At 58.4% G+C, this 939,206-nt stretch overlaps 58 protein-coding genes, 12 long non-coding RNA genes, 4 other non-coding genes and 1 pseudogene across 193 annotated transcripts; 33 read left to right on the forward strand and 42 right to left on the reverse strand.

Annotated features, from left to right (window-relative positions):
- Window positions 1–1,707: 1,707 nt before the first annotated feature.
- On the forward strand, window positions 1,708–9,067 carry BICDL2 (BICD family like cargo adaptor 2). Its single transcript, XM_078440191.2, has 10 exons — window positions 1,708–1,786; window positions 3,106–3,401; window positions 5,622–5,837; window positions 5,944–6,060; window positions 6,137–6,283; window positions 7,143–7,334; window positions 7,438–7,587; window positions 8,046–8,176; window positions 8,404–8,524; window positions 8,609–9,067. Exons 2-10 carry the CDS (start codon window positions 3,120–3,122, stop codon window positions 8,768–8,770), a joined length of 1,518 nt encoding a protein of 505 aa, XP_078296317.2. The 5' UTR covers window positions 1,708–1,786; window positions 3,106–3,119; the 3' UTR covers window positions 8,771–9,067.
- A 61-nt stretch (window positions 9,068–9,128) lies between these two features.
- On the reverse strand, window positions 9,129–12,163 carry THOC6 (THO complex subunit 6). 2 transcript variants are annotated; one of them, XM_060648238.3, is made up of 13 exons: window positions 12,048–12,163; window positions 11,133–11,248; window positions 10,963–11,027; window positions 10,767–10,870; window positions 10,649–10,686; window positions 10,517–10,565; window positions 10,322–10,393; window positions 10,128–10,230; window positions 9,984–10,033; window positions 9,833–9,895; window positions 9,622–9,732; window positions 9,401–9,535; window positions 9,129–9,297 (listed from the first exon to the last, which is right to left on the reverse strand). In XM_060648238.3, the coding sequence occupies exons 1-13, from the start codon at window positions 12,084–12,086 to the stop codon at window positions 9,217–9,219; spliced, it is 1,026 nt and encodes a 341-aa protein (XP_060504221.1). In that variant the 5' UTR covers window positions 12,087–12,163; the 3' UTR covers window positions 9,129–9,216. The 2 variants fall into 2 exon arrangements, with proteins under 2 accessions (XP_060504221.1, XP_060504222.1); XM_060648239.3 differs by lacking the exon at window positions 12,048–12,163 and adding an exon at window positions 11,918–12,024.
- A 188-nt stretch (window positions 12,164–12,351) lies between these two features.
- On the forward strand, window positions 12,352–13,792 carry HCFC1R1 (host cell factor C1 regulator 1). 3 transcript variants are annotated; one of them, XM_060648244.3, is made up of 4 exons: window positions 12,352–12,584; window positions 12,885–12,941; window positions 13,055–13,180; window positions 13,411–13,792. In XM_060648244.3, exons 1-4 carry the CDS (start codon window positions 12,490–12,492, stop codon window positions 13,544–13,546), a joined length of 414 nt encoding a protein of 137 aa, XP_060504227.1. In that variant the 5' UTR covers window positions 12,352–12,489; the 3' UTR covers window positions 13,547–13,792. The 3 variants fall into 3 exon arrangements, with proteins under 3 accessions (XP_060504227.1, XP_060504226.1, XP_060504228.1); XM_060648243.3 differs by lacking the exon at window positions 12,885–12,941 and having other exon boundaries at window positions 12,992–13,180; XM_060648245.3 differs by lacking the exon at window positions 12,885–12,941.
- Window positions 13,793–14,032: 240 nt separating this feature from the next.
- Window positions 14,033–16,209, reverse strand: TNFRSF12A (TNF receptor superfamily member 12A). The gene is made up of 4 exons (XM_060648246.2): window positions 16,031–16,209; window positions 15,146–15,250; window positions 14,766–14,900; window positions 14,033–14,680 (listed from the first exon to the last, which is right to left on the reverse strand). Exons 1-4 carry the CDS (start codon window positions 16,122–16,124, stop codon window positions 14,625–14,627), a joined length of 390 nt encoding a protein of 129 aa, XP_060504229.1. The 5' UTR covers window positions 16,125–16,209; the 3' UTR covers window positions 14,033–14,624.
- Window positions 16,210–17,235: 1,026 nt separating this feature from the next.
- Window positions 17,236–19,868, forward strand: CLDN6 (claudin 6). Of its 3 annotated transcripts, none has more exons than XM_060648241.3 (3): window positions 17,236–17,524; window positions 18,597–18,751; window positions 18,845–19,868. In XM_060648241.3, the coding sequence occupies exons 2-3, from the start codon at window positions 18,620–18,622 to the stop codon at window positions 19,283–19,285; spliced, it is 573 nt and encodes a 190-aa protein (XP_060504224.1). In that variant the 5' UTR covers window positions 17,236–17,524; window positions 18,597–18,619; the 3' UTR covers window positions 19,286–19,868. The 3 variants fall into 3 exon arrangements, with proteins under 3 accessions (XP_060504224.1, XP_060504225.1, XP_060504223.1); XM_060648242.3 differs by having other exon boundaries at window positions 18,597–18,712; XM_060648240.3 differs by having other exon boundaries at window positions 18,597–19,868.
- A 723-nt stretch (window positions 19,869–20,591) lies between these two features.
- CLDN9 (claudin 9) lies at window positions 20,592–22,783 on the reverse strand. Its single transcript, XM_060628156.3, has one exon. It carries the CDS (start codon window positions 21,343–21,345, stop codon window positions 20,692–20,694), a length of 654 nt encoding a protein of 217 aa, XP_060484139.1. The 5' UTR covers window positions 21,346–22,783; the 3' UTR covers window positions 20,592–20,691.
- A 9,307-nt stretch (window positions 22,784–32,090) lies between these two features.
- Window positions 32,091–43,342, reverse strand: GREP1 (glycine rich extracellular protein 1). Its single transcript, XM_078440465.2, has 36 exons — window positions 42,930–43,342; window positions 42,078–42,107; window positions 41,927–41,956; window positions 41,333–41,512; window positions 41,225–41,260; window positions 40,862–40,894; window positions 40,731–40,777; window positions 40,351–40,681; window positions 40,191–40,244; window positions 39,743–39,763; window positions 39,493–39,651; window positions 39,116–39,175; window positions 38,372–38,401; window positions 38,265–38,297; window positions 38,142–38,177; window positions 37,909–37,938; window positions 37,793–37,825; window positions 37,136–37,171; window positions 36,755–36,784; window positions 36,630–36,662; window positions 35,805–35,840; window positions 35,602–35,634; window positions 35,482–35,517; window positions 35,366–35,398; window positions 35,219–35,254; window positions 34,766–34,897; window positions 34,448–34,492; window positions 34,092–34,133; window positions 33,943–33,975; window positions 33,455–33,514; window positions 33,346–33,375; window positions 33,209–33,268; window positions 32,962–33,075; window positions 32,651–32,695; window positions 32,498–32,551; window positions 32,091–32,255 (listed from the first exon to the last, which is right to left on the reverse strand). Exons 1-36 carry the CDS (start codon window positions 43,207–43,209, stop codon window positions 32,230–32,232), a joined length of 2,337 nt encoding a protein of 778 aa, XP_078296591.2. The 5' UTR covers window positions 43,210–43,342; the 3' UTR covers window positions 32,091–32,229.
- Window positions 43,343–47,283: 3,941 nt separating this feature from the next.
- Window positions 47,284–57,112, forward strand: PKMYT1 (protein kinase, membrane associated tyrosine/threonine 1). Of its 10 annotated transcripts, none has more exons than XM_060648228.3 (9): window positions 48,276–48,490; window positions 48,789–48,936; window positions 52,759–53,263; window positions 54,066–54,559; window positions 55,217–55,323; window positions 55,438–55,610; window positions 55,696–55,853; window positions 56,067–56,187; window positions 56,683–57,112. In XM_060648228.3, the coding sequence occupies exons 3-9, from the start codon at window positions 52,913–52,915 to the stop codon at window positions 56,974–56,976; spliced, it is 1,698 nt and encodes a 565-aa protein (XP_060504211.3). In that variant the 5' UTR covers window positions 48,276–48,490; window positions 48,789–48,936; window positions 52,759–52,912; the 3' UTR covers window positions 56,977–57,112. The 10 variants fall into 10 exon arrangements, with proteins under 10 accessions (XP_060504210.3, XP_060504213.3, XP_060504211.3 ...); XM_078440194.2 differs by lacking the exons at window positions 48,276–48,490; window positions 48,789–48,936 and adding an exon at window positions 48,961–49,620 and having other exon boundaries at window positions 56,683–56,769; window positions 56,865–57,112; XM_078440195.2 differs by lacking the exons at window positions 48,276–48,490; window positions 48,789–48,936 and adding an exon at window positions 48,961–49,620 and having other exon boundaries at window positions 56,072–56,187; window positions 56,683–56,769; window positions 56,865–57,112.
- A 13-nt stretch (window positions 57,113–57,125) lies between these two features.
- PAQR4 (progestin and adipoQ receptor family member 4) lies at window positions 57,126–60,685 on the reverse strand. Its single transcript, XM_060648235.3, has 3 exons — window positions 60,145–60,685; window positions 58,555–58,776; window positions 57,126–58,397 (listed from the first exon to the last, which is right to left on the reverse strand). The coding sequence occupies exons 1-3, from the start codon at window positions 60,308–60,310 to the stop codon at window positions 57,964–57,966; spliced, it is 822 nt and encodes a 273-aa protein (XP_060504218.1). The 5' UTR covers window positions 60,311–60,685; the 3' UTR covers window positions 57,126–57,963.
- A 924-nt stretch (window positions 60,686–61,609) lies between these two features.
- Window positions 61,610–66,034, reverse strand: KREMEN2 (kringle containing transmembrane protein 2). Its single transcript, XM_060648221.3, has 8 exons — window positions 65,597–66,034; window positions 65,183–65,357; window positions 64,077–64,168; window positions 63,852–63,976; window positions 63,502–63,655; window positions 62,601–63,122; window positions 62,446–62,524; window positions 61,610–62,204 (listed from the first exon to the last, which is right to left on the reverse strand). The coding sequence occupies exons 1-8, from the start codon at window positions 65,691–65,693 to the stop codon at window positions 61,994–61,996; spliced, it is 1,455 nt and encodes a 484-aa protein (XP_060504204.1). The 5' UTR covers window positions 65,694–66,034; the 3' UTR covers window positions 61,610–61,993.
- Window positions 66,035–73,895: 7,861 nt separating this feature from the next.
- FLYWCH1 (FLYWCH-type zinc finger 1) lies at window positions 73,896–114,965 on the reverse strand. 12 transcript variants are annotated; one of them, XM_078440204.2, is made up of 11 exons: window positions 100,136–100,421; window positions 98,300–98,416; window positions 88,483–88,608; window positions 87,288–87,728; window positions 86,557–87,018; window positions 85,054–85,479; window positions 84,659–84,922; window positions 80,394–80,657; window positions 79,109–79,406; window positions 77,649–77,713; window positions 73,896–74,958 (listed from the first exon to the last, which is right to left on the reverse strand). In XM_078440204.2, exons 4-11 carry the CDS (start codon window positions 87,619–87,621, stop codon window positions 74,951–74,953), a joined length of 2,121 nt encoding a protein of 706 aa, XP_078296330.2. In that variant the 5' UTR covers window positions 87,622–87,728; window positions 88,483–88,608; window positions 98,300–98,416; window positions 100,136–100,421; the 3' UTR covers window positions 73,896–74,950. The 12 variants fall into 12 exon arrangements, 11 of the variants coding, with proteins under 11 accessions (XP_078296330.2, XP_078296331.2, XP_078296329.2 ...); XM_078440205.2 differs by having other exon boundaries at window positions 79,134–79,406; window positions 100,136–100,419; XR_013552945.2 differs by having other exon boundaries at window positions 77,649–79,406.
- FLYWCH2 (FLYWCH family member 2) lies at window positions 106,252–115,988 on the reverse strand. 4 transcript variants are annotated; one of them, XM_078440209.2, is made up of 3 exons: window positions 115,891–115,988; window positions 109,143–109,580; window positions 106,252–107,486 (listed from the first exon to the last, which is right to left on the reverse strand). In XM_078440209.2, exons 2-3 carry the CDS (start codon window positions 109,471–109,473, stop codon window positions 107,383–107,385), a joined length of 435 nt encoding a protein of 144 aa, XP_078296335.1. In that variant the 5' UTR covers window positions 109,474–109,580; window positions 115,891–115,988; the 3' UTR covers window positions 106,252–107,382. The 4 variants fall into 4 exon arrangements, with proteins under 4 accessions (XP_078296335.1, XP_078296333.1, XP_078296332.1 ...); XM_078440207.2 differs by lacking the exon at window positions 115,891–115,988 and adding an exon at window positions 115,727–115,823; XM_078440206.2 differs by lacking the exon at window positions 115,891–115,988 and adding an exon at window positions 114,853–114,937.
- A 10,619-nt stretch (window positions 115,989–126,607) lies between these two features.
- On the reverse strand, window positions 126,608–142,149 carry LOC132688938 (uncharacterized). Of its 8 annotated transcripts, none has more exons than XR_014136367.1 (8): window positions 140,476–141,580; window positions 139,354–139,457; window positions 135,697–135,841; window positions 135,068–135,205; window positions 129,247–129,371; window positions 128,167–129,175; window positions 127,516–127,707; window positions 126,608–126,897 (listed from the first exon to the last, which is right to left on the reverse strand). It is a non-coding gene; the product is annotated as an uncharacterized LOC132688938 (long non-coding RNA). The 8 variants fall into 8 exon arrangements; XR_014136366.1 differs by having other exon boundaries at window positions 126,608–127,306; XR_014136368.1 differs by having other exon boundaries at window positions 127,637–127,707; window positions 140,476–141,579.
- An 864-nt stretch (window positions 142,150–143,013) lies between these two features.
- LOC132688934 (serine/arginine repetitive matrix protein 2) lies at window positions 143,014–149,223 on the forward strand. The gene is made up of 11 exons (XM_060648199.3): window positions 143,014–143,085; window positions 145,455–145,726; window positions 146,606–146,713; window positions 146,894–147,058; window positions 147,231–147,308; window positions 147,747–147,809; window positions 147,907–147,939; window positions 148,126–148,176; window positions 148,365–148,457; window positions 148,543–148,818; window positions 149,111–149,223. Exons 1-10 carry the CDS (start codon window positions 143,029–143,031, stop codon window positions 148,583–148,585), a joined length of 963 nt encoding a protein of 320 aa, XP_060504182.1. The 5' UTR covers window positions 143,014–143,028; the 3' UTR covers window positions 148,586–148,818; window positions 149,111–149,223.
- Window positions 149,224–156,981: 7,758 nt separating this feature from the next.
- Window positions 156,982–160,179, forward strand: LOC144612711 (serine/arginine repetitive matrix protein 2-like). Of its 2 annotated transcripts, XM_060648200.2 has the most exons (6): window positions 156,982–157,096; window positions 157,337–157,431; window positions 157,826–158,113; window positions 159,197–159,310; window positions 159,430–159,540; window positions 159,625–160,179. In XM_060648200.2, the coding sequence occupies exons 2-6, from the start codon at window positions 157,355–157,357 to the stop codon at window positions 159,632–159,634; spliced, it is 600 nt and encodes a 199-aa protein (XP_060504183.1). In that variant the 5' UTR covers window positions 156,982–157,096; window positions 157,337–157,354; the 3' UTR covers window positions 159,635–160,179. The 2 variants fall into 2 exon arrangements, with proteins under 2 accessions (XP_060504183.1, XP_060504184.1); XM_060648201.2 differs by lacking the exon at window positions 156,982–157,096 and having other exon boundaries at window positions 157,158–157,431.
- On the reverse strand, window positions 160,180–164,900 carry ELOB (elongin B). Its single transcript, XM_060648205.3, has 4 exons — window positions 164,810–164,900; window positions 164,527–164,661; window positions 163,411–163,516; window positions 160,180–160,842 (listed from the first exon to the last, which is right to left on the reverse strand). Exons 1-4 carry the CDS (start codon window positions 164,810–164,812, stop codon window positions 160,730–160,732), a joined length of 357 nt encoding a protein of 118 aa, XP_060504188.1. The 5' UTR covers window positions 164,813–164,900; the 3' UTR covers window positions 160,180–160,729.
- A 5,168-nt stretch (window positions 164,901–170,068) lies between these two features.
- On the reverse strand, window positions 170,069–171,751 carry PRSS33 (serine protease 33; the record flags this gene model as incomplete). The annotated part of the gene is made up of 4 exons (XM_078440466.2): window positions 170,069–170,643; window positions 170,798–170,967; window positions 171,169–171,440; window positions 171,552–171,751. Coding segments are annotated over 4 exons (801 nt in total), but the record flags the coding sequence as incomplete, so codon positions are not given.
- A 4,078-nt stretch (window positions 171,752–175,829) lies between these two features.
- On the reverse strand, window positions 175,830–185,205 carry LOC132676954 (serine protease 41-like). The gene is given in 7 exon segments (XM_081791736.1): window positions 175,830–176,084; window positions 176,087–176,125; window positions 176,547–176,701; window positions 183,297–183,580; window positions 184,479–184,647; window positions 184,855–184,968; window positions 185,100–185,205. Coding segments are annotated over 7 exon segments (1,023 nt in total). The 5' UTR covers window positions 185,167–185,205; the 3' UTR covers window positions 175,830–175,889.
- A 3,831-nt stretch (window positions 185,206–189,036) lies between these two features.
- LOC132675397 (serine protease 27-like) lies at window positions 189,037–194,058 on the forward strand. The gene is made up of 5 exons (XM_081791586.1): window positions 189,037–189,157; window positions 189,601–189,763; window positions 190,328–190,605; window positions 192,177–192,343; window positions 193,501–194,058. Exons 1-5 carry the CDS (start codon window positions 189,037–189,039, stop codon window positions 193,768–193,770), a joined length of 999 nt encoding a protein of 332 aa, XP_081647712.1. The 3' UTR covers window positions 193,771–194,058.
- A 3,253-nt stretch (window positions 194,059–197,311) lies between these two features.
- On the forward strand, window positions 197,312–201,502 carry LOC132677870 (testisin-like). Of its 8 annotated transcripts, XM_081791739.1 has the most exons (7): window positions 197,333–197,414; window positions 197,530–197,559; window positions 197,647–197,673; window positions 197,881–198,049; window positions 198,566–198,849; window positions 200,755–200,909; window positions 201,175–201,502. In XM_081791739.1, exons 1-7 carry the CDS (start codon window positions 197,348–197,350, stop codon window positions 201,406–201,408), a joined length of 966 nt encoding a protein of 321 aa, XP_081647865.1. In that variant the 5' UTR covers window positions 197,333–197,347; the 3' UTR covers window positions 201,409–201,502. The 8 variants fall into 8 exon arrangements, with proteins under 8 accessions (XP_081647864.1, XP_081647865.1, XP_081647863.1 ...); XM_081791738.1 differs by lacking the exon at window positions 197,530–197,559 and having other exon boundaries at window positions 197,312–197,414; window positions 197,560–197,673; XM_081791737.1 differs by having other exon boundaries at window positions 197,530–197,673.
- Window positions 201,503–210,308: 8,806 nt separating this feature from the next.
- ZG16B (zymogen granule protein 16B) lies at window positions 210,309–212,270 on the forward strand. The gene is made up of 4 exons (XM_060648202.3): window positions 210,309–210,677; window positions 210,758–210,837; window positions 211,056–211,161; window positions 211,798–212,270. The coding sequence occupies exons 2-4, from the start codon at window positions 210,786–210,788 to the stop codon at window positions 212,144–212,146; spliced, it is 507 nt and encodes a 168-aa protein (XP_060504185.2). The 5' UTR covers window positions 210,309–210,677; window positions 210,758–210,785; the 3' UTR covers window positions 212,147–212,270.
- Window positions 212,271–223,476: 11,206 nt separating this feature from the next.
- LOC132688933 (uncharacterized) lies at window positions 223,477–226,392 on the reverse strand. Its single transcript, XR_009614740.3, has 3 exons — window positions 225,426–226,392; window positions 224,388–224,471; window positions 223,477–224,275 (listed from the first exon to the last, which is right to left on the reverse strand). It is a non-coding gene; the product is annotated as an uncharacterized LOC132688933 (long non-coding RNA).
- Window positions 226,393–227,096: 704 nt separating this feature from the next.
- Window positions 227,097–250,473, reverse strand: LOC132688932 (brain-specific serine protease 4). 6 transcript variants are annotated; one of them, XM_078440216.2, is made up of 8 exons: window positions 235,952–237,901; window positions 233,837–234,055; window positions 231,088–231,322; window positions 230,534–230,560; window positions 230,023–230,194; window positions 229,506–229,783; window positions 228,205–228,362; window positions 227,097–227,545 (listed from the first exon to the last, which is right to left on the reverse strand). In XM_078440216.2, exons 3-8 carry the CDS (start codon window positions 231,167–231,169, stop codon window positions 227,315–227,317), a joined length of 948 nt encoding a protein of 315 aa, XP_078296342.2. In that variant the 5' UTR covers window positions 231,170–231,322; window positions 233,837–234,055; window positions 235,952–237,901; the 3' UTR covers window positions 227,097–227,314. The 6 variants fall into 6 exon arrangements, with proteins under 6 accessions (XP_078296342.2, XP_078296343.2, XP_060504167.3 ...); XM_078440217.2 differs by lacking the exon at window positions 230,534–230,560 and adding an exon at window positions 234,662–234,918 and having other exon boundaries at window positions 230,023–230,217; window positions 231,084–231,322; XM_060648184.3 differs by lacking the exons at window positions 230,534–230,560; window positions 233,837–234,055; window positions 235,952–237,901 and adding exons at window positions 247,433–247,636; window positions 250,312–250,473 and having other exon boundaries at window positions 230,023–230,217; window positions 231,084–231,322.
- A 54-nt stretch (window positions 250,474–250,527) lies between these two features.
- On the forward strand, window positions 250,528–252,859 carry LOC132689784 (uncharacterized). Its single transcript, XR_009615139.3, has 2 exons — window positions 250,528–251,498; window positions 251,926–252,859. It is a non-coding gene; the product is annotated as an uncharacterized LOC132689784 (long non-coding RNA).
- Window positions 252,860–258,663: 5,804 nt separating this feature from the next.
- On the forward strand, window positions 258,664–265,334 carry LOC132688930 (serine protease 27). 2 transcript variants are annotated; one of them, XM_060648179.3, is made up of 6 exons: window positions 258,664–258,767; window positions 262,015–262,041; window positions 262,748–262,910; window positions 263,811–264,082; window positions 264,277–264,446; window positions 264,944–265,334. In XM_060648179.3, exons 1-6 carry the CDS (start codon window positions 258,719–258,721, stop codon window positions 265,235–265,237), a joined length of 975 nt encoding a protein of 324 aa, XP_060504162.3. In that variant the 5' UTR covers window positions 258,664–258,718; the 3' UTR covers window positions 265,238–265,334. The 2 variants fall into 2 exon arrangements, with proteins under 2 accessions (XP_060504162.3, XP_060504161.3); XM_060648178.3 differs by lacking the exons at window positions 258,664–258,767; window positions 262,015–262,041 and having other exon boundaries at window positions 262,220–262,910.
- A 3,932-nt stretch (window positions 265,335–269,266) lies between these two features.
- KCTD5 (potassium channel tetramerization domain containing 5) lies at window positions 269,267–294,753 on the reverse strand. The gene is made up of 6 exons (XM_060648181.3): window positions 294,405–294,753; window positions 284,269–284,377; window positions 282,471–282,562; window positions 280,472–280,567; window positions 277,315–277,440; window positions 269,267–270,968 (listed from the first exon to the last, which is right to left on the reverse strand). The coding sequence occupies exons 1-6, from the start codon at window positions 294,654–294,656 to the stop codon at window positions 270,939–270,941; spliced, it is 705 nt and encodes a 234-aa protein (XP_060504164.1). The 5' UTR covers window positions 294,657–294,753; the 3' UTR covers window positions 269,267–270,938.
- Window positions 294,754–297,438: 2,685 nt separating this feature from the next.
- PDPK1 (3-phosphoinositide dependent protein kinase 1) lies at window positions 297,439–375,679 on the reverse strand. Of its 8 annotated transcripts, none has more exons than XM_078440222.2 (15): window positions 375,367–375,679; window positions 341,306–341,374; window positions 338,954–339,220; window positions 334,570–334,612; window positions 334,163–334,300; window positions 330,965–331,109; window positions 330,113–330,210; window positions 319,926–320,001; window positions 316,227–316,295; window positions 315,920–316,016; window positions 314,269–314,442; window positions 310,632–310,849; window positions 302,007–302,064; window positions 300,999–301,151; window positions 297,439–300,691 (listed from the first exon to the last, which is right to left on the reverse strand). In XM_078440222.2, the coding sequence occupies exons 2-15, from the start codon at window positions 341,309–341,311 to the stop codon at window positions 300,575–300,577; spliced, it is 1,659 nt and encodes a 552-aa protein (XP_078296348.1). In that variant the 5' UTR covers window positions 341,312–341,374; window positions 375,367–375,679; the 3' UTR covers window positions 297,439–300,574. The 8 variants fall into 8 exon arrangements, with proteins under 8 accessions (XP_078296348.1, XP_060504158.1, XP_060504157.1 ...); XM_060648175.3 differs by lacking the exon at window positions 341,306–341,374 and adding an exon at window positions 363,103–363,292 and having other exon boundaries at window positions 375,367–375,677; XM_060648174.3 differs by lacking the exon at window positions 375,367–375,679 and adding an exon at window positions 370,909–371,047.
- On the forward strand, window positions 304,195–310,498 carry LOC132689716 (L-lactate dehydrogenase B chain-like; annotated as a pseudogene).
- Window positions 375,680–381,415: 5,736 nt separating the features above from the next.
- On the reverse strand, window positions 381,416–391,421 carry AMDHD2 (amidohydrolase domain containing 2). The gene is made up of 11 exons (XM_060648166.3): window positions 391,320–391,421; window positions 390,404–390,540; window positions 390,185–390,324; window positions 384,316–384,370; window positions 383,930–384,142; window positions 383,760–383,848; window positions 383,524–383,668; window positions 383,342–383,449; window positions 383,113–383,181; window positions 382,012–382,113; window positions 381,416–381,659 (listed from the first exon to the last, which is right to left on the reverse strand). Exons 1-11 carry the CDS (start codon window positions 391,400–391,402, stop codon window positions 381,571–381,573), a joined length of 1,230 nt encoding a protein of 409 aa, XP_060504149.1. The 5' UTR covers window positions 391,403–391,421; the 3' UTR covers window positions 381,416–381,570.
- Window positions 391,422–391,651: 230 nt separating this feature from the next.
- On the reverse strand, window positions 391,652–396,694 carry ATP6V0C (ATPase H+ transporting V0 subunit c). Its single transcript, XM_060648167.2, has 3 exons — window positions 396,457–396,694; window positions 392,535–392,718; window positions 391,652–392,385 (listed from the first exon to the last, which is right to left on the reverse strand). The coding sequence occupies exons 1-3, from the start codon at window positions 396,533–396,535 to the stop codon at window positions 392,181–392,183; spliced, it is 468 nt and encodes a 155-aa protein (XP_060504150.1). The 5' UTR covers window positions 396,536–396,694; the 3' UTR covers window positions 391,652–392,180.
- A 9,171-nt stretch (window positions 396,695–405,865) lies between these two features.
- TBC1D24 (TBC1 domain family member 24) lies at window positions 405,866–412,489 on the reverse strand. Of its 2 annotated transcripts, XM_060648159.3 has the most exons (7): window positions 411,412–412,376; window positions 410,758–410,775; window positions 410,124–410,282; window positions 408,997–409,060; window positions 407,934–408,029; window positions 407,492–407,714; window positions 405,866–407,122 (listed from the first exon to the last, which is right to left on the reverse strand). In XM_060648159.3, the coding sequence occupies exons 1-7, from the start codon at window positions 412,374–412,376 to the stop codon at window positions 406,968–406,970; spliced, it is 1,680 nt and encodes a 559-aa protein (XP_060504142.1). In that variant the 3' UTR covers window positions 405,866–406,967. The 2 variants fall into 2 exon arrangements, with proteins under 2 accessions (XP_060504142.1, XP_060504147.1); XM_060648164.3 differs by lacking the exon at window positions 410,758–410,775 and having other exon boundaries at window positions 411,412–412,489.
- NTN3 (netrin 3) lies at window positions 412,375–433,676 on the reverse strand. 4 transcript variants are annotated; one of them, XM_078440226.1, is made up of 7 exons: window positions 432,212–433,590; window positions 431,952–432,140; window positions 431,712–431,861; window positions 431,516–431,566; window positions 431,309–431,401; window positions 413,719–413,838; window positions 412,375–412,489 (listed from the first exon to the last, which is right to left on the reverse strand). In XM_078440226.1, the coding sequence occupies exons 1-6, from the start codon at window positions 433,137–433,139 to the stop codon at window positions 413,789–413,791; spliced, it is 1,461 nt and encodes a 486-aa protein (XP_078296352.1). In that variant the 5' UTR covers window positions 433,140–433,590; the 3' UTR covers window positions 412,375–412,489; window positions 413,719–413,788. The 4 variants fall into 4 exon arrangements, with proteins under 4 accessions (XP_078296352.1, XP_078296353.1, XP_078296351.1 ...); XM_078440227.1 differs by having other exon boundaries at window positions 431,309–431,383; window positions 432,212–433,589; XM_078440225.1 differs by lacking the exon at window positions 412,375–412,489 and adding an exon at window positions 429,441–431,100 and having other exon boundaries at window positions 413,724–413,838; window positions 432,212–433,676.
- Window positions 433,677–438,229: 4,553 nt separating this feature from the next.
- Window positions 438,230–443,531, reverse strand: TEDC2 (tubulin epsilon and delta complex 2). 3 transcript variants are annotated; one of them, XM_060648157.3, is made up of 10 exons: window positions 443,448–443,531; window positions 443,259–443,357; window positions 443,020–443,090; window positions 442,511–442,916; window positions 442,056–442,109; window positions 441,343–441,436; window positions 441,052–441,163; window positions 440,862–440,963; window positions 440,230–440,420; window positions 438,230–439,971 (listed from the first exon to the last, which is right to left on the reverse strand). In XM_060648157.3, exons 1-10 carry the CDS (start codon window positions 443,471–443,473, stop codon window positions 439,834–439,836), a joined length of 1,293 nt encoding a protein of 430 aa, XP_060504140.3. In that variant the 5' UTR covers window positions 443,474–443,531; the 3' UTR covers window positions 438,230–439,833. The 3 variants fall into 3 exon arrangements, with proteins under 3 accessions (XP_060504140.3, XP_060504139.3, XP_060504138.3); XM_060648156.3 differs by having other exon boundaries at window positions 440,230–440,417; window positions 442,056–442,217; XM_060648155.3 differs by having other exon boundaries at window positions 442,056–442,217.
- Window positions 443,532–445,122: 1,591 nt separating this feature from the next.
- On the reverse strand, window positions 445,123–465,291 carry CCNF (cyclin F). Its single transcript, XM_078440228.2, has 17 exons — window positions 465,197–465,291; window positions 464,253–464,407; window positions 462,925–463,031; window positions 461,860–461,927; window positions 459,979–460,232; window positions 459,607–459,660; window positions 458,852–458,956; window positions 458,492–458,569; window positions 456,280–456,431; window positions 454,839–455,003; window positions 452,944–453,067; window positions 451,169–451,349; window positions 450,743–450,830; window positions 448,919–449,018; window positions 448,715–448,842; window positions 447,835–448,004; window positions 445,123–447,197 (listed from the first exon to the last, which is right to left on the reverse strand). Exons 1-17 carry the CDS (start codon window positions 465,210–465,212, stop codon window positions 446,704–446,706), a joined length of 2,439 nt encoding a protein of 812 aa, XP_078296354.1. The 5' UTR covers window positions 465,213–465,291; the 3' UTR covers window positions 445,123–446,703.
- A 279-nt stretch (window positions 465,292–465,570) lies between these two features.
- Window positions 465,571–495,020, forward strand: LOC144614787 (uncharacterized). Of its 4 annotated transcripts, XR_013552953.2 has the most exons (7): window positions 465,571–466,862; window positions 467,934–468,117; window positions 468,820–468,973; window positions 470,918–471,285; window positions 472,003–472,240; window positions 482,073–482,153; window positions 494,590–495,020. It is a non-coding gene; the product is annotated as an uncharacterized LOC144614787 (long non-coding RNA). The 4 variants fall into 4 exon arrangements; XR_013552952.2 differs by lacking the exon at window positions 470,918–471,285 and having other exon boundaries at window positions 465,572–466,862; XR_013552954.2 differs by lacking the exons at window positions 470,918–471,285; window positions 482,073–482,153 and having other exon boundaries at window positions 466,508–466,862.
- LOC132689734 (ATP-binding cassette sub-family A member 17-like) lies at window positions 468,193–544,103 on the reverse strand. 4 transcript variants are annotated; one of them, XM_078440230.2, is made up of 30 exons: window positions 544,024–544,103; window positions 543,374–543,632; window positions 538,628–538,755; window positions 537,409–537,571; window positions 535,763–536,022; window positions 534,984–535,100; window positions 533,514–533,631; window positions 525,309–525,482; window positions 519,697–519,869; window positions 518,938–519,081; window positions 517,717–517,846; window positions 514,614–514,768; window positions 513,076–513,231; window positions 512,758–512,968; window positions 510,712–510,862; window positions 505,206–505,304; window positions 493,226–493,388; window positions 491,120–491,423; window positions 489,197–489,470; window positions 488,824–489,028; window positions 486,792–487,011; window positions 481,627–481,785; window positions 478,927–479,105; window positions 478,201–478,326; window positions 477,211–477,405; window positions 470,849–471,036; window positions 469,656–469,826; window positions 469,199–469,389; window positions 468,986–469,059; window positions 468,193–468,475 (listed from the first exon to the last, which is right to left on the reverse strand). In XM_078440230.2, exons 1-30 carry the CDS (start codon window positions 544,069–544,071, stop codon window positions 468,236–468,238), a joined length of 5,175 nt encoding a protein of 1,724 aa, XP_078296356.2. In that variant the 5' UTR covers window positions 544,072–544,103; the 3' UTR covers window positions 468,193–468,235. The 4 variants fall into 4 exon arrangements, with proteins under 4 accessions (XP_078296356.2, XP_078296355.2, XP_078296358.2 ...); XM_078440229.2 differs by having other exon boundaries at window positions 478,201–478,329; XM_078440232.2 differs by lacking the exon at window positions 481,627–481,785 and having other exon boundaries at window positions 478,201–478,329.
- Window positions 544,104–556,941: 12,838 nt separating this feature from the next.
- On the reverse strand, window positions 556,942–557,711 carry LOC144614786 (uncharacterized). The gene is made up of 2 exons (XR_013552951.2): window positions 557,381–557,711; window positions 556,942–557,177 (listed from the first exon to the last, which is right to left on the reverse strand). It is a non-coding gene; the product is annotated as an uncharacterized LOC144614786 (long non-coding RNA).
- Window positions 557,712–557,849: 138 nt separating this feature from the next.
- On the forward strand, window positions 557,850–602,920 carry ABCA3 (ATP binding cassette subfamily A member 3). The gene is made up of 33 exons (XM_078440233.2): window positions 557,850–557,998; window positions 564,623–564,830; window positions 566,005–566,256; window positions 566,925–567,007; window positions 567,105–567,369; window positions 568,185–568,312; window positions 568,993–569,158; window positions 573,015–573,274; window positions 574,377–574,493; window positions 574,745–574,865; window positions 577,563–577,736; window positions 581,206–581,387; window positions 584,003–584,146; window positions 584,582–584,711; window positions 584,852–585,006; window positions 585,246–585,401; window positions 585,533–585,743; window positions 586,477–586,627; window positions 588,077–588,175; window positions 589,097–589,283; window positions 589,996–590,299; window positions 592,095–592,368; window positions 595,576–595,780; window positions 596,107–596,326; window positions 596,608–596,766; window positions 597,466–597,638; window positions 598,094–598,222; window positions 598,320–598,514; window positions 600,104–600,291; window positions 600,747–600,917; window positions 601,196–601,386; window positions 601,526–601,599; window positions 602,041–602,920. The coding sequence occupies exons 4-33, from the start codon at window positions 566,954–566,956 to the stop codon at window positions 602,170–602,172; spliced, it is 5,115 nt and encodes a 1,704-aa protein (XP_078296359.2). The 5' UTR covers window positions 557,850–557,998; window positions 564,623–564,830; window positions 566,005–566,256; window positions 566,925–566,953; the 3' UTR covers window positions 602,173–602,920.
- Window positions 602,921–604,369: 1,449 nt separating this feature from the next.
- On the reverse strand, window positions 604,370–609,138 carry LOC132688919 (uncharacterized). 4 transcript variants are annotated; one of them, XR_009614735.3, is made up of 3 exons: window positions 608,210–609,138; window positions 606,908–606,955; window positions 604,370–606,291 (listed from the first exon to the last, which is right to left on the reverse strand). It is a non-coding gene; the product is annotated as an uncharacterized LOC132688919 (long non-coding RNA). The 4 variants fall into 4 exon arrangements; XR_009614736.3 differs by having other exon boundaries at window positions 604,370–606,955; window positions 608,631–609,138; XR_013552956.2 differs by lacking the exon at window positions 606,908–606,955.
- A 105-nt stretch (window positions 609,139–609,243) lies between these two features.
- On the forward strand, window positions 609,244–618,728 carry RNPS1 (RNA binding protein with serine rich domain 1). 5 transcript variants are annotated; one of them, XM_078440235.2, is made up of 9 exons: window positions 609,620–609,752; window positions 609,900–610,195; window positions 612,460–612,647; window positions 612,885–613,040; window positions 613,691–613,882; window positions 614,219–614,321; window positions 614,593–614,746; window positions 617,189–617,330; window positions 617,826–618,728. In XM_078440235.2, the coding sequence occupies exons 3-9, from the start codon at window positions 612,577–612,579 to the stop codon at window positions 617,923–617,925; spliced, it is 918 nt and encodes a 305-aa protein (XP_078296361.1). In that variant the 5' UTR covers window positions 609,620–609,752; window positions 609,900–610,195; window positions 612,460–612,576; the 3' UTR covers window positions 617,926–618,728. The 5 variants fall into 5 exon arrangements, with proteins under 5 accessions (XP_060504123.1, XP_060504127.1, XP_060504124.1 ...); XM_060648140.3 differs by lacking the exons at window positions 609,620–609,752; window positions 609,900–610,195 and adding an exon at window positions 609,244–609,360; XM_060648141.3 differs by lacking the exons at window positions 609,620–609,752; window positions 609,900–610,195 and adding an exon at window positions 609,343–609,456.
- On the reverse strand, window positions 618,574–619,714 carry LOC132688921 (uncharacterized). Its single transcript, XR_009614738.2, has 2 exons — window positions 619,585–619,714; window positions 618,574–618,912 (listed from the first exon to the last, which is right to left on the reverse strand). It is a non-coding gene; the product is annotated as an uncharacterized LOC132688921 (long non-coding RNA).
- A 98-nt stretch (window positions 619,715–619,812) lies between these two features.
- Window positions 619,813–628,691, forward strand: ECI1 (enoyl-CoA delta isomerase 1). Its single transcript, XM_060648145.3, has 7 exons — window positions 619,813–619,931; window positions 620,178–620,291; window positions 622,447–622,574; window positions 625,445–625,591; window positions 626,439–626,560; window positions 626,648–626,826; window positions 628,185–628,691. Exons 1-7 carry the CDS (start codon window positions 619,880–619,882, stop codon window positions 628,349–628,351), a joined length of 909 nt encoding a protein of 302 aa, XP_060504128.3. The 5' UTR covers window positions 619,813–619,879; the 3' UTR covers window positions 628,352–628,691.
- An 847-nt stretch (window positions 628,692–629,538) lies between these two features.
- On the reverse strand, window positions 629,539–632,219 carry DNASE1L2 (deoxyribonuclease 1 like 2). Its single transcript, XM_081791746.1, is given in 8 exon segments — window positions 629,539–629,891; window positions 630,251–630,502; window positions 630,598–630,714; window positions 630,717–630,897; window positions 630,979–631,062; window positions 631,156–631,244; window positions 631,337–631,496; window positions 631,780–632,219. Coding segments are annotated over 7 exon segments (921 nt in total). The 5' UTR covers window positions 631,481–631,496; window positions 631,780–632,219; the 3' UTR covers window positions 629,539–629,837.
- A 383-nt stretch (window positions 632,220–632,602) lies between these two features.
- E4F1 (E4F transcription factor 1) lies at window positions 632,603–642,270 on the reverse strand. 5 transcript variants are annotated; one of them, XM_060648128.3, is made up of 14 exons: window positions 642,085–642,269; window positions 639,702–639,853; window positions 638,290–638,395; window positions 635,909–636,102; window positions 635,680–635,800; window positions 635,408–635,560; window positions 635,145–635,314; window positions 634,614–634,823; window positions 634,235–634,340; window positions 633,921–634,138; window positions 633,564–633,762; window positions 633,329–633,471; window positions 633,191–633,253; window positions 632,603–633,101 (listed from the first exon to the last, which is right to left on the reverse strand). In XM_060648128.3, exons 1-14 carry the CDS (start codon window positions 642,239–642,241, stop codon window positions 632,745–632,747), a joined length of 2,349 nt encoding a protein of 782 aa, XP_060504111.2. In that variant the 5' UTR covers window positions 642,242–642,269; the 3' UTR covers window positions 632,603–632,744. The 5 variants fall into 5 exon arrangements, with proteins under 5 accessions (XP_060504111.2, XP_060504110.2, XP_060504109.2 ...); XM_060648127.3 differs by having other exon boundaries at window positions 634,235–634,343; window positions 642,085–642,268; XM_060648126.3 differs by having other exon boundaries at window positions 635,399–635,560; window positions 642,085–642,268.
- LOC132688920 (uncharacterized) lies at window positions 636,097–638,722 on the forward strand. Its single transcript, XR_009614737.3, has 4 exons — window positions 636,097–636,424; window positions 636,817–636,985; window positions 637,722–637,824; window positions 638,580–638,722. It is a non-coding gene; the product is annotated as an uncharacterized LOC132688920 (long non-coding RNA).
- Window positions 642,271–647,589: 5,319 nt separating the features above from the next.
- Window positions 647,590–650,499, forward strand: PGP (phosphoglycolate phosphatase). Its single transcript, XM_060648139.3, has 2 exons — window positions 647,590–648,306; window positions 648,408–650,499. The coding sequence occupies exons 1-2, from the start codon at window positions 647,664–647,666 to the stop codon at window positions 648,731–648,733; spliced, it is 969 nt and encodes a 322-aa protein (XP_060504122.1). The 5' UTR covers window positions 647,590–647,663; the 3' UTR covers window positions 648,734–650,499.
- A 515-nt stretch (window positions 650,500–651,014) lies between these two features.
- On the reverse strand, window positions 651,015–656,686 carry MLST8 (MTOR associated protein MLST8). Of its 3 annotated transcripts, none has more exons than XM_060648136.3 (9): window positions 656,625–656,686; window positions 655,937–656,104; window positions 655,727–655,778; window positions 655,480–655,642; window positions 655,069–655,144; window positions 654,831–654,983; window positions 653,880–654,004; window positions 653,601–653,764; window positions 651,015–653,498 (listed from the first exon to the last, which is right to left on the reverse strand). In XM_060648136.3, exons 2-9 carry the CDS (start codon window positions 656,063–656,065, stop codon window positions 653,380–653,382), a joined length of 981 nt encoding a protein of 326 aa, XP_060504119.1. In that variant the 5' UTR covers window positions 656,066–656,104; window positions 656,625–656,686; the 3' UTR covers window positions 651,015–653,379. The 3 variants fall into 3 exon arrangements, with proteins under 3 accessions (XP_060504119.1, XP_060504120.1, XP_060504121.1); XM_060648137.3 differs by having other exon boundaries at window positions 655,937–656,101; window positions 656,625–656,668; XM_060648138.3 differs by lacking the exons at window positions 655,727–655,778; window positions 655,937–656,104 and having other exon boundaries at window positions 656,625–656,679.
- Window positions 651,460–652,923, forward strand: BRICD5 (BRICHOS domain containing 5). The gene is made up of 6 exons (XM_060648153.2): window positions 651,460–651,504; window positions 651,642–651,779; window positions 651,989–652,144; window positions 652,218–652,319; window positions 652,577–652,730; window positions 652,829–652,923. The coding sequence occupies exons 1-6, from the start codon at window positions 651,460–651,462 to the stop codon at window positions 652,921–652,923; spliced, it is 690 nt and encodes a 229-aa protein (XP_060504136.2).
- A 5,111-nt stretch (window positions 656,687–661,797) lies between the features above and the next one.
- On the forward strand, window positions 661,798–677,871 carry CASKIN1 (CASK interacting protein 1). 3 transcript variants are annotated; one of them, XM_060648152.3, is made up of 20 exons: window positions 661,798–662,454; window positions 667,548–667,599; window positions 667,710–667,807; window positions 668,016–668,161; window positions 668,261–668,356; window positions 668,485–668,615; window positions 669,050–669,158; window positions 669,238–669,346; window positions 669,457–669,551; window positions 669,717–669,834; window positions 670,769–670,870; window positions 670,965–671,053; window positions 671,130–671,214; window positions 671,301–671,392; window positions 672,190–672,300; window positions 672,391–672,492; window positions 673,870–674,008; window positions 674,090–676,153; window positions 676,858–677,299; window positions 677,625–677,871. In XM_060648152.3, exons 1-20 carry the CDS (start codon window positions 662,361–662,363, stop codon window positions 677,722–677,724), a joined length of 4,374 nt encoding a protein of 1,457 aa, XP_060504135.1. In that variant the 5' UTR covers window positions 661,798–662,360; the 3' UTR covers window positions 677,725–677,871. The 3 variants fall into 3 exon arrangements, with proteins under 3 accessions (XP_060504135.1, XP_060504134.1, XP_081647873.1); XM_060648151.3 differs by lacking the exon at window positions 661,798–662,454 and adding an exon at window positions 666,948–667,227; XM_081791747.1 differs by lacking the exons at window positions 661,798–662,454; window positions 667,548–667,599; window positions 667,710–667,807; window positions 672,190–672,300; window positions 672,391–672,492 and having other exon boundaries at window positions 668,018–668,161.
- A 1,196-nt stretch (window positions 677,872–679,067) lies between these two features.
- Window positions 679,068–696,807, reverse strand: TRAF7 (TNF receptor associated factor 7). 3 transcript variants are annotated; one of them, XM_060648130.2, is made up of 22 exons: window positions 696,678–696,786; window positions 691,389–691,596; window positions 689,437–689,555; window positions 689,142–689,199; window positions 687,213–687,304; window positions 685,424–685,540; window positions 685,002–685,094; window positions 684,831–684,864; window positions 683,991–684,174; window positions 683,768–683,902; window positions 682,910–683,127; window positions 682,762–682,835; window positions 682,498–682,546; window positions 682,291–682,418; window positions 682,014–682,096; window positions 681,304–681,343; window positions 681,074–681,190; window positions 680,865–680,987; window positions 680,522–680,641; window positions 680,300–680,431; window positions 680,094–680,213; window positions 679,068–679,922 (listed from the first exon to the last, which is right to left on the reverse strand). In XM_060648130.2, the coding sequence occupies exons 3-22, from the start codon at window positions 689,515–689,517 to the stop codon at window positions 679,908–679,910; spliced, it is 2,013 nt and encodes a 670-aa protein (XP_060504113.1). In that variant the 5' UTR covers window positions 689,518–689,555; window positions 691,389–691,596; window positions 696,678–696,786; the 3' UTR covers window positions 679,068–679,907. The 3 variants fall into 3 exon arrangements, with proteins under 3 accessions (XP_060504113.1, XP_078296363.1, XP_060504114.1); XM_078440237.1 differs by lacking the exon at window positions 691,389–691,596 and having other exon boundaries at window positions 683,774–683,902; window positions 696,678–696,807; XM_060648131.2 differs by lacking the exon at window positions 691,389–691,596 and having other exon boundaries at window positions 696,678–696,807.
- Window positions 696,808–696,884: 77 nt separating this feature from the next.
- On the forward strand, window positions 696,885–708,721 carry LOC132688918 (uncharacterized). Of its 3 annotated transcripts, XR_009614732.3 has the most exons (4): window positions 697,054–697,331; window positions 697,560–697,674; window positions 702,774–702,905; window positions 707,896–708,721. It is a non-coding gene; the product is annotated as an uncharacterized LOC132688918 (long non-coding RNA). The 3 variants fall into 3 exon arrangements; XR_009614731.3 differs by lacking the exon at window positions 707,896–708,721 and having other exon boundaries at window positions 697,088–697,331; window positions 702,774–703,180; XR_013552957.2 differs by lacking the exons at window positions 702,774–702,905; window positions 707,896–708,721 and having other exon boundaries at window positions 696,885–697,331; window positions 697,560–697,678.
- On the forward strand, window positions 697,372–697,454 carry LOC132689830 (small nucleolar RNA SNORD60). Its single transcript, XR_009615176.1, has one exon. It is a non-coding gene; the product is annotated as a small nucleolar RNA SNORD60 (small nucleolar RNA).
- Window positions 698,108–703,613, reverse strand: RAB26 (RAB26, member RAS oncogene family). Of its 3 annotated transcripts, none has more exons than XM_060648150.3 (9): window positions 703,228–703,613; window positions 702,082–702,192; window positions 700,222–700,263; window positions 700,067–700,133; window positions 699,810–699,862; window positions 699,409–699,474; window positions 699,243–699,299; window positions 699,065–699,151; window positions 698,108–698,967 (listed from the first exon to the last, which is right to left on the reverse strand). In XM_060648150.3, the coding sequence occupies exons 1-9, from the start codon at window positions 703,417–703,419 to the stop codon at window positions 698,932–698,934; spliced, it is 711 nt and encodes a 236-aa protein (XP_060504133.1). In that variant the 5' UTR covers window positions 703,420–703,613; the 3' UTR covers window positions 698,108–698,931. The 3 variants fall into 3 exon arrangements, with proteins under 3 accessions (XP_060504133.1, XP_060504132.1, XP_060504131.1); XM_060648149.3 differs by having other exon boundaries at window positions 699,065–699,154; XM_060648148.3 differs by having other exon boundaries at window positions 699,065–699,141; window positions 703,228–703,611.
- A 5,466-nt stretch (window positions 708,722–714,187) lies between the features above and the next one.
- On the forward strand, window positions 714,188–758,441 carry PKD1 (polycystin 1, transient receptor potential channel interacting). Of its 3 annotated transcripts, XM_060648105.3 has the most exons (46): window positions 714,193–714,656; window positions 728,928–728,999; window positions 729,106–729,177; window positions 729,475–729,644; window positions 730,016–730,687; window positions 730,782–730,965; window positions 732,056–732,276; window positions 732,688–732,803; window positions 733,217–733,343; window positions 733,658–733,905; window positions 734,331–735,086; window positions 735,882–736,013; window positions 736,214–736,389; window positions 736,585–736,718; window positions 737,266–740,882; window positions 741,039–741,188; window positions 742,273–742,416; window positions 742,544–742,823; window positions 742,899–743,112; window positions 743,185–743,368; window positions 743,694–743,846; window positions 744,539–744,683; window positions 744,798–745,418; window positions 745,732–745,888; window positions 746,136–746,388; window positions 746,498–746,693; window positions 747,716–747,886; window positions 747,966–748,109; window positions 748,198–748,408; window positions 748,509–748,635; window positions 749,406–749,522; window positions 749,630–749,679; window positions 749,868–750,040; window positions 750,147–750,240; window positions 752,788–752,906; window positions 752,982–753,184; window positions 753,260–753,454; window positions 753,823–753,962; window positions 754,595–754,707; window positions 754,913–755,060; window positions 755,215–755,340; window positions 755,612–755,786; window positions 755,918–756,208; window positions 756,296–756,430; window positions 756,511–756,816; window positions 756,912–758,441. In XM_060648105.3, exons 1-46 carry the CDS (start codon window positions 714,442–714,444, stop codon window positions 757,362–757,364), a joined length of 12,900 nt encoding a protein of 4,299 aa, XP_060504088.3. In that variant the 5' UTR covers window positions 714,193–714,441; the 3' UTR covers window positions 757,365–758,441. The 3 variants fall into 3 exon arrangements, with proteins under 3 accessions (XP_060504089.3, XP_060504088.3, XP_060504087.3); XM_060648104.3 differs by having other exon boundaries at window positions 752,788–753,184; XM_060648106.3 differs by lacking the exons at window positions 752,788–752,906; window positions 753,823–753,962; window positions 754,595–754,707; ... (5 more) ...; window positions 756,511–756,816; window positions 756,912–758,441 and having other exon boundaries at window positions 714,188–714,656; window positions 753,260–753,432.
- A 35-nt stretch (window positions 758,442–758,476) lies between these two features.
- On the reverse strand, window positions 758,477–794,166 carry TSC2 (TSC complex subunit 2). 16 transcript variants are annotated; one of them, XM_078440248.2, is made up of 42 exons: window positions 794,031–794,166; window positions 793,421–793,587; window positions 792,330–792,416; window positions 790,817–790,927; window positions 789,883–790,027; window positions 788,775–788,892; window positions 788,272–788,320; window positions 787,780–787,905; window positions 787,393–787,466; window positions 785,989–786,115; window positions 785,093–785,236; window positions 784,345–784,482; window positions 783,587–783,690; window positions 781,956–782,037; window positions 780,821–780,976; window positions 780,292–780,408; window positions 777,379–777,501; window positions 776,300–776,406; window positions 775,956–776,106; window positions 774,652–774,774; window positions 774,014–774,148; window positions 772,524–772,713; window positions 771,562–771,655; window positions 771,063–771,165; window positions 770,778–770,872; window positions 769,482–769,610; window positions 767,950–768,114; window positions 767,608–767,760; window positions 767,355–767,467; window positions 766,686–766,880; window positions 765,277–765,480; window positions 764,597–764,665; window positions 763,160–763,290; window positions 762,251–762,750; window positions 761,934–762,009; window positions 761,612–761,698; window positions 760,702–760,888; window positions 760,283–760,422; window positions 759,173–759,251; window positions 759,012–759,103; window positions 758,815–758,922; window positions 758,477–758,703 (listed from the first exon to the last, which is right to left on the reverse strand). In XM_078440248.2, the coding sequence occupies exons 2-42, from the start codon at window positions 793,556–793,558 to the stop codon at window positions 758,539–758,541; spliced, it is 5,430 nt and encodes a 1,809-aa protein (XP_078296374.1). In that variant the 5' UTR covers window positions 793,559–793,587; window positions 794,031–794,166; the 3' UTR covers window positions 758,477–758,538. The 16 variants fall into 16 exon arrangements, with proteins under 16 accessions (XP_078296374.1, XP_078296376.1, XP_078296364.1 ...); XM_078440250.2 differs by having other exon boundaries at window positions 758,824–758,922; window positions 767,950–768,111; window positions 794,031–794,141; XM_078440238.2 differs by having other exon boundaries at window positions 767,950–768,111; window positions 794,031–794,141.
- A 67-nt stretch (window positions 794,167–794,233) lies between these two features.
- Window positions 794,234–799,731, forward strand: NTHL1 (nth like DNA glycosylase 1). 4 transcript variants are annotated; one of them, XM_078440256.2, is made up of 6 exons: window positions 794,234–794,401; window positions 795,372–795,598; window positions 796,324–796,494; window positions 797,304–797,463; window positions 799,280–799,402; window positions 799,478–799,731. In XM_078440256.2, exons 1-6 carry the CDS (start codon window positions 794,287–794,289, stop codon window positions 799,714–799,716), a joined length of 1,035 nt encoding a protein of 344 aa, XP_078296382.2. In that variant the 5' UTR covers window positions 794,234–794,286; the 3' UTR covers window positions 799,717–799,731. The 4 variants fall into 4 exon arrangements, with proteins under 4 accessions (XP_078296382.2, XP_078296381.2, XP_078296383.1 ...); XM_078440257.2 differs by having other exon boundaries at window positions 794,246–794,401; window positions 799,297–799,402; window positions 799,478–799,704; XM_081791748.1 differs by lacking the exon at window positions 794,234–794,401 and adding an exon at window positions 794,446–795,301 and having other exon boundaries at window positions 795,383–795,598.
- A 920-nt stretch (window positions 799,732–800,651) lies between these two features.
- Window positions 800,652–811,853, reverse strand: NHERF2 (NHERF family PDZ scaffold protein 2). Of its 5 annotated transcripts, none has more exons than XM_060648096.3 (7): window positions 811,453–811,853; window positions 808,529–808,729; window positions 803,201–803,380; window positions 802,727–802,880; window positions 802,614–802,657; window positions 802,002–802,067; window positions 800,652–801,758 (listed from the first exon to the last, which is right to left on the reverse strand). In XM_060648096.3, exons 1-7 carry the CDS (start codon window positions 811,663–811,665, stop codon window positions 801,600–801,602), a joined length of 1,017 nt encoding a protein of 338 aa, XP_060504079.1. In that variant the 5' UTR covers window positions 811,666–811,853; the 3' UTR covers window positions 800,652–801,599. The 5 variants fall into 5 exon arrangements, with proteins under 5 accessions (XP_060504079.1, XP_060504080.1, XP_060504081.1 ...); XM_060648097.3 differs by having other exon boundaries at window positions 802,005–802,067; window positions 811,453–811,845; XM_060648098.3 differs by lacking the exon at window positions 802,002–802,067 and having other exon boundaries at window positions 811,453–811,845.
- Window positions 811,854–816,814: 4,961 nt separating this feature from the next.
- On the reverse strand, window positions 816,815–817,748 carry NPW (neuropeptide W). The gene is made up of 2 exons (XM_078440258.1): window positions 817,223–817,748; window positions 816,815–817,001 (listed from the first exon to the last, which is right to left on the reverse strand). The coding sequence occupies exons 1-2, from the start codon at window positions 817,643–817,645 to the stop codon at window positions 816,885–816,887; spliced, it is 540 nt and encodes a 179-aa protein (XP_078296384.1). The 5' UTR covers window positions 817,646–817,748; the 3' UTR covers window positions 816,815–816,884.
- A 3,603-nt stretch (window positions 817,749–821,351) lies between these two features.
- On the reverse strand, window positions 821,352–826,550 carry LOC144614788 (uncharacterized). Its single transcript, XR_013552958.2, has 2 exons — window positions 826,414–826,550; window positions 821,352–824,337 (listed from the first exon to the last, which is right to left on the reverse strand). It is a non-coding gene; the product is annotated as an uncharacterized LOC144614788 (long non-coding RNA).
- Window positions 826,551–826,601: 51 nt separating this feature from the next.
- Window positions 826,602–837,709, forward strand: ZNF598 (zinc finger protein 598, E3 ubiquitin ligase). Of its 3 annotated transcripts, none has more exons than XM_060648091.3 (12): window positions 826,602–826,895; window positions 831,948–832,060; window positions 832,532–832,661; window positions 832,894–833,105; window positions 833,204–833,421; window positions 833,795–833,912; window positions 834,478–834,752; window positions 834,882–834,966; window positions 835,076–835,863; window positions 836,254–836,404; window positions 836,518–836,668; window positions 836,760–837,709. In XM_060648091.3, the coding sequence occupies exons 1-12, from the start codon at window positions 826,671–826,673 to the stop codon at window positions 837,108–837,110; spliced, it is 2,817 nt and encodes a 938-aa protein (XP_060504074.3). In that variant the 5' UTR covers window positions 826,602–826,670; the 3' UTR covers window positions 837,111–837,709. The 3 variants fall into 3 exon arrangements, with proteins under 3 accessions (XP_060504074.3, XP_060504077.3, XP_060504076.3); XM_060648094.3 differs by having other exon boundaries at window positions 834,478–834,713; XM_060648093.3 differs by having other exon boundaries at window positions 833,795–833,903.
- A 1,911-nt stretch (window positions 837,710–839,620) lies between these two features.
- Window positions 839,621–844,117, reverse strand: SYNGR3 (synaptogyrin 3). Its single transcript, XM_078440260.2, has 4 exons — window positions 843,861–844,117; window positions 841,406–841,643; window positions 841,156–841,298; window positions 839,621–841,076 (listed from the first exon to the last, which is right to left on the reverse strand). Exons 1-4 carry the CDS (start codon window positions 843,957–843,959, stop codon window positions 840,867–840,869), a joined length of 690 nt encoding a protein of 229 aa, XP_078296386.1. The 5' UTR covers window positions 843,960–844,117; the 3' UTR covers window positions 839,621–840,866.
- Window positions 844,118–847,207: 3,090 nt separating this feature from the next.
- Window positions 847,208–849,871, reverse strand: GFER (growth factor, augmenter of liver regeneration). The gene is made up of 3 exons (XM_060627371.3): window positions 848,950–849,871; window positions 848,367–848,563; window positions 847,208–847,465 (listed from the first exon to the last, which is right to left on the reverse strand). Exons 1-3 carry the CDS (start codon window positions 849,733–849,735, stop codon window positions 847,303–847,305), a joined length of 1,146 nt encoding a protein of 381 aa, XP_060483354.3. The 5' UTR covers window positions 849,736–849,871; the 3' UTR covers window positions 847,208–847,302.
- A 2,768-nt stretch (window positions 849,872–852,639) lies between these two features.
- Window positions 852,640–854,945, forward strand: NOXO1 (NADPH oxidase organizer 1). Its single transcript, XM_060627372.3, has 8 exons — window positions 852,640–852,796; window positions 852,876–852,956; window positions 853,136–853,211; window positions 853,312–853,489; window positions 853,649–853,830; window positions 853,925–854,029; window positions 854,323–854,440; window positions 854,523–854,945. Exons 1-8 carry the CDS (start codon window positions 852,731–852,733, stop codon window positions 854,830–854,832), a joined length of 1,116 nt encoding a protein of 371 aa, XP_060483355.3. The 5' UTR covers window positions 852,640–852,730; the 3' UTR covers window positions 854,833–854,945.
- A 119-nt stretch (window positions 854,946–855,064) lies between these two features.
- TBL3 (transducin beta like 3) lies at window positions 855,065–861,552 on the reverse strand. The gene is made up of 22 exons (XM_078440261.2): window positions 861,432–861,552; window positions 860,003–860,054; window positions 859,824–859,919; window positions 859,694–859,741; window positions 859,447–859,588; window positions 859,267–859,351; window positions 859,012–859,182; window positions 858,835–858,910; window positions 858,662–858,755; window positions 858,397–858,578; window positions 858,156–858,297; window positions 858,000–858,058; window positions 857,811–857,914; window positions 856,934–857,081; window positions 856,616–856,846; window positions 856,464–856,534; window positions 856,228–856,384; window positions 856,074–856,132; window positions 855,709–855,812; window positions 855,542–855,613; window positions 855,300–855,458; window positions 855,065–855,203 (listed from the first exon to the last, which is right to left on the reverse strand). The coding sequence occupies exons 1-22, from the start codon at window positions 861,470–861,472 to the stop codon at window positions 855,094–855,096; spliced, it is 2,403 nt and encodes an 800-aa protein (XP_078296387.1). The 5' UTR covers window positions 861,473–861,552; the 3' UTR covers window positions 855,065–855,093.
- A 1,020-nt stretch (window positions 861,553–862,572) lies between these two features.
- RNF151 (ring finger protein 151) lies at window positions 862,573–864,649 on the reverse strand. 2 transcript variants are annotated; one of them, XM_060629090.3, is made up of 4 exons: window positions 864,526–864,649; window positions 864,058–864,203; window positions 863,648–863,720; window positions 862,573–863,108 (listed from the first exon to the last, which is right to left on the reverse strand). In XM_060629090.3, the coding sequence occupies exons 1-4, from the start codon at window positions 864,526–864,528 to the stop codon at window positions 862,623–862,625; spliced, it is 708 nt and encodes a 235-aa protein (XP_060485073.1). In that variant the 5' UTR covers window positions 864,529–864,649; the 3' UTR covers window positions 862,573–862,622. The 2 variants fall into 2 exon arrangements, with proteins under 2 accessions (XP_060485073.1, XP_060485072.1); XM_060629089.3 differs by having other exon boundaries at window positions 863,648–863,744.
- Window positions 864,650–865,368: 719 nt separating this feature from the next.
- Window positions 865,369–866,368, reverse strand: LOC144614789 (uncharacterized). Its single transcript, XR_013552959.2, has 2 exons — window positions 866,270–866,368; window positions 865,369–866,018 (listed from the first exon to the last, which is right to left on the reverse strand). It is a non-coding gene; the product is annotated as an uncharacterized LOC144614789 (long non-coding RNA).
- LOC132689838 (small nucleolar RNA ACA64) lies at window positions 866,097–866,223 on the reverse strand. The gene has a single exon (XR_009615183.1). It is a non-coding gene; the product is annotated as a small nucleolar RNA ACA64 (small nucleolar RNA).
- Window positions 866,369–866,395: 27 nt separating the features above from the next.
- RPS2 (ribosomal protein S2) lies at window positions 866,396–868,524 on the forward strand. Its single transcript, XM_060648086.3, has 8 exons — window positions 866,396–866,498; window positions 866,675–866,854; window positions 866,942–867,031; window positions 867,229–867,336; window positions 867,591–867,764; window positions 867,848–868,007; window positions 868,225–868,316; window positions 868,405–868,524. The coding sequence occupies exons 1-8, from the start codon at window positions 866,454–866,456 to the stop codon at window positions 868,483–868,485; spliced, it is 930 nt and encodes a 309-aa protein (XP_060504069.3). The 5' UTR covers window positions 866,396–866,453; the 3' UTR covers window positions 868,486–868,524.
- LOC132689828 (small nucleolar RNA SNORA64/SNORA10 family) lies at window positions 867,372–867,505 on the forward strand. The gene has a single exon (XR_009615174.1). It is a non-coding gene; the product is annotated as a small nucleolar RNA SNORA64/SNORA10 family (small nucleolar RNA).
- LOC132689829 (small nucleolar RNA SNORA64/SNORA10 family) lies at window positions 868,034–868,166 on the forward strand. The gene has a single exon (XR_009615175.2). It is a non-coding gene; the product is annotated as a small nucleolar RNA SNORA64/SNORA10 family (small nucleolar RNA).
- A 111-nt stretch (window positions 868,525–868,635) lies between the features above and the next one.
- Window positions 868,636–871,678, reverse strand: NDUFB10 (NADH:ubiquinone oxidoreductase subunit B10). The gene is made up of 4 exons (XM_060648087.3): window positions 871,405–871,678; window positions 869,620–869,758; window positions 869,269–869,408; window positions 868,636–868,799 (listed from the first exon to the last, which is right to left on the reverse strand). Exons 1-4 carry the CDS (start codon window positions 871,550–871,552, stop codon window positions 868,696–868,698), a joined length of 531 nt encoding a protein of 176 aa, XP_060504070.1. The 5' UTR covers window positions 871,553–871,678; the 3' UTR covers window positions 868,636–868,695.
- A 2,153-nt stretch (window positions 871,679–873,831) lies between these two features.
- RPL3L (ribosomal protein L3 like) lies at window positions 873,832–880,910 on the forward strand. The gene is made up of 10 exons (XM_060648084.3): window positions 873,832–873,963; window positions 874,419–874,611; window positions 876,185–876,353; window positions 877,520–877,655; window positions 878,906–879,092; window positions 879,184–879,344; window positions 879,552–879,653; window positions 880,111–880,206; window positions 880,398–880,517; window positions 880,768–880,910. The coding sequence occupies exons 1-10, from the start codon at window positions 873,961–873,963 to the stop codon at window positions 880,822–880,824; spliced, it is 1,224 nt and encodes a 407-aa protein (XP_060504067.3). The 5' UTR covers window positions 873,832–873,960; the 3' UTR covers window positions 880,825–880,910.
- A 373-nt stretch (window positions 880,911–881,283) lies between these two features.
- MSRB1 (methionine sulfoxide reductase B1) lies at window positions 881,284–886,231 on the forward strand. Of its 2 annotated transcripts, none has more exons than XM_060648089.3 (4): window positions 881,284–881,415; window positions 883,252–883,400; window positions 883,714–883,828; window positions 885,391–886,231. In XM_060648089.3, exons 1-4 carry the CDS (start codon window positions 881,361–881,363, stop codon window positions 885,417–885,419), a joined length of 348 nt encoding a protein of 115 aa, XP_060504072.1. In that variant the 5' UTR covers window positions 881,284–881,360; the 3' UTR covers window positions 885,420–886,231. The 2 variants fall into 2 exon arrangements, with proteins under 2 accessions (XP_060504072.1, XP_060504071.1); XM_060648088.3 differs by lacking the exon at window positions 885,391–886,231 and adding an exon at window positions 884,186–885,199.
- Window positions 886,232–893,902: 7,671 nt separating this feature from the next.
- On the forward strand, window positions 893,903–902,166 carry HS3ST6 (heparan sulfate-glucosamine 3-sulfotransferase 6). Of its 3 annotated transcripts, none has more exons than XM_078440263.2 (2): window positions 893,903–894,493; window positions 899,980–902,166. In XM_078440263.2, exons 1-2 carry the CDS (start codon window positions 894,204–894,206, stop codon window positions 900,593–900,595), a joined length of 906 nt encoding a protein of 301 aa, XP_078296389.2. In that variant the 5' UTR covers window positions 893,903–894,203; the 3' UTR covers window positions 900,596–902,166. The 3 variants fall into 3 exon arrangements, with proteins under 3 accessions (XP_078296389.2, XP_078296388.1, XP_060504068.1); XM_078440262.2 differs by lacking the exon at window positions 893,903–894,493 and adding an exon at window positions 894,502–895,126; XM_060648085.3 differs by lacking the exon at window positions 893,903–894,493 and adding an exon at window positions 894,503–895,156.
- A 10,524-nt stretch (window positions 902,167–912,690) lies between these two features.
- LOC132688892 (uncharacterized) lies at window positions 912,691–918,681 on the forward strand. Its single transcript, XR_009614729.3, has 3 exons — window positions 912,691–912,995; window positions 916,525–916,683; window positions 917,948–918,681. It is a non-coding gene; the product is annotated as an uncharacterized LOC132688892 (long non-coding RNA).
- Window positions 918,682–939,206: the final 20,525 nt, after the last annotated feature.

Below are 939,206 nucleotides of genomic sequence, written 5' to 3' on the forward strand. Positions count from 1 at the left end.
GGGGCATTCTTCGGGCCTCTGGACGCCAGCGTGGACCGCCCACAGCTCTGCGAGGGGACCCTGCAGCCAAGATTGGGCACTGTAGGGGCCCACCTGCTGTTGGGAAGGTGGGGAGAAAGTTCTAGGGTGAGAGTGAGCCCGGAGGCTCCAGGAAACTGGCTTGTTTGAGGGCTGGGTTGTCTTTCCTTCCCTTAACTGGTTATATCCCAGCCCGGCTAGGGCGTCCCTGGGGCCCCTCTGTCCCTGCTATCCATTTTCCTGCTGGAATCAGCAGGGAGGCTGGGGGAGGGCAGCGGGGGGCCCGTGAAGTCAGCCCTCCGGTCCATCAGGACAGCTGGAGGCCAGAGTTCCTGGGTCCAGAGGAAGCAGGGGGCTCCTGCAAACGTCCAAAGAGTGACCAGGTGCCCCCCGACTGGCAGAAATTTAAAAGTCTGATGATGTCAAGTTGCACGGGCAGATCACTGGGCCTCCCTGAGCTGGCTTCTGGTCTGCGAAGGATATGACGTCAGGGTGGCCGTGAGGAGGAAAACACTGGAACGTGTGTGGTGAGTCACTTCTATGGCCCGGCTACGGCCACTCAGAGGGCCCCTAGCAGGATGAAGTGCTGGCGCTTGACCCTTATTTAAGCCTCCCTATAAGCTAGGAACTCTTATCTCCCCCGTTTTACAGATGGGAAAGGCGAGGGCAGCAGAGGTCCATCAGCTAAACGACACAGGTGCGCACAGCTAAAATGTGGCCAATCTGGGATTTGGCCTGAAGCCAAATCTGGGACTCGGGAGTCCCAGCCTCTAGACCACGCCTCCCACGAGTCCTTGCCCCCGTTTTCCCAGAAGCCACCTTCCTCTGATTTCTTTAGGATCCGGTCCCCAGGACCCAGGAGTCCTGGCCGCCAGCCAGAGGGGCGTGCGACGCAGCTGGGACCAGCTGATAAACGCCAATAATGCACATCTCGGCCCAACTTCACATTCAACAATGTCACGTCGGTAGCTGGACATCAGCCACGGAGGGAGCGCTTCTACCCCAGAAAGTGCCACGTGCAACCATCTGGGGCTTTCTGTTTCCCCAGAAAGCCCGCTGTTGAGCAGTTCCCAGCCCACTGCCCTTCCAGCGCCCGGCGTGTCCCCGCTCCCCAGGCCAGGAGCCTCCGCCACAGCGGCGCAGGGAGCCCCGGACACCTGAGGAGGCTCGTGACCGGACACGAGGCCGTGGCCGGGGCGTCCCCCACATGTCCGGGCCGCACTCCTCCTGGTGTCCATACCGAGGCCTCTGGCCCTGGCCTGGAGCGTGGGGTCGAGTCTCGTGCAACCTCCAAAGGGAGACCCCAGGTTCCCGGCCCCACGGGAACCAGGGCAGGAGCACGCGCCCTGAAGTCACACTTCTGTGGTTCAATTCAAGTTCTGCCGGTGTGAACCCAAGCGAGCTACAGCCTCCCTCAGCCTCAGTTTCCTCGTCTGTAAAAGAGGGCTAATGGGAGTTCGTGCCTCGTTAGGGTGTCATAAAAGTAAGCAAGCTGTGCCTATAAAAGAGCTTACTTAGCAGAGTGCTCGGTAGGTCAGATGTGTCCTTGTTGTTGTCATTCTTAGCGATTCCCTATCCCACAGGGCGGTTGTCAGGGGAAAGGAGCGGACTCCCCTTCAGCGCCGCCCGGCCATTCCCGCCACCAGGGGGCGCCCCAGGCCCGCCCGCGGCACCGCCCCCTCACCTGTGCGGGCCTGGCACCTGGCGCCGCCTCCGGAAGAGGGGATCGGGGACCGCGGGGACCTCGGAGGGAGCCCGGAGTCGGCGGGTAGGAGCGTAGGGGCGCCGGACGCGGGCGCCCTTCGAGTTTCGGGCAGGACAGGGCCAGGACGAGCGGGCGCCGGGGGTGGCGGGTGCCGAGTCCCGGGGTCGGCAGTGGGGGGGGCGCCGGCAAGGGGGGGAAGGTGGCCGCCTCGGGCCGGGGGGTCGAGGAGCCGGGGGCGGGGAGGGGGGACCACACGCCCGGGCCGACGTGCTAGACAGCAGCTCGATGCGCGGAGGCGGGAGGAAGAGGGACGCTCCCGGGTCTCCAGAGCGGGGTCGCGCCCACAGGGGCCTCGTCACGGAGACTCCCGGTCCCCGGTCGTCGCTGCGCTGGGACGACGGCGACTACTGGGTCCCGCGGTAGGGCTGGGCTTGGACACCTGGAGAGGAGAGAAGAGGAAGGGGCGGGGTGCGTGTGTGTGTGTGTGTGTGTAGGGAGTGGGGCCCCCAGAGGGCTGGAGGTGGGGAGGGTGCCAGGCAAGCCTGGTGTGCCTTCGCATGGAGGCCCTGAACCGCCGGCCCTGGGCCGCCCTAGGAGAGCGCCACCAGGCTCCCATCCCCAGGGGCGGGCCGGGAAGTAAACAGAAACCTGGAGCGGCAGGGCCTCCGTCCGCCGGCACAACCTGTTACCTTGCCCTGCCCCCGGCCTGACCCCCGCGCCCTGGGAAGCCGCGCCAACACTCTAGAATGGGCACCGGGTCTGGGCATGGGGACTCGAGACACCGTGGATCTCGAGAAGATAGGAAAGCGAGGCCTGGGCTACCTCGTGGGAGGGCTGGGGGCTGGGGAGGGCATCTGAGCCCCAAGCTGCTGAGGACCTGGGGCTTCTAGAAGAGGAGGAGGCTGGATTTCTTGGGGCAAAGTGGTCAGGAGACGTAAATTCCCAAGGGCCCTGTATTCTTGGGAGGGGAAGGGGCTGAACTCAGCCTTGAGTCCTGAGTCTCTGAGAACTTGGTTTCTGGGAGGAGGTTCCCTGCGGGTGAGGGGCCCGGAGACAGAACAGCTAAGGTCTGGGAAGAGGGGGGCAGTAACTCCGGGTGACCTGCGGTCCCGGAGCACGCGGGCACGGCCACCTGGGGGCAGAGGATGTCTGCAGTTCACTTCCTTGTGCTCCCTGCCTCAGTTTACCCTGGGGACAGTAACGGAGCTGGGTGGCCAAGACACAGATCATTAACCCTTCATGGCCCAGGGAGGCCCCGGCCGCAGGATTGAGAGGCCAGATCTTGACCAGCAGGGGGCAGGCGCCATCGGGCTGCAGAGTAGAGCATCCTGCAGCCACCTGTGCCCACTGAGCCACCTGTGCCCACTGACCTGTGCCCACAGATGCCGAAGGCACCATGAGCTCCCCGGAAGGGCCAAGCTTCCCGTCGGGGCTGCTCTCGGGGGGCGCCTCCCCCAGTGGCGACGAAGGCTTCTTCCCCTTTGTGCTGGAGCGGCGGGACTCATTCCTGGGAGGGGGCCCGGGGCCCGAGGAGCCCGAGGACCTGGCTTTGCAGCTGCAGCAGAAGGAGAAGGACTTGCTGCTGGCCGCGGAGCTCGGCAAGATGCTTCTGGAACGCAACGAGGAGCTACAGCGGCAGCTGGAGACACTGAGCGCCCAGCACTCGGAGCGTGAGGAAGTGAGCCGGCAGCAGGGGGTAGGGGTGGACGGCAGGAGCTTCCAGGCAGGTGGGCAGGTGGCAGACAGGCGGGCAGGGGGAGGAAAGCCCGGCAAGGGTCTGTCTCCGGGACAGCGGTTCAGTGCTGAGTCCCGTGCTCCTGGCCCGGCTCTCCAGTGGTGAGGGACGTGGGCTCTGAACACGTCAAGATCTGGGTTCAGACCTCTGCTTGGCTGTGTGATCCCGGGCGAGCCACTGGCCGTCTCTGAATCTGGGGTCCGGCTTCTCAGCGGGACGGCACGACCCCTCCAGCAGCTCAGGGGCAGCCCCTCCGGGCCTGGCTCTGGGCTAAGCACCTTCCATACGTCGTCTTGGTCAATTCTCACCTAACGCTGTGAGGCAGGACAGTTCCTCCCTCTGCCCAGGCTGTCCTCAGCCACTCTCTCATTTTGCGGGGGGGGGGGGTCACACCGGGCCCACTGAGCGCCCTGGACGCCAATGACCCCGGCATCCACAAAGCCCCAACCAGTGCCCTGAGACAGGCCTGGGGGCGCTTCTGCCCCTCCCCTCTTCCCCGGGCCACCTCACGGGCATCTCGACGTAAGTGGCACTCTTGACCCCTGCGCTCTTCACCCCAGCTTCCCGTGTCAGGACCAGAGCGTGAGCCGCGCACGACCCCTCTCCTCCTGCGTGTGCACGCCCTGGTGACCTTTCCTCTCAACTAGATTCTGAATCCGCCCACCTCCCGACGTCTCTGCAGCCTCCAAGCTGGTCGCGGCCAACATCCGCTCTGCCCCAGACCCGCGGCCGCCCCCTCACGCGTCCCCAGCTTCCGCTCTTGCCCCCTGGAGCCCATTCTCCATGCTCCACTCCGGGGTAGCCAGAGGGGTCTTCAAGTTGCAAACCGGGTCGTTTCGGTCCTTACCCCAAATCTCCCGACAGCTCCCCGTCACACTTGGGATGACGCGGAAAGTCCTCACCCGGGCCCGAGAGTCCCCACGTGCAGGCCTGCCGGACCTCAGCTGGCTGGGCGCACCGCCCTCCTGCCGTAGGGCCCCTTTTCGGTTTCTTGAGTAACCCGCGCGTGTTCCCTCGGGGCCTTTGCACCTGCTGCTCCTGGAGCAGCCCTCTTCCCCCTTGGCCCTTAGGCCTCAGTTCAAACATCACTTGTACCCCCAGGCTACCCCACTCTTCCTCTCCAGGGTTCCCCAGCTGCTGGAGGTGGGGAACTGGGTGGTCTCACTCCCCGCAGACAGCCAGACCCCACGACAGGAGGAGCTCAGCAAATATTGGACGGATGGCTGCTTGACCGGAACTTGGGGAGGTGAAGGAACCTGTCTGATCACAAAGCAGCAGCAGAGCCGGGCACCAGCCAGGACAACCGGACCCCGAAGCTGGGGACTCGATCCTAGAGCCATGTTGCCCCCGTGGCATTTGGCTAAGAGCTTGGCTGCCTGGGTTGGAATCCCTGCCTCACTAATTTGCTGGGTGTCCTTGGGCAAGGCGTTTCACCTCTCTGAGCCCCAGGTTCCTCAAGGACAAAATCAGCACATTAACAATTCTGCCTCTAGTTGGTTAAATGAGAAGCGCCAGGAACGTGCTCGCACAGGACCTGGCAGGCAGGACACCTGCTAATAATTGTAGCAGCTGTATGGTTAGCATCACCTTCCTGCTTTGAGAGTTTATAGAGAGTAGGGACCAGAGGCCGGCCGCCCAATTTGCCTGCCTCCCCAAGCTGGGCACCCAGGTGTGCCAAGAGCGTCCCCCTGCTGGTTGGACAGGTTTGGGGAAGGGCACGCAGAGGCACGGGGCCCAGGCGGGGCCGGCCAGGGTTAATTAGAGGGAGCTGGAGGAGAGGGGCTGAGCGGAGTCCGAGCAGAGGCCGAACCTCCACGGCCCCTGGGACATTGGTTCGCGAGGCCATGGGCCGGGGCTTAAATTCTGCCAGACTCAGGCGCCAGAAACGGCGCCTGCGGCCTCGGGTCCAGAAGCCCGGGCAGCAGCCAGAGGTGAGTGGGCACCGGGGACCCCCACTGCACTCCAGGCCCGGCCCGGCCCGGCTCGGCTCCTCCAGCCTGGCCTGGGAACCTCTCCACCTCCCCTCCCCGCCCAGGCTCTGGTTGTCACCCTGCCTGCCTCTCCCTCTTGCCTCCATACCTGTCTCAGCTCAGCCCCGCTCCGATGCGCCCCTGGCTCTGTGTCCACTCGGGCCTCACCCGACTCTCTGTCCGGCCCCCACAGCGGCTGCAGCAGGAGAATCACGAGCTCCGCCGGGGCCTGGCAGCCCGGGGAGCCGAATGGGAAGCCAGGGCGGTGGAGCTGGAGGGGGACGTGGAGGCCCTGCGGGCCCAGCTGGGGGAGCAGCGCTCAGAGCAGCAGGACAGCGGGCGCGAGCGCGCGCGGGCCCTCCGCGAACTTGGGGAGCAGAACCTCCGGCTGAGCCAGCAGCTGGCCCAGGTGGGAGGACCCCCGGCCCACGGACCCAGGTGGGGGAGGGTGGGGGAGGGGCGCTGGGCTTGGGGCTAAGGCCTGGGCCAGCTGAGCCCCCCCCTTCTGCCCCCAGGCCTCCCAGACTGAGCAGGAGCTTCAGAGAGAACTGGATGGCCTTCGGGGGCAGTGCCAGTCTCAGGTCCTGGCGGGAGCAGAGCTGAGGACGCGGCTAGAGAGTCTGCAGGGGGAGGTGAGTGCCAGCTGGGGCTGGGGGCTCCCTGGGGCTGGCCGGGCACCTCCCCTCCAGCGCTGAGGTCTTCCCCCAGAACCAGATGCTGCAGAGCCGCCGGCAGGACCTGGAGGCCCAGATCCGAGGCCTGCGTGAGGAGGTGGACAAGGGCCAGGGCAGGCTACAGGCAACCCACGAGGAGCTGCTGATACTGCGGCGTGAGAGGCGGGAGCATAGCCTGGAGGTGACCAGTGGGGCTGGGGTGGGTGGGTCCATCCTGCTGGGGCACTGGCCACCGCCCGGGGCTTCCCGGGAGATGAGCCCAGAGCTGGATCCGCGGGAGCTCCAGAAGCTGGGCCGTGACTGCGTGGGCGTTAGACTAGGCAAGTGGGAGCCTTGGAAGAGTATTGAGCAGGGGTGGTACGCTTTTAGAAGGCAGGAGAGCCTGGCAGCTGGGAGGCCAGGGCAGGGACTGAGGCCAGAGATGATGGGGACTCACTCGGCCTGGGTCTGGGGCAGTGGAGAGGGATGAAAGGAAATGAAAACAGGCAGCGTGGCCTGCTATTTGGGATCTCAGGAGTTTACACTTTGTGGTCCAAAAATGTAGGCTCTTAGCCCCAGGTCCCTTTTTCCTACTGTGGGACGCCCAGCCTCAGTTTGCTTGTCTGTAAGATGGGATGGTTATGGTAGAGAGCCGCCCTGAGGGTGAGGCGCTCAGCACCGCAGCGGCTGAGAAAGATCAATAAACTTTGCTGGTTGACGGCGCTGACGAGTTAGAAGATAGACCGGTCGGGGGAGGGGGCGGGGCTCTACGAGGTGACCTGATGAGGTGGGGCTGGAGGGAGGGTGATGAGAAACTTTAAAGCCGGGGCGCCCGTCCCCGCCCTGCTTTATAGACGAGGAAATTGGTACCTGCCGAGGGGAACTGAGCGGCCCAAGGCCGCCCGGCGATCCGGGCGTGGGATCCGGATCCAGCAGCTGGAGCGCGCCGACGCGCGGGGCTGCCTGGCTTTCGGTGGCGCACCGGCGCCCCCTGTGGGCCGGCTGCGGGAAGAGGGCTCCGGGCGCGCCTCGGTGACCGCCTTCTTTCTGTCCCTGCTCAGCTGGAACGCGCGCGCTCCGAGGCCGGGGAGGCACTGAGCGCGCTGCGGAGGCTGCAGAGGCGCGTGTCCGAGCTGGAGGAGGAGTCGCGTCTGCAGGACGCCGACGTGTCGGGAGCCTCGCTGCAGTCGGAACTTGCCCATAGCCTCGACAGCGACCAGGACCGGAAGGCAGACGGACACCGAGACGCCCGGGTGAGCGCGCGGTCGGCTAGCCCCCACGCTCCATGCAGACTCTGCCCCTCCTCCTTTTTCCAGGAGGTCTGACACCTCACCGACCGATTCCTTTGGCAAACAGGACACCCTGTGCCCTGAGATCCAAGAGGCGCTCAGCCACCAGTCTTCGCCCCAGGAGGAGAGCTTGGAGCCTCCCAAGAAGCGAGCATCCCTGAGCCCAGGGGAGATACTAGAGGAGAAAGAGGCCGAAATGGCCCGGTTGCAGGATGAGGTGTGTTGGGGGGCGGAGGGAGCATGGTGCTAGATATAGAGTCCCTCCCAAAGCCACCTTCCGTTGCCCATCTACACCTCTGGGCCTTTACCCACGAATCCCCCTCTACCTGGATTGATCTGCATCCCAACAAACTTGCACTCAGGCTTCAAGAGCCAGCCTGTAAGCCACCCCCTCCAGGAAGACTTCTTGGACCGCATCCCCCGCTTAGTCCCACCTCCCAGCGCTTCTCTCAGCATCCTTCCTGCGGGCTTACACCACCCAACCGGCCCCGCTCCGCCCCATCCCGCACCAGCCTGGGGGCTCAGAAGATTCATCTCCAGCACGGCCCACCGCTGCCTGGAGTGTTTGTGGAGCAGGCAGGGGAGGGCGCAGAGACCTGAACCCCTGGCTGCTGAAGAGAGGGACCTGGGAGGTCAGGGGCCTACCTGTCTCTCTTCACCTTTCCCTGCCCCCAGATGGCGCTGCAGCGGGCCGAGTTGCAATCCCTTCGGGAGGAGCTGCAAAGGCAGAAGGAGTTGCGGGCACACGAGGACCCCGAGGAGGCCCTTAGGGGCGCCCTCTCGGATCGAGATGAAGCCGTGAACAAGTGAGCCTCTGCCACCATCCACCACAGCCCCAGTGGGGCTACAGGGCACCCTGGGCCTTCGATACCCCCACGCGTGATAGAATTATTCCTACACCCACCGGGGGCCCTCCGACTTTGTTTTCTGTGTTCGCGGCCCCACCCCAGTCCGGGTCCAGCAGCGCCCCACCACCCCTGCTCGCTGAGGCCCCAGTACCCTCGGGTCCGCTCACTGCCTCTCTTGCCTGCAGGGCCCTGGAACTGTCCCTAGAGCTCAGCCGCGTCTCTCTGGAGCGGGACTCGCTCTCCCGGGAGCTGTTTCGCACTATCCGCCAGAAGGTGGCGCTGACGCAAGAGCTGGAGGCCTGGCAGGTGAGGGGCGGGGCGTGGGGGGCGGGGCCCGGGGCGGGGCCGGCTCGCTGACGGGCTCCTCCCACCCGGCCTCCCTACCCGCAGGACGACATGCAGGTGGTGATCGGCCAGCAGCTGCGCTCGCAACGCCAGAAAGAGCTGAGCGCCGCCGAATGTGGCCCGCGCCGCGCCGCGCCGCGCTTCTCCCTGCGCCTGGGCCCTGGGCCTGCCGGCGGCTTCCTGAGCAGCCTCTTCCGAAGGACCTGACGGCCGGGCCCAGGGGGCAGCGCGTGCCCGCTGGCTCGCTTTCCTCTTCTGGCCAATGTAGCAACAGGGCCCCGATCGTCTTCCAGACGGGGCTGGTAGCCTCCCCACTCAGGGAGGCTGGGCAAAGTCACACTGGGAGCAGGGGCCAGCTTTGGGGGCCAGGGGCCCCAGGTGGGTGGCGGCGCAGGTGGGGCAGGGCTGAGTCTTGTATCTATACAGGTCTATATTTTCTAAACACTCTGGGCCTGGCATGTTCCAGGGCAGAGATGGGGGTGGGTATTTATGTATCAAGATCAAACAGAGTAATATATAAAAATCATTACACTGACTTGGCCTCTATTCTTGGGATGAAAATGCATGCAAGAATAGCCTGAAATTTTATTTGGTAAAAAAAAAAGAAAAAACAGCACTCCAGATCCCTGGGACACAGGGGGCGTTGCCAGAGATCAGAAAGACAGAGAGAAGGCACGGTAGCCCAGATTGGTGAAGACATCCACCCGGCAGCTGTTACCTGCGGCTGTCAGGACCTGGAAGCAAGGTGGGGGGTGACTGGCCTGTCCACACACATGCCTCTCCCCCCCCTCCCCCCCCGCCCCCGCAAGGGCCCGCATAGCCCCCTGCAGGACCCACCTTGCACTCGGGGGCTGCTGGCTGCTGGTTGAGACTGAGGCTGAGCAGCCCCGGGGAGGAGCCAGGCACCTGGGCCTTGAGTTCCCCACTCAGCTGCCACTGGTTGACACAGCGGCCCTGGCCCGCGGACAGAATCTGTGGAGGGCGGAGAGGGGAGTCGGGGGTCAGGACCGGAGAGGGGAACCGGGCACAGGTGGCAGAAGCAAGACAGAGGGCCTCACCAGGTCCTGGTAGAAGGTGACGTGTTTCTGTGGCGCCCGCATGGGGAAAACGGTGGTGGGTGTGGAGGATCGGAGGTGCCAGAGGGTGAGTGCTGGGCCTCCTCCGCAGACCTGAGCAGAAAGGCGAGGTGTCCCCAGCCGCCGCGAGCCATAGGCCCTCTGCTGGCAGGGCCCGGAACTGTCACCCCATTCTGGACTTTGCCCTGCTCACCATCCAGTCTGAGTCAGTAGCCAAACAGCCGATCCAACGCCCATTGTGGGGCCTGGAGCACTCCTAGGAGGGAGGAGGAGGGAGAAGGAGATGAAGACACGTGGGATGCCCAGGAAGCGGAGGGGAGGACAGGGCATGGGGCGCGCCTCACCTCGTGCTTATAAACCTCGATGGTCTGGACTTCCTGGGCTGAGCGCAGGTCTGTGGGGGGTGGGGGGTGGGGGAGGACTCTGAGAAACACCCTGCCCTCCCCCACCTCCCTCACCGCCACCTTGCCCTCCAACCTGACACTCACCCCAAAGTCGCACGGTTCCATCTTCACCGCCCGACAGGACCTCGGGGCTCCGCTCCCGCAGCGCCAGGCAGTGGATATAGTCTGTGTGGCCCCGGAGGGCCCGCTGCATGAAGAGGGCCAGCGTCAGGAGATCCAGGAAGGCTGCCCCTGCTGGCACCCAGCCCTGACCACCCCAGCTCCAGGGCCCCGCTCACTGTGAAGGTCCCGGTCTCAAGGTCCATGGTGTGCAGCTGACAGTCTCCCCCTGCCAGAATGAGAGAATTCTCCTGCGGAAGAAGGCAGGGTGGAATTGCAAGTTCAACGTAGACTCGGGACAGGGAGAGGGAAAAGGCTTAAAGTCTGGGCCACGAACAGCGTGGGGTAGAGCTCCAGTCACAAAGGGCTCAGACCTTGGGGACCAGAAGCAAAGCATTGATCTCAGGCACTTCTAGGCTGGTCCTGCAAGAGAGAAAGCGAGGTCAGCTCTGGTGAGCCAGTACCTTCACCCCCAAGTGCCTTCTGCCCACGTAGCCCTAGCTCACCTGTACGGGGGCTGACGTCGCCAGAGCTCCTTACAGCCCTTCATGGAGGGAAACACCGTATGTCAAAGGCTCTCCGGGCCTGGGCAACCCAGCCTTTCCCCAGCTCCACGCTCCTTACCTTCTTGAGGATCTCTGCCCAGAGCCAGGCTTTCACCTCCCCATCCCCGGCACTGAGCAGATGTCGATCCGTGGAGACCATGCAGTAGACGGGCCCGTCATGGGCTAGATGGAAATGCAGAACTTGAGTGACGCTGTCCTGTTTCCCTCCTCCATTCCGGGGGGTTCCCTAAGCCACACTCAATGGCTGCACCCACCTTGGAATGTCACCACGGGCTTCTTACTTTCCTCTTTGGCCTCGGAGCTCAAAGCGGCAGACAGACTGAAGGGAGAGGGGAAGGGGGGCCTGAGAGTCAGAAGCAGGGGCACCAGTCTCAGGGGGGAACGAGCGCTAGAGCTACTGGGCGGGGGAAGCAGGGGTGAGTACCTGAAGACGGCTATCTGCCCGTAATTGTTGCCAGCTGCCAGGAACTTGCCGCAGGGTGAGACACTCTGGGAGAAAATGGTCATGTGCAGCCGCTGCAGGGCCTGAAACACTTCGATCTGTGGAGAGAGGCTGCATGAAGGCTGCCTGGGACATCTGGGCCGGGGACTCCAACTCCTTCCTGCTGCCCCTGCCGCCTGTCCGGCCCCCCACTGCCCAGGGATCTGAGGCCTCCTTTGAGGCAACCCACCAAGTGGGTCCCAGGGGTTGCTTCAACAGGGTGACGAAGTGGGCAGCTGAGGTGGGACGTCTACCAGTACCTTGAGCAAGCACCCAGCTTGGCTTCCAAGGTTCCTCAACTGTCAAATGGAGCTCAAGGACACTTTGTCACAACTGTCTGAGCTACCGTATCTATAACTTCGCATAGCGCTGCCTCATTAAAAGCGCTTACAAAGTGGCTCCATTGTCCCAAGACAGAAAAACATACAGACTTCTGATCCCTACTCTCTGGCTTTTTTTTTTTTTTTTAATGTTTGTTTATTTTTGAAAGAGAGAGACAGACAGAATGAGAGCAGGGGAAGGGCACAGAGGGAGACACAGAATCCGCAGCAGGCTTCAGGCTCTGAGCTATCAGCGCCGAGCCCCAAGAGGGGCTCGAACTCACCAACCGTGAGATCATGACCTGAGCTGAAGTGGGATGTTTAACCGACTACACCACCCAGGCGCCCCCCCCCCCCCCACCACCATCAGAACTTTCATGTTAGGCGCCTAAAGTGTTGCCCGGTTACCTTCCCGCCCGCGGGTCTGAGTCCGAGTCCCGCGCAAAACAGGGCTGAGAGCACGACTCCTTGCCTGCCCCTTCCGAGCCGGGCATGGACTACAAACCCCAGAAGGCACCGCGCATCACGCCCGCCTCACCTGACCCAGAGGTACTGCGTGTGGCACAGCTCGCTCCATCGCGAGAACTACAAATGCCAGAGTTCTCCGCGCGACGCAGCTTCACGAGTCTGGACGTGCCCGCGAGCGGTTCCCCCTCGCGGAGCCGCACAGCCTCAACACGGTTCGTCGGACCGGCGCGAGGGCGGCCGCCGCGTGTTACCCCGAGCCCCAGGAGCCCAGAGACCGCCGCGAAGATCGCCAACACTAAGTGGCGACCACCGCAGCTCCGCTACGCCAGCTCCCCTCCCCCACCCCGCGGAGCAGACCCGCCTTCCAGCCGCGCGTCGCTCGTCCTCCGCGCCTGCGTAGAACCTCGCCGCTGCGCGCGCCTAAAGCCACGCCCCCCGTGCTGGACCACGCCCTCTGAGGCTCCGCCCTGTCGCCCGGATCCCACCCTCTGCCCGCAGGACCCCGAACCCAAATGATCCTACAGCAGCCCCTGGAGCGAGGCCCCCCAGGTCGGGCCCAGCGCGACCCACGGGCCGCGTCGGGGACGCCCCGAGGCCAGGACTTGAGGTGTGTGTAGGGGCACTGGGTGGGCTAGGCCCAGGGGCTCAGGACCTTTGGCTGGAGTCTCTGGACTGGTCTGCAGGATGACCAGCGGTGGGGCGAGTCGTCAGGGCTTGGGCATAGGCTGAGACTGGGCTGAGAGGTCTGAAGCAGGCTGCTGGATGGCCTGGGAGAGGGGGGTGACTTAGGTGTCAGCTGAGACAGAGGTGGGCTGGGGGCTCCTGGCTTACACCGCAGGCACAGGAGAGCAGATCCTGGGGATGGGGCGAAGAGGGTGGGGTGCACCTGGTTTTCTTTTCTTCCCAGCTCCCCTCTCCAAGGAGCTGTGCCCATGAGCACCAAGCGGCGCCTGGAGGAGGAGCAGTGAGTTTGGGGACAGGGAGGGACTCCCAACAAGACCTCTGTCACCTTAGGTCCCCATCAGACTGCTGCTCGTGTGAATATCCTAGCCTGCCTGTCTCCCCGTCTCCCCCCAGGGAGCCCCTGCGCAAACAGTTCCTTTCTGAAGAGAACATGGCCACCCACTTCTCTCGACTCAGCCTACACAATGACCACCCTTACTGCAGCCCCCGCATGGCTTTCCCATCTCTGCCCCCACTAAGGTAGGCACCATCCACCGTCTGGGCCTTCTGGAGGATCACACCCGATCTTTGGAGCCAGTCTCTAGGCCCTGCCTCATCCTGCTATTTTTAGCTTCTAGCCAACCTCTGTTGTTTCCCATCTTGGCTCCTTGGAAGGTGCTGGCAGCCCACGAGCTCCTGGGGACCTGGACCCGGTGGGAGGTGGCTCTTCCAGACCAGCCTCAGCCCCATGCTGCTATTTCCTTTTCCAGGAGCCCTTGCTCTGAGCTGCTTCTCTGGCGCTACCCTGGGAACCTGATCCCCGAGGCACTCCGGCTGCTGAGGCTAGGGGACGCCCCCACCTCCCACTACCCTGTGACCCAAGCTGGAGAGATAATGGAGCTCTGAGTGCTGGTGGGAAGATCCCTGCCTATCTTCCGTCTTCCCAAAACCGAGAAGACCAGCATCCCCACTAAGGCACCAGCTGTCCTGCTTATTCTCCGGACCAGGCTTCTGGGCCACAGGACCTACCCCCAACAGAGGAGGACACTGAACCCCACGGAGCCCTGGGCCAGGAGGGGCAGGAGGAACAGGAGCATGGGAAGGGAGGCATTCCCCTCCGGAGAACCAAATAAAGATTGCTGAGCAACTGAAGGCGTCAGTCTGGAACCCTGGGGCCTTCGGGAAGGAAGGTGGGAAGACTGGGGTGCTGGATGCTTAGGGTTTCTCAAAAATCTTCCCTGGAAAACGGTCAGGGCCAGGCCAGGTCCTGGCAGGCTGGGCTCAGGCATTGAGAATGTGTGAGTCAGAGCCTCACCCCCGCCCCCGCGGCTGACTCACTCCTCCCTCCAGCTCTGGGAAGTCGGGCTGGGGATCGTGCCACTCTCCAAACCATTTAAAGTTATAGATTCTTTTATTAATAAATTCTCCCTCCCCTCCAAACGCTCTCCCCAAAATAAATACTCCCCCCCTCTTTGGGGGTGGGGGGGACAGTGTCTTAGGGCCAGCCCCCCTAGAGGGCCAGCCCCCTAGTGTTAGCAACAGGTCCCTGACCCCCCAGGCAGAGACCCTGTGGTGGAATTTCAGTACATCTAAGTTGGTGGGGCCTCGTGGTGTCTGGCCCTCGGGTCAGCCTGGCCCTCAGGCCCTGGGGGTGGAGGGAGGGACCCTTTGTGCAAATGCTGCGGTTCCTCAGTGTCAGCTGTCTGGTGTGACCCAGCATGGGTCTCCTTTCCTGTCCTGGAGCCAGAGCCAGGGCAGTCAGACACCTTGGAAGCCTCCTCGGAAGCCTGGGCCCAGGCCTCGGGGAGGTGATTCACCAGTGCCCCATCCCTCCACACCCCTGCGGTTGGAAGAGTCTGGCTCTGGCTGTGTGTCGGGTGAGGGGCTGGCTCCAGAATGAATGAATGAATGGATGCATGGATGGATGGATGGATGGATGAATGATGAGTGGGTGGGGCCTCCTGCTTGGCAGGGGCTCTCACTGTCACTGGATCAGTGCCACGCCAGGACAGCCCTCCCCGCCGGTCTCCTCAATGGGGGCTGCAAAATAAGAAGAGGGGTGGTCAAGGGCAGGGGAGACGTCGAGGAGTGATGGGGAGTGTGCGGGCGGGCCTGGCACACTTACTAGTAAACTTCTCTCTCCTGCGGCACCGTCTCCAGACCAAGAAGCCAGAAAGCAGTCCCAGCACGAGGGCTAGGCTCAGAGCGCCCCCCAAGATGGGCCACAGTAGTGGGAAGGAGGCTGGAGGGGAAGCAGCGCCTGGGGGCGGAACTCCAAGTCAGACCTCGCCCCTCTCGGTACTAGCCCCGCCCCCTAGGTCCGAGCCCCAAGCCTTTACCCCACCTTGGCTCCTGCCCTGAACCCACCATTTTCCCACCCACCTCCCACCCACCCCCCCTTCCCGATTAATTCCTCAGATCTGAAGCAGTGCACCCCTCTCCGCCCGGGCAATCCTCTCTCCCAGTCTGGGGTCCGCTCGCCTCCGGGCCCCGCCCCCCACTCACAGCCCAGGCAGAAGTCGCTGTGCGGTCGCGCCGGGCACGACGCGCAGTCCATGCACTTGTCGAGGTCCGCGCTCCAGGAGCTGCCGCGAGAGCAGGGGGTGGTGCCTGGGGAGGGGGCCGCGGGTCAGGCTGGGGCGGGGCACGGCTATTCTGGGGGCTGAGGTCAGGGTCTGTCGGCTCGAATAACGTGAGTCACCGGCGCCCTCCCCTCGCATTCCTCACAGGTGACCGCACGACCCGACCGGGACTCGGCAGCGCGGGGGAAAGGGGGGCATAGCGCGGGACGCTTGTGGGGGGGGGTCAGGTCCCCCCACACAACCCCCCCGCAGCCGGCGGGTGACTCACTCCTGGGCACGGGGCCGAACCCCGGTCCCTCCCCCCACATAGCTGGGCACTGAAGTCACCGGATGGAAGGAGGTACCCCACATGGTATAGGGGGTACAGACCCCCGTGCCCTCGGCACCACCACCCCCCCCCCCCCACCCCGACTCTTCGGTCACTGGGGCTAGACAGAACACGTATTGAACAGGCTGGGGGCGTGCCTTCCCACCGAACCAGACAACCCGCCCTCAAACTTTCTTTCTCCCTCCACTTCTGAGTCTGGACTTTTTAGGACAGAAGCACCCCACCCCACCTCACCGCCCCCCCACCCCCCAGTTGAACGGGGGGGAAACTGAGGCCTGGCCTGAGGATGAAGTTCGGAGCGGGATGAACCTCTCCTGGCCAGAAGCCCGGTGTCCGGAGACCACCTGACCGGGATCCCCACGTCCGCCTAGTACCGCCCAGATCGGCCCCGTTCTCTGGGTCCCCAGTGCCGGCTCCGCGATCCCCGGCGGGAGGCTCCCCCCGGCCTCCCGCGCAGCCCGGGCCCCGCGCCCGGCGTACCTGGCACTCGCTCCCCGGCCACGGCGCCCAGCAGGGCCAGCCCGAGCCCCAGCGCGAGGAGCCGCGGCAGCGGACGCAGCGGGCCGGAAACCATGGTGCGGGTCCGGCGGCCGCGGCCGTGTGTGCCCGCCGCGCGCGGGCCGGGGCGGACAGCAGCCACTCCGCCTCCACCCCCGCCTTCCGGGGCGGTCCCCTCGGCTGGGCCCGCCCCGCGCGGTCGGCTCCTGGACGCCCCGCCCCGCCCGGCTCGCTGAGGTCAGTCATTCGCTCAACAAACACCGCCTCCTGGCGCGAGCGGCTGGGACCCCCGCAGGGACGCAGCCCTGGCCCTGCCCTCTGGAAGCTGGAGTCGGGGAGACGTGTGCTAGCGGAATCGGACACGGAACAGCCCACCGCAGAGACACCTGCGGCTTTCCTAAGGTCCCCAGGGTATAATAACAACAGAACAATAACAACAACAAAATAATGATAATAATATGTCTTTAGTTTCTACCTTAGGACATAGTTACACAATAAAACGTGGGCTTCTTGCCTCCTTTTGGCCGAATAGGAACCTGGAGCGTGGGAAGGTTAGGTGAGTTGCCGAGGTCACAGCGCTAGTAAGTAGCGGAGCCAAGAGCCACGCTCCGTTTGGCCCCACGCCCTGTGCCCCGACCCGCTGCGGGCCCGACGTTCGCCAGCTGAGGTCCCCGCACCCCGGGCCAGATGCGGGCGCAGCGGTCCCCGGCTCGAGCGACCCCAACTGACGAAGCTGGGATTCGCGCGCCCGCGGAGGTCCGGAATGGGGTCTCTGCCCCTCCCCGGGGCGGTGGTCCGGTGACGTCACTGCCTCTTTAAGACCCCCGCCTCCGCCCCCATCCGCACACTCGGCGGTTCCTACGAATCCCAGTGGGCTTCTTCGCAGGTGAACCTGGGGGAACGTGCGCGCGTTGGAGGGGAAGAGGCAGACTCCTCGAGGAGTGGGGTGCAGACGGCGTGGGTGGGGGTGCGTGTAGAGAACCTGGGCTGATCTGGCTGCGGCCACCGGGGCACAGCTCCTGGCCGGGGATCTGCACCGAAGCCGCAGAGATCAGGTCCCTCTGCAGCTGCGGCAGGGTTAAACGCCCCTCCCCCTCCCCCGGGACAAAGGCACCGAAACCCGGGCGCCCCTCCCCCACCTGCTCTGCTCCCTGGGGCGGGGCTCCCCTCCCCCTCACCTACCGGAACCGACCCTGCTGCTCCCGCCGCCATTAAACCCTCCCCGCAGAGCGCCTCCCGGGCTGGGACCTGGCGACCCTTCCTCGGGCAGAACTCAGGAGGGAACTAGGGGTCGAGAGCGGGAGTGGGCGCCCTCGGACCAAGCCGAGCCCGCAGTGTGCGGAAAGAGAAGGGGTCGAGGGCAGAGGTAGGGTCTGGGAGGGGAGAGATGCCGGGTGCCTGGGCCGGCGTGGCCCCTGCGCCAGCCGGGCCAGAGGCCTGGAGGACTGACAGCCGGTTTGGGAAGAGCGCGGCCAGGTATGGCTGGGCGTGGGCGATGCAGATGAGGAGTGGACGGTCTGTCTGTCCTTTGGCCACACTGCTGGGGCCGGTGCTCAGTTCAGCTCCAAACCGTGCGCGGGAACTTTGGGTAACGGAGAGCCAGAACAGGACCCTGAACAGAACTGCTCCCCCAGCCAGCCACAACACCAAGTGGGATGCGAGGGGGGGCCAGGGCTGCGGCGGAGGAGCTGGTTCACTGGGCAGACTCCAAGGGTTTCAGGTCGTTTTAGGGAAGTTGAGTCCTTAGAGGATGGCATTTGGGGCAAGAACGCACAACAGAATGTCCCCCACCTTGGACGTATGCTCACGGAACCCCTAGGGGAGGGCGGAAGAGCCGGGCCCAGGGCGCAGCCGGTAGCCCTGGGGAAGAAGCGCTTTTGGGTGAGAGGGTGGTATTTGTGGTTTTCACTGCTCCTGCCCCTCTGGGGTTTGACTGAGGCTGGACTGGGCCAACAGGGCCAGGCAAGGCCGGGGAAGGTGGGTCACCTGAGACACAAACATGACCACCTGCCTGGGGGGATGGAACCGGGCTGGGGTGAGGAGTTTGTACACTGCTACTGGGTGGTTGGGAGGCAGCTTGGATCTCTAATCGTGATGTTGAAACTGACAGGTTTTGAGCCTGCAACTCATGGCTAGCACCAACCGACCATCTGTGTGCCCTAAGGAAACGCCTGGAAATTGCTATCTGATAAAATGTAGGAAAAGTGGCTGGGGCCATGGACTAGCATTGGTATGGGCTTTGTGTCTCATTTGCCCTCGAGACAGCCAGGACTGGGTTGCTTACTTTTTCGCTCTTGTAAGTCAACGGCAATCCCAAAGCCGGCGGGAGGTGGGGGGGCAGGGGTGGGGGGAACTGATGCTAAAGCATTAAGTGTTCGTTTCGGCCACGAGAAAATGAGGCTCAGAGAGTGTGCTTTGCCCCTGGTGTACTGATTCCCAGCGTTTGTGTTCCCGGAGGCCACGGCATGTGGCATGAAGAGTTAGCACGGGAACAAAGGGTCTGGACCTGCCTGTCTTAACAGCAGTCTCCTCGCGTCCCCCAACGTAGCTCCTCTCAGCCTCAACCTCGCCATGGCTTCCGCTGGCCTGCAAATCCTGGGGATCATCCTGACGCTGCTCGGCTGGGTGAACGCCCTGGTGTCCTGTGCCCTGCCCCTGTGGAAGGTGACCGCCTTCATCGGCAACAGCATCGTGGTGGCCCAGGTGGTGTGGGAGGGGCTGTGGATGTCCTGCGTGGTGCAGAGCACGGGCCAGATGCAGTGCAAGGTGTATGACTCCCTGCTGGCGCTGCCCCAGGACCTGCAGGCCGCCCGCGCCCTCTGCGTCGTCGCCCTCCTGTTGGCTCTGCTCGGGCTGCTGGTCTACCTCGCGGGAGCCAAGTGTACCACCTGCGTGGAGGACAAGGACTCCAAGGCCCGTCTGGTGCTTGTCTCTGGGATCATCTTTGTCATCTCGGGTGTCCTGACCCTCATCCCTGTCTGCTGGACCGCCCACACCATCATCCGGGACTTCTACAACCCTTTGGTGGCCGAGGCCCAAAAGCGGGAGCTGGGGGCCTCCCTCTACCTGGGCTGGGCAGCCTCCGGTCTTTTATTGCTGGGGGGGGGGCTGCTGTGCTGCACATGCCCCTCGGGGGGGGCCCGGGGCTCAAACCATTACATGGCCCGATACTCCGCCTCTGCCGCACATGGCACCTCTCAGGGTCCCTCCGAATACCCCGCTAAGAATTATGTCTAATTCCGGTAGGGGAGCGGGGACTCCCTTGACAGCGGAGTCTAACTTCCTGAGCCGGAGACGTGGAGATGGTGATCCAGGCAGCTTTGGGTGGTTTTTTATCTTTTTTGGGGGGGAGGGGCTGGAGGAGCGGGGGGAGTGGCATTTTTAAAATTCAGTTGGTAACCCAAGAAACTCAGCATCTCTCTTGGGCTCTGCTGCTGGTGCGTCTCACCTTTGGATGATGGAGCCAAGGAGGTGATGCTTCACAGTTTCTGGATCTTTCTCCACCCCGGACATCCCCATCTCGGAGGCCAACCCGCAGCCGCTGGCCAGCGTGAAGGCTGCCTGCTGTTCAGATGCTTGCAGCCTGTCCCCAAGAGTCCCTCCTTAGTGGTGGGTTCTCTGAACCCCCAGGGGCTCCTGAGCCTCAGGTGGCCCGCCCTTAGAAGAGCGGGCGGTTTAAGTTACCAAAGAACCACCCACCTCCAAGTGTTCCGACCTCTGACCTCTGGCTCCTCTACCCTGAGTCCTGCCCCAGCTGTGCCCTAGACCACCTCCCCCGCCCCCCTCTGGCTCACCTTCAGCCCCTGCACACTTCTGTCACGCCCCCCCCCCCCCGCCCCCCACAGTTTTTGTTAAATAAAGCTCGTCTTATTTTGTCGCTTGCCTTGGGTGTTGCTGGGGGGCTGTTGAGAGCCAGCCCGGCAGGGGGAGAAGGTGGGTGCAAGTGGCTCATCTTTCTCACCCTCACACCTCGAGTGGTGAGTGAAGGTGCCCACGGGACACGTCCTGGGGCGGGCCTTGGACTGACAGTCCCAGGAAAGGCCACCCGGTCTTCCCCGCCTGACCACAGATCAGAAGAATCCAAGGTACAAATGCTGTTTATTCCCTACTGGCAGGGGGGAGTAGAGGGTGGGGTGAGGGGCTGGGCCTCCGGGCCTGAACTTCTGGGTACCGGTGGTGGCCAGCTGGCGGGGACCCGCTCCAGGGCAGGGATCCCCTCCTCATTTTGGAACCAAGGAGCTGCTGCCCTTCAGGTGAGGGGCAGGCTCCTAGGGGCAGGGGTGGCCTCAGGAAGAGGAGTGCTAGCCGGAGTCCTGGACCAGAAGAAGGCAGATTGTGGTGGGAGGTGGGGGCAGGCCAGCGTCGCTCTGCCTGGGTGGAGGAAACAAGAATGTGTGGGCCCCCCACCCCCCGGCCCCCGCAGAAGGGTCTGGACTCTTCCGGGCCAGCTGGCCACACCTCCGGAGCCAGACCTGACTGGAGCTTCTGGAAAGCGGGTTTCGCCAAGGGAAGGGGTTGACGTCGCGGCGGGGGGGTGGGGGGGGGAAGGGGTTGACGTCGCGGGGGGAGGGCAAGGGTTGCCACAGGGCATCCGGCACCAGGTCAGGGCTCTGAGCAGCGGGCTTCCGGGGACGCTCTCCGCCTCATACGTAGTCCCTCTTGTCCAGCCCGGACGCACCTGAGCGGGAGGGGATGGAGTAGCCCAGCCTGGGTCCTCGGGGCCGGTCGATCTGGGGTGGGGGGCACGTGCAGCAGAGGAGCCCCCCGCCCAGCATGAGCAGAGCGGCGGCGGCCCAGCCCACGTAGAGGGAGGCCCCCAGCTCCCGCTTGAGGGCCTCGGCCACCAGGGGGTTGTAGAAGTCCTGGATGATGGCGTGCGCGGTCCAGCAGACCGGGATGAGCACCAGGATGCCCGAGAGGAGGAGGAGGACCCCTGCGGTGAGCACGATGCGGGCCTTGGCACCTTCGTCCTCCACGCAGGTGGTGCACTGGGCCCCCGTGATGGCCACCAGCAGCCCGAGCAGAGCCAACAGGAGGGCGATGACGCAGAGGGCGCGAGCGGCCTGCAGGTCCTGGGGCAGCGCCAGCAGGGAGTCATACACCTTGCACTGCATCTGGCCCGTGCTCTGCACCACGCAGGACATCCACAGCCCCTCCCACACCACCTGGGCCACCACGATGCTGTTGCCGATGAAGGCGGTCACCTTCCACAGGGGCAGGGCACAGGACACCAGGGTGCCCAGCCAGCCCAGCACGGACAGGGTCATGCCCAGGAGTTCAAGGCCGGCTGACGCCATCTGTCCCCTCAGGTCTTCTTAACCCTAGACGGCCCGCTTGACTCACAGGGGTACGTCAGGGGCCGCCGGGTGGGGGTCTCGGTGCCCAGAACGTGGGGAAGTCTGTGTCCTCGGCCAGGACCGTCCTCACATCTGTGGGCCTCTTGCAAAGCACCTCTCTGACCCCCACACGCACAAGTCGATCTCACAGTCTCACAGTCCCGCTCAGCGGAGTAGCGGTGTCCCTTCGAGGGGCCCGTTGCCCATCAGATGCCCGGTGGACGCTGCTCCTGCCACCCTGCAGGCACTCACGTCCTGGCGTCCCAGCTGCCGCCCGTCTGACCCAGCTTGCACAGACCCTCCAGACCCACCTTCGGGCTGCAGAGAGCCTTGTCCCTCCGGCAGGCACAGGTTCACGCCGAGCAGCACACCCGCTGTGGGTGTCACCTGGGGACTCGGGCCGGCTCCCAGACGCAGGCGGGGTTTTGAGGCCGAGGCAGGGGAGGGGCAGCAAAGCTGAGAGCGGTGAAGCCTGAGCTACAGGGAGAAGGCGGCGGGGGTGGGGTGGGGAGCCTGGGAGGCGGGACGGAGACCGGGAGCGGGGGAGGAAAGAACATCCGGGCCGGTGGGAACACAGGGACAAAGGAAAGGGGAGACTGAGGACCAGCTGGGGAGTAAGGATTGGGGGGGCGGGGTCATAAAAGTAACAGGCTCTGCACTGAGAAGCGGAGGCTCGGCGGCCTTCCTGAACCGCCTCCTACTCCTCCCCCAGCCACCCCTTCTTGTCGTCTTTGCTCCCTGCGACCCCGTTTCACTCTACGTTGCAAACACGCCCAGATCCCCCAGTATCGCACACCCCCGCCCCTGTCCCCCTGCCCGCCGGGGACTCTCATGAATCCGATCCGTCTCCAGTCTCAGCCCAGTGGCCCTGGCTGCTCCCAAGGGAGGGGCCCCGCCCGCACTGTTCCCCCGGCAACAGGTGCCGGTGCCCAGCTCAGGTGGCATTGCCCAGGCAACGGCCTAGAAACCCCCCCCCCCACTTCAACCTCAGCTCAGGTGTGCTCTTCCCACCCCCCACACTGAAACTGAGGGCTCAGCCGAGCTGCTGAAGGTCTCTAGTGGCAAAGGATGAAGGCGCTGTTGTGGAAGTTGGGGAGGGGCATGCAGGGGTCTGTGGGGTGAAGGGGGATGAGTAGTGGAGACAGGAGCCCAGGATGGGGGTGAAGCCCCAGGACCCCACTCTTTCCTGTGAGGAGCAAGTGATCACTCTGTCAGAGACACCACGGAGGAGGGCGAGGGGTGAGCCTGCTCACCGTCTCCAGGAACAACGACCCGTCCTGAAGACCTCCTCGGTGCCTGTGACTCCTCTCGTGGGGGGCAGCCTGGGAGTCAGACTACAGCTCAAATCCTGCCCCCAACTAGGGATAGATTATGGAAGGCCAAGGTCCTTAACCTCCTTAGGACAAAGACCCCTGTGAGAAACCTCGTGGGACCCACAAACATGAGCCCCTCATTTTGGGGGGGTGGTCATGAACTCCCTCAAGCCTCTTCCTGGCTGCTAGGAACTGAGGGAAGAGGAACAGGGGTGGGGAGCCTTCCTTCATACCGTTTCCTGGGGGGCTGGGAGGACTCTCCAAGGCAGAGCTGGGCCCTCACCTGGGATGGCCTCTCACCTCCACACCTCCTCCTGAGGGCCTTGGCCCGTCTGCCCCACGGGGAGGCACCCGTTGACTCCCCGCGGAGGCCGGGGGGGGGGGGTGCTGGGACCAGGCCGGATCTAGCAGGGCCAACGGGGGGGGGGGGGGCAGGCCTGCGAGGCCCCCACATACACCTGGGGGTGGCACGCACTGGGTGCCTCTTCACCTGTTCAGTGGGACTTCGTTTACAAAGGATTTTAACTTCGAGCGGGTGCACTGCTTCTGGGGATGGGTTTTAGCATTTTTTAGAAGTTTATACTTTCATCAGATCTGCAAAAGGCTCAGTGACGAAAAAAAGCTTGAGAGCCCCTCCCTCTAAAACAGAGACTGAAAGGGGCACCTGGGTGGCTCAGTCACTTAAGCATCTGACTTCGGCTCAGGTCGTGATCTTGAGGTTTGTGGGTTCAAGCCCAGAGTCGGGCTCTGTGCTGACAGCTCAGAGCCTGGAGCCTGCTTCGGATTCTGTCTCCCCCTCTCTCTGCCCCTCCCCCACTCGTGCTCTGTCTCTCTGTCAAAAATAAATAAACATTAATAAAATGGAGACTGAGACCAGCGCCGATAAGTGGGCCGATGAGTGGGTCTGAAAGGTAGACGCTGGTGGGTAGAGTTTCCTCCACACCCTTGCCTCCCCACAGGTTCAGCTTTTCAGCTGGCTGGGGGGGGGGGGGGGGGGAGGGGTGCTCCTCCCTTGTGAGGGGCCGACTTGGTGGCCGGGTGGACATGGTGGGCAGTGGGGGGGGGGGGGGGGGCAAGTGGTCAGAGCCCCCTGCAGGCTGTGATGGGCCTGGGGAATCGTGAGGTTTGTCCAGCTAATCCAGCCCTGGGGCTCTAGATTTTACAGGGTGGGCGGGGAGGGGTGACTGGTAAGAAGGGGAGGGGAGGGGTGGCTGAGAAGGACAAATAGAGGCAGGCATTCAGGGCCCAAGGAATCCAGCCACACAGGTTCCTGCAGGTGTCAGGAGGCAGCAGCAAGCCCAGGTATCGGAGGGGCCTGGCAACCCTCCCACAGCGCCTGCGTCCTGGGCAGCCTGGCCGGGGGTCTTTCCCGTCCCTGGGCGCAGAGACAGCCTCGGCACAGTGGGACCCACCCAGCCCGGTTTGCCCGAGAGCCTGCAGTTGGGCCCGGCCGCAAGGACCCCCCAGTTTCACAGGCAGCTTTAAACCCCTGATGTTGTCACAGGGCCAGTGCGGGGGCGGGGGGGGAGCGCTGCACACACATCGTGCCCAGAGGTGGCACTGAGGACCCTAATTGTTTTAGATCCCAATTCCTCTTGGGCTTGACACATCAACACTCAAGCACAAAGACCCACACACACGGGAGGTGAGTGCTCAGAGGCTGAAGACACCCCCAGACCAATCGGAACCAGACCCGTGGTGGGGGGCCCAGGGAAGCTTCAGCTTCCTCCCACCTAAGTCTACTCTTTCCCCCCTTTGAGAAGACAACGCACCTCCCCCCAAGGCCTTCGGGGAGGTTAAAAGTGGGACGATCTGTCCGAGTGCAGGGAGGGGCCGAGAGGACGCCGGAGGTGGTCAGGGGAACCGCCCGCAGGAGGGGTGGGCAGCAAGGACGATGCCGGGGAGACCCCGGAAGGCGCTTTCCACCCTCAGCTCTCACTCAGGCCGGGTCTTGGGTCCCCAGGTCCACCCGGACTTGGTTGGATCCGAGAACCAAAGGGTTAAAGTTGGGGCCCAGCGGGGACTGTAGCTGGGGCCGGAATGTCATTGATATGGAGAGGTGGGGACTCCCTCGGCGCGGTTACCATCTCAAAGGCACTTCATCACATCCCCTGGAATCTCCACCCCCACTGCCTCCGCCGGGGAAAGAGGTGGGGGAGGGAAAACTGCCCCAATATACTACTGTGGAGGGAAACTGAGGCACGGGGGGGTGTGGCCTGCCCCAGTTGCTGCTTCGGTGGGTGGTAGAACTGGACCCTATCTGTGTTCTCCGGAGGGCAGTGGGGGGGGGGGGGGGGCGCTCAGGTGGGCGGAAGACAGGCCGGCTTAGAGGGGGGAAGGGCGGGGGCGGGCTACCTTCAATCCTCACCTCCACCAGGCTTTTGGAGGAAAGTGTGGCCCAAAGACAAAGACGGGAACGAAAGGTCAGAGGGCCATCATGGGGCCAAGGAGAGCATGGGGGTGGGCACGGGGGCTGTACGGCCCAAGGGCAGCATCAGCCTCTGCTTTGGAGGTGCCCAAGGCCCCAGACTTTGTTAGGAGAAAGGCCAGATCCGCTGGCCGCTGAACCAAAAACGGGCAGATGAAGCCCGAGGTCGCATATCCGTTCTTGCTGGGTTACTAGCCCCATTTTACAGACCCAGAAACAAGGTGGGGGAATGGGGGGGCAATGAGAACTTGGCCACATGTACTCGTGAGAAACAGGACAAGCCTGAAGGCGTCCAGACCCTGTCCCAGAGCACAGTGTGGGGATGGGGGGGCGCTGAGCCAGGCCTCCCAGTCGCAGCACAGCAACCCGCATGCACCACCCCACCCACACCCTGCCGAGGTCCTCCCCTGCCTCCCCTCCCTCTCCCCGCTCCTGCAGGCACCCTGCGCCGGGAAGTCTCCGCAGAGAACCGCACCTGGATCTGGTTACACCGGGAGCCACCGTCCACCCTGGGCGGCACCTTCACCGTGTCTGTCCCCGCCACAGAAGGCACCAGTTGTTCACCACCTGCTGTGGGCAGCTTAACGGAGCCAGGGCAGACCTCGATGGGCAAGTCACAACTGCAGCGATCTCCGGGGGGCCTCCCGGCTGTAAAACGAAGGGAGACGCCTGCCTTGCCCGCCCCCAGGGTCACTACAAGAATTTGCCCAGGCAGCGAGCACCCCACACACCTTGGGGACCACTGTAGGTACCGACTTGGGACTAGAGTATTTTGTTCACAGCATCATGGCGGTTTCCCTCGTAAACCTGGTCAGACGCCATGGATTGGGTAGCAATTAACTTTATTTCTGTCGTAACCGTCAGCCTTCAAATAGCAGTCTTTATCCGTCTGGAGTTTAGAGGTGAGGGGGTTGCCCCTCATCTCACTGCTGTGTTCTTACAAAGAGTGGACATTCAGTCTTGTCCCTCCCATTTGGTCTGATTCTCAGTGGAGAGGAGAAGAGAGCTCCAGGATGTGAAGAGGGTGAAGAGAGCAAACCAGCAGGAATGGGAACACGGCCAGAATTCAAGACAAGGGCAGGGGAGTCATCATGAAGGTACCAGTGACTTTGGCTCCTGCCCAAGGACTCCAAGGGACAGCAAGGTTCAAGCAAGAAATAGGGTTTTAAATAGACTGATAAGGGAAGCTGGGAAGACGGCTCTGAAGGTGGCCAGAGCCCCCAGCGACAGGACACTACTGGTATAGAGTGCATGGTGGCCCCCACACCATGTCCAGGTCTTAAGCCCTGGAACCTCTGAATTTGGCCTTAACTGGAAAAAGGGACCGGGTGGCTTAGTCAGTTAAGTGTCCAACTCTTGATTTTGGTTCTGGTCGTGATCTGATCTCACAGTCCTGAGACTGAGCCCCGTGTCATGCTCTGTGCTGACTGCACGGAGCCTGCTTGGGATTCTCTCTCTCTCTAAATAAATAAACGAGAAAAGAAAAAAAGAAAAAGACAAAAGGAAAGGAAAGAAAAGAAAAGGCCTTTGCAGCTGTAATTAAATTAAAATAAATTAAAAACTTCAAGATGAGACCATTCTGTATTCAGGATGGGGCCTACATCCAATGACAGGTGTCAAAAGAGGAAAAAGAGGAAGATGTGAGACACAGACACAGGGTAAGGCCATGTGAAGACGGAGGCTGAGGCTGGAGGGATGTGGCCACAAGCTAAGGAACGCCAGGGTCCGCCAGGAGCTTGGAGAGGCAAGGAAGGATCCTCCCCTAGAGCCTTGGGAGGAAGGAGCACAGCCCTGCAATACCCTGATTTGGGGTTTCTGGTAAATTCATTTTATTTTAAGCCATCCAATTTGTGGTGGCTTGCTGAAGCAGTCACAAGCAATTCATATACTGCCTTTTTTGCTAGTGGGTTCCAGGCTCTCAGAGGTCGCCCAAGGTCAAGTTGGCTTCCTGATACCACGCTCGAGTTGCTGTAGAAGAGCCCAATGAGATAGGACATCTGCCTGTTACCTGAGCCCAAGCCACCTGAGTAACAAAGGGAACTTTATTCTGAGTTGTACAGGCTGGGGAGAACCTGGCAGGGTGGGGGTGGAGGGGAGGGTAAGTAAAACGGGGACAGAATAGGGGCTTCCTTTCATGACTCACCTTGGGAGCCTTCCCATCCCTGGGGATGACCTAGGCCTTGCATGTGAGGCTGCTGCTCCAGGGCCCAGTATCAGTTGTCCATCAGCACCGCTGCTATTCTGGTGCATCCAGACCTGCACAATCCTTGGATCTCTTTCAGTCCAAAGTCTGACTCAAAGGGCGCCTGGGGGGCTCAGTGGGTTAAGCGTCAGACTTCAGCTCAGGTCACCATCCCGTGTTTGGTGAGCTTGAGCCCCGCGTCGGGCTCTGTGCTGACAGCTCAGAGCCTGGAGCCTGCTTCGGCTTCTTTGTTTCCCCCTCTTTCCGCTCCTCCCCTGCTCATGCTCTGTCTCTCAAACATAAATAAACATTAAAAACAAGAAAAGAAAGTTGGACTCAAGGCTTGCAAGGCAGCAAGTTTCCCAGAAGCCATACACATGCAAAGGAACAGGACCTTAGTGACGACATCCAAACCCTTCACTTTATAAGGGAAAATGAAACACCTCGCATACCCAGTCAGAACATTTTGAAGTCTTGTTTTCATTTCCTCAAGCCAAGCGCCGCGTGCCCCCTGTCCCCACCGCCCCGGATAAGCAGCCAACTTATCTGCACAAGGGATGAGTTACATTCTCAAGTAACCAGGCAAGAGGCTGGCTGTAGGGCAGTAGGGCAAAACGGAATAAAGACCCTATTCTTAAAACGAATTTATTTTTAGACTTGCCCCTTCCACCCCAAAGCTGGGCCTCTCCTCTGACACTGCCTGGCGCTTCCCCAGTCTAGGCTCTCACCGGCGCTTTCTCAATCTGCCAGATGCGAAGGCGGTGAGGGCGCCCAGCCCCGGTGTCCAGGCAGGACGGCCTACTCACCCGCCCGCAGCCCCTCGGGGTCCACGGCCTCGCAAGGGCCAGGCCATCAGCAGGGAGGCGACAGGAAGAGGTACGGCGGCGGCGTCCGCGGCGGCGGCGGCAGCGGCGGAGGGAAGGCGGGCAGCAGCCAGGGGGCGCGGGGCGCGGGCGGCGCCAGCAGGTTGGAGGGCGAAGGCCTCGCGGGCAGCGGCGGCAGCGGTTGCGGGGGCGGCTCGGCGACCAGGGGCGGGCGGCCGCGCGCGCCTACAGGCCCGGGCGTGGCGGCGACGGCGGCCTCGGGCAGCGGCGGCAGCGGCAGGTGCGCGGGCGGCGGCGCGGGCGCCGGTAGGCGCGGCAGGTCCTGCAGCGCGAGCGCGGCGGCGGGCGGCGCGGGCACGCAGGCCTCGGGAGGCAGCTCCGGCAGCGCCAGGTGGGCGCCGGGGCCCCAGGGTGCCAGCGGCTCGGGCCGCAGCGGAAGCGCGGGCAGAGGCGGCAGCTCCGCCAGGGCGAGCGCCGAGGGCGGCGGCGGCGGCGGCGTGGGGCTCAGGCCGGGCGGCAGGCCCGGCAGCGGCGGGTGCGGCAGGGACGGCACCGGCGGCGGGGTCAGCGACAGCGACGTGCGGGACCGGCCCAGCCGCGAGTGGGCGCGGGCACGCACGAGCCGCGGGTTCGAGCGGGAGCGGGGGAGCCGCGCCGCCAGCTTGGCCGTCGCTGCGGCGCAGCGACCTCCTCCCTCCCCTACGGCGGCCACGCACCGCGCGGGGGCCGACCCGGCCAATCACGGGTCAGTGCGCTGGCGGCCTTCGCGTGCGTCCCGCCAGGTAGAACGAGCTGTTGTGGCGGCCAATCAGAGGCGGCAGCGCTCCCTGTCAGCGTCTCCTTTCAGCCCTCCCACGGTCTCAACCAATCACGGTGTCCCGCGGTGCCCTTGGCCCCACCCCCTACTAGCCCCGAGACCAGGCGCTGCACACGCGCAGTTGGCGCCCCCACCTGGCCTTAGCGTCGGCTGAGTCGCTGCATTCCCGTGGCGGCCAACGAGGCGATAGGGCGGCCGTCTTGTTCCGGGGTTGCACTTAGCAGTCCCGGAACGAGGCGCGCCTGGACGTGGGTCAAGACCAATGCAGATTTCAATTATCTTAAAGAAAAGAGAATTCAAAACCAAAATTTAGGGTGGCCTAGTGACTCGGTTGCTTAAGCGGCTCACTCTTGATTTTGGGTCAGGTCATGATATCCCCCAGTGATGAGACGGGAGTTCTGAGTGGAACTTTGTGCTGAACAAAGCAGCCTGCTTGGGATTCTCTCTCTCTGTCAAAATAAATATATTTAATATGCTTAAAAACTTTAAAAAAAAACCCGAAATTTGATGACATGTAGCATTTGTGTTATTGTTAAGATATGAATGACGGGTGGGTGACAATCAGAAACGAAGGGATGGTAACTCTCTTTAAAACTGGAATATAGAAACCTTTATTAAAATATTAGATCATTTCTAGGTGAGAGGTGCCTGGGTGGTTCAGTTGAGTGACTGACTCTTCATTTCGGCTCAGGTCATGATCTCGGCATCATGGGTCTTCACTGAGCATGGAGCCTGCTTGAGATTCTCTCTCTCTCTCTCTCTCTCTCTCTCTCTCTCTCTCTCTCTCTCTCTCCCCCTCCCTCCCTCCCTCTCCCTCTCCCTCTCTCTCCCCCCCCTTCCCTCTCTCCCTTCTTCTGTCCCTTGGTTGCTCGAGCTCACTCTCTCAAAATGAAAAAATAAAAGCAAATCATATAGAAAAAAACATTTTGGGGTGCCTGGGTGGCTCAGTCAGATAAGCATCCGACTTCAGCTCAGGTCGTGATCTCATGGTTGGTGGGTTTGAGCCCCGCCTCGGGCTCTGTGCTGCTGGCTCAGAGCCAGGAGCCTGCTTGGGATTGTGTCTCCCTCTCTCTCTGTCCTTCCCCCACTTGTGTTCTCCCTCTCTTTCTCTCTAAAAAATAAACATTAAAAAAAAATTTTTTTTTAATTTCTAGGTGAGTTAGGCAGGATATCACTCAAGGACAGTGTGCTGGGCGGGCCCTGTGCCCAGATGTTAGCTTCTAATCCTTTGTTACTGTTAACAAAAAATCAACTGAGTCATTTTGAAGCTCTAACTGGCTTTAAGCGATTCATGGATTGGATAGCATCCCATCCACCAAGTAGAAGGGAGCTGCAAGGAGTTGGGCAGAATGGAAGGTTTTTACAGGAAGGAGGGTGAGGCAAGAAAGTTCAGCTAAAGAAGATTGTGACAGCAAGGTCACCTTCTCTTAGAGGGGAAAGGGAAGGAGGGGGGCAGAGGAGAATTAGGTAGATTACCTCATATTCCTTCGGGGAGGGGATGGTGAGGCCCATGTGACATTACCCAAGTAGTGCGGACTAGAAAATCCCTGACCGGTTAAGACTACGTTTCCCGGAGGAAGGTTGGAAAGTTAGTAAGGTAGGTAAGGTACTAAGCTCCCCTTTGGGGACTTGGCCTAAGTGGCTCCATCTTTAGCTTGTGCTTTCCTAACATCAGTAAAAAGATGTGATTTAGTGTATACCTTGGGGCAGAGAAAGATGAGACTATTTGGATATTTTATTTTAGCGTTTGAGAGAGAAAGCATGAGAGGGGGAAGGGCAGAGAGAGAGGGAGAGGGGAGAGAGAGAACCCTAGGCAGTCTCTATGCTGTCAGCTTGGAGCCCGACGTAGGGCTCGAACTCACCAGCTGTGGGGTTATGACCTGAAGTCGGACGCTTAACCCACTGAGACACCTAGTTGGATATTTTTTTTTAAATGAGTAGTTCTGTGAAAAAGGAAAAATCTAGGACTCCCAAAGAGAGCAAATCAAATGAGGTTGGCTAAGAAAAATCAGGCCGCAATTCTGATGTTCACAGAATTTCCTAAAAGCTGATCAACCTTAAGCCTTATTTGGATTACTGTGAGGGTCGCCAGAGGTGTGGGCTTGGAAGGGCAAAAGGCCATAAGCCAGAGGCTCAGAGAGATGGTTCTGGCACGGGCCTGCCTCTGAGTAGGAGCTCAGAACAGCGGGTCAGTCCCCACTTGTGCCACCTCCATGCTGGAGCCGGGCAAAAGACTACTGGGTGTCCACATTTCTGTGCAAGAAGATCTGTACTCGTGGGGTAAGAAAAACAGGCAATCCTGTTTAATCCAGCATAATACTGATACTGGGTCAGTAACTGGCTTTTTAAGATGTTTGAAAGCGTTCGGGAATCGGAGATGGTAAATGTCTGATTTCTTCGTTTCCAAGAGCCCTTTAAGTACTCAGAAAGAACTTAGTGGTTGGATTTTGTAGATCAAGGAGATTATGTGTGTAACTGAAGTGTATAAGGGAATTGAGGTCATCAGGTTTGGAAGGCATGCTAAATCTTCAGGGAGAAGTCAGATCTGGCAAATTCATAATCTAATAATTATTAGATATATAATAATATAATTATTGCATCATTCATCCAAGAATGTGGGAGTTTTACATCCAAATTGTAAAGTTAATTAGCACAATACCATTGGAAAGCAAGTGAAAGGCTTAAGAAAAAGATTTCGAGGGGCACGGGGGGGCGGGGCACAGTTGGTAAGGGTCCGACTTCCGCTCAGGTTATGATCTCACCATTTGTGAGTTTGAGCCCCGCGTCGGGCTCTGGGCTGACGGCTCAGGGCCTGGAGCCTGCTTTGGATTCTGTCTCCCTCTCTCTCTGCCCCTCCCCTGCTCACACTCTATCCTTCTCTCTCTCAAAAAATGAAAAATAAAAACATTTTAAAAAATCAAAAAGAAAAAGATTTTTAGTGGAATAACTGATAAATAGACTATAAATTCACACAGAAATAATGCACACGTCCCCTAATTTGATTGTGGCTCCCCCCCACTCGAGCGGGGCAAAGTGATGGATGGATGGATGGACGTGGGATGGATGAATGAGGTGCCGGCCGGGGCTGCCCCACCCCAGCCAGCGATCCCCCTACCACAGCACAAAGAGGCAAACAGGGAAGCACGTGGTCTTTATTAATACTTTCAGCCCGCAGGAGACCCCAGGCCAGAAGCCAAGCCCCAGGGTCTGGTCGTCCTCACCCACACCGGGCTGTGGTTCTGAGGCACTCAGGATGGGTGGTGATGGAAGGGCCTCGGCGCTCAGCATTTTCCAAGAGAACAGTGGCCTGGGAGGAGGCAGGGCCCCGGTGAAGTCTGGACCCCTCCTCACCTCCCAGGCGACTCGAGCCCTCTCCCTCCTCTGGTGTCTAAGATCAGTCACTCAGCACATACCTACAGGTGACCTGAGAGCCTGCCATCCCTCCCGAGGGCTGGGCCAGCCCCAGGGCCAGCCCCAGGGCAGCCTGGAGGGGCCACAACGGTGGCGCAGGGTGAGTGGGGGACAGGGCCACCGTGAGACGCCTCTCACCTCCATAGCCATTTCCCAGCAGGCCACCGCCACCTCTCTTCACCTCAGGGCTGCCTAAGGCACAGACAAGCCAGGGCACCAGGTCACCGGAGGACTTCAAAGTCCTCCTGCCCTTCCCGGCTTCACCCCAGGCCCTGGGATACTGCCACTCACCGAAGGGTCCAGGGCCCAGCTCTGGCCTCAGCTGTCCATATGTGCCTGGGGGGGAGGACAGAAGGTGGGGGCACTGAGTCCCCAGTGGCCTTCACTTGGGGTCTGTCACTTCCCCTTCTTGTTCTAGCATCCAGGTTCATGCTCAGGGTCCCTTGCCCCTCGCCTCTCCTCCAACCCCATCCGTTCCTGCCTACCCACCCTGTTCCTGTCCTGTTCCCTCTCTCCAGGGCTGTGGGTGGGCCTGGGCCCAGGGCGCAGCCCCCTACAGCCACCGGGACAACCCCACAATGCTTTTCCACATAGCCCATTACCTGGCTGGCTCCTGACCCCCGGATATGCACCTCCAGCCCCATATCCAGGCCTCAGGGCAAGCACCCAGGGCTGGACGGAGGGCCAAGAGGAGCCCCTTAGGGTCCCAGCCTGACCTGCAGAAGGAGAGCTGCTGTGGGTACCCGTCCCCACCAGAGCAGGACATCCAGGGCCTCAGAAGCCCCCGCCCGCTTGGCGTGGTCCCCGTGGCCCTTGCCAGGGTTCACCCCCAAAACACTCATTTCCTACCATTTCCTTCAGGGCCTGGAGCTGCTGCCTTGGGGTAGACTGGCGCTTCTTCCCCGAACCCTGCAAGAGATCCAAGTGATTCCTCCCAGCCCCTGGATGCCCCTCTCCCCATCGCCTGCACTCTCCCCCAGACTCACCATTCCTAAAGCCATTGGCCCCAGGGAACTCTGGAGGAAGGAGAAGGTCAGAGACAGGAGTAGCCCCTGAGTCCAGTGCTCCCCACCCCACCCCAGCGCCCCCGGGCACCTGGCTGCAGGTGGGCCTCAGGGAAGACCCCGGCTCCCAGACCATTCCCGTAGCCAAACCCTGCAAGACAGAAGTTGGAGAAAGACCGGGTGAGTGGTGGGGGTAGGGGCCCAGGGTGACCAGCTCATGGACAGACAGGAGGCAGCAGACACGCAGACTGACTCGGAAGCAACCCAGAGAGGGCCTCACACATTCTCCCCACCCTCAGTAGGCTAACCCTGTGCCACCCCTGGTGTCCCACCTTCCAGAAGCTTCTCCTGACCTCCCTCTGGGCAGCTCCCCTTTCCACCTCAGGACCGTGCCTCAGTCTGCCACTCTGCCCTCACCGGAGACAGGGTGGCACCTGGTTCTGGCCATAATTACGGCCTAGTGCACAGTAAACGTGTGCCGGCTACATCGGGAAAGAGCCAGATGCGGCAACAGACGGGAGCAAGGAGGGCTTGCCATAAGGAAAGTGGCAGCCTGCACCCAGGGGACCAGGCGCTCACCGACTTTCTGAGGCTTGAGGCCACCACCAAAGCCTGGGGGAGAGGAAATGGGGATAGAGATTGGGGGGCAGGTGGTCAGCCAAAGTCTCTTGACTCCACTCTTCTCTAGCTGGGGACAGGAGAGGCAGGAAAGGGAAGGGCCTTCTCACCCAGTTCTGTTCCTGCTCCATAGCCGTTGGGGGGCCGGTATCCTGTGGGGAGAACAGAGATCAGCGGAGAGTACCCAGACTTTCCCTAACGCCCTGGGGGTCAAGGACGGACCTTATGGGTTCTCAAGAGGAGGAAGGGATCCTCCCTATCGACAGGAAATGGAATCAGAAGAAATGGGCTTAGAAAGCAGCAAGAGAAACTGAGGGTAAACTCTGGGAGGAACTTCCTTTCCCTAAGGAGCCTGAACAGCTGAGGCAGACTGGGGCACAAGGATGATGGAGGAGTGACCCTGGTGTGGCATGGAGATGGGGGGGGGGGGGGGCACAAGGATGATGGAGGAGTGACAGACTCGCACCTGCTTTCTGAGGTTTCATTCCCCACTGGATGGCCGGAGTCGGTGCTAGGAAGAAAGCCAAGTGACAGGAGTGAGCTTAGGGCAGGGAGGGTCAGGAGTGCTGCAGGCTGCCCTTGGTGCAAGGGCTGGGGGCGGGGCTGCCATACTGGGGGTCCCGTGGGGTCTCAGGGCCAGTTTAGGCTTTCCCTCAGGTGGCTCTCTGTGATAGCCTCAGGCTCAGCTGGAGAACGGGCAGGGGCTTGTGGCAGCCCAGCTAGACCCAGGCCCTCCTGGGACCAGGTATCCCCTGCTGCCCCCCAGACCCCACTCCACACTGACCTGGGAACTTGCCATTCTGCACTGGGGGAGGGGGCTGAGATTTGGGGCCCCAGCCGCCCCCTTTGTCAGAAGGGACCCCCGAAGTGGGAGGCCTGGGGAGCAGCAGTGGAGGGACCCTCCCATTGCAGGGACCTAGATGGGGGGGGGGGGGAGGGCAGTGAGCCCAAGTTGGCGCCTACCCCAGGCTGCTCTCCTGGCCTCAGCCTGGCCAAACCACCAGCCCTCAGTGGCTTCCAGGACAGACACAGCTTGGGTGGGGGGAGGGGGGATGGGGCGGGGCACTGGCTAGGCCAGAAAAAGCCCTGTTCCTGCAGTGCTAGGGGGCAAGGTGACCCACATCTAACATGGCACCTGCTGTTGGCCCACCCAGACCCTCTGCCTTCCAGCAACATCCCTCCCACCTCCCTCCTGGTGCACATCCCTTCACCCCCAGCCCCGCCCCAGGAGCCTCACCTGGCTGGGCCCCCACCCCAATCCCATTGCCATATCCTGGAGAGAAAAAGCAGGGATGTGAGGGGCAGTAATGGTAGGGTGGGGGAGGGTTCTGGAAGGAGGCAGGAGGAGGTGCAGGATAGACATGGGGGGGGGTCTCTCACTTGCCTGGCTTCTGAGGTTTCACACCCCCTCCAAGAGCTGCAGGAGAGACAGGAGCCTTGAGACCTCAAGTTCCTAAGAAGGAGCTCTGTCTCCCCTCTTGAGGCCCCCACTGCACTCACCTGCCGGGAGCTGCAGCCCAGGCCCTGGGGCATATCCTGGGAAGAGAAGCAGGCTTGAGGACAGGGGCTGGGGTGCACAGACTTCAGGGCAAGGCCCAAGAGGGGCAGGGGTGGGCTCACCTGGCTTCAGAGGGCTCATGCCCCTTCCCAGGCCTGGGAAGAGACAGAAGCAGGATGAGGGGACCCCACCCTGCTCCTTCTCTTCTCCAGGACCCAACTCTTGGCCCCACGGGACCCCGTGCCCCGTCCTCCCCTGTCTCCACCCCACCCCCCAGCACTCCAGGGCCTGCCCCTACCTCCCTCACCTGGCTGGGCCCCCTCACCTGGGAAGACTCCGGCTCCCAGCCCATTCCTGTAAACTGGGAGACAGGGTGTGGGTCATGAGGGGGAATGGGGCGGTGGGGGGAGTAGACAGTTTCTGGGGGTAGAGAGGGGTGGGGGCCTGACCGCAGTCCCAATTCTTTCTGGGATCCCCCCCACCTCCGGCGCCAAGCAACTCTCCCAACACCAGCTGGGTGTCTGATGGTGTCTCTCAGCCCAGATGCCAGCAGACGCTGGCGTCAGAGCCCACAGGTTAAGGGCTCAGTGCCCCACCCCCCACTTCAGGAACCATCCCCAGTCCAGGGGTCACCTGTGCCTCTGACCCACTGGCTAGAAATCGAGCTCTCTGGGTCTGGCTAATTTGCTAGAGCCGCTCACAGAACTCAGAAAAACATTTGACTTCTCAGAGTGCAGGCTTATTAGAAAGGCTAGAAGTCAGGACCAGTGCAGGGAAGAAATGCCCAGGGCCTGCGGGAGCGCCCGAGGGGCTTCCGCCCCCTCCGAGCCTTTTGGGTTTTCAGGGAGGCTTTGTTACGCGGCCCGGCGGACTAAGTCACCAACACCGGAAGAGCCTCTCATTCCCCAGCCCGGCCTCCTCCCCAGAGCTCAAAGGATGGGACCGAAGGTGGGACCCAATCACCGAGTGGGATCTCCTGGCAACCAGCTCCCCAACCCTAGGCGGCTCGTTAACATAACAAAAGAACACCTCCTGCGGCCTTTAGGAAATTACTACGCTTTTAGGAGCTCTGTGCCAGAACTGGAGATCGAACACTTATTTCTTCTTACAAGTCACAGTATCACGGGGCCGGGACCGAGAAAGGCTTTACCTGGCTTCTGGGGCTTCCCGCCTTCACCGACGCCTGAAGAAGAGATGGGACCAGGTGAGCTGCCGACTCCCCATCTCTGGGCTTCTCCTCCACAACCCTGGTGGCCCCAGCGCCCGCTTCCCTACCTGGTCCGTAGCTGATGGGAACCACGGGGCCTGTGTGGACGGGAGAGGCTCAGGTATGGAAGGAGGACAGGGGACGAGCCAGAAACCTGGGGCCTCCTCCTCTGCTACCTCCATGCGATCGTCTGCTCCACTCTTTGTGTCTGGCAGGACCCCCAGAACGGGGCTTGGGTGAAGAGACACGCTGCCCCCCAAGCCCTCCTCTCCTCACCTGCTCTGTAGTCTTTGTGAGTTAGAGGGGTGAGGGGAGGGTGGGGGTTGGGCTGGCTAAGGTGGAGGTCCCCCAGCTGTTCTGAAATGGTCACCAGCCCTGCCCCTGCAAGGCCCGGAGGGAGGTGGGAGAGGACGCCCAGAATTGCACCCCCCAGACCTCACCAGTCTCACCTGGCTGGCCTCCCAGCCCGTTGCCGTTCCTGAATCCTGGGGGGACAGAAGGACACGGGGTGTGAATGGGGGCAGGGGAGCTCAGGGTTTGGGGGAGGTGGAGAGAGACAGGGAGGGGTGAGGCTCACCTGGCTTCTGGATCTTACTGCCCCCCCCTCACTTAGGCCTGGGGAGGCAGAGGCTGATGTGGACCCCACCACACCTCTCCTCTTGGTCCCCACGCACCCCCAGCTCCTGCTTTTCTCCCAACCCTCAGGACCCAGACCTGGCTACCTTCCATGGGTTCCTGTTGTCATAAGTGGGGGGACGGGGGGGGGGTGGGGGGAAAGGAAAGCTGGATGGGGATGAGGGACAGTGTTTGGAGGGGCTCAGGAGGAGGCAGGACAGAGCTGGCTAGGGCTGGGAGGCCACCTCTCCCCTCACAGGGGCCTCTGAGGTTTCATGCCCCTCCCAGGCCACAGTTCACCTCTCCATCTCCCCAGCACTTGGAACCCAGCCCCCCCCCCCCCCCCCCATAAAGCCCGGCCCCTGGCCCCTGGCCCCTGGGAAGCCCTGCCTCCCAGCCATTCCCAGATCCTAGAGAGGATCCTTAGGGAGTAGGGAGTGTTCTGGCTTCAGGGGGTTCATGGATACAGATAAGACCAGGGCAGGAATCACCTGGCTTCTGAGGCTTCCTGCCCCCACCAAAGCCTGGAGAAGACACAGGAGCAGGTGAGGGACGAGGGAGCCCCCATCTCAAGGCCTCCCCGCGGTCCTCCCCACCCCGCTCCTACCTGCTCCATATCCGTTCTGGGTCGCTGGGCCTGTGGGAGAGGAAGGGTGAGTTGGGGGGATTTGGGGCCAGCTGAGGTACAGGTGAAGGTGCCCCCTTCAGAGCCAAGCCAGAAAGCTAGAATCCTGGAGGTCTTCTCTCAGCCCTCCCTCAATTATTTACCAGTCCGGTCTCCGCAAGGCCTGGAGGGGAGAGGACGCCTAGACGCGGGCACCCAGACCCCACCAGTCTCACCTGGCTGGGCTGCCAGCCCGTTGCCGTTCCCGAATCCTGGGGGGCAGATAGGGGCTGTGTGAATGGGGGAGGAGAGCTTAGGTTTGGGGGAGGTGGCGAGAGACAGGCAGGGGCGAGGCTCACCCGGCTTCTGGGGCTCCACACCCCCTCCAAAGCCTGGTGGAGACAGGGAGCAGGTGAGGGTCCAGTCCCCGTCTCTGGGTGTCCCCAGAGCCCTGGGACGCCCCTACCTGGTCCATAGCCGTTTTGAGTTGCAGGGCCTGGTGGAAAACAAGAGGGCTCTGGGTATAGCCTCTCTTCTGAGGCTGCCCCTGAAGCCTGGCCCCTGTGGCTCTGAATTCACCACCATACCCACCCCGTTGAGTCCCTGACCTGCCCTTGGGGCCCAGCCCCCTGGGGAGCCTGAACGCCACCCCCCGCTGCCTGGGTGCCAGCTGGTTGGGTTATCACTGCCACCATGTGCGTCAACCAGCCAGGAAGGCAGACTCGGACACTGCTTCCTGTCACCAACCGCAGGCTCAGTGCCAGCTCCTGCCGCCTCAGCCGCTGAGCTGTTTCCACAGCCTGTTCCCTGTCTGGTCCCCTCTTGGAGGCCCCAGCTCAAGCACCCACAGGTGTTTCAGCGGGCCCCAGCCAGCGGTCTTCTCCCTGCCAAACCCGGCGGGCGCCTTGGCCTGTCTGTTGCCTTCATGCTCCTTTCCTGTCCTCCCCCAGAGCGGCCCAGGCTCCGGAGGGGCCTGTCCCCCACCTGCTCACCCCCGGCGGTCTGCCACACCGGCTGGGGAAGGCGGTGGCCTGGGGGTCTCATGTGGCTTCTGTGGCTTTACTCCCCCACATCCCCCAGGGCATGGGGAAGACTTGGGGGGCGCTGCCCGGCCCCTCGTCGTCCCTCCGAACTAGGGTCAGGCCCCCGAATCATAACTACACCTGGCCACCTCAGAGACCCCCGCTCTCCCGGAGCTCCGGGCCCTCACCTGGTTGCACTCCTGCTCCTGGGAAGGCGCCGCCTCCCGGCCCATTTCCGTTCCCGAATCCTGGAGAGACAGAGCAAGAGGGAGTAAGAAGGATGTGGACGACTGACAGGGAGACAAGCAGTGGGGCTCACTTGGCTCGTGTGCTTTTCTACCCCCACCAAACCTGGAGAAGAGACTAGCCGATGAGGGACCCAGAAGCCCAGCCAGGCTCCCAGCTTCAACCCCACCCCCTCGTCACCCCTCGTCCAAAGCCATTCTGAGCTGCAAGATCTATTCGGAGCCACATGGAGACATCACCCCAGCAATCTCCCGCCAGCAATCAATTTTCTGCCCCCTCTAGTCCCTGACGTGCCCCAGCTTGGACCAGGCGCCCTCACCTGGCTGGGCTCCAACTCCCATCCCATTCCCGTTGCCAAATCCTAGGGAGAAAGAGAGAGGGAGTAAGGGGAGGCCGGGAGACCCGGCGAAAGGAGATTGGGACATAGGGACAGGGTGCGGCTCACCTGGCTTTTGTGGTTTCACGCCCCCTCCAACTCCTGAGAAAGGGTCAGGGACCAGGTGAAGAAGCCTGGAGCTCCCTTGAACCTTCCCCCCCCCCCCCCATATCCTCCTGGCCCCCACCCCTACCTGGTCCCTGAGCCGCAGGGCCTGTGGAGAGAGGGAAGGCAGGGCTGGAGCTGGGCCAGTGTGGCTGCTGAGGGTGGGCTCACCGCCTCCTATGCTGCCCTCACCCAGGACCTCTGTGTCCCTCAACTGTTCTTTGCAGGAAGCATGCCCTGAGAAGGGCCTGGGATTTGGGAAGGCCTCCCCGAGACCATGGCTCTTGCCACAGGAGTGGCAGCAGCAGCCCAATGAGGGGAACAGCTCCTGAGAGGGAGACACGGTGCCCGAGCTGGGGACATGCAGAGAGGGCTACTCTCCCCTCCCCTGGTTGCTGAGGTTGCATCCCCCTACCAGGCCTGGGGAGAGACCGAGGCTGAGCCGCTCCCCACAACTTTCTCCCCTTCTGGTTCCCTGGTTCCAGTTCTACCCGCACCTCCTTTCCTCCCGGGGCCCCGTCTCCGGGTGTCCTCACCTGGCTGGGCTCCAAGCCCCGGGAAGGCACCAGCAACCAGTCCATTTCCATATGCTGGGGAGGCAGAGCCAGACGGCATAAGGAGGGGACTGGGCTCCAAAGGGAGCCAGACAGAGAACAAGGTGGACAGAAGGGTGGGCATGGACGGGGGGTGTCTCACCTGGCTTCTGGGGTTTCACACCACCTCCAAAACCTGGGGAGAAAGATGTGGCAGGTGAGGGGACCCCAGCGACCCAGCCTCCTCCTGGGGTTCCATAGCTGTGCTGAGCTGTGAGGTGAGGCAGGGGGCTTTTGGGGTCCCAGCTGAGGTGGGGGTGAAGCAAGGGTGCCCTTCTCCCCTCCCCCAGCCAGACATGAGGAACTCTTATGGTCCCCTTCCACCTCCAGTAAGTCACCAGTTCTGCCCTGGGGGAGCCGGGGAGAAGACACTCCTGATGCTGACCCAGCCTCATCGGCCCCATGTCAGACCCATCCCTCTTCTCCCACCGCACCTGGCTGGGCCACCGCACCTGGCTGGGTGACCACACCTGGCTGGGCGACCGCACCTGGGAAGGCCCCTGCTGCTAGCCCATTTCCGTTCCCAAACCCTGGGGAGAAAGGGCAGGAGGGGGTCAGGGAGGAATAAGGGAATAATAGGGGGCAGAGATGGGGAGACAGGGTGGGGGGCTCACCTGGCTTCTGGGGTTTCACACCCCCTCCAATGCCTGGGAGGGAGATGGGAATCAAGTGAGGGTCTCGGATCCCATTTCAGGAGCACCTCTAGAATCCTGGCCCCAGCTCCCCATCACCCTGGGCCCACCTCTACCTGTTCTGTAGCCATTCTGAGCTGGGGGGCCCATCGGGAGAGGGAGGGATGAACTGGGGAGGTTTGGGGTCTACCCGGCGTAGGGGTATGAGGCCCTTAGACCCAGCCAGAAACAGCAAGTCACAAGGCTCCCGATCTGCCCCCTCAATCCTTAAAAAAACCTGACCCTCCCCTCCAAGGTCTAGGAGGGAGACAGAGAAAACCAACCCCCAGAGCCCACCAGTCTCACCTGGCTGGGCTCCCAGGCCATTCCCGTTCCCAAATCCTGGAGGGACAAATGGAGACAGGAGTGTGAGAGAAAGGCGGGGAGACAGAGCTGGGGCTGGGCAGGGCCCACCTGGCTTCTGAGGTTGAACATCCCCACTGAAGCCAGGGGAGACCCAGGGCACAGGTGAGGGACCCCGGATCCCCTTCTCAGGGTCGCCCAGGACCCCTGCTCCCCCCTGCCGGTCATTCTGAGCAGGCCTATGGGAACTCAGCTCCGGTCGGTCCATCCCAAAGAGGGTGGACAGGACCGCTGGTGCACAGGAAGGGGGCCTTGGAGCCCACTCCCCTCTTTCCGCTCCCGCAGGCCCAGAGGACATGCAGTGAGCCATGCTTGCTCGCCCCGGAGTGGGGCTCAGCAGGGGCAGCACAGGGAAGAAGCAGGGAGAGGAAAGACTGGGGGTGCCCAGGGCAGGTCCACGGGTGAGATGACACCAGAGCCGTCTTGGTGGGTTCCGAGGGGGGAGGGGAATGTGTGCAGCAGGAAAAGGAGAGACCTACACCTGCCACAAGGGATCGCTGGTTTGCTTCTCTACCTGGGGGTGGGGGTGGGTGGGGGATGTGTATGTGGGGGGGGGGGGGGGCGGGGAGAGGGTCAGCACTGTCCCCACATATTCTGAGGCAGCTGCTTCTCCCAACCCCCAAATCCCATTTGCCCATCTCTCACCTGCTCCCAGGCCACTGGGGGGGCCGTAGCCTGAGTGGAGGAAACAAGAAGTTGAGCCTGGGGGCCAGGAGGGGCCAAGGGCTGGGGTGCCTCACCCTCGTTCAGAGGACACAGCTGCTCCCACCCTGCCCACCCTCTCAGCCAGCTTTACCTGATCTGTAGCCATTGGGGGTCCCTAAGCCTGTGGGTTGAGGAGAAGGAGGCGAACTTGGGAGGGGGCAAAGGTCTGAACCTGAATGCCGCCCTCCCACTCTGCAAGAGCGGAACCCCTCTCTGGGCCTCAGTTTCCCCTCTGGTCACAGGAGGGGCAAGGACAGAGCCAGGTGAGTAGCCAGCAGCAGGGTCATGGAGGGAGGGGGCAGATCCCCTGAGCCTCCCACAGGGGTGTGTCTGCCTCTACCCTCCATTCCGACTCTGGAGTGTCTCTGGGATGCCTCCCTTCCCGGAAATCTCATCCTCCTGACGCCCCACCTCCTAATCTTTCCCTCCTGCAGTTCAGGTGCCTCTGGTCTCAGCAGGGATCCCCTTCTCCCACCCTTAAGACCCCACAGGTTCCTGGAGTGAAGACCCTTCTGTGACACTCTGGCCCCCCTCCCCCCGTCCCTGGGCCCCTTTGTCTTCTCCCCCCTGCCCTGCCTCCAGGCCTTTGCCCTGTCTTACTGCCTGGATGTGCTTCCCCTTCCCTGTCACAGCTTGCCCCCTTTGAAAACCTAGTTCAAACCCCTCCTCTGGGATGTTCTCATGCCCCATCCCATTCCTGTTCCAAAGGTGTGGGGTGTCTTTGCTCCACACACTTGAGCTGACCATGGACGAGACTGTCTGCTATGAAGACAGGGAGGGACCCTGTGCTCTCTTGGGGCCCACATCTGGATCTTAGAACTAGGTAGGGAACATCTGGGGCTCTCCCCCCAGAGGGCTCCCAGACCCCTGCGGGAGAGACCAGGCCCTCTTCCTTGACCCCAGTGCCAGGAGGGACTGCTTACCTTTCCCTAGGCCTGGAGACAATGGAGGTAGCCCTGGGGAGAAAGGAGGTGCTGACTCGGGGTGGGGACCCCAGAGGTGGAGAGGGAGCAGGACCCAGGCATCCATCCCCTGCCCAGGACAGGCTTCACACCCGGACCTCCATCTCTCCGGAGCCCCAGCATTGGCCCAGGGCTGTACCTAGGCCCCCCAAACCCAACCTCAGCAACCTCAGCTGCCCGCCTTCCTCCCTCACCGCCTTGCAGGCTTTCAGAAGTCAGGCAGAGCAGGAAAAGGGCCACGGGGAAGGCCCAGGTGCCCATGATGCCGAGTGGGACAGGATGGCACCCACCCTTCGGGCCTTTAAACACCCCTGCTGGGTGGGGTCTCGCCCGGGCCCCCCAGCTGTGCGTGGCAGAGGCTCTGCTGGCGGAACCCAGGGGGCCAGCCCCCACCTCTCTCTGTGGCATGACTCCAACCCCTCAACTTCTCCCCGCCCCACCCCTCATCCATCATGGGTGCTGACAGCCGGGACAGGCCCCCACCTGGCCCCTGGGGCTCCTCCACCCGTCAGGGTTGGGGCCCCGGCGCCAGACCTCGGGGGCTCAGATTCCCTCCCAGCAGCTGGCAAGGGGCAGGCAGGCACCCCAGGCCCAGCCCATATAGAGCCGGAGAGAGGAGGGAAAGCCAGGCCCAGAAATGTGGGGGGTGGGGGGGCAGGCAGGGGAGACTCTGATGAGTTACTGTGATACACAGCGGGGCGGGGGCGGGGGGCAGAGACCAGAGTGTTCCAGAGGCGTGTGGAAACGCCAACAGACAGGGGACGACAACAGGCCGCGTGTCCACAGGAAGAGCTTGTCTAGCCCTGGAGGCTCGGGGACCATACCAGGAGGTGGCCCATGGTCTCCCAACAGAGGCTGCACGTACAAGAGCGGGCCCGGCCTCCCTTCTACAGGAGGTGGTGACACCCAGGGAGCCTGTCCAGGGATCCTCACTGTTCCTTGAAAGCCTGGTGGGGGCCCACCCGCTGCAGGAGGCCCTCTCAGCTTCACCCCTTTCTCCTGGCCAGCTCCAGCAGCAATGGCTCTACCCCCGGGGGGGTGCCGGCGGGGGTGGGAGGGCACTGCTTAAGGTGGAATGGGGACAGGACCGCAAGAGGGTGCCAGAAGCCAGTTAGCGCTCTGTTTCTCGGGGGTGGGCCGATGAGCCTGGAGCCCAGGCCTGCATGAGGACTTGGTGAGGACCCAAGTAGGGGAAGACGGGAGAGGCGGCCCCGGGAAGTGCCAGGAGTGAACCCCACTGAGCTGGCTGGGGACGACAGTGACTCAGGCCCCCTGGGCCCTAGTCCAGAAGGCCCCACACCCTGTCTGATGGTCTGGCCCCTGCCCAGCCCGCCCCTCCTGGCACCTCTGTCTAAGGATACAGCCAGCCAGGGCAGGGACCTAGAGAGGGGCTACCGCGGGGAGTGGGCGACACGGGTCTTCTTGCTGTAAGGCTTCTGAGATCGCAACACACACAGGGTCCAGCTCCAGCCATAGTGGACAGCAGGGCTTTTACGAGATACACCCTCACTTGGAGTACCCCCCCACCGCCCCCCGCACTGAGATGTGCCTGTACCTCACCTCCCTCTTTGTTCTCCCACCTGCACATGGCCATGCCCCGGCACCCACTTTCCCCCCCCCACACACATAGGGCCCCTATGTTCCCACTGGGTGCCTGCAGCCCAGTACCCCGGCGCAGCACCCCACACGCCCCCACTCTCCCTGCCCGGTACAGAGGCATAGAGCCGTGACCCAGAGTCCTGGGGGCTGGACCTTTTACTGGCTGCCGGGCAGTCTGCAGGGCTCCTTGGGTCCAGTCCCCTATTCTGCTACGCCACACACTGCTGGGCGGGCAGCAGGCCAGGTCACCCCAGACACTGCACCGCTCTCTGTCCTATGCCAGTCTAGGCCCAGGGTGTCTGCTTCAGAGCCCATATAGCTAAGGGCCCCCTACACAGACCCAGACACAAGGCTCTCCCCATAGTGTGCCAGGGAAGCTCGGCCCGGGATGAGGTAGGCACAGACCAGGAGGGGCCGTGCAGGAGGTACAGGCTACTGCCAAAGGGAATGTGGGTACCCACGGCCACTGCCAGGCTGCCTTGGTGCTGGCATGGGCCGGTGGAAAATGCCAGGCAGCCTGGGGCCTTGGGCCAGCTGGAGGCTGCTCAGAGCCAGGGCTGAACCCAGTGGGGCATCCCCTGGCCCCTGCAGTGCTGCCACCCCCACCCCAGCACATCCAGTTCCCTCAGGTCGGGCCAGGCTGGCCTGAGAGCACAAGGACCACTTGGGGACCGAGAGAGCCCCTGATGGAGCCCGGGCCTCGGGTACCCTTTGCTCCTAAGTGTGAGGGGACATGGTGGTCCAGCTTCCAAGCAGAGGAGCGACTTCCAGGGGCCAGGGCAAGGTGACAGCTGGGTGTTGAGAGTGCAAGGCAGAGGTCCAGGAAGTGTGTCGCCTAAAATGGTAAAGCCTGTCGATAGACTCGCAGCCAGCTGCTCAAAGCGGCACCTGCCGGGGTAGGAATTTGTGGAGGACAGCTGGAGGGGAGGGCGGGCGCCTTCTGAACCTGCACCTGTGCTGAAGTCCCCTCAGGTCACCCTCTTGGCCGTGCACCTGACAGCCCTTTAGCCTGGATCCCTGTGCTGGCTGCCTCTAGGGCACTGCCCGGCACCTCTAGGCACTTGCCCGGTGCAAAGCTGACCTCTGTGAACTCCCTCTCCACTCACCTGCCAGTTTATTAAAGCCTATGCCAGCGTGAAGTCGGGCAAACACACAGAAGCGTGCAGAGGACAGAAATGTATGATATAACAAATACCCACAAAACAAACAGCTACTGGGGCGCTTAAGTGGCTTAGTGGGTCGCGTGTCGGAATCTCGATTTTGGCTCATGATCTCCCGGCTTGTGGGAAGGAGCCCCTGCGTCGGGGTCTGCGGTGACAGTGTGGACCCTGCTTGGGATTCTCTCTTTTCCCCTGCTAATGCTCTCTCTCTCGAAATAAATAAATAAACTTAAACAAAATTCAGCTAGTGCTGCTGGCACAAAGATGAAGAAACAGAATGTAGCCAGCTCCCCAGAAACACCCCTCACAATCTCTTCTCCGTTAGGGTAGCCACATTTGCACTTGGGGCCGTCATTTCCCTGCTTCTCTTAAGTCACGGTATTCCTGTTCTGTGGCCCCATCCCTGCGGGGGCTTCCTAGGTGAGGGGTGACTCTTCCCTGCAAGTCTGGGTGACGGTGCTGTTGCGGCGATGGGACACACGGGGGCGCAGGGTTCAAGCCGGCTCTTACCTGTGTGTGGGTGGGACGCGGGGAATCCAGAGCCTGGGAAGCAGGTTGGGGGGCTTCCTTCTAACGGAGCCCCAGCCAGTTTCTTTGGTCTGGGAACTTGTGGTCCCCGGCCGGGTGTGGGGGCCCGATCCCTCTCTACCAGGAACTTCCTTGTGGCCCAGCCAGCTGCTGTGAAGCCTGTAAAATACTATACAGTTGGCAAAATATTACTGTTATATATACTGTTATTATGAAACAGTAAGCTCCTACTGTATGCTTGCTCAGCCTTGTAACTCAAGGCAGTTCACATTCATTTTCTTTTTTTTTTTAAGTTTATTTTTGAGAGAGAGTGAGCAGAGAAGGGGCAGAGAGACAGAATCCCAAGCAAGCTCCATACCATCAACAAGGAGCCAGATACAGGGCTCAAACTCACCGCTCATGAGATCATGACCTGAGCCAGAATCCACTCTGAACTGATTGAGCCACCCAGGTGCCCCTCACATTCGTTTTCTTATTTAGTGCTCTTGCCCTAGGAGGTAGGAACTAATCTCTCCGCAGGGAAACATCCAGACATAAAGCGACCTGCTTATGATAGCACAGCTTTTGAGTGGCAGAGCAGGGTAGAGCCCTCCTTTTCCTTACTTCACCGCCCACGCTCTTAGCGACTATCTGTACTTAACTTCATATTATAGTCCTTCCACACAGTGAAATATCCATCGGAAGTATATTTTCAAATTTAAAGAAATATTTATTTTTAGGTCATTGCATATTAGGCTTTCAAGACTGGGCAGCTGGAAGAGGCCCTGGGACCCAGACTCCTGCAGGAGGGGCTGGCAGCTGGAGAGGGGCCTGCCTGCTTCCCCAGGCCTCCTGGGGACAAGCTTGGGGCCTTTAACAAGGATCCAGACTGAGTCACTGGGGCTGTGGCTGCCAGAGATGCAAATTCAAGGGGAGGGTGGGCGGAGGTGGGTGGGGATGCGGCCCCTAGAGACGCTCTAGGTCCAAGGACCTAATCCGGGGGACCAGGCCCTCCTTTGCTGGGCCACACACTGGAGCGTTCGCTGAAGGCACCACAACGGGCTGGGAACTCTAACCTGTTAGAAAACTGGGGGATGGGTGGTCAACAAGTAAACCAATAACTAGAGGAGAGAATTTCAGAAGTTAAGTGTAATAATAAGGAAACCAGATGGGAAAGGAGATGCGACGCGCTGGGGAGCGTTCTTGAGAGGGTGGCCCGGAAGTGTGACTCCATCCCGCCCCCACAGTTAAACGGATAAAAGGTCCCCTCCGTGAAGGCGCACCCCCGAGCCGCGCCAGTGTTAGGGACCAGCGCTTGCTCCGCCGGGGCTCCCTGCTAAGAACTCCAAGGGGATCCCTCCCATGTGAACCTCTAGCTCGGTGCGGGAAGCTTCATCAGCTCAGTTTTTGCAGGTGGCTGATCCGAAGCTCAGAAAGGCCCCGTGGGTCCCCAAGGTCGTTCGGCCAGGGAGGGGCGGAGGTAGGGTGGAGTTGAGCTCAAATCTCAAATCCAAAGAATACTTCCGGCTGCCTCGGAGGTGGCCGAGGCCGGCCTGGTGGGCTTCCCGGGGGGTGGGGACGATGTCCGGCCTCCCGGTGCGGTGCACGACACGCAGGAAGGAGCCAGCGAGCCCAGGGCACCCCACCCGGCTGGGACCCGCAGAGCGCAGGCACTTCCCGTCCCGTCCGGAGTGACCCCCTCCTGAGGCGCCTCTGAGGCCAACTGCAAAGACCGCCTCTTTTAGAATATAATTAACTAAGCCAGACCAGCGACGGCCGTGGGTGCAGGACTGGGGTCTGGAGCTGCGTCCCCAGCCCGGGACCCGAACGGGACAACTCCACGCCCCAGCTCCCACCACGCGCCACGCCGCATCAGCGAGATTGCACCGCGACGCAGCCTCCGCCCCTGTTAGCGCCGAGACGTCGCGCCTGCGCACTGAGACGGCACGACCTGAGGTGCCGGAGAGGGCGCGGGGACGCGCACGCCGGGACGTCGGGGGCGGAGCCTCTGAGCCTGGGAGCCTCTGATGGGCTGCATCGGGGAGGGGCGGGGTAAGAGGCGTTCCTGGGCGGGGCCTCGAGGCCGGTTTGGAATTTTTGGCGCGAGCCGGCTCTGCGCGCGTTCACGGGCCGTTCCCCTCCGAGAGTCCTCCCGCCGGGCGTGGGGAGCCGTCGACTGCAGACCCCCGACCGCCTGACTGCGCCGGGGGCTTCCGCGGCCTCTGCCGATCCGGAATCTGGGACCTCTCTGGGCCGCGCCCCGCCCACCCGTCAAGGTGAGCCCAGACTGGGTCCTGAGGGCCGTCTGCCGGCACTTCCTCCCGGCAGCCCCTGCCCCCCTGACAGCCCCTGCCGCGGTCAGCCTCACCCGCTCCCGGTCCCAGCCCCCAGCCCCAACCCCACCGACGGCCCCGCCCCGTCCCGCCGGGTCGGGCCCTGCCCGCGGCGGCCCCGCCCACTGCCTCGCGGTTCCTGGTGACTGCCACCGCCCTCCCGGCCTTCCTCGGTGACTACGCCCTCCCCCCCCATACGGGTCCCTCCCCGGGAAAAGCCCTACCCACCTTTCATCTGCAGCCCCTCCCCCGAGGCAGCCGGCCTATTCAGCTGTTCGCCAGGCTTCGCCCACGGCCACGGAGGTGAATCGGCTGTGGCCCTGTCCCGGAGGAACTCACAGTCTAGCGCGGCAGACCGTGGTCAGCGATGTGTCCGGCCCAGTGAGCGGGTGAGGCCCCCGAAAGGTCCAGAGGCCACCCAGGCCTGGCCTGGTCAGGGCCACCCAGGATTCTCCCTCCCCTGTCCCATCATCCCCAAAGCTGTGTGGCCAGGGCGGTGGTGCTAGAATGAAATGACACTGGGGTCGCCCGAGAACTGGTTTAAGATGCTCCAGGTGTCTGGAGTGGCGCCTGGGTGTCTCAGTCAGTTAAGTGTGTGCCTTTGACTCAACTCAGGTCACGATCTCACAGTTCGTGGGTTCGAGTCACCTGTCAGGCTGTGTGTTGCCAGCTGGGAACCTGGAGCTGCTTCGGATTGTGTGTCTCCCTCTCTGCTCCTGCCCTGTTGGTGCTGCTCTGTCTCTCTTTCTCCAAATAATAAACATATTTTTTAATGTTTATTTCGGGGACAGAAGATCTGAAGCCGGCTCTGCGCTGACAGCACAGAGCCTACGTGGGGGCTTGAACTCGTGAACCATGAGGTCATGACCCGAACTGAAGTCAGACCCTTAACGGGCTGAGCCACCCAAGTGCCCCTCCATTAAATTTTTGTTTTTAAATAAAATTTAAAAAATGCAGATGCCTGGTGTCTCCAAATATGCTAGGACTGGGCCTGGAGGCTGTACTTGTAACCAGCAGGGGGTTCTGACACCCTGGTTCTGCACTTTGAGAAACCCTGAGATGGGAATCCTGAGGTGAATACCGGCCGAGGAAGGGTCCCCAGGGGATGTCGGATGGGGGTCCCTCCCCTACCCCTCACTGCCCCAGCGACAGACTCCAGAGGACTGCTCCCTCAGGTGTCTGTTCCCCATTCACTCCCTGCTTCTTTTGATACACTGTGGCTTCCTCTCAAAATTGGACTCCTCCTCTCTTGTTTTCTTGTTTTTGTTTCTATAATAACATTATGGCAACACACAGCCCTCTCTCTCCCAACACACACCCTCAGGACCACCGCACTTTGGGTGTGTTCTTTCAATTACTGCTCAGAGCATTATTATATTTTACTTATCATGTAACAGCATTTATTTTGGTTTTCTCAAAATTTCTTTAAAAGTTTATTTTGAGAGAGAGCATGTTCGAATGGGGGCGGGGAGAGAGAGAGAATCCCAAGCAAGCTCTGCACGGTCAGTGCCAAGTCCAATGCGGGGCTCAGCTCAAACCCACAAACCATAAGATCATGACCTGAGCTGACACCAAGAGTCAGAGGCTTAAGCGACTGAGCCACCCAGGCGCCCTATTTAGGCCACCTTTAATTTCTTTAAGCGGCTGAAGGAAGAGTGGATGGAAAGCAAGTGTATATGCATAATGTTGGCTACGGCGACCCTCTTATTTGTCACTTCTGGTTCTCTTCGTTTGTCCCTGCGACTCGAGTTACCATCTGGTGTCACTTTCCAGTCCAATGTAATTTTGTTCCCACCCACTTCTTTTGGGCTCTTATTTGTAAGTGTGTTAGGTCTATACGTTCAGTGCCCAGTGTACAATTGCATGCTATCGTCCACTTACTTTTTATATCGGCTAAGAGAGGAGATATGTATTTAACCGTCTTTTGTATGACATACCAGTGCTTTGCTGCTTCGTGTCGATTCAGATTACTGTTAGGGATCACGTGCTTTTGGTCTTGAGAACTTCCTTTAGTTTTTCTTACAAAGCAGGTCTGCTAGCAGTGAATTCTTTCTGTTTTTACCTGGGAAATGTCTTTATTTTGCCTTTAGTTTTGGAAGATAGTTTTGTTGGATATGGGATTCTTGGTTGACAGATGTTTCCCCCAACACTTTGAATAGGCCACCCGCTACCTCCTGGCCTTCCTTGTTTCTGCTGAGAAGTCAGCAGTTAATCTTAGGGGAGGTTGTAAGCGATGAGGCCTTTTTCTCTTACCGCTTTCAAGACTGCGTCCTTGGTTTTGGTTTTCAGCATTTTAAAACGGTGTGTCTGTGTGTGGGTCTCTCCATTCGTCCTCCCTGATGCTCCTTGAGCTCCTTGGCAGTGTTCGTGTGTTTTTCTTAGGACGGGGAGGTTTTTTTTGTGAATCACATTGGGGCAGTTTTCATCTATGATGTCTTAGCATATTTTTCTTGCTCCTCCCCTTCTTTCCTCTGCTGCACCTTGTACACGCGTTGGTGCACCCAGTGGTGTCCTGCGTTTCTCCAAGGCTTGGTTCCCTTTTCTTCATTCTTTTTCCTCTCTGTTCTTCAGACTGCATGATCTCTCTTGATCTATCTCCAGGTTCACGAATCATTCTGCCATTTCACATGTACTGTTGAACCCCTCTGATGAATCTTTTCATTTTAGCTCTTGCACCTTTCAACTCCACAACTTCCCTTTGGTTCTTTCTATAATTTCTATCTCAGTATCAATGTTCTTCATTTGCTGAAATGTGGTCATCATGCTTCACTTACTCTTTTCAGCGTGGCTTCCTTTAGTCCTTTGAACATATTTATAGTGAGTACTGTGACGTTTTTGTTAAATTTCACATCCGGTCCCTCTCAGGTACTTTCTTTTGTCTGGTTTTCTCCTGTGTGGGGGTCACATTTTCCTATGGCTGTGGATATCTTGTAATTTTTTTTTTTTTTTGAAAACTGGACATTTTAGACAATGTTATAGCAACTGGCCTTACTGGCTTCTTCCCCGCCTGGAGGATTATGACTCGTTTGCTTGTTTATTTTTTAGCGACTGGCTGGGCCATTGTCGCGATGTCTCTTTCCCCTGCAGCGTGAAGCCTGGGATGCCGCTCCTCAGAGGGCCCAGCCTTGGGCATGTGCACGGTCACCTTTGAGTGACAGGGGTTGTACGGGCCTCTCTTTGTCCATCCCCGTCCTTAGCTGTTGGGCTCCACCCATTGTGGGCTGATCGTTCTGTTGTTTTGCTCAGTGCCTAGGGCATGGATTGCTCCGCAGACTGATCTAATTAATTTGGGGCTCCTTTGACAAGGTAGCTTTTGAATTCAGTGTTTGAGGTTTGTTTTGACCCCAGTAAGGCTCTTGTCCCCAGTTCTGTCTGGGAAAGTAGCCGGGCTGTGGGGCACTTGTTGCACTCATGGAGGTACCAAGCTTCCTCCTATTTGCTTACCATCAAAACCTCCAGAGTCTTTGAGAGTGTCTTTAGGCTTGAACTTCCCACACATCGTTTCAAATAGCGTGCGTGCGTGTGTGTGTGTGTGTGTGTGTGTGTGTGTGTGTGTATTTTTTAGGGAGAGCTTCAGAATTTCTCTCCGATTGCCTGCTTGTCTGTAGACTGAATCCCTGGGCCAGAGCTCTGGAGCTAAGGGCAGCGACACAGGTGCCTGTCTGGGTGACACTGCTGCCTCAGGGTGGGAACAGTAGCCTCTGGCCTTCTCGGCTGGCCTTTCCCGGTGGGGGACCTCCTGCTGGGGTCGGAGTGGCTGGGCCCCAGTGTCCCTAGCCCTCCTGCCAGATAGGGCTTTTGCCCCGCTGCACTCACCTGGAACTTGGGCCTCCCTTCGTGGCCGGAGGCGGTGGTCTGCTGAGTGAGTGCTGGCCCCACAGCTGTGAGAACGAAGACAGGAGAGAAACTGGGATTTCAGATCTTTGTTTTCACGTTCGAATTAGAGATAAGGGATGGTGGGCCTGCATCAATATTTCCACCTTACGATTTTGGAAGAGGGTGCGTATCCTAAGGCCAAACAGCTGGCTGTGATGGGGCAGGGATATACTTGTGGGGTCCCCGGCTCCAGAGCCCTTCTCAGCCAACCTGTGCTGGACTGCGCAGTCTCCAGGACATGGCCTTGGGGTTTGTGGTTTATGCTTCTCTGGCCTCCAAGGTACAGATGACTGCATGCAGGCCTATGTATACTTGTCCTCTGCCTCTCCCTGCAGGTGCGCGTCCCTGTGGCCTCCATGTTTAAAGCGGAACGTGTGTGCAGAGTGGACGCACCTCTCTTCCGAAGCCTCTTCGGGGCCACAAGACCAGGCACTGTTTGAGCGGACACACCGCTCTGTCCTGTGCACCTCAGGGCCTCCTGTGCTGGCCATGCCTGTGCCCACAGAGGGCGCCCCTCCGCCCCTGAGTGGCACCCCCGTTCCAGTCCCAGCCTACTTCCGCCACGCGGAACCTGGCTTCTCCCTCAAGAGGCCTGGAGGGCTCAGTCGGAGCCTCCCGCCCCGGCCCCCTGCCAAGGGCAGCGTCCCCATCAGCCGCCTCTTCCCTCCTCGGACCCCGGGCTGGCACCAGCCCCAGCCCCGGAGGGTGACATTCCAAGGCAAAGCCTCTGAGACGCTTCAGAGCCCCTCCTATGACCCGAGCCGGCCAGAGTCCTTCTTCCAACAGAGTTTCCAGAGGCTTGGCCGCTTGGGCCACGGCTCCTATGGAGAGGTCTTCAAGGTGAGTGGGGTGACAATTCCTCGGGCCTGCTACTGCCACCACCCCTGCCTGGAGGGGACGGTGTCCTGGGCAGCCCACTCCCCTTTCCTCCCCTGAGAGCCTGCTTCTCCTGGGCTGATCTGATTTGGCTGCTTTCTCCTTCCCCCTACTTAGGCCCTCCGCGCCCCTCAGTACACACTCCCCCCTTGTGCAGGGCCTGGCACGCCTCACAGTGGCTCCTGGCTGCCTCTTTCTCCCGCCCCAGAGCAGCCTCCTCTGCGTGGCGCACACCCCACGCCCCATCAGCTCTCAGGCCAGCAGGTGCTCCCGCTACACCCTTCATGTCAGCTTTTTATTTCTCCTTAAAATATATTTCCCCTTTATACTTCCTCTACAACGGTAGTCTTCCTTATGTAAGTACTACCTGGAGACAATTTTGTTGTTAAGAAGCACAAATAACGCGGCCCCTAGACTGGTTCTTCCTGGAGGAAACCGCTGTGCCTCTCGGGTGGGTGTCCTTCCTTCCGGATCTTTTTCTCTACGTCTCCACAGGGTTGACCAGATACGGACAGACTCTTTTTGTCTCCCGCACAGTGGGTCGTGCTGGCCACGTGTTCGTGTAGCCAGATTTTTCCACGTGGCCTCGTGCCCCGAGGCCCTCTTGGGGCGATACGTAGAGCTCTCAGAGTGGCCCGTCCAGCTCTGCTGCCGCGCACGTGGGCTCCGAGGCGGATGCCGTGCTCCGCCTTCCATAGTGTGAAGTCCTAACAGGGGCCGCCAGACCGGCCTCCTGTCCCACTCGCGGGTGCCACCTCCCTTCCAGGTGCGCTCTAAGGAAGACGGCCGGCTCTATGCAGTGAAGCGCTCTATGTCGCCCTTCCGGGGCCCTAAGGACCGGGCCCGCAAGCTGGCCGAGGTCGGTGGCCACGAGAGGGCGGGGCAGCACCCGCGCTGTGTGCGGCTGGAGCGAGCCTGGGAGGAGGGCGGCATCCTGTACCTGCAGACGGAGCTGTGTGGGCCCAGCCTGCAACAGCACTGCGAGGCCCGGGGCGCCGGCCTGCCCGAGGCCCAGGTCTGGGGCTACCTGCGGGACACCCTGCTTGCCCTGGCTCACCTGCACGGCCGAGGCCTGGTCCACCTTGACGTCAAGCCCGCCAACATCTTCCTGGGGCCCCGGGGCCGCTGCAAGCTGGGTGACTTTGGGCTGCTGGTGGAGCTGGGCGCATCTGGAACCGGTGAGGCCCAGGAGGGAGACCCCCGCTACATGGCCCCTGAGCTGCTCCGGGGCTCCTACGGGACGGCGGCCGACGTGTTCAGGTGAGGGCCGGGAGGCGGGAGGCCCTCGGCGGGCTTGGAGGGCGGGGGACGTGCAGCCAGCCGAGGGAGGGAAGTGCCACCCTAGCCCCAAGTCAGGAAGCCTCGGGCCGGGACGTCCCGCCCGGAGGGGGTGGAGGCCCGTCCTGCACTGGAGGCGTCTCTGCAGAGGCAGACTGTGGGCAGCGGACCCTCCGGCCCCTCTACATGGATCCCCTGTTTCCTCACCTCGCCCCCACAGCAGGGACAATTGCTCCACTTACAGGGGACGGACACAGTGGGGCCGAAGGACTTGCACAGAGTCCACTTAGCAAGCGGGGAAGCTAGGGCTGGCCCGGGCAGTGGGTTCCGTCGTCCAGGCGGGTGACCGCCGCTCTGCCTCTAACGGCCGTATCCAGCCTTGGCGGCAGAACGATGGTGGTGACGTCAGCACCCGCGTTGCCTGTGCAGTGACGGGTGCCAGGAGGACTCACCAGGTGGTGAGGGGGCTCTGTGATATGGGCCTTTTCGGGACCCCCAGCCCCTCCCTCCCCACTTCCCTGGCTCGTGGTGGAAGACAGCAGCCCCTCTCCACCCTCTTCTTGGGCAGCCTGGAGCTCTGGGGTCTGGGCCCCAGGGCCAACCCTGCCCCTCTTCTGTCACCGCCCCCACCCTTCCCAGTCTGGGCCTCACCATCCTGGAAGTGGCATGCAACATGGAGCTGCCCCATGGCGGGGAGGGCTGGCAGCAGCTGCGCCAGGGCTATCTGCCCCCGGAGTTCACTGCCGGTAAGTGGAGGGCAAGGACGGGAAGGAACGTGCGGCCCCAGGGAGGCCGGGCTCACGTCTGGGGCCCCTGGGCTCAGAGCTGTCACCCCTGACACGGCCCCGCCCTGTGCACAGGCCTGTCTTCTGAGCTGCGTTCTGTCCTCACCATGATGCTGGAGCCTGACCCCAAGCTGCGGGCCACAGCCGAGTCCCTGCTGGCCCTGCCCATGCTCAGGCAGCCTCAGCCTTGGAACGTTCTGTGGTATATGGCCGCCGAGGCCCTCAGTCGAGGGTGGGCACTGTGGCAGGTAAGGTGGGTGACCGTGACAGGGTGCCCAGCCGTGCCCCCCGGCCCCAGGGCCTGCCCTGCCTCCCTTGTCCCTGTCCCCTCAGGCCCTGCTTGCCCTGCTGTGCTGGCTCTGGCACGGGCTGGCTCACCCCGCCAGATGGCTGCAGCCCCAGAGCCCACCAGCCACCCCGCCCGGCTCGCCACCCTGCAGCCTCCTCCTGGACAGCAGCCTCTCCAGCAACTGGGATGACGACAGCATAGGGTGGGTGAGAGCTGAGGACGCCGGGGGTGGGGGAAAGGGGCAGTCAGCACAGCCAGGCCGCAGCCCCGTGAGGATTCGTGGTGAACAGGAACCCTCCCCCAAGCCTGCCCCCCGCCCCCCCCGCCCCCCCCCCCGCCATCGTACCCTGGGAAGGGAGCCAAGGCCAGTGGGGGTGCGGCCTGGCCCAGCTTGAATGCGGCGGTCTCCTCCAAGCTCAGTGCAGGGACCACGCAGAGCAGAGCAGAACCGGCAACCTCACGCCTGGGGCGCTGCCTCACGAGGGAGCAGCGCGAGGGCCACGGCCGCCGCCACGGTAGGGCTGCGGTGCCCACAGGTGAGGTGCTGTCCGTCCTCTCTGGGAACACAGTCCCCAGAGCCTGGGGAGCCCGAGCCCCGGGAAATTCCTTGGTCCTAGGTACCTGGCGGCCAAGTGAGAGGCTGTAATTAAGAAACCGCTTGGGGCAGTCCTCAGGAGGAATCACGCCATTAACCCCTTTTTAAGGAAATGTCACCCATCGCAGTGGGGACGCTTTATAGCAGACATGAGGTACCAGATAGGCTTCCTTTGTCAGAAGTTCATTTGTCAGCCAGCTGTCAAAACCCACATGTTCTAAAAAGGAACAGAGGTGGCCTTTGAGTGGTCAGATGGCCTTTAAAAGTTGTGAAAGTGCTTTTTTCAAAGGGCACCATGCTCTCACTGCTCCCGACTGGGGCCCCTGCCCATGTCAGGAGCCTGGGGTCTGCACAGGGCAAGGGTTGACCTTGCTGTGGCCCCCTCCCCATGCGCTCCCCACCCCTGACACCTTACTTGTCTGGCCCACCTGTGCAGGCTCTCGCTCTCTCCAGAGGCTGTCCTGGCCAGGGCTGTCGGGAACACCTCTACCCCCCGCAGTGGCTCCCCTGCCCCCCGGAGCAGGTACACACTGAGGTGAGCAGGCCCAGAGTCCAGCGGGTGGGAGGTGGTGGCTTTCAGATCCTGAGTGTCATTTGTCTCTCTTCCCCCCACCCCAGGGAGGCCCTGGACCTAAGTGACATTGACTCTGAGCCCCCTCGGGGCTCCTTCCCCTCCTTTGAACCTCGGAACCTCCTCAGCCTGTTTGAGGACTCACTGGGCCCAGCGTGAGTCCACAGGCCAGCCTTGGTGTTTTTAACCTTTTAGCCACCACCCCCTCCCCATTCCTCCTGGAGGCTGGGGTCCCTCTGGCAACTCCAGGGGTTCCTTCTGCCTGCCGTGTCTAATAAAAGGTATTTGAATCTTGGGAGCACCCAAGCTTGCTTGTGTGGCAACGGCTCTTCCTGCCCCATTTATTGATGCTGCCCGGGATCTGCGACCCTGGGATGGGCCGTGGCTGAGCCCTGATGCAGGGCCCCAGGCCAGCACACTGGAGCTAGGAGCATGCGCTGTGTGGACCAGAGACTGCCTGAGCAGGCACGTCCCCGGCGTGTTGATCGAGCCATCAGAGTATGGCAGTCAGGGTGGAGGGCGGGCCCTCAGCCCACTCAGGTCGTCATGTCTCTGTGCTCGGATGCAGCAGCTGCAGCCCCCCTCCTACCCCTTGGTCCTGGGATAAGGGGCTGCTCTTGTGGTCCAAACCCCTCACTCCACAGTCTCTGGACAGAAAGGAGAAGGCGAAGGTGAGCCTCAGGCTGCTGGGAGGGCTGGCACGCAGAGCAGACACAGGTCAGGAAATAGGGCTGAGGGCCGGGCAAGGCACCCATGAGGTACCTTATGTGTGGGGCAGGGTGGAATGACAGCTCTGGGCCGGTAGAATTCTGTCACAGCAAGACGTGACCCCAGAGTCCCTCTGGCCATACCCTCATAGGTCACAGAAGATAAACTGAGGTCCAGGAAGGAAAGGTTTCCTTCTGGTCTCCACAGTACCCTGAAAGAAGGCGAGGAGGGGAAGCCGAGCTCCGAGGTGTGGGTAGAAGAGGCTGGTCCTCGTCCACAGGGAAGAACGGACAAACAGATGAGGCTCCCAGCTGGCAAGTCCCGTTTGCTGGAAGCATCCGGGGAGTCAGCCCCTTGCACACCAGCAGAAGGAGCGAAGCATGATACTCTTGGTCCTAGAAGACCTTGGAGAGGCCGGCGTAGTGGGCGCCAGGTGGCTCAGTCCGGGGGGCAGGCGTGGCGGGCGGCCCAGAGCAGGTCGGGCACGACGCCCGCGTGCAGCTGGAGGATGGAGCCCACGCTGAGCAGGTGCATGATCTGGTGCGAGTTGCCCCAGTAATCAAAGCGGCCGGGTCCCCAGCGCTCCGGCAGGCGGGCCACGTTCACCAGCCCCCCGAGCAGTGCCAGCGCGTCCATACGCAGGTAGCAGGGCAGGGAGCCCGGAGCCCCAGAGCCCAGGCCCACTCCTCGGGCCCCGAACACCAGGAGGCGGGCGGCAGCCTGCCAACCAAAGGCGCGGAGCCGGGCGCCGGTGGAGGGAGCGGTGAGGGCCCGCCAGCCAGCCACGCCCGACAGCACGGTGTAGCCCACCAGGGCGGCTGGGCGCAGCCAGGGCCTACAGGCCAGGGTGCAGTGGATGATGGGCAGAGCCCCTGCACGGAGGAGAGATACAGGAGAAGGCATGTCAGTCCGGGGGACTGCCTGCCCTTTCCACCCAGGGCTCCCGTGAGTGTCCCCTGCCTCTTCCCACCCCCCCCCGCCCCCCCAGCGCCCATCCTTCAAGCCTACCCGCCCCGTCCTTTAGCTCACCGAGGGTGTTGACAAGGCAGACCCCACACATATCCAGGGCAAGGAGCCGAGTGTACACAGGGCTGCCCCCTTGGTGGCACATGAAGAGATGATAGAGCACAGAGCCTGTGGGCGGGGCCAGGCAGGCCACACAGTGTGTGCCCCACAGCCAGCCATCCTTGCCCAGCTGCCCCCAAGGCGTGGTCATCGGCAGCAGTACCAGGAAGCCTAGGAGGGCCAGCCCTGGGAGAGGGAGACAACGATCCATCACAAAGCTTCAGCCAGAGGACAGGTCCTGTCCTCAGGGAGTCTGCGGTCTAGAGATAACACAAGGGATGAGGCAAGACAGATCGTGACAATGCCGCTAGCACACTATCTGACAGAGGCAGGCCCCGCGCCTTCCGTGACTTCCGTGACTTGGCAGAGCTCTCAAGACGCCGGGGGAGTAGACACCATTATCCAGTCCACCCTTCCAGGTGAAGAAACCGAGTAACCGCCCCAGGGGACCCCGGCAAGGAAGGGGTGGGAGCAGAACAGAACCTGGGCACTCTTAACCCCAAGCTGCTCTCACCCCTAGGCCACATGACCTCCCCAGAGCGCAGGAGCCCCAATCCCCTAAACTCTGTTGTGTTGGCAGAACCCAGAAGGAGGCATGGCCTCAAGCGGAATTCTGAACGGAACATGTGGGCAGTGGTACCAGATCCCAGGGCCACTTAGCTTGCTTCTTTCAACCCCTGTGTCTTCTCTGTAAGTGACCAAACGAGGAGGCTTTGGGCCTTTCTGTCTTCCGGAAAGAAGCAAAGCCAGGCAGGGGAGAGGGGCTGAGAGGAGCTTGTTCCAGCTCCCCAGGCAGCGCTGCCTGCACTCCATTTCTCTCAGTCCCAACCAGGGTGATTCCTACACCCTTCCCTAGGCACTCTGGCATCGCCCTCACAGGGTCAAAGACTGGCACAGCGGACCGGGGCTGTGGCTGCACACTCGGCAAGGTCTGGCCAGGCCACAGTCCCCCCGTAAGGCAGGCACCCAGGTTGGGCCCAGCCTGTTCGGGGCCCCTCTCCTGGCCGGGGCAGCCCAAGGACGGGCAGGGCTGTGTCAGCAGAGCAGGGCCGCGGAGGAGGGGCCCCGAGCCTGGGGCGGGGGGTGGGGGGGGGGGTGGAGGAAGGAAGGAGCCGCCACCAGGCGGAGCCCCGTGTGGCTGGGCTGCTCCGGGCCGAGGGTGGCAGGGCAATTGCGTGGGGAGGGGCTGGGGCCTGGTTTCTTTTCCTCTCCTAATCGAAGTCCACACCCCATCTCCTGGACCAGTGCTGGCGGGGGAGGTGCCCCAGACACAGGGATTATGAAGGGGATCGGACACCAGACTCCTCCCCGGGGCTCAGAGGGATTAAGCGGACTTGGTCCCTTATGCTGCTTCCTTCGCCTGCCCGGGGGCCCCCGCCCGGGGAGCGGAAGGACAGTTCCGTCTGGGACAATGGCAGCTTTGTCACCACGGCTCCTGGCCGTGCCAGGGCCCAGGCAGACCGGGACCTGAGCACTGGGGCGCTCCTCGGCCTTCCGGCCCCGGCCCGGCGCGGGCAGGGCTACCGCGGGTGTGGGATGCGGGGCGCGGCTCACCGTGCGTGTAGATGTTGCCCAGCTCGTTGTGCAAGTAGAAGAGGCTGCGTAGACAGCCCGAGCCGCTGCTGGCCGGCCGGTAGCCCGTCAGCACGAACTTGTTGAACTGCAGGTGCGGTGGCGAGCTGGCCCAGTCCAGCAGGCGCGGCCCGGCCAGGAACGCCATGGCCCGGCCCGGCGCGGGCGGCCCGCGCTCCCCTCGGCCCCCGGCTTCCTCAGTGCGGCCACAGCGCGCCGAGACTCATCCCGGTGCCCGCCCGCCGCCCAGCGCTGCGTCCGCGCACGCGCCGGGCGGGGGTCCCGGCCCGCGCCCCTCCCGCGCTGCGCACGCGCGGGCCCGGCGCCCCCACGCTGGGGCGGAGGCTGGGGACGCGCGGGGCGCCCGGGCGCAGTGAGACCGGTCCCGCTGGGGAAGGCGCGCCGCAGGGACAGCTCGCGGAGGCGGCAGCGGTCAGTCGTCCCTTCGCAGCCGGGAGGACGGGCGCGGCCGGACGCTGGTGGGGACGCCAGGCTCCGCCCCAGCAGCTCGCCCCCGCCATCCCGCCGGCGTTTCGCGCGCGGTACTCGTGACGTCGACGCTGCGAGGGCCAATGGGCGAGGCTGGCGGGGAAGCCCCACCCACGCCCGCCCAGACTTTAGCGTGATTACCATAATATATGCGCTCCCAGCCTCATTTGCATGGGGTAGCTGTGGGCTTGGGATCCGACGTTCTGGGTCCCAGTGGCTCTGCTGGAGTGACCCCGGCGCCTAGAGTCTGCCGTACGTGCCCGGGCTTTCCGCGCGACCCCCTAGGTCGACGCACCCTTGGGCACTCACCCTCGTCGCCACCAAGCCCCACCCCTCACCCGGGCTCTGTCCAAGGTGCTGGCGGTCCCGGACCTTCGGACCAGTCAGGTCTAGAGCCTGCGCGTCCCCACTCCAGCCAGGGGGGTGATCTCCGCCGGCCCGACTCGGCCAGAGCGCAGCAAGCCACGCTGAGTAGCCAGGCCTCACACGTGTGTCTGACGCGCCCAGCGCCCTCGGGCGATGCCCTGCCCTTCAGGCCGGGCTTCTTGTAGCCTGAGCTCGGTCAAACTCTCTCCCTGTTATCGCCCACTGCGAGGCACCTTCGGTTCCACCCAGAAAAGACAGAAACGTAGGGGAAGCTAGGGCAGGAGGTCACGGGAGAAAGGTCCGTCCCTGCCCGAGTTCATTCTAAGGCGGGTCCAGGAATGCATCCCTTTTCCGGCTTAACCCCGCCCACAACCGCTTCCCCCTCCTCCTCCTCTTCCTCCTCCTCCCCTCCTCCCCTTCTCCAGGACCTCGTCCACTCATCCTTCCGCCTCCGCCGTTCCTCGGTCCTAAACTTTCCCGGCAGCTCCCAAGCACTCTAGGCTTGGACCGACCTTACTTTGTATGGATACACCCAACTTTGGCTCATTAACATAACTCTTCTTGTCACGCAAGAACTTGCAGAGAGCCCTGTACCAAAATAGGTCCTTTATTCAGAATCTATGGCTGGCCTTTTGACTACTTTTCTTGACCTCTCACATTTCACTTAGGGCAGCAGTCCAGAACCACCCCAAGAAGTTCTAAAAGCAACCTGAAGTCAGAGACCCCGGTATTAAGGTTTATGAGGGAGGGGAGCCAGATTCCTCTTGCCCTTTGGCCTCAACCATCTGGACCTTCGAGGGTCAGACCAAGTTCTCAGTAATAGCACCAGAGGCTTCTTGTCCAATGTCTGGCCTCCAGGAGATGATCAGAGACCGAGCTGTCCTTACAGGGGCGGAAGGTCAACGTAGAGTGCGGCATGGAGTCTGAGATGTCCATTCCACTGGCAGAGGGTCCAGTGGACCCTAGGGATCCCGAGTCAGAGAGCAGAGATGAGAGAACGCAGGGAACTCTGGCTGGAGGCGCTCAGGGGCCGGTAACTCGCGGCTAGAACCTCAGCCTGAGGGTCCCCAGGGGGACAGGGCAGGGCCACCCCTCGAGGCCGGCGGTACCACACAGCCCAGCTTCTCCCGGGGCCCCGGGAAGGCCCCAACGCCGGGGGCCCTTTTCCCGGAGCCAGCAGACAGCTCCTAGAGAGGGAGCAGATGTCAGCTGAACCCCCAACCAATCTTACCTCCAGCGTCCTGCTCCGCCTGCGATCCCGCGCGCGATTCCCTGTGTGGACGCAAGCCCTTGTCCCTCAAGAACCCGGGATTGCCTCCCAGCCGCGTTCCCCTTGAAAGCCCCAGCTTCCCACCAGGGCCCCCCCGGGCACCGAGGCGTCAGGCGCCCAGCTGCGTCCGCCCTCAGGCCCTGCCCCAGCGGGCGCACCGTCGGCGCAGCAGGCGCAGCAGCGACAGCAGCAGCAGCAGCAGCACTGAGACGGCCGTCACTGTCGAGAAGACCCGGGCTGCGGGCACACGGTGCCGTGAGGCAGGGGAGGGGCTGCTCCCCAAACTGCCTCCCGCCACGCGTGCCCGCCTCACCCCCCGTCGCGGCCTCCGGAGCCCCAGGCCGGGGGCTGCAGCTCACGTTGGCCCAGTCAGGGGACGCTGCGGGGGTCTGGGCCGAGCCCTGGGGCGCGCGGTCGTCGGCAGCGTCCTGCAGCCCTGCGGAGAGAAGTGTGAGGCAGGGTGGCGGGGCAGCGGGCGCAGGGCGACGAGGCGGGCTCTCACCGCGGTAGGTGAGCGCGAAGCCCTGCGCGTGGCCGCGCGCGTCGCTGCGGAAGGAGAGCAGCAGCGCGGCGGCGCGCAGGCGCAGGGGCCCGGGCGGCGGCGGGCGGGCGCCGTCGAAGGCGCGGAGCAGGCTGCCCGAGGCGGCGTCCCGCAGCTCCAGCCGGTCGCGCGGGTCGGCCAGCTCGAAGAGGCGGAAGGTGAGCTCCAGCGCGGCGCCCGGCGGGCTCAGCGCCCAGCTGCAGTTCCGGTCCGGCCCGTACTCGTCCGGGAAGTCCGGGGAGTAGATGACGCCCTGCGGAGCCGTCCAGTTCCCCTGGCAGGAGCCCACGGACACTGTGGGCGGGGCCGGTGGTCAGGACCCCGAGGCCCGCGGGCTCTTCCTTCACGGGGCGGGCCGCCTGCCCCTCCCCGCTGGGCCGCGACCCCAGACCTGCCCCACCGCCCCCTCGAGCCGGGTCCTACTCCTTCCGCGAACCGCGAATCCCCTCCTCGCGTCCCGCCCCCAACTCCACGCCCCGCCCCTGACCCCCCAGGTGCGGAGCCTGCCCTCCACCCCACTCCCCTTCTCGGGCCCCGCCCCCAGCGTACGGCTTCCCCCTCCCAGATTCCGCCCCCTCCCAGATTCCGCCCCCTACCGGGGCGTGGCACCCCGGGACCCACCCAGACCCTCTCCCCTCACCGCCCAGGTTCCCCTTCCCCGCCCACTCCTCACCTTCGTAGATGCCCAGACGCCCATCGCCGCCGCACAGCTGGCCCGGGTGGCCGAAGCAAATCTGGTCGCAGTCGGTAGCTGGGGCCGGGCGTCCCCGGTCCAGGTCGCTCTCAGAGCCACAGAAGCAGGCGTAGCCAGCCTCCACGCCCGCCAGCTGGGGGCACAGACTGGGTGACCCAAGAGGCAGGGGTTGGGGTAGGGGTGGGTTCTAGGGTCAGGGTCATAAGTGGGAATCGGGCAGGAGAGTCCAAAATCAGCGTCAGGGTTTGACGTCAGAGTGGGAGTTGATTTGGGTCCTGAGGTCTAGGTCAGGGGTCACTGTTCTGAGCCGGAGGGGGGAGGGGCAGTACCTGGTAGCCCTTCATGCGGCAGAAGCGAAGGCACACCTGGACCGTGAGCTTCGTTGAGGTCCCGCTGGGGCCGCTGAGGGCCGGGGGTGCCCCCGAATCCACGAAGCAGCCCAGGTACCCGGGCACTGAGGGGGCAGCAGAGTCTGGCTTTGTCCGGTGCCTCCAAAAGAGAACTCTACCCAGGCAGCCCAGCCTTCCTACCCTTGTCCAGCCCGGCCCACTCACTGTGACACGTGGGGATGTCGCAGTAGCGCCAATAGATGCCCTCCTCTGTCTCGGCTACGTAGCACCACGGCTGCACGTCACCGTCGGGGTTCCTGCCGGTGGGGGAGAAGTCGTCTGGATCCACCCCTAGGGCTGCAAGCCCCAGGCCCCACCCCACAGCCTTTCTGCAGAATGGCCATCGTGTGTGTTAGATCTGGTTTGTGTGCTCCTCTCCTTTGTCACTGTCACACAGATTCTGGCTTGTCCCACCTGTTTGTGGCTGTCGACTCCGGAGGGGATGGTGGGAAGTCCTTAAGGGGCACCTGGGTGGGGTGGCTCAGTCGGTTAAGGGACCGATCTTTGGTTTCAGCTCAGGTCATGATCCTACAGTTTTTGAGTCCGAACCCCAAGTGGGGCTCTGTGCTGATAGCGTGCAGCCTGCTTAGGATTCTGGCTCCCTCTCGCTCTTCCCTTCCCCTGCTCGCTCTCTCTCTCTCAAACAAATAAATGAACTAATAAACTATTTTTTTAAAGGAGGGGCATTGAGGGCATATTTTGGGCTTCAGATGTTGCTAGGACGTGACCTTATACATGAGGACTTTGAAGCCACCTGCAGTGTTCATCCCCAACCCTGCCTTGGGCCTCTGCCACCTCCCTTGGCTTGCAACCCTGCTTTAAAGCAAAAGTGGTGAGCCCTGAGCTTTGTGGTGTCCTCTCGCTCCGCTGGGTCCCTGCGGCTCTAGACAGCAGTTGTGGCTCTGAACGCCCCCCCACCCAATCCGTCTGTCACCGAGAGTAGAAGTTGTACCGCAGGGGCTGGACCCTCCACCCGGGGCTCGCCCTCTGACTGGGTCCCGCCTACACAGGCTCCTTGAATGCCCAGGCCTGACCCTAGGCTCTGCAACGTTTGGGCACCTAAACGTCCCGAAAATGTCCTGAGCGGCCAGCCCCGCCCCCAGAACGGGCTAGGCCCGGTCCCTCGCCTAGGCTCTGCTCCCAGACCCTCGGGGTGGCCCTCGCATCCGCCCAGCCAAGACCTCCGTCCCACCCACACCGAGGCCCGGCCCCGGGCGGAGGCCTGCAATAGTGCGCCCAGTCCCGGGCCCAGCGCAGGCCCCGCCCCTCACCGGCAGAAGTTGTGCGGGCCCAGCCCCCACCGGCCCTGGGGGTCGCTGGCGCTGCTGTAGCTGTGCTGCTGCGTCTGGTCCCAGAAGAGGCACGGGCGGCCGGCCCCGCGCGGACCCGTGCGGTTCTGGTGGCCGCGGTAGTCGGCGCCATTCACCTGGAAGCACTCGGACAGGCCTGCGAGGCGACCGCGGGGGCTGGGGAGGTCCCGACCTTCTCCCGCGTTTTCACCGCCCCCCCCCCCACTCTAACTCCCGCCCGGCTCCCCCGTCCGCGCCCCCGGCGCCTGCGGGGCCCCGGGGCTCAGCTCCTCCCGCCACCTGCTCTGCCCCCTCCTCCGCTTCGGGACCGGCTCCTAGGCAGGCAGGCAGAGGAGAGAGCGGTGACCACGGTCCAGTCGCGGGGGCGGGACTCACCTGGGCTGTGCAGGCTCCCCGCGGAGGCCCCGCGGGGCGGCAGCGGCGGGAGGAAGAGCAGGAGAAGCAGGAGGCCCTGCGGGGCCCGTGTCTCCATCGCCCCCAGTCCAAGAGAGGTTGCCCTGGCCCGCACACGGCCCACGCCACCCCCGGGGTCGCTCCGGGGTCTTCCAGGCGACCTGGGGGGCGTTGTCCTCTGACAGCCTGTTCGCGCCCCGCTCTGGGCGGCGCTCTCCGTCTGGAGCGGTGAACTCTCTCCCGCGAGTATTTGCCTCCAGGGTTTCTGCCCCAGGAGGCGTCTCTTTGCCCCCGTGTCCCCTCTGGCTGTCCCCGGGGTTCTCTGGCCAGGGGCGGTCTCCGTCACTGCCTCTTAGTGCTGGGGCGGCGGGTGGGGGGGGGGGACTTGCCCTCGCGTCCACACCCGCCCTCTCCCGCGGCGCCCTGCTCTCCCTCGCTCAGGTCTCTAACGCACTGGCTCCTGCCCCCTCGCGTCCCTCTGTGGGTCCCTCCCCCTTGGGTCCCTCCCTCCCCACCCCATCCCCCCGAGGCCGGGAAGCCCCGCCCGAGACTGGAGCGGAGGCAGCAGGTCCAGACGCCTCCCACGCCAACCACCCCCCCCCCCCCCAACACACTGCCCCGGGACCCTCGGTGTCCCAGCACGCTTCTCCTCTCCCCTCCCCCTCTCAAAGTCCGTGCAGGTTCTAGGGGTGTGTGGAGGAGGAAAGGCCAGGCTGGTGGACAGAGGGACCCCGGTGGCGGTGAAACACGCCCCTCTCCCAAGTACCGAATGGCTCCGGCCGGACGGAGGAAGCGCCACTCCCGGCGCCCGCACCCGCGGGGATGGTGGACGCTCAATCCCGGACAGGCAGGGGCAGCTGGTGTCTGGGGAGGAAGGCAGCTGCGCCCCCGGTCCCAGCCTGTCCCCTCCTCTCTTCCCCCTTCTTTCCGTAGGACCCCCAGCCCAGGCTCGCCGGAGCCCTCGCAGCGCGGCGGAATTCCCCCAGCGGAGCCCCCCCGCAACCCCAACCTGGCGGGGGAGGGGGAGGGGAGCAGGCCCGGGCAGGCGTGGGGGGAAATTCCCCGCCCCCTCCCCGGGCCCGACTCCTGCGAATCCTCTGATCTCCCAGCGCCGCCCGCCGGCTGCCCCCAGGGCTTGGGGGGAGGCCAGCGCAGGTGCGTGGGAGGGCGGGGGCGGGGGCCGGCGCGGAGGGGGGTGGTGGCCGGGCCCGAGCGGCCCCGCCCCGCCCACCTCCCTCGCCCCTCAACCCAGCCTCCCCACCTCTCCCCGGGCCCTCACCAGGCCGTTCAGCCGGGACGGACCAGTCCCCGCCCCGCAGACAGGGTGGCTCAGGGCGGATTCTAGCAAGGCCAAGGTGCGGGAGGCGGTGACGCGACCGGCGGAGACCTAGCGGTTAGCGCCCCACGATGAGGCTCTGGGATCCTAGGGCGGGCAGCCCACGGAGTGAACGTTGGAAGGAGGTGGGCTTGCTAAGCCGTCGCGGGGTTCGCCTCCTGAGGGAAGCCCTCTCGGCAGCCAGGCTGGCCAAGGCTCGCCTCCCACTTTCCAGGCCCCGTGGAGCACCGGGATGGGAGTCTCACCCGCGTGTGATAGCTGCGCACAGAGAATCTAAGCACCCCCCCCCCGCCCCCCAACCAGGGAGCGGAGGGTCGCCACCCTTTGGCCTGGCCCCCTTCTCCTCCAAGCGGGGTAGGGAGAGGGGCAGTGCCGCTGGGGCCTGTTGGGGTCCTCCCAACTCTGCAGGCCTGGGCCACGGCCTGGGCCACGGAGGTGCGTGGGGAGCCTCACCTTCAGGGCCACAGGCCACCCAGGAAAGGCCTAGGTGGGGTCAGGGAGGGGACAGTAGGGGGAGTAGAGTAGGAGGTGGGATCTTCCCTGGCAGGGCCGGCCAAGCTGTCCGTCCAGTCTACTGTCCTAGGGACTCTCGCCTCCCGAGGGGGCCCCTGTCTCTCGCACAGGGGATCCTGGATGACGAGGAGGGGGGCTCGGTTCCAGGCCCGCCGGCCCTGAGATGAGGGGCAGTGTCCTCATTGCCAGCTCCAGTCCCGGGTGGCTCACAGAACCCCAGACTGAAGAAGACCTTGACCTTCACCCTGTCACTTGCAAGGAGCTCAGAGAGGGTGAAGGCCCCCAGAGTCTCAGTCAGGACTTAGTCCGTCCAAAACCAACAGCGCTTCTGCTGTGGGAGGGCTGGGCCACCTCCTGCCTACTCAGGCCCTCCACCTGTGTTTACTGATCCTGGTTCCTCCAGCTCCTGTGCAAACAGCTGAACTTCATTTCCCTGTGTCCCCTGCATTCGACTATAGGGGGGAGTTCAGGCCGATGGGGCGTGGGCAGGAGTGGTGCCTCTCATAAGGCAAAGTGGGGGGCCCGGGGCCAGCAGCATTAGCACCACGGAGCAGCTCGTTAGAAATGCAGATTCTCGGGGCCCCTGGGTGGCGCAGTCGGTTAAGCGTCCGACTTCAGCCAGGTCACGATCTCGCGGTCCGTGAGTTCGAGCCCCGCGTCGGGCTCTGGGCTGATGGCTCGGAGCCTGGAGCCTGTTTCCGATTCTGTGTCTCCCTCTCTCTCTGCCCCTCCCCCGTTCATGCTCTGTCTCTCTCTGTCCCAAAAATAAATAAAAAACGTTGAAAAAAAAAAAAAAAAAAAAGAAATGCAGATTCTCAGGCTCCACCCCCGGCCTCCTTCGTCAGAACCTGTATTTAACAAGATCTCCAGGTTTGGAAAGCGCACGCGCAGGCCCCTGCCGGGGCTGTCTCTCCTCCCTTCAGCAACCAGACGCGGGAGATGCCAGGGCCCTGGGGCAGGGTGGAAGGAGCTGGATTCCTGAGCGACCCTGTGGAAGGTGCCCACTAACCGGAAGCGTCAGGAGGCGGGAGAGGTAAACAAACATCAGCTGTGTAGCCGCTGAGATCGGAAGTTTGCTGGTTATAGGGACCCGCACAACCTCCCCTCCACCGATACACCCTCCTGCCCCCAGCCGGTTCCTGGGGCGTCCGGACAAAGGGCCACAGACTGGGGGCTTTAACAGCAGAGATGTGTTGCCTCGAGGTCTGCAGGCTGGGACCCTGGGACTCAGCCATCAGCAGAGCCCGTTCCTTCTGGGAGCCGTGAGTGGGCGTTTGTCCGATGCCTCTCGACTGGATGCTGGATGTCAGTTGTCATCCTCGGTGTTCCTCGGCTTCTAGAATCATCACGTCCGCCTCGGCCTCCATCTTTGCCCGGCGCTCTCCCCGCGTGTGGGGGGTCTGGGTCCAGATGTCTGTGCCCGGCCCCTGCCAGTGTGACCGCACCTTGACTGATCACCTCCGCAGTGACCTGTTCGCTCATGGGATCACGTTCTGTGGTGCTGGGGGTTGGATCCGAGCCGTGAACCGGGGGGCAGGGAGAGCACAAGTGCACTTCTGGCTCTGGCGTCTCTTGATTATCTCTCGTCCCTTTCCCATCCGTGCGGCCTCCGCCAGAGTCTGGGCCACTGCCGTCAAATCGCACTCCAGCCTGACGACCGGCCCCCCACGCTTACCCTCCACACCCCTCTGGCAGCCGGAGTCTTTGGTGGGGAGCATTTACGGCGAGCACCTTCTGGCTCTTGGCATGTGCTCGTTCTTCTTCTTCTTTTGTTAATGTTTATTTTTATTTTGGGGAGGGAGAGCGCAAGCGGGGGAGGGACGGGGCGGGGGACACAGGATCTGAAGATGGCTCCACGCTGACAGCAGAGAGCCCGATGCGGGGCTCAAACTCGCAAACCGAGCCGTGAGATCGTCACCTGAGCCGGAGTCGGACGCCCAACCGACTGACCCACCCAGGCGCCCCTCATTCTCCTTTTTTTTCAGTGGGAAATAACACCTAACATTGAGTCTACATTCTTCGCTCCTTTCCAAGTGAACCGTTCAGGGCGCCTGGGTGGCTCGCTCGGTTGAGTGTCAACTTCAGCTCAGGTCACGATCTCGCGGTTCGTGGGTTCGAGCCCCGCGTGGGGCTCTGTGCTGACGGCTCGGAGACTGGAGCTGCTTCCGGTTCCGTGTCTCCCTCTCTCCCCGCCCTTCCCCCAGTCACACTGTCTCTCTCTGTCTCTCAAAAATGAATAAATGGTTACCAAAAAAAGTTTTAAAAAACGAACAGTTCAATAGCGTTAATAGCATTCACATCACTGTGCTATGGCCCTGGGACCTCTTCGTCTTGTAGCACTGAAGCTCCCCCTTCCCAGCCCCCACCCTCCTGGAAGCTACCTTTCTAGTTTCGGTTTCTATGATTTTTGACTGTAAATATTCCATATAAGTGGGATCACACAGTACTGGACCTTTTGTGACTGGCCTGTTCCACTTCACATAACGTCCCCCGGGTTCATCCGTGTCACGGCACAGGATTTCCCTCCTTTTAAAGGCCGCGTAAGGGGCGCCTGGGTGGCGCAGTCGGTTAAGCGTCCGACTTCAGCCAGGTCACGATCTCGCGGTCCGTGAGTTCGAGCCCCGCGTCGGGCTCTGGGCTGATGGCTCGGAGCCTGGAGCCTGTTTCCGATTCTGTGTCTCCCTTTCTCTGACCCTCCCCTGTTCAGGCTCTGTCTCTGTCTCAAAAATAAATAAATGTGGGGCGCCTGGGTGGCGCAGTCGGTTAAGCGTCCGACTTCAGCCAGGTCACGATCTCGCGGTCCGTGAGTTCGAGCCCCGCGTCGGGCTCTGGGCTGATGGCTCGGAGCCTGGAGCCTGTTTCCGATTCTGTGTCTCCCTCTCTCTCTGTCCCTCCCCCGTTCATGCTCTGTCTCTCTCTGTCCCAAAAATAAAATAAACGTTGAAAAAAAAAAAAATTAAAATAAAAAAAATAAAAAATAAAAAAAATAAAAAATAAAGGCCGCGTAATATTCCACGGTGTGGATGGACCCGAGCAGGACCCTGACGGGGTCCCCACGGCCCACCCCTCCTCTCTTACTCAGTCACGTCTTTATCTTTTTTTTTTTTTCAATTTTTTAAAATGTTTTTATTTATTTTGGACTCAGAGAGAGAGACAGCGTGAGCAGGGGAGGGGCAGAGAGAGAGGGAGACACAGAATCCGAAACAGGCTCCAGGCTCTGAGCTGTCAACACAGAGCCCGACGCGGGGCTCGAACTCACGGACCGTGAGGTCATGCCCTGAGCCGAAGTCGGCCGCTTAACCGACTGAGCCACCCAGGTGCCTTCAGTCACATCTTTAATAAGTATTTTCTGTGCACTTGCTATGTGCTAGGCAAATACTCCTTTCTCCAAAGCGTCGGGGGTGAGACACTAGAGCCCAAGGCTCAAGCCAGGGCCTTATTTCCAAAGCGGAGGGGCCCTTCTAGTGCCCTCAGAGCCCTCAGGGGGACAGTGGGGTCGGCAGCCAGGAGGCTCTGGGCTCTGCAGAGCTGTGCTGAGGGTGCAGCCTAAGGCCACGGGCCGCCCTGTCGTTGGTTGGCCTCCAGAGGACCCCCCGCCCCCCACCCCCCCATCGCCACCACTGGTACCTCTGGCTTTTGGTCCTTGAACCAGGCAGTCATACTCGATGTGGACACCAGGGAGCAAACACCTGAGGCAGGTGTTGCACGGTGGGATTGCATTCTAGGAAAGCCCCTGGCTGTCACGGGGATGGGTTGCAGACAGGCGACGCCGGAGGCTGCCGTGGTCCTGCAGGCAGGCGGCCGGGGCTCTCGGTGACTCAGCGGGCTTGGAACGAGGCTGTCCGTCAACGCGAGGACCAGCTAGAGAGGCGTCTGGACTCTACGAGCGCCTTACCTGGGGCTGAGGGGTGAACGCGTCCCTCCAACATTCACATGCTGAAACCCAATGACCGGCGATGGTAACAGGACGGGGAGCGTAGCCTCACGACGGACTGGCGCCCTCTGAGGCCGGTGGGTTAGCTAGTCAGTCCCCACCCCAGCCAGTGTGACGACACAGCAAGGTCACACTCTGATCTCCGGCCTCTCGCCTCCAGAACCTCGAGGAATAAATGTTGATTGCTCGGTATTTGTTATGGCGGCCTGCGTGGCCCAGTCGCCTGGATTCCTCAGAACCTCCCAGTGCCAGAGAGAGGAACCGCATGGGGCTTAGCGCGTAGCGACAGAAACAAGAAGAATGAATGATGCTAAGGGATCTGGGGTTTCCGTTCAGGGGGACGAATACTCTGGAATTAGACTGGTGAATATACTAGGAGCCGCTGAGTCATACACGTTGAGGGGGTGAATTGCAGGGTGCGTGGGCAGGGTGCCACTGGCGGGCAGGACATAGGGACGGGGACATCGAGGACAGCTCTGGGTTTCTCCTTGTGCGGTGGAACCATCCGACGAGGATGACGACAGCTTCCCTCTGCTGCCTGTGCCTGGCGCTCACGGGTTACCCAGGGCCATGGCCACGGAGGCAGCGGGGCACGCAGGTCCCAGAAAAAGGACCAGCTGGTGCTGCGGGGGGACCAATCGTGGACCCTCAAAGCGGCTGGGCAGAAAAGGGCCGAGGTCCGGTCCCCAGAAACACCAACCACCCAGCTTATAGGTCGGGTGGGGGCAGAGGGACCCTCCAGGGAGGCTGGGACCGGCTGCAGGGAGGTAGGCAGGGGACTGAGGGGAGGTGTCCCGGGGAGGGGCGGGAGGGGGCGGTCAGTGCCCGAGGGTGAGCTCTGAGAAGCATCTCCCGGCTTTTAGGCACGAGGAAGTCCTTGGAGCCACCGTCCTGCAGGAAGGACATGGGGACCAGAGGCTGGGCTGGGGCCAAGGGGAGTGGACCCATGAGAAGCATTTCGGTGACGCTCACCTTGCAGCCCTGGGGGACAGGGACGGGGGGCCGGAGCACCTATGGCCGGCCACTGCTCCCCCTTTTAAAAATTTGTGTTCCTTGTTGATACTTTTGTTCTTCCTAGTGAACTTAAAAAAAAATCATCATTGAAACATAATTTCACAATTGCTCTCTGTCACGCAAAGGGGCACAGAAGCACACCGTCGCCCGCTCCGTGTGGTGTGCACGTCGTAAAATAGGGTCTCCTGGGGGACACGAGCAGGAGCGGGGCAGGAGGGGGCCCCGCCCTGCGGACCCGTCTCCATCCACGGACCGGCCTGGCCCTGTGCCCTCTGCCCTGGGACCATGTGACGGGACAGGGCAGGTGACGCCCTGTGGCTCTGGAACTGCGGAGGGAGTGGACTCATGGCGGGGAGGCCTCTGGGGCTCTGAGCAGCTATGGGGCTGCCCAAAGTGACGGCAGTGTCAGAATTCCTGTCCCTCTGGGAGACCCCAGTCCGAGCGACACGCAACTTCCATCCGACCCGCGCAGTCCGAGCAGGTGCAGAGAGGAGGTGCCCACGAGCCCCCGTCGGCGTGAGCGTCCGGAGAGGAGCGAAGTCCCTCCCGGCGCCTCCGTGCGCTGTACCCTGGAGCCCTGCCACGCTGAGGGCCATGGGATGGGGACTGAGGAAGCCACCGTCCTGCAGAGACGCGGCCGGTGGTGGAGGCTGCGGAGCCGGGAGATCCTGGCCACTGCGGGTGGCAGTGGCTGCCGCGACTCAGCACTTCTCGGGGAGCCCCTGGCGCCTGTGTGAGGCTCCCCGTCCACGGCGGGGCTGGGCAGGGACTGACGGCGGCACAAACGCGACCCGGTGCCTCCCGCCAGGTGTGGCCACCTCCCGTGGGCGTGCATATTTGTGACCCAAAGGTGGATCTGGGTTTGGGGTGTCATGTCTGTTCCCGCGGGGCTGTCTTTGGCCTTGGCCGTGGGCAGTTCATTGTCTCAGGGCCCCATGTTTCACGGCCAAGAGGCCCGCCCAGAACACAGCCCCTGGGCAGTGCTGAGGACACCTGCCCCCGGCCTGGGAGGTGGACTGTTACGGCCCCGGACCGCTTGACCGCTGGCAGGCTGGCAGGCCAGGGCCCCACGGAGCTGGTAGCTGGGTCAGTTGATAGGCCACTTACTCGCTTGGGAAGGTAGCCGGGGTCTAAATTGGGGGTCTAAGTCGCTCTGTCCTCGGGGAAGCCATTTCCATTTTAAGCTTGTCTCAGTTTACGGGAACGAGGCAGGGCCGGGGTGAGAGGCTGCGGCAGAGAATCAAGGCCTCTCTTCCCTGCAGGCTTGGAGCAGACCCCTCAGCCGCTGCTCCAGAGGACCCCACCCCCCCGCTCTGGGTCCAGCTGACACGTGGGCCAGGTGACCCACGCGGGGGTCTCTTCTGGGGTGCCAGCCTAACTCCATCACTCCCGACCAGGTGGCGCTGAGACACAGAGTGTGCGGCTTCCTGGTGGCCAGCTGTTGTCGCCGAGGGGATGGGGACGCACATACCAGTTCCACCAGGTGAGATAGAAAATAGGGTTTATTGGCGGGAAATCTGTAAGCAGAGGGACAGTGGGGTCCCAAGCTGTCGCTGTCCTGTAGCCGGACAGCAGGCTGCACGGCCGGCTTGGCGGGAGAGAGGGAGTCTGTGGCCCCGTGCTCGCTCTGCAGTCACAGCGTGGAGACAAGGAACCTCGCTGTCCGGACGGCCCGGCAGGTGTCTCGGGGGCTCCCGGCCGCCGCCGCCTGCTTCTCGGACCTGCCAGGCCAGCTCTCCTGCACCGGGGGACAGATCGAGTCTGCGTCTCCTGCATCACACGGACGTGGGCAACCCACACACCGCGGGCCCGGTCGTGGCTGTCCGGGGCCGCCTTCCCGTGGACATCCGGGCTGGCTCCCACCGCCGGCAGGGACGCCCGCCACGGGGATCACGGACCCTGGGAAGACAGCGAGGGAGAGAAAGTGGACGGCGCGTGCGGGGGGAGTGCGGTGGGGCTGCTGTTACCAGGCGTGGGGGGGCTGCGGCCCAGTGGCAGGTGGCCGAGGGGCGCAAAGGCCCACGTGGCCCCTGCCCAGAGAACACCGGGGGAGGCCGGAGCTACGCGGGACAGCTGAGCCCGAAGCAGCAGGAACTTCTCCAAACGCGCCCTGGCCAAGCAGGGCCGCACCCGACTGCGAAGGCCTTGGCAAAGTCACGTGCTCTGAAAGTGGACGGGTGTTCGCGGCTCGGGGCGGCGGAGCGGGGGAGAGGTGTCTCCGTGAAAAGATGCTTCTTCAGGTCTTCCGTGGAGGGGGGGGCTCTCCCTGAGTCACCCATGTGTGCGGGCCGCCAGCTCCCGTGTGCCCGCTCGAAGACACCGTCAGTTTTCCTCTTGGGAGGCCCCTTGAAGAAGTGAGAAGGCCACCGTGCTGTGGAGGAGTGGGAGAGAGCCTTTGTGAAGCAAAATCTAACCGGGTGGGAAACGCCAGGGTCCTGGGTGGGCTCGGAGCATCCGTGACGCTGGCAGCACGAGGTCCCCGTGCTCCCGTCGGGAGGGGATGGGCCACACTGCTCCTCACTGGGCGGTTTCGCACAGTTCACCTTCCTGATTACAAAGAAACACACGTTCGTTACAAACATCCAAACACGGCAGAAGCAGACCCTAGTTTCCTTTTCCCTAGAGATCGCCACCGACTAGACCTTGTTACACACGTACACGTACACGCATTGTGCCGTTTCCTTTAATTTGTTACTGTTTATTTTTGAGAGAGGCAGAGTGAGAGCGTGAGTGGGGGAGGGGCAGAGAGGGAGACACAGAAGCCGAAGCAGCTCCAGGCGCCGAGCTGTTAGCGCAGAGCCCGACGTGGGGCTCGAACTCACGAACTGTGAGATCACGACCTGGGCCGAACCCAGACACTTAACCGGCTGAGCCACCCAGGTGCCCTGTACCGTTTCCTTTAACCTACAATTTGGGAATTCTCGGCTTTCTACGCCAGCGTGTCCCGGGAGGAACCACCAACGCTCCTGAGAAGGCCCACCCCCGCCTCCAGAGTCCCCGGGGCTCTGCATGTGGCCTTTGCAAGACTCTTTGTCAAGAAACAGGAAGTTCTCGGGGCGCCTGGGTGGCGCAGTCGGTTAAGCGTCCGACTTCAGCCAGGTCACGATCTCGCGGTCCGTGAGTTCGAGCCCCGCGTCAGGCTCTGGGCTGATGGCTCGGAGCCTGGAGACTGTTTCCGATTCTGTGTCTCCCTCTCTCTCTGCCCCTCCCCTGTTCATGCTCTGTCTCTCTCTGTCCCAAAAATAAATAAAAAAACGTTGAAAAAAAAAAAAAAAACCTATCATAAAAAGAAACAGGAAGTTCTCTTGTATCACCGTGAAGGGTTTGGAAATGACGAGTTCTCTGCTATCCCTCCTTTCAGGTGCGGGAGCCCGACGCCCTCCCCTCGAGCGTGGGCTCCGTGCGGTGGAGGAACAGAGTGAAGCAAGAGGGACAGGGTGTGATGTCGGTCAGAAAGTCACCGTGGCTTCCTGCCTGGTTTTTTTTCAGCGAGTTTTGAGCCGCTGTTCTCACTCCACCGTGTCCGCCCTGAGCGTGGAGCACGACAGGCGCAGCGTCCCCACAGCCGTGCGCCCAGGACCACGGCCACTTCGAGGGCACCGCCACTCTCCCTAAAAGTCCCGTCCCTCCTTTTCTACCTTGAGGAAGGGTCTGTGAAGGACGGGTGCTAATTCTTCGTTTAGTGTTTGGTAGAGGCCACCAGTGACCTCCGGGCCTGCGCTTTCCTTGACGGGCAGTTTTAGAACTTCGAATTCAGCCTCTTTACCTGTTCGGATTTTCGTAGTTCTTCATGAGCCAGACTTGGCACTTGCCTCTCTAGAAATGCGTTCACTTCATCTGAGTTACTGGATGGGCTGGCCTCATAGCTTCCCTTACAATCCTTCTGTGTGTGTGTGTGTGTGTGTGTGTGTGTTTCCCTGTGATGTAGGTAGTGTCTCTCCTCTCATTCTTGATTTTAGTAATTTGAATCTTCCCTATCCTTATTTGATTTTTAAAGATTTTATTTTTTAATGTTTATTTTTGAGAGAGACAGAGAGACAAAGCATGAGGAGGGGGAGGGGCAGAGAGAGAGGGAGACACGGAATCCGAGGCAGGCTCCAGGCTCCGAGCTGTCAGCAGGACAGCCGTCGAGCACGACGGAGGGCTCGAACCCATGAACCTCGAGATTATGACCAGAGCCGAAGCCAGACATTTAACTGAGCCACCCAGGCGCCCCTAAAGTTGTTTCTTTTTTTTAAAGTAAGATCTACGCACAATGCGGGGCTCGAACTCATGACCCTGAGAACAAGAGTCCCACACTCCTCTGAGCCAGCCGGGTGCCCCCGAGTCTTCCCTATCCTTAAAAACCAATTTTGGGGGTGCGGGAGCTACAGGTTTATCAGTTTCGACGATCCTTCCAAAGAACCGACTTTTCTCTCTGTCGTGAATTTCCATTGCCTATCGTCTCCCCCTCTCGCCGCAGGACTGCCTCGTTCGCGTTTCGCCGGGGTCTTCGCGTGGAAGTTTAAGTTAACGAGTTGACATCTCGTTTCTTAATCCAGGAACTCAGAGCCGCAGGCTCCCCGTCAGCAGGGCTCTGCTGCGGCCGCGCGGCCGGCGGTGCCCCATTTTGTTCATTTCGGGCTACTCTCCACTGTCCTCGGGATTTCTCCCCCCGAGTCATCGGTTGTTCGGGAGCGTGTTGTCTGTCACATTTATGAGGTCCCCAACTTTCTCCGTGTCCCGACTTCGGGCTTCGTCGCGCTGTGACCGATAACACAGCTGGTGTGAGCCCAGTCCTCGTAGAATCCCGGGGCCTTGGGTCGGGGCCGAGACGCGGTCCGCCCGGCCGGGCCCCGCGTGCGCGGGGGAGGGCTGCGGGCCTTCTCGCTCGGCTCCCTCCCTCGGGGCGCTCGTGGGGAGACGGGACGGCCGTCGGGCGTGAGGACACCGGAGCCGCTCTGAGGAGCGGTCCGTGCGGGGAGGAGCCGAGGCCGAGGCCGGCAGCCCACATGCCGACTGAATGAGTCGCTTTGGAAGCGGCTCTCCAGCCCCCGCCGGCCTTCGCGTCACCGCGGCCCCGGCTGACACCTTCTCCAACCTCACAAGGGACCCCGGGCCAGAACCACCGGCCCAACCACTCCGGAAATCCTGCCCACAGAAGCTGTGGGAGACGGTGACTCTCCGTCGCCGGAAGCCACCACGTTTCGGGCGATCTGTGGTGCGACGTCAGACAACGGACGCCGTTACCCGCACACCTGCTGGGTTTCCGGAGGGACGCTCTGGACACGCGGCTGCACTTCTGGCGGAAGTTTCGTGTTTCCTGAGGGAAGAGAATGGAAAACACGGGTCAGTAATTCTTCTCTCCTTGAGGCGGCGAGAGCCCGAGGCGCGCACTTTGCGTTGATGACCTCGAGGCCTCGAGGATAAAGGAATCCGGGAGGGGAGACCCTGATGCGGGCCGTCGCGGGGAATTCTGGTTTCCTGACGCCCCAAACTCCCGCGCCTGGTGAAGGGAGCCGGTCGGGATCCTGAGGGTCAGCGGGCAGCCCCTCCATCGAGCAGATCGGGACTGAACCGGGCGTCAAAAGCGAGGGGCCCTCCGCCCGGGGGGGCTCAGGCGGTCGAGCGGCCGACTCTTGGTTTCGGCCCCGGTCAGGATCTCGGGGTTCGTGCCTCTGAGCCCTGCATCGGGCCCTGCGCGGACCGCGTGCAGCCTGCGTGGGCTCCCCTCCTTCCCTCTCTCTCTCTGCCCCTCCCCTGCCTACGCGGGCTCGCGCTCTCTCTCAAAATAAAGAAATAAAAACGTGCAAAACAAAGCGAGGTGCCCTCTGCGGCGCCACGAATTCTACTTCCTGTTGCCAACTGGCGGCTTTCTCTCAGAAGTCTCCTTCTGTTTTTGTTTTGTCTTTGAACAGAAATCAAATTTCTTTGGGCTGTTTTATACAACCTGGAATCATTTTTGTATTTGATAAAATGTGGCCCTTATCATTTTTTTTAAGTTTATTTATTTCGAGAGGGAGAGAGCAAGCGAGTGCGAGTGGGGGAGGGGCGCAGAGAGAGAGAGAGAGAGAGAGAGAGAGAGAGAAAGACAGAGGGTCCCAAGCAGGCTCCGTGCAGTCATCGCAGAGCCCAAACCCGACTTGGGGCCCAATCCCACCAACTTGAGATCATGACCTGAGCCAAAATCAAGAGCCGGACGCTTAACTGGCTGGGCCCCCGAGGCTTCCTGTGGCCCTTATTAGTTACGTGAATTAACATAAAACACAAAAATGCCTCTTAAAGACAGGTTTTATATTCTGTTTATGTGAAGGGGACCCATTTTCAGTTCAATAAAATTAATTATCGGCAAGCCTTACGAACGTGTGTGTGCACACGTGCGTGTGTGTGCGCGTGCACACAGACATTAGTACATTCTTCTGGAGTGCTTTCTATTTTTTCATCAGATTTTCACAAAACACTGCCCTGTAACAAGTGAAGACCTCTTAGAATAAAAGAAAGGAGACAGAATGAATGAGAAGGGGAGTTGTTCTTGAGGATGGGACAGATCTGGGGGTGTTTTCAGGTTCAGGAGAAGGAGCCAGTGGACAGGAGAGGTAGAAGATTCTGGAAAGGTAGAAAGGCCAGGGCGCAAAGGTCCATATGGCACCAATGCCCTGAGGTGTCTGAACCTTGGGCTGGCAGCCGCGAGATGCCCACGGCTCGTTGGTACTCCCACCTCTGACCTCCAGCCCTGTCTCCACCTGGGTCCTCCTGCTGGGCCGCGCCGGGGCGCCGCTCCCGCTGCCTCAGGGCCTCCAGGCCCGCCAGGTCAGGCAGGTGGCAGTGGCTACGCATCACCGTCACCAGCTGGCCCTGGGTGATGGCGCGGCTGCGGCAGCCCAGCCGGGCCTGGTCCCGGCACATCCAGTACACCTTGTCCCCGGCCGCCTTCTCCTTCCGGTAGAGGAAGGACTCGTACACCAGGAACCGGCCCCCGAGCGAAGTCCGCAGGAACTCCAGAGGCTGCAGCGTTCCTGGAAGGAAGGGGACAGCGTGAGCGGGGCACTTCGGAAGCAGGGTAGAGAGCCTGCGTGCCAAGGACAGAGGCTCTTTCCTGTGTCCCACCGGCCCGCCCCACCGCAATCCTGCCGCACGACCCACTCTGCTCTCCGCCTCCACACCTGCCTGTGCCATGGGGCCCAAGGACCGAAGTTCGGGCTGCTAGCCCAGGGCCCCCCCGGCTTGACACCCTCGAGCTCGGACTGGCAGTCTCCTTCTCAGGGCCTTGCTGCTTCCCGGGGGCGGGGAGGGAGGTGTTGGTGCTGGTCCCGCAGCCACCCAAACCCAGAGCTTTCCTGAGGCCTCTCCTGACCCGGCCCGGACTCCACACTTGCTGGCACACACACCAGGGCGGAGGTTAGGCTGGAACATGGAGTGAGGCCCACGGCTGGTTTGGGCCACTCACCAGGAGCCTCCTGGCTCCCTGTGCACCCTCCCTCGGCCAGCTGGCAACCAATCAACTCTCTCTAGAGGCTTTTGAAGCCCGGATTGAAAAGTCATGCGACGTTAGGGTTTGGGTAGCCAGAGAGAACTGGGGGGGTGGGTGGGCAGGGTGAGGAGTGAAAGAGGAGGTAGGAAACAGACACGGGAGACCCAGGGAGGGGAGTCGGAGGGTCCCACGTCCAGGCGCACCTCCCCCCAAATGGAGCTAAGCGCTTCCTGGAGCTGGTAGCGCCGGCCTCACCCCTCCCTCGGCAGCCTGAGTGGGTTCTCTCGCCAGCAGCCAACCCCAGACCAGCCCGGCCATGAGCGAGGAGCCCAGATGCAGCCCGCCGGCCCTTAGGGAGACCGCACCGTGGTCAGCTAGGCCCCGCCAGGCACGGGCGGTGGACAGAACATCCCAGACAACCTCTAGCCTGGCACTGGCGCTGCGGCGGGGGGAGGGGGGTGGGCGGGGGGCGCTGGCAGCAGGGAGACCGGGGCCCAGAGCCCGTTCACCCCCCACACCCTCGCACCCGCACCTGAGCCTTCCCTCTGGGCTGGGCTGGGGATCTGCTCCCGCTGCCTCAGGGCCTCCAGGCCCCCCAGGTCGGGCGGGTGACAGTGTCTGCGCATCACCATCACCCGCTGGCCCTGGGTGATGGCGCGGCTGCGGCAGCCCATGCGGGCCTGGTCCCGGCACGTCCAGTACACCTTCTCCCCGGCCGCCTTCTCCCGCCTGTACAGGAAGGACTCGTACACCAAGAAGCTGCCCCCCAGAGGGGTCCTCAGGAACTCGGGGCCTCCTGGGGAGAGACCAGAGAGGTGGTGGGGGGAGGGAGAGCCTGGAGCCAGGTCCTGGGGTCCAGCAGCGAGGTGACGGGGCCCCTGTGCTCAAAGCCGGAGCAGCAGGGCTCCTGGAGTGAGACCCGCCAGCGCCCCTCCGCTCAGCACCCACATCCGCCAGGGAGAGGAGCCAGCCCTGGAGCCCAGGAGGCAGCCCCCTCCCCCAGACCCAGCCTAGTCCCGGTCTGGGGGCGGGGGGCGTGAAGGGAGGCAGGAGATGGGTGAGGCAAAGGCCCTGAAGGCAGAAACTGTCTCCCCACCTCGGGGGGGGGGGGGGGGGCCTGCAGGAAGGAGGCCACTCTCTGCAACCACTACTTATCCTCGGTTCCCGTGGGCAGGCGAGGGGGGGTAGGGTGCACGGCAGTGCGGTCCTCGCGGAGTGGGAGGAACAGGCACGGGCCCTGTGGGGACAAGCGGCTCGGGAGTGAAATGGCAGTCAGGGTGAATCTGTGTGCAGCGGGGAGGCTCGGGGGCTGAAGCAGCAGCAACTCCCCGAGCTGGGCGGGGATGTGACCTGGGGGCGGTGGGAGAAAGCAAGGACTAGCTGACCCAGGCCACGTATTCAGAGGCACCGTCTTGGAGTGTTGAGGGCGAGGACCGAGGGTGGCTGTGCCTTCCACCCTGAGAACTTCCTCTGGGCACGTGGGGACCACAGTGGAGCTGGAGACACACTGGGGAGTCTGTCGTGGCTGCCGAAGCCATGGGGGGTGAATGCGTTCCGGAGACCGCGGCGGGCAGTGGAATGGGCATATGACACGGCCCGTGACAACGTGCACCGAAGTGACAAAGACAGAGTCTTTTGCTCCAGGTCTGGAGCAGCGGGGGTGGCAGGGCAGAGATGCACCCAGAACGTCAGAGGTGGGGAGAGCGGGCGAGTGGTCACAGAGCCCGGAGGGGAAGCCAGCCACTGAGGACCCGAGAGCCCGGGGGCCAAGCTCAAGGTGCGGGGGATGCGGAGTCCCTCCGAAGGGGGGTTAGTTGTGTGGGGAGCAGAGAGCCCAGGGAGCCAGGCCCGGGGCGGAGGTGGGGGAAGTCTGTCCTGCAGGCTGGCACTTCCCGCCCAGCTGTCCCTGCCAGCTCCCAGAACCCCGCCCAGGGGGCGGCCCCTGCCATGGGCACCGGCAAACCTAACCTGCAGCCCCACAGAGGCGAGGCCTGGGCTCTCGGGCCAGAGTGGCCACTCACGGCCGCAGCTGCCTGACCGCAGGCCCCCCGTCAGCACCACGTACAGAGCTCGCAGCCTCGCCTTGAACGTGAGCAGCGGGGCAAGGATCACCAGACACTGGAGAGAAGCTTTACCCAGAAGGAAGAGGCCGAAGCAGACACAGAGAAAAGGCGCTCGGGGAAAACAAGGCCGTCGCCAGAGGCAGGAGACAGGCCTGTCGTCCCGAGAGGATGGGGTGCAGAGATGTCCAGGCACGACAGCAGAAACGCAGACATGAGATGGAAAGGCTGGGAGACAAAATGGAGGGAATGTCCCAGGCAGTCAGGCCGGGACGATGGACAGCTGACCAACAGGTACAACGGAGGGAAACGGGCAGGGAGCAGAAAGTCACGAAAGAGCAAGACAAAGTCACTCTGAGAGAGGGAACTGAGTTTCCGGCCCCCAAGGCCCTCAGTGCAGCCAGATATCCCAGGGATGGAGACGCGACCCCAAAACGTCAGCAAAGACACAGCACATGCATAGGACGGGTTCGAGAACGGGGGCCAGACAGCCACAGAAAGTGACTTTGAACCAGGAGCTCCCCCAGCCCCCATCAGGCGTCACCAGGAGCGCGCGGTCTGTGAGCGTGGCCCCCGGCCCCTCCCGCTGTGGCTCGGGGAGCGACTAGGAGGGACTCCGCAGCGAGACGAGGGGGTCGGGCAAGCAAGAGCAGGAGGGGTCCCCGGGAGGACCGGAGCCCAGCCTGGAGCCGCCCGCTGCCTGGCCACCGCGTGTGTGAGGACACAGAAGACGAGGCCAACAAGTAGAGCGGCTGCCCGACGGCGGAGAAAACGGCCTCGGAAGAAGGACCGGACACCCTGCAGCCGGTGACCGACCTCCTACTGAACTGCAGACAAGCCACCGCAGAGGCACTGGGAGGGTGGGGCAGCGCGCGGGGTCCCTCCTTTCGTCCCTGGTCAGCAGGCCAAGAGACTTAAAAACCGGGTGGGGCGCCTGAGTGGCTCAGTTAAGCATCTGACTTCGGCTCAGATCATGATCTCACAGTCCGTGGGCTCGAGCCCCGCGGTGGGCTCCGTGCTGACAGCCGGGAGCCTGGAGCCTGCTCCCGAAACCGTGTCTCCCTCTCTCTGCCCCTCCCCTGCTCTCTCTCTGTCTCTCTCTCAGAAATAAATAAGCATTAAAAAAATGAAAAAAAAAAATAAATACAAACAAAACAGAAAAACCCAGCTGATAGCAGCAGAGGCACAGACTAGATTTTGGGCAGCAGACACTCTATGAGGGGCTGGTTATTTGGGGCGGGAGTAGGGGGTGAGGACGGGGCGGGGGCTGCCCTGTGACTTGGAACGTCTTCCCCCTGTACCCAGTCACACGGAAATAGAATACAAAGGGAGAATCCGAAGGAAACAAAATCAGGGACACCTGGGTGGCTTAGTCGTTAAGTATCCGACCCTGGATTCCAGCTAAGGTTATGATCTCATGGTTTGTGAGATCGAGTCCTGTGTCGGGTTCTGCTCTGACAGTTTGGAGCCTGCTTGGGATTCTCTCTCTTCCTCTCTCTCTTTGCCTCTCCCCTGCTCACTCTCTCTCTCAAAAGAAACAAATAAAGTTCTTTTAAAAACAAAATAAAATGAGGGGCACCTGGGTGGCTCAGTCGGTTAAGCGTCCGACTTCGGCTCAGGTCATGATCTTGCGGTTTGTGAGTTCAAGCCCCGTGTCGGGCTCTGTGCTGACAGCTCAGAGTCTGGAGCCTGCTTCAGATTCTGTGTCTCTCCACCTCTCAGCCCCTCCCCTGCTCATGCTCTGTGTCTCTCCATCTCTCAATAATAAATAAATGTTAAAAAAAAAAAAAACTTTCTAAAAACAAAATAAAATCAGAGATTTCTAGTTTGAGAGAACTTTGGGGCCAAGAAGACTCTATTTTTTTTAATGCTTATTATTTATTTTTGAGAGAGGGAGACAGACAGAGCATGAGCGGGAGAGGAGCAGAGAGAGAGGGAGACACAGAATCTGAAGCAGGCTCCGGTTCTGAGCTGTCAGCACAAAGCCTGAAGTGGGGCTCGAACCTACAGACCCTGAGATCATGATTCAAGCCGAAGTTGGACACTTAAGCGACTGAGCCACCCAGGTGCCCTGGTGCCAGGAAGACTCTAAAGGCAACTCTGATGACTCAGAAAACCATAGGACCGGGGGCCCTTGAAGGACAGGCAGGCGACCCCGGGACACAGACCGGGAGCCACTGGGTGGACCAGACTGGGCCACAGTGCTCTTCTTAGCAAGAGGACGAGAGGAATTCCGACCAGAGGGACACAACCCCAGGTGGACAAAGATGAAAAGAGCAGGGCTCTGACCCTTGTCACGGGTCCCTTAAGGACCATGATGTTTCTGGAGAACCACAGGAGGAGGGAAGAAATGTCACCTCCTACCCGTAAACCACCTGGTCTGTAGGACGTGCTCAGTGCAGGCACGGTGTCAGCCACTCACACTGTGAAAACGAGCAGCCAGCTTGTGGTTAGCTTCTCTGTAAATCTTGCAAATTTTTTAAAAAAAGGAGGAGGAGGAGGCGGAGGAAGAGGAGGGGAGCCGGCGTTTATCAGGCGCTGCAGAGATTTTGGCGCTGGACCCAGCAGGCCGCAGAGGGGCAGGAACCGGCTGTAACTACTTCCAGAGTGTTCCAGTGAGAACAGGAGGGTGCTCGCTGGGGGACACGGCGGCGGGGGGAGGGGGGGTCAGAGGGAAAGACTGGCTGGCTGGGTCCCTTGCCTGTCCCCAAGGCCCACTGGCCGCAGTCTGTCCTACCTGGGCTCCCCCGCTGGGCCGCACCAGGGCGCTTCTCCCGCTGCCTCAGGGCCTCCAGGCCCCCAAGGTCAGGAGGGTGGCAGTGGCCGCGCATCACAGTCACCCGCCGGCCCTGGGTGATGGCGCGGCTGCGGCAGCCCATGCGGGCCTGGTCCCGGCACGTCCAGTACACCTTCTCCCCGGCCGCCTTCTCCCGCCTGTACAGGAAGGACTCGTACACCAGGAAGCTGCCCCCCAGAGGGGTCCTCAGGAACTCGGGGCCTCCTGGGGAGACACGGGAGGAGGGTGGGGGAGGGAGGTGGGAGTTCAGGGTCTTGGGGTCCCTCCTACTTCCCCAGACCCGAGGAAGCACGGCTGGAGGGGGCCCAGCTGTGGGCCAGGTGTGAAAGACTCACCCAGGTCATCCTCCTGGTCCCCGGCGGAGGTGCCCTGCAGGGCCGGGGGCTGGGCCGGAAGGACCTTTGCGCGCTTTCTAGGCCGGGCTCTGCTGAGAGTCAGGGGCCCGGGCCCGCTGCGGGACAGCAGCTCGTCCACTTGGCCCCCGGGCCCGCCCGGCCGGGCCTGCAGCGTCTCCATGGCCTTCTCTTGCTGCCGCCGGGCCTCCAGGCCCTCCACGTCCGGCGGGTGGCAGTGGCCGCGCATCACAGTCACCCGCTGGCCCTGGGTGATGGCCCGGCTGCGGCAGCCGTGCAGAGCGTGGTCCCGGCACGTCCAGTACACCTTGTCGCCCACGGCCTTCTCTCGCTTGTACAGGAAGCACTGGTGCACCAGGAACTGGCCCCCGTAGCAAGTCCTCAGGAACTCCAGGGGCCGGGGTTCTCCTGGAGGAGGAGTCTGGGCAGTCAGGGCGCCGAGGAGCGCAGGCCCAGGAGGTGCGGGGCGGGGGGTGCCAGCGCCTTCTCCTCGATGCTGACCTTTATCGCAGCTTCCCCTGAGCCGGGCATGCGTGGGCCGCGGGTGTACTCCCACTGACCCCCCCACCCAGTGACCCGGGGAAGAGACTGAGTTCCTCTCCTGGAGGTCAGCGCGGTGGCCACGGCTCTCGGTGTTTACACGTCACGTCCAAGGTCACGCACCCGGGAAGGAGTGAGCCGGCTTTGACTTCCTAGCCTAGGCACTCAGTCACTCACGGCCATACCTTTTTTTAGGGTTTGTTTGAAATCTTTATCTAATTTTCAAATAACACATGCACGTGCCATAAAATACAAATGGTGGCAAAAGACACACAGTGAGAAACGCGTCTTCCCTGCCCCGCCTGGCCCCTGCCGGCCCCCGGTACCAGCACAGCAGCTGCCCTACCTCCTTGCATCCTTGAATCTGGGTCAGGAGGGAGCCAGCGTTTGGGATGGAGCCCACCTCCCACTTACTGGTGGTAAAAACCACGCAGAAGGCCTCAGGGGCCGACCAGCACACGCGGACCGGTGCCGAGCACTTCCCACACATCGCACACCTAATCGCCCCTAACCTGAGCCGTCACCCAGCCCTGATGAAGCTCCTGAAACTCCAGAAGTTCAGAACGTGTTCGGAAGTCACCAAGCTACACGAGGTGGGGGCTGGGACTTGAACCCGGCCCAAAGTTCAACATTCTCCCCTAGGCCGACCTTCCCTAAACTCATGGGTTACCAGCACCACCTGGGCCTGTTAAAACTCAGGCTTCTGGCCTCACACCAGACCCTGCTGCAGCAGAAAGTTCCAGAAGGCCCTGGGACCCCCGGTTCTGGAGCACTAGTTCCATCCCACGGGCTTAATGATTTGGGGGACATGTTTATAATTTTTACTCATCTTGACTTTGAGCACATTAGAAAACCAAGAGGGACCCCACACCTCCATCTGGGCACAGGGAAGGGCCTGGGGGTTCCCGCCCACCCCAGAGGGGAGCCCAGCTGTGAGGCACTCACCGGTCCCCAGCGTCGGCCGTTTCTTGGGGGGCAAGCTCAGCAGCGACAGGGCTCGTAGGCCCTCATCCTCCTCTGTGGCCGGCTTGCTCAGCACCAAGCCAGGGGCGGGCTCCGGCTCCTCAGGGCACAGCCACGGGCCCACCCCTTCCAGTGGCTCCTCCACTTGGCCTCCGGGGCCCTCCGGACCCCCCGGGCCTTCAGGCAGGGCTGGGCTGGGCAGCTTCTGTCTCTGGCGCCGGGCCTCCAGGCCCTCCTCATCAGGCGGGTGGCAGTGGCCGCGCATCACTGTGGCCCGCGGGCCCCGGGTGATGGCCCGGCCCCGGCAGCCCAGCTCAGAGTGCTCGCGGCACTTCCAGTACACCTTGTCCCCCACGGCCTTCTCCTGCTTGTACAGGAAGCACTCGAGCACCAGGAGGCGGCCCCCGAAAGGGGTCCTCAGGAACTCCAGGGGCGTGAGGGCTGCTGAGGGCAGGGGAGGGGGGCTGGGTTAGCTGGTGCAGAGCAAGGCTCGAGGCCAAGGGCATGGATGGGAGCGATGGGGGATGCACAGGGATGGCCCCCTGAGATCGTCACACCAGCTTGAGACAGAGTCATGAGACACGAGGATGCTTAGCTCAGAGGAGGGATGGGACCCCAAGGCCGCCCCCCGGAAAGGGGGTACACAGGGCCTGTGTCTGAGCATGCAGGGCCACAAAGGTGGCTGGGCCGGGGGCAGCAGGCCTGGAACTCACCTGTGTCTGGCTTGCTGCGTTTATGCTCAGGGACCTGGGGGGTTGGCTGGACTGTGCCCGCTTGCTCCTCCACTGGCAGGATCTGGGGGGTCCTGGCTAGTGTGTCAGGGCCAGACAACTCCAGGGACATGACACAGTGCCCTCCTTTGGGCTGGGAGCCCACCTCATCCACATTCTCTGTGGAGGCTGCCAGCAGGACCAGTTTGGAGAACTCTTTGGGCTTCGTGGGGGCGGCGGGGATGACATCGGTCCCTGGCTCAGGGGACTCCGGGGACGGCTCCTGGCCAGCCTTCACACTCTCACCCTCCTGCTCGCTGGGCTCGGGAAGGGGCATCCTGGGACGATGGTCGGTCCCCCAGGCCACGCTCAGGCCCTAGCAGACGGATTTCTCCTCTTCCTCCTCCTCCCGGGTAGGGAACCTGGCAGTCCAGGGGCTCCGTCCTAAGGAAGGAGGCAAAATCCATCAGTGGAGGCACCCCTGGGCCGGGGGCTCAGGAAAATGGATGTGGGGTGGAGGTCGAGGCAGACGGCGCTGCCTCGGGACCCCCGGGGGCTGAAAAGCTGGGGAGGGGCCCGCACGGAGCTGGAGAACCTGGGCCTCTTCCTCTCTTGGGCAGCCTTGGGTCCGTCACCTCGCCTACCCAAACTCCACTTTCCCATCTGAAAAATGTGCCAAATGCAGGGCTCTCGGGGCCTGTCGGGACCCCTGAGGCACAGAGTACCGTGAGCTCGTACGAACAGAGGCCCGTGGGTGCTGAGCAGGCTGTGATGTGGTTTCACGGGTGTCCCCATTTCACTTGGCCCCGTGTTATGAAAGTCGATCATTCTTATTGACCCGATTTACAGATGAGGACACTGAGGCATTCCAGGACGGCCAACACGGCCATGACGTGCAGAGCCGGGAGTCTGGTCGAGGCGGATCCGGAGCCCGTCCCCACACAGTACCTGCTGTGCCTCAGGCAGGGTAACATCCCGGCCTTCCTGAGCACCAAGCATCGGAGGCCAGCACTTGGGACATGGGCTCGGGTCACAGACCCTCTCAGAATGCCCGGTGGCCCTCATCCCGACACTGTGTCCCAGGGAGACGGGGGCCAGGGCTCTCTGGACTCCCAACTGGATCCGTCCCCCATCCCGGGCGGGAGGCCCTGGACCACCCGGCACTCAGGAGATGCCAGGGCCCCAGGAGGGCAGCGACCTTGCGCCTGAGCCGGTGGTGGTGGTGCTGCCTCAGCTGGCGGGGGGGGGGGGGGGGGGGGGGACAGGGCTGCAGAGGCGTCTGCGGAATCCACAGTCGCAGAGGGCTCCCCGGATAGTGGAGATTCTGGAGAAGCAGAAAAAAAAAATGTATTATGGGGGTAGAGCTAGCCTGGAGCTGGGGCCCTGGGGTACCTGCGTAGGGTGGAATTTTTTGCTTTCTGGGGGGACTGGGTGGTGGGTGAGTGGCGGGTCTCTCCCACCCCTCAATCACCCACATTCAAGACTGCAGCATTCCTGCACATTTCAGCTCCCCATCTGTGAGCTGTCACCCTCATGTCCAAGTTCTGCCAGTTCGAATTCCCTCTGGTCCCCCATTCCTGCTCTGAATTTCCCTGGTTTGGGGCCCGCATTCAGCTTCCCAAGGGCAGGGCCCCAGTGTCCCCGCTGAGACACAGCCAAGGCTTAAGGTGCAGAGGGGAGCAGCGGGCCGAACCCCCTGCCCGCCCCCCGTAAACTCTCCGCACACACCGGCTGTCCATCCCAAGGAAGAAGGGAAGCCCATCCCAGGTTGGCGGGGGTGGGGTGGGGGGGTGGGGGGTGGCTCGAGACTCAAGGAAATCTTCCAGGTAACGGGACACCTGATTGGGAGTCCCGGCTGCCCTGCCCTCCCAAGTCTTTCTCCCGGACGAGCCAATCCCCGCTCCTCCCGTGTGGTCCTGCCCTACCCATCTCGCCCCACACGGCGACGCGGTGGGCGACGCGGTGGGCCAGGGATCCGGAGGGGCCTTGGGACGAGCAGCAGTGAGACGCGGTCAGCGCCTCCATGCTGATGTGCTCTGAGCAGGAAAAAGGGATGGTGGGAGGCCCCGCCCCCGGGGTCGCCCCGCCCCCCTCGCGAATTGGCCCCGGCGCCGGTCCCTCCGCGGACAGCCCACCCCTGGCTCGCGCTCTGGGTCCCTGCACCCCGCCTGCCTGCGGGCACACTCTGGCAGTGCCCGTGACCTCCACCTGGAGGAGCCACGGCGCCGGGCGGGGGTTGGGGGGCGGCCTTCCCCTCCACGGGAGGCCTCAGACAACCCGGGCCCCCTCCCCCAAGCGGCGTGGCCACTGTCCACACAGCACGCACACTCCTACAGGACCAGCCATCGATCCCCCACCACGCGCGGGGCAGGAGGGGACTCCAGCGGCCTCAGTGTCAGACCACCAGGCGCCAAAGCCCGCCTCCTCCGGACCAGAGGGCGTTGTCATGACTAAGAGCCCCTACATTCCCCGGAGCTTACTAGAGTCACGGGTACGCCCAGTGCGATCCCCTTAACTAAAAGTTCTGCTTAAAAGGCTTCCAAGGGACGCCTGGGTGGCTCAGTCAATTAAGCCTCCGACTTTGGCTGAGGTCATGATCTCAGGGTTCCTGCGTTCGAGCTCATCAGGCTTTATGCTGACAGCAGGATCCTGCTGTCTCCTTCTCTCTCTGCCCCTCCCCCTGCTCGTACTCTCTCTCAAAAATAAATAAACATTTTTTAAAAAATTTAAAAAAGACTTCCAAGATCCCTCAAAGGATATGGAAAAAGTTCCATACACTATGGTTGACTATCCCCTGCAGAAAAGCATGAATTTGGCAATGACCTAGAATTTAGAGTGGACTGACACTTACCAATCTCAACCACTAGAGGGCCTTGGAACACCCATCGTTTATAGTGACCACAAATCCTCCTATAAAGTATGCAGGTCCCTCTGCAAGGTGGTCGCTCATCTGGACGGGCTCCAGCCCAGATTGGCCACTTGCTGAGTGTGGCAGAAGCCTGCAGTAGGGGTATGGAAGTCCTCACCCTCATAAGACATGGCCCTGAGACTGCCAGGCTAGGAAGTGGTGTGAGAGGCCAGACGCTGGGGGGTTGGAGGCACTGCCAGGCACAGAGGAAACCATCTTGCACGGTCCAGTCCAGCAAACCCCGCAGCTGTGTTTAGCCACATGAAGGAGCCAGAAGAAGCCAAGAGAGGAACGGCCCAGCCAGCTGAGGGAACATCGATCAGTAATAAACTGCTATTTTAAGCCAGTGAGATCGGGGTCATTTGTTACTCAGCAGTAACTGATATTCTTGGCAAGTGACTGAACATAGCGGGTTTGGCTTTTTGATGGTTGGAATATTAAAGGTTGTGCAATACACAACAAAGTGCTTTTGAAGTTCAGGTGCCATGCTACACAGATTTTAAATCCCTCAGGGCTGGTAATTCAGTGAAAAGAACAGAAATATTAAGTACAAAGGACGGCAATGAGAGTTACGTATTTAAAAAGTACGCAGGGGCGCCTGGGTGGCTCAGTCAGTTAAGCAGCCGACTTCGGCTCAGGTCATGATCTCCCAGTTGGTGCGTTTGAGCCCTGCATCAGGCTCTGCGTTGACAGCTCAGAGCCCGGAGCCTGTTTTGGATTCTGTGTGTGTGCGTCTGTCTCTCTCTCTCAAAAATAAATAAACCTTAAAATGATTAAAAAAATTAAAAGTACATAACATAAAATAAGACCATCACAAAAAAACACAAATGCCGTAGGATCCCACTTCTAGGATGTAGCTGCTGTTGCCAAATCCAAAGACAGAGTCAGGTGGTGGTTGCCAGGGGCTGGGGGGAGGGAGAGGGAGATTGGGGGCAAAGTTCTGGGGGTGGGTGGTGCTGGTGGCAGACAATGTGAAAGTGTTTAATGGCACCCAGCTGTGCACTTAGAATGACTCAAATTGTAAATTTTTGTTATATATATTTTACCAAACACACACACACACACACACACACACACACACACGCGTAACAAAGTACAGGTAGTGATGCTGCATTTACCTAACATCCCTGGTGAATGCGGTTCTCCAAAACAGGCAGATTTCAGACTAACTAAAGTCATTTCTCCACCATCCAGAATTTTACGATTATATCTGTTTCAGTTTATCCACTGAGGATGGGTATCTTCGTAAGCTCTTGTCACTCCTCACTAACTGGATAAAGAGGACATACATACGTTATCCGGATTCCCCACCCGGTTCCCTTGGCATACCCCCCACGCTCCTGGGGGCCCTTTCCCCACTTCTTACATCCTGCTGTGTCTAGTTGCCAAGCCTCTTGCCACCCCGCCCCCACCGTGGTTCTTCTTCCCATGGGGGACCACCGAGATTCTGCGGTCTCCTGTGTCCTAAAGCCCTCCTTCCGTCAACAGTTCAACTTTGTAAGAACGGCCCACACTCGACCCTTCTCAGCCTGGCTGTCGGGAGGCTGACACATTCAGACACCACTCTCCTCCTCTTTGGCCATCGTGCAGGATCAGTGCCGGCTTGGTCAGCCCATTAACCGCGTTCTCCCAACAAACCACCTGCCCTGGCCTATATGTGGTCCATCCACACAATAGAATTTATTCAGCAATAAAAAGGAAGGAGGCACTGACACCTGTGGCCGTGTGGATGAACCTTGAGAACATCACGCTCAGGGAGAGAAGCCAGACACAAAAGAAAGCACAGTGTAGGATTCCATTTATATGAAATGTTCAGATCGGGCAAAGCCACTGAGACAGAAGGCAGACAAGTGGTTGCATAGGACTGGGGGAAGGGAAGGGGAGATTAGGAAGTGATGCTAGGGGTGTGGAGCTTCTTATCAGGGTACTGAAAATGTCAAATTGATTGTGGTGACGGTCATACAACTCTGTGAATGCCGTGGAAACAGTGAATTATACAGTTCGGGTAGGGGAATTGTATGGTATGTAATTCACAGCTCAGTAAAACTATTTTTAAAAATCCTTATAGGGACTCAGGTCTCCAGGACCACTTGGATGAAAAATAGTTTATTTTTTTTTTTAAAGTAATCTCTACTTTTTAGTAGCGGGGCTGAAACTCACTACCCAGAGGTCGAGTCTCACGTTCTTCTGACTGAGCCAGTCAGGTGCCCCCAAAACAGTTTTCTACACCATTAGCAGGCTTTTCACTCCAGGGCTCGGTTTCCTCATCAGAGAAGAGGGGTGGCATGGACTACACACACACACACACACACACACACACATACACTCACACACACACACGTATATTGTATTTTAATGCTTTTATGTATTTTTGAGAGAGGAAGCACAAGCAGGGGAGGGGGAGAGACAGAGAGGGACAGAGGATCTGAAGCAGACTCCACATGGACAGCAGTGAACCCGATGTGGGGCTCGAACCATGAGACCATGACCTGAGCCAAAGTCGGATGCTCAATCGACCGAGCCATGCCGGTGCCCCAGCATGGATTATATTTGGGATATTTTGTAAGTTGCTAATATTCGATTGTAAAACTATGTAAAAATATTTTTTAAATCTTAAGAACATAACTAGTTCATAACTAGTACATAACTAGTAAATCACCCATAATCCTGCCCTCAAATGCACAGTTATCTTCATTCTTGGATTAGTGCTCTTAACAGACATTTTGTTCTCAGTGGCATACAATTGCGTTCAACATGTTGTTTGCTATTTCACCCCACTTTACAGTGGGGGGGGGGGGGGGGGCGGGCGGAGCCCTACCTGCAGATCTGATAGAGCCCTTGCAAAGGCTGAAATCGCCATGTAATGTAGGCCCAGAGCAGGCGTGAACACAAATCTAAACCCTCAGCGGCAATGCTCCGAAAGGCCACAAGATGGCGATGTTGCTCCTTAAAACGAAGTTACCGGTAAAAATTAAATGTCTGACCCAAATGTTTCCAAAGCAGTATCTGGGAGTTTTTCCCTGTAGCAAAAATAAGTCAAGCTTTCCAAAAATGTTTGTATTTACAAAACTTTAGTGAGAAAGCAGATGTGGTTAACAAATTCTGAAAATACTATCTTTTCTGAGGTTTTTCCAAAAAACAAGCCAAAGTATGACTGGGACACTGCTGTGGCCTCTGTCCCTCGGCCCCCACACCTCCTCTCTTGCCTCTTCCCAGCTCTGCTCCCAGCCACCAATTACAGACTAACTGTATGTATTCATGACTTAAAAAAAAAAACAAAACCTTAAATAACTAGGAAGAGATATCTCAAAATGTTAAAAGTAGTAAGTATAGTGATTTATTTTCTCCTTACATTTCTTTCGTTTTCCTAAATTGTGTACAATGTGCATGAATGCTTTGTACCGTTGGGGAAACGGGAGACATCTCGCTTGGTAATTTTTTCTTCAACTCCGTAACTCTCCCATGACATGTCACACAAGAAATTAAAGAGTTAACAAAAACGACAGAACGGAGAAATGAATAAAAATCAAGGAGAGTAAAATCCCTGTGGGACCTACATAGGCTCAGACATTCCCTCCAAGATGTTTATTAACTACAAAGGGTAAGATGGTAACTTGATGATGGTAACACACCCCCCTAAGCGATCGAGGTCAACTTCACCGTCCAAAAGACACATCAACACCATGACCTCCTTGACACAACATCGTCTCTGTGATATTTCTGCCCCAAACACACACCCCCGCTTTAATCGGACAAGCCACATGGAGGGACGGTCTACAAAACAACTGACCAGGACACTTGAAAACGGCTGAGGTCATCAAGGACGGGGGCAGGCTGAGGACCTGTCACAGACTGGAGGGGACTGAGGAGATCATGGCTAAATGCATCATGGGATGCCGGAACAGGAAAAGGATGCTGGGAACAAGCTGGAGAAATCAGAGTCAGGTTAACAGAGCGGCATCAGGTAAGATGCTGACAATCAGATAGACTGGGTGACGGGTACATAGGAATTCATCGTACTATCTTTGCAATCTTTTATTTTTTTAATTTTGTTTTTAACGTTTATTTACTTTTGAGACAGAGAGAGACAGAGCATGAACGGGGGAGGGTCAGAGAGAGAGGGAGACACAGAATCTGAAACAGGCTCCAGGCTCTGAGCTGTCAGCACAGAGCCCGACGCGGGGCTCGAACTCACGGACCGCGAGATCATGACCTGAGCCGAAGTCGGACGCTTAGCCGGCTGAGCCACCCAGGCGCCCCTTTGCAATCTTTTAAAAGCCTAAATTTAAAACATTCTTGAAAACCCAAGTTTCAACTTATAGACAACATGAGAGATGACAGAGAAAACAAGTAACGGAAACCTCCAGGTAGAAGGGTGAGAGAGGATGAGGGTCAGAGGGTAGAAGAGACAGGGGAGACACCCTTCCGCCCAGAGCCTTGTTGTTGGTCCTGGGACTTGGGACCTGGGACCTGAGCCGGAAATAGAACTCTGGCATCGGCCCACATGTTCAGTACAGTAACCCAGCAATCTCCCTGCCGAGGGTCACCATCACTCTTCCCCGCTCTGCTTCTGGGGCCTTCAGCGAGCGGCCCAGGACGACACGGCTCGGCCGAGACTCAAACCCAGGCCCAGCTGGTGCCGCGCTAATGGGGTGCCTCTTCCTGCCCTGAGCGGCTGAGGCTTGAGGTAAGAAGCGCTTGTTACAGAGGAAGCTGAGGCTCAGAGCTGCGGTCAGGCCTTCAGAGTAAGTCGTCGGAGGCACTGATGTGTCCCTACAAACCAGCTCTTTCATGGTTTGTCACGGTGCCCTCCGGCTGATCTGGCCAGTGGGAGGCACTGCGGGACACCGGAGGGTGTTCCCGAAACCACCTGCCGGGCGGGGCTCCACCGGTGCTGTCTGCTCCGGCTTCGGCTTCGGTTTCGCAGGGTCTCCCTGGGGGCCCTGGGCGCTCAGCCTGCTGTGTCGGCAGCATCCAGCCACTGCTAGCGTCTGGGCTGCTCAGTTTCTGGTTCGGCCCCTCATCTCCTCCACCACCAGGGACCGCACGGAAATTCCCAGCTGAAATCGTACGGTGGCTTCTGTTCTCCCGTCTGCATTCTGACCGACACATCCTCCGAGAGTCTAAAGGACTGTGACTTCACCATTTAATATTTACCAAACACAGCTGTGTGCCTGGCACTCCCTGAAGGGCTCTGCACGCACGGTTTCCTCTTCCAGATAACCTTGTCAGAGTGCGCTATTCTTCCCTATCTTGGAGGAGGAATTAAGGGTTCGTTGGTCTTCGGTCCCTGTGGCCAAGAGCAAGGCCAACAAAGACAGAGTCACCGCTCGAGACTGCTGTGTCTGCCCTCAGGGCCGAACCTCTTAAAATAAGTGAAAATAGCCTTTTGCAAGTGGAGGATTCTGACCATAAGGATCAATATAGTGGGTTAGGATTGGTGGCTGTCAATCAGGGTGATGTGATTCCCAGGCAACGCTTGGCAATGTCCAGGGACACTTTTGGTTGTCACGACTGGGAGGCAGGGCACGCTACTAGCAACTAGCGGGTAGGGGCGAACGATGCTGTTCAACATCCACCAGGGCTCAGAGTAGCCTCTCCAACACCCGCTTAAAGAAGCATCTGGTCTACGGGGCACCGGGGTGACTCAGTCGGTTAAGCGTCCAACTTCGGCTCAGGTCATGATCTCGTGGTTCATGGGTTCCAGTCCTGCATCTGGCTCTGTGCTGACAGCTCGAAGCCTGGAGCCTGCTTCAGGTTCTGTGTCTCCCTCCCTCTCTGCCCCTCGCCTGCTCACACTCTGTCTCTCTCTCAAAAATAAATAAAGCAAAAAAAAAAAAAATTAAAAATAAAAGGCATCTGGTCTAAAATGCCAACAGAGCCAAGGACGAGAAACCCTCCTTAAGATCAATGCATAAAAAATGAAACACAAAAGAAAGAGTCCATCGATATAAGTCTAAGTATAGTTTTCATGCATTTTTTTTTTAGTATTTATTCTTAAGTAATCTCTACACCCAACTTGGGGCTTGAACTCACAACCTTGAGATCAAGAGTTGCATGCTTTTCCGAATGAGCCAGCCAGGTGCCCCTTCACGCACGTTTTATTACAATTATTTGTATGTGTAATTCTGGTCTTCATGAGAATTCCCCAGGGCACCTGATTAAAATGCGAATGCTGGGATTTCCATCCAAAATGCTGACGGAGGGTCTGGAAAGCGATTCTAGAATCTGGATTTTTAACTAGTACCCCATGAGGCTCCAGCACGGCGGACCATGGACTCCTGCTTTTGAGAAACACTTGAACACATGCCCTTGAGAAACAGGTGGCCAACCTAAGAAGGATTTGAAGGTTTTTTTGTTTTGTTGTTTTATTTTGTTTTTGTGCCGGGCTCCTTATGAAGCATTTTATACACATTGTCTCATTTAATCCGTCACGTTGTGCACGTTCCTTCATTAATGCATTAAATAAAATCACTAATATTTGTTTATTTTATAGCAGTGGGAGAGTCATGATTTTATCTTTCCTGAAATGATCCTTCAACAACTTAACAAGCGTCAGATACCTTAGGGGATTTGGGGGACCTCAAGAATACAGACAGGACTTTGCTCAAACTTACAAGCAGTATGAATGAAATCTGACGGAGACAGCTTCTTGAGCATAGCTTTTATACCATGAGATAGCAAATACCAGATTTTTACAAATCCCATCTGAGACTCCTTATGAAGGTTGCCAACAAGGCAAACTCAAGAAGGCCTTTATGGTGAATTAACACACTGTACCTGCGCGAACAATCAGGCCAAATCTAAGGAGACCGGCCTTATTTTAAGATTAGAAGTATCTTTCATGGAGGTTATGAGACTGCAAAGAAGCTTTGTGCTTCAGCGGAAGATGATGCGGCTGTCTAGAACACGCCTTCCAGGTTATAGGATTCTAGCCTTTGAACTATTTTTACAACTCTGCACAGTGTAGATAACCGAGAGCAATGCAAAATTATTCTCGTCTATAGGCAACAAACTCTCCCCGTGCAAATGCGTATAGACATGCAAATTATTCTTCCCACTGCAGAAGATGCCAGTTTTGCCTCCATGTGCACATTTGTTTCAGTATCTATAGTCTCCTAGAATTTTCTTTGGAATCTCTTGCACACTGGTTTTTAGATCTTTCTGGTTTGTTGGTTAATGAGCTAAGTATAAGTTTCCATATGTGTTCACTTTACATCTGTGTCAAACAGCTTTATTTCCTTTGTTTTGGTTTAAGACGGCTAAAATTTTTTTTTAATGTTTATTTATTTTTGAGAAAGAGAGAGAAAGTGAGCAGGGGAGGGGCAGAAACAGAATCCAAAGCAGGCTCCAGGCTTTGAGCTGTTAGCAGACAGCCCGATGCAGGACTCGAACCCACAAGCTATGAGATCATGACCTGAGCTGAAGACGGACGCTCAACTGACTGAGCCACCCAGGCATCCCCAAGACTCTGCTTTCTAATTGCTCAGGTCATTGGTCCTTTAAACTCTGGTTCCGGTCAGCTTTTAATTAATTAACTTATTATTATTTATTTATTTTATTATTATTTTTGTTTGTTCCGGTCAGTTTTTAAAATTACATGTGAAATATCAATCTGCACTGCATGCAGTATAACTGGGTATTATTTTAGGAAACTTTTATTATACGTGTGTATATTTATTCCGGGTGGATTTAAATATATTTTTTTAATTCGGGATGGCTATTGCTTTGAGGTAAATACTTGAGCCCCTAACGTGTTCGTGTTGTCATATTCAATTTTTACTCACTGAAGATTTATTGAACGACTGGAGTGTTTTTAAATCGGGCAGATGTAAATGGAAAGTTGGAAAGCTTCATGGTTTAGGATTCGTCGCTCTCTTATTTCCTCTCCCCCGACACCCACCAGAAGCAAGGTACAGGGCAATTCGAATGCAATACTCAAGCTGCCTCCTTTGATATTGCTGCGCACTGGGGGTCAGTGTAAACCTAGCACCCAAGAGACACACGGTATTACAGGCTGCGACGTGCCTCTGAGGCAAGCCCTAAGCGGTAAGGTCCCGAAAGGCTGACCCTCACGAGGCAGCTGACAGTGGATCAACAGAATTACCTTTACACACGAGAGGGAGAGCCACCATCCCCATGCGCCAGTACCCGGGTCCTTAGGGCTGGCTTGCCGGGTGGGAGACCTGGGGCAAATCCCATCAATTCTCTGGGCTGATTTTCCCTGTGAAACAGGAAAAGTGGCAAATCAGATACTGTATGTGAAATTCTTCTATAAACCGTAAAGTCATCTCACAAGAACAAAGAGTTCTTTGTCAGGCTCAGGGGCCCTGATGTTTGAAAAAGCTCCTGGGTGACTCCAACTGCCGCTCCCCTCCCACATACACTAGGGAGGGTTAGAGGGTTAGAGGTGTTCATTGACTGACTCGAGACCTTCCTATGAAATATGCATGGTCTCTGTGTGTGCATACAGGTGTCCTTTCCAGAAGGCGATGAGGGTGCCAGTGGCCCTGCCCCTAGCGATTAAGATTGCTGAATGGCCTAGGGGAGCCACTGCTTCAGACCACCTTAGAGAGGCAGAGGGCACTGGAAAGATTCTAGCTCCTGGTCCTCTCAGCCCAAGTCCTTCAGTCACCAGATCAGAATCTTAGCTTTTTGTTCGTTTGTTTATTTAAGTAATCTCTATGCCCAGCGTGGGGCTGGAACTCACAACCTGGAGATCAAGAGTCACACGCTCCACCGACTGAGCCAGGCATCCCAGAATCTTAGCTATTTTTACTCCTTCCCTATCGGAACTGATGTATCCTCACATGTCATGTATACCTGGTCATGACACCTTCTATCGCCCTCCCACTGAACATCACCGCCCGGCTTTGATCCCCACCCACTCCTTAACAGCCCTCTCCTCCAGCATCCAGCCAGTCCCATTCTCCCTACGAAGTACCAACCAGTTAATCTTCCTAAAGCTGAACTTGAATTATTTCTCTGTCCAGTAAAAAATCGTCTCCCTCTCCGTATAAACACCCCACAATCCAGATAAACACTATCTCTTCCCCAAGACCCACAGAGCTTTTGGAAGAACAAGATAAGCCTGATGGCATCCAACTAGATAATTCAAGTCAAGTCCTTGAAGTGATTTTGGCCCCGAGAAGCAGAAATGTCAAAATATTAAAAATATACCCTTTCTTTAGGATTGAAGGTTACTCGTGATTATCTGATTATTGGAACTCAGTCAGCATCCCCCAAAGGGAAGAAGTAGAGGAAACCAAAGACTGATGGCTTACAGCAAGGGTTTAAAACTGGTCAGAACCAGTAGGTCCTAAAATCAATGTAATGGGTTAACAATAGCCTTTTGGAATGGGAAGAACAGAATAGAATTAGAACAAAGGTAGAGTAGATCCGGATGAATCGGGAGAGGTTAGGGTAATTTCTCCCTTCAAACTTATCTTTCAGTAATCTACATCTACAGCACAAGTTTCCCATGTAAAACAGATTTCTTACTGTAGGGTGAGTCAAAAAAAAGTTTGAAAGTCACCACAGGTAATCTACATAAGCAGAGGGGAAGCTGGGATGTTAATAGCAAAAAGTGCAAGGTCACGGGGACCTACAGAACACCACAGAAGAGACAGGGCTGGGGTGCCAGCACGGGTCAGCACCGGTGGGGCGGACACCGCCGGGGGGGGGGGGGCGGGCGAACGTGGGGTGACTGGGGGTTTCAGGGCACAGTCCCCGGGCCGGGTGGCTTGGGGGAAAGGAGGAGCCTGGAGAAAGGAGCTGAGTCTCGGGTGAAGGACAAGGAGGCGGCCTGAGCGCCGGGACGCAGAGCCGGGTGACCACCCCCTCCCAGTATCAGAAGCCGAGGGACACCCGGGGAGGCCTGGCTGGGGGCGCGGCCACGCCGTGGGACCCGCGACCCTCCCGGCCCGCTGGGGCCCGTGCTCACCGGGCACCGGCCGGGCGGCGGCGGCAGCGCACCCCTCCCTCTCCGGCGACCAAGCCGCGGTGGGTCCTTTGGCCTCGACCGCCGGAACCACAGGCGTCGACCTCGCGGCCCAGGCCCCTCCGGCCACCACAACCCGAGCGCCCGCTCCCCGCCCCCACCTGCCCTCTCGGGAGCGAGCCTCGTGCCGGCGCGCCGCCCCGCTGGCCAGGAGCGCGCGTCTCCCCGCAGGAGAGCCGACCTCTTGGAACGCCCAAACGGGCTCCCAGCGCGCATGCGCCGCAGGGTCGCTGGCGGGGGGGCCCCATTCCGTGGACAAATTCCGCTTCTCCGGCTCTTCCGTGAGCCGCGCCGAGCTGGCGGCCTGACCAATCGGCGCCGGGATACAGGGCGAGGTTTTGCGAAAGGGGCGGGGCAATCCTAGGATTGGGCGGCGGCGCCCGGGGGCGGGGCGTCGGTCGGACCCGCTGCTTGGACTAGAGATTCTGCGCGGGGGCTCTCAGACACGTGAGTGAGTTGGGGGGCTTTCTTGAGACCCCCGGGGCCTCCACCACGGTTTGCCTCCGTGCTCGCTAAGCGGGAGCGTTTGTTTACATATTGTATTAGACCTGTCACTTTCTCTAGCCAGCAGAAGGACATTTCTTACGCACCACATTGAAACCTTCCAAGACCTCACCCCAAAGCTGGGGCAGTTTGAGATTCAAACCACAGTAGTAAATAATGATAATAACGGATTATGACTTTGAATAAAATAAGAATCCACGAGTCGATACTGATGTAGATAAGTAAATGGGGAGAAGGAAAAGCTCGTTCTTAGAGTAGAAGGCCAAGTAAAAAATGCAGAAGGGATGATGCAGAAAATCAGCATTTGGCAGCCATCCTAATTAATACCCGATTTGAGCAAAAATCCTCAATGGCCGCTAAAACTGGAGAGTGAACGTTTAACCAGGAAAGAGTATTTACATAACCCCAAAGGTAGTTATTAATTACAAACGGGGAAATACAAATTTTACAGTAGAGAAATGGTTCTCAAAGTGTAGTCTGGGCGTTCCTGGAGGTCCCTGTGGAATATTGCAAAGAAGGCGACGTGACTGATGTAACAGGTTGATTGCCAAAGCACATGTGAGAATCTCTAGTCTTACCTTAGGCTTACTTTAAAGAGATTTGCAAAACTGCAAAAACAATACCACTCCTCTCACTGTATTCCTTTGTTTTGGTAAATACAGTAATTTCTCATAAAAAAAAGTTAACACATAAATGGTTTACTATTGTTTCATTTTTGAAAATGGCTTTATTGAGATATGATTCTCATACAATGCAGTTCACCCATTTAAAGTGTACAATTCCAGTGGTTTTTAGTATATTCACAAAGATGTGCACACATCACCACAATCAATTTTAGAACATTTACTCCAGGAAGAAACCCGTAGCAATCGCTGTGAAATCCCCCATTCTCTGCCCCGCTCCCCGCCCCTGCACCTCGGTAACTATTCATCTGCTTTCTGTCTGTAGTTTGCCTAATTTGGACATTCATATAAATGGAATCATCCGATATGTGGTGTTTTTTGGTCTGGCTTCTTTCAGTTAGTATAGTGTTTTCAAAGTTCATCCTCCTTGCAGCTTGTGGAAGTGTTTTGCTTTTTTTCATGGGCAAATAATATTGTACCGCGTACGCAGATTACAATTTGTATATCCATTCATCTGTGTTGGGGGGTTGTTTTTGTTTTTATCCATTAATCCGTTGATGGCCATTTGGGTAGTTTCCACTTCTGGGCTCCTATGCCTACCGCCGCCATGAGCATTTATGCACAAGTTTCTGTGTGGACATACGCCTTCAGTTCTTTGGGGTGTCCACCTAGGAATGGAATGGCTGGGTCATGTGGTAACTCTTTGTTTAACCATTTGAGGAACTGCCAGACCGTTTTCCACAGTGGCTGCCCCGTTTCACATTCCCACCAGCAGTGGACGAGGATTTCAATTTCTGTCCATCCTCGGCAATGCTTGTTATCGATCTGTCTTTCTGAGCAGAGCCACGCAAGTAGAAATGAAATGTATCTCGTGGTTTTGATTTGCATGTTCCTGATGATGGACGACGTGGAGCCTTTTCTCACATGCTTGTCATTTGCATAGCTTCTTTGGAGAAATGTCTATCAGATCTTTGCCAACTTAAAGTTGGGTTGTCATTTTATTATTGAGCCTAAGAATTCTTTATATAGTCTAGGTATACAGGTGCCATTCAGATATATGATTTGCAAAAACTTTGTCCTGTTTTGGAGGCTGTCCTCACTTGACTGCCCACAGTTGAGAGATGATGTGCTTTGAAGCATTAAAGGCTCTTTTTTTCTTTTAATTTGAGAGAGAGAGAAAGTGGGAGTGGGGCAGAGGGAGAGGGAGAGAATCCCAAGCAGGCTCCACACTGTCAGCGCAGAGCCCGCAATGCAGGGCTCAAACCCGTGCCCCAGAAATCATGACCTGAGCTGAAACCAAGAATCGGATGCCCAACAGACTGAGCCACCCAGCCCCCCCCCCCCTTCTCCTGCCCGGGTACCATTTGTGGAAAAAAAGACTATTGTTCCCCCCACTTAATTATTTTGGCACCCTTGGTGAAAATTAGTTGACCGTAAATTTGAGGGTTTATTTCTGGACTCTCAATTTTACTTCACTGGTTTATGGCTCTGCTTACACCAGTACCATATTGTCTTGATTATTGCTCTTTTCTAGTAAGTCTTGAAACCAGAGACTGTGAGTTCTCCAGCTTTGTTCTTTTTTCAGGATGAGTTTGGCGGTTCTGGGTCCCTTGAGTTTTCAGTTGTTATCTCTCCTTCCAATCTTTTGAAAATGAATGTTTTAAATTTTGCATCCGTGAGAAAACACTCCATAGCAATTATTTTCATGTCGCTGCCTTTCCACTTAACTCTGTAGTGTAAACACCGCCTATATCGTAGGCTTATTTTACATATGATTAGCTACACAATTTAGTTTTTTTCTTGGTGGACACTGAATTTCTAAATTTCACTATTATAAACACTGCCGCTGTGGCTGGTTTCATTCCTAACTTTTGGGAAATCTGGGTGAAGAGCATATAGGAATGCTTTTGCACTCTTGCAGCTTTCCTGTAGGTGTGAAATTATGCCAACATAAAATGGCAAACAGAAAAATTCATTCACCCTTTGGCATTCATTCTGGCCTCCCTCGCCCCTCCATCCCTCCCTCCCGCACCCGCCCCTCCCTCGCTCACCGACTCCTCCTCCCTCGCCCACCAGCCCCTCCTCCCTGCCTCTCCCGCCCCTCCTCCCTCGCCCCTCCGTCACTGCTTCGCCCACTGGTCTCCCCCTTACCTTTCGGTCCAGCCGCCCGACCCAGCCCACAGCCCCTGGACGCTTGTCCTTCTCCGACCACCCTGTGCGGTGGGGTCCCGGATCACGGCCGGGCGCTGCTTTCCGAGACACTTGGCGAGTGACGCCCGGAACGGCTCCAGGCCCCTCACCTGGCCCAGCGCGGGGACGCCCCCGCCTCCACTCCCGCACGGCGCCCCGGGCCCTCGGCTCACCGCGACCCTCCCCAGCCCCGCGGAGACCCCTCCGTCCGCCCGCTCTCCTTCGCCGGGCCGCAGCCTCCGTCTTCCGGCCGCGCGGCCTCAGCCTTTGCAGAGGGAAGACGCTGCTCCTCTCTAGAAAACCCCACGCGGCGCTGACACCCGCTCCCCTGCGCCTCCCTCGCGTTGCTCTACAGCTGCTGGAAGTGGTCCCCTCCCCCCACTCCCGGCTCCCGGCAGGTGCAGGTGCAGGTCGCGTGGGACCCGCCCGTCGTCCGCCTCCCTGCCCCTCTCCGCGCGCTCCCCTCCCTGTTCTCCACCCCGGACGTCTCCGGGACCCGAATCCACAGAGACCCGCTCTCGGGTGTCTGGGGGACCCGGCGAGAAGCAGGGGGTACGAACAAGGAGTTGCGTGGGCGGTTCCGGGCGGTGCTTGTCATGGGGAAATGCAACGGGATGGGGGGCGCTGCAGGCGCCCCCAGGGGAACCCTCCCCGCGGGATCGCCGGCGCCCACCCCTGCAGAAGGCGGGTGAGAGCGGGTGCTGTGTCCCCCCACGCGGGGAAGGCGCCGGGCCCCGAGCCGCCGAGCCGCGCGCGCCCCCTGCCGGCCGCCGGCCGCCTCAGCCCCGGGTGTGGGCGGGCTGGAACCTGCCCTCCGCCCGCGCGAGCGCGCAGAGGCTGCGCTCACAGGAGAGAAGCGGACGGTGCCGCTGCTGCTGTCGCTATTATTATTACCATTTTCTCGGTGACAGCCCCGGTGTCGGTCGGCACGGACGCCTCTGAGCGGGGGCCCAAACAGGCCGTGGGGAGGACGATAGCTGCCGGTCCTCCCCGGGAGCAGCAATCTCCCTTTTAGAGCTTCGTCCCGGGAAAACCCGGGGCTACTTAAGGATTGTCGACAGGCTGGACGCGACTGGGCGGCACCGGCCCGGTGGGATAAAGGACGTCCCGTCGCTTGCGGTGGTGTGCTGCAGCCGGTAAGCCGGTGTGGGAGAGTTTGCAATATATCAAGAAAAAATGTGAACTGCATCATCCCAATTTTCTGAATACAAAAAATATCAGACATATCTCTAGATGGTGGAATTACTGAAGATACTTGTAATATTTCCTCATAATCAGTATGTATTTAATCACCATGAATTATCTTTTTTTTCCCCGCTTGGCGCCCCCCCCCCCCACTTATTTTTTTAAGGAAGTGTATAGTCATATTCTTCAGTCTTGATCCTCATTATAATTAATGCCCACCCGGCCGGAGCGCAGAGACGGAGAGTTGGTATCGGTGTGTGACCCCTGAGGATTTCCCGGTCTAACACTCAAGGGAACGACTCTTTTCACAGCAACGCAAGGATTCTCCTCCTGGTAGGTGGCGCTGTCCTTCCCAGGTGGGACAGCCTGTCACTGAGCCAGTCTCAGCCTCCTGCCGGCACTCCCCATTTCCCCTGTGTCTCCTCTCCCCCAGGCGGTGGTGGAGAGCGCTGGGACAGTGCACAGTTCGGACACTTCCAGCCCGTTCCCCTCATGGTGCCTGTGGGCTTTGTACGACGATGCTGGCCTGCTGGCCGTGTCCCTCCTCTGCATAAATCCTTCCCCTGCCCCCGGCTCCCGATGAGGAGCCTGGAATCCTCCCTGTGGCCTTCGGGTCCCCAGATCCTGAGCCACTGCCCACCATTCCCACCTGGCTGGCCTTCTTGCCCTGCTCCGTCCTGGCCCGCTGGCTCCCTCCATGGGGCTTCCTCAGGCTTCCCTCCCTGAGCAGTGTGGGCTCGCGCCCCTGTCATATCCGCCCCCCCCCCGCCCCCCATCACATCCGAGGGGCACCGGGCCTACTCCTGGTCCGGCCTCAGCCCCAGTTTTCACGGACTCATTGTCAGGGAGTTCTGAGTTTCCCGTCAAACTCAGGGAGGCCCAGAGTGTGACCCGTTCACCGCTGGATCCCAGGGTCGGACATTAAGGTCCTCAAGAAGTGAAGGGTCAAGAAAGTGGCAGGAGGGAGAAGCAAGGGGAGAAGGTCAGGGGGCGGGAACAGGACGGGGAGAGGGTGAAGCTGGTGTTGCCCATGCTGCTCCTGTGCGAATTTGAAAGGTTTCAAAGTAAATACTCGAAGACGACCTTGACAGGGCTGGACCGGGTGTGTGGGCTCCCGGCTGGGCTGGGCGGTGGCTTCCCGCCCGTGGGACCAACTACCCTGCACACAGATGACCGGCACCCAGCACGACGGGCCACAAGGGGGAGGCGCACTCAGGAGTCCACCAGGCCCCACTCACCGGGGACCCCTTAGCACCTGGCCCCGCCCGCGACGTCCAAGGCAGTGGCAGGAGGGCTGACGGGGACACACCAGCGCCCGGGGAGTGGACGCCTACCGGCAACCCTGCCCGGTGCAGGGCCGGGTCCGTCCTCTCTGTCGTCTGGGTGGGTACAGCGGCGGAGCAGACTAAGCCACACCTTGCCTGCCCCCTCTCCTCACGCCCCCTGCCCGCCCTGCTTCCCAGGTGCTACTCCCCCCCCCCCCCCCAACGCCTCTGGTGTCCTTGTGACCTCACACACCCAGGGGATGACGCATAACCTCAGAAAAGAAAAACCGTGGTGAGGAATGGAGATCTATTTAGACACAGAGCCAAGACAAAGGAACTTTAAAAACGACGCTTCCAGAACATGAATGTTACAAACAACCAGCTGTAAAAGGAGGGGAGCGAAATGGAGCTGCGCAAGGGGACTCGCGGAGTAACTCACTTTTCCTCGGAGGGGTCTGCAGACCCAGGTTACGTTTGGGAAAATGAGGTTTAAAAACATAAGGCCTCTAGACTCAACTCTTTAGAAATGATCTGTGTCCTTTGCCCAATGGCAGTTTTCAAAAAAATGAGGACCACGTGTGGGGAAGCAACGCGAGGCCGAAGCCTTTCCTGTCGGGGGGGGGGCCTCCGGGGAACCCTGACTTCTGCTTGCAGGGGGGTACCCGTGCGTTCCTTCACTTCCTCCTCCAGGGGGTGCGGCACCCAAGGTGCCGGGGGAGGGGCTGAGGTCCCCGGGAATCTGAGCTCCGAAACACCCAGAAGGAACACAATGCGGCCGTCATACTCTTCTGTCGGGGTCCCCCCCCACCATCCCCCAGGCCCACCCCTTCCTCAGCAGAACCCTGGGTAGCCATGAACACAGGTCCCCCATGCGGGGTGGAGGAAAGCTGTCAGTCCGTGTGGCTCCCTGGAAGAGGCTAGCCTCCTGATGGTCCAGGAGCAGGCTGAGGCCTTCTGGGAACAAGTCCTGGAGGGATGGTCAGGAAGGGGCTGGATGGGCTTCCCTGGGGCTCAGAGCAGGGGGTCCCACTGCTCCCTTTCAGGCCAAGAGCAGCAGGAAGGAGAACGCTCAAAGACCCCACCTAGTCATTGGTGGTTCCCCAGGCTGAGGGGCCAGGGGGTCTGGGAGACTGCCCAGGCCAGGCAGCCCCTGAGGAAAGACCAGGTGAGGGCTGGTGGGGTCCCAGTTGGGTCTCAAAGGACCCGAAATCATGGAAGGTTTTTAAACCTGTCCATAATGGGACCTGGCTTATAGCTTCTTTTATTCTTTTTGGGTTTCTTTCTGCTTACAAAAGTAATGTATGCTTGATTTGAAAAAAATTACATGGTGTTTGAGAATGAAAATCAGTTGGCAACTGGGTCCCAGGCAGAGGTCACAGCCAAGTTCACTGACCCAGTAAGGGCGCACCCGCGCTTGTCAGGGTTACAGGACCGTGCCGGGCACGATGGCGTCTGCGGTGGACTCCTCCCCGGCCACCTCCGTGCTGGGGGCAGGTTGCCCTGCCAACCTTCCAGCTTCTTTTCCATCTAGAAGACATAGAGTGAGTCAGGCTGGTGTCACAGGATAAGGGAGGGGACAACCCAGAGCCTGAATCTCTCAGCCCAGCCAGGGGATGTTCTGGAGGTGCCACTGGCTGACTTACAGAAATCATTGCTGATTCCAGAGACATGCTCCCCAAGGCCACCAGCCCAGGGCCACAAAGGCCCTTAGAGTCATTTCCAGGGAACTTCGGGCCAAATCAGGGCTGAGCTCCAGGAACCCACTACTGTCCCCACCGCCCAGCCTGGGATGGGCTAAGAGCTGGAGAAGTCTGTGGCCCAGGTGTAGAAAACACAGGGTGGCAGGTTGAGGGGGTTGTTCACTGCCCAAGAGTGCCTGCCTAGGGGAGCCTGAGACATAGCCCTTGCTCTGCTATCCAGCCCTCCATCTGAGGAAGGGTGGCTTTGTTCTAACTGTCACCAAGGGGCCGTGTGGGCTGGGGACCACATGGTCCCAGAGCCCAGGCAGATCTAAGGAGTGGGCAGGGGTCTCATATGGGTGTAAGGGACCACCCAGCTCAGTGACAGGCTCTGAGCCAGATTCTCCCTGTTCATCCTCTGCAGTGACCAGCTTGTGGCCTCAAGATTTAGCTCCCTAAGCCCTGCCTTTTCACAGGTCATGGGGATGGCACTCTCCACCCCCTGGAGAGCAGATAGACATGGGGGGGCCCTTGGGGCAGGACTGGCTGGTGGAAACACGCAAGGGTGAGCTGGACACGCCACAGAGGGGCCTCCAAGCTCCGGGGGGTGGGGTCCCCTAACTCCTGAGTTCAGCTTCCGTCCAGCAGGCGATGCGAGCTGAGGTGTCCCTTGGGTCCCCTGAAACTCCAGGCCTGTTGCGGGGGATGCCCCTGTCACAGGTGCACTGGCATCTCAGCTCCAGGGGAAGCAGTGGGGTCCCTCCCCTATGCATTTGGGCCACTCATTCCTAAATTTCCATCAGTGAGTGGGGTTCCCTGCACTGCCCAGCTAGCCAGGAGCCTCCTCCCCTTCCCAGGACTGGCTGACAGGCCAAAGACCTGGGTGTGCTCCGGGGCAGGGGGTGGCACCTGTTCATAGGCAGCAAGTGGAGGCCAGCCACTGTGGCTCATCCCCGTCTTCTCCGGACACAGCAGACCACCCTCCAGTTGGCCCCGGCTCATCTCTTCCCCAGCCACTGGGCAACCCTTCCCTTGAGCGTCTCTCAGGATTTCACGCTCAGAGAAGGCACCCACGTTCCAGGGTCACCTATACTAAGCTGGGTGGGCGGTGGGGGTTCTGCCCGGGGCCTCAAATAGACTCTGGCACAGAAACGTGTGCCCCCAGCCCCCCAGACACAAACACCTAAGAGCAGATATGGACAGAAATAGGCCCACGACACAGACACACAAGGACGCACACAAACATACCCGGAGGGACACACAAATTTACCCTTCCAGGCAAATCCACACATACGCAGAACCTTAGACAAGCACAACGTGCATGGACGTCCACATACATGCAAGATTCACACAGAGACATGGACAAGACACACACAGATGCACAGAAACGTGCACGCTCTCCAGAGCCAGCCACGCCCAGCTGTCCCCCAGGCTCCCAGGTGGTCAGGGGACTTCCGGCCCCGGGGAGGTCTTGCTCACTCTGAGCTCGGGACCAGGGCCGCACCTGTGTCCAGCTTGCTGCGTTTCTGCTCAGGCTCCTGGGGGGGCGCCTCAATGGCCCTCTGAGCCTCAGGATGGATCTTGAGGAGGGCTTTGGCGAGGGTGGCGGGGCCCGGCACCCCCAGGGACATGATGCAGTGGACTCCTTTGCGCTTGGCCCCTGCCACCTTGGCACTGTCCTTAGAGGCTGTCAGCAGGACCAGTTTGGAGAACTTCCTGGGCTTCCTGGGGGCCGCGGGGACGACATCAGTCCCTGGCTCAGAGGACTCGGGGGACGGCTCCTGGCCAGGCTTCACACTCTCACCCTCCTGCTCGCTGGGCTCGGGAAGGGGCATCCTGGGGCGATGGTCGGTCCCCCAGGCCACGCTCAGGCCCCAGCAGACGGATTTCTCCTCTTCCTCCTCCTCCCGGGTAGGGAACCTGGCAGTCCAGGGGCTCTGTCCTAAGGAAGGAGGCAAAATCCATCAGTGGAGGCACCCCTGGGCCGGGGGCTCAGGAAAATGGATGTGGGGTGGAGGTCGAGGCAGACGGGGCTGCCTCAGGACCCCCGGGGCTGAAAAGCTGGGGAGGGGCCCGCACGGAGCTGGAGAACCTGGGCCTCTTCCTCTCTTGGGCAGGTGCACCTGCCTCTTCCTCTCTTGGGCAGGTGCACAGGTGCTGAGCAGGCTGTGATGTGGTTTCACGGGTGTCCCCATTTCACTTGGCCCCGTGTTATGAAAGTCGATCATTCTTATTGACCCGATTTACAGATGAGGACACTGAGGCATTCCAGGACGGCCAACACGGCCATGACGTGCAGAGCCGGGAGTCTGGTCGAGGCGGATCCGGAGCCCGTCCCCACACAGTACCTGCTGTGCCTCAGGCAGGGTAACATCCCGGCCTTCCTGAGCACCAAGCATCGGAGGCCAGCACTTGGGACATGGGCTCGGGTCACAGACCCTCTCAGAATGCCCGGTGGCCCTCATCCTGACACTGTGTCCCAGGGATCCGTCCCCCATCCCGGGCGGGAGGCCCTGGACCACCCGGCACTCAGGAGATGCCAGGGCCCCAGGAGGGCAGCGACCTTGCGCCTGAGCCGGTGGTGGTGCTGCCTCAGTTGTGGGGGGGACAGGGCTGCAGAGGTGTCTGCGGAATCCACAGTCACTGAGGGCTCCCCAGACTCCGGCTGGAGAAGCAGAAAAGACGTATCACAGGGGCCGACGGCAGGGCAGGGCTGGCCTGGAAACAGGGCCCCGGGGCATCAGCTCAGGTGCAGTGGCCGTTTTGTCTGATGGGGCGACCGCGTGGGCAGATGGCGGGGTCTTTCTCCGTTTACAGTGTTAGCACAGAAAGAAGACCACATCCTTAGCAGACATCTCACCTCCCCATCTCAGGACCCAGGCGATGGCAAGGATCACAGACAGCTCCCTGCCCACGCCCCTGGCCCGCCCTGTTTATCCCACCAGGGTTGCAGTTCTGTTTCCTGGGACCCCTCCCAATACATATGACCCGACGGCGCCAGGGCCAGTATTCCAAAGTGTCCCAAGACCCCATCCATGAGAGGAGTCAGAGGTGTGATGCCAAAGAGGGATTGGGGTGCCTTGCTCCCTACAAGTTCCATCCCGGTCCCTCAGGGCAATCTGCCTGGTAACGGGTCACCTGACCACAGGCACCCCTGGGATCAGTGTCTGCTTCTCCCTCCTGCCCCCGGTTCAGCCCTGGGACGTGCCAGCCTCCGCTCCTCCAGTGCAGTCCTGCCCCTGCCCTGCCCGTGCTGTCCCACAGGGTGACACGGCAGTCCTGGAGGAACGTGGGGACCGGCTTCAGAAAGGACACCACCAACGCCTCCCCTGGGAGGGCAGCTCTGGCAGAGAAAGGTCGCGGGGGAAGCCCCGCCACAGGCGCTCCTGTCCCCACACACTGATTGGTTTCAGGGCGCGTCCCTCTGGAGCCAGCCCACCTCTGTGGTTCGCCGGCTCTCCCTGGTGTGCGGTTGAAACCCCACAGGGGTGGACCCCTTCCTCACAGCATATACAAAAATTAACCCTAAAATACTCTTAAAAGAAAAAAGGATAGAAGGGGCACCTGGGTGGCTCAGTACGTTGAGCATCTGACCTCTTGATTTCTTGATTTCTCAGGTCATGATCTCACAGTTCATGGGATTGAGCCCGGAGTCAGGCTCTGTGCTGTCTGCATGGGATCCTCTCGCTCCCTCTCTCTGTCCCTCCCTTGCTCTCTCTCTCTCAAAATAAACAAATAAACTTAAAAAAAAATACAACAAACAGATAAAATGGACTTCATCAAAATGTAAAACTTTCGTGCCTTACAGGACTCCATCAAGGAAGTTGGACGACCACCCAGAGAGGGGGAAAGAATTGTTGCAAATCACATCTCTGCTGAAGGAACTGCATCCAGAATTTACAAAGAACTCTTACAACTCAGTAGCAAAAAGGCAAATAACCCAATTTAAAGATGGGCAAAGGCTCTGAATAAGCCTTTCTCCAAAGAAGAGAGGCAAATGGCGAGTAAGCCTGTGAGATGCTCGGCGTCACTGGTCAGGAGGGAAACACGGAACGAATCCACCACGAGATACTCCTTTCCACCACTAGGATGGAAAAAATAGAAGGCACACACACAAAGCAGGCCATGACACCTGTGGGTGAGCAGGGGGAGAAACCGGGAGCCCCCTCCACCGCTGGCGGGGACGCCACCAGCAGAGCCAGGTGGGCATTCTGGCACCTCCTCCAAAGGTTAAGCACAGAGTTCCCACGTGACCTGGCAACTCCACGAGAAGGAAGTACGTGCCCGAGGGAAGTGGAGACAAATGTCCGCATAAAAACTCACTGAACGTTCACAGCAGTGTTATTCATACGCATCAAGAAGTGGAAACAAACACCCATCAACAGATGAATGGAGAAATAAAACATGGCATCTGCATACAATGGATATTATTTGTCAATTTACAAAACGTGTTACGGGGGCGCCTGGGTGGCTCAGTCGGTTAAGCGGCCGACTTCGGCTCAGGTCATGATCTCGCGGTACGTGGGTTCGAGCCCCGTGTCGGGCTCTGTGCTGACAGCTACCTGCCCCTACCCCACTTGTGCTCTGTCCCTATCAAAAATGAATTTTAAAAAATGTAAAAAAAAAAAAAAAAAAAAGAGTGGGATGCTTAACAGACTGAGCCATCCGGGCGCCCCAAGCATCTGACTCTTGATCTCAGCGCAGGTCTTCTGTTTTATTTATTTATTTATTTATTTATTTATTTTTTTAACATTTATTTATTTCTGAGACAGAGAGAGAGCATGAACAGGGGAGGGTCAGAGAAAGAGGGAGACACAGAAACTGAAACAGGCTCCAGGCTCTGAGCTGTCAGCACAGAGCCGGATGCGGGGCACGAACCCACGGACCGCGAGATCATGACCTGAGCCGAAGTCGGACGCTCAACCGACCGAGCCACCCAGGCGCCCCAATGTTTATTTATTTTTTAGAGAGACAGGCTGTGAGCAGGGTAGGGGCAGCGAGAGAGGGAAACAGAGAATCTGAAGCAGGTTCCACACTGCCAGCAGAGAGCCCAGTGCGGGGCTCAACGTCACAAACTGTGAGATCATGACCTGAGTCAAAGTCGGTCGCTCAACCGACTGAGCCACCCAGGTGCCCCCCAGCTCAGGTCTTGATCTCAAGGTTATGAGTTCAAGCCCTGCACTGGGCTCCATGTGGGGAGCCTAAGTAAAAAATTTTAAATGAATTTAAATTAAAAAATAAAATAAAATAAAATAAAATGGCCTCGCGACTAGAAAATCTATAGAGTAGAAAAATCCATCCACGGACACAGATGTGTGGTGGGCTAGGGGTGGGAAGGAGGACAGTGAGAGAATGAGGAGGCGTTGTTTGCTGGTGGGGATGGTCTCTGGGGTGACGAAAATGTTCTAAAATGGACTGTGGCCATGGTTAAACAACTTTCTGAATACACTAAAAGCCACTGAATTGTACACTATGAGCGAGTGAACTGCATCGTATATGAACGATCTCCTAAAAATGTTATCTATTAGGAAAAAGGGAAATTAAGTCTACAACCAGCAGTGCCCCAGCTTCACTATACCTAAGAAGCGCCTGGGGTTCTTGTGACAAACCCACAGTCCTGGATCCCAACCCCCACTCAAGGGGGCTGGAGGGGGGCCCGAGAATCTACACTTTTTACCAGTACCCCATTTGTCTTTCATACTTGGAAAGACATGGACCACAAAGGTGCCACGGGCCTTTCACTTCAGAAGTCTGTAATTTCTAGTTCATAGGTTGAACTGGTGCTCAGTGTCTCCATGAACAGGGGTGGTCATGTCCTGCCGGCTGGATCGGCCTCTTTTCTGGAGTCATCCTTAACCTTCTAGCAATTTCTTTTCTCGATGTGGAGGGAAGACTAGAGGGGCAGCTATTTTAAGCCTAACATATATTTTTTGAAAGTTAAATTTCACTCCATGAAAGTCCACTGAAGCAACAGCATTTTTAAAAGTGAAGCAGAAATGAGTTAAAAAAGAGCAAAGGACTTAATAGTTCACTCACTTTACACCCTCCCTCTAACTCTGAAATCTGGTGGTTTGATATTGTCATTGGCCTCCAGTCACTCGCTCATCCTAACCCGCTGTCATGACATTGGTCTGCACGGAGGAGACCCAGAACCCATGTCAGACTTCTGACCTCCGAACAGTAAGACTGTTACAAAGCTGTGTTGTTTAAAGCCACTAGATCTGTTGTAATTTGTTACGAAAGCAACAGGTAACCAATACAAGGTCCAATCCCTTGTTCCCGAGGTTCTGAAAGGCACCATTCGAACACTGCCCAGCAACTGATGGGGGTTCAACCAGGGCTCAATAGAATTACCTCCACGCGTGTGGGAGAAAAATACCATCAACCTCGGACAAATCCCTTCCCGCTCCGGGCTGCTTTCACCTGTGCTCTGGGAATAGTGGCAAATTTAGCAGAGGTTCTAAAGAGCAGGTAGGCAAGGCTAAGCTGTTTTCAAAAGTCCGGGTGATGCTGACCGCTTGCACCCTGGGGCTCATGGGGGACTGCGATTAGGTGCTGGTAGCATGAAGGGCCCACATGGGTGTGCAAGTACACATCCTGACAGGGAGATTTCCAAGGCAGCAGCGATCCAAAAAGACCGAGGACTGCTACTGTGGATACACAGGGAAGGGCTTCCCCATGGTGGCAATTTCAGGCAATGACGCCTCCTCCCCCTAATCGCCATGGCTCGGAATCTTACTTTTACTTCTCCTTACACACTATAATTTGTCGTCAGACCTGTCTCTGCTGCACCCAAATAGCCCCTCCTCCCCTCCCCTCCCATTATTACAACCACCCCCTCTCTGAGCCCCGCGGGGTGTCTACCCCCCCTCAATATGTCACAACTCCAACTCCAATAGAGTGGGACAAGACTGAGGATGGCTGCGGGGGCGGGGGGTGGGCAGTACTGGGTGTGGTCAAGGAAAAGCAGACCAACGTGAGGATCCTTGACTTGGGGTGTCAGGGCTCATTCCGGGGTCGGGTGGGTTGGGGGGGAAGGAGGACCAGGAAAAAAGAGGCGAGTCTGGGGTGAAGGACAGGAGGCGGCCTGAGCACCGGGACGCAGAACCAGGGGATCCCCGCTCCCAGCAGCAGCAGCCCTGGGGACCCCCGGGAGGGGCCCGGCCACGCGTGGGACCCGGGACCCTCCCCAGCCCACTGGGGCCCGTCCTCACCGGGCACCGGTCGGGCGGCGGCGGCAGCGGAGACCTCCCTCTCCGACGAAGGAGCCGCGGCAGGTCCTGCAGCCTCCTGCTTGGGGCCCCCGCCTCGGTTCGGACCGTCACCTCAAGCTGGGGTCACGGAGCGAGCATGCGCAGCAGGGCCGGGCGGGGGCAATCCTTGGGCGAATTTCACTGCTCCGGGTCTTTGCCTCGCGGAGCCGAACTGGAGGCCTGACCAATCGGCGCGGGGAGGGGCGGGGCTACGACTCGCGAAGGGGACGGGGCCAGCCCGGGATTGGGCGACAGCGCCCGGGGGCGGAGCGCCGGCGGTCCTAAGGCCTAGAACCAAGCTCTGGGCGGGGCTCTCCCAGCACCAGAGTGTGGGTTTAACTGAGACCCCAGGACATCCCCCGGGGTCTGAAGCCCGCTAGCGGCGGAAGAAACCAGAGCTTTCGTTTAAAGGCCTCGTTCGCGCCTGACACTTGCCTGAGCGACCCGAGGCTGTTCTCTACGCTCACTGAAACCACTGGCTCAGCTCAACCCTGCTTCCTCGACGAGGCAGCATCCTCACCGCCGGCCCCTCCTCCCCCGCCCACCGGCCCCTCCTCCCTCTCCCCTTGACCCCTCCCTCCTGCACGGGCCGCTCTCCCTGACCCACGGACCCCTCCTCCCTCGCCCCTCCGTCCCTCCGTCGCCCCCTCCCGCACCCGCCCTTACCTCGCCCGCCGGCCCCTCCTCCCTCGCCCCTCCATCCCTCCCCACCGCACCCGCCCCTCCCTCGCTCACCGACTCCTCCTCCCTCGCCCACCAGCCCCTCCTCCCTGCCTCTCCCGCCCCTCCTCCCTCGCCCCTCCGTCACTGCTTCGCCCACTGGTCTCCCCCTTACCTTTCGGTCCAGCCGCCCGACCCAGCCCACAGCCCCTGGACGCTTGTCCTTCTCCGACCACCCTGTGCGGTGGGGTCCCGGATCACAGCGGGGAGCTGCGGGCCGGGGCGCTGCTTTCCAAGACACTTGGCGAGTGACGGCCGGAGCGGCCCCAGTCCCCTCACCCGGCCCAGGCGCGGGGACGCCCCCGCCTCCACTCCCGCACGGCGCCCCGGGCCCTCGGCTCACCGCGACCCTCCCCAGCCCCGCGGGGACCCCTCCGTCCGCCCGCTCTCCTTCGCCGGGCCGCAGCCCCCGTCTTCCGGCCGCGCGGCCTCAGCCTTTGCAGAGGGAAGACGCTGCTCCTCTCTAGAAAACCCCACGCGGCGCTGACACCCGCTCCCCTGCGCCTCCCTCCCGTTGCTCTAAAGCTGCTGCTGGAAGTGGTCCCCTCCCCCCACTCCCGGCTCCCGGCAGGTGCAGGTGCAGGTCGCGTGGGGCCCGCCCGTCCTCCGCCTCCCTGCCCCTCTCCGCGCGCTCCCCTCCCTGTTCTCCACCCCGGACGTCTCCGGGACCCGAATCCACAGAGACCCGCTCTCGGGTGTCTGGGGGACCTGTCGAGAAGCGGGGGGTACGAACAAGGAGTTGCGTGGGCGGTTCCGGGCGGTGCTTGTCATGGGGAAATGCAACGGGATGGGGGGCGCTGCAGGTGCCCCCAGGGGAACCCTCCCCGCGGGATCGCCGGCGCCCACCCCTGCAGAAGGCGGATGAGAGCGGGTGCTGTGTCCCCCCCCACGCGGGGGAGGCGCCGGGACCCGAGCCGCCGAGCCGCGCGCGCCCCCTGCCGGCCGCCGGCCGCCTCAGCCCCGGGTCACAGAGTCGCGTGCGCGAGGGCGCGGGGCCTGTTTCGTTTGGTCTTCATCCTACCCCGGTTTCTCTTTAGGCGTCTGAGTTAGTTGTCATTGTTTCATCGCACTGTCACTCCTTGGCCTCCCCTGAGGTGACACGGGTTTAGCCACAAGGCTTTTTGAATTATTTATAACAGTGAAACGAATGTGAAGTGACGCAAGTCTTCATCAGGGGATGAGCGGATAGGCCAGTGTCCTCTATGCCCACGATGCAGCATCATTCGGCCCCAGAAGCTGCCAGACACAAAAGGACAAACATTGTATGGTTCCGTTCGCCGGAAATGTCCACAATAGGCAAACCCATCCAGACAGAAAGGAGATTAGTGGGTGCCAGGAGGGGTTAGGGGAGGCTTGAAAGGAGATGTGGACTTTTAATGGGTGTGGAGTATCTTTCTGGTGTGATGCAAATGTTCTGGAATTAAGGAGTGGTGATGGTTGCAAATGGTTGTAAATATACTACATTTGTAATGTAGTGATGGTTGTAAATATACTAAAGGGCACAGAATTGTCCACTCTAAAATGGTGCATTTGGGGGCCCCTGGTGGTTCAGTTGGTTAAGCTTCCGACGTCAGCTCAGGTCATGATCTCTGGGTTGGTGAGTTCCAGCCAGGCGTGGGGCCCTCTGCTGGCAGCATGGAGCCCATTTTGAATCCTCTGTCCCCCCTCTGGCTCCGCCCGTCTCTGCTTGCACGCACTCCCTCTCTCTCTCTCTCTCTCTCAAGAATAAACATCCCAAAATTAAAAAATGGTGCATTTTATGGCATGTGACTTAAATGTCAGTTTAACATGAAATGAAAGCCTGTGCGTGGTTCAGTCGGTTAAGCATCCAACTGTTGATTTCTGCTGAGGTCATGAGCCCAGGGTCCTGGCGGGATGGAGCCTGAGTCTGGCTACTGCTGAGTGTGGAGCCTGCTTAACATTCTGTCTCTGTCTCTGTCTCTGTCTCTGTCTCTGTCTCTGTCTCTCTCTCTCCCACGCTCTACCCCTCTCCCCTCCCTCTCTCAAATAAAAAGTAAACTAAAAGAAGAAATGAACAATCAAGAAAGTGGCAGCTTTATTAAAATTACTCCCTCTACAGGCGCCTGGGGGGGCTCAGTCGGTTAAGCCTCCAACTTCCGCTCAGGTCATGATGTCACATTTAGTGAGTTCGAGCCCGGCATCTGATTGTGTGCTGACAGCTCAGAGCCTGCAACAGGTTTCTGATTATGTGTCTCCCTCTCCCTCTCTCTCTCCCCTCCCCCGCTCACACACACACTCTCTCTCTCTCTCTCTCTGTCTCAAAAATAAACAGTAAAAAAAAAATAATAAAGTAAAATAAAATTGCTCCCTCAAACATGGTTTGTACTGGGGAGGTGGATGGGGAAATGGATGAAATAAAGGAGATTAAGAGGTACAAACTCCCAGTTACAAGCCGTGAAGATGAAAAGTCTAACATAGGGAATATTTAAAAAAAATTTTTTTTAATGTTTATTTTTGAGAGAGACAGAGTGTGAGGGGGCGGGGAGGCAGAGAGTGAAGAGACACGGAATCGGAAGCAGGCTCCAGGCTCTGAGCTGTCAGCACAGAGCCTGATTCAGGGCTCGAACCCACCAACTGTGAGATCATGACCTGAGCCAAAGTCAGATGCTTAACCGACTGAGCCGCTCAGGTGTCCCTGAATATTTTTTGTTCCTTGACTTTAGACATGCATTTTGTGCATATTTTCATTACCTATTTCACACTAAAATCAGTTTAAACAGGTCACTGGTATATTTTGTATGATCCTCATTGAACTCATTGAACTCAGGGGTACTGGCCCCACTGTATGTACAATTTTCGATCGGATGTTACAAGTGCTGAAAAAGTCACTGTCTTTACATAGGCAGGAAGGTATGTGCACCCCAGCGGCTGTAGAAAATCAAATTACAAATGTGCCTTGAGCTCAGGCACACGTATTCCCACGAGATGGTTCTCATTCCCAAAGTATTCAGTTTCAATCTTGGCTTAAATATAGCTTGGATCCTTTTTTTTTTTTTTTTTTTTTTAGTAGTAGCTTGGAATTCAAGCCAAGCTATTGTTGATGTGCAAGCTGGCAGACGAGGCCACACATCATTCAATTTCCTGGTTCATATATATTTTTTTAATGTTGTCTTATTTATTTTGAGAGAGAGAGAGAGAGAGAGAGTGAGCGGGAGAGGACAGAGAGAGAGGAAGACACAGAATCCAAAGCAGGCTCCAGGCTCTGAGCTGTCAGCACAGAGCCCGACGCAGGGCTCGAACTCACAAACCATGAGATCATGACCCGAGCTGGAGTCGGATGCTTAACCGACTGAGCCCCCCAGGCTCCCCTGGGTCGTAAGATTTAATACACAGATGACTTAAATTACAACGCTTGAGGAGCACCTGGGTGGCTCAGTGAGCTAAGCATCCGACTTTGGGTTAGGTCATGATTTCACGGTTCACAGGTTCAAACCCAGCATTGGGCTCTGTGGTGACCACTCAGATCCTGAAGCCTGCTTCTGATTCTGTGTCTCTCTCTCTCTTTCTGCCCCTCTCTCTCTGCCCCCCTCTCTCTGCCCCTCTCTGTCCCTTGCTGCGCATACTCTGTTTTTCTCTCTCAACGACAATAGAAAAAAAAAGAAATGACAATGCTTGTAAACATAGTCTAGTTGGTTGTCACTGGTTAGCGGAGGCTGAGGAGACAGCACAAATAAATACCTTGGTAACGTGTACTAGATCCTGGACCAGAGAAGGACATCAGTGGGAAATCTGGTGACGTTTTAGTAAGTTTGAGAGCTGGGAGTTTGGAAGTTTAGTTAAAGGGATTATATCAATGTTCATTCCAATGGCTAATTATATTGACTATGTTAGTCTGTAACATTAGGGAAAACTGGGCTGAGGGCGCGCCTGGGCGATTCAGTCGCTTAAGCGTCTGACTCTTGATTTCGGCTCAAGTCATGATCTCGTGGTTTGTGAGTTCGAGCCCCGATGTGGGCTCTGCACAGACAGCGCAAGGCTTTGGGGGGGCCAGAAAGGGAGATGGGGGCACAGACACACAGTGGGGCTGTGCGACAATGCAGGCAGAGACTGGCCCGATGCACCCGCCGCCAACGCGTGCCAGGAGCCTCCAGCGTGTGGAAGCGGCCAGGCCACATGGGAGCCTCCCCTAGAGCCTGCGGAGGGACTTTGAATTGCAGAACTGTGAGAGAATAAAATGTTGTTAAGTCGCACAGTTTGTGATCCTTCGTGACAGCGACTCCAGGGGACTAATACTCCCACATTGGATTGTCCATAGTCTGTAAATGTTGGAGGAACAAGGTCCAAGCCACCGGAAGTGAGGAATATAATTGGGGCCAGCAGGAGAGAAAGATGGCTTTTACTTTACAGTTTGCTTTGTAAATTTCTCTTCTATGTGAAACGTTTACCAGATGATGATTTCATCTGTCTGTTAAACTGCTGAGACCTACACACACAAAATTAAGGAGAATCCTTTGGAGCATTTCAGCAGTATTTCAGTGTATGTTTCAGGGGCACTGCTCACATTCACGATGCTGTTCAGCCATCACTACAGTCTATTTCCCAAACCTCCCACCCGAACACAAAACCGTTCCCCATGCCTCCTGCCCACCTGGGCCACGGAATTGCAAGATAATAAATTTATCTTGTGCTACGCCTCTAATTTCGTGGTAATTTGTTATGTAGCAATAGGTAACTACTCCAACCTCCTTCATTCATTGATTTACTCATTCACTGTATTTATGGAGCGCCTGCTTGGGCCGGGCACCGAGGAAAGAAGAGGGAACCAAACAGACACAGATCTCTGCCCTTCTGGAGGCTATGTTGCGGGACGGAAGGAGACGATGCCATTGTAGCTCGGTGGGGATGGGGTGGGCGGATCAGGTGATGGGGTGGGTGGACCAAGTCATGAGGGGAGACAGGGAAGGCGCCAGGCACTGCTTGGTTTCTGCTGATTTCTTATTTTATGTTAAGATCTAGTACCTCTTTTTGTTTTCTATTTCATGTTTATTTATTTTAAGAGAAAAAGATAGAGAGCGGCAGAGGGTCACAGAGAGAGGGAGAGAGAGATCTCATGTCCCACACAGGCTCCGCATCAGCACCGAGGCTGATGTGGGGCTTGAACCCACAAACTGTGAGATCAGACCTGAGCAGAAAAAAAAAAAAAACAAAACAGTGGGTTACTTAATGGACTGAGCCACCCAGGTGCCCCTTATTTCATCTTTTTTTTTTTTTTTAATGTTTAGTTATTTTTGAGAGAGAGAGAAAGAGACAGAGAGCGAGTAGGGGAGGGGCAGACAGATAGAGAATCCCAAGCAAGCTCTGCACTGACAGCACAGTGCCCCAAGCTGGGCTCAATCTCACGAACAGTGAGATCATGACCTGAGTTGAAATCAAGAGTCGGATGCTTAATGGATGGAGCCACCCAGGAGCCCCTCTGGTAACTCATTTCACCTTTCTGCCAGCCCTTGAGGGAGCTGTGTTCTGATTCCTATTGTACAGACAGGCCCAGAGAGGTTAAGTAACTTGCCCGAGGTCACATGGTAAGTCGCGGAACTGGGATTGGAACTAGTGCTCCGGGGGAGCCCAGCGCATGCCCTTTGGTCCCATGACTGCAGGTGGAGACTCCTGTGTGGCCCTTGGGGTGCCCAGCACCCTCATAGCAGTCATGGCTGATAATTGATTACGGATTCATCTCTGGGGAGTGGTGCGGAGGGGCACTGGGGAGGCAGGCAGCAGGGTCCCTGGGGGGCAGGAGGGTGGGCAGGGGGGCGATGAGAGAGAGCGGGCCTGAGAGGGAGGTGACCCAGGCCAAAGCCAGCACACGCCCCTCTGCTTCCTCGGGTCCCCAGAAGAGCATCTTCACAAAACAGCAATGGAAAGAGGAGACCTAACCCCCCCCAGGCACAGCTGGATTCCCACATCTGTCTCCCCGGACACACCCAGGTCTGCTCTTGCCCCCAGCCTGGCCCCTGCCTCCACCTTCTGTCCCTCCTCCCGCTCCCACCCTGCCCGCAGGGACCCGTGTCCACTCCACCTCATAGCCCTTTCCTCGGCTGCCCCTGGCCTGACCTGAGGCAGTTTGCATATTTTTGCCCTGGACTTTGAGTGCCGTTCTTCTCTTTCTCAGGCTTATAGGTGATTGTTCTGGGGCGGGGCGTAATCAAGTGTTCTAGAAAACCATGCAGCCGGCTGCTGGGACCAGAGCCCAGAGGTGACTTAGCGGCCCTCTGTATGGCATTTTCATTCCTTGTGTACCTCCCCCATCCCTGCGGGTCCCTGCCACGTGCTTGGGCATGTCCTGGGCACCGGGTGGCAGGGGTGGGCATGTCACTTTGGAGAGGAGGAAAGTCAGAAAGGAGAGTGGCCAGCCCACATGATGGCTCTGGCCACTGTCCTGCAGCCACTGTCCCCTTGGGAAGCCCAAGCACCCACGTGCAGCTGTCTGCCTGGATGGTCAGGACCCAGCCGGCGACCGAAGCGTCCCTATCTCCTGCCCCTGCATCTAACTCAGGACCACAGGGAAACCCCGCTCTGTCCGGTCCAGACACACAGGGCACCGCTTCCGGTCAGTCACTCCCAGCTTCTCTGGGTCCACAGCCTCCAGCCGGCGGCCTCTTTCCCCGTGAAGCTTTCCGCTGCCTCTGTCCACCTGCCAGTCTCCATCAGATACACGGACGCGGCAGAGGAGACAGGGCAGTGGCGGGCTCCACAGACCGAGGGCTGGACGTCACCCCGCCTGGCAGGTGCAGGGGGCTCAGCAAGGGTGTCCTTGGGTCAGCCAGGTCTGCGTCTGGAGGGCTGGGTTTCATCCCGAAGCTAGTAGTGCTGTGTGTGTGTGTGTGTGTGTGTGTGTGTGTGTGAAGTGGGGGTGGGGGCTTAGAAACTGAAAATGATGGAGGTGGTGAAGGCTAGAAACGAGGTTACCGGGTTTGGTGCCTTGTCCGTGCTGAGGGTCCCTTTCAGGTCAAGGGCAGCAGGAAGGGGGACGCTCAAGGACCTCAGTCACCAGGCTGAGGGGTTCCGGGGCTATGAGACCCTGTGACACAGTAAAAAATACATATCTGGTCTCTGCCCATGGTTCCTAAGGCAGAGCTCCCCAAACCTCTGTGATTTCCTGAGTGATAGGGGTGCTCGTTCTAATATTTGGTCTTTGACCTTGGATCCTGACACAGGACTCAAATCCCCTGGAATTTCCTGGGTGGCAGAAGTGTCTTTTATTCTTTTTTTTTTTTTTTTTTTAAGGTGTATTTATTTTTGAGACAGAGACAGAGCGTGAGCAGGGGAGGGGCAGAGAGAGAGGGAGACACAGAATCCAAAGCCGGCTCCAGGCTCCGAGCTGTCAGCACAGAGGCCGCCGAGGCGCTCAGACTCACGAACCTCGAGATCATGACCTGAGCCGGAGTCCGACGCTTAACCGACTGAGCCACCCGGGTGCCCCATGTCTTTTGTTCTAACGTGGTGACTCTGGGTGGGCTCCTGGAGAGCTTCAGGATGAGGGCCGGTCACCAGATAGAAAGGCCAAGGCTTCATTAGCAACTTGGAACTTGCAGCCCTCCTCTGGGGAGGTGGGAAGGGCTGGGGACTGAGATAAGGATGCGTCCCTGTGGTGCAGGGACGGTCCCTGGACCACGGGATTTGGACAGGCGTGCACAGGGAGCTGTGCCGAGGGTGGCACACCCAGAAGTGGGGGGGGGTGTCTCGCTCCCCCCCCCCAACCTCTCCCCGTGCGTCTCCCCGGCCGGTCTTCTTGTGGTACAGCCTTGACCATAAACCGGAGATCTAGCAAGTAAACCGTTTGCCTGGGTTCTGTGAGCCCTTCTGGCAAATTAACGAACCCAAGCGGGGGGCCGTGGGATCCCCTGATCTGCGGCCAAGTGGAACAGAAGTGTGTGGGTGACCTGAGGCCCCGCTGTCGGAGATTGTCCCCTGAAGCAGCGGGTCTCCTGGGACTCAGAGCCCAGCTGTGGGAAGGGGTTAGGCGCTTAGTAAGCACTCAATAAATGTGTGTTCGGTGGCTTTTGTGTCGCCCCAAAGTTGACTTTGTTCAGACCCAAGACGTAAAAACATGTCTAGCATGCTGCCTCACAGCATTCCTGCCCTGAGGAAGGGGACCCTCCCCTTCTGCTGGGGGTGGGGGTGGCTTAGAGAGCATTCCTGTCAACACCTTTCACGGCTCTTGTTTGTTTCGTCTGCAAGGCAAGGGGGTCAGGCAGGGCCCAGACCCCCACGGGGAGAGGGTGGGGTGGCCGGTTGGGAGGGGCCGCCGAGCCTCAGGCCAACGACGGGCCCCATCTTCTCCTGACCTAACCTGTGCCTCCCCCAAGCTACCCCAGTCCGCCAGGTCATGTACTCCCCAGCCTACGCCAGCTGGCCCGTGGGGCCCCCCGGGCACTGATCCCAGGCCTGCCCTGCCCTGTGCCAGGGGACGGTGGTGAGCTGTGAAACGACGGCACCCACGGCAGGAAACACACCGCAGGCCCTGCGGCTGGGGCACAGGGAGCCCAGGCCGAGCCTACAGGATGGAGACGGGGAGGGACCGCGGGGCTCAGAGTCCTAGGGTGACGCATACGGGAACCAGAGAAAAGTCAGGGACGCTTGAGGTAGCCTGTCGCACAGAGCTCTTCGGGAAGAGTGGGCTCCAAGGCAGAGGCTGCCACCCTCTGCAGGGACCAGCTGGTGGCCTCACGGTGGTGACTCGGGCCCTCTCAGCCCTGACTCCCACAGGCCATGGGGACGGCACCGTCCATCCCTAAGGCGGATGGCAGGAAACAGGTGGACAGTGGAGGTCCTCAGAGGGCAAGCTGGGCATGCTGCAGAGGGGTTCGGGGCTCCAGGGACAGGGTCCCTCCGACTCCCCCAGCACGGCTCCAGCCAGGCGACCCCCGGCAGGGGTTAGAAGCCAAGGGGACCGTCGGGTCACCTGAGAACACCTGGCCTGTGACCGTCAATGCCCCTCCCAGGTGTCCTCGGTCCCAGACCAGGGGGAAGCAGTGCCCTCCCCATAGGCTCCTGGAGCCTTTGGCCATCGTGGGTGCACCGAGCGAACAGGGGAAATGACCGGGGTCCTGGTTCCTGTCCCCTAGCGGGTGGCTGGATGTGGCCAGGCCTGGCTGAGCGTGAGGGGCAACTCTTGGGTCTCACGCTGGCGACCATTTGGGGCACTTCTCCTATCACCTTATCCCAAAGGTACCAGAGCTCAGCCCTGTGGGGACACCCCACGTCATCTTTCTTCCTACACACTCGACTCTCCCAGACCCCCGGGACCCACCAGGGCCACGGGTCAACCTTACACCCCGAAGGGGTAACCCGGACAAGAGACCAGGGTGCTGACTGTCCAGGAGCCCACCGGGCTGCCGCGGACCGGTCCCTGTGTGTGGGGGGGTGTCTGTGGAGGTCCCACGACCCACCTGGCCTCTGGCTTACAAGTTACCTCTGCAGGCCTGGGGATGTTCACACCCCCCACAGGACTCTTTGCGGGGGAACCCACCGCCTCCTAGGCTCCCCAGCCGCGGGCCTCTCACCGCCCCCCAGGGCCCAAATACACCAGGAACCACCACAGGCTCCTCTCCATCCAGCCCACATCTTTGCTCCGCTGGGGCCGGGGCCTCGGCAGCAGGCAGGAGCTGAGTGGAGGGCCACCTTCCGGCCTGGCCTCCCCCTGTGGCCGTCCTGCCCAGGGATGGAGACCATTCTCCTGGGGTCAGCTTCCTGTCCCCCTGACCAATCTGGGGAAACTGTCCTCCGAAAACCTCCAGTGGCTGCCAGCCTGGCCCCCCCGGCCTTCTGTACCCCACACTGTGCAGCCAGAGGCCTGGCCCATGGCCCCCTCTTCTCTGTCCCTGGGTCATCTGAGGACACCCACCAGTGGCCCCCTGACCCCTCTTCCCTGTTCACCAGTTTCATCTGGTTTCTCATCACTCTGATACCCCTCCCCCACCTTGGGGCGCCCAACAGGACCCACAGAGGGCAGGCTGAAGGGGGGTGGGGGGGGCCGGGCCACTCCAGGACTGCTGGGTGCAGAAAGGAGCAGCTCAACCCGCTGCCATTCCCTGCCCAACTCCCCCCACCCCCAGCCAATTCAAAGGCACGCATTCCTGGACGCCCCAGATGCCCCTGGTCCTCACCTTTTGTTCCCTGTCGACCCTCCAGAAGGAAGGTCTGATGTCTGCACGCGAAACATTTCCCTATCCCACCTCGGCCTCCCTTGGCTGAGCTGGCTGTCCTGTCCTGACCACAGACGCACTGTGGGACCCCACATCTCAATGGAGCCGGGTCCCTGCCAGTCCCTGCGCCCTCATCCTGGAAGGGAAGTCCAGCCCTCACCCCACAGGCTCCCGCAGGCTCTGGCTGCACCAGACCTGGAAGCAGACGCACTCCCGAGTGGTCCTTCCTCCCTCCTCCCTCCTCCCTCCTGCGGCTTATTGGAAAAGCTATGGTTTTGCTGAACCCACGTGACACTTTTCTGAGGTCATCGTGGTCCCGGTTTCATTTCTCCACCTGCTCTGAAATAAAAGCAGTTTAAAGGTTCCTAGTTTGTGAGACGAGTAAGGATTCCATCGGAGGGTGAGGGAGAGAGCCAGAGAGCTAGCCCCAGGGCAGCTGGGAGAGCAGGGGTGGCGCTGAAGGCAGTTCTGAGCTCACTGTGTAAATAGAGCCTCAGGTCCGGCCGGCGTCCAGTCCTGCCCCACAGTCTGCAGCCCCCACCCCGTACTCATTATAATCTCTGCAGCCAATGTTTTTGGCCAAAGACCCTTTCCTTGGGAGCTTGCAGCTGGAGCCTTTGGTCCTGGGAGACTTCCTGGAGGAGGTGACACTGTGCCTGGGAGGGCAGGGACTGAAATGCCCTTTTGCCACGACCATCATTTGTTATTTACAAGACCTGGAGGTTCTACAGCAACCCTGGAGCCACACAGTGAGGTAGCTGGGGTTGGGGGTGGGGAGAGAGGAAGAGAGAGGAGAGAGAGGGAGAGAGAGAGTGCACAAGAGCCCACTCACGGACAGGCCTGGGGTTCTGCTTTTATTGGGATCAGGGATGCGGGCCCAGGGTTTTGCAGGCTCATTCTTTATTGCTGAATTTAAAACATAAGAACAGGAATCTAAAGCTTCAGAAGAGAGAGAGAAAAAAAAAGTGGCCCAAATGGTCAGCTATAGAAGTCCACCGAACTCTCTGAAACAGCAGAGTGGGGAGGTGGCCTGGCCCTTTTCCTAGGGTGGCTGGCAACGTGTTCATGTGAGATAGCCTTCTTTGAAACGGACGCCTTGACGATCAAAGTTCAAGATGGGCACCTGCGTCAGAAAAAAGAGAAAGGAAACCACCGGGGGGGGGGGGGGGGGCTTACGCCGCACCCACCCTGTGATGCCTCTGTCAGAGGATGTGAACTACCTGGGGAGCTAATATGCCACAAGCAGGGACAGGGCACACTGTCACCCAGAAAGTACACTTCTCAACAGGATTACGGTAACAAATCCTATAAATATTGAGGTGGGAGGAGAGTCTGGAATCTAGTTTGTAGCCGTCGTCCCAGACTTGAAGGGTCCAGCTAGGAAAATAGGTCGGTCATCTCAGGGGCCAGCTCAGGGAATCTGTTCAAGGATTTGGGTAACGCCACGAAATATTTTAACATCTTGGGCCATCTAGTGTCGGGGGCAACCCGATCCAGTGGGGGCCTGCAGAAGAGGCCGTCAAAGAATTCACCTGAGGTGGAAAAAAGGACATAGAAGTTTCCTGCATGCACTGCAGGGGAGCAGTGGGGAAGGCTGCAGAGACCTGCCGTCAGCCAGGATGGGGGGGGGGGGGGGGCTGCAGGAAGGGGGGAAGGTGAGGAGGGACAGGAACGTGCGGAATTTTCCTTTTTTGGCACCCGGATCTGGGTGTAAGTAATCCACTGGTCAGCTAGGGCTTACGGATATTTCGAGGTGGATCGCCTGATGCGCCGGTCTGTCTTCAGTCAGGGGGTCACTGTGGGCCCTCCTTCCTCACTCAGGCTTCCCTCGCTCAAGCTGGTGGCCTGCAAGTGGCCTGTACCTGGCGTCAGTGGGTTTGAACCTGTCCGGAGCCGGCAGGTTGCTCCATATCTCATCCAACCGGTCTTCGTCCTGCGGACAGGTCAGGTCAGGTCAGAGTCGTGTCTCATTTCAGGAGGTGCTGATGCAGGCAGACTCCCAAGGTCAGGCCCCCAGCCCCCGCCCCCCAGCCAGGGGGGTACATTCCAAGACCCCCCCGTAGATGCCTGAAACTGGAGACAATAGCAAACCCTACGTATACCATGCTTTTCCCATGCATAGATGCTTCCGATAAAATTCATAAGTCGGGCATGGTAAGAAATTAACAATAACTAATAATAAAACACCTGTAATAGAATAAAACAATTATAATGACAGTAATAACATAATTTGACAATAAATTTCATATTAAAAAATAAGCAAGGGTCTTAAAATAAAAAAACATTATAATATCTGCAGTACACACGATAGAACGATAGTAGTTCAAAGCATAACAAGGCCCGTATGAAACTGGCCCCTCTCTCTCAGAATACCTCATTGGCCTATGCTCACCCTACGTCTTGTGATGGCGTCACATGGCGCAACAGAGGTTAAAGACTGGGGCCGACGACAACGCCGTTCCTGAGCTCCGAGTGCCGCCACGTGGAGGGGATAACTAGGGCACATCTAGGGCTCAAAATGTCCTCGGGTGAGGGGAGGGCGGGCAGCGGCAACCTGGCAGACGTGCCCGGTCTGTGGCGTGAACGTCTCTGGTGACCGTCCTGAGGGGCCCACCGGCAACAGGCACGAAGACTGTCCCCCCGCGAGCTGCTGTGGTGGTCCCTCCGAAGTTTGGATCGAGTCGCCCCACTTGGGCCTGCCCGGTTGTGGGATGGGCGGTTTTAGGTCTCAAGGATCCCAGGTCAGAGGGCGGGAGAAATGCTGGAAGTTTGGAGTTGTGGCCGACTACTGGAAGAAACTAGAATTCAGGATCTAGCCTAGGTGAAGACAAACACCAAAGATAATCCGCGGTGCCAGAATATACCTGTGAAGGTGTGTCACTGAAGCAGACCTGTTCTCTCTGTAATCGCCCCGATCTGTGGCAAGGACAACCGTAGCAAGACTATTTTGTTTGCAAATTCAGTCTAGTCGCGATAAACTCGGCTCTCTTGTTTGCGTGAGTGCAGCAAGAATAGGGACTGACCATCCAGGCTCTTTCAAGTCTGCTTTCCTGGAACTTTTCATAAGGAATCTCAGATGGAACTCTGAAAGGCCTCTTCAGGCTAAGAAGCCAAGCCGACACCTCCCTGTCCGATCTTACCTAGAATACCTATAAATTTGGGGGGCAGTCCCTCTTCGTGAGGTTCCTGGGCCTGTCAGGAGGCAATCTTCCTGACTCACATGATAAGGCTGTTGGGAACCCCAGCAAGGTTATCAGGCTGATTTTTCCAAGGGTTGGTTCCACACAGTCACTCTTTGTTCCTTAGCGCTGTCTGGTCATATCTCAGTCTATGCGCGTCGTTCTCAGATATGATATTCTAGCCAAAGCCTTGGTAATATGACCAGTGTTTCCAATAGTGTCCTGTTGCAAGGAGAACAGATTCTTATTGGACTTCCACAAATGCGTTGCTATGAAAATATAAGCATACTTACTGGGAGTTTCCAAAGTCTGGAGGGATGAGGTAGGGAGAAAACGTAGTTGCTTTATCTTTGTTTACAAAGGTAGACTTCACAGACTGCGTGAGTCATAGCTGGTTTAAGACAAAGTTTCCTTGAATCTGGAGAACAAGAGAGTAAAGAACCAGCAACGTTTCAAACAAAAGTCATAGAAACGTGTAAGGATCCTCATCGGGTCCGTCAGTCCCCTGAAATTAATCCTTGTTGATCTTGCTCTTTTGTCAGCAGGTTTTACAAATCTAGTTTTGCTTTCGAGTTCGGTAAATTCTTTCGCAGTTGACTGATGCGATCTGAGAGTTCTCAGAAACCTGTATTCTAAAGCACCTGTCAGTCCTTGCTATGAATGTCTATGCAGACGAAACAGTTTTCCAAAAGCATCAGAGTACAGCAGCAACTGTCTGTAAGTGACAAAAGACTTAAAGATGGACATGGTTAGAGAGCTGATGGAAGTTTATTACAACGCAGCTGACAAGGAAATCTGGTTATTTTTGGGACACACAACATTTTAAGGTGATAACTGGAATAATGACTGATAATATTACATATCAGATTTTTTGCAGCTTCAGATAATTTCTGGAACACTTATATTAATAACGTATATCCATACAAGGATGTTAAGAAAGAAGTTACAGCATTATCTCTTATTTGAAAATGCTTCCCATGTAATATAATGTATCAAGTAAGACTAGTTTAAATTAAAAGAATTTTTGAATGTTTGTTTATTTTTGAGAAAAAGAGAGCGTGCATGAGCAGGGAAGGGGCAGAGAGGGAGACACAGAATGCAAAGCAGGCTCTGGGCTCTGAGCTGTCAGCGCAGAGTCCGATGCCGGGCTTGAACCCATAAATTGTGAGATCATGACCTGAGCCCAAGTCTGACGCTTTATCATCTCAGTCACCCAGATGCCCCTGCCCCCTCCAAACCTATTTTTACAGCGCTTATAACAGTGATTCTGGTTTTCCCCTTTTTCATTTTGAAATAATCAGCTTCACTTTAGGACAAAATTACTTTGGGGAAGCCAGGCTGGCTTGGTCAGTGGAGCATGAGACTCTCGGTCTCGGGGTCATAAGTTCGAGCCCCATGTTGGGTGTAGAGATTATTAAAAATGGGACAAAATTACTTTCTTTTTACTTATCATTTCTAGTAGTTTAAATTATATATATTAATTAGAACGATTAATCTTTACAAAACTTATTTTCTAGTGAAAACTAAGAAGCAATTGTGAACTGCTACACAGCAGTTGGGTTAGGGTTAGGGGTTGTCAAATGTATGATATTTCTTAATTCCTAAAAACATAACATTTCCTCATAATGCAATTTTTTCCAATTAAACTGCAGAGGCATCAACCCATAATTACGGGGAGTGCCCTGTGAAGAGTAATTCTTTGGACTCAGGGTCCAATGGGGTCTCCTGAGGGGCACCCGGGGGGCTCAGTCGGTTGAGCATCTGACTCTCGAGTTCGGCTCAGGTCACGATCCCAGGGGTGTGGGATCGAGCCCCGTGTCTGGCTCCGCGCTGAGCATGGAGTCTGCTTAAGATGGTCTCTCTCTCTCTCTCTCTCTCTCTCTCTGCCCCTCTCCCCTGCTTGTGCACTCTCTCTCTAAAATAAAAATTAAAAATAAAATAGTACTAGTCAATACTACTAGTGAACATTAAAACTAGTGCATTAAAAAAATGGGGCCTCTTGCGGGTTGGCAATAAAGAGGGGATCGTTTGGTCGCCACGGCATAGAAACTATAAACCCATCGGACCATGCCAAATTTGCACAGGAGACGGGCCTCATCTCGATGTTTGCTGTTGCCTGTGGGCCTTGGCAGAGATCTCGCCACGGGCACGGTGCCTGGCAATAAATATCCTGGTGAAGAGGCGGAGGCCCAGGTAGGAGTCTCCGTGGCTCCAGGGGCCTTCGCCTTCCCTTTCCCTCTGTCTCCTCCCGAGAGGCCTTGATAACCCTGTCAGCGTTTCCCTTGGTGGCAGGGAAGCCAGAACATTTTGGATGCTGTCACCGTGAGACCTTGTAGGCCACTCTCCTTTCCAGGGCGTCCCAAGAGACCTCCCCGGGATCGGGGTCTGCCTCCACTGGCATGCTATGTACAGGCTCTTTGGGAGAAGCCCCAGGCCTCTGGGCTGCTACACCAAGGCTTGGCATGCTGGCATGCACGGCACTGAACGATGTCTGGAAGCTTCTGCGGGGTTTGCACCTATCGAGGAGCTGGTATATTAGGATGTGCTGGCACCAGAGGTTCAGAGCATTCACATCTGTCCATTAATTTTTGTAGTGGTATCATACCAGGAATAGGACCCACATCAGGGGATGAACAGTGACAGCAGTGAGTGAAGCAGTGACAGAGAGACCGTGGCCTTCGTTGTATTTTCCCTCTGGTGGCACCACAGGTTTCTGGTTACAAGGCTATTTGACTCCTCTGGGTGAGGACACACGGTTAGGGCACGACCCGCTGACTCAACGGTCACTGGAATATGTCTCCCGTCCCGCTCGCCCACGGGCATCTTTTCCTTGGGCCTTCAGCCCAGAGCCTCTCCGCGGGCAGGGACGCCAGCCTGGCGATCCAATCTGCCCGCCTCCGTTCTCCTTGGCCTTGAGAGGTGCAGAACCCTCACACACATTCATAGCCAACTAAGGCCTTTATAATTAGTGGTCTAACGAGATGATTAGACCGCATGGCCTCGATCACACCGCTCCAGGGAGGCCCGCGGATAATTATGGCGGCTGTGACCTCTTGGGTCAGATACCGCAGGCAACACACAACAGAGGCGACACGCAGAAGCGCAGAGCAGCGTGCGAGGCTGCCCGTGAGCAGTGCTGCTTCCCCAGGCGGTGTTCCCGAGTCAGGTAGGGGTGAGTGAGCAAGCCGCGCTCCCCTCAGCTAACCGCAAGGGCGGTCACGCAACCCTGCCGGCGACGGTGGCCGCCCTGTGTGTGGTTGGAGCCTCTCGGTCATCGGTGTCCCGACTGGCCCAGCCCTGTGGCTCTTACTATGACTGCAAGACACCCTTTGGCAATAACCATCAGGAAACTATGAAAAAAAAAATAATAATAAAGGTTTATTACGTCAGGACCAGAAAATTATACAACATACCTGGGGCCAGGCAGTGAGGTCTCTGGGAAGCAGGGACAGAGAGCCCGAGCGTGGAGGGCAGGCTCACAGGCCTAGGGTTCTGCTCTGGTTGGGGTCCAGGGTGGGGGCCTAGGGTTTCATGAGCTCACTCTTTATTGCTAAATTTAAAACATAAGAGCAGGAGGGACGCCTGGGGGGCTCAGTTGGTTGAGCATCTCTGTTTGGCTCAGGCCATGGTCTCACAGTTCGTGAGTTCGAACCCTGCATCAGGCTCTGTGCTGACAGCTCAGAGCCTGCCTGGGAGTCTCTCTCTCTCCCTCTCTCTCTGCCTCTCCCCTGATCACGCTCTTTCTTTCTCTCTCTCTTTTTTTTTTTACACTCTTTCTTTCTCAAATAAATAAACTTAAAAAAAAAAAAGTAAGAGTAGGAATTTAAAGCTGTGGGGGTGGACAAGGGCCCAAGTGGTCAGTTACTGAAATCGACCAAACACTCTAAGACAAAGGAGCCCCAGCTGGGGAGGTGGCCTGGCTCTTTAGTGTGGCTGGCAATGTGTTTGAGAAAGCCAGATATATAGATAGATATATATATATATATATATATATTTTTTTTTTTTTTTTTTTTTTTTCCCAGCAGACACCTCTTTGAAACAGATGCTTGGCCAATCAAAGCTTAAGTCAGGCACCTGCATTACCAAACCAAATACAACGTTCAGGGCCTACACTTCAGAAGCATTTAGGTTTTCCCCATCTTTTTGTATGACGAAATTGCACCAACACTGTATTTGTAAGAATGTCTCTGCTGGACCTTCAGCCTGTAGGCGACCCTCCAGCAAGCAGCTCCCCATGTGGCTCTGGGGCTCTGCCGTGCAGGGCTAAGGTGATGCCAGGTGGGGGGAGACCACTTTACATTTTCTTACTATATCCATATCCGTATCAGTATCTGTAACCATATCTATCTATATACTTACGTTGTGGAGATAAGCTTAGGAATCCCCCGGGCTTAAACCAATGGGTTAACAAGGCATAAAGAAATACAAAGTCATAAAATGCTCACACCTGAGTTTGGGTAAACCAGATTAGCACTCCAAGTGGGGTGCAAAGATACTCCGAGAATAGGGAAGCACAAAGGTGCCAGGATTAGGGAGATGCAATGCACCCCAAAATAGAGAGGGGGTGCAGAGCCCCCAAAATAGAGAGAGGCAAAGGCCTGAAATAGAAATGGCACAAAGGTGCCCAATACACAGGAATAACAAGATTAGATATTCAGGGTGAAAGCACCCCAAATTTACTACTATAACAGAAAGCTGCTTTTATAGGAGAATAGGGCCAGGTTAGGTAAATGGTGAATTGGACTTTGGATCACTGCGCTGCAGGCAAAGCAGCCCAGAGTGGAGATGGTTAACCAAAGAAAAGGTGCCTTATTAACCCTGAGGTTATTCCCCCTGTCTGTCACCTCCCCTAGGCTGGCAAAGATAAACAGGCACAGAGCCTTCTGCCTGCTGTTAACAACCATCTACCCATCTGACCGGTGCCCGGATTTTGTTTTATATTGACCCAAACCCCAAACACCGTATATCTTTAAAAACCCCCTTTTCGCTCATGTCCACAGGTTACCGTTCACACCCATGTGTCAACACACCCATTGTCTGTACACACCCATCACGTTTGCAAGCCTTCTGATCTGAATAAATATGGGGCAAGGACCTTTATTCGGGGCTCTTGTCTTTTTCCCAGACATTAGCCATCTCTCTTTTGAATCCTGTGTCTGCTCTTTTGCTGGCCAAAAGAGAACTTTAGACTTAGAGTCTATGGCTATATATATATAATACACTATATATATGCTATATAGTATATATATATTACATATCATCCATATTTATATATATAGTTCTATGTACAGTTCTATATATTATAGTTATATGTATAGTTCTACATATGTATATGTGATATATATAGTTCTACATATGATATATATATAGTACTATATAATATACATATACAAACTATAGTTAACTATCTAGACAGATATACACATATATACACACACATACATGCCTCTTTTGTAAGGTTTCTTTTATTTTTAAGTAATCTCTACCCACACAACCCTGAGATCAAGAGTCACATGCTCTACTAACTGAGCTAGCCAGGCACCCCTCTAATTTTATAATTCTTTTTTAAGTAGGGTTCGGGCCTAGGGTGGAGCCCAACGTGGGGCTTGAACTCATGACCTGAGGTGACACCAAGTGTTGGACACTTAACTGACTGAGCCACCCCTAATTTTATAATTTTTTATAAGTTTATTTACTTTTGAGAGAGAGAGAGAGAACAAGTGGGGAAGGGGCAGAGAGAGAGGGAATCCCAAGCAGGCTCTGTGCTGATCGCATGGAGCCTGATGTGGGGCTTGAGCTCATGATCTGTGAGATCACGACCTGAGCAGAGATCAAGAGTCGGACGCGTGAGTGACTAAGCCACCCAGGCACCCCTAATTTTGTAATTTTTAAGTGATGGGATTTCATTGGTTGATCTTTTACTTTTCAGTGGTTTTCTTGTTTTCCCCAGTGTTTTTAAATAAAAAGATGCCAAGCCTGGTAGTCATAATTCATCCGAATTTTCATAAAACAATCCTAAGAAAATAAAATTACTGCTTTTAAAGCTGTAGAAATTTCTGAATCATAGAGAGCATCCACCCCAAGAAGGAGTGGGGGGTGGGGGAACATACTGACCCGGGCCAGGACGTGCTGTACGAAGGCTGCTGTGTGGTGTGCGGCCAAGGAGGCAATGCTCCCAAACGCTGTAGACCAGGACGGTCCCTGTGGCTTTTCCTCACCAGGTTCCTTTCTAGTGTCTTACTTCTCCCGGTCCTGGGCACAGGAACAGAGTCACAGTCCAGGGGCTTGGATCTGAGGCATCTTTGGGGCCCCCGTGCCGCTGAGAGGCTGCTCAGGCAAACACTCTGCTTGCCGAGAGCCTGGCCTGCCCGTCCTGTGCTGAGGCTGCTAGTGCTGGCCAGGCCACACAGCCCACCTGGGGCCTGGAAGCTACAAGGCCTGGCCAGGAAGGTGCTTGTGGGCCTGTGGGACGAGCTGGGCTGCAGCTGAGGCCTCCAGCTCAAAAGGAGACACCGGAGACCCTCCCAAGTGGTTGGGGGCACTGTATCAGCCCCGGGAGCCAGCCTTCTGCTGGGGTCTGGTGTCCCTCTGGAGGACAGGGTGTGATTCTTTTCCAGACATCCCCCCTTGGCCACTTCTGATTGGTAGGTGCCTATTTGTTTGTGTCTTGCACGGCTGGAACAGGAGCTCCAGGGCCCCAGGTCCAGGACTCAAGGGGTGGAAACGCGAGTGGCCCCACTCACCCCTGTCCCAGCGGCCACGAACATTGTTTCTGCCTCTCAGGCTCCGCTGGTCCAGCGGCCTCAGCTCCAGAGGAAAGGGTGCATCCACGGCGCTGCGACAAGGCCACGAAACAGGAGGCTGAAGGCACAGGCCAGGCCCGTCCACCTGGAGAACAAGCAGAGGCAGGGTGCAAGCTGATTCTTAGAGTGGATGGAAAAGCAGCTACAAAAAAGGTTGGTCTGGGAGGCTCTAGCAAGCAGTTTCAGGTTTTATCCTGAAAGCATTGGGAAAGTTTTAAGCATTTTATTTATTTTATTTTTTCCCCATGTTTACTTACTTATTTTGAGAGAGAGAGAGAGAAAAAAGTGCACAGGGAGGGGAAGGGCAGAGAGAGGGGGAAAGAGAGACTCCCAATCAGGTTAGGTGCTGTCTGTGCAGAGCCCGACGTGGGGCTCGATCTCTTGAATCGTGAGATCATGACCTGAGCTGAAACTGAGGGTTGGACACTCAACTGACTGAGCCACCCAGGTGCCCCTTAAGCATTTTAGAAGGTTGCATTTAAGGACTATTACTCTAACAAGCTAGACGCTGAAGTGTTAAACAGTATCCGTCTCTGGAGGACGGAACTGCCTGTGCTCATTTCTCTGTTTATCTGTGTTTTCTCATGTGTCCTCCAGTGACAGTGGCTGACAGATATGTATCAGTGTCCTGAAGCCGCCATAACACACTGCCACACACTGGGAGGCCTACGGCAGCATGGATCCATTCTTGCCCAGTCTAGAAGCCACAAGTCCTAAATCAAGGTGTTGCGGGGCTTTGCTCCTCCAGAGGCGGCTTCTCTGCCTTTCCCAGCTTTTGGCGGCTGCTAGCACTCCTTAGCTTGTGACCACCCCCCCAATCTCTGCCATCATCTTCTCATGGCCTTCTCCCAGCGTCTGTCTCTTCTACTTAGGATGACACCGGTCACTGGATTTCGGGTCTACCCTAAATGCATGATAATTTTGTCTGGAGACCCTTAGCTATATCTGCAAAGTCCCTTATTCCAAATAAGGTTACATTCTGAGGTTTTGAATGGACATGAAGTTTGGGGCGGGGGACACTAGTCAACCCACTATACTGTGGGACACAAAATTTCAAAGGAAAATTTCAAAATCCCTCTGGAGGACCCCTGAAAGCTGGAGGGGAAGCCTGGAGGCCGGGAGCCTAAAGAGGAGGCATTGCTGGAGTCCAGGCCCGCCTGTGGGCATCAGCGGTGGGAAGGACAGAGGGCAGCATGCTGGGAAAGCTGTGCAAGCCAAGTCAGTAAGACTCTGGGCTGCTGGCTTTCTGGCTTGGATGAAGGTGCTACTTACCCAGATGGGAATGACAAGAGAAGCAGTTTCGGGAGGAAGAGCCATCAGAAAACCTCCATGAGCCGGGAATTGCCTCCCAGCATGACCAAGAGCGACTCCTCTCTGAAGGAGTCCTAAAACTAAAGAATCGGTGGAACAGGAGTTTGTGCCTTCCTGCTACGGTCCAGTTTTCTAATTGTCACATATGCCTAACTGTGCCACTTTGCAAAGGGTGGACCATAAACCTAACACACACATTTCAGAATGTATGGCTTTGTGCGTCCTGCTAGTTTAGCCACGTTGTAAATTTCCATAAAGGAAGACTGCAATGTTCAAGCTCACTCACGATGAGTGACATGCCAACTAAAGCCACACTGGCATAAGCTGGATTTCATTAAGATTAAACACCTTCAGGGGCACCTGGGTGGCTCAGTTGGTTGAGCATCCGACTACGGCTCAGGTCACGATATCACGGTCCATGGGTTCGAGCCCCAGGTCGAACTCTGTGCTGACAGCTCAGAGCCTGGAGCCTGCTTAGAATTCTGTGTCCCCCTCTCTCTCTGCCCCTCCCCCGCTCGTGCTATGTCTCTCAAAAATAAAACGTTAAAAAAACTTTAAAAACTTCATGCATGGAAAGGACACTATCAAAACACGAAAAACAACCCATAGAATGGGAGGATATAGTCACAAATCAGATATCTGATAAGTAATCGATACCAATAATATATAGAGAACTCTTGTAAATCAGGAACAAGAAAACCAACCCAATAAAAGAATGGACGAAGGACCCAAATAGACAATCCTCCAAGGAAGATCCTCAAATGAACAAAAAACACATGACAAGAGGCTCAATGTCATCAGAGAAAGGCTAATCAAAGATACAACGAGGGGCGCCTGGGTGGCTCAGTCGGTTGGCCATCTGACTCTTGCTTTCAGCTCAGGTCATGATGTCACGGTATGTGGGTTCGAGCCCCATGTTGGGCTCTTTGCTGACACTGAGGAGCCTGCTTGGGATTGTCTCTATTTCCCTCTCCACTTGCCTCTCTCTCTGTGTCTCAAAATAAGTGAATAAACTTAAATTTAAAAAAAGATACGAGATTGCACTTCACACCCGCTTAGCATCGCTGAAGTCACAGGGACAGACAAGTGCTGGCGAGGCCGTGGAGAAACGAACGCTCGCGCACCGCTGGTGGGGACGCAAAATGGTGTGGCCCCAGGGGAACACAGTGTGGCGCTTCCTCAAATAGCTTAAACATGGAATTACAGATGACCCGGCAATTCTAATCCTGGGTGCACACCTGAGAAATAAAAACAGACGTGTACACAGAAAGCTGTACGCCAACATTCACAGCAGCATCGTTCACAACAGCCCAAACGTGGAAACTCAAACGTCCACCAGTGAACGAACGGACAAACAAAAGGTGGGATGAACATTCAACGGAATACATTCGACCGTGACAGAGAAGGAAGCTCTGACACGTGCTACTACACACAGAAACCTCGAAAACATTACGTTCAGTGCAATAAGCCAGGCATAAAAGGAGAGAGAGTGTGTGATTCCACGCATAGGGGACCTGAAAGAGGCAAATTTATAGACACAGAAAACAGAGTAAAGGTTACTGGGCTGGGAGAAGGAGGAAGAAGGAGTTATCGTTCATGGGGACAGTTCGGGTGATGAAAAGGGTCTGGAAAGGGACGGTGGTGATGGTGGCAAAACACTGTGAATATACTTAACGCTGCTGAACGGCCTGTGAATAGTTAAAACGGTACATTTCAGGGTGTGTACGTTTTGCCACTACACTGAATTCCACCTCTCACTTACCAGGTTAGCAGAAATTGGGAAATACAGCAACCCACTCTGTTGGCGAGGCTGTGGGAAAGCAGGCCTTCTCATATTTTGCTTGTGGGAGGAATCTGTCATTACCAACAAAAACGTTTCGCCTTAGCAATCCGGCTTCTAGAAATTTCTCTTGTAGGTACACCCTCAACAATACAAAAATACCTCTGACTTGGTTACTCATGGCAGCTGGGTGTGTAACGATAAAATATTAGAAACAATTTAGATGCTCATACATAAATGAGTGATTGAATCGAAGTCCATCCACCCATCTCCGTAAATTGACGTGGACTGATTTCCAGGCCGTATTGCTACGTGAACAACAGGAAGCGTGAAAAAGTATCTAGAGCGTGCAACTTTGCGTAGGAAAGAAGGGGAATTAAGAAAATACACATTTGCCTCCTCACCTGAGCAAAGAGTAACCTAGGAAAGAAAAACCTAAGAGGACTGAGATTGACTGCACGGGGTGGGGAGGGAACGAGAGAGAGAAGCCATTTCCCTGAACGTACCTTTTGGTACTGCCTTTTGGAATCAAGTTATCGCTTCGAGTACTCGAAAAAAAGAAAATAGACCAAACCTTCAAGGAAGAGGAATCTTCAAGGGAGGAAAAGACCTAAAATGTAATACACACAGAAACAAATGAATCAAAAGCATTATTTCAAATGAATAACACAAACACACTCAAGGGTGAGGAGAAAAACAATAACATAAGCAACTTTTGAATATAGAATTCAGAGCATATGCCCCCAAGCTAAAGACAAAAAGAACTCCAAACAAGTATTTAACTCTAATCGGTAGGCTCCCCACCACTCCAGACATAGATGAACAAATCTGAAGCTACTTTTTGGAATTCTAGGAAATTGAACAAATCAATCAATCGATGGGTGAATCGGGAGCCAAGTTCTCAGGGCTGGAGAATACAGTTACAGACACCGGTGGGGGGGGGGGGTGGGGAGGGTGGGGGGGTGGGGGGGGAGGTCGGGGGAGGAGGAGGAGAGGAGAGAAAAACCCTGCAGCATTAGGCTGGAATTAGAGACGTTGTAAACTCTGGGGTGTGCACATCTTATCCATTTCCCAGCTGTGTTTTCCAAGAAGGCCCAGAAGTAATGATGCCACACGGAGTCTAAGTACGCCTACAACCCTTATCTTGGTTTGTGGACACATTTTTCTCTATTTCCACCAGATACTTCTTCTTTTTCCGTTTTGAAAACTACCAGGGGAAAACTAGAAATTTTACAGCAGAGAAACCACACTGACCACTTCTTCAACACATGAATCAAAGTCAGCGTTGGCAGTAATGGAACTCTTGGGAAGAATGTCCCTCTTCATATTGGGTACTGAGGACACAGCATTCATTTCCATGTTTTTCCCACCCAAAGTGCGGAACCTGAATCTAAACACGATGAAGCATCAGACAGACCCAACTTGCGGCACGTTCTACAAAATAAATGGCCTGTACTCTCCAAAAGTGACCATGTCATGAGTTACAAACGAAGAATTAGGAACTGTTCCAGATTCGTCTAAAAAAGACACGACAACTGAATGCAATGGATACATGGTTTTGAATTTCCTGTTGCTATCAAGGATTTGTTGGAACAACGGACAACGTTGCAATACGGTCTGTAAATTACCGTAGCGTGTCAATCTTATCTTCCTGATTTTGAAATCTGTACTGTGGATGTCAGGGAATTCACCGCTCTTCCCACAGGAAAAGGAGAAGAACCCTCACCCACGGGGTTGTCATGAGCGTCAAATGCAGAACTTGGCCCCAAACAGTAGGTAAATACAGGGAAGGATAATTGTGGTAGGAACGAGTCTCAGGGGAAGCGGTGGGTTTTAAGATACCACCACCCTACACCCTCAACTTCGGAAACACCAGCTCGGGCCCAGAGAGACTGTTCCCTAGGCTGCTCAGAGGTGCTTCCGCTCACGGGAGCATTGCCCATAGGTGCCGGGTTCCAGGCAGCGGGTTTAGAACAGCGCCCGGGGCCACCGCTCCCACCCGAAACCGCGGGGCTTTCCTGGTCCAGCTCCTGAGACGGGTATTTGGTAAAATCAAATACAAAGCCCCAAAGTCAAAGGGGCGGCAGTTGATTACGGGACCTCGTGAGGGTGCGAGACGGCCCCCCCCCCCCCCCAACCGAGGTAGGGGCGCGGCCAAGGGCGAGCCCAAGGTCGACTAGCAGGTGGCGGTCTGAGAGGCTCAGCGGCTTTCAGCTGTGCTGGGAGAGCGGAACTCCTCCTCAGGTTGCAAACGCGGACTTTAAAAAGGTACCAGGAGGCACTCTGCAGAGGGGTGAAGAATCTGAGGGTGTTTGTAACGTTGTTGCCCTGCCACGTTTAACGTGTCCCAGGTTCTGTAGAAAACGGCATCGGTGCCCGGCCGCCTTACCCGGAGGAACTAGTACGAAAAGTATCCCCCAAGGCAGCCGGCCGGCCCGGTTCAGCACTATCTGCAGCGGTGGAAGCTGCCAACCCCCTCGGCCAGCTGCCGTGGCTTTTGCCTCAGGCCCTGGGCCTGACGCCGGGCTCTGAAGTTAGGAGTGTACCCGCCGCCTAGGGTCTGCGGGGGCTTCTCCCCGGTGCGGCAGGCCGGGTGCGACGCTGCCGCGGGCTCGCCGCGCGAGGCCCGTGGCCACAGGGAAGCAGTTAGGTCGCTGGGCTCGGACCATCAACTCCAAACATGGGGAGACAAAATGGCGGCCGTGCCTCGGGCCGAAGCCACATACGGGTTCCGCGGCACGCACGAACTGCAACTCCCAGAATGCTCTGGTTAGAAAGTGGGAGGGCGAGGAGCGCGCTAGCGTCCCTCGATGTGGCGCTAGGCCCCCATGCCCCGCCTCCCCCCCGGCGGAAATACTCCGAATACGTGGCCCCCTCTGGGCCTCTCACCCGCCCTTCCTCGCACTGGCCGAAGGGATTCGTAGTTCCCTTGGCGGCTGCGTTGAACCTCCCTTGGGCCTTAAGAAACTACACTTCCCGAAGTGGCCTCGGCGCCTGCGCAAAGCGCCGCGGGACGTACTACGGTTCCCGGCGGGCCCCGCGACGCGCGCGGGTGCGTGCTGACGCGCTTCGTCGGTCGTGCTGACGTGCAGCGCGGCCCAGGCGGGGTGCGAGTGGCGCAGTCGGAGCCCGCTGCGGCCCCTGAGGAAGCGACGAGGCGTCTGTGTCGGCTGAGCCAGGCGGACCGGCGAGGCGAGGCGGCAGCTCCTGGCCCCGAGGGACTCGGGAGCGTGAGCAGCGGCAGCACCTCTCCCCCTCGGAGGCGGCGGGCGGAGGCGGCGGCGGCGGCGGCGGCGGCGGCGGGTGAGAGGGTGAGGGAGCGCGCGAGCCGGGTGGGGGAGGGGCGGCGGCCCCGGCGCGAGGCCAAAGCGCGCGGAGAACGGTCCAGGCCGCCGCGCGCACGCGCGCTCGCCGCCCCTAGCTCACGCGGACGCCCTCGCTCGCCCGCCTCCCCTCCCCCTTCCCTTCGGTTCCCGTCGCGCGCGGGCTTTTCCCAGCCTTCCCCTCCCCCATGGCAACGGCCCGCGCCGCCGAGGGCTCGCGGGCTCGCGCGCGCTCGCGACGAGGAGGGGGGAGCGCGCGCCTCGGCTTCTCGCCACCCCCACGCGTGCGGCCGAGGAGGGCCTCCCGCAGCTACCCCTTTCGACATTTTCTCGGCGGGGAGGCGGCGGCCGTGGCCGTGGCGCGTTCCCGGGTCCCTCCCCCCGAGCCTCTCGGGCCTTCGGCTTGTCCGTCCCTCCCGGGGGCCTGCGGGCCGGCGCGGAGCCTCCCAGACTCCCGGGCGCCGCGCACCCCCTCCCCCACCCCTCAAGGCCGAAAATAGGCCTTGGCCGCCCAGCCGGCGCAGGGGAGGCCTGGAACCGGGTGCCCTGGAGACGTAGGTAGTTCGCGCCCGTTGCTGGCGGCCTTGAAGCGGCAGGGAGACGCAAGCTCTGCGGCTTGGCTTGTTTTGTTTTAACGTAAAGGTGACGTGTTCGGCCCAGGTATGCGAGGGAGTGTAGGTGCCCCCCCTCCGCCCCCCCCACCCCCCCGGCCCCCCACTCCTTCATTGTCTTCTCGAAAGTTCAAGCTTAGCGGGGCCGGTGGGGCGCTGCCTGGGGAAGGAAACGCCGGGCTCCGCTTCAGGCTTTATCTGGCCCCCGTCTCTCCTGAGCCTTCGTGGCCACTCACGCGGGGCTAAGATGTCGTCTGGCCCCAGAATTCCAGACGAGCGTTTCGTTGTCTTTTCTCTTAAGTGTGTGAGTTGCGGTCTTGTCTTGAGCCAGGACGTAAAATTTTTCTGGGTTCGGTAGCGCTGGCCCAGCCCCCCGAATCCGCTCATCACTGAGCTTGCTGGGCTGGCTCGTGTCCGTTTCCCTGCACGCCCACCGCCTCTCTCCTGGTGCGTTTCGTTTCTTGAGTGTTTCCCGTCTTGAATTGAGGATTGTCTTGTCTCTCTTTGTCTGGCGTCGTGATAAGTTTCCCAGTAAAAGGAAAAATTTTTCTGTCTTGCAGTCGATTTTTGCTTTGTGATTTTTATCTCGGACAACTTTTGTGTTCTCACAGTCCGTGGACCCTAGTTGAGAATGTTTGTTTTACAAAGTTAGCTGTTTCGGGTGACTTCTGTGTGTGTTGATGTTCCCCCTTCGCCTTTTCCTTTTAGTGTTCTGAGCACTGCCTCGGGTGCCGTGGGCTGCTTTGGGGGAGGGGGGAAGGTGAGGACTTGTTTTTTAAAGTTCTCCAATTAGTTGTGACTTAATGTCCTTTCTTTAGCAGCTGCTGGTTTGCCCTCTTAAGGGAGTGGGAGGACTTTTGTGTGAGGTGGTATGGAAGTGTGGGTGAATGGTTAAGCTGAAGAATTAATTGCACGCTGGAAGCATTCTGCGAGGAAGGCAGAAACTAGGGTGGGGTTTAGAGAGGCAAAGAAGGACCTAGGTTTAGAGTGGGGAGGATTGGTATTTGAGAAAATGAAAGTGAGTGTCGGAAGGTAAAGAAACTCATTTCTTGTGCTGTAGCGAAAATTTTCATTTTTTTGTGCATTTCTACTTGCTTTTCCTAGGTTGAGCTTCATTTGTCACTCCTGTACCTTAGTGTGGTTTTCTGATTTTTCAGTCCTCTGGAGTCTGCTCCTGGGGTTGGGCAGGGGCCCAGCCTTTAGAGTTGGGGGATAGAGGTACAAGCAGTTCTGAAATTGGGCAGTTTTCCTTCCATTCTCAATCTCCCCATACTTAAAATTTTGTTTTACTATATCCTTCAGGTGCTCATAGGCTGTTTCTTCTGGAATTTTAAAAACGTAGGCTTCCTTTGTATCCGTGTTTATCTACCTTTGCTTATTTTTCACTAATCTCTTCGCTTGTTCCTTGGGGTTTTTGAGGGGGGTAGTTTTCCCTCACATATTTGTGCTCTGTGAAGCTGTCGCGGACGAGATGAGATGGAGGAAGAAATAACGTATATGTAGTAGGAGAAAAGAATAAGAAACGTGTAGCTAAGAAATCTAACCAGAAAAATCGAGGGGGTTGAGGGCTTTTCAGAGCCATGCTGGGGTTGGGACAGGCTGAGAGGATAGAACCTTGGTGTAGGAGGCACAAAGAGAACATGGGAGAGAAGGCAGGTCTGGAAGAGAAACACTAGGAAGCGAGATAACAGGGAATTGGTAGGGAAAGTTGACAGTTTCGCCTTAGTGAAGGGCTATGGGGGGGGGGGGGTTCTGAGTAAGTTTAGGGCAAGGAATGTAGAAGAGGGCAGTGGGAACAGTTGGAGCAGAGGTTTGATCAGAGCATTGAGCTGCAAACAGGTGATGTTTAAGGGGAGCTAATGAGACTCGGGTGAGCTGCCGAAATCGTGAGAAATCCTATTGGGAAGGAAATTAAAGGAGCAAGATATCAGGCAAGGTAGTCAATAGCTTATAAATATTTGAAATCAGGGAAACGGCCTCTCCTCGGGGAGGTAAAGTACAAGAAGATTATGTAGCCAAGGTTCTTGTGTTTCTGATATGCATGCTGGCTTTTATTCTTGAGTGTGAGGCTGCATGGGACTCTTGGTTTATGTCAGAAACCAACCAGTCCACGTGTTAAGATACGTAGGGGTTGTTTAGTCTGTTTTGCGTTTGTGACGTGGTAGTCTGAAATTCTTAGGTCAGTTCTGAAAAGAATCTTTGGATTTGGACTGTGGGCCCGTAGGTACCGCAGATTTGTGGTAGTGGTGGTCGTGCCCTGTTTGGGGGCCTCAGTCAGTCAGTTGCCAGATGTCGGAAAGTAGATTAGTAGGTGGAGACATTGGTGCTTGTGGGAGCCAAATGAGAATAAAGAGTGTGGAAAAATTCGAGAGAAATAGGTTTCTTGTTTTCTCAGGGTGGAACAAGAACATCTAGGTGCAAACAGAAATGGAAGTGGCTCTGGGCCTTTGAGGGAAAAGGCTGTAAGAGCTGGGGTAGGATTGAGTGGAAAGAAAGTATGGGAAGGGGAAGGGAAGGAAGGGTTTTTGTTAGAAGACCAGGAGGATTTTGCAGATAAAGGAGTTTAGTGTGGAGCTTCCTGTTGAAATAGGGGTGAAGAACAGGGATTTGGGTGGTGGCAAGTGGTTAGTTTGGGGTCAGGGCCCTGACCCGTGTTTCCCCGCTCCCCCCCAGGAGCGGTGGTGCCCCCCCGGGCACGGGGCCATGTACAACGGGATCGGGCTGCCGACGCCCCGGGGCAGCGGCACCAACGGCTACGTCCAGCGCAACCTGTCCCTGGTGCGAGGCCGCCGGGGTGAGCGGCCTGACTACAAGGGAGAGGAGGAACTGCGGCGCCTGGAGGCTGCCCTGGTGAAGCGGCCTAATCCTGACATCCTGGACCACGAGCGCAAGCGGCGCGTGGAGCTGCGATGCCTCGAGCTGGAGGAGATGATGGAAGAGCAGGGGTGAGGGGAGGGCTGGGGGAGAGCCAAGCACTGAGTGAGTGCAGAGCTGGGGGAATTAGGTGGGATGTAGGGAGTTGAGGGCTCGTTGAAGAGGCCTGGAGAGGAGTTGCAGGAGGGGAGGAGGTAAAGGAGCTAGCAGATTGAGAGGAGTTAAGGGACAGCTCAAGGTGGGAGATGAGGAAAGTCTGTACCAAGAGAAAGCCTGAGGGAATTTGAATTATTAGGATGAAGACACTTGGGGAAAGAGGGAAGCCATTGAAAAACAAAAAGGTGCTTTAAGGGGAGAGGTGGGAAAGCAGGTACCAGGCAAGAAAAGAGCTGGAGTAGAAGCTGACAGGTGTTGTCATTGGTAGAGAAGAGGAAGGTAAATGGATTTAAGGATTGAGGCCTTGGAAGGTAGTGAAGGCAAGAAAACAGGAATTGAAATACTAATCTGGATAAGAGGGGATCATGGGTTGGGTAGGGAAGTGAGATTTTGGAAAAGGAGTACAGTGAGAAAACCTTTTAGAGCAGTGGTTTTCAAACTTCAGCAGTGGCACCCTTTTTATACAATGCACTTTACTTTGGAATCTCAGGAAATACCTGTTGTTGAAGTCGAGGAGGAGCACCTGGAACTTTGCCTGCTTAGCTTTCCTCTTTTAGCCCCTGGAGTTTAGCCTGTTTAAAATCCACTGTTCTAGAGGCTATAGTAAATGGAGGGAAGAAAGAACAGTGAAAGATCAGAAAGATTTAAGAGAAGGGCCCTTTGGGTGACAGTGAGTGAAAAGTTTTATGTGTGCATGGAAAGGGAAGGGATCCTCCTGGGAATAAGGAAACTTTAACTTGGGACTGGGTTAAGTGCCTAGTCAGGCTTTAACCTTGAAGGGATTTGTTCTTCAGGTACGAGGAACAGCAAATTCAGGAAAAAGTGGCTACCTTTCGACTCATGTTGCTGGAGAAGGATGTGAACCCTGGGGGAAAGGAAGAGACCCCAGGGCAGAGGCCAGCGTGAGTGTTTTCACTGTCTCTTATTTCCTCTGGACTGCACTGCTTCTGCTGTTTTCTCTTCTTCAACTTCCTCCCTGTTCTTTCTCCCAACTTCTTCCCAGTCTCATTTGGCTGCCTCCGGTGGTGTGAGCAACCTTGATCTTTTCTCTTCCCTTCTAACCATTGCCTTTTTCCCCCCAGGGTAACTGAGACTCACCAGTTGGCAGAACTGAATGAGAAAAAGAATGAGCGACTCCGTGCTGCCTTTGGTATCAGTGATTCCTATGTAGATGGCAGCTCTTTTGATCCTCAGCGACGTGCTCGAGAAGCTAAACAACCAGCTCCAGAGCCTCCCAAACCTTACAGGTACTCAAGGTCAAGAAAGCATGTCAGCTTCTTTTCTTCTAAGCGCTCTGCTCTATTTAGGGATGAGGGGGACTGTTCCTTCCCAAACTGTTGAGATTTTGTTGTTTTGAAGTTGAAATGTGTGAGAAAATTCATCTTAGCACTCATCCTGCTTCTTCTCATCTTCCTCCAGCCTTGTCCGGGAGTCCAGCAGTTCTCGCTCACCAACCCCAAAGCAAAAGAAGAAGAAAAAGAAGAAAGATAGAGGACGGTAAGTTAGTTGGGATGTCACTTTAATAAGCAGAGGACTGGTCTTGTGGCCCCCCCCCCCCCGGAAATAGAGAATTCTTTTGGGAAGCAGGAGAGAGTTGTGAGATACATCAGGGAAGAGGGAGTTACCATTCAGATTTCAGTCACGGGAAGGAATGTATTAAGTTTATTCATTGGGGAAGGTTTGATTCTGCAGCTTTGCCAACTAAGAACTAACTAGGCCACGTCTTGAATTACTGGGCTTTTCGTTTTGAGGTTTGTTGCTTTATGGAAGAGGTATTTCTGCTTCCTGGAGAGTAATAAAGTCCTGGGTTTAGGTCTGAGACATTGGTGACGTTCGTGTTTGTTGATTTAGAAGCCTTTTTTGGGGGTGGATTGTAAGTGGGGGGGTCAGAGAAGGAACCCAGTAGAATGACTTTGTTTCTGAACCCATCTTTAGCAGGTCAGAGAGCAGCTCTCCTCGACGAGAGAGGAAGAAGAGTTCTAAGAAGAAGAAGCACAGGTACGAGGTGGGAGTACATGAAGTGACTGGAGAGGTTTGAGGAGTCCAGGCATAGGTATTGGTTTATGCGTTGTTTTCCCCTCCTCCCCTCCAACAGGTCAGAATCTGAATCCAAAAAACGGAAGCATAGGTAAGAGCTCCTTGGGACATTGGGGACATAGTGACATGGAACGGTGAGCCCGTCTGGCCTTGCCTGTTCTGTAGGGGTTTCTTAGAGTAAAGCTCAGTTCCTTGATCTTCTGTCAATAGTTCTGTCGTTTTTTTATTTGATTTTGGATTTTTTTTAAAGATGATTATTTTGAATTTCCATTGTCAGGTCTCCCACTCCAAAGAGCAAACGTAAATCTAAGGACAAGAAGCGGAAGCGGTGAGTGAGTTTGTGTGAATTGGAGGGTAATTTGCTTATTAGGCAGTAGGTTAGGTGAAGTCTACCTGGCGGGGTAAAGGGGAGAATCAGTTGTGTCCTTGACTGATGGTGGAAGGTTGAGGGACCGACGAGGAAAATCCAGTGTAAGCGTAATAGCACCCTGAGCTGTGGTGGTGGCCTTCCTTCAGGTCTCGTAGTACAACACCAGCCCCCAAGAGCCGCCGGGCCCACCGTTCAACGTCTGCTGACTCTGCTTCCTCTTCTGATACTTCCCGCAGTCGGTAAGGGGTGGTCCAGGAGGAAGGGAGGGAGAGGGACTTGTGGGTTAATCAATTTAATATTTATTGAGCGCCCACGGTGTGCTAGGCGCTGCACAGACCATTCGGAAGACACGGTCCCTGCCCTCTAGGAGCTGACAGGCTAAAGCAACAGGATGGACAGACATATACATTTCCCCTTCTCTTTTTTTTTTTGTTTTTGTTTTTGTTTTTGTTTATTTTGTTATTTTTTGTTTTGTTCTGATGTATATGGACTGCCAGAATAGGGGGGGTGGTGGTTTGTTCGTGGTGTCTGGGGGAGGAAGGAATCCTTACCCTGGCTTCCTTAATCGGGGAAGGCTTCCTGAAGGAGGTGGGCTCAGAGGTGAGTTGTGAATGAAGTGGGTAGGGAATGGGCAGGGTGGAGGGTTTGGGGAGGATGGGGGAGGTGGATAAAGGGGTAGAGGGAGAACACTTTTGGGGACTGTTGGGAAGAAAAGGACCAAAGTGAAGTGGACTTGAATTTCCATGAGTGACTTGAGTCTTGTGTGTAAGAGAAGGCTTCTTGGAAGAGGGTTTGTATAGTCAGGAAAGGTGGATGGGAGCTGGGAGGGGGTTCCCTCTTCTCCCCTGAGCTGATTTCTTTCCTCTCCCCTGCCCTCAATTACCTTCCTCAGGTCTCGAAGTGCGGCAGCAAAGACCCATACAATTACCTTGACTGGGCGAAGTCCTTCCCCCGTTTCAGGGCGTCGAGGGGAGGGAGATGCACCTTCTAAGGAACAAGGTACCACCAACACAGGGCAGCCTAGCAGCCCAGAGCCCTCTACAAAGCAGCCTAGCAGTCCTCATGAGGACAAAGACAAAGACAAGGAGGTAGGTTACGTCTTGAGTTAATGCATGTTTTTGGGTTGGAGGGTTAGGATGGGTGTTTGAAGTGAAGGAGGGAAGTAAACCGGTTTAAAGAAGTGAATTCAGTTCTTTTCGTAACACAGTTTTCATTTTATTAAGGTCTTTTCTGCATGTGCAAATTCTAGAGAGTTAACATTTTCAAACTTCGCCGGTTATTTGTAGGTTTTACGTCACTATGCTGTTGATGCTTTTACATTCAATTTGAGAAAAGTATTTTTAAATCATTTTTAGCATTTTGAGATTTGTCTATAGAGTTTATTTTTGTTAAATGCTGGTTGTAGCTAACTAAAAGTTGTCAACCCACTGGATTGCTGCCTGCAATTTGAAAACACTACTCCGGAATGGTCTTTTCAGTACTTGTCATTTTATGGTTGCTATTCTGATCGAAGCCCTAATCGTGATGTTTTATTGCTTTAGCTATTACAGTGTAATTGCTCTTCGTTAAATGCTTAGCTTTTTAGTCCCGTTTTCTGTGTCCTCCAGAGTTATTTTTCTAAAGTACAAGTTGGATTACCTCAAAAACTTAATTTCTGTTTTAATTTCATTTACTTGTCTTCTATTTAAAGCTTTTCAAACTTGGTTTCGTTTTCTTTTTCTGTACTTATCTGTAGTTCTATTTACATAAACCATATTCTCAAATCTTTGTCTTTGCACCATAATCTTAGTGTTTTTCAAGGGTGAAGTCAGATGCCTCACGCTTCGGGAAACTGCTTTGTTTTTCCGTTTAGTAAAAGTATGCACTTTTTTTCTGTTGCCGTGGTATTTTGTTAGGGTTATTGTAAAACGTAGTGTGTTGTTTGTGTTGTGTTTTTTTTTTAGGTTATGAGACTTAAAGTGATAAGATAGCCTGTTCATGTTGTCCCAGTTGTCTTTTTATGTGATCTTTTGTTAATGACTACCTGTGGTGAGGTAAAGGACCAGTTGGTGTTTTAATGGGGTGTGTAGAGGAAAAATTTCATTGGCAAGGATGTTAGGCTCTTATGGGTAATAGGAAGTTTTGGTGTTTAGGTTGATGGGAAGTTTTGGTGCTTATGTTCCTATCCGTGCTTTCTTTTCCACTCTTAGAAATCTGCAATTCGACCTAGCCCCTCTCCGGAAAGGAGCAGCGCAGGCCCAGAACCACCTGCTCCCACTCCGCTCCTTGCTGAGCAACATGGCGGCTCCCCACAACCCCTTGCAACAACCACCTTAAGTCAGGAGCCAGTGAACCCCCCATCTGAGGCTTCCCCAACCCGGGGCCGTTCACCACCTAAGTCTCCTGAGAAACCTCCCCAGTCGTCTTCAGAGAGCTGCCCACCATCCCCTCAACCTACCAAAGTTTCTCGACATGCCAGCTCTTCCCCTGAAAGTCCTAAACCTGCACCAGCTCCTGGGTCCCGCCGAGAGATTTCTTCTTCTCCCGCATCCAAGAGTCGCTCACATGGCCGAGCAAAGCGGGATAAGTCACATTCTCATACCCCTTCTCGAAGAGTGGGGAGGTCCCGTAGCCCTACCACCACTAAGAGGGGGCGATCTCGGTCTCGAACCCCTACCAAAAGAGGTCATTCTAGGTCCCGGTCCCCTCAGTGGCGTAGGTCCCGGTCTGCACAGAGGTGGGGACGGTCCAGAAGCCCCCAGCGACGTGGTCGCTCTAGGTCTCCTCAGCGACCAGGCTGGTCTAGAAGCAGAAATACCCAGAGAAGAGGCAGGTCTAGATCAGCAAGGCGAGGCAGGTCTCATTCTAGATCCCCAGCCGCTAGGGGCAGATCTCGTTCTAGAACGCCAGCCCGCCGGGCTAGATCTCGCTCTAGAACGCCTGCCAGGCGGAGATCACGATCCAGAACACCTGCCAGGCGTAGGTCCCGCTCTAGAACACCAGCCCGGAGAGGCAGGTCTCGCTCTAGGACACCTGCTAGGCGCAGATCTAGGACCCGATCGCCAGTACGACGGAGGTCTCGTAGCAGATCACCAGCCAGGAGAAGTGGCAGGTCACGCTCTAGAACTCCAGCCAGACGTCGGTCACGCTCTAGAACACCAGCCAGGAGAGGGAGGTCTCGGTCTAGGACACCGGCAAGACGAGGACGATCTCGGTCTAGGACACCCGTAAGACGAGGACGATCTCGGTCTAGGACACCAGCAAGACGAAGATCTCGTAGTAGAAGTCTAGTTAGACGAGGAAGATCTCATTCTAGAACACCACAAAGAAGAGGCAGGTCTGGTTCATCATCAGAGCGGAAGAACAAATCCAGAGCATCACAGAGGAGGAGCAGGTCCAACTCAAGCCCGGAAATGAAAAAATCTCGAGTTTCTTCAAGACGGAGCAGGTCTCTCTCTTCACCGCGGTCCAAAGCAAAATCTCGCTTGTCATTGAGGCGAAGCCTTTCGGGATCCTCTCCGTGTCCTAAACAAAAGTCTCGGACACCACCAAGGCGCAGTCGCTCTGGATCATCCCAGCCGAAAGCTAAATCTAGAACACCACCAAGGCGAAGTCGTTCTGGTTCTTCTCCTCCTTCTAACCAGAAATCTAAAACACCTTCAAGACAGAGTTGTTCCAGTTCATCTCCTCAACCTAAAGTGAAGTCTGGAACACCACCAAGGCAAGGGTCTGTAACAAGTCCCCAGACAAATGAACAATCTGCGACACCACACATACAGAGCCGTTCAGAATCATCACCTGACCCTGAGGTGAAATCTATGACCCCTTCAAGACATAGCTGCTCTGGGTCCTCTCCTCCTAGAGTGAAATCTAGCACCCCTCCAAGAGGGAGCCGCTCTGGATCGCCATCTCCACAACCCAAAGTGAAGGCAGTAATGTCGCCAGTCCAAAGTCATTCTGGCTCCTCTTCTCCAAGTCCTAGTAGGGTAACCTCTAAAACACCGCCAAGGCAAAGCAGATCAGAGTCTCCTTGCTCCAAGATGGAATCTAGATTGTTGCAGAGACACAGCCGTTCTAGGTCCTCTTCACCAGATACCAAAGTGAAACCTGGAACACCACCAAGACAAAGTCACTCAGGGTCTACTTCACCATGCCCTAAAGTTAAGCCCCAAACTCCATCAGGGCACAGTCTTTGTGGATCTAAGTCCCCATGTTCCCAAGAGAAGTCTAAAGACTTACCAGCACAAAGTTCTGGATCCTTCTCTCTCTGTCCAGGAGTAAAGTCTACCACACCACCAGGAGAAATGTATTTTGTCTCCTCTTCTCTGCAACAGAAAGGACAATCACAGACTTCACCAGACCCTAGATCTGATACTTCAAGTCCAGACATGAAACGGAGTCACTCTGAGTCTCCGTCTCTGCAGAGCAAATCTCACACACCTCTTAAGGGTGGCCGGTCCAGGTCTTCATCTCCAGTCACTGAGCTGACACCCAGATCTCCACCAAGACCAGACAGAAGTGAATTGTCAAGTCCTAGGCTAAAATCTGGAATGTCTCCTGAGCAGAGCAAGTCTCAGTCTGACTCTTTCCCATATCCTGCCATGGACTCTAAATCTCTTTTGGGGCAGAGTAGATTGGAGCCTTCTGAGTCAAAAGAGAAAACAGGCTTACTCCTTCAGGAAGATATTACTGTGTCATCTCCTGGACCAAGAGACAAATCTAGTCCTTTCCCAGTGCAGGATAAATCTGAGTCCTCACCAGTACTCAGAGAGACACCTAAAACCCCATCAAGGGAAAGAGGTGGTGTTGGGTCATCCCCAGATACAAAAGACCAAAGTACGTCAGCTAAGCCAAGCCAAGATGAGGAATTAATGGACGTCGAGAAATCTGAAGAATCCTCAAACCAGGTCCTCTCTCATTTGTCTCCAGAACTTAAAGAAATGGCTGGAGGTAATTTTGAATCCTCACCTGAAATAGAAGAAAGACCTGTGTCTTTGACTCTTGACCAAAGCCAGTCACAGACTTCTTTGGAAGCAGAAGTCCCTGCAGTGGCCTCAACTTGGAGTGGGCCACATTTTTCTCCAGAGCATAAAGAGCTGTCTAATTCCTCCCCGAGGGAGAATAGCTTTGGATCACCTTTAGAATTTAGAAACTCAGGCCCTGTTGCAGAAATGAATGCTGGGTTTTCTCCTGAGGTTAAAGAAGATTTGAATGGATCTTTTCCTAATCAGCTGGAGACAGATCCGTTTGTAGACATGAAAGAACAATCCACCAGGTCCTCCAGACGCAGCAGTTCTGAGTTATCGCCAGATGCAGTGGAAAAAGCAGGAATGTCTTCAAATCAGAGTGTTTCTTCGCCAGTGCTTGATGCTGTACCCAGAACACCATCGAGGGAAAGAAGTAGCTCTGCATCTCCTGAACTGAAAGACGGTTTACCCAGAACCCCCTCAAGGAGAAGCAGGTCTGGGTCTTCTCCAGGACTTAGAGATGGGTCTGGGACTCCCTCGAGGCACAGTTTATCTGGGTCCTCTCCTGGAATGAAAGATATACCTAGAACACCGTCTAGGGGGAGAAGTGAATGTGATTCTTCTCCAGAACCAAAAGCTTTGCCCCAGACTCCTAGGCCAAGGAGTCGTTCTCCATCATCTCCAGAGCTCAACAACAAGTGTCTTACCCCCCAGAGAGAACGAAGTGGGTCAGAGTCATCAGTTGAACAGAAGACCATGGCTAGGACTCCTCTTGGACAGAGAAGTCGATCTGGGTCTTCTCAAGAACTTGATGGGAAGCCCGGTGCATCCCCTCAAGAAAGAAGTGAATCAGACTCTTCTCCAGATTCCAAAGCTAAGACACGAGTACCACTTAGAGAAAGGAGTCGGTCTGGGTCGTCTCCAGAGGTTGATAGCAAAGCCCGACCTTCTCCTCGCCGTAGTAGGTCTGGCTCATCCCCTGAAGTTAAAGAGAAGCTGAGAGTGGCACCCAGGGCACAGAGCGGTTCTGATTCTTCTCCTGAACCCAAGGCTCCTGCCCTTCGAGCTCTTCCCAGACGAAGCAGGTCAGGTTCATCGAGCAAAGGCAGAGGCCCTTCTCCTGACGGAAGCAGCAGTTCAGAGTCCTCTCCAGAACACCCACCCAAATCCAGAACTGCTAGAAGAAGCTCTAGGTCATCACCAGAGCCCAAGACCAAGTCCCGCACTCCACCTCGCCGTCGCAGCTCTAGATCGTCTCCTGAGCTGACTAGGAAGGCCAGGCTGTCTCGTAGAAGCCGCTCTGCATCGTCCTCACCAGAGACCCGTTCTAGAACCCCCCCGAGACGTCGAAGAAGTCCTTCAGTGTCTTCCCCAGAGCCAGCTGAAAAGTCAAGGTCCTCACGCCGGCGGCGCTCAGCTTCATCCCCACGTGCTAAGACAACTTCAAGGAGAGGCCGTTCTCCTTCACCAAAGCCTCGTGGGCTTCAGAGATCCCGTTCCCGCTCAAGGAGAGAGAAAACCAGAACAACTCGACGTCGAGATAGGTCTGGATCTTCTCAGTCAACTTCGCGGAGAAGACAGCGGAGCCGGTCGAGGTCTCGGGTCACTCGGCGGCGGAGGGGAGGCTCTGGTTACCACTCAAGGTCACCTGCCCGGCAGGAGAGTTCCCGAACTTCTTCCCGACGCCGAAGAGGCCGTTCTCGGACACCCCCAGCCAGTCGGAAGCGGTCCCGCTCTCGTACATCACCAGCTCCGTGGAAACGCTCACGGTCTCGGGCCTCTCCAGCCACTCACCGGCGGTCCAGGTCCAGAACACCTTTGGTCAGCCGCCGTAGGTCCAGGTCTCGAACTTCACCAGTCAGTCGGAGACGATCAAGGTCCAGGACATCAGTGACTCGACGAAGATCTCGATCCAGAGCATCGCCAGTGAGTCGAAGGCGATCCAGGTCTAGAACACCACCAGTAACCCGCCGTCGTTCAAGATCCAGAACCCCAACACGCCGGCGCTCCCGTTCCAGAACTCCACCGGTGACTCGAAGAAGGTCCAGATCTAGGACTCCACCAGTGACCAGGAGGCGATCTCGAAGCAGAACTTCCCCTATCGCTCGCAGAAGATCGAGATCCAGAACGTCTCCAGTCACCCGTAGGAGATCTCGATCTCGCACATCTCCAGTAACTCGAAGGAGGTCCCGCTCTCGAACCTCTCCGGTGACACGCCGCCGATCTCGGTCCCGAACACCTCCTGCTATTCGGCGTCGCTCTAGATCTCGGACCCCGCTATTGCCACGCAAGCGTTCTCGAAGTCGCTCTCCCCTTGCCATCCGTCGCCGTTCCAGATCCCGTACTCCACGAACAACTCGGGGCAAACGGTCCTTAACGAGATCTCCTCCCGCCATCCGAAGACGTTCTGCATCCGGAAGTAGTTCTGATCGTTCACGTTCTGCTACTCCTCCGGCAACGAGAAATCATTCTGGTTCTCGGACCCCTCCAGTAGCGCTCAATAGCTCCAGAATGAGCTGTTTCAGTCGTCCTAGCATGTCCCCAACTCCTCTGGACCGCTGTCGATCACCTGGAATGCTGGAACCCCTTGGCAGCTCTAGAACACCGATGTCTGTCCTGCAGCAAGCTGGTGGCTCCATGATGGATGGTCCAGGTCCCCGAATTCCTGATCACCCGAGAACATCTGTGCCAGAAAATCACGCACAGTCTAGGATCGCACTTGCCCTGACAGCCATCAGTCTTGGCACTGCTCGGCCGCCTCCATCCATGTCTGCTGCTGGCCTTGCTGCAAGAATGTCCCAGGTCCCAGCTCCAGTGCCTCTCATGAGTCTCAGAACGGCTCCAGCTGCCAGTCTTGCCAGCAGGATTCCTGCAGCTTCTGCAGCAGCGATGAATCTGGCCGGTGCCAGGACACCTGCCATACCAACAGCAGTGAACCTGGCTGACTCCAGAACGCCAGCTGCGGCGGCAGCCATGAACTTGGCCAGCCCCAGAACAGCAGTGGCACCTTCTGCTGTGAACCTCGCTGACCCTCGCACCCCTACAGCCCCGGCTGTGAATCTAGCAGGAGCCAGAACCCCGGCTGCCTTGGCAGCTCTGAGTCTCACCGGCTCTGGCACTCCCCCGACCGCTGCAAACTATCCCTCCAGCTCCAGAACAGCCCAGGCTGCAGCCCCTGCAAACCTGGTGGGTCCTAGATCTGCACATGCTACAGCTCCTGTGAATATTGCCAGCTCCAGAACCCCTCCAGCCATGGCACCTGCAAGCCTCACCAGTGCTAGGATGGCTCCAGCCTTGTCTGGTGCAAACCTTACCAGTCCCCGGGTGCCCCTCACTGCTTACGAACGTGTTAGTGGTAGAACCTCACCACCACTTCTTGACCGAGCCAGATCCAGAACCCCACCAGGAGGCCCAGGCTCCAGAACCCCACCGTCTGCCCTCAGCCAGTCTAGAATGACCTCTGAGCGGGCTCCCTCTCCTGCTTCTAGGATGGTCCAGGCTTCCTCCCAGTGTGTTCTTCCTCCAGCTCAGGATCGACCTAGGTCCCCTGTGCCATCTGCTTTTTCTGACCAGTCCCGAGCTTTGCTTGCCCAGACCACCCCTGTAGCAGGGTCTCAGTCCCTCTCCTCTGGGACGGTGGCAAAGACCACGTCCTCTGCTGGTGACCACAACGGCATGCTCTCTGGTCCTGTCCCTGGGGTGTCCCACCCTGAGGGTGGGGAAACACCGGCCTCCACGGGGGCCCAGCAGCCTTCTGCATTGGCCACCCTGCAGCCGGCAAAGGAACGGCGGAGTTCCTCCTCCTCCTCCTCATCCAGCTCCTCCTCTTCATCCTCGTCATCGTCCTCTTCCTCCTCCTCTTCCTCCGGTTCCAGTTCTAGCGACTCGGAGGGCTCTAGCCTTCCTGCTCAACCTGAGGTAGCGCTGAAGAGGTGAGGGGGCTTGACTTGCAGAACCGTTGGATGGGGCCGGTTTGGGGGGTGGGTGGGCGTGGGGAGGGAGAAGTTCTGTCCAGAGGCTCTTGGCTCTTTGAAAGAGGTATGGGACCTTGACCCCTAAGCTGGGGTCGAAGAGAATGCTGGGGTGGGGGCACTGGGGGGAGGAACGGGACAGGTAAAAGTCTCCTAAGGTTCATTCTCTAGAGGATAATGATAAGTTTTCCGTCTCTACAGAGGACAGAACTAGAGGAAATGGACTTAATTTTACAGCAGGAGGGATGGCAGTTAGACCTCAAGAGGAACTCCCTGGGCTGGAAGGATCTTCAGAGGTCATCCCATCCTTCTCCCTGCCTCCAGGCAGGACGGCCCCTCCCCCGGCCAACTCGCTCGCAGGGGCCTCCCCAAGCCGCGGCTCTCCCGGGAAGGAGACCGCCCAGCTCGGCTTCCACACCTGAGCCCAGGGGCCTTAGTCCTCCTCCGTCAGGGACATTCTTGAGGTTTAGCCTTGATCCCTTGTGCTGCGGGCCCGGCCTGTTGCTCGTGTTAGCAGAGGTCGGGGCGTCTCGGGCCACTGCTCTCCAGAGAATGTGCTCGCCGGCTCTCTGCTCCGAGGGCTCCTGGGGCCTTCGGCACCCCTCCCCCACTGCCGTTCCTCCAGGCCAAGGAAGGTAGGGTCGGGGCTGGGGCGGCGTGTCTCCTCCTGACGCTCTGCTTCTCCCACAGGGTCCCCAGCCCCACCCCGGCCCCCAAGGAGGCTGTTCGAGAGGGACGTCCTCCGGAGCCGACCCCGGCCAAGCGGAAGAGGCGCTCCAGTAGCTCCAGTTCCAGCTCCTCCTCCTCCTCTTCCTCCTCCTCCTCCTCTTCCTCCTCCTCCTCTTCCTCCTCCTCCTCCTCCTCCTCTTCCTCCTCCTCTTCCTCCTCTACTTCTTCGTCCCCCTCCCCCGCTAAGCCTGGCCCTCAGGCCTTGCCCAAACCTGCAAGCCCCAAGAAGCCACCCCCCGGCGAGCGGAGGTGAGTGCGGCCTTGCCGGAGCCGGAAGGGGCGGGGTGTGACCCTGGGCGCGAGATCCCTGCCGGGAGTCTCTGGTGGACTGTGCTGTCTGGTTGTGTGGGAGGAGTTGGGCGCTCTCCCTACCACCTGTGCTGTGCCCTGTTCCGGCAAAGGGTCCGAGTGTGGGTGCTCCAGTCAGAATTGTGGAGTCCTAGGTTCCTTCCTCTCCCTTCCCCTGACATGCAGCCTGTTTCCTGCTCCCACGTCCCAGGGATTCTAGATTTTAAATCTCCCCGTTGCTCCCGCCAGGGCTCTGGTCTGGCCACCGTCATCTTCTCCCGACTCTGTCCACAGCCTCTTCCCTGTCTCCCTGCCTCCACGCCATTCTCTTCCACACGTAGCCAGAGGGATCTTTCTAAAACGCACATCTGGTTACTTCCCTCCACTCCACAAATCCTTCCGGGACGCCCTGTGGCCTGCAGGATAAAGCCCCACCTCTGCGGGAATGGCGTGTGAGGCTCTTCACCAACTGGCCTTGCCTGCCCTGTGTTCTCCTCTCCTGCCCGCCCCCACACATGCCCTGTGCTCCAGCCATACCCAGCGCCTTGCAGTCTAAGGAGAACCCCATGCCTTTGGACATGCTGTTCCTTCTGCCTGGAATTCCCTTGTCCGCCTGGTGAACTCCTCGTTCTGCAAGACTCCGCTCAAACAGCACCTTCGAGAAGACTACCCTCCCCCCCTTTCCCCGCCCTGTGTCCCTTCCCCCCCGGGTCCCCAGACCCACGTATATCGGTCCTTGTGGGGCTGCTTCCCATACACGGGGCCGAGCAGGCCTCCCTTGGCCTCCCTTCACCACCAGACTGAGCCCCTCCAAGGGCAGGGACTGTCTTTCTCTTTGCATCCCCCGCTGCACCCCGTGCCCTGCCCAGTGGGGCACTCGGTGGATGGTGTGCGGGCGGATGGGTGAGTGAGCAGACAAAGGTGGGTCTGAGGCTGGCCCTGTGTGGTATGAGGTCTGGTGGTCAGGACCTGGGGGGTGGTCCTGAGTGCCGGCTGGTGGGTTTGGAAGAGCGTGGTGCTATGGCAACTTCCTCTGCTCCCTAGGTCCCGTAGTCCTCGGAAGCCAATAGATTCCCTCCGAGATTCTCGGTCCCTCAGCTACTCGCCTGCGGAGCGCCGCCGCCCTTCGCCTCAGCCCTCGCCACGGGACCAGCAGAGGTAAGGCCTCCCGTCAGTGGCCAGCCTGGTCACTGCCACTCTGAGCAGCTTTGGGGCTCGAAGTTGCCAGAGGTTCGTGTTGCCTTGCACACGGGCTGACTGTCCTCTTGTTGTTGCAGTAGCAGCGAGCGGGGTTCCCGCAGAGGCCAGCGTGGGGACAGCCGCTCCCCTGGCCACAAGCGCAGGAGGGAGACACCCAGCCCCCGCCCCGTGCGGCACCGCTCGTCCAGGTGCGTCCTTGTCAAGCTCTTGTGCCTGGGGACCTCTGGGGCTGGCTGGGGCCTAGGCACTGATCTCTGTCTCCTCTGTTTCAGGTCTCCTTGAATCTCTGTGGGGGGAATCCCACCACACCCCAAGTTCTGGAGCTGCAGGGAGTGCCCCCTTTACCCAGCCGTGGGGAGGGGTCCTTGTCTGCCCCCCCACCCCCGAACCCTGGCAGACTCCTGGGGGAGGACTCTTCCTCCTTCCCGCCCCCCCCCTTTTTCTTTGTTCCTGTGAAATGTTAATCTCTGTGAGTTTTTCCTGGTTCACGTTTTGGGAGTTTTGGGGTGGGTGGGAATGAGAATGGGAGTTGTGGGAGGGGAGGATACAGTTGGGGACACCCTGGTCTTGAGTTAGAAAGGGCTGGGAGGCGTCAATGCCCCCCTGTAACCCTAAGTTCTGGGGGGAGTTGGAACTTGGGAACTTGTGTGAGGTGTTCCTGGAAGGAAGGGGCAGGAGTTGAAATTAGTTGGCCCCTACTGTCCCCCAAGTGAGGTTGTGGCCCCTCCCCCAACTTTTCTTCACGTTTCTTAAAGGCATTTTGGTTTTTTAAAATCTGTACAGCAAGAGCAACTTTTTCTGTCAAATAAAAATGAGAAATGCAGGAATTGGGTCTGTAGATTATTTATTAGGGTTGGAGGGTGGAGAGTGAGCAGTCTTTCCACTTTGAATGCCCCCCCCCCCCCCCCCAAGCCTTAGAGGACTCAGGTAAGATGGCTGGCTGTAGGCGGTGGGTTCCCCGTGGAACCACACTGGCTCTGGCTGACATTTTGGCCTCTGCCCCTCAGCCCAGAGGCTGCGCCAGAGCCTGAACGAGCCTGCTTGCTGGAAGTCATAGAAGGAACCTCCGTCCCCAGGCTGAGCAGAAGGCTGGCCTGGGGCTCTGGGTTCCTCCCGGTTCTCTGCCCACAGCCGGAGGGGCAGGCTCGAGTGGGTGTGACAGCAGGGACCCAAGGAGCTTGGGGGTCGGTCCCACAGCCAGCCTCGCAAGTACAGGGGGCTGAGGAGGAGCCTTGCAGGGGAGCAGACCCCGTCCCAGGGAAGGTGATGCCTGAGTCAGGAGAGGGTGTGCAGAAGAAGGCAGCAACCAGGCAGACGCCCAAATCTCTTTTATTGGGGGGGGGGGGGGGGGGCACCGGGGGCGGGCCAGGAGCCCTCTCACTGCACCGCTTGTTCATTGGCGCTGCTTCCTGAGTCCTGTGGCTTCATCACATCGGGCAGCTCGGGCGGACTGGAGAAGGGCTCGATCCGTAGGGCCTCGAAAGCGTCATCTGGTGGACAGGGGAGTGGTGGGGAGAGCTGGAGGGAGCAGCCACCCGGCTTCTGGGCGACCTCCGAACCAATTCCCACCTCTGTGAAGGAGTCTCCCTCGTCCTGGCCGGCCTGCCTAACTGCCTGGACTCTGTGATCCTACTGGGATGCCTCCCACCCCTACCAGCAATCTGACCCCCTCCTATCTAGCCCAGCCATCCCTGGGGTCCTCCTCACCCTGTGCCCCTAAGGGTGAGCCTGTGGGCTGGCCTGTGTCCACCTACTTGTCTCCCCTCAATCAGCCCCAACTCACTGTTCCATTCACACCTCCTCTACACCAAGCACTGATTTTTAAGCTTAAGCCAGCCCGTTCTTTCCCTGCCTCAAACCTTCCAACGGCATCCTGTCATACTCTGAATAAAATCTCAAGTCGTCACGTTTGTCTGTCTCTTGTGTTCCCAGATCAAGCTCTTCCTTCCTGTTTTAGGAGCTTCACATTTGCTGGCCCCTAGCCTGCCATCCAGATCAACCCCAACGTCACCTCAGAGAAACCTTCCCCAGCCCTTCTATAAAAACAGTCCCCGCAGCCCAATGCCTGTGCATTGCTTCAGGAGCATTCACCTACCACCAGCCACAAACAGTCCTGTTCCCTTTGACCATGACCAGATGCTTTCCCCCAACTAGAGAACAGCGGCTGCAGAAGGGCTCCCGTCTTGTTTCTGCTGTCACAGCGCAGAGCAAGCAAGTCCCGTTTTGTAACTTCTCTCCTGCACTTTCTTCTAACAGGGACGCTATTCTCTCCACCTGGCTCAGGGTTCTTAACCTGTTAGGCCCCTCGGGAAAGCCGGCCAAGCCTAGCAAAGGACACCTTGGGAGAGTGGGTATCTGACCATCTCTAGTAGGGGCCAGAGATGCTCAACACCTTGGAGTGCACAGCACTATTCCGAATTCTCCAGCCCCAAACGTCAGCAGCGCTGAAGACACCCGGCCCAGCATAGCAACGAACTCCCCCAAGCCGTAAGTCTGCAGTGACCATTCTTGCTTTCGTCACCTCTCCCATTTTTTGGAAATGGTCTGGATGATGCTATTCAACACTCCTTTCCCTCACTGAGTAGCCAGTTGGATAGAATCGTCTTGTCATCACAAGAACTAAACGAGGACACAATTACGCACCCACAAGTGTACTTCCGCAACAAAAGTAGTCCGTGGGAGAAGCAAAGAACAGCCGCTTCAGTCCATACTGTTTACTCTGTCAAGACAACGATCCCCTGCCTGAGGAGGGGGTGCCACCCAGGGTCTAGGCACCCCCACATTCAATGCCATCAACTAGAGTCGGGGCCGGGGGGACACTCCCTCTGTTGTGATTTTTCCATCAAAAAATAGGCCTATCAACATCTTCCAAGGGTGTCTGCAAGCCTACACAAAAATGCCTTTGTTCAGTAAAAGCAGGGCTGCTACTTCCCGAACGCAGTCCAGCCTTGGCTTCAGAAGCAGAATGGGAGAGGTCTGGACCAGCCCTGTACCTGCCTCAGCATCGCTGTGAGGGTCAGAGGGAACCCACAGAAAAGCCCCTAAGACTTCCATCTGCTAAGCACTCACAGGCCAAGGCCTGTGGTGCATGGGGGCTCAGGCTGCCTGTGAGACTGGCCTATGTGTCGCACCCCTCTATGGAGACAGGAGCTCCAGTCGGGAGGGCGGGGCGCGTGAAGCAGCCACCCAAGGACATGGCTGCTGAGGCCTGGCACAGGGATCCTTACGAAACTGGCAAGTGGCACACCGCTGGACTCCCTCTGTAGCCCTTGCTAGTTTTCTCACAAGAAGCCAGAAAAATAATTACTCATCAACAAAGTTTACCCAGCCATCCACACAGCCCCAGGTACACAGTCATGAAAACATACCACGTAGAACTTTCGTTCATGTTTCCAGAGACCAAGAATAAAATTCCAACCTCTCTTGGGGCAAGGAGGTATACTGGAGGGGAGTGAGCCACTCCCTCAGGTTTCTAAACAGCAGGCAGGGGGGCATGTGGTCGATCACACAGCACAGTCTCTGGGGCAGGCAGGGGCTAGACACGAACTCTGGATGGGGCAGTCCCAGCAAGCGACCTAACCTCCCTGGGCTCAGTTACTCAACCTGAAAATGGGCACAAGTGTGGCATGCACAGAGATGCTGGGGGTCTAAGTGATGTCCTACAAAGGTCGTGGCAGTCGGCATCTGAGTCGTGACAGCCGGCAAGCCCCAGTGTCCACGTCTCCAAAGTGAGGACAGCAGTGCTTACCTCGCAGGCTCAGGAGTGTTTTAAATGGAACGGAGATAAAATGCAGAGCAGACGGCCCAATACTCACTAGGACCTCTGTAAACATGACTAGGGAGAGACATTAGAATCCCCCGCGAAGTAGATTTCAATTTCTACAAGCGTCTCGTTTTCTTTTTTTTTTTCCTTTGTGGAGAAACACACACACTATCACAAGATACCACCTACACTTTGTGGACTGGGGAACACAATGCCCTGGAGGCGGGGAGGAGCCAAGAGCAGGCTCCCCGGCGACCCCTTCGTCTGTTCCACCCTGCCTGACAGCCCCACTCACCTGCCCGGAAGGCCAGCCCCACGGTGGCTGGGGCCTGCGGCCGTGCCGTCTGACTGGTGAAGCCGCACTCTCCCAGTGTCTTGCCATCATCCAGAAGTTGGTCATCCTGGGGAGAGAGGTGGGCAAGGTGTTACAAGAGGCCCCAAGACGGGCAAGTCCCGGAGACTTCCCTGGATGTCAGGATTCAGGGAACACAGACCCAAATATGGGCCAGGACCACCCAAGTGTGTCAAACACAGTTTCCAGGGCTACGCCCAAGACTTTCCAAATCCGAACCTCCCAGGGTTAGGGCTCTGGAATCTTTTTTTTTTTTTCACCCCAAACTGCAGGAAAATCTGATTTCAAGAGTCAGTGACGCAGTCTGTCCACAGGCAGGCTTGATTTGAATCCCAGCTCTGCCACCTGGGACAAAGCGTTTCATCTTTTTGATGTGAAGTTTAGCTGTAAGGTGGGAATTCCTGAAATTCCCACCTTGTAGAGCAGCCAGGAGGTTTCACTGAGCGAAAGACACACAGAAAGCACGGAACACAGTATGTGAAGAAGCACAGGCAGCAGGGAGAAAAGTCTGGAGTGAAAGGCCAGCTTCCTCCTTTCCAGCCAGAATCGCATCAGCGCACTTAGGTGGGGGGACCCCATGCCGCGGGACACCCGAATCAGGGGCCAATACAACGCATTCCCCCAACGAGAACCCCAAGCCACCGGAGCTGAATAATTCTGCAGTTGGTTTCTAAGGGAGGTGGGGAGGAGGGGCTGTTAGAGCATCCGCAGAAAGCTGGGAAGTAATACAGCGGTTGGGCGAGGACTTTACTCATCGTGACACCCTCCAACTGTCTGTAATAAGGAGAGGAGGTGCAGGGGTGCGATTCTGATGGGCCTGCGGAGGATTAAGGGCAACGGAGTTCAAATCCGACCTTGGGCTCAGTGGCCGCCTCCCCAGCCTCAGTTTCCTGGACGCACAGCAGGGCTGTCAGGAGCCCGCGCGCCCCCGAGGCCGCCCTGCGCCCCCGAGGCCGCCGCGCCTCCACGCGGGGGAGTTCCGGCCACTGTTGACAACAACGACGCGACCGCCGCGCCGCGCCAGCCCGGCCCCCGCCCAAAGCCCGCCCGCGGCCGCACCTTGTACAGCCGCTGCTCGTCGGGCGGCCGCTTGAGGATGCCCTCGACGATGCGCTTCAGCTCGAACACGGTGCTCGACTCCTTGGCGTCCGTGAAGATGGTGGTCTTGTGGCGCCTGATCATGAGGAACACGTCCTGGGGGGCGGAGGGCCGGCGTGAACGCAGAGCCCAGTCCTCCCCACCCCCCGCCCCATGCGGCCCGCCGCCCCCGCCGCCCCCGGCCCGGCGCCCCCGGCGCCCCCGCCGGCCCCGGCCCGGCGCCCCTCCCCCCGCGCCCGCTCACCATCGCGGCGGCTGCCTGTCCCCCCTCGACGCGCCGGCGCGGCCGCGCTCCGCCCCGTTCCCGGCAACCCGCGCGCCCGCCCCAGCGTGCCTCGCGCCCGGCCGCCCCGCCCAGCGGCCGCCATTTTAAGTGATGCGCCGGCGGCTCGGTCAGACCGCGCGTCCGGCCGCCATCTCGGCGCCGTGGCGTGGAGAGTGGGGCAGAGACCTGAAGCGGCAGGTAGTGGCGCCATCTTGGGAGTGGCAAGGCCGAGGCGCTCCTGTCGCAGTCAGGGAGCAGTCTGGGCGCAGGCTCAGCCCTCTTTGGGGGACGTTGGGGAACGACTTGGCGAGCGTAGCGTATCCCCCCATCCCAGGAATAGTCAGTGAATGTTGTGCATCCTGGTCATCGGGGCGGCAGGACTTTTGCGTCTCAGCGCGACCTGGGCTGCCGTGTGAGGGCGAGCGCCCCCTGCCGTCCATCCTGAGGGGGTGATAATTCTGGACCTTCCGGCTACCTCCATGGGTGGGCTGTCCCCATTTTCCCCGCCCAGCCTGGGCCGGGCTTTTGTGGCCTGGAAGGACCCCAGGAAGCTGCTCCCTGGGTTAGGGAGGGGCCCGGCGAACTTCCGGGGAAAAGCAAGGCACGGTGCTAGATGGTTCGCCCGAGGGACGGAGGAAAGAGGAGACCCCCCGACCCAGGGACCTAGGTCCACTTGGGCTCTGGGAGGGCCTGTAGGCTTGATTTCCCTGGCCGGCTGCCCTTCTACGGGGCTGCCCTACCGCCGCCTACACCTTACTTCCCCGGGTGTTGGGACACTGTCCTGCCTTGCCCCAGATTGCAGTTACACTAGAGCGAGAAAAAAATGAGGCTTTTTTTCTCTTGCGTAACCAGCCCCTTGGAGGGAGAGCGCCTCAGCTGGGTCCCTGAGGACGTGTCAGGCTCAGGGCGCCCCGTGAGCAGGTGGAAGGCCTCGGATGCCAAACAGCTGTGCAGTTGCGGGGCTGCAATTTGAGAATTCTCGAGAGGGGGCAGAATCTGAAGGTGCTGCTGCCTTGGCCCTGAATCAAGCTGGTGACTGACAACTGTTAACCTTAGGAAATAAAAAATGAGTTATTTCACCAGCAAAACTGGGCTTATCCGGGGATACCAGCCAGTTACAATCCACAACAAGCAAGCTTCAGCAAGGCTATAGCAAGCGCGGAGACCAAGGAGACAGTCATCAAGGAGCAACAGGGCTGTCTAAGCAAAGTTCATTGGCATACAGTGGGAGGTCTAAGTATACTGGCTTTTCATTGGCTGGGCTGAGAGCCTCTCATTGGCGGAGCCGTTGCCAAGTGAGGAGGAAACCTTCCCGTCGGGTTGGTGAAGAGCACCCACCTGCGGTCCCAGCTTGGGCTGCGATGCTGAGAACGCCCTCTGCTGGCCTCCCGACTAAACGAGGTTTCCGTTTACTAATTTTTCACAGGCAGGCTCTGGCCTCAGGCCACGAGGGATTCAAATCCTTGCTTTAGGCGCTGACTGCAGCTTTGGGTGATAAAACTCGCGAAAGTCTAATGTCCTCTTCTTTAAGATGCGAGGAATGGCTGTTTGTCAAGTGTGTACATTTTCATCAAGAATTGGTACTCAACAGAGGTTTCTAACACTGTGAACATAATTATTGTCATTTTTGAGTTCTAGCCCCTGGCTCTCTGGGGCCGCCTCAGGTCCTTTCCCCTCCTGTGACTCTTCCCTCTCTGAGCCTAGGCAGCCCCTGCTCCCTGCTAGCTCCCCAGCCCCTGGCTGACCTTGACTTCATCACCTGAGTCAGGAGGCTGTGGACAAGTAACTGACGTGGCGGGTCCTCGGCTCAGGTCAGAGATTTCCATCTTAACCTCGGCATCTTTGTGCAGAGATTTGGAGGCTTTAGATCCTGTACTGCTCAAGAGGGAGAGCATGGGGCAGGGAAGGGATGTGGACGGACCATGGGAGGCCAGTCACGCTCTCAGAGGCATCCAGCAGACCTCCCAGAATGTGCCAGTTAAAGATGGAGTCCAAAGGGGCGCCTGGGTGGCTCAGGCGGTAAGCGTCCAACTTTGGCTCAGGTCATGATCTTGTGGTTTGGGGGTTCGAGCCTCACGTTGGGGTCCGTGCTGACAGCTCTGAGTCTGGAGCCTGCTTGGGATTCTTTGTCTCTCTCTCTCTCAAAAATAAATGTTTAAAAAAAAAAAAAAAAAAAAAAGAGCCCAGGGTGCGGGGAAAGGAGGGGCCTCCTCTCCACCTAGGATATTGTGACCCGGCTGCACCTGGGCATATTGTCCTGACTCTGGGCCCTGTTGCCACATACACACCTGCCTTGTTGGCTTTGATGCCTACCGGGAGTCCCCCTGAGTGGGCCCACACTCCATCCCTCCGAGACTCACGCCTGTCTCCACCCACCCTCGGGCAGACCACCTGGGTCAAATATCAGCTCGTTAACTGTGATCTCTGGCACGGCGCTGAGCCTCCACCCGTTGTCCCATCCGCGAAGGGGACAGACACACAGCTGGATTCCATAAGGCATTGGGGAGCATTAATGAGCCAACGCACACGGCACAGTGCAAGGGTTTGGGTAATGACTGGTGTCCGGTTCCGGCGGTCTCTGCTGTCAGAGGTCACCCGGCCTAGGGGAGGTGGCGAGTAGGGCAGGGGCCTTGCCCGCCATGAGTCCTACCCCTCTGGGTGTCTCTGTGAACCCCACGGTGCTGCAGACCTGGTGGGTCGGTTGTAGGGGGAGGACTGTAGGCCTTGCAAGGATGTCTCCTGCCGTGGGAGTGGGCTCAGGAGGGGCTTGAGGGGGAGTGGGGGCTGACCTCCAGCCCCCGCTCTGCGGCCTCACTGCCATGACGGACGGCACCAGAACCTCAAGATGGTGGGTGAGCTGGCCGGCCCACTGCTCTTGGTTCTCTGCACAGGAAGGCTGTCTGGGCCCTTTCTGCCCCCTCACCTCAACCACCCAACGCTCATGACAGGGACCCTTCTCTGGCCTCCAGACTAAGCTGGCAGGGTCTCGACCTAGTGGGCCTTCCCCTCCTTTTTGTGTTAAACGTTGATTAGTAATTGTCATCACCGGTAGTTACAAAGCGTGCCTCCCATTTGTAGAGTGTTTCACGACTACTGTCCTGGCCACAAGGGAAGACGCACAACTGGGTGTGGGGCCTGAGTCAGGTGCCCAGCTGCAACCTAGCTTCACCACTTACGGGCTACGGGCCTCACGCTGCTTAACCTCTCTGGGCCTGTCTCCCCACGCGTGAACTTGAAAACGAGGGCACCTCCCGGGTGTCCCGAGAGCGAGCCAGAGCGCGCTCGTGCAAAGCACAGCATGTAGGCTCAGTGGGCAGAAGGGCGGGGGCCTCAGCCGTCCGCTTAGCCCTCCCGGCAGCCCCGACATGGTGGGTGGTAGCAATTCAGAGGACAGAGGGGAAACCGAGGCCAAGTCAGAACTCTTGGGGGAGGCTGGGCGGTCTGCTTGCAGCATCCCCAACTAGAGTCGGTGGACAGCCAGGAAGCGCCTGCCTTAGACAGGAGCACAGTGTCCCCCATGCTTGAGACCTCCCAGGACCACCCTTGCCGCCCCGGGTGCTCCCCTCCAGGCTGCACAGCCTCCCAGCCTGTCACCTGGTAGGTCAGGCAGCTGTGGCTGATGCAGGGCCAGGTTACCCCCACGCCCCCACTGACCTTGCAGACAGACGGGATGCTCCAGCACAGGGCCCGGTGCCCCTGAGTCGGCTGGGCCAAGACCTGCCGCCTGCCCAGCCTCATGGAGCTGGTGCGGCCGGAAGGGGCCGGAAGGGGCCGGAGCCCGTGCTAGGGGGCAGCACGTGGAGAGGCAATTGTGACCCCGCCCCTGCCCTTCCAGCTGCCTCCACGATCAGACCACCTGGGTTGGAATCCCAGTCTGCCATCTAGCAGCCACGTGCCTTTGGGCCTTAGCTTTCTCATCTGGCAAATGGGTGTCAGGTGAGGATCCCATGAGACGGTGCAGCAAAGCTCTCTGCATGGCATCTCGTAAGGGCTTGATGAGGAGTAGCTGACCTCTTCTCATTCCCTGACCTTCCCTTCCATGCCCAGATCCTGTTTCTCTGGCTTCCGGACTCCCATGTTTAGCCCCCAGTTCGTGCTTCAGAAACACAGGGCTCTCTGAATGCGGACCCTTTACTCGAGTCACAGCGAGTCCCAGGCTGAAGCAGACTGGCTCCCGGCCCCTGGCTTGTTCCCACCTCAGTGTCTTCGGAGGCGTCCTGGGGAAGGCCCCTTAGCCGGCTCCAGACTGAGGGAGCCACCGAGGATGGCTGGCATCACCCAGCAGCGGTCACCAGGGTCCCCTTGCTGACATGTCCACAGACAAGCCCCATTCTGGACGCCCTGCTCCCCGATAACCACCCCCCAAGGGCGGTGAAGCTCTACCCCAGATGGATGGCCTGCCCCGCATGGCTCAGGCCTGCCCCGCCAGGCTGCACCTTTGATGATGGCCTCCCCCATCCCATTCCTCCACTGGCCCTCGTAGCTCCAAAGATTAGGCTCTGGGGTTTCCAGGGTTTGTTCCATTTCTTGTTCCTTCTGCAGTTCTAGAAACTGAGCTGTATCTATTGGGATGGATGGTCTTTGGCCTGGGAATGAGGAGATGGCAGGGAGGGGACTGGACCCAGGTCCCAGGCACACAAGGGTGGGCAGGGAGCTGCAAAGGGCCAGATGCAGGTGGGGGGGGGGGGGTCCTGGGTCTGTGGGCCCCTGAGGACACAGCCCCAGACCCTCCCTGGAAGTATGGTTATAACAACGGAACCAATCAGGCACAGCAGGAGTTCTGGCCAGGCCTGCCTGGGGGCTCCTGGCCCAGAGGGCATGATGCCAGGTGCCGAGGCCCCTGAGCCTTTCAGAGCACATGGCGCGCCCACCCAGACCCCAATGCAACAGGGCACGATCTGTATGTTTTCTGTTGCTGATTAGTAAAAGACCAGCAACATGGCGGCCTGAACCAACACAAATTTATTAAGTCATAACTCTGCAGGCCAGAGGTCTGGGTGGGCTCCGCTGGGTTCAAGGGCTTGGTCTGGTGGGCACGCTGATGCGGGGGGGGGGGGGGGGGGGGGCGGGGCGGGGGGGGGCGCTCCTCTGGAGGCTGTGGGGAGAACTAGGTCCCAAGCTCATTCAGGTTGTCGGCCAGCTTCCCTTCCTTGCAGTCAGGGCACGGAGGTGCCCCCTGCTGGCTGTCCGCCGCCGGGGGCTGCCCTCCGCTCCCGGAGGCCGCTCTCCTGTGGCTCCTCGCCCGCAGCTCCTCCATGTTCAAAGCCAGCAATGGAGAATCATCTCTCTGGGGCTGAATCCCTCTCACACTTTGAATTTCCCTGACTTCCTCCAGAAAAAGGCAGGCACACGGGCCAGACCGGGCACCAGCTGGCTTGCCCGCCTCTGGGTGCCCAGGCCCCTGGCTGGAGCAGAGAATGGTAAAAGTGAGCAGGACGGGGAAGGAGGAGTGTGAGACCCAGGGACGCAGGGGAGGCTCCAGGAGGAGGGCTGGCGGCTAGGGTTTGGTGAGCTCCAAGGAGGAGGCAGGGGATGGAGAGACGGATGGCCCCGCAGCTTTCTAAGGCTTATGAGCCTTAAGTGGGAAGGGGCAAGGTGGGAGGGAACGTGCAGGTCCTCAGAGGGACCCCAGCCTCTGGCTCCAGCTCACTGCATTAGAGGCTGAGGCGAGCCCGAATCCAGGGGCTGTAAGTGGCCACATTGGTGTAGACACCTGGACGGTTGGGCAGGGCACAGCCCTTGCCCCAGCTCACCACACCCACCAGGACCCAGCGCCCAGACGTCACACAGGTCAGGGGTCCCCCAGAGTCACCCTGCAGGAGAAAGTCGGGCTTAGATCTCAGCCCTTTGAAGATCTGGGATGGCACTTCTGGGGGTTGGGGGCCAGGAGGTGCAGCCCCTGGGTCTTGGGTTCTAGGGAGCTGGGACGGGAGCCGGGTTCCAGGGGCTCCAGGCAGCTTCCCGCACCTGGCAGGCATCTTTGTGGCCCTCGACGTAGCCGGCACACAGGTTCCCGGGCAGCACTATGTGCTCCGCTCTGGGCACGCTGGTGCCCACGTGATAGAGGCGGTCACAGGTGCGCGCGTCCAGCAGCGGCACCCTTACTCCCTGCAGAGGTCGCCACTCTGGGAGTGGCACTGGGGGGAGGAAGGGGGACTATAGGAGCCGGGAGAGGGCGAGGCAGGAAGCAGGAGTGGTGGGACCCGCCTGGCTGACCGGGAGGAGGTCTGGGTCCCTGGAGGTCTCGCTGGGTCCCGGATTGGGAGAGTGGGGGGCTCCCGGTCAGAGGGAGGTGGAGGAGGATCCCCTGTCCCTCCCCCAACCCCCCGCTGCCTCACCTCCGGGCTGGAGGCTGCCCCAGCCAGTGACCCAGCAGGGCGCTCGGAGCGGTGGGCGGGCCCCGGGCTCGGGCAGACAGACGGGCTGGATGCGGGCGCTCAGGGGCACCGGGCGGCTCAGCTGCAGCAGCGCCAGGTCGCCGCGGCCGCCACCCTCCGAGTAGTCCGGGGGGAGCAGCACCCTGCGCACGGGCGCCGAGAGCGCGCGGGGCGAGGCGGGACCCAGGCGCAGCGCCCCGAGGCGCACGCGGTACTCCGACGGCAGCACCCGCCTGCGGGACAGGGGCGGCGCTGCGGACGGCGGCCCCTCCCCGGTCCCCGCGGCACCCCGGGCCGCCGCATCCCCCGGAGCCGGCTTGGCGGCGCCCCCGCACCCCGCTGACCTCGGGAAGCAGTGCGCCGCCGTCAGCACCCACTGCGGGGCGATGAGCGAGCCCCCGCACACGTGCGCCCCGCGGTGCTGGACGCTCGCCTGCCACGGCCACTGTCCGTCCCGGGCGTCCCGGCCCCCCACGATCCGACTGGACATCTGGGGCTGCCCGCAGGCTGCAGGGGACAAGGAGGGTGCGAGGGTGGGCGGAAGACGGGGGGGGGGGGGTGGGGCCTGGCAGGCGCGTGGGATCGTGCGATCGGAGAGGCGCAGGGCCAAGGTCAGGGAGGGGGTGGCGCCAGGGACTCGGAGGCTTCCTTACCTGCAGAGTCCGGTGTCCCAGGAGCTCCTGAGGGAGGAAGGAGGGAAGGGACCGGATTATGAATTTGGTGTCAGATAACAGGGGGAGAGGGAGAGGGAGAGGGAGAGGGAGGGAGGTCAGAGACTAGGAAGGAGAGTGAAACACATTTGTGGCACCGACCTGGTGCCAGGCTTTTGTGCAATCAACGGGTTACCCGACTTAACCCTCCGCAGAGCACTGTGACGTGGGGGGGGACTTGTACCCCTCACGCAGATGGGCACATGTGAGCTCGGAGAGCCCAAGGTCAGTGACGGAGAGAACCTGGACCTTTGAAGCCGAGATGAGGAACCCCAAAGTGCTCTAGGGGAACCAGGCCGGGGAGGGGTAACACGGGACACTGGGAACAGCCCCCAGCCCCTGCCCCCCACCCACCTAGCAGCAACAGCAGCGGCAAAAGCTGGAGGCGGGAGGCCCCCCTCATTCTGTCTTCAGAGCTGGGCCAGGGAAGGGTGACACCGCTCAGGGTCTGGACTCCGGGCGGTGCCTGCAAGGAGAGGAGGGTCCTAGCCCCAGGCCCCAGAGGCCCTCTGTGTTCCCTCAGCCCCTGGTTGGCCCTGGACGGATCCCAGGGGCACAGGTCCTATGCACCTCCCTGTCCCCGCACCCCAGGGATCATGCCTGTCCTCCAACCCCTGCAAGCTTTGGGCACCCCCGGCCTCCACAGGAGCCCTGGAGCCTGGCCCCTGCCCCCCCGACCTATTTCCATGGCCTGCCAGCTGCTCCTGAACCCTGCTCTTACCTGCATGGCCGGTGCCCTCCCTGCTGACTGGGCAGGGGCAGGACCTGGGGGCTTAAAGGGACTGGGGGTGTGTGGGCCTGGCCAGGGGGTGATTAAGGAGGCCAGGGCGGGGCTGCGGCTTCACCAGTCCCGCCTCGAACAAAGATGCTTTGAGCAGCGCTTGTGAGGTGGCAGGAAAGGGACACCTGGGTTTGTCAAAGGACGCCCTGCTTGGGCCGCGGTGCCGACAGCTTGCTGAGGGCCGGGCAAAGCCAGGGGCAGAGAGCTGCGGTCAGGCCAGGAAGCTCTGGAGAATCCTTGCCCGCTCATCCGTGAACCTGATCCCAGCTCCCAGCTCCTTACAGGGCCGGTCACGGGAGCAGCTGACTCGACTGTTCTGTCCAGAAATCCGGGAGCGGCCCACGCGGAGCCCCAGCCAGACCCTGCCCTGCACTCAAAGTGGGAAATGGCTGCCTCGGGGCTGGCCAGCACTCCTTGCTTGACCAGAAGCAGAAGCCGACTTGACCTTGGGACACAGTCCACTCTTGGATTTGGTGTGGCCAGGACAGTGAGGCTGCTGGGAGAGCGAACCCCGGGGACACACAGCCATGTCTGGGGACGGGCGCCAAACTTGATGGGGGAGCTGTGGCCGAAAGGCTGGAAGCCTGTCCCGCAGGGGACCTGGGTCCCTGCCTGTTGGAAACTAGGGGCGCGGGGCGGAGGGCATAGACGACAATATTCTGAGAAGCCGGCTCGTTCAGGGAGGGGCCAAAACTGGTTGAATAGCCAGTAGAACCCCTGGAAAGGGCCCCCAAACCCAACCCTTGTGTCAGACTGAGAAACTGAGGCACAGACCTCTGCTGGGCGCACGTCCCCTTCAGCCCTCACCCTTCAGTCCCATGGCAAAAATGGCCCCTGGGGAAATGTCATGTGCTTGCCCGGGGAGGGGACCTGACTCACAGCTGAGTCCACGCTACCTTCTCTGGCACAGACCTGCCCCCAGTCTCAGGAGAGGACGAACGACCCAATCTGGGGCCACTGTCCCGGTGACACGTGACCCGGACCCAACCAGAATCTCTCCCTGGGACTTTTACCCTGGAAAGAGAGAGGACCCATTGGAGGCCTGAGGGTGGGGCAGCCATGGCCATGGTCACAGGCGAGGACTCTCAGCTGGCCTGAGCGCCTGGAACCTTCCACACTGAGAAAGAGTGCCCTGCGGTGTTGGAGCTCCTAGTCTGGGAGTCCCTGCCCTTCCCCCGACTGCCTTTTCTGCCTCTGACATGACTTTCCTGCACTCATGCTAATTCTAGGGGATTCCGTTGCTTACAAGGTCTCTAAATGCCAAGGATGGAAACAAAAAACCACAACTCTATAAACAGCTCCTGATGGCCCAAGAGCACAGTCCATCAAGGGAGAAGAGAAGATACGTTTCACAGCCTGTCGCCCTGCGCGGGCACGTCACGGTGGCAGTGCCCAGCCTACCGCCTGCAGCACAGGACTCTCATGTGACAAATGTCCAGCCCTACCCTCTGTACCTGGCGGCAGGAGGAGGAGGTGGGGGGCGGGGGGCGGCCCTGGGGAGACCAGCCGGCGGCCGGCTCTTCAGGATCCGGTTTGCGTGCGTGCTGACGTCACAGCAGATCCCAAGCCCTTTGGGGTGGCCGCAGCCAGAGTCCCCACGTCACGTTGATGTAACAACCAGAGGTTGTCCTTATCAGCCTGGGGAGAGGCAGAGGTGTAGGGGTGAGCCGGGCATGGGGAGGGGGCGTGCTGTGGCAACTGCGGGGATCCTTCCGAGCCTCTGGGGAGGTGGCTCCAAACGCGACCCTGTGGGCGACACGGCTCAGGCGGGGGCCAGTGGTCCTACGCAGCCGCTCACGCAGGCCCCGGGCCCCGGAAGCGGAAGCGAGTCTACCTGCTGCTGGAGGGGCTGTCCTGGCCCTGCCAGGGGGTCCCGCGGAGCGGTGTTACACGGCAGCCGGTGCGGGGCACTGAATAGCGCCATCCTCCAGCGACAGGTGGGACACCAAGGGTGATGGGTGATCCTCTTGGGGCCAGCTTGGAGGGCCTCGGAGCAGGGGACAGGAAGCGCCCTCAGGTTCCAGCTCCTCGGAGGGTGGGTTGTGGAAGTGGAAATGGACAGACGCTTTAGGAGACCCCACGGCATGCCCGGGAGACGGCTGGGGACTCGCCACCCAGGGATCTGCCGGCCCCTCCGTGTGGGGCCCGGCAGGTCCGTGTGCAGTGAGAGGCGGACAAAAACCCTGGTGAGGGGGGTGACTCGGTCCCGCCACCTCCCGGGGCCTCAGTTTCCTCACTGTGAAGAGGGAGAAGGGGAGTTCCAGCCTCAAGGGCCGCCACAGCGCATGAAGCCTGAACGTGTCGCCCTATAAACCTCGAGGCTGTCGGAGGTGGGGCAGAGGCGGTGAGGGCCACCCCCCCCCCCCACTCCTCTACTTGTCTCTCCACAGCTGGGGGCAGGGGGTGGGGAGCCGAGGGGAGGAATGTGCCTCAGCAGTTCCAAGGTGCCCCGGAGGCTGCCCTGCTGGCCTCGGGCCTGGGCCAGGCCGAGGCTGCCCCCCTCCACCCGGCCTCACCAGGGGTGCTCCAGCTTGGAGAGAAGCCCGCGCCCGGTGTCCTTGTCCTCCAGGGGGCGATGCTGAGCCGTGCCCCTGCGGCTTCTCCGCTCCAGCAGGACTCTGCCTCCGCTGCCCTCGGTGGGAACCCCCTCATTTGGGCAAACATCATCTGGCTGCTTCCCTCCCTGCCTCGGTTTCCCTGCTCCTCACTGGGGCCTCCCGGCGTCACCTCCCAAGTAAACTTCCCGCACCCCAGTCCTGGTCCCGGGTCGGCCTTTCGGGGACAGAGGGAGGACTGGAGGCGTCTGGTGTCTGGGTGGAGGGTCGCACCGGCATGAGCACCGGGGGGCTCGGGATGCTCCCCCCGCTGCACCCCGCTCCGGTCTTCCTGGCCCCCAGCGATCCGGGGGTGACTAACGTCCTCCCATAAACTATCTTTCCGATTGAACCAACCAGAGAGGGCTCCGTGGTTCGTCACCCAAACCCGAGTGGCGCAGACAGCTGGAGCGAGATTTAGGAGTGAAGGACTGGATCCCGGGGGGACCGTGAGGGTGTCCGGGGAGCCACCCGGGGCCACAGAATGCTCTGCGAGGCATCGGTTCCAACACGCTAAGGAGTTTATTAGAAAAGGGACGAGGTGGGGGACGGGGCCTGGCTCAGCAGATGGCCCCGGCTCTCGGGACTCCGCTGGGCTCAGGCCGGCTGCGGGAGCCCGGCCCAGAGCACAGCGAGGGGCAGGAGCAGCCGAGAGGGGACTGGCCTGGGGGCGCCGCGGGCCATCAGCGTCCGGATCCAGTTGAAGTGCCTACTGACGTTGGTGTAGACCCCGGGCCGGTTGGGGCTACCGCAGCCCGATCCCCAGCTCACGATGCCAACCTGAATCCACACACATCTCTCTTTTCGCAGGCCAAGGGGCCACCCGAGTCACCCTGGGGAGCGGCGCGGGTGAGCCAGGCTTGGCGGGGCAGGGGGCAGGTGAGGGGCTGGCGGAGAGGCAGGGACAGCTGTGGCGACAGCAGGAGGGGCTGTGGAGCCGAGCAGACCGGGTGCACGTCCTACTCCCCACCCCGGAAGCGAACGAGCCTCAGCTTCTGCATCTGCAGAGTGGGCATCGGTCTCAAACTGCCCCTTTCCCTCCCCCCCCAGGGGTCAGGTGAGAATCAAAGGTGGTACAACGAAGGCCAAACAATTAACGCTTGTTGTACAAGCTGGAGAAATAAGGCCCGTGGTTGTTTTCTCACGAATAGACTCGGGTGGGTTGGTGGGCACCAGGGGGTTGCTCCCAGGCCCAAGGTGGGGAGGGGTGGTGCCCGGGTCCAGCAAGGCCCTGGTGGGGGCAGGCGTACTCACTTTGCAGGCGTCACGTTGGCCATTCTCAGAGCCAGCACAGATCATGTCATCCGGGTCATAACTGAGGACACCAGGACGTCGGAACAGGAAGTCGCATCTGGAGTTGTTTATGATGGACACCTGTGCTTCCTGGAGACGGTAAGGCGGCGGCAGAACTGCCAGGGATTGAGGGTGAGAGAGAGGAAGAGGACAGCTTCGGTCCCTCCCCTGCCATCTGGGACAGGGGGAGGGTGGAGGGGGGGTGGGCTCCACAGGGTCCGGGACATCGCTCTCGATGACGCCTCTGCCCCCAGCCCAGCACCCTTCACATTATGGGCAATGAACGATGTCACAGAAGGACCCAAGGGATGGGCGGGCGGTCACCGCTTCTCCCTGAAACTCAGTGGCCCCATCTGGAGAAGGAAGATGACAGCCCCTAGCTGGGCCACGGGGGAGGTCCCTCGGCCACAGTAGGCTCAGGGGGCGGGGCTGACACCGACATGGTGTAGGATTAACATACTTCACCTGCAGCATCCAGGCTGAAAACCCTCCAGATTTTTTCTTCATGTTTATTTATTTTAGAGACAGAGACAGAGACAGAGAGAGAGAGAGAGCGCAAGCAGGGGAGGCGCAGAGGGAGACACACACACACACACACACACACACACACACAGAATCCGAAGCAGGCTCCAGGCTCTGAGCTGTCAGTGCAGAGCCCCACGCGGGGCCTGACCTCACGGGCCGCGAGATCGTGACCTGAGCCAAAGTCGGACGCTTCACCGACTGAGCCACCCAGGCGCCCCGAAAATGCCCCAGATTTGAAAAAAGGTATGAATCCCTGTCTTGAGGACGCCGAGCAATTCCCCGAGCAGGATAAACACAAAGAGATCTACCCGGAGATACATTTTCAGCAAAGTATCGAAGGGGAGACTCCGGTAAACAGCAAGAGAGAAGCCGCATGCGTGTCACATCAAAGATCCCCACCAAGATTAACAGCCACATTCTTTTCAGATACCCTGGAGGCGGGGGGGGGGGGGGGGGTGCTGCGGGATGACACATTCAAAGGGCCGAAAGAATCAAACAGGCGACCGAGAATATTCTGTATCTGTATCAGAATCCTGTATCAGGCTATCCTTCAGAAAATGAGGCGGCGACCTGCCTTAGTAGAAACAGAAAAGGGAGCAAGGGAGGTCTTCAGGACCCTGGCCAGTGTCCGTTCATAGGAAGAAAGAGAGGGCGCTGGTAAAGGTGACCACAGGGGTAAATAGGAGAGCCAGGCCTATTATGGCTTTGGTTTATCACTTCTTTCCCTTCCTTTATAATTTAAGACACGTGCATACAACAACTATAAATCTCTGAGGAAAGAGCTGCGTAAGGAACGGAATTTTTGTGTACTACTGAAGCTAAGTTGCTATTAATCCGACATAGATTGTTATAAACTTAACTTGTTGGGGCATCTGGCTGGCTCAGCTGGTGAAGCGTTTGTTGATTTTGGCTCAGGTCATGGTCCCAGGGTCGTGGGATCGAGCCCCACGTCAGGCTCTGTGTTGAACGTGAAGCCTGCTTAACATATTCTCTCTCTCTCTCTCTCTCTCTTTCTCTCTCTCCCTCTACCCCTCTCCCCGACTTTCGCACTCACTCTCTCAAGTTAAAAAAAAATCAAGTTTAAAAAAAATTTTTAAACAATAAATTTAAGTTGTTAATTGTAATCCCCAGGGCAACCACTAAGAAAATACACAGAACGCGAAATGGGAAGGTAATCAACACAGACCACTAATAAAAATCAATGAAACACAAAAAGAGGAAATAAAAAAGATATAAGGTACAGATAGAGATATTGAAAGATGTGACAAGACATAGAGAAGAAATAGAATAATGGTAGAAGTAAATCCTTACTTATCAGTAGTGAATTTTAATGGAAATGAGTTAAATGGATTAAATTGCAATTAAAAGGCAGAAATTAGCAGCATGAATTAAAAATAGCGAATCCAGGGTCCCCTGGGTGGTTCAGTCGGTTGTGTGGTTGAGCGTCAGACTTCATTTCGGCTCAGGTCACAATCCCATGGTCATGGGATCGAGCCCCACTTTGGGCTCCACACTGAACGTGGAGCCTGCTTAAGATTCTCCCTCTCTCTCCCTCTGCCTCTTTCCCTGCTCGCACTCTTTTTCTCTAAACACAATTTAAAAAAAGATTTTATTTTTTTAATGTTTTATTATTTACTTTTGAGAGAGAGAGAGAGAGGCAGACAGACAGACAGAGAGCAAGCAGGGGAGGGGCAGAGAGAGGGAGACACAGAATCCGAAGCAGGCTCCAGGCTCTGAGCTGTCACCACAGAGCCCGATGCGGGGCTCGAACTCACAAGCTGTGAGATCATGACCTGAGCCGAAGCCGGACGCTCAACCGACTGAGCCACCCAGGTGCCCCTCAATACCCAACTTTTAATAATGAATAGTATCAAGGGCACTTGGGTGGCTCAGTCGGTTGAATGTTCGACTTCGGCTCAGGTCATGATCTCACGGTCCGTGAGTTCGAGCCCCGCGTCGGGCTCTGTGCTGACAGCTCGGAGCCTGGAGCCTGTTTCAGATTTTGCGTCTCCCTCTCTCTGACCCTCCCCTGTTCATGCTCTATCTCTCCATGTCTCAAAAATAAATAAAACGTTAAAAAAATTTAAAAAAAAGTAGAAGGAAAGAAGGAAATAATAGAGAATAGAGGAAATCAAGGTAGGGAATAGAAAAATAGACAAAATCAACAGTTAAACCAAAACTGGGTTCTTTGAAACATCAACAAAACTGATCATGAAAGTGGGGACATAACTACAGACTTTACAGCAATAATGAGGACTGTAAGGGAAACAGCTATCCCCCAAATTAGATCACGCGGATGAAATGGACAAAATCTTAGATAACACAAACTACCAAAACTCACTCAGGAAGAAACAGAAAGTCTGAACACACCAATAAGAGATGAAATCTGTAGTCAGGGACCTCACAATGAAGAAAAGCCTTAGGCCATATGGCTTCAATGGTGAATTCTACCAAACCTCTGCAGACATGAACACCAATCCTTCTTAAACTCTTCCAAAAAATCGGAGAAGAAGGAATACTTCCTAACTCATTCCCTGGGACCGGCATTATGGGGGCACCAAATCCTGGACAAGGACATCACAAGAAAAAGAAACAACAGACCAATATCCTTAATGCAATAATAGTAATAATAATATGTGTATATATATATACATATATATATATATATATGCAAAAGGTATATATACAAAAAATACGTATATGCAAACATTCTCAACAAAATGCTAGCAAACGGAATCTAGCAGCATAGCAAAAGAACTGTATACCATGACTAAGTGAGATTTATCCCATGAATGCAAGCGCGGTTCAACATACAAAAACCAATCAATATAATGTACTACAGACATTAATAGAATGAAGGAAAAAAACCCACAGGCTCATCTTAGCGGATGCAGGTAAAGCAGTTGGCAAAATCCAAATTCCTTCATTAGAGAAACATTCAATAAGCTAGGTAGGAATAGAAGGCACTTTTTCAACATGATAAACGCTAGATGTGAAAAACCCACAGCGGACATCACACTGAATGTTGACAGGCGGGAAGCTTTCCCCGAGATCAGGGACAAGATGATGATGCCAGTTTTTGCCATTTTATTTAACATTTTTCTGGAAGTTCCCACCAGGGCAATTAGGCAAGAAAAATAAAACACATCCAAATTGGAAAAGAAGACGTAAAACTATCTCTATGCATACATGACATGATCATCCATATATACCTAAGTACATATATGTGTGTGTGTGTGTGTGTGTGTGTGTGTGTGTGTGTGTGAAATCATAATGAATACGTTTAAAGAGGGCTAGCGTTAATAAATGAAGTCAGCAAAATTGCAGGACCCAAGATCAAACCACAAAAGTCTGTTATTCTACTGGGGCACTTGGGTGGCTCCACTGGTTGAGCGTCTGACTTTGGCCTTTGGCTCAGGTCACGATCTCACAGTTCGTGGGTCCGAGTCCCATGTCGGTCTCTATGCTGACAGCTCAGAGCCCAGAACCTGCTTCAGATTCTGTGTCTCCCCCTCTCTCTCTCCCCAGCCTCTGCTTGTGCTCTCTCTTGCTCTTAAAAATAAATAAACATTAAAAAAAAGAAGAAGTTTCATTTACAAAGCATCAAAAATAAGAAAATAGTTAGGAATAAATTTAACTGAGGCGATCAAAGACTTATTAACAAAAACTACAAAACACTGCTGAAAGAAACGGAAGGCCTGAATACATGGAAATATATCCCTTATTTATGGATTGGAGATATAATATAATGAAGGTGGCAATGCTTCCCCAAAGCAACCTACAAATTCAATGCAATCCCTTTCCAAACCCCAATGCTCTTTTTAGCAGAAATTGACAAATTGGCCCTAAAATTTATATGGAGTATCAACAGGCCCAAATAACTAAAACACTACTGAACAAGTAGAACAAAGTTAGAAGACTCACACTTCCTGATTTCAATATATTATAAAGTTACAGGTATCAAACAATGAGGTCCTGGCACAAGGATGAACATACACACCAATGGAGTACCATTCAGAGTCTAGAAATAAGCCCACACATCTACAGTCAATCAGTAAAGATGCTGGGACAATTCAATTGGGGAGAGGAGTCTCTGTGACAAACGGTGCTGGAGCAACTGGAAATCTAAAGGCAAAATAATGAAGTTGGACCCCTACCTCACACCATGTACAAAAATCAACTCGAAATGGATCAGACACATAAATATAAGAGCTAAAACTATAAAACTCTGCAAGAACATGCAAGTAAATCTTCATGATCTTGAATCCGACAGTGGTTTCTTAGACCTGACATCAAAAGCACAAGCAACGAAAGAAAAATAATTTGAGGTTGATCAAAATTTTGCAAATTTTGTGCATCAAAAGATACTAGCAAGAAAGTGCAAAGAGAGCTACACAATGGGAGAAGATATTTGCAAATCGTGTATCTGATGAGGGTTTAGTATCTAGAATATATAAAGAACTATTACAACTCAACAAAGACAACTCAAATTAAAAACGGGCAGGGGTGCCTGAGAGGCTGAGTCAGTTAAGTGTGCGACTTTTGATTTTGGCTCAGGTCATGACCTCACGGTTCATGAGATTGAGCCCCACATCGGGCTCTGTGCGAACAGTGCAGAGCCTGCTTAGGATTCTCTCTCTCCCTCTCTGCCCCTTCCGATTGCTCTCTCTTTCTCTCTCAAAATAAATAAATTTAAAAAAACTTAAACATAGAATTGCCACGTGATTCTGCAATTGTACTCCTAGATATATACACAAAAGAACTGAAAAGAGGTGTTCAAATAAAAATTTGTATATAAATGTTCATAACAGCTCTATTCACAGTATCCAAAAGGCAGAAACAACACAAAAGTCCATCAATGAAAGAATGGATGAATACATTGTGGTCTATCCATAGGATGAACTATTATTCATCCATAAAAAGAAAGAAAACTCTGATACATACTAGAACACCCATGAATCTCTAAAGCACCACGCTACATGAAAAAGGCCAAACACAGAAGGTCACATAACGTATGAATCCATTTACATGAAAAATCCAGAATAGGTATATCCATCAACACAAAAGGCTTGTTAGTGGCTGCCAAAGGGCCGGAAGGAGAGGGTAAGGGGGAGTGACTGGTCAGTGACTGTCGGATTTCTTCTGGGAGGGATGAAAATGTTTTGGAACTTGATGGAGTTCATGGTTATACACCGTGAACATACTAAATTAAATCTCACGGGATTGTATACTTGAAAATGATTAATTAAAAAAAATAATAAAATGATTAATTTAGGGGCGCCTAGGCAGCTCAGTCAGTTAAGTGTCCAACTCCTGATTTTGGCTTGGGTCACGATCTCGTGGTCGTGGGTTCGAGCCCCACATTCGGCTCGGCACTGACGGTGTGGAGCCTTCTTGGGGGTCTCTCTCCCTCTCTCTGTCTCTCCCCCGCTCATGCTCTCACTCGCTCGCTCTCGCTCAAAATAAATAAAACTGTAAAAACTTTTTAAAAAAGGAATAAAATGATTAATTTAACATTACGTGAACTAAACCTCAAAGAATGGGGTACAGGTATGTGCTAGACCATACACGAACCTTGAATATGCTGAGTGAAGGAGTCAGGGACAGAAAACCACACGTTGTGGGACTCTATTTCTATGAACTGTCCACAGTCCGGAAATCCCGAGACAGAAAGCAGATGGGTGATTGCCAGGGGAAAACGGGGTATTGGGAGTAAAGGCCAGGAAGTACGAGGTTTCAGTCTGAGATGATAAAAATGTTCTGGAGCTAGACGATGATGATGGTTGCACAGCCGTGATTACACTCAACACCACTGAACTGCATGCTTGAAAACGGTGAATTTTCGGTTTTGTGAGTTAAATCTCAATTTAAAAAACCCCACATACCCAAGGCCTTTCTGAGGAGCCCACCCCAGAAACTTCCACACCCCTGCGGGCCTGAGCCCAGCTGGCCTCCCTCTCACTGTGGCGTCGGGCTCACAGTCTCTGGAAGGCAGAGGGAACGGGGTGTAGGGACAGGAGGTCCTGCCCTGGCACGGGGTGGGCGGGGGCAGGCACTGCTGGGCAGCCCCCAGGAGGGACCCAGCTGCACAGAGACCCAGGTGGGGGCTGCTGAAGCCGCTGAGGACAGAACAGACAGAGGAGCCCGCAGCCCCCCTGCCCCACCCCCCCCTGCCCCCAGCCTCACCTTGACCTTCTTCGATGTGCCCCCAGCCCGTCACCCAGCAGTCAGCCTTGTTCTGGAACTCAGAGGAAGAGGCCGCAACACAGATGGGCTGGATGTACTTATTGTAGGTGACGGAGGAGGACAGCTTCAGCAGGGCGATGTCCTTGAGTGACGTCCCACTCAACTGGGGATACACAACGATATCCTTCACCCTGTACCGATGGTAGAAGGTCCACAGTTTCCAGGAAGTTGGCCTGGAGGACAGTTCACCAAACTGAGCCGTCCACTTCGAGGGATCTTTGGGTCTGGCGAGGGAGGAGAGAGCAGTCAAGGGTCCTCAGAGGAGGGAGGGCCCCCTGAGCACACATGGGGGAGGGGAGACATTCCCCGAGGCGGGGCCGCAGGGGTGCTGCCAGGGCTCATCCGGGACGCGGTTAGCACTTCCTCTCACGGGCCACTGCGCCCAGTGTAGAAATGATGGCAGCCCAGAGGAGATGGGCCCAAATCCCAGAACCCGGGGACCGGGGGATGCGGGGATGGGCAGGAAGGGCCTTTCCCTGAGGTCGGATCTGGCTGGTCACTCAACCGGCCTGTCACCTCCCACAGCAATCCTAAAAAAGAATGAACAGGGCACCCTGGTGGCTCAGGCTGAGTGTCCAGCTCTTGATTCCGGCTCAGGTCACGATCTCAAGGTTTGTGGGTTTGAGGCCCGCATCGGGCAGACTCAACTTGGAGCCTGCTTGGGATTCTCTCTCTCCCTCTCTCTGTTCCTCCCCCCAGTGTGCTTGCGCGCGCTCTCGCTCTCTCTAAAACTTAAAAAAAAAAAAAAAAAAAAACAGATGCACAGGACTAGGCAGGTGCGGTCAAAATAGCTTCCCCGAGCCCACGGTCCTGGCAGGCCAGGCTCTGTGCCCAGAGCTCGCCCACCCCGGTCCGCCCCGTGGTGCACCTGCACCGGGGGAGGTGGGATGAGGAGGGGGCGGCTGGTGCTGCCATTCGGGGAGAAGACAGAAAAGAACACGACACAAAAGGGCACGGGAATGCTGTAAAGAACGTTCTGGAAAAGACGGAACAGGGTTTTCTCACGTGGCTGCAGCGGGGCCCGGGGCTCGGGAGCATAAGAGAGCTGAATCCGCACGCGTCGGGCCCGGACGACGCGGCCCCCCAACCCCGGTTCGCAGGGCCGCCCGCCCCCCGACTCACTTTCCAAAGCAGTGCGCGGCCGACAGCACCCAGCGGCGGTTGAGCAGGCTGGCGCCGCAGTGGTGGGCGCCCCACAAGCGCAGGCTGCCCTGCCACGGCCAGCGCCCCAGCTCCGAGTCCTTGCCGCCCACCACGCGCGTCGTCGAAACGGTTCGGCGGCCGCAGGGCCCTGGGACGGACGCACGGGCACGCGGCTGAGCCGCACGACCCCGGCCGCCCCACCCGCCCGCGCGAGCCAACGCGAGGGGCCCCTGCGAAAACGCGCGCGTCGGGGCCGCGCCGCCCAGGGACCGGGGGACCTCGCGCCCCTCCCCACGTGGCGCGCGGGCGCCGCCCCTCCCACCCCGCCCCCCCCTCCCCGGGGCCCGGCAGTTACACGTGAGCAACGACGAGTTCTCGAAACCTGGGCGGGGAGAGGACAAGATGAGGCGCCCCTTGCGCTCCGGCTCAGGTGCCCTGCGCGGGGAGGCGCGCGTCCCGGGCGCCTTACCTGGAAACGGCTGGTCCTGGGGGGCCCGGAGGGGGGATGGCGGGCGGCCAGGTGAGCTCCCCGCGGTCTGCACGCGCCCCGGCCGTCCCCCACCACCCCTGGGGCGGCCCGCAGCCCCCGCCTCAGCTCACCCTGTCCCCGGAGCCCCGCTCGCACCAACAGCTGCGCCAGCAGCAGCGCCCGGACGCGCGCGCCCATGGCCGCCTCTGCCGCCTCGCGGCGCCCCCTCTGCTTCCGCCCGCTCGGGGCGCCCCCGGGGGGGGGGGGAACAGGGAACGCCCGCGACGCTCCCCCCACCCCCCCGCCCCCAGCGGGACCGGTCCGGGTCCGAGGGCTTCGAGCTGGGTACCCCAACCACACCGTGCCCCCAAACGGTTCTTGTCTGCCCGGCTCCTTGCCCCCTTTCCTCCACCCAGCGCTTCTTCGGGGAAGGGCCAAGGCCGGTCCCCACCAGCACCCCCGTGAGAGCAAGTCCTCACCGAGCGCCCGCTGGGGGCCTGGCGCTATTGGGCTGTTGCTAAAAGCCACGGTCCTTTCCAGGAGCCCGAGTGAAATGGCCTGATGTGGGCCACCTGGAGGGCTCCCAGCCTCCCTGCTGCTCCCAGCTGGCCCCACCCAGCCCCACAGAGCCCACAGACAGTCTGCCTCGTCCTTGGACACTGGTGCAGGGCACCAAAGTCATCAAGTTGTCTCTTCAGTTATAGATGTGAGTGAACAACTGAACTGGGGCCCCCAGGACCGGCCTCAGAGTACTGATCCGCTACAAGGACTCACAGGACCTAGAGAAGCTGTCATCCCCGTGGTGATGGTTCACTGCAGTGGTACAAGGCGTGGAGGACAGAGTCTAGGAGAGACCAGGTGGAAGCTTCCAGCTTCCCCTTAGCAGTGGAGTCAGACGAGCAGAGCTTAATTCTCCCGGCAATGACGCGTGACAACGGACGTGAAGGGGTGGTGGCCGGGGAAGCTCATGTGAGCCTGGGGGTCTGGAGTTTTTATCCTTGGGGTTCCGTGACAGAGGCAGGGTGGACAGCCCACGTGGCTAACCCTAGTCCTGACTAAAGCACCTCCTGTGTTCCAAGTGACGCAGTGTGGCCCGAGGCGGTCCCATCAACTGTGCTATTAGCATCAAGTATCTGGAGTGGCCCAGGGCTCCCGGTCTACAAAGACACTCTTTTCAAGCCAGACTTTGCGAAGGCTCAGAGGTGATTTCCTAGGACCTGGTCGAGGGTCGGTTCATCCTAGGCCTGTTCACTTAACCTGCTGTCACTGCACGGCCACTAGGGATAAAGCAACATCGGAGGAAAATCCACACATGCGCCAGAACGATCTGTTTGAATACAGGGACCGGCTTCGAGGAAAATGCGCCAGAACGATCTGTTTGAATACAGGGACCGGCTTCGAGGAAAACGGGGAGAATAAACACACAGAGCAGTGGACAGCTTAGAGGATGCCAACTGGTAGGCTTCGAAAGCTCTTGCGAGAGTGTTTACAAACACTAAACAAGAGTTAGGCAGGAAAAGGGGCGCCTGGGTGGCTCAGTCGGTTGAGCGTCGGACTTCAGCTCACGGTTCATGAGTTCGAGCCCCGCGTCGGGCTCTGTGCTGACAGCTCGGAGCCTGGAGCCTGCTTCGAATTCCGGGTCTCCTTCTCTCTCTGCCCCTCCCCTGCTTGCGCGCGCGCGCTCTCTCTCTCTGTCTCTCTCAAAAATAAATAAAACATTAAAAAATGAATACAAACCAAGAAGTGTGTTAAGTAAAATGAAATCAAGGGTTGAGAAACGACAAAGAGAAGGCCAAGTTCTAGACTCCCCGGCAGCAGACTGGCAGACAGACAGGTGTCCTGATGTTGGCACCAGATGTCCCAGGCGTCTGTCCGGGAGTGTGAACTGGCCTAGCTTATGTAAGTCCACGGGGAGACCGAGTTCCCACCACGAGCTCGGCAGACTCGAGGAATGGGATGAGCCGACGTAGAAGAGGAGGGACGTGACATCATTTCTGAGTCAAACGCTTTGCTGGCTGACAAAATACCATAAAGTGGGTGGGTGGCTCATAAACAACGAATATTTATTTCTCACAGTTCCTGGGCTGGAAGTTTGAGGTCAAGGTGTCTGGTAAGGGCCCCTTCCTTCCTGGTTCATAGCTGCTGCCATTGCCCTGTGTCCTCACGTGGCCACAGGGCAGAAGGGTTGAAAGAGCTCTCTGCGTCTCTTTTATAAGGGCACTGATCCCACTCCTGAGGGCTCCACCCTTCGGACCTAATTGCTTTGCAAAGGTCCCACCTCTAAACACATCACCTGGGGCTTCAACATACGGATTCCGATAGATGAACTTGGGGGGGGGGAGGGGACACAAACATTCCAACCCCAGCACAAGGCTGTGCGTGTTTTACCTCCTCAGTCTCACACTCAGCAGTTGACCGGTGACCTGTGAACACAAAAAGGGTTATTGAGTGGGTGTGGGTTTTAAGCAACACTCATTGTGATGATGATAAGTCCCCTTGTAACGTCCTTAAATCAGCTTTACTCTGGCTCTTACATACTTCTGATAATCTAGGAGTTCTCAAACAGAATTTCTGGGGCCAAACTAAAGAAAAAAAAAAATCTCAAGCAGGCAGGATGTGCCTTGATCCTCCTCGTAAGGCATCGGGGAGTCATGTTAAGCTTTTGCAACCACAAAAATCGATAATACTGTTAACACGTGCTTTCCTATTGTACGAGTATTCTAGCAAGTAAATTCCAGTTTTTTAATGTAAATATATATATATTTATTGTGACAAAATTGGTGACAAAATTGCCCACGAGATGAAAATGAACCCAAGACTTAAGAATGAAATACGGGGTGGCGGGGGGGCACCCGGGTGGCTCAGCTGGTTAAACGTCCAACTCTTGGTTTCCGCTCAGGTCATGATCTCACTCGCTGTTCATGGGGTTGATAAACCCATAAATAAACTTTGGGGGGAAAAGGAATGAAAACATTGACACGTCACAAGCCACTGAAAAGACGTGAGGCATGAGCCCTTAAGCCCGCAATAACAGAGCTTTGAAATACATCAAGCAAAAAAAAAAAAAAAAAATTTAAGTTCTTAATACTCCAGATACTAGGAAATTCACATTTCTCCCCTCAGAAATCAAGAGATCAGGTAGGTGGAAAAGGCAGTAACGCCAAAGCGTTCACTGAACATGATTTTGACCTAAATCAGGTGTTTGGGGCTGCTCAGAGCCCCACCATGGCCCCCCAGGGGGAATGAGCCCTCTGGAGAGGGAGGTGCCCGTAGGCCAGGTGGCGCGGGGGCCTCAGAAAGGACGGCTGCTTGTGGAGAGAAGGAGAAAACTTAGCCACCAGGGAAAGTGTCCTGCATCCCTCCCCGCCCGGCGCCCTAGGCTGGTCAGCTCTGCTTTCTCGGCCACGGCCACCCACGGGGCTTTACAGAGGTGAGGCGAGGGGAGCGCAGCGGCCATCCAGGCGCTTGCTGTTTGCGGTCAGGGAGAGATACCAGGGGCACCTCCTCGCTGCTCTACCCCCGTGGATCACGGGCCCCTCTCACTCTGCAGCAGACTGGGGTGTGACCTCGGGTCTGCGGTTCCTCTCCCGCCCCTCCTCTTTTCAGGGCACCAGAGGCCCTAGCACAGAGCACCGAGGTATGTGGTTTTGTCACCTGTACGGCCTCCGGTGAGTCATTACACCACGGGAGCTCCCCTTCCTCTGCTGCATAGGGGGATAAAAGCGCCTGGCGAATCAATAGGGAGGGATGTGACACGGGGGACACAGGCCAGAACACGGGAAGCGGTGCCAGCCCCGTAAGTGGTGGCGTGGTTGGTGCCGCGAGGCCAGTGCGGCCAGGGCGGGGGAGGGAAGGTCCCGAGCGTCTGGCCGAAGACGTGGCGGAGGCCAAGGACCCTGTGCCCAGGAGCAGTGCGGAGCCGAGCCCCAAGGGCAAGGCGTGGAGGAGTCAGCCACACCCCAGGACAAGCCCAGAACCTGGGCTTGGCTGCGGCCGTCTTCTCTTCCTCGAGTGTCTGAGGACTCTGACCCCAAGAGCCAGCCGCGGAAGTGGTGGCTGGGACATACCATGTCGCCGGCCCTCGCCGCCAGCCTGCTCTCCCTCCTCTCCGTGGCTCTGCAGGGGAGCCCCCCTGCTCTCCCACCCAACTTCTCCCTGGTGAACGCCAGCGTGACAGGCCTGGATTCAGGTAGGACGAATACCGGGGTGCCGAGAGGAGGGGCAGGGGCAGCCGATGTGTGATCCCCGCCCCGCGCCTTCTAGCCTGTGCGGGGCAGTTCCTCCAAGGAGCCCAGACGCGGGGAGGGGGAGGGGGAGGGGACCCTCATTCAGCCACCCCAGACCTCAGCGTCCGCCCGCACTGAGCCGCGTTCGGGCTGTCCCAGGAGCCGAGCGTGGCCAAGCCATTTAGGGCCCCCGCTCCTGCTTCCCCCAGCTCAGCTGCGGGGCACCGCCCCGAGTCCTCCCCTGGAGCACGGGGTCCTACGTCACAAAGAATTGCACCTCGTGTGGCCTGAGGAGAAGGGACCGGGTGCCAACCCCTGAGCAGCAGGGATACATGAGGGCGGGTCTGCAGGGCCAGGGGAGCCCAGAGGGGACCACGCATAAGTGGCCCATGGACTCACCCCACAGTGTGCGGACGCCCGCACGTGTCAGGCCGCATCGTGTCGGGGCAGAATGCCCAGCCGGGCCAGTGGCCGTGGCAGGTCAGCCTGAGGGAGCACGGACAGCACGTGTGCGGGGGCTCCCTGATCACCGAGGCCTGGGTGCTGACTGCAGCCCACTGCTTCGACCAGTGAGTATCTTTGGGGGGGCACAGGCGTGTGCCGGGGTGGCCGGGACCTGCCCTTCCCCTCCCTTCTCCGTGTGATCCACAGCCTTCTGCCCATCTGGAGACAGGCGGAGGAGGGTCGTCACTTATCCACCCAGGATGGTCCCTGTCCTCAAGGCTGGGCACTGGCGGGGGGGTGGGGGGGGGAGGGAGGGAGGAGACAGACCGTCCGGCCCTCCCATCGTCCACCCGCCAAGAAATGATTCGCTTCCCAGAAACCAAAGGCCCCCACACGGAAACATCCCTTGAGAGGCCAAGGCCTCAAGTGCACCGCTCACTAGCTGGGCAGCATTTGGGCAGGTGACCACCTCCTGGGCCTGGGGTACAGTCGCCAGAGGGGGGCGTGGGTGTCCGGCAGGGGTGGTCCCAGGATTGGGCGGGGCACTTCTCATTTCTGGCACGCGCACAGCTCGCAAAGCCGTCTATCTGTAGCATCAGGACCCTCAACTCAAGATCGTCCCCGGTCCCCGCCCATGGGACCCTGGCACAGCCCTCACCCCCCCCCCACCCCGACTCTCCCATCTCCAGGAAGCAGCCCCTGTCCGCCTACTTCGTGCTGCTGGGTTCCATCTCCTCCTACCCCCAGGCCGGGGAGCCCCAGGAGCTCCGCGCGGTGGCCCAGTTCATCAAGCACCCCGAGTACTGGGAGGAGAACAACAGAGCCGACGTCGCCCTGGTGCGGCTGGCCGCACCTGTCACCTTCACTGACCTCATCCTTCCAGTCTGCCTCCCCAAACCCGGAGACTCTCTGGGTCACGGCACCTGGTGTTGGGTCACCGGCTGGGGGAACGTCGCCACAAATCTACGTAAGGACACCCTGAGCGTGTGGCAGGTGTTGGGTGGGGACCAATGCTGACGGGGCCTAGGGCCTCCCCCCTCCCCAGGGCTGGCCGCACCCGCCACCACACTCATACAGGACGAACGTGGAGCCCGCACACGGCAGAGGGGAGCCACTGAAATGCTGCCATGAATGAGCAGCCTGCCGCCCCAGACCCTCCGTCAGGCTCCCCGGTCTGCCCTCCCAGCACCCCGTAACCAAAGGACTAACGCCAGGCCCCGGCAGAGCTCTGGAATGCTGGCCCGGGCTGGGGCCCGGAACATTCTGACTGCCCAGTGCCGATGTCCCTTATATGTCTGCAGAATTTACACACGACCCCTGCCCTCGTGGCATGGGACCCAGGGCCTGCTCTCCTGGCCTCAGTCCTGGCTGGGTGACCTCCACCAGCCCCGCTGGGCTGTGGCTTCCCCCCCTTGGACAAGTAGAGCTTCCAGGGCTAACCTCGCGGGGTTAACGTGAGGGTTACACGGAGTGATGCATTTCGGGAGCTCCCGGCAGGGCCTGGCAAGAGTGAATTCTCGATACGTGGTGGGCCAGCAGCCATCACCACCGTCAGCGCCATGCTGAAATGTCACCTTGTCCTTGGCCGCCATAACAGACTACCACAAACCGGGGGGGGGGGGGGGTTAAAACAACAGAAATGTTGTTCTCTCACAGTTCAGGAGGCCACGGTCTGACGTCAAGATGCTGGCAGGGCCGGGCTTCCTCTGAAGGCTCCAGGGAAGGAGCCTTCCCGCTCCTTCCAGCTTCTGGTGGTTCTGGGACATGCTTGGAGTTCCTTGGCTCATGGCCACATCCCCCGGGGACCCGCCTCCACCTTCCCACGGCCTCTGCTCTGTGTGCTCCCCTTTTCTGTCTCACCTTGATCCCGCATGACTTCATCTCAACTGATCGATCTGCAAAGCCCTTATTTCCACAGAAGGTCACCTTCTGAGGTGCTGTGCGGACACGAATTTTAAGTTTATTTATGTATCGAGAGACAGAGCAGAAGAGCGTGCCTAAGTGGGGGAGAGGCAGAGAGAGGGAGAGAGAGGGAGAGAGAGCATCCCAAGCAGGCTCCGCACCGTCCCCACGAGATCGCGACCTGACCCGAGGTCGAGTCGGGCGCTCGATCTGCTGAGCCACCCAGGCGCCCCAGACATGAATTTTTCAGAGGCCACACTCAACCCGCTTTTGACCTGAGCGTTGGGGGGCCAAGAAGAGAAGGGTCATTTGGTGGAAGCGACTTGACCACACTCTCTGGCCAGGGTCTCGGCTCTTGCCCCGCACCCCACAGTGCGTCCAGCTTACCCCGCCGCCCGGGCCTGGGGAGGGAGGCCAACGCCGCCGGGGAGGGCTCCCCACCCCTGACATGCGCTGCCAGAGGGAGGGGGGCAGCGGCTCTTCCTGCCAGGCTTTCCCGGACACAAACGCAGGTCCCCGCTCCTCGAGAAGCAGAAGAGTGACAGGCAGAAATGACAAGCAGCGGCTGAGAGCCAGGAGGCGGTCACCTCCCTTCTGAGCTCTGCTCTGTTCCCCCCCCCCCCCCCCGCCCCGCAGCGCTCCCTCCACCCTTCACCCTGCAGGAGCTGTACCTGCCCCTCATTGACACCCAGACCTGTAACCACTACTATCTGGAGAATTCCGGCACCGTCAGCCCGGGGCCCGTCATCCTCCAGGACATGCTCTGTGCCGGCTTCGAGAGTGGCCAGAAGGACGCCTGCGGGGTGAGCAAGCCACCCCCCTGCGGGGGCCGGGGTCTCCCACTCCCCATCACCCCCGAGGACTCCCAGGGCGGAGGAGGGCAACGTCGTTTGAAATACCAGGGTCGGGCGCCCCGGGGGGCTCAGTGGGTTGAGTGTCCGACTCTTGATTTCGGCTCAGGTCATGATCCCAGTCGTGGGATCGAGCCCCGCATCGGGCTCTGCGCTGACATCATGGAACCTGCTTGGGATTCTACCTCTCCCTCTCTCTCTCTCTCCTCCCCCCCGCCCCCCACTCCTCCCCTGCTCGTGCTCGTTCTCTCTCTCTCAAATACATACATACCGAGGGCAATTTAAAAAGGAAAAAAAAAAGTTCCTGGACCGGGTCTTGCTTTAAATATCCCGCCAATATTATCAGAACGTGAAATACTTGCAAACACACTTAAACAAATCGTGACCGTATTTTCTCTCCCTAAAGCCTTTTCTTTTTGGGCCAGAAATGTCTTTTTTCTCTCCAAAAAAAATAACACTCGGGGCCTTTGAGCAACTTGTCCTCAGGGGCAACATCACTTCTGGTCTGGGTTGCTTTGGTCTTTCCTTGTCTGCTTTCATTATTATTATTTTTTTTTTTTTACTGTTTATTTATTTTGAGAGAGAGCACAAGCACAAGTCGGGGAGGGCAGAGAGAGAGGGGGACACAGAATCCGGGCTCTGAGCTGTCAGCACAGAGCCCCACGCGGGGCTGGAACTCACAAACTGCCAGATCGTGACCTGAGCCAAAGTCGGACGCTTCACCGACTGAGCCACCTGGGCGTCCCCTCCTTGTCTGCTTTTATAAGCAAAACACACTTTATCTCACGTGCCCCCTTAGTATTATCACAGACTTTTTCGTCAAAAACCAAGCAACTTTGTTAGCGACACAGAAGTGCTCCTCAGAGCCCCTTCTCTGAAATGCAGTTTTCTTTAGAGAATATGGTGTTCCATCCGCCAGGGGTTTCACCCCTAATTCCCAGACCTCTGCCGCCTTCCAGAAACACCCAGCCCACCGACCCTCCCCGCACTAGACCTAGCCGGCAGTGTGGAAGGGAGGTTGGTGGGCCTGGCGAGGCCCCTGGGAACTTCCTCCCGTGAGCAGCCCAGCCCCTCTGGCCCTACCCTTCTGGACTCCTCTTCCTCTCTAGGGTGACTCCGGAGGGCCTCTGGTCTGCGACATTGGTGGAGTCTGGACCCAGGCAGGCATAGTGAGCTGGGGACATGACTGCGCCCTCCCGAAAAGGCCGGGGGTGTACATCAACGTCAGCATCTACACCGCGTGGATTGTCAACACCATCCAGGGCTCAGCGCCGGACGCCAGAAACTTCTCTCCGATCCCTGCCGGGATCTTCTTCCCTGGCATGTTGCTGGTTCTGTATCTGCTGGGGGACACGCTCGTCTCCCTGGGCCTCGCCTGACCGGCCGCCCACCCTCTGTCCTCAGGGACCCTCTCTGGCCTCTGTCCCTCAGGAAGCCACCCCATACCCACATCTCCCCGACTTCAGACCCCGTGGCCCGTGGCCCGGCCCCACCTTTCGAGCATCCCCCATGGGCTTCGAGCTTCCCTTGCCCGCCCTGCCAGCCTGTGAGCCCCTGGGGACAGAGCCCGGTCTCCCCACTCCTCACCCACCAGTCACATCTGAGTCCCAGGGTGCACCCACGCCCCGGGGGCTCCTGTGATGGGTCTCTGGGGCTCTCGGAACTGGGGTTCGCAGCGCCCCCCCCCCCCCCCCGTGCTGGGTTGGTGGCTTTGCAGGCCTGTCGATGTGAGAGGCAATAAAGACAAGCCGGCAGAAGGATGGGTGACCTGCCCCGTGCCTCAAGGCCCCAGAAGGATGTCTTTTAATGCACTTCCTGTTTGTGGGAGCTTTACCCCCAGGGTGTCACCACAAGCTCACGGCAGCCCTCAGAGGTCCGCGTTACTAATGTCCCCACTTTTCTCAGACAGGGAAACCGAGGACTTCAAGCTCCAGGGCTTGCCCAAGCCCGCTCGCTCTCGCAGCCCCGTCCCCAGGCTCAGTGGGGTCATGGCAGGGCTGGGGGTGCATCCACGTCACCCCAAGTATGAACATCAGAGCCAGGCTGAGCTCTCCGCCCGGCTCTCGCCCTCCTTCCCCAGCCTGTCTCTCCAGGGGCCGCGTGTGAGCCGGCAGCTGGAGGAGGCGACACAGGGCTGGGACCTGAGGCCGGGGTGCGAGTGACCGGACGCCCCCGCAGTTTACAACCAGGGCAGGGGATGGGAGGAGACGAGCGCAGGCTGGGCCCCTTCCAGCGGGACCCTCCGCCTCCGTCCCGGGCGTCCCCACCCCGGCCCACGGGCAGCCGAGGGGTCACCTCCGGCAGGGGCTCCCTCCCCACAGGCAGCATGCTGAGAACCCTTCCCCCTCTGGCCCCCCCACCCCGCCCCTCCAGGGCTTCCTCCGCAGCATCCCCTGTCCTTGCTGCCGCGCTCCTCCGAACCCCGCAGCCCCCTCTGGAGCCTTCTCTGGACGCACAGGGCCTGTATGTCTCCGTCAGGGTTGTCTCTCGATGGCCAGAGAGCCAGGGAGGTACTCCCAGCGCCAGCCCCGGGGCCCAGCCGGGATGGCCACAGCTGGGTGGGATGCGGGAGCTGTGGCCAAGGACGGCCCCGAGCCCCCAGCCCCAGGCAGAAGAGTGGGCCTCCCGCCTGGCAGCCGGCCCTGGGGGAACGGAGCCCGAGCTGGAACCCCAGTAGCATCCGGCATCCACGCCAGAGCCACGGGCTCACCCCCGAGGTCATCGCTATGCGCGCCACGCACCCACGGCCGCGTGCCAGCTGGAACAGCGTGCCGGGTGGCCCGCCAGGCACGCCAGGGGCGAGTGCGAGCCCCTCCTGCACGTGTGACCACAGACGTGGACTCTGGCTGCCGCCGCCCGCCTTCTCCAGGCTGCTTCTGGGGCCGGCGCCTGGGGGAGTGGGGGGGAGGCGAGGCAGCAAGGATAGGGAGAAGGAGAGGACGACAGGGACCTCCAGGACCCCCCTGGGCTTTGCACACCCTGCCTCTGTATCCCAAAGGGCAGACATCCCCCACGGAGCGTGGAGGGGCCACTCCCGGGCCACTGGCCTCCCCCTGGCGCCCCCCCGCCCCCGCAGCACTCCTCCTGGGCCAGGAGACCCGGAGGTCCCTCTAGGACGGCGACAACAGGGACCCCCTCCACCCTGGGAGAGGCTCTGCCAACCTGCATCCCCTCTTCTCCGTCTACCTTGTCTCCTTCCACCCCTCCCTTTACTGCTCCATCACCCCTTAGGTTCCACAGACACCAAGCCTGCCCCTCATGGGCCCGGGAGGCAGCCAATGGGCAGATGCACACGCGACAAACCAGATGGCCGTGGACGCTTCAAAGGGCTGGGAAGGAAGCGCGGCTTGCAGTGAAACAGCCCTCCAAGGGGGAGGAGGCAGCAAGCTCGCTGTAGACGGGAAGCCAGCAGAGAAAGCTTCGCTGAGGGGTGACGTTAGCACCGAGCCCGGCCGTGAGGGAGCCTGCCGTGCACCTCTCTGGGACCTGGGACAGGAGTCTGCGGGGAGAGGCGACCCCCGGGCTGGAGGCAGCCCGGGGTTCGCTAGGGGAGGGGACCGGCAAGGGGTGGGGCTGTCGCGCACTGGGAGAGCCGGGATGGTTTTGGCAAGACCTGGGGCCGCAGCCTTCCCTCGGGGTGCAGTGGACAAGGGGCTGCCTGGGGTCCCTGTAAGGCGCCAGAAGGCAGTCGCCGGCCCTGTGACTCGGGCCATGTGGCACACTTGGCCCCAACCGCAGGGAGCTCCCAGGAGATTGGCCAGTTACAAGTGCTGTGGTGCCAAGGGCCACAGAGGGGAACCGTTTAGGGAACTCCGCCCCCGTGCCAGGGACCCGGTCCCGTTCTGTCCCTGAGCCCGTCTGCTGGAGCCCGTGCCCGCAGCCCCCACTCTGCAGCTGACTTGCGGGAGACACCCCCGTGTGTGAAGTCAAGGAGGCGTGCCGACAGGCCAGCTTCACCCTCTGGAGGAGGTTTCATGTCACCCAGCACCCCGGGTGTCACCAGCGTCTCTCTCAGGGTGCCCTGGATCCAGGACACCGCGGGGAACCCTCTCTCCTGTGCCACCTGCTCCTGATCCCTTGGGCGCTCACCAGGCCCAGGCCCAGCTGAGCGTGTTGTGGGGCCAGGCCCCAGAGCGGGGCTCCCACAGGGGGGACGCCTAGTCCAGGCTGGCTCCCCTGACTGGAGGGACCCCAGAAGCCAGTGCTGGGAAACTCATCATTTTGTGAATCCCACCACACCCCTGATAGTGCTTAGGACACAGACGGGGGCACCAGGAAGGCACAGCCTCCCAGAACCTCGCTTAGGAGAGTCACTGGTCACGGGGACACTGGGAGATAGATAGCCTAGGGGTGTCTCTCTCATTTGGGCCATTTTGTTCCCCCAAGGACCTGGGCAGGAAAGAAAGTTTGTGAAAGGAGTTTCAACTTCCAAGATTTAAATTGGAGGAGGTGGGGAAGGGGGGAGAGAAGAAGGTGGGGAGGAGGAGGAGGGGGGGGGGCGGGAGCCTGCCACCAGGGGGCAGCCAGGCTTGGCAGGGACTAGCCTGCCTGTGGGCTCAGGTGGGGAAGAGACCCGAGCCCATCACTTCCCCGAGTCTTCTCCAAGAAGGGAAAACACGAATCTTCTCTTCCTGGCTCTGCCCAATACCGCCAGGCCCCCAGCGGGCGCTCGGTGAGGACTTGCTCTCACGGGGGTGCTGGTGGGGACCGGCCTTGGCCCTTCCCCGAAGAAGCGCTGGGTGGAGGAAAGGGGGCAAGGAGCCGGGCAGACAAGAACCGTTTGGGGGCACGGTGTGGTTGGGGTACCCAGCTCGAAGCCCTCGGACCCGGACCGGTCCCGCTGGGGGCGGGGGGGTGGGGGGAGCGTCGCGGGCGTTCCCTGTCCCCCCCCCCCCCCCCGGGGGCGCCCCGAGCGGGCGGAAGCAGAGGGGGCGCCGCGAGGCGGCAGAGGCGGCCATGGGCGCGCGCGTCCGGGCGCTGCTGCTGGCGCAGCTGTTGGTGCGAGCGGGGCTCCGGGGACAGGGTGAGCTGAGGCGGGGGCTGCGGGCCGCCCCAGGGGTGGTGGGGGACGGCCGGGGCGCGTGCAGACCGCGGGGAGCTCACCTGGCCGCCCGCCATCCCCCCTCCGGGCCCCCCAGGCGTTCAGGATCTGGACCAGCCGTTTCCAGGTAAGGCGCCCGGGACGCGCGCCTCCCCGCGCAGGGCACCTGAGCCGGAGCGCAAGGGGCGCCTCATCTTGTCCTCTCCCCGCCCAGGTTTCGAGAACTCGTCGTTGCTCACGTGTAACTGCCGGGCCCCGGGGAGGGGGGGGCGGGGTGGGAGGGGCGGCGCCCGCGCGCCACGTGGGGAGGGGCGCGAGGTCCCCCGGTCCCTGGGCGGCGCGGCCCCGACGCGCGCGTTTTCGCAGGGGCCCCTCGCGTTGGCTCGCGCGGGCCGGTGGGGCGGCCGGGGTCGTGCGGCTCAGCCGCGTGCCCGTGCGTCCGTCCCAGGGCCCTGCGGCCGCCGAACCGTTTCGACGACGCGCGTGGTGGGCGGCAAGGACTCGGAGCTGGGGCGCTGGCCGTGGCAGGGCAGCCTGCGCTTGTGGGGCGCCCACCACTGCGGCGCCAGCCTGCTCAACCGCCGCTGGGTGCTGTCGGCCGCGCACTGCTTTGGAAAGTGAGTCGGGGGGCGGGCGGCCCTGCGAACCGGGGTTGGGGGGCCGCGTCGTCCGGGCCCGACGCGTGCGGATTCAGCTCTCTTATGCTCCCGAGCCCCGGGCCCCGCTGCAGCCACGTGAGAAAACCCTGTTCCGTCTTTTCCAGAACGTTCTTTACAGCATTCCCGTGCCCTTTTGTGTCGTGTTCTTTTCTGTCTTCTCCCCGAATGGCAGCACCAGCCGCCCCCTCCTCATCCCACCTCCCCCGGTGCAGGTGCAGGTGCACCACGGGGCGGACCGGGGTGGGTGAGCTCTGGGCACAGAGCCTGGCCTGCGGCAACAGTGGTGACGGGAAGTGTCTGGTCGCGAGCATCGATTCATTCCTTTTTAGGGCGGCTGTGGGAGGCGGCCCCCTGGCTGAGGTGACCACACCTCAGGCGGAGGCAGGCTGCCGCCCCCAGGCCCGAAGACCTCAGGTGGGCTCAGGGCCCCTCCCTCCTGTAAAGACCCCTGACCGCCCGCTCCTCCCCTGCCAGGCACACTGATCCCTTTGAGTGGTCCGTGCAGTTTGGCGAGCTGTCTGCCTCACCGTCCGTCTGGAACCTGGAGGCCTACCACAACCGATACCAGGTGGAGGAGATCATTTTGAACCCCATGTATCTGGGGGCGTCATCCTCTGACATCGCCCTGCTGAAGCTGTCCTCCTCCGTCACCTACAATAAGTACATCCACCCCGTCTGTGTTGCGGCCTCTTCCTCTGAGTTCCAGAACCAGACTGACTGCTGGGTGACGGGCTGGGGGAACATCGGAGAAGATCAAGGTGAGGCTGGGGGCGGGGGGGGGGGGCAGGGGGGCTGCGGGCTCCGCCGTCTGTTCCGTCCACAGCGGCTTCAGCAGCCCCCACCTGGGTCTCTGTGCAGCTGGGTCCCTCCTGGGGGCTGCCCAGCAGTGCCTGCCCCCCCCCCCCGCCCCCGTGCCAGGGCAGGACCTCCTGTCCCTACACCCCGTTCCCTCTGCCTTCCAGAGACTGTGAGCCCGACGCCACAGTGAGAGGGAGGCCACCTGGGCCCAGGCCCGCGCTCCGCACCCAGCCTGCAAGGGCGTCGGGGGTGGCAGAGGTCGCGTTAGAAAGGCCTCAGTGGTTATGTGTGCGTTCTTTCCGCTCAGCACGGGTGCCCACCCAGCCCCCAGCCATCCCGCCTCCCCGCTTTGGCTCTTCCGTACCTTCTGCACCTACCTGCCTTGCCACCCTGTCTCCTTGCCTGGAGTCCTGAGCCCGTTGTCCGTCTTTTCAACGTCAAAGCATCTCCTTTCTCTGACTCCCCACTAAACCTGTGGGGGGTGGTCCTTGGGCCAGCATGAAGCGTCACCCGTGCACCTCTGCCCCGAGGTGCCCTGGGTCCTGAGCGCCACACACAGGGCCTGGCTCCTATGCCCGGGCGGCCCCCTATGCTCGTCCCTGGCCTGGCCCCTTCCGGCAGCACCCCTCCCTCAGCAGCGATGGCAGAGAAGGCTCCTCGAGGGCGCGCCGCGTGCCGGCACTGTTCTGGGCTCTGGACCCTGAGGACCGAGCAGGGTGAGGTCTCTCTTCTGGGCCTTACCTGCGAACGAGGCGGGGCCATTTTTATACCTGCTTTATCGATGAGGAAAGGGAGAGACGGACAGAAGTGGCCGTAAGGTCCCAGAAGGAGTCAGTGGAGAAGCCGGGGCTCACTGGCCGAGAGAACAACGTGTCCTCGAGGTCACACGTCGGGGATCGGCAGGGCGGAGAGAGAAACCCGCGCCGGTCCTGCCTTCCTTTAGAGTTGGGGTCCTGTCCCTTCCCTACAAGGGACTGGAGAGAGTGTCCCCTTGCTCCCTCTGCTCCCCCTGCAGATCTCTCCTGCCCCAAAGGGCTGAGTGGGTGTGAACCAAGGGGCTCGGCCACCAGACTCCCTGGCCCGAGGCTGACGGGTAGTCAGGGCCGGCCCCAGGCTCCCGCCTCCTTCTAGAAGGTAGGAGGGGACTCTGGCCGCCACCCCCCTTGCCTGCTGGGAGGCTTAGCTCTCCCTCCTTCAGGCTGGGAGACCCCAGGCCAGGCATCTCCTCCCCCTGTGCCTGGGCCTCCTCATCTGCAGAACAAGGCGAAACGGTTCCCAGCACAGAGGGTGGTTCTGAAATTTAAAGAGGTTCCTACCTGAGGGCTCAGCAGAGTGCCTGGCGGACCGGAGGCTCCACCTACACGTTAACCGTGGTATCCTCGTGAGGTCCTCGGACGGATCAGCCGGTGGCTCGGGCCCACGCTGAGGAATCGGACAGATTTGGGTTCACGATGGGCTCTGACGCTTCCCTGGCGCTTTGCTGGGGGTGGGAGGGGCAGCCCTCCCCGCCGAGTCTTTCCTTCCCTGAGGGTGGGTCCCCATCAGGCTGCGCCCTAGGAGGGCCACGGGGGCCCCAAGAAAGGCCTGACGGGCAGCTGAGCACAGTGACCCTAACCCTGCTCGCCTGTGTCGGCCCCTCCCCACCGGCTCGGGGGCCGCTTGCCATCCGCACGCGCCCGCAGGGAAGCCGGGCCTCGGCGATGAGCTGCGGCAGCGGGTCCGTCCCCCACGACGTGCCGGGTGCTGCTGGCCCCAGGGACCCTCGTCCCTCCCCCCTCCCCCGTGGCCTGTGCCGTCTGTCCCAAGCAGATGCAGAAGAGAGGCTCAGGGTGCCGTCTTTCTTTGTCCCCTCGACCCCTGGGCAGTGCTGCCAGCCCCCTACCTCCTCCAGGAAGTACAGGTCGGCATCATCAACACCACCATGTGTAACTACCTGTACACACAGCCCCTGGTCCGCTACGACATCTGGGGGGACGTGGTGTGCGCCGGCGATTCCCAAGGAGGCAAGGATTCCTGCTTCGTGAGTGTCCCTCTCCACCCCAGCCCCAAGCCCGAGGGCGGCCCGCGCCTCATTTGGTCCGTGTGTCAACCCCAGAGGGTAGAGACCAGTGCCCCACTTCGCAGAGGCAGAAACTGAGGCTTGTTGACTTCCGGGGTGGGGGGGAGGAAGTGCACCCGGTCTGCCCGGCTCCAAGCCCCTCCTGCTGTCCCTCCCGTCTCCACTGGCCCTCGGGAGCCCCCCCCCCACTCCCCGCCAAGCCTGGCTCACCCGCGCCGCTCCCCAGGGTGACTCGGGTGGCCCCTTGGCCTGCGAAAAGAGAGATGTGTGGATTCAGGTTGGCATCGTGAGCTGGGGATCGGGCTGCGGTAGCCCCAACCGGCCCGGGGTCTACACCAACGTCAGTAGGCACTTCAACTGGATCCGGACGCTGATGGCCCGCGGCGCCCCCAGGCCAGTCCCCTCTCGGCTGCTCCTGCCCCTCGCTGTGCTCTGGGCCGGGCTCCCGCAGCCGGCCTGAGCCCAGCGGAGTCCTGAGAGCTGGGGCCATCTGCTGAGCCAGGCCCCGTCCCCCACCTCGTCCCTTTTCTAATAAACTCCTTAGCGTGTTGGAACCGATGCCTCGCAGAGCATTCTGTGGCCCCGGGTGGCTCCCCGGACACCCTCACGGTCCCCCCGGGATCCAGTCCTTCACTCCTAAATCTCGCTCCAGCTGTCTGCGCCACTCGGGTTTGGGTGACGAACCACGGAGCCCTCTCTGGTTGGTTCAATCGGAAAGATAGTTTATGGGAGGACGTTAGTCACCCCCGGATCGCTGGGGGCCAGGAAGACCGGAGCGGGGTGCAGCGGGGGGAGCATCCCGAGCCCCCCGGTGCTCATGCCGGTGCGACCCTCCACCCAGACGCCAGACGCCTCCAGTCCTCCCTCTGTCCCCGAAAGGCCGACCCGGGACCAGGACTGGGGTGCGGGAAGTTTACTTGGGAGGTGACGCCGGGAGGCCCCAGTGAGGAGCAGGGAAACCGAGGCAGGGAGGGAAGCAGCCCGATGACGTTTGCCCAAACGAGGGGGTTCCCGCCGAGGGCAGCGGAGGCAGAGTCCTGCTGGAGCGGAGAAGCCGCAGGGACACGGCTCGGCCTCCCCTCAAAGCAAACCCCCTCGCTCACCCGACATCCCGGGAGGAAGGCTGGAAGGGGGCCCTGGTTCCCCCAATAGGGAGAGTGGGCGCACCAGACCGAAGTCTTCCCACCAGGCGGAGAGGCCCCCCTCCCCTCCCTGTCGACTCACTCGGGGCCACCACGGCCTCTGATGGGTCTCCCTGTTTCTTTTTCCTCCCTCCCTCCCTCCCTCCCTCCATCGCAGCGGGAGGGGTTCGAGTCCACAGGCGGCAAGGCAAGCAGACGGTGGAAACTCACTGTGGCTCCCCGCTGCTCCTGGGCCCGTGGCCAGGCTGGGCCCCCCACCCCTGCAGGGACCTGGCCGTCTCCCGCCACCCCTCACCCCTCCACTCACACTGTTAAGTGGCACCCGTGAGACCAGCTCTTGTCTGCCTCAGGGTCCTTGCAGATGCTGTTCCCTTTGTCTAGAATGTTCCCTCCTTTGCCTGGTGGCCGCCTGCTCTTCCTCCGGACCTCCCTTGCGACGTCGCCCCTTCCGCTCTGTCACCCTGCTCGTCACGCCCCTTACGGTCCTTCGTGCCACCTCTCAGTGTGTCGCTAGGAGCTTTGCGGTCCTTCGGTGGGCGGTCCTAAAGCCCGTGGTGGCCCAGCAACGACGGTGCAGCCACGCGCCTTCGTGGTGGAGACACTCCGTGACCCCTCTGGGAATCAGTGACAGGCTCCGAGAGGTCTGGCCATGGCCTCCCGCCTCCCCGTCCTGCGGTGCAGGTGATGCCGGACGGGTCCGGGCCGGGGTGGGAGTGAGCCCTGGGGGACCATCCGCGCTGGGCCCCGGGGTCACCACGGGGCAGCTCTGGGTCCCCGGTTCACTCTACAGAGTCCAGTGCCCTCAATCTCCTGAGATGGTGTGTGGACAAGTGACGTTTCTTCAGGCTTACGGAAGAGACTCCACAGATGCAGACTCAGGCCACCTGCTTCCAACCGAACCGCCGTTCCTGCGCCGCTTTTTAAGGACAAACGTCAGGGCCGCCGCTTGCGACCGTGCCGGGATTCTGGAGCGCGGCGCTCGCAGGAGGTGCCGCGGGGTCTCCGAGATCTGAGGAAGAGTTATTTAGGTTTTTGAACTCTAGACCCAGCGAACAAGCGAGGAGGGGCAGCACGACGTCCTTCTCGGACAGGAAGGCTCCCCGGTGGTCGCCCGCCTTCCTCCCCGAGGAACGTACCTGTCGTGGCCAAGAGCACAGAGCCCCTGCTCGTCTGCATCCCCGGCTCTGGAAACTGAGGACGTCACTTTCGTGGTGAAAGACACTGCAGATGAGCCAAGGACGGGACATGGGGAGGTCATCCCGGATGGCCCAGGTGGGACCGGTGTCATCACAAGGTCCTTAAACCGGAAGGGGTCAGGAGAGAGAGTGCAGTGAGGCCACGTGAGGAGATTGTGCGACAGAAGGGACGCGAGAAAGACTTAAGAGGTGGAAGGCAGTGGAAATGGGGCGTGGAAGTCACGTGTCTTCGTCCTGGAAAGCGACGAAGGACAATCAGGAGCGCCAGGGGTGAGGGCAGCAAACCCAAGGTCCCAAATCAGCCGGTGTGTGCTCCAGCTCGTAGCCGCGCGGCGGCCGGAGGCAGCGTTTGTCTCGCGGCCACTCTGTGCCCGGCGGCGGGGGTGAGGACGGCACCCAGTGCCTTCACACCTGCGCTCCCCTCCGCACCGCCGGGGGAGCGAACCCGGCTAGTGAGTGAAGCAGTGAGGACAACGCCAGGCATCGGCTGTCATCGTCGTCACCTGTCACCACCAGCCTCCTCCCCATCAGCACCGGGTGGCCCGAGGACGCCAGCTCCCAGCCCGAGAGGCCCCGGCGTGAGACCCTGGCCACGGGCCTCCTCCGCGCCACGTGCCCCGCAGCTGTGGCTTCTCACGCGTTTTCCACGGACTCTTGTTTCCAAAGGCTGTTAATAGACGTTGCTTGTAAAGCGATCTCGTGCCCACAGACTTCTGGGAGAGTGAACTTCGCTTAGTCGTAGGACCTTTCTAGGACTCTGGTGGGGGTCAAATGCATCAGAAATCTGTAAGAGGGTGTGGGAGAGGCAGGAGAGAAGCATCAAAGGAAAAGACTTCCAAAGGGAAGGGCTGGAGAAGGCGCAAGGCCTTAGGACATGTCTACACAGCTGAACGCCCTGCGGCCGGTAAGGAGCGCCTAGAGCCATTAACGTTGTCCAGGGCCGGACCCTCCTTCACACCTGACCCTTCCTAGTGTTATAGAAACCGGTGAGCTCGGAACCCAACCTTGAAAAGCTAAACCATTAGATTGATTCACACGCTTGCGGAGCTGACTTGACGCACGCAGTTTTTAGCAATTATCCTAATAAAAAGAAGCTTCGTTCTGGAGTCCGGGCCTCATTCCCGCTCGAGTATGAGGACCTTCGCCTAACTGCATTTTTGTTTGCGGACTCATATTTTGCAACTCCGGCCATACTCCCTGCAGCCAGAGCGGGGCTCCTGACAGGCTCACCGGGTGAAGCGTCTGACTCTTGATTTTGGCTCAGGTCATGATCTCATGGTGCGTGGGTTCGAACCGCGGGTCCAGCTCTGCACTGACAGCATGGAGCCTGCTTGGGATTCTCTCTCCCTTTCTGCTCCTCCCCCTTGGATGCCGCCCCCCCCCCCAAGTAAATAAATAAACATTAAAGAAAGAAAGAAACCTGCACGAGGATATGCAGTGGGCAGTGTTCCCGAAGTGAACTGAGGGTTCCCGTGGAACCCTCGACTGGGGAGATTCACCAGAGACGTGTGAGAAGCTGCCCCGTGTCTCTGGGCCCAGCTGGGTCCGGGCAGTCCCGCCCTCCGCCCCCTCCTGTAGGATCCCCGGATCAGGTGGCTTCTGGTCTTTCAGCTCCTGTCTCCGCCGTGTGCCCTCTCCGCCACAAGGGGGCACCTGGCGAGCTGCGGCCGCCCCGTCCACACCGCCTGGCGCTCCCTGCAGGGGAGGGAGTGCTGCTTCCTCGTTGGATGTTTGCTCACCGAGCAGGCCCACGGAAATGCAGGGGACCTCAGGTGCCTGAAACACAGTTTGCACACACTTGTTTCCGTGGGAGGAGGACCCCGGCCCCCTGCCTCCCGTTGCCGTGCGCCCCATTCCGTGTCCAGCCTGAGCAGCCTCTGTGTCGGACCCCTCCTCTCCGTCCCCAGGAAGTCTGTCCCTGCCCCGTCCGAAGGCCAGGTGCAAAGCCTCGCACACAGGGCATCTGCCCACAGAGCAGGCTGGTTTCCTGTGCAGGAGCCGAGGTCGGTCGGGAGATTGAAGATGTGTCACACGCTGCCCGGGGCTGCTGGTTCCCGCCTGACAAACGCCGCTGCCGGGACGGCCGTTTACCATCACGGGCCAAGTGGCTCTGTGATTACGGAACCAGACTTGTTTGTGAAAAGAGCTCTGGGGCGCTTGAGTGGCTCAGTCCGTTAAGCGTCCGACTCTTGGTTGCGGCTCCGGCCGTGACCTCATGGTTGCTGAGTTCGAGCCCTGCATCAGCCGTGTCCGGGCAGAGCCTGCCTGGGATTTTCTCTCCCTCTCTCTGCCCCTTCCCCGCTATCTCTCTCTCTGAAATAAATACGTGAGGTTAAAAAAGAATAAAACAGCACCTCCATGTAAATCTTTATAAATCTCGGTGCACCCTCCTAATCGTTTCTTAGGCTAACTTTTCCATGGGTGCTTTGGTCACACGGGCTTCCTGTTTTCAAAGGTTTCTAAACCACGAGAAAGACTCCAACACAGTAAGAGGGGCCTATTTCCTACAGTGTTTTTGACACTGAGGGCTTCCACTTCTATGGCCTTGGTAAGCTTATAGGTTAAAAAAAAAAAATCCCAGTTTTTAAAAATGTTATCATTTTGTTTTTGTAGGAGTGGTCCAGTCTTTCCCAAAGAAATCAAAGCCATACAAAGGACAGGGGAGAAATCGAAAAAGGTCCTAAACCCCATCCTCTGGAAATAGCCGTTTTTCTGATTGAACACTGTTCCAGAAGTCTGTTTGGAAAGGCAGGTTCAAGGGCAGGCAGGAGGAAGCATAGGTAGGGTGGGGCCGGGCGGGGACCTGGACACACACATGTGCCTGCTCCCCCCAGACACCTCCAGACTCCAGAGAACGGCAAGATGTTTACAAAGAGAATAATTCTCTGAGAGAGTTGCGCCCCAGCTCTACGGCAGGGGCCTCTCACCGGAGAGAGGCAGATGGGGTTGGGTGGATGGGGGCCAGGGTCTCAGGGGGCCTGGGGATGGGGTTCTGGCCGCTTGCACGTGGGGGGCAGTGGGTCTGGGGTTCAGGAGAGGCTCCCAGGTAGGCCTCAGGCTGACCAGTTGATGCCCTGTAATGGGTTAGATTGTGGCCCCCCAAAAGGATATGTCCGCTCAGGACAACTGATGTGACCGTATCGGGAATGGGGCCTTTCTTTGCAGACGTGATCAAGGTAGAGATCTTGGGATTATCTTGGGTAGAAAGCAGTTTAAGAGCTGTCCTCTCAGGAGAGAGAAAAAGAGAAGTCACACACGGGGGAACGGCACCCGTGGGGCGGGGGGAGAGATGAGCTCCGGGGGGGCAGCTAGGAGCCAAGAGGCGCCCGCCACCAACTGGGAGAAGCAGGGAACGTTCTGCAGAGACTTCGGGCTGCGCGCGGCGGCCAGCAGATGCCTGGATGCCGGACCCCGGCCTCCGGCGCCGGGACAGGATCCGTTTCTGTTGTCTTGAGCCACCAGACGTGGTCATTTGTTAGGACACTCGGGAAGCCGGTGTTGTCCCTCCCAATTTTGTTCCTCACGTCCTCGTTAGTCCAAAGGTGGTTCACTTTTGTAACTTTGACACGACGGTGCAAAAACAATAACATGGTAATTGGCCGAGTGCGAGTACGTCAGGTGTCGGCTGTGAAACTCTTTCAACTTTGTAACAGGCTCCAATATTTGCGAAGTAAAATGTTGGGGAGAATGTCTGCTGACTTTATACTTGGAAGACTCTAGCTTGCCTGGGTCCACTCGGACCCCCTGCCCTTGGTGGAGAGCCATGGTCTTGGGAAGCTCCCGGCCCTCCCGTGGGTGCGGTGTCGATGGCATCCGCTCGCTATCGGGAGGTGGCCCCCCAGCCCAGAGACGCCCCCCGGGGCTCCTGCCCTCGGCAGCCCACACAGGGAGGGCTTGACCATCCTTGGGAAGGAGACGAGCGCGTGATTCAAAAAGCAGTTTGATGTGGCCCCGGCACCTGATACCGAAAGGGACAGGGGGCGCCATCTGACCCAGTCCTCAGGAACACAGATTGCTGAGACCTGCACACTGTCCTCTTCTGCCTCACGACCTCATGCAGGGGCATCCGTTAGGGGCCCGTCCACAGAGCAAGAGACGGAGGCTCGGAGTGGTAGCACACAGGCAGCAGAGAGCAGGCTCAGAACGTGGGCGGGTCGGAAGCTCGGGCAGCAGCGACGCCCCGGGGCCGGCAGCGTGCTGAGCCCACAAGGTCAGCGGTGCCATCAGCGGGAAGGGCCCCCGGGAAGGAGGTCAGGAGAGCAGTGGGGGAGGGGTGCCAGCCCCAGGTAGCCCCAGGTAGATGCCGACCAGGGCTGTGGACTGCGTGTGCGTGTCCCCATTCATGTGCGGAAGCCTTCACCCTCAGCGCGATGGCCCTTGGAGGCGAGGCCCGAGGGAGGTGACGTGCTGTTTGTCACAGCAGCCGCAGCCGACCGATACGCCGGGTCACGCACACGTGTGCCAGGACGGCCTCGGGGAATCGGAACCTGGATGTCCTGCCCCCCCTGGAGTTGACGCTTGGGGATGGTCCGTCTTTTTCTCTGCACTCGCACTAGTGCGATTTTAATCCCATAAAAGATGAGACAAACGTGCGCTCGGGTGTCCCGGCGTTCCACCAAAACCGCTCAGCTTCTCCTGGCAGAGTGGAAAAAAATGCTCAGCTCGGAGTGTGGCATCAGCGGGCATTGGGGCCTTCTCGTCCTCTGTGCCTCAGGCTGCGGGCACAGAGCGGCGCCCCCCAGCCCCGCACCAGAGGGCCGGGAGATCTGACTCAACCTCCCACTCCCACCCCTGCTGAAAGAAGTCCCCGTGTCCCGCTCCTGGCAGGCTGAGGTCACTGCCTTGCAAATGCCCCCACCCCCAGGGACAAAGGGCGTGTGTTCAGTCTCCCCAGGGCCGTGCTGGGCAGGTAGCTGAGGGGGCAGGGCTGACCTTCTGAAAGACGTGTGCATGAGTGTGTGTGTGTGTGTGTGTGTGTGTGTGTGTGCGCGGGCCGTGTGCAAACCCCGGTGCGTGGGGAGGACGCATCCGTATGCGAGCACACGTTCATGCACTCTGAACTCGCACCTCGCGTGCGCTTTCGGGCCTGTGCTGTCACCCCAGTTGTCTGGGCAGCGGCCGGCTCTTCTCCCAGCCCCCACCCCAGGTGGTGCTTCCCGGAGTTCCGGTCCACGCGGAGCCTCCTCTGGGAGCGAAGCCCAGCCAGCCTGGCACGTGAACTGGCAGCAAAACCTTCAACAGCGCCCAGCGGCTGTGGCAGGATCGGAACAGAGTCCCCTTTGTGTGGCCGCCAGGCCTTTCCTCCAGAGCTGTGCCTGCCGGACGCCCGGGCCTATTGTGCCCCCGGCCGCCCCCCCGGCAGGTTCTGGGGGCCTGTGGACGGGCTCAGCTGCCCGTGCCCTCCGCCCCCCCCCGTCTGTGGGCCTGACTGCCCCTGGGAGCGGCGAGAGCATTGGGAGGATGGGTCCCAAGGGGCCTCCCGAGGGAGACGGGTGCAGGGCCGCAAGGAAGGGCCAAGGCCAGAGCAGAGAGGGGCTCTGAAGGCGGGTTGTGAATGGCTGTGGACGAGGCTGCCTCTGCTCCAGGGCGGGCAACGGGGACCCACCCGGGATCGGCTGACTTGGTGGGTGAAGGGCCCGAGATCGCACGTGTTAGGTTTTCCGGGTCACAAAGTCTCTGTCGCAACTGCTCGGCTCTGCTGCTGTGGGGTGACAGCAGCCCCAGACGATACACAAATGAATGGCCTTGGCTGTGTGCTCCTAACGTTATCTGCGGGCAACGGCACTGGAATGCCGTAGAATTTTCGCGTGCTACTCTTCGTTTCAATGCTTTTCTAAGCATTTAAAAATGTAGAAAGCGCTCTAGCTCATGGGTCGCGCTAAAACAGGCGGGGCGGGGGTGCTGGATGGGGCCTGTGGGCCTCAGTCCTCGAACCCCTGGCCCAGACACCTGCTGTGCTTGCGGAGGTGCCGGGTAGACGGGGCCCCGCCCCCACCCTCCAGCACCGCCATCCCAGCGATCCCAGTGAGGTGAGCGGCCCTTCCAGAGCGGGTCAGCGCACACGCGAGGCCATTCTTCGCACCCCTTTTCTTGTGACCTACTGGGGCCTTCCCCAACACCCTGCTTTCTACCGAGCCTGGTTCCTGGGGCCGAGGAGCAGTGCCGCGGGAGCGGCCCCATTCCTTCTTCGTGCCCGTGTAGAACTCCACCGCTGACGACACCGTCCCGTCTGTGATTCGTCACCAAAGGCACCAGCGTGTTTTTCCTGATATTCTGCAATTTCAAAGGAGGCGGCCCAGAACCACCCCGTATGCCTGGCGGTACGCGTGAGTCTTTGGGCCCCTGCACAGACATCAGATGGCACAATCGTGGCACTCGGGTGACGGGAGGTCCCCGGACGGGATGCCGGGAAGCAGGGAAGCCGAGATTTGGACGCCGTGTGGCTCCAGTGCCCCCTCCCGAGTTGATGACCGCGACCCGGTGGTTTTTCTCGAAGGGTAGAGGCCCTGACAGCCTCAGCTCCAACCCGTCACAGGGAGCCTGGACCGGTGGCAGCAGCAGGGGCCTCAGAACCCCAGCCCCGGATAAGTACCGTCAGCTCCCGGCTAAGCCTGACCCCGGCCTGACCCCAGCGGCCGTCGGGGGCACTGGCCTAGAGAACCGCCCTCTCCCCGATCCGTGCCTGAGTCCGTCACCTCTGCCGTCCGGTCCGCCCGAGGCCCCTTGAGGCCAGCCCGTCCCAGCCACACACGTTCCCTGCACAAAGCCAACACCGGCGCTGTTTGCCAGGTGACAGGCCGTGGAGGGCCAGCCCCTGGGGTCTCTCCCACCTGGCACCAGGCACACAGCCCAGCTCTCCGAGGGTCACAGGGAGCTCAGCCTGAGCTCGGGGAAGCCCAGGGGACCGCAGGCTCCACGCGGGCCTGGATAAGGTCCTGAGCCGGGTTGTGCACCACGCAGGGACCCCCGGGCCCCAGGGAGCTTCTGTGGGCTTCCAGATGGCAGCTCCCCCATGGGGTGGACACCTTTCTGGCCCAGCTGGGGAGGGCTCTCAGCAAAGCGCCCCACGTCTGAAGTGCAGCTCTAGTCTACGTGCTGGGGAGAGAGACCCAGAAGCGACAGACAAAACCTGTCACTGCCCCGTCTTGTTTGTGTAGGCCGCGGGGCCGAGACAATAAACACAGCGTGTCCGGAAGGCTCCTGCAGAATGGCTCTGGGATTCCCCCAGGAAGAGCCCCCACCGCCCAGCTCCTTCTTCCCCCCTGGTGGCCCTTGTTCCTTCCTTCTGGACGGGGGCCCACAGGGACGGGGAGGGTATATAGGGCCAGGCGGAGTGTCCAGGAGCAAGACTCCGCAGGACCGGGACTGGGCCACAGGACTCTCCCCGCCAGGTAAGGCTGTGTTTGCGCCCCACGACGGGGCCTGGCCGGGCCGGACGGGGCCCCTCTCCGAGTCCTTCTCTTCTCTCCAGGAGCCTTGGGACTCACCTTCCAGAAGCCATGCTGCTGAGGCTGACACTCGCCCTCCTGTGGAGCACCTGCTGGGCAACGCGTAAGTCTGGCGGGTGTGCGCCCTCTGGTCCCAGCGGCCACCCTCGCCCGCGCGCTCCGGGAGGCCCCGGGTCTGGGCCCGGCCCTGACCGCAGACTGACTCTAGTGTCAGGACCCTGCCGTGTCCCTGCACGGCGGCACCCGGTCCGGGGCAGGGATAAGCCACATATTAGCGTCTGGGTTTTTCCTCTCCCTGACCCCGTCCCTTCATCCATCTAGAGATGTACGGGAGGGGAGGAGGCCAATACTTCAGCACACCCAGAGACCATGAATATGAAATCACCGGAATCCGGGTGGCCGTAGGTCCCTTGGGCATACTGAAGAGGTGAGTAGGAGCAGGGCCACGGAGCCCTATCACCACGGCCTCGGGACCCTGGGGAGAGGGCTTAGCACCTCTTCCCCTTGTGCCTTCGCTGGGTCTGCACGTACAGTCCTGGGGAGGGCGGCCAGCACCGTAGGGGACAGAGTGTGGGCAGGGCAGGGGGGAGGAGGCGTGGGGGGTCAGGGACTCACTCTCCCAGGGGAGTGAGGGAGTCACCTGCTTCTCTGACCTGTGACCTGGTCTGCTCAGTATCTGGGGCTCAGAAGGTGCAAGCTGGGCCCGGGGACAGCTCCCCACTGTGAGCAGTGACAGCAGGGGGCACCGCCCGAGTGGCACTGTGTTCCAAGCTCCCCTTACCAACGGTCTCAGGGACTTCCCCCCCCCCACCCCCCGAACCACTCCCACTTTGCAGGTGAGGACACAGGCCCAGAGAGGCCGGGTGATGAGCCCAAGATCACAGAGCCCGAAAGCATCAGGGCAGGGGTCTGAGACCGGGACCTCTGTGTCAGGAGCCCAAATCCACGTGCGTGGGGACACGTACCTGTAGGGACAGGGCTGCTGTCCTTGGCAGGTGATAGAGCACCTGGGGAGTGCTGATTCAGCCTAGGTCTGGCCCTCCAACGCTTCCCTGTCTCCCAGCATCCAGGTGCGATATGGACCCTCCTGGACCACCGTGTCTGGTTGTCCGTCATCCGGAATTCCACAGGAATTCATCCTCTATCCGGGAGAGCGCATCGTAGGGATAACTGGCACCTACAAAATATATTTCCGGTCCCTGAACCTATACACAGATATAGGGCGCTATGCCACATTCGGGAAGGACGATGGCAACTACTTTTTCGTCTACCCCGACCAGTTCAAGAAAGTGCTCACAGGAATCTGTGGCCAGTGCAAGCTTTTAGGCATCACGGGCCTCTGCTTTGTGTGGGATTATCCTCTAGAGTTCTGGGACACGATCCGGCAAAACAGTACCTTACCAGAGAAATGAGTGTTCCTGGGTCCCAGGGGTGGGGCTTGGGTCAACCTGGGTCAATGTGGCTCGTGCTGGGCTGACGGCACTGAGGTAGCTGAGTCTGGACCCCAAATTTCAATCCACGAATAAATAAAGCTTCTGCAAGAATGGTGCCTCCAGGTGTGGTCCTTGGGTCCCGGGGTGTGACCAAAGCTTTCCGAGCTGGTGGGGGGATGAGGCCTCCGGGCCGGGGGTGCGAGGTGAGGACAGAGGTGGTTCTGACATCCCAGGCCCTGGTGATTCTGCCGAGAACGAAGGCCCTACCTGTGCAGCCCTTGGACTTCAAAGATCCTCAGTCTCGGAGGAGTCTGGGCTCCAAGGACGCCCCCCACCCCGTCCCTACCCGAGGGCCATCCAGCTGGCCTCCGATGGCCTCAGGGAAGTCAGTCATTCACTCATTCGGCACACATTGGCCAAGGCCTCATCCATGCTGGGCTCCCCCGGCCACTCAGGGGTAAGAGAAGGAGAGGGGCGCCTGGGTGGCTCAGTCAGTTGAGCGACAGACTTCAGCTCAGGTCATGATCTCACGGTTCGTGAGTTCAAGTCCCTCATCGGGCTCTGTGCTGATAGTTCAGAGCCCGGAGCTGCTTCAGATTCTGTGTCTCCCTCTCTTCCCCTCCCCCACTTACTCTCTCTCTCTCTCACTCAAAAATAAATAAACATTTTTTTTTTTTTTAAAAGAGAGGAGAGACTCGGTGTCTCCAGCTGAAGGGTCCCCTGTGGGGGGACAGAGGCAGAAACAGGTGGTGGCAGTGGTTGCGGCATCTGCGCTTGTGGGGACACATGCAGAACCTCGTGCATAGGCACCTGCCTAGAGGCTGAGCGATGGGGGTGTGCTGGTTCCGGGAAGCCTTCCCGAAGGAGACAACATCTGAGCCCAGAGGCTGAGTGAGGCCCGGCCCTGTAGAGACAAGGGGAGCAGGCGGTCCAGGCTGAGGGACCAGCACGGGCAAGGGCCAGGGCCAGAGACAGCTGAAGACAGTGTTCCCCGTGACCTTGCTATATCGATCACCGTTGTCCAGATATCTTGAAACTGACACCCCTCACCGCTTGAAAATTGTGGCTGTTTCCAGTCTTGCCATTTAATCTGTCGGCAGCGAGAGCACGGGTATTGACGAACCCCTCACATTGACGGTACGCGCACATTTTGACGAGCATCGGGGGTGACTTTGCAGGACGCTCTTCCGGCTGCGTGGAAAAGCCACGGTGGGGGCGGGGGGCCTTCCCTTCCCACCCCGGCCCCTGCTCCATGCCGCCCAGGGGCGGTCCCGTTGCATAGTTAATTGCTTGCCGGTGGATTTCTAAAAGGGAAATCGGTTTTCAGCAGGAGACTCTTGACCCCTTTCTCGGAGGCCTTTCTTGGGGCTGGCTGCTTCAAGGGGGCGCCTTACCTCCCAGGGCTCCCGGTATGGCAACCAGGACGGTCAGAAACGGGACCGTGTTGGCTTGAAGACGCAGCGCCCAGGTCCACGGCGGTCACCGCCTTGTGACTAGATTCGGGAAGCGAGGGAGCAGGAGGGGGCAGGGGCGGGGGGGGGGGGGGGGGGCAGGGGCCGGCTCAGGGGCAGGTGTGCCCACTGATTGCAAAGCCCGGTCCGTGGCCCAGATGGTCCTTATTCATGAGCAGTTGGCCGGAAGTCCTGCGTGGTTCTCGTGGCGAACACCGTGCGTGCCCTGGGCAGCCGGCACACCCGCGCTGTGGCGATGCCGCACCTGTTCTCAGGACCTCGGGGTCACCACGGTGCGGTCCTCCGGTCCTCGCACAGACACCGCAGAGGGGCCAGAGCTGGGGCGTGGGAGCTGCGCGCGCCCCAGGCCCCCTCCCCTTAGTGACAAGGCCTAAGCGGGTTCGTGTGTGTGTGTGTGTGAGAACCTTTATTTAACGTGCACTCCGGGTTGCTCCTGCCTCGCCTTTTGCCACCAGCATTGGGGTCACCGGGTCTCCGCCGCAGGGGACCCAGGCCCCTCTCAGAACCCAGCAGGCGGCCTCCCTGAGCGGGTCTCCCCCTGGGCGGGGTTGTCGGCTGCCTGCTCAAGGTGGGGGACCCCTGGACCGGTCCCCACTCGAGGCGGGTTCCGCGAGGCAGCAGACCCCGCGTGGGCTGGCAGGTGGCTCCACCCCGTGCGGCCTCGACGGCTCCTCCTTACCACGGGCTGCCTCGGCTGGAGGCCGGAGGGAGGCTGGCTCCCTGGCCCTCTCCCCACACCCGGCCTCCGCGCACCCCTCCCTCCCGGCTCCAAAGGCCCCTCGCCTAGGAAGTCCTTCCCGCCGTCTACCCACTTTCCGCGTTGGACGGGCAGTCGGCTTCATCCCTCGGGAGGGGCCGGTTCTTTCCCCGTGTAACAAACCTCCAGCTGCTGGGGCTTCGCCTGATTGCCCACGTGCACTTCCGTCCCCGGGACAGGTGCTCTGTTCACCTGTCCTCAGACCCCAGCTCAGGCCTGCTCCCTCCGAAAAGATGCAGAGGCCTCTTTGGGATATACCCTCCCCTTCAGTGTCCAGAGGCTCGGGCCCCAGGGGCCGCTCATGTGGGGCTGAGACCCACAGCCGCCTCTGAGTCTCTTCCCGTGGGTCCCAGCAGGCCCACTTAGGGCCCAGCATGTTCTAGGCCATGACCTTCTGCTCTCCTGGTGGAAAAAGACCCTTTAAGTGTTGAGGGAAGCTCCTCCTGGGGCCGCAGCTTCTCCAAGGTCTGCCCAGCTCACTACTACCCCTCTCTGGGCCCCCTCCTCCAGTCTACCTGGACTGAGGCCGAGGCAGCCCCACTGGGACCCTCTGACCTGTCCCCCCTCACCTAATCCCAATGGACCAGAGGTGCACCCTGGCCCCAGCTGGGCCACTCGTTCTCAGGGCCAGAGATGCGCCAGTCGGGCTCTGCAGGCGGCTGGTGTCGTCATGAGTAGGACTGGGAGCATGTGGCGGCCGTGTCCCCTGAGGGTCGGAACCTCTCGGGTGGGAGAGGGAGACCGGTGAACAGCAGAAAAGAGGCGAGAGGGATGGCCCGATGGTCGTCCGGCCAAGCTCTAGACTGTTCCTTACCTCAGCTGACTCCTGCTCTCGAATCCCGGGACACATCTCAGGGCGGGCTCCCAGATAAAATGCAGGCCACTCAGTTAAATCTGAATTTCAGATAAACAACAAATAACTTTTTACCAAAGTATATATCAAACATTGAGTTTTTAAAAGTATAAGTACGTCCCAGGGGCACCTGGGCGGCTCAGTCGGTTAAGCACCCAACTTTGACTCAGGTCACGATCTCACAGTTGGTGAGTTTGAGCCCCATGTCGGGCTCTATGCTAACAGCTTGGAGCCTGGAGCCTGATTCCAATTCTGTGTCTCCCTCTTTCTCCCCCTCCCCTGCTCATGCTCTCTCTGTCTCTCTCAAAAATAAAGATTAAAAAAAAAAATTTTTTTAAATAAGCGTATAACTATGTCCTAAATATTGTTTTGTTTTTTTAAGTATAAGTATATCCCAAACACTGCACAGGGTATACTTATACTAAAAAATTTTTTCATTGTTCATCTCAAATTCAAATTTAACTGGGTGGGGCCACCTGGTGGCTCAGTTTGAGCATCCAACTTTGGCTCAGGTCATGATCTCACGGTTCTTAAGTTCGAGCCCCATGTCAGGCTCTCTGCTGTCAGTGCAGAGCCTGCTTTGGATCCTGTGTCCCCCCCACCCCCGCCCTTCCCCCACTCACAGTCTCTCTCAAAAATATACATTTAAAAGTTTAGGGGCGCCTGGGTGGCTCAGTCGGCTAAGCATCTGACTTCAGCTCAGCTCACGATCTCAACGTTTGTGAGTTCGAGCCCCACATCGGGCTCTGTGCTATCAGAGGAGAGCCTGCTTCAGACCCTCTGTCTCCCTCTCTCTCTGCCCCTTCCCTGCTCGCCCTCTCCCTCTCTCTCAAAAATAAATAAACATTAAAGAAAAAGATAAAAAAATGTAACTGGGTGTCTTTTGCTGGATGTGGCAACCCTAACCCGAGACGCTTCGGGTGCTGCAGGCAGGACCGGAGAGGAGCTTCGAGAAGTCTGGGAACGACAGCGTGGTTTCAGGGAGGCTCTGGGGAGGAGAGGTCAGGCGGGAGGGGTCCTGGAGGTTGGGTAAGGGCGCCTGAGGGGAGCCTTTCCCTCCAGGCTTCAGGGACTCCACGAGAAGACAGCACCAGAACCGTGTCACGGGCTTGCCACCTGTAGGGCCACACAGAAGGGCCTCTGCCTGGCGGGGAGCTCTGACGGGCGGATCCTGAAATTGTTAACACATTTGTTTTTTTTTTTTTTTTTTAGACAGAGCGTGAGCAGGGGTGAGGGGCAGAGGGAGAGGGAGAGAGGGAGAATCCCAAGCAGTCTCCATGCTTAGCACAGAGCCCAACGCGGGGCTCGATCCCACACCACCCTGGGAGCATGACCCGAGCCGAAATCAAGTCAGACCCTCGACCGAGTGAGCCACCAGGCGCCCCTTAGAAGTTTTCATCGAGGGGCCCTGCCTTTTCTCGTACGCTGGGCACCCAAGGGATGCAGCGCTTGGAAGAGACTCCATTTCCCGGGGGCCCCTCTCTTCCCCGCTCCGGGTCAGCCTCCAGGCGGGTCATTCGTGCCCCCCTTCCCCTCCGGCCCCGCCTCCCAAGGCCGAGCCGAGCCGGGTCCCACCAGCCCCCAGCGCCTCCTGTACCCGCTCGGCCTGGTCTGGGCCCCCAGCTCGCCCCCTCAGACCCAGGCGCTGCCCATATGCGTCCACCGCAAGGGGTCCCGAAGCCTCCGCCTCTGGACAGGCTCTCGCAAGAAGCCGGCAACTCTCCGCGTGGGGTGTAGACGTGCCCCGCAGACAGAGTTCTCAGACACTTAGGCCGAGCGGACGGACGTGCAGGGCTGCCTCCGCCGGCGAAACGGCGGCAGCAGCAACCTGCTCGTAGCCTTTATTTCGCGTTCGTCGGGGCGGGGGAACACCAGAGAATGTTGAAGCGCGGAAGGAAAAGACAAGGAGCCTCCAGACACGGACCGAACGCGCATCCGGCGTTTACTGGAGCGCGTGCAGGGAAGGTGTGCAGTCTCCGGGCCTTGGAGGCGACTGCCCTGGGTCTGTTCCCTAAGTGGCTCCCGGGGGGACCGTGGGGCTCTGTTCCCGTAGTCCTGTGGCCTTGAGCCTTGAGCCCAGAGCCTCGCTGACCTGTCAGCAATGACCCCACTGTCTTCCCCAGGGCTTGCGGTACAGTCTCTAAAAGTGACTCCAGGGGCGCCTGGGTGGCGCAGTCGGTTAAGCATCCGACTTCAGCCAGGTCACGATCTCGCGGTCCGTGAGTTCGAGCCCCGCGTCAGGCTCTGGGCTGATGGCTCGGAGCCTGGAGCCTGTTTCCAATTCTGTGTCTCCCTCTCTCTCTGCCCCTCCCCCATTCATGCTATGTCTCTCTCTGTCCCAAAAATAAATAAAAAACGTTGAAAAAAAAATTAAAAAAAAAAATAAAAGTGACTCCATAGCGGGGCTTCCTGGGAAGAGCACAGGCCACTCAGGTTTCGAGTTCCTGGCCGCAGCCCCCAGACAGGTGCGCCCCGCAGCCCAGGCCGGGCCCGCGGGCCGTGGGGAGAGCCAACGAGGGGTGGCGAGAGATGCCCACCCACCCACCCACCTCAGCTCAGGTCTGGATTTCAGGGTCGTGAGTTCAAGCCCCGCGTTGGGCATGAAGCTTACTTAAAAAAGAAAAAACAAAACAGTTCCGCTCCCGCTGCCCCATCCGAGGTCTCCTACGAACACCTGCTGTTGGAGCCTTCCCGCGGGCCAGGCCTCATGACATCGAATCTCTGCTTTATTCTTATTTTACAGCTGAAGACACAGGCTTGGACCTGTTTTGCGCGAGGTCACTCAGGGAGTTAGTGGCCAAGGCCGAACTCAATCCCGGGACAAGTCCTGAGCAGCCCCTCGCGGCCGCTTCTGCCCTTTGCCGCCACCCCCTCCCCCCCTCCCCCCACCGAGGAGGGGGGATACCCGGCCCTGGCTCCCATCTCCCCCAGCCAGCCTCTGCCCCTTCCCTGACCCAGTTCTCCCAGCCTGCGCCCCGTGCACAGCCAACCAGCCCCATCTGACACGTCCCCTCCACGCCCCCTCCCCACCGCAGGGCCCCGGCGCTCCCCGCTGAGGGAGGTTGCAGGGGTGAGGGGCAGCCTGGAGAGGCCCCGAGAGACTCCCCGTAGGGCTGTTGTGACGCCAGGGGAGGGGGCGGAGGTGGCCTTGGGGCCGACAGAGGGCTAAGTCCTCTCTGGAAAGGTCCCCAGGAGGAGACAAAGGGCTGTTGGTTCCACAGGGTCGAGCCGAGCCAGAGGCTGCGAACTCCTCTGTGGGTTTGGCTGTCCTTCCGGCTTCCTGGAAGGAGGGAGGGAGGGCCAGGAGCAGGTCTGGCTGAGTGCAGGGACTGCAGGGCGGGGTGGGCGGGAGCAGGAGGCCCGACTTCCTTCATCGTTTGGTCCTGCTGAGAGTAAGCGGCGGCTGCCCCATTTTACAGATGAGCAAGCCGGGACCCAGGGAGGGGAAGGGTAGTGCGGGCCTTACCCGCGGTGGAGCAGGAGTCCGTGTCGGCCAACATAAGCCCCGGCCTAGACAGAGCCCGGAGCCTGCGTCCACAAACGAGGAAGCCAGAAACCCCCCAGCCGGCCTGTCCCCACCGGCCGGAGGTCAGAGTCCTCAGCGAGGGGCCTCGCTCGGCGTTTCCAGGGCCTCGTGTCCATCAAAAGCCTGCGGAGACCCACCCAAGACAACCAGCTGGCCGGAGGGATTTCTCTGTCAGCGCTGTTGACGGGGTCACAGGTTTTCCAGGGTAGGACCAACCCCCTTGGTTTAGAGCAGTGGTTCCCGAGTGGGGTTGGCGGTGCCCTCAGGCGACCTTTGGCGAGTGGGGAGACACGGGGTTGTCACGAGTGGGTGAGCGTTTCGGACATCGAGGGGATGGAGGCCAGGGAACTCGCTAAATATCCTACAATGCAGCACGGCCCTCCCATCCACACACGAACAAAGACCTCTCTGGCCCCAAACTGCAGAAGGCCAAGGTTGAGGACCACGGACAAGTTGCTTGGGTGTGCCCTGTAGCCCTCGGGTCTCCCTCTCACCCCACGGGAGTCGGATGGGGGTCGAGAGTGGGGTCCATCTCCCTGGAGGCCTGTGCCCGGACCCCGCCACGCCTTTGGGCAAGGAGCATTTTCTCTGCGCTCCCGCTCTCTGCCCCCAGTCCCCCGGGTCTCTGGGGCTTTCCAGCGGAGGAGGCGTTCTGCGATGTTGTCCACATCAGTTCACATGCTGTAAGAGGTTGGCAGGTATTTTTAGTGTGGTAAAATACACATAAAATTTACGACTGAAGCCGGTTTATTTTGTATCATTTTTTCTTTTTAAGAATATCTAAGTTCGAGAGAGAGAGAGAGAGAGAGAGAGAGAGCGCGCGCGCATGTGCACAAGTGGGGGAGGGGGCAGAGAGAGGGGGAGAGAGAGACAATCCCCAGGCAGGCTCAGTGTGGAGCCTGGGTGGCTCGTTGGGTTGAGTGTCCGACTTGCCTCAGGCCTTGATCTCAGAATTTGTGAGTTCGAGCCCCGCATCAGGCTCTGTGCTGACCGCTCAGGGCCTAGAACCTACTGGGGATTCTGTGTCTCCCTCTCTCTCTGCCCCTCCCCCGCTCCGGCTCCGCCTCTCGGAAATGAATCGACGTTAAAAAAAACTTTTTTAAGGTTATTTATTTATTTTGAGGGAGTGAGAGAGCGAGCATGAGCGGAGGAGGGGCAGAGAGCGACAGAGAGAGAATCCCAAGTAGGCTCCACACTGCCAGGGCAGAGTGGGACCACGCAGGGCTTGAAACCACAAACCCTGAGCTCATGACCTGAGCCGACATCAAGAGTAGGACGCTTAACCGACTGAGCCCCCAGGCGCCCCTGATATGTTTCTCGTCTCTGTCTCTTTGTCCGAGGACCTTTATGTCACAGCAGCAGGGACATTTGAAACCTCCAACGAGAAAATGAAGGCCTCGGAGAAATCCAGCGCCTATAGAACCAGGGACCAGCCTCACACCGGTTTGCACTCGTCTGTGGTCTCTGTGCGCCTGCGGGTGAGCCCAGGCAGGGCCGCTGGAGCCCCGGGAATGAGGTGTCCGCGAGTCACCGGACCCCCTCCTCACCTGACACACCAAGACACGAGCTCCCGCGCTGCGGGCGGGAATGCAGGCCGGCGCGGCCACTCGGGAAAGCCGTCTTGTCCCTCATGAACTCGGATACATGCCTCCCGCGTGCGTCCTCCATGCCGCCGCTAGATGGTGACCGAAGGGACTGGAAACTTCTACGTACACTAAGATTCGTGCACGATTGTCCAACTTGTCCACAGCAGCGCTGACACCGCCCCCCAAATGTTCGTCGGCTCGGACCTGGAGAGACAGCACCAAGTGTAAATAAAATGAAATATCGCTCGGCAATGAAAGAGGGACAAACTAGTCAAGTTCAAGTAACACGGATGAACCTCAAAATCCTAACACCGGATGGAAGAAGCCAGACGCAAATGAGTCCATATAGAGGATTTTGTTTGTAGGAAATTAAAACATTTTTTAACGTTGAGTTTTCAGAGGGAGAGAGGAAGATAGAGTGCAAGTCGGGGAGGGGCAGAGACAGAGGGGGACACAGAATCCGAAGCAGGTTCCAGGCTCTGAGCTGTCGGCACACAGCCCGACGCGGGGCTCGAACCCACAGACCACGAGATCATGACCCGAGCCAAAGTCGGACGCTCCACTGAACGAGCCACCCAAGCACCCCTCTATTTGCAGCATTTTAAAATGCGTTTAGGCAGGGGCGCCTGGCCGGCTCAGCCAGAGGAGCGTGTGACTCTTAATCTTGGAGTCATGGGTTTGAGACCCACATCGGGTGTAGAGATTTCTAAAAAAATCATGAACCTTACAAAATAAAAATAAAATGCATTTAGGGGTATAAAAGGGTTTACGCTTCATAAAGCGGACACCCAGCTGCAGAAGGTGCCTTTGGGGACACAGAAGCAGGTGTTTGCAGAGGATCCTGCTTGAGCTGAGGACGCAGAGCGTGGGGGGAGGGGCAGGGCAGACGCCTTTCCACACCCTCGCGCACACCTGCTGGTGGTGTTGCTCTCCCATTTTCCGGGTGTCCCCGCGCCCCAAGTGCCCGGCGCCTCAGCACCACGCGGCACGGGGTTCTCCTGCGGGCTGGGAGAGACGCTTGTCCCCGGGAGTCCCTTCCCAGGGACTCCGACGAGTCCAGAGACGAAGGCCGCACGGGACCGGAGCCCGGGGTCCAGGTGGAAAAAGGGACCGTTTATCCTGTGCTCGGTGCCCGCTTCTCATCGTCGCCAAGAACTCGGGCCTTTGGGCAGAAGTCCAGCTGTCAGCCTTCAGGAACATCTGAGTAAATTGTAACCACTTCCTCATCGGTGTACCGGCTCAGCCCTGGACAGACGTGTGTTGGCCCCGAATTGTTCCTCCTTATACGACACTGAGCTGTGCAGCTCCTGGCCCTGACTCACCCCTGGGAGGCGTCACTAGTCCCGGGGCCTGCCAGAGGCCCACCAGGTACACGGGCTGACCAGGCGTGGCTGGCAGGTGCCCTGGAAAGACATTCAGCTGTGCCTCGGGATGGGCAGGGCGGCTAGGTGTTCAGGAGGTATGGAGTGCCCCTCCTTGCCTACCCCCCCAGGCACCGGGACCCACCCCCACTCCCCCACCCCCAGGCACCAGTGCCCCCCCACCTGGTCCCCCCAGGCACCAGGACCCCCCCTCCCCCAGGCACCAGGACCCTCCACCCCCACCCCAGCCACCAGGACCCCCCCACCCCCACCAGGCACATGAGAACCTCCTTTGTCTGCTGCAGTCGGTGGGGGGCAGGGGTGGGGTTGTATAATCAGAAAGGTCAGGCTTCTACAGCTCTCCACACACCGCCTCTGGGGGCCAGAGAAAGAGAAGACAAAGGGGCCTGTGTCTGTGCTTGCAGTCAAGTTCGGCTGGGAGAACCTTCCTGCGCGCTTGGCTGTTGGCTCAGGCTCCTTCCCTCTAAGGGGCGGGGACGCAGGAGTCGAATGGGCTCCGAAGAGCACGCACGCAGCTGTGCACACACACAGACACGGGTGGGCGTGAGGGACACGTGCGCACGCGCCGCACCCCCGGGCGGTGGTCATGGGGGGGAGGTGAGACCTCGGGCCTGGTGGGTGGAGTTGAGGCTCCCAGGTGGTTGGCTCACGGGGGGGGGGGGGAATCGAGGCTATTGTCAAATGTTAAGCACAAACGCAGGAGGTAATTGAGGGATTTTGTTTACTTTGAATCCTTTGTGTCTCCTCCTCACTGCCTTCTGGAAGGGTTCTCGTGGAGACTGAGGAGCTGGAGAATTGAGCACAAGAACACAGGGAGGTGATTAGTGAGAGAGGAAGTCCCCAGGAGAGCCAGACTCTGAAGGGCTCAGCAGCCCCTTCCCTGGGAAGGCAGACGGGTGGGGGCGGGGAGGGACGGCGGGGCTCTGAGGGCCACTCCACAGGGCAAGGCGACATTCCAGAGCATCCCCGGTGTGCGTGACTGAGGCGGGAAGCCTTCTGGACGGCAGGCTGCTGTCAGCTTGCCCGAGGCGTTAACTAGAGGCTGCCCGGGGCTGCTCTGTCCCCTAAAGGACAGATGCCGCGGGATTGAGGGGTCTGCCCCTCACCGTCCGCTCCCTCTGCCCAGGGCTGACGGCTGCAGTCAGCCCTGAGCTCTTGGCATTGAACCTGGACAGGCCTCTCAGCCTTTGTCCATAGAATGTTCCAGCCACCTCTAAGGAGGGGAGGCGCCCGGGGGACACGGTGGGCTGAGTGGACTGAAAGCAGGTCCCCTTTGCCTCGAAAAGGTCGAGGGAGTTTACTGTGACACAGAGGGTTTGCACATGCCCCAAATCTGAGCCAGCTTCTGAGACACGGCCAGCTCCTGTGGGCTGTCCCTGTGTTGTCGGCAGGGAGCGGGGCAGGTGGCGGCGTGCTGCTGGCCAGAGCTGGGAGATCCAGTCCGAAATGGCCAGCTGGTGTCCATGGCGACCGCGGGCTGAGCAGCTAGAGATTAGAAATCAGGCGGCTGCGAGGGGCCGGGGCCCTTGGGTTAGCGGAGTCACTGTTGGGCGGGCTACATCACTCACCCAACTCTTGGGACGCTTGTGAGAGTATCGATAACGTTAAGGAACAAAATCCAACCGAGTAAATTTGAAGATCGGATGGGCTTTATTAAGCGATTCAAGGATCGGGCAGCGGGGAGCTCCGAGCGGCACAAAATGGAGGTTTTTTTTCCAAGAAGGAGAGGGTGGGCAAGGAGTTAACGGCAAAAGAAAAGAAAAGATGGCGGCGGGCAAGGCCGCTTTCCCTTAGGTAGGGGCAGGGCAGGGGTCTGAGGTGGGTGGCGAGGCCCGGGCGCAGAGGCCCTCACTGGCGCCGACCAGGCCTTGTTTCGTTTCCGGGACAGGCTGGAAAGTGCACCCAGGTCAGGGCTCAGACTCCAGGTGGCAGACTTGACCTAAGTGACGCCATTTGGGGCCTGCGATTTTCTATTTAACAATAATTACATCACGACAGGCGTCGCCCAAGACCGTCCCGAGCACGGCGAGCAGGTGGGGAAGAAATGCGGGTCAAACCGCTCAGGGCAGCGCGTCTTAGAGCCTCCGGTGGCCTCCCACCGATGCTGCCGTCACAAACCCCACGGACAGGGTGACAAACACTCCTGTCGTCTCAGTTCTGGCTGCTGGGAGTCGGAGATGACGGGGGGTTGGCTGCTCTCCCGGTGGCTCTCAGGCGGCCCCTCCACCCTGCGTGTGCACATGGTCGTATCCATCCAAAAGGTGGTAAACGTGCACGTTTCCCTGACTTCTGGGAGCCGCTCTAACCAACTGGAAGAGCCCGTGGAGGAGGACCCTCCTCTCTGTGGCCTGTGGTTGGGAGCACGGGGGGGCGGGGTGATCGTGTGGGGCTGAACCCCTAACCCGTGGCCCCTGTCGCTGTCCCTGGGTGGACGGTGTCAGGACGGAGAATCCTGGGCACTCTGGTATCCGGGGATCGTCTAGTGTTCAGTGTGGGGACCCCTCCTCCCACGCTGGAATTGGGTCTGGGAACCTTAGAAAGACCGTAACCCACACGTTAATAAGATGCAATAATACAATTGTAAAATACAATAAAAATGAATAAAAAAATGGGAGGGAGGAGAAGACATAAAATGCATACCTACATTTTTTATAAAAATAACAGCAGCTTTTAGCCTTGTGGTGCTAAAGTGGCTGCTGGCTCTTAAGCATCACATGTACATCCAAGACTAGAAGAAGAAAGAAGAGGGGAAAAGGATGCCAGCTGAGTATGTCCCTTTTATAGGGAAAAAGACAAGTCTCCCCAAGAAAACATCAGACATCTGCTTCCCTCTCCCGGGCCAACAGTCAGTCCCACGTGCTCTTGTGACCTTGTGGAAGCAGGTGCCTGACTCTTCCGGTTTCTAAGGTGGGGGGCACCAGGGAGGGGCGTTGGCCATGGCAGCAAGTCGCGGGGTGGGTGTTGGCCAGCTTGTTCTGGACGCCAGGGCAGAGCTGTGAGGTCCCGGGGGGGGGTGGGGTGGGGGTGGGGGTGGACGTCTCCTCAAGGGTTAAAGGTCTGAGGACAGAGCATGTGGAGGAACAGACATGCGCCGGGACCTCACAGCCTGCAGGGAAGACGTTCCCGCTAGAATGACATTTGTCACCTTGTCACAGTGGCCAGACAGCCCCGCCCCTGCCCTTGGGGAGGTAAGGGAGCTCTGCAAAGGTCTGTTCCACGAGGGAGGTAAAGCTGGTGGAGACACCTGTCCACTGGGCACGTGGGTGTGCCGGCCCCTTGCCACCGGCCCCTGGGACGTCCCCTTCAGGGGACAGCTGCAAGGGTCTCGGTCTGTGGCCCCCAGAGGCAGGCGGTGCCGGTGGAGACAAAGCAGTGGGTTCTCCCCCACCCAGAGTGGCGCAGATTTGGGGTGTGTTTCTGGGCCGAGGGCCTTCGCTGCCATCCTGGTGTGGACCGTGCCGGCGCGGGGCTGACTACGTTTGCAGCTCCGGGACTCCCCATCCTGACTAGAGAGGGGGTCACCGGACGTGCTGCAGCAGGCAGCCTCCTGTGGTTCCCCACGCCAGGGCCCGGCCTGCCCTCGGGCTCCTCCCAGAGGCTGGCAGGTGCCTTTGGGCTGGGGGGGGGGTGGGGCGTGGGTGCCTGGAGGCTGATCGCTCAGCCCCCGAGAGCCCACCCTCACGAGTGTCCTGCCACCTGTGAGGCCGCTCCTCCACCCCGGCAGGTGTTTCTAGGCATCTCCTCCGTGGGGCTTCCATCGGATGACACGTGAGGGGGACCCTCTGACCACTGAACGGGGGCAGAGGGCGGGGTGAAAGATGCACAGGCAGGGGAGAAACTGGGGGGCAGAGAGCCATCGGCAGGAAGGGGCAGAGGAGGGAGGGGAAGGAATGGGGGAAGGAGCAGGGGCAGAACCTGGGGGCGAGGAACAGAGGGCGGATTGGGGGAGGGGGAGGGGGTGGGGAGGGGGCAGAAGGCGAGAGCTGAGGGCAGGGGGAGGGGCAGGCACAGGGCGACATGGGGGGAGGGCCGGGATGTGGATTCAGCGCTCACCTGAGTCCCCGTTCACTTCCTGTGATGTGGGAACCGGCAGAAGGAAAAGGCTGGTTCCCAGGGGGTTAGGAGGCCCGTTCAGTGTTTGGTTTTTAATCAAACCAATCCCCCAGCATCCGCTGCGATCTGGTCATGACAGAAGGGCGACCAAACTACAGGAGCAGATGTCCTCCCAGCAAAGGGTGCGAGGGTACCAAACAAACAGCGGGCAAGCCAAAACCCTGCGCTGCCCGCCGCTGCCTTCTTGAAGACTCACGTCGCGTTTCCCGTTGGAGACACGGTGAAAGCAGAGTGCGATCATCTCTCCTATAGCAGGACTGGACCTCTTCGCTCTAGAATTAATCTTTTTTTCTTCTAACGTTTATTTTTGAGGTGGGGGAGGGGCAGAGGATAGGAAGGGGGCTCTGTGCTGACAGCAGAGAGCCTGATGCGGGGCCTGAACTCATCAACCGTGAGATCATGACCTGAGCCGAATTCGGACGCTTGACGGACTGAGCCACCCAGGTGCCCTAGAATGAATCTCTCTGTGTGAACTATGTGAAGTTCACAGTCTCAGGTCAACCACAGAGCCCGGGTCCGCGTATCTCACTCACTGCAGGGAATCCCAGGTGGGCTGGGTCAGGCTCCAGATGTGGGGCCGGGGGTGGGATGGGGGGCTGGTCCAGGAGGCTAGGGCCTGGGCTGCAGAAGGGGGGTGGAGGGCAGTCCTGGAGGAAGGGGGTGTTTGCCAGCGGGGAAGTGGGCAGATCCCTCTGTAGCCTGGGACTTGGTCCCACCTGCTGTAGGCACAGGCCAGGTGACTCAAGCCCGAGGTGTAGCAGGGCCTGGGGACCTGCTGTCTCATCGTTTGGCTCCCTTCTTGGTTGGAGGACTCACAGATGGGCATTGAGTCACTCCGGAGCCAGCTCCTGGGGGCGTAGAGGCCCCAAATCCGGGAGGCCTGGTTCTGAGGGGAGGGAGGGGACACCCCACTCTCATAGGGGCGGGCTTCTCCCAGCTAGCCCAGTTTTGGAAACACAACCGGCAGGTTGGGGGCCTGGACCGCCCCCCCCCCCCCCCCGGCCAGCACTCCCCCTTTCCACTGGCGGAGCCGGTCTCCCGGTCCACTGGCCTCCCGCCTCCTTTCTTCCTGGTGGGAGGGGGGCACAGAAAGGAAGTACAAAGGCCAGGGGTCAGAACACTGAAACGCAGGTGGACAGGACGCCTGGGTCCCTGGCCAGGCGACCAAACTCATCCCGACCTGCCCCCATTTTAACCCCAAGCGTACCCTGCTTCCCAATGTCATACCTAGAAAAACAGCAACGGGGGAATAAATAATTTATTGAAATTGGAGGAATAAATAAGATATGAGGGCGGGGTACAAATAACTGTAAAAATTATTAACATGTATCTATATACACACAGAGGCGCTCGCGCGGGCGGGGCGGTCTGCGAGGCCGCTCGGTGCCGGCCCGCGGGCGCCCCCCGGAGGCAGATGGCTTACTTACAACGGCGTGGCCGCCGCGTCTCCCCAGGTCCCTAACGCGGGCCCCTCGGGGAGGGCGCGCCTTCCCCTGCGGGCCCCCTCCCCTGTGAGCGCCCGCGGAGCTGCGCCCCTTGCACGATCCTCATCACCCAGGAGCGGTGGGCGGCCAGGCTGATGTAGACGCCGGGCCGGTTGCGCTCGGCACAGCCCTCGCCCCAGCTGATGATGCCCGCCAGCAGCCAGGTGCCCTCGACCTGGCACATCAGGGGGCCCCCCGAGTCACCCTGCGGAGAGGGGGGAAAGTTAGGGACCCACGCGGGTCAGGGCTGGGCAGAGCCCAGGACCCTACACAGTGGGGGGGACGGACGGCTCCCTGGGGTGAGGGTCAAGGGGGCACACACACACCCCCCACGGTACTGCGACTCACCAGGGCCGGGAGGGCTAAGCTGGACAGGCCTTCGGGCTCGCTTCTGGTGAGAAGCACTTTGTGCCAGACCTTGTCCCTCACAGCCCCCAAGCCAGGGAGTACCGTTGCTTGCCTTACAGATGAGGAAACCGAGGCTCAGAGGGAAGCCCCGGCTTGCCCAGACTGGCATCCGTGGGCGGCAGACTAGGAATTGCAACCGGGACCCTCCGACGTCCGAGCCCGGGTGCTCCCATGCTACCAGCCTGCAGCCCTCCACCGTGGTGACGGAGCTGGTGGGGACCAGGGCATGGGAACCCCCTGAGGAGGAGGCAGGCTCCCGGAGAGTGGGGTCTGGCCCGCCCAAGACGCTCAGTACACATTTGGTGCGTGGCCGCGTGGCCGAACAGACGGATGACTGAGCCAAGCAGAGGCCAGGTTGTGCAGGTGTCTAGGGGCACTTACAGGTCTCAGCTGATGGGGGGGGGGGGGCAGCGGTGGAGCTCAGCGGGACAAAAGTGGGGAAACTCAGGTGCTCACCAGACAGGCGTCCCGCCGCCCCTCCAGATAGCCAGCGCACAGCATGTCCTCGGTGATGGCTCCCTGCCCAGCGCCCCGCCAGTAGAGGCGGCTGCAGACTTCCGAGTCTATGATGGGAACCTCCAGTTTCTGCAGGGTCTGGGGGTGGGGCAGGGGCACTGGGGGCAGGGAGGACAGGGTCAGGCTTGGAAAGCCCTCTCTTTGCTGCCCCTCCGTTCTCCCTCAGAGGCAAGTCTCAAAGGTTAATGGATCAACTCCGTCAGTCAGACTCCCAAATGCCTGCGGAAAACCCAAATTCCGAGACTGCGCACCTCTGGACCTACTGGGTCCGAACGTGAATGAGCCGCGTGAGACGTCCCCTGACGCCCACAAAACGGTTAGAACTGCTGGTCCCGGCTTGTCCTGCCCCAAGCACTACTGTCTCCAGCAGAGGAAGCGGACTGCCACAGAGGAAGTGTGCAGTAAACGATCCCCTAATGTTGAACGTTACTGGAACTCGAGGAATCCCCCACACTCTAGGGGGACCGCAGGCCCTAAGGTTGGTCTGTAGACCCTCCCCAGCTCATAACTCCAGTTCTCAAAAGAGCCCTGCAGGATGACGATGGGGAGGCTGTCTGCAACCTCAGACTCAGTGGGATCGCCAGACACTTGGTGTCATTTCCCTTGATTTCTTTTGGAATCTGGTTAAAATCCCATTTTTCTGACACTTTTTGGCTTACTCATTATCTTTCTATTCTATCACCCCCATTATCTATCTACCCACCTACCTTTTTCTGCTTCTCTGCCTCTTACTTTATCTGCCTTGTGTCTCTAGATGATGTTTTCCAGACCTCCAGACTTGGTCTGACAATTATATTGTCCAATTCTGGAGCCTACTTCCTTCTGGGAATTTTGCCTGCAATTATGGCATGCTGCCACCAGGGGGTGCCTGTTCCCACTTTGGGATCTCAGGGCTGTTTTACATTCATGTACTCAGCCAAGCCCCACACAGGCCTCCTTCCAGCCTTTCCTAGATCACTTAATAGCCTCGTTGATCTGGCTGTTGTGCCCTTAGAACACAGCCAAGATACTCTTTAACTAGAAAGGACCTAAAATTGTCCACCTAGGTTTCTGGGACTTCACACCTCTGGATCGCGGCTCACTTTTTCTTCCGTCTCTGTCGTCACAAGAAGAGTCTGTCTTTTCCCTTCTGCTATGCCTCTGGCTCCAACCTTTGCTGCCCACGGTACCTGTGTCTCTGAGCGTCTGCCACCCTCTGTCCCCATCCACCCCCTGGCCACGTGGCAGGGGAAAAGCCGCACCTCCATCACGGATACTCCCCCAGCCTGCAATCCAGCAGCGGGTGTTCGGAGGGAGACGGACGGAGGAGTCAGGCAGGCAGATGGGCAGGATTCGCTCAGAGAAGTGGATGGTGTGCTCCAGACGCACCAGGGCGATGTCTGCACGGGAGCCCTCTTTCCAGGAATACACGGGGTGGGACTGCACCCAGGCGATACCCACCTGCTGGGACCTGGAGCCAGGGTTCTCCAGCTGCCAGGCCCCCAGCAGCACAGAGAATTGGGACGGCTTGTTCAGGTTGCTGGGGGAAACAGGAAAGGGGGTGGGGTCAGCCAGGAACCAGGGGTGGTGGGGAAGGGTCAGGCAGGGAGTGTCTGGGGGACCACATGCGTTTGAAGGCCCCGAAACAGAAGCAGGCTCGCTCTCCTCTATGAGAGGCCCCAAGGCCGGACAAAGACCCGGGGGCTGGTGCCGAGTGGGGAGCCCAGGTCCGGGGCAGGAAGCCTGGGGCATCAAGTGGAGGGGACCGGTCGTACACACCCCTTGAAGCAGTGGGCAGCAGTGACCACCCAGCGGCTGGTGAGCAGGGAGCCTGCACAGTGGTGGGTTCCGTTCTTCTGGATGCTCACGACCCAAGGCCACTCGGCATCAGTGCTGTCCTCGCCGCCCACGATCCGGTTCAGCCGCTGGGGCTTCCCACAAGCTGGGGGTGCTGGCGGACGAGGGTCACATTTTCTGTCATCCAAGGGGCACAACGATCCTACCCTGCCCACGCCCCGCGCCATTCGTTCCCCGGCCCTTCTCTTCCTCTCCCTCCCCACGAGCTGGCCACCCGTCTCCCCTCATCTCCTGGTGCTCCCCCGCTGCCTGGGCCCCTCCCCTCCGAGTAAGAGTCTCTGCTCTGCCTCCTGGGCCTTCTTTGCTGCCTGCCTTCCTCTCCCGCTTGACTCCCCTCTGGTCCCACCGCCCCCTTCTGATCTGCTTACCCCACAGACAGACCCAGACGCAGCCCCTCCCCTCAAGCCCTCCCCCAGGGCCCCCCCCAACTCACCAGGTATCCTGGCGGCACGGAGGGAGGCTGAGGGCAAGAGAAGGAAGGGTCAGGCCAGCAGAGAGGAGCCCCGGTGCCCGGGGTGTCTCTCCAGGGCGGGGCATTTCCCGGAGCCTGGGCAGGGCTGACGGAAGCCTCAGGCTCGGCCCTAAGCCGGGGCCCTAACCTCCCACCAGCTTCCTGTCGGGCAACCTGAGCCAGGACTCCATCCCACCTGCCTGGCTCCTCTCACGGGGGGGGGGGGGGGGGGGGGGGGGGTGAGAGCGGGGGAGGAGCGCACACCCTCCCCGGCCCGAGACCCTCTCAACCCCCGAGCCTGAGGCCTGTAAGACACTCATGGTCCCAAGAGCCGGGAGGGAAGAGGAGGCGGTGGACTGCAGCCTCCTTGCAGTCCTCTGCTGGCAGCCACCGGACGTGGCTGAGAGCAGGCGAGCACGAGGGGGAGGGGGAGACTGGTCCCGGCAGGGCCCGGAGGGCCAGTGCTGAGTAGGGGGAGGGGAGGGGGTGGCCCTGGGGGACAGAGGAGGGAGGCGCAGAAGGGCCTCAGGACTCACCTGCAGAAGCCAGAAGCAGAAGGGGGGTTAGGATCCTGAGACAGCCTCCACCCAGGGCCGGGGGAATTCTGGAAACCACCATGGCCGGTGGGGGCGCGGGCGCGGCTGGGAGAGCTGTGTGCAGAGCTCCTCACAGGTCACCCCAGGTTTTATCCCGGGAGGTGGAATGCCGTTGGACCAGTCCCCCGAGTGAGTGAGTGGCCACCCCAGGCTGTAGGTCACAGGTGGGGCGGGACTGTGGGGAGGAAATGGGCCGTTAAGGGGGCCCAGGTGGGGGCTCTGGCTGAGATCCCTACCACCCCCCACCAGCAGTGGACTGGTTTGGGGGCCCAGGACCTGGGCTCCAGCTGTGGGCCCAGAATCTGGCCTCTGGAGGAGCAGGACCCAGGCCCAGTGGTGCAGGCCAGTGGCCTTGACACTGACTGGGATGGTCCCCAGTTTGTGTGGGGAAGGGAAGACTTAGGGTGTGGGGTCGTGGGGAGGTCCCGGGGCCTTGGGAACACGGGGCTGCCCAGAGGCTCAATAACGGCTCCTCCCTCCAGGGGCCACTGTGACTCAGCCAGGAGGCCTGACCAGGCCCTGGGCCCTGGGATTCCGTTAACCCACTTCCCAGAAAGCCATGAATCAGGCCCCCAGTGGCCACCTGTCATGTGGGTCCTGTCACTCGGGTGCCCAACAACTCACCCCTCACCTGGACTTCGGGGAAACCCAGGCAGGTGCCCAGGTGGCCGACTGACGTGGCTGCCTGGGAAGGGCTGGGGTACCGTCTCCCACAGCCCGGCCCGGCCCCTGCACGCCTAAGGGTCAAAGGGCAGCTGGGCTATGCAGGAGCAGGGAGCCCGGGTGGGTGCTACCCCGGGGTCCCCCACCCCCAGAAGGAGGGCAGACGGATTCCGGTCCTAGACCCACTGCGTATTCGTCCTCTCATTCACACGATCAACAAACCTCGCGCTGGGAAGGGGTGGGAGACACAGCGGGAGGAGAGTGTACCAGGAGCCCCGCATCGCCACACCCTCCTCCTCAAATTCCCTCACTGTCCCCGCTCTGAAGCTGAGGAAACTGAGGCTGGGGGCGAGCAGGCTCGTGGTGACAGGTAGAGCCGGATTTGAGCCCCAATCTGGAGGCAGGAGACTGGACCGGACCCGGTAGATCCCGAGGGATCTTGATCCAGGGGATGGATGGTTTTCACCCAGGGTCCTAGGAGCGGAGTGGGGTGGGCTGGGGCCTCAAGGGCCCGGGGAGGCACCTGACCCTGGGGGGCTGCAGGTGAAGACCGCCCAGAAAGCGGAGACCCGGAGGGCAAGTGGGAGCAGTGGAGAGGCGTGCAGAGGCGGGCAGGGGCGAGCAGGGGGGCTCAAGGAAGAGAGGAAGCCGGGCTGGGGCGCAGGACAGGGTGCTGGCAGGAGCTGGGGGCCCTCCAGGCGGACACTCGGCGCACCCCGCTGGGCAGACCGCCTCAGCCTTTCTGGAGCGCCCCCGCTTGGCCAACATGCTCCTCCCCCACAGCCTGGGGGTAGGGGTGACCCCTGTGCTGTCCCCGCTCAGACCCTGGGGCTTTGAGAGGTGGCAGGAGCCTGCAGCCGACCACCTCCCCGGAGCCGCAAGGGATCGCTGGTGTGTTTTACTGCCCCCTTCCGGCTTCGGCTAGAAGGGCAGGAGGCAACTCGGGGCTAAACTACAGCCAGACGCCCCCTCTCATCAGGGCGAGCCCCCTGTCCCATCCCGCCCCAATACAAGCCAAGGATGGGGGTGCAGGAGCCCCGAACAGCCCCCAGCTGATGCATTATTCTGTCCCAGGACCGGAGGCAGGGAGCTGCCGGAGACCACCCATGCCAAGCAGCAAAGGTGAAGGGCAGGCTCTGTGGGTGCCCCCCCACCCCGCCGCCTGCTCACCACCCTGGGCCGTCTCTACTCCACGGCTAGCCCCAGGCTCCCCCAACCCGCTGCCTTCCCGAAACTAAGGTGGTTGGCCTCCCCGGCTCACTCGACAAGCATTTACTGGGCCACGGCTGTATGTCAGATCCCATGCCGGGCACTGGGGCACCACGGATAAGACACAGGTCCTACCCTCGGGCAGCAGGCATCTCCCCGGGGGTGGGAGGCAGGTGAGCAAGTGATGATAGTGAAGGAGTCTCAGCACGGGGGAGGGGGTGTGGGGAAGCACGGAGGCGGGCAGGGCCCCTGGAGGGCCACGAGAGGCTGGGTGCTGGGAGCTGTGACCCCCCGCCCCGAGGGGAGGGGCAGTGTCAGGTGGCCCAGCACACCCTGCGGATCTAGGATGGCCCCGGTGCACTCCGGGTCTCAGTGGGTGTTTGCCGAACGAATAAACAAGCGTGGCGAGGTGTCGGGAGGACTGTGCCAGGGACCAGCTGTCCCAGAATGCAGCCTCCCCAGTGTCCTATTACGACGTTTCCTGAGAGCTGGGCCGCTGCCGAGGTCACCCGAGGGACAGACACGTGTCCTGAGATGTCACTGGTCCCCAAAAAGGGTGGCCAGGTAGAGGGCCTCCAGGAGAAGGACCCGGTAGGAGCCACAGGAAGACCTGAGAAGGCAGTGAAGGCTGTCGGGCACCAGGGCTCAGCAAGGGCCCCAGAGACCGGCTCCCCAGTTCCCAGAGAGTGGGGGCCCCGGCGTGACTTGACATCCACTGGAGACATTTACGGAGCGCCTACTGGATGCTGCAGCCACACCGGCAGTGCCGGCTGGGCATGTCCTCGCCTGGGCCCCAGGTGCCCACCCTGCCACCCACCCTGCCACCCGGCGCCTGTCACGCCATCGCAGGGCCACCGATGATTTGCAGCGAGCTGTGCAGGACGGAGAGGGCTGTGGACGCATCGCGCGAGTGGCAGCTGGGGCTGGCGGGGCTCAGCCCGAAGAAGTGGCACACCAACGCCATTTCACACCCGGGCGTGCTGGAGACACAGCGGCGAGCAGACCGAAGACCGCCCCTGCCCGCACGCTGGGGACGCTGGAGGAGAGGGAGAAACACCATCCATCAGTCGCTTAGTCTGACGGATGATAGAGTCACAGGGAAACCAAACCGGGAGGGGGACGGGGGCAGGGAGGATGGCGATCTCTCCAGCTGAGTCTTCCAGGTGTAGTCAGAGGTCATTCCGGCCCCGGGGAAGGTGCGAGCAAAGGGTCTGCCGGGTGGGACAGCAGATCCGAGCTGGGGCAGAGGACAGGCACGGGGACCGAGGGGGCCCGACCCCACCCAGTGGGCCTCCCTGTGCAGGGGACGAAACGGGGACAGGAGAAGTGGGGAGGCCGTTCCGGGGCCAGGGATCAACCAGCTCATGGGCACAGGGGCAGAGGCCGCCGGACCACCAGGAGCCCCGGGGGGTGTGGGGAGGGGGCTGACAGCTCTCACGGCGGGTGCTGGGTGGCACCTGGCCTGCCCCCCGGTGCCCGCCCAAGCAGGACCGGCACGCACGGTCACGGCAGCACTAGGCACGGGAGCCCCAGAGAGGAAACAGCCAAATGTCCATCAGTGGGCGAAGGGATAAGCAAGCCGTGGTCCCTCCACCCAGTGAGACACGTCACTCAGCCACAGAAAGGACGGACTGCCGCACACCTGCTACCACACCGGCTACGGCACAGCTGAGCTGGCGGACGTCACGCTCGGTGAAGGGCCAGGCGCAAAGGGATAGATACTGCAGGGTTCCACTTCCACGAGGTCCCTCAAGTGCAAGCCCAGAGACAGGAAGTGGGGGCGGGGGCGGGGGCGGAGTCCTCGGGGAAGCTGGAAAGTTGTGCAGCTGAAGCAGGTGGTCAACGCCTCGGACCCACGCGGGCGCTTCGGGATGGTCACCACGGCAAATCGGGCGTATTCTCCACGTGAAAGAACGGGGGAGAAAATCTGAATGTCCTCTTTCGTGAACGCCGGAAGTGGCGGCACCCGTGGGCCCCCCGGGGCGGAGTGGCCCCCCAGCTGCGTGTGGCTCCGCCCACCCGAGCCCATCCTGCGACACCGCCGGTGCCCCGGTCTCCCCGGTCGTGGGCCGGCTGTGCCAGCCGCCCTCACGCGAGCCAGCGGAGCGCCCCAAGGAGCCGGCCGAACACGGGCTCCTTCCTCCAAGCCCGGCCTCAGTTTATCCATCTGGGAGGAGCACTGGTCGGCCCCACCCTGCCTGCCACCACCGACCGAGGGAGCAAGGGCTGCTCGGGTTGAAGGGCTGGTGGTCGCGAGGGGCCCGGGGCCCCCGTGAGCAGCGTCAGGCTGTGCTGGTCTGCGGGCGAGGTCTTCCGGGCACTAACGAGGCCCTGGGGACACTCGAGGACACTGCTCACTGACCGCGGCTTCATCACTGGGGATGCCCTTCCCCTGGTCTAATCACACTCCCGAACTCTGCTAGCTCTCACACAGGGCTCCCTGCCTCTTGGAGACTTGGGTCCAAAGTGGCTCCAACCCCGTCTCAGGTCCCAGGTCCCACTCGGAGCCCCACCTCACCCGAGCCCAGCTCCCACACCCCGGGCCCCGCATTTTCCTCACAGCCTCCTCAGTCCGGATTTATCCACAGCCTTTCCCTCCTTCAGAAAAGCTGGCCGTCCGCTGGATTTCTTAGAGCTGATCCCGTTTTCCCCTATTGACTCCTACGGTTCTCATGGAAAAGTAACCCGTCGGCCCGGGGTGGGAATCTCCGGGGAGGAAGGTGGCCAGTCCTCCTGCAGAAACGTCACCGGACGGCCCACCCTGGGGGCCAGAACCCCTCACCTCCACTCCCAACTTCCCAGGCTACACACGGCTTCTCTGGTTGGTGGAAAACCCCTCTACTGCCCCCCTTCTCCCCGCACAAGAACTTTGCCTAGTGGCTAAGAGTTGGTCACGGGTAAACTTGGAGCCCCCTCTGCTTTGTCTGTTTACCTTTAAAATAGCATGTTTGGGGCGCCTGGCTGGCTCAGTCTGGAGAGCGTGCGACTCTTGATCTCAGGGTCCCGAGTTCAAGTCTCACGTTGAACACGGAGCCCATTTAAAAAAAACAATTGCACGTTTACCACGGGGATGTGTTAACAAGGGCTCCGACTGGCTAGCAGGAGCTGATGGTGAAGCTGGTGGGAAGTTTGCAAGAGCTGACATCACAGCAGTGTCCTGAGACCAGCCGTGCACGACGGGACAATGGACATACCACCAAGCTCGGCAAAGGCCACAAAACAGGCCTTCCTCCCCCCCCACCCCGGACGCCCCACTCTGAAGTTCTGCCCCGCATGTCCCTGAGCGTCATCCACCACCTGACCAGCTCATAATAAAGCCGGACTCCCCAGCACTCCGGCATCCCTCCCCCTCCCACCTGGGACCCACTGGAACCTGTTCTGACCACGACACCGAGACCAGCCGAGAAGGGCTGGGCACTTCTCCGCCACCAGGAAGCAGAGGGGAGCTCTGGGCTGGGGAGGGCCGGGCCCAGAGGAGCCTGCTGGGAAGGAGGACAGAGGGCAACGGGCAAGCTGGCTGAGCTGACTCGCTGGGTGCCCATCGCCAGGCTGGGCAGCTTCCAGTACTCGTGGTGATGTAGGAGTGACTCATGGCCCAAGAAGAGAGGGCAGGACCTCAGTCTCGAGGTCAGAAGTCATGGCCAAGGACTCATGGAAAGGAAGTGAATGCTGCACAAGATCCAGTAACAGAGCTGGGACTAACAGGTGCTCCTAGCCCTTCCTCTGGGGGTTTCCTACCAAGCCGTGACTAGCCCCCCAGGTGACCCGCGTAGCCACGTCATGCCTGCGGAGAGGAAGCACGGAAAACCAGCCCCGGCCTCCCCCGCGGGGTGGAGAGCCACCTCCGACTACGTTCCGCCTCCCCCTCACCCCCCCCGGGGCAGTGCGTGGCTGCTGGTTACGGCTGACTGATGGCTTCTGGGTAAGTCAGTGTGGTTTCTCCAGCCAGGAGGACACACAGCTCTAGGGCCTAGGTCGGTGGCTGGGATGGGGACACCCATCCGGGTTGGGGGTTGGGGTGAAGGGAGGCCCAGCGCGCCTGGTGAGACACGAGGCAGCCTGCCACAGCCCAAGTCTGGGTGCTGAGGACAAGTAGGGGACCTTGAGATTCCCTGGAACCCCGACCCCCGGGGTCCCCATCTTAGAGAACGGCACCGTCCCCCGGGGCGCTCCAGCCACATGGCTAGGACCGTCCCTGACTCGCCCCGTGCCTCCCACCCACATCCGACTGGAGAGGAAAAACCAGCTGTCTGTAGACGCCAAGTGCTGTCTGGTCCCGGCTATGTAGGATTTTGTTCATCAAGCAATTCTCCTTTTCTGTGGACACCAGCTGGGTGTCCTCCAAATTCACTCAATGCAGACGCCAACTGGAGTTAGCACAGACCCCACAGGGCCAGGGCTCGGCCCCATGAGATCCCCCCACTTCAGAGATGCCAATCCCAGGCGGTGGGTCCTCATCACCCACACTTCTGCCCGACCTGGCTACAAAGCCGGGACTCCCGGGATCCCCTCCTCGGGTTCAAGAATTTGCTAGGATCGCTCAGAGAACTCAAGGGAACACTTATGTTTACCAGTTTATTATGTAATAAAGGATCCAGGGAACAGCCAGATGAGGGGGGCACGGGGCAAAGCCAGGAAGGATCCCGAACGCGGGAGCCACCGTGTCGTGGCGTGGGGGCGCGCCACTCTCCCGGCACGTGGATGTGTTCACCAACCTGGAAGGCCTCGGATCCCCACACCTTAGGGATGTTCACGGAGACCCATCACGTGGGCGTGACTGGTGCTCAACTCCATCTCCAGCCCCTCTGCGCCCCCTGGAGGATGGCGCTGGAGGTTGCAAGCTTCTAATCGCAGTTTGGTCTTTCTAGTGACCAGCCTTCGCCCGGGCCGCCTCCTCAAACTAAAAGACACTCCGGCCACCCAGGAAATTCCAGGGGATTAAGGAGCCCAGGGTCAGGCACTGGGGGCAGAGGCCAGCATGTGTATTTGCAACACGAGTCCCTGACACGAAGCTTTGGGTCGCAGAAGCGTCCATTTCAAAGACATCCGTCTGGAACTAACATACCGCCAGCAGCCGCCAACACAAAGCCACTAGTTAACAGCTAGACAAGGGGCCGGGCCGCTCCCCTTGTCTAAAGCTCTGGGGGAGCTAGACAACCACTTGAATGACCCTACTTCTCTCTTCCCGCGCCCTCATTCCCGCTCTCGTTTTAAATTTGCCAATGGAGAGCGAGGCTGTTCGACAGCAGCTGAGCTATGAAAAGAGCCCAAGTGTCCATCGACTGATAAACGGATAAAGATGTAATATATACACGATGGAATATTACTCAGCCATCCCAAGAATGACACCTTGAGGCACCTGGGTGGCTCAGGTGGTTGAGCATCCAACTCTTGACTTCAGCTCAGGTCACGATCCGAGGGTCGTGGGACCAAGCCCTGCGTGGAGCTCTGTGCTGACGGTGTGGGATTCTCTCTCTCCCTCTCTCTCTGCCCTTCCCTGTTCAGGCCCTCGCACTCCCTCTACCTCTCTCTCAAAATAAACATTTACATATAAATAAATACTATTTTGACAAAAAAAAAAAAAAATGAAACCCTGCCATTCCCAATGACGTGGATGGGACTACAGTGTATTACGCTAAGCAAGTAAGTCAGAGAAAGACAAATACCGTATAATTTCACTCGTATGTGAAATTTAACAAACAAAACAGATGAACACGTGGCCGGGGGAAAGAACAAGAAAAAAGAGAGGGGAACAAACCACAAGAGACTCTTAAAGAGAGAACAAACTGAGGGTTGAAGGAGGGAGGTGGGTAGGGGATGGGCTGAACAGGTGATGGGGATTAAGGAGGGCACCCGTTGGGATGAATCACTGAATTCTACTCCTGAAACCAAAATACATAAATGAATAAACAAAGAGACCCAATGTGGGTCTCAAACCCACAACCCTGAGATCAAGAGTTGCACCCTCCATCAGGCCAGTCAGGCGCGCTGTAAATTACATTTTTAACCTGTTACTGTTACATCGTCAGTGTATTTTGTTGAATGAATTAATGAAATCAAACAGTTTACAAATTTGTACTTAATGAAGCAGGCTACAAATTCTGTTTTTCCCTTTCTGTATTATTTCTATCATACTACTACATTATTTTAATCTGCTTTTTACCTTTTTTATCTAGAGAGAGAGCGCTCAAACCAGTGAGCACAAGCTGGGTAGGGGCAGGAGAGGGGAGAAGGGAGAGGGGAGAGGGGGGAAGGGGAGAGGGGGGAAGGGGAGAGGGGGGAAGGGGAGAGGGGGGAAGGGGGAGGGGGGAGGGGGGAGAGAGAGAGAATCTCAAGCAGGCTCCACACTGAGCACAGAGCCCGATGTGGGGCTCGATCTCCCGACCCTGGGATCACGGTCTGAGCCAAAATGAAGAGTCGGATGCTCAACCGACTGAGCCACCCAGGTGCCCCAATCCGCTTATTAAATGTAACACATTTTGGTATCGCCCGTGTCCGTAAACTATTCATCCATAATATGATTACTAATACGATATAACAGTCCGTTGTGTAAGTGACCCAAGGCCTGTCCTCTGATACCGGATATTCATTCTTTTTACTGTTGCATATGATGCTTCCGTCAACCACCTTGTTCACAAATCCTTAAGAAACATCTCTCATCTGTTCCTCACGTTGCAGCAAGAACTCGGCGCCCAGGAAGAGACCAGCGATACACACTCGGGGACAGAAAGGACTGTTTATTTCGCACCGGTGCTGGCCCAGCGAGTCACCTCCAAAGGCTGAGCACCCGGACTCGGGTTTTACTGACCCTTTAAACGTATGTGCTTCCGGGTTGGGCGGGACTAGGACAGTCAAGCTTCTGGTTCCTGGCTGCTGGCTGCCATAAGGGGCAAGATTACAGAAGCCACAAGCATACAGGGGGAGAATCCGGCCTCGGACACCTGGCTGGCCCTTTTTTATCTGCTCTCACCCATTTTCCTTCTCATTCCCCGCTCTTGATTCTCAAGCTGCTGTAGCAGACTTAGAGAAAATCCGTTTGTGGGGGGCCAGGGGGCCCTTTGCTGCCACGGGGGGAGGGGCAAAGGCCGTTCTGGCTTCTTCCTGCTGGACACGGATGTCGAGGGGAGGAAAGTGACCGCCAGGGTTCTTCGCCATCCAAAGGGGAGTAGCGACACTAGAACGCTCCATCTGGAGCATCATCTGGAGTGTTACAGCTTCCAGGCGGGAGGAAACAAACCTGGTTAGCGTAGTCAGAACACAAGGACCAAACAGGAGGGCTGTGACAAGCACCAGGAGAGGACCAGCTAAGGGAGGAGCCAGGATGCCCAATTCTACATGTTCCTCCGACCGTTCCAGGAGGAACCGTTCCTGCCTCGTTTGGTGATTCACTCCCTTAACCTGTGGACCATACCTCCGACTGTCCCTGACTGGCTGGCACAGAAGCAGCAGTCTTTGTTCAGGAAGAGACACGGCCCTCCCCTTTCAGCAGTGGGAGGCCCAGCCCTCTTCTGTTCCGTAAGACTACCGCTGCTAGGGAGTCTACTTGGGCTTGTGACACCACCAGAGGTTCGATAACCCGTTCTGTGCCGTCTGTCGGGTCCCTGGACAATTCATGGCAGTAAGTGGGTGAGGACACGGTTCCTCCTACTCCGGTGCCCACCCTGCCGCATCCCTAAGGCAATCAGCAGGGGGATGACTTGAGTGGCTCTTTTTGAGCGAGTATATGCTGCCACGGGTACTCTAAGAGACCGATGTTGGGAACAACGTTTATCTTACGAGGAGGAAGGCCAGGGTACGGTGGCCGTCCAGTCAGCCGGCAGACATAGGGAGGCGTCCGTCCCACAGATAAAGAGAAGCCCTGGGAGGGGTCGACACCAGGCTCGGCTCGTAGGAAGATGACTGAGCTCCTGACTGTCAAGACTTTGGTTGCACTGGCCGATGGTCAGAATGCCAAATGGCTCTGTTCCCCTCTTGTCTGTCAGGCAACTGGGAGCCACTGGGGGCAGTTCGACTCCAGTTGGTACAGGTCTCCCTGTGCAGGGCTCCGGGTCTTTTGGTAGCAGGGTAACATTTACAGGGGCCTGTGTTATCGGACTAGCTGCCTAACGGGTGGGTCCCGCGGACAAGCAGAGCCGGCAGGATTGGTAGCACCGAGGAGGCGATGAGCTGCGTTTAACCTCTGGTCCAGACGGGGACCTAAGGCAAGCGGTCTACCTGATTCACGTCCCCGCGGAGGACGACCCGACAGGCACGGGGAACATCAGGGCAGGTCGGATCGGGCAGCCCCCAGTAACGTTTCATTTTCATTCTTCCCGTCCAGTAAGTTTTCCCGCTTCTGGTACAGGGAGTGACCCTCCTGGTATAACATCTGTCCGGCACGTGGGGGTACACGGTGGCACAGGGACACGTGGTAGTGTCGTCTGACCTCTGTGGACCGGAGGGTTGGGGCAGGAGTCGGGAAGGGCACAGGGGGAGGAGTGGCCTCTGTAGGAGGCCGAGCGGGGTAGCAGGCAGTGCAACCCCGTGCGTCTGTTACAGAAGTTTGGCCCTCATGACGACAGATGGGGTCCGGTGGTGGGGAGCACAGAGTGGCTCTTCGGGCCTTGGGGGACAGGCGGGGAGTGACAGGTCGCACATCTGCATGGCGGGAGCGAGCAGACTCTTTCTGAGCAGATTAGGAACAGGGATATGCGCCACGGGGACGGGAGACAGGGCCAGCCCTTCCTGGGCTGGGAGACGGTTCTAAAGGCAGAGAACAACGTGCAGAGGACATCAATCGCAACTCAGATCGTGCACACCTAAGGAGAACGAGCCATCCTGACACTAGTGAGCAGAGGGAGGCTAACGGGAGTCAGTGACCGAGGCGCCCGTCTGTGGAGTAACTTGGGTCAGCCCTAAGCAGACAGCATGGCAACACGTATGGCAAAAGAAACGGGCAGGGGATGACAGGGAAATTCGAGAACGACGTGCTGTAGGTCACTGAAGTCGCTTGGTGATTTCCTCAAGCTTCTGCTTACACAGAGCCCTCAGGGGTTGGCTGCAGGCCGCTTATCGGCGCTGTGCTCTTAAGGGTGGTCTGTAGAGGACTGTTCTGGCTCCCGAAGTTCCTTTCCATTCCAAGTGGTTGTCAGGCGACGGGCGGGCCGCCTTTACTCGAGACTGGTGGATCCAGGCGGTTAGTCCTGCGACCTTGAGGGCCGCGGGCGTGGTTAGCACAACGAAATAGGGTTCCTTCCAGGTAGGTTTGAGTGGTTTCCTTTTCTTATCTTTACTCCAAACCGGATCCCCAGGTTTGTGGGATGTACAGCTATTCCACAGGAAATAGGTATCCTGTCCGTCACCATGTATGTATCCCAAATAGTTTTCCCTAATTCTTGTTTCCCGAGTTCTGTCAGGTCCCCCTTGAATTTGACTAGTGGAGGGGATCTTCCAGAGAGGATATCGAATGGGGAGGATCCGATTTTTTGCCCGGGGTGTACAGCGTATTTGGAGAAGAGCTAGATAGAGGTCGTATGTCTGGCAAATTAGTTTCCTGACGCAGTTTCGCCATGGCTGATTTAAGGGTCCGGTTCCATACGTTCCGCTTTCTCTGAACTGGGGCTGGTAGGCTGCGTGTAAGTTCTATCGGATGCCCAGGGATACGTTAGGCATCACCTCGGCCACAAAAGCCGGGCCGCTGTCTGAGCCCATGGTTCACGGCATTCCACGTCTGGGGATGATATCCCTTAGCAAGGCCTTGGTGACTACTCTTGCCTTTTCGGTGCGTGTGGGGTAGGCCCAGCCTACCAGCCCGGAAACGTGCAGATGAATACAAAAAATTCGTATCCTCCGCCGGTTCTCGTTTCGGTAAAGCCTACCTCCAAATCTTTGAAGGGTGCCTGACCGCAGCAATGGATTCCCACGGGTCCAGTGGGGCTCCGTCTGGTGTTATTTTGAGCACAGAGGAGGCAGCGTTGAGAGACCGAGGCACAGAAGGACGGGAGCCGAGCGATTACATAGTAACAGCCCGATAAGGTTTCCAGGGCGGTTCTTCCCAGGTGGGGGAGCTCAGGCTGCTGGGGAACCACCTGGCGGGCTAGCGGCTCCGTACACAGACTCTTTGGTCCGCAAGTACCCACCACCCTTCCGTCTGGCCTCCTGTTTCCCGCTGTGCCCATTCTGTCTCTTGGATCGTGTACCTTGGGGAAGCCGGCAGCTCCGGGGCCAGCGTGATTTTCGAGGGTGCCGTTCATTCTCCCGCTGCTTGTTTAGCTGTGGCGTCTGCCCGTCAGTTACCTTCCGACACGGAGTCCTTTCCCCTTTGGTGTCCCCTGCAGTGGATGACTGCTACCTCCCTCGGTTCCCAGACTGCCCTCAGTAGTTTTAGGATTTCTTCCCAATTTTTTCTTTCTTTTCCTCCTGTGGTCAAAAGTCCGTTCTCCTTGTGTAGGGCCCCACGTGCAGGTAGAGTGGCAAGGGCATGGCGCAAGTCAGCGTGTCTGTTGGCCTGTCTGTCCTTCCTGAGTTCTAGTGCTTTCATTAGGGCCCACGGTTCTGCTCTTTGAGCTGGTCGTCCTTGTGGAAGGGCCTCTGCTTCTGTGACCTCGAAATCAGAGACTCCTGCGTAACCGGCGTCCATGAAGCTGCTGCCGTCGGTGTACAGGGTGAGATTAGGATTTTGTAAGGCTCTGTCTGATAGGTCAGGTCGGCTGGAAAAGACTCCATCAAGGACCCCTAGACAATCATGCTCTGGGGGCCCTGCCGCTGCAGGCAAGAAAGTGGCAGGGTTTAGTTTCTACGGCTTCCGATCTGATTCGTGGGACCACACAGCGGTCCCTGATACTGTCATCCGAGCACGTGTTAGCCAGTGTTGCCCTCCGGCATCTATCACGGTAATAACAGCACGGGGAACCTCAGAGCTTAGGTCTTGCCCCAACGTGAGTGTGCCTGCTTCCTTGATCACAAGTGTGGTGGCTGCCAGGGCCCTCAGACAGGGTGGCCGTCCTCCCACAGCTGAGTTAATCTGCTTTGAGAGATATGCCACTGGTCTTGGTCAAGCTCCAAATTCCTGGGTGAGAACCCCCAGGGCCACCCCACTGCTTTCATGTACGAACAGACTGAAATCTCGTGATACATCTGGAAGTCCCAGGGCCGGGGCCTCTGCGAGTTTTGTTTTTATGGTTTTGAAATGCCTTTTCTTGATGAGGGCCCCAGAAAAGGGATGCCCTTTCTTCCCCCTTTGGTGCCTCATAGAGAGGTCCGGCCAACTCCGAGAACCCTGGGATCCATATCCGACAGAATCTTACTGCTCCCAGGAACTCTTGGACCTGCTAGCGAGGAGTGGGAACCAGAATGGCACAGACTGCCTGTTTCCTTTCAGCTCGCAGCATCCATTTGCCTTGAGTAATTCTGAAGCCCAAATATTTAACTTCCTACGGGCAAATCTGTGCCTTTTTCTTTGACACCTGGTATCCCACCTCTGCTAGCGGCCTGAGTGGGGCCCTGGTTCCCTCTCAGCACTGGGTCCGCCTGGGACTGGCTGGCAGGAGATTGTCCACGTACTGGAGGAGGACACATCCTAGGTCCTGTCCCAGAAACCTGGCTAAGTCAGATGCCAGTGCCCCACTGAATAAGGCTGGTGGATTTTTTAATCCCTGCAGCAGTCTAGTCCAAGTGAATTGTTCGTTTGCTCCTGTGGTAGGGTTTTCCCATCCAAAGGCAAATAGGGGTTGGCTATTAGGTGCTAGCTGGAGACAGAAGAAGGTGTCCTTTAAATCTAGACACGTGAAACATCCTGCCTCAGAGGGTATGAGTCCTAGCAGAGCATATGGGTTGGGCAATGCTGAACGCAGCCTGACGACTGCTCCATTTACGGCTCTTAGGTCCTGCACAGGGCGGTGATCATCTGTCCCAGGCTTTTTCACGGGCAGCAGGGGCGTATTCCACGGGGACTGGCATCGTTTCACCAGTCCCCATTTGAGTAGCCTGTCCAAGAGTGTCTGGATCCCCAGGCGTGCCTCCCATGAGATCACGTATGGGCATATTTTGACAGGCTGGGCCCCAGGCTTTAGGTCAATTAATATTGGGGAGGGTGGTTTTTTGCAGATGACAGGGGGGTTCCTTCTGCCCAAACTGAAGGGAATTCAGCTTCTAGCTCGGGGGCCACAGTTGGCTCACCGGGAGGGGAAGTATATAATCTCCATTCCTCTTCCCGTGGAATCATCAGGGACAAAACCATGGGTTGGGCCTTTTCATTTAGGTGCTGTTGTGTCCGTGCATCCAAGGTGAAAGCTATTTGTGCGCCCATCTTGGCTAGGAGGTCTCTACCTAACACTGACAGTGGGCAGTCAGGTAGATACAGGAATTCGTGAACTGCTTGGTGACCTCCCAGGTCACTGTCAGGGACGGTAAAATGGCCTTCAGGTTTGCATCCCAGTGGCTCCTACGATGGTGACTTCTCGACCCGACAGAGGTGCCACCCTGTGTGTCCCCGCAGAGTGTTCGGCCCCTGTGTCGACCATGAAGTCTACTGTCTGGCCCCCCACCTTCATTTTGACCATGGGCTCATGGGGGCCCAGCTGGATACCGATCAGGTCGGCCTCGGGTGGTTCTGGTTGGTAGCATCTCGGTGGAGTAGAAGCTTTTGGTTTCCCTTTTTGGCGGCTGGGCCATTCATTTTTCCAGGGTCCACATTCCTTGCAGTAGACACGTTGACCCCATCCCAGTGGCGCCCTTCTTTTTTGTTCTTGAGCCCCTTGTGGTTTCCGTGCCCTTCCACAGAGGGTGGTCGCCCCAAGGCCGCGGCCAGGAGAGCTGCCTTTTGTTTCACTCTGCTGTCCGCCTCCTTTCTGGCAGCTTGGCCCCAATTTACAAAAACCTTGTTGGCGATTTCCAATAGTTCGGTGGTGTTCTTTCCACCAAATCCTTCCAATTTTTGGAGCTTCTGTCTAATGTCACTATGGGGCTATCCCACAAAGGCAGGAGTGACCATGTGCTGGTTTTTGAGGGCTTCTGGGTCGATGGAGTATAAACTCTGAAGGCTTCACATAATTTTCACAGAAGTCAGCCGGACCCTCTTCTGGCTTTTGACACACCTCAGATACTTTTGCCATGTTGGTAGGCTGTTTGGCCCCTGCTTTTACCCCTTGGAGGAAGGCTAGTCGGTATCTTTCTAGTCTGGCCCTTCCCACTTCTGTGTTCCTCTTCGGGCACAGCCTCCCGTGCCTAGGCCTCAACGTCTAGTTGTCCATCTGGTGCTTGAGTCGGGAGCCATCTTCTGGCTTTGGTGACAATTCGCTGGTGCTCTTCTGTGTTGAAAAGGGGACGCAGAAGCTGCTTACAGTTGACCCAGGCAGGGCGCTGAGACTGGAATATGGACTCTAGAAGATCATCGCCTGCGGCCTCTCAGAGTTGGGTGAGTGTGGTGTTTCCCGGTGAGGAGGTCAGTAGTGGAGAACCATTGGTAGTAGAAAGGGTCCCATCGGGGCCTATTCCCTGTAGACCTGTCTCCTGCAATGGCATCTACATTGCCACTGGGGCCTTGGACCTTGAGCCGTGGACCTACGGCACCCTCCTACTGGTTCAGGTGTCCCCGGTGGGGGCGGACTGACTGCTGGCGGGGGTGAGACCGATGGGAGTGGACTGTCAGCCAGGCGAGGTTCCCCTCCCTCGACTGATGGGACTCTGGGGGCCTATGGTGGCAGAAAAGGAAGGACGTCTAAATTTTCTTCAAGGACGGGGGCGTTTTTTTCTGTCGTGAGGTCTTCTCAGCCCGTGCCACTAAGACCCTACGCTGTCCTTTACTGAACCCAAGGAGGCTTGACTTGGGCTATTTCCAGCCACTGATGGATGTATGGGAATTGATCCAGGTGGCTGGGGTCTCAAGAAACTACTTTATAAACAGCTCAGACTGGGGGGACATCTAGGGTGCCCTCAGGGGGCCAGCCTACACCAAATGCAGGCCATTCTAATTCAGAGAGGGTTCGTAATTTCCCGGGGGTCAATTTGACCCCACAGTCACCTGAAAATCCCTTTTTAAAATTCTTATCACACATTCCAAAACAGTTGGTTTTGAGGAACCCCCCCCCCCCATCCTGGTATCCCAGATGGGTCCCTCCCAATGTGCGGTGTCGCAGGACAAACACGAGGGAAGAGGTCGCTTCGTCCACCTGGCCGCTCTCCTCGCAGGTACTCAGACGCCTCTTAACGTTGGCAGGTCAGTATAAACCCGACTCAGATCAGGCCTCGGCGGACCTGATTCTGCCTTGAGCCGTATGAGGCTGTCAAGGAATCACAGGGTAGGACCCACTCAGGCTCCGTGGCCGAGACCGTGTAGCACTCACACACACATTCAGACAGACTACAGACTTCCACCTGGGACTTCCCTGTCCTAGGGCGGGCCTGAACTCGGTGCTGGGTCCCCGGGGACACTCACCCGATCCGATGTCCCGTCCTGGCAGAATTTTCTGACTCCCCTAGAGTCCGTCTGAAAACAGCGGCGGCCGACTACTGTCGGGCCTGGTGAGGGTCGCGGTCAAGGTGGTGGCGTACCTTCCTTTGTCACAGGGCCCCGCGATGAGTGGGCTCTCCGTGGCCTCCCACAGTGGTGACTCAAGGGGCCAGCACGGCTGTCGGCTTCCTGGCCAACGCACCAAAAATATTACAGCAAATAGTCCAGCAAAGGACAAGCGACACACACTCAGGGAATTAAAAAAGACTATTTCGCACCGGTGCCGTCCCAGCGGAGTCACCTCCCAAAGCTGAGCACCCGGCTCGGGTTTTACTGACCCTTTATACCTAAGTGTTTCCGGGTTGGGTGGGACTAGTACAATCAGTCTTCCGGTTCCTGGCTGCTGGCTGATGTGGGGGCAAGCAAGATTACAGAAGCCAAAAGCAAGCAAGGGGAGTATCTGGCCTTGGACATCTGGCTGGCCCTTTTTTATCTGCTCTCACCAGCTTTCCTTCTCACTCAAGTTACATTCTTAGTAGGAAAATCACTAGCTTATAAACTTATCTGACATGCACTGTCGAACTCCTCTCTTTTCTAAAGACTTTTCTAGAGCTGTGTAGTGATTTTTTTTTTTCTGTTCTTTATCATGAAGAAATAGAACACAAATATTTTCCCTCGAATTGGCAGGGTTGGAAGGCCCAGTCTTTCTTGCCCTTAAGGGCAGAACTAATCCTCCAGCTGCTAAGGACGGGTGTCAAAGCTGAGTTCACCAGCAAGGTGTTGTGAAAGACGGAGCACCGGTGTGGAGAGAGGACAGGAAATGTGTCAGCTAGGAACAGGAAAGGGGAAAGAGTTCCCCAAGTCTAAGATGGGCGGACATGCAAACCTAGCAAAGTTCAGCGAGGGCGCCCCTCAAACGCCCAGGAGCCCCAGGAAGCCGAAGCTTCCCTGGTAGAGCCCAGCTCTCACCAGGAGACCCCACTGCTCTGGTGACCACAGAAGGCTCACCTGATCAGGATCTGCCCCCTACCCAGGCCCCCACCTCCGCCTGCCCCACACCTGGGACCCCCACTTCCCTACGCAGGCACATTTTTAGCCGGGAGGCCCTGATAGGGCCCGAACTGAATGTCAACTACAGGTTAAACAGGGACTTCCCTAAATACTCTGCTCCCATAGCCCCCCACCCACCCCCACAAACTCTAGCAATTAAAAACATTAATACCTGTTGAGATGGGGGTGGGGGGCTCCCAGCCTCTCCCGCAAGCCTGTTTTCATGGTTTCAAACTGGTTGTTAAACATGTTTAATGTCGTCCCTGCACCTGTCCTGGTGGGTGGGGTGGGGAGCAGTGCAGGAAATGGATGGAACCAGGTTGAGCTGGGAGAATGGTTAATATCACCTCCATTCTCCTGCTTTCTTCCAAACTGGTTAACACTCCCATTCCTTCCCAGCTTGCTTACTATGGGCCCTCAGTCTGTTCTAGACCCACAAAGTGCAGGGCAGCCCATGCCGGTGAGGGCGAACACTGCTCTAGAATCCTGTGGACTTCAGTTCCGACAACTGCTGGCTAACATATGGCCTCACTTCCTCCTTATCCTGCCCAAAGCACAGTCTTCCCCACCGTACAGATGAGGAAATGAGCTCACAAGACCGGAGCAGGGACGTACCAAGACCAGGAGCCAAATGCCCCGGGGATGTTTTAAGATCTTGAGAAGCCCGGAGCATTCTTAGCTTTGAACCCCTGACCACACGGCACAAATCATATGAATGTGCACATCTCTCTACAGGGTAAATGCAACCACCCCTAACTATGTGCTTTGAGTAGCAGTTGGCTGGTGGACAGTAATAAGGTATTAATAATAAATCTAGTCGATTGTTTATTGATATATATATAAATAACCACCTATTCGTTTCAATTTGGAGCTCCCTTTTCCTATTTGAGATAAGGATTGTTTTTCAGGACTCAGACGTTTTTATAAGCCCTGCTGGGCTACCAGAGGCTGAGACCCTGGTTTTCTCAGGGCATGCCCAGCTCCTCCCCATCCCCCTGCCATATGATCCCCATTTTACACACAACCAAACCACATACAGGGTTTCTGTGGGTGCAAACAACAGAAGGCTGTGACTCATACTGGCTGAGGCAAAACAACCTGACTGTATTATTGTATGATGTCAGAAAACACCTGCCCAGGAAAACAAAAGGTGTCAATAACCTTACTCTCCGGCCTCACAAAAATCCATTGAAAACCGCCCCAACTTTCGACAGGTAGCATTAAGCCACAGCTGAAGCTCCAAGGCTCATGAAATCCTCACGTCACCGGGACCACAAATCCTGAGCTATGCGACCCGATCCTTACCCAACCCTAATTAAAAAATCTTGCATCAAAAAGCCCCCCTTCAGCCTGGCCCCAAACCTCAACACCCCAACTCTGCCCCTCCACCTCCTCTCGACTAACTACCCTTTCAGACAGTGCTCTCCCCGAACAAGAGAAGGAAGCATCGGACTCAGTTTTGTCTTAGCTACAGGCTGTTTCGACGGTATTTTCAGGGAGCCAGCGTTTGACTCGGAGGGCCGCGTCCGGTCAGGCTGGCGGGCAGCGCTGCCCTAAACGTCGCCGGAGCGGGGGGCACTGCGGGCCCCCGAGCAAGGGTTCGGGGCCAGGGGGGCAAGGGCAGCGTGTGCGGCAGAGTGTGCTGCACCAGAAGGGCGAAATGTCTTGCCCAAGGCCACGCACACAGGCCTGCGCCCCGGGAGCAGAAGCTGCCGCCCCCAGGCCTCCAGCTTCCCCGCCGGCCGGGCTTGGCCCTGGTCCGCCCCCGTACGGACGCCCGATCTCCCGGGCGCTGCTGCCTCAGGGTGACTCACGAGGAAGCTCCTGCCCCTCGTCCCTCCGCACTGATCCGGCCGGACTCGGAACCCGGGAAAAGACAAGCAGCCCCGCGCGGTGACTAATAAACGCTTCCCTTCAAACCAACCAGGCGCGCGCGGGACGCCCAGCCGGCGGAAGTGCGGCCGCCGCGCGGGGGCAGCCGGGAAGGCAGCCGGCCGACTTCCGGCCGCAGGGGCTGCCGGGTGCGCGGCTGGACCCGGACCCGCGCTGAGCGGAAGGGAAAGCGCCCCCCGGGCTCGGAGCAGAGGCGTCCGCCCCGCGGCCGTGGTGAGGGAGCGGAGCCCGGCGGTGCGCCTGCCGCCCCGGCGAGCCCCGTGCCTCCGCTCGGCCCGGAGTCTCCCGGCTCTTAGATGCTCCGCGCAAGAGGCCGAATGCGAACCATCAAAAATTGGGGGGGGGGGGGGGGCGATGGTGTGCTGGCACCGGCTTGTCCGGAGTCGCTGGAGCCCCTGGTTACATTTTCAGAATTTTGCAAGCTGCCCGTCAGATGTTCACGATCTTTAAGAGTCATTCTTAAAAACTGAATTCTGTAAACTTACCGTTAAATAGATCACGTTAAAAAAAAGAAGTTTTAAGGTTCATTTATTTCTGAGACAGCGCAAGCGGGGGAGGGGCAGAGAGAGAGGGAGACACAGAATCCGAGGCAGGCTCCAGGCTCTGAGCTGTCAGCGCAGAGCCCGACGCGGGGCTCGAACCCACAAACTGAGATCATGACCTGAGCTGAAGGCAGGCGCTTAACCCACTGAGTCGCTCAGGCGCCCCGAAATAGATCGCATTAAAAACAAAGGTAGCAAATAAAAATGTATCCCTTACTAATAATTTTGTTACTTTTTACTATTATCTATATACTTGAGATTTCTGTGTCTGTTATGTCGGGGCGATGTGCTTGGTACATTTACTCCCAACTCCACATTCAACGACCTCAGCCCCGGAAGGTTAAGGCACAGGCGAGTCAGGGAACAAAGGAAGAAAGGGGGAGGTGGGGAGGGCTGTTGTAAACTAAAAGGCCCTTGGAGCATTCTAACTATGGAATCTTCTCATTGGCTAGGCTGTGACAGACCCTCCATGGCCGGGCTGTGACATGCTCTCATTGGCTGGGCTGTTGCCAGGGGAGGAGAGAACCTTCGTGGTAGGGTAGTAAATTAGCATCCACCTGCGAGGTGTGAGTCTCCCTTTTGGGTCCGCTATTCACCTGTGACCGGGCTGAGACTGCCCCCTGCTGGCCTCCCGGCTCCATTTAAAGGAGGTTTCCTTTTATTAATTTTCACTGCACCCCCAGCTGACTCCCCCAGAGCTGGTCGTTAAACATTCACCAGCACACCACTTGAGTCAGACAATGGCCAGGATGGACAGACAAGTAAACAAGGCCCAGGTCTTTTTTGGACCAGCACAGGGGCATAACCACTTAATAAAGAGTGCCAAAGTCCTTATTCAGGCCTCATGCAGGTCCCGACTATGGTGCTGAATGCATGTTTGGAGAAGGGAGGTGGGAAATTATGTGCTACACGGGGCTCTCCGTTTCCTTAAGGTCAGCTTGCCTAATCCTGACCCTGACTGTGACTCTCCCCTTTCTCTAATTGTCCTAACAGCCTCCGCGGTCCGCGCGCAAGGCCTTGAATGCCAACAATCGAGCCTCCGTGGTGAACGTCAGCCAGGAAAGGATTTTGAATTGGGGTGACATAATCCAAATTTTGCTTTCAGATGAAAATCAGGCCCGTACGGAGGACAACTTGAGGACAGGAATGAACAGAAACCAGGAGACCAGCCTGTTCACTCAGGACTTTGTTCAGCACCCAGGGTGTCCGACCTGAAGAGGGATGGGGTAGCAGATGCGTGTGAGCCACAACGCATGGCCCCAGGGAGTTCAATCTAATGGGGCGAGAGATAGTAAACAGACAATTACTGTGAGTGTGATAAGTGCATTGAAAAGGGCAGATCCAAGGGCCAAAGGGTGAGTCATTCTTTCTGGAGGGGGCGAGGCAGCTGTAACCCAGCCAGGACTAGTGGGGCTCGTAGGCAGAGGGAAGTTGTCAAAAGAAGGAAGAGGGTGGGGCTCCCGGGCTGACAAACCGCCCAGGCAAAGGCCCGCGTTGGTAGAGGGCCCGGGAGACCGGGCTAGAACAGAAAGCTAAGGAGGCGGCCGAGGGAGGTCGCTCGGAAGGCTGAACAGGAACGGTCAGCGGTGGGGTCAGGGCGTGTTCTGTATGATTCTCCGGTCACGAGCTCCGCGTCCGCGTGACGCTCAGCTTTTCATCTGTATCTCCACCTTCCTTCCGGGATGCAGCCAGAAAGGAAGACTGATTCCACTGTATGGCTGACGGCTCCTGACTCCACACCTGGTCCCCGCTGCTCTCATGCCCGAAACTCTCTTCAAACACACATAGGCTCTCTTTCTCTCTCTCTCTTACCCAGGGTTATTATCTAGCTGAATGTATGACTCAGAATCGTTCCCCCGAGATTCTTCTTTGTAAGCAAACTATAGGACAAATTCAAAAAAATAAAACTGCCTTTGAATAGCTTTTACATTTATGTTTTTAATCTTTATGATATTTGTATTGTTTCCGTATTCCAAGGTTGTAAACACATTCTATATTTTCTTCCAATATGCTTATCGTCTAGGGTTTTAAAAACATTTTTATGAATGATAGTACAGAGATATGTCTGTACAAATATATTAGCTAACTTCTTTCAGTGATGTCTACTGAATAATCTTTTCATTCCCCACCGATTTGAAGTGACATTAGAATAAGCTACATTTGTGTGTATCTGTTAGAATATACACAAATATATACAGAATGTGTCAGGAACACAGAAAGACTGTGTGATCTCACTTATATGTGAAATCTGGAAAGGTCACATTCAGAGGAGCAGAGTGGTGGTTACTGGGGCTGGGGGCTGGGGCAAATGGGGAAACATTGGCCAAAGGGTACAAACCTCCGGTTGTAAATGAATAAGTTCTAGGGATCTAATGCACGGCACGGTAAGTATAGTTAATAATACTGTATTGTTATGCTTGAAATTTGCTAGGAGATTACACCCCAAAACGGTAACCAAGGGAGGTGATGGATGTGTTAATTAGCTTGATTTTCGTAATCATTTCACAATATATACGCATATGAAATCACATTGTACACCTTAGATACATACAATTTTTATTTGTCGAGCCATGTGATCCCTGCCCTCGCCCTGTCACCTGTCAGCACCTTCTCGGTTCACCCAGGTGTGCACGGTTTCCCTCATTAGAATTTCTCACCCCCGCCTAAAAAAACCAACCTCTGAAAAGACCACCTTTGCCCATGAGACTTACGATGACCCTGGGTGACCTGCTGGATGCCTGTTCAGAATAAAGGTTCTGTGGCAATATTTAATCACCTGATATCAAACAGTGCAGAGGTCAGAAGGGTCTGAAAACAATCACAAGTGTTGTGAGAAACAGCGGAACGTATTTTGCGTTCAATTTTGTAATCAGCCGAGGCCTAACCAGGAGAACAGATGTCAAGGATCAGAGCCATCAACTTCTATCAAGTGGCTTCTCAGAATGAATGGGCTGTTTTAGCTCCCGTTTGGGTCAGAGTCAGAGAGAAATTCCAGGTATCCAAGTTTCACATAATTTTTAGCCAGGGTGAACATTCTCATACAAACCAGTGAAATCCAGAGTGTTGGGTATCTTCTAAGAATTTAACACTTAAGGCTCCTAACAAGGTATCGGTTACTGGGAGTTTGGGTTAACTGAGCCCCCCAGGTGCCCCTTTTTAAAATTAATTACTTTACTAATAGTTTTGGGGAGTACCTGGGGAGCTCAGTCCGTTGAGCGTCCAACTCTTGATTTGGGGTCCAGTCATGATTTCACGGTTCATGAGTTCAAGCCCTGTGTCAGGCTCTATGCTGACAGAGAGGTGCCTGCTTGGGATTCTCTCTTTCTCCCCCCCTCCCTCTGCCCCTCTCTGGCTCTCTCTCTCTCTTTCTCTCCCTCCCCCCCCAAATAAACATTAAAAAGATATTTATAATTTTGGCTTTAAATGCTCCTGCACTTTAGGGGCGCCTGGGTGGCTCAGTCGGTTAAGGGACCGACTTCGGCTCAGGTCACGATCTCACGTTCCCTGAGTTCGAGCCCCGCGTCGGGCTCTGGGCTGATGGCTCAGAGCCTGGAGCCTGCTTCCGGTTCTGTGTCTCCCTCTCTCTCTGCCCCTCCCCCGTTCATGCTCTGTGTCTCTCTGTCTCAAAATAAATAAACATTAAAAAAAAATTAAAAAAAATAAAATAAAATAAATGCTCCTGCACTTTAAAGAAATTAAGAGGAAAAAACCCCCAGCATTTTATATTTACCAACATAATTTCCATTTCCATGGCTCCTCACCACTTTCTGAAGATGTGTGATTTCATCTGGGGTCATTTATCCTTAGCCTGAAGCCCTCCTTTAGCCTCTCTTGTAGGCAAGCCTATTGGCAACACGTTCTCTTACTTGGTATTCCGCCGAAATTGTGTCTTTCCTCCCATTCTTGGAGAATAGTTTCATCGGATACGGGTTCAGTGGAATTACGGCTTGACAGGCATCACCGCCATCACCGCCACCGTCATCATGATGACGCTCCCCTGTGAGGATGTTCCATTGTCTTCTGGCCTCCACTGTTCCTCAGGAGAAGTGGGCACACGGTAGAAGCTTGAATGTTCTTTGGCTTCCCAACTTGCCACAGACAAGAAACAGGTTGGCAGAGAAAACCATTCACCTACAGACGTGGACATTTCCGATGGAAAAGGACGACTGATTCAGAGACCGGAGCCCAAAGCTTGGAGGGTGGGGCTGAGAGTCATGACGAACCGCTTCCAGGGATGCTAGACAAGCCACGCTCCCTGCTCCCAGAGTCTGAGACAGGAGTAGCAGGTGCCCGGCTGGATTTCAGAACTGCTACAGACCAGCGACTGCTATGTGGGGTGACTGATGACAGGTGTCCTGTCCCTTCCTGTCGCCGTGTGTGTTGGGTGGGCAGGGTAAACTCTAGTCCCTAGTTCCTCAGGTCGAGAGCAACCATGCCTGTGCAGCCTCGACAGCAACTTGAATCTGATTTGGTTGACAAGATCCTGGAGTTCAAGTTTGGCTGATGTCGTCACCGGATGAGGCTTCGGAGGTAGAGGCACGCCTTGCCGTGTGCTTACAGCGTTTGCTTCCTTTCTTAACTTTCCCCCCTGAAGTGAATGGTTGCTTTCGTTGGTGGTGTTCACTTCTTTTGTGCCTACCCGCACCCCCCCAACTCCCCACGAGGTTAACCCCACGAGGGACTAGGTCAGTTTCCTCTTCTCCTTTTCCGCTGCGTCCCTCCCTGAGACGCCCGTGGTCCTCCTCTCTGGGACATCCCTTTCAGCTGTCATCCTCGGAATTCTGTTTGCCTTTCTCCTGGTTTGTGCCCCCTGTCCTGGGTCCCCCGTCTTCCTCTTCCTCAGTTTCCATCTTGTTTTGCTGGGCCACGTCCTTCCGTAGTTTCGGCAGACTGAGAAGCCCGCGAGGCGGTAAAGCGACGACGTCGGCATTCCTGTCGCTTGTGTCAGGACTTGGGGCACAGCTGTCACTGTGACGTCTCCCTTCACTGCTCTTCTGCGTTTCAGGTCTGTGTCCACGGCCCGCGTGTCCTTACTTCCTGGTGCGTTCCTTCTACAGTCAGAGAACATCTTTCCTCCAGGGGCTGCCCAAGAACAGTGCATGGGGGCTGAATTTTCTGAGACATCCTGGGTCTGAAAATGTCTTTTTTTGACCCTCACGCTTACTGACAGTGTGATGGCCTCTGCTTCTTACCGACCCGCATCTTTCTCTCTCGTTCCTTTCTGTTAACAAACTCTGTCCTGTGGCCACATGGCGGCCATGTGACCAGCCTGGGGACTGGAGGGCGGAGTGGGCCCTCTAGAGCGAAGCAGAGCATCCTAGGGGTGAGAAGAGAGGGCGTCGGCACTCAGCCTGGCTCCCAGAGCATCGCAGAAAGTTCCCATGAACTGGGTCCCACCAACCAGGACCAAAGGTCCCATGAACCAACCTCCTCTGTGTCCCATGGATCTAAGCTGGCTTCCCGTCTCCTGTTTTGGAAAGAAATCCACACGACTACAGATATGCTCCCAGCCAGTCACTGCTGAACTTCCTGCCACCTTTTCTTTTGGATGTTGTTGCTATTGTCTCAAAACTTAAATTTTTTTCCTTTTTTTTTTTTTTTTTTTTTTAGTTTCTTTATCGTGAGAGAGACAGAGAGCGCGAGTGGCGGAGGGGCAGGGAGAGAACGCCAAGCACTGTGGTCAGTGTGCAGAGCCCGACTTGGGGCTGGGACTCACAAACCAGTGAGAGCGTGACCTGAGCCAAAATCAAGAGTCTGTCACTTAACTCACTGAGCCACACAGGCGCCCCAAAACTTAAAATGTTTTCATCATTATTATACTTTCTACAAATCTCTATGCCTGCCCTTTTATTATTTTTTATTACAGTTTTTTAACGTTTATTTATTTTTGAAAGACAGAAACAGAGTGTGAGTGGGGGAGGGGCAGACGGAGAGGGAGCCACGGAATCCGAAGCAGGCTCCAGGCTCCGAGCTGTCAGCCCAGGGCCCGACGCGGGGCTCGAACCCCCGCACCGTGAGATCGTGACCCGATCTCACGACTTGACCGCTTTTTCTGTTGAGACACTGAGGCTGTTCTTCTTGGAATAGCCTGCCGGCAGTGAAGTCATCGAATCGAAGGGAACAACTATTTTGAAAAGCCGAAACCGCAGACCGACACCCCGACTCGCGAACGAGCTGCGCCCACCCGCGGCCCACTTCCGCACAGCCCTGACCAACAGCATTCCTCCACCACCCGCCAAGTCGGCCGTGGCTTTGATTTGCATTTACCTGACGAACGAGCCCGGACCTTTCTCAGTAAAGCCTATTAGTCAAATCGGTCTCCGTTTGGAAACACTTTCCACCGCTTACGATTAGGCATTTTTGCCTTTACATCATGCCTCGTCGTCTCCTCCGCACCGAGCTGTGTGTGTTTCGTTTGCCTCGATGTCCCCCACAGCTGGAACGGTGTCGGGCACCGCGTGCGCTCAGAAAATACTTGCGCAACGAATGAACGAATTGGGGGTGACGCCCCACCCCCACCCCCCCGGCCCCCCAAGGGCGGCGGGGGTACTGAAGCGGAGAACTCGCGGCGGGGCCCCGCGCCGCAGCCCGCGGCCACCAGGGGGCAGGCCCGCGCCAACCGGCAGCGCCCGGCGGGCGGGGCCGGGGACCGGGGTGCGGGAGCCAGGGGCGCGGGGGCGCCGGGGTGCCGCACACCCAGCGCGCCCCCAGCCGGCGAGCCCGGCCCCCGCTCGCTCCCAGTCCACGCACGTGCCCGCTGCGCAGGCGGGGAAACGGAGGCAGGGCTCCACCTGCCGCCCGGCGTCACCGCCCCCTCCCCCCCCCCCCCCCCCCCGCCTTCCCCCGTCCTCCGGCGGAGCCTGGTCGGGGGTGCTGACCCCGTGGCACGGGCCGGGAGTGGCAGCCCCAGCCCCGACTCCGGCTCTGACGTCAGCCCCGTGCCCCAAATAACTTCCCCCGGAGCCGCTTCCGCCGCTGCCGCACGTCCCGGAGCCCGGCCCGCCGCGCCCAGGGCAGGGGCGCCCGCAGACGCTCTTCCCGGCCAGGCCTTCCCAGAAGCCGCTTCCGCCCCGCCCGCCCTGGCCCGAGGGTGCCAGGAAGACCCCCGCCCACCGCCCGCACGGCAGGAGGGTGCAGCCCCGGAGAGGGGACGGGGGTCGGGGCCACTCTGGGGCGCGTCTCGCCCCGGGAAAGCACCCGTGAGCGCTGGCTGGGGTCAGCTAGGGAGGGATACTTCTCCCACGTCCCGATTCCCCACCCGCTTTGTTCCACACGCGCGGTGACCTGGACTTTTCCGCGTCCCCTTCCCTGTAAGCCTAAGCCACAGGCCTGGACTGTTTCGTTCACTGAGGCCCTGATACGAAGTAGGTGCTCAACAAATCAATGGCTGAACAAATGAATGAATGAATCAGGGAAGGTCTGGAAGGCAGACTGTTGTCAGCTTATGCGGGGCCCATGGTCAGGGGGGGTGTTATGGTTGGAATCCCAGGCCACAAGCAACCAAATGGGGCAGACACACCCTGGCCCCAAGACCCTAAGGTATTCTAGGGTGAGGGGTCTGGTCCCTTGTGGTTCAGGGGCCGGTCTGGAGGAGATTGCGTTCCGGGGCACCTCCTTCCGGAGAGGAGCTGGATGGGCCGGGCCGACAGGTCAGGCGGCATAGCCAAGCTGACACTCACCTCCAGCATAAAACCCCACTTCATGGAGCCCTGCACCTTGAGCTCGTGCTCACGGACCTCCCATCGCCACTGCCCCCTGCACCTGGTGCCCCAGCCAGGCTGAGAGGATGAGGCGGCTGCCAGCCGTGGCCCTGCTCCTGCTGCCGCTGTGGTTTGGTGAGTACTGGATGGTGCAGGAAGTCGTCCCCCCTCCTGCCCGGAGGGGCCCCCTCTGATCTGCCTGGAGCTCCAGCCAAGTCGCCTACTCCAGGGTCAGACCTGGGGCTGCAGCACAAGCCTCCCCTTCCTGCCCCAGCCGGGGTCCTGGGTCCAGATGTCCCACCGCGGGGAGGGGAGCGGGGAAGGCAGGAGAGGGGTGTGGGCACGGGTCCCAGAGGACCCTGAGGCCGAAACGTGGGAGGGGCTCTCCTCCCCCTGCCCCCACCTTGTCTCTGGTGCTTGTGGGCCAAGCTCTCGGTTTGCTGCTTCTGCTTCTTCTATTCTCAGCCTCTTTCCAGCCCCCAGAGAAAGACGTGGGGCTGCCTGTGTGCAGCCTCTGAACTCCAGGCCACTGGGCTCCAAAGCCTCAGGTCACCATCTACTGGGCCGGGGCGGGGAAGGGTGGCCGAGCTGCCGCCTGAGCCTGGGAGCCCCAGGAGGCTGGTAGGGGCTCACTGGGGAGTAGGGGGCTAGGGGTGCAGGCTCTTGCTCTCACCAGACAGGGAGAGTATGGGGAGGAACAAACATCCCTTTCCCCCCTCCCAATCCTCGGTCAGGGTCAGCAGGTGCCAGCAGGGGCCCCCGCCTGCCAGGCCCCTTCCCACAGGGCGGGCTGCTCCCTGCCAGGGAAACCTTCCCGCATTCCTGGGCTAGCCCGGCCGGCCCCGTGCCACCTCACTTCCCTGTCCTGAATTCACCTCCCAGGGCCGGGCCAGGTCATCCCAGGTGCAACTCAGCTGGGGCTCCAGGCTTCCTACCAGGGGTCAGAGGACACCGGGGTGGCACTTCAGTGGGGAGGTCCCAGTCTCTCCAGGCTCCAGGGGGCTTCCCCACCCCTCACTGCGTGGCTGCCGCCTCCTGACTTCCTGGTACAAGGGTAACAATGTTCTTGGAGGGAGCCCGTCTTCAGTAAGGGTGTAATGCCGTGATTGCTCCTAATGGGTTGAGTAATCACGGTCATTGCCAAAGTGGAAACAGCAGCCTGCATCTGGCTCACAAACAGTTGTGACCAGGAGTTGTGGACTCTTTCAACGCCGGCCTCACCCCCGCCTCCTAGAACCTTCGGTCTCTCGCATCCTTACCAGCTGAGCCCCAACCAGCTACAGAGGCCTGGGGACCCTGGGCCCACACAAGGGGCCTGACATCTGGTGGCGCATCCAGCCCCAGACAGGGCGCCCACCCCGCAGAGCCCGGGGCCTTCACAGTACCCCTTCCTGGTCAGCCCTGCCCCCACAGCTGTTCTGTCTCTCTATACATTCCCTGAGCTCAGGCCCCCTGGATGGGGGCTCTGCCTGGACTGAGCTCCTGAGCCTATAGGTTAAGATGAGACTATGACACTACCTCTGGAGCAAGGTGGGCAGAGCTCTGTGTGACCCGGCAGGAGGACGGAGAGCTCAGGAGAGGGAGCCAGGCTTCCTAGACAGACAATGCAAGTGAGGAGGGCTGCCCGGAGGAAGCGGCATTTCACTTAAGCCTCGATCTGGATTAGGACCTGTAGGATTCGGACTTGTAACTACCGGGAGGATAGGGCCTCCAGGCAGAGGGGTGTGGGTAGCAGTCACTCAGAGGTCAGAAGCTTCAGCCTGTATGAGAAGCGGTTGCATTAAGCTGGGTTGAGGAAGGCTGCAACAGCGCAAGAGGGGGTCCGCCGGGGGACAGGAGCGTGTACTTGATCCTGGGTGTGGACCATGGATCAATCTGCATGTATGGGAAGGGGGCTGACTGTGGGGGAGAACCAGAAGACCCTGGAAAACTCCCCCAGGGAGGGAATGAGCCTGAAGGAACGTTGGCGCCCATGGGGACAGGGGTGAATCGGAGCATCCTGCCGTCGGGCCTTAGGAAGAGCAGTGGGTCAGGTGTTTACAGTCTAATTAAATTCTATTAATAATATAGGTGAGGGGCTGCAGGGAACAGCCTTCCCAGGGAATATTTGTACTTTAAAAGGGCACCTGTTAACACACATCGGTGAATGGAGGGTCCAGGGTCGACTTCCTGTTCCCATCACTGGGCAGGCACCACTCTTGCCTCCACACGCCTGCCTGTGCCTGGTCAGGCCACCACCTGACCACCACTCTCGCCGTCTACCTCCTCCTGCCCCAGGCCCAGTCCCCTCCTGGCCCCTGCCCCCCCGCCCCCCAGCCATACTTCATCCGCCAAGCCTCATTCCCCACAGTAGGGAGCGCCCCACTCAGACTGGAGTGGGGGTCCTTGTAAAAATCTCCAAGGTCACAACCATTTCCTGCCCCTGTAGCCCCTCCCCTCCATGGGATTGGCTACCTCTTCTGGTCAAAGGGCCAGTCTTAGCAACAACAGCTGCCACACGCTCTAGTCCCCCCCCAAAAAACGATCCCGCAGGGAAAACGCTGAGGGCTGAAGTAGGAAGAAGCTGTCCTGAACCCCCCACCCCAGTTCTTGCCCCCAGCGAAGCAGATACTCTGGGGGCGCTGGGAGGCTGGCAGGTATTTCTGGCATGTTGCTGACATGGGGCTGGGGTCTCAAGTCTGGGGTGAGGTTCCTGCAAAGGCCAAGTAGTGGGCCCTGTGCCTGTGTCCAGAGACATGGAAGGTGATGGATCCTGGGGAGATGGGTCCCCGGAAAGTTTCTACTCTGACCCCTCTGCCTGATCCTTCACCGGGGTGGGGGAGCATGGCCCAGCCGCGTGCCTTAGGCTCCAACTGCCCAACAGGAGGTGTTGGGTTCTTGGGGGTCTAGAATCTTGGGGGAACCGACCTGTGATGCTACTGGCTGGCTTCCCTCTAGTCCCCTGGAACCACAGACACCTGTGTGGCCGGGGGCCGGCTGGCTCACGTTGCAGCACTCCGTGGGTGTGAAGGTCACACGGCTCCAGCCTGCTCTGGGGGAAACTTCCAGACAGGGATAGGTGTAGGGTGTGGAGAGACAGACCCCAAGGAGCGGAAAAGAAGCCATGCTAGCCCCAGGCAGCAGAGCCAAGCCATGATGGGGGTCCCCTCACTGGCATCTCTCCCAGTCAGCTCCTGGGTGGCAAGGAGTGTGTCTGCCCTTGCAGATACGCTTTGGGCTTGTAAACATGGCAGGGCCCCTGACCTTTCTTGCCAGCTCCCCTGTGGACTGTCCTTCTGTGTCCTCAGGAGGCTGGGTGTGGAGCAGAGGAGGTGGGCAGGGGAGAAGCAGACCTTGGCTTTGACAAAGATGGCTGATCACCCCCTTTTTTTCTCACCTCCAGGGACTCAGGGGGCCGAGGCGTCAAGCGGTAAGCATCCTAGGTCGCTGGATGGGGGGACAGGAGGGGGGGCTTTCCTGAGAGCTGCCAAGACTGGCCAGAGACTCACCCCCCCCCCGGACACCCCCCCCCCCGAGAACGAGACCCAGAACCAGCGGGTGGGGCCTGGGGAATCCCAAAGTAAGGGAAAGCTGTAGCTCAGCAGAATTAGAGCCAAGACAGGAGTGGAGCAGGAGGGTCTGACCTGCAGATGTCACAGGGGCCCGCGGAGGCATGCATGGCGCACAGAGAAGGAGGTCAGGGGAAAGTGAGAGCAGAGAACCCAAGGACACAGTCCGAAGACCATTCTGCTCTAGCAATAGCAGAGCCCCCAGGGTCACCTCCCTGTGTGGGGCCCTTCCAACACCTGCTGTCCTCCCGGGAGCCCCTGTTTACCAGGCCCTGGGGTAAGACCCTTCCATGTGTTATCTGAACCCTCTCCACATCTCATGACCAGAGAGGGAGGTCTGATGTCACTGTTTCAGAGGCGAAGGGCAGGGGAACTTTCCCACAGCTGGGAGGGGTCTGCCTGTGTCAGAGGCTGACCGGGCACCCACGCCCCGAGGTCTCAGAGTGGGTCAAGGGCAAAGAGAGCTCTGGATTGGGCAGAAGATGAAAGACAGAGTGTGGGGTGGGGGTTGGGAACCAGAGGCGATGAAAGGGTCCCCAGCGAGCACTGCCCGGCCTTGTCCCCTAGTCTGCGGGCGTCCGAGGATGCTGAACCGGATGGTGGGTGGCCAGGACGCCCTGGAGGGCGAGTGGCCCTGGCAGGTCAGCATCCAGCGCAACGGAAGCCACTTCTGCGGGGGCAGCCTCATCACAGAGCGCTGGGTCCTCACCGCGGCGCACTGCTTTTCCAAGTGAGTCAGCCAGCCCCCACGCTCCCCGGCGCCTCAGGGCTCCAGCACCTCGGACAGCGCCGATGGTCTGCCCTCCCAGCGCGCGCCCGCGGTCCTGCCTGGAGGGGTCCACCCCCCACCCCTGGTGTCGCTAGCGAGGCGCTTTGCTAGGCCTGGGGCCCCGTCCCTGCAATGCTGGCAGGCTCATCCCACGTCCTGGCCCTCCTCCCTGTCCCCCTCCCACACCTCCAATCCAGGACACTCCCCTACCGACTGGGATTCCGGTTACAGATGAGTCCGCGGGCTGGAACAGAATGTCCCTTCCTCCTCCTCAGCCTAAGGTCACCCATACCACCCTACTATGAGCCACCTGGTCCCAGACCTTCAGGGTTTCCTGAGCATCTTGGCTCTTGCCTCACCGCAGGGCTGAAATTCTTTTACAGCCTTGCATCTTTCAGAAACGTAGGCTCAGAGCGAGTAGGTCGCTGGCCCAAGGCTCACAGGCACGGCCAGGCCCAGCCCCCAGATGTACCCTGTGGGTGACATCTCTTTCAACCCTTTCAGGTAGGGACTGTTACTGGCCCCATTTTACAGATGAGGAAACTGAGTCACAGAGAACTTGCTAGGTTCCTTGCCCAAGGTCATCTGGTTGGCCAAGGGCGGAGCTGGGAATTAAAGTCAGGAATTAGCTGCTTCAGCTTCTACACCCTTAACCCCTCACCTCCCTACACGTCCCCATGGAGATGACGTTTTTGAAGACCGTGTGCACAGTGGTCAGGCACTGGGGTGGGCCAGGAGGGAGGGACCTGCTAGAGGAGAAACAACCCCAGCCCCTCCCTATTTTGATTCTCTATTAAACCTCCCCTCTCTTTTAAGCCCTAGAGGGGCGGTCTCACACCAGCTCTCTTTCTTTCCCATCAGCACCTCTGAGACATCCCTGTACCGGGTCCTGCTTGGGGTGCGGCAACTGGTGAAGCCAGGGCCCCACGCCGTGTACGCCCGGGTGAAGCGGGTAGAGAGTAACCCCCTGTACCAGGGCATGGCCTCCAGTGCTGACGTGGCCCTGGTGGAGCTGGAAGCACCTGTGACCTTCTCCAATTATATCCTCCCCGTGTGCATGCCTGACCCCTCGGTCGTCTTTGAGGCGGGCATGAACTGCTGGGTCACTGGTTGGGGCAGCCCCAGTGAGGAAGGTAAGGGGGCAGAGCCGGGAGAGAATGGGGGACATTCTGTTGATACTGGCACACGTGGATCTCTCCTCAAACGGGCGGAGGGGGTAAGGGAAAGCCATGGGGAGCGGGGAGACGGGGGACAGAAAGAGCCGAGGGCCATGGGGTCCTGGGTAAGACTGTGCACTGAACTGCAGGCTGATTCCCCCCCTCCCCAGACCGCCTGCCCAACCCACGGGTCCTGCAGAAACTCACTGTGCCCATCATCGACACACCCACGTGCAACTTGCTCTATAGCAAAGATGCCGAGTCGGGCTTCCAGCCCAAAACCATCAAGGACGACATGTTGTGTGCTGGCTTTGCCGAGGGCAAGAAGGACGCCTGCAAGGTAGGGGCTGCGGTGGGCCCTGCCGGGGCTGAGCCCTGCTCCCTAGGCCCACGTCCAGCTGGGAGCCGGCCTGGCTGGGAGGAGGAGGCCCCCAGTAGGTGGGGCCACGGCCCAGACCAGAGCTTGGCATCCCTGCAGTGAGGTCCTGCAGAGTGGGGGGGGGGGGGGTCCTCCCCTCCTGCATCCCAGCAGTAGGGTCCTACTCCCGGACCCCACCCAGCACAGTCGGCATACTGGTCTGCAGTGGGGCCCAGGAACCTGCACTTTCAACAAGCCCCTCCAAGGTTAAATCAGGGCAGTCTGGGGGTGCTAGAGAAATGGGCACCTCAGGCTATAAAGGGAAGGACCGGCCAGCGGGTAGCAGCGGTGGGCGTGCTGGGCAGGGACACTCCTACAGGAGCTGAGGAGAGGGACGAAGGGAGGAGTGTGTGTGCACCTGCAGAGGCAGGCTCTGGGGGCCACTGTAGGCTCTGACAAGGCCCCTGCTTCCCTCACAGGGCGACTCGGGCGGCCCGCTCGTGTGCCTGGTGGCCCAGTCATGGCTGCAGGCTGGGGTGATCAGTTGGGGCGAGGGCTGCGCCCGCCGGAACCGCCCAGGTGTCTACATCCGGGTCACCTCCCACTACGACTGGATCCATCGGATCATTCCAGAATTACAGTTCCAACAGGCTAGGTCGGGTGGCCAGAAGCGGGGGCCCCGGAACCAGCAGCCCCTCGCTCCGAACTCTGCGCCCTGCCTGGCGGCCCATGTGGCCCTCTTGGTCCTTGTGGCCCTGCTCACCCTCCTCTGAGCCCTGGGGCCCATGGTGTACATTTGTAAATAGCGCTCCCGTTCTTTCCTGTCAAATATCCGGTTATTTTTTATTTATGTTCATCCTCCAATAAAAACAAAACCCAACCTCAGTGCCGGCTGCCCTTTGGTCCCTCAGGGGAGGGAGATGGGTTGAGGCACACTGGACACCTGTCCCTGGACCCCCTCACAGGCAGCTCCCCTGCTCCCACCGCTGCCTCAGCGTCTTTACCAACATGGTCCTCGCCATGAGAATCATAGAGGGGCGCCCCTGGGGGCAGCAACAGATACCAGCAGGAAAAATGGGGCCCAGTGGAGGGTCCTAAAGGAGGTAGGCTTTGTGGGCCTTGGGAGATCACGGCCCCCCCACTGCCTGTCTGAATCACCCCAAGTCCACTCACTGCAAGGGCAGTCAGAGCTGTGCCAGGTATCACACAGGAGGCCTGGCCACTCCAGGGCAGGGACATCAGCAGGACAGGCCCTCCTGCCCAAGCCCAGGCCCGTCCCCACTTCCTTCCTCCTACAGGACCCAGGGTTCAGGCCACACTAGCTGGGGTCGTCAGTGCTTTTGTGCACGACCCCCGGGAGCTCAGAAGTGAGCCAGAACCCCTCACCAGCCCCCAGGACTCTGCAGCCCGCCCCTCCTTCCTGGCTGCCCTCTTGTGGCCTATCACCACCAGGAATCCAGCACAAAAGGTCTCCAGAGCTTGGGTCCCCAGCCGGCTCCGGCCCTGCTCAGGCCCGCCCCAGGCTGCCCTGGGGAGAGAGCCTCAAGTTAGCAGCCCGGCCCAGGTGCGTCCACAGCAGGGCCCCCTGGTAGCCAGATGGTCGGCTCCCTCACGTGGGCCGATTCCTGAAAGGTACCTGCACTTGCCTGTGAGCTCGGCGGCCATCGGCTGAACGGGACTCCTAGGAAGGCAGGGCCAGGTGTCCTGCTGCCCTGCGCACACACGTGCACACTCATGCAGATGCGCACACAACCCCCTGCAGACATACCAGTGTGCACACCCAAGCACGTGCATGCACACACGCTTGCTGGCGCACACACTGGGACGGCTTGCCTGGGCCTGGTGCCGGGAAGAAAGCAGACCTGGATATTTACGGAATGAATCAATAACCACTTAGCAAGCACCTGCTGGGGACCGGCCCTGGGGACAGAGTGGGAACAAACACCAATCCCCCTCTGTGCTCCACTTTGTCTGGGCGCGTCCCTGCCGAGCAGCAGGAAGGATGAGGAGAGGCTCCGGCAGGGCTCGCACAGCCCCCACCTCCCTGCTGGCTGCTCAGTGGCCCTCTAGGGACCAGGGCATTTGCGAGCTCCTTCTCCAGAGCAGATGGGCTACACATCCCTCGGGGAGGAGCAGCAGGTGCACTGAGGTCCCAGCAGGGTTGGGGCGACAGGAACTAGGCTGTAGGTGTCCTGAGGGCGGCCCTAGGGACAAGGTCTGGGTCGTCCTGGCTGGGGGCAGGGGCTGGCCTGCGTCCTGCAGCCTGGGAGAGAGGCCTGGGTGAACCCACCACCCCACTCTGGGGGTGGAAGCCTCACGCCCCGTGCGGAGTGGAGGTGGGGTTGCTGCTTCAAAGTTAACTGGCCTCTGGAGGCCCCTGTGCTGTCTCTGTGCTGAGAGGCCGGGATGGAAGGGAGTGTGGAGACAGGCAAAGACCAGCTCCCTTCCAAGTAGGACGGGCCACCTCACCTCTGCCTCCTCTAGCAAGCTGTTCCAGCTTTCTGGGGCCCGGGGACCCCTTCACTCTCCTGCCTCTGCGACAGGGCGGGGTCTGGTCAGGATCCTCTGGGGCTAACAGGGAGGAGGGGCACAGACGCCAGGATGGCCTAGCCACCCCTGTGACACCCCACCCAGTTGGGCTGGGAGGGCGAGCCTGGGGGTTCCTGGGTGGGACAGTGGCTAGCATGTGACCCTAGGGCACAGTCCCCACCCTCTGGACTCCCCACACTCCGGACCACCCAGCCCCAGGGGTAGACATTCGAAAGAGTGGAAGAGAAAACACTGGCGGAGATGAGGATTTAAAGGGAGAGCCGAGTTATTTGTGCAGGTCACATCCAGAGAACCTGCCTGTTGTCACGGACCGTCTCCCATCCCGGGCGGGTGGGGGACAGCTCACACGCAACTCGTCACGTTGCCGCGAGTTGTGCCTCAGAGCCATCTGCCAGGGGGTGGACAGTGGCACCAGGGCCCCGGCAGGTGCAGGAAGAACGCCTCAGAGAGCGGCTGGCACCAACACAGAACCTGTCCCCCTACCCAGGCTGGGGCCGTTGCCCGCAATGAAATACCCACCTTGAGGCAACACAGGGAGGAGGGGGCCAGCCAACCCTCAGCGGCAGTCCAGCATGGAGATCCACACCCCTGCGCGCATGATGACTGCCCTGGGGGAGCCCCAGGCCCTGGAGCATCTGTGCACGGGCAGGAGTCCACCCAGAGTTCAGGTGCTCAGAAGGCAGGGTAGGCGGGACGCATGGAGGAGAGGAAGGAAAAGGGGTGTATGTGCAAATCAAAGCCCCCAAAGCCAGAGATCGACTCTGCCCCTCTCACCCCACGGGCGGTGCATCCACACGCTGGTGCAGACGTGCGGTTTGTCTCCAGAAGTGTGGCCGGGTGCGTGGTGGCGGGGCTGGAGCTGAGCTGTGTCTGCTCACAGCCACATGGGGGCCTTGGCACCCGGCAGGCCTGAGGGCACAGGCTCCCCAGGACCGACACGCAGCTGCACCTCAGGCTCAGCCCTGTGCCTCAGTCAGGCCCGGTGACCAAAGGGCAGTGGGGGACCAGCCAGCCACTGCCTCCAGCTCTGGGGAGGATGGAAGATGCCAGAAAGACCTGCTGGGTGGGCGTAGGGGAGGGAGGCATGACAAGGCGATCAGGGGTGGTGCCTGCCCCTGTGCGGTGCCCCAGAAGGTTCTGGCTGGGGGCCCAGCAGCTGCATACTCCAGGCACCCACCTCCCTCTTCTGTCCGGCCCGCTGGCCTCCTGGAGCTACAGGGCTGGCTGCCCAGAGAGCTGTGCCCTTGCCCTCCCCACACCCCTGACGGCGGGCGGGCTGTGCCTACAGCACCAGGCTCACAAGGCAGAGCTTCCTGCCTGCCTGCCCAGTGGACCGCGTCAGGGCCCTCAGCCTCATGACCGGCGGTTTCCAGTCCTTCGCCTGGACAGGAGACAAGCTCGGGGCTTTGATGGGGAAGACGCAAGACCTTGGCAGAGGGACCTGAAGACACGTTCAGGTTCTGTTATCCCCAGAGCTGGAAAATGTCAAGTTCAGTCTGTGCAGAAAGCAAAGTCACAGAGGCAGAATCTGGAGTCCTGCCCCACGCGCTCCCAGTTGTGCACTGAGCGCCTGAGAATTCAGCACCCCCGCCCCCCGGGCAAGCAGGTCCCATTCCCCAGCCTGGGCTGGCAAGACAAACCCCAGGATCCAGGGGACCCCCGGCCCCAGGCCAGCAGCATGCCTGGAAGCAGAATGGACACTCGGACTCGGCTGGGGGTTTGGGCAACCAGATGCTCCAGTATTTTGGGATCAAAGGCACCCCTCCCAACCTCAGGGGGGCGGGGCTGCAGCACAGGGGGCGGGAATTTCCCCCAAGTGTGGAGGGCAGCCCGAGGCCACCAGGGGGAGCCAGAGAGGCCGCACGCTGGCGGGACGTGCCCCTGGATGCGGAGAAATTTCCACACAGCTGGTGCCTCTGGCCAGGGTGAGAGACGAGACAGGTGAACACACTCAACGCCGCGAGGCATCAGTGCCTTAACAATGCCACTCGAAGACGATCTCCTCTCCCCGGGGATGGGGGCATGATGCCAGCAAGAGGTAGGGGAGGCGGCCGGGGCTGGCCTGGTGGAGGTGGGAGATGGGCACGTGCTGCTCTGCTGTGCCTTGGTCCTCGCCGGGCCCTCGCCAGGCAGCCAATACACAGGTGGCTCCGCCCTGGCCACTGACTGCGTCCAGGTCACCACGAGCCCAGGGCAGCGTTTCTGCAGCAGCTGCTTTTCCGCACATTTTAAGACACTAACAGTTGTTCTGCTCATTCATAAATACACAACTTTATTCGCTATTTTCAGGGGAAACTTAGGCTGTAAGCTGATAAAATACGGATACCTAAAAAAGTATAAAAGTATAAATATCCCCTTAGAATAAATTTTAGTGAATTAAGTCTTAATATCTTTAAATTAAAAAACAACAAGCCTATCTATTATGTCAAGGTCACAAATCAAACGACGCTAAGTGGCCAGCAGGGCCCCCACAGGTACACCCGTAGGCCACTAAGGGGCTGCCCCCCTCCCTGGGGCTCACCGGGAGGGCGGGTCACGAGGACCTAAATGTGCCCTATAGAAAGGTTGCTATGAACGGTTGAAGCCAACAGTTAACAACATACAACAGACCTTACAAAAAGGAGGAGGTAAGTCCTGGGTGCTGGAGAAGTAGGTTAATCAGGTCATTGGCAAAGGAGAAGAGGGCACAGGCGAGAAGCCTCCAGAAGCATTGGAAACGAAGCATGTCAGAGCCTCCGCCCCACCCAGCAGCGGTCAGTGCGCACAGCGATCCTAGCAAGGAAGGCGAGAGCTGCACGTCCGAGCCAGGCCCCCCGCACGCGGACGGCCCCCACGGCCAGCTAAGGAAGGCCTGTCCTCAGAGCATGCGAGCAGCGGTTCCTACAGGGATTCTAGTGGCTCCAATGTCAGGTCGTGTGGGCAGAGCCCGTGCAGGTTGTGTGAAGTCTCAAACACCCCAGAAACACCAGAGAACTGCATAGTTAGACAAAGAAAATGAGAGAGCCGGCAAGAGAGATTTGTGATGCACTGTAAACATCCAATTTTCGGCGTGACCCGGAGTTTCCGCTCCGGAAGCCAGGTGGACAGGCCTCCCGCCCCGGCCTCCATCCCAGGCGAGACAAAGGCACTGACGGGCAACGGCTCCCCACAAGCCTGAGGGTGGGCCGCACGAGACGGACTTCTGCCTCCCTTTGAGTGACTTAACACATCGGTCCAAAACGCAGCATCACTTTCAGGCATTTCTAAAAAGTAAAAACGCTAGGTTGTCCATCCACACTGGGGAAGAAGGGGTGCAAAGTTCTCTTGCCTGGAAAATACAAATGGAGAAGCCTCGACTGTTCCAGGCAGGGTCAGGCCGGGGGAGCCGAGGCCCGGAAAGTAGTGAACACGCGGAGGCCTCCTCTCCCGGGAGCCGCTGGGGCTGCGAGACACTGCCAACCGCTCCCGCCTGGGAGGCAGGGCAGACTCCCCGACCCGAGGACCAGGGCCTGGTGCGCATGTGGGTGCCAGCGGGCACCCAGAGCCTGGGCCATGGCGCTGCAGCCGCTTCCTACCAGCAAGGCCCAGGCTCCATTATCGACTGTTTATGTAGCACCAAGAACGCTGTCCTTTAAATGCTCTTCGGTGATTAGGCTGGCTGGAAGCATCCTGCCTCGGGCCCATGCGGCACGCGGGATACCGAGCGGGGGCCCTGTGGGGACACCCACCTGGCCAGCACGCCTCCTCCGAGTGGGGATGCCGGGCCTCAGACAGCTGGTCCCGTCTCTCACCACCCACCTCAGAGGCAAAAAAGGATCCACACCCAGATCTCTAGAGAAATTGTCAAAAGCAGGTTTCTTCTCACGGCCAAGCTTCCTCGACATGGCAGATCGTTGCATCTTGGGAAAAGATAAAATGTTTCTTCAGCTGTCAACACTATGCTTCTCACATCCTCGAACCCCGTTCTTGCAAAATCTGAAAACGCCAAACACAGAGAATAAGGACTCAGGTGCCGGACAGGGCTTCGGCCTGCGGCCAGCTGGGAGCCACCAGGCCCCAAAGAGAGGCGCCCTGCACCAGAAGCAGGGCCCAAGAGCCCCAGTCCACGCCCGGGGGGCCCCAGGGGGCCAAAGAGGCCAGCACGAAGGTCAGGGGCAGAGAAGGGCCGGGAGACCCCACTGAGGGGGCCGTCTCACGCACCTCTGGCCCTCTGCCAGGGGCCCTCCGGCTCTCCATCCTGGCCCACGGCAGACATATGTGCCCCCACCTCCCACACCAGTGGCTCCTTATCAAGGGCCCAGAGGTCCTCTGAGAGCCACCCCTGCTCTTCCCCGCCGAGGGTGCCAGGGCTTGTGGGATAGGCACCAAGTCCTGAGTGTCCAGTCTAGCTAAGTCCTGGGCTGCAGACCCGTGTATGACCAGGTACCGTCGGTCCCCCGACAGCCTGCTCCTCTTTCTTTTTCCGTGTCCCATCACAAACCAAGTCCCCTCAGTGTCCCCTCAACCCTGCACTAATCACAAAGCCCGGAAGCCTGAGCCCCCAGGACTACCCCATCACCCCCAAACCCACCAGTTCACCCTGCACGCTGCCCAGCAGGGCTGACATTTTGCTTCACGGTGTGCTGGCCTCCCTGTGACTGGACCGGACACCTCAAGGGTGCCAACCCCTCCTTGCTGCAGCCCCGCAGAGCCCAATGCTCCTCGGCCACGATGCCCGTCCCTGTGTCTGTCACTCCTCCTCGGCATCTCAGGGACAGAGCAAGGCCCCCACTCTCCCTCAGCCCTGGCATCTCTGCTTCCCACCCCCAAACCAGGCTGGGAGCTTCTCAAGGCCTGGAGCCACCTGGGGACAGGTCTGAGTCCTGGCAAACACCTGCGGAGCCGAACCCCACGCAGATCAGGTTGGGGAAGGGACTGCCCTGTGTCCCCAGGTGGGGGCTTCAGAGCTGGCAGACCTTGTGGTTTCGATCAATATGTACGGTATGGCTAAACACCAGATAACCACGAGAAACGTCCTGAGTCCCGGCCTGGCCCAACCCGGCCAAGGTGGGCACCGGAGATAGCCCACAGTGTCGGCAGTGTGAGAGCTAGCCTCCTGGAGGCATCTTCTGCTCGAATTCCGGAGCTTAGTGAGAGTTGGCTCTGAGGACACCTTGTTTCTGAGCCCTGGACCCAGGCACAAGGTGGGACTGTGCCCCGGGAGGGGCCAGCCTGCTGGCACCAGGTCCACACGGCTGCTCTGGCCACAGAGTCTCCAGGGAGGCCCCACCAGCCCCCAACCACCTGCTCACAGGCCAGGGTGGCTGCCCAGAGCAGTGTGGCCACAGGAACGGGGGCACCAGTCACTCTCTGTCACTTGTCCGGAATCACTGAGGAGTCACAAATTCTTGAGGGTCACTCCAGCCTGTGCCCTGGTGCCTTACATGCCCCTGCTGGTCCCTGGACCCGTGCCCAGCACGTCTCTGAGGGCTCCGAACACCCAGGAGGCATGCTCTCATGCTCTCCGGCCCACTGTGCCCACCACCCGGGACCCCGCTTTTCTTCCTGTACGGTGCACCTTCTGCTGTGATGGGGGAACAGCACCCCAGATTGAACATCCCTCCTCAGCCCAGAGGGACCCTGTCTGAGGGACACGGCCCAAGGAGGTGACCGGGATGATCGTACACACCCACTCAGCCCTTGCAGGTCCCTTCTGTTCCCAAGATGCTGGTCCCAGCCCCAGCCCCAGCATCTTTGCTGTTTGCAGGGCAAGCCAGAATCGGTGGGAGCCCATGAAGCACAGAGCTGCCGCTCACCTTGAGGGAGCCCAGCAGAGGAGAGGAGCATCTCAGATCACAGCGGAAAGGAGGAAGCCTATGCGACCGCAACGTGGCCCAGAGCAAGGTGACAACACAGGAGGGGCTGCCCCACCAGAGTGAGGCCCAACTACCGCCTCCTAACAAGGATGGAAAATCCCTCCCAGGACCTGTGACAGTCACAGGCCAGGCCACCCAGCATGGGTTCTTACCTGGGCCGCCTCTCACGGACACCAGCTGTGTCCCTCAAGTCCCCGGCGGACGGGCCCAGGCAGGCTGACGCTGCTTCAGCGGGCCAAGCCCAGGCCCCTAGAGCAGCTCCCCGGGGAGGAGCAAGATGAACCGCGGGGGGCGGGGGCTGAGAGAAGACTGACCTCCAGGAGGAGGTGGGTGCAGCCAGTGCCTGGCCGGCAGGCAGGCTCCCCCATGCTCCCCCAGCACCTGCCCAGGCTCCTAGCACAGCTCGGCATCCGGCCAGGCCGATCCAGGAGCCCACGGCCCATGTGGCTGCTGAGCCCCAGGCGCGGCAGCTCCGAACAGGGGGCCACTAACACAAACTACGCATGTGGTCTCAGAGACTTCGAGGAGGAAAGTAAGTATCTCCACGATTTCTGAGGTTCTGCACGTACTGAATTGACAGTATGAGCACAAATTTGCCTTTCTTTGGACTTTCTCACCGTGGCTACTGGGGAGTTTGAAGATACACAGCAGACTTGCACTGCAGGTCGCCGGCCCAGACCAGGGCTTGCAAACTTTTCTTAAAGAACCAAATAACAAATATTTAAGGACGGGAGGGTCGAGAGGCAACACCGAGGATGTTGTATACTTATACGATCATCGAGAAAATAACTAAAGATGGAAATGCCGCTCTGAGTTTGCAATCCCCAGTCCAGAGTTCTCAAGGCCCGACGGCCAACCTTTCAGTGCTCGGCTGGCTGCACGCCTTTCCCGAGCTCTTCCCGGGTCAGAGGCTGAGGAGCCCCGACCTGTATGGCTTGGCCCGAGAATGGGAGCCCTGGAGGGAGCAGGGGAGCTCCTTGGATGACACCTGGCTCGCCCACCAGCAACCTGCCCTCTCTAGGTGACTTCCTGTGCTCAAGATGAGGGCACAGAGCAGGTGGCCCCTGCTGGTGGTCAACACAGCTGGGTTCTAGAGCTGGGCAAGGGAAGAGGCCAGGAGACACAGAGACGTGGGGAGCAGCTGGGGGCCGAGGGAGCATTAGCGGAGCCCCTCATCATATGACAAACGGAAAGAAAAGTCCTCAGAGACTCCCCTCTCTCAGCATCCCTTGTGTGAAGTTCAGGGTGAGAGGCGCTGTGGGCTTTGGCATGGGGACTGAGGTCCACCCGCTAAGGCACAGCCCTGTCTCTGTGGCCCTGAAACCACGGCAGAGTGACAGGAGCGGGGAGCCAGGGTCTGGGTGCTTGCCAGCCCCCAGGAGGGGCAGGCCCATGTCCTCGGCCCGCTGACCCCCACAGCGAGGAGGTCCTGTCAAGCCTGATACACAGGGCTCTCGGAGACCCCAGCCCAGGTTCCAGGGCTACCCATGCAGATGTCTTAAAGGAAACAGACAGGCTGGCTCCACTGGAGATCTACAGTCAGCGTCAAGCGTGGAAGGTTCTCTGTCAACTACAGGTATGGGAAAAATGCAGCGGAGGAAGGGTTGGGGTCAAGGAAACTACGGTGAGTGGTCAGTTTCAAGGGTGACAGAGCTCACCATGACATTTACACTTAATCTGAGTCATCCCCATCGGGACCCGTCTCCTCGTCGTCGCTCTGGCTCGGCACGCGGCATGCGGCAAGGGAGAAGAAGAGAGGGCACCGTCAGTGCAGGGTGGGGTCGGGGGGCAGCTGGGGGAAGCCCACCCAGAGAGGCCGCGTCCACCCAGGGCGGCGGCACTTGGGGTCAGGAGCTCCCATGGTGCCATGTGGTGACGCACACACGAACCTGCCCCACGTCGGGGGTGGTCCTGGGCCCCGAACCCACAGGCCCAGACGGGCCATGGAGAAAAACAAACACATGGCCATTTTCCCTGGGCCTGGCACTCCCCAAGTTCCAGAGTCTTCCTTCCCTCTTTTCGGTGAAGAACTGAACCGTGCCCAATCGAGGTCTGGCCTATGCTGCTGGCTCCAGAGAAGACATGACGGTCTAAGAACGTGACAGTGGTAGGGTCAGTTGGCCCGGTGGCTGAAGACTGTGATCAGGCAAGTGGGAGATCGGTCACTGATCAATCATCAGTTGATCTCGTCCAGTTCACCGAGACCAGTAAAACCTCCGGACACAGAGGTGGGGGACATCGCTGGCGGGCGGTGCTCCACATGCTACCACGGGTCCTGAGTCCACAGACTACATGAGGGAGCTCCGTGTCCACCAGGCCTCCTGACCTCAGCCACCGCCCCCGTCCCCACGCATCCCTGCCGCCGGAGAGTTCCGCAAGTCCTTCCAGCAAACGTCAGATTGGCAGAGGGGTCCGGGAAGCCCTTGAACCTGCGGTCTCCACCCTCGTGTGGACTGCTGCCCTCACTAAGTCCCTGCTTGACTCCCATCTTCAGGACGCACAGCACCGCTGCCACCAGGCTGTCCCCCAGTCCGGCCCCAGTGGTTTTCCACGACTTTCTGGAGGCCCCAACCATGGTTCCGCCTCCTGGGGAGCTCCCGCCACTGCCCCCGTTTAGAAGTCACCGTGGCTGCAACACTTCAGAGCGAGGTATTTTTGGAGAGAAAAATAGGGCCACGTTTTCAAAAGCAGAGGGATTTGGGGTCACGCCTGGAGCTTCCTCATAGCACAGACGCAGCTTTCTGCAGCTGAAGCCCCGCCCGAGGGAAATGAGCTCAGGCGGCTGCCCTGGTGAAGCTCGGCCACGAAAACTTTTCAAGTTCAGAAATAAAACCTTCTAAAAATGAACAACTTACACAAGAACTCCGCCTCCTTATGAGGCTGGGGCCACCTTCCACCTCAGACTCCACGGGAGGCTCGTCCCAGGCCCAGTGCCGCGGGGACGCTCCCTGACCCAGAGGCTGCCCTGGATCCCGCACACGAGCTACGTGCCGAGGCCGGGCCGTGGACAGGAGCCCCCCCTTCCGGACGCCCTGCGTCCCAGACAGTCACCCCGTCGTGAAGACACAGAACTTCATGCTGTGATGACCAAGCTGCCTCGAGCCCCGCGGAGATGGCCACTTCGGGAAAGCTAACATGCTGGGGGACACTCTGCTGTCTGTTCCTGGGCCCACACCTCCACGGGGGCCCCTGAAAGGGTCACGGGGGAGTTCTGGGCCGGTGGCGATCCGGCCGGAGGCCACCCAGGCCACGAATCTGAGGAAGCCTGGGGAGTCCCCGGTTTAAAGTCATCCTGGCTGCGGCCCTTTCCTGTGCTCACCAGGGGTGCCGCCCCAGCCCGGCCCGGCCCCCACCCGTGGCCGCCCACCCCCCAGGCTGGATGCAGGCCCAGGAGTCCCGCCAGGTGGTGCCAGCCTCGGCCAGTACCGGACTTTGCCAAGAACGGAAGCATCTGGAGTCAGTGACCCCAGGAACGAGCCCAGAGGAGAGGCCACTAGAACCTGCCACCTCTGGACAAGGCCAGCCGCGGCTCCGGGCCACGAGGCTACCATGCAAACCCACAGCACGGTCGTCCAGGCATTTATCCCCTGGCCACATTGGCCTCTTTGGCAGGCAGAAGAGCCACTGCCTGGCAGGGAGCCGGTGACAGTTTACAAGGGGCCGAGCAAGGCGACACTCCCGGTAGTCTGCTGCTTTCACCAGCCAAACGCGGCCCCCGAGACCAGGATGGATGCGGTTAAGGCAGGTGCCACTTGAGGCGGGGACAGGGGGGCACTCTCCAGCCTGGACGTCCCAAGTCCTCGGGAAAACAACCTACAACGGCACCACTTAAAAGACAGACTTCCGGGGCGCCTGGGTGGCTTGGTCGGTTAAGCGTCCGACTTCAGCTCAGGTCATGATCTCTCGGTCCGTGAGTTCGAGCCCCGCGTCGGGCTCTGTGCTGACAGCTCAGAGCCTGGAGCCTGCTTCCGATTCTGTGTCTCCCTCTCTCTCTGACCCTCCCCCATTCACTCTCTGTCTCCAAAATAAATAAACGTTAAAAAAAAAAAAAAAAAAAAAAAAAAAAAAGACAGACTTCCAGAAGCAACTCTGCCCGTTAGAAGATGTGCTGGCAGACGGCATGGGCCACGGAGTCCACAGGGGCTCGCCCCACGGGGGAGCCTGTGTTCAGAGACCCCTCATTCCACCACCTGTGACCCACAGGGTCTACGTGTCCCTCCTTCCAGAACTCTGCTTCTGACACGAGGGGAGAACTACGGGACTGCAAACGACAAGCACGAGGTGCACAAGCCTCCCAGCAGCCTGTGTGGCCGGGAGCGCGATACGAACCACGAGAAACGACAAGGCCCTAAGGAGACGAGCTCAGCTCTGCAAAGGGCAGCCTCCGTGGCCACAAGCCCCTCCGCGGGCAGGGAGCTACAGTGTCCACGGCTGTGCCCGGAGCCCGCCAGCCCGCAGTCACCTACCTTGGCCTTCTCACTGGGCTCACTGGTCGTGCCGTACGGGGAGTTGTGCAGTTCCTTGGAGACCACGCATAGGAATTCGGCCTGGTCCTCGCTCCCGTAGTTGTAGGAAGAGCCGATGCTGACCAGCTGGGACAGAGGAGAGCAGCGTGATGGGGTTGGAGCACTGCACACACACCCGCCCCTCCCCGTCCCCCCCACCGCCAGCAGGGAGACCTCGGCCCAGCGCCCACCCGTCCCCTTCCCCCGCCAGCAGGGAGACTCCAGACCAGCACCCACCCCTCCCTCACCAGCAGGAGACCCTGGCGCAGGGCCCACCCCTCCCCTTCCCCCACCAGCAGGGAGACCTCGGCCCAGCGCCCACCCCTCCCCTTCCACCACCAGCAGGGGAACCCCGGCCCAGCGCCCACCCCTCCCCCACCGGCAGGGAGACCCTGGCCTGGCACCCACACCCACGCTGAAGACAGCCGGCACTCGGGAGGTTAAGGGACAGGTCTTGGACGAGAGGTTTCTGACAAACTCACGGAAAACACAGTCCCACAACATCCACACAGCACACGCGTGCACACACGCCGTCCCACAACACACCACGCGTGCCCATCCCTGCTGGGACATCTGGCTCCGTCAGGTTTCCGGTGGGGCCCCAGGAGAGGGAGCCTGTGCTGGGAGGCCACGAGGGGGCAGCGGCGGCTGGCTCAGAGCCGGCGGCGGAGCACACACACGTGAAGGGCTCCCAGGCGCCCTGCTCGTTCCTGCTGCGGCCACCGGGCCCCCTCCCGCCAGGGCCGTTAACCGAGGAGGGTGCACAGTGGTGCGGGGAGGGAAGGCAGGTGGAAGGGTCAGCTCAGGGGTGCTCGCCGGCACGCTGTGGCCTCCACACACCTCAGGCTCGGCTGGTGCGGGTGCCCCCCGACTGGCCGACCCGCCCGGCCCAGCTTAGCCCAGAGCCACCACAGGCTCATGCGCTTTTAAACGCAAAAGGAGTCCAAAGAAAGCCTGACACCATGGTGAGGTTTTCAAAGGCAGGGGCACTACGAGCAGCACTGTGGGGGGAGGAGGACACGGCGGGGGCAGCGGGCAAGGCCACGCGGCAAGCGTACAGCCTTCGTGGCCAGACGAGGGCAGAGCAGGCGGCACGGTCTCCCTGCCGCTCCGAAGTCTGTTCTAGGCTCACTAACGTGGGGAGAGGTGTCCTACCGCCCGCGAACCTTGGGGGTACACGGCCCTGGGTGCAGACTGAGCTGCGGGCGTGTGGCCCCTGACAACGGTCTGCACGTTCTCACGAGGCATGCCAGCCTCTTCTGAACCTCCCTCAGATCCTTGTTCTGGCCTCACGGCCGATCACTGATGACCCAGGCGTGGTGGCAGGACCCCTCAGGGGTCGGGGCTCTCGCCCTACTTCTCCCCCAGTGTTTCCCGCTCCTGCTTCTGAGAAGTAGAGCATTTCTCATCGAACGTGACCGGTTCTGGAGTTTTGTAGGCAAGAACTGGGAGGAGGACATGCTCCAGGCACAAAGTGGGCAAAGCAGGTTAAGGTTCAAGGGGAAGAGGGGCGCCTGGGTGGCTGAGTCGGCTGAGTGTGTGACTTCAGCTCAGGTCATGGTCTCTCGGTTTGTGGGTTCCAGCCCCACGTCAGGCTCTGTGCTGACAGCTCAGAGCCTGAAGCTTGCTTCGGATTCTGTGTCTCTCTCTCTGCCCTTCCCCCACTCACGCTCTGTCTCTCTCTTAAAAATAAATAAAACATTAAAAAATTTTTTTCTTAAAGATTCAAAGGGAAGAGAGGCAGCTGGCCTGTGTGATGCAGTAGAGACCCACCCAGAGGGGTTAAGGACAGAATCCTCAGACTGGCCATGATGAGGAAGACAGAAGCCCGTGCAGGAGAGCTGTGCACTGGGCTCCAGGGGAGGGTGACCCGGTCCAGTGACTGCAGCCCCATCTCTCCAGCCCTCGTCTAGGCTGCATGTGAGGGAGGACACCAGGGCCAGTGGGGACTCCTGTCCCTGCAAGGTCTCTGGCATGAGTTTAACGAGGTCAGAAGCCACCTGGACCCCCAGCATGGGGCAGGGCAGGCCTAGTTCCAACATCGTCAGGGACAGAGAGCAGCCCTGGTGGCCCCAGGGACCAACCACTCACTCTGCTGCGCTGCCAGGCTGGAGAGCTGGCCGCAGGTTGGAGGGACGATGCAAACGCCGCACCTGTCCTAGTGACATTTAAGGGTGCTCTACAACATGATCCGTTGTTTCTAAAGACCCACAGAAAAGATGTGGCCTTAATCAGAGGGGAGGCCGGGTGACGCTGTCATTTCCCACCCTCTCTCTGGGCAGGACTGCGCACCGTGGCCAGAACCCACGCCCGACAGAAGCTACTGACGGAGGAATCTTCCAGAGGCCAGAGGGGAGCCTGGTGAGTGGGGCAGTTGCTAGGGGGGGCTGGGGGCCAGGTGGGGTCACAAGTCCCAACCTCAGCCCAGACCTGCCCGAGGGACAGGAACGTGAGGGCACCCGGGACATGCCCCGAGGCCACGCTGGCGCCGCGGCTACACGGGACGGGAGCCGGAGCACCACGAAGGAAGGAACACCCGCATCCTCACGTCAGGCAGGGAAAGTGGGGGACGTGGCTGGGCCGGACCCAGCAGCACCTTTCCACTCGCGGGCGGGATGGGGACTGGGGGCTGCAGGGCAGCCCCACCGGGAAGGGCATCTGTGCCAGCCGTAGCACACAGGGGCCCAAGCCACCATCTGGTCGGCTCTCAGGGGAGGGGACGCGAGGGGACAAGAGGGTGGGGCCAGGCCCACACACACCGTGGCTGTCAATCCCACACACGCAGGGAGAGGCCAGAGGGAGACACAGAGAACGGCCCCCCGCAAAGGAGGAGGGGAGCGGGGATGGAGGTCTCTGTGTCGGGGTGGGGGTGGGGCTCCAGGAATAGCTCCCCCCCCCGCCCCACCCCCAGACACCAGTCCAATCAGGACAGGGCGCAGGCTGCGGCCCGTGAGGTGTCGGAGGACACGTGGGGACGGCGAACCACAGGCCACGGACGCCTCATGACTGGCCCTCAGGTCCAGCAGCCCGAGGACCCGGGTGGAGCCTTTGTAATTAAAGGTTCCACGCAGGCTGGCAGCAACCCAGCCTGGCAGGGGCGTGGCGGGGAGGGGCTCACCTGCTCGAACTTCCAGCCGTCAGACATCGTGGACACCATCTGCGTGAGCTCCTCTTCCTGACACTGGAGCACGCGGTACACGTGCTTCACCGGCACCTGGGGGAAGCAGAGCCGCAGACGAGTCGGGCCGCGCGCCCTCCGGCAGCCCTGCCCCGTGCGCCAATTCTGGGGACAGCCCAGCAGGGGACCCAGGCGAGACTGCCGCTTGCGCCCTCCAGCTCTCGGGCTCAGGCTGTCGGGCGCAAAGCAACCCCGAATGCGTCCGCCAGAGCAAAACCAACAAGCCAGACAGCTGCCGTTTTCCACTTCCTCATCCGCCTCCCCAAGTATTTCTATTTCTAAACTGCAAAATACAATGAGTCACGTTCCTGAAATCCCAAGAGCACCCTTGGCGGGACGTGGACACAAGAGGACACCGTGCGTGAGCGCAGGCAGCTGGGAAGGCCCGGCAGGGAGGCCCGGGGAGCCTCGCAGGACCAGCCTCGGGCTCCGCTGCCAGAAAAAGCTGTGAGACGCTCGAGGCGCTCAGCCCTGAGCCCTCCCTCCTCCCTCAGTGAAGCGGCTTCAGAAAACCGGGCCCACCAGCCGACGCACCCACCCGCGACCTGCACTGAGCCGCGGCCGAGGCTCGGTCTCGGGTGCTGAGAGTACCTCGGGGACTCGCCCGCCAGCAGCCTGTCCTTCCCGACCTGCTCCTCGGGCAGGAGGCGGCGGCCCCAACGGAAAGAGGGAGGACAGCGGGGGATGTGACCCGGAGGTGAGCACAGGGACGTTGAAGCAACAGCGGTCACACGGCCCCAGGCCTTGTGAGGAGAGGCTCCTCTACCGCGTCCCCCCACCCCCCGCAGAGGGGGACACAGAGGCAGCCAGGTGCCGGGCCAGACTGTGTCATACAGCTGGATGGAGGGGAAAGCAGTGGCCAGTGGCCGGAGATGACCAGGGAGCCTGTGACTGTGTCCTGCCCCCTCCTTGGATCCTTCCCGACTGTCAGGGCACCCGAGAGGCTCCCACAGGAGAAAGGACTGGGGACGCCGTGGGCCTGGGACCAGCTACTCTGAGCGGCCAGGTCGTCAACAAGAGTCTGACGAGGGCCAAGCGCTCTAGCCAGGGGCCTGCAGCGCCCGGTGGGAGAGCCCGCTGGGGGAGGGGGAGCGGAAGGGTTTCATGCGGGCGGAGCCTCTAGATAACTGAGGCAGCTCCCACTCCACGGTCCAACCCCCCCACCCCCACCCCGCCCCGCCCACAGGAGCCGCTCACTCTGCCAGCCAGCGCGGAGCTGACACGACAGCAAACTAATGCCTCAGACCCTTCGACGCCTCCCTCTGCGCAAGATGCCGGACGCAGCCCGCTTCAAACTCTGGCCTAATGGGCAGCAGAGTGGCTGGACTGGCTCCGGCACTGCTGACTGGCCAAGTGCGCATGGGTCCCACGAGGGGATCTGCACCACCAGGCGGGCACACGGAGTGCTGACTGAGCCCTTCTCTCCCCATAAAAGCCAAGTCTTCGTGGAACCTACACTGTCCTGCAGGACCCCCACCTCCAGCGTCTACCCCTGAACTCACTGCCAGCTCCCCCCTTGCTTTCCCTCTGGCCACACTAGCCCTCTCAGTGGGCTGAGCACACGCCTGTCACAGGCCATTTGCACTTGCTGCGTCCCTGCCTACAATGCCCTAAGATGTCCACACACCCACTCCACACCCTCCGTGGCAAAGTCTATCCCCTCCCCCTGGAGTGGGGCTCCCTGAGGGTAGGCTGGGCAGGACTGGACACATGTGCCCAGAGTGCAGGCCACAGTGCCAGCCAGCAGCACCAGAGGAGGCAGCTAGAGAGCAAGCAATGAGGTGCTAGGATGATCGTGGACAAAGACCACCGAGACAGGACAGTGCCGATCCTGGGGCCTCGCGCAGAGGCTGCCCCCGGTCGGCAAGAATGGAGGGGTGCGAGCGGTGCCTACGTGTCAGGCCTTGGAAGCTGCGGGCAGAGTAGCCACTGGTCTTACCTGGGATGTTTTGCTGTCTCGTTCTCTAATTTTGTCCTTTACAAGTTTTATTAGTGAGGTGATGTTGTAAAATTCCGCTTCCTCTAACACTCCTGGAATGGAGAAAAATGCCTAGTTTTCACCAGACCCAGGAATAAATGTTTCACCCCTGTCCTGCCGTGGAACCACAGCCCACCTGGCCCGGCCACTGGCAGCTCCTCAGCCCGGTCCCTTAGGCTTCCTGTGGACACTGCTGCCCTCGGCGGGGCTCCCCAGGATCAAGGGCAGAGGGTGCGCTTACTGACCCTACTCCTGGCACGCGTCACTCCGGGTGGGCTGCTGGGTGCACAGTCACACCTGCACCTATTCCAAGCCTTGCACTGGGCACACCGGGGTGGCACTCTCTCCTGCCCCCACAGCCCGTGGGCCATCTACTGCCCTGAATGTGTGGCCCAGGCCCGGCCGAGTGGCTTCGTGAAGGGCTGAGTCAGTTGGTACCTCAGTTTCCCCATTAAACTGGAAGACTGTGGCTGGTTGAGAGGGTGGCTCCCAGCCACCCAGGCATCCCTCGAGCTCCAGGAAGTTCTAAGGAACAAACCGAGAAGGCCCGGCTTCAAGATCGCTCACGGGCATTCCAGATGATGTGTCCCGGCCAGACCTCACTCTGTACAACGTGTCCCTGCACGGGCAGCACCAGGAGCTCGGAGTCAACTCCGCTCAGGCCCAACCAGGTCTCCAGGCGACACGGACAGGGTGGGGGAGGGGGTGGGCGGCATCTTTCCTCAGGGCTGCCCTCAGGGAGGCTGCAACTAGAAGGTGAGGCTGTTGGCCAGCCCCTCAGGCCTGTGCGTGGGAGCCGGGGGCTTCACGGCCTGAAGGGCAGGCGGCCCCTTCCCGCGCAGGGACGCTGGGATGCTACGCGTGCTGTGCTCGCAGGAGCAGACGGGCGGCAGCCGCTTGTCTGCAGCCCCCCCAGAAACAGTCCGTGCAGGGGAAGTGTCGTCTGCAATTGTAGAGCTCCACGAGCAGAGCACAAAGGCAAGGCACTGCCACCGACACGAGTGCGCGTCCACGAGGGTCACTTCAAGAGAAGACGCCGACCCGGGTCTGGAGGCCCAGAAAAGAAACGACCCGGAAGCGGCGAGGGTGGAAGCAGCAGCCCAGTCCAGTGTGGGCGCTCGTCACGGGACCTCGGTCACAGCCGGAGCCAGAGCGCCCTGGACCTCGCAGGGCCCTCGTGACATTTTAAGCCGCGCGAACGGCTGCTCCCGGCATCTCTACTTGCTGCGACCGCACGGAACGTCTGAGCACAGACAGGGGTCGGAGCCGAGGGCGCAGTGCTGCCCTGGAAGGAGAGCGCACCCAGACCGAGGAGTCCCCAGGGCTCCCACGGCGGGCGTGTCTGTGACCGCTGGAGCCAAAGCAGCGGTGAGAACTAGCGGCGTCCGTGGGGAGGAGCCCCAGCTCCAGCCACATTGCTAACCAGGCCCCTGGAGCCGCCCACGGTGGGGGGGGGCGACCCGGCCCCTCAACTGTAGCAGGCCACGAAGTCTCCGCTTCCGGAGGAAGACAGGGGGAGAGGCAGCGAGCCGGCCCCGTCTCTCGGAGACACACGAGAGATGCTGCCCACGGGGCACATCTGTGAGGCCGCCAGGAGCCAGCGAGGGGACGCAGGCACCTGGGACTTCTGCGGGGATGGGGGTGCTCGGGGCCCAGCACACGGGGCCTGTGCCTCACAGGGCAGCTCAGGCTCAGAGGGGTCTGTGTCTTAGGTCGTCCTAAGGTCCTCCTGTCCACCAGGCCCCTGTCCCCAACTCACCCTCCTCTGCGAGGTCTTTGTTAATGACCAGCTTGCCGTGTCTCAGGTAGTTTAGCACGGGCCCAAAGTAGGTGGGGTCTCTGTCGATTAAATAGGCACCAGTTTCATCCTGCAAAGAACAAAGCATCTTGAGTCCCGCACGAGAAAGCAAGCGTCCCCACGAATGACCCCAGGCCAGGAGGCACGCACAGGGTTGCGGGGGCGTGGGGTCTGCGCGCGCCCCTTAAGCCACAGGCACACGGTGTTGAGGCTCCGCGCACCTCTGGCCATCTGCAGCCTCGCACCCCGGTCTGTCTCCACTCCAGGTCTGGGCCAAGTGAAGCTCTGTTGGTAGCAGAATCGCCTCGCCGTATTCAGGCGGCAAGGTGACCGCAGCGCCACACACACAGCGGAGGAGCTGCTCTGTCTCCTCCCGTCTGAAAGCTGTCCCAACACTCTCCTCCGGGGCGAGCGCCCACGGCCTCCTCACCTCGGGGAGGGGGTCAGAGGCAGGCGGAAGAGTGACTGCGTGCACAAGCCTGTCTTCCGCTGCAAGGTGTTCCCAGAGCCTCCCAGGGATCGCTGACAAAGGAGCCTCGCCCCCTGCGGCAGTTCCGGAGTCTGTGAGGCCCTCACAACAGACCGTTAGAAGGTGCTTCCCTCCTCTAGGTGGGCCCTGGCTCCTCCCGGGCGATGCCCGGGGCCTCTCTGAGGGTTAGGGCCCTCTGCCCAGCTGCCGGCAAGCTTCAACCACGGCCCGGACAGGTCCGCAGACACGCCGACCTGGCACGGGGGCGGGGGAAGTTCCGAAGGACACCTCCATGGAGTAGAGCCCACGGAGGCCCACCCAGAATAAGAGGCGTGGGGGCTATGCCTGTGAAAGCGAGCCACAGCCGTCTGCGGGGGAGTGACGGCACCCGGGTGTGGGGACGCTGGGGCCCGGAGCCTTGCAGCTCGGCGGCAGGACCCGGGCCCTCCGCCCAAACTCCGGCCAGGACGGGTCACCGCTTGCACGCAGCCCTCCCGAGTCCATCTTCGTGCTCCACCCCACGCCCCCACCCCCATCTGAGAAGCACCTGTCAGACACTGTCCCAGGACCCCTGCCTCCTGTCTCTCTGGACCCCTACTCTTCTCCACGCAAGGCCCAAGGACCCAAGGTCTAGAAAGAAAGAGACAGTGCTGCCACAACACGGAATCAAGGGGGACTTGTCCCCACCCCCACCTTCAGGTGGAAAAGAGTCCAGCACGTGACGTGTGCACATCACCAAGCTCAGGAATCATTCATCGGCTCGCTGCTACCTCAACAGACAGCTGGCAGGTGGTCGGCTGGGGACAGGGCACCCCAGGGAACCTCCCTATCACACGGGGCCCAGGCCTCAGTGGGGCCAGACTGTGGGCTCGAGGACCGGCATCACACCGCGCTTCCCCCACGGGAAGGGTGGGCAGGCTCGGCCCCTCGGCTGCCTCCACACGGACTCCCGCACGCCCGGCCCGGAGGGAAGCACAGAGCCCTCCTCCGGAGCCTGCCTCGGGGGGAGCCCGCCTGGACCCAGAACAGCGGGTTCACTGACGGGACCCCAACACGCTAAAGAACAAGTGACCTTGTGTGGCAGGCTGTGCCCTGGGTAACCTGACGCCCGGACGTGCCACCCCCACCAGTGAGAGGCCAGCCTGTCCGGCCCCGCCGCTGAAGAGCGGCACTTAAGCACTTTCCCCCACGGAGTCCCACCAGGGCTCTCCGGACCAGTTTCTTCCTGGGGGGTTCATCTCCGTCGGAGGGACTCCGAGGGCAGTAGGGCGGGCAGCGGCGACAGGACGTGGGGCTCTTACCTGGGCTCACTGGGAGGTTTCAATTTCCACAGGAAGTGTGGGGGGCCCTACACCGAGACCCCAAAAATCCCCGGGGCCTTGATCTTGGGCTACTGCCCAGATGATCAGACTGACTCTCACGCTCACAGGCAGGACCTCCTCTGTAAAAACCCCGTGTCTGAGCAGCCGAGCGTGAGCAGCACGCTCCAGAGCTGGTGAGTGTGGTTGGGCCGTGGACAGGCGGACAGACCCTGGACACTGCGGCCAGCACGCTGACACAAGGGCGAGGGGCCTCAGCACCTCATGTGCTTGTGCTGGGAATGCGGCCCTGGGGCCTCTATCCTGTGGCAGAAATAAAGGAAAGTACAGAACACGGAAAGAGAGAACAAAACGAAACACCCCAATTCCGAAGTCTCAGGCTACTTAAGCAAAAGCCCAGGGAGAAGCATCTTGGCGACACCCACAACGCCAAGTGCGGGAGCGGCGCGGGCGCGGGCAGGACCCCGGTCTGGTCACACTTACGACAGGCAGCAGGGAACTGGAGCAAGACGTCAACGCCGGCTGCTGGCGAGACTCGCGGGTCCCCCGTCTCCTCTTTCTGTCCTGCCCTCCATTTATATAATGAGCGTGTGCTACATTTGTAGAGTGGTGAGGTTTGTGTTTTTTATAAAAGAGCCAGAATTAAGACTGCTTCTTGACAAATCATTTCCCTCTGTTGACCTTCCCCACTTCTCAGTGAATTAGCGTCTGACCTACTTGTTTAGTGCTGGCTTTAAAAATGTACATGTACCTTAAAGGCTTAAAACAGGGGAAGCTGGCCTTGGCTCCCGAACGGTACTGAGCGCCAACACCCCTCAGGCTTTCAGGCCGCACACCCGGAGCAGGCAGCTCGCTGGTGCGCAGGTCGGCTGGGTGCCACTCCCAGCGGGCCCCCCCCTCCGAGGCTGAGCCCAGCGTCTCCATGGGAAGCTGGAACCCTGCCTCCCTGAGCTTAGGCTGCTAGACCGTTGGCCCCACACGGAGAGGCTGCCGGGCCACAGAGATCATCAGGTCCCGGCCATGAGCCCCGTGCTCATAGTCATTTCCCGGAGAGGAGTCAGCGAGCGACCAAAGGTAGGGCCAAGCCCACATCACGTGCTCTCCCAGGAGACACCCAACCTGCAGTCCCTCAGCAGGGAGGCAGGGAGGCCGATCCTGCTTTGAAACCACCCGGGAGGCCCGCCCACCCCGTCCACTCCTTTCGGGGCCCACCAGCCACCCTTGGCTCACATTGCCGGATAGGAATCAATGCTCCGAAAGGGCCGGAAACACAGCGGGCCACCCAATAAACAGCCCCCTAACCTGAGGTTCTCCCTGCCCACTCTGCGCCCAGAAGCAAAACCTGGCTCTCAGGTTCAGGGCAGGATCGAATGCGCTGCCCAGCAAAGCACCGTGGACGAAGTGGGGGCCGCTCACCCCTCAGAGGTCACTCCATTGACACAACCACATGGTCCTGAAAATGGCAATGAGGAGCGAGGGCCAGGGGTGTCAGGCTCTCACACAAGACTCTAAATGGAGAATGATTTGGAGCGCCTGGGTGGCTCAAAAGGTTGAGCGTCCAACTTTGGCTCCGGTCACGATCTCGTGGTTGGTGAGTTCCAGCCCCGCGTCGGGCTCTGTGCTGACAGCTCGGAGCCTGGAGCCTGCTTCCCATTCTGTGTCTCCCTCTCTCTCTCTGCCTCTGCCCCCTCGCACTCTGTCTCTCTCAAACATAACACTAAAAAAAAAAAACACATTGGGGCGCCTGGGTGGCTCAGTCGGTTGGGCGGCCGACTTCGGCTCAGGTCATGATCTCGCGGTCCGTGAATTTGAGCCCTGCGTCGGCCTCTGTGCTGACAGCTCAGAGCCTGGAGCCTGTTTCCGATTCTGTGTCTCCCTCTCTCTGACCCTCCCCTGTTCATGCTCTCTCTCTGTCTCAAAAATAAATAAACGTTAAAAAAGAAAAAAACACATCAACGACAATAAATGGAGAATGATTCTGTTGACATGTGAGCGCTCTTTGGGGAGCACCTTCAGTCACCTTCACAACCTCCATCAACACCCCGGGAAACAGCGTCACCACCACTTGGGTGCAGGAGAGAACGCACAACCACCAAGACCTGAAGAGGGCGGGGTGTCCTGAGCTAAACCAAGATCAATTCTGTCAAATTTCCCAGTTGAAATCTAAATGCAAAAGCACAGAATCCTTCCTCTGAGCACAAACCTCTGCGATGAACCTTATTAGAAATACTTAGGTTTTACTCTTAAGTTATCCATTTTACGTGACTATTTCAAACTCGTACATAAAACCTTCAACCCCTGCCCTCTTCTGTTTTGTTTTCTATAGTTTGTCAAAGTCCTGATCCCAAAGAGGCCTTAGACGTCCCCGATTACGAACGATGAAATGGAGGCACCAGACACATGTGTGAGGCACTGAAATTCACAACCACCCCCACCCCCGCCCCATGCCCAGGAGTGCCAGCTGGTTCTGATTTAGCGCCCCTTCCACGAGCCCCGAGATGCCCTGTGTACCCTGAGAGCTGACACACCCTTGCGCACGTCAGGGGAACACAGGAAACGCAGGACTCTGGACAGAGACAGGGCACGTGTGTCAGGGTCCTGGGTCATTCCGACCCTCGGCACTGCCCGTGGCGACCAACGTCCTCAGACCTCAAACTGCACTCGGCTCGCAGGGCCCTCCCCCCCAGGATGTCCCAGATGGCCACATGTCAATTCAACTTGGAATTTAGGATGACATACACGACTCACAAGAGCTCGCCAAGCAGCAAACCCGAGCGTTCGTGTGAAGGGCCCACCCACGTGGGTCCCGCCGGACCCCAGGGTACATGGGGATGCTCCCCCTGGGAGCAGACGCCGCATCCACCGTGCACGCAGAGGCGGGTGCCGGTCACGCTGGGGCAAGGGGACCGTCCTGGGCAAGATCCCGTGACCGGACCTGCCAGCCCGTGGGCCAACCGTCCAGGTCCCAGCTGCTACAACACTTCTGTCAGGTGCGCCCCTCCCTAGAGACATGCCGGCTGCAGAACACCTGCACGCAAACCCTCCACAGATGCCACGTTACTTGCTTTGGTGGTGGGCATGCGTGTGTTCACTATAAATCTGCTGGCATGAGAAAATCAACGAGCGACGGGAACAGGCGGGCACCATGACTCCCTGTGGCAGAAGCACCACACGGGAAGGACCCAGGGTCCCCGACCACAGTGCCCCCTCCACTGACTCGGAGGCGTGGCCGCCTCCAGGCTGGTCTCCAAGCCCCCGGGTGTCGGCCACGCCGTGCCCGCAGGCAGCACACTGCAGCCAGGGCGCCTTGCCGGAGGCTCACACCGAGCCCGCTGCGGCTCCGACAGCCACCGCCCTGCCTCCAAGGTGGCCTCTGCCCTCTGCCTACACTCGGCCCTGCTGGCAGACCCGGGTCAGAGGATGCCCTTCTTTCCTGCCGGGACCGAAGGGGGCAGGCCCGTGGCCCCTCCGCTGCCTCAAGCGACGACCACCTGGTGCACCGTGCTGCCTGCCTCTCCCTTGCCTGTTTCACAACTCCTACCTCCGCCTATGCGCTGGAGCTGGTCCAGCTCATCCGCTCCAGGACTGCTGCCACCCAACCCTGACTTGCAAAGATCCTGGAAGCCCAGCTGCTGAGGAAACGAGAACCCCCCGGGATGTGGACGACGGGAAGAGACACTCGTGTCGCACCCACACTTGGATGCCTCAAGCCCATTTCATTCATTGGGCTGGATGGTACCTGAACCCTGGAGCTGCGCTCTCCAGGCTCAAAGACCTCAAATTTCTTGCAAGAAAACTCGGTAGCTGCCCAGGAAGCTGTGTCCCTCCCCCATGGCACTGGTGGAACTGGGGAGCCGCCCTCTGGGGCCTGCCCTAAGATCGGCCAGGAGCTGTGGGGGGGAGGGGGGGGGAGCAGGGGCAGCAGGAGGGCCAGGCTCCCACACGCTGCCCTGGGAGGCCGGCCGAGGCTTGCGGTGGTTCCAAGAGTATACATAAGAAGCAAGCGGTAACAAAACAAGTTCTGAAGGGGAGGGAAAAGAGTTCTTTCTGAAAACCAAGCAAACAGTTAAGACTGCCACCGGTGCTCTCCGTCTACTGCAAGGAGCCCGCACAGGAGCTGGGTGGAGGTGCTGTGACCTACACCCTCCTCCTGAACTCATAAGGCTCCTCCACAACTCAGGCTCAGAGAGGTGCACCAGCTTACCCCAAGGCCACACAGCGGGTTAACGGTGTGTCCAAAGTCAAAGTCAGGCCCGAGTCCCCAGTCTACCTCTGCCATCAGAGAAGACGCTCCGTCTCCCCAGCTCCATACCGAAATGCTCTGCAGCATGGGTGGAGCACCCTGGCCATATACAAACGTCCCCTGGTGCACAGTCAGCTCCTTTAATGGACTTTAAACACTGTTGGCCCGGAGCGTCCTGGGAGGGAGTGGCGAGCGCCCACTCACAGCCGACGCGCAAACAAACGGGCACCAGGGTCTTCCCATAAAACTCGATTTGCAAAATCAGGCAAGACACCTGATGGAGGGTAGTTTTTTGACCACTGCTTTAAAGCAAACTCGTCACCGTCCCGCTGGGCAGGAGCGACCACAGGCTGCATGTGCAGAAAGAGGAAGCGGTGCGGAGGGCCAAGCGTTTCCTCCTGGGCTGCCCTTCGTAGGCTGACAGCGGGGACAACCTCAGGCGCCGGCAAGGCAAGTCCTTTCTCAGGGCTCTCCGGCCTGGGCTCACGGGCTGGTCCAGGTCCGAGGGCCATCCGATCAGGTGCCCTGTGAAGAGGAAATGTGGGCACCACCAGCAAGCACCTGCTCTCCCCTGGGGGGAGGGGAGAGGCTGCTCCCAGCTCAAGGGGGGGCCCTTCTCGCTCGGGTCCCAGACCAGCCACGGCACGCGGTCGGGGCTAAGAACACGCTCAGAGCCACATCCTCAACCAAAGCGTGAAATGCAACGCACCCAAGTCTCAGGACACCCACTCAGGGCCTCAGACAGGACGACACAGCTGTCACCAGTGCCCGGGATGGTCTTAAAAATTTGGGGAGTTAGCCTTTCGCCTCTGATTTGGTTACACGGAACATAATCTGCTCTTTCCACTCTGAGGAATCCCCACTGCTCTTGCCAAGCGACTTAAGAGTTCGTACCTCCACCCACACCCCCGTCACTTCACCCTGTCTGTAAAATCCCTTCCACTATATTTCCAACCGAAACTCTGTCTGAAACTCTTGCCAACACCGAGTCTACCCGGAGTGAGCACAGGCAAAGAACTGCGAGTGACATGTCGTCAGAAGCACTGTGACAAGCCCCACCCCTCCAAAACTCATCTGACGCCACAGCATCTGCAACCCCGGAGCCAGGACAATGGCCCCGTCAAAGGACAAAAGCTCATGTTTTCTCCGGGCCCGGCTCGGCAGCAGACGCTGAACCCACCTCAAATCCTACTTAATCTGAGTGGTTTCAAACCACCAAGCAGCAGTATTTCCTGTTTCCCTTTTAACTCCTAAAGCATCTCCACACTGAAACAGGGGCTGATTCAGCTCTAAACAAACTCTAACCTGTTTTCAACAATGTCTCATGGGCCAGGTACCACGGAATACAAAGAGACTTAACCCAAATGAATCACACGTCAAGTATTTACAAAGCACTTCCGGGAAGAAGAATCACGCCTGCCCTGCCCCTTACAGGAGCCTGGGAGAAAGATGGCCCAGGACAGCAGAGCACATACCGAAATGAACACCCCAGACACAGCCCCGCCGGAGGAAACCCCAGGAGGAAGTGAGAATTCGTGCTCGGGCTGTCCGTAAAGAGAACGGCACGGCAGCAGTGGGCCCAGAGTCAGAACATGAGACAAGAGGGTAAGGGTCTGGAGTTCAGAAAGGGTGGGCGGTGGTCCCAGGCTCAGTCCTGAGACAGGGAACATGGATTCGGGGGGAGGGGGACCGGTCGCAGCCCCGCCCCCCACTCTCCCCAACAACCTGTCTGTCCACATCTTCAGAAGACAACCTGTCTGTCCACCCTTGGTGCACATCTCCCACACGGCTTCCAAGCTCCAGGCACTCTCCCAGTGAACTCCAAACCCACGGGTTCCTGAAAGGCTTCCCGGTCTCCCATTTCTTGGAACAACTGCCCTTCAAGTCTCCCCACCCAACCCCTAGCCACACACCAGCTTGCTGGAGCCCAGGAGCTCAGTCGACACTGGTCAAACGCCCAGCTGGAATCTTCCACCTGGGCTGTGCTGACGTCCAGTCCTAGGGATATCTGCCAGGTATGCTTTCATTCGCTTTAACTACGGGCCGAGGGCTTCGAGGTTCTGACACGTGCATCAACATCCTGTTCCTCGTTCATCATGGAATCGCTGGCATCCCACTTCTCCAAACACCCTTCCCCTCCGCCCTCATCCTCTGTATCCTCGCTCAGAGTCTCAGCATCTGGGAGCAAATACGGGAGGCATTCTTTCATCGGAACCAAGAGGGGAAAAACTGAGAGGACCCAGTATCTTACACATTTTCTTCTCTTTGAAGTAAAGGTACTCTACCACCGTGACCGGTGTGAATTAACACTACTCCCTCTGGCAAATTCCCATCATCCGTGACAAAAACTAACCCTTATTTGCTAACAACTACTCTGTGAGACAAAATCTGAATCTGCCGCTTCGTGTTCTAAATTTCGGTGTTACAATTTGGAAATGAGATGTGGTTGAGTGGATGATGATGACAGAAAGCAACATGGATATATGCTGCTAGATTAATTACCTCCCCCAAAGGACGATTATTACAGTCATGCATAATTTTTTAAGTAGTCTTGAGACAGCAAAATAAAGGGATGAATTGACTTAACTGTGCAAGCTATCGTTAATTGGGTCTTAATTGTATTAGTGAATAGAGAGACTTCGCCTCAAAAAAAAAAAAGAAAAAAAGAAAAAGAAAAAAAACCCAGTGGACAAGAGCAATTTCAAATCTGATTCAATACACAAAACAGGAACTCTCGAGTAGAAATGCAAGTGAATGGCCACTGTGACCCACTGTTTTTAAAAAAAACAAAAACAAAAACAACACAGTAAGACATACACCCATGCTATAAAAGGAAAATCACAGCAAACAAAAGGCTATTTCTACCCTGGAGATGACTGTCATTTTCTGGGAGGTCAATTCTCTGAGAGTGGAGAGCTCGGTCAACTAAGCAATGGAAACCGCTGGGGGTGGTGACAAGGGAGACTAGACTGCCAGCAACTCCAACCCTGATTTCTACCAACGACAAGTGGTGTGGTGGTAACTCAAGGGGCTCTCGTTTCCTGATGGTAAGGTCATGCCACACCAAGGATGGTCTCTGTCAGCCTTCTTGAACCTGAAAAGGGATCTGAGTCCTTCTGGGAAGACTTATGCCTGGCAAACGTTGAGCTGGCGAGGCACAGAGCCCAGTGCAATTATGTAGGCTCAACTGAAAAGACCCAACAAAGTTAAAAGGACGTGAGCTGCCTGGGATAAACGCAGGTAACAATTATTCTTACAACAGAGCCTTTTCGGAGTTTCAATCCAGACAGCTCCTGAGAAGCTCTTCCTCGGCCACACAAGACTTACAGAGGTGATAGTATAGTTTCTGTATCGTCTGCACAGGAGTACGAACGCTTGCGGAGACGAAAGGCACGCTGCAAACCTAGAAGCTGCTATCCTTTCGGAAGAGCAGGGGAAAACAAAAAAAAATCCTACCTAGTCCCTCCTCGCCACCCCTTAACACGAGCAACATTTTCTGTGAAAAATTATTCGACGGGCGGCACCTTCTGAGTGTTGAGTGGGTGCACGTTGTGGCCGTAAACGAGGGAGCGCCAACTCTCTAAATGCAAGTCACCGGGAAAGGCAGGTCACCCGTGTCAACACCCCCACCCCCCCCCACCCCCCCCCACGCCAACGTTAAGTCAAACGTCTGGAATGCGAAAAGATTAGAAGACGCCAGGGTCCTTCGATTCCAGAGCCAGTTAGAACACGAAGACACAGAAGAGAAGTTCACACACCAGGGGCAAAAGAACCCAGAGGGGGAAAGAAAGTAGGTCCACGGCACGGTCCGGGGTCTGGGAAACCTCCGCCGAAGAGAAGGCGAGAGAGAGGCGCCCGAGGTGGGCCGGCTGGGAAACCCGGAGGGTGGTGGGCGACAGGGCGCCGTCCTCTCCTCCCCCGGCCCAGGGCGGGGGGGGGGTCGGGTGCCCTCGGGCCGGGCGGGTGACAAGGGGCGCGCGGGGCTCGAGACCCGAGGCGCGTCTCCTCAGCGCGGGCAGGGGGCGTGCGGCGGGCCGCTGCCAGGGCTGGCCCGCGCGGCCCTCACCTTGTCCGAGTCCAGGTCGGGGTCGGCCTGGCACAAACGGTACAGGAAGGACTTCGGGTCCCGGCACAGCGTCTGCCGGGTGGTGAGGAAGTAGGTGCCGCCGACGTTGAGCCGGACCCACTTGGACACGCTGCCGGGGCGCTGGGCCAGGGCGCCGAGCCCCGCGCTGCAGCGGCGGCACAGGCCAGCCCCCAGCCCCGCCCCGAGGCCGCCCGGGGCCGGCGGCAGCAGCTCGCAGTGATTCTCCGCCATGATCCCAGCAAGCCCCGCCACAGCTGCCGTCTACCGGAAGCGTCCAGTCTTTAATACCGTCCTCCGAACTCTGTCCCGCCCATGGGTCCGCCCTCGTAAAGCGCCCGCCCTTGTGTCACGCGGCGGGCGGAAGTTCCGGTCCGGAAAAGCGGCCGGCCGAGCCCCCTTCCGGCCGGAGCGGGGCCTCGGGCTCGAGGGGCTCGCCGGCCTCCGCCCCGCGCGTGCGGCGCGCGGCCGCCGGGTTCCGGGCCCGGAATTCTGGTCACGCCCGCGCCGGACCCGCGCCCCCATCAAAGAAGAGTTACGTCAGCGAGCGTCTACACTCTACATGCTTTTTTATTACAAGACTACCGAGCATACGTGGAAAATTCATCATCCAGTAACTACGTCTACAGCACAAATATTTGAAAAAAAGAGAAGAAACAGATTCATTAAATTATATGATTAAATCATTGACCAAATAGAAAATTTATATAATAAAGCCAGAAAAAAAGTTGTAAAATATAGTTTACAATAATTATTCACATTCAAGGCTGTACATCAATACATACAACAACGTGGCCCCGAACATGAATTCAATCCAAATAATTCATATATTAGATTTTAAATAACACAGACTGAACTAGAGGCCAACAATAGCCAGCAAATAACCTTATATAAGAATAAAAATACAAAAGTGTATATCCTAATATCATTGCATTATTTGTTTTCATAAGTTTTAAATTTTTGCTTTGCCTGTACATCACAGTTACAGCTACAGACCAGGTAGAGAATTTTATACATGTCCTAACTGACTGCCACCAACCTGAAAGACAGCTAACATACTACCGATTCATCCTATTTTGTGTTAAGGAACAGCTACAGCAGCTCTAAAAACTGCAAAAATTTTTGTCAATGTCCAATCAAACTTCTGATAACGCTAAAGAGGCTTTTCACCAGCAAAATGACCCCTTTTCGTAAGTCATTCTGCCAGATGGGTTAGACGAGGATGGATCACGCACACAAAAAAAGGTCTGCCTTCTGTAAAAAGTTCTCTGTACATGAAGTTTGGTGTTTCTTCGTATTTGAAGAAATGGGTTCTGTGGAAAATTCAGGTATACGTGTAGGCACGGTCAGTTGCCCACCACAGCTGTCTCAGCTACAGATAGGACTGCTCTTTCCTGGAACAGCTTCTTCCCCAGACCAGTTCTCCACAGGCAGCCTGATTCACAACTCTGCAATCTTGGACCAGCAGCCTGCGCCCCTCAGAGGCTCTGGGAGTGACCCCCGCCCTGATTTAAGGCACCTGTCACAGAGGCTGCCTGAGAGGGAAAGGCTACATGAGTCCCCATCAGTTCACTTTAGCTCTGGGTGAGATGAAACAATGTGGAAAGACCTATATGGCAACATCTCCGAGAACAGTGCCCTCACCACACTCTACGCCTCTTCACGGCAGCTGCAGCCTCCGCGGACCGGGCGGTGAGCACCCAGTCTGTGGACCGGCCAGGGCACAGGGGACTTGGGGTGTCAGAGGAGGGCAGGGAATCTCATTCTGCACAATCCAGCCATAATCTCTGGCGGACTCAAGCAGCACTGACCATGGCACCTAAAAAATCTCTCATGCACCTCTCCTCAGAATCAGTGGACCCCAAACTAAAGTGGAGAAATTAAGAATGAAACCAAATTGGGTGGTGTGGACTCGATGACCAGCAGACAACCTGAAACAGTGTGAGAGGTCCTTAAACCGTGTCGGCCAGGACAATCACATTCCACAGTGAAAAGGCCTAGCCACTGCACGCTACTGAACCGCTAAGACCTTCCTACTGAGTCCCACCGTTTGGAGAGAATGAGGGCAATGAGATTTCCGCAAAACCCAACTGTGTACGTGGTCTCTTTGAAGTAGAGAATTTGCTCTTTTACTGATTCCGAAAGGCCCAATGTACTGAGTGTACGAACTTGACTACAAATCATCCAGTAAGCATGTGGCAAGGTCAGTTCAACACTTTTCCTCTCAGCTGACTGTGCAGATGCACATTCAGTACCATTGTGGACACAAAGCGCGAGCTTCTGACGAGATCACGGAGCACTGGACAGCCGCAGCAGCGGGGACGGGACGGTAACTAACATGCAAGCATAACCAGAGTCTTCAATGAAGATAAGGAAATTAGCTTTTGAAAAAATCTGCCACAAACGGACCTAAATAAGGATGTCATTTTAGCATTATAAAAAAAGAAAAGAGCAGTCTTATTAAAACATTCTTTGGAACACACCCCTTACCAGAAACTGATTTGTTCAGAATCCTCAGGACACAACCAAGGAGGCTCTGCACTGAACTCTGAGCATCTAAGCATCAGATGAAGACGGAGGAAGGACTAAAAAACCACCTTTAAAACAAACTCCTTAACCCAAAAACATGACTTCTAGGAATGGGGGGGGAAGGGGGAGATCAGAGTCAAAATCAAAGATTTAGGAAGATATTCATCACAGCATTATTTAAATAGTGAAAAACCAAAAACCATCTAAGTGTTTTACAACAGGGAAATGGTTAGATAAATTATGATAAAATTTATAGCCATTAAGCTCTACAATCACTGAAAACAATGTTTTTTTAATCATTGCTCACGACATGGAGAAATGCTTAAGATAAATTATCAAGTGAAAAAAGCTGAATGCAGAACAGTGTTTTATGTTCCCAGTTTAGTTTAAAAAGAAAACAAATGTGTGCATGGGGGGAGGGGAGAAGGTGGGCTATACACCAGAACGTTCACAGTGGTCTTTTCTGGGTTGGCAAGCCTACGGTTGATTTTTTTTTTTCCCGAAAACAAATGTTTTAATAGAATACAGAATCACCTGGAGCCCCTGTGACAACACGTGGCCCTGGGCGCGTATGGGCCACAAATACCACAGCGTGGCCTCCGGGGGCCGGAGCAGGTGCGGGTGCTGTGAGCTCTGGCGTGACCGTGACAGGCATCTTTCCCGAGCAGCTCTGCAACAAACTCCTGAGAGCCAAGGTTCAGAAGCGCAGGTGCAATGCAGTGCCATTCACCAGGTGGGGCTCTGTGCACCCGACGGGGCTGCAGGCTACCACCACCCACCACCCGCTCTCCTAGCGAGGTCCACACAAAGAGGGCAAGAGACAAGTGCACCCAAACCTGGCTTCCTGGAGTGCCCAGAGAGGGACGAGGACAGCGGGCTGTATGAGCCCACGCAGACCACAGCCCCGCTCCCTCCCCTCCATGCCAGCGAGGCCACACGGTGCGGGCAGGGCGGGCTCTGCTTGGCGGCTCTTCGGTTTGGCACTTACACTTCCCCTTGCCCTCTCGCAGCGGGACACACGGCTCCTGGATCCATCAAACAGGGCATTTTCTTTCTCGCCTTAGGTACATCATTTGCATTTCCGTGTATGTCTGTGTACGTACTAGACTAACAGTTACGTCCACATCTTAGAATGTAAGGCACCTGCATGCCGGGACAGGAGCTCTAAGGACAAGCTGGATAAAACTAAAGCTAACACGAGTAAGCACAGGGTAGGAAAAGAGGAAGTATAGGCCTTAAGAGGGGGGGGAGGGGGAGGAGAAGGCTCTGAGTGAGAGGAGAAACGTAGCCTACAGGGAAGGGCTCAGCTGTCACTGGCTCAGGCAAGGGCAGTCACTTCAACTCTGTCAGCTGCGAGCTCGACCCCGAACCCCTCGTTCTCTGGTTTTGGAGGTTAAGATGGAGCTTGAGGGGTTAGCCCGGGAGGTAGTGGCGCCAACCAGGGAGAAGAAGGCAACGGCCGATGCGTCTCTCCCCGAGCAGCCCAGCTGAGTGCTCTTGGGAAAGCCCGATACCAGCTCTGCTCGGGTCCCTGTAACCAGATCCCAGGATGCTGTGCAGGAGCAGGCCCCTAACTCTCTTAACGGCACAGCCACAGAAGCGGTGTGCTGACAAAGTTAAGTTATCGATATGGGGGAAAAGCTGCAAACGGACTTCCTGAAAGGGCCAAGCGAGACGGACTTTCTCAAAAGCAGGTGAACACAGGTAAGCTTTTTCACAAGCAAGAAAGAGGACGACAGGAGGTTGACCTACGACTCCAGCCCAGAGCAGGGTCCTGCTCCCTGTGGCGCCCCAAGGGCAAGCACGCCGACACCTTGCCACCCACCTAGGTGGCACTTGCTTGCGCACTTGCTTGCTCACGTAAGGCTCGTAAGGCTCGGCTCTAGTGCAGAGCAGCGCACGCAGCCCGGGGGGAAGCCATCGGCAAACCTGGCAGCGCCTCTGCTCCCAACCACCACCCGCCCCCGCCTCCTGCGCTGCCCTGAGGCGGGACCGCCACAGCCACGCACTCCTCCCGGGCTAACCAGTTTGAGAAGAACCTCTTTTCTCTGGATTTGGACCGCTTGTCAACACAGGGCAGCGGATGTTTTTGCTCCAGATAGGCGGAGGGTCGAGGGGGAAATGGGCGGCGGGGGACGGTGGTGGATCTTTTCCACGGGAGCCTTCCGCTGGTGCCTTCCTGAAAGCCTAAAGGACACCTTCATCCCCTGGGGACAGAGGTGTGTCTGTGAGCAGCCTACAAGCAGAGGGGCCTCCCCCTCTCCGACAGGGGACTGAGGATCGCCCTCCAGGGACAACCTGAGCAGGGAGAGAAATGCAGAGCAGTGACCACCAGGGACTGGCAGCGAAGAAAATCAAAGGACCGGTAAATCCTGGACCCCCCCATGGCGTACAGCTTCCTGCTGCCTCTAAGGAACACAAGGAAGAACCCTGAAACCAGGGAGCGAGCAGGCGGGATGCTCGGGCCCCAGTGTGGCGTTCCTACCCCTCGTGCAAGGCGAACGTTTTCTTCCAGGCAAGGTCCACATCTTGATGGGGACCAGATGACCTGGCAGCACGAGGCAGCTTTTAGACCCTCGCCACCGAGATGTGCAAGCGCTCAGAGTTTCGCCAGGAGAACGTTCGATCGCGACGGAAAGGGTGCATGTGGCAGCCGGGAGCCTGCTGGCGCCCGGAGTCTCTCGGCCCTACCGAACCGACCAGGGGGAGGCCTGCAAAGCTCGCCCTCTGAAAAAACTCTCGGGAGGAGCTCACCAAGCGGTGCCTCCCTACATCTGCCCTGCCACCCTGGCCTCACACGGAGCAGGACGGAGCCCTAACTCCTGGTGCGGCCGGGTGCCCGCTTCTGCCAGTGCTCTTTCCGGGCACGGGCCTGGTTTCCAGCCCCACAGGGCCACACCGCCTGGAAGGCTGTTCGGTCGGAACACCCCGCTGGCACCCTCCAACCTCAGCATCTCACCCCGACGGCCCGGGCCACGTCTCACCACCTGGAGCCTGCCCGCCACACGCAGCCCACAGAGCGAGCACTCACAGCCACAGAAATCTCACAGCCAGAGCTGCGTGAGAAGGCAAGCAAGGGGCCCTGCTGGGGCACAGGGGGGCATCAAGTAGGGACATGAGAAAGGGAGCACGCGGACCAAAGCCAAGAACACTCCCAGCCCGCAGAGACCAAGGCCAACTCCGGGCGGAGGGTATACGGCTCCCTGCCAAAAGGGTTCTGCGACAGCCTCGGGGTGGAAAGAGCCCAGACACACACCCCGTCCCCTCGGCCACAGGTGACCAGGGCGTGTGGTGCAGAGCTGGTGACTCGAGTCTGTTCCACTTGCCCGGGAGGGAATCAGGCGGACGTGCACGGTGCCGGGTCCCCGTGGCGAGGAGAGCTTGGGGAGCCTCCACAGAGCACAGAGAGCAAGCAAAGCGACCCTGAATTCCTTTTCGTTATTGGTTTTGTTCTTTGTGTGGTTGGGTATTTTTTTCTTCTTTTCTTTTAAATAAAAAAGCTGCAAGGTTCCGCCGTCTGCGTCCCCCTTGAGATGGCTGGCAGGTGGTCTGGAAGCGTCCCGATGGCGGCGAGCCGCGCTGGGGCACGTGTCCTGGCAGCGAGGGCAGCAGCCTCGGACGTGTCACTGCACGGCGGCGTCCGGGTGGCTCTGGTACCTGTGTCTCCACACTTCCTGGATCTTTTTGCACCATTTGTGAGCATTCCCACTCGGGTCCATCAGGTAATACGTCCTGTTCGGCTGTGGAGACAAAACCGATTTAATGAATCCGAGGGAATCCCGCCAAGACCAGCACCTCGACCTGTCGTGAGAGAGAGCAGGAGACCGTCGTCCCGCTACAGCCACTGCCAATGCCGGTGGAAGCACGCGAGCATGTGGGGTTTTCCTTCCCATATGTGCAGCCCTCACCTCTGCAGGAAGGGTCACAGACCCCTTAGAAAGACAAGCTGGCCCAGCTCAGGGCTGAGCCGAGAACATGGGGCCCCCGGGACACAGGAAAGGGAGAAACACCAGCCCCTCAAAGGAGAACCCAGAGAGACAAACTCACCGTGTGGACAAAGAAGGTTTTAAAGTTCTTGGCCTCTGGTCGGAGTTCTTGTGACCACGGAATTTCGCCCTTCAGGACTTTGTTAACAGGATCCACATAATACAAGTGTGGCCCTTCTGTGAGCAGTAGCTGTCGTCGTCGTGCAAACAAGCCCTGATGCAAAACGAAAAGAGGCTGCTTGTCACGGCCCAGCAGTGACACCTCAGGGAGGAGGTGGCACATACCGCTGCCCCTGAGGCCAGGCCGTCAAAGCAGCTCTGGGCACCGGGCCCACTGCCCACCACCCGCCCACGCACTCAAGACACAGCCTCCCCACCACGGATCGGCCTCTCGTGCCACACAGGCGCAGGAGGAATTGAGCGCCCAGCCTGCCTGGCCTTCTGGAGCTGGATCCCAATGTCCTCACTGGGCGTGCCGCGCCCCCCCCCCCCCCCCCCCCCCCCCGTGGCTGCCACACGGGGCAGGGGCAGCGGCAGCACGGGCAGGCGAAGACGAGCCGACTCTGCTGGCCCACCATCACCGCAAGGCCCCGTGTTCCTGACGGAAGCCCTATCTGCTACACCGCACCGGGCGGCGTCTCTGGCACAGCCAGGAATGGAGACCGGGAGCCTGACCTCAGAAGGGCCCGTGTCGGCAGATGGGAGAATGTTGGTGGGGTCTGATATTTTTGACACAATCCATTTAATTAATCCATAACAAGGTCACAAATAAATAACAACTTGGAAAAACGATTCTAATGAAAAAATCAACAACTCGTGAGGATATGAAAACCCCGGTCCTGAGCCCGAAACGAGAGGTTGTATTTCTATTTTACCACAGCCTTCCTGTGTGGTTTCAAACGGCTTCCGCTGAGTGGCTGAGTCTTCCTTAGCCATCAAATCTAGAAATGTTCTTTTAGAGAAAGGGAACCAAGACCAAGGACGCCGTGTGCAACCGAAGGAGGCTAGGCCCTGACCAAGAGCAGACAGGGAGACGGGCAGCCGGTGGTGCGGCGGGAGTCAGGCTTACCTTTCGCTTATCTACCGGACCCATCTTTAGTATCAAGTTATTTTCTACAAACTGGTGCCTATGAAAGGAAGAAAGCAAGAATGAGACGCTTGCCGTGAGTCAGGGACGGAAATGCTCCCAACTCTGCTCAAAATGAACTTCCCGAGGGCATCTGTGAGCTTTGCTCAAGCCTCCTCACAGCCCCGACTCGCTCCGGTGACTCGTGAGGCCCAAGTGCGACGCACCGCGCAAGCGGGCCAGCATCCACTCCTGCCAGCACGGTCGCCTGCTGCTAACTCTCGCACAGCGGTATTCGCGCAGCAGCACACAGGTGGCGGCGAGGCGGCGCTGCAGACCCGTACCGTGACACACGTCCTCTTTAATGTGAACAAAGCTGAGGCGAACACAGAGGCCCCCAGAAGGGTGGAGGCTGCTGAGAGTCAACTCGGGATATTGACTGCTGGCCACGTGTTCCCTGCCCAAGCTGGGACCCCCGACTGGATACTCAGAAACCACCGAGTAGCCGAGAATCACAAATCCCTAAAATTAAAGTGCTGGACTCCGTCTGAGAACATCTTACTGGTAGGGGCGCCTAGGGGGGCAGGGGGGAGGGGCCTCAAGTAAGCATCCGACTTCAGCTCACGTCACGATCTCACGGTTCCTGAGTTTGACCCCCACATCGGGCTCTCTGCTGTCAGCACAGAGCCTTCTTCGAATCCTTTGTCCCTCTCTTTCTCCGCCCCTCTCCCACTCAAGTGTGTGCACGAGCGTGTGTGTGCTCACACGCGCGCGCGCTCGCTCTTAAAAAAGAAACCTTAAAAAAAAAAAAAACAAAACTTACTGCTGTTTCTACCATAGTAACAAAGCACTCCTAACCCAAATACGGCAGGAATTTGGAAGAGAAAGCAAGAAACATGACTTTGACTTAACACACATTATTAGCAAGTATGCTTCACTTTGTCTCCTGGGAGTTTCAAAGATGTCGTGTTAATGTCTAAAGGTTATATCTCTTTTGGTTAAAGTGAACGGTTGCCGGTTTCTGTTGTGTGTGACTTTACGGAAATTCTTGGTCCGGGGGACCTACTGGAGAACATAGCGTTTTATGTTTGAAAAGGCATAAAACAACTGTTACTTCAAACAGTGACAGTTTTACCATTCTGTATCTGAGCCGGGGCGCACACGGGACACCTAGTATGTGTGCGAGGCCAGCCAAGCTGGCAGACCAGTATTCTCCCACCAGGCTCAACTGGGCCCGAGAAGTGCCCCCAGACTAACCCAACCACACCAGCGCCCGCTCCAGAGCCCGCTGTGGCCCCAGACTACTTCTAAGGGGACGTAGCAGCATGTGGATTTGTAAAACTAAACAAAATTTTAACGAAAAAACTGGTCTATGAGGAAAAGCGCAGTACCTCCCTCTCAAAGTACTTAAAAACAAAGCCAACAAACAAAACAAGACTTGGAAGAGGAGATATAATGATCTCCTGCAGCACGGAAATACACGCATCAAACAGAAAGCCTCTTCTAGTCAACAAGCCCCAACACAGAGCAAATGGATGTGACATTCAGGACCACAAATAATACGGGGAGACTTGAATTAAATTACACTGGGTGTGGAGGGGAGCTCAAATTCAGCCCAGGCTTGTGAAGGATCCCACCGCCAAGCCCTCCGGGCAGCCGGGCCGCAAGGGCACCGGGCCAAGGGCGCCACGGCACCAGGGAAGACGAGCAGGAAAGAAGGAAAGACATGGCCTCACGGCATCTTCGCAGCCTCATGTGGGTCAACATGAGACAGAATAAAATATTCTGGTTTTCCCCGAGCTTGAGAAACTAGGGAAGATTCTTGTCGAGGACAGTTAACTCTGATCCCAGGTCACCAGAAGCCCCAAAGCGATCCAGCTCCTGGCAAGGGAAGAGCAGGGAAGGAAGGGCCTGCAAGGAGGAGTTACTTTGTCAGTAGCGGCCAGGACCAGGAGAGCACAGAAAGCACCTCTGAATGCACACCAACCAACGTGAACAAGGAGACCGGCTGGAGAAACCTTCCGCAATCCAGGGTCAGCACGTGCAGCGCACAGAGCACAAAGTGGTGGGAAAGGCTCAAAGCTTCAACAGAAAACTGAGCAAAGGACACAAGCTAGAAATTCCCAGAGAGAGTAAGCGACCTCGCCACATTCTCAACGGCCCTAAATAAACCAAAAGCTCCCCTTCCCGCATGCCCTACTGGGGTGCCCTGGCGTGTGTGCGAGCGCCCCGGGACAACTCTGGAAAGGGACGCTCCCGCACGGCACCGGTGCCTATGGCCCTGAACTCAAGGCCCGCCAAAAGGCAATCTGGAAATCGTGTACTGAGAGGTGAGCCCACTCCCGGCTACCGGCCCTCAGGAAGTAAAGAAAGACAAGGAGCAGGAGCACAAACGTCCCCAGTGGTGTTTCTGCACCAGTGAAACTGAAGTCACGGCACCGGCTCAGCCACAGAACATCGTGGCACTGCAGGGAAGCCCCTTCCTCATCCCCGTGGTGAGGACCCCACGGACACACCCCACGGATGGGCCCCGCCCGACTGCGCGAACCAGCACACACCTTCCCTGCCACACGTGTGCAAGCAGGAGGCATGGAGCCACACGGCCCGGGGGTGACAGCTGGCGCCGGTTGACTGGACCCAGTGGCTGCACTGAAATGAACCCGAGGCAAGACGCAGAGGGTCCGAAGCTCCATTACGAGCACAAGTGTCACAACCCAGTCGCACAGCGCGCTCACCCAGGCTTACAACAGGCTGCTGGGGATCTCCTTTAAAAAGTTTAAGTAGTTAAGGCATCGCTTTGAGTCTTTTCCTTCCAAAAGTCAATTCCCGCTCCCCTAAAAAGGCACCCCCAACTCCTGCACGAGGCACCTTTCCCCTCTCTGGCCAGCGGCACGTGCCCCTGCACCCCCGAGCCCGGGACTCTCGGAGCGCGGTCGGCAGGCAGGCGGGGCTTCACCGCAGCCCTGCTCCACACACGGGGACGCTCGTTTCTTGAAGGGTGACGGGGTTAAGACGCTCCTTCCTGATTCCACAGCCACGGTTCTCTCCTCCTCACACCAGCCCAGCAGCACCCCCCCATACCCTGAAAAGATCACTTTCCAGGATGCAAGCCTGAGGCCACAAGCAAGCCTGAGCCGTTTCAGTGCACGGTCGCACCCAGGAGAGCCGAGCAGGACTGCCAGGACCCCGAAGTGGCTCTCCTGACCGCCTCAGGAAGGCTCCTACACTGGGCTTTGACACAGGTGATGGAGGAACAAGTGACCGTGGCCAGCTGGCTCTAAAACACTAGCTCTTGGGACCCCTTTACACCCTCAAACTTTACAGAAGATCCCGAAGAGACGTCCTTTATATGGGTTTCAGCCACTGATATTTATGTATGAGAAATTAAGACAGAGGCATTTTCAAATATTTATTTAATTCGTAAGATACAAAAATAAACCCATCACATACTAACATAAGCACCATTTTTATTCGAGAGTAACTTTTTTCCAAAACGAAGATAATTAACGCGAAGCATGAGCCTGCTGCACATTTGCCAAACCTCGTTAGCACGTGGCCTCACATCGAGAACCGGGGGCTCCGGCCCGCCTCCGCCTCTGCTCGGCCAGTGCGGCTCCTGCCAGGTCCGCTGCCGTGCGGAAGCGGAGTCCCCAGCAATGGGCGTTTCGGGCCCTGGGACCCTGCAGCTCATCGGGGCACCTGGCGCTCTGAACGGCTCTGCCGCCCTGACGCGATTTTACAGCGGCACACGGCACTCACCTGAAAGACGGTGGTTCGCTGGGTTACGACGGAGACCTTCTCAGTGCTGACAAATTCAACATATTACCATCGCTACTTACCTCCTCAAAAAAAGGCCTGAAGCACTGGGAAGATGGCAAGGTCACAGAAACAGATACCGTTTCCCAAAATTCTAATTCCGATTTTGTCACCGGTAACAAACACTGGCAGCTGTCAGTCTTGACAGGCTCATGCCGCTCATCTCCCAGAAAAAAGGGCCACACGGCCCAGTTGGAACGACCATCGTTCGCCAGTAAAACTCTGTGGTGAAAACGGTCTTCACGGAACGAGAGGGGGTCCGACTCCCGGCGCCAACCAACAGCCAAAGGCTCGGCCTGAGGCGGCTCACAGCTGGGTCGGCGGCAGAGACGTGTCCCGCACACTTCCCGTTGCGCTATGCACACGACTAACAAAACGAGAGTTCGGTGATGACTACTTACAAGTGAGGAGGGGTTCTTCCCTCGCCATGAGCGCGTGCTGGCTGTAGAGAGCCCAGGCGCTTGCGCACGGCTAGGTGCCACGGCCTGGATTCGTGACCTGGCACCCGTGGCTTCACCCACCGCTGCCTCTGCACCACCGGCACACCTGTCGACGCGTTTGTTCCAGGACAGACAGTAAGAGTCACAAGATGCACTCCGGGCAGCTCCTGCGCCCTCGGAAAGACACGACGCACGCCGCCGACTCGGCCGCCTCTGCGCGGCTCTTCTGGCTGTCTCTCCGCTGCCACGGCGGTGGCGCTGGGGAAAACCGGACCGCCACCGGTAAGACCACGGCAGCGGGCGTTGCCCAAGTTGGAGCGGCCTGTGCCGTCAACACTCTGGGAGAGTCTCTCGCTGACCAACTTGCCCTGGTCGGGATGTTTCGGAAGATGAACTCAAAGGAGAAACGCTGGGTCTGCCACGCGGGAGCTGCTTCCTTCGCACGCCTGAGACTGTGGCCGACAGAAGACTCTGGTCACCGAGACCGGGCTTGCGGTGGTGGCTGCAGGGGTCTGTCAGCAGGAGGGAGAGGGATGGCTCAGTCTAGGCCAGAGGAGCGTGAGCGCCTTCAAATCCACCGTTCCACCTCTAGTCAAGCTGTGTCGTGACTGTGGTTTCCAACCCAGTGGATACTCTCCTACGTGACCTGGAAACTAAGCGGACCGCCCGGACACCGTCTGATGGGAAGTGGGTGTGATCTGGATTCCGTGAGATTTCGCTATCTTCCAACTGAAAACCTGGCATTCATCCCAGCGGCAGCCACGGATGGATTCCGGGAGAACGTGGCAACTCTTCGTGTGGCTGTGTGGAGTGAACGTGGCAGACTTTTCTCTCCGGGAACCGAATCCAGGAACGGGAGCAGACAATGACGGTGAAAACTGGAAGAGACCTCCCAGGATGGCGGTTGAGGGTGTCTACAAAGTCTTCGAGCTAAAAGGATACAAACCGCGTTACTGGATTGGCGTGGCAGATCTAACTGAATCCGTGCTGAAAATCTATCCAGGACTCCTCTGGTGTCGACGGCGGTGAGGGGCACGTGTGGCGCTGACGAGGGAGTCTTCCCGAGTCTTCCCTGTGTCCTGAATGCCGGGGGATTAACCAGTGTTATCAATAAGGAGCTAAAGGATGGTGCGGTGCTCAGCTCAAGAAACGTGCAGATCATCCGTGGGACTTCAGCTTCCAAGCCGTAGAGATTCAACACGATGGTGGGATTAACTGCGAGCGTCTAGTTTTCATCCATGTGCAAGGATCACAGTTTGCTTTTCTCTTCCTAAATATGCGAATCTGGGCTCACAGACTCAAAGCCAACGCTTGGCTTAATGCTTGCAATACAAGCAGTATCTGGGGATTCATCCACATGTGAGGCAAAAGTACAACTCGCCGGGAGGGATGCAGCCATCTCTTTAACCCAGCGAGCCGCCGCGCCACGGCCTGTGGCGGCACCAAGCCTCTTTACCTGTCACCCCGTAGCATCCACGGCCCAACGCTCGTTGGTCTCTGAGCTTTCACATGCACTGCTCCAGCCTGGACAACGTGACTTCTCTGTAAGACGCCACAGTGGCTTTCTTTTTTTTTTTTTTTTTTTAAATGTTTATGTGTTTTTGAGAGAGAGAGAGAGACGGAGACGCAGAATCTGAAACAGGCTCCAGGCTCCGAGCTGTCAACACAGAACCCGACGCGGGGCTCGAACTCACGGACCGTGAGATCGTGACCTGAGCCGAAGTCGGACGCTCAACTGACTGAGCCAGCCAGGCGCCCCAACACAGTGGCTTTTTATTAATGTGTGGCACTGAAAGAGCTCCTTGTGTACAATTACAACACGAAATTCCTTTACTGTTAAAACTCCGAATGAGGGGCCACGGAGGCTGCAGCCCCACTGGCGCCATGGCAGGATGCCAAACATTCTGCTCAGAGACACGACCCGGAAGGTAATGACACCCGTGAGTACGCGGTAGCTCCTGCAGTCCGGCCCAGGTTCCGCGGGCGGCCCGCTCCCTCTCTCAGAGGCAGGGCCTCCTCTTCAGTCCCTTCAGACGTAGGTGGGGCTGCTATGGATCAAGAAAGCAGATCGTCTCCCTTTTTGAGGCGATGATTCCTACTTAAATGTGGAAGATAGGTGATAAACGTCCTTTTATTTTAGACTACATCATCCGAATCTAAAATAATAGTTTCAGGAGCGCCTGATGGCTCAGTCAGCTAAGCATCTGACTCGGCTTAGGTCACGATCTTACGGGTTGTGAGTTCGAGCCCCACGTCGGGCCCTGGGCTGACGGCTCAGAGCCTGGAGCCTGCTTTAGATTCTGTGTCTCCCTCTCTGCCCCTCCCCCAGCTCATGCTCGGTCTCTCTTTCTCAAAAATAAAATAAACATTAAAAAAAAAATTAAATATGGAAAAAGAATAGTTTCAGATAAAATTCAGAAATGTTTTTCACAAATTTTAAAATTTTATTGCAAAAAAAGTCAGCAAAGTGTACTCAGATCCTGTCGGGTGTCTGTGTAGGCACAAGGAAAACTTCACAATTTCAAAGCAAGGATTTACTGGATGGCACGGAGTTACAGTAATGACAGCAGGTATAACTGACGACAGCCACTAAGAGCGCAGTAGAAATACTGAGAGTTCACTAAATTTCTAAAACTGCACCTACTTCTACTGTAAACCTACTTCTTCAGAAAATACAAAAAGAGCACACCGTCCAGAAACCGCGTCACCGTACAGCGTGGGGCCCCTGAAGAAGTGCAATGCCCGCTCACAGAGAACGGGAAGGAGAGAGCACACACCATCTCAGCGGTATCACACCATTAGCGGTAAGCCCTGCGCGACCTACACCGGGAGCCACGGTTCCTAAGAACAAAGTGTTTGACAGATCTCGCGCTGGCCAAATAAAGGGTGCCTCGAAGCTCCTGCCGTCACCAGATTCCAAATAGGCCTGAACCTGGAGAAAAGGGAAGAGAAGCCGGAACAAAGAGAGGCACGGCAAGAGGCCTCGGCAGGGCCCAGAACCTGGACAGAAGAGCCTCAGGAAACGCCAGAGGCAAAGACACACGGTTTTCTGGGGAGTAACCCCGCGCCTGCAACAGAGCAAGCCCTCGTCAGGGACCCCAGCACGCACGGCCCAGGACGCTCCCGCACAAGCCGGCATGGAGGCGTGCAGAGAGTGTGCGGCCCGGCGGTGCTCACACTGCTTGGACCAAAGCCCCTTCCTACCTGCTCAGCACACAAGCCTAAACGATACCACCTGAGAAAAGACAAACTCCAGAGAAGTGTAGAGTATTCCAGTTGGCCAACATCACCGTCACTTTTTCTAGAAACGATAATTTCTAATGGTACAAAATCCCAGCTTCACCACGCGCTCCCCTCTGGGCCCTGCCTTCTCACTCCTCCACACTCTGGCCCAGCCCAGCCCTCTGATCGCCCACCTTCTCCCTCCATCCCCACTCCTACCCCTACACATCTCCCCACCCCATCCCCAAGGTGGACTCCCCTCTGCCCAAGTGAAAGGTGAAACCATAAAAACACATCAAGAAAATGTCAGGGTACAGACACTCTTCTCAACATGACTAAGGTGGAAAACAAAATGAAAACAGACGCATGTAACTTGGTAAGAATTTGTAACTTCTATTCAAAAATACACACAACGTAACTGGAAAAGATAATGCAAAGATAACTGAAAAATGTGTGCAAAACAGGCAACAAACATATTCTTCACGTCTATGGTTCTCAGAAGTCAATTTCAAAAAGATGGAAAACGTACAAGAAGAAAAACAGCCAAAGGACATACAATACCTCAAAAAATAAATACAAATGGCCAACGAACACAGAAGATGATTGCCTCAGTAACAATACAAGTGCAAGTTCCCATGAGCCCACTTTTAGAACATCAAACGCGTAAGGCGAGGCAAGAGAGCTGGGAAAACAGGGGGTTCTGGGCACTGTGGACACAACGCATGTGCACACCGCCACCCCGTCTGCCACCCCAGGGCTCCACTTTTAAGAAATACCCAGGCACGTGGGAAAAGCTACACGCAAATGACGATCTGCAATAGCTAAAACTCTGGAATGTCCCACACGCCTCACCAGGGGGCGGTGGTCATCCAGTCTGCCACGAATCCACAGCATCGGATCACGGGCAACGGCAGGCCCGGCCCGCTCAACCCCAAGGGCTACGGCCCCGACAGGCTGAAACCCACTCATCCCCGGGCCCGACGCCTCCAAACACCCGTTTCAAGCTGGACCCTTTGAGGGCCCTCGTTTGCAGAGCACGCAAGGCAGCGAGGGAGGTGTGAGGCGGTGGGGGCCTCGGCAGGCAGCGGCGACGAAGGCCGGGCGCCCCGCGCCGGTCAGTGGAGCGCGGCTTACACCTGCGAGCTCTTACCAAGGATTGCCGCTGGCCTGCTTCTCCAGCAGGAGCCTCTTCTCGTCTTGGGAAAACTGGAGGTCCAGCTCAAAAGAGTTAGTGTCCAGGTCATGGATGTACTGCTCGATGTTGCTGCCCGCCGCTGGCGGCAGGCCTGCGTCCGAGGCGGGCAGGCAGTGTGACGACGAGGACGTGGACACTTGCATGCAGCCAAACTGGCTCAGGAGGTTGTCGTACTGCAGAGAGAGGAGGGGAGAGTGACAGCCGTGCACCACTCCCCTTGGGCCCGCAGCCCACACCCTGGAGGCCCGGAGGCCCCCTCGGCAGCTCCGAGTCCTCCTGCGCTGGCCGGCGGCCACGGAAGCGGGCGGGGCCGGAGGCTGCCAGGTCTGGTCTTGCTCCCGACGGGCGAACCTCACCCCCAGCCTCCGAACCCAGGGAGGGGAGACCCAAGGCCTGGGGCCTGCTGACCTCTGCAAGGCCCGTGCCGCCCTGACCAGAGGGGCTAGGAGGAGGGACGGGTGGCCACCTGGGGGCACCCTCTTGTGAGCTCGGGAGCCCTCCTCCTTTGGCCCCGTGGTTCTACGTTGCTGAGTCTGTGGTTGTCACTGTATTCAATTTGACTCGATTCAATTCAACTCGACTGTGCTCATTTTTTTAAAAAAATTCCTTTTAACTGCAGCAAATATTCATTCATTAAGCTTGATACAAAGTTGTCTGCCACTCTGGACAAAGCCACAAACTGGTGGGGCCACAAAAATGGATGTACTCACAAATGTGCCGACCAGGCACAGCCTGCGCACCCACACGCCCCTGGGGCGAGTGACAGGGCCAGAGACCCCCTAGCGAAGACCTGGGAAGAGAGGTCACCCTGGGCAGCCTTCTCCCCACAGCTGTAGGCCCCACGCCCGAACCCCACCGCAGCCAAGTACGAGGGGGGAAAAAAGCCACTGCCAATGGCTAAGAGTCAGCGTATCTTCCCGGTGCCTCCAGAAAGGACCCGGCTGCCCCCCACAGAGCTGGGCCTCAAAGCCAGGCCCCCTCGTGCAGACCCTGCAGCCTTGCTGCCCAAGCAGCCTTCTCCCTAGGGCTCACGTGGCACAAACAGCAGTCTTGGTCCCACCGTACCGGCTCCTGGCTGGGAGTGACACCAGGACACTCCCATAGCCCTTCACTTAAGGTCTTCTTCTGGCACATTCCCTGCTTCTGCTCTGTGAGGAACTCCCCAGGCCAAGACCGCCTCTGCGTAACATTCCAAAGTTTATACAGGCTTCCGTGAGCCACCCCAGGTGTCTCAGGGGGCTGCAAGGCCAGTGAGACGGCTGCCTCCATCATCTCCACTTCCGAAACAGGAAAACTGAGGCTCAGACCTGCCCCAAGGCCACACCCTGCTAGCTAGCACCACATCAGAACCGGTCCTCTAAGTCCTTCGAACGCAGCAGCCCCTCTAGTCTTGTCACGGAGCTGTAGGCTTCCCATCACCACCGCCGCTGTCTGGGTGATTCCTGTCTGGGGGGCTGCACTGCACTGCTCCCCGTGGAAAGCTCCAGATGCTGTATCTCAGCTCTCTGCTCTCCTCTCCTCAGCATGCCTAGGACAACCCGCAGCACAAAACACAGGCCCAGAAAGAATGTGTGACAAGGGGTGACACTGGGCTGTGCACGGTAAGGAAACTGCCCCGGCTGGTCCGGCCCAGAGCACTTCTCCAGGGGCACCACACCCAGCACGCTCACTCCGGAGCCTAACCGCCAGCACTACCGTTAGCACCCCAGGGGGTTAGGGACACGCAAGAGAACCGAGTGCCTGCTTCTTCCCTCCCTGAGCAGAGACCATTCCCTGCTCCTCACCCCCAGATGGAAGCCCCCTCACTGCTGAAAAGGACCCCAGACTCTCTCGGAGCCCCTCGAGGGAAAACTTGCCCCCGAGAGGCTGTCAACACCCGCAGAAAGGGAAGGCCCCCTCCTGTATCTGGTATCTTTCCAGGCTTAAGTCTTTTTCCAGGCTCACTTAAGTGTCCAAATGGCAAGTCTAGCATAGCGAGCGCTGCCCGAACCCCTTCCAAGGCAGCTTTTAAAGCAGAGGATGAGCCACTTAACAAAAAGTAAGCCATTAACAAACGGAGCTGGTTTTAAGATGGTACCACTCGAGTACCGAGAAGCCAGGGCTCTCAACACAGTGAATGCGATGAAACAGCAGAGGGCGCGCACGGGACACTCCAGGGTGTGCGCGCGCACACAGCTCCAGAAAGCGGAGCGCCCCGGGCACCGAGATCTGAGCCAGTCACAGCACGTACAGCCGCTTCAGAGCTGGCGGGGAGGGCACACCGCTTCCCCGGGACACCCCTGCCAAAGGCACTGGAGACCCCAACCCACCCCGACCGGCCATGGTTCGGGCAAGACGTCAGGCCAGGGGCAGAGTCCTGGGGCCGAGTCCCCGGCAGTCTGCACACATGGAGGCTGCGGGCAGCTGAGGCCACCTTAGAGGGCTTCCCACATCTGGCTCCCCTCAAGTCTGGGCACAGAGGATACTCGAGGATAACAAAAGGGTGATGTTTTATTTACAACAGTAAGTAAGAGACAGAAGAAACTCAGTCTCTGAGAGACGATACAAGTAATACTTTTGACTAAGCTCTGGGTGACTTTTAGATAAAATCTAGAATCCGCCAATCAAATAAAGGAGAACTCGGTATGTGGTCACTGGTTAGGATAAGCCACAACAACAGAGGTTACACGATGAGAATGGATGATCGGTGAGAACAGAAACGTGTGAAATCCTATTTAAATACGAGGATCACAGTAAAGGGTGAGGAGGGAGCACAGGACTGCCGGTGAGCTGGTCACCCAAGATGCGAGACAGGTGCCCTGTGGCTCACTGCACTCCTCTGCCCACTTCCGTGTTTCGCACCCTCCAGAAGAGAAGCTCAAAGAACAAAGTATACCTAAGACCCCTGCTTCTCCCAGGCACTAAAAGCCAACAGTGACCAATGTCCATCCCGAATGCCATGTCTCCAAAAAGTTCAAAGCAGGAGCATCCTGGGCTTCTCTCGGAAAGTTAAGTATTCCAGAACGTCTGTAGACACCCGATCCTAAAGACACCGGCCAAAAGCTGAAGACAGAAGCCTACCGGGAGACTCAGAACCCCCAAGCCAAGGGGGACGGTGTGCAGGGTACTGCTCCCACTGCTACCGTCTCCCTGCCCCGACACCGGGCTCCGGTGTGAATCGTCCGGGCAAAAATTAACGACAGGAAATAAGAAAAGGAGACTGCCCTCACCCTCCGGCAGATGTGCAGGCGGGAGCCTCCTCGGCCCCGGCCCTGGGGAGAAACTCCGACCCTGGCCACAAAGTGTTCAACCACCAACAGGTCAATGCTGGCTTCCCCTCCAGCCGTGCACCCCACAGGCTGGGCTCCCAGGGCCCACGGCACAGACTCCCCGTGCACACAGCACAGCTGCACACAGCACAGCACGTGCGATTCCCCTCGGCTGGGCTGTTCCTGACACACACATACTCCCCCGACACCAGACACAGAAGCACACCCCCCCCCCCCCCCCCACCAACAGACACACACCACACAGACGCACACAAAGACACGGACACACACGGACACGCACACACCCCCCACACCCGGACACTGCATGCGTGCCACCGGCTTACGTTCCCGTAGCAGTCCTCGTCATCTTCCGACATGGCCGGCAGGTAAGCGGTGAGCTTCGGAGGCGTCTGATGCTGCAGATTCCCCCACGAGATGGACTCGAAGAAGGGGTGAGCCTGCAGAGGGCCGTACCCTCCCATTTCCTCGCAGCCTAATCGCTTCGTGGCATCTAAAACCTGAAACAGAAGTCAAAACGAGTCAGTGTCCGGAACAAAGACTAATCCTGACCGACAAATTCTTTCTGCACGCTCTTCCCAATTCCCATCTCTGGCCACAGAATGGCCCCACGGCCCGCCCCGCCCCCACCCCACAGAGCGCCGGGGGGACGGCGGATTCACCCCCCGGGCAGCTTCTCCTCTCTCCAGCCTCTAGCCTTCCCCCCCCCCGCACAGGTGAAAATAAATCAGAACTTAACGAATAACAACAAGTGTTCCTGGGGCGCCTGGGTGGCTCAGTGGGTTAAGCATCGACTTCGGCTCAGGTCATGATCTCACAGTTTGTGGGTTCAAGCCCCGTGTCCGGCTCTGTGCTGACAGCTCAGAGCCTGGAGCCTGCTTCGGATTCTGCGTCTCCCTCTCTCTCTCTGCCCCTCCCTCGCTCTGTCTCTATCCCCCAAAAATAAACATTAAAAAAATAAAAAAAAAAAAAGTGTTCTTTTTTTTTTTTTTAACGTTTATTTATTTTTGAGACAGAGAGAGACAAAGCATGAACGGGGGAGGGTCAGAGAGAGGGAGACGCAGAATCTGAAACAGGCTCCAGGCTCTGAGCTGTCAGCACAGAGCCCGACGCGGGGCTCGAACTCACGGACCGCGAGATCGTGACCCGAGCCGAAGTCGGCCGCTCAACCGACTGAGCCACCCAGGCGCCCCAACAAGTGTTCTTTAAAATACACAATTAAAAATCCCACAACAAGAGCCAAATGAACACATTGGCTCTCGTAACAAAGACACCCAGAATCCGTCTTGACGGTGAGCTATCAGAGACCAGGAACAGAATGCTGTGTTCTCCCGCCCACGCTTCATCTCCAAGGGCTCCACAGCCGCCACCTCCCAGACCCAGCCTCACGCCCCTGGACCCACAGAGCAACAACACGCCGCCGCGGATGGCACAGGCACAGGAGGGGCAGGCCGAGATGCGCTGACCCTGCTCCCCAAGGCCAAGGAAAGGGAAGGGAAGGTCTAGTGCCCGTGCACACCAGGGCAGGGACCCTGCAGGCTCTAGAACAATCACACATCCTTTTCCCGGGTACATCTGCCTACCTCTGCTATAGTACCTGAGGTGATCTTTAAAAGCTTCAGGTGGCAGATGTTAAAGTTGACATCCACAGATGTCACTAACGTTTGCAGCCACGTGCCGCTGGAATACACCCAGCTGCTCCAGCAACGAGTAATTTAAGTGCCATGCACGTTGACGAGCACGAGCAAAATGATACAATCATCTCCCGTCTTATTAAAGAATCAGCCATTTGCAAATTAAAAAGGGCTTATAGAGATGAGACAGAAGATACAAATCTATCTATAATCATTATCAATCCCAAGACCTCCTTTTGTTAAACACAGGGGCCTGCAGTAAAGCTCCTGTGACCACAAGTGCAGAAGGACTCAGTATGTGGTCATCAGATCATCTTACCAGAAGAAAATTCAAAACATTTACCAAAAGTTTTTCCACAAGGTCTCTTGCCTTAGGGAAGAATTTTTCAGGAAAGTCATACTCCAGCTTAATGATCTTCTGAAATATAAGATATTCATTTCTGTAAAACAAGAAAAACCATCACTTTGCACAGAGTACACAAACCTCCCCTTTCCCGGGACAGCAGTCACCCTCCCTCCCTACAGAGACACTGTGGTCATTGAAGGACCACGCGGAAGTCCCCTCTACCCTGGCCCAGCCCTGGGGGCTGCCCCCTCCCACCTCGCCGTCAGCTGCTACAATGGTTTCGGGGGGCGGTGAGTGGTCTTACCCCGCTCGAAAAGGCGGCAGTCCTGCCACAAGCTGATATATTATACATCCGAGAGCCCAAAGGTCCGAACTTTAAGGGAGGGGGGAAAAACACAGAAGAAGGACATCTGTAAAATTTCAGTGAGAAGCACAGTTCACTTCGGCCCTGTGGGCTCATACCACCCCACTTCGGTCTCTGATCTACTTCTCTCTGTTACGACCAGGTCAGCGTGAGGGTGGGAACCTGCTCGGAACCCTTCTTGGGAGGGGCCTCCCTGGGGACCCGGGCTCAGAGGACCCCACACACAGCAGGCACTACTGGGCCAGGCCACGCAGCCGTCCCCACAGACCCACCACGTCTGGTGGGGGCTACCTACTTCCTCACAGGGCCAACGTGGTCCCGAGGAGGGAGGAGAGGTCATTCCTGACCACAGGAAACACGAACACCGACGGAAAAGCACCTTCTACTAATGCAGGGGGAGGGAAGGTGGCTCGCGCCCCGGTCACCACAGGTTGGTACAACTGGGAATAAACTCGGATTCTCTCATAACTCACTTAGAGTTTACCTCCGGGACACAGACGCAAGCTCACGTGTGCCAAGGAGCCAAATCAGACAAACTACAGGATGTGCACAAAGCAACGTTTAACTGTTTCCCTTCCTGACCTTGCTGTGAAGAGCCCTGCCCCTCCTTTAAAAACACTCTGATTACACACTGAAAAAGAAACCGTTCTGGGGCGCCTGGGTAGCTCAGTCGGTTAAGCATCAGACTTCAGCTCGGGTCACGATCTCACATTTCATGAGTTCGAGCCCCGCGTCAGGTTCTGTGCCGACAGCTCGGAGCCTGGAGCCTGCTTCGGATTCTGTGTCTCCCTCTCTCTCTGCCCTTCCCCAGCTCATGCTCTACCTCTCTCTCAAAATAAGTTAACATAAAGACTTTTTTTTAATAAACAAAAAAATTAAAAAGAAACAGTTCTAAAATTCCCTAAGTCGTTTCCAGAGCCAGGTGGCAGGGACAGACCCCGAAGGAGGTGCGCTCCTTGCCTGTGATGTTGCCGCCCATTTCCCACCCCGTTCACGCTCTCTGCTCAGTGTCTGAGATCTACTTTGCATATTTCCCCTGAAAGTTCTGCATTCTATTCCCAGCTCAACACTTCAGAAGCATCCAGATGCAATATACCGCACCCCACCCCCCCCCCACCCCCCCGCACCACCAGCTGCCTCCCCGTCCAGTCGTCCAGTCCTAGACCTACGAGGGCTCATGGGTTGCTGGATACAGCCAGCTTCTGGGGGAGGCCGTAGCCTGGCATTCAGAAGATGGGGCTGTAGAGTGCGGGGGGAGGGCACTTGACAGGGGTTAAAAAGTACAACAAATCAGAAATCTGAGGCACAACATATGGATGGAGTGAAGGACGTTTATAAAATGAATCTATATTCTACCCAGTAACTAGATTTTACACTTGGTTTTCTCTACCGTTTAGGTCAAATGGGGATCCACACAAAACAAACGCAACAGAAAAGCATCGGCCCAGTGGGGGGGCAGCGGCCAGAGACGAGGTGCAGGGCTGCGGGCCAGCTGTCATCTCCAGGAAGCAGGACACCCAACAGAGCCGGCCCCTGGGCTCCCCTCGCCTCTGTGATTCATCTGAGTGTTCAACACCAGCAGCTATCTTACCATTTAAAGTGGTTTTTGAATAGAATAAAAACTCAAGGGGGAAGGCAGGGTAACATTTCTGGAAAGCAATATGCACCAAGGATCTTAAAATACGAAGTTAGACCAAGTCATTCCACTTCCTGAAATCCACAAAGAGGAACGTGGGGCAGCCCTGGTGCCCCCCGGCAGACAAGGGGCAGGAGCACCCTTCCTCCCGGGACACAGGATGTGCCGCACCTGGCAGACACGCCAGATCGTGCAAATAAATGAAAAGCACCTCTGAGTCCAATAATAGAGGAAGAGCTCAATGAGCTCCGTCAGACGCACATGCCGGAAGCACACGGCTGTTAGACGTCCACGGACGATTTCAGGGATGTGGGGAGGTGCCTGCTCCATGATCTCAAGGAGCAGGGCTCAAACCTGGTCATTTAGCAGGACTCCAGTTGAAGAGAAGTCACACGAACACACAGAAGACAGGCAGAAATAACTAACTGGAAGGACGCGCCAGATCACTATCTGGTGTCCATAAGCAGGATGCAGACTATGAGCGTTCCCGGTCTTTTATTCTCCACGTTTTCTAAGAGTTCTTTACGATACAAAGGTGCCACTTTTAGAATCAGAAAACTATTAACTATTTATGCATAAATACCACACAACTTAGACGTTTAAAAGCATAAAAAGATGCTCAACAACGTCTCCCTCACAGCACTCTCCCCGCGGCCGGGACACCCACCGAAGACAGTTTAAATGGCAGGCAAGTGAATGTGGGCAGACACCGTCCTTCCAGTTTCCACACAGAAGGCGGCCACGGTGTCTTCCTGATCTCTCCCGGTAGAACCCAGAGACCTTCCCCCATTGGCACTGAAGGGCTGCTTCATCCTAAGTGCCCCAAATCGAGGACAAGCTAGTCCTCAGGCAGCAGCGACCTCGGCTTTGAGAACCTGGCCACCAGCATCCACCACCCAGAGGGTTCCTCAGCCTCTGCGCGGGGGACACCAGGGGCCGACTCATTCTTGCTGTGGGGCCATCACTGCACCGCACGATGCTGGGGAGTGTCCACCCACCGGACGCCACTAGCACTGCTTCCCCGCTCCTGCCAAGCTGTGACACGGAACCGTCCAGACACGGTCAAACATGCTCCAGGGGGCAGAACCGCCTCAGCTAAGAGGCTCTGCCCTACATGGGGTAAAAGCTCAGAATGTGCTGACTGAATTAAAACAAAAACAAAGAACCGGGAGACTGCTAAGATGCCCACCGGCAGCATGTGAGCCCTGGGGCTCCGCCCCTCGAGAGTTCTTAACAAGCGGTCACGCTCAGAAACACAGGGCCACCCCCAGAACCACTCACCCCTCTGCCGCCTCTGACAGTGCCATCTTTCTAGCAAAGGGGCCCCTCGTGGCCGTTACGGGACCCTGACGGCGTGGCCGCAGTGAGGATCCAGGGAGAAGCTGCAGCCACACAACCTATCGTCTGGAAGTGCTCTCCAAACTGAGACCCCAGACGCCACTGCCGCCTCAGGCCCACCCAAGAGAGCCCCCCAGCTTCTCCCTGCTCCTGACCAACGGCACCCCACCCCCTCTCTCCCACTGCACCTCTGCTCCTTGTGAGCAGAGCCTCACTCGTGCACTTCTGATACTCAAAACTCAAGCCCCTGCCGGGCCCGACCCAGTTCTGAGCACTGGGGAGGGATGGCTCACGCTGGCTGTGCCCCGGCCAGGAAACCGCCTCCCCCACGCGATGCCTTCTGGGCCTCTTCCCACGGTCCGCAGAGTAAGGCCAGTGGCGGCACTAAGGACCCCAAGGCTCCGGGACACAGCTAGGAATGTGGACCTCCCGGCCCCACTCTCCCCCACTGAATAGTTGCTTCTGAAGGAACAAGATCAAATATCAGAGTGTAAAGCAACAATGGTCCCGGGAAGTGTATCGTGTAACAATAAAGCAGCACAGAGGTTGGTTATCAAAGGCCATAAAAGGCACTCTCTTAACTAATTAACTTTATATGAAAAAACATACGTTAATAGCCACTGTAGAGAAAAGAGAATATTCTGGATCAGATGAAAGCGGGTTACCTTTTACAGGCCGATTTCTCTGTGAGCAGCTCTGGAGACACATACTGGGCTGTTCCTACAAACGAGTTGGCCCTGGCTGATGAGAGGAGGGAAAAGGGAGAAAGGTCACGCTGAGACACAAAGCATTTGTCATCGACGCTGCACCCTGGACGTTCATCCATCAGGATGTCGTGGTTCACGTGGGCCTAAGTGGGGATCTGTCCCAGTACTGGCCCCCTGGTCACGTGGAATCAGACTAAACGGTCCCAAGAGCCTACTTGTCCAGGGCCCTCCCCTCGAACCCCCTTGTTGGACTCTCCGTCCAAGGCCGGCTCAAAGGTCACTTGCTCTGTGACAGCAGCCCTGGCCACCAGGGCAGCCCCTCCAGACCACCGTGGCGCACGTTCTCTGGGCACCTCTCACTGACCCGGCGGTGTCAGCTGGCAGCGTCTCGAAGAGAGAGGGCTTGTCCGTTTGGTCCACGAATGGTGCCTCAAACAGACCCAGGCACACGGCAGGCACAGATGGGACACACGTACACGTGGGAAAGGACTGGTCCCCTGAAGGCCACAGGCCTCCTTAACCAACAGCTCAGGGAAGCTAGGGGCTGCAGGTGGAATAAGACCTGGGAGTCCCGGCCAGGGGAAGCTTCTCGATACCCCACTGCTGCCAGTACCGCCTCTAGGACTGTGCAACACAAGGATCACCAGGTTCGCCCACAGACTCAGAGGCTCAGTGGCAGCAGGAGCCTCTAGACCCGCTCACCACCAAACAGGAGGTCCCAATACCTGTGTCACCCCAGTGGCTCCCAAGGACCTCGGGGGCTCATCAGCAGCTGAGCAGCCCTGACCAAGCAGCGCCGAGGGCGCAAGTCTGCCCGCGCCACCACATTGCTCCGGAGGCACCCCCACGGGGTGTCCTCTGACATCGGAGACCGTGCGGCCACTCGGCCTTTCCCCGTGACCAACGGACACAGGACCGGGATTCCTGCACGAGAGGTGCCCACCGTCTGAGAGCAAAACGCTTCCCTCAGGAGCGCATGCAATGCTGCAACCCTTCCAACGGTTCCCTGGAGATGCCCCACCTCACCTGCCGTCGCCTGCTTTGCCACCACCTCCCACACTGGCCCCACATCAACGGCACTCTGTACCCAGCACTGGACGGCTGCTGGCAAGGCCGTGGTGCTGCTCGGACAGGCCCAGGGAGGAGACCACCTTTCCCTGCAGCACGTTCCAGCACGGCCCCGTCTCCTAGCCCGGCACCCCAGAGCAGACAAGAGACAGAACACCACAGTCGAACATCATTTTGTTCTGGACAAATAAGCTGTGTGACCTAGCCTGACCCCTCTGCAGATCAAGCAGTTCTTTTTCTCAGTATCTTCAGTGATCCACACCAGAAAGTATTTGTCCCTAAGGACACATCTCCCTGAACCAACCTGAGAGGTAAAACCTCACACCAACACACCTACCACCAAATGGTCTCTAGTCTGCCAGGCCCCTTCTGAAACCAGGTGACACACAGAGCGGTGACCACCCCGTGCAGGGTCTGCTGGGTGGGCTTACTGATGAGGGCCCCAAGTGCTCTACTCGGGGTTGTCACATGGGGACATGTGGGCCCCCAAGGGATGTCTGGCAATGTCTGGAGACATTTCTGGCAGACACCACAGGGGAGAGGGAAGTCAGGGGCTACTGTCACCTAATGGCCAGATGCCAGGGGTGCAGCTAAGCACCCACAGAGCACCAGAAAGCAGGAATCCTCCAGCCCCCAAAGAGCCCAGATCTTGAGTGCCCTCTGTACAGCCTCACTGGGACCGCACCCTCCTATCCTCCAAAAACACAGACCAAGATAGAGCAGGAGCAGCCAGCTAGGTTCTGGAACATTCTGGAGCAGGGGGAGCTGGGGAAGGAAGATCAGCTGAAAGTGCCTTCTTCGTCTTTCTTTCTCAAAATCGCCTACTCTGCTCTATGTTCGGTCCAGGGGAAGCAACCTTCTTCCTCTGCACTGACCACGAGGCTCTGTACTGGGCACATCAGCCTGGTCCTGACACAGAAGTGATTGGGGGTTACAACTACCTGGGACAAAACACAACAGACCTATGTTTGGCGTGTCTACAAAATTCTTGACGGTATATGGCTATAAGCAACACAATACCCGAATTAAAATGCAAAAAGAAACCAGGGCCCCTGGCCACACCAATGCAGCATATGGTCATCTGGACTGAGAGGCTCACTGGTCATGGTGGCCATCATATCCTGCTCACCATCCCTGGGGCTGCCTCAGAGCTGGAGACGCTTGCCATGGGGGACTTCCTGACTGTTGGTCCAAAGGCCTCCAAGGGCAGACGCCCAGGAGGAAGACAGACAAAGCCAATGTGCTGGCTCTTCCCCATTTATCCTCATATATGGGCCCCGTCCTCCCGAGTACTGAAGCCCTAGAGCCAGCAGGAGCCCCAGAGGGAGGAGAGGAGAGTGTGAGAGCCTACCTGAAGCTGGTCCTCCTGCCTCACCCTTATCCCACCAAAGTGGTTCCCCTGGGCCCTGGACCCCCTCACCTGCCCCACCTCCACCCGGGGGGCAGAGGGGCTCACGGTCCCATCGAGGAGACCCAGCCCTGTTGCTTCCTCGGCCCTGCTCTCTGTAACTGGTCCCCTCATTAAGTTGTTTTCCTGTAGAGACGCTGCAGCCACATTTGCATCCTGCCAGGACCCCAAGAGATACTGCCAAGAACAGTGAGGTGATTCACATGAGGAAAAAAAAGAAACTGAGAACCAAAACCAAATGAATCCATTCAATGGTGCAATGAATCAAAGAAACGCAAACGAACACACAAAAGCCTATCAGATCAGCAGAGGCACAAAAGGAAATACACAGTGTTGGCAAGGATTTGAGGAGACACACACTCACCGTGCTACCGGTGGTGATACGGAATGGTGTAATTTTCAGGGGAGCAATTTTCCAATAAGCATCAAAATCCAGAGAGCACAGGCTTGCGCTCTGACCCAGCAGTTCCACTCCTGGCACCCGAGCCTCAGGACGGATCCGGCAGTGACAGCAGGACCACACGCAACGCAATGGCCCTGGGAACCCTGCCTGGTACTTCACTGCCTCTCGTGTGCTCCCATCCTGCATAGGAGTCGTGTGCGGCTTCTGTCATTTGTCTTTTGTTAATGCTGCTATTGAAAAGTTCTGGAAATGTATTTTTGTATGGAAAGATGTCTGTTATGCATAATTAACTAAATTAAATCCAGCTATCAAAACAGGACATAGTGGGGCACCTGCGTGGCTCAGTCGTTTAAGCGTCCATCCCGCTCTTGATTTTGGCTCAGGTCATGACCTTAACAGTTTGTGAGTTCCAGCCCCGAACGTTTAGAGACGTTTGTGCCTCTAAATAGCTACATGATGCCCAAAATAAAGTCTAAAAGGGTCTACACCATCCCCACCCCCGCCCATGGCTAGGCTTCAAACAGTGACTCATGATGTAATTAGGACTGTGTTGCTGTTTTACAGTCTCTGGGCCTGGGTCTGCTGGTCTCCCGTGACACCTGCTGCTCCCTATTACCAGGAGCCTGTGCCCATCTTCTTGAAGGCGGGACTCCAAGTCCCTGGGGAGGTGTGAAATCACCCCCTTGGAAAGGAGCTCTCCTCTAGTCCTGAGATGAAGGAGGCCTCTGGCATACGGAAAAGAACAGGACTGCCCTCAGAAAAACGTTTGAAAGGCATACAATAAAACAGGACTATAAATGACCAAAGTGTCAAAATACTGGGGTAGTGAAAGCGTGCCACAATGATGCCAGGCTCTCTGTATCAGCGCGGTAGGTCATGAGGCCCATCAGGTCTAACAACGCAGGAACTCGGAAGCAGCGAGGAACACACACAACAGAGCAAGACTCTGTGACAATCTGTTGCCCACCTTCGTAATTAAAGGAAACATTCAATTTCACTGAAAGGTTGGTGAAAATCAGCCACTTTCTCCTCCCCAGCTTCACGAGAGCCGACTTCCGTGTGTGACACGAGGGTAAGAGCCCCCAAGAGAGCATGAGAAGCGCAGAGAGAATCTGGTTACCTCCCCCAGAGGCTCAGAGATTAACCGAAGGCCAAACTGCTCCACCTATTGGAAAACCAGGCCCAGAAACCCACCGTTAGTCAGAATGCTGCCTATTCCACACCACTAACCCACTAAAAGTGGGCCACAGGGTCAGGGTAAAGAAGAGGGTCTTGAGCTGTGCTGCTGTCTCCACCCTGAAAGTGATTCAAGCAAAGTGACCAGCATCCCAGGCCGTGAAACACTCTGGCCACCACCTCGGACTCGGAAGGGCCTGTGAGGAAGGACAAGCCCCAGGGAGTGCTCCTGAGGTCAGAGGACACCCACCCTCTCTGCAAAGCTGAGAGTGCAGAACTGCAGTGTCTTACTCATAAGCCCCCAAGTGAAGCAAGCAGACACACTCCCCAAAAGAGGCTTCCCTCTTGGACAAAAGATGAGCAAACTGAATACAGCAACACATCAACAGGAGTACGCACCACGACCGAGTGCCATTTATCCCAGGAATGCAAGGGTGGATCAACATACAAAATTCACTCAGGGGCGCCTGGGGGGCTCAGTCAGTTGAGCGTCTGCCCTCGGCTCAGGTCATGATCTCGCAGTTCACAATTTCGAGCCCCGCATCGGGCTCTGTGCTGACAGCTCAGAGCCTGGAGCCTGTTTCAGATTCTGTGTCTCCCTCTCTCTCTGTCTTCTCCCACTCACACTCTGTCTCTGTCTCTCTCTCAAAAATAAACAAAAACACTAAAAAAAAACCCAAAAAAACCCAATATAGTACATATCATTAGAATAAAGAACAAAATCCACATGATATCTCAGTAGATTCAGAAAAAACATCTAATAAAAATCCAACATTCCTTCATGACAAAAATACATCACAAAGTAAGAAGAGAAAGGAACCTCCTGAACCTGGTCAAGGCGTCTATCATCAGCCTGGATGGTCAAAGACTGAAGCTTCTCCCGGAAGATCAGGAACAAGACAAGGATGGTCAATTCCATTCGACATCGTCCTGGAAGTTCTGCCAGGCCCGCCAGGCAACAAGAGATAAAAGGCATCCGGAGTGGAAAGGAAAAAGTAAAAAGTATCTCGAATCACAGACGGCCTGATCTATGTAGAAAGTTCTGAGAATTCACTACAAAACAGTTACAACTAACAGATCCAGCCAGGCTGCAGGACACAAGGTGAGAGCACAAAAGCAAATGTATTTCTACACGCTTGCAACGAACAATGTGAAAGTAAAATTCGGAAAACAATTCCACTTACGATAGACTCCAAAATAAAATACTTGGGAATAAATTTACTAAAAAAAGGAAGAAAGCTTGACACCAAAAACTAAGACAGACTTTGGAAAGAAATTACAAGACCTAAATGGAAAGACGCCCCCCACGCCGACCCCACCCTGACCCCAGCCGGCGTCCACTCAGCACGACGCGTCCTACTCCATCGATGCTAGTGTGGACCAGAACTCCACTCCTCTTTAAGACGAATCCTGTTTAGCCATGTGCACGCCGGGCACCTGAGTTGTCTCCACTGTCTGGCTATCGTAAATAAAGCTGCTAGGAGCACTCCTGTACAGCGCTTCTGTGGACACGTCTCCACAGCGCTCAGATACATCTGCGAGAAGAACTGCTCACTTACAAGGGACGACGCTTAACGTGCTGAGGAACTGCCAGCCTTTTTTCAAAGTGACCGTACCATTTGACATTCCCACCTGCGCAGCACAGGGTTTCCATTCCTCCACGCCCCTGCTAACGCCTGATATCGTCTGTCCTATTTCTTTTTAATGCTTACCCTTGAGAGAGCGCCCCAGCATGTGTGCGCATGAGCGAGGGGGGTGGAGGGGGGAAGGGATCCAAAGCGGGCTCTACGCTGACAGAAAGGAGCCTGAAGGGCGATGGGCTCACTCGAACTCACAAACCTCACAAACCGGACCAAAGTGACCAAACTGAACCGTGAGATCATGACCTGAGCCACCCAGGTGCCTCATTGTCTCTCCTTTTGATCACAGCCATCCTAGAAGATGTGAAGTGGTATTCAGTGTGGTTTTCATTTGCATTTCCCTAATGACACTTAGCACCTTTTCATGTGTTTATTGGCCATTTGCTTTGTCTTCTTTGGAGAAATGTCTATTCAGACCCTTTGCCTGCTTCTACATTTTTAATGTATTTTCTTTTTCTCTTTTAAAGTTTATTTACTTATTTTGAGAGGAGAGTGCGAGCAGGGGAGGGGCAGAGAGAGAATCCCAAGCAGGCTCCACTCTGTCAGCGTGGGGCCCAACACAGGGGTCAAACTCCTGAAACCATGAGACTACAACCTGAGCTGAAACCAAGAGTCGGACGCTCAAACAACTGAGCCACCCAGGGGCCCCAATTTCATTTTACTTCTTGTCTTATGAGTTCTTCAGGCACTCTGGGCTAAGTCCCTTACCACATACATGTTTTTTGGTTTTTTTATTTTTTATTTTTTTTTAATGTTTATTTATTTTTGAGACAGAGAGAGACAGAGCATGAACGGGGGAGGGGCAGAGAGAGAGGGAGACACAGAATCGGAGGCAAGCTCCAGGCTCCGAGCCATCAGCCCAGAGCCCGACGCGGGGCTCAAACTCACAGACCGCGAGATCGTGACCTGAGCTGAAGTCGGATGCTTAACCGACTGAGCCACCCGGGCGCCCCACCACATACATGTTTTGAAAATGTTTTTTCCTGCTTCGCTTTCTGAATGGCATCATGGCACAAGTTTCCCAACTGGATTCAGTCTATGTTCCTTGTGCTGCCCGTGCTCCGGATACCGTATCTAAGAAAGCGCTCCCTGCCTAACTCATGGTCATGGAGATTTACGCTATGCCTCCTCTCAGAGTCTCAGCTTCTAGATTCTACATTCAAGTTCACTTCGGAGCTAACTTTTGTGTATTATGGTGTGAGGTAGGGGTAAATCATGTCTTGGGGGGTGCTTGGGTGGCTCAGTCGGTGAAGCGTCCGACTTCGTCTTAGGTCACGATCTCACACTTCGTGGGTTCAAGCCCCACACTGGGCTCTATCCTGACAGCTCAGAGCCCGGAGCCTGCTTCAGATTCTGTGTCTCCTTCTCTCTCTGCCCCTCCCCTGCTTGTGCTCGCTTGTGCTGCACTCGCTCTCTCAAAAATAAACATTTAAAAAATTTAAGTAAAACAAAACAAATCAAAAACTCCATGTATCATAGCTATGACTAAACAAATACCAATGTTGAGAAGACCAGAGTAAACCATTTCTTGATGTTAAGAGTTATATATGCTGGTATAAGTATAGGGACTTGACTTTCCCCTCTATCGTGTGAACTCTTCTTTTGTGGTGGGTGGGGCTGGAGGCAGAAATGCTGGGGCAGGTTCTAGAGTCCACAGCACACCAGGTGGGGGGGATTTGATGCCGCTCTGAGGGTCTGGATGATGGCCCTCCACAGAAGGTACTGCTGGAGTGAGTGACAGAAGTGACTTCGGCTCTGTAGCCTCCCCCTCCAACCTGTCTCTGGTCATCTCCCACTGCACACCTGCCAGACCTCCCCTCCTGTTTGGCGAGTGGAACCTCCATACCTGGCCGCATACCAGAAAGGCCTACACAGCTCACGACATGAGTTTCTAGACACAAACCCCAAGTCCAAACCTCTATGGCATCCCAAACTCCCCAAGTCTCTACCAAAGACAGCAAAAGCCAGTGACACAGCCACACACAAGGGGCTTGCTCTGCGTGATTAAGTTGCCTCTGCCCAGACATGTCTGTGGGAGCTTGGTTAGAAGTCACAAGTCCTCTGTGCCATAAAGTCCTCATCAATCCCGCATACCCTCAACAGCTGCCCTGCTGTTTCCTATCCTGCTCCTTACAGTCACAAGGCTACTAGGATGCCACAGGAAGCAATAAGGGAGAGACAGAGGGACAACCCACTAGGACAGAGGTCTGCGAAGAGACAACCTGCCTCTTCTAGGAGGGTAGAACGTGCTCACAGGACAGTTAAGGAACCTGGGCCGTGTCTCCACCAACGCACGCTCTCTGGAAGCCTAAGATGTTTTATGGAAATCATCTCTGCACAAAGGTTTAAAAAAAAAAAGCTAATGCAAGAATAAATTCTAAGAGCCTGAACTACTTGAAACAGAAAGCGAGAGCAAGTCACTAAAACCAATCATTCACATAGTTACACGTTTTCCCTTCCTCTAGAAGGGTGGGAAAAAGCCAACTCATCTATACATACAAGAAACTGTCCCTGGTTTACAACGTAAGGACGTCTACACTTCTACTCCCAGAAAGAAGAAATGCAGGCTTATTTCTCCAATGCATTTAAATTCATCCCATTTTTTAAAATGGCTATAAGGTACCAGGACTAGCTTGTGCCAAATATCAGGTTGTGAGGCAAATGGACACAGAGGAAAAACAGCACAGACCCCGAGGTGGCTGGCTCCCAAGGCTGACAGGGGGAGCCCCATGGCGGACGGTGACTTGTCTCATGGGAAGTGACACGTGACGGGACAAGGACGTTTGGGGCCATGGCAGTTCCTGCTTGGCTCGTGTGTGTCATGGGCCACGCCTACGGTCATGGGTTATACCACGTCCACAAAACACGACCGCCGGCCGACACAATGTTCCTGTGCAACAGCAATGAGTCAGGTGGATCAAGGTTTTGGGGCATCTCACAAGTGCCCAGAGAACCTCTCCAAGGTGGGAAGGAGGGACAGGGAGCTGCAAAAAGAAGCTGAGTGGCACCAGGACTAAAATTTGTCAAGAAACAAGAGTATCTTCCTTGATTACAAGTTCTGTTTCAGCCCCAAAAGGGTGGCGCTTTAAGATTCTCGAAGAAGGTCCCAAATCCGAGATGCAGTCTTGGCGATTCAATGAGAGTCTGCGCAAACATCATGGCACTGACAGGATCTTCCCAACAGAGAGTTTGAAAACATGGGGTTGCAAAAACACCAGGAAAGGAAACAGAAGGCACCCTGTGGAACAGAACCTACCCAGGCCCAGGCAGGCGCAGTCAGGAGGAGGGGACCCCAGACATCAGCCCAGCAGCTGCCCTACGTGTGGTCGCCAAGCAGGCCTCAGTCCGACCTGAGACGGAGCAGACCTGCCTGGCTGAGCTGCAGGGCTCCTCGGAAGCCGAGCTGCTCGCGCTGGGGCCTGGAGCTCACAGCTCCCCTCCTCCACAGGAGGGCCGCTGCAGCAAAGCGGAGGTTTCCATCTGAATCTCCCTTCCGCCAATGACCCCAGCAGTCGCACCTGCTCTGGCCGCTCCCCAGCCCGTCCATCACGGCCCTCTCACGGGTCCCCACAGGGCCTGGCAGAGCTGAGCACACTGCCCTAGCCTCTCGGGCCAGGGTGGCTCTGTCAGTTACACTTGTCCTGACTCAAGGTTCCTTTTCAAGGTCCCTGATTAATTTCAAGGTCCCCACTGGCTAGCTAAGACACTCAAGGCCCACTGTACTGTCAGCAACTCGTCTTCAGGTGATGGAGTGGTCACAATACGTAACCCGGCACCGGGAATCACCCTGAACAAACAGTGACCGGGATGGCTTGCAATTGTAAATGTGCACTTGACTAGCAGCTTCAAAATCAGCCCCTACTCGTTCTTTGAGTTCGTAGAACCTCACCATCATCGGGGTGCCTGGGCCACCACTGGCAGCTACACAGAGGAGATGGGAAGACAGGCAGATGGCGGGCACTGGGACGGAGACCGTGCTCTCACAGTTACAAGCCACAGTGCCACGGGAAGAGCCGGGAGCTGATCCCACCGACTCCACACCCCTGCTCAGAAGACCAGGAACAAAGCACCCTGGCATCTTCTAGGACTCGGAGTGGTGAGCCCCAGTGGACACCTGCAGGTGCTCACAAAGACCTGGGACGACAACATGCAGAGTGGCTGGCAACCCAGCACCCCCTACTCAAGGCCAGGCAGACCAACCGCAGGCCTAGAAACCTAGTCGCCTCCCCCCACAGTCCAGACCAGACAAAACCGCCCAGACCTCCAGCGAGAGCCACCACGTGAGGCAGGGCCTTCCCATGTGAAAGCTTCAGCAACTATCTTACAACAGCACAGGTGTTACAAACATGTCACTAACAATGAAGACAGTACAACACAACACATTTCTAAGAAGTTGTTTTCGATCTCAAGCACTGAGCCAGGACCTGCTGGAAACAGAGCACTCACACACCTTGTTTACTCTCCGGGGATAAGACTTTCGCGGTTCCAAAATCTGTGATCTGGATGTGCATGTCTTCATTTAACAAAATGTTTTCCGGTTTCAGGTCCCTGTGAAAGCAGATTTTTTACACTTGAGGTGAAATATTTAAACAGTTACGCTATTACACACTTTACAATTTTTCACTGAAAACAAAATGGACTGATTAACGCTTATAACCTTTATGGACCGACAACCAAGAATGCGAGTCTTTTTAAAAAGTTCACAATGAACAAATATTAACTGCACTTAATGAGTACCTTCAAATTACATCACTTCAAAAGTACATCTATCATTTTCAATAAACTTTTTATTAAAGTGTAACCCATCATTTTTAGCCCATAAAAGGAAGATCTTTGAAACCTACTGTGGTCATCATTTCACAATATATTTTAGTCAACCATCCTGTTGTACACCTTTGATTTACACAGTGACGAATGTTGTTCGTTATTTCTCAATGAAACCAGAAAAAAGAGTTAAAATGATAAATCCTGTTATATGTCTTTTACCACAATAGAAAAACGATCAGTAACCACAACAAAAAGAGCTCGTATGAACGCTTTTAATTTGACAATGTCAGAAAGTCATGGAAAATAAGATCAGAAATAAGTACGCACAAAAGCTATCAGGCAGGAAATAAAAGCACCCGGTCAGGATGGCTGGGAAGGCCACCCACCCACCCAGCAAAGACATCTGACCAACATCACCTGGGAAGTCTCATCAACTTCTTAAATCTCACAAGGAGGCCTCCCACCACTCCAGAAAATAAAGCAGAGCTGACCCTGGGGCCTGGGGAACAAAGCCCACAGGCCCCTGGCATGGTACCTGTGAATGATGCCCTTGCCATGCAAGTACTCCAGAGCCGACACCATCTCGGCCGTGTAAAACCGGGTGCACGTCTCATCGAATGAGCCAATTTTGCGAATGTATTTAAGTAGTTCTCCATTTTTGGCATAACTAAGACCAAAGTCTAAATATCACGTAGTTAAGGAAGAGTGCAAAAGTCATTCTTTTAAACTAACCTTATAGCCCAATAGGAATTTCTTAAGTTTCATTTATTTACTTGGGGACGGGGGAGGGGCAGAGAGAGAGAGACAGAATCCCAAGCAGGCTCCACATTTAGTGTGGAGCCTGACTCAGGGCTCGATCTCATGACTGCGAGATTGCAACCTGAGCCGAAATCAAGAGTCAGATGCTTTACCAACCAAACCACCCAGGCGCCCTAGAATATTTTTCATTAATGAAAACTGAAGGTACCTGTGTCTTAAGACAGCTGTCCCTCTTCAAGTCGGACCATGGCATGATCATACACACAGCTGCTGGGTGTGACAGGAATCCCTCGCCCCAGCTCCACGAACAGGCCCCAGCATGGGTTTCTCCCCAAGAACACAAAGACACCCATCCCTCATTCCGACTGCCACTTCTGGACCCCACCATCTCCACAAAACACCCACGGGCTCAGTGAAGGGAAGCCACCAGAGACGGCAGACAGAGCCCGTGGCACAAATGCCTCTTTGCAGCCAGGGGAAAGGGCCCTCTGTCATAACAGAGCCTCCAAACCTGCATCACGACAGGCACACACTCACTGGGCACCCGCTGCTTTCCACGGTGTGCTAAGAGTCAACTCATGTAACGGTTTCTCAAATGCAAGCTCCTTTCCACATATAAAGCAATGTGTTTCATAAAGAAATGCCACTTTCAGAGTGCTGGGGACAGGGGTGACACCCCTAAACGAACCAACAGAAAGCCCTCTCCCCACCGCAGCAGCCCTTTGGTACTAGACCAGGTCACTGCTCCCCTGAAGACGGAACCACTGGGAAGAGCCCAGTGTGCATGTGTGTCCTGCCTGGACAGCCTCACCTCTCTCTCTTGAAACCCCCACCTCACCCCCAGAACAACCTGCACAGGAGCCAAACCACAGGTCGGGCCCGAGCCCCAGGTACTGGACCAGTCGGCAGCATCTGGTCTGGCTGCCAAGCACCCCTACCCCAGAAACCCTGGGGCCCCGGGGAGTCTGCCTCTCCGCTCACTGGCAACACCCCACGTGCCACTCTCTGTGTGGGGGTGACTTGGGCTCAGGCCTCGGAACTCTCCCCTGCTGAGCACGCTGTGGGGGGCCGACCAGCCCGCCGACACCCCTCCCACCCCCCTCCGACCCTCAGTTTGTGAGCTGCCCTGACTCTTCGCGGAGCTCTGCCGGCAGCCGCCCAGCAGCAGCCGGCACCTACGGATGCGTTGAAGGCCAACGCCACGCACACTCCCAGCCTAGCCTCTCCCTCAGACTCTTCCGGCTCACCTACAGCAACCCTGCGCACCCCGACTCTGAGGCCTCACGCCCGGAAGCCACCCTGACCGCACTGCCCCTCACCCGGCTCACCTGCAAAAACCCTCACAGTGCAGCGCCGGCCACGGTCACGGCAAACGGCTGCTCTGCTCTAGCCTCTCCAGGCTCCCCGCAAACTTGGAAGAAAATCTGTGATTCTCGCCAGGCCTCTGAGGGAGGAGGAGCTGCCCCTGCCCAGCCTTTTCACCCCACCTGCACAGACACGCTCCTGCCCTTGCTCCGCCCGGGACTCGGGCCAAAGTCCATGGGTCCCCTCGGACCAGCAGGCTACAAGAGCAGCACCTTCCGGCGCCCTCTCACCGGGCCCTTACTACCTTTGTTCCCTCAACACATACCACATGGGCACCCATCATCAGCGTGTGCTAACTCCCGCGCAGAATCCAAGCTCCGGGAGCGCTTCCCTTCTTGACCGGCATAACCCCATCACCTGGCACTCAACAAGAACTTCTCAACAAAAGGACAAGTTCAGCTGACAGTTGAAGGAGCCAGAAAATGGTGTCGAAGGGAGACAGGGATAGAGCAAAGCTTCAACCCAGAAGGGTCTGTGCAGAAAGAAGAAAGGGGAAAGCCCGGGGCAGGGGGTGTGTGTGGGGGGGAACGGAACAGCCAAGCCCTCACACGGACCAGCCTTAGCGCCAGGCAGCTGAGGAGACCGGAGGGCAGGAGGGAAAGAGCTAATGTCAAGACTGAGGTTTAAGCCCGAACAAGTCCTGAAGCAACTACATTTGACAGCCTCCTTCTCAGTGGAACAGAAGCCAAGAGCATCTGCTGGGACTGAGGACAAGAGTCACTGGGACACATAGGGGCTGAGGAAGTTCTGGTTGGGAAAAACTACAGGAAAAGTCCATGGAGTGAGGAGAAACTGGCCAGCCAGACCCCATGATGGGCAGACCCTGGGACAAGCTAGACAACACAGTCGTGCCCCACCCCTACCATGGTGCCCTACCTCCCTGCTCCCTAAGCAGAGGTAAAAGAAGGGGGAAAGAAAAACACTGCCCCAGGGGTTAGAGAAGTCAGGGAGCAGGAAAGGCCCTGAGAGGAAACAATCAGCAGGGTGTGACAGCCCTGCCTGAGAGCCAGAGGCACTCGGGGATCAGAGCCATCCACAGGCCACAGCAGACTGGGGAGGGTCCATGGGGAGGGGGAGAGGAGAAGGCCTGGGGAGGGGAAAGAGTTTGGGTCCCTGCGGTTACTCCCTGGACTTCGCACTTGGGGGTTAAGCCTGGTAAAGACGTGCATTCCAAACAAACCCCACAGCCCTGGGCCAAAGAGAGCAGTGAGGGGCCCTGGATGTCCGAGATCCTTCTTCCTCTCTCTCACTTCCCTGCCTTGAGAAGAGACTTGACGGAATTCCAAGGAATAAGGGAATGCCTTTGAATAAATATCTAGCAACCACAGGGTTAAAACAGTAACAATCCTTTCGATACAAAGCTTATCAACAAAAAAACCTCAAAAAAGTTTGTGCTGATCTCCCTTGAAGTACATTCCACTTCAGTGAACGTCAGCGATCCCAGGGGCTCCCACAGCAAAGTGATGTGAATTCATTTGTACTTAGAATATGCCACCCTTGCTTGTCCTGTCCAGGGAGGGACGACTTGTGAAAATACACACTGGGGTCATGACTCCAAAATAGCACGGGGTCACTGGTGCAATTTCAGGTGCGACTGTTCAAAGGATACACAGCTTTTCATCATCCTGAAATGTGAAGTAAAGTTTAACAAAGAACGGGTGATCCAGGCGTGACATCACGTCTCTCTCTCTGGTTACATACGGGACCTTGTTCTCTTTGATAATGTGACGTTTCTCTAGAATTTTAACTTAAAGTAAGAGAGAAGCAAGTTATTACAATTGATAGTGGTGAAAACAAAACAAAACACCACACTAGAAACAAAACTCATAAAGGTAACTGGAACAAATTGAAGTTTTTCACAGAACATACCCACCGGCTCCGTGGTCTCTAAGACCACAAGTGCCTGACCCTGAAATGAGCACAGAACCTCCAGGCACTGGGCAGCCAGGTGGCCATGTGCCTGCAGGCACCCCGCCCTGCATCCCAGATGCGCGGCCCACTGGACTTAGTACTTACTAGCGTATTCCCTTGAGGTTGCCAGTTCTCGGGCCAGGACAACCTGGTTTCGGAAGAAAAGGGGAAAGAGGAGAGAAAAATCACTCAATGAACCAGGGCAGTGAGTCTCACAAGTCACCCTGCAGCCGACAGAATGGGCTAACATGCCCCCACCATGAAATTACATTGAAATATTTGAAATTACATTAAAACATATCTGGTCCTGTGCTAACAAATACAATGGATGTTAACAACAAGGTGAATATGTTCTAATAAACAGCAAACGCATATATCAATCAACTGCTTTCAGAAGGTTCTTGATCAGCTGCTAAGTTCCCCTAGTGCCATGAAGTACACATTCAGGAACATCTTAGACTAATGTAACCCTCACAAATAGTAGAAAGCAGCAGCAAATAACACCTCTAGAAGTGAGTCCTGGGAATTCCCTTAAAAAATAATTTTAAGAGGGGCACCTGCATAGCTCAGTCAGTTAAGCATCCGACTTTGGCTAAGGTCAGGATCTCGTGGTTCATGAGTTCAAGCCCTGCGTTGGGCTCTGTGCTGACAGTTCAGAGCCTGGAGCCTGCTTCGGATTCTGTGTCTCCCTCTCTCTCTCTGCCCCTCCCCCATTCGCACTCTCTCTCTGTCACTCAAAAATGAATGTAAAAAAAAGTTTTTTAAACAATTTAAAGAATATATTCTCAGTATATGTTCATTGTTCATTCTGCCCTGAATTTGGGCTTTTTCAAGTAACTGTTATCATACATTTCTCTTGATGCCCCTCTCAGGTACTGTAAACACTATCCTACCATCAAGGGCACAGGAAGCTAAACCACGAGTGGCCCACAGGGAGCGTCTCCTGGAAGGGTACAGTCACACCCCAGGCTGGGTTCTCTCAGTAGCACACCTAAGTCTTGTACTCAACCACCACTTCAGGGCAGAGAACCAAGAGGGCACAGCGTAACGTGGAAAAGATAGTTCTACACAAGCAGCCTCTGAGCACAACCTGGGCACCAACTCCCACAGGCCCAGCGAGGCGTGTCTGCCGGGAAGCTGAGGCAGCCTCCACCCACCCCAGCCAGCTGAGGCAGGTGCCCCTAAGAGGCCTGCACAGAGACATGGCCCAAGGCCCAGAGAGCAGAGGGAAACCTGCCCAAATCCTGGGAGAAACTCAGGAGGCCGTGGGCCGGGATCGTCCTACAGTATTCTCCGGCAGACGCACCAGAAGTGATGCTGGGAGAGCACTGCGTGAAACGCCCTGCAGTTATTAAGGAGAACAGGGTTAGATTGTACGTGCTCAAGTGCAAAGATCTCAAAGATCTTTCTGGAGGAATGTACCTGTGTGGACTGTTCTCAGGCACTGGGGGTTGGGGAGGGGCTGGGGAAAGACCCCTCTCCTTATGTTATGTGTTCATGAAATGTTAAATCTCTTCACAGGAGCATGTCCTAGCTACCTAGTAGAAAAGAGCAAGAAGAAACTATTAGTACTAACACTTAATGGGACCCTTTCTGAAGGAGCTATTTATGAAATCCTTCTGTTGTGTGAATTCAACATTTCACATGCAGGCCTCCTTATGGGCACAAGGCAGGAAGTATCCCTCTTCCAGAGAACAAGGCATGACGCATGCCCCCACGGCCCTCCGGGCTGACAGCAGGGCTAATCTGGACGTCAAGATCATCCCCAGGGGGCCAGGCAGCAGCAGGCCAGGCCTCTCTACTCTCTAGGGCCAGGCTCGGCCAAGAGCAGATCCTGCCCAGCCTGGGAACTGCCCCTTGTCCTCCACCCTCCCCTGGAAATCTAATTTTAAGAGGTCTCTATTTCAGGAGTGATGAAGAATACCTGAGGGTAGCACATATAATTTGAGAGCCAGGCTACAGGACTCCCAACAGTGCCAGGAAGGAGCCTCCAGCTCATGGTGCTCTTCTCTGGCACCTCCCTGGCACAGGGGTTCAAAAGGCACAGGGGTGACAAGAAGTACAGCTGGGGCTCTTCAACAGCAGGAGTGCGTCACCCAGAATGGACAGTGCCCACTTTTACCCACCATGGAAACCCACGGACCAAGGGGAATTTCACAAGTAAGGCTTCATTTATTAGTCAAGATAAATGTCCATGAAGTAAAACTGAGAAAAGGAGAGAATGCTTCTTCTTTTACTGGACTATTTTAAGTAACCATGCAGAACACCCAAGGTTCTTTTCAAAATAGTTTCTTCTTTCTGAGAGGATCTGTGAGTACCAGAACTACTGGCAACTATGCTCAGAGTTAAAGATTTTTATCGTGAGGGCACAATTCTTTCATAATTTAAACAGAAACTGCCAATAAAAAAATCTAAATTAAAAACATAAGGAGAAGGGTGCCTGGGGGGCTCAGTCGGTTGAGCATCCACTCTTTTCAGCTCAGGTCATGAGCTCACGTTTCATGATACTGAACACAGAGTCTGCTTGGAAAATTCTCTCTCTCTCCCTCCCCCCCCCCCGTTTGTCTCTCAAAATAAATACATACATACATACATACATACATACATATATACATACATACTTTGGAAGGGAGGAGAGGGGAGGGGAGGGGGAAGTGGAGGGGAGGGGGAGAGGGGGGGAAGGGGAAAGGGAAGGGGAAGGGGAGGGGAGGGAGAAAGGGGAGGGGAGGGGGAAGGGGAGGGAAAGGGGAGGGGAAGGGGGAGGGGAGGGGGAAGGGGAGGAGGAAGGGGAGGGGAGGGAAGGGGGGAGGGGAGGGGGAGGGGAGGGGGAGGGGAGGGGGGAGGGGAGGGGAGGGGGAGGGGAGGGGAGGGGGAGGGAGGGGAGGGGAGGGGGAGGGGAGGGGAGAGGAGGGGAGGGGAGGGGGAGGGGAGGGGAGGGGAGGGGAGGGGGAGGGGAGGGGAGGGGGAGGGGAGGGGAGGGGAGGGGGAGGGGAGGGGAGGGGAGGGGGAGGGGAGGGGAGGGGAGGGGAGGGGAGGGGGAGGGGAGGGGAGGGGAGGGGAGGGGAGGGGAGGGGAGGGGGAGGGGAGGGGAGGGGAGGGGAGGGAGAGGGGAGGGGAGGGGAGGGGGAGGGGAGGGGAGGGGGAGGGGAGGGGAGGGGAGGGGGAGGGGAGGGGAGGGGGAGGGGAGGGGAGGGGAGGGGAGGGGGAGGGGAGGGGAGGGGGAGGGGAGGGAGAGGGGAGGGGAAGGGGAGGGAGGGGAAGGGAAGGGGAGGGAGGGGAAGGGAAGGGAAGGGAAGGGAAGGGAAGGGAAGGGAAGGGAAGGGAAGGGGGAAGGGAACCTATAAGGGGAGCAAAAGTTAACATTGATTAAATGAAGCTGGGAACATGGGTGAGCTATAATATTTCATGTTCTTTGTATTTTATAACATTTCATAAATGTAAAAAGACAAAAGGGGGAAAAAAAAAAAAAAGACAAAAGGGAAAACACATTTCACCTGAAGTTTTTTCACAAAGGCCAGGCAAGAAAGCCCTGCCAGCAGGAGGCCGCTGCAGAGCCGCCCTGGCCAGCCCTGGCCATCCGCAGGGCCCTGCTGGGTCCAGGCACTCAGGCCTCCCCCAAGCCTGCACAAGTCCCGTCCCCACCCCCCCCCCCCCCCCCAGGCCTCACCACAGCCACGTGGAGCTGCTACCTCAGCAAAGGGGCTGCTCTGAACCTTCATTCTTTGCTTTAAAAGGAAAAATGCCACAAGACAGGCACAGCTTACTCAGGTAGCAAACAGAGGTACCCAGCATGTGACCTGCTGGTGCTGATTGTGAAAATACTATTGCTGATTGTGAAACTGAGGCCACCAGAATGTGGAGGCTAGCAGGTCCAAAGGCTGCGCCGCTAGCAGCTGTCAAGACTGTGCTGTTTTACACATTGTTTTAAATAAAAGAGAAATAATAAAGGTCACTCAATGTTTCCCAAAAGCTCTGAAGAGATACTGATGCTGACACTTACAAGAGAAAGGGTAGAAAAACTTGGCAGGACCTTGCTAATGGGACACAAGGACACAGGATGTAACTTGTTGATGAATAAATTAGAATCAGAATAAAAATTAGGATAAAAATTAACTGCATTAAAAAAAAAAAACCAAAAAACAAAACAGGGGCACCTGGGTGGCTCAGTCACTTAGTTGAGCATCCAACTCTTGATTTCAGCTCAGGTCATAATCTTACAGTTGCTGGGCTCAAGCCCTGGAGCCTGCTTGGAAATCTGTCTGCCTGTCTCTCTGCCCCTCCCCACTCACATGCTCTCTCCCCCTCTCGCTCTCAAAAATAAAATAAACATTAAAAGAAAAAAAATAGAAAGATCGAAAGATACCTTTCAAAGCTTTCATGCACAAAATCACGGCTTAGATATTTTAACCATGTGACCCACTTGGCGTTAGCCAGCCCCCAAATCACCTTCACAACAGGAGCTGAACCCCCGAGGGTGGCATGTACTCACTGTTGAGAAAGAGCCTTCACCAAGAATTTTCCCAAATTTGAAGTCTTCGGGCCGTTTCTTCCGAGGCTGTGGCGGTGGCTGTGTGGTGTGCTGCAGCGAGTTGGCGCTCGATCGGGACTCAGCCGCGGTGCTGTCCATGGTGGAGCCCTGTCTGCTACCACCACTGGGAATGCCAGGGGCCGAGCCGGACTCAGTCTGGGTCCTCACCATTGATGGGGACGGGCAAGAACATAACACCACGCTGGACTGAATAGGAACGGTGTCATACTGGTGGACACAGGAAAAAATGGTAAGACTCCAAGCAGCTCACTTTTTCTAAACATGTGAAGTGACGCGCTGACGTTGTTGAAACACAAATACCGCCAAGTACAGGATAAGCCATCTGAATTCGGCCGCAGGGTTCAGGCCACTGCCCTCCTCTCCCAAGGCCCTTCCCTGCTCAGATCCCAGCCCCCACCCTTGACCTGCATGCCCACCAACCCCACCATCCAGCACCTGTCCACCATCATCCCCCTCCCTCAGGGTGGAGTGAATGTCGAACGACCCCCCGCCACACACACACCACTGAAGCCAGTTGGCCTTCCCATCACTGCCAAGCCTAAACAACACCTGCAGCCAACCCATCCACAGAGGAAGTCAGTCCAAACTCTCTGACCACAGTGTCCCCATCCCAGAATTCCCTGCCTACTCACCCACCCGCACCTCATACAGAAGGCATTCAATTAGGACTTGAACAAATAGACAGCTTTAACACTGCATCCCACAAATGAATAGAATTTTAACCTAGCAGTCCTAGAACATGGAAGCATAACCTCGTGGAAAGAAGAGTCCAAGAACCATCAACTACAAAAAACAATTTACAGTTGATAAAAATAAATATATAAGCTTCTCAAAAATACAGAAGTTGAATAATTGGTTAACAATTTGGAAAATATCTGGGGCACCTCAGTGGCTCAGTTCACTGAGTGTCCCAACTCTTGATTTCAGCTCAGGTCATGATCCCAGGGTTCATAGGATCGAGCCATGTATCAGGCTCTGCACTGGCAGCATGGAGCCTGCTTGAGATTCTCTGTCTCCCTCTCTTTTCTGCCCCTTCCCTGCTCACTCTCCTGCTCTCTCAAAAATAAACATTAAAAAACAAAACACAATTTAGAAAATATCTTATTTTGAGCCCAATTGCACACTCCACACCAAACTTACCTCCAAACCAGTTAAAGTGTTCTGTTTTTAAATTATCTAAACAAATTCAAAAATTTAACAGATTTTAAAAATTATTCAATGTCGGGGCACCTGGATGGTTAAGTGACGGAATCCGTTAAGTGACAGATTTCAGCTCAGGTCATGATCTCTTGGTTCGTGAATTCGAGCCCCACATTGAGCTGTGCTGACAGCTCAGAGACTGGAGCTTGCTTCAGATTCTGTGTCTCTCCCTCTCTCTGCCTCTCCCATGCTCACGCTCTGTCTCTGTCTCTCAATAATAAACGTTAAAATTTTTTTAAAAAATTATTCAATGCAGTCCCTATTAAAATAGTAGGTGGCTTCCTTGCAGAAATTGACAAGCTGATCCTAAAATTCATGTGGCAATTCAAGGAACCCAGAATACCTAAACAATCTCAAAAAAGGAACAATGCTAGATGACCACCTCACACCATCTGATTTCAAAACTTACTACAAAGCTACAGTAATCAAGGCAGCGTGGTCCTGGCACAGGACAGACAGAGATGGGTGGGATGGAGTTCAGAAGCATGCCTAGACATCTACAGCCCAGTGATCTTCAACAAGGGTGCCAAGACCCTTCAGTGGGGAAGTACAGACTTTTCAACAAACGGTGCTGGGACATATGCATAGCCACATACAAAAAGAATGAAGCTGAATGTCTTTCTTATATCATATACAAAATTAACTCAGATGTGCCAAGATCTACATATAAGAACTGAAAGTATAGAACTCTTATTAGAAGACATACCAGTAAACCTTCCTGACCTTGGCAGTGGTTTCTTAGATATGTGACCAAAAGCACAAGCAACAATAGCAACAAAAGCAGATCAAAGAGACTTCATCAAAATTAAAAACTTTTGTGCTTCAAAAGCACCATCAAGAAAGTGAAAAGACAACTCATAGAATGGAAGGAAATATTTGCAAATCATGTATCTGGTAGGGGCTTGTATCCAGACTACATAAAGAACTCCTACGACTTGATTAAAATGCAACTGCACGCGCGCGCGCGCGCGCACACACACACACACACACACACACACACACACACACACACAGTTAACAGATAAGGGATCCAAATAACATTTCTCCAAAAAGATATACAAATGGCCAATAAGCACATGAAAAGATGCTCACCATCATTAGTGATTACGGAAATGCAAATCAAAGACAGAGTGAGATTCCTCTTCATACCCACTAGGGTGGCTAGAATTAAAAAGATCAGAACAAATGTTGGTGAGGATGTGGAGAAATTGGGACCCTCACACACTGCTAGTGGGAATAGAAAACGGTGCAGAGAGAAATCTGGCAGACAGTTTGACAGTTCCTCAAAAGGAAACAGGAGCCATATAACCAAGCAATTCCACTCCTAGGCGTGTACTCGAGAGAAATGGAAACCTATGTCCACACAAAACTTGAACAAAAATGTTCACAGCAGCATGATTCTTAACAACCAAAGGTGAAAACAATCCAGATGTTCACCAATGGATAAATGGATGAACAAAATGTAGTCTAGCCATAAAACGGAGTATTGGGGCTTCTGGGTAGCTCAGTTGGTTAAGCATCGGACTTCAGCTCAGGTCATGATCTCTTGGTTCGTGAGTCTGAGCCACAAGATGGGCTCTGCACTGACAGTGACACTGTCAGTGCAGAGCCTACTTGGAATTTTCTCTCTCCCTCTCCTTCTGCCCCTCCCCTGCTCATGCGTGTTCTCTCTCTAATAAACTTTTTTAAAAATATGGAGTATTACTCAGTCATAAAGAGGAAGAGCTGACACATGCTACAACAAAAATGAACATGAAAACCATGATGCCAAGTGAAAAAGGCCAGACACAAAAGGCCACATACTGTGGGATTCCATTTCCATGAAATGTCCAGAACGATCATATCCATAGACAGAAAGCAGATAAGTGGTCGTCAGGGATGGCGGGGGGGGGCAACAGAGAGTGGCTGCTAAAGGCTCTGTGACAAAAACATTCTGGAACTAGGGGCACCTGGGTGGTTCAGTTGGCTGGGCAACCAACTTCAGTTCAGGTCATGATCTTGCAGTTTGTGAGTTTGAGCTCCGCATCGGGCTCTGTGCTGATGGCTTCGGATTCTGTGTCTCCCCCTCTCACTCTGCCCTCTCCCCTGCTCATGCTCTGTGTCTCTCTGTCTCTCAATAATAAATAAACGTTAAAAAAAAACCCAAACATTCTGGAACTAGATAGTGATGATAGCTGTGTAACCTTGTGAATACACTAAAACCCACTGAATTATTTAAAAAGGTGATTGTATGGTATATGAATTATATCTCAATAAGTTGTTAAAAACAGTTGTATTACAGGGGCGCCTGGGTGGCTCAGTCGGTTAAACGTCAGACTTCAGCTCAGGTCATGATCTCGCAGTCTGTGAGTTCAAGCCTTGCGTCGGGGTCTGTGCTGACAGCTCGGAGCTTGGAACCTGCTTTGGATTCTGTGTCTTCTTCTCTCTCTGCTCTACTCCCCCACTCATGCTCTATCTCTCTCTCTCTCTCAAAAATAAATAAACGTTAAAAAAAAATTTTAAGCAGTTGTATTACATATGACTGCATTTATTTATACACAAGAACTCATTCAAATCTATTAATCATCAAGACTATTAGTCATCAAATCTACTAATCACCAAGAAAACTCAAGGAACCAAGAGATGTAAATACATGTAGTATTCAAAGACAAATGAAAGCAACCAAAGATAGCACTGTACGTTTTTAATTAGGGGAGAGGTTGGAAGATGAAAAAACAGGTAATAACAATGATTAAATATATTTACAACACACACAAACAGCAAGTGCTGGCCAGGCCAGGCCAAAACAAGAGCACTCCTGTAACTGCAGCTGGCACTAGTGAGCCCACGATGAGGTTATAATGCTTTTGGAAAGCAATTTGGTAATCCAGCAAGAAAGCAATGACAGAACAGCTGTCAATGAGATACAAAGAAATACTAAGGAGAAGGGAGTAAAAATAGTTAAAAACTTAGGTAGGCATTACGAAAGGATTAGAGAGTTTCAGAAAAACAACCAAGTTTACCCACAACCATAAAAAGAATTCTCTTTCTCTGGCTCTAAAGTGTTCTAGCAGTGACATCATTAGCCTCTCCACCACCAGACTGTTGTAGAATACCACAAAACAAACCCAGAGCACCCAGATTTATTTCTAGTAGTACTCCCCGTTAAAAGAACTCAGGACAGCACTTAACTCCATATCTTAGAACAGAAAAAAGAGAATCAATCAATATGGTACTGGAATCTGGGGCACCTGGGTGGCTCAGTCAGTTAAGCGTCCAACTTTGGCTCAGGTCATGGTCTCGTGGTTTGTGAGTTCAAGCCCTGCGTCGGGCTCTGTGCTGACAGCTCAGAGACTGGAGCCTGCTTCGGATTCTGTGTCTCACTCTCTCTCTCTGCCCCTGCCCTGCTTGTGCTGTCTCAAAAATAAATAAATAAATATAAACATTAAAAAACATATATATGGTACTGGAATACCTTGCTATGTCTGAAAAGGAGGTCCTCACATGTGTCTGTGGTAGTAAGGTGGGGGGGAAGCTGGCCTGGAGGGACTGTCACTAGCCAAGCTGTGACCCTGTAAACCCTAAAAAGAGATAAGTACAGGAAATCAGAATATTCCCAAACTGGGAAAAAACATGAGCCTGTAAGGATACACACAGGTGATAAGTGTATCAATGCTATAACTATAAAAGCAGGATGCATACGATTGAACACTTAATTTCATATATCTGAATAACTAAGGGAGCAGCGTGGCCATAGAGAGCTCTGTTTCTTGTATTATGTTTGTTCATAAAGGACAGATAAACATTTCCTCTCCTTTTAAACAGCGAAGGGAGACAGGGAACTATGAAGAAGCCACAATCCTAGAGAAAGTACGCCACAGACAGGACGGACAGGTGGGCACAGTAACCAAGACTTCGCAGCGGATGACAGCTCAGCCACCACAAGAAGACAGCTGAAGGAGAAGCTCCTTTTGAAATGCACCAAACACATAAAGTCAAAAACCAGACTAGACAGGACGTCCTGCACCCCAGACATAATGAGCACAGATACAGAGAAGGGAAGAGCAGATGGCAAGAAGAGGCAGGAGCCTGGGCAGGCCCCACAGGGCCGCATGAGCCCCTCTCTATGCAGCAGACCAGCCCCAGGAAGGCTGGCTCAGTCCAGGTCAGACACACACACACACCAGACCCCAGCTCCCAGACAAGGAGGCCCCATCACCGCCGGGGCTGCACCATAGCAGGGAGGAGGCAGGCTTCTTTCACGTACAGGTCTGTTGAGCATTAGAACTGCAGGCAAGGTGCAGGCCTACCTTAGGATGTTGAAGGTTCAGGTTCGGACCACTGCAGTGGAGCGAATATCACGATAAAGAGATTCAAACTTTTTGGTTTCCCGGTACATATAAAAGTTATAGTTACACTCTACTGGAGACAATATATTAAGTGGTAGTAGCGTTATGTCTAAAAACACAATGCCCATGCCTTAATTAAAAAACACTTTAGGGGCACCAGGGTGGCTCAGTCAGTTAAGCATCCAACTTCAGCTCAGGTCATTATCTCACGGTTCATGAGTTCGAGCCCCGCATCAGGCTCTGTGCTGACAGCTTGGACCATGGAGCCTGCTTCATATTCTATCTCTCCCTCTCCCTCTCTCTCTCTGTGCCCCTCCCCTGCTCACACTCTGTCTCTGTATCTCAAAAACAAATAAACATTAAAAAAAAAAAAAAAAAAAGTCTTAAAAAAATCTTTTATTGGTAGGGTGCCTGGGTGGCTCAGTCGGTCTGACTTTGGCTCTATGTCTCCCTCTCTCTCTGCCCCTCCCCTGCTTATGCTCTGTCTCTCCCTCTCTCTCCAAGATAGATAAACATTTTAAAAAATTAAAAATACTTGACTGGTTAAAAAAGAAAAAAAAAAAAAGCTAACCATTGGGATGCCTGGCTGACTCAGTTGGTGGAATACATAACTGCTGTTCATGAATTCAAGCCCCACGTTGGGCAAGTAGAGCTTACTTCTTCTTTAAATATTATTTATTTTGAGACAGAGAGAGGGAGAGAGACAATCCCAAGCAGGCTCCATGCTGTCAGTGCAGGGCCCAATGCAGGGTTCAATCTCATGAACCAAGAGATCGTGACCTGAGCCGACATCAAGAGTCAGACGCTTGGGGAGCCTGGGTGGCTCAGTCGGGTTAGCGTCTGACTCCCACTTAGGTCATGATCTCATGGTTTGTGAGTGCAAGCCCTACATCAGCTCTGCACTGATGGTGCAGAGCCTGCCTAGTATTCCCTCTCTCTGCACTTCTCGTAAGCGCTCTCTCCCTCTCAAAACACAAAAAAAGTCAGATGCTTAACCAACCGAGCCACCCAGGCGCTCCGAGAAATGGATTTTTTAATGTAGTACATGGTACAAATGGGACCAGCAGTATAGGTCCTCTAGCTAGACTGGTAGCACCATTTATTTATGGCGACTTGCTGTTTTCAACGCTCCACAGCTTGACAGTAAGCCGAGTGTGCTTTACACATTTCATAAATACTCCATCTCACAAGAAGTACCAACGACTGGACCAAGCTCTGGGGTTCAGTCAGCCCCTTAACGGTTTGTCCCTATGAGCAAAGCATATAACAGAAGCATATCAAATCCAGTAGCTTCCCTTGGAGATTAGCAGGAACTTCTCTGTCCTCAGGGGCAGTTCGTGGGGAAGAATCATGGTCACCATGCTAAGGCCTATCGAGAACTAGGACAGGCCCGGACTGTCCTCACAAGCCGGGCCAGCGATACTGCGAGTGAGGGCTGTGCACACGGAGCCCTGGGGATTCATGGGACTCCCGGACACAACCAAGGTCACATGCTCCTTGGGTCATCCTGGGTGCAGACCCTCAGGCCTGGTACAGAGGAGCAGCCAGACTGCGTGACCTAAGGGGCACACGAAAGGGACGGAAGTGGGAAGGAGCTAGCACTTCAAACAGCAGAGCCCTGGGCATCACAGCAGCGCTGTGAACTGATCCGGCCACAGGTCTGCTGAGCAGCCACCACTGCCCTATGGGGCAGGGGAGCGGGGACTTCCGCCTGTCTCTGTCATGGCCGCCCCACCCCTGCACCTGTCCCAGAAAGTGTGTCAATCAGATCAACGTGGCTTCACCTAAATTCACCTGTGTGCCCAGGCTCCTGTCAAGCAAGACTCAAGGAAACAACAGGAGACACGCCCAAGACAGTGGCAAACAGTGCTTTTAATTCAAAACTGACAAGTGAAACAGTGACTAAAATCTCAAACATTATTTTTTTTTTAATGTTTATTTTTGAGAGACAGAGACAGAGTGCAAGCAGGGGAGGGGCAGAGACAGAAAGGGAGACACAGAATCTGAAAGAGAATCCAGACTCTGAGCTGTCAGCACAGAGCCTGATGCCGGGCTTGAGCTCACAAACCGCGAGATCATGACCCGAGCCAAAGTGGGACGCTTAACCGATGCAGCCACCCAGGCACTCCTCAAACATGACATTCGTGAAGAACAAAATATGACAGGCTGATTCATGGACCTGGAAAAATGTAATTGTATACCAACACCTTCTGGACTCAATGACATTTCTGGCAAAGGCACAGACACATCTGTCACGTGGTTTGGAACACGGCCGGGGGATAGCCCAGGGCTTCTTCCCAGTAGGCAGAACCTTCACCCTGGGAGGTGCGGTAAAACAACACCCAAGGTCAGTGAAGAGTTTCCGAAGGGTCAGCGGCGAAGCCTGGGAGGGCGGGCAGCTCAGGCAGCAGGTGCCCACGACCACAAAAAATAAGGGGCACTGAAGACCTGGGTGTGACAGTTCCCCATCAAACTAGCTATGCTGGGGACAAAGGACCCCGATATCAAAGACCCTGGGAGGCTGGCTGCAGAGCACTTACCAAGAAGAGCACTCTTCAGCTCAGACTTCCTGAGGGCAAACTCAGCAAACATCCAGCCCGTGGACAGCAGTCCCCCCAAAACAACTACCAGGTTAAGTCAGACAAGACTCTGGTTACAAGCATGTGTTCCTGAGAACTTTCATCAGAGTGGTTTCTGTGATTGTTAAAAAAGCTTCCAGGGGCGCCTGGGTGGCGCAGTCGGTTGGGCGTCCAACTTCAGCCAGGTCACGATCTCGCGGTCCGTGAGTTCGAGCCCCGCGTCAGGCTCTGGGCTGATGGCTCAGAGCCTGGAGCCTGTTTCCGATTCTGTGTCTCCCTCTCTCTCTGCCCCTCCCCCGTTCATGCTCTGTCTCTCTCTGTCCCAAAAATAAATAAATGTTGAAAAAAAAAAATTTAAAAAAAAAAAAAAAGCTTCCAGAACAGATCCTCAAAGGAGGGCACTGTCATCCCCTGGAAAGCATGAGTTTGTATCAGACCCCACTCAGCCAGGCCATCCCCAGGGGCAGGCCCCACCCGACTTGGCAGCCCTTGGCACGCACCTTCATCCGCTGTGAGGCTCTGTGGCAGGCTGCTGGCTAACCCGTGCAGCGTGCTGCAAGCTGATGGGCTGTCTTGACAGACAGGGGCCTGACCCTACAGACCCCATGACAGACCTGGCCAGGCACTGCTGAGGGAGGAAGTAGAGCACCATGCCGGATGAAACCTGCTCACTTCCTCTCCGCCATCCATCCGCATGTGAGGATATTAGGTGCCACCGAAAATCCCCAGGCCACCTGAGCAGGTGCGAGAGGAGACAGCAGGTGCCATGAGAACAGATCTGAAAGTCCGGAGGTGTGTGTGTTTGATGTTACTGGTGGTGTTTGCTGGGGGTGGCAGAGTGAGACACGATCTGGACAGAAAACAGCTCCAGAGATGGGACCTGCAGAGCAGCCACTTTCCCTGCAGAATTTCAACGTGAGATGTGTCACTCCATGCCACACGCTTGATGTAGGGGACTTCAAGCCTGATACTGCAGCAACCCAGCGTCAAAAACACCTGGTCGGCCCAGATGTTCTAGGAAATGAATGCATGTTTCCTAGCCACAAGAAGTGAAAGGGAGAACGGGCAACGGCCTCGATCCCGTGGCTGCCCCAGTGGGGCTCATTCTAGGAGTTGCCAGGGCCATACTTAAGCACAGCCCGCCAGAAGGGAGCCCACCACCATGAGCTCCCAGTCTTTAGGAAGTCTGGGGCCACTGATACATATTCCATCCCAGTGGTTCTCAACTAGGATGATTCTGTGCCCCGAGGGACCCCTAGCAATGCCTGGAGGCATTTGTGATGCCATAACTGGGAGAGGGAGAAAAGTGGTACTGGCATCTAGTAGGTAGGTGCAGAGATGCTATAAACATCCCACAACGAAGAGGACAGAACACAACAAAGAATAATCAGGTCTGAGTGTCAACAGTTCCTGGGTGACAAGTCCTGCTCTATTCTGATAAGACTCAATGCTCCCTTTCCCAGGAAGAACCTCACCAAGTGTTCAGTGACCACCCTGAAAGCACTCAGCGCTAGTGCAGGCCCTGTGTGCAACAAGGTCCTGCAGCCACCGCTTAGAGCAGGAGTGAGAGGGAAGTATGAGCACAGGAAGCTGGGATCAGGGAGAGTGACAGGTATCCCCAGGTTGAAAAAGACATGTTAAAAAACCCTAATGCAGGGTGCCTGGCTGTCAGCTGAGTGTAAGACTCGACTTCAGCTTAGGTCATGATCTCACCAGTCGTGGGATCAAGCCCTGGGTCAGGCTCTGCACTGAGCATGGAGCCTGCTTGAGCTAGTTTCTCTCTCTCTCTCTCTCTCTGCCCTTCCTGCATGTACCATGCTCTCTTTTTCTCTCAAAATAAATAAACGTTAAAAACAAAAAAACCAAAAAAACCCTAATGCCGTGTTTGGGAAACAATACGAAACTCCCATGACCTAAACAGTATACATGGCAGTGCTGACGAGGCTTTCTCCCAACCACGGTGTGGATTCACACTGAGAAGGATCAGACTGGAGCAGAAGAAAGCACCCCACAAATGTGCTGCCAGCCCTCCAGAGCCCAGCACAGTGCAGGGAAGCGGGGCAAGTGGCTGCCGCAGGAGCGGGAGGAGACAGTCAGAAGGGAGTGGGCACACCCCTAATGGGGGGAGCTAATACCCCACTCCCTTAGCGGCCAGACCCACATTCAACTCCCAAGAGGGTAAGAACATCAAGCCGGCAGAGATGGCCAAACGTGAAATGTCTCTGCACAGCGCGTGCTCTCGGGAAGGAGTCAGCCACTCCAACAGCAGCAGCAGGGCCCGGGCCTGGGCACCACAGGGGCGCAAGCCCTGGCTTTCTTACTCGGTTTCTCCATGGCTCTAGGCTCAGCGGGCCAACACGCAGGTTTTGGCTGGAACTCTGCTTGACAATGCTGTTTCCAAATGCCAGCCTTTGACATTTCGCTTGCTGTAAGATTATACTCAATAATTTCTCTGATTTAAGATGTTTTTTTTAAACTAATGAAGCAAACTCTCAACTTGGAGCTGGATGAAAAACACAGCTAGGAGCCCACTTTGATTGCTGTAAAGAACACCCTGTTTATTCCACGGTAAAGCAAGCCAATGCAAAATGAGACACATCCAGCCGGAACTGGCACATGAGGGGAGAAGCAGCTGAGCACGCTAGACCTGCAGCCTCTCAGTGTGTCCCGGAGTGACTGTTCCCGCAGGGAATCACCTCTCTTGGAAGGAGCCCCCAGAGACAACAGGTAAAGGGGAATTAAGACTTAAGATAACCCCACACACAGTATTCTTAGCACTGTACCTGCAGGTGGTCTGGGACTGAGGTCTTGGTAGACAAACACTGTGTTCTGTATACATGTCACAGAACCTGTTACAAGATAAAAGTTGAGCCCAGGTTTTTCCCACCTGTAAACACTAATGCACCTGATACTCTTACCTTTACTGGCAAGTTCACCCTGCCCCAAAGCACAATTCCAATGAGAGGTTTGAAGGAGTTAATAAGCCTCTCCTTTAGAGACACACACACGTTAGTATAAATTAATATAAATTAGCTAGTTGTCTTACTTTGTTGTTGGCGGCTAGCTAAAACCGTCACCAAGCTCTGGACAGGTGCAGAATGCTCTGGAGCCTGAGCTGAGCCAGGCCTGCTCTGGCTTGGCAGGTATTGAGGTAGAAGGCTTTGCCACAGTAAAGAGAGAGAAACAGAGTGCTTGCTCTGGAGATGCAGGAGGTTGGGGAGTGGCCCCGGGGCCAGGCTGAGAGGGGACAGGGAGAGGACGCCAAGTGCCTACACACAAACCAGCGGGCAACACCTGCTTAAAACCACCACCCCCTCTACCTCGAACTCCCGGAACCCCAATGTTCTCCCCACCCCAGCCTCTGCAGCCCCTTCACCTCCTCCCAGTGCAGCAGGTTGATTCTGTCTTTTGCTGCAGCCTAAAGCACATCCAGCAACTCCTGCCCACAGTCCTGGGAGGGTAAGGGGAACAACAAGACCTTGAACCCACCCTGTGCAGACAACTCAGGTCATTGGGCATACTCTCGTAAGCACATCCTACTCTCCCAAACCACAGGTTCTCTGTCACTTCATAGGAATATTACACACTCATTTTGCTCATCAGAGTTTCTTAAACGAAATAAACTACATTATTAACCCAATTACTCAATAAACATTACCACTGTCCTAGCAAGGGTCCAGGGACACGGCCATCGGCAGACATGATCCCTGCCCTTAGGAAGTGACATCCAAACAGGCAACAGGCCTGATGTCATTTACAAAAGCGGCTGGCTAAAGCTGTGAGGTGGCCAGGACAGAGCAGACAAGTACTAGGGGTACAAAGCAGACTTCTGGCTACTGTGGGGCTGAAGCATGAGTGGGCAAGAGGCTTGATGAAGAGAGTACCCTCAGGTGCTGGGAGTGGCCTCCAGTGGAGGGTTGCAGCACTGTTCAGGGGACAGTGATGGCAGCTTAGATGGTGCTGCTCGGCAGGGAAGGAAATATTCACGTGAAGAAAATAAAATGTAATAGCTAAACATGCATCGCACATTTTAAAGTTTCACTTTCCCCTAATGTTTCAGATTCAAAATACAGCAGATTCAACATCCAAATGAAGCAGAGAAAGGACTCTGGATTTGTGAGACAGCAATAACAGATGCCACGAGACAGACAGACACATACACACACAAACACACACACCTGCTTGGCCGTCACAACGTCACATGCTTTAAGTCAAACGGCAGGGCCTCACAGCAGCTTCAATGATTTCAGTCAAATGCAGCACCCTCGGGTGCACACTGCTTTATCCACTTCATCAGCACAGGTTCACGGAGTACCTGCTACGTGCCACGTACTGCTCTAGACACTGGAGGCACAACAAAGAACGAGGCTAAGCCTATACCCTTAAGAAAGCGACATTCTGATATGGCACACGGATACCCCAAAATGCAAACAACAAGTAAGCATCACAGTGTCAGATGGTGATAATTACCATGAGAAAAATACAGCCAGGAAGGAAACAGAGTAGTTTGTGGTAGTTGTATTTGATGTGAGTAGTTGTGGGATGTGCAAATTCAAACACAGAAACCCTGAATGGGAAAGTGACACCTAAGCAAAGATGCAAGAAGGGGAAAGCCCTAAAGAAATCTGGGAGAGCCTTCCCAGCAGAGGACTGGCCAGTGCAAAGGTCCTAAGACAAGAGCATCTCTAGACTCAACAGTCTAGTGTGACCCACAGTATGGGCCATCTCCAGACAGAACTCCTCAGTGTCAGGCAGGGACCTCAATGGCCCTGAAACGTCCCTTCTGGGATCACTTCTGGTACCCTCTGGGTGCCTCAAACCACAGGAGTGGGATCCTGAGAAACGGGGCTGGCCATAAGGGCCCAAGCATGTCCTGAACCAGAGTGTGACACTAGCCTAGCCAGGGCTATTTATTCCCTCCTATCACCAGGCCTGGGCTCCAAGATGGTGGCCACCAGGCCATTGCTGCCCTGGTGGTTTTCTCTGCTCCGGCAATTATGGGCACCATGACACAGAAACCTGTCAGGGGCAACCTTCCCCCTTTGTGGAATTCTGTAATTTCCTTCCTGCCTCGGCCACTGCAGGCTAACAGAGCACCTCAGTGCAAGACCAGCTCTCAGGGCCCCTCCGTGACGGAGAGGTTTGTAGGGTCAAGTGAATGCCCGTGCTTTCTCTTGCCATAGCCGTAACTCACTGGCGTGCGTATGTTTTAACAAATAATTTTACTTCTGGAGTTAAGAAAGACAGCCACAACATTACTCTTTAAAGCATTTAAGCATCAATTGCACAGTGAAAAACCTAAGAGAAAAGCCTTCTTCCAAGTGTGAGAAGTCCAAATGTTTATTCGAAAGAGCTGATTTTTTTTAAAAACATCTTGAGGTGGTACTTAAGCAACGTAAACGGCACTGAGACTGTCGGCCACAATCTGGAGGACACTTGCCGACTGGCGGCCCCGCGGGGTGGGGTCTCGTCCCAAGGTGCCCTTTGCAGCCTGCCTGCCCTGTGCACTGTGGAAGCAGCACAGCCCCCAGGGATCCCAAGTGACCCAGGACCTGCGGGTGACTCATTCCCTCTCAGCACAACCCAGTCAGCTTGCCACCCACCTGATGACCCAAAATTGTGGTAAGTAAATAGTTTGGGTTACTCAATAGCTTCTGAAATTGAAATCTCTGAACATATTTTTTAATTTTTTTTTTTAACCTTTCATTTATTTTTGAGACAGAGAGAGACAGAGCATGAGCAGGGGAGGGTCAGAGAGAGGGAGACACAGAATCTGAAACAGGCTCCAGGCTCAGAGCTGTCAGCCCAGAGCCTGATGCGGGGCTCGAACTCATGGACCGAGAGATCATGACCTGAGCTGAAGTCGGCCGCTTAACCGACTGAGCCACCCAGGCGCCCCTGAACATATTTAAAGCAACAAAACCCTAGTTATGACTGTCCACCATCTCCATCCCACCTAATAAAATGGAGCTGAGCACAAGAGAAGTTCTCAAGAACATGACCCTCTGCCTGGCCCTGCAGCCACCACGTCACCACGAGAGTTACGACTGCTCGCCTTTCCTACACACACGTGCCCATACCCCAAATCCAAGCCCCTCACACCCGAGGACGGTCGCCAGCTTCACACCAGCAGCTGTCCTTCCCCCCACCCCCGGCTGGCCAAGGCTGCTCCTTTCCCGTCAGCAGCCCCCCGCCCCGGCCGTCTCCAGCCCTCACCCTTCCTCCCCCACTTCCCGGTACGGCACCCCATCAATGCCCCCCCCCCAGAAGGAGATCCCCCTGTATGTTTCTCTCTCCTTCCTCCCGTGTGTCTGGCCAGGACAAGGTTCTGTACCTGCTTCACTGCTGAGAAATGTGGGAGATGTGTCCGGGGCACAGCTCTCACAAGAACAAGGAAAGATGGCTGTTCTCGATCGAACTTGGCTATGGGAAATCAGTGCCACTGACATCCGGCATCTTTGGAGCCTCTGGAATAGGGTATCACCATGTCCCCCCTCCCCCCTCAGCAAGAATCTCTTTCTGTCTACATCGGTGTGGAGGGAGAATCTACGTACAAGTGCCACCTGCTGTGCTCACCTCACCTCACCTCTCGGAGCAGGGACCACAACCAGCCCTTCGCAGGAGTGGCTCTGACAGGAAGACAAGCCTGAGTCTTATACAGTTGATTCCAACTGAACTTGTAAGAATACAGTCCATTTGTGAACTGGGCATTTTCTGTGGACTTCAACTTGTTTCACACAATTTGTAAATAAAAACTTAAAAGAGTTTCAACTTCTTTGACCCCATGAGCATCGAGTTCGACAGTCCCCTCTCAGAAGTAGAAACTTTCAAGGGAGAATTAATTTGAGATCAAGTTACATTTTCATATCCACCAAAAACATATTAAGGCTCAACTGAAATGCACAGTACACTGGTCACCCACTAAGAGTTAAGGAAAATATCAACATCAAAATACCCAGTATCCACCGTTGAAAACCACTAAATATAACAAACATTTTTAACACAGGGACTAAAACACAAATAAACTCATGGCAAAGGAAAACAAATGACCCACAGATTTCTTTCCCACCTCCCACCAAGTCTCATGCACCAGACAAGACAGCTTCACTAACCCTTAGGAAACCAACTGCCAGGTAGATGAAAGCTTTTTTTTTTAAAGATTTTATTTTTAAGTACCCTCTACACCTAACATGGGGCCTGAATTCGCAACCTCAAGATCAAGAATTACATGCTCCACCAACTGAGCCAGGCAGGCACCCCTGGAAGCTGATTTTTAAAACACAGAGCCACATATTTTTAAAGCACATCTCACGGTCAGTTATCACCTGGTGGCAAGACAGTACCCTACTGGGCAGGTGGGAAAGTGCAGGCAGGAGTGAGCGAGCTCACCAGGCCACAGGAGGCTCCTGCCAGCCTCTGGGGAGAAGCCACAGCTACTCCCAGGGCTCCTGCGTCTACACAGGGGATAAGGCACGGCTGCAGAGCAGCTTTCTTGCTCAGAGTGCTTCGAAGAACTAGGATGGGAGACATGATTTTTCTTCTTTTTGTTTGAAAATGTGCTTTAAAACATTTCACAATGCGGAGTGATTTATCCACTCATCCCGCTAACAGACATTCACTGAGCACCTACCAAGAGCCCAATCCTACCTGAACCCTGGGGACTAGGAGAAAAGGAGACAGCACCTGCGTGGATGCCAGGAGGCAGAGGAGTGGGATCTGCAGGAAGAGGAATGAATGGCTGCCATTCCTCAGATCCCTCCAGAAATTTCTCCCCATCTTATCTCTTCAGGAAGGATAAAATGCAAATTAAACAAGGATTTCACAAAGAAGGAGCTTGGGGAGTCTGAGGCTACACTCAGGGTTGGTGTGATGAGAAAGTCTTTGCCCTTGAGGGGAAGGCCATGGCTCTGCACCAGATTCACAGCAGGGGGACTACACACTCCCTCTCTGAGCAATCACAACTAGGTTCTTTAAGAATGCCTTGGCTCTTAAAGGGTTTCTTACATCTCTACAAACACACTGAGGAAGAATCTAATTCCTTGATATCACAGGAATAAATATCGGAAAGCTTAATCGTTAGTTACTAAACTGCCTACACCTTTTGCCTGTGAACTAGTCTCGGCCTCGGACAGACAGACAAAAGCTACAAGCACGAGTGAAGAATTAGCACGAAACGGTTAGAACTCTCACTCTGCAGGTTCGGATCCCAGCCCTGCTCCTCATTGGCTGTCTTACCTTGAACAAGTTACGTCTCCTCTCTGTGGCTCAGACTCTACCTCACAGCTAGGAATAAGGAGACCAGACCTCCCAGGCTTGCTGTGAGGATTTAATGAGTTAATCTACACAAAGCACACCAGCCAACTCAGAGGGAGTGCACTAAAAACACTTCTACAATTAAATAACAGAGGAGAGGTTTCCATTCCAAGGGCCATCAGATCATAAAATAAGCCTTTGGAGACAAAAATGAAGCCCATCCCCTTTCCAAATGTGTGGTTTATGTATCTGAGTAAAACTGAATTAAATATACACTGTACTAGAAGGTCCGATTCTGACTCTGAGGCAAACAAAATGATACAGGGAGGTTGAGCCCCCAAACACACTGTGAGAGAAACCAAGATCAAAATCAGGCCCTTCTGGGGTGCCTGGGTGGCTCAGTCAGTTGGGCGTCTGACTTCGGCTCAGGTCATGATCTTGCAGTCTGTGACTTCAAGCCCCAGGTCGGGCTCTGCGCTGACTGGAGCCTGCTTCAGATTCTCTCTCTCTCTGCCCCTCCCCTGCTCTCACTATGTCTCTCTCTCTCTCAAAAATAAAATAAAAACATTAAAAAAACCATTTTTTTTAAATAAAAATAAAATCAGGCTCTTATATGGTCAAGAGGCAGCCATGTGGTTTAAGGCTCCAGCCGGCAACTTTTCCTTGGGAGAGGATCCCAAACTCAAAAAGCTAAGTGGTCTTTAAATGCCGCCTGGGCAGAGTGTGCTCTGGAGCCCTGGAACACACTGAGACAGGCACAGCCAATGCAGGACACAGTGGGGACACCTCCCTCTAGCTCCCTGCATAACCAGGGGTGGGAAACTGCCACCAACCCCGCCGGCTCATCCCCAAAGGAACCCTGCTCTCGCATCAACCAGGCTCACTGTAAAAACGTCCTCTCACCCCAGGAGGTTCCACAAAGCCCAGAATCAGGCCCAGAAACCACTGCTGCCGCCCCACCCCCTACTTCCACCAAGAGGAACAAACCGTGGCGGAGTAGCAAAATTGTGGACCCAAGTTCTAGATCTGTGACTTAGCTGAAACCAGGGATAACCATGGGTAAGCCACACACTCTGAGCCATAATTTACTCTTCTGTAAAATGAGGTTGGGGTGTCTAGGTGGCATAGTTAGGTGTCTGTGGATTTTGGCTCAGGTCATGATCTCATGGTTCAGAGGATCCAGCCCCATGTTGGGCTCTGTGCTGACAGCACAGACCTTGCTTGAGATTCTCTCTCTCTCCTCTCTCTGTCCCTCCCCTCACATGCACTTCTCCTCTCCCTCTCTTTCTCAAAACGAATATTAAAAAAAAAACAAAAAACCAGGGGGCCTGAGTGGCTCAGTATCTGAGTGTCTGACTCTTGATTTCGGCTCAGGTTCATGAGTCTGAGCCCCAAGTCAGGCTCTGCACTGACAGCAGAGCTGGCTTGGGATCCTGTCTCCCTCTCTCTCTGCCCCTCCCCTGCTCACACTCCCCCCCTCAAAAATAAACAAACATTATTTTTAAATAAATAAATAAATAAGCAAGCTATTTTCAAAAAAAAATTTTTAAATAATAGAATGAGGTTGATAACATTCACCCACCTCTTGAGGGCTGCTGAGCGCCTGTAACAGACAAGTGCAGGAAGCACTCTGTGAGGTGTGTCGTGGCTCACGTGGCTGCTGCCTAAGGTGGCAGGAGGGGACTCTGGGGGCCAGGTGTCTGTCGTCCTGAGCTCACAACACACACTGTGCCACATGCTCCGCAGGCCACACAGGTCTTCAACCTCAGGCAGACAGGGAGCCGGCTCACGTAAGACAAGTGGTCACCAAGCTCTTGCGCAGCATGACACAAAGCAAAACACAGCTTGTGCTAACCAGTGTGGAACCACACTAACCAGCTGAAGCTCCAGGTGGTCAGCTGCCTGGCTCTCAAGAAAGACCGGAGTACGACTGTTTCGACCGTTTCTACTGTTCCACAGAATAGGGTGAAGAAAGGGCAGAAAGGGAAGGGAGAAGCATTCAGTGGGTGATCCCTGAGGGTGGCCACTTATCTGTCTTCCCACTGTGTCCTTCAGTCCCTTGGAGCCTCTCACCGAGCAAGAAGCAGGAGAGGCAGGTAGAGGGACACAAGGTCGGGGCTGCCATCCACCTGAAGTCTAGCCTTCAGGCTTCGCAGATGGCAGGACTCGGCCAACACGGTCTCCGAATCTCACTAACCTGTATCTTCACTGTTAACGCTGTACATACGTCACCACAGGTTATGAAATACAGAATCTTTTCATGGACACAGAAGCTCCTGCACTTGCTTGCTTCCTGCACTTTGGAACTGCCTAAAGGCATACTTCACACACCATTAACTTGATTAACATGAACATCAGGATGTCAGTTACCTCTGGACCGCTGGGCATGAGATTACAATCAGGAGGGCCACTCAGAGGGCTTCCAAAAACCTGGTGAATACCCTATGTTTAAAGCAAGGTGGTGGACACATGCAAGTCTGTTTATGTGTTCATTCTTTGAATTCTCCAAATAATTACACGTACCCTTTACAGATACAACTTTAAATACCATTAAGATAGGGGCGCCTGGGTGGCTCAGTCGGTTAAGTCCGACTTCAGCTCAGGTCACGATCTCGCGGTCCGTGAGTTCGAGCCCCGTGTCAGGCTCTGGGCTGACAGCTCAGAGCCTGGAGCCTGCTTCCAATTCTGTGTTTCCCTCTCTCTGCCCCTCCCCCGTTCATTCTCTGTCTGTCTCTGTCTCAAAAATAAATAAACGTTTAAAAAAAAAAATTAAATACCATTAAGATAAAAATAATGAAATGCCATTTTTCTCTACTTCTATAAACGATAACATTTGTTAAGTGCTTACTGTTTGCTATGTGCTCCTCTGACCATTTTATGCATGTTATCACGGTTAGTCCCCAAAACAACTCAGGGTGAGGACCGCCCACATCCATTTTTTTTTTTTTAAAGATGGGGGACGCTGAGGCACAAGGCAGGTCCTTGGCCACAGTTACACACCCAGCAGTGAAACCATATCCAAATCCCACCCCGCTTAGCAACAGGCGTCTCAGATGCCGATATTCCATGTGAGCCAGGTAAGTGGGGCCCTCACCTGGCAGGCTCTTCCTGAGGTGTGCCGAGCAATCACTACCATATCCCACGTTAGGCTCAAGTCCTCAACGGACACTGATGGTACCACATGGGACCAACAGACCCTTTGAACTTCCTTCTAGGTTCACCAGCTCATTCACTCACATCAAGGACTCAGGACGTGTAATGAGTTTTTGCTAATGAGCTGAGTAAACTCATATCTTTCAGACACAGATCCTATGTGGGAGGGAGAAATCATTAACTACCGGGGTGGGGAGGTTCACCATGGAAATCATATTTCCGCTTTTCAAGACTGCCACTCTGGAGCTGTATCAGAAAAACAGCAACATTTCAAAGACAATTAGTCTAATCATATACTTAAGATTTCATTTCACAGCCAAATAACCTTGGATAAAATCTAAAACGAATATGCATTAAAAGCTTTACTATTATTAGTCACAAAACAATAACACACTCTTGCCTTCTGTTTTGCTAAAAATTAATAACTCAACATATTAAAAGTGACAACTAAAAAGACTGGGTTTCTAACCTAAAGGCACATTAATTACATAACACTTAAACATGAACCTCTCGCTGGGAATTAAGTTTATTCAACATACGTTTTCGCCATCATCTAGGCTGGAAATCTGAGTGATACCTAACTTGATCAAAAGGTTACCTCATGATGCCCTAAAGGCCAGGAGGCACCCAGCTGTTCGCTGTCCTACCTAGGGGAGCCAGATGCTGGGGGCCTCCTCTTTCCCACTCTCCAGCTACCAGGTCGACACCATCTCCTTCGAGGAAACCTCCCATGGCCTCCAAGACTAAAAAGTCAAAAGTTAAAAAAAATCTACAGCATATGGGCACTTCCAATGCCCTACCAATCCCTCTCCTCCAGAATTCCCCTCCTCTCCATTCTGCTGGGCTGGGGACCCTCAGTGCCTCCCACATATCTGATCCAGCTAGCTGTGCCCTCTCCTCCCCCTGTGCCCTTCAACCTTAGTGTGGACAGTGCTGCACTCTGTCCTGCCGGCCCACAGCTCATGCACCGCCAAGCGAACATCTCCCCTGGCGAGGCACAAGATTCCTGAGAGCAGTAAAGGGACCAACACAGAAACTTCCCACAGTTCCTAAAAATGTCCTGGTTTTGCCTTCCATCAGTGTTTCCCACACATAAACATATAAAGCACGGGGACATGGATAACTGTTCTAGTAACTCTAACACATCATCCTGTAAGGAAAATGCCAGATTGTGGTCAGACTTGGGATCTCTAATCCTCGGAAGGTTCTCTCTCCTTGAAATAGGAAAAAACAAAAACAAAAACAAAACCAGCCCCCAAAATGCCACTGGCCACATGAATAAATGTCACCTAGCAGGAACACCCATCCAGTGGTAAACACTTGTGTGGTTTGCATCAGCAGAAGAGACAGCGATCTCTAACTGAGGATGCCTCCTCTCCTGACAACTGAAAAGGCACTATAAGCAGCTGCCCTCCCTTCCTGGACTCCGTATCTGCAAAATTTGAATGAAGAGTTTCTTACTGGGAACAATAACGGCCAAGCGAGACCCAGAGACACTGTGTCCCAGTGTTAACGGCTAACTGCCACAGCAGAGCTGCACACCACCATCGGCACGCGGGGAAAGATCTATTTTGTCTAGCACGACATTCATCTACACCTCCTCCAACCACCCATTTAGAGGCAGTTGCCAGAAACAAGAGAAGGAGGAATATGGCAAGAAGGGTGCGCAGGCACACCAGTCTGTATTTCACCTTGTCTTAGCCAACTCTGCCCACCTGACGCACCCCTTCTGCACACCTCCCGAGACTGGCCCCAGCCCCAGGGCGGGCCCTCGACACCCTGAGGTCTATCTGCCTGTGGCCGGGGGCTGTCACCATCATTTTCTTTGAAGTGCTTTCCCTTAGACCCCTGCCCTGTTCTCTCTTCCTACCAATTCTTATCTTCATAAAGGTCTTGTATTTGCCGTGTGTAGATGGGAGGAGAAAAAAATGAAATCCACGATTTTCCGAAAATGCTTATCCTCGGAGTTCCAGGCTAGAAAAACACTCCAAACTCTGCTCTGGATTCACTCTACAAGCCCCAAAGAACAGCCCACAAGTTAGACTGCGACTCAAGGCAAAGTCTTCAGACAATGAACAACGGCAGCTTCACCAGAAAGGAAAAAAGCCAGGGGCGCCTGGGTGGCTCAGTCGGTTAAGCGGCCGACTTCGGCTCAGGTCATGGTCTCGCGGTCTGTGAGTTTGAGCCGCGCGGCGGGCTCTGTGCTGACAGCTCAGAGCCTGGAGCCTGTTTTAGATTCTGTGTCTCCCTCTCTCTGACCCTCCCCTGTTCATGCTCTGTCTCTCCCTGTCTCAAAAATAAATAAAAACCGTTAAAAAAAAAAATTTTTTTTAAAAGGAAAGGAAAAAAGCCAGAAGAGAACGAATCAAAGCTGACCACCTAATTTTCACAAGGGCCAGGTGACATAACTCCATCCTCTTGCCTGCAAAGAGAGCAGGAAGGGACTGGGCACAGAGGACCTGAGCAGACCGTGGCAAATGCCCAGTGGATCACCGACTCCAAAAACTCCAGAGGGGCAGGGGCCTGGACCGGATTCGAAACCAGTTCTATCAGGGCATTCGGGTTCACTCCGTACCTGGGAACATCTCTGTCCCTGTGCTATCCCAGAAGTGTTCATGTTACCAGAAAGCAGTCGAAACAAGTAGGTACCTGGACCCAATGCCAGCTCTGATCCAGTGTGTTAAGTTAGAAGCCCTGCGGGTCCCAGGTATCTTCACGTGGAACTCAGGAGTATCCAACTGGGTGAGTATGACAGTGCCTTCCCAAAACAGAAACACTGTGGGGGCACCTGGGTGGCTCAGTCGGCTGAGCGTCCGACTTTGGCTCAAGTCACAATCTCACGGTTCATGAGTTCAAGCCCCGTGTCGGGCTCTGTTCTGTCAGTGCAGAAACTACTTTGCATCCTCTGTCCCCTGCTCTCTGCCCCACCCTCACTTGCACTCTCTCTCACAAATATGTAAAATATTAAAAAAAATAGAAATACTGTGGTCATCCTATGACAAAATAACAAGTAACAGAGAGCAGAGCAGGGCCATAGACCTAATTCCAGTCATTAAGACCTAATCCTGTTTTGTCTCACCAGTAATAAGGCACATGGACCCCTGACAGGATGCACTAGAGACACCCCACTTCTGTGGGATTCTTCCAGATCCGATAACTCCAGTGTCATCACCAAAAACATCAGACAAAACCAAACTGAGGGACAGGCTACAAAATACTTGACCAATACTCTTCAAAAGCATCAAGTTCATGAAAAACTGGATGCAACGAGAATCTGTCCTAGACCAAAGGAAATCAAGGAAACGACTAAATGAACGTGGCTCCTGGATGGGATCATAGAACAGGAGGACAGTGGTGGGGAGTGGGGGCGGGGGGGGTGGGGAGGACTGATGAAACCCCAACAGGTCTGCAGTTCAGAGTGTGGCACCAACATTCATTTCTGAGTTTGACAGAAGTGATATGCTGTAAAAATGTGAACATTAAGGGAGGTGGGATGATGGGTTTTATGGGAACTCTGTGTTTTTTCACAACTTTTCTATATATCTAAAATTACCCCAAAATCAACTTTAGTTTATTTATTTATTTTTAAAGATCTTATTTTTAAGTAATCTCTACATCCTGTGTGGGGCTTGAGCTCACAACCCCGAGATCGAGAGTCACATGCTCAACCAACTGGGCCAGCCAGGCACCCCAAGTTTATCGGGGTGCCTGGGTGACTCAGTCAGTTAAGCATCCAACTCTTGATTTTAGCTCAGGTCATGATCTCATGGTTTGTGAGTTCAAGCTTTACATTGGGCTCTAGGCTGACAGTGCGGAGACTGCTTGGGATTTTCTCTCTCCCTCTGTCTCTGCCCCTGCCCTGCTTGGTCTATCAAAAATAAAAAATAAATTAAAATATATTAAAAAAAAAAAAAAAAAAGTTTTTTGTGGGGCACCTGGTTGGCTAGTCAGTTGAATGTCTGACTCTTGATTTCAGCTCAGGTCATGATGCCTATCCCAGGGTCGCGGGAATGAGGCCCTGATCATGCTTCACACTGAGTATGGAGCCTGCTTAGGATTCTCTCTCTCCCCACCCCTGCCCTTCTACCCAGCCCCTCTCTAAAATAAAATTTTAAAAACTAAGTTTTAAAAAAAATGTTTCTTTGGAGGCTATTTTGATAGCTTCAAGTAAACTTAAACAATCTGAATGAAATACACTTAAAGAAAAAAACTAACAGAAAAAGTTAAGAATAAATTTCCTAACACCCCCACCTTCTTTAGCTTGCATCGTCCAAAAGCCTTCTGTTTTTGGAGCAGAGAGGTCTCCCTGCAAAAGCCCTAGGCAAGCACAGCCCTCCCGGTCTTCCCAACACTAGACATGCGCTCCCTCCTCAAACTTCCTCCACACTTGGCTGCCCCCTGCTCCCTTACCCTCTGGGTTGCCCTGCCAGGAAAGCCCTGGCTCAGTGCACATAAGTCCACGTTCGTCTGCCCTCCTCTCTGGAGCGGCCCCACTAAGGCTGGCAGAGCAATTCACTGCCCTTGGGGCCAGTCTCCCCTCGGCCCCTGGGGTGGGGCTGTGGCTGGTGGGACTCACAGGGCTGGGGGCACATGCAGGCTGTCCCACACCCGCTGAGCAGCCATCTTTTTCACCCAAGGACTCCTTCAGGCCACGAGTGTGGAGGCCTGGTTCTGTTGAGGTCTCTTCTCCATCACCAGACCATCCTCACCCCCTTCCACCCGAGACACAAAGCACAGTGCCAGCAGCTTCTGGGCAGGAGACTTTTCTAAGATTAAACAACAACAACAAAAAAAGCATTTAGATTACAAGTTTTGTTTTCTTTTTTTAGGAATGAGAATAAAATGCATTCACAAATAAAATCTATATTTAGATACACATTTTTAAAGCTGCATATCTGATAATAACCAGCTATGTACATACAATCAGTAGAAGACTATAATTTTGACGAATGAAAAAAAAAACCCATCAAAGAAAAATGCCAAACTGCAGGAAGAAAAAAATGAGTTGACAATGGAAAAGGGGGGCAGTAAATCCTGAGCTTCAGAGATCATGCACTGAGAGGACAGATTATTCTCTCAGCCTCCTGTCCAGCCTAAGTCATGGGCCATTCACTGCAGAGAAAAAATGCAGAAGAGCTCAGGGCTCTCCCTCGAGGAAGGAAGCCAGTTAATAATGACAAGAGCCCGGAAACAAGCAGTTATCAAGCTTCTTAGCTTTCCTAGTAAGTTAGCTTGCTACCTCACCTGCCCCCACAGGGTCTGGCTGCTGTGACTCTCCAGATCAGACCTTCCTAAGAGCAGAGCTGAGCAAAACCAGCGTCTGGGCAACTTTCCCAAAGAATGGGCTGGTCCCATCATTTCCCGAAGGAGGAACCCATGCTGCACTTCTTAACGGCCAGCGCTGGCCCATGCTGGGTCTAACGCTCCTGTCACTCCTGCCCTCCTGCTAGGTTGGTGGCTCTCTCACTCACTGAGCATCCATGCGTAAGTGCATGGTAGGAACCTCTAAGACAAGGGGAGCTGCATGGACAACCCCCAGAACCATCAGCCACACAACCATCCGAGGAGGGTGGGGCTTCATGCACCTGGATGAAGAGCTGGGGCACTGGATGTGGTCGCACCTAGCCACAGAGCTTATGCCCCTTTTAGGACAGGATACTTTTATAAATCAGAGCAAAGTCAAGGCCTGGGGAAAGCCCTCACTGACCTCGCCTAAAGCAGCAGAGAAATATGTGTCATTTCCCCTAAAGGCCCTATATCATAAGAGAATAGCAGCTTGGCTTCTGGGCAGAGAGACTGCTAGGGTGACCCTCATCCTCAGGAATCTTCAAGGAAAAAGTCCTCCTAACGGGAAAGCAACTGCCTTGAGAGTAGCTGTCTCTCGCGCAGAGCCCACATCACCGACACTGGCGGCTGGCACTTCTACAGGTTCGGTACTCAGGGTCTGGCTACGTGAGGACAGTGGTCCACGGCAGGCCTCGCCCACCACGGCGGTAGTGCCAACATGAAAAGCCTCAGCTCAAATACTGTATGTTTGACGTAAGTAGTTTGCTACTCCAGATTTAACCCAACAGTTGGTCCCCAACCTGCAAGGAGCTATAGTTACGAAAAGAAATGGGTACCTCTGAAATATAACCTCTCAAGGGTCAGGTAAGTGATATAATATATACATGGAAAAAGAGAGTATCTCCTTCTTAAGTTGTATTTCCTTAGACAACAGAAGAGTGGAACATGAATCCATGTTTTTAAGCGTCTGACTTCTTCCTGGTTCGGAATGCTTGCAAACGGGGCATTAAATAGGGAACAAACAGTTTCTGATGAAGCCCTCCACCCCTTGAGCATATACAGCTCTAAATGCAAGGGAATCAGAATGTACATGTAAGATTCTGACATGCTTTTAACAAATGGCAAAAATGGGAAGATACACGGGTATGTGACAAATACTACTGGAAGTCCAGGCATGAGAACCATGAAGAGAAAAGATGAGACAGTAACCAAAGCCATCCAGAGCCTCAAAGTTCAGAAAGACAAGGACAAAACAAGGCACAGAACCTGTTTCAGAACTGACTATATAATAAAACTATTGCAGACCAAAGCAGACAGGGATGGGGCAGGGGTGGGTGGGACACACACAAAGAAGCTGATCACTCAGAAAAGGCTTCACGGTCACCAAGGGGGTAGTTTCCACTGGGGGAATTTCTTCAGGCAAAGAGGAAGAGCCTGAAGAGGAGAAACCGGCAGCTTAGAACACCCTGGACACTACCTGGGCTGTACAGGGCACTCGGCAGGTGCATCCGAGAAGGGACTCTCATCGAGGAGGAGCAAAGGGACAGGCTAGGAGAGACAGGGAAGTCCTAGGAATGCTGGAACTGAGGCACCCTTCCAGCAGTGCTCACTTCCCAGTCACCGAGAAAGGGGGACTAGGAACAAAGTGTGTCAATGTTTTCAGCCCTGCCAGGGGAGAGTGTGTGATGAGAATGCGATAATGGCCACCCCTTGAGATGAAGCCACTTCCTTCACTGTAGGGGAGCATCCAGAGCCAGGCCACAACTGAATACATGCCCTCTACTTCAGACTGGGTCTAAGAGCAAGATCTGCAAGGTAGAACCTTTTCCTCCTGGGTGGCACAGAGCTCCCAGGTCCACTGCAGGCTTTGTCCTCCCAGCTTCTCAGAAACAGGGAGGGAGAACAGAAAAGTTAACTCCAGGCCCCTTTTCCCACAGGTACCACGGCAGGTCAAAGCACATAACAACAATTTCTGTAAGGCTTCAAGCTTCCCTGCAAATCTTATCAGCCTTCTCTGACAGCATCCAATATACAGCTGTCGCTTTGAGATACAACTCCCACTGCAGTACAATTAATTCCAAAAGAGAAAAACAGGTTGAAGAATGAGACTTTAACAATGATTTCATTGTAACAGCTAAGCTTCAGCCAGATGAATTCTGAGATACTTCCGAGATGCACATACATACACACACACACACACACACACACACACACACACACACAACGCAGCTGCCTGCACACGGGCCTCTCCAGCCTTCTCCAGCGCGGGCAGACCTGCCACCTCCAGCTCCAGCAACATGCAGAAGGCACACACCCCCAGAACGACCCTGCTTGGCATCCAGACACACCTTCACACATGCCTTTAAATATTGTGATTCCCTGAAGGCCGCAAGCTGATTCAAAGCACAGCGGCTGGTGCAGAGGACACTTGATCTCGTCTGTGGGGCAGAGGAGGTCACTAGGCCACCAGGAACTATGTGCCCACCTTCATCAGGCTCCTGGGCAACACTCCAAATGCAAACCGTCCTTGTCTGCTTTGCGGGCCGTGCGTCCGGGCAGGGGCTGCTGACGCAGGCCGTGGCCGTCTATTCCGCGCACCGAGCTTGCGGTGCTGTCAGTTCTACTTCTGTGGGCCTGTGTGCAATCCAACTATTTGCACAGAAACCTGAATCGGTTCCTCTGATGAGGGATTTGAAACCCACAAATGTAAATCCTTTATAACAAACTATCTCTCTTAAGACATTCAAAAGGACTTGGAGGGGCGCCTGGGGGGCGCAGTCGGTTAAGCGTCCGACTTCAGCCAGGTCACGATCTCGCGCTCCGTGAGTTCGAGCCCCGTGTCAGGCTCTGGGCTGATGGCTCGGAGCCTGGAGCCTGTTTCCGATTCTGTGTCTCCCTCTCTCTCTGCCCCTCCCCCGTTCATGCTATGTCTCTCTCTGTCCCAAAAATAAATAAAAAAAAAAAAAAAACAAAAAAAAACAAAACAAAAGGACTTGGAATTTCTTGGGAGTAAAAATTTCAGTTTAAGTAAGGAAAATTTTCCAGTCTAAGAGGATGGAAACAGACTCTGGGCAACTACATAAATGCAACCAGTCAAGCAATGAAAACAGATCCTCAAGAACCATCGCAAACCTGAAAGGCCTTTCATATCCAAGGCACTATCAGCAGAACATATTCCCCATCACTCGAAAATAACGCACTCTGGGGTGCCTGGGTGGCTCAGTCAGTTAAGCATCTGATTTCAGCTCAGGTCGTGATCTCACGGTTTGTGGGTTCAAGCCCCATGTTGGGCTCTGCGCTGGCAGCGTGGAGCCTGCTTGGGATTCTGTCTCCCTATCTCTCTATCCCGTCCCTACCCACACGCGCACACACGTTCTCTCTCGCTCGCTCGCTCTCTCTCAAAAATAAATACATATAACAGGAAAGGAAAGGAAAGGAAAGGAAAGGGGAAAGGAAAGGAAATCAACTCTGCCTGTCGATTCAGCTAGAGACTGGATAAAAACCGGTTCTCGATAATCAAGCAATGTTTTAAAGGGTCCGGTATTAAACACGACCCAGTTACAGAAGAAGGCACTAGTAAAAAGGCCTGAATGATACCCGTCCAAAACTTCGTTTCCACACCAGCACTTCCTCCCCGGTGATTTGCCCTTTGAACCTGCCTTCAAAACAACTGCACTCCTCACCCCTTCGGCCAGCTGTCATCAAAAGGGCAGGGGCAGAGCTCGCACACGTCCGTCCCAGCCCTCACACCTGCTGAGGGAGTCATTTCTGCATCAAATGTTCCTCAGCCACACATGGGATCCCACCAAAGTCCATTTCCACGGAAAATTCTCCTCAGGAAAGGTCCAAGTGCACTGCCAGGGAGGGCTCTCCACACTACCAACTCGGAGGGGACGGAGCGCGCTCACCCCGTTTCCGCAGCGCTTCCCCCTTCATCACACCCTCGTCCTCCACGCACCCAAACCCCACGTCGTGCGGCTCGGGGATGAGGGATGAGGACGTGGCACGAAGGGAAGACACGCCCTGGGGTCGCCTTTTCTTCCTCGCCAAAACTGGGCTACAGGCGGCCTAGAGGCCGAGGCCTGCTCTGAAGAGCTGCCCAGGGCCTCTGCTCAGGCCCCGCGTCTACACAGGCTGCCGCCGCGCTCCTTCCCCCAAGACCCTGTCGGAAGAGGGCAAACCCACACTCCCACCTCTCAGTGTGGGGACCTCACCCTGCCCGCTCTGCAGGGGCGTCGCGGGGACAGAAACACATCACACCGCCCGAGACCACGATGAGAGGGAGCTACCCGAAAAGGAGTGTGGAAATCAGAACCCACTCCTCTCCATGTCCCCCGCTCTCCCAACCGCCTCCCCGCACAGACACGGCCACGCTCGCAAAGCGTCTCCCGCTTTACCTCCAGCAAAGCCACTGCAGCCCTGGTCTCCCAGAGGGAGGAACCCAAGCCTCCCCCACTCAGAACAGCGGCCCCCAAACACAGACGAAGCGGAGCCTCTTTCCAAACAGCTGCTTTCTGACAGTGCGAGGCCGAAACGGGCTCCAGGGGTCACAGAGTTCAGCCATCTGCCCCGAGAAATAAGTAAGCGTGCGGTCCTTCCACGTGAAGAGGTCCCTCCTGCCTCCAGCACGGCACCGTCGGGACACTCAGGCACAACCCCGGGAAAGACGTTCTGGGCAGTGGCACCGAGGACCTCCTCAAGCCAAGTGGCGTCCGAGCCCCCCGCCAGGCCGGCCCTCGGGGCCCTCCCCACGCGAGGGGGCAGAGGGGAGCCCGGGGCCCTGCCGCGGCTCAGTCGTGGGTTCAAGAGGCGCTCGGTTTAACAGGTAGATACTTACCCCCCATCCATCGGTCTCCCGGTCTCCACCCATCGGTCTCCCGGTCTCCACACCCGTAAAACGGGAACGACACCGACCTCACCCCACCCTATCAACGGAAATCAAGCAACACGGCGGGAGCTATCTGGAAAAGTGCCTGCTTTTTAAAGTAAGTGTTCCACAGGGGACCCCGGGTGGCTCAGTCGTCCAAGCGTCCGCTCTCGATTTCGGCTCCGGTCGTGATCTCATGCTTCGGTCAGGATTTCAGTTTGTGAGTTGGAGCGTGAAGCCGGCTTGGGACTCTCTCCCTCCCTCTCTCTCTCTGCCCCTCCCCCCTCAAAAAAACCAGAGAAAAATTTAAAAAACAAAGTCCGTGCTCAGCACGCGCTATGGACAGCCTCCGGCCCACCTGAGGATCCAAGCAGGCTAGGCCACGTTCAGACCTCACGGTAGCGCCCCCCTGCTGGCGGCGCACGCTCAGGAAAGTGGCACGATCCACAGCGGGGCCACGGGCTTCTCCCACAGTGCCACCTTGAAAATCCAGACCCGAACTGTCAGAAGCGCCAAGCCTACCTGTCCTCGGATGAAAAAGCCAATGCTGGGGGCACCTGCGCCATCACCGAGGGGAAACACGGCCTATCTTCACCCGGCAGGGGGGACCCAACAAAAGCCTTGCTCCTCTGGCTTCCTGACGGCGAGGTCTCTCCGCTGTACCCAGATTCATTTTCCCTCCATGGATGCCAGCAATTCCGCGCTAAGAAGACGACTTACTAGAGAAAACTCCCGATGTCGACCGCCCATCACGCGAAGGGCCAAGACGGTGAGGAAATGTGCTCTCTGCCCCTTCCGAGGACTCCAGCAAAGTTTGCACCTTGCGCCCCAACAGCACCGCCGTAGGACGGTTCGTGTTACACGCTTTCTGGGATCGTGCTCACCCCCGGCCTCCACTGAGGCTCGCCAAAAGCCTCTTTCGTGTTTTTGCCTGTCAGCCCAGACACCCCAGGGTACGGCCACATGTCGCAACAGCCAAAGACGGCCCCTTTCCCTTTCACCGTTTTCTCAACTGAACAGGTCCTCCTCTGCGGCTCTGGAGCGTCACCCATCCCTACGGTGTTCTCCGCCTGAAGTCCACTGAGGAGTTGCAGAAGGTTCAAGAACCAGCGGAAGTAACTACAAAATGCGGGGCGGCTCTGTGTTTTAATCTCAGGAGAGGATTCATTCCTCCCGTCAGATTCTCAAAGGGGTACAAGACACCCCCCCCCCCCCCCCCCCGGCAAAAAAAAAAAAAAAAAAAAAAAAGATTAAGAACCGCCACCACAAAGCTGTACGCTGCAAAACAAGGAGTCGGGTCCATTTCCTGGGTCTTCTTTCATTTCAGTGATTTTCCCTTGCCTTTGGAACCTAATTTTGCACCCACTTCTCAGTTGCGCCCAAGGTATAAATCGTGAAAACACCTTCGCAACTCCCCAACTCAGACACCGGGAAAACATCAAAACGCTCAAGATACTTTTAGCAACAGAGGGAAGGGGGGGGGGGGGGGGGGACGTGGAAACACTTTTAAGCAAAAACATTCAACCCCACAAGTGCTTTTCCCTTTTATTTTCCCCTGAAACCCCTCCTCCCCGTCAGGATCACTCTCCCCCCACCACCAAATCCCCTCCCCCGGTAAGCAGGTTCAAGTCCGGCCCCCTGGGGGCTTCCCACTCTCGATGCCGGGGCTGGAGAAGAGCCCCGAGGCAGGAACAGCACCCCTGGCCGCTCGGCCGGGCCGGGACAGCAGTCTATCACATTCCATCCTAGGCGTGAATTCGGGGGGCCCGGGGCATCAGGTGCTCCGGGCAAGAACTCGTACCTCCTGCTCCGCTGCGGCAGAGGCACTGGGACCCCCCACTTCCAGGTGAAGGCCCAGGGCGGTTCCTCCGCAGACGGAACGAAAGGTAAGCCCAAAGGCTCCGCTCCAGGCCGCGGCGCGCCGAAAACAAACTTTCCAAGCACTTCCACCGCGACAGGCCAGTGACACCTCCCCGGCCTCCCCCGCCCTCCGCGCGTCTGTCAGCGCCCCCGCCGGGCAGGCTCCCGCCGCGCCGGGGGCCCGGGCTCCCCGCGACGGCCGAGCAGCGCCCTCACGAAGCCCGCGGTCCTCTGCCCGGCCGCCCGGCCGCAGGTGAGGCGCCGCCCGGCCCTCGGGACCCGGGGCCGCCCCGCCTCACCGGGGCCCGGCGGCCGCCGCGCTTGGCCGGGCGACGGGCCGGCGCGCCCGAGCGGCCGGCGCGCACTCACCAGCTGGCTGGTGGTCCTGGCCATGGGCCCCGCGTCGGCGCGGGCGCCTCCCCCGCAGCGCTGCGCGACTCCGCGCCTCCTCAGCGTCCTCCTCCCCGCGGCGGAGCCCCAGCAATGGCCGCCCTCATCCTGCGCCCGCCCCGCCGCCCGCCGCCCCCGGCGCCGCCCCGCCCCCGCGCGACGCCGGGCGGGACTTCCGCCGCCCCGCCGCTGCCGCCGCCCGCGCCCATTGGCCGAGCCCGCCGTCGCTCCGCCGCGGCTCGGTCAGCCCTGCCGGCGCCTCCGAGCCGCATTTCCGGGTTGGGGCCCGGCGAGCGGGAGAGGCCCGGCCCCGTTTCGGACGCGGGGGAGACCCGCGCGAGCCAATCGGGGGGCCGTGGGGCGGGGCCGCGCGGGAAGAGAGGGGAGCTGTCATCCCTGGCTCCCACAGTGGGAAACTGAGGCTCGCAGGGCCCCCCAACACCCAGCTGGCCAAGGTCACGCCCAAGGCAGCGGCGGGGCTGGGCTCGGACGCGTGGCTCGGACCGGGAGCCGGGCTCTGCGTCAACACCGAGAGACGCAACTTTGCTGGCTACAAAACTGAGAAGTGTTCACAGACGGAAATTTGGGCTGCAAAATCAAATATAAATTTGCAAGAAAACAGTCCCATCGCATCACTGCTGACAGTCCCAGGGACACCTTCAGAACTTTCTTCTTTGCTTATGGTTTGGGGGAGGGGGGTTGTAGTTGTTGATGATAATGATGGTGTTGAATTTTTTTGTAGTTGTTAATGATGATGGTGTTATTGTTGGGTTCTTTTAGTTGTGGTAAAATATACATAAAATTTAGCACCTTAACCATTTGAACACATGCCGTGTGCACAGTTCAGTGGTATAAAGTACATCCACATTGTTGTGTTGTGACCAGGCTGTCTTAAAAAAAAAAAATCAGAATCATCTTCGTTACCTCAAGGTTGCATACTTTTAAGTAACCTTTTCTGGGGCGCCTGGGCTCAGTCGGTTGGGCTCTGACTTCAGCTCAGGTCATCTCACAGTTCGTGGACCTGAGCCCAGCATCCCAGACAACTCCAAGCCTGCTTGAGATTCACGCTCTCTTCCTCTCTCTGCCCCTCCCCTGCTTGCTCACTCTCGCTCGCTCTCAAATATAAACATTAAAAAAAATGTTTAATTACAATAAATAAATAAAAATAACCTTCTACTTCCAAAAGAAATACGTTTATTTTTTAATAACAATTTAGACAGTACAGAGACTAATTAGATAAATTAATCCATAATCCCACTAACGAGAATTAATTCTTGAATAGCAGTGATAGCTGCTAACGTTGAGCCAGCACTTACTCTTAGTAAAGAATTTTCACGCCTAACCTCTGAACAAGTATCCTTGCTAGTACTGCCCCACTTTTCAGATGAGGAAGCTGAGGCATTCTGAGTTCTGTAACTGGCCCTAGGTCTTGTAGAGCCACAGCCTGAATCTTGACATCCATATGCCAGAGACTATGCGTTAGACCGTCCAGCCTCTACTTGTCCAAACTTTGAGTGTTCTGCACCTTAAAGAACAGTTAAAAAAGTAAATGTAACTCCTACTCCCCAAAAGGGCTTATGCAGGTTTGACGCTTTTTTCTCTTACCGCTGTCTTCATTTCGTATCCTGTACAGCTCTCCTGCACCTGACTGCCATCTTGCCCACTTCTAAGGACTGCAGAGGACTCCACTGGAGGAAGCCTAGAGTTTACAGACCCATGTAATGATCAAGTTCCCTCCTGACACCGAAGTGGTTCCCAGACGTCTTCCTCGTAGACAAAGCTCTGCACTTAAATTCAAGCACACCTTTATTTCCTTCGGATAAATTCTTAGCAGAAGGAATTGCGGGGTCAAAGTACAGGGATTCCTCTCAGGACTTTTGATACATGCTGCAAACTGCCAATTGCTTGCCCCACTCCAGACACTAACCCTCAGTGAACACAAAGACAAGGTCAAAGTAGGTACCAGCTCTTGCCACCAAAGCAAGCCACATTCAATACTTGAGAGCACTGGAAACATTCTGCATCATAACCCTTACTACCTATAAAAATCAGTATATCTGATTTTACCCACAACAGCTCCATGAGCAGTAGGTACTATGACCATTTCTATCTTGTACTTGGGGAAACTGAGGCTTCGGTGCCTTGCCTACTCTCAGCCATAGAGCTACTAGGTCACAGAGCACAGAACTCCAAACCAGTGCTGACCAGCACCACCGCCTTGCTCTTGGCCACTGCACTCAACTGCCTCCCAACAAACCCTTCTTTTGTATTTATTTGAGTCCTCACAAAGTAATAATAACTTATCCTCAGAGAACGCTGACCATTACACGTATGTTACTAAATTCTCATCACAATCCTACGCGATACTCAGTATTTATTACCATCTTACATGTGAAATTTGCCAGACTGTACACTAAATGCAATTGTAAATAAATACAGAGCTTGAGAGTCTAAAGAATACACATCAAGAGCGATCTTTCCCAGAAAGTTACCGACTGATGTGCTCCACCAAATGACGCGGTAAACCAAGAAGACGCGAGATCAGGAAACAGGAAAAAAAACAAAACACACAGGAGGGTGGTGAATGGAAGTCCCAGGATCTGTCCATCCAGCAAGTAAGCACTGAGTCTCCCCTCCATCCCAAGCACTGTGCTAGACATTGACAATTCACCAGTGATTAAAACACAAAAATCTCTGCTCTTGTGAGAGTCAGATGCCACTGGGGGCTGGGGGGGTGCGGGGAGGAAGGGCAGGGTAGGAGAGACCATCAAATAAGCAAGTCTTACGACATATTAGAAGATAGCAAGTGCCATAGGGGAGAAAGAAAACCAGTGGGGACTCAGGAGTGCCTGGAGATGGGGTGCAATTTTAAAAGACTAATGAGAAACCCCAGGATAAGAGCAGGGAGGAAGCACATTTACAGTCACAGTACAGACGCACTGCTTCAACCGGCAGTTACCATCCTCTACCTCGGAGGGACCCGGAGAGGAACGGGGGCCTGAGAGAGCTGAATCCTCATCCCTTGTAACAGAAAGGCAATAGACAGTGACTGTACGTGAGGAGTCAAGACATAAAGTACAGGGGTGCCTGGATGGCTCAGTCGGTCGAGCGTCCAACTTTTGATTTCAGCTCAGATCATGATCTCACGGTTCATGAATTCAAGCCCCGCATCGGGCTCTGCTCTGACAGCACAGAGCCTGCTTGGGATTCTATCTCCCTCTCTCTACCCCTTCCCCACTGGTGTGCCCGCGCTCTCACTCTCTCTATCACTCTCAAAATAAATAAACTTAAAAAAAAAAAAAAAGACAAAGTACAAAACAACGGACATAAACATCAGGAAGAACACTTAAAGAGTAGTAAGCAGGATGTGAGTAAGGAGAGGTGAGGTGAGGCAGGGGCTGCTATTATTACAAGCCTGTTTAGAATTCCCTGGCCTCTTGGGGAACCTGGGTGGCTTGGTCAGTTGAGCATCTGACTCTTGATTTAGGCTCAGGTCATGATCTCAGGGTTGTGGGATAGAGCCCCGAGTCAGGCTCTGTGCCAGACATGGAGCCTGATGCTTGGGATTCTCTCCCAATCTCTCTCTCCATCCCCCCCGTCTCTCCCCGTCCCCCCCCCTCTTGCCCCTCTCCCCGCCATGTGCACATGCTCGCTCTCTCTCTCTCTCTCTTTCTCTCTCAAAAATAAATAAACATTAAAAAAAAAACCAAAAGGAAGTTTCTGGTCTCTTCAACACTGATGCAAATAAAAATTAATAAAATGGATGTATCTTCTCCCTGGAAATTGTAAGCAGCTCTCACTCATGACTGTAAAACTGTGCAAGGATGTTTATAACAGCATAGCTTTAACAAAAAGCAAGAAAAAAAAAAAAAAAGGAAAGAAAAGAAAAGAAAAAATAACCAGAACATTCATCAACAAGAGAATGGTAAAACACATTATGGGATATTCATCCTGGAAAATTCGATGCAGCTATGGGAAAGAAGAGAGGGAAGGTCTAAGCGAGAGCCCAAAGGCAGAGAAGCAAGTCACGGAATAGGGACCGAGGTCTTCAACCTTTTTTTTTTTAGTTAGAGTCGCTCACACCAAAGCAATTCAAAGAGAAACGGGGAGGGGGAAAACCTTGAGGGAAAAGTACACGGAGAAGGCCAGAGCCCACCAGAGCAGCAGGTGCAGTAGGCACCCCTGCCGGCCTCAGGGGAAGGGGTGAGAGGAGAGGGGAAAGCAGGGGAGCGGGCTGCAGGGGCAGGGCAGGGAGGAGCAGTCGAAAGAGGAACGAAGGACAGTGCTTAGTTCTCGTGGGGCCTCAATGGCAGCCAGTGTGCAAGCCAAGGCCAGGCCAGGCCACCCCTCTCTACCCAGAGAGAGGCAGGCACCCCTCTGTGGGTCAGGTGTGGCTGCCCGTCCCGGGACAGTGGGCAGCAGGGGGGATGGACTCACCTGGCACTACACAGTTCACTGGCACCCCGGCTGGAGGAAGGAGAGGGACAGCCCATGGCTCTCCTCTCTCCCTACCCTGCCCAATGCCTCTGTCCCTGGTGGAAGGGTGACCCGAGGCCAAGAATGCAAGGCCTGGCTTGACATTGTGAGGTCATGTTCCACACAAGGAGGAACGGGGGATGCCCATACCATCCTGGGAGGGGCTGGAAGGCTGCCTTATGTACATGGCCTGGGGCCGGGGGAGCCCCCACTGCAAACCGGGCCCTGTGCCCCCCATGGTCCATGGTATTTCACCCATCTCTCGCTCATTCCTCAAACCGTCATGGCACAAGGGAGAAAACCCTGGTCCAGAGGCTGTGGCACTTGCCACACAGCTCGTGTATTAGTTACCTAGCCCTATGTAACAAATTATCCCGAAGCTCAGAGACATACAACAACAAACCTTTATGATCTCATGGTTTCTGTGGGTCGGGAAGCCAGGAGCAGCTTGGCCGGGTGGTTCTGGCTCAGGGTCTCTCAGGAATGTGCAGTCGAGACGTCAGCAAAGGCTGAGTCATCTGAAGGCTTGACGAGGACAGGCGGGACCACTTCCAAGGTGGCCCATTCACTCAGATATTGGTGGAGGCCTCAGTTCCTCACCATGGTGGCCCCTCCACAGAGCTTTCCCTAGTATCCCTATGCTATGGCAGCCAGCTTTCCCCAGAGTGAATGGCTCCAGAGAAAGAGAGCACACCAGCATAGAATCCACAATGACTTTTACACCCCAATTGCCAAAGGGATCTACCTCACTTCTCCTACACTCTACTGGTCACACAAAGGCGCCTAGCACCACATGGGGGGAACTCTGCTAGGGTGTGGATCCCCGGAAGTAGGATCGCCGGGGACCATTTTCAATGCCGGGCACCATAGCTAGCTGAGGGCAGAGCCAGGATTCCAATTCTTCCGGGACGTACGGAGACATGGGGAGAGCCAAGAGAAGAAAGGCACGCCCGGCCTGCACCCCTGGAGGTTTCGAGGCAGGCAGGGAAACCAACGAACACACATCCAGTTAGGAAAACAAGGAGACTCTTCAAAGATGAGAATGTGGTTTCCTGCCTCTGCTCGCTGAGTGCCTGGTCACCGTCCCTAAGCTCCCAAGAGGCATCCAGCTGCACGTGGACGGATCAAAGGTGCCAACGCCAACAATTTCCCAGCCACCTGGGAAAAATGTCTTCCTGTATAAATTGTGCTCCGTGGGTAACATATTTTAACTAGCCCTAGAGACAGGAAACAAAAAAGTTGCATCAAATCTCAGGCAAGTAACCTTCTTTCCCTAAGTCTCAACTTCTCCAGCTGTAAAATGGGCAGACTCCCAAAACTGGCCAGATCCCAAAGACTGAAACCGTCTGGTGTTAAGCACATCGGGAAATGAGCACGTTCATGCACTGATGATAGGAATGTAGTATCTCCTTCAGACCCAGGCAGTAGGGAGGCCTGGCCGAGGCTCTTCTCTCTGGAAGGAACGCTGGACAGAATAGCGGCCCCTCCAAAAACGTCCACGTCTTGTTCACCCAACCTGTGAATATGTTGTGTTACACAGGGAGAGTTATGCCTGCCAATAAGCTGACCTTAAAAGAGGAAGATTATCCAGGATTACCCAGCTCGGCCCAGTATAATCACAAGGGTCCTTAAAAGATGGAAGAAAAGGAGTCCAAGTTCAGGGGAGACAACACGGAAAACACAACTGGCCCGCACCGGCTTTGCAAAGGCGGGATGCCACGAGACAACCAGGGTAGACGGCATCCGGGAGCTGGACGTAGAAGATTCCCCCGGAACCTCCAGGGACAAGCAGACTCTGCCACCACTTTGATTTTGGCCCACAAGACCTATTCCTGACCCCAACCTCCAGAGCTGCAAAATAAAGGTGTGTTCTTTTGAACCTCTAATTTGTGGTAATTTGTTACAGGGAAAGAAAACTAACACGGGAGGCCCTCCTGTGGCCACACAGAAACCGGGAACCCACGGGGACAAAAGGAGTGCCCACACAGGGGGCGCTTCTGCCTTCTAGATGCACTTGTGCATCTGGGCCCCCAGAATTCCTTGCGCGTCACTCCACGGTCCCTCCTCCTCAGGGCGGCTGGGGTGCTGGGGGAGGAGCCCCACTGGTCCGTGGTGGGATCTGCTTAACGTTACGAAGCATCCATCTTGGAGAACACGGAGCACCTTGTTAAAATAGTGACACATTTCGATGTGTCCCCACCCAGGGAGCTCACCATTTCATGCTGCTTCACTAGAAAATACTGAAGAGCAGAACAGTATCAAAAGTTCAATTCCAGTTCATAAGACAAACCAAGACACAAACGTAGGGACAGGGACAGGATCACGTTGGAAGGATCACACCAAGCTCTTCACGGTGGGAGACTGGGAGGCAGGCAAGGCTCAGAGAGGGCCACCGCTCAGGGCACGGGGCTGCCCCCCACCCCGGAGCTGCCTGCGGACGACAGGGGCACATGGAGGAGGTCCCAGGGTCTAAGCAGAGCCGACCCCCATTCACCCTCCTGGTGCCACACCTCCTTCCGTACCCACCCGCCCCCCCCCCCCCCCCCCCGGGACCCGGAGCAGGCTCCGAGCTGGGGCGAAGCTGGGACAGGCAGTGGAGCCTGCCCCCAACTCCCCAACGCCAACGAGGGCGGGGAGAGAAGGGGCGCAGAGGGGGGCGGAGAGGAGCCGTGGGGCAAGGGGGATGCACATGGGCGCGACTGGAAGGAGAAAGAAGGGGAGCGGCGAGGCCGGAAGGTGTGCGAAGAGGTAGCCGGGCAGCTTGGGGCGCAGTGGGGTCCGGGGCTCGTGCGGGCGCCGGGGGCCCTGGCCCCCGGCAACCCCCCGCCCCGTGCCGCGCAGTCCGGGGCTCTCCGCTCCGGGTCGGCCCTTTAACCGGTACTGGGTCAGCGAGCGACGCGCGCCCCGGCTGCTTTGCCGCGACTCTTCCCTCCGCAGAGCAATCCTCATTGGCCCCGGCAGAGGCCCGCCCCTTCTGACACTTCAGAGCCCGCCCCCCCAGGGAGGAGCCCCTCCCACAGCAAGTGAGATTCCTCCCGCCCCCCCGCCCTGTGCGCCGCACCTCTTACAGGAGCAGTAGGTCCGCGTAGGCCCGGCTCCTGGGCCGCAGGCCGCCCCGCGGCGGAGCGGGTCGGACCGGACTCACTGCGCACGCTCTGCCGTTCGCGGCCAGCCCCTGTTCGGGCGCCGTTTCCCCCCACCCTTAAGCCGCTTCTCCGGTCTGGACCACCCAGATCCTCTGCACGAATCAGCGCTGGGACCCTGCGCTCGGAGCCTACGGAGACCGAAGTTTCGGAAGGGACGCCTCGGCGCCTGGACTCGAACCTGTGTGCACTCTGAGCAGTCCAGGACCAAGTGGACGCCTCTGTAGTGTTCAGGTGCGGCCGCCAGGCGGCCCTCGCCCCACTCCGCGGACTCACGACGCACCCGCCCCTGCATCGGGTCTCGCCACCACTGGGCCCTCTGTTCCTCCCACTCACGTACAACACAAAGCAAGCCACGAAGGAGGTACGGATGGCGCGCCAGGTCACCTCTCCAAGGACCCCACCTCAATGAAAGTCCCCCCCACCCATCAGTGACTCAGCCCCCCCCCCCCCCCCCCCCCCCCCCCCGCCCTCCAGCGTCCGGGTCTACACCCACACTAAAACAAGCACGTTTCCACTTCACTTGTCTCCAGCCCCTTTGCCACCCTAGAGCCAGTCCCTCAGGGTCTCCTTGCTGGGGGTCTTACTGAAAATGGCAGCATATCTTCTGTTCAAAACCCAGCAGCCTCAGACTGCAAAGTGGCACGGTGGGCGCCAGGGCTGGAGGAGGGGTAACAAGGGTTAGTAATCTAGTGGGAACAGAGTTGTTCTGACGGGCGACGGAGAGGTTTTGGAGGCCACGGTGGTGATGACCACACCCCTTTCTGGCGAGGGTGGCCGACTGTCCCACCCAACACACTAAGCCTCTGCCACTGGATCTCTGTGGGGCGGTTCCCCTGGCCCGGGTGCACGTGCCAACCAGCACCGGACCCTGCCATCCCTGGTGTCACCCTTGCGGACCAGTAGCGCGGTTAGTCCTTCCCGGATGCTCCGGCCAAGAGTCGGCGTGCTGACAGGTTTAAGTGAGGCCCCCCCGAGCTGAGCAGGCCAGGCCAAGTCCTCGCTCCGGCACTCACCAGCTCTCGACCTGGGAGCCCCACTTTCCCCGTCCGAGAATGGGGAGGACCCCTCTGGATGTCTGGCAGAGAACGGGTTAACACTGGCAATGCACATGGAATAAAACCTAGCACCAAATAAGGCAAGTGCCCACTGCTCAGCCTCTAATAGATCTGGGAGCATGGCCTGCTCCCTCCCAGCAGGGTGAGCTCTGAGCTGGGGGAGACCCGCCCTGCCCCTGGATCACTGGTGCAGCCGGCTGGCTGGCGCCGGCATGATGCAGGAGCTGGTCGGTCACCTGTTAGGTCTATGATGTTCCTGCTGCCCACAGGCATGTGGCCAGAGACCCAGCCCCTTGGTACACCGAGAGGTGGCTGCTGTCCCAGGCCTTTCCCGAGCCCTGCCTTACGGTGTTGGCTCTTCCCAGACTGTTCACTCAGCCTGGAACACAGCTGGGGCCAGAGGCTGTTTTCGTCACTTTGGGCCTGGACACGCTGTCTGCAGTGGGCTCTGTGGCAGAGGCAAAAGGGATGGTTGCCAAGCCACACGAGATGGTGACCTGGGACGTTTGCCTTGACCTCTTATTCCAAGAACTTCACCCATTCAAAACGGGGAAGGTGCGGCCCGCCCCAGCACGCAAACGGGGACAAAATCAATCCCAGGGCTGGGGCTACGCCAACCCTGGATGTCTGATTGCCACATCGCGGCTGCCCTCGTGACCTGCAGGGCTCCCCAAAGCCCACTTGCCTCAAAGCGGCCCTATCAGCCCCTGCTCCCAGCGTGGGGGCACTGCTGCCGGGCCTGGGGGACACGGACGGCTGCGGGATGACACTGACGGGCAAATAGTTGCAGGGCTCCGGACACTGGTGATCCCCGAGCTTCCCACCAGCACCAGGCAGGGTCACCCACAGCGGTGCAACCCAGGGGGCACGTGGGATCCCCGGGCCCACCTGGGAGTCGGATGAGGAGAAGGGGATGTTCAGAAAAAGCCCCAAAGGAAGCCGAGCCTTGATTACCCCGAGGGCTCAAAGAAATAGGGCCGCGGGCTGGGCAAGGAGCGGTGGCCAGGGTCATCTCTGGGCCCCTCGGCCACTGCATCCTACACTCAGAGCCAGGCAACCTGGAGTCCTCTTGAAGGCCGAGGAGAAACGGCTCGCAGTATGCTCAGGCCCAGCCCCATGGCCTTGGCCTCTACTTCACTGGCCCAACTCAAAGGGGCAGAGGGGAGCCCGTGGGCCATCCTCACCCAGCCGGCCTGGCCTCCAAATGCCCTGCACGGCCCACCTGAGGCCCCTCCCACATCCAAGTCCTCCCAGGCCCAGCTCCTAATTGTCCCCACAATCAATTCTCCCACTTAAAATCCCAGAAAGCACTGGGGTGCCTGGGTGGCTCAGTCGGTTAAGGGTCCGACTGGATTTCGCCTCAGCTCACAGTTTCACAATTTGCTGGGATCGACCACCAAGTCGGGCCCTTCACTGACAGTGCAGAACCTGCTTAGGATTCTCTATCTCTGCCCCTCCCCTCCTTCAAAATAAAATTTAAAAATCCCAAGAATACCCTTGTCCTCTGTCCCCCGACATGTAAACTTCTGGAGCCCTCCACACTCACCGTCCCCAAGCCCGTTCCTGTCCGCTTTCCAACCTGCGACCCAGGACTTTCCCCTCCCGCCCTTCATTTCCAACCAGCACAACTGTGTGTGGGGCTGCAGGCCTCAGACACGACCGTCCAACAGAGAGGGGCCCTGTCACCTTCACTGGGGCCCCCCAAGCCTGGGATCAGCTAGAATCCAGCCGCTCTCCTCCCCACCCCACCCAGAGAGCCACCGAGGGGACGGCGCTCTGCCTTGAAGCAAAACTCAGACACGAGACAAGTCCCTGCGGGGCGAACGTTTATCTAGCTGCCTCCACCTGGCAGGCCTCCACCTGGGGCAGGGCTCCCACTCGCTCCCTGGAGACCAGCTCCTCGACGGCTCAGCCCTGACAGTGTCCAGCTAAGGCTGGTCGTCCCTTCCAGCCGTGGTCCTCAGTCACTGCCTGGCTTCCTCCGCCTGCCACACCAACTCGCCCGAGATGTAGGTGGCCCGCACGTGGAGGGAGTCATCGAGCACCACGAAGTCTGGGTCAGAGGCGGCCGGTGAGACAGAGGCAGGGGTGGGTCCACCACCACCCCACACCCATCCAGAAGCTGGTGGGGAAACTGAAGCCTGGGACACGACCTGGGCACGGCCACCCCACCCCATCAGAGGCTGACCAAGGCCCTGGAACCCATGTTCCTGGAAGCAGGGCACACGGGACAAAGACCCCAGCTGCCCCTCACCTGACCCGACAGGAAGAGGAACCCGGGCTGAGGTTGGTGGCCAGGTAAGGCCACCTGGGCGCAGGGAAGATCCCACCTGCCCTGGCACTATCCCGAGTCCCCGAGCCCTCCCGAGTCTTCACCGGCCCGGGTGCCCACGTCGGGCCCTGACCTGCATCAGCCCCGAAGTCCAGGGTCCCCTTGTGTTTCTCCAGCCCCAGCAGCTGTGCGGGGTGCAGGGACGCAGCCTCCAGGGCCAGCTCCACACTGCAGCCTGCTCAGGGAACACAACCGGGCAGTCACCCCCCATCCCCAGCTGGTTCCGTGGGCAGCCTCTCCCCCAGCCCCAAAGCTCCAAGTCCCAGAGAAATCCCAGGTCTCTGCAGCAGGCTGACAAAGCCCCGCCTTCCCCCTCATCTGAGGACACTGCCAGGTACCCTATTCCTGGTCACTCACCCATCCCAGCTCTGCAGGGCTCCCCGCCTCACTGACAAATGCCCTGGACCCAAATGGCTGCAGGCCCCTCCTCCTTCCGGGTCCCGGGAAGAGCCCCCCAAAAAGCAGCAGTAGCCTGGGCATCAACGAGGCCACCTGGTCTTGGCTTTCCGTCCCTGCTCCCTCTCAAGAAGCCACACACGACCAAATCCTTTGTCTTCTGTTCCCTACCTCACCACCCCTCCCCCCAACAGCCAGCCTACAGCCATTTCCTGCCTCCTGGCCTGTCTCCCTGCTGCTCTAAACAGCATGTTGAACCCGGGCACCCCCAGGTGACACCCCAGCCCCGGGCACTGCCAAGAATCCCGCAGGGCCCGGCCAACCACAGCCTCTGCCAAATACCCCTCCCTGCCCCCCCCCGGACACGCCTACCCCCTCAACAAGCCCGAAGCGCTGCTCTGACCGCCCCCCTCCCCTCCCTAAAGCTCCGTACCCACGGAGTCCTGCGAATCCACAGGCCCCAGGCCGAGGGCCTTCCCGTGGGTACGGTGAGCACCCTTTTCTCGGTGCCGTGGCCTCACTGCCTATCACCCTGGGTCCCAGCCACATGCTTGCTCCTCGCTCTCCGAACCTGCCCCTGAGCTGCTGCAGGGGGCCTCAGCGTGTTCCTGGTGCTCCACTCCTAGGAATCCCATCCCACAAGGGGTGTCGCTGCAAGAGCCCAGGGGTCTCCGTGCTTCCCTCCAACCTGTCCCCCCCCCCGACACATATGTGCACGTGCGCGCGCGCACACACACGCGCGCGTGAGCACACACCTGCCCCCTCCAGCCTCACCAACCTGTAGCCTGCAGGAAATGCCGGACGCAGACATCCATCGGGGCTATGCTGCCGCTCAGTGTCTTGGTGCCTTGAGAGTGAGAGAGCAGGTTCTGGGGGGACCAGGGGCTACTGGGCACATGGGGGGTGGGGGGCCCACAGGCCGGCGGCGAACGCTCAGATGTCTGCGTCCCACAAGAGAGGCCAAAGGGCCGTTGTCGAGGAGTCAGCGGGACGAGAGGGTCACTCACCGGCCACATAGGCTGTCAGCCCGTCCACCTCCACCTCCTGCTGCCCCAGCGTGTGACGCCCATTGCCCAAACCCAGGGCGGGAACGGCGTCGGTGACCAACACCAGCCCTGCGGAAGGAAGGGGACTCAGGAGCTGCCCGGCCGAGTCCTCCCACCGGGCCCCGCCCCGCCCCGCCGCTCACCCTGGGGATGGGCCCGGTGGGCGATGCGCAGGGCGGCCGGGTTGGTGTGCGTTCCATCCGCGATCATCCCGTAGAAGATGTGGCGGCCGGGAGGCAGCCGGTCACTGGTCAGGAGCCCCACGATACCAGGGTCACGGTGGTGGAACTGGACAGAGATGGGAGGGCAGCTGAGCGACGGCAGGAGCCCTTGCGCCTACCCGCCCAGGGAGTTGCGGTGGGGGGCACGGGGCACTCACAGGCAGCATGGCGTTGAAGAGGTGGGTGATGAAGGTGGCTCCACTCTGCACGGCTTCCTCCGCGGCCTGCAGGTCGGCCACCGAGTGTCCTGCATAGGGGACCTGGACTCAAAGTGTGCACTCAGCCCAGGACCCCACGTGGGCCCAACCCTGGAGGTGGCAGTCCTCACCTAGGGACACACAGATGCCACGGGCTGTCAGCGCCTGGATCACCTCATGGCTTCGGCCCAGCTCGGGGGCCAGCGTCACAATGCGGACGTTGTCCAGGGGCCCGTAGGTGGCCAGCACATCGTGGAAGGCGTTGGCCTCAAAGGAGCGCAGGTGGGCTTCGGGGTGTGCACCTCGCTTCTCCCGGCTGATGAACGGGCCCTCCAGGTGCACCCCTGGGAGAAGAGGAGTGGACAGCTCCAGTGGGCCTCTGGCCCTGCAGCCCCCGCCCTGGCCCGTCACCTGCCCGACCTCCCTCCCCAGTTGGGCCTCTGGAGGGGGAAGGGCTGCCAACAGGTCCCCAAGGAGCCTCCCGGGGTGGGGGCAGGGAGAGGGGTCAGCCACTCACCGAGGACCCCTGCCCCATGGGGACCACCACTCTTCACAGGGATCTGAGGAAGGACCTGGGGGGAACCAGCTGTTAAAGCCCTGCCCCCTACGGCCCAATGCCCAGAGATCACAGCCCAGCCGAGGTCAGAGGTCAGAGGTCAGAGCCCAGCCCCCTGATGGCCTTCCGTCAGATAGCAGAAGGTAGTCGAAGGCCCCCAACCAGAGTCAGGGAAGGCACAGCGCTAAGAACCATCAGGACGCAGAGGAACACGCAGGGGCAGAAGGCCAGCTGCCAGCAAGGAACAGGAATGGACAAAAGGGACCTGACCTGGCCCTGCAACGTGGCCAAAGGGTCTGGACCCAGCCAGACAGGGGAGCGGGCCCGGCCTCCTGAGCTGCAGGACCGCACACACGGCCAGGGTCAAGAGGAGGCGTGCAGTCCAGGCAGCACGAGCACAGAAGCGGGGGTTCGGGGGCCAGAGAGGTCGGTGCACGCGGGGCTGGAGGCTCAGGCGTCAAGGGCACAGCCACACGGTGCCTGAGCCGAACACAGGTACTCACATGACCCGTCTTGGAGGCGGGGCGAGCTGCCAGAGAAACCTGCCGCCCGCCGAAGGGCCCTGGGGCACCTCACCCCAAACCAGATACAGCGATGCGTAAAGAGGCTGAAACCCTGGGAGCCTGATGGGCCGACCCTGGGCAGGTGTGGGCAGGGGCACGTGGTGGAGACACCGAGGAAACAGGCAGCGCCTTGAGAAGTGGGGTCGGGGGGAACCACAGACACCATTAAAGGGCAGCTGGGCCCGTGAATGTGCCCTGCAAGCAAACCAGAAGGGCTCCAGGCGAGAGGTGGGTGGAGGCACACCCCCTGCGATTAGGTTAACACTCTCAGCACGGAGCCAGTGAGGCTGTCCCCTCGGCCCAGGGACCTCAACTAAGGGCGCCCCCAGGAGCCCACTCCAGTCCCGGGGCTCCCAGCAGCCTGCTGGCGCCTGATCTCAAACACAGCCGACGGCCAAGGCTCAGGGGCAGCTCGGGGAAACCTTGGGGAGACAGAGGACGAACAGGGCAGGGCCGGGAAGACACGTGAGGAGAGATCCTGCACCCGTGAAACAGGAAGACGGTGTCAGAAAAAAACACTGAGAGAGAAAGCGAGCTCTTCCAATTAAAAGTATGTGAGGGACGCCTGGGTGGCTCGGTCGGTTAAGCATCCAAGCCTTGATTTCGGCTCAGGTCGTGATCTCGCAGGTCACGAGATCAAGCCCCACACGGGGCTCTGCACTCACAGTGCAGGATTCTCTCTCTGCCTCTCCCTTGCTCACACTTGCTCTCTCTCTCTCTCAAAATAAGTAAACAAATACTTAAATAAGAAATAAAATTAAAAAATACAACTTGAGCAATAAAGTAAAAAACAAAACAAAACAAAACAAAAAAACCCAAGTCAAGAACCGGAACATAGAAACACAGGAAACATTCAGGAAGCGGAGTCGCAGAAAGAACCAGAGACGCCATCCAGGAGGCCCAACCGTGGAATGATGACTCCCAGGAAAGACGACAGAGAAACGAGGGAGAAAAATCACACACGCGCTGTGATCAAGGAAAGCAAACAAAACCAAAAACCAAACTTCAGACCGACAGGGTGTGCCAACGGCCAGCACAATAGATAAATTCCCCACAGGCCCCACACGTGTCACCCTCAGACTTCAGAACCCAAGGCCAAAGGGGAGATTCCACGAGCTTCCAGAGGGAAGAAATAAGTCATGCACAAAGTATCAGAGGTCAGGTGGCTTCCGACTTCTCACCAGCAACCCTGGAAATGAAAAAACAATACAGCAACGCCTTTAAGAATTCTAGGGGAAAGTCACTTCTAACCTACACCCAATCAAGAGAATAAAAACCTCGTTAGACCTTCGAGATCTTGAAAACTTTGCTCTCTGCGCCCCCGTCTCTAGCAGAAGCTGGTGGATATGCTCCAAAACAAAGGCAAAAACCAGCAAAGACAAAGGCACGGGAGAGGGGATAGAGGCCCAGCAGAAAGACGCCAGGGGACCCCCCCCCCAGGTGACGGGAAGGAGCTCCTAGGACAGCTCGGTCCAGTGAGGCCGGCAGCCAGGGCCGCGGAACAGGTCCCTAAAGCTGCCGAGGGAAAACGACGTTGATAGAGCGCTGGGCGCACCCACACGTCCCGCAAGAAGAGTGAGAAACGGGCAGAGGCGGGGAGTGGAGTCGCCAGCTGAGAGAACAAGGAGTCCCAAAGACACAGGGCAGACGGGTAAGAAAACGGGTCAGCACCGAGCCCTTCGCCCAGTCCCACCGGCGGGTCTCCCCAAGTCGGCAGGCTGCTACCTGGGGAGGGCAGGGGGCCGGAAACCCACGAAGAGGAGTCTAGCCTCAGCTCCGCTGGTGGGAAGCAGACACCCCTGTTCACTGCCCTAAACCGGCCTGGAGCTTAGACAGGCGAGAGCAAATTCCAAGGACCGGCTGAGCTGAAGGTGACCGTCTCCAGGTGGGAGCTGGTGGGGGCAAAGGGCTGCTGTTTTTCCTAACAAGCCAGGAGATTTCGTGTAAGTTCGCTAAAAATTAAAAGCAAAACAAACCAAAAGGGGCGCCGGGATGGCGCAGTCGGTTAAGCGTCCAACTTCAGCTCAAGTCATGGTCTTACAGCTTGTGAGTTCGAGCCCCACATCGGCCACTGTGCTGAGGATGAGGACCCTGCTTGCAACTCTCTCTCTCCCCACCCCCCACCCCGATCCTCCCCTGCACTCTCTTTCAAAATAAATAAACTTAAAAAAAAAAAAGGTAACGGCTGAGTTTTTCGGGAATAGATTTTTTGCTCGCGAACACACCCTCTCGACCCTCGCCCTCAACCCATCTGTGGAGGACAGGCCCACGTTCCACCAGGCGACCCCGTCGTGACCAGTGTCAGGTCCCGTCCTGAAGCTCTCTCCGAGTCTTCCAAGAGAGCTCGGTGCCAGACACGGGGCTACGGTCAGATGGCCGGGGAGGGGATACCCCAGCCCACGGGGCAGATGAACTTGTGGGTGAATCTCCGGATCCCGTCTTTCCGGGGAGCCCGCCTTGTGACACGTTCTACGGGGTTCTGCACACGGTCGGCACTGGGACTCCCGCACAGGGAAAGGGGCCCCTCTCGATGCCGTGCCCGCCACTGGCTGTTGTCCCCACCCAGTCTCACAGGTGCCACTCTCACGCGGATGCCTCCAGGAAGGTACGCAGCCCAAGTCCAGGTCTCATGTTCTGAGCCCGAGGTAAGGTCTGAACCCGACGCACGGGGTTCACTTTGTACTTCGAAACAAAACTGAGTTTTACGGGGGAGAGACAGAGAGCGCTAAGTAGGGAGAAGGCAATGAACGACAGCACGGACGGCAAGAGAATGGGAAAGGTCAAAGTGCAGAGGGCATGGTGAAAGCCTGGCTGCCGCCTGAGGAGGTAGCAGGTCTTGGCTAAGCACACGATGGACCAGAAGCCGAGAACACTCCAGCCAGAGCTTCCTCCTGGGAGAGTATGAAAGGGTAAGACTGAAAGAGGCCCCCAAAAAGAGCAGGTGGTCTCAATGGGCCAGAACACGATGATAAGGGGTCCGGGTAACTTCTGACAGAGCAGCATTCCAGTTCTGCCCAGTGTGAGCCAGCCCTGGAAGAAGGTGGGTGGACGGGAATCGGGGAGATACCTAAGCGAACAGCCCCGTGGCGCCTGAGATGACACTGGATTAAATTTTCACATTCACGGCCTCCGCGATTTTACTTTCTACTGTCCAACGCCTTCATCCTGTGAGTGTTTGTGGAGACTGACAAGTATCAGCAGGAAGCCATAAACCAGAGGGGTGCCTGGGGGGCTCGGTGGGTTAGGCATCCGGCTCTTGCTTCCGGCTCAGGTCATGATCTCACGGCTTGTGAGGCTGACCCCCACGTCGGGCTCTTGCTGATAGCACAGAGCCTGCTTGGGATCCTCTCTCTCTCCCTGCCCCTCCCCGGCTTGTGCACCCACGTTCTCCCTAAATAAGTAAACACACATTAAAGGAAGAAAAGAAAACATAAGCCAGAAATCCTAGTGACCAGAAACTCCCTGTCCTAAAAAAAGAGATCTCACGACCTGTATCACGATGGTCAAATGTGCTGTCGAAGCCACGGGCACAGCAGAGTCACAGCTCCAAAGAGCAGGCAACAGAGACAACAAGATAAAACAGGGCAGAAGGCCTGGGAACAGGAGAGAGAATGGCCCAGAACGGCTGGACCATACGTGGGGAGAGGGCCGAGGCTGGGGCGGCTAGGGAGGGACTGCTCAGAAGGGTAAAAAGGGGGTGGGGACGCCTGGGTGTCTCAGTCAGTTAAGCATCCAACTTCGGCTCAGGTCACCATCTCACGGTTCATGGGTTTGAGTGGTTAGAGCCCCGCGTCGGGCTCTGTGCTGACAAGTGCTTCGGATTCTGTGTCTCCCTCTCTCTCCGCCCCCTTCCTGCTCACGCTCTGCCTCTCTCTCTCTCAAAAATAAACATTTAAAAAAAAAAAAAAAAGAAAGATAAAAGGTGCGGGGCTGAGTGATGTGCTATGCCCTGTCCCCTGGGAAGGCCGCTGCGGCAGGACTCGGAGCAGGGCCGGCAGTCGGGAGACTAGGCAACAGTCAGGAAGCCTCACTGGTAGGTCCCGGGAAGGGGGAGGACAGTAAGGTGGGCGCGTTCCCAGATTCCAGGCAAGAGAAATCAGGGATTGATGACCAAGAGAAAAAACACAGAACCAGGTGGCTTGAAGTAGGAAGTTTTTAACCTCTGACTTTGTGATGGGAGGCCTGGGGGAAATTTCCAGAAAGATGTCCACACATGACAGCATATCAAGTTTTTAAGAGGTACTGCACAGAGCGCTGCCTGCCCCACAACCCCAGGAGACGGACGTGGTGCTCATTCCCAACTTGGATTTGAGAAAATGGAGGCTCAGAAAAAAGTAAGGATGGTCTCGTGTCCCCCAGATGACAGATGAACTTAGGGGGCCAGGACCCAATCCCAAGCCCACACTCAAACTCCCGCAACACGCAACTCCAACTGTGCGCCCACACACCCAGGAGGGACCTCCCCACCCATGACTGGCAACATGACCCATAATTGCAAAAAAAGCCCTGTACTGGAGAAAACAACAATGCTGGGGGGGGGGGGGTGGTTAAAGGGTAACTGCTGCCCTTCCCCAACTCGACTCGGGTAAGGGGACGTCCACGCTTTTCAAAACCCACTAAGCATCAAGCGGTAAAGAGGCATGATGAATACCACCTGCTTTCCGGCGGTTACCATGTAAAGTCACCGCCCCAAAGAAACCCAACAAGATGCTGGGGTGAAGAATAAAACCGGAGAGCCCGCCTGGGTGAAAATGTCTATAGGGCCATGCAGAGAAGAGAGGAAGTGGAAGGGTGTGTGTGGGGGCCACAAGGGCAGCAGCGGGGACGGAAGGGGGCGGCAGGGGCAGACAACGAGCTTCTTTCTGGAAAGCACATTCAGTGGAGTCACACAGCACAGACAAGTTAGGGGGGATGAACCTGAGGAGATGGTACAAATGTGGCAATCCAGAAAGTCCCAGCAATCGGTTTCTGGAGCCAGGAGGTGGCCAGGGTGTGAGGCGGAGAGGACTTCTAGCCCCGAAGACACCGCAACAATAAACATGAAGGCCTGTGGGAAGGGCTGCAGAGGCAGTGACCCCCTGCGGGCGGGGGAACACCAAAGGAGAGCCTAGGGGCAGGACCCCGGACCCCAGGCCCCAGGGGGTGGGGGAGGCTAAAGGGTGAGGCCAGACCCAAGTGCCAAGGGGTTTGTGGCAGGAAAAGTTTGAAAATTAAAGGGGTGCTACTGTTGAAGCCCCCTTCCCTTGAGACCGGAAGCCTGACCTCACCTTGTGATAAACCTCCGGTGGTGAGGTGACCAAAGTGGGGCAGAAGGAGGTGACTCCATGCGACAATATCCTCTGGGCCACCAGGGCGACCCCCGAACCCACGTCCTCCGTGGCCTGAGAGAAGTCAACGCCAAATCCACCTAGGGCCACAAAGAGGAAGGTTGCACGGTGCCCGGACCACCTTCTCCGGGTCCCTGTCCCCTAAGCCCTAGACCGCACCGTTGATCTGCACATCGATGAAGCCAGGCGCCAGGATGCAGCCCCCGCAGTCCCGCTGCTCATCCGCCATTCGCCGCTCCTCGAAGAACAGCTTCTCCGGGTCCAGAATGCGGCCTCCGCGCACCCACAGATCCTCCCTGCGGCCAGAGCCGGACAGAAGCTAGGACGGCCGGTCCCTGGGCCCACCAGAGCAGTGCCTGAGCCCGCATCCCGACCCCGCACCCCGCTCGGCTCCGGGCCCCACTCCAGCACCGCGCGACCCCGCGCCCCGCGCCCCCACTTCAGCAGCTCCCGCACCCTGTGCCCCACCCGGCCCCGGGCCCCACTCCGGCAGCTCCCGATCCCCCGGCCCCGCGCCCCACCCGGCCCCGACGCCCACTCCAGCACCTCGAACCCCGCGCCCCGCCGGCCCCGGGCCCCACTCCAGCAGTGCCCGGCCCCGCGCCCTGCGACCCATCCCAGCAGCTCCCGCTCCCGCATCCCGCGCCCCACTCCAGCACCTCCCGACCCGGCATCCCGCGTCCCACTCCACAACTGCCCGGCCCCGCACCCCGTCCAGCAGCTCCCGCACCCCGCGCCCCACCCGGCCCCCAGGCCCCAATCCAGCAGCTCGCGACTCCGCATCCCGCGCCCCACCAGCCCTGGGCCCCACTCCAGCAGTGCCCGGCCTCGAGTCCTGCGCCCCATCCCAGCAGCTCCCGATCCCGCGCCCCACCGGCCCCACGCTCCACTCCAGCAGCGCCCGGCTTCGCGCCCTGCGCCCCACTCCAGCAGTGCCCGGCCCGCACCCCGCCGGCTCCGCACCCCATCTAGCAGCTCCCGGCCCCGGGCCCCAACCCAGCCGCTGCCGGCTCCGCACCCCGCGCCCCGCCCGGCTCCCGGGCCCACCCCCGCAGCGCCTGACCCCGCACCCCACCTGAGCAGCGCCCGCCCTCGCAGGATGCGGCAGTTGGTGAACTGGAGCACCGGGGCCCGCCCCTCGCCCTGTGCGTCGCGCATCGTGAGCCACCGGAGCCCCGCCGCCGAAGCCCGCTCTCCCGCTCTCCGCGCACTCGGCCGACTGCGGCCCGCCGGGCTCCGGCCGCACCCACGTGACCCTCAGCTGACTGAGGCGTGCCACGTGACCGGCCGGCCCACGTGATCAGGGCGCCCACGTGACCGGCACGCCCCTGGGCCGGCAGGGCCGCCGCGGCCGCCCCCGCCCCGCCCCCGCCGGGCCCGGGCCCACACAAGCGGTCCACACAGGCGTCCAGTCACAACCGAGAACTTTATTGGACACGGCTCGGCTCCAGGACCTCGCAGGCCCAGCACACTGGCCCGCGGCCCCCGACAGCCAGGGCTGGAGGAGGGTGGTTCGATCCAACGAGTCTCGGAGCAAACGGCAACCCCACAACGCAACACTCGACCTAAGATTACTATATAGTTGGGGACGGAGGGCTGCTCCACAGACGTATGAACAGATCAAATCTTTATAAATAAGAAACATCCAGTGAAGAGAAAATGACAACTCTAATTCACCCTTCTACAGAGCGCTCTAGGGCAGATGAGTGGGGGCGGCCGGAGGCCCGGATGGGGAAGGAGTGGGCCCGGATGTCCACGGCACGGGGCGGGGCGGGGGCGAGGCCGGGGTAGCAGACAACGGGCACTAGGACACTGCGCATTTACAAGACCGACTACTGGGGGGGCGGCGGCCCCGTGCGTGTGTGTCAGGCTGTTCATTTCGGAATGAGGGGTGGTCTTTACATCGTGTTCTGTGGCTGGTGCGCTCGGAGAGGGGCTACTTTGTGGAGAGGATAAGGGCAACGATGAGACCGTAGAGGCCGAGCACCTCGGCGAAGATGAGGATCAGGATCATGCCCACGAATAGCCGGGGCTGCTGGGCAGTGCCACGCACACCAGCGTCCCCCACGATGCCAATGGCAAAGCCAGCTGCCAGCCCGCTGAGGCCCACGCTCAGGCCAGCACCCAGTTGGAGGAAACTCCTGGGGGAGAGAAGACACCGGACAGACGTCAGCCACCTGCCAGGGGAAGCAAGTCACCAGCCCGACGCCCCCTCCCCAGCCCTCCCAGCCCCGTGCGGTGGCCTCGCCCGAGGCAGGACATGACCTATGGGGAGGGGCCCGGCACTCACCTGTAGAGAGTGATGCCATCATTCAGGGAATTAGCGATGAGGACGGCCACCACCAGCCCGTAGATGGCGATGATACCAGCCATGACCACTGGGATGATGGACTTCATGATCAGTTCTGGCCGCATGACAGACATGGCCGCGATGCCAGTGCCACTCTTGGCTGTACCGTAGGCGGCACCCAGGGCTGTGGGGAGGGGGCAGGAAAGGCAAGGTGAGCTCAGAGCACCTGGGGCCAGGACCCTGGGGGTAGTAGCTGTGGCACGGCCGAGAGACGCCGTAAGTCATCACCGACAAGGTGAGATGAGGCTGGCACCCGGCTCAGGGCAGGAGGTGGCCCTCGGGGGCAAGAGCTACAGCTGGGCACGCAGGGAGCTCAGGCAGCTGTCTCCTTCCTCCAACAGAGGCCCTTAACGGCTGTCCCGCCTGTCTGGGCTCCTGCTCGGCTGTTTAACCTTGGCCCCAACCTCCCAGAGACCCCAGTACAGCTGCCCACGGCCTAAAAGGTGGAGCTCTGACAGGCCCAGCAGAGCAGCCCAGTCACATGGAGAGAAAGCTGAGGGCATCCTCAGGCACACAGCAGGACTAGGCTCTCAAGTCTGGAAAGAATCCTCTCTGCCATCACCCAGGTGGACCATGAGGCCTCGACAGACCTCCCAGAAGCACGCCTGCGTGCACAGAGGCCTTGGGCTCACAGAAGCCTAGATTTCCACCCCCCCAAGACCTCCAGCAACGAAGCGTGGGGGAACGGGAGGACGCCCGGTCTCCTCTGATGGTACTCCGCCTCCTCTTGCCAGGGTGTGCTGCCTTCCTCCAATCTCCCTTCTCCTGGCCTCCACGCATGGAGTAACTTGTGCACAGAATAGAGCCACAGCGGGCCCAGGTGGCTCTTCTGACTCCTGCCCTCCAAGGTCTTGCTGCACTGCTTGAGCAAAGGATAACATGGCTCATGGGTTTCAGAAAAGATGTGGACACTCTTGACCATTCCTCTGCACGTTTTATTCACCTATCTGGGCCACAAAAATGCCTCCTCTCTGTGTTCATCACTGAGCAGGGAGGAAGTCAGAGGAGCTCTGGCTTCCCGGGGCTCCAGGCCCGGTGAGGAAACACACATGGCCCCTCCAAGCACAGCAACACGTTCTAGAAGAGTGGGGAGGCCCGTGGGAGTGGGGGAAGGGCTCCATAGAGAAAGTGACGTTTGAGGAAGAGGCTTGAGTGAGCAAAAATGATTGCAGACTGCACGCACGAATGGAGACGTCCCCCAACGAGGCATCACACTGGGAGCTAGCAGAAAGAGAAAAGAAGTAGGGGTGGCAGCAGAGGGATTTCCACTCCAACACCACCACGCCTAGACACTCGGCACCTTTAACCTGGGGCTCAGGGCTGTTCTTCACGAAGCTCTTCCGGCAACTCTCCTGGTTGCAGTGCATTCTGGGGGCTGCTACTGCACGCCCCGCACCACATCGGGCTATGTCAAGTGCATGCAAGGAGCCAGTGCCATGGTTTGTCACTCAAGCAGGAGAGCACAGGCGATGAGTGTCACTGAGTAAGGCTGTCACTGAGTAAGGCACCGATTACTGGGAAGTTAGCATCCCAGGTAGCAGGACACGGCCAGAGGTGGAAAGTGAGCGGGGCCCTTCTCTAGAAGGCAGCAGGGAGATCGTGTGGCTGAAGGTGGGGCCGCCACGACAGGAACAAAGGGAAGAAACAGGGCTGACCATCAGGATGGAAAAGCAGCCTGGCCTGGGCAGCAGCAGGTGTCCCGGAAAACCCTGGATGCCAGCTCTGGAGGCCAAGCCTCACCAGGTCCCAGATCGAGCAGGGAACAGAAAGTGCAATCAGGAGGCAGTTCCAAGAACAAAGCACCAAACGCAGGGTGCCTGCCAGCAGGGAGGAAGTCAGAGATTACGGTAAAGGAGCAACTGACAAACTTGTGGAAGACTTGATGAAGAAAGAGTTGACAGGACTTCTGTCACAAGAAAAAAGGGGAAGCAGGAAGGAGATCGGGCCCCACAGGAGCAGGCAGCACTAATCCTCAGGGGCCTGGGGCAACAAAAAAGCCCTAGACCAGTGATACCCTGTTCTCAGTAACTTCCAGAGACCTGCTTTCTGATCAGGCTCCATCTGAAAGTATCAAGTTAAGTTCCAGAAAAGGAAGAGATGTACCTGATGACTAGAGCAGGCCAGGAGCTGGGTACAGAAAAAAGGCCCAAGGGGCAAACTCAGGGCTTCGGGAACAAGCAATGGCAGCCAGAATTCAAGGAATTCTGGGGCGGGAATGTCTTGTTTTGTTCACTGATGTTCCCCTGTGCCTGGCACACAGTAGGAGCTCACTCGACATTTGCTGAATGAACGAATGACAGCCATAAATAACAACGCACACATGGCCAGGCACAGTAGAATCTCAAGAAGTGTGGAGGCAAAGAGCAGAAAAGGGGTGGGGGGTTACAGCAGCCTGTCCGTCCAGAAGTGCTGGAAAGCAGACAGCCCCTTAAGATGTGGAAAGAGCAGGGTTAGCTGGGAGAGAAGGGGAAGTCCAGATCACTTCTCCCACCACAAATGACCCCTTATGTGCACGTGATGGGAAGGGCAGGGTAGGGCTCACTCAGTAACTCATGACTGGCAGACAGGCCCAGGCAGAGGGCGGCCCTCAAGACAGCAGAGTCCCCGAGCCCCCACCTCACAAGTGTTTACAGACAGCACAGGCTGTTTGGAGTTCAAACCCGCCACATACTTGCACAGGGAGCCTCCCCAGCCCACCAGGTAGGGTGGGGCAGGGCGGGGTCATCCAAACCAAAAACCAGACCTACCTAAGGAGGCCCAGAGGAGACCAGGCCAGACCAGTCTACAGGCTTGCCGCAGACTAGGACTCACCTTCCTGGGTCCCACGTTCTTGGGCCTGGCCCACGTGCCTTTCTCTCAGGTAGACCAGTTTTCACCGAATTCAACACCCATTACCGTCAAGACCTAACTTCAAAAGCAGGGTGCCATCAAGAACCTGGAAGGCCCCTTCTCTTTGCCTAGGGGAGCCCTCCCAATTTCGGACCTGGGAAAAGGGAAGTCATTCATTCATTCATTCATTCATTCAGGCCTGAACCAGACGACTCCCTCCTAAGGACAAAGACCCAATATGACACTCTATGCCACTCTCTCATTCACCCAGAAGTAGACCCCCGACAGGCGTGCACACACATAGCACTGATGCTGGCCTGCTTCCCAAACACCCGTCCTTCGCCCTTAGCCTGTCCAGACCCCTGCCCCATTCCACACAATCCTAGCCCTGGGCTCCTGCCAGCTGTCAGGACCAACCCCTCTGCCCCATTTTCCCAAACAACCCACACATCCCACAGGGCTACGGGGAAACAGTGACAGGCCGTAACCGGAAGCACCTGCCTCTGGGTACAGACCCACCTGACCCCCGTCGGGGGCGGGCCGCCACAAGGGCGAGAGCTGTGTACCAAGGAGGGGAGCGCCAGGGCCTCATCCCCCGACACCCCCGCCGAACAGGGGGAGCTTCCCGAGGTGTGATGTCACACCTGCCCGCAGGATGGCGGTGGGGGGTGCGGAGCAGGCGCAGGACCGCGCGCCCCCACCCCAGCCTCCCTCCCGCCTCTCCTAGGGCTAAGATGGCAGCGGCGCCGCCGCCCCACCCCCGCACCTACACTGACGGCGGCAGGGCTGCCGGCCCAGGATCCCCGGGAGACCCGTGAGACCCGCACCCCCGCCCAGCCCGCAGGCCCTGCGACCCGCAGCCCTCGGGGCCCCGACCCCCGCCCGCGGTCACGTGAGGCTCGGGACCCCCCCCCCAACAGCTCGGAATTACGTCAGCGTGACGTCACACCAAGAACCCTAGGGCGACGCGGGCATAAGCTCCGCGAGTCCCGGCGCCCCCAGCCTCCCGAGTCCCTCCTGCCTCGGCGCTCACCGCTGAAGACCATGGCGGCCGAGGCGCCCATGACCGCGAAAAAGGAGGCGTACTCGGGGCCGCCCTTGGCCTCGGACATGTCTGCGGGTGGGGAGAGGGCGAGCTCAGCGGGCCAAGACGGGGGCGAGGACGGGCCGGGCACGGCAAGCGAGCGCAAGGAGAGCAGTCAGGCGGCTGCGAAGGCGACCCGGCCCGTCAGCGGCTGCGCTCTAAATACCAGCACCGCAGAACAAAATGGCGGCCGCAGCCGTGTCACATGACCCGGGCTCCGCCCCTGCGGGCTATACCACTTCGTGCAGGCGGGGGGCGCCACGGCTTGGTACGCCCTAGCGGCCCTCTGACTGCTCCTGCACCGTGCCGCCGCCCAAGCGACCCGGACTCAGGCGTTCCGCCCCACCTCGGCCTCCGCGGACGCGGAGCCGGGCGCTGGCAGCTTCTCGCACCCCTTGGCGTTGGGCCCGTCCGGCTCCCGGGCGGGGGCGGGGCGGTGACCCTCGTATTAGCATATGGGGCGGGGCGTGGGGTGCCCCGCCTCCTCTGCGGCTGCGAGGCGCCAGCTGGTGCGGCTTTCCTTTACGTTCGCCGAGTGGATTCGGCGGCGAGGTTCTCGCGGCCTTTCTCCGGGCACCCGGGACCGAGGTCTCCCCGGGAAGTCTTCATACTTCAGACGGAGTATGAACAGACGGAGCCGAAATCCCAAGGCCTGGGCGTCGGCCTTTTCTTCTGCTCCAGTCCCCAGGAAAGCCCCTACCCCACCTGTGAACTCCTGGCCTCTCCTCGCAGCCCTCCTGTGCCCCCAGGTCGCCCCACCCCGACCATGTCCCCAGTCTCCTCCAGACACAGACCTACCGGCCCCCGTCCCAGCTAATGGTGACTTCTCTCCTGGCTTCTGAGGAAGAGGAGCCCCCTTCCCTGCATCTGTCCCCTCCCTTGCATCAGGGACCCAGCCTTCAGTTGGGGGGCTGTCTCTACCCCCTCAAGATGTAAGCCTGGCTGGTTTGAAACCCTGTCAGTGCTGCGACCTGTGGATGATTCCCCAGATTTCTGCATATTCTGGGATCCATTTCCTCCAGTCTGTCCTCACGCAAAGCTGACACCTGCAGGGCTGCATTTATTTCTGGAACAACAGCCAGTGGTTCCTTCCCATTCCACCCGGCAGCTTGGCCTGGGGTTGGAACTGTCCTGCTGATCCCATGAGGGGTTATCGGCACCCCGACTGGCCGCCTTCTCTCTCCCCACCAGCTGTGGTTCCCTTTGCCCTCTTGTTCCTTGCCTTTCAGAACTACCTGGTCCTTGGTCTTCCTTGAGCTCCTTGGCCCTGGTCCCAGCACTAAAGGGTTCTCCCCGGAAGTCCTGGGTGGCAGCCTTCTCCATGTGGGCAGTGTGGGGTCAGCACCTCTGCCCACCGCCCCACCGGACTCAGCTCCACCTTCCACAACAACTTCCCTGTGGCCCCTTCCCATTGGCAAGACTGGGTCCTCCACCATGCCAACTGGCAGCCTGCAGATGTGTCTGGTCTGTCCTGTTTCAAAAGGGAGGAGGCTGCCGTACCCCCGGAGGCCTCTCCACCTTCCTCCGCCACCCTCTTCCCAGACTCTGACTTCTGCAAAGAGAAATCTTCACTCGGTGTCTCCACTTCACCCGCCCTCCCTCCCAACCCCTTGCCTTTGCCAAGGTCACCTGGGACTTGCCGTTTCTCTAAGCTGAGAGGCGTTTGTCAGGCTGTATGGGGGGGCCTCTTTGCTGCATGGCCCGCTGCCCACTCCACCACACCCTCTCCTCTCTCTCCAGCTCACCTCCTACAGCCCGACGCCCTCATTCCTTCTTCCTGGGGTCACAAGGAGGACCAAGGACAGGCCCAGGCCCCGCAGCAGCCTGGCGTCCCTGCAGGTGTCTGGTGAGCCCAGGGTTCCCGCCGCCCGCCCTACCCCTGGGCGGTCACGTCCAGCATCTCGCACCGTTCTGTCCCAGCCCTGATGGCACCCAAGTGCCTGCCACAGGCCTGCCCCTCACAGCTGCAGGCATTTAGGGTGCAGGCCAGGGAGCCAGTGCTGGCTGGGGAGTGTGCGGGGGGAGACTTCAGACCAGAATTCCTCCGCCAGGAAACCACGCAAACACCCAGAGGTGGGCAAAGCACGCCCCTGCCCCCCGCCCCCCGTGTGGCTGAAATCCTAAGACCCAGGGTGACAGTTCCCTCCTGGGGCTCAGGGAGTATGTCATCGATGCTCACTGTCGTCTCATTTTCTGCGCAGGGTGAGGGGTCACACCAGGTCTCTGGGGGGGACTGCTGACACCTCCAGCCAGCACGTCTCAAAGTGAGCTCACCCCACCCCCACCTGCTTCCACTCTGTTATTTCCATTTCGGGCAAAAGACGCTCAAACCAGCAGCCTTGAGTCACTCCACTGCTCACTCTTTGTTACTCACCGAGCCCCGAGCTTCTGCTGCTTCCTGGCCGCTAGCTCTGCCCCACCGCCCCTCCCCGCCCCCCGCCACTGCACCTCCCTCCTGGCCTGGGTCTCCTCACAGCCTCTAACCGGGTACACCTGCTCAGTCTTAACCTCCCTCCCCGCAGTGCATTCCTCACCCTGAAGCCGCAGGATCTTTCTAACTGGCACACCTGACCAGTCTCTCCATTCCTGGAATCCTTCCTGTCGCAGGCTGGACCCTTTGGCGGTCCCCTCCCTCTTATCGCCAGCTCCAACCGCCTCCCCCCCCCCCCCAATCTCATCCCAACTGCTGCTCCTTCCTCCCCTGTGCCCTGAGCCTGTATCCCTCTCTGCACCAACTGCTCTCCTTCCCTTCTTGCGTAAGGAGTGCTACTCGGATCTTTAAAACACCACCTCCTCCAGGAAGCCCTCCTGATCTCTCTTCCTTCCTTCTCAGACCCTTTCTTCATCCCTCACACTCCATCATTATTTTTTTTTTTTCACTCACTACCTCCTCTACTGAGGGTCGCTGTGCCTCTTTTTCTGTATCTCTGATCCCTGGCAGATTAGCTTTAGCACATAAAGCTAATGTTTAGTGGTCACCAAGTGTGTGTCACGGCTGTCCTAAGCCTTTTTAGGGTATTATATAATCCTCATAAAGACCTTTTGAGGAAGATGCCACCATGACTCTCATTTTGTGGACAAGGAAACGGGCCTAGGAAGGTCAAACTTCTTGCCCTGGTCAGCCTGCTAGAGAGGAGTGGAATTGAAACTCCAACTCCTGGCTGGGCCGAGCTGGTGTGGCTTTCCTCCTCCTCTCGTCTCCTCACAGGGGCTCAGGGAGCATCCAGTGATCAGTGAGAAGGCCAGAAGGGACCCAGGGCACTTTCCCTTTGGCCTGTGAGCACCGGGCAGGTGCTCGGGGCTGTGTGGTGTGTGACCAGGGACACACGTCTCTGCCTTCCCCCTCACAGCTAGGTCCCCAGGTTGAAATCACAGCATTGTCAGCCCCTGGCCTGTCATTGCACAGTGGGGATTTGCAGAAATAAAGGAAGGGCTTTGGGAAACTCAAGCCAGAAATCCCAATAGGGAGAGATTTAGATAGATGGGGTGGGGGTCGGGAGTGTCCTGAGCCCCCGAGGATTCTAATGAGGATAAAAGGACCCACGGTCCCCACCAAAAGATGGTGGGAGAGGGAAGTCCAATGGAACTCGACAGAACCCTGAAGGAAGGGAGGGGGACAGGTGGGGAGATAAAGACCAGGAATAAATTTCCAAATGATCGGAAAGATGAAATTATCCCAAGGAAGCAATTTCAACAAAGCAAGAAGTGAGTCTGGAGACGGTGGCAGCAGCCTTATCAGGAACATGAGGAAACTGCAGACAACGAAGCCTGTCACACAGCGTGCCTTCTCCCTGGGGACAGTTCCATTCTTCCGAGTCACAGTGACCACATGCCAAAGGCACAGAGCTAAGAGATGTGGCACCCTCCTCTCTTGGCTCGGCTGGATAAGAGCTCCATGTGGCCCAGGCAAGACAGGGGTGAGGTGAAACGGGACTGCAGTAGTTCCACGGGAGGGGAGTGAGCAAAGGCCATTTTTCTTCTACAACTGAAAAAAATTAGGGCTTCTATTTGGGGCAGTGGGACACAGAACTCTTGATCTCTGCATCATGAGTTCAAGCCCCACGCTGGGTGTAGAGCTTACTTTTTAAAAAATAGGGCTTATAAAATGACAAGATTTTTTTTTTTTAATAAAAAGTGTCCAGAAAATAAATTTCAGATGTCCTATGGGAAAATCGAGCAGGGTACAACGAGGACCCGACTCCCGCCGCCATCACTGGTACAGGGAGCCCGCAGGCCGGACCTGACCGCTGGGGGATGGTGTGCGGCCAGGGCCTAGCACCCGGCCTGGCACAGGGTTCTCAGAAAGGGTGCCCACAAAGGGGATCGCCTGCCCTGGACCCTCCGCCCGGTCTGGGCTCACTCAGCGTTTGCCTCCACCAGTCGGGGGTTACGATGCCCTCCGACCCTCAGCCACTCATCTAATATTTATCGAGCCTCTACGGTGTGCAGGCAGCAAGCTAGGCCCTGGCGAGTACAGAATCAAGGACGAGGGCTCTTACCCCCAGGGTCTCGCAATCCAGTGGGCACTGGCTGTGCAGACAACGAGGTCCCGACGCTAAACCAGAACTGTGGTTACTGGACACACAGATGACGGGAAAGGGGGGAGGGGCCAGGTGGCTCGGACGGCCCCCGAGGGGTGATCTCTGAACAAGGTCTTAAGAGATGAAGAGGGCTGGGAGCCGGGGAGAGGCACCACCCGGTTTGTACTGGCCTCACAGAGGACGACAACCACGGGGCACAGGGCAGCTGCCGCACTGGGAGCGGGTGTGCATGTCTGCGTGGACGGTCCCTGAAGTGGCCAAGTGACAAGCAGGCGGCTGAGGAAGGGTACACAGGCGTGTTCCCTGAACAGGCACGCAGATGCCACCAATAGCGGTGACCCCCGGGGTGGGGGGCAAAGGCGAAGATGTCCCTCGTGGACATTCCGGGACCGTATTGCTTTTCTGCCCGGTGCACACTTTACCCTTTGAGAAACTGTGAGACGGGAAGGAATGGGAAGCAAGTACCCAGGGGGCACGGGTTTCCTTTCGGGGGCACAACTAGGTGGCCTGGTGGTTGCACAGCCCTGCGAATGTACCACGTGCCACCGAGTTGGTCACTTCAAAATGGTTAGGCTCAGTGTGAAAAAAGCCACTAAAACAAAGCCCTTCCATGGCCACCTAGAGGTGGGGACACAAGCTGGGACACGGCTACCGTGGACCAGGCCCATGAAGGGGCCCACGTGAGGGCAGGTGGGGGGGGGAGTAGGAGACGAGGGCCCCGGGGAAGACACCGGTCACCGAAGCTGACCCGGCCGAGGGAGGCAGGCGTCTGAAACGTCAGAGGCCAGGGTCTCAGTGTCAGTCACAAAACGGTGCTAAGCACCCTTACGGAAGAAGTTGTTGCCGCAGGGAGTTTGGGGACGTCCCCCAACCGTGGGCCCCAGAAGCCTGTCTCACCCCGTCACCCATCCAGAACCGCCCTGGACTGGACACCAGCCGCACGGGGACTCCTGCTCAGGGGCTGACGGTCTCGAGGGGAGGGGATGGGGGGGCTGTCTCCGTCCTGGGGCAGGGGCACCCCAGCCTACGAGGGCTGCGAAACCGCAGGCTGTGTAAGGGTCCGAGGCAGCAGAGGAACTGGAAACAGCCCATGCCAGACAGCCGGTAGTGTTGGAGGCCAGTGCAAACCCCGGGCGGCAGCAGGAAAGTGGGAGGGGTGCGGGGGGGGGGGTGCGGGAAGGGGGGGGCGCCAGGACCCGCACCTGCCCGGTTGCGTTTTTTCTTTAGGGGATACAGCTGCACCCAACGGAAACGCCAGGGGTTAGAAAAGGCATTAATGTTGACTTATACAGACTCCCAGATAGAACAGTCTTGTTTTTGAACGAGTAGGACTTTTTGATACTGGGCTTCACGTGTGACAGGGACCCGTGCCATTCTGGACGGAGACTTTGGACCGGGATTCCTGACGGCCACTCCCCTCACTGCTCACGCCGGCGGTGTGCGTCCTCGTGATGGGTGCTGAGAACAAGCGAAAACCAGATCAGGAAGGACTCGGTTCGCTCCAGCCACGGCGGCAAGTGCGGGAGGGGTGTCTCCTAAGGGAGAGAAACTTCTCTCTCAGGATCAGCTAGCGCAGGCTTTGGAAGTCGCCTTCAAGGGAGTAACCCCCCCTCGTGCCAGCTCGCCCTCGCCCTCCGCGACATCAAGGTAGTCACCCCCAGAGATGACGCACCCACGATCCCCCAGACCACTGACACGTTTTCACACCAAATATTTCAGCGTAGTGCATTAGCTCTCATCGATTTTTATTTAGGACTCAAATGAACACTGACCAACCACGTTACAAAATCCTTTATTTTCACTCCTCCCAACTTAGACTCCGCTGCAAAGCCGACGTTCGGTCGCCACACGCCAGCGTATTTTCACTTGGCCTCACGATTCTTTGTGACACTCGTTCAGATGCTCCATTTTCCGGCCAATAACCGGCCTGCGCAAGAACGGAAGGTAAGATCATCCACACGACTTTCTCCTCTTCAGTCGTGAGCTCGCTTGCTTTTGCTGAGGTGAGCCCTCTGCGAGTCAGCGCACCTCAGCGTGAAGTCGAGCAGGGCCCACTCCCGGCCTTCACGCGGCCACGGCGTCCCCGGACCAGACCCGACTTGCAGGCCCCCATGGTCAGCGGTGCTTCTCACCGATGAAATGGCTTCTAGGTGCCCAAACTAACTGGACAACCAGGGAACACGCTGTGGATTCAGCAATCCGAAGCAGGTTTTTAACAGCTGGTGCGTCTCCGAGGCACGTCACGGGTCAGCGTGTCTGCGTGACCGCGTGTCCACTGATTTTGCTTCTTCGGTCGCAAACACAGTGTTAAATTCCATGCGGCTGGGTCAAGTGAGCACGTCGGCAAGTGTGTGAGGCATTTCACCTTTAGCAGCGAATCACGTGACACCGCGCCTAACTTCAGGGCACAGTCTGACACTAACCTGATGAAGATCGCAATTCTGTTTTATGCCGGGTTATTTCTGAAGATCCACACGCTTTCCTGCCTAACTTAGACGCTGCAGGGTCAAGCGCTCGTGAGGTGTCCTTGGTGCTCCTGGCTTCACTGGGTAACTTCCCCACGCAAACGGGGCATTTGGGCGAGGACAACAGTCAAGATGCGAATCCATGTTTGATACCGGGGGTGTGCTGGCTAATTTATTTTTTTGACCAGTGTTTAGTCTTGTGAATTTTTTCTTAATGTTTATTTTTGAGAGGGGGTGGAGAGGGACAGAGGGAGAGAGGGAGACAGAGAACCCAAAGCAGCCTCCGTGCTGTCAGCGCAGAGCCGGATGTGGGGGTCGAAGTCACAGGCTGTGAGATCATGACCTGAGCCAAAGTTGGACGCTCAACCTACTGGGACACCTAGGCAGCCCTAGTCCTATGAATTCTGAAGTCACTCTGGATTTAATAAAAATGTAAGTATCTATACAAATTAAAACTATTCCTGGTACAGAGAAAGGGCTGTGGGAAAACTCAAGGAATCTGATTAAATCTGTGGTTAAGAGCATTATATCCCAATATTCATCTCTGCTTGGATACGTGTGCTGTACGAGGCCTCTGAAAGCTTGGTAGGGCCCATGGAAACCCGCTGGGCCACCTCTGCATCTCATCCATAAATCTAAAATTATTTAGAATGAAAAGTTACAAAACCCAAATCTGGTAAATAATAAATACTAAAAGACACTATACAGGCCTTATGGCTTCAGGAAATGGGTAAGAAATTTGAAAGCCTAGGATCTTCAGAATTTTCTGCAACAAGTTGCCAGGAGAAATTCAAAAAATTAAGCACCCCGCTTATAAAAGTAGGAAAAGTTGAAATACTAATTTCAATTCAGCAATTAAAACTCTGAAAAATTCATAATACAAATGCCTTACTCTTGTATTATAAATTACTTTTAAAAAACTGACGTTCTGAAGCCCTAAACGCATATAGTCCACTTCAACAAATTAATTTAATGAACTGATTCAAACTATGTTCTGTTTTCTTTTTAAGTTTTATTTAAGTAATCTCTACACCCAGTGTGGGGCTTGAACTCACGACCCCGGGATCAAGAGTCGCACAGCACACTCTTCCAACTGAGCCAGGCAGGCACCCTCAGAATAAACTTTTAAACGTTTCTAGAAAAACGGGTGATAATTCATCATGCAATTCCATAAAAATTTGGCTATTTTTAACCTCAAAAGCTAATTCTAGGTAATCGAGAAGAAACAACAGAGAATATTAACAAAACGTGTTCTATTTGGGAACACCTGACATCGCACAACAAGAATAAATAAGAATTAAAAATGAAGGTAATAGTCACATACCTTTTAGTTCAGCAGGACAGCTCGGGAGACAACGTCAAAGTGGAAGAACCTGGGCGCTGCACGTGCACACAGAGACCGCACGCTATAGACAGAGACCCCGTGACTAAGCCATCATCTCCCTCCTGGGCTGGATTTCTTCGAGGGCCAGGTAGGGGCCTCAGAGCAGCCACAGGGACTCCTCCAGACTCACTCACCAGCAAAGAATTCCCCAGGCTCCAGAAGTTTGCAGAGGGAGCCACGCAAACAGTGCTTGGATATACCTCCAGTGGCTTACAGAAGGCGGTATTCAAAGGCCCTCAACACTCCACTGGTGACGCAGACAGGCATCGTGAAGGTGCAGCCTCCTGTGCCCCATTTGGTGGCCCACCCAGGGGAGCCCCTGGAGGCCCCTCTGGTTGAAGAGACCAGACTTGGACCCTCAGAGTTCATGTAACAAGACCGTGTTTAATGAACACCAAAGTTGCGCCACAGGAGGGCTGGGGCTGGGGGGGCAAGGGCTGCCGTGGTGTGTGTGTGGGGGGGGGGGGGATGAACTGTGATACTGCCTCCCGGCACCTCTCCACTCACTGGAGACTCACGCGGTCCCCCTCAGAACCTCTGAACAGTCCCACGGGGACAGCGGTGCAGGATGACTGGCCCCTTTTTACGGTTGGGGAAAATGGGTTCCAGGCAGATCCACGGGCTTGCCCGAAGCCACACAGGGCTCCTGGTCCTTCCTCCTGCGCCACGGCGGCCCGGCTCAGAGGAGACTGAACTAGGAGGGCCAGTGCCCCACAGGAGGACCAAGCAAGATGGAGACAGCAGAGGCATCACACGTGGGGACGCCAAGCGGCTGGCTGCAGCCACGTGGGGGCCAGGACCCCAGCACCTGTGGCCCAGGCTGCCAAAGCCTCCAGCATGGTTGCTTGGGTGTCTGTCTGTCTGCTCCCCCCCTCCCGCCCCCTCCCCGGGTGCCCAGGCCCTCAGGACCAGCTGAGGGAGGGCATGGGGTGGGAGGTCACTCCCCACAGCACCCCCTGGCAAGTCTGCAGGGCATGTGCAGAGCCAGGTGGGGCAGGGAAGTGGGGGACAGGCCGCAGCACGAGGACACCACACTGTGTACCCAAACACAGGGCTGTGAGAGGCGCACAGAGGGGCATGTGGTGAAGGCGCTGTGTGGGAAGATCGGGGGGGGGGGGGGGCCGGCAACCTGGGGCCCGTGGGGATGGACAAAGACGAGCATGCCACGCTGAGGAGTCTGGACAGGATCCTGGGGCCACTGCAGGGACCGAGGGGAGCAGAGGAGGCCCCCCCTCCCCCGCAGAGAGGAGGAAGGCTGAAGAAACCCCCAGGGGTCTGGGTTTCTCTGGACAAGCCTGTGGAAATGCAGCTGGCGGGTTTGGGGTCAGTGGCAGAGGGCCCGTCCCTGGGCCGTCCTGGGCAGCCTCTCCAGTTGTGAACCCACAGAGAGGCCCCGCAGGAGCGTCAGGCTCTGAAACACGAGGACACATAACGTCCTCTCCAGCCCTGCATCATTCCGGCTCTCCCTCCCTCAGGAGGGGCCCAGATCCTGCCCTTCCCTCTTTCGCCTTGCAGCTCCTGTCCAAGAGGCGGCCACAGGAGGCCAGCACCAGAAGAGGACACTGGGTGAGAAGCCCTGGACAGTGGGAGGGGATATGGACAGGGGGCAGCCGCCAGGGCGTCTGTCTCTCCTGGGGGGCCTTCAGCAGCCCACCAGGTGGCAGCCTCAGGGCTCCGTTCAGAGCCGTGCTAACAGGCCCCAGCAGGGGGCGCCATGGACCCACACTTGCCGGAAGGTTCCTTCGGCCTTTCGGAGTCCCCACCTCCGCACCAAGGGACTAAGACTCAGGGGCTGCAAGATGTAGCCCCTTCCAGGCGTTGGGCACAGGATGCTCCACAGAGAAGCAGGGCCCGAGTCCAAGCAAGTCTGCGTAGGTCTGAGTAGGGCAAGGCTCAGCCAGCTGAGGCCCGGGCACCCCTTCCCGGCCCAGCACCAGAGCCCCAGCTGCACTCACATGCTGCCCACCACACGGAGGGGGGTTCTTCCTTTCCTGCCTGCCCCATGAAGAGGGGGCCACTGCCCCACCCCCACCCCACGGTGACAGCTCCGTCCCCACGTGCGCAGGCCTGTCACTGGGTGTCGGGGTCTTGGAAGCCCCAGGCCTCCACGGCAGCGATGAGGAAGTTCTCAGAGCAGAGGGGCTGGTTGTTGAAAGTATCGCAGTGGCCAGTGCGGCCCCGGTTCAGGTCCCCATCGATGTAGAGCGCTTGGCCGCCCCCTCCACCTGTGGGATGCTGGGGTCAGCGTCTGTCCCTCTGTCCAGCACTGCCCCCTAGAGGCTCTCCTCCTGCTCCTCAGCAGCCCCGCTTGGATGGGGACCCCGCCCCAGCCCTGCCAGAGACTTCTCTAAAACCACAGGGCTGGCCTTCAGTCCCCCTGGCTGGGGCCCCCACCGTGCACCCTCTGATCCCCGCTCCCACCCCCGCACCCGCTCCAGCCCCAACAGTCCCGGCTCTCTTCCTCTGCCTGTCCCTCACGTGAGGCACCCGCCACGGCAGGGGCTTCGGTACCCCCCACGACTTCGCACCCATCTCCTGGGCTACGTGACCGAGGGCAGGGAGGAGCCCGGCCTGGAGTGCGGGGAGGCGCCCACCTACGATGAGGCAGTCGTTGCCCCCAGCCATGAACATGGACTCGGTCTTGGAGGGCAGGTTGAAGTGCCGCGCGGACAGGAAGGGCGAGAGGCGGTCGGCAGGGTCCGAGGATGTGGGGCGGCCGAGAAGGGATGGAGCGGCAGCGGCCTCCAAGGACACTGGCTTGGTCAGCTCCGGGTGTTTGATGACCACCCACTCGTAGCGCTGGACCTCAGGCTGCAGCTGAGGGCGGAAGGGCAGCGTGAGTCACAGGCACACGCCCCCCACCAGTCTTGATCGGGGCCCGGGCCGGGGAGCCGACTGCACCCAGCAGACGAGGCTCGCCTGTGCGGTCGATGGATCACAAACAAGAAGGACGTGGGGAGGCACTCTGTGGGGGGAGCACTAGGAGGAGTGGGAGACAGGGTCTCGTGAGCAGGGCCCCCAGCCGGACTCACTCACCCTGAACACGAAGCACTCTCCCGTCCCAAAGAAGCCCACTTTGCCTCCAAACTTGTTCCTCTCACTCCAGTCTGTTGACAGGTAAGCCCCACACACCTGGGGAGAAAGGCCGGTGGTGTGAGGCTGTGCCCCACCTGCAGGAGCACCCTGGTTCAGAGCCTGCTGGCCCCCCCCCCCCCCACCCCCGTGGTGGTCACTGACAGGGGGCGCTGTTGGCGTGCCCGAGGGCAAAGGGTGGAGGTGGACAGTGGGGTGGGGAGGTCGGAGTTTGCAGGGCATGGGGCGGGCGGTGAGGGTGGGTGGGTGGCTGCCTCCGCCATCATCAGCGTGTTTGGGATATTTCTGTTTCCCTCCTTGGCCCTCAAGCATGGGAAGGAGCCCACTTCCACACTCTGACTTTGGGCATCAACCCCAGGGACGCCCCTTACACAGAAGCTTCTGAGAGGTGACCCTGCTCGAGAATGTTCCCTAACCTCCAGCCAGCCAGCAAAGTGCCAACTCGGTCCTTGGAGGGGCTGCAGGCGGTGTGGCTGCAGGCTTTGCCCGAAGCGTCTGACAGTGAGTCACCTGCTAAAGTGCAGACGCCCAGGCTCCTCCTGGAATCCCAGACGTGGAACCCGGAACCGGGTGAGGAACCTACCACTCCCGTGGGTGCAGGTGTGGGAGCCACAGAACCAGGAGCCTCCACCGCGTGCACACACCGCTAGGATGGGGGCACGTGAGTTCCGACTTCCCTGGGTGCCTCAGAGCACTTAGCAGAGGACAGGGCCCTGAGAGTCGCCTGTCATGGGTGGAGGCAGGGCCCTGCTCACGGGGTATTTGTGCAGGGCTCGCTCCTTGAAGCCAGGCTCTGTGCCACCAGGCTGCTCAGCAGGGGCCTGGAGCCCCCAGGGAAGCGGGAGGCCCTGGGTGGCTGGGGGTCAGATGGAGAGGCTGGATTCACCTCTCTGTGGAGGGTGGGCTCCACTCTGCGCCCCCAAGAGAAGGAAGCCTGGGTGGAAGCTTCAGGGGGGCACCCCCACCCCTGCCCCAAGGCTCATCAGGGGCAAGGGCCTCTCCTCACCTCCTTTTGCGTGGTCTTGATGAGCAGGAGGGTGGGCTCATGTCCTTCACACTGGAAATAAAACCTGGGGGCAAAGACCACACATGCCAGGCTTCCATCCCACCTCTGGCCACGGCAATCTGGCGCCCACAGCATCTGAGAAGCCCGGGCTGTCTGGGGGAGACGGGTCTGGGAACTGTGCTTCCTCATCTCCTGGGGACCAGGTGTGGTGGCCAAGGACCCGGCAGCACCCTGGCCCAGACATTTCTCAGCCAAGACGGAGCCCGGGCCTGGCAGTCTCAGGGCCGAGCAGTCAGCTGGCCAGGACCGTCAGCGCTGCTGCGATGTGGGGAAAAGCTGCATGACGGACAGCCCTCAGCGGGCACAGCCACGTGTCAGGAGCTTCAGGGAAGCAAAACCCGAGGAACCTGCTCTCGGAAAGCTCACAGGTGCCCGGGGGGGCCTGAGCCTGTGGGACACGGAGTGCACGAGGAGGCTGGACACAGCATCCTGGTGGCACCAAGTGCCCGGAGCCTTCGTGGCATCCCTGGTAGCCCAGCCTGGCTGTCCCACAGCAGGCCTCCCACGCAGCACAGAGGCAGGGACCAGGCGAACGTGTCTTTAGCTATGCTGTAACAGTCATGTGGGCTGGGACAGCTCTGCCTATATCACCTCTGCGGGGTCACCTGTGACCTGAGCCAGAAGCTCCTGAGGCGACCTGCCATCTAAGGCCGAACCTGGCAGAGCTGCCTCGGGAGGCAGGGACACCCCGGACTCAGCTGTGGACCAGCCAGGTGGGGCTTGGGCAGCAGGGGCCCAGGGCCTACAGCCACAGGTCTTCCTGTGCTAGGATGAAGTTCCTGTGTGGGGGTTCCACCTCCCAGGGTCGTCACACCTACACAGGAGCCTGGATCGGTGCTGTGTATTCAGGGCAGCGACCCCTGAAGTCTGGGTGGCCGGGGAGTAGGAGAAGCCCAGAAAAAGGGCTCTCAATTCTAAGGCCCCTGAGGAAAAGGCAGGTAGATCCTGGGGCCCATCCTCAGGCGCTACCCACACTTCCGGGGTGTCTCCACGGCTTGCTCCGTCCTCCCGTGTGTCAGGCCCTTGGAGCCCGTGCCTTGGGCCGCTGCCAGGCTCCCGGGTGTTACCTGGTCAGGCTGTACCCGTGCTGCAGCGAGGAGAAGAGCAGGAGGGGCTGGCAGAGGGCAAAGCGCTCAGGGACCCATGACCAGATGTCTCTCATCTCCTTCACACTGACGATCTCTGAGTGGAAGTTCTCCGCGTGCACCGCCAAGTGCACAAACTGCCTGGGGAGAGTGGGGAGGGCTCAGAGTGCAGCCCTGACCACGCCCTGGCCACGCCCCCCGCCCAGGAGAATCGCGGAGCCTCTCGGGTGAGCTGTGCCCGAAGGGGGCTTCTCTGCTATTCCCGAGGAAACGGGACTGGGGGAATGGCGCTGAGCCCTGGAGCCCCACTCCCATCAGCTACAGAGGGGAGAGCACTCAGCCTGGATGGGGACAGAAGCACGTCTTCTCTAATGAATGGGGACACAGAGTGAGCCAGCTCTGACAAGACAATGCTTCAGAGCCAGCCAAGCACGGACAGGCAGCACGTCTGAGGCAGCTGAGCAGACAGACAGACAGACAGCTTGAAGAGCAGCCAGGGTTTAAGGCAGCATTGCCAAACCCAGCCCCAAGAGCCAGAGAAAGCAGCTGGGCCCTGGGATAGCCAGGAGAGGAGATGGAGAAAAGCCAGGAATGAAGATGTGGTTTCCAGACCTACCTTTTAGAAAGTGAAACACTGAAAAACAGGGGGAAGCAACGGACACAGAGAAGAGGAAGAAAAATAAAACAGACAAGGACAGGTTAGTGGCAAATACTGATGGCCAGGACGAACCTGCCTTTGGCCCAGGAGAAAGGCCTCCACACCAAGGGCTCGGTCGCTCCGAGATGGTGTTGGACACCGCGGGCCCCTCCCAGCCTGGCTCCCCTGGGGCGGTACCCAGGGCAGGGGGACATACCCAGCAGCCGCAAGAGCAGCCGGCAAGGGAGCACAGACCCCAGGTGGGGGACAGAGCAGGGGCTGCTTTAAAATGATCTGAGGCAGTCAGCCGGGCCCACCGCCAGACCTTCTGACTCCACGGTCAGCATCCAGCGTCCATCTCCGCCACCGGCCTTGACCCTGAAGGCAGGACCCTCCCTGCACCTTCTGTACCCGCAGCTGCCTGAGCAGCCTGTGGCTGTAGCCAGAAGGCCCCCTCCTCACTCCCATGGCTTCCTATCCACGCAGGGCTGGCTGCCAGGAGGCAGACCAGGAGCCTGGCAGGACTAGCTCAGGCCCCAGCCCCCAGGACGCATCCCACCTACGCCCTACCCTAGTGGGCCCCTCACCTACCCAGGGGCGGGCCACACCCAAGGCCCCAAGGGGCCTGCCTACCTCTTCTGCTTGACGGTGATGCCTTTCTGCTTCAGAGCTTTCTCGTTGGCCATCTGCAGGAGCTGAATCTCCTTCCGAGAGAAGAGGCGGATGGCGAACGCTTTCTCCAGCAGCTTCTCAGGAGACACGGTCTTGGCGATATCCCTGACGAAGGTGCGAATGTCCTGCTTCACGCTGTCTGACTCGAGCGGCTGCCCAGCCCTCACCTTGTGGAAGAACTTGAGGATCGCCAGCGCCACGCGGTACAGCACCTTGTAGCCTTCCACCAGGAACACGTCAAAGACGCGGGCGAAGTGGCCGAGGGGCAGCTCCCCGAACAGCCAGCGCTGCCAGTCCGCGTAGACCTGCAGGACGTCCTCTGACACGGCCACCATCAGCTTGTGGGCCGCCTGGCAGTACTTGTTCACCAGGTCCCCAAACGTCATGCAGGAGGACTCGAAGGCCAGGAAGCTCTGATCCACCAGCTTCCGGCTGGGGTCGTTGCAGGCCAGGATGCGGCAGGCATTCTCGAAGCACTGGGCCTCGTCCGTGCTGTAGTGCAGCAGCAGGGCCACGACCGCGGGCAGGGCGGGGCAGAAGGACACGTCGGGGAACTGGTTGGCGATGCACAGCAGGATCTTGCGCACGGCATCCTCGCCCCGCGCGTTCAGGCAGTAGCTGGGCACCTGCGTGTTGTCCACAAACTCGGGCAAGGGCAGGCTGCTGCTGCTGTGCTTGCCCACGATCTTGCCCACGATGTCGCTGTATACGCTGGCGTCCGGTGTGACCGTGCGGCAGGGGATGTCCCGGATCAGGCGCTGGTACACCTTCCCCCGCAGGGCGTAGCTGCGGGCCCAGTAGCCCTGGCGAGCCAGCTGCTTCAGCTCCTGCGGCTCGGTGCAGCTCAGCTCCTTGGGGCCCAGGTCCTGCACGGCCGCGTCCATCCTGTCTCTGTCCACAAAGCAGTTGTAGCCCGGGGGATCCATGGTGCGGGGCGCCCAGCACGGGGATCCCAGGCTGCCGGCAGAGGCACGGAGCAGCTAAATCCCCCAGCCCCCTCTCCTAGGCTTTGCTGCTGACCTCTTTGCCATCCTGTACCCTGTCGGATTGAAAGTCAGGCTTAATGTACGCATAGGTTATATATTAACCATATACGACAGTTCACATTTATTTTTTTAAATTTTTTAGATGTTTTTATTTATTTTTGAGACAGAGAGAGACAAAGCATGAGCAGGGGAGGGGCAGACAGAGAGGGAGACACAGAATCCGAAGCAGGCTCCAGGCTCTGAGCTGTCAGCACAGAGCCTGACGCGGGGCTCGAACTCACAGACTGTGAGATCGTGACCTGAGCCGAAGTCGGACGCCCAACCGATTGAACCACCCAGGCGCCCCGAAAGTTCACATTTTAAAGAGCATGTTTTTATTTTCATTCCTCTATGAAGTATTAGAAGGGCTTCTACTTAAAATAAGTGGAGGGGCACCTGGGTGTCTCAGTCGGTTAAACGCCTGACTGTTGGTTTCAACTCAGGTCATGATCTCGCGGTTTGTGGGTTCAAGCCCTCCGTCAGGCTCTGTGCTGACAGCTCGGAGCCCGGAGCCTGCTTCGGATTCTGTCTCCTCCGCTCTCTGTTCCTTCCCCTGTTAGCTCTCCCTCCTGCCCTCTCTCTCTCTCTCAAAATACACAAACATTTAAAGAAAAACAAGATGAGTGGATATTTTGAGAAGTCACTATGAACTCTGGAGTAGAACTTCTTTTCATGCAGTTACTGGAGTAGATCACACAGATTCTGAGTAATGAGAGCCTAAGGCTCAGATCCCAGAAGGGCTAGGCCAGCCAGATCCTGCTGAAGACAACTCTCTGCTGGGTGTGGGCGGGCCCCCCAGCCCTCCTTTCCCCCCCCCAACACCGGGGCGGGGGGGCTCGCTGGACAAGAGCACCCCAGCCAGTTAAGAGCTGCCCAGTGTCTACTCCCTAAGGCTCCGGGCCTCTGCAGCTGCGCTGAGCACGGCACCACACAACTGCTCTGCCCCACCGGCCCTGGGTCAGAAGCCACAGGCCAGCCCTGAACTTTCTAGAAACGCCAGCTGAGTTTCAGGTAGGCCTTCCAGAGGAGACTTGCTGTGGGGGAGTAAACGGAAGGGCTGAGAAAGAAACAGAAGGTGTCACTGCTTCAAAATTAAGACATTTCTGGGTCCACAGGAGCCAGAAGTATCACACTGGGGGGTCTGGGGCTGTCTCTCCATTACGGGAAACTAGTGAGATCCAGGCGGACGTTGCACACAGGGAAGGTGTGCTGACACACCCAAGAGCAGCGTGTGCCCACGCACCTCAGACTAGCCTTTCCGCCTGGGACAGTACAGGGTCCAGAGACGTCATAACGGTTTGCTTCAGCAAGTTTCAGTGGATGGCCAGATCATTCCAGTTTCTCCTGCATCTGTAACATTCATCTGAAAATACAAAAAGGAAATAATACCTTAAAAACGTGGAGTGGATGGGGCACCTGGGTGGCTCAGCTGGTTAAGCGGCCGACTTCGGCTCAGGTCATGATCTCGCGGTCCGTGAGTTCGAGCCCCGCGTCGGGCTCTGTGCTGACAGCTCAGAGCCTGGAGCCCGTTTCAGATTCTGTGTCTCCCTCTCTCTGACCCTCCCCTGTTCATGCTCTGTCTCTCTCTGTCTCAAAAATAAATAAACATTAAAAAAAAATTAAAAAAAAAAAAAAAAACGTGGAGTGGAAATTAAAGAATTATAGCCTAAAAGCTGTATATGTGAGAAGCCCCTTGGTGCAGTGTGGTTTTTCTCACTGTGGGAAAACATATGTAGAATTACCAGGGTAACCGTCTCTGAGTCTACGTAACCGTGGCAGGAAGTGCAGTCACACTGTGCCCTCACCACCACCCGTCCCCACAACTCTTTCTTCCCAGCTGAAACTCTGCCCCCAGGACGCATGGACTCCCCCTCCCCCAGCCCCTGGAGCCCACCCTTCTCCTTTCTGTCTCTACCAAGGCAACAACTCTAAGAATCTCACAGAAGTGAAATCACACACATTTGTCATTTTGTGACTAGCTTATTTCACCGAGCATACTGCCTTCAAGGTTCATCTAGGTTATTTTTTTTCAATTTTTTAAAATGTTTATTATCTATTTTTGAGAGGGAGAGAAAACAAGTGGGGGAGGGGCAGAAAGAGAGAGGGAGACACAGAATCCGAAGCAGGCTCCAGGCTCTGAGCTGTCAGCACAGAGCCCCATGAGGGGCTCGAACCCACGAACCATGAGATCATGACCTGTGCTGAAGTCAGACACTCCGACTGAGCCACACAGGTACCCCGATTCATTTACGTTTATAGCATGCATGTATCAGGATTTTTTTTTTTAAGATTATTTTTTAGAGCAGCTGCAGGTTCACAGAAAAGTTGAGAGGAAGGTACTGAGATTTCACACATACCCGCTCCCTCGTCAACACCCCCCAGGGGAGTGGGGCATCTGGTCCAGCTGAGAAACCTGCATTAAGACGTCACCGTCACCTAAAATCGGCAGATTCGTGAGGGTCTGCTCCCGGTGTGCATTCTAGGAGTTTGGACAAACGTGTAACGACACATATCCTCATTACAAAATCATAGAGAGTAGTTTCACTGCCCCAAGATACCTCTGCACTCCACCTACGTGTCCTGCCCCCCCATTTACCAGAATTTCATTCCTTTTTATGGCCAAATAATACTCCATTGTGTGACCAGAACACATTGTGCTTACCCACTCATCTCTGAGTGGACACGGGCTGTGGCCACCTCCTGGCTATTTATTGTAAGTAACACTGTGAACACCGAGTGCCCGGGTCTGGTGGAGTCCCGGCTTCTGGCTCTTTTGGATACGTATCAGTTGACACTGCTATTTATTTTTTTTAATGTTTACTTATTTTTGACAGAGAGACAGAGCGACCGTGAGTGGGGGAGGGACAGAGAGGCAGACACAGAATCTGAAGCAGGCTCCAGGCTCTAAACTGTCAGCACAGAGTCCGATGTGGGGCTTGAACCCACAAACTGTGAGATCATGACCTGAAGTCAGATGTTTAACCCACTGAGCCACCCACGTGCCCTGACAATGCTCTTTTTTTTTTTAACTTGTTTTATTTTTTATTTTTTAAAATTTACATCCAAATTAGCTAGCATATAGTACAACAATGATTTCAGGAGTAGATTCCTTAATGCCCTTTACCCATTTAGCCCATCCCCCCCCACAACCCCTCCAGTAACCCTCTGTTCTCCATATTTAAGAGTCTCTTCTGTTTTGTCCTCCTCCCTGTTTTAATATTATTTTTGTTTCCCTTCCCTTGTGTTCATCTGTTTCGTCTCTTAAAGTCCTCATAGGAATGAAGTCATAGGATATTTGTCTTTCTCTGACTAATTTCGCTTAGCGTAATACCCTCCAGTTCCATCCACGTAGCTGCATATGGCAAGATTTCATTCTTTTTGATTGGCGACCAATACTCTGTTGTACATTCTACCACATCTTCTTTATCCACTCATCCATCCATGGACATTCGGGCTCTTTCCATACTTTGGCTATTGTTGATAGCGCTGCTATAAACATTGGGGTGCTTGTGTCCCTTCGAAACAGCACACCTGGATCCCTTGGATAAATGCCTAGTAGTGCCAGTGCTGGGTGGTAGGGTAGTACTATTTTTAGCTTTTTGAGGAACCTCCATACTGTTTTCCACAGTGGCTGTACCAGCTTACATTCCCAGCCCCATCACTGCTCTTATAGGAGCTTCCCCATAGGGAAGATTAACTAAGGTTTTGTGACAACACCCATTTACCAGGTCCCAGCGGAAGCGCCTAGTCCACAGCAGGAAACTAAGGTTTTGTGACAACACCCATTTAACACATCCCACAGCAGGACCTCATCCACAGCAGGACCCTGTGTGGGGCTGGGCTGTGTGGGGCTGGGCTGCTCAGAAGAAAGGAAGCTTTAATGGAAGCCTGGGTGGGTCCTAGGTGGGAAAGTAGCCAGGGGCACCCCCTCCTCCCCAGGCCCTGAAGGTTGGGCCTATGTGAACCCCCAGAGCCACACCCAGGCTGCACCCCACAGTCCCCATGTGCAAACTACCTATACTTTTCGTATGTATGTATGTACTCATTCATTCAAAGTAATCTCCACACCCAGTGTGGGGCGCGAACTCACAACCCCGAGATCAAGACTCTTGCGACGGAGCCAGCCAGGCGCCCCACCTGTAGGGTTTCCATCCCTCATTCTAGGCTCTGAGCCCATTACCCTCTAAAGGGGACCCCAGGCCCTCCCTGTCTGCGTGAAAAGCAGCAGCTTCCTCTGGGGGCAATAAACATGTTTATGAACAGAACAAGATCCAGGCAGGACGGCACCAATCCTCATTCAACTGGCCTCACATCCGGGTTGAATATTAAACTGGAAACTCCAAAAACCATTATCGCACCTACAAAGTTCCTTCAGAAGGACCTTCAGCGAGAAGCAGACAAAGCGTTACAGCAAGTAACCCAGGGACACCCTGGATTCAGGGCCTCCGAGGCAAGGACATGTTCAGGAGACCCCGAAAGTGCTCCCTGGACCCCCACAGGCCTCCTCCTAAGGTCCCCACCCAAAAAGAGACCTTGGCATTTCTGGGGCCGGGCAAACAAGGTTTGCGGTGACATCTTCAGGCATCTGTAAGACCAGCTCCAGGGTCGTTTCCTTAGTTGTTGTTTGTAAACAAAAAAGGCAACTAATACGAAATTACAGAACAAAAATGTCAAGCCCTGTTTCAGCTATCCCCCCAACTGTCCCTGCTCTTGTACCTGAAGAGAATCACTACTCACATTTTAGTGCGTATCGCGCAAAGCCCTTTCCTTAGATTGACAGATACACTCATTCACAGCCAGGCTCCACTGTTTAAGCTTGCTGCTGGGAGGGAGAAGCCAGAGGGCAGGAGACAGACCAAAAATTTTAAATCATCGGTCGAACATCACGCTCTGGAGGTCAGCTTTGGAGCTGCTGCGCCCCCTCCGCAGGGACCCCTCCCCATGCACCTGTGGTTAACCCCCTTCCCCCTCCCCACAGGAACGAGGCCACACCTGCTCCCCACGCTTCCCGATCCCTTCCACGTCCCCCATCTGTACCCGGCGGTCAGGGGCAGAGAAGGGAGGCAGGAGCTAACGCAGAGACCATCCGGTTTTCGGTCATTCAGGCCTGCCTTCCAAGTCCAGCTTTGGTGCTTGTTTGCAGGAACCTCACACAAGCCATGCCTCGTCCCCAAACGGCGGATGCCAGTGCGAGACACGGAGCCGACGGATATGACCCACCTCGTGCAGCCCCTGCCGCTCACCCTCGGGGCTCACTGGCTGGGGTGTGAGGGCACCGTGCAGACAGGCACACCCCCACTCACTTCCCCTCATCTGTCTGTGCTCTGGCAGCCCGGGGAGGGGGGGGAGATGGCCAGCAGGTGCCCTGGAACCCCGCCTTCCTTGGGCCTCCAGATGGGGAGGGAGGTATGCTTTTTCACCACTAACACTGCACTCGCCTAAAGGCCACCCCCCCACCACTCTCGGCAGGGGAATGAGGTGGGGGCGGGGCTGGCTCTCTGAGGGGACACCGGTCCATCAGCCCTGTGGGAGGAGGCTGACCCCAGCTGCCTGCAGCTCCCTGAACTTGGAATGGAGGCAAGTATTTTGTGTGTCGTGTCCTCGGTTCCGGGCCTAGTCTGCAATTCCGGGAAAATAGAAACAATTCCACTCATCATCCTTTTAGACTCACAAGAAATGCAGACAGTGATCATCTCAGACACTGGGGACACAGCACGTCTGGGGGGTGACAGCTACTTTATTAGGGTGCCCGGGGTGGACCTCTCCCAATTTGAGCTGAAGTGACGAGAAGGAAGCAGCCGGGAGGGCAGAGGAAAGGTCACCACGCACAATGTGGAGAGCAAAGGCCCTGAGGCGGGACCAGGCTGGTGTGCTCCAGGAAGAGAAGGGCGTCCAGTATGGCCAGAGCACAGCAAGCAAGGGGAAGAGCACAGAGACATCCAGGGGCCGGATCACGCATGGGGAGGAGTCTGGATTTTCCTGTAAGGGCAGCCGGAATCGGGGAAGGGAGGCGATCCAACCCATGTGCCAATTGTTGTGAGGATTAACTAAGTCGGCTCAGAGAAAGCACTCCGCCTAGCCTGGCACGCAGGGCAGCTCAGATGTCCCTAGGGCTTCTCATTACCGCCCCACAGGGTCTCCTGGCTTGGCACGGGCTCAGAGCCATTTGGGGAGTGACGGGGACCTGGTGGGTCAACACGCGATCGGTCCGGCAGGGGGGCCCGAGTGTGGCTCCTCCTTGTGGGGTATGTTCTCCCACAGCCCCACACAAGTCCTCTGCTCTCTCTTCAGGGACAGTCCCTCCAAATGGCCTGCTTCCCCCACCCCTAGAAGCCCCTTCTTCCGGTGCTCTCACTTCCCTTTCCCTCACACACACCGGGCCTGTTTTCAGAGTTCAGGGTAGCTGTAAATAGGAAGCAAGAATTTCTTAAACGGAAATAAAACACAACTTTCAGTGGAAACGCGTGACCTCTCTTTCCCCCAAATATTATATTGCTATGTTGGTGACACTTTGGTCCAGCTCCCTTTCCTGTCGTGGTGACCACCACACCCTCGGGCCACGTACACCATCCTGAGTATGCCAAGTCAAGTTCACATCAGGCTCCGGTGGATCGGCCGCACCGGGGCGGGGGGGGGGGGGGGGGGGGGGCGGGGGGGGGGGCGGCCCTTCCCACAGGCCCCGGGGCCAGGGTGGCTGTTTTCCTGGGGAAGGAGCTCCTGTGAAGCAACACCCTCACTGGGTACACCTCATGGAGTCAAATCAACTCCGCCCTCCAGGGCACAGGAAGAGAAGGTGCCGGCCTGGGGTGGAGGAGCCCAGGCGCCCCAAACCTGTGGGCTCTGGTCTGTCGGGTACGCGGTGGCCCGGTGGACAGGAGCTGGATGAGAGGGGAGAGCAGACACGGCGGGAGGGACGGCGGGGTAGGAGATGCCCAGCAGCAAGCCCCTGGCACCACCTGTTCAGGTAGGACCCATCCCACCCGGGTCCTCAGGGGCCACAGCGGCTGGCTGCCAATGGCTTCTGCTTTGCATTCCTATCTCCCTTAACCCTGACAAGTCAGCAGTGTGGGGACTGGCTCCACGTTATGGATGAGGACACCAGGCACAGAGAGGGGCCCCTGAGTCCTCCACACAAGGTGGTCCATCCCAGGTCAGCCTCCGGGGAGCTCCCAGTGACCCTGCTGTGCCCACCACCCATCTCCCACTTCAGGAGTGGACAGTCACCTGGAGGGTCAGCCCCACCCAGGCTCCCTCCTCAGCACATGCAGGGGCAGCTTCTCAGGGTCTCACTGCTGTCCCCAAACACCACCCAGGATCTGATGAGTCATGAGACCTCTGCATTTCCCACCTCTCGGGTGGGGAACGTGATTTTCCACAACACTCGGATGTGACAAACACAGATGTGCACACGAAGCCCAGGTGATTCCATCGTAACCACTCACTGACACGGGGTGTGCCTTCCTCCCAGGCCGTGCCTCCCAGGGGTCCGGCACACCATGGCTCCCCTCATCCCAAATTTTTATTCATTTGACAAATTTGTGTTGACATGACTCTTCTGTGCCATGAGAGGCCAGGCGGGGCAATGGGAGATGACCGAGGCAAGGTGTAGACTTCACACGAGCACAGCAGCAGGGGCGATGGTACCCCGAGTGTACAAAGATGGGGAGTCAGCCAGGTGCAGGAATGGGGACGGGCACATGGGGCAGACTGAGGCAGGTGGTGGTGAGTGGCCAGGGCTGGGATAAGAGGGGGCTGGCCGATGGCCCTGCGTGCCACCTGCACTAGGAGACTGGACATCACCCCATGCAAGGGGGACCTCTAGGAGAGTCTCAGCAGCAGGTGGCATGATCAGAGCCACTTTTCTTTTTTTAAACATTTATTCACTTTTGAGAGTGAGAGAGACAGAGCATGAGCAGAGAGGGGCAGAGAGAGGGAGACACAGAATCCGAAGCAGCTCCAGGCTCCAAGCTGTCAGCACAGAACCCGACGTGGGGCTCTAACTCACGGACCGTGAGATGGTGACCGGAGCTAAAGTTGGACCTTAACTGACTGAGCCACCCAGGCGCCCCAGAGCCACTTTTTTTTTTTTTTTTAAGTTTATTCATTCTGAGAGAGCGAGCGAGCATGCGCACACTCAAGGGCAGGGGAGGGGCAGAGAGTGAAAGAGAGAATCCCGAGCAGGCTCCACCCTGTCAGCACAGGGCCCGACACAGGGCTCGATTCCATGAACGTGAGATCATGACCTGAGCTGAAACCAAGAGTCAGACATTTAACCAACTAAGCCACCTAGGTGCCCGATCGGATCCACAGGCTGGAAAAAAAAAAAACCCTGGTGGCTGAGAAAGGAGGGCAGAGTCCAGAGAAGAGGCATGAGGAGTGGGATAAGGCCAGCCCCTGAGTGGACCCAACACACTTCCACCAGAAGAGGTGACCCAAGGCAGACACCCAAGCCAAGGACAGAGAACCTGGCCCAAGGCAGGGGTGAGTTGGCAGAGCAGAGGGAAGTAGGCACCCACCAGGATCCTGACCCCCCCCTCCCCCCCCCACCGCAGAACAGCTCAGGCTGCCAGGGCTGGGCCTGCTGGGCCTTAGTCACCGTGCACAGGACAGGGCGGCTGGTGTCACAGCTGTGTCTCAGCTCTTCCTCCACAGCCTGAGCAATCCCACATCTGTTCAGGGAGCGGGACCAGGAAACAAAGGACAGAGAAGGAGGAGGCTGTAGCCCCAGCTGCGTGTGCATGCGCGTGCACGGATGCCCTGAGTCCCAGGAGAGAAGGGACGGCAGGACGGGGAGGGAGAGGCAGTGACGTGCTTGATTCTGGGCCTGCGGAGCTCCACGCGACAGGGAACTGCTCCCCTTCCCAGGCAGTGCCCCCGAGTGGAGTTCAGAGCTTTCCCCATCTCTAGGTGGCCCCTCAGCCTTAGAGATCATCATTCCCTCTCAAGGTGGCGCCTGCAGAAAGGCCAGGGTGCAGCAGAACCAGGAGCCCCTCGACACGTTCTTGGCACCAGAGCCGGGCACGCAGAGGTGACACCGTCCCTCTCCATCCCCCCCAGGGTGTCTGGACCAGAAAGACAGAACCATCACGGGACGTGTTTACTGCCTGAGACTGAGATGCTCCGAGTGCAGAGGCCACCGGGCCAGGCAGGGAAGACAAGCTGCGTGGGAGGCGAAGCGGAGCCTCCGGGGAAGGAAGAGGGAAGGAGGTGGGGGGTCACGACATGTCCCCGAGGCCGTCTGGCTCACACAACCCAAAGGGGCAGGGATAGGCCTGGGCACTGGAGCAGGCCTGGAGTGGGGCATATTCCAAGGTGGGCGATGACCACCGTCTCCCACTACTCTGGAACATTCTTATCAAGTGTGAGTCAAATCTGACTTCTTCACAAGGTCCAGTCCTCCCACCCGTCTGTCGGGAGGCCAGGAAATGCCCCATTCTCCCCCAGGAATCTGCCGGAGGCCACAGGGACAAAGCTGCAGGACACTGCCTGGAACCTGGGTGGGGCACACTCATCTTCCCATCTTCGCCCTCAGCTGTAGGAGGACTCCCGATCGGGCAGATGGCTGGTGGTGACGGCGTGGTCCACTGGGGAAACCACGGCCACCGACCCCCCACATTCCCTTACTGTACTGCCCCGCATTCACCCACCCGACTCCAGTCTCTTCTTGCTCTGGAACTTGTCTGTGACACACAACACCCAACTCGTCACCCTCTCCCCAAATGTCCTTCTGGCCAGAGGGGACTCCCCCCTGACCTTAACCCCTCTGTCTGGGCTCTCCCCGGACCCTGCCCCCCTCCATCTGGGTTAGACATGACCCCCCCCCTCAATCTGGGCTCTCCCAGGACCCTCTATCTGGGCTCTCCCCAAACCCCACCCCCTTCTGTTTGGGCTCTCCCCGGACCCCACCCCCTTCTATCAGGGCTCTCCCTGGACTCTGTCCCCTCTATCTAGGCTCTCTGGACCCTGCCCCCCTTCTATCTGGGCTCTCCCAGGACGTAGTCCTCCTCTATCTGGGCTCTCCCAGGACCCTGCCCACCCGCACTCATCCCAGCTCAAAGCCTTCGCTGCAGGGCATCAGAGGGCAGAGTAGGCACTCTTGGCTTGATGATCCCCAACTTTAGAAGCCTTTACATCTCTAACGCTTCATCCACATCTTGGTCGGCCCTGAAACGGCTCCACCCAGAGATGGTGTGTCACCAGCACCCAACTCTCGGAACCCCACCCAAGCGCTCTTTACTGTCCCCCCTGGCCCCACACGTCGTGACTCCATCTCCCCTCACCCAGCAGCCCCTCTTCGATCTACTTCCTCGCCCACTCAGCCTAGACCTGCCCGCCGAGCCCCTGGTGCGCTCTCTCAGGCTCCAGGCACACCTACAGGAGGAGTCGGCCCTGCACACCATCCGTAGAGGGAAAAGATGATGCTGCCCTGGTCACGGCCCTCAGAGCCGCCGGCCGGCACCCTCTTACCCTCCACACTAGCCGACAGCTGCACACTGCCTGTGGCCCTCGCCCTCCCGCTGTCCCTCCTCTCCACCTGACTCTGCATCCCGCACCTTGGCCCTGGATCTCACCTCCTGGGCACCCCAAGCCACCTGCCTCCTTAGCGCCCCCTCTCTGCTTTAAGAGCCCCTATGCAGCTCCAGCTCCGTCTCCTCTTCTTTCCCTCCCAGTCAGGCTTCTGGAGAGAGCAGGGTGCACCCATTTCCCACCCCTCCCTTCTCGCAAGGACACCCTTGGGCTCTTATCTCCCTGAAGCAGGCGCGGGGGACCCCACTGTTCTGATCTCTCCTCTCCCTCCTGTGTCTGTCCGCTCCCCTCTCAGCTCCCGCTATCGTTCCTCCCCTTGTCTCTTAAATGTGGCTTTCACAGGGGTACACGCTCCTCTCAGCCTGAAATCGTCTTGTGAGCTCAAGTCCTGTGACTCCAACTGCTTTCCTAAGCATCTCTACCGCTGTTGAGCAACTCGCAACTCACCTCTGGGCGGCAGCGGAAAGCCTCCCCGGCCGCACCCTCCCGCGGGACCCAGCCCGGCGCACGCGCCCCATTGAGAAGGAGACCAGGCAGGACACACCGACCTGCTTCCCGCCTCTGCCCGAATGCCCCCTCCTTCACGGGCTTTCTCTGACCTCCCCGGCAGGGCAGGGCCGAGGGCGCCCTCACTGAACTCAACCCCCTCCTGGCATTGGCACGCTGTTGTGATGACCTACCTGCTTATGAGTCCAGCTCTTCTAATACACGGTGATTTTTGAACCTGGGTACCTCACACCACACCCAGCGTCCCCAGGAAGGAGGAAACAAGAGAAAGCAACATGGAGACTCAGAAAAATCCCAAACTGCTTTAGCCCAAGAAGAAAATTTAATTCTAAATAACAAGAGGGAGCATTTGCCAACTTGTACGCGTGTGACCTTCCCAGCAGGCATGTTCGCACAACAGGAGAGCGGGCTGTGCTCTGTCGCAGCCCGGAGACACGACACAGGGATTTTTCAAATATTAATGGCAACTGGCATATTGCACAATGACCGCCGGGCGGCCAGTGACTGGGGAACTTGATAGTGGGCGCTTTGCTGCTGGCACACAACAAAGGGCACGTGCCAGGTACAAGGGGTGTGACCATTCACGAGGCGTTGATCTTAGCACAGCTGGCTGGCCTGGCTGCCTGTCTCCAGGCAGAAGTTCAAATGCAGGTCTTACAAATGGCATCTGAGCCTGCGGCATGGGACAAGGAACAGGTCCCTGTTGGCCACTCAAAACAGTTCCCTGTGTCCCTGGGGGGCAAAACACCTTTCCCCCAGCCTGGTCTGGTCTGCCCACAGGCAGGGGCTGAGGTTCGAATGGGGCTCTGTTAATTCAGGATCTTTACCTTCTGAGCAAAACAGGGTTCTCCCAACGGGTCTGGGAAAACACCCCCAGGGCACATGGTAAATACGCTAGCAGCACAGAGTGAGAAGCAGAAGAGAGCCCCGCCCCCGTCAGCAGCATCAGAACGCTGACTGGTCTGAATTCCAAACATGGTGCCTGGGACAGGTGTGCCTTAGACGACTGGCCCACAGAGCAGGTACTCAGCAAGTATTTTTAGACCTGACAACAAAGCTGGGGCAAGAGGGAGTCCTGCAGCTACAATGATTTAAATAGGTATTCAAAACACTTCCTGGGCGCCAGACTACCCAATGCTAGAATACAAAGATGCAAATTTTCAGCGAGCTTCTGCCTGTGGGACCACGAGAACAGACTGACCACACCAACCCAAGCACAGGCGTGAGGAGAGGAAAGCACAGAGAGTCTGGGACCTCAGCTGGGTCCTGAAGGATGAGGCAGCCCTGGCCCAGGAAGCAGCAGCAACAGCACAGGCACAGGACAGGGCCTTGGAACACAGCCGCTGCGGGGCCAGTGAACCCCTCAGCTGTTGAAGAGGGCCGGGCAGGGATCGTCACTCACAGCGTGGATGACAAGACAGTTCTACAGACCAGCCATACAGGCTCCAAGAAGCCAAAGGGCCCAAGAACGAGGCCTGGGGTTCACTGGGAGGCACCTGCTCCCCTGTGCTGGACAGCGAGGGGTGGGCCAGCCCGGAAAGGCGGGACGAATTAAGTCATAAACCTGGATCCTTCTAAGGCCGGCAGCTCTACCAAGATGCAAAGGCTAGAAGGATCCTTGTTGGAAAAGCAATCACTGAAAATGACTAGAGAATGCCGGCAAAATGAGACAAGCAAAGGCTAAAGGGGCAGAGAGGTGAGGTGAGCTTTTGGCGGGAGCAGCCAAGGAGCTCCATCTAGAACACGAACAGTAAGGCACTGATTGGTGACAGAATCACCCACAGGTAAACGACAACCCTCACTGCGAGGGGTACCCAATTAAAAGCGTGTAACGATTAGGCAGACACAGTTTCAGATGATGGGAAACAAGCCAAGCCGTGCATAGTGTGTTCCCGATCATCTGTAAAAGGAGAGGGCACGTTTGGGTGGGATGGAGGGAGAGCCCATGAGTGCTCGCACGTGACCTCTGCCAGCAGATCCTTGTGCAATACCCAGGGGAGACTGATAAGGTCCCACAGCCAGGCAGTGGGGGACAGAGCTGACAGGACACAACGAGATCTTGTCTCCGGTGCCCTAAGTGAAGAGCATGTTCCGTCAGAGGCAAAGATAATGGCTAACAGCCCCCTGTGCATTTATCCAAAGGCCAGCCCAGCCCTGGGGGGGGGCCTACGCCTCCAGCCCTGTGGGGCCACATGACTCCTGAGGGCAGGTAGGGGCTCCTTTTGCAACACTGGCCTTTCCCCACCCTCTCCCCCTCAGCCCCCAGGTGTGGGAGGCAGCACCATACACATGCTCTCTGCATCCTCAACAGAGTCTTTCCCAAGTCCCGTTTGCTGCCAATGCTGATGTAACACACAGAAACCGGGGTCCCAGAAGGACAGCAGGGGGACCCTGAGACTTCTGTAACTTTGAATGCATCTCTGGATCTGAAAAACACTTTCTTCAGCATTCTTCATGGTTAGAAAAAGTGTTTTTCAGAGATCTAACTGTAAAGAATGCTCCAAGAGGACCAACCCTTGGTCTAGAGAGAAACGAGTCTTTTGAGATGAGTGACAATCTGGAAGTTTCCCAAAAGGCAACTAAACACCAGGAAGGCCCTTGGAATCAATCATCTGACTTTGCACCTCTAGACTCTCACATTTTGCTGAGATGATTCGTTCGTTATAACTAACAAACTGGGGCTCTGTGACAAATAAAAAGCCCACTATCCTGCCCCCAGGCCCCAAAAGGCAAGCAGTTATTGATTAGACTTCCATTGTCACCTCCCCGCTGCTGTATGAGAAAACACCAGCTGTCTCCAGACTTCCTTCTTCTCTTGCTTACTCCACACACTCTCCTGGTGAGGCCCACCCCAGTCCACGTGGCTTCAGCACCATCGGAAGGAGTCCCCAAAACGCGGTCGAGCCCAGGACGTTCTCCCTGGCTCTAGATCCACATATACCCACCTGCCACCGGGAAGCCTTACTTACTGGGAAGTTCAGCATCTGCAAACTCAATGTCATTGCCTGCCCCCAAGCCAGCCTCCTTCCGGCACCCTCTGCCTGTGTCATGGCAATGGCAAATGCTGTCACCCAATCTTGGGAGTATTCCCTACACCTCCTTTCTCCCTGACCCTCCCCAGCCCTGAAGCCACTTGTCCCAGGGGCCCGCTCTCCTTTCTGTCCCCCACCACTCTTCCTCTGTGCTGGGCCTACGTTTCAACAGGTGGGCAGCTTCCAACTCCGTGCCACCCGTCGCCAACCCACCATGGACATCGACGCTCGGTCACCCCTGGAGGACACAATCTGATCAGTCACACACAACCCCAAGATATCCTGGTGGCTTCCCACTGCTCTCAGGGTAAAATTCACACTTGGGCCTGGAACTCAAGGCCTCTTCCGACCTGCCACCAGCCTCGCTTTCTCTGGCCTCACCTTCCTCTCTTCGCTCCACCTACTGGAGTCCCCACCACCCTTCTTGCAACAGCAGGTTGCGAAGTAGCTGTGCCCTTGTGACTTCAGGCAGGCATACGCTGCCCCCTCGCCCGGAAGGCCCTTTCCCTCATGTGGCCTTGCCACATCCATCATCTCCATCATCTCCTCGTTCTCCAAAACGTAGCTCACGTCCTTCTCCAGAGTCCCTACCAAAGGCCAGCAGGAGGCTACCCCTCTCTTTCCATCGCAAACCCCAGTCCACCTCTGGCGGCACGCTGGCCACCCAAACGCGTAGCCACAGAATATGGGCACACGGCCTCCTCAGGTGAAGTACGACTTCGGTAAACCTGTGCTGAAAGCTTAATGAAAGTTACCAAATGAAGAAATTCAAGTGGATTCTTCATAAAATGCCCTGGTGGTTTTTGTTTTTTTTTTTTTTTTTGGTCTGTTTGTTTCCTTTGATATTATCTCCATTTGCAAAGTGACACTTGAAACAGCCACTGAAGCTGCTGCTTTGAATTGGAAAGGGCTTCTTTCTTCCACAAGCGGAGTTGTCATAACAGGAAAGGTATGCCTCAGCAGGTAAAACATTGAACAGGGTGAATGTTAAGTGCTTTTTTATAACCTGCTTCATTGTTCTTATGTACTTTAAAGCAGAAACCATCTCAAAGCAAACACTTAAATCCGTCTTCTGAGGCTGGCTCAGACGGTAACGAGAATTAGGAGCAACACAGTGTGCCCAAGGTCACTCGACCTGCCGGACAGTCCTGGCAGCAGTGGTCAGTGTAAGCCCACGAGGCCCACCTGCACGGGAACTTGCGGATGCAGGGGGGTGAAGTTTACGACTGTTATGAGAAGCCTGCCTAGATGGCGTCTGCGTTTCCCCGAAGGTCACCCTTAACCCACACGAAAACTAGTTTTAGCACCTCGGTTCACTTCACAGCCTTTCAGAGAGACCCCCCCGCCCCCCGGCCCATTCCATGCCAGACAATAGGGGACCAAAGATGAATGTGACATGGCCCTCGCCCTGTCCACGGGGAGAGACAGGCTTTAAACAGAGCACTTGCCATCCGATAAGCACTTCGGGTAAAGGCTTTATCTGAGGGCTGAGAAGATTAGATGAAGGCCGACCTCCAGCATGAAAGGAAGTGCACATGGGGGTCATACCACTGGCCAGAGAGAACTGTTAAACCTTTGTGAGATTTCTTCATCTCTTCTTATCTGGGGTGGTTTCTCCCAGACTGGATCCCCTAAAATGAACAGACCTTGCAAGGTGGTCTCCAAGACAGTGAAGCAAATGTTTACAAGCAGCTGCTACGTGCCAGGGACAGAGAGGGAAGATGGAAACCTCGCTCTCCAGTGGAGGAAACAAGCTACATCTGCCAAATAAAGGGCTGTTTTATTTTTTCTGCATTTGCCTGGAAGTCCCTGCCGACTCCAGAGCAAACATACATCAAAATAACAAAAACCACCTTGGACTGCCTCTATTGGCCCTAGAAAGGCAGACAGACTCCTGGCTAGGAATCGGAAGCTGGGGAAACACGGAAATGGCAGCATCACAGCCACGAGGCCCACGCCACCTGAGCACGCGGCTAACCTAACAGTCTACCTGTGCCTCCCCCAGCTCAGGTGGCTCTTAGACAACCTTTGGCCTTTAATGTCAGGCCAACGAGTGGCAATCCAGGAGACCCAAAGCGACCCTTTCTGCACTGAGTGAGGTCATCAATGAAAACCTCTTGCCAAGCCACCAGCACCCCTGCCCAAAAAAACCATGACCAGGTGCAGCCTATCCCCGCCCTCCAGCTGTGCTTACTCAAGGCTCAGGAAAGCACAGCGCCCGGGGCCCTGTGGAAATGCTTCCTTCTGCCGGCAAGGCCTGCAGGACAGCTGCCGCCTGGCACAGCAGCCCGGCCAGCCGAGGGCTCCGAAGCTGGGTAGACACACCAGTAGCAGGTGGGCGGGCGTGTCATCCTGGGGCAAACCGAGGGCCCAGAGGAAAGCACTTGCAGGTCTTCAAGGGCAGAACGTTATCAGAGAATCTGTTGCAATTTCGAGTCCAGAAGAGGACTTCCTACCCCCGCAGAGCCGGAAAGTGCCCGGAGAAAAGCCTGACACAGAACAGCTCTTTCCGACGCTTTGCCCCGGGCCGGCCACCCACCACGCGGCTGATTGGGGGGGGGGGGGGAGGGGGGGGCGCCGGCCCTGCCCCCCGAGGTGGGGGTCCGGCGGGGCCGAGGTCGGCCCCGGTCCCGCATCGCGCCCTGCCCGGCGCTCGGTCCGCGGGGTCCGGCAGGGGATGGCGGGCACCGCCAGGAGGACGGCCGCGGGCCCGAGAAGCGCGGGTTCCGGACCCCCGACCTGAGCCGCGGCCGGCCCCCGCGCCCCGCCTGGGACGGAGGCCCAGAAGCCCGGCACCACCTCCCCTCCCTCAGCACTCCCCTTCCACCGTGACAGGCGGAGAACCGGCCCCGTGCCGGGCCGTCACGCCCCCCGCCCGCCGCGCCGGCCGCGCACCCACCTCCGCCCGCCGCGCCGCTTCTCCTCAGCTCTCTGTGCAACTGAGCGCGGGCCGTTCTGCGCACGCGCGCATGCGGCCCCGCCCCCGCCGAGCACGCGCCGCCGGCTGCCCACCCCGGGCGCCTGCGGGTCTCGGCCGCAGCGGGCTCTGGGCATGCGCGCTGGCGCCCCGCCGCGGGGCAGCGGGAGCTTGCGGCCGCCAGAGTCGGGTCCCGGCACAGGGGAGCTTGGGCTCGTGAGCCGAGTGGGAGTGGGATGTGGGGTCCAGCCAAACGCAAGGTTGGGGGCGTCCGGAGCCGGGGCTGCCAGCCAGAGCCGCCGTCCGGCCGGGTCACGCGTAGACCTGGGAACGCGCGTCCGCGTGGACACGACGTCTAGTCCCGAGCGGGCGGAGAAGGGGAGAAGGGGGTCCTCCGGCAGCGACCTGAGCGGAGGATTCCGGAGACCGAGAGAGACAGCCGGAGACAAGACAGGGACATAGCAGGCCGAGAAAGGGGCCGAATACAGGCAGAGACGCAGAGGGGACAGGGATACGGACGTCCAAGCGGCAGAGACAGGGCAGGCAGAGGTGACAGGCGTGACAGACCCGGACCAGAAGCTGCCTTCCTCGCTGGGGGAGGAGTCACAGCGCCCTCTGCGGGTCCTGGCAGGGGGCGGGGGAGCCAGTGTCACCGAGCCCCATGGGGGTCCACAGGCGTCTGTGATGGCCACAGTGCCTCCTGGGGAGTCAGACCACTCCCTGAAGATCAGAGTCCGTGGGGGTTGGAGCCACCGCGGCCCTGGGGGTGTTCTCAGACCTTAGATGGGTCCTGGCATCACAAAGGGGTTCATATCTGTTGGGAGAGGGTCACAGTGCTTTTTAGGAAGGTGAAAATGCTCTCTGAGGGATCACCACATCACGGGTGTGGGGGGGGGGGAGGCTGGGGGTCACAGCATCCCTTAGAGTGTTCTCAGAGCCTCGAAATGTTGTTCGGCCCCACAGGGGGTTCACAGCCTCTTGGACCATCACAGTGCCCGTAGGAGGGGGAAGATAATGCGAGGATGGCGGGCAAGGAGTCCGTTGGGATGACAACTGCCCAGTGGATCCCTGAAGCAGCTCTTTGGGGCTATCACATCCCTGTGTGTCGGCGCGGGGTGTCCCTACATCGGTCACACCCCTCTTAGGCATGGGCGCGTGGCATCTAGGGAGTCGCTGGGCAGGGTCGGGGCGAGGGCCCAGATGGCGACGCGCGCGACGCCAGCAAAGACTCCTCTGCAGGCAGATGCACCGGACGAACGTGCGCCTCAACGTGGAAGCAGCGCCGCGCCCGCGCTGCGGGCTCAGGCCGTCCCGCAGCGCCCCCGCCGCTCGCGCCGCTGCAGTCTCCGCAGGCGCCTCGTCCACGCATCGCGCCAGGGCAGCACGAGGCTCCCGCGGGCAGCGCTGAGCCCGGGCCCCCGGCCCCCGACCGCGGTCCCCGGCCCGCCCCCCAGCAGCAGGTAGCGGCGGCCGGGCAGCAGGCGCGGGCAGCCGCAGGCCGCGTCCCGCGCCGGCACCCACAGCGCGCTGCTCCCTCGCCTCGCGCGCTCCTCGCCGCTCCGGAACACTGCAAGCACGGCCACCGGGAAGCGCGTCCACGAGCCGCGCGCCTCGCCGCGCGCGCCCACCGCCACCTGCACCGCTGAGGGGGGCGGGGGGAGGGCGAGATGGGGCGGGGTCAGGCGGGGCGGAGCCGGGAGGGGGCGGGCCGCGCGGAGGAGCTCTGGGCGCCCGCGGTGTGGGGAGGGGGGCACAGAGAGGGGACCGGGGGGTGACAGGGCGGGGCCGGCGACAGTGGGAGGCCCAGGGAGGGTCAAGGGACGGTGAGAAGGTGACGGCAGGAGGCCTACCGTAGTCTTTCCTGCAGAACTTCTTCAAGCTGATGCGGTAGCTGCCGCGGGCTGGTTTGCAGTGCACGTCGCAGTCTGGAGGGGGTGTGGAGGCTGGCACAGATCCCTCCCTTCTTACCCCGCCCTTTCCTCCTCCCCCTCCTTGAACCCCAAGCCCCCTTCCCCCACAGTCATGCCAATCTGGGCCCCTGTTCTGTGTCCACTCACCCTGGGGTTCCACAGAGCTGCTCTCCTCAGTGGGTCCAGGGACAGGCGTCTCTGCGGACAGGGTGAGAGAGCCGTCTGCATTTGAGGGGGAGGATTCGTAGGGCTCTGGGGGCAAGCGGGGAGCAGCGGGGAGGGGGGGTGTGGAGAACTGGTGTGGTTTCGGCTGAGGTGGCGGAAGCAGGGCAGGGTCACTCACTAACGCAGGGTGCCACGGGAGAGCGGCTCTGCTGGAAGCCGGGGGCGCAGCGATTGCAGGTGAGGCCCGTGACACCATCCTTGCAGGGACACTGGCCTGTGGTCTGGTTGCAGGTTTTGCCAGCAGCACCAACAGGGTGACAGTCACATGCTGAGGACAGAGATGGGACGGTCAGAAGCCCATCGGGGGAGGTTGGAACCCAGTGGGTGAGGACGTGCAGGCAGCCGGCGGCAGGCTCACCCCTGCAAGCGCGGCGGTCACTCAGGGCGCGGCCAGGGTCTCGATAGAAGCCCTCCCGGCAGTAGTGGCAGTGGCGGCCGGCCGTGTTGTGCCGGCAGTTGAGGCAGACCCCGCCACTGCGGCGGCCGGATAGTCGGTACAGCTCCATGTTGAAGCGGCAGCGGCGCGCGTGGCCATTGCAGGAGCAAGCTGCAGGAAGGGATGGGTCAGGGGCAGGCTGGCCCAGTCCAGGGTCCCCAGGCCGCCCTCCAAGGCCTCACCAAGGCAGGCGTGGGCTTCCCGGGCCGTGGCCCGCTGCCACGGCCTGTCGCAGTAGAAGGGCTTGCAGCGGCCGCAGTCGGGGCCCTCGGTGCCATGCTGGCAGTCGCAGATTAGGTGGCCCTGGGTGTCCAGCAGGCACCTTGAGGCATGCCCATTGCACTTGCAGCGCCCGCCCACCTGGAGCTCCGTCGCCGAGTAAGAGTAAGGGACCATGGCCACGGAGTCCCTGGTGTCCCCCAGCACGGCAGGCCTTGTGAGCACTATTCGAATGTCTGTGGCAGTCACCCAGTCTTGGAGCACTGGGCTGCTGTCCAGATCCAGGCCTGGTGGGCTTCCGTCCTGCACGCTGAAGGCCAGAAGGCCACCACCATCGGGCTGGGCCTGGGGCTCCGGGAAGCACAGAGCTTCGGGCCCTGGGCCTGGTGGGCCATCGGCAGGGACAGGCAGGCGGCCATAGTCCAGGCCACAGCGGGAGGAGAAGAAACCCAGTGGGGCCCAGCTGCGGCCATGGTCCTGTGACTTGAGCAGGGCCACCGAGGCGGGGGGCGCAGAGCAGAAGCGCAAGCTCACGAACACCAGCTCAAAAGCCTTGCCCAGGGGCACTGTGAGGGTCACGTTGAAGGGCGCCTGCGTCAGTGAGTCCGAACGCCAGCACACAGGGCTTGTGGTGCTCCCTGCGGAGGTCAGGAGGGCGGCAGGGTGTGCCCGCCTCGGGTCGGAGGCATCACAGGCCCGCGTGGCCGGCCGCCCACACGTGCTGGACGCCAGTACCTCGCGGCCCAAGGCGGCGTTCACCAGGCCCGGCACGCAGCCGCGGGGCGCGCCCCCCTCGTCATGGCAGGGGTCGGCGGGCGCCGGCGGCCCCAGGCTCAGCGCGGTCGAAAGCGTGCCCGCGGTCAGCAGCAGCCCCCAGGGCCAGCCGGGCATGGCCGGAGTCGCGGTAGATCCGCCGGCCCGCCGGGCCCCACGCTGCTGCCCTCCGGGTGGGGGTGGGGGGCGGAGAGCGAGCCCGGGTCCGAGGCTCTGCCCGCTGGCCCGCAATGCCAAGCAATCCCGGGCGGCCCCAGCCGAGGCCCAGAGGTGGGAGCAGCCGCGGGCACGCCCCGGGCCAGGCGCAACAGCGGGGATGCTGGCGCGTCCTCCCGCTGGGCCTGGAGCGATGACAGGAGTCGCCCCCGCTCCCGGCGCCTCCGCCCGCGGAGGCCCCACCCGTCGCCCGCCGTTGCACTCACCCACAGAGGGCCGGGTCGAGCAGGTCTCCCGGCCTCCCAGGAAGGGCCGAGGGCGGGCGGGGCCTGGGGCGCCCCGGCCGCCGCCTCCTCCCGGCTGTAGCGACGACGGGCGAGCTGTGCCAGGAGGGGGTGGGGGGCGCAGTAGGCGCAAGCCCGGGCCCGGCCGGGGGCGGGGCTGCTCGGGCCGGGAAGGAGGGAGGAGAGGGGAGGGGGCCTCGTCGGCAGAGCCGGAATCAGAAGCAGATTCAGACACTGGCGGGGCCAGCGGGGGAGGGGGCTGGGAGGCCCGCGAGCCGGGGGAGGGGCCGGGGAGCCAGGAATGCGGCTGGCGGGAGGGGTCTGGAGGGGGCGGCTCAGCCACGCAGCCCGTGGGGGACCACCCAGCAGGGTCCCCGGCCTGCATCCAGGCCCCGACTGCTCCTGGGGCTGTGCCACGTGCTGGGCGGGGGTCTGGCCGCCTCCTCCCTCAGGCCCATCTGGCAGACTGGGCTCTGGATCTGAAGGCTGGTGCCCCGATGCTCCCCTGGGTCCCTACAGGCAACACTCAGCGCTGGGGGAGCCAAGCAGAACTGGTGGTTATGGGATGTCCCCAAGGCAGTGGTGTGCACGAGCAGAAAAAAACCGCACCTTTGGGACCACGTCTGATTTTGAATCCAAGCTGCTCCGACTTCTAGTCCTGTGGTTCAGGTTCCTTAACCTGAGACTGAGTTTTTTCACTGGACAGATGCCTGTGACTCAACTTTGCTGAGCCATTGGGGAGGTTTGATGAGCTACCTAGGTGTTGGACGCAGCCAGGGCCTCTACAGACTGGAGTCTCTCCTGCTTTATGTTCAGGAAGGATGCATCCTCCCCGTCTGAGCTGAGCTTACCTAAGTGATGAAATTGGCATACCCCCTCCACCCCCAACCCCCAGATCAGGCCAAACTCTTGTCCCAAAGCATCTCTGGGTCTCTGTCTGATTGCCTCGCCATGATGGGTCCAGCCCCCAGAGCTGGCAGGGAGAAAGTGGAGCCGTGTGTGGGGGCCGGGGAGCCCACTAGGTAATAGGGTTCCTTGGGGTTCAGGGGCTTGGTCAGCAGTTGAGGATCCCTGTGCAGGGTAGGGAGTGGAGTCTGGTCCATGGGGAGGGCTTGGTCACAGATGGCTCAGCGTCAGAACCCCTGAGCCTGGCCCACTTCCCAGCAGGTCTGGGTAGAGAACCTGAAGTGGGAGCCCAGCTGGGCAGCCTGGTCATCAGGTGGGGAAAGGGCAGCTGCAGCTGACAGTGACCCAACCAAGAGAGACCAGGGATTCCTCTGGATAGAGACCACTTCCCCTGTTAGGTCTTTGATGGACAGGGCCAAGCATCCCAGGAAGGGGCAGCTGCGTGCACGGGGGCCAGGGAACACAGGGACATGTGTGACCTGAGAGAAAGTCTGAGTCCTGAAGGTTCAGATGGCAGGCTCACCTCTGGCCAGGCCCTGCAGCTGGCGGAGGACGAGGACGCCATGCAGATGTGTCTGTGTGTGCAGAGCCACACTTGCAGCCAGGCCAGAGAGACTGCGAGCACCCACAAGGAGAGGGTAGGGGGAAGCAGAACCTTCGTGTTCTTCGGGAGGGGAGGGACAGGAGGACGCTGGGACCTCCCCTGGGAAACCAAAGGAGAAGAGGAGGGAGCAGCATGAAGACAGGGTGATGGGGCACCTGAAGTGACAGGCACCCTCCAGCACAAATGCAGGGGGGGGGGGTTGGTGGAGGGGCTGATGAGATCACAGGAGACTTGGGAAGCATTGAGCCAGAGGGGCTGCTGGCTTCTCTCCCTTCACCTTTGGCAGCAGCAGGGAGTCTGCGGGTCCCCTCTGCCCCACAGAACAGGTGCCACAGTACCTCACCTCAACTTCCCGATGAAAAAACACGCCCCTCAACAACAGATAGGTGCGCGAATAAGGGAGCTGACAGCACATCCTGCTCCAGAATGAGTGACATTTGGAATTGGCACCTTCCCAACCACCCCCTTCAACATCCCTTCTGGTCATCAGCGTCCAACTCAGCCTGGGATGAGCAGAGCCCTGGCAAGAGAGTAGAGGCTGCAATAGAACCTTCTGGGTGACTAGCTGGCCACGGTGGGGAGTCGTGCCCAGGCCCAACATGCAGGTTCCACAGAGCCTGAGACAAGCTTCCAGGGAGCCCCTGGCTGAGTGCGCTTCAAGACTCCTGGCAGGAGGGAAGAAAGGAAATCAGGGAGCAGGCTCCCCTCCAGCTCCGGGCCAGCCTGTGCAGGCTTTGTCTGCAGCCCAGCTTCCTCCTGAGTCGGGCGAGGGGCTGCAGAACATCTGGTGGTTTCTGGTGTGGGTGGAAAGAGGCCCCCAGGGCTCAGCCTGCTGCCAGTGTTCATCCCTGTTAGCAAGCTGCGAGTTGCGGGCCCAGAGGGCGGCGGTACCACCAGCTCCCCAGGGAGGAGGCTGCAGGCAGCCCCACATCTTCTCTGCAATGACCCGCCCGCCCCCCCCCCCCCCCCCCCCCCGCCTGCACAAATTCTCTTCTGGCCCCTAGGATGGCCCTGGCAGATGGCCTGATGAGAGTTAAGCCCAGCCCCCAGTGCAGGCTCATGGCTCCGGAGGGCTGGCTGACCTGTCCCCAGCCTGTCACACCTTCTCAGCCGGTCCTGCCCCATTCTGGCACCTTAGAAGCAGCTCCACCTCCCTGCCCCCCCCCCCCCCCCCCCCGGCATCTTCTCAGGCCACTACAGTCCTCCCATCCCCACCACACGGTCCCCCCCGCCCCCCGTCGGAGTGACAGCTGCTGGCTTTGGGGCAGGCGGGGAACCCATCCAGGGGAGAAGGGGCCCAGGGGGCCAGACGTCCCAGGCCTCAGGGGGCTGGGGTCTTTCCCTTAAAAGGCCAACTGATCTAACACTCCCGGCCTAGCCCAGGACCTACTGTCCCCTCCAGACCTTTGCAAGCCACAACTCGTTCACACATGGCACAAACATTTATTGAGCGTCTATTATGGCGAGAGGGGCTTCCAACCCAGCAGTGAGGACAGACAGCAGGGGGAGGGGCGTACGGCACGCTGCGCCTCGACCGGGAGCGCGGCCCCCGCCAAGTCCGTGGCCTTCTTGCACCCTGCATCCCCGGCAGGGCCCCCGTGCCACGCAGGCTCTCTCTGTGGTCGCCACCCGCTCTGCACGCCAAGCAGAACCCTGAAAAGCAACATTGGGAGGAGGGGGGAGAGGCGAGAGGGGAGAGCACAGGGAAATGTCTCGTAGCCCGCACGCCCTTGGCCTCCTAAGGGCTCGGGAAGAAACGGTCGAAGGAGGGGGCCTCCGCGACCCGCCACCCGCGCGCTGCGCTGCGCGCGCCCAGCCGTGGCGAGGTCCGGAGGGAGGAGGCGCCCGGCTCGCGGTGACTTCGCTGGGGAGGGGGCCGCCCGCGCGGGCTCAGGACGTCCCCGGCTCCCGCTGCCCCGCGCGCCCGGCCAGCCGCCGCCGCCGCGCGTGCCAGCACAGGAAGGCGGCGGCCAGGAGCCCGAGGCCCGCGCCCAGCGCGGCCAGCGCCACGCCCTGCTCCGGGTCCAGGCGAGGTCCGCGCAGCGAGAAGGTGATGGCTGTGGCAGCGGCGCCGGTCACCAGGGCCACGACGCCGAACGGCAGGACGCAGCGCGGCCAGGAGCCCCCCACGCCGCCGGTGGCCAAAAGCAGCGCTCGCAGGGCCCCGGGGGGTTCGGGGGACGCGAGGGGCTCGGCAGGGGCCGCCGGTGGGGGCTCGGGTGCGCTCATGCCGCCGACGCGGGGGCCGCGCTCAGGGTGGGTGTGGGAGCCCGCGCAGTCCCCACTCCCGTCCTCGACCGCCACGTCAGTGCGGATTGGCCCGGGATGCGGTGACGCCACCGGGACGCCGAGGAGAGGAGTTCGCTGCCGCCTCCTGGCTTGGCGTTGAATCTGGGTGGGCGGGTGCAATCTAGAGGGGGCGCCTACCCAGACCTTTGCTCTCATCCTTCCAGACGCTACGGGGGGGTCACCTCCCTGCCCAGGTGCGGGCAGGGCAGCCCTCCACAAAGACATCACCAGGACTGGTCCTGATAGGTGGGTCGAGTCCACAACCTTTGGGCACCCATCTGGGCCTGGCCAGGGATCAAGGTGGACTGCACCCCTGCCCTCATGGGGCAAAGGTCCAGTAGGGAAGGTGCACAATAAACCCAGTGAACTGGTGGATTAAATAATTTTGGTGGAGGCCACTGGTTATGGAAACTGATTTTCGGGTGGCCAGTGACAGGGTGGTGGTGGGACTCACCCTGGATAGGAAGATCAGAGTAACTGGGCATGAGCTCTGGAGACAGTGATGACAGCGGTCAGGAGAGGGGGGTGGCTGTCCCCAGGCTCCCTATCTCTTGGCTTCCCTTCTCTGTTCCTGCCCTGGGCAGTGGACATTGCTATTCCAGTCCCTAGAGGCCCCTCAGTACAATGAGGAGTGGTTTAGGTTTCCTACATTGGTCTATCATCTGGTTCCCAGCAGGCCACAAAACCTGGCATTCCATGTTCAAGGTTTCTGGCCTGTGGGACTGTGGGGGCTTTTATAAGAAGGACTTCCTGCTGCGGCCCAGAGCTATCTCGAGGCTGCTTCAACATCACTCGGTCCTTCCCCCATACCTACTACCCCTCATCGGCTCTCAGGAAACCGGGGCATCTCCAGGGGTTTCCTGGGTCTGGATCCCCCTGGGGCAGAGGCTGGTTTTATTCCCTAATTGCTCATCGCTGTCCACACAAAGGGCCAATACCCCAGCTCTGAGGATTGTGCTCTGCATAGGTGATCAGTAATGGCTTTTGTTTAATATAATGCTTATTTTTGAGAGACAGAGAAGATGAGCGGGGGAGGTGCAGAGAGGGGGACAGAGGCTCTGAAGCCAGCTCCATGCTGACAGCAGAGAGCCGGATACTGGCCTTGAACTCACAAACGATGAGATCGTGACCTGAACCAAAGTCAGATGCTCAACCGACTGACCCACCCAGGCGCCCCTCAGTAAAGGCTTAAAGAACACCAGACTCCCAGGCCTCACCAGGGCCCAGCACTGTGTAATCTGTCCTCACCCCCGACACAGTGGTAATAACCACTGCTGTGGGTGCGCGGGTTCCTTGGGAGCATCTGGGGGTCACCTGCAACTGGCCCCCACGTGCAGAGGGCAGGGAGAGACTGAAGGAGGAGGCAGGCCACTCCAGCCGGGCAGGTGGCGGGGTCAACAAGCAGACGGGCCTTACCTACAAGACGTGTCCTGGGCTGCGGCACCCGCCCACCAGAGCTTAAAGGCTGATGTCGCGGAGGCCCTCAGCGGGCTCAGCCGTGTACCCCGTGCAGGTGTTTAAAGTATCACGTCACTACCTCAAGGCTGTGTCCTCGGAGCAGCCCCTGGGAGTGACGAGGCAAGTGGAACCCACATTCCGAGGACAGGGGAGGGGGCGAGGAGCCTCCCGCTGCCCAGATCCAGCTCACGGGTCAACGGGTGGTCACGTCTCTTCAATTACCTCTCCCAACGACTAACCCCAGAATGACAGTGAGGACAACGCTGGGCCCTTGAGAATCTTGCTAAAAGTCCCACAGCAGCAATTAAGAGTAAGCCCAACCCTGTGACTGGTTTAAACCCGGAGGTCGTGACCTTGACCTGTAAGTTGTTTTTTGTTCCACAAAGCAAGGATTCCTTCAGCAGGGGAGGCAGGGGGGAGTGTGCCCACGCTGGCCACAGCAACAGCTGTGGGGTTGGTGAGCACAGATGCCACGCGGTGCCCACCCACTCTGATATAGGCTTGTGGCTTTTGTGTTTTCCCAAGAGCCCAGTACAGTCTAGGGGATTGGAGGGAGGGGTTTCAGGTGTGCTGGGGCCAATGCTGGCAGAAGTCCCCAGTCCTGCTCGCCTTCAGTGGCCTTTCCCTCCCTTCGGTACGTGTTCTCAGTGAATACACCTGATGCGCCTCGGTGAGCAAAAACACACATCAAGTCCCATCGTAGCGTGATTTCAATATACGTACTTGCCAAAGTAGTGTTAATGTCACACAAGCGGCTTATAGATCTAAAGCGAGAAGAAAGAGAAGTACCACAAAAAGCCCCAGAAAGGCCTCCGGTCTCAGCCTGGGGAAGGCGAAGCCGAGCGGAGGTCTGACTACTCGCTTTAGCTGCTGTGAGAAGGGCCCTGGGTTCCTCGGGAAGAGCCAGGGGACTGTCCTCAACCCACCTGGGAGAGCTGGTTCCCCAGGGTGGGTCCACCATCTCTGCATCGGAAATCCTCTCAGTCCCTGTTAACTAGTGGGGGGCAGGGAGTGCTCTCCCAAGAGTCTCAGTGTCCGAACAAGGTCACCCTCATGCCAGGGTCCCGAGGCCTGGGAACGGGGCTCGGGGGTGGCAGCCGGCCACGGGAAAGGTTCAGTCGGCAGGTTCATCTCGAAGGACGGTGAGGAAGCGCTCCCCTCCCTCGCAAAGCAGGCTGTGCACAGCTCGGCAAAGCGCCAGCCAGTGTGGCCCCTGTGTGCCCACCAGGGGGAGGAGTTCCGCCATCAGGACCTGAGGGGTAACGAAGAGTTAAGATCTCAGGAGGGCCCTGTCCCTGTCTGGGGAGGGCTCACAGAAGGCCCGCCCGCCCGTGAGGCAGTTCCAGGGCGGGCTTCAGGCATGTGTTCCAGCCCCTCCCACCTTCTAAAGCTCTGCCCCTGGGCCAATGCTGTGTCAGCATGCACACAAGCCCAGAAGCCCCATCTTCAGATGGACCCAAGCCCACGGCTCCCCCGTCGCCCAGTCTCCACGCCCCTACTCCGGAAGTACCTTTTCCAGGTGGATCTGCTGGTCTAGCATGGCCAACCGCAGCCTCAGGGCCTCTAGAGTCTGCAACTCCTGGGTGCTGGAGTAGAGAAGAAGCTGGGGGCTCCAGAGAGGGTCTGTTCCTCCTCCGCAGGGCAGTGAGGCTCCGGGGCGTCTCCCCACAGGCCACGGCCCCAGCTGCCGTCCCACCACTGCTGTGAAGGCAGGGGAAGGTGGACTCATGGGGTGGCAGCCAGGGACCTCCTCCCCATCTGCCTCTGGGGGGCAGTGCAAAGTCAAAGGTTTGCCTCCTAGACGAAGCCTCGTTATCCGTGAAAAACCATCTCCAGTGACACGAAGCAAGCCAGGGGCCGGTATGTCTCTGCTTCTCACACGCCACCCTCAGTGACTAGGAAAATAAGCCGACTGTTCGCAGAGCCAGGGCCCATCAGGGGAGGGGCGGGGGGGGGGGCAGTTCTGGCTGGTCCCGTGGGACAGTTCGGGGGGGGGGGGGGGGGGCTCCAGAAAGGACCTGCCCTGAGTGTCCTGGCTCCTGAGCAGCTGTTAACGCTGCCTTTTGGCTCCAGGACTTCGACCACTGACAAGACTTCAGCACATACCGAGGGGTGTGTGTGTTGGTGGGGAGGGGGTCTCACCTGCACGCAGCTCCTGCAGCCTGTGGAGACACTGCTCCGTGATGGCCTGCAGCCCCTCCAGGGTAAGCAGGCAGCGGTACTCCTGCATGCAGTCAGCAGGGTCTATGCAAAAGTCAAGGGAGAGCATAGGTCAGGTCCACGACAGTCCCAAGCCCTCCCCGGCCCAAGACACGCAGCAGGGCCCACTGACCTGCCGAGAGCACTTCCTCCATTCGCCGTCTCAGCAGCAAACAGGCCGTCCGCAGGAGCCCCACCTCGGCCTCCACCGATGCAGCACCGAGCCCAGAGCCGGGCCCGCCGGACTGGACACGGGTCAGGGAAACTGCTCTGTGGCCAGGTTCCCCCCTCCCCCTCCCACCGAGGACAGGGCCCCAGAATGGCTCTGGCCCTTCTTGGAGTGGCTCCTGAAACTCACCAGGCTCAGAGCCAGGACCACCCCCCACCCCCACCGTGGAGGGTCCCACAAGCCCGGCAAGAATACAGTCATCTGCATTTTCTGGAGGAACTGGGTTTTGGCGGTGGCAGCGGCATCCATGGAGTCACTGGTCTGTGCAGAGCTGAGCTGGGCCCACAGGCTGGGACGGACACGCAGGCACCCGGGAACCAGAGAGGGACGCAGTTATGCCATCCAGCTGGGCCTCAGGAGGCAGGGAAGGGCCAGGGAGGGGCCCCAGTTAGGGGTGTCTGGCTCTGCTGAAAGCCAGGAGGGACCTCCGGAGGCCTTAGAAAACTGAGAGGACACTGTCCACGAAGAGACGACAGAGCCAACGTACTCTCGGAAATACCCAGAGACAGTTGAAGGAGAAAGGGGAGAGAGGCTGGCAGCGACTGGTACCGGAGCCTCCCTGGGACAATGGTAAAGAACTCCGGGTGCAGGCACAGCACACACTTGAAAGGCACTGTCGCGTTTAACCCCCACAACACCTCTCTGAAGCTGATACCATCATTCTCTGCTCCACAGAGAAGACAAATGGGGACCCGGGGTCTCTTAGCTTCAAAGCCTGCAGAGTCTAAGGTCATGAGGGCAGTCCTAGCTGATCTCGGAAAGTGTCCCACCCAGCCAACAAAGCAGAGGGGCCTGCTGGAAAAGTCTTACCGAGGAGGCCCTGCGCTGCCGGGAAGCCTCGGCCTCCCCGCTGTCCACACTTCCCTGGTCTCCCCTACCAGCCCCACCCAGCTGACGCTCAGCCTTACCGGGAGTTCCGGGAAGCCGCTTTCCTGTAGGCCATGGGTAGCCGCAGCAGGATCCTGTCAGGGAAGCCAGTGCTCAGAGAAGCCGCGCTCTGGGGGCTGCCCCCCTCAAGCCCCGAACAGGGCTTCCAGAGTGGCTGTGGGAGCCAGCAGTCCACGTCTGCCCTGGCAGAGAGAAGAGAGGGAACCAGGAGCAGAGCCCGGGCTCTCCAGAGCCCATTTGGAGCCCCTGGGCTATATGGATGAGACAACAGGTTACTGGACAGGCCCTAGTGATGTTGCATCCTGCCAGCTTTGGGGCATGGGTCTCATGGGATGGCACCCTGGAGGCTCCCCTGGCCCGCATCGGGCTCAATGCCCTGTCCTCCCTGTCACCCCACATCCCAGACTCCTGCTGCCGGCAAGGGTCTGATCTAGAAGAGACAACAGTTCCTCCGGGAAGAGTCTGGGAAACCTACCCCTTCTCCTTCAGTGTGAAAGCTTCTGGGGCTTGAAGAGCAGCCGATGGGGGTATCTGTTGGTCCCTGGGGCCTGGTCCAGGCTTGGTGGCTCGGGATCCTCTCCCCATACGGGTGCGATCCCCCACTGACAGGAGCCTGGACTCAGGGAGGCCCCTAGCAGGCACCACAGTCTGCTGGATGCCCCTGGGGGGTTTTGTCTCTGAGACTCGACAGCTAGCCTGGCCAGAAGGCCGGGACGGGGCAGAGGCTGTGGTGGCAGAAGTGGCAGCGGACCCAGACTTCAGGCTGAGGGCCTTGTGTCTTTCTCCAGTCTTAGAGATGCCTTTTCTCACCCGTACAGCCTTCTCCAGTGCCTGGGTCAGAAGCTCCAGCTCCTTGAGGTCTTGAGAGCTGGGTGTGGATTCTGCAAAAACCAAAGACCCATGCGTGCAGTGGTCACTCACCACTGCTTGTCAGGAAAACAGAGCAGGAGTGGCACCAGGAGAAGGTGGGTGCTGGAAGTTTACCCGGAGACGGGGCCTCTCCACTGGTTTCTGGCGCTGGGGTTGGCTGCGGAGCCGGGGTCTCGGCTGGTTCCCTGCGAAGTTTCACAGTACAGTCATGGCACGGCCAAGAGGCAGGGTTCAGGCGCAAGGGACCCCAAAGGGGCCGCCTGGCTTTGCGGCGGTGCCCCAGTCCGGGGGCTCCGAGAGGGGTTCCCAGGACCCGAGGGAGGCCTGGCCGGGCGGTCTCGGGGTCCGCGTACCAGGTCCGCAGCAGCCGGCGGGAGACGCGCAGGCTCCGCTCCAGCTGCCTCTGTCGCTCAGCGCAGGCGTCCAGGGCGTCCCGCAGCTCGGCCACCAGCCTGGGAGGGGCGCACCGGCGGCTCAGCACCCCGGCCGGCCTCGCGCCGCGCCCCCTCCCGCCCCGCTCCCTCCCTGCGCGTGGGTCTCACCGGCGCGAGCAGTCCGCGGGCAGCATGAAGGCGACAGCGGCTCCTCCGGATTTGCCGCCTCCGGGAAGTCCGGGCCTTTCCGGGCTAGAAGACCGCCCCCTTCCGGCCGGACTACCCAATCCCGAGCCCAGAGCGCAAGCCCCGCCCCCGCCGGGCGCCCAGCCATTCCCGTTCGGAGCAGGGTCCCGGGGCAGCAGAGGGTCCTCACGTGATGCGCAGACTTGTGGTTTGAATGGGTAGACAGACTGTGGCACCTGTGGTCACTTACGGTAGACTTTGCCTGTCCTTATTGAAGGTGCTCTAAAGCGGGGCCGAGCTGCCTTGCGGACCCCAGGCCACCTAGCACGGGGCAGGGGACGTCGAGTGACCCAGTTTACTGGGGTAACAGTCCCTAGAGGTGAGAATAACGCGTGTTAGGGGCAGAGCTAGGGAGGAGGGAGTGTTCACTTTTGGACATGCTGGTGATATGATGACATTCGGAGGTGGCATCAGGTAGGCACCTGAGCATAGGCTCCTGAAAGTCCAGGAGAGCTGGGATTGTGGCCCGTGAACAGCAGGTCTGGGCAAGAAGGTCCAAGGTGGGGCAGGTGTGTTTAGACAGGGACAGGTGAAGGATGGGTGGTGCAAGGGGAGCTAGAATCCAGAGGGGTGGAGGAGTGGAGCTTCAGATCTCATAGAAGCAACCGGAAGCAGTTCCAGGATGGAGGACCCTCAGTGACTCAGGATAGCTGGTGTGTGTGTGTGTGTGTGTGTGTGTATGTGGACAGATGCTAGCTGGGAGGAGGCGGGGATAGATGCTAGCTGGGGTGTGTGTGGGGGGATAGATGCTAGCTGGGAGGGAGGACAGATGCTACCTGGGAGGAAGAGGGGGTAGATGCTAGCTGGGAGGAGGGGGGATAGATGCTAGCTGGGGTGTGTGTGTCAGGAGATAGATGCTGGCTGGGGTGGGGGAATAGATTCTAGGTGGGAGGAGGGGGGGTAGATGCTAGTTGGGGTGTGTGTGAGTGGGGAGATAGATGCTAGCTGGGAGGAGGGGGGATAGATGCTAGGTGGGGGGGGGATAGATGCTAGCTGGGAGGAGGGGGGGATAGATGCTAGGTGGGGGGGGAATAGATGCTAGCTGAGAGGAGGGGGGGATACATGCTAGGTGGGAGAGTGGGGATAGATGCTAGCTGGAAGGAGTGATGAAGACAGCAGGACCAATATAATTGGGGGTAAGGAGTAGGAAAGCGAGCCCTGCAGGGGCTGGGAAATCTCAGGGAGCTGGAGGGATGACAAACTGGGATCAAGGGGGTTGCTTAAAGATGGGAAGGTATCCCTTGCACAGTTGGAAGAGGGAGATGCTGCAGGAGGGGAGCTGGGGGACCCATGCAGCCAGGGGCTGGAAAGGGTGGGAGCTCAGGGCAGCCCCCCAACTGGCAGCTGCCCGTTTTCGTGCCCAGGCAGAGGAGGCGGACCGCACTCCGGTCTCAAAGGAGATTCTCCCCGAGGTCAGAGGGGACAGGAAAAGGCTCGCGTCAGCATGGGCAGGCGGCATCAGGTCCGCACTGGAGTGGTGGCCTTCTATGGGTACAGGCTGGGAGACGACAGGGAAGCAGGTCCATCCAAGCTGTGTCTTGACAGTGGGCCACAGACAAGGTGGCACACAGTCAGATACACACATCGCTAGGCTGCCACTGTCCTTATCACATTTAATCCTCACAACACCCCTGTGAGGTAGGTATTGCTGCCCCAGCTTACACACGAGGAAGCCGAGGCTCACACATGCCCAGGGGCACACAGTTGACAGGAAAGGTCTGCGATCCCAATGGCGGGGTCCCTGCATTCCAACCATGCCCCACCCAGGGCGGTCAGAATTCTCTTACAGTAGCAAGAAGACAGCTCCCACGGACATGGGGACACACACACACACACACACACACACACACACACCCAGCACCCAGAAAAGCCACCACTGAGTCGGCACCTCTGTGTGCCATAGTTCTAGTTCAAGAGCATTTGGGGGACACTCCTGGCCCAGTGGTTCGTTCTGACATTTTGAGAAAAAACAAAAGCTATCGCTGCAGGGCACGTGTCTCAGTGGTCCACCCAGCTGAGGGGAGGTCAGGGTCAGGCTCAAGCGGATCCCTCTGGTGTTGTGGCTGCTGCACACAGGAGGTGGAGGCTTGGGGGAGCCTCAGGTACCCACAGCAGATCCACCCTCCCCAACAGGTGGGGGACAGGTCCTCTAAATCTCGCTCATCTGCATCCTGGTCACCTCAGATGTTACGAATGACATTTAGATTTTTTCTGTCCAACTTCCCTGGGAAAATTCTTTTCGCCTCAAGAGTGTCAGGATAGCACTGAGAGATCTGAATCAGATGTTTCTTTTTTTAGTTGCACCTAAATAAAGTTAGGAATCTCTGTCTCTCTCTTTTTAACTTAATATCTTCTATCTTTTTCTTTTATTTCCATCTTAGAAAAATGAAGGATGGAAATAAAGATGGAAAAGAAATAGCCTAGAAATTCAGTGCAAAGAGAGGTGTTCATATGGACACCACCTGCTGGGGACACAGATCAATCACTCTGGGGGAATAGAAGGATCTCTAAAAGGAGCTGAAAGTATGGCAGGCAGGGAGCTTAGGGCCAAGACCTCAAGGCCCGGCCTGACAAGACTCTGGGCCTGCCCACCTGGTGGTCACATGCAGGCCTCGACAGTGCAGGGGCCGGGCTGCCTCAGCAGGGGACCTGCCACCCAGGGAGGAAGGGAACCAAGGCGGTACGAGGACAGTGGTGCGTGCGCTCAGAGAGGTCAGCTCCTCCGGTCACCCGAACCCCATAGATGCGGGGGGTGAGCTGTGCCAGGCCACCTGCTCACACGTGTTCTCAATGGTGAAAGCTGTCAGTTCCCGGGATGGGGCTCAGTGGGTCTGGGGACATCAGGCATGGGCTCAAGTTCCCCAGAGAGAGGACAGACACAAGAGGGGACAGAGAAATGGGCTTCACAGGGCGTGGCATGATTGCTTTGAGGCTAAACTTTCCAAAGGGAAGCATCGGAGTTTCTGTTCTGACTTAAGACGTTCTGACGGCTCACGTTGGGCTGCCCCGGAGAAGGAAACTTCGCATCCCGCGTTCTCTCAGTTCCCTGTGTGAGAGCCACCAGGGTGCACACGGTGTCCGCCTCCGGAGTCCCCAGGCTCCCTAGTGCAGTGGCAGCCCTCCCCCCCCCCCCCCCCCAAGCAAACGTTGCCCGCAGCAAGTGCGGGCACTCACGGCCTCAGCAAGCAGGGCTCAGGCCCCTCTCCTCATCCTCATCCTCCTCTTCCTCCTCCTCGCTGTGGGCAGATAGGTTTTTCCTCTTTACCTGTCGCTGGGGGGTGCTGCTCTCCAGGGGGCTTGGAGAGTGACACTGTAAACATGGCTTCTTGGCGTGCTGGCGGCAAGGCTGTGTGCCTGAGTCACTGCCCGGGGAAGGCACTGAGGTAGACCGGGGGGAGGCCCCCGAGACCCCGTCCACCGAGTCTGTGGGACTCACGCTGCAGATGGAGGAGTACCCCGAGGTCACACTGTCCTTGCCTGGCTCCCTCCTGCCGTGGAGCAGAGGCTGGGGCCCCGGGCTCGGAGGTGTCTGGGTGCCCGGTACGTAGGCGCGCACATCCTGGCGACCACCGGCCTCCGGGCAGGCCTCCTCGTCGCTTGATTCCTGGCAGCAGTGCTGTTCTGGGTTTAGATAGACCACGGTGACGTCGAGGACGCCGCTGGGTGCTGTCACTGTGGGAGACGTGGGGAGAGAGGTGAGGCACTGAGAACTGAGTACCCCCTGTCCAGTCAGGACCCCCAGGGGCCCGTGTCTGGACCTCGCTGCACAGCCCCCCGTACCGCTCTCTCCTTTGGGCAGGAGGTGGAGGGGGCCTCTCACGGTGACGTGGGGGACGGTAGGAAGTGACAATAAACTGATCATCAAGAATCTACTTAATCCCCAGTGGACACAAGAGCAAGCAACCGGAAAGTCAGCAGAAACGGCCAGACCTAGGGTTCCTGTGTGTTTAGCTGCCCCAAAACACAGGGACGGAGCCTCCCACAGGTGGCCCTGCAGACGTGCACAAGGCCCAGAGGCCAAAAGGGCGGTGGCCGGCACACGTCACACAATGTTACGTGGGTTCCAGGCAAGGTCTCTTCCTCTTCCCCTGCCCTGGTGAGGTCCTTCCATCAACACGGGCCTGGCTGGGGCTGGACAAAGGTCGTCTCTCCTCCCCAAGGGCTGAGGGGACGCCCGCCCCACCCTGGCCCTGCTGTGCTGTTCTAGGGGCTCTGCTGCCTCACGCCTGCCTGTGTGCAGACGCGCTGTCCTGCAGGCGAGGCAGGGGTCTGGCGTGAGACCCCCACCCCTGGAGCCTGAGGCACTCACCGTCACCGTCCTTCTCGCCCTCACTCTCCTGGTCACCCTCGTAGCCCGAGCAGTAGTCCAGGCTCCAGTCCAGGAAGCTGCCCAGCAGCACCTCCTCCTGGCTGGACAGCTCCGCAGTGGGCGTGGTGACGAAGCTGCCCCTGTCCTCCTGGAGGCTGTTCTCCCGCTTCCTGCAAGGTGGGAGAGCCAGGGGCCGGGTCACGGCGGGCCGCAGCGCGGGAGCCTGCCCTGGCCCAGCGGGCGGTGCACGGGGATGACAGGACGACATAGCTTCCGGGCTGTCTGCCCTCAGGAAGCTCACGTCAAAGGGTCAGAGAGGCGGGGCCGGCAGCACCGTGAGGGTCAGCACAACAGGACTTTGCAGGATCACCGGGAGTTCCTCGGGTGGGTAAGTGGGGAGGGCAACTTATCCCAGGTGGTACAGGCAGGACATGGATGTGGGGGACACGTGTGGACACGCTCGTGACACGACGGTGGAGATGGAGGGAGCCAGGGAAGCGCCCAGGACAGTAACCAGGCAGCAGCTGCGGGGTCAAGAGTGACAGCAGTGCTGTGGGACAGGGTGGCCGGCACACGTCTGACAGCTGAGCTGGGTCCACCCTGGCTTAAGACCTTCCTCCCTGAGCGGGAGCCAGGTTAAAGCAAGAAGCAAGAGAGAGAGCTGCTCCGGAGGGAGAAGGTGGAGTGGCAGGCGGGCAGGATCGGGCCCGGCTGCATTTTCTGCGGGACCTGCTGCTTCTCCTTGCTACGCCTCAGGAACCCCCTGCCTAAAAGGGGGGAATGGAGCCCCTCAGGCAGCCGCAGCGGTCAGAAGGGAAGCCAGGCCCAGTGCACAGGAGCCGATGCTGCGTTGCGCTGTCGCAGAACGGGGTTCACTCACCGCTTGGTTCTCCTTCCCGACGGAGAGCTGAGGAAGGCGTGAATGTCCCCCGCGCTGAGGAAGGACGTGGGCTCCGGGCTGCCTTGCTTCACGCCCAGAGCTGCGCACAGCTGGCCGTAGCTCAGCACCTGAAACGAGGCCAGGGTTAGACGGATGAGGCCCCGGGGGCAGGAGTCTGGGGGTGGGAGGTGGGGGCGGGGGCACCTCTTCCCGGCTGATCTCTTCGTAGCGCTTGTCCTCGAATCGCTGCTTCACGGCGGTCAGAGAGACTTGCCTGTAGTCCTTGGGGGCGTCGTCGTGGAAGCTGCAAACAGAGGGACACGTGAGGGACAGCAGGGCCACATGCAGGGCTCTGGGGCATGCCTGGAGGGCAGATGGGGCACCCTGCGGCTGCACAAACAGGTAAGTGTGCCGTGACTCATGACCCAGCAATTCTACTCGCAGCAGTGTTATTCGCAGCAGCCAAAGGGGTGGAAACCCCGATGTGGTCCGTCCATGCAGCAGAATGTGATTCTAGAGGAACATTACATAGGTGACAGGCTGACCACAAGGGGCCATGTGATGTACAATTTCATTTCTGGGAAATGTCTGAAATGCCCAGAACAGGCGAACCCACAGAGACAGAAAGCAGAGGAGTGGCTGCGGGGTTGTGGAGGGATGGGACGGATGGGCAGCACGGGCGTGACTGCTGAGGAGTGCAGGGTTTCTCCGAAGGAGGAGGCGATGTTCTAAAATTGATGTAGTGATAGTCACACGACTCTGAACACAAATCGCACACTTAAAAAAGTTTAGTTTGTGGGGCGCCTGGGTGGCTCAGTCGGTTAAGCGTCAGACTTCGGCTCAGGTCATGATCTCGCGGTATGTGAGTTCGAGCCCCGTGTCAGGCTCTGTGCTGACAGCTCAGAGCCTGGAGCCTGCTTCAGATTCTGTGTCTCCCTCTCCTCTGCCCCTTCCCCGCTCATGCTCTGTCTCAAAAATAAATAAAAACATTTAAAAAAAATTAAAAAAAAAAAAAGTTTTGTTTGTAAATAAATGTTCCCAACTTATCTGGTGGGGAAATAAAAAACTCGGGAGGGGAATAGCCTAACAACTTTTGGGGGGCAGTATCGGGTCAGCATGGTTTGCACCCCTGGTGTGAGCGGCTGTGGGGTCAGACACACATGCTGACCCCTCGACCTTCACCCGTGCTCCCCGCCCATCAGCTATGAGCGGGCACAAGAGAAAACTCATGAGGGACACGCCAGCCCCAGGAGATGCTGCCAGGCTCCTCACGGCTGTACTCACAGCTGGAGCGGGGACCAGCAGCAAGCACCGTCTATGAGGAGCAGCAGCCCCGGGGAAGGGGGTGTCTGGCCCGGACAAGCCGGTGGGGGATCCGGGGCTCAGGTCAGAGGCTGGGGTCTAGATGTTCTGGATCCCAGAGGTGTCCGAGGACAGGCAGAAAGCAGGAGAGCCCCAGGCCCGCATGCAGGGAAGAGGGCACTGAGTGCGGCCTGGCAGAGGGAGGAGGTTGCCGCAGGTTTGGGCAGATAAGCACGTGTCAGGAGCGGGGACCAGAGCAGAGGGGGAGCAGGGCCACGGCACGGGGCGATCGCGGCCGGCCGACTCCTGAGCGAGATGACACCGTGTCCCACGCTAACACTATCAGGGGTCAGGCGGCGGGCCCCGATGTTCCCCTGCCCGTCTGCCACCTGTGGAGTGAGGCTCGGGCTGGGAGTTGTTGCACGCGCATCAAGTGTTATCACTGTGGAAACGGGCAACGCGGCTGGCCTGGCGCTCTTAAATGTCAACTCTGAGACAGGCAGCACGCTGCGGGAAGGTCTGTGTGTGGGCCCGCACACAAGTGAATTCCCCCTTGATCCCTGAGGACACACCCTCCATGGCAGCTGCGTGGGGGACTCATTTCCTTTCACTTAAAAAAAAAATTCTTTTTTAAATGAAGTAGGCTCCACATATAACATGGGGCTTGAACTCACAAGCCCGAGTCACATGCTCTACTGATGGAGCCAGCCGGGCGCCCAGACTCACCACTTCTGATGAAGGCTCAAGACACAGGGTATGAGGTCTTCACAAGAGAACCCGGTGATGTCCCACAACCTTGTGGTCCAGGGCTGTGCTGGAGAGGAAAGCAGGAATGGGGGGGGTGTTCTGACGGCCCCTCGCGTCCCACTGCCCCAGTGGTTGTGTGTGGAGTTTTCTGGAGCTCAGTGTTAAAAACGCCCCACAAACAGAGCCTGTGTGCTCACTGTCAACAGTGTGGGAGATACTTAAGCTAGAACATCTCCTAATTGCACCCCCACAGAATGGCTTTTAGTCCATTCTGGTGTCTCCTCCAGGAAAGACGGGCAATGCCTGTTCTCCCTCTCCATTGTGAGAATCATCTCCCGCCTTCTGGAATCCCCAGTCCCTGGCTTGGCTCCTGCTGAAGAGCAGACAGGAGGGCAGGCTCCTTACTCTGTCCGTGGGTCAGCCGTGCGAGCAGCAGGGCGGCCGCGGCCAGACAGGCCGGAGCATAGGCGGCCAGGCTGGTGTGCAGCAGGGACAGCTCACACAGGAAGCCACACAGATGCTGGGTTCTTGGGGCCTCAGGGACCAGCGCCAGCAGGACGTCCTTGTAGTCAACCACAGTGGGGACCTGGACGGGACCGGGAGGTGGGGTCTTGTGGGGTCTTGGCACGTGATCACGGTGGCTGGCCCCACCAGTGTTCACACGGGACACCAGGGTGTGGCGGTGATGAGCTCTAGCCCTGGCCTCTTGCCCTCTGGATCCAGGAGGACCTTCCAGAGCAGGAAAGCTCAATGCCATGGAGGGACCCTTGATTCCTCCTGTCCCCTCTCCTGACTTCAACTCTGATTTAAAAGGAAAAAGCATAGGGCTGACTCATCTTTGACAAAGCAGGAAAGAATATCCAATGGAATAAAGACAGTCTCTTTAGCAAGTGGTGCTGGGAAAACTGGACAGGCAGAAGAATGAACCTGGACCACTTTTACACCAGACCCAAAAATAAACTCAAAATGGATGAAAGACCTAAATGTAAGACAGAAAGCCATTAAAATACTCGAGGAGAAAGCAGGCAAAAACCTCTTTGACCTTGGCTACAGCAACTTCTTACTCAACACGTCTCCGGAGGCAAGGGAAACAAAAGCAAAAATGAACTACTGGGACCTCATCAAAATAAAAAGCTGCTGCACAGCGAAGGAAACAATCAGCAAAACTCAAAGGCAACCGACAGAATGGGAGAAGGTATTTGCAAACGACATATCAGATAAAGGGCTTATATCCAAAATCCATACAGAACTTATCAAACTCAACACCCAAAAAACAAATAATCCAGCGAAGAAATGGCCAAAGGACATGAACAGACACTTCTCCAAAGAAGACATCCCGATGGCCAACCGACATATGAAAAAATGCTCAACATCGCTTATCATCAGGGAAAGAAAAATCAAAACCACAATGAGATACCGCCTCACACCTGTCAGAATGGCTCACATTAACGACTCAGGCGACAACAGATGTTGGCGAGGATGTGGAGAAAGAGAATCTCTTTTGCATTGTTGGTGGGAATGCAAGCTGGTGTAACCACTCTGGAAAACAGCATGGAGCTTTCTCAAAAAACTAAAAACAGAACTACCCTACGACCCAGCAATGGCACTACTAGGTATTTATCCAAGGGATCCAGGTGTGCTGTTTCGAAGGGACACAAGCACCCCCCATGTTTATAGCAGCACTATCAACAATAGCCAAAGTATGGAAAGAGCCCGAATGTCCATGGATGGATGAGTGGATAAAGAAGATGTGGTAGAATGTACAACAGAGTATTGGTCGCCAATCAAAAAGAATGAAATCTTGCCATATGCAGCTACGTGGATGGAACTGGAGAGTATTACGCTAAGTGAAATTAGTCAGAGAAAGACAAAAATCATAGGACTTCACTCATATGAGGACTTTAAGAGACAAAACAGATGAACCTAAGGGAAAGGAAACAAAAATAATATCAAAACAGGGAGGGGGACAAAAGAGAAGAGACTCTTAAATATGGAGAACAGAGGGTTACTGGAGGGGGTGTGGGGGGGGACGGGCTAAATGGGGAAGGGGCATCAAGGAATCTACTCCTGAAATTATTGTTGCACAACATGCTGACTTTGATGTAAATTAAAAAACAAATAAATAATAAAAGAAAATAAATAAATAAAACTAAAAAAGGAAACTGCAAACGGCCACTTACTCGAATCCTCCCTTCCAGGGCAGAGATGATCTCTCCCATCATCCTCACCAGGTCTTCATACTTGTAGGTGTTGTCCGTGAGCCAAACTGCCTCTCGGATTGTCAGGATCTCTCTGCTGATGAACCTAGAACGTCAAGAAGGGGTCTGAGCACGGAGTCTGCTATCCTTGCAGGCCACGGTCACGTGAGGCCCCACTGCCAGAGGGGTCAAAGAGCGAGAGGACCCGAAGAGGTCGTGTGGCCTGGCCTAAGGGTCTGCGGAGGAGGAGGGACCAAGGCTGGCAGTGGGAGTGGCCGGGCTGCCAGGCACGCAGGCATTTCTGTGAAAGGCACCCACGAATGACCTGCCCGGTTGATCCTCTTAATGACCTGAGGATGACAGCAGCTTCTACGGAGCGAGCATAAACAACAGTTTAGCCCCAGAAGGCAGGTGAGCCGGCAGAGCCGGAGCTGCGGGGTGTCTGAAGGTCTGTGCTCAGCATGGGGTCTGGCCGCAGGAATCCTGGGTGTCCCTAGTCAGCCAGCCACCCTGTTCTCTCCTCTGCAGCAGCACCAGGGAGCAGGGAGCATGCTGGTCCGGTGACCTGCCGGGAAGGGAGCAGGGCCCGGCCCGTGGCCGCTCCGTCCCGGGGGCCCTGCAGCCGGCCCACTTGCTGTCAGCTTGACAGAGCGAGATGGGAGGTGTGGGGACTGCAGGTGCAGGAGGCACGAGGCCGGAGTGGGGCCAACGGGGGCCGGGCACATGGAGCACTCAGGGAGAGGCTGAGGCAGGCGCTGCCCTGAGCAGGGGTGGGGCATCTCCTCTAGGATCTTCTTAAAAAACATCTCGCCACTGGCCCATCGGTGGTCCGGGATTTTGGTGACTGATTGCAAGGATGTAATTATCCTGCTCAAACATGAGAAGGCGGGGCCTGTCTGTTCAGCCACCTCTGGTGACGCGGGGTCCACCGAGCACGCCGGGCGCGGGGGGAAGGTTGGCGTGTGGCTGCCTGCTGGCGGCCCCGAGGCCATGCCGGTCTACAGACCACAACTCCAGCTCTCGTCACGGCCACGTGACCAAGGTTGCTGCAAGTGGTCACTGACGCTGGCCTCAGGGGTCACGGGGGATGGCAGAGAGTAAGATGGGAGCTGGGGCTCTCCGTGACCTTGTGACATGGGAAAACTACCCCAACGGCATCGGCCTGGAGCCCATGTCTCTGGGTCACTAAGCAAGAGAGGTTGGCGTCTCGAGTTCACGCCGCCGCGTGTGGCCACCTGTGCCTCACCTCCCAAGGTCTACAGAGCAGGACGGTCAGTCTGCAGAGCCCGGCCCAGGGGGACCGGCAGGCCATGCGGGGGTGTCCGGTGTAGGGAAACAAGGACACGCACGATGTGTGGTGCAATCACTGTCCACACCACTTCAGAAGGTAAAGGCGGGCTAACAGGTACTGGCTGAAGGACCGCAGGGTTAGGTGAAACGGAAGATGGTTCCACTGGAAGAGTCCGAGCCGCCGGAGCGCAGGCAGCTGTGTAAGGAGGTGCCCCGTCTACGTGGTGGGGGTCAGCCGGGGGCGTGAGACCACCAGTTGCGGGTGTCCGACGACACAGGCTTGAGAACTGGACTGCCGCGAAGTGGTCTCTCCCTGACCTCGGGACCCCGGGGCAACCCACTGGGCCCGTCCCTCGGTGCCATGTCATCCTCGGGAGCCAGGGGAGGAGGGGCCCGGCCTGAACCTGCCCGAGCGAGGCCCAGTTCTGGGGTCCTGCTCGCCAAAGTTCAAGTCTGCCATCCCCACGTGGGAGAACTATGCTGTGTGGGCACTCCCTAAAATGAAGACCCCCATCTAATGAGGTGGGACACTGAAAGGCCAGCCTGTCGTGTGTCATCCCACAGGCCCTGCCCCGGGGGCCCCGTACCGGGTGCAGATGACCATGCAGGCGATGCCCAGCAGCTGGAGCCTGTACCGAGGCACGAGCCTCCTCCGCAGGTACCGGTCCACGCACTCCACAGTCAGGTGCAGGCAGAGGCTCGTGAAGTCCTTCATGGTGGCGACCTCCACCAGCCAGTCAATCAGGATGTACCTGCAGGGAGAGCACCAGCCCTGGAAACTCGGGCGCACATTTGTGAGCGTCCCGTTCTCGCCTGGCCCGTCCGTCCTGAGGGAGTGAGTAGGTCTTCCGCAGCATTGCCCGTTGACCCAGGAACTTGTCCCAGCCTCGGGTGCGGGGCAGGCCCCAGGTCTCCCACCTTTGTCCTTGGGAGGAAGCTGGGCTCACACATCTGTGTACCCTGCCTTCTCCCACAGTCACTGCCAGGTACCGAGTGAGCCCAGACACAGGGCAGGGGTAAGGTGGGTCCACCTGGTAGAGTGGGGACGGACAAAGATCCCAGGAATGGGGAAAAGTCGCTTGAAGGGAGCAAGACCTGTGGCCCTCCTGCAAACCCACATTCTCCCCGAGGAGCAGCTCACCCATGGGGTCATTTCTCACGACCCTCTGCTGCGGGGAAAGAGCTGGCAAGAAGCTAAAGGGGGAGGATGCATGGAGCCTGGCAGAGGTTCTCGGGCACCCAGCAACTCTGACGGAGCTGACAGATGCAGGGTCCTCCTCGAGGGGCTAAACCCAGGGCCAGAGACATCACACGGGAGGGCTGGGGGCCACGGCAAGGACACCCCGGTAGAGTAAGTGCCTTTCTGAACGAAAGAGAGGAGACACGGGTCTCTAAGCAGAGGGGAAAGAGGGATCAGAAGTGAGAGAGCAAAGGAAGATGAAGCTGTGGGTTCTGGGCAAATGTTCCAGGTGCCGGGCAGAAGCACCTGTCATAGGCAGAGGGGAGGAGGGAAGGGTGGGGCCGAGGTGGTGGAAGAGAATGGGGAAGAAGAGGAACCTGTGTTTCCTCCAGGTCGAGGAAGGCCACTTGAGAATCAGGTGTTTGGGGCTTAGACCAGCCACTACGGGAACAGAGAGGAAGCTGCCTTACCCGACTCAGTGACATTAACGATTTGAGTTACGAAAACAAACCGAGCAAATTGTGCACTTCAAAATGGCTAGATCTGGGGCACCTCATCAGTTTTGGCGGCCAAAACTGGGCATATGGATCCCCTCACTTTAGAAAGACACTTATGCTTTCACACATCCTGAGGCTTAAAAAGGAACTCTGGAGCACGGACATGGGGGATGTTTGCTCTTCAAAGCCCCGGATAACTAAGGCATCGCTGGCTTTAGAAAACCACACACACACACACACACACACACACACACACACACACACACACACCATATGACGGCCCCGTCATCCAGGTGCCCGGCGGTCACTCTGCCCCCGCCCCAAGCAGACGCCCTCCCTCAAGGGCCTCACCTCATCGTGTCGCTGAGTCCCTTCTGCACGGAGAAGACCTGCTGCTTGCTGACGGCACGGGAGGCCTGGAACAGCCGGCGCGTGATCCCGTCGGCGACCTTCCCCTCCAGTCCGAGCTGGCCCCCGTTCGCACAGGCTTTGGCTAACGACAGCTGTGGGACACACAGGCGTGTGAGCAGGAAGCCTCAGGCTGCCGGGGGAGAATTGTGGGTGCACAGCGGTGCTGACACCTCAGCCCTCTGGAAACAGCGCGCCTCAGGTTTTGACTGTTCTTTTCGAAATGGCGTGTCTCGTGATAACATGTCTTAAAGGGGACGAAACGTGCACCATGGAGTCAGCACAGCAAAGCAGCCAAAGCTGGTTGGAGGCTCAGGTGATCCGGCTTTCGTGTGTGTTTTTTTAAAGTTTGTTTTGAGAGCGAGCGAGCACGTGCAGGCGCACTCAGGGGAAGGGCAGAGAGGATCCCAAGCAGGCACCACACCGTTAGCATAGAGCCCAGCGCAGGGCCCCGTCTCATCAACTGTGAGATCGTGACCTGAGCCGAAATCAAGAGTTGGTTGCTTAACCAACTGAGCCAGCCAGGTGCCCTTCAGATGACCTGGCTTTAAAACCTGGATCTGTGTGACATCGCAGGCAAGCTGGGGAAACACGCTCTGTGCCTCAGTTTCCCTTCTCGTGAAGCTATGGTGACACCGTCGTGCACAGGCCCCGCTGGCACCCTCTAGGCCCCTGAGACTAACTAGCAACCATTTCTAGACACTTTCCTTCCAGATGTTCCTACACATTTGTAACTGTGGCCACGCATTTCAGATCATAGCACACGTACGTTTTATCTCTTTGCTCACCCAACAATAACACGGCTCCTTGCGACATAAACACCTGGAAGCGTGTTTCGAGTGTCTTCCTGGCGCGTGTTCACTACTTCGTGGGACATCTCTGTGCAGCCATTGTCGCGCTTGCCCTGCCTGCACAGGGCGGCTGTGCCAAAGTCTCTTGCTTCCCCCGCCCAAGCATTCTCTGAAAGGGCTGCACCGATTTTCACACCAGCTAAGGGAATGTTGTTCTAGTGCACCTCTGCCAGCAAAAACTGCTACCGTTAAAAATGCGTATTTTCAGAAGTTAACAGCTATACGCTCAACGTGTACAGAAAAAAAAGGTACCTATACACCTATCATTCGTTAACGTGAGCAGCCACAATCTCGTTTGAATGTGTGGTCAAACACTCCTGGGTTCTGACCGTTTCTTTTCTTTTCTTTTTTTTTTTGAGAGAGACAGAGAGAGAGAATCCCATGCAGGCTCCACCTCCACATTGTTAGCACAGAGCCCGATGCGGGGCTCCAATTCACGAACCGTGAGATCATGACCTGAGCTGAAGTCAGATGCTTAACCGATTGAGCCCCCCAGGTGCCCCTGACCAGCTATTTCTATTTCCTCTTCTCTGGGAATGTATGAAGACCCTCTGAACGTTTACTGGAATACTACCATTCTTACTGATTAGTTTGAGCTTCTAAGAAGACCACATGGCTCATTGTCACGTTTACTCTGAATTCGCTGACTGCCTCAGGTGTAGCCATTACACTGCTCTGTCACACGTCAGGCTGGGCCGTCTACCACTCTATCATATCTTCCCTTTTAAGGGCAGATGGCTCTCCAGCAGTCAGTTGGTGGGGTGACAACAATCTGAGTTTCTACCTGCTTGGCCAAGGGGGACTTCCTCTGATTTGTCTTCAACAACAATTCTTTACGGCTGCAACAGGAGGGCATCTGGGGGACACCAACTGCAAATCCCCCACGTCCTGGTTCTAACACTGATGTCTCGGTGAGCAGGTCAAGCGACAGGAACAGGAGAACGTTCCACACACCCACCTGCTCCCAGAAGACTCCCCATCTGTGGCCACAGCCCCCCCTCCAGGACAACTTTGGGGAGGGACAGGGATGTTACTAGCAGACGGAGTGCACCTGCACTTAAGAATGAAGAGGCCGGACGGCCGGCTTAGGGTCAGTGGGCTTGGAGGCGACGGGGTGCTGGGCAGAGATGAAGGAAACCCTTCCAGGCTCTCCTCCCTGCACACCCCAGAGCTAAATTCCCATAAGGCCTGCGGCCGGCCCTGGGTCAGTCTTCCTGCCTACAAATGGGAGCCCGGGTGGTATCGGCACCCCGGTCCCCACGGGAGGAGGCAGAAGAAGTTAGATAGGCGGGCTCCCGCCTCACCTGTGCTTCCCAGCAGCCTTTGGCAGCGTAGTCCCTGAGTTTCCGGAAGCTGTGGAGGCATCGTCCAGGATCGGACATCTGTCAACGGGAGAAAGTCACCATGTTTTTATACAGCTGTCTCTGGAGAACTCAGAACCAACCCACGGGGCTCTTACATGTTCCTCCCGACACCCCCAGGGGTCCACAGCTCGGTGTTCTTCCCAGCCCCTCATCCCCCAAGCGACTGTGGTCGCTGGGAGCAGCTATGGGAGCGGCCTGCCGACCGCGGCTCCTGGTGCCCCGGGAGTTGCCCAAGGACCCCCGTTCTGGCAGAACCTGCACCATGGGTACACCACCCTCCCCGCCCCGGGGGCCACTCACGTCCGTCTTCCTGTCACGTTCCCACAGGAGGTACGAGCTGGCCAGACAGCCCTGGCGAGCAGACTCTTCAAACAGGTCCCGGGCCTGCTGCTTCCGCTCTGCATCCTGGAGCAAACCCAAGCACGGTGCACTCCCCTCTCACCCCTTCTGCGGAGTCACCCTACTCACCACCTCTCAGGAACCACCTCCGTGGCTCTTACTTAATAAAGCGAGTTAACTAAACGGGAGTAGAAGCGATCTCTCTACAGACGTGCTTTTGGACAATGACCAGGAGAGCGAGCTTCCGAGCTCCGCCTCCCAGGCCCCGCGTCCTCCCAGATGACATTTGCGTCTGGCTGGGCCCCGGAGCCCTAGCTCTGCTCTGGGCCATCGGCCAGACAGCCCTGCGCACCAGGCCTCCCAGATAGGGACGCTGGGGGCTTTCTCAGGGCTGCTCCCTGTCCTTGCTCACTCTCAGCGCCCCTCCCCGCTTTAACAGAAAGCCTGAAGTGCAGCGAGGCCCGTGGGAAGAGCGGGAGGGGCTGCCCGCGGCGCACTCAGGTGCTCTGCCCACTCCACGGCGCTGCCGGCTCAGGGTTCGCACCCCGCACGGCCTCTCCTGCTTTCTGCTCGCCTCCTGGTCCTCGCTGTGTGCGACCACCAGAAGGGCAAGCAGCACAGAAGCGCGGGCCCGTGCTCCACGGCTCCGTGTGCTCACGGGGGCCGGGGACACATCACACAGCACAGGGTCCAAGTGGACGGACCAATCGACTCACCTCGAAGAGACTCAGCACTCTCCCCAGGCAGTGCAGTATGGATGCTCTGTGAGTCTGAGACGACAGGAGGGAGAAGCGTGATCATCAGCGGAAAAGGAACTTCCAGCCGGCCACCCTTCCCCGTCTACGCGTTCTCGTGGCCCCTGCCTGGACCCCTGCCGCACTGGGGACCGCTCCCTGATTCCGGGCCTCCGGGAGCCTCGGTCCTGCATTTCTAGCCCAAACCCCCACGTGACTCCCTGGGAGTACCAGCTATGAGATTTCCTGTCCCGCGGGCTCATCTGCAACCTGCCTCCACGCCCACACTCTCGGTTTTCTGCACCTCCACTGTCCGGGGCGTCTGGCTTTACACCGTCCAGTGTCTCCACTCACCCTGTGCGGCTCGGACCGCCCGGCATGCGGGCCCCATGCGTGTTCCTCACCGGGACTCACTCCCTGCAGCTGGCACTCTGCCCTGAGGCTCTCGTGAACCACGGCCTTGCAGCAGCTTCCAGACACCGACCACGGAGGGCGGATGAAGAGCCAGATGAAGGGCGTGCTGCCCGCATTCAGTTGCTCGGCGAGACTGAAGAAGCGAGAGGCCTTCAGGCCATTCACTTCCGCACGGGCTTCGTCAGACACAGAAACTGCGGAGATGGACAAGGTGTTAACCCAGGGGTGTCTCTGGAGCACAGGTGCACAGCGCTCTCCATGGTCTTTTCTGGAAGTCTAAACGCTCAAGCCAGGGGCGCCTGGGTGGCTCAGCCAGTTAAGCGTCTGATTTCAGCCCAGTTTGAGCCCCACATCAGGCTCTGTGCTGACAGCTCGGAGCCTGGAACCTGCTTCGGATTCTGTGTCTCCCTCTCTCTCTGCCCCTCCCCCATTCCCTCCCCCTCTCTCTCTCTCAAAAATAAATAAACATTAAAAAATAAAATAAAAGCTCACGCCAGCTGCTGGTGCATAAGGAGAGCGGAGCCTCACAAGACGGGGACCCCGCGCCTTTTCTTCTCTACGCTGTGGGTCACCTGCCCCGGCTGGGGTCCTCCTGGAAGCCTGGGTTCTGAAGGTCTGGGAAGATGCCCCCACAGAGGCGTCACATGCCCACCCACCCTCCCTCCTGCAGGGAGCAGTAGCCTAGACTTCAGCTAAAGGGTATGGTGTTTCTTTTAGGGGTGATGTTCCAAATTTGGATGTTGGTGATGGCTGCACAACTCTGCAAATACACCAAAACCCACCAGACTGGACTTGAGATGGGGGAAGTGTATGGTATGTGAGTTAGGTCTGGGAGTCACTGTGGGATAGGGGGGTGGGGCAGGGGCACCTCTCGGACCTGGAGGAGGACTGCCCATTGTCTATCAGTCACGACCCCGTCAACCAGCTATATACAGGGGCTCCCTCTCAGCAAGATGCCAGACATTTTACAGACAGAAAAATAGCGGCTACCGCCAAATGTTTATGCACTTTGGGAGCGGGGACTGGACAGACCGCAGGCTGGTTCTGTATGCTAAGCAAAGAGGTAGGCACTGGGAGAGGAGAGGGCCACACAGGTTCTCCCACGGAGCACCTGCTCCATGGGGGTGAAGGAGTTTGGGCACCAGGTTGGCTCTGACCTGCTTGTACCTGCCTTCCACTGGAGCCTGGGCTACTGTGTCACTGATGCCCTGTAGCGTAAGGCACGCTTTGCTTGCTGCCCCAGAGTGTCACGGGGGACCTGCGGCCGAGCAGAGGAGCCAGCATCTACCCGTGGGCAGTGGGTTAATGGGACGGAGCGGGGGGCCGCTGGGGGGAAGCTGGCTTGCTGGAGTAGCCCCCAACCTGAGTCTCTGCTGACTGGGACTAAAGCATTTGTTAAAACAAGGTTTGTTAAAATAATTAATGCGTACGGAATCAAAGTTGATCAGCGGGTCCCACAGCAGGGCACCCCTGGGCACAAGCTCCCAAGGGGAGACGGCGAGGCAGAGTGCCAGACGTGGCAAGAGTGATGACAGAATGCTGACCCTGGGAAGGGCTCATGCTTATTCTAAAACATCCACGCTGGGGCGCCTGGGTGGCTAGGCTGGCTACGTGACTGACTTGGGTTCAGGTCATGATCTCGAAGTTTGTGACTTTGAGCCCCACGTCGGGCTCTGTGCTGACAGTGCGGAGTCAGCTTGCGATTCTCTCTCTGCTCCTCCCCTATGCTCTCTCTCTCAAAATCAATAAATAAACTTAAAAAATGAGTGAAATACCAATGCCAAGTGGGGCAAGGTCAGCCCCGGCCCCGCGAGGACTTACGGCCTTCGTTGTAGAGGTAGGCTATCCCCAGCTTCACAGCGGCTTCAAAATTTCCCTTTTCGGCAGCCCTAGACCATTGAAAACATAAAATGTCACCTGATTTCATTCCTTACGGCTTATGTGCCACCACATCACTTGAAGCTAGAACACCTGATTTTTAACTGAGAACTTCTTAGGTAATACAGTTGAATGTCAATTATCCACGTCAGGCTGTGACACGGATGGACCTTAAAAACATGCTAAGCATAAGTCATCAGCCGCAGAAGGCCACATGTTGCACAACTCTGCTTACGCGAACTGTCTGCAACAGACAAATCCATACACAAGAAGGCATATTAGGGGTCGCCAGGGGCAGGAGAATGCAGGGAGAACGGAGTCACCGCTAACGTCCACCCCTATTCATTTTGACTTTGTTTGGGGGTAACGAGAATGTTCTGAAGTTAGTGGTGACGGCTGCACAACTCTGAATGTATAAAAAGCCACCGTGTGGCACACTTAAATGGATGAACCATACAGTATGTGGCTTATGTCTCCAGCGGCCTGACCGGAACCACTGGCACGCCTGAGTGGCAGGTGTGGTCGCTGGCACGCCGGGGCCCACAGGCCAAGGGGCTCACGCCTGCTCTGCCCTCCTTCTGGGGCCCAACTCCAGCAGGATGATGGCATCAGCCAGGGAGCAAAATGCAGTAGGAGTTAAATCACACAGTTTTGATTTGAAGAAAAAAGAAAAGAGCATTAGGTGAAATTGCCACATGCAGGTGACCTATAGCTGAGTCATGCAGACTGGTCCCAGCCCAAGTGAGACCCTTCAGAAGCACGACAGGAACTAATGAGTCAGGCTGTGCTGGTGGCACAGATGGCCAATGACTGTGCTGTGCGTGACTAGGTGGGTGACGCTGACAGTCCTCAGTCACTCCCTGGGTGGGAGGGGGAGGGGGTGAGGCGCTGGCGAAGGCGACGGCAAGAAGGAAACCCTTCCCACGTCAGGCCCTGGGACACAGGCTGGCATGCCAGGGCGGCCCAAAGACAGGGGAAAACTGAGCTGTTCTCAGGGTGCAAAGATACCTTTCAAAGAGCTTCAGGTTCTTTGGAGAAGGCCACAGCTCCTGGAAGCTGGCACACGCCCACACACTGGCGTGGCTGTCCACCAGGTTCTTCAGGTGAGAATGCACCTGCAAACAGGGGGAGCGAGCGGGGTGGGGGGCTGATCAGGGGTCCTCCTGGAGGCCCAGCTCCTGGAGCTCTTGAGGACAGGACACAGACAGATGGGGTGTTCCTCCCCACCCTGGCGGTAAAGGTCCGCCCTTCGAGTAGAAGAAACAAGTTTCTCTGTGGCTGTAAAGGAGCAATGGGGGACACAGTGGGACTAGAAGGGGGAATGAGTACAAACAGTGAGAAAGAGGGGGTGATACCCCCGTAAGGGTGTCTGTAAGGGTCAGGGAAACCGATGCTAACAGGAGAAAGGGAAATGGACATTTGCTCTGTGCTTCTCTGACTCTCCTCTGCCTCGGGCCTGGCTCATGGGAACATGGCCGGAGCCTAGAAGTCACCAGAGGCTCTAGGAAAAGACCGATAAGTCACCTGAGTGGCTGAGTGTCCAAATCTTATCGGCTCAGGTAGTGATCCCAGGGTTGTGAGTTTGAGCCCTGCATACGCTCTGTGCTAAGCGTGGAGCCTGCTTGGGATTCTCTTTCTCCCTCTCTCTCTCTGCCCCTCCCCCAGGTACATACACACACTCTCTCTCCCCTCTTTCAGAATAAACAGGTATTAAAAAAAAAAAAAAATTAAACGTAATACCACCCTGGACAGAGACAGGAAGCGGGCTGGCTGGGAGCTCTGAACACAGGTGAGCATTTCAAGCATTAAAGTTCCCACTGCCATTGAAAACTCAGCACCCGTGGATATTACGACCACAACGGAGGTGGCTTTGGGAGCGCGAGAAACAGGTACCTGTTGGGAGTTTTCCCACAGATTTGCTGTATGGCCTTGATTCAGTCGCTCAGGATGAGGCTGCACCAACATCCGTCAACTAACTCGCAGGGACCCTTTCAGGGCTCCATGTGATGGGAGATTTGTCCTCAGGAATATATTTGTGTTCTTTTCAATACTATCTTATTTCTCGAGGGGTGAGAATTTCACTGCCACAAATCTCACTGTTAAAATAAACACTGCAGCAAACACAACCGAAACTTGGTGTGCTATGTTTCCACTTTGCTGCTCGCCTGCAGTGGGGACCACAGCGTCTGTTAACAACATCCCCCTTGTGGCCTCTGCCCTCCTTGGTGGCCAAAATTTTGTTCCAACACCTAAGAACAGGGAGCCTTGATGGCATAACCAGCAGGTTAGTGACACCAGCAAGCTACGACTGGCGCTATTTTCATCCTGCAACTTACAGCTCGGACGGCGAGGATGTCCCCGACAGAGAGCCATTTCAGGATATGAAAGAGCACATCTTCCGGGAGGCTCAGGATGGTTAGGTTTCGGGGTCTCCTCCTTATCCTCCGCTTTGTAGGGTAACAGAAACACTTGGCACACCTGCAGTGGATGACTGAAGAAAAACGGCACAATGGTCCGGGTGATGGGCTGGAAAGGAGCGGGCTGACAGTCACTGTCCCCCCCCCCCCCCAACAAAAAGAACCAGCCACATGCCTACTCCCCAACATTAAGGGAGTAATGGTAGCTGAGTTCCGTCAGACGTCACCATTCATTCCCAAATTCAATAAACACGTATGGTGAATAGCAGATAATCGTGGAACTTGGCCACCGGGAAAAGAGGCATCAAGGCTGAGGGTGGTTCTCCCGCATCTCACGCTCAGGGAAGCCGCTCGGACCCCCGCCCACGTCTGCTTCTATTTGCACACAGGGCTACACGGAAGAAGTCCCTCACCGGCAGGCACCTGGCCTCCTACCCGCTGCCCCCCTGCAAGACCCCCTCCGCAGGCCTTCCTACCCTGCCGGGCCCTGCCCCTGGGTCAGCAATTAACGGGCTGCGACGGCCCCACGTACCCGCGGGGTGACCGGCGCCCACCGAGCACCTGGATGTGACCACCACACCTTCCTGACCCCGGGACTCTAGGTCGCACGCGGACTCGCTTAGCGGCCACGGTAACAGCTAGCGAAGGGGCGGCCGCGCTCACCGCCCCCCGACAGGTGCGGAGCCCCGCGCGGGGCGTTCACTCCAAGCCCACCCGCCCCCGCGGCGGCGCCGGGCATTTAAACCGCGCGCCGGGCGGGCGCCATCGCGAAGCCTCGCGCGCCGGGCCGAAGGGCTGGAGCCGCCCCGCTCCGTGTCAGCCCGCCGAGCCCCCCGCCCCCGCCGCCCGCGCCCCACACTCACCGCCGCCGCTCCCCATCACCGCCGCCGTAGCCGCCGCCGCTCGCGCCCCCGGCCGCCGTCAGCCCCACGCGCCCCGCGCAGGCGCAAACCCGCCCCGCCGCCCGCCTGAGTTTTCAAATGCGCCCGGCCCTCCCATTGGCCGGCGGAGGGGGGGGGCGCGCGCCGCTGGACCGCCAGGCCCTGCCTCCTGCCCCGCCCCCCGCCCGCTTCGAGCGATCGCAATTGGCCATGCCGGGACGCGAATTCGAACGCCGTCCGTGGATTGGTGGAGCCCGCGCGGCCGCCCCGCCTCCCCGGCTGGAGCGCGAGTCCCCAGGGAGAGCGGCGCCCGCTTGGCGGGCGGGAGCGTCGCAGTGTCGAGCGTGGGCCCGGGCTGCTCGGGCCGCGCGGGCGCCTGCGAGCGTCGTCCGCGGTGCGCGGTGGGCTGTCAGGGAAGGCTCGTGGGGACCCGCCGCGCCTCCGGCCTCGCCCCACGGCCGCGCTCCCCGCCGCCCGCCCTCCCGCGCGTCAGGCTAGGAGACGGCTGGCTCGGCGCCTAGCCGCCGCGGACGCGACAGGGAAGCAGCACTTTCAGGGACTCGGCTGGCGCGTTCGAGCCCTTCTTCCAGCGAATCGTGGCTCACCCGTCCCTCGCACCGGACATCGTCCCTGTCTGTCCCCGGCCGGTCCTCACTGCCCCCCGGGAGCCCTTTCCGAAGTAGCAGCGCCCACCCGCTGGCTTGACTGGCTGCGGCGCGTTGTGTTCTTTCGGGGCGCCGGGCAGGAGCCCCCCACGTCCGACGACAAATAAAGCCTCCGCGGAGAAGCGCTGGGTGGAATAGCAGCTCTCCTCAAGTCAGCCGCCACCTCCCCTCTGTCCTCGACCCTTTCTGCCCTGAACCACCCAGCCGGGCACACACACACAGGGGCCATGGTGCCAGTCTGCAGCAGGAGACAGAGAAGGAAACAGTCACGCGGGGTATGAGAGTCCAGCAAGCTTGGCGCTGCTCCCCAAATGTCCCAAGTTCCGCACAAAAGCATGAGGAGTCGGTGGTGGCCCCTTCAGATTTCTCCTTACCCCTTTGGTTACTGTTTTCTGCCTTGTTACTGTGTTGTCCTGTTCCCCTGCACTGTGACTTTGTTGCTGGTCCCCCTCCAGGGCCAGGGGGTGCCCTTCCATCCCAGACACCTTGAAGGGATGATGAGCCATTCTCACTCCGCCCAGTCCCCTGGGGAGCCCCAAACCGTGTCCCTCAGCTGTCTCCTCTCCTTGTTCTTTATGTCCTTATCATTTTATTCACCAGGAGGTAAAGTTCTCTCATTTAAAAAAAAAAAAATTTTTTTAACGTTTATTTTACTTTTTTGAGACAGAGACAGAGCATGAATGGGGAAGGGTCAGAGAGAAGGAGACACAGAATGGGAAACAGGCTCCAGGCTCTGTCAACACAGAGCCCGATGAGGGGCTCGAACTCCCGGACCGCGAGATCATGACCTGAACCGGAGCCGGCTGCTTAACCAACCGAGCCACCCAAGCGCCCCAAAAGTTCTCTTAATTTTCAGCAAACTGTGGCCCTTGCCCCCATTCTACGCCTTGGCAGGAAGAGCCAAGGCGTAGGCCTGGCAGAGCAACGAGCCACTTGCAGAGGATGAGAAGGGCCCATTTCCCACTGGACATCCACTTGGGAGGGTGAGACAACTCACTGGAAAAGTCAGGGGCTCAGGGAAGTTCCTGGCTGGAATAAGATGGCAGTTGAAGACGTGGGGGTGAACAAGAAAAAAAATTCAAGGGTGGCCGGGTGCAGAGGCGGGAGTGAGCCACAGTGAAGTAGGCCGAGAGCCTGAGGGGTCCCACCATTCAGTGAGAAACGAAGAGGAACCTCCAGAGGAGAACCAAACACAGCGGCCGTGGGGGAGGGAGAGCTGGGAGGGGCTTTCATCGGGGGGGGGGGGCAGGGAATACCATGAAACGTCACATAGCAGTGACATGGAGAAAGGATGGAGAAATCAGTGGGTGTGGCAGCCAGGGATGGGACGGTGCTGTAATTTGGGGTGAGTGGGGATGGGAGGTGGGAAGTGTGGCAAGTGTGGTCGGGGACCGCACCACTTTCCCCACTTTCCCCCTCAGCCTGGCTGAGAAAGCAGGGAGGGAACTACTTGCAAAGGAGGAGCTGAGGGGGCTTTCCAGAAGGGACAGGTGTGACCATGCTGGAGAGAGAAAGGCTACAAGATGGGCGTGTCTCAGAGCAGAGTCCTGGTGACAAAGGGCGCAGCCACGTGTACCCGTGCTCTTGGCTTGAGGGCGTAGTGGCCTGGAGCACACAGGCCTTAGCTTTGTGGTTCTCACACGTGAGATGCATCAGCACTTGTGAACACGGGGTGCTTACAACACGGCTTGCTGGGGCTCACCCCAGAGATTTCCGGTTTGCCAGGTCCGGGGTGGGGCTCAAGGATCTGAATTTCTAACAAGTTTCTGAACGATTTAGAAACTGCTGCTTGGGAGCCTTCCCCTTTGAGAACCTCTCCCTGAACTGAATCTTGGCCTACTACATGTTGACTCTGGAAAGTTGACCCTAAGTTCCAGGTTACTCATCCGAGTAACACTTCATGGGCTGATGGCAGGATCACACGCGGGCTGACCCCTAATATTTGTAGGGACCGGGACAGAGTACAGATGGAGCTGCACAAATCCAAGTATTGAAATAAAGGAAAATTGTTAGGTTGGCAAACTCATCAACCTGTTCTCTTCTCTTACCTGCAGAAGGTGCAGTGTCATGACAACTGTGGTCACCCCCAGGCCACTGAGCCTTGAGAAGACATGGCAGGGGGTCACCTGAGGCTGCTTCCACAAGCCAGGTCTCAGTGAGGCCTCGGGCCACTCAGGTGGGACTCAAGGGGATCTTTTCCCACGGCGATGCACCTGGGCTGTCCACCAGGCCTCCAAGGTGAGAGGTCCCAATCTGATCTAGAGCCACCCCCAACCCTCGGCCCCGAACTGAGCTCACTGGGTGTACAAGCTATCTTTGTACCCCTTGCAGCCCATGGCAGGCTGCACACTCTTTATTACAGCAAGACAGGTTCTGAGGGAAGTGGGGAGGGAGGCTGGGAAGGAGGCTGGGAGGGAGGCTGGGAGGGAGGCTGGGAGGGGGGTGGAGCTGGCTTTGCTTGCTCTGGTTTCTTTCCCTCTTGGGTAGGGGGCATAGGGTAGGTGAAGCTCAGGAAAATATCCTCCAGGGAGACTTGGTTGACAGAATAGTCATCCAGCATGAATTTCCTCTTGGCTTGCTCCAGAATGTCAAACACCTGTGGGAAGGAGGGAGGCCACCATGGATGATGGGCACAAGGGAGGGGAGGAGGCAACAGAGGGTGGAAAGAGGGAGTATCTCTAGGGGTGTGATAAGGCCCCCAAAAGGCCCATCGCTTTTTCAGCTGCTCCCAGAGCACCTCCCCAGAAGTGAGTCCTAGGGAGTCCAGCTGCCTGAGATCTCAGGGAAGGGTCCCTGGCTGGGGACAGTGCCAGAAGGCAGAGGCCCTGATTGGATCTCTGGCTTGCTGTGGCCCGGGGCACGTGGCATCCCCTCTCGGGCCCTGCTCCCCTCTCTGTGAAGTGAGGGGCAGGAGGAGCTGATCTCTGAGGTCTCTTCTAGCTCCCACATCCTATGTTCTATGAAATCCATGTGAATGTTGCCCTGGAGACGGAAAAAACCTGCGGCAGCTTTGAATGCAATTTACATGCAAGAGGGAGAACAGGTCACCCCAGAAAGCCCGTGACGTCTGAGGTTTGCTCCCTCTGATGCCCAGGTATGTGCTCACCTTGGCCCAGCTGATGTCCTCCCTGGGCAGGTGGTAATGGACCATCCCTTGGTGCTCATCCTCCAGGACGCTGCCTGCACGAAGGAGACGCCGTGTCCCCGTGAGGGCCGGGCTGTGGGGGCCAGGGGAGAGCCGCCCGGGACCCTGGAATCACGGCCCTCCTCCCGGGGTCGCGGGCCCGGGACTCGGCAGGGATGAGGCACGGAGACACACCTGGGAAGGTCAGGTTCACAAACGCCTTGAACTCCTCCAGGGCCTCCTGCCGCCCTTCGCTCCGGACCTTGGCCCGCAGGGAGTAGCCGCTGCCAAACTTGCTCTTGAGGTGCTGTGGGCTGCCCAGGCACTTGAACTGGCCCTGCACCATGATGGCCAGCCGGGTGCACAAGGCCTCACATTCTTCCATGCTGGGGAGAGGGGCAGAGGTCTGACACGGGGCCGGGGGCGCCGATGCCTGCCTCCCACGTCAAAGGCTCATGCGGGCGGGCCGGTGTTGTCGGCCAGATCGAGCTGTTCCCGATTCCCGTGTTTGGAGGGTGGCCCACACGGTTAAGCCTGGGGACTTTCCTCATTGACTCTGAATCAGCTTCTGGCAGGTCTTCTGTCCACCTAGCCCCTCCCAGCCAGCTCTTGTCCTAGCTATTCCATCGACCTCTAGAGACCCCGGCTCTACCTGTGGGTGGTGAGAACAATGGCCTTGCCAGACTTGCGGGCTCGTGCCACTGTGCCCCAGAGCAGGCGCCGGGCCACGGGGTCCATGCCAGTGGATGGCTCGTCCAGCAACATGACTGAAGGCTCTCCAATTAGGGCGACGCCAGTGCTCAGCTTTCGTTTGTTGCCACCACTGGGGGCAAAGTGGGGAAAGGTTGGGGTGAAAGGCAAACATCAATCAGGGGTAGCCCAACACTCCCCATGCGTGGGCGCACACACACACACGCGTGTGGGCACATGCACATGCGTGTGTTTTCCTTTCGGTTCAGAAAGTACTCCCCAGCCTCTAGTGGAGCGTTAGTAGTGTGGTCCCCCAGTCCCCCACCCTCCCGTGAGGTTGCATTGTGACTTGGCTGTCCATTCAGTGTGTAAGCCATTGCCCTGGACACAGGGACACGTGGACACAAGGTGAGCACATGCTTGATGAGTCTTCTTTGAGGGTCTCTGCAGTGTTCGGGGAGTAAGGGCAGAGGGCCATTTTAGTAATTTTTTTTAAGTGAACACATAGCATTGACAGTGCGCAAGGGGCTGTTTTAAACTTTGCAAATGTTGACTCATTTAATCTACCAAAAATACAAGGAAGTACAAAAAGCTGCTTGAAATCAACACCAGCAGAGAGGGAAGAGCCAAAGATGACAATCACCTGACCCCTGGGCAAGTCTGATTTCCCAGCTCCGGGGCGAGGCGGGGGGGGGGGATGCTGCCGCGAACCGCCAGGGGGCGCTGCACTGCACACAACCCCAGCGGGTCCTGGGACAGAGGGGAGGGGGCGTGGCCCTGCTTGGCGAGCTAAGCCAAGCGAGTTGCTGAGTATGGGTGGCAGCGGAAGACTGAGGCTTGTCAGCAAAACGTGAGCAGTTCAGATGCCTCAGACGCAGCAAGATAAGGTCATGTGTGAAATGGGAGGCTGCCAAAAATCAGAAGCCCTCTGCAAAGTGGCAGGTGCCATCTGCTTGTGCTCGGCCACCCACCTGCTAGGGGGCCAAGAGGAAAGGTGCCTCAGGGCAGCCCAGGCCATGGTCCATTCTTACGCCTCCCACAAATCCACACAGTGGCAGGGACTGCCCTGAGCTGATGGCCCTGGCCCTGCACGGAGGAGAGCCGGGCACGTCTCACCGGTGGAGGTGGCGGGACCGAGGGAGCCCCAGATCTCACCTGTAGGTCTTCACCAGTTTGTCAGTGTAGGTGTACATGAGTAACTCCTCAAGAATTTGTTCCACGCAGGTGCCGATGTGGCGCTCGGGGATGCCCCGGATCCGGGCGTACATGACCAGCGTCTCCCGGCCCGTCATGTGGTTGAGCAGGGTGTCAGACTGGGGACAGTAGCCCACCCACTGCCGCACCTGGTGGGGGGGAGGCACGTCAGAAGGAAAGCCGCCCGCTGCACGGGGGGCCTGGACGCCTGCCCTGGCCTTGCCCCACCCCGGGCTCCTGCTCTGCCCCGTGCATCCCCACGTTTGCCATGTAGACAGACGTGTGCCCGGCTGCGGCGCTCGCTGGCGGGGTCTGTGGACGGGGCACACGAGGGGCCCTTCTGCTTGGCCAGCATGAAACCTCAGTGCTCAGCACCTGCCTGCCTCGTGCCCTTCCAGGTATCATGTCAGTAGAAGATGGTTAATTTTTCCCCCTTATTAGACATATAAGCTACAAATAGGTTTTCTTTATATTCACACGAAGACTACCAGGACCTGGCGTGGTCAGGGTGGTGTGCACCACCAGACGTTTCACGGACGTGTGCTCTCCGCAGAGGACCAATCGCGTCTTGTTTTTGCCAAATGTATCATCCCACGTCTACCATTTTGCAAGTTACTTTTCTAGCTCAACATTATGTCTTTTTTCTTTAATGTTTGTTTTTGAGGGAGAGCAAGAGAGAGTGCAAACAGGGGAGGGACAGGGAGAGAGAGGGTGATAGAGGATCCAAGCAGGCTCCGTGCTGACGCAGGGTTTGAACCCACGAACTGTGAGATCATGACCTGGGCTGAGGTCAGTCGCTCAACTGACTGAGCCACCCAGGTGCTCCTCAACATTATACGTGAAAGATCTTTCTCAGTCAAGAAATGCCGTCCTACCCCAACTCAGTTTAACTGCTACTTAGCCATTAGGGGAGGGTTTCTAGATTTTATTTAGCTGTTTATAAAAAAAAGTCAGGCACGTGCCAGTTATTTCCAAGGTTCTGCGTTTATAAACGTGGGGTGAACTACCCTGGTTTGCGCCCATGGTCAGGTGCTCCCCTGGAGTACAAGACGAAGATAGTAGGGAGCCATTTTTGAAAAACAACCAATGCTGTCCTTCCTGTCTTCCCGCTAAAGATGCCAGACTGCTCTGGACACCACCATCTGGGGCGGGGTGGGCAGCTCTGACCGGGTGCAGACCTGAAAACCGCCTGGATGGAATGAACTAGGGGACAACGTGCCAGGACATCCCACAACCGAGGGCAGGGCTCCCCCTGAAGACAGACGCCACCGGGCAGGAGCAAAGTGCTGGGAGGAAACACGGACTTGACAGAAGAGGCTTCGAGCATCTCACTATGAGACATGAAGATTTCTGGTAGGTTGCCTTCATTGGGTGATCTTCACCTGCCGTTTCTTCTATTTCTAGTTTGCTGAAAATCGTCTATGATCATGTGTGGGACGGGGTTCCTATCAAGTGCTTTTTCAGCATCTGTTGATAAATGGTTCTTTGCCCCGCTTTGATCTACTAAGGTAGTGATTTCTGTTGGTGGGTTTTTTGCTCTGGAGCCTTAATCATGTTCCTAGAGCAAACCTGACTTGATCATAATTTTTATTTTCTCAACTCCTGCTGGATTTACATCAGTAATTTAGGGTGTTTATGTTTTTCGTGAAACTGGCCCCTGGCTTGTTTTAGATACTGTCCTTGCCTGGTTTTACCAGCTCCCGAGCTGGGCAGTGCCCCGGCTTCTCTCCCAAGCTTCTGCAGGGCTTCTGCTACAGGGACATGATCTGCTCAGTGGTGGCTGGTCCTGTCCAAGAAGGGGTAGATCTTTGACCTTCGTTTCAGGTCTCTACAGGTTTTGGTCTGTACAGGTTTTCTATCTCTTGAAACAGTTTGGGGGTAGAAGGCTTGAGAATGTGATGTGATCTAGAGAAGAGGAAGGAGTGTGGTGTTTCTTACACACCTGACTTGGCAGTAACCTGCTGTCTCCACGGCTCGGCTGGGTGCTCACGGAGCCCCACTCGGCACTCGGTGGTGCTGTGGACCGAGGACGACCCCTCATCGGAGCCAGCTAATTCTGGGGCAGTGAGCAGGTCTCACAGAAATGCAGATGGACTGTCGGGAGTCACAGCTGATGCTTGGAACACCAGCACATCCTGCCAAGAATATATTTTAGCAAATGAAAAGAATGCTTGAAAGTACTCGTCCAGATCAAGGGAGGCAAGCAGAAGGCTCACAAAGGGGGAAGAGCAAGGAGTTTGCTGCCGAGAGGGATCTGTGTGGGGTTCCCAGTGGGAAGCGCAGGAACGGAAGTGCAGGCTTAACTAGATTTAAATTCCACGTTTCTAATGGTGAGGTCACGTAGACAGCCAGGAGGTGATGTGCAGATGGGTTCTGGGAGGACTGGAATCCGATTTCCGGGCAGATGTGTTGTGTTGTATTTTAATTTAATGTAATTTAATTTAATTTAATTTAATTTTATTTAATTTTATTTTATAATATGTATATGTATTCTATGTTTTTATGTTTATTTTTGAGAGAAAGAGCGTGAGTTGGGGAGGGGCAGAGAGAGAGGGAGACACAGAATCCGAAACAGGCTGTAGGCTCCGAGCTGTCAGCACAGAGCCCGATGTGGGGCCCAAACTCATAAACCGTGAGATCATGATCTGAGCCGAAGTCCCAGACTGAGTCACCCAGGTGCCCCCTTAACATTTTTTTTTAACTTAAGTAGTCTCTGCACCCAACATGGGGCTCAGACTCATGACGCTGAGATGAAGAGGCACAGGCTCCACCGACTGAGCCAGCCAGGTGCCCCTGATATGTGGCCTTTTCTAATTGGCTTCTTCCAGTGAGCATCGTGTCTTTCAGGCTGTGGCACGTGCGTCAGCATTTCATCCCTTTACGTGGCTGAACATTGTTGCATCGTACGCGTGGATCACGTGTTGTATATCTGTGGATCCACTGATGGACCTTTCGGTTCTTGTGAAAAATGCTACTGTGAACATCCACATGCAGGTTTTTATGTGGATGTAGGTTTCCATTTCTCTGGGGTTCATGCCTCCTGGTGGAGTTTCTGGCTCGTGTGTCGACTTTGTGTTTCATCGTTTGAGTATCTTCCTGGATCATGTTTTCCTTGGGGCCTTCAGTCCCTTTGTATTTAACATACTTACTGATGTATTTGGATGTCGGTCTGCCCACTTATTCAGGGCTGAGTGTTCCACGTATTCTCGTGTTCTGTGTTCCTCTTTCTCCATCACTTCTCATCCTCGGTCACATTATTGTTTTCATTTCCCTACAGTCCCCCTCTGTGGCTTATTCCTGGCCCCCATTCTTGTGCTCGGGGAGGAGCAGAGAGAGAGACAGAGACAGAGACAGAATCTGAAACAGGCTCCGGGCTCTGAACTGTCAGCACAGAGCCCAATGTGGGGCTCGAACTCACGAACCATGAGATCATGACCTGAGCCGAAGTCGGACACTTAACCGACTGAGCCACCCAGGCACCCCATTAATATTTGTATGTATTTAAAACTTCACGAGAAACTATTGTTATAGCTTTGTTTAATCAAAACTCATATGTTCCCCCCCCCCCCCTTTTTTTAAATCACTCTTCAATCCTTTCTGCATGACTTTGAGCTTCCTTCAGGGATGATTTTCCCTCTGGGTAAAGGTGGCTCTCATTTATTATCATTATTTGGTGCACGTACACTGGTGATCAGTTCTGTCAGTTTTTGCTTATCTGGAAACGTCTTCTTACCTTCTTTTTACAGCATGGCTTGACTGCATGTATCATTCTGGGCTCGTCGTTAGCACTTGTGTCATTTGTAGGGTGACATTCTGTTGTCTTTTGGCCTCTTTCCTTTCTGTTGAGAAGTCATCTGCTGGCCCAAGTGTTGCTCCTTCCAAAGTGGGTCCTCCTGTGTTTGTGGTTCAGCAGTTTTATGATCATGTTCCTAGGGATTTATTTCTTTTAATTTCTCCTGCTTAGGATTCATAGGGATTTACTTATTTATAATTTGATGTCTTTCATAAACTTGGGAACATTATAGACATTAAGTTTTCAAGTCCCACTTTGCCTCATATTTGTGTCCTTTCCATCTGAGACTTCAGTTACACATACGTTAAACCTTTTCACCGCATCCTCTGTATCAGATTATTACGTATGGCTGTAAAACACATTACTCCAAAACGTAGCTGTAGTTTGTTAGTTATTTGGTGGTTTCTGCAGGTCAGATCGTGAATCTGGGGGCAGCTTGGCTGGGTGGTTCTGGGCAGGGTCTCTCATGAGGTGGCCTTTAGGCTCTCTGCCGGGCCTATGTCACCTGAAGCCTGGGGGATCTGCCTCTGAGCTCCCTCTGGTAGCAATGGGCAGGCCTCCGGACCCTGGGGCCGTTCCCTCCACAGGGCCCTGTGAGCGTCCTCATGATGTGGCAGTCAGCTTCCAGCAGCCTGAGGGATGTGAGGCAAGGGGCGCATTCCAGACGGAAGCTGTGGGCTCTCCTCTCAGCCAGTCTTGGGGCTGACACCCCATCTCTTCTCCACCGTGTTGCTGGTTGCATAGACCCACCCTTGGCCCAGCACGGGGAGGGGCTGCTCAAGGGTGTGAATCCCAGGAGAAGGGTCCCTCGGGCTGTCCCCACTGTGTGTCATGTTCCTTGCCTTCTCCTGGATAGCGTCTGCCCTTTGACTCTCCAGGCTTCACTCTGTAATATCCTTCGGAGGCGGGATTTTGTCTTGTACGTGGACCTGCTTATTTTTTATTGCTTACCAAGCAATGCTTTGGATAACTGTTTGTGGAAATCGTTTGAAGCCACAGTGATAGCATTTCCTCCCAGAGAAGATGGATGTTTGCCTCCAACAGGCGTCTGGGAGCATTGGCGGCTCAGGGTTCCGTCAGCCCCATTTCGGGGACTGAGACCAGGCCAGGCCTTTGTGCGATCCTTGGATGAGCTTGTCTACACGTAGCTCGTGTCTACAGCAGGGTGCAGCCTTGGGGGTCCACCCTCTAAGAAAGGATGCGCTCGCCCAGAACTCAGTGCCTGTCACTTCGGCGCCAAGAGCGGCACTCAGCTCCCAGCCGTCTGGGCCGGACCTGGTTGCCTCCCTGGGCCTCTCCCCTCTTCCCTCCTAGCTCAGTCTTTGCCATCTTTTCAGCCCCCTGGAGGTGTTTTCAGAATTTGGTCCTGTTTTTCTAGTTATCACCAGGAAGGCGGTCAGGGATATGTAATTTGCTGTTGCCAGAAGCCTGACCCGTAATTTTTACAATGGTAAAAAAAAGATAAAATGAGCAGTAAATGTTTCACAGCCGTGAGAGGCTTATGTTGGCTGCGGTTGTCTGGCCAGGCTCTGTACCGGGCAATACACGCTCTTGAACGCGCCTGTGTGGGCACTTCCGTTCTCTCTCTGAACACGGTTTTGGTCACGGACGCTGCAGCTGATTGGAAGAACTTCCCGGTGACACGGTGGCTGGTGCCGTGGAGTGCAGGTTCGATTATGCTGCCGCAGGTTGGTCTCTTCCTCTGCCTTCCACCGCCGGCCGCTGCCGTGTCCCTCTCTGCTCCCTGCATGGTGGGGACTCACTCTCGTGACCAGAGCTCCTGGCCACTGAGAGTCCTGGGCCCGGCACAGTTGTTAGCACGTCCAGGCCATTGTTGAATTGGTGCTGGTAGTTGAGGTGGGGACTCTGAGAAGAGGATCGGGTTCGAGGGGCTCATCATGTAGGTTTGGGTTGAAACTGGGAGACGTCTGAGTAAGGCCGACTAGGAGGCGTGCGTGTGCAGGTCTGATGCACAGGGCTGTGGTGGCTACGGGGGAGGCCGAAGACGGGGGGTGGGGGGGTGGGGGTGGGGGGGGGGTAACGACCAAGTCAGGCAGGGGCAGCGAGTATGGAGCAGGAAATACAGAGGGCTGGTGTTGCAGCCCTGAGGAGTCTGGGAAAGAAGGGTCATGGTGGGAAGGGCCAGAGGAGGGGGGAAGGCTACAGCTCTCAGGGGGGACAGTCCGCATTATGAGATGCCCCGCAAAAGGCAGGAAAGGCCAGCCGGGAGGCTGGAGTGGCCTCGCACGCGCAGGGGAGCGGCCGCAAGTCTGCGGTGTGTGCAGGGGAGCGGCCGGGAGGCTGGGTGGACGCGGGGCCGTTTGGGAGGGATGTGGAGGGCTGTGAGCAGTCGACACCAGAGATAGGGAGCTCAGAGAAGAGGTCTAAGGGGGGCCGTGGGGCTGGGAGGCACGTATAAACCTGATCCACGGGGGTCTTCTGAGACCAGGCGCACCCCTGCGTCACACCCCCAGGTGCACTTTCGCGGCCCCTCCTCCGACACAGCTACCCCGTCCCGGTCACACCCTACCTTCCTGAGGTGAGAGCTGATGCTGAGGCCCTTGATAAAGGCGTCCCCAGAGGTGATGGGCTCTTCCCCGGTCAGCATTTTGAAGATGGACGTTTTCCCAGCTCCGTTGACACCAAGAAGGCCAAAGCACTCCTCTGCCTGGACGGCGAAGGACACCTTATTCACGGCCAGCAGGGGCACCTTCCTGCCGTAGACCTGATGTGCCCAAGACAGAAGGCGCTCGGTGAGGAGGCCGGGGATCAGCAGCCCGGAGTCTCCCCTGTGCTTGTCATCTCCATTCTGGGGCAGGTCCCGGCTGCCCTCGGGGCCCAGGGGCCGGTGTGTGCCAGGCTTGGCCTTGCCTTCCCTCCCGGCAGGGTGAGGGAAGTCTGCTCTCCTTTTTCCCCTGCGAACCCGGAGAGCCTAGTTCTCCAGGGTAAGCCTCTTCCCTTCTGTCCTTAAAGCATAACCCTTTCGATGTTGCCTGTGTTGTTGGTTTGTTGGTTTGTTTTGGCCACCAGTGACTACAAAGCTACAAAGTTCCTGGATGTTTGAAGGGTCTCTTGGTAAAATTCTGGCCGGAGCTCTGGGGCAGACTAACCAGGTTTGCTCTGAGCTGTCTGACACTTCCCCCAACACGGGCTCCTCTGCAAACTGCCTTCTAGATCCTGGAGAGGGTCAGCCAGTCCTGTCCAACCTTGAGGTTTCCTGGGGTTTGGGGCTCCGGTGCCCTCCCACGCTAGGCCCTCCTGTCCTGCAGGGGACCCCCAAAGATGTGACGGAGGGCTGAGGTGCTGACGCCTGTCTTTGGGCACTCTGGGTGCAAACAAACTCGGATGTGGTTCATTCACAGAGGACGCGCCCCTGCCAGTCTGTCTCAGTCCTTGGCGGCTGGAGCTAGCAGACAGGGCCCCTCCCCCCGCCCAGGCAGCAGCTTCCTTATCAAAGGGCCACCCGAAGAATGGTCTTCGCCTTTGGGATTCTTTGCCTTTGGGGCACGTCTGATGTTACCTTTGACACGTCTTTAAGAACAAGTGGGTTTTCCTCAAGCAGCTTTTTCAAAGAAGTCTGGACCATTTTTGCCTCCTTTTGCACATCTTGGTCTCTGGGCACGGACGTTACCTTCTGCAATGTTACCTGCTTTCCCCAGACAAGGGTGGGAAGGGTGAGCGCTTTTGCGAGGGCGGGAGGCGGAGGCCTCAAGCACGCCCCACCGCCCCTTCCCCCGGGGCCAATGTGGGTATTCCGGACCAAGCTCACAGCCGTGTGGCCAGGGTATGGTGGACGTGGAAATTCCACGTGGCTTTTCCTTTTGAGGAAAATTCAAAGACTTGAAGCCTGGGGATGTGAAGGCACAAGTCCGTTTTCTAGAGTTTCTAAAGTCCTTGTGGGACTTTTGCCTCTGGAAGATTCTCAGACCAAGAGCTGACAGAACAGACCTTTCTCCTATCAGGCTCCTGGAGGAACGTGGGGAAGAGGCGTTCCGGAAAGGGGACTGGTTTTGCTTCTGCTCTGCTGACCAGCGTCACAGGAGCCAAGCCATCCCTCCCCCCTCCCTGTCCCTCCAGAGCCACGGGGGTCCCCGGGACTGGCTGTCACCCCCTCTGCCCTGGGGGTGGATTACGGTCTCCAGACTCGCTCAGATGCTGAGAGTCAAGGCCACTCCTGACCACAAACAGGAGGCCGTGAGCCAGCCCGTTCACCCGTGCTTCGAGAGTCACTCTCTGACCCACTCACCGATTCTTGCTTCCCGTTGAGGTCAGAAAACCTGGCTTTCAATTCCCGCAAGACATTGGTTTCAATGAGGAAAAGCAGGATGAGGTACACAGACCCCAAGACGGCGAGGGCTGCCAAGTACTTCCCCATCCCGAGGGACTCCCAGGCGTAGACGCTCTCCTGGACCATGTATCTCTCTACTAACGAGGAAAAAGCAGGTGTTACCAAACTTTGGGTGGTTTCCCGGCTTTTCCTCACCTTCTACCTATAGTGGGCAAATTTCTACCAGAGCGAGTACCATTGGAATGCCACATGTGCGTCACCAGTGCTGTCACCACATCCCGGCAGATGGTAAACATGAACTACACTTTGCTTTTCTTGAGACAACCCATCATCTGTGCAAATAATGCAGTAAAATCAAGGACCTCGCCCTGTCCACATGACAGCTATTTGAAATGCAAGATATTTATGCGTTTGGTTCTTTGATCTGTCTTCAGTCCCCTACAGCTTCAAACAACCAGTCACGTAAAAACATTTGAGAGCCTCTATTCCCCTCTTTTTTTTTTAATTCTTAGAAAATATTTTCTTTTTAATTTTTTAATGTTTATTTATTTTTGAGAGAGAGAGAGAGACAGATCGTGAGCAGGAGAGGGGCAGAGAGAGAGGGAGACACAGAACCCGAAGCAGGCTCCAGGCTCTGAGCTGTCAGCACAGAACCTGACATGGGGCTCGAACTCACGAACCACAAGATCATGACCTGAGCTGAAGTCTGATGCTTAACCAACTGAGCCACCCAGGTGCCCCCTCTATTCCCCTCTTTTTAATCTGATCTGCTTTAAGATTTTTCTTTTAAATGTGTGTATTTTATTAAAAAATTTTTTTTTAATGTTTATTCTTGAGACAGACAGCATGAATGGGAGAGGGTCAGAGAGAGGGAGACACAGAATCCGAAGCGGGCTCCAGGCTCTGAGTTGTCAGCACAGAGCCCTATGTGGGGCTCGAACTTATGGACTGTGAGATCATGACCTGAGCCGAAGTCGGACACTTAACCGACTGAGCCACCCAGGAGCCCCTAAATATGTGTATTTTAAAATTATGCTGTAAATACACCCTGGGGAAAAGGAACGTGGACGAGGGAGAGAATAAAGGTACTTCTCCACTCACCCAAACTGTTGTGATAGTTTTGTTTAATCCTTCTACCCTTTCGAGATACGATCTTTTACAATATAAATGGAGTGATACCATGCATTATTTTCTCCCACTCACTAGTTTCATTTAATAATGCGTAATGGACATCGACCGTATCAGGATGCAGAGATCAAAATAATAAAGATGTCTGGCGATGGTAAACACAGGGACAGTGATAAGAAGCAGCATTATTGCAAGTCGGCTTTGTAACTCCGCTTGTGGTTTTCTACACCACTGAAGAAACTGCATAAAAACAATGACCACTCCATGATTCTGGATACACAACACACAGTAACTGAAAGGGAGTGGGTACGGGTGGTATAGGAGCAGTTTTTGTGTTATGGAAGTTAAGCTCGCGCAAACTCAAAATGCAATGTCAGAACTGAAGGGTGTGTGGTGACCACAAGTTAGCTCTAGAATACACGTGAAAGGAAGTAAGAAATTAAGCCATTTCATAGGAGGTACCTAGGGTAGTTGAATTCACAGAGTTAGAAAGTGAAATGGTGGCCGCAGGAGGGGGCATCAGAGTTTCATGGGGACAGAGCTTCGGTTGTGCAGGGTGAAAAAAGAGACAGGGGCGCCTGGGCGGCTCAGCAGGCTGAGCGTCCGACTCTTGATTTCAGCTCAGTTCATGATCTCGTCGTTTGTGAGTTCGAGCCCCGTGTTGGGCTCTGCAGTGACAGTGCAGGGTCTGCTTGGGACTCCCTCTCTCAAAATAAATAAATGAAACTTAAAAGAAAAGTTCTGGAGACGGACGGTAGCAATTGCTGCACAACAGTGTGAATGTGCTTCATGCCGCTGAACTTATGCTCACAAACGGACAAAATGGTAAACTTTATATACATTTTGCCACAATTGAAAAAAATAGGTAATTTTGCAAGGTGTCGGAGAGCATGTGGACGAATTGGACCCGTCTTATATCGCTGGCAAAAATGTAAAATGGGCGCAGCCACCACGGAAAGCAGTTTGGTGGCTCCTCAAAGAGCTAAGCCACATACTCGCTCGTAGGTACGGACTCCAGGGAACTGAAAACACGTCCACGCGAAAGCTGGAACATGGATGTTCGCGGCAGCACTATCCGTAACTGCCAAAAAGTGGAAACAGCCCGCGTGTCCATCACCGGATGAATACACGAACGAATTGTGGTCCCTTCACACAATGGAATAGTATTCAGCCTCCAAAAGGGAACAAAGTACTGATACCTGCTACAACGGACGTGAACCTTGCAAACATTACTCCGAGTGGAAGGAGGCACACATAAAGGACACATAAATCACACATGCTGTGTGATTCCATTTATATGAAATGTCCACAAGAGGCAGATCCACAGAGACAGAAAGTAGATTTTGTGGCTGCCAGGGGCTATGGGGAGAAGGGAATGGGGAAGGAGTGTGAATGGAGGGCGTTTCTTTTTGGTGAGATGGAAATGTTCTCGAACTGGGATCGTGGTGTTCCTCGTACAGCCTTGTGAATATGCCCAGACCCGCTGACTTGTATCCTGTAGGAGGGCGGATCTCCATTTGCGATACTCACAAAATTTATTACACTCAGACTGGCTCAGGTTCCTGGTTTTGCATAACTTCTGGAGTCCGTGGTTGTAGTGTAAATTGAAGAGAGCCATTCCCAGGCAGTGGCCGGGGAGCATTAGGAAGGCATGATCCAAGGACTCCGAGACCCTGGTGTGGCCTTGGTCTGTGAGGGTGACAGAAAATAGTAACTCTCCTTGCAGCAAGGAAGAGGGCATGTCCCCTAGCACACGTCTCTCCGGGCTAGCTGCCTGTCTATCTACGCCAAGGATCTGATGTCTGTATCTGTTATCTGTATCTGTATCTGTTATCTCTCACCGCACTGTCACGCCTGGCCCCAGACCAGAGACCTGGTTCCCCCTCTGCGGTCACTCAGCCCCCACGCCGTGAACAGTTGTCTTCTGCAATGCTTCTTGAGCCTGCGTTTCACCCCCACTCCATCTGTTCCTGCAGACGTGTGCCAAAATGCTTGGTGTGATTTTTGGGAAACCCAGCAAGAGCTCAGCTGCCTCGTGAAACGCATCTGCGGAAGGGGTGAGTTTAGAGGCCGGAGGGAGACACGGTTTACAGGGGAGCTGGGGCCTGACAGCAGGGTCTGGTGGGCCCGCTGTGAGGTTGTCTGAACGTCATGGTACAAACGGATAACGAGACTCGGGACCCGCCTCTATAGTTTGTGGAGACAAAAACCATCATTTGTGATGCTGTACGTCACCACGTACCTGGAAAGGCCACAAGAATCAACCAGAGTAAGAAATGAAGGCAAGGTGAGCCAATTGGCTGGTTGTGAAGTAAATATGCAGAAACTGGGGCCCCTTAGAGGTTTAGAGAAACCAATTTTTAGATTTGTGTTACGTTAAAAAAACGGAATACCGAACGAGGTTGTAAAGAAATTGAGCTACGTTTAAAAAATATTAAATGTTTATTTACAACAAATAAACAAACGTGTTCTGTAAAAGCAATATTCTACACCTAAGCTTATTACAAGAGGACAGATGTGTGGTGCATGCACGGGGCATGGTCCGGTACCGGACCGTGTTGATAGTTCACGCACACCGCTGAGTCCCGCCACCATCCCCCCGCCCCCGCCCCACCTCGCCCCGCAACGTGCAGCCCCAGCACAGTGTCACCGACAGAAAGGAGGAACCGAGGGGCGGGGGTCGGGGCTCTCATGTCACACTTTGTGGCTCCAGACCCACGGGGAATTCGGGGGAGCCCAGGGACACGTGACTTGCAGATGGCCTGGGGAGAGGCTGAGCCAATTATACGAGAGGAAAGAAACTATACTCTCAGGACTTGTGTTTAGAGCCTTACTGCTTTTGGGTATCAATCCGTGAAATTCTTGCCGGGGGTGGGGGGCGGCCACTGGGGTGCATGATGAGTTGAACTTGGATACGAGGCGTCTCAACCAATGTGTGCTGGCCGCTGAGACACGGCCCACACAAGGGGCAGGAAGCAGAGTTTAGGGCCACCCTTACGTGCTCGCCAAGGTGTGGGTACCCGAGGCCCAAGGGTTATGGCTCCGGTGACCAGGCTTGAGCTGCACCTGAGATGGTAACCCGGCAAGACAGCTAGGAAGGTGGCAGAGGTGACTGGGAGGGAAGCGCAGAGGACCATGGCCTCCTAACTTTCTCTCTTTAGAATTTTAAATTTGGAAATCTAGCCTGGAGGCTGAGGGGGAGGGGGAGGGGATAGCTGCCTGAACCCCGGCCTTGCAGCCCTCCCCCCCCGTGGGTGGGGTCGTGGGTGGGGTCGATGGGAAGGCTTAGCCACTACACACACAAGGTTTTCGAGCCCGGCCTAGGAATCAACAGCCTGGCAGTGTCCCCGGGCCCTGAGCAGGGCGTGGTTGGAAGCTGAGCGGGGACACCCCCTTCCCCCCAGCTCACCCTAACCAGAATCGGAGAGAACATCCACAAGCAACGCATCTAACTGAAGAGGCAGATATTCATGGCTCCTGCTTACTTCCCTTTCTTCTTTCTGGATCCTACCCCAAAGCTGCTTAAAGCCCAAGCACGTGGTCACGAACCATCCTCCGTATCTCGCCCCCCACCCGAAGGCGACTCTTCTCCGCTGCACTCTGGGGCTGGACCCACTCCTTTCCGTGTCCTGTACCTTCTGTCCTGCTTTGCCCTTTCACCTTGCTGGCCTGTATCTTTCCGCTAGCTTTCCAAGAATGAGACGCAATGGGTCACGTTTCTCCCGGCTGTGTCTGAACGTGCCTTGATTCTGTCCTTCCGCTTGGTTGAGACCGGTGAATGGAGCTTAGGACTTGTCCGCTAGGAGGCATCTGAATTTAAGGCGTGGGTGCTCTTTCCTTCAGTTTTGGATGTTTGATGGATCCCTTCAGTCGAGCTTGGTTTGTTTCCAACTCTGGGAAATCTTCTTGCTTGTTTGTTTTGTGAGTTCCTTAAGCCCACCCTCTCATTGTGGAATGCTTCTCCATTCACAGCGTGGCATCTCCTGGACTCTCTCACGGCACCTGCCTTTGCTCGCACCTTCCTGGTTTTCCTCCTGTCTTTTTGCTCTACTTTCTGGGAGGTCAACAGACCGTCTTCCAACCCTTCTGCTATATGTTTACATTGGCAGTCAGCTCTTTCTTGTCCTCAGAGTTTTTCTTCCTCTTGGAAATCTGCTGGGTTTTTTAAAAATGTTTAATTATTTTTGAGAGAGCGAGAGTGTGTGCGCCCACGCGCACGAGCGAGTGGGGGAAGGGCAGAGAGAGAGGGAGACACAGGATCCGAAGCAGGCTCCAGGCTCCGAGCTGTCAGCACTGAGCCCGACACGGGGCTTGAATTCACAAGCGGCAAAATCATGACCTGAGCTGAGTCAGACGCTTAACCCACTGAGCCACCCAGGTGCCCTGGAAGTCTGCTGTTTAATAGATGCAGTCTTTTCCGAAATGGTTGATTTGTTTCCTGCATTTCCCTGCCCCTGTATTTCATTTTTGGTCTCCGTCTTTTCTGTGGCTGCCGTCCTCAAGTGTTCGGCGGCCCCTGCCTATCTGTCCACAGAAACCAGAGGTGCCGGGAGGCGAGTTGCTAGCTTTGTGCCTGGGGGCTGGGCGACATTCTGGGCAACCAGGCAGGGACCAGTCTGAATGTGTAGGTCTCTTTGGCAAGCAGGTTCAGTTTGTCAAGACGCGGGTCTCCGCCTTCCTGGGTGACTGTGTCCTGTGCTTCCCGCTGGGGATATGGGAGCAGGGACAGTGGAGGTGCCACAGACCGTTCTCTGTGCTACCTTTACTCCCAGGCTTCTCCGGGCTTCTGCGTTGCTCAGTTAGGTCCTTTCAGCCATTTTCCCTCCAAATGTCCTTTGGATGCTGCTTCAGCACGAATTCATACACTTTCATTTCCTTTGCTGTCATTCGAGTAGAGTCTCAGGACAGGGAGCTCAGATTTAGCTTTATACTCTTGTCTGTGTGGACTGCTGTGGTGACAGCAGGAGCCCCTGGGGCGGGCGTATGGTGGCCAGGGTCTGGTCTCTCTAATGGTGTCCCTTCTCAGGGGTAGGGATGGGCGTTCTTTCCCCCAGACCAGAAGTGGAGTTCTTGTCCTGTCCCAGCCTCCTTCCCCGATGACTTTTAAGTTGGAGGGTGCCTCCCGCTAAGCGGCAGAATGGTCTCGGTCCTTGTTGCTGTGTAGGAGGGGAGAGAAGACATGGCAGGAAGCAATCCGAGAAGAAATGGATCCCAGAAAGGTCGAGGGATCCAGAGAGAATGTCCAGAGATCCCTGCACCCCATCCTGGTCACTCTCGGTGAAAGCTCTGTCCCCATCAGGGCCCCTCAGTGACTTGGAGCTGCTTGTCTCTCTGGGGTGGGGCTGCGCGCCCGAGGAGAGGAGAAAGGGACAGATCCCTAGGTCCCTTCTGGAGGCTTAGGGCAGCGTTGCTCAGGGTGACTGCCCGGACTGATCTGTGAATCTTGGCGCACGCTACCGCGGAGAACTGCGAGCTTAGGGTTCCCTCACGATATGCTTTGCTAACCCCTTTCCTCTGTCTGCAGCACGCTTTTGTTCTATTTCAATCATAAAGTCAAAATGCTGTCCCGTTTCTGATCTCGGATGAAAATAATTTCCGAAACTCCACAGGTGGTTTGCAAATAGAATGGGTGCTGCAAAACACGGCCAGTTAGACCAGTAAAACAAGCTCTAGGTAGCTGGAAATACGTGCATGGCCAGTCCTCTAAGACACAGGGCGGCCCCTAAGATGAAGACAGAGGGAGCTGTTCACACATTTTTAAGCAGACACAGCCACAGAAAGTCACCTTAAAGGAAGTGGTTGCCATCACAGTAAATGACAGAGAGAATCGGGGTAGAAACCCCAAGGTAGAGATTCAGCCCAAACGCAAAGACGTCAACGTCAAGGTGTGCGCTGTGAGTGACAACTCATTCCCCAGCTGCTTTCACCCTGATTACACACTCACCAAGCAGGCTTCTCTCAACCTCGGCTTATTGATTTACTTACCACCTGTTTTAAAACTGAGGAATAATTGGGGCGCCAGATGGTTAAGCGTCCAACTTCGGCTCAGGTCATGATCTCGCGGTTCATGGGTTCAAGCCCCGTGTCTGTGTTGACAGCTCGGAGCCTGGAGCTGCTTCGGATTCTGTGTCTCCCTCTGTCTCCGCCCCTCCCCCTGCTCACACTCTGTCTCTCCCTCTCAAAAATATCTAAACGTTCAATTTTTTTTTTTTAAACCTGAGGAATAATTTGTTTCGATGAAATGCATGATTTTAAGTGGACAGTTTGATGAATTTCAACAAATACTTATGCCCACGCAACCAACACCTCACTCAAGATGCAGAGCATTTCCAGAAGGTTCCCTGCCATCTCCGTTTAGTCCATCCACCCTCCCCCTGACTCAGAGGCCACCGTACTCCTGACTCTGTCACTGGGATCTGTCCTGTCAGTGGGGTCCGAGACCCATCAGTCCGCCCTGCTGCAGGTGTGGGCAAGGCTCCTCTCTCCCTTTCTCTTGCTGAGCACAGCCCCCTGGACGAACATAGCCACCGTGTTTATCTGCGCTCCCGGAGATATGTGCTGGGGACATTGGGACACAGTTTGGGACTCTTCACAAGACAGCTGCTCAGAGCAGCTTCCCGTCTGGGGACACAGCTTCTGTGGCTGTGACAGGAGGAAGCAGACCCTGTGAGATACGCAGGGACAACGGCCCTCACCTTTGTCCTCCATGACTGAGATGAGAATGAAGGGGCCGATGCTCAGGAAGGTGAGCATGACCAGGAGCTTGACAAAAGCACTCCCTTCGTTGCGAAAACAGAAGCTGCTCAGATACACCAAGGGGATGCTCGCCCAGCTGTAGAGCTTTAGCACCAGAATGATGGCCTGGACGTTTTCCTGGTGCGTGAAGGCTTCTTCCTGGTGGTACAGAAACACCACCTTGGGAAAGAGGGGGAGAGTTCGGGAAAGCCCCTGAGAGTCGATTCTAAGGATTAGAGAAAGGGTACGGTGATCCCCACTTAAAAAATAAGGTGTTAGTGGGGTGCCTGGGTGGCTCAGTTGATTAAGGGTCTGACACTTGATTTCGGCTCAGGTCATGATCTCACGGTTTGTGAGTTTGAGCCTCATATCGGGCTTTGTGCTGACAGCGTGGAGCCTGCTTGGGATTGTCTCTCCCTCTCTCTGCCCTTCCCTTGCTCACTCTCTTTCTTTCAAGAAAAAATATATGTGTGTATGTATAAAATATTAAAAAAATAAGATGTGCGAAGGAAACAATCAGCAAAACTAAAAGCCAAACAACAAAATGGGAAAAGATATTTGCAAACGACATATCAGATAAAGGGTTAGTGTCTAAAACCTATAGAGAACTTATCAAACTCAACACCCAAAAAACAAATAATCCCATGAAGAAATGGGCGTAAGACATGAATAGACACTTTTCTAAAGAAGACATCCAGATGGCCAACCGGCACATGAAAAAATGTTCCACATCACTCATCATCAGGGAAATACAAATCAAAACCACCATGAGATACCACCTCACACCTGTCAGAATGGCTCACATTAACAACTCAGGCAACAACAGATGTTGGCAAGGATGCAGAGAAAGAGGATCTCTTTTGCGTTGTTGGAGGGAATGCAAGCTGGTGCAGCCACGCTGGAAAACAGTATGGAGGTTCCTCAAAAATTAAAAATAGAACTACCCTTCGACCTAGCAATGGCACTACTAGGTATTTATGCAAGGGATACAGGTGTGCTGTTTCGAAGGGACACATGCACCCCAATGTTGATAGCAGCACTGTCGACAATAGCCAAAGTATGGAAAGAGCCCAAATGTCCATCCATGGATGAATGGATAAAAGAGATGTGGTGTATACATACAATGGAGTATTACTCAGCAATCAAAAAGAATGAAATCTTGCCATTTGCAACTACATGGATGGAACTGGAGGGTATTACACTAAGCGAAATTAGTCAAAGACAAATATCATAGGACTTCACTCCTATGAGGACTTTAAGAGACAAAACAGATGAACATAGGGGAAGGGAAACAAAAAGAATATCAAAACAGGGAGGGGGACAAAACAGAAGAGACTCATAAATATGGAGAACAAACGCAGGGTTGCTGGAGGGGGTGTGGGAGGGGGGATGGGCTAAATGGGGAAGGGGCACTAAGGAATCTACTCGTGAAATCATTGTTGCACTATATGCTCAGTAACTTGGATGTAAATTTAAAAAAATAAAGAAAAAGAAAAAAACCAAAATGTAAGATGTTAGCAGTACTGCTCACGTGCTCCCTGTATTTACTCATCAGACAGTGCAGACACTGGCCCTGCCCCTGGAAGTCGGCACCACGAGGTCAGGGGCTCCGTGACAGTTATGAAGCACAGGCCAGGTAAAGGGGGACGTGACCCACCCCGCCCAGAGTGCCAGGGGATCGCAAGTGGCACAGTGCAGTCACGATCCACCGGTTGCACCTGTCAGTGCCCTGGTGAACCGTTTCTGGGCTGTGAACACACGTCCCTGACGCACGACCTCTTAGGAGCTCGTGGCAACGGTTATGGGGATGCGGCAGATTGGAGACCCTAGAGCAGGCCCCTCTGCTGGGACCTTTTATCGAGAGTGAGTGATGAGTCATACCCTGGGTCGGCTGCCAGACTACACTTCTTTGCAGGGTCCCGAAGGCAAGCCCCCTGCCCCCGCTCCCGCCGGGACGTGCGGAGGAGGGTCCCTGAACCACGCGGCCCTCACCAGCAGCAGCAGACTGGGGACCAGGGAAGTGATGAGGTCCCACAGCAGAGCGGAGAGCCAGAAGGTGGCCGCATAAACACCACTGACGAACTGGATGTGCTTGGCCTTTGTGGATCTTTCTTTGACCGTCAAGATGGCAAAGGAGCTGGACAGGAAAGCTATTCCGAAAAGCAAGTTGGTAACAAGGTAGTGTCCTTTAGGGCTGCTGCGAAAGGACACGAGGGGAGAGGAAGCCGTGTGAGCACAACTGCTCACACCAGCCGTCTTTCACAGTGAAAGACGTCCCGGCGAGAAGCGGATGAGAAAGAACAGGTGGCCAAGGGGACACGGCGTGCGCGGGAAGGATTTCCTGGGGCGGGACGGTCACACTCACTTGTACAAGACGTCCTCCGAGGCCTCCAGGGCCGACTTAGGTTGAGGGTGGTTGGACGCCGTGATGGAAGCCGCGGCCCCGGAGAGCAGCTTGAAGAGGAAGTTGTCCACGAGCGCCAGCGCCACGGCAGGGGAGTGGTACGCCTGGTTGTTGAACAGCGCCGTCACCGTCGTGTGGTTCCCCTGGTCTTCAAAGGAAGCAGCCACGACGTATTTGAAATCAAAGCTCTCGGGCTCCTCCTCTGCCTTGTCCAGGAGGAGGTCCTCCACCGAGCCTGCAACAGAGCCGGGCGCCCCGGAGCCTCACGCCCTGGACCCCGGCCCCGCGCCCCCTGAGCGCCTCACCACCCGCCCCACCCCCCAGGAAAGCGGGCTCCTCTGGACGCAGCTGGCCCCTCCGTCGCACGCCCGGGCCTCCACAAAACGTCCCTTTCACTGACTGAAGCCGTGGGGGGGCGGAGGGAGGAAAAACGTCTAGTCATTTTTTTTCAGGTGACTCTTTGCCTGGACGGTGTGGCCCCAAGAAGCCCCGTGCTTCTCCCAGTCGGTCCCGTCTACGTGGAAGGACACACGCGGTCGCACTGCACCTCCCCTCCCCGAACCACAAAGTGACCCTCACGGCCCACCTGGCCCGCAGCGCCCAGTCTCCATCCAAACTCCATTGGCACCTTCAAGGTCTGGCCACACCCGAGGACCCACCGTGCCCCGTGCTGACAGGTGCTTCCCCCCCCCCCCCGGTTTTGGAACTTTCTCCGCTTACCCCCTGCTTGCTGCGGGGTCCACCCCTGCTCACATCTCAGGCTCTTACTCCGCAGCCTGTCTCTCCCCATCCGAGGCTGAGCTGTGTCCCCGTGATCCCACAGCGGGACGGTCCCTACACACTGCAGCTGTGGTCACCCTCTCTAGGACCTCTGGGCAAGGGGCTCACTATGGGCCGGTGGTACCGCTGTTCTTCCCGGTACTCTCGGCACACGGCACCACGGAAATATATGCACACCTAGACCTCTGGGGTCGTGGGTGCTGAAAAGGACCCTCCTTCACAGCAGCAGCAGCAGGAGTAACGTGCGCAGGCAGCACGCTCACTCCGCGGGCCCTGCGTGCGCCCCTGGGCGGGAGGGAGGAGGCGAGCTTTATCCTTCTCCCCGTCTTCCCCACCCAGAAACCGAGGCTTGGAGACGTAGGGCGCTGTGATCCCGCCATTTTGCTCCACCGTGTTCTGCATTTGATCTCTTCATTTAAAAATGTGAACACCTCAACATTTTATTTCTTTCCAAGAGAACGCGTGCATCTAACTTTTCAAACCAGATAATCCTGCAAGACTCGGGATGAGAAACAGCAGGGCCCTGGCCTGCCCTTCGTTGTCCCCAGTGCCCGCTCCCCCGAGGCGACCAGACTCTCCAGCCGCTCAGCTGGCATTTCTCTGGATCCCTGAAGCACATTTACCTCTGGACGTCCCGTCCTGGAAGCGGGGACTTTGTTCCTTACCCCACCCCACCCCCTAAGGGCTGCCCTCCTCTCCGCTCTCCTGGAATACATCAGAAAGTTGGTTAAGTCAAGGCACAATCAAGTGCTCTGTTATGGTAGGTCTCCTTTTTCAGACGATCTTCCCCTGCCCTCCTGAGTTCACGTCCTCCCTTTTCACATTTGCTCAGTGATCTCTATATCTGTCACCAAACTCCCTCCATCGAAGTGTAAATCCCCTCTCAGGACACATCAAACAGCAGATAATTGTCCGTTTCAGTTTTGGACGTGCCGCCATCCCCAGAAAGACACAGCCTGGCTGCATTTCCAGGCACCCTCTCCCTTTCCTGTCATCTGGCGGCCAAGAGATCTTCTGAGACGTCTGGCTGTTCACCTGACTTCAGGGCGCACCCCCTACCACGGCCCCGAGAGCACGCGCTGCTCTCCTGGGCCTCAGACTTACTCAGGGTCTCCAGAGGGATCTGTTCTTCTGCCACAAGCATGTCTGTGAAATGCTGTGAAAGCCGAGGACCCAGCCTGGAATTGGGAGAAATATAGAACGGGACGACGGTTCGGCCATATGTTCTCAGGGTCAGTTCCAGCGGCATGCTGCCTGTGTTCGTTTCCAAGTTGAAGATGGTGAGGCTGAAGGTGGTGATCAGCAGGGGCACCAGGACCTGTACCGTGAGCATCAACAACCAGTTGCGCCAAGAGTACAGGACCCTTTTCAGGAGCATGGCATAGAACTGTTGGCAGATGAGGCTGAACTGCGATAGAAAAAGGGGGGGGGGGACACACCATTAACACGGCCACACAGAGGAGCTAGCCTCCCCCCGGCCACAGTCTCGTATTGGGTCTAATGCTTTGATGATGTTCAAAATTTGCTTTGACCTGATGACTTGATTCACATTTAATGGCAGAAAAGGAAGTCACAGATTGGAAAGCTCTGGAAGAGTAGTAGCCTGAACAGATAGCAGATGTAAGCAGGATACAATTTTTTTTTTCAACCCGCCACATTATCAGAAACTTTAAGTTGGTGAGGATGTGGAATGCCAGTGCTGAGGTCTTCATTTGGCACAACTTTTGTAGAAAACAGATGACCTGGATGAATACAATCTAATTTAATACGCATGTAGTCTTTAGGCTAGAAATTCCACTTTTAGTAACATATCCCGCAGGTAAATACGCAGGACCCGTGTACAGCGTGGCCCTTGTGGCACGGGCAGTCAGTGTAAAGGGTGCGGTCATGTGCACTGAGGTCGAAGACATAAAGTTGGGCCAGGGGTGGGAGGCCCCGGAGGTCAGCGCCATGAGCTCCCGCTCGGCTTCTCGCTGGTGCTGCGGGAGCTGGGGCAGACGGGGCCCTCGAGCCTCAGGGCTGGTGTTCGTTGTGGGTGACTCATCCACCCAGAGCCTTTGTGGGGAGAGGCTTGGTGGTCAGGTTTGAGTCAGGCATTCTTAAGTTTCTGGCCCCAAATACCGACAAATCCTTGAGACTCTACCAAGCATCTCTGAAATTTCCCGCCTTGGACACGAAGGCCACGTCCACCCAGAGCATTCGTCAAAAGATGCTGCTCTCAACTTGTTCAAGGTTGTGCCCTGAGAATTACCTCCTGGGAAGTTTCCAGAAGCAAAGCTTGGCCCAGCGGAGCCCAGATTAACCTCTTGCTGGGGGCTGGAGAGGAGCCTCCTGGACAGGGCAGGCGGCTGGCCTATGTGGCCCTGAGACCCTTTCCAACCCAGAGGCCCCTTTTATACATGATTCAAGATTGTGGAACAGTGCAGTCCATCTCTTCCCTAACCCATGAAAACCAGTCTCACTATTTTACAGTCATACCTTGTAGGTGGCAAAATCGAGACCATTTTGTAAGGTGCGTATCAATATCCTTTTTTTTTTTTTCGATAACAAAAGAACATTACAGGTTATCCATATACTTCATAAGGATGTTTTAAAAAAATCGTGGGGCGCCTGGGTGACTCGGTTGGTTAAGTATCTGACTTTAGCTCAGGTCATGATCTCATAGTTGGTGAGTTTGAGCCCCGTGTCGGGCTCTCTGATCTCAGCACAGAGCCTGCTTCGGATCCTCTGCCCTCACAACCCCCCCCCCCCCGCCCTTCCCTCCACCTCTCCCTCCCTCAAAAATAATAAAATAAAACACTAAAATAGATATGTCTTAAACTCCAGGTGTGATATGTGATCTGTTTCACAGTGAAATATGAAAACGGGAAGATTAAATATGCTTTTTTTGGCTGGTAGATTCAGTGCTTTTATTCTTTCTTCTTTTTGGTAAGAGGAAGGGCCAAGACCTTTTACTGTGTCCTTTTCTGGTGCTTTCTTCCACTGAGTTAATCGTGGCCAGGAAACAATAGTGCATTGTCTCTGTACTAGAGCTGAGAGCGTGGCCTTGAGGGAACCTGGCCGGGCCTCTTTTGTGCCTAAGATCTACACATTTCTCCTCAAGCCCCTGTCAAAGGGTGGGTAACCTGTACTTCTTGACCAAAGAACAGGGTGATTCTAAGAGTTAACCCCAAATCTGCCCCCTGGCATGCATGTGAAATATTTGCTCACCCCAGTGTTGTGATGGATTGGCAGGCCGGACGGTATGGAGAAGATCCTTGAGTGAATACGTTTGATTCTGTTGACAGGAACCCTGCCGATCAGGTGGTGAGACTGAATGGAGGGAATCTTGAGGGTTTGGATTTCTGTGCTGGAATCTGTCAGCTTGTTCACCCTAAACCAAATGGAAGCAGAAACGCAAATTTGCAAAACCACATCTTGCTTCATTTTGTTTGGATTTAAAGAGACAACGTCATGTAAAATTTGAAAGAAAAGAACGAAGTTAGGACAAGAATAATGAGGGCAGGGGCGCCTGGGTGCTCAATTGCTTGAGCCTCCAGCTCTTGATTTCAGCTCAGCTCATGATCCCAGGGTTGTGGGATCGAGCCCTGCATCAGGCTCCACGCTGAGTGTGTGTGGGGCCTGCTTAAGATACTCTCTCTCTTGGGGCACCTGGGTGGCTCAGTTGGTTGAACGTCTGACTCTTCATTTTGGCTCAGGTCATGATCTCACAGTTTCGTGGGTTCGAGCCCTGCATCAAGGCTCTGAGCTGACAGTGTGTAGCCTGCTTGGGATTCTCTCTCTCTCTCTCTCTCTCTCTCTCTCTCTCTCTTTCTCTCTCTCTCTCTCCCCCCTTCCTCCCTCCTTCCTCTGTCCCTCCCCTGCTAGTGCGCGCTCACTCTCTAAAAAATTAATTAATTAATTAAAGAATATTGAGGAAAAAGGAGCTGCACCCAGATGATATACTGCTAGCAAGCATATTTTGACTAGAAAGTTCTTTTTTTTTTAATTTTTAAAAAATATTTATTTATTTTTGAGAGAGAGAGACAGAGAGAGAGACAGAGTGCAAGCCGGGGAGGGGCAGAGAGAGAGAGAGGGAGACACAGAATCTGAAGTAGGCTCCAGGCTCTGAGCTGTCAGCCCAGAACCCAACATGGGGCTTGAACTCACGAACGGTGAGATCATGACCAGAGCCGTAGTCGGATGCTTAACCAACTGAGCCCCCCAGGAGCCCACAGAAAGTTCTTAAATAGGTCCCGAGTATATATTGAACTAACTGACCAATGGCTTTTCCAAAGAACTGAGGCAACATTAGCATGAATAGATTTCATTATTTTCCTATAAAGATGCCATATGCAAATTAAAACAAAAATGAAATGTCCCTTAATATCTACTTTATGAGCAAGACTCATAAACCCAAGTATGACACGTAGCACTGGAGCCTGAGGTCTTATTTTTGTTTGGCACTGAGCTCAGAAAGGATTTTATGTTTTTAAATGGTTACATGCTAGATGGTTATCTAATTACTTACATAATATCCTTGATTATTGCCATTAAACCTACAGTAGCCTAAAACGTGTACTCTGGCTTTTCAGGAAGAAGTTTGCCGAACCCCGCCCTAGGCCAAAAGAGGTATTCCTTGCGGGCAGCAAACCGTTCGGAAGCCGAGAAATATATTTTTACTCATAATCTTCAGGTCGGTTATTCTACTCCTGGGAGTGCGTCACAACGAAACAGTGCAGTAAATTGTAGCTCATTTTCCCTGCAATAGAGTTCTGTAAATGGCGGTGTGGCCCAGATTCTCCCCAAACTTAGCAGCTTAAAACAACCGTAAACGTTTGCTGTGTCACACAGTTCTGTGGGCCAGGCGTTCGGAAGTGGCTCGGCAGGGTGGTGCTGTCTCCGGGGCTCTCAGGAGGCTGCAGTTGAGCTCTGGGCCTGGGCTGCAGTGGTCTGAAGGCTGGACTGGGGCGGGAGGCCCCACTCCCAAGACGGTGCCCTCATGTGGCTGGCTTAACAGCTGGCTCTCCCAGTGGAGTTTTTTTTATTATTATTATTATTTTTTAACATTATTATTTTTTTTAACGTTTATTCTTGAGAGACAGAGAGACACAGAGCATGAGCAGAGGAGGGGCAGAGAGAGAGAGGGAGACACAGAATCCGAAGGGCTCCGGGCTCCGACGCAGGGCTCAAACTCACAAACTGTGAGATCATGACCTGAGCCAAAGTCAGTCACCTAACCTACTGAGCCACCCAGGTGCCCCTTTACCAGTGGAGTTCTGACAAGAATGTTGGTTTTAATTCACATTAATGATGAGGATAAAAGTGAATAGCAGTGGTGTGTGTCAGAACTTCACTCGTGCATCCCCCAGGCAAGCCACACTGTTGCTGACTTGAATACTACTGTTCTAATGCTGGAAGAATATTTCCCTAAGTTTTTGTGTTCTTAATGAAATGGCTCGGGATAGACACTTTTCAACTTAGTTTGCATTATTAACATTTTCGCCACCACTTTCTTAATCTAGACAATCAACAAAATGTTAAATGAAACCCTAGTGTTTCCTGTTTAACCCGTTCCATGACGTAAGTTCACGCATGATGGTTGATTTCAAATTATCGACACAGCACGTCCATCATGCGGATTTAAGTAGACGTAAATAACCTTAAGAGCACTGATAATAGTACAATGTAGCCAAACCGTGACGTCTTGTGTATTGCCATTTACAATGTTTTGATTTATAACTTACAGTTTTATAATCTTATAACAGGAAATTTATGTTCAGTCTTCTGTTCCTAGCACTGAGCTCCCAAAACATTTATATGTTCCTAAGTGGTGACCTCAGGTAAGGCGTGTTGTGTTGTGTTGTGTTGTGTTGTGTGAGCAAGGTGACTTTGGAAAGGACCTGAGGATGGGGACTGGTTGCCGAGAGAACCATCCATGGGATTCGAGGGTTGGAACTTTCAGGCCCCCCTCCCAGCCTCCTGGGAAGGGACAGGGGCTGGAAATTGAGTTCAAGTGCCAGCGGCCAATGATTTAATCAATCAATTATACCTGTGTAATGAAGCCTCCACAAAAACCCAAATGGGCAGAGAACCCAAAACGCTTCCGGGTTGGTGTCCCGGGAGGTGCCGGGAGAGCAGTGCCGTCAGAGAGCCCGGACGCTTCTCACTGTTGCCCTGTGTATGTGTTCATCTGGCTCCTGTATCATGTTCTGTATAATGAACTGGTAGATGTCGGTGTTTTTGTGAGCTCTGTGAGCCATTCTAGTGAGTTAATTGAAGAAGCGGTTGTGGGAACGTCCAGTTTATGGCCGGTGGGTCAGAAGCACAGGTGACCACATGAAGTTGTGACTGGGGTCTAGAGTCAGGGAGTGGGGCGTTCTTGCAGGACTGAGCCCTTAAGCTGTGGGTTCCGATGCTGTTCTCCAGAGAGAGCGCGTCAGGGTGAAGTTAACTGCTTGGTGGTGTGAAAAAAAATAAAATTGGGGCACCTGGGGGGCTCAGTCGGTTAAGTTTCCGACTTCAGCTCAAGTCATGATCTCTGCGTTGTGGGTTCGAGCCCCGCATCGGGCTCTATAGCGACAGCTTAGAGCCTGGAGCCTGCTTCAGATTCTGTGTCTCCTTCTCTCTCTCTCTCTCTTTCTCTCTGCCCCTCCCTTGCTCGTTCTCTCTCTCTCTCTCTCTGTCTCAAAAATAAATAAATGTTAAACCCTGCCCCACACTTTGGAATTGATATCAGAATTGTACTACAGTTTTTTTTTTTTTAATTTTTTTTTCAACGTTTTTTATTTATTTTTGGGACAGAGAGAGATAGAGCATGAACGGGGGAGGGGCAGAGAGAGAGGGAGACACAGAATCGGAAACAGGCTCCAGGCTCCGAGCCATCAGCCCAGAGCCTGACGCGGGGCTCGAACTCACGGACCGCGAGATCGTGACCTGGCTGAAGTCGGACGCTTAACCGACTGCGCCACCCAGGCGCCCCTGTACTACAGTTTTTTATTGTGATTTACCAGCTTATGCAATTGAATTTTTAATAAGAGCCGTCTTTAGCTGGTGCACAAAATTCTTGATAATTTAATATTCGGCTCTCATGAGCTGAGCTGAGCTGAGCTGAGCCAGCTCCAGCACACCTCTGGCAGGGGCCTCGATTCCTTGTTGGCTGTTGGCAAAAGCCTCGGTTCCGGGCCACGTGGACTTCTCCCTGAGGCCGTGTGAGTGTCCTCCCAAGACGGTGGCTGGCTTCTCCCAGCCTGAGCGGTCCAAGACGGAGAGATAGAGGTACAGTGTCTCTCGTGAGCTAGCCTCATTACTCACTCGTCAGTTCCGCAAAACCTTGCTGCCTTTATGGGTCAGCCCTATTTACAGCGTCGGCACGCCCGGCAGGCCCCGCCTGTGCCGAGACCCCGCCTCTGCTCTCGACCAGACCATTTCTCCTGGACTTTTCTAGGCTTTCTACTTGTCCTTTCGTTAGCTTTCCTACAGATTGGGGGATGTTAGTGAGCATTATCAGGATTTGTGTGGCCTCTCTTCAGGGCTTCAGCTGGTACCCGAGGAAGGTGTGTGGGGAAAGACAGGAGCCACACAGCACTTTGCCACGATATTTTCTTTGGCCCCGTGAAACGTTGTGTCAAGGTTGTGTTCTGAATTTTTCCTCATTCAGTTTCTGCTAGTCGGATTTTTTGCTGGGGGGGCTGTTTAAGAAATAAGACTGTCATTTATTGAGACTGAATTCCAGGAAGGAAGGGAGGGGAGTTTTCTACAGCGGGACGTTGGCGGCCACCACACCACGGTGTCTTCAAACAGATTAAGTACAGACTAAGAGCTGGTCCGAGAGCTTCCGCACTGTGCTGGGCGTCCTCTGACTGGCCCTCCAAACCCCAAATGCTCATGCTCTGTCATGACCTCCCTCAGTCTCCTCCCAGTTTTATTGAAATATAATTGACATTTAACCTTGTGTAAGTTTAAGGTGCACAACGTAATGGCCCAATATATGTATATATGTGAAACCGTCACACAATTAAGCTCAGTTAGCGTCCACCTTACAGACTTAGGGTATTTTTGCTTGTGGTGAGAACTTTTAAGATCTACTCTCTTGCTAACTGTCGGATATACAATAAATACAGTGTTGTTAACCACAGTCACCATACTCTCCTTACTTCTCTTGTAACTGGAAGTTTGTGCCTTTGCCTCCCCTTGCCCAGTTCCCTCACCCACCCCCACCCGCTGCCCCCGGCCACCACGGATCTCTTCTGTCTCTGTGAGTTTGGTTTCTTTCAGGATTTCGCACATGAGTGAGATCATGTGGGATTTGTCTTTCTCTGTCTGGCTTATTTCACTGTGCATAATGCCCTCAAGGCCCATTTATGTTGCTTCAGATAGCAGGATTTTCCTTTTTCTTAATGGGTGAATAATATTCTCGTGTGTGTGTGTGTGTGTACACTGTGTAGAAACTTTTTAGTTTGATGTAGTCCCGCTTGTTTAATTTTGCTTTTGTTGCCTGTGCTAATCCCCTCCCCTTCATTGTGAGCTGGACCTAGAGATTCACTTCCAACGAGTGGAGTACAGCAATGTGATAAAACATCACTTCCAAGACGAGGGCAGGAGGGGACTAAGTCTTCCTTCTTGGTCACGGCTCCCCTTTCTCTTTCTCTGATCACTCGCCATGGGGGAATCCGGTTGGCGTATCACGAGGTCACTCGGCAACTCGGGAAGAGGTCCACACGGTGACACACTGAGACCGATAGATGCTGGGGAACCGAGGCCGGCCAACAACCCTAGCAGTGATCTTGGAAGTAGACTCTCCACCTGCTCAGCCTCCAGAGACCACGGGCCTGGCTCACAGCTCGACTCCCACCCAACAGGCCCTGAGCCAGAACTGACTGTCCACCTGCTCCTGGACTCCTGAACCACAGAAAACCGTAAGGTAATGAATGTTGGCTATTTCAGGGCTGCTACCCTTTAGGGAAATCTGTTATTTAGCAATAGATAATAAATAAACACAGGCCCCCAACAGTGGGGGGTATAACAGACGTGAGACAGGGGAGAGGTAAAAATCATGTGTAATTAGTAGTCCCAGGAGGAGAGGAACGAGAGGGTAGATGAGAAGGAACGTGTTGGAGAGATGTTGGTGGAGAATTTTCCGAAACTGGCAATACCAGCAGACCCCAGGGTAAAAAGTGGTAAAGATCCTAAGCCGGCGAGCACAAGGACAGACACGTAAAGCCACGTCATTGTAAAAATGCTGGAAACCTAAGACAAAAATCACTACTAAAAGCAGCCAGGAGTAGGGCGCCTGGGTGATTCAGTCGGTGAAGCTCCCAGCTTCGGCTCAGGTCATGATCTCGTGGTCTGTGAGTTCGAGCCCTGCGTCAGGCTCTGTGCTGACAGCTCAGAGCCTGGAGCCTGCTTCGGATTCTGTGTCTCCCTGTCTCTCTGCTACTCCCCTGCTCATGCTCTGTCTCTCTCTGTATCTCAAAAATGAATAAACATTTAAAAAAAAGTTTTTTAAATAAAATCATCAGGGCGCCTGGGTGGCTCAGTCGGTTGAGCCTCTGACTTCAGCTCAGGTCATGATCTCACGGTTCATGGGTTCGAGCCCCACTTTGGACTCTGTGCTGACAGCTCAGAGCCTGGAGCCTGCTTCGGATTCTGTGTCTCCCTCTCTCTGCCCCTTCCCTGCTCATGCTCTGTCTCTGTCTGTCTGTCTCTCTCTCTCTCAAAAATAAACATTAAAAAATTTCTTTTTAAGCAGCCAGGGGTAAAGGACAGATTGTGCTCAAAGAATAACAATAATACTGGCAGCTGACATCTCAATAGACATAATGGAAGTCAGAAGACAATGGAATGGGACACATAGGCAGTGGCCGTGGGCTAGAAATGGGAACGGGCACGTTTGCAAGGGAACACAAAAGATCTTTATGGAGCGATATGGTCACACTTCTGTAAATTTATTGGAAGTCATCGAATTTACTATATGAATCATTGAGTAACGTGACAGTCTGTAAATCGTATCTGTTGAATCTATTGAAATCTGTTGAAAAGGAAGACATTGCATTATAGAAGCGTTGGAAAGAGCCCTGCCAACCTAAAATTCTATCTATGGGTCAAATGCCCTTCAAAAATGCAGGCCACCTGTCTATTTTCGAGCAAGCAACAACCCTGAGATTTTTGTCACCAGAAAACCGCCACTGGAGGGAGAAGGTATTGTTCAGGCGGAGAGACCATCCTAGGTGGGAGCTTAAAGGTGAATGAAGGATTAGAGAATGACACAGAGGGTAAATATATGGTAAATTCAAGTGAATACCGATGGCCCAAAACATCATGACATGTGATGGGTTTTAAAATATGTACAGGATTGAAATACACAAACCAAATGGTACATAACTCTGGAGGTAGAGTCGGGGTAGTTGAAGGAGCAGTGGGCCTGTGTCGTCTGGAACGCGGTGAGCCTACGCGTTTATGGTAAACTGTAATAGGTTATGAGTGTACGTGGTAATCTTAGGATAACCACTAAGAGAAGGAGAACATAATTTACAAATTTGAAATTAATGGAGGAGAAAATACAAACTAAAAGATACATATATATATATATATATATGTATATGTATATATATATATATACATATACATATATATATATGGATTAGGGGCTCCTGCTTGGCTCACTCAGTTAAGCGTCTTGACTTGATTTCGGTTAGGGTCATGATCTCACGGTTCGTGGGATCCAGCCCCGTGTCTCACCCTCTCTCTGCCCCTGACCTGCTCACACGCATGCTGCTCTGTCTCTCTCAAAATAAAATAAACATTTAAAAAATATTAAGTGCACCCAAAGTTGGAAAGGAAACAGAAAGTGAGTGTGGACCTGGTAGGCAAACAGAAAACAGCAAGCGATATGGCAGATTTGCAACCCAGTGAACTGGGATTTTCATCAGTCGTCAAGGCCCCGAGGTTCCAGTTAAAAGATAAAGATGGATGAAGGAGCTGTTTTCTGAAATTTCAGCGATTCGCCGTTGACAAGAAGTGCGCTTAAAATACGGCTACGGGAAGACTGAATGCAAATGGGTGGACAAGAACCTACTCACGACTTTGAACCAAAACAAAGCTAGTATATACAACTAGATGGATGTTCAGTTGTTGGGCTTACCAGCAAAATATGTTAACAATTCTAAATGTGTAGGCACCTGATGCAGTCGCTTAAAAACAAAGCAAAACTGGACAAAATTAAAATCAGCGTGTTACCTCTAGGAACCCAGAGAACAGGCAGATAATCATTTTTTTAAAAAGACACAGGAGATTTGTACACCACGATTAACAATCAGACCTAGTCGCCATACACAAAAGACTGCACCCAGCCACTGCAGAATGCGCGTTCTTTCAAGAACATAGGAAATTTTACAAAAATGGAAGGTAAGGTGAGCCACAGACTCAAGCATTTTGAAAGAAGGAGGCCATACAGAGTATGTACTCGGGCCACAGTGAAATTAGGTTAGGAATCACATATATTAACAAGACAAGGCAAAATAAAGCAAGAAAACATTTTTTAAGTTTATTTATTTTTGAGAGAGGGAGAGAGCGCACACGCATGAGCGGAATGGAGGACAGAGAGCTGCGGGTGGGGGGGAGAGAATCCCAAGCAGGCTCCAGGCTCTGAGCTGTCAGCACAGGGCCTGATGCGGGGCTCGAACCCATGAACTGTGAGATCATGACCTGAGTTGAAATCAAGAGTCAGATGCTTAGCCGACTTAGCCCCCGGGTGCCCCTGAATAGGAACAGTAAAAAAAACAAAACTCTCCACGAGTTTGGAAATTAAGAAACACAGTTCTAAATAAACCATAGGTCAGAGTGGAAACCACAATAGAAAATTAAACATATTTCTAACTGGATGGGGAAGAAAAGATTACATATCAAACAACTGTGCAACACAGGCACGTGAAGCTCAAAGGGAAATTTATATCTCAGATCCCTAGTTGAATATATGTATGGCTGAAAATAAACTATATAAAAACTATCTTACAAGGAAGCACTTCTGCCTAACCAGTCGAGGACGTCCCCCCTCTCTGCTTGGACTCAGTGTTATGCTGAGGCCCCTCGCAGTGAGATAAGCAAGCAAAAGGCATGAAGCCTGGAAAATACGAAGTAAAACTGTCTTTAAATGACATGATGGTTATATCCAAAATACTAAGGAAGTCAACCCAAAATTGAACTACTGAGTTAAGCAATATTTCTAGATATCAATAACTTAAAAAATGATTTCTAGATCTGCAGCAAGTGATTGGAAATGAAATTGAGAGATCCATTTCCATCCCTTTGAAAAAAATTGAAATACTTAGGAATAAGTTTAATAAAAGATAGGCAGAGCTTCTGGAAAATGCAAGAGATGGCTGATAAAAATTATAGACGACCTCCCAGATAAAGGAGGCTGTGTAGAGTACCTGTGGATTGGAACGGTGCATGTTTCAGATGTCCATTGTCCCCAAATTGATATATACATTCAACCTACTACCGGTCATATTCCCAGCAGGTTAAAAAAAAAAGACTCTATGTTTTAGATGGTTTTAGGTTTACAGGAAAACTGAGCAGAAAGCACAGAGTTCCCATATGCTTCTTCTCTCCCCTGCTGCCGACTTTTCCGTACTGTTCACACCTTGCATTAGCGTGGTGTTTCTGCTGTAACCGATGAGCCAGCTTTCCAACAAGTTCTTTTTTTTTTTTAAATAGAAACTGACAAGTTTATTTTTAAATTTACATGTTAACCCAAACGACCTATAATGGCCAAAACCATCTTCAAAAAACAGAACCGGAGAAACTATCTACTACCTGACTTCAAGATGTCCTTTGTAAAGCTGCGGTAATCTCGACCGCGTGGGTCTGGCGTGGGGCAGAAGAGGGGGGCATAGAAATGGACATACGCAGTCAATTGATTTTTGGTGAAGGCATCCAAACAATTCGGCCTGGAAGGAAGTCTCTTCGCCAAGTGGTTCCGTCACGACTGGGTACCCACGTGCAAGAAAATAAACCTTGGGGCGCCTGGGTGGCTCAGTTGGTTAAGCGTCAAACTTCAGCTCGGGTCATGATCTCACAGTTCCTGAGTTCGAGCCCTGAGTCGGGCTCTGTGCTGACAGCATGCAGCCTGCTTGGGATTCTATCTCTCCTTCTCTCTCTGCCCCTCGCCTCCTCCCCCAAATAAATAAATGAACTGAAAAAAGAAAATGAACCTCAGCCTCTTGTCACACTGCACAGAAAAGTTAACACCGGGGGGTCACAGATCTAATGCAGAAGCTAAAATGGTAACGTTCCTAGAGGAGAGAGTAGCAGCATGACTCTGACCTACGGGTGGGCTCCGAAAACAGGAACAGGCAAGCCGCGGGCTGGGAAGAAAACGTACCCGACAGAGGACCTCTATCCAGAGCACATGAGAAGTCCAGGAACTCCGGAAGAAAACTGAGCCAGAGGCTTGGTGTTTACGCACCTTTCGGTACGTTTGTCATGCTTCAGTAAAAACGTAATTATTTAAGAGAACCCAGAGGAAGTGTCAAGCTGAGGATGGAAAACAGCTGAAGAGGGAAGAGCCACCCGGGTGATAAGTCGGAGGGTCTGAGCCAGCACGCGGCTCCGGGAGACCAGAGGGCCAGAGAGGGGGGAAGGAAGGGCAGACTCACCCAGCACACAGAATGAGAGGATCCCGCCTGTCCTATGGTGAGAGAAGAAACACCTGTCCTACGGTGAGGAGCAAGGCACCATGGGAGCGGGTGGTGGCCTCACACGTGGGAAGTCGTGAAACACGTTCCATCCGTGGCCAGAAGTCCATCAGATGTCAAGCGGGATAGTTAAACAGAAGACCGTACGGAGATACACCGTGGTTAGGTTGCATAACATCAGAAGCAGAGCGGCCCGATTTCCTTCAAAGGAACAAGGGTTAGACCCACAGCTCATATTCAGCCACAGGAGTAGAGTCTGCGAAATAGTATTTTCAGCACCGAAGGAAGATTACTTTCAATCTGGTGACAATATCCTTCAAAACGTAGAGAACTAAAATCATTTCCAGGGCCCCCAGGAAACCCCACACAAGTGTGTTTGGCACCCGCACAAAAGCGCTAAAGGGTGCTGTAAAGACTGTACTGTGGGCAGGACAGTTACCCGAGAAGAGGAAAGAGCACAGAGGCAGGTGTACGTGCACGTGAGTTTAAGTGACCATTGGCTTTCTCTACCAATAATACTGTCTTGCGGTGTTGAAAAAAAAGAGAGAATTAAAATACACGCTATATACAAGCTGGTGATGGTGGGATATGTGCGTGTCCCAAGGTCTTGGCGTTTTCCAGAAGCAGAGTAAAGATATTAATTCACTCTTGTGTGTCTCAATGTCTAGGCTGACCGCTACCATAATACAGTAAGAACGTATACTTTCCAACTAGTGTGGGGAAGGAAAATATAGAATCAGGAGAAATAACCCAAAAAGGGAGGAGAAGACTAGTGGGAAATATCAAATAAAATGATAGATATAAAATCGAACGTATCAGTCACAATACTTGCAAATAGCCTACACGGTCCAGTTAAAAGACAGATATTGCCAGACTGGATCAAGTCACACTGACCTGTTCCCATCGCCCCTCTCTGGCCTTCTTTGGTCTTCTGGGCAGCTTCCCTAGAGGGCCCCTTCACGGCCTTCCTAGAAGTAAGCCTGTGTCCTGCCTCGTGACAGTCAAACTGGACCAATCAGGGGCGCCTGAGTGGCTCAGTTGGTTAAGCGTCCGACTTTGGCTCAGGTTATGATCTCGCAGTTCTTGAGTTCGAGCCCTGTGTCTGGCTCTGGGCTGACAGCTCAGAGCCCGGAGCCTGCTTCAGATTGTGTGTGTGTGTGTGTGTGTGTGTGTGTGTGTGTGTGTGTGTCTCTCTGCCCCTCCCCAGCTTATGCTCTCTCTCTCTCTCTCTCTCTCCCTCAACAATAAATAAACATTAAAAAAAAAAAAAAATCAGACCAATAGGCCAACTCCAGAGCCGCATAAACCAGCTGAGTCAATTATAGTCAACGACATCCCACATGATACGCCACTCCTAGAAAAGTGGTATTGCGTTCAGCGCTTTCTCTGTTAAGCCGCACCCCTATCGCTGGAAGTCCTCGTCAGAGGCTGGGAGGCCGCCCAGCACGGGCGCTCCGAGGAGGAGCCGGGCTCCGGTCCACGGGTAGATGCGTGACAGTTTCACCCTTGCTTACCGAATGAAGACCTCCTCCATGGTGGTGACCGAGGCCCCGAAGCTGGCGATCCCCAGCTCCACCTGCCTCTGTTCCAACTCGGTAAATAGAGATGCAAACCTAGAAGGGAAGAGAGGTTTTATTCCTCACAGGTGCGAGGGGACCCCCCCACCCCCGCCCCACCATCACCGTCACCCTGAGCTTTCCGCAGGGCAAAGAGCGGGGGCTGTAGAGTCGAGATGGACCTTGTTCAAATCTCAACTTGGTCACCCTCTAGCTTCAGGACTCTGAACTTGAACCGGTGAGGGTGAGGGTGACAGCATTTACTCCAGAATGTTTCTGTGAGGGTAAATCGCACACACACCTCGCACGTTGTGCGAATATCATTCCATCTCTTTCCTACTCTTTTTGGAGTGCTGACTAAGGGCCAGTGGCCGTTCCAAGCCCTTTTCCACCTATGAACTCCGTCAATTGTCTCCACAGCTCTTTGAAGACAGTGCTGAGGTTAAGTGACTTCCCCAAGACCACACAGCGGAGACAGGACACAAACCCAGGCCGTTCTCTCCAAAGACAGGGAGTGCTCTTTTTTGTTTTTGTTTTCCTACTGTTATGGTAAATGAGGAAAGGAGCTAATTCTTAACAACCTGCTGATCTCAAACCCTTCCTTATGCATGCATGAATGGATCGTGGCTTTTTGTGTGATATTAAGAAACCCACAATCTCCTATCTGCTCCCTCACAGCCCAGTGTCCAGGCCAGCAAAGTGCCTGTAAGAAACCCCGCTCGCATGCCCGATGCCCTCATGAGGCTGCACGGCGTTCTCGTCCGCCCCCAAGGGCGGCAGGTGCGTTAAGAGCTTGCACAGTGCACTGACTGTGGCTGGGTCTATGTGCGGACTCTGCCGCTGCCTGGCTGTGTGACTCTAGGCTAGCTCTTTCACGTCCCGAGTCTCTCCTCATCTGTAGGGTAGAGACTACCTCATGCACCAAGTCGTAAAGAGCACAGTGAACGTAAGAACACCTTGCAGAGCAGCCGGCCTGTGCTGTGTGTTCAGTGTCCGTTTTCTGAAATTGTGCTCATCGATTGCTACTGTCTTGCGACAAGGTCAGTATGTCCCTTCTGAAAAATTGGAGCAAAATTTGCACGTAGTGAGATGCCTTGTTCTCGTGTCAGTCAAGAGGTGATGTTACTTTTTTTGAAAACATTTTTAATGTTTATCTTCAAGAGAGAGACAGAATGTGAGTGGGGGAGGGGCAGAGAGAGAGGGAGACACAGAACCTGAAGCAGATTCCAGGCTCTAAGCTGCTAGTGCAGAGCCCGATGTGGGGCTCAAACTCACGAACTGTGAGATCATGACCTGAGCTGAAGTCGGACCCCCAACCGACTGAGCCACCCGGGTGCCCCAGGACGTGGGCCTTTCCGTCACCCTACACAGTGCTCCTGCTGCCCCCTCCAGAAGGTTCCGTCTCCTCCCCGCAGATGACCAGTGTCTCTATTTCCACCACCAGAGGTTCCCCATACCCGGTCTTTGTCTTCACATAAGTGGAATCTTCGTCTACTTTGGGTCTGGTTTCCTCTATGCAACTTGTTTCTGAGGTTCGACCGTGTGGTTTGCGTGCATTGCTAGTGTATTATTGTTCATTGTGTGTCTCTGTGGGTGAGTGTTCACCAAAAGCAATATGCCCCAGTGTGAGTGCTGGTTCTCCTGCTGACCGACATTTGGGTGGAAGTGATGGGGGTCGGGTCAGAGGAAGCCCACGGGCTCTGCCGTGGTTTCTCGGAGCCCTGGGCCGCCGTGCCCGGGAGGATCGCGTCCATGTGCTGCCCACCGGTCCTAGCTGGAAGGCTTTCCGGGAATCCCCGCTGAGGCCCCAGACCTGGGTGCGAAGCCGTCCTGGGATCCCCAGGTAGGTCCATTCGCCGGCTCGTAATTTTGCTAAAGACTTTGTGTTCGTGTTCGTGTGCCAGAGTTTTGCTATTGGAGACTCATGCCCTTAAACGGGTTGGGAGCTGCTCCCTTCTCTCTCTCTCTCTCTTTTTTTAAAATTTCCTCGGCGTTTGATGGGACCTGGCATTTTCTTTTCGGGAACGTTTGTCATTGCAAATTTGATCTCATCGGTAGATGCACGGTGATTCGTCCTCGTCTTTCCCACCTGGTGTCAGTTTTGGCGGATTGTGTTTTTCAAGGAATCAGCCTGTTGTATCCAAATCCAATTTGTCTGTGGTCTTTTCTCCATGTCCCATCCTGACTGTGCAGTCGGTGTGCGGAATGGTCTGTTCATTCCTGTGGCTGGTTCTTGTCTTTTCTTCTTTTTTTCTTTAATGGCTTTGGCAGAGGCTTGTCACTTTTATTAATATTTTTAATAAACAATGGCGATTTTAGATTTCTCGATTTTTTCTTTTGCTTATTTCATCATTTGCTCTCCTCGTATTTATTATTTCTTTCCTTCTCTGTATTCTGAGCTTTCTCTCTCTCTCTCTCTCTCTTTCTTCCTTTTTTAGAGAGAGAGAGTGGAGGAGGAGCAGAGAAACAGAGAGAGAGAGAATCTTAAGCAGATTCTTAAGTGCTGAGCATGTGCTGAGCATGGAGCCAGATGTGGGGCTCGATATCACAACCGTGGGATCATAACCTGAGCCAAAATCAAGAGTCAGATGCTTAACTGAGCCACCCAAGCACCCCCCCAATCATTACTAATTCCTCTTTGACCCATAAGCTGTTCAGAAGTGTGGTGTTGCATTTCCAAATATTTGTGGATTTTCTAGGTATCGTTTTGTAATCAAGTGCTAATTTAACTCCGCCGCTTGTGTTTTGAGGAGGCTGGGTCATGACTGAGGGCCTACGTGTGAGACAGGGATGCCAGGAAGACGGCAGAGTGGGCGGGACCCGGAATGTGCCCCTCCCCTGGCACGGCGTCGGCGCTGGCAGAATCTGTCTGATGTGCGTGCCACTGGAAGCTGTAGTCAGAGCCGTCAGGCAAGAAAAAGAAGTAAAAAGCATCCAAACTGGAGAGGAAGAAGCACAATTATCTGTTTGCAGATGACATGATCTTATATGTAGAAAACTCTAAGATGCTACAAAGAAGCTGTTAGAACTAATAAGCGAATCCAGCAAAGCAGCAGGAGACAAAGTCACCGCGCAAAAATCCATTGCATTTCTAAATACAATGAACAGATCTGAAAAGGAAATTATAAAAATAACCCCATTTCCTATAGCATCAAAAAAAAATTCTTAGGAATCAGCGTAATCAAGGAAGTCAAAGACTTTTACGATGAAAACTATAAAACGTTGCTGAAGGAAATGAAAGAAGTTGTAAATACATGGAAACACAGCCCCTGTTTATGGACTGGAAGACTTAATTTTGTTAAAATGTCAATACCAGCTGGAGAAATCTGCAGATCCAGTGCAGCCCCTACCAAAAAAGCAGTGATGTTGTTTGCAGACGTAGAAAATGCCATCCTCAAATTCATATGGAATCTCAAAGGACCCTGAATACCAAAACAATCTCAAAGGAGAACAAAACTGGAGGACTCACACTCCCTGGCCATCTAAGAAGCGACAGCAATCCAAGCAGGGCAATATTGGCACAAAGGCAGACGGACGCATAGTTGGAAAAGAACAGAGAGCCTAGAAATAAGTCCTCGCATTTATGGTCAAATGGTTTTCGACGAAGTTGCCAAGACCATTCAGTGAGGGGGAAAGGACAGTCTTTTCAACAGGCGGGGCTGGGAAAACTGGACATCCCCACGCAACAGCATGACATGGGACCCTACATAACACCACATACAAAAACTAACTCAAAATAGATCGAGGACCTAAATGTAAGACCTAAAATCGACTCTCAGGAGGAAACATGGGACAGAGCTTCATGAAATGGGATCTGGCGGCAACTTCTTGGATGTGACACCAAGGGCATGGTAACACAAGAAAAAAATGAGCAAATCAGATGTCATGAAAATTAAAAAACAACAACTGTGCAGCAAGAAACACTATCATCAGAGTAAAAAGGCAGCCCAGCGGGTTCGATCCCCACGTCGGGCTGTCTGCTGTCAGAGAAGAGCCTGCTTCAGATCCTCTGTCCTTCTCTCTCTCTGCCCCTCCCCTGCTCACACTCTGTCTCTCAAAAATAAATAAAACATTTAAAATAAAAAGACAATGCACTGGATGGAAGAGAATATTGCAAATGCTATATCTAATCAAGGATTAATATCCAGAATATATAGAAAATTCCTACTACTCAACGCAAAGAACAACTCAATTCAAAAATGGGCAACAGGGGGCACCTGGCTCAGGTAGAAGAGCACGCAACTCTCGATCTCTGGGTCGTGAGTTCGAGCCCCATGCTGGGTGTAGACATTACTGAATAAATAAAAGTTTTTTTTTAAATGGGCAATAGACATTGCTTCAAAGAAGACCTATGAAAGGCGAGGAAATATACACCAAAGAATGGGAAGCAGGGTCGTGAATGGATACTCGTACACCCATGTTCATGGCAGTATTATTCACAATAGCCAACATGTGGCAGCAACCCACATGTCCGCTATGGATAAAGAACGTGGTGTGTGTGTGTGTGTGTGTGTGTGTGTGTGTGTGTGTGTGTAAGGGAAAAGTATTCAGCCTTAGGGAGGAGGAAAATTCTGCAAGATGCCACAACATTGAACCTTGAGGACACTGTGCTTAGTGATCTAAGCCAGTCACGAAAGGACAGATCCAAAAGCCAATGGGAAAGTGCATGCTGGCACTCATAAGAGGCAGTGAGAGCAGTCCAGATCTTAGAGACAGAAAGTATATAACGGTGGGGGCCAGGGGCTGGGGAGGGGGCGGTGGGGAGTTCGGGTGCTCCTGGAAGTGACCCGGTGGAGACAGGAGTTGATGGTGTGGATGGGCGGGGTGAGTCAAGCAGGTGTGTTCCTGAGAACGCAAGGTGGGCAGACCCGCAGCTGGGGCTGAAGGGTGAGCCTTCAGCAGGAAGGGGACATGTTCTGGGCTGTTAAGAGATGGAAGGAAGAAAGGAGCGAGTGTGGGCTTGTGTGGGAGTGAGACGGAGTTCTTGTTTGCTGGCTCTCGACTTCATAGTGAAGTAGGAGGTAAGATTCCTACTTGAGAACAACATGATGCAGAGGATGGGGTGTTGGGGGGGTGCTGGGAACCTATCCGGGGTCTGAAATAATTAAAGAAAATCAGGTCAAACCTCCATCTGAGCTCAGTCACCCAATAAAAGGGCCCCTGTAAAGCCATATTTAAGAATTTGACTTTAACCTGAAGGCTTCTGGGAGCCATCGAAGGCTTTAAAGGATGGAGGTGACATGATCAGAGCCCCATATTTTCAAGTGTGCTTAGGCTGGAGTGTGCTCTCTCTCCAGGAGATACCAAAGGCCTGGGGGTCCAGACCCTCACAGAACAGAGAGCTCTTGCTGAGGACAGAGACGGGGGATGGCTCTGGACACTCCGTGCACGCACGCAGGCACTCCCGTGCACGCACACGGGCCCGTGCACACACACAGGTACTCCTGCCCCCTGGGGTCCGCACCTGGGCATTCTCTTTTTAGGAAGAATAAACGTTAATTCTTCTCCAATGCTGGACTGCAAAACCGCATTGGGTATGTGGTGATAAATCAGATGGGCAATCTTCTCTGTGCTACAGTGAGGTTTCTTCACTAAAGTCATGTAATATCCTGCACCTGAAACAACATTTCAAAGAGCCTGAAATAGGGGCGCCTGGGTGGCGCAGTCGGTTAAGCGTCCGACTTCAGCCAGGTCACGATCTCGCGGTCCGTGAGTTCGAGCCCCGCGTCGGGCTCTGGGCTGATGGCCCAGAGCCTGGAGCCTGTTTCCGATTCTGTGTCTCCCTCTCTCTGCCCCTCCCCCGTTCATGCTCTGTCTGTCTCTCTCTGTCCCAAAAATAAATAAAAAACGTTCAAAGAGCCTGAAATAATCTTACTCTTTGTAGCTGCACTTACTTTTTCTGTAGCTCAGAAGGGGCGGCTCCTTGGGAACGTGGAGCTGGAGGGCCCCGTGGGGTGGAATTGTTTTCACACAACGAACTGGCCTCTGAAGGCCGGTGTTCTGGAGGGTCTGGCCTTCTCCTCCGTGACCGGAGGTGGTAATGACGGACTTAGCGATGCTGGCCGACGTGGCAGAGGGCCGTATGGAGGGCAGCTGACTTGGCAGAGGCCTTGCACATCAACGTGAAGAACAAGGCTACCTCTGTAATAATCACATCATGCTTTTGGCGTTTTGAACGTCCTTTCTGACACTAGTAACACTTGTTAGCGTGATGCTGGCGATGGGGCCACTCAACAAACATTTCTCAAGCCCTTGCGATGAGACAGGCACTGTTCTAGGTACTAGTCAGGAGTTCTTGCTCTCATGGGCCTTCATTAAAGGAGTGTGAGACAGACAATAAGATACACAGGGAAAATGTATAGAGTATTAGTGACATGAGCCATGTGTCAAGAAAGACAGACATGGGACGGGGTGTGGAGGGTTGGGGAATGTGATTTAAAAAATTTTTTTTGTGTTTATTTTTGAGAGGGACAGAGCATGAATAGGGGAGGGGCAGAGAGGAGAGACACAGAATCCGAAGCAGGCTCCAGGTTCTGTGCTCACAGCTCAGAGCCTGACACGGGGCTCGAACTCATGAACTGTGAGATCATGTCCTGAGCCGAAGTCAGACGCTCAACTGACTGAGCCACCCAGGTGCCCCTAGGGAGTATGATTTTAAACAGGGCACACCCGGCCAAGCACGGCCCGTGGGCCACCCCTAGGACTCTGGCTTTTGCTCTCGGTGGGAGGGGAGGTCACTGCAGGGCTGAGCCGAAGAGTGACAGGCTCATTCTGACAACAGGGCGGTGGTGGGGGGGGGGGGGGTTGGTTAGTGGTGGTAGTCAGCAGGCAGGTGTGACAATCCAGGCCAGGAGACGATGGAAGCCAGTCCAAGGTGCTAGACGGGCATGGAGGTGAGGGGGGAAGGGAAGGCCCCCAGGGTTTGGGAACAGATGGGATATGGGCTCTGACAGACGGAGGGGTCAGTGAGCCTGCAAGGTTTTGGCCCAGATCCTAGAGGACATCTTCTGCCTGTGCTGTGGGCAGCGGCTGTGGTGGCAGAGTGCGGGAGCCCGGGGCTGCGCAGGGTTTGGACAAGCCTGCCGGAGCTGGGCAGCGTCCACGCACGGGGAGCTCAGGAAGGGGTCCGGGCTGGAGAGAGGATGACCGCAGGCCGGATGAGGTCACCCGGTCAGGGGGCAGAGGAAGGATGGGGGCGGCAGTGACACAGGAGGCCGTGGGGTCCAGGAAAACAAGGGAGCCACTTGTAGAAACACCCCACACCTGTACAGGTGCTTCGCACACGCTGCCTCAGTCCTTGAGGAGCACGGTCCCTGAGTGTCCGCTTGTCACATCGGGAAAGGACGGTGGAAGAAGGATAAAACCCCTGGCCGCGTGGGTGGAGAGGCCGTGAACCCACAGAACGGAACTCAGACATCAGTGTCCTGCCTCCAGATCTGAGTCTGCTCCCCCGCCCCCTCCTCCCGTCCCGGCCCCGGCCCGGCCGCGGGGCCCCGCCCACCCCGCTCACCGTACTTCTGCTTGAGGAACAGCGAGGACCCGCAGCACTGAAGCTCCCCCTTGGCCATGATGGCCACGCGGTCCCCCAGCAGGTCGGCCTCGTCCATGAAGTGCGTGGTGAGCAGCACGGTGCGCTGGCTCTTGTGCTGCTGCAGCAGGTCCCAGATGGCCCTCCTGGAGACGGCGTCCATGCCCGAGGTGGGCTCGTCCAGCATCAGCACCTGCGGGCCGGGCCGAGGAGCCGGTGGCGGGGTGGCGCGGTGGCGGCGGCTCCCCGCGGCCGCCCGCCGTGCTGGGCGCCCCGCCCCGGGGCCTCCCGCCCGCCTACCTTGGAGCCCGCGATGAGGGCGATGCCGATGGACAGCTTGCGCCTCAGGCCCCCGCTCAGGCACCTGCTCAGGGAGTCCCGCTTGTCCTCCAGGCTGAGGGCGTGCAGCATCCGCTGGACCTCTTCGGGGCACTTGAGGCGGGACAGGCCCTTCAGCTGAGACAGCGGGGGGCAGGGACGTCGGGCAGGGGCTCCCGGCCTTGGCGCCCCCTCCTTCCCTCCGTGCGTTGCGCCGTGTGCCCTGACTTCCCTCCACGCCGCCCTGGTAGAGGCCCAGCTGTCCCGCAGGCATTTTGCTACTACCTGCATAAACTGCACCCCAGAAACTTACTACCTCTGTGGAAAGGGATGGGCACAAGGCTCTTGGGGTTTGAATCATGTGAATATGAGTCTCATCAGTACCAAGCACAGCAGCGTATGAAGGAAAGGATTATACCTCCTGACCAAGTGGGAGCCACCCCCCGGGATCCAGGGGACGTTCCACAGATGAGAAATCTAAGTGTTGCGAAGGCAAGAGTTTGGCTGGCTTTTCACCCAGTCAGTGGGAGGGGCCTCTACACCCTTGGAGGGATGCGGGTGTCGTTATTCAGGGCTGTACCCTTGGGCCACACCTTAGTTTATGCTAACGAGCTGACTCAGGACCGGCAGGCGTAGCTGGCCTGCCTAAGCTGCAGACTGAGTTCAGTCACCTGCTGCATGATTCCATCACTCAGGCCTATGTGATGAATCCCACCATAAAAACTGGACACTTGGGGCCGCCCGGGGGGCTCAGTCGGTTAAGCGTCCGACTTCGGCTCAGGCCATGATCTATCTCTCAGCTCTTGAGTTCGAGCCCGAGTCGGGCTCTGTGCTGACTGCTCGGAGCCTGGAGCCTGCTTCGGATTCTGTGTCTCCCTCGCTCTCTGCCCCTCCCCCACTCACGCTCTGTCTCTCTCTCTCAAAAATAAATGAAAATATTTTTTTTTATTAAAAATTTTTTTTAACGTTTATTTATTTTTGAGACAGAGCATGAATGGGGGAGGGTCACAGAGAGAGGGAGACACAGAATCTGAAACAGGCTCCAGGCTCTGAGCTGTCAGCACAGAGCCCGACGCGGGGCTCGAACTCACGGACCGCGAGATCATGACCTGAGCCGAAGTCGGACGCTTAACCGACCGAGCCACCCAGGCGCCCCGAAAATATTTTTTAAAAAATAGAAAAAAAACCCAAAAACTGGACACTGGAAGGTTAAGTGAGCTGCCCTCCTGCACAGCGACGTGCCAGCAGGGTATGTGTCCCGAGGACACGGAAGCTTCGCACGTGGGACTCACCCAGACCTCACCCTGTGTGTATGTCTCTTCGTTCAGCTGGTCCCGACTTGTATCCTTTATAATCACCCTGCCCTAATGATAACCCTTGCCTCTCCTCCTCCCCGAATGGTTGGGGAACAGTGTCCAAAAGAGGTTTTAGGACCCTCTGAGGTTGGGGTCAGGGAGCCACAGCCTGTCTTCCCACCACCAGGACGCAGAGGAGCCACGGCCTGTCGCGCACAGACTCACCTGAGCATAGAAAGAGAGATGCTCCGCTACGGTGAGGTCATCAAATAGGATGTCGTGTTGGGGGCACCAGCCCATGCTCTTCCGGATCTCCGCCATATTGTGTGAAATTTCATATCCATTGATATACACACACCCACTTGAAGGGGGAATAAGACCTAGGAGCAAGGAGAAGACATATCCCAAGGTCACCTGCAGTCAGAGCACGCGACAGAGCAAGGGCGTAAGGACACTCTCTGTTTGTTGGCGTGCAGGCCGCCTCTCCCTTGTCACGATTGGGAACATCCGAGGCGTAGATGATCTGTGACAGTGAGTGAGGATGTGTGGGGGCAGCGGAGGCAGGAGACCTCCTTCCTACGTCTGAGGAGCGCCAGCCTGCCTCGGTGAAGAAGACACACGGGTGCGCGTCATGCTTACACTGAGATGAGCCTTAAGAGCTACTGTGGAAACGTGGTTCAGAACGATGGTGTTTGGGTTGTGTAACAGGTTTGAGCTGAGACCCGTGACTGATTCCGTGTAAATTCCCAGTAAGCCCCAGGGAGCACGCGAATGATCGCACCCCCTGCCTGGTGCATGTGGGGATGTGTATACGGCCCATCTGTGTACTGTCTTTATTATCAGTTTCTTTAAAAACATTTTTTTAATGTTTATTTATTTTTGAGAGAGAGACAGAGAGCACAAGTGGGGTAGGGGCAGAGAGAGAGGGAGACACGGAATCTGAAGAAGGCTCCGGGCTCTGAGCTGTCAGCACAGAGCCTGACTCGGGGCTTGAACTCACAAGCCTTGAGATCAGGACCTGAGCCGAAGTCGGACGCTCAACTGGCTGAGCCACCCAGGCACCCCCTATTCTCATTTTCTTATTTTAAGTTGTATTTTTTCAGACTGAAAAAGGCCATAGATGTCTATTGCAACAGGGTTAAAGGAAGAAGGACAAAGCAGACGAAGGTTATGCACATCCCAACCTGTAAACAGGACCGCTGTTAACATTGTTTTGCATACTTTCGGCTGTGTTCTTACCTTCTTATGCGTACGCTGTCCCACGTGCTAAGTTTCTAGCAAAACTGGGAAATATAAATTCTGGTTCTTTTAACTGGCCTTTTCACAAAACAGTCTACTGAGGCCATTTCTCCACGTCAACGAGATCTATATAATTTGCGAAGGCTAACAGGATTTCATTGTTATGAATATACGCCGCGTATTTATTCACGCCATGCTAGTAGGTATTTAGGTATTTAGTTTGCAGTGTTTCGTGAATACGAACATGGATCTCAACTCTGCCTTCCTCCCCATACACTTTCTGACTCCAAACCAATGTCAGTAGATTCGGTGGCCAAGAGGGGACAAGACTTTCAGGTTCTTGATACTTCCTGCCAAATTACCCACTGGTGGAGTTTTGGGATCTTTCATTTTGCCTGTGGACGATAAAGCATCGGTGACTGTTTGCGGCTGGGGGATGGGGAGGAAAACCAGTGATGCTTTCCACGTTAAATACGTAAGTCTTTTTATGTAGAATTACAATACTAGAATAGCTCCTAGAATTTTTTTTTCAAAACCCACATAGCTTTCCTGGGTGGAGGAATGGGGTTTCAGATACAGAACAGGCCTGTGCCAACTTTGGGGCCTCCATGCAGAGAAGCCCTTCAATGTTCAGTGTCCTGGGCCATCAGCCAGGCTTTCCCTTCCCGGCTTAGCATCTTCAGGGCTATTCAGTCTCGCTCGGTGTCTTTCAGCGGTGCCACTTTCTCCAGGGCCGCGTTGGCCTTTTTTTCTGTGCCGTGTCACTGCCGGTAGAAATCCGTGGCTCATCTCTGAGAGGTCATTCGTGGTCCGCATTGTGGCAGGACTTGCAATTACGTTCATTCATTCATTCATTCATTCGTTGAAAAGTATTTACTGCGTGGCTGTTCTTTGCCAAGCCCTGATCCAAGCACCACTGGCCAGAGGGAAACAGAACAGATTCTCTGGAGAGAGGGATGGGGAGACAGAGGTAGCACACATATACAGAAACCACTGCTGAGAACAGCAGAGAGGGAAGCACCCGGGAAGAGTGTGTGTGTCTGTGTGTGTGTATGGGGCAGGCGGCGGGGGAAACGGTTTACGTCTTTGTCTTTGAACAACACTAGGACCTTAGTCGTGTGGCCTGGGGGTCTAGCTGGGTCACCCTGCAGGCACTGAGGACCTCAAGTCCATACAGGAGGAGAGGCCTCTGGCATCAGCAATGCCTGCATCTGACAAGGACCCCCGTCTAGAGACAGTACTGCCCCCCCGTCCAGGAAACCTGCCGGCCTCAGTCCCCTGTCCTGACCCCCACAGAGCCTGTCCAGTGAGCGTCTGTGGGGCTGAGCCTCAGATCTTAAAATCCTGATGCCGGGGAGGGGGCGCGGAGGGGGAGTGGCTGACGGAACCTCAGACCAAGTTTCCCCTTTGCTGCTCGTCAGAATCTTCCAGAGAAGGTGCTCAGCAGCCTGAGAGGGGAACCGAGGCAGCCTGCCTCTGAGATGCTGATAGTTTCTCTGGCAGGGTGGATGTCTGTGACTGCTTGGCTCTCAGAGCTCCTTGAAGCTCAGAAATGTGTCTCGTTGGTTTTGTACAGAACTTTACACAGGTTAAGGCTCCAAGAAATACATATTTGCAGAATGAACAAGTTCTCAAACATCGCAGCCTATTGTTTTAGCTGACAGAATGTGAAATAACTATTTAGGCATCAAAATGATTGTGAAACTGAAGTAATTGTAGAATAATTCTCCAGGTCTCATCCTAACTGAGCCACCCTCCCCCCCCCCCCCCCAATCAGAAGCAAATGGATGGATTTCATGGTTAGGAGATTAGTGGTGCCTCCCTGTACCAGAAGGTTCTATGTGGGAAGACACACATAGGGCAGGGCTCACAGCTCCTGGATAGCGTGTGAGATCAGAGTCTGCAGGCTGAAAGAGCCAAAGATTTCCTTTTCCTGCTACAAGGTCACGTGAACAGCCAGACAGGATACAGATGGCATAAAAACAAACAGCAAATGCTTCGTATGAAGACGTCAGTGAGATCTAATGAGGGGAGGTGGAACAGAATTCGGGGTCTGTTCTTCCTCGAGGGGCTGGCCCCGCACAGGTACCTGTGAGCACGTAGCACGTGGTGGTTTTGCCGGCTCCGTTGTGTCCCAGGAGAGCAGTGATCTGCCCTTGGTACAGATTCAGGGTCAGGTCTTTGACTGCTACATGTTTATTCTTTCCTGTGTGATAGACCTGCGGAAAATTCAACGTGTGACTGACCGTGGAGCACGTGCACACGCGTGGCGTTTGTGACGAACCTGTGACCCACCCCAAGTTCCCCTGCCAGCCCATCGGTGGGAATCCAAGTGGAAATCTAGAAGGGAGCCCTCTTTTCAGGGTTTAGCTGACCGGGGTGGGGGGAGGGGGGGCTGGTGAGGAGCCTGACGGGGGTGGGGCGCAGTCCCGGGGGTTCTCCCTGGTACCCGAGCCACGGAGGCCAGAGCTCGAGGACGAGGGGCTCAGAGCTTGGCAGGGAGATTTCTCCCTGCTTCTAGAACCACACCTTTCCCCGCATTACCTGGCTAAGCCCCCTCAGAAATCATGCCAGAACCGTGTGGCTGCAGACAGCCTGTTGTGTGAGCACAAAGGGAATCCCTGCTCGTGGGAGCGGCAGGCATGCCTGGAGGGAGCTGGAGCCACCCCGTCCCAGGCTACGATGTGATGCCTCCTCCCCCTCCAGCTCCCACAGGCAGAGGAAGGCGGGGAGCGTGACAAGGCTGCCTTGTCAGTACAAGGAAACCGCCTCTCCTCGGGACTCATCGCATTTGAAGGACAGAAGGGGCCAAAGGAGGAAATGTGGGACATCCCCGGCATGGGGCTTGTGTCCAGGCATCCCGTCGCGGCACTGCCTAGTCACGCGGGGCTCTGCGTGCAGGAAGGGCTCAGCCAACGCTGGTGACAGGGAAGCACGCCCCAGCTGGGAGCGGGCCCTGAGAGCTGGGGCTCCGCGTGGCTGGGTGTGTGAACCGTGGAGGATGGAAGTCAGCCAGCCAGTGGCTGAGTCCCCGGGTGTCCCCGGTGTCTCCGGGCAGGGGCGCTGGCAAGGCGGGGGTGAGGGGGGCGGGTTATTTCAAGAGAGACCATCCAGACCCTCCACCCTCCTCCACTTAACTGCACCCCAGGAGACAGGGCACTTTACGTCAGGTTCCTCTTTTGAGGACGGCGTTCCAGGAGGAAACGAAACCTCGGTCAGGAAATTGTGCCTCGTAACCCCCATTAACGGTAAAACAGAAGCCTCTGCGCCCGTTTCTTCGGTTCTCGGAAGGAGGTTTGTGAGCCGATACCTTGTAGAGATGCTGGATTTCAATCCCTTTCTTCAAACTGGTAGGCTCTTCCTGAATCAACTGGCTCTTTGGAGAGTTGTCCGGATCCGCCACGTGGAGCACCGACCGCGTGAGGGCCACGGGCTGTCCACGCCAGTGGGATGGCTAGACAGAAAGGCAGCCGACATTAGCACGTGCGGGTGAGTCCACTGTCTGCTTTGGGAAGATGAATATTTTGGTAAACCAAATTCTCCACATCCCCCCCCCCCCCCCAGCTCCCAAGTTTCCTGGTCCCAAATATTCAGCGGTGCCCGGAGACGTCGAGCAGCTTGCTCGTGGACCCACTACCGACAAGCTGCTTTCTAGCCCGCAATTCGTGGTCCTGAGGACGGACGGAGTGAGCGACGGGGACGCGCCCGCCCAGGCTCGCGGCGTGCCGGGAAGCTCCCTGTGGCCGAGGCCTGGAGAAGTACCCGGTGGGTGCTTGTCCACACTCTGGGAAGGGCCAGCAGGGCGGCCGCGCAGAGGTCCAGAGTGAGTGCCCGTGCACGTCAGACAGGGTCACCCCCTTCACAACGGGGCCGCTGGCGGGGCGTTAATCGTGCTCCCCTGGTGACCGCAAACTGATAGGTTCCCGGGGTGAATCCGGCTTAGAGGACCCAGCTTAGGTGTCCTGGGGTTTGGGATTTCATGGGGGACACCGCCACGACGGGCGAGGGTATCGGGGGGAGGCCGTGGACGGTCTGCGTCGGTGTGCAGAGCGGCGGCGCCCGCACTCACCATGACGAAGAAGTACCAGGGCTTGGGCACGCCATGCTCGCCCGGGAGGACGGCCTCCACGTACCCGGCCACCGCGCCGTACAAGACGGAGTCCAACAGAAGCATCAGCAGCACCTGGCAGAAGTTAAACTCCCCGCTGAAGCCGCCCACGTTCTTCCACTGCAGGCCTGTGCCTGCCCGGAGAAAGGGCCGCAGTCAGCACCCGGACGGCAGGACGTCCCGCTCCCGCCGCCCGCAGGCCTGCAGAGTTGATGTCTGGGGCGCTAGGGGACGAACGCAAGGCACGGGAGGGGGGAAAGCTAGAGCTGTGAGTGTCTCCCACACGACAAAACATTTTCAGTATTACCAGAAGGCGGTAGTGTTTTCACTGGCACCGAATAGGGACGTGGTCACCCAAGACGCCTCCCCACTTGTGCACCTGTTACCCGCCTTGTCCGCCGGGCTAATTCTCACCTGAAGTGAGGGTTGCCCAGGGGTCTCCTTACCCTGCACCCCTCCCCCATCCGGGTTATGTGCCCATCCCCCCGGCACCCTGAGCTAGCTGCGATCGGAGAGGGTAGGGCTCTGTGCTGTGAACCTGCCCGAGTTACTGTTCACCCATCACTGTATCTGCAGCGTCTGCCCCGGGGCCTCGCGTGCTGTGGGCGATCACACATCCCTGTTCCACAAATACAGGAAGGTACCGAGGAGTTGGCTTGGGACCAGGTCCTGGGCGCGTAGGGAGGAAAGTAGCCTGTGTGGCGCCCAGTGTCTAATCTGGGTGCAAGTGGCTGAGGCTTCTCATTGAAAGCGTCCGAGATACTGAGTGTCCGCCAGCAGGCTCGCGGTGGCGGGAACCAGCAACGCCGAGGGAGAGATTCGAGTGCGGGCAGGCGAGCATACAGACGGGCTAGATGGCTGCTCCTCAGGCTTCAAAGTGCTTGCTGAGCACCTGAGGTTCTGTTCCCATCCGGCGCGTCAGGGCCCCCCACGCCCCACCCCAGGAACCTGGGCTGAGCTGAGCTGCCGTGGGGAGAAGGGCCAGGTGGCCTCTGAGGCCCTTCCTGGGAGGCGATCCCGCGACTGGTCCGCACGAGAGCGTCGCCTTCCACTGCGCCTGACAATCAGATCTCGCAGGGCTCAGGGCGGATTCCAAGGCTGTGACACTGAGCCCACGTGGTTCTCGAGAGCAGGTGCGTCCTCGCGCAGCGCTAGTCCGCCCCGACGTCAGATCCACCCCCCTTTACGGTCATTTAGTTTGCATCTTGTTTAAGAAATCTTTCCCGCTTCGAGGATAGGAGTGTTCTCTTTTATATCATCATCGCCAAGAGCGTTACAGAGTTTTGACGCTGGAATTGACCCCTGTGGGTGCTGTGATTTGCGGGTCCGGTTTCAACTTCCCCAGAAGGTCCTCCCGTCCCTGCAGCACCATTTACTGACCCCCACTGCCGGGGGTCGGCGTCACTGCCGACCTTCACCCGTGCCTTTGGCTTTGGGTTTTCTGTTCTATCAGTCTTTTTGTCAGTCTTAATTATGATTGCTCTTTGAGAGATCATCATGTCCGGAAAAACAAGGTTTCCCATCTTGCTCTTCCTGAAGCGGTTTTGGCCATTCTTGCCTCTCTACTTTCATTTAAATTTGAGGGGGTGGCTGGGTGGCTTAGTCGGTTGAGCATCCAACTTCGGCTCGGGTCATGATCTCACAGTCCGTGAGTTCGAGCCGGGCATCGGGCTGTGTGCTGACAGCTCAGAGCCTGGAGGCTGCTTCCAATTCTGTGTCTCCCTCTCTCTGTGACCCTCCCCTGTTCATGCTCTGTCTCTCTCTGTCTCAAAAATAAATAAACATTTAAAAAAAATTTTTTTTAATTTGAGGGGGCGCCTGGGTGACTCAGTCGTTTGAGCGTCCGACTTTGGCTCAGGTCTAGAGTTTGGATCAGGTAGGGGTTAGCTGTGACTTCCTCCCACGATTTATCTAATTATATTCAGGAAGAAGGTGCGTGCGGGAGGGGTCTGCACCATGTCTGTTCCATCTAGAGTGTTCTGAACAGGGTGTGCCCGTCCTGCGCCCCAACTTCCAGCCCCCACGCCGTGGAGGTGGGCGTATGACCAAAGTCCTCTCTTCTTTTATGCCGCTTTTGGACTCAGCCAACCTTTCGTTACTCTTTTTTCTATTAAGTTTAAAAGTTACCCACTGCTTCTGGCCTGCTTGGCTCAGTAATGAATCACCAGGTCTGCTTTATGGTGCAAAGTCTAAACTTAATTATCTTTACTCTCCTTCCGGAAGGTATTTATTCCCTTTGGGTTCTGACATGATCCCCTCTAAAGCCCCTCCTATACACTTTAATTTTACCTGTTAAAAAAATTTTACCTGATAAAAAAATAAAGAATAAAAACCTAAGGGAGGGCGCCTGCATGGCTCAATCAGTTGAGCATCCGACTCTTGATTTCAGCTCAGGTCATGATCCCATGGTTGTGGGATCGAGCTCTCGAGCTCTGCGACAGGCTCTGAGCTGAGCCTGGAGCCTGCTTAAGGTTCTCTCTGCCCCTCTCCCCCACTTGCATGCACACGCTCTTTCTCTCTCTAAAAAAACCCAAAAAACAAAAACCTAGGGGCGCCCGGGTGGCTCAGTCGGTTAAGCGTCGGACTTCGACTCAGGTCACGATCTCACAGTTTGTGGGTTTGAGCCGGGCATCGGGCTGCGTGCCGACAGCTCAGAGCCCGGAGCCTGCTTCCGATTCTGTGTCTCCCCCTCTCCCTGCCCCTCCTCCGCTTGCGTGCACGCGCACACACTCTCTCTGTGTCAGAAATGAACAAACATTAAAAAATTAAAAAAAAATAAAACCTAAAGGAATCTCCGTTGCCGCTGCTGCCGCTGCTGCTGTTGTTGTTGTAGTTATTTTACACAACCCGTGTATGAAGCCACTGTCTTCAGGCCCCCACTGATGCTCTGTTGAAAAGCAATTTTTCTTTTTGCTCCCCAGGCCACTTTTAAGATTTTTCTCTTGCCATCTGCCGTGCTCCGTTGTACGCTGATGTGCCTAGTGTAGATTTCTTATTACTCTCGTCTGGGATTTGCTGGGCTTCCTGACATTGAGTTTGGGGACAGATCTGGGCACCCTCTTTTCAGATGCATTTCCTCTGCCCCTTCTCTCATTTCCTGCCAGATCTCTGCTTAAATGGAGGCAAAACACTCTTCGCTGCGTCAGTTTTCAGCTCTCCTGCCATTTTAAAATCCTTTTGGTCCTCGTTGCTGCCTTCTGCATGGTTTCTTCTCACCTCCTTCCAGGTCATAATTCTCCCTCCGCTGTTTTGAATCTACAGGTAACCCATCCACGAAGGTTGCTCCTTGGTTGGTCGTATTTTGTATTTCCCCCAAGGAGTATTGGGTCCTTGTTGCTTGCAGATATTTTCAAACCTGCCTTATGAAAAGAAAAACCTATCACGAGCATTATTGTTTTATAATCTGTGTTTTGATAATCCCAAAATGTGAGGACTTTGTGAATCTGTTTTCACTTTGTCTTGTTTCTGTTGGTTCCTGTCCATGGCTGTTTATTTCCTTATGTTTTTCACTGCCTTGTACTTGAAAACCTGTGAGGCTTTGCCTGTGAGGCCAGCTCTGCCGGGCACCTGGGCTGCTGCTTGAGGGTCCCTGGACTGCCCCTGCAGGGTGACCCGGGCTGCAGCTCCGACAGAGAACCAGCTTGTAACAGGCTCGAGAGGGCAATTTTCTCCTTTGTTTTTCTTTCACGATACAGCCAGCACCACGGCACCTTCCCCAAGGCCGTCTCGTGTATCAGGGGTTGGTATAAGGACACAGGGATGTACTTTCCTGCCCCCCCCCCCCCCCCACGAAAGCTGTCACCTCAGCTGCCGGGCGTGCTGCGGCCAACGGGCTATCAGCTGTCAGCCTCCTCACAGCCTTTTCTGGGTGGTCCACACCCAGTGACTGCAGGAGGCAGAGGCGTGGGAGCCGGGCCATCTCAGCCCACCCAGGATGCCCACCCAGGATGCTCGGACCCCCACGGCTGTCAGGACCACATTGTAGCCCTGCTGAGTGTCGTTTCAGTCTCTCCCCGAGAGAATCCCAGCGTGGGAACAAACCCACAAGCTCGTCCAGCCCAACTGCTCACCCAAGTTCCCTCCGCTTTCAACAGAGAGGCTCTGTAAAATTCCCCTATTCACTCACTAACATGGAAGAAATCGGAGGTACCATTTTTTTATGTTTATTTATTTATTTTGAGAGAGAGAGAGAGAGAGAGAGAGTGCACATGAGAGTGGGGGGGGAGGGGCAGGGAGAGAGGGACAGAGAGAGAATCACAAGCAGGCTCTGCCTGCTGAGCGCTGAGCCCAGCATGCAGCTTGATCTCACCAACCTTGATCTCATGAACCATGATATCACGACCTGAGCTGAAATCAAGAGTCGGACGCTTAACAGACTGAGCCACCCAGGTACTCCCGGGCTACCGTTTTAAACCTACTTTTCCCCCGTTGTCGTTCGCAAAGTGCGGTCTCGTCACTGCTTTGTTAAAGAAAACCACTCACCTGCAATGAATTCTGGTCAACTTGACACCCTCCATTATATTTTAAGCACCCTTCACCCATTTAGACCATCCCAACCTTAAGACATTTATTGATAGATAGTGCCTCTGAGCAGGTTGTTGAAGGTAATCCCAACTGCCCTAAGAGGACGCATAACCTAGGTCCCACATATAATTCCTATCCCTGCTGCTGCTAAGCCAAGCCGTAGTGTCTGGACCCAGGACTCTGGTGATAAAAGCCAACACTGAGCAACGAAGACACTTGCTGGAGTGTTCACAGCAGATCACCTTCGTGCCGCGGAAATGTGGGACGGTCTCATGCAGAAAGCCTACTGAGGCCAGCTGGTCCCTACATTTTGATATGCTAGCTGCAATCTTCTGCTGTGACTGCTGGCATTCGGAAGGATCCTTCCGACCCCAGAACATAAGACAGATGAAAACTTGGGGGTGCACTTCCAAAGGTGGGAGTTGGAAGTAGGACACCATTGGTGGGAAGTCCCCTAGATGGACCCTGAAGGCTGTGAGCCTCAAACATGACGTATGTAGATAGCACTCCATTTATCCATAAAATTCTGAAAGTGTGAACCAAATCGAATCATGACTCTGTATCTTTTTTTTTTAATTTTTAATGTTTTTATTTATTTTTGAGAGAGAGAGAGACAACAAGCAGGGGAGGGGCAGAGAGAAAGGGAGACACAGAATCCGAAGCAGGCTCCAGGCTCCAAGCTGTCAGCACAGAGCCCAATGTGGGGCTCGAACTCACGGACCATGAGATCATGACCTGAGCCGAAGTCAGACACTTAACCGACGGAACCACCCAGGTGCACCATAACTCTGTATCTTTTATATCTGTACGACTGCATGGTCATATCATCTCCTAAATCATTAATACGCTTTAGTTTTGCTCCCAAACCACACTGTGAGCTGTGTGGTGTGAAACGTGTCCTACAACCTACTGTTGCTTCGAGCAGGTCGGAAACGCTCAGGACACCGAATGAAGAGTGCAGTGAGGCTCTCGTGGGAACTCAGGTCACCCTGCCCGTCAGCAGTGACAGGGCATTGAGGCAGCGTCCCTTGGAGAAAGGTGGGACTCACCTCTTATCTCAAATATGGAGATAAATCGCACTCCCAGTGCCATGGCGACATTCGAGAGCAGGCAAAAGCCAATCTTTTGGAAGTGGGTCCTCTGGGAGTAGCTGAAAGTGAGGTACAGGTATGGAAGGTAGGTGAGGAAGAAGATGATTCCTCCCGAGGCAGTGGCTACGTGGGCTGCGGGAAGAAACGAGAAGGGTTTTGTCACTGATGCACCATGTGCGACACAAGCCCCTTCCTGCCATGGCAGGGCAGGGGTGGGGACTGTGGGGGCCTCGGCATCTCCAAGAAAAGTCGTCTTTTGAGGAATTTTGCACGTTCGCTATCAAAAGACCAAGGGCATCTGTGGCACTTAAAACACAAATCCATCCGGGGGCACCTGGGTGGCTCAGTTGGTTAAGCGTCTGACTTCGGCTCAGGTCACGATCTCGCAGTTTGTGAGTCCAAGCCCCGCGTCGGGCTCTGTGCTGACAGCTTAGAGCCTGGAACCTGCTTCAGATTCTGTGTCTCCCTCTCCCTCTGCCCCTCCCCTGCTCACATTCTGTCTTTCTCTGTCTCTCAATAATAAACGTTAAAAAAATTAAAAAAAAAAAAAAAAAAACCAACACGAATCCATCTGTCCGTGAAGGCACAATGTGTAACTGCCCAAGATGGCACTGACACCATCCCTCACGGTACAGACCTCCTCCGGGCAGTGGGACATGATGTAGTACCGAGACCCGCGCATTCTCTATAGACTCTTCCATAACCCCCGTGCCCTCCCAAAGTTTTACAGGGGAGGAAACTGAGGTTTAGCCACATGGAATAAATGCGCCCTGTGGCATGGAGCTAGTAAATTATGGGTCAAGGACTCGAGGTTTTTCCAGGTTCTTGGCACGGTGGCTCCAGATTGGGAGAGAAGGCCAATCCAGCTGGACTGTGGGACAGGAGCTCAGGTTGAGTGCAGGCGTTTGACTTCCAGGAAGTGGAGAGAACAGGGAGCCGGTCCTAAAGGTTGCATAGGTAATGGAAGGAGCCCCCATTGAGACAGCAGTGGGCCCTTCACCGAACCTGGCTGACCTTGGATCTTGTATAACTTGACTCAGTTTCTTCTTTTGTAAATGGTGTCAATCATTGCTAGGATCTACTAAGCTCTTACCACGCATCAAGTGTTGTCAGCATTTGACGTGCAATACCCTACCTGATCCTTCTAACTAAGTTGTAAATACTGTTATTTTCCAGTCTCACAGAAGGGAAAACGCATGCACAGTCTGTTAACTTGCTCAAGGTCAGGGTCCACACGAGGACGCAAAACCGGCCCTCTGAGGCCAGAGCAAGAACTTCCAGCCTCAGTGAAGAAGGGAGAAGGGCTGCGTCCACTGGAGGATTGGGAAGAGGTTTGAAATTGCTGTTCCAGAGAGGTGCGGGTCAAAGTGACAAAGGAATGTGGGCGGTCTGCAGGGCGGTGGCCAGCGCATCCGTGAACCAGAGGCCTAAATAAAGAGACTGGTCCACACACGGGAGAGAGTTTCTCCGGCCAGGTTCTGCTGCAGGGTAAGCGGGGAGCTGGGTGTGACCAGGGCTGAGGATTTGCAATATGAGTTCAACAGAGAGTCGGTGGGTATACGTCAGAGGAGTCAAAGTAGGGACGGGCCATGGGCTCTGAGCGGGGCGAGGCATACGATGGGGTGATGGATAGTGACAAAACATTGGGGCCAATGGATCAGACATCTTGATGGGGGTCAAAGAATTATTGGGGGAGGTGGGTGCAAGACGGGGGAGCTAAACAGAGACATGGGGGGTCAAGAGTGGGGTTGTTGAGGCTGAGATTCTGGCCACCACACAGTTGTTGGCTCAGGTTTAGGGGATGCCCGTGGGAGCGTGGGAGCACCGATGTGGGGTGGCACAGGGTCACTGGGAGAGCAAGCCAGGGGTCTGAGAGGAGATGAGGTGGGACCACCAACCATGAATGTGGGCAGGGACAGGGGGCAGCAGAGGCTTCGGTAAGAGGTAGAGTGTGGTTTGCTCACATGACAATCTCCTCCTCAAAGGGGCCGGGCGGGCGGGAGGCACGATCTGGAGGGCAGCCAGGAGCCAGAACGTGCCTTCCTGCCTGTGGTGGTAACAGGGTGTGATGGATGGCCGCCCTAGCCACCTCTGGGGGCTGCCAGTGAGGCATTTCCTGGGGCACCGTTATAAATCACGATTGTTACGTGATCAAGGGTTTTTATATTTTACATGTTTCAACCCATTGCAAGCATTATTCTTTTTTAAAAAAGATTTCTAATGTTTATTTTTGAGAGACAGAGCGTGAGCAGGGGAGGGGCAGAGAGAGAGGGAGACAGCCTCCAAAGCAGGCTCCAGGCTCTGAGCTGTCAGCACAGAGCTCAAAGAGGGGCTCAAACTCACAACCATGAGATCATGACCTGAGCCAAAGTTGGACGCTTAACCGACTGAGCTACCCAGGCTCCCTGAAACACTATGTTTTAAAAGCATTTGAAGTAATTCCTTTCTTTGTGAAGTGATTCTTTTCAAGCCCCCCAACTCGAAAACATTTATTTCTGTTGTTTTTCAATGTTGAGAAGTTGCTTCAATAATTTCTTTTCTCACTTCACTATTTTTCCAGTTGTTTATGTGCTGCAGTGGGCAGAATAAAGGCTTCCCAGGGATGTCCAATCCTAACCCCCGAAAGCCGTAACATTAAGGTATGACTTTACAGAGCCCGAGGGACTTTGTGGAGGTGATTGAGAATCTTGAGATGAGCTTATTCTGGATTATCTGGGTGGGTCCAATGGCACGGGCCCTCAGGAGAGGGAGTTAGGAGTGCCAGAGTGAGGGGAGGTGATGGAATCAGAAGTCAGAAGGAGCTAGAGCACCCAAGACTGAGGAAGGAGCCATGAGCCCCCAAATGCAGGCATCGGGAAGGGTTCTCATTCTCCCCTCGTGTCTCCAGAAAGAACACAGCCCTGAGGAAGTCTTGATGCTTTAGCCCAGAGAAATGCATTTCAGACTTGGCTGTAAGATGATGAATATGTGCTATTTTTAGCCACTCAGTATGCAGTAAGCTGTTACCTCAGCAACAGGAAAGTAACACGCATAGTTTAGTCAAAACTATGTAATAATTAACCTTACACTTACAACAACCAAGTTTAAATAATACCACTTACCTTCAATACCATACACTCTGCTCACAGACATCTCTGTCCTCCCCCTTTTAAACTGTTATTGTGACAGATCATATCTTCATCTGTTAAGTGCCCATTAATGCAGATTCATGAATATTTTCATGCATTTGCTTATAAATCATATAGGAGAGAGAAGATGATTTACAAACCAGAAGGACAGTGATTCTGGCTTAAGGTGTCTTCACCAGTTGGTGGTCTGTATTTCTTCTTATGGCTTCAAGTTACTGTCTGGCGGCTTTTCATTTCTGCCCAAAAAACTCCCTTTGTCAATTTTTGTAGGGCAAGTCCATCAGTAACAATGGACACTCTCTGCTTCTGTTTTTCCGAAAATGTCTCAATTTCACCTTCATTCTCAAGGGGTTTTGCCAGGTATAGAATTCCTGGTTGAATTTTAACCCCCTCGGGATTTAAAATGTCATCTCACTAACTTCTGAACTCTGTAGTTTCTGAAGAGAAATCAGCTTTTGATATGACCAAGGTTCACTTGTACACGAGGAGCCTCTTCTTGATGCCTTCACAAATGCTCTTTTTGACTTCGGGTTTTGACAATTTGAATGACTCTTGGTGTGGATCTCTTTGAGTTTATCTTGCTTGGAGTTCACTGAGATTCTTGGGTTTGTAGATTCATGTCTTTCATCAAATTGGGGTTGTTTTCAGTCATTATTTCTTTAAATATTTCTTTCTGGTGGGTTTTTTTTCCCCCTTTCTCTTTTTTTATTCTGGGAATCCAGTAATGTGTATGTTAGTACACTGGATGGTGCCCCATAGGCCCCTCGCATTCTGTTCCAACGAAGAAAATCCCAGGACCATAATGACTTCACTTGTGAATTCTACCAAACATTTAAAGAATGAACATTGGTCAAAGTCTAGACCAATAAACACCAGTGGAATATAGTAGCCCAGAAACAATCCCTCACGTACATGATCAATTCATTTTCTTTTTCTCTTTTTTTAAAATTTTAATGTTTATTTATTATTTGAGAGAGAGGGAGACACAGAACCCAAAGCAGGCTCCAGGCTCTGAACTGTCAGCACAGAGCCCAACGTGGGGCTCAAACTCACAGACTGTGAGATCATGACCTGAGCGTAAGTTGGACACTTAACCAACCGAGCCACCCAGGCGCCCCATGATCAATTCATTTTCAATTGATGCTAAAGCTGTTCAATGGGGGAAAGAGTACCTTTTTTTATTTTTATTTTTTATTTTTATTTTTGAGAGACAGGGTGAGACAAAGTGAGAGTGGGGGAGGGGCAGAGAGAGAGGGAGACACAGGATTGGAAACAGGCTCCAGGCTCTGAGCTGTCAGCACAGAGCCTGACGCAGGGCTCGAACCCACAGACTGTGAGATCATGACCTGAGCTGAAGTCGGACGCTCAACCGACTGAGCCACCCAGGCTCCCCAAAGAGTAGCTTTTCAACAAATGGTGTTGGGAAAACTGGATATCTACATGCAAAAGAATGAAGTTGGACCCTGATCTTAGACGATATGCAAAAATTAACTCAAAATGGATCAACGTTCTAAACATAAGAGTTAAACCTATAAAACTCTTAGAAGAAACCTTGGGAGAAATCTTCATAACCTTGGGTTTGGCACTGGTTTCTTAGTATAAGGACAAAAACATAGGCAACAAAAGAAAAAAGAGATAAATTATACTTTAACAAAATTTAAAATTTTTGTGCATCAAAAGACACTATCAAGACAGTAAAAAGACAACCCATGGAATGGGAGAAAATATTTGCAAATCATATCTGAAGAGAGATTAATATTCAAAGTCCATAAGTAACTCATATAATTCAGCAGCAACAGAACAAACCATGCAAGTGAAAAATGGGCAAAAGACTTGAACAGGTATTTCTCAAAAAAAAAAAAAAAAAAAAAAAAAAAAAAGAGCCCTTATGTACTGCTGTGCAAATGTAAAATGTTGCACCTTCTGCAAAAAACAGTTTGCTACTTCCTCAAAATGTTCCTCAAAAAGTTAAATAGAATCATCATCCAGCATCTACACTCCTAGGTGTATGCCCAAAGGAATTGAAAGCAAACTCAAACAGACACTTGTGCACAAATGTTCACAACAGCATTGTTCACATCAGCCAAAAGGTGGAAACAACCCAGTTTCCATCAACAGATGAAAAGATAACCAAATGTGGTCTGTCCATATTATGGAATAGTATTCAGCCATCTAAGGAATGAAGTGAGGTAGGAGTCCAAGTGCCTATCTGGTTGTCCCAGCACCATTTGTTAAAGAAACTGTTCTTTTTCCATTACATGGTCATGGCACCCTTGTCAAAATCAATTGCCTATTAGATGTATGGGCTTATTTCTAGACACGCAATTCTGTTCCATCAGTCTATCTATGTTCATGCCAGTACCACACTGTTTTGATCCCTACAGCTTTGTAGTAAGTTTGAAACCAGGAAGTGTGAATCCTCTAACTTTGTTATTCTTTTTTGAAATTGTTTTGGCTTTTCAAGGCCCATTGCCATTCCGTGTGAATTTTATGATCATCTTGTCCATTTCTGAGAAAAAGGAAGCTGGGATTTTAATAGGATCTGAATAGAATCTGTAGATCAATCTGGGGGAATAGGGCCGTTTTAACAATACTAAGTCTTCCAATCCATGAACATGGGATGTCTTTCCATTAAGTCATCTTTGATTTCTTTTACCAAGTCTCTTATCTCTGTGGTCAGATTTATTCCTGAGTATTTTATTTTGGATGGCATTTTAAGTGGAATTGTTTTCTTGATTTCCTTTTGGGGATGGTTACTGTGCGTGTATAGAAACACAACTGATTTTTGCGTGTTGACCTTGTATCTTGCAAATTTGCTGAATTCATTTGTTTCTGGATTCAAATTCGCTGGATTCAAAGTTCTTTTTGTGGATTCTTTAGGATTTTCTCTGTATAAGATCATGTCACGTTTGAATAGAGAGAGTTTTGCTTCTTCCTCTCCAGTTACATGTCTTTGGTTTCTTTTTTCTTCTTAATTGCTCCGGCTAGAACTTCCAGTACAGTGTTGAATAACAGAGGGGAAAGTGGGCATCCTTATCTTTTTCCTGATCTTAGGGGGAATATTTTCAATTATTCACCATTGAATATGATGTTAGTTGTGGGGTTTTCGTACATGCTCACTATTGATTGAGATACTTCCTTTAAATTTTAGTTTGTTAAAATTTTTTTATCATGAAAAGTACTGGGTTTTGTCACATGCTTTTTCAATATCAATTGAGATGAATAAAAGTGAATAAAATTGTGTTTATTTTTTCTTTTATCAAATGGCGTATTACATTTATTATTTTTCATATGTTGAATTATTCTTCCATTCTTGGGATAAACCCCACTTGGCATAGTGTGTAATCATTCTAATATACTGTTGGATTTAGTTTGCTAGTGTTTTGTTGATGATTTTTCCATCTCTGTATTCATAAAGAATTTTAATCTGTAGTTTTTTTGGTCTGATGTCTTTTCCAGCTTTGGTATCAAGGCAACGCCTGCCTGTAGAATGAGTTTGGAATATTTTTGTTTTTATTTTTAGTTTAGTTTAATTTAGTTTAATTTACTTATGTTGGATGCAAGTCTCTTATGATATGTAGTACTTGCAGATGTTTTCTCCCAGTCTGTGGTTGTCTTTTCACTTTCTTGATGGTATCCTTTGAAGCACAAAGTTTTTAACATTGAGAAAGTCCAATTTATCCATTTGCTTATTTATGATTTATGCTTTTGGTGTCATGTCTAAGAAATCACCACCTAACCCCAGATCACAAAGATTTATGCCTGTATTTTCTTTTCAGGATTTTGTAGTTTTAACTCTTATATTTGGGGTTACAATCCATATTGAGTTGATTTTTGTGCATGATGTGATGTAGGGTCCAACTTCATTCTTTTGCACGTGGATATCCAGCTATCCCAGCACCCTTTGCTGAAAAGACTGTTCCTTATTCCTTGCCCGTTGAATTGTCTCGGCCCCTTCATCAAAAAGCAATTGGTCGTAGACTCTGAGTTGCGTAGTATATATTTGCCTTCACTTGGGACTGTTTCCTACTCTGGTCTTGCTTTATTGTGCTTCTGACCTCATTGGTTTTGTCTTTTATTTCCAGCCTGTGCTTATTTCTTATGTGTGAACGCAAGCTCAATTTTGGGGGTTTCAACCTTCTGTACCACATTAGCCTTAGCTTTTGAGCATCCTTTTGATACTTATGCTCTAAGGTATCCACGTAACTCTCTTCCTTGACCATCTCCCCTGCCATGCTTGCCCTTGAGCTATTGAGAGATAGTGGGACACTAGGTAAAGAATTTGAATCAGGAGACAGTGTCCAAGCCCAGTCAGCCTCCCAAAGAACCCACCCCCATCTTGGCAGGGTCCATATTTTCCAGGGCCCACATATTAGAACATGGTATCTGATGTCAAATATTCACCAATGTAAACAATAAATTGCCTGTCTTCATTTATACCACATTTTTATTTTTTCCCAAATTCTTTTAAGCCTTTTTGTTGTTGTTACCACCTGCTGGACCCGTCCTCCATTCATGTTTTTACCTCCATCTCTCTATTTGAATCAGGACTCAGTTATCCCACACTCTGACTTTGACTCCATTTCCTGTTATTTTTGTCTCTAGTAGTTCAGCGACTCTACCAACAGTTTTAGAGGTAACACCCCTCTGACAGGACCAAAGTCCCAGGAATTCCTCTCTTACTGTAGTGTCTTATAAGCTACCCTATCATTGTGCCCAACTCACAATCAAGACCTGGAAACCTGTCTGCACTGGATGTCTTACCCTTCATTTCCTTCCACATTGGGCCTTACCATTTGCTTCCATTTGAAATTACATTTAGAAGCCAAATGAGGCATAAAGATATACGTATATAGAGACAGTTCCCTAAGCCTTTAATGGGGAATGGAGCTGCTCTATTGCTAAAGTAACCGTAGAGGTGAAAACTTGGCTTTGGAGAAATCATAATTAATGATGCACGTAACTGAAATAGCAATGCTACCAGAAAAAGAAGTCACACACACACTCCTCGACTGAGAATTTTATCAGGACTCACCTTTTTGGAAGAATGTGCTGATCATGAATGCAAAGAAAACAGTGGCCGTGGCAAAAGACAGTAGGAAAACAAATATCAAGCTAGGGTCGCTGTTCCTGAACACCGCCACACTGTTCACCTGTGGAGCAGTCACAAACACACATTGTTTTTACGTGGAAAGAATGAGGAGAGGCATAAAATACCCTGAAAACAATGCAGAACTTTTATTTATTTATTTATTTATTTATTTATTTATTTATTTATTTATTTTAATGAATTTATTTTATTTTTTATTTTAGAGAGAGCATGAGTGGGGGAGAGGTGCAGCAGGAGGGGAGGGAGGGAGGGAGAGAGAGAGAGAGAGAGAGAGAAAGAGACTCTTTTTTTTTTTTTTTTTTCCTGGATCAGACATGATGTGGTTTAATACCACACAGGGGATACAGAGGGGAAAAAAAAATCCTATGATTAAAGCCAAGGCTTTCAAGAAGATACTTTCTTAGGCATTAGAGAAAGAGACTCTTAAGTAGGCTCCATGCTCCGCATGGTACCTGACTTCGGACTCGATCCCACGACCCTGGGATCATGACCTGAGCCAAAATCAAGAGCCAGACGCTCAACCAACTGAGCCACCCAGGGGCCCCAGAACAATGCAGAAATTGTTTTAAAACCACAAGATTAGTCTAAATTAGACAACATATCTTGATTTTTTTTTTTAAGGCATAACTTTGATGCAGTGTCCATTACCTTTTATAAATTACGCTCTGTACGTGTATCTTTTTTAAAGAGAGCATATGTCTGAATTCTATTTTTGACCCAATGTGAATCTCTTTCGCTTTAATAAGAGACTTTATCCCATTTGTCATTGTCGCTCTTATAATAACTATAGTATTTCTTTGGACACCTCACGTCTCCTCTTTTTAATGCTTTCTGGCCGTTTTCTTTGTTTTATGTATTTTGCCATGTGGTCTGGGTTTTCTTGCCTACCTTTATCCAAAGTGCCCCAATTTGGGTAATTTAGAAGCTAAATCTTCATTTATCCACATGGTGGATTATAATTTAGCCATCAGATGCAAGTTAGCAAATTGGAACACCAGATCTCGATGGCAGCACGGAGGAAAATTTAACACGGTAGGATGGGCCTAAGAGGACATTCTCCATCTTTTACAACAACCGTTTTCAACTATTTGCGGAGTTGTAATGTTTTAAAGTTTATAAAATACTTTAATTAGGAGACGAATCCCACTTCCCTGACGAAATTAACCACACCCACGTCCAGTACTTGCAGCCCCAGCAGCGGAAGGCCGTCAAGGCTCTCCCGGATGGTGCAGCTTCAGTGCCCGATGCCCGCAAAGTTTCCGCAAATACCACCTGAGGTTGCCCCAAGTGCGCGTCCCTGGCTGTGCTCTCATCTTCTGTCGAGTCTCAGCCCCGCCGCCCGCTCCGCAGCCACCTTCCTTCCGCTTAGCGTGTGCGGAGGGACCGGACACGCACCTGTGTGCAGAAGAGGACGGTCATGAAAGAAACGGCGAGGAGGGCCGAGACGAAGAACACGATGAACCAGGCAGCCCAGTGTTGCCAGTTGTCCACTCCCATCATGCACATGTACTCCTAGAGAAAGCAGAGGAGCCCGGCGTCCCACCACTGCCAGCGCCACGCACCCACCGCGGCCTCGCAGGTGGCCTCGCTCAGACGGTGCTGAGTGCACGAGACGGAGCAAACCGTGCATGGTCGGTGAGGCCACGCAAGGTCTGGGGAGCCGCCGGCAGGCGATTTCTATATACAGTCCTAAGAAGCAATCGAAGGAGAAGAAAATTAAAGTGAGGAGGCAGAGGGTCTCTACCGAGAGCAAAAGGTGAGGAGACAGGTAATGGGAGAGCGCGGCAGGCAGAGAGACTCTCGGGGCAGCCTGTGTTAGGTTGGGCTCCCGGCTGCAGCCACGAGAGAGCGACTCATCCTGGGCGGACATCCTCTCCTGTGCGCTCATCAGAGAGTCGGTCCGCAGGCATCTTCTGAACAGCCGCCGTGGGCAAGTCCAAACGCAAGGACTCACGTGGTCACAGCAGACGGCATCGTCTACGTTGTAAGCAGGTCGAATGACGAACCACCGTCCGACATCCGCCGTCCATCCCTCAGGGGGAGGTCCCTCTAACACCCACGCAGCCTCGTCCCTGCCGCGGCCTCATCCCCACCCGGGTCATTTTTCATCGGTGCTTGTACACGTCCCCGCCCCGGGAGAGGCTCGCACCCCACGCCGGGGGCTGGGGGGTTACCTTCAGTTTTTTCTCCTTCTCCAGGGCAACGGAATTGATGATGATGAGCTCGATGCAGATGAAGCTGAGCATGAGCAGAAGAGGGAACTCGTTCTGAAGGGTCACCAGGAGCCCGTCCTGGACGTGGGCTCCGTGGGGGAACCTCTTCACAAGCACACTCAGGCCCTCAAACATCTCGGTCGTCCCGTTGTGGGCGTGGTAGTGCATGATGGCCTTGTCCAGCGCATGCTGGATGGCCAGGAAGCCTTCGTTGCTGTATCCTGCGTGAGAGAACAGCGGACACCCGAGCATAAGAGACTCAGAAGACTGGAGGTGCAGAACACCCGCTGAGTGAGGCGGGTCGTGGCTAACGATTCCTGGAGATGATCGGGCGGGAGCGGGCCGGGCTCCCTGGAGTCCACGTGCCGCCCCGGGGAAGAAGGAGCAGCGTCCCCAGGGACCCCCTGTGGCTGTGATGGTGTCTTTTATCAGAAAACAGGGCAAAGGCATCCTGAGCCCACAAAACAAGGGGTGTCCGTTGCCACGCTCTTGCACGGTGGGGCCGCATCCTCTCCCCTAAGTGCTCGGGCTTCAGGGAGAGGGTGCTTGCTCCGCACTTCCGGTCATCCAGGATACACGAAATGGTTAAATGCAAAGGACTTGGGAGACACGCGCCCCCTCACCTACTGGGACCTCTGTCTGAGCTGTCACTGCTGTGGTCCGAGGGTTATGGTCATTGAATTTTGCTGCCAAGCCTCAAAGCCAAACTTTACCACAGGCAATGTTTATTTTCATACAGTGTAGTCGGTGGGCGAAGGTCAGCTTTTGGGAAAAATAGGTCGGAGGGCAGAGATCCCCGGTGTGGGGATCTCGTAAGAGTTAAAGGCCCCACCTCCCAGCAGGGGTTACCGGCCCTCCGCATGGGCAGAGCCAGCGTGGGGTACCCAGCAGTAAAGGGGAGGTGACCACGGTCTCCCGATGGCCTTGACCTAAGCAGACCCCCGGATCTGTCAGCACGAAAAAGGGAGGAACAAATTGCTGATAATAAAATTCCGGGAACCATCACGGAGTCTTCACGGCATGTCGGAGCATTTCCACTGCAGAACCATTGGCATCCTTTCTAGAATCGCATGGAATGATAAGCCCTCGTGTTTACATTCCCACTCACTGGGCTTGTGGGCCCAAGGTTCACGGCAGTTGCGTGGCCATCCTCCGGGGAGGTGCACGCTGTCTGCTCGATTTCCTGAGAGCTGTCCGCTCCCTACCAGGGAGGTCTCCCCGAACCCCGCACAAAGAGGGAGACCCCAGGTCTACAGTGACGTGGAGGCCAGGCCTCCGAGCTGCCCCACGGCTTCTCCCCTGGCCTGCAGAGAGCTGAAGACCGTCAGGTATATAAGCAAACGTGAGTACGTGCGGAGACAAAAAGAAGGGACACGCCCTCCTTGTTCCCGTAAAATGCCCCCCCTCCTCCCTCAAACAGCTCAGCGTCACAGCCTTACTGCTCTTTAACTTCCTCTAGAATGAAAGCGTTTTACCCAGCGACACGTTTCTAAACGTTACTCCTTCAGCCTCTTTTGAGCTGCTAGCTTAGCAAGGGTTCAGACGGCAGTGACAGCATGAGAGGCACGTGAGTGTGGGCGAGACTGACATCGTTGAGGCTTCCTCACCAGGGAGTCCGCCATCCGAATGCCCTAAGGCCCGGGGCTCTTGGCTTGGGTTGGGAGGGTAGAGGAAGGATGTGCCCCAGCTGTCCACATAATCTTGTTTGGAGGTGAGCTGCGCGATTAAGAAGTTCCTCTGCGTGTAGCTGAAGCGCAGGCGGTACTTAACCTGCAGGGGATAAAGAGAGGACGACCTGGGTCACGGGGTCCCCACGCTCAGCCAGGACTCGTGTCTGCCGCCAGCTGTGATTGGAGGGAAGGCCGATCCCTCCCTCCCCTGCGAGGAGCACTCAGCCGTCTGCCCAGGAGACCCCCCTTCAGGAAGGTGGTTCCGAGCTCAGACACTGGAGCCGGGCCACCAGGACCCAAACCCCAGACCTCTCACCGAATGGCGGTGGCGGTTCAGGCGGGTGACTTGACCTTCTTGCCTCGGTTTTCTCATCCGTACAACGAGGATGAGGTTAACAGCGCTTGCCCCAGAGGCACTGTAGGATCAAGTCAGATGGTCCCTGGGGTGTGCCTGGCAATTGTTAGTGCTCGAAAAGCGTTGCTGGTTGTTTATCAACGTGTCTGTCTCCAGCTGCCAACACCCCCATGCAAGTTCTAGCCATTAATCATCAGGCGGCACAGGACGACACCAAAGCTACACACGAGCGGCTTCCTCGCCCCCAATGGGAGCCACTGCCTTGTCCTCAGACAGACAGGCCTACCATACTGGAGCCCATGTCATTAGTGTGGTGGTCTGATGACAACCACAACCAGTCCTTCTGGAAAGTGCCTCCGTCCCCGGCTCGGTTCTGGGCACAAACTCATCTGATGCCCGCAACAGCTGAGTTAGGAACTGCTAGTACTCCCGCTACACCGGTAGGGAAACTGAGGCCCGGAAATGTCGGCGCCCCTCCCACGGCTAGAGAGCCAGTGGTTGCCAAGCCGGAATCCAGTCTGCCATCCAGCAGCTGGAATTCGTGGTCCCCTTCTCTCAGCCCCAGGTCTCCCTGGGCAGGCCTCTCTTGCGAGGACCCCGAACACTGGGAGGTGCCCCGGGGCCAGGTAGGAGGCAGTGAAACCGGGAGCATTTTCTCACCTCCTCCGGAAGAAAGGCAGCCAGGTGGCAAAGCAGACACAGGGAGACAGAGGGGCAGCCCAGGTGGCGAGACTCCCTAATGGGCCCACGCGCGAGCCTGGGAGGCATGGTGAGGCCGTTCCGGGACCGGATGGCCCTTACCTTCAGCGGCAGGGGTTGCTTGCTGTCATTGAAGGTGTGATCGAAGACAATTCCAGCCAACACGAAGACGGCTTTGGGATCCTGGAGTATGTAATTTTCAAACAAAGGCACTGAAGAATGGCCTAGGACTGCGGAGAGAAAAGTCCCGTGAGCAAGCAGGCTGCCCCCCCATCCCCGCCCTCCCTGAGCCGGTGCCGGAAGGGCCGCAAGACTCCCCCCCCCCCCCACACACACACCTTCCTCCATCATTCTGCGAACACATAAGCACATTCGATGGCCGGGAGCCACGCGAGGCGGTGAGAACGGTCTGAATGCCCGCCATCTCTCGTCCCAGGCCCCCCAGCTGGGCGGCGCTGAGGGCCACAGGAGGTGGAACTCGCCCTTGGCCATGTTGACGGGGAGCTGTCCGTAGCTCGTCTGCGTGGCTATGGCAACCGAAATGGGAGACAGAATCACAGACAAACGTAGCTGTTCTGATGAGAAAAATAATTGCTCCCGTCCCCGGCCCTTGCGTGTGGCGAGGCTGTCATCCGGGATCCTCCTCGAAAGTAATGCTTGCTCAGAATGTGGAAGGCATCACCGCATCATTCCGCCTCCTCGCCGCCAGCCGGGTGTCTTCTCTGAGAGCTCATTGGCTTCTGCGCCTTTATCTCCGCGCAGGAGAAGTCTCTAGCGCACGTCCACGGTTGTCCCTTTCTGCTGTCCTCTTAGGAAGTGGTGAGACTGCGCGCCTCGCAGACACAGCCGCTCTTGCGGGAACCTTTTGTGAACTGCTCTGTCCCCTCCCCTCTGTGTGTCCAGTTGCTTCCTTTTAGAAACCCTCGTGGGTGGGCGGGACGCGGTCGCTCTCGCTTCCCCTTTTCTTCATCCTGTTGCTGGACATTGTCATGCGCCTCCCAGACCTTGTCTCCCAGCCATCACACGCGTCCACTCGGTCGTTTCCCTGGGAGCGATTTCGCTGATCTAAATTTCCAAGTCCGCTTCCTGTTCCTTTGACCACATCTCCGTGCCATGGGAGTCCAGTTTTGTTTTGGCGTGGCAGCATTCCCTCAAACGTTTCTGAGAATATGGAGTTTTTTCAAATGAACTGACTCATGATAAAAATCTCCAATGATGCTGGAGGTTATGTGGCATGTCGAAAGGCTCCTCGATGAGACTGAACTTTAACTTTTCATCAGAACAAAACCCATTCTTGGCGGGGGGGGGGGGGGGGCGGGGGGAGGGAACCAAAATGAATCACTTGGTCCACAAGATTTGAGACTGAATCCAGTCTCCAACTGTGTGATAGAGATGGAAATCCTTTCTCTTCCTGGTTCAGCGTTGCTCCCGCTCCCCCCGATGTCCTGAGCCCCTTCGGTGGTAGTGTGGGGGGGAGGGGAGGTCACTACTTTTAGCTGCAGCTGAGTTTTACGTTATTTTATTTTCATTTCTAGTTCTGTTTGGTCCTCTTCTTTTTTCAGATCGGCTGGGTGAGTCTGCATCGTGACATATCTGGGGAATAGGATTATGAGTCAATCTTCCTATTTTCCTCTATATAGTTTGTTTCCTAAGCCATATTTATGTTTCTTTTTTTTTTAATTTTTTTTTTTAACATTTATTTATTTGTGAGACAGAGAGAGACAGAGCATGAACGGGGGAGGGGCAGAGAGAGAGGGAGACACAGAATCGGAAGCAGGCTCCGGGCTCTGAGCCGTCAACCCAGAGCCCGACGCGGGGCTCGAACTCACGGACCGCGAGATCGTGACCTGAGCCGAAGTCAGACGCTCAACCGACTGAGCCACCCAGGCGCCCCTATGTTTCTTTTTTTTTTTTTTTTTTTTTTTTTTAATTTTTTTTTTTTTTTTTTTATTTTTGGGACAGAGAGAGACAGAGCATGAACGGGGGAGGGGCAGAGAGAGAGGGAGACACAGAATCGGAAAGAGGCTCCAGGCTCCGAGCTGTCAGCCCAGAGCCCGACGCGGGGCTCGAACTCACGGACCGCGAGATCGTGACCTGGCTGAAGTCGGACGCTTAACCGACTGCGCCACCCAGGCGCCCCTCCTATGTTTCTTTTTAAACACACACATGGACATAAACATTTGGCTAAATTGAGGAAAATAGCATACATACAGGAAGGTGTACAAAACACAAACGTTCGTTCTAATGAGCGGTTGTAAAGTTCACAGCCAAGCCTCTTGGGTCAAGAAACAAAATTTGTACCCTAGATTTGTTTGTTTGTTTAGATAGTTTCTTACTATCAATTTGGTTCTTCATTGCTTTCAAGAACACAGTTTTAATATTTGTCCAGCGCATGTTTTTCAACAGGCCAACATAACCCAGTCTGCCCTGTTAGCAGAAACAAATAGCAGTAATCTCTTTCCCAGAAATTTCCGGGAAACATCCCAGTGTTTCCTTGGCTCTGGCTGAGTTAGGTGTCATCCTTGGACAAGTCACGGTAGCAAGGGGACCACGAAGTGCAGAGTGGTGTAGCCACAGGAGTCATCCTGAGCCCAAGGAGGAGGCACCAAGGGCTGACGGCAGGAGAGGGGTCCAGCCCCCCAGGGAAAGAACAGGCTGTGAGGATCATCAAAAGGGAAAACAGATGTCTGTCACGGTTTGGAGAGCTCCTCAAACCACTGCCCTTCCTTCCAGGGTGTAGGATTTACTTAGGGGAATGGCCCCAAAGAGCAAAATCTAATTTTTATTTCTTATCCTATTATGTGATTTGAAAATGTCAATGCAAACAATTCTGGTGTTCATCGTTCTTATTCTTTTATTGAAATTTTAAGGTTTATTTTTTGTGTTTTTCTTTTTTTGACGTTTAAATTCCAGAAAAATACATTCTAAATTGCTAGCAAAGAATTCTGCGAAGTGGCATTTGGGGTGAGAACTTGACTTTTCACGGTAAACCTTATATTATTTCACGTGCAGTTATGTAATAAGGACAGAGGGAGGAGCGGAAGGCAGACGGCCATCGGTCCTGGGGACGCAGAGCACGCAGAGAGAAGCGCGGCGGCGGAAGCGGCCCGGAGGCGGAAGCAGTGGGAGGTCCCGGAACCGCGGGACTCAGCCCCGGAGACTCCCGCAGGCGGAGGCCAGAAGCGTCCCTGGCACAGCGCGCACGCGCGGAAGAAAGCCTGGAAGGAAAGCCCTGGAACCGGCGACGCCAAGGACCGAGTATCGACAGCGATGAGGTAGGAAGTGAGTCGGAGGTAATGAAACAGAATTAACGCCTCGAGACACCCCAGACGAGGAGGGAGACGTTGCCCGAGGTAGGATCTTAAGGGAAGACAGAAGAGAAATGCTTTCTTCTCCGTGGAGGCGACCGAGGGGTCCCAGGGAGTGAGGTGGGGATCCAGGCCGGATGCAAAGGCCGAATGTTTAGGGAGCCGGAGGGCTGCTCGCGGACAGGAGCCCAAGGCCCCAGGTTCATCTCCGTCTCCCTGCGAGACCCGGAGAGCAGCCAGAGGGAGAGACAGATCGCGCCCGACAACTTCTCTTCAAACCCCTGCCGCGCGGGCGGCCTCGCGCACATGGAGGAAAACCCAAGACTTGGGGGAGGCGTGCGAGTCTCCTGCAGACACTCCAGCCTCGCTCGGACCACTCCCCACCCCACCCCCCCCCCCCCCCCCGCTTCCTTCAGCCTCGTTCACGGCGGTCACACCCCACCCCCAGCCCCGCCGCGGCCCCCACCTGCTCGCCGCCCCCGAGTCCCGAGGCCGCCATCCCACTTCGCAAGTCGTGTCCTTCACCTGCACCGCCGCCGGATCATCTCCAGCCTCCCAAGAGGAGCTTTCTCTGTTGTGTTTTGTTTCCAATCTCGTACTTGTAGAAGTAGAATGGTATTTTAGGTTGCCAGGCAAGCTCAGAGCCCCAAAACAGCGGCCCCCACGCGTGTTGCCACTGAGGGCCTTTAAAAGAATTGTCTGCGTTGAGTGGCACTCAGAGCTGGGGCAGGAGAGCCCTTCCTTTTCACTCGGTACCTTATGTATTATTAGAACACCTTTACAAAAGCATATATTACAATTATGGCAGTTTTGGAACGTGACTCCGCATTTTGTGGATTCCGCGTTTTGAAAAACTGTATCTACCTGACTCCGTTAACGAACGCATTTATTCATTCAGTAAATATGTATTGAGCAGCGAGTGTATGCCAGGCATGAAGGAGGCCCAGTGATGAAGAAACGGACAGGGCCCTCTGCCCTCAGGGAGGTGGAGCCCAGCAGGCTTGTCAACCGCAGACTTGACACAGAAAGCCCAAAGTGGCGGTGTGATGAACCGTGGATCAGAAATCTCTGACCGTAGCCAAAGGGGCGCAGAGAGAGGAAGGCACAGCTGAGAAATCTAAATAAAGCCCGGCTGGCAGCTTGCCCAGTGCCCCTGAAAGGAGCCTGGAGACAGGGGTAGGGCCAGACCCTGGACTACTGGTGCAGTGGAAGCCACCAGAGGGGCAGAAGCACAAGGCTGGCCAGACCTTTCCGACCTTTGAGAGACCTTCTTGGCTGCATGCAGAGACTGGCTTAGAGTTGATTAAAATGAGAAGAGAGACGGACGACTAATTCAGAATCTCCCAAGTCGCCGGAACGTGGTTGCGGCAATCAGAGACCTCGTGGACGGCTTTCCCCCAGCTGTCACCTCCACACACTTTTTAGGATTTGGAGACCCCAGATATGGAATCACGACTATACGCACCCTCAGGAAACAGCCTCAAACTCTATAAAATTGCCCTCCCTCCCTCCCTGTCCTTACCCCATCTTTATGTCTCACCTTCAAACTCAACGTCAAAGGATTTCCCCACCGCTTCAGTGATAGTCTTCAACGTTTCGCTTTTGGAAGAGACATACACTAGTTGGTATCTGGTGTAAGTAGGAAAATAGAGGAAGGCTGGCAGTAAACTGATATTGATGGCCGGATAGTTGACAGGAGGTATTTTCTTAGGCAAACTGTTTAAACGCAGGTACATGATGATCATGGAGAAGAGTAGCGGCATTAGGATTTCAAGCACTGTTATCAGAGTCTTCCGCTTCTAGAACAGAAAGGAAAGCAGCATGAGAACGCGAGTGTTAAGTCACCACACGGTGACGTTTCTTCCATTTAAGAAGCCCTTTCATTCTCCCCCACCCCCAGTCTCCCTGCACAACCCACAAAAAAGAAGAAAATAGAGAGTGAACTAAATGGCTTCTCTTTCTGGACTTTTCCATGACATCAGCGGCGAGAAACCAGTAATGATGATGCAATCTTCAGTGATGACGGTTTGTGGAATTTCAGTGGGAACCTGGCTTATTTGCAGGAAGGGGCCCCGTTTCAAGTACAGTTGTTGATTTTTTCTTTAATCAGTTATTAGATGCCAGCGTGACATAAACATTCAGTCCCCCAACCCCGGACATGCCCACGGCTCCAAGGACCACCTTACCCACCTTCAAGATGAAATTCTTCCAAAGAAGAAGTTTTAAATTCCTGACCATTGTCACTTTCCCACCTGAAGGGGAGGGATCAGCAGCAGCTGGGAAGCAAACGGGGCAACTGTCAGGCATCACACACATGTGCCCTCCTGTCCTTGAGGAGCTGTCTCCTCTCGGACTTTCAGAGCATCGTTTCTTTTTTGCGGACTCCCCATCCTCTGCCCACCTCTAAACATCCCAGCGGGGCTCGGCTGACACTCCCCGTGGGCAATCTCACTTGGTCTTTGATGTTGAAATGCACGGACACACTGATGATTTCCACATTCCTGTCTACAGCCTGCACCTGCCGGGTCTCCTGCCCCAACCCCTCCTGTCCGAGCAGGAGCCCAGCTTCATGAGGATAAGGTTGTGTGAAGGTCTCCCTGTCTCCTCTCATCTCCCATTTTCCCCTGCCCCGCCGCGGGCCTGGCTGTGATCCAGAAGGGACAGAAGTGGCTTCTGCTCACAGCCCACGCACCTGCTGTTCCTCTGCCCAGGGCACGCCTCCCTCATGCGTCATTAAACTACTGAACGTGCTGTTTTACTTCTTGTTTGATCTGATTTCCCTCTGGAATGCATGCTCCATGAAAGCAGGGATTTTTTTTGGGGGGTGGGAGGGGCTGTTTTTTGTTGTTTCACTACGGAGCCCCCAGACTCCAGAGCAGGGCCAGCGCGTGCTCACCACTCAGTAAACACGGGCCCGAGAATAAAGGCGTCAGAGGGCACACGGCTTATGTGAGGACGTGGCTGTGACAGAGATGCTTGTGGGGAAAGGACGCTCTGCGGTGGCAGCACGAGCCTCCCCTTCCGCTCTCTGCTTCTCTCTGTGTCACGTGCTTTAGCTTTTAGCTGCTGCCACCTCACGATCTTCATTTCCAGAAAAATGTTTTTCCGCTAGTGAAAGAACGGATGCGTTTTCCTCTGGTGAAAGCGTCTCTGACATTGCCGATTAGAAATGGAAGACACAGCGTTGTGAGCTCACTGAACGTCACTGGAGGTGAGCTTTAAAGTGGCAGGTGGTGTGATTGAATTTCACCTCCATAGTAGGAAAAAAAAAAAAAAAAAAAACGAGCGCAAGGCAGGTTTAGAGTAGTCAGCCGTGGCTGCAGCCCATCTGGTCTGGCCAGCAACCCCAACCACCGGCATTAATTTCCTGCCCACGGCTCTGCCGCCTCCTGGGACTGGCTGGACTCGTCTCTAGGTCTTGTTATGGCCCGAATTGTGTCCCCTGCCGCCCCATTTGCTGTGTCTAAGTCCTAATCCCAGGATCTCAGACGGTGACAGTTTTTAAAGGCAGGGACTTGACCTAGGCGACCAAGGGAAAATGAAGCTGTCAGGGTGGCCTGTGTCCTCACAGAGGAGATGTGGACACACAGAGGCAGCGGGGGGGTGTGCGGGCACAGAGGACGCACGAGGGGTGGACAGCCCAGGAGAGGGAAGGAAATGGCAGGAGGGAGCAACCTTGCCACCGCCTGGATCTTGGACAGCTAACTTCTCGAACTGTGGACAGATACATTTTTCCGTTGTCTCGGGCACCCGGTGTGTGGTGTTTTGTGAGTGCAGCCGGACTGGATGAAAACAGCTCTGCGCCACGGGTCCGCTCCCAGCTGGGGCATGTTGCTCTAATGGCGTGAAGCCAAGCCACGCAAACGCATTTAAAGCATCTTGTCACACACCCTTGTGAACCACCCCACCGGCCAGAGTGCATCACACAGCTGAGCCCAAGATCAATACAACAGGGGAGGAAACCGTCTGCTCTGATGGGGGGGGGCACTGCTGACTCACCTGGTGAGGGGCATGGGTGTAAACCTTAACATGGGGGGAGAAAGAAGAATGGGGAACAGCCACGTACCAAAACACCCAACTTTTAGGGCTTCAGAGCTGGTGTCGGAATTTGCCAGCCTGAACAGCCACGCCATGTAGACGAGGAGGTGTTTTTGGCTCATTACTGGCCCAGCACAGATTCAAAGAAAAAAACGCCCAGAGCCCATGAGAATGCATGGTTTTCTCCAACCACAGCTACTGTTCAGTGGAATGGGACAGGAAAATAATTAGAGTAGATGGAGGTTTTCGTACTGAGCACCTTTTCAAATTTGTGATAATACAAGTAGACTGTTCCTTTTATTTTTTTATTTCAAAAGTTGTTTGAATGTTTATTTTGGCAGGGCACGGTGCAAGTGGGGGAGGGGCAGAGAGAGAGAAACCCGGACAGGCTCCGTGCTGTCCGCACAGAGCCCGACGTGGGGCTTGAACTCACAAAACCGTGAGATCACGAACTGAGCTGAGATCAACAGTTGGACTCTTAACTGACTGAGCAACCCAGGCACCCCTAGACCGTTCCTTTTAAAAGAAAGTTTACTTCGGTGCTATTGATTTACGACAAGTAGCAACTATGCACGGAAGGCACTGTATCTGGGCACAATGCCACCATCAAAAGATGAGTCAGTAATGGGGGCACCCAGCTGGCTCAGTCCATGGAGCATGTGACTCTTGGTCTCAGGGTCTTGAGTTCAAACCCCATGTTGGATGTACAGATTACTTAATAAAAAAAATAAACTAAAAGATCAGTCAGTAATAGAACTCATCTTGTTGGAAATCAGTAGCTTAAAATAAGCCCTAGTAAGGGAAATAATGTGTACGAAGGAAAACGTTACAGTACAAGGTGGAAACGAGAATCAAAAGCGGTAACCCAACTGATGAAACAGAACGAAATTCCAGAAAGAGGCCACAGATACATGGTCACTTGATCTTCGACAAAGCTGACGCTGCAGGACAAGGACGCACGGTCTTCCCGACAGATGGCTCAGGGCCGACCAGCTATCGATATAAGAGACCATGTATCCTGACTCCTGTCTCCCACCACACACAAAGTACCAACTTCAGATGAAATACAGATCTAACTGTGAAGGGTGAAGCAATGAAGCTTTTAGGGGAAAAAATAGGAAAACATATTCGTGACCTTTAGCGGGCGGAGATTTGTTAAACACGACTCTAAACCCCTAAACATAAAACTTGGGCAAACTGAGCTGCATCCAAATTAAGGATTTCAGTTCCAGAAAAGAGCCAGTAGGAGAGTAAGTGAAGCCAGAATGAGGAAAGGTATCTTCAAGTCACTAAGAAAAAGACAGACTTCCCAACAGAAAAATAGGCTTGAGAGACTTGAGCAATCTCCAAAAGAAAATGCCCAAATGCCTGACGGACGTAAGAAAAAGTGCTCAACCTATCTGGTCTTCAGGAAACGCGTTTTAAAGCCACAGCGGCCACACTGAGACAGATTTCTGCATGGGATGGTCACTGGAGGGCACTCTGGAAACAAGCACTTTTGCAGAGAAAAGGAGGCAGGCGAGTCAAAGGGGTCCAAGCGCTGGCCATTTCCACGGGCACAACACGACACAAACTCTGAACCATCCACCCCAAGCTCAGTTGTGAGGACGGTATGCAAACAGGTCCCAGAAAAGCAAGACAATCCATTTATGCTGTATTTAGGAAAACAAATTACCGGGATAGAAAAAGAAAAAAAAAAGGGTTAAAATAAGCAACAGAGCAACTATTCACAACATCTATGAGAGCGTCACTACTAGCCCTTTGAGCCAACAACCCCACGTCTAGGCATCTATTCTGCAGGTGCACCTGTGCACGTATGAGCTGACGCCGTACAAGGTTATTCGCTGCAGCATTGTTCTTAATAGCGAAGGAGTATAAACATCCTGGTACCCACCACAGGGGATTAGTTTATAATACAAACGATTACACATCTGAACAATGCAGTGATATGCAATCGTAGAAAAAAATTAAGAGCTCAGAGTACTGGCTGTCTTCTGGGATCTGCGGGATAAATGTGAGAAAATAAGTTATGTTGTTAGGACCACCCAATCTGTGGTATTTGTTCTGCAAAATAGGTATTCTGCAGCCTGAGCTGAAGTAGAGAATAGTGTGTCCATCGGCGCGGGCTGTGTATAAGGGGACGGGGAGCGTGCACAATCTCTACCTTCTCAGTTCTGCTGGGAGCCTAAAGCTGCTCTAAAAATAAAATCGATCTTTAAAGAACTGTTTTGACAGAACTATCAACAGGAAAATTCATAATCCTAAACCCCCCTTCATGATTAAATCAGAAATTTCAAGTGTGCCTGAGTGGCTCAGTTGGTTAAGCCTCCAACTTTATTTCAGCTCAGGTCACGATCTCACAGTTTGTGGGTTCGAGCCCCACATTGGGCTGTGCACTGACAGCACGGAGCCTGCTTGGGATTCTCTTGTCTCCCCTCTCTCTCTGTCCTTCCCCTGCTTGTGTTCTCTCCCTCTCTCAAGAATAAATAAATAAATAAACATAAAGAAAAAGAAAACTTAAAGCCCACAGAAATCCATTAGGAATATGTGCGAGTTTGTTTTTTTTTTAATCACACAGATCACGATTGGTTAACCTGGCTCATGGAACAAACTCTGCAGTTACACAGCTGGGTGAGCATCTTATAGGTCATTGGCATTTTTGTCACCCATTGTTAGGGGTGTCAAGGGCACGTGTAATGCTTTAGCTTAATGGCTGGGCTGTTGATGACAGGGAGGAAGGACAGTACTCCTTTTCCTGAACACCTAGGAAAATTGAAGACACCAAATGAGTCCAATACAGGCAAGCTAGATGGAATCATATGCTCGTCTCATATACCGATACATTTCAAGGTATTTTTTAAATGCCACAGCTGAGAATCTGGCCAGAAAAGGATCATTGGTAGAGAGCACGAGACCATCTGTAGTCTGCAACAGCCTTTTTCTTTGAAAGAATTGTTTCTGTAATGTGTTTCCTGAACTCTAAATTTCTCAAGAGGGGCTCCTGGGTGGCTCAGTTGGTTAAACATCCAACTTCAGCTCAGGTCATGATCTCACAGTTTGTGGGTTTGAGCCGCACATTGGGCTCTGTGCTGACAGCTTGGAGTCTGCTTCGGATTCTGTGTCTCCCTCCCTCTGTCCCTTCCCCACTCGTGCTCTGTCTCTGTCTCAAAAATGAATAAACATTAAAAACAATAAAAAGTAAAAGTTAAAAATTTTAAATTTCTCGGAAACAGATACTGTTTTATAGCAGAAATTTTGGATTAGAAAAGAGTAAAGAAGTGCCCATGTGTAAGCAAATAAAACCCCCAAACGAAATAACCCACTAACACACTGAGTCGACACAGGATGCATTAATCAAGAATAAAAAAGGAAAGGGGTGCCTGGCTGGTTCGGTCGGTAGAGCGTGCAACTCCCTGCTAATCACTTGTCCACCTGCCTGGGGTGGGTTGATTACCTAGGAAAATAGAAATCACCAAGTCAATCCAATACAGGAAGAGATTTTTTTAAAACCTAAATATATCTGCAGATAAACTGCGAAGAAACTGAGACAGTCGTCAAAGAGCCTGCAAAGCAGTACAAGTGCAAATAACTCAGATGGGTGGGTTGTTTTAAACGGCAAGGAACAGATTGTTCTGATGCTGTTTGAACTGATCCATGAACGTAAAGACCGAAAACTTCCCATATTTAATAGCCAGGCTAGGATCACAGTGATACCAAACTCTGAGAAGGATGGCATTTAAAACCAGCCAATCAACCAGCCAAGCAAAAAACCCTACAACTCCTTCTCACTGAAGAAAAGAAGACCTAAAAGTCCTCGATAACTTACAGAATCCAGAAGTGCGTGGAAGGAATAATACCTCATGAGCAAATGGGAAGTTCACTGCAGAAATATTAGAATGATTCACTATTTTCACTATCATGAGATCTGTTGGTGTAATTCACCGTACTTATTGGTCAAAGGTTTAAACTCATAATATTGTGTCAATAAATTCCAAAAAGGCATTTGATAAAATCCGTGTATTCCCGGATCTTTTTTCCTTAACCTTAGAAAAAGACTTGTCTGTAACATACTAATACTATATATATCTCAAATCAAAGGCAAAGATACTTTTTGGTGACTACTAGAAGAAATTGCGGTTAAGCAAAACCAAGACTACAGTGCCAGCTGCAACATTATTTTCTAACCGTTCTGGAAATGCTAACAGAAAGCCATTGGGTCCAGTCCTGAGAGCTGTTCCCCTTATACAGGCACCTAGCCATGGCGACAAGAACAGGGCCGAGGCCCAGTCTGCTCCAGTCACCCTGTGAACCTCACACAAGGCTGAGGCAACTGGCAGAAAGAGGGACCTTTACTAATTGGTCCACTCAGGGGGCTTCCTTTATCTAATTGTTCTGCATAGTTGGGATGCCTTTAACTAACTGGAGGTACCTTTATCTAATTGGTGGGTGTCACCTTTTGGCAGTTTTTCAGCAGGCAGAGCATGCTGTATGACCTCTTGGTGGTCCTGTGCTACTATGGTCACATGATAGAATGAATCAAGAGGCATAAACATAGGTAAAGAGGAGACTAATCTATGATTATTTGCACATCATAAAATTGTATACACAGGGCGGCACCTGGGTGGCTCATCGGTTGAGCATCCGACTTCGGCTCAGGTCATGATCTCACAGTTCGTGGGTTCGAGCCCCGCATCAGGCTCCATGCTGACAGCTCAGAGCCCGGAGCCTGCTTCGGATTCTGTGTCTCCCTCTCTCTCTGCCCCTCCTCCACTCACACTCTGTCTCTCACTCTCAAAAAATAAATAAAACATTTGAAAATTTTTTAAAAAATTGTATACACAGGGAACCCAAAAGAATGACTGAAAAACCGTAGGAAGCAGTGAAAAGAAGGTTGAAAAAAAAAAAGTATTAAAAGAAAAGCAATAACTTTCTTATAAACAAACCAGGTAGAAAAATATATTTGAGGAAAAGAGCATTTTTTCAATAGCAACACCAGAAGAAAACATGTAGGAAGAAATGTAATGACAAATATGCCCATATGACCTATATGAAGAATACCTTTACAGAGAAAAATGTAGAACTCTTATCAAGAGACATAAGAAAAGGGTCAAGTAAATGGGAGAGACAGATCTTGTCTTTGCATAGGAAGAGTCCATATGAAGATATAATTCTCCTAAATAGTTCTATAAAGTTTACATAGTGCCAGTAAAGATTTCGACAAGATTTTTAACAAACAGATTCAGAAGTTCATATGAATCACAAAGGTGTGAAATTAGGCAAGAAAATTCTGAAAGGGACAGATAATGACCAGGAACTATCCAAAAATTCAATTTATTGTTCTATAACTTCAATAATTAAAAAATACCAGACTAGGATAGTAACAGCTCAATAAAAAAAAAAGAAGAAGAATCTGTATATATCCACCAAAGTATACATGGGAATTTAGTATGTGATAAAACATTTCAAATTAACTGAAGAAATATCAATAACAGCATTGATGCCTGTTTGTTTAACAACGTAGGTGAAATCAGTTCTTTGAAAGACATAACCTACCAAAACTCACTCGAGAAGAAATAGGTAACCTGAATAGTTCTATTTCTACTAAAGAAATTGTATTCATAGTTACAAACATTCCAAGAAAGAAAATCCAGAATCAGATGGTTTTATTGGCAAATTCTAACAAACATTTAAGGAAGAAACAGTATTAATTCTATACAATCTCTTCCAGCACTTGGAAAAAGCGAGACTACTTTCCAACTCATTTTATGATGTCAGCATTACCTTGATACCAAATCCAGAAAAAAATATTATAAGGGTGACATATAACTAAAAACATAATAATAAGGCAAAAAGAAAAGTCTTTACTCTCGGATGTCATGATATTCCCAAGAAGTCTACAAAAATTTTTTACAACTAATAAGTATGTTTAGCAAGATCCTAGGGGACAAGGTACGTATACAAAAATTGATCGTATTTCTATATACTAGTAAAGAACACATGGAAACCCAAAGTTTTTTCAAGGTACTATTTGTGATAATGACAATACTGATGAAATGAAATACTTAGGAATAAATCAAAATATGTGCAGAATCTAGATGAAAGAACACTAATGAAAGGTTTTTTTGTTGTTTTAAGAAATAAATGGAAAGGCATACCATATTCATGGACTAGAGAAGTCTGTACTATTAAGACATCACTTCTACTCACACTGAATTTTAGATTTAGTGCCATCTGAATCAAAATCTCTCCACTATAGTTTGTAGGCACCAACAAGCTGACTTTAAAATTCATATGAAATGAAAAAAAATCATATGAAATGGCAAAGGGAATAAAATAGTCAAAATCATTTTGAAAGAGGTACAAAATTGGACACATACTACCTCATTAAAGCTACACTAATCATGACAATATAATATTAGCTGAACCACAGGCAAGCCAACTATGGCCCATGGGCCAAATTCAACCCACTACAGCCCAGCCTACAAAGTTAAGATTGGTTTTGACTCCTTTTAATGGTTGGAAGATCTGCCCTCAACCACTGTTACTGAACAATGAATAGCTTTGAAGTTAGCTTTTACAGCGCTCATGTGTGAAGCTTACACTGCAGTACAGTCATTTAAATCACAGCCAACATTGTTTGAATCACAAGTAATCGCAAACCATTGTAAGCACTTCGCATGCTATCAAAAGATAAAACAAGAAATGAAATCTCCATTCCCACACAAATTCACAGCAGATATATCTTCCAAGCTCAGACTACAGTTCCAGCAGCATTTTTTCCACATTTTTACTCGATGTGTAAGTACAAAGGAAATCCTCATATTTCAAAATCCATTTAACTGCGTTTGAGGAGTTTCTACCTCACCTTCAATTGGTGGCGATTAATCTATAATGTAATGACATGCTAAAAGACAAATATCAAGAGAGGAATCTAACCGAATTCTATAAATGCCATTCAAGCCATGAATACACTCCATTGAAATCATATTCATGGTGAAACACACGAAATCTTATTACAAGTCAGTTTTAACAGACGAAGGTTTACAATAAATTTTGATGGTAGGGGATGCTGCCTTTGAACCCCAGCAAAGCAATATGTTATCCCATAAAAAAAAAAAGAACTTCATTTTTCTCATTAGTAGATACATATTGCAAAAAATATACATTTTCAATTATACAAATGTCACTAATAAAATTTTTGTGGAAACTTGTGTCTTCTATAGCAAGTATCTGTATGATGTCCTGAATGTTGCCTCTTGGCATGCAGAACCTAAAAAATGTGCTACCAGGCGCTTTACAGAAAAAACACACAAAATCCTGGACTGAAAGATTAAAGATACACAGATCAATGGAACAGAAGAGTCCAAAAATAGATCTTCACACATGTGGTCAATTTTCCACAAAAGGGCAGATCAGTGGAAAAGGAAGTGTCTTTTTCACGGATGGTGGTGGAACAGCTGGAATCCACGTATGGGGGGCAGGAGTAAACCTCCACTTTGGTCGGTACTTCAATCCATTATACAAAATGAATTCAAAATAGAGCATTGGGGGGTACCTGGGGGGCTCAGTCGGTTAAGCATCTGACTCTTGATTTCAGCTCCAGCCTTGATCTCAGGGTCGTGAGTTCAAAGCCCTGCATTAGTCTCCAGGCTGGGCTTGGAGCCTACTTAAAAAAAAAAAATAGGGCATTGACCTAATTGCAAAGCCTAAAACCCTAAAACTTCTAACACACACACACACACACACACACACACACACACACACACACACACACACACAAATGTCTCCCATGACCTCAGATTAAACAAAGATTCCTGAGATACGACACCAAAAGCATAAAAGAAAATTTGAAAAATCAGACTTCATCAAAATTGAAACCTTTTTCTCTGCAAAAGATTAACAGAGTGAAGAAACAAGGCACAGATTGGGAGAAAATATTTGTAAATTGCTGATCTGACAAAGGAGCTGCATGCAGAGTATATAAAACTCTCAAAATTCAACAGTAAGAAAATTAACCCAATTTTTAAAGATGTTCAAAAAGGATATATATATATACATATATACATATATATGTACATATATATATATACATACATACATATATATGTGTATATATATATATATATATATATATATGGCAAATCAGCCCATGAAAAGATGCTCAGCATTATCAGTCATTAGGAAAAGCAAATTCGAACCACAATAAAATACTACTACATAGCTACTAGAATGGCTGAAAAAAAAATTTTAAGAGGTGGCAAAGTTACAGAGCGACTGGACTTCTTATATACCGCCAGGGGTGATGCAAAATGGCACAGTCACATGGGAAAATATTTTGGCAGTTTCTTGTGGTTTCTTTTAAAGCTAAACACACGCTTCCATACAATTCAACAATCCTATTTCTAAGGTTTTACCTAAGTAAAATTAATGTTTATTTTCAAACACACAAAAAACGTTTTTTTTTACCCAAGAACCTATATACAAATTATTAATAGAAGGCTTTACTCAAAAGCTCCCCCAAACTAGGAACTGGACCCTCGCTAAGTGCCAAACACTTTTCGAAGTATTCTGTGTGTTTTCGTGCTGTGAATGCTCACGACAATCCTAGGAAGTGAGTACTGTGTGATCCCCACTTTACATAAGGGAACCAAGGTACAGGGAGGTTACGTCAGGCATTAAGAGCTGGGATTTAAGGCTGCGTGGCCACAGTACGTAACCATATTTTAACCACTACAATATTAATTCCTCTGCATCACGGAATGAAGGAGTATGTGTATAACCCTTGGTCTAGCGTGAATCCTATGGAAACATTCAGAGAAATCCTATTCTAAAAATTCTGCATTGAATACCACCAACTTAGGAACTGCTGTACAAGAAAGTACATATATAAGCATATATAGTTACAGTTAGGCAAGGAGATAGTGTTTGTACCTCTGCAAAAGAAATAGCTGCTGACGTATTGGTTTCATTTTTAAGATGCATTAGTGTGTGTAAGTATATATACGTGCCAGCCGACTTTTGCCATGACAAGGTTTAGTGCCTTTTGTAAAGCCATAGCTTTGCTTATGAGTGTCACCATGGGCTTTAACTTTTGCCATCAATCTTGACAAATGTCTGAGCCACAGGACTCCCAAGGAGAATTCCATGCAATTTCTTGGCATGCTTTCACGCTATTTGAATGTAATTTACATACCAGAGACTGTTAAAGGGTCCCGGAACCTGACTGCCTGGCTCCTGGTCTCACCTCTACTGTGTAACTCTGAACAAATTCCGACCCTTATCTGGACCTCCACTTGGAATAGGACACCGGATGGAGCACCTAGGCTTAGTGGGCCTCGAGCAGAGATGTGATTGTTGACAAATACCAGAAGGGTCCAGCCCTCTGCGCACAGTTGTTCGTGACCAAGTGCCCAGAGCCTGGAATCTTCCCACAGAACATCTTCCTTTGCCATTGACCTTCATACCCTCTCAGTTCGTGATTACAATGGCTGATAATAGTTACCATGCGAGCACCCTAACGGGATTAAGAACAAAGGTCTAAGTTAGTACTCCGCTTGTGTCAGTCTTGGTCTGCATGCTCCCTCTTCCTGTACCCCCACCTTCCCTTCTGTCTGAGGGAAGTCTGAGTCAGCCAGCTCTGATCCTGGATTTGGTTATGCAGAACGCTCTCAGGTTTAGAAAGGGATGGAAAAAAGATTGCAAGGTGTAACCAATATAACTTAGAAATGGCAAGGATTGGTTCTTGAAAGAAAGATTGAATGAGGAAGAGGCTAGTCAGCCAGGCTTATGGAGTCTCCCGGCAGACACTTGGGTTGGGAGGGAGGGGGTGATGGGGAGAGAGGGTCTTTAAGATGCTTGCGACCCATTAATAATCCCCCCCCACACACACACACACCACTCTTATAATTGCATTCAGTTCTTTTGTTTTTGTTTGGGGGTGGTTTTTTGGTTTGGTTGGTTGATGTGGTTTTTCTTGTTTTTGTCATGGGGGTTTTGTATGCTCATTATAGAGACCAGCCTTTGGGAGTCTCTAGCTATACCCACGTAGCACTATCATTTCTTTTGCATGTGTGCGGCAGGCATTGTGATAAGCATTTATGCGTTTTCTCATTTGACCCTAAAACAAAATACTTTTGAGTTCGGTATGACTAGTATCATCACTTTGATTTTAGGGATAGGAGATGGAGGTTCTGAAAAGTCAAATGACGTGCCCGCACCAGTTAAAGGGCCAGGGCCAGATGTGAAGCCAGGTCTTCTCACTCTTTCATTCAGCAACTATTTACCAAGTGCCGCCTCTGTGCCAGGCATTCTGGGACCCTGAGATGTAGCCATGAAGTAGACAAAGTCCCTTGTCTCTTGGAGCCCACGTTGTAGTGAGGGAGACAGAGGGAAGGAAAGCCAACAAATGAGTAAGTAAACAGCACCACTTCAGATGGTAAAAGACAAGGGGCCCCTCAATCACTAATCCTCGGGAGTCTTTGGGTGGCTGGGGCAGAAGCCTCCAGACTGGGGTCATTACTTTACGGTTCTATCGGCCGCGTCCCGGTCGCGGAGATGCGCTGGGAGCGGCCGGAGCCGGGCTGGCAGCAGGCGGCGCCCCAGGTGCGTCCCCGGGACCGCTGCGGGGAAGCCCCGCCGCCGGGCAGCTGAGCTGCAAGTGTGCCTCTGGTGCCGAGGTCCGGAGTCGTAGGCCCCTGGCAGCCGCTCAGTCCGGGCACTGGGGACCCGAGCGGGCCGGCCCGCGGCGACTGTTGGCCCCGCGCCTCCCTGCCCCGCGCACGAGACTCAGGCCCCAGCCCCTCGCCCAGTCCCGCCCCGCCCCTGCCACGCGACCTCACCGCCCCCCAGGGGATCCCTGGGCAGCCTCAGGACCTGTCTGCACCAGGTGACTCTGCCCCTGCCTTGGGACACTCCCATCCATGGTCGACCCCAACTCAACCTCAGGACCCTCTCAGCTCCAGATGCCCCCAGGCTGACCCGTATCCCTCCGGAGGGACCCTCCCGTCGGAGGTGACCCGGACCCTGTCAAAGGCTCAAAACAGCCAAAGTAAAACCAATGAATCACCGAAGTCGTAATCAGCCAAACTTTACTGTGCACGCACCAAAATGAATTTGCAGACCAGGAAGGAAGCTCGGGGGATATATTGTAATAGAGCAGCTCCCACAGCGGGACAGCGGAGACTGTTCCTCACAGCGCTTCGTTACAACATTGCACTTTTCGGGGGCAGTCTGTCAACCTCGGCACATAGTTCACGTTTTGCTCATTTCCACAGGCACAGCAAGAAATGATCCAAGTCAAGTTCGCCCTGCCAAAAGAGGCCACAATAAGCTCTGCTCCCAGGACTAAACTGGCTCTGTCTGCTCAGGGACCCTGCAAGGCTGGTCTCGGTTTGTTTCTGATTTTAACCACCCTAACCCACGACCTTCCTGCTGAGGTGACCCCGACCCTGAATCACCACCCGCAGGCCTCCCCGCCCTTCTCCTCTCCGCCCCACGACCCTGGACACACCGCAGGATGCTGGGCCTTCCAACCCTCCCTGCGGCCGTTTTCTAGAAGGTTCCTCCCCCTCTGTCCAGAGCTCCCAGGGCCTCCCCGCCCGGCCGGCAGTCCGAGCCAGGCCCGAGGCGGCCACTCTCCCTCCCTCAGCGACACCGGGGCCCGCGCTCAAAGAAGAACAGTGCTGGGGGCAATGGCTGAACGGCCGGGGAAGGTCGAGGTTCGGGAAGCGACTGCGGCAGCCGCTGGAAGCGCAGGTGCACGCCACGACGCCCCGCCCCGCTCTGCCCTAACCCCGCCGGGAGCCCGGCGCCCCCTGCCGGTGGCGCGCGGGTGCGCGGGGTCTGCGCAGGCGCGGGCGGGGCGGGGCGTCCGGGCGGGCCGGGCACCCGCAGGGTTGGCGTACTGCGCACGCGCGAGCCGGCCGGCGCGCCCCCTGCAGGAGCTCGAGCCGCCCGGTCAGCCCCGCCGCGGGTTGCAGGTGCCCCCTCCCAGCCGGGCGGCCCAGCCGCTGTCACCACCGGCGGTCGTCGCCGCCGCCGCCGCGAGGCCGAGCGCAGCCGGGCCCGAGGCCGGGGACCCCGCGAGAGGGCAGCGCGCCGGCCGCCGCCGCCCTGGCGCCGAGGGTCGGTGAGTGCCGCCGGGACCCGCCACGCGCGCTCGCTTGCTCCGGAGGCTCGCGGCAGCCCCCCGCCCGGCCGCCTTCCTGCCGTGGCCGCCCCCCTCCCCCCGCCCATCACTCTGCGGCCGTCCCCCTCCCGGCACCCCGCCCCGGCGCGGCAGGTGCACCTCCCGTGGAGGCAGCGCGTGGCCACCGGGACTCTGGCTTCCCCTCGGGCCGAGCCTCTGGGCGTGTCCCCCTCCTCGAGAGCGTCTCCCTCCCGCCGGCCCCCGAGCTGGACGCGCCGCCGCACCCTTTGTGCCGAGCCCGGGAGGGGGCACAGGCGGCACCCGCTGGCCTTGGTCCTGAGGCACCCGGAGCATCCGCCCGCCAGAGCCTTGCAGCCCTCAGGCCGGGAGCCCCGGCAGGGCCGCCGGGATGCTGCTGGCTCATCCCTCGTTCAGAGAGATTCCCAGTGTGGGTGGGAGTCCTTCCCCACCCTGGAGTCCGCCTCATTCCCGGGAGCCAGAATGGGGGGCCAGGGGTCCACTGTTCACGGTGGGAGTTGTGTGGTGGACAGAAAGGCAGGGACGCCTGGCCTGGGTGGAGAGGCCTGCAACCGCTCTCGGTAACCTCTGGAGTCGGTATGAATTTGCGTTTACACCTGTGTTGGCGTTCAGACAGTACGCTGTCGCTTCATGAGGGCCGGTTTTGTGTCCTGCACCAGGGTTTAGGACAGGTGTGTATTTGGTTCATGAATGAGTGCCCTGGTCACTTCCTTGGACGTCGCCTAATTAAAGCCCATCACCTTACGGGGTTTATTTCTGTGTGCTGGCTCCTTTGCCTCCTGAACTTCGAGCCCACTTACTGCCACGACTGGATCTTGTCGGGCTCACGTTCCCAGCACATAGCCAGAGTCTGGCACATAACAGGCACTCAAGAAACGCTTGTTGAATGGGTGGCTGACACCCTGAGACAGAGCCAGGGCCTGGGCAAGGTGCAAATGAAAGTCAGCCTGGCTTTTTTTTCCTACTGAACACCTGTGTCATTTGATTGGGAACGTTTTGGGGCTGCCTTTTGTAAACCTGAAAGGATAAAGGTTGTTTTACAAAGTTCGTGTCAAGGGAAAATAAGAAAAAAAAAGGAGAACAGGTAAAAATGGATGGCCTGGGAATCCCCTCACCTGTTTTTCAACTCCTTGCAGATTTTTTTTTTCACGGCACACTTGGTCATCACATCTGGCAAACAGGATGACATCGTTCCCCCTCCGAGGCCATCTCCCATCATCCTGATGAGACAGCCATTTGAACAAGACAGAGCAGCTCAGGTTGTTCCTTCAAAGACACTAGCCTTACACGGTGCATGTGCCGGTCTCCTGGGAACCTGTTTTGACTTGGTCTCGAGTGGGAAGGCCCAGGGAAGACTCCCTCCGTGACTGTTTGTTCTCTAGCCCTGCTTCCCACGACGACAGTAGACCTATCCGCTCTCGAGTCAGTGAGGGGGAAAGCATTCTAGAAGTCTGGGGAGAAGGATGGGCAAGGCTCTAGCATGACGGAAAGACCGATTGGATGTGATCCCTGCTCTTGGGGTCCTTAGGATGTTGCTAGAGTATGATTTATTCACCAGTAGCTGTGACGTAAGACAGGTTGAGATAAGTAGCAAGCGAGGCATCAGCAAAGCTGCCGCAGGCGTCCAGAGGCTGAGGCGCGAGAGCTGAACCCTGACTGCGTGTCAGAATCGCCAGGAACGGGGGAGCCTGGGCACATCGGTCAGTTAAGCATCTGAGTCTTGATTTCAGCTCAGGTCATGATTGCGTGGTTCATGAGAGTGAACCCCAAGTTGGGCTCTGCAGTAACTGTGGGGAGCCTGCTTGGGATTCTCTCTCTCCCTCTCTCTTAGCCCCTCCCCCACTCGCTCATGGTTGCACACACCCTCTCTCTCTCTCTCAAAATAAATAAAAAGAAAAAGGAATCACCCAGGAATGAGTCCCGTGCCCAGACCAGAGCCTAGAATCTTCCGGAGTGGGCCTCTGATGTCAGTTTCTGTCTTGAAGCACCCCCAGAATATTCTGTCGTGCAGCCGGGATGTCCACGGCTGCTTCTCAGAGGGGCTTGGACCGGACTGGGAAACGATTTTCCAAGAAGACAAAACCCCAAAAGTCCCAGGCCCCTGTGGGAAAGTGTATGGTGTTGTCCCACTGTCCCTGTCCCGGGAGACTTGGGCTTTGCTCATCCCCCGAATGGCTCAGAGATTCAGAGTCAACAGGCAGACAGGTACCTTTGCAGGAGCCGAGTAATGAGCCTGAGCCGTGGTTACCTCTCCCTGGGGGCCCTCAAGTGCCTCATTACCTCATCTCCTCCACCTAGAGAGGCAGGACAGAACAGGGATGGGACCAAGGCTCCAGCAGGGCTGAGGGAAACAGGAGCTAGCACAGGCTTTGTGGGACTCTCTCCTGGGCCACACCTTCGACTTAAAAGTACACCCCACCAAGCCCTGCCAGGTGACGAGCTTCACTATAGACTCGGAGCTCTGCGACCCTAAGGGGACACCCTGGATGGGGTGGGCGGTGCTGGTGAGCGCGAGGCCAGCAAACCACTGGCGGTCCAATGCAAGTGACCACAGCCTTGAACCCAGCCTCCGGCGGCTCTCGGACAATGACCAAGGCTTGTGGATCTGTTCCCACCTCATCTATGCAGGGGCCACTCGGGTAAATACATCGTCCACCAGCTGTGTGCTGATATGCATCAAAGAATTTGAGCTTGCACCCCATGGGTTTTAATTATTTATTTGTTAAGTAGAGCCGTGTACTAGTGTCCTGAAAATCACAGACCTAAATACATACAGAAATACAGACCTTTCAAAGGGACAAGAGGCAAAGCAAACACGATTAAATTTGTTCCACATATTGACGCTACCAGACCAACCTTAAAAACGTGTGCCGTTTTTATGATTATTTTTTTAAGTAATCTCTCTGCCCAGCTTGGGGCTTGAACTCCCAACCCCCAGATCAAGAGTTGTATGCTCTGCCAACAAGGCCAGCCAGGCACCACCCTCGTATGTTGTTTCTAAAAGAAAGCCTTGTGAGCAAGTCTCCATCCCATTTATTTTAATTTTTTTAATGTTCATTTATTTTTGAGAGAGAGAGAGAGAGAGAGAGCAAGCAGGGGAGGGGCAGAGAGAGAGAGAGAGGGAGACACAGAACCTGAAGCAGGCTCCAAGCTCTGAGCTGTCAGCACAGAGCCCGATACTGGGCTCGAACCCACGGACCGCGAGATCATGACCTGAGCCGAAGTCGGATGTTTAACCAACCCCATCCCATTTATGAAGCCTTGGTGAAACCTGAGTCCCCTGGTCGGCAGGTCTGGCTCTGGGTTCTGTGTATTTCAGTTCCTGGTTCTGGTGGTGTCACAGGGAAATGCCACGTTCACAACGTCACTTGTGAAGCCACACAGACCGCGCTCCCAGCTGGGAGACTTGCTTTTCACTCCTGCTTATCAGCCTGCGAGGGTTCTTGGGGCCCTAGGCATTCAGGGGCTGTCGGGGCAGGGAAGCTTCTGGCGCCCGAGGTTCCTGGAGTGTGGGTATGAGCGTGTGTGTAGATGGCTCTCTTGCAGCGGACACCCACTCCAAACACCCTTCCGAGCTCTGGGGTTTAGTTTGAAAAGCCGCAGCTCTCACGCCTTGTCACCTTTTCTTTGAAGGGACAGGTTCGAGTGTGTTGGCTTAAAAGAAATCAGCTAGCTGACATACTCACGCAGTCATTCGCCATTGAGTAAAAGAAAAGGCCTCTTGGAAGAGAGTTTGCATTTCCTCCTTACGTGCTGAGTCCTGAGACAACCAATGATCCTCCCGGTCACTGACGGTGTTCACGGTCACTTCCCAAGTCCCGACAAAGTATCAGAAAGCTTCAGCTGTGATTTCGTTTGTTTGTTTTAATTGAGCACAACGCATCATATCCCGAGTCATGTGAAGCCCCAAGACGGGGGCGAGGCTCCAAGCACAGCGGTGGGCGGGGGCCCAGGGCCACGCCATGTCTCAGAGCCCCTCCTGCCCCCCGGGGTGCGTGGCCCCCAACACACAGGCCAGCAGGACTGCCACGGTCCTTTCGTGTACTGAGTGTCGGTAAAGCCCATTTGTCCCTCAGTTTTAAAGAAAAATACTTAACAAGTGCAATTTGTCACCGTCTATTCTAGTAGGTCGTCTTGCTCACCCAACTCACAGCTCAGTAGTGGGGTTCACTGGCAGGCACCAGACTCTATGAACGTGCCTGCTGTTTTCAGCCTGTGTTTTACGGTGTTTATTGGTATTAAGACACTGTGTCTGCAGAATCCATTGAAATAGACATTTTCATGTTCATTGGGCACCTCCCTGCAAAACAACCCAGAGATCGTGGATCAACAACTGAGGAGCAGCATTACTGCCCTCCCCCAACCCCGCTGCCTTCTCGGCACAGCGGCACAGCGTCTGAGGCCTCAGTCCACTTCCCTTTCTGGCTCATTCCCTGCTGCTCCCTCCCCAGGCGCTAAGAACTACGGCCGCTCCCCACCACATACTCTTCCACTTTTCCGTGATCTTATCCTGCCCCCCCCCCCCCCCCCAGCTACTGGGACACTCGAGACTGGCCTCCCTTGTCACCCACCCCAGGAGCCTTCCCAGAGCCTCCCTCCCCCACATCGTGCGCACGCACACAATAAACCCGATCTTCTCCAGAATCTCCCGACGCCTCCTTTGGCTCGAGCCACGGCACTTACGGTACACGTACGCGTTCGCAGGCTGTGAGCACCTTGGGTTAGGAATGTTGTGATTCCCATTTCCAAACCCTCGGCACCCCTTGCACAGCAAGAACTTGGCAGATGTCTGTTGGATGAATCAATGCTTTTTTGTCTTGTGTATCGTAGAAGATTCTACCCACAAGCATTAATTAAGTACCTATTTGGCGTGTACACACGTAGGCCTTTACTACCAATGACTGTTGTGGACTCCCCGTGTCGATGAGGAAATGCCTCCCTAGCTGAGACAGGTCCTCACCAACCTGACTCCTCAGGAAAAGCGCCGAGTCCCAGCCAGCGCCACCAGAAAGGCCCTGTCTCTGTTCCACACCCATGGAACGGATGTGCTTTTCTGCTCCCTGTGTGACACACGGAGGGAGGCCCAGCTTTATGGAGACCCCCCCCCCCCTACTTCTCACCATGCCGTCCTCCAGCCTGGGCAGACTTAGGCTCCCCTGGGAGGAGATGCAGTGAGCTCAGGATGTGACAGGAGCTCGTGACCCAAGGGCATGTGCCCTGCACCGGGGCTCTGGCCATTTCCCCTTGCTGGTCTCGAGGCCGCCTCGGCAGTGACCTCTCTGAAAGCATTAATGCCACCCTGTTCCTTATCGGCTGAAATGAAACCTGGTTTTGCACGAGCACACAGACGGGGTGGGGGGGACATGTTCCAGCCCAGAATGGGAAAGCACAGGTGAGGCAGTGGAGGTGCGCGGGCGTCTCGGCACACCCTGAAGAACCCCGCCAGCGAGGCATCTGCACAGTCACAGTGCCCGTGAACTAGCACGACCCACAGGTCTCGAACGCACGCAAGTTACTGGAAAAACCATCTGTAGAGGAATCCTGTGCGCCACTCTGAGAGCCCTCAGGAGCTAGCAGGCCACAGTGTGCGCTGACTGTGGACCAATTCAGTGACTCACCTAAAAAGCAAACATCGAAATACTCAACGCTTTGTGTAAAGTTTAATATTTTAACAGTGAACAAACAAAGCTTTTAGTGGGGGCGGGGGGAAGCTTTCCCTTCCCCTCGTGGCTCTGCCCCTGAGGAGCGAAGGGAGCCCCACAGGGGAAGTTCTCAGCGGCTCTTATGGGGCGGAGGTGGCGGCTTTGCAAGTGGCCCCCGCCTGAGTGTTTGCCGTGGGGTGGAAGGCGCGGGGCTGGCTCCAGGTCGCCGTCACCGCCACTTCTGGGGACGCTGTGCCTCCGCGTTGAGTGTTTGAAGCAACTTTTAACTTCCTTTCCTCATGTACCTTTGCTTTCATAACCAGAAAGTTTCCCAGATTTTGTAATTCTGGGAATCTCCTTTAAATTTCTTTTCGCTGGAGCAGACCGGAAGCAAGTACGGCATCGGTTGGGACTTTGGATGGCGCTGGGCGTGCGTGAGGCCACGGGCCCGGTGCCGGACAGACACAGAAATAAACACCTATCAAAGTGGCGGGGCTCCAGGAGTATTTTCTGTGTGATTTCTAATGTTACATTGTGGGAGCGACACATGTGATTTTATAAAGATGTCGACTACTTTCAGGATCCACGGGGATGTGGTAGTTAGGAACACAGGCAGGGAGGGTCACGTCCTGGCTCTGCAGCTTTCTTACTGTGCGATCCCGGGTCAGGTGCTTCCTCCTCTCTTTGTAAGAGTGGAGACGGCCGAAGCCAGGGCTAGAGGAGCTCTAGAAGCATAAAAATGATGTGAATGCTTCTCTCTCCATGCATCGGGGGGGGGGGGGGGGAACGAAGACCCACCCCTGCGGCCTCTGTCCCCCTGAATCCTTCTTTCTCTGTTATCAGATCTGCTCTGTCTTAAGTAACACACTTGCAATCCGTTTTGCTGTTCGTTTTCTAACTTGGTGAGAGGTGTTCCATGATCGCTTTCCACGTTTTGCTCTAGAGCCCTCCCTTCGCCCAGAGGTGCCCAAGAGTCATGCCAGCGAGCCCCGGGCCCCTCCTGATGTCCCGTGAGGCGTCAGCCACCCTGCCGCACTCGAGAGGCCCGCAGGCCCCACCCCAGAGCCCTCGAAACAGAGCTGCGTCCTCCCAGCCAGTCGTGCCGTAGGCCTGGAGGGAGACCGCGGCCGGGAGCCTCTGCCAGGACCCAGGTCAGTTCGCGGGTGCTGCTGTCGCCTCGTAGGGACTGCGGGAGCACGCTCGGTCTAACCTTGTGCCCTCCCCAGCCCTCAGCCGGGAGAGGCAGGATTAAGCACGGGGATGTGTCCTTTCTTGGCCAGACTTTCCCAGCAAAGGAAGTCCTCTACTTCTCTGACCAGAAGACTTCCTTGAACCGTGACCTTTTTGTATTTCCATCTTGGTAGAGGAAGAAAGTTCAACCCGGCCGGGTGCCCGTCCACCTGTCCTGGGGATGACGGGCCCCGCTTGAGGAAGTGCTTTCCCGTCTTAGCCTAACCCGCTTCTGGAAACCTTTTATAAACCACAGACCCTCATGGGTCTCACGAAACCACTGCTCTTTTATTAACTGTCCACAACTGATTTTATGACAGTTTTTCCACCTTGTTAATTTTGAAAGAATTTGGATAATTTATTAAGTCACTACTTCATAGCACTCCATACTATTTCAGCTTTCATGCCTTCACGTTTTAACCATGCAGTTAATTAAAAGCGTATCTTAGGTTAATTTGTAAGTAACTTCTCTGAGTTGCACTCTCTACCGGTATTTGTTGACTACTCTCGAACGCATCAATTTTGAGCACTGTTAGACAGATCTGCGCCGCCACTTAACTAAAGAAAGCAAGAGTTTCATTTTAAAAAGAGCTTTCCTGGAAATGACTCTGACCGACTGAGGCCAAATGTAAAGTTGGCCTTTTTCTTTTTTTTTTTTTTTTTTTAACATTTATTTATTTTTGAGACAGAGAGAGACAGAGCATGAATGGGGGAGGGTCAGCGAGAGGGAGACACAGAATCCGAAACAGGCTCCAGGCTCTGAGCTGTCAGCCCAGAGCCCGACCCGGGGCTTGAACTCACGGACCACGAGATCATGACCCGAGCCGAAGTCGGCCGCTCAACCGACTGAGCCACCCAGGCGCCCCAAAGTTGGCCTTTTTAAGAAAACCCACGAGTTCTCACTCCGCCTGCAGGGTCTCCCGGCGGCTTCTCCGGGTGGTGGTGTTAGCGTGCGGTGCGCTCACGGAGGAACGATTCCCTAGCCATTTGTCCGAGCGTTCGCGCCTCTTAACTGCCCCTGGTTGTGTGGGGTTGTTTCCGCCCATGTGCGGAGCCACTTCGTTGAACTCAGAACTTTCCGCGTGTGTCACACAGGCGTCTCCTCACCTGAAGGACTGTGAGCCGCGAAGGGCCCCTCAAAGGTCCCCCCGCGACCTGGCCGTGCGGACGGGAACCAGGAGTGCTCTGGGGTGTCCCCACCTCCACCGCCCACGTGCCCACCCTGGGTCTGAGCAGCCTGGTCCGCCCCCAGCCTTCATGCCAGCAGCTTCCGGAAGGCGGTACTGCCGTGTCCTGGACGTTGTGGGGTCTTCCTGAGCTAACTGACACCACCTCCCTCTGTAGCAGGTGAGCGTCTCACCTGGGCCCCGTGTCTCTGCTCACACTAGACCCCAGACACCTAGGGAAATGCACTTCCCCAGATGGAGGGAGGCCTTTACAACGCCCCCCCCCCGCCCCCGCTCTCGGTTCTGCCCAGCTCTGCGCACCGCTGTTAGATACGATATCCCACTGTGCCACGGGGAGGGTTTTCTTTGGAGATCTTTCTGTCACGGGGAGGCCACATAGCAGCGTTCACGGTTAAAGCAGGAAAAACTGGTCCCGAGCGTTCAAGGCGGGAGAGCTGGCGCCGTGCCATTGTTCTGCCCACCTGTCCGCCTACCGTGTCCGCTCCCGGTCAGCAGGGCGAGGCCCCCTCCCCGGCCTGTCTTCCCCACCGCGCCGCTCTCTGCTCTCGCTGGTTCTGTGAGCGTGGCCAGGGAAGCCGGGGGAGGGGGGATGAGCGGAGAGGCAGCAAGCACAGAGGACACAGAGGACACCTGGGTGGTGGTCACTCCGCGCCAGCAGCGCGTGGCACATAGAGCCGGTCTCTGAGGGTGCGTCTCAGGAGGAGACGGTCACCGCCCTGCAGCGCGCCTTCTCTGGGAGCGGCCGGAGCAGCGCTGGCGACCGCGCAGCGGCCGGGAAGGGGGGACGCGGCAGGAGGGCCCCGTCTGAGGGAGTCTCCCGGCCCCCAGGTGCACCCGGCCTTCCGGTGGGCGCGGACATGGCGGCGCTCAGGCAGCTGGCGCTCCTGCTCTGGAAGAACTACACGGTGCAGGTGGGTGTGCGGGGCGCTCCGGGCGCCGGGCCCCGGGAGGGGCGGCCCGGGGAGGCCGCCGTGACCCCCGCCGCCGCGCCCTCCCTTCCTCTTCCAGAAGCGCAGAGTGCTGGTCACCGTCCTGGAGCTCTTCCTGCCCCTGCTGTTCTCTGGGATCCTGATCTGGCTCCGCTTGAAGATCCAGTCGGAAAACGTGCCCAACGCCACCATCTACCCTGGCCAGTCCATCCGGGAGCTGCCCCTGTTCTTCAGCTTCCCCCCTCCCGGCGACGCCTGGGAGCTGGCCTACATCCCGTCCCACAGCGACGCCGTGAAGACCATCACAGAGACGGCGCAGAGGACGTTGGTCATCAACATGAGAGGTGAGGTGTCCCTTGGATCCCGTCGCATCTGGCCGTGGGGCTCGGGCCCGGGCGAGCGGCCCCGGCCGGCGGCCAGACCAGCATCGCCCCTCGTTGGCGGGTCACTCGTCGTAGAGTGGGGACCAGACTTGCGAGGGCAGAGCGGAGCCCCGTGTGTGCCCGCTGCAGCAGCACGGGCTCTGGAACCGCTCCCGATTACTCGTGGTGGGAACAGCCGTCCACGCCCCGGGAAGGCTCTTGCGTTACAGGGGCAAGGTGTGCCGTGAGTGTGCGGTGCTGGGGCCTTTTCTGGGTTGTGGTTCTGGGAGGACAGCGCTAGCAGAAGGCATCAGGAAGCCTGCCGAGGGACACTCCCAGTACGCGTGCCTGTCGCCTTCCCTCGCTCTGCTTCCAGTGTGAAAAGCGTGATCCCTTTCCCGCCTCTCGATTTAGGCAATGTAACCTCGGGGGGAGGTCCTTGGCCCTTACTGGGTGATGACCGGGAAGCCCTTCGTGTGGAGCAGGGTCTGGTGACGGAGAAACCGTGTGACGCATTACGTTAGCATCCACTCACATCTTCCCGATCCCACACGCAGCCTCCCCGCTCGGGGTCAGTCTCCGAGATGGGGTGGGGGGGGGGGGGGCCAGGGGAGGGGCACCAGTGCCCTCGGCCGCCGGTCTCTCTGCCCAAAACGAAAGCCTCCCTGACCCCTGAGGACAGGCGGACAAAGCCCACAGGAAACCTGTACCTGTGCAGTGTTTGATCTGAACGTGACCCGGAGCAGCCAGAGTGCTGAGTGGGACGGGCGCTCGGGCAGCTCATGGCTTTCCCACAGCTCGGGGCTTCCGCTCGGAGAAGGACTTTGAGGACTACGTCAGGTACGACAACCGCTCCTCCAACGTGCTGGCCGCCATAGTGTTCGAGCACACCTTCAACCACAGCAGGGAGCCCCTGCCGCTGGCGGTGAGGACCCCGCCCCACAAAGCCCCGCTCTCCCTCCCCCAAAACAAGCCTGGCCTGCAAAGGGGCTCTGCCAGCCTGGGAGGTGACACCTGGCCTTGCTGCGGGGCCAGCGTCACTGTCACGGGCCCCTCGGAGGGCGCCCGGTGCCGTGCTAGCCTGGCAGGCTGCATGGTGGAGGAAGCCTGAAGGAGGCAGTGCACTGCAGATTCTCATCCCCCCACGTCTCCAGGCCTCTGTGCACGGATGGGGCAGGTGGGAAAGGAGCAGACACCTGGGACCTGCCCACCCCGGCATTAGAATTTCAGCTATCTATTTAAACAAACAAAAGGAAGTCCTTTGCCCGTCTGATGGCATTAAGACCCGGTTAATTAAGACTGTCCAGTTCCCCGAGCATTATTTCTGCGGCCCTCCGCCGATTATCAGGGACACCTCAGGTGCAGAGTTCCTGTAGGTAGATAGCGAGACGGCGAGAACACTGTGGGGGCTCGGCTGCGGGAACCCTGTCGGCGCCCTGGGCAGGACCACTCGCTCTGACGCTCCGGGACCCTGTGTCATTGGTGAGGGGCAGGAGAGGTGGTGACTTCACGGCACCGAGCCCCCTGATGGGTCTCTGGTTTGACGCGGATGTGTGCCTCTTTGCCTGTCAATCAGAGCAAGTGGCTTTATCTTTGGTCCCACAGGTGAGATACCACTTACGGTTCAGTTACACACGAAGAAATTACATGTGGACCCGAACAGGCTCCTTTTTCCTGAAAGAGACCGAAGGATGGCACACCACTTCCCTTTTCCCACTGTTCCCAAACCCAGGACCAAGGGAACCCGCGTCCCCCGACGGCGGAGAACCTGGTGAGAAGCTCGGGCAGCGGCTGGATCCCTCACTGGGCCACTGCCTGGTGATCGCGGGGGTCCCACCTTGCCTTTCTTTGCAGAAATACTCCTAAAGGAGCGTTTGATCTTCTTCTGCGTAGAAGGAGGGAAACTTCTAGGAAAACTGGGTTCTGAAAGGTTAAAATACTCAGGATGGCGAAGGCCGTCTCTCTGGTTCCCAGGGGGCACATGCTCTCGAAGGAAACCTCTGTGTTTCGGTCAGTTTGCATCCGATCTGTGGGCTTGGTTTCACACCTCCCTTCTCTCCCTGGCTTCCACTGTGTCCAGGCTAATGGGCTTTGGAAGCCGTGTGGTCCTTGAGTAATTGTCCAGGGTTAAATTGCATCCGTGGGGCGCTTGCAGAAACTGGATCTTGGCCAGCTGTACCCTGTCTTTGCGTGTGTTGGTCTGTCCCGTGTGACCTTGGTGGGCAGTCGACCTGTTGGTCTCCTCGCAAGCACGGTTGTGTTCTAGAATGGAGTGGAGCCAGGGGTAAGCGAGGAGTAGCTGGGACCCATCCGTGGGTTCCAGGAGGCAGCCAGGGTGTTGCAGAGAACACAGGATCCCACGGCCTGTAGGAGGCAGAGCATGTTCGGGATTTTGGTGGAAAGACCCAGGAATGTCTCTAAACGATGCACCGGGGGTAGCCACACCCACTGCCTGGGCCAGGACTGTTCTATTTGTGGGGACACTTTCCTGAGGTTGGAAGCAACAGGAAAAAGACCAGCAAACTGCACCAGGTACAAACGTGAAATTTGACAAAAAAGGAAAAGACGTAACACCAATTACTCTGTTTTGTGTTTTTTTCTCTTCCGAGATTTTATTTGGCTTCAAGTTAGTTAACATGTAGTGTAGTGTTGATTTCAGGAGTAGAACCCAGTGATTCATCGCTTACATACGACACCCAGTGCCCATCCCAGCAAGTGCCGTCTTCAGTGCCCGTCACCCATTTAGCCCCTCCCCCCCCACTTCCCTCCAGCAACCCCAGTTCGTTTTCTGTATTTAAGAGTCTCATATGCTTTGGCTCCCTCTCTGTTTTTATCTTATTTTATTTTTCCTTCTCTTCCCCTATGTTCATCTGTTTAGTTTTTTATTTTCTTTAAAAAATTTTTTTAATGTTTTCATTTATTTTTGAAGGAGAAAGAGAGACAGAGCATGAGAGGGGGAGGAACAGAGAGAGAGGGAGACACAGAATTCGAAGCAGGCTCCAGGCTCTAAGCTGTCAGCCCAGAGCCCATCGCGGGGCTCGAACTCACGAACTGCAAGATCATGACCTGAGCTGAAGTCGGAGGCTTAACCGACTGAGCCACCCAGACGCCCCATCTAGTTTTTTAAATGCCACGTATGAGTGAAATTATATTTGTCTCTCTCTGACTTATTTTGTTTCGCATAATACCCTCTGGCTCCATCCACGTCATCGCAGATGGCAAGATTTCCTTCTTTTTCATAGCTGAGTAATATTCTAGCGTGTATATATGTGTATCACACACAACATCTCTTTTATCCGTTTGTCAGTCCATAGACATTTGGGCTCTTGCCATACTTTGGCTCTTGTCGATAGCGCTGCTATAAACATTGGGGTGCATGTGTCCCTTCGAAACAGCACACCTGGATCCCTTGGATAAATGCCTAGCAGTGCCATTGCTGGGTCATAGGGTAATTCTGGTTTTAATTTTTGAGGAACCTCCACACTGTTTTCCAGAGCGGCTGCACCAGTTTGCGTTCCCACCAGCAGTGCAAGGGGGTTCCCCTTTCTCCGCATCCTCGCCAACATCTGTTGTCCCCTGAGTTGTTAACGTGAGCCATTCTGACAGGTGTAAGGTGGTATCTCATTGTGGTTTTGATTTGTATTTCCCTGATGATGAGTGATGTTGAGTTTTTTTTTTTTTTTTTTTTTTTGAGAAATGTCTGTTCGTGTCCTTTACCCATTTCTTCACTGGATTATTGGTTTTGTTGGGTGTTGAGTTTGATATGTTATTTATAGATTTTGGATACCAGCCCTTTATCTGATATGTCATTTACAGATGTCTTCTCTTATTCCATCAGTTGCCTTTTAGTTTTGTTGTTTCCTTCATTATGCAGAAGCTTTTTAACTTGAGCAAGTCCCAAGCGTCCATTTTTGCTTTGCCTTAGAGACATGTATAATAAGAAGTTGCTCCCTCTGAGGCCACAGAGGTTGCTGCTTACGTTCTCCTCGAGGATTCTGATGGCTTCACTTAGGTCTTTCATCCATTTAGAGTTTAGTTTTGCGTCTGCTGTAAGAAAGTGGTCCGGGTTCATTCTTCTGCCTGTCGCTGTCCAGTTTTCCCAGCCCCACTTGCTGAAGAGACTGTCTTTTCCATTGGATATTCTTTCCTGCTTTGTCGAAGATGAGTTGGCCATACATTTGTGGGTCCATTTCTGGGTTCTCTATTCTGTTCCATCGATATGTGTGTCTGCTTTTGTGCTGGTACATACATACAACACCAATGTTGAAAGCAAGTAGGAGCCTGGGGAAAACATTTCAGCAAATGACAGGGGTCCGCATATTTTTATGTTAAGGACTCATTAGTCCACACCAGTTACAAGGACACAAAGACCCCTGAGGTGTGGAAGGGACGCGGGCCTGGCACCCAGCACGCCCTCAGCGTCCCCGGCCTGGGCTCCGCCCCGGCCCCGTGTCCACACCTCAGACCCGCCAAGCCCCTGATGGGAATTCAGCCTCTGGAATAGTCAGAAAGGAGGAAGGGTGCACACGTGCAAAGGTGTTCGCCACGGTCACAGACCTGCGCGCGGCGGGAGACAATGGGGGACAGGCTGGCGCCTCCATTCCTCGGAGCGCTGAGCAGCCCCAGAAGTTGTGGTGACAAAGACGAGGTGACAGGACAGGCCTCACGAGCAGCAGTGTGATGTGAGAAGACCAGTGTCCCGGGGCCCTGTCCCTCCCCCGCCTCAGTGGCTCCACGTGTCCAACGGAGACACGGCCGGCTGCTCTGCAGGTGGGTTGTGAAGAGCCGAACCCCCATCCAGCACCACGGCGGGTGTCGGTAACTGCTGCCGCAGCCCCCGAAGTCTCAAACCCAAGGGCGACGCGGCACCCGCCGTGCTGGGCTCTTTTCTCCGCTTTGCCTTAGGGGCTGGCTGCAGGCTGCTGGCATTTCCGTGTTCCAGGACGCTGGGTCGTGTTGTAAACGTCACTGTACTTTTGGAATGAGGGTGCCCCTCTCTGTCCTCGGGGACTCGGGCTGCCTCGTGCTCCCCTGTGGGTGTGCCCACCTCTTCTTTAGGTGCCGTTCTGCCGGGCCCGGCTCGGGACTGGAGCTCCCCGTCCCGAGCCTGCCGCTCTTCCCAGGCCCTTCATTGGAAGAATTTATGACCGCCCACGCGGAGGGGGCCGGAAAGGGCCAGCACGGAGAGCGCACGACGCCCGAAGGCCTTCGGGCTGTGACTCCGCCTGCCTTTGTGGTGCTAGCTTGGGGGGTGGGGGGATGGAATGGAAGCTGCCAGTCAGCGGGCCTCACGACAGCAGCTGGTTACGCCGGATTGTCTGGGTGGACCTGATGCAGCCACGGGGTCCTTCGAAGTGGGCGCGGGAGGCAGGCGGGAGGGTCAGAGAGATGCCGCCCGGCTGGCGCTGGGGGTGGGTCAGGGGCCACGGGCTGGAGCTGAGGGCGGCTCCTACAAGCTAGAAGACCGGGGACACCGTAGGAGCGTGAGGTGGTGTCGCTCCGGGGCCGCGTTCACCAGGGAGACCCCGGCACAGCTGAGGGCACGCGGCTCCGTGAGCCGCGCCCGCGATGCGGCCCTTCTGACGCGAGCCCACCCATGTGCGGGACGTGCTGTGCTCCGCACCCAGGGTACATCCGAGAAGGCTTCCTGGCCGTGCAGCACGCGGTGGACCGGGCCATCATGCAGTACCACGCAAACGCCTCCGCGCACCAGCTGTTTGAGAAGCTCACCGTCATCGCCAAGAGGTTCCCTTACCCGCCTTTCATCTCGGACCCGTTCCTCGTCGCCATGCAATATCAGCTCCCCCTGCTGCTTGTGCTGAGTCTCACCTACAGCTCCCTCACCGTCATCCGGGCCGTCGTGCAGGAGAAGGAGAGGAGGCTGAAGGTACCCTGCCCCACGCGGCCCCGCGCCATCCAGGCGGGGCGTGGGCCGAACGCCCCCCGTGGTGCCGGTGACCCCCGGGTTTCTGTGAAATCAAGCCCAGTACATCCAGATCTTTCACACCCGACAGAGCACCGCATTTTGCATATGGCGTGCTAAGGTCTGAAACGTTGGAAAGACCACGGTTTGGATGTGCTGGGTCAAGTAAGACACGGCTTTGAAACTGATTGCACTGCTTTCTCTTCACTTTTTGGCTGTGGCTACTATAAAATTCTAAGTTGTTGTTGGTTTTTTTTAAGTTTATTTTTGAGAGAGAGACAGACAGACAGACAGACAGAATCCCAGGCAGGCTCCATGCTGACAGTGCAGAGCCTGATGCAGGGCTCGAACTCACGAGCCTCGAGACCAAGACCTGACAGAAATCAAGAGTCAGACGCTTAACTGACCCAGCCCCCCAGGCACCCACTAAAACTCTAAATTATATACACACACATTCCGTTTCTGCTGCGCAGAGCCACTCTAGAGAGAAACAGCCTCCACGGAGGGCCCGTTCACTCTGCACAGATCGGGGACAGCTGTGGGTGTGGACCGCCAGGCTCACTGGGATGGGGCTTAAGGAAAGCGTCGCCGCAAAGAACGTCCCTGCCTTAGTCGGGTACAGTTGTGTGCTAGCGTCACCTGTAAACTCATCCCAGTGACGCGCCCAAAGTGACCCAGACGCCGTGTGAAGTCCTTCCTCTGGCGGTGTCTGCAGGGCCGGTGAATTGATATTTAGCGTATTCTCAGTGACTCCACATCTGCGATCGCTGGGGCCTGTAAGCCGCGCGGGCAGGCGGCCGGGAGAGGGTTCGGGGGTGCCGTCTGCTGGGGCACCGGAAATAGCAGCAGCGAAGTGAGGCGATGACGCGGTTGGCGGCAGACGTGAAATGGCTCACGAACCAACGCTGGTGCCCACACGCGTGGGGAGAGGGAGGAGGAGGGCAGGGGATGCCGGCACAACGGGACCCGCGAGAGTCCCCCGGTGGCCCGGCGTGGCACGCGCATGCGCCCGGAGGCACGGGCCGCAGGCCAGGGTGCGGGGGTGTCAGTGCGGCCCTCTCCCCAGGAGTACATGCGCATGATGGGGCTCAGCAGCTGGCTGCACTGGAGCGCCTGGTTCCTCCTCTTCTTCCTCTTCCTTTTCGTGGCCGTGTCCTTCGTGACCCTGCTCTTCTGCATCAAGGTGAGTGTGGCCTCGCCAGGAGCCTGGCGGTCGGGCGGACGGGAGAGGCCGCCGCGGCACCCCAGGCGACCCCGGCCTCGGCTTGGCCTCCGGGGTGGGGGGGTTGGGGGGGGGGGAAGGACGGCGCGCGCGGCCCTTCTCCCACCCTGTCCACTCTCGTTGGAGGCCGGGAACGTTTAAGGTCTTCCTGGTTTTGTCCCCACCTTCCCCACCGCGGCCTGCCCGGGTGACCGTGGACGCCCGCCAAGCAGGTGAGGAAGGGCGTGGCGGTGCTCGCTCACAGCGACCCCTCACTGGTGCTGGTTTTCCTGCTGTGCTTTGCTGCCGCCTCCGTCTCCTTCAGCTTCATGGTCAGCGCCTTCTTCAGCAGAGGTGAGCCGTCCTGCCCTGGGCCCGCAGGGGCCCCAGCGAAACCCTGCCGTGTCCCCCCCACCCTCCATCCGGAGTCAGAGCAGCCACGGTTGGCGGGGGGGGGGGCTGCGCTCTGTGCCTTCATTCAGACCCTGTCCTCGGGACGTCGGGCACGCGCCTGATTCCAGCCCTTTCTTCTCTGGCCGCCAGCATGTCCTAACCTTGCTCTCCCACCCGAGTCGTGTCCAATAGCCGTGGAAAGCTGTCCGCGCCGGGCGTGTTCCCGCGGCCGCGCACGTCGCCCGGCAGTCCCGGGTGGTGTCTCTTCCTTTACCTGCGCTTTGGTCTGAGGACTGGTGTCTTTTTTTCAGCTCCACAAAATCCCGCTCACACGTTGACCCGGTTTTGGGTTCCGTGATCACCGTCCCTGCCTCTCGCGTTGTCCTCGTCTCTTTTTTCCTTTCCTGTCGGGGCAACATGCACATAACGGGCAGTTTACCACCATAACCATTTTTGCGTGCACAGTCGAGTGGGCTCCACGCTGTGTCGTAACCGTCCCCACCACCCACCCCGGAGTTTTTCCGTCTCCCCAGACTGAAGCTCTGTCCCCCGTACACCGACTCTCCGTCCCTCCCCGGCCCTGGCGCCCACCATCCACCTTCCGTCTCTGCGGTGGCGGGAACTCGCGTGAGCGGGATCACACCTACTTCTCGTTTTGTGCCTGATTCTCTCACTGCACGAACCGCCCTGGGGTTCATCCACGCCACAGCGGGTTCGGGATTCCCTTCCCCTGTAAGGCTGAGTGACGTTCTGTCGTGTGGATGGGCCACTTGGCTCATCCACCCGTCACCTCACACTCGGGTGCTTCCACGGTCCAGCGCTTGTCAATCGTGCAGCCGTGACCATGCGTGTGCAGGCACCTCTCCGAGACCCGCCTCCAGCCCTTGGGGCCGTGGACCCAGAAGCGGGAGTTGCGGGTCCTCCGCTGACTCTCTGTTTAGTTGTTTGGAGAACTGCCAGACTTTTCCACAGCGACCGCGCCGCTCTCCCTTCCCGCCCGCGGCACACGCTTTCCCCGCACCTCGCCAGCACTCGTCATTTTCTGATTCGGGGGGTGGTTTTTTTAAAAGTTTATTTATTTATTTTGAGAGAGGTCAGGGGAGGGGCAGAGACAGAATCTCCACACTGAGCATGGAGCCCCATGTGGGGCTCGATCCCAAGACCCCGGAATCATGACCTGAACCCAAATCAAAAGTCAGATGCTCAACCGACTGAGCCGCTCGGGTGCCCTGGGGGTGTTTTGGTAGAAGCCATGCTGGTGGGTGTGGGGAGGGTGTCTGGAGGGAAAGCTTGTGTGCACCTGTTTGAGCTGTCGGCTAAACTAGCCACTGTTTTCAAGGGACACCGTGTTTGCTGGGAAGAATGACCATCAGACTATGATTACTCCCCTTGGATATTTGGCACTTTCTCAAATGGCAGCTGGCTTTTAAGGAAAATAACTGACAGTGTCTGACGTCCATTGAATTTTTAAAATTCTTTTTAATATTTATTTTTGAGAGAGAGACAGACCACAACACAAGCGGGGGAGGGGCAGAGAGAGAGGGACACACAGACTCTGAAGCGGGCTCCAGGTTCCAAGCTGTCAGCACAGACAAGGGGCTCGAACCCAGGAACGGGGAGATCATGACCTGATCCCAAGTCGGAAGCTTAACCGACTGAACTACCCAGGCGCCCCTGATGTCAATTGTAAAATTCAAGCTTTCAAGCCAAAATAGGATTTTACATACTTGAATCTAACACCGTGCGCGTGACGACGCGCTTGATCTCTTAGGAGGTTGGTGTCCATGTTACCGGTAAGATTTTTTTCTGTATGTCACATAATAAAATGTATCTATTTACATTTAAAAGATCCACGTAGCTCAACAAGCAATATTTTCCTCACGACCCACGTATCACATTACAAAATCACGCACGAGTCACAGCCCCTTCAGAGTGCAGGACAGACAGGTAGATTTTCACATAACAGAGCACGAAAAGTTCTTTGGTCAGTTTGAGTCCACGTGGCACGTGGCCTTTGAGAAACGACCGCCTGAGTAGCGCTGTCTCGGAGAAGAATGTCCAGAAATATCGAGAAGGCTGTTAAAATTCCTCCTCTTTTTCCAACTACTTATCTGGGTGAAGGCGGTTTCCTTCACGGGCCTCGACCCAAATGGTGTGATACGGCAGGGTGAACGGGGAGCAGATGCGAGAATCCAGCTCTAACCTCTTAAATCAGACATTACAGAGGTTCGCAAAAGCATAACCTTTCTCACTAAATTGTGGGAAATCTAGTCGATAGTTGTAAAAATACTGTTAGCTTAGAGTGGGTTCAATATTCTTAAAAGTCTCTAGGCTCGGTCAGCGGGGCCTCTGGCTCTTGATTTGGCTACTCCTGGAGGGGAGGGGAGGGGAGAGGAGAGGCTTGTCTGTTTGGCGTGTGCCAGGCTCCCTGGTGAGTGGGATGCCTGGTGGGAAGCGGGGTCGCGCCGGGGGGCTGGGGGGTCCGGTGTGCACGGTCAAGGTGCCGTCTGCAGCAGAGGGCTGGGGAAGTCGGCCTGGGGGTCACGTTCCCCACGGCACCCGTGCCCGGACGAGAGGAGAGGCCGTGGGTGGTGCCTGGGGTCCTCAGTCCTGCGCTGCAGCCCGTGTTCGGCACACCTGTCTTCTCTCCATCCATAGCCAACATGGCAGCAGCCATAGGGGGCTTCCTGTACTTCTTCACGTACACCCCCTACTTCTTCGTTGCCCCCCGATACAACTGGATGACCCTCAGCCAGAAGCTCCTGTCCTGCCTCCTGTCCAATGTCGCCATGGCGATGGGGGCCCAGCTCATGGGGAAATTTGAAGCGAAGGGTGAGTATTTTCCTTCTGGCGAGCTGCCCTCGCCGACTGAGTTACTAAGAGAGCCTGACCGGGGGTGGCTCCGGCTCCGAGCAGGGCACCCCAGCGAGCCGGGGGTGGGACAGAAGGTGCTCAGTCACGGGGAGCCTCACGTCCCAGCAGGCGGGAGGCGGGGCAGGAGCCCTGAAGCCCAGAAGACAGAGCGTTAACGTGTCCTGCGCTGCGTGGCCACCACTCGTGGAGGGCAGTGCGGCCTCAAGGTCCTGCCGGTGGCGGGGGGGGGGGGGGGGAGGGCGGGACCCCGTGGGGGTCTTGACTCAGCACCTGGCCCCAAAGTCTACAGGGAATGGGGTGGGGGGGGGGAGACAACCCCCTGCTGTCGGTCAAGTGGCAGAACCAGAACCAGCCCCTCCCTACGCAGTAAGGGGGGATGAGGGCACGGACACCTGAGAGTGAATCAAGTCACAGGCCAGAGCTGTTGTCCCGAGTGTTGTGAAGTTTCCTGATCTTGTAAACGTCACGGGTTGAACAAAGCGCATCACTGTGCTGACTTTGGCACCTGGGCTGCCTCCCGCTCAGGTTTCTGGAAAGGGTGGAGAGGGTCTGGTTGAACCCTGAAAGCCACCCGCTGGGGCGTGCCACCAGGGCTCCCCAGGGCTCCCAGGCGCTCAGGACCTTGGAGGGACCTGTCCCTGCCCCTGTGCTGAGAGGAGGCGGGAGGGGGAGCACGAGCTTCTGCGTGGCCGCCCTGTGCCGGCGTCCGTCCCCGAGCGCGTGCCGCTGCTCTGGCCTCCTCTCTCAGGGGGTGAAGTGCAGTCTCCCGTCCCGGGACTGACCTGTGCCCCTGCGGTGCCGGCCCCATGCACCCTGGGTCTCTGTCTCAGGCTGCCTGGTCTCACTTCCCGCAGTCCTGGCTCTTGTGGCTTCCTGGCGGGGGTCTGTGGGAGGAGAGAGCCCATGGCACCTCCACGTGGCCTTGTCTTTAGAAATGTTTTCTTCCTTGGCAGGGTCTTCTGACGCTTTGGCTTTTATTTATTTATTTTTAACGTTTATTTTTGAGAGAGAGAGAGGGAGACAGGATCCGAAGCAGGCTCCACGCTGGCAGCATTTAGCCCCCTGTGAGGCTTGAACTCAGGAACCATGAGATCATGAACAAGCAAAAGTCGGATGCTCAGTCACTTGAGCCACCCAGGTGCCCCTGACACTTTGGCTTTTAAATAGCCGTGTTTCTGGAGCACCTGGGTGGCTCAGTTGGTTAAGCGTGTGGCTTCAGCTCGGGTCGTGATCTCGCCGTCCATGAGCTGGAGCTGTCTGTGCTGACAGCTCAGAAGCTGGAGCCTGCCTCAGATTCTGTGTCTCGGTTTCTCTCTGCCCCTCCCCCACTTGTGCTGTTTCCATCATTCTGAAAATACTCATTCTAAAAATCTGTGTTTCTGCGTTTAGTAGTATGTGATAAATGTACACTTGTTTATTTATTTTTGAGAGAGAGAATAGGCAAGCACGGGGGAGGGGTAGAGAGGGAGAGAGACAGAGAGAGAGAGAGAGAGAGAGAGAGAACCCCAAGCAGACTCTGCACTGTCAGCTTAGAGCCTGATGCAGGGCTCAGTCTCACAGACTGTGATATCATGACCTGAGCTGAAATCAAGAGTCAGACAGTTAACCGACTGGGCCACTCAGGTGCCTCTGACAGTGCATTTTTTTTTAAATTTTTTTTTAACGTTTATTTATTTTTGGGACAGAGAGAGACAGAGCATGAACGGGGGAGGGGCAGAGAGAGAGGGAGACACAGAATCGGAAACAGGCTCCAGGCTCTGAGCCGTCAGCCCAGAGCCCCACGCGGGGCTCGAACTCACAGACCGCGAGATCGTGACCTGAGCTGAAGTCAGACGCTTAACCGACTGAGCCACCCAGGCGCCCTGACAGTGCATTTTAAAAGTCTACATTTATGGGGGCGCTTGGGTAGCTCAGTCGGTTGAACGTCGGACTTCGGCTCAGGTCACGATCTCGCAGTCAGTGAGTTCGAGCCCCGCATTGGGCTCTGGGCTGACGGCTCAGAGCCTGTAGCCTGCTTCGGATTCTGTGTCTCCCTCTGTCTCTCTGCCCCTCCCCCACTTGTGCTGTCTCTCTCTATCTCTCAAAAATAAATTTTTTTAAAAATGTAAAAAAAAAATTTTAATAAAAAAAAAAAGTCTACATTTATGGGGCACCTGGGTGGCTCAGTCGATTAAGCATCCGACTCTTTTTTTTCTTTCAATGTTTGTTTATTTTTGAGGGGAGGGGAGGGGCAGAGAGAGGGAGACACAGAATTTGAAGCAGGCTCCAGGCTCCGAGCTATCATCACAGAGCCCAACGCAGGGCTCGAACTCACAGAGTACAAGATATGACATGAGCCGAAGTCGGACACTCAACTGACTGAGCCACCCAGGCACCCCGTGTCTGATTCTTGATTTCAGCTCAGGTCATGATCTTACGACTCATGAGTTCCAGCCCCACCCTGGGCTTTGTGCTGACAGCGTGGAGTCTGCTTGGGATTTTGTCTGCCCCTACCCCACTCATACTCTGTCTGTGTCTCAAAAATAAGTAAACAAACACTTAAAAATAAACAAATAAGATTCACTGCGCCTTGCAGGGTTCAGACACTTTGTTTTAAAGCCATTAACAAAGAAGAGTATAACTATACAGCCACTCTTGTTCTCAATGTTCTACACTGAATTTACTTATGCTCGAGTTGTTTTTTTTTTTAATGTTTATTTATTTTTGAGAGAGAGAGCACGAGAGGAGATGGGAGGAGATGGCAAAGAGAGGGAGACAGAATCCGAAGCAGGCTCTAGGCCCTGAGCTGTCAGCACAGAGCCCGATGCAGGGCTCGAACTCACTGACTGAGGGATCATGACCTGAGCCCGAAGTCAGACGTTCAACCACCTGAGCCACCCAGGCACCCTGATGCTGAATTTACTTAAACACGCAAACTTCTAATTGCTTGAGAATGAACAGTGATCAAAGCCAGAGCATAGCCATTTCCGCGAGGGGCCCTGGGGCCAATCCCCAAGCACCGTTTGGGCTGTTGTCGGCAAACCCACGGAAGACAAAACCCTACGAGCGCCGCTAAGGAGAGTTTGTGTGTGAGTCAGGTCCTCCCGGTTTCTGAAAAGACTCGGATTGAATGCCCGCTATTCCAGAGCTGGCCTTCACCCAGAGCATGCATGTGTACACGTGTGTCTGTGTGTGTGCGGACGTGGATGTGGACGGATGTGCACGTAGGTCGTAAATCAAACCTGAGCCTCCCTCGTCAGTCCACAGGCTCTTGCTGGTTCTGTAACTTTCCGATTTTGTGGCTCGCTGTTGTCTAGAGCCTCGAGGAAAGTCGCAGGTGTGCCGTAAAAGCGGGAAGGGAGAAGTCGCGCTGGCTTGGCGGGGACCTGCGCGCACGTGCCGCTGGGGCCGAGGGGCCGTTTCAGGCCCCCGTCCCGGTGTCTTCCAGGCGTGGGTGTCCAGTGGCGAAACCTCCTGAGTCCCGTCAACGTGGACGATGACTTCTCCTTTGGGCAAGTGCTGGGCATGCTACTGCTGGACTCCGTGCTCTACGGCCTGGTGACCTGGTACGTGGAGGCCGTGTTCCCGGGGCAGTTCGGCGTGCCCCAGCCCTGGTACTTCTTCATCACGGTGAGTGCTGGCGGCCCTCTTCCGCATGGGGGCAGGGGTGTCCCCCGCACACGCCCCGGGCCCCTCCGGTCCCTGGCACTCAACGCCTCGTCGGGCATGTCCCGCGTGCAGTCAGGGAGCCGTGTGTCCCAAAGCCCTGAGACCCCCTACTGACCAAGATGAGCCCTGCAGTCCAGGATCTGATAAGGGCTCGCCCTGGCCCTGCAGCACGGGACCGGCACACGCCCACCCCCGGCCTCACGTCAAACAAATATCCCACTGGTTCCTCCGCCTACAAAGTAACACAGCCTCCAGCCCCTTGGAAAAATGATCGCGTTGCTGGGATTCCCGGCACAGTCCCACCGCCCAGAGACGCGCCGTGCTGACCCCTTGGTGTGCAGTGGTTCAGACTGTTCTGAGCACGTACCCTCCAGCAGCCTGAGTCTGTGTGTGTGTGACATATGCACACTTGCTTTTACGAAAAGGGGATCGTGTTATCCAAGTCTCGAAACTTGTTTGGGGTAGTTTTTTTTTTTTGTTTATTTAAGTTTATTTTACTTTGAGAGAGAGACTGTGTGTGTATGTATGGGAGGGGCAGAGAGAGAGAGAGAAAGAGAGAGAGAATCCCAAGCAGGCTCTGCACTGTCAGCTCAGAACCCAACACGTGGCTCGAACTCACAAACCACAAGATCATGACCTGAGTCAAAACCAAGAGTCAGACACTTAACTGACTGAGCCACCCAGGCACCCTGAAACTTTTTTTTTTTAACCTAACTTAGCTATCTTAAATACAAATGTGTGTGAATCTGTGTATAAATATACTTTTAGATAGCTGTGCATAATTATAAGTTTTGTTTTCCTCTTTGAATTAAGTATCTGCATTTTCATGAATCACCTTCGTTTTTGAGCACAGCACCAGGTGGGGCCACCACCATGTGGTCCGTCAGTCCCTGCTGCTGGCGGGTGAGCTGCCACCTGAGTGTCCCCTCTCTGGTTCCACACATACTCACCATGAAGACACTGGAGTGTTTCATCACATCTAAGGTGCCCCTGATCCATAGGGGCACTGTCACTTTCTCACCAAGACAAATGGTGACAGTTAACTGTGGTACTCCGCGATCTGTGACACATTCTGATTTCAGAGCCCTGTAAAACGTGAGAAGTGTGTCCCTTAAGACCAACAGGCTGGGGACACCCGGGTGGCTCAGTCACTTAAGCATCCGACTCCTGATTTTGGCTCAGGTCATGATCTCACAGTTTGTGGGTTCGAGCCCCACCTTGGGCTCTGCACTGACAGCTTAGAGCCTGTTTGAGATTCTTTGTCTCCCTCTCTCTCTCACTCTGCCCTTCATGCTTGTGCACATGCGTGCACTCTCTCTTTCCCTCTCTCTCAAACAACAACAACAAACATTTAAAAAAAGACCAACAGGCTGTGGTGTGCTAGAACCATTCCAGGCATGGGAAGTACCAAGAACGGAGATGGGGGCGGCTCTCCCAGGGCCCGGTTCTTCCCTTTCCTGTGACCCTCCCCACACCCGTGTGTCATCTGTGCCCGTGGACCACCCGAGGGCAGGGGTTCTGCGTGGCCTGTGGCTGTATTCTTACGCATTCTTGGCATTGTTACGGCTAGACAGAGGGCAGGGTTCCTTGTCTAGACTGAGGGCATGGTTTTTTATCTAGACAGAAGGCAGGGGTCATTGTCTAGATGGAAGGTGGGGGTCATTGTCTAGATAGAAGGCGGGGGTCATTGTCTAGACAGAGGGCAGGAGTTGTCTAGACAGATGGTGGTAGTCATTGTCTATACAGATGGCAGGGGTCATTGTCTAGATGGAAGGCGGGGGTCGTTGTCTAGACAGAGGGCAGGAGTTGTCTAGACAGATGGTGGTGGTCATTGTCTAGACAGAGGGCAGGGGTCATTCTCTTGATGGAGGATGGGGGTCGTTGTCTAGACAGATGGCGAGGCTCATTGTCTAGATGGAAGGCGGGGGTCGTTGTCTATACAGATGGCAGGGGTCATTGTCTACATGGAGAGTGGGGGTCATTGTCTATACAGATGGCAGGGGTTATTGTCTAGGTGGAAGGCAGGGGTTGTTTTCTAGACAGAGGGCAGGGATTGTCTAGACAGATGGCTGTGGTCCTTGTCTAGACAGAGGGCGGGGAAGCTTCCTCATAGCAAGGGAAGGCCAGGCCTTTTGGCTCCTCTTGCTTATTTTGTGAGCTCCTGTGTAGCTGAGTGAGGGCCAGTCAGGCGTGGAGACACAGCCTCCCTCCTGTTTTGCCCGGACAGCGCCCCGGACTGGAGCATTCAGCAGCCTGTCTTTGGTTTAAAGGTCCTCATTTACTTTTCATCTGTGTCACATGTGAGTTGTCTGTACCACCAACAAGCCTGTGAGGGATTGTGTGCCCAAATGGCGGGTCAGGAAAGAGGCTCAGAGCCTCCCCGGGTAGATGAGGGAGGAGCCGCGTGCACCCGCGCCCCACAGAGGCCTCGGGCCGCCCCACCTCTGCAGCAGGGCCCCGGGCGAGGGCTGTTTGCTGACAGTGTTTGGCGTGTCGGGGAACCTGCTGCCATTCCTCACAAACACAACGAACTGACACGAGTTGGCTGCTTGAGACCCGTCTGCTTTCCACCCCAGCCCTCGTACTGGTGCGGGCACCCACGGACAGTTTTGGGGAAAGAAGAGGAAGATGATGATCCAGAGAAAGTGCTCAGAACCGAGTACTTTGAGGCTGAGCCAGAGGACCTGGTGGCCGGGATCAAGATCAAGCATGTGACCAAGGTGCCACACCCTGTGGGGTGGGTGGGGACGGGGACCTCATGCCACCTTGCCCAGGGCTGTCTCCAAGCTGAGGGCCGTTCCCAGGCCCTGTTGCTCCTAGACCCCCATGGCTGCTCTCTGACCCCTCCCCAGGCTCTGTCCCCAGGGCTCAGGGGACTCAGGGGGGAGCCAGCAGTGCATGCCGCCTGGGCTTACCCTGGAGTCAGCCCTGCCCCCAAACACTTGCTGGTCCACTGCAGCGGGACAGACATCACCCGGGGCGGGGGTGGGGGGAGGCATGGCCTCCAATCAGCACTTCGCCAGAAACTTCCCGCCTCTGCACTGACCGGCCACGCTGGGCACCGTCTCCTGAGACCCGTCGGGCGGGTGTTCCAGCGGGGGTCTGGGGGCCAGGCAGGGCCTGAAGTCCAGGGCCGCCCTCGGCCTTCGCTGCAGGTGTTCAGAGTGGGGAACAAGGGCAAAGCAGCCGTCAGAGACCTGAATCTGAACCTGTACGAGGGGCAGATCACGGTGCTGCTGGGCCACAACGGCGCGGGGAAGACCACCACCCTCTCCATGCTCACAGGTGAGGCGCCACGGCCTCGGCTCCGGCCGGCCGGTCAGCGGTCCGGCCAGACAAGGGTCACACCTCGTGCTGACGGGGGTGGGGAGAGGGTCCGGTGTTCCCGCTGAACTTCGGCCTCCGGGTCTTCTGCTTGGCCCTAGGTCTCTTTCCCCCAACCAGCGGCCGGGCGTATATCAACGGGTACGAGATTTCACAGGACATGGTTCAGATCCGCAAGAGCTTGGGCCTGTGCCCGCAGCACGACATCCTGTTTGACAACCTGACCGTCGCAGAACACCTGTACTTCTACGCACAGGTGAGCCGGCCACTGAGTGCGCTTAGGTCGCGTGGTGGTTTCCTTGTCTGCGAGCTTGGGCCCCAAGGCGTGAACCCCCAGCTTCCCAGCAAATAGAACCCACCTGGAGCAGCCGTTCACAGACCTGCAGCGGGGCGGCGAGGAGGGAAGTCAGGGCACACGGCGCAATGCACGGAGGGAAGGAGGGGGCGCCAAGGCCGGGAGCCCCTGCCCGACGTCCCTGCCCCCCGCTGTCTCAGCTGAAGGGCCTGTCCCGCCTCAAGTGCCCCGAAGAGGTCCAGCGGATGCTGCACGCCCTCAGCCTGGAGGACAAGCGGGACTCCCTGAGCAGGTGCCTGAGCGGGGGCCTGAGGCGCAAGCTGTCCATCGGCATCGCCCTCATCGCGGGCTCCAAGGTAGGCGGGCGGGAGGCCCCGGGGCGGGGCGCCCAGCACGGCGGGCGGCCGGGGGGAGCCGCCGCCACCGCGCCACCCCGCCACCCCGCCACCCCGCCACCCCGCCACCGGCTCCTCGGCCCGGCCCGCAGGTGCTGATGCTGGACGAGCCCACCTCGGGCATGGACGCCGTCTCCAGGAGGGCCATCTGGGACCTGCTGCAGCAGCACAAGAGCCAGCGCACCGTGCTGCTCACCACGCACTTCATGGACGAGGCCGACCTGCTGGGGGACCGCGTGGCCATCATGGCCAAGGGGGAGCTTCAGTGCTGCGGGTCCTCGCTGTTCCTCAAGCAGAAGTACGGTGAGCGGGGTGGGCAGGGCCCCGCGGCCAGGCCGGGGCTGGGAAGGGAGGAGGGGGCGCGGGAGCAGTCTTGATTGGGTTAGGACGACGTCCCGCCGTGACCGGGAAGGGGCAGCCAAGTGTCAGCCAAGGCCGCCGAGACCAGCGGTGCCCTTGCAGAGGCCACACTGGCTACCGTGGAGGCGCGCGGCCTGTGGCACAGTCCAGGGCTGCGTTTGCCATGTGAGCGTGGCTTCCTCAAAGGCAGCTCATGGTCCGACGCCCCAGGCCCACCCACATCCCACCAGCAGACGAGCTCCCCTCCTCAGACACCCCGGGACTTGTGCACCTCCCTTCCCCAGTCCCTTGGCCGGCGCACAGCCCTGCCCGGCGGATGGCGACCGGACGTGGTCACCCTCGGGGCCGCCGTTGTCCGGGGCTCCCTTGTGGAGAAAGCAGAGAGGGCAGGTCTTGGGGACGGTTCCTGCCGCAGCCTGAGAGTGGACTGCAGAGCCCAGCTTGGGCCTCACGTCCTTACCGGCAGCGCTCCCAGGTCCCCCAGCGTCTCCGCCCAGCAAGGGACCGGGAGAAAAGCCCTGAGGGTGGCACCGAGGGGTCCAGGTGCATCCGCTCCAGTGCCGCCGTCCCCGCTTTCCGGCCTCTTTCCCACGACCTGTCCTGGTCACGAGCCGAGGGCCCGGAGGGACGGCAGAAGTGGGACACGGCGTCCCGGGGGGGCTCCTCGGTGTTGCAGGTGCGGGCTACCACATGACGCTGGTGAAGGAGCCCCACTGTGACCCCGAGGCCATCTCCCGGCTGGTGCGCCACCACGTCCCCAGCGCCACGCTGGAGAGCAGAGCCGGTGCAGAGCTGTCCTTCATCCTGCCCAAGGAGAGCACCCACAGGTACGCGTCCCCGGGGGCGCAGGCACAGCCCTGAGAACGGGGCTCAGTGCGCCTCGGAGGCGCCGTGCGTAGGGTCCCCCGTGCCTGCCTGTCAGGCTCGGCCAGCAGGGCTCCCAAGCCCACAGCTGTGACAGCAGGTGGAGAACCAGTGCAGTAGAACTGGGGACCCTCCCTGGGTGGAGAGTGTCTGCCGTCGCTCTTGGCACACGGCCAGCCCCTCCCCCCAGGTTCGCCCACGCACAGCGCCCACGAGCTCCTCATGGAATCGTGAATGTGTGTGTCTTCTTTGTCTCACGCTGTGAGTCACGCGCCGAAGCCTTGTGAACAGAGTAGGTTCTGGTGTGGGGGGTGAGAACCCAACCCTCGATTCACGTTCAGAAACTTTGGGGTATAAATCTTTAAAGTCTGTTTAACGTTGCTACGAGCCCGATCGATGGTGTGGTTTTGGGTTCCCCCACTCCGTCACACCGTGACTTCGTCGACATCTGTTCCAGCACCACGCACTCCTGGTTTCCCCCCAAGAATACGCCAGGAGACATCCTTCTAGAAAACTCTTGGTCTAAATCTCCAGTGACCCCCTCAGGAGGGGCAAAGGGTACCAAGTTCCTCCCGCGGAGGTGATGTACGTGACTTCCCCGTCAGCAGGACAGGACAGTGTCCGTTTTACACCACGCTCGCTTGCCAGCTTTGATGAAGTTCTTTTTTAAATATTTGCATAGCCAGTGGCTGAAGTGGCATTTTGTTTTCCTTGCGCTCCTGCTAACAGGAGGTCGGTCTTGCCGCCGCTCACACGGCTTTCTCTGGATATCGGGTGTTCCTGTCTCTCGCTCGTGTATCAGTCAGAGCATTTTATGGAGCGATATCAACCATGTTTGCTGCAATTTTTTCCATTTGGTCGTTGACTGATTTTGTGGGACCTTTTTCCCCACGCAGGTACTTTACATTTAACGGGTCCTATCTTTTCCTCTGTGATTTTTTTCCTTAGAAAGCGCTACCCCGCAATCGAATGAATATCCTCCAGGTTTTTTGGTTTTTTGGTTTTGTGATTTCACGTGGATGTTTACTACCAAACAGTATCTCAGGCCTAAGTACTCACGGCAGAAGGTCATGTGGCGGGGGCGCCTGGGTGTCTCAGTCAGTCGAGCATCTGACTCCTGATTTCCGCTCAGTCCATGACCCCGGGCTCGTGGGATCCACTGAGAGTGGAGCCTGCTTAAGATTCTGTCTCCCTCTTTCTCTCTGCCCCCGTCCCCAGCTTGCACATGTACGCTCTCTCTCTTAAAAAAAAATGTCACGTAGGGAAAAAGGGGGAAACAAACCCAACTCCCGGTTTTCCAGGCAGCTTTTCCAGGCGCCAAGGCTGCTCTGCCCTGCCCCGGGCCACGTGGAGGAATAAGTTGCCTCCAAAGTCACTGAGAGGCAGCTCTTCACTCGAGGTCTTGCTTCCAGGTTCGAAAGTCTGTTTGCCAAACTGGAGAAGCAGCAGAAGGAGCTGGGGATCGCCAGCTTCGGGGCCTCGGTCACCACCATGGAGGAGGTCTTCCTCCGGTCAGTAAACGCGGGCGTCCATCAGTCTAGGCGCCGATGCTTGTCGACAGCGTGCCGGTGAAGCAGCCCCCTGACTGTCAGAGCCAACCCCGACCTGAGGGGGGCGCGCCGGCGTGGGCGGGGCCCCAACTCCCCAGGACACTCAGAAGGCAGAGGACGGCTGAACTCCGATCTCCGGAAACTTCCACCCCACCCCCCTTCATGGGGAGGGTGCGGGCGGCCCGGCGGCCTCTGTTCACCACGCGGGCCCGACAGGCAGGCCCCCAGAACTGCGGGCAGCAGGGGCTGCCCAGGGCGGCGAAGGTGTTCACCAGATTTTCCCCGAGCGCCTGTTTGGCAGATGCAGTGCTAGGGACTGGAAGGAACAAAAGTACGTGTGAGGTACATGTTTTTCTCTGAGGATCCCGGGACCTAGCGAGGAGGCAGAACAGTGAGTGTGTGCGCGGTGTGCACATATCAGGTGGCTCACGGGTGTCCACGCGGCCCCACCACCCACCCGGCCGCTGCCTGCACTCCCCCCACGCACACCCGTCCCCACTGAGCCATTCCTGGGCGGCTCCTCCCGGAGCACACGCACCTGCCCGTCGGTCCCAGCTCGGCCCCGGGCGCCCGGACCCATGGCGCCCAGTGCTGGCACAGCTACACTCCCGGGGCCTCCATCATGCCCCCGGTACCCCCCCCTCCCCGTCCCCGGGGCTTTGGCCCATCTCCCAGGGAGACCGCGGTCCTTGGGGGCAGGGGCCTTGTCCGGTTATCTGTCCCTCGTGGACTCCGCGTCTGGTGTTCTGATGGCATCTGGTGATGGGCACGTGAGGAGACGAACCACGGCCAGCAGAGCTAACGGCGTGCCCCTCCTCCTCCCTCCCCGACGGCCCCCGCGGGGAGCTGAGCCGTGACCGGGCCTCCTGTGTCTTGGCACAGTGTGGGCAAACTGGTGGACACCAGCATGGACATCCAGGCCATCCAGCTCCCTGCCCTGCAATACCAGCACGAGAGGCGGGCGAGCGACTGGGCAGTGGACAGCCACCTGTGCGGGGCCATGGACCCGACCGACGGCATTGGCTCCCTGATCGAGGACGAGTGCACCACTGCCAAGCTCAACACTGGGGTGAGTGCCGAGGGCTGGGCCGGCCGGTGCGGGAAGGCCGGGAGACCCCTGAGCCCCACGTGTTAGCATCCAGGGGGACAGATGAGGGCTCCTGGAGGGTCAGTTCACTGGGAAGAGGGCAGATTATAGCTCACGCGGTCACAGCGGGGAGAAGGAAAACGCAGCACATTTTAATTCGGCAACTGTAATATCATTTTGTTCTAAGTGGGCCGCACACAGGTAAGCCATCGTTGCACATGCTGCTGACTCTGCTCTGTTTACCGAGGGCTTCGCCGTAAGCCTGGTGTTCGCTCAGTAAAGGGCAGCGCTGCTCTATCTTACAGACGGAAAAGCAGAGTCTGGGTCACGGTGGCCTGGCCAGCACGTGGCAGAGCAGGAGTCTGACCCTGGGGGGGTCCCCACGCTTGGAGGGCTCCCGTGTGAGCGCAGACGGGGTCCCCTGCCAAGATCGGGGGAAAGGCAGAGGCCTTGGCTCCCCCAGTGTGGTGGGACCCCCCCGAGGCCCTTGTGGGGACCCGCAGGGACACGGATGTGCTCGTCTCCCGTGATACCGAAGGAGGAGCTTTGCAAGGAACCCTGGGGCCTCGGGGCGCACGCATCGGTTGGAGGCCACCAGGCGTGTGCTGGGACCGTGCCTGCGGCTGAGGGTAGGGGGCAGGGGTGTGCTGCTGGCCCCGCAGGGCACCGTGACAGCCCGTCCCCTCTGCCACAGCTCGCCCTCCACTGCCAGCAGTTCTGGGCCATGTTCCTGAAGAAGGCCGTGTACAGCTTGCGCGAGTGGAAGATGGTGGTGGCCCAGGTCCTGGTCCCTCTGACATGCGTCACCCTGGCCCTCCTGGCCGTCAACTACTCCTCGGAGACCTTTGATGACCCCATGCTGGAGCTGACCCTGGGCGCGTACGGCAGAACTGTCGTGCCCTTTGCTGTCCCCGGGGCTTCCCGGCTGGACCAGCAGCTGTCGGAGCAGCTGAAGGCCATGCTGCAGGCCGAGGGCCAGGAGCCGCGGGAGGTGCTGGGTAAGGGCCGGGCCCGGAGCCCAGCTTCTCAGCGCAGGTGCCGTGGGCATTTGGGGCGTTGTCTCCTCCCTGTCCGCGCACCCTGGGATGTTGAGAGGCATCCCTGGCATTGCGTCCCCCTCTCCCCACCCCGTCGTCGTGACAACCACAACTGCCTCCAGACATCACCACTAGGGGGAAGGCCGTTGCCTGAGTCAGGAAGGCACAGGCAGCCTCTGGGACTAAGGTTTGCCCAGGACGGGCGGCCACTTAGGTCTGTGTCGGCGTCAGAGGTGAAACATGAAACCACCGTGGTGTCACCATTGCCCTTCGTTTGCCGGGCTGGTCGCAGCACACACTGAGGTAACATGGTGCTGTCTTCCAGCACCTCAGACCGAAGCACCTGCGTCCCTGGCCCTGGCAGTCAGACGCGGCCCTGGGTTCAGAGCAGGCCTCGAGCTCGGGTCAGATGGGCCAGACGTGGAGAAAGGTGGCCTTGGCTTGCTGCTCCCTCCCCCTGCTGGACCGCAGCCCAGAGACTCAGGAAGCAGGCTCTGGTTTAGGGGAAGGCTGGATGCCTCTGCATCCCGGAACTGGAACCAGCCCGCCTTCCCGTGCCCGCTTCTGCCCCGAGTCTCAGTGTGGCCCTGACCACCCCTGTGACCCTGGTTAGGCCTCAGGAGACATCCCGTCACCTCCATGTGCCCTCTGCCACGTTTGCTGGCTGTCCCCCAGCCTGGCCCAAAGATTCTGGGCATCTCGTGGCACACGGTGGCTCTGGGGGGTTCGGGACATGGCCTCAGATGCCCCTGGCCTGAGTCCTTCTGGAAGACCAAAGTGTCCATTCCCTTGTCGAGCGTGCAACCTTCCGGCTTTGTCCGCCTTGCCGTGCGGTCTTGTTTCACTGCTTTTAAGGCCATCAGATGCTTTTTCTTCTGTAACGGCAGCTGCGGCCCCATTGGCAGAGCCTCTGTCACTCTTAACGTCAGGGCTCCCGGACACGTCCCTGCCCCTCGCTGACCCTAGGGCCTGCAAGGCAGACGTCCTCTCTCTTGACCCTGTTTACAGGCCAGGGCAGTGAGGGCGTGTGTAGGTGCACGTGATGCTGGGCCGGGCAGCCGCCAGCGAGCATAGGGTGGACCCCAGCACCCCTGTCTGAACCCCTGTCCCCACGTCTCTACCACGGAGCAAAGCAGGGCTGGGGCGGGTCCTGGCTCCTCGAATGCCCGGAGGGTCCGGCACATGCAGTGGGGTTTGCCGGGGTTCTTGCTGGTGAGGAGGGAATCCTCCTTCTCCCTGGGCCCCACTCCCTCAGGCCACTCTTTTTAAAGACCACCTTTTTCTCCTGATTACGAAAGGTTACTTACTCATTCCATAAAAACTGGAAAACCAGAGAAACAGGCGGAGGTCCTGTCTAATCTCGCCCCTCAAGGGCAGCCCCCTACCCGCTGGCTCGCCCAGCCGCCCCACAGGAGGTCACAGGCCTCCTCATAGAGCCTCTCCCTCTCTGGAGCGGCCTCCTCCTTGCCCCACCGGCCCTGGTCCAGGGCTGCCTCCCTTTAGTCTCGGGAGGCATTTGGGGGGGAGGCAAGAAGGAGTGTGGCCCTCCCACTTGGCCTCCTGTGGCCCCAGGGTGCCCGTTCCCCCAGGCCCCGCCGCTCCCATGACATGGCCCCCCGGCCCGTGGGCTCCGCGAGAGTAGAAGGTGGTGTTTCCTTGCCACGGCCCCTCCAGGCCTCTGAGCTCCTCAGAGCGGGCACCTCGGGCATGTGCCCCAGGGGCCGTCGTCCTCTCCTGACCCTCTGTCGCCCCCCAGGTGACCTGGAGGAGTTCCTGGTTTTCAGGGCTTCGGTGGAGGGAGGTGGCTTCAACGAGCGGTGCCTGGTGGCCGTGTCCTTCAGAGACGTCGGCGAGTGGACAGTCGTCACTGCCCTGTTCAACAACCAGGCGTACCACTCCCCAGCCACCGCACTGGCTGTCGTCGACAACCTTCTGTTCAAGCTGCTGTGCGGCCCCCGGGCCTCCATCGTGGTCTCCAACTACCCCCAGCCCCGGAGCGCCCTGCAGGCCGCCAAGGACCAGTTCAACGAGTAGGTGCACTGCCCCTGCCAGGGCCCTGCCCCCACCCATCAGGGCCTCGCACCGGGCACCGCCAGGGCCACCAAGGGCCACGTAGGCGGATGAAGCACAGTTTGTGCCTTCAGGAAGCTTCTGGGTTTGGGCCAGGGAACCTCTGCCCCACATCTTCCCCAGCCCTGCGTATTCACTGTGTCCTCAGACAGCAGATTAGCTCGGGAGGCCCTATCCCACGTACTGAAGTATCCAAGGGGGGACTCCTGAGGCCTCGGAGCACAGCCGTGCCCTCTTCCCTAATCTGCACCCAGCTCCTGCTGGCTATTGTCCCCGGGGGTCCCGGCACACGCTTGTGCCCGGGCCAGTGCCTATGTGTGTGAACTGGAATACAGAACACAGCGAAGTCAGGTATCGCTGCCCAAGGTGGCCTCAAATCAGGGGGCCCTGTGGGCCTCTCTCTTCTCAGGCCTTGTCATGCTCTGGTATGTGTGGGACTCTCCCCCATACTGGTCACAGAGTCCCCTAAACGCCCCTAAGCCCTAGAATGTCCGGAAGAGGCCAAGAAAATCAGTTTCGGAACAAGATCAGTGACTCCATGTGGGGTGATTAATTAACAGGGAGGGGCAGCCTTATCCCCACCCCCACCCCCACACACTGGACTGCTCTGGGCCTTGCGATGTCTTCGTCCCCCTCTGCTACCTCCTGTCTCTACCCTGAAAGCAGAGACACAGCAGCCGCTCTGTGCCCTACTTGTCCTGCCCGGGACAGGCAGGCACAGGGATGAACACTCGTGGCGGGTCGGACTGGTGGTCTGAAGGCCGCACAGCCCTGGGGAGGGGCCTCCACTCTGCTTGGGCCCCAGGGACACAGGCCTGTGTGGCCCTCAGACCTGGGCGGGGTGGTCAGTGGCCACAGGTGGGGTGGGGGACTGTGCCGGGGGCATCAGGAAGTTGGCAGCTCCCTCCCGGTGGCCTCTGTGTGAGGAGACCCCCAGGTCAGCTGAGGTCGGGGCGGCAGGAACTTTGGTTCTGTCTCAGCAGCTTTAGGAGACGGAGGTCACCTGTTGTGACGTGCGCTGGAGTGGTTGTTAGTACTCACAGGGCGGGGCCAGCCCCAAATCTGATAGAATTGTCCCAGTTGTTTTAGTTTCAGATGCATTGTGAAAGGATGACCCCAGAGAGTCTGGTTCACGCCCCTTATCACCGTCATCACACATAGTTACAAGTTTTTTACCTTGTGGTGAGAAGCTTTAAGATCCTGTCTGAGCAACTTTCAAATGAGCAACCCAGTATCGGGTTAACCTTAACTGTAGTCACCGTGCCCGACGTGGCATCCCCAGGACTCACTTATTTTATGACTGGAAGCTAGTTGACGCCCTTCACCCGCTTTGCCCACCCCCTGGCAAGCACCAGTCTGTTCTCTGTAACTGTGAGTTCCTTTTTGTTTCGTTTGCAGATTCCGTGTGTAAGTGAGATCTTATGGTAGTCGCCTTTCTCTGTCTGACTTAGTTAATTCAGCACGGTGCCCTCCAGGCCCATCCACGTTGTCACACACGGCAGGTTCTCCTTCTCTGTTGTGGCTGGAAAATACTCTATTGTGTATGTTAGTACAGTCTCTCTCTCCACTCACCTGTCGATGGACATGCTGTTGTTTCTGCTTTGGCTGTTGTAAATAACGCTGCTATGAACATGGGGAGGGGGAGGTTTCTTCATTGTGTTTTTTTTTTAATTTTAGAGAGGGTGCGCGAGTGAGGGAGTGGGGCAGAGGCAGAGAGAGAGAGAGAAAGAGAGAGGGAGAGAGAACCCTAAGCAGGCTCCACTCTCAGTGCAGAGCACAATGTGGGGCTCGATCACATGGCCCTAGGAACATGACCTGAGCCAAAATCGAGTCAGACGCCCAACCAACTGAGCCACCCAGGCACCCTGAGGCTTCATTTTCTTTGGATAACCACCCATAAGTGCAATTGCTGGGTCATAGGGTGGTTCTGTTTTTAACTGTTGTTTTTGTAATATACATATTTTTGTATTGTTTATTTTTGAGAGAGAGAGAAAGAGAGCGGGAGAGGGGCAGAGAGAGAGGGAGTCACAGAATCTGAAGCAAGCCGCAGGCTCTGAACCGTCAGCACAGAGCCCAATGCGGGGCTCAAACCCATGAACTGTGAGATCATGACCTGTGTCAATGTCGGACACTTAACCAGGCGCCCCCTATTTTTAACTTTCTGAGGAGCCTGCCCACTGCTCTTCAGAGTAGCTGCTCCAGCTTGCATGCCCGCCAGCAGGGCACGAGGGGCCCCCTCTCCCGCATCCACGCCAGCACATTCTCTCTTGGGTGATGCTGGCCATTCTGACCGTGGAGAGGGCATCTCTCCTTATGGCTTTGGTTTGCATTTCCCTGGTGGTTAGTGATGCTGTGCACCTTTTCATGTGCCTCTTGGACCACAGTACAATCTTACTGCGTGGCCATCACACCCTGAAGGAGCCCCGGGACGCCAGCAGCCACCTGCGCCCCCCACCCCTGTCTCCTTTTGCAAACAGCCTCCACTCTCTTCCTGTCTCCATGGATTTGCCTGTACTGGACGTTTCGTGTGAATGGAATCATCTAATAAGAGGCCTTTTGTGACCGGCTGTTCTCACTTTTCAGGGGCTTATCCACGTTATAGTGTGGATACTTAATTCCCTCTTTTTTTTTTGGCCAAATAACATCCATGTGTTGAAGCCCTGCTTATTGAGACAGCCAGGAGGTTTCTGAGCAACAGAGTAATGCCATCAGTGGTGGTTTCTGGAAGGTGTTGCTGGCAACCTAATGCAAAATGCACCTGAATGGGGGCGGGGGGGTGGGAATGAACCACTGCAGTCATGCAGATGCTGATGGGGTCCGCCAAGGGCAGGGCCAGCCAGGCAGGGGGTCCTCAGGAGATGTGGGAAAGGCAGCGGACGGTGGGGCCATCGCCTGAGTGGGGGACGTGGGGGATGCAGGGACAGCTTGAAGGCGACTGGGAGAGTGATATGTCCATCACTGGGGGCAGGAAGCCCAGAGGAGGAGCTGTTCTGGCAGGGAGGGGTTTTCCTGGCTCAGAGACACGCCCCCCCCCCCCCCCACCCCAGCTCCAGCATTCCCTCTTAAAAACCTTTACTGCCTGGCCCCTCCATCGCATGCTTTGGATGGATGCTGGCCGGACTCACTGTGCTCAGTCCCTGACCTGCCCTGTCCCCCCCGCTGCGCAGGAGCCGGAAGGGATTTGACATTGCCCTCAACTTGCTCTTCGCCATGGCGTTCCTGGCCAGCACGTTCTCCATCCTGGCGGTCAGCGAGAGGGCTGTCCAGGCCAAGCACGTCCAGTTTGTGAGCGGTGTCCACGTGGCTACTTTCTGGCTCTCCGCTCTGCTGTGGGACCTCATGTCCTTCCTCGTCCCCAGTCTGCTGCTGCTGGTGAGGGCTGTGCGGTACGGGGACCCTCCCCTGCATGTCCCGGGGCCCTGCCTTGGCGCCCCTGCGCAGACCACAGGTCCGCGCTGGCAGCTCAACCCCAGTTCTGGGACGCTGGCTGGGAACCCCGCCGGCAGCACCCCTCACCTGTGTCTGCACCCCCAGCCTTCATCCCACTGTGGCGGGCAAGGTCCGGGCACGGGGTGCCCTGGTGACCGCTCCAACGGCAAAGGGGAGAAGGGGGGGGTATCATGGGGGGGGGGTCCCGGGGCTGAAAGCCACCCTGGAGACAGGGCCCCCAGGCACCGCCTACCTCTGTGCTGCCGCAGGTGGTGTTCAAGGCCTTTGACGTGCACGCCTTCACGCACGACGGCCACATGGCCGACGCCCTCCTGCTGCTCATGCTCTACGGCTGGGCCATCATCCCCCTCATGTACCTGATGAACTTCTTCTTCTCGGGAGCGGCCACTGCCTACACGAGGCTGACCATATTCAACATCCTGTCGGGCATAGCCACCTTCCTCGTGGTCACCATCATGCGCATCCCAGGTGGGAGCCTGGAGACGACCCCCCCAGGTGCCCGGGGGCCAGGTGGCACCAGTGTGGCCACTGGGCCAGGCCATACTCAGGCCCTTCTGCCAAAGGTGGTCCCACTGGGCCGGCAGCCAGCGGCTCTGCCTGGCGGTTTCGGCGGGGGGGAGCGGGCCAAGGAGGAGGGGGCTTCACCCAGCTGGGCACCCGGCCCACACACCTTCCGGATCTGCGGGCCTGTCCTGGGGGCGGGTGTCCTGCATCCCTCAGCGCCCACTCATCTGTGCCCTTCCCCACAGCGGTGAAGTTAGAAGAGCTTTCCAGAACCCTGGACCACGTGTTCCTGGTGCTGCCCAACCACTGTCTGGGGATGGCCGTCAGCAGCTTCCACGAGAACTTCGAGATGAGGCGATACTGCACCTCATCGGAGGTCGCGGCACACTACTGCCGGAAATACAGTGAGTGTCCGGGCCCCGCGGCCGCCCCTCCCCACTCCTGCCTGGCTTGTTGCCACGGAGGGGCTCCTTCCGCAAGACAGCCCGGGCTCCCGCAGTCCTGTGCGCTGCCTCCGGGCTGCGCGCCTGCCTTCACGGGGCCGCCGCCCAGTGTCTCTGTATCTCAAATCTTCCTCTGCCTTTCTCTTGTAAGGACGCCTGGCGTTGGATTCAGGGCCCTAAGCTACACCTGCAAAGACCCTTTTCCTAAGTGGGGTTGCGCACAGGTTCTGGGCGTTAGGACGTGGACGCGTCTTTCTGGGGCCACCTTTCAGGCTCCCACAGGCCCTTCCTGTGCCTGGAGCTGTCTTCGGCGGTGGTAGCTGTCACCACTGTGACCATGGCAAGGCAGGGAGGAGGTGTCCCATCTTCACATCCCAGTGCCGTCCCCAAGGGAGGAAGGGGCGTGTGAGTGAGCCAGGGTGTGACCCGGTCACTTGTCACGGGCACCCCTCACAAGGTAGAACTGCCCTAAAACGCGGGGAGTCCCCGGGGCTTCTGAGGGGCAGTGACAAGGATGACAAATGGATCCCGGGCCTTCGTGGCCTCTGTCGAGGGGCTGGTGTGCAGGTGCCCGTGGGCCCAGAGAGGGGCTCAGGCCGGGACCTGGGGCAGGAGAGCTCTCCGGGGCCGGGCTCAGCGCTCACTCCCTCGCCCGCACAGACATCCGGTACCAGCAGAACTTCTACGCGTGGAGCGCCCCGGGGGTCGGCAGGTTCGTGACCTCCATGGCTGCTTCCGGGTTTGCCTACCTCAGCCTGCTCTTCCTCGTTGAGACTGACACGCTGTGGAGGCTGAAGACCTGCCTCTGTGCCTTCCGGAGGAGGCGGGCGCTGGTGAGTGGGTCCCGGGCACTCCCCACGCCTCCGCCGCCACGGGCCCGGGGCTCAGCCACCCGGCAGGGTGCAGGCGTCCAGGCCCTCGTGTCTGCCACACACACCCCACCCCACAAACAAAACCCGCGGGACCGCACTGGACACACACGTGAACCCAGGGCGAGGTGGTGCTCTGACACGAAGACCCCTCTGGGATGGACTTCGCGTCCACGCAGTACAGCCCCCCACCCCCTCAGCCAAGTGTCACGGCTTTCGCGGTGCGTCCTGCACAGGCCTTTCTCCTTGGCCGTCAGCCTCTCCTCGATGCCAGTGTCAGCCCCGGGCCCACCCAGCCATCCTTGTGAAAGTCCCGAGTCCCTATATGAGCAGTCTCAGAGACCCCCCATCCTGTGTCCCGTGGAGAAGGACCTCCTGAGCTGGAGCTCACGGGTGCGGTCTTTCTCTGGAACGATCAGACAGAAGCGTACTCTCGGACATCAGCACTCCCCGAGGACCAGGATGTGGTGGACGAGAGGAACCGGGTCCTGGCCCCCAGCCTGGAGTCCCTGCTGGACACTCCTCTGGTTATCAAGGAGCTTTCCAAGGTAAGGCCCGCCCCCCCCCCCCCCCCCCCCCGCCCCTCACTCCCCGGGTTCCGCCCCTGTGCCGCTGCCTCCAGGCCTCAGTGCCCGTGCCCCGCAGGTATACGAGCAGCGGACGCCCCTGCTTGCCGTGGACAAGATCTCCCTCGCGGTCCAGAAAGGAGAGTGCTTCGGCTTGCTGGGTTTCAACGGAGCTGGGAAAACCACGACCTTCAAAATGCTGACCGGGGAGGAGACCATCACTTCTGGGGACGCCTTTGTCGGGGGCTACAGCATCAGCTCGGAAATCGGGAAGGTGGGTGTGGGAAGACGGGGCACCCTGGAAGCAGGGATGGGCTCGTTTCTGGCTCACAGTTCACAAGGCAGTGACCAGGAGCCAGAGCGAAGCAAACAATGAGGGGGAGACAGGACAGGAAGAGAAGAGCCGCCCCCCTTGTCCTGGCCGGGCTGGCAGCCAGGTCCGGGCTGTCTCTGAGAAGCCGCTCTCTGGACCCGGGCACGTAGAGTTCACAGCGGTCTGCAGCCTGTACGCACAGATTTATCATAGTGGTGCCCTGGGCTGTTCAGACCAGGCATTGCACCAAAGCCGGGTAAAAGTTCAGCACCAAAGCACACTGCTAAGAGCACCGTAGAGCCCGGTGCTCAGTGAGGAGCCCCGGCTAAGATCTGTGAGCCCTGAGAGACAGCACGTGACCCGGCTCTGCAGAGGGCGTGCTGTGTTCCCTGGGCTTGGGCCTCGGGGCCTTGCCGGGTAAAGGGGAGAAACTGAGGCCTGTGCCCCCCGTGGCAGGGGTGTCCCAGGAGACTTCTCCACGTGGGGCCAGGTGAGGAGGATCCAGGCTGCCCTCCCACTGCCTCTACCGCTGGGGATTGGGTGGAAGGTTCTGTGTGCCGAGGCGAGGAACAGAGAAGAGTCCGTGCCTGGCGGCGACTGCGTGTCCTGGGGGCTTCTGGTCTGCCCTGCCCCCAGAGCACAGCCCACACCGTGTGGAGGAAGGCCTTCTTCTCCAGACCCCAAGAAGCCCCACACAGTGTTTCGGGGCCCACGAGCAGTGCACACACACCAAGAAACCAAGGCCCGTGCCTAGAACCCGCACATACAGGTGCCCGCAGGAGACGCAAGCCCACTGCTTGAGCTGTGCAGCCGCCAGGCCCAGGTCATAAAACGTCTGTGTTTGCCACAGTGAAGGGAATAGGCGAGATTAGAAACATACGCGGGCAAGAGAAAACCATAAATGTGACCCACAGGCTGGGGAGGGAGGGGACTCTTGGGTACATCCAGTCTGAGTTCCGGGGAAGGTACTAACTGACGGGGCAGTGGCCGAGAGCATTCCCAGGCCGACTGAACACAGGTTCTGGAAGCCTAGAAATGGCCAGGAAGGCGAGGAGAAAGAAATCCCGTGTCTGGGACCCACGGTCCCCCGCCAGCCAGAGTGGTCTGGGAGAAGGTGCCGGCCCCAGGGGGCCCTGGCTCTGCTGGACGGGGCCCGCCGCTCAGAGCCCTGCCACCGCATCACCTGACTGGGTGACAAGCCACCCTAAAGGTGTCGCCAGCAAACGTGCCCTCCATCAGAGAGAGAAGAAAGGAAGGCCCGCAACACGTTACATGCCTGATGGGTGGATGAGCCGTCGCACGGCAGATACTCTCACGGCGACGAGCGCGTGTCCTCACTACCCCACCCACGCGCCCGTGGTCGCCTAGGCCCCGGCCCACCTCTGCACCATCAGTGTGGGGTGGCAGGTGCGCTTCCCAGAGCCGGCCAAGCGTGTCCCGTGTCCCTGACAAAGCGCAGCATGCTGGCCATGAGCCGTGGGCGGCCATAGACACACCTGCTGGGCGGAGCCTGGGGGACCCCCCTCTGACCTGCCGCGTCTTGCCTCCAGGTACGGCAGCGAATCGGCTACTGCCCCCAGTTCGACGCTCTGCTGGACCACATGACGGGCCGGGAGACGCTGGTCATGTACGCCCGGCTCCGGGGCATCCCCGAGCGCCACATAGGCGCCTGCGTGGAGAACACGCTTCGGGGCCTGCTTCTGGAGCCTCATGCCAACAAGCTGGTCAGGACGTACAGGTGTGCCTGCGCTCGGGTCCCCTTCCCTGCCCCACGTCTGCCCAGGGCAGAGTTGGAGTCTCCCTTACGATAAAGCGGGGGGCAGCCAAACGGGTCGGGGGCCAGAGCCCATACCCGTTGATGTGGCTTTGAAAGGGGACTGGGGGGCATGACCCAGGCAGTGCCGGGTGGAACGGGGCTGCCCTGCCCGTTCCCGCTGCCCGGAGGCAAGGCCACTAGTAAGGCGGCGTCGGGCCCCGGTCAGGCCCCCTTAAGTGCAGACGGTGTGTATGCTGACCACCCTGGGCACGGCTTTCTGTGGGGCCTCTGACACTGCAAGGTCGGCTTCGCAGGCATCATGCTGCCCTCATTCCTGTTCACCTGGGGCGCCCAGCAATCACTGGGCCCCGTCCGATGCTGGGACATGGGGAGCCCGTGCTGTCAGCCTTGTCTCACCCCACCCTCTCTGCCCCCAGTGGTGGCAACAAGCGAAAGCTGAGCACCGGCGTTGCTCTGCTCGGAGAGCCTTCCGTCATCTTCCTGGACGAGCCGTCCACCGGCATGGACCCCGTGGCCCGGCGCCTGCTCTGGGACACCGTGGCACGGGCCCGCGAGTCGGGCAAGGCCATCGTCATCACCTCCCATAGGTAGAGCCGGGGTCTCTAGGGGTCGATGGAAGAGCCAGAATGGGGGCTGTGGAGGGGATGGGTTGGGTGGGGCCGGGTGGACAGACGACCAGCCAGCAGCTGGTTCACAATCTGTGAGGAACGTTCCCGGGCTTAACTGTGTGGGCCACCCTCCAAACACGGGAATCGGGAACAGCTCGATCTGGCCGACAACACCGGCCCGCCCGCATGAGCCTTTGACGTGGGAGGCAGGCATCGGCGCCCCCGGCCCCGTGTCAGACCTCTGCCTTTCTCCCCAGCATGGAAGAATGTGAGGCCTTGTGCACCCGGCTGGCCATCATGGTGCAGGGCCAGTTCAAGTGCCTGGGCAGCCCACAGCACCTCAAGAGCAAGTTTGGCAGCGGCTACTCCCTGCGGGCCAAGGTCCGGAGCGAAGGGCGGCAGGAGGCCCTGGAGGAGTTCAAGGCGTTTGTGAACCTGACCTTCCCAGGTGTGTCTCCGTGCCTCATCCCTGCCGAGTCCCGGGCCCGCGACCCCGGGAGGAGGGCCGTGATTCCAGGGTCCCGGGCGGCTCTCCCCTGGCCCCCACAGCCCGACCCTCACGGGGACACGGCGTCTCCTTCGTGCAGGCAGCGTCCTGGAGGATGAGCACCAAGGGATGGTCCATTACCACCTGCCCGGGGAGGACCTCAGCTGGGCCAAGGTGAGTGTGGGCCCTGCCAGCACAGCTGGGGCTGGGGAAGGCCCTTCCAGGAATGACTCCTTCTGTGGCGCCTCTAGGCTCCTTCCAAAGAGGAGAGTCACTTTCTGCTCTAGCTCTCACCCCCAAATCCGCTAGGTCTGGAGGTTCACTTAAGTCAGAAAAAAAATTGGCGTAAAAAAGGAAACTGACCCGCAAAGAGGATATATGTTGCCCAGGGTCACGCTCTGAGCTGGCGAGATTGGGCGAGGCCCCGCCCCCCGCCGTGCGGCACAGCCCCCTGCTCCCCAAAGGGCTGGCTGCTCCCTGCAGGTGCTCCGGGGACCAGGCTGGGGCAGAGCTGGGACCTCTGGGAGCCTTACCGCTGCCGTGGCCGGGGGCCTCGCACGCCAGCCGAGGAGCCCACCCTGGGCTTGCTGGCAGCAGCCTTTCTGCTCCCACAAGGTGTTTGGTGTCCTGGAGAAGGCCAAGGAGAAGTACGCAGTGGACGACTACTCCGTGAGCCAGATCTCCCTGGAGCAAGTGTTCCTGAGCTTCGCGCACCTGCAGCCGCCCGCTGAGGACGAGGGGCCCTGAGGAGCCGGCAGGGGCGGGGCAGGCGGGCGCCCAGGCAGGCGTCCCCTCCCTCCCGGTTCATCTTACCCTGCACCTTTATTTCTAATCACTATTTTCTGTAACGGACACGAGAATCGAGGCACAGTAGGGACCGGGCCTCGGCGCCGTCACGCTGCGAACCGGCACGCAAACGTCCATGTCCGAGGCAGGCGCCGAAGCCCCTCTCTGGAACTCGGGGCCCGGCCAGGAGCGGTCCAGCAGCCCGCGCGGGCACGCCTGGGGGTCTCTGGGCAGAGAGCCGCTCAGGAAGGGGCCGAATTAGCTGAAGTGCTCGCGACGAGAGCACGCGGGACGCCCCCACGGTCGCACACGGCACGGAGCCTCCCCGGGGGTGAAACGGGAAGTCTGCCGGGCAGCGGGCAGCAGGGCTCGCCAGGTTGCCCAGAGCGGAGGGAAAGCCGCCCGTGGCCGTCCACGACGGAGGTGCTGGCTGTGATGAGGCACCGCGGCCTTGGCTCCGGGGGGGTCCTGGGAGTCACTGCGCCACACAGCCCGGGCGCCGCGCCCGGCCGGCCGGCCCCATCCCACCGGCGTCTTCCAGAGTCAGCTGGGGCGGGGGAAGAAGGCGGTCCCTCGTCCCGAGACGGGCTCCCTGAGAAGCCGCCCGCCGGAGGCCGGCCGGGGCCCGGGGCGGGACCGAGTGACTGTCTGTGGAGGGATGCACCTACCGCGTGGTGACTGTGGAAAATAAAGTCTGGGAGGGAACATGGCCACGTCTCTGAGTCACACGAGATGGGGGTCACGGGCCCGGTCACTGGCCTGCAGGCCTAGCACGGGCCTCCCACATCAGGTTTCACATGGACAAAAAAGCAAGAGCTTGTTTCTGCCAGGTACGTGGTAACTTCCAGAACTCACCACCAGGAGCTGGAGGAATAAGCCAGACCTGCCAGTGCCGAAGCAGGTTAAATGGGCACCTGACAGACCCTTGGTCTACACGAGGAAGCGCGAGTGCAGCGGGGCAGAGGGGGAAGCTGGGGGGGGCGGGGGCGGGCGGGGCTCTGACTCGAGGGCCCCTTGTGGGTTTTAGGCCATTTCCAAGAAGATTCTTCCTCCACATCAGCTCCCTTTTTTATACTCTTACTTCTTGACGGTTTTCTAAATGTCCTTTTGACCGCCCCCCCCCCCCCCCAAATTCAGTTTTAGGGAAGGCCTGTCTCATCACCGTGGCTCCTTCAGGAGTTTCCCGTTTGCATTTTTACTGGCCTCTGGAGGTCTGTGAATGCTGCCCGTGGCCTCCAGCTCTTCTGTTCCCCCTGGAATTCTTTACACCATCAGCATTTAGTTCCACATTATAAAAAATAAATTCGGGGGTCGGTGTGGTCTAAGATGAGCCCCACAGAAGGCGTGTTCTGGGAGGTGGGCCTGTGGCCCGACACCAGGCCTGGGGGGGGGGGGGGCAGTGGGAGGAGCATAGAGCTTGGCAACTGCAGTTAGGGAGAAGGGACCCCAGGAGCAGCAGGAAGGGGCACCACTTTTGGGGTCCCCGTGGCATCCCCAAGTCATCTGCAAGGCTACTGGAAACCTAGCAGTAGAGCTCAAGGAGCCGGGACTGGAGCCCACCTGATTTGGTTTGAACTGATGCAGCTCCGGGCCCAGGGGAGAGGGGGAAGGACCACGGACACCCCGACAGGAGAGCTGGCCTGCTTCATCCCCGCCAGCCCATCCCGCTCTCCCCCAGACCCTGGGGCCCAGAGGGTCCCTGGACGTGCTGCTCCCAAACAGCTGCTGCATCTGCTGGACCCCTGCCCCTCCCCAGCTTGTCAGCAGACCCAGAAGACAAGGTCGCACCTTGCCTACCCCGTGGGCCTGGTCGGGGGCTCCCAAGGGGCGGACACCGACGTGAGGGCCGAGACCAAGCCTGTGTAAGATCCCGCCCCATCCGATGGTGTGGCTCGACCGAAACACAGACGGTGAACTGCCCCTCGGCAGGACACCTGCACTCAGAGGTTAGAGGGGGCTGCTCCACAGGGAGGGTTGGGCAGACCCTGCTGGGGGCAGGGCTTAGGCCGAGCCCCATCCACTGCTTTCCCTGTGGGGAAAGAATGCCAGGCAGCAGGTCACAGGGCGAGGGGATCCCACCCCCAGGCCCCAGAAACCACTCCTGCGGAATGGAGACTGCAGCCGGCTTGCTATGCACATCAGAAGGCCCAGTCCCAGCAGCTTTGAAACCAGACAGGCGTTTATTTCTCGGTCAAGTACAAAGTCCAGAGACAGTGGTCTGGGTGTTGTCGCCGACAAGGCCTCGGGAAGCCAGCCTCCATCTGCCTGCTCTGTCCAGGTGCAGGCCTCCCTCAAGCTCTGTCTGAGGCTCCAGACAGAAGCAGCAGGGGGACGGGAGGAGGACACAGCTCCTGGATGTTATGTGCTTCTGCGTCCACGTTGTTGCACAGAATGCAGGCACATGTCTGCTCCAGGGAGAGGGAGCCGAGACACAGGATCCTTTATTTAGCTGGGTACCCCAGATAAGAGCCAGGTCCCAGGACACTATCCCAGTCTCCACCACGACTGCAGTGTGCAGGTTCGCATCCTCAAGGGGTCGACAAGTGTGCCTCCGTGGTCCACTTGAGCTGGCGAGACCCCACCTCACTTAGGAAGACCCACAGGCTAGCAGAAATGACCCTACCCTAGGGCCCAGCCCCTGCCCCCCATGGTGTCCCTGACCCTATGGTCTCAGGGACACAGAAAAACAAACTGGACAGGTTTTTTTGCTGGGCAAACGCCAATCCAGATCTTCAATCCAGGACTCCAGGAGGAGCCAAGGTCACCTCAGTCTCAGGGACCTTCAGCCCTGTCTCACAAAGCAGCTGACAGGACCAGGGCAGAAGAAGGAGTGAGCCAAGGCCAGCAGCTGGAAGGAAGGCTGGAAGGCTGGTCCAAGGGCGGCTGCAGGCTGCCTGGGGATGACCACACATCGCAGGTGGGAGAGGAGCCAGCCCGTCCGGTCCAGCCTGGACCCACGTGAGCCCGGGCTGAAGTCAGTCAGTCCCTTGACCACAGAGACAGCAACGTCCCGGTGCCCCAGAGCAGTCAGCCCGGACACCCACAGTGCCAGAACCTGAAGGTGAGGGGGGAGGTTTCCGAGAGGCCAGCCCGGGGCTAGACCACCAGCCAGGGCAACAGATTTGGCGATGGCATCTGCAGGACACCCCATGCCAGCTGCTATTCGGCTCCCTTCTGGGAACCTGCACGACACCGATGGTGTAGGCCAGCCAGGTCCTCTGAGACCCCCCACCCCGCCCCCGCTCCCACACAGACTGGTCAGTGAGAAGGGAGGGCCACCTGTGCTCACCCAGACCCTGTGGCCCTTACCTGCACACCAAGGGACATTCCTGGGCAGACAGCTTGGGCTCTATCTGGACCCAGAGGGGCTCCTGCAGCAAAGAGGTGGCCCCAAAACCAAAGTCAGGATTAGGCTGCTCACTCCACCCCTCGGCTGAGGCAAGCGGGCCACGTGTGATATCCCACTCTGCAGACACGAGGTGCCTTCCTTGAACCCCGGCTCAGGTCCACCTCCAAACCCTGGGAGGTTCGAGTCCCTGAAGCCTATCTCCCTTTCCCAAAGGACAGCAAAGCCCCTGGGGTCCCTGCACGAGGGGGCTCAGGGCAGGTAGGTTGAGAGGCTGCCTGAGAAGGCGCGACAAGGCAGAGGTCTCGACCCCGGCAGCCCACCCAGGAGAGCACCAGGAAGCGGGGTGCTGGGCCCTGGAGTCCCATCCCCACCTAATAGGCCCACGTGGTGTTGTCCTCAAACAGGCACGAGGAGCTGAAGCTACGGGGTCGGGCCCGGGGAGCGGGGGCCCTGCCTTCCTTCCTCAACACACAGGGCTGCCCAGGCCCCGCTCCTGGGGCCCGGCCTACACCACACAGATGCTGGCATCAGACGCCTGCAGGGTTGGAGAAGTCCCAAGTCGGCTGGCTGTGGATGGCACAACGTAGGTCCTAGGAGCAGGGCCAAGCCATCTTGGCCCCAGTCGACACTGCGACACGGCCCACAGGTCCGCCAACGATGCAGCGTGCGAGCTCCACTGCTCCGCGCCCAGCTGTGACCGCCCCGGCTCAGGCACACTATCCTTGACCTCCCTGGGGCAGAAATGAACATGGGGCTTTGGGCATGAAAACCAGCACAAGCCCCCAGCTCACTGCTCAGCCACCCCCAGGAGAGTCCAGAGTCACCTGCTGGCAGGGAGATGGGAGAGGTCTCAGGACCCGACAACCCACACCTTAGAGGCACAAGCCTGCAGCCAGAGAGGCTCCCCACGACTCCAGACCCTCGCTGGCTGTCTGACCCTTTAAGGCCCAGCCTGGCCACCGAGAAGGACCAGCCAGTGCCTCTTCCTGGGCTCCTGCAGGAGCTGCAGGCTCTCACCTCCACAGAGAGACCCAGGCCTCCTCTTCTAATGCCTCCCTCAAGGCCACCGAGCCATCACCGCCTCCCTGACTCCACCCAAACTCTTCTGTTCTACCTGGCCGGGCCACCCCTGCCCTTGGTGCAGGGACTCTCAGCGGTAGGTAGGAGTCCTTTCTTGGGGATGCGATGCCTACTTGAGGCTCCCGGATGGCGCACTGTGACCTCCAGCACCATCCAGACTACCACTAAACCCTCTCCGTGTCCCCGGTCACCAGCCTCCAAGGGCAAGCACTGCAGAGGCCCACAGAGAACGAAGGCAGAGGGAATATTCTGTCTTGACGAGGGTACGTTTCCAAATGGAGAGCAGCGCCACATGCCAGCAGGTGGCCCCCGACCCTGGGAGGGAAGGGAGGGGCTCAGGACACTGGCAAAGCCTGAAAGATGCCTGTGGTATAGTGCTCCAGGCCTGGGGCTGGCTGCCCAATGCAGTCTCCAGGAGCCCCGCCCCACCCCCCTCCACCAAACCCGGGGCCAAAGGCCTCCCGAGGTCCCCGAAGGACGTAGCGTCCCAGCCCTCAGCCCCCAGGGCCTCAGTAAGTTGGCACAGGGGTGTAAGAAGGGTGAAGCCAGAACTCCTGGAAGGCCAGGGGGCAGGCGGCCTCCAGATTTATTTCCTTATGTTTCTTCTGAACACATTCTGTTCATCTTCAAAACGGCAAAAGATGCTCAAATTTTAAAGCTCAACAGCTGATAACACACTTGGTAACAAAAATCAGCAATATTTAGAAACAAACTTGATTAAATTCATGTGTATGAATAAATCATGCTTTTAGATTTAACATAAAACGTGTTAAAATTTATATGCATGCCAAACTATAGCATTCCGCTCATTTTTTAAAAAGTAGCGGGGGTTGGCTGCCCGGCTGGATTGTTCCCACCCTTGCCAAGGTGGGGTCGCTGGCCCACTCCTTCCCCACCTAGGGTGCCGGTGCGGCCCTGGGCATGCACTGATGGTGGGCCCAGGATGTGTGGGGCTCCGACATGCTGCCACGGCCACCCTGTCTCCAGTGCTGACCCTCTGGGCCCCTTGACGGCTGCAGGGCAGAGCCAGGGCTGCCCTCTGTTCCACTCACTCCTCCGTGTGTGGCCATGGCAGACGTGACAATGACAGTAGAGAATTCAATGCTCTAAATGCACCCCCACCACGCCAGGGCAAATCTAAATCCAAAGGGAGGCCCCTGCACCGGACTGACTGCCTGCCTGCCAACACATCCCCCCTAGGAATGTGTTGGTGCCTTAGCAGAAGGGACACAGGAGGGGGCTGCTCCTTCCGGGCTCCCTTTTGTCCGTGACTCTGAGACACCCCCCAGCCCGGGGTGAAGGTGTTGGGGCACAGCTGACAACCTCCGGATGGGGCCAGATTGGCTGGACAGGGAAAGGCACCACCATCCACAGGCTGGGAAAACCACAGAGCGCAGAGAACAATGACGTGCAGACAGCGTCTGCAGCACCAACCATCTGGTCACCAAGCTGCAACCTGGACTCCCCTGTCCTTGTCCTAGCGGTTAGTCCGTCTCCAAATCACAGTGGTTCCTTTCTCCAGAAAGATCCGATTTCGATCTGTTCCCTTCTCTTCCTTGATGCACCTACCTGTTCGGACAACGTCTGGGGCGGGGTGCACCTTCCTTGCTCCCACCAAGGGTCATGCAGTAACAACCGCTTGCCGGACACGGGTGGGGGAACGCTGGCGGCCCCGTGGGGAACAAAACCCGAAAGCGCTAGCCTCTTTGGCGCCGGGTTTTATTCTCCCAGCCTCCTGCCTGGGCCCGGGCCACTGCTTTGCCAGAAGGCTGACTGCCTCCCTGCCTGCGCTGTTCACCGGCCAGGGTGAAGAAGCCTCGGCGCCGGATGTTGCACATCCTCCACGTCGCCCCACCACCGCTGAACTCCACCTTCGTAGCCTGGCCTGCGAGCCGCCACACTGGCCTCCCCTCCCTTCTTGCAACGCCGTAGCGCGGCTCTTCCCTCTGCCGGGCGCCCCCTCCCCCTCGGGTCTCAGCCGCAGTGTCACCTCCTCGGAGGCGCTTCCCCGTCCGCGTCCTGTCTTCTACCCTGATGTTCGCTCCCAGTTCGTGACGGTTGCACTGCCCCCCGTCTAGTCTCGGAACCCGGCCGAGCTCCGTCCGCGCCGCAGCGGCGTCCGCACGGTCACTCCGCCCACCTTACGTGGTTTTTAACCGCACGAACCCAGCCCCGCACCCACTCAGGCCCCTGAGCCGCCTGAGCCCCGCGGGACCCCCCACGGCCCGCAGCCAGAAGCCGGAGCGCCCGCACCGCCCTCGGTCCAGCCGCCGGCCGCACAGCGTGCGAAGCACGGGGGTCAAGGGTGGCGCGCCCGGGCTACCGCCAGACCCGCCGCCTGCCCAGTGCGCACGCGCGACGGCGGGGGCAAGGCCGCCACTGCGTTAACCCCCTCCGCGCCGCCCCGGGGGCTGCCGCAACGGCGCGGCCCTGCCGACCGCGGTCCCACAATCGGCCGGCCCCCTGAGGCGTGCCGCCAGCCCCTGGCAGTCCCAGACACCTCCTCAGAAAGGGAGCTAGAGCAAGAGTCGCCGACGCGGCTCGCCAAAAACGGCCGTGGCCCTTTAACATTCCCCTCGCTCGCGCCCATTGGCTAGGGCCCTCTACGTCATCGCTGCGCGCCCGACAGCGGCGCCTTCCCGCTCCCTAACCCTGACGCCAGAGCGGCGCCGGCCTTAGCGGCTGAGGAGAGCGGGAGGAGGTTGCGGCGGCGGGAAGATGTAAGTTGGGGGAATCCGACCCCATCCGAGCTCCGGGGACCGCCCGCAAAGCTCGGCGGGGCGCGTGGTGGAGCCGGCCCGCTCCTCGGCCTCTCGGTAGGGACGGCAGCCTGGCGGCGCGGCACCGGGTCTAAGAAGAAAGAGTGTGGCCCGGGGCGGGTGGAGTGGGAGGCGCCGAGGCCGCGGCCCGGAAGTGGTCGGGGCCGCGGCGGGCGGAAGGGCGCCTCAGATCGTCCCCCTCTGCGGCGGGCCCTGCTAGGCCCGCGGGACTCGGAGCAGCCGGGAGCGCGGCTTCCGCCTTCGGGGCTCTCTCGCCGGGTTGGAGACCCAGGCCCGCAACGCCAGGCCCTGCCCTGGAAGCGCTCGCGGCCCGGCGCCTGGACTGGGGAGTTGTGAGTGAACGCGGACGGGGGCGGCGAGGTCGCGCGTGGGGCCCGTGCCAGTGGGTGCGGAGTGGCTTTGGTGGGGTGCCCTGGGAGACCGGCTGAGCCTCCCTTCGAGGCCATTAATTCAGACATGACTCCACGGCCGTTTACCAGGCTCCCGGGTGCCGTTTTCCGCGCGAGTCCTTGGAGATACGGCCCCTGATGTCATGCAGCTCCGTTGGACGGGTTACCCCCCACAAGGGAGGTTACGGGAAGGTTCAAGTCCACGAAGGGAAGTCGTGGCTTTTTCTTTTATTTCGCATGAATTGTGCCTAAAATGTGCTTTTAAACGGGGAAGGTGCTCTGAAGAGTTGAGCCGAAACGCCATCTGCTCGAGGTTTAACTAATTGTTCTCTCTCTCTCTGGCTGTTGGACGCGCACCTTTCCGGAGGATGGGGGAGGTAACCAAGGTCCTGTGCTGTTACCTGAACTTGTGTGAACAGAGAGCCTCAATCTTTGCTTTCTAGCACTCGGCCACGCCCAGCAAAGTGTTCGCTCACCCTGTGGTTCTTAATTCGTATAGAGTTTAAGAATTCCGGTGGTGCTTGTTGTCACCGAGCACACGGGGGGGGGGGGGGGGGGGGGGGCGGGAGTCTGCGGTCACGTGTGCCTGCGGAGCACTTGAAATACACCTAGGCCAAATTGAAGGGTTTAAAGGCTTAGTGGGGGGTGGGGGTGCAGATATTTCACTAATGAGTTTTTATACTGATTGTATGTTGAAAAGATAGCATTTGGGGTATAGCGTGTCCACTGTATTACTGAAAGTCAATTTCATCTGTTAACTTACCTAATGTGGCTGCTAGAAGATTTAGGATTTTAGCTCACACTCTGTTTCTGTTGGACAGTACTGCACTTGGTGATCCTGACCGGGTGGTTCAGGGACCCCTGGTGAGCATTCAAGAGATTATGTGTGACTTTGGGAGACCAGAGTTCACATGGGGAAAAAGCCTCCAAACATGGAAAAACTTCCCTTTCTTCTAAGGAAAGCTAACATTGATTGAGCCTTAACTAGGTGCCAAGTTTCTTTCATGAGTAATAAATTTGGTTAATGATCTTGGTGACTGTGGAGGTGTAGGAACTGTAATTATCACGATAATGCTTTTGAGAAATTGAGGCTCAGAACGGTTAAATGACTTACCCAAGGTCACACAGCAAAGCTCTGAATTAAACAGATACACTGACTCTGGACGCTTAACCAGCGAATTACACTTCCCGCTTGTCGGAGGCCCCTGAAGCTTCTCCAGGGTTGCTTGCTCAGTGCCCATAGCACCTTACTGTTTTAAGGCAGAACATCATAAACGACGTTATCAGCTTGGGAAAGAGCAGCAAAGGTGGCGTTCTGCTTGCTTCCGCTCTAATCTGATCGTCCGAAGCTGGCCTTCACTCTGGAGTCACAGAATTTATTCAGGATCTTGGGCACCCCTACACAGCGTGAAACAGGATCCCAGTTGGCTGCTGTGTCCAGGTTACTTGAGGAAGAGGAACTAGGAGTAGTGGAGACCGGTACCTGAGACCTTTGCTTGCAACTCAAGCAAATTGTAGAAAACCTCACTGCAAATATTGAAGTTTGTTCTAAGTAATACTCACTAATGGTACTAATGACCATTTTTTGAGCACGTGCTGCAGTCCAGACACTTTGTTAAACCTTTATGAGCAGTGCCATCCAGTTCTAGTGCCCCCCACCCCCCCCCCACGCATGTGATTTTGGGGAAAAAATGTAAGCATAAAGTTAAAAGAATCGCAGTGACTACCCTCATAACCACCACCTAGATCGTACAAGTCCCATTTCTACCACATTTGCTTTTTATGCGTCAATATTTTTATTATATTTTGAAGTACATTGTAGCCTCTGGTGTAACACTTCTATCTGCCTATCATTAACTAAAGTTGCATTTGCAATGACTGTTTTTTGGGTTTTTTTCTTAAGTTTATTTATTTTGAGAGAGAGCAGGGGAGGGGTAGAGAGAGAAAGCGAATCCCGAGCAGGCCCTCCACTGTCAGCTAGGAGTCTGATGCAGGCTCAATCTCACAAACTGAGAGCATGACCTGAGCCGAAATCAAGAGTGGAGTCGGAGGCTTAACTGACTGAACCCTCCGCCCCCAGGCGCACCATGCAATGACTGCTTTTTAAATGTTCATAGGGGAACATTTTATTTGTTTGCATTTGGGTATTAAATGTTTTGATGCTACCTGTCGCTTTTGAAATGGTTTTTGCTTCCAGTCGTAGCCTAGATCCAAAGTATCCTACGAGGAAATTACAGCAGTTAAACAAGAGATCTGACCACACCAGTAACCCTTTCAGGAGAGCCACTCTTGGGGTTTTTTTCTGTTCTGCATGCAAATGTGGTGCTGTGGTATGGGGGGTGGGGGGCGGTAGAGGGCTCATCAAACCTATGAGTGCAAAATGGGTATTGTACCTCCTGTAAAATAACAGTGACGGGCGCCACCACCCTTTCCTTAAGGAAAAGACCACAAACTGAGGTGAGGGTCTACCTGTGGGGGTGGGACCCTCCCCAAGGAAATGGAAGAGGTCCCTGTGTGTTCCTGGCTTTGTGGACGCTCGCTGCTCACTGTGTTCCTTGCCATCTTCTCGTGTGCTCGCCTTTTGACTGCAAAGCGAATTTGTTGCCTTGCCAATACGTTCACTCTGTAAATCCTTTTATCTTGTTATTAGGCTGCACTTTGGCGTAAATTGCAATCGATTAGGGATCGTTTCTCAGACTCGAGTTAGAAGTGAGAGTTCAGATAAGTGAGGCCGCCATTGCTGCTTTGAACACCTCAGAAGGGGAGAATGGATTTATCAGGAGTGAAAAAGAAGAGCTTGCTAGGAGTCAAAGAAAATAATAAAAAGTCCAGCACTAGGTAATCCTTCTGTCAGATTTTTCTAGTGCTACTTTGGGGGTGCTCGTTACTAGGGACCCTCAGAAAGGGGAAGATTGGAAATGTCTCACATTCTACAGTGAAGTGTCCTAAGCCACAGATCGTTTTGTTCTGTGATCACCTGGGGTCTCTGTAGCCCTTTGGATCCCCTCCTGGGTAGTGTTGTTTCAGGGTTTGGTCAGAGGGGCTCGTGATCTCACACTCTTCCTCACCATCCAGGGCTCCCTCTCCTACCAAACGCAAAGACCGCTCTGATGAGAAGTCCAAGGATCGTTCTAAAGATAAAGGGGCCACCAAGGAGTCTAGTGAGAAGGACCGGGGCAGGGAGAAAACGCGGAAGAGGCGCAGCGCTTCCAGCGGCAGCAGCAGCACCAGGTGGGGCCGCGGGGCGGGGCCCTGAGAGCCACGCCCCTTTCTGTCCGCTGAGCCTGCCCACTGCTCTGTAGTCCGAATTATTCACACGAGATTGTGAGATTGTCAATGAAGGCCTTAACTGTAGCACAGTGCTTTGGGGTTTGCTCCGGTTCCCTATGGAGGATGGTGTTAAAGAATGAGACATCTGGGGGTAGATTTTTCTCTCAGGTGCTTTTTTCTTTAGTTGTGATTGGATCGCCCGAGCCTAAAGCTTGCATTTCTTCTCTTGAGCGCCAGCCCGAGCCCCTCGGTAGCCACCTTCCAGGATGGATTGGTGTTCTGACCCGCAGGCTCTTTCTGTACCTCCCAGCAGTCAAGGCTTCTGTGTGGCTAGGAAGCGCCTCCTTCCTTTCCCGCCCCTGCGCAGTTTGAATGCTGTTTTCTGTCCCTGCCAGGGGCTTTGGCTGGAGAAGGCTGGGGTAGATATCGTCCCCACCCCCCCCACCCCCCACCCCCCCCCCCCCGGGGTGGGGGGACGACATGGAGGTTGGAAAATAATGAGGACAGCGGTGGCCTCTTGGGAGCATGAGCACGTACAGGCTCGTCTGTGTCCGCTGGGAAGAAAGGCTCCCCTCCGCTGCTGCTTGTGACACTTCTGTCTCCCTGGTCAGGTCCCGGTCCAGCTCGACCTCCAGCTCGGGCTCCAGCACCAGCACTGGCTCGAGCAGCGGCTCGAGCTCTTCTTCCGCATCCAGCCGCTCGGGAAGCTCCAGCACCTCCCGCAGCTCCAGCTCCAGCAGCTCGTCTGGCTCGCCGAGTCCTTCTCGACGCAGGCACGACAACAGGAGGCGCTCCCGCTCCAAGTAAGCTCCCTTCCGGCACCGCTTCCCACGGCGGGGGGTTGGGGGTGGGGGGTCTTGGTGGGGGGGGGGGGGTTGCCCCAAAACCTGTCAGTCATCTGGGAACTTAGTTTGCAAACTGGGGGCTATAAAGTGACGGTAGCTGTTATAAAAGTAGCCTGTAGAGAAGTCTGTGTGTCTTACTTAGTCGGATTTCTGAGGCAGAGATAACAGGAATATACACGAACTGGTAGGGGAAGCTGCCTTATAAAAAACTCAACAGTAGCAGTTAGCAGCCCCACTTCAAAAATTGTTTTGACTTGACAGAAATTGTTTCTGTTGTTGTGTTTTTTCAATCAGATCCAAACCGCCCAAAAGAGATGAAAAGGAAAGGAAAAGGCGGAGTCCTTCCCCTAAACCCACCAAAGTGCACATCGGGAGGCTCACTAGGAACGTGACCAAGGTGAGGGATCTCCCCTCCGTCCAGTGGGCAGAGGGGGCACGTCTCTTCTGCAGATGTTTTAAGTGGAAAACCGGAGAGGCTGGCCTTTGCTGGAGGTAACCGAGAACACAGGCTGTGAGGACACTGGCGGGAGCACGGAGTCCTTTATCCGAGTCGTTCCGTGTGAGAGAGGCGCCCCGGGTGCCTAGCCTGTCGTCGGCACGGGGTGACCTCTCAGCTCCCACACGGGTGATTGGTGGGTGCACATCAGAGTGACCCTTCTTTCCTCTAGGACCACATCATGGAGATATTCTCCACCTACGGGAAAATTAAAATGATTGACATGCCTGTGGAAAGGATGCACCCCCACCTGTCTAAAGGCTACGCGTACGTGGAGTTTGAGAATCCGGACGAGGCTGAGAAGGCTCTGAAGCACATGGACGGAGGTGGGTGACCCTGCCTGCGCCCCTCTGGGCCCCCTCTCTGCTCCCTGCGCGAGGCTGGCCCCGGCCCGGCGGAGGGACCTTTCAGACCGGTTTCCACCGGCTCCCTGCAGCTCTCGCCCGACTGCATCCTTGACCAGTGGGGGTGTGTTCGCCAAAAACAAGTTTATGAGATAGCATTCTTGGGAAAATTTCAGCAAAAATGAATACGTTAACATCTTTAGAGTTTTCCGATCTGTGAGAACTTAAGGAACGAAGGGGTTTATTTTATACAATATTATGAATGTGAATAATCCAGCATTTGGCTTTTGTATGGCAGTGTTTTCTCTAGTCCTCTCTGAGAGTCCTCTTCTGTTATGCTGACATTCAGCATTTTTAGGTTTACTTTGCTGAATTTATACATTTTACCCATCTCTCTCAAGCTTGTATCTTAACTATTTGTGACATTTATAGCTGTTTTGTATTGAGCAGAATGGTTTTGACGGCGGCTGAGCACTTGTGAATAGTTTTGGATGGCCGGTTTCCATCTTGTCTTCACGTCTGTGTCTTTGAGGAGCGTGGAATCGGTCTCCGCCCCAGCTCGCTGCTCTTGTAATCCACGCAGCCGGGGCCGAGAGCCGGCTCCGTCCACAGCACTGTGCATGGGGTATCTGGCCACGCAGGGAAGAGTCTGAACACCCCAGAACCTTGGAGTCCTCGGAAGCCTGTTACCCACTGGAAAAATAGTGTAATGGTGTGATGGCTAGTTTGCCTGGAGCCCTGATGGAGCTTGGACACTAGGAACTTTCCCTTAATGTTAAGCTAGCTCTCTTCAGTCTACTGAAATCCCTTTGAGGGGCGCGCGAGTGACTCATTCGGTTGAGCGTCCGGTTCTTCATTTTGGCTCAGGTCGTGACCTCACGGTTCGTGGGACAGAGCCCTGTGTCGGGCTCTGTGCTGACAGTGAGGAGCCTGCTTGGGTTTCTCTCTCTCTCGCTCGCTCTCGCTCTCTCTTGCTCGCTCTGCCCCCTCTGTCTCTCAAAATAAATCCTAAAACATAACCAGTCGTTCCCTTTGAAGTTTTTTAGGAGTTCGTCATGAACTGTGCCCACCACCTCTTGATCTTAACCACACCTTCATTTTAGAGACTGTCAAACATGCGTCTTTGAGAGCTGGAGCACTTGCTAAGAATTCAGGACACTCGGCCACGTCCAGGGTGCGCATGGTCGTAGCCCACGTTTTTTAAGATTCTGGTAGGATCTGTGTGTGTGTCCACATACTGTACTGCGCCCCATCGAGTGGAGCAACTCCGTGCTGGCTCCAGGAGGAATGTGGAAGAGTTTGGCCTTTCCTGGCAGCTGCCCAGAAGAGAGAGTTGTCTTCATTGCTGTATGATCGGTGTCCTTGACGTTCCTGATTGGGGCTGGCCTTAGCAATGGGCCATGCGGAGGCAGGGGGTGCCTTAGGCTCTGTTTACTTAAGTCTCGTGAGTGCATTCTGAACACAGGTCTAGATGCCTGAGCCACCTCCTTGCCATCTCTGCTGTCGCCTTGAGGGTAGGAGCTGAGAAGATGAGAGAGGGCACACGAGGGCTGTGCTCGGTCCCCTGAGCGGTCCCTGGACTGGGCCAGGGTGCGTGCTCCCCTGAGGTTCCTGGGTCTGCGCCTTGGTCTCCTTTGCTTGCTTTTTCTGAGGCCCTGAAGGCTCCTTGGCCTCCATCCTGAGCCGCCTCCCTTCACTGTTTTCATCGGCTACATTCACATACGTGGCTGCACTCAGAGTCCCCTCCCCAAGGCACTTTTTCCACACTCTGAAGACTGACTTGACAGCTGAACCTTGGTTTGGTTTTGCTCCCCTGCCCCAGTAGTACTTTCTTCTTCCCGAGCCACGATGCAGTCATAGCTCATCTAGAAACACGGGTGCCGATCATCTCTCCCACCCCATCCACCGCCACGTTGTAGTGACCTGGTGGCCCATCTACAGTGGACACTGCCCTCGTCGGGACCCAGCACCCAGAGGCCACCTTCTGGTCCCCTGGGAGGAGCCCTCTGAGGAAAGTATCTCCACGGCGGGTATCGGGAGAGGGGGCCAGGCCCCCTGGCTAAGAGGCCACACGTCTTCGAGGGCAGTCCTTCTGGATCTCTTACATTTCACCCCATCTGCTTCCCTCAGAGCCCCCACAGTGCTGCCCCTCCTCTTGCCTGTCCCTCCCAACCTTCTAGAGGAGGCAGCTTAGTGCTAGGCCCACCTTCTGGCTCAGGTCAGGGCACAGCCCTTCCCCATCAGTGAACGGGCTCGGGTGTCCACTTGGATGCACTTCCCTTGGTGGCTGCTGTGCATGAGGGGTCTTGGTGCCTCGAGACCGAGTTCCCTCTTCGCTTCCACGCCGTATGCACGTTTTCTGGCCAGACCACCCACAGTAGTGACTGGGTGTGATATTCTGTGACTTGATCTTTTTTTCAACAGGACAAATCGATGGCCAGGAGATCACCGCCACCGCTGTGCTGGCCCCATGGCCGAGGCCACCGCCCAGGAGATTCAGCCCTCCCAGGAGAATGCTGCCTCCACCTCCCATGTGGCGTCGGTCGCCCCCACGGATGAGAAGAAGGTAGGTCTGTTTGGAGTCTCCCAGAGGACTGCTTGAGGCCTGTGTGGGTTTATTTCATTTACACACACAGCGTGATGGTGCTGACCTTGGAACCCTGCTCAGCCTGTGGGCTGGGATGGGACGGCCCTATGGGGGCACCGCTGCGGGTGGCACCACCGTTCTGGAGTCTGGGTCCTGTCCCCTTCCTAGCTAACAGGACAGGAAGGCTCAGGAGAGGAGTTTGAGTCAGGTGAGGGAGGGGCTGTCCCTGGGCAGAGGCCAGAGCATGGCCCTCCCGTGCTGGTGGTGTCGAGCCGCCCCGTGCACGGCCCTCAGGAAGGAAGGGCTCCCAGGCGGTGCCGTCAGGGAGCCATCCTGGCTTAGAGCGTTGACGTGCGCCACTCCACGGAACGTTCCTTCCAGAAGCCAGCTTCGCCCTGCGGCCGGAGACGCGGAGCGGAGCTGTGTCTGTGGTGCCAGCCTCGGCGTCTGACTTGGTCTTTCCTCTCCCCGCAGGTCGCGCTCCCCGAGACGCAGGTCCCCGGTGCGCCGGCGGTCCCGCTCGCCCGGCCGCCGCCGCCACAGGAGCCGCTCCAGCTCCAACTCCTCCCGATAAGCAGGCCACCGGGGCTCTGCACCCTGGAACTTCTGTCCCGTCCACTTCAGTTCGGTCACTTGTGTAGCGGCAGGAGGATTGGTAGGAGAGAAATTCCTCACTCAGGGCAGGCTTCGAAGGCAGCGATTGAGGCGTTTCCTCTGAAGGCAGAGTTCCAGCTGCAGGAGCGTTAGTGGCTTGGGGTTGTGCCTGTAAAGACGCCGCCAGGTCTCTGGCTAGAAAGCTCCCACGTTCGCAGTTCCTCAGAGTCCATTCAGTGGCAGAGCCAGCAGGGACAACGCAGGGCTCCGGGTGGCAGTGCGGCCCCAGCCCGGGGGTGGGGGCCGGGCCAGCAGCCTGGTCGTGCCCGAGCTTGCCGGTCTGCGGGGTCCCTCAGGAAGGGGCCCGCTTTCCGTGCGGCTGCTGATCCTGCTGGCCTGGCCCTGCTCCCCCTGCTCCGGTCCTCCGATATCTACAGTCAGACACCCTGTGTTCATCACCGGAAATGGTTGTTTTTACACGTACTCATGCACACACACCACATCCCGCGGCTCCCTTTCTCTCTGCACTTGGTGAACAAGTTGAGAGCCAGCTCCACGGGGCCATCGAGGACCCCCCCCCCTCGTACCTGTCATTCACTGTGGTCTCGCAGGTTACCGTGGCAACGTGTACATTGCTTTTTTGGCTTTTATTGTACAGTCAGTACTATAAATTTGTTGTTTTGAGTTTTGTAACTTGTAGCATTTTAGGCGCTGTTGTGTTTGTACTTTGTTGTGTAGAGTGAAGGGATTGTGTTGAATAAACGGGATTAGACTGCAGACTGAGTACTGGCTTCGCTGCCCCCTTCCTGTCTGTGACCCCAGAAACAGCTTCACTTCTGAAGCTAAAAACTTCAGGCACTGAAAACACACGACCGCATCTTGGTTCATTTCCGCAGGCGCACTTGCAGAGTCTGAGCAGAACAGCCGGTCAGCACGCCAGGGCGTTGGGCAGATCCTGCGGGTTGACCTGCACGGAGAGAGAGATGCTCTTATCACCTTTATATTCCCAGGAACTTGGCATTTCGCCTGACCAGAAACCGATCTCCTTGGCTGCTGCTATGTTAGCCACAAAATAATGAAAAAACGGTTTTCCACCTCAAAAGGCGGTTGTGTTACCACGAAGACTTAGAAACTAAAAAATTGAGGTTTCAGTCACCCAGCCCTGAACTTGGCCCTTCCTGTATCCGTATTCAAATGGGATGTCAGCGAGACCACGTCCTGCCGGGCAGCACGGTGGCTTCCTACCCGGCAGGGGACACCAGCGTTGAGCGGGGACCCTTTCGGTGTTTCCGAATGCAGGACAGAGCAAATAAAATCAGGTGCTCCCTTTGCTGTCAAGGAGGCAGTGGCACCGCGGTCCTGTCAACAGTGTGAGGGCAACCTGTTTCTGCCCACCAGCACCGCCTCCACCTCCCCCCCCCCCCCCCCCCCCCCCCCCGTGGCACCCTTTTTAGTCCTCGGGCTCTGCAGGGGGGCGGTTTTGAGAAACGACCCTGCTGTAATCCGCCTGCTGGGATGGCCGGGGCTGCTACCCGCAAAGGCCCTTATGGCCTCAAGCTCACGACCGACTCCGGGACTCACACGCTCCCTGAGTCGTGCAGTCACCCCACCCCCCATCCGCAGCTGTCGCTGCCTTGACCTTAGCTTTGGTTGGTGGGCAGCGTGGGAAGCGTGCCAGCCTCCCAGGGGTTCAGACGTGGGTGGAGGCGAGCGCGGTGGCCTCCGGGTTTGTGAGGAGAGTTCGTCCCGGACAGGGGCCCACGCCAGCCCTCCCGCCGCCGCCACCTAGCGTCACTGCGGCCCTCCCCCAACTCTCCTGCTAACCACTGTCTCGGCAGTGCCCCGCCCTCGACACCCGACACGCCAAGTGGGGCGGGGCTGCTGGAGGCGGGGCGTGGGCCGGGGCGGCCGGACCCCAACTTGGCCTGGTCAAGATGGCGCTGATGGTCGGAGCGCGCGTCCTGGCTCGCAACCTGCTCCGCCCGTGTGCGTGACTCCGGGGGGCTGGAGTTGGGGGGTGCGGGGCAGCAGGGGCCCGGGGAGCCGGGACGGGGGCCGGAGGAGACAGGGGCCCCGGACCCGAGGGAGCTGGGAGGGGCCGGGGGGAGCGGGAGGTTTGGGGTGGGGGGGCGGGATTGGGGGCAGGGAGGTGCCGGGGACCTCAGGGAGCTGGAGGGAGCCGGGGAGCCGACTGGGGCCCGGGGCTAAGGGGCCTCGCGCTGTCGTTCGCAGGGTCCCGGCTTCCGGACGCGGTTCCCGGGCGGACGGGGCCGGCCGCCGGCGGCGGGGACAGTGTGCGGTGTTTCGGGAGCCCTCGGCTGCTGGTGGAGACGGACCCGGCGAAAGGTAAGCGCTCCTGCGGCCGCACGTTCGGGCGAGGGCGCCTACGCCGGGCCCCGCGGGCTGGGCTTTCCCTGGCTCGGCCCGCCCCGGGGCCTGGAGGACTCGAAGCAGGGGTGCCACGCCGTCCCACTCCCGCTCCCTCCTCGCCCGCCGCTGGTCTTCCTGACCGCGGCTCCTGGGGACGCCTGAAGGCCATTGGAGACCAAGCCCTGTAGGAAGACCGTTTCTGTTGCGTGCAAAGCTCAAAGGTCATCAGCCCACGTGCTTTTCCCCAGTTCATTATGAAGATAAAAGTGTTTTGGTTTGTAAAGTTTGAGGGGTATGCCCCTCTATCTAAACTCTTCAGTTGGAAATTGAAAATAATGGAAGTATTTTAGAGTAATTTTTTTTTTTTTTTTTATTCTGGCATGGCACAGGACCTAGCAGATGGTTTACTAATTAAACCCAGGAGCCACCTCCCACCCCCATCAGAGCCTCTGGGAAAACGCTCCAAAAGGGACAGAAAAGGTAGAAAAAAACACCGTTGAGTTTTCTCTACCTGAGAATGTTCCCGACCTGGGTCCTGAGAAGACTTGCAGCCAGGGCTGGGCCTACTTCCAGGTTTTGGGGACACGCTGTGCTCAGGCCTACAAGAGGAGCTGGGGGGGCTGCTGTGGTTGGGGGGCTGCGGCCTCAGCCCACCTCCCCCGCGCCCACCCACCCTGCGTCAGGGACATGGTTGCTCACCCCGCGACCCGGATTCGCCCCAAGTCCTCCGCGTCAACTCATGGAAACCTTTATCCTCTCCCCTGAGTGTCCTTGATTCTGCTGGACCGGGCTCTGTAAAAATCCAGTCAGCCTCAAAAACTTCCCTCTGAACCAAGTTCGGGGAGCTTGCTTCTGGGAATTTTGATCGCTTCTTCCGTGTCCCTGTACGTTCCTGTAGCCGGTTAGTAAGTAACCTCTCCCTCAGAAGCCGGAGGTCTCAAAACAGCCCGTTTGTCTTCAGGACTTGGTTCTCCCTCCTAGAGGACTGTTTATGTTGACCATCTGGAGATTTCTGAGGTCCTGACCAGGGAAATGTAGCCTAAATGAACGGTGGCCCTTCGAAAGCCCTTGGGGTCTGTCCTTGGGCCAGGTAGCCGGAACAGATGGCCTCAGCTGGCCCAGGCTGGTGGCTGCCCTGTCCCAAGTGCTGGTCTGCCTCCCCCCCCACCTCCCCCGCTGCTGGCAGCAACCACAAGCGGATCGTGGAGAATTTAAGAACGTCAGGCCGCCAACGTGTTTAGCAAGAACCAGAACCCCCAGTGCAGTTCCTCCTTAATATCCGGTCTGCTCACTCCTCAGGAGAGTAAGGCCATCTCCTACTCCCCTGGGGACAGAGGACTGGCATCTGGGGGAACAAGAGGAACAGACAGATATTTGCTCGTGAACGTTCACGGCCGCAGTAGTCACAGGAGCCTCAAGGCGGAAGGGACCCAGTGTCCGCCAGCACGCGAACAGAGACAGTGCGGTCCACACGTGTGCAGGGAGACACTGGGCCTCAGAAAGGGGTGGGACGCTGACCCAGCGGCACGGGCCGGCCTGGAGAACGCGGTGCTCAGTGAAAGGAGCCACACATAAAAGGTTGTGTGCTTCCATGCACACGAAACGTCCAGAGTGGACGGGTCCGTAGAGGCAGAAAGTAGACACTCAGTGGCCAGGGGCCGGGGAGGAGCGGGAACTGCTCGTGGGCGCAGGGTCCTGTGTGGGATAGAAATGCCCGGCAATTAGATCGTGGTAGCATTGGGACACTGTGCGTGTCCCTATAGACCTGGACTGCCCACTTTCATTTATTTATTTTTTTTTAACGTTTATTTTTGAGAGAGAGACAGAGCAGAAGCAGGGGAGGGGCAGAGCGAGAGGGAGAGACTGAATCGGGAGCAGGCTCCAGGCTCTGAGCAGTCAGCACAGAGCCCGACGCGGGGCTCGAACTCACGGACCGTGAGATCATGACCTGAGCTGAAGTCGGACGCTTAACCGACTGAGCCACCCAGGCGCCCCAAACTTAACCAATTTTAATAACCAAAAGTTAAAAATGAAAGCTGTCGCTTCCCATGGCCAGGTTGAGGGTGCGGGATGGTTGGGTGTGCTTTTCCAGTCCTGGGTGTGAGCTTTCTCCTCTTCGTTTTCAAACTAGGGGTCGCCGTGATAAAGTTGAAGAACCCCCCGGTGAACAGCCTCAGCCTGGAGGTGCTGACGGAGTTTGTCATCAGCCTGGAGAAACTGGAAAACGACAAGACCTTCCGAGGCGTCATCCTGACTTCGGTGGGTGCTCGTTGATTCCCCGAGTTCTGATCACGGCAGGAACCTGCTGCGAGGTCACGTCCACACGTCATGTGCTGTAGAATGACCAGGTAGACCCGGATGCCGGTGCCACCGGGGACCCTAGTCCTGGGCCTGGTCCAGGGGCGCCCCCGGTGGTCCTGGCATGCTGTGGGCAGATGGCTCCCCCCAGAGCACCGCGACCTCTGCCCCAGGCCGGACTGTGGGGAGGGCCTCAGTGCCCCACAGTCGGGCCAGAACTCAGGGGAGGGCAGTGAATTGTCTGCAGGGGTGGCCTGGAGCCCGCGCTGATTGGTGACGGGTAGTCCACCGGGATATCCTGTTGGCAGTGGAGCCACTAGGCGTGTTCCCTGGTGGCCACGCTCCCTCGTTCCTCTGCGCGTGGGCCTTAGAGTCACGTTCTCAGAGGGCAGATTTTCCCTTCCGAATTCTCTAGGGAACCTTGGTGTTGCGTCCAAGAGCCGACAGATGCTGCTGTTTAATGGCATCTGTGGGAGGGGTGTCACCGGTGAGGCCGGGGAGGGGGCGGTCCTCGGCCTGGGCCGGGTAGACCCCCTAGACCGACAGGATCGGGGGCCACGCCGGCTCCGGCAGCCCCACCTACTTTGCCAGGAGAGGAAGTAGATGGGAGCGCGGCCTGATGTAACAAGCCCTTCGTCGTGTCAGGAAGAGTCCTGGAGTCGCCTTTTGAGTTGGGGGGAGCCTCCGCATGAGTGCCTCCCAGTAGAAGGGCCACCGTTCTACAGAGACCAGTGAGGACGTCTTGTCGCGCCATTGTTAAAGGCAGAGGGTCACGGTCTCTTCCGGGCAAGGCTTGGCACGTCCACTGGGCACGCGCCTGCTTTCCTTAAACCCTCGGCCTGTCCTGGGTGTGACCTGGTGTTGTCCCAGCTCTGAGCTCTCGGGGTGGGTCTGATGCACACACCAGGGGGGTCTCGTGGAGTGGCCCCCCGGGGAAGAGGGTGGCGCTCCAGGGGCAGGGCTGGCGCTCGTGGGCACGGGTCACTGTGACAGTTGAGGCTGACTTGTCTGGACGTGTTGCAGTTTCCTGGGAGTGTTTTGCTCGGGAAAATTTCTGAAAATATTCCCTTCAAGAAGTTTCACAGCGTGATTGATCACGCCGGGAAACGAGAGCTGGGAAGACCCATGACTTCTGTCCCTCGGCAACAAAGCGGGGCTCCGTGCGCCGCCCCCCCCCCCGCCCCGGCCTCAAAGCGGCACAGCCCCCGGGGGATGGGGAGCCGGCGTGTGTCCCTCCAAAGCCCACGTTGTCCCCGGGACTGTGTCATCTTACAAATGTGTCTCCGTGTGTCTTCGGCTGGGTGCCTACTGTGTCTGCAGCACAAGGCCTGCCCAGTGGGCCCTCAGCAGATGACGGAGCGACGTGACGCTGCTCTTGTGGGGACACACGATAGAGGCTGCAGACGAGGGCTCACGACAACAGCAGCGCATTTTTCTCCGCTCTCCTGGAGCGTCCCTCTCCACTTCTTGCAGCTGCTGCCGGGTCCTGGCACCCCTGTACCCCGCCTCCTCCACCCCGGGTCTCTGTGTCCACGTTTCCCTCCCCTTGGAAGGACCCCTGCTCTCACGTGGTCTCACGTTGGTCACATCTGCAAAGACCCTGTTTTGAAGACAGTCACACTCGTGGGCACTGGGGGTAAAGGCAGACACGGTTCGGCCCGCTGCAGGCGTGCTGCCGAGTCCCAGATCACAGCCCGTCCGGTCCGTCTGGCGGGGCGAGCCCCCATCAGCACGACCGTGGTGTCTCTCCCGCAGCCACAAGCTTTCCTCGAGCGTCCGGACCGTGGGCGCGCTCTTCCCTGCCACGTGCAGATGAGCTGCGTGGGGTATTTGGAGGGCGGGGAGGGGTGCCCGCGTTCGGCGTTGGTTAGGGAAGGAGGCACGCGCTCAGAGCAGGGGCAGCCCTGCCCCCACCGCCACCCCGTCCCCGGGGCGCCTGTGACAGCCAGGTCGCGCTGGCACGCGGCCTGGGGAGACGACAGGTCGGCCTCCAAGCGTCTGCGTGCACAGGTCCACGGGGAATTGCACTCTGCGCCCTGCACACGAGCTTGGTCCTGTCGCTTAATGTGAGGACGCGGAGACGTCGCCTGTGACCGTCCCGTACTTCACGTGTCGGTAACCGGTCACGCCAGCCCCAGACACGCTCCAACCACGGGAACATCTCGTTCACTTAGAAACGTTGTGACCACACGACGGCCCCGCGTGGTGGCCACGGAGCAACCCCGCCCCGCCTCTGGGCCGACAGTGTTTGCTGGAAAGCAGCGCCGTGCTGGCGGTCCCCTGTGTCTGCTTCCCCCGCTCTGTGGCGGCTGTGTTGGGACCTGGGGCGTCCACATGGGACCCACGGCCTTCTAGGCCAGGCTTCTGTGTCATGCGTGACCGCCCAGGCAGGGCAGAGTTCTGGCTCCTCAGCTCATTGCTGTCCCTTCCCGTCCTGGCTCACTTCTGACGGCAGCACCTCCCGGCCTGCGCTGGCGTCTGCAGCGTTCTTGACCTCGAGGGTAAATCAGAACGTGTGCCCCCTCCGGGCCTCTTGAGTTCCCCTGCCCAGGACCCCACACGCAGCCGTGCCCAGAACCCGCTGTTTATGTTCCTGGGGGAGCACCCGACCCTGCCTGCCTGTTTTGCCTTTTCCCATTTGAAACTGGAAAGTAGGAGGAGCTAAGTCCAGGGTAGGTCCCAGCTTCGGCTCCCGGGGGCCTGATCCTGCCACCTTGAACATGACCTCGCCCCCACTGCGTCTTGAGCGCCTGTGGGCTCCCGGGCCCCGGGGACGGGTTGCTGCCAGGAGATGGACGGTGACGGGGCCCCTGGCTCCTTCACTCCGGTAGGACTGCCCCGGGATCTTCTCGGCTGGCCTGGACCTGACGGAGATGTGCGGGAAGAGCCAGGCGCACTATGCCGAGTACTGGAGGGCCGTGCAGGAGCTGTGGCTGCGGCTCTACCTGTCCAACCTGGTGCTGATTGCTGCCATCAACGTGAGTGTCCCCGCTCCTGAGTGGCCTCGCTGGCTCGCCAGGGCCAGCCCAGCGCGTGGGGGGGCATGAAGAGGTCCTGTCCTTGGGAAGGCTGGGAAGGGAACAGTCGGGGGAGACCCTCGGATGTGCACAGGGGAGCCTCCATTGCAGACAGGCGTGACCTGGTGGCGGGGTACTTCGCGGGGCGGGGGCAGGGACCAGGGCACGTGGTCGACGCGGCCCGGCAAGAGAGCTGTATAGGGAGAGGGGCGTGAGGAGGGGATCAGATTCACATCAGGAAACATCGTTCCGGTCTGCCCTCGAGAAGGTAGGGGCTGTTCACGCTCAGGAACCGGTGTGCCTGAAGACGGGACACCCCAGGTGAGGTGCCAGAAGGGTCCGAGCCAGGGGACGGGAGGGTGGCGAGAGGACGACCCACGAGGCGCGTGACAGCCGACAGCAGCTTGCCGTCTGTTCAAGGCAGTGCGGTGCGTGAGATGAGGGCGGTGTGAGTTTGGGGTTCCCAGGACATCCGGCTGGGGATGGCGATGGGTCCCGTGGGCCGTGACGGGTTGTGACCACTCTGGCCGGATGCTGGTTTGGCGTTTTAGCATCCGGACCGAAGCCGTGAAAAGAAAGATGGCTTGCCACCCAGACAGGAGGGAGATTTTTGGCCCCCGAGAGCTGGTGGCCCTGCGAGGCGACGGGGCTGAGGGGCAAGCCCGAGTCCCCGTGGTGCACGGCCAGCCCGGCCGGTGTGGGTGCAGCACCCCGGGGGCGCGCACCCACCGTGGGACCTGGCTCTCCGGAGCGCAGTCAGGACGCTCCCCCGCAGCACCAGAGCCAGACCGCGCGTCTTCCCCCGCAGGGAGTCAGCCCTGCGGGAGGCTGCCTGATCAGCCTCACGTGTGACTACCGCGTCCTGGCGGACAACCCCAAGTACACCATGGGGCTGAACGAGACTCTGCTGGGCATCGTCGCCCCCTCCTGGTAAGGCCGGGGGCTGGGCCCGCACTCCGCTCGGCCCTGGGCGAGCCCGTCTGCCTGGGAGCCTCCAGCAAGCGAATTGTGTTCCAGGTTTAAAGACACCCTGGTGAACACCGTCGGCCACCGCGTGGCAGAGCGCGCCCTGCAGCTGGGGCTGCTCTTCGCGCCCGCGGAGGCCCTGCGGGTGGGCATGGTAGACCAGGTGGTGCCCGAGGACCAAGTGCACAGCGCGGCACTGTCGGCGATGGCCCAGTGGCTGGCCGTTCCAGGTGAGGGGCACAGGGAGGGGCTGCAGGTGTGCGCACCGACGGGCGAGCCTCCCCCCGCCACGGCCGGGTGCTCTGGTGAGACCAGAGCCTTCGCGCCAAGGTGCTCTGTGCGGGTCGCGGACGTGCCATTTATAAGAGCGGACTTAGTGTCCTGAGGTCACTATAACAGATTACCCCGAGGTGGGGGGAGGTGCTTAAAACAACAAAATGTGTTCTCGAAGTCAGCAGACCAGGAGACCAAGATCAGTGTTTGGGCAGGGCGGTGCTCTCTCCAGAGGCCCTAGGGGAGGCTCCTTCCTGCCACTGGGGGCTCCAGACATTCCTTGGCTTGTAGATGCCTCGCGCCCGGCTCCGCTTTCCCCTTTCCCCTTCACGTGGCCTCCGATTGCGCACCCCCCTTCCTTTCCCCTGTTAGGACGATTGTGGCATTTAGGGCCCACCCTAAACCCACGATGACCTCATTCCATCTACCTCCACAGAAACCCCTTTCCAAATAAGGCCACACGCACAGATTCTAGAGCTGCGCTGTGGACTTGTATGGATCTTTTGGGGGGTCCACTGTTCGAGCCACTGCACAAGTAGAAACAGCCTGCGTGTCCGTTTATAGAAATAGGGCTGGTGACGTCAGCTGTGACGCCCGGAGGTCAGCGGACCGTGTCTAAAGGGCCAGGTGGACCTTCAGCCTGGTGGGTCAGTGTCTGCCACACTGTGGCGTTGGAGCACGGAGGCCGCCAGAGCCCCCCCCCCCCACCGTCCGTGTTCAGTAGAACGGGTGCCCCTGATACCTAAATTTCATATGATCTTCACGTGTCCCAAAAATGTCTTTTTTTCAGTTCTTTTTTTCCAATTATATAAAAATGTAAAAACCGGGGCACCTTGGTGGCTCAGTAGGTTAAGCGTCCGACTCTTGATCTCAGCTCGGGGTCTCAAGCTCGGGGTCGCGTGTTCAAGCCCCACGTTGGGCTCTGCCATGGGTGTGAAGCCTACTTTAAAAAAAAAAAAAAAGGAGAAACAATTCTTAGCTCACGGGCCACGGGGGCCAGGTTTGCTGACCCCTGACACAGACACACGGCTACATGCTGTGCCGCTGTTATTTACATCGTAAGAGAACCTGTAGCGGAGGGAAACTATCCCCCATAGTATAGTTGAGTGAGAATAACAGGGTAAAAGGCAAGGCACCCTGGATGTTTTTAAAGGAAATGGGTAGGCAGTGGGGAACAGGTGATTTTCATTTTTTTCTTTGCTTAGTCGTATTTTCTCAGTGTCCCGGCAGAGCTTCCGTTGGAAGTCTCTCGGAAAGGTTGGGAACGATACGACCGTCTTGGGGTGGGTTCTCACACACGGACCCCTTTCTGTAGACCATGCTCGACAGCTGACCAAGAATCTGATGCGCAAGGCCACAGCCGACCGCCTGGTCAAACAGCGCGACGCGGACGTCCAGTACTTCCTCCAGTTCATCTCCAGGGACTCCATCCAAAAGTCCCTGCGCGTGTACTTAGACAAGCTCAGACAGAAGAAAGGCTAGGGTCCGGGCCGCGCACGTGGGGCTTGCCCCACATGTGCCCTTCTGGGGGCCCTCTGCTTCCAAGGGGTTTTAAGCAAGGTATTTTCCGATTTCAAGGTACTTTCAGCTCTTGGTCTCGCTGGTCTTAGAAGCTCTGTTCCCGGTAGCCGGTGTCCCAAGGCCACTGCCCCCCAAGAGCGCCTTTTCCGCCTGGCAAGTGGGCAGGGTGGGATCGGGGGGCGGCATCTCCGTTGGGGAATCGTGAACTGGCAGGAGGGGCAGTGCAGGATTCAGCGACATCGCTGCTGAATGTCCCCTTTCCCCGAGCACAAGTGTGAATAAAGTCCTCACGTTGTCCCGTCACTGGCTGCCCGGCCGCCTGACTGCTAGGGGCACGTGACCAGCCCGGTGTGGGCCGGTGAGCCGCACGGGACCCCCAGAGGAAAGCACTCTGGCCACCCCGTCTGCCTGTTTAGATGGAGGGGGCACAAAGGTTCAGAGACAGGGTGCTTGGGAAGCAGGGAGGGGTGAGCCCGTCTGTGCCACAAGAGCCCCGGCCTTACTTTAGGAAGGTGACCTGAGAAAAAGTCACGCGGGCTCTTGAAGCAAACGTATGTCCTCCACACGGCTCAGGCCAGTTCCCAAAGTTGCCAAACGTGAGATGTTTCCCAAACCAGCAACCTCACTGGGCCCCTGTCAGTCACACCCTGTCCCCCATTCATGCTCGTTCCCGATCCTCAGGTGATGGGCTTCCCCGGGACACAGGCCACAGTTCTCCCCAAGTCCTTGTCCAGCCCAGGGCTCCTGAGAAGGAACCCGCCCCGCCTGGGCGAGGTGTCCAGCCTGCTCGCCCCTGAGGGAGAGAGAGGGCGGCAGGGACTGTGAGGTTGGCCCTGTCTGTCAGCACTGCCCGCGCGCGCGCGTGTGTGTGTGTGTGCGCGCGCGCGCGCGTGCGTGTGTGCGTGTGCCCAGCTGCGCTCAGCACGAGTCCTCGGACGCATTTACGGTTGGCACCGAGGGAAAGCAAGCACACTCGGGGAGCTGCATTCTAGAGCCTGGTCTGGAGGGCGTCAGTTCCCAGCAGGGTGTGACACGGGTGGGCTGGGCCATCCCTGTTCCCCTAGGGGGCTGGGACCTGGGACCCACTGGGCTGCAGCACCAAAGTCTGGGCCTCACAGGGGTGGAGTCCTAAGAAAGGACACGGAGGCCTTGAAGCCGACCAGTGTGTGGTCCTGGCTAAGCGCTTGCTCCCGTTTATTGAGCACAGCCACGCACCCGGCGCCCTGTAGGTGCTCCTCACAAGGAGGAGGTAGATGTCGTAGCCCATTTTACAGATGGGGAGACAGGCTGAGTGGGCCTGTGATGTGTCCACAGCCACTTGTCCAGCCAGCCCTGCCCCACGGCTTGCTGGGGCTTGCCCAGCCATCCGGAAGGAGATCTGTGGGGGCCAGAGTCCTCCTCGGGTCGAGTCTGGAGGCAGCGTGCCCTGACCAGGCCTTGAAGGTTTTCAGTGGGACTTCAGGGTCACCTCCACAGGAAAATGGTCACTGATGGCAAGGGCCTGGAGGGAGAGGAGGTGGGGCCTGCTGGGCAACCTCTCCTCCCTTGCAAGCTCCACCCCCTCCACCTCCCACCCCTCCACACCCCCACCCCCCGCCCCGGGAGTGGGGGGGGGCGGCGGGCATCTACAGACCACTGTGCTGCCTGCAGGTGGCGTGGGGCACGGACTGGGGACCCCACTCCAGAAGAGGCCAAGGGCATCTCCTCCCGCCATCCCACACTTGTTCCTTTCGGCTTGAACTGAGCCCCTAAGGGCGCTTCCGACACACTAGTGCGGGGAGGGGCGCCCCCGGCCTTGGGCAGCAAGACACTGGCCACCCCCACGCCCGTCAGTTTCCCCCCCCCCCCCCCCACGCCCACCTGAGTCTGGTCCAGGCCGAACTCCTCCTGGAAGTCGTGCACAGCGGCCGACTGGGGCTTCAGGCTCCTGCGCAGGCGGGCGCCGCACACCACGATGCGGTCGTAGGCGCAGTCCGAGTTGCCCACCGTGGTGTCCGCGCTGTCCGGGATGAGCCACTTGAAGACCTCGCTACTACGCAGGCGGATTGCCGGCCAGTCCTGCGCCCTCACGTAGCTGCAGTCCGCATTGAAGTCGCCCAAGAACAGCAAGTCCTGCGGGGCCGCGAAGCCGGGGCTGAGCCCGCGAGAGGGACGCGCCCCCCACCCCCACCCCGGACGCGCCCACTTGGGGCGGGAGCGGGACTTACGTCGGTGCCCCATTTGTCGATCACGTCCAGGTACACGTCGTAGAGAGCGTCGATCTCCGCCACGGCCTGGTGCGGCGCCGCGTGCAGCGGGATCAGCACGAGCTCCCCGGCAGCTGCGGAAGGCGCGTGTCAGAAGCGGGGGGGGGGGGGGGGGGCGGGACGGGGGCGGGGCCGCGGAAGGGGAGGGGCGGGGCCTTACCCGAGCCGGGGGCGGAGAACTTGACCACGAAAGGTTCACGGCTGAAGGCGTCCTCCGGGTCCGGGTACTGGTACGTGTCCACCACCGACACCGCGTCCTTCCTGGGGGAAGGAGACTGGTGGTGGCGCTGAGCCGGCCCCCTCCTGCCCTGCGCGCCCAGGCCCCGCCGCCCCGCCCCTCACCTGTAGACGAACAGGTACATTTCTTTGTACTGCTCCCGACCCAGGGGCTCGCTGCTCACGAAGCTGTACTCGTGCCTGGACACGCTGCGGAGACAAGGGCCAGGCCCGCGGTCAAGTCACCCGCCGGGCCCTGCGAGCCCGGCCTGGGCTCCGAACGCTGGACCCTGTCCCCCGCACCTGTTGATCTGCTCCATGAGCGCGGACACGGCGCTCAGGTCCGGGTCTCGCACCTCCTGCACCAGCGTGATGTCATAGCCAGCCACGATCTGGGGGAGGGGCCGGCAGGTGCGGGGTCACGCGCCGGCGGAATCACGGGAGAAGCCCAGCTGCGGCCCCGCCTCCCGGCCCCTGGCCTCACTTGCGCAATGACACCAACGCAGGCTGGGTCCGACACTTTGCTGTCGCCAAAGCTCTGGATGTTGAAGGCTCCGATGCGCAGCGCCGCGGCCCCGGCGGCCCCCAGCGCCCAGAGCGCGGCCATGAGGGCGCGGAACCCACCCATGGCGCGGAGCTGGCGGCTGGGAGTGACAGAGACGCTCCTGAGCTCGAATCTGGAGTCAGACACACCAAGCCGCCCCTCTCCGCCCCAGCCCCGGGGCCACGGGGGCCGGTGAGAACGCTTGACACAGAGGTTCCCTGCGTCTCCATGTCTCCCCAGTGGTGCACTAGGCCTACCGTGGCCCTTCTCCATCGTAGGGAAACTGAGCCCCAAATACAAGCACCCCATTCCCATCCAGCCCCCTGGTCGGCCCAGTCCTCCCCAGCCACGGCACCCCCACACGGGCCGGCTCCATCACTCACCTGGGATGCGGATGGGGCGGCAGCCGAGGCTCGGGATCTAGGTCAGAGAGCCAGGCTGGGGGTGTGTCTGTGGCACAACACAGACTCCTCGCTTGGCGGGGCAGCAGTTCTGGTGCCAGGGCTCAGGCGGGTATTTGAGGCCCTGGTCCAGGGAGGGGCTGGACTGCTCTGGGTCCGCCCCCTCAATGAAGTTGGACGCTGGAACTCCTGGTGGCCGGTCCCAGGGAGAGCCCTGACGGCCAGGTGGCAGGGGCATCCACCCTGGGCCTGCTCTGGTGCCCCCAAGCCCATCAGAAGCGGGACTCCGCAGACTCTGACCGCCTCCCAGCACCGTGTCAGGACTGGATAAGAGGGTCAGCCATCCAAGGTCCAGTCCTTGTTCCTGTCCTCCCCCCACCCCCCAAAACCAGGTCATCCAAAATCTCCCTCCTTCAGCGGCACCTTCTGGGAAAACAACGCAGTGCAGCCCTGTCCCCCCACACGCTGTCACCTCAAGGGAAAAAGCCTTGGTCCCCTGTCCCGACAGACAGCACCAGGGCTGGAGGCAGGGAAACGGCATCCCCTTCCACCCACCTGGGGGGAGCTCAGGAAGCTGGAGTCACGACTCCCACTGGGCAGGGCAGCAGGAGGAGGCTGCCTGTCCACATGCCAGCGACACCCACACACCGCCAAGGTGCCGCCAGCCCCTCCGGAGCCCTGGGCGGGGCGGCCGGGCATGAGAGTCCAGAGGGTGGCCCGGGCAGGCGTGCTGCCACAGGGAGACCTGCCAGGACAGTGGCCCCAGACCCCGAGGCTGCCGCTGCCACGGCAACATCACAAGTGGCAGATTTTCACATTTTATTGTAAAGCAACAAAAAACTATTTACACTCCCACGTCCCCTCTGAACACCTGAATTCTGTGTTCTTTCTTCTCCGGGGCCTCGCCCCTACCCAGCCCAGCCCCCAGGACCCTGCAGGCGGCCACGCTAGACAATGACCGTCTGCACCTCGAGCTGGCCCTCCGGTGAGGCGATGACCAGCTCGCCCGCATGCTCTAGGATTTCAATGTCCTCCGACGAAACCATGGTCACGGTGGCCTGCTCGGCGCCATTTGCACCCGCACGGGCCGTGAGCACGGTGCCCTCGCTGATGGCCGAGGCCAGCGTCATGGCCACCTGTTCCGTCAGGCTCTCAGGGGTGGCGATGGTGATGGTGTCGGCGGCAGCCGCCTCTGGGCCCAGCCCCGCCTCCTGGTCCATAGTCACATTCTGCACGATGATCTGGTGCCCGGCGCTGGCCTGGTGCACGATCTGCTGTACCACCTTCATGATGTGGCTGTCCACCTGTGGGGGGCCCACCGCTCAGCTCGCGCAGCGGAGGGGCGGGGACGGGGGCCCACACCACCCTCCTCGGCCCTCCCCCAGCCCCTCACCTCTGTCTGGGCGCCCTCGATGATCTCCGCGGCTTCGCTAGCCTCCGCGTCGTCCGCAGCAGCCTGGACACGGGTCAGAGGTCAGCCGACCCCAGGGGAGGCTCCGCCACCGTCCCACCCCGCCCCTGCCGCACCCACCTCAATGATGTACTCCTGGGTGTCGGCCACGACGGAAGAGAACTCAACCAGCACGGCGTGCGGGTCCTCAGTGAGGACTGCGGCGGCGGCCGCAGGGCTCTCCTCGGCCACCAGCAGCTCCTCCACCTCCAGCAGGCAGCCGCCTGGGGCGGGAGGGGGGGGGGGGGGAGGGGCTCGGTCAGCACGCCGGGCACCCCTCCCCGCCCTCGCCCCCCCCACCGCGCCGGGCCCTGACCTTTGGTGCGCAGGTGCCGGTTGAGGGTGCCGTGCTCGGCGAAGCCCCGGCCACAGCGGTAGCACTTGAAGGGCTTCTCGCCCGTGTGGTGCCGCACGTGCCGCACCAGGGAGCCCTTCTCCCGGAAGCCACGGCTGCAGAACGGGCACACGTGCGGCTTCTCCTCCAGGTGCGTCCGGAAGTGCACCTGCTGGGCGTTCTGTGGACCCGCACCGTCAGTGCCCGCCTGGCCGCGGCCTCCGGGCCGGGCCGGAGGGGCTGGGGGAGGGGCTGCGAGGTCAAGAGGCAGGGACGGGACAGGGATCTGGCCCAGGAGAGGGGAGCCCTCGGGTCAGGGGTTGGGGCCCGAGCGCCCACCTTGGTCTTGTAGCACTTGCCGCACTCAGGACACGGATAGGGCCGCTCATCCGAGTGGACGCGCCGGTGGCCGCGGACGTGGGCGATGGTCTTGTAGAGCTTCCCGCAGTCTCCGCAGCGGAAGCGTCGCTCGTGCACGTGAACCTCCTGGTGCTTCTTGAGCAGGTAGGCCTTGGGGAAGGCCTTGCCACACTGCACGCACGTGAACGGCCTTGGCCCTGGGGCCGCACGGGATGTCAGGCCGGGTCGCCACCCGAGGGCCCCAAACACACATCCTGGCTGGCTGCCGGGTGCCCCCCACTCCTGCCACCCACCTGCGTGGCCCCTTTTGTGGGCCTCCAGGGTGGCCGCCGTCGGGAAGGTCTCACTGCACTGAGGGCACGGGTGGGTCCTGGGCACGGCTGAGGGCCCGCCGGCCACCTGCTGGCGGGCGGGGGGAGGTGTCCCGGCATGCCTCCAGCACCCACTGCGGGCTGGACCCCAGCAGCACCAAGAACAGAGCCGTGGCACCCCCCACACCGGCAAGCTCCACCACGAGCCCAGGGAAGGCAGTAAATGGGGGAAAACCACTGCGGAAAGTGGCTCAATGTTTCCACCCCAGGGAACACGGCAAGGACGGCTCCCAGGCCAGGGTCGTGACCCTGTACCCAAGGTCTGACCCCCAAGGAGCTCGCCGGCGGCGCAGCCACCTACTGTCTCCGCTGGCTCCACCTCCAGCAGCGGCAGCTCCGGGGGACCGTCTCCCAGGGGCTGGGGACTGGGCGCCGCGGGAGGGGCTTGCTCCAGGGCCCCCTCTTCTCCAGTGACACGCTCGAGGACGATGCCGGAGTTCTGCATGGCCTGGTGCAGCAGGTTCTCACGGCCACCCTCACCGGAACAGGGAAGCTCCTCGGAGCCGGGGGGCTGTGGGCAGGCAGACGGAGGGCAGCTGGTCAGGCAGAGACACTCGGTACCCACTTGCACGCACTACACGGAGCAGAGCCAAGGGGCCCCAGGGGCACTGTGCGTACGTCTTGGGGGCCCCACAGCCCGTTCCACCTCACCCCCAGCTCCCTGTCCCTCACCCCTCCCTGCCCTCTGGCATGCCATTGGTCTCCCGTCTCCCCTGCAACCACACTGAGCACCAGGAAGGCAGGCCAGCTTGGTCCCGTTCCCGCTGGAGCCAGTGACCGGCACAGAGCCCGGCACTGAGCGGACAGAGGCCAGCCCCTGACCCGCCCGCACCTCTGGGGCCAGGGCTTTCATGCCCAAGGGAAGTTCTTGCATCTGGACGTGGACTTCGTGGATGACAGTGCCCTTGGCGTCTGTCACCAGGTGAATCACAGGCGATGTCTCCATAGGTTCGCCCGTCACCGAGGATGATGTAACGGTTCCCACGGTGGAGGCGCCAGACCCTTTAAGGCAGAACCAGGAGAGTCCCTGAAGAGACCGCTGACCAGGGCAGCACCCGGGCCCGGGCCGGGGCGGGGAGCCCCTACCTCGCGGACCTGCAGGCGTGTCCTCTTTGCCCACAACCACGTCCTTGCTCGCGCTGAAGCGAATCTTTTCGGTGCACGGGGTCAGAGACTTGAGGTGCCGGGTCAGCGCACCCGACTCCCGGAAGCTCTTCCCGCACTTGGCGCACTTATAGGGGCGCTCGTCTACGGAGAGGGCAGGGTCAGCCCCAGGGCCAAGGGGCAGGCAGGCCCCCAGCCACAGCCTCACGCTCCCCCCAGAGGCAGGGGCCACAAGGCCGGCTCCCGGCCCCCTCCTGGCTCACCCGTGTGCCGCCGGTGGTGCCGGATGAGCGAACCCTTGGTCCGGAAGGACGCCCCGCACAGCTTGCACTCGTGGTCCTTGCGGCTGCTGTGGGTGACCATGTGGGCCTTGAGGATGCTGCCCTGGGGGAGAGCGGGGAAGCAGGGCTCAGGCACCTCCCCGGAGGAAGTGGTAGGGAGGCCCGGGCCCACCTGCCGGCGGGGCCCCGAGCACGCAGCCCCCCGCCTCACCGTCTTGAAGGTCTTGTGGCACAGCGCGCACACGTATCGGCCGTCCTTGTTCACCAGCAGCTTGACCTGGGCCTGCTCGCCCTCCCCGGGAAGGCCCGGGCCCTGACGGCTGGGGCTGCCTGGGGCTTCCGCCATCTCGCTGTCCCCCGGCTCTGCCTCGGCGGCCACAATGACCTCTTTGATGTGTCCACCGCCTGAGGAGAAGAGGGTCAGCCCGAGCCTCGAGACTCTGAGGGCCCTGCCACCTCCTTTGATCCCTGCCTGGGGGCGTTGCTAGGACACGGTGCAGCTGTCCTGACCGCCCTCCAGCTCCAGGGCCTAGTGTCTGCTCCCTGAGCTGGAGGCCGCCCAGAGGGGCTCCAGGACCCCAGAATGTGCCCAGTGGGGAGACCCACCATGAGCACCGCAGGACTGGATGTGCGCAGGGGTCCTGCCCCCTCTGAGGACAACTGAGTGCCAGCACAGAGACGGTGTGGAGGGGCCGGGCCCGCCCACTGCACTGGCTCCCACTGTCAGGTAAGAAAGATGCCTCGGGGGACGGGGGGAGGTCACCCACTGTGTCTTGAGGCAGGCAGGCTGGGGACCCTCCCGGGAGAGTGAGTGCTCCCGAGAAACCTGGAGCTGCCTGAGGAAGGAGGCCTGGCCTTGGCGCCTCTCACGGGCGATGAAAAGATCTGACGATGTGCAAAACTAAGCTGTAAACACACTTCATAATTTCTGCTCATAAAAATGACATGTGGGAAGCGGCTGTAAAGCCACTTCTTAGGAACCATCTCAATCAGTCAGACATAGTGTGTTGACAAGCCATTCTCACACAGAACGCAAGCACCGTGACTCAGACAATTAAGACCATCTCTCGCCCATGCCCTGGCTTATGTGCTGGATGCTCTATCTTTGCTCCGCCCCAGAAGCAAACCTCCAGAAGGCCAGGGACCTCTGCCAGGCGAGGACTTGGGATAGAGCGCGGCACAAGACACAGCAGGCGGACAGCTCGAGGAAGGGAGAACAGGGCTGCCCTGAGTCCAGAGATGAAAACCGAGTCTGTTTCCAGCCAAGAGGCAGGAGGGCCGGGAAGAGGTATCTGGCCCCCCACACAGCCCCTGCCGACTGTGGCCCCTGGCCCCCCAATCCTGGGAAGCCAGCAACTGGCAGTTTAGGACTCTAGCCAACCCCGGAGCAATGAGTAGCAGACTCCTAGGGGGCATGTGGTGCACCCAAGATGCCTGCAAAGGGGGAAACTCCCAAGGGGACAGAGAGGCAGGAGGTACCCAAAGGGGAGCCCTCAGAGCACAGGGACGAGCCACCGAGCAGCAGGTGTGGGCCAGCTGAAGGTCAGGGGGGCGGGAAGGGGCCTGGCTAGAGGTGCCACCCAACCCCAGGGGATTTGTTTTCCCCTATGACACCATCCAGGGCCAGAGCACGGCCCCACCCCCCACATGACAACATTCCTATCCAGAATGGCAACAGGTGAATGTCCCTGTCCACAGGAATGTCAGGCAGGGGAAGGGACAGCACGGACACAAGGACGGATGTCCGGCTGCCTCCCTGAGGTGGGTCCGTGGCAGAAAGGCCTACTCTGCGGCTCCCCTCCCGAGGTCTCCACCCCTCTTCCTGCCCCATCTGGTCCCAAGGGCTTCCCAAGGCCAAGGTGTACCTGTCACCCAAACCCACATCCTGTGCAGCCGCCCACTCAGGCACCTGCCAAGACTCCTACCCAGCAGACCCCTAGATAACAACCCTTCCTTCCAAGCTGGACAGCAGGCTGCACCCTCCTGTCCAGCTGCCCTTTGAAGGCTCCCCCTTCCCATTCCAGACCTATCAACTCCTCCCTCTCCCGCTGCACACCAGCAAGGCACTCGAACTTAAAAAGAGCCATCAAGGAGGCTGACTGGGCACTATACGCTCATAAAAGCCAGGTGAGAATCAGGGCAGGAGTTGCCACACCCACAGGGGAGGGGACAGCCAAGGTCAGACAGCAGGTCCGGACAGGGCTGGAGCCACCAGTGCATCCTGTGCATACCCCAACCTGACCCATCAGAGTGGACTGGGGTGGGGAGCAGGAACCGGGGTTGGCAGAAACATGGGGAAGATTCCAGAAGGACCAGGGAAGGACCAGGGAAGCAGCAGGAGCAAGCAGCCAGCTCGTGACTGTGCACAAAGTGAGGACTCCCTGAGCGCAGGCCACACGCCTCCCCTCTCCTGGCGGGCAGGGCTTGGTGCCCAGTGCTCACTCTGGAGGGCCTCGGCCCTCCTCAGCCAGGCTTTGCTCTCAGGAGAGCAGAGGGTCACAGTAGCAAGGGTCCCTCGCCTCCAGCCCTAACCACAAACAGCTGTGCTGAGAGCCACACACGGACAGACACAGGGAGACCGCGCCGGCTTACCCACGATGTCGGGTGCGTGGCTGATGTCTGTCGTTAATGCGGCCGTCTCCACCACGATGTGGGCCACCGTGATGGGCTCCTCCGGGCCGGCCACCGCTGGCACCACCTGTTGTGGGGGGACAGGGGACAGAAAGGATTCTCCTGCAGGGCTCCAGAGTTCCGTTGGCTTGGAGAGGGCAGGCTTGGGTTTATCTCCACATGGGAAGGCTGCGGTGGGACCTGTCATCTCCCCTGACATCTCTCCCACCCCTGCTGTGAGTCTGACTCCCATCCTGGTCCCTCCAACCCAGGCCTAAGGGGTCAGCCCCGTCACTCAAACGCCCCTGGCCACCATGGGCCGGATGCAGAGCAGCGAGCACCCTTGCAGAGGGCTCCCGGGAGAAGTGACCGGCAGTTCCAGCCTGAAGCCCAGCTGGCCGTGCAGGGATGAAGGTCAGCACCCTCACCCACCAGCCCCAGCCAAGCTATCAAGCGATGTGGGTCCAGGGGCCTTCCTGGAGGAAAGGGCACCACGGGGAGGGGCCAGGAAAGAGCACAGGGTCTGAGGGAGATGGCTGTAGTCCCACCGTCCTCTGGGCCATTCCCTGTGACGACCTGAGGCGGCTGACATCTCCCAGAGCCTCCTTTCCCAATGCCATCCGACGAGGGGCCCGAGAACACCACCGTGCAAAGGTGCTGGGAACCTTCAGAGGCCTGCATGCGTACAGCCCAAGCACGTGCAGCATTACAACCTTGGCCATGTTTATGACAAAGTGGCAGGACTCCCAGAGCCACCCTTTGCAGGATCCCGAGAAACCATGTGTCAGGGGTGCCTGGGAGCTCAGGTGGTTGAGCATGTCACTCTTGTTTCGGCTCAAGTCATGATCTCACAGTTTGTGAGTTCAAGCCCCATGTCAGGCTCTGTGCTGACAGTACAGAGCCTGCTTGGGATATTCTCTCTCTCTCTGTCTCTCTGTCTCTCTCTCTCTCTCTTCCTCCCCCAACCTCTGTCTCTCTCTCAAAATAAATAAATAAATTTTAAAAAGGAAAAGAAAAACCGTGCGTACAGGGCAGGAGAGAAGCCAAAAGAACAAAAGCCTCCATGACAGCCCTGAGCCACTGAGCCAGGACAGACCCTGAGGCTCCAAGAAAGGAGGGATGTCAATTGTGCAGGCTTCAGCCAGAGGCTGCTGGGAAGGCAGGGCCATCCCGGGCCATCCAGGAAACCAGGAACACTGCCAAGCTCTTAGGGACAGGGCCCAGGCTCCCTCACCCATGACCAGATGCCTGTCCTCTGTCCACCCCCGTGCCACAGGGAACCGGCTGCACAGGTCTGTCAGGGCACGCACACACCCCTTCCCGGCCACCAGGTGAGCCCAAGGAGGAGGGCGCACATGTGCGTGGACGTGTGGTGGCAGGTGGAGAGGGCTCACCTCCTGGCCCAGCAGCGTAGCAGCAGCAGGGGCGGCAGGCAGGGCCTCCTGAGGGGCCCGCTGGCAGACTTTCTGGAGTTTGTGCTGAACAAAGTCTTCCAAGGCAGTGAACTCGGCCTGGCAGCGGCCACATCTGTGCACATCGTCCTCATCTGCAACAAGCCTGTGCTCAGTGGGGCCTGGGAGGGCCTCCAGCCCTAGGCCAAACCCACCGAAGGGTGCCATCGGACCACAGGCACCTTCCAGCCTCTAGTGACCTGCGGAAGAGGTGCCCACCCCTGGGAGAACAGCATCCAGCAGGCGGGGGCCCCAACCTGAGAGTCAGACTGCAGAGATCCAGTGAGGCTGCCGTGCCCAAAGCCCCCACTTCAGAGATGAGGGGACAGAGCCCCAGGGAGCAGCTAAGAGGTGGAGGGATTCACCCAAGCCGGTTTGGGGACAGTGGAGGACCAGAGTTTAAGACTGCTTCATCAGCTCTGAACAGGCAGGAGCTCCCTCTTCTGGAGAAGACACTCAGGGTGGAACTTCCCAGAGAGGCTCCACACCCCAGGCTCAAGTCCCTCACCATGTAGGCTGACCATGCCTGCCCCAGGTCCTACAGCAGGCACTTCCCACTCACTGAGCCCCTCCTGGGTGCCAGGCACCTCACTGGGGATGTCCCCAAATCCAGCCAGCACCCTGGGGAAATAAGGATGACTATTCTCATTCCAGGAAAATGACCTGAGATTCAAGACCACCCAGCTGGTGAGTGTTCGGGCCAGAATCTGAACCTGAGGGTCTACTCCGGATGCCCCGCTATTTGCACAAAGGGATGGGAGGATGTTCCTTGTGCTTCTATAAAAGTCTGCCCGTTCCCACCACCTCGCATCCGGTCCCACATCAAGGTCAAACCCAGGCCTAGCACACGGAAGGATCCCAGCCATGTCTTTGGACTCAGTGGGCAAACAAAGGCCCACACCACAACCATGACGGGCCCACACAAGACCACCTGCCAGGGGGCGATCCCCTCCAGATGGTTCGCAGTCACAAGCGAAGCACTGACGTGCCCACCACCCTTTTAACCTTCCCCCCTTGCTCTCCAAGTCTGACTCGCTGTTGCCAGCGAAGGAACACCCACCACAGAAGGGGACACACTCCGCCCCGTGTAACAGTGACGAGGCTGGGGGCAAGCACAGCAGGGCCCAGCAACCTCCAAAGAGATCCCTCTCCAGGCTGGCACTGCCCCTAGTGGTACTGCCCCTCCCCCAGCTGGAATAAGAAGGAGCAAGACAAAACCATGCGCTGAGAATAGGAGTTCTGCGGAGACAGGGGCCACTACCCCAATATCGCCAGCCAGCCCCCCTCCTGTCTGGCCCAGTCTATAGCCTCATGAGACAAGCTCGGAGGAGAGAGACCCAGCTTCTGTCTGCACAAGCTGTCAGGGCGCCCGGTCGTCCGCTCTGCCCTCAGCCAGTTGCCACCGGCTCCGTCTTCCTTCTCACCGGGGTCCAGGGAGGCAGCGCAGCCCAGAAGGTAGGGGAGTCGGTTGAGGAGTCACACAGCCCTGGCATCCAGTCCAGTCCTTGCTACTTACTAGCTGGGTGACCTGGTCACCTTCACACCTTTGAACCCCAATTTCCCTCATCCACAAAATGGGAATGAATCACAACAACAACAACAACAACAACAGGAGCGTCCAGGGTTGGTTTGAGGACAAAAACGCTGATGCCGGGTAAGTGCTTAACACGTTTTTAGCAGCAGCAGCAGCAGCGGCGACAGCAGCATCCCCTGCCCAGGACCAAACAGCCAGAACGTGGCGAAAGTGGCAGGTGTGGGATGGAGCCCGCAGGCCGGCTGAAGGGCACCGGCTCTCCGCCACTGGGCTCTGCTGCCTCCCCGAGGGGCAGCCGGGGGCCTGGGGCCCGAGGCCCCGCCCCACCCCACCCCCAGCCCCAGCCTCCAGCCCCACCCCAGCCAGGGCTCTAGAAACCCGTCAGGTGCATTGGGAGGGGGCCCAGCGGAGGGCGGGGCCTTGCCCAGACAGGAAGGCGAAGAGGCGCCTGACCGCCGGCCTGAGGGCCAAGGCCGCCGGTGGAGGCGACGGCAGAGGTCTCCACACGAGCAACCCCACAGCCTCGGGCACCTGTGAGTACCCGCAAGTGGGCACCGAGGCCCACGGGGTGATGGGCGCCCCACAGGAGAGGCCCGAGGGTCTGAGGAAGCCGGGGAGCGCGTGGAGGGCTATGCAGGACCCCTTGGGGACCCGTGAGGTCCGCAAGGAACCGGGGTCTGGGACGGTCGGTCGCGTCCACAGCTTAGGCCCTCGGAGCCGCCTCCAGCCGGGACTGAGCCGTCCCCACCCCGGCCGCGCCCGACCCTGTCAGGCCCCGTCAGGCCCTGTTACCTTCTTCGCTAAAGGGCGCCGGGAGGCCGAGGAACCCGCCAGGAGCCAAGGCCGCCGCCGCCGCCGCGACCCCGCCCTCGCCCGCCTCCCGCCCGGCTTCGGCCCGGGCTTCTGCCGTATGCGCGGCCGTCACCCGCACTGCCATCGCGCCCTCCATGTCGCAACGCGCCGCAGGAAGATGGCGGATTTACGACCGTGTCGTCATAACAACGGGCCGCGCTGAGGCGAGCGAGAGAAAACGACGAGAGGAGGCCGACGGGGCGGAGCCAGGTGGGTTTGACAGACAGGCAGCGGGGCGGAGCCTAGGAAGAGAGGCCTAGAATCTCAGAGGCGGGGCCAGACTCCCGGAGAGAAGGCAGGGGGAGGGGCTGCTCGGGGGCGTGGTTACGCTGGAGCGGACTGACTGGCAGGCGGAGGGGCGGGGACAGAGGCGGGCCCGAGGGGCGGGGCTGGGTGAGGCGGGGGCGTGGCCATGCCGGCGGGGCGAAGGGCTTGGTTCCCCGAGCGGCCCCGGGAGCTTCAGGAAAGGTTGAAGCAGGCGTTCTGAGCCGGTGGTGCCGCCGCGGGCGCCCCGCCGGCGAGACACTGCCCCACCCCGGCTCCGGCGGGTAGTGTGGTGCGCGGGTAGTGCGGTGCTCGTCGCCCCAGCCCCACCCCCTCGGGTCAGAGCCTCCCTTGTTGCCACGGTCGCCGGGAGGCACCCGATTTGGGTTTGGCTCACGGGTAAGCTTCGCTAAGCCTTTTATACTTACGCGTATTTTTTAAATTGTAATAAATATACATAAGACTTGCCTTTAATGGCATTTAGTGCATTCACAACGTGCACACAATGTGCATCACCACCGCCAAGTTCCAGAACATTGTCGTCATTCCAAGAGGAAACCTAACCCCTTAGCACTCACTCCCCATTCTCCCCTACTCCCAGCCCCTGGCAACTACTTTCAGTCTGTAAGGATTTGCCTTTTCTGGATATTCTCAAATAAATGGAATTACACATGTGGTCTTGTACATCTGGCTTGTTTTGCTTAGCGTAATGTTTCCCAGATTCATCTGTACTGGAAGCACGTCACTACGTTTCTTTTTATAAGCTGAATAATAGTACATCGCCAGGAAAGACCACAATTTATTTAGTCTTCGCATTCGGTTGGGTTGTTCCCACCTTTTCCACTATTATGAATAGTGCTGCCATGAACACACATGTACAAATTCCTTTTATTCTTTTCAGGTGATATTTAATTAGCTCTATGAAGCTAAGCACTTTACAGGATTTTCTCATTTAAGATACCAATCGCCCCCATTTTGAAGATGAAGAAACTGAGGCACAGTACTGATAGGACGCTTGCCCAAGGGCGGACTGGAGACTGAAGTCTGCACAGAGCCATGGGCTGGAAGCCCACAGGATGTGCTCTCTCCCACATCAGTTATCTTCTGTGGCCCAGCCCCGTGCTGAATCCCAGAGACTCAGATGAATCAGAACTGGTCTCCTCCAGGAAGGCTAATCTCTAGAAAAGACCAAGCAGAGACTCAAGGGACGGGGCAGAGAGTAGACTGTTCTGCCCTGGCAAGGACACCAAGCAGAGACTGTCTCCATGCTGGGGCTGCCCAGCTGGGCCCCCGAGGACCCTTGGCCTGGCAGAAGCTGGCCTGTGTGAAGCACAGGTCAGATGGTCAGAGGTCAGACTGGGGTAACGATGAGGTTGCTTTCTGCATGAGGCTTGCTCGCCAGTGCAGGGGGATAGGCAGACGGTGTGAAAGCATTTCAAAAGGATCCCTCTGACTGCTGTGCGGATAAAAGGACCTTAGGGCCCATAGAGGCAGGAAGATCCCAGATGGATGGTCTCTGAGAGGGACAAACAGGAGGAAGGCCGGGGAGGGGGTGGGGGGGAGCTTGTGGAGGGGCTTCTGGGAAGGGAGGACCAGGAAGACACCTTACTTAAGGATGTGCTGAAGAGTAACGGTGAAGCCAGCATCAGAGAGAGAGAGGAAGCCCCAGAGGAATGGGATAGGGCAGGGTCTCAAAGGCAGAGGACACCCTGAGTGTGGGTGGACACGAGGAGGAGCCGGCCCAGGGGAGACAGAGAGCCTGCCTGCCGCGTGCTCCAGAACCGTGTCCGGAGCGGACCAAAGCTCCTGCCTGGTGGCTCCCTGGGAGTCAGGAAAGGGCATCCTGCACCAGTGAGTCCCAGGTCCTGCGTTAGCGAGAGCCCAGGCAGGCCAGCGGGTACAGGGGCAGACAGGCCTAAGGTCACTGAAAGGCAGAGTGGCCAGAGAAAGACAGGAAAACCGGAGTCCCCATTCCCCCCAACAGCCTCCTCCCCGACCCAGCCCTCCTCGGCACGGGCTCCAGCGGCACCCTGTGTGTTTTAGAGTCAGTGCTGTGCTGACCTGCCGTGGCCAGAGCCACGGAGACTCCATCACCCTTTATGAGGACTGCTCAACCTCTGTTCTTTGATGGACTTATTGAACCAATCCCATGTTGAAGAATATTTAGATTGCTTCCAAATTTTTTTGTGTGCCACTTGAGTCCTTTTGAAATGACTCCCTTTTTTACTTAGCTCATTGGAAGCAATACCATCTGCGAAAACAGATTCAATGGCTACTTGCATTTTCTAATACAACTTTTTTCATGTTTGCTTATTTATTTTGAGAGAGAGAGAGAGAGTGAGCATGCAAGCAGGGGAGGAGCAGAGAGAGAGGGAGAGAGAAAGAATCCCGAGCAGGCTCCTCACTGTCAGCGCAGAACCCAACGTGGGGCTCGATCCCACGAACCATGGGATCATGACCTGAGCCGACATCAAGAGTCAGACCCGGCCCGCTGAGCCACCCGGGCACCCCCATTAGTTCCTAATACAATTTAAATCCATGCAAGGCTGTTAAAATTAAACAGCGTCTGGTGTCTGTCCTTGTACCATCTAAATCCGTGCCCCATATAGCCTGCAGGGGGGGCTTCCTCACTTTGGGGAACCCTGGCGCCATCCATTCGCAGGTATACACTGAACGTCTACCGTGTGTCGGGAACACATCATGACCACGATGCACTCCTCCCCCATCTATACAGGGCACCTCACTCAAGGTCAGCCCCCCTGCCATAAAGTGCACTGTCCCTTCCAGCCTCCTGCAGGACCATGACCACAACCACCTCCCCTCTCGACACCGGCCGCCCCACCTTTCCCACCGTGCCGGCTCAGTCCCTACAACCCACAGGACGTGTCAAACCAATCAGGTATGGCAGAGCTCCACTGTGGAGTCAACTGAGTTTAATCCCAACCCTACCTCGTCCAGCCGGTGACTCTCTCTGGCTCAGTTTCCTCATCCACGAACGGGGACACTAATAGCCTCTGCCTCTTAGGGCTGTAATGCAGGTGAGGAACAGGGCTCAGTGCCTAGATGCTTACCAGTGCCCAGGAGACCAAGGCACCCGGGCAGGTACCGCACACGCTGGTCCATGGCTGGACAGCAACAGCACGGGCCGGTGTACCATATACGCTGGATGCTTCTGGGTGAAAGCAGGATTTCCGATCTTCTGTCAAACCCAGCTCTTCCCCGCGTCAGCCCCACCACCAAAACTAAGTGGGAAGACACAGGGAGGAAGGCGCTCCCCTTGTGGGCAGTGGGTGCACCAGGCAGGAACACTTTGCACGCCCTGCCTTTGTGGGCCAGCGGCCCCTCCAATCTCCTCCAGGGGTTCCCAGGCCAACAGAGACCAGCAGAAACGAGCCACGTATAAATAAACAGGGCCCGAAGGGAACTGAGGTCACTGGTTTTACCTCATGGGTTTGGGGGTGGGAGTGGGTCCAGAGCAGACTTTATGGAGACCCGGGGCCCAAGAGAAGAGCAGGAGTTTGACACTCTGGGAGCTGGGGGTCTGGGGCACCTGTCACAGGGTAGGTTTTCAAGAAACCGGGCCCTATGTAATTCTGCTCCCTGGCCCTGCTGGAAGTAATAACAATAAACATACATGTACCTACCTGTGAACTTGCAGTTCCAATCACAATTATATTTCACCCAAGAGAAATGAGTGCCTGGGTCCACAAATGAGTGTGTAGGAACCAGAATGTTCACAGAAGTATTATTTCCAATGCTCCCAAACCGCAAACAACCCAATGTCCACGTACTGGAGAACAGACCAACGGACGTATTCTTACAAGGGCTCACATGGCAATTAAAACAACAACAGAAAAGGACGGATTTCCCAGACACTGTGTGGATCCATAGAAGCGAGACTCATGGCAAGTCTGTGAGACCATCTGGAGTAGGCAGAGGAGGCTATGACTCATTCCATGGTGACAGAAGTCGGAAAAGTGGTTGGGGGAGGGGTGTCCGCTACTGACTGGCTGAGGGACTGTGAGGGAACTTTCTGGAACGAGGGAAATATTCTCTGGCTTGATGTGGGTTGTGTTCACACAGGCGTATAGGTATGTAAAGTTCCATCAAGCTGCACACTTAAGATCGATGCACTTTTACTGTGTATGACGCCTCAATAAAAGTTAACAATGATACCAAATAAGATGATGGTAAGGGCTGTGTTCTACGCAGTGTCTTCTTAACCCCTAAACCTGCCGCCTTGTAATAACTCGTTCGCATGACCACTAAGGCAATCCCGCTGCCTTATAATAAATAACCCGTTCACAGTACCACTAAGGCACAGGGACAGTGTTTAAAAAAAAAAATTTTTTTTTACACTTATTCATTTTTGAGAGACAGAGAGAGACAGAGCACAAGCGGGGAGGGGGCAGAGAGAGAGGGAGACACAGGATCCGAGGCAGGCTCCAGCTCTGAGCTGTCAGCACAGCTGACGCGGGGCTCGAACTCACCAACCCCGAAATCATGACCCGAGCCAAAGTCGGACGCTTAACCGACTGAGCCACCAGGGCGCCCCTTAGGGAGAGCGTTTTTGCAAAGGACCGGATATGGGAACGCGAGGCCTGCCGGGACGGAGCCCCGGGCTGCACTCGGCCCTCAGCCATAATCGGCTCACGCGCTATCACCGTGTCCGTCCGCAGCGTGCCCAGGGCGGAGGGCACGGCCCGGCGCCGCCCAGGAAAGGTGCAGGCGTGACGCCGACCCCAAGGCGGACCTCTCCGCCCGCCACAACGCCCCGCCGCGCTCCTGCCGCGGAGAAGCCAGCCAATCGGCAGCCGGCCCGGCCCGGGGTCACTCGATTAAGGGCCTCCGTCACCTAGGCTGACCACGCGGCGCCAATGGGCGAGCTGCCCTGCGGCCGCCAATGAGCTGCGGCCTTACGTCCAGCGCCGGCTCTGGGCTCCTCCGCAGCGTTTCCGCAGTGAACGCTCCTCTCCGAATGCCGGTTGGCTCCCTTCCAGCCAGTCACCGGGGAGCCTCGGACTCAATAGCCAATGGCCGCCCGCCTCCCAGTGCCGGGCCGCGACGGTTGGCGCTGAGTTCCCGCAGCCCGCGGGAGGCGGGGGCGGATTGGCGCAGGTGGCGTCCAATGGGCGGCGCGCGCGAGGAGCGGGGCCAATGAGCGCGCCGGGGGCGGGGCGGGAGCTGCGGCGGGCGGCTGCAAGGAGCGGCCGGTGGCGGCGGCGGCGGGCGGCCGGTGGCGGCGGCGGGCGGCCATGGCGGCGGTGGCGGAGGCCGGCGGTGACGACGCCCGCTGCGTGCGGCTGAGCGCCGAGCGGGCCCAGGCGCTGCTGGCCGACGTGGACACGCTGCTGTTCGACTGCGACGGCGTGCTGTGGCGCGGCGAGACGGCCGTGCCCGGCGCGCCCGAGGCCCTGTCGGCGCTGCGGGCCAGCGGCAAGCGCCTCGGCTTCATCACCAACAACAGCAGCAAGACCCGCGAGGCCTACGCCGAGAAGCTGCGGCGCCTGGGCTTCGGCGGCCCGGCGGGGCCCGGCGCCGGCCTCGAGGTCTTCGGCACGGCCTACTGCACCGCGCTCTACCTGCGCCAGCGCCTGGCGGGCGCACCGGCCCCTAAGGCCTACGTGCTGGGCAGCGAGGCCCTGGCCGCCGAGCTGAAGGCCGTGGGCGTCTCCTGCGTGGGCGTGGGGCCCGAGCCGCTGCTGGGCGACAGCCCCGGCGCCTGGCTGGACGCGCCGCTCGATCCGGATGTGCGCGCGGTCGTGGTGGGCTTCGACCCGCACTTCAGCTACATGAAGCTCACCAAGGCGGTGCGCTACCTGCAGCAGCCCGGCTGCCTGCTCGTAGGCACCAACATGGACAACCGGCTCCCGCTCGAGAACGGCCGCTTCATCGCGGGTCCGTGCGGGGCGGGGGCGGCGGGAGGCTCAGGGCGGGCCGCCGGCCGCCCCTGTCCTCTGACCCCGGGTGCTCTCCTCCCCTCCCTCTCCGCCCCGCAGGTACCGGCTGTCTGGTCCGAGCCGTGGAGATGGCCGCCCAGCGCCAGGCCGACATCATAGGGAAGCCCAGCCGCTTCATCTTCGACTGCGTGTCCCAGGAGTACGGCATCGACCCAGAGCGCACCGTCATGGTGGGAGATCGCCTGGACACAGACATCCTCCTGGGCGTCACCTGTGGTCTGAAGACCATCCTGACCCTCACCGGCGTTTCCACTCTAGGGGACGTGAAGAGTAATCAGGAAAGTGACTGCATGTCTAAGAAGAAAATGGTTCCTGACTTCTATGTTGACAGCATAGCTGACCTTTTGCCCGCCCTTCAAGGTTAAAGACTTAGTGTCTTTAATCTCCAGAATAAAACAAATTGAAAACCACTTACCCAAATTAATAGGTGGGGCTTAAGCATCCGCTCAGCTAGGTGGCTTCAGAGAGTACACTTGGAGTTAAGTCAAGGCACTAGTTGTTAACCTTGTAAGTAAACGTTTGGGGGGCGATGTTGTTTACAGATGCTTATATTTGAAGATGCACTTTTAAACCTGGAGGGCGTTGTGGGGGTCCTGGGCATCCGGTGCCATTGACAAGGGCAGGCTTCATCTGTCCAGGATTCGGGTCACCTCAGGGTGGTTACCCAACCTGCTCATGGGACTGAAGCAGGTCTAGGATGTTCCATGTTTTATTGAAAATTTTATTCAGGGATTGGGCCTCCTATACAGGGTAAAGGGGAGGACGGTCCGGTTATTTTGACTGTTGTGAGGAACTTGTACAAAGAGCCCCAGGGCCTGTCTGTGTGGTCGTCTGCGGATGATCCTGCTCCAGGATCCCAGCTCCTCACCTGCAGGGTGGGAGTGGAGGACAGGGTATGTCCCTGTCCCTGGGCCGCAGGGTGCTGACCTCACCACCACTGCCCCACGCTTCCTTAAAAACCACTCTGATGTCACAATCAAGTGTCTGTTCCGCTTCGGATACCCAGGGCTGCCACACCTCATATGTGGTCACGGAGTTCTGGCAACTGCGTCCTGCTAAGCCTCAGTTTTTTCGAGTGTGCATTTAAATCCAGCTGACTTGAACTGAGCAAAGCGTTGGCTGAGCAGCCAAGAGGGTGTGGATGCCTTTGCTGAACTCTGGGCAGCTGTGCAGAGAGCTCAGAGTAGTGTTGGTACCAAAAATTATTTTTTTACGGTTTTGAACAACTTTTGTCAAACGGTGGAATTGAATCTTAAGTGTGTTAATTAATAGCTGTGCTCTGTCTTGTAGGGAAAAATCCCCTGGAGAAGTCTCCGTGCCCCGCAGCCAGCAGCACGGCTAAAGGCATGTGCTGGCCAAGGAATGCCTGTCGCCCTGGGCGCCCTGTGGGGGAGGGGAGGTGGGGAGGAAAGAGGTGTCCCCAAGAACAGGAAATCCTTTTACAAGGCATCCGATGTCTTCCTGTCCTCCCGCACCCTGTCGGGGTGGGGGTGAGATGCCAGTGGTCCACGAGGCCACTTATGTCGGTCTGGAGCCCCTTGTGGGAGGCCAGCGGAAGGACTGGCCGGGTCCACCTGCTAGCCAAGGGTTCTTGGCAGTGGGCCCTGGCCTTTTCTGCCTCTTCCCTAAGTTGCTGACCTGATAAGCAGACTGTCCAGCCGTACTTGTAGGGCAGAGCCTGGGAAGCTGTTCCTTTTGGCCGACTCCTTCCCGGTGCCTCTCCCTGTATTCCACTGGCATTTGCCCCCAGTTTCTCTCCTAGCCCCAGAGCCGCTCCTTCACTGAATCTCTTAAGTTCTCATAGCAATAAGGGGTGTCCCAAGCCTGCAGCTCTTCCCGGGGCCGGGGTGGGGTGTCTGGGGTTCGAACTCTGCGGCGGGGCAGCACGAGGGCGGCCAGCACCTGTGAGGTTGGTGGTGCTGACGTTGGCTCTGCGAGGTCGGCTCAAGGTGGGTCTGGATATTGAGCAGGCCTGTCAGGGCGTTGTCACCCACACCAGGAGCACGCGGCAGGTGCGGCAGCCAGCAACACTTCCGCTGGGCAGCGGCCCGGGAGCCCAAGTGCGCCGCATCTCTCTCCCTGTTGCACTGTGTGAACCCAAATCTGTATTAAACTCTCAAACCTGCGCTGACTCTGGCGTTCTTTGCCCGTGTTTTGACAGCAGCCCTCGTGCAGAGGCTGCAGCAGCCTCGCCCAGTGTGGGTGTGGGGGGCTCCAAGGAGGACGTGTTCTGGGATCGCGGTTCCAGAGCCGGGGTGCCGACCGCCACGACGTCACCGCATCCCAGGCCTGTTACAGAGGGGTGGGTGAGTGGGTTCCGGGGAATTAGGAAGAAGGCACAGAGGAAAGCCACAGTCGAGGACCACAGGGTGTGAAGCTTGTTGGGAGCACACATCCCGTGAGCTGCCGGTGCCCGGCGGAGCCCTGTCACAACCCGCGTCCTGAAGAAGCTGGAGACGCAGGCTGGGAGCAGGGCCTCAGAGGAAACCACCCTGGGCAGGGCCGGGCCGGCAGCCCCGGGTGCGCGGGGGCTCCGGTAGGCTGCCTGGACCCATCCTGCTCTCACACCTGCGTGCTACGTCTGAGGAGTTGGGAAGCGGCTGGGGGGACGTGGGATCGAAGGACACAGGCAGCGCGGACTCCCTCACTGGTCATTCATGAAACGCATTTATTGATGGTCTGCCACGAGCCAAGCCCCAGGAATCCAGAAGTAACAGTAAAGAGACTGGAACAGCCTCTTTAGAAAACTTAAGCCCGTCCCCAAGCAGACTCTGTAAAGTCGTTCTGCCTGGGCCGCCCTCGGTGCCAATCAGTGGGACCTGGTTTCCCAGACAGCCATGCACTTCCAGTCTCCAGTCAGCACAGGCCAGGTGTCCGAGAGCCAGGCACAGTGACAAGCACCCCACCCCCACCCCAAGGATGGGGGCTGTCCTGGCTCTGACCCTGATATCAGGTAGCTGGGCTGGCGGGAAGCAAGGGGGGCAGGAGAGGAGGGGGTCGGGATGGTTGTTGGCTCATCACTGTACTGAGGTTTCCCCAGCTGACTGCAAGGGGCAGCAGACAATCGGCGCATTGTCACCAGGGCCGCGGCATGGAGCAGACGGGCTGCTGCGAGGAGAGCCCCGGGCCCGGCCAGGTGAGTGCCTCCAAACACCTGGTACCCTCTCCGGGGACACAGACCCAGGGCTTGACCTGGGCAGGGGACAGGAGCGCAAGTGCCCACCTCCCACCCTCGCCTTCCCGAACCAGCCTGCTCCCCGGTCTCTGCTCTAGGCCCCACGGACTGCGATGTGCCCCCGGGGAAAGGCCAAGCCCTGGAAGACCCCCGGCCTGCTCCTGCTGCTGCTGGCACTGGCCGCTGCGGGGGCCGTGGCTGGAGGGCTTCTTGGCTTCGCTCACAGCCCTCCCAAGGTGAGCTCCTCCTCAGGACCCAGCCAGGGACACAGACACTGGGAGGTGGGGGGAGGACAGCACATCCCAGCCTTCCAGTGGAGCCAGGGCCCTGAGCAGAGGCAGGAGGCCCAGGCAGGCGGAGGGGTGAGAAACCTCACAGGGAGAACTGGGGGTGTGTTGGGGGCCGCCCCGGCCTACCCAGCTGAGCTCTGGCTTCCTGATGTCAGCCTCTGCTACAGATGCTCCGTCTGACCCTCCCGGGCCCCAGGGCACCCCGGTCCAACCAAACCACCCAGGTGGATGCGGCCCGGAACGTGGCGACCATCCGGGTGACCCCAGCTCAGAGCAACCACAGCTGGGCGGTGCTGTTCGATGGGCAGAGCGTGAGTGGGCTGGGGGTGTGGTCAGCACCCACGGATGTACAGGTGGCCCTGCCTCACCCGCCTGCCTCCCCAGGGCTGCGTCTGTTACCGCCCCTCAGAACACCGGGCCTGCTTCCTCCGCCCGATGGAACCCCGAGATCGCGAGACCCTAGAGCTGCTGGTGAACAGCTCACAGGTAAGCAGCCCCATGCGGCCCATGCGGCCAGGCTCCCGGGGCCAGGGGACAAAGGGTCCTGTGTACAGCCCGGCCCTGCAACGGGCCGGAGCTCTGGTTTCAGGGAACAGAAGCCCTGTCTTCCCTTGGCTGAGGCTGCTGACAAGAGCTGAGGGTGGTGCCGGCACCGGGCCAGCGTGTCCAGGGGACAGGCCCTGCCCCAAGCAGGGCAGGTCCAGATGCCCCAGTGCCATGGCCCACCAGAGTCTTCTCCGCAGGCCCGAGGGTCTCACGGCCCCAGCCAGGACACCCGCTACGTCCAGGAGCTGCTGGCAGTGCTTGGGGACCGTGAGGTGGACCCCGCCCAGGTGGGGGAGTCAGTGCGGCACCTTTGCACGAAAACGCCCATTTACTGGGCCCGTCGAGCAGAGGGTAAGTTGGGGCTGTGCTGAGAGGCCCGGGCTCCTGCACGACAGTCTGGAGAGAAGGGTGAGGAGCCCCCTGGGGCTCAAGCAGGCCCCTTCCCCCAGGACCCCGGAGGCAGCGGCTGGTCTACCTGTGCATCGACATCTGCTTCCCCAGCAACATCTGCGTGTCGGTCTGCTTTTATTACCTCCCAGACTGAGTTCAGAGCCCGGCCCGGCCCACAGGCCAGCCAGCTGGCCGTCCCCGCCATCAGTCACAAGGAAGGTGGCTGCCGGCGGGGCTAATAAACCCTGCACCTGGCCATACCGGTGTTCTTTGTGGCTTCAGAACACAGAACGGGCAGGCGGTGGAGGGGACACTGGCTTGGGACGGGACACCAGCCTCGGATCCCCTAAGTCATGTGGCTCTGGAATTTCTGAAACGAGGGTAGGCTGCCTCAGGTCGGCCGCCTGTCACATCCACATAAGCAACTGGAAGCTGAGAGGATCCCAGGCCATACCGGCCTGGCCCCTGGAAGCCGGCCGAGGGGACCAGGGTAGCCAGGCAGGGCCAGCTGGCCTGGGCTGGTGGAGGTTCCCTCTGAGCCGGGCATCTGAACAGACGTATTCAGCAGGCGCTGCCTGGGCAGCTGCCTGCGGCTCCGAGGGGGCCCAGGTTAGCCCAGCACGCTGTCGTTGAAGGCCAAGCAGACCACAGCTTTCTGATGGCCCCCGTACTCTCTCTTGATCTCTCCTGTCTCCACGCACCAGAGCCGGGCCAGGTTGTCAGAGGAGGCTGCGGGGAGGGTGTAAGCAGCGGCTCAGCACGCAGCCCCAGGGCAGGAGTGCAGGGGGCTGGCGGGGATGGGGACGGACAGGCCGGGTACACCGGGCTCACCGGTGACGATGTACTGAGAGTCCCCCGAGAAGGCGCAGCCCCACATCCAGCCTCGGGATGACTCTCCCGGGTTGCTGCTCCTGATGCTGAGCTCTGTCATCAGGGAGAAGTTGGACGTCCTCCAGATCTTGCACGTCTGGTCAGCCGAGCAGGTGGCAAGGAGCCTAGGGAGGGGCGTGAGTGCGGTGGGGGTGTCAGCAGCAGTCACTCCCACCCTGCACCCCTCCGCCATCCACGAGGCAGGCCCCGACCCATCAGGCCCCCTGAGCGCGCACACACGTGGAGTCAGGGCTGAAGCGGCACTGCAGGGCGTAGCGGGTGTGCGCAGGGATCTTGGTCTTGGGGATGAGCTGCGTCACCTCGTCGCCGATGCCCCCAGTCAGATTCCAGACGTAGCAGTTCCCCTGCAAGCAGGCGGGGAGTCATGGGAAGCCTGGAGCCTTCCATCTGACGCACAGGGAAGGCTGCCCTGGCAGCTGGCCCCAGACCCAGGGGCTGCCACCCAACACGCAGAGATCTGGGGGCCCGGGACGTGTGGCCGGCACCTCTGGTCCTGCCCGCACGGACTGCCCGGCAAGCTGAGAGCGAGAGGCCGCGCCTGGCCTTCGTGAGTGCTGCTGGCCAATGGGAGTGTGAAGAATGAGAAGGGAGTCGGGCCCCTCGGACAGTGGGGACAGAAGGAGGGCGGTCTGGGGGACACCATGGGACAGCTGATCTGTTGAGATGTAAGGACATTACAGGGAGAAGATGAGGCCAGACGGGGCATCGGGGCTAAACCCCGGCGTCCCAAGGCCAGGGTGAAGAGCCAGGTCACCTAGGGGTCTGTGCAGGGAATGGAGCCCTCGGGCAGCTGAGAGAGAGTGGCACAGGGGTGGAGGGTATCAGTGAGGGCGGAGGGAGGACACAGAGCGGCCGCAGCCGACGTGCGGGGACACAAGCCAAACCGGGACCAGGAGGAGACGGGGAGGAGAGGGAAGTAGAATCGAGAGGCTCTGGAGGTGGAGGTGACAGCCGCTGGATGAGCCATGGTAGGAGCGAGAGGGGGCGTCAGGATCGACACCCGGGTTTCTGGCTTTGGTGGCTGGGTTGGAGCCCAGGGTGGGGGGAGCAGGCCTGCGGGGGGTGGGGGAGTGTGAGGGAACATCTGGGGAATAAGCCACGCGGAGGAGTAAGGAGGATAAGGGGCCGGGTGGAGCTGGCCTCCCCCGCGCGCTCACACCCAGGACTCACGGTGCTGTTGACGGCTGCCATGTAGCTGGCATCGGGGTCAATGTGGGCAGACGTGATGGAGACCTCAGGCTCGGGTATCAGCTGCTCGTTGTGGTCGGTCTTCAAGTCCCAGATGTGGATGGCGCCGCTCTGGTCACCCACGATGAGCTCCGCCTGGGGTGCAGGGGAGGTGAGGGAGGGCGGGAGTCTCCCGCCCTCCTGCACAACCTCGGTGCCCGGCCCCGTGCACACCCCTCACCTGGTTGGGGTGCAGGCACACGCAGTTGATGGGTGCGTTCACCTGGAAGATCCGCTGACACTGTAGGTTGCGGGACCTTTGGGGCGGGGCACACGCTGTAGTGGGTGCGATCAGCACCCCACTACGTGCTCTCTGCATTCGGCACCCCCAGGGGCGGCCCCTGGCCTCAAGGTGGCACTTGACGCAGTTCATGCTCCAGAGCGCTCTACGGTGTCAGGCTGAGGCCGGGCTCGTCTTTGTGTGGCTTCACCCCTGCGCTACCCTGCTTTTGTCACTGCCCTCAATAAATCACCGGCTCGGGAAAGCCCATCTCAGCCTCCGCTTGGAGGGCCCCGCCCCGAGACGGGTCTCCTGGCTGGCCCCCAGCCCCACACAACCAGCAGCAGGCCCCTCCTACCCACGGCCCCACACCTGAGGTCCCAGATCCGAGCAGTGCAGTCCTCCCCACCCGTGTACATCCACCGACCGTCCTCGTGGAAGCCCACAGACGCGATGTTCTTGTTGACCCCGTCGTAGCTGATGATGGGGTTGGGGTTGTTGGAGCTGAGATCATACATGCGAATGTGCTGGTAACCTAGGGGCACAGGGTAAACTGAAGAGTGGCTGTGCCTGGAGGGGCTCAGCAGAGATCGAGGGTCGGGGTCGAGGGTACAGGTACCTGCGGCAGCGATCATGCTGCGGTCAGGCGTGATCTCCAGTGCGTTCACCTGCTAGGGTCTGTTAAGGAGCATGACGAAACGGAGCCCTGGAGCCAGAACCCTCGAGGCCTCCACGTCTGGCTCGGCAGCTGCATCCTTCCCACCCCAGGCACCCGTCCTTTGCCTAAGCTGTCACCCCCACCAGGCGTCCTTCCCCTAGAGGAGGATACAGAGTCCTGATGCTGCACCGTGCGGGTACAGATCCCACTGTGGGCCTGCCAGAAGCGCACCGTGTGGTCATAGCCCGCAGTGGCCAAGATGACCGGGTCACTGCCCACCGTGCCCGGGGACGTGTTCATGGTGTGGAAGAAGGCTTGGGTCTGCACTGGACCCGACTTCTGAAAAGTAGGGGTCAAAGGTCAGAACATCTGCACAAGAGAGGGAGGTGCAGTATTTAGGGAACACTCTCTGGGTCCACTGGGTGCTGAGAGGCAGGCATTATCACTCTCATATGAGAAAACAGGCTTAGAGGTTCAGAGAACGCGTGACAACCTACGGACAGCTCCCAGCTCCAAGGCACGTGCTCCGTTCTGCGCCCCACGGACCGGGACAGGACGCCACCCCACCCGTCGCCGGCAGGGGGCGGTCACGCCCGGGGCGCCGCTCTGCCGCAGGGGCGGGCCGCGCATGCGCAAGGAAGCGGACGGGCCGGAGAGGAAAGCCGAGCCCTGCGGCTGCGCATGCGTAGCAGGCCCGCGGCTAGGCCTGATGGGAGGGGGCGCTCTGTGGCCCGACCCTCGGGTTTCCCGGTGCTTCGCCGACAGCCCTGGCTGCGTCCCGCTGGGCCACCTTCGCCCAGGCGCTCTCTCCTGGCCACCCAGGAGCCGCTCTGCGGCCCTCGCCCCGCGGCCCCCGTACCTTACACGCGGCTCTGCGCTCCGCCGCGGCCCAGGACGGCGAGCGGAGCCGGAGCAAGTCGATAGAGGCCGCGGCCGAGCGTAGAGTTATCGATGGGCCTTGGGCGACACCACGAGATTTAGGCGGGGGGGTGGGGCGAGACCAACGTTCTGGGGCGGGGGGAGGCCCCCGTGAGGCCTGGCCTCAGCCTTCTCCCCCACTCGGGCACCCCACCCTTCGGACAGCTACCCATTTTCCAGGCTTGGTCCCGAGGGGGGCTCCGCCCCACCCCCTTCCCTCCATCCCCTGCTCCCCACGCCTGTCTAGGATGCCCAAGTAAATTACAGGACGCCCAGTTAACATTTGAATTTCAGGGAAGCAACGATAATTATTTTTTTGGTATAAGTATATCCCAAATATTCCACGGGATATACTCATACTAAAAAACTACTGATGGCCGTGGGGAATGCAAATGTTTAACTGGATGTTTGTAGTTTTATTTGCTAGAAATGGCAATCCTAGTCTGGGCTCTTTCAGTCCTCTTCAGCCCTGGCCTGACCCTCTTGTCTGCCCCCTCTGCCCAATGACCCCTCCAAAACTGGGGTCCCTCATGCTTCCTGTTCTATTTAGCACGCCCACACTCCATGCACTGTGGCCTCATCCTCTTAAATGGAAAAACAAAAATCCCCCGGTTTCTTCCCACCACACTTAAAAACACAGCAACACACCTCCCCTCCTTCCTCTGGCTCCACATCCCCCCACCATGCCGCTGGGCCCTGGGTCCCAGGAACCTTCCCTCCAGTACCTTCCCCACCTTCCTCCTTCCCCTGGGCTTGCTTTCTCCCTCTGTCCGCTCCAGATGCCACGTGCTCCATCCTGCCAGGGTGGACAACAGCAGAAGAACTTGACATCGTTCTGAGGGAGAGAGAGAGAATCCCAAGCAGGCTCTGCACCATCAGCACAGTGCCTGACACAGGGCTCGATCCCACGAACCAGACCGTGAGATCACGACCTGAGCCAAAATCAAGAGTCAGCGCTGAACCCACTGAGCCACCCAGCCGCCCCTGGGCGTGTTTTTGTTTTAATTGTTTTCACAGACTATGAAATTAACCTTTTTTTTTTTTTTAAGTTTTATTTATTGGGGAGACTGGGTGGCTCAGTGGGTTAAGCGTCCAACTCTAGATTTTGGCTCAGGTTATGATTTCACAGTTTGTGAGTTCAAGCCCAAATCAGGTTCTGTGCTGACAGTGCAGAGCCTGCTTGGGATTCTCTTTACCGCCCCCCCCCCCCCCGTTCCTACCCTGCTCGCGCGCACGCTCTCTCTCTCTCTCAAAATAAATACATAAACTCAAAAACATTTTTTTAAGTTTTATTTATTTTTTAGCGATCTCTACACCCAACATGGAGCTTGAACTCACAAACCCTGAGATCAAGAGTCACATTCTCTTCCCACTGAGCCAGCCAGGTGCTCCTGAAATTGACCATTTTTAGAGGGAACAATTTAATGGCTCTTAATACATTTACGGTGCTGTGCAATCACTACCTCTGTTTAGTTCCAGAACATTTTCATCACCCCAGAGGAAAACCCTGTACCTCCGTGCCCTCTCTCCCCCTTACCCCTCCCCACTCAACCCCCAGCCCCTGGCAACCGCCAGCCCACTTTCTGTCTCTATGGATTCGCCTGTTCCGGAAATTGCGTATAAATGGAATCCTACGATATATGGCTTCTTTCACTGAACATGATGATTTAAAGTTCATCCAGGTGGTGGGGGCGCATGTAGCACTTCACTCCTCTCTGTGGCCCAATAATATTCCGTTGTGTGGCTGGACCGCGTTGATTTACCCACTCATCCGCTGGGGGACACTTGAGTTGTTTACACTTTTTGGCCATTACAAATTATAGTGCTGTGAATGTGCTGGTACAAGTGTCTTTTTGAGTATGTGTTTCCATTTCCCTGTATACTAGGAGTGGAATTGGTGGGTCACATGGTAACTCTATGTTTAACTTTTTGAGAAACCGCCAGAAGGTATCTGGTCTTCACAATGGCTGTGCCAAGGAGAAACCACGCTGGTTTTGGAGATGGGGAAACAGAGGCTCAGAGAGGTAGAGTCATACGTCTAAGGGCACACAGCTGGAACATGATAAAACCCATCCTGCTGGGCTCAGCTCTCCCCTGATCTTGCCCCTTCTCGGCAGCCCCAGCCCGACACCTTGCGTGTCCCCTCCATCCTCCTCTGTAAGTACAGGAGCTCCGCCCAGGCAGCTCTGGGAGCGGCAGATGAATACGTAGGGTCAGAAGGCTGGCAGGGGAGCTCTGTGAGCCCCAACACCTGAAAGACATCCGGAACAGTCTGAACCCACGAAGGAGCGTGAGAGCAGGAGGCAGGAGGGAGGGCTGGAGCTGAGGGAAGGCTGGAAGATTCCACCGGGTATCTCTGGGGTCCCACCTGTGGCCCAGGGGCCAGGCCCTGAACTGTTTGCCCTTTCTGTGGGGGCTCTGGGTACAGCCTGGGGACTGCACATGTCCCACACCTAGGGGTAACTGCTGGGCCGGGCAGGGCTCCCCACCCAGCCCGAGCAACTCCAGCATCTCTGCTGGGCGGAAAGAGGGGACAGGAGGCATGGCTGTTGACCCTGTCTTATGTAGCAAGCACCAGCCCAGCACGTTACAGAGGTGGCATCTACGAGAATGAGAGGAACGATGGCAGCTGACATATGCTGTGTGCTCCCAGCAGCCCGTGGGGACGGTCCCCTTGCCATCCCCACTTTATACGTAAGGGACCAGGCAGCAGGGCTCTGGGGGGCTGGGAGGGGCACCTCAGCCGGTGGGCAGGAGCAGGGCTTGCGCAGGCCCCAGTGGAGACTGCCATGCAGCTGGGAAGGGGGCCAGCCCGGGCTGCAGTGAGGCGGCCTCCAGCTCGACTCCAGGCTGAGCTTCAGCAGTTCTGCTGGCTCAGCAGCCCCTCCTCCCGGGATCCTCGGAGGCCCGACTTCCTGGAGGGCTGCCCAAGTCCTGCCTCTGCATCCTCATACCCCCCAGTCGGAGCGGCCGGCCTGCCTGCGACCCCCTCCTCAGGCTTGGGGGGACCCCAGGCAGACGCACGTCCCTGTTTTCACGTGGACCTTCCCCTCAGCCCTGGGCTGCCGGCAGCAGCGCCGCTGGCCCATTTTACGGATGCGGCAGCTGAGTGTCAGGGCTCCTCCAAGGTTGCTGGGCTGGTCAGTGGTGCATCTAGGACTTCTTGACCCCTCCCAGGCCATTAGCCTCACATAGCAGAGCGAACTGAGCAGAATCTGTAACAGCTCTCGTCTTCAGTTCCTGAAAGTGGACCACACAGCAAGGTACCCGCTTACAGGTCTGGGGAGTGACTACGGGGTGCCTATTTGTGGGTTACAGATACAGCTGAGGGGGGGTGGGGCGGGGCGGGCAGCTGCAGGCGGGACCAGTTCATTGCTCAGAGGAATTAGAGAGTTCTAATTTGGAACTTGGCCTTTTGGGCCATGATGAAAGCGTATTTGTCAAGGTAGGAGGATAGAACCTATTTTATTTAATGAGTTATTAGCCTGGCTTACAACAGTTAAATATTTGGACATTTGGCGTGTGGGCCTCTGTTTGTACCCTTGCCCCGGGCCCTGCAAACGTCAGGCTCGGGCCAGAGTGGTTCACCATGGTCAGCCGAAACACAGAAATAATGGTGAGGAGGACAGCTATCTTCTTCTTTGTATTTTTTGTAACGCTTCCCGTGTGCTAGGCACCCTGCTGGGGTCTGCAGATACGGAGATGAGTAAAGTATACTTGCTACCCAGAGAGCCCAGGCAGAGAGAGCCAAGAATATCACAATACCCACAGAAGCCATTTATTGAGCACTTACTAACTTCTACTGCAAAGTGCTTTATGGAGAGCATCACAATTAATCCTCAAAACACTTAAGGAAAGCTATCATCATTCTCAACCCGGTTTTACAAAGGGGAAACCACGACTCAGAAAGACAAAGACCGGGAAGACAAATGCAGTGAGAGGCAGACCCAGGGCACATGCAGAGACCAGTGCGGGTTCAAAGCTCAGACACATGACCTTCAGATTCTAGGACCTTAGGCGGGTCACTTGGCTTCTCTTGAGGCTCAGTTTCTTCACCTGTAAAACGCACACAGTAAATCTGTGAAGTGACCAGCATGGTGCCTGAGCTAGCAGAGGCCCAGGAATTGGTTACTATAAAGGGTGGGGGGAGGGTCTTTGTGTTTAGGGACACCCCCCGCCCCCACCCCGGGAGGCATATGCTGAGAGACTTAGGGCTCACTCCCTAAAGTTCAAGGAAGACCCCATGGTGGGGAGGGATCAGCTGCCTGGATCGGGGGATCCTACTGCCAGCTGCTTCCCCGCCCCCAACCCAGCCACCCTCCACCTGGACCCGCTTGATGGTCTAGCTGTAGGAAGCGGGGTATCCGTTCAGGTCATCGTATGCGCAGGCCCCTCCAAAAGCTCCTGACAGCCTTGCCCTGCAGGGGTGGGGGGTGGTGATCTGCCCCTCTCTGCAAATGAGAGAAGTGAGCCTGGGCCGGGACTCCCGACCCTAGCCCACCTGTCTGTAGAATACTGCAGCTGTGACAAGGTGAGCGCCGGAGGCCCAGGAGGTCAGAAGGGTGAGACCTCTGTGTGTGAGCACTGGCTGGGGAGCACGAGGCCGTGGGGAGTGGTCAGTGTCTGTTAAGCAAGACTGTCCAGCCCGGGAGTTGCCACAGTCTGTGGCCCGAGGCTGGAGAGTAAACACACTTGGTGGGGAATCAGATTGGTGCTGGGCGAGACCGTGACCCCATCGGTGCTGGGGATGGGGGTTGAGCCCCCGTTGGTGGCAGGTGCGGGAGGCTGCACCGCACTTGGTGCTGGAGCGCTGCCCTGGGGTTGGGGTTCAGACTGAGGCTGGGGGGCAGGGAGCTGTTGCCCTGCATTGTTTGTGGAAAGAGCAGGAGGCTGCAGGGGAAGAGACGGCAGTTGGGGGTGGGGGTGCGGGTTCCCTGACACCGAATTCATTATTGGGAGATTCCTCTTCACAATCCCTCGACACCTCCCACGGGAACCACGGGCCAGAAATGTCTGACAGCCTCTGGCAGGCCGGCTCCCGTGCCGCCCGTGCCGCCCGTGCCCGGGTCTCTCGGCGCCCGGGTCCCCGCCCGCCCACTGCCTCCGAGTCCCTCCCCCCGCCCCGTGGGTCCCGCAGCCTCTGGAAACCTCTCTCGGGCTCAGCCTCGCGCCGCCCGCCGTGTCGGGGCTCAGTGTCCAGCACCGCCCCCCCACCCCCGGCGGCTGCCGTCCCCAGCCCCTGGCGGTCGCCTGGGGCCGCGGGCTGTCCGCAGAGGCCGGCGCGGCCGGCGCGGCCCGCACGTGGGGAGGGGGCGTCTCGGGAGCACGGGGCCCGATGTAGGGGCGGAGCCAAGGAGCCGGGCGCGCGGCCGGCGCGGGCGGACGGAGGTCAGCGGCCGCAGGAGGGGGACCCAGGCGTCCGGGAGGCGGCGCCAGGTGCCGCGCCCCCGCCCTGGGCCGCCCCCCGCCCGTGACGCGCTCCCCGCCCCTCGGCGCCGGGAGCCCGAGCCCGAGCCCGAGCCCGAGCCCGAGCCCGAGGACCGCGCCGGGCGCGGGCGGCGGAGGAGGCGGCGGGGGAGGCAGGAGGATGCGGCCGGGGCCGCGGGGCCGCCGCCGCCGCCTCTGAGCCGCGCCGAGCGCACGGAGCGCAGCCGCGTCGCTGCGGCCCGGCCGCGCCATGGGGAAGGAGCAAGAGCTGGTGCAGGCGGTGAAGGCGGAGGACGTGGGGACCGCGCAGAGGCTGCTGCAGAGGCCGCGGCCCGGGAAGGCCAGTGAGTGCGGGGGGCGCGGGCGGGCGGGGGCCACCTCGGGCGCCGGCCCCCCACCCCTCCCGGCGCGGGGGATGCTGTCGGGTCCCCGGGGGCGGGGCGGGGCCAGCGGCGCCCAGACCCTCGGTCCGCACCCCCGCCTCCGGCCCGTCCCCCAGCCCTCCCCCCCCCCCCCACCAGCCGGCCCCTGGCCGCAGGCGTCCCCCTCCCTTCCCGGGCTACGGGCTGACAGCTGGAGGGCTTTGCTGGGCCGTCAAAGGGCGAGGCAGATGCCACCCCCACCCCCCCCCCCCCCCCCGCCCCGCTTCCCCACCGTGGAGGGAGGGAGGGGGCCCTGGCGGTGAGGGGCCACCACAGGACTGACAGTCCCTGTCAGACCCCCTCCCCGCCCCATGTTTAATAACACGCTTTGCAGGGAATGGGGGGCAGGACCGTGTTGGGGGTGTGGCTGCCCAGGCATGGCCGGCTGGGGGCCATTTACTCATGCGGGAGCAGAGGCCCAAGGTCGCCCAGCCCAGGGCAAGCCTGTGCTCCAGGCAGGTGCAGACCCTGCCGCAGACCCGGGTCCTCTCTGGCTTCCCTGCTGGGAAAGGGGCTGGGCAGTGGGGGGAGGGGGCTCCCAGTGGCCATCCTGAGCTTGCGCTGTGAGGGCCCCCGGGAAAGGTTGGGAGCTTGGAGTCCTGATCCCAGCACTCATCCCAGCTCAGCCCAGAGCCTCCCCGGGGGCCACCGGAGATGGATGGATGGGTGTGTGGACAAGCTGGGTGTGCGGCTGCGCACGTATGGCCATGTCAGTGTGTCAGGGCACCTGTGCGGGCGCGGGCAGGACTCTGCAGGGTGGCACGTGCGGTCTGGGTGCCTCACTCTCCCCCCGCCCCCACCCCCCACCCCCACCCCCAGGGACTGTAGGTAACCCAGGGCACATATATACAGGCTGGCTCTGTCTTGTGCTCTCCAGGCCCAGGGATGGTCTGCTAGTTGGGGTCAGCTTCACGGCCTCAGGGCTCAGAAGGGGAGGGCTTCTAGGCCGAGGCAGCCTTAGCAGAGCCTTGAAAGCAGGTGGACGGATTGAAAGGAGGGATTGAAAGGGAGGGAAGGCAAGGTAAAGGTTTCCACCTAGTGGTCACGCGACCTTGGGAACCGAGGACTCTGGCTCTCCAGTCCTCAGTCTCCTCATCTGTACGATGGGGACGGTTTTGGTCCCTGCCTCACAGAAGAGCACGCACGAAGAACAGGTACTTCATACGTGCTCGGGAAGTGCTGTGACTGTCTCCCTAGGCAGCCCCAGACGGGCTTCAGGGGAAGCGGGGGCATCAGATTGGGCCGTCCAGGGAAGGTGTGGGGACTTGTACCTGGATCTTTGCATTTGTCCCTGCATGGTCTGCTTTCTGGGAGAGACACCTGCCCTGGGCCCCGTATCTGGGCTCTCTGACTCACAGGGGCGGGCGTAATAAATCAGACAGAGAAATCCCTCCATGAATTAGCTCGGTTGTCATGGCGACGCTGGCCTGCTTTGGAGTAAGATGTATTTTGATTCAGCAAAGTACAGGCTGGAGTTTGGGCCATGGGGTGGGGGGCATCCAGCGGTGCTCTCTCGGACCCCCGGACTCCAGAGGTCTTCCCTGGATAGTTGTTTCTGTGACCTCCACCCACTTCTGGTACCTTCCCTCCACCCCAAGCCCTGAGTGTTGCCCCAGGGTCTGCCTCCAAGCAAGCCTCCTCTCACACGCTCAGGCACCGGGACCCTCAGCGGCTGTCCTTGAGGGGAAGGAGACGGTGATCTGGAGGGAGAATGCCAGGGTGGGGCTGGCCTTGTGCCCTTTCTTCTGGCCCCACCTCCCCTTCCCCGAATTCACTGCACGCTACAGACCAACATGCCTGTTTCGTCTCACCTTGGCCCACTAATACTTCCCTTGCGGTATCCGGCCGGAGCTCCCTGCCTGGGGCGGGGGCAGGGGGGAGACCACCTGGCCCTGCCTGACCTGGGGAGGTGAGAGAGCGCCTTGCCCTGTGCTGGCATCAGAGGCCAGGACTGCATCCCTAGAGGGGACAGATGTGGCTCCGTGGGGCTGGCGGACAAGTGGCTTCTGTGGTTGGAGGAGCATCTGGGCAGGGGTGGAGGGAGGCCACAAGGGCAGCTGTGCGAGAGGGGCTGAGACCCCACCCCCACCCCCTGCCTGGGCCTCTGCAGTTTGGAGTCTGGGGCCCACCTCAAGGGCAGGGACGGTCCCAGGAAAGTGGTGAGAGGACTGGCTGACGAGAGCTGGGAGAGCCCAAGACATGGGGCAGGCTGGGGACGAAGTTTATGTACATCGGCCACGTGGAGGCTGCGGGACTTGGGCCCTTGTGGACCAGAGAAAGGGGACCTCTGGGGCCCCACCTGCCCCCTTCTGCCCCTCAGGCCCCTCCAGCCGTGCCTGCTCCAGCGTCACACAGAGCGCCTGTCTCTGTGAACTGCGCCTCCCCAACCCCAGGCGGGCCTCGGTTGTGTGACTTCCCTGTGAGCCCGGGGCCCACCCCGGGAATCGGGGGTGCTCCAAGATCTCGGGCTCCCCTCCGCCAATTCCAGCCACTTTCCCCTCTGAGGAGACCTGCAGCGAGGAGGGGGTGACGGGACCTCAGCGGGATTCCCCCCTCGTGTAAGGAGTGGTCTTCCTGATGGGGACTGCCCTTCCCCACTGGTGTCTATGCTACTTCTGGGTCCTTGACCTCCAGCCCCTCTAAAATTTCAATGCCTGCAGGTGTGGCCAGGTGAGAGGGGTGGGGAGACCTGGCTACCTTGGAATTAACGAGGAGGGGGAGCAAACATCAGAGCTGGGCAGAGTGTTCTAGAAGAGAACATCCTGAGCATGGCCCCCAGGGGGCAGGTGCTACGGGACAGCAATGTTGGGGATCCAGGGTATCTGTTCCGGCACGAATTTACCTAGCATCTCATATGGGCCCCGCACTGTTCCTGCCACCAAGGATATGGCATTGAGCACAATAGATAAAAACCCCATCCTTCTGGATCGTGTTGTTTAGTGATGGAGACAGACAACAACCATTAGGCGGTATTGATAGGGGGCAGACAGAGAAACACAACAGATAGGGACAGGAAGGGGGTTGCCATTCTAGATGGGGAGCCCGGTGGGGCTTCTCCAAGCAGGTGACGTTTGGATAAAGTCCTGAATGACATAAGGGAGAGAGTCATGGGGATAAATGGGGGAAAAGCAGCACCCCCCCCCCACCATATACACAGTGTGTGCAAAGGCCCTGTGGCAGGGGCTGCCAGTGTGCTGTAGCGCCATCACTGAGGCTTGTGTGGCTGGAAGAGGGCTGATGAGAAAGTCAAAGCGAAGCAGGAGGGCCATGTCCTGTGAGCCATTGGCCAGCACTGGTCTTCACCCCCAGTGACACAGGAGCTGTTGGAGGGTTTCAGGAGAGGAGCGGTGGGATGTGACATGTTCTAACAGGGTCCCCCTGACCTCAGTGGTACAGAGGACAAACTGTGGGGCAGGGTACAAGTGGGGATGCCAGTGGAGAGGTGATGGCAGCGATCCTTTGAGAGATGCTGGCCTGGTCAGAGTGGTGACAGTGACCGTGGGGAGAATGATAGGACCCCGCGTGTATTCGGAGGTCGTCTTGAAGGTGGAGGCAAACAGGACTTGCTGATGGAGACACTGTCGGGCGCTCAGGGCTGACTCCAAGGCTTTGGCCTGGACCACTGAGGGGAGGGTGGCTTTGCTGCCACCTTAGATGGACGTCAGTGTCCCAAAGTGTGTGAGCAGGGCGGGAGTGGGGCAGCGGAGACGCCTCTTTCCCAGGAGCCTCTGCTCTGCTCTACTCTGTGCAGGAGAAACCCCTCGCTGGAGAGGTTGGGGGTGGGATTCCCACGGAGCTAAAACTAGTAATTGCCACTTACGGAGGCGACTCTCTGCCGGACCCTTCATGCTTTAAGGGTGGACGCACACTGAAGCCTATGAGGCTGGCCCCATTAGCCCCCTTTGAGCTCAAGGCCAGGGCTATAGGGCTAGTAAGGGCCCAGTGAGACTCTGAATTTGAGCCCTACTGACTTTGTAGGCTCTGTGGGCCCTCGAGGCCTCACACCATGCATCCCACAGCTGAGAGCCAAGGCTGGGGCAGTGGGGGCTGCTGTGGGTCACCAAGCAGCTCCTGGAGCAGCCCCTCTGTGACTCGACTCCCTTGGGTTCCTGCTCTTGGGGGCCCCTGCCTCCATCCCTGTCCTGGGCCTGGACAAAGGGGCTTCTGTCCTGCCAGCCCCTCCCTCACAGAGCGACTGACCCACAAATGGGTTATGTAACCATAGCCCAGACAGGCAGGGGCTTGGCCTGAGTCCGGCTGGAACCGAGCCCACAGGGAGCGTTTCGGTGGGCTCCCCTCCTCTGACAGTCAGCTGGTGGAGGCCAGGACCTGGGGGAGGGGGCGGTTCGGGAGGAGACTAGGGACCCAAAGGGAGGGCTTGGGCCCCTCGGGCTTCAGGCAGACTGATCCCAGTGCCCAAGTGGGCCCTTGTAGATGTGGTGGCCATGCTTGTGTCGTCACTCAGGGGCACCAGGCCGCCAGCCTGCCTCCCCTTCCTGCCTTGCCAGGTGGGACTCAACCACACAGGCAGGCGCGGGGCTGGGAACGGGGGGAGGCTGCACCCTGAAAATGCAGATCTTCCCCCAGAGATACCCCCATTTCCGGGTGTTCCAGCCTTCCCAGGCCACCCCCGGCCCCATCTGGGTCCTTTGGAGAAACAGATTGTGCCGGCTCTCTCCCTCCCGCCATCGGCAGGTGCTTCGCCAGCGTCCCAAGGGAGGGGGTACATGTGCACATGTGTGTGCCTGTGTGGGTGCACAGCTCTGGCTTCCTCCCCCCGGTGGGGACAGGCTTGGAGCCTTTGGCTCTGTGAACTTACCAACACCTTAGTTCAGTCCAAAAGCTGGTACCTGGAGCTGAGTGCAGGGGACAGAGATGAAATGTTTTCTGGCTAAAGACTAAAGACAGCTTTGGCTCTGAGCCTGCCAGAGAGCTAGCCAGCACCCTCTGCCTGCTCTTAGGCTGCCTGGAGGGGCTGGGCAGAGCCCCCCTCACTGTCACTTTCCCATCCCTAGAGCTCCTGGGCTCCACCAAGAAGATCAATGTCAACTTCCAGGACCCAGATGGGTGAGTTCTCAGCCAGGGAGATGCCCGGCTGGCAAGGGGTTCCAGGGGGGCTCCTGCGAAAGGCCGGGGTGCCCGAGTCCTTGCCTTTTCATGCCTGTCGCCCGCTGCAGCTTCTCGGCCCTGCACCACGCGGCCCTGAACGGCAACACAGAATTGATCACCCTGCTGCTGGAGGCCCAGGCTGCTGTGGACATCAAGGACAACAAAGGCAAGGCCTGATGGGGACCTCGGAGCCAGATCAGGGGGTCAAGGTCAGGGGTGGTGTCTCTAGAGACCTGAACGGTCCCATGATTGAGGTGTCAGTCCGGAGTCTCCATCTGGGTGGAAGCGGGATTCCATGGGATCAGTATCCTGCGGGCCTGGGTTGGCTCCAGGGTCAAGGGCTAGCTCCCAACGGGCCCCCTGCCCACTCCTAGGCATGCGGCCACTGCACTATGCGGCCTGGCAGGGCCGGAAGGAGCCCATGAAGCTGGTGCTGAAGGCGGGCTCGGCGGTGAACATCCCGTCTGACGAGGGCCACATCCCTCTGCACCTGGCAGCCCAGCACGGTCACTATGATGTGGTAAGGGACGCCTCAGGGTGGGGGTGGGGAGGGCCCTGGCATGGGCGGTGCCAGCCCAGCGGCCGCCCTCGAGGCTGACTGCACCCTGCGGCCCCACAGTCCGAAATGCTGCTACAGCACCAGTCCAATCCGTGCATGGTGGACAACTCGGGGAAGACGCCCCTGGACCTGGCTTGTGAGTTCGGCCGCGTCGGGGTAAGTGTCCCCAGAGAGCCGGGTGGGACTCCATCTGCTCCGTCTTCCCTCCCGGGGTGGGGGAGGGGAGACACGCCTGCAGCCTCCCGCCCCATGTGCGGGCCCCCCTTCTCTGACCCCTCCTCAAGGTGGTCCAGCTGCTTCTGAACAGCAACATGTGCGCGGCCTTGCTGGAGCCCCGGCCGGGGGATACGACCGACCCCAATGGCACCAGCCCCCTGCACCTGGCAGCCAAGAACGGCCACATTGACATCATCAGGTATGGCCGAGTGCGGCTGGGGGGAGGGAGACCCGGCCGTGGGCTTCCTGCTCCTGGTTTAGTGACAGGAGCAGCCAGGGAGCCACGGGGATGCCATGAGGCCTCAGCGTGCAAAGGATGCCTCCGGCCGCCCACGTAAAGGATGCACTGGAGGGGTGTGGGGGGTGGCTTCTTCAGCCCCAAGCCCAGGTTGTGGCCCTGACACTTGCTGAGCGACCTCGTGGAGACACTTGACTTCTCTGAGACTCCGCCGTCCGGGTTAGCACGAGGCCAGCACTTGCACCAGTGCTTGGTCCCTGTCAGATCCCCCGTCGCCCGGAGGCAGGGCAGGGCTGGCTCACCTCAGGGCCTGGGACCTGGGGCCCCATGGGGGGATGGGACGGAGCTCCTGCCACAAGGCGCTGCCTGCTCCCATCCGCCCACCCTCCTTCTAGACTCCTCCTCCAAGCCGGCATCGACATAAACCGCCAGACCAAGTCTGGCACGGCCCTGCATGAGGCCGCACTCTGCGGGAAGACGGAAGTGGTCCGGCTGCTGCTGGATGTGAGTCAGGGGGCCGGGGGAGCTGGGGCAGGTGGGGGCACAGGGGCTCCTGACGGGCCTCACCCTCTGGCACATACAGAATGGGATTAATGCCCACGTGAGGAACACCTACAGCCAGACGGCCCTGGACATTGTGCACCAGTTCACCACATCCCAAGCCAGCAAGGAGATCAAACAACTGCTTCGAGGTGGGACCAGGGCGGGGTTGGGGGGGGGGGGTTGGGGATAATGGGGAGGGCAGGGCTGGGTCAGGCCAGCTCGAAGGACTGTGGGGGGGGTCTGTCTCCTGTGTCCCCAGAGGCCTCGGCGGCCCTGCAGGTCCGGGCGACCAAGGATTACTGCAACAATTACGACCTGACCAGCCTCAACGTGAAAGCTGGGGACATCATCACAGTAAGGACGGCCCGGGGCTGCGCGGGCAAGGGTGGGCGGGACCCCGGACGTGACGCCCATAACACCTTGTGCAGCAGTTGGGTGGTCTGGGGGCCACCCGCCCACTGGGCCTGTGGGGTGTCCCCCTGAGCACGTCCCCCCCCCCCCCCCCGCCTCATCTGGCAGGTCCTAGAGCAGCATCCCGATGGCCGGTGGAAGGGCTGTATCCATGACAACCGGACAGGCAACGACCGGGTGGGCTACTTCCCGTCGTCCCTGGGCGAGGCCATCGTGAAGCGAGCAGGCAAGTCCCACCCAGGCCTGGGCTTGGGGGCCCGAAGGAAGCCGGTGCACGTGTGTTGGGTGGCAGGGCCACTCCTAGGTGTGGGATCCAGAGTGGGGTCCTGCCGGCTCTCATCAGCACCCCCACACCTTTTCCTTCATTTATTTAGTAGACATTGTGCACCAGCCACTAGGAATAGACGGTGACCCAGACGTCCAAGAATGATGGACGTCACTCTTGCTCTCGCGGAGCTCACCTCTGGGAAGGGAGGGGAGCAGGGGCCAGTGGCGTAAATACACGAACAGACGTGCTGACTAATGCCATAGGGAACGTGGACAGAGACCTGCTTCTTAGGGTGCTCAGAGAAGCCCCTGAGAAATGGGAGGGGCTGGCCCCAGGCACAGCATCCTGACAGCAGGGCTCACATATGCAAAGGCACTGAGGCAGAAGAGAGCATAAGGGTCCCAAAGGAGGCCAGCATAGCATGGCTGGTGCAGAGTGAGAGAGAGGGTTGGGGGGGCGAATCCACAGGGCATGGATTGTTTTCAGACGGGGACCACTGAGAGGGTTACCTCCTAGAGAGGATGAGGACATTGACAGGTGGGGTGAGGGTACGGTGTGTGTGGGGGGGGCAGTTAGGAGGCGTGGCCAGCCTGCCCAGTGTCATCTAGGCTTTTGGGGCCCTCTTCCCCCTCCCTGCTCCCCTGGCAGAGAGGAGGTACACCCTCTGCTCTCCCCACCCGGGACCACAGGGCCACTGGCAGGACTGCCTGGCCTGGGCCCTCTTGCCCCGTTCTCCTGCTCTCAAATGTATAGGGTGGGGAGGGGGTCTTCTGAGGTTCTCTCAGCTCCTTGGAGACAGCTAGGGCCAGACAGGCCAGGGACACCCCCTCTCCATGTCAGGCCCCCAGACCTGGCTGGTCTGAGATTCCAGGAAGCTGTTCCTGGTCCACAGGTTCTCGGGCAGGTACTGAACCAAGCCCATCCCAGGCAGGCAGCTCACCGGGGCCCTCTGCGCCCCCCGAGGAGATCTGGGTGCTGAGGAAGCCTTTTGCAGGTACGTGGGGGGGCCCCCCGGTGAGCAGGGCAGCAGAGCTTCCCAGGCAGCAGCCGGGCCGGCACCCACGGAGGGTGCTCCCTCGTGTTGGCAGGTGGGGACCGCAGCGGCAGCCTGGGCAGCGTGGCTGGTGGACGAAGCAGTGGGGGCCACACCCTGCATGCGGGGTCCGAAGGGGTCAAGGTAGGTGGTCTGGGGGCAGGGCCGGGGCCGCCTGGGTGCAGAGCGGCGCTGGCCAGCCGTCCCGTCTGGGTTGCAGCTCCTGGCGACGGTCCTGTCGCAGAAGTCGGTCTCTGAGTCCAGCCCTGGGGACGGCCCCGCCAAGCCTCCAGAGGGCTCCACAGGTAAGAGCAGGGACGCGGCACTGCCGGCCTGGCGAGGAGGCGGCCCCCCGAGCGGCCCCGGCCCCACCACGCCCTCTTGTCTCCAGGTGCAGCCCGGTCCCAGCTCCCAGCGGCCCACGCAGGGCAGGCGTATGGGGAGCAGCCACCCAGGAAGCTGGAGCCAGCCTCGGAGGGCAAGGTACAGAGCCGGGGCTGGCTGCAGGGAGGGGCTCCCGGGCAGCCTGCGTGGTCTGGCCACGGCGTGGCGGGGGGCCCTTGACAGGCCAGGCCCGTACTTCTGTCCGTCTGTCAGTCTGTGTGTGTAGCTGTCATCTATCGCGTGGGTTACGTGTGTCAGCTAGCGCGTCCTGGCAGTGAGACGTGGGTGTGAGGTGAGCAGGGGACGCGCCTGCGTGTGGGTGGCGATGGTGAGCCGGGCACGTGTGCTTGTGTGTGTGCGTGTAGAAGGCCGCGGGTGTGAGGCGAGACCAGGTGTGTGTGCGTGCGTGGCGGGGGGGGTGAGCAGGGCCCCGTGTGCTGAGAAGGTGCGAGCGGCTGGCTGTTTCCTCCCCCACACCTCTGGACGGAGCCCACCCGCCAGGGAGTGTGGGGGCTGTGCTGAGGCACCCCACCCGAGGCCCCGGTCCCGAGCCCCTTACACGGGGCTGCACCACAGGGTGTCCCTGGTGCAGGAACGGGGGGATGGTCAGGGAAGCCCATGACACGGACAGCAGCTGGACTCTTCTGGTGGAGACCACGGGAGGAGGCCAGGACGCTGACGGAGCTCGCGATGGCGGCGTCGGGGAGCACACAGTGAGGAGCGGCACCGGTGCCAGGCCGCCCCAGGCCCGGCCACAGGGGGACCGGCGGACGGCAGACCGAGCGGCCGAGGCCTTCGGCTGAGCAGAGAAGGAGACAGCGCAGCGGCCGGGGTGCACGCACGCCCGGTGGGCGGGCAGGCGAGCGAGCCTGCAGCGGGTGCCTTGTGTCTTCCAGAGCGCCGAGGCTGTCGGCCAGTGGCTCGCCACGTTCCAGCTGCAACTCTATGCCCCCAATTTCATCAGCGCTGGCTACGACCTGCCCACCATCAGCCGCATGACCCCGGAGGTGGGCTGCCCAAAGGCTGGCCGCCGGTCACGACCGACATGGCCCCCCCCTGCCCCCAGGCTGCTGCTAACGGGCCTCTCCTCTACCTAGGACCTCACGGCCATCGGGGTCACCAAGCCAGGCCACCGGAAGAAGATCACCGCAGAGATCAGCGGCTTGAGCATTCCCGACTGGCTGCCTGAGCACAAACCCGTAAGGCTCCCTGCACCCCAGCGGCTGTGCCCAGGACGGTCAGACAGACAGACAGACTGCCTCCCTGGCTACAGCCCTCACCCGCCCTCCGGGGCTCCAGAGAGAGAAAAGAGGATGGCCTGTTTATCTGTCACGGGTGCTGGAGCCAGCCTTCTGGGGGCAGGGGTGACAGCCTCTGGGGTTCGTCAGGGCAAGGGGAGCCTGAAGCCGGGAGGGTGCCCCTCTCCAGTACGCGGTCCCGCAAAGATCCCTCCACACCCGGGCAGCCACCCGGGCACCCGCCCGGCACCCCGCAGCACTGCCCACCGCATACCCACCCAGACGCTAGAGGCCCCCGTGCTGACGGATGCGTGTGCACCCAGACACGTGCGCGGGGAGGGTGTCCGCCTGCTTCGTGTGTACAGACAGCACGCGTGCACCAAATATAGCCAAGGCGCCCGCTGACGACTGCGTGCACACACCCACACATCGCACCGCACGCGCTGGCTGTGTGGATGGCGGACGCCCACACAGACCACGGTTCGTGCCGTGGCTAACCGTCAACCCGTGGCGTGACAGGTTCTGGGCCTGCGCAAGGTGGGCCCCAGGCCCGTGGAATCTACGCTGCCTCTCTGAGCCTCGGGCTGGGCTTGAGGAGAGATCCCGTGGCCACCCGGAGCCCCCAGGGCTGTGGGTCGGCGACTGGCGGGTTCGTGCTCAGCGTGCTCTGTCGGCGGCTCGGGGGTGCTCCCAACGAGCAGGTCCCCGTCCCGCGGGCCTGCTCTGCTCTGTGCACCCAGGGGTGACCAAGTGTGCCGCGTGTTGGTGGGCGAGTGGCATCCAGCTGGGAGTGTGCACAGGTGGACGTGGTTCAGGGAGCCACCACGTGCTTCTGGGTAAAGAGCATCACGGGTAGTTACACGCGTGCGTGATGTGTGCCCAGTGAGGGTGTGGAAGCGGCGTGAGGGCGTGCGCGTGACGTGGAGAGTGTCGGTGCCCGCGTATGGCTGGGATGCACCGTGTGCGTACACGTGTCCGGTCGGTGGTGCCGTGTGTCCGTGTCTATGACGTGCAAGGCGTGTCCCCGGGGTGCCGTCCCCATGGCTGCCTTGGTAGGTGAGGAAGCTCGTTCTTGCCCCCCCCCCCCCAAACGGTGTCCCGAGGATAGGGTCGCCCCTGTGTGTGTGTGTGCGTGTGCTCGCACGTGCGTGTGTGCCGCTGGCCTTGGGCTCCTACTGAGGTCGCGCTGTCTCTGAAGCTGACACCTCTGGCCTGTCTATCCGTCCTTCTGTCTGTCTGTGCCAGGCTGGCCCGGTGCCCCCACCCCCGAAAGCTCGGAGTAGCGAGCAGGGTGTGGACAGCTAGCTCGGGCTGCCCTCGGTGTCCCCTGCTCCACAGGCGAACCTGGCTGTGTGGCTGTCCATGATCGGCCTGGCCCAGTACTACAAAGTGCTGGTGGACAATGGCTACGAGAACATCGACTTCATTACCGACATCACCTGGGAAGACCTACAGGAGATCGGCATCACCAAGCTGGGTGAGGCCCCCTGGTCCCGGGCTCCTCCGCCTTCTGGTCCCTGCCGCCCTCCCTGGCCTGACCTGCCCGTGCCCTACCCAGGCCACCAGAAGAAGCTGATGCTGGCAGTGAGGAAACTGGCGGAGCTGCAGAAGGCAGAGTACGCCAAGTTCGAGGGGGGACCCCTGCGCCGGAAGGCCCCGCAGTCGCTCGAGGTGATGGCCATTGAGTCACCTCCCCCGCCCGAGCCTGCCCCGGCTGACTGCCAGTCTCCCAAGATGACCACCTTCCAGGACAGCGAGCTCAGTGGTGAGCTGCAGGCTGCCATGACTGGCCCGGCCGAGGGGGGCGCCGCCGCTGCCGCAGCCACCACCGCCACCACTGCCGAGAAGCCCTCCAACCACCTGCCCCCGACGCCGAGGGCCTCCGTGCGGCAGGAGCCCAGCTTGGGTGGACAGGCGCGGCACATGAGCAGCTCTCAGGAGCTGCTGGGGGACGGGCCCCCTGGGCCCGGCAGCCCCATGTCACGAAGCCAGGAGTACCTGCTGGACGAAGGGCCAGCCCCTGGCACCCCACCCAAGGAGACCCGGCCCAGCCGCCACGGCCACAGCGTCAAGCGGGCCAGCGTGCCTCCGGTGCCCGGCAAGCCGCGGCAGGTCCTTCCGCCAGGTGCCAGCCACTTCACACCTCCCCAAACGCCCACGAAAGCCCAGCCGGGCTCCCCTCAAGCCCTGGGGGCGCCTCACGGTCCAGCCCCAGCCACAGCCAAGGTGAAGCCCACCCCGCAGCTGCTGCCACCAACAGAACGACCCATGTCACCCCGTTCGCTGCCTCAGTCACCCACACACCGTGGCTTCGCCTACGTGCTGCCCCAGCCCGTGGAGAGCGACGCAGGGCCGGCCGCTCCCGGGCCCGGGCCCGTGCCCGCGGCCGCCCCCCCGCCCGTGCCCACACTGTGCCTGCCTCCGGAGGCTGACGCGGAGCCAGGGCGGCCCAAGAAGCGTGCCCACAGCCTGAATCGCTATGCGGCATCCGACAGCGAGCCAGAGCGGGACGAGCTGCTGGTGCCAGCCGCCGCAGGGCCCTATGCCACCGTCCAGCGGCGCGTGGGCCGTAGCCACTCGGTGCGAGCGCCCGCCGGAACCGACAAGAACGTCAACCGCAGCCAGTCCTTCGCGGTGCGGCCCCGAAAGAAGGGGCCGCCCCCGCCCCCGCCCAAGCGCTCCAGCTCAGCCATGGCCAGCGCCAACCTGGCAGATGAGTCGGCGCCAGATGCTGAGACGGAAGGGGCTGGGACCGAGGATGGCCGGCTGGGGGTCCGGGCACAGCGCCGGCGGGCCAGCGACCTGGCTGGCAGCGTGGACACAGGCAGCGCCGGCAGCGTGAAGAGCATCGCAGCCATGCTAGAGCTGTCATCCATTGGGGGTGGGGGCCGAGCAGCCCGCAGGCCCCCCGAGGGCCACCCCACGCCCCGCCCCGCCAGCCCGGAGCCAGGCCGGGTGGCCACGGTGCTGGCCTCGGTGAAGCACAAGGAAGCCATTGGGCCTGACGGTGAGGTGGTGAACAGGCGCCGCACCCTCAGCGGGCCTGTCACGGGACTCCTGGCCACCGCCCGCAGGGCGCCTGGGGAGTCAGGGGGGCCTGCAGACCACGGCCACTTTGTGGAGGATGGGAGCACCCGGCAGCGGTCTCGAGGTCCAGCCAAGGGAGAGGCGAGTGGGGAGGGCCCGCCCCTGGCCAGAGTGGAGGCCAGTGCCACGCTCAAGAGGCGCATCCGAGCCAAGCAGAGCCAGCAGGAGAGCGTCAAGTTCATCCTGACGGAGTCTGACACGGTCAAGCGCCGGCCCAAGGCCAAGGAGCGGGAAGCAGGTCCTGAGCCGCCGCCGCCACTGTCTGTGTACCAGAATGGCACGGGCACCGTGCGCCGCAGGCCGACCTCTGAGCAGACTGGGCCCCCGGAGCTGCCCCCGCCGCCCCCACCTGCAGAACCCCCGCCCTCCGACCTGATGCACCTTCCCCCGCTGCCCCCGCCTGACACGGATTCCCGGAAGCCAGCCAAGCCGCCTGTCTCTCCCAAGCCCATGCTGGCTCAGCCCGTTCCCAAGATCCAGGGCTCACCCACACCTGCCTCCAAGAAGGTGCCGCTGCCAGGTCCTGGCAGCCCAGGTAGGTGAAGGGAGCCAGCTGGGGAAGCCCCCCCCCCCCCCACCTCCCGGGGAAGCCCCCCCCCCCCCCCCACCTCCCCACTCCATGGTCTGAGGGGTTTTCCTCTTGAACTTGAGGAAGGCCAGGTGGCATGGGGTGGGAAGCACAAGGTGAAGACCCTTGTGCTCAGACCTCAGACCCTGTCATCCACCCACCCATTGGACCACACTGCCGACCCCAAATTGGGAGGAGGGTGGATGTTCGTCACCTTGCTCAGTGGATGAGGCACAGAAACCCAAGGATAACAGCACCTGTTGGAGGGAAGACAGGTGCACGATGCTGGGTCACGGAGGACTCTGGGAGGCTTGAGAGTGACCAAGCTTGAAAGTCACCCCAGCACTAGAGAGAGGGGGCAGGCTTCCAAGCAGAAGGATCAGACATGCAAAGGCCCCGTGGTATTCAAGCAACCCAAGGGCCAGTGTCTGCAGCAGGCCACACCTGAAGGGGGATGGAGGGGGTAGTGTGCGGACAGAGAAGGGTCCGGAAGCCGGTGACCCGAGCAGATACGCATAGGGAAACGCGCCCCCTAGCGGCTGCAGGGAGCCTGGGCTCCGAGGGGCAGCGGGGTCCGCAGCGCGGACGGCGGCGTCTCTGTTCTCGAGGGCGAGGCGGAGCGCTGCGGCAGGGCTCTCCCGCCCCCGGTGCGAATCTCCTCCTCCCCGCAGAGGTGAAGCGCGCCCACGGCACGCCGCCGCCCGTGTCTCCCAAGCCGCCGCCGCCGCCCACGGCGCCCAAGCCGGCCAAGGCCGCGGCGGGGCTGCAGTCGGGCAGTGCCACCCCGTCGCCCGCGCCCTCGCCGGCTCGCCAGCCACCCGCCGCCCTCGCTAAGCCGGCCAGCACGCCGCCCTCGCTGAGCGCCAGCCCCGCCAAGCCCCCGTCCCCCGGCGCGTCCGCGCTGCACGTGCCCGCCAAGCCGCCGCGCGCCGCCGCCGCCGCCGCCGCCGCCGCCACCGCCACCACGGCCACCGCCGGGCCCCCCGCCGCGCCCGACGGCGCCTCGCCGGGAGACAGCGCCCGGCAGAAGCTGGAGGAGACGAGCGCGTGCCTGGCGGCCGCGCTGCAAGCCGTAGAGGAGAAGATCCGGCAGGAGGACGCGCAGGGCGCGCGGTAGGTGCGGGGCGGGGTCCGCGCGCGCTCCGAGGCTGCGGCGCGCCAGCTCGAGTCGAGGGAGGGGCGGGGCGGGGAGGGGCTGCGGGGCGGGGCCCGGGGCAGCAGGGGCGGGGTCGCGTCGTGCGGGGCCGGGCCCGGGGCGGCGGGGGCGGGGTCGAGTAGGGCTGAGGAGCGGAGGCAGAGGCGGGTCGTGTGGGGCTGCGGAGCCGGGGGTCGAATCTTGCGGATCGGTGGAGGCGGGTCGGGTCGTGAGGGACAGGGGCGGGGCCCGGGCAGGGTGTCGCGCGCCCGCGCCGCCAGCTCACGACGCGCCCGCCCCCAGCCCCTCGTCCGCGGAGGAGAAGAGCACCGGCAGCATACTGGACGACATCGGCAGCATGTTCGACGACCTGGCCGACCAGCTGGACGCCATGCTGGAGTGACGCGGCTGCTCACGTCGGGCCCGCCCGCGCCGCCCGGGGCCCCGGCCCGCACACTGACCTTTACCTCAGGGTGGGCACCTCTGGGCGCAGCGCGAGCGGGCAGGGCGGAGGGCCGACGGGGGGCCAGGCGGGCAGGGGCGGGCCCGTGCTGCCCGTCCCCTGCACAAGCACAACTCCTGCCCCCTGGGCCCAGGCCGGACGGCCGGCCTGGAGGACTGCCTGGCCAGGGGACCCGAGGGCTCTAAGTAAATGCTGCTGCCCGGCGGGTGCCCGTCCCCGTCTGCTGCTCCCTGTGCAATAACTGCTGGGCCACACCCGCCCACCCGCGCCGGGCTCTGCCTGCTGCGGGCGAGGAGGGGGCAGCCCCCGGCCCCCTGCCCTGAGGCCAGGCCGGGTCTGCCCTGGGAGGCAGTGGGAGGCGGACGGCCGCTTTGGCCCCCTCCCCGATCTGTGGCAGAGCACAGGCCTATGCCCAGCACAGAACTGCCCATTGGGGACTTCTGCCAGCCGCTCCAGCGCAGCACAAGGGACTGGGGCTGGGATCATGCCCCCTGCCCCACTGTACCCCCCAGAATATAAGCTATCGAGAGTATTAATTTATTGGGAATGAGCTGAGGCAGATTTCCCCAGAGAAACAAAAAGGTATAACTTTAACAAATATATATTTAAAGAAAGAAAAAATATTATTGATTCTATAGAAAACCATTTACCAACTGTAAGGACACTGAAGTCTAGCTCAAGACAAAAGCTGTTAGAGGCCCTGGCTGTCTGTCTGTCCATCCTTCCCTCCCTCCGTCTAGGACACCTGGCCCAGTAGCACAAACAGGAAGCTGGGGTCCGGGAGGGTCCGTGCTCCGCTAGGGCCTCCCCTCGCTCTCCTAACTTCTCTGCGTCTGAAGAACTCGAAGGATGTGCCTTGCTCGCTGCTGGGCTGTGTCCTCCACACCGTGGAGCCGGTGGGGAGGGGCTCCCTGCTCTCCCAGGGTGCCGGTGTGAGGCGCGCCTGGGCTCCGGGGGAGCCGTGCGTGCAGCGTGGGCACGTCAGCTGGGTGACCTCGGTGGGTGCAGGGCGTGCATGCCAGGCTGCGTGTGGCGTGTGTCAGGGTGTGCCTGACCCTCCCTCCTCAGGGCTCCTCGCTGGCCCCGTACAGACAGCCTGCCCTCCCCCATCCGAGTTCCCATGGACGCTTCTGCTCATGGTCCAAGGCTGTGTCGTGTGGTCGTTCTTGCCCTCTCTCTCTTTTCCTCTCTCTCCCCTTTCCAAAAAGTACTGACTGGCCTCCTCTATTGTGTTTGCTGATCCACGTGTGTTGGGCACAACTTTGACGTTTCTTAAAAAAAAAAAAAAAAAAAAAAAAAAAAAAAAGAATTTAAAAACGCCGAAAACCAGCGGTTGCGAGGCGGGCGGGTGGAAGGGGTCAGCCAAGGTGGCATCTGAGCGTGTGGGCCCTTTCCAGCTGTCATGCCCTGATACTTCCCCAGGTGGGTGTGCCTGGCCTCTCTTCAACGGGCGGCCCAGGCTGGGGCTCCAGCAAGTGGGGAGGGGGGGTTCCGGGCAGGAAGCTACTGTCAGCTGTCAATAAACAGCAGAAAACAGAGCTGCCTGGCTCACTTCTTGGGGATGTGTGTTGGGGAGAACGGGGGTCTAGCTTGCTCCTGGCAGGGAAGAGAAGTCACCAAGAGGGCCACATCCTGGAGCTGACAGGAGCCCTTCTGTGGCTCCTCCCCAGCCTCCCTCCCACTGGCCGCTGGTGCCCCAGCACAACAGCACTGCCGGGTGGCCTGTCACCCCAAGGACTATCCCCACTCACAGCCACAGTCTGTGCAGCTTTTATTTCAATCAAGAAGTAATCAAATCTATATACAGTCTAAAAACAGTAGAAAAGGTGAGTAAAAAGGCCCACAGTCCATCTGGGGCAGGGATGGAGGGTGGGCCGGGCGAGCATCGTACCTGGCACCCAGCGGGAGGGGCTGGGCACTGTCTTGGCGGCGACGATCACAGGACCAAGCAGAGGGAGGCTCGCCGGGCACAGGGTGGGGAGGGCACTGCCTGGCCAGGTGAACCTGTCGGTCTGTCCCCGCAGGGCAGGCAGTGAGCGCCCCTTGAGACCCCTCATGTGGCCAGCCCGGTTGGGACAGGCCTAGGGAGGTCCCAGAGGAAGCCAAGACTGGTCTGGATTCTGTTAGCAAGTCCAAACCTGCAGAGGAAGGGCTCTGTTTCAGCTGCCCCTCCGGCCACGCCGCCCCAACACCACCTGCCATCCACACCTGCCCTCCGGTGCCACCGACCCAAGGCTTCTAGCTCCTCGCCCCCCGCCCCCTGCTCCACACACGCAGCCCCTTTGGAAGGCCTGAGCCGAGGCACTGACCTTCACAGTGCTGTCCACAGCTCCCGAGAAGAGCCGGCCCCGGGACACGGCCAGTGCGGTCACACTGCCCTGGTGACGCAGCAGGGTCTGCGTGCAGATCATGTTGTCCATGCTCCAGACCTGGGGGCACACGGGACATGAGGGCCTGCCCACCTGGGCCCAACCGCCCACCGTGAACCTCCCACCATCACTAGGTCCGCACGCACCCTGAGAGACCGGTCATAGGACGCGCTGAAGACTTTGGTCTGGTCTGGCGTTGAGATGACCGCCAGGGCATACACAGTGCCAACGTGGCCTGTCAGGGTCCGCACCTGCTCCTTGGACTCAATGTCCCACACCTGAAGGAATGGCCCAGGCAGGTCAGAGCCACAGGCTCCGGAGAGGACAGCGCCCCGGAAGCAGGCCCTGCCCCTAGGTGCCCGCCTTACGTGGATGAGGTTCTCGTAGGTGCCACAGACAATGTGGTGATTCGTCACAGCGATAGAGTAGACGCTGCCGCCAGATGTCTGCAGGACGTGGATGCAGTCGAGGGTCCGGATGTCCCAGATCTACGGACAAGCTCGAGCCCGTCGGTCCCAGGCCCGGCACCTTCCCCTCAGGGCCTCTGGACGCTAAGCAGCCCGCTCGTCACCCAGGATGTGTGTGAGGGTCTCACCAACCCGGCGGCATGGGGGCAGGGCAGACGGAGCCCCCGGGGCTGGCCTGGGCAGTGCCGGCCCGGGGGTCTAGCCTAGTGAGGGGTCTTCCCACGCGAAGCGCGTGCGGACGCACCTTGATTGTCTGGTAGGAGCCGCTGTACAGGTAGCTCTGGGCAGCCACCAGCGCCCGCACCCAGTGGTTGAGGCCCGTGAGCTCCTTCTTCAGCTTCAGTTCAGTGCCCACGATATCCCAGACCTGTGGGGACGGCCACGGATGCAGGCTGGGGCGCGGGGGTCCGGTAGCCCGCCGCCCCACATGTGCACACGCGAGGCCAGCCTGACCTTGATGGCCTTCAGGGAGCCGCTGAAGAGCATGTTGTGTGAGGAGACCAGCGTGCACACGGGGTTGTCGTGGGCCCGGATCGTGTTCACCTTCTGCAGGTTCTGGATGTCCCACACCTGGCGGGAAGGACGACAGGAAGCCTCGGGTCGTGGTGGCGCGGCGGGCCTGGGGCCCCCGGAAGCCGGTGCGGCCCAGGCCCCTCCCACCCACCTGCCGCGGCCCCACTCACGATGATGGTGCAGTCCGCTGAGCCGCTGTAGAGCTTGCACCTGGGGGAGCGGAGCCAAGGGGTCAGGGCAGGAGAAGCCACCGTCCTCGCTGGTGTGGCCTCGCCAGGCCAAGGGAGCACCAGCCACCGGGAAGCCACCAGGAACCGGCAGCTCGGCCGGGTTCCTCCTGCTGCCCCGAGCCCTCCGTCTTCCTGTTCCGGCGAGGGAACCTTGGGGGTAGAAGCCTGACCCCGCCGCCTGCCTGGCAAGCGTCCGACAGCAAGCTGTGAGGTAACTACCCCTGTTAGCGCTGCCGACGGCCAAGCTGCTGCTTTCCGGGAACGCACGTCTCTCCCTCTCCTGCCCACAACATGAAGTCCCATGACACGAGACAGGAGAGAAGGTCGAGAGGGGCTACCCTTCTCGGGCGAGGGGGGAGCTGGGCAGGCTACTCTGTGGTCCCGTCCCCAAGCTGTGCCTGAGGCTCTGGCTACAGGCCAGCCGAGCGACGGCTGAGTTCCTACCTCCCCGAGGCGCCCCAGCTCCGGGGCCACACACTGTGAACGTGGGGGCCTGCGTGCCACCACTCAGCCATCCAGCCCTGCTCAAGGATGAGGGTGCCCCGCAGGAGAGGTAGACACAGCCAGCTGAGGACACACGTGGCCCGTGGGGGGAGCAGGGCGTCTCCCGTCCCCCGCTCCACGTGGGTACCATGCATGCCCACACTCACCCCTGGATACAGAGCGCCAGCACAATGCCATCGTGGCCTTCTAGCGTCTTCTGGCACTTGTAGGTGGTACACGTATCCCACACCTGCAGAGGCCACGGTCAGGCTGGGTCCCAGGAGGGTCAGCCCAACGCCAGGGGGCAGCATGGTGGGAATGTGGAGGGAAGGTGGGCGCAGGCAGGCCGGAGCTGGCACAGCTTGGCAGGCAGTGCCCATTGCCCCCCCCGCCCCCTGCCGCCACCAGGCTGTAGACCACCTCCCTGGGCAAGACCCCACTCACCTTGATGGTCTTGTCAGAGGAGCCACTGAAGAGCAGGTCCCCCATGGAGTAGACACACAGACACCAGACGGGGCCCTGGTGGCCCACAAAGGTTCCTTTGCACTTGAAGATCTGTTGTGGGTCATAGGCTGCGGAGACGGGAGGAGCTGGTGAGGGCCCGGGGGCGCCCAGGGGCAGCAGAGGGGGCAGCGGCAGGCCCGTACTCACATCCGAGGATGCCTGTGTTCAGCCGCGCGTTGATGTGGGACAGCTCATCCTGCCAAGACCAAGAATAGAGGGCATGCTGGCTGTGGGTCCGCAGTCCCCCTGCCCCCACGCGGCAGCAGCTGCCTCCCCCAGCACAGACACTGAACCCTGACAGCGGGGTGGCGGGGAGGGGGGCAAGCCTCCTGTTGGGGCCTAGGCCGAGGGCCGGTCCTGCGTCCCCACCCCACCACCCCCCCACCTCGCACGTGGCCCCCTCCCGCTCACGTTCAACATGGACGCATCCCTCCGGAACTCCATGAGGTCCTCGCTGAGCTTGCTCTGGTTTTCGTCCAGGACGTCTGAGTGGCAAGGAAGAGGGTGTCAGGGACCGGGAGGAGAGGCCACACCCCTGCCTTCTGGGCCGCGCCCTCACCGAACTTGAGCTCCAGGCTCTTCTCCAGCTGGTCAATCTTCTCCGAGAGCTTGCCCAGCATGGAGCGCAGGAAGGCGATCTCCTGGTCCTTCTGGGCCAGCGCCACATGCATCTCGTGGAAGCGGTCGTCCGTCTGCTGCAGGAACTCCTTCAGGCCCTCGAAGCGGCAGGTCTCCAGGTGTGTCTCATACGTGTCCTGGTTCCCGATGAATGTGCACCTGGAGACACAGGATGGCTGCCCTGCCCACCTGCCTGCCCAGTGAGGCACTGCCCCTGCCCGCCCCCCCCACCCCTCCCCACACCTCCCACCTGCTGCCCACCCGTCCATCCTGCTCCCACTCAGCACCCATCAGGCCACATTGGGAGGAAATCTAGTCCTTCTGCTCCCAAAGCTCCTTAAGGGCTCTTCCGCACCCTTCGACAGCCTCCCGGCTCCTGCCTCTTCCCCCCCTCCCACCGCCCCCTGCTCTCTACCCCACTCATGATGGTCCAGCCGCCCGAAGCCCTCATGCTAGTCTGTGGCTCACACCCACGCATGCATCAGTTCTCAGGGAACCCCCCCTTCCCTGACCTCCCAGCTCGCCGACCACTCCGACCCCTCTGCGTTCCTGTGGGGCTCAGGCCTCTCCTTCACGGCACCTGTACCTCAGTTTGTAATTACATAGCCGGCGGTGAGGCTCCCGCTAAGGTCCGTCTCCCTAGGACCCTGGCTGTCTCCCCAGCGCCCAGCACACAAGCAGATCTCAACAAGGGTTCGCTGAAGGAGGGACTGTGAATGCCAGCCCGGAGGCCCCGCCGCCCCCGCCCTGCCCGCCCACTGGCCGGGGGCAGCCCACATGCCCACCCCCGCCCACTCACCCGTACTTGGAGTGGGGACACTTGATGTGCTCACACTCCTTGAGGTGGGCCTCCAGGTTCATCTTGAGGAGGGGCGGGCAGCTGGGGTTGTTGGGGCACCGCACAGGCCTGTAGTCACAGCTGCCCTCGTGGTCCCTTTGGGAGGCAGGCGTCAGTCCCCAGAGGCACCGGCTCTCAGCACCCCTGGGAGGGGTGGGGGGCGGGGGCCGAGGACAGCACTTACTTCCGAGCGCTGAGCTTGATGGTGAAGGGGCACCCTCGGGGATCCACCTCAAAGACGGCAGGCTTCCCGGCCCCCGCTGCCCGGCAGCCGTGCCTGCAGTGGATGAACAGCTCCCCGATCTGCTCGGCCACCGCGATGTTGTTCACCACCACCGTCAGCTTGGCGTGGTCCACGGGGCACTTCTCTGGAGGGGAGGGCGTGCTGACCTCACCGTCCACCTGGCTGTCCCTGCCCCGGCAGCTCTGCTCTGAGTGCTGCGACCAGGCTGCGCTGGGGGCGGGCTCTTCCCTGGTAAGTCCCAGTGTGGCAGGCCCGGAACGGGCTCCTCAGGCTGGCCGCACCGAGCCTCTGTCTGGGCCCTGATGCACCCATCTACCTGTCCCACTGCCATGCCCGAATCTGGATGGGGGCACAGCTGGGCCACCAAGGGTGACCACTGGGTGAGCAGGAGGGACCAGAGGCCTCTGAGCTGACTCAGGAGTCTGGGAACAGGGCAGAGGGACCTGGGGCAGAGCCTGGAGACGAACTAGCCCCGGGCCCAGGTGCCCAGGCCTGAGAGGGTGAGGCGGGGGGCCCTGATGGCCAAGGCACTCTTGCTGGAAACAGCTGGTGCTGAGGCCAGGAGGCCCGAGATGTGGGTCTCACCGCTTCGCCCATCAAGGTCCGGAGCCCGGCCTGAGCGCCCCGTGGCAGAGGCGCTGGGGGCAGGGCGAGGGAGAAGCCACCATGTGCCGAGGGCATGATCAGTGCTGGGCCTGGGCTGGGACCTCTCCGGAGGGACCCTTCCCAAGCGGGGTAATGAGGTCAGCTGGACCTGGGTCTGGGGAGGGGGGGCCCTACCTGACTTCAAGGCGCATCTTCGGCAGAAAGTGTGCTGTGGAGACAACGGGTGGGCTTGGGGCATGGACACAGAGTCACCCCCACCCCGTGCCCACCGAAGAGGGCAGCCCCGGGGCGGCCACGCCGGGCCCCGTGGTGGCGCACGTGTCAGGAAGGGAGGGGTGGCCTCACCCCGCACGTGGTGATCACGGGGTCCTTGAACACGCTGCAGCACAGCTGGCAGCACAGCTTCACCGACGGCTGCTCAGCAAACACCAGGGGCTCCTAGAACCGGGCAGGGCAGGGTGAGGGGGGGCCGCCGGGGCGCAGACGGCAGTGGGGGGCGGGGGCGGGTAGCGGCCGAGAAGGGCCTGCCGCGGAGGCCCGGGGCCGGGCCTGAGCGTGAGGGGACCGAAGCAGGGAGGACCCCTCCAGCCGCGCCCTTGGCCGTGCGCACCTGCTTCTCTAGCGGTGATGGAGACTCGAAGACCCCACTCGGGCGCCGCCCTCACTTCCCAAAGCTGGACCCCGGGCAGCCCACGGGAGGGGGGGGGGGGCGCGTAGGCCAGACCTTCCGCCCCTCGAGGGGCCGCCTGCTGGGCGGACACACCTACCGGCTCCTCCTCCTCCTCGGGCAGCGAGAACGTGGAGCGCAGGGACATGCTGGACTCCGAGTGCAGGGAGCGGACGGAGATGGCCGAGTCGGAGCGGCGTGGGGTGCTGATGGGGGGCTGCGGCGCACAGGGACAGGCGGGCCCGTCAGCCGGTGGGGAGGCCGGGGCCCCCTCAGCCCGCAGAGCCGCCGCCTGTGCCCAGGGAGCCGATGGGGCGCCCGGGCCCCCCGCCGGCCCAGCGGTCCCGGCCCTGTGGCTGGGCCACCCGCTCCCGTCTGCCAGCTTTCTTTGTGTAAATGGAGACGCTTCCTGCTATTCAATTCCAGAAGGACACGCTCGCCTGGCCTGCTTCCTGCTTCCCGTGAGGGAATGCGGGCTGCACACAGGGCACCTCCATCAGCCAGTCCCGGGCCGGCCTCCACGCCCGGACTGCCAGAGGAAGGGAAGGCCGGCAGAGGCTGGGGGCTCCACATCCCCTTGGGTTTGGCTGCCCGTCTGGCTTCCCTGGCTGGGGACACGGGGCCGGGCCACTGAGGCTCCCAGGGAAGGCAGGGACCTCCCCACTGAACCCTGGCCAGGATCCTCAGAGGGAGGAAGAGCCATGGGTGCCTGCCTCTGCCTGAGTCACGGAAGATGGGGATCTGGGGGAGCCTGGGTGGGGAAACCGTCCCCTCACCCCCCGCCTTGGCCTAGAAACCCCCAGTAAAGATCCTGTAAGAGCCACTGCTCCCCACCCAGCCCACGGGCTTCCTCCTGGTCCCGGCCACTCTGGGGAAAATCCCCTCCCGGGCAGCCATGCGTGAGTCAGAGGTCATGGAGGCCGAGGCAGGCGGAGCCAGGGAGCGGGGTGCAAGGTGCCTGCTTTGTGCTTAGAGAAGGCCTAGTGTAGCGCCTGGCACACAGCGCATTCAAGTAATTAAAAAAACACTGTTTCCCTCAGTATTAAATAGGAAACGAAGGCCTAGCAGCCCGGCATGAGAAGACTCGGGTCCTGGAGGCTGGGAGGACAGGAGAACCAGCTGGAGTCCGTGGGGCCACCACACTGGCGAGAATCCCGAGAATCCACGAGGGGAAGCAGAAAGCGAGGCTCTGCAGAGGTGAGCGGCAGGAGGGCCCGAGCCACCCCCTCGGCCAGGGCAGCTCCTTGCTTCTGACAGGCCCAGAGCCCAGTGACACGGTCCGGTGGCCAGGCAGGCAGGGGACAGCCGCTGTGACCCTGGCCACACAGCCTGGGTGGGCACTGGCAGCCAGCCTCGACTCCACCCCAGCCCCTTCCTCACTCCGCAGAGCCAGCGGCAGGAGGTTCTCTGGCTCTCCCTGTCAGCACAGCCCTCGCAGGCCCGTTATTATCCCCCGGCTCCGGCCGCCCTGCTTCCAGCCACCTGCTCAGGGGTCCCGCCTCCACCCACCAGCCCACCCTCCAATCCTCTACTCAACAGCAGACAACTTTAAAAGCGGAAATGTGATCCGTTACCCACACGCCTGAACCTTCTGTGGCTCCCATGGCCTTCAAGACGGAGCTGAATGCGCTTCGCCCCAGCTCGCAGGCTCTGCACCCTCCGGCCCCACGGCTCCTTCCTCCTCCACAAAGTCCTGCCACGGGCGCTTAGGCCTCACGACGTCGACATACCGGCCCTCTGTCTCACCAACCCACCGTAGCCCGCAGACCGGAGCTCAGGGCGTGCCTCGGGGTGGAGCCTCCCCTTCAGCTACCCCTGGGACCTGGCCCTGGGGAAGGACGGCATGGCCGGAGGCCGTGGGGAGAGAAGTGACCATGGCACAGACCTACCATGCTATCCTCCTCGTCCCGCGGTGAGTAGGCGAGGGTGCTAGAAGAAGACGGTGTCCTGCGGTGCTGTTTGTACGTGCTGGTCCCATCGGCTGCCAAGAAGAGAGGGTGGGGTTGCCACGAGTGTGATCTGCAGGGGCACGGCTGGCCCCCCGTGGTGGGAAGTGGGCTCCCTGGAGGGACGGGCCCGGTGGGGACAGGGGCTGGGCCGGACAGGGGGCTAATCCCCTCTGGGAAGTCTCCTTGCCCCCCACCCTCTCCCGAGTCCTCCTTCTTGATCTGAGGGCCACTTGGCTGGGGCTGGGCTCGTGGGCAGCTGGGAGCCACCCGGCTGCATCCTCAGCCCCCTCCAGGGCCGGGCAGGTGGGGAGGGAGGGCACAGCCTGGGGCCAGCCCGGCTCAGGTGGTCTCCAGGGCCTATCCTCTGTGCCTGGAGCTCCGGAGCCCCCGACAGTCACAGTCACACTCCCAAGGCAGGCTGAAGGTGGGGTGGAGGGATCTTCTCTCTGACTCTACAAGGTGCCAGCGGTCTGACCCTGGGGCTGCCCTGTGCCCAGCTGAGGCAAGAGCCCAACATCTGAGTGATTAATCTGGAGGGTGCCTGGCACGAGGTGGGATGTCATCTTGCTTGGCCCTCAAGGTAACCCTACCAGTGGGCGGGTCCTCTGATGTCCTCAGTGCCCAGAGGAGGAGACAGGGACAGAGGCCTGAGGCCCCCGGGCCGGTGTGTGGTGGGGACTGACAGGCAGCCCGCTGTTTGGGTCTGCTTGTCTCCCAGCTGTTCCCCTGGCCAGAACCTGGAACCACCCTCGGGCCTTCTCAGCCCACTCCAGGGAAGGCGTTGGTCAGGAGTCCATGGGGAAGCCAGAAGCCCTGGAGTGGCCCCACCGGCCTCAGGCCCACCCAAACCCAGACATCACAACCAGCCCCAAAGGCATGGATTCATGAGTCGGGCTTTAAGCAGCTCCCCTGTCACTGGGCCTCAGTTTCCCCATCTGTGAGAGGGGCCGGGTGAGGTGACTGTTCATACCCAGTCCTGACCCATCCCTGCCACCGATGGGGTTGCTGGGTAGGGCGAGAGGGAGACAGACTCCCATCACTGTCTGATCCAGGAGCACGGGACTACCGTGACGGGGGCCCCTGCAGCTTCTAAGAGTAAATGAGGCGTTGAGGAACAGTGACCTGGGTGCTTGTATTAGGGGAGACGTTTATTTATTCTCAGGACGGAACATCTAAGAAGGAAAAGGGGCACTTTTGGAGCATCTGATTGAGCCACCCTGGGGCAGAGGGGCCAGTGTGAGCACGTGCGCACAGTGGTCCTGTGGCCTCACGGCTGAGTGCGTCGAGAGGGAACCCCGGAAAAGCAATTAAAAATCGGCTTCACCTACGAGGAGCAGAGTACCAAAAAGGCAAAGGAACAAAGTCCATCCCTGAACCCCCAGCCCTGACAAGAGAGGCAACACACCCTCACGACTCAGGGAAGGAGGTAGTGCCCCGGGCTGTTAGCCCCTCACAACCTCCTCGAACACACGGCCCTGGGGTTGGAACCGGTCTGGAGAAAGGACACCGCGAGCACTTCTTACCACCTACACGTGTCCAGCGTGGCCCCCAGTCCCGACCTCCCGGAGGCTGCTAGGAGCCCAGGGCGGGGATGAACCAGAGGACACTAGGACGAGGGACAGGGAAGGTGGGGCCGCCCTCCCCAGAGGTAACGGGTGAGGCCCCGGGACGGAGGTGTTGGGATGCCCGGGGTTGGGGAGGGGGGGAGGAGAAGGATGCGGCAGCAGAGGCGGGGGGCGGCAGGCAGCCTAGGGCCGGCACCGATGCCCCCTCCTGCCCCACCAGGACGTGCCCGCAGACCCCAGTGGGAGTAAGGGACGCCCAGATTCTGCCCAACCCGCCCTGGCCTGGGCTCACAGGCTGGCTCACCTTTTGTGATGGTGGTGACAGCCGAAAAGGCAGGCCCGAAGGTCGTTTCCATTCTGGTCTGGACAGAGAACAGATGAGACTTGGCATCGACCCCCAGCGAGGATGTGTACACACACGTGGACGGGCACCGACGCGCTTTCATAGCACCATGGTCACGTGCACGCGTGAGCTCACGCGGACACACGCGGCACAGGCCCTCCACGTAGGGAGGGGACTGCTCTGGAGGCTCTGCGGGGACCCCGGCACACGAGGTGAGCATGAGGGGGAGACCCTTCCCCGTGAGGTTCCCGCTTACCCCGGCGGTGACGTCGGCAGTGGGAAGGTTGGCGGGCCCCCCGGAGAAGCGGTTGTAGCGGGCGCTCTTGCCCGAGCTCATGCTCTAGAGAGGCATCTAGGGTCCACGGGCAGCGTCTCCTGAGGGGGGAGCACAACGGTGGTGGGGACGGTGGCCCGGACTCGTCAGATTGGCCGGCGCTGACCCATGCGGCCAGGCCTGCTCTGGCTGGTCCGCTCCAGGCACACTTTGGCCTCTCCACCACCAGTGCCAACAAGGGCGGGTCCATGCGGGCAAAGTCTCTTTCCCTCCTCCCATCCCAGGTGTGCACAGGCCCAAGGAAGGGAGGAGGCCCTGGGGGCAGGCAGGCAGCTGCCACTCAGCTTTACCTTCCTTCAAGGCTCAGGCTTTTGGAAACGCCACCAGCTCCGCCCCAGAGGCGGAAGCCCCCACTGTGCTCTGCCCGAACCTCTGGGTCTGAGGGCAAGTGTCCCTGGAGCCAAGACTGGGCTGTGGTGTGGCACCTGGGGCGGGATCAAGCCGTGTGCCTGCTTCCTACCAGGTAGGACAGTCCCGGTCCTCAGGATGGAAGGACGCTGGCCACACCCCAGACGACCTGTCGGTGATGTACCTGGGGCCCAGCCCCTCAGAGCCTCATCACGCAGATAAAGCCCCTTTGGGGCAGGGGGAGGAGATGAGAGTCCTGATCCCAGACCTTGTGCAGGTCCAACTGTCTACTCAGGACTCACAGGCTGAGGTGGTGGGGAGAAGGCACAGTGGGTATCATCCTGGGCCTGCAAGAATTACTCCCCCCACCCCACTCCACCCAAGACGAGGGGCCTGGCCATTAGAGAGGAAAGGGGACCAGCCTGCAGCCCCGATCGTGGATAGCCTGGGGAAGCCACCCCACTGCCAGGGCGACGCCCACCTTCCCCGGGGCCCTCCTGGGGTCAGCGTCCACGGCAGGGTGCCTATCTCCCGCCCGGAGTCAGCTGTAGCCGCGAGGCCCCAGCTTTAAGCCAGGCTCCCCGCGAGGAGGAGCACACGTGAGCTCTCTCCCCAGGAGACCCCTGGGAGGCCACAGCGCGGGCTCATCACCTGCTGCTAGACCGGGCCAGCAGAACGAGTGTCGGGAACTCCCGGGGAGGCCGGCACGTCCTGCTCCCGTGGGGCGCAAGGGCACATGCAGGCTGGGGCCCACCCTGTGCTGTGAAGGCCCCCCACAACTGAGGGGGCTCCGGGTGGAGGGGCTGCTGAGCCATCTGGCTGTGTCTGCCTCACACACGCCACAGCCACTCGGTGGTCCTCCAACCCAACCTAGGGGTCTACGGGGAGGGGCTGGCTCCCGAGCCGCGTGTTCCCATGCTGCGCTGCTGAGCTGTCACAGCTCCCCCATCTTCTCTCCCACCTGCCCCTTTGAATACCACCTGCAATGCCACCGCCCCCCCGCCCCCAGTCTTCTAGACTCGGGCCTCGGTGCGGTGGCTGTCAGTCCCCACACTTGGCCCTGCCACAAGGCACCGCCACCGATGCTCTCAGCGCCCTGGGGGTCCAGGTAGACCAGGGGATGGGGGGACCCCAAGATGTTGGCCAAAGCCTCCCCCTCCTGCCCATCACTCCCCCTGCTGTGACTCAAGAGACTTGGCTGTTAAGTCCCAGACCAGGCTCTCCGGTGGCTTGTCCTCATGGGGGAGAGGCAGGGACTCCCGAGAGTGGGCAGTACCAGGCCCTTGGTGGAGGTGTGGCTGTAGTGGGTCCAGAAGCCCCACCTCCAGTGCCGCTGCTGGTCTCCACGCTAAGCAGGAAATCCTGGGGCCACCCTGCTTGCAGCAAGGACACCCCGGCTGGGGTGACGTAGGAGCTCCAGGACTCACCTTTTGGGAAACCTAAGGTCGGCTCCCGCCTGGGCACCACGGGGCGTGCCAGGAGGAGGCTGGGGGTGGGTCACGGGGAGGCAGCCGGCCCACACTGACCTGGATTTTACAATTCATCTGCTCCCTCTGCCGCAAGCTCCCGAGGCCCAGCGGCCAGCGGCTGGCTCCAGCGAGCGGCTCCCGTGGTCCAGGCAGCCGGGACCCCAGCAGGGACTCCCCCCAGGACAGCGGCCAGCACGCCAGCCCCCGTGGGGCCTGTGTGCCTGCTGCTCAGTCTGAGGGAGCAGGCGTCTGGCTCTCCCTCACTCTGAAGTGAAGTAAACAGAAAGGCACGCAGGGCAACATGCAAATCGGCTGGAAAGTCCCCTGACAGCCAATAGCGGCCAGGCCGGCAGACACACAACCCGGGGGCGGGGGGTGGGGGGGGTGGGGGGGGGGGATGTACAGACTGGCCAGAGAGCAGAGTGGAGCCAGGGAAGGAGGGAAGTAACTGCTTCCCCATTTACATGGTTTGGCCTGTACTCCCAGCCAGGGACCCGAGGCGGGGGGAGGGGGGGGGGTTGCTGGGCTGCAGCCACCGCCTCCCCCAGCTGTGCACCCCCAGATCACAATGATCAGACCCTACCCTAACTAAGCATCCTGGAATTGAGCAAGATGCCCTGAGCCTTCAGCCCCGCTCCCCCAGGGGCTGCATTTTGCAATAAGTCTTCGCCGGTGTCTCCCAGCTCTGTGGGCCCAAACCCCAGAAACAACAGCACAGCTGCGTACGCCCCCCACCCCGCTGGGCCCAGCTGTCCGGGGGGGGGGTATGCCCCCGCCCCCCAGGGGTAGGCCTCCTCACCACCCCGCACCAGGCCTATATGCAGGCCGACAGGGAGTTGTCAGCTCGACAACTGGACACTCCCATACTGGGAAAAGCTATGGACTGAGCCTGCCAGGCACAGCTCCCCTTCCCTCCCCAGCCGAGTCCCCCCACCCTGCCTGCTCCAGGTGCCTCCGCAGAGCCCAGGCGAGGGACACAAGGACCGTATCTCTTAAAGAGAAAAAACCGCACACAGGTCCTGCTGGAGATGGGGCTTCAGGTGAGGCTGGTGGGAGAGTGGTACCCAAGGTGCCCGGGGTCAGTGCAAAACCAGCTCCCCTGCTTGAGCCTAGGGTCAAGGCCCAGGGATCTCTGTCCACCCAAGTCCATGTCCAAAGGGCCCCTGGGGCACACTCCTTGCCCGACAAGGGAACGAATATCCACCTATAATGCCCCAGCCCCTCTTCAGGAAAGCCCCCCACCAGCCCCATTCTCTGGGCAGCCTACACCAGAGAGCAGGCCAGCTCCCTTGGGAACCCCTCCCCACCCCACCCCCTGGAGGGAGGCCAATGGGGTCTGCTAGGCCCTCACCCTTGGGAATGTGGGACAAAGATCCCCCACTGTGGTCCCTGTGGCTGGCAGCCAGCAGAGTGGGTAGTGTAGGCTGTAAATGCTAGAGTGGGACGGGGGGGGGGGGGGGGGGGACGACAGTGGGATGGCCAGAAGCAGGTCCTTCGAGGAGTGGGCGTGGTGGGGTCCCCTCAGCAGCATGTGCTGAGCCAGCAATGGGGGTAGGCTGGCCCTGGAAGCACCATCAGGCCCACATTTAGTGGTGACTGCCCCAGGGTGAGCATGGGTGGCCAGGACACCTCAGCCCTGCCTGGCACAGAGCTGTGGGTGGCCACCAGACTGCAGCCAGAGCTCCAGATGCAGCCCCTGGTATCACCCATGGACCACCCAGCCCCTGGGTCAGCCCCCACTGGCCCCCTGGCCCAAGCCCACGCAGGACTGCCAAATCCTATGGAAACAGGCTGGGTTGCCATAGCAAAGCCATATACACCTCTCCCAGCAGTTCCCTGATGTCCCCTTAGCACGTCTTTTCCATCCCAGATAGGCAGGGTGTGACGTCAGGGCTCCCCCTAAGCACCTCAGCAGGCCCAGGTTTGAGGCCTGCCCGGCCTCCCTTCCCTCCGAGCACCCAGCCCTGGACTCTGCCCTCACCTTCCATCCTTCCCTCTGTGCCCACAGTTCCTAAAGGGTGGCCTCAAGGTTGCCAGACTGGACACCCGTTGTGGCCTCCTCTCCCCAAGGCTGTGTCCTCGCACTCCCCACCCAGCCTCTCCAGCACCCATGGGTCCCTCTGCTGGAGGGAGGTGTACACCTGACACAGCCTGGGGGGCTCCTAGAGAGCTTCCCAGAGGAAGGGGCTGCCCAGATCCAGAGCAGGGAGAGAGTATTCTGGAAAAAGGTGGTGTTTGGCCTCCTCTCTGAGCACCTAGCCGTAGGGGCCACTTTTACCTGCCCACACCCTTCCTCCAACTCAGCGTCTGGGCCAACCCAGGCTGCAGAGGCACAAGGGGGAAGCAAGTCCCAGGCTGTCTTAAATCAGTGAGTCTAAGGTCAGCCGGCTGGCTTAGTTGGAAGGGCGCGCGACTCTTGATCTTGTGGTCGAGAGTTCGAGCCCCACGTAGGGTGGAGAGATTACTTAAATAAATCAAACTTAAGAAAAAAAAAAAAATCAGTGAGTCTAAACTTGTGGAGACAGGTCCTGGGCCTCTGCCCAAGAGCCCAGGGACACCTTGGGCCCGGGCTACACCTCCAGGCCGCCCTGGCTGTTTCCGCCTCCCTGACTTCCTCTTTCTTGGTTCCCTACAGAAGCTTGGGGAGTGTGCACAAAGTCCCAGCCGGGAGCCCGGCCTGGACATGCAGACATGCACCAGCCCACTCCACTGTCCATTCCATGCCCTTTCAGCCCAGGCTGTGGTACTACAGTCTTTCTGGCACATTCCTTCAGTCCCGGTTTCCATGAGGGTGCTCCTTCCCCGGGGGATAGCCGAGTACCAGGTCTCCATGTGACCTCAGCACTGGACTCCAGGACCGCTTTCTCCCTCCTCTGCCCCACCTGACCCCATGTCCCTCCAAGGAGCAACCGAATTTCTTCTGTGGAAGGGCCAGCACACCGGGGACGCCCTGGGGCATCTACTGAAAGCTGAGGGGTTCGGGCCCCTCTACGAGGGTACCTCCTGCATAATCCAGCCAGATGGCCCGGTAAAGTCCTAGGAGCCGACCCAACAGCAAGGCCAGGCCAATGGGGACCCAAGTTCGGAGCAAGTTATGTCCTGCTGACCCCTCCCAAGGCTGGGCATATGCTGGCACACTTCACTTATGTGCTTATACTGACCCCTCCAAGTGTTCCTTATGGACAGCACGACGGTCAGGCCACAAATGCTGGACTCAGACCTGGGTTCAAATCCCACCTCTGCCACGTAACAGCTGCGTGACTTTGGGCAAGCTGCTTGCCCTCCAGGGCCTCAGATTTCTCACTCGTTAAACAGAGTGGATGTACTCCCATCTGAAAGGAGCTGCGAGAGGCGGGGCAACAGTGAGGGCTCCACCGACAGCAGCCCCTCTTCGAGAGTCAAGGGTAGAGGCCGGGAGGCCACCCCAGGACTTAGAGCCCACAAGGGGTCACGCCGTGGCCAATCAAAGCCCTGTTGTGCCAGCAAACCGAGGAGCCCATGGTGCACCAAAGCCAGCCACACACCAAGCCGTGCCGAGGAGCACCACACCGCAGAGCCCAGGCCGCCTGGAGCCATCCAAACAGGTCAGGCCCTTCAACCACATCTCTCCCATTTCCCAAACTCCTATTTTGCAGCTGGCCAGCCGGCCAAGGTTCGCACCCACTGCATGCCAGTCCCTGTGAGGGTGAGAGGGCACGTGGTGACGGCTGAATGTGAGTCTGACCTTGAGAAGCTAGGGGGCCTGGTAGGAGAGGTAGACAGAGGCTCGGGAATATTAGTAAGCCCCATTCGAGCTGCCAAAGACCTTTTCTGTGGATTCCTGTCCCAGCAAAGTCAGTACCTCAGACTGTGATCTTTCCCATTCATCTCCAGAAATGTTGTGTGTGACACACAGCCACAGTGGGGGTTGCTCCACAGGGACCCCTCAGGAAGGAAGACATCCCCTCCTTCCCAGCTGGTTACCTCCCTCAGCCAGGTTGCCAGGATCCCTGCTTCCCCTGAGAGGGAGCTTCTGGCTTCCTGGGGCTAGTGCAGCTATAACATGCAGGAACCTTGACACACAGAGACCAGGGATTCCGGAGAAACGTGAATGCCCAGAGCAATGCAAGTAGGGATGTATGACAGAGAGGTAGTGCCTGCCTGCCGCACAGGCTTGCGGGGAAGGGGTGTGGGAAGGGAGAGGCCCAAAGAGAAGGAATGAGGAAGAGGGAGGTCACACGCTTGGCAAAGGCCAAGGGGTGGGCAGCCCTCAGGAGAGGGGGCCTGTGTGTGCACGGGAAGGGGTGTGAGGGATGGGGAGAAGGGTGAACAGTCTGGGCAGCTTGGAGCTCTAGGCAAGGGAGGCAGCAAAGCAGGGTGGAATCCCCAGCCCTACCCTCCACCCCTGTCCTGCCAAAGCAGGGTGGGATCCAGCACAATCGCAGCCTCGGCTCCAGCTGAATGCCCTGGACTTGTTCAAGGCAACGAGGCCGGAACAGCCAGACAGCCTCGTCTCCCACCCCCTCTACACACAACCAGGGGCTCTTTACCGGCCTTGGATCTGATGCTGGCTCTCCTGTGCTCGAATCCTCCAACAGCCTTCCTTGCAAGCACAATACAATCCCTCCACCATGCACTCTGGTGTGGCCCCGTGGACTAGGCCTCTCACCCGTCTGCCAGCACTCACTGGCGCACCAAGCCCTTTCTTGCTCTGGGCCTTTGCACACCTTGCTCCCTCTGCCTGGCATGCTCTTCCAGCAACTTCCCAAGACAAGCTGCTTGCTGTAGGCACCTCCCCCCTCCCCAAGCCACTCGAGAGCGCCCCGTACTCTTTCTCAGCGCCCTGTTTCTCTCATAGCACCTATCACAACTCTTTAGGATTCTGTGTGTACTGTCAATCCCTCCCCGCTCTAGATGGCCGGTTCTCAAGCCGGGGTGTGTGGGGTTGGGGGAGGATTTTGTCCCCCAGGAGACATTTGGCGGTGTCTGCAGGCATTTTGGGTTGTCAAGACGTGGGGGTGGGAGAGGTTACTGGCATCTAGTGGGTGGGGACCAGGGATGCTACTCAACATCCTACAAAGCACAGCAGAGAAGGATCGGCGAGAAGTGTCAACAGCGGCCGGGCTGAGAAAAGCTGCAGAAGAGCCTACGAGAACTGGGACCCCGGCGGCGCTCAACGAACGCAAGAAAAAGGAATGAATAAAGAAGGGGAGAATGGGGCAATGGGGCAAGCGACGGACAGACGCCGAGACCCCGGCCCGTGTCGGCCCCGCCCCCCCAGGCCCGACGCCTCCGCGGACCCCGAAGCGCCTACCGCGCGGCCCCGAGGCGCGAGCCCCGGGCCGGGCGCGCCGCGCGGACACTCACCCGCCCGCGGCCGCCCGGGAGCGGCAGCGATACCCTCCCGCTTCATCGTGCCCCCGCGGCCGCTGGCCGGGAGACAGACCGGACGCGCGAGCCGGAAGCGCTGAGGCGCTACGCCCGCCGGGACTTGTAGTTCCCCGTCTCTCAATGCCTGGGTCCCCGCCTCACGCGCGGCTCTCCAGAAACTACGAATTCCGGCGGCTCCGACGTCGCGGGGCGGGATTGGCAGCTTCAGAATCACTCTATGTTGCAGATCGGAGTCTGATTGGTTCTGTGCATCTGTCGCTCACAGTTAAGTTCCAAGGCCTCTGCTAAAGGGAGAAGCTTCGCGAGTCTGGTCCAAGAGGCCGGGGGCGGGTACTTCCGGCATGATTGCCCAATCGCAGAGGTGGGGCACTTTCTATAAAAGCTTCAGCCTCGCGCGCGTGCTTTCTTTTTGGAATCCAGTGGCGGCCGTGGGCGTTTGTCTGTGCGGACGCTGTGAGTCCACGTTAGGGGAGGATCTGGGCCCCGAATGGGGCTGAGGGGTCCTCCAGGGCCATCTTCCGCCGGGGCTCCGCCTCTGTCTTCAGCGTTGTAAGCGTTCCTTGCTCCGCCCCCCCCCACCCGTCCCTTTCTGTTGGGAAGGTGCGACTCCAGACCGACTTCTCTCCGCAGGTAAGCTTGGGCCGGGCTTGGTTTCCCCTCTGCAGCTTGGAGCCTGTGATGAATTGCTTTCGTTTCTGACACCTCGTATGAAAACTGCATGTGCAGTCTGATTATTTTGCAAGACTGAGGCTTCAGGGTGCGCCCCCTTGACAGGAGGGGCCGGTGTGAAAACATCTCCAAAAAAATCGGGGTAGCGGGCTTCTGTCTACATTTCGGCTCTGTGTGTCTGACTTTTAGGGCGGTCGGTGACGTGGTTGGAGACCGTGGACGTAAATGAACGTCAGCCCGGGGCCTGGTGGTAAGGCGGGAGTCCACGTCCGTATCTGCGGCGCTTAACAATAAAGCAGAGGTGGTGAGTTGATGGGAGCGCAAGTGTCTTTATTTTCGCACGCGTTTGCTCCCCAGAGGACTCCGCGGGAGGACTGGCTCGTTCCGTGGCAGTCTTGGGAAAGGGTAGAGAAAGATGGATGTTCACACGGTGACCTTTCAACTATTGGGATGGCTTCTCGTTTTCTTGCCTGTAAGAGCAGAAATCCCGGGGCGGAGCGGGGGTCTTTGTCTTAAGCAGGTGAGGAACTCTTCCTCCTCACCGGCCACAGAGCACTGTTTTCTGTTTCGTTGGGTCTTGCAGAGGGAAGTGGACATGAACCACCCAACCACCTAGGTTCCCCGTGCTCCCTAGACAGCAGCCCTAGTTGAGGGTACTACCCTCTTAGCGTTGTCTTCAACCCGTACTTTGCCGAGGGCGCAAGAAGGGGATTTCTTGTAACAGAAGAGACCGGCAGTCCAGAAAACACAACTTTATTCACCAGGACTGAAAACAAAGACTCTTAACCTAAAGACCTATGAGCTGGAGCACACTGCCAGCCTCCTGGCTTGACCTCACTCTGCACAGGCCTCAGCTGGGCTGGCAGATCTAGTTTCCCTGACGGTTTCTGATTTCCCACATGCCGTTCGTGTATTAGAAAGCCGCAAACTTGGCGTCCTCCAGGCAACACGAGAGGAAGACCCTGCTGATGTTTGAACCAGAGTCTCTGAGTGTGTGGGCTGGCAGCTTTGGTCCTTGGGGCACAGATGCATGATTGGATGTGCAGCGAAGCCCTCTGCCCCAGGCACGGACAGGAGTCCGGCCTTTCCCTGCCTGGGCAGCGGGTGCCGCTGAAGACATGGGTTTTGAGGGGTTAGGCGCTGTACACGTGGCGCTGGCACCGGGGTCCAGCCTTGAAGCTGGGCGCGTCCAGGAGAGGGCAGCAGAGTGCCGTGGCAGCAAGACCAGGCTCCCCGCGTGGGCTGTACATTGTGGGGTGTCTCCTGTACGGGAAGCCGTTGCTTCTCCATCAAGGCCTTGGGGGCAAGGCCCTGAGTCAGGGGCTGCAGACCCACTGGCTCCGCGAAGCCTGTTGGAACTGAGGCTCTAGGGAAAGACGAGGCTCTGTCTGGGAGTCCCAGAAACGGCCGCCCTCGAGTTGACTGCCAGGTGACCCTCTGTCCAGCCTTGCAGGGGCCTCCCAGAGGATGTGCAGTGGCAGTGCCCAGTCAGGTTCAGGGTCTGCAGCAGGAGGCCCCTCGGCCCTCCCTCTTGATGTAGTCGTGCAGCCGGAAGCGAGGCTCACTGGGGACCTTCATGGAGCGCTGCTTCAACTCCCTGTGGGGCAGAGGGGACCATGGGACGGCTTCCTCCACCAACAGAGAGATTCAGACTCTGGGTCTGGAGGATCTTCCTGATGACTACCAGCACTTACTTTGCTACGGCTGTGAAGGCCAAGTCTACGTTGAGTCCCGTCTTGGCGCTGGTCTCCATGAAGGGCAGCCCGTACTCCTGCAAACAGCTGCTGCCAGCCAGGTGGCAGCCTGGTGGAGATAGCCCAGGCCCTGCAACCCCAGGGACGCTCCCCGGACACCCACCCCACCCCGGCTCACCTTAGCCAACTTCTCCCCATCCTCCCTTTTCACCACACGCTCCTGGGCAGAGTCCACCTGGCATGGGGGGGGGGGGTGGGTCTTGGTGAGAGCTGGCCCAGGGCTTACCCTACCACCCCTGCCCCCATACAGAGCCACGGTGGAGAGGATGGGCTGGGGTGCCCACCTTGTTCCCCAGCAGCATGAGCACCACGTCCTGTTGGGCGTAATCCTGGATCTCCGTCAGCCAGGCCTGTGGGGGAAAAGCTGAGACCAGGCTGGAGGCTGGCACTCTGCTCGCCCCTGGCCCCTCCAGGCCTCACTGCTTGGGGTGCCTGTTGGGCTCTGGCTAATAGGAAGGCCCAGAAATCGAGGTCCCTGGGTCCTGTTGAGGCACCCTCGACAAGCACCTTACCCAAGGTGTTGGACTGACAGAGCTGGAAGGTCCTCAGACTCCTTTCAGCTCACACTCCACCTGAGCCACCAGAGGGGCCGTCTCCCTGCAGTCGGTAGGGTCCTTAGCCCCCTGGGACCCTAATGCCATCGCGGCCTGTTCCTGCCACCACCACCAGGAAGGAAGCCACTGACCTGGATATTGTCAAAGGAGGCCTTGTTGGTGACATCATAGAGCAGCAGCAGTGCTGGGGGCAGAGGACGAGTGAGGACACCTCCAGGGCCCACCACAGCTTCCTGTCACCCACACCCACACGCATCACAGCCTCCACACTTCCTGCCGTGCTCCTGCCCAGGGCACCCTCCTCCGTGCAGAAGCCAGGGAAACCTGACACCCACGAGGGCACAGCCTCTGACTCCCCGGGACTGGCATCCCCCACCCACAAGCTCACCATGAGCATCGCGGTAGTAGGCGTGGGTGACGCTCCGGAACCGCTCCTGGCCAGCTGTGTCCCAGATCTGGAGTGACAGGCACAGGGCTGCCGGTTCCTCCTGGGTGCTCACCACCCTTGACCCTCTGACCCCCGCTGCTCCCCACGCCACTCACCTGCAGCTTCACCTTCATGCCATCCACATCCAGAACTTTGTTCTGAAATAACAACCAGCCTGGTCCAGCAACCAACAGCTAGAACAGTGCTGCCCTCCGGTGGGGAGCTCGCAGCTTCCCCCCTCACCGCGCCTCCTGCACCTCCCCCTGGTGAGCCCCTCCTGGTAGCCCACTCCCACCCTGGAGGCCCAGCACCTGCTCCACCAGCTCCCTGCCCTTGAAGGTGACTTACACCACCCACCTGGTCAGTCTCTGAGTCCTGTTGCTCCCGCCTCCCCCCACTCCCTTCCCTCTGCCAGCTCCCCTCCAGCCCAGCCCGGCTGCCTGCCCACTTCCCCCCTGTGCCTAGCCATAGCCAGCTTCCTAGTTTAAGAGCCGCAGCGCCCTGAGGGCGGGTCCCAGCGCAGTAACCACAGAGCCTGAAACTGCCTGGTACACAGTGGGTGTTCGTTAAATGTTTGCTGGCCGGTAGAGATTCCTAGCCGGACCTTCCCGGTGCAGGGCTAGTGGCAGGGAAAGACCCAACCCCACGGTTCCCATCTGCTGTGGTGGGGGTGGGGGCCCCTGGCAGCTGGAACACCACCGCCCCCCTCTTCCCCAAGCTCCTGCTGTCAGGGTGCTTCTGGGTCTCCAAGGAACCAATGGCACAGCCATCTGCTGGGCTGAGGCGGGGGGGGGGGGGGGGGGGGGGAGAAGGGGGAGCTGGGAAGGACACCCTGCCTTCACTGGCACCCCGAACAGGGGTGTGAACCAAACAGCCTCACCTCCCTCGCCACCTGCCCCAGAGCCAAGAGGGAGGTGAGAAGGGGGGAGATGGGCCCAAAACAGGCCAAGGACCATCTGTCCAGGGTCAGAGCTGCCCCCTTTCGGCACCTGAACCCTTACTTCATCTCAGAAGACTTGAGGGGACCTGGACCCTCAAGCAGGGTAACCCATGGCTCCCCAGACTGGGAGGAGCCCCCTTTCCTGTTCCCAGAATGGGCCTCCCTCCCAGCCTCCCACCAACTGGGTCTAATTAAAGGGTGAGAAAAAATGCAAATTTGGGATTTGTCTAGAACACACCAGCACCTTGGCAAGGCAAGAATTTAGACTGGTGACTCGAGGTGGGGGCTGGAATGCTGCCACCCTCCAGGCCTAAGGCCGCAGTCCTCAACGCCGCCTGCTGACTCCACAGGCTGCTAAAGGTGCCAGGTGGGGGGAAATGAGAGGGAGTTGAAGTCCAGGGGCACTTCCCTTCCCCCCAGAAGACCCCAGGACACCCCTCCCGCTGGGGGCAACCTGGGAGGGGGCTCTCGAAGAGGGGGGAACAGCCAGGCGGCAGCACTTCCCGTGAGCTTCCTCACCCAAGGGCAGGGACCCGCCCCTGCTCCCAGAGGGGGTACGTGCTCCACACCACCTGTCTTTCTAGGTCCTTTGGCAGGCTTCCTGGCACCTCTGTACAGAAGGACAGTGATGTTCGCCTTCCGAGTGAACATGGGCCTTGAGTGTCCTCTCTCAGCCATCACCCGGGGGGGTGGGAAGGCACCACGGCCCACCTACCCTGAGGCACAGAAGGTAGCTCCAGGCACAGGGGTGCTCTCCCCGCTTCAGTCAGATGCAGCCCTCACCTGTCTTCAGGACCCTTAGGGGGTCAGGAGGTGTAGTTTGGTGGGTAAGGCAGCCCACCTCAACCACCTGGGCCCTGAGAGCCGGGTGGTCCACACAGGAGCTCGAGCTCCACCCTATGAGCCTGTTGGTGTCATGGGGGTAACGGAGAAACCAGCTGCCCAGGGGGGTTGCGAGAGCCCAGTGAGCTGGTGTCAGGGGCCCAGGGCATGGCTGGGCCAGCTCAGTGCTTAGGACGTGAGCTTCCACTCTCACCCGGAAGTCGATGCCCACAGTGGAGATGAAGGTCCCTGCCAGGAAAGCCCCGTCCTTGAAGCGCACGAGTAAGCAGGTCTTCCCCACGCCTGAGTCCCCCACCAGCATGACCTGGGGCGAACAGGAGGGTCAGAGGTGTTAGGGACAGAGGGGACCAAGGTGCTGGCCCACCCAGAGGGGTGTCTGGCCTTCCCTGCGCTGGCCTGGCCAGGAGTGGAGGAACCGGTCTCAGGCTCACGGGTTCGGCAGGACTTGGGGGAGACATAGCAGCTATGGTGGCTGCCAGCCTAGACCTCCAGGCTCCCACCTCCAGAAGGTTCTGTCCCCTCTTGAACAGTGGCCCAATTCAACCAGTGAGGAGTGGGGGCAGCTGCCTCCATCCAGGGTCCTACCCAACCCACCCCCAGACCCTGGACATCATGCTTGATCTGGAAGGAAAGCATGTGGGGCTTGGTAGCTGGAGACCTTCTGAAAGGCCTGCAGGGGTCTCTGTGCCAGGGGCTTCTTCCCATCCCAGTAAGACTCTGGAGGAATTTGCCACATGGCAGTCAGATCTTGGTGTGACGAGGGGCCTGGGTCAGGGCTGTGGAGCAGGAGGGGCAGTCCGGTCTCCCCCCTCCTCCCCTCCCCCAGTCTGCTGCCCAAGGCTCCAAACCCAAAGACAGTCCTGACAACCCCTCCACGATTCACAGGCTCCTGCCGAGGGCTGAAGAAGGCTCTAGTGCTCCCTACCCAACTGGCAAACCTCTTCTTAATCTCCCCCGTCCTCCAAAAACAGAAGACCCACAGACCCTGGGGGTGCGGAAGGCAGCATATGGGAAATGGTGAGACTGGGCCCCGCGCGGGGGCGGGGGCGGGGGCGGTGTCATTCGGGACCCGGGACGGAGCACCTGCCAGGTCTGGGACCCTTTGTCCAGCCCTGCCAGCTGTGGCGTTAGGGGGCAGACCTTGCCAGCTGTTGGGTATCTGAAATCCGGGTCTGAAGGCTGTGTGTGTATGCCATGCACCGTGCCAGCTGCTGGATGCCGCTCCGGCGGGCTCCCCGCCGAGGGTCCGCGGGGCCCTGCATCCCCTCCCCGACCTCTCCCGGCTCGGCTCCGGGGGAGCGCCACCTGCTGCGCTCGCCTGGGGCGGGGGCCGGCTCACCTTGAAGGCGACGTCGTAGAAGTCGCCGCCGCCAAGCGAGGGCCGGCCGGGCTGCGGGGGTCCGTTGGGCCGCGCCTGGGGGCCGGGGCGTGCAGTCCCTGGGCGCGCCGGCCGGGACCCGTCGGCCGCAGGCAGCGCGGAGGCAGCGGGCCCGCTGGCCCCCTTCCTCTTGGGGGTCTTCTTCCTGGACATGGCGGGCGGGCGCTCAGGGAGCTCCCGCTGCAGCCGCCGCGCCCCGGGCCGCTCTGCTCCCCGCGCCCGCCGAGCGCGACACGGACCCGAACCCGTCCCGCGGCGGCGGCGGCGGCGACGGCGGCGGCATCGCGGGCGCCAGGCTCCCCGCAGCCCCGCCCCCGCGCCCCACAGCCCGCAGCCACTCAGGCCCGGCCTCCCCACGCCGCCGCCAATGGCCGCGCTGGGGCGGGGGCATGCAAATGAGCCGGCCGCCCTGGGGCGGGGTCACGAGGCGCGGGCACTGCCCTATAGGTGCTCCGGGTGGGCTCGCGTCCGTCCGGTGCGTGCAGCTCCCGCCCTGCCCCAGGCCCTGCGACCTCACTCCGTGGCCACCTCTGTGAGGCGGTGGGTCTGGGTGAGGCGGGATCCTGTCGTTTTCCCGCTTGTACACCGCCCCCCCCCCCCCCTGCCCTGCTCCTTGCCCAGTGACCCTCAATGGACGGCCTCTAGGCCTGGGACGAGGGGATTGCCCGAGAAGGGGGCGCTGAGGCAGTGGGACTGCATGGGGTGGACACCCTGGGTTTCTGTCCCTTCTCAGCCGGAGATGCCACCTGGCCTGCTGCGCCCTCACTTCTCCCCTTAGGGCAGGCAAACAAACCGGGGGTGGGGGGCTCCCAGCGCTCTGGGCTCATCTGACAGCTGGTTACCAGAGGCAGGACACAGCTAGCACTTGAGAGCCGCAGGGCGCCCTCCCCCGCAGCTTCTGCCCGCTGGGCTGAAGCCTCGGGACCCTTGGGTAAAGGGAAATCCACCTTAGGGCAGTAGCAAGCCCTCTGAGGAGCCTTTTCCCTGGGGCTCTGCCCTCAGGGGTCTGGGAGGAGAAGGGGCTAGGAGGTTCCTCCCCCAGAATGTGGCTAGCCCCTTGCCCTTCTGGTGCCAGGTTCTGGCCCCAAGGGGGCCAAGTGCTGACTGTCCAAATCCTATGCTAGGCCCTGGCAGACCAGCCTCCAGAGCCCGACACCTCCTCTCCGCCTGAACTGTCTGTCTCCACCCAAGATTCTCTGGGTTTTGAGAATGAGGCTGAGACAGTCATGGAATCCCAGGAGCAGTGAGCCAACATGCCCCTCACCTAGGGCTTGGGGGCAGCGGGTGTAGGCAGAAAGGCATTTCTTCGGGGATCAGCCTTTGCTCCATACCGCTCTGGGAGCTGGAGGGTTGGCCTGGCTGTCCCCTAAGATGTGACAGCTGACACATGGACCCTAGGTCCTTCAGAGGCCTGAGCCCTCTCAGCTGGCAGGTCCCAGAGCCCAAATAATTATAATGGACAGAAGATGCCTCTAGGGCTCAGAGATCGGGGACAACACAACAGAGTGATTTCCCAAGAGGGGCTGGCAAGGCCCTTCACGGGAGAGGCTGTGGAAATCGCCCTTTCCCGAGTGTCACCGTGTGCCAGGCACAAGTTATCCTCAAACCTATCCTCTGAAGTGAGTAGTGCTATGATCCCCAATGTTCAGATGGGAAAACTGAGGCCCAGAGACGGAAAGGGAGCTGTCCAAAATCACCAGGCTAGAAAGTGACAGAGCCGAGGTTTGTACCTAACTCTTGGCTCCAGAGAACATACACTGCCCCTTGGCAGGGTTGGCCCAGGATTCTCTGGAGACCCATCCCTCAGGGCCCTGGCAGAGCCGGGGGACAAGCCTGAGGAAGCCCTCTGAGGGCCTACTCTCTTGTCTCACTCCTCTTCTTCCAGGCCAATGCAGATGTGTGGGCAGTGGGGTTTGGGGTGGGAGTGTGGAGCTCCCACTGCTGGGGCCCTGGGGATTCCAGGTGACCTACCCTCCATGAGGCCAACTTCAGGGTAGCTGCCCCAGGGTCTCAGCCAGTGCCCACTAAGCCCAGGATCCAGGGCGACCAGAAAGGAGTCTGGGGTGCCCTAGGGGTGGGGGCTGTAGGTAAGGCAGCCTGAGTCGAGGGTGGGGCTAATGCTAATGGGGTAATGGGGTAATGGGGTAATGGGGTAATGCTAATGGGGCTAATGTTAATGGGGGAAGAGGGAAGGTAGCAGGCACTTCGGAGAGACTGGGGAGCCAGGAGGGGCGGGAAGCTGAAAGCAGCAGAAGGGAAAGACTTGACCTTGTAACCTTTAGAATTAGAGTATGTATATATAAAAACCCAGGTCTCCGGTTTGTTTTGAAGAGAGAGTTCGAGGTCCCTGGACCACAGCATCCCTCCTGCCGCTCTTGCCTTCCAGCAGTCCTCCTAATCTTTGATCATTATGTCCCTTGGTTCCTCTGTTCGCCATCTGTCTCATTCTCTGGAATGAAGTTCTCTGGGTACAGGAAGCAGCTTGTCTTGGTCACTGCCACATTCCTGGCAGCTGGCTCCAGGCCTCAATAAACTATTATTAAATTCGTGAAAGAAATATGAGTTAGAAACGGGCCCCACTTCAGGAGGACACGTCATTGCCAGCAAAGATTTAAGGCAGAAGGTACCTCCGTGTGCAGTGAGACAGGACTAGTGTTACCGAGTAGTGAGAGCAGGGCCTTGTGGAGGAGGGGCATTTGCTCCAGGCTCGGAAGGTTGAACAGGAGTCCAGCAGGAGAGGACACAGAGAAACTTGCCAGGTAGAGGAGTGAATACATATAAGCTCAGAGTGCCAGTGGGTGGGCTTTTGGAGAGGAGGCCACAGTGTCGTGTCCGGATGCTTGGAGAAAATCTCATCGGTAACATAGGAGGGGGCTAGATTCACAAGTGAATGTGAAAGTTCAGCCTAGGGGCTTGGAAATTGTTCAGCGAGAAGCAGGGAGCCATGCACAGTTGCTGAGCAAAGCAACACAGGACTTTGCTACAGGAGTACAGGAGGTAAAGTGGAGGGGGTGCAGGGTGCCGCCTGTAGATGGGGAGATGAGTTGCAAAGGGGTCGCAGGAACCCAGGGTGGGGGGAATCAGCCCCTGGGGCAGAGGCAGCATAGCGCTGAGGTACGCTAAGGGGCAAGTTCTCTGCCACCCCTCCCGATCAGGAGGGAAGGCTTCGGTCTCCTGCCTTTGGGTCTGTGATTGCTCTGACCAGTACCTATGGCTGAAGTGGCCCTGTGTCCGTTTCTGGACCCAGACCTTCTAGACTAGCAGCTCCTACATCCCTTCTCCTGGAACAGTCATTCTTGGGCCCCAGCTGACATACCGTGAGAAAGTCCAAGCAGCCTTGTGAAGAATCCCGGGTGGAAAGGAACTCACTTGCCGCCCGTGGAGGATAGGAGTTGTCCTGGCAACGGGCGCTTAGTTCTGGTGGGTTCCATGCGGAGCAGGGATAAGCTGACCCCACTGAGCCCTGCCCAAACTGCATTTGGGGGATTTTTGTTCCACAGCAATAGAGAACTAGAACAGGCTGCCAGCCAGGAGAAGGAAGGGGGCCAGTTTGGTGGGAAAGGTCAGCAGGGTGGCCTTGACTGGACTTGGGGAAGCCCAGACTGTTGGGATCTTCAGGCCTGCAAAGAAGACCTCTGGGCCTCCAGGGCAGGTCCCTGAGGCGGGGTGTGGCGCCGAGGTGAGTGCTGAGGGTGAGCTAGAGTGCGGAGTGAAGGAAGGGTGCCTGTGGGCTTAACCCTCCTCGCAGGGGGCTGGTTCTGCTGGCCAGAGAGGGTGGACACATATCTGTGTCTCAGCAAAGGGAGAGAGCAGTCCCAGATATGTTCCTGCCTCACTCCCGGATCCTCCCTCCAGCACCCCGTGGCGGCCTGGGTTCCTGATGCCTTCTTGTGCCTGGGCCTCCAGCTCCAGCATGCTGCCCTCTGACTTGCCCTTCTGGCTGTCCGGACCCTCTGTCATGGAGTGACGTGTGCCATGAGTACCCAGACACAACAACTCTCTGGGACCTACGGCCTGAGGCAATCCCTCTCTGGAGCCCCATTTTCCAAGCCGGCCAGCCTTACCGACACATTCTGCTGACCCACAGGGCCATGGTCCTGGAGCCAGGCAGTCTTCCTCGTCCTTCCAGGCACTGCTTGGAGCCCCCTCCTCCAGGTAGGCAGCCTTCCAGGCTCCTCCCACCCCCACTCCTTGCTCTACAGACACACTGTGGACACACATTTGCTCCCCACGGGTCCCTCAGGGGGCTGCACGGGCTCCTCACCAGCCTCTGAGCTTCCTGAGGACGGCACCTGTCCTGTCTCCACCAAGCACTCAATGAACAGGTCTGTGACTGAGCAGGACAGGGCTGGACTGGACCTCAGGGGTCTTGTATTCTGTGTGTGTGTGGGGGGGGGGTGGCAGCACTCCCAAGTCTCATGCCCCCAGAGCCCCTCCCCAGAAGTGAGTCCTAGGGAACTGAGCTGCCTGTGATCTCAGGGAGGGGACCCTGGCTGGGGACGGTGTCAGAAGGCAGAGGCCCCGGATCCCTGGCTGGCTGTGGGCCCCGGGGCACGTGGTGTCTTGAACCTGCGCCCCTCTGCCTGGAATGAGGGGGCGAGAGGAGCTGATCTCTGAGGTCCCTTCCAGCTCAAACACCTTATGTTCTATGAAATCCACGTGAGCGTTGCCATGGAGACGGCAGAGAGGAACTGTAGCAGCTCCCCCCAGAAGACAGAAGAGAGAGTCACCCCAGGAAGCGGCTGATGTCAGAGGTGTGCTCGCCCGCTCCCCCCAGTGCCCAGGTGCACAGGGGCCACGCTGAGCCCCTGCTCCCTCCTGCTCCCGCGAGGCTGAGAGGAGACACCCCGCCTGCGGCACTCGGCACTCACCTGGGTTGCACCGAGGCCCTCCCGGACAGGACAGGTGGTAAGGGGTGGGTGTCCGCCCGTTGGGGCAGGGACTATTGTGTGAGGGCTGGAGCAGTGGGTGGTTTCCCTGCAAGCCTGACTGCCCTCTGGCATCCCTTCCCCTCGTGGCTCAGGTACTCAGACCTGAGTGCTCTTGGCGGTCCGTCTCAGGATGCAAAATGTGCCTCAGCCCCGCGGGCTGCTGCTCGGTCCGACTCTGCACTCAGGCCCCGGGCGGGTGAGACCTCTGTCTGGAGGAGCACAGGACAGCCCCCCACTCCAGGCTCTCCGGGAAACCTTTGAGTGCTGTGCTGGGAAGGCAGAGGTATAAAGGAATAAAACGGATACCTGTGTAGCCATGACAACCGCAGCAGTCCGAGCACCGGCTGCGCCTGTTGTGGGCCAGTGATGCACTCGCCTTGTCTCTCCTTTTTTCCTTAATTATGAAAGTGATCTGTGACTTTCGCCCATGAGAAATAAAAGTGCTTGGGGTTCCCGGGTGGCTCAGTTGTTTGGCTGTCCCACTTCGGCTCAGGTCATGATCTCGCGGTCCGTGAGTTCGAGCCCCGCGTCGGGCTCTGTGTTGCCAGCTCAGACCCTGGAGCCTGCTTGGCTCTGTGTCTCCCTCTCTCTCTGACCCTCCCCCATTCATGCTCTGTTTCTCTCTATCTCAAAAATAAATAAACATTAAAAAAAATTTTTTTTAAATTAAGGAAAAAAAAAAAAGAAATAAAAGTGCTTGTTCTCCCCAAACCGTTATTAGGTCTGGCAGTGGCGACCATATCAGTCTCCCACAAAAATGTAGGAGAGGTAACAAAGATCTATAGCAGGAAAATGTGGTACCACCACAAAACAGCTCAAATTTGTTATATTCTTCTTGGGAGGCCACGGTGAATGGAGATATGAAGCTGACGGGGCTTAGGGAGCTAAAGCAAGTCTGGGTTCTTCTGGGGAGGATCCTTGCCTCTTCAGGTTGCTTTCCTTGGCCCGTGGCCACCTTCTTCCAGCTCCCCTTTCCAGAGCCACACGGCCTTCCTACTGCCATCAAATCTCCCCTTACAGGGACCTTTGTGATCACATTGAGGCCCCCTCTGGCTAATCCAGGACAACCCTTCATCTTAAGACCCTTAACTTAATCACATCTGCGAGGTCTCTTTTGCCCGGTGAGGCCCCGTTCACAGGCTCTGAGCACCAGGACCCGGATCTCTCTGGGATCCACTGCTCAGCTCCCTCAGCACCGTCCACGTTTTGTAGTTTGCGGTTTTGTGTGAAACAAAGGTTCTGTGGCTGAGACAGACCTGAAAATCACCGGACAACGGATTCCTTTTTCTGTACTATCTTAATCCAGTTTGTTTAGGCATACAAATTATGCTATACCGAATACGTTGCATTACACATAAATATGCATTAAATTTATTGGGATGTGCCCATGTCCTCTAAGAGTACACATAAAATCACATCAGATCACATATCTGATCTGTCCACATTTGATGGGATTTTCCCGTAAACAGATCTGGATTAAGTGTCTTCTCCCCTCCCCTACCCCATGGCTCTGCTACGTTTTCGATTTCTTCCTTTATGATTGGTCTATTTGGACTTTTTATTTCTTCTTGAGTCAGTTTTAATAGTTTGTCTTGTTCTAGCATATAATGATCTTATCGAGATTTCAAAAGTTTATGAACAATTGCACATATATTTCTTTTATAATTTTTACTTCTATTTCTGTTCATAAACCTGCGTTCTTAACCTTAATGCTCTGTGTTTTGTTTTTATCTCTCTTGCAGTCACACTTGCCAGCAGACTCTTTTTAAAAATCTCAGTGGCTTTATACATTAAAAATAGCTCTCTTTGTTTTATTGATCCATTCTACTCTTTCTTCTAAGGTAATTTATACTCTTAGGGCACCTGGCTGGCTCAGCCGGTAGAGCACGCGACTCGGTCTCAGGGTTGTGAGTTCGAGCCCCACCTTGGGTGTCGAGATTATTTAAACAAATAAACCTTAAAAAAGAAAATGTACAATTTGGTAAGTTTTTACATATGTATACACCCATGAAACCATGACTGGAATTAATACAAAGAAGGAATCTATCCCTTCTACATTTACCTTTCTTTTTTAATTAAAAAAAATCATTTTAAGCTTTATTTATTTATTTTGAGAGAGAGAGAGAGAGAGCATGAGCAGGAGAGGGGCAGAGAAAGAGGGAGGCAGAGAATCCCAAGCAGGCTCTGTGCTGTTGATGAGGAGCCTAATGCGGGGCTCGAACCGGCAAACCGTGAGATCATGACCTGAGCCAAAACGAAGAGTCAGATGCTTAACCGACTGAGCCACTCAGGGGCCCCTACATTTATCTTTCAATTACCTGGCTTGTCAGGGTGTCCTGCCTTGTCCCAAGATCCTCTGCAGACGGCTCTTCAGGCCTCACCTCAGGTAGATGTCCTTGTGGTTGGGTGGGCTGAGGGGAGCCTTCACTGTACTAAACATATATTTAGTATGCCTCCTCATCATGAGAATCCTTGCTCTGTAGCAGGGAAATGTAACAAAATTTACATGTATTATGATCACCCATGTGCTGGGTCTTATTTGATTAATAATGCTTATTCTGATTCATACATTGATCCACTATTTCCTTTTGTAATTCTTTCCTGGGCTGATTAGGTTTTCTTGTGTACTCCCCCCCCAACCCCCAATTTTCCCTTTTACGCTAACAGCTATCATTAACTTCATTAAAAACCTTAAGGGGCACCTGGCTGGCTCAGTTGGAAAAGCATGCAACGCCTTGATCTTGGGGTTGTGAGTTCAAGCCCCACATTTGGTGTAGCGATTACTTACATAAATTTTTAAAAACTTAAAAAAAAAAAACTACCTGAAAATCTAAGTTTTATCAATAAAGAATTGTCAGGGCACCTGGGTGGCTCAGTTGGTTAAGTATCAATGCTTGGTTTGGGCTTAGGTCATGATTTCATGGGTTCCTGGGTTCAAGCCCCATGCTGGGCTTTGTGCTGACAGCTTGGAGCTTGCTTGGGATTCTCTCTCTCTCTCTCTCTCTCTCTCTCTCTGCCCCTCCCCCACCTCAAAAATCAATAAATAAACATTAAAAAAAAAAAACCCAATTCTCCAATGTCCCCCTCTCTGAATCAAACAAATCTTTGGCCCATTTTATTTTCTGTTTGTTGAAAGAGTCAAGAATTTCATTTCCAGATAATGAATTTTTTCCTTAAACACGTCTTTTCTGTTTCAGAAATCCTTTTGAAACAATTGCATTTACTCCACCACCTTCTTCAAACAGTCACTTAGACTGGATTCACCTGCTTTTCTCATTTTTCACCTCTCTTTTCCTATCTCAAGTTTGTCATTTGACTGGAATTAAAAGTTTGGGTTGGACGGGCACCTGGGAGGCGTGAGGACTCCGTGGAAGGAGGCCGTGGAGGGAAGGGTGGAGAAACGAAGGATGTGGGTTTCCTCCCCTTTGTCTCACGGGAAGAAAAACCCTTTACCGCTACTCTGTACCCTTCTCTTTCCTCTGACATCTAAGCATCTAGGAGCAACGGGCCACTGCCACGTGTACTCCCTCACTTGCCGCCAACCGGCTGGCATCTGGCTTGCTATCTAACCCCTCCACTCCATGCGCCCTCAGTAAAGGTCATGGATGAATACAGTGCCTTCAGCTTTGTGCAGGTGACATGGCAGGATCGAGGGACGGGATGACCCTCAGGACTAGGGGCGCTGACATGCACCTGGATAAGTGTTCTGCCCGCAATAGATAGCTCATAAATACGCATCCCCCGAGTGCGCGATGCCAATTGGCACATGACATAGGGGCCGAGGAAGCTTCTTAGAGGAGGCATCTCTGCTGATTCTGCGAGCATAAGTAATCGTGGAGGTGGGATGGAAAAGCACTGCAGGCAAAGGGAACAACGTGGGGAAGGGCTAAGAGGCGGGAGGCTGTAGATAGTGCTGGAAGCCCTAAGGGGGGGGGGGTACATGTGGTTCTGTGCAGTGTGGGTGGGCCAAGGGGGCAGGCGTGGCTGCACCACCCCCAGCCCTTGCTCTGTTCCTGCAGCCCGAGCCCCTGCTGGCTTCCTCCCTGTAGCCTTTCCCTCAACTTCCATACACCGTACCTGTTTCCCACTACTTCTCTGGGGCATTCTTGTTCAGACGCCCTGCAAACCTTCTTTCCCCTCCTCTAGGGTGGGGCTCCCCACATCTGGGGATTTTCATCTCCCCCAGGTCTGCTCACCCTCCCCTCCCAGTCTCACCCCCCCCCCCTTTAAGTTGCACTCTGGGCACCTTCTTCAGTGACCTAGAGCACCACGTGTCCAGAACCTACTCCTCACCTTTCCCTCCACATTCCTCCTCCCTGAGGTCATGCCCACCCATCCCAGCCCCTAGCCCCCAGATTAGGTACCATCTGAGCCTCTTCCTTCCCTCCCCAGGACTCCTGCGTCACCCCATCAACCCCACCTTGGCTTAGACCCTCATATCAGTGTTTTCCAAACTGGGTTCCCAAGCACTCCCTCTGTGACTCTGTATAAAAGTGTTCTTGAGGCCCAAGAGGCTCGCGGGCTCAACAGTCCCTCCCTGTTCCCCCTCCTGTCTAACTTAAGTCCTTCTCCGTACCCTGTAGGGAATTGGTCCAAGAGGCTCCAAATTGGAGAGTTGAGCCCTGAGAACGGGCCACAGCTGCCAGAGCTGGACTATCGGCCGCCTTCCTCCACCCTGGACACCTGGAGATCCTCTGCCTGTTCCTGAGTCATGTGACCTCCAGGACATGGCAGACTACCTGTTCCCTGTTCATCCCTGGCCTCTGCCTCATGGGGTCCCCACCTGTTCACCCTGGGATCTTTCCTGAGAGCTGGCTCTGGGCTGGCTGTGATCTTCCCCCAGCCCTGAAACAGCCCTAAATGCTATTTCCATTTCACAGATGAGGAGAGTGAGGGGTTTGGATGCCACGTCATGCTGGGGGGGAGGGGAAGCAGAGCTGCAGTGGGCCCCATGGTGATCTTGCTTGGGCTCTTCCAGCGACAGGTAGCAGGACATAGACCCAGACTTGTGGGTCTGGTTGAGGTTTCCAGCTATTTTAAGCAGGGGGACAGAGGACAGGAAGTCCGGAAGCCTTGGGATGCAGTCTGGCACCGGGTCTCAGGATAGTGGGACAGGGACCTCGCCCATGTGAGGGTCTGGGGACTTCTCCCTGTGACCGCTCTGCTACCTACAGTCAGGCATCCACAATGGCCCGACGGTGGAACAATTTTATTACTTCTTCACTGAAAGTTGAGACAACGTAAAATCCATCCTTTTAAGAGCACAATTCAGTGATTTTTAGTGTATTTACAAGGCTGTGCAACCATCGCCACTACCTAATTCCAGAGAACGTCCTCCTCATCCCAGGAGGAAACCCCACACCCATTAGCAGTCACTCCCCATTCCAGGCTCCCCAGCCCCGAGAGCCACAAATCCACTTTTCTTTTAGATTTGGTAGGACGCGGGTGCCCCGGCTGCAGAGCGAGGCCTCCTGCCCTCCGCCCGGCGGGCGGCGGCTGGGACGCTGCGCCTCCCCCCGCCCAGCTGAGGCCCACCTGGGGCGTCACCTCCGAGACAGCGGGGACTAGCCGCCACACGTCGCCGGCCCTCCGGAGGAGCGCCAAGAGAGGACGCGGTGCGTATTTACTGAGCGCCTACCCCGGGCCAGGAGCTTGGAATACGGCCGAGACGGAAAGGGACAGAGGCGCTGGGAGCGGGCGAGCGCACGCAGCGGGCGCTCAAAGGTCGCGGGCCGCGGGGGTTACCACCGCTGGTGTTCGTACTGCGGCGACGCTCGCCACCGCGAAGGGCTGCGGGGCGCCCCGGCGGCGGGGAACCGAGGCTGGAGGGCGCGCGAGGGCAGCTGCGCCGAGGCCCCACCCGCGCCGCTCCCGAGGGAGGAGTGCGCGCGGCCGCGCGACGCCCCGCCTACCCCCCGGGCGCGCGGCCGCCCTGCAGAGCGAAGGGCGGGGCCTGAGGACGCCCCGCCCCCTCCCGCCCCGCGCCGCGCCAGGAGCTGGAGGAGGAGCGGCGGCGGGCCCGCACTGCAGCGCGAGCGCGCGACCGGCCGGCCGTGGACGTAGAGTGCGGCCGGGCCCGAGCGCCGAGCGGGCGTCGCGCAGGCAGACAGGCCGTGGCCGCCGTCGGATCCCGCCCCGCGCCCCGCCATGCAGTCCGCGGGCCCCGCCTGAGCCGCGGCCGCCGGCGCCGGGCGGGCTCGGGGGCTCGGGGCCGGGCCGGGGCCATGCGCGCGCTGCCCTGACGATGCCGCCCGCCGCGCCCGCCCGCCTGGCGCTCGCCCTGGGCCTGGGCCTGTGGCTCGGGGCGCTGGCGGGGGGCCCCGGGCGCGGCTGCGGGCCGTGCGCGCCGCCCTGCCTGTGCGGCCCGGCGCCCGGCGCCGCCTGCCGCGTCAACTGCTCCGGCCGCGGACTGCGGACGCTCGGACCCGCGCTGCGCATCCCCGCCGACGCCACCGCGCTGTGAGTAACCCGCCGCCCTGCGCCGCGGGCCGGGCGGTTGCCATGGCGCCGGGCGGGCGCCGGGACTCGGGGGCGCCCGGGGCGTGGGGCGGCCTCGGCGCGCCTGCACCCTCGGCTCCGGGGAGAGGCCGGGCCGGGCAGGCCGCCGGCCTGGCGGGCCTCGCAGGGCGTGGGCGCGTCCCCGGCCTCTGAAGGGGAAACGCAGTGCGGGCCAGGCCTCTCCCAGGGCGAGGCTCCAAACGCAGTGAGGTCGGCCCGACTAAATAAGGAAAACCCGGGACCGCGGCCGGCCCTCAGCCCCCCTGGCCTGGGCCAGGGCGCAGCAGAAACATCCCGGTTTCTCTGAAAGCAGAAGTATCCCACCTGGTGGGGCTCCGCAATCGCGAGTTAAGGGGGAACCCGCGGCAGCGCGCGGGGGCTGCTTGGGAGGCGTCTGAAGGGAACCCGCAAACTGTTAGACGCTAGTTAGAGGCTAATAGAACGCAGCCTGGGGGGAACGCTCTGCACCTGGGACCTCTGCAGCGGGAAACCAGTTGGGAGAGAGCTCTGTCTGGGATGGCGGGCCAGGCTTCCTGGAAGAGGTGTCTGGACAGAGATTCGAAGGATGTGTAAGAATTGGCCTGATGCTGAAGGAGGAGTCTGGAGGCTGCGGGAGGCGGGGAGGAGGGAGCCGTGTGTGCAAGGCTTGGAGGCTGCATTTGGCCATGTGTGGGTGTAGGGTACACCCCACTGTGGCAACTGCAGGGGCATTTTGAGGGAGTGGGGCAGGACGAGAGGTGGGCTGCGCTCTTAATGGACCTTATGCCCCTCGTGTCTAGGGCTCCGATGTTATCCTGGGGACAATGGGTAGGTGGAGTTGCCAGGACTGGTTTAAAATGCTGAAGAGCTATTGTCAGGTTTCCGCTTGGACTCAGATGGTGTGATTTGCCCAAGAACAAGTAGCGGCCAGCACATGGCAGGGCCCCGTTTGCCTGAGATGCTCCGGACCCGGAGTTGGAATGGGGAGGGTGCAGGGGACCAGGATTTGCAGACCGTTGTCCCCTGGCTAGGGGACAGGCTCGGGGCCTGCTGATCTGCATTCCTGTGGCCCTGTGTGGATTTCTTGGGCACTTTCAGGCACCTGAGCTGGGAGTCCCGTCTGTCTTTGGCCACATGCTGGAATCCTCTGGGGAGCATTTAGTGTCCTCAGACCATCCCACCCTGGGGATGGGTCCTGGAATTTGGTTCTGTAACATTCCCTGGGCGCCTCCAGTGTGTGGGCCCCTTTAATTAGGGGACCCGTGGCCAGTGTTGAGATGAGTTTGGATGTTGGTGGGTAGGTGGGTGAAGTAGGGATGGGTACTTCTCCTGGGTGGTCTGGATGTCCTTGGGGCTTTGTCGGGTGGAATTGGGGGTTCTCCAGGGTCAGGTGGGAGCCTGTCGCTCAGCCACCTGATCACTTAAGCCTAAGTTGCCATCCCAGCTGTCTCTGAGGTGGGAAATGGGCGTGTCGCCTGCACCAGCCCCTGTATAATCGCTTCCGATGCACCCCACCTGCTTCTGGATGCTGTGAGTGAAGTTACCCATCTCTGGTTGGCTGGGAGCTGCCGAGGTCAGGCCTGGCTCCTTCTTGTTCTTCTCTGGTTCCCCTGCTTCCCCAGCACCTGGTGCTGAGCTGGCCTCCAGGAGCTGTGCAGGAAATCAACTGTAGAGGTGGGTCACTGGGGGGCCTGCAGCGGGGCGCAGGCTCTGGAGCCTCTTGAGCACAGTGATGGAGCCCAGGACTGTTGCTTCGTGTGTGTCCCCTTAGGCTCTGGTCTTGGGAACTGGCGGGCTGGCCCAGCCTGACAGGACAGGATTCCCAGGTTGCTGGACCCGCTGAGCTTGCAATGGGACCCTGAGAAGTAGGTAGATGGGGATCAGGGGATACCCCACACTGTCCTTTACACTCCGAAGCTGCCTCTGGGAGATTTCTGGAGGCTGGGGGCCAGGAACTGAGGGAGATCGGGCTCCTCACTGGTTCCCCAGACTACCATCTGGGCTCTGTCGGCTGCCCCAGCAGTCTGTCAACCCTGCAAACCCTGTGCTCAGGGAGAGGGAGATAGGGGAGTCTTCTCCTCTCCAAGGGAGAGGGACCAAGCTCAGAGAGGGCAGGGAGCCTGCTGGGTAAGGGTGTGCGTGGCCAGGGGCCCCAGCAGCCCTGCTTTCTGGGTGCCGCCAGCGGTTCAGGCCTGGTACCTGTGTCATCAGTCCCGTGGCCACCCCTCCATGAGACTCCTCGTATAGCTTGAGGTGCCCCAGGGCCAGACGGGTATAAGGACCAAGGCTGGCCCACAGGGGACTCGGGGCCTCAGCGCCTCATCATGCAGGATGGCCTGGGCTTCTGAAACCAAGCCTTTCCTGGGTGAGATGGTGCTGCTGGTTAGGTGGCCTGAGAGAGGTGACGTCACTAGCAAAGAGTTGCTGTTTTTAAAGCTTCATCGTGTACCATTGGAACACGCACAGAAGTAGGCAAAGTTTTGTGCTGAACCTCATGGACCCGTTGCCCTCTGCCCTGCCCTCCACACTCCCACCTCCATTTTTGAACCAAATTCCAGCTCTCTCGTTCTTTGATGTATAAGCATTTTGGAGTGGATGGCCACACCGTGGTCTCCCCTAAGACAGTGGGTGATTCCCTGATCTCAGTATGTGTCTAGTGTGTTTAGGTTTTGGATTGTCTCTGTTTTTTGAGTAGTTTGAATTAGGATCCAGATACGGTCCACACAGTGCAATTACTGTGCTCTGTCTTCTGACGAGGTATCACACACATCTCTTTCCTTCCTTATTTTCCCACATCTCTTTCCTTCCTTATGCTGCTTGTTGAAAGCGGCCCCGACTGGGGTCTGGGCTTGAACTGCACCTCTGCCATCACCATGGCGACATCTGGTTTGTCCCGCTGCCCTCCGTTTCCTGTAGTTTGACAGTCCAGAGCTGTGTTGTGTGGCAAGCCACATTTCAAGTACCCTGGAGGCGCTTGTGGCCAGTGGCTACTGCATGGGACAGGACAGCATGAAGGTAGAATGTTGGTCACAGGAGAGAGGTCTGGATGTGACGGTGCTCCTCCAGCTGTGGTCTGTCGATCAGTGTCACGTGTGGCTGGCTGTTGTCGGCCACCCCCTTCTCGGGATGTGTGCTGTTGGTTTCCGTCGGTGGTCTGTAGGACTAGGTTTGGAGCAGGAACTCGGTGGGGACTTGGTTCGTGGAGGGAAATATCAGGACCTTAGGGTCTTTTGTCACCTGGGGGTACTTAGGGCCTCGCCCCTAAGTGACAGGAGGGAGCGAGGGAGACCGGGGAGGCTGGGCCCCCAGCATCTGCATGGCACACGGGCGTGAGGGGAGGTGGCACCTGTGGCCGTTGGGCCCGGTGTGTGCGTGATGTGTCCGGCTGTACGTGCCACGCGTGTTGCTGCCTTGAGGACTGGCCTGGCCACAGAGGGTCCCCTCCCTGAGTCCTCGTCATCAGACGGAGAGCCTGGCTGCTGTGTGCTGCGCCCCGTGCCTAGAGTCTGTGAGGCTCGGTTATTACGGTCAAGCCCATGTTAAACCGAAGACACAGATGCGGGGAGTGGGCTGCTTTGGAGGCGCTGCCTGGACGGACCCCCGGCGTAGGTGACGCTGCGAGGTCTGAGGGAGTGCGTGCCAGACGGGGACAGCCTGGAGGGGTCTCTGAGGCTCGAGGTGACGGAGGTGTGGGAGAAGCAGGCGGGGAGGGTGGCACTGAAGGGTCCCTGATGGAAGTGGCAGGGAACACTGGCTGCTGCGTGGAGATGGGTCTCGGGAGGATTGGCACCTCCCGCGTGCCCAGCTGCTCTCCCCTCATGTTCCCCGAGCTGCACGATGTGGCCGGCCTGCGCTTGGAAATCAGAGAGAAACGCACGTGTAGCGGTGGTTTCCCAGTGGGACACGGAAGGCTGAGTTGCCAGAGCTGTAGACAGGAGGGTACCTGCCAGCCTCAGGGTGTGGTTGGCCCCCAACTGGGCGGGAGGGCGAGTGGGGAGGCCTTGGCTGCGTGTGCACACTTGGGTACGAGAAGGGACCGACACCGGAACGCCCACAGCGCCAGCAGCCAACCCTCGGGAGCCCAGCGGCGCCCGGGAGCCGTGAGGGCGGCCGCCTCTGGGGATGGGCCCACCTGCAGGGGCGAGCATGTGCAGGCCGTTTCTGCGATGGGCGCCTGCGGCCAGAGCGTAAACGAAGGGCGTCTTACACACGGTCGATGCCGATGAGATACACGGCCCAAGTGAAAATGGGTGAAGGATCTGAATGGGCATCGTCTCCAGGAAAGACGCGGGTGACCAGTGAGCACGTGAAAAGATGCTCAGCATCCAGCTTTCAAGGAAACCCAGATCAAACCGCAGTGAGAGGTCTATCACCAAAGACGGGTCAGAGCACGTGTTGGTGAGGACGTGCAGAAGCTGGAACCCTCACGCACCACGGGCGGGCGTAAAACGGGGCGGCACATCGGAGAGCCATCTGCCAGCTCCTGCAAAGATTAAATGTGGAGTCACGGTAGGAGCCAGCGTTTCTGCTCCCGGGTGTCTGTTCAGGAGAACTGAAACCCGTGTCTACCCATAAACTACCCACGGTAGCAGAGACGTGGAAACAGCCCCGGTGTCTAGCAGCAGACGAGCAGATCCACGGAATGTGGTCCGTCCACACGGTGGAGTACCACTCAGCCATCAAAAGGAACAAAGCGCTGGCACCTGCAACAGCCTGGATGCGCCTTGAAAACATGTTCGGTGAAGGAAGCCAGACTAGAGGCCCCGTGTTGAATGATTTCACCGGTAGGAAATGTCCAGAACAGGCAAATCCACGGAGCCAGAAAGCAGATGAGTGTTTTCTCCAGCTGGGGTGGGGGATGGGGTTTGGAGATGACGGCCAAGGAGCGTGGGGTTTCCGTGTGGGGTGATGAGAATGTTGTGGAATCACACAGTGGTGATGGTTGCACAACCCTGAGAAGATGCTAAAAACCACTGAATTGTATACTTCACGACGGTGAACCTCAGAGCATGTGAATTACATCCGAATTAAAAAACAAATCTCTGAAGAAAAGAGCTGGGGGGGGTGCGCACCCCCACTCCCCACCACTGTCTCATCCTCTCCCTCTGTGTTGCCATGTTCTGGGCTCCTTGCTAAGCCTTTTCTGTCCTTGATCTCTCAGTGCCTTGCCATAGTGCTGTGGGGTTGGAACCACACTTGATGCGTTTCACAGGCTGGGAAACTGAGGCTTCCCGAGGTGGAGTCACTTCCTCAGGTCACATGGCTGGTGAGTTGTGGCAGAGAAGTGATTTTGTCAGCACGTTCTGGAGCAGAGCCCTGGAGCTGCGCACGGGGGCCCGTTTCGATGAGGTGGCAGTGGGGACATCTTTGAGCGGGATTGAGAGGGACTGGGTGGGATCTGGGCTCAGCTGCCTGCTCGGCCCTGCCCTGTGCAGCCCTCGGCCCCAGCTCCCTCCTTGGGCTTCCCTCGGCCATCCACGCTGTGGTTCTTCCCGCTGACTTCCTGCCTGGTTCTAGGAGGGAAGCGTGGGGACCCAGGAGTCAGGACTCTGGCCCTAAGTCAGACCTGGGTCATGTCCCAGCTCCCCCATTTTCTTTTTTCTTTTAATTTTTTTTTAACATTTATTTATTATTGAGACAGAGAGAGAGCATGAACGGGGAGGATCAGAGAGAGAGGGAGACACAGAATCCAAAACAGGCTCCAGGCTCTGAGCTGTCAGCACTGAGCCCGATGTGGGGCTTGAACTCACAGACCGCGAGATCATGACCTGAGCTGAAGTCGGACGCTTAACCGACTAAGCCACCCAGGCGCCCCCCAGCTCCCCCATTTTCTGCGTGACCTTGGCTGAGTCACTCAGCCTTCCTGAGCTGTAGTCTCCACACCTGCAAGGCAGGCACCGTGAATAGATGCCCTCCCGGGGTTGTGGGCTCGTCCACAAGGCTCGGTGCTGAGGCCACAGTGATCGTAACTGTTGCCCAAGTGGCCCTCGGTTCTATTCCCCCATGTTCTTGGAGCCCGTTACTTTGTCCTCAAGCACCGGCTGCCGGGAAGTGGGTCCTTGGGACCCGCCCGCTGACAGACAAAAGCCCGAGGAGAGGACCCCCGGAGCACATGTGCTGGTGACTCAGATCTGAGCACATTGCTCAGACCCCACGGCCGATGGGGCAGGCACAAGGGAGCCCCAGCAGGCGGACCCTTGCACACCCTCAGCACCCACCTCAGGGATGCCTGGTGTCCAGAAGCCTTCCTGCCGCCCCTGGTCTGACCTCGGGGGTGCCTTCCACGCAGGGTCGCGCAGCGGTGGGGATTCGTGAGGCCTGGTGCGCTCCTCTGGTGTGTGGATCTCAGTTTTATGCGTTTGTGTTTCTGATGCATTCGAGTACAGATTCGTGACACTTGGAAGCTTGGAGGTATAAACAGAACGTGTGAATTCTCGTGGTCACCTTGTTCTGTGACCTGGGATGATGTGGCGCCATTGAGATCCAGGGCCACGAGAGCCGCTTGGCACCCTCCTGCTGCTTGCCTGTGGTCACGCACATGGCACAGCCTTGTGATCTCCCTTGGGCTAGCAGTGTAGGTGCTCGGTGTTGGTGAGACTCGGTTTCCCTTTCCTGCTTCCCTGCAGGCTCATCTTGTGATTCTCCCCCGAGACCAGAGTGTCGTCTCCTGTAGGGGCCTCCTCCTCCTCCTCTCTCTCTCGCTCTGCCTTGGCCTTGAGCAGTGAGTCTCTGGCCACTGTCCTATCACAGCTGGCTGGGTGGCCCTGTGGGACGTGGGTCCTGCCCCCACGGGCTACCCCTGGGACGGGGTGGGGGGTATTTCTCCCACCACTTGTGTTTCCCCCACGGCTCTTGAGACCCTGGCTCTCGAGGGAGACCCTGGCTGGGCTTTGGTGTCAAGTAAGGAAGCCATTTTGGATGGAGATGCACATTTTCCTTTCCGGAACACTCTGCAGTGGCCAGCGCCAGCAGCGGGAACCCAGACGGGCCCAGCCCGCTGAGCACTCTGGAATGAAAACACCCCGTGTGTCCTGCCGCTGTCTGGGGTGGTGGCGGCCGTTTGGCCCCGGGCACACTGGGGCCTGGCCCTCCGAGTTGGGTGCCTGTGTGTCTCCAGCCGGCCAAGGCGGGGCTGTGTCCACGGGGTGGGCCGCGTGCAGCGGGGGCGCCGGCCGAGCGTGCCTGCAGTCTTGCTGCTGAACAAAACGCAGCTGGAAAATGCAGCTCACGTCCTTTTTTCCCGGAACACCTCGTTCTTTGTGGCTTGGCAGCCGTCTCCGCCAAGGGGCCCGGTGGTGCCCAGCCGCCCGTGCCAGGGAGGGGGCTGCATCTGTGGCCAAGGTGGGCAGGGCTCTTTCTCTCCCTGAGGTGCTGTGGGCCCCGGCCTGGACAAGTGTGGTGGCTCCGGCTTTAGCAGCCCCCCTGGGCCCTGAAGGCACGGAGCTCGCTCCAGGGTGCTGGGGGCCACCCTGGAAAGGGCTTTGTCCTGAGGCAGGGCCAGAAGCCAGCTTTTCCTGCTGGTTTAAGCAGGGGACGAGGGCCAGTGCTCAGGGCAAGGCTAACAGCGCTGGCAGCCTCCAGGTTCTGGTGCCTTCACACTGCTCTGTAACCCTGCTGTCAGGCTGGTTTGCACGGTCGTCTGTGCCCAGCAGCCGAGTGGGTGATGTCTGTGTCCCTGGAAGGCCAGAGACCACATGCCAGCTCCCCAGCCAGAATGGGGAGGAGCCCGGCTGTTCTTGTCCAGTCTTCCGACTCTGGGAGGTGATGGTGGGCGTGATGGTGAGGAGGGTGGCCTCCCAGAGCCCCAGCACTACCACCTGCGGGAGGGGATGGTGTGTGCTCCTGGCTGGCTGTGACAGGTCTGGATGTGGTACCCAGGCACGGTGCCAAATCTGGAGGGAGGCTGCTTCCCCCACTACCCCCCCACTTTACTGGTCCTTTCCTCCCCTTGCCCAAATTCCCGGCTGCGGGTGGAGGGGCAAGCTGGACCCTCTCCTGGGCAGCCCTGCCTTGTTAATGCCCTGAAGGTGGCTACCTCTGGTGAGTTGAACCTGGAGCACCTCTCCTCCAGAGGATGTCTTTCCCTCCTAGTGTGGGGGACACCCTATACCTTCATCTCCTTTCTGCAGGTCAGAGGCCCCCCCACCCCCGCCCCCATGCCCCAGCCCAGCCTGTGGTCCCAGGGCTTCCTAGGCCAGCAGCATCACCACCCCAGATACCCGTGTCCTGTCCTGGTGAGGGTCCACTTGTGGGAGGGCAGAGCCTGGGTGAGGGGGCCCCATAAGATGCTGAGAAACGTGGGCCACTTCCTGGATCTGGAAGGTTCCCTCGGCAGGCCTTTCCTCCTCACCTTGGTGGCTGAGACAGCCCCTTGCTGATGCCCTGGGGCCGGAGGGGCCCTCCCTGTCCCTTCTCCCCGGAGAGCCTGCCCCTGCCCCTCCCCCGCGGGCCCACTCGGCATGTTTGTCTTCAAATCCGCTCCTTCCTAAACTTGAATTCATTAATTTAAACATCATCATTTCCGGTCCTGGAAGCCAGCCTTGCTCGCCATAAATAGATGGAATGAAAACAGAATGAGGTTATTACACTCAAACTGGCTCGGGTGCTGGGCTCCCAGCCGCCTGCCCCCAGTGCTGCTAGTGAGGTGGGGGGGAGGGGGGCGGTAGGGGCCCAGGTCCAGCACTCTGGCCTCTCCCCTTGTGCCTGGGCCTGGCTCCTGAGGGCGGGAGGGGGGCATGCGGGGTTCTTCCTTGCTGGGCTGATGAGACCTGTGGGGCCTCCGGGGAGAGGACAGGCCAGCCCAGGCTGTGTTTCCAGGAGGCCTGTGAGGGATGGAGGGAGGAGCACGGAGCCCTGGGCGTTGGATGGGGAGTGGGGTACCTTCTCCCCCTCCAGCAAGGCCGTCCTGTCCTGCCAGAGGGAGGAGGCAGCTGCTGGCTCACAAGGAGTGGGTTACATAACCTCTGCAGAGGCCCCTCCAGAGCTCATTCCCCCCCCCCCCCCCAAGCCCTGTTTCCAGTGCGGCGGCCAGCTCAGGGGTGGGGGTGACAGGCTGGGGCCTGGCACTCACCCCCGCCGCTGACCACATGCGTCTGGAATGCGCAGATGTTTCCTTGGGGGCTCCGGCTGGCCCCCAGACCCCGCCCAGCATCTGGACTGGGGAGCGGGCACAGGGGCCACTCCTCTCTTTGGCAGAGGAGGAAACTGAGGCTGCTCAGGGCTGCGGGACAGGGTCCCAGCTTATCCCGGGCCTCTGGCTCCTCCACTCTAGAAGGGGACTGCTCTGGGAGACCCCCCCAGACTCAGGAACTCTCAGGACGTGCTGACTGTGGCCATCCTATCCTCAGGCTTCCACCTTCACACACCCTGACCCGCTCCACTTTACCAGTGCAGCCCCTTCTGATCTCTCCCTGCCCTCCCCTGCCCTGCCCTCCCCGGCCTGAGATGTGAGCAGGGGCGGGTTATAAGTGCTGAGCCTTGTGTGCAGACGGCACAGGGGAGCTGCCGTGGCTCATGGGATGGGGTCCTTCAGCAGCTGTTGCCGGCACTTCCACCTCCGTAGTCGAAGCAGGGATCCCTCCACTAGGCTTCTGCTTTGAGCAGGAAAGATCAGACCCAGACATACAGGGACATGCGGTTGGATGCCTGAACCCCAAGGCCCGAGAGAATGTTTGGTCTGGAAAGCGGAGGGAGTCAGGACCATCCCGGCACAGGGGGACAGACTGGGCTCCCCGGTGACTGCTGGGTCACTTTGGGGGAGGAGAAGGAAGGCCAGCCTCTCGGCCTGATCCCTGGTGCCTGGGGAGGTGAAATGTGTCTTGTGCTGTCACGGATGTGTGCCTGCCCCCTGCTGGTGTGTGTGTCCCCAGGTCACCCACCTCCTCCCTAAGCTGGCCTGACCCCTGCAGCCTGGGCCTTGGGGTCCCTGGAGATTGTTTGTGTGGGCCTCGGAGGGGCCGGGGAGTGTCTAACTGGCCCAGAGGGTGGGCCCTCTTTGCCCCAGGACCTCTTAAGGGTGCTGTCCGGCCAGGCTACTGGCCCTCCTCCCAGGAGGGGCCGGACACTGCTGTGCTTGGCTGTGCTGGGCCCCTGCGGCAGAGGCTCCCTGGGCATGCTGTGTCTCCCCCTTGCATTGCAGGACCCCGGTGTAGGGGCAGGGTGTCAGACTGTGATGATGTCACCTGGGGGTTACAGAGGAAGTCCTAGCGGCTGGGGGGTTGGAGCAGGGCTGGTGCGAGGCCTCCTTGGTGTTCCCCCAGAGCAGTGATGGCAAGAACAGATGGAAATGTGAACAAGTGGCTGTTTGGGACCTTGGGTCTGTGGGTTCCTTTCAGTTTCCTCCTTCTGGCGTCCCCCCAGGGCTCCCCCTCAGGGTTCCTTCTGCTCTTCCCATCCCTGCCAGTGCATACTGTCATTGTGGCCTGCCCACGCAGATGTTCCCACATCTGGGCAGGTTGGGGGCTGGGGCTCAGGACCTTTGGTGTGGCACCTGGCTCCTGTCCTGGTTCTGCCCTTAGGGTATGGGACCTTGGCCAGCAGGGTCCTGGGGAGCCTGCTGGTGTTTTCTGTGCACTGTGGGCCAGGCTCGGCCCAGGTGAGTGCTGGGGTGGGGGAAGGGGCTCAGCTGGGGCCTGGGAGGCAAGGAGCACGTGGCCAGTGCCCGTGACCGTGTGACCATGACGGTGGGGCCTTCCGCGTGTGGGGGAAGGGAGCCTCAGAGGGGCGCGCTAGGCCAGGCGGAGCTGGATGGAGGACTTAACTGAGCTGAGGATGGCCTGGAGCCACAGGCCAATGAGGCCAGGGACAGTGGTGCCCTGACAGGCCAGGGTGGGTGCTGGCTGAGTGGCCTGGGCCCCGGGCTCGACCTGCCCCTCCCACCCACTGCCCTGGTTTCTCAGGCACCACAGGCGGCTCCCAGCAGCTGCCACTCATGATGGATTTTCCAGAAAACGGGATGTGGAAAAACATTTTAGGGATTTTCCTTCTTTCTTTCCTCTTGTGTTTGAGACCCAAGCTGGGAAGCTCTCCTGGGAACTCTCACCCTGTGCACCACCATCCCTGGGTCGCATCTGGCTGGATCGTCTCTCTCCTGGGACTGTTGGTTCTCATGCCGCCGCAGCCTGATTGTCCCTCAGAGGCCCAGGCCCCCTGCCAGCCTCAGTTCAGACATCCGGGGGTCCGTACGTAGGTCTCACGGAAGTTTCTCATGGCACAGCCATTGCCACCGCAGAACATTGTAGTTGACCAGTGGGTGTGAGGCTGGCTGCATCTCCCTGGCCTCCCAGCCTGCCCAGCCCATCCCGGGAACCACCTGGCAGGGTCAGGCCTCTCCAGTCTTGGAGGTCCTGGGACCTACACGAGCAGGTGTGTGTGTGTGTGTGTGTGTGTGTGTGTATGCGCGCTCGCACACACAGAGTTTTCTCCTCCCGCCCGTGGGAAACCGAGAGGCTCGCTGAGGCCAGCGCCTCATCTGGGGCACCTTGCTGGGACGGGCAGGGCTCTGGCCTTGAGCCCATTGTCAGTCACAGTACACCTCTTCAGGGTGGAGGAAGCCTTGCTGCCCCAACTTGCTCTTCGGTGGGGCTCCTGGCCCCCCATGCCACCCGCCCTTGTGTCTGCTCCCCTCTGAAGCCCCCATCCCAGGTCCCCTCAGACAGTCTGTCCTTTTCTGCACGGAAGTCTCCACACCCCGTTTCTCGTCTTTCAAGGGCAGAATGAGTATGGGAAATGGGGGGGTGGGGGGACTTGCCTGCTCCCAAGATTGAGACGTTACCAGGGCGGGTGGGTAGCGCGGTCGGGTTAAGCCCCCGCCTCTTGACTTTATTCAGCTCAGGTCATGACCTCATGGTTGGTGGGATCGAGCCCCGCATCGAGCTCTGTGCCGACAGCGCAGAGCCTGCTTGGGATTCTCTGTCCCCTTCTTTCTCTGTCTCTCTCTCTCTCGATGAATAAATAAACTTAAAAAAGACCGAGTTGTTACTGTGCACCCCTTTCCGGCCCTTCCTTTAGATCTCCGTTTGTCCAGTTGCAGAGAGAGGGACTGCATTTTGCGCCTGGATTTTTCTTGCCCCTGAGGGGGCTGCCCCCGCCCGGCGGCTCCAGGCTCTCTGACTGTAAAGCCTGGTTTGCCCCACAGGTGACAGGAGGGGCTCTGCGGCTCCCCTGGCTCCTGGGGGGGGGGGCCGGGGGCGGCAGTGCTGCCCTGTGAGAGGGCTCCAGCTGGTCCTGCCCTTTCCTAGGCCCTTGTTGGTTGCCATGAGACGCTGTGTGGCCAGCGGGTCTCCACGGTGCAGCAGCTGTCAGGGGCCGTGGTGGGGGTCATTTCCTCAGCCTGGTTCCAGACGTGGTTCCTGGCATTGCAAGCCAGGCAGGGGTACTGCTCCAGGCATCCCAGCCTGCAAGGTCCCGGGACTCTCCCCTTTCTCTGTGTTTTTGGGGGCCTGTTTGTATGGAGGCCTGGTCTCAGCTGCCACTCAGTGCCTCGGCTCCTGGGAGGACCTTGATTTCACACCAGCGTGTTCTGACTAAGGTCCTGCTGTATTTGGAGCAGGCCGGGCAGGGCAGGACCCGTTTCAGAGGGTGACTATTGCGAGCTGGGTGGGGGCCAGGCAGGTGTCCCGGGATGGGTTGTCTGGACCGGGCTGTGGCTGGGATAGGCGGGAGTCTTGAGCGTTTTAAGAGCTGGGTTGGCAGGACGTAGGAATGGTTAGGCTGGGAGGAGGCATCAATGGATCCCTGGCCTCTGCACAACGGGGTTGTCATTGGGGGCAGGGGTAGGGCTGGTGAGAGGTGTTCTGGGGACTTCAGAGGGCGGGAGGTGACATCTGGAAGGGCAGAGGCTCTGCAGGTGGGAGGCCCAGGTGTCATCACTTTGGAGGCCGTGACCAGGGTCTACTCAGACATGTGTGAGCCTGAGGAAGGGGTGAGGGGAGCAGTGGAGCAGGTGACCAGAGGTGTTCACCAGGTCAGGATGGTCCGTGGGTCTCTGTCCCAAGAAGTGGATGGGCAGGGGCCACCGTGGCCTCCACCCCCAGGCCAGCCAGGAATCTTTGGCTACAGAGCGTGTTGCCTGAAAGGCTTTGACTCTCCTGGAGGAGTGGGGCCAGGGTTGCCAGCACCAGGGGTCACGGTTCTGAAAACGTTCACTACTTGGATAAAAGTGCTGTCGTGCTGTTTCCATTGGGGTGTCTCCAATTGTTACCCACAGGGAACGGTTTTTCCGTCCGTCTGTGACCTCTGTGTTTCTCTCACTAATTTCATGTTCTTTAAGTCTTTTTTCTCCTGTAGTCCTCACCGTCTATTAGCAGTGTGGGCGCAAAGGGCATTAGGGCCTTTGATCCCTTGTCTAAATTGCTAGCACTCTTCTCAGCTCGTTTTCTGATTTTATTGATATTCTGTGTAGAGGTTGCATGTTTTTCTGTAGTTGGATCATCTGGTTCGGATGTTTTATTTCTGCCTATCCTTTCGTGCTGTGAAGAGTCTGTCGCGTCCTCCTGTATTCTTTCAGTCTGTTCGGTTTTAGAAGAGTGTCACCTTTAACTTTGGGTCTTGGTTTTTGTTTTTCCCCACTGCTGAGACGTTCCCCTGTCACATTTGATTTTGAACCTCCTGGGGTTTATTGGGGTCAGTCTCTCACTCCTGGTGGCTAGTGTTGTCTGTGTTAATCTTGTGTCCTTGAGTGGACTCTTGCAGGGTCAATATGTCTCCGGAGGGCCCAGCACACGCAGCTTGTGTAACATAGCGTAAACCTACGTTTCGTGGTGATTCTTGCCCGGTGATGCTTCCCATTGAACCTGTGTACTACCGTGCTCTTACTGGGGTCCTGTTAGCCTTGGGCTTGGCTGCGTTCCATTGGCATTGCTGTGCTGTGGGGTTGTCCACCAGGGTCTCCTCCTTTTATCGGTCTTTGAGCCCCACTGTGTCTCAGGGCATTTTGAGACCATCTCCTTCCTGGAGCCGGCAACAGCTAGGCCCCTGGCCCTGGAGACCCTTGGGCTGCCATGCTGGGCCAGGGGGGCAGGGGACTGGTGGGGGCAGGGTGTGGATGGCGCGCTCAGGGCTCCCAGCCTTCTCCTGCTCCTTTGTTTGGATCCCATACCCTGGCCCCAAGTGTAGTGAGTGGGGGGTGGGAGGCTGCAAGTTGTGGCTGTGAGGAAGCCTCTGGGGGTGGGCCTGGGCCTGGGCCTGCACCTGCTCGTGTCCTGTCCGGGGCTCTGGGCTCTGGCGCTGATTTGTGGCTGCTCTGCTCCTTAGAGATGTGTCCCACAACCTGCTCCGGGCACTGGACGCTGGGCTCCTGGCGAACCTCTCCGCACTGACCGAGCTGTGAGTGTCCCCTCTGGGGGGGGGTGGGGTCAGGTGCTGGCTACCTGTCACCGTTTCGGTTATGGGGGCTCCCGTCAGACACGGCTGAATCCCCCTTTTCTTCCAGGGATATAAGTAACAACAAGATTTCTACTTTAGAAGAAGGATTATTTGCTAATTTATTTAATTTAAGTGAAATGTAAGTTGTGGTTTTTGGTGGGTGTTGGTAGCCAACCCTGAGGCCCCCAGTAACCCTCCCTGCCGTCCTGCCCTGGCCTCCGGGCCCACTCCCATTTGAGACCAGGCCCCGAGGGCTGTTTGCTCGCCTGCTGGAGCCCTCCGAGGGCCCGGCGGGCTGCCACAGGGGTGGTGGGACGCTGTGTGTTTCGGGGCGCCCCCGGCCCCCACTCCCTGGGGCGAGGCCAGTGCAGACTTCCTCGAGGGCCCCTCATCTGCCCTGCCGACTCCTGAGCGCCCGGCCCTGTGCCTCCTGCAGAAACCTGAGCGGAAACCCACTGGAGTGTGACTGTGGTCTGGCGTGGCTGCCTCGCTGGGTGGAAGAGCAGCGGGTTCGCGTGGTTCGGCCCGAGGCGGCCACGTGTGCTGGGCCCGGCCCCCTAGCTGGCCGGCCCCTGCTCGGCGTCCCATTGTCAGATAGCGGCTGTGGTGAGTATGGCTGAATGTGACCAGCTCGGTCCTTCTCTGTCGGCTAGGACCCCATAGGTATTCCAGGGTCACTGGCCTGGGGGGTGGTGGCAGGTGGGACTCTGGGAACAGAGGCACCTGGGCAGCAATTATGGCTGCTGAGCTGCTGAGACAGACCAGGTCGGGGGTCAAGGGAGCAGTGCAGGTGGGAGGAGGGGAGGGTGGTGAGTGCCCCGCGGGGTGGGGGGGGGGGGGGTTGCGACGTGATCTGGGGTCTAGGATGGGGCACAGACACCGTAGGGGTGGGGCCTGCCTGGGGACCAGCCTAGGGTGGGGGCAGGGGTGCAGCAAGGGCGGGGCCCGCCCAGGACCAGGCTGTCTGCTCTGTCCAGGTGAGGAGTACATTGCCTGCCTCCCGGACAACAGCTCCGGTGCCGTGGTGCCGGTGGCCTTCTCCACTGCCCACGAGGGCCCGCTGGCACCCGAGGCCTGCGGCGCCTTCTGCTTTGCGGCTGGCTGGGGCCTCGGGGCCCTCTCGGACCAGGGCTGGTGCCTGTGCGGGGCGGCCCAGCCCCCCAACGCCTCCTCGGCTTGCCTACCCTTGTGCTCCAGCCCCCCGCTGCCCCTCGCCCCTGCCTGCGGGGGCCCCACCCTCCTTGAGAACGTCTTCCCTGCCTCCCCAGGGGCCGCCCTGGTGGGGCCTCCAGGACCCCTGGCCTCTGGCCAGCCAGCAGCCTTCCATGTCACTGCCTCCCTGCCCGTCAGCTCCACACACTGGGACTTTGGTGACGGCTCCCCTAAGGTGGATGTTGCTGGTCCTGCCACCACTCACCGCTATTCCCTGCCCGGCCACTACCAGGTGACAGCCGTGCTGGCCCTGGGGGCTGGCTCAGCCCAGCTAGGGGCCAAGGTGCAAGTGGAGGCGGCCCCTGCTGCCCTGGAGCTCGAGTGTCCAGTCTCGGTACTCAGTGATGAGACCCTCAAGCTTGGCGTCCGAAATCGTGGTGGCTCCGGCCTGGAAGCCACCTACAGTATTGTGTCTTTGGGCGAGGAGCCAGGGCGAGGTGGGTGCCTTCTCGCCCCCAGGGGCTGGAATGGGTGGGGCAGTCCTGGCTGGGCCCACACTGATGCCCCCATCCCTGCCTGCTGACTCCCCAGTGGTGCATCCGCTCTGCCCCTCGGACACCGTGATCTTCCCCGGTAATGGGCACTGCTACCGCCTGGTGGCCGAGAAGGCCGCCTGGCTGCAGGCACAGGAGCAGTGCCGGGCCTGGGCCGGGGCCGCCTTGGCCATGGTGGACAGTCCCGCCGTCCAGCACTTCCTGGTCTCCCAGGTCACCAGGTACCTGCCCCCACCCCCAGACAGGCTGTGAGGTGGGATCCCCGGAATGCTGGGTCGGAGACAGAGCCTAAGTCTTGAGGAGGATCAGGAGAGGTGGGGGTGCTTGGAGGGGCCAAGGCCGGCCGGCCGGCCTGAGTGGGGCCTGGGAGCCCTGCTCATCCGACACCGTCTCATCAGCGTTTCAGACACAGATGTGGAGGTACGGGTAGGGTAGGGGATGCATCACAGGTCCCACGTGCTGCCCACCCCTGCTGTCCCCCGCCGAGCCCCTCCTGGCAGGGGCAGGGACAGTTCTGGTGTGACCATGGAGGCCACCCACGCACAAGGAACCTCTTGGACGCCTTCGTCCCCCCAGGCCCGCGAGGAAATGTGCTCTCCTATAGCAGGCATCGCCCCTGCCTCTGCTCTCAGCACCTGCCAGGGCTGGGAAGGGAATGGAGGCTGGACGCCTGCTTCTCCCAGAGTCCCTGTTTGGGGAGGTGTCGATTGCAGTGTGGATCGCACCCTGGACGTCCTCAGTGTCCACCAGGGGAACTCGAGGCCCAGGATGGTCCGGGCCCTTGCCCAGGGTCACTCGGTTAACTGGCGGTAGCCGGGCCCCAGTGCCTGGCTCTGGCTATAGCACCTCACTCCTCTCCGTGTGCCCTCGTTTGTCCCCGTTCCTGACCTTGTGTCTATCAGCCCAGTCCCCAGGAGGGCCCTCCTACCTTGTCAGAGCTGTGAGGCGTCGCGTTTGGGGAGCTGATGTTCAGGCGTCTTGCTCCCCAAATGCAACACCTGGAGCCTTCTCACGGAATACGCGTGGGTGTGTGCAGCCTTTGGCCACATTGAGGCCTCTCCCGGCAAGGAGCCCTCAGCTGGGCCCCTGGCCCCATGGGCAGGTGGGGGTGGACATTGCCGCCACCTTGCTTGCCGGGTCCTTTTTCTGAGCCTCATTTTTCCTCGTCTCGAAAGCGGGGGGAGGGACAAGGTCTCACCTGAGGGGCTGCTGTAGGGAACGAGGAAGAAGCTCCCAGAGACACAGGGCAGATGGAGGGGTGTCTTTGGAGAGCCCCCCCGAGTGCCCTCTCCCCCCACCGTCTGCCTGCAGGAGCCTGGACGTGTGGATTGGCTTCTCAGCTGTGGAGGGGGCTGAGGCGGGCCCTGCTGTGCGGGGTGAGGCCTTCAGCCTGGAGAGCTGCCAGAACTGGCTGCCTGGGGAGCCGCACCCTGCCACGGCTGAGCGCTGTGTGCGGCTTGGGCCCGCGGGGCAGTGCAACACGGACCTGTGCTCGGTGCCCCACAGCTACGTCTGTGAGCTCCGGCCTGGAGGTGCGCTTGGGGCTACCGGAGGGGCTAGGGGGCACCTTGTGTCCTGGACCAGGACAGCTGCCTCCCTAAACGATGAAAGGTCTCCTGGCCACCCTGGGAGCTCCTCCGCATGGCTGTCCCGCCCCCCGCCCCCCCCCTCCCCCAGCCCCCAACCACGCAGTGTTTCCCGGCTGCCCCAGGACAGTCCCGTCTCTCACCCAGGCTCCTTCCTAGCTGCTCCGTGTCGGTTTGGTGTTTGCTGAGCACCTGTTGTCCCAACCTGAGCCTGTACCAGATGAAGCAGACAGAGGGGGAGGGGGCTGGGGGGCTACCGACAAGTGGCTCAGTCCTGGGTCTGGCCCTGCCTGGGGCCCGCGGACACTCTCTTCCTTGGCCCGCGACCAGCACCTTACTGTACACGCGCTGTCCCAGGTCCTGTGTGGGATGCGGAGAACTTCCTCGTGGGAGCGCCCCCTGGAGACCTGCAGGGACCCTTGAGTCCCCTGGCACAGCAGGAGGCCCTGTCAGCCCCCCAGGAGCCTGTCGAGGTAGGCTGACCCCAGGACCCTCCACGACCTGATCTGGAGACTTAGCCTTGGCCTGGCTTATGAGTGTCTCTGAAAAACAAGCTCTTTTTTCTGGACCTTTAACGTCCTACCTGCCGAGGAGAGACGCGTAGGAAGCCCACTGCCGTGCAAAGGGGAGAGGTACCCGCCCGGGTAGCTCAGAGAGCTCTGAGTGCTCCTCAGTGTTTTCTCTGGGTGTTTGTGGATTTTTAAAAAACAAGGTCAGGGTCCTGCTGCCCACAGATGGTTTTGACCTGATTTTTTGTCTCGAGTGACCGTTAGCTACAATGTGAAGCCCTGTCTGGGGGCTCCTTCCCCTCTGACCCAGTGGGTGCTGGGGGGGTGGGGTGGCGGGGGCTGGGGTCTGTGGAGCTGAGCAGTCCTCCTTTCCCCAGGTGATGGTGTTCCCCGGCCTGGGCCTGAGTAGAGAAGCCTTCCTCATCGCTGCCGAGTTCGGCACTCAGGAGCTCCACCGACCCGCCCAGCTGCGGCTGCAGGTGTTCCGGCCCGAGGGAGGAGCAGGTGGGGCTCCGTCCCGTTGGGGCAGTGGGGACCTGTCTGTGCCGTCACGTGTAGTGGCTCCTTGGCTATCGGACCGGTCTCCAGCCTTGAGATGCACAGAGTGGGGTCTGTAGAGAAACCGACTCCTGCTCGGTGTCGCCGGGACTCGCCTGAGTCAGTCAGCTGGCCTGGTGTCAGGAGCAATAGAGGAGGGATGGTGGGGGTGGGGGTGGGCGTGCTGCCTGGCAAGACCTCGTGTCTCCCTGGGGGTGGGGTGTCCCTGACTGGGGCTCATTAGCAAGCGGGGGTCCCTGACACCCCTCCTCTCCTTGCAGGGGCCCCAGGACATGGCGGGGAGCCCGAGAGCGCGTCCCTGGAGAGCCAGGCTCTGCCGGTGCCCGCGTGCACCCCAGAGGGACGCTGGTGCCCCCAAACTGGTATCCCCCTGTCACCGGACACCCTCTGCCGGCCCTGGGCCTGTGCCAACGCGTCCACGTCAGGGCCAGGGCCCCCTGGGACCTCCTGTGTGCTCTGGAAGGAGTTTCTGTTCTCCGTGCCGGCAGGCCCTCCCACCCAGTACTCAGTACGTGTGCTGGCCCTGCTGCCTGAGGCCTGGGTCTCTCCCTGAAGCACAGACAGTACACTCTTCCGCTTGGCGCACCAGGCCCTTGCCTTTCTCCGGCTTTGTCCTTGTCCTTGCTCACCCCCCAGCATGAGAAGCTGCCACCCGGGCCCTTCTGCTTGTCCTGCCCCTGCCTGGCCCGCATCCTGGTCCTCTGCCCTGCACACGGCCCATCCCTCTGAGCCTGTCTGTCAGCCCCCTCCATGAGGGCCCGGGGGAGTGAGTGAGTGAGTGCCCGAGAGCCGGGCCCCCTGTGGGTGTGAGTCTAGATTACCCCAGGTGGATCCCGCCTGCCTGCTGGAGACCCTGGTCCTGTGCTCCCTGTAGCCCCCCGCCCTGCAGCGTCCTGCTGTGAGGGCCCGACACAGCCTGCCTCCTTCCTGCAGGTCCCCTTCCAGGGCCAGGACGTCCCCCTGCTCCCCAGTGACCTCGTCACCTTGCAGCACGACGCTGGACCAGGTGCCCTCCTGCACTGCTCGCCGGCGCTCGGACCCCCTGGCCCTGAGGCGCCGTACTTGTCCGCCGTGGCCTCGGCCTGGCTGGCCCACCTGCCCGCCCAGCTGGAGGTGGCCCCGACTGGCCCCGCCTGCGCCCTGCGGCTGCTCGCCGCCACAGAGCGCCTCACCCCTCTGCTCGGCCTGAGGCCCAACCCGGGGCTGCGGCGGCCTGGGCACTATGAGGTCCGGGCCACGGTGGGCAACAGCGTGTCCACGCACAACCTGTCCTGCGACTTTGATGTGCTCTCCCCGGTGGCTGGCCTGCGTGTGGCCCATCCCACCCCCCACGATGGCCGCCTCTATGTGCCCACCAACGGCTCGGTCTTGGTGCTCCGGGTAGACTCGGGCACCAACGCCACGGCCACGGCCCACTGGCCCGGGGGCAATGTCAGCGCACCCTTTGAGGCCGCCTGCCCTGCCCCGGTGGCTGCCCTGGTGCCCAGCTGTGCTCTCGAGGCCAACACCACCCTGTTCTCGGTGCTGGCCCTGCCCGGCCTCCGTGAGGGCGAGCACACGGTGGAGGTGGTGGTGGAGAACAGCGCCGGCCGGGCCAACCTCAGCCTGCAGGTGAAGGCCGAGGAGCCCATCTGCGGCCTCCGGGCCACACCCAGCCCCGAAGCCCGGGTGCTGCAAGGCGTCCTGGTGGTGAGTGAGGCGGGGAAGGCGGCCCCGGGGTTGGTTTCTGGGCAGGTTCTGTTCTCGGGCTCCTCAGACCGGTGGTAGTTCCCAAGTTAGTGAGGAACCACCTGTCAAACAGCAGCTCTGAGCATCTGCGGTCTCTCCCACGGCCCCTGAGCAGCTCTACCCTCATGGAGCCTGAGTGTCTTCAAGGCCCCTGCTGCGTTCCCATCATGCTGAATGGAGTGCTTTCGTGGGGGGGTGGTCCTCATGTCACCCTGCTGCTGTCAGTGCCATACCTGCTGCTCGGGGTGTCCCCCCATGCCCTCCCACACACGCACAGGTCAGCCACCAGCTCTACGGCCTGCACACGGGCTGTCAGAAGGGCCGTCTCTGACCTCGGCTCCCTGCTCACACCTGTTCTGTCGGCTGACTCGGGTAAACACCCAGAACCGCGAGGCCTCTTGAGACTCCCGTGCCTTCCCAAGCAGCCTGTGCTGAGACTGCGGGCCCGAGCAGGAGCCCAGGGACAGGGTGCACGGAGACTCGGATGGTGGGCTCTTTCTGTCCCTGGTGCTAGATCACTTTCCAGACAGGAAGCTGGAGGAACTGAAACGTCAAAGGGCATGTCAGCCCATAGTCCTATGACACGTGGCCCCCTAGGCGCCCCACCCCCCTCCCCCTGCCCTCCACCTCTGGTGGTGTCTGAAGTCTTGGCCTGGGAAACCCCCTGGGGAGGCGTGTTCAGGTGGTGGAATTCTGCTTAGGGCAGAATTGGGTCTCCAAAGCCCCAGCGCCGCCCACACTGTGCCCTCCCTGCAGAGGTACAGCCCCATTGTGGAGGCCGGCTCAGACGTGGTCTTCCGCTGGACTATAGACGACAAGCAGTCCCTTACCTTCCACAATGTGGTCTTCAACGTCATCTACCAGAGCGCTGCTGTCTTCAAGCTCTCGGTGGGTGGGCGGGGCCGGGGGCGGGGCGGGGGCGGGGGCGGGGCCGGGACTGCGGTGCTCATCTTGGCCTTCTGTTCCGCTTTGCTTCCGGAGGACCCCCCGGCTGGCCGCGGGTGAGTGCAGGGTGGGGTTCTGCCTGCGCTGCTTTGGGCCTCCTCGCCACCCCCTGGCAGCCCACACACTGCTACCTGTCCCCACAGCTGACGGCCTCCAACCACGTGAGCAATGTCACCGTGAACTATAACGTCACTGTGGAGCGGATGAACAGGATGAGGGGCCTCTGGGTGTCTGCAGTGCCACCCGTGTTGCCCCCCAATGCCACGCTGGCACTGGCTGCCCACGTGCTGGTGGACTCGGCTGTGGAGGTGGCTTTTCTGTGAGTGTTCCCGGTCTGGCGGGCAGTGGAGCCGGCCGAGCCCTTGTGGGGCTGAGGCCCGGCTCTCCCCCAGCCCGTCCCTCCTCACCTGCCAGGAGGTGGCGGGTACCTGGGACCCTGGGAGAGGGGAGCGGCTGCAGCCCGGCCGGCGTGCTCCCACTCCAGCCTGCTCATTTCCCGCCTGTGGCCCGGCAGGTGGACCTTTGGGGATGGGGCCCAGGTGATTGGCCAGTTCAAGCCTCCGTACAATGAGTCCTTCCCGGTGCCAGACCCTGCAGTCGCCCAGGTGCTGGTGGCGCACAATGTCACACACACCTACGCCGTCCCAGGTGGGCGCTGGGGCCCGCCACCCTGCTGTGGGGACAGCTCCCCTCTGCCCAGTCTGGGTTGGTGGCCTGGGGCCCTTCATAGAGTGAAAGAGTGGTGTCCGGGCCACTGAGCCCCACAATTCAAGTCTCTTGGGCAGAAACTGGACCTTCCTGGCCCCTACTCAGACCCACTTTTGGCTCAGAAGGGAGTTATCTTTCGTTTTTAAAATTCCAGAAGTTTCACACGCAGAATGCACAGTGATCATTGGTGACCCCACCACCCTTGCCCTGCACCGACCCTCTCTGCTCACCAGGGAGGGTCTGCTCCCATCTCATCTATGCCCCAGCCCCGCGTCTTGCCCTCTGCTTGTGGCACCCTGCACTGGCCCCATTGCGAGGACCTCCCGGGACAGGGCCCAAGGGCATTCTCCCTTGACGTTTTGACCGAGGGCCTGTTCTATCTTCCCGAGGGGCCCTGGCGCGCAGCAGCACGGGGTTAGGTCATGACTTCGCCAGGCAGGTGGTGGAGGTGGCCCTGGCCCTGTTCTCACTCAGGCCTGTCCCCCAGGTGAGTACAACCTGACCCTGCTGGTGTCCAACGCCTTCGAGAACCTGACGCGGCGAGTGTCTGTGAGCGTGCGCGCCACCCTGCCTGCTGTGGCTGTGGCCGTGGGAAGCCGTGTCCTGGTGGCTGGCCAGTCTGTCACCTTTGCCCCACACCCACTGCCCTCCCCTGGGGGCATCCTGTACACGTGGGACTTCGGAGATGGCTCCCCAGCTGTGACGCAGCACCGGCCGGAGGTCAACCACACATACAGCTCAGGGGGCACGTACCGCGTCCATCTGGAGGTCAACAACACGGTTAGCAGCGTGGCGGCATGGGTCGGCATCCGTGTCTTTGAGGAGCTCCGGGGCCTGAGCGTGAGCCTCAGCCCGTCCGTGGAGCAGGGCGCGCCTGTGACGGTCAGCGCCGCCCTGGAGTCGGGAGACAACGTCACGTGGACTTTTGACATGGGGGACGGCACGGTGCTCACGGGCCCCGAGGCCGCGGTGGAGCACGTGTACCTGCGGGCACGGAACTGCACGGTGACTGTGGGAGCGTCCAGCCCCGCGGGCCGCCTGGCGCTGAGCCTGCCCCTGCAGGTGTTTGTCCTGGAGGTGCTGCGGATCGAGCCTGCGGCCTGCATCCCTGTGCAGCCCCTCGCCCGGCTCACGGCCCACGTCCCTGGGGACCCCACCCGTTACATCTTTGACTGGACGTTCGGGGATGGCTCCTCCAACGCCACCGTCTCGGGGGACCCGACGGTGACGCACAACTTCACACGGAGCGGCACGTTCCCCTTGACGCTGGTCCTCTCGAGCCACGTGAACAAGGCCCATTACTTCACCAGCGTCTGCGTGGAGCCCGAGCTGGGCAACGTGACCCTGTGGCCCGAGAGGCAGTCCGTGCGGCTCGGGGACGAGGCCCATTGGGTGGCTCGTGCCTGGCCCCCGTTCCTCTACCGTTACACCTGGGACTTTGGCACTGAGGATCCCGCCCGCGTCGGGGGCCCCGAGGCCACGTTTGCCTACCCGGCCTCTGGCTCCTACCTGGTGACGGTCGCCGTATCCAACAACATCTCGGCTGCCAACGACTCCGCGCTCGTGGAGGTGCAGGAGCCCGTGGAGCTCACGGGTGTCCGGGTCAACGGTTCTCGCGTGCTGGAGCTGCAGCAGCCGTACCTCTTCTCCGCCGTGGGCCGCGGGCGCCCCGCCAGCTACCTGTGGGAGCTGGGGGACGGTGGGCTCCTCGAGGGCTCCGCGGTCACCCACGCCTACAACAGCACGGGCCGCTTCACCGTCCGCGTGACCGGGTGGAACGAGGTGAGCCGTGGCGAGGCTCGGCTGAACGTCACGGTGCGGGAGCGTGCGCGGGGGCTCAGCGTCAACGCCAGCCGCACGGTGGTGCCCCTCAACGGCAGCGTCAGCTTCGCCACCTCCCTGGAGGCCGGCAGCGACGTGCGCTACTCCTGGGTGCTCTGCGACCGCTGCACGCCCATCCCCGGGGGCCCCACCATCTCCTACACCTTCCGCTCGGTGGGCACCTTCAACATCATCGTCACGGCCGAGAACGAGGTGGGCGCCGCCCAGGACAGCATCTTTGTCTACGTCCTGCGGCACATCGAGGGGCTGCAGGTGGTGGGGGGCGGAGGCGGCTGCTGCTTTCCCACCAACCGCACGCTGCAGCTGCAGGCCGCGGTCCGGGACGGCACCAACATCTCCTACAGCTGGACCGCCCAGCGGGACGGCGGCCCGGCGCTGGCCGGCAGCGGCAGAGCCTTCTCGCTCACTGTGCTCGAGGCCGGCACTTACCGCATCCAGCTGCGGGCCGCCAACATGCTGGGCAGTGCCCTGGCCGATCGCACAGTGGACTTCGTGGAGCCTGTGGGGTGGCTGGCCGCAGCCGCCTCCCCGAACCCGGCCGCCGTCGATGCCAGCGTCACCCTCTGTGCCAAGCTGGCCGAGGGCAGCGGCGTCATTTATAGCTGGTCTCTGGAGGGAGGACCGAGCTGGGAGACCCCAGAGCCGTCCACCACGCACACCTTCCCCACCCCCGGCCTGTACCTGGTCACGGTCACGGCTAGGAACCAGCTGGGCTCGGCCAACGCCACCACTGAGGTGGCTGTGCAGGTGCCCGTAAGTGGCCTCAGCATCAGGGCCGGCGAGCTGGGTGGCGGCTTCGTGGCGGCGGGTTCTGCCGTGCACTTCTGGGGGCAGCTGGACTCGGGCACCAACGTGAGCTGGTGCTGGGCGGTGCCGGGTGGCAGCAGGCACGGCCAGCACGTTTCCGTGGTCTTCCGTGACGCCGGCGCCTTCTCCGTTCGGCTCAACGCCTCCAATGCCGTCAGCTGGGGCCTGGCCACGCGTGAGCTCACGGTGGAAGAGCCCGTCGCGGGCCTCGTGCTGTGGGCCAGCAGCAAGGTGGTGGCGCCCGGGCAGCTGGTCCACCTGCAGGTCCTGCTGGCCGCTGGCTCTGCCGTCAGCTTCTACCTGCAGGTCGGCGGGGCCGCCACGGAGGCACTGCCCGGGCCCCGCTTCTCCCGCAGTTTCCCCCGGGCCGGGGACTACACGCTGAGCGTGCAGGCGGAAAACCACGTGAGCCGGGCCCAGGCGCAGGTGCGCATCTTGGTGCTAGAGGCGGTGGGTGGGCTCCAGGTGCCCAACTGCTGTGAGCCGGGCATCCCCACAGGCACGGAGAGGAACTTCACGGCCCGCGTGCAGCGGGGGTCCCGCGTGGCCTACGCGTGGTACTTCTCCTTGCAAAAGGTCCAGGGGGACTCGCTGGTCATTCTGTCAGGCCGCGACGTCACCTACACCCCCGTGGCCGCGGGGCTGCTGGAAATCCACGTGCGCGCCTTCAACGAGCTGGGTGGCGTGAACCGCACGCTCGTGGTCGAGGTCCAGGACACCATCCAGCATGTGGTGCTGCGCAGCGGCCGCTGCTTTACCAACCGTTCGGCCCGGTTCGAGGCCGCCACGAGCCCTAGCCCCCGGCGTGTGGCCTATCGCTGGGACTTCGGGGATGGGGCCCCGGCGGAGGACACGGAGGAGCCCTGGGCCGAACACTCCTACCTGCAGCCTGGGGACTACCGGATGGAGGTGAATGCTTCCAACCTGGTGAGCTTTTTCGTGGCCCAGGCCACGGTCACCGTCCACGTGCTGGCCTGTAGGGAGCCCGAGGTGGACGTGGCCCTGCCCCCGCAGGTGCTGATGCGGCGCTCCCAGCGCAACTACCTGGAAGCCCACGTGAACCTCCGCGACTGCGTCACTTACCAGACGGAGTACCGGTGGGAGGTGTACCGTGCCGCTGGCTGCCATCGGCCGGTGCGCGTGGCCCCCGTGGCTCTGCCCAGCGTGGACATGAGCCGGCCCCAGTTGGTGGTGCCACGGCTGGCGCTGCCTGTGGGCCACTACTGCTTTGTGTTCCTGGTGTCATTTGGGGACACCCCGCTGGCACGGAGCATCCAAGCCAATGTGACAGTGGTCCCTGAGCGCCTGGTGCCCATCATCGAGGGAGGCTCGTACCGTGTGTGGTCAGACACTCAGGACCTGGTGCTGGATGGGAGCAAGTCCTACGATCCCAACCTGGAGGACGGCGACCAGACGCCACTCAGCTTCCACTGGGCCTGTGTGGCCTCAACGCAGGTCCGGTGCACCAGGGGGCGTGAGGTCCCCTCTGGCTCCCTTGGTCGTTCGTGCGGCTGAGCCTCGGAGGGGCAGGGGGTCTTCCAAACGTGCCCTGGGCTGGGCTCTGCTTTGAAGCCGTCCAGGGTCTCACGACCCCTTCCCTTGTGGCTACAGAGTGAGACTGGCGGGTGCGCTCTGACCTTTGGGCCCCGGGGCAGCAGCGTGGTCACCGTCCCCCGGGAGCGCCTGCAAGCTGGTGTGGAGTACACCTTCAACCTGACCGTGTGGAAGGCAGGCCGGAAGGAGGAGGCCACAAACCAGACGGTGGGTGCCATGGGCCCAGTCCTTAGCCCAGCAAGGCGGAGTTCCGGGCCCCGGGGTGGCCGAGGTACAGCCAGGGAGGGCTGAGCGCACAGGGCCATTCACGCCAAACACTCTCGGTGAAGGTTTCCTGTGTTTGGGTGTTCTGGAAGCTGTCGGTTCTCACTGTGAGTTACTACGTTTGATTGATACAGATTCTCTTTAACAAAACGTTTTGCTTCAGTTTTGTTTCCTTCCAGAAGCGCTGCGGCCTTCCGGAGCTTAGAGGGGTCCTGGGTGCTCTGGGTATTTATTAGTGAGAAGTAAGGGGTTCCAGCAGCACCAAAGGCAGTGAGGAAACCGGCCCCCTTCCCAGAGCATGGGTGTCCTCGTTTTTGAACAGGAAGAGCCTGTTCTCAGCCCTGGGTGGACACGTGCTCAACATTGCTGCCCCCTGCACCCTCCAGGCAGGTCAGGACCGAGGTGCCAGCGGCCCCTGGGGCCGGCACTGCTGCTGCGGCCTGCCGATGGCGGCAGGTGCGCGAGGTGCTGCTGGTGCCTGGGACGGGCTGTGTGGGGACGGGGGAGGTCGGAGCGGGGTCCAGCCTGGATTGGCTGAGGTGGGACCGACCTCAGATGGGGCTGTGTAGGGAGCACGGCCGCCTTCACCCCACACGTGCGTTCGTTCTGTTTCTCCTCCACGGGTCCGTCCGTCCATCCATCCTGTTCACAGGTGAGTACCCGAGTGCTTCGTGTGTGCTAGGCCCAAGCTGGGCTTTGGGTGCTACGGAAAATAAGCGCGAGGTGGACTCTGCCCTCTTGGGTGTCCGCCACCATCCTCCGGACTGGGAGACGTCAAAAACTGAACGAATGTACTTGAGGAGGGCTGAGCCCACGGAGCCTTGGGAAGTTGGACTCCGGGTTAACTAGGTGCTGGCAGGGCCCAGAGAGGAGCCTTCCCAGCCAGGAGAACAGCATCGGGGCAGAGGCCGGAGGCCCAGCTCCCCTGGGGAGCCTGGCTGGGGCTGACTGCCCTGTGCAGCCTCAGGGTGTGGGCCCCAGGAGTGGAGGCCCTGGCTCAGGTCGTGGCTTCTTTTCTTGTCTCCAGGTGTTGATCCGCAGGGGTCGGGTGCCCCTTGTGTCCTTGGAGTGTGTGTCCTGCAAGGCGCAGGCCGTGTACGCAGTGAGCCGTAGCTCCTATGTGTACCTAGAGGGCCGCTGTGACAACTGTAGCGGGGGCTCCCAGCGAGGGGTGAGCGAATGTAGGACTGGGGGGCGGGGCGGGGCGGGGCCGCGCGGGGGCGGGGCCTCGGCGGGGCGGGGCGGGGCTGCTCCCGGTCGGTCTTCAGCACCTTGGTCTCTGTCCCTTGGCTCTGCAGCGCTGGGCGGCGCGTACTTTCAGCAACGAGACGCTGGTGCTGGACGAGACGACCACGTCAACGGGCAGCTCAGGCATGCGGCTGGTGGTACGGCGCGGCGTGCTGCGGGACGGCGAGGGTTACACGTTCACGCTCACGGTGCTGGGCCGCTCGGGCGAGGAAGAGGGCTGCGCCTCCATCCGCCTCTCCGCCAACCAGCCCCCGCGCGGAGGCTCTTGCCGCCTCTTCCCGCTGGACGCCGTGCACGCCCTCACCACCAAGGTGCATTTCGAGTGCACAGGTGAGTACAGCTGCAGGTGACAGGGAGGCGCGGCGCAGGGAGTCCGGGGCGCCGCTGACACTGAGGGGCCCGCAGGCTGGCAGGATGCGGAAGACGCAGGCGCCCCACTCGTGTTCGCCCTGTTGCTGCGGCGCTGTCGCCAGGGCCACTGCGAAGAGTTCTGCGTCTATAGGGGCAGCCTCTCTGCCTACGGAGCCGTGCTGCCGCCTGGTTTTGCACCACACTTCCAGGTGGACTTGGCCGTGGTCGTGCAGGACCAGCTAGGCGCCGCTGTGGTTGCTCTCAATAGGTGAGCCTGGGCGGGATCTGGGCAGGCGGGAGCGGGGACTGCCACTTGTTCACCGTGAGCTTCTGCACGCAGGTCTCTGGCCATCACCCTGCCCGAACTCCCTAGTGACCTGCCAGGTGGCCCCCTGGACCTCACGACTTGGCTGCACAGCCTCACGGAGAGCATGCTTCCCAGACTACTGAGACAGGCTGACCCCCAGCACGTCATCGAGTACTCTCTGGCCCTCATCACTGTGCTCAACGAGGCCAGCGCAGGGGTGAGGAGTTCCCTCCTCTCATCTGCCCTCGGTGGGGAGGGTGGGCCCGGGCCAGTCTTCGCTGCCTCGCAAGCAGTTGGCCCCCTGACTCGTCTCCTTGAAATAACTCCTCTTCTCCACAGTCCCAGCCTCTGGACCCTTCCCCTGATGCCAGCCCTCCACACCCCCATGAGAAGTCCTGGGAAAGCCCCCTAAGCCCCCTTTTGTCCCTGAAGAAACAGGGTTTGAGCCGCTGCCCGAGTTTTCTAGTGGCTGAGACAACTTGTGTCGCTGCCAGTGAAGCTGCCCGTTGCCCTGAGGGCTCCCCTGTGCTCACTGCCCTCAGCACGAGCAGGCGCTGGCCTTGTCAGCAGAGTCGGACCCCAGGCGGCAGCTGCAAGCCCAGATACGCAAAAACGTCACAGAGATTCTGGTCTCCCTGCGGGTCAACACCGTGGATGACATCCGGCAGATTGCCGCGGCGCTGGCCCAGTGCACGGTAGGGTGGGCCTCGGGCCCCGTGGCAGCCCCTATCCTGGCCAAGTCTCCCTGGCCGTGTGCCTGTCCTTGGCCATTTAGCATGTGAGCTGCAGGTGCGACTGTGCAGGGTGGCCTAGGGGTAAGGAGCGGCTTGGCTCTAAGGAGAGCACACGTGAAGAGGCTGTTCCCGTGCCCTCCCACTCAGCCCATGGTCACACCTGATCCGGCTTCTGCAGCCCCAAGCACTTAGCCACCACTGTCGCCCAGGACTCGAGAACCGGGCTCGGCTGAGCTGAGCACAGTCTTGATGGGGGCGGGGGGCACGCTGTGCCTCTGCGTGGTGGGAAATTGCTGCACAGCTTTCAGCAGAGAAGGAAGCAGAGAACCTTCCCAGGCGGGAGAGGTGACCTGTGACACGTGGCTCTCATGGCCAGGCACATGGATTAGGGCGAGCGGCAGGACCGCGTTACCTTGGACCTTCCTCGCCCGCGGGTGGGGAGAAACCACAGAAGAGCTCTCGGCAGGGAGGCACATGGCTGGAACCCACGCTTGGGGTGGTTTTTCTAGCTGCGGCGTGAAGGGTGTTGGGGAAAGGCCTGGGCCACGTGGCCGGTGTGACGGAACTGAAGTGGGTTGAGGGGTCACGGGGGGTGCCGGCCCTGCTCAGCCAGGCCGGAGGAGGGCTGCCTACGGCGTCTGGCCTCCCTGCAGGTCTCCAGCAGGGAGCTCGTGTGCCGCTCGTGTCTGAAGAAGACGCTGCACAAGCTCGAGGGCATGATGCACATCCTGCAGGCCGAGACCGCCGAGGGCACCGGCACGCCCACGGCCATTGCTGACAGCATTCTCAACATCACAGGTGCGGCCGGGCCCAGGCAGGCGCGTGCTCCCCACCGCCCCCCCCCCTCCCCCCCCGGCTTGCTCCCCCTCTGAGCCCTCCGCGCCACCTCTCCTCCCACCTCTCCTCCCACAGGTGACCTCATCCACTTGGCCAGCGCGGACGTGCAGGGCCCGCAGCCCTCAGAGCTGGGCGCAGAGCCGCCGTCGCTGATGGTGGCATCCAGGGCCTACCGCCTGTCGTCGGCCCTCATGTGTATCCTCATGCGCTCCCGCGTGCTCAACGAGGAGCCCCTGACGCTGGCCGGCGAGGAGATCGTGGCGCAGGGCAAGCGCTCAGACCCGCTGAGCCTGCTCTGCCAGGGCGATGCCTCGGTTCCCGGCTGCCACTTCTCCATCCCCGAGGCCTTCAGCGGGGCCCTGTCCAACCTCAGTGATGTGGTACAGCTCATCATCCTCGTCGACTCCAACCCTTTCCCCTTCGGCTACATCAGCAACTATACGGTCTCCACCAAGGTGGCGTCCATGGCCTTCCAGACGCAGGCCGGGGCCCAGATCCCCATTGGCCGGCTGGCCTCGGAGCGCGCCATCACTGTGAAAGTACCCAACAACTCAGACCGGGCTGCACGGGGCTGCCGCACCCCTGCCGGCTCTGCCGTCGTCCAGCCGCAGGCCTCGGTCGGCGTTGTGGTCGTCCCCGAGGACAGCAACCCTGACGCCGGGTTGCACCTACAGCTCACCTACTCGGTGCTTAGCGGTGGGTGTTGCGGGCCTCGGCCCAACCTATGTGGGGGACCCTTGGTGAGCAGGTGTCTTTCGTGCCCCGCCCCCCCCCCCCCCCCCCCCCGACTCGTGGCCTTTAGGAAAGTCTGCCTCCTGCTTCATAGGCTGGCCGGGGCCTGGCCCCAGGGCAGCGGGGAACAAGGCAACAGTGAGTGCTGCCAGCAACAGAGAGCTCTCCAGCCCCCCAGCCCCAGGCTGCAGGGAGGGCGCCACAGGGCTCCGGGAGCATCCCCCAGGGTGTGCGAGCTGCGCGGGGCAGCCGTCCAATGCTGTCCTTGTGCCCCTAGAACACTACCTGTCCCGGGAGCCCGAGCCCTACCTGGCTGTGTACCTGCACTCGGTGCCGCAGCCCAATGAGCACAACTGCTCAGCCAGCAGGAGGATCACCCCGGAGGCGCTGGCGGGCGGGGACCACAGGCCCTACACCTTCTTCATCGCCCCAGGGTGAGCCCACGCCCCGCCCTGGGAGCAGGCCACGGTGGACCCATAGTGGGGGCTAATCTCTGACGGCTGGCTGGACGCCAGCAGGGTCACTGGGTTTCCTGTGGGAGTAGGTCTGGCGGCAGGAGGACCGGAGGCGGCAGGCCTGGCCACCCGTGGTGGGCGTGGCTGCAGCTGAGGGGTCTGGGAGCAGGACCTGCCGTGACTCGGGCTGGGCAGGGTCTGGCTGTGACACTTGCTCAACTTCTAGGAGCAGAGACCCAGGCGGGACTTATTACCTGAACTTGACCAGCCACTTCCGTTGGTCGGCACTGGAAGTGACCGTGGGCCTGTACACATCCCTGTGCCAGTACTTCAGCGAGAAGGACATGATGTGGAGGACAGAGGGCCTTGTCCCTTTGGAAGAGACGTCACCCAGCCAGGCCGTCTGCCTCACCCGCCACCTCACTGCCTTCGGGGCCAGCCTCTTCGTGCCTCCCAGCCACGTGCGGTTCATCTTTCCAGTGAGTTGCACCATGTTTCTGGGGGCCTCGGAGTTCCCAGCCTTTCTCTCGTCCTGAGAAAGTGAGGCGAGGGCCGTGCCTCCTGTACCTGATGGCTCTGTCTCCCCAGGAACCGGCCTCAGGCGTGAACTACGTCGTCCTGCTGACCTGTTCCGTGTGCCTGGTGACCTATGTGGTCATGGCCGTGATCCTGCGTAAGCTGGACCAGCTGGACGTCAGCCGTGTCCGCGTGATCCCTTTCTGCGGGAAGGGGGGCCGCTTCAAGTACGAGATCCTGGTTAAGACTGGCTGGGGCCGGGGCTCAGGTGAGGCGGGGGGCTGTCTGGTCCAGGCCTCCCGGCTGCCCTTGCGTGTGCTCTCTGGCTATCTTCTCTGGTAGTGACTATCTCAGTAGGTGACGGGACGAGGGCTCTGTTCACCCGGTGCCGCGTGGGGCGGGAGCTCATCAGGCCTCACGGTGCTCTCCGGGCACACGGGGCATCGGAGTGCGGGGCCTGCCTGTGTGCGCGAGTGGACGACAGTGGGGGTGGTGGGGAGCCGTTACTGGGAAGACGGACTGACCGAGCGAGGACCGTGTGACTTGAACGTTAGACGTGCTGGGGGCAAAAGCGTTCGATTTCTTTGTGGGAAACTTGCTGAGCAGCGTGGGCAGTGCTGGCCGTGTGGCTGTAGGAGGTGCCACGCACGAGCGTGTTCTCCATGCCTCGGCCACTTCCTGCGCTCCCCCCTCAGCGTGTCTTCGTTGGCCCTCCCGCTCTTGTCCCCCCCCCCCCCCCCCCCCCCGCCGCGTGTTCTGGTTGGCCCTCCTCGGTGACCCTGCCCCCCGGCGTGTCCTCATTGGTCCTCCTGCCCCTGCCCCCCCGCACTTGTCCTCGTTGGCCCTCCTGCTCCGTGACACTCCTCTGACCTCTCAGTGGGTTGCTCTGTGACATCTTTGTTCTTTCGCTCGTGGTCCCTGTCTGCCTACATTGGTGAGTTTGGTGTGGCCTCGGCCAGTGTCGACCTGCCTGGTGACCGTTGTTCTGAACGTCTCTCCCACGTTACCACTTTTCTCCTCCTCGCTGTGCTCTTACCCTCACTGGCCAGTCCCCGTTTTCGTAAAACGTCACGTGCATGTGGTATCACAGGGAGGTAGGGCCGACTGTGTCTCACGTAGTCGCTCGGTTAATCTGGCGCCCCGCCTGCTGCACCGTGTCGTTGGCGGCTGCGTGTCTGGCACGTTGAGGGGGGTGAGAGGGCACCTGTCAGAGCGGCCTGTCCGCTGAGCGAAGGAAGGTCCGCCCGGGGTCACGTACCCAGCCCCGCTGCCTCTCTGTCCATCCTCCAGGAACCACGGCACACGTGGGCATCATGCTGTATGGGGCTGAGGGCCGCAGCGGCCACCGGCACCTGGATGGGGACAGGGCCTTCCGCCGCAACAGCCTGGACGTGTTCCAGATCGCCACGCCGCACAGCCTGGGCAGCGTGCGGAAGATCCGCGTGTGGCACGACAACAAAGGTCTGTGGGGGCGCCCGCGGCTGCCCCTCCGGCACCCCACCAGCTCCCTTCAGCCTGACTCACCGCCCCACCCCTGCAGGGCTCAGCCCCGCCTGGTTCCTGCAGCACATCATCGTCCGGGACCTGCAGACCGCCTGCAGCACCTTCTTCCTGGTCAACGACTGGCTGTCGGTGGAGACTGAGGCCAATGGCGGCCTCGTGGAGAAGGAGGTGCTGGCAGCAAGTAAGGGCCTGGGCCCGTCCCTGCCCGGGCTGGCCGAGGGGTGGCCTGTGCCGCTGGCCTCCTGAAGCCAGCTGTGCCCTTTCTGCAGGCGACGCGGCTGTGCGGCGGTTCCGGCGCCTCCTGGTGGCCGAGCTGCAGCGTGGCTTTTTTGACAAGCATCTCTGGCTCTCCCTCTGGGACCGGCCACCCCGGAGCCGCTTCACCCGCGTCCAGCGGGCCACCTGTTGCGTCCTCCTCGTCTGCCTCTTCCTGGGTGCCAATGCTGTGTGGTACGGGGTCGTGGGAGACGCCGCCTACAGGTGGGTGCCCGTGGGGGGCCCGACGATCTCCTCCTGCCCGACCCCTCCTACCCCCCGCAGCCTCTCCCAGCCTGGGTCTCTCTCCTCTCCTGCCACACAGCGCGGGGCCCGTGTCCGGTCTGATCCCGCTGAGTGCCGACACAGTTGCCGTCGGCCTGGTGTCCAGTGTGGTGGTCTATCCCGTCTACCTGGTCATTCTGTTTCTCTTCCGGATGTCCCGGAGCAAGGTGGGCTGGGGCCCGGGGAACTTCCACAGGACAGAGCGTGGGTCTCGCTGCCGCCAAGGGTGGCCGGAGGGAAGGGCAGAAGGTCGAGACGACTGACCCAGGGAGACAGAGAGATGCAGATTGTCCAGATCACGAATGAACCAACGGGGCCCCACTTCTGATGCCACGGAAATCACAGGGCAGATTGGGGGGGGGGGGGGGGTCCCGTGACTGCTGTGGACCAGCCTGTCAGGTGACTGAGGGGAGACGGGCAGGGTCCCGGAAAGACTCGGGAGGATGTCGCAAACCTGAGCAGAGCAGATCTCTAGCAAGAGGCCAAAGTGGCGATTTAAACCCTCTGACACGGAAGAGCCCAAATGGCCTCCTGGTGGCTCTCACGCACCTGCCGAAGGGCCAGTGCCTCACAGGCTCGGAGAGACAAGGCGCAGGCGCTTCCCGCCCGATCTGATGGGGACTGCACGAGGTGAGGGAAGGACAGAGCACTTCCCTCAGGAGGGACCCACCGCCATACCCTGGGGGCGTGTGCGCCAGGGGTCCCGTGGGGTAATCCGCCGCCACCACGGCTGGTTCGAGTCGACGACAAATAAAACTGGAGTCCTCAGCTCTGCCAGCTGCATTCCAGTGCCCTGAGTGGCCTGTGGCTACCGTGATGGACAGTGCAGATACAGAACGTGTGCCCGATTCTAGAACATTCTCTAGCACAGCCCCAGTCTAGGCTCTGCCTGCTCCGGAGGTGGCACACCTCTGCTGAATGCCTGCCTCTCCCCTAGGTGGCTGGGGGCCCGAGCCCCACCCCCGCGGGGCAGCCGGTCCTGGACATCGACAGCTACCTGGACTCGTCTGTGCTGGACAGCTCCTTCCTGGCCTTCCCGGGGCTCCGCGCTGAGGTGAGTGTAACCCCCCCCTCCCCCCCCCCAGGGCCCTGCCGGGCTGGGTGGGTCCCGCTGTCTCTGGGCAGCTCAGAACCTGAGGTGTTCTCTGTGCTTCTCAACAGGCCTTTGCCGGACAAATGAAAAGTGACTTATTTTTAGATGATTGCAAAAGGTAGGAGTCCCTGGAGAGAGCGTGAGCCTTGGTGTGGGTCCGCCACACCTCGTGCGTGGTGCATTATGAGTGTCTGCGCTGCGTGGGTTTTGTCCCCTGGCCCCGTGTATTGTCGTCACACACGCTCTAGGGCCATGTTGTACGTGTGTCCCCCTGGGCCCCCCTTGTTTCACCTGTGTCACCTACAGCCTGGTGTGCTGGCCGTCCAGTGAAGGCACGCCGAATTGGCCGGACCTGCTGAGTGACCCATCTATCGTGGGCAGCACCCTGCAGCGGCTGGCACGGGGCCGCCTGGGCCCGGAGGAGGACGGGCTCTCCCTGGTCAGCCCCTCCTCACCTGCCAAGTCCTTCTCAGCTTCGGGTGAGCAGGGGTGGGGAGGGTGGTATCCCCACGCGATCCCCGGGAAGGTCCTGAAGAACCTGGGGGTGGGAGAAACCATGCCCCCGCTGACGTGTTTTCCCTCTAGACGAGGACCTCATCCGGCGGATCGTGGCTGAAGGGGCCGGCAGCCTGGCCCCTGCCCGGGACGCACAAGTAGAAACGGATCTGCTCGCTGGCCTGTAAGTCCCTGGCTCCCGGGGGTTGGGGGGCGGCGCGGAGCCCAGGCCAAGAAGCCCCGCTCCCCACCTGGGACTGGCCCTGTGCGGGGCTGGGCCCCTTACCTATTGAAAGGACCTCACAGGGTGGCAAGCGTTCCCCACAGGTGGCGGAGGCGTGGGGTGATGGGGTGCTCAGGACCAGGTTTTCCAAACATCCCGGTTGTTTTCTTTTGAGATTGTTTCAATTTTATGTTTTTAAGAATCTCTCAACGTCTGAGATGGACGATTCGTATAAAGCTATCTCTTATTTCCTTTTTTTTCTCCAATAATCACATTTCTGCTCTTTTTAACTCTTGTCGTTTTCAAGCACCAAAGATGACACATATGAACCGTCCTGAGCATAGGGAACGGGGGGGGGGGGGGCTCTCGAGTCGTTTTGCAAACACAGATAACCGTGGCACGATCGCATGTTACAAAGAAATTGGAAATTGATTCAGAAGGTCTCTACTATGGGGAGATCCTGGGACAGCAGCCCCAGATAGCTCCGGCCCAGAGCCCTTCCTCAAGTCCAGGTTCAGGCCTTGGGCTGACTGCGCGAACGGGCCCCGCGGACGTTCACTGGCCTGCGCGGAGCTGCCCGCCCCGCAGGGCCCAGGCCCCCCTCCAGAGACGCTGCGCCCCGCCCCCCCGGTACCGGTCTCAGAACCGGCCCGGTGCACGCTCGGCCACCACAAGTTTTCATTGACTTCCGACTCCTCTCTTGGCGTCCTTCTTCACGCACACCTGCCGCTGCCCTTCCGGTCCCGAGTCTGACCCTCCTGTTTGCTCTTGCGCCTCTGTCCAAACGTCCCCCTCGGCGGAGTCCTGCTCCCCGAGGCAGGCCCTGCCGCTGCTCTCCTAGGGCACCAGCCCTCTGTCGCCGTGTGACCGGTCACCCCAAAACTCTGTGCTTCAAGGGAGCCAGACGGCAGGCAGGTTGGTGGTTGTCCCCATCTGACCCTCACCCTGGCTGGCTTGAGCACCCTCACGGCATGACGGCCGACACCTCAGAGCGAGTGGCCCAAGCAAAGCAGGAACCACAGAGTCCTTTACGACCCAGCCCTGTCAGTCACCACTGTGTCCTTGCCCGCAGAAGTGGCGGGAGGGGGGAAGTGTCCCTTGGAGGCGGCTCGCCTTACCACGCTCCAGCAGCTGCGTGGGCTGGCCCTGCCGCCTCCGTCGACCGCTTCCCTCCTTTTCTGCCTTCATCTCTGCTGTCTTCTGCCCCCCTTCTGCCTAGAGGCATCCTCCCCAAGACAAGAGCCCCAGTCTCCTTCCTGCCGTTCTTGGCGCGGCTGCTCCCCGGCTGGGGCCTTCCTGCCTGCAAATGCAGGAGGGCGTAGTGATGGGGACCTCCTCTCTGTCCTCCGGGCGTCTTGCCTGCACGCTCCCCCCCAGCAGCGTGCGTGGCCTTGGCTCCTTTCACTCGGGGCCGGAACAGTGCCGGCCTCGGCCGGGGACCCGGGGTGCTGGCCCGTGACAGGCAGGCTTTGGTCTCCTGCGGCTTGGTGTTTGGTGAAGCCGCGTGTATTTTAGGCCATATCCGCTATGCCACCTGCCCTGACGCCACATCCACATGTAAAACATGAACGTGGGTGTCCGGAGAAAGCCCTAGAAAGAACAGGAATGCTGCTGCTCCTGCCTAATGAGGATACGGAGCACCTGTTCTCTAGTCCATCTCAAGAAAAGGTTTGCTTGCTGTCCTGACTTCCCACCCGCATAAACGATACTTCTTACTCTCGAAGGCTCACAAACCCAGGCGCGTTCGGCGCAGCTCATGGCAGGCACCTGCTGGGAGCAGGGGAGGGGGGCCTGTTCTGTGTAGTCAGGGCACAGCTGTGCAGGCCCCCCTGCCAGGCACGCGCTTGGCCCTCAGGAAGTGCCTGTCACACCCTTGTTTCACATCCCCCCGCCCCCGGAGCCCCCGTTCCTTGGTGGGGCAGCTGTGCAGCCGGCCAGGTCAGTGTGGCGCCGTGGGCCGCACACACTTCTCTCGGCCCCGGGAACCCTAGATACTGTCGGAGTTTTGAGACAAAGGTGTTTCCTTGTTCAAGAGTTGCATCTTGGGTCACAGAGCTGCGTCAGCGCGCGGTCCCTTTGTGAAACGTGGGTCTGCGTGGGGAGGTTGGGGGCGAAGACGCGAGGTGTGCGGAGTGCGTCCCGGAAGGTCGCGACGCGAACCCGGAGCCTTGGGGCCGCTTCAGCCGTGCTGCGAGCCACCGCTGCTGGGGTCACGATGGGAGAGGACTCTGTCCGTGGGTGGAGGAGCAGCGAGCGAGGGGGAGACGGCAGCGGAGGCTGACGTGGGTTTTCGGCCTGAGGGGCAGGGCAGGCATCGGGGGCCCTTCCCAGAGTCACCGGTGGTGGTCTGAGCCCCAGCGCTGTATCCACCCGGGTTTGGGGCAGTGTCTTCTCTCGGCTGACACGGGGGGCGGGGTGCAGGGGTAGGGGGGCTCAGGGACGTCGTGCTGTGGGCCCACAGCTGAGCGCGGGCTACGCCTCCCCCCTCCCCCCCTTTCTGTGCCTCAGGTCCAGCGCTCCTGCGGAGAGGACGGAGACGCTGATGCTGCAGAGGCTGGGGGACAGGGGGCTGCCCAGCCCGGGTCTGACCTGGGAGCGGCTCCAGTCAGCAAAGCCCGCCAGGACAGGTGTGCTCTCGTGTCCCCAGGACGCCCCTCCGGGCCCCTCCCCGTGGGCTGCCCGTCACCTGTCTTCCTCCCCAGGACTGGTGGACGGTCTGCGGAGGCGGCTGCTGCCAGCCTGGTGTGCTCCCCTGGCCCACGGACTCAGCCTGCTCTTGGTGGCTGTGGCTGTGGGGGTCTCCGGCTGGGTGGGTGCCGGCTTCTCCCCTGGTGTGGGTGTGATGTGGCTCCTCTCGAGCAGCTCCAGCTTCTTGGCCTCCTTCTTCGGCTGGGAGCCGCTCAAGGTGAGTGGGACGTTGGGGGGCCGGGCTGCCAGCCCCTGGCGCCTGTGGGCCCCTCTGACGCCTCCCTTGGCCCAGGTCCTGCTGGAGGCCCTGTACTTCTCCCTGGTGGCCAAGCGGCTACACCCCGACGAGGATGACACCCTGGTGGAGAGCCCGGCTGTGACCCCTGTGAGCGAGCGTGTGCCCCGTGTGCGGCCCCCACACGGCTTTGCGCTCTTCCTGGCGAAGGAAGAGGCCCGAAAGGTCAAGAAGCTGCACGGGATGCTGAGGGTGAGCTGCTCTCCTGTCTCGCGTCTGGCTGAAACCGCACCTTCTTGCGGGTGCTCCCTCGGAGACCCCGCGCGTGCGCCCTGTGGCCCTCTCGCCCCCGCCCCCGCCCCCCTCACCCCCAGCTCCCGGTGCCTGTGCCCTGCTGTGCCTCTTCCCGTGCCCGGCTCGATGAGCAGCCTCGCAGGCCCTAGGGGCCATCTTCTCTGCCTTTGGAGGGACCACCTGTCCACCCCTCTGGCAGGATGCTGGCGGGTGTCTGTGCCGCCCCGCTGGCACCAGGCACCTTGGCCACGGGCGGTTTGCTGGCCAGTGCCGTGACGGTGGGCCACACTGGGATTGGCTGACCCCAGGGCCGTCCCTGCCCCCAGAGCTTCCTGGTATACATGCTCTTCCTGCTGGTGACGCTGCTGGCCAACCATGGGGACGCTTCCTGCCACAGCCATGCCTACCGCCTGCAGAGTGCCATCAAACAGGAGCTCGGCAGCCAGGCCTTCCTGGCCATCACCCGGTACAGGCACCCCCGTGCACATGCGCGTGTCCACCTGCCAGGCCGGGGAGGCATTGATGCCCGCCAGATCCCATCTCGATCTTGTCCTTGGTGCAACCCAGTCCCCAGGGGACGTGGGGCAGCGTCTTGGATTGTCGTGGGGTGTCAGGACCGGAGTAGGTGGTGTTGGCAACACGGGACCGGAGGCACTGTTCAAAACGTCCCGGGGCGCCTGGGGGTGCCCGGTCAGTTGAGCGTCAGAGTCTTGGTTTCGGTGCAGGTCACGATCCCATGGTGTCGGGGGTGAAAGCCCCGCATCAGACTGCGTCCTGACGTTGCGGACCCTACTTGGGATTCTGTCTCCCTCGTTCTCTACCCCTACCCCGCTCATGCTGTCTGTGTCTCTCTCAAAACAAATAAGTAAATAATCTTAGAGTACCCAGAATCGCCCCATAACACTTCCTGCTCCAAATGTCAGTCTGCTGAGCTTGAGGCTTCTGGGTCTTGACCTCGTCCCGTCCCGTGGCACTGGCAGCCTGCTGTTGGCTGGGCTGGGGCGGCAGGAGCAGTGCTCTGTGGGCCTCTGACCACCCCCGCCCCCAGGGGTGCAGGGCGCTGCCGGGTAGAACACGGGACTCTGTCTGTGTGAGCAGGTCTGAGGAGTTTTGGCCGTGGATGTCCCACGTCCTGCTCCCCTACATCCATGGGAACCAGTCCAGCCCAGAGTTGGGGCCCCCGCGACTGCGGCAGGTGCGGCTGCAGGAAGGTGAGCCGTGGAGGGAGGCCTGGCACTGCGTCCTTGCTCTCTCCCAAAGAGACACCCCTGGCTGCGTTCTGGTTCTAGCTGTCTAGCTGTGCGTCCCTTACTTTCTCCATCTGTGACACTGTGACTTCTGCCTTCTGGGTTGCAGGGAGGGTCTGGTGGGGTCACGTAGAGCCCAGCTGGCAAAGAACTCCCCCTCTGCTTTCAGCACTCTGCCCAGACCCTGCTCGCCCGGGCGTGCCCATGTGCGCGGCAGCCGCAGGCTCCTTCAGCACAGGCGACTATGGCATCGGCTGGGGCAGTGCTGCCCACAACGGCTCCGAGACGTGGGCCTACTCTGCGCCAGACCTGCTGGGGTGAGCACAGAGGGAGGGCCCCGGGATCCGGGAGGATCCGGGACGCAGGGAGGGGGGGTTGTTCTCCACGGGCGCCCCCTAGCCCCAGCCAGCCTTGCCTCCCAGGTTCTTCCAGGGCTGGGACCTTGCTCTAACGCCGTCCCCTCGCCGGCAGGGTCTGGTCCTGGGGCTACTGCGCCGTGTACGACAGCGGGGGCTACGTTCAGGAGCTGGGGCTGAGCCTGGAAGAGAGCCGCGCGCAGCTGGGCTTCCTGCAGCTGCACAACTGGATCGACAACAGGTGCTCGCGCTCGACCTGTCCCCGCCTTTCCACACTGCCGCGCTTCCGGCGGGCACACGGGGGTCCCCACGCGGCCCTCCTCCGGAGCCCTGCCCCTCCGCGGTCCACTCCCCCACCCCGCCGCTTTTCCGTGTCCCCATCTTTCCCCACGCACCTCACTGACCGCTCAGCCTCCACCTCCTCCCCGGGCCCCGCGTCACCCGCCGCCCAAGCCCCTTTCTCTGGGAAGACACCCAGTCATTTTACCCTGCCCGGCCCTCTCGCTGTGTAGGAGCCGCGCGGTGTTCGTGGAGCTCACGCGCTACAGCCCGGCCGTGGGGCTACATGCCGCCGTCACGCTGCGCCTCGAGTTCCCGGTGGCCGGGCACGCCGTGACCGCAGTCAGCGTGCGCCCGTTCGCGCTGCGACGCCTGAGTTCCGGCCTCTCGCTGCCACTGCTCACCTCGGTGGGTGCCGGCCGCGACCGCCCCGCCGCCCCGCCGCCCCGCCGCCCCGCCCCTCCACCCTCACTTCGCCCCGCCCCCTCCCCTCACTTCGCCCCGCCCCTTCCCCCCCTCACTTCGCCCCGCCCCCGCAGGTGAGCCTGCTGCTGTTCGCGCTGTACTTTTCGGTGGCCGAGGCGCGTGTGTGGCGCCGGGAAGGGCGGACGCGCGCCGCACAGTCCGGAGCCTGGGCGCGGTGGCTGCTGGTGGCCCTGACCGCGGCCGCGGCGCTCGTGCGCCTGGCCCAGCTGGGTGTCGCCGACCGCCAGTGGACCCGCTTCGTGCGCCGCCGCCCGCGCCGCTTCACCAGCTTCGAGCAGGTGGCGCAGCTGAGCTCCGCGGCTCGCGGCCTGGCCGCCTCGCTGCTCTTTCTCCTGCTGGTCAAGGTGAGGGCTGGGCCGGCGGGGGTCCGCTGGGGCCCGGGCCGGGTCGAACTGGCGGCGGTTCGGTCAACTGACACCGCTCGCCCCCAGGCCGCCCAGCAGCTGCGCTTCGTGCGCCAGTGGTCGGTTTTCGGCAAGACGCTGTACAGGGCCCTGCCGGAGCTCGTGGGTGCGGCCTTGGGCCTGGTGGTGCTCGCCGTGGCGTATGCCCAGCTGGCCGTTCTGGTAGGTGGCGGCGAGGCCGTCAGGGGAGGGGGGGGCTCAGCCCGGGACGCGCCCCTCACGCGTGCCCCCTCCCCTGGCAGCTGGTCGCTTCCTGCGTGGACTCGTTTCGGAGCGCCCTGAGGGCCATCTTGGTGCCGTGCCCCGGGTCTGGGGGTCCTGCCCCGTGCCCTGCGGAGTCCTGGCGCCTCTCCCCGCTGCTGTGCACTGGGCTCTGGGCGCTGCGGCTGTGGGGGGCCCTGAGGCTGGGGGCGGTCCTCCTGCGGTGGCGGTACCACACGCTGCGTGGGGAGCTCTACCGGCCGGCCTGGGAGCCGCAGGACTACGAAATGGTGGAGCTGTTCTTGCGCAGGCTGCGCCTCTGGATGGGCTTCAGTAAGGTTAAGGAGGTGGGTACGGCCCAGTGGGGGGGAGAGGGACGCACCCTGGGCCCAGGGGAGCCCGGGGTGCAGCCGGACTGACGGAGCCCCTGTGCCGCCCCCAGTTCCGTCACAAAGTCCGGTTTGAAGGGATGGAACCGCTGCCCTCGCGCTCCTCCAGGGGCTCCAAGTCGTCGCCGGACGCACCCCCCCCCAGTGGGGACTCAGACGCCTCCCGGCCCTCCACGGCCTCCAGCCAGCTGGACACACCCAGCGGGGGCCTGAGCCGGCTGGGGCCGCGTGGGGAGCCCGAGCCCTCTCGCCTCCAAGCCGTGTTCGAGGCCCTTCTGACCCAGTTCGACCGACTCAACCAGGCCACGGAGGATGTCTACCGGCTGGAGCAGAGGCTTCAGAGCCTGCAAGGCCGCAGGAGCACGGGTGCCCCCAGCCCCTCCTCAGACCTGCGGCCAGCCCTGCCTGGCCGTCTTGCCCGGGCCAGTCGTGGCGTGGGTCTGGCCCCGGGCCCCTGCAGGGTTTCCCTGCGGGCTAAGAACAAGGTCCACCCCGGCAGCACTTAGTCCCCGGGGGTCCTGGGCTCACACCCCGTCCCTGGGGTGGGCCTCTGGCTTCAGTCTGCTCTGCAGAGGGAGCCAGAGCAGACACCGCTCAGTATTAATTTCTGCCACCCTTACGGTCTCGGGCCAGGCAGAAGCGCTGCACGAAGGCCCCCAGGGAGCAGTCGTCTCTCTCTCTCTCTCTCTCTCTCTCTCTCTCTGTGGGTCTCAGCACTTTAAAGACGCCATGTGGGCAGCCAGGACCCAGGGTCCCCTCCCCGGCTCCCCGTGGGAGGACACAGCAGTATTGGGCTGAGTGCCCAGCCTCTGAGATGCTAATTTATTACCGGAGTCCTCAGGTACAGCGGGCTGTGCCCGGCCCCACCTCCTGGGCAGACATCTCCCCTTTGCTAAGGATCCAGGCTTCGGGGAGGGGAACCTGCACCTCCCATCGTCTCCCCCTAAGTTATTACCTCTTCCTTGCCCCTGCTGAGTGCACGCACCTTCAGCCGCAGTGTCTCTGTCGTCAGTAATTTATACGGGGTTAAAAATGTATTTTTGTACGTCGCTCTCTTTTTCATTAGGGCCGAGGGACCTGGTGGCTGCAGTGGCTCCATGCCCCCCGTCTCCTGTGGGGAGGGGTGCTGGGGCTGCAGAGCTGGCCTCCCTCCCCAGACACCTAACCAGAGTTGGATCCAAGTTGGGCCTGGGGCTGGGATGGGAGGCTTGTTGGAAGGGCCCAGCCATCGCCTCGGCGGCACTTCCTGTCGCCACCCCCTTCCCCACCCCCGTGGCCTTGCTCTCTGCCTGGGCTGTGACAGCAAGAGGGCAGAGCCCAGACCTGCGGGTGTCAGGTCTGGGGGAGGAGTAGGACGCGGGCGGCACCAGAACTCCAGGGTGGAAGGAGCCCTGCCCCGGGGCTGGCTCCCGGGGCTGGGGCAGGTGAGGGTCTGTGTACCGGAGAACACGTGGGTGGTGGCAGGGTGGCCCCCCCGGCCGCAGCCCGACAGGCCCTGTACCACCTCCATGGGTGTGGCCATAGCTACAGCCTTGATCCCATCCCCACCCGACAAAGTCAAATAAACCAGCCGGCTGACTGCATCCGCGTCTGGCTCTGAGTGACACGGTGGGGGGAGGCCGGGGCTGCACCACTGCTTTATTTCATTTGCACAAATAACGGCGGGGCACGGGACCCGGCTCACACGAACTCGGTGAAGTCATCCACAGAGGAGATGAGGCGCTTCCGCTGGCCCGTCTCGTACGTGGGCATGGGCTCGGCCGGGGCCGGGGCCTTGGCGTGGCCCGGAGGGTGCGTCTGCGTCAGTGGCAGGCTGGGGTTGGAGTAGTGGGCTTCCTCGCGGATCTGGAGGGGACGGGGAGCCTTCAGGAAGAAGCGGGGGCAGGGGGGGCACTTGCCCTCCGTGAGATGGATGCCAGTGCACGCCCCCCTCCCCCCAAGGCATCTGAGGCCCACCTGCCCTACCCGGTGGCGCAGCCGCTTGATGTGACGGAGCCTGGCGATCCACTTGGACGGGTAGATATCCGTGGGGTTAGAGCGGCTGTGGTGCACCTGGGAGGCCATCTGGGGTGGGAGACGGGGAGCGCTGAGGCCCCTGTGGCCGGCACCCCTGGGCCCGTCCCACCCTGCCCCGGGCCGACCCCTCTGCTCACGTTGGCGTGCAGAGCCATCTGACGGGCCACGAAGGGCAGGTTGCGATCAGACACGATCTTGGCCACGCTGGTGTCCACGAGGCCCTCCATGTCTGAGGAGACACAGAGCTCGCGAGGGGCTCAGGGCCGCGAGGACCTCCCCGCCCGGCCCCAGGGCTCACCCTTCCTGCACTGTAGGGACACCAGGTTGCACTCGTAGTCCAGGGGGGTGATGATCACGTGGACGAAGTTGAACTGGCCCTGCGCAGACAAGGGCAGAGGTCACCCCGGGCCTTGCCCCTTTCTCGCTCGGCTCCGAGAGGCGCTTGCTGACTCCACAAACCTGCCCTTTCGGTCACTAGCCCCGTAGACACACTTCCGACCGAGCCCGGGGGCAGGGCTGTCCCTCATCTCCTCCCCCGGGCCGCCCTCCCTCCTAAAGCCCGACTACACATCCAGACCCCACCAACTGAATCCCCCCGAGTTCAGGTCCAGTCACGACCCTAAACAGGCGCATGACCCCCACCTCGCCTGCCTGTGCTACCCGTGACTCCTGCTGCCACCTGGCTGCCAGCTGCCTCCCTGTCGTCCCGAGAGCAGCCCCAATGCCTACACAGGCGGACCGCTTCCCTGTGCGTCTCTGGGTGTGCACCACACACACCCACCCCAGCTCCGTGCCACCCCTCGGGCACCCTGGCCCGCGACTGGACTCTCACCAGCAGCCGCGTGTTCGCGTTCAGCGACCCCCCCTGAGGCTTGCTGTTGGGTTTAGAATCTGAACACTTGTGAGCTTCGGACCTGCCCCCCGACCCTGCCTTCCACATGCCTCACACCCCAAGTCTCCTGGGTGGAGCCCGCCTCCCCCCCCCCACCCCCACAGCCTCCTCACCGGGGCCTTGGGCCCTAGCATCGTCATCTAGGGAAGGCGAGGAGGCCACGGGGCACACCCCAGTGCTGTGTGATGACACGAGGGAGGTGTCAGAGAGGGGAACTCCGAGACGCAGGGACACACAAATCCCTGCTCTGTGCCCGGCCCCCCACTAGGCTCATTGGCTCCCATGAGGGCCGCTGTCCCCGTTGTTGTCATTACAGGGGACACTGGCTTGGTGGGGGCGGGGGGACGTGCCTACTCCAACTGGCGGCGGGAGGCACTGGAGGTCCTTTTATTGCCGTACTGACCCCGACAGTGCCTGCTGTCTGCACTCGTCACAGACCAGAGAGAGCACTTGCCCAGAGGTGTAGACTCGAGCCAGGGGTGCCCACCTGCGCCCGCCTCCAGGGCCCCCACTCACTTTAATGGTGCCCAGTCTGAAGTCCTCGCCGGAGTCATTATAGACAATGGACACAAAGTCGTTGCCCAGATGGCGCTTCTTGTCACAGCGGTGCTTGTCCACGTCCTTGGTGGGCATCAGGGTGGCGATATGGAAGACAGCTGCAAGGCGCATGGGGCCAAGTTGAGCGGGGCCTGGCATGGCCCCAGGCAGAGCACCAGCTCGGGGCGCCTCTTGGTTCCTCCCGAGGCTCTCGGGCCTGCGGGACCCGCCCCCTCCGGTGCCTGGCCAGCAGCCTTGCCTCCTCACCCCGAGGGCATAGCTTCCGGACGCAGAGGCGCCAGCCCCACTGCTACCCCCATCCCCATCGGGGGAAGTCAGGCCCTCGGCCACCCTCGGCCACCCTCAGCCCCGAGTGCGGGCCGGCGGAAGGTGCATACCCTGCATGATGTCATCGTGCCAGCAGTAAGTGAACTGGCCGTCCTCCCCGCACACGTCCAGACCGCCCAGGTACACCTTATCCGGCTGGCAGTCCTTAAGCTCGATGAGCTTGCCCAGGCCCGTCAGGAACTCTGTGTACCGGTACGAGCCGTGCTCGTTGGACAGGATGGCGAGCTCGCTGCTGCTCTGTGGGGAGAGAGGAGCTCGACGGCACCCGCCCCTGCCCGGCTCCTCGGGGCCCCGGCGCGCACCCGGGAGCGCCATCTGGACCCCGTCTCTCGCACAGAGCACGGGTCCACCAGCCAATTTGCTCAGGCGGACCGAAAACACACCCAGAGGCTGGCATTCTGTGGCATCCCAGCCCCGCCCCGCAGGCCTGCTCATCTCATGGGGACGAGGGGCGCCCCGCTTCCACCGGCTCTTCGTGCGGCAGCCAGAACGATGCTCCGGAGGCTGGGGCCGAGTTACCTCCAACCCTCGGCTCAGAACCATTCATGGCCCTCCCACCTCCCTGGGAACAACACGCAGCCCTGAGGCCGTCCACGCCTCCCCTCTACTTCCCCATCCTGCCTCCGGCCCCCTGTGCGCGCCGTGGGCACTGCGCCAGCCACCCCATGCCCGGGTCGCTGATGTGAGCAGTGCCCCGCCCACACCTGTGGCATCCGTGCACCCACCACCATCTCTGCAGCCCCCAACATCCCTCTGGGCACCGTGTGCTCACACGCTCCGCTGTCACTCCCGCCGCATCCCGGGCACTCGAACAGCGGCCTGCACAGGGCCCCACGAGCACTTGATGCTCTGGCAGCTCACGCAGTGACTGAGCTCGGTGGTGGACGAGGGGCCGGGCCCTGAACCCAGCCCCAGCCAGGGAGGCCCATCCGGCTGGGCTCGGGCCCCCAGCACCCTTACCTGGCCTTCTCCCACGTACAGGACAGCGATCTTGTGTGTGTCGTAGGACGGGATCTGGTCGAGGAGCTGCACCGACCGCTCGAAGGACTGTAGCCACAGAGCCCCCGCCTGAGCCTTGGGCGGAGGTCGTGCTGCCACCAGCCCGTCAGGTGCCTGTGCCGGGAGGGCTCTCCTCGCCCAGGGGCAGGTTGGGGAAGGGGTCACTATAGGCTGCCACAGGGAGCTGAGGCTTTGTCTCTGCAAGCCTGGGCTGTGGGCACCCAACGGTGTCCCCCACCCAGGCCCCGGGGGGGACCCCGCACCGGAGAGAAAGCACACATACCTCGTTAGGCAGAAGGATCGGCTTGTTGGACTCGTCGCCAAAGAAAGGAGAGTGGTAGAGCTGCAGGAACACGAAGCTGCAGGGGCAGAGACGGGAGGGCCGGGCCGGGCCTGGTCACTGCTGGCACCGCCGCCCCAGGCACAAAGAAGCGCACCTCCGCCCCGTCGCCGAAGGAACTGCCCTCTTGTCTGGCTCCCGCCGGCCACGGGGCACAGACCACACGACCTGTAGCCCAGTCTGTTTGGCCGGGGGCCGCTCAGGCACCGGGTCCCCATGGGGACCGTCCGGCAGCTCCAGCCCGAGAGGGCAAGGCTCACCTGGGGTTGATGCCCGGCACCTTCTCAGTATTGGAGGCCCCAGCTCTGCTCTTGAAGGCGTCCCGCTCTACCCTCTTGCCTCTGCGTGACGGAGCTGAATCCGAAATGGTGTAGCCTCTGGGACGCAGGCCACCGGGGGAACGGGGACAGCCAGAAGGCGAGGGACCCTCGGGCCTCGCAGGGCCCCGGCCCTGACTCTCTTCACCTGGGGTCGACCAGGGGGCACCTGCCCCGTCCAGAGTCCCGGACTGTGAGCGGGCCTTGGCCTCGGGGCTCAGCCGGCCAACGTCGGCCTTGTCCCCAGGGTCCCCGAGCGTATCCTGCAGGGTCTGCAGCTCTGGCGAGGAGCTAGACTTGCTGAGGGGCTGGGCGGGCTGGAAGGAGAGCCCCGCAGAGGGCCGGGCTCCCTCGGCAGACACGGCCCGCCCGATGGGGAGCCCTCCGGCAGCCACCTCCTCTGCGGCGAAAGACTTCTCCTCTTGGCTGGAGCTGGAAGACGACTGGAAAGGAAGGAGTCCAGGGAGCCTTCGTTGGAAGACACCAGTGAACCCTCCCAGGGGCCTACTCGGGGGCGATGAAGCCCCACCTGCCCCCCAGCCAGGGCCACAGGAGCCACTCGGCAGCAAGCGGATGGCCACGGCCCCGCCCCCTCCCCTAGGATGACTCCTGCCCGTGCTGAGCAGCAGGGCCACAGGATGCCGACAATGAGCCACTAGCCCTGCGGGGACCACCGGGAAGCCCCAGGCCATCCATGCAGAAGGGACTTGGAAGGACAGCTAGCCAGTTCTTAGATAACAAAAGAGGAAGAAAAACCTCGTGTGAGTTCACAGCAAGCCAGCCGGAGCCACAAAGCCTGGAGCGGAGGCCCCGCCCCTCTTCCCACAGCGCCCTCCCCCGCCTAGTACTCACTCTACTGTAGGCTTCAGGGCGCCGACAGCGCCTCTCTGGGCCCAGGGTGGCCTCAAAGTCCTCCAGCTCGGTGGGCTCGCCTGGCAAATCAGTCTCGCTGGGACTTCCCTCCTCCAGAACCACCGCGGAGTCTGGGAGGACACAGATGAGGCTACTAGGTGCTGGCCCGGCCCCCAGGAGCTCACGTGGCCTGAGGTACCAGCCTCTCCCCGGCAAGAGAGCACAGCGGCCCCCCAACAGAGCCTCACCTAAGGCCTTCCTTGCCTGTGGCTCTAAGCTGCCCACACCCCATCAAGTCAGCTGGAGAAGGGCGCCCTCGGGGGCCTGGATGTGACCCCTGACACGGGGAGTCTCCAACACAGGCTCCCGGACGTAGGGACGTGGGGGGCATCCGGCTCCTGGAATCCCCAGCCCAGGATCCACAGCGCCCGCCGCTGCTGCTCCAGCAAGGGAAACGGCCGGGGGTGGGACCCAAGCCCAAGAGCCCATGAGGGAGGAGCCCCCGCCTAAGACGGGGTCCCAGCTCAGAAGGAGTGGCACGCCCACACCGGCCCCCAGGAACCGGGACAAGAGGCCAGAGTCCCTCTGTGATGGGACCTGAGGAGAAGCCTGATGGAGAAACACCCGTGCGCGCACACAGACTCGGAAGCCCGTTCTGGAAAGCTGAGGCGCACTATCGGAGCCTAAGCCAACCCCGAGCTGAGGAATGCTCAGGAGGGTACGATGCCCTGAAGCAGCATTTCCTGTGCCGATGTGAGGGCAGGGGCGGGGGAGGGGGAAGCGACCGGGGGTTAGCGCAGCCCGCGGCCGCCACACACGCAGCCCCACACGCGCACGGCCTGTCAGCCGCCTGCCGGAGCCCGTCTGCACGCTGCCCTTTCCTAACTGGCTCCTGTCCACATGTGGGCACCCAGGTGTGCCCAAGGGCCATGCAGGTCAGAGCCCGCCCCTGCCAGGGCCTGGGAACAACGGGCCAAAGGCTGGTCTGTAGGGCCTCTGGCCAGCCCACGACGAGAGGCAGACACAGCCCAATTTGTGGGTTCGCAAAGCCAATCGGACCACCAGAAGCCCAGGAAAAGTCAGCTGGGCTGAGCCCCGGGGCCAGGCTCGCCCCAAAGAACTGCCCCCTGCCAGCATCTGTGGCTTAGCTGCCCAAGGTCACCTCCTGAGGCCTGAAGGTGTGGCTGTAAGGGCCTGCCCGACGTGGGGACAGAGCTCAGCCACGAAGGGCATGCAGCAGAGGGGGTCCGCCAGCAAAGCACAGGCATTCTGCACAGACGTCCTCATGCGAGTCGGGGCCCTTCTCCCAGAGGGCGCGGAGCGGCTCTGGCAGGACCACGGAGGGATGAGCGGATGAGGGGCGATGAGAACAGCATCTACGAGGCAGAGCGGCGCTCTGGAGCAAACACCGCTTCCCTTAAAGAGACACACGAGTACCTGCCCAGGAAATGCTCCTGTGCAGCTCTCCTTGGCAACTGGTCTGGTACAGGGAGGAGAAAGAGGCCACTGCAAGGGAAACCGCGAGCGGCCAGTCAGCAGAAGGGGAGACTATGCACAGTCGAGCAGAGGAAAGGCACCACTAGTCCCGCACAGAGCCCGGGCCTGGAGAGAGAGAGCGGAGGGGCCAGCGGCGCCCGGCTCCCCAAGCTGCCGGAGCCGGCGTCTGGAAGGGGAGCGCGGCCCTCCTCCTCGCCAACACAGGTCCCGGGCCGCTAAGCGCCATCTGCGGCCACAGGGAAGGCCAGACGGTGGCCCGGAAGCTCCGCAGCAGCAGGCTGGGCACGGGCACGAGCGCAGGCAGGTGCAGACTGTGTGCTCGGCGCATCCACACCCACACCCGAGCAGAAGCGCGGTTACCGCCTACAGCCCCGGCCACGGGCGCTCCGAGGAGAGCGCAGGGCAAAGGCTTTGCGGGGGCTCTGCCGTGCCCGCCCCCACACAGCGACCGCGCGCCTCGGGAAGAGGGTCCCTTTAGTGGGAATGGGCCCTGCTCCCACGTCAGGCTGTGGCGGCGGCGAGGAGAGCTCCGGGACCCCCACTGTGGGCGCGACCTGCGGCGCAGGGGAGCGACACTGCCTCCAGACAGCACGGCCAGGTCGGGCGGGACGGGTACCCACCTGTGTTAGAACGTGGGGGCGGAGGGGGCTTGGCGGAGCCGGCCGCCGGCACCGAAAGTGACTTGTACAGGGCCGTGTCACGACGCTCCTTGAAGCGCTCGGCGGCCATGAGGGCGTTGGACAGCTCCTGCAGGGGCATGTTGTTGATGTCCGAGGAGAAGGGGCTGAGGGGGTTCTCCAGACTCATCAGCCAGCTGGTGTTCCCTGCGGAGGGGCAGGCAGCACCCCTCAGGCCGCGGGCCCGCCACCGCCACCGGCCATCCCCACCCCCAAGGGCACGTGCCCAGGGGTGAGCAGAGCTCCCTGTGCTCAACCAGGGAGCGATGGGGAAGGGGGAGAAAGCTCTAACAGAGGCACGCCCCTGGCTGGCCCCGACGCTCCGCCCCCACACCGCCAGACCCCCAGCTCAGGAGTAGCTCCCGTCCAGTGGTCGCCCGCCTCACGGATGCACAGGAGGGCCTCAGCTCATACGACTCTCCACCCCAGGTCAGCTCTCACACCCACGTCAGGCCCGGCAGAGGCACCGCAAAGAACAGACATCACCGAAAAGCTTGGATGGGGCAGAGCCGGGGGCTTTCTGGGCTCCCTCTCCCCACAAGGCCCACGGGCCAACGCTTTGACGCGGCCCTCCACACCGAGCGTCCTCACATTGAGAGCGTCTCCCTCAACCCTGACCCACCTCCTCCGGCCCTTCCTGGCCCTTCTCATCCAGTCTCTGGCCTCCCCCGTGCCGGCTCCCCAAGAGGACCCAGGGCCCACAGCCTTACCGCCCAGGAGGCTCCCCAGGACCGGGCGCCTTATCCTCCCCAGTCACCACTCGCCACGCTGCGCCCTAAGCGGACCACAGGCCCCGGGCCTTGGCTTCCTTTAACCTCAAATACCCATTACAGGCTGAATCGTGTGCCACAAAATTCCTGTGTGGAAGTCCTCACCTCCAGCACCTCGGAAAGCACCGCGGTAAGGGAAAACCGAATCTCCCGGGTGGTCCCTAATCCAGAGTCCTTACCAGGGGACACACACCCGCACAGAGGGACGACCACGCAAGAACACGAGGGAAGACACACACGTGTGCACCCCGGGAAGAGAGGCCTCAAGAGGACCCAGCCCGGTTGGCAGCCTCACCTGGGACTTACAGCCCCCGGGAGCAGGAGGAAATACCTTTCTGTTGCTGAAGCTGCCCGCTCCGGGGCACTCTGTCAGGGAGGCCCGAGCGGACTAGCACAGGCCCTCCCCGCTCAGCCCTGTGGATCCCCCTCACCGCTCATCGTGTGGGCGTCACGGAGCAGAAGCTCCCTCGGCCCAGCCTGCCTGCCCCTCCTGTGTACCTAAGACCCTCGTGGCTAATGGTCCCGCGGCCACTGTGTGTGCTGACCGAGGCCCAGGCGTGCCAAGGGCAGACCCGTCAGTACCCGTGGGCCTCCGGACCAAGATCTCCGCCCAGCCCTGGGTCAGCAGGGGTACGTAGGCCGCCAGGCTCGTCTTCTCCTGCGCCGGGAGCTGGGCGGCAGCCGAGGCCCTCTCGGACGTGCTGGCCGGTGTGGTCTGTGCGCCTGGGCAGTGGGCGGCTGGAGCGTCCAAGGCACCAACACGAAGGCCGTGGCCCCCTGAGGAAGGGGAGGACAGGAGGGCTGGTGACCCCCACCTGCCCGACGCAGAGCCGCCGGCTCAGAACTGGCTGTTCCACCCAGGGCCCTGCTGGCCACGGAGCCCCGGGCCAGCAACCAGAGGCAGCTCAGCCCTCTCTGGGTGTCGGCCTCGGTGGGCCCAGGGCAGTAGGAAGGGGCCCCAGCACCTGCCCCACCTGCCCCCACCGTCGGACCGTGGCTCGTTCTGGCTGCAGCAAAAGAAAGCTACAGGGGTGAGCTGAGCTGAGGACAAGGACTGCCGAGGGTTCACAGGAAACACAAGCCGTGACAAACGGACCCTCGGCAACAAGGGCCTGCGGGCCAGAGTTGTGCAAAAGGCACACCGCCTGCCACAGCCCGTGACGAGGGCTCGCGGAAACAACATCCCGGCAGTGTTCGCGAGTGCGTGCACCCACAGAGGCCCCGAGGAGGCAGGGAGGGGCACGGGCTCACCAGACATGGAGCGGACGCGGTCCCGGGCCCCACGGCACACCTGCTGCCCAGCCTGGGACTCCAACTTGGCAGGCGCCTCCTTTGTCTGCCTCACGTGCGCACTGGGGTCAGAGCTGAGGACGGAAGGGTCCGTGCCGAGCGTGACCGAGATGCCTCGCAGGCCTCAGGCTGGCGTGCAACCGAGCCACCCCAGCCTGGGCTCGGGACCGCCAGGGTCACGGCCCGATAGGTAGGGGCTGGAAGGTGCGGTCACCTCAGCTCTGGGCTGCCCTGCAGCTCTCCTGAGTCCAAGCCCAGCAGTGACCGGGTCCCGGTCCCCACGCTCGTCGTCACAGTGACGAGCTTGTTTCCAACCAGCCAGGTCTTGGTCCTGCCACCAGCCAAGAGGAACTCCCCCACGGGGGACCTGAAAGCAGAGGGGCATCGGCCAACACCTTGCCCAGTGGGCTCTGGACAGGCATCGTGGTTCCAAAGGCGCCTCCGACTGAGGGCCGCCGGCAGGAAGGAGCCCTGCACGACTCACCCGCCACCGCCACTTTGACCCATTACAGTCACAGAAGAGAGCGCGGTGCTGTGCCTCCCCCCCAGCCTGTACCTCTTGGGGACCGCCGTGAAGTTGGAGAACACGTATCTGGCCATCATGTCCAGACAAGTCTCCGTGAGCTCCAGGTGGAGATTTTTCAAGTTGTCGTCAGCCTGGGCCATTGAGTTCTCGTCCGCAGACCCCAAGCTGGCACTCGTGAGGGACGTCTGGATCCTGCTGAAGGGAGGGGCCCAGCGAGGTCAGGTGCCGACCGGCCCCTCCTCTCCCCCCAGGGGCCAGAGCTGGAGGCATGCATCTGCTGGGGGGCCGCGCCCACAAACGCCCCACCAGGGCACACGGCCAGTGGAGCCACGGCTCGGCAGACCGCGCCGACACATCCTCCCAGAGAGAGGAGGGCAAGGCCTCACGGGAGACACGAGAGACCGACATCCCCTCACCGAAGCGCAGGAGTTAGGGGACGGCTTTGTGGCAGAGCCCTTTAGTCATGCAGAGACACGAAGACCACAGACACACACACACACACACACACACACACACACACACACACACACACAAAGATTGCATTCTGCCCACGGGGCCACCTCCCGATGACGGGGAGGGTCTGGGCTTCGTGTGCAGCTCTTCACCCTGAACTCAGGCCGCCCCAGCTCCGCACGCACCCCGTGACCAGAAGGGGCTTATGCGGGCTTAATTCTGATGCCAATTTTTCAAAGCCCCTTTGCCACGTTCTGCTTGTGATAGAGACTATGCTAGAAAAGAGCGGAGAGCCTCGCTGCCTCACCCCCAGCCCCCCAAACCACACTCAGCAGAGGCCAGCCTGAGGCTGCAGCCCAAGCCAGGCTCCTAGGAAGTGGGTCTCCTGGGCCCGAAGGGGCTTCCTGGGGAGGAGACCACCCCCATCCCGCAGCTCAGCGCAGCCTAGCACGGCCGGCCGGCCGGCCGGCACCCACCGGCAGGAGCAGCGACCCCCAGGGGCCCACACCCGCACTCAGACACAGCAGGGAGAAGTAAGCGAGGCCACGCCCCTCAAGGGTTCTGACCTCACCAGCCCGGCCCCCACCCCCGCTGCCCCACTCAAAGCCCCCGCGCCCTTTCAGCCGCCCCAGAAAGCGGACCTTTACTAAGAGAAAGCTCAAGAACAAAGTCCACCTGAGAGGATACGAAAGCCAATCCCAGGAGCATGCTCCCTCCTGTCCCCCGTGGGCGCTGCTTTCATACGCAGAGGCCCCTCGCCTCCGGGGACAGGCCTGTGGGCAGCTGCCACCGGGTGCCTGGCTTCCTCAGAGCTACCGCCCTCCCTGCTTTGGGCTCCCAGGCCAGCCTCCGAGGAGGCCTGCAGCCAGCCCATGCTGGGACGAGGCTCAGGGACAGAATGCAACCTTCCCACCCCTCACCACCAGGCTCCCCGGGACCGAGGGCTGGGCTGGGCAGGACGGGCCTCTGTCTCCTGCTCCTCCAGCTCCGGCCAGGCGACGAGGTCATGCAAGCGCCCCATGCACCGCCACCCGGGCGCTCCCGCCTGCAGTGCCGCCGCATGGGCCAAGCTGCAGGGTCTGAGCCCCCCGCCCGAAGAAGCCCACTACCTGCGGACCACATGTTCAGACACACTGATGCTGCGGCACCGGAAGGCGTCGGCTGCAGAGCTCTCCTGGAATTCTCTCACGGGTGGGGAGTTATTCAAGCCTTGTTTGGGGGGTCTGGCTATCCTCAAACTACCAGGTGAGGAAGGAAGGCCCAAGCCCCAGAGAGCCCAGCTCCCGGGAGGGGAGAGCAAGCCATTGGAGGGATGAGAAGGAAAGGTCACAGGCCACGGGGTCAGGATGGACAGCCCGCGGGTGAGATGAACAAAAAACCATGCCAGAGGCCAGTTAGCAGGGGGAAGAAACAGAAAACAAAAACGCATGAAAATACATCTCGTAAACATAACTGAGAAAAAGTCACGGTACCAAAACAAAGAACATTAGTGCAAATTAAACGTGTATGGAGTGCTCCGCACGGCAGATTCCAGGCTGCGCTGACCAGGCGTCCCCCCCACCTCAGCCCTGCGGCCGGCACCACCCAGCTCGGGGAGCAGGGAGCGCTGAGGCCCCAAAGGTCACCACTCAAAGAGGCCGGTTCTTAGTTCGAGGTCCCGGGCCCCCAGCGACCCGGGCTTAAGAAGCCAGCTTTTAACTTTAAGTCACAATGACCTGGTCATTCTGGAAAATGCCGTACTCCCCCCCTCCCACCCCCCCAGGGGAGAACTGAAAAGCTGGGGCAGAAGGCGGGGGCAGAAAGAGGAGTCGCCGTTCCGGTGAAGTGCAGACGAGACAAAGCCTAGCACGGCTCTCGGCTTTGGCAAAAGCGGTTGTGACGGTACAGGGGAGCGTGTCCCCTGACTGGCAGCAGGCTGGACAGCAAGCTCAGGAGGAAGGGGGACCGCGGCCCGAGGCCGGGCTGACTACAGGGCCCTGGAGCTCCTCCTCACCCGGGCCCAGGTACTCGGCTTCCCGGGAGCCACAGCTGCCCTGTCGCAGCCCTCGGCTCACCGGGTGGAGCCAGGCCACCCAGACGCCCTACGGCTGGCACCCTGATCCCGTCGGCAAGTCCGCCCTCGGTGCTCCGTGGCCGGGACTGGCTGCAGGCCACAGCGCCGGCCGCTGCAGCTAGATGCGGGCGTTAGCAGCATCGCAGGCCCTGCCCTACCTGACGCCGGGACCCCTGGGGCCCAGCATGGCCCACACGGGGCATCCCCTCGGCCACGTTCCCTTTCCGCTAGACAGCCCAGCGGCAACAGGTCAGCCCAGACCCCACCGTGCCGGTCACACAGGCCACGCTCGCCGACCCACCCCGGCCCGTGCCCTCCACAGACACTGGGCGCGCCCTCCACAGGCCCGCACCTCTTGGGCCTCTCGTTCAGACTGGTGCTCCGCGCTCTGAAGCTGTCCTTCTCCGGGGTGTCATCAAAAGACAGGAGGACATTGGAGCGCAGGCCCTGGCAGTGGAACAGAGCTGAGCTGCAGGCCCGGGGGACTGACCCCCATGTCTCCTCCCTCCGCAGGCCTGGGACACGGTGAGCACAGCACCCGACGATGCCCACCTGCCTCTCCCCTGACCGTCACCCCACTGCAGCCAGGAGCAAAGCAGATCCCACCCTGCCAGGAGTTTGAGCTCCTCCGGCCTACCTTAGTGATATAAGGAACAAAATCCTTCCGAAAAGGCAGACGGCATCTAATGAACCACATGGCTATGACGTGATGGGCCAGGCACACGATGTACTGATTAAACCTGAGGAGGAAGACAAGTGGTTTGGCCCGGTCGAGGCCCCCGAGGCTGATGTGCCAAGCCGAGCACAGAAGGGGGGCCCAGAGGCCACAGGCCCGTCCTAGGACAGAGACCAGCACGCAGGGGCACCTGGGTGGCTCAGTCGGTTAAGCGTCCGACTCTTGATTTCAGTTCAGGTCGTCATCTCGCAGTTCGCGAGTTCGAGCCCCGCATCGGTCTACACCGGCAGCGTGGAGCCTGCTTGGGATTCTCTCTCTTCCTCTCTCTCTGCCCCTCCCCTGCTCACTGGCACGTACTGTCTCTTAAAATACTTTTTTTTAAAAAAGGACCAGCACGCTGTCCGCTCCAAGGGGCCACGGGCTGGCCCAGGTCACAGGGAAGGATGTGACCGGCACTTACTTGGAGGGGTTGGTGTACGGCAGGGAGATGGCGAACACACTCGCGTACTGCTCAGCGGCAAAGTTCCTGTAGAGGTGAGGCAGCCTGGCCAGAGCTGCGGGACAGGGACACGGCCGGTGAGGGGGCCTGGGCCAAGGCAGGCCCACACCCGGTGTCCCCAGGGTCCTGTGCTACTTCCAAAAGCCGGCGCGGCCACCCTGACTGAAGAGGGCTGCAAAGGAGTGAAGCTCGCAGCCTCCTTGAGCGTGACCTTCCCACGACCCTCAGCTTTCTATTCCAAGGGCCAGAAACCCACGGTCCCCGGGCCAAAGCCAGCCAGTGGCCTGCGTCTGCATGACCTGTGAACTAAAAACGGCTTTTATGTTTTTAAAAGCTACGAACCAAAAGAATGCACAGCAAAAGCCAACATGTGGCCCTTTACAAAAGTGCTGGTGGCCTGCTCTGCTCCCGTCCCCCACCCTGCTGAGGGCCAGACAAGCGCTAGAGTACTGGGAACGAAGGGGTGAGTGAGGCAGCCCGAGCTCCTGGAAGTCGCAGTCTGAGAGGCGAATCGGCAAAGCCCCTCAGCAGAGCTCACACGCAGGGTGTCTGCCCTGAGGGGAATAAAGAAGATGCCGAGAGCCAGGCCAAGCGCAGGGACCCATGTCGGGCAACACAGAGGCTTCAATGCCATTTAAACTAAGACAGAGGATGAGAATGGAGCCAGCCACTTGAAGGCCAGGAAGGAAAGCAGTTAAGGCTCGGGGGTAGGAAGTGCAAAGGCCCTGAGGCGACAGAGCATGGCACAACCCAGGTGCTCCATGGAGACCGCGCACTAACCTACGTCCCAAGAGAGATAGCAAAATGAGCTCAGAGAAGTCAACACAGGTTATTCTGGGTACACTGCAGCCCCAAACCCAAGGGTCCACCACCACCCCCGCCCCCACACACACACAACAACAAGCACGCAAGCGGATGCTTACTTGACAGGAATTCGAGGAGTGGAATGGCCATGCTGGCTGTGGCCGAAATGTGTGTGAGCTTCACGACCAAGACAGGCAGCGCCTTGATGATGATGTCGGGCATTTCGACGCTGCACACGGCCAGGGCCACCACGCACTGGCTGGCACAGCGGTAGATCAGGCCTTGCTCCAGGCAGTATACCATCTCCCGCTGCGGGGCAGCACGGGTGCCTCAGACCCAGCCCGCCACAGGCCGGCCCTCCGCACCCCTGCCCCTGCCCACACACAGGTTTGTCTCCCCTCGCCCCACTCCAGATGTTCCACAGAGGGGGAGACCAAGTCTTAGGAAGGTGAAGCGCCTCATCCCAGGTCCTTAAGCACATAAGCAGCACAGGGCCAGGAGGTGGACCCACCCGAGGCGAAGGGACAGCAGGACAGCTCTGGTCAGGCCTTTCCTGGCACCTCCGACCGGCCAACGCCGGCAGGCGACGCTCCCCGCCCCGACTCCTCAGCCAACCCCGGAGCTGGGACACACTGGGCCCGTTAGCCCCCGGTCACGGAACCTTATTACGGGAGAGGTTCCGCCCGAGGCAGCAAGACGGGCAGAGGCCCACACAGCTCCGGGCAGCCAGTACCCAGCAGGAGGCAGCTCCCACTCAAGCCACAGCCTCACAGGGCCCCGTGGAGGATTTCGATTTCCTGAAGCCAGCCCCATCCGCCAGGAACACCCTGGGCCTCAAGGGTTCTCGGGAAACCTTCACCCCAACATGGCCTGCTGCCCAACGGGGCACAGCCAGGATGAACCAGGCCAAGCCACATAGGAGACAGTGCAGTCAGGGAGGGAGGGAGGGAGGGAGGACAGGGAGCGTGAGCTCCCGACCTTGCCACGACCAGGAACGCAGGCTCAGAGCGGCCCGAGGCTAGTCAAGGCCCCACTCCTTGCCAGCTGTCACCGTGAGCGGACCACCCGACCTAAGACTTCAGTTCCCTCGTCAACGAAGGCAGAGTGACCACGAAGCATCGGGACTTTAACCGAGATAGCCAATGTGATGGCAGCACAGGCCTTGTGCCCAACAGTGGGGAACAAAGGGGAGGAGTGCTGCCGTGTGCTTCTGCACCTGACAACAGACGTGGAGGCAGACAGAAGTCAGGCGCCCCGGACCCTGTTGCCTGGCCTCTCAAAACAGGTCCAGCTCTGCCAAGTGGCTCAGTGCTTGTCCTGAAGCCAGGGTGGGACAAGCAGGCGGGGCTCCACAGAGAGAAAAAAATGCCGCTGCACGTGGGGTCGACAGTCGACACCGCATTAAGCCCACACCACCCGGAAGGGAACGCAGGAGCGCCATGCCAGCAGGGGTCCGGCGGCCAGGGGGGAAGCAAGGCCAGCTCCCGGCCAAGCAGCCACCCGGATCATGAGAAAAACGTCCGGCCCGTGCGGCTAGAGCAAACATCCTGGGACCCAGGCTTTCCAATGCCAGCACCATGAGCTCACCTGTCCCTCCCCCACCTGGTACCTGTCTGGTTTTGTCCAAATAGTTATGGTAAGAGATTAACGCCGTCAGCACAGGAACCACAGCCAGGTGCAGGTCGGTCCTGGAGAAACCTTCCGGGGTGCCTCGGAGCCGCTCCAGAGTTCTGGGACCTGAAAGCTAAAGACCAAGGCCCCCCATGTGAGGCCCGGGTGGATAGCCAGGCAGACTGCTAGGGGGCCGAGGGTGCGGGAGAGCCCGTGAGAATGCAGGTCCGGTTTGAGGAGGGCTCGTGAGCCCAGGGGGTGGGGGCTCTCCCACTTCCTTTTCTGGCCAAGGGTCTGCCTTTTCCCAGAAGTGTGCAGCAGGGGGCGCCCACGCTGGTGCGCTACGGACAGTCGGAGAGGGGATGAGCATTGTCACAGGAGCCCCGGTGAGGGGTGAGGAAGACGGCGGAAGAACTCAAAGTACCACATCTGGCTCACAAGCCCTTCAGCGAGGCCTCTGATTTTCCGGCCCCTGAGCTGGGGAAGGACAGGGCCCCACGCGCGATGTGCGCTGCACACAGGGGTCTGTCTCTGGGGGAGACCGCCCTCTCTGGCTTCCACGGTTGACCTCCCGGGGCCTCACGGTCCTTGGGAGGAAGGCACCGGCTGCGGCCCCGGTGTGGGTGGTGACGTTACCATGGAGCAGAGGGCGGAAGACAGCTGGTCGACGCTGCACGGGGACGTGAAGATGAGGACCTTGAAGCGCAGGGACTCGGGCAGCTTGCTGAGAACAAGCTTCAGCACCTTCCAGTCCGTCTCCTGCAGGAAAAAGGGCCGTTGAGCAGGGACCGTCTGGGCCCTGCAGACAGAAGACGCGTCTCAGGGCCCGAAGTGCAGTCTGAGCTGGGCAGCTGCGTGACCTCTGGACGCCCTCTGTGCCCGCAGCCCAAGAAGCACGTGCCCCTCCGAGAAAGTTCACTCCGGCATGACGGCGGCCGCCCTCCCGAGGCCAGGCTGAGCGGGAGGCCCGGTGCACGGCCCCTACCGCCTCTCCCCTCCGAGCTGGCCCCGGGACTCCCCACACCTGACCGCCTCCCCGTGTGCCCACAGTGACCCACAGGCTGCCCGTCCAGGGCACGATGCCCACGGCATGCTGACTGACGCCCACCCGGAGCACAGTGAACATGCAGCAAGGAAAAAGCTCGTGTACTAGCTCAAAGAGAAGGCGGCAAGCGTTCCTGAACAATCTACAAGCCCACACACACACACTCTAGGACCCAAATCCACCTGGGCACACGGCAATGGGAAAACCGTAGCCCCCTCCGCAACTTCCACAGGCCGCCACCCGTAAGCTCAGTGGCCACCAAACCAGAGAGCCACTCCCCAGATCCCACCTGTGACTCGGAGGCCTCGAGACTCTCACAGGAAGTGTCCGACGGCAGCCATTAGTGCCAACGCCCAGCGCCCCCAGGGAAGCCGCTTCCCTGCCCGTGGCCTTCAAGGGCTCACTGAAGCCCCCACAGGCTTCCCAGCCCCACTGTGCCACATTGCTAGCCGCCCCGGACCCTGTATGGGAATAGGCCTCTGCCCCTCCCCTTCCGTGTCACGGCCCCAGCTTTGCCTCCTGCCGCCAGAACTGCACCTACCCTGCCTGCAGGCTCGGCTTACTCCTGCCACTGGAACCTCTCACCTGCCCCTCCAAGTGCCCCCAACCGGGGCTCAGTGAACCCGAGTCTCCTTCTGAGGCACACCAGTCCCGCGATCCCGGCTATCTGCCTACCCGCCCCCACATCATACCACAACCATCGCCCAGAGGCAGGAAGGTCTCCTCGGTTCCATGCCCAGCCCTGGGTGATGGCTGTGCACGGCGGATGCTCCCGGCTGTGACCTTGGGGTGAACCTACCAAGGTCGCCGCTACAGAGACAGGCACCATGCCTCGTGGGCAGCACCAACCACCGCTCGGTGTGCCCTGGCTCAGCTGAGGAACCAGCCACCCCACCTGCTTCAAGCACTGCAGCAGGACCCGGAAGAGCAGGGAGTAGGGCAGGGAGCCAAGCCGCACAGCGGGACCGGCAGGTGCTGGGCCGGATGGCCCGGTGGGAGGCGACAGGGGGCCGCTGGCCTTCTTCTCAGAGCCTCTCTCTGGCTCCCTGTGGAGACAAGTGGCAGGAGCCCTGAGGCCGAAGCCCCCACTCCGCGGGGTCAGGACAGGTGCTGGCCCCCGGCCCCGCCCCACACTGTCGTCAGGACGGCTCTGGACACTCGCACAGACCCAGGGCCACCCCAGGGCAGACGGCGGTGGACACCACGGCCCGGAACTGGAGAAGCAGGGCTGACACGCACGTGGAGTCGCAGACGCAGTAGGGGCTGAACCTCACAGCCCCGTCCTTGCTGGGCAGGCCGAGGCGGTGCAGGGAGTCCGCCCTCAGTAGCAGCAGGAAGTCAAAGGCCTGCAGAGAGAAAGCAAGGTCCAACAAGGCAGGGACAACGCCGGGCCGTCCACTCGCACCCAGGCACCTCTCAGAAAGGGCCGTTCCCGCTAACAGCCAACGCGCCCCGACTCCACTGTGCACAAAGAGGCACCGGGGCCGAGACGCAGGCCTCCCTGCCTTCTCCGTCAGAGCCCACGGAGGTGCGCCCTCCCCACGGCAGGGACAACACCAGGGCCTCATGCCAGGCACAGCGGGGCCCGCCCCAGCGACGGAGGGAAAGGGCATCTCACACGCCGGCCGGGCAGCACCACGCAGCCCAGGGTGCCAAAAAAACCAGAACCCTGCTCAGGTGCTGTCACTTCCTCCAATGAACAACAGGTCACTTAACTGGGCTGCCCAAATGACAAGAGGCTGCCTGACACGTGGATGCTCTAGAAGGGACCAGCGTTTCTGTCCCAGAGGCCTCTGCTCAGCGGTGCCCTCAGAACAGTCAGTCTGCCAGCTTGTTCAGCAGCAGCGACCCCCCCCACACCTGGCCCCGCCCCACCCCGCCCTCCAGCCCCGCCCCTCCACCTAGCCCAGCCCGTAGCCCCGCCCCTGCACCCTACAGCCCCGCCCAGTCCCACCCGCACCCCGCCCCCAGAGACTCCACAGCCCCCGCAGAGACGAGGCTGTGGCTGCGTGCCACCCTGAAAGACAGTGCAGTCCCCTCTCTCTGCCCACACCTGAGGCCATGGGAGGGCTCAGACTTACACACGCAGAGGCACACGCACTGCAGGCAAAGGGAGGGGCAGCAGCTACCGGGGAGGCTGCAGCCACAGCTGGTGCTAAGGATGGAACGGTCCGCCAAAGTCCCCTCCTGGGACCACCTGCCACCTCCCCGGAGTGAGGTCCCTGATGTCACCAGCAGGCCCCCAGGAAGGGACCGTGGGCAGCCCTGAGGCGCAGCTTGTTCCACTACGGCCACCGACAGCTGGCTGGCCCTCCTACCTGCAGCCGGATGCTACTGGCGATGGGCAGGGCATAGCCGTGCTTGTAGTGGAGCTGCAGGTGGCTGACGAGGGTCTCGTACACACGCACCGCGTGGCTGGCAGGCAAGGCGTACAGCTTGGTCTGCGGAGAGAGCACGCCGCTCGCTCGGAAGGCAGCAGGCTGCAATGCAGCCGTGCGGCCAGCACCCTCGTGCCCAGGAACCAGGACAGGCCCTCCCCCAGTAACTGGGAGGGGTCTGCCATTCCCCGGAAGGCACAGACCCTTCAAGCCACTAATTCCAGTCCAGGGACTTCATCCCATGGACACTCCACATGTGCGTACTCTCAGTTATGGGGAAAAAAATCAGGAACAACGACACGTTCACGCCCTCAATGGGAACTCTCCTAATAAATCAGGAAAAACTGTCCAATGGCCCACCACTCGGCAACGTGGGTGACGAGACCCCCGTGGGCTGGAAGCACGTTCTCTCTGCCACCAGGAAAGTGGACAGACCAGGCGTGAGGCGCCGGGGTGCTCGAGGAGGGTAAGGGGGCCCACTCACCGGCCACCGGGCTGTCATCCCACTGTAGCCCCCTTCCTGCCCCACCTCCCTGATAGTTGAGCCTGGGAGAGGCCAGGTGAGACTTTGGTGTGGGGGGCTTCGGGGTGGCATGGGCCGCCCAGGGGCAGCAGGGACCCTGCTGTGGTCCGTGGTACTCTTGAAGAGAACAGTGAGGGCTTAAAACACGTGTCACTGCTATTCTTTTTAAAGACAACTCATTAACAAAACAAGGTGGGGGGAGGGAGGGAGCCGGACACAACGCTGACAACACAGGGGCAGGTCCAGAGAGGACAGAAGAGGACGGGACGGCTGCCTGCCTGTTCTGCAGGAAAGAGAAACAATCTAACTCTCTGCTGTGTGTATACTGTTCAAGTGAATGCATAAATGACTTATTAAGTTGTTTTTTACCGTTTATTCTTAAGAGAGAGAAAAACACAGAGCATAAGCGGGCAAGGGGCCGAGTAAGAGACGGACACAGAATCCAAAGCAGGCTCCAGACTCTGAGCTGTCAGCACAGAGCCTGACACGGGGCCCGAAGTCACAAGCCATGAGATCATGACCTGAGCCGAAGTCGGCCGCTTAACCGATGGAGCCGCCCAAGTGCCCCATGGATGACTTTTTAATTACATAAAAAAAAAAAAAAAAAAAAAAAACGGCCTGGCCCCAGACTTTGCCACAACCAGGAAACAGCTTGGCTCTGTGGCCCCACCCTCAGGTCTCCAGGGCTGGGGTCCCAGGTGAGGGTAACAGATGGCCTCTCTCACGTCTCTGCGGCAGGGACCTGGGGGCGCTCAGGCCACAGGCCCCTCAGCCCAGCATGCTCCCTCACACGTCACGGCGGTCAAGAGAGCCGGGCCCCCATGAAGGGGCACCGGGGATGGGCTGCCCGGCTTTCCTCCCCCAGTTCACGCTCGCACACCACAGCGTCGTCACGGGGAAGCGCTATGGGAAACTGCCACGCCCTCGAACATCTCATGAACTGCAAGTTTCCGAGGCAACTGACTCGAACACTCTGCTTCACGGAATACTGACACCGGCAAGTAACCTCAACACACACTGTGGTGCTTTGAGACGGACGGCAGAGCCCAAGCGGAGGTTGTCTGGGGCGTGAAGAGGGGAGGCCACGGCCCCAGCGACCCTCAGGGACACGGGGGGACAGCCACGCCACAGGAGGGCGAGGACGTGCTGCTACGACTGAGGGAAAGAGTACGTGCCGACCCTCTAACTGGCAACCAACTCCTGTTCACGGCGTGCAAAGTGCTCTCGCGATTCAACGAAAAGACAAAGACCCAGCTAAACAGCGAGCAGAAGATGTGTACACGCTTGTGCCCAAAGTGACACCAGTGACCGATCGGCATGTGAAAGGCCGCTCGTCACAGGCATCAGGGGAAAGCAGGTCAAGCCACAACAAGGTAGCACTTCCCAGGCACCCGCACGGCTACACTCAAGAAAAGCAGAAGAGGAGTGCCGGGGAGGATGTGGAGGAAGTGGAACCTCACACCCGCTCCCGGGAAGGTCTAACGGAGCGAGCCCAGAGGAAGGCAGGCTGGCGGCTCCTCAAATGAAGCACAGAGTTACCGTCTGACCCAGGATTCCTCTGCTAGGTGGGAGCCCCAGAGAGACGAAAACCTATGTCCACACAGCAACTCGTACAAGAGTGTTCACAGCAGGGTGATTCACGAGACTCAAAAGGTGGAAAGAACCCGTGTCTATCGAGCGACAAAGACGACGCAGGCAAGGCACACCGGCACGTGACTACGAGCCGTGGACGTGAGAGGAGGAGGCACGGACGCCCGCCGCCACGGGGAGGAGCCACAGGAGCTCGTGGTGTGGGATTCCATTTCTGCGAAATGTCCAGAACAGGCAGACCCACAGGACAGAAAGCGAACCAGAGGCTGCCAGGGGCAGGGGTGCTGAGGGGAGGTGGGGGGTGGCTAACGGGTGCGGAGTTCCTTCTGGGGAACGAGGATGTTCTAAAACCGTAGTGATGCCCACACAACTCTGAAGATACTGAAAAAGCCACCAAACCTCACACTTTAAGTGGATGAGTTACGTGGTTTATGACTTACATCTCAACAAAGCTGTTCAAAGAACCCCAGCGCCCACGGGGCCAGCGTCGATGGCGGGCCTGCGGTGAGAGCTGAGGGGACAGTCCCGGCACTGACTCAGGGGCATCTCCATACAGACTGCTCTGGCTGACCCTGTCCACCCCTCCCCGCAGCTCTCGGGAGCCCCGCACCCCACAACCAGAGGGGTCTGGGTCACTGCCAATTTGCCCTCTGCGGCCCCCAGGGGGTGCCCGGGGTCCCAGGAGACGCATCCCGACAGGCAGCTGGCCGCCGCAACCTCCCAGAAGAGCAGAGGCCCACCTGAAGGATCACCAGGAGCCCCAAGACGGCAGTCTTCACATCCTCTAAGGAGGCTGAATATGCCACCACATCTCTTTCCTCCAGCTCAGGGGGTGCGGAAAGGGAGCGGGCCATCACCTTTAGAGAGAACACGTGTGCTCACCTTCGCGGTTCAGGCCTCCCTCTGGCAGCAACCATCAGACCTGATACTTTCTCCTGTTTCTCAAAAGCTGCATTTCACACACCTGAGGGACCGACCGTTCAGAAACTGCAACATATTTCAGCATTAAAAGAAAAACGCGCTGGCTGTGCAACAGTACTGGGCCGAAGCCTGCTTCCAGGCCGCCCCCCCCCAGGAGCCCCAGCTGCAGGCCCGGCCGGGTCTCCAGCGCTGCCCATCCCTGCCGTGGGAGGAGCCCTGCCTGCAAGGCGCACCGATCGCCCTGCGGAGAATAGGGGCAGAGAGCCCAGAGTCCAGTGCTGCCTGCAGGGCTCTGCCACAAAGAGGGGTCCCTCTGGCGGCCCAGGTACCCGCCAGAGGGGCTCTCACCTTCTCCACAATGTCCAGCAGGCTGTTGAAGTGGTGGGTGTGACAGCCTTCGGCCAGGTCCACCAGCAACTGGGTGGCCAGTTTCCGGACTTGGGGGTCTTTGTCCTCCGGGATGTGGGAGAGCTGAGAGATGACCACCGAGCTGATCAGCTCCTCCTGTGGCGGCACAAGTGGGCACACGTGAGCCACGTGCGGCAGAGGCGTGGCAGCATCTGAGGGATGCTCTGCGTGGCCGGGCCCAGGCCCAGGTGAGATGCAGCAGTGAGCGTCCTGGCTACTCCTGACATTCACCGTCACGGTTCAGAACACTCCTAGGCGGAGGGCCCCCTGCGTGCGAGCACTGGGGTAGGAAGACCTCGTTCCTGACATCACAGAGTCCGCGATAACCGGCCACAAGAGCTTTCACGGCCACAGGTACAAAGCACCACAGCAACAGAGAGCAGGACAAGACCGACCCTGACATGAGGGAGCAGAGAACCCAGAGGGCCTTCCTGGAAGAGGCAGCAATGAACTGGGTTCCAAGGGACAAAGATGCAGACAAAGGGAAAGCTAAGAGGGTAGCAGAGGGCAGACAGGTGCTGGGAACATGGGCAAGGGCAGGAAGGCTGGCTAAGGGAGAGGGGCAAAGCCTGAAGCGCACCTCCTGGAGGAAAGGGGACACAGGCAGGGGAACAAGGGCAGGGGCACACGGATGTCTCTGAAGGACAGATGGACTCTGGCCACAGACCAAGTACATGATGGGCCGGAGGGAAAAAACTGGCAGTGGAGACACAGGCAGGGCCTGGAACCACCGAGGTCAAGCTGGGATTAGAGAGGGTGACACTGAAGCAAAAAGAAAACGTCCTCACGCAAGACTGTGTCCAGAATCTTTGTGTTTTAGGTGACTACTGGGGCGAGATCCCTGCGGGCGGGAATGGAGTCAGGGCCCCTCACTGGTCTCTAGGCTCAGCACAGGCCAGGCAGGGGGCTCCGGACAACAGAAGGACGCAAGAAGTAACAAAGGAGCAAATGTGGACTTAAGAAAGCCTGCTACACAGTCCAGGGCACACCCAGGAGACTCGCAGTGCCCGCACAGCTCACAAACGCACCTCGAACCCACTGATCCCGGTGTCCCACCCCCCACCAGGACTCGTACCTCATAGAACTGCCTGTTGATGAGCAGCACAAAGGACAGGACGTCGAGCACCTTGATGCGCACAGCACTGCGGGATTCATTCCTGGGGGCAGGACACAGCTGCTAGAGGCAGCGGTGGGCAGGGGCGAGGGAGCACGGCTGCTAGAGGTGGGTGGGGTGAGGGAGGGAGCACGGCTGCTAGAGGTGGGTGGGGTGAGGGAGCACGGCTGCTAGAGGTGGGTGGGGCGAGGGAGCACGGCTGCTAGAGGCGGCGATGGGGGGGAGCACGGCTGCTAGAGGTGGGTGGGGTGAGGGAGGGAGCACGGCTGCTAGAGGTGGGTGGGGCGAGGGAGCACGGCTGCTAGAGGTGGGTGGGGCGAGGGAGCACGGCTGCTAGAGGTGGGTGGGGTGAGGGAGCACGGCTGCTAGAGGTGGGTGGGGTGAGGGAGCACGGCTGCTAGAGGCGGCGATGGGGGGGAGCACGGCTGCTAGAGGTGGGTGGGGTGAGGGAGGGAGCACGGCTGCTAGAGGTGGGTGGGGTGAGGGAGGGAGCACGGCTGCTAGAGGTGGGTGGGGCGAGGGAGCACAGCTGCTAGAGGTGGGTGGGGCGAGGGAGCACAGCTGCTAGAGGTGGGTGGGGCGAGGGAGCACGGTTGCTAGAGGTGGGTGGGGTGAGGGAGCACGGCTGCTAGAGGCATCGATGGGGGGGAGCACGGCCGCTAGAGGTGGGTGGGGTGAGGGAGCACGGCTGCTAGAGGCGGCGATGGGGGGGAGCACGGCCGCTGGAGGTGGGTGGGGTGAGGGAGCACGGCTGCTAGAGGCGGCGATGGGGGGGAGCACGGCCGCTAGAGGTGGGTGGGGTGAGGGAGCACGGCTGCTAGAGGCGGCGATGGGGGGGAGCACGGCCGCTAGAGGTGGGTGGGGCGAGGGAGCATGGCTGCTAGAGGTGGGTGGGGCGAGGGAGCATGGCTGCTAGAGGCGGCGATGGGGGGGAGCACGGCTGCTAGAGGTGGGTGGGGTGAGGGAGCACGGCTGCTAGAGGCGGCGATGGGGGGGAGCACGGCTGCTAGAGGTGGGTTGGGGGGAACACGGCTGCTAGAGGTGGGGCGGGGGGGGGGCACGGCTGCCAGCCTCAGCCTCCACCAGGCCCTAGCTCACCTGCAGCCTGAGTCTGAGGGCTGCCCCTGGGCCCCAGCCCCCAGAACCACGCACCTCTGCAGCAGGGTAGACCCCAGCCCTTGGAGAGAGGGTCTTTTTACACAACCACTTGACAGGAAGAAATTAAGTGCAGGGGCCTCAGGGGACTCTGTCCTACTGGAAAACAAACCTTTCCTGCACAGGGAGAACTAGTCCTTTCAAGATTGAGAAAGGAGGGCGCCTGGGTGGTTCAGTCAGTTAAACGTCAGACTCTTGACTTCAGCTCAGGTCACAACCTCACGGTTTGTGAGCTGGAGCCCCGTATCGGGCTTTGCACTGACAGCATGGAGCCAGCGTGGGGTTCTGTCTCTGTCTCTGTCTCTGTCTCTGTCTCTCTCTCTCTCTCATAAACGTTAAGAGATGAAAAAAAGAAAAAAGGGAAAAGGGAAAGCCCTGACTCCCTATGTGCCAGACTGGGCCCAGAGCACAGACACAGGCCTCCAAAGGCTCCCTACCGGAAGAATCTCTCCATCAGTAACTGCAGGTTGTGAATCCAGCCGTCCTTTGCCGGATGGATGGACTGAGCCCTGTAGGTTATTAAGTTTAGGAGGGAGGACTCCTGTCAAAATAAGAAACACCTGGCATTAAGGAGCCGCTCTGCCCTCGGGGAGGGTTTCCTACACGCAGGTGGGCACACACGCGCGCGCGCGCGCGCACACACACACACACACACACACACACAAATACACATATGGCCCGTGCTGCTGGCCTGGGGGGGCATATCTCCTCAGTGACGCCAGCCACTTGGAGGCCCAAGGTGGGAAGTCTACACGACAAAGGCTCTAATGGCAGCAGTGAAAATTCATTTAAAAACCCACATCAAAGCCTTGGCATCAGGCTGTACGTTTCTGGTGCCAACACAAAGCCTGTGGCCCGGGGGCAGACGCACCAAGCAGCAGGTGTCCCTGGAGCTGCCCAGCACCTTCCTCCAGACAGGTGGGAGGAAGCTGATGGTTAGGCTAGCACCGACTCTAACAGACCCACGCTCGCTCGGCTTGCTGATGCCCCAGCAAACTTCCCTGCTGGAGCACAGACCCCAGAAAAGCAGGAGCCTGCTAGCCTTTTATCTCAAACTCAAGGAAACTGGTTTCAGACCCGCAGGGCCATGGCCCCCAGAGCTGAGGGGTCCCACTTCTCCCCCAGAAGCCTGACCTAAACCAGCCTCCTGCCCAAGCACCAAGGCCCCGCCTAGTTGAGGGAGAAGAGGTCTCACCGGCCTCTGGTCTGCACATCTCTCAACGAGCTCGAAGTATCTCTCGTGCGAGCCGTGGAACTCATTCTGGTCACACAGCTCCTCCACTGTGGTCAGCAGGTCATGGACGATGGCTCTGAGCTCCGGGCTGTCCAGGCTCTGAAACACCAAAGTGCAGTCACACAGAAGTGACTTCCGCTCCACGGGTCTGGCCCAGCAGCCAAGCCCTGAGGGACGAGAGTCCGGTCGCTGCCGAGCTCCAGTCCTCCGCCCGCCGGCCTGGCCGCCGGCACACCACCCACCCTAGTCCCCCAGGAGACCCAGCCCTAAGGCCGCACCAGACACAGCCTCGTCTCTTCTGCGGCTCCCGTGCCGCCAGCATTGCCCTTTCCTGATGTGGCCAACGCTTCCTCCAAAGCTACGCTAAAGTCACGGGCGGCGTGCTGAATGCTCTGGGGAGCCACTTACGGGCCGTGAAGGGGATCGACACCAGCCTGCCCCCTTGCTCGCCCGCATGTTCCTGCTCCAAACCATGGAGCAGCTTTGGCAAAGCCAGCCATCCTCAGTGGGCGGCCAGATGACACCACTGAGAACCATCAGCGTGGCCTCAGCAGACTTGGGGGGAGGGGAGCAAAACGCACAGGGCGCCGTCCCCCGGTGAGGTGAGCCTGCCGCACCCGAGGATCCACAGCCAGCTGGGAAGGGCCCTGTGGCCGGCCAGCGCCCGGTCGCGGTCCGCCCTGGGCCGCCGGCCATCCCGCCGCCTCACCTGGAGCTGCCGCAGCAGACGTTCGATGATGTTCAGCAGGATATCCCACGTCACAGCCTGGAGCTCCCTCCGGTACTTCTTGATGAGTCTGGTGATAGACAGGACGATTTCATAGGACACCACCTCGTTCGGACAGGTCATGGCCTGGAACGAGAGACCTGGCGGTCAGCCTCTGCCTGCTCATGCATAGGGAGCCCCCCTTCACACGGCCCTCCAAACCTAGCTTAAGAGGCTTTAGGGGGACTCGGTCCCCACACTTCTGTCACGGCCACAGAAAGAGGATCTTAGGAGCCTGCAAGCATTTTCTACACGGGCTCCAAAGGGCTGGACTCAGCCAGACCATTAACTACAAATTCTGGGCCACTGGCTCACCAGCCTAGCAGAATGTGAAAGCCACCCTGGGACAGGCACTGTGCAGGGACCGCACCTTCCACGCCGTGGGAGGCAGAGGCACGGCGGGAAGAGCGCTCGGGAGATGGAGCGTGAGCCTGGACACGACGCGGTGGCTAAGAGGATGGTGTGACGGTCCCAGCTCACCAGGGGCCGTGACGGCTGTGTGACAACATGCATGGCAAGCGCTCTGAACACTGTCAGCACCGTGGCAGCGAGCTACTTCGCTGGCCTTGTGCTACAGCAAGAGTGAGGTTAGCGCCTGACGAGATAAAACCACCAACCAGGGGGAATCTTACTCGGTTCTGACGCTAATTTACAGAAGATAAAGCTTGTAAGATACGACGTTTGCTTAAAGATAAAACCTTCCAATGATCCTAAATCTCATCCCCAAGCTGCAAACGGCACCTCAGCCCCTGCAGTAGGACCCACCTCGAATGGGCCTGTGCCCGGCCTGTGACTGTGGAGTCCCCGACCCTGCTCCCTGCGCACAGAGACCACCGTACCTCGTAAAATGACGGCAGCACGGATGTCGGGGAGTTCTTGAGCGAGTAGAGTCGGTGTGCCCCCCAGAGAGCCATGCCCACAAAGAACACGGCCCCTCTCAGCAGCGGGGCGTCTTCCATGTAGGCTCTGAAAGCGTTCCGCAGAGAGAGCAGAGGTCAGCGGAGCCCAGGCGGCCTCCCCGAGGCCCCTGCTCTCACGGGCCAGAAGCAAAGCTGGCAAAGAGGTGGCGGGGAGGGAACACAGGCCAGTAGCAACAACCAGATTCAACGTCCTAAGCGATGCATTCGCCCCACACTTGCCAGACACCAGGGCACGAAGGTGAGAGAAAAGTCCCCAGCCTCCGGCTGCCGAAGCGTAAGAGGCACACGTGCGAACTAGAGAACCACAGAAGGAAATGCCAAGTTTCTAGCTCAAATGACAGCTAAGAGAGGAAGCCACGGGATAGAACAAAACCGGCTCAGGGGCGCCTGGGTGGCTCAGCCGGTTAAGCATCCGACATCAGCTCAGGTCATGATCTCGCAGTCCATGAGTTTGAGCCCCGCATCGGGCTCTGTGCTGACAGCTCAGTGCTGGAGCCTGCTTCAGATTCTGTGTCTATCTACTACTCCTCCACTCACTCTGTCTCTGTCTCTCAAAAATGAATAAATGTTGAAAAAAATTAAAAAAAAAAAAGAACAAAACTGGCTCAGGCGGTCGGGAAACCAAGGACCATGCTACATCAAAACACATGCAGAAGCTCGGCCAAGGTCACGCCAGCAAGAGGCGGCAGCATGTGCAGAGGCCTCGGGCGGCTGGGAGAAGATCAAGGACAGGCGAGAGGCCCACGGGCTGAGGCAAGGCAGGCCACCCAGGCCCTACCCTTGACGGGGGGTTTCGTTCTTATCCCCAGAGCAGTGGGAGCCACCCTGGCTCCGAGCAAATGGTGCCACAGTCCCATGGTGCTGGGAAAAGGGCATGGAGTTGCTGTGCGGAGGAAGGGACTCCAAGAGGTCACGAGAGGGTACAGGAGGCCAGTGGGGAGAGTGGGGGGCAGAGGGGCGGAGGCCCTAGATGGGGAGAGACCTGTGACAGCCTGACTGTGGGAGGTGAGGGCAAGGGCCTTGTACCAGGATCAGCAGTGAGGCAGCCTCCCCGGAGGAGGCCCGAAGTGGGGGTGGTAGATACGGGTTCAGTTCTGGATGCTCTGACTTTCCGGCAGAAGAGAGGACAGGGACCAGGCACGGGAGACATAAGCTCTGGCTTTAGTGCAAGCTTCTGGAGCAGGCACCAGAGGGACAGGGAAGCTCCCTGTGAGCCTCTGCTAGGCAGGACCCAGCACAGCCAGCCTGCCCAAGGCGGCTCTGTGGCCGCGGACCAAGCCGCCTCGCCCTCACCGGTCCCCCCAGGGCCCTGCCCACACTCGCCTGTCCTCCATGATGCGGCACATGTTGTAGATGGCACTGTGACCCAGGTGGGTGCCCAGAAGATTACGCATCAGCTGGGAAACACAGCACACCATCGTTAGAGACTGGCAGATAGGAGCCCCGGGCCCCGTGGGCCAGCCTCACGCAGCCACTGTTCTGGAGCCCTCCAGGTCCGGCTGGCCCTCCACCATCGCCTCCCAGAGGCAGCAGCTTCCAAAATGCCCCCAAAACCCTGACCTCAGCTCAACCGCCTGGGAAAATGCTACTGGATTCCCCTCCCCAGGGCACGGTCTGGCCACCTGAGACTCAGATGGCCATTCACCGAAGAGACGGCCTTGTCCTATCCATCAGGAAAGAACTGTCCAGAACAACAGCTAAGACCCCCACCTTCCAGCAAGGCTCACAGAGCTCCTTGACGTTGACGGTACGACAGAGAGTGACAATGAACAGGGGCAGGCTCTCAGCCGGCAGACAGTTGTAGCAGACGACGGCGTCCAGCACCTGCAGAGAGACCTGACGGGGTGGAGAGAGGGGTCACGTCGGCCCTGCCCCACCGCTCACCTGCAGGGGGGGACACCCTCAGCCTCCTTCCCGCCTTCGTCAGTGACTGTCACACCTCCCCACTGCCAAAGCGGCCTTCTTAGAACAAGAGTGACGAGTGTCACCCGTCACTGTGGGTCATCCCACCCTCAACCATGACCCCCACGGCGGAGATCATCCAACCAATCGTGCTTCCTACTATAGCCAGCCCAGGGCCACACGACCAGCGAGGGGCAGTGCAGGCCTTGATCCCAGAGCTTATGCTGTCAAGCACTATGCCAGCTGGCCTGCCCGGAAGGAGAGGGAGAGGAACCGTCCCTGGGAGGACCAGCTACTGACCTCTATGTCCACGGAGGACACAGTCTGGACACACAGCAGGCAGATCATGCTGTTGGAAGAAATGCCAAGTCAGTGGAGGGACGTTTCCCAGAAGCTGCGTGGCTCTGTCTCACTTTCTGGTGACTCTGCAAGTCCCCCTTGTAGGAAGGACTCATCCCCCTTAGGGCTCCGCTCACCCACTGACAGGTGCCCGCTCTGTGCCAGCCACTGCTCAGAGCTGGGCACACAGACCAACAAGACCCCACCCGTGCCCTCACGAATTTCATAGAGTGTTTCGAAAGAAATGATACCAAAACTTATAGTCAAGAAACATCGGGCAACGTTACTCGTCTGTAAAAGAGAAAATGCTATCGTTTTATCAACTGAGGTACAAGGTGGCTGTGGCTCCTCCAACCTCTCCCCTCGTTTGCTGACTTCAACAGCTTTGTTCCCAACACAGAGTAAAATAAAAGCCCGAGGCGGCAGGACTGCGGTCGGAGGAACGTTATCGGAGCTGCTCTTACTGGACCATTGATGCGATGTATTCATCCAGGTAACAGCTGTTGAATTTGACCAAGTTCACAAGCACCAGAAGGAACTCTGAGGACAGGCCGATGTCCATCCACTGCAGCACAAACCCAGCTGGGGGGAAGGGGAGGACAATATACTGCCCACTCCCCTCCTCCCCGGGAAGACACCCCAGTCCCTCTCACCGCAGCCAACCGCAGCCCTGGCCCCCGTGCGACAAGACGCCGTGCACGGAGCCGACAGAGGCTCGCTGGAGCCCAACAGGTCAGCATGTCACGGACCCGGGAATTTACCAGCCCCCACGATGCACTGAGGGCATCTAGGCTAAGAGGCAGTAGCAGAGTTTGTGCATTTGATGCTCAGAGCCCAGGATGCGGGGCTTGTGAGCATCACCAAGCACACATCCAGGAGGCCAATTCCTGGCCCCCGACCCCTCCCCGAGTGCCTCTCAACAGAGACAAAAAGCCACTCTTGACTACTGGCCAAATAACCTCAGAAAACCTGAGGACAGGCTTCAAGTCAGCACCTGTCCTGGGGACCAACTGACAGCTGAGGCCCATCTCTGGCCCCGAGTCAGACTGACTTGTCCTTCCTCTTCTCTCCACAGCAGTGATAAGAAACCTCAAGTCCCAGAGAAACGTCACCACATCAGGACAAGAGAGGAAGGCCAGCCAAGGAGAGGGCTAGGAGGTCAGGCCCGGAGCAGAGGACCAGGAAGAAGACATGGTGAGATGGCCCCAGCGCCCCAGAAACCCCAGAAATTAGGGCACTCTAATAAAACAGACTGATGCTGGGTCAGCAGCACACTCTCCCTACAAAACACTCAGACCACCTGCCGCCCCGCTAAAAGGCCTCACTCTCCAGGGATTCTGAGCCAGCGGGGCTGGTGTGAAGCCCAGGACTGTGCATCTCTAACAAGCTCCCCGGGAGACGGGCAGCTGATCTAGGTTGCACACAGGTGAGCAGAACCTCGCAGTACCGCGCCCTCTGCAGGCCATCCCTGTAAACTGCAGCACTCGCTCTCGGCCTCAGCAGCCTTGCGGCAACCCGGATCAAATTTGATCCCCAATGCCAGAGAAACCTCACACCCGACACGGCACCCACCCAGTTCTTCTTCCAAATATGTGATGTGTCTCCCATTGTCTGTGAGGGCCTTGAAAACTTCCAGTCTTTCGTGGAGATCTTCATTAGAGGGATAATCCTTGATGACCTTAAAGAAGAGGGCCCTGAGAACGCCCAAGCGGTCCCCCTGAAGGTAAAACCACAAGGTCAGCAGTCCTGCCAGGACCCCCCAGCTGGGGCTCCCGAGCAGCTATGGGCCGTGCAGGAAGTACACTGGGCTCCAGGACTCCTGACCCTGGGACCCTTTCTCCTTCCCACAGAAAGGACTGTAGGGGGCACACTGGGCACATCGGAGCAGCTCCAGATAGGTGTGCGTATAGAGCACCTACTGTGTGCGAGCTCCGGGCACGGTGGTGGCACACAGCAGGGGACAATACAGTTCTGGCCCTCATGGGGCTCGTGGCTGGGAAGAGACACGTCTGTGCCCCCACGATGACAAATACAGTGTAACCGCACTGGGAGGCGACAGGCCTCTGCAAGCAGCTGGAGGACCAGAGGAAAACTCCAAGAGGGAAGGGTGCCTTCCAGACAGGAATGGTGAGGCCGCCCGCAGGTCTAGGGAAGGCTGACGGCAGCCGGGCCGGGGCAGGGGGATGGGGGCAGCCAGAGCACATAACTACCGTTCCCTCATGGCAGGCACGCCCCTGACAACTTACACGAAACGCCTCACTTACACCCCAAAACGCTCCTGAGAAGGAAGGAACGAGCACCCCCATTTGCAGGAGAGCCAGGGGGGATGCGCACTCAGGCGGTCCTGCTGCGGAGCCCCTGGGAAGCAGACCCCCCCCCCCTCCCGCACCGTCATCAAAGGTGAGAGTCCACGCATGGCACAGCAGGGGCCGTCAGCGGGCCGCCCCACGACACACCCCCCCCCCCCACCCGTCCCAGCTCCGCCGGCGCACACACCCGCCGTTACCTGCCCCTGCACGATGGCCTTCAGCAGAGCCAGCACCGCATGCCGGGCCTCCGGTGGCCGCTCTGGCTGCAGCATGTCCTCGACGGCCTTCCAGAGCGCTTCCACTGCATGCTGCCACCAGCAGGGAGGGGACAGCAATTAGGGTGTGCTGGCCCCTCAACTCAAGGGACAGTACCACGAGCAAAGCACAGAGAGGAACAGTCCTTTGGATGTAGAACCCACTCCTCTCAAGCCCATGCCTCGTGTACCGGGCACAGCCCACATGACCCTGAACCTGACACAGGTGTAGCTCCAAGCTACTTAACCCCACAGGTCCCGGCCACAGCCTGTGGGGAGGGAGGAGAGCAGCAGGCTAGGGGAGTCGTCCCGGTTGCCCCAGAGATCAGCCAGGAACCCCCTTTCGAGCTTGCCGAAGGAGTCTCAGAACCAGGCGGTCCCAAGTCTGCAGCCTGAGGCAGAAACCCCGCTTCCCTGGCTTCCCTGTGTACACACACCAGCTGAGGGCCGCCCTGAACCACACCATGGCCAAGACCACCGTGTGGGCTTCTGGAATCTGCCTCCTCTCACTAAGCCCCACTCAGCGCACGGAGAGGGATCCTATTCCCCACAGCTACCCAGGGTCAGTCTCTCACACGTCATCTTCTCTTCTCCACGTTAACCCTTCGACCAGGGTTTCCTGACCACTCACCCTTTCCTGGGCTGACTTCTCTTAGGAGGGGACTAAAACGTCTCTTAGATGTTGTCTCATCGACATCCTGACTACTTCAGCACACTCTGGAACTTTCTCCTCCTTTGTCCCATGCTCAACACTCCTAGTGATGCAACCTAAGCCACAACAACAGGCAGACGCCGAGCCTGTGGACTCTGCCAGCCTCTCGGGCTTATCTGTCTACTCAGGCGATTGCAGCCGGGCCACTGCCTGCCCACACCCACAATTTCCCAACACAGATGCCTACTGTCACATTTATTCCGGCTGACGAGTAGCCCGCAAGTTTTAGACGACCTGCCGTGGACATCTTGGTCGCTCTCCCCTCCCCCTTAGCAAATGCCAATCTGCTAAGTCCAAGTCTCCCCCCAAGTCGCTCATGCAAACTCGAGACAAGGCTGCAGCAGAGCTCTTGACGTGCTCTCCTGACAGCTGCCCACTCTGTCCTCGGGATGCCCGGAGAGAGCCCGCAAACATCTGCCCGAAACAAGCAGACACCTCTCCCCAGAACACACCAGGACTGCTAAGCCTTGACTCACGCTCTTTGCTGACGTTCCTTCACTTCCCTGCCCCAAGCACGTGTTTTCAGTCGCCGTAAACCCTTTCTTGGAGCTGCTGGAAACGTCTCAGTCCCTCCACGTGTGACTGACCCCTAAGAGTTATACTCCACGCGTTTCCAGAAGACTCCCCATCACTAAGATGCAGGTTAAGCTTAGCAGTTAGCGGCCAACCCCGTTCCCAGAAAGAGCCGAACAAGCCCTCCCAACAGCTCCCCGCCATTCAGCAGCCAACTGAGGCCGACCTTACCTCTTCAAACTTCTTCGTTTTTGCAACTTCACAGATCTGCCCTATCACCCGGATGCGATTGTTGAGGCCACATTCAACGCTCAGCTCCTGGAGAGACACGAAAGAAGGCAAAGGGGCCGGTGCTCAGGCAACAGGTCTCCACAACCGCCAATCACAGACCACGCCGGGAGCTGTACCGCATCTCCCACACTGGAGATTTGCTGCGGGTCCTTCTGGAATCAGGAATCGCCGGAGTTTACTGCTCCGTCTCAGTGGGGTGACCACAGACCACTCGTCTTTTTCAAGGCTGCGTTTCTTTGCGTTGAGATGAAATTTACATAACAAAATCAGCCGTTTGAGGAATTTAAAACTGTACGATTCAGTTTTTAGTACATTCACGCTGCCCGCAACCACCTCCACTAATTCCAGAACATTCTCATCACCTCAAACCTGGGAGCAGTCATGGCGCGTCCCCCGGGGCCCCGACAAACTTTCTGTCTCTGTGGATTTACCTGTTCTGCCCACTTCACAGACATGGAATCACACGCTACGTGGGGGCCTCTGTGCCGGGCTTCTCTCACTCGGCACATTTTCAGTGTTCACTCACGTTATGGCAGGGGTCAATGCCTCATTCCCTTTACGTTTTGTTTACAGGTTCACCAGCCGATGAACGTTTTGGCTGTTTCTGAATGGGAAACTTCACAAGGGCAAAAATCCGACATTTATAAAACACGGTGCCAGGCGTGTGGTGGAAGGATTCACACCACACACACGGGAAAACAAAGACCCACTCACAAATTACCAGTTAACACCTGGCTACCCTCCTGATCACAAGGGGAAGCCGGCCATGGCATTTAGGCCATGTCCGTAGGATAGGTTTTCCTGCACTAACGCCTGAATACTACCTCTAGTGTGCTGGACCAAGTCCCCGGGACCCTGACTCCCTCAATCTCCGAAGGAAAGACATATATGCCTCTGCACTACTGGGGACAGCAGCCCTGAGCAGCCGGTCGCCAGCAGCCCATCTCCGGCAGAAGCTGGTGAGGGACCAAACCCAGCCTTCCCCGCATCTCCCGACAGGCTGGCAGGACGGACGCAGGCAGCTCACTCACTCTCAGGATTTCCGCCGTGATGATAAATTCCGTCTGCTTGCCCTCTGCAGACCTGGGGTTTGGCCGCGGGGTTCCCAGTCCAAACAGAATCCTGAACTTCTCCTTCAAGCCTGAATCCTTGCTTGTCGGCTTGGCCATGGTGGGCAGGGACGCACCAGAGGCCGCCTCTGCGCCGAGGAAACGAGCAGAGATCTCAGGAGCAGCTCCCCTGCACCTGCCCCGCTGCAGACCTCCGGGACCCCAGGACCCCCAGGCCTGGCCAACAGCAGGCCGGCTGCCGCGCCGCCCGACTGGGGGCACAGGGTGGAGTCCCCGACGTTCGCCCCCTCTCTCTTCCCCACGCGGGGGCGGCCTGTCGGGGGGTGGCGCCGGAAGCAGGGAGCCCCTCGCACCCGCTCTGTTTTATCACCAAGGAGCGCTCGCGGCTCCAGGCTCCGGCTGCGGTGGGCTCTGCCGAAGCCCGGCACCCGGGACACCGCGGGGGTCCGCCCCCGCCGCCTCAGCGCCGAGCAGGGCCCCCCGGCGCGGCCGCCTCCCCCTGCCCCATCGGGGTCGGGCCACACCGCGGGCCAGGACGGCGCCTGCGGTCGGGACGCCGCGAGCCACTCACCCCGCGCCGCGCCCGCCGCGCGCCAGGCCGCCCCGGCGCGGAGAAGGGAGCGCACCCCCGGCAACCGCCCCCCGCCCCAAAACGGGCCGCCGCCGGAAGTTCGACCCGCACTTCCGGCGGCGGGCGGGGGCCGAGGGCGGCCGCCGAGCTTGCTGGGAGTCGTAGTTCCGGGCCGCTCTCTGGCGGAAATGCGGGGCGAGCGTCACGTAACGTGGTCGCGGGGGCCGCCGGGAAGTGTAGTCCGCAGGACTCAAGCATGAACGCGACGGGCGTGAGGATGGTGACCCGGAGCCGCAGCCGGGGCCCGGGGGCCGGGCCGCGGGGGGGTGGGGAGAAGGCCGCGCCGCTCTGGAAGGGAGAGGCGGCTGCAGGTAGTGCCGCGCCCGGATCGGAGCCTGGGGAGAGAAACGGGGGAAGGGGCCTGCAAGGGGCTGGGGACTGGGGGCTGGGATTCGGGGTCGCTCCCACGTGCGGCCCTGGCTCCCACCCTGCGCCCTGTTCCTAGGACACAGGGACAGGGGTCCCCAGGGACGGGGTCCGGGCGCTCCCACCTCCCCCATCATCGTCCTGAACTGGAAGCCTGCCCCGAGATATTCCACTTGTGCCAAGCTAGCTGTGGGCCGACCAGCCTTATCCTCAGAGCTGCTTCCCTCTCAGAGAGACCAGGTGCCGCGGGCACGTGCAGCCGGAAGTCCTCTTTCCCGGCTGGCTAGCGGGTGCCTCCCGGGGGGCGTGGTCTTCGCTAGGTTTATCCTCGTAGGCATTAAGGACCTAGGAACTGTGGGGTGAGCAAGACCCACAGGTCCCTGCAACGTGCCCTGCGGGGCGGCCAGAGGGGGGTTCTCATAGGCACCCAGTGAACTTAGGGGTAGTCCAGACAGGGAGCTCCACTGTGATACAGGCATGGCGGAAGCACCGGGGCAAGAAGTCTTGTGACAATGGCCGCTAGGCAGGAGCTGTGATGTTGGGGTGGAGTTTGGAGTTCGCCGCGAGTACAAGGAAAAAGCAATGAGGAGACTTAAGCAGAAGTGATGCAGTCTGTTTTTGGGCCAGAAATTTCTCTCTGGCGCAGTGTGGAAACTAGATTGGGGGGGGGGGGGGAGGGGCACCATGGCAGAGGCTGTTGGTAGAGTCCTCCTGTGCTAACGCAGACTTGGTCAGGAAGGCAGTGGCGTAAGGAGGGCTGAGTCGTCCAAGTGTGGCCTGCAGAGGCCAGAGCACCCCTGCTGCGGTAGATGGTTGTGGAGTGAATAATGCTGGATGAGTAGCAGGTAGGGCACCACCCACACCCCACCCTCACCTGTGGCCCCTGCTGAAGGCTCGGAATGGCACTATTTGCAGAAGGAAGGAAGAGCCCCAGCCCTTCGAGGCATCGGCGGAAGACACAAAAACTGAATGTGGCCTACGATCGCGAGGAAGAAGACACCAAACCCCCCAGGGCACCAAGCTGGGAGCCCCGGGACTGGCGGCAGCAGCTGCTGAACATCCGCGCCATGAGGAGCGGGAAGGACGCACCTGTGGACTGGCTGGGGGTTGAGCACTGCTACGACTCCGACGCACCCCCAAAGGTAGGCCGGGGCCCCAGCCGCCTGGGGACGCCCTTCTGGACAAGACGCCTGCTTCCTCTCAGGCCTCGGGCGGGGCACAGCCTGACACGTGGCAGCTCGCGGCTGACGCCCTCCACCTGCAGGACCTGGAGCGCCCGCCGGCATCACCTGCTTCATGGTGGCCGCTCAGCAGGCCAGGACTACCTGTGCCCCGGGCTTCCTGCTCCGTCTCCTGCCAGCAGAGGCCCAGGCGCAGCAGGCCAGCTCAGTAGTGTTTGCTGAGAGTTCCTTCCACTTCATGGCCTGGAGCCTGATCCTTAGACGAACTCGCTTCTAATCCCAGCCCTGCTGCCAGGAACCTGGGTGCACGTAGTTGTTCGGGCTTCATCTGCTCACGTGTGACACGGATGGTGTTACTCACGATGCAGTCACAGGCACACGTGCAGCCATTGGCTGTCGAGCACCCATGTGCCAAGTGGGATTCTAAGCGCTGCGATCGTTCGCTTAAACCTTCCAATGATCCTGTGAGGTAGATACCGTGGTTGTCCCCATGTCACATGTGAGAAAACAGAACAACGCCAGGCCGGACCCCGCATGCACTCGGTTGGCCAGGGTGGGTGGAAGGTGGACGCCCTACAGGTTGCCCAGGGTCACAGGTGGAGGTGGTACAGGGTTTGGCTGGGGCCCGGCCCACAGTGAGCGCCCAGGACCTGCCACTCCCCTGGTCCCTGTCACTGTGCAAGCAGGTGCGGAGGTACCAGGTGCTGCTGTCGCTGATGCTCTCCAGCCAAACCAAAGACCAGGTGACAGCGGGTGCCATGCAGCGGCTGCGGGCTCGGGGCCTGACAGTGGACAGCATCCTGCAGACGGATGACAGCACGCTGGGCACGCTCATCTACCCCGTCGGCTTCTGGAGGGTGAGCCCACCGGCCTGGGAAAGATGTCAGGAAGCTGAGGGGAGACCGTGGGGGTGCAGGAGGCCAGGTGGGGCATCTCAGGCCACGGGGACCTGGATGTGAGTTCCCGCTGGAGCCCCTGCCCCACTGACCAGCAGATGGACCCAGGGCTGTGGGGCCTCCCTCCTTGGCCTTTCCTGTTTGCAGCCCACCCCTTCCTTCCTCCACCTCCCCACCCAGCTGACTGGCGCTTCCTCTCCTCCCTGAGGCTACCCACCTCTCCCTTTGTTTACTCCAAGCCTCCCTGGAGTGCGTCACCCTCCTCTCTGGAGCCCCAGCAGGCCATGGAGCACTGGGTGGCGAGTGGGCGGATCTGTTGAAGGCAGCCAGGCGGGTGGGGCCGCTTCCCCTTGGCACTGGCGTGGGCCGCAGTTTTGTCAGATGGTTTTTAAATAGCCCTCTCCACGCAGGCACAGAATGGGAACCACCCAGCTGGCCTGGCGGCTGGAGGGGGAGCCCCAGGCTCCAGCCTTCCTTCCTGAAGGCCCAGGTGCTGCTGAGCCATGGCCGGCCCGCTTAGCCTACTTGGTTTCTGGGAGAATGACGGGGCAGGGGACCTGGGCTAGACCCCACACACATGTCATTGGCCCAGGCGGGTGGGAAGCAGACAGGCTCATTCCCTCGGCTCATTCTCACCTCCTGGCAGGATGATGCAGACAGGTGCCTCCGAGGGTGTCTTGGGCAGGTGGCAGGCAGCTCTGGGCACCTGTGGCTCTGCCTCGGGACTCCACTGTCCACTTCCGGGGCTGACCGCCCCTTCCACCTTTCAGAGCAAGGTAAAGTACATCAAGCAGACCAGTGCCATCCTGCAGCAGCGCTATGGCGGGGACATCCCAGATTCTGTGGCGGAGCTCGTGGCACTGCCAGGCGTTGGACCCAAGATGGCACACTTGGCCATGGCGGTGGCCTGGGGCACCGTGTCAGGCATCGGTGAGTGGCATACACCCACAAGGAGGGTGGGGCAGGGTTAGCTGCCGTCGGGGCTCCCCACGTCCTGTGATCTGCAACCCCAGCTCACGTCTCCTCACCCCCAGCTTAGCCCAAGGGGTCAGAAAGATGTTTCCAGCACTGAGCTGGGCCTGCCTCGCCTGTAGATGGGTACTCGTGGGAGGAGATCCTATGTGCTGAGCACCTACTGTGTGCTGGGCTCTGAGAGGCCCTGGGGATGGACTCAAGGTCTGTGCGTGGCATTGTCGGAGCTGGCCCAGTCTGGGGCAGCTGAGCAGACTTCCCGAGGCGGTGATAACTCAGTCAAGAGCTGAGGAGTGAGGCGGGGCTGGCCAGGCAGAAGGAACAGCATCCACAAAGCCTTCAGATAGGAGAAAGACCGGTAGGAGGCTCGAGAACGGGCATAGGCAGGGGAGGCACGGTAAAGGCAGGGGGAGCCTGGGGAAGGAGAAAGGGCTGGGGATACAGGGAGGAGGAGCTGGGGGGGGGGGAGCCCCTCCTGGAATCCATTTCCTGACATCGGTGGCCCTCCGAATGAAGACAGACCCCAGTTAGGGTGTTGCTAATGTTTCAGATCTTTGCCCAGAGTGTTGGGGCTTCTGAGGCCGGGCAGCGGTAGCCTGGCCAGCCCAGAAACCAGGGCTTGACCTTGATTGCTCTGTGTGCCCCCACCCCAGGCTCCTCTGGAGCTCCTGCAGGAGCTGGGGAGGAGGTGGGAACTTCCCCAGCGCTTCCCCGGCTACTAAAGCCTGGTCCCTGGGGTGGGGACCCTTCTGAGCACTGCGCCCAGATGGAAGGGCCGCACAGGGCTGAGGGCCCTGACTGTGAAGTTAAGGCTGGAGCCCCGGCAGCCCCAGAGACTGGCACTGGGCCAGGCAGGGGGCTAGGTCAGAGCCTCCCCGCTCCCCACTACCCCCACAGGCTTCTGCAGCCGCCAGCCTCTCAACAGATACTTGAGCTTATCTTGACATTGGCTGTCCTCAGCTGCCTGAGTCCCAGGAGGGGTCCCGCAAGGCTCCTGGGGGAAGGGCCCACAGCCCAGGCGACCCGACTTTGGGAGCAGCAGACACACCAGGAAGAAGTGTCAGATGTCACCTTTTCTGGTTGTCTGTGGGCATGGCCACCTGTAAGGAGAAACTGGGAAGGGTAGGCCTCTGGGTGACAGGCGATGTGGTCACCTGTATGTTACAGAGGAGGAAACTGAGGGTTGGTAACCCACCAGTGCGACCCCTATGCCTGTGTGCTCTCCCCGTGCTCCCAGGGTGCCCTGCGTCAGGGTCTGGGGAGGGCCTGAACTTTTTTCCAGACTATCGGTAGCCGGGGGGTAGGGAACAGATGTGGGACTCACTTTCTCTTTTGCGAAGTAGAGACAAGGCGGGGACTGCCGCTGGCAGGAAGGAGGAAGCCCCCGTGAGCAGGTGCCCAGGCCAAGCCCTGCGGTGGACCAAGCCAAGCCCTGGGGTGGAGCAGGGGCTGTGGCCCAAGTAGATGACAGCTGCAGGTGGCCTGGCCACACTCCCTCTGTCCCGACCGTGCAGTGGCAGGTGCAAGCTCTGTGGCTCGGGACCTCGAGCCAACCCTCTGGACCCAGCTGTGACCACCCGGCCTGGCGCCCACAGCCGGTGCCTAGACCAGGAGGCACTGCTGCACCCCAGATGGAGGGCCCAAGCCCTGTGGCTCAAACCCGCCCTCTGTGCAGTTCTGGGCCCTGCATGGAAGCCCCGGGCCGAGGTGGGCCTGGGGCTCCGGGCAGGGACTGGGGCCGTCGGGGCCGGCAGGCGTGCCCTGTGCTAAGCAGGTCCTGTCTGCAAGCAGCGGTGGACACGCATGTGCACAGAATTGCCAACAGACTCGGGTGGACCAAGACGGCGACCAATTCCCCGGAGAAGACTCGTGCTGCCCTGGAGGAGTGGCTGCCCCGGTGCGGCAGGGTAGGGGCGGGCAGGGCTCCCCTCAGTCAGCCGCCCTTGCTGACGGCCCCCCTCCACCTTCACAGGGAGCTGTGGGGCGAGATCAACGGACTGTTGGTGGGCTTCGGCCAGCAGACTTGTCTGCCCGTCCACCCACGCTGCCAGGGCTGCCTCAACCGGACGCTGTGCCCGGCCGCGCGGGGCCTCTGAGGACCGTGGTGCTTCGGCCCCGGATGCCGTTCTGGGTAGTGCGCTGCGTGCCTTTGCTGGGGAGCCCCAGCCTGTTTGTAATAAAGCTTGGGAGTTGTTTGCAGTTGGGGTCTGAGTTTGGTTTTGGTTTTGGTTTTGGTTTTTTTTTTTTAAGTTTATTTATCTTGAGAGAGAGCACAAGCAGGGGAGAGGCAGAGAGAAGGAGAGACAGAATCCCAAGCAGGCTCTTTGCTGGCACAGAGCCTGATGCAGGGATTGAACTCACAAACTGCAAGATCATGACCCGAGCCGAGGTCAAGAGTCGGACGCTTAACCGACTGTGCCACCCAGGTGCCCCCGGGGGTCTGGCTGTTTCACCCCAGGGGTTTGGGGACAGACTGGGAAGCACGTGCAGGAGCCATGTTGCCTCTGCTCTGGTGTCTGAACTGGGCTGCCTGGGAGGCTGGAATGAGGATGTGACAATCTGGGCTCTGTACTGGGTTGGGGGAGCGGTGGCGGTGACGGATGTGCAGGAGTCAGAGGAGATGGGTCGTGGGAGCCAGCTGCAGCCAGCTGCTGGGAAACCCGCGGGAGACATGGGCCTCCTCCCTCCTGGGACACACGCCCCCCTCCTGAACTTGTGCGCTCTGACAGCCCTCTGCCAGGAGGCCCTGCCCTGTGTTTACAGAGCCACCCAGCCTCCAAAGTAACACCAATAGGCCCAGGCTGGGAGCCACAGGGCATGAGACCCGACCTGTGTGTACCTGCAGGGGTGGCACCAGGGCAGAGGGAGCGCAGGGAGTGTCAAGGACCTGGGAGGCACTGAGGGCAACTTGCTGGGGGAGGGGCAAGGGGGAGGCTGACAAGAGCCCCAGAGTGTACCAGTGAAGTGGGGGGAGGGACAAGGAGCTGAGAGGGGTCAGGCTTGGCCGCCTGGCGGGTACAGTGGGAAAAGGCTTAGGAATGGGACCCCGCTTCCAGCAGCTGAGACGAGTTTCCCCAGGGCCGCTGCCCAGACCACAGCCCCCCACCCGCAAGCAAGGGCTCAGGAAGGACAGAGGCGGCCAAGGGTCTGAGGAAGGCCTGTTTATTCCGAGGGCGCGCATGCGCTATGGCTTACAGGGCAAACAGCAATATCGGTCGGGTTCAGAGCAGGGAGGAAAGGGAGAGCGGGTGGCGTCTCCTGGGGGCAGGCAGTCTCTCCCCCAGCCTCAGGGCTGTGGCGCAGGGACAAGAGGCCTGTCCAGAGGCCACCCTCTTCAGAGACACGGGGCCTCTATCCTCAGGCCCCTGGGAGCCCAGGCCCTGTGCCCTAGACCAGTTCAGCGGGGACATGGGAGGCCTGGCTTAGTGACCCCCCCCCCCCCCCACAGCAGGGACAGGGGCAGAGGGGCAGCTCCTACAGCCACATCTGGCCTCCCAGCCTCACCTTGGAGCCCCCACACTCACAGCCCGGTCCCCCTCCATCTCTCTGTCCCTGAACGTGCCCGGGACTCCCAGTTCAGAGGACTGCTGTTGAGGAGTGGGGAGGACGTGGTTTGCAGAGAAAGGTTTGTTTTATTGCAATTACTTAGAGAGCGCGTCCTAAGGGGGTGGGGGTGGGGGCGGGGGCGGGACTCTGGTATTAAGTGGAAACATGTGTGGAGCTGGAGCTCTGTGTTTTTTTTTTTTTTTTTTTCTTTCTTTTTTGGAAGAAAAGCAAAAACAAAAATTCCTTTAAGTCAGCAGGCCCGGGCAGAGCAGCAAGGGCCGGGCCACGGTCGCCACTGCCTCTCCCTCTCCCTCTCTCACATCTGGCAGGCGGGGGCGGGGGGGCCCTCTCCCCTCTCCAGCACCCAGCAGGTAGGGGGGCAGGACGGGGCGCACTGGGGCGCACATTGGTTCCTGGATAGCAGTGGGCCCAGCACGGCTTCAAGGGGGTGAGGAGGCACCCCCTCCAGTCCACTGAGGCCTGGGGAACTCGGGGCTGGGCCCGTGCGGGGAGGAGGCCGGGTCGCCGGCAAACAGGCAGGGGGGGGCTCAGAAGTTGCTGAAGATCTCGCGCTTCCGGTTCCAGTCCATCTGCGGTGCCCGCTTGTTGACCCGGGTGGCTCTCGCCTTCTCCTTGGCCTCGGCCGCCGTGGGGCTCAGGTGGAGGCCACTCTCCTGAAAGGGGTCACGTTTCCAGGTGCTGCTGTCCTGGGGGCAAGCAGAGTGGGCAGGTGGCCAGAGTGAGCCCTGGACCCGAGCCCTCAGTCAGGTTACCCTACCCAGGAAGCTCACACCAGAGGCCTGCCGACGGGGCCAGGGCGGCAGGCCCAAGAGGGCTTCCTGGAGGTGGTGACCCCACTGCCTAGGCCGACAGCTCCACAAACACCCACCCCCAAGGCCTCTGACCCCCCCAGTGTGTGATCGCGGCAGTGGAGACCGGCAGGCACTTGCTACCTCAGTGTCCTTGTCTAAGCCAGGCAGATCACTTCGGGATGAACACGCCGAGCCACCATTGAGCTGGGAAACCAAGGGCAAGGCGTGGCTTCAGGGACCCTGCCCAGGAGCCCGTGCACACACACACACGCGCGCAAGCGTGCCTACGCGCACGTCAGAGCCGCACTCATGCTTCCGCTTGGCGGTAGGCACGGAGCCTCTACTGTGCTGCAGGCCCAGCCCGGGCAGGACGCTGGACAGCCAGCGGTGAGCGGGCAGGTGGCCTGGCCCTGGCCGGCTCACGACGGGAATCACCCCCAGGAGCATCACCTGGGGTGAAACCAGGGGCTGCTTCCCAAGAAGACACTGAGTGTGACTCCAGGTCGCCAGCCAGCAGTGGGCAGAGGGAACGGCACAGCCAGGCGCCCCACAGAGCCGGGGTGTGGCTGGCCCAGGACAGGCCCCACGGCGGACGTCAAAGCTACGAGGGGTTGGGCAAGAGTGAGCCCCACGATCGTACCGACACAAGCAGACCTCGAGCTGGTGGGGGGGGCTCTGTCCAGCCTGTAGGTCCCCAGAGGCCCCCACTGGGGTCTCCTGTGCCCACCCTGTCCAGTCCCGGTCTCTCACCTGGGCAGGGCTGGTCCCGTTGGTGACGGGTGACGGCAGTGGACCTGTGGGGACAGTGTGTCAGAGGCTGCCCAGCCCCCCACGCTCCACCACGTCCCCAGGCAGCGGCCCACCTTCCACATGCTCCTCGGTGGGTGTGACCCGTAGCCGCCTGAAGTGCTCGTCCGTCTCAGGGTCCACCACCAGCAGCCGGGCCTCGTCCTCTCGCGCCTTGATGCTGGAGACCACCTCCGCGTGGCGCAGCCCCTCCACGTTCTGCCCGTTCACCTGCCGCCAGCAGCATGGGGTCAGCGCTGCCTGAGGTCAGGCCCCCAAAGGCCCCCTGAGCCACCTGGCCAGGTGTGGCATCAAATATTCATCAACATTGTCACCAGCCGTGGCAGCAAGAGGAATCCCAGCTCAGGTTCCCAGCATGTTCCCTCCTCCAGCAAGGACCTCCCTGCCCAGACACACACGCAGGGGACACGGGCCAGAGACGCACTCGGGGTGGGGGACACGGGCCCAGACACACACTCAGAGGACAGGGGCATAGACACACACACGTGTGTGTGTGTGTGTGTGTGTGTGTGTGTGTGTGTGGCAGGTACCTCGATGAGTCGGTCCTGGGCGCGGAGGCCGGAGTGAGCGGCAGGCGAGCCCGGGTCCACAGAGCGGATATACTGTCCCGGCCGGGACTTGTCACTGTGCAGGTTGAACCCGTAGCCTTGGGGGCCCTTTCGCAGGTGGCAGAGCCGAGGGCGTAGCTCCCTGGGGGGTCCACTGACATCCTGCAGGCACAAAAGACCAGGTTCCGCACTGCTCTCCCACCCCTCTTGAAGCCACCGACCCAGCCCCCAAGGCCTCTGGGCCCCGGCATGCAGCTGCAGGGGAGGTGGGCCAGAGGGATCCCCAACCCCACACCCAGCGGCCCCAGGTCTCAGGGACAAATAGTGCACCCATGCCTGCCCCCGCCCCCTGCCCCCTTAGGCTGCCTATGACCGAGCTCCAGCCGCAGGTCCTAAGCAAAGCCTCAATTTCCAAATCCAAAAACAACTTCAGGACCAGGGGCTTTGCAGGGGTGCTGCCAAAGTCAGCTGAAGGGCAGCGGAGAGCACAGGTGAGGGTGGTAGAAGCCAGGTGAGATAGCTGCCACTCGTGACAGTGTCCTGGGGCCACTGTCCCTGGGGGCCCTGCCTGTGCAGCCCCTCCCCACCCCCTCCCCGAGTGCCGGGCTGACGTTGTCTGTTCTCCCAGCGGCCTCCATAGGCCAGTGCGATGTGTTTGCTTTCACATTCCAGAGCAAGCTGCGGCCACCCCCACCCCCACGGGGCCCAGAGACAGGGCACACGGGCTGCAGCCAAAGCCAAGTGAGAAGGCCAAGGGTGGGACCTGCCCTCCTACCCTCCCAGCCAGAACACAGAAGGCCACTAGTGCCCCCAGAGTCCCCCTACCCTGCCTCTGACAACCCAGGGCCTTGCCTCGCTTTACCTCTGGCATCCTGCAGCAGGGCTCCGGGTCAGGGGCCCGTGCAGGCAGGGGCCGGGCCCCAGGACCCCCACCCAGCCACAGCCTGGGGCAGTGACCGCAGTGCTGAGCGGCTAGCGGCTGACGGTGCTCAATTAAACATGGCCGGTGGCCGGAGTGCGCGGGCGGGCAGGCAGCTCAGGTTTCCCGGGACGCCCAGGACGCCCGGGACTCGAGTGTGCCTGCAGGTGAGCGTGTGCAGGGTGGGGGCGCTCCCGGGGTCCCCTCCGTTACCCTCCACCTACCCCTGCCCTCAGGGAAGGTCTCCAAGCTTTGGGCACCTGCCTCTTGCAGCCCAGGCCACCCCCTGACCACTCCAGACCCCAGGCCTGTGAGCTTGTTCCAAGTCTCAAACCTGACCGTGAGTGCCCTAACCTGCTAGTCGGCCCGGCTGGAGGACCGAGTACAGCTTTTATCACAGGGCAGGTGCCCTGCCCCGGCTCCGGGCCCCCCGCTTGTCCCAAACACCCTCTTCCTGCCCAGCCTGCACCCCTCCTCTGGGACCCCGGTCCCCAAAGCCTGCCCAGACATGCCCTCCGGATCCCCACTGCAGGCCACTACCTGGCCCCATGACCCCAGGAACTCAAACAGGGCTACAGTTCCTTGGTCCCAGGGCTTGGGCTGGGCAACATGGGCAGAACGTATGGGCGTGAGGCCCCCAAGTTCTCCAGGGCCCTGTCGCACAGACTCATCCGCTCTCCCAGACACACCTAGAAGTGCCCGTCCCTTGCAGGCTGTCAGAGCAGAGAGGCCCCGAGGCTGGCTGGTCCGGAGCAGGGCCAGGGCCGGGGTTACACACATTTCGCAAGTGCACGTGCAGAGGCACGCGGTCAGAGACGGGACATCTAAACACACACGGCTCACAAACACGCTACCCGGCGACACGTGCGTGCGAGGACAGCCCAGCCCCCTTGGCGCTACAGACTCTTCTCACGCCCTCCACAGCGACCTCCCTGGCAGGTCTCTCAAGGCCCCCGAACAGGAAGCAGGACTGCGGGAGCATCTGGGGCCACGACGCCAGGCTGAAGTCACATCCGGGTTTGGGACCATCCTGGCCATCTCCCTGCCTCAACCCGGCTCGGCCACAGCTCACCACACCAGCCAAGAGGCTTCTCCTGAAGTCTTGCCTAAATTCCCCTCTTGGATCCAGGGACCAACAAACCCGGCACCGGACCCTCCAGTTGAGAGGCTGGGACGTGGGGGACCAGGCAGCGGAGAGGCCCAAGGAGAGGCCCCGAGAAGAGAAGAGAAGCAGCGGGTCAGGAGGGGGCGCAGGCAGGCCCTAGCGCATTGCTCAAATTCTTCACTGCCTGTCCTGGCTCCAAGCACTTCCTGCCGCCTCCCAGCCAGGCCCTCGGGCTCCCACGGGCTCCCACGGGCCCCTGGCCGGGCAGCCCAGAGCTGGACAAGCCCTGGTCTCACAGCCCAGCCCGCGACCAGACAAAGAAGCTGGCATGGGGGTATACCCCCGGAGCTGAGCTGTGCCCCCTCCCCCCACATGGTGACTCACCAGCCCTGGCAGAGAAGGGCCCCCATTGTTGCTCTGGGTCCAGCCGGCTTGCACCAGGGGGCCCCAAGTGCCCTCTCCTGACCCTGGGGGACATGGGCTAAGCTGGTTGCCGGGGTCCTCTTGGTCCACGCTGCCCCCACCCAGCCCCCACCCAGCCTGACCTGCACAAGCCCCCAGGATGGGCTCTGTGGAGGGGCTCCTGGAGCTGGGGCTGCTGCTGTGGCATCCCGAGAGCGGGCCATGGGAGGCAGGACAGAGTGGCAGGCAACGAGCGTCCAGCTGGAGTGGCCTGAGCTCTCTGGCCAGCCCAGGCCACCACCCCATTTATCCACCTCCCACTGTGGGCCCCCGGCTCCCCAGGGAGGGGTGGGGACAGGGGCACTGAGTCACTTTGGGGAGCAGGGTGGTGGCTGGGTTCCCCCTCCCATGCTCGGGCCCCAGCTAGGCACCCCCTACTGGCTAGCTTTCAGTCTCAAGAAAGGAAGGAAGGAAGCTGCTGGAAGGCCCTGCCCTGCTCCCAGGACCCGAGGCTGGGGAGACAGGGAGGCAAGGGAGGGGACCCCGGCGCCAGAACGGAAGACAGAACAGAGCCCTCTGGTAGTTACTAGGTCCCATGCAGGGCCACCCCCTGAAGGACTCTCCCCCTTACTCACAACCCCCAAGGGCCTCCAGAACGGGGGTGGGGGCCCGGGGTCTGTCACCACCTCCACGGCCCTGGTGCTGCGAGCCGTCCCGTCTGTTTGGGGGCTGTCCCCTATCGTCACGGTCGGGATCAGCTGCGCTGCAGCTGCAGGGCCACCTGAGCCTGGTCTGGCCGGGGCTGAGTCACCACCACCGACTAGGACCCCGCAGCACCCCAACGGGAGGGGCCGGCCGCATTAGTGGACTCCGCAGCCGGCATGGAGGAAAGGGAGCCATGACTCCCAGCTTGGCCCTAAGCAGACCGCATGAGTCCCACCCGGTCCCCCTGCCCCATTGCACAGGAGCTCTGTCGGAGCGTGGCCGGTGTGTAAGCATCACCCTCCCAGGCACCCTGAGGGCTAGTTAGTCCTGTGCAGGTCGGCCGGGGCCCGGCTCTTCCTTCTGACACTCTGAGCTCAACTGATCGGACACCGGGTCTCTGGCCGGGAGGCTGTGGGGGTACACCCTGTCCCCTGGGCCTCCCCTGACCTTCTGGACTCCCTGTCCCCAGGCCAGCCCCCACCACAGAGCCCCTGCCACTCAGGCCCCACTTTGTTCCTCTAAAAATACACCCAGAGGAAGCCCCCTCCTAGGGCTTCCTGTAGCTCCCAGAGCCTGAAATAGCAGAGGGGGAAGGTCCCACCCAAGGACAAGGTGCCTCAACACCCCACCCTCCAGATAAGGCCCGAGGGCGGATCTTTCCACAGGAAGGCGAATTCAGCATTTGTGTCTAACTCAATGGATAAACGCCTAGGGGGAAGGGCACTTCCTCCTGGAGGTAAGATGCCCGAAGGAGGCCCTACTCCAACTGTAGGCCTGCAAGGCCAGGGGCCCGGGCCAGCCAGTGCCCCCTCCCAGGACCTCCTTGAAAGCACATACCTGACCCTGATGCCCCCTATTCGGGCCATGACCACCCCTGAGGGTTCACGCGCAGACCTGTGCGCATGCTGGCTTCCCACCTGAAAAGCCATCTGCCCCCTAGGACAGACACCGTAGCGGCCGGCCACCAGCACCACCAGCTCACACGGGAGGCACACGCACCCAGAAACCCTGTACACACAGAAACTTCAGATCTCACGCCACCTAGGGCAGCTGGTCCTCAAAGTGGGATCTGGGGAAACCCCTGGGATTGGATCCCTTGAAGACATTTCCCTTGGGGTACCTGGATGGCTCAGTCAGCTGAGCATCCGACTTTTGATTTTGGCTCGGATCATGAGCCCAGGGTCGTGGGATCGAGCCCCGCGTTGGGCTCCGTGCTCGGATTCTCACTCTCTCTCCCTCTGCTCTTCTCCCCACCTCCTCTCAAATTCAAACAGACAAACATAAAAAGGGGTGCCTGGGCGGCTCAGTCCATTAAGCGTCGGACTCTTGGTCTTGGCTCGGGTCATGGTCTCACTGTGCTGACAGCACAGAGCCTGCTCGGGATTCTCTCTCTCCTTCTCTTTCTGTGCTCCTGCCCTGCACACACATGTGTTCTCTCTCTCTCTAATTAAAAGAGAGACAGAGAGAGAGAGAGAGAGAGAGAGAGAGAGTTTTCTTTAAAAAAAAGGCAAACGGGGCATGAGGGACAACAACCTTGGGGCTTCAAGAGGGCAGAGTAAGCGCGATGAGGCTCTTCCTCTCGGCCTCCCCCAGGGGGCCACCCCCAAGTTCTGCCACCGGAAGGAGGGCCACACGCACGTTAATTCCACCTCTTCCACCCTGGAGTGGAGGCAGGAAAGGAGAAGCACCCCAACCGCTGTAGACCCCAAGCTGAAGACTCAGCTTAGAGTATCCTCAGCTGTCCCCAACCATGCGCCGCCCATGGGGAAGGACCAGCCCCTCCCTCCTAGGGCCTTCCCAGCACAAGCAGGCTCCTCAGACACACACCTGAGGCCAGCACAGAGCTAGGGACGCCCCCTCCTGGGGGGCCTCTCCTCCCAGGCCCCCGGGCCCCTCGGCCAGGCTCGACAGAGTGACCTTTCCTAGGCCAGGTAGCTCTGATGGGCATCCTGGGGAAGAGGGTTGGCGATGGGGGGCCAGGGACCAGGGCCAGGCTGCCCTGACCCCACCTGGCTTAGAACACAGGCTGACGGCAGAAAGAGTGGCCCCACGTAGCCAAGAGGGTGGTCGCCAAGGCCCCGGAGAGGGAGAAGAAGGGATGGAGACAGAGACTTCTGGAGGTGAGCGGAGGGGGAGACCGCCTGCCGTTAAGAGGCGGAGACGGCGGAACCTGCCATACCTTCTGGCCAGCCTCGGAGCCGAGGCTGCCGGCACGTGCCCAGTCCGGCTTTGGCTCCCAGGGGTCGTGGATGGGCGGAAGCCCTCGGTGGGCCATCTCCTCAGTGCAGGTCAGCTGCCGCCTGCGGAGCTCCTCGTCCGTCTCCTTGTCCACCACCAGCAGCCGCGTCTGCGTTTCCACAGCCTTGATCCTCTGCACCACCTGGGGCGGGCAGGTTGGCGGGGAGCAGGTCAGCGGTCAGCGCTCTGGGCAGCACATGGACGGTGGCACCACCCAGGGCTGGCCCAGGATCACGGGCAGGCGGCTGGCCTGCCAGCGGTGGGCGGCTGGACCGAGAGGCCCGCCGGCTCCGCCCTCCACCCCCGGGGGCTCAGGCAGCTCCCTCCCTCTTTACCCAGGACGCCCGACACAGGCTGCAGGGACTACAGGATCACTGCAGGGACTCGCCTCAGCCCAGGGTCCTGTCCGAGAAGGGCCGGGAAGCTGGATGAGGCAGCTGGTCTGGAAGGTGGTGCGTGGCTGAGCTTCAGGGTTTCAGTGTGTGTGCGTGTGTGCACGTTGCATGCGTGCATGTGTGTGTGCAGGCATGCATCCATCTGCCTCAGGGTTTGCCTCTCAGTCTGGGTTTGAGGGAACAAGGGGTCTCCCTAGGTGCCAGTCTGGGGGGGGGGGGGGGTCTCTGCCCACTGCTGCTCTTTTCAGTAGTGGACCAAGGACGTCTAAACTGCGGCCTTGGGGTGCCTGGGTGGCTCGGTCGGTGAAGCGTCCGACTCTCGGTTTCGGCTGGAGTCATGATCTCACGGTTTGTGTGAGTTTGAGCCCCTCAACGGGCTCATGCCAACAGCGCAGATCCTGCTTGGGATTCTCTCTCCCTCTCTGCCCCTCCCCCACTCGCGCTCGCCGGCTCCCTCTGTCTCAAAATAAATAAACTTAAAAATAATAAGTAAGTAAACCCCTGCCTCTGAGCCTTCATTTGCCTCGGAACCACGGCCACGGACCTTTTCCTGCTGGACCTGCAGAGAGGGGAAGGCCTGGATTCCTGTGGCAAGGCCCTCGCTCGGGTACCCACACACAACCTGGTAAACAGGGTTCAGACCCGGCAGGCGGAGGCCACCTGTGGGACAACTGTGACGCTATGGCCACCTGTGCGTCTATGTGGGTGCCCGCAAAGCGTCTACATCATGTGGGTGGCCATGGGGCATGCGTGCCAGGGTGTGCCCTGCAGGGAGACAGAGCAGTGACCACTGGGCATTGGGGTGGGAAGGACAAAACCCCCACCCCCACCCCAAGTCTTGGGGGAGGGCAGAGAGGGTCCCGTCAGCTGCTCAGAAGTCATCAGCAGATAGGAGGGTGTGAACCAGGCCCATCTTCCCCCCGGCCCCCCTCTGATCCTGCTCTCTCAGTGAGAGCGACAGGAGGACCCCAGCACCCTGCCACTTCCTGCCTGTGGGACCCAGACAAGACACACAATGTCCTCAAGCATCAGTGTCCTCATCTGTAGAATGGGAACTGTAACTGCCTCTCTTCCCCCCTGGGACAGCATGGTCCTGCGTGTAAACTTAGAGATGGACCCCCAGAGGCCTGAGAGAAGCAGGTGCCCTTGGGGCAAGGGCGGCAGTGACTGTAAAACTGAGGCCAGATATCAGCTCTGCCAGCCCCTCCCTTGTTCCGTCAACTCAAGACCTCTGGCCCACACCCCCACCCTCCTTCAGCAAACTGCTTTATCCAGTCGACACTCTGGGTTAAAGACAGAACGGAGGCAGACAGATGGACAGACAAGGGCCCCAGGGGTAGACACAGCAGTTCGGCTGCCGGTCCAGCCAAGAAGCCATTTACTAATCTCTAGGCCCCAGGGCTAGCCACGCAGACAGGTCACAGACTCACAGGTGCTGGGGAGGACACAGAGAACCCTGAGCAGAAGGGGTGGAGGGAGGCTGGACTCAAGCCAGGTGACTCCCTGGCAAGGGGGGGGATAGATCGTCGCCAGGAAGCAGAACTTGCAGAGAAGAGACCCTGCCTTCCCTCTGGCCCTCATCTCTAGCTGCAGGAGGCAGAGGGCCGGGGCAGTGGCCCCCGCAGGGCTGGGCAGCCTCCAACGAGACACCATCAGCCAGGACGCACACGATAACTACACATATCCAGGCAGGTGGACACACAGGCTTGGACACACACACACACACACACACACAGGCCTATATATTCACACATACACTGTCCAGCACACAGAGCCCAGCTCACACACACACATCCCAGCATGCAGATCTGTCCACACATATACACCTAGGGGTACAGACCCGTATATTCACACACACAGTCCACACGTGCGCACGTGCACACACACACACACACACACTCGCTGATACAAGCACATACAGGTGTGCCCTTATTGTGACACCCTTCTGTACACCCAGGCAGATGTGCACACACATGGGTGACCCCCAGAAGGACCTGTACACACACATACCCATCTGTGTACACACGCACGTGCTGACACTCACAGAAAAACACTCAGGGCCCCCAGTTGCACGGAGACGCACCCCAAGGAGACGCCCCCCAAGGTGACGGACACCTCTATTCATTGCACACTGAGGCCCTAACAAGACTTAAGTGTCAGGGCGAGGGCGAGGAGCCGCAGTGCAGGCCCCTCCCTGCCAGGATGCCCCCTCCGCGGTGCAGGACCGAGCTGCCTGAGGGGCAGAGGCGAGGAAGGAGGCCGGCGGCCTCCGTGGCCACTTCCCCCACCTCCTAGCCGGAGCCCACGCAGGGCCTTGTGCGACCCCCTCGGGCCCCCGGGCAGGGCGCCGAGGCCTGGGAGCAGGCAATGCCGAGAGCGGCGGTCGTTGACGCCCCCCCCCCTGCCCCCCGCCAGCTCGGGGAGGGGGCCCAGCGGGGCAGCGGGCCGGGGGCGGGGCGCGGGCACCCACCTGGTGATGCGTCTCGCCCTCCACGTTGACGCCGTTGACCTCGACCAGCCTGTCTCCGGCGCGCAGCGCGGCCGCCTCGGCCGGGGAGCCCGGCTCCACGCGCCGGATGAACTGCCCGCGGCGGCCCTTCTCGCCGTGCAGGTGGAAGCCGTAGCCGTGCTCGCCGCGGACCAGGCGGCACAGGCGCGGCCGCAGCGGCTCCGGTGAGGCCATGACGCCGGCTGCCCACCGGCCGGCCGCGGGCCGGCCACGGCGCTGACGCCTGCCGCGGGCAGGCAGGGGCGCGGGGGGCGGCGCGGAGGCGGCAGCGACGGCGCTGGGGACCCGGCGGCGCCCTCGGCTGCTCTCGCTCGGCTCTCGTCGACTCGGACTCGGGCTCCGGCTCCGGCTGCGGCGCCGCCCCCGCGCCCGCCCCTTCCCCGCCTCCTCCGTGCGGCCGCCCCCGCCCCGGCCACGGCCCTGCCTCGGCACCCCGCCAATCCCGGCGGAGGCTGCGGGGCCTAGGGACCCCCCCGCCCTCGGTCTTGCCCCGACTCTGGGCAGCCTCCCTGGCGCCAGCGCCTTTGCCTCCTGCTCCAGGGGCATTTATTGAGCACCTACTGTATGCGTGGCACCAAGGCGGGCTGCGGAGGTGGGGGGAGGAGTGGAGAAAGGGTCTTCAGGGTGAGGAACCGCACACAGCGGCCAGAGGGTAAGAACAAGAGCCACGGCTCTGCCCACCATCCTCAGGAAGTTTCCCCCCGCTACACACACACACACACACACACACACACACACACACACACACACACACACCCCGGTGTCCCTGTGTCAGGATCCCTCCTACACCCAGAGCTGCCCTGGCCCAACAGAGTCCCAGGATGGTCCAGGAGACAGAAAGAGGAGTTTGAAAGTGACAAGGCAGCAGCCCTTCCCTATATTCTGGAGGCTAGTGACTGGGCAGCGCCCTGGCCCTCCCAAAGAGACTGTGTGGACCTGTGCTGGGCACGTCCATTAAACATTACCCCCCACACTCCTCTCTTAGCCTGGGCCTCTCACTTGTGCCCCTGGTCATCCCAGGCAGAGATTAAATGTACTGAGGCCTTTGGCCTCTGACCTCTGGCTGGTGACCAGTGCTCACAGAAGCTGTTTCCAGGAGCTGGCCCCTGTGATCTCTGCCCCAGCCCTCCCCTCCCTCTGTCCTTCTCCCCTAGCATCTAGCCATCCCCAGCAGGAGTACCCCTTCCCCCAACAAGACAAGAATGACAACAGAAAACCATTTATGCTTTGTTGTGGCTCTGAGTACACTTTATCTGGAACAACCCCAGGGTGCAGATCAGAGAACCAAGTTCTAAAGAGGAATGAGACCCAGGCGAGGTTCCCTGGCTCCCTAGGGCAGGGCTGTGAGATGCCAAGTCCACACTTTACCACCGAGCGCTTCCCCAGCCTCGGATACAGGAAGACAGCTGAGCTGCAGGCTCCCCCTCAGCCTGCCCCTGCCCCTTCCCAGCCTGCCCAGCCCCCTGCACATACCTGGTTCCCTGGGCTGAGGCTTAGCCAGCCCAGGCAGTTCCCCATGGGGGCAGAGGCAGACTCAGCTTGGGCCTAGTGCTTGCCGCTCCTTCTCCCCTCTCCAGTGCCCTCAGCCTGGGCTCCCAGCCTCTGCCCAAGCACAGAGCTTTTCTCTGGGCAGCCTCCTGGGCTGCAGCCCCTTGGGTGTCCACACCCCAGCTGCTGCCCCTAAAAGCCACTTAGGCCAAAGCTGCATGGCTGCTTCCCCACCCCCACCTCTAAGTTCCTGGCTGATGCCGCCATAGGCGTCTGTCTGCTTTTCTGTCCAGAGGCTGCCTGTCTGGCCTGTGACTGGCCTCTCCGGACCCAACTGGTGCTGCTGCTCCCAGTGGCTGTGAGGATGGGTGTGGCAGGGCTGTCTACTATATACTATTCCTGATGGGGCTTAGGGGTCACCCCATAGCAACCAGCACCAGCCAGGACCTGCCAGGCTGTAGCTTGGGGCCACACCAGCATCTAGGGAGGTGGCTGGGTGGGAGCCCCCCAGGCTGGGGGCAGAGAAGGTAGGAACCCCTGGTCCTCCGGGTTGGGAAGCTTGGACATCTCCTCCCCCCCACCCCCACCCCACCCACACACATAGGACAGACACTGCCAGGATCAGCCACTGGCCCTCACTGCCTCCCGCAGCCCAGGACTCAACCAGTGAGTGACGATGGATGGGAACAGACCACCACTGGAGGGAGGCGGAATCAGGGGTGGGTGGTCATAGTCAGGGGCCAGGAACACTGCTTCACAGCACAACAAAAGGCAACAAAGTAGAGTTAATAACACCCCAGAATAAAGGAGAGCTGCAGGTTAAGTTCCAAAGGGGGAGCAGGAATGGGGAAGAGGAGCAGGGGAAGAATGGGGGCCCGACAACAGAGGCAGGGAAGACAACCCAGCTGCTCTCCTGGGCAAACTCTCCCATGCCCTTCCTCCAGCTGAGAGAGAAGAGCGAGACAGAGAAACAAACCAAGGGAACAGCATGGACAGAGGCTCAGAAGAGCAGACAGAAAGGTGTTCAGGGGCTGTAAGCTGTTTGGGGTCTCCCGCGAAATGGGCCAGAGAAACTGATCATCTAGGCTGGCAGCAGGGGGAGGTCAGGTGGGAGGTGATCCCCAAGCCCCGAAGCCCTCATCCCACTCCTGCCACCTTGCCACACAGGCCTTGCGACAGGCGGCGACGGAGACCTTTCCCGGGGATTCCCTCCTCAGAGGGTCCACCTGGGGTGTGGGTTGGCCTGGGGCTCCACTGGTGGGGAGGGGGCTTTCCTCCGAGCTCTGGCTACCTCCCAGGGGCAACGCCCCCAGCGATGGGCGGAGCCTGGGCCTGGGCGGGGACTCTGGGCTGTGGCAGTGGGCTGAGGCCTGGTCCCGAGCCAGAGGAAGGGTCGGGGGCCCGTCTGTGGGGTGGAGCCATTTGTCTGACGCCCCGGTAATGGCCCAGAGCTTCCCGGGCCGGCGCTGCCTCCCTAATGGGCATTAATGGCCCCACGGGATGACAGGACCTCGCTTATGGCCTTCGGACTACGCCAGGCTTCTCTTCAGAGCTCGAAACTGGAGCAGGCGGGGGACCAGCGCGACGGAAACTGTGATGAGAACGAGAGACCCGGAGACGAGAAGGGGAAAGAAGGGGAGAACCGCGACGACCACCGAGGGAGGCAGCGCAGGAGCCCGCCCACCCGCTCTGGGCCCGCCCACGCCCCTGCTCCGAGGGAGACTGCAGCCCGAGAGAGCAGCCGCGCAGCGCCACCTGCTGCCTGTCGCTGGGATTGCTTCATCCGAGGGGCTGGCCCAGGCCCCGCCCCTCTGGCTCCGACTCAGTTCGGCCTCCCGGGCTGGGTGGAGATTAGAGCGGGAGCGACGCACGGGGGCTCCTTGTACTGCAGGGGCACGGGGGTGCACGTAGGTGGTGGGCAGGGAAGCTGGGCCTCTGCCAAGTCCCTAATCGGCACCGCTCTTTCACCTTGGACCTGGCACCAACCTCTCTGGACTGGGGTACCTCCAGGCCTCGTGAAATCTAGCGTCTCACCAAGGGTTCCGGCACTTGTGACCAAACATTTGCAGGCCACTTGGCACCAGGCGCTGCTGAGCACTGGGGAAACATCGCTTAGATCCAAGGGCAAGCCCAGGACTGGCACAGCCCTTGAGGAGGGCATTTAAACATGGCCTGAGGCCCCAGAGTCCTTCTTCAGGGTGGACCGTGGGGCTGTTCTGGAATCTGCCCAGAGTTCCTGCTCTCTGTGTGAGGGAGGGGAGGGAGCAATGAGACTGCGGGACAGGGCAGCCCTAGACTTTGTGCACGTGGCACATGGATTTCGTGCCATCAGTGGTGGAGAGCCCTTGAGGTGTTGTGCACAGGACACGCGTGTTGTGAAAGACCAAGTTTGGCAGGAGTGGACTTGGAGTGCAGAGAGTGTGTTGACCTGAGGAGTCAGGTGGCCGCCCCTCCCCTCAGTGCAGATCCTGGAATCAGAGTCAGTAAACTTAGGGGTTGGTCGGGGCGCCCGGGTGGCTCAGTCCGTTAAGCGTCTGACTTCGGCTCAGGTCATGATCTCGTGTCTCGTGACTTCCAGCCCCGCGTTGGCCTCTGTGTTGGCAGCACACAGCCTGGAGCCTGCTTCGGATTCTGTGTCTCCCTCTCTCTCTGCCCCTCCCCTGCTCACTGTCTGTCTCTCTCCCTCAAAAAAAAAAAAAAAAAAAAAAAAAAAAAAAACATTAAAAAATAAATAATAAATCAATCAATCCAGGGGTTGGTAAGAATTGGGAGGGTGGAGTAAAAAAGAGCACCCACGTTAGGGGACCACGTGGGGAGAAGGATGCATCCAGGAGATGAGGAGTTGCCAGTAAGGAGACAGGGGCTTCCAGAGGCCAAGGGGAATGTGGGGGCCAGTTCTAGGTGGGCCTGTCGAACTTAGCTGGCCCAACAGGCATGGGACCACCCCTCCTCCAGTCCTTGCTGGGTGCCCCAAGGGAAGACCTTGCCAAATGGCCAAGGGAGGGCTCCGGGAGGCAGACGGTATCAGGGCACAGCAGACGGGCACTTCGAGGTCTGGTCCAGAACAGTTGTGGGAGTCAGAGCCCATACTGAGGAGGGTTAATGAGGGAGCAGAAGGGTGGAGAGGCCCGGGCACCTGTGAGCAGGATCTATAAGGGGGCCCAGGTGGAGGGAGGTCCTTATTCAAGATGGCAGAGCACATTTACACGGGGCTTGGAGCCAATAACTGGAAATGTGGAGAGGATCAGAGGGGGAAGAGTCTCTGGGGAGGCAAGGGGCCTTTCCTCCCTAGGAGGAGAGCGTGGCCTGAAGAAGGGGTACAAAGGAGATCATGGCTGAAATGAAGCCGGGAGATGGGGGAAAGGCTGGGTGGGCTGCCAGGGCTCCTGAACCTGGCCAGGGGCCACAGTGAGGGGGGGGGGCACTTGCAGGGCTCCTGGGAGGCTGAGGTGGGGGCTCTCCCTCTCAGCTGGTAGGGTATGAGTGCCTACTCTCCTTCTGGTGGATGGCAGCAGGACCCAGGGGTTGACTCGTGCGTACCTCCCATGAGACCTCTCCCCTCCTGTGGGACCCTGGGACCTGGTCTGATGACCCCACCCCCAAATAGGAGGGGCAGTACTGGCAGAGAAGGGAAAAGGGGATCTAGGCCCCAGCAATGTCTCTGCCTCTGTCCCCCCTTCTGTTCCCCAAGCACTTACAGTTGGACATGGTTAGGAGCGGGCATCCCTTGGCCAGAGAGAAGGCTCCTGATATTTGCCAGGGCGTGGGTGCAGCTGTTTGTGCCCTAGAGCTAGATGCCAAGTACACATCACAGAGGAAAGGGGTCACACATGGGGACACATGAAGCAGGCAAATTTATTGACCAGTCGCTGTGAGCCCTAGAGAACTAATCTATTCTGCCTGGGTCAGGAGAAAGGGCATTGCCAGCAGGGGCTGCGCTCAGGATAGCCCTGGAGAGGTGGGGTCCGGCGAACGCGGTTCTCTGGGCAGACCGTGGCTGAACAGGAGACTCTCCAAAGGCTCTAGAAAGAAGAGCAGGGCCTCGAGGACAGGGCTGTGCGCCCTCCACTACCCACCCCCCACACAAAACGTCCCCAAGGCTGGAAAGGGTACGACACTCCAGGGAAGCCTTTCTCCCTAAGGAGTGGGAGACAGGAGAGTCGTGGGGTGCCTCGTGGGCATGTGAGTGGGCCCACCGGGCTCAGATCTCCCCAGACGTCCTCGCCCCCTTCTCCCCACGTACCTGGCCTGCTCCACGGAGGAGCCCTGGCTCCAGTTCCGGCGCGCGCTCGGGGCGGCGCCAGCTCCAAGGCGCACTGACCCGGAGCCCTGCGCGCGAGTGCCTTCCAGTCTCCAACAGTTCCCGAACCCCAGAGGGCAGCAGAAGAGCACCTCGGGGGACGGGCGCCGGACGGAGGGTGTCTCTGGCAGATGGCTCCTGGGGGAACGCGCCCAGGCCCTGGGTGTCCGAGGCAACGGGTCCGGCAGCGAGGCGCAGCGCGCGGCGATGCATGTAGGGCGAGCGGCGCAGCCCCATGAGCAAGCCCGCGGCGCGGCCCACCGTGTGGTAGCGGGGACTCGCCACGTGCTTGTACCAGGCGCCAGCGGGCAGCGACAGCAGCAGCAGCAACAATGCGAGCACCGGCCGGCCCGCAGGGCCCCGCATCCCCGTGCCCCGCGCCAGGATGCTCACGTGCACGGCCGCCCGGCGGGGCGGGCCAGGAACTAACGCAACCGGGTCTCGGCGCCCTGCGGGACTGCGGCGGCGTCGGGGAGCCGGAGCGCGGTGGATCCGACTATAACCGCTCGCGGGCCCCGCCCCTGCTCGTCCCGGCGGTACCCCCTGGGCTCCCAAAGGAGGGAGAAAAGAGGCCCAGGCTGCCGTGGTAAGGACGTGGGTGGGTTATCAGAGCACCTTCTCTGAGTGGCCGTGGGCCTTCAGCCAGAGCTCATCTTGACGATCCGCTGGGAGCGCCCTTGTCGTCCCCTCCCCCAGGGGGCTGCTCTGCTTCCTCCTCCCCCCAAGGAGAATGGGTGCCCCCTTAACCACAGCTCTTGCAGGCTGTACACTGAAGAGGAAAGACGGAGGCTGGAAGAGCCCTCTGCATCATTCAAGAACCCTCTGTGGATCTACTTCCCGGAGGGCTCTCTTGTCCTCACCTACATAGCTCTTCAGTCTGTCCCCTACCCCTTCCTCTCCTTTCCCACCCTCGCCTCTGCCCACCAACCCATTTCCCAGCTGCAGCTGGATGCTTGCAACCACGAGTTTGGCCACATGGAGCCCTCCCTGAGGTGGTTAGTGGTTCCCTAGGGCTTCCAGAATCAAGAGGAAGCCCCTCTCATCCGGCAGCCCTGGCTTGGGCAGGATGAGGCCCTGTGGCCCTCTAGCCTGCTTTCTGGTCCTGATTCCCCCCACCCAAGACCATTTTCTCTGGCCAGTCTCCATCATCTTTCTGCTGTACCCAGCAAACAGTGATTCTGCCCACCTCTGCACTTCTGTGCCTGCAACATCCTTCCCTTCCTCGCCATCACTCAGCATCCCGTCTACATGGCCCTCGTGTGAACAGTCCCCGAGTATTCCTTCCTGGCGACAGGGGTTTAACAACCCCTTCCAGAGGGCAGAGCCCGACCCGTTCTTGCCAGAAACCCAGCCCAGGAAGGATGCAGCCCTCAAAAGAATCCGACTTCACCGCACCCCCAGCAACCACAACATTCACCTAACACCTTCTAGATTCCAGACACCAAGGATCCTGAAACGTCTTATTTTTTATTTCCTAACAATGCCATGAAGGTAGGATGATTATTTTTTTTAAGTTTGTTTATGTGAGCTATGCACCTAAAGCCCAAGGCGGGACTTGAACTCAAGACCCTGAGATCACCTGAGCTGGGATCAGGAGACAGACGCTTAACCGAGCCACCTAGGCGCCCCAAGGTTTTACTTTTTTAAGTACTCTTTACACCCAATGTGGGGCTCGAACTCACAACACTGAGATCAAGAGTCACGTGCTCCGGTGACTTGAGCCAGCCAGGCGCGCTGAGGGGGGTCAATTATTGACCCCATTTGCCAGTGAGGAAGGTTAAGGCACCAGGAAAATGGACTTGTTTGGATCACACCTGCTGGGTAACAGTGGGGCGAGTGGGCTCCAACCTAGATCCCCAGGTTGGGGGTCTGAGCTGAAGTTCTTGACGGAAACTGTCCCTCACCCTCTGCCTGTGTCTTTAGCAAAAGGGAAGGGGTGATTCTGGGAGCTGAAGGGAACAGAGCCTGGGCCAGTCCTTCCTCCCAGGTCTCCATGTCAAGGGACCATCGTGGGGCTGTGGGGGCAGAGGATGGCACCTGCCGAAGGGAGGAGGGGCCCGACACGGTTCTGGCAAGCTCTGGGGGGGGCAGTCAGAAGCAGCAGCAGCCCTCCCCACAGGGCCCTGCAGAACAGGGGGGGGATGTGTGCCGTGCTTGGTGGTGGGGGGTGTGGGGGAAGGGTGTGTGTCCCAGTCTCTCCTGTCTGCTTCTTCATTTGCAAACTGGGAATGATAATGGCCCCTCATCAGCTGGCTGTGAGCATGAACTCAGGCGTGGGTGTTGGGGCCATGCCTAGCACACAGTAGCTGCTAAAAAAATGGTTGTGCAGGGGAGCCTGGGTGGCTCGGTCAGCTAAGTATCTGACTTCGGCTCAGGTCACGGTCTCGGGGTCCATGAGTTTGGGCCCCACATCGGGCTTTGTGCTGACAGCTCGGAGCCTGGGTCCTGCTTCCGATTCTGTGTCTCCCCTTCTCTGCCCCTCCCCTGCTCACGTTCTGTCTCTATCAAAAATAAATAAAAACATTTAAAAATTTAAGGGGCGCCTGGGTGGCTCAGTCAGTTGAGTGACTGCAGTTCAGGCCATGATCTCACGGTTCATGAGTTCAAGCCCCGCGTCGGGCTCTGTGTGACAGCTCGGAGCCTGGAGCCTGCTTCGGATTCTGTGTCTCCCTCTCTCTGTACCCCTCCCCGACTTGTGCTCTCTTTCTCTCTCTCAAAAATAAACATTAAAAATTTTTTTAATTTGGGGCGCCTGGGTGGCGCAGTTGGTTAAGCGTCCGACTTCAGCCAGGTCACGATCTCGCGGTCCGTGAGTTCGAGCCCCGCGTCAGGCTCTGGGCTGATGGCTCGGAGCCTGGAGCCTGTTTCCGATTCTGTGTCTCCCTCTCTCTCTGCCCCTCCCCCGTTCATGCTCTGTCTCTCTCTGTCCCAAAAATAAATAAAAAAAAAACGTTGAAAAAAAAAAAAAAAAAAATTTTTTTAATTTAAAAAATAAAAATAAAAAAATGGTTGTGGCTGCTACCGTCCCAGAGGCTGCTGACCTGCCTCCTAAACTGTTGGTAAAACACTCTGATGGAGGGGTGACGGGGCAGGCGCTGCTGGGGTGGCGGGCGCAGAGGGAGCCGTGGGCGCACCTGGAGGACCACGGGACCAGGGAGCCTCATGGAAAGCAGCCTCCCCCGGGGCACCATAAGGGGCCTGGAGAGCCGCCTGGAGTGTGCGGTGGGCGGGCACCGCGGCACGACGCGGGCTGCCAGGGTCCTCTGCCGCTGCACATCCTCCCTTTTAAGGGTACTTGGGGGGCTCCTGGAGCCCCCAGGGATCGAAGGGAGGCGTCAGCATAGGATCACCTGTGGCTAGGCGGCAATGGAGTCTCCGTGGCGGTTAGAACACTGAAGTCCAGCTACAAGTACCAGCGCAGGCAAATCCCCAAAGCACGACGGCTAAAGAGAGGAAAGTACTCTGCACGATGATGTTCGGTATCTGAAGTTAAAACCCGAGCCGCTTGTCCTGCTTTTTTATAGCTGTGAAGCCGAGAAGGGAAATGTCATGGTGGGAACAAGGGACGAAGGCCAGGCAGAGAGGAAGCGGGGCTCCTATCAGGTGCAGGTGTGCAGAAGGCCTGGGGGGAGGGAGCCCAGGGCCAGGTGGGGGGAGCGAAGCACACAGTAGTCCTGGGGACTCCCAATTTAGGGTACGGGGGTGGGGGCTCTGTGCCCTGCCCACCCCTGAACCCAGGGACCCAGTGACAAAGGCCTCTGCCCCTCTCCCACTAAGGGTCTGGAGCCAAAGCTCCACCGTGGGAGGAGGGGAGGAGGTGACAGGTCCATGGCCATGAGAACTGACTCTCCTCTGTGGGGCTTGCCTCTCCCTTCATCCACCCAACAGCCTCCTGGGAACCAAGGGAACGTGGCTTTGGCCTGTTTCCGCACCACCTTTCCCGCACGGGCACCAAGCCCTCCTGGGCCAGGACATCTTCCTGACACTCAGCCTCAACACTGGGCACAGAGCCTGGCCCCGACAGGGACTTCCAGCCTAAGGATGCGGTGATGGAGCAAATTTCTGTTTCGTCTTATTTTTCATGTTGTATTTATTTATTTTCAGAGAGAGAGACAGAGAGTGTTAACTGGGGAGGGACAGCGAGAGGGAGACACAGAATCCAAAGCAGCCTCCAGGCTCCGAGCTGTCCGCACCGAGCTCGACGCGGGGCTGAAAACCTTGAAGCATGAGATCATGACCTGAGCTGAACTCTGACGCTTAACCAACTGAGCCACCCAGGTGCCCCTGTCTTATTATTTTTAATTACTAATTTCTAGTAAGGTAATTTACATTATAAATTAATGCTACCAGGAGAGAAACATTAAAGGCGTCCTCACCGCCCCGCCTGCCGTTCACATCCCAGTCCTGCTCTGCAGATGGCAAGTGCTCACAAGTCCCCCAGCTACTTCTTCTAGTTTTACCCCCTATTTAAAAATCGTAAACTTAACTGCTACTCTAAAAATCAGTGGTTTTGTTTTTTTTTTGTCTCGAGAGAAAGAGAACACGAGCAGGGGAGAGAGCATCCCCAGCAGGCTCCTAGCTCAGCACGGAGCCCAACGTGGGGCTCAAGCCCACGACTCAGGGATCCCGAGCAGAGCAGAAATGGGAGGCAGACGCTTGATCAAGGGAGCCATCCAGGCCCCCCAGTGGTCTTTTCGAGGAGGCATAACATACTTTCAGTGTGCACATCTAACAACTGCATTTGTTAGGGATGCATACATCTGTGTGCCCACAGCCCAGATCAAGAGAGCAAAGACTTCAGCTCCCCAGGAAGCTCCCTTCGCCCCCTCCCAACCAGAAGCCCCCAGCAAAACTGATGGCCACATCGGGGCTCCTCACCCTTGGCACTGCCCGCATCTGTGGGGGCTGCCCTGGGCACTGTCGGACGTGGAACAGCATCCCTGGCCTTTACTCATCTGTACAGGCAGAGTAACAGCCTCTCCCCAAGCCGTCTGCACCCCATATATCCTGGAACCCGTGCACTCTTACTGGATAAGGGGCCAGAGGACTGAACTTGCAGACGAAATTAGAAATTAGGCAGGCTCATCAGTTGACCTGAATATAAGCAGATGGTCCTGAATCATCCACGTGGGCCTAGCGTCGTCACATGGGTCCTTTAGTGTGGAAGTCCTTTAGTGAGGGGTCAGGGAAGGGGTGGGGACGACGCCAAGAGGCTGGCATGACGCAATTTGCAGACACGGGGGGGGGGGGGCGCCTCGAAGGCTGGAAAAACGAGGAAACGGATTCTCATCAGAAGGCGAGGACCCCACCTGCACCTTGGTTTTATCCCAGTTGAGACTCATTTAGAACTTCTGAATTCCTTAACTGTGAGACAAGGAATGTGTTGTTTTAAGCTGCTAAATTTGTGGTGATTTTTAACAGTGGCAACAGGAAACTAATGGACCAGGAGATGCCAGTAACGTTCCCACTCTGCTGTGACCACCACAAATGCCTCTTTGGGGGCAAAACTGCCCCCAGTTGGGAACCACAGACCCTTAGATTATAAACTGCTGCTTTCCAAAGTATCTGTCGTAGGCAGCACCAAAAGCCTTCCTACAAATTCAGATGAAGCTTCGGCCCTCTTACACCCCGATAAGCCCACTTTTCATCCCTCCATCCTTCTACTAGGATTTTATCACAACTTTTGGCTAACTCACCAGTCAGCGTGCACATCATTATGGCCGTGTAAATCGTTTCGCTGCTAAGCCAAGTAATGTGCCATGGTTAGGTTTCCTTTCTTGCCGAATGCTTGTTACTTTTTTTTCTCTGCTTGTTTCTCTATATGCTTGTTTTGCTATTTTCCCCCAAAGGCTCTGAGAGATAGGTCGAGCTCTTTGTAGTAACTTTTCCGGATTCTCAAGCACGTGAGGGCACCCAAAGAGTACCGTGTTTTCTGGAGGCCTCCCTGGGGGAGGTGGCAGCCTCCTGCTCCAGACTGCATACCCCTCTCCTCTCACACCTACTCAGAAGTCTCCGCACAGGCACCATCCCACACTTTGCTGTCACTCTCATCTGGCTTGAAACCCGTGTTCTGGATGCCAGGTCATTTTCCAACGGATAGTCCCTAACTATTTGGAGATGTGAACCCTCTGGTAGCTTCATGTGTGCTAAATACGTTGTCCCTTTTATGGCAGTGGCTTTATGCCTAGTGGAAAGATTTTTCTGGGCATAGAAGGTGTGCATGGATATCCTAGTCCCTCAAAAACTTGACAGAATTTCCAGCTTCCTGTGTTCCAGGAGTAAAGTCTGATTCTCCATCCTTCCAGGGTCTTCTCCCTCCTCACCTCCCCCTCCTTCAAGCTCTGGGGTGGGGGTGGGGGGGGATCTTCACTTTGTCTGCAGTCCTCCTGTTTGCCTCTGCTGTGCCTGATGATGTCACTCGCGGGCGGCCTTTCTTCCTTGCCTGGGCCCTTTCAGTATGGAGACTTGTGTCCCTGAGCCGTGGCCTGTGTTACCTTAGTCTTTCATAATTTGCCCCTCTCCGTTTTCTGTGTTCTCTCCGAAGTTCCTATTAATTACATATCGTACCTTCTAGAGTAAGATTTCCATCCTCTTGGGGCACCTGGGTGGCTCAGTCGGTTGAGTGTCCGACTTCGGCTCGGGTCATGATCTCACAGTCTGTGAGTTCGAGCCCCGCGTCGGGCTCTGTGCTGACAGCTCAGAGCCCGGAGCCTGTTTCAGATTCTGTGTCTCCCTCTCTCTCTGACCCTCCCCCGTTCGTGCTCTGTTTCGCTCTGTCTCTCTCTGTCTCAAAAATAAATAAACGTTAAAAAAAAAAAAAAGAAAAAAGAAGTCACAGCTACTGTTATCAAAAAAAAAAAAAGATTTCCATCCTCTTTATTTTCCATCTGTTTTTTTGTTCTGTTTGCCAGGAGATTTCTTTAACTGTATCTTCCCATTTTGCTCTTGAATTTTTACTTATGTTTTTAATTTCTAGTAGCTCTTTCTTGTTCTGATTTGTTTGGTGCTTGTTATCGTCCAAGGCATCTCATTCTCATTTCATGGAAGCGGTATCTTTTCTGGAAATATCAAATAGAGCTCTTTTTTTTTTTAAATGTTTACTTATTTATTTTGAAAGAGAGAGAGATCAGGGAAAGGACACAAGGAGAGGGAGACAGAGAATCCCAAGTAGGCTTTGTCAGTGCAGAGCCTGATGCCAGGGCTCAAACACACAAACCATGAGATCATGACCTAAGCCACCCACGCGTATGTATGTATGTGTGTGTGTGTGTGTGTATGATGTATGTTTGTTTGTTTATTTATGAATGAATGAAGTCTCCACACCCAACATGGGACTGAAACCCACGATTCCGAGATCAAGAGTCCTATGCTCTACCAACCAGGCACCCCAAATACAGCTCTTTCTAAAACCTTCCTTTTGCTCTCTGGGTTGGCTTATTCTGGCCTATCTTTCACACTGCAGGTTTTCCTTCTAAGCCTAGAGATCTGGCTGCCTGTCTGTCCCCATGTGTGCATGAGAGCTGGACGCCCTTTGTGTGGGGGCATGGCTTGCTGAGTGATGGGCTTCACTGTAGGAATGGCTTTTCCTTCTGTAATGCTGTGGTCAGTGAAGCTTTTCTCTGGGGCTGGTCAGTTTCTCCACTGGAAAGTCTCTTAATGAGAGCACTGGTGGGGCGGAAGGGATTGGATACAGTCATCAGGGCAGGGGAGGAGGGCCCAGGTCCCCGGGTTCATGCACTGACTTGAAGACACTGCAGCTTTTAGTCCCCCGCCTCAGCTCGCCCGCAGTGAAACTCACCAGGGTTCCCCCCAAATGTGTTAAGGATGTTTTGTAAATTAAGTCACTCCATCATCTTCCTGTCCTAAAATGTGTTTATGTGTTTCACTAGCTGTTTCCTCCCTTCCTGTTCTCTTTGCACTTGTGGATTGAAAGTGTTTTATTCCTTTACTGTCATTTAGTGGGCTTTCATGAGAGTCGGATGGCAATTGCATGTGGCCAGTCCACCAGATTTCTTTGGTGTGATGATCCCTGTTTTACAACTGAGGAAGCCAAGGGTTTGGTGAGCCAATCAAGTTTGCCAGCAAGTAAGTGGCTGAAGGGGGGTTTCCAGCCCATTTCTGTCTGATTCTAAAGTCCAGGCTTGGGGTGCCTGGCTGGTTCAGTCAGTGGAGCACATGACTCTTGATCTCGGGGTCGTGAGATCCAGCCCCAAGCTATGTATGGCACCTACTTAAAAAGTAAATAAATAAAAAGAGGGTCATCTGGGTGGCTCTCAATCTCAGGGCTGTGAGTTCAAGCCCCACGTTGGACATGAAGCCTACACAAAAAAAGGGGGGGGGGGGGGCGCCTGGGTGCCTCAGTTGGTTAAGCAACTGACGGACTTCAGCTCAGGTCATGATCTCACAGCTCGTGAGTTTGAGCCCCATGTCGGGCTCTGTGCTGGCAGCTCAGAGACTGGAGCCTGCTTCGGATTCCGTGTCTCCCTCTCTCTCTGCCCCTCCCCCGCTGGCACTCTGTCTCTCTCTCTCTCTGCCTCTGTCAAAAATAAACATTTAAAAAAATTAAAAAAAAAAAGAAGAGAATAATTAAAAATAAAGTCCAGACTCTTTCCCTACAACACACTGCCTTTTTTTATACAAGGTTTCAGATTTGACTCGCCTCCTTCGATGACGTAAGGGAGGTCTGGAGTGTGCCTGGCCTCCAAGGGCAGGGAGGAAGCCCCGGTATTCACCACCATCAATTCAACAAACCTGCGCTGATGCTTCTCCGCGACAAGGCCCCCCCCCCCCCCCCGCTCCCCCAAGCTCAGCAGGGTGTGCCCAGTGAAGAGCACGTGTTCCCCACCTGATTTTTCCATAAGGATAGGGGGAGACAGTCCCTGGCTCGGAGATGGATGTCTTTTCCAATAAGGATTTGCAGGAAACTCTTACTTAGGGAGGTGGTAGCGGTGCCTGGCGAGCAGGCCCGTGTGTGTTCCAAACACAAGCGGTGAGGGCTGGAGAGAAATGCTGGGCTCCCGAGACGAGAGCCTAGCTTATAAACTACGGGCCGTCGCATTAACTCTGCATTTCGCAGCGACACGGGAGAGCGCTTGCACGCGAGTACGGCCCATCCACAGCAGGGGCACACTTACACTGAGCGTCATCCGGGGTCGCTCGGACACTCGCACCCGTCCGGCGGCGCTGCGTGTCCCCGCGCGAAGAGCTCTGGCCACGGAGCCCTTGCGCAGCCCGGCTCTGGCCGTCGCGCCTCGCTGGGGCGGAAGTCGCGGCGCGCGCTTCCGCCGGGCGGGCCCGTTGCTGGGCGGGGCGCTGACGTCGTCCCGGAAGGGGCGGGCCCGCCGGGAGCCAGGCCGCGCCGCGCCGGCCGGAGGGGCCCGCAGCCCGGACCATGGCGGCGGCGGTGGCGGGCGCCGAGGGGCGGCGCGCGGCCCTGGAGGCGGCGGCGGCGGTGACGCCCGAGCGGGGCGGCGGGAGCTGCGTGCTGTGCTGCGGAGACCTGGAGGCCACGGCGCTGGGCCGCTGCGACCACCCGGTGTGCTACCGCTGCTCCACCAAGATGCGGGTGTTGTGCGAGCAGCGCTACTGCGCCGTGTGCCGCGAGGAGCTGCGCCAGGTGCGCCGAGCCGGCCGGGCCGCGCGTTCGGGGCGCCGGGGCGGGCGCGGGGCGCGGCCGGAAAGGGACTTTGCCTTCCTGGTGTCCGGCCGCGGGCCTGGCGGCGCCGGCTTCCGAAAGACAAGCCTGACGGGGCCACCCGGGGCTGGCTCCCGGCCGTGGGGCCGGCAGGCAGGGGGTGGCCTCAGCTGGGTCGAAGAGGGAGCGGTCCCTGGGGGGGACGGTTCGTCCTGCGCCCCAGGGATTCCTGCCGGGCCACAGGAAGAGGCATGATCAGAGCAAGAACTACCTAACCTGCTTGCTCTGGAGAGTTTTTTCCTCAGGGGTCTCCACTGGAGGCGGAGGACATGGGGTGGAGGGGACTGGGCAAGGGAGCACCTCCAGAGGCAGTCTGTCCTGGAAGCAGAGGGTCAAAGTGGGTATTTCCAGCCCAGACGTGTGTTTGGGTCCCTCAGGTTAACCCCAGCAAAGTCCTCCCTCCATAGACCGGCGCCTTCATGTATGGAGGGGCGGTGGCCCTTGGTCTGCCCACCGCAGGGGAAGGCAGGACCATCGAGGTTTCCTTAGGACTCTTGGTGGATCGGGATAAAAGTGTTCTGAAGTTTTTCTCCTCCTTGCCAATTCAGGGTGGGGGGAGGGGCTCAGCTCCACAGTGGAGGTGGGGATGTTTATGACTCTTTCCAGACTTGGAAGCCATGGAGGGTGTCAGAGGACACCATGGAGATTCCCCCCACCCTCCCAATAATGCCAGATGCTGGCTGGGAGCACCTAGCTGGAGCTCCCTGGATTTGCTTTGAGATCTGTTTGCTTCCAGCATTGTGAAATTCCGTGGTTTGTTCATGGAAAGCTTGGGCTGGTGACATCTGCCAGGGAATCTGACTTTCTTCTTCCTAGAAGTGACGCAGAAGTGGCATTGTTGAGGAGTAGTTCCTTTGGTTGTTTTGTTTAAGTAGAAATTATGTCTGATGCTATAATTCCCGAGCTCTCCGTGGGCACTTACTCTGTGCTCCATTAGGAAACGCTTGGAGATGCCGCCAGTCTATCATGGGGTGAACAGAGATAGCCCTGGGAGAGATCTAGGGTGGAGGGGTGGTCAGGAAAGCTTTGGGCCTGTGGCTTAATGGGCGCCTCCCAGCATTGCCACTCTTGCATGCTTGCATGGCATGACGTAACTCTTGGATGGCCAGGTTTCCCAGTGCACCTGTAGTTTCCTTCCAGGAAGGACGGGGGTGCAGGTCTCACTCGGGAAGCGAGCAGGCACCTATGTGTGGCTACTCTAGCCGGCATCTGGCCTCTCTCACTCCTTGTGGGTCCCACACCCTTCCAGTGCTCTGTGGCAAGGGGGTGTTGACATCAGCTGTCAGCAGGCTCCTGCTGGGGCGTGCTTTGGCACTGGGTGCCTTTGGCTGATTCTGGCCTTCCTCTCGGGCCTGCCCTGAATTACTGGGCAGCAGGAGAGTGTCCCGGGAAGTGTGTGAGATGACGATCCTCTCTGTTCATCTCGCTTCCCTCCCACTCTTGAACTTGCAGCCCCACCCTGGTCCTTTGTGTTCCCTTGCTGAGTCCTGCACTGTCCTCTGAATGTGCCATGCCCGCCAGGGAATCCCACAGCAACCCCCAGCCCCTGAACCCTGCCTCTGCTCTGTCCTTCCTTACAGGACTAAGTCTTTGTAAAAACTTGGGAGGAAAGTGAGCCAAGGGACTGTGTAGAACAGGCCTACCCCTGGACCGGGCACTTCCCTGTGTCTGCCCCTGGGGCAGGCGTTGCAAAGAGCAGACGCAGAGCAGCCCTGCAGCTGCTGGTCAGGCGAGGAGCCAGACTGATCTAGATTGCCCAGCGGGTGCTCAGGGTAGAGGCGAGGCCAGGCTCCCAGGTTCTCTCTCAGGTCTGTCTCTGTCCACCCCAGATGGTTTCCAGGGTGCACCGGCAAGGCCAATGTCAGGCTTCCCATCCACCCTTCTTCCCCAGTCACATCTCTCCTACAGGCCGTTTTCTTCTGAGAGATGATTCAGGTCTTGGGCTCCACCTGGCCCTGATGCCCCTTGCACGTCCAAGAGGTTTGATGGGGCTGCTGTACAAAGTGGGATGTGTCTGAGCTAGTCTCCCTTCCATTTCACAGGCAGGAGGTGGGAGGGGACCTGCTGATGACAGGTCAGGAGGCCAGACCTGCTGACCGGTCTTGTTTTTCTGTTGTCGGGGCCCATCCCCACTGGCCTGGTCCACCTGGGCTCCTCAGGGGCCTGTGCTTCTAGATGGGGCCCACCTTCAGCATCAGGCTCACTCTCGCCAGTGGTCGATGCTAGCGCCACCCATCCCTTCTTCCACTCATGCTCAAGGAGCGCCCACTGCATACTGGGAGTGGGGAGCAGCAAAGCCCCAGGCAGGATCACATACCCACCTCGTGGGGGTCCAAGCAGGGCTCTCCTCCCATCTCCTGCTCCCTCTCTTCAGGGATTGGCCTGGTATCCTGGGGCCCACCCAGGGGTGCCCTTTCCCCCTCTAACACCTGCTGCCTGGCCTACCCAAGGGCTTCCCGGGATGGTCCATCCTCACGTGTCCAGGCTGGGGCTGTGCGTCTGTCCTCAGACCCATGACCCTCTCCCATCAGGGTGATCACTAGGGTAGGTGGGTCTCGGGCCATGCTGGTGGGATGCCTGGCGGTTCCTCCGTGTCCCGGGTTGGGCCACCGTGCCCTGATCTTGTTTGGCGACTCGGTCCTGCCACTCGCTCACCCTGTGCTGTGGGCAGGGACACTGGCCACGCCAAGCCGCACTGCCATCTTCCTGCCTTCCCCTCACTCTCCTGACATCTGGTGCAGGCCTCCGGGGGCCCCGTCTCACAGCCTGTCTAGGAGGGGCCACCAGCATTTCCCCACTCGCACCCCCTGGCTCCAAACCTGCTCCCCCTCATTCTCAGACAGACCCAGCCTTGAGCCTGTGTGCCGCAGCCACTTTCCTTTCCCCAACCTCTTCCTGGGGTTGCCACCCCTTCCCGAGGCAGCCCAGTGTCCCCTTCTCCTGGCGTGGCTCACGTGTGCTCAGCACAGCCTGGCAGTCCATCTTGAGGACTGTACCCTACCTCTGTCCACAGCGAGGGTGCCCGCAGCAAGACACTCCCAAGGTGGATCAGGGCAGACCTCTGAGAGGAAGGCGCTGGAGCTGGGGGAGGCAGTGGTGACGGTGCGACCCGGCTCTGGTGTCCTCTGCGGAAGGAAGTTGTTCCTCTGTTTAGTCTGCTGGACTTGGATGCCTTTTGGCTGGGGGTTCCCTCACGGGCTGCTGCTGAGCCGCCTTGTGGGCAGATGCCGGGCTCCTAAGTCTGCTGCCCGTGTTGCCTCAGCAGAGCTAGGACCCTGAGTTGCACGACAGGCCTTGTGATCTGTGGCCGGACTGCAGCACCCTGACCAGCTCAGGGTCCTGCGTGTGCAGGCGCTGGTCCCCTGGCAAGAGGCAGTAGGGACTAGGGTCTGGGCTCGGAAAGCAGGGCTGGGTGGGGGCTTGCCCCAGAGGGGCAGGTCTCCTGAGAAGAGGCCAGTGTGAGACCCGGGGTCCTGGGGAGAAAACCAGGGGGAGGGCGAGCCTCAGGAGCACAGCTGTAATGAGCAGCCACTTATTGCGTGGCAGGGGCAGTGGCCGGGGTCCTGGGAGAAAACCAGGGGGAGGGCGAGCCTCAGGAGCACAGCTGTAATGAGCACCCACTTATTGCGTGGCAGGGGCAGTGGCCGGGGTCCTGGGAGAAAACCAGGGGGAGGGGGAGACTCAGGAGCACAGCTGTAATGAGCACCCACTCATTGCGTGGCAGGGGCAGTGGTGGGTGGTCACGTTCACCCTGCCCAGCCTTGCCAGACGTGACATCAAGGGGAAGAAAAGCCTGTTGGGGCAAGCTCGTCCTCCTCCACCCCCCACAATGGGTGTGGCTGGACCCTGATGCTTCCCTTGGGCTCCTATGGGGGTGTGGGGGTCGGCTTCTTCTACCCACAGTGTATCACCAGAAGTGTGGACTGAGGTCCCCAGCTTCTGCCCCAGGACCCCCAGGGAACCAGTTTTAACCGTCCTGCTGCTGGGGGACATTGTGACCACCCATTCTCCCCACCCAGTACTGCGCTTTTCCAAGTTCATGGCCATTCTGATCCCAGGTATCCTCCCTGGCTGAGCTTAGCTGAGTCTAAACATGACAGGGATGACCTTGACATGGCCCAAGGTGAGGACTCTGAGCTGAGGCGAATGACCAGCTCCAGGCGAGGGGGGACAGTGGTGGAGTGGAAAGGGGCGTGGAGAGACCAGCAGTGTGTCTGGATCCAAGGGAGGGGAGTGGGGGCCAGCGAGGAGGGAGCCTGGAGGGAACAGTGCCTTTGTTGTCTAGGAGGGGAGGCCTGGGCCTGCGGGAGGGTCCTGGGGCTGGGCTCTGTGGAGGGGCTGAGCACGCTGTACTCAGAGTACCCGAGACCCCTGGGAAAGAGGCTGCAGGAGTGTCTGCACCCTGCCCCTGCTGAGTGCCCGCAGCTCGGCACTGACCCCCCTGACAACCGGATGGCAGGCAGGAACCTGGCCAAGAAGCAGTCAGGGGCCACGACCGACTCCTCTGTGGCATCATGGGTGGACAGAGCATGACTAGGCCTTGACTCGTGGTTGCCTGTCTCGTCCTGGTGACATTATTTCCATAGCTGCTTCTTAGACTGCATCTGGCCTGTGCTCAACACCCATGTGATTAAGCCCTGGCTTGCTTCGTCCCTGTCACTGCCCCCTGGGGTCACCGCCCCTGGGATGACCTCGGTCTGTTGCATAGCTGGTTTGGCTGTGGATGAGGGAGAGCCTGCCGCCCCCTGGTGGCCAGGCCGGGTATTGCGTCTCCATCCGGGCAACCCCAGGTGGGCACGCCGCAGGTGTGGAGAGGGGGCCCTGGGTGGCCCAGGATAGCAGAGACTGCTGCCCGCAGGGCCTGACGTGGGCCTCCCACGAGGGGCTGAGTGCCTCCCTTTCTTCTTAGCCGGACAGTGCCCTCCAGTGGGTGTCCACAGCCCTTCTCAGCAGGCCCCTCACTCTTGGTTCCAGGTGGTCTTTGGGAAGAAGCTTCCCGCCTTTGCCACAATCCCCCTCCACCAGTTGCAGCACGAGAAGAAGTATGACATCTATTTCGCGGACGGGAAAGTTTTTGCCTTGTACAGGTGAGCGGGGTCCCAGGGGCCTGCAGCCAGCCTGGGTCTGGGGAGGGGCTTGTGTCAGGGCCCCCCTGCTTTCCTGGCGTCAGCCCAGCAGGGGTGGATGGGCGGGGCGAGTCTAGGGAAAGCGCTGGGTTGTAGCGCGGTGCCGGCTTTCTGGGGCGTGTGAGGCGCATGCAAGCCCTCGTGAATTGGGATCTTAGCCCGTGGCAGGAAACCCCATGAAGGGCGCGGCTGTTGCGGGGCGGGTGAGGGGCTGGCTCCCAGTGTGGTAGTCACCGTGCCCGCCCTACGCAGAGGTCGGCCATCCCGCCGCCGGGCTCAACCCCGGGGCCCCTGCGCTGGTGGGCCTGCCGGGTGCCCGTCGTCCTGGCTCCTCCCAGAGCGCACGCAGAGGCTGTGAGTAGGCGCCAGGGCTCCCTCCGGCCGGTGCCACTGAGTGCCCGCACGGCCCGGGGGGGCCCGATGTGTCTCTAGGCAGCTGCTTCAGCACGAGTGCCCACAGTGCCCCGAGCTGCCGCCGTTCGGCCTCTTCGGAGACCTGGAGCAGCACATGCGGAGGCAGCACGAGCTCTTCTGCTGCAAGCTGTGCCTCAGGCACCTCAAGGTGCGCCCCGCCCCGCTCTCCTGGCTCGCGGGCCCCGGGCCCCCCCCCCCCCCCCCCCCCCCGTCCCCCGCTGCCGGGCGCGTCCCCCCAGCTGTCCTGCCTCGCGCAGCCCGGGCGGGGAGGGGCTGCTGGCGTCTGGGGGCCCAGAGCCGGCACCAGCGCCACCGGGTCCCCTGTGTTGCGGGGCTGTGGGAAGGGCCCCCCCCGGCGCCCAGCACCCTCTTCCCTGCAGATCTTCACGTACGAGCGCAAATGGTACTCGCGCAAGGACCTGGCGCGGCACCGCATGCAGGGGGACCCCGATGACACGTCCCACCGCGGGCACCCGCTCTGCAAGTTCTGTGACGAGCGCTACCTGGACAACGACGAGCTGCTGAAACACCTGCGGCGAGACCACTACTTCTGCCACTTCTGTGACTCGGACGGGGCCCAAGACTACTACAGGTGGGCGCGGGCCCCGGGCACCCGAGCAGGCTGGGCAGGGCCGCTGGCCGGGGTGGCGGGGCCCACGGGCTCCGGCTGACACCCCGGCCCCCCGCCAGCGACTACGCCTACCTGCGCGAACACTTCCGGGAGAAGCACTTCCTGTGTGAGGAGGGTCGCTGCAGCACCGAGCAGTTCACCCATGCCTTCCGCACCGAGATTGACCTCAAGGCCCACAGGACGGCCTGCCACAGCCGCAGCCGTGCTGAGGCCCGCCAGAATCGCCAGATCGACCTGCAGTTCAGCTACACGCCGCGGCACTCTCGCCGGAACGAGGGTGAGCACAGCCTTCCCTCTGAGGAGCGGGGCTCCCTCCGGCTCCCGCCGGGCGCTCCCCGGGGGCCTGCAGACCTCAGACCCAGGTCCTGACCTGACCCCTCGTGTGCCAGTGGACGGGAGACACGCACCTCCTCGCCTCTCAACGAGCCCTGAGCGTCTGAGCACATTGTGACCACAGGGAGCGCTTTGCAGCAGTCGGCTCCTGGTGTCTCCTATCTGCCCCCCCGGGGGTGGGGGTGGGGCAGTGGGGTGGAGTGAGGAGCGCCTGGGGCTGACATCGACCCTGGAGGTGTCTGAGCCCATCCTCGGGGCTCCTGGAGCACCTGCCTCGGTCCGGCCCGGGCCCCTGACAGGCTGTGTGCCGGCCGCAGGGGTCGTCGGGGGCGAGGACTACGAGGAGGTGGACAGGTACAACCGCCAAGGCCGTGCGGGCCGGGCCAGTGGTCGTGGAGCCCAGCAGAGCCGCCGAGGAAGCTGGAGGTACAAGAGGTGGGAGGATTTGCGTGCCGCTGACGTTCTCCTGGCGCCGGCCCCGCGGCGGTGGCAGCGGCCGACAACTGGGCTGGGACCAGGCAGAGGGGTTGGGGGACTTTGGCCTTCCGGTGTCTGGCGTCCTGTACCTGGCAGTGGGCCTGCTTAGTGTCCTGAGCAAGCAGACGTGCCCTGCTCTTTTCTCTAGCTGTAACCAGAGACCCTAGTAACACAGGTCGGGGTGAGTGACGGGGGCCTGTGTCACTTGGGGGCTCCGTGCAGTTGAGCTGTGAAACGCTGTTGATGGAAACACACGCTCAGGCCGGGTGCCACCCCCAGTGTCGGGCAGGACGGAGGCATCTGTGGAGCCCGGAGCACTGGGCTCCCTGGCTGCCCGGGGAGCCCCAGCCTGAGGCTGGCACCTGAGTCGTGCCGTATCCGCAGCGCCCTCTCCTGGCCAGTGAGGGTGGGCCTGTGCCCGCTGGCCGGATGCATCGGGGGTGGGGGGCCCCTCCCCAGCACCTCGCTCTGCGCACCGCTGTAGTCCTGGGCCTTGCCCAGCCTGAAGGCCTCCCCCTCCCAGGGAAGAAGAGGACCGGGAAGTGGCAGCTGCCATCCGGGCCTCAGTGGCCGCACAGCAGCAGCAGCAGCAACAGCAACAGCAGCAGCAGCAGCAGCAGCAGCAGCAGCAGCAGGAGACACGCAGGAGTGAGGATCGGGAGGAGGGCGGCAGGCCCAAGAAGGAGGAGGCAGGGGTGCGGGGTCTCGAGGAGCTCCGAGGTGCCCGGCGCCCGCCCCGGACTCAGGGTGAAGGTCCAGGTGAGTTGACTCTGCCCTGGCATGGGAGCCACCTGGGAGGTGAGAGGCAGGCTCCAGGCCCACACAGTGCCTGGGACTGGTAGGGGCCCCCGGGAGCTCACCCGGGGGTCTGTTCCCACACCCTGGACGTTGCTCAGCGCTGACCTCGAGTCCTTTTATGTCTCACAGGCCCCAAGGAAGCCTCAGCCAATGGTCCCATAAGCCAGGAGTCCCTCCCGGCAGCCGGCCCGGCCGCAGGGGCCATGCTTCCAAGGTACGCTTGCGCAGAACCGGGGTAAGAGAGGGGGGGCTCCTGCGGAAGGTGGGTGCGGGGCAGGGGAGGCCCCACAGGCCGCTGACGCCACTCCCCTTCCTGGGCTCAGCACCCTCCCGCCCCCCACCTCGAAGCTCAAGGACGAAGACTTCCCCAGCCTCTGCGCCTCCACCTCCTCCTCCGCCTCCTCCTCGTCCACCGCCGCGGCTGCTCTGGGCCCCGCGGGGCTGGCTCTGGCCTACCATGTCCCTGCCAGAGGCAGGAGCACCTTCCAGGAGGACGACTTCCCCGCCCTGGTGTCCTCCGCCTCGAAGCCCAGCTCTGCCCCCACCAGCCTCATTTCTGCCTGGAACAGCAGTGGCGGCAAGAAAGTCGCGCATCCCACCACAGGGGCCCAGGCTGCTGGCGGCAGCAGCCAGCCCCCCAGGAAGGCTGGGAAGGGGGGCAAGGGCAGCAAGAAGGGCGGGCCACCCCCCTCAGAGGAGGAGGAGGAGGATGGCCGCGCCGGCCTCACCGCCCAGGAGCTCCGGAGCGTGCCCACCACGGTGGCCGTCTCCTCCCTGCTGGCACTGGCCTCCACCCAGACCCTCACCAAGGTTGGCAAGAAAAAGAAGGTGGGCTCAGAGAAGCCGGGTGCCACCTCGCCGCCCCCACCGCCCCCTGACAGAGATGGACCCCCTGGGGCCGAGCGGACCCCTGGCGCACCCACTGGCAGAGCCGAGGGGCCAGTTGCCGTCATTGTCAACGGACACACGGAGGGGCCGGCCCCGGCTCGGAGCACGCCCAAGGAGCCCCCTGGGCTCCCACGGCCCCTGGGGCCCCTTCCCTGCCCCACAGCCCAAGAAGACTTCCCAGCACTGGGAGTCCCCTGCCCACCCAGGATGCCCCCTCCCCCAGGTACGTGCGCCTGGCTCAGGCCCGCCACTGGGCATCTGGGTCAGATTGGAGCCCCTGGGCCCGGGGGGAGGGGGGAGCACACCCTGAGGGGCTGTGTTGGGGAGCAGCCACCGGCCAGCCAGCAGGGACGGGAAGCCTGCGAGGTAGGGGCCAGCCGCCCCAGAAGCTTGGCAGCACCCCCCTGAGGAGTCTGCTTACCCTCCCTGTAAACTGGGGCAGGCCTAGTGGCCTTGGCCTTTCCAGAGGAGGGAGTAAGTCACCTTCGGGCAAGAGGCCAGTGTTGCCCGAGGGAGCGCAGCTGGTGGGCTGGCCGGCGGGGGGTGCCACAGTGGCCCCTGGAGCCCAGCCAGCCAGGGTCACGTTCTGGGTCTGGCGGGGCCACCCCTGCAGGCTTCAACGCCGTGGTGCTCCTGAAGGGCGCTCCACCCCCACCCCCACCCGGCCTGGTGCCCCCTGTCAGCAAGCCGCCGCCTGGCTTCTCCGGCCTCCTGCCCAGCCCACACCCGGCCTGCGTCCCCAGCACTGCCACCGCCACAAAAGCGTAAGTGTTGGTGGGCCACGCAGCCTTGTGCCCCCGGGAGCCGGGGAGGGCCCTCACCTTGGGCCACCCCAGAGGCTGAAGCCTCCACCTCCTCCCCATCTCTCGACCCTCAGACCGAGGCTGACACCTGCACCACAGGCCTACCTGGTGCCCGAGAACTTCCGGGAGAGGAACCTGCAGCTCATCCAGTCCATCAGGGACTTCCTGCAGAGTGACGAGGCCCGCTTCAGCAAGTTCAAGAGCCAATCGGGGGAGTTCAGACAGGTGAGTCAGGCAGGGGTGTGGGGGGCCGGTGCAGCCACTGCTGGGGCTCAGGCCCGCACGGGACATGACTGGGTCTGGCTCTGGATGGCAGGGCGTGATCTCCGCGGCCCAGTATTACAAGAGCTGCCGTGACCTGCTCGGGGAGAACTTCCAGAAGATCTTCAACGAGCTGCTGGTGCTCCTGCCTGACACGGCCAAACAGCAGGAGCTGCTGTCTGCGCACACGCACTTCCGAGGCCGAGAGAGGCCTCCGGGCACCAAGGCCAAGAAGAAGAAGAGCGCGTGGCAGGCCAGCGCCCGGCCGGCGGGCCTGGACTGCTGCGTGTGCCCCACCTGCCAGCAGGTGCTCACGCATGGGGACGTCAGCAGCCACCAGGCACTGCACGCCGCCCAGGACAATGACTTTCCCTCCCTGCAAGCCATCGCCAGGATCCTCACGTAGCTCCCGCCAGCATGGGCAGGAGCCGCCACACCCGTGAGCCTCCTTCCTCCTTCCTGGCTGCCGTGCAGCCGGGTGAGGCCCTGGTGAGGCCGCCTGCTCGGCCCCTCAGCTGGCCAGCCCGCCAGGGGTCACCAGGAAGGCCCACCCTGCCCCGTCAGCACACCGTCACAGAGGAGTCCATCCCGCTTCCTCCTGGGAGCCGGGCGAAGGCCTTGGTGGCGGGCTGCTTTTGGTTTGTTTTCATGCTTTTGGAGGTTGTGAGGGGAGGGAAGGGCTGGGAGGCCGTAGCCTGTCCGTGCTGTCCAAGCTGGTGGCAACAGTGGCCCTCTCCAGGCGCCCCCCCAGCCAGAGGGCTGCGGCGCTGCGGCCCCCAAGCCAGAAGCTGTGGGTCCACCCGTGCTGGAGTCAGATGTTGAGCGTGTTGTGTAAACAGTTGGCTGTTTCGTGATTCAAGAACGTTCAGGATTAAAAGCAGACGCAAAATTGTGCTACTTGAAGTTGTATCTTTTTATGAGACAAGCTGAATCTGGGATCTCTAATTGCCTCTGATCTTTTATAAGACCGTGTATCTTCAAATAAATTTATTTTGCAATAACGCACATAGCCTGTGTTCTGAGCTTCTCTGTCCTCCCAGACCACCCCGCAGCTGGGGGGCTCAGAGCTGTCAGCCAGGGAGCAACTGGGTGGGGGTGGGGACGACCCGTGTGCGGAGCTGGGGCGGCTGGGCTGTGCTCCCAGGAAGCAGCAACCAGCCAGTGCCCTGTCCTGGACGTCTGGCACCGCCCAGGCCTCCCAGGAATACACCAAGACGTGTCTGACCTATAGTCAAGTAGCCAGTAAAACCATCCTTCCAGAACACGGGAGTCCTACAGAGCCAAGGTTTGCACCTGCAGCCTGGTCAGGAGCTACTGAGGGAAACCGCAGAAGCACATCAGAAGAGAGCGTGTCTGAAATTCTGGGAAAAAATAATTTGTGAATTATTCAGATCTAGTATCTCAGAGGGGACCAGAGAAATCTCCCCTTTCTGCCCTAAACCACGTAAACAGTAGTTCTAAACACAAGCACGTCCAAATAAAGAAAAGGAAGTGTCCTTACGTGAGAACTGAGCTCTCTCTTTTTTTTTTTTTTAACATTTATTCATTTTTGAGAGACAGAGTGTGAGGAGGGGAGGGGCAGAGAGAGAGGGAGACACAGAATCCAAAGCCGGCTCCAGGCTCCGAGCTGTCAGCACAGACCCCAACGCGGGGCTCAAACCCACGAACTTGGAGATCACAACCTGAGCTGAAGTTGGACGCTTAACCAAATGAGCCACCCAAGTGCCCCCAGAGATGTCTTTACTAGGCAACGCTTAAGTGATGCCTGCCGTGTGACAAGCCCTGCTCTGGGCTCTGCGTATGCCTTAGCATGACCCCCAGCCCACTCCTGGGACCAGAATTATTCTCCCCTCTTACAGAAGGGGAGGCTGAGGCACAGACGAGCTGAGAGACTTACCTGAGACAGCCCTGCTCAGATGTGGCCAAGCTGGCATTCCAGCCCCAGAGACAGTTCTCAAGGCCATTTCTCTCAACCAGAAGGTTATCAAACAATTAGAAATCTAAGAAATGAGGGGCACCTGGGTGGCTGAGTCGGTGAAGCGTCAGACTTTCGGCTCAGGTCATGATCTCACGGTTCATGGGTTCGAGCTCTGCGTGGGGCTCTGTGCTGACAGCTCGGAGCCTGGAGCCTGCTTCGGATTCTGTGCCTCCCTCTCTCTGCCCCTCCCCCCTCATGCTCTGTCTCTCTCTCTCTGTCAAAAATAAACATTAAAAAACAATTAAAAAAAAAAAAAAAAAGCAAACAAGACCAAGCTGGGAAAATCTCCAGAGATGGAGTTAGCTGGCCATGGAATGTGGCTCTGGAAGCTGCACGGAGCACCTGGTGGGGTCCCAGGAACGGAAGGCAGACATGTAAAGAAGGGCACAGGCAGAGAAATAATGACTGCTTTTCTTAGCATTGAAGAAAGATAGAAAGCTTAATAAGCACTGGGGTGCGCCTGAATGGCTCTGTTGGTAGATCACGTGACTCCATCTCAGGTCGTGAGTTCCAACCCCACATTGGAGTTGTGTGGAGATTAATAAATGGTTGTTTAAAAACACACACACACATAACACAAGTACTAAACAGGATAATTCTTTAAAAAGCCACATCTCAACATAATACAACTTATAATACCTTTTACCAAAAAGGAAACACAGATAACCCACAAAGGATAACCATCCTTGTCTGTCTCTCTCAGATATAAACGTTAAACAAACAAACAAACAACCAGTTTAGATTAAAAAGAGAGAGAGAGGGGTCTCCTGCTTTGAGCCACCCAGAGGGATGTGTGGTGGGGGCCTCAGAGACCCCCAGAATGTGGGCATCAGCCTGACCTCCCCTTGCTGCCCCTTCCTGGATTCTGGGCGCTGATGGGGCAGATCCCAACCTCTGGCACCCGCAGGGGCAGGGGTAGAAATGACTCGGAGACTGTGCCGAGGAAACTCACTTACAGTCTTTATTGTAAAGAAGTTGCAGTTGAAACATGGGGACACTGAAAATACACCATCAGGGATTGTTCTTTGGGAAGAGGGAGAGAAAGATCCATAGATACAAAAATTGTAAACATGTTCACTTAAATACCCACACATAATTGGTCTATGCTACAACGTACAGGGCTGTCACTCAACTGCAACTCCAGAGGGAGGCGTCTGTCTGTAAGAATGAAATGTGGCAGCCGCATTTGGTATTGACATAATGTAAAAAGCCGGCTTTGAGCAATGCATGAGTCGTCAGCTACGCAGAGGGCCCCCGACCTTGGGCTGTGCCTTACCACGGGGGTGCAGGGCAGTTTGCTGAGGGGATGGTCCGGGAAGCCAAGGTAAAGGGGTTTGCACAGATCGGCCGTGTCCGGGGCACTGTGGGCATGGGGAGCCTCTGGGCCTCCCTCCTCGTGAGGGGCTTGTGTCTCCAGGCACCCAGGCGTCCCAAGCCTCCCTTAGGCAAGGTCTTACTGAAGGGGGTGGGAGAGGGCAGGTGGCCAGGCCTAGGGCCGTGTTGTGCCTTCCTAGCCCAGAATGCCCACATGTGGGCAGGCTCCCGGGCCAAGGCAGGTGGGGATGGGAGCAGGGGCCACAGACAGTGAGGCTGCTTGCGGGGAACTAGGAGGTGAAGCCCGAGGTCTTGACCACAATCACAACATCAACAGGACCAGGCTACTCTAGCGAGCCTGTGAGGGCAAGTGGGAGGAGGCTCCAGACAGAGCGCACGCACAGCCCCATGGGGCGAGCCACCACAACAGGAGCAGGGACCGTCACTACCCTCAGGGACATGGGATGGGAACAGCGCCCATGTCTGGGGGGCAGCCCCTGCACCTAGCTGTGGACAGCTAGACCCCTGACCCCAGAGTGGACAGGTGAGCCGGGGGCTAGCTGACTCAGGAGAGGAATGGCCCCCTCCCAGGCTGATTCACCAGAGGTTGGAGGACACACGTCCAAGACCGCACTGTCCCCTCCTCAGGACCTTGGGCCTGGGGCCAGCGCCTAAGGGGACAGGGGGAACCTGGGGAGGGGCAGCCTAGGCACCCTGGGGGCTACCCTCTCTTGGCCCCAGATGGCCCACAGTGGCCACCCCCTCTGTCCCTGGCGCTGGGCCAGGAGGACCTGAGGGAGGTCCCAGGACGCCCTGGACCCTGCCTGCTTTGGTGGCAGCCTCCGAGCCCTGGTGGGGGCCTGCCGGCCACTAGTAGGCAGGCACCTGGTACCCTTTGGGGCTGGTGTCCAGGGTCTCGGTGAAGGGAGGGCTCTGGTAGGTCTCGGTGCCCTCCACGCCGCTGCCCACCGGGTAGCCAGGATAGGCCTGACCCGCCCCGGCGCCCAGCTGTTCGGTGGCAAAGAGCGACATGTCCGTGCCCAGGCGGAACCGCTGCAGGGCCTTCACAGTGAGCGCCACCTGAGGGGGAGCCCGGGGTCAGCCAGCACCGACCCCGCCCCGCCCCGGCCCCGGCCCGGCCCCCGCCGGCCGCACTCACCCAGCTGAGGATGGAGAAGAAGCTGAAGGCGATGGCGGCCCGCGCCGCGTCTCCCGCCTGCAGCGTGCCGGGCCCGGGCGCCGTGCGCTGCCACTGGTTGGTGAGGAAGCAGAAGCCCACGAACCACAGGAAGGACCAGAGCCCTGCCGGCAGGCGCGCGAGTCAGGGGAGGCCGGCGCGGGAGGCCCCGCCCACCGCCGGCAAGCCCCGCCCCGGAAGAAGCCCCGCCCCGCGGCCCGGCCCCGCCCACCTGAGAAGCCCAGATCCAGCAGCACCGCGCGGCGGCGGTCGCGGACGCTGCTGATCTGCTGGAAGCGCACGTCGAGCAGCAGGAAGGCGGCGCAGGCAAGGAAGGCCCCCAGGCCGAGAGCGACGCCGAAGCGGCAGGCGCCCGCGTTCCCGTTGAAGACGCAGCGCAGCTCGGGGCCGCTGTCGGTGTTCACGTAGCCCTCGTTGACTATGGGCCCGAAGACGGCGATGGAGAACACCTGCGGGCGGCGGGAGGGAGGGGGCAGGGGCACTCAGGGCCCTGCGGTGGCGCCCCCTTCCCAGCCGAGGCGGATGTCCCCGTCACCCACCGCGACTGCTCACGCCCTCGGGCCTGTCCCTACCTCTCCCTGCAGCACAGGGCCCATCTGTGGATGGGATCTTCGGGCACCCTTCCCTTAATACCTCCCTCACGTATTTAAAAATTTTGGACATTGGAGAGCCTGGGTGGCTCAGTCGGTTAAACCTCCGACTTCAGCTCAGGTCACGATCCCACAGTTCATGGGTTCAAGCCCCGCCTCGGGCTGTGTGCTGACAGCTAAGCGCCTGGAGCCTGCTTCAGATTCTGCGTCTCCCTCTCTCTTTTCCCCTCCCCACTCGCACTCTGTCTCTCTCTCTCTCTCTCTCAAAATAAATAAAAACATTTTTAGAAATTATGGACATGTACCATTTAGTGAGCATCTACTATGCTCAGGCACTATGCTTAAAACCGTGACTTTACATGGATTCCTCATAGAATCCTCCCTGCAAACCACAAGGGGGCCATTGTTCTTATCCCCTTTATAGATGGGAAAATTGGGGCTCCAATTAGTGAAGTCACTTGGCTGATAAAAGATGGGGCTGACATTCAAACTGGGTCATCAGCACCGCAGGGCCCCTACACTCCAGACTGTAGGAACAGGAGCCTTCACCTGGATCAGTGATTCCCAGGCTCCAGCGGGTGGCGCTGTGGGAAGCAGGTGTGAAGAGAGGGGCCAGACCACACAGGGAAGCCGCGGAGGGACAGTTGCACGGCTGACATCCAGGCCCTGCCTAGAACCCACCCTCAGCATCCGGGAGCTGTGTGGCCCTGCTTCTTAACATGCCAAATACAGTAACAGGTGCAGCTCATGGAGTATTGGGGCCAGAGAAATAATGTCCACCTGCCGTGCTGCACTTGGTGGGCACCCAAGGGATGACAGCCCCATGTGACTGATTATTGGCACCATAAGTGTTCCGGCTCAAAAGGCGATACTATTAACCTTCGGGTTTCAGTCAAACCACAGCATCCCGTGCCCACAAAGGCTGGAAGGCAGGTGGCAGCGGACCATAGTCATTTTACTTTATTTATTTATTTTATTTATTTATTTTTTTTTTTTTTTAAGGTAGGCTCCACAGCCAATGTGGGGCTTGAACTCACGACCCTGAGTCACATGCTCTACCGACTGAGCCAGCCAGGCACCCGTGGACCACAGTCATTTTAAACCTGATGCTGCTGTTTTAGCTCTGGGCAGCGCTGTGTTTCTAAAAACAGACCTTCAGTTTCAACTTCATTTCTCTCCTTTCCTTCGCCAGCTCCTTGAGATGAAGTCCGGAGGGAAACCGAGGTGTGGGGTATGGATATGTGCCCCCAGGGTGGTCCACAAGTCGCACCAGAGCTGGCACTAGGATACAGGGGTCCTATCCTGGTCTGCCCCAAGTCAGCCCACCCTGGGCATCGCTCTCCTTGAAGACAAGCGGGCAGGTGCAGCTGGCACCAAGTGCCAGCGGCTACACAAAACCCATATAGTCACCCCACCTCTCCATCTTTCCTGCCTGGAGGCGTTCGAGGGGGAAGCAGGACGCCCCCTCTAGGGATGCCCCACTGGGCGAGGCTGTGCCCAAATCTGCCCCTCCCACACCACCCCCAGGAAGTCCTTCTAGTGCAGAGCCCCTTCTTGCTGCCCCACCCAGAGGGATCCCAGAGCACCCCCACACTCACAATTGCAACTGGGGGGCCTGGGAAAGGGCCAGTTCCCTTCGAAGGAGGCTGGAGGATGTGTGTGGGGGAGAAGCGGGCGGAAGCTCTGCCTGATACACTTGGCTCCCACAGCCCCCTCCTCGTGCTGAGATGGAGCGCTCGAGCCCAATCCCGTCCCCGCCCCTGTGCCCGCTTCCAGGTCGTGAGAACAAGAAAAACGGAGCGAGGGCTAAGGTAGGGGACAGAGTTAGACCTAAGGAGGAATTGGAGGATGGGGGCGGCGGGCGGTGACCTCTCAAGGTCCCCGGCGGTTGCCGCCGGCCCCTCCCCCTCCCGCAGGTGGGCGCGCCCAGCCCGGTGACGTCACCCCAACCTGCGGCCGGCGGGGGAGGGGCCCGCGGGGACAAGGATGGGGGCGAGGGGCTAGGGGCAGCGGGAAAGGACGAGGGATGCGAGGCGAGGCGAGGCGGGATCGGGGACCGGGGCGGGGGCCACTCACCCAGGACGCGACCCGCAGTAGGGTCTGGGGCCGCCGGGCGAAGCTCACGGGGTCCAGGGCGGCCCCCGCGCGGCCCGCGCCGAACGAGGCTCCCTCCATGGCTGGCCCAGGAGGGACGTGCGCCCCCGGCGCCCTCTGTCTGTCTGTCCGTCCAGCCGGCCCCGCCCGAGGCCGCCCGGGTGTGCTGCCGATGCTGCTGGCGCTGCCGCTGCTGCCGCCGCCTCCCGGGAGCGCGCGCCGGCCGCGGCGGGAGCGCGCGGGGCGGGGCCGAGCCGGTGCCCCCCGCCAACTGGTCCGCGCGCCGGGCTGGAGCCCGCCTCTGCCTCCGCCCCGCCCACCGACCCACCCCCTACAGTCACCTGCTAGACCCCGCGCTGAGATGCAGACCACCCGCCCAGCCCGCGTCTGGAGCAGGGGCTAGGGGTCCGAACCGCCCCTCACGGGTGAAGTCGGGAGTCAGCAGGGGAGGGAGACGCTGGGCTCAGCCTTTCCCGCAGCCAGGGGAAGGGACAGACGAACCTGACCCCGCCCCTCTGAGCTGAGCTCTTTGGCGAGTGAAGGGTAACCCGCTAGGGCTCCAGCGTCTTCCCCAGCCAGCCCTCAGGGAAGGGGAACCCGACTCCCCGTCCCTGGTTCCCCGCAGACCAGAGAGAAATTCCTGGGCCCTTCCTATGAACCCACACAGTTGCATCCTAGCTTCTCCTTCGGAAGGTCCTAACCTCCCTGACAGGGAGAGAGAACGGCCTCTGCCGCGCAGAGGCACTTATCAAGGAGGACAGAGCCCACAGGCCAGCATGGGTGGGGCTTGGGGGACATTTCTGCTCCTTTTCGGTGGCTGGAGGCTGTCATTCCAAGGGTCCCCAGTGAGTCCATCACACTCCTGGGTCCCCCCAACCACTTGAGGCTGACATGTTTAGTTTGGGGCCACAGGGTGGGAAGAAACATGAGATGGGGAGTTTGGACAGGCTGGGGTCCCCACCGGGTCCCTTGTGCAGATCCCCGAGCCCAAGTTAGACAGGGTCCCCTCCTCCCGTTTTTCTTGGCCAGCCTGGCAGGGTCCAGGACAACTGCTGTGTTTGTGGCTTGGGCATCGATAGGAAACGTTGGCATTTCTGGATCATTTACAGTGCCAGGTGTGGCACCACAACGGTGGGAGGCAGGGACTATCAGAGCCCCCCCCACCCCCATTTTTCAGATCACACACAGGCAGCTGGTTGAGTTCCCTCATCACATCAGAAAGTGACTGGTGCTCAGAGGGTCCTTGCTGTGCTGTCCGTGTGCACAGTGATGCCTGGTCCCATCCCAGTGTGGAAGCCATCCCAAGGCAGGCATGGCCAGAAGTGTCGCTGGTGAGACCCGTGGTCCATTCCACTGTGCATCTGGTCGGTCACCCTCATCTGTCAGCAACAGCTCCTGGTCTGTCCTGAGCACCATCTGTTTGCCCCTTTTGTGTGACCATTTGCGTCAGCATCCCAACAGGCTGCTTTCTTGGGCCTGAAAAGCAAACCTCTACTCCTGACCCCCTTCCTGTCCGGATGCCCCCTGGTATTGCTCCCTTTAGTCCCAGGGACAATTCAGATGTCCCCACCCCATGTTTCCAGGTGTCGCCCTCTCCTCACGTTCCTATTTCGTGAGCCCTTTCTCATCACCCTTTTGGGGTTCTCTCCTCTTGTCCAACCTGTGACCTCCCGTGACCTTTGAACCTTGGGGGTCCCAGGGCATGGTCCTGGGGCTTTTCTCCTCCCTCTCCGCTCACTCCCTTGGTCTGTGTGCTGTGACAGCTCAAGCCAGAACCTCCCCTTGAACTATAGTCCCACTTGCCTTCGCCTGGATTTGGGGGCGGGGGGAGCCTCCAGGAAGCCAGAGTTATGGGAAAAGGGAACATCCAGGCGGTGTGTTCCTGAGCCAACCACAGCATCCCTAGAGAGGCCAGCCGTTTCCCCAACTAGCAGGTGACTTGGGAGGCTAGAAATAAGCCACGTGCAGGGAAAAGTCCACCCAGAGGAGGAAAGCGGCGCGACTTCTCTGCCGGCTGCTCCCTGCCTCCGATTCCTTTGCGCCACTGTCCTCTCTGGGGAGGCCCTGCCGAAGCCAGCACCCCTGTGGTGCTGGTTGGGGGAAGACGCTGAGGAAGCCATGCCAAAGGCTCTGCTTCTGCCATGCCTCTGCCAAGATGCCATGAGCACAGAGATGACCAGGGCATTAGGACCCCAGGGATGGGGCTGCTTGTTACTGGTCCATTCTGGCTGGGGGCCACGCCTGGGAGCGGATCTGGGAAGACGCCAAGCCTGCTCCACCCACAGCCTTCTCCAGGGCACTGATACCCAGAGTAACTTCATCCTCCCAGCTGCTGGGGCCCAAACCCCACGGTCCACTCTGGCTCCTTTCTCTTGGCTCTACTGCTACCCTGGGGCAAGCCTGCCTCTCCGCGGTCACATGCCTGCCCTCCCTGCTCTCACCCACACCTGCCTCAGCCCAGATCCGCAGCCAGAGGAACCTTTGGGAACTCATCTTGCCATTCCCTGGCTCCAAATCCTCTGAGACCTCCCCATCACGGGAGGTAGGTGGGTGTTGAAACAAAGTCCTTGCCGGGACCTTGAAGACTCGGTGCCGTCTGACCTCCCACTCACCTCTGACCTGCCCTCGGCTCCAGTGCTGTTCCTGGGGCTTCCTGGGCTGCTCTTGCCCTGGGACCTTGCCCTCCTCTGAGCAGAACTTGGACAGAAGGAAGCAGCTGCCCAGGGCGGTGCGGACAGGCCCCGTCCCTCGCCGCAAGTCCCAGCACAGAACACACCGAAGCCAGGCCCTTGGTCACCTCTCCATCATTTTATTTTGGTCTCAAGCTGAGGCTGGCCCCACACGCCTGCGTCAGGCCTGGTACAGGTAAGTGCTGGACAGGAGGCGGGCAGCAGCACTAGTGGAGCCTCAGAGAAGCCTGCCTGTGCTCTCCCCGTAGGGACTGAGCGGGGGCGGGGGGGCCTCCGCCCCCAGGCCTCTTTTCCCGAATTACTGACAGCACTCAGCCTACGGAGCTGCGGTCACTGCAGCAGTCTCTAGCTACATGGTGGGGAGACCATGGCCCAGCCTCGAGGAGCAGGACAGGGAGCCCAGGCAGGCCCTTCACTTTCTCGTGCAGGCAAGTGGGCCCCAGGGCATGGAGGCTGCATTCTGAATGGAAGGCACAGCTTGGACTGCTCCTGCCTCCTTCACGGGCAGCCCCTGGGGCCTCAGCCGAGGAGGAGCCAGCAGGGTGTCTGCGGCAGGCACCCCCACTTGTACTCCAGACCTAAGAGGGAAAGGGCCCCAAGAGCAGTGTCTGGGGACCACCCAACTGAGACACGACAGGCTGTGGCTCCCATGCACTTTAATGAGTGCCCCGCCCCTCTCTGGCCAGGCTGCCCGCAGGCCCAGGCTGCTGTCCCACGGCTCTGCCGGCCACCGTCTAGTCGCAGGACCCATCCTTCCAGCCGTCACGCCAGCGCTCGTCCACTTGCGAGCAGTCAAAGTCCGGCTTGCCTAGCTTGCGGTTCACTTCATTGTGCAGGCGGCACAGCCACTGGGTGAAGCACGCCCGGGTGCGCGTGTCTGGCTGGTTCCTGCATATCCTGTGTGGCGGAATCACGTAAAGGATGGGGACGGGCGGTGGCCCCACTGCCCCTGCCCCTCCAGCTCCTTGCCTGCTCCATCCAGGGAGGAAAGCTGGGGTGCTGCTGTCAGCTACACCCAGAGTGCCCTTGTGCTGAGACACAGGAGCTCCCAGAACAGGGCTGATCCTGCAGTGTCCAACAGTGACGGGCTCCTCGGCCAGCTCGGGCCCCCTTCCTGAGGAGCTTGGCAAACCCTGACAACAGCTCAGAGCAAGACATTAAGGCACAAACCAGGCAACTTTACAACCTCATAACAATCAAGAAGTCTCCCTGAGCATCCCTGGCCCCAGGCAGTGTGTGGAAGGGGTGGGGCCAACACAAAGGCATAACCGAAAACCAAACCTGTTTCTAGCACCTGGAGCCCCGGTGCAGCAGCTTAGCAAGGGACCTGTTCCAACTGCCCAGGCTTCACAGGGCTGCCCTGGCCCCCACATTCAGCCCAGAAACACCTCCTGGGTGCCAAACAACAGCTCTTGGGCCCCCCATTGAGGAAAAAGGAACTCTAAGGAAGCAAAACCAGTGGATTCTCAAGGTCTCGAGATCAGCAGTCCTGCTCCAGAAGTCAGGCAAAGTGGACTCCTTAACCTGCCCGGGCCTCCAGTGCTAAGCAAGAGACTTTGTAAGAGAAGCCTGGCCAGGCGCCTCTGGCTGTAGAAAGCAGCAGCCCCAGGCAGCTTGGCCTTTGAGGAGAAAGGAGATGGCTCAGTGGATCCAAAGCCCACTGCTGGTGCTCCCTGCTCCGGGAAACCCTCTGTCACCTCTGCACCTACTTGTCCAGGCTCCCCTTTATGACATCAGCTAGGGGCCCCAAGCCCAGGCTGATGCTCTGCTGCCTACAGATGAGGCGGACACAACTTACCTCTTCCTTATGTCTTCGGCACACTCCTCACACGGGTAAAACTTGGAAAATAAATGTATGAACTGAGCCATGTCTTGCTGCTGTTCTGGGGTCGGCAGATCGGGGTAGTAGGCAGCCAGGGTGTGGAGGACAGCCCAGCTGTGGCGGCCCAGTTCCTCGCGATCGGGAGGGCAATCTTCCCTAAACTTGCTGTCCCGCTGCGGGAGGAGATCGACCAAGGGTCAGTTCACCTCCCTGGACCAGGAGGCGACAAGACTCCCCTTTTCCCCGCCCCAAGACAGAGGCTCACTGTCTTGAGACAGAAGTCCTAGGCCACCGATCCGGCACACGTGTGGCTGAAAGCCTAAAGGCCGGCCCTCCCTCGGGGCAAGGTTTAGGGGCAGCCTACCCTGCGGGGCACATGTCTGTCAGGCATAGGGCCCGTGGGGCCCCTCGGCTTGGGCCTTGGGAGATCAGCGCGGGGGCCCGAGAACAAGCAAGGTGTGGGGGCCGAGGGCGCGGGTGCTTGTGCGGGCCGGGACTAGGGGTCAGCCGGGCTCGCGGGCCTCTGCGGGTAGGTGGCGGCCCCGGGGTGCATCTGCACCTTCTGCTGCGTCCGCATCCACGTCTTGAAGTCCACGCAGGCCCGGCAGGGCCGCCTCCGGGACGTGTCCTCCTCGGCGACCTGAGAATCGGAGGTCGGCGCCGGGGCTGGCGTCGGGGCCGAGGCAGCGGCATCTCTCCGCCCCGCGCCCCGGCCGCGCGCGTCCGTCACTAGGTCGTCCATCACCTCGGAGCGCGCGCCGCCGGGCAGAAACGAGAAGAGGTTCCCGCCGTAGAAGCGCCCCCGCTCGCCGGGCGCCGCCATATTGCCCGCGCAATGCCTGCCGGGCCAGCTCGGCCTCCAGATGGGCCTCCAAGACGGCCGCCAGGCCAGCGCGCGCGCCGCCGCCAGGGCGCGGCCACAGGACCCGGGCGCGCGCGCCGCGGGCGCAGGCTCGGGTTCGGCCGTGGGCTGGGAGGACGGGCTCGAGCTGGGGCTGAGGCTGGGGCTGGGGCTGGAGCTGGGGGCGGGGGCGGGGGCGGGGCCCGGGGTCGGGGCGGGGTCCGGCAGGGAGGTAGGGCTGTGGGCCGAAGACCGCGCCCGAGAGGCTGCAGAGCCCGAGGCTTGGGTCCGGGTCGGCGTGGGCGAAGGGCCAGCAGCCCGGATCCTGGCCGCGTCGCTGGGCCTCGATCCGCGTCCCGAGCCCGGCTTGCGTCGTCCGTGGCGGCGCTCCCGCTTCCTCCAGTAGAAGAGCAGCGTGTTGTGGAAAACGCGTCGCGGCCGCGCGCTGGACTCAGGCTGCTGCGATCGAGGCGAAGTCCGTGTTCCGGCCCGTGACGCCCCCATCGCTCTTCTGACCGCCCCGCGTGCCCGCGGCCAGGCTCTGTGCCCTCAGCCGGGGAGCGCCCAGCGGAGGGAGGCGCGGCGCCATGGCAACGAGGCACGGTGCCCTGAGCGCACAGAGAAGGCGCGCGCTAGGGCCTGGGTCCCGCGGATCCCTCCGGGCGACAACGGGCGCCTGGCAACGCGGGGCGGGGCTGTGCCTGAAAAGAAGGCGGCGCGCGGCTCTGGGCTCCTCCTGGCCAGGAATAGCCCGGATCCTACAGCCTGCCCGAAGGGGTTATTTCCACCTGGGGAGTCGTCTCAGTTTCTATACCTACTTTCATCCATTATGCAAATATTTGTGTAGTGCCTAATCTGTTCCAACCACAGATCTAGGCGCTGGTCAGGGTGGGCACAAGATCCGTCCCTGACCTCCTCAGCTCCTTGTCCAGTGGTCAAGACGGAAAAAGTAAAAACAAAACAAAAAAGGAGTCACACTAACAAATGTTCACTTACAAATTATGGGGACCATGAACAGGGCGTGGTAAGTCAGGGAGGCCTCATTGAGGAGGTGACCCTTAGGCAGGGGCCTGAAGGATGAGGAATTGGCTAAGGAGGGCAGTCAAGGCCAAGGCTGGAGATGAGAGGGTCTTGGACTCTCGCAAGGGCAGAAAAGTGGGACAGGACCTGGGGAAGGTGGTGGGAGGAGAGACCCAAAGGTAGGCAGGAGCACGGGAGGGCCTCATCAACTGCCCTCGGAGCTGGGAATTTATTTTAAGGACCATAGGAAGGTGCTGGACAATTTGGGGCAGGGCTACCCCGACCTGATCCCATTTCTGCGTTGGTTTGTTTGTTTCTAATTTGAAAAAGAGAGCAAGGGAGAGGCAGTGGGGGGTGGGGGAGAATCCGAAGCAGGCTCCTCGCTCAGTGCGGAGCCCGAAGCGCGACTTAACCTCACAATCCTGGTATCATGACCTGAGCCAAAATCTAGAGTCGGACGCTCAATGGACTGATCCACTCAGGCGCCCCCTGATGAGGGAGCATGAGGCAGGCTGAGGGGCCAGGCACAAGCTAGCACACCCCCACCCTCAGGTGGGATATGTGATATTCCTTGGACACTCTGGACAAAAAGGAAAAAAAAATGGTTAAACTGGTAAGTCTCCACCAGTTTACCAGAAGAAGGCAATCCTGCAATAGCCTAAAGTCCAGGAACTCACTACTGTCTTAACGTTAATGCTTTGCTAGAGGAAAAAACAACCTTAGTTTCACAATAGCTAGGCCTCCGATAATCTGTGAGTCTTTAGCATATGACAATCTCATTCTAGTAACTCCCTCTCCCCAACTCCGTAAAATGGTCACCCCGCACCTATAGTGCAGCTCTTCCTACCTATGGGTCCTGTCCCCGTGCTTTAATAAAATTGCCTTTTTGCACCCAAGACGTCTAAGAATTCTTTCTTGGCCGTCAGCTCTGGACCTCCCCCTCCGCCCATTACCCTAAAACCTCATCACCCCCCATTTGTATTTTGCAAAGATTCCTCTGGAGAGTGGATTTCATGGGAGCTAGTGAGGAGCACGGGCATGGGAGGAGGGGGCAGTTGTCCAAGGGAGAGGTGAGGGTGGGGGCTAAGGAGAGGGGATAGAAAGGAAACAGGGTTGCTGGTGCTGCGGAGCAGGGGTTTTCAGTTGGGGCAGGGAGAGGTCTCAGCAGTCTTCCGGGTCCCTGGCTGTGAATAAACCGACTCTTCCCCCGCTTTTCTCCTCTGTCTTCCAGGGGAGAAGAGTCTGCCCCACCCTGGACCCTGCCAGGCCAGCTGGGCCCTCAGCACGGCCCCCACTGAGCTTGGGGGAGTGTGACGGCTGGGCTGAAGGCACCCTGCAGTTCAGGCCTGTGTCCACAGGTGTTCATTGCCTGGGCCAAATCCAGGGAAGGTTTGAGGGCTTCAGAGAGAGCCGCTGGTTGGACAGATACACAAAGGCCCTTTGTCAAGGCCAGGGTGGTTTCTGGGAGGGCTGCCCTAGAGGCTAACCCCTCCCTGGACAGATTGGGGTTGGAGTCCCAACATAGAGCTGGTGGCCCCAACAGCAGGAAAGGCCACCATATACTAGGGCTGGATGGACCTCTGGAAATCATCCCTGTAAGGAAGCAGCTCAGAGATGTGGGGCACGTGAGCACGCCTCGTCTGGGGATTCCGGGGCCTAACTTCTCCTCGCTTCAGTCAGTCACCTCTGATTTCAGAGGTTGTGTTTGCAGTAAATTGTGATAAATCAGAAATCCAGAGGCAGCTCTCAAAACCGTCCTAGTCACCACCTCCCCCAAGTGCCAGTGACTGCAGGGATGGACCCTCTTTGTCCTGCTCCAAGTCACTCCCACCCCTCCCCAACGCATCCAGAAAAACTGATATTAACTATCCATTGAATACAGATTTCCTCCTCTGTGATTTGGGAACATTAAGAGGTCCTCCCTCCAATATGAATATTAAGCCAAACAACGTTCACAAAGCTCTCAGCACTGGGTCCCTGCTTCCAGACTTCCCAGGTGAGTTCAAAGACAGGTCATGGAGCACGCCCCGGAGGAGGCCCTCCCTAGTCCCAGTTCCAGAAGCACAGGGCGTGGAAGAGCGGGAGAGGTAGGCCAGACCTGGCGGCACTTTGATGGCTTTCTTTTCCTCCTCCTTTTGGTGGCAGACTCAGGCCAGAGGGCCTCCAGCTACAGTCCCCACCCTCCACCGCCTCCTTGCCTCACCCCTGCCAACCCCCCCCCAACCAAACCCTGCGATGCTGTCCCTCCACCCAGATCTTCTACTTTGGGCACTGTGAGGAAGCTGGGAAGGACGGAGGGCAGGGCAGTGCTACAAAGACCCGGCAGGTCTGGGACGTCCCTGGGGAATTCCAATCAGTTTTCCGGGTGCTGGGGAGTCCCCCTCGCCCCTGTGAGCAAGGTCGCAGCGGGACACTCGCAGTGGGTCGCCGCCCTCGGCTAGCTCCAGAAGCCCAAGTCCGTGACTCGGGAGGCACAGCGATGGCAGGCCCCCGGCACCCGGTGTCGGTATGCACACTGGCCCTAGTGCAGACAGAGCAGCATCAGGTATGACCGGGTGGGTACCTGCCAGCCCCAAGGAAGGAGGGAATTCCTGGCCCAGCCCCTCCAATATTTCTCCCAACAGACATTTGCCTTCTCTGTGAGCTGGTCGGACGACAGCGACACCTTTGTGCGCAGGAGCTGGGATGAGTTCAAGACACTCCACGTGAGTGAGCCTGGGGGACCCCGAATCCCCGGCAGCGAGACCCACCAATGACCCATGCCTGGGCGTTTGCCCTTGCCCCCACAAGGGCGTCCAGCCCCTACGACCATCCCAAGGGAACCCCATCCCCCCCCAAGGGAACCGGTGGACTCTCAGAGACCGATTCGCCGGTTCTCCCTCAGAAGACCCTCAAGGAAACCTTCCCGGTAGAGGCGGGCCTGCTGCGGAGATCAGACCGCGTTCTCCCCAAGCTTCGCGGTGAGGCCGGCAGGGATCCCGGGAGGGGCGGGGCGCCAGCGACCCCGCGGAGAGAACCCTGGGGCTGGGGTCCCACAGCCTGTTCCTGTCTTGCCCGCAGACGCTTCGCTGTTGGTGCGCGGGGGGCGCACCGGCCGCGGCCTGGCGCGCCTGCGGCTGCTGGAGACCTACTCGCAGGCGCTGCTGGGGGCGGCGGAGCGCGTGTCCCGGAGCCCGGTGCTCACCGGTTTCTTTGCGCCGCAACCCCTGGACCTGGAGCCCACACTGCCACCTGGCAGGTGCCTGACTCGCCCCCAACTCCCTGCCCGTGGAAGAACTTGGAGGCTGGGGGTGGTGCTGGTGGTGGTGGGGAAGGCCTGTGGTGGGACCTACGAGCAGCTAAGGCTGGGCGGACTGGTGAGGGGTGACCTCTGGCCTGCACCCACTGCCCTTCCCAGTCTGGTGATCCTGCCTGCCCCTGAAGAGCCCCCGCCCCGCCCACCGGACAGCCTCACCATCCGTGGCCTGGAGGCTCAGAGCCTGCGCTGCCTGCAGCCTTTCAGCACCCGGGACACACAGGGCCGGCCTTTCCAAGCACGGGCCCAGGAGGCCCTAGACGTGCTGCTGCGACACCCCTCAGGTAGGGCTGGACAGGACTGTGCAGACTCGACCACCTGCCTCCGGGACCTCAGCGGGCTTGGGGACCTGAACCCCCGCCCGCCTCTTGCCCACAGGCTGGTGGCTGGTGGCAAATGAAGACCAGCAGACAGCATGGTTTCCTGCTCCCTACCTGGAGGAAGCAGCCTTGGGCCAAGAGCGACAACCCCTAGGGAGTGGTGGTATGCCAGTGCCCTCCTCCCCACCCTAAGCCACCTGCCATCTCTGGGCAGGCTGCAGCAAAGCTGAGCCACAGGAAACACCTAACAGATGGAGGAGATCGAGGACATGGGGCGACTAGGTGGAGGCAGTGACCCCATAGCACGTACTTGGTCCCCACAGTGAGCTGGAGCCCCAGTGGGTTTGCATGCTATCCATTACCAGGGGGATGCCTTAAGGTGATTCTGTGGGAGACCGCGAAGTGGGGACCCCAGCCTCTGTGGCCCTGCAAGTGACCCCGAGCGCCCATTCCCAGGGCCCCAATTCTGCACTGCCCTCGCCTATGAGAGCAGCCACGAGGATGAACTGTCTGTGCCCGCAGGGGCGCGCGTGCGCGTGCTGGAAACATCCGACCGCGGCTGGTGGCTGTGCAGGTGAGTGGGGGCGGGGCTGGAGCTGGGCCCAGCTTGGGGCGGGGCAGGGTCCAGGGCTGGCCAAACTCCGCCCTCCTCACAGGTTCGGCAGGCGCTCTGGTCTTCTCCCGGCCGTGCGGCTGCAACCAGAGGGCCTGGGTGCTCTCCTGAGTAGACCGGGGCTCCACCGAGAGGCCAACGGCGAGATTAGAGTGGGAGAGGCCCAAGGCTCCCCTGAGACCTCCCAGGCCACGACCCTTCCCCCTACCGTGCCCGCCCGCCCCACGCTGAGCGCCATTCAGAGCCGCTGCTGCACGGTCACCCGCAGGGCACTGCTGCGCAAGGACCCCCTTGAGGGTGTGTGGAATTGCGCAGAGGGCAAGCCAAACGCTCCAGATCCCGGGGAGGACTGATGCCAGCCACCACCATCAGGGCTGGAGGAGGAGCATGTGAGGGTGGGAGCCTTGGCGGGAAGGGCCAGGAAGCTATACTTCTCCATCGCCTGAGTAAAGCTCTTCTGACTGATCCACACCTCGTGTCTGCCTGTACTTAGGGGCAGGGCCTTTTGGGTCTTGGCCAGGCCGGGGCACAGGGGTGGGACCTGGGACCTGGGCTGAGACAAAGCCCCGACAGACACAGGGAATGAGGGTAGAAAAGTAATCTTTCAGCATGTTTCAGAGAGCAGAGGGGGCCACAGGCAGGGGGGGCAACTTCATGTTGTGCCACAGAAAGTCCAGGAAGGTGGCTGCCTGCAGTGTCCGGCTGAGTCGCTGAAAATGCCGCTCTGGAGGAGGACAGAGGGACGTCAGGGGGTCTGGCCGGGCCGCGCCCTGTCCCCCCGGCCCCCTCCCCCCCCCCCCCCCCCCCCCCCCGCACCTACCGGTGTAGGGCAGCAGGGCCTCGAGTGAGGCCTGCAGGCCCTGGTAGGCCAGGAGCTCTTCCGGGGCCTCGTGCCGCAGGAGCACACCCAGCACAGCCTGGGCTTCGTGGCAGTGCCTGGAGTTCGTGTTCCACGTGACACAGAAGCGCAGCAAGGCCTCTGTGGGTGACAAGGACAGTCAGACCTGCCCGCTGGCTGCCTTGCCCATACTGGCCACTGCCCAGCCTGCCCTCCCACCCGACCTTTCTGGTCTCGTCGCAGCTGCAGCACTGTGGCTCCCAGCTTCTCGCAGGCCTCGGGGTCCCTCCGGATGGCTGTGGGGGGCAGGGGAAGAGGGGAGACTGAGTCCCAGGGAAGGGGCACAAGATGGACCCAAGACCCCGTCTGTGTGGCCCAAGGCGGCACTGACCCTGGATAACAGTCAGCACGGTGTGGGGCCGGTCCAGGGAGATGGCCAAGCCCAGTGCCCGCAGGTACCGTCTCTCATGGAGCAGGTTGTCCAGTTCTTGCTGCCTGGTGGGGGGGGGTAAACAGGGTCACTGGGGGACCTGGCTGGGACCGAAAGCGGAGCCATCCGAGGGCTGACTCAGGAGTCAGCACCCTGGCCCGAAGCACCTGCTGGTGGTGAGCTGCGTTGCTGCTGCAGCCTCAGTTTCCCCATGCCATAAAGCATAGCTGAAACCTGTATATCCCACTCCAAGGGTGCGATACACGGGACGTGGTTGACACGGGGGTGGCACTCACGGGGGAGCTGGGCGAGGGCCCCACGCTTACTTGACCACCTCCTCCTCCCGCTTGGCCTGCTCTTCTGCTTGTTCCTCTTCGGTCACATCCTAGGGTCAGAGCGAGATCGGACCGGCACTAGCATGCAGCCCTGCACCTCCCACCACCCCCCCCCCCCCCCGACCCCTGCCCCAAGCCTACATACCTTCCAGAGGATGACACAGGAGTCGCTAGCACCGGTAAGGGCACGGTCGTCTAGCCGGCTGCAGTGCAGCCCCCAGACTTTGTCCTCGTGGGCGTCCAGAGTCTTCACACACTCGTTGCTCTTGATGGTCCAGAGCTTCACGAGACCATCAGAGCCGCTGGGGTCGGGATTGGGAGGGGGCTCAGTCCTGGGGCCCATCGGCAGCAAACCCCCACCCGTATCCCCAGCCCCCGCACCTGGACAGCAGCTGTGTACCGCGGCTTACGAAGACCACCTTCAGCACAGAAGCATCGTGCCCCTCGAACGTCTGCGGGATGGGGCGGGTGAGGGGGGAGGATGTGAGCCGGCACCGGGGAGGGGGGCCGGGCCTGCGGTGGGGACAGCTTACCTTGAGGCAGCTGAAGTCCTGCAGCGCCCAGAGCTTGACGGTACCGTCAGCGGACGCGGTGGCCAGCACCTGGTCCATGGGTGAGAATTGGACGCACCAGAGGCCGCGCCGGTGGCCTGAAAAGACGCCCAGCAGCCGGCACTGCGGCAGAGCCCAGAGCTTGGCCGTGCGGTCCTGTGAGCCCGTGGCCAGCAGCTTGTCGTTGGGGGCAATGGCCACACTGTTGATATCCTGGGGACGGGAGCAGGTGGCGACTCAGACTCCCATCCCGGCAAGGGCCCTGTCATACCCGTGCCCCGATGTGCCACGTGCTGTCACCTTGTCATGGCAGCGCTGTGTGGCCTGAGCCTGGAGAAGGACAGGACCGCTGTCCGAGGATGCACCCTTGGACAGCAGGGCTTCAGGGATAGGCCACAGCTTCACGGTGCAGTCCTGGCTGCCCGTCACCAGGAAGGTCTCCTTCAGCCTGAGACCAGATTTGGGGTAGGGGGAGACACCTGCTGAGTCACGGCCAGCCCTGTCTACCAGGGGATCACAGCCTGAGTCTGCAGGATCATGGTCCCAACCAGGGGGACCGTTCCAGAATGCAGACAGCTTCTGGACAACCCCCACATGCCTCTGGAACCACTTAATTCACACTCTCCACCACCTGCCCTGGGTCCACTGGAGTTGGTGACTTTGTCACAACACCCCACCCGTCCCCGGCAGAAAATGTCTTCTTTGCCCGAGCCTGGCTCAGTGTCATTCTTTCTGACCTGAAACCTCCCTCCCCTTCCTAGTTTGTAAAGTTTACTTTGAGAGAGAGACAGAGAGACAGAAAGAGAGAAAGTAAGACAGCATAAGCAGGGGGAGGGGCAGAAAGAGAGGAAGAGAATCCCAAAAGGCTCCACACCACGGGGTTCAATCCCATGAACTATGAGATCAAGACCTGAGCTGAAATCAAGGATGGAGGTTTAGCCAACTGAGCCACCCAGGCACCCCAAGCCTCCCCACTTTTATTCACCCAGCCCCAAGACCACTTCTGAGGCGCCTCTACTTCCAACGGCAACCGGGGGTGCCCCTGGTGTGTTGTGATATATCCCCAGTCCTAAGCCTCAAAGATCAAGGCCAAAGCCTTCCCCCCACACATCCCCCTGAGCTGGACCCCCATTAGCAGGGTTCTGCAAGAGCACAGACTCCAGCCCTGACCCACTACCTAGAGCAGCAGATCGTGCCCACGCTGTGCGTGTGCCCGGAGCCCTGAGCCACACAGGCCACCTTGCCGGCCTTGTTCATCCTCCAGATGCAGATGCTCTGATCCTGGGAACAAAAGGGGTGAGGACAGAGGCTGGGCTGGACTTTCCCACCTGGGACCCAAGCCTCCACACCTCTCCGGATGCCTTACCTTGGCACAGCTGGCAAAGAGCCGCCCCTTCCGGAAGACATCCAGGGCCAGGACAATATCTGGGAGAAAGCAGAGAGAAAACAGCCATCGATTACGGTAAAGGAGGGCAGCCCAGCCCAGGACGAAGCGCTGGGGGCATCAGCTCGGCTCGCTCACCGGTGTGGCCGTGGAGAATCTGGCAGGCCATTGTCTGGAGCTCAAACACTTTCAGGCTGGGGCTGTTGGAAGCCACGACGATGTGGGAGTCTTCGGGCCCGAGAAACCGGACGTCCAACACCTCCTCGCTGTAGCCGGCAAACTGGGGGGGGGGGGGGGGACAGGAGGGACACAAGCCAGAGCCCGCATGAGTGGAGGGCCGGCCCCCGCAGGCCTCGGAATCGGCAGGGGCGGAGCTCACCTGTTTCCGCAGCTGCAGGGAGCGAGCCTCATAGAGCAGCAGGTTGTGGTCGGCGGTGACGCTGACCAGCAGGCCGGCGGAAGGGGCCAGAGCGCAGCGGGTCAGCTCCTGCTTGGGGCCCGGCAACTGCCGCTGTGTGTACACACACTGCCCGGAGGCCGCCTCCCACACGCGCAGCAGGCCTGCGTGGGGGCAGGGGTGCTGGGATTCGAGTCCACGGACCTCCCCCAGCCCCCGGTGCCCACCCTGGCCTGGCCCTGCACACCTTGGTCTCCGGCTGTCAGGAAGTGCAGGCCCTTGGACTTCACGCCCAGCTCAGGTGCCGGCTCCTCCGGCAACAGCACGGCGGCCTCCACACTCTGAGGATAAGCAGGTCAGACAGGCAGACCCACCCTCTCCCTGCCCCCTCTACCGGCCCCGGCCCCCCGGAGCCCCCACCTCAAACACTGGCACAGTCTTCGTGGCTTGGTGGGTCCGGAGGTCCCAGACAACGCAGATTTTGTCCCGGCCTGAGCTGGGGGGGGAGGGGGAGAGGGGGGGTGACAGCCACCTCAGTTCTCGAGTGTCAGCTGTAGCCCTCCGCTTCCCGTGCGGCCCAAGGGGCTGTCCGCTGACCTCAGCATGGAATGGCCGTCCGCGCTGAAGGTCAGTGAAGTGACGGCACTGTAGTGCGCGGTCATCGTGGCCAGGCATGACTGGTCCTGTAGAGACCACATGCGGACGGTGGCGTCCACAGCCGAGGAGAAGAGCAGCAGGCGTGCGGGGTCCGGGTGGAAGGCCACCAAGCTGCAGGCACGTGGGGGGGTGGGGCAGGTGAGCTGTGCCGCCCTGGGCCTAACGCCCCGCCCGCCCTGCCAGACCCCGACTCACTGTACGACCCCCGATGACCCCCGAAAGTGGTGCGTCCCGTAGTGCCGCACGACGTCCCAGACGCGCACTGCCCCGTCGCAGCCGCCTAGGGGAACGTGTTTGAAGTGAAGGGGCTGCTGTGCCCGAAGACCGCTGACCGTGCGCCCTCCAGCCGGCCCAGCCACCCAGTCAGGGCCCTACCTGTGGCTAGCAGCGTGGAGGTGGGGTCAAAGGCCATGGCGGCCACAGGGGTCGTGTGTATCGCCTTCCACAGGCGGGTGATGCTGCCCTCTCGCCAGGCCCACTGAGCCAGAAGCAGTGCCCGGCTGGCTGTCACCAGCACCTGGAGGAGGATGCGGTTCAGCTGGGTGTGTGGAGGCATGGCCACAGGTCCTCAAAGTTGGACCGAGAGGTCCCAGAGTCCGCCTCCCGTCCCTGCGCCACGTACCTCGTCGTCTGGGCTGAGATCGAAGGCGGTGATGTCCTCCTGGTCCTCCTAGAGGCGAGAGTTGGCACACGGTACCGTGAGAACAGGCTGCCCCACACCTGCCCCCTGCCCTGGCTCTCCCCATCCTCACCTGTTCCAGGCTCCGCAGCACAGCCCCCGAGGCCACGTCCAGGATGTTGACTCTGGTACCACAAACGCAGAAGAGATGCTGCCCAGTCTGGTCCAGCTGGTGACAGAAGGGTCTTAGCCAAGATAGCTCTCTGCAGCACCCTGCCTGCCCCCCCACTCTGCCCCTCCCCGGGCTGGTACCTGCACCTTCCCGCCCTTGTAGAAAGGCTCAATCTTGCGCTCGACGGCATAGCTAGAGGGATGACAGGGGGGGAAGACGGTGAGTCACCCACCCCTTGGTCCCGGGTGCCAGCTCTGTGCTGGGTGCTCTCCCAACAGGACCCTGCCCTGGAGGCGATCCCAGGCAGAGGCACGGGAGGTCAGAGGTGGCTCTTCTGTCATCTTCTCTCAGCAGCACTGTGGGACGGGTGTTGGTTACCCCCATGTCACAGAGAACGGGACACCCGGAGCTGGGCAGTGATTCACGCCAGGTCCTCAGGCAGGAGGACGGCAGCCCAGGCTTTCCAGAGATTCCCCAGAGCCCAGAAGGCTGTGCCTTGGGGGCCCCCTGCTGGCCATGGGAGGCCAGCTCAGGGTACCAGCCTGGAGCAACAGCCATCTCCCAGGGTCCCCCAGTCCCAGGCCCAGGCCGCCCCTTCCCCAAGCCTGGCCCCTTCCTCCCACCCACCAAGTAGCCTTCATCTGTCGCCTCCTCCCTCCCCCCGCTGCTGCTTCCATGCTGGTCGAGGCCACTGCACTCTCATCTGGACAGCTGCTCCAACCTTTTCACCAGGCCCCTATCTCCCACCTCAAGGGCTGCTGCCAAAAAGGCCTTTCAGAACACACCTGCTTAGGTCACCACCTTACAGATTTCCGAGACCCTGGCTGGAGGAGCCTCTGCTGACCTTTTCTGTGTCACACAGGATGTTCCCTGCGTGTGGCTTGGGTCTCTCTTCCTGGACTTCAGTGGTGCCTGGCTAACTCCACTGGGGGGAAGCCTGACAACCAAGATGAAATGGGAGTCCCCCAGCCCCCGAACCCAGGTGGCTATCCCACAGAGATGTTCTTGGCACCAGGCGTTGCTCGTCACTACTAGTGACAGAAACGATGTGCCTGACATGTTTCTTCTATCACACCGAGCCCCCACGGAGGGAATGAGTCTGTCCGGTTCACCAGGATGGTCAGGGGATCTTGGGGAATGAATAAGCACAGGATGCGGGGCCTCCAGGGCCACAGCGGACCCGCCCATCTCCAGTCGTGTTGAAGAGGGACAGCTGGTGAAAGCCTCCAGGCCGCCTGCCCCAGAGTGGTTCTTCTCCCGGTACCTGAGGGTCGAGGCGTCCCGCTGCCGTCCAGGACCAGCCGCGACTTGTGCTCAGCCCGACCCTTCCTCCTCTAGACTTTTTCATCCACAATTCCTAAGCCAGCTCCTGATGTAATAACCGAGGCTGGCCCCCCGACTTTGTAATAACGCAGCCGCCACGACCCCTGCGGGGCAGTCCGCACACCGCCCTCAGGCTCTCCCCAGGCCCGAATGGGCGCCCCGTGCAGGGCGGGCGCATTTGCTATTCCTGCTGCGAACCTCGCTCCCTCCCTGGGCGGCACTCGCAGCCGCAGCGCCCCGGCTCACTTGGCCTTGAAGCGACCCACTCCCGCCACGGGCTCCACCATGTCGTCGCCGCCGCCGCCGCCGCGTGAGGGAACCTGGCTCGCCACTTCTCACTGCCGGCGCGCTGCAGATGGCGTCACGGCCCACGACTATGGCGTCATCAGCACTGTGCGCTCGGCGCCATCTTTACTGTGGGCAGCTTCCGCGTAAGGAAGCGGAAGAAGCGTTTCTGGCCTGGAGGGGCGGGGGTAGAGCGGCGTGGAGGCGGCTGCGGGCGTTGGGCAAAGATGGCAGTTACGGGGTTTGCACGCTGTTTGCCTGTTAGTGGAAATTTTAAAAGAGAGTCGTAGAAGATGTTTACTAAACTGATCCCAAGACTTCTGCCCCCTCGGCATTCTGGGATTTGGGGGCAAGTGCGGTCGGGTGCGGTCAACTAGGTCCGGCCTCGGGGCTCATGGTCTGGTGTGAGATGTAACGCCCGTAAACGACTAGACCTCGTAACTTCGGAGTCTCTCAAATATTTATTGAACACATTCTATGTGCAAAGCTCTGGCGCAGACATTTGGGAGACACCAGAGGAGAAAAAACAAAACCCTGCCTTCAAGTAGCTCAGGTGCTACAGGGGAGAAGGGTGGGCGAAGGAAGAGCGAGAAATTAGTGCGCTGGATGGAGCGGAGTGTAGGGGGTACACTTTCACATGGGGTGGTGGGAGAGGATTCATCGAGAAGGTGACACCTGAGCCAGACCTGAAGCTGGTAAGCATGGACCCCTGTGGCTATGTGGGGGAACAGTGCTTGTGGCTCCAGGGAACTAGCAGGGAGGAGAATGGAAGGGCAGGAGGTCGGAGACAAATAGGGGTTCCTCGTGAGTCATTGTGAGGCGTTGACTTCTATGAGTTCAGCGTTTTGAGCTCTTTGTGTGATTGGCTGTGAAGCTAGTAAGCAGATCCCTTCCCTGGGAGAGGATCAGGGGAAACCTCTATGAGAAGACATCCGAGGGAAAAGAAACCAGGCAAATGGAGGGCAAGGAGAAGAGCCTTCTGGGAAGAGGTCCAGGGAGAAAGGTCGTCGTATCCCTGCGGGGTGAAGGCAGTAGTGCCTGGAAAGGGGGCATGGTGACAAATGGGATAAAGCTGTGAGGCCAGCAAGCACAGAGGTGGCAGGGGGGGTGGGGGGGGCCAGGCCTGGGCTCCGCGTTTATTTACGTCTCTAATTACAAGGTACCTAGGCCCGGGGCTCCCCACACCTCGGCCCCAGTGCTGCCTTCTGGGGTGGCCTCAGTCTCCTCTTGCGGGGTGCCCACGATCAGCGCGTCGTCCTCGCGCAGGAAGTCCCGGAGCTGGGCCAGCTGCCTGCGGATGAAGTTGGTGGCGTGGTGCACCTTGCGCACGCGCCGCAGGAGGCCCAGCACCAGGCTCCGGCTGCGCTCCTGCCGCTGGCTCCAGGCCTCACGCAGCTCCTGGTAGCAGTTGTGGTGGGCACGCTCCACCGGGCCCAGGGTGGCCCCACAGCCCAGTGGGCAGTGCTGCTGGGCCCCATGCTGGCAGTGCTGCCGGTGCTCAGCCAGGGCCCCACGCAGCACCCGTGCCGGGCAGCCCTCGTTGGGACAAGCCATCAGCTCAAAAGGGCAGGAGTCCTGGTGCCCCCTGCGATGGGCCAGGGGGCACGTCACTAAGCAGCCAGCTTCTGCGTTCTTGCACTGGGGGTAGGGAGAGCACCATGTGAGCCAGGCCAGCTTGGACACTGCCAGCTCACGAGCGGCCTACCTTCCACAGACTCCCCCATCTGTCATATTGAACTGGGAGACTGCCAAGCCCTAATGGCATCAATGATGAGGAGAGGGAAATCGTTGGGCAAATGCTTGGAGGTGGGAAGAATCTAGATCTCTGAGGCACATGGCCTGAGGCTTGAGGAACCGAGACATCTATAAAAATAGGGGGCTGGAGAGTAGTGGCCAGCACAGCAGACACTTCATTCTCTAAAAATTTTGTAGAATCCCCATTTTACAACTGAGGCCCCAGGGGCTCAGAAAACTTAGGTAACTTGCCTAAAGTCACACAGCAAGTAAATGGCAGAGATGTGACTCAAACTCAGGACTGATGACCCCCAGGCTTCAGTCTATGCTGCTGGAGCAGAAACCCTCCGCTCTTTCTGATAGGATTCTCCTTACCCCTCTCCTGGCTCTCCCCCTCCCCTGGCAGGAGCAGAAGGGTGGTGGGAGTGGGTGCTTCAAGCTACCTTGACTTCCAAGCGGCCAATGGTCCTCCGGAGTTTATTTACATGGACCATCTTTTTCCGTTTCACTTCTTTCCTGCAGCACGGACAGGTCTTTTGTCTAGGAGGCATGAGTTGAGGGGGGTGGGGGGGGGGGGAGTGTTGGGAGTGGGAAGGACCAGTTGGCAGCAACATGCCTTCCCAGGAGGTCCCTTCTCAAGCTGGAAGAGGCATGAGGGCTTCATAGGGAACTCGGCTCTGAGGCTGGAGCCGCAGATCCCACAGGCTGCAGGGGCCCACATATTCTTATGTCCCAGGAGATTTGGCAGTGGCCTCTTCCGGCCATTGTAAGTCACTGCTTGGCAGGTCTTCCTCTCTATTCCAGGCCACAGCCTTGCTCCTGCCCTCCCAGCCTCTCGGGGACCCACTAGCACCTGGCTAGCCACCGGAGGATGCATTTCTTGCAGAAGATGTGGCTGCATGGCAGCCTCACTGGCCTCTTGAGAACCCCGTGGCATACGGAGCACAGGAAGCTGCAGTCGGGAGGGCTGGCGAAGAGGTTGAGATCATATCCGCCACTCTGCAAAGGCCAAAATCAGGGCCTGGCTGGGACCAGGATCGGACCGCGTACCCAAAGGGAAACTCCAAGTGGACGGTCGGGTCAGCATCCATTTTGAGGGGGCAGCCGTGAGGGTCAAGACAACTACCAGTCCCTGGCTGGAACTGGCCTCGGCCTGGAGTTAGACCTGACCAGAGCCCTCGGAAACGTTGGTTTTCTAGTCTCGTTTGGGAACCTGTTAACCCAGTGTTCACACTCAGAATAAGGAACGGGGTCCAGCTCTGGACAGCTCTTGAGTTAGGAACAAACTTAAGGGCCAGAGGCAAGAGGGTCCCATGCTCACCATGATCTGTGTCTGGACGGCAGCTCCACTGACCCCCAGGGATCAGGAGCCTCCATTTCACAGCAGGAGTGGGCCGACATCACAGTGGCATTGTCCAGCTCAGGCCAATCACAGCCTTGGTCCAGGGCCCAATGGTAGGTATTCTGTACCATCTAGCCCTTGCTTATAATTGAGAGGTAGGCAGTGTGGACCGGGGCAGGTGTCTGGAGCCTCTGCCTGATCCCCAGGCAGCACCAGGCCGGGAACCAAACTTCTGGGTGCTGTTTTCCCAAAGCTGAGGCTTCGGCAGGAAAGTAGGAATCATTCCCCTACCTTTCCTCAAATAGTGCTGCTCAGGCCAGATGTCCAAGAGCCCAGGACTTTTCCCACTGACCCACCAGCAGGTCTCTTAGGATCTAAGACATCTAGCTCCAGAATACAGATGAGGGATGTCAGGACCAAATTCCCATACAACCTGTGGTACCACAGTAACGGGGGGCCTAGTATGCGGAAGGGTGTTCCAGAACAGGGAGGCTCTATTTGGGCAGGCCTAGGAGGAAAGACATGTGGAGACCAATCTCAACCTGGAAAACCAGGATGTTCCCACACCCGAGGCACATTACCAGAGAACTGTAGGTTCACTACCAGAGTGTTGAGCCCATCAAATCCTAAAGACCCTATCCCCCTCCTGAGAACAATAGGGGGCCACTGCAAGCCTTTGAGCTGGCGATCTTACACTCTGATGCTATCAACCTCAAAAATAAAAGTCAGTTATTTTACTAGCAAAGGGAAATTCTTTAGAAATCGCAGAGAATTGCAATTCAAGACATGCAAGCTATGCTAAAACCACAACCAAAGCCAACAAACAAAGGAAAACTTTATTTTGTGGAAAGAAAAAACCGGGAGAGATTTTTTTTGAACCAACGTCCACCGGACAAAAGCAAGAGTTCAGGGTGATGGCGGTTTCTCACTGTCTGAGTCGCAGGAGTGATCCACACAGCTTTCCCTGATAGGGTCTGTAATTGATATTGAGCGGTAGGGCTCCCCCTTCCTCACCCCCCCCCCCCCGCCCACCGTATTTTAGCCTTGTTTCTCTGTATTCTCACTTTCTGGTGGTTTGCTGGCCCAGCCCAACTCACCACCAAGCTGGAAAATACTTTATCTGCTCCTGGACAAGGTATGGGGGTGTGGAGGAGCACACCTGGGTCTCCAATGTAGTTCTGCCACTTACAGAATGACTAACGAGTCACCTGTCAACCTCCGAGAGCCACGGTGTACCCCTCTACGGCATCCAACACAGAGTTGGACTGGTCGCGAAGAGGAGGTGCCCTAGAGTCTCTCCCCTCCACAAACACCTTGCTCCCTGCGTCCCAGAGATGCACCTCCCAGGCTGATGGCTGGGGGGGGCCAAGGGCAGTCACACGCGGTCGACTCAGACCACCAGCTTCGTTGAGCGCTGAGAGCAGAGCTTGCCTCCCTGCCGTCCTGGGCCTCGGGGTCGGGGCGCCGGCGACCTGCAGACAGAGCATGGGGTCGGGAGTCAGAGGCCAGAGCACGCGCGGCGAGGCCGGGGCGGGAGCCGGGCTGGCCGCGCTTGTCGGGGCCTGGGTTTCACCTCCCCACACCGACGAGTGGGATGTGAGCTGAGGCCCCCGGTGGCTCTGGGCGCCGAATCTCACCCGCGGCCACGACCAAAGCCGCGGGTGATTTTCAACCAACGCCGTCCCTCGCAGCTACCAACCCGGGACGCGAGGACTAGACCTACCTGCAGCGAACGGGAGGAGCAAGACAACTGCAACTCAGAGAGTTCGCGCCGCAGGGCCGCAGGCGCGCAAGCGCACACAAAGCGGGCGGGGGAACACTGGGCGCGCGTCACCACCTGTCTGATTGGTCCGTGGCAAAGTCGCGCCTAGGGCAGCCACGATCTCGCGGCACTTGGCTTGCTATAAATGCTCCCTTCCGCGCGGCCTAGTTCTTCTTCTCCGGGAATACACGTGAGTCTCCCTGCTGCGGGTGGCGGTACCCGGGCCGGGGTGGTGGGAGTGCGCGGACGGCCGGCGGGGCCCCGGGTTGGCGCGTTGGCGCTCCCGGGAGGGAGTCGTGCTCTGGGCGCCTCGTGCGACCGCGAATGCTAGGGCTTCGCTGACTGTCTTCTTGTCATTGTTTTCAGCAAATGGCGGATGACGCCGGTGCTGCGGGAGGGCCCGGAGGGCCCGGGGGCCCTGGAATGGGAGGCCGCGGCGGCTTCCGCGGAGGCTTCGGCAGCGGCATCCGGGGTCGGGGCCGCGGCCGGGGTCGAGGCCGGGGCCGCGGCCGCGGAGCTCGCGGAGGCAAGGCCGAGGACAAGGAGGTAGGTTCGGGCCGCGCGCGTGAGACGGGCCCATGGGCGGCGGCGCCGGACGCACGGTCCTAGTCTACCTGAGCTTGTTCTTTCCAGTGGATGCCCGTCACCAAGCTGGGCCGCCTGGTCAAGGATATGAAGATCAAGTCCCTGGAGGAGATCTATCTCTTCTCTCTGCCCATCAAGGTAGCGCGTGCGTCCTCCCGGGAACGGGCCGGTGGGTGGGTGCGGCCTCTGGGCTTCTCGTTTAACGTGGGCTCCGGGGATGATCTCTGTCCGTGGCGGGACAACTTGGGGACCGGTTCCAGGGGTCCAGGTGACGGTTCTCAAAGGTGGCTTCTGTGTCGTGATAACCACTTTTGTGCCCACGTCACGTTTTTCAGGAGTCTGAGATCATTGACTTTTTCTTGGGGGCGTCGCTCAAGGACGAGGTCTTGAAGATTATGCCTGTGCAGAAGCAGACCCGCGCTGGCCAGCGGACCAGGTTCAAGGTAGCTGAGCCATTTCTGCCAAGGCGCTTTGTGAGGCTCTCTCGGCTCTGCACAGCCACACTTGCTGCCTCACGTGTGGCTTTCGTAATGGGGAGAGAGAGGAAAGATCTCCTCTGGACCTCAGAGCGGCCTGGCGGTGGCCACTCTTTCCTTGAGGAGGGCAACAGGGCCTGGTGGGTGTTCTGGTGGGAGTTGCTGGTGCTGTGCGGGCCTGTGCGGGGAATGGACCACGGGTCATACCAGGTTTTTTATAGGCATTTGTTGCCATCGGAGACTACAACGGACACGTTGGTCTGGGTGTTAAGTGTTCTAAGGAGGTAGCCACCGCCATCCGTGGGGCCATCATCCTGGCCAAGCTTTCCATCGTCCCCGTGCGGCGAGGCTACTGGGGGAACAAGATTGGGAAGCCCCACACTGTACCATGCAAGGTAGGCCGGGGGTGGCCAACGATGGGGCTTGCAGGGGTGCAGACTCTTGATCACCCATCTGCTGACTCCTCCCACCTTCACAGGTGACAGGCCGCTGTGGTTCTGTCCTGGTGCGCCTCATTCCCGCCCCCAGAGGCACTGGCATTGTCTCAGCCCCTGTACCTAAGAAGCTACTGATGATGGCTGGTATCGACGACTGCTACACCTCAGCCAGGGGCTGCACTGCCACCCTGGGCAACTTCGGTAGGTGGTCCCAAGGGGGGCTGTGGCTTCTCTCAGCTCCGCTTAATCATACTCGGTGTGTGGTTGGCGTGTTTTCAGAGAGAGAGAGAGAGGAAGGCTCTCCTAATGCACGGCAGACCGGCCCCAAGTGGCCTCTCTGTTCCTAGGAGTGCAACAGTGTCTGTACCTGTGGTTGTCACAAGAATCCACCAGCTCACTCCTGTTTTCCCCTTTGCAGCCAAGGCCACTTTTGATGCCATTTCCAAGACCTACAGCTATCTCACCCCTGATCTTTGGAAGGAGACTGTGTTCACCAAGTCTCCCTATCAGGTACTGCCTGCCCACCCCCCCTTGTGAGCCTGGACAAGGGTGGACGGTGGGGCGGCATCTGTACGACTTAAGTCTCTGTTTTTCCCAGGAATTCACTGACCATCTCGTAAAGACCCACACCAGAGTCTCTGTGCAGAGGACCCAGGCTCCAGCTGTGGCTACCACATAATTTTGTATGAGAAAAATAAAGGGAATTGAAGCTTGTTAATAGTGTTTTTTACTTCAAGTTTCGTAGCAGGTAGATTTGAAGGGTGATGAAGCCAACGAAACGAATTAAGATTCACCAATAGGTCAAATGAGGATTGAAAAAGACTAAAAGCCAATTTGACATTACTCTTTATTTTAGCAATAGTTCCGTATGGGGGCTGAAAGAGCTGCCTCACGCAGCGGCGGCCTCTTTAGCAGCTTTTCTCTCTGCCAGCATCCGCTGCTTCTGCTTCGCCAGGCACTTTCTGGCCGAATAATGGGCACCCAGGTCATGATCTGAGGAAGAGATTGGGGGAGGGAAGTCACGGGCCAAATCTACCAAAGGTATAGACTGGAGTCTTCCCTAGAAGCAGAGAAAGAAAAGGCAGCACATACCTGGCAGCAAACAGACCCCTCTCCCAACCAGTCAGCATGCTTGGGCAGTAATGTTTGTAAAAAAACCCCGACTGGAGGGGCGCCTGGGTGGCGCAGTCGGTTAAGCGTCCGACTTCAGCCAGGTCACGATCTCGCGGTCTGTGAGTTCGAGCCCCGCGTCAGGCTCTGGGCTGATGGCTCGGAGCCTGGAGCCTGTTTCCGATTCTGTGTCTCCCTCTCTAGACTCTGCCCCTCCCCCGTTCATGCTCTGTCTCTCTCTGTCCCAAAAATAAATAAAAAACGTTGAAAAAAGAAAAAAATTTAAAAAAAAAAACCCCGACTGGAGAAAATGGAGGGTTGAAGGATGAGGCCAGTGTGGGGGCTCACGTACAGCGGTCCTGGTAGGCCTTGGCCACCTGGGCAAACTGCTCAATCTCCTTGGCACAGTTCTCCCTGTAGCTCTCGCCTTCCCTCTGCTGACACGCCTTCAGCCTTTCCTGGATAATATTGACGATTTCTTGATCAACTTTACTGAAAGAAGAACCAAGAAAGTGGTCCACAAAGAATCCTTACCTGTACCCAGAGGTCATAGGTCGGGGCTCTCCACCCACAAGATGTGGGCCAAGCCCAGGAGGCATTCTTGTCAACCGACCACCATCCCAGGGTCTCCCCAGGGAAAGGGCCCAGCCGGAGATGCTCACTGTGCAAGGCTCAGTATTTCCTGACTTAAGAAGGGACATACTAGTCTCTCCTCCATTGCATTTCTGCTTCAAACATGCACAAGACATCCTTTTCCTGGCACTCGGTGATATCTGGCACACGGCGGAACTCCCGGTGGTAGTAGTAATACCTGTTCTTCGCATGCTGCCGCTCTATAAACTCTGTAAAGAGAAAAACCCTACTTGTTTGGACAGGCCAGAGTCTGGGCTCTTAGCTTTGTTATTTCCCACAAACCAAAGAAGCAGATTTCCCAAACGTTCCCAGCTTTCACAAAGACTGCCATTTGGACTCTGTAACAAGTGTGGCTGGTAGCCCTGGGCTACAAATAGTGACCTCCATCATTTATGGAGGGTTCCTGGGAGCCAGGCACGTTGTCTCACTCGGTCCCCAAAACAATCCTATGGGGTGGGTCCTTTTCAGTACAGACAGCACCAAGGCCCAGAGAGATACAGGATTCAGAACCCACGCTCTGCAAGCCCACACCCTTCTCCAGATCCCCCTGTGGGCCAACCTCGCTGCACAAGGTCTCCACCCTGTAGACAGACGGCCCGTGCCAGTTTTGCCACCACTGACCTGGCCTCAACTTCCCCACCGCTAAACTAACGAGTTGGAACTGGTGCGATCTCATCCCTCCAGACGTATAAAACACTTTCTAGGGGCGCCTGGGTGGCTCAGTCGGTTAAGTGTCCGACTTCAGCTCAGGTCACGATCTCACGATCCAGGAGTTCGAGCCCCGCGTCGGGCTCTGGGCTGATGGCTCAGAGCATGGAGCCTGCTTCCGATTCTGTGTCTCCCTCTCTCTCTGCCCCTCCCCCGTTCATGCTCTCTCTCTGTCTCAAAAATAAATAAAAACGTTAAAAAAAAAAATTAAAACACTTTATAAAAAACCATTACAAAAAAGAGGAGTGGATCCATTGCCGTGCCTTTTCCAGATGTGGGGATCTGATTTGTTGACTTTATCCCAACAACCCACCAGGGCATGGCGCTCACTCCAAATGTTTTGTTGTTGAACGAACGAATTGGTTAATTATTTTTTTAACAGAGGCTCCATGCTTAGCGTGGAGTCCAACACATGGCTTGAACTCACAACCCTGAGATCAAGACCTGAACTCAGATCAAGAGTGGGATGCTTAACCGACTGAGCCTCCCTGGCACCCCTGAATTGGTTAATGGATGAATTGCTTAGCATTAGTGACTGAGGGCAGTGTGTGCTCGTGCTACGGAGCGAGCTGAACAAACTGGGCAACAAAGAGCTGTTTTAAACATCTACCTGGTTTGGACCACGGTTGGGGGTATCTGGACAGCTCTTAAGCTTGGGCACACACGGAGTACAAGTCACAGCATATCTAGGTCGAGGGGACCTCGGCCATCCCCTGACTATCCGGGTCATTTTGTAGGCGTGCAGAGGGTTGGCAGAGAACCCTTCAACAGCCGTTTGCTGACTGCCTACTGTGCACAACTCAGGATGCAAAGCGTGCAGGGAGAATGGGGTTTAACAAGCCTCAGGCCAGGGTGCGATCCGCACACCCCCCCTATATTTGGGCGAGCCTGGAGACCAGGGGTGCGTGGAGAGTTCCCCCAGGCGGCGAGGGCCGGAAAGCAATGAGGGGTCTCGGTGCAGAAGACAGGGGTGTTCCTAAGGTGCAGTGGAAACGGGGTGGGGGTCCAAGGAGGCGACGAGACCCCAGGTGTCCGGGTGGGGACGACGGGGACCGGTCACAGGGGCGAAGCCCTAGGTGTGGCGGAGTATTCCAGATTCGGCGGCGGGGGGCCCTGGGGAGCGGTGAGGCCCGGATGGGGTTCGTACCTCTCACTAGGGTCACAGGCCGGTCCACGAGGAGGTCGAAGGCCTTCGTCACATAGGTTATGGGGTTGGGCAGCGAGGTCTGCGGCGAGGGCGCCGGTGTGCGGCGCGGGGGCTCGGGGTACACGTCCTTATCCCAGCTATCCGGCATGGCGGCGGCGTGCGGTGGGGCTCTTCTCTCGGACGAGCGAGCCTGGCCTCTGACCGGTTACCACGGCCTAGTTCGCCCGCAGCAGAGGACACCCTAGGGCGGCTGCGCCGGCGCAAGGCGGCCGGCACTCGCGAGGCACCATGGGACTTATAGTTCTCCCGCGGCAGAGGCCGCTGTAGGACAGCTACGCCTGCGCGGGACTGCCTGCGCTCGCGAGGCACCATGGGACTCGTAGTTCTGCAGGCCCGCCCAATGGTGGGCTCGGGAAACCCCTCCCAGCGCGGGGGCTGCGGCTTGTGTGCTGTGCGCTAGACGCTGGTCTCGGCGCTTGAAATACGCCAGTGGAGAAAACAGAGGCCCCTGCTTACGTTCTAAGACGAGACAAACACTGGAAGAAGCAGACTATTCATTCAGTTTCTTTGGTGTGCAGGTACGTGGCAACTGCAGTAGGCAGCAAGACGAACAGAGCTGGGCCCTTCTGGAGAACTCAGACCGGTAGAACAACCAAAAAACACAACAAAGTCAACAAATAACAAACTGCCAAATGCCCCACTCTTTCAGGAAGCCTTCCTGAATTGTCCCTTCCCTGCAGCCTTCTCTGGGCTCCACTGTGTCTTCCAGAGCCCCTCATGGATTGGCCAATGCCAGTAAGCTTAGGGGGCCTTTCTGGGGCAGAACAAGAGGCAGGGCTTGCCCTTAGGGCCCTCACCCACAGGGAGAAGTGGCTCCTATGCTGGACGCAGAGTGCTCTGGTCTGGGACTGATGTTTCTGTCCCGGCCCCGAGCACTGTTGTGCCCCCTGGGGTACCTCCACTGACCAGGGCCCTGTTGATCACCTTCCGTGATCTCCATATCTGGCATGGCCCTCGGCCAGCACCACGGAGGGTGCTGGTCACTTCATGCCTGGAGGCCAGGGTCAGGGACATGGAGCCATCGACTCTACGGATGCACAGGATCTGGGGTCACAGAAATGTCAAATCGTGAAATCACGAACCCTTAGAAACACACACTGTCAGACCAAACGAATCTTAACATCGGCCTGTACCATGGGGCTGAACAAGGGGATCCCACAGAGCCAGGCCCGATGCCACCGCTATGGCTCACCAGAAGAATATGAGAAAGCAGAGAACTCGATTAAAGCAAAGCACGGGAGTGGCATCTTTCCACTGCTGTTTGGTAGCAGAGGGGCTTGGGGATCATGTAGCAGAAGCAGGAAAAGGCATATGAGAGGGAGGAACCCAAGTAGCTTGTGGCTCTGTGCCCGGCCCCCTGGTTCTTGGCCCGTGTGCCAGGAACCGATCCTACCACAGCCGCCTGTCTTGCTGTGCTCAAGGGCCTCAACATGGGTGGCCTTCCCTTTGTCCTGAGTGTGCGGGTGTCCCTTCTTTTTTTTTTTTTTTTATGTTTTATTATTTATTCTTGAGAGAGAGAGAGAGAGAGAGAGAGAGAGCGCGCGTGAGCGGGGGAGGAGCAGAGAAGGAGACACAGAATCCCAAGCAGGCTCCAGGCCCTGAGCTGTCAGCACAGAGCCCAACACGGGGTTTGAACTCACAAGCTGTGAGATCGTGACCTGAGCCGAAGTCGGACGCTTAACCGACTGAGCCACCCAGGCGCCCCTGCGGGTGTCCCTTCTGTGCTTCCTCCGCTCAGGTAGTCTCTCTCCCCCTGGGCCACTCCTGGGGCTGAGGGTTGCCCCTTCCCAGTGATTGAATTCCTGTGGGGCTCAGCCCAAAGTGTTACAAGTTCTTTTGTCATTAACAACAGCAATGACAGAGAATTGTGACATTTTACTAGCACAAAATCTTAGCACCAGCAAGGCAAGATCCCCAGGCCCTCAGAGACATTTCAGGCCTGTAAAACTGACTCTCTCTATAGGTTCAAAACTTGATAAGCGTAGAACCTTTGTTCTTGGATGACAGCTATTCCCACCCCCGGCCCCCGGCACCCCAGGCAGTTTGGCCAGACCCTGCTCGAAGCCCTCAGGACGAGACAAGAACTGCCAGCCAAGTGGACCAGGCCCTCCTGACCGCAGCTGCCTGAGAGAAGCCCTCTCCCCAACCTGGGCTCCTTGACTCTTTACCGGGCCGACTTGTTCCTGGCCTGGGAGGGCAACACAAGGCAGAAAACGAAGTGGTGTGACCCAGTCCCGGGGCCCTTGAGGAAAGCAGTGACAGGCCTGGCTCCAGGTATCCCCACCCCAGCCTGCCCATCGGATGCCCCTTCTCGCTCCGCCCTAGGCCAGGCCTGCTCCTGGCACCAGAGCCCATGACCGCCACGGAACATGACCAAGCTCTTCTGCCAGGGGCTAAATCTGGGACCTGGCTGCCGGGCGTTCTGGCCCTGCCATTCGACCTCCAGCGCCTGTCGGGGAGGCCCCTTCCTTTCCTGACCTGCCGGGACGGGCTGCCATGGTCAGTGGGCTAGGGGGCTGGAGCCAGCCAGCTTCCTGGGAGGGGCAGGTGGGCTTCTGGAGTCTCTTCCCAGCAGGGATGGTCCTTGGGCCTGTAGGGGCAGAGGTGACTGAAGGGGACAACAGGGGGCCAGAGCTCAGGCTGTCAGGCCTGGAATGGGCAAGAAGATAGACAGATGGCTGTGCCTCCCTGTCCCTCTAGCCCTCGGCCACAGTGTGGGCCTGTCCCTCCTGGGCCCAGCAGGCTGAGCCCACTAAAGTGGGAAGCCTGCGGGTGAGGAGAGCTGGGTGCTGGCTCTGTCCCTAAGACACTGTCCCTGAGCCGACCTGCCCTCCTTCCCTATAGATAGATGGAGGCACTGAAGACCACCACTGCCCCGTCTGGGGTCTCTGACTCACTTCTCTGGGCCCAGGGACACCCCAGCTCTGACTGTCCCCTCCTCCTCCCACCCCCAGTCCCACCGGAAGTTCTCTGCCCCTCGGCACGGACACCTGGGCTTCCTGCCCCACAAGAGGAGCAGCCGGCACCGGGGCAAGGTGAAGACTTGGCCTCGGGACGACCCCAGCCGGCCGGTGCACCTCACGGCTTTCCTGGGCTACAAGGCTGGCATGACTCACACTCTTCGAGAAGTGCACCGGCCGGGGCTCAGTGAGTGGCTGTGGGGGGACACGGGGGTGGGGGAGGGTGTGGAGCATCCCCAACTGCCAGAGGGTCTGGAAAGACTTCCGGAGGCCAGGAGCCTGAACTGGGCGCCAGGACGGGAGACGGTCCCAGAAAGGGCGAGGCCATGCCGCAGGAACCACAGTCAGGACACTGACTGTCACCAAGCCCTGACCGCTGGCCACCCCTCGAGGTGTATTCTGTCATCGCCCCTGGTTTACAGATGAGGAAATTAAGCAGTTGTGAAACTTGCCCATCACCAGTCCGTAAGTGGGAGAGCTACAGTTCAAAGGCAGGTGCCCCGATACACCTTTTGTTTTGAGATCACTGTAGAATCCCATGCACCCGTGACCCAATTTCCCGACGGAAACATCTTATAAACTACGGTAGTATGTCACAACCGGTTATCGACCTGGATACAACCTACCCATCGTGTTCAGGTTTCCTGTGCGTGTTTAGTTCCATGCGGCTCTGCCATGTGTAAATGTGTGTACCATGGAACATTCCGAGTCCTTCCTGCTGCCCCTTTATAGCATCAGCCACCACCCCTCCAACTTTCTGGCAGCTACTCATGTGTTCTGTTCATCACCTCACATATGTGTGTGTATATATATACATCCATATTTTTTTTTTGAGAGCGAGGGAGTGTGAGAGGGGAGGAGCAGAGAGAGAGAGGGAGAGAGAATCCCAAGCAGGCTCCACACTGACGGTGTGCTTTATCCCACGAACCGTGAGATCATGACCCGAGCTGAAATCAAGAGTCGGACGCTTCATCAACTGAGGCACGCAGGCTCCCCATCTCCTGATATATTTCTTTTAGACTTGCTTTTACTTTGTTTTAGTGTCATTAATAACATCTATAAAATCACGGGTTTTGGACAAAATACAGGTATTTTTCTAGAGCTCATCAACGTATATTCATAACTGTTAAAATTTCAACGGCTTGGGGCGCCTGGGTGGCTCGGTCGGTTGAGCGTCCGACTTCGGCTCAGGTCATGATCTCACGGTCTGTGAGTTCGAGCCCCGCGTCGGGCTCTGTGCTGACAGCTCAGAGCCTGGAGCCTGTTTCAGATTCTGTGTCTCCCTCTCTCTCTGCCCCTCCCCTGTTCATGCTCTGTCTCTGTCTCAAAAATAAATAAATGTTAAAAAAAAATTAAAAAATAAAATTTCAACGGCTCAAGTGCTCTCCGCTAAAGGAGTCCCAGCCCTGCCCTTTGGGGGATGCTGCCCTGGCTGTCGGCTCTCTTCGCCCATTTCCAGAGGGTCTGATGGGGAAATTGAGGCAGGGAGCAAGTCAGGCGTTGTCTGAGATCTCAGAGTCAGAGCTACCAGAGACCACTTCAAGGGCCCTGCCCAGCACCTGCTCCTTGCCCCAGGCGGAGCAGAGAGAAGGGGCAGGGAGGGTGCAGGCTGGGGGCCGGAGGTCAGTGGGAGCCCTAAGGCCATGGTGCTCCACCCTCCCTTGGGCAGGAGGGGCTGTGGTTGGCTCTTCCACTCCATCCCCTTTCCCCGTGGGTCCCAGAGGCCCTCCTCCATGCCCCTGTCTCCGGGTCCCCTCCAGAAATTTCGAAGCGGGAGGAAGTGGAGGCAGTGACGATTGTGGAGACGCCGCCTCTGGTGGTGGTCGGCGTTGTGGGCTACGTGGCCACTCCTCGAGGCCTGCGGAGCTTCAAGACCATCTTTGCAGAACACCTCAGTGATGAGTGCCGTCGCCGCTTCTACAAGGACTGGTGAGCGTTGCCCTCGGGGGGACCACGTGTGGACTGGCACGAGGGGGGTGGGAAGTGGCAACGGTGTATGGGAGGCAGGAAAGTGTTTGTGGGGGAGGTTGCCTTCAATTCAATAAAAGACAAGTACTAGGGGGCCGGAGTGGAAATTGGGATAGAGGAAGAGAGGAAGCGCATGTTCTAATCCCCAGGGTTAATTAAGGGACTAATTTGATGAAATGTTAGAGTCGGCTCAGAGCTTCCTAGCAGCCAGGGTGAAAAGGGAAATAGCTAGCTGACAAGCTCTTCTCATCAGAAAGGAAGGCATTTGGGGGCACTCAGTCTTGAAAGGGAAGGCCCACGTGCCCAAGGAACTTCACCGACACCCCCATCCTTACGGAGTTAGAGGCATAGCCCGGTCCTGGCCCTCTCTGGGAGGTAATAAGCTTGGGCTTCTGAGCCAGCACGGGCTGTACGACTACAGGCAAGCTGGCTCACCTCTTAGAGCCTCTTAGATTGATCCCCCCCCCATCACAGACACCACCAGATGGAGACACCATCCGATGGAGTAATCCCTGTGTCATGAGGCTGCCGTGAGGATTAAATGAGCAGTGTGTCAAGTGCTCAGCACACAGAAAGTGCTCACCGAGTGCCAGCTGGCCTTGTTTCTGTTTTTTCTACTGTTATCAATTTGGCCCTCATCCAGGGACTTTGACTTTTGTGAGCTTTCGTTTCTTCCTCTGTAGAATGGGGACAGTACATCCACCCTCCAGAGTTTGGGGGAGGGTTGGGAACGACGCGGCGTGGCGCCTGGCCAGTACTGGCCGTTGGCCCTAGAAGCGGGGTCTGCGGCCGCAGCGGTGTAGGCAGGTGGCCGTGGCGCCGGCCAGCACGCGCCTCCCTCGAGCTCGGGCACACCTGACGCTCACACGCAGGCCTCAGGAGGCGGGAGCGCGTCCGCTCTGTACAGGAGGAGCCGGAGGCCCGGAGAAGGAGGGGCAGTCTGTGCTTGACGACTGGGGACCCCGGGGGAGGGCCCCGCGGTGGTCTCCCCGGGAAGGGAAGGAGGGAGGAGAGGACACTCACTGCCCTGAGGGGCCTGTTTGGTGGGCTGTGGGCACGTGGGGGCTGGGCAGGCCTGGGCAGCTGCCCCGGCTGGCCCCTCTACGTGTCTCCTGCGTGTGGCTCAGGCACAAGAGCAAGAAGAAAGCCTTCACCAAGGCCTGCAAGAGATGGCGTGACACCGAGGGCAAAAAGCAGCTGCAGAAAGACTTTGCCGCCATGAAGAAGTACTGCAAAGTCATTCGTGTCATTGTCCACACTCAGGTCAGCCCTCCCACCTCGTCCACACCCGGTGTGCCAGTCCACTCCCTGGGCCCACCCTCCCCCGCCCCAGCTTCCAGGAGCTCTGGCAAATGTCAGCCTAAAAATACCACGAGCCGGGGCACAGCCCCAAAGGGCTGGGTGACTGGCTGTGCTGGCCTCCCGCAGCCCCGGGGATGGGTGTCCGTGTGCTCTGAGGGCTCTGGGCCGTCCGCCACGCCTAGTGGTCAACCAAGGCCCTGACACGCCCCACAAGGCCTGGACCTCCTGCCAATGTCCAGTGTAGAGGGCCAGCCACCTCCCGTTGGGTCCTGGCACAAGGCGTGTGTGAGTCAACATTCGTACGTGGGGTCTGGCTTGAGTGGGCTGACAGGTTGCTAACACCTTCTGGCTTATTCTGGAACAGTCCTTGGCGTCTTGTCCTCAGGGAAGGCTTGCGTAGGCCTGGAGCAGCACCCCTCTGCTCCCCTGCCTCGGTTACTGCCACACTTGCTGTTCCTGGTTACACGTGTCATTGGTCATGTCCGTTTCCCTTTACAGACTAGCTCCACGGGGGCAGGGCTGTGGCTGCCTGTTCAGTGCTGTGCCCCCAGCACCCCAGCCACCGAGAGCCCTGTATGCAGTAGGTGCTCCATAAGTACTTGTTGAGCACTGGGCTGTGACTTGCGTCCCTGCTTCCACCTGTGTGTCCCCGCAGCCCGTGCCTCACACAGCAGCAGCCAGAGGTGTCTAAAAACATGAACCAGATTGTGTCACATCCTGCACTTAGAATAAAGCCCAAGCCTCTCCCTTCAAGACTGGCCCGGGCAGGGCCCAGCTCACCTCTGACTTCATCGTGCACCACGTTCCTCCTTGCTCACCACGGTCTAGACATACTGCTCTCCTTTCTAGCCCACCAGCTCCCCAGGATCTTCCCTGCCACAGGGCCTTTGCACAGGTGGTTCCCTCTGCTCCCCAAACTTTCAGATCTTCACTCAGTAGCTCCTTCTTGTTATTGAGGGGTGTCCCCTCAGAGGACACGTACTGCCTTACGTGCAGGAACTGTCCCTGCTGCCCCCAATATTCCATCAGAATATTCAGTCCTCCCCAGTGCCCAGCACAGAATATAGCATATCGAAAGACTGGAGCACTGGAACATCTGCTGAATGCATGTACGCATGAAAGCCTGCTGGGGGTCACCAGCCAGTCATGCCAGGTCTGCGGTTGGGGGGTGCAGCCCTCTGGGAACCGACTGGCCGGGCCATGTCCTGCAGATGAAGCTGCTGCCTTTCCGGCAGAAGAAGGCCCACATCATGGAGATCCAGCTGAATGGCGGCACGGTGGCTGAGAAGGTGGCCTGGGCCCAGGCCCGGCTAGAGAAGCAGGTGCCGGTGCACAGTGTGTTCAGCCAGAGCGAGGTCATCGATGTCATTGCCGTCACCAAGGGCCGGGGGGTCAAAGGTAGGGCTGGGTGGGGACGGTGGCTCCAGGAAGGCTGCCTGGAGGGGGTGGGGGCCAGACTGGCCTCTAAGCCCGCCCCCACCACCTGCAGGGGTCACGAGCCGCTGGCATACCAAGAAGCTGCCACGGAAGACCCACAAGGGACTGCGCAAGGTGGCCTGCATCGGCGCCTGGCACCCTGCCCGTGTGGGCTGCTCCATCGCTCGGGCCGGGCAGAAGGGCTATCACCACCGCACGGAGCTCAACAAGAAGGTGTGTCCGCAGTCCTGCTGGTAGAGGGACACTCGTGACCGGACCCCAGCGGGTGGGGTGCCTGACCCGGACGCTGCCTGGCCCCCCCAAAGGCTCTGAAATGCCCCTGCCGGTGCCTGGGTCTGAGCACTCGTGCTGATGGGCACAGACCTGCCACGGGCTCCAGAGGCCACGTGCTGCCTGCCACGTGCCCTGCTGTCCTTGCAGATCTACCGTATTGGCCGCGGGCTGCACACGGAGGACGGGAAGGTGGTCAGGAACAATGCGTCCACCAGCTACGATGTGACGGACAAGTCCATCACGCCACTGGTGAGGGGGTCTGGTGTGCACGTGTGGAGCAGGTGTGTGGGCTACCTCCCTGCCCCCAGAGCTCGGGCCCCAGCGAGCAGCCCCCCGGTGGAACAAACCCCTGCCGTCCCTGCATCCTCTGAGCCCCCTCGGCACCCAGCTCACACTCCGACCGCCGTCATGGGTGTGGAGCACGGCAGCTCCAGCCGTGGCCTGGGACTCGGGCCACCTGGGTTCAAGTCCCGGCTGCACTATGTAGCAGCTGCAAGGCCTGAACGAGTGATCCTGCTTCTCTGAGCCTCAGTGTCTCCCTCGCTAAGAGTGTTCAGTGAGATAAGGACTTAGAATGTGGCTCAGGTGCTGCCCTGGGGCCAGGGGCTGGCTTCAGCTCACGTGTGGGGAGCTCTCCCGGGGCTTGCAGCTGCCCCTAACACTGCAGCCCCTTTTGGAGCCTGGATCCTGACCCACCTCCCCGCAGGGCGGCTTCCCCCACTACGGGGAGGTCAACAACGACTTCGTCATGCTGAAGGGTTGCATTGCGGGCACCAAGAAGCGGGTCATCACGCTGAGGAAGGTCAGTGCCTCTATGGTGGGAGGGTCGAGGGACTGGCCTGCCCTGTCCTTCACCTTGCTCCCAAGAGGGTGGGAATAGGGAGAGCAAAAAGGGAGGGGTTCTGGCAGAAGCCGAGTGAGTGAGACCTTCCCGTGTGGCCTGGGGGTGGCGGGAGGCAGTGGGTGAGGACCTTGCATCTTGCTCCTCTCCAGTCCCTCCTGGTGCACCACAGCCGCCAGGCCCTGGAGAACATCGAACTCAAGTTCATCGACACCACCTCCAAGTTTGGCCACGGCCGCTTCCAGACGGCCCAAGAGAAGAGGGTGTTCATGGTGAGCCCACCTACCCCTTGTTCTCTGGGGCTCAGACCCCACACCCCTCTTGCGCCACAGCTGGGTAGTTGAAGCAGATGAGGGTGGCTGGGGCGTCCCCTGCCCTCATCCAGAGGAGGGGCTTATAGGAGTCCAGTCCCGGGCACTGACTCGTGCGTGGAAAGAAAGCGGAGCAGACGCTGGCCAAGGGCAGTATTCCCGGCTAGACCTCCGTGGCGAGCGCTGCTGTCTCCTCCAACCCCTCAACCAGGGTCCCCAGAAGAAACATCTTGAGAAGGAAAAGTCCGAGACCTCGAGAGACCTGTAGGCGGCTTGGGATGGAGGGAGCCTGAAGGAAGCGCGGCGCGACCCCCGCCTGCCCCCTCTGTCTAATAAAGTGCGAAGGCGACTCTTCCCACGGTGTCTCAGAGTTGCGAGCGCGGAAAGGCGGGGGACCGCGGGTGGCCCGGGGGCTCCGCGGGCGGGCAGGACCCTTGCGGCGTGGCGCCGCTCCAAGCCGGCGCAGCTCAGCGGCGCCCCCTGGAGCTCGGGAGGGGCTGCCGAGCGCGGGCGTCGGGGACTCAGCTCCCTAGCCGTCCCCAGGAGCAGTCGGGGGCGGGGCCTGTGAGGAAACTGCGGAGGGCAGGTCCTCGCCCCAGGGAGAGATTGGTCCGCGGGAGGGGAGGGGGCGGGGCCTCCTACAGGGTCGTGATTGGTCCTCTTGGGGGCGGGGCCTCGACCCGGATCCGGGCAGTGATTGGGCCTTGGGAGGAGGGGCGGGCCCCGGGCGCCGGCTGGGGGGCAGTCGGCCAGTGGCCTCGGATCTGTCCGAGGAAGCGGTTGCCCTGCGGTACTGCCGCCGCCATGTCGTTCTGCAGCTTCTTTGGGGGCGAGGTTTTCCAGAACCACTTTGAGCCAGGTCTGTTCTGTGACCTCCTGGGAGGGCAGCGGGGAGGGGGAGCGTAGTAGAGTGGGCGTCGCTGCTCTCGGGCGGTGGTGGAACCCTTGAGCCCCGGGAAGGGCGGACCCCACCGGGGGCGAATGTGATCGCGCGGGGAGAAGCGCCTGTGAGTAAAGGGGACCGCGGAGTAGGGGGGGTCTGGGGAGCCTGAAAAGTAGGGGTTCCTGAGGGGGAGAGGCGACATTAGAGGGAGGGCGTCGCTGACCTCGAGGAGTGCGTGAGCAAGGCCGTTTCTGGGAGGAATCCTTGGGGTCAGGGTACAGGGAGGGGGTGACGCCGGTGGGGGGGGATCCGGATTGGGAACTGGACTTCAGAGGGACACGATCGAGTATCTTGTCCTAGGGCATCCCCCTGATGATACCCCTGCCTTTTCCCCTCCCGGGTTCCTGGGATCCGCAAGGTAAGCTGGCAAGCACAGAGCGTTCCCTTCGGACCCAACGTGTCTTCCCGGGTGCCTCCGCCCATCTGCCCAGGGCCCTGGGGTTCGGTAACCAGGAGAGCCGCTGGGCAACCAAGTGCCAGTGAAGTTTGACCAGACAGCTGGAGTGGGGGTGGGGGTGTTTGGGACGTGGACAACCATCCCTCCAGGTCCCAGGCTTTGAGAGGCCCTGGGGTGTCCCCTTCTGGGCCGTGCTGTCTGGTAATGGCCTAATTTGGTAAAAACGTGCCCCACAGGCAAGACTAGGGCAGTGCACTGCCTCGGTGGGAACCTTTGGGTGTCAGCCCTCTAGGAGGCTGGGCGGTGACACTGGACATCTGTGGATGTCAGCTGTGGCACAGGACTCTCTAGGCAAAGCCCTCCACCGAGGCCCTCTGGCAGTAGGCCCCCAGTTGTCCTCAGGGGGCTCTGCCAGGCAGGAAGCTCCACTTCCACAGCAGCTGGGCATCCCCCTCTTGCTACCTTCTCCAGTGGCTGGCAAAGGCTGTGTAATTCATGGACTCTGGGAAAGGCTGTCCTCAGGCTGGGCACTGGGTGCGTGGTTCCCCTGTGGGGGGCCCCAAGCAGTTACCTGTTCCGCAGGTTGGTTTTGCAGCCTTTTTTTCCCCCCTCAAAGTGATCTTTTGGGGCTGGGTTAAAACCTGTTCTCTTCCCTGGGCTTCTGTCTTCCTGGGCCCTGCCCCCCCCCCCCCCCCCCCCCCCCCCGGCCTGGAGACCTGTTTGGTGGGACCATTGTCTTCCCTCACAGAGAGCAGGCCGGTGGCTGGGTGTCCAGCTCAAGGCCTCCCTGGCATCAGGAATGGCCACTTGGGAAGGGAGGTGGGCTGGGGCCTGCTGGGGTGGGAGTGCTGTCTCCTCATCATACTGTCTGGGCTCCTTCCTGACTGCACACCCTCGAGCTGTGTTTTGCATCACTCAGGCACTGCAGCTCTAAAACGGAAAGGTCCTCTTACAAAACAAAACTGAAAAAGGGGCTCCTGGCTGGCTCAGTTGGTGGAGCATTGGCCCTTTAGGCTTGTGAGTTCAAGCCCCACATTGGGCATGGAGCCTACTTGGAAAAAAAAAAAAAAGCAACCACAAAACTAAGCTAAACTGGAGGGTCTACATCACAGGACTGTGTATAAAGTTCAATGAGATAAGTGTGGGAAGTGGCTCTTCGTGGCACATGCTAAGGACCACTGAACGTGAGCTCAGTGGTGTGTTCCAGGCCTGGGAGTGGCAGGTGTCAGCGTGGATAGAATGTGCAGCCCACCCTGCAGACGGACGGTGCTGTGTTCTCGCCCCGAGGATTTGGGCACTCACCCCAGAGAGGCTGGAGCCAATGTGTCTGCCTTTGTCTTCCCTTCTGCCCCCAGGTGTCTATGTGTGTGCCAAGTGTGGCTACGAGCTCTTCTCCAGCCGCTCAAAGTATGCACACTCGTCCCCGTGGCCGGCCTTCACTGAGACCATTCATGCTGATAGTGTGGCCAAGCGTCCGGAGCACAATTCGCCTAAAGCCTTAAAGGTGGGTGGCCGCCCCAGGGGGTGGGGAGGGGTGTTGGCCAGGGAGAGCCCGAGGTGGCTGCTCCTTCTCTGCTTCCCCTACAACTCTCGGGGCTTAGAGTCTGTCTGTGCCGGTCTTCTGGCCTCTGCCAACCTACCTGGGGAGCCTGGGGTCCTGATGGAGACGGGGAAACAGGACTGCTTTCCTGTGCGGGCTCCGGGATGGAGGGCGACCTCTCCTGCCCACAGTTACTTTGGGAAATGGGTGGGGGGAGGACACCATCTCTGCCGGTGGCAGGAGGGCCATTGCTGCAGTTGTTTTGTGGTCTTTCCAGGTGTCCTGTGGCAGGTGTGGCAATGGGCTGGGACATGAGTTCCTGAACGATGGCCCCAAGCCGGGACAGTCCCGCTTCTGAATATTTAGCAGCTCGCTGAAGTTCATCCCGAGAGGTGAGCAGCTGGACACAGGCCTGTTGTACATTTCAGAGGCCCGGGGGTGGGGGACACACGGTTCTTGTCCACTTGCAGTGACGAAGCATCGGGACACCAAAGCACCCTGCCCAGGAGCTGCCCAGGGCCACCCCAAAAAGGTGGCTGCAGGGCAAGGACAAGGGCAGATGTCCTGATGGGTCACGTGTGCCCCAAAAAGGGGCATCTAAGGGTGGATGGGTGAAGAGTTTTCTGTGGGGGCCTGGACCTTCCCAGAGATTAGAGGGGGAGGCAAGGCCAGGCAGACGCTGAGGGCTGGGCTGTGTGGCCACGGCCTTGCTCCTCAGCCTCTCTGAGCTGGCCTCCTGCTCTGCGTAGTGGGTGTGATCGCAGAGCCTCCTTCACGGGCTGTTTGAGGACAGCCGCGTTGATGTGATGCACCTGGGGCCTGGCACACGGTAAGCGCTCCCGTGTGTCCTCCTGTTGGCAGGTCTTCCTTTTTTTTTTTTTTTTTTTAGTGTTTAATTATTTTTGAGAGAGAGAGACACGCACACACAGCGTGTGAGCAGGGGAGGGGCAGAGAGAGAGGGAGACAGAATCCAAAGCAGCTCCAGGCTCCGAGCTGACAGCACAGAGCCCGACGTGGGGCTCGAACTCACGGACCGCGAGATCACGACCTGAGCCGAGGTCGGAGGCTCAACTGACTGAGCCGCCCCAGCAGTGTTCTTATAACAGATTTCTCCACCCTCTGAAGGTGGAGTGTCCCTACAAAACCTTCCATGAGCCAGAAGCGTGTGCAGAGAGGAGTGCCTCCCAGTTCCCGGAAGTTCGCCTTGTGCCACTTCCTTGTTAATAAAGCCCTTGTGCATCGGTAGCTGTTTTCAGTAACTGACAGAAATCCAGAGGAGTTTCACTTATGATACCTTATCGCTTACGATTAAACCTGTTGCCTCATTCACGTAGATAACGCCTGTGTAACGCACGTGAAGCGTAAAAGCAAAGGGGCTCACGTCTTGGGAACGAGGGCCCCGGTGCTGGGGTTTGTTCGGCAGCCGTCTCTCCTCTGGGTTTTTATCTGGGCGCAGCGTCGCCTCTGGGGCCTGGCCCTCTTGCTCGCACAGGTTCTCACAAGTCAGCACGTCTGTCTGCACCGCCGGCCCCTCTGGACTCATGCCCACACTTGGTAGCTCCAATCCCAGCTCCCCACTTGCCGCCAGCAGGGCCGTGGCCAGTCCCTAATCTCAGTTTGGTCCTCTGTAAAATGGGCTTGCTAACATCACATGCTGGCTGCTGTCCTGAGGGAGTGAGGCTAGGCGAGAGGGTCCGTAGGGCCGGCGATGGTAAGGTGTGACGTGATTTTGTCCTTTTGTAGTTACTGACCTTTGTCCCGTGGAGGAAGGAGAGACTGGGCTCTCCTGGAGGTGTCGGGGAACAAAATGGGGCACACAGGCTCCCCCAAGCCGGGTGCCCAGGTGCTCCCAGCTGCCCTGCTCTGCAGGCTGGAGCGGGGCGCCTAGCTCGGGGAATGGTGTTTGGAGCATAATTTAGCAGTGATTTGTGTTTCTCTCCGTCCGTCCTTCTAGGCAAAGGAACTGCCTCTCAGGAGCCGTAGGCGGGCAGCACATACTTACTCTAGCCGGACACTGTGCTGTGGCCCCTCTCCGGCCGTCCAACCTCGGAATTGGAACCCCAGACATCCAGACGGGGCGGGGAGGGGGGCTGGCTGAAGCGTCAGGATCTCGGCTCTGCACAGCTTCTCCTGAAGGCACTGCTCTGGCAGGATGGCCCACGCCCTGCTGCCCGGGGTGGGCCCGGAGGGCTCTGTTCACGTGGGAGTCTCAGGGAGGTGGGCTGGAAGCCTAGCGGGTCTCTGCATGACGGTACAACCCCACCTTCTCTTCTCCGTAGCCCCCTGCCCCCTCCCCGTCTGTCTGGACTCACCCCCGGGGGACCCGATTCTGAGCCTGGCTCTGGCCCTCGCCGAAGCTCATTCCCATCTCCCCCAGGCTGGGCCGTGAGGCAGGGTGCGGAGGGAGGCAGCCCTCGCCGGCTGCTCCGGCCCTGGTCACTACATGATTCACTCTGGTCAAAGCCTTCCAGGCAGCCAGAGTGGTGATGATCTGTGACGGCTGGCGGGGCAGGCCGGGGGCCAGACTTCTGGTCTCCCAGTTACGAGAGGAGAGATCCTGAACCCGGTTTCACCACCTTGCCTCACTCGGGCTTAGGAAAGCGGCTGTTGCTCCATTTCCTGGATTGTGCAAGGCCGGGGCCCACAGCCCGCACCTTCCCGGGAAGCAGCGATTGTGCCTTCCTGTACCCGCTCTGAAGCCCTTGCTGTCCGGGAAGGTGGGTGATGCCGAAGCCCCCTCCCGTCTTAACTCCTGTCTCGAGTAATCAGGAGATCAGTAAACAAACGGAACACGGGCTCGCTGTCTGCGTTCACACCAGGGATGCGGGGACACGGCGCTTCACTTGTTCCACAAATATTTATGGAGTGGTGCTGCCTGCTGCTGGGGAGGCGGCGGTAAGACAGACAGACAGATGGGCCTCCCTCCGGGCCTTCCCCTGTGTTTGGGGAGACAGGAAGTTCACATCAGATGACGATCAGGGCTGTGAATATGTACCCCAGAGGAAGGACGCTCGATTGTGTGTGTGGTGGGGGGGGGGGGGGCGATAACCCTCCGGTTATTCCCCAGTTCCAAATGCATAATTGGAGCAGACGTACTCAGCAGCTGGGAGCATCCCCACGTTGCGAGGATTGGAGCCTGCAGGTGTGAGGACAAAAGGGCAAAGGTGGTGGATGAGGGATGAGGTTAGAATGGCTGGCGGGGTGGGCGGCGGGAAGGACGGCCAGTGATACTGCTGGTCTGTCTGGTCTGCTCATTCCTTGGGAATGGGACTCCGCCCCTTCCCTGATCCCCAGCCACAGGCTAGGGGTCCCTGCTCTGGCGGTGGCGGGGGGGGGGGGTCACTGGCCTGTGCAGGTGCTGCGGGCTCACTGTGTGACCTTGGGCAGAGCACTTAACCTTCCTCTGTGGAGCCCAGCCTGTCTCCTGGGTGGGGCTGTGGCGGGGGGTGTCGCAGCTGTGCGGGTTCTGAGTGTGTGTCACCCTGTGGGGTTAGATCTCTCAGACACCAGCTTGGTCACTGGGTCGTCTGTGCAGAGGGAGTTGTGCAATGGGAGGGGTCAGCGCTGACAAAAAGCACCAGGGAGGACCATGCTGAAGAACCCCATTCGGGAGAGTGGCAGCCTCCTTCTCTAGAAAACATCTCCGTCTCTGCCCTGCTGGGGGGCCAGTACTGACTGCACCTGCTAGAAAACTGCCTCCTGGGACTGCACAGGGTGTGCCCTTCACCCCACGACTTCAGTCCCATCTCTGCCGGACTTCTCCCTGCATGGACCCCTCTGTGTCCCTGGTTGGGGCTGTCCCAGTCACCTGGGATCATCATCGGCCCTGGGGCACTGCCTAGCACAGCCTGTGACCCATACACTCGGAGGCTAGCGGCCAGTCTTGGCCAAGGGCAAGCCCACGGTAGGTGAGCAGTGACTGAATGCTCAGTGTGTTTCTACAGGCAACATCACCCTGGTGGGGCAGGGCAGGAACAGGAGGCTTGGAGACGCGGGAGACTTGCCTCAGGCCTCAGGTTCTCTCTGCCCACACTGTCTCTTTCCTCTTTTCTATGCCCCAAACGAGGAACAGTGGCCCTGGGAACATGATGACCATCTTTTGAGCACAGTCTGAAAGCAGCAAGCATGTTGAAGGGGCCTAGCAGTGGGGAGGCAGCTAGCTGAGTGGTCAGAGGGAATCTCCAGGCCCAGGGCTAGGGCGGACCTCGGGCTTTGCTTACCTCTCCTGGCACCCCTGGCTCAGCAGGTGCCTGAGTAAACTTGGCCTAGGACCAGGCTGGCCTCCTTCTGCAAATTGGGCGGATGTGTCCAGGACATGCCCCTGGGGCTGCCTCTCGGGGGCCAGATCTCCAGCAGGACAGGCTGGAGGGCCTGCTGGAGCCTGGGTGAGGCTGGTAGGGACGCTGTGAGGGACGGTACCTGACTGCCTGCACTCCACGGGCCCCATACAGGTTCACTGGGGGTGGGAAGGGCTGGAAGCAGGGTCCTTGGAGGGGTGGAGGAAGAAGGGTGGTCCCCTTTCATCAGGAGCCTGGAAAAGGATGGCTATGGGCAGGGCCTGTCTGCCAGGGGCTGGGGTGGGAGTGAGTTGTCTCTTGTGGAAACATAGATCCCCCCACCTCCTTCTTCTTGCTGGGTTACACCATAACCTTTGGCCTGCAGCCCTACTTCCTCCTGAGAAACAAAAGACTTTTTGAGAACCCAGCTCCCTCCCTCCCCCTCCAACGCCCCCTCCCTTGCCAAGTGGACCCTTGCAGACAAGTGTTCTGTTCAGGGGCAGACCGCTCCCCATGCTCTGTCAACACCACTCAACAGCCGCCGGCAGGCCCGTGCACGCGGGGGCACCCAGGGCAAGGGAGGAAGTGGTATGTGTCTGGGATCCCGCTGATCCCCTGTAGGGGCCCGCGGCCCTGCTCAGGAGACGCTGGCAGGGTGCGTGAGTGACCCAACCGTGCTTGGGACTTGTGCTCACTCACGGCTTTCGTTTTCTCTGGGTGACAAGTGCCAGGGAGAGCCGTGACCTTGGTGGGGGTGCGGCCGATTCGTAGGTCCCAGGAACCCTGTGACTCCGTGCACGAATGTGGGCTGGTCAGGCAAGTGGGAGGGGGCGCCCAGAGAGGACGGTGGAGGTCACCGCCGAGCCAGCGTCCGGGTCCCCACCCTCATACGAGGTCCTGGTAGGGGACGTAACGCGATGAACCCCTTCGGAGGCCACCAGTTAGCGAGCGGCGCAGGGACTGTGTGCAGCACCCACGGGCAGGGGGCGAGCTCGCTCCGCGCTGCGCGTGCGCCAGGGCCGGTCTGAGAGGCCCTGCAGTTCCCCGAGGCGCCGCCAGGGGCGCAGCAGCGGCACCTCCGACGGCGAGGGCTGATCCAGCCCCCTCCAGGGACCCCGTGACCCAGCGGTGCTCAGTGGTGAGGGCCGGCGTCCTCCAGCCCGCTCGGCCACGCCGGCCCAGCCTGCCAGTACCCGGAACACAGGTAACTGAGGCCTCCTGGCGTCCGACGGTGCGAGGGCCGGCGGTGTAGGGGCCCCATTTGGTAGGCTTCGCGAAAGTGACCTGTTGCTCCCAGCCCCTTCTCCAGGGCAGCCCCGCGGGACCCCCCTGCTCCCGATGCCCCTGCCTCTTCAGCCTGCGGCCCTTCAGCGTCCTCAAGTTGCTCCTGCTGCCATCCTGGCCCACCTGGGGCACCAGGTTCTGAGGGCACCACCTTCTCGCGTCTGTGCCCACTTCTCTCCGCAATGGTGACAGCTCCTAGCTAGCCTCCCCCAACCCGTGTGATCTCTGCAAAAAAAAAAAAAAAAAAAAAAAAAAAAAAAAGACCAGAAACTTCCCTCTGTGGTTCCTGCAGGCTCTGCTGGCTCTGGTCCCACAGATCCCGTGTCCCCAGCCACCTTTCCACTCCGTGAATGAGAGTAGTGTTATTTACCGCAGCTCCCGGGCTCCTGTTAACCGCACTCCTTGCACGCAGACCCTCGCACCTAGGCCTCTAGGCCAGCCAGACTCCACTCTGAAACATGCCCCCGTGTTCCCGCCTTCTATACTTTGCTGTTCCTTCTTTCTCACCCCCTCCCCATGTGCTGGAATCCTTCTAGAAGCCTCTCCCAGTGGCTCTGCCCAGTGGCTCTCTCCTGCCCCCACGCTGCGGGGGCCCCGGGCTGGTCTCCTATATGTGTGCACAGACCGGGTCCCTGCGGTCCCCGCTTACAGGCCTCAGCTCACCCCAGGTCAGAGAGCTCCTTCAAGTCAGTGTCCACGATGCGCTCATTGTGTTCCCTCCCCCACGCTGAGCCCCATGGGAGAGTGCACGGAGAAGCGGCCGAGGAGTGTATGTCAAATTGCACTGCCTTCTGCTCACTCTGTAGGGGTGAGCGAGCCAAGCCGCACATCTGTGTGAGCGTGTCTGCGGTCTGGGAGATGCAGGGACCCCGGGACCACCTGTCACCTTACCCCAGCCCTAGGGTTCTGCTTACAGCAGCTCAGGGGCAGGAAGCACAGAGAAGATGGGGGGGTGGGGTCGGGGGTGGGTGGGAGGAAGGACTAAGGGTTACCTGCAGATAGGCTCCCTCCACCCCTACCCCTCACTGCCCCCCAAGGCCTGTATGCGGGCATAATTTGTTCCTCGTAAAATCACAGAGATTATCCATGCTTCAGAACCTGGGGGAACAGGAGCCCACAGGAGCCAGGGCCCTCGGTGCCCTGCACCCCCACTGTGCAGCCTGCCTGCTGCCCTGGGCTGCCCCCTCCACCTCTGACTCCAGTGGCTTTTTGTTCCCTTAGTCTAGACACTGGGTTTTTGCTGGGCCCCCATCTCTGAGCTGGGAACTCCTGGTGTGTGTCTGGAAGTAGGGGGGGGAGGGCAGAGAGGCTGGAGTCAGGGGGAGACAGCAATGGCTGGTAAAGGTGACATGGGCAGAGTCACTGTTCTCTGAAGAGGAGGTGGAGGTCAATCTTCAAGGTCCTCTAGCGGGAGCAGGAAAGCCTGCGGCTTAGGGAGGGGGCAGATGGGAAAGGGGAGGAGTTTGAGGCACCGGTCCCAAGATGCTCTGCCCTGGCATCTGGGTTCTGACTCTCCCTTGAAGGCCAAGTGCAACAAGCCCGGCTGTCTGTCCGGCCAACTGTGGTGATGGGGTGCTTCCCCTGGAAATGAGGGGTTGGGGGGGGCGGCTGTCTGTGGGTGTCCTGTCCACTGGCCAGGCTGGACTTGCTTCCGGGTGGCGCGTGGGGAGATGCAGGCTGGGGACCGGTGGGCGAGCCTCTGAACCCCCAATCGTGCACACACATACACCCCACAAGCCCGCAGGGTCCTGTGCGTCTGCGGAGCTTGGGGTTCCTTAGCCTGTGTCAGATTCCTGGCTTCCAAGAAGGTGCTCACAGCCACCTTCTGGCCCATGGGGGGCCCCGCCAGGGCACAGTGCCCTGCTGTGGGGCCATTAGATGATGCCCAGCCCTCCCCATGCGGCTGGGGGGCTTCTAGGTCCAGAGGCCTAGCTCGGGGCTGTGAAGCTGGAGGTCGTGGGGATGGTGTGGGGGCAGAAACAGCCTTGTTTCCTTTTCTTTCTTTTTTTTTTTTTTTTTTTAATGTTTATTTATTTTGAGAGGGAGCGAGAGCGAGAGCCCAAGCAGGGGAGGGGCAGAGCGAAATAGAGACCGAGAATCTCACGCAGGTTAAGGGAACAGAGACAGAGAATCTCCCGGTCAAGGGAGCCTTTTCATGTGTCCCTCCGGACCCTGGGAATCTTGTCTGCCCTGGCAAACCCTTCTGTGCCACGTTGCCCCAGGCGGAGCTGGTCACCAGGAACACGGCCCTGGGTTCTGGCCAGCCAGGCCCCCGAAAGTCTTTCCTCTCCAGTCTCGTCCAAGAAGGATGAATAGTGAGTACGCTGTCCCATGCCCACTGCCACCTCACCACAAAGAGCTTAGGAGCTCGACACCCAGAGGGATGGGGCCAGTGTCCGCGTTGTTTGATAAAGTAGGAAAGTGAGGTTCAGAGAGACTTGACGCCTTACCTGCCAAGGTCACCTGCTAGGAGGGGGCAGGGGCTCCTGCCCCACCTCGTTGCCTACCAGGGTGAACTGGGAACAGTGGAGCCCGGGGGTGGGTGGGCTCGGTGGGTAGACATCTCTGAGGGGTCCCTCTCCAGGAGAAAACCGCATCCTCTCTGTGCGCAGGCAAATCCGGCATCTGAAGCGGAACAACCCCACACAAATCAAGGACAGCTGGGCCTGCCCTCGGCCGCAGCCCCCTCCTCTCGGCCCCCCTCGCAGGCTCCAGGACCCCCGCAGACTGCGGGAGTCGGGCGAGGGGGTAAGGGTGTGGTTCTAGCGAAGGGAGTTCTGGAAGCCCCGCATGTGTGAAATCTCCCCCAGCTGTCCCCCGTGGAGGGAGGAACCGCACGGTGTTAGGGATCACTTTCCAGAGTGGGGCAGCTGCTGACGCACCCTGCTTGTGGGGGCCCACGCTGGGGGTGCCCGCCCTGGGGAGGGGACAGTCTGCGAAAGAGGAAGAGAGGAGCCCGGGGGCGGGGCACACACATAGACTCCGTCACTCACACACTCTCTCACTCACAGCCAGGCCACTCAGTCACTCGACAGACATTCATGAGTGCTCACCGTGGTCAAGACTGACCCCGTCCCTTCCCTTGCCGCGCTCACGGGGAGGTGGAGACAGATGGGGACCAAAATCACCCACCGAGGGAGTAATTACAGTCAGTGGAGGGGACTCAGATATAGCTGGGCAGTTGGGTCATGGGTCTGTGAGGCCAGGCTGGGCCTTCCTCTTGCCATGACCTCGCTCCCCAGGCCTCTTCCCTGGACTCGCCCCTATGTCCCCCTCTGCTCTGACCTTCCCTGTCGTCTCCTCCAGGGACGGTGTTTACTAGCAGGCCGCAGCTCGGGCCACTCTTCCCCAGTGCTGCCTCCTCCCGGCCAGCGAGCACACCAGACCTGACTACCTCAATGTCTGATGGTTGGCCTAAGGAGGATGGACAGACGGACCTCTGCCTGGCCATCCTGCCTGGGCAGGGGGTCCAGTCTGGACAAGGGGGGATTGAGCCACGTTGGACCCTGAAGGCCAAGGGGCCCTCCCGGGAGATCCAGCTGGCAGAGAAGCTGGCTGATGCATTTCTTCTTTGCAGTGGAGGTGACACCGGACAGGGCGGGAGGTGAGCGAGCCTCTCAGGGTGCAGGGACAGCTACAGGACCGGTGCTCCCATGGCCTGGTTTCTTTCGACTCACTTCCTGCCATGTGGCTCAGAGCAGGGGATCCACTGTGTCTAGACCACACAGAGAGGTGCCAGTGGAGAGCTGGGGCTGGACCCTGATGGCAAGGTAGGGCGGAGGCAGATCGGAGGGGCCACTCCGACATCCTGGGCAGGAGGGAAGGCGGCAACCCCCATGTGTGAGGAGGCTTGCCTGACCATCACTTCCTCCAGAAAGCCTTCCCTGACCTCTTCCTCCATTCACATCCTTCCACTAGCCGGCCATCGTCAAGTGCCTATTTGGTGCCAGTCTCTGTTAGGTGCTAGGGACCCCCCGGTGAGCAAATGTCCCAAGGCTGCCTTCCTGGGTGTCCCCAGATTTGCCCCCACCTGTCACTTGACGGATGGTGGCTGGAGGGAGGGGCTCAGCTAGAAAATTATCCTTGTCCCCGGACTCCATTCCCCAGCCCCCAGCATGTCCTGCTGTCGTTGATAAGTTGCTTCTGGAAAATCCTCAGGCAGGTGTGTGTGTCAGGGGTTGGGGGGCTGAGGAAAAGCCATTCTCAGTAGGAGGAACAGCATGAGCCAAGGCTGGGAGGAGGAAGCCACTCTCCCTGTGCCAGGGCCGGGAGACGGAGGGGCCGCCAGGGTCGAATGCTGGAATCGAGCCCTGAGAGGGGCCTGCTGAGACTGAGTGGGTGCTCCAGGTGGAGCAGGGCCCCACCCAGGACAGGTCTAAGGAGAACCAGTCTGTCTGGAACAGATCCCCTTTTAAGCTAGACCAGAAGAAGAACTTCCTGTGACCCTGTGTGTATCAACATGCACCCCAGACAGTACTGTGCCAACGACCCGCCTACAGGGCTCCTGGCTGAGTCTTGTCCTGACAAGCAGGTGCAGGCCTGTGTCTGGGATCCGGGCTGGGGCCCTGATCAGCGGCCTTCATGCCACTGGCTCTGCAGAGCCCCCTTAGTTCAGGGCTGCCTCTAGGTGGGAGACCTGGAAATGCCTGTGGGTCACAGAGGCCCCTGGCCTTTGGAGAGGCCCCAGGTTGCTGGGACTTGCCCAGATGCCATTGGGCCCAGGAACAAGCAGAACCCAGGGCAGTGGCCTCTGAGCAGCTAGTGAGAGGTCGGCCTCTCCTAGGAGCCCATGCCCATGGGGCACCAAGCTTCAGTGAGGAAGCCCTGGGCAGAGACATAGAGACGACACCGTTCCTTTTCCGTCTCTCCCTGGGACTGTTGCTCCCGGAGCCCTTTCCTCACCTCGGCAGCAGCTCCTAAGATAGAACCCGGGCTCCTCCTCCCGGTCTCCCGTCCCACCTCTCCAGAATCTTCTCATCTACAAGAGCCACGTTGCCAGCATTAGAGATGGGTCCCTGACATCCCAGGGCAACGCCAGGTGGACTGGGCTGCAGAGACAGACGGTGTGACATGGTAGAAAGGGTCAGGAGACAGATCTGAATGGGGCCTTGGGACAGACGCCTGTCCTCCCTGAGCCTGCTTCCCAGGACCCTAAAATGGTAATCGTATTGGACAACCGTCTCCGGCCGCCAGGGTTGGGACCCTGATGAATGGCAAGCCAACTGTCAGGAAAGCGCGCCCCATTCTCCCCTCAGACTTCCCTCAACATTCCCGGGAACGCCTCGGCGCAGTAGGGCCCGGGTCCACACTCACCCGCGCACCTGCTGCTACGCCCTTGTCCGGAGGGACTGGGATCCGCCTTCTAAGAGCCGGTCCTTCATCTCAGTCCTGTCACTGCCCTGAGACCCGACCCGTCGCCGCAGCATCCAGGAGCGCAATGGTGATGACCCCGAAGCCTCGCAGGCTGGAGCCCAGGCCTCCAAGAGGGCGCGACAGGTAACCTCTGCGGCTCCAAATCACGCCTCAGCCTCGGCGGGCGCCTGCGAGTCCCGGGCCCGGGAGTGGTCCAGGGGGCGGGGCCTCCGGGCTGGGCGGGGCCTCCGGGTCCCGCCCCGCGGCGGCTTCGAGCCCGCCGAGTGGCGGGGCGCAGAGCAGAAGCCCGGCGCGGGCTGGCTGAGCGCGGCACGGGCCGGGATGCGCTCGCTCCTGTAGCCCGCGTTCCACCGTCTGGGCGCAGCACCACCCCATGGCAGGTAGCGGCGGCCTGGGCGGCGGGGCCGGGGGCGGCCAGGGCGCGGGGGCCGGGCAGGGGGCCGCGCTGCGGGGGCCGCGTGCGCCGCTGCTTCTCGCCGCGCTGGTGCTCGGCGCCTACTGTCTCTGCGCCCTCCCCGGCCGCTGCCCGCCGGCCGCCCGCGCCCCGGTGCCGGCGCCGGCTCCCGCTGAGCCGCTCCGTGCCGTCGGCCCCCGGGGGGCGCCGGGCCTGCCTGTGGCCAGCGGCCCGGGACGCCGGCGCTTCCCGCAGGCGCTCATCGTGGGCGTGAAGAAGGGCGGCACGCGCGCCCTGCTGGAGTTCCTGCGGCTGCACCCCGACGTCCGCGCGCTCGGCTCTGAGCCCCACTTCTTCGACAGGTGCTACGAGCGCGGCCTCGCCTGGTACCGGTGAGCGCCCTGGCGGGTGCCTTCCAACAACAGGGGGACGCGCCCCTGGGGGTCTCACTGGGGGCGCGGGGGGGGGGGGCAGGTGTCCGGAATCCGGGCTGAGACCAGCCTGGTTGTGTGTGTGTGGGGGGGGGGGGGCGAAGCTTGACCCCGCGGACGCGGGCCCCCCAGCATTGGGTTTTCGGAAAGGAGGAGCGGTCACTGGCCGGGGGCTCCCAGAAACTTTGAAACTCCAGGGGAAACCCTGGTTCAGGGCTGCTGAGGGGTCCCTGCAAGAGTGGCGGGGAGGAGTTTCAATCCTACACCAGTAGTTTGAAGCTAGTGGGGTTTGAGGGGCATAAGAAATGCTTTATGCTTGTCCGCGCTTCCCCACTGGATCACCCTGGGAGAGCATGTCTGACCTCCGGCCAATCACCCCAAGAGTTTTCCCTGTAGCCTCCTAGAGAGCGTCTGTTTCCTCCCCCAGAACCCCAGTCCCGAGAAGAGGAGTCCTTCTCTGTGGTCCTGGGGGTCCGGAGAGAGTCATGGCTTTACTTAGGAGGAAGGGGTGGGGATTGGGGCCCCAGCCTCGCTCAAGGGGCTCTGTAGCTGTCCCGCTGCCTGTCTGGCTGGCCTTGGGGTGCTGTGGTAGAATATGGGGGAGCACCCCCACTCCGGCCCCCGCTGAGGCAGCGAGCATGAGGCCCTGCCCTCTGCCTCCTTCGACCGTGCACAAGCCTGCCTGTCCCTTCCTGCGGGGAAGCGAGGGCTTACAGATGGAGAGTGAGTCACCCCACTCCCCGCAGCTTTCACCTCATCCCCAAACTATGGGGCAGAGAGGACCCAGCGCAAGGTCACCTGGTGAATTAATGGGGAGTGGGGGGTGGCAGGACCCGGGCTTTTGACTTTCAGATGTACCAGTTTCCTCTTCCCAGATACCAACCCCCCACCACCCCTTCCCCTTTGTTATCTTTGCATTTTGCATTGAAACCACTCACGGGTTTGGAGGGGCCCCATTGAGAACGGGGGTCCCGGTTCCTGAGCTCTGAAGGATTACTGCTGTCGAGGGTCTTAGGGAAGCCAGATGGTGAGGGAAAAGTGAGTCTATCCTTGGACCCAGTTGGCTGAATCCCCCAGCATGCCTGGTGCTCAGGGAGAGACGCTACCCCACTCTGACGGTGCTGCAGCATCCAAAAGCATCCCTAATCCCGGGATGCTGTTGATGCTGTTGCCCTGCAGAGGGAGAGGAAGAGGAGGAGGAGAGAAGGAGGGGGAGGAGGAGGGAAGGAGGGGAGGGGACAGGAAGGAGGGTGGAGGACACACTGTTAGCTATAGCAGACTTCAGAGCCCATCACTGACCCCATGAGCTGTAACTACAAGGAGCTGTGGGGAGGCACCGGGCTGGACTAAGGAGGGGCTGCTGCAGAGGCTGGTCTCAAAGAGCCTGGGGTCCGGGGGGGCTGTGCAGGCCCTCCCTGGGTGCATGCTCCCGCTCTGGAGAGGACGAGGCATCTGAGAGGCAGGGGGCAGATTCTCAGCTCTGGGTAGGGAGCTCCTGGGACACTGGGGTGCCCGGCGTGGGGCCCGGGGGATTCCAGAGCATGTATGGTGGAGAAGAGACTTTGTCCTTCCTCCTTTTTAGAGCCACCTCCCCTGGGGGGAGGGGCGGATACAGAGGAGGCAGAGGGTCAGGTTCCAGTGGCCTCCAGGAACCCAGAGTTGTCAGGGCTGGCGAGCACTGACCCCTCTGGCCAATGCAGGCTGGCTGAGCTTCTGAGGTACGTGTGTCCAAGTGCCCTCAAAAGGGCTGTGGCTGTGTAGTGACATGTGTGGAGGTGGGCTCGGTATTCCCCCCGGTGGCCCTGTGCCTCTGGACCTGGCTCTCCTTTCAACCGGCTGTGAGGATGCACTGAGCCTCTGAAAATGCCCACCCGCCTCAGTTTCCCCCAGTGCAAAGACGTCGGCCAGCCCCTGGGCGTGGTCTGGCCGTGTTATCTGCTCTCGGGACCCTGATTTTGACCTCCAGCGAGCGCAGAGCCCTGTTCTGGGTGGGGAGTCGGGGCAGTGTGTAGAGGAGGAGCAGCTAGTGCCCCCAGTTGAATTTTTGGGACCCCCCCTCCCCCCTTGCTCACGGGGCTGTGACCAATCTCATTCCGGGCAGTGACTTTGGTCCTTCCCATGGACTGGGCAGGTAGGACCTGCTCAAAGTTGATTTTGGCCCAACCGTCCCCTCTCCTTGGGCTCTAGGAAGTTCATCTCTCAGGCTCCTGAGGGTCCTCTATCTTGGGGACTGCGACCTTCAAGGGCGCCCAAACTCAGCATTTGTTCCTTTATTCACTCACTCTGTTTGGCAGGTGCTGAAGTCACACAAACCCTTCCAAGTCTCAGTTCAGGGAGGAGTGCCCTATCTAGGGGCAAGTGGGGGCTATACTTTGACCACAGTTTTGGAAAAGCGAGAGGAGAGGGGGAGGGGTGCAGGGGTGGGGGACACCCCCCCCTCGGTCCTGGGGCCCAAGCAGGAGCAGTGAAGGAGGGGTATGAGTATGTGGGGGGAGGGACCCCGGCTTCTGTGGGACTTATCTGTCCCTGCTCACCCGGAGACAGAGACCCTTGTGGCAGGGCACTCAATGCCCCCATGCCCCCAGCACTGCAGGGTTCCACCTGGAACTGGAACTGGTTTCTGCTGGGTCCCAGGCAGGCTGGATGGGGCCCAGGAGAGGTGTGGGACACGGAGCGAGGCCCAGACAGAGGAGGGAGAGTCGCCCAGGGCTGGATTGAAGCCGCAGGGAAATGCAGACCAGATGAGCTGTGGGGGTGGTGCGTGTGTGTGTGTGTGTGTGTGTGCGTGTATGTGTGTGTGTGTGGGGTGTCCATAGAACAGCTTGTCAGATGTTTGCTGTGTGGGGGTCAGTATCTTGCTCCTCGTATCCTCCTCGGTCTCTGCCACCCCACAAAAGCCCCCATCCCTACCCTACTCCGAGCTCTGGCTAGGCCTGGGGAGAGTAATTGATCCCAAAGATCTTGGAGCTCAAAGCCAGTTTGCGGCAGGAGTGGGCCAGTAAAGTCTGCACCGCCCACCCCCCCCATCTCCACCCCTCCCCGTGGCGGTCTGGAGGCGCGGCTCTGCTTCTGCTCCTCTAACTTCCTTGGGGAGAAAGGTGCTGATGTCAAAGCTGGGTGGGGGGAGTTCCCTGAGCCATCGGGGTGGGTTCCTTCCCTGAGAAGGACAATGAAAGGAGGGGTGGTGACTTCTGATGCTGTGTGGCACTGCGTCTCTTTGTGGGTGTCAGCAGTGAGGCCCAGTGCAGGGACACCCACCCCTCATTATGAGTTCCCTCTCATGGAAAGGGACCCCTGTTGCCGTGGGCCTCAGCCCTTGGCGTTGTCACCACCCGAGGTCTCCTTGAACTTGTCCCTTTGAACGGGGAGGACCGGGGTCTGCTCCTCCCTGGGTTCCCAGCTGCAGGAGGCAGGCCGCGAGGTGCAGGGGCTCTGGCAGCGGCAGGTGCAGGGCAGGGCTGCGGACTAACGTCCACCCTGGTACTTCCTGTTTCCTCTCGGAGCCTCGGTGTGCCTGCCTATGAAATGGGGCAGTGAGCAGCTCACAGAGATGGGAGAAGCAGACTTGTCCCCATTGACCTCCCAGACCAGCTCTGCCCAGGGCCTTGTTCTGAGCGAGTGGGGAGGCTCCCATAGCTAGCAGCCCATTCAGCCCACTGGACGCCCCTGGGCCCCCGAGGTGGAGTCAGGGAGCCGGTGGCATGTCCCGGACTCACACGTGCGCACCCCCCATCCCACCACCAGCACCCTCCAAGCTAAGCGCCCCGGCTCGTGGGTCTGTGCACCTGTGTGCCCACCTGTCCTGGGTGTTTTGGGGTTTTGAGCAGGAAGAAGAGACTCCCAGGGGCTTGAGACCCTGGAACCTGCAACCTGAACCCCACCTTCCTGGCTGGGGCCAGTCGTGGGGGGGCTGTCAGAGGGGCAGGAGGACGGGAGGCAGGGCTAGCTGGGCGGAGGCCTCCCCTCCCTCTGCCTCTCACAGATCCCGGGAGCCTCTGCCTCTGTTGACCTAGTTCCCAGCCCTCCTCGGAGCTGTTTGCTCAGCTGGCCAGGCCGCGCCCTGCCCACCGCACACTGTGCTACCTGGCTGGCAGGCGTGGCTGTGGGGCACTGGTTCAGGATGGGCTTCCCCAGGCTTGGCGTGGTCAGGGCCCGACTCCCCAGAACCTTGGGATGGGGTCCGTGCTCCCCTCCCCTGGTCAGCTGCAGCCTTGCACGTTGGGGTCCAAGCCAGGTCTGGGAGGCCCAGGCGGCTGGGGTCTTGGGACGGGTCCTCAACCACCGCTAGTGGCTTTTGGTATTCTGGTCCATTCTGATGTGTGTGGCCCAGGTCAGCAGGGCTGTCATCAGAGGTGGGAGAAGGCTGTGCAGGGGAGGGAACGAGAGGGGATACTTGTCAACAATTAATGGCCTAATTTAAGGGATGCCATCAGCCCCTTGCTGTGTGTGTGACGGGAGGTAATTACGGGGCAGGGGCCTGCGGGGGGGGCGGGGGGGCTGGTTCAGCCGTGTGGGCAGCAGGTCCAGGCCGCTGGCCTCACGAGGACGGGGTCTGGCGTGGGCACGGTCCGGCTCTGGGAGGGAGGTGGGTAGCCTGGCAGGACAGGCCCCTCGGTGCACCGCCTCACAGCCTATATCTGGCCACCCAAGCACCTAGGGTGGGTGGGTCTGGTGGGGAAGGCTTGCCTGCCCTGGAGGCTTCCTGGAGGAAGGGGAGGTCAGCCCTGGCTCCCTGGGGGGTCAGTCCCCACCCTCACCTCCCTCTGCTCCCACCCGCCCCACAGGAGCCTGATGCCACGCACCCTGGACGGGCAGATCACCCTGGAGAAGACCCCTAGCTACTTCGTGACTCGGGAGGCCCCCGGCCGCATCCACGGCATGTCCCCGGACACGAAGCTGATCGTGGTGGTGCGGAACCCTGTGACACGGGCCATCTCCGACTACGCCCAGACGCTCTCCAAGACCCCGGGCCTGCCCAGTTTCCGTGCCCTGGCCTTCCGCCACGGCCTGGGCCCCGTGGACACGGCCTGGAGCGCCGTACGCATCGGCCTGTACGCCCAGCACCTGACCAACTGGCTGCGGCTCTTTCCCCTGTCCCGCTTCCTGTTCGTCAGCGGGGAGCGCCTGGTCAGCGACCCGGCCGGGGAGGTGGGCCGCGTGCAGGACTTCCTGGGCCTCAAACGCGTGGTCACGGACAAGCACTTCTACTTCAACGCCACCAAGGGCTTCCCCTGCCTCAAGAAGGCCCAGGGGGGCAGCCGCCCCCGCTGCCTGGGCAAATCCAAGGGCCGGCCCCACCCCCGCGTGCCCGAGGCTGTGGTCCGGCGCCTGCGGGACTTCTACCGGCCCTTCAACCGCAGGTTTTACCAGATGACCGGCCAGGACTTTGGCTGGGACTGAGGAGGACGGGCCAGCCCGTGCCCGGCCCGGGGACCCTCGCTCACCTTAATTTATGCCGGCCGCCGGGCCGTGGAGCCTGCAGACAGATGATGGGTAGGGAAAAGTATTTAAGGAATAAAGCCTGGGTCTGTGTTCTTCCACATAATCTGGAAGGTGGCCAGACGGGGGCTGGAGGTGCCACCGCCCAGGGAAACGCTAACCATACCACCTGTCTCTACAGGGCACTGTTCGTATGCCCAGAGTGGTCCAAAACCCAATCCGTAGACATCCCTTGGGGTGGGCAGTGAGCTTGGCCACATGTCACACAGGAGCAACTGAGGCTCAGAGAGGTTTAGGGCCTGCCCAGTGACGCACAGCTCAGACTCTGGAGGCCCTCCTGTCCGCCCTGGGATGCTGAGCTATGCTGGAATGTTGTCCCCGTGCGGCAGATGAGGAAACCGAGGCTCCAGGTTGCCCACGTGAGGGCTGGGGGGGGATGAAAGTTGGATCTGGCCAACTCAGGGCTGCACCCATGACTGCGGCTGATTTCGTGTCTTAGTGCCCATTGGATGCTCCCTCCTGGGAATCTGGTGAGGTTGCCTTACACGGAGTGTGACGTGAGGAGCTGCAGCGGGGTATTGGTTTTAAGCATCCCCAAGCCCCTGGGGACAGTGTGGCACCACCCACCACAGGCCACACCCATGCTGCCACTCCCACCCTCCAGACCCTGCCCGCTTGGGGGGACTTGCCCTCTCAGTGGGTTCCACCCACTCCCCCAGGCCCTGGATGCCCCAGTTCTGCTGTGTTCCAGGAAGGGCTCCCGCCCTTGGGCAGAGGTGAATGCCCATCTGGGGCCCAGCTGCCTGCTCAGATCCTGACTTAGGCCAGGCTTGGGTGGGCTAGGCTGCCCTATCCACCCCTCTGCCCCTGGGAAGGTGGGGGCCCCTTCCTAATGACTGTCACCTGCTCCTGGCCACAGTGTTGCTTGCCAGGTGCCCACAAACCGCCCTGACAATGACCTCCGGGGACCCTTGGAACCAAGCCTGGCATGCCCCGGCTGTGCTGGGTCCTCACAGGACCTGGCTGCGTCCTCTGCGCCCCAGGCCTTGGGTCCATATCAAATCTTCAGCCCTGCTGTGGCCTTTCCAGCTCTGGGCTAGTTGGAGTAGCTGCCCGTCCTGGGCCCCGGGGTGGAAACGAGGGAGGATTTCCAGGGGAGTGACCGCTTACCTTCCAGGCACCTTTTCTGGCTAACCGTGAGCCAGCGGGCCCAGCAGTCCCGGTGGCTACTGTCTTTGTCACATGACCTTACCAGTGGTAGACACCTGGGGTCACCTGATTGTCTGTGAGAAGAGGCTCGACAGGAAGTGGGGAGGGAGTTGGGGGCATCTCTCCTCAGCGGCCCGGAGCCTGCCCCTCCGTCCTGCTGGTTCTGGGCCCAGAGGACACTCCTGTCTGGATTGTCCTGAGGGGCCAGCACTGTCAGGAAGCTCTGCCATCGGGGCCAGGCCAGAGGCAGGACCGGGGGCTGGTCCTGAGACACCCTGGCGGAGATGCGGTGGCAGATGTGGGCAGATGCGGCTGAGACACAACTGCAGGCCCCTCCCCCGCCTGGATCTCTGGGAGATCTCTGGGAGGAGGGGAGGGCTGGCCCTCTGGGAGGAGGGGAGGGCTGGATCTCTGGGAGGAGGGGAGGGCTGGCCCTCTGGGAGGAGGGGAGGGCTGGATCTCTGGGAGGAGGGGAGGGCTGGCCCAACGTGCAATGACGGTGACGAGGCAGGGCCTCCGGGCCCCGCCGGATGGCAAGGCCTGGGCTCAGCGTCTCTGTCCCCATTCCCGGTGCTGGGGCCCCACTTAGCGACCGTGTGGCAGCCAGCCCCGGGTGTCAGGGCGGGAGGGAAGGCAGTTCCCAGCCTGGGCCATGCCCACTGCTTCCCTCTTCCTGGACACACCCTTGTCCAAACTTTTAGCAGCTCTGGCCCTCTGCGGCTTGCCCCCACCCCCAGCCGGCATGCCACCCTCACCCCTACGCTTTTGCCCCCACAGCTCCTTCCACCTGTCTCGATCTGCATAGCCTTTGTACACGCTGTTCCCTCTGCCTGAAATGCCTTTCAGGCACAGAAGGTGCGGGCTGAGAGGGGACAGCCTAGTGCGGAGGCTGTTCCCTCACACCAGTCTCCTTTCCTCCCTATAGTTAGAGCCCCTTTCCCGAGCCCACTGACATGACCCACTTTTCCCTTCCGGAAGCTTCTTGGAAGCAGAGCTGTGGGAACCACCAGTTTGTCTGGCTCTGGTGCCCAGAAGGCAGGCTGGAAACAGTGTGGAGAAAGGGTGAGCTGGCTGGTCCCAGTCCTCCCCCCATCCCCCTCCCAGTGGAAACTGGGCCCGACCGCCCGCCAGCGCCCAGAGCCAGGTGCCCAGCTGGGCCTCAGAACACACTGAGGGCAGATGCGGTGGGTCTTCCTGGCTGTGTGTGGGGGTGGGTCTCCGTGGGAGAGTCATCGGCCTTTAATTAAAGTCCCTAAATTGTTTCCCCAGCTGCTCAGTGGGTTTTCCATGTTGGAATGTTCCAGATGGAGCACAAAGTGCTGATTCAGTTACCTTCTTCCTGTTCTGCTCAGTGGGGGAGAAAAGGCCGGGGACCCCTTCTCCGTTCCTCGCAAGCCAGCCAGACTGGGATGAGATGGGTGGGGGTGGGGGTGCTCACAGCCTTGGGTGTCCAGGAAGGGGGCTGGAGACACCTGGGGAGGGGGCGGCTTCTACCGCACCTGCCTCAGACCTTCAGGCCATGGTTGGTACAGGCTGGGGGTCCACGGGGTCCTTGCTCCCCGACCCCCAGGACAGGCAGGTGCATCTGGGTGAGGATGGGGTTCTTTACCCTGAGCCTTACACATGTGGGTCCTGGAGATTCTGAGCAGACCCTGCCCTGAGTGGCCTCTGTGCCAGGCTGGAGACAGGAGGGTCGGGACTCGGATCTGCCCTCCCTGTCGGGAGCCAGTCGCCGTCCATGGGACCTGGCCGCCTCCCTCCCCTGGAGCCCCCGGAGCCCCTGGAGGAGGCTCCGCAGCCTGGTGACCCCCGGACCCCATCTGCAGCCACCTGCGGACCCTTGTCCTCCTGTGAGGGGGTACCTCTCTCCAGGGCTGGGGGGTCTGGTGGGCTGACCTTGCTGGCTCCCCTCCCAGGCTCCAAAGAGTGGCTGCAGGACCAGGTGTGGAAGGGGAGGCTAGGCCCTGGGGAAAAGTCTGGAAAGAGAGGTACTGCTCTGGGCAGCACCTGTGAGCCCCCTTCACCCCAGGAGGAGCGGTGCTTTGGGGAAGGGCCTGGTCCACCTGGGGCTCATGGCTGGTCTCCGTGTCCCAGGGTAGACACCTCTGGCACCTGTCCCCTCGGCCAGATCCAGAGGCCCTTCCTGAAGTTTAGACGGCCCTGCTCCTGGGAAGCTCCCCGTTCCTCTTAAGAAGCCGCTGGGCTGCGGTGTCCAAACAGCTCCTCCTGCATCTGCACCGGGAGGGGCCAGGAAGACCGGGCAGACCCTCGGTGCTCTCCTCTGGTGGCCGTGGCAGCAGCCTCTGGGACCCCGGACCCCCTCTGGGCCTTCGGATACTGCGCGGCAAGGGGCTGGCAATTTGCTGACCTCATTAACCCAGTGGTTCATTTCTGTGGGACTCTCCCTTTCTAGAAGTTTTCTCTTAAATTGGCAAGGGCTGACTCCTGAAGGCTCCTTGGGGGCAAAGGCCCAGGCCAGGGGGTGCGCTGGGGGCTGTGGGAGGCTGGGATGGAGGGACCTGGAAGGAGTCAGCTGTGGCCTCAGGATCCGGTGCCTCCGTGGGCCCGCCTCGGCCCTTTGAACCGCAGGACCAGTGGATCGCTCGCATGGATGTGGCCGTGGCAGGGGCCTCGCCCTCCCTCCTGCGGGAAGCCGCCACCTCCTGCGGCCCGCAGCCCTCAGGCTCCTCCCCGGGGCTCTCTGGTTCTGAACTCAGGCTTTCTCTATTTCCTTCGCGTCTGTCTTACTTGTGCTCTCGGAGGAGGGTGGCCACCCTCCACAGGGCCGGAGAAGCACAGCACTAACCACGCAGGCACCAGGATGCACGGACGAGGGGATAGGGCAGGGAGTGACAAGGACAGCCGTGGGAAATGATCTGCACCCTGCAGGAGGCCACACGCCAGGGCTGCGCAGCCCTCCAGGCCCGCAGGAGCCAAAGGATGGAAGCAACGCAGGTGACCATCAACAGGCAAATCGATAAACAAAACGTGCTCTGTCCCTGCAACGGACTATCCTTCCGCCACGAGACGGGTAGAAGTCCTGATACACACCGTATCTTGGAAACATCCGGGTAAGGAGAGCAGCCAGACACAAAAGGTCACCGATCGTATGGTTGCGTTGATGTGAAATGTCCAGAACGGGAAAATCCATACAGACCCAAAGCCGAGTGTGGTGGTTGCCGGGGGCTGGGGGAGGGGCCTAGGGGGGGGCGCGTGTTTAATGGGCACGGAGTGGCCTTTTGGCGGGGGATAAACACGTTTGGGAACTAGGTCGAGGGGGCGGTCACACAACACTGTGAGTGCACTAAATGCCACAGACTCGTTCACTTTGACACGGAATTTCCTTCAACGTGAATTTCATCTCCCTTTTGTTTTTGAAGTTACACATCTCTTTATTGTGGGACTTCGTTGTTTTTTTTTTTTTTTTAATACTTATTTTTTTGGGAGAGCGAAAGCAGGGGACGTCAGAGAGAGGGGGACAGAGGATCTGAAACAGGCTCTGTGCTGACAGCAGGGAGCCAGACCGGGACTTGAACCCATGAACCGTGAGCTCATGACCTGAGACAAAGTCAGACGCTTAACCGACTGAGCCACCCAGGTGCCCCTCGTCTCAATTTTTTTTAAAAAAGGACTTCCGTAGGGGCATCTGGGTAGTTCAGTCAGTTAAGCGTCTGACTCTTGGTTCGGCTCAGGTCATGATCTCACGGTTTCGTGAGTTCAAGCCCCGTGTCGGGCTCTGTGCTGGTGGAGTGGAGCCTGCTTGGGACTCACTCTCACTCTCTCTCTCTCTCTTTCTCTCTCTCCCCTCCCGCCCCTCCCCTACTCATGCTGTCTCTGTCTCTCACAAAACTATACAAATGTTAAAAATTAAAAAAAAAAAATGACTTCCATAGAAAACTCTGACATATGGGGATAGGTTATTAATTCCCCAAGGGCACGAAGGATCCATTGAGAAGTGCCCACCACAGGTGTAACGGGACGAAGTTACAGGGAGCGATGGTTCAGGGGCATAACAGCCAGAGATTTCCTCCCGTGAAGGGTGAGGGGCCGGGCTCTGCAGCAGGGGGATGGCTATGTTGGCAGCCCTGCAGGCCACAGGGAGACCAGCTTGGGGAGACCAGCTGGCAGGGACTTGCCCTGGCCCCCCTCCCTCCGTGCCCCTCAGAGACCCTGGACTGCTCCCAGCGCAAAGGTGTGGAATCATCTGGGGCACAGTCGATGCTGGGCAGGCTGGCCTGGGTAGAAGAGGTTTGTTTGAAACCCCAGGTGGGGTTGAGGGTGGGCGTGCCGGGCAAGGCCAGTGTCGATTCCCGGAGCCCGTCTTCTGGGGTTCAGGAGCACGACCTGCCCTCTGGACAAAAGCTGCCGGGGCCGTGTCTCCACACAGACTGTGCGCAGAGCCTGGCCAGGAATGCCCGGGAGGCTCCGTGCCATGGGGACTTTGCCTATAGCAGCCACCAGGAAGACCCCACAGATGGCAGGCCATCAATGCCAAGAGACCCTCCAGATGCCTGTGCACCTGTGGGCCAGCCCGCATCAGGTGACGGCCCCTCCTTGAGCCCTGCCGCCCTGGGACGTTCGGCCCCTGCCTTTGGTAATGATGAGACTCCTGTTTCCCGGCCCCCAGCACAGGCACTTCCCAGGTTGCCAGGGCCTTGAGACAAGAGGCCGGGGATTTTTTTTTTTTTTTTTTTTTTTAACAATACTGCTTAATCTGAGCCACATCGCATATGCTTTTTGTTGGAAGAGCCGTACGAAAACAGTCAGTCAACCCAGACAGTTAAAGCAAAACTGTTGTCAAGAGGATTTCATGTTCGAGTATTCCGATTAAGAGGAAAACGGGATCTTGTTCTCGCTGCCTCTCTGCTCCCAGCCCCGCCGTGGCATCTGACAGCCACGCACCGGTCAGACCCTCCTGCCTCTGTTCCAGCTTCCAGGAGCGAGGACGGGGTGTCTGAGGGAAAGCCTGTCTGGAGATGGACGCTTGGACCATCCACGGAAGGGGAAGCCCGTCTTCCAGGGGAGGACGGCACAGTGGGCTACTCCTTTGCCAACCGCGCCAGTTTGTTTGGGAGAAGCATCTGGAAACCGCCTGATCCCCAGTCTCACTGTCTGGACTTGGGTTGGGAGGCGGGGGGGGGGGGGAGCCCCCCATACAGGATGTGTACAGGGGAACTACTGCTCCTGTCACTGGCTGGTCCTGCCAGCTGCAAAGCGGGGAGACACGCAGGCCGACGAGAGAGCATTGCTGGGGTACAGACGCACAGGCAGGCCCAGAAGAGCAAGAAAAAACAAATCCGGGATTCCTTTGCCCCTAAGGAGTTCACCACCTCATGATGCGCTCCGAAAGAGCCCAGAAGTCTGGGGAGTCAGAAAGATCGGGAAAGAAGGAAAGGAGACAGACGCCAATGATGATAATGCCTACTGGAGTTTCCTGGGCGCAGAAGAACCTATGAAAGTTCTCAATACGGTGCCAGGACGAGGCAGGTGTTCGACCAGTGTTATTTTATTTATTTTTATTTTATTTTATTTGTTATTTTATTTATTTTATTTGTTTATTTATTCATTTTATTTATTTATTATTTATTTTATTTTATGTTATTTGATTTATTTTTTATTTTTTTATTATTTATTTATTCATTTTATTTATTATTTATTTTATTTTATTTATTTTATTTTATTTGTTATTTGATTTATTATTTTATTATTTATTTATTCATTTTATTTATTATTTATTTCATTTATTTTATTTTATTTATTTTATTTATTTTTATTTTATTTGTTATTTTATTTTTACTTTTATTATTTATTTATTCATTCATTTTATTATTTATCTATTTTATTTTATTTATTTTATTTTATTTGTTATTTGATTTATTTTATTTTTATTATTTATTTATTTATTCATTTTATTTATTTATTTTATTTTATTTATTTTATTTTTTTATTTTTATTTATTTATTTATTCATTTTATTTATTATTTATTTATTTTGTTTTGTTTTATTTTATTTATTATTTTATTTTATTTATGTTTATTTTTGAGAGAAACAGAGTGCGAGCGGAGGAGGGGCAGAGGGAAAGGGAGACACAGAATCCGAAGCAGGCTCCAGGCTCCATGCTGTCAGCTCAGAGCCTGACGTGAGGCTCAGACTCATGAACCTCCAGATCATGACCTGAGCTGAAGCCAGTCGCGCAATCGACAGAGCCAGCCAGGCGCCCCAATTAGTGTTTAGTTCCGCATCAGGTAGCTGTGTCATTACCCTGTTTTGCAGATGAGTAAACTGAGGCCGAGGAGGGCCACGTGTTACAGAAGCTGGCAGGGCACACATAGCCTGCTTCATCCACTCACGGCTGAGCCTCCGTGCCCGAGCTGCAGTGGGAGGGGGCCGTGTGCATGCCCCCTCACAGCCATACCCTGGGTGGACAGGGGTGGCCGGCGGAACCCCGAGATGGCTCCCAAGACTTCCAGCCCTTGCTATGAATGTCTATAAACTGCCCGCCCCTTCCCCCCTCGCCACCCCCCCCCCCCCCCCCTGCTTGGTGGGGGACCTGTGAATTCAACGCATGTTGCTAATCGGCAGACTTTGGGTTTCATAAGGGAGAGAGGCTGGAGCGAGGCTGACCTAATCCGTGGGGCTCCTGGAAAGGGGTCTAGTTTAATGGGTTGGGGGTGATGAATGTTGTGCAACCGGTCAGAGGGGTGGGCGCACAGCTTTGGGAATGCACTAAATGTCCCTGAATCGTTCCCTTTGAAATGGCTAGTTTTATGTTCTATGAATTTCACCTCTTAAAAATCAGAAACAGAAAGGGAGAGTCTTAGCATGAACTGCAGCAAATAGCACACACGGGGTGGGGGGTGGGGATTCAAACAACACACGTGTACTGCTCACAGTTGTGAGGCTGGAAGTTCAGGATCAGGGCGCTAACAGGTCCGGTGTCTGGTGGGGCCGGCTTGCTGGCTGGCGGAAGGCTGTGGCTCGGGCCTCGAGTGGTGGAGAGCAGAGAGAGGAAGCGGTTCCCAAGCCTCTTCTGATGGCACTGGTCCCCTTCCTGAGGCCCCACCCTCATAGCCTTATCACTCCTAAAGGTCCTGCCCCTAATGCCGTCACCTGGGGGCTTGGGTTTCAACATATGTGTTTTGGGGGCACCTGTGGTCCATAATGGGGGCTAGAAAGGCAGGGACAGAAGTCAGAGAGACCCCCTTGCTGGCCTGGCAGAAAGCAGACAGCATGCTGTGAACGGGGGGGCCCCGTCGAAAGGAGCCACAGGCTGCCTCTAAGAGCTGAGAGTGGTCCCGGCCTGGCTGGCAGAAAGCCAGGGACTCAGTCACGCTAGGGAATGGATTCGGCCGACAGCTGCGTGAGGCTGGGAGGAGCCCCCAGACCCCAGATGAGACCCCCTACCCTGGCCCAACCTTGATGGGAAGCTTGGGACTCCTGACTCGTGGAGATGGCGAGGCCCCAGTGGGAGCTGGATTTGTGCTCATTTGTTACACAGCATCGGAAACTAATACAACACGGTGAGCCAGCTAGGAAGAATGTTCCGGAAGTGGGAAGCCAGGCTGACGAGGTTCATGCTGCCCTCACTTTCTGGATCGTGAGGTGCGAAGGATCCGGAAGCTAAGGCATGGTGACTCTGTCTGCACCAGTGGTTCCTGCCCGTGGGCCCACGTGGGCGGGCGGCTGTCCCAGGTCACCTAGGCTGCCACTTCTCCCCAGGCGGGCTGGGAAGGCTGGCGCCGCTCTGGGTGAGACCCAGTGGGGGTGCAGTCTGGTTTTCATTAAGTATCAGAAGCTCAGCGTTAATCCGCGCCAGAAGCAAACATTTACTCCCCGCCTCGCTGTAAACACGAGTGCTTTGAGACATGGGTCCTCAGGCCATTGGGGAGATGTGCGTGGTCCTTCAGAAGCTCCTGTCTGCACAGCAGAGCTTGGGTCTGGAAGACAGGAGGGCCGGGGTGCACACACCAGACCTGACGGTGGCTGTGCGGCCGCGCCAGGCCCGAGCTGGCGGACAGTGGCAGGCGCGGCCTCCATCCTCGTCCAGGCAGCGCGTAGGGGTTGTGAGAGGGCGTGCCCTGTCCCAGAAGCTTTTTGGGGCCGTTTCTAGTCCCGTGACCTGCTTGATGTGTGATTCAGGCAGGATCGACTCTTCAGGGCCCGAGGTCCTGTGCTCTGTGAGGGACCCCCTCCCAGCCTTGTCCGCCAGCGGAGTTGGAAGCTGAGGCTGGAATTCAGGCCTTCGGTGTTGGGGGGAGGGGGTCCTGCCCCAGCAGACAGGATGTGAGGCCACGGAAGCATATCTGCTGCAGGGGTCCGTGGTGAACTGCATAGCGTTCCCCCCAAATTCGTGTCTACCCAGAGCCTGTGTCCGCGACCTTGTTTGAAATAGGGTCTTTGCAGATGCAATTAGTTAAGGATTTCAAGATGAGAGCATCTTGAATCAGGGTGGGCCCTATCTCCAGTGACTGCTGTCCTTCTAGGAGGGGGTGGCCACATAGAGACGCACAGAGAAGGGGCAGAAACACTGAGGCTGGACGGCAGCTCCAGGAGCTGGAAGAGGCAGGAAGGGGCCTCCGTGTTTTAGGGGAACCCAGCCCTGCAACCCTTTGATTTCATCCTCTGACCTCTGGGGCTGTGAGACATTACATCTCTGTTTTCAAAGCTGCGTGGCTTGTGGTGCTTTGTTGTGGTGGCCCCAGGACACTCACCAGGGTTGGGGAAAAAGAGTCCGGGCTTCCCCCACCCTGTGAAGGTCCTGGACTCGGGTCGGCGCCGGGTGTGGTTGGCCCATGGGTGCGGGGGACACAGCAGGACCTCAGTAACACGTGTGTCCCGCCTGTGGGACAGACACATGACTTCTGTTTGAGGGCCTGCCATCCACCTGAAGTCGCCCGCGGGCCACGTTGAGGGAGGGAGCCTGGGGTTCATTTCCCACCGCTGCCTTAACAAAGCACCACAAGGGGCGCTTGGCTGGCTCAGTCTGTTAAGTGTCTGACTCTTGGTTTCGGCTCAGGTCATGATCTCATGGTTTCCTGAGTTGCAGCCCCGGGTTGGGCTCTGTGCTGACATCGAGGAGACTGCCTGGGATTCTTTCTCTCTCCCTCTCTCTCTCTCTGCCCCTCCCGTGCTCGCGCTGTCTCTGTCTTTCTCAGAAATACACTTTAAAAAGAAAAAAATCACCATGAGCTCAGCCTCTTGAGGCTGCCAAACGTTCTCTTCCACAGTTCCAGAGGTCGAAGCGTAGCAAGGGTCTCCCTAGGCTAAAATCAAGGTGTGGGCAGGACAGCATTCCTCCTTGGAGGCCTTGGGGAGACTCTGTTTGCTGCTCAGGCTGTTGGTGAAATTCTGTTCCTGGCGGTTGTAGGACTGAGGCCCGTTTTGCATGCTGGCTATCAGCTGAGGGCCACTCCCAGCTTCTGGAGCCCAGCCACTCCTTGGCTCCCGGCCCCTCCACCTTCTCCAAAGCCACAAACAGTGGGTAGGAGTCCTTCTCGTGCTCCTGATCTCCATGACCTGCCAGGGAAAGGTCAACGCTTTTAAGGACACTTGTGAGGACACATTGGGCTTGTCCAGATAACCCAGGACGATCTGCTCCTTGACTTAATCCCAGATGCAGAGTCTCCTTTGCCACATAAGGCACATATTCACAGGCTCTAGGGATTAGGATGCGGACACCTTGGGGGGCCATCATTCTACCAATCGCAGACCCCAAAGCAATGACCCCAGGATCTGCCTTTGTTTGGGGGCCCCAAGGCGTCAGAGTCTGGGGGTGGCAGTGACCTCATTGCCTGTGCCTGTGGCACAGCCTGTGGCTGGCTGTTTCCACTTGTTGGGCTTTTCTCCATTTGGGGCTGAGTCACCTGCTGCTGTCTAGCAAGATGGCCCAGACTCTGCAGGCTTGGCTGCACCACACACCTGGGGGAGTCTCCACGGGTCCATGGGGCTATGGGTTTCTGCGTAACAAGCTCTCGGGTAATTCCGCTGCCAGGCTGGGGGCTGCAGCCTTGCCCACCCTCAGTGCTCCCCCAGCCACGCTCAGTGCTCCCCTCACCACCCCCAGTGCTCCCCGGCCACCCTCGATGCTCCCTGACTGCCCTTAGTGCTCCCTAGCCGCCTCCCAGGGCTCCCCGGCTGCCCCCAGTACTCTCCTGACCACCCGTGGTGCTCCCCGGCCACCCCTCAGTGCTTTCTGGCCACCCTCGATGCTCCCCAGCCACCTCTCGGTGCTCGCCAGTTGCCCCTAGTGCTCCCCGGCTGCCCCTAGTACTCCCTGGCTGCCCCCAGTGCTTCCCCGGCTACCCCTCAGTGCTTTCTGGCCGCCCTCAGTACTTCTTGGCCACCCCCCCGATGCTCCCCCAGCCACCCGCGGTGCTCCCCGGCTGCCATCAATGCTCCCTGGCCGCCCCCAATGCTCCCCCAGCCAGCACAGAGAAGCAGGCTTGGCCCTCCTCTCAATACCAGGTCACGCTCCTCATTCGAGCCCCTTTACCCGCAGCCCTGGGGTGTGTGAGTCTCCTTCCCCAGGGCCGAGGGCCGAGCACCCGCTCATTCCGTCCGGACGTGGGGCGGCCCCGCCCCGGACAGGGCTCCGCAGACGCTAGCACAGGGCTGTGCGTCCTCCCTCCAAAGAGGGGAAAGCAGGCTGCCTGGCAGGAGGCCCCTGGAGAATAAGATCGCAGGGGGGCGGCGGAGGGCGAGCCAGGCAGCCGCAGGGTGAAGCCCCCTTCCCGTGGGCCCCGTGGGCCCCCGGGCGCAGAGACCCTGCCCCTGCGAGCCACCCCCGGGCGGGGCTTCCTCCGAGGTGAGCAAACCCGGAAGGGGAGGGGACGCTCCCGGGACTGCAGGAAACGGGCCTCGTGCCGGCCCTCTCTCCCTCCCTCCCTCCCTCCCTCCCTCCCTGTCTCTGTCTCTCTGTCTCTGTATGTCTCTCTGTCTCTGTCTCCTCCAGGGGAAGCCTGGCTGCAGCTCCCAGGGCTGGGCGGGTTGCCTCCTTCCAGCCTGAGACAGGGGGTGGGGGAAGCTGGTGTGGCCAACAGCACCTGGAGCTGGCGGTGGGGTGCTGACCAGGACGGCGTCACCGAGGCCGCGTGCCCGTCGTCCCCGTGTGATGCAAGCCGTGTTTCTTGGCGGTCTTCATGGACTTCGAGAGGTGAGTGTAACCACTATTCCCATTTTACAGAGGAGAAGACGGAGGCTGTGAGGACCTCACTGAAGCCCTCGCCGCTGAGAAAAGCCCCCGCCGGGCCTTCAGCCCAGATCTGCCTGGTCCGGAGCCCAGACCCTTCCTCTCTCAGGATCCTGATGGGGTGTGTGGGCCCCAACGGGGCGCCTCGGGATCCAGGAGGCAGAGGGTGGAGGCGGGGTCGCTGCAGCAAAGGTTTCCAGGAGGAGGTGGGAGCCGGGGCTTTTGCAGAAGTCGGACGGGGAAGGCTGGTCTCCAGAGAGGGTCCCGGGGCCGCTGGGGAGGCCTGGCCCGCGGGGCCGACCGGCTCTAGGTGGGAATTCGCCTGTGCCCCCTCTTGCAATCACATCCTGGGGTGGTTTGTGTGTCTGTCCCTGCCCCAGCTGAGGATATGCCTGGAGAGAATGCTCGAGGCTCCAGAACCCCTTCCGCCCAGACTAGGGAAAAAATCAGAGCCCCGTCACACTCTTGAGAGGGGCAAGAAGCGGCAAGCCTGGCCAGAACCAGGGGTGGGCATTTAAGTTGTAACCCACGGGCTCCTGGGGGTGCTCAGGCCGTTAAGTGCCCGGCTCTTGATTTCTGCTCAGGTCATGATCTCGTGGTTTGTGAGTTTGAGTCCCGCGTGGGGCTCTGTGCTGGGTGTGGAGCCTGCTTGGGACTCTCTCTCTCTCTCTCTCTCTCTCTCTCTCTCTGCCCCTCCCCCACCCGGCTATTTTTCTCTCTCTCTCAAAAAAACCCAAAAAAACAAAAATCATAACCCAAGACCCTCTGGGTCACCTCCGTTCCTGGCTCCCTCTTGCTCCCTCCCCCTTCCCTCTGCTTTTTGGTTTTAATGGTCTCTTTCAGCTCCAGGTTCTGGTGACTTGGAATAAAAAAGAATGAGCAGATTTGTCAGCCTTCCTCTAAGCAGGGTGGTCACGCTCCCCAGGCTGCGAGAGGCCACCTTCAGTCCGGGGGGGGCCAGGGCCGGGTCGGGGACAGGGTCACGTCCCCTGTCTGACGGGCGCCGTGCTCTGTGTTGAGGGTGCACACGCAGAGGAGATTCAGCTGTACGCAGAGAGCACACGCAGGCAGGTCAGAGTCAGAAGGTTGGGAGGAGGAAGAGAGGCAGGGAGCCAGCCAAGGACACTTGCGGGTGACTGAGGATCGTCACAGGCACCCAGGGGCCCGGTGACTCATGAAGGCACACACACGCTCCAGCCTGACAGAGGCCCTCCTGCCTGCCCAGGACCGATGAGTACGCCCTGGCTGGGGTACTCCGAGGCCAGCACCCCATTCCCATGGGTCCAGGCGCCAAGCCAGGGTGACAGGGCCACCCCAGGTGTCTTTTTTTTAAGTTTATTTTTGAGAGAGAGCATGAGCAGGGGAGGGGCAGAGAGAGACGGGGACACAGAATTCGAAGCAGGCTCCAGGCTCTGAGCTGTCACTATAGAGCCCGATGCGGGGCTCAAACTCATGAACCTTGAGATCATGACCTGAGCTGAAGTGGGACGCTTAACCGACTGAGCTCACCCAGGCACCCCTGGGCCACCCCAAGGATCTTTAAACCACCACACCTGGGCACGCGGGTACCTGGCTGGATGGGAGTAGGTGAGAGGCTCACACCTGCCAGGACCAGGGTGTCGCTGGGGGTGCAGAGGACCGGGGACCCTCGTCTCCCCTCCCTCGCCACCTAGTCTCAGCGCAGCCATAGTTGCAGGGTGGGGAGGAGGAGGGAGAGTGCGGAGAGTTTTTTTATTTAGTAAGTGAACATACAGGATGCCCAGTTAAATTTGAATGTTGGATAAATCGATAATTCTTTCGCCTGAGCGTGTCCTATGCTTATATTTAAGATGTATTCTTTGTTTATCTGAAATCTGAATTTAACTGTGCATCCTGTGTTATATCCGGCGACCCTGTGGGCAGGTCCAAAGCCCGAGAAGGCTGAGGAGTGGGTGCCCGAGGTGGGCGGTGAGGTGGCGGGAGGTACCCTGCACGCTGAGAGTCCAGGGCCTGAGGATGCTTTCTTGTCTCGTTGGACTTCACTTACAAAACACGTGCTCAAGGATAGCAAGAGTTTTAAGACAGTGACAGGAGAGTGTCAGGCCAAGTGTGGGGTCCTTCTGAGAGGAGGCGCCGTGTGGTGCCATTGCAAAGGGCCACACCCATGAAGCCAGCCTTGGGTATGTCCCCCGATATGTATATTAGAAATTAAACTTGAGAGGGGTGCCTGGGTGGCTCCGTTGGTTGAGCCTCTGAATTCAGCTCAGGTCATGCATGATCTCACAGTTCATGGGTTCGAGCCCTGCATCGGGCTCCTTGCTATCGGCACAGAGCCTGCTTCAGACCCTCGGTCCCCCTCTCTCTCTGCCCCTTCCCTGCTGTTCTCTCTCTTTCTGTCTCTCTCAAAAATATAAATAAAACAGGGGCGCCTGGGTGGCTCAGTCAGTTAAGTGTCCGACTTCAGCTCAGGTCATGATTTCACGGTTCATGGGTTCGAGCCCCGAGTCAGGCTCTGTGCTGACACCTTAGAGCTTGCAGCCTGCTTCACATTCTGTGTCTCCCTCTCCCTCTCCCCCTCCCTTGCTTGTGCTCTGTCTCTCTCTCTCAAAAATAAACGTTTAAAAAAATAAAAAAAAAAAAAACATAAAAAAAGAAATTAAACTTGAGAAAATTTAAAATATTTATTAACTGATTTAAAAATAATAATAAAAAATTAAAAAACAAATAAAAATAACAATAATAAATCCCTTAGCGGTTAACTACAAGTAACATGTTTTTATGAAAAATAATTTTATTTCAAAAAAATAATTTTATTAAAAAAAACCCCACCGGAATTAGCAAGATCTGCTTTTACATTTTTGCCAGTCTTTTTACTATTTGGCCTCACAGAAGACTCTGGAAGACAGCTGGATTCGCATATCTGCCTTTGCATGCACCCATTTATTTTTTTTTATTATTATTTTTTTCAACGTTTTTTTATTTATTTTTGGGACAGAGAGAGACAGAGCATGAACGGGGGAGGGGCAGAGAGAGAGGGAGACACAGAATCGGAAACAGGCTCCAGGCTCTGAGCCATCAGCCCAGAGCCTGACGCGGGGCTCGAACTCACGGACCGCGAGATCGTGACCTGGCTGAAGTCGGACGCTTAACCGACTGCGCCACCCAGGCGCCCCTGCATGCACCCATTTAAAGCGGCCACCGCCACATTCAATTTTAGAACATTTTCATTGCCCCCAAAAGAAGTCTCATACCAAGTAGTGATCACACCCCACTCCCTGCTTCCTGGCCCCTGGCGACCACTGGTCTACTTCCTGTCTTTCTGGATTTGCTTATTCCAGACATTTGATATAAGTGGAATCATACAATAGGTGGCCTTTTGTGACTGGCTTCTGTCACTGAAGGTGATGTTCTCAAGGTTCATCCACGCCGCGGGGTGTATCTGTGCCCCCTTCCTTTTGATTTTATTTTATTTTTTTATTATTCTTTTTTTAATGTTTATTTACTTTTGAGACAGAGAGAGACAGAGCATGAACAGGGGAGGGGAGACCCAGAAACCGAAGCAGGCTCCAGGATCTGAGCCGTCAGCACAGAGCCCGACGTGGGGCTTGAACCCACAAACCGTGAGATCATGACCTGAGCCGAAGTCCGACGCTCAACCTACTGAGCCACCCAGGTGCCCCCATTTGCTCATTTTTAAAATGCATTGTCTGTTTTTTTTTTTTTAAATTGTAATAGCTTTTTATAAAGTCTAGATATGAGCCTCTTACTGGACGTATGACGTGTAAATATGTTCTCCAGGCTGGGGGGCTGCCTCACAAGTCGGGTACTCAAATGTGAAGAAGTGGAGAGAAGCTCCAGCTGGAATGTTCATCTGGGAGCACCAGCGTGCAGGGGGGAGTCTAAACCCCGAGACCATTCTCCCTCACCCGGGGGTGATGGCTGAGGACGGGACAGAGAAGCCTTGGGGTCCCCCAACATTTAGAGTCAGGGGCCGGAGGTGGAGCCAGCCTTGGGACGGGGAAGCTGTGGCCGCTGGCACAGGAGGGCAGCCAGGAGAGGATGCTGTTCTGGAGCCCAAGTGAAGGACGTCTTTGCGCCTTTCTGCTTGTGACAACCAAAGATGTCCAGACATCGTGGAGCATCCCACAGCGGGACAAATCACCCCAGCTGAGAACCCCTACGTCGGGTGCGTGTAGGGACAGGGAGGCCTGTCTTAGCCACCTCCTGTTCACGGTGGACGCTCAACACCCGATACTGGACAGATGACACCAGTCGTGGCTTACCAGTGATGTGGACTAACGGCCCAGCCACGCAGGGCCACGGCAGTTGCACTTGGGAACAGAATGAGCCCGCCGGGGCTGTGGGCGGCAGGCTTTGTGGTAGCAAGAGGGCGAGGTGCCCCCTTCCTGTGGGAGCACCTGACGGGCCCGTGTGAACAATATCGTGGGCTGACAAGGGACCTGAAGCCCGCTGTTCAGGGCCGAGCAGGTGCTGTGCTCCGTCTGACAAGGACGAGCCTCTCCGTGGGAGCTGGAGGAGGCCTCCAGCTCGGTCGCTCGAGGCCCCCTGGTTTCAGGTGTCAAGGCAGGATGTCACATCGGGTCTTAATTCTAGGCCTTCCACTGAAGGCCCCTGGGCTCCTGCATGGCAGGGGCCGAAGCCGTCCCATGGCCGGGTCACTGGGGAAGGCCTGGCGTCGCCAGCAGGGTCAGTGTGTGAACCCGGGCTGTGACTGCTTCCCTTGAGATGCCCGTGGCCTGGAGCTCGGTGGGACCGTTCCTCCCCACTCCCCACCCCTACGCGCTTCGGTCGACTTCCTTTTCTAGGTTGTATTCACCTGTGCAAATGTTTGCGTGCCCAGCTCCCGGGGTGGAGCTGCGTTTCGGAGGAGAGAGCCTCTGGCTCTCACTGCTTGTTTAATTCTTTTCCTCTCCCAGGGACACTCAGCGTCTATTTTCTCCTGCACTCACGCACAGGTCCTGTCTGAGGGGCGATTAAGAACGCTTTGCCTTTCTGCCCTGGAAGTGAACCTGCAGCGAAAGGTGATTCACCGGAAAAGAGTGAGTGTGCACGTTGTCTGCTCCTGGTAGGAGTCAGCGTTGGGAGGACCGTGCGGGTTCCGGGGTCTGTCCCTCCGGCTCGGATCGCAGGCTGCAGGCAGCGCGTCTGTTTTCGCCGTAGATGGACGGGCAGAAAATCAATGTTTTGCTCTGCTGACAAAGACACCCTGACAGCTCAAAGGTAGGAGACCATTAAATACCACAGATACACGATTCACGGCGGAGGTGAAGCTTCGAGTGACCGCTGGGGGTGCCCCCCGCCCCCCCACCCCAGGAGTGCGGTGGCTGAGATGCAGGAGAGCAGAGTTTTTTCTTGTTTTATTTTTTTTAATATTTGACAACTTTTTATTATGAAAAAATTGTAGACTTAAGAAGCGTCCCGGAGATGGGGCGCCTGGGTGGCTCAGTCAGTTAAGGGGCCGACTTCGGCTCAGGTCATGATCTCGCGGTCCATGAGTTCGAGCCCCGCGGCGGGCTCTGTGCTGACAGCTCGCAGCCTGGAGCCTGCTTCGGATTCCGTGTCTCCCCCTCTCTCTCTGCCCCTCCCCCACTCACGTTCTGTCTCTCTCTTTCTCAAAAATAAATAAACATTAAAGAAATTAAAACTTTCGCCCCCACTCTTGGCATTTGTTGGTGCATGGAGCGTTTGGTTTGAGTTCCAGAAGCTCTATGAGCAGCCTTCCCTCCCCTTCTCTGCAGAATCAAACTCAGGCTGCCAATAGCCTTGAGGCAAAGTCCTTGTAAAGTCCGCTGTGAGTTAGCGGACCCAGGGAAACTGTCACTACGCGTGTCACACATCAAGGTGACACAATTACGTGAGCGGCTCCAAGAAGCCGTTCTGTCCAGATATTCCTGTGACAGAAATGACCCAGGGGCTCTGCTCGTGTCTCAGGTTCTGGTCGCAGATGTGACTTTTAGGGTTCGATCAAAAGTCACCCGTGGCTTCAAGCCCACATTGCTGCCACCAGCGTGTCACTTCTGTCAAGAGGCGTGTGTGCAATTAATACACGGGAAACTAATTATAACAAACACATCAGGTATCAGCAGCACAGCACAAATCCGGCCTCCCATTGACTGATGCCTGTCATCTTGGACACACACGCCCTCAGCCCTGGTTTTACACCTTCAGGACTGTTCTACTTTGTGTCGGTCTGTCACTTTGCGGGTGTGCTCACCGCAGGCTCCGCTTGGCGATGCACCTGGGGTATGTGTGCACAGAATCGCGAGGGTGTTTCTCGCTGCCAATAGTCTCGCTGCTTTGTTCCGACTCTTCTCTGGTACGCGACGGAAAGTGTACGAGAAAAGAATAAAGAAGTGAGACCCGAAAGGCAGAGTCGGGAGATTAACTGATGGGGGTCACGGGGGCAGCCAAGGCTGGGAGGCTGGTGTGCACCTGCCGGAGACCAGGCTCCCACGGTCTCAGCCACTGGCCTTCTGGGCGGAACGCTTCGTCCTCCCTGGCCTGGTGGGCGTGGCCTGCCAGTCGCTGGCATAAGCCACAGACAGGGGCCCCTCACTCCAGAACTTTCCGAGGTGGCCCACCTACTGCTGGACGGATGGGCCGCTCCAGCGTTCCTCCCTCCAGCGGCGCGGGCCGAGGACAAGGCTCCCGCAAAGGGCAGGGATCTTGAGTTCAGCTTTCAGCCCCAGAGCCCAGCCCAGGGCCTGCCCTCCCCCAGCCCAGCTCTGTGCTCAGCGAAGTTTCCTGCGGGTGAATCAGGGGAGGCGCTCAAGCCCCCAAAGCCTTGCGGGCTTCTGGAACATCCGGAATGTTCTCCAACAGAACACCCTGTTTGCTCAGCCTTGGTGTTGAGTGCGTGGCGCTCGATGTCGGTTAACGGTGTCCTGCGTCGATGAAGTGTTTGGCTCGGGCTGGGAGCGAGGGGACAGGAGGCGGTGCTGCTCCCCTGTGGTCGGGGCGGCCCAAACGCAAGCCCCGGGGCTGGACATGCGTGTGCGGATCCCCCCCTGCAAACTTCAGAGGAAAGTCTCAGAGTTATTTTGGGGCCGAGGACACTTGCGTGTCATAAGAGAGAATCGCAGACCTGCTTCGAGGGGCTTTCGGATGAGGGGCTGGATGGAATTGTTTTGAATTAGTTGTCATTGCTGGGGGTTGGGGGGTGCGGCTGTGCCCCTTGCCTGTGGGCCGGGAAGAGTCCAAGGAAGTGGCTTTGTGATTCTCCCCGGTGAGTCAGGTGAGTGGGGATTGAGGGGCTGAGGGCTGCCGGTCGGTTCACTTACAGCGTCCAGAACCCTACTTGTCCCGGGGGAGGGCACCCCAAAATACGGGCCTGGCTGGGGCTCGTCGGCCAAGGCGGGGGTCGTGCTGGTAAGGGACTGCTATCATGGTCACCTCTTCTCGCACCCAGACTTTTCCATGAATCAGGGCCCCCGGCACAACACTGGGCCCACCTGGCTAATTCAGCATCACCGTATTGTGAGGGCAGCTGATTAGAACCCTCAATTCCCTCTTACCAGGGAACCTAACGTCGTCACATCTTGGGGGTTAGGATGTGGCCGTCTTTGGGGGGCCCTTGTTCTGCGGACAAGACCCACCACCAGGAGGTTTCGAGCCCCCGAGGGTGCATCCCAGACATGCCATGCAGAGAAGGCTCTGGGCATAGCCGCTGCTGGGTGGCTGGGTGGCTGGGTGGCTGGGTGGCTGGGTGGCTGGGTGGCCAGTGCCAGGAGGCAGAATCTCAGTACCTGGTGCCTCCGCTCCTGCAGACATTAACAGGACATCGAGATGACCACAGGCTTCGTTCACGTCTCATTCAAGACAGAACGAGAATGTTCCGGAGCCACAGGAGGAAAACAGAAACTGGTAAGAGGAAGTTTAATGACAGATTTGATTTAACTCGCTATAGTAGCATTTTAACGTGTGGTTAATATACATTATCACGAAGTTATCTTACATTCTTGTTTTTTGTTCTTAGCCTTTGAGGTCCGACGTTTCTTTTACACTGACGGCACATCTCAATTCAGACCAGCCACATTTCAAAATGTTTTTATTTTTAATTATTTAGGGGTGGGGGAGGGGCAGAGGGAGACAGAGAATCCCAAGCAGGCTCCGTGCTGTCAGCACAGAGCCCGATGCGGGGCTTGAATTCGTGAACCGTGAGCTCATGACCTGAGGTGCAATCAAGAGTCGGATGCTTGACTGACTGAGTCACCCTGGTGCCCTCAGACCAGTCACATTTCAAAGGCCACATGTGGCTGGTGGCCCCTGTATCAGCCAGTGCGTTTCCAAATCCCTAGGAATTCACAGAGAGAACGGTTTCTAGTTCAGAAGAAACATTCCCTGTTTCAGGTGGAGACATAACCATGTGGCAAGTTACCGTCATTGTCCTGCCTCCCTCCCTCCTTCTCTCCTTCCGTCTTTTGGGGACCGGAGCTGTTCTCCTCACCCCCGGGGGGAGCTTGCGTGAGTCACTTACCCTTGTAAAGCTTCTGTTTATCCGCCTGTAACGTGGAGAAGGTGGTTCTTTCTTCCCTGCATTGTCAAAAGGCCTAAACAGCACGCTCCTGGCACTGGTACTGGACGGATGGGGTCCCTGTCCTCACCGTCATGGCGATCAGACCCGCTGTGGGCCCGACTATTGGCCGGCTGCCACCGGGAGCTCCCTGCCCCAGAGGCAGGGTGGTTAAAGGTTTTCTAAAAACTAGGAAATGATGTAAGTCCAGTGCTGAACCCCCGGTGCTCTAAGGTCAGAAAACAACCCTGTGACCCGGAGGAGACAAGAGCCCTGCGCGGGGCCTCCTGGGACTCTGTGTCGAAGAGCAGGACAAAATCCCTGCTCCGTCATCTGTTCCAGCACCAGGACGTGTGGTTGGTCCTACTCAGGTGTCACGTGGAGTCAATTCTCTTGATTCCTTGGTGGTTGAGTCACTGTGTGTCCCAGGGCCTGGCTTCCTCTCCAGGAGCAATCGGGGTTAGGGAAAAGACCTCTCAAACGGGTCAGCAGCCTGCAAGGGTAAACAGAGGCATCCTGGCATGGGGCTGTGAGGTCCCTGCCCCTTTTGTGGACGATTTGACATCCCTCAGCAGCATGGTGACAGGTACCCTAGAGGCCTGCGGGACCAGGCAGATGGCCCTCAGTGCTCCCATGCTTTTCTGCTGGCAAAGAAGCTTTGCATTGCAGGGTGATTAACAATCCTGGGAGGGCTGTGTGGCTTTTCTCAAATTACTAAGAGAAGTGTCCCCCTTCTTTGTCATTTAAAACAATTTTCTTTATGTTTATTTTTTAAATTTTTTGTTTATTTTAGAGAGAGAGAGAGGGAGACACAGAATCTGAAGCAGGCTCCAGGCTCCGAGCTGTCAGCACAGAGCCCAACATGGGGCTCGAACTCAAGAACCATGAGATCATGAACTGATATGAAGCCAGATGCTTAACTGATTGAGCCACCCAGGTGCCCCATATGTTTATTCACTTTTGAGAGAGAGAGAGAGACAAGGAGGGGCAGAGGATCTGAAACAGGCTCCATGCTGACAGCACAGAGCCCGATGTGGGGCTTGAAATCACAAACCATGAGATCATGACCTGAGCGGAAATCAAGAGTCGGATGCTTAACCGACTGAGCCACCCCGGGGACCTCCCAATTTTCTTCCTTTAAAGTGACTAGTCCTACGTGACTTGGTGACCATGGTCTCCAATATGACCCTCCAGTATAGCCTTGGATGCACGATCAATGCATCCAAACACATCCTGGTGAAAAATAAAACATTCTCATTGAACCCGTGCAAATAGATATCTTGCCATGAAAAGAGTTTTGAATTCTCAGGGCTCAGTGATAATCAGATCATTTTTAAATGGTTCAGCTTCTGAAAGCAGTTTTACTGAATTGCTGTGGACTACCGATGGCTTACCAAGGGACGGGGCTTCCTTGTGTCCCCAGAAAGTAGAACATTAGAAAGACATCAACCATACCCCAAACAAGTACTTGCAATAACCCTTCCCTCCACATCTTTTAGTCCTACGTGCCAAGCTGTGTTCCCCGGGGGCTCGGCTCTCGGAAAGGCTCCTGCTTCTCAATTAGGAGAGTTTTGGAAATCCAGACTTGGAAAACCATTGCCATCCAAAAGCCCGTCTGGGCTCAGAGGTCTGTTCTCCACAGTTTCTTCTGTCAAGTGTCAACAATCTGATCAGAAGAGTCCCTTCCCAGGGGGTTGGGGCTGTTGGAGACGTGCCGGCAGTGGGCTTAGGGCAGGGCCCATCGGGGAGCGTGACTGTGCCTGCCGAGACTTAGTGGCTCTAGTTACTTTATTACTGCGAGTTTTCAGATCCAAACGGTCTGATGAGAGTTCATAATAAGAATGCGGTAACTTCTCAGGGAATCTGGTTTTCTCCAGGGCACACAAAACAAGGTAATAAAACCATTCTGAGTTTTTTTTAGACAAAGTGTCTCTAAGGCTAATGATTAAGCCTGTTTTCAAAGCAGTCACTGAATATTACATCTGATTTATAACAGTGAACAGACATAATTTTTATAAAGGAAAAAATCTCGTGACAGAACATGTAATTATTCTGAGACATAATCCTCTTTTTTTTTTTTTTAAGCCAACAATATCAAGTAGAGAGATTCAATAAGTGTTTGGAGTAGACATCTTTTTTTTTTTTTTAACGTTCCTTTATTTTAGAGATGGGGGGAGAGAGTGGGGGAGGGGCAGAAAGAGAGGGAGACACAGAATCCGAAGCAGGCTCCAGGCTCTGAGCTGTCAGGACAGAGGTCGATGCGGGGCTCGAACTCACAAACTGTCGAGATGGTGACCTGAGCCGAAGTCCGATGCTCAACCGGCTAAGCCACCCAGGCGCCCCGTAGCTCTGATGTGCATCTCTCACTGAGAATCTCTGGGCTAGAAAACGTTCCATTTAAATTAAAGAAGTAAGGTTGAGGACCCCATTCTAATAGTAACTGAACGTGTGACATAATATGATTCCCTTGTGGGCAAACAGAGGCATAGTGCCCCCAGGATACTAATAAGTACAGGAAATAGGACGGGACTATTTCATAAAGGGATTTGATCGTATTTTCACCTATGTTAGCAACTATTTTAGAAGCCAGGCCATTAAAGAGGATCCAGGGGAGACTCCCAGGTAGCCCAGCATTTCGGAGACACTTCTGTAAATAACAGTTTCGTCCACCAACATGCCTGGGCGGTGGGCTGAGGGCCTCTTCTGACTTGGCCGCTCTTCCTGTGCTGTCCTCATGCTACCCACACAGGCACAAACCCAACTATTTCTAGCACCCACTTTTATAAGGCGAGAGAACAAACCTTTGTGGCCCTGGGAAGGATCTGCTGGCAAACCGTAGAGATGGTGTTAAGTGAAAAAGATATTCGGAGGGTTTTATTTATTTATTTTTTTCTGCATCTGGGACCCCATTCTAGGAATGCAAAAACAAAAACGTTGTCTGCGGAGATTCGGACACTTGGCTGAGATAGGGTCACGAGTGAGGCTCCTGGGTGGCTCAGTGGGTTAGCCGTCCCACTTTGGCTCAGGTCATGATCTCGTGGTTCGTGGGTTCGAGCCCCGCGTCGGGCTCTGTGCTGACAGCTCGGAGCCTGGAGCCTGCTTCGGATTCTGTGTCTTCCTCTCTCTCTGTCCTTCATCCGCTTGCATTCTGTCTCTCTCTCTCTAAAATCAATAAACATTAAAAAAAAAACTTAAAAAAAAGATAGGGTCATGAGTGCCTGGGAACCAGTCCTAGGTTACCTATTTAATCAAAGTGGAAATAAAATTTTGAATGATACACACAGAAGGCGATCTGCTGATAAAGAACATTAGCTCTTTTATAGGTGAAGTACCTCTGGGGGTTGGTTCTCCTCTTGAAAAATCGACAAAGTTGACATTGAGCACAGACATGTATTCTGATAAGACCCAGAATCTCTGCTATTCAGGCAATGGAATGAATCGCTTTCACGTGTCCGGAGGGCGCATCAATCAGTAAACTAAGAAGGAAGCCCAGAAAGTCGAGCAGACCTCTCTCAAATTTTATCACGCTTCATAGCTTCTTTCCAGACCCAAGTATTATGAACCAAGGCAAATAAAAATCACTTCTCGAGTTTTGTCCTTTCATATTCTGGAGCAAACTGGCTGTCACTTTAGGACCCCGTTTCTGTGTCAGGGGGTCTGAGAGATCGAAACACATTTCATGATCTCACGGAGACATTATTTGCGTTAACACACGGCACATTCATCAATGCTCTCTGAAGACCGATCAGTACATATTTCAGAAATGTCATTTGACCCAACAGTGTCCTTTATAGCATTTTTCCCCCAGTTCGTGATCTCATATTGCATTCAGTCGTTGTGTCTGTAATTCCTTCTAATCTGGAACAGCTCCTCTGCTTTGCTTGTCTTTTGTGATGTTGACGTTTTCGTAGACGACAGCCCCAGCCCCACCAGAAGAAATAGAATGTTTCTCGTTTAGGGGTTTCTGATATTTCCTCACATTTGGATTCAGTTATTCGCCCCCAGTCAGAATTCCACGTAAGTGGCCTCTGCAGGGTGTCACGGCTCCAGCTACCCCTGATGGGGGACGTGATTTCCAATCACTCATGTCAAGAAGTTCTGAGACAGAGCCTCAGTAAGAGTTGCTGGTTTTCCCTGGTGACCAATAAGCAGTATGTGGGCCGATGCCGTGCAAACACCCTGCTCCTCGTCCATTTGCCCCATTAGATGTGACATCTGTTAATGACTCTTGCCTTTACCAGTGTCTCTGTGATGGGTGCAGAAGGGTGATTTTCCGATTCAGCAACCTTCCACCCACACCAGTCGGCATTCTCCTGAAGCAAGAGCCCCCACTTCTGCCCCATTTATTAATTTATGTATTTATTTTTGGTGTGGACTCATGGTTTCTTAAAGATAAATCTGTGACAATTTCTTAATTGTCTCAGTGTCCAAATTATCCCAAGCGTGATCCGTGGGAGTCCTGTCAAGCGGGCTCCTGGGTCCTGTAGACCCACCCCCGTCATACTTTTGGGAACTTTTCCTTTCTTTCTGGTATAATGAGGTAGTTCTGGCTCATTTTGGCCTTTTCTCCCCAAGTCCTGGAAAAATCAGCCATTTTTCTGGGGAGCCTTGGTTCCTGTTAGTGAGGAAGGGTGTTAGGGGCCAAGTTCTGGGTGCTGGGTGTGCTCAGTGGAGTTGGGGTGTCTTTGTTTAGAGACTCAGACAAAGCTAGAAAGTAAACACACGTGGGCACGCACACACACACGTTTTCTTATCTCTTCTTCCTTAGGCAAGAGGTAGCATACTCTACATGCTGTTTTGTACTTTGCTTTTATCGCTTAGTAATAATGGCCCTTGGAAATGACTCCCTATCAGTTCATGGCAAGCTCCTTCGTTGTTTTTTTGCAGCCACAGTGTACTCCATTAGGGAGGTCAACCATAGGCAATCCAACCAATCTCCTGCGATCAGTCAGTCATCAGTGACAATTTCATGAGCCGTCCCCCTCTGCCTTTAAGAAAATTGCGATAAACTACACATAACATCGAAATTACTCTTCTAACCGTTTTCAGTCCACAGTCCAGTGGCTTTAAGTACCGTCGCACCGTCGTTCAGTGACCACCCTCCATCCCAGAATTCTTTGTCTTCCCCAACTGAAACGCCGTCCCTATGACACACGGACCTCCCCTCCCCCATCCCTGGTGCCCACCATCTACTTACTGTCTCTATGAATTTGGTGACTCTAGGGACCTCATATAAATGGAATCATATGATATCTGTCCTTTTGTGACTGGCTTATTCCACTGAGTGTCATGGCCTCCGTATCCATCCATGCTGGAGCAGGTGTCAGAATTTCCTTCCTTTTATTTTTTTTTAATTTTTTTAATGTTGTTTTTTTTTTTTAACTTTTTAATTTATTTTTGGGACAGAGAGAGACAGAGCATGAACGGGGGAGGGGCAGAGAGAGAGGGAGACACAGAATCGGAAACAGGCTCCAGGCTCCGAGCCATCAGCCCAGAGCCTGACGCGGGGCTCGAACTCACGGACCGCGAGATCGTGACCTGGCTGAAGTCGGATGCTTAACCAACTGCGCCACCCAGGCGCCCCTAATGTTTTGTTTTTTGAGAGACAGAGAGAGACAGAGAGTGAGCAGGGGAGGGGCAGAGAGAGAGGGAGACACAGAAGGGGAAGCAGGCTCCAGGCTCTGAGCTGTCAGCATAGAACCTGATGTGGGGCTCGATCTCATGACTATGACATCATGATCTGAGCTGTAATCAGCAGACACTTAACCTACTGGGCCACCCAGGCACCGCCTGTCCCTTTTTAAAATGAACTTTTTGGGGCATCTGGGTGCCTCTGTCAGTTAAGTGTCTGCCTTCAGCTCAGGTCATGATCTCACAGCTCGTGAGTTCAAGCCCCACATGGGGCTCTGTGCTGACAGCTCAGAGCGTGGAGCCTGCTTCAGATTCTGTGTGTCCCTCTCTCTCTGCCCCTCCCCCACTCATGCTCTGTCTCTCTTTGCCTCACAAAAATGAATAAATGTTAAAAATTAAAAAAAAAAAATGAACTTTTCATGCATTCAGATTGGGTTGAACGGGAGGAAAGGCAGCCAAGTCACCATTGCAGGAGCTCTGTGGTCTGCTGTGTCCGGCCCAGGGCTCCAGGAGATGGGAACACTTTCCACCCCCTTCCCTCTCCAGGGTGGGCTAGACTTACTGACTCATTTCAAAGTGAAGGGCCTGGAGAGGGGGAAAAAAAGTAACTCTGTAGCTAAGAAACCTGGCAGGTGCACTTTGACCAGGTGATCAAGGTGAGCGATTGCGTGGACGTGAGGCACCCCAGCCGTGATGTGGTGAGAAGGGCACCCGACCTCTGAGGTTGTTCCCCCAAACCCAGAACCCCGCTGTAATCTCAAGAAGACATCAGACAAACCCAGGTTGGGGGACACTGAGCACGACGCACGACCACCCCGAGACTGGCAGGACCTCAAGGAGTGGCTGACTACTGAAGGAGACCGGGGCGCCTGATGGCCAAACGCAGTGTGGCCCCTGGATGGGCTCCAGTGACAGAAAGAAGACCTTAATGGGAAAACTGGTGAAATCCAGGTCAAGCCTGGAATTTGGTTAGTAGTAACTCGCCACTCCCAGCCCCCCAGTGGTGACAAATACGCTATGGTTATGTAAGACGCTATGGGGGGTGGGGGTGGGGGAAGGGTATTCGGGGCTTGCTGTACTATCTTTGCAACGTCTCTGTAAATATAAAATTGTTCCAAAATAGAAAGCTTATTTTGGAAAACTGGTAAGGATCAAAAAGCTGGCACGCAGGCTCTCAGCATATTGAAAATGCAAACACCAGTTAAATAACGGTGAATCGCAGGGACATTTTGATCAGAAATGTTTTTTGTAGGAAAGGGTATCTTGAAAAAGTCATTCCTCACGGGGTTTTTAGACACCGGCGAGGTCCTCTGTATACTGATCACGTTTCTGACAAAAGCTTCTGTATCTTTTCAGAGAGGAAGCTAAATGTCAAAGTGGTGACAAATCGGGCGTCTGGGTGGCTCAGTCGGTTAAGCGTCCAACTTCGGCTCAGGTCATGATCTCCAAGTTTGTGGGTTTGAGCCCCTCATCGGGCTCTGTGCTGACAGCTCAGAGCCTGGAGCCTGCTTCAGATTCTGTGTCTCCCTCTCTCTGCACCTTCCCCACTCACACTCTGTTTCTCTCTCTCAAAAATAAATAAACATTAAAAAAAAAAAAAAAACCCAACAACAAATTGGTGACAATTCCTTCCCCGTGCTGATATCAGCCAAGACGTCCCCATCCTTCAGCTCCTGACCTTCTGGCAAGATGGACAGGTGACCTCTTTGCATATGGTAATCATCCAGGTATGTTACCTTCATGATGACTTCCTCTGAATGTAAGTGTCTAAGGCGTATTCTTAGGTGAAGTTACCTCTGAATTATCCAAAGTACATTTGAGAAGTAGCATTGTTTCCAGGCTAGTGTACGAGGTTCTCCCGTACGGAGTAATTTGGTGGCACCATTGGTGGGTCGTTTAAAGATTTGGACGGTGGGACTTGATAGGTCCAGGGAGGAGAATGATTTATTGCTCTTCAGGTGATTGGAGGAGGAGATGGGTGAGGTGGAATATTGAGGGGGTGCTGATTGGACCAAATTAAGATCCGCCTCCTTCCACCACGGTGTGGTAGCCAGATTTTAAAGACTCTTCAGCCAAAGTTGAATTTTCTCCAAGCTAATCATTTCAGGCTGGTTTTGATTTATTTTATTTATCTTCTTTAAAAATTTTTTTTAACATTTATTTATTATTGAGAGACAGAGAGACACAGAGTGTGAGCAGGGGAGGGGCAGAGAGAGGGGGAGACACAGAATCCAAAGCAGGCTCCAGGCTCTGAGCTGTCAGCACAGAGCCTGGCGCGGGGCTCGAATTCACGAACAGTGAGGTCATGACCTGAGCCGAAGTCAGACACTTAACCGACTGAGCCACCCAGGCGCCCCTATTTTTTAGTTTTGTAACATTTTTCAGAGAGAGAGTGCCAGCAGGGGAGGGGCAGAGAGAGACAGGGAGATACAGAATCTGAAGCAGACTCCAGTCTCTTAGCTGGCAGCACAGAGCCTGATGCAGGGGCTTGAACCCATGGACCACATGATCATGACCTCAGCTGAAGTCGGACACTTGACCGACTGAGCCACCTAGGCGCCCCAAAACGGGAACCGAAATTTAACAGGATGGAATATTCTGGCTAGCCAGGGGTTTTCTGCAAGCCAGCACAATAATTAATTGTATCTGCAGATCTTGTCTCCTTGGTTTTCAAGTCTGTGTGTGCAAGTCCCAGGACCGTTACTTTACTGGCCCAAGCAAGGGGCGTGCGCGTGGTGGGGCCTTGGGGGTCCAGGAGGACTGAGCTGGCACCCTGGATCTCCCCAGCTTTCATCCTTCATAGGAATAACATCTTCCTCATCTTTGTGTCTCGGCATGTGGTGCCGCGTGGGCTTTTGACTCCTGGGAGGAGCTGGGTAATCAGCATAAAAAGGAAATCAAGCTTTTAATTGATCATTAGGAATTGCTTCTTTCCATGCCTGGCTCTGGTGTTGCCCTCTGGGCTCATTTCCTACACGGTAAGAAGTGTGATGAACTGTCCATCCCGGGCACGGTGCAGACGTAGCCGTTTCTTGTGATTCGCAGTTGTCAAACTCTAGAAAGTCACGCTGGACCCCGAATGAGCAAATGCTGAAGCCTCTCTCCCGGGGAAATGCGAGCCCAAATGCCTGCGGGCCTCTGATCCCGTTTTCATCCACGGATCAGTACGTAACCTGTTTTATGATGGGCTGTGCTCACAGACACCTTATTTAACATACACCGTCAGTTCACGCACGGTGAACTCACGGCCCCCGGTGGTCTGACTCCCGCCTGAACAAAGCCTACGGACAAGGTACTTTGTCCACGAGCCCATCTCGGCACCCTGCACTGAGGAGAGGGAACGTCTTTTCCTGCGGCAAGATCATCAGCAGATAGACACAGGTGAGAGCGAAGCGGGTGTGAACAGATTCGAAAAGCACACTTCTCTGCAGCAGGGGAGCTGGGGCGAGATGGCGGTGGCGGACCTCAGCTGGGTCAGGAGACTCCAGGCGTCTGCCCTTCTGAACGTGTCTGTGAATGACCGCCAAAGTGTCGGGGACGGTGTTTGGAGTTACAGGCACATTTTATCACGTGGGCGGTTTCCCAAATACGGAATCTGTGAATAATGAGAACCGACTGTCTACCTGGGGAAAGAAAGGTTTTCATCGAGAGTGAGTCTGGAAGGTGAATGCTGAATGATTTTATTGTATGTATTATCTTTTTTTGTGTGTTTATTTTTGAGAGAGACACAGACAGACAGAGTGCGAGTCGGGGAGGGGCAGAGAGGGAGGGAGACACAGAAGCCGAATCGGGATCCTGGCTCCGAGCTGTCAGCACAGAGCCCGATGCGGGGCTCGAAACCATGAATTGCGAGATCATGACCCGAGCCGAAGTCGGATGCTTCACCGACTGAACCACCCAGGTGCCCCTGAATGCTGAATAATTTTAGAAGGTTGATTCTTTTTTGCAAAACTGGATGATCAGGGAAACAGCGCCAGGGCAAGCCCCATTTTCGCTCTACTGCCATTGTGGCTTCTGAACCAGAAGGGAGGAATTCAGCACGGTGACGCCCCCCTCCCGCCCTGCAAGAGTCCCTTGAAGATCAGGACAGCGGCCGCAGGTGGAAGGTCCCCAAAGCAAGCATGTGACGCGCGAGAGAATTTATGAATGTGCGCAGGTGATCTGTCCACACGGGTGTCGGTTTCCCTGCTCGTGGAAAACACTCCGACAAAAGACGTTTTTAAAAGACGGAGGGGAAAGGGGGAAAGGAAAAACCTACAAGCCACTCACCTTGTCTTTATCCCTAGAGTAGAATGGGGTGCATTGAGTTTCCCGAGCCATTTCTCTGGAACCCAACGTCTCAGGGAGCGGAAGGTCGACTACCCTAAAAATCTGATAAGAGTCTCATATTCAGAACGGGCCAGTTCTGTGCACAGCCTCAAAGGGAGACACAAGCCAGGTGCTTTCACGACACACTGGGATTGTTTTGTGATCCAGCCGAGACACCGGTGTTCTCGAAGAGTGATGGGGTGCCCTTCCGACGTTCATAGTGCATGCATGCGTGTGGCTGCCGGCCTGGGACACTTTTTCTGGGGTCAGCGCCGTTCCCTGTGTCCTCTTTGTCGTGTCTTTACACCTCTTCTGTAGATCCTGGGATGGGGCAGGGATGAGGGTACACGAGGAAACAAGTGGAGCTATTTAAAGGAAACAACGAGCAGTATTTATAAAAGTCTGAGACCAAATTCAGTCTGTGCGGTTTATGCAAATTACATGTAAGTTGTATAATTACACACACACACGTTGGCATCGCCAGCTGTATACGTCTCTAGAGCGCCCTTGGGAATTTCGGATTCGAGACCCACAGAGCAGCCCTGATCTCGACGGATGGCCCCACCGTTCCTCTCCTGTGGCCCGGCAGCCCGGCCCACCGATGTGCTCACACGCAGCAGTTTGACCGTCACACAATAAAGGTAACTTCTCTCACAATGAAGCCGTCCCGGACGGAATCTATGTCATTCTACAAAGGCTTCAGGGCACATTAGGCAAGAAACTTTTTCTTTTCAAGCCAAGAATGTCCTTTGCTACGGGACAGCCTGTAGCAAACAGGGGGCTCCCAGAAACAACCTGTGCAGGTGTTCACAATGGATTCCTGCTGGAAGGTTCTGGATGTCTCAGAAAATAGGTTTGGGGCGCCCGGGGGGGCTCACTGGGTTAAGCCTCCGACTCTTGATCTCGGCTCAGGTCATGATCTCACGGTTTGTGAGTTTGATCCCAGCGTGGGGCTCTGAGCTGACAGCACAGGGCCTGCTTGGGATTCTCTCTCTCTCTCTCTCTCTCTCTCTCTCTCTGCCCCTCCCCCAATCCTGCACTCATTCTCTCGAAATAAATAAACATAAAAACAGAAAATAGGATTAGAACATAATGTACTTAAAAAATTTTTTTTTTTTTTAATTTTTGAGACAGAAAGAGACAGAGCATGAACGGGGGAGGGTCAGAGAGAGAGGGAGACACAGAATCGGAAACAGGCTCCAGGCTCTGAGCTGTCAGCACAGAGCCTGACGCGGGGCTCAAACTCACAAACCACGAGATCATGACCTGAGCTGAAGTCGGACGCTTAACCGACTGAGCCACCCAGGCGCCCCAGAACATGATGTACTTTTAAGAATGCAATGGAACGTAATCTCAGAAATGGTTAACGTAACCCAGGGTCCAGTATCCAAAGTGTGGCCTCTGTTTAATGGCACCAGAATGAGAAGGAATAAGTCCCGTACCTCTCAAGGCAGGGATGCTTTCAGAGATAGGAAGTCGAGGGAAGGCCGCCACATGGCGTGCCAGGGTCCTGGGGCCTGTCCCTTGACCTTGGGCAGCAGGTCTGTCCTGGCAGTACAGCAATGCTGTGACATTCGGTGTTATGGCAGTGGCATCACAGCCAAGAACTCAGGACAGCCTGACTGAGCCAGGGTGTGGACGGGCGTACGACCCCCATGTCACCCCTCGAGAGCAGGGGAGCTGGGGCGGCGAGACCAAAGGTTTGGCACCCTGTGCCTTCCTTATCATTTGCTACAGGCCTGGAAACAAATGACGGCATCTCGGACCTCTGTGTCCTCGCTCAGCGGACGCACCAAGGTACTGGGTCGAGTGCCGTCCCGCCACAAAATTCACGTCCCGTGGGAAGCTCAGAATGCGACCTGACATGGGAATGGGGACTTTGCACGTGCAATTAGGAGAGGTCACACTGGATTAGGGTGTGCTCGGAGTCCAACGGCTGGTGTCCTTACCAGAAGGCAAGACCCAGACGCACACGGAGGGACAGCGCCGCCTGCCAGCAGGAACAGACTGGAAGGATGCGGCCACCACCCGAGGAAGGTCAGGGACGGCCAGCAGCACCCCGGAGCTGGAGGAGGTCAAGGACTCTGCCCGAGAGCCTCTGTGGGGAGTGTGGCCCTACACACACCTTGATTTAGGCCTTTCGGCCTCCAGAACTTCTGTTGTCGGAGGCCTTCGAGTTTGTGGTTGCTTGTGACGGTAGCCCCAGGACACTGACGAGGGTGCCCGCAGGGGCTGCTCCACCAACCAGCCGTGTCCCTGGGGACACACCTTTGCCCTTCCTGCCTTCTGCACAAGCAAAAGCTACAAGTGACAGCAGAGGGAAGTGAGGCCAGGCCAAGCACAAGACTTCAGAACCATTTTCAGAACAAGCAGGGGCTTTGTTTGATTGACGGCATCTCCAGCAGTGCCTGGCACAGTGTATTTTTTTTTTAATTTTTAAGCTTTTTTAAACGTTTTATTTATTTTTGAGAGAGAGAGAGAGACTGAGCACAAGCAGGGGAGGGACAGAGACAGAGGGAGACACAGAATCCGAAGCAGGCTCCAGGCTCCGAGCTGTCAGCACGGAGCCCGACGCGGGGCTCGAACCCACGAACCGTGGGCTCATGACCTGAGCCAAAGTTGGGCGCTTAACTGACGGAGCCACCCAGGCACCCGAGAACTGTGTATTTCTTGAATGAACGCATGAAGGATGGAGTTATGGAGAACAGGATAAATCAGTGTTGCTGCTTTCCAAATGGAGGCAACAGGCTAAATGAATAACAAATAAATAAATGAAATGAAAAGTCAACACACAAAATGGTCACGAATATCATGAGTGTTAGAAGGAAGTGAATAGAGTGCTGAGATACAAAATAACCGGGCGACCCAGGACGGAATCACATTGGCCGGGAGAGGCCTCTTTAAGGCAGGACATTTAAAAGAAAGAAAGCAAGAAAAAAAAAAGCAGGACATTTAAGGTGAGACTCATTAGTAAGGATGAGAAAGAGCCAAGCTTGGGGAGAAGGATTCCAGGAACACAGCAGGTGAGTGCAAAGGCCCTGGGGCAGAAAAGAGCTGAAATTGTTCCCAGCACTGGAAAACCCCTCAGGACATGGCTTGATGGCTTGGCGAGTTGCAGATGAAGGGATAAGAGGGGAGGTCAGGAAGGGCTTCAGGGCCCGATCACCCCAAGCTGTGACGGGGTGAGCTGGGGGGGGGGGTCAGATAAAATACAGGACACATAAGTTTTTAGTATAATCATGTCTCGTGCGATATTTGGGACACATAAAAAAATGATTCATTGTTTGTCTGAAATTTAACAGACTTCCGGTATTTTTATCGGCTAACTCTGGCAACTCTAGTTCTGAGAACTGAAAGAACTTGTGCCAAATGACTCAAGACTGAAAAAATGCTAAGTGTTTTTTTTTAAATAGAATTTCTCTTGTCTTAATGTTTATTTATTTATTTTGAGAGAGAGTATGTGTGAGCAGGGGAAGGGTGGAGAGGGAGAGAGAGAATCCCACGCAGGCTCTACGCTCAGTGCGGAGCCCAAAGCGGGGCTCGGTCCCATAAACCCTGGGATCATGACTTGAGACGAAACCAAGAGTCAGACGCCCAACTGGCCGAGCCACACAGGCACCCCCTACTCAGAAGACTTTTACTCTGAAATTCGTTCGTGCTGCTTTCTCCCTCCCCTTCTCTGGGGCTCCCTACCAGCAGGTGTAATGGACGTACAGTCTCCCCACTTGTGGGTGGTGGGTGCCGGGGGTTTGGGTTTGCTTGGGGAAGTCTCTGGAGGAGGTTAGCCAAGGAAGGTACATGTTCTGGGTAATTTTTTTTTTCCAGCAAAGATTTCTTTTTATCGAGGTGGAATTCATATAATGTAAAAGTAACCGTTTTCACGTGAACAATGCCGTGACCTTCAGTGTTAGAGAAGACGCAGAGATCATTCCCCCCTACGCCAACTCCACGGGTCCCCAGCGGGTCCTGTACGGATCGTCCATTTGTCCCCTGAAGCCCACCCCTCTGCCCAAGCCCTCCCTCACGCTGACCCCATTTCTCTCCCTGGGCTGATCTGTTTGCTTTCAAACCCACAGGTAACAATAATAAAAATAATCGTGAGCAACTAATGGGAACTGATCGCTGCCTTAGATGCTGGGAACTTGCTTGTTTACTTGCCAGAAGAGCTCTGTGACTAGCTTCTATCATTATCCCCTTTTTAGAGTGGAGTCCACTGAGGCACAGAGAAGTTAACTTACCATTTTCTTTGTGAAATGTGTGCTTGGAGTTTTAAAAAGGCTTTCTGACACCTCAATAATGCCTACAGTTATGACTCCTAAACCAGAAGCCAGCAGAGTCGGTAACGGTCGCTCACTACAGGGTCAGAATGAGAATTTAGATGGATATGGCTCGTGTATCGAACATTCGCGTTACCACTGGCATTGTTCTGTGGTTTAAACATCACTGTTGCTAACATCGTGTTCCCAGCCATGCAGCCGCTGGCGGGAGGAAAGAATAACTAAGACCTTTACGGCTTCTGACTTTTATAGCCCCTGGTCTGACGGCGGAGGATGAGTTCATAGGTGCTGTCGTCACATGCTATAAATACAACTTCATATTTTGTGCCTCGAGGTGGGAGTTCGATACACCTTTAAGGTTAACATTTTCCTGGGTGAACTTTTTAAAAACATTTTTCATCTTTATTTATTTTTAAGAGAGAGAGAGAGAGAGCATGTACAGAGGACAGGCAGAGGGAGACGGAGACACAGAATCAGAAGCAGGCTCCAGGCTCCGAGCTGTCAGCAGAGAGCCCAATGTGGGGCTCAAGCCAGTGAACCGTGAGATTGTGACCTGAGCCGAAGTCAGACACCTCGCCCACTGAGCCACCCAGGTGCCCCCTGGGTGAACTTAAACAAGTGCGATAGATTTTTTAAGAAGTAGAAAACAAGTGGATGAAATTCTTGTCTACACTGCATGTAGTATGGATAAAAGCAATATGAGTTCCCATTGGAAAATGGTGTTAATCTTGAGCAAATGACTTTGTGAGTTGTTGGATGCTACTGGGACCCGCCTATTTGTGTTATCGGCGAAGTTTGAATTGATTCTTTCCAGGAACATTAACCACAGTGAAATGTTCTGGACAGGGGTATTAGTAACATCTCCTAATTAATTAAAAAAGAAAAAAGGTAATTACATTCTCTGTCAGGGCCCTTAAATCATTTTCTGCTTATGAATTCTTGAAGCTGCTTGAGATTTGCTCAGATCTTTACTTGAGGTGGTTAAAGACAAACAAGCATGAGCTTGTGATAAACATTTAAGAGTGTGGCGGCTGCCCGGGTTGGGTCAAGCGGGGTTGGAGGAACTAGGAAGTTTGTGGAGAGAATCCGATGAACCCGCGCCCACCCTCCAGGCACCTTCCTCACTCCCCCCTCCAACCACCCTCCCTCACTCCCCCTCCAGCCCCCTCCCTCACTCCCCCCTTCCAACCACCTTCCTCACTCCTGCACCTGGAGATCGGTTTCTGGACCTTAGCACAGCAGCCGGACGCTGACGCTGACAGTGAACAGGAGGAGTCTGTGGGAACGAGGGCTGAGACCCCTATGTCAGCGTGTCCTTCCTCAGCCCCATTGTTGCTTGGGGTCGGATTCTTTATTGTGGGGGCTGTCTGATGCGCATGCACAGTAAGATGGTGGGAGCACGCCGTCCTCTACGCACCAGGCGCCCCCCCACCGGCTGTCACATCACCACGTGTCCCCTGGGGGACAGTCACTGAGCTTAGTTGGCTGGAGGAACTGAGCGGGCCATATATTTGAGGGTGGGAGCCCCTTCAGATGAGACCCCAGCCCTGGGTGACACCCTGAGACAGCCCCAGGAGACCCCGCGCAGAGGACCCAGCAAAGCCATGCCCACCGCCTGAGCCACAGAGACGGTGATGATAAATGGGCTCGTCCCAAGCTCCGTTTCGGGGCATTTTGTAATAGAGCAATAGATTCCTCGTGCCTTCCCTTTGCACAAACGAGATCGCACGCTGGCCGCTGTTGTGAGCGCTCTAAGAAACTACACACAAGAGCTGCCGGAACGAGGGCCAAGGGGTACAGACTGACGGGGCCTCCATCGGGCACAGAGCGGTGCCCTTGTCTCCCTGGGTTTTTTCACCAAAAAACTTGCCGCCCTAACGGTGTGACAAGTGAGGTCGGTGTCAAGCCATACGTAACATTGAAGAAAATGTGCAAAAAGGCTGGGCCACCTGGGTGGCTCAGTCGGTGAAGTGTCCAACTTGGGCTCAGGTCATGATCTCACAGTCCATGAGTTCAAGCCCTGTGTCGGGCTCTGTGCTGACATCTCAGAGCCTGAAGCCTGTTTCGGATTTCTGTGTCTCCTTCTCTCTCTCTGTCCCTCCCTGCTCTCGTGCTCTCTCTATTTATTTATTCAAAACTAAATAAACATTAAAAAACCAAATAAATAAAATAAAAGGCCAGATAGTAAATATTTGAGGTTTAGTGGGGCATGTAGTCTCTGCTGAAACTGTTCAAGGCTGGGGCGCCTGGGTGGCTCAGTCGGTTGAGCGTCCGACTTCGGCTCAGGTCACGATCTCGCGTTCCGTGAGTTCGAGCCCCGCGTCGGGTTCTGGGCTGACAGCTCAGAGCCTGGAGCTCATTTCGGATTCTGTGTCTCCCTCTCTCTCTGACCCTCCCCCGTTCATGCTCTGTCTCTCTCTGTCTCAAAAATGAATAAACGTTAAAAAAAAAAAAAAAAAAAGAAAAAAGAAACTGTTCAAGGCTGCCATTACCACGTCTAAGCAGCTCTAGATTATACGAGTGCCAGTGGGCGTGGTTGTGACCCATTAACACTTTATGGACACTTAAATTCGAATTTTGTATCATTTCCACATGTCGTGAAATAGTCTTTTGATTTCTTCAACCATTAAAAAAAAAACAAACGTAGAAAACATCGTATGGCTCACCAAGTCGTACAAAAAACAGGTGGCAGCCAGATTCAGTCCACAGTCCACTTGAAAAAATGCCGTGTGTCATTCTTTGGGATTTTTATTTTTATTTTTTTTATTTTTTTAAATGTTTATTTACTTTTGAGAGAGAGAGAGACATAGTGCTAGCTTCCCTTCCTCCCTTGGTCCTTCTCCCATTTCATTCTGTTGCTCACATTTAGTCACCATGGATATATTTTCTCTTATCTGGTATTAGGGATTTCTTAAGGACAATAATAATATTTTTCAAGGGATTTTAACACCTTTACTCCATATATCTCTTGTAGCTTCTCCTTTCATTTAAATGCTTCATCCCAAACAATTTCGCATGGGTCTTGTGTCTCAAAGGTTCTGAGGCCTTGGATGTCTTAAGAACATATATTTTAAAGTTTATTTATTTTGTAAGGGAGGGTGAGAGAGAGAGAAGGAGAGAGAGAATCCCAAGCAGGCTCTGTGCTGTCAGCTCGGAGCCCAATGCGGGGCTCTATCCCACGACCAGTGAGATCATGACTTGAGCCGAGGTCAAGAGTTGGCTGCTTAATTGACTGAGCCCCCAGGCATCCTTTAAAATTATTACTATTGAGGTATAATTCATATATTGTAACATTAATTCTTTTAAAGCGTACAGTTCGGCAGTTTCTAGTATATTCACAAAGTTGTGCAACCATCACCACACTGTAACTGGAGAGCATTTTTATCATGCAAAAAAGAACACCCGTGTTCATTAGCATCCACTCCCTGTTTACTCCCACCCCCAGTC

The sequence above is a fragment of the Panthera onca genome, chromosome E3 (genome assembly GCF_046562875.1).
Source record: "Panthera onca isolate mPanOnc1 chromosome E3, mPanOnc1 haplotype 2, whole genome shotgun sequence".
Classification (NCBI taxonomy): domain Eukaryota; kingdom Metazoa; phylum Chordata; class Mammalia; order Carnivora; family Felidae; genus Panthera; species Panthera onca.

Bases quoted from the DNA above. Each gene is read 5' to 3' on its own strand.
- GFER (XM_060627371.3), bottom strand. From the start codon at position 849,735: ATGGGGGCGTCACGGGCCGGAACACGGACTTCGCCTCGATCGCAGCAG. The intron at 848,564-848,949 runs GTGCAGATGCAC...CTCCTCCCGCAG, and splicing joins GGATGCGGACGCAGCAGAAG to CGGGACAGCAAGTTTAGGGA. The intron at 847,466-848,366 runs GTAAGTTGTGTC...TCCGCCACACAG, and splicing joins GCCGAAGACATAAGGAAGAG to GATATGCAGGAACCAGCCAG.
- CLDN6 (XM_060648240.3), top strand. From the start codon at position 18,620: ATGGCTTCCGCTGGCCTGCAAATCCTGGGGATCATCCTGACGCTGCTC.
- PKD1 (XM_060648104.3), top strand. From the start codon at position 714,442: ATGCCGCCCGCCGCGCCCGCCCGCCTGGCGCTCGCCCTGGGCCTGGGC. The intron at 748,636-749,405 runs GTGGGCTGGGGC...CCTCTCCCCTAG, and splicing joins TCCGGATGTCCCGGAGCAAG to GTGGCTGGGGGCCCGAGCCC. The intron at 754,708-754,912 runs GTGAGCCGTGGA...CTCTGCTTTCAG, and splicing joins GCAGGTGCGGCTGCAGGAAG to CACTCTGCCCAGACCCTGCT.
- TNFRSF12A (XM_060648246.2), bottom strand. From the start codon at position 16,124: ATGGTTTCCGGCCCGCTGCGTCCGCTGCCGCGGCTCCTCGCGCTGGGG. The intron at 15,251-16,030 runs GTACGCCGGGCG...CCCCCTCCCCAG, and splicing joins GGCCGGGGAGCGAGTGCCAG to GCACCACCCCCTGCTCTCGC. The intron at 14,901-15,145 runs GTGAGTGGGGGG...TTCCGCCCCCAG, and splicing joins CAGCGACTTCTGCCTGGGCT to GCGCTGCTTCCCCTCCAGCC.
- AMDHD2 (XM_060648166.3), bottom strand. From the start codon at position 391,402: ATGCGCGACGCACAGGGCGAGGGGCGGGCCCCGGTGCTCCAGTTCACC. The intron at 390,541-391,319 runs GTGGGGTGCGGG...CTCTGGCCGCAG, and splicing joins CGAGGGCGGGCGCTGCTCAG to GGAGGATCTGTGGGTGCGCG. The intron at 381,660-382,011 runs GTCAGGGCCCGA...CCTCTGACCCAG, and splicing joins GGACTTCGGGGCTGATGCAG to ACTTCGTGGTGCTCGATGAC.
- LOC132675397 (XM_081791586.1), top strand. From the start codon at position 189,037: ATGTCGCCGGCCCTCGCCGCCAGCCTGCTCTCCCTCCTCTCCGTGGCT. The intron at 189,764-190,327 runs GTGAGTATCTTT...TCCCATCTCCAG, and splicing joins GCAGCCCACTGCTTCGACCA to GAAGCAGCCCCTGTCCGCCT. The intron at 192,344-193,500 runs GTGAGCAAGCCA...CTTCCTCTCTAG, and splicing joins GCCAGAAGGACGCCTGCGGG to GGTGACTCCGGAGGGCCTCT.
- NTHL1 (XM_078440256.2), top strand. From the start codon at position 794,287: ATGAACGCGACGGGCGTGAGGATGGTGACCCGGAGCCGCAGCCGGGGC. The intron at 797,464-799,279 runs GTGAGTGGCATA...TGTGCTAAGCAG, and splicing joins GGGCACCGTGTCAGGCATCG to GTCCTGTCTGCAAGCAGCGG. The intron at 799,403-799,477 runs GTGCGGCAGGGT...CCACCTTCACAG, and splicing joins CTGGAGGAGTGGCTGCCCCG to GGAGCTGTGGGGCGAGATCA.
- NHERF2 (XM_060648096.3), bottom strand. From the start codon at position 811,665: ATGGCCTCACCGGAGCCGCTGCGGCCGCGCCTGTGCCGCCTGGTCCGC. The intron at 808,730-811,452 runs GTGGGTGCCCGC...TGCCCGCCCCAG, and splicing joins AGGGCGAGACGCATCACCAG to GTGGTGCAGAGGATCAAGGC. The intron at 801,759-802,001 runs GCAAGTGCCTGC...GCTTGCCCCCAG, and splicing joins TAGACAAGGACACTGAGGTA to GACAGCAGCACCTGGAAACG.
- LOC132688930 (XM_060648178.3), top strand. From the start codon at position 262,663: ATGAAAGACAGAGTGTGGGGTGGGGGTTGGGAACCAGAGGCGATGAAA. The intron at 264,083-264,276 runs GTAAGGGGGCAG...CCCCCTCCCCAG, and splicing joins GGGCAGCCCCAGTGAGGAAG to ACCGCCTGCCCAACCCACGG. The intron at 264,447-264,943 runs GTAGGGGCTGCG...CTTCCCTCACAG, and splicing joins GCAAGAAGGACGCCTGCAAG to GGCGACTCGGGCGGCCCGCT.
- LOC132677870 (XM_081791737.1), top strand. From the start codon at position 197,348: ATGGGCGCGCGCGTCCGGGCGCTGCTGCTGGCGCAGCTGTTGGTGCGA. The intron at 197,674-197,880 runs GTAACTGCCGGG...CGTCCGTCCCAG, and splicing joins GAACTCGTCGTTGCTCACGT to GGCCCTGCGGCCGCCGAACC. The intron at 200,910-201,174 runs GTGAGTGTCCCT...GCCGCTCCCCAG, and splicing joins GAGGCAAGGATTCCTGCTTC to GGTGACTCGGGTGGCCCCTT.
- KCTD5 (XM_060648181.3), bottom strand. From the start codon at position 294,656: ATGGCGGAGAATCACTGCGAGCTGCTGCCGCCGGCCCCGGGCGGCCTC. The intron at 284,378-294,404 runs GTGAGGGCCGCG...TGTTCTTTGCAG, and splicing joins CCGACCTGGACTCGGACAAG to GATGAAACTGGTGCCTATTT. The intron at 282,563-284,268 runs GTGAGTTGGGGA...TCTCCATTCCAG, and splicing joins CAAAGACCTCGCAGAGGAGG to GAGTGTTAGAGGAAGCGGAA.
- LOC132688934 (XM_060648199.3), top strand. From the start codon at position 143,029: ATGTCGTCTGGCCCCAGAATTCCAGACGAGCGTTTCGTTGTCTTTTCT. The intron at 143,086-145,454 runs GTGAGTTGCGGT...GCTCCCCCCCAG, and splicing joins TTGTCTTTTCTCTTAAGTGT to GAGCGGTGGTGCCCCCCCGG. The intron at 148,177-148,364 runs GTGAGTGAGTTT...GCCTTCCTTCAG, and splicing joins AAGGACAAGAAGCGGAAGCG to GTCTCGTAGTACAACACCAG.
- KREMEN2 (XM_060648221.3), bottom strand. From the start codon at position 65,693: ATGGAGACACGGGCCCCGCAGGGCCTCCTGCTTCTCCTGCTCTTCCTC. The intron at 64,169-65,182 runs GTGAGGGGCGGG...CCCCACCGGCAG, and splicing joins GGCCCGCACAACTTCTGCCG to GAACCCCGACGGTGACGTGC. The intron at 63,977-64,076 runs GTGAGTGGGCCG...CTGCCCCCTCAG, and splicing joins CGACATCCCCACGTGTCACA to TGCCCGGGTACCTGGGCTGC.
- TBC1D24 (XM_060648159.3), bottom strand. From the start codon at position 412,376: ATGGATCCCCCGGGCTACAACTGCTTTGTGGACAGAGACAGGATGGAC. The intron at 409,061-410,123 runs GTAACACCCGGG...CTTTGCCCCCAG, and splicing joins CACGGGTACAGCCTGACCAG to GTTTTATTTCCAGTGTGAAG. The intron at 407,715-407,933 runs GTGAGTGAGTCC...TTCCGCCCTCAG, and splicing joins GAGAGTGCTTCGTGTTCAGG to CTGCAGCCTGAGGTCCAGCG.
- RPL3L (XM_060648084.3), top strand. The intron at 877,656-878,905 runs GTCAGCCCTCCC...CATGTCCTGCAG, and splicing joins GTGTCATTGTCCACACTCAG to ATGAAGCTGCTGCCTTTCCG. The intron at 880,518-880,767 runs GTGAGCCCACCT...CCCCTCAACCAG, and splicing joins AAGAGAAGAGGGTGTTCATG to GGTCCCCAGAAGAAACATCT.
- NOXO1 (XM_060627372.3), top strand. From the start codon at position 852,731: ATGGCAGGCCCCCGGCACCCGGTGTCGGTATGCACACTGGCCCTAGTG. The intron at 853,212-853,311 runs GTGAGGCCGGCA...TCTTGCCCGCAG, and splicing joins CGTTCTCCCCAAGCTTCGCG to ACGCTTCGCTGTTGGTGCGC. The intron at 854,030-854,322 runs GTATGCCAGTGC...GCCCATTCCCAG, and splicing joins ACAACCCCTAGGGAGTGGTG to GGCCCCAATTCTGCACTGCC.
- TEDC2 (XM_060648155.3), bottom strand. From the start codon at position 443,473: ATGCTGCCCGCGGACTGCTCGCGCCG. The intron at 442,917-443,019 runs GTAAACTTCCAG...TGGTTTTTGCAG, and splicing joins TGGAGAGGCCCCGTCTCCGG to AATCCACACCCAGCTCTCAA. The intron at 441,164-441,342 runs GTATTCTTGCCG...ACCCGTGTCCAG, and splicing joins TCCAGAAAATGCAGATGACT to TCCGGCGGGCCCGGCTCTGG.
- CASKIN1 (XM_060648151.3), top strand. From the start codon at position 666,978: ATGCTTGTGTCGTCACTCAGGGGCACCAGGCCGCCAGCCTGCCTCCCC. The intron at 667,600-667,709 runs GTGAGTTCTCAG...CGCCCGCTGCAG, and splicing joins AACTTCCAGGACCCAGATGG to CTTCTCGGCCCTGCACCACG. The intron at 669,347-669,456 runs GTGGGACCAGGG...CTGTGTCCCCAG, and splicing joins GATCAAACAACTGCTTCGAG to AGGCCTCGGCGGCCCTGCAG.
- NDUFB10 (XM_060648087.3), bottom strand. From the start codon at position 871,552: ATGCCGGATAGCTGGGATAAGGACGTGTACCCCGAGCCCCCGCGCCGC. The intron at 869,759-871,404 runs GTACGAACCCCA...TTCTCTTTACAG, and splicing joins GCCTGTGACCCTAGTGAGAG to AGTTTATAGAGCGGCAGCAT. The intron at 869,409-869,619 runs GTATGTCCCTTC...TTCTTCTTTCAG, and splicing joins ATGCAATGGAGGAGAGACTA to TAAAGTTGATCAAGAAATCG.
- ELOB (XM_060648205.3), bottom strand. The intron at 163,517-164,526 runs GTGCGGCCGCGG...CTCTCTCCCCAG, and splicing joins ACGAGCAGCGGCTGTACAAG to GATGACCAACTTCTGGATGA. The intron at 160,843-163,410 runs GTGAGTGGGGCT...CCTGTCCACCAG, and splicing joins GGGGCTGGCCTTCCGGGCAG to ATGACGCTTTCGAGGCCCTA.
- PAQR4 (XM_060648235.3), bottom strand. From the start codon at position 60,310: ATGGCGTTCCTGGCCGGGCCGCGCCTGCTGGACTGGGCCAGCTCGCCA. The intron at 58,777-60,144 runs GTGAGCCGCGCC...TCCCTCTCCCAG, and splicing joins GGGCAACATCTACACGCACG to GGCTGGCCCTCCTAGGCTTC. The intron at 58,398-58,554 runs GTGAGCTAAAGG...TCCTCCGTGCAG, and splicing joins CTGCCTTGTCAACACCCTCG to GGGCTCTGCCCATCATCCAC.
- CLDN9 (XM_060628156.3), bottom strand. From the start codon at position 21,345: ATGGCGTCAGCCGGCCTTGAACTCCTGGGCATGACCCTGTCCGTGCTG.
- LOC144612711 (XM_060648201.2), top strand. From the start codon at position 157,313: ATGATAAGTTTTCCGTCTCTACAGAGGACAGAACTAGAGGAAATGGAC. The intron at 157,432-157,825 runs GTCATCCCATCC...CTTCTCCCACAG, and splicing joins GGCTGGAAGGATCTTCAGAG to GGTCCCCAGCCCCACCCCGG. The intron at 158,114-159,196 runs GTGAGTGCGGCC...TCTGCTCCCTAG, and splicing joins CCACCCCCCGGCGAGCGGAG to GTCCCGTAGTCCTCGGAAGC.
- SYNGR3 (XM_078440260.2), bottom strand. From the start codon at position 843,959: ATGGAGGGAGCCTCGTTCGGCGCGGGCCGCGCGGGGGCCGCCCTGGAC. The intron at 841,644-843,860 runs GTGAGTGGCCCC...CGCCGCCCGCAG, and splicing joins TACTGCGGGTCGCGTCCTGG to GTGTTCTCCATCGCCGTCTT. The intron at 841,077-841,155 runs GTGAGTGCGGCC...GCTCCCCCTCAG, and splicing joins TCTTCTCCATCCTCAGCTGG to GTGGCGCTCACTGTGAAGGC.
- GREP1 (XM_078440465.2), bottom strand. From the start codon at position 43,209: ATGGGCACCTGGGCCTTCCCCGTGGCCCTTTTCCTGCTCTGCCTGACT. The intron at 39,652-39,742 runs GTAGGGGTGGGG...ACCCTTTCTCAG, and splicing joins CCCTGCGGCTCAGGGACCAG to GAGTTGGAGGGGGCGTGAAA. The intron at 38,298-38,371 runs GTAGGGGCGTCC...TGTCTCCACCAG, and splicing joins TCAAAACGGCTATGGACCAG to GCTTTGGAGGGGGTGTGGAG.
- FLYWCH1 (XM_081791734.1), bottom strand. From the start codon at position 87,621: ATGCCCCTTCCCGAGCCCAGCGAGCAGGAGGGTGAGAGTGTGAAGGCT. The intron at 84,923-85,053 runs GTGAGTCTTTCA...GTGTCTCCCCAG, and splicing joins GGACCAGGAGGATGACCTGG to GAGGCCCCGAGTTCCTGAGG. The intron at 79,407-80,393 runs GTGCGGGTGCGA...CCTTCCTTCCAG, and splicing joins AGCCCAGAGGGAAGGCTCAG to GAACGCTGCAGCCTCTGGAG.
- RNPS1 (XM_060648140.3), top strand. From the start codon at position 612,577: ATGGATTTATCAGGAGTGAAAAAGAAGAGCTTGCTAGGAGTCAAAGAA. The intron at 613,883-614,218 runs GTAAGCTCCCTT...TTTTTCAATCAG, and splicing joins AGGAGGCGCTCCCGCTCCAA to ATCCAAACCGCCCAAAAGAG. The intron at 614,747-617,188 runs GTGGGTGACCCT...TTTTTTCAACAG, and splicing joins TCTGAAGCACATGGACGGAG to GACAAATCGATGGCCAGGAG.
- TBL3 (XM_078440261.2), bottom strand. From the start codon at position 861,472: ATGGTGGAGCCCGTGGCGGGAGTGGGTCGCTTCAAGGCCAA. The intron at 859,589-859,693 runs GTACGTGGCGCA...ATCCTCCTCCAG, and splicing joins ATCTCAGCCCAGACGACGAG to GTGCTGGTGACAGCCAGCCG. The intron at 855,813-856,073 runs GTAAGCGTGGGG...CCCCCCCACCAG, and splicing joins CGGGAGGAGGAGGTGGTCAA to GCAGCAAGAACTGGACAACC.
- E4F1 (XM_060648125.3), bottom strand. From the start codon at position 642,241: ATGGAGGGCGCGATGGCAGTGCGGGTGACGGCCGCGCATACGGCAGAA. The intron at 634,344-634,613 runs GTAGGTGGCTGC...CCCGCCCGCCAG, and splicing joins AGGTGGAGCCAGCGGAGACA to CAGGTGGCCGGCGGGCCCTC. The intron at 633,102-633,190 runs GTGAGGGGCTGG...GGCCCCCCACAG, and splicing joins TCGAGGGCGCCCAGACAGAG to GTGGACAGCCACATCATGAA.
- HCFC1R1 (XM_060648243.3), top strand. From the start codon at position 12,490: ATGATCCTACAGCAGCCCCTGGAGCGAGGCCCCCCAGGTCGGGCCCAG. The intron at 12,585-12,991 runs GTGTGTGTAGGG...CTGTCACCTTAG, and splicing joins CCCCGAGGCCAGGACTTGAG to GTCCCCATCAGACTGCTGCT. The intron at 13,181-13,410 runs GTAGGCACCATC...TTCCTTTTCCAG, and splicing joins CCATCTCTGCCCCCACTAAG to GAGCCCTTGCTCTGAGCTGC.
- RNF151 (XM_060629089.3), bottom strand. The intron at 863,745-864,057 runs GTGCTAGTGGGT...CATGCCTCCTAG, and splicing joins ATCCTCCGGTGGCTAGCCAG to ACAAAAGACCTGTCCGTGCT. The intron at 863,109-863,647 runs GTAGCTTGAAGC...CCCTACCCCCAG, and splicing joins TTGGCCGCTTGGAAGTCAAG to TGCAAGAACGCAGAAGCTGG.
- TRAF7 (XM_060648131.2), bottom strand. From the start codon at position 689,517: ATGAGCTCGGGCAAGAGCGCCCGCTACAACCGCTTCTCCGGGGGGCCC. The intron at 682,547-682,761 runs GTGAGCGGGAGG...TGGTCTTGGCAG, and splicing joins GGGATGCGTCCATGTTGAAC to GATGAGCTGTCCCACATCAA. The intron at 682,097-682,290 runs GTGAGTGGGGTC...TGGCCTCTGCAG, and splicing joins CCTCTGACAAGACCATCAAG to GTGTGGGATACGTGTACCAC.
- ZNF598 (XM_060648091.3), top strand. From the start codon at position 826,671: ATGGCGGCGGCGGTGGCGGGCGCCGAGGGGCGGCGCGCGGCCCTGGAG. The intron at 834,967-835,075 runs GTACGCTTGCGC...TCCTGGGCTCAG, and splicing joins GCAGGGGCCATGCTTCCAAG to CACCCTCCCGCCCCCCACCT. The intron at 836,669-836,759 runs GTGAGTCAGGCA...TCTGGATGGCAG, and splicing joins AATCGGGGGAGTTCAGACAG to GGCGTGATCTCCGCGGCCCA.
- RAB26 (XM_060648148.3), bottom strand. From the start codon at position 703,419: ATGTCCAGGAAGAAGACCCCCAAGAGGAAGGGGGCCAGCGGGCCCGCT. The intron at 700,264-702,081 runs GTGAGAGTGGAA...TTGTTATTTCAG, and splicing joins CTGTGGGCATCGACTTCCGG to AACAAAGTTCTGGATGTGGA. The intron at 698,968-699,064 runs GTAAGTGCTGGT...TCTGCCCCACAG, and splicing joins GCCTTCACAGCCGTAGCAAA to GGAGTTGAAGCAGCGCTCCA.
- PDPK1 (XM_060648168.3), bottom strand. From the start codon at position 342,061: ATGGATATGATCGTTCTGGACATTTCATGGAAATGGAATCCCACA. The intron at 339,221-342,016 runs GTATGTGGCCTT...TGTGTCCACCAG, and splicing joins CATGGAAATGGAATCCCACA to TATGACACCGTTCCTATTCA. The intron at 302,065-310,631 runs GTAAGAGCTCGC...TTCCTTTCATAG, and splicing joins CAGGCCAGCGGCAATCCTTG to GCACCAGTTTGTAGAAAATA.
- ZG16B (XM_060648202.3), top strand. From the start codon at position 210,786: ATGCTGCTGAGGCTGACACTCGCCCTCCTGTGGAGCACCTGCTGGGCA. The intron at 210,838-211,055 runs GTAAGTCTGGCG...TCATCCATCTAG, and splicing joins GAGCACCTGCTGGGCAACGC to AGATGTACGGGAGGGGAGGA. The intron at 211,162-211,797 runs GTGAGTAGGAGC...CCTGTCTCCCAG, and splicing joins CCCTTGGGCATACTGAAGAG to CATCCAGGTGCGATATGGAC.
- PKMYT1 (XM_060648223.3), top strand. From the start codon at position 49,499: ATGCAGATGCCTGGTGTCTCCAAATATGCTAGGACTGGGCCTGGAGGC. The intron at 49,621-52,758 runs GTGAATACCGGC...CTCTCCCTGCAG, and splicing joins CCTGAGATGGGAATCCTGAG to GTGCGCGTCCCTGTGGCCTC. The intron at 55,611-55,695 runs GTAAGGTGGGTG...CTGTCCCCTCAG, and splicing joins GAGGGTGGGCACTGTGGCAG to GCCCTGCTTGCCCTGCTGTG.
- FLYWCH2 (XM_078440209.2), bottom strand. From the start codon at position 109,473: ATGCCCCTTCCCGAGCCCAGCGAGCAGGAGGGTGAGAGTGTGAAGCCT. The intron at 107,487-109,142 runs GTGCGGCCCTGG...TATGTCTTCTAG, and splicing joins ACGCAGCAAGCTGGACACAG to ATGGAAAAGAAGCTGGAAGG.
- BICDL2 (XM_078440191.2), top strand. From the start codon at position 3,120: ATGAGCTCCCCGGAAGGGCCAAGCTTCCCGTCGGGGCTGCTCTCGGGG. The intron at 6,061-6,136 runs GTGAGTGCCAGC...GTCTTCCCCCAG, and splicing joins TAGAGAGTCTGCAGGGGGAG to AACCAGATGCTGCAGAGCCG. The intron at 7,588-8,045 runs GTGTGTTGGGGG...CCCTGCCCCCAG, and splicing joins TGGCCCGGTTGCAGGATGAG to ATGGCGCTGCAGCGGGCCGA.
- ECI1 (XM_060648145.3), top strand. From the start codon at position 619,880: ATGGCGCTGATGGTCGGAGCGCGCGTCCTGGCTCGCAACCTGCTCCGC. The intron at 620,292-622,446 runs GTAAGCGCTCCT...TTTTCAAACTAG, and splicing joins GGAGACGGACCCGGCGAAAG to GGGTCGCCGTGATAAAGTTG. The intron at 626,561-626,647 runs GTAAGGCCGGGG...ATTGTGTTCCAG, and splicing joins GGCATCGTCGCCCCCTCCTG to GTTTAAAGACACCCTGGTGA.
- BRICD5 (XM_060648153.2), top strand. From the start codon at position 651,460: ATGGAGCAGACGGGCTGCTGCGAGGAGAGCCCCGGGCCCGGCCAG. The intron at 651,505-651,641 runs GTGAGTGCCTCC...TCTCTGCTCTAG, and splicing joins AGAGCCCCGGGCCCGGCCAG to GCCCCACGGACTGCGATGTG. The intron at 652,145-652,217 runs GTGAGTGGGCTG...CTGCCTCCCCAG, and splicing joins TGCTGTTCGATGGGCAGAGC to GGCTGCGTCTGTTACCGCCC.
- THOC6 (XM_060648238.3), bottom strand. From the start codon at position 12,086: ATGGAGCGAGCTGTGCCACACGCAGTACCTCTGGGTCAG. The intron at 9,536-9,621 runs GTGAGGCCCTCT...CGCCCTCCACAG, and splicing joins TCACCTTCTACCAGGACCTG to ATTCTGTCCGCGGGCCAGGG. The intron at 9,298-9,400 runs GTGGGTCCTGCA...CCTTGCTTCCAG, and splicing joins CAGCAGCCCCCGAGTGCAAG to GTCCTGACAGCCGCAGGTAA.
- ABCA3 (XM_078440233.2), top strand. From the start codon at position 566,954: ATGGCGGCGCTCAGGCAGCTGGCGCTCCTGCTCTGGAAGAACTACACG. The intron at 586,628-588,076 runs GTACGCGTCCCC...TCTTGCTTCCAG, and splicing joins CCCAAGGAGAGCACCCACAG to GTTCGAAAGTCTGTTTGCCA. The intron at 592,369-595,575 runs GTAGGTGCACTG...CCCGCTGCGCAG, and splicing joins GCCAAGGACCAGTTCAACGA to GAGCCGGAAGGGATTTGACA.
- TSC2 (XM_078440248.2), bottom strand. From the start codon at position 793,558: ATGGCCAAGCCGACAAGCAAGGATTCAGGCTTGAAGGAGAAGTTCAGG. The intron at 777,502-780,291 runs GTGGGCCTCTGC...CTCTCTCCGCAG, and splicing joins GGCTCCTGGTGATCCTTCAG to ACCAAGCTGTACGCCTTGCC. The intron at 760,423-760,701 runs GTATGCACCTTC...TGCGCCTTGCAG, and splicing joins GCACGATGACATCATGCAGG to CTGTCTTCCATATCGCCACC.
- ATP6V0C (XM_060648167.2), bottom strand. From the start codon at position 396,535: ATGTCCGAGGCCAAGGGCGGCCCCGAGTACGCCTCCTTTTTCGCGGTC. The intron at 392,719-396,456 runs GTGAGCGCCGAG...CCCTCCCCACAG, and splicing joins GGCCGCCATGGTCTTCAGCG to CCCTGGGTGCCGCCTACGGT. The intron at 392,386-392,534 runs GTGAGTGCCGGG...TCTCTCCCCCAG, and splicing joins GATGGCATCACTCTCTACAG to GAGTTTCCTCCAACTGGGTG.
- HS3ST6 (XM_060648085.3), top strand. From the start codon at position 894,744: ATGGCAGGTAGCGGCGGCCTGGGCGGCGGGGCCGGGGGCGGCCAGGGC. The intron at 895,157-899,979 runs GTGAGCGCCCTG...CCCGCCCCACAG, and splicing joins CGCGGCCTCGCCTGGTACCG to GAGCCTGATGCCACGCACCC.
- LOC132688932 (XM_060648184.3), bottom strand. From the start codon at position 231,169: ATGGTGGTTTCCAGAATTCCCCCGGCCCTGGGTGGAGGCTGTCTCAGG. The intron at 228,363-229,505 runs GTGCGGCTTTTC...CCCTGCCCCCAG, and splicing joins GGGGAGTATCCGTGATGGAG to TGCCCCTGCCCCACCCCCAG. The intron at 227,546-228,204 runs GTGAGCACCTGA...CCCTCTCCGCAG, and splicing joins GGCGGCGGGACGCCTGTCTG to GGTGACTCGGGGGGCCCCCT.
- PGP (XM_060648139.3), top strand. From the start codon at position 647,664: ATGGCGGCGGTGGCGGAGGCCGGCGGTGACGACGCCCGCTGCGTGCGG. The intron at 648,307-648,407 runs GTCCGTGCGGGG...TCCGCCCCGCAG, and splicing joins GAACGGCCGCTTCATCGCGG to GTACCGGCTGTCTGGTCCGA.
- RPS2 (XM_060648086.3), top strand. From the start codon at position 866,454: ATGCTCCCTTCCGCGCGGCCTAGTTCTTCTTCTCCGGGAATACAC. The intron at 866,855-866,941 runs GTAGGTTCGGGC...TGTTCTTTCCAG, and splicing joins GCAAGGCCGAGGACAAGGAG to TGGATGCCCGTCACCAAGCT. The intron at 868,008-868,224 runs GTAGGTGGTCCC...TCCCCTTTGCAG, and splicing joins TGCCACCCTGGGCAACTTCG to CCAAGGCCACTTTTGATGCC.
- LOC132689734 (XM_078440229.2), bottom strand. From the start codon at position 544,071: ATGGTCAGGAATTTAAAACTTCTTCTTTGGAAGAATTTCATCTTGAAG. The intron at 525,483-533,513 runs GTGAGTCCTGAT...TTCTTCCCGCAG, and splicing joins CAGCACATTCTTCCAAAAAG to CCCACGTAGCCACTGCCTCG. The intron at 487,012-488,823 runs GTGAGGGCCGCG...CTCTTTCCCAAG, and splicing joins TCCCCAGTCTGCTGCTGCTG to GTGGTGTTTCTGTACCACCA.
- CCNF (XM_078440228.2), bottom strand. The intron at 451,350-452,943 runs GTAAGTGGCCGT...GGTCCCGTCCAG, and splicing joins CCCTGGAAGGGAGGATTCGA to GTCCCCACTGTGGTTGACTA. The intron at 448,843-448,918 runs GTGCCCCCGCCC...GCCTCGTTTCAG, and splicing joins AAGAGATCAGCCGGGAAGAG to GTGCTGAGCTACGGCCAGCT.
- MLST8 (XM_060648136.3), bottom strand. From the start codon at position 656,065: ATGAACACGTCCCCGGGCACGGTGGGCAGTGACCCGGTCATCTTGGCC. The intron at 653,765-653,879 runs GTGTGTGCGCGC...GCCCCTCCCTAG, and splicing joins CGCTTCAGCCCTGACTCCAC to GCTCCTTGCCACCTGCTCGG. The intron at 653,499-653,600 runs GTGAGCCCGGTG...CCCTCCCCGCAG, and splicing joins CTCTCAGTACATCGTCACCG to CCTCCTCTGACAACCTGGCC.
- NPW (XM_078440258.1), bottom strand. From the start codon at position 817,645: ATGCGGGGCCCTGCGGGCCGGCCGGTGCTCGCATTGTTGCTGCTGCTG. The intron at 817,002-817,222 runs GTACGTGGGGAG...TCTTCTTTCTAG, and splicing joins TCCTCCGTGGAGCAGGCCAG to AGCCTTTGGAGAGTCTCCTG.
- NTN3 (XM_078440225.1), bottom strand. From the start codon at position 433,139: ATGCCCGGCTGGCCCTGGGGGCTGCTGCTGACCGCGGGCACGCTTTCG. The intron at 431,567-431,711 runs GTGAGTGACCCT...CCCTGTCCGCAG, and splicing joins TCCCGTGGCACCCTGCGTTA to AGACGCCTGTCCCTGGACCC. The intron at 431,402-431,515 runs GTGAGTGGACAC...GATCTGTGCCAG, and splicing joins CAGCTCTGTGGAACCCCAGG to CCTCCACACCCCCTCCAGAC.